Source organism: Anticarsia gemmatalis, chromosome 3, assembly GCF_050436995.1.
Source record: "Anticarsia gemmatalis isolate Benzon Research Colony breed Stoneville strain chromosome 3, ilAntGemm2 primary, whole genome shotgun sequence".
NCBI classification, from domain to species: domain Eukaryota; kingdom Metazoa; phylum Arthropoda; class Insecta; order Lepidoptera; family Erebidae; genus Anticarsia; species Anticarsia gemmatalis.
The window spans coordinates 1,580,092-2,572,245 of NC_134747.1; the positions used below are offsets into that span (position 1 = coordinate 1,580,092).

Sequence of the window (992,154 nt, forward strand, 5' to 3'; positions counted from 1 at the left end):
TAAAGTGATATTCGAATATTGTAGAAATGGCTCCATCATGACGTTATTACGTCATACTTCTTCATTCTTATTCAAGAGAACTCACGCGGCTACAAATATTTATGAACCTTGAATACGTTACATACAAATACGACTTAAGAGATGACCATGACATGAAATAAGTTTTTCATAGTATTTGCACGTGAATAGTAGGCTAGGAAATGTTTGATGAGAATTGATCTTCAGAGACAACTGCTTACAACCTGCAGCGTAAATTGTATTGTATTATGTGTGCATGTATTAATCACGGTCGGTTATAATTATTATTGTTTTGTAACTAATTTTGACGAGCTTGTAAAACAGATTCTTTAAAATTTGAATTATGATTAGTTCATCTGAAATACGGTAGAGGCGCTGTTAGACATTTCAGAAACAAAAGAAAATACAGAAGAGATATGTTACAAAGGTTGTCTATGTACTACTTGCACTAGAAATATTGTGTAAAATGAAGTAAATATTATGAATACATACATTCTAAATTATAAAAGCATGCTTAGAAAGTTAAATTTTATTTCAGCTACTCATACCCCGTTTCAGAAACTTCGCAACAATTTCTGAGTTTTCAATAAGTTTGTCTTTGATAACACACGTTTAATGTAAAAGGCTGTATAATCTTGTGTCGCACGTCACATACAGTTTATAAAGTCAAAGTCTTTTACAATATGGAAGTAATTGATATCGCGCGCGAAAATTTTAGAGGCTTAATTTCCTTGTCATCCTTAGATTTGATTGAGGAAAACGGGAGGATTATACTTCAAAGGAATATATTAATTAACTTTTAAACCTTTTATGGTTTCAATCTATAATTTCAAAGTTCACATACTGAGAGAGCTGTTACTTTGATACTAGTTAAACTAGTTATTAACTTCTTGCTTAAATTACCTAAGCCTTTGATTTCTTTCCGTAAGTACTTATATAAGGATATCTGTTTAATATTTCTGTCTGAATAAGTTTCCGATGTCATCAATAATATTGTTATTAATCTATATAATCAAATGATTTAATACCAAACTCTAGGGGTCGAAAGTTCGTGCTCGGAATCTGCTAACTTCACAGACGACCGTCTTTGGGGACATAGTATCAAACTATCGTAATACGATTACTACAACGTAATTAGCAGTATATTTTTAGCTGAGCTTGAAAATTTACCGCTACTACTAGTCTGGTGTTAAAATAATTAACGGCTAGCACGTTAGTGGTGTCTACTGTCTAACTGAATTAAATCTGCGCTTTTCCGACCTGCCCCGCCCATGGACGCCACCGGCCAGCCGACAGCTACCCTTAGTGTACGCCGCACTTTCAACTAGTGCGCTCGTCTCTTTACTTAAATAAAACCATACTGATATTTCGAAACACTAACTTTGCTGTATGTTTTGGTTAACAAAACAAAGCCATAACTTAAAATATTTATACTTCGATCTCATATTTGATCGAATACCCAGTGTTACCATTCAGTGTTTTGTGTTTTGAATTTCGAATAATAACTCTGCGACAGTCGATGCATTTAATTGCGTGTTGAATTTTTTAGAACTATTTGTTGAGTTGGACCGTGGTTTACGGGTTTTATTAAAAAGTTTGGAACATTTTGAATAATAAAAAAGTTAGAACTTACTTTTTGTTGTGACTCCCTCTCTAGTTTATTAAAGTTTATTTAGTCAAATAGATAACATTACTCGTAATCATATTGATTAGTTGAATAATTAAATATATTAATAAGTGTTAAAGATAGAAATCATTAATTTGAGAACAGTGCAACAGGTGACCGACACAACGACGCTCGACATGATTTTGTACGATGTAAGTAAATATTTCTTTAATTTTCTCATACCTACAACATTTGTAAATGTTTTCAGAATACTTTTCAAACTTGTTTTAAAATGTTTTGGGCTATTATTAACACAACAGATAAATAATTCAAGTTTATTAGATACTTTATTTCACTTTTGGTTATGATATTAAATTTGTTATGAACTAACTCTAAGTCAGTCGAAGCATAACCCGCAGTATGACCACGTATATGATTAGCCTACCATGTAATAAGTAGAGAACTCATTACGACTAGTCGGACATATGTACGATAAATTATAATGATACAGCACTTAATAGCTAAAGAAATTGCTGATCCCGAGAATAGAACTCAAAGCCTTATGATCTTTTTACCGTTGGATCAGAGAGACTTCATTGTCGTGTTGCAATATAGTATGTATTTTATTTTAAACCAAGCTTGTTTTGTATAATTTTAATTAAATGACTTTTATTTTATTTATGCCTGATGATAATATGGGATTGAATTATTACACTTAGTCACAAAAAATATGAAAACAGAATAATCTAGCGGTAGACCTTGCAATAATAATAATATGTAGCAACATAACTAAACATCAGATTAACGTTATAAAACGTTTATCAAATACGAAAACAAAGCGGTACCGTTATAACATGGAATATTCCGAAATTCGAGTAAAACATCCCGAGGTATGTTTGCTAGCTTGAAAATTAAATAAAAGTTACTTGCAAACGTACAGTCGTAAGCAGAAATAAGTATGCAATGTCACATTTTCAACAGCATTTATCAATGAAAATACTAAAATTAATGCTGTTTATTATCTTGACCCAAGGTCTTACCCCTCCCTCGTTCGATATTAGACCCTTGCCTAGCAGTGGAACAGTAATGGGTTAAATAAAATCTAAATTTATTTTTTACAATGTCTATTTATTGCCGTCTAATAGCAATCATTATAAAATAAAAAATACGCAGTTGAGTCCACTACGCTGGCCAAGTGTGGTTTGGGGACTCTGCATTCGTTGAAGAGCTGTGCTAAAGAACTCTCAGACAGGCGAGGTTTCGATGTTTCCCTTCGCCGTTGGAACATGTATAATATACTTTTCTATTCTTACACTGATATTTTTATACAAGAAAGTACTACTAAAGGTTCGCATTGGGTACATATTATTATGATTGCTCGCGACTGTACTATTTCATTGGAGGTTGTAGAAACAATGTACACGGTCTGTTATTGTTTTAGAACAAATAATACTTGATGGAGTTTGTGAAATTAAATGTTTTATAAAAATGAAAGAGATTTTAGGTTTAATGTAGAGTTTGCACATTTGGATTTTGCTCTTTTGAATGGTTAATTATTATAAATGTTTTTGAATATTTTTTGTTTACTATGTAGTACTATACTTTTTATATTATTATACTAATTTACTCATATAAATTCATGTCAAAATTAAATGATATGAACTTCAGCACATTACAATACGATTCTGTTTGATTACAATACGATTTGATGTTAACAAAAGAATATTAATTAAAATATTTATCTTTATGAAAAAAATAATAATAACATTAGTTATTTCCGAATTAATTTAAACATTAACGACCATACCTAAATAAAAAAGGTTAATATATTTTTAAGTAATTGTGAAATGTACAATTTTTTGTTCGGTATATTCCAAGGTTAAAATCAACGCGAAACGAATTTAATTTCACGACGTACCTAATTTGGGTATAATTTTTCTCTGAAACGTAGACTGGTGGAAATTCGTAGCTCATTCCCTAATGAGCTACGATGCTACGAGTGCTACGAAGCTACGTATTACGCATTTAATAGGCCTTCGCGCTACGTGTTTTTGCAGAGTCGTTTGTCAAAATTACAAGATGTATTTTTTATTAAAATAAAATGTATATGACTCATAAGCATATCTATATTATACTAGCGAACTGCCGCGACTTTTTCCGGTGTTAACCTTAACAAATTATACACCAAAACTTTCCTCGAGAATCACTTTATCTAATGGTGTAAACCGCATGAAAATCCGTTTAATATTTTGTAAGTTTATTACGAAAAGACACAGATGCAGCGAGCAGACTTTATAATACATATAATACAGCGAATAGTAAAGAAATATAATGAATTCATATTCGGTATCTAGTTTATTAGCATCGGTGCATGGTTATGAAAAGTTTATTATAGGACTGTTTGTACAAAATGTGCAGTGCTTTGCATCGTTCATCGCACTGCACGTAGTCAGCGTTTTCGATAACACGCGAGGTTTTAATTAATATATTGATTAGTACATGTTTAATTATCGTTCACACGTACTTTTAACACATTTTCAGGTATACAATATTATTTTACATATACATACAATCAGCTGGCATTGTGCTAAAACCATATTTTATGTAAAAGTAATTCAAATGGTTTATAAAAAGATGAACAAAAAAATATTCTTAAAGAACTTAAAAAAATTCAGCATAGAAAAACATATTTTCTACTTCCCAGTTCACGATTACCGTTATACAGTTTCCTCGATATAGTAATTCTTGTAAGTACGTATTCCCGTTAATTAAAGCGGTGATTACTATGTACATATGTTATTATCAATAGATGCTCACCTCTATAATGAGGCATCAAAATCATTGTAGTATACTTTACACCTACACCATGCTATAGAGATACTAAATACAGGTATTATATGAATGACTTGATGCATGAGAATAAGTAATGTGACTCTGCGTTTCTCTTCATAGGAAATGTTTGAAGAGTAAGGGATGAGATGTAGTGCTGAATTTGGTTGTGTTAGGTTTTCTAGTAAAGGGTGTTATCTAGTCTAACCATAGACAGAGCCAGTATTTAGGTCTTTGGTCTTGCAGTGGTTTACGTGGTCACCTCGCCACAATACCTGTAGCGCCGCGTGTGGTGGAATCGAATCCTACCCGGGACAAAATATTTTGTGATAAAAAAGGACCTATTTTGAGCCGTGTTGTTGATTTATCTATATAAGTATGTTTATAGGACAAGCCTCCCTCATTACGGGAGGAGACCCTTGCCCAGCAGTGGGACAGTAATGGGTTGAATTTATTACTTATATAGTACAAGCTCTGCTTAGTTTGAAATCAAATGACCGTATGTAAAATAAAATGTTTGTGTTTTAATTTAATCAAGTAAAGTTAAGTTAACCATTAAAAAGCTTTTCCTTAAGTTAGAAGACACCGTTAGATATCCACTTCCATACTAATATTATAAATGCGAAACTAACTCTGTCTATCTGTCTGTCTGCTACTTAATCACGCCTAAACTACTGAACCAATTCGCATGAAATTTGGTATGGAGATATTTTGATACCCGAGAAAGGACTTAGGCTATATATCATCGCGCTACGACCAAAAGGAGCAGAGTATCAGTAATTAATGTTACAAAAACGGGGAAAAATTTCACCCATTCTCTCTTATTGGACGCAAGCGAAGTTGCACGGGTCAGCTAGTTTCATATACAGTGATGGTTGTTTGTACATATGTTTACTAATACATCATACACATAACATATTCGTATTCAATTTCCTCCTGAGATTGGCAAACCATTGGAGCGGACGTGAGAATAATTACAAGACCTGATAAACGGATTAGTGACCGCAATTCCATGTTGTTATTATATTGCTGCCACTGCCCTTTTCGTTTAGCTAGCGTTGTTATAAGAGGGTTAGTGTACTTATTTGACGCTTAGAAAAAATTTGGTCGTTCACTTTTGCTCTCATTTCTTTTATCTATACTAATCTATACTAGTATTATAAAGCTGAAGAATTTGTTTGTTTGATTGTTTGTTTGTTTGTTTGAACGCGCTAATCTCAGGAACTATTGGTCCGATTTGAAAAATTCTTTCAGTGTTAGATAGCCCTGTTATCGAGGAAGGCTAAAGGCTATATAACATCACGCTACAGTCATTAGGAGCGGAGTAGCAACGAAAAATGTTACAAAAACGGGGAAATTTTTGACTCATTCTCTTAAGTGACGCAAGCGAAGTTGCGCGGGTCAGCTATCGTATATAAATCTGAATCCTTTAGCATTGCACTAATTGAGCGTTATTATATTAAAATCTAAAAACTTATATTACTTCAGTGTTTAAAAAATCTTTAGTAGACATATCCGTGTCCAGCAAAAGTAAACGATATTTAAAAATAAGTATATTACAGTATTTTTAAATATCGCAATTTACAAAAACATTGTAGGTTGAATTTTTAATATATGTTCAGACTTTTGACATACGTATATAAAGTCACATATTGTTCCCAATTAGGATAATCAGATACAAAAAACACCACTTATTTTGCTGCCCCTTATTCACATCCAAACATCTTGTCATACATGACCACCTACCAGGACTACGCGCAAGTATTTTTCGTAACTATTCAATATAAATATCTATTATAAGACCAATTCAACTACAAAATGCTTTTAACGACCATTGTCAAACCATTGAATAATCTGTATTTGAGAAAGGAGGGCCCATCTGCCGGCAAGTAACGATTTATCTGAAAATTGAAATCATTACAGTGATTTATATATACATAGATTATATAGATGAAATTGTCTCTGAACCATTGAGCTGTGTAGTGAAACATATGGGACATACATAATGTATGGGAATGTGATTATGATTTGTTTCTTAGGGGCCGTTTTTGTGTTAGATTTTGATAGATTCTCTTTAGGGTTCAAAGTTATCCGTTCAAAATGTTGATAATAAAAGGAGGAACAAATGAAATTGTAGTTGCGTAGATCATTTTCGAGTAGTTAAACTATTATGAGAAAAAAAATGAGGAGAAGAAATACAGTGATAGCCGAGTGTTATAGGTATTTGCCTCCTGTCGAAGTGATCGAGGGTTTGAATTTGAGGTTATGGCAATACATTGGTGTTTTTGTCGGAGCTATGAAGAAAAATGGTAAAGGCGATCACTGCTCTGTAAAAGTAGCGTGAAAACGAACTTTCAGTACTACATATGTATAAGCCTAGATCTTTTTACTTTCAACTGCTTATAGAATAAATATAATTCTAGAAAAGAAATAGTTATTAGCCGGTAAAGTGCACTGCTAAATTATAAACAAAATAATATACATAGATACGTATATGTAGGTATTAAAAGCATGGAAAACATCCCCATGCACAAAAACCATTAAACCGCCAATGCATTAACATTTCAATCCAAAAATAGTATAAAATAATAACATTTCGCTCGTTGGCTTGTCAATATACCGCCGACATTTGGACTGTCTGTCTGTATGTATGTGTTGTGCGTGCCGCGTTATATCTAGTAAATGCTATGACCTGTGTTATGGGGTTAAGGGATGAGGGATAAGCGAGTTTAGTTGGGAAGTTTTGATTGTATAAAGTTATAGTAGACTGGGTTTGCATAAGAGGTTCCTATATTTAAGTTTAGTACTTAGTACTACTTAGGTATCTAGGCGCTACCACGATGATTTCCTTTCAAAACTTTAGATAACATTATTATTATATTCGTAGAACGTTAAAATATTAGTCTCATGTAATAGATGATGAGTTTTACCCAGTTTTGATTTCAAAAATCTATTTATAACAATGAGAACGGCATCAATATTAATTACCTACGCAGTAAAAAAAAGGTTTATAAGGTTCAATTTCATGTACCTATATATAGAAAGAAAAGCAAATTGTCCACAGATACAGATACATTGGCAATGATAAAACGTGTCCTATTAATAAACACATCAAACACATAGATCCGAAAATAAATATCTATTTATAACCCTGCTTTATAGATAGACCTTTATCTTTTAACATATTATTATTTATGGACCGAGTTTAAAGGTGAATTTTATTGATGCGAGAGAATAAACGTTATCACAATAAAGTTTCCCGTTATATTAAATCTAAAATGTATATTAATAAAATCTACAATGCTACAGCATCCCTTGGAAATTTGGACATACAAAGGGATTGATTCATGTCATGGGTATAACCATAAACAAGCGTAAAGTAATGCTTTCAATGTCTTGATATTTATATTCCGTGATATCCATATGCATGTTATCCAATAGTGTTGGTAGCATATCTTTACATTACAATGATTTATACTTAATAGGAGTATAGTTAATACAATTTGGCGATTCAAAAGTATAGCCAGGAGTTTCTTACCAACTCTTCTCAGTAGCTCTACCTTCCGAACTGGTATCTGTATCATTGACTATCATAAGTGTATCCATCTAAATGAATAAATGATTCGATTCTGATTCTATGACCATCGCGATTCGAATTGCTACTGCTATAACGAAAAAGATTAAAGTAATATATTATTTGCAACCTAAAAATACGTACGGCTTTGGGCGTATTTTTCAGTAGAGTGCACAAAAGGCCTTATGTCGGGATAATATGTGGAAACGCGTGGGCACGCGTAGATCTTCATTACCTTTGAGAAAGTCAAAGTTCATATGATTTAGATATAAGCACTTGCTCCGCGTAAATGTAGGCGTTTCATACGTAGGTACCTACTGTTATTTTAGATACATGCATAAAGTAATTCCTGGTATGCTAGAAGGTGTAGGTAGGTGTGTATGAAATACACCCATGTAATAGGGGACGAGCCTATTGCTCTTGTAGTTTAATAGGAGAATATATCTGTGGTACTGTTACAAATAGCGAGCACGAATTTTATTAGTTTGCGTATTTGTATATAGGGGAAGAAACTCTTTTTATTTCAAAGGAAATTGTTCCTATACATAGACTCTTGGATTGAGAAAATTTATCAATCGGGGTTAGGTTAGCGCAAGTTCTTAAATATTTTATCAGGTCTGGTTTTCGATAATTTAGTATTTTTAATTTGGTAGATTTATAGTTATCTGCAAAGTTTTCAGTACAATAAATAAAAATGTAGATACTAGTCAAATACAAGATTATGTTCGGGGCACTTCTTTCAAAGTTATTGAAAGTCATAAAGTTTTAAATATATGACTCAGAAAATAGTTCATTTATATTTGTTTTGGATTATTTACTTTTAAAGTACAGTTGTATTGGGCGGGGTCATATTGGAAAAAGATTTATTGACGTGTCAAATAAAAGTGCAGTTTCCAATACAAAATAATACATTCAGCTTTCATTTTTTATATCTTTGTTGAAATCAAATATTTTAAAAGAATATTATGAATTATTTAATGCTTATAATGAGATGGTCCATGTTCGCATCAATTGTAAAGTTAACTAAATCAATTATTTGATGTCTAAAACCTAAATGATAGCACTCAGCCTCACCGCTGGCAATCATAACTTGTACTGCGAGTAAAAACGAAGGGCGGACATGATGTTGTATGAATTGAGCCCTATAATAAGGCAATAAGGTGTAGTTTTGAGTGGTGAAGTGAGATGAGGTGTGAGGCAGTCTACGGACTGGACGGCGCGCGCAGCATCAAGCCTCGTAGGGATGTGAAGGCTTGTCGATACATTTTCTCACTATTTGATAGATTTTTTCAAGCAAATGAAGAAATTTTGAAGTTGGGTTCTAAGAGAAAAGTGTAATCGTAAGCTTGCGGATCTCGAATACCATAGATTTTTTATTACTTCGTGCATAATATAAAGCTGCCAGCTAAAATAACGCGAAATATTATTTAAAAAACCGGGTGCTATATTTTTATTGAGTGAAATTGTAAATTGTTATTAATTAGGATATGTATTACTGCCAGCCGTAGTTAAACTTAAATGTCGACTATAACATCGACACATAAACCTCCCTAAACTCCCCAGTTCTCTCTCCAGCAACCATGGACGCGTTCACACGGCCGCTCAGCGGCTAAAAATAATATTAACAAAAACACTACAAAATACATGAAAGTTATATAAAAACAGTAGTAATATGTAACTAGTGGTATTGTGCTACACCATGGGCGTGGATAGCTTACCCCCGCAGAGACAAAATGTGAGTATTACCTTAACCATTGCGGTGTTACACACGGGCGGAACAGATGCGGTTTTATGACTTATTTTCGAATCCCAGTGGACGCGACGTTTTAAATTACGGACGAGCATAATTTTTGGACATTTAATTTGGTCGTAGTAATTAACCTATTCAGCCTGCATTGTTACACTTACAATTTAATTATTTCATTCTTTAACGTTAAAGTGCTTTTTTCCTCCAACTATTTAAAAACCTAATAGGGCCTAAATTCATCATAAACTAGCGGATCGACTTCGTCCGGGTATAGCACTATTTTATCCCGTTAATTCCAATTCCGTGGGAATTTGGATTTCATCCATCTCACACAAACCGTGTCCATGTGAAGTTACAAATATAAAAATTGTTATCCATTTTAGTTTGAGTGTCCAAAAGTTATGCGCTTACATTTCGGTTATTTATTTTATTTTTGTACATAAGGTAATGTAAATAAACCAATTCATATTTTCAAAATCTATACACATTTACTTCAATACATTTTCTTCCTAGTTATATATCTACAGTGAATGAGTCACACCTAGACAGTAGAGTTATAATAACGTTAGTTACCGTAGCGATGGCGTCTTACACGCATTGCGCGGTTTTAATGGCCGACATGAAATGCAATTAACGGTAATTAATTATTGCTTGCACCAAGTAATTTATAATTATAGCCCTCTTGTTATTTTGCTAATGGGTGGGTATGGGTTTTTTTATTTATGGTCGTGAATTCGCTGTTGGTAATGTAAATAAAGTCAGTTTTGTTGATATAGTCTCATAATCTGATAGTTTACTATGTCCTTAGTATAAAATAGCTTAAAACTTCTGTAGTTTTTGCACATTACTTGAGCATTTTAATTACAAGTATAAGAAAGTGAAATGCGCTTCGAGCGCTGTCCCATAAAAAAGAGTCCACATCATACGAACATACTTAGATCGTTACACGCTTGTAAAACATACTTATTAAGAAATTAATGTCAAATGCCCAAATTCCTCCTTCCTTCTAAATGATTTAAAACTTTCCAAGAAAAATAGAATCTAGTAGAAGGTGATCAATTGCATACTATCTGTTTTTGGAATATTTCCCCCTACAACGTTCCTGTAATCATTAATCGTTGAAAACAAAAGATATTTGATAAGACAATTCGTGATACGGACCATAAAAAGTATATTAACACCTTACACCACTAATGCCCGGATTCTAAGTACATTTGGCAGTAGTTTATCTATTGAATAGCGTTTTTTTATACGAGTTAAAATGCTATTGAATAAATAACCTACCGCTAAATGTACCTCAAAAACCGGGGGTAAGGCTTGCACTAATATTTACTTAAGTCTTGTATTTTCATATTATTAAGCTTTGTAGTACAAAAATGCTATTTAGCATCGGTTTATAATTCAGTAACGGTACACAGTTTACGTGATCAATAGCTGAGCAGACGGTAATCCTTACGAAATTGCCGCTCGCTAGGATTATCACCGATCGACGGGATTAGCAAACATATTAATGAGTTATTTTCGATATTGTGTTATACTAATATAGCTTACTAATACAGTATATTTATAATTTTCGAAATTTTTCCTTTTTTTATGGAACGTATCCTTAAGCTGAATTATTTTAAAATCTTCTGATTTTTTGTCATGGTCTTCTAAATTAAAGTTTGAACTCAACTAAAGTATAAATAAATTTTTGTTATCAGAACACTTAAGTAAAACTTTAAAAATGATGCATGGGTTAGTATTTCTTTATCGAGAAAAAAAGCGCCTCAAACAGTGGACGTATACTACAATTTTCAAACGTAAAATACTTTTCAAAGTATAGTGTGGGAAAAAAGTAACCAAAATCTGTATCTACACTCTCTTGTATGCAATTAGCAAACCCCTATCCGAGGTAAAAGGTTTACTTCACTGCTAAACGTGGTAGAAAATTTACATTTCAATTACAAAGATGCATGGAGAATGTAGAGCAACGTGCACTGTAACCATTGTCACGGTATGAGCTTATACATGGTGTGTGAAAACTCGTTGCGACGTGTAAAAAACCTTGTAGTTTGTAAAAACAATTCTAAAACGAGAAAAGAAAACATCATGGCATAGTACCGTGTAGGTAATAAAATAGAGCGGCAGATATCGTGTCTTTTATTATTTTAAAGAACGGAATTATTCAAAGTAATCGCAAATAAAAGGCCTTAAAATGCCTTAAGTTTTCTATAAGATATTTAGTGGACTAGACATATAGTTGGACTCAACTATATGTCTAGTCCACGAAATATCTTTCGACAACTCTCACACACGTTCATCAAATTCCGAACTAAGCGAAGCTTATAATCATGGGAACCAGTCGACTGTTTAGTATGATTTTATGCCTCATGCTATACATACCTAAAGTACATTGTAGTATAAAATCCTTGTGTTCATGTTTGACACACAGAAATATATAAAGTAGTAGGTATTCTCTGATACACTAGATATGGAAAATTCTTCATGTCTTCGGAACTCAATATTCATAACTTAAACTTATTCCTTTTCAAAGAATCAAATAAAGTGGAATTCTATAAAATATTAAAGGCACTTTCCTGCACTTTCCACTGTAGCCAGAGGTCAACACATCAAAGCTTGAACTCTGACATATTGAGTGAAATGCCGTAGGAAGTAAAAATGACACGAAGGCACATTTGTTGTAGGTTTTACGACTATTTTATTATAGTAGTGGTAGTACTACTTTTATGTAGTGAAGAAGATAAAAGGATTTTTAGTTGACGGTTTTTTGTAAAGGATGTGATCAATGTTTCGAAATATGAGGTATTTTTGTTACCCTCTCTGTATTATTGCTAATAAACCTCGTACAAAATTTGATAAATCTGTGTGTGTCTTTTTCATTCATATACAGTTTCAAAAGTAGTCAAAATAGTTGTGTTTTATTAAGCTATCACAAAGAAATAAGCTGTTTGTTTAATTCTTATCATTCATACTTATTTGAATCAGTTCAAAATAAGTAGTTACATGACAATACAAAACTACGTAGCTGGTACACTTGGGACAAATTACCTAAAACAGTTACTTTGATGCTGTAAATAGAATCCTAGTCCTTATCACTAAAGGTACAACTTTATTTATTAATCCCAAGAGCTATTAATCCATACAACTAATTACGTTCAAGTATTCAGAAACTAAGTAAAAAAAGTGCCCAAGTAACAAACTATTCTGGAACAATAACAAATAACAATTAACCTTTGAACTTGGCCTTACATTTACGACCATTAGACATTGCACACTAGGTCTTATTTGACCTTTGCAGTTCATGTAACTATTCAAGAAACTGTTTTTTTCTATAAACTTATATTACCTAAGTTACTGTTATTTTTGTTGAGCAAAACGCAAAAAAGCACGACGTATTTTAATGAAACTTTGATTGTCAATGATTTCAAAATCATAACAAAAAAACTCCAAAAAATATGGCTGTCAATGAAATCGGAGGGGAGGAAGAATTTTTTTAAACGATGTTCGTAAATAGAGAGGTAGCCTGCGCCCAAAACTGGGGCAGTACCTATTGCGTCATAAAAAAATATTATCAGTATATTGGTTTAAAAGAATGAGCTATAAAATATTGTATTTAATAGAACGAAAGATTTCTTATTAAAATAAACATGGATTTTTCACGCATAGAATTTGAAACCTTTCTTCGAAACTATTTCAAAAGAAAACACCAAAGGCTCCACGTTTGAACTGTCATAACACACCTATGTTACTTACAAAGTTACGGTCTGCGTCGTAATAATATATAACTGTCACGTATAGAAGCCTTCGGGGATTACCGAGAGGGACGGAGGACGGAGGGAAATGTACTATGTAGGAGGAAACATGTGATGAAGATGGTAATGTAGGAATAGTAGGTGTTGTTTTAAATTGAGATAGATGTAGTAAGGCAGTAGGAGAACTTTTGTATTTATAATATTGATTTCATTGTCTTAAATAAACATAATAAGAAAGGGTTTATATTGCGAAATAGGAGATCGCTAGGAGAGTTCTGTCACGACCCTCATATTACCTAGAGACTTAATGAAAAGAAAATAAAAAAATACACCTTTACATCAAAAAAGTCACACCAAATTGTAACCACGCAGTTAAGCTCATTGAGCTAGTTTACTTAGCTTCGAATATAACCAGAGTTTTTGGCGATATGAACCATCATTTCAATCATATTTTTTGTACATAACAAACATGACTTAGAAGGATCGTTGACACAATATTAATCGCAGTAATTAGGTTAATCGTTAGAGATAACGAACAACATTTATCTAGTAAATGAGACGAGACATTAATTACAATATAATTAAACCTTTTTCCACATCGAAAAGCATAAACAAAACATGTCATCGTTCATATCAGATAGTGGGATGTCACTACGCATTACTACGCCGCTACGGCGTAGTACCGTAGTACATCTACGAGCGCGTAGCTACACCTACGTGCTACGAATATTCAATAGGTTTTGTTACTCATAGTACCTTTAGAAATGTGATGAATTGAAAATATAAAGACGTTTTATTGCCTTGAACTTGCTGATATTTTACATTTCAATAGACACTGATAAATGTGAGAAAGTTAAGCTATTTCTTTATCTTTCAATGTTTCTTTATTTTGTTTGCTGAATAATATAGTTTATTTTATAAACTTTTGCATCTGTGTATCTATCCGTGGGCGTCGTCTATAGTAAGGAGTAAACATATTTTTTAAATATAAGTTACAGTCTTAAAAACGAGTTAAATTAAAAGCTACTTAACAAATTTAAAGCCTCTTAACGCTTAATAAGATACTTAAACAAAAGTTCAGATTCTAAACTAAACCGTAATATCAACAGCTCAGTAAACTAAAACACAAACATGACATTTTAAACTACAAAAACGGCAAAACAATTTAGACAAAAACATTCACGAAATATAAACATACAAAAAATCGTTATATTCGCAAACAATGTGTTTAATTACGTTACACAATGCACACTGATCACAAAAGACATGGGACAGTCACTGAATGCTGTGATTGATCGCTAAATATTATATCTGCAGCCTGCATGCTCCCGACTCCGGACACTGTTGACGTTTGCAAATATACATTCATTTTAATACTGTTTTGAATAGTCAGAGGATTTTGTTTTGTATGAGATGTTTTTGTTTGTTTTTTGGTCAGTATTTCGTTAATATGAAATAATAATATAATCATTGTTTTGGTGATCTGTTTAGTTTTTAAATTACAACTGACCATAAGCGTGATTGTAGTTTTTTGTTGCTCCTGACTTTAACAACTATTTCGAAGTTTAAGATGTATTAAAGCCTATTTAAGGGCCACGTAGATGTTAGTTTTAGTGTCACCTATGCAACGGGATGTGGTCATTTAGCATTTGGTATTATTTGTCTTCGTGGATGGCGGTTTGAATAGTCTTATAATAAAATCAGAATTACACCGGTCAGTAGTTTCTGGTTAAACATAAACATAAAGTATCATAGTACATAAATATAAAGTATTATACCCATCTGGATAATCCAGGGAAATTTTAACAATAAATGAGCAACGATAAACATTAAAACATAATATTTCTAAACGCTTCATATCCAAGGGAATGATTGTTAGAGTCGTATGCGGGGATTACGCGGGCTCTACTGGCGTTATTAAAATCACCCACGCGGGTGTTATCACATTGTCACATGCTAACGACTATCTGCGGATCGCATTATCTTTTACTGACGGTTTATTGGGACCACTAGTTTTATAGAAGTTAGGAGTAGAGTCTGTTATATAGTGGATTTAGTTGCGTTGTTGCCTAAAAAAGAGAAACTGTTTCAAATTGGTATGTTCTCGTAGCTCGGTTACTGCCACACTATTAAATAAGTATAGTCGTCTTTTGACTTCGAATATGCACTAGTCGTAGTCTAATATAGTGAAAATTCTTGCATCAGACGTCCATGATGGGTACATAAACATAACTTTGGCATACTTCGTGCATAGGGTTGCTGTAGACGCACTCCATTCCACTTTTGCTGATAACGTTTGTTCATATCAACACACTCGTTGGTAGCCAGAACTATTGAAACACCCTATGTGACAGTTAAGCTATTGAAAATATTAATTAAAAGCTATTGGAAATCAATCTATAAAACAAAATCCAAGGTCATTTTCCACTGCCAATTAGGTCATCTAATAAAAAAAACGTAATTTAAAAGCTGTTAATAAAGACCCTACTAATTTTCAATTAAGCGACATCCACTTCATTTGCGAGTGAATAATTCACTTGAATATTCTACCAGTGAAGCTCTATTCAGTTCGCAACTCGACTGTAACATAATTTGGCAACGTGCACCGAACTATTCCGGACCAGTAGTCCACTGATGCGGCTGATTTACAAAGAATGGATTTTGGCTTTTGATTTTAGCTTCTGGTGTTAAAAGTGGGTGTAAGTGGTTTGTTTAATTAGTGAAACTAATTGGTTTAGTTTAGATGTGATGTTGTTTGATAGCTTCGAATACTTTTCACTGTTATCTGACGGAGGCTATTTACCGCTAAGCCGGTAAGTGATAAACTGTAGCTGATAAGCTTCTAGGATCGTGAACCCTAAAACTTGTTTCATTACGACTGATTTCAACGGTTTCATAACATTTTTCATTAAACTTTTTTACCTATCCTCGTGGTTTTTCCATACAGTTACATTTCTTCCAGGTTTTGGCACTTTTTGCTTAACACGACAGAATCAAAAAGGTACATAGTTTTGCCCTCATCTATAGGGAATATTGATTAAATTTTATATTATTTACTATATCAAATTACTTTATAACTAATAACAATAATTAATTGAGATAGAAACGAGGAAGTCAATTAATTTACTTGGCAACGAATAAACTAGACGGTAGCCTCATAGGATTTAGTGATTTATACACGTGCTCTCGCGTAGAGGTACCTATACTTGGAACTATCTTATTGCTTTCGTATTATTTGATATTAAAAATATCTTGTGAAAAGTAATTTGGAAATACTCTTCGGGCCCAGCCTGTACCTAAAGATTTTTTGATAGCCATTCTATAGCTAGCTTAATAGTAACGGGAAACCACTCCTCCAGAAGTTAGTATAGTGTTTTTGATAAAAAAATATTCTGTATATTCTTTCCCCAAACAAAAAGTTTCACCGAACAAAAGGCACGTTTGTTTATTTTTTCGTTTGTAAGTCAATAGAATCAAATCGTTCGGTTATTATTGTATTAGTAATCACGCAATACTCGGTATTTCCAATGTATATTGTACCGTGATTACGTTCCAAACTACAATTTGAAAGATTCTTTTCGTTTCCGAGCTCGATTTCGATTGAAACCCGAGCTTCCCTTTTTAATACAGTCCCTGCTTTTTTAGCTTCGGGTAATTATTATCTTTTGGTATTCGTGTTTCTATTTTTATCGGTAACAATGTAATATGGGATGGGTGGAATGCTTCAGGCTATATAAGGGTTGATAATAAAAATATATAGGTAGGTATATACTTTATTCGTACCTACTACCTACCGGGCAATAAAAACGTGAATTAAATTTTTATTTCGAATAAAAGTACCTTGATTCTATGAGTTTTATAAATATGATGCAATTGCAGGGGCTATCTGCATATAAATAGGCCACATCGTGAAGTTCAAGTTTCAAATAAATGAGGAACTTAAAACAAATAGAAAATAAGATTATTCTGTTCTATTAAGGAGAGTATACATATGTTAGTTCTATCTAACTTCGTTTTATTAAATCTGAAACAAAATTTAAAAACTAAAAGTCGACGCCAATTTGTTATGTAAAATGGGGTAATAAAAATTCATAATTTGATTTAAATTCTTTAATCCCAAGTTGATATTCCAACATCAAATTGAAGATCTCACTAAAATCTCTTCAAATATAAATCGTAGTGAGATCAAAGAGTTGCTTCGGCTTAACGACTAATTACTAACTTTGGACTGCGATGTTGAGCCCTTTGATGTCTACTATCGGATTACAAAGACACTTTTGGATTTGAATGTAAAAATAGTTTAAAATAAATTGTGAAAGTATTTTAAATCTGATAATATTTATGCGAATTTTTTAAATCATAGCTTTTAAACTTTTGCCTTGCTTGTATATAACGCAGTATATTTTTATTATTATTCAAAGCTCAAGCCTGTAATCCCACTGCTGACAAAAGGCTACTCTCATAGCTATTATACGGGTACAAAATGTTAAGCCGATTTGAAAATTTACCTAATTTGCGAGTGAAATCAAAGAGATGTGTCAATAATTCAAAATTTAAAGTATCGTTTTTAGGATACACACAGCTATTAACATCTCTCCAATACAATCAAACCACATCACTCAACGTATTGGCTTTCCGAATATTAACAGCCGTTTGATATCGACCATCATCATTCCATCGGCTTGAATATCGCAAGCCGATTGAAACGAGTTGACCGCTACAACAGTCGGCAACAAGTGCTTGATTGATCCTCGATAAATCTTATACAAGCTTTTATGTATATAAATATTCGAACCTGTATATACGAACGAAATATTCGCCAGTTATGTTCTCTGGTTCGTATTTTTTTGGTTTATAGTTTGTTTATTGGGCTTGGAGGTTGATTGGCTTCTGTATTCTTGATAAGGATATTTTATAGGCTTTTTGACTTGATTGAAACTTTTAGTGATAGTAGCACGATTCCTTTGTTTGATGGTTTCGTTCAATTTAAATGGTATTTATTAATGAATTATAGTTTAAGTTTCTGTTTCAATGCAGAAAGTTTTTCACAATATGAATATGATTTAAACGTATTGATCTTTGTAGAAATGGTTATTTATTTACCGTTGGGGTACCATTTAACTAAAACTTGGTTTTGTTGCTTTGAGGGTTTTGATAAAGAAGGACAGATGGCTAGTTTTAACATCATAGCTTCAGATAGGGATATCTAACTCGCGGTAAGATATAACAAATACAAATTTTACAGATATTTGCTTGCTTGGTACTCATTGTACCCAGGCCTTATCTTAAGTCCTAAGATATAATATATGGAACCGACCGTTCGCCCTTTATTACAACCCTTGGGGCAGAATTCTCACAAAAAATATAACCGTAAATAAAATCTATTAGGCTTCGTAAAGGCTTTTAAAAAGTAGCCAGAAAAACCGACAAGCACTTTATCTTAGGTCTAGTCGTTAAGTACTAGTCCTATATTACTTGTCGGGTCAACGACCTTTCTACTTGCGTCATTCAGAAATACCTACATATTTTATATTGGACTATTTATTCCCCCTAAGGTCTGTCTTGGATTTTAATGTAGCCCGAATCGGTCTGAATCTCGCGAGTGACATTATGAGAAAAAAATGGAGGTTCCTTTTTTATACGCTTTTTTCGTAGACTTACGATAAGTGACGTATGAGGCTGACGGTTTCTAAAATAGAAATACTTTTTACGTAGTTTTGGTAGGATTATTTACGACTGGTGAAATCTTCCGAGAAGTATTGGCTGACAGATCAATATTTCTATAGATAGGAACAGCCAAGACTGAAAACTATGCATAAAATAGTTTGAATGTAATATTAAAGTACGATAAAAGAGTTGAGAATGTAATCGCTTGCATACCTCTGGAATAAAATTATTCATATTACGTGAGTTATATAAATAAAAAACAAACTCAAGAAAATTCTTGTATTTGCCAACCCCAAGCGTAGGAATCGTCTTTTCGTATTTCCAAACACGTATATATTTTATTTTCACCTCGAAACTTCTTCAACAAAGAAATATTTGCAAATTGAAACGTGATTTTCTTGTTTATTATTATTTTCTTCGCAAAGTGAAACCTTATCTGTTCGCAATCTTGTCTAATTTAAACATTCATTTTCAAGCCAAAGAAATTCATATTTTTCTTCAAAAAATATGTTCATTTTATTTCTGGCTACGGGAAAGTTTCAAGATGGCGTTCCCGCCGAAACTTGGTAGAAGTGTCAGTTGGTTCGTGACGTCACCGTTTACGTCACGGCCTCATATTGACCTGGCCTGGGGGTGGCAAGATGCGTTTGTCCCTAGAGCCCGCCCTTTTATGGCCGGGAGTACTTCGGAATACATTTGGGAAGTCTTAGACAGTTTCATTGTCCATTACGTTTTTTGTAAGAAACAATTTCGGCTTCCTTCAGTGAAATAAGAAGTGGATGAAATAAATAAACGATTTTTACGGTCGTGTAGGTTGAGGGGAATCTGTGGATGTTATTGCTGATATCTGACTGCGTGAAGTGTGTTTTTATGGCAGTTCTCGCACTAATGTGAAATGAAACGAGTATTTTCTGTGTACTTATCTGTTAATATTCTTACACGAGTTCTTTCGTTACTATTGACTGTTTGTGTTTACTGAACAGGAAATAAATATTCTTTATATGCCTCATACGGTGATCTAAAGTGTCCTAAAATGCAACTTGATTTTAGATTTCTGCTACAAATTCATTTTGAGTACCTAGTCACCTTTCACGAGGTGTGAAGAGGCATGCTCGTCGTTTCCCGCTAGCTCCTCGAGAATCTAGTTTTGTTGGCAAATCTCCCGAATTGTATAGATGTGCTGATCTTTGCGGTTTTATTGGTCTTTTAGTAAATTTCGCTCGATCGAGTATTCTCGTTCTAAATATAGGTACTTACTTCAATTTATTTTTGAGTAACTTTATGTAGCAAACGATTCTTAGCGGGTATATTTTTCACGTGATGGTATAAACCTGTTCCTAATTTTATCTCCTTCATTATTTTGTAAAATCTTGACATTTCATTTAAGTTTTTTCTTGAAAGGGTCGGTCTAACTTTTCTCAAGTTTTCCTATGAGCTTAATAAATCGAGCTTATTGTCACGGTAGACAAAATTATGACGCAATTATTTTCTTTTATTAAGGAAAATGACTTCCATAAGATGAAAAGAATACACATCTACTTAATAAAACCACAGGTTTATCCAGAAAAGATATCTATGCTATTCATAAAACTAACCACCGTTCGTTGCAGCAACTAGTTTTATACATCCAAACATCGTTTAAAGTTCCTACCAACTGGCCGCCAAGTAATAAACAACAACACAATCTGTTATTGCACTTTATTCTCGGAACTTCAGATGCAGCGAAAGTTAAAATGTATAGAAATCCTTGACCTTTATTATATCAATTGTAAAGTTAGTATTAGTTTCTCTTAGAGCTCAGTGAGACCCTGATATTGATATAGATTGATTATTTTGGAGAAAATAGTGTGTACTTACAAAATATTTATATCATTTGCTTGTGTTTTAGTAGCTATCGTGTTCTATTTATTTTTTCATGTTGGATTCAGATTATGTAGTTTAGTGTTGAATAGATAATATGGAGATATATAGAGTAGTAGGCAAGACCCCAGAGTAGTAGGCAATCGCTGAGAGAGTTCGTGAAACGACTGTCGACAGTGTGTTAGGATTCTTAATAGTCCTAACTTTTGTAGACTAATGTTACGTAAGTGTTATCGTCTTTATTTTCTTGATGTTTGGGCATTAGTTGCATTCGTTCACAAGCTGACTGCTAGCCGTGACTCATTTAAAATTATACAAATCGATAGGTATCTTTTAGTACATATCTACCTGAAATATAACACTTTTCGGGCCGTGCAAAACACGATCCAAATAAACGTACATAGGTGAAATAAAACACGCGAAACATAGCAGGGCTGGCGATCATAAACGAACATTTACGACGGTCGCCGAAGGTACCCGATTCGCGTTTTATTCCCGCATTCCGGAGTCAATTAGGACGCTTTGATGGTGCAATGAACGTTGCGGCCGGTATAGCTTGCACGTAAACTATAAATAAAGTACATAGTTGGTTTTGTGGTACATAAAAATATATAATGTACTGGCCCTTTATTGTTTACACAACCTTTGTAAAAGTATATAAGGGATTGTAAACCGAAAGGAAATTGCAACTCAAAGAATTAAAACTATTGCGAAGAGCATGTTGTTCTTTGGCGTAGTTTAATTTGAAAAATAAATATAATATATGTAATTTTAATTACTAGTATATTAGAGTTCTTTTTACTAAGTATTTTTTATAATACTGTTAAATTAATTTTCATCACAAAAAATATACGCAAAAGTTATTTACTAAAGTATCTGAACTATTCGCTCTTGAAATATAATCCTAAAATCGCAGTTTCAGTGTAATTAACGAGAGATACGATGTTGAAACAGTTGAAGCAGATATCAAAATTGAACGTTTAATGAAATTCGACGCGTAACCGTCTGTGAACTCGAGTTTTCGAAATAACGCTATAAACTTGTATTTACTTGATACTATAGTATTTACTTCAAGCTATAGTTTACTTGAAGTATATAAGTGTAGTTGTAGTTTTGTTGTTGATCTATAATAAGGAACTAGCTCATTGAGCATGACCTGGATAAGGGGCTAGACCTGGCATATAACCACTCTACTGTTGATAACAATACAACAAAAATCGAAAAAATTATAACGGACTTTCAGTTTCAACTTTTAAATTTCGCGTTGCATGGTCATTGTATATTAGACTGCGGGAATTAACTCGTAAACGCCTTTTATGTTAATTTGCCTGACGTTTTTTTTTTTTTTTTTTTTTTTTTAAAAGACAACTCCCGCACTAAGAATTGCTCTTGTGTCGCGGGGACTTTTACAATCATACAAACAACGGACACAAAGCACAACCAGACCCGAAACAATTATTTGTGGATCGCACAAATAATTGTCCCGTGTGGGAATCGAACCCACGACCTCCCGTTGCAGTGGTATCGGCGTGGCGACCTAAACCACTGCGTCACGGAGGCAGTTTCGGCGCAGGTTACACCGACCTTGGTCGTTAGCAAACTTTTAGTCTGTTTGTCACACCATTCTTAAACAACAGAAGCCGTCAAACTTAACGGAATGTAATACCTCGCCTTGTTCCCATAAGATTAGGTAGAAAGCAATAAACGGTACAAGCCTTGTCCAATCATTTTGGAAATTACGAAACATTTTGGTAAATTGTCTAAAAGTTGCAAAACAAGTCAAGTTTGAAAGGACTGACGGTATTCGGTAGCTAGAAAACGTCAAAATACAATGTTCAGTCGCGTGCTTTGTAGTTTAAATTGTACCGGTTTGAATGCGAAGCACTGCCAACTGTACCGACTTGAAAGTTTCGCTGCAGTTTAAATGTTATTAATTGGTTTACTTGCTCCGACTTAGACGGAGTTGGACTTGCGATTAATCGCGTGAAATATGGTTTTAATTTTTGTTGTAAAAAGGTGATTTTTTGATAGGATGATGGGTGATTTTGAGTCCTTTTCGACAGCGCTGTTCCGCTAAGTCTTTATACCAACCTTTATTGATAAGATGGCGAACAGAAGATAACTTTACTTATTCACCGTTTTCTAGGTTTATTTCTAAAACTGTCTGTCGTATTTTGCACTTTGTTATTGACTCTTTTAAAGTTTGTTATACATTGAATCACACTTTATTTTCATGGAAATATGTAACTATTAAAACGATTTTTCAGGTTGTGGATTTAATTCAGAGCTATAATATCTTTACTTTATCTATCAAAAGACGCTAAGGAAAAGTCGGATACAGTATCTTTCTACTATCGGCTAGTATTTTTATTATTTTCGCACTCATCTTTCAATCTATTCAATCTCAAGATCTATTATGTCTTAGACATATCATATAACAGATATATTCCATCAGATGGCGCTTGCGAGGTTGCCCAAACAAAAATATTGACTGTCTGAGTTACGTCCTAAACAAACGGTTATATTACGATGTAATGGTGGCTATCTATCAAGAATAGAGTAATTATTGGACATGATGAAACTTTCATATGATACTTTAGCTAACTAACTTTTGTCTACGGCTTCAACTATGTCAATTTACTTAGTTTTTGACTTTTTTCGATGATTTTTTACCCTTTTATATAAGTAAGGCACGTTGTTTTAATTGTGATTTTATATAAACATCCACTAAATTCTTTCTCTTCGATCAGCTATGTCTTATCAGTGCATGGGTGTACAGGGGATACTTAAATGCTCCTGTCCAATATTGAGGATATATTTGACAGGAGGATATTGATCATTGCGATTAAGGTTACTTAATAGTTAGTAAAAGATATGAACATAATATCGGTTAACGTCGAAAGAAAATCTCAATTAGAAATTTACTTATTTATTTTAATTATCCTTTTTTAATTAATAATATATGTCACCTGAGGTATCTCACCGATGTAAGATAAAAAGATAAAAATATTTATTTCTGTCCAAGTTTACAATGTTTTTGAGAACAATTATAGCCACACTAGGCGTTGCCTGTATCGTGGTATCAATGCAATTGATTACCAGATAGGACTAGTTATAGATGTACAATAATTCTGCTTACTATCTAATAGTAAATAATACAAGCGAATATTATTATGATAGCAGAACAGAGAACAAAATTTTACACAACAACAAAGACTTAACTATAAATGGTCTGTGTGTATGTGTGTATGTATGTGTGTGAGTGTGTGTATGTATCAATACGTTTATGCACAGCAGATAGGCTTTTTCGAGCTCTTCATAAAATTATATTATGAGTTGAGTTATCTTCTGAAAAAGTGTTTCAGAAAATTAATATTTTATTCAGCTCTCTTTTAAATTAACATAAACAAAGTACAAAAGTATAATTCAGGAATAGGTACTTACTTTACAAACGTAAACCATTTATTTAGCCCGACTTGTCCCCAGCGTGTTGAGACGGATGTGACGTTGAATACTGGCAACATACTTTCAGCTTATTCCACTGGGAAGCTTGTAAAGCTTAGGTAAAGTTTTGATAGACTTATTTTTACGTTGTAACTTAGTAGCGTAAGTCATGGATTGTATAATATTTTACTTTTCAGTTGAACAACTCAATGCTATTCACAGTAATAGATAAAAAAAAATATAAATAAAAAGTAAAACTAATTCGTTGCTTTTTTTGTCGGAAAAGCATCCACTGATTTGGATAAAACCGCCTATTCCAGTTTTGTAGGTCTAGAAACCTAAATCTCGTCGCATTGCCACGCTAACATGGCTACACTTGGAGCGTTACCTAATCAGTTAACTAGGCCTTTCCTCTGCTGGATTTTTTGAATAACTGACCATCTTTTACAACAATTCATGATATCATGATCATATCAATTTCAAACTTTCATGTTGTATGTTTACTTAAACCTCTACTGCTTGACATTCCGGCGCATTTATCAGTTGCCGTAGTAACAAGCTGGCAGTTTATTTCTTTTCACGTATCTCAGTTGACAACTAGTGTACGTCAAAGTAATGTCACTATTCAGTACATTGCTGCTTTGACGTAACATGTTAATCACCATAATCTAAGGAAAAAGCAATGTATAGCATAGTGGCTTTCAAATAGTTGTCAACTGAAATTCGTGGTGGCCTCTGTATTTGTTTACTTACTTAAGGGTGCACTTGCCCATAAGCATTAGGTCAAGCTTTAAAGGTAAAACTTAAAGAAAGTGCAGGTACAACTATGTTAGCAGGTACGAGTGTTGAGTGAACGTGACAGACACTAAAGTGTTTCGCTAATGCAATTATGTAGTGCACACATTAGTGCTTAGGGGCAAGTTTACAGTTTAAAATAGAATGTAGTGTGGGTTTTTGGCTTGAAAATTAAGTGTTTATACTTGTTAATGTTGCATTTTGCTTAGTTGTTCTATTAAGTTACTATTACGGGTGTTTCTGAGGTTTAAGGTGTTAAGGATTCAGTTTGAGGATTTTTCAAGAAACTTTTTACACAAGAATAATTTATGTTTCGTTGCTTAGTCCGTATCGAGGAAGTCTTGATGTGATCGCTAAATTGACGATTTTATTTAAGTATATTTAGCTTATATTCGAATCGAATAGCAAACCGTTTCCTAAGTAAGTATAATATATTATTAGATTTACGATAGAAATAAATATGTCTTATTTTTCTTAGCAGACTGCCTCCGTGGCGCAGTGGTTTAGGTCACCACGCCGATACCACTGCATCGGGAGGTCGTGGGTTCGATTCCCACACGGAGCAATTATTTGTGCGATCCAAAAATAATTGTTTCGGGCCTGGTTGTGCTTTGTGTCCGTTGTTTGTATGTTTGTAAAAGTCCCCGCGACACAAGAGCAATACTTAGTGCGGGAGTTGTCTTTTTTAAAAATGAAAAATGAAAAAAATGATTTGACAATCACATTTAAGGTACCACACGGAATAAAAAAAATATTCATAAAAGTACAGCAAACTTATAACACGAACCGTTTAAAAAACAACTGCAATTACAGTAGAATAAATTAAAGCAGGCTCGCAATATTTTATTAGCGCAAAGACATCGCGTGTCGCGGCTGTTGTCGCATGGGAACGAACGGCCGGTGTAATTTCTCATCACTCGTACAAATGTTCAGCTTGGTATTAGACTCCATGCAAATTACGAGGTTTTATTAAATATGTTGTACTCCTGGAAGGGAAATAAGGAATTTTGTAAGGGCTTTTTTGAGACTTTTTTTGTAGGCGGCATCTTGTTCGTCAAGGGTTATTAAATACGAAATGCAAGGAAATATTTTTTTATTACGGTTGCAGAGAAAATATTTCTTTCAAGTATTAATACTTTGCAGAAATGATATGTTGAAGAGTAGTTTCTCGTATAAATGATAATAATTGGTAATACTAATAAGAATTAAAAGTAACATTTTAATAGGAATCGTGCGATTTCAATCCTGTACGATTTTCAGGAATTTATACAGTTTTCATAGTACTCCTATTAAATATTATTGTAAGTGGGTAGAGACATTTATTGGATTGTTTCTACAGTAGTGACGTAGTGTTTTTGATCAATGAAACAGTTTATAAAAGGCTTTTGAAACAGTATCGCTGTCTATTTTAAGGCTTCTTTGGTGTAATGACGTCGAAATGTGCTGCGTCATCGTCTTGTTATTTAAGAGCTTATTTATATTAAAATAATGAAGTAGAGTTGACAGATTTAGAATAAATGGATTATCATCGTGTTCATAGAATACGAGTATATCTCCTTTTGGTGGGTGTTAAGAAGCCTTCTTATCAACGACGCCGACCCCCCAACGAAGGTCGACGACTTGATGTCGGCGGCTCTTTCTTTCAAGTAAAGTGTGTCAGAAACTTGTAGGCTGACTTGAACTAAAAAAAATATGTTTCGGCGAGTCAGCGACTTCGCTATTAGGTCTAGACTTAATTATTAGGTCGGGGAAAAAGTCTTTTCGCATTATAATATGTATGAGCTTCCCCGACCTAATATACTAACAGGAAAATGTGCTTATAAGTTACTTCTTTACTCAACTATTCCATGACTCCTATATTCCAAAAGTCCTAGTAAAAACTATCTGAGCAGCATTTTACTATTTACCAGCCTTACACTTAGACAGATAAATCTTAGTTTTCTGAAAAAATAAGTTTTATACCTTAGGCTTTTATTGAAGAATGATAAAAGCAGATTTCTATTTTATACTCATCCACCAGATTCTTTAGAAAAATCTTTGCTTATCATCTCATGACTCACGATATATTATTATGTTACCAAAAATAACAGATTACAAAAAGCTTGATCGCATTATCTTGTCGCTGTAACCGAAATATGACATAAATCTGAAGTTCGGTAACTTGTGACGCGACGAGCCTGTATCGTGACTTTGATGGATTACTTTATTGCTTCTAATTCAATGTAACTTGTGCTAAGATTTTCCTTATGTGTTTTTGATCGTGCCGTATTGTGGGACTTTAGTCACGTGGAATATTTATGTAAAAGAATGTTTTAGTAGTAGTTTAAGTGGGAAAAAGACAGTGTAATATGGACTCGTAAAACAGTAAAAATGTAGAGTGAGAGTTTCTTTTGCCCTTAAACTGAAACGTACTCGATTTACTAGAGAGTACTGAAGAGTAGTATAAGCCCAGTGTTAGGCTAGATATTTAGCCAGTTTTAATGCCAGAGACGCAGCCATGTGTTAAGCTAGCTATTTGCTGTCTATTGAGTCTACTACCAAGCTAGCTATCAATATACAATCTACAATTTACACTTTAAAAATAACGTCACAGCCAATTACACTCACCGGTCGGTAAACGAACTGTGGGTTAAGCAAACCTTGTCGTGGTCATTCGATAGATGGGTGACCGTCTAGTGGTCCTTAGAACTGGGCGTCTCCGTGCTTCGGAGGGCAGGTAAAAAGTTTGTCCCGGTTGTTGTCAATTAAGATAACAGTCGTTAAGCCACGTTAAAGGCCTTCGGGCGGCTTGAACAACTTTGACACTAGGTTGACCACTAACCATTCGATAAGAAGATAAGAAAGACTTTAAAAATGCTAAGCGACCGTAACTAGTTCAGAAAGAAGTAGTTTTGTCAAGAATCAAAACTTATTCATCGCACTACAGAGATGACTCACCCACACATATTCACTTTACGCTTTCTGTAATAAATGATTTATTATACACGTGTCTTCAAACTTCACGAAGTGCCATGAATGTGCTGGAAATAGCAAATATGTGGGATTTGCTCTTTAGCAGCAGCTTTAGCCAGTTAACCTTTAAACTCTCTCATAGATTGATTTATTTATAAGTAGTGAATAACATACACATAATAATTCATCCTTGGTTTACCTGACTTGTGTTAGCCATGGTAGCATTGACAATGGTCGTACACTTACATTTTTTCAGTTTTTTTTTAAACCACGTCAAAGGCCTCCGATCGGCTTGAACAACTTTGACACTATATTGACCACTAACCATACGATAAGAAGAAGAAGTCATAATAGCATACGACATCTATTTAAATTTTGTCTCACCTTCATCATTGTCTACAGTTTCTTAATAGGTTTCTTCTTCCCCAGCTTCAACTGGAGGCAGGTGCCGGCGAGGGTCCAGGGCCTCCAGTGAACAATAACTCGGAGGGGGCCGTGGCCAGTCCTCCGAGAGATGACAACCACAACGCGCCGCAACCTCCACCTGTCACTCCACGACCGAGGCCACTGACCCCTGCAGGTATGTGTAAAGTAAAACATAGTTTTGAGAGCGAGATACTTACTGAAGAATTCAGGAACCCATTTAGCTCCTATTTGGAAGATAGCGGAAGATTTAGTGATCCAGCAAAACATAGCTTTAAGAGATTGTTGTCTTTAGAGCGATTTTGAATGACGGGTGCTCATTGAAAAAAAAACATAGCAAGAACGATATAATTAAAGTAGATTTTTTATATTTTAGCTGCATTATGACAAAAAGGTTTTCTTTAGTGGAAATAATTCCAATGAATATTTATAAACGAAACAATAATTACGACTTAAATTAACGTATCCATAAGCGAATTGCTCCTTGTTTAGCATTTTACGTAGCCAAGCGGATTTTATGTCACACAGAACTGGCGCAGTTTTGTGACTCATCGCGTGCTTATTTACTGCAATTTGAGGAAAAACCTCGGAAGCAGTCACGTCCTATATAATTAGGTATTATAATACCATTTTTGGATTAACTAATAAACAATAACATATTGAGGATTAGAAATCGGCGATTGGTAAGTTTTTAAAGTCGGGGATATTAATTACCTTACTGATGTAATGGTGTAAAAATGTAGTCGGGAATAATAATTACGATGATAAAATCGCACCTATTAACCATAGGGGAAGGCAAACACCAGAGTATTGAATTACATGCTAAATTATATTGAAAAGTTTGGAAAGTAAGAGAACTCGACCAGCATGCTGGACCAAGCTTTAACCCACCTTACTTTAGAAAAACCTTACCTTACGTGGAAAACTACAGAAAACTCAACAGTAGATAATAAATAAAATCACAATAAACAATTGTACATCTGCAACAACTGAAGCGGATTCACAATAGCTCAAACGCAGTGATATAAACGATAGTTGTGACCTCGAATCGTGACAGATGCAATTGTCGGAGTAAGGTCGCTCCAAGGACGGACGGCACGGATGCGCTTTGTCCCTGCAACTGATTTGTATACAGAACATTGAATACACTGACACTATCGTTAATTGCTTTTCACCTGATTGTGCTAATTGAATGGCAAAGTTCGCGCAAGTGGAATGCAGTTTTCAAGGTTTGTGTTCGAGTCAGTGAAGTTTATGATGGTCTTTTAGATTCGACTTTTTAGGGAGGTTAAGCAATCTTTGATACGGACAGTTTAAAGATTGGTGCTAGGTAATTAAAGTGTCTTCACGAATTATTATCTTAGGATATTTGATAGGTTGGGTCCAGTCATATGAATTCAAAATAAAATAACAGTCGTTACATAAGAGGCTTTCGATTGGTTTGAATATCTCTGGCTCTAGTTTGACCGCTTACTGTAAAAAACCTTGTAAGAATATGATGGCTCTATAAATCTACACGATATCTTAATATTGAACAAAATTTTCCATACTTAACTTGACAAAAATAGACCAATTAATTAAATCTCAACACCGCTCTTTCTATTTTATTTTCGCCAACGAAAATCACATTGAATTATTAAACGAGGAACCCATATTTGGCCTCATTAAAATTCTTATTAGGTATTCACAAAACAACCTATTCCGCTTAACCTACTTATCAAAATCGGGAATAAATTATACATGTTGAAAATTTAATAGGTTTTTGCTTGATCGGTCATCAATTTATTGGGGAATATTCGTGCTACTGTTTTAACGAATTCAATTCGTCGAATGATGATTTTATTTTTAGGTTGTTTTTGTTTGTTTTTATATTTGGATGTATGTAGTTTTTAATTAGCGAGCTTAAATAACAGGAATACGTAGTGAAATTATAACTGATGTACCTTTCTGGAAGCTTTTTTAAATTGTTTAGTAAATATCTGAATATTGGCATCGAAACCTTTACGAATTGTCATAAGTACTGCCTTAATATGACCGAGGACGGCGTCCGTGGCGAAATGATAAAGAGGGCCAGTGATCAGTGCGTCGAGAGGTCGTGGTTTCGATTCCCACATGGGACAAATATTTGTGCGACCCACAAATAGTTGTTTCGGGTCTGGTTATACTTTGTGTCCGTTGTTTTTATATTTGTAAAAGTCACGGCGACACTAGAGCAATTCTTAGTGCTTGAGGTGTCTTAGAAAAATAATGACATTATAAGGATGTTTCCATGAGTAATTTTAATATTTCATGCCTCAAGTTTGTGATATTTGCCACACACACAGTTTTCATAGTAATAATACATCAAAAAGAGTATTTTTAGTAACGTGTTACTCATCGTTTAATAAAAAGTTCAGTTTAAAAATACGAACAAACAAAACAATTCGGACCACAACACAGCAAAAGCGGCCTACACATTATAAATTTGTTTTAGGGTCTAAAAATAAACTCTCATTTACGACTCTGTGTACCACAGCCGTGGGTGTAGAGTAGTAGACCTTTAAGGGGTATTAATGACCTTTCAATCACTGAAACAGTTGGGTGAGACGTTTTGATCGTTATAATGTAGACCTTTAGGTCAAGTAACCAATGGTGTGGGGCTATTATTGGAAACTAGTAATCTAGATGGAAATGACTTTTGGTTAATCGAAATTTTGGGTTCAAGTGACAAGGTGAATTGTAAATTGATTGTATTTAACCATTGTTATGCTTTGGATATACTTAGTTCTTTATTAATTTATACATCGGGAGAGACTTGGTGGTAGCATTTATAAATAACTTTTTATATTAATGTCGGGGTAAAATATTTAAACGTACATGTTTATGTAAAATTAATTTGCATTGCACATAAATTATGACGAGACTTCAAAAGTTTGAACTATAGCTTGGTATACAAATGTATGGAATTTATAGGATTAATACATATTTACAACAGAATACAATAAATCTACTTAATTGATTGAGATTTATAAGCACTCATCGAACTTACGTTCACACCGATCGCGGATGCTAACAGAAGCTAGTGTGCGGCCTTCCTATATGTGGTAAAACCAGGTAAAACATTATATTCCAAATAAATTATATAGCGAACTCAATATGAGTCTGTTCCGTGAATTTCAAACCACTATCCCATTTTAAATTACCAATAACCTCAAAATATTAACCGGAATTCAAAACTCAATATAAAAAAGTCCATTCCATTCACCATTAATGCTAATATTGGAATTATGTGCCATATATTGGTTATGTGTGTAATTCAGTCTGTATATCGTTTCAATGATAACGATGTGGTAACGTTTCATTATTTATACTCAATTCGTTTGTTATTTGTATATTTGTGAAATTTTAATGTGTTCGAAAAATAAAACTTAACCTTTGATTATATTCACTAATCCAATTTTAGCGGAAAATTAATAAAAATTCGAGCCGTCTCCTATGCAAATGTGAAACATGCAATATAAGACGAAAAAGTGTGTAGATACACAAACTTCAGCCCTGAAATTAGCTATTTGATACCAATAACCACAAAATATTAACCAGAATTCCAAACTCAATGCAAAAAAAACCATGCCATTAATGCTAATACTGGATTTATGAAGTACCATATGTCAGTTATGTGTGTAATTCAGTCTGTATATCATTTCAATGATAACGATGTGGTAACGTTTCGTTATGTTATTCGTTATTCAATCGCGGTTTTATCGTTGTTCGTTGAGTGCGGATGTTATTGACGTTTTTGTGATCTGACGGTGTTGTGTTTCACTTTGTTAGCTTTGTAACATGAAATGATACAAGTAGGTACACAATTAATGATTAACTACTGCATACTAGGTATAATTGTATGGTTAGGTATAAGCAGCATATATTCTGCTTAGATTTTCGAAATATGAGCCAAAAACCTGAACAAAGCTTCGAAGTGTCTTTGAAATGAACCGTATTGAGAGAGAACAAATTTACACGACACAGTTGCAGTGAATTATATGCTAATAATGTGTAAATTCCGATACTGTTAGTGGGATGGGTTCAGGTCATAAAATACTGTCCTTATAGGTATGATTTTCTAGGAGAATATCTAACTACACGAAATGTTGTTTCACATTCATATTTATTCAAATTTTACTCCCAACTAGACTCTGAACCATTCACTATCCATACAAAAATAGCGCTGCAGGTATAAATTTCCTATTGACAAAGCCTAATAAATCTGCCATAAAACATTCAGCACATAATATTTAATATAAAAAACAGCAAAACATTGCATAACCACCTACACAGTAACTGGATATATTTGCAGTACGTGGAGTGTATGTGACAACTCAAGCAGTTAGGTATCAATTCGGCTCCGAGCAATCATCATAAAGTGTTTGTTGTTTGTCTGTGACGTGTGTTACACTGAGATATATTATATACTTTAGGAGAAATAGGTCAATAGGATAGTGTTAATATCGTTACGTTTTTTTTCTTACCCCATTACTGCCCCACTGCTGGGCAAGGGTCTCCTCCCAAACGAGGGAGGAGTCAGGCCTTCAGTTGTATCGTGTGTTTCATAAGTAATTTTATTTAATAAGGATTAAGCCGCAATTACTGAGTACTTAGGTATACAAAACATTTCATTTATTAAACACTTTATAATTAATGGACTTGCATTGCACTATATTATGCCCTGAAAATGGAATGTATATTATAAAAGTTCTACGAAGCTTTCAGCGAAGTGAGTGAGAAAAGCCTTTCGTAAAGTAAGTCCATCAAAAATATTGATTGAGCTTATGAAAAACGGAAAGCTGTAATTACGATTATTTCGTAATTGTTTTATCACACATAGATCTTACGTGATTACAAAAAAACATATTTACTCTATTAGGTGCCTAGGGTACTTAAACGTTTCTCCAAAATAAAATTAAACCTTAAAATCCAATGTTAGCTCAAAATTAATATAAAAAGGAGCCGTCTCTTGTCTCTAAATTAGAAAATATAAAAGGAAAAAGTAAGTACACAAACTTCGGTCCTAATTAGGTGTTTGGTACGTTACAAAGATAACCCTAAAAAGGGCTGTAAGGCCGTAACCCTCGCCCGGCTTTCCTTTTCAATCTGTTCACAAGCATTGAATTGCGCAAAACTCTAATTACGCATCCGAAAGGTTAGCAAAAAATACAAGAACATCAAACCTTTTCCCCTCAAGGCTGTATTACGTATTCCATGAAAAATGAACTGCTATGAAGTTCAAACACCTCTTTAGGACATCGTTAGCGAAAGTTTTGAAGGGAAATATGAAGATTTTTCTTTTTTGTCTGAATTAATGGCTTGATTGGACTTTTAAATTGATTGTGTTCTGATGGATTGTGAATAATGAGTTTTTGAAAATGAATGAACTTTGTTTATCAATAATGTCCTCAATTTTCTATATCATAACCGCTTTTCTAGGAAGTGAAAGAGGCACACATTGTACAATCACTTGCGATGAAGTTTACTGAAAGTTGTTATACGCTGTCTCCTGGCCATCTTCAATCTTCGAATCAAACTTTCAATTTTGTTTTTGAGCATAACATCATTACTAGATAGAACTTACTCTAAGTAATTTATAATGTGTTTAAATATAGTACCATTAATTCCTTTTATCGCTACTTTTGACTAAATGATACTTACTCAACAAGAAAACGAAAAATGTTCCTCATTGAAAATAAAAGGAAAAGAAATTCAATATCACTCGCAAAAGCTTAAAAAGTCGCAATTCACGGAATCTCGAAGGGATTGCTTACGACCTATTATTGCTGGGTTCCATTAATCCTGGCGGCTTAAGCCCGTCACTGGCCATCCATCACACGATCAATCTTCACCAAAACGCTCCAGAAAGTTGGATGGACGTCTCTAAAGTGACCCAGAAATCTTTGCCAAGTTTGACTACTTAATAAAAAGTTATACGCACTTTTGTTGTTTGTCACTAAATTACTTGAAAAATCTACCTTATAAGATAAAAATGCACTTTAAGATAGTTATGACTTAGTCCCGAAAGTTCTTGAATTGTCTTCAAGTGAGTCGCAAGCCCATTTGTTTGAAACTGGAAGTAGGTCTATGCCCAGTGTGCTTTACACTCGTTTCCAAAAATATTGACACGTTTGCCTATGGAGAAATACGCGTTCTAATATTGATATTCGATTGTTCCTATTCTTTTAACAACAGAATTCCTTCAGAAGTAAGACATTATATACCTACCTAGTATTTGGAATATTATTATCAATCGAAATCAGTCGGCCAAAGAAGTAAAACCCAAAAAGAGAAGTATCCCCGAGGGTAAATATTCCATCCGCCTGTAAATATTCTATAGCTACCTACACTAGCATAAATATACATTTTTTGTATATTGTATGTCTGTGACCGCTATAAGAGCAATTTTTCATGTATGAGAACAAAAAGTTTGGTGGGATTGTTTTGTTTTGTGTATGTTTTTTCGTCGTTTACATATTCATCAGGCACGGGGAAGCTGGTGTTGTACAGTTCTTTTTGTTTTATATTTCTGTGTTGATATTTAGGACTGCTGATAGGTTTATAATACGTAAGTTATGTAATAAATAACAGCTTTCTTTGATTTGTCTCTTCTTTACATACTTTTATTCTTGCTGTGTTTGTTTGTTTGCTTGAAGTAAGTTATTTGAAAATTTTCCTACATCCTGCTGACTAGAAACCATGCACAGTAGTTAAGTTCGCCTGTTCGGAGGATCCTCCCTTTGTGTTGTTCCACAAATTCTTATGAAAACCTACCTCGTCTTCCATCGAGAATAATTTCAAACTATTAAAGTTATCATTGGGCAGCAGTAAAAGAAATTGTAATGCTTGGAAACCTCCCAGATTTTCACCCACAATTTTTCGCCTGTAAAACAACAAACGGGGTCAGTCTTCAGGTCGATATTACCGATACATTCGTCAGCAGTATTTAACACTACTGCTTGATCACTTGGCAGGCTTCGGCATAAGGCTGCCTCGCCACGTGCAACTCACTCGGCTGTTTAATGCGTACGACTATTTATAGAACACACTGAATACCGTTGTTTGTTCTTGTTTTACATTTGTTGCTATTTTATACGTAAAGGTCACTGGTTTAGACAACAGGGGACTTTATAAATGTAGAAGCACACTTTGAATTGGATGTTTTTATATAAATTAGTTTGGTGGTAAAACTGGATCGTGATGCCAGTACTAGCTCTGTTGTTCAGTGTTGTACCTAAATTTAAAATTCTACTACAACATTTTGTGTTTTAGGGATTTCCTAATACGGGTAGTATGAATACCTACGATGAGATTTAAAACAAATTCTGCTGCGTGAAAAGAAGGCTAAAGTAAATTTATTTAGCTATAATAATGCGTAGGGGTAAAGACAGTTAGTGATGTATAGTTGTGTTCAACAATGAACACGACAGTTTTCTAACTAAACGATTTTCATGAACTTCAATTTCTGAAATCAATGACAAGTAATTCAATATGGGAAGTTTCGCTAAACGTATTTGACTAGGGTCGAGTGGTACGGTGTTCGAGTGCTACCCATTTGCCTAGTCCCGACTAGGCCGAGAGGCCGGGACAAGTTTTAAGCACTTGTCCGCACTCCACGGGCATATTATCTGATATAGATTTAGTTTCTAACCCCTGATGTTCGATGAAATTGATTTTGAAAAGTTTGCCAACTACTTTTAAGTTTGCAGTAACGCTTTTCATAATAGTCAAGTAATAATACCTATATACAAGCACAGTATCACGCCTGTTATATCCTAAGGTGTAAGCAGAGGTGTATGACAAACACCCACGTTTCACCACTAACAATGTTAGTCCCAAGTTAGCGAGCCTATAACCATTTTCCGGGCACGATACCAAACTCCGAGTTACTATTGAGAAATATTCTAAACAAAAACACTTAGTAGAGAGAGTAGACTAGCAATAACTTAGTTAAACAGGAAATATTATTTTATTTAGCCTATGTTTGTGGCTTTGAGTCAGTTGCCGCAGTTCTATTGACTTTTATAATCCAGGGCATACAATGACCTTTGAAAGGTTGTAGCAATTCTTTTGTTATTTGCGTAAAGTAACGAATCATTAGTCCCTTCGAGCTGCTCGGGTGGCGCAAAGGTACCTAGTTATGTTGAACTTCTCTCTAGTACTACATTACCGTGAAGTCTCTTTACTTACTAGTTCCAGGCTTCTATCAAAGGGTTGCCTGTAATTTGTCTTGAAGTATTTACCTAACGTTTTTAAAAAAGGTACTTTTTTGTTCGTAAATAAAACTGCTGGTGTGGACTGGTTACGTCAACGGTTTACGTTTTCTCAGTTGCTGTATCTATAACTTTGCACTTTCGTTTATGGCGAATGCACCACTTCTACAAGCAGTAGCGTGGTTTTAGATATCACTCAACCTTCTTCATGAATTTGACTTACAGTCGTCAATCTTTGCAAACCGATTGGTACCTATTTTCAGAGATTAATTTCCCGATCAAACAAATATCTTGGTTATTATATTAGTGGATTGATTTTAATCGACAAAATTTATACAAGTATTGAGAAGGATAATCACACAAATAAACTCATCATCTACGATCACGTTTATACAGCAATACTGTCCACAATACCTATACAACGGCCATCATTAATCCCGTCTGATCCTTCATAACGCAACAATGTCCATACTAAAAGCCGGCGTAATCCGACACACACAGATTACTTCAAGTACCTGAGTACTTTGTCCCTTCTTCATAAAGATATTGTTATGTAAAGTCCTATCTCGAATATCCCCGCTCGGGGGAAATTAAGGTCCTTTTGCAATTCATTTTTTACTTATATGTATATGCCTAATTTTGACGTTATATAAAATGATACTACTTTTGTGCTTTCGTTTTAAGTGTTTTTACAGTAGGTTTTTTTATGCTCGTCGTGGCTTCTTTAATTTTGATTTCCTGACGACTTGTACTATTTAGCACATAGTGATAAATAGGTTGGAAGTTTATTTTCCTGACTATGGAAAAACAAAAACGAGGGCAATGCTTAAAACAGTGAAACAGCATTACTTGTGGGCATTTGGATTTAAACGTTTAGTATAAGATTCGACTACTTCATGTATATCAGTGTTGCTTTTTGTGTAAAGATACTGTAAATGTGTTAATGTAATTTTTACATGGAAAACGTCTAAATCAATTTTGATAAAGCCAGCATTTCTGAAATTGGGTGTAGATAACGCAAAGAAAAATTATGTCTGCGATTTGATTGCGCAGTCAATGTTTATGTATGCTAAATGCTCTTATACCATCATGCTCCTAAGTATTGGTTGTTTTGTCACAGAAAATTACAGTTCGTAAACTTTCTAACACACGATTATTTTTGTACTGTATGTGTTACGTCACAGTTAGACGTTTAGCAATATGAGTACACATTACGGACCTTTACGACGGCCGGTGTCATTTAAATTTGGACCGGCGTGGGTGCTCTCGTGGTAAATTAGTTTCGTAAGGCTTTGAAGAATTGTTTCAGAACGAAATATGTTTATTTAGTTCTCGTCTCCTCTGCCCTGAATTTGAGATGAGAGGCTATTTTTAAGTGTGATCGTGTTTACTTATTTTTGTGAATGAAAAACAATTTGAAACTGTCGTTCCCTAAATAAAGTGTTTCTATTGTCGTAAGCACTATGGAAAAAAACGTAAAGAATTATACTTTGAGTAACCGTCAGTATAAAAGCTCACACGGTGCTTGAGTCAATGAAATAAACTGTAGGTAAGTATATTAGCTCACACGTTGCTCGAGTCAGTGACATAATAACGAAATTATTTTGTTACAATATGCTCTATACCAATTTTGAATAGCTTCCGTACACCATTGTACTAGTCTAAAATAACTTTAGGAATCCCTATCAAACTAATTGTAAATCAAACCTAACTACACTGCGTAGTAGCAAATATTCAAATAAATATACAAAACGAAATCATGTAGTCCCCAAAACGGTGCCAAGAAAAAATCTACCCGAGTGAAAAGTATCAATGTATTGACGCATTGCAGACCCAACAAAGGGGGACATTCATCACGATTGACAATCATTTACCCGGCTTCTTCTCACCTGACGTGGATAGATGGAAGTCTGCTCCTGGTATAATTTTATGACCTCACGGCCTGTTACGGCCGGTTGCTTTAATAAATTAACGATTTATAGACTCTTAGGTACTAGAGCTACTACTATTAAGCGGTAGAAGGGGTATATATGAACCTAAAATCTGATGGAAATCATTGAAAACGATAATGCTTTGAATTTGATTAGTAGATACACTGAGCTCTAGGCAAGTCTGCAGATGTCACTAGTTTGGTGGCTCCATTAGATTATTATCAATAGATAGTTAGTAGTTACTTACTTAATATAGTCTTCTAGCATAAGTCAGTTTTTGTATCTTTGCCGTGGTTAAACTTGACTAGTAAACAAGAAATACGGTTGAATTTTTGACGCGTACAAAACAGTAACAGTCTACTCTATCCTACTACAAGTCATACGATATTCACGATACCTTCCTTTACATTTACTCGTATAGTCTTGGACAGTATAAGATCGTATAAGATAATATAAGAGATAAATAAGATCGAATATGTAAAGTTATAGACGATCTACATCTAGTTCTTTAACCCTGTCACGTTGACAAGTGCCTAAGAAACAGAAGCATTGTCTGACACAAACTTTAACACAATTTAATATTGTATCAACAGACATTTTCACTTTTCGTGCCTTAAATACCATACTTTATTTGATCCGAATGTGAGAATTTGTTTCATTTAAGATTTATGTCAAATAACGTAGGTACGGATTATGAGAAAAGGTTTCTACGGACTTATATTAAAAAATACGCGACGTGTTCACGAAATTCCAAACATTTGCGATATTAAACTGTCGATGGGACGAGTAGGTATAATGTGTCGACCTAGTCTTCTCAGATTCATGTTCTTTTATACGCAGAATTAATAAAAACACTGCGTCATCATTGCTTAGCGTATCATTTGGGATGCTATTGCGTATCTCAGTTGACAACCGTTTAATAGGTAGTACCTACTATTCAGTTCCGCAATTCTCGACAATTGGAACCATCGAAAGATTGACATTCAAAATGTACTGCCAAAATAGTTTCTACGATGCCCGTTAGAGGCGCAAAACTGATTGTCATACATAATTTTTCTATAGCTAGCCGATTGTCGTAGTGTATGTAATGAAATGACATTTCATTAATCTGTGGTTTTCAATGACGGATGATTGTCAGATAATTTTGTGCAAATTTATTGATATAAAACTTATGATTTAATTTGATTATATTTAAGAAACGATGTAATTCAGGAAGTGATATTAGTAAACTTTAATTGTCGTTTCTTTGTGTTTTCAGGTGAGATAATTGTTATAGTGTTAGAAATTGATAATTGTTTTGTTATTGTAAAGACGTATGAAATAAAACAAACCTTTGTGTTTTCAGAGAAACAAATTATGGTTTATTTTTGAAAATCCTGAATAATATATCTTATAAAACGACAATTTTGTTAACTAAAACAAGATGGACCGGTTGCAATTTGAGTTTACGATGATAGCTTCAAAGGATGGCAAATCTAATGTATTAGCCATAACCTCAATATCTACAGAAGATGGAAAATGTTATGTTTTACCTGATGAACTCGAACCGGTGATTCATCACACATATATTGTCAAAATGAACACTTTCTCAAAAATAAAGAATAGCATAAAGAAAAGGCATCAAAGTAGAAAAATATGGATAAAATTGGATGAAGATCTAAAGAAGACATATATTGACGAGGAAGGTAATTTACAATTTCATGATCAATATTTAGAAGAAATAAGCACTATACAACAAAAAACCAAAGATGACAATTTGCAGCATATCTTAGAAAAATTAATAGAAACTTCAGCGAAGAAAGAGAATCAACATAACCTAAAAAATATCTCAGAAAAATTTATTATTGAAAAATTCACAAGCAAGAATACTAATGCAATACAATGGATAGAGACTTTTGAAAAAGAGTGTGAGCGCTTTAATATAACAAAAGATGAAACAAAAATAGATATATTGAGATTATTTTTAGAAAAATCCTGTTTGGAATGGTACAGCTCGATGATCATAAAACTAACAGTAAATTCTGAATGGAATGAATGGAAAAACAAATTTTTAGAAACTTTTAGAAACCAAGGATGGGACGTAGTCACATATGCTCTCACATTCAGGTATAAAGAAGGACTGTTAATTGATTATGCTATAAAAAAAGAACGGCTTATACTAGAAATAAACAAACTGATAGATTCCAAAACAATGATAGATCTTATTGCAACAGGTTTACCTGGGTTTATCTTAAATAAGTTAAACAGGGATGAACTCAACGATACTACTGATTTGTTCAACGAGATAAGAAAATATGAAGGTATGATGTACAAGAAAAACTCAACTATAATAAAGAGTGGTACATTCCCTCATAAAAATAAAACTAATGAGAAGAAACCATGTAAGACTTGTGAATCCTTGAACAAAGGAATAAGATATCATCCGGAGGAGTCATGTTGGTTCAAGAAAAATAAAAATGAATCTGAAAAGGTTTTCAAAGCCAGAAATGTAAATAATAACTCCATTATTGAAGTAGATATAAACACTGAAACAAAAAACGAGTAAGTACACCATTAATCAAGATCAAGCTTCTATTAGAAAATAAACTGGAAGTGACAGGCATTTATGATTCAGGCTCACAGATTTCTTTAATAAATTCAAGACTGATTAAAGTAAAAGAAAAAAGAGATAATGTGAATATAGCATATATGAAAACGGTTAATGGTGTGAAGAAAACAGATGGCTTGATAACAATAAAAATAAATATATTTGATTTAGAAGAACAAGTGGATGTATACGTAATAGAAAATGAAAATTTTGATGATTTCATAATCGGATTGGATATGATAAAGAAATTCAGACTTACCCAAAATGAGGACTTGCAGATAGAACAAAAGACAATAACAAATAAAATAGACAGGATGTCTAAAGATAACAGAAATGAAAAAAATAATGAAAAAACGTTTGCAATAAATTTCAATGAACACATACAAACAGAGGAATTTGTAAGTGTGACAGACCATTTAGATAATGAAAAGAAAATTGAGATAGAGAAAATTATAAAGGAATATAAATCAATTTTTGCTAAGGATAAGTATGACATAGGAACAGTTAAGGATTACGAAGCTCACATAGATTTAATAGTAAATAAATACTGTAGTAAAAGACCATACAGATGTTCAATTGAAGATAAATTAGAAATTGAAGAGCAAATATCCATGTTACTAAAGAATAATTTAATAGAAGAATCTTACAGTCCTTTCGCCGCTCCAGTGACATTGGCATTTAAAAAAGGTGAAAATAGAAAATCTCGCTTATGTGTAGATTTCAGGGAATTGAACAAAATTGTTGTACCACAAGCTCAACCTTTCCCGTTAATAGATGATTTGATTATAAAAACTAGAAATTGTAAGTATTTTACTACACTGGATATAAACTCAGCATTTTGGGCAATACCACTAAAGGTGGAAGATAGAAGTAAAACAGGATTTGTCACACAAGATGGCCACTTCCAGTGGACCTGCCTCCCATTTGGTTTGAAAACATCATCAGCAATTTTCCAGAGAATTTTAAGCAATATTCTAAGAAAGCACAATCTCACAGGATACTCTGTTAACTACATCGATGACATTTTGATATATTCGTCCACCTTTGAAGAACATATAAGACACATAAGAAATGTATTAGATGCAATAATAAAAGAAGGCCTTAGATTGAAGTTTCAGAAATGTACCTTTGCTTCAAACTCAGTGAAGTACCTCGGCTATGTAATTCAGAATAATTCGGTAAGACCACAAAAGGACAATTTGATCTCAATAAGAAATTTTCCAACTCCTAAGACGCAAAAGAATATAAGACAATTTTTGGGAAAAATCAACTTCTACCATGAATACATACCAAGAAGCGCAATGATCTTGGAGCCATTACATAATTTATTAAGAAAAAACGAAAAGTTTGTGTGGTCAGAGAAGTGTGAAGAATCATTTAATCAAATAAAAAGATATTTATGTTCTCAACCTGTATTGGAAATATTTGACAAAGATTTACCAATAAAAATATTTACGGATGCATCTTTAGAGGGTATTGGAGCAATATTAAAACAGACACAACCAGACGGTAAAGACAAACCTGTGGCATATTTCTCAAAAAAACTGAATGAATCTCAAAAACGGAAAAAGGCTATATATTTGGAATGTTTTGCTATGAAAGAAGCTGTTAAATATTGGCAACATTGGCTCATTGGAAGACAATTCACTATTTACTCAGACCACAAACCTCTAGAGAACATGAATATTAAATGCAGGACAGATGAAGAATTAGGTGACCTCACATATTACCTATCTCAATATGACTTTACAGTAAAATATATACCTGGTAAAGAAAATGTAGAAGCAGACTGTTTGAGCCGAAACCCAGTATTAGAATCAGAAGATAACAACGAGGAACTACTGAAAATAGTTAATTTAATACAAATAAAAGATATAGTTGAAGACCAAGAAAAAAATACAGCAATAAAAGAAAAGAAAAAAAATCTAATACACAAAAATAAAATCTACTACAAAAAAATAAAGAAACATGAAAAGATCATCCTCTCAGAAGAATTTAGCAAAAATCTTATAAAAAAGGTGCATGAAGATCTATGCCATATTGGAATCAGACAGTTACAGAAAAAAATAAGTCCAATATATACAGCTAAAAACCTAACAAAAAATATCATGAATATTTGTAAAACATGTGAAATATGCATAAAAAATAAATCAAGATGTAAAGAAAACTTTGGATTGATGTCACATCTGGGACCAGCAACGAAACCATTTGAGATAATGTCAATAGATACTATCGGTGGCTTTGGAGGATCTAGGTCAACAAAAAAATACCTACATCTTTTAGTAGACCACTACACAAGATATGCATTTATTACGACTTCAAAAACACAGAATGCAACTGACTTTATAAAACTAACAAAAAAAGTCCTAGAGACAGATGAGATTGGAATAATTTTGACAGATCAATATCCGGGCATCAATTCACGAGAATTTAAGCAATATTTGCAGGAGAATAACATCAAACTAATCTTTACAGCTGTCAATACACCATTCTCTAACGGCTTGAATGAGAGATTAAATCAAACTATTGTGAATAGGATGAGATGTAGAATAAATGAGAAAAATAATAAGAAAACATGGACAACAGTAGCAAGAGAATGTGTACAGAAATATAACGAAACCGAACACTCTGTTACAGGTTTTGCACCAAAATATCTACTAGATGGTACAAATGTCAGTATTCTACCAAATGAAATTAAAACAATAGAAAAAGAAGATAAGTGGATTGCTAATAGAAGATTAGCATTAGAGAATACAATAAAATCCCACAAGTACAACAAGAAAATATTTGATAGAAATAGAAAAATACAAAAGTTAGAGATAGGAGACAGTGTATATGTAGAAAATGGGAATAGACTGAATAGAAAAAAATTAGAAGAATTAAGAATAGGCCCTTTCAAGATAGTAGAGAAAATATCGAACTCCATTTATAGGATTGACACTGGCAACAGAAAAACGGAATCAACTTTATTCCACGTAACAAAATTACAACCTGCCACAACAGAAGCTGAAGAAAACGAATATGAAAATAACTTATAGATACCTACATTATGATATACTATTATTGGGAATTTTCTTTCTTAGGGGGGGGAGATGTAATGAAATGACATTTCATTAATCTGTGGTTTTCAATGACGGATGATTGTCAGATAATTTTGTGCAAATTTATTGATATAAAACTTATGATTTAATTTGATTATATTTAAGAAACGATGTAATTCAGGAAGTGATATTAGTAAACTTTAATTGTCGTTTCTTTGTGTTTTCAGGTGAGATAATTGTTATAGTGTTAGAAATTGATAATTGTTTTGTTATTGTAAAGACGTATGAAATAAAACAAACCTTTGTGTTTTCAGAGAAACAAATTATGGTTTATTTTTGAAAATCCTGAATAATATATCTTATATGTATAAGTCGATAGTGGTAGAGAATCGCGGTCCAGTACATTGTCCGATTCTCAAAATTATGGTGAGTAACTTATGTTAAAGGTACTTCATAGAGGCGTTCAAATTGACGTTTGATGTCTCAGATTAAGATACTCAACACGCATGCTGGTCTCTAGACCATAAGACCCCGCTTTCTTTATTTTCCTCTTTAGTTATCCAACAATGGCCCTAGTTAATTAGTACAACAAATAAATACAACCAATGTAAAAGAAATCATTGGACACATAACTTACTTAATTGTAAAAAATAGCTACAATAATATTAAAAGAAACAATGACTACTTCAGGTAGACAGCCACTATAAAATACTCATACTATAACATTCTCTAACCGTCTCTTTTAACATTAGATTCAATACCTATGCACATCACTCGCAACGGTCATATAAGTACTATAACGTCTGGCGTGCCTCGACTACGAAGGGTCAGTCTGAACAGCAAACTTAGTCTCGCCAACTTTTTCTACCCTTGCAGCCCTCTGTGGTGGGCAGTGGTTCTCAAACTTTGTTCTGACCCCCAAAAACATAAAGGTGTATTGAACTTGTCCGTCATTATAACTTTGACCATGTTTTGTGTAAAGGTAGGTTTCGCTTAAGTTAAACTTTCTTTGGTCCTTGTTAAAAATACTTTTTTAAACCCATAACTGTCTTACTGACCGTCAGTAAGGTAGTTCTCCCAAACAGGCGAGGTGTAAGGCTAAAATAGAAAACAAAATAGACTTAAATTGTCAAAAAACTATTACTAAATTGTAAAAGCGGTGATTGAAAAGTTGTCTTAAGACGACAAACAAGAAAGAATAGCAATGACCATTTACGGCCGTATTCTACTACCTAGATATCATTTGAAACATAGCTGCTGATGGTGCTGAATATGTCAAAGGGGAAAAAATATGGGAATTTTAATCTTTGGTCCTACTATAATTATGTCTATTCTTAGGGGTCATTAACCAAACTTTGGGAATATCAGGAATAGGGTGAATTTAATCCGATGTCAGCTTATATTCAATGACGTGAATTTGTTGGATAGGGGAGCTTTAGACCTGTTTAATGTTCAGTCTGTCGCTTTTTAATGACCATAGTGAACACGACTTGAGAGCTTATTTTTATATGTACAGAAATAGTCAGTTTACCGAAATGAGATTGGGAGATCGATTGGAACGAGATCGACACTAGTCCAGCGTGATAATTTCTTAGTTTTTATTAAGACTTAAGCCCTTCTCCCATTACGATACGCCCGCGCGACTCTAGTCTCGGAGACTAGTCGCCACGAAGTATCTCACATACATTTGTATGGAGACTACCAGTATCGTAATGTGAGAGTCTCCATACAAATGTATGTGAGATACTTCGTGGCGACTAGTCTCCGAGACTAGAGTCGCGCGGGCGTATCGTAATGGGAGAAGGGCTTTACTTACGTTCATAGTAATAAAAGCGCTTATTCGATTGAAATTAAAAAATAAGGTTTTAGTTACGAGAATTGGCTTTCTAATGAGAAAATGAGAAAATATATTATATCCAATATCTGTCAGTATTTCACTTGATTAAATAGGATATCTCATCATAAACCGGACATAAGAAGATTCTGAAGATAAAATAAATTCTATGGACTCTACAACGGGCGTGGTAGCAGCCGCGTTTCACTTGCCGCTGCTACCACGCCTGCTTATAGAGACCTTAGAACTACCAGCGAAAGAAGACAGAAGCTTCTGGAAGAAAGGAGTAAGTTTTTGTGTAGTTGTTATTTTTTTTTGTATAGGTACAAATCATATTTTATTTTAAAGATGTAATATTTACTACTTATTGTATTTGTACCACCATATTACAATTTAAAAGTGTTTTATATTAAAAGAAAATATGATAATAGTAGATTTTATGTATACGATCCTTGTTAATAGGTTGTTAACTTACTTTGTACCTGTCCATATACCAAAGACAAATCTTGGAAAACACGAAGCAAGTCTGTGTTCTCGTCTGAGTACGAGAATACAGGAAAAAATAATTTTAGACAAACGCATGAAAACATCGTTAATTCTTTACACAGATTTAAAAAAATAGGTACATATTACAATACTGCGCACGTTATTCATCCGAAATGTTATTCTTAAAACAACACAAGACTTCGTATGTGGGTCAACGGGTGGCCGTACTTAATTGGACCAAGAAAAAAACAGCGAACGTGTGCCCAACACTGATGACTAATGATCTCGTGAATCTTTCAACATACCGCCTTTTGTTTTGACTAGCCTTTAGAATAGAAGGACCGGCTTAGGAAAGTCGCTGATTAAATCTAAGAGAAAATTGGGAGTTAGGGCGACAGAAATTTATGTTAAAAGTATAAAAAAATATCTGTTATTACTTTCAATTGATAAGTAAGTAAGGCGGAGAGAGGAATTTTGTAAAATCATGTTAATTTAATAGGAGAACACATTTTTTGGAGCTATAGAGTTGGTAGGTTTGTCCATGTAAAACCTTAAATCACTAACTCATGTATACCCATGTAGAGAACAGTGTTCTAAATGTATCAACAGAATACCTTTTTATAAGATCTTCCCGAAAGCTTCAAACTTTAATCAACTTTAAAACAATTTGACAACCAAAAGCCAATCACAGTGCCTATCACCGCCATCAATCACCAATGACGTCCTAACCTAGATCCTAATAGACCTATCCTTTCAAAGAGTCACATTCGAGCTTTAACTGGAACCGATCTAATAGCACTAAAACGCGGAAGCACAATAGCCTCAGCAGGTACGCTTTGTGCCCTAACTGAATTGGACCGAGCCACGAATCGCACGTCAATACGAATATACGAACCCTCCAGCATTTTGGCTGCGTCAGTCTATCTATTTTTGGTCGAAAATGCCAGCCGCAGATTGAATTTGGTGCCAAATTTTTAGATCTACCCTCCCCTTGCTTCTTTTTGGCAGTTATCTGAAGGGCTTTACACGCGTTCGGTGTTATTTTCACGAGTGGGTGTCGGTCTATTTGTTTTATTTTTGTTTATTGGTAATTTTAGATGTCTGCTATTTGACTGTTGTTTGTTGTTGATTCCTGTATTGCGTGTTAGTGCTGGATTGATAAAAAATGACAAGATTATATTATCTTTTCATAAAGCACTTTTATGTACATTATTTCACAAAAACAAAAGAACGCAGGCCTAAAAAGAATTTGATAAACTTTGTAAATTACACAACTTTTCTGAATATTTTTAAATCATAACCAAATAACTTTGTTTGGTTAAAAGAAACCAAGTTTTATCATGTAACTCACTCAAGCAATCATTACGTACCAAAGCTAACGAAAATAAATATTTTTCAACATTCAACAAAGTTGGTTCAAAGAAAAAAGTATTCGCAATTCTTGGCTAACCTTTTTGAATAAATTCTAACGCTTTTTTTTGTTATGAAACGAAGTTTTCATTCGCTCCATGTATTTTTGTAACCGTAACCTTTTCTATTTCAAGTTTGCGCCTTACACAATTCGTTTTGACGGTAGAACGCGTTTTGCTAAGTCGTTTTTTATAGGCGCTGTGATTTGTTTTAGGTCGCTTGGTCGTAGCTTTTACCTGAAACCGTGCATTATTTATTAGCCATTTTCTTTATAGGTATCTGAACATCTTGGTATTATTAGAAATTTGGTTGTGAGTTATACAATACAGGTAGAGTAAAGCAAATATCAACGATATTTTACATAGGATTTTTTCTAGTGGTTCCTTATAAAATCAAATCTCGGAAAATAATCTATTGAAAATACGAAACACACAGTGCCAGCGAAGTCATAGACCTTAACTAAGTATTTAACTAAACTACTTATTTCAATAAATCGTCTAAGTACTCAAGTATATCATTATGATCTGAAACTCACAAACTATTCGATACAGAGTTCACGGTGGTTGAAACTTGGCATAACTATTAAATCTATGATAGTTATAAGTTCAGCTTAATAGATTAGTTTCAGTTTCAAACGCGTAATTAACAATACAAGTTTAGTTTTCAATATACTTGTTTAGAAATATAGATATTAGTTTATAGTGAGTTTGTGGGCCTTCGTATGTTTGAAATATCGGTTGTACAACCTTTTGTGATGCGATGACCGGGTAAAGCTATTGTTACGGAATGTCATGTTCGTCTCTTCTATACCCTTCAATGGATTTTTCCATGTAATTTTAGTATTGCTTTATTTATTACTTTATTGTATTGCTTTGATGACTTGATGATTAGCATAGCCTCATACCCGTAGATAATTTCGTTACGGGGCTCGCTTACGGGATGATTTTTGAAAATAAAAATGCAGCTTTTGTTTGTCTTCATGTTAGATATCTCGAAATTGGTACCAATAAAATGAATTGCATTATAATGATACTATCATTTGATGTTCTATGACCACAGAATTCGTAATAATTCTATTACCCATTCAAGCAGATAAATAACCGATATTTCCTCAACACAAATATTTGATCAGAATACCGAATAGTGGACAGAAATAATCGCTACACAGGACCGACCACAGACGAGCAAACAACTCCAAATATTAAATACAAATAACAATATAGAAGTGGTATAGATTTCCATTGAGAATCGCTTGCTAAATTGAATTTTCATCGATAAATAACGAATGAAACGATCCAATAGGAACGCTTTGATTTGATTGAATATACCATTTCTGAAAGGGCTTAAGTCCTGTCTTTGTATTGTGAGATGTGTCTCTTAAGAAATTGCATAAACCCGTCAGACATTTTTTGCACAAAGTCGTACAGCTCGCTCTCGTATCTTCAATATTTATCATTATTCTTTATGTAATATTAATAAAATCTCAAATAATTAAACGTGCTATCCTTCCCCATGATACACTATATCTATTCCTAAAAACAATGAAAATCCGTGTACTCGTTTTTCAGTTAATCGTGGACTAACAATCAGACGCTTTGATTTTGTTTTAAAATACGAGTACGTAAGTGATATGTAAGTAAAGCATTAACACCAATCAGAAGACTGTGTTTGAAGAGCACTGAAGATTATGGAACTCATTGAATCGTATTGAATCATACATTATGCTAACAGAATGCTTCGGCAGGCCTTGGGCTTGCCTCGTGTCTCCACACACACGCTACACGTGGCGAATTTCAATTACCATTTGTTTGTAATAAAGCATTGAACATTGGTAATCACTGAAAGTTACTGCTCTAGTAATTGTCGAAAAATGGTTTATCAGTCTGTTTAATTCAAGTTTTACAGTTACAACCCAAGAAGGGTATGCGGGGTTAAAACTGAGTTACTATTATTATAATCATGTCTGTCTTTTTTCCTATGTTACAATAATATTGGTTAAGCTTTTTAACTCAGCGGCTGAACCAATTAAAAATAATTTTAAAAGGCTACATTACGGGAAAGCTACATACTTACCATCTATTAAAATTCATAGTTTTCAAAGCTTCGTATGTTATAAAGGAAATCTACTTGATAAGCAGTCTCTATGGCAGTAAAAATGAGGTAGATCGAACTAAAAGATCGTATCAGCTGAAAAATAAATTCTCAATGTCACTGTAAAAATACTAACAAACTTTGGTCATCGAAGGTTGACATCAAAGCACTCTCGGGCACTTCTCACCGTCTTGAGTTAAGCTGACCTCAATCTAAGAAAAAGATGGTCTTATAAAATGTCTCCTTTAAGGCTGTGTTTTTAACTGAAATGTGCGAGGCAACGAAGTGATAACGAGGAGCAATACCATTAAAAGGGATAGGAATGTTTTCAGTTTTGGATAAAAAATCAAGATAACTTAACAGTTTAAAACATTCAAGGGTATGAGGATAAAAAATCCAAAATTTTTCAAAATAATGTACGCAGCTGTAACGTTATGCGACTTAGCAAAAAAAAATAAGAGAGTATTTTCAATATACCAAACGATCAATATTAATAATAATTCAATTGACCAGAGATTTATGTACCAAATGGACAAAAAAAAATTAGAACACCCCATTTATTTAGTACATAACGGTGTTTAGCACAGCAAGATCCTATCGATGGAAACTTTATTTCACTTCGCACATCTTCAGTGAAAATACAATCTTATTCCAGTTCCTTTGAAGGGAGGCTTTTAAAGCGATTAGTAGTGCATTAAGTGGCAGCCGTTTAATTACGGCTAAAGTAGTTTAATGGGTAAACGTTGAGTTATCTGACGGTTACACGATGATACGTATACGTATAAGCATTGCTGCAATTTACTTAGACGCGTCGGTAGTTTAGCGGTGCTATTTAGTAGTTTATTAAAATGTAAAGGTTGTTTAGTGTTTTAGTAAACTGATAGTTCATAGTTTGAATTTTTTGTGCCTCATATATGAACTGAGTAACGTTGTCTTATAGTAACTCACGTTTTTATATGCAAAGGTGTATTACAAATATATCTATACTAATCTATACTAATATTATAAAGCTGAAGAGTTTGTTTGTTTGTTTGTTTGAACACGCTAATCTCAGGAACTACTGGTCCGATTTGAAAAATTCTTTCAGTGTTAGATAGCCCATTTATCGAGGAAGGTTATAGGCTATATATCATCACGCTATGACCAATAGGAGCATAGTACCAGTAAAAAATGTTACAAAAACGAGGAATATTTTGACCCATTCTCTCTTATGTGACGCAGGCGAAGTTGCGCGGGTCAGCTAGTATTAAATACATTACAAGTCATTCCATTTTATTTTGGTGCTATGTTGGGAGCCCAAAGTTTTATAATATATGTGCTAGTACGTTAGTAAAACACAGGCTAATTTTAATTATAAGAGAAGTTGGTAAACCTAATATCAATTTGTTTGATCCAACAAGAGCTCTAACTGAAACCACAGAACTGTAAATTTTACTAACGGTTTTTAAAACTATTTCACTTATGGAAAGGCCCGATTTCATAATATCAGAATCCATTCAAGCTAAGATATCGTATGTTTTCAAGTGCCTATTCTATGCCAAGACTACCGCAGTGGCAAGCCAAAGAAATTATTTTATTTACATATTGCAGCCGCATAATCCATCTTGTGCTAATCAACACTATTTAGCTTTGCAAATGACTGTAGACATTGCGTGTTGCTAGTGTTGCCAATTATAATTCATTGATTGGGTATTAGTGTCGTTCTAAATTAGGTGTTGCCAATTTATGAGCATTTCTTCTGCTAAGATATGACTGTTTATTATGGTCCACGCTTTGTTGTTTTTTATTCCTTAGCTGTCTCGAAATATGCGATATTTTTTATCATTTTTCACAAATGGGGTTTGCCTACGAGTTTGTCCATAAGAAAACTTTTCTTTGCTTTAACACAACAAACCTGTGAACACTGCTTTGTAGTAAAATAATTATGGATAAATTACCACAGTTAAAAAATTAACATGTTTATAAAAATCGGAATCCCCATTTCAAAAGTCACCCCGTGATATTATAGTACAGATACAAAGCTTTTAATACTTATATTCAATACTCTAGCCCTTTACCGTATTTATCAATAGTAGTCTCTCAATTCTTCAAATTGCAACCCCTTTATTAAAAACACAAATAATCTATATTTAGCACTCCAACAATACCAATAGTATCGAATCCATTTGCAATATTAAAACCTCGAAAATTCTATTGGTTGGAAATAAAACTGTCGGTCGTACATGACGAAGAGATTCAATTCACTAGCGACACCTATCGGCTTGATACGTCAGCGAACCACATGTGCTAAATTGTATTCAGTCTATGCGGTATTGAAAGTTCCAATACTAAGAAGATATTATTATGCTCGTGGAAATGTGTGAGTAGTGTTAATCATAGAATATGAGGTTGGTGTTTAGATATAGCGTTAATATTTGTGGGAAAATGTTAATTGTAGTTACAAAATTTTGAAAACATGTTTTTGTTAGTGTTTTAAAGTAATAGGTATAAAGAAAGCTTATCTTATCACTTTACAAGCGCCTGTTGTGACCAAGAAAAGGGCGACTGATGATTTAGTCACAACGTATTATTAGTAGGTAGCATTTTTTCAGATGCTATGTGAAAAAAACTCTGGTAGATATTTTTTTTTTAATTTAACCCCACAGCAGCTGTATATCAGACTAATGCATAATCACATTGTAAACCAAATAAAAATCTATTCAAGTCAATTCCTATATCTAACAACAACACATTAAACAAGACTCATAACTTCATCTAAAACACAAACACCAAATAAAGCTTCGTACAAAAACAGTTGTTTCAAACATTAGTATGCATTGCAACAAGTTGCAGTCCATCAAGTATCACCACAGAATTCTAAAAACGTCCGCGAAGCGTTACTTTAAACACATTTCATCCTGATTTACTCGTGACCTCGGCCAGGAAACGTCCCGTCCTTGCCCTATTTCCACTTCTTCTGAACTGTTTGTACTGCTCTCACACTGTGAGCGCTGTTTGAGTGCCCACTTAGTTTTGATACTGTATGAGTGATATATTGCGATTTGAAAAACTCGTGGCTTAGTTAAGCACAACCGATCGATCTCTGAGGTTAAGCTACGCTTGTCGAGGTTGTTCTGTGGATGGGTGACCATCTTAAACATATCGAGTTTTTCCATGTTTCGGAAGGCACTTTAAATTGTGGGTGTCATTTTCAAAGATCTTTGACAGTCGTTAACAGTACTCAGAAGCTTGAAAAGTCCGCCAACCATGAGTGTTACCGAAGGGTATCGTGTTATAAGTCAGGTAATTGAATAGTGAGATAGGCAGTCGCTTCATGTAAAATACTGGTATCCAGCTACATCAGGCGAGATTGGAAGCCGACTCCAACATAGTTGGAAGAAAGGCTAGGCTGATATATGAGTGATATACCTATTGTAAGACTATTGACCATCAATCTTTGTTTTAATTTTATCGCTAATATTTTTTGTGTGTCAGCTCGTGATGTGTGAGTGTTTATGGCCTGTAGATGTTTCGAATATCTTTATGTTCATTTTATTTCGTTAGTCAATCATTCCGATGACAGATTAGACAGTAGGTAAGAATTATTAGCAGTTGAATGCTAATGATTTTCTATTGGAGAACTTTTTCCGAAAACTAAACAATAAGTTCTCCAATAGAAATCTTTAGGTTTGAGGATTGTTTGGTTGATCGTAAGTTAACATAGAACTAATATCAAGTATAAATCACATTTAAGCTTACTTTTTTATGAGGTACAACCTCAACATTAAGTTGTTCACCACATAGAAATCAAAATACAAACGTCTATATACTAGTACATCTTCTGCTTTCTTTGTTTTACAACGTTTTATTCAATAAAAATAATGGAACAGCATTTTTATTATACACTATTTTATTTCCCTTTTAAACACACCTACTCGAATTTGTTGAAACAAAATTAATCTCCCCAAAGAATGTTAATAGCTACCGAATAGAAATATTTACGCGAACCCTTTTGTTTGAAAAATACATGATATGGGCTACTTTGCCATTCGTCCGGACCCTCTAGATCCTATTTTATTGACTCCTAAAATACACATTTGCATAATCCCAAGTCTTAAGTATTTTGCCCAAGTGCGTTCCTTTAAGCTTCGATATAGTTGCGTTTTGAGTGTGACTTTGCTAACAATATGTTACTTAGAATAATCTTTTACATTTCTTTTCATACAGTGATTTAGACATCAAATAATTTAATAAAATATGTTAATATTTCATGGTCACATTTCCTTGAAATTAGAATGTGGTGTCTCCTCTTTTCCAAAAGAAGAGTGATCTAGAGTTTTACGATCAAACAACCAATAGTCACTATTAAGAAGTTCGTGTCTTATGTAAACTATTTTAATATCCTGTAATGATAAATGTTAATTTTAAAATTGTCTTTGAATTTACCTACTCTATTACTTAAACTTCTCGCACTTCAAGAAAAGGAAAAAACAAACAATTCCCAGCCATTTTATCATCCAGAATCTCTTCTCAATTCCCAAGAGAACCTAGAACCTAGACTACATAAAATAGTTTGCTTGTTTATCATCAAGTCGGACGGCTTAATAAAGGAAATGGAATATAAAGCCGTCTCCACATCTCGACTCAAGCGACTGTTCAAATGAAAAGGATCTTTACAAAGGGATCTGTTTTTAGAATTTCGTGACAAGTTAGCAGAATAAAGGGTGAAAGTGTACCTACGACTTATAATGTACCTATATGACTGGAAAGAGGCTTGGGTTTAAAACTTTGACTGTATAAACGTTTGAACTTGCTGTTTAGTTTTTGTTACTAACCAATTATACTGTCCTACTGCGGCGTGGGTCTCAAGTGTTCGACTTATATGAATGATTTGGCTGCTAAATTAGCAAACAAACTTAAGATCTATTTAAAGGTGCGTTTTTTTTTCAAGTTGTTTTCCTTCACAGTTCTCTTGTTAATTTGGAATGTACAATAATATTTAGATGATGAAGATGTAAAAATGTCTTTCTTTTTTTTGGTCCTGTTTTTGATTTCTGAATAGATTCGAAGAAAGAAGAAATGGTAATCAATGACATGAGGTCTACAGCTACCAATAACAAAGCATGTGGGCGGTGTCGTGGTTAAGCCTTTTAAGTTATAAATAAAAATGGAAATATAAATATCTTTATACGCGAACCGTTGACCAGTTTCCATTGAAATAAATCCAATAATAAATATAAATGCGTCAGTCAGTTGCAACGGAGCGGAATGGGCGTATGAGTGCCCATTAAAAATGCAATCAGCCAATGTTTTTGTTGACTGTTCCCGACATTACGAATATTGCATGCGATGATCCGTTTTAAAGCAGAGAAAATATCATTTTAAGCATAATATTGGTTATTACAACCTCATTTTTGATGTTTTTATTTTAAGAAATTATAACTGTATTCATTTTTATACTCGGGTACTGGAGAGAATTGACATGGTTGAATGGAAAGTCATAGGTGTGATGACATAAATAAAAATAATTAAAAACAGATAAGCAAAGTAGGCAATAGCGAAGATTAAAAAAAAGACTATAATACCTTTGCCCCTAGTAATAGGCCATTATAAACACAAACAGGACACGATCACTACTTCGCCGTCATAGGTTTTCTATCATTTCCTCGTAACGCTGTTATCCAATAAATACAGGTTCCTGGTAAATGCATTTCAAATTCGATTCAATACAACGTGTGCGTTTGACATCTATCCCTTTACGCCCGCCCGCGTTTACTTCTCTTTCAATTACTATCAACGCTTAGGTACAAATAGAAAACGCGTGATATTGTTAAACCATTGCGGTTTCCTGTGAGTGGAAATACATAATAATATTGTCTAAACATTCGAGTTAATTCACCAATTTGAGCGCAAGTTTTAACGCTGACTTCTCCATAGTTACATAACGTTATTGGAGGTATTATTTGGACAGACATTAATTATTAAAATAAACAAATAAAATAAATGTAATTCGTTGATGTCCCACTGCTGGGCAAGGGTTTCCTCCTGTAACGAGGGAGGAGTTAAGCCTTCAGTTCACCATGCTGGCCAAATGCGGGTTGGGAAATTTGCATACCTTCAACAACTGTTCTAAGGAACTCCCAGGCATGCAAAGTATGCATTATGTTTTCTTTCACCGTTGGATTGCATGTGATAATTATTTCTAATAGACACATAACTTCGAAAAAGTCATTGGTGTGAAGCTTCGTATACAAACCTTCGTCTCCTTGCGTGGGCGGCGCAACTTAAACCACTCGGCTATCACTGTTCTTTACAAACTACGTAGATATTTTTCAGAGTCACGTCAATTTTCCAAAAAATCTCGAGACCGTAGTAACTAAGTTGTGTTCAATAGAATCATCGCTAAATGTGTTCCACCGGTTTTGAACTATACTTAACTCAATCAAGTTTCAGTAAGTGCCTCTTACAAGTTGAACATGTTTGGACGTTTTATGTAGTTAGGTTAAATCTTTTGTTAGTAGGTTAGCGTCGGCCAATATTTGATTCTTTACAAGTTTTTTCTTTTATTAAGGTGGATTATTGATATCAAATGTCTTAATTAATTACATTTGATATTTTTTTTCAACCATCCACACAAAATCGACAAAAAACCAGCTTAGTTTTATATAGTTTTATTAGTAGCATAGATTAGCCTAATAATAGCCTAATTAACATGAATATAATAAAAAAATACTGTCAAACAATGAGGCCTTTGCCTGACAGAATTTAATTTTCAAATTAATACTTTCCTAAAGGGTCTTACATTTTTAGAATTAGTTTTTATATTAATTTTTTATAACATAACAGGTCACTGAAGAGGTTGACAACTGTAAAGCGATGCAATTTAACAAACGAATGATAAACATTAAGATTACTGATAATTTTCTGACACACAGAACATGAAAAATAACTTTATCTGAAAAGTGAAAAAGTGAATTTATCTTAAATCCTAATATTATTCACTTTTCTACGAAAAAAATATAATCCTCTCCGTCAAAGAGTCTTCAGTGAACTCGTGACTATTGAAATTTGAAGTCGATGCGTCTTTTATACCAGCTCGGTGACATTTGAACGAGCTTTATGAAAGGGCACCCGTGAACTGACTGTAAGGTACTGCATTACTACAGCTTGACTGAATAGTGGAGTTTTTATCTACTGACAACGATTCGTGTTATGATTCAGTAATTTTAGTTTTGAGTTAGTTTTGTAAGTGTTAAGGTTTGACTTAAATAGATTTTGATAGTTTTGCTACGTACACGTTTAATACTGGAAGTTTAAAAATATATATTGCTGACATTCTGCAGTACATTCTTAGTAATTCTTAGTTCGTTTTTTGGAGTGTTACATTGACATGAATTTCATCGAACAGGGTCGGAATTGTGATAGGTCATGTGTAGGCAACAACAGCGGCGATTTCATTCCTCAGATTGAATTCTAATAACTTATAGTTAACAAAAGATAAACACATTCAGTACCGTAAATAATAATAGGCCCTAAAATTCATATCAATCATACCATTTGACTAAAATACTGAACTACTTAACTAAAACCTGAAACTTAAACCACAAAATTAAAAGAAAAACTCAACGTGTACTAAGAACATGTGATCATAATATCTCAGCTTACAAAATTAAAAGAAAACGAACAACATTTAATAGAGACAAGCATACGGATATGATGTAACGATGCGACGGCACCAAAGTTTTTGGGTCAAGTGTAGGCGACACTAACACGAAACTTTCAGTAGGAATAACAAAGTTCTGTCGCAACTTGACGTGGCTCACGACACCGGAATACAGCAGGTGATTGAAGAAGATTTAATACAATATGCAGTTGTCAGTTCTCGGGAAAGTACTTTTTAAATGCAACTGTCGTTATTTGGTATAGAGACTTGACATTTTTTGGAGGTCGACTTACGATATGAAATACTAGGAACTTGTATATCAATTATACCTACTAGGTACTTATTATCATAACAATATAACAGAGAAGTGAATGGATAATGACATAAACATAGGTAGAAATAGTTAAACTGTCATGATATGTTACTCAAAAATTAAATGGGACTAAACAGTAGATAGAAGAAGACATGAAATAGAAGGCTTGAGTTGGATACGCTATCTTCTTCTTCGACTTTTAATTCTCTAAAGCGTTAGTCTTTTTAATTAGGGTCTAAAAACATAACACAGATGAAAAAAACAGCTAAACAGTCTCTCACAGTCGACGTCATTTATCAAAAGAACCTCAAATAAAACTACACAAAATGTGGATGGACAACACGCGACGCGAGCACCCGTCACTGCACTTAACAACGTCAGAGCATCTTTCACGAAAGTGATGGATAGCCAACTAGGTCATTGCCAGACACCCTGCAGAACTATGCAGTACATAGCAGTTTTAACGGACATTCAGTAATGGTTCAGGGTTACATGTAATGAGCTGAAAGTGCTTCCTCAAATTGAGTTAGTTCACTGGAACCACTTTCCTGGTCATTGGATTATTTTGGACGTAAATCTAGCGTTTTCAACAAACGTGGTTTGTAAGTGTAGTAAATGTCTGCTGCTTATTTTATTTTACTTATTTTAGTTTTATGGTTTACCCGTTGTTATTTTTTTTCAATGACTATACTTTACCCGTTATTTGTAAGGTTGTTTAGCACATCGTCTAACAGATTTGCATCGGTCTGAGCATCAAAGTATTTTGAAAACATTTATATCATTTTCAACGAAGCAATAGATTTAAGGAATTCCATCGATCAATTCGTTCCCACAATAGCTGATAATAATGTTTGACGTCTTTTACAGAAGCGTTGAAGCTGTACGGCGAGAGACTCTCAGAATGGGAGAGGAACGAGATCAGGAAGTACCCGGAGGTGTGGTTTCTGGGTCTGGAGGCCAGCAAGGTCCAGGCTAGATCCAACCTGCCCAATAACTGCGGCTTCGACGACGAGAACGGTAGTTATAACAAGGTGAGGAATATTTTTTTAACAAGGGTGATTTGGTATATGATCAGTGATTGATGAAAGTAAAAAATAATCAATTCTTATAAAACGATTTAACGTTATTACCATGTAACAACTACTGCGTATTACGACTACTTCATTCGACAAAATTATTGTACTATTAAAATGTAGCATTGTATTTTAAAACTGACCTTTCTCCTGAATTACTTAAAGTTTAATGAATACTCAAAAACGTATCTGTACTTGATTAAAATACCGAAAATCCAGCTAAAAAGAGAAAACCTTAAAAGAATATAAATTGAAAAGTATTTTACACGAAAAAAATTAGCCTTAAAAACCCTACCTGCCGAGTTTTATTGAAACAGTAAAACGAGGAGTAAAAAAAATTACTTTGGCTGAATGCTAAGTAGATGTCGAGAATAAAATTGAAAGAACGATATTATCCCAAATTAATTGGGCGAGGGCTAAGCGTAAATTATATTCCAATGATTTTTTAGAGCATAAAATATTGTGGAGGGTTCGTAGGCTGGCTCCGGAGAGATTCATGACCTGAATTTTATATTCTCTGGTATCGAGCTACCTGAATTCTCATTTGGCTTTCAAAATTCATGTGTGGTTACCTTAGGATTTAAAGGAATACGTAAGTATTGGGTATCGAGTTTTACGTTTGCTGGTTGATCGAAACATTTCAGGTTTATGTCTGGATAGGGAATAGGAATCTTATCAAGTTTTAAGTCAATTTATTGGTTCTAGATCTAATCGTTTACATTTACTTATTTTTTTGTATTTAGTATTGGATTAGGCTTTTATTTCCCATCTCTCTTGATAGTGAGTGACAATGAAGACGAGGATGTTACATATCCTATCTGAGGAACACCCATTAATGTTGCTCTTTATCCTTCAAAATATACAAGCGGATTAATTTCAGTTTTAATAAATACCAATAAACAAAACGTCTGTTTTAATTTCTGTTTGTTAGTAGAAATCAAATATTCTGTCAAAATTCAAGCAAAGAGACATGGCTTCTAAATTAATTCTACCTTATATTTTAGACCCTTTGCTTGTACCCATTTGCGCTGACAGATACAAGTTATTTCAATTAAACTAAATTTGGAATGTCTTAATTGGGTCCGAAATATTATTACGGTATGATTTGACAAGGATTCAACTTTTAAGTTACTTGGCCTGGATCACTGTAAATGGTTGGTTCATAAGATATAATGACATGGAACGTTCGCACCTACTAAGATACGAAGCTTAAGAAATCAGACCCTTTATTGAAAATTCTTGTAACTTACCTAACTGGAGATACCGCTCGTGTAAGGGTCGGTTAATATTTGACGTAAAATGCGCCGCGTATTATCGGCAGCGTAACGTTAAGAACAGAGAAATACATATTAACACCTTCACCTTTACACATTTAATTTACTGATAATGCGTTGATGCAAAGACTAAACTTTGTAACATCTTCAGTTAAATGTGACCCGACCCTAATTGCAACACAGTGATAAAATAATATATATCCCTTTTGTATATCCTAACAATTCTTTAGAATCGTTGTTAACGTACTCCAAACCTCGACCATCAGACCGTGAATGGATCCCATGTTAAACAATACCTCTTTTTTCTCATTGACAGCAAATCCATGACCACATAGCCTACAGGTACGAGATCCTTGAAGTAATCGGCAAGGGTTCCTTCGGCCAAGTCATCAGGGCGCACGACCACCGCACCGGCAACCAAGTGGCCATCAAGATCATACGCAACAAGAAGCGCTTCCACCACCAGGCCCTCGTCGAAGTCAGGGTCCTCGACCATCTCCGCCTGAAGGACAAAGACCAGTCGCACAACGTTATCCATATGCTGGATTATTTCTACTTTAGAAACCATTTGTGCATCAGTTTTGAACTTATGAGGTAGGTTTTGCTTTGGTTTTTTATATCATCATTTTTACCTATCATAAGCATCATTACGTATGCAGTCTTTTAAGCACTTTACCTATGTTTTACCAGGTTTTGTTGCATATATTACTGAATATATTCGAAATATTTTAGGTACCAAACTTCTGGTTACTACTTAAAAGATTTTAACAGTTTAATGGAAAAATTCTCAGCCTCATTCGACCCCTTTGTTAATTGCTGGGGGAATCCCTTCGGATTTTCCTGGGGGGAGGGGGGGAATTCCCGTCTATGTGTCATTAATAAATCAACCCGGTAGCTGACCATCTGTTGCTTGGGTGGAAAGTCTTTGGAACCTTTAAATCCTATCTTGTGGCCTGATACGACCCTGAAGCCTTCATGCCAGCACTACTATTAAAAATCTGTAAATTGAAAGTAAACGTAACACAGTAATAAAACATAATGTAATAGGTTTGTTTGTTCATGGAACTTAATTAATTATTTCCTTTCAGTATCAACTTATACGAACTCATAAAAAAGAACAACTACCAAGGCTTCAGCTTGAGTTTGATCAGGCGGTTCGCAAGCTCTCTACTACGATGCCTACGATTGTTGGAGGCAGAGAACATCATACACTGTGACTTGAAACCGGTGAGTATTATGTCGGCGACTGTATTATATATTCCGATTGTTATATCGTATTATTTAATCATCTGCAATAGACGTATTCAGGCCAATGATGATGATGATATCTTATTAGACCATATTAAGTCCCTAACCCGCACTTGACCAGCGTGGTAGACTCAAGGCCTAACTCTGTCCTCGTTTGGGAGGAGACACTTGCTCAGCTGTGGTACAGTAAGGGGTTAAAAAAAAAACTATATTAGGGACACATCTTGAATCCAAAACTACTGAAACTAAGTTTTCCGTACTTCATTCAGTCATTTGAAATTCAATATCAAATTTCATCTGCTGAACTCTTTCGTCTAGCAAAGGATAAGACGAAATATAATTGTTCAAGCTGCTCGAATGCCATTGACAGGGCTTAATGACTGTTATCTTAATTGACAACAACTGGTACAGACTTTAAATAAGCTCTCCGAAGCACGAATATGATCAGTTTAGTTTCTGCTCCAAATATAGTGGTGACGCACATCTTCTTTGACTGCCATAAGCACTAAAGAACTATATAATACATAACCTTTTGTAAGAAACAAAATTAATTCATTTTCCTAATTTTCCAGGAGAACATCCTACTCAAGGCGCGAGGCAGCTCCTCCATCAAGGTGATAGACTTCGGCAGCTCGTGCTACACGCACGCGCGGGTGTACACCTACATACAGTCGCGGTTCTACCGGAGTCCTGAGGTCATACTCGGCCTGCAGTACGGCACGCCCATTGACATGTGGAGTATGGGTAAGTGTCACTTGACATCTATACTGATATTATAAAGCCGAAGAGTTTGTTTGTTTGTTTGAACGCGCTAATCTCAGGAACTACTGCTCCGATTTCAAAAATTCTTTCAGTGTTAGATCTTCAGCCTTCCTCAATAAACGGGATTATCGAGGAAGGCTTTAGGCTAAATATCATCACGCTACGACCAATAGGAGCAGAGAACCAGTAAAAAATGTTACAAAAACGGGGAAAATTATGACCCAATCTCGTTCCATGAAAGTATATTTGGACCAAAAAACATCAACGATCACCACAAATTTTCGTTTCCAGGAATTATTTTTATATCTGCACGCCATTTTTTCCTGAACAAGAGAGCTTTCCGTTTTGGGTTCATGTCAATACGTAACACGAAAAAATCTGAAAAATAAGTAAACAATGTTTTCGTGAATGCAATAGTCGATAATATAATTAACGATGCTGATAAATAAAACGCAAGGAGTATTAAACTCCAATAGTTACAATACTACATACTTTATCTGCAAGTATATTGATATTATTTATGTTGTCTTAGCATTAATGTAAAATTGTATAATATTTTCTTTTCATATTATGTACACATGCTTCAACAACTAGGTTAAAGACTCTTACGTATTCACAACACCATCATCTCAAATAGCCCGATTGCTAATAAAATTAAAATCACTACCGACATTCTTCAAGTAAATTACTTTTTACAAGTAACTGTGTTACATAATTTTAATAACGGCGGTAAACACCATAGCGCAAGATTCCTAAGTAACCGTCGAGAATTACTGAAGTATGTTGCTTGCCGTAAAATTGACATCGTTTTACTGACCGAGTTTATAAACATGTTTGGAGTTAATTATTGGCAAATAATTTAATTCCTTAAGGGAGCTAAAAGCTTAGTTAATAATAATGGCCGCGCGGATCGATCCTTAGGTTAAGCTACGCTTGCAGAGGTTGTTATGTGGATGGGACCATCTTACACATATCGAGTTCCTCCACGTTTCGGAAGGCACGTTAAGTTGTGGGTCCTTGCTGTAATTTATAAAGATCTTTGACAGTCGTCAGAAGCTTGAAAGTCTGACAACAAGTCTGACCGAAGGGTATCGTGCTATATCCCTAGTAAGCAACTCCGTTGTGACGGTCCGATAGGCAGTCCCTCCATGTAAAACACTGGTATCCTGCTGCATTCGGTGAGACTGGAAACCAACTGCAACATAGTTGGAAGAAAGGCTAAGCTGATTTAAGTAGGTCTTTCCTGTGATTCTTTTTCCGTGATTAAAAAAGACGCTAATAAGTACCTATCGAACAAAGCATGATGTTATATCATCTATTTTCTTGCTTGATTTCGCACACTCTTTCCCATAGTCCCAAAGTCCATCTTTCAACATAATTAATAGCTGACCTCTCAAGCCATAATTATGTAGAAAATGTGTCATAAAATAATTGCGATACGTAACCGAAAGAGGTATTGGGGTCTATCAAATTTTAACAAAGGCCTTACGTCACTTACTATAAGTGTTCTTGAATACTTTCCGTGAGCCACTTCTATTATAAAGAAACTATTGACGATGTGTATGAAACTTGTAGATTTTTTGCTTTTCGAGGAGAAGATCGTTTATTTCGACATCATATATTAATATTCAAAAGGCGTGTTGCCTTTTATGTATGTGACGCTTCAAAACTAACAAATTAAATAGAATTAAATGATAGTCAACAATCATCGTCATATCTCAGCCAATTTCCTCAGAAATGGTAATGAATTTATATTAAAACCTTTCTCATTAATTACTCTGCCTATTGGTGAAAGCTGTTTTGTAGTTTGTATGCTTTGCGAAAAAAACAGTCAGTTTAATGTAGCAAAGATTAATTACGTCGCAATCTACGACCCCGAACTTACTCCAAAAGTATTTAAAATTAATTGACAATGTACAGTCGTGTAATCTTTGTCCTTATTTAATGCTTTAGTATGAAAAGAGATAGATATAGTCAATGAATAAGATTGACATGTTACTCTTACTATTAATGAGCTGATTGTATAAGGCTTAGTAGATCGATTAGTCATCTCACTTTCAAAGTATTGCCGAAATGTTTTGGAGTTTTTGATAAATGAAACTTCATTTATGTACGTCTACTCTCTATAGCATATAAGCAATGAATACTGACCTCTTGCCTTACTTAGATAAGCGGTAAAGTACACGATTTTTGGAAGAGTAAGGTAGCTTTTGGGCCACGGACGAAGGTGCCCTAATTCTACGTAGGGCTTTCTTAATCGTCTGTAATAAATGAATAGCACAAAGTTCCGCACAAATACATCACCGTCTTAGCGGTCTTAATAAATTACGTACCTTTTACCTTTATACTGAAATAAGGATCTAGTTAGTGTCTCTTAACCTCGAAGCACCTTATAACAAGGAAAAGCTTCTACAACTTCATTACCAACGAAACATCACAGAACAGTAATTCGAAGACGTAACCAGCAATAAACCTTCCAAAAATGCGTCATAACACAGCACTTTAACACATCAGTAAACGGTTTTACGCGTCATTCGGAACAAAAACTCGTACAACGTAGAAAGTAATGGAAAGGTGACCTCAGTTCGCAGATATCGAAACATAAGAATGTTGTTTTTACGCAACTTATGATGGATCTTACTCGTTACTTTATGTGTGTACACATTGGATCATCTACTTTTGATAGCATTCGCAAATAGCTTGCAAATATACCGAACTCCGAATGCAATTTGCCTAGACATCGAAATTAATTTTTACACAGAGATAGGATTCTCGACCCTTTTCGAATCATCTGCACTACTTTGCGACAAAAACAGCTTTTCTTAAAACAAGGTATAGAGAATTATGAGCTCTTCTCTAAGTAAAAGTATTTTCCTTGTACTAGGGATAAAGATCCGTGCACGGTGCATTGGCTAATGACGTAGTTCAGAATGCAATAAAATTATAGATCTCAGTGAATATTACCGCGATTATACCGGCAAGAACGCAAAAAAATATTGTAAATGCTCACATACATTAAATTAGCGAGCATTCGCTAGAATATTACAACTTAATTCTCTAACGGATACACCCCATAACGTTACGATTGTTGATGCGATGATGCGTGAAGATGGGAAACAGCTCAACGTGGTCGCGTAGGATGTAAGTGCTATGTAACTACTTATTTCAACATTTAAATTGTTTCTGAAGAGCACACATTCCAAAGGATTTCTTTTACGAAATGACAGTGACTAATGTAATATGCGTTGACAAGTTTCACGTAATCTGATAGCTTTGAAGATTATTGTTGTATTAGATAATAACTCTTTTGTTGAAAGTGTTACATACGCAAGTAATACTAGACTTGAAATAGCTTCAACCATTAATAACGTCACGCCTGTTATATCCAAAGGTGTAGGCATATGTGTATGAAATACAACCCGCTTGTCGCCGTTAGTCTCGTGTGAGACCAAACTTCGGGCTGCTATTGAGGCTGAGAAATATTCTGATATAAATTAGAATAGAATATATCAATAGCACTCCTCCCGACCCGGGAATCGATCCCGGGACCTCGTGATCATCAGTCGTATACATTACTAACCTGACCACAAAGACAGTTACGCTTTAATCCGTATAACTAACTGCAGTTATGTCAGTGACCACATTAACCACTTACTTATACACATGTTATAACACCATCATCATTATTTATATATTCAAATTACTAAACTATAATCAAAAAAGGAAACCTTAATTTATTATATCGAGCCTCTAAGGCGTGTCCTCGCATCCGGTCCGCCTTTCGCTTTCGATTTATATTAACAACTGAATTGGTTCCAGGTTGCATCCTTGCGGAACTCCATACTGGGTACCCACTGTTCCCGGGGGAGAATGAGGCAGAACAGCTGGCTTGCATCATGGAACTGCTCGGGCCACCTCCTCCGGACCTTCTCTTGCATGCCACTAGGAAGAGGCTGTTCTTTGGTAAGCGTTTAATATAACTTATGGTGTCAAAGGCTTGCGTAGTTCTTAACCTTTTATTTAATGGGACAATTCACGCTCTAAGAATCACTTTTGTGTCGCGGGGACTTTAACAAATATACAACAAAGGGCACAAAGTATAACTAGACCTAAAACAACTTACTGGGAATCGAACCCACGACCTCCCGAGACACTGTTAGTGGCGTGGCGACTACTTTAAACACTGCGCCGCGGAATCCGTCAAAGTTATTGTTTGTCACTTGTTATGTAATTTTATGAATCTCAATGATATATTATTGAAGTGGGTCTGTAAGGTGTGACTACAGGTACCTGTCAATTGTGGTTTATGCCTTTCATGACTGTCCTATAAGTAGGAATTTTAAAATGGGTTTGGCTAAGCGAGCAATTTTAATAACGTATTATGGAAACAAAGGGTTCGTAGGAAGCCCTTTCAAAGGAATTTTTAATGCCACTACAATGAAGTACAGAATGAATTATTAATTACATTCCTCAAATATAAGATTTGTTATTGACATTTCTAGTTTTCGTTTCTATGTTAATTATAAAGTCAATGATATTAGGAAGTTATTTCATTGTCGAATTAAAATGTAAAATGTCTTTGTAAATAACAAAGACAGGAAGAGATTCTTTCTACATTTTGTAATAAAATAATCGTTAAATTCGGCCTTTGGATACATTTTTTTTCTTCCTCAGTGGAATCTGAAGTATTGTTTTATGGTTTCTATGTAGAATATTATGTCAATAGCTTAAATAGTATTAACCTAGCCTGAATAGTTACTGTGCAATGTTTGTTATTACTATGAAATAATTATGTTAACTATCTAATTACAATAACTTTTCTAGGCTTCTGTTTTCTAAGCACGAGGGGTAGCCAGTAAGCGTGGTCCATTGAGACGTAGTATTTAAAAAAAAAACTATTGTAACGGTGACTTAAAAGCATTGTTTAGAAACTCGTGAAAAATTGCTAAAGAGTTTTTTAACCATTACAGTCATATTTACTCAAGAAATTCTTCGTCTCTTACCTTTCGTTTGTTTACACGGGATTTTGTTCTTGTTTCTAGATTCCAAAGGCTCTCCCCGCAGTGTGACAAACTCCAAAGGTCGTAAGCGGCGGCCTGGCTCCAGAACCCTCGCTGCTGCGGTACGCACTGACGACCCAGCTTTCCTGCACTTCTTGCATAGATGTCTCGAGTAAGTACCAATAGTTTATATCTTTAATATTTAGTATGAGCAATCTACCAGGTAGTGAAGAGATAGGATTATGATATTGGTTGGCGATAGCACCCGAAGACCCGAACTGAGAATAGGCTTATCTTAAAATGTTTTTAAGAGAGCAACGAACCATAATACTTTCTCTAGAACCTGGTGCTATAAATGTACCGTCTGTGTCCCACAAATAAATTAATTATATGTAGAATCGAACCCTCGTCGCAAACATCATCGATTACATTATCGCTATACTTATTATACCTACTCTAGGAATGCTTCACTTTATTAACAAGTAGTGGTTGTAAAATGCTGTTAAAGTCCTTCAATCAAGCACCTGAAGAAAATACTTCCAGTAAAAAATACTCGCTACTAATTTAGGCATCGATAATTATATTAAATAATCATTGTATAATATTTACAAGTTCATGAATTATTAAACAATTTGTAGTTATCTAATTTGATGTCAATGTAAAACAAATTCGTAACATAGTATTACAACTATTACTACACAAGTAAGATAACTCACGTTACTGTTACGTTACTACATCATTCATGACTGTTCTCATTTGCATTTTATGAATGATGTTGGTACCTACTTGTTCTGTAATAAGTATGTGTGTTGTGATTTATGATTTTACAAGTTACTTTTTTGATGATTCTATTTTGTAAAGGGTTTTGGGATTTTTAAAGTTTCTATAGCGAATACTGCACATTAGATATTAAAAACAGTTTTCCGACCTTTTTTGTTAGTTGTTTTAAAGACTTAAATATAGTAATAGAGATTTAAGCTTTATTTATTGACCATTTCTCTAATCGTGGCACTGTATGAGACACAGAAACATTCACTCATTAAGACCAATATCTAACGGTCATTATATAGGGTAAAGACCCGATGAGCTAGGGGAGGAACAGTACCAAGAAATATAATAAAATACGGGCACTGGCCGTGGTCGCAGTCAGACTGCCACTACGGCTATTGCTTTTGCTAGCTTGTACCGAAACGTTAGGCATTCCAAGGTAAAATGCGTGTTCGCGTTAGTCACCGAAAGTTTTAAAGTTATGAATACCAAGAAATACAACAGAAAAATAAGTATTGCTTCTTATATGCATGCAACGTAACATATCTATGAAAAAGAAGGTTCTACATCATTAATTATCTCTTGCAGCGACAAATAGCTAAAGATTTTCCGAAAAGATAACGTTATCTAGAAACACAATCGTACTATAAACTTTATATGTGTTTTTAATTGTAACTTGTTTAGCATTTAGCTATAAATCTTACAATATCTCCTTTATACATTTACCAGTACATATTGTGAATGTATGGTAATTTCTTAATTACTGAAGGAAAGAAATACAATAGGCTCGTGTTATAGTGTCATTAGCTCGAAGACATATTGGTATAACTTTGTGTGCATGAATATAGCAATAAGTCGTTGCAAAACGCCAAATACAGAAACAACAGCTTACTACAAACAAAGCGTGTTCCGCAAAATATAAGGAACTTACTCTGTAAATTACTCTTAACTAGAGATATATTATAGCAATTGCACCAGTAAGAAGTGAGCCTGCTACATACATTCTCAATTTTATACATTCCATAACATCACGCCTGTTATACCAGAACTACAGCTTCTGAGTATAGAGTTGTACGAAATACACCCACGTTTCGCCATTTGCAGTGTTAGTCCTATGTAATGTTGAGGACACATTACTTCACTCTCCATTGAGAAATATTATAATCTGAATTAGACCAGTAGTATTTTATCCGCCATGACAATCATACCCGAGACCTCATGATACGCAGTCGAATACACTATCGACCAAACCACAGAGTCAATCACTCAATTTAAAATTGAGTTCATTTCCATACAACATAACCAAATCAAAAGTGAAAACGGCAGAATACCAACCCAATAACCTTCCGTAAAGAAGTGAACTATTGAAGCAAACTCGGACGCATTATGAATAAGTGGCGGTATTGTGAAGCATTGTGGAGTGTTCCCACACGACTGCTCTGTACACGAAGTTAATACGAGCGATGGGAAAGCAGATGATTCTTGATCACGCTTACGTAATACTCACGACGTTGGAAGCTATATTTAGCCGTGCTTGGTATAAGAATCAAGTGATGCACAGTAGTTGTTGTAGATTAAATACCAAATATTTGATGGGCTTATTTCACATGATAAAAGTTTTTGTGAGGTAGATAGGGACTAGGCTTCTATTTAGAGCTATTACTATCACTGTCACATGTTTAGTTAGGCAGATTGCCATATACACTTTAAGTTTGTCAACAGTTTAGACACAACAGATTGGACTAGGCTACTTACGGTGACGTGTTTACAACGTAAAAGCTCACTACTGTTTTCTGTATAATAGTTGATATAGTGATGGGTAAATAAATAACAAAATATATAACATCATTATTTGTGTTCGGAAGGTTTGATTAAACGCCTCCGTACTTCGGAAGGCATAAAAATGTCGGTCGGTAGTTGACTTATGCATCGCTTCAAAGTGCGTTTGTGGTTACGTTACCATCATCATTCAAGTCTGGTTGCTCTTATTTGCATTTTATGATGTGTGTATTAACATGTGTTGAGATATTTATATATGTTAATGTTCGAACTTACTAGTGGTTTAGTAATTTCATTTCATACTTACTTAGGTCAAGGGGGTCAAAACCCTTCAGGCGAAAGATGTCCATGATTATCTTACAAATATTTGTATATAGATTACGTGATAAAACTAAGTTCATTTAAAAATAAATATGATGCCATACATTCACTATAATCGTTGTGCTCTTTGTGTATACTAAAATAAACATTGCTTCTTTTTATAACATCCGATATTATTTTCAAAGACTAGGTTATTGACAATTTGGTAATAAATAACTAGGTAAATAGGTCCAATGTTGTTTGTTATTAAATATTATTTCTACCAATTTCGTTACAGTAAGTGCTTTAATAGATTATAATCTTATTTTGTATATCTCATAATATCTGATTACACGGATATAATTTTGATTATATTTTTATTAACTATGTCAGGTCGTGATGTAAAAAAGCATAGCGAATAGTGTCAGATTTCGAAAACTTTGTATTTTTATTCATAAAGCCTAGATTTGGAAGTAAACCCTGTGCTATATTTTTTTATTACTGCAATTTTGTAATTATTACGAAAAGCTTACAGATCTACGACAAAAAAAATGTTATCGATCAATTTAGTAACTATTTAACAAGCATTTGACATTGAATTAAGCACGAACCTAAAAGAATTATGATCATGATGCAGTCTATTTTTTTTACCGGTCCTTAATCAGAGAGATACAAGACTCGCTTAAAACATTCGTGCCTCAGAGTTCAGCGATATAGGCGAATACCTCCGAAGGTTCTCCAATGACTTTGCATAGTTTAATATAAACATTACAATTTTAAGCGCATAAAAGAAACTTCACATATGCAAAAGATCACCAACTGAACTCGTAAATAACGATATAAATTATATCAATCGACGCGAATTCCTAATACAGCTCACGCAATTCTTATTCATAAGAACACTATCTATGTTAATAAGTTACATAAGGCAAAATGACATCCTCAAAATTTCTTTATCACCAGTTTGTAGCAGATCTTGGCATTTTTAGCAAATATTACGCAACATTGCCATCAAATGTATGCAGAATTTTAGAAGATATTCTATTTCCTAGCATGGCGTGCACGGTTTCTAATTTATATAACGCATCTGTGTTTATAGAAAGTAAACGGAGACTTGTTTCTTTTTCAATATTGTGGTCTGATCAGTTATAGTTAATGTGACCATTACTAGTGGGACAAACTACAGATATCTGCTGCACTGCACTGTAAAAAGCTGGAACACTAATGACCGAAAAAATTGCTCATAACTTGTCCCACCATTCATTCCCCTGAAAGCGGAGTGAGGCCAACTCAAAGTGCGGCATAGTTACCTAAAGATAGACGTACAGTCGAATGCAGAGATATTCCTCATCTTGACGTATATACAGACAGAAAATCTTTTGAGAATCACTTCAATACTGATATTTCTGCAATCGGCTGATCTCTACCTGATGCGGGTTATATTACCTAGAGCGGACCATAGTTACCAATAGTGGGACTCACGGCCAAATGCAGAAATATACCTAAACTTTCGGTTAAGAAAAATATGCTTGTTAGTTCTTTAGAACAGTTTTTGATGCATTTGCAAACTACGCTGGCCGAGTGCGGTGGTGGACTCAAGACCTAACCCCTCCCTCATTCCGGGAGGATACCGTTGCCCAGCAATGGAAGAATAATGGATTCGATTGTTTAATTTTAGACATAGCCTAAAAGCGGGACAATTCCACTCAAAATAGAAAGTATGGCCACTTTACTTATAGTTGAACTTTTATCAGATCTTTGCTTTTCTTCCCTTCCTTATTAAACGTGTGCGTTTCCTCTTACATTTCCTTGTACGTGGCTTTTAGTTAGTACTAAGTGCATTTCTATTGCTTCCTTTTTCATATAACATTTATTTGATTACGTTGATATAAAATTATTTAACGTTTTATAATACGCTACAGCGGTTTATATGGCTATATTTTTATACAATACTTAACGTAAATTACAAATGTTATTTATGAATTTGTGATACATTTAAAGTGGCCAGTGTAATTTTATATGGTTAAGGAATCAATTGAATGCATAATAATTAATCAAATAAATTTTATTACGTTGATAACTCTTTTTTTAATTTGGTTTGCTATTACTAATATATATTTATGCATGTCTAATTACATGCGTAGTTTATCTAGGTGTAAATATGTCGAACTAAATTAAAGAAAAGTAGTCATTTTAAATACAATATTTAAAGGAAATATGATACTTTTGCATCACGGATAGACGTGTGTGACACATCATTCCTTTCCAAGTAGAAGATCGTGACATGCTAATAGCTATCCATTTAAGACTTTCTGTCAATATTGCTAAACATTACTCATTGTATTACTTATTGTTTTATTTATTATGAACTTAATATACAAATTTGTATAAAGGCGGACTTAATGCCAGGGGCATTTTGTGCCAGTCTACCTTAGGGTGATGCAGAGATAATTACCTCATATTTACAATCCTTTAAAACTGGTTAAGTCAACCATATATACCCAAATAAATACATATACGTATGTGGGTAATACTACTGATATAATATCACACCTGATTTACACAAAATTGAAGTCACAGCTGTATGATATACACCTAGTTTTCGCCATTAGCAAATAAGTCCCATGTAATAGGGGCGACCCATTTACCGGGCAAGTTACAAAACTCCGGGCTTATATTAAGAAATATTTCAATATAAATTAGAAATGACTGATAGCACTTTGCCCAACATGGGACTTGACACCTCAAGATTAGCAGTCGGATACACTACCGACCGCGCCACAGAGGCAGCCAAAATAAATAGTTCAAACAAAACTATAACAACTGTTTCTATTACCACAACCTCGCTAATTTGTAACGATCTAACAATGATCTACACAAATACTCATATTTCACGCTAGAAACCAACCAAGTACGAACACAAAAGAAGACAAACATCAAATTAGCCACCACACGTGTAAAATTATTTAATTTGCGTAACAAATATGACATTGTAGACACAGATACATATATTAGACTTTACATTCCTAAGAATAAGGTTGAAAATGAAGATGTATTGGGTAAAGATAGTGTTAGCAATAAAAGCGGAACTTTCTCTGCAAGTTCACACCTATTTGTGGATTCTTAGACTCAAGAGCTACACGGAATGGGAAGCGACGTTTTGTAGATGAATCTGTTCATCTTAAGAAAGGCGTTGGTTCGTGATTTCGGTACTGTTGACAATAGCGATATTTATGCAGTAGAATAGGCATTTAAAATTACGATCACGAAAGGGTATTGAAGACATGGACATAATGGGTCTTTGTTTATTATTGAACGGCTAAAAGATTATTTCATTCAATGTGAGATGAATACCGTAAAGACTATTGTTTACAGTCGATTGTGTTATGAATCTACCGATTGACTTGTACACGTATTACGATCTCAGATGACAACTAGTTTAAGTCAAATTGATGATCACTATTTAGTATATTGCTGTTTTGATATAATGTGTTCATCACTACAATCTAAGGGAGAAAACAATATACAGCATAATGGCATTAAAATAGTGGTCAACTGAGATACGTCAGCTTTATGATTCAACTATTCAAAATACTATTCAGGAACAAACGGCTATATCAAGCTTCAGTTATTTCCAGAAAAAAAACAGAAAGAATATTAGCAAACTTTTGTTGAAGACGAAGTATCAAGTCTTTCAAATATTAAAGTCTGTAAGAAAAGGAAACCAAAGCAGCATCATTGTATAATAACTATATCAAACAAATCTGACGGTACAAAAATGCAGTTATCAGCGTATTCTCATCTGTTATGTCGTAGTGTAGTGGTTGTAAAAACCGCGATGGTTGTGGTGATAACCCGGGAACCTATCACAACGTACTTGTGTCGTCATAGCGAGGTCTTAGTGCTAAGACGTTGCTACATGCTTGGGACTGATGTGTAGTAATGATAAGAGTGACATGTACTGTTTTACAATGTTGAATTTTTCTAGTTTTTGATATCGTTTCTTGCACTCTTAATTCCTCTATCCCTAAATCTTCTTATTAGCACCGGGTCCCCTCCGTGACTAGTGCCGTATAAAATGAATTAAAGCAATGTCTACTAAAAAGTACTATCTAATATCTTATTGTAAAGCGATTGTCTCCTTTCATTCCTGGCACATGTCTGATGACGATGATGTCTGGCGATTGACCGTATATTAATATAAGGTAAATCCTTTAATAATGTATGGATGTAAATGAAGCAAAGGAAGTTATGCACCAAGTAGCGTGTCTCTGCTTACCCTTGGGAAAAAGGGCGTGATTTATGTATGTATTTTATGTATGTATCTCTAAATAACAGTCTGATATAAGTCTTCTGTGAATTTAGTTAGTGATTGTTTTAATGTGAATGATATTGATGACACTTCCCTGCAAAAACATCACGGAAATCGTAAATACGATTAACACGCCTATTCCACACATCACGATCAATAGTCACATAATCGTTTATACATTTGTAAACTTTCGCCTTCAATTCACTAACGATCGCAAAGTCCTTCAGAACCGAATACGTCACAAAACCAGTTTGCAGAGTTCATGCCCCGGGCCTCAGTTGACGGTCGGTTAAGAACATTTCGCATTGTTGACCTTTCGCCCGTGAGAGCGGTGAAAGCTTAGGACGGCAAATACTACTCGTTATATGCGAGTATGTGATAGAATGTTCAATGGGATTATAGGTTTGGAATTTTGTTAGATGACCTTAATTGAATTATGCTGGGATAGAAGATGTTATTGAAAAGAATCGATTGTGTTTTTTTTTCTTTAAATAATTATTTTAGGGTACATTACCGAGATACAAATTACCGCTATAATTTATCTTTTCAACAGCGTTTAAGTGAATAGACAAACTACCGCTTATTGTGTCTCAGAAAAAGGGGATCAGTAAATTAAGTTAAGGGGCTGTCTTCCTGATAAAAATTACGAATACAATTGTCGGTTCTCCGTTAGTAATTCTATATTTTTTAAAATAATAATGGCTTTTATCTATACTTTTTTGTCAATATTTTAAGTATTTTGTACTTAAATTCTATCAAAATAACTTATCGATGGGCAAATAAAGATTGAATAAAATTATAATTGAATTGAAAAACTGCTGAGGTATTCAAAACAAAACCATTCATTAATAAACAATTAATGGCGTGACCTCTGCCTTCGGCGTCATTTCCACGTAATAATTGATACTTTGTACCATACTCGCCATGAACCGAGGTTACATAACAATACTACATAACAACATAATGAATATTATAAAAAGAAAAGTTTATCACATCGCTAAGAATTCACATAAAAATATAACTTTCGCTACGGAACCGATTAGATTTTGTCTTATGGTGCAATCGTGAAGGTATTTTTGTGGAGCAACAAAAAATAATATGTTAACATTCTTTAACTTTTGTTAAAACTTGTAACTAGTTAGTTGTTGAATTTGATCCGAATAATAATGATGCCACTGCCAATCAAAATAATAGCGAACTAATTATTTAATGTGCCCTGGCAACAGGCATGGTAGTAACAGTGATCGCAAAATGCGGTTGCATTACATACCCCTTTCTACACCAAGTAAAACATACGTGATGTTATTGTACAATACATATATAACCTTTTGCTATAAACTGCTTCAATTCGAAAATATCGTTCTACAAATAACTAAAATGTTAATAATACTATTAGTTCAAAACCTGAGTAGAAATTTGGCGACTCCGTCTAATAAAAGCAATATTGTCAATATTTATTGCATACAAAAATGAAGTTATGAATTTTTATTGCTATTTAAATCATAACAAGCCGTTATGAATTTTTATCTTTCTGTTTTGATAAGCGTAAGGGATTTCTCTCTATCTTCCATGGTATGAATCTCATATGGTAGTAGAATCAGCCTTCCCAATCTTCCTCCTCCACTTCGCTCTATTGCTGCTCTCTGTATTGCTCTTGTGTCGCGGGGACATTTACAATCATGCAAACAACGGACACAAAGTACAACCAGACCTGAAGCAATTATTTGTGGATCGCACAAATATTTGTCCCGTGTGGGAATCAATCCCACGACCTCGACCTAAACCACTGCGCCATAGAGGTGGTCAACTCACACTCATCCATACCTATATTTTTGCAGTTTCCATAAAGTTTTCCATATTATTATAACTATATAATAATATGGAAAACTTTATGTATACTATATATATAACTCCTCTGAATCTACAAAAAAAAATATCTTACTCTTACGTAACTAAGGGTTTTACGTAATGTTATTTTTAATCGTTTTATCATTCACTATTCTGTGTGATTGCATTGATTGCCCTTTTCCTTCTTTGAGGTCAATGGTTCGACAATCAACGGTGGCCATCTTTTGCCCTAAATTATTAGAATGGCATGTTTTACGTAATACTAACTCATTTGAATAACAAAATACGTTTATAGAAATACACTTAACATGTAATTAAAATTTTCCCCTCAGGCAATCTCCAGAAAGGTTTAGAAACGCAAATTGTTCTTTTGATTAAAATTATGTGACTATTGAAATAATGGTTCTAACTGGCAAATTTTACGTTATATTCTTTAATGCTTTAAGTTATTATTGTTTATATTAAATTATGAGGCTATGGAAAAAATATTCCGTTATATGCTTTAATGGTTAGTCCTAGCTCGTCTAAAATTTATTGGAAAGTTAAAACGTTTTTACAAATAGCATCTAAAATTAACAAACGAGTCGTCAGTAAATCAAAAATGAGACAAACCTGTCTATAATTGCATTGGCCGTGAAACATTCAAAATGCAAAAACTATCTGTATATATCTATCTCTTTCTAATGAACTATAACAATAACGTTTACCACACGTGTGAGAGATTATAATAATTATACGAGACATGAGAGTTCAATGTCGTGTGCCGTGAAATCTAGGTAGAAGGGTGAAAGTATGAGCATCCTCGACGCGAATTCACTTTCAACATGAATGGAGACCGCTTAACATTTCGCGACGACCAGTTTACCAAATTGACGAGGATTTCGACCGAAAATTTGTTTTTAAAGTGTTATTTTGGAAAATATTTTTACTTCCTTACACTATGTTGTTTTAGTTACACACTTTTAATTCTCATTTTTGTTACGACAATCAAATGCAATATCATACGAATAAATTTAAATTCTAAATATCCTTTTTTGATGCAAATACTTTATTTTTACCGTTTCGAAAAAAAAACCAGTTGGTAGTAGGGACCGTAATACCCATGGTTCGAAATAAATCAAAGATAACTAGAAAATTTCTTTAAAATCTTGTCATTTTTAAACTCATCACGAGCTAATAGAATTTTTATATTCAAAAATAATTATGATGCATAAAACTATCGTTACTTTTATGTTTGCTAGAAAATATTGCAAACATACAAACAATGGACATAAAGTACGTAAATGACAGAAATAAGTGAAATATGTAATAAAATTATAACAGAATGACAAGAAAAAATACAAAATGTTACAGATGCTATGTACAAGTTAACTATTTAGGTTAACGATCAGTTAAGTGTAATTCAATGCGGTTAGTGTATTGCGTGACCACATCTCTTATTTAAGTCCAGCATCATACATCTTCATCATAACTTCGGAAGTGTTACTATGTCACTTTGAGATCTACTTATGTAATAATTAGATTATAGATACATTAGAAATATGTAAAAAGAAAAAAATAGGAAAACTTCATAAAATCTGTTAATATGCACAGTATAAAAGGTTATTGACCTAGCGTCATTCTTGCAATAGTCAGTTTTATGAGACCTTCGTACGAAGGAAACACTTTAGATGTTCTTCTGAACAGCAAATCCGTGAATTTCTCCATCTGCATTTTTAAGCCACCTACCACGTGCTACTGACTTCTACAATCTCAAATATTGCGTAACTTAATCTTCTTTTTTCTATAAAATGGTAGCGATATCTTAACCAATTAACTATTTATCATATGATTTATATGTTAATATAGGGACAATAGTGCCTTAGTTCGAACCATCATCATCATGATTGGCCCTTATCCATCTATTGCAGATGATTCAGATTTAAGTAAGTTCAAAAGCAAGATAAATATTCAAAAGATCAAATCGATAAACGATTTCACGCAGACGTACTTTACATATCCAGATTACAGATCAATAGTCTATTGCAAATCGTACATCTGACATAACAAGCATTCCGATGAGCCGCAAGGTACAGCGCACGCATCATCTAACGCAGTGAAAGGTTACCGCCGAGTCTTGCCGCCAGTGACGTAACCACGCTAATACTGTCGCCGCTGTCGCCGACCTCAAACTATCTGCAGATGCGCAGATAGACGCGTTTTTAGATATAAATTGTGGTTTTTGTTAGACTTGAATAATTCTTTGGTAATTTGGTGTAAGTTACCTTTGGCTATTGTGGTTAGCATGTTTTAAGATGTGCTGTAGAATTGAATAAATATTGAGAATTCGAAAAAAAGGTTGATAAATTCTCGATGTTATTGAAATAGCAGTCAGTTTTTCAGATATCGCGGGTCTTAAATCTGCTCTACTAATTACAGTCGTGTTGACTACTTCGATTCTCGTTCACTACACCTATGCGTGATTTTTAGTCAGCCATAAAACATGCCCGTAGACATAAAATGCAAATTAGCCAACACGAACAAACCAACTGCACAATACTTTATCACCAGCCAACAAAGAAAGTGGCCGAACTGCATAAAACAAAACATTCGGAAGAACCTACAAGTATTGCTAATTTACGACAACACCTTACCTAACTCAGGCACGTAACGGTAAGGAAATGAGAATCAATTGACTAAGCGGTTTCTCTAGCAGCCGTTTACCTAGCATTTGCATCGGTAACTTAGAAATTACTTTGTTTGGACGCCAAATTGGATACGTGCGTAAACGTAGTTAAACACCGCGGAGGGAAATAAGCAATGGATGGGGTGACGTAATACAATGAGAAGGCAACTAAGATGCCTTGATGTCCGAGATTTAAATGACGTCATCAGTAGCTCGATTCTCTACCACTATCGACTACCGACAACCGGCTAGTTATCTAGATGTACCAAAATCTGATTAACGCATCTAACGCGCATTGTGGGAACTATTTTGGCAGGAAATTTAAAGTGTCAAACTTTCCATACTCGATAGTACCGACTGCTGAGAATCGCAATACAGATGATCAGTTTTCATTGATCTAAAAAAAATCATCACCTCGTCTATGAGTGGGAAAATACTGACAAAATGCCTTTGGATTTTAAACAACTAACATCTCCTTTGCTTAAAAAGCTTACTTCGTGTACGTTAATTCTTATCTAACATCATTCGTATAGTAAATCCATTTATTGCTTTACAAGTACAGTCCCTTTACCCTTATAAATAAACAAATACCATTCTCCATTCACCAATCCATTTGTAACAGTTTCCAACATTATTCCGCCATTAGCATTGATTTATTTCACCTGATATGTTCTGTCGTAATAAATTGTGAAGGGAACTATCGTCCAGTCGCCATTGTTAGCTGTTCTGATGGCACCTTCACTTCGCTTGCCTTTGCCTACCATCTGATTAGCACAGCCTGGGAAGCGGATGCCTAGATTGTGCTAATAAATTAATGGATTCCAAGTACTTCCATTCTAAATAGGCTTTGATTTCGCCATCTGGGATCTAGAAACCAAGATTTGATAGATATATCCGAATTTGGCATTATCGGCGCAGTTGTAACGAATGCGGCTTCTATGCAAAGTAAGAGAGATTTGTACTTAGTTTCAGGTTCACACAAAACGTTGTTTTGTAATGTTTCAAGTGACTGCCGAAAATCCTTGGCTGACCCTTTTGATTATTGTGACTGTTACTTCTTTACTTGGATATAAAAGTGAGGAATAGAGTTTACTCGACGTATAAATTTGGCCCTAGAAACTAATAGAAACTGAAGGCACTCCTGCACAGTTTAATAAATAAAAAATAAAAATCGTGAGACAACTCACACACGGTCATTTGATTCTAAAGAGCTTGTACTATAGCAATGAAATAACTGATAAACATACTTATATACTTCTAAATACATACTTACTTATACATATAGATAGATAGAAATAAAGTTATCAGAGCTAAGTTTTTCACATGCCTATTATTATATTCTATTTATATACTTCCCTATATAATAATACTATCTAATCTCATCTTATAAAACATTCGCATGTCTTCATACCACAGTATTACATAACAGAGGCTCAATAGAGTGCGTGTCATCTGAGTCGCTACTGCGCATTATAAGAGGATTAACTTGATCTCATAACTTAATATAAAAGACTGTATGTAGTGAAAGATGTTACTAATTTATTGTAAATTTTCGAAAAATTGTTGGATATTATACAGCAATGGTGCGGTTTTGGTACCACGGAATAATAACTTCTTTTTCTTTATTTTCTCTTAGTGAGTCTCTTTTGTTGCCCTGATAAATACTTAAAACGTAACAATATAAATCTCTAATGCTGACCATAGCCCTCAGACAAAAAGCCCACATCCGGGAAGCAAGCAGAACTTAAATATGCATAATAATAAATAACAATAACAGTGTGTGTTTAATAGACTCTATATACCAAAGTCACCGAACGGCTGATTTAATTTATAGGTAGGTATTTAACAAACGGAATTAGGTGAAATTGAGTTTTATATCTACTACTCTACAATTTCATCTCCCACCTGCTTAACCCAAGTAAATCCACAGCTTGAACTAGTATAAGCCAGCTAACGTAACTCGATTACACAAGCCTAGGTCTTCCTATGACATATGATTAACACGGCTGTTCACATTCGCGGCCCGTCTCACAGCGGTCACGCACCGATGTTGCGACACCCTGCCTTTACATGCTTCCTTGTGCCTGTGCACCTTAAAACACTTTTATATTGACCGACAATTTTTATAATAATTTTTTTTACTACTGACAAATTCAAAATTTAAAATTTTCCCTATCCTAAAACGTTACATTCTTACAATAAAACAATCAATGAAAATACTACCCAAATCTTCCGGCTTCATCGGGAAACAACTAGGAAATAAGCATGCTGTCAAAAGAGCTATAATTGGTCAACTTTATCCGCAAATTTCTGTTAAAATTCTTAATTTTTTTTACGCATTACATCATTATAGAGCGTAAGGAGCTTATATTTGTGGAAATATTTATAAACTATGTTAAAAACAATTACCACTCGTACAATTTTATAAAAAAATACACTAATTATTCGGTATCGTCGTCGTCACGGAACCGTGTCGTCCAGTATAAAAACTCTCAAATGCTAATTCTGTAGATAATTAAAGCGGCTGTTTAAAATATGTGTAGTGATTAGAAGGATGTTTAGTGATGGTAATATGTTCGGTAATTACCTGCGTATTGTGTGCGGTGACAATTGTTGCCGTGACTTACTGGCTCTTATGAAATATACGTTTAACTATTGTTCCTGTGACTAATAAGTAACATAGCTATGAAGTGCCCAAGAGAAAATTTAAGAGAAGAAAAGACTGCTTAGCGTATCCAAGGTGCCTACAGAAGCTCAAACCTTAGAAACCTGTCTCTCTTAAATGTTAAAGGACCAAGATTTTGAAGATCCAAGCGTTCTCTCCTCAAACAAACATAAAGATATTTCCCTTGGATTGAAAAAAATATCCCTCATTCCCAAAACCAAGCCTTGATCCTAAAGAGGTAAGCAGAGAGCAAAGTAATTATTTTTTTACGATACCTGTTCAAAAATATTGTATACAAAGTTAGGAATCTCGAGAAATGTACTTGTTAAATCAATATCTGTATTGCAACATGGCAATTATTTTTATCAATACTATTTGTGGAATTCGCCTTAAAACCAGGATCTCTATCAAAGTCAACAAAAATTTTTAATAACACATAATTCATTGTATCCCGCGTTCCGACATTTTACAAATTAATTGTTAAATGTTCTACAAGGGACAAATATTTTTATATCTTTATCGATTACGACATGTGGTTGAATTATTAATGTGTACTGGGCCCGGCTGCTCGCAAAAGTGACTGTTATCTCCTTGATCCAGATATACTGTGCCTATAATGTTTGGCTACCAGTTGGACATTAAATAACGACTTACAAAAGTATAGAAGAGCTTTTCCATAAAAAAAAATCATTTATTTCCCAAGACTTATTTGATAAGGATTTTCTTTCGGAATTAGGAAGAGGGTAGACCTCGAAATCCCATGCTGAGTTAAGAGGGTTTTTTTTTCGTAGCCTGTTTGAGTGTCCCACTGCTAGGCAAAGGCCCCCCTCTCTTACAAATCTTATTATGGACGGCAAGATCCGGCCAGTCCTTTTTAAATGCGTCCAGGTCATCCCGCCATCTCCGTTTGGGTCTCCCGTGTCTGCGATGACCATCTTCTGGCACCCATGTTGTTTTTATTCTTCTTATTTAATTATGTACTACCTTACTGCGTTTAAATATCTTCTTGAATGTTTGGACGAGAGCAACTTGATTCTTGTTCTAAAATGAGGCAACTGCGACCATTTGTTTGCAAAGTACTGTAATGAAATTTGTTCTTATAAGGCTTTTACAATCAGTGGTTTCACAATTTACAGAATGTCATGTCTTCTCGTGAGAACCCAGGCATTTTTTTTTGATCTTAGGCTTTTATATCCAAGGCCTTTATGCCTTTGATAGGTATTAAAGAAGTATTATTTGTAAGCACAAGTTTCATAAAAACAATAGTTAGCGTCATTCGCAGATAATACGAATATATGTATATTGAACATGAGATTAATATCGCATTGCTGCACCCCGCCACCCCTTACTTACTTTTACACTGAAAAAGGTTAGTTCAGTCAGGTTTATCATGTTGACTTTATCCAGGTTCATTGACTAATCGTATGGTAAGAAGTAATAAATTCCTCTGATTAATAAACTTCGAATCATGCATATTACTCCATAACGTCTTCCTCTACTGTTAAAGTATTTTCCTATATGGTCTTATTAGGTACTTTCTTAAGGATGTTACATCCTCGACTAGTCATATTACGACATTAGTCGTATCATCATACAGACTGACTGTCCAACACATTACGTCAATCGCGATTGAAACATTGACGGTGTTCTCAAGACATGACAATAGGACATTGCACTCAACAATGCACGTCAATCTGATTGGTGATCTAGATAGTGTATTCATTTGCAATTATTGTTATGACATAGTGCTTGTAAGAACAATTGAATCAATAAAATGTGGGTATAGTCTTTTTTAATATACAGAATGAGAAGTCTTCTGTAGTACAAAGAGAATGACATGCATATATATCACGCCTGTTGTACCCAAAGTTACCAGCGGAGGTTACCCGCGTTTCGGCATTAACAATGTTAGTCCCATGGAATAAGGAGTAAGCCTATTGTCATATACTGGGAACGTTGCCGAACGCCGGACTACTATTGAGAATACTCCATTATAGATTAGCAAGAGACCAAAAACACTTCGTCTAGAGAAACATACCTCGGGGTTTGCTCGATCGAGTAAAACCCTGTGTGAGTACGGAGCTTTAAGCTCCGTACTCACACAGGGTTTTACTCGATCGAGCTAAACTGTCGAGTTAAACCCATGGCATGGGCTTTCGTCCACACATTCAGCATTTATCTATCGAGTGAGGCGCACCGTTCAGTATTCACCGGTCCGTTCGAGCCAAAGGATGTCTGTGCTACAAAGGAAACGGTGGCTGTATTTAGCAAATCTCGCAGTTCTTAATTATAAAAGAATTAAAGAAAATGAAAGAAACACCTTTGGAATAAACTCGTAAATCCATTTTTTTATTCTACACGTGTTTTCACGACGATCATCAATGGCGGACTGACGCTCGAATCGCGCCACTCGCGGTTACGTACACACGCTTGAGTCAAGCTCGACGGCTCGCTTCGAGTAAGTGCGAAGGAAATTAGTTTTATTTAATTCCATCGAGCCGGCTCAATGCGAGCCTTCGAGCTGTGAGTTTTGCGGTCCACACATTGATTTTTACTTGAATTCGAGTAATACTATCGAGTAATACCGTGTGTGAGTACCCAGCTTTAGATACAACACCGATCATTCCACAGAGGCAATCTAAAGAATGACATGTACATATATTATGTAGGTATATGAATACAGATAGTGGTTACTACTGGTTACCTAGTGTCACTATGTTCTGAAAAGTTGGAGGGCCTCGGTTTCTCACAATTTTTGTTTATGTTTTTTACATGATGGCGACTGCTTTCATGCACTTGGTTACTCTCACAGCAAGTTTTTTTTATCTTCAAAAAGAACCTCTAGTCTCTTTACTACGCCTACATATTGTATGTCCATACACAGGATACAAGCCGACCATGTGAGCTCCATTACCTTCCATTATATATTACACTTAATAAACCACTTATTAACTCTATCGAGAAAACAAAATCATGTGCAAAAAACATTTCGAATAATATTGCAAACTAAACAGACTGTACACTGTAGACGGGTTTCCGTTCAAACTAGTATATTTCGCAAAAGGAAGTGTTCCGATGTAGATTGCTAATATTGGCCAATCTATACTAATATAATAAATGCGACAGTATTTCTGTCTGTTCACTTTCATGAATAATCTGCTGGTTTTCAAGCAATTAAGTGTAGGTTGCTGAAGACTCGGGAACAAAAGCTTTTTGACTGCTTCCCTGGTGTAGTTTAAGGTCTTCACGCCGCTACCATAGCCACGGTTCAATTCCCCTAGGTCGTGGCTTCGATTCTACTAAGAATAATCATTTGTGCGATCCAAAAATCGCTGTTTCGGGTCTGGTCGTACTTTGTTTGTATGTTTGTAAAAGCCCCCGTGACACAAGAGGAATTCTTATTGTGGGAATTGTCTATTTGAACAATAAAAAGACAAAAAACCAAGAAAGGCATCTTTTTTTATAAGCATACCTTAAATTGCGTGTCTAATTACGCATCAGCTTGTCCTACAAATATAATAATTATGCGAAATTTTGTGACAATGTATATATGGGTCATAATATTACTATACTATATTTTTAGGCGGATAATGTCGCGGGCAGAAAGTAGTGGTAATACAGTACCAATTATGGTCAGATGTAACATTCTAATAAACTAGTAGTTAGGGAATCGTTAGAGAATGTTAGTGGTGAAATAAGACTGCACTCAAATTGGTGCCGCTGCGTTTACTTATGTTGTAAACTTTATAAAGATGGCTATAACGTTTTAGAAGTTATTTCACTTGATATTACACCAACGCGCTAAAGTTTCATGTTAATATCAGAACTTCAAATTAAAAGATTTATTCCTGTTATGTCACATACGCCATACGGCATTACCGAAAAAATTACTACCATATCGAAACTAATAAATTGTCCTGGCCTTAATCGTTTTAAGGACCAAATTATCATAACTACTTATTTTGGATTTAATTTGCTAAAATCGTAACTCGGGCCTTTAGTTTCGAAACCTACGATCTTATTCTCTCTCATACTTTAAAATCTACGAAAAAAACTATTGTGTCAACAAAAATTAACCATCATCCATTATCCTTAATACCTTTCTTTTTTGCAGATGGGATCCAAAACGTAGGATCACGCCTACCGAAGCCTCCCGCCACGAATTCGTGACTGGCTGTGCTCTAGGCACGGCGCCTGCAGGAGTCCTGGCCCTCCCTCGGCTGGCCCCTCCTCGGCAGACGAGGGGAGCTCTCCTGCACTCCCAGTCGGCTGGAGACGTCGCTGCCATGCTGGGCAGGGCGTGACCTAAAGACTCCTGAGCAAGGGTCGGTTCCAGCAGGCTGCCTTAGTGAGGGTTCGATACAGTAGGTGTGCTTTGTGGACTCGATGTAGGCTGTAGGACTTTTTTGTTAGGCCTCATTTATATAAGTACTTATAGAAAATTGCGTAGGGCAAGATTTTAAAGTTTTGCAAGATTTTTTAGTTTAAGATCAATGGTGCAATGCAGTTTGAAATTACAAGCAAACACAAGTATATTAATCTATGATCAAAAAACAAGATAATTGTAGAGATATGGATAATATTATGCGCTTCTGTCAAAACTTTACATTGGACAGGCATATTTACCAATATACACTTAATTAAGAACGCCCAAACAGTTTACTATGGTGCAAATATTGCATGTTGATGAAACCCACGCAGTAAAGCTCAAACAGTGATTAATAACTAATTATACGGTATTATAATTATACCATAATATTGGCAACCACTGGTCAAGTGGGAGCCGGGAACTCGATCTGAAAGGTTTCTGCAACGTATTCAAAAACTAACTTGTTCTTGGATACTGGCAAACATTTTAAATGGGTCTTGGGGTAGTTTGATCGTATCCAAGGGAATGTAACTTTTAGTGATCTTGCAAATAAGGAAAGCAGTAGTTGAGTCGAGCCTAAGACTGGTGAGGATGGTTTTATCTCCTACTGATTCAAGAAAATACGAGAGCAATTTTAATTTCTCTTTTATAGAATCATGGCTGTTGAATTAAAGTTACATGGAGTACGCCCAGGCTAGCTATTTAAAATGTACTATCTCTTGGGAATCGAACCTAAAACCTAGCAACCACATAAACAATCACGTTAACCTTATATAGTACTATGTAAGTCCATGGTTAATATCTGATCATTAAGCGCGGAACCCTGTTCTAAAGTATATTACTCAACAGATCATCACACTATACGAGTGTTCTTGCTTTAATTTTGATGAACGTTTATTGTACAAGCAATTACAATATGGCTGTCGATACGTCAATCAACTTTTTTAGTCGATCACGAGTGGGGTTTGCAAATTGAGATTTCTGCATCTTGTAACTGAGGTATATTCTTTATAATTACACTGCGAGAACGGCTGAAATATTTTGAAACGGGTTTGATTGCACTATAAAGTTTCTTTAAGGTTCCTTGATCTCAGTTAGTGACTAAGTTTTCAATAATTTAAAGTACTTTCTCGTACAGTATTGTAAAAAGTGCCAAATTTTATTGTATTTTTATAAAATACATGCCAAGTTTACAATGCCTATTAATTTACAACGAAATTTATTTATTATTAGAAGCATTAGTATCATGATTAATACTATAATGTACTTATTTTCTATGTAACTTTAGCTATTTGTTTTTGTTCAAAAGCCTGCTCGAGTCCCACAAATAAAAGCATATAGTAAGAAAGGTGTATCTGTCATATCTCTGAATATCATTGTTCTTTTGGAAAGCGTAGTGGTTCCAGCCCATCGTAGCGTTATCCTGAGTTAGACCTGCCATCTTGACTGAACTGAGACATAGTACAAGATGAAACAAGTCACTCATATCAAGGCATGGCTCTACTTAGACAAATATATTTAACACGGAATGACTGCGTTCGAAATTGCGAGGGAAATTAATTAGACTAGTCGAATTATTGGTGCCAGGAAAGTAGCAAACGTTTTTTAGATGGCTTGAAACGTTGTTTTATCGATGCTAGATAGACTAGGTGCTTTTTAAGTATATTTTAAAAATTGAAAGTTACTTAGTACCTACTGGTTAAATAAAGTAATAACTCGAAATAGTTAATAAAGATTTTGATTCTTATAACTAGAAAAGGAAAGTAGGACGTGAGAGATAAAGAGTGTTACGACTATAGTCTATTAATTTCATTCGCAATTATACTAATAAGCAGAAGTATTTAAGTACTTCTCACTTACAAAAATACCTTGATGTACTCTAGGCTTGCTCGAATCACAATAAAGCGATCGACTAAACCACTAGTCTACTTATTTAGAAATTACGACTACTTTAATTATTGATTTACAAATAATTTGTTTACTATGTAAATGTTTTTAAAGCAATTTTAGTTTCTTATTGAGGCTATAATTTAATTTAAGAGTTAACTAAGAATTTACTTATTATTTAGAATTAAGAAGAGAGTTTCTGACTAATTTATTTGTTTAAAAAATCAAATATAAAACAGAGTTTTGAGTTTGTAATTTGATTAGTCTAATCAACAGACTAATCGTTTAGTTCGATCGTTTTATGAGTGATACAGTTGAATAGTTAACTGTATAGAATAATAGTCGAAATCGGGTATTTAGTTGTAAATGTTCTAGTGATTGTGATGTTGTAGAATTTTGTAAATTCATTATTACATTAGATAAGATATCTAAGCTTTAAATAACCAAAGTGTTGATAGTTAAGTAGTTAATCCTTTCACTGGTTGTAAGTTGACTATTTTAATTTAGTTCGACTAATTTGCGGTGTTTGACAACAGTTTTTAGTGAGAATATAACGTGATAATAAAAAAAAAGATGCGAAATACAAATAGCTTAAACAAAAAATAATTCGGCGATAATAAGTATAGAATACTTTTAAGTTATTTGCTCTTTTAATTTTCAATAGATCGTTACAATTGAGAAAATGTGATGTTTGAAAATTGAAATAACCTCAGATCGAAACCACAGATGTTTGATAAATGAAGTTAGTTATTGTAAGCAATGTCCTCTTTTAAACTTAATAGTAATGGCTTTTTCACTTCACAAATGATCTCATTACGAAATAAGTAAAGTTTTTTGAGTCGTGCCTAAATTACTTCACTGTCAGTACTTAAATATTGTTCTTACTATTTATAAAAATATCGACAAGAATGGCATATAATAATTGAACTAGTCGGTTTGTCCGCAAGCGACTAGTCTAATTATTATGCTGCGATAAACTAGTCGTATTTTGTGAGTACTAAGAATAATACTTAAACGGTTAAATAATGTATGTTAGGATGTAGTTGTGACTTTTGTTCTAGAATAATGAACGGACCAAACTCTTTGGTTCTGTAGCTTTGATATCCGTGCGTATTAGTTAAATACATCGAATTCAGTTTCTATTAAATATTAGTTTATTTATAAGTTTTAATTGTTTATCTAAGAAAGTATGAAAAGGGAGATAAATGTTGAAATACCTGAAATATACTGTCGTTTTAAGTTGCCCGCTGTGGCCGGTGAGTTGCTTGATTGTTGCGTTGAAGTTGCGATTATGTTTCTAGCGTCGCAATCTAAAAATGACAGTGTATTTCAGGCCTTAAATAATTTTATATAGAAGTAATTCATTCTGTTACAGTTTAAGATAGCCATATTCACGAAAAATGCTCATTTAACCTAATAATATAAGGCGATAAAATTCCACTTCTTAATTTCTTATAATTTTCAAACTTTTCTTTGAAGCTATGACATTTCCATATTTTCTTAGAAAACTCTCTTCTATAACAATTCCTTTATATAAGGAATTGCTTTTAGTTTTATTTCTTCATAATAAAATGTACTACTTAAGGCAATCTTCTGATAGATCTTTCTAGATTTAGTAAGAATTTGTTACTCCTAGGAAAATGGTCTAAGAACTGTATATACTCTTATCATATTAGTTTAGGATAGGCCAAGCCAAACTGTGAATTGAAATAAGTACTCATTAATATTTAGTTAGATTTAGTTGTGTGTTCAAACGAGAAAGCATTTCCGCAACGATTATAATCATCCAAACCTCTTTAAAAGCTTGTGATTGGTTGTAAAAAGCTTGTAAAAAAGACAACATAGATACAGCTTTATTCTATGAAAACTACCTTTTTTAATGATGCCGTCAGCAATGGTAGCAGTTGTGGTGTTGCCAGCAACATATCGTTGCTCAGTCGTCAACAACTAGTTGCCTTACGAACGTCGTTTGAACCCACAATTAAGATATTAGCGGAACAAAGTGTTTGTGATTTTGATGAATACAATTAGATCTAGCCAATGGTTGTTATACCTGTGTAATGTATATGTATCACTATGTATGTATATCGTATGTATCTATACGTAACCTATTTGTTCTTATGGAATCGTCATGATTAAAGTTCTTCCAAATGCAAGATGTCGTTTCATTTGTGCACTAACAAGGTATTTTTTTTATTATCTTAGTGGATCGAACTACAAATCACGGTACAACGAATTATTTTCTTAGGACGGGTAAGTAATTGTGTTGTTTTATGAAATATTCAGTTGGAGTAAAGATTTAACATGATATGCAGATAAACATCTGTGGAAAAAATGCATTGGCGTGTGGAATGTGGCGATTAGCTCGGATTCCAAAAGTTATACATTGACATACATAAAATCACGCCTTTTGCCAATAGGCGTAGGTAAAGACCAAAGAATTTTATCGTTATTGAAAAAGTTATATTGCCTTTTGCAAACATCCATATTGCAAATAGGATAATTTAAATTCTTTAAAATATCGCCTCCAAAAGGTAGTAAGCCACATTAAGAACACTTAGATATATTTATGTCTACTTTTCCTTGTGAACTTTTGTACTCTTGAAACTGATAAAAGCGATCGCGAATCTCTTGAACTGACAAATACATCAATTAATGATACTACATCAACGAACACAATTAATCAATTAAAATACTATTTCCTAGTTCAATTCACGGCGTTTTTAGTCGCTCAAACAATTATACACCAAGATAAGTCGTATGTAATTGTGCTAAAAAGTAAAACGTCGCCTTCCGTCACGGAATGAACTGCTGTTACTCTGTGACAATAGCGAGATGATATCTACTGTTATTCAATGTGGACGATAGTATCTGGGAGCGGTAAAATGGCGTTAGGAGTTGAATGTTTTTAACTTTTGTGTGTATTGGTGTATGGTGTTACATGTTTTAAGTCTACATTCAGCCATCTAATAAAGTATCTCTACTGAGTAATGGTCATTCCTTATAAAATATCTTTAGCTAGAAGATAAATAGTTGGGCTTTCAAGCCACATTTGTTATTTCTTTCTATATAGGCCTCATCCTACTTGGAAATATGCTGCAGAGAATTTGGAAGGGCGAGTTGAGTTTATGCTGAATAAGGAATATACATTATGGGTTTATGCTGAATAAGTAATATACGTTGCTGGGCAAGGGTTTCCTCAAATTAGGGTTTTACCAAAGTTAAGAAAGAAATGAGCAATAGACGCCCTACATAAAGAACTTTACTCGAACGAGCAATCGATATGAGTTCAATATACGGCTCAATCCAATAAAGTATTCGGTAGTTCGGACTACATAAATATTGTCTTATTTTATATCCAAAAACATCAAATATAGTAGTTTCTCAGTTCAAATAAGTGACAATTTACCACCATAATTTTAATTCCCTTCACACGTAGCATCACCTACATAGTCGTGCAATAATTAACAAGTTGGTCGCAACGTATAATTGTGGTGTATTGCAGTATTACCGACGTTACCGCGCTCCCTGCGTTACCGTAGCCGACATAACCGTGATATGAACAAATTGACACGGTACTGTAATAGGCACTAGCTTTTATAATACACGATACGGGAACGACTAGACTACGATTTGAAAACTGCAACAAGGCTGCAGTTTGTCGTTACTATAATAATAGTTCTAAATTAAGCTAATTCAAAAATACTAATGAAGAAATGTATAGACGTAACATACTAGTAGGTATGGAACTGCGTAAAACAAATTACAGCCTGTTTGCACGTTACATCAAAAAAGCAGCGTGAAAACCACAAAGTTGAAAAACGTCGATGTATTTGGTAATTTCTTTCTATAATTTTAGAATTATCTACAAAGGTTTGATTGATAGCAATATATTACTAAAAAAAGCATTTGTTTTTACTCGATATCTTGCATTAATATATTCTGCAAAAAAATGAAGATCCTCATTCCAAATATCGTCATGATATCGTGGTCGTATCGTCCCCGTCTCATCTAAACCTTCACAGTCCGCTGGTTCATAAAGCTCTGGATCAGACCACCTTTCACTGTTACCAATGCGCTGTTGCAACAGTGTCCTAGCCACTGTGGGAATGACCGGGTCCAGTCAGCGCTAGCCGCTTTACTTTCTCAAAGCCTCGACCCATATTGACCAGGTATGCGACTGTTATATATAACGTTTAGCAACACTTAGGAGGGATTCATACCATTTTAATCCAGTAGTATTCTGATGATATGATATCGGGGAGCTATGATAAAGTTCGAGGAGAGGACAAACAATTTTTGAAATCCGTTAATACTTTTTGCATGTTCATAGTAACAGTCGTTATGAGTAACTTGATTTGTTCTAAGGAATCTCAAGATCCAAACTGCAATTATTATGCAGTCTTTTTCTTATAGTTGGTATCCTTATATAAATTCCTTTTTTTCAGCAACAGCGTAACAAGGTTCGGTTTTCCGTTATTTATGTCTACTCTATAGTTACTGTAAACATGTAAAAAGTAAGTTTCTAAAAATAGCAATACGAGTTTCAAAGGTAACGAAAGTTAAAATAAAAATATAAAAGTATTTTGAAGATTCAAAATAATAACTATAAATATTTATCAAACCGTTAGCTGTCATATCTTGAATACTGATCCAAATATTGCAAACGTGCCTGTTCAAACCGAGCTTTAGCGCGAAACAAGCCTAACTGAAAATGCCACCTTCTCAGTACCAGTGCTTCTGTTTCGATATTAGATAGTTACTATTAGCTAAGCCTTTCATAAGTCTAGCAATAGACTTAGTAATATTTTGTAAGAGATAGCAAATAAATGTGTAACAGTTAGTTTATGGGCTGTTAGTAAAAGTTCAACTTCGAACGGTTATTATGTGGTGAAACATTTAGAACGCATTCCTTGATTAAAGCTATTTTGTTACGATAACGTATTACGAATCAAATTAAAAATGTTTGAGTAATGTTTGAGTAATAATTCTATCTGCTGAATTGGTATAATGTATTGTCTAATTTAGCAGTATCGAAATCAATGGCCTGCAAAGGCATCTCTTTACTTACTTTACTATATACCTACGACTTACCAGACGCGTCTGTGTATACAATATACAAGTAGAATTATGTTTAAGAAAAGTTTGCGTAAAAAAAATACATAGCGCATTTTCATGCCGTTTTTACCACGAGCATAATCATTAGTAACATTTCTTTTCTTAAAGATTCATCCGGTTTTGATGTCAATATTGAACATGGACTACATGGACATAAACAGTACAACTCTGTCGGACCTGGTAGTTTGTAATTACTTACATAATTCTATTCTACAACAATTATATTACAATAAAAACAAAACTGAAATTTCCGAGAATCAGGATCGGGAGTCGACCTAGGGACATCTTCTGGAGTCCAATAAACTACAAATAAAACACAATTTAACGTGCCTTCCGAAACACGGGGGAACTCAACATGTTAAAGATGGTCACCCATCCTCAGAACAACCTCGGCAAGCGTAGCTTAACTTCAGAGATCGATCCGCGCGGCTGTTGTTTACTAAGCCTGTTCTCCTCAGGAGTGAACACGTTCTACATCATAAATCAAAGATGTTATTGTAAGGACACGGATGCATTACTCAACAGATCTAGATAAACACTAGAAGACCCGACAGACGTTGTCCTGTCTACACGTCTCTAATTTGTTTTAATAATCAAAACCATTCTCAGATCCCCTTGAACACACACAAAAAATTTCATCAAAATCGGTCCAGTCGTTTAAGAGAAGTTCAGTGACACACTTACAGAAGAATTATATATATATAAAGACGTAAATCAAAGATGTTATTGTAACGATACAGATGCGTTATTCAACGGATCTAGATAAACATATGACGTGTGAGGCGTGACAATGATATGAATATCTATACTTTATTATTCACAGCGAAGGTTCCCGTGTATGCAGATTTATGGAGATGGTAAGAGAGAAACTGTGTTATCATGGCGGGTTCTTTACAATAATTTTTTTGCATTTTTTTTCTATGAAGGTATATGTTTTCTACATTTTGCATTGTCCTTTTTTGCGTCAAAATAGAGCGACGGATTAACTTATACTTTTTAGTTCTTTAGAAGTCGCAAATTTCACTTATTATTATTTCACTTTTTTCGGGTATATTTGTAAGAAATAAGCACTTGATGGTACGGATACCGCTTTTAAAATACTTTTTCCCTCAATCCACTTTGTAATAAAATATTCTTACTCAATAGCAAATCCCAGGCATTATAGTCCCATTTAATAGTTTATACAAAAGATCACATTCTGATACTATTAAGACTAATAGAATCAACCCGACACTACACAATATTATCAAAACGAAATCATTTCAAAAAACATTCAACAGTTTTACAAAGCGCCATTACTAGGGAGTACTCACGATAGCTCAGTGTGAGAAGGGCCTAAGTAATGCACAATTATGGGAACGTTACGACATTCTGATAAGCCGTGTGAAAGCCGTGCTTAGTTGCAGGCAAATGCATGTGCAATGTTAACGTCTTAGTTGAAAACTATGGGAAAAGAAACACGCCACCATTTAGACAAACCATCATTTAAAACATCTAAGGAATCCTCCTGCCATTTGACTGCCTCCGTGGCGCTGTGGTTTAGGTCGCCACGCCGCTACCATGTCGTGGGTGTGATTCCCACATGGGACAATAATTATTTGTCCCCGCGACACAGGAGTAATTTTTAGTGCGAGAGTTGTCTTTTTTAAAAAGAAAGAAAAATCCGTCTATCGAAAAAAAAAACACGAAGAAGAAAAAAATACAGTCAAAAATGTACATTTTCTACTGAACTTAGCTAAAAACTAGTCTTCTATAATGCGCAATATCAGAACATAACTTAAAGAGAAATAAATTATTGTTACCTTGTACCTCGGAAAGAGTTTAAAACCGTGACACTCGACATCGAATAATCTATCCAAAAGATAAAGTATGTAAACAACTGAAAAATACCTCGTGATAATAGCTGACTGAAACACGGGCTTAAAATCTTAATTACGATAACTAAACCTTTTACATAATTATATTCATTTATAGACCGTAGAAAGATACATGTTTTAAACATTATTTCAAAAAAACATTTCAATAAATGTTTGTTCAGCACATCAAAGCCCTTTCTAATTCGTACACATAAGCTACGCATATGTTTTTATGATAGCCATAAAAACGCCGCATTTGCCACAGATCCCTAACGTTTTGATTTTGCGCTTTCTAATACCATAGAATAATATTAGTTCTATACAATAAAGAATAGCGTAGGCTTTAGAAAGTTACCTTTTAATTAATATGAGAGTTATTTACGAATTATCATTGTGATATATCGTTTTGGGAAAAAATAATTAACAATCTTCTTAATAAAATGCTTGTCTTATGTAAAGGACATAAGACATTCATTTTATTACATTAAAAAATATCGAAAACCTTCTACTTTTTTGATAGTCGGTTTAAAAATTATTTGCAAAACCTAATGTAAATAATTTTGCGAGACTCAGATGAAACTAATAAATCAATGGAATAGCTAAACATCTTGTGTAATGTAGGAAAAAGCAAGCACAAAAAAAAACATTAGCTCCAGTTTCAGGAATGAATAATCATAAGTAAGAACCTTAATAGTCCAATGTCCATTATTCCTTCAGAAAAGCTTCCACTGCTATTTTCCGATGCACCAACAGACTCCAACAATATGCTGCATATGATCTGTATTTATATCAAAAACAATCAACCAAGTAAGCCTTCTAACCTTCCTACAAAACAAGCATTCCTAAGACATTATTATACCTGCCACAAATAATAACAAACAGTACATACATCAAAGCATCTTGTCCCAAATTACCATTACTTAACTCTCAAATGAGGATGCGTGATTACGAAACATGTCGTGACGAACACGATGATGGATGATGTCGATGATCACTTAGAAGGGATGTCAAGGGCTTGGACATAATAGTTTGACAATATGCGATCGTGGAGAACCTAATACCTTTGACAAAAACCTTTGTTGAACCTTTTGGAACCTTTAAGGTATGATTATGTTTTTGCGCTCAAATTCTTAACTACTCCATGGAAAGGCACGTGTTTAACCGTGCGTCTGTATATTTTTACATTAATAAAGTATCTATCTTTATACATATAATTCTTCTGTAAGTGTGTCACTGAACTTCTCTTAAACAACTGGACCGATTTTGACTGTGACGATGTTTTTTTATAATTTTTTTATGACAAAACAACGTTTGCCGGGTCAGCTAGTTTTTCTATATTTTGTTGGCTGATTAAAATAAACTTTTTATCTTGCAATGCAGCTTAATCTCTTTTTACGCAAAATAAAGTATGTCATTTAAAATCATTCATCACATCGAAATCGTGTACTCAAAGCTATGTAATTTCAAGACATCTGTCTGTTATTTACCACAAGCTACAAAAAAATCCCTAACTAAAGTATAGAAAAAACATAATGAATTTTCAAGAAAAATTATCAAGTAAAAAAAGTGACCATATATTGTCGCTCGTCGACTTAATTCAAATTGTAATATTATCTAGTCATCGAACCGTAGACTCACGACAAAATGCAATGTAAATATAGTAAATAGACGCTATATAATAAATAAAGTCGCTCTCTAACAGCAGTTCCCGCCGGCGCAGGCGCAGTAGTCACGCGAACATATTGTAGAACAATATTCATTAACATATCGGCTGCGTTAGTAGAGAAACCATGGTTTTTGTTGAATTTTCTTGTTGTTACATGACCTTAGAAATATCTTATTAGAGAAAGACTAGACGTTTTCTGTAGGAAAGTCTATGTTCAAAACACGGAATGTAGTCGATTCTCGGGAGAGGCAGTAGCTGAATAGGAACGGCTAATGCAGTCAGAACTAGACTTATACCAAAAAGAGCTATATTAAAAGAGAGAAAAGAGCTATATTAGTTAAAATACCTATTGTATTTTTATTATCAGCCTACATTATCCCACTACAGGGCATATGTCTCCCTTCCCTCCTTCCACCTATCTCAGTCTAAAGCTATTTCATGCGAACCTTTAGTATGAGAGTTCAAGTCATAAAAAATATGGCTCTATTTTATTTAGGGTACATTAAATTAGGAGCAAAGCGTTTTGGTTTGTAAGTGCACGTTTCTTTTGTAGTACAGAACTAAGTAAAGCTACAGAGCAGCTGAAACTAACTTGACACAGGATAGGCACTTTTTAAACCTATTTTACTCTCCTTATTGTTGACTTCGGACAGAAATCAATGGAGACATATAATTCCTTTCAAAGATTCCAGTGACCACGATTCTCGAAAGAGCTAAAAAACCTTTTTAAAACTTATTGTACCAGAGTTGAGTCAATTTGATAACAGCGATAATTTTATATTCTATTAGAAGTAATATAAGATAAATCACCGTTACGCTACATTATAAATCTATTACGTTACTTCATAATAATAAGTAAGTATTATTACCACACGTGGTGTTGAGAGGCCATTATCTCTTAATTACTGATCGAGGAAGCATTGTTACGATATTTAACTATCTGCTTTTAAATTGGAGACGTTTAACAAGTAAAAACGTACTATAAAAATACCTAGTCAATAAGACTATACCTACAATATAGTCTTTTTTTTTGTTAGCCTGTACTGTCCCACTGCTGGGCAAAGGCCTCCCTCATTTTCTTCCAGTCCCCTCTATCTCCTGCTATTCGTGTCCAATTCATATTAAAGGCATCTAGATAAAGTTATAGTCTTGAATTAATTAAATATGACACTGATGACACAGTCCTAGAAAAGTCAGTCATAGGGGTATGGAGTTCTCAGCTGACCCTATTTGCCATAACTAAGGCAATGGCCGATTTTTTGTTATATAACTGTGTCCCCTATAAGGTGTTATGTAATGTAAGGATGGCAAATCCATACTAATATTATAAATGCGAAAGTAACTCTGTCTGTCTGTCTGTCTGTCTGTCTGTCTGTCTGTCTGTCTGTCTGTCTGCTACTCAATCACGTCTAAACTACTGAACCAATTTGCATGAAATTTGGTATGGAGATATTTTGATACCCGAGAAAGGACATAGGCTACTTTTTACCCCGGGAAAATGACGCATTTCCCGGGAAAATTCAGAAAATTCAACGAAGTCGCGAAAAATCAATGTAATAATGACATTGAATTAACAAAATTCCGTTGCCATGGCAACTGTTTTAATGGCGGATATGCCTTAGCGCGACTTCGTTATACTAAGAGATATAAATAATTTTGAGAATATTTTTCGTAAAATAAGCATATTTTATATCATCACGCTACGACCAATAGGAGCATAGTAGGTAACAGTAAAAAGTGTTACAAAAACATGGAAAATTCTGACCCATTCTCTTTTATGTGACGCAAGCGAAGTTGCGCGGGTCAGCTAGTCATGAAATAAAGTAATAGACAAAAGGACTGCCTCTGTGAAAGCACGATTGTAAAAACGACAAACTATACTAATCACGATGTTGTGGATTCAATTCTCGAGTCGGGAAAAATGCTACTAGAGTCTTGAAATTTTTGGATATCTATGTATTTTCAAATATAACATAACGCATTGTGTAGCTACCAAAGATATATAAATAAAAAATGTATAGAGCTCAAATGACCACCCATCTCGAATACAAAAGTTGCTTTCTAAATAATTGTTTATCAGCTAGTTAAAGCAATTACGAACTTCATTGAACTTTATTAAAGCAATTACAAACTTCATTGAACTTTATTAAAGCAATTACGAACTTCATTGAACTTTAAGTGAAAATTACTAACACTATATTGAGCTGACAGCGAAAGTTTAAACAACTGCTGACCATGCTTTGACCCTATTCAAGAAAACAGGATTACCTACATTTCAGGCTGATGAAAGTGACTTAGCGACTATCAGTAGATTATTTAGATAGTGGGTGATACTGAGAACCACTTTCAAATAAGAATTAGCACCTGGTCTCATCCTTTCTGGATAAGTATTAAACAGTGGAGCATAAGTCTCCGTGGAGATTCGTTTAGGTAGCCACGCCGCTATCATCGCGTCGGGGCCTCATATAATAATATTATATTTAAAGCCTCCTCGGGTCTGTATGTTAGCAAAGTCAACGCGACACAAGAGCAATTATATTAGTGCGAGAGCTCTCTTGATTACCTGACATTTATTCACAACACGTGACACTGGCTCTGAGTCTCCTTTATTCACCTAAAAGATAACTACTTCAATATGATTACAAACTCTTTGTAATCATACATTTAAATTTATCTTGTTAAGCTTGACGTTTCGGCATTTATAATTATATAATTGTTAAAAGTCAATTTATTGGCCAATCCTTTTGGAACAAGTATGTATGTATGAATACTTTCCAACACTTGAATACTACAATAAAACATATTTCAGATTACAAAACAATTTCACAAATTTTCAGACAGGCACTTTTACATTCAAATAAATGATTCGATTGTATCTTCAAAGAGATTAACAACTTTTACAAAACGTTCAACACATGTGCTTAAGACCTCAAGGTTTATATTCAATACAATTTGTGTAAACCGACCTTCAGGAGGATAATGCTACCAGCTGATGAAGAAATGTTACAACAACGGTAATCGTCCGTGACGAGATACTATAAAGCATTTTGTTTAATTTTTTTTTTATTTATAAATCTAAGAAATTCTGTACTACATGATGTATGGATATGAATGAAGCAATGTAAGTTTGTAAGGATTGTAGCAATTAGTGTTCTTTGGTCTCTGACTACCTCTATAGGAAAAGGGCGTGATTTTATATATGGATATATTATGAATATTAAATGTGTAGGGCTGCATTGAATGAGACATGCGCAGGACTGTATCAAGTGACATACTAAGGCCTATACTCGACAGTGGATGGAAACGGGTTGATTAGATAGATATATAATATATGTACATAATTATATGTCTAAGATATTGTTAACAATATAAGTGTAGTACTAAATGACGCTAATCTTAATGCCCGGTCTCACAACTCCTGAATAATTGGTTACAGTAGCACGTGGAATATTGACTGGTACTTTCATATATTAGCTGTTATTTTCCCCATTAGATAAGCCTATAAATCTTACAATCGAAAATATTTTAAGCAATTGTGGACTTACGCGAAGTTCATTACGGTCAAAACGAGAGTTAATTGATAACGCAGCCGGCGACCGAGCGACCGGCGAGTTTGCTCAAAAATACGAAATTTTCGTAAATATTAAACTACAATAAAATAAAGAAAAACACCCGTAAAATGTCTTTATAATATCAATACAAAAGTCAAAATAAGTATAACGAATCGCTATTTCAAAGATATTGCTAAAACCATTAAGAACACAATAACTTTTTACTAAAAGAAGAATAAAAAATACGCTACCGATTAGATTATTGTAATAATTTTATTATATTACTAGCTGACCTACGCAACTTCGCTTGAGACACATAAGATAGAATGGGTTATAATTTTCCCCGTTTTTTACATTTTTCGTTGCTACTCCGCTCCTAATGGTCGCAACGTAATGTTATATAGCTTATAGCCTTTGTCAATAAATAGGCTATCCAGCAGTAGATTTTAATTCGCATCAACAGTTCCTGAGCGCATTCAAACAAACAAACAAACTACAATTTAATAATATTAGTATAGATGAAGCAAGAATATCTTAGGTAGTTATCAAATAGACTATTTTTATTTATATTGCAAACTAAGTGAAGTGGAAACGTGAAGTAATTGATTAAAACTGTGTAATAGCTGTGACCGTCTTTCAAAGAACTATGCCACGCGACTGATGGACATAATAGACAAGATGTAAATAAAAATGTTGAAGTAAATAAGTAGACGTGAAATTGCGGACTTCTTCTTTTTAAAAAACGTTTATTTTTATTACGGTCGAATAAAGGTGTAAATTCAGAGGATTTTGCTAAAAATGTCTTGAAAGGTTGGCTTTCAACAACATTGATTTTGATATTAAACTTTAGTTTTAGTATTTAATAAAGAGGTTTTTTTCAGTAACTAATGGTCTCCAATCTCAGGCCGCAGTAGACAAGAAGTTAGGCTTCTTGGTCACAAGCCTACAATCCTCGTAATCTTAGTCTATAAATGAGATAAATTAAAGCAAATAACTTATGCTAAGTTAAGAGTTAGAACAATAGAGGAACAATTTCAACTAATTAATTTTCTATATAAGTACAAGCTTATTAACATGAAGAAGGATGTAGCGCTCAAACAAAAACAAAATAAGCTTCGCAAGAAACTTAGGTAACGACTAATCAATTTAATTAAGTAATTATGTAAGCAGGAAACATATGACTGTAAATGTAATGAAAAAGAGTCAAAATAAACAAAACAACAACAGACATTTCTTCAAGCGTATTACGTAAATGTCCCGACAATAAGTTTGTGCTACTTAGAAATTCAGTTTCGATATTTGCAATACAATATTCTAATCAGTAAAACAATACTCATCCACTGTGGAGCAAAAGGAAAACAAAAAACTTCTTCCTAAATGGGAGAAAGGTAAGGCTTTGAGTCTAATCAGAAGCTTGATTTAAAGAGCTAATTTTTATTTGCAACTAAGTTGTTCCTTTCCGATAGTTTGCTTTCATAGCCAAAATGATATTTATGATTACAGCTCTTGAGTTTCAATAACCAATTAATAGATAGTAAGCATCGTTTCTGAGGTGCGAATACCAGCAGAAAAGATAAAAATTCCATAATACATATTTTTTAATTTATGATTTCAGGCCTGTTACATCCGACACTATAGGCAGAAGTGCACGATATACACCCACATTTCGTCATTTAGCATGTTAGTCCTATGTAACTGGGGGCGAGCCCATACCAATCATAACATGAGTACCGGGGGACTTGACATGTATGCAAAAAATACAAAGAATTTCCAACCTGCTCTTTTTGGAGTCTGTTAAATGCATACTAATCTTGTATTAGAACTGAATACAAAACAAACAAAAAAGTATAGTTCAAAGTCACACTTTTTTGTTGTATTTAGTGTCAGAGGAGTTCAAGTTGGCACCTCTGACTTGTTGCATTATAACTAGGCGGCTGATTGAGGTGGATGATGACAAAACCTGGGATTCATTGACCTCTTGTGCCGTGGAGCAATCCATTCATGACTACGAAGTATTTAGCTTGTGGGTGTTTTTATAATTGATATGACATTTAACAAGGCGAAAACAGGTGTGTGCATATGCGTGACAGTGCAAAAAATGCATAGATGTATATTTTATTAAATCCTTTTCTTGTAATGGCAAAAGAAATAGAAGGGTTTCTTTAGTAACAAGATAGCTGTAAATCAAAGGATGATTGCCTCAAGCCCTAAAAATCGACAAGGTTTACCTTACTTATATCAATACGTAGTTGAGTACAAAAAGAAGCTTGAAAGTCTGACAACCACTGTAACCGAAGGGTATCGTGTTATATACCAGGTAGCTGGGTTGTGGAGGTCAGATAGGCAGTCGCTCCATGTAAAACACTGATAATATAATCAGCTGCATCCGATGAGACTGGAAGCCGACTCCAACATAGCTTGAAAGAAAGGCTAAGCTGATATATAATTGCGTACAAATAATTTCTAAATAATATTCACAGTGGCAAAAAAAAACTATCTCTTCACGCTTAGATTAGGTTTTCTAGAACAATTACCTAGATTGTAATCTATGTATAATATGATATAATGAAACTACTACTAACAAGCAAAAAGCCGAACTCATTTTCAGAGCCTAACTAATTTAAGTCACAAAGCTAAAGAACAAAGCCGAAAAAAAAACTAGTCTCTAGTGACATTACCGTATTACTCATAATTATATAACTATTATATATTGTTATAACACTGACGAATAACAATTAAGTCATGTATAAAGAACAAGCACACAATGCAACTCGGTCGTATAATAGTAATACATCTCATTATAACACTACCAAATAACAAAGATTGTTTTAAGCAGTGAAAATAAATAATAAGTTAGCTGACGGGTTCTCCAAAAAAATATTAAACTTGTGATCTCCTAATGTTTATTCAAAATGCTTATAAATACTCATGTATTTCTTCTCCTAAATAAATGTAAAATTAAAATTATATCACAGACTGAAACATAGTGAATCCAGCGAAATTACGACATAAAGACGTCACTTTGTCGTATTTCTATACCAAAATGTATTTTTGACATTTCATAAAAAAAAGCTAAAAAAACAATGTAACTTGGTCGTCATATACACACGTTATAGCTCTACCAAATTGAGATGGTCATGCCACAAAGGTAATGTCTTTTAGTGTGAAGACTATGTAATTTGGTCGTTTTCCCTACTTTCTCTGGCAAGGTCAACGGTGAAAGTAACAGTGATGCTCGGAGGCTATACTCGTCATATTTGTGTAATAATGTAGTAAGTTTCGTAAGATATGGTTCAAGTCATGGTCGTTGGTTTGACGAAGGGGAAAGGTAAAAGATGGGTCAGCTGTACGATGTCGACGATCGAGTAAAGTGGAGGAGAAAGATCAGGAAGGCGGACCCCACTAGCATATGGGATTCATAGCATGGTAGAGAGAGAGAGAGAGAATATCGTGTAATGGGGTTCAAGCTTATTTAAGTAAAACGGAATTCTAACTAGAGGCGCCCATAGCTAGTTGCGCTCACCGGTCGGTAAACGATCTGTGGGTTAAGCAACCCCTGGCGCGGTCATTCCATAGATGGGTGACCGCATAGTGATATTTGAGCTGGGTGTCTCCTTGCTTCGGAGGGCGCGTAAAAAGTCGGTCCCGGCTGTTGTCACTAAGATAACAGTCTTTAAGCCACGTTAAAGGCCTCTGGGGCGGCTTGAACAACTTTGACACTAGGTTGACCACTAACCATACGACGAACGAACTAATGAAAAAAATTCAATAGATGTTAAAGAACCCGAAAATGCTTGCCTCAACAAAGGAACTAAGCTCGTACTAAGCTTCTCTACGTTACAGGCTACAGACTTCTATTAATATATAGAAAGGAAATACCAACAAGTCATTAACAGACAACTGGTTAAATATCAATGAAGCAATATACTTCAAAGTGGTTTCGTTTAACAATGACTCATGTTATTCTATGTGAAATAACATCCTACGCACACTGTTGACTTTTTATCTGAAATGGTCTTATAGTGGACAGCTGTCTAGCTCATTTGACCTACATATGAACCTAAATGACATTGCACGTCTTTTAATAGTTTCGACAACCACTTCTGAAGCTGACGAAATGCAGGATCTCAAATAAGAGAAATAAAAATGTGAATATTAGTAAAATGCTGCTAAAAAATTTACACAATTGAGAGTTGTCATTAGAAAATTAAGGCTGTGTGGCAAAAGCCATTAATAATTTTATTATAAAATCAAAAAATTTGGTAGAACGGAAACATATATTTATTCATTCATACAAGCAGTCAAACGTCTCATTAACGCATGTGCGTATGTCAAATAAATATTTCTCAAGTAGACAAGACAAAATTTCAAGTACCTGATGTAAAGAAAACGCTGTGTTAGTTACAATCGCACTATAGTTCGTAAAATCATTTACCCATACTTTTGACTCATACTTAACCTAAATTGTGTAAGCATTTCCCACAAATCTCATGACGTAACTAATTCAGATAAAACCCATAAGTAAAAGTATAATACATTATAAATCCTACTAATATTATAAATGCGAAAGTTTGTAAGTATGTATGTATGTATGTATGTTTGTAACTGTTTCACGCAAATACTACTGAATCGATTACGGCGAAATTTGGTATGTAGGTAGCTGAAGACCTAGATTAACACATAGGCTTTTTACCCGGAGTTCCCGAGGAATCGGGATTTACACGGGAAGGGTTTCCACGCGGACAAAGTCGCAAGCTGCCCGTAGTAATTTAATATATCCTAAACTATAAATAAAGAACCACATCAATCACTAATCAAGTTCAATTCAATCAATCGTCACAGATTAAACACGAGACTTGCCAAACGTAACCATTATCAATCAGTGAACGACCTTCCAACATTAGTTCCGTTACAGATCTGTGACAGTTTCGTGTCGGAGCCGCGTCGGTTCCGCGTCGGTTCCGCATCGGTTCCGCGCCGCGTGTCGCGACCGGTTGCCGGCTACGGTCGCGAGGTTACGTAATGCGAGAATGTCAATACATTGAAACGTGAATTACATTCATTGTTAAGTAATATTTGAAGAGATAGATTACTGTGTGGTTTTCTTGTTTCTTAATTTTTTTGACAGTTGCCTTTTTTAAATCTGAAGTATTTCTTATTGGAGTAGAAGCAATGAATGATTCTTGAATGTCAGTGCCACAGCAGTATTTTGTTTGTTCTAGGTTTTTTTAACGTTTCTAGTAGACTAAAACGACGTAAGCTACGTCGTTTTATAGATATATATTCGTATTGCTGATTAATTTTAAATCTAAATTCCTCGATAGCTTGTCATTTGTCGATATGAAATCACTCCGCAGACTTACAAAACACTACTTTTTCATTATGAAATGTTAAACAAATCGTATTTTCAATTGCGCTATTATTACTACAGAAAACGTATCTATTATTTCAATTGTTTGAACACAGCCGCAGAAAAAGTAATAAAGTTTTTGCTGAAAATAATAAAGAATAAAAAATAGAGCACACCTGAAACTGCTGAAATCTTTGTAATTATTTGTATACTGCCCGACATTCCATTGCCTTTGTATTTCGCAAATTCGAGAAACCAAATTAATCTGTTATTCTTAATCTATATTTACACAAGTAATTAAGGAACAATAACAATCGTTGGACACCCGACATTGTTGCAAATAATTCATTTTTGTTAGTCAACATTAAATGGAACTGAGCAATCATTTTCTGACAGCTGATCGATTTCCCGCCAACACCATTATAATCTGCATACAACTACAAAAATAAACAATAGTTTAATTCATACTAAATTCAACCTTATTTTAATAATCATAAGGAGTAAGAAACCGCAAAAAATAGCGCGTAAAATCAGACATTTCATAAACCCGTTTAACTTATAAATATATTTTATTTTGCCATTGTGAAAAGTAATTTGCAATGTTGATTATAATTAGTTATAGTTTCGAACAATTTTTGGACATAAATATTTATTTTTTGTAGCCAAAACACTGGACAAAAAAGCGTCTAGATTGGCAATCATAATTTTAGGTCGTAAGTTCGTTTTGGGTGTTGCTAGGTCAATTAGGTTGGCCTTTTGTGAATTATAGTATAGTATTTAGAGGCATTAAGGAGTACGGATGTCAACAGAGCGACAGAATTCTTGATTGGCTTGACCGAAACTAATGTAATCAGAAATGGTACTAGTTCAAACACGTGCGGCGTGTTGGCATATAACGGAGACGTACTATGCAATTAGCATTATTAAAACAAAAGTTATGAGATGGGTTCTGTCAAACCTTAACTCAATAATTGAATAAAAAAAGAAACAATATTTCATTAAGAAACTGATCTTCATCTATGAAAAGCTAATAGTAAGAGTAACATTTCTATGAATATGTGTAGCGCATATTTAATTGAGGTATAATATCTGGAACCCTGTACGTATTTGATAAACCTCTCACCTTAATCAATACACTAAATGGGTGCATAAGATAATTGCAATATCTATAATATGCACATCAGCTTCGTTCCGGGAGAAATCACACAAAAAAAGAAACAAGAATTAACAACACATATCATTTTGACAACGACACCTACCTACCATTCTTCCTATATGGTCATATGACCATTTAAGACCTTATATTGCTTAACAAACTGTCGATATCAAACCACCATTACCATGTCTAGATTTTATCTCAACTTTTTGAATTTCAGCACCTATTGTTGTCGGAACAATTGAGTTGCAAAATGGCGATTTTTTGCGACCACCATAGAGGATGTTGCGACAGTGTTTTTGATTAATAAAATTTGATTTTGGAGGGGTGAAACCCGAGAAGAGATGATTGTATTAACTCTTGCATAATATGGTTTTGTGGATTTCAGTCTAAGATATTAAGAATTAATAAAAGAGCGATAGATCTTTTTTTAAATGTCAGGAAATTAGGATCGCACGGATATTCTGTTTATTGTTAAATAAAATGGGTGTCACTCAATGCCGTTTTGGAGTCTATTAAGAGTCATTTAATCCCTATTGAAACTATCTTGTCTATTTTTATATATTTTTTGTATCACTATTTTATCTAGCACTACACCGTTAAAGTATTTTTAACGCTTGAATAATTAATTTTGAAATATTACCTAAAACATGATCCATCATGTTTTAAAAAACTTTCAGTTTTGTTAATGCACTGCGGCCATGAAAATGTCAGCTTGTATTTTAAGTTATGAAAGGGAAAATAATGATTCCTGTTATGTTTTAGCCATCATTAATAATTTTGTAAGAAATGTAATTGTCAATAGTTATGATTAATTAATTAATAACCCCGTTACATTGTTTGTTACATCGCCGTTTGATGACGAACCATATGATACAATAAATAAAATTGTATGATATAGAAAATTAAGGACTGATTTAAAATTATAGATTTGCGTTTAACTGAGGTGTTAAATACAAATATTATTTTGATGAGTATTATATACCAGTCATCACAATACCTACATACGTAACACTACCCGTGTTACGTATGTAGGTATTGTGATGACTCTGTATTTGTCAAATATTACCTTTAATTTTGGAGCCTATTTATTTCTTATTTTCTCAAATTTCATACACACATTGTATTTATAACTTAGAACAAACCCTACAATGTACCCTTAGTTTAAACCATGTGTGTGTTAATGACCAAATGCATTATCAGCTATTAAAATTAATGATATCGATTTCATGATAGAGTAGTAGTTGTAATTTTATGATTATGATCAGGTTAGTTGAGCCTAGTTATTATTATGTAGTTAAGTTAGATAAGTATATAATCACGTTCTTTAAAACGTTATTTGACACACTTATTCCGTTAATCTGGGGGCACGGAAGTGCCCCCGCAAGTCGAGCAAAAAAAAAGCGGCACGGCCGTAACATCCTTTTCTCGAAGCAATTCGGGCTATTTTTGACCCCCCCATTATTTCGTTGTGGATAAAACAAGAAGCCTGGATTTTCAGCAACTAATCAGTCATTGTATAAACACGGTATATTTAAAATTTCAGTCAATTTGAACCAGAAGTTTAAGAATGACAACTTGTTAAAATTTTGAATTTTGTCACTCACTGATTCACTGACTCACTGACTCACCGATCATCAAAAGTCTAAGGTACTTCTAGCAGACTTAGAAGCTTAAAATTTAGAATACAAATAGGGTTTAGTGTCTTAATCATGGGAAAAATTTAATATTTTCTAATTTCGGTCCAGTTTTCTAAATACACCAACTGCAACAATAACTTTGTAATCCCATATAAATGTATAAGATTACAAGGTTACATTTGCAGTTAATGAATTATTATTACTGTAGAAAATAAAATAAAAATAAATAGGTGTAAATAGGTACCTACTATATGAGGCATAACGGGAGGGGATATAGGGTGGGTAAGGGTGTTTAGCCCATGAAACTGAACAACATTCCCATAGGAAAATATGTTGAATTATGAAAAAAAAACGTCTTTCCATACAAATTGGACTTATGTTCGCTCTACAAAAAGAAGTGAGATGCCATCAAAAACATTCTGTAAAAAACCTCAAGTCTCGCCGTAAAAAGTTGTGAGATCTATATAATACCAAGTCGATTAATCTATTTAGTCTCTACTTAAAGGACCTTCTGTCTTAAGTTATTACGTATGTTATTATCATGCCAATTTTTAAAAAAATACCTTTAAAACAAATAGATCGACTTGGTCATCGCAAGAAAACACAAATTTGCCATTAACATTTCAGGAGCATTAACTTCTCGTCGTGCTGTGTAGTGTGATACATACTAATAATCAAATCATGCGATGGCCAGGTCGGTCTATTTGTTTTAGAGGTATTTTTTTTTAATTGGCATGATAATAACATACGTAATAACTTAAGGCAGAAGGTCCTTTAAGTAGAGACTAAATAGATTAATCGACTTGGTATTATATAGATCTCACAACTTTTTACGGCGAGACTTGAGGTTTTTTACAGAATGTTTTTGATGGCATAATTAATTAACTCGGTGACATTCTTCTCACTTTATTTAGAAAATAATAGGCAATAGGCATCAACTTAATGAAAGAGTAAATTAAGAAATACTTAATTGTTTATTTATGTGACATTAAAAGATTTATTTATTTAAATCTATTTCAGATTTCTGAAATATCGTGAGATTTTAACAGTTGTGAAATTAGACTAAAAGCTATCAAATAAAGTTGACATATAAATGACCTAGACCTAACAGGTGTGACCTGGATAGATCTAGACTACACCTGAGGTAGATAAGATCTATAGCTTAGTGATTTTTGAATAAATTATGAACGAGCGTGCTTAAATTGATGGATTAATTTTTGTACTGTATTTTGTGTTTCACTTACCACACTTTATTTCCTTATATTATATAATTATTATACCGACTATCCATGAACAAATTCTATCGTGTGCTAAGTTTCGTATTGTAGAACTCTTCTTGTATTCCGTTTCTTATATTTGTAAACTGGATAAAGTTCTCTGCAAATTTGTATTTTTAGCTTTATCAATTCAAATATATCGTTAAGATTTGGGCGATTGTAGTGACAAATTAAAAGACGAACGACTTACTGTTTTTGGGTGCATGTAAAAGTCCTTAACTAGACAAAATTAATTATAAGCGTAGATTTACATTAAAATGGCAATGGCAAGCAGTGAAACAGCATATAGCATATCCTGCGGCCGCCATCTCGAGGGTTCGGGACCGGGGACAAGGGTGACAACCCCCACAAACTTGAACTTAAGCTTTCATGACCTTCCTACGCGTGAAAAATAAAATCGCGTTCTGAAAAACGAAATCCTAAAGGTAACTTTTCAATGAACTCACTATAATATTTCGTAGAACACTCCACGAGTGGCTAATCCCCCACAACATTACACACATAACCGAGCAGTGAATTACATGGAACACTTACAACACACAACACAATGCTATCTTAAATGGTGCACATCGTACAATTAGTGCATCGTTGGATGTGCTCTACGCTATGGGGTTACAGAACATTAACGTACAGAGGAAAAGTTGTACATTTTATGTATTCTTTAGCAGTGTTGCAGGAACTGTAAAAGGCTATAGGGCTTCTTTGTCGTCTGAATTAAGCAAGTTTTAGCTGTACAATCATCAGTAAGTAATGTTTTTGTCAAATTGTGTTTAACGTAAAAGTGACCGATTTAAACGAAATTATCAGAATGAGAGCTTTTTACTAAATTTGATCAGCGCCTCTAACGGGCGTCGTAGAAACTATTTTGTATTATGCAGTTCATTTTAAAATGTCAAACTCTTGTACAAGAAATCGAGTACCGACTGGAGAGAATCGCGCTACTGTACACAGTATTTAACAATAATAATTGACTTATTAAACTTTGGCATATAGTGCAATTTTTGACTCTACATGTCATAAGTTCACGCGGCACAGTACCTAAGCACTCACTCGCTCATATGTAAGCGTTCTCCAACATCACAGTATTTAGTTCACAACTGTACGGTTTTACCATAACGACTTGTTTCCATTGTGTTCATGCAACATTACTGCTTACAACACTGATATTTCGACCGATTAATGATTTTACCATAAGATTTCGTGATGCCATCGCTTTGTGGCGAAATTACGATGAAAGGGCTTGATTGTTTTAATTTGGCTTTGTTTAGATCTTCATTAAACAAATATCTGGCATTATTAAGTACTTTATGAAATTGATTTGACTTTAGTCACAAAATATAGTGTTTAATTCTCGTACGTTCGATTTTATTTTCTAATTAAGATCGAACTTAAGCAACATGAGTGATTGAGCCATAAAAATGTTCTCTGATTTTATAATATTTTTTGTATTGCTTATAAGCTGAAGGATAAAATCCTTCTTAATTAACGATTATTGTTAACCGGTATAGCTAACACAAATTCCATTGCGCTAATTACGCTTTGTTATTGTTAAGCGAAAGTTATTGATTAATTAGGTCCTTAATTTATCAAATCAGTGGTAGGCCTAGGTATCTAGCTTTACATAATCAGAAAGATTGGTATGTAAGGTCAAATAAATAATGTGTAATACATAGTCATTGTTTAAACATAGCAACAAATAATGAGACATGATAAATTATAAGCCATTAATTTTATCTAATTAGAAAGTTAAAATACAGAAAGGGGTAAACCCAATATTACGTTTTTTTTACAGTGAATTTAGGAACGTCTAAATTCATATTATGTTCCGATCGAATACTCATGTTTGACATTAACAAGTGCACTGTAGAAATATGACTTTTTAAGTACCTACTTTTTTTCTACTGATCGTCTTGTTTGCTCTGACTAGTTATACAGTGTATTGTCTTTTTGACACATATGCAGTTTTAAAATTGATTAAAACACTGTATTACTAATCAGAGCTTACAGGAGGTTTATTAGTAAGACTGCAAAACTAACCTTTTTTAACACAAGGTTAATAAATCCTTACGGGCGAACCGCGAGTTATGTATTGCTGACACTAAAAAAAACATGCTGGCCTTTTTTTTTGGCGTGGATGGAGGACCTTAAAATAACACCAGTACCCAGTAAAACTAACCTATAAGTGCTTAGTTAATGGTATTATTTACATATGTCAAGTAGAAATGTGAAAATTATCGTAGAAATAGACATCTTACGAAGTTTTCACTAGTTAAATAGTCGAAGAACTTGACAGCGTAATTACATAGTATTATTATGACTAGTAAAACAACAGTAAATTTTCGATATAGGCTGGACACTTCTAACATTTATTTACATATAATTTTTAAGATTTTTTTTTAAAGATTTTTTTTTATTATCTGTGAAAAACGTTACAATTTTCTTCGTATAAAGGTAGGCAAGTATTTCAATTTAAACATCGAACACCAGCCCTTACTATAAAAAATGACACTTTGTTTACGATATCAAAATCACGGAAATCTCAAAAACTTTGGAGTTTCAAAGTTGAACTTGTTTTAAAGTGAAGTTGCATATCTCGGATAGCTAGTGAGTGTTACAAAAGTGTGCCTATAAAATTACTGTTGCGTGTCCATCTTCTATAAGAAAAATAATTAAAGAATGACCTTGCCATTTACTCTAGAAATGTGAAAGAGATGCCACAATTTCGACATGCCGGCGAGATATTACAACACTGCATAAAACATCTGCACTGGTAGGCCATTTTAAATTAACAGTCAATAACATATCTTTATTGTCATTTTCCGCAATACGTCGACCCAGAAAATATTATAAAATTTATGCAACATTCAATTAACATCCCGCGAAGACGACTGTTTTATTTCTCATCGGTGATGTGATGGATCCTTTCGAAACGAGTAGGGGGTTCAAGAGTAGGGGGTGGTAAAACGGACAGGTGCGAGCCGCTCGCGTTATTGCCGTGCCGACTGCCGCAGCGCGCGTCTGCCGCGAACTCCCCCGACCGACTGTTCAAGTGACATTTCACATTTAACCGCCGAATTCTTTTTTTTTAATCGAGTTCATAGTGACGTGCAGTGATTTTTTTTCGTGGCAAAGGAAACACTCTGACAGGATAGTGGTGTGTTGTGTGATGATACTCAGCCGCTCTGGTATTTGAGAGCAGTATGAGGAGCTTTTGTCAGTTATTGTTGTTGGCGCACGCGGTCTGCGCCATCACCGGACCGAGAGTAAGTACAATCTCTTTGAACTTTGACATAAGAGCCAACTTTCCTTTGTAAATGTTTATGAATTAATTGCGTAACCGCGTCGCTTTTGAATGGTTAAATATGCGTTAGTTAGAAAACATTTACATAAGATTAAAAAAGAATAAATTGATAGATATGAAAACGTAGAGTTATACGTATTTAAATACTTAATTTCTTTTCTATGGTGCAATAAATTATGGAAAGTGATTCTAAGAAATTTGAAATGATAGAAAAATGTGATGTTTATCCACAAATAGCTCGTGTTCTTCAGTGGTCCGGAAGAAAGCGGCGGATAATTACGCGACGATATCGAATTTTGCGTGTTTGTGTGGATTATTTATTAACCTAGATGCATTCTTACACAGTGGTTGGCCACGCATAGGCATTTTCATTCCTTTCAACGTTGTATATAAGAAAACTATAGCTTGTAAAACATAATTGGTAGGCATAAAAACAGCCGGTGTTTTTCTATGTCAGATTTTTTATTTATTTTTAGAAGAGATTTAAGAAGAATTATTAATTTAATTTAAAGTATAAATACGGGAAATTGCTTGACTGAGGGAAATTCGTTTACCTATCTTTTTTCCTTAGCTAAATTGGCATAGATTTGAATAGTTTTTGAATTCAAACTAAAGTCCAAATCATACTTAGAGCTTACTAGACATATTCTTCACGTATAAATAAATCTTTTGTAAGGTCTTGCTGTACGAATAAAAATGCGATGTACACACAATACATTTAGATGCAACATTTTATTATTTGTACCTCCGTGTGTAAAATAATAAAATAGCAGTAAACAGTTTAATTAATAACAATTAAGTCGTAAATTATTGAGGAAATTGGTCCATATTTCAGTGTAACAACGCGTTTTTCACGATTATGTATGATTTATAGTACTTTAACGATTGGACTGAAAACACTTCCGATAGGACTTCTGATTGATAGACACAGTAAGGAAGTATGTTCCTACTGAAACATGAAAAAGTCAGTATATATTTACAATAAATAGTTAATTAAATACACTTGAGGAGCTCGTGGTTTAGATAACAACAGCCGCGCGGTTGATCTCTGAGGTTAAGCTACACTTGCCGAGGTTGTTCTGTGGATGGGTGACCATTTTATACATATCGAGGTCTTCCTGGTTCGGAGCACTTTAAATTATGGGTCCCGGCTGTCATTTTCGAAGATCTTTGACAGTCGTTAACAGTAGTCAGAAGCTTGTAAGTCTGACAACCAGTCTTACCGAAGGGTATAGTGTTATGAATACTGGTATCCAGCTGCTGCTTTCGATGGAGACTGGAAGCCGACTAAAACCTAGTTGGAAGAAAGGCTAGGCTGATAATAAATTTAATACATTCATCCATTATTAAAATTATTATAAATACGAAAATTAATTCTGCCTGTCTTCAACGCTTTGTCAAATGGCCAAACCGATTTATTGTACGTTAATTGTTTATATGATATATACTGGTGAAGGCGACATTTTTTGATATTATTTATTGAATGCGTGCGTAAGTTAGATGATTTATTAATTTTCTTTGTTAAATACTTACTTAGATATTGTAACATGCCCATTAATCAATATGTTAATGACTGCTGGTAACAAATACGTATCGTCCACAATTTTTTAAAGATTTTTTTGAGTATAATGAGTCCTGAAGCAGCAGTCCAGAGAGGTAAAATCAAAGCCTAAGCTCTCCCTGATTTTGGGAGGACACAATTGCCTAGGAGGAGGCAGTTACGGTTATTTTTTTAAATAATATCAACTATAACTTTTTAATACACTTCCTATTTTTTACGATTAAACTGAATGTTTTATCTTATCCTGCGAAACTTAATAAAATATTGTCCTATAAGAACTCTATGTAAAAAGAAAGTAGTATTTAAAATCAAATGAATAATTATTATTTTCCGTATTTCCATTGTACTACCAAAACTTGACACGAATTTCTTAAAAAGCCGTATTTAACCAAAGCATTGAACCCATAGAGTTATTTCTATAGAAAACATCTAGTCTATGGGATGAGAGAATCATAAACAATACAGAATAATTTAATTAAAGGTTAAAAAGTGTTGCAACATATACCTTAACTCTCGCGTTGAAACAATGTAGAAAACCTTAAAACATTACCGTATCATGACATGGGATTTTTGTAGCTATTAGTAGAGCATTAACATCGCGAAAATACACACCTTTTAATTAGGCTGATAACAATAAGTTATATTATGTTCTTGCCTTTAATTATGTAGGAAATGAAGGTTAATATCAACTGTTTGTATGCTATCTAACGTAGTTTCAGAAATACTAATAGCTATAGCGCAAATTTCGAGAGCAGCTAAACCAATTTAGCTAATCATTTTTTTATGATAATATTTCTTGAAGTACTTACGAGCATAATTTTTATCAAATATGTTTTGAGGTACCACATCACAAACATCACAACTTTAGGTGTTACTGGAGGGAAGGGTTCCGGGAGGGCAAAACAATTGAGTGACGTTATTAGGCGGTTCGTCTGGTCAGCTAGTATTATTTAAAAATTACAGATAAATCATAAAACTATCTCCATACGTAATAGAGCTCAATAATTCTATGATTAACTGAATATCACATCACACATGACAATGACACAAATCATCAACACTCATGACACTTCATCTCGTATTTCAAATTACGATGTCAACCCGGCGCATCTATGCTAAACAATTCACGTAATGCGAGAAAAAACTACCTTAACACGAATTATTGAGTTCTCTAATTGGCATTTACGAGGTTCTAAATATGATGCTTATCGGCTATCGACTAAGTTAAGGTGAAAGGTGACAGAAAATACAGATTTTGTGTGTACTTTGATATGCCGATAGATAACTAAAAATGAGAATAATTTCATTGAAAAAATGTTCAAGGTGACTGTAGTATTACGAGGATGACATGGTCACTTCTATTGTGTAAATAAAATAAAGATTTAAATAAATAAAACTATCTGCAATGCATTAAGGCAGAATAAGAGAAGTAGGAATGTTGCTTATAAGAGAACCAAAGGACGCCATCGTTGTTAGAAGATCACAGAAGATAACAATAGGTAAATGACCTTTCGACAGTCCTTCTAAGACATACATACATTACCTACTATAAAGCCTATTTTAACAAGGTCTTTACTCCAAATACGCAACGAAAATGCACAATTAACGTATCATCGTATAACATCGTCGCGTGCAGTATCAACTATCGAAATATCAGCCACATTTGATATGAATTAATGAAATCGTAACTGATCACGTAATTTTCTAGAAAACATCACATTGCTCATCTGAAACAGTGAATGAACTAATTAATCATTCAATTCAATGATTGTTTGATTTATTTTTGATAGTGATTGAGAAAGTTTGGCCATTTTGGTGCGATATGAATAGTCGCGTACGCAAGGAGATTGTAATATTTTAGCTAGGTAGATAGGTATCTTCGTTACTAGATTACATAATTGTAGGATTTTTGACAGGAAATATTTAGGGAAGCTGTGAAAAGCAACTAAATTGTCGGGACTTTTGTTTCAAGTTGGTTGCTTAGCAGTCGAAAAACTGCGACTTAAAAGTATTTTCAGATTTGTTTTATTTAATACTGTGTTATTAGCAGAAGTAGGCATAAAGCTAGAATTGTGGCGATCCTAGTAGTTGAACATGAAAATACAAAATTATCCTTCAAATTAATTTAAATCGACATAAATTGCAATACACAGTGTTTATTTAAATTGAACAATGCATCTTCGCTCCTTATCTGATGAACAGTGGCGTGTATCAATGTAGAAGTCAATAAACTAATAATACGCATGATTTCCTTCGCACCCCGTCATTAAAACTGTATTTGTATTCTTATGTTGACGTTGACGTTGCTGTGCATGTTCTTAAAATTGAAAAGAAAGCATTTAATTGCAAGATATCCGACGATCGTGCTTGAATTGCGAGATTACTTAACGGAAAAAATTATGGAAAGATTTTCCATAGATTTTGTCCAATGGACATACGGTTCGTCGTAATGTGAAAATTTACTGTAATATAACGATGGCCGTTAAAAATGTTGTAAGTCTTTACGCCACGATCTAAATCAAGATTGAGATGCAACCAAATTGCTAGTCCTGCTAATATTATCCATGTCAAATTTTCTTAGGATAAATTATTGTATGTTTGTTACTGTCTCGCAAAAGAACCACTAAGTGATTTTTAATAAAAATTGGCACACATAATTTACAACTTGGATGAACAATAAATATGAACATTTGGGCTCAATTTCACTTCGAAAAATCTTCCTACATTGACGGAATTGTGTGGCAGAAGTTAGTACAAAATAAAAGGAAAAAAAATATCCCACGTAATACGTAACATATGAGATAATTTCTCTCACATTACATGTCGCTTCACGTTACTGATATTGTAAGTGGATACTACCTTTCTCTCAGAGGCTGCATTCCGTGATGTAAGACACACCTTGCTAAATGCAGATGTGTTTGACCGGATGTTTAAAATTATTGAGTCAACAAAGACTGAAATTGGCAAGAGCCTTTTATTTCGGAAATGTATGTACCTAGGACTTTTGGCATAATATATATATCTTTAGATACGTAGATTTATTCATTTATTTATTATGGTACACGAAGCGAAAAGTATTTTAAACAATTTATTATAAAAACATTACATTTAATACTGTCACCAATAAAGCTTCCTACAATGAATTGCACTCAACGACAATAAAAGTTAACAAAACTTAAAAATTTATATTGAATATACCTGAAATATAACTGAAGAAAAAAACTGCTATTATTATCCCATCTTTTCTGAATTTTATTACTGTGAGATGTTAGACAAATAGCATAGCTGTGTACTAAAGAATAGCATTGCTGTTTTTCAAACTCTACCCATTCTGCTCTATCTATGTATTAAAACAGTCAATTTTCCCGAACAAAAAATCAGAAACACTCGTAATATTTATAAAAATTAAAAATTATGCTTAGATGTCGTGACTAATGAACTGTCAACATAAATTAAAACATGTCAAAACAATCTAATCTTTTATTTTGTTGAAAGTATCGTGAGACACGAACATTTAAAAAGTCACATGAGTTGTCATACAAGTCTAGCTTTAGGTGATCTAGGTCGTGTATTAAGTAAGCTAAATTTGTAGATATTTTTTGCTGAAATTAATAAACTTTGCCATTTATTTAAGGTAACACGGCTTGTTAAAAACAGAGGAAAGTAAGTGGAGTAGGCAATAATATAACGGTCTATGAGCAAATTGAAAAATATATTAAATGACGTTTTCTGATTATCGTGTTTACGTATTTGTCAAATTTTATTTCTATTTTATTTATCTACCCACATATTATATTTTTAAGTCTATGTAATTATGGGACACATTACCAACATCAACCTAAAATCCAAGTTTTTATGTGAATATGTACAGTACCTATAGGGTAAGCAAAAACAAAAGCCAAGTGAAATATTCTAGCAAATCATAGGCAGACAACTATTTCCCTAACAAACTGTCATCAGTATTTTCATTCCCGCCAACTTTAATGTTGTTAATTAAAATGCAGAAAGCATTCATAGGAAACAATTACTTAAACAAAATTACCTTACACGTACATTTAATTAATTCAAATCAAGTTAATTGACGTAATTTATGCAAGAGTTCGTTTTGAATAAGAATGGCGCCTTGAACTTAAACCATAGAGTTTATAGACCACTGATGTAATGTAGAAAGCAAAGGTATTATGTTTTACGGCCAATATGATGTTTAAAAGAGATAAATTATGTTTAATCTGTTACAATGATGGCAATTGTCTATGTTCTTTGTTTTATAACAGCCTCTTACATTGTGATTTGAAGATGTTAAAGGGTTTGCGAAACATTACAATATGTGTTACATAGGATTTCAAAACGCCGTAAGCAAAATTTGTTTTTAATTTATCTGACTTTTATCCAATGGTGTAAGTCTGAATTTCTTAAATTATTACAGCGGAGATTAGTTGCGGTTTAAATTATAGGTACTTGTTAATTTCGCAACAGTTAATTGGATAGCAAGATAAGAAGATTGCATGAAAGTTATTTATGGCCGTATATGTCTATGGTAACTATCAATTCTATTAAAAGGGAAAGTATGATCAGCTGACAAAACGGATAAAAATAAAAAAAAGTTCTTTGATTAGTTTAAGACAGATTTAATAGATATTTTAATTGCTGTCTTCTGCCCGCGTCTTCGCCCACCTGGAATGATAGCTCATGTTAAAAAGAGCTCAAGTTAACCCAGCTATAACATGTGTTAATTTGCCAAATTGCATTAATCTTATCCATTTACTAGCTGACCCGTGCAACTTCGCTTGCGTCACCGAAGAGAGAATGGGTCAAAATTTTCCCCGTTTTTGTAACATTTTTCGTCGCTACTCCGCTCCTAATAGCCGTAGCGTAATGCTATATAGCCTACAGCCTTCCTCGATAAATGGACTATCTAACACTGAAAGAATCTTTGAAATCGCGTTCAAACAAACAAACAAACAATCAAACAAACAAACTCTTCAGCTTTATAATATTAGTATAGATTTGTTTCTATACCAAACATTCACGTCTAGTACGACTCTTATTTTTAATGCGACAATCATAAGATATAATGGGGGCATCATAACATCTTCATAGGAACTGACATTATTGAGATCATTATGTAAGTCGATAGAAATAATGCCTGCTTGAACAAGCTCAGTACAGTAATGACACCGATCATTTGGAAATAAGAGGATTTTAAACAGTTCTACATTATTGTTTAGTCATAATGTAGGTCAAATATTGACACTCAGGATTAGTAAAGAAAAACTTTTTGCCTATTGGATTAGAGAGCGAGATTCGTATGAAGAAATAACTGATTATTTTGAGTTCATTCTGTTTTCACCAATAGATGGAGTGCATCTCGAGGATGGTTATAGTGTATCACATGTTCAAGTTAACCCGTTTTAAAACGTTTGATCACTCACACACAATCACTCGTTTTCAGCAGAAGACAAAAAGCAACCAACGAGAACAAAAAACGTAATTTTAACAATGGTAAACAATATTTCTATGTTTTCTTTATATTTTTAAACTAAAATCAGTACAAATACAATACAAATAACTTAATGAATGAGCTAATTATCGTATACGTTGCGTGTGTCAAACTGGCAACTTTCACCAGAGATGCGCCCGCTGAGCGTCGTTGACGCTGATAATGCAGCAGATAATATCATAATGACGCTTAATGCCGCTTGTAGGTCGCTAGAGTAATGGAAAATTGATTTTACTATGTCAGGAAACCTGTTTAGAGTGTAATAACGTTTTTAAACTCTCGCGACTAGCACTCGCGACTAGCAAACGTCGGGCAACAAATAAGGTATCCTAACCTTTAAATTTGCAATCTATACTAGTATAATAAAGCTGAAGAGTTTGTTTGTTTGTTTGTTTGTTTGAACGCGCTAATCTCAGGAACTACTGGTCCGATTTGAAAAATTTTCAGGGTTAGATAGCCCATTTATCGAGGAAGGCTATAGGCTATATAACATCACGCTACGGTCATTAGGAGCGGAGTAGCAACGAAAAATGTTACAAAAACGGGGAAAATTTTGACCCATTCTCTTAGGTGACGCAAGCGAAGTTGCGCGGGTCAGCTAGTCGCGTATAAGACCCGTTGCATTATAATATTGGAGTGTAATACTTGGATAATATACACAGATAACATCAAATCTCCTCTTATAAGGGTAGGTAGACATCAGAACATTCAGACGTGTCGTTTCGGAATCCCCAGAGAACCCTTACAAACTTCATTCACACTCATACACCTTGTCATTCAGGACCGCCGGTTAATTTAGATATTGAATGAATATAAGTCGATTGAGGTCAAAGTTGGATAGTCCTGTAAGATGTCCGTGCTTTGGAAGGCAAAGAAAACATTATTGCAGTCCTACTTTTGTCTAGACTATCAATTTCTTTTTCGTATACGCACATATATAGAACAGTCTAGGGTAGAAAAAAGTACGGGGCAAGCATGTTCCGCGTAGTTGGTATTCTTGTAAAATGTGTGACACAAAATATTATCAAATATTCACACAAAAGAAGTGACTGAAAGTAGAGCGTGCATTATGATATAATCACGAAAGATAAAAAAGAAAACACAGTCAACGAACCGAGGAATATTTTAAAGTAAATTATACTCACACAAACAAGTCACGTGTGTTACGTGTCTCCAATAATACCGGCCACATCACGAGCTGTCTAGACGTGATGTAGTTTATAATGGCATAATGCAATTCGGGTGGGTATTTGGGCGGTTCCATTAAAACTAGCCAATCACGCAAGTATATTTTATTCCGTCATCCCCATCCCTATGAATCAGTGTCTTCATTGCACAAAGACCCTACAAAGGTCACGTAAAGACGACGTTTTTACATAGGCTAAGAGGCACGAAGGTCTACGACCCCCCATTTCATACTCTGAACATTGACAAAAAAAAATAGACCCAAAAAAACTGGGTTACTTCTTAACCCAGGATCCTAGAACTCTACCTGTTTGATGGCACATCTCATGACGCAAACAGGCACAACACGACGATACCATTATATCACAATACATAACCCACTTAGAATTATGTATCAATCTTCACAAAATTGCCATCCAAAAGCTGCAATTTTATCCATTTCTTAACAATTGCTTCATTTAAAGTTGTCCGATTACAAAATACGATTCGAACGTTATTATTGAATGAGATCAAAATGGTAAGACCCAATTTTGTTGAGATTAAAAAACCGCAGCTTTGATTATGGTCGTGAAAAAAATCTAGTCTATGCCGTTAGATGGCTTGAGCAATTTTTAGCTGGTTAGAACAATACACGCCATTTATGGTTCTTTTATCTTTTATCTTTTACATAATACAAGTTAAATAGGTATAACTGCATTTCAAAATAACATAATGTGAAAAAATATTTTAGTACAGTTCAAAGTAGGTCAGAGTTCTAAATATCGATACTAAAAGTTATATAAATATGTATGTTATCGTTTTTTGGTCTTTGCTCCCAAGAGAACAAAATTTAATGTTTTACTTTATGTAGAAGAAGGATATGTTTAAAAAATAATCAAAGCCTCATGTTGTTACAATCTGAAAAAATATTGAAAGTTTTAACAAGTCGATTGTACACCGTTCATACAACATAGACAAAAGGACGGATATTTTTAATTTCAAATACAATAATATTTAAAAAAACGTACACTGTTATGTCTATGACATGGTCTATTGTTACATTGTAGTTGGCACAATGTTTTAGCAATCCATGTTGTTAGAAGAATGACTATGTTTTTATACTTTTTATCATAATATTGGAAGATTACGATTACCTTTGTCCACTCGCTATAAAGAATGAGTAGGTAAAACTGATTATTATTTCCAATAGACAATGAAATATCATATCTTTGGTCTCTGCCTACCCCTATGTGAAGAGGGCGTGATTTTGTGTCTGTACGTACATCGAAATATTTATTTTAATATTACCGCTATAGTCTAACAACTTAGTAGCGAGCTTTGGCATGTTCATTTGTCTAGATGTAAATTAATAATTCAATTAATACCCAAAATAAAGTATTAACATCAATTAGACCACCGTCAGCTGCATAATTCTACGGGTCCTGATGTTTTAAATTTTTGTTTTTGTATCCTCCGCCAGTCGTGACCCTTACATACAAGACTCTCTACCAAGTTGTACTGTTAGTCTGGTATCAAAATGGTAATTTGTTTTTACAAAAAGGAGGGTGTTCTCAATTCGCCGCGATTATTTTATTCTGCAACATCTCAAAATCATTTGCAATCAAAACACTAATTATGAAATTACTTAAGCGTATAATATTTATAATTAACTGTGTAATAGATAAGTAACAGGATTTTGAAAACAAATGTTTTTATTTGAAGATTGTGACACCAGAGTTTAGCGCATTTCGCCATTATTGCCAAAATACTATGCAAGATTTAAATATTTGTAGAAAATATACATAAGAAACGAATAAGCAGAGTTTATTTATAACATTATTGTAATACTAGCAGACCCGCGCAGCTTCGCTCACTATTGTTTTTAGTTTTTCTCTCCTTCAATTTTTTTTCCGGGTCTCAAAGACAATTTCACAAAAAACAAAAAGTTGAATTGGTTGAGACGCTCTTACATTTTGGGCTTAGGAACATATTTATGTAAGTATCTGTATAACATTAGCTTACTGGGCCGGCTTCGTCCCGGTATTATACAATTTTATCCCGTCAATTCCATTCTCGTGGGAATTTTGATTCCTTCAATCCCATACAAACCTTGCCCGGCAATTACAAATTAAAACAAGAATTATCCAATTCCTTTTTATTATTATACATTTCGGTTATTCATTTTTATTTATATAGATTCAGTTGCAAAAGTGCGAATTCGTTTGCGTAAGTCAGGAGTTCGATATCATCTTGCATTTCGACTTCTCTTTACGCAATTTCAGCTGCGATGTTGCATTCATTGGGCTATTTCCATTGCCGTCACCGTAAATAGTCTGCGATGAATCAGTATTCCAATTAGTAATGTCCAGTTCCTTATTTGTGCATTTCGATGTGAATGCTCTGTCGTAAATCGTATGATATTTATTGCTAATGAGGTATCGTGTTCCTATTGGGTGTGTTAGCGTATATTAGGTTCTAATTACAGTTGTATACGGTTATTAGGTAGTCATGAGCCTATAGAAGAGCAAGATTTATTTGAAATCCGTATTTAAAAACCAGCCATTTTTTATTTCATCGTCATAAGGAAATTAAACTATACCACTTAAAGTATCCGAAAATTTTGTTCAAATTATTGTTAGAAACTATAAAAAGTGTTGGCAGGAAAACAGAGAAAATGGCGGGAGAACCGCGACATAGTTTTTTTTTTATTCATAGACTTTAAGTGAACAAAAAACTATTCGAGATATTCTTGACTTATTCAAAGAAATTCCCGCGCTGTTTTTTTCATTATCAAAAACCTAGAATAACTAAATCAATCAATCAGAAATCAATAGCAACGTCAATTTTCCTCTCGATTCTCAAATTCATCGATTAACTAATAATATTAAAAATATAGTATCTCACGAACATCGCACTTTCACTCTCGAACAAGTTCTGGAGCTTTCTGTTTCGTACCATTGTCGGAGGTCGCCGACATTCTCGGCAGTAATTACATAAATTATGTTGTTGTGTGTAACATAAGATCCGTTTGTTTTTTCGTGAAATGTAGACGTTTTTGAGTAAATACAACTGTTAAGTTAAGTGTTTCTGTGTGTTTTAATATGAGATAAAATGTTTTTTACTTCAATCGAATCTAATAAGAGAATACGATTGTAAATGTATTTTTCTGAGTAAGGCAATTTATTGAGATAGATAATGATAAAAAAGATAAAAGATATTTATTTCGCGTAAAAAAGGTTTGATTCTAAAATATTTTTGTGCATGGTGATTTACAAAATCAGCTCATATTCCGTCTGTGTGACTAGTTCATTGTGTCAATTATTAACACTCGATTCTGTTTTTAATTTACTTTTAATTTGCCGTAATTAAGAAATGTAAGTAATAACTTACAGGAAAAAAATCTCATAACATGTACCAAGACATGTCGAAAAGTTTTACTTCATTATTTTTTGTACAGAAACCTCTTTTTCTAAAACTTAATTGTATCACTTATGAAACTGGGTTGGTCTAAAATAAATTAGTTGTCACCGGTGACCGGATTTCTTAACTTCAATATAATAACTTGTGAAATACATGTCTCTAATTATTGTGTGAAAAATATATTCTATACCGTAGTTCATTACGTTTTTTTTATAACAAAAAAAAACATGTAATTAACTCGTTTAATGTGCATTAGAAAACTAGGCATTGGTGTCCTAATACATAGGTATACGACATACGTTGTCGATGTTTTGGTTTAAGTGAAAAATTCAATTCGTTTTGAATCAATTAAAACCATACAGGTTTAAATGTATGTTAGAAGAAAATGTGGGCTTCCTTAATATTTCTGAATACTGAAGTTTGTGGTTCGATTAAAAAATAACTGCATTTGGTCATTTGTAAACCGTGACTTCTCATAAATAAAAAGTAAAAAAATATAAAATCCTTTACGAGAGTTACTCTTACAGTACTCCATATAGAAATTGTCACGGTTAGTTGATTTAATTACTATTTTTATAGGCAATAAAATTAAAAAATCTTAATTCACTCATTTACATAATTACTACATAGACTTTTCGTAATCATTTTTTATCATATAGCTCTGAACAAGACATGAAACTAGACTTGTTTTTACATGTTTAACTAAATATAAACGTGATATTATTTTACCAACTTTCTTTTCCTTTTATAATCACAAACTGAATCGTAATGCATAAATGATAACTGCATGTTTGGCGCAGTACTTAGTTAACGTGATCAAAGCGCCGCGTGTGGTGGGTTCGATTCTCCCCCTAAAGAGGACAAGCTACTGTTCTAATCCTGGTTGTTAATTTATCGATATAAGTATGTATTTAGAAGTATGGAATCTCTGCTTAGTTTGGAATCAGATACCCGTGTCTGAATGATTTTTACAGTGATAGTTATTATTTTAATTTCCTAACACTACATAAATGTTTTGATTAAATTTAGCCAGGGTTTAGGATGCTTGGCGAAACCCCTATCAAATTGCGGCAAAAGCCCCGTGCCCAGCATTGATAAACTAACTGGTATTCTTTTCCTTGAATACTAATTTCTGAAGACATTTTCAAAAAGAGGAATGAGTGTAAAGTCGTAAAGACCATAGATATAAATGGCTGTACCTACTGAGTGTAAGGTCCTAAAGACTATAGACTACCTACAAGAACACTAAAATAAATCTAGACAGTAAGTATGCGTGAGAGGTGTCGCATTACAACACACAGAAAGTAAACTTTCCTCGTTTTGTGGAAACGTCGCCATTGTTATTCACACTCAGTGCTTACTGCTCTCTTTGTGATAAACTTTAATTTTAATGAAGCGAAAGTTTGACAGGACTGGACTGTTTATGAAGCTCTGTTATTTTCATGCCGAACCTATTAACCTGAGGGTAGGATACCTTTTTAGTCAGAAAACTAATTTGACGAATAATTTTACCATTATAAACAGCTTCTGCGCACGGTGAAACACGTTAACTTTTGAATCCAGGAATTAAATGAGTATCTACGTTTTAAGAAATTTTAACTAATTTAATTGATACAATTTTGAGTTAGTACGGGATAACAAAATGATTTCTTTGATCATTTTTCTTATGCGTGTTATTTACTTATTTCTATTATCAAATCACCCTAAATTTTGAATATTACACACTATTACACTTATATAAGGCAACACCTGTAAGATACATGTAAGATACAAGATTGTGAGATGATCGGAGAATCAGTGACCATCGTGAAATTTTCATCTTCCATTACCAGAATTACTTGTTCCTAATTCTTTTTCCGCTTATTGTGCTAAGTCTTCAAGTCTTTTGTATCAGCCATTTATTCCTCAAGCTAATTATGAAGACGACAAGCTGTCAGCACCTCCAAAGATCTATTAAACTGATAATGTCGTCGACTTGTAAATTGTAAAACATCGTGGAAAGTTCAAGATGTATTGCTGTTATTGAGCTAACTTTATTGCTATCAGATATCGTTGTTGGCGGCTAAATGATTTAATGAAAGAGAAGAAAAAACGTGATTTATTTAGGTACATACTCGGTTGCGTTGACATTGCAGTGTAACTTAGCTCCTTTGTAGTTTCATATAGTTAGTAAATAGTCGGAAATAAAGTGGTTTAAATAAAAATGCAAATCTTTCTTCTACAGTTTACAGGATAAGCTTTATTATTTGTTCAAATTTTCCTTTGTTTTGGTGAAATTTAGTATTTCTTTATATCATAGATTGATGGGATAAGATTTTTTCTAGGTAGTAACCTCAAGAGACTAAATTAAAAGTAGTATAGTAGAAGTTTCTGAATACCATTCCTTCTGAGTTTTATCCCGGATTGGTCAGGCCAAATATTGGGATAGGATTAGCAGTCCAAAGTTTGTAACAAGTCCATAGTATCTGCTTTCAAACAGACATATTTAAATATAAAAAATGCGAATCTGTGATATTCAAATGACCTTATTCAGTATTCTTCATTAAGCTCAAACTTCCTCACCAGACGGAGACGCAAAAGTGCAAGTAATCATTAGCAATGCAAATAGTAGGCTCGTCCAATTTCACCGTGATGACGTCACGTGTCGTGTTCACACTTGACACCTCACACTGTGGCGGGTCGATGATCTTAGTAAATGAGATGTGATAGATGCTCACAACCTTTAATTCGGTTTTCATTTTATTGATTATTTTTGTGGGTCCCGACTGTCATTTACGAAGATCTAGCAGCCGTTATCAGTAATCAGAAGTTTGAAAGTCTGACAACCAACCTTACCGAAGGGTATTGTGTTATAATCCAGGTAACTGGGTTGTGGAGGTCCAATAGACAGTCGCTCCGTGTAAAATACTGGTCAGCTGCATCCCGTGAGGCTGGAAGCCGACTCCAACATAATTGGAAGAAAGGCTGGGCTGAGTTTTGTAATTTTATTATAAATGCAAGAATGTAATATCAGTAGTATGAATAAATATTTGGATGTGCGTTACCTACTCTTTCATGCATAAATGGCATACTTATCTCTGATATTCAAATTACCTTATTTAGTATTCCTTACCCAGAGAAATCATTTTACGCGAACGAGTTCTCGGCCAGTAGCATTTTTTATTAATACCATAATTACGTCTATAGATATACTCGAGGGCAGAGTAGTATGAAATACACACACTTTTTATAATTAAAATCAATGTTTTATTTCCAAACTCTGGACTAGCATTATAAAATTCCGACCCGAGAATAGAACCTCAGAAAGCAGCAGTCTTATTCACCACCGTTTGGGCTTAATACACAATTTCTAGATTTTAATGTACCTAGTTTACCATATGTGTGTAAATCAAAGTTTGTCGACCCGCGAGTCGTTAACATGCATTATTCGTTATTGTATAATCATTTTCACCGGCCGTCTTGTATTCTGTTAACACGATGAACTTTCTTAAATGGTTTTTAATATGATAATGATGATTGTGGAGATTTGACGCATGAAAGATGAAAGTGATTTGTAGGCACGTGTGTGAAGAATTACAAAACAGAGGGGGTTAAAACGTAGATTAAATAATTTGTGTCTTAAATAGCAAAACCATGAAACAAATTTAAAAGCACGGACACTTGAAATCGTAGAAGAGGTAATCTCCAAAACCGAGCAATGAGAGAATAAAGAAGTTACCTATCTTTCATGACAATCGGTAGGTAAGGTGCAGGGCAGTCTTCTAGCAGTCCTAGTCGATCCCTTCCCTTTGATATTTACATGAAAACAGACTTCTGACTAGTAATAGTATTGTTTTGTGCTTAGCATTAAATGCTTTAGCTGTTTAACGATGCAGAACGATGGTCTTTGTAACTATTTTATAGACTAAATAACTGCTCTTTTTATACGTTCAAGTAAGTAATACAAACACATTTTTTTCTGGTTGACTTATTGGAAATACTGAGTCTACTACTACTAAATTAAGTATTACTTAATCATAATATTTCTTATCGCCGGGTTCTTAAAGAAACACGTATGTAATATTTTAAGTAGCGTGAATAGCCGACGCATTTTCTTTAACATGTAAATAAAGTCACGTGACATATAAAAAAACACTAGTTGACCACGAAACAACAATCTCTACCCACTTATTTTTTTCTTTTTGCATACATTCATATAAAACGAAATCAAATATATTTTCAGAACCAAAAACACACAATACAACAAAGATACAGAAAATGCAAAAATATTTTTTTCATACGGTTCTAAACACTGACAGCTAACGTCATTTTTCCCGCGTACAATTTTCTTTTTCATAACAATGCACGAGCGTTCATCATTCTGCCAGGAGCATCGCATCTCGCGCGGATTCGCCTGTCCGTGACGCATCGGCCACAAGAAAGCGCATTCTTGAGCACATCGCTCCACTAGTTAACGCGTCATTTACCCGACATATTACTAAATATTCGTTTCAGTCTTACGTATTTGCTGTAACATGCGAAAATATCTTCTCTTTCAGGATAAACACTAATATTATGTAGTAAAAGTCCAATTATAGGTTCTATAATATGAGCTCGTTATCAAGCTAAAATTAAAACAATGATTAGAATTAAATACGTATATTTATTTATTTAGGACGGTATTTTCTTCCTACCTTTTTTCGCAGTTGTCACTCCGGGGGACAATGTTAGCGGGGACAACTGGGAATATATCTTGACAACCAACAAAGTATGTACACCAGGAATCAGTACATAATAGGATACATTCATAAAAACTTAAACTTAGTGTTACCTAGATTAAAGGCTGCCACGGCACGCAACGTATTTTTACAATAGATCAAAGCAGATCGTGAATATCTCTCGCTTCTTACTAACAAAATACGATTTTATCTTTCACACCTTTTCACCAATTTCTATGACTGCTGACTCAGCGAATAAAGGTATTATATTAAGTTGGTACCTACTGCTAGTCAATTGGCGCGAAAGTAGTTGTCAATCCGAGATTTATGGTAGTGACGTAACCTCCGGTTTGCATAGACAAAGAAACTAGTGTGAATAGAAATAGGCACCTTTAGAAATTGAGCCATTTGAGGCTTATTGTAATTATTGTATTCGTTTCCTAGTTTCGTAAGTTTCTTGGGCTCTGAAACTATTACATAAACTGTCCTGTGTTATTTATAACGTTTAGACAGTTGTTGTGACTTATTAGCGTTGTTTAACGGACCACTGCCGGGAAAGGAGTTTAGTTAGAATGAGCAATCAGTATGGTACATATAGTAAATCACGCCTTGTATGAATAATGGCAGGCAGAGAGTAAAGAAAAAACGACACTTGCTACGATAAAAATCTGGTATTACTCTTTGGAAATATTATAAAGGTACACTAGCTATTTGCGTATGTACATTACTGGGAATAGTTTGTTGTAATTTCCAAAGATCTTTGACAGTTATTAACAGTAGTCAGAAACTTGAAAGTCTGACAACCTGTCTTATCGAAGGTAACTGGGTTGTGGAGGTCAATAGACAGTCACTCCATGTAAAATACTGGTTTCCAGCTGCATCTGGTGAGACTAGACTAACTCCAACATGGTTGGAAGAAAGACTATGCTAATGCTGGCTGGGAATACGCAATACGGCAATACGGCATTTATCATATTGAAAACCAATAAATATGGTTGAAATATTAATTTTCTCATATAAATTACATAGCGAAATAAGCCTATTCAATTTTGAAACGCTTCGCATTCTGCATAAATTAACTTGACAACCTTATTTATGCAACTTTTCTCACCGGTTAGGTAACTTAGACGACTGAATTGTTTCTAAATGTATACGTAAATAGTTTCTAGTGTTTATTACTTAGTTTCTTCAAACAAAAACTGTAATATAATAAAAAGTTTTACACATTTTTAAGCAAACAAGCGTGCAATTGATTTCATAACGACACTTCCGCATCATAGATTCTTGACGTAACTTTTTTATTGTGGTTATGACAATAGACAATCAAATTAATAGTTTTAAACTCAAAAGTGACTATGTAATTTTATGGCTAATTGGAAGTATGTAACCATAAAAATGTTTTATTAAAAAAACTAAGACTCCAATAAACTTAGTATTATTTTATAAAATTTTTCTACTAATTTTTTTCGTCGTATCACATCTGTCTCTCCGTATTTAAAATAAAATGGCTTCACAAATCATTAATTAATATTTTTGTTATTGTTTCAGGTAGAGAATGACTTCGATAGACGAAGACAGGCGTCCCTACCGCATCCCGGATTTACCGAGCACCAAACGAGATTCGGCCTAAGTTCTCCCCTTCAAAGCTTCCAGCCCCAGCCTGGAGTAGTCACCAGTCCCACACCGACCGTCCAGTTTCAACAGTCCCTCTTCCCGCAACAACAACAAGCTCAACAACAGTCATACGTCCCACAGTTCAACAACCATATCCCAGCCATCCCCAACAACTTGCCAATTCAGAATAACAACTTGCCAATTCAGAACAACAACTTGCCATTACAAAATACCAACTTCCAATTCAACCCGCAAGCGAGTGTTCACACACCTGTGCTGCAGAACAACTTCCAACAACAGCAAAATATAAGGCAGATCCCTCAACAGACACAGAACATACTCCCTCAGACTATTCCTACTCTGCCAACCTATCAGAATGGAATCCCGATACAGCAGAGTCCTCCTACCTTCCAGTCTATCCCTTCAAGTCCTATCAGCTTGACTCAGCAAACGCCTACACAACAAGCTTTCTTGCCAACCGTAGCTACCCAGAGTCAGCCTATCAACCAAGCCATCAACCAACCTATCTTCAGTCAGCCAAATCCTATTACTATCCAGCCAGCTCCAAATCTAGGTCCTCAGAACTTCAACTTGAACAACGCTCAACTCCCATTCCAACCAAACTTAGGCCAAGCTCCAATTTTCTCCAACGGACAGTCGTCCCAAATCCAAGACTTGCTAGAGCGTCAGTCGAAGGAAAATTTGGAGAAATTGAAGGAGCTTCAAGAGAGAGCTCGTATTATCCAGAAGCATCAGGAATTCGTGCAGAAACAACAACAAAAACAGCAAGAGAAAGTGGAAAAGTTACACGAAGAGTTTGTGAAGAAACAAGCTACGAAAACGATTCCTAATTATTCGACTACCGAAAGTTACGAAGACTACTGGAGAGGCAATGTGGAAAGACGCAGGCCGATTCTTCCTCACGAGACAAATCTGTTCAGAAAAGCTATCGAGCTGTATGAGAGAGATCACCCAACTACTACGACTACGACAACGACCACTACTACCACGACAACTACCCCTAAGCCTCCCCCACCGACCCCCAGATACAGACCTCGACCTAAGCCTAAGACAAGGAACCCTCCCCAAGACAGGAATAAGCAGAAACTGTACAACGAAATCAAGAGCCTTCTGCAAGAAAGCGAGACCAATGGATTTGACGACAGTCTAAGAGCTAAAAGTGCAGAGTTATTGAAGAAACCCGACATTTTGAAACAACTAAAGGTCGCTCTCGCTGAGAATCCGGAAGACTTCAACGAAAAGAACTTTTCCTCTAGGGAGATCTCGCTCAATGGCCAGAAGTTCGAAGTCATTAGAACAACCAATCCTAATCTGATTCCTAAAGGAGCCATCACTGCTGACGGTTCAAACTTAGCTCAAATCATGGCTGCTGCTCATCATGAATCACAAAAAGAAATCACTTCGATTGAAGACCTTACTAAAGGCATCTTACCACCTGGAGCCAACTTCGAACTCATCAAACAAGCGGAGAACGGTAAACTTGAAGAGGTCAAAGCTCCGAATGAGATTCAAAATAAAAAGAAGGTAACGTTCGTATTCTTGGAAGAGCAAGAAGATGGATCATTCAAAGTCAAGGGTGTGAAAGCTAACGGTCAACAAACTGAGGAAGGACCTGAAGTCGAGAATATTTTGAACAAGATCAAGAACGGTGAGATTCAGCTGCCTGGACAGACGAAGATCTCGAACGCAATCTTCAGTTCGACTACAGCCAGACCTACAACAGAAACGACTGACTACATCGCGGCGTCTTCTCATGCTCCCCCGAGCTACTCCACATTTGTCAGTACCTCTAACCATGGAACTACTGGTCATACGATCCCTGTTACGCACACAACACCAGCGCCAACTTACCAAAGCTCTATCCAGTCTACTCGCAGCACACAAGCACACACTCAAACCCACTTCCCATCTACCATCATCGGATCAAGTACAGAGCGTTACATCACGAAATCCAGTACTCCTTCCATCGAATACACATCAAGGAACAGCATCAGTCAGACACCAAGAATAACCTTCCCAAGTTCCACTCTATCTACTATTATCAACACCACTCCGTTCCGTTCCTCTGAAAAAGACCTGGTCGTGATTGGATCCAGTACCATTGCTCCAAGTATCGGTGAAGGTAGCACAGCAAGGCAAGTTCAATCAGGAACTCCGGGATTAGTGGACATTCTGAAGGAAAATGGTCTATTTGCGACGGCGAAGTATCTTCGTCAATCGGGTCTGGATACTATTCTCAATGAGACTGGTCCGTACACCATCTTTGTGCCCACTGACAAGGCGTTCAGGACTCTGTTGGTGCAGCTCGGAGGTCCGGATAAGGCTGAAGAGAAGTTCCGTGACAACCCAAGACTGCTGAGTGGAGTAAGTAGAATTTGAATTTATCATACCGCCTTAAATAAGTAATCTCAATAATCGAAATTTGCCTTTGTGAGCAGCAGTACTCAGATAACAAACTCATGGGTTCGATTCTCGGATCGCGAAGATTATTTATTTTCCACGTTACCCAGAGTTTGGTAAAACACCTATATTGCTACCAATAATGTGTGGGACTAACATTATGATAACAGCAATAAGCAGACATTTGTTGCCTCTCTTTTAGGCTAGATGACGAAAGACTTTTTTTCTAACATTAACATTATGTACTTACCATATCATCTATTTTTCACATCCAATAGCTCTACACTGTTTCTATTTCAGCTGTTGCTCCATCACGTGATCCCCGGTGCGTTTGACATCGCCTCCTTACAAGACGAGATGACTGGCGTGTCTCTAGCTGGCACACAACTAAGAGTGAACCAGTACGACATGCATGATGCGGAGTGGAACGAGGTCCGCGTCACTACCATCAATGGTGCCAGGGTACTTGATGATAAGAAGGACATTCATATACCACAGGTAAGAAGCAAGTACTACCTAGGTAGTTCTAATAATTGTCATTAGGAATTCACGAAACACAAATTGTTGTTAGTTTAGAATGAAGAGGTAATGGAAAACCGCATGGAACGTTTTGGTTAGAAGCGCTGCTGTAATAACCTGTGTTCGTAGTAAGTCCCTAGGTACAAAACTTAAGAACAGCATAAGAATAGGCTGACTTTATCTACTGTTATTCAAATCATAAATATTTAAATACTTAATTGTTTTTAACTTTTAACCTCGGCATCATTAAAATATGAAAGGATATCGCCCATATGGATAATAATATATTTTAAAATTAAACGTTTTTGTACTTAACCTACTAACGAGATACGAAAGGACAATTGGGTGTTCAATCCATCCTCATCAAACATGTCATTAATCGCCGAGCCAGGATCTAAAACTATACCTTGGAACTATCTGAACGTTCTATCAATAACTTTACTAAGTTTCACCTCACTTGCCGTGCTCCACAGGGCATAGCGCATGCAGTAGATCGTGTAATGTTCCCGCTACCCGTCGGCGACCTGGTCCAGACCCTGCAGGCTGACAGAGACCGAAGATTCACCACCTTCCTCAAGGCAGTACACGCTAGTGGCTTCGCGGAGACGCTGGCCGGTGAGTTATTGTTAAATGCCTGACAAAATTGTTAGAGCAATGGTACGATTTGCAATTTAGGTAAAGATATATTTTTAGTAGGCGCTTGAACATTGATGTAAGGTTAGTAGGGTAGCATTGATAATGTAACAATTACGACTTCTTACAATACACATGAATTTTGCAATGACGTAAATACCTATTACTATATATTTATACGTTCTGAGGTCTTATGTATGTACCTTATTTGAAAACCGTTCCTTATACTTACGTAAGGTTTTCTTAAAGTTGCTGAGCTTATCCAAAAGCATAGTTTACTTAATATAATTTTAACTTTTAAATCTTCCAGAAAGCAAAACCTACACGGTATTCGCGCCAACGGACGCGGCGTTCGCTCGCCTCCCCGCGGCAGATCTCGCGCGGTTTTCCGACAAGGCGGGAGCGAGGGCTCTAGTCGCTAGGCATGTGCTGCCCGGCACCTTGTACAGCGCGGGAATGAGGTATTACCAGCTCAGAAACTCCATGGAAGACGCTAAACCTTTGACGCTGCAGAAGAGCTCGGGTAAGTTGATAGATAGCTAACTTATTATTTACGTAGTTTTGTAAGAAAAACGTTGTGACGTTGGAGTTTGAGAACGGCTCTATCAAAATAAAAGGGAATAAAATTGTAACATGAGAACGGAAGATGGGAATAGATTTTCATTTAGAGAAATCTGTAGCTCAAAACGGATAATAGTTGTTTTCTTTAAATACTATCAGTCCGTTTAAAGACGATTACCAACATTTAGCTATGTTTTATCAACCGCATAAGGCGAAATAATTCTTAGTACTCTTGTTTTATTTCATATCTAGTTATTTTAAATGAATAAATTTGTTCCCAGGTCGTATCAAAGTAAACAACGGACAAGTAGTGACCCACAACATCCCGGCGACGAACGGTGTGATCCACGCGGTGGACGCGGTGCTGTGAGAGCGCGCACTTGGCTTCAATGAAGCCCGCGCCACGCACAGTCCTCCCCCCTCCCACACCCCCCAACATTACATTAAGACTGTAAATAACGCTAGGCTAAGATAATAATTTATATACGCGTGTTAGATTTTTGTAAATAAAGTTTTTTAATGGTGTAAAATATTATGAAGAATGTTTTGTCTTTACTTATTTACTTTATAGTGAAATTAACCTCAACCCTGCACATATTGTAGATGAGGGACTGATTGTTTCTTGTGTTACTTATTACATTATTGTATTGATATTATCCCGAAAAGCCTACATTGCTGATATTATTTTACATTCTATTAAAAAAATGTCCTATTTTTGGACTAATAATATTTGATTAACTATGTATATCAAAGTTTGTTAAAGCCTGTAGCTCAAAATTGTAGTTAGGTAGTCATCTATAGATATGTTATAGAAAAACAAAATGACTATTATTATGATCAGACCACTTTCCATCAGCATTATAAAAGGTCACAAAAAAACCAACTTATAATCTTAAATTATTATATTCACAAATAAAACAAGTAATTAAATATTAATACTATAATGAGCCACACCATAAGTACACTTTCACTGATAATTGAACTTTGCTAACATCATTTTTAGTTTAGCAATTTCATCGTCTTTTGCCGCCAATTCTTCTTTCAACGACTTTATAGTGTCGTCTTTGTTTTCTGATAGATTTTTCAATTCTTCTAGCAGTTGGGCAGTGTCTAGTCTCTTGCTAGGCCTTCGCTGGACTAATTTGCCTATAATATGGGCAATTTTGGGGTAGTTGGCTGTCAAATGCGCTGGTATCTGACCTTTACGAAGGTCTGTGATCGTCTTCACACGTTCCATGTCTGTGCTGAATGGTTCTACCATTTCTAGGAGTATTATTCCCAGGCTGTACATGTCGCTCTGTAAAGAAGAAAAAAGTACAAGTTTAGTATTGTTTTCATGTTGAAATAATGCAAATGTATGTTTAATGAATGTGGGTTCAATTTAAAATTATTGTCATCGAGTTTATAGTATTCAATTGAAATCATAGATTTAGGGTTTAGTCTCGTACAAACATTTTGTGGTGGATGCCTGAAAATTTTATTCTGATACTTTGCAAGGTACGAAGAATCTGTACAAAGAGACCAGTGTCTAACAGCTAAATGTTTTCAGATAAATTATTGCAAATAAGAAGTAGAAATATCAACTCACCTTAGGATTACACTGCCCATCCAACTGTTCAGGTGCGGCATACAAATGCGTTCCCAAAGCCAATCCACTATGAGACTGCTGCAACGGACACGCCAGTCCAAAGTCACCCAACTGTACCGACACACCCCCTTCAGTCTGTGCCACGAACACATTACTGGGCTTTATATCATGATGGATAATACCACGAGAATGAATGTAATGAAGACCTTTCACTAGCTGAGTAAACATATCAATTAAAACATCGATATGGGTCCAAGCTACCGGGTACGTCGGATCAGGGGCCTCAAGACAAGCTGATTCAGTAGAATCACTGTGATGGAGACTCAAATCTTCAGACCCTTTCCTCGTCACTGTCAATTTCAAATTGCGGTCGTCCAACCACTGTTTCAAAGTCTGCTGGCAGAATGTCATTTGAATGTATAAAGTCGCCCATTTTAAGTTAACTCGAGAGCAGTTCTCGAATTCTTTGCTGGAGAAGAAATTAGCTACGGCATTTTCTTCCTGTGGAGTCGAATCTGAATCGGAATCTTCCAAATAATCATCATCTGAATTTGAACTTCCATTGTGCTGGAACTCTTGTTCAAAACTGCTGGTTTCTTTGAAAGATATGACAAAGTCTGATTGACTTTTATGTTTCGTCAATTCTTTAGAATTGTGTGTTTTAAACGATGTTATTATGTTCGGATGGGCGGATGAAATAATATTAGAATTTATTGAAAAGTCTTCACTGTCAGTTTCCATTCTGAACTTGCGTTTCTTTTTCACAGTCGATTCTATCATCGGTTCAAGCCAGGCAGCCTTATAATTCACTATATTAGGATGATTGAGACTTGCAATTGTTTTCACTTCAGACAAATGCAGCATTATCGAATTGACATCTGACGACTTAATGTACACTTTCTTCACAGCATACTCAACTCCATCTAATCTGTGCCGCGCTTTGAACACACTTCCGAAACCGCCACCTGCTATGAAATACAGTTCTTCGAATTCCCTGTGGTATCTGGACCACTCAAGACCTGAAGGTTGGACGATAGGCCACGTCGCTGGTAGGTTTATAGGGATTTCGGAGCCGCTAGCAACAGCCACAAGTTGATACAAAGCCCGTTGGTACTGACTTCTCATAGCTTCGAATTCTCCCATTGCATACGAATCATCTATGAGGTTCATGCTGTGTAGTTTCTCGCATATTGTATTGTACAGCTGATTCGCTCGGATATTGTCTTTTTCTAGTAGGGAACATAGTTGCTTGACGAGAGACTGGACTAGTAGACTGATTGGGGTGGTGGCGGCCGAGTGGATGATGTCGATCTGTTGCATGCTCTGCTGAAACACGGACTCATGGTGACTGTTGCGAGTTATACCTGAAAAGAGAGAAAATGTACATTAGACTTATTTACTTACGAAAAACAGCGGTTGAAGATTTACAGATTACTGCGTATTGATCGTGATTGTAGACATATATCGATAGATCTTTCACAAATCGGCAAATTGAATGACAAAAACGTATGCCTTGAATAATTATACTTTTTTATCTTTTCACTTATCTAACTGGCCCACATTAACACACGATTAATTTTAAAATAATTACTTTTCGTCTGATTTTCTCCAGCCATTTTGATATCTTAAAACACAAGGTGATTCCTTCGCAGTTGGTGTGACAATACGGTCAGGATCACCCGGCTACTGTCACATTTATCTGTTGTTCCGATCTGTCATTGAATACATGTTTGTTTAATCATGAATTGGTGATGGAAATCGATGCGTTGTGCCAAGGTAATGGTGGCGAGGGTATCATGAAATATGGATGGTATTTATTTGTCGGATGTTGACTCTAATGGGACAAGAGGTAGTCAGAGGATCTTTTGGAATAAAATATTATCGAATAGTTTTAAATGTAATAAGATTACGGGCTGTACTAGGCCGTACTAGCTAGGTCGCGTTCTATTAGAGAGTGGGTTCAGCTGTGGATAAAATTGTTTATGATATCAGGTAAACTAGTAGTAAACATTTCGTTCCTCCTGCATTTTGTTTGTTTTCAATTTTCTATGTAATTGTTTTAAAAACAAATGAATACACTAAAGAATAAGGAGAAAATGGTACCGAATACCGATATAACGCAAGTAGGTACTGTCAGCTATGTGACAGAAACTAAGTTAATTAGTTATATTCAATTAAATTTGAAATGTAAACCGCAGACACTGTTGAGGTTTCCGTAGTAATAAAGTCATTACATAGAAAATAGTGTCGCCAATACTATGTTCTTTAGCAAATAGATAGGTAGGTACAATCCCTTATCTAAAGGGGAAAAGGAAGCAGAAACAAACACGTCTCGAGTGGCTATTAAGAAAACATTTGCGTCTGTTTTCAAACGATTTGCAATACGTGGCAAATGTAATAAATGTAACAATCCAGAAATATGATGCAATTTACATGCCTCTTTTGACATGTGATTTTCAAAGCTGGTAATTGAGTAGATTTTGTGTAATAGGTATTTGTTTTTCTTTCTAGTAATCTCATGAGTCATAAGATTAGAATTTTATATTTAATAACATGGTGTCGTTGACGAATGAATTAGCTACACTTTTCTGCGACCTTTACGGAAGATAATTAAAATATTTAGAGTCTAGAAAGTTTTTTCGCCGAAAGAAAAACCCTATTGATCTATTAAACAGTTTGTCAGGCAAAGAATACAAGGTACCTAAGTATATTACTCAGTTAATATTTCAACGAGGTTAAACCGTTACCGCAAATTTATTCCATCCAAGAAAATAATCGCACTTCAACCAAAGTTTGGCAGGAGACTTAACAAACATACAAATTACGGAAACTTAGTTAAGAACTTAGTTAGGAACTATAATCACACAAGCCACTTTTAAAATTCAGTCTAGAAAACTCACGACGGTGGTAGCTATCACACCATAAATATTCCTAGTTTTTTTTAAATCATGTAAAAGATGCTATCAAACGCATCTCATAACGCATACTGCATAAAACATGGAAGAAGTTTCTTGAATTACACATCTGCATGCTTTTCTTTTTATTCCCTTATGGCCTTGCGATGTGCAGCTATACAATAAACTGTAGGGCAGTGTAGGGGGGCCGACTCCAATCACACAATACCAAGATACATTTCAAAATCAGCCTTATGTTTAAAGCTGTAAAGTTTAAAATTCTTTAAAGATACCTTTCGTTGAGAGTGTTTTCGATCTAAGTTACGCGAAAGTAGACTTTATTTAAGTTTATATAAGGTTCATTATGTTTTATTTCTGTAGAATGGTCTGGAAGGTTCGCGTTTTACGCGGTTCTTGCCGGTGCGTGTTCTAACCACAAAAGATATAAAGTAGGTATGTACTAGTAAGGACATGGAATTAAAACAATAGAAACATGATACGTTTTTGAAACAAATAAAAATAAATGTAAGTACGTAAATAAAATCAAAGGTACAGCAAAGTCTTATGTGTCTTGGATTCTTCCTAGTCACATAAGACTAGTATATTAGTATATTCTAGTCTATGCTGAATGAGTGTTAAGTGACTTCACCAAAAAATGTTATGACTGAAAATAAGGAAATATCAATAATATGTTCAGACAAGTTACAAAACTCTGTAGCTCAATTGTGGATTATTGCAAATATGGTCAATGACCTTATTGCACAAGTCATAAAGTCTGTTCTGTCTTTCTGTATTTCTTTAAATTGCAATCCCTACTTTCTGTTTAACACCTACGTTTTTAAGAATGCATGGTTGGGTTTTGTTTAATTTAATATGGAGGAAAGATTGAACAAATTTTTCGAAATATTGGTACAGAAATAATCAAGTCAAAATAAAAAGAAACAAGGATACAGGACGCAATATACAGGATTTCAGGTCATAGTTTCTAACTCATTTACAATCTTGTTTTGTTTAGAACATATGAAATTCTTCAAAATATTCAAAAGCTTTGTAATTTCTTCATCTTTCTCATTTGCAAAGCTATTGTTAGAGAGTTACTGAACTATGATGGTAATATTTTTGTGCCTTGTACTACTTGGAAGCCCGCCAAGATACTGATGTTTGTTGAAAGTTTAGGGCAAAAATAATTTGATTATAACAAAAGAGTTTCCATTCTACAAATTTTGGGATGGCATACCTACTACTCACTGGCCACTCAGCTCGAGTATCGTCTCTAACGTCCATGGAGGGTATTGTAATATAATTTTGGATACTTTAGTATCCATTGGACGTTTGAGTAGCTAAATGACTATAGTGTGATATGTGAAAAATTATAAATATAATTTAATAACGGCTAATGTAGCTAAATTTATTTAGACAAATTCATTTATAATAAGTTATTGTCTTTACTACATATCTCTTGATAAGTCAATCCTTTACTAGTACCACATGAATCAGACACTATCATTTAGACACCTATCTAGGCAATAAATGTATAGTTTGAAAAGTAAATTAAAAGCCTGACTGATAATGATTGTTATTAAACAAGATAAATGCAAATAAATCACGTGTCACACGTGTTTCTAGAGGTGTAATTAGTAGGCATAGTTTTATCACAATAGTGGTCTAGATTTCATCATTATTTACTAAAATAGACTTGTCTAGTTCATATCAGACAAATCTTGGAGAGTTTATCAAAATGAACACGTCTTTCAAGGTTTATTCTGCCCCTATTAATAGTTCATAATATAACTTGTATCAAAACAATTGATTTTCTTAACGTAATCATAAATTCAAGGCTACGGTATCACGATTTGTTTTGCTGCACACCTGTTCATTAGAAGTATAATACCTATATCATTATGGAGTACGTAATTAGTAAATAACTTACCTAAATCAAAGGATTTTATAGTCGCTAAAGCCTTCCACTTATCCTGTTTTGATTTGTCCATTTTATTTGTCCTTTAGTTTTCCTCTCGTATCACTGATCAAAATACTGGAGCCAAGACTTCAATTCAACAAAGTCTCGGAAAGCCATTTTTCAAGCAACTTCCATTGTCGTACAGGTTTTTACTAGTAAAATCTAAAACATTGCACTAAAATATTCATAACAACTAAAATAAAAAGACCACGACGATAATTTCACACACACAAATTCCTTGATTGACACGTTCTCTGACTGAACTAGCATAGACAATAGAAGTTTGTTCATTTTTCAAGTGACATAATATAAAAAGTCCAGAAAGGAAAACAGACTACAATAAATTAATTTCAGTATTGTTTATTGAATAAAGTAAAAACATTACAAATAACAAATGTAAAAAATGATATTCCGAAACATGTCAACAAAATCAATTTTTTTGTGTAAAGATTTATGGTAGTTATTGAAGAAAAATTCATGGCGTAACAAATTGAATAAACTTTTAAAATTATATTTTCATGGATTTGTTTAAAAGATTTGTTATTTAGGAATTAATAGTCAGAAAAGGGTCCAAACCTACGTACTCCGTAAATATTTTTTGGACCAGCACTAATTCTCTATGATTTTCTTCAATATGTCATAACATTAATCGCGTCAAAGTTGTCACTGCCAATTTTTGACAGAAAAACAAACGCGCAATCCATGTGCATTAATAAATTTCATTAAATAAAGAGGAACTAAGTAAATAATAACAATGAACCTTTTGCCAAAAAGCCATAAGGAGTTCAGCGAAAAAGACTACTGGAACAAGTTCTTCAAAAAGCGAGGAAACAAAGCTTTTGAATGGTAGGTTATGTCAGCCAAATATTTCAACAAAACACATTACATTTAATGCGAATATAGTCTAAATTTATTCCTTTCTCTCTGCGTACAGGTATGGAGAATACCTAGAACTATGTGGACAGCTGCATAAATATATAAAACAGAAGGATGCAATATTAATTACGGGTTGCGGTAACTCAAGTCTAAGTGCCGACTTGTACGACGTTGGTTACCAAAACATCACTAATATCGACGTTTCTGAGGTCGTAATTAAGCAAATGAATTCTATAAATGCGCACAGAACGAGCATGAAGTTCCTCTGCATGGATGCATTAAAAACTACGTTTAATAATGATGAATTTAACGTAGTTTTGGATAAAGGCACACTCGATGCGCTCATGCCTGATGATGCAGAAGAAACAAAACAGACCATAGACAAATATTTTTCTGAAATCAAAAGAGTCTTGAAGCTTGGAGGTCGATTTGTGTGTATATCACTGCTACAGAGTCATATTTTAAGTAAATTATTGGAGACTTTCTGTGATAAGTCTTGGATGTTCAGAGTAGTGAGGTGCCATGAAGCAGAGGAGAAGAATGCTGAGAACACTGATGGACCAACTTTACCTGTTTTTGTTGTAGTTGCTACTAAGTTTAAAGAAATGCCTCAACAGGTAATTATGTTTCAGAATGAAATTATTAAACTTGTAAAAAAAAATCGAACTTGTAGGTAGAAATATATACTTTACTACTACTACTATAATCTTCAAAAATAATTTTGGACACATTATGTTGCAATTATTTACCCATTATTCATTTCATTAAATTTGTAGGTAGTTTAAAAAATAGGTACTTTCTCTACCCTAATATCTTTCTCAACAGATCACAGATATTACTACAAAAATATAAATTCAAATAACTTGACAAACTGTTTCTTGTATATTGCAGATATTAGAAGTGTGTATGGCTGGTGACAAAATGGTGAGACTCCAGACTCCTGAGGAGGTGAAGAGCTATGTGAAGTCAGCTCAAGACACTGCCTTTGTCACTAATGGACTGGCTAAAACTAGCTTAGATGATGATAATGAGGTTTGTACTGTCCATATTCATAATTTCAAACTATTTACGAAAATAGGATTACTTTAGCATTTTGCTTGTACTCTGCTAAAACTCCATGTAAAAAACATTCCTGACATCGCATGCTATGCATATTTTCGTCGTCAATAAGTTTGTCTTTGTTTCTGAATATGCATTTTATTGGGAACTTAGTATTGTGTATGAGTTTAAGGCGACCTGTGTTTATGTAAATACTTTCGGCGATTATTTCGAAAACACTAATAGGTTCTCCATTTACCGTTACGTCTATCTGAAAGTACTCTAATCTTTATGCATCACATTAAAAATAATATTCAAAGTTTGTATTAAAAGATTTTACATAGGTACATAGTTAAAATCACGCTATTGTCCCATAGGGGTAGGTCAGAGAACGAAAAGTTTTAATAAAATCCTTTTGGTTTGTTGTAGGTATCACTGGACCTAATGCAGCCTGGCGAGGACACGCCGCGGTACACACTGTACGTGGTTGACCAGAAACGATCACAAGCCATCAACAAGTATGCTGTCTTCATTGTACCTCAAGGAAGGTAAGTGATATCAGGCCGAATTAACAATATAACATTTAAAGAATAATGCCTGGTTTCTGAAGTACGTTTAGCGGTAGTTTATCTATTCAAAGTGTCATATTGAGCTTAAATGCTATTGAATAGCTAACTAAATGTACGTCAGAAACCAGGCATAAGTGAGGTACTATAGTTTTTATGTCATTGAATGATGGGGTCAAATAACACTGAATAAATATTTATTTGAATAACATATATTTTGGGTTACTGACTTTGTATAACAATGCACGACACAAAAATTCGACGTAATCTTCAAATATTACACAATCATGTACCCACACATAGTTTGCCTTCGGTTTGTCATATTTTAGACTTAAGTATTCGCCATGTTGATACTTGTAATTACTTAAGTTGGTAGTCGAAAAGCCACCAGGACTTCGCGAATATTCCCTGTACTCGCTTACTAGTATATTATCTAATTCCAAACAAACAGCACAAATCTAATAAAAACCATAAAAATAATAAACATTCGTTCTAAGTTTACACGATGTATGTAGTTGTGCAAATAAAAATAAAGCTACCACAATACACTATAGATATAGTGCAGAAGTGTTAAAATAGCGTGCGCACGCAAACAACGCCCACGCGCTTACGCCTTGTTGATACTGAGGATGTTATACATGGACTCTGCAACAATCCGTCTGTATATCAATAATATTAGAGATATTTAATGTGAACTTATCTCTTAAGGCCTATTCAGACACAAGCGTTATCCGCTAGTGGTATCGGCGGTAGCGAAAACCGGGAACCGGCCACACAAAAACGGGTTCTTCTAATCCAGTGGTGCCCAACCAGTGGTCCGTGGAAGTCAAAATATGGTCCGCGAATTACTGTAAAATTAAACATTTTCAGGATGACTATTACACTTTATTTTTAATATACTTACGAAGTGGTCAATGCTAGCAAGAATAATATTAAGGTGCCAATACACAGAACCACCAGTTACTATAGTAACTAGTGGGTCACGGGACTCCTAGTGGAATCGGTATTTCAATCATGCTCACTGAATTTTCTGTCCGAAATTCAGTGGTTCTGTCTGCTATCCACCGTGGATAACGTTTAAGTCTGATTTTGTGTAGGTAAGTCTTTATAACATCACGTTTATAAATTTGATCTTTAAAAATTCTTAATGCCCTTTTAGTAGTATTTTTTTAACGAGGGAGGATTTGGGCCGCCACCACCACGCTGGCCAAGTGCGAGTTGGGGATTTTGTATGCCCTTAAGAATATGTTTAACAAACTTTTAGGCATGCAAAGTTTCATCACGATGTTTTTCTCCACCGTTGGATCAAGTGACAATAGCATCTAATTCACACAACTTTTAAAAGTCATTGATGTGTTTCTTGTCAATTACTTGCGTAGGAGGTGGCAACTTATACCACTATCACCTATGATTGGTTGATGATTTCAGTATTATAAAAAATAATGTTTTAAATACAAGATATTCTTGAGCGAATCCGTATGCAATGGCTAGTGTTATAAAAGCAGGAGCGTCTGGATTGTGCATGTTGTCGACGCACCCCGCTGTTTACTGACCCGTAAACTTGCCCGGCTTTCAATACGGACAGACGTGCAGTGTTACTTTTATTATATTATTACAATTTTAATATTTTTTCACAAAAATATATTTAATAAAATTATAAAGTAAGGAAAGAACGGTAAAATTATTTGTCGTGTGTTTTGAGTTTTAAAAAGGTAGGTGAATGAGGATGAAAATTCATTTAGTTAATAATAAAATTAATGATAAAAAAATTGTGAATTAAATTAGATACAAAAATATTTAGTGCGTAAAACGAATTCGGTAAGTACTCGTACTGAATACTACTACTTAAATTATGTTGTTGATAATGGCAGATTTTTTTACAATAAAATAATTAAAAATATAATTACGAATATATCTTATCAGAAACAGAGGAGCATATAACTATTTTTCAACCCGCAAATGAAAAGATAGTCCTCACTAAGAATTTCTAAAGCGTGTTTAACATTCTAGAAATAATGTGAACCTAGATTTTCTCAAGTGCTGTTACTCAAATAGGTCGGGTCAGGTATCCACGTGAGTGTTATCATAAACGAACTAAAAACAGCGTACAGACTTTAAACTGGAACATTATTTTAATACTAGCTTCTGTCCGCGACTTCGTCCGCGTGAATAGATTTCCTTGAGTTAAGAGAATCCTATGTATTAATCCTAGTTATCCATACTAATATTATAAAGCTGAAGAGTTTGTTTGAACGCGCTAATCTCAAGAACTACTGGTCCGATTTGAAAAAATATTTCAGTGTTAAATAGCCCATTTATCGCGGAAGGCTTATAGGCTGTATATCATCATTCTAGGACCAATAGGAGCAGAGTACCTACCAGTAAAAAATGTTACAAAAACGGGGAAAATTATGACCAATTGTCTTTTATGTGACGCAAGCGAAGTTGCGCGGGTCATAAGCTATAAGTGTACCAAATCTCATTAAAATCCGTCCAGTAGTTTTGTTTTAATTCTCTGGTCTCTGCCTACCCCTATGGGTGATTTTAATTATGTATGTATGGTAGGTTTTTTGTGAAAGAGTATCTAACGTACTTACATCCTTCCTTACAAACTTTCGCGTTTATAATAATAGTAGGATTTATATTTTTATCCAGCCGCGCGTTTTAAAATTAGCGTCCGTTGATGTTTTCATGTCGTTTGACGATAAAATTAGTAAAAAATTAGAACTTTTAGAAAACAGCTTTTAGTGAGATTTACTCATGACTTTTGATAATTGTTATTGTATAATGTTGTAAAGAAAAGTGCGACATGACAGTTCAAATTGCCTTGTTTTTATAAAACCAATAAATTGGTCGTGCGACCGATATACTTACATAATAATATTTTTAAATGTTGCCTTACTTAAAAAAAAGTGAAATAGAGAGAGTGAAAAAAGTTCGGAAAAATGCTATTGGTCTTCTCTAATTTATATGAGAATATTTCTTAATAGTAGCGGAGTGTGGTAACGTGCTCGATAAATGGCAATTGGCTTTCCCCCTCAGGGGACTAACATTGTTAAATGCGAAACTAGGGTATTTTCCTTACACCTCTGCCTTATACCTTAGGGTATAACAGGCGTGATAATATGTAAGAGATCGCTTTTGCATCGCTGAAAAATACGGGTGATGTTGTTTTTCAAAAAAATATTTTGTTCTGAGTGCAAACATACTTAATTTTATTAGAATGATATTAACCCAAATTCCTACTAAATAGTATAAATAAGAGTAAATAAATAACCTCGTCACTGGCAGGTGTGAATCCATATATCAAACTAATCATAAACTGTTTATGATGAGCTGGAGCGCTGAGCTGTTTGTCTATGTCACTTTAATATACCTGCTTCAATCATTTTAATGGCTGACGTGCGACACTCCTGGATAAACTAGATAATATTTTGCGAGGGATTAATTAGTTTATTAATTAGGTAATCTAATATATAAAATTCTCGCGTCACAGTTTTCGTTGCCATACTCCTCCGAAACGGCTTGACCGATTCTCATGAAATTTTGTGAGCATATTGAGTAGGTAGGTCTGAGAAACGGCCAACATCTATTTTTCATACCGCTAGGTGACACTTTTTTTATTTAGGTATATGGCATAACAACGTTTGCCGGTTCAGCTAGTTGTATTATATAATAATTTAAGACTGAACAGACTGGCTGCGAACACACAATTTTGATGCTTCTTAAAAAAAAGTAGATTTTTTTACGTTTAAAGAAAGCTACGAAGTATAAATTCTTGTGATTCGAAAGTAATTTCAAAACGTGTGCAAAATTTTACTACCTTACTAGTTTCCAATGTGTAACCGATCTTTAGTTGATATAGTTTCGAAAGTTAAAACTTTTATAGAGAAATGCTCAAATATTCATTTCGTATGGCAATCGAACCAAGAACCACCAAAGCGTAACGATCATGATTTGATATCAATATTATGCCAACTAAATGAATAGGAAAGTGATTATGATCTACAAATGATAATATTTTTGCACCCATAATAAGGAGTGATAAACAAGTTATTCGTTGATTCTGATAAAAGTTGTATTTTGAGTTACAACAACATTATTAATGCGATATTATGTACTATTGTAAGATAATTATGACAAATGACTCCTGCAATTATGTAGTCAACTTTCTAGAATTTTGGCACACAATGATATATGCAAGTGTTCACACCTCTTACTATTTTTAAATGTGTCCATTAACAAAACGTATAAACAGACACGCCTACGAACTTCAGTTATATTGGTACACTTGTTGATCAACATTCTCAAGCGATGAACTCGCAATATTTACGTCAAAAATGTTTTTTTATAACTTGTTTTTAGGAAGGTGTTATGAAAACATATTTTGAATTTCGAGTTGCGTAGTTCAGAATTTACGGGAATTTTTATATTGTCCAATAGTGTATTTTGTCCTGATTTTTGAAAAACAATTTTTATGTTATTTTAGACTGACCAGTTGTTGTATTTTTACCCAAAAAACAGCAACACTCGTGATGGGCAAACAAAGAAATAAGTATATTTTAACTGTTTATATGTTTGTTTGTCCATCATCCCTCGTATGTGGCTATCTTCCAATTGGTGTCACAGGATTTTACGAAATATGTTCTTGTTTTTGTACGGTGATCGTAAATCTTTTTTATTAAGTCGTTTGGAACGCAATTTCCTTGAATAACTCGGAGTTGCGAATTTTCTTAAAGAATGTACGATAGCATCATTTAAACGAAATCAGTAATATAAAACCATATACTGTTGTAAGTACAGGGTTGGAATCCCAGTCGAAAAAACTCTTAAAATTACTTTCAAGTATTCGTTTCGAGCTATGTCATAATTTTTTTTCTTCATATGAAAACAACTCTCGCACTAAAAATAAGCCATTCATCACAACACCATAACAAACGTATAAGCTATTTATAGATCGGGAATCGAACTCCCAACACCTAATATAGAACATTAACTGGCGTGTGACCATCTTTGCTTCTATATCTTAACGCGAAAAACATCGTCAGTCTTTACTTTTGCACATAAAGTGTAAATAAAGTAACTATTTCAAAAGTTTCTTCTCTCCTTTCCCAGAGAATCAGAGTGGTTATTCGGCACTCCTGCCGGTCGGCGACAGCTGCAGGATTCGGCGCGGTTCGGTCGGCTCGTGGTCGCCGTGTTACGACGAGGACACAAGTTCGAATCCCTTGACGCTGTGAAGGAGGAACTCGCACACGCCGCTAAGATGCTTATTCCGTATGGATTTATTGGACAGGTAAGGAAATGTTTGGGAAATTACATAACATTTGACATAAATTATTTGATTACTGTCATATTGTGTTCCAAGTTGTTCTCTACTTGATACAGGGATAATCCGGATTGAGTATAGGGTTATTTATTTTCAATACTATCTTCTAATCCCGATATATATGTACCTGCTACTCAATCTTGCCCGAATAAATGATAGGGTCTCCAGTTCAGCACTATCGGATATGAATTACGGATTTCAGTAATTGAGGTTGGACCTGGGTACTGTATGAGACCGCATTTTAGAAATATAAAAATGCACGATCTCCTGAAGCATTCCTGAGTTCCGCTTCTATTTTTCAAGCATGATATTATTATATTATAGAAAATATGTAGTAATACATTGTCCTGTCGTCTCCATTTCAGATCCCATTCTTATCACTGGGTAGTGACGTGGGTCGTCGTGTCAAAGTGTATGAAGGCGCGTCGCAGATGTCCGGCCCCTTCGTAGTGGAAGATGTAGACGTAGAGGGCGCTACACATAGGAGACTGGTCTTCTTGGACAACCAGTTCTTAGTGCAGTCTGAGGCTAAGTTGAAGACTGGTAGGTTTTGCTTGAAGATAGGAGTAGCTAAAATTTTAAGAAATAGTAAAAACTTTCGGCTCTGAAATCATGTCATGACAAAATCGGTTGTTGTGCTTAGACAAAGAATTTCATTTCCTATTTAGACTGGATTTAATTTAGCCTAATAAACTGAATTTGTATATTATTATGACAGTTTTGTACAGGCAGTTGGGAAAATAGTGTTTTCTTTCATTTAACTTACATCTTTTGTCTGAAATGATGAGCACGAGTATTTGTTCTGAGCCTGGATGTAAATGTATCTATATAAGTATGTATTTAGAAATATATAAGTATGTTTATCAGTTATTTGGTTACCATAGTACAAGCTCTGCTTAGTTTGGAATCAAATGACCGTGTGTGAGTTGTCCAATAATATTTATTTTATTTATTTATTTAAATAAGAGAGTATTTCATACTTTCAAAACTAGCAGGTGACACTTATTTCCGTTCCTCATTTATATTTGAAAATTCAGATCTTGATATATAAACTTGACTCCAAAACCTGGCAGTGTGGAATTTTACCTAATAATATTTTTTCAAATCATTACTTTCATATTTATGTATTCTCATTTCCAGTGAAAAGAAAAAACAAAACCAAACTAGTAGTGGACTTCGGGCACATATCCTTATACCATTCATTCATGTGTGTTGGGGCTCAGCTCTCTCACACTCCTGCCTCAAGCATAGCGGTCCTCGGCCTCGGCGGCGGCAGTCTGTGCATGTTCCTGAGGAAGTGCTACGATGACTTGAAGGTCACAGCCGTGGACCTCGACCCTGCCATGCTGGAGATAGCGAGAGACCACTTCGAGTTGCAGACTGATGAGCATTTGGAAGTACAGATTAAAGATGGGCTGGATTTTTTGAAGGATGAGGTTAAGAAAGGTGGGTAGTTTGATATTTATAAATATTTAGGGGGTTTTTTAAGTAGGTTATGTGGTTAGTTGGTATATATTCTGTCATTCGGCTGAATTTGACCAGAATCGGTTCAGTAGTTTAGTCGTCAGCGTGATAGATATATTTATGAATGCAAGCACAGCGGTCCTTGGCTGAGGCGGGGGCAGTCTGTGCCCGTGCATGTTTCATAATTTAGTTAACCATTTCCGTAAAAATGTAATTTTTTTACAATACAATACATTTACAAAATTATCTCTCTCCATGTTTCAGGTAACAAATACTCGTGCGTGATGTTCGACATGGACAGTAAAGACCGCAGCGTGGGGCTCTCGTGTCCGCCGCGACAGTTCCTAGAGAACCATGTACTAGATGACGTCAGCAATGTACTGGCTGAAAATGGTGAGTGACATTTGAAGATTGCAACTAATACAGTAAAGTTGTGTATAGTCTATGTTATAGTGTTGTTGGTGTTCGTTTTGAGAGCCAATGAGCCATACAGACATTTTCTTCATTAAAAGTTTCTTTGGCTGTTACTTTTGATGAAGAAATTGACCAAAAGACAGGACACAATATTTGGTTTTTCAGTGTATCGTTAAATTAAATTATTTCCCGAATTAGACACACGCACGTTTCAATCCCCTGTGATGGTAAACACTATGTCTGCAAATGCTAAGGGGGTGTCTGTAATATAAACCTAAACAGAATATAAGTAGAAGATTTTTTCTTCTAATTCATACCAAGTAGTTAATAATAATACTTTGTCATAACCTGACATCAGATTTCCACCTCCTATTTTGTTTTAAATTTTGAACAATTGTTCTGAAATATTTTAAAATACTTACTCCTTACCTTTCAGGCCACTTCATCCTAAACTTAGTCTGCCGCGACACGGAGCTCCACTCATCAATTCTCGACACGTTAAAACGTCACTTCAAGCACCTCACTACAGTGAAACTGTACGAGGAAGTGAACGAGATAGTATTCGCTACCAACAGTGATAAAATGTACGATAATGAAGACTTTGATAAGGCAGTCAGAGAGTTGAATGCTAACGCTAGGCAGAAGAAACTGGTGAACGTTAGGTGTGTGGATCTGAAGGACTTTATGCAATCCGTTAGTATCGTGTCGTAGTATTGAAGCGAAAGTATGTTTTATAGTAGGTTTAGGTCATCATATCGTATGGTTAGTGGTCAACCTAGTGTCAAAGTTGTTCAAGCCGCTCGAAGGCTTTTGATGTAGCTAATGACTGTTATTTTTATAGACAACAACCGACTGACATTTTACGTGCTCTCTTACGTGCACGGAGATGGATCGGAGAGCACGCAAAATTCGTCGGTTCTGCGTCTGACATATTACTGGTCGTGTCGGTTTAGCCGTCCCACCGGACTATGAGAGTAAGGCACAGTTGGCTGGTTCAATGAAAATGGCCGCCGTAGCCGGGTTTCGGCCAGGAGGGCATTAATGTTTATAGTACTGTGAAAGTTATTTGTGTGAATCTGCATTGTATGTTTTATTACTAGTCTTTTATGGTATGGTGTAGATGATAAGCTATTTTTTTTCTAACGTCTTGGCACCTAAGCCTGTATTTTTCTAGCCGCACCTGTATCAAATATTCCGTAATACTCTATGGAATACGGTAATATGTTATTCGATTTCTGCAAATTTTCAAACTATGACTTGTCTGAAGGAACGAGTTATGAGTATGCATGAATATGTAGTGATAGCCTATTATTTGAATAAGCTTATGTAAACTTGTTAATTTTCTTTTATTTGTTATGAAGTGTGAATAATTTAAAATGGCCTGTTTAATTTGTATGTATTGTTGAATGGAATACATAACTGTCCTTCTAGAGGCTTGGTCCTCTCTCGTATTGGGAAACTTAGACCGGAGTCTATCACAGTGGCTATATACTTGAGTTTAGTTTTCCAATGAAAATGTTGTGAGTATGTACTAGATATAATGTTGATTTTTAAATATATAATAAGGAACTACTTGTTTGCTAAACATTGTAGACTATACTTACTGATACCTAATTGTAGAAATATGTAGTTTTAAGTCACAGAAATATAATTCACAAGCAATAAACTGTACCTAATCAAGTAATATATCTGAGATTCATATATTTTTCACCAATTCCTACAGATATAAGTATAACTGCTTAGAGTTTTTTATATACTTACTATTCTGTGATAGGAAAAGGCAGATAAATTATACATTATAAGGTATTATAAATGAAACGAAAGAATAAAATTAATGCATTTAATGCCGTTTCTTTGTTTACCGATCGCTCCCCTCGAGACTAGCACTCGTCCGTTCAATTTCTCATTATTGTCGCCACCATCAAACGCACCACAAGCAAACATCACTGCATCAAATCAAAATTTAACACGCTAACAATTAGGCTCCCTAATTTATCACAATTGGCACCTATGAGGTCTACTAACAACAAATATACAATAATTTAAACATTAATATTCGCAATGAAATAAATTACAAATAGCGACGCGCTTAATACTTTAAGCGGAGATACACGACACTTGAATTATAAATATTGTCCTCAAAACACTTTCTTCAGAATATTCTTCAGACTTTTCTTTTTCTTGCTACCACCGTTCTCTTCCGGTTGGCCGTTCTGCGAGATCTCTGTGGAGTCAGACCACAGGCTCCCCGTGGGGGACTCTGAAGACGCTTTCTTGTTAACGTTCCCGTTGAACACGGGCTCGGACGTCCTGACCACGGGACTGGGCGTGCTCCGGCTGCTCTGTCGACTCAGCGTCCGCAGGAAGGCCGGCGACGACAGCCGCCGCGTCTTCATCGTCTTGGTCTTCAAGCTGTTGAAGAAAGAGCCGTTTGTCTTCGGGAAGTCACGTTTTGGAGGGATGGTGACTTCACTCTCGTTGAACTCCTTAGGCTCGGGCACGGGAGCGTAGAACTCCTCCTCGTCGAGTGGTATGGGGTTCTCTTGTAACTTCCCGATGCTGTCTTGTCGAGACCAGTCCTTGGGAGGCTCCACCTCTCCTGTTCTGTGTACGATAGAAGTCTTTCTTCTTCTATTCTTGCGAGCGACTTGCCACTCGCCGCTGTCCTCCTCTCTGCTCATCTCTTCAGTGGACTGCCGCGCTATTTGCAGCGCTTCCTCGCTCGGCCGTCGTTTCTTGGCGGACGGCGTGGCGTGCCCACTGACACCTTCTACAGATTTTCTCCTGAACTTGTCTTGCTTCTTTTTGGTTTTTTTAACTATTGGTATGATGACTGGCTCGACTTTTCTTCGTCTTTTAGACAGGAAATAGAAGGCGACGACGATTATAATCGTTTGGAAGAATACGAATTTGAAGAAATTGATGTTTCCGAACCAGCTGTCACGTTCTTCCATGAGGATGTGCATGGCCGCGGCCATCTGACCGAGCTGTTCCTGTAGCGTGGTCATCTGGTCTAAGTACTTCTGCTCTCTCTCGTTGGACTTGCGACGTTCTTCCGTCATCTGCAGGACGGTCTTCTCGAAGGTCTTCTGCATCTCTTCGACTTGTTTCTTGTACCGCCTGCTCAGCTCCTCTAAGTACTGGCCTGACAGCGACATGTTGCGTTCTAGCGTCTGAAACAGTTTAATTGGACACGTTAGTTTCTTCAAACAATACGTGGTTTATTTGTAAAGGCTTTCTTTTAACAAATTCTAAATAAAAGTACGTTTTATAGTGTACAGGAAACAATAGGTCATGAGATTGTTAGATAGTTTTTATTGTTCTTATAAGAATGCATAATCCTCTGCTCCAGTGGTCTCACGATTTATCGTTGCATAATTTAAATAAAAAGTGAAGGTAAACGCCTATTGTTGCAGCTCGACAATCTTGTTAGTCTTATGTTTAGAAACATTATAAATTAGCCGTTAACAATATTGTTATTATGTATACATGTAGAGATAGTTTATAAACTTAATATGTAAATTAGCTTCTGAGAATACAGTACCTTAGATGTGCAGACGAAATCGTCACTGAGAGTAATTTAGTCTAGAAATATACTTTTACCTAACATACATACATCAATTCACGTCTTTTTTCACCATAGGAATAGGTAGATTAAAAAGATCACCGCTAAGTACGAGTCTTACAAACATCCCTTGCCTCAGTCATATCAACCACATCCAAACATCTTGCTATATAGGACCGCCGTTTACGAGTACTACGCACCCGACCTTATTTTAAGAAAATAATGTGATATGTTTTCTTGGGCGCCCCCTACCTCTTATAAATAAGATTTAGTATAAAAAGTTGTACCAACCTTAACTCTATTAGATAGTCTCAAGAACACCGATTCTTTCTGCAACGTGGTCTGCGCTTGGTTCTGATTCTGCGAGGCCTGCACGCCCGCGGGGGTGGGGTCCACCGCCATCTGATCGAAGTCCGATATAAAGTTGTCACCGTCTATCACTATTTGATCGTTCGACTCCTCTAAACCATTACTCTCTTTAGATTTCTCACTGACAACTTCCACTTTACCATTCTTTATTTCAGTTTTCTGAACACTATCCTTATTTTCAGTATCAGTATTAACCTCAACACTCTTCTCAGCTTCTGGTTGAACCTCCTGCGGTTCTTGTACTGGTTTCTCTTCAATAGAAGGGACCTCTTCGACTTTCTCATCCGTTAACTCGTTCTGCTCCTTGGGTAACTCTACCGGTACAGTAGTACCCTCAGTCACCGCCTCTGCGGCGGTCTTCTCCTCAGACTGCGACGTCTCATTTATCTTACTATCATCTGAGGACGTACTCTTATCTGGCACTAACTTTATCTCTTGTTCAGAATTAGTTTCACTACTCACTGTTTGCGGCGACTCGTCTACGGTTACATTCGTGGTAACATTAAGTTCAGTTTCAAAACTAGTGTTCAAAACCACTTTTTTCTCTTTAATAGCTAAAATATTACAAAGGGCGGCTAAATATTTTTGAGGAAACATAGCATTCATATAAGCGACTCGTTCATCACTAAACTCTATTGTCTTTGTACTTTTAAAATCAAGTCCGTACCGGTGACAGATGTTGGTGCACTTCAACGTGTCGCGGAGGAACACCTGACGCACTAGACTCACTAACTTGTCCGAGCTACAACTAATCAGTTCGTACACTTCATTGTAAAGCGTCTCACTGCAATTATCACACACGATTATATGGCTGGGCGAACAACACCGTTTGTACGCTTTGTCTGTGGACGTATCGTTGTGCTCCGATGATACGTTCTTAGGAACTTCAGTTTTCACCAGCGCCTGTGCCGCCTTCTTCATGATGGACATGACGGCGTCCCGCGCCGAGCCGAACAAGTTCTTGGAGGGCTCGGTCTCAGCGGCGGGGATGTCTGGCACGTCTATTATCTCATCGTCCTCGTCTTCGTCGATGTGCGCGGGGTGCTGCGAGTTCTCTTTCTCTAACACTTCAAACTCCGAAGTGCCGTACACTTTAAACAGCGACACCGGGCAGTAATGCTCCGACCCGTGATGAGACAACATCTCTACTTTGATAAATTTTCCAAATAAATGCGGGAACAGATCAAAGCTCTGCACGTCTCTCATGTCTTGCGCCGTGAACTGGCCGACGCTGGCCCACTCTCGCGTCGGAAACCGATCGCTGAAGTATACAGCGATGTCTTTGGGCGTTGACGAGAACAGCTCGAAATTAGCTATCTCGATCTTCTGCGCTTGTACAGCCTCACATAGTTCTACGACGAACCAGATGCGACTGTTGCACGTGTTGAGCATGTACTCGTCCCTGTTGGGCGACAGTATAGAGCTGGCCGAGCCCGCCTCCGGGTTGACGGCGACCACCTTCGCGCCGCACGCAAGTGAAGCGTAGTTCTTCGAGCGTAATTTTGTGCTTTTACTACTAAAGTTTGTATTACTATGACTAGGTTGACTCGAGTGGTTTAGTACTGTGTCTTTTTTCTCGGCCTCGGCCAGCTGTTTCTGCGCCCACTCGGAGAACGAGGGGATGTCCTCCTGGGGCGTCTCCGGTTTGACTGGAATGTTTTCAATTTCTTGTTCTTTAGGTTCCTCGACGTGAGATTCAGGGGCGGCTTCTATTTCAGGCGCGGGTGCTTGGAAGGGTTCCTCTACCAGTCTGGTTTCGTGCATGGGTTTAGCTTTGACGACGAGCCGCGGTTCCGTGCTTTCCTTGTCCGAGTCCTCGGGCGGCTTGTCTGCGACATCGTCAACGGTTTCGCCGTCAATGATGGAGAATATCTTGGTGTCGTTGTGTTCTTCCGAGTCGTTGGCGAACAGTAGTTCGTCTGGATGCCTCAATTCCAATTTGGCGTTGTCTGCTAACGATATGAGCACTGGAGGTTGCCCGGTGTCAGGTAACCTGGAAACAAAGAAAAATAACACAAATTAGCAACTAGTCATTAAAACGAATTGAATTTGGCGATTGACATGTTATATTACATAAAGTAATCATCGTATTACAAAAGCCGTATAATTAAAACATCTATAAATAAATATTGATTGTTCGTTAGACATTTTGGTATTCATAAATTGTGGTAGATTATGAATATTCAAAGGAGAAATTATACAGTCTGTAGAGTGGACAGACAGACTGAAATATTAACCAATGCATGAAGCGTAAAATAAATTCACTGTGACTTTGTCATTTTAGGGTTTGTGTAAAAAAGTGTTTTAAATTTCCAGCTGGCTCATAACGTATTTCATGTTCATAGCAGCCCAGATGTCAGAACAGAAGAAGTATACTCAGGCCGTTACAAACTTGCGAACTACGTCATAATCAAAATAATCACAGTAATGTAACAATGTGTAAGTGCGAGCAAGAGACTCCGATAAAAAGACATGACTTAGTTCGCACGTTTGAAATGTCCCGAGTATAAAAACTTTGGTTTCTCGACGTCCCGTCATAGTCGAGTACATTCAGTTCACATAATATTTGATATTATTTACGATCATTGGTTTCATTGCGGACAATTGAGACAATCAGTGTACACACGAATGTTACACAATTGTTTAGCTTTTGTACTGGCAGATACATGTAGCAGAATAATATTTTTTATGGGTTTATGAAGCTGCATTAGCAGTTTGACAAAGCCTTGAGAAAACTTTACACACTAATATGGTAAAATTGAACTTATGACTACTTTATGGAGGTACGCCATTTATTCATAAGTAGCTTAAAATTAAAGACCTTATTTTTATATGATAAGTGAGTGAGACATACATAAAACCATGCACCAAAAATTACCATAGGGAAAGGCAGAGTCTAAATAACGCCACTTGGTACGATAACAAACTTCCCTTGCTTCATTCACATCCATACATCTTGTCATACAGAACCGTCGATTAAATAAAAACAAATCAATGAACCTTAAGCTATTAACTTGTCTGGAACAATTCTTATAACTCGTTCAGAACACGTGTCACCATATTATTATGATAACAATAAGAATAGATTGTACAAAGATGTTCAGTTCAAATACACCTACACAGCAATTTATATGAAAAGTTCTAGACGGTAGCAGACTATTACGAAAAAACAAACCGGGCAAGTGCGAGTCGGATTCACGCACGAAGGGTTCGGGTTTATTGTATGGGGATCAAAAATTTTAGTAAGTATATTTTTTGTTATAGCGGCAACAGAAATATTAGGTCGGGGAAAAAGTCTTTTCGCAGACATACATACTATAATGCGAAAAGACTTTATCCTCGACCAAATACATCATTTGTAAAAAGAACAGCTTTCTAGCTATCACGATCTGTGAGATACAGCCTGGAGATAATAGGCTTCCTTTTAGGTAAAGAACCCTTAAAAATTATAGCCTTATATTATCCCTGGAGACGACCGAAATAAAAGTAATTTTGTACGTGAAAAGCAAAAGATATAATCACAGGCCTTTATTTCATCTTCAAAAGGTTTTTCCAGAGAGTTCTTTTCATAGTTCAAGGCCATACTTATTATTTCTATTACACGTTATTTGGGACGATTTTCAAAATAATAGCTTGTTGTGTTGACTTTTCAAAGCCCCGTAATTTTGCAGTCGAGGCTGAACAAATTTACACAGGCTATTACACTTTGAAATGTAAACAATAATTATTATCTTTATGTTAAAGGTTGTTGTTTGTTTTCTGTACTTGTTACGTAAATAGGTGCATGTTTTTAGAAAGCCCTTCATGTATTGTATTTAGTAAATATTACAAGAGAAGAGAATCTACATCAAGATGAAAAAGAATTAAAAATATAGCATTCTACCAAGACCAGAACGCTTTTGGTAAAGTAAATAGAAGGCAACCTTATCAAAAAATAAGAAAGAAATTCAATAAAGTCTTATTTCACGTTGAAAATGAAAGTAAGTACCCTCATAATGAAAACTGGTTCTATATCTTAACCTATATTAGTCTAAGAGCTTACAGATATCTATCTACCCACAATTTTCAGTAGCTGCCCAAAACCCTCATTTATTTCAATAGGCGGGCTGCGGACTGCGAAATCGAATACTCTTTACAATTTCACGACCAATTACGTTTATTTCGTTTTATATAAAGCACTAAACAGTCTGCCTACTAGCAAGCACCGACTACTTTTTTCATTTTCATCACCCACGGATAAACTTTCCCATAGATAGTGACATCAGAGCAAAATCATGCTGAAATCTAAACTGTTAATTAAGGTTGGTCAATCAAAATTATCAGGTGGGTATGATAATTAAGGCCTGTTTCGTTCGTTAATATACTCGCACGCTTCTACATCTACATACATATATTGGCGGCCATTCGAAATCGAGAAGCGGGAAATTTAAGAAATAGGCCATATTAGGACATAGGACTTATTTTGGTTACCTACCTTATTTTGTTAAACTTGCATAATCTATATCGATGAATATAAACATAATTTAAAAAAACTCCTTTTTTTCGAACTAAAAGCTATTACTATAATTTAATAAACTGAATCGATAGTAATAATCAATCAACACATAAATATATACTAACAACCGTACCAGTTTTAAATAAGCATAAAAAGTGGAAATACTATAAAAATAATCGATTTTGTATGTTTTATGAACGCACAAGTAATATCGTAGACATTGTGAAAAGGATTTCAGACGGTTAATGACTTGTAAATACATAAAAAGGACTTTCCCGATATGATAAAAAGTTATAAAAATGAGCAATATGCATAAAACAGACGAAATGTTAATGTATTTTATCTATACCTACTGATAGAAGAGCGTACTAAATGTTGAGTGCGTGGTCGATAACCTATCAGCATTGGGCTGTGACGATATCCTTTCATAATAATAATGAGTTTTAGTTTATCTATAGCAAAATTATATGGAGCTGAAGTCATTCATATGTTTGTAGACAGGTAAAGGTAGCATTCGGTTCTTAGCGACCGCGACGCGCGACCGCGACCCGCGACCGCGACCGGGTCGCGCGACCCACTGCTTAGTATGGATTTATATGGAGTACTAAACAAATCTAGCGACCGCGACGCGCGACCGGTGGGCGCGGCTAGAGAGCAGAGTGGGTCGCGCGACCCGGTCGCGGTCGCGGGTCGCGGTCGCGCGTCGCGGTCGCTAAGAACCGAATGCTACCTTAATCTAGAAAACGATGGAATCCATTTTTTTGACCGCAAATCTTAAACCAAGTAAATTCCTTGTATTTGTAAAAGTCCCCACGGCAACACTGATAATTTCTTGTCTCTTCATTAACCCTTTGGCGCCACGGTCGGCTATACTCGTCAAATCAGACAGTGCTCACGACGCTTTTGTCAGCAAATGTCGACAAAAATACGGTCGTGAGCACATTACATAGTGACGATCAAAGGGCTAAAGGCTCACATGACTATCACTCACTGAAAAAAGTTGGGCATAAGTTTTTCTTTTGCAGCCCAAACTTTGACAATCACAAGTCACAGTATTTACTTAAATTAACAATGACTATTGTACTTTTGATTTACGATAGACAAATAAACAAGTAAACTCGGGTGCTAGTTCATTAAATATTAATGTTTTAAGTAAATTAGTTCTAGGACGTTCGGCGCGGTCAATACTTTGTTGACTTATTGACATTCCAACTTGTTCTAGTCGGTAATCGACTTTTAAACTTTAATGTTTATTCATGTATTGAATATGTAATTATTTATTGATTACTGTTTCATTATTTTAAAATGTTTCTAGTACTTTTTGTTTTGTTTTTAAGTAATGTAGGTCAATTAAAGTCACCTGTAAAAATGCCTACTAAAACGTACCCAGAAAGAGTAGCTTAAATCCTACGTGAGTCTGGAAATTTGGGCAGTGATGGTGATGAGGGTTAATAGGAATCTGGAATATAGGTAGGGCAGTTGGGGAATAATGCAGCTGTGAGTAAGGAGTTGGTAAAGGCTGTAGTGGCTCGTGGGCCGTAGGCTGGGATCACATGTCCGAATTTATCTTTTCTATGTTCGGACAGATCCATAGGTAAAGACATCTCTGAAGCGCATTTAATTGACCCAAATTAGAGTATTTTACGTAATATAGTGCTTCATGTAGGACCGAATCTACGTCTGACCTCAAGTCTATGGACCCAGCTTCTGTTCTACCGACTCTTTCAAAGTACCTATCATTATATATCCACGATTCCATTAACAATTGAAACGCCAGAGTGAAACGTAATGCCTTGAGCCGAAGGCTATGGGAGCCTTGAATGGAAAACTGTTGTTTATTTCAGTAGTTGAAGGTGACAAACATGGAGTATTTGAGTGAGTACAATTTGTCAGTTCGACAGCTACCTTGAATAAATGGTTTTGTACAATAGTTAGCTTTGTTATGACCAAACTTAGTTTATTTATTGATTGATTGTTTTCTTGTAGTTAAGTTGACTTTGTGGCAATGTACACAAATATACGTCGAAATCGGTTTTTGAACTAAATTTGCATGTCATGTCATTGTCATGCATCATTAGGCACTTAAACGTCTACAACAATTCATTGACAATACACTTTTCTTTACATAAAAAATTGTACTGGGCTATTTTACCAAAACCCTTTCCCGTATTTTTTACATCAACGTTATGCTTCTATTGCTCGAAACTATTCAACATTTGCGATCACAAAGCAATTAAGAATACCTTGATGAAATTAAATGCAGACAAGCTTGATGAAATTAAATGCAGACAAGCTAACGGTACCCGACTGAATGAAATTCAATAAAGTGCAAAAATCTTTTCACAAAAGAATTTTATTACTTTTCCTGTCGAAAACAGACACGAAAGTACAAAGGAAAATGCATTATACTCCAGTTGTTAAATTTAAAATAGATGTCAGTCATCTGTTGCTCTGCAATGCGGGTGCTAAAACAGGTATGGAACCTTGAACAACTTGGACAATTACCGTCTGGGGGCGTAGTGATCGTCTAGTGAAATAAATGAACGCGGCCATATAAGAATAAGGTCAATTTTATAAGCATTCCCTTACATAGGTGATGAATATTGACTAGATTTTTTTTTTACTTTCTGCAAAAAATATCGTAAGGAATTTGAATATATAACATAACATTCCTGGAGGTTTTAGGTACTGTGTACTTCAAGTAAATTGCATTTTCCGGTTAAAATAATTAGGTACTAGAATAATTAGGTAATCAAAAAAGCTTTTCCCCATTAACAATTAAAATACACTATGGCAACTGCAGAATTTAGTATTTTCGAGTGTTTGCAACCAGACTTGATCTTAGAAATGCTTAGGGATCTCATCCTGGAATTCAGTCCTGAGTTAAGATCGGTTCCAGAGCAACATTGGAATCACATTAGAGAAATAGACAATGGCTTGAAGTATATCTATATTTCTGATAATATTCTCCTTCCCATTTTCAGCTATTAAAGAATCAAAATGTTTGAAACCAAAGGCCTCTGACATTTTCGTTCTAGGTTTTCCCTGATACTAAATACATGTATTTTTAATGCTTTTCTATCTTATCAGTGACTGTAATTCAAAGGTATTGACTATTGGGGGTATGTTATCGTCTTGTTATCAATATTGCAACAGCATTATCATTTGTTTATTATGAATGCAAAGAAAATAACGCGAAGAATGTCTTTATTTTGACACCTTTGTAGAAATCACTAGAGACAGATAATAAAATAATATTCTAGGGAGAAAGAATAATTAATGTAAACTTTTAGTTACGTATTTATGTATTTTTCATAGAATGGGTTTTTAAAGCCTGTTTGGACTAGTCCCAAAAGACACTGAAACAGGGGTAATTTGACAGAATTATGTAAATAAGAGACAGTTTTAACGCTTGCAGTCTTCGGTGACTCTTAAAACAAAGGCAGAAAATGCAATTTTACCTCTAACTTCGAAATCGGTCGCGTTCCCTAATAGTTGTAGTATAATTATATATGTTTAATAAAAAACGCGTTCATTTGAGAACCACTTTTATTTTTTTAAGTCGGTTAAAAATAAGTATGTACAAAATACATAAAAAATAACCGGTTTAGTTCACCAAAGGAAACGATGACTGGGTAATACAGTCCTTTAATAACATAAAGTAAATCCACTTGCAATTATAGCATCCGTTCACAAAGTAATAAACTTAATTGGACTAAGCGATGCCCTTGACATTGCACAAATGTACAATGATAAACAAAAGCAGGTCACACGAAAAATGCACTCGACAAATTAAATATGCAATTTTTTTATTTGGACAACTCACACACGGTCATCTGATTTCGAGCATTTTACTATTGTAACTAGACAACTGTTAATCATATTTATATAGGTACTTCTAAATTCATACATGTATAGATTTTATATCCAGGTTCAGAACAAATACTTGTCCTCATCATATAACTATTTTTCATGGGATTCGAACCCACCGCCCACTGCGCTACGGTTAATGCGGCGAGGTGACCATGTTGACTACTGCGCCAAACGTGCATTTACATTTAAAAGATCACATTATATAGTATTTGTAATGTACTATTTACAAAACCGCACATTCAGTTTGATATGTGGTTTCGCTTTTCGCTAGCGAATATAATTTTCGCCACACGCGTACGCCAGACGCTTAGTCAGACGTGAGATTATTCTCAAGTGGCTTATTGCATATGATTTGCAACGACACACGCCAGTTTTGAGGTCAATGACACGGTGACGTTGACTGCATAACTGTCACGGATATAAATAATATTTACTACTAAGTAATTATTTATTATGGCTTAGATATAATATCTTGCAAATTATGCAATACTAGGCGTGACCTTTGAGAGACAGCGTGTGTATCATTAGAGATCTCTAGAAATCTGGGAAAATACATAACAATGTACAAATGTTTTTACAAAAACCTGTGTTGTGTCATTTTATTTACGAGTTTTTTCTAACATTGATATAGTCTTGTTTCTATAAAATCCTGTAGTATCATATAAGCATGCTTACGTGTAGAATATCTTGGTGAGTCCTTGGTGGCCACCGTAGGAGAGCAGTTGACATATCAGGAGAGCCGCCAGCAGCGCCCGCGGCGGCGACATCCTGTACCCACCGCCGGCGCATTGGCGACGCGCCGATACACCTATCACGACACTACACCGAACACAACGACAAAACGCACCACTTGTCGCTGTCGACAATCGCACTCGTCACTTGTCTGCAACTATTAGCGATTATCGCTTTATCGATGATCTATATGTCGAAAATGCGCCGCGATGTCGACAGTTCGCGCGCACTACACTTCACCTCTTCGTTCTAAAGTTTGACTTGGCCCGATACTCGTTAACGTCCATTCGGCTTTTTAACGGCAATGGTAATAGCTGCAATGACAGTTGTACTGAATGTTTGCAAAACAAGGATTGTGTGGGAATCAAGTAGACAATGGCGCTTAACTAAACGTGTCGCAAAATCTGGATATTTGTTTTCCAAAGTTGGTAAACAGAGAGTGATAAATTCTTAAATGGCTGTGCCAAGAACAGTGTCTTGGAATGGTAATGTGACATCATTTTTGTTGCTTATGAGAATTGCCGTTATTTACGTTTTCATACAGAATATTGTTAACAAAGTGTTTTTATAATTTATTCAGTGTTACGAAACAGATTTTTGTCTTGAACAGTAAGTGTTAGTTGTGCCAATTAGTTTGTCGAGCCTGTTCTAAATAAACAAAGCGTTAGGACACTGTTAGACACCGTGTCGAAACGTTGCGTTTTATTGTGAGTGCATTGTTGAACCACACCTTTTCTTACGCCTAGTAAATGACCATGTAAATGTAGCCATTGGTTTATGAAGACAGAGTATTATTACGAAACGTGAGAAATAAGGGAATCAAGGAATAACAAAAATATTTTTTGCCTAATTGTCAGATTTTTTATTAAGCCGACTCCAACATAGTTGGAAGAAAGACTAGGCTGACAAATTTGTCGAATATAACAAAGTGGACACGCCAACTGGGAGACGGTAGTGAGGTAGACCCCGTAAAAGACGGAGAGATGAGCTTGACTCCTACAACCCAGAATGGAAACAAATATAGGGTACTCCTTTGCCCAGCAGTGGGATGATACAGGCTAATAATACTTAATAAAATATGCTAATCTACTAACATCATAATTGCGAAATTTTGTATGGACGAATGGCTTTTAGTTCGTGGATATGCGTAATTACTGATAGATATCGTGTTCTCAAATAAAAAGTGATAGTGGAATGCAATAGAAACATTATTCAATCGATCGTGCAATACTAATTATAATGAAACGATACGGGAAGTATCATCTATTTATTACTCTATAATAATCTATTCGAGTAATCGTTTGATTGTGAAAGTGTATTGAGATATCGACAATTGGAATCATTTGTTTTTGAAGTAATTTTAAATGTTGGGTTTTTGCTGGATATTATAATTATAACGAGGTCTTTTAAGCAGAAATATTTAAGTACCTATAGAATAACAAAAAAATATTTTTTCACGTCTTTTCTTTATAAATATACTTTTTGAATTAACGATTTCAAACTCTCGCGACTTGTACACCTAATATTATAATGCAACGGGTCATAAACGCGATTGAAAATTAAAGGTTAGGATACCTTATTTGTTTACCCGATGCAATTGGATCGAAATATTATTATACTTTAACAATAGTTACTACATGAAACATTGCTTTTTGTGATTTTTACTGCACTTGGTCTTATCCAAGAATCAATAAAGTAAGATCAAATCAAATAACAAGTGCTTAGTTGCTTACATAATGTACTAAGATACCTATTAAAATTTCGAAAGGAGGTTATCTGATACACCTACAGTCTTTTTATTTATTGAGATCAAAATTGAATGTTCTAGTCCACTTTTAATAATATTAGGTACTTACCTAAATAAAGATTGGTATCAATATCTTTATTAAGATCATCTTTCGAAGATAAATCTTAGCAGACATTAAAATAGTGTTATTGTGTAAAGGCAAAAGGTATGAATAGACTGTGACATTCATTTGTATTTAATAAACTACAAGGTCTTCTAAAAATAGCTTCCAGAATGTTCGAGTTTAACCTTCTAAGAAAATTAGACAGTTATTAGGTTTCTTTGAGACAAACAACTGGTAATGAAAATTACTCGGACGTAGTCTTCGGGTCAATCATTATACTACTAAAGAAAATCTACAGTATTTGAACTTCTTTAAATTGTAGTCGAAGCGATTACAAAAAATGTATGCAGCTATGAATGCTAGTAAATCTTTTCAACTTCATGTTGCTTAAATGTCAAATCTTGCTTAAATGAGTATCATTATCTACAAAGCAGCGTTATGTTATAACTGTTATGTTATGTTACTAAAATGTAGGTACCCTACGATAAAACAAAAACCTTTACCTAACCTAACCAGCGAAATTATACCTAGAAACAACAACAAACGCAAGGATGTGTAGATGTCTCTCTGTCATTCATACGAAAACATTTAAGGATTTTGATGCAATTTGGCACACAGATAGTTTACAACCTGAATTAACACTATGACTACTTTTTATACCGGATTTTTTTCGTTTTCTCAGTCAGAAGTTACTTCGACAAATATAATTCGCGGCAGGAATGTTCAATGTCTAGTTGTTCAAAAGGAGTCACTGTTGGATGTCACCGGCAAGCCTTATGTCAACGCATTGTTTTAACAAGTAAACATTAGCGTTATTATGATAACACTGAATCATAATGTTATTTAGGTCATTGTGTTATGACTACCAATTACGGTCGCACCGGGTGAAGTCCCTTGACAAATATAATAAGTAATCTTGGCAATATTTATTGCAAGAAGAATTACGGGTGCATTTATAATGTATAAGTCTGGTATAGTGGCAGGTAAAGGCAATTTCTTTGATTCGTCAACTTCTATAACGTCAAACATGTCTGATTGAATGAGGCTACTACATACTTGCCTGAAATAATACTTATTACAAAACTATTATTTAAACCAACTAATAGACCAGTTAGTTATCTTTAGATTTGCTTTTTATTGAAAATATATATAGAATAGCTTAATTGAATCCAATTCAATTCACAAATTTTCATATGACAGAAGAACTTCATTATAATATTAATTTTGAATACTCTTCGTAAACAAGCCAATTCGGTTGGCACTTCGCACAGTATCAACTTCTATGAGCCGACGTCAAACGAACCGTGACGTTGTTGGATGATAAACAGATAATATGAATAGTTATAACTTATCAGAAGGGCGGCCACGTGTGCAAGACAATGAACGATATACTATTACATTGTACAGATCGAGTGACGCAATCGAGACGCGTGGGAAAATTTAATGATGCGCCCGCGCAATGCATGTGCGAATACGTGGTAAACGGATTTTCGGATAATCTAAATGCTTATTGTTTCAGTTTTAGTTCATAAGTACCTAATACTAGTTAGAAGCAATCACGTTTATGAATATATTTTATAAGCAGAGATTTCGAATTTTTATGTTTCTTTGACCAAGTCTTTGCTGAAACTTTGATTAACATATCAAAGGGAGGAACTTTGGTAGACGGTAATGGCCGGGACTACACCAAGTTATCCAACAAGTCTACGTCGCGGGCGGCTAGTTTGTGCTCATGAGCCGTTGGTAGATAAGTGTGAACTATCCACGATCCTGGATCACGGAATCGCTGATCAAAGATGGTTTACTTAGTGTTGATCCGGCTACTAAAACATCATTATTATGTTAATATTTTTACAAGTTGTTATACAATAGCTATTTAGTCAATAAATACGTCAAAACAGGCACTAAAGTAAAAAACCCATTACTTATAATTAGCATTCGTGTCTTTATTTATGTAATACTCGTAACTATGCAAATTAAATTACGCTACATTTCATTACCGCTGTAAAGACGTAATTACATAGATATTCACTGTTATACATAATGCATTATGTATTGTAGTAGAAGGTAAGTTTTATATCGGTGTTGTTAGAAGTCAAAATGTAAAGATACTATTCTGTCTATACTAGTTAATTCAAGCAAAAGTTTAAAATTATTTTTTATTCAATATCTTTACTAATACAATAGATTTAAAGAGTTTGGTCTCGCGGAGTTTGATTTGTTTGCGCACTAATCTTTGGAACAGAAAGTCTGATTTTAATTTATTTTTTGTGTACCTATAATAGTCATCAAGCTTACGACTCATGGAAGAAAAAAATCACCATGAACGTAAACACTAAAAAACAAAGTGCGAATCAATTTTATTGACTCAACCGTATCATCATATTAACATAATTTTAAAACTACTTAAACGGTTTAAGAAATTCTTGTTTATTTAGAAAGCTAGAATATTCTAGATTTATAAGACGAAAACTAAAAACCTAGACGTAAACAAGGTCATATTTTTTTGTTGTTTACATACGACGTAATATTAGGTACCGATATTATCTGATCCAAATAGTTATAAAAATCACGCTTATCAGTAGAGAAATCAAAGTAATAGATTAAAGGATATATAATATCTTGTAAATCAATAACTTTAATAATATCTTTGGATGACACTATAAATAGTTTTTAGCTGAGTTTGTCTAGTCTAGGAATTACGACAAAAACATGATTTTATCAACAATCGTGTTTTTTTTATCTATTTTTGTCTTATTTATTTAATGACTAGCTGACCCGCGCAACTTCGCTTGCGTCACATAAGAGAATGAGTCAAAATTTTCCCCGTTTTTGTAACATTTTTACTGGTATTCTGCTCCTATAGGTCGTAGCGTGATGATATATAGCCTATAAGCCTTCCTCGATAAATGGGCTATCTAACAGTGAAAGATTTTTTCAAATCGGACCAGTAGTTCCTGAGATTAGCGCGTTCAAACAAACAAACTCTTCAGCTTTATAATAATAGTATAGATTTGTGTAAAAAGTTCAATGTCAAGGTATTTATATCGACAATCAAAAATATTTTGCAGTCGTCGAAATTAAATATGTTATTCAACTTAGCAATAATGTATTTTTCATACTTATTTAAGTATCGCCTGTCGTTTTATAAGCGACAGTTTCACCTTCTACCCCCGGTTTCCGAGTACATTTAGCCTAGAGTCTTAACGCTATTGAATAGATAAATTGCCGCTAAATGTACCTCAGAAACCAGGGGTTAGTGGATTAAAGCCTATCATCTAGGCCATCGTCAGATGCCTATGGGTCACTTATGTTCTAAATTCTGAATTTTTATACCTCCCTTAGTCGCAAACCTTACATACAAGGCTTTTTACTAACCCCCGGTTTCTGAGGTACATTTAACAGTAGTTTATCTGTTCAATAGCGGTAAAACTCATATAAAAATGCTATTGAATAGATAAACTACCGCTAAAAGTAATCAGGAACCGGGAGTTAGTCGTTGATCAATAAACGCCACTTGAAATAAATTTGTGTCTATATCTATACTAATATTATAAAGCTGAAGAGTTTGTTTGTTAGTTTGTTTGTTTGAACGCGCTAATCTCAGAAACTACTCGTCCGATTTGAAAAATCTGTTATAGATAGCCCATTTATCGAGGAAGGTTATAGGTTATATATCATCACGCTACGACCAGTAGGAGCAGAGTAGGTACCAGTAAAAAATGTTACAAAAACCGGGAAAAATTTGACCCATTCTCTCTTATGTGACGCAAGCGAAGTTGCGCGGGTCAGCTAGTTAATCATAAAACAGCACGTCAATCCACGACTATAAGGAAATATCACACAAATATAATATTATATTAACTAATTTTATAAAACGTTTGCAAATATAACTGCACGATATCATGTTGATAACGATATGAATATTTGTTTTAATTATCACGCACGGGTATGAAAATTAATCTCTATAGAAATGCACACGAATATTTTGTTGTATTTAGGTTCAGCAAAATTAATAATTTCCCGATTGTAATTTAAAAGAGGGTATAAAGTCTTAATTTGAATGAAGTTTTCAGTTATCCTACGTGTTAACTTTTCAAATGTTTTAGGCAATTATTCGGACCAGTAATATCTTAGAAGCCTATAAAGGAAAAAACAACACTATAAGTTTGTTTCTCTGTATGCATAATATTTTCAGATAACTCGTGTCAAGCAGGCTTGTGTAGGATGCAGAATCTCTTGACATAAGTGCAAACGCACTTAAGGTTAGGTCTTACCATTTTTGTAGTTATTTTCCCTTAGCATGACATACTGTAAATACCTCTATGTGAAACAAATACGAGGTGATTTACCTGCCATTTGGCAGAGATTGAGGTGGGTTTCTTTGGAAAATTTTCCTTAAAACGATAAAACAAAAGGATAAATTCAACAATTTCTACACAATACGACACTAAAATGTTTATTTAAAGACATTACTGCTACTAAATTATACAATTTCACACCTTATCTGAACAAAACACAGCTACCGTCCAAATAAAACATTGGAAACACATTTCAATCGTAACATTCCACAGAAATCGGATACTGATACCAGTTTCGATTTTACACAACACTAGGCATAGCAACGATAGCCGGACAACTTAGTAGTGCACCAAGCACGATTTATCTACACTATAATTAATAGGTCTGTGTTTTCAAAATAAAATAGATGCATTAAACAGACCACCATCAGCTGCATAAGTCTGTTAGTCCATAGAAATATAAAATTTTTGAGGCTTTAGCTTGCAGTTTTAACAGGACGCAATTGTACTTTTTTATCTGTAGTGGGGTTACGGGCGCCGGCAACTGTTTCTTAAATGGCGGCTTGGGGACAAGGGTGGCGACTCCACTATCTTGAACTTAAGCTTTTTCTGACCCCTCTACGTTAAAAACCACAACCCTAATCGTTTTTTTTCAATGCACTAACATTTACTACTTAAGATTCAGTGATTTTATAAATTCTGCACTAATATTTACTGTGTATTTCCTAAACTCCGAGAATCTTGCAAACAAGGATCTCTATTAAGCCGTCGGAGTATAGTCCAGGCAGTTCTATCTGAGTAAGTTGATACAGTCCAGGCAATATTGTCTTGGGTAAAGTCATTGTTATCTGGAGTGCAATAAACCAATTAAATAATGCTTAGCTCGTGTCCCGCGTCTAATAACTGCCTGCTTGATATACTGTGTTTTGAATTTAATTATGTTGACTATTATTATAGTACAAGTACGGTGTGTCAGTTCTCTGGCATTCATATTTAGTACTCTCGCAAACATGTAATAGCAGAGACAAAAACTGCAATTTCTATACATTTGATATCCTATAGATAGATAAAGAGGGTCTTTATTAATTTGCAATAGTTTTGTATTTGTTCTGTTACGTATTGGACACGTTGGATGTTTGTTTAGAAAGTGCCTTATTATTTTCAACGATTGATGATGATATATAACTTCTTCCTCCTGTAAGACCATTAACGATTTATCAACTCTTATGGTGCAGGAATAAGGGCGAAATAAACTTCATTCATCGACGATATTCCGTAGAATGGGTTTTAACATCGAGTTTTTTGCTATTTTTTTTTTCAATTTAATATTTCCAAAACAGTAGGAAACCCCTCAAACTCTTCGACTTCTCACTCTATTTATAAAAAAGCCCGAAATTTGAATCCTTCCAATCTAGACACTTAAGATCCTGAGAACTTAAGATTTCACGGTCATTTGAATTTTTGCCATTCGTACTTAGAACTGCGGTTACGTATATCTATTTATTTTACAATACACTGCAAAACCTAAATCAAATAGCACGGAATTTGAATGTTGTACAGTTAGTGGAATTTCAAGATAGAGTGGCACATAATTCTCCTGACAGTAATTAATGAAGGGGGTAGGGCCATGACACTCATTGTTGTGTCAAAGGAATGTCTGATATGAACATTGCGATTGTAGTTAAAATGTTTTAGAGCAATCTGTCATAGATCTTGATATTTGAACTGCATGACTAAGTTATCTGATATCTTAAGTCAACACCTTTACCTATAAGTTATGACCCGGCTGACTGGTCTTTAAATTGTATAATATCTTAGCGTGAGTAATTGGGTTCGAAAATGTCTGTTTTACGATTAGTTTGTGACTCATAGATCAGAATACATAGAATTATATTGATTTTAAGGGGTTTTTCGAGCAAATTAGAGATTACAAGAGATTAGAGTTGGTGTATACATTTATTGCTATGGTATGACACAAAAATTTTTTTTGAGTTATCAATTTTAACAAAGTTTCCTACGTTAAATGTTACGTTAGCCCATTAGAGTGAAATGGGAAGACGATTTCTGTGAGATCAATATTAATTATATATAGAAAATTGTAAAAGACCGGCCGGCTATTTGTGACCAGGATTTATAAGTGATACAAGAATTTCAGATCAGTATGCAAAAACAGCCGTTTTCACTGTAGGTACTACAATTGCATAATAATAGTTTAAACAAATGATTAGTGGAAAACGTCCATTAACAAACGGATTGGACGATTACAACGCAAATTGCCGGCCAATTACCAAACAACATTGTCTTGTAATTACAACTCGATACAAATTGGTAGCCATTTTGTTGCGAAACACTGTAATTTTGTATAAAAACTATAATTCAAGTGGTTGATTAATTAGTCTACTTAGTGAACGGGTCAACTTTTTATTTAATTCATACTTGATTGCAAATGTAATAGTAAAAAAGGTTGATATACATCGAGACTTCGAAAAACCACGTCGTTAGTTTACGCCACAAAGGTAAATTCTTTTTTGCGCCACGATTTACTAAATTCTACCCGACGCCACCTTAATCATCTACAATAGATGAATATAGGCCAGTTATGATGATTATCAGCCTAGCCTTTCTTCCCGCGCCTGCCTATCGGACCTCTACAACCCAGTTACATGGGTCATAACACGATACCCCTTGGTAGGTTTTCGGTCTTTTAAGCTTCTGAAAATGACAGCAGGGACCCACAATTAAACGAACCCTCCGAAACTCGATATGTATAATATGGTTATCCATCCACAAACTAAACTCACCAAGCGCAGCTTGAGATCGATCCATTCGGGTGTTACTGACTTAGCAACGGGCTTCTTTAATGATGATGATAAAGGTTAAATTTCTAAACCAATAATAGTAGATACTGCAATAAATCATGTGATGATTTATAAGGTCCTATTGTCGCAGAATCAACCAGTGCTAATTCACTACAGTTGGCGAACAGAATGCGTTCAGAATGAGTGGTCTAGTAGAGCGTGAAAAGTTGCACGTTCAATGGTGATTGATTGACGCGGACAGGCCTGTTGTGCGAACTTATAGTTAGGTGCGTTTATGTTACAATTATGTATGTTGTAGTAGCTTCAGTACTGTAGTAAATATAGTTGAATATGCAGTATCTTAAAGGGTATATACCTTACTCGCACTATAACAAAGATAAACATCAGCAACATCTCGCGAAGATAGAGAGCAAGTGTCCTTTTCGAAATTGTTTCTCTGTTTCTTTTGTAAATATTTATCCTGAGCGATCGCTACTTTCAATTATTATTGCTCTTTGCATAATCATTACCCCAGTAACTTATATTCGTACATTGTTTCAAATTTCCCTCTATTATTTTTTCATAAATCCTTCACATAGTGTTTTACATTGCTAATGTTGTACTTCACTTGCAAGTTCGTTCATCCATGTAACCGTAGGTGATCGGTAATAGAAGACTATCACAGATGAAAGCGACAAGATAACGGATGCACATACAATAATCACCGCATGATTTATTTCACAAGACCTCACCGTTAAACCCCGTAGAGTTGAAAATTGCAATCATTGATCAAACAAGTTATCTAATCCTATATACCGTAGAACAAGTTTCATCTCAATCGCAAGACAAATTGATATAATGACATTTCATCGATCACTTTCGTTTGTCATCTTCTTATAATCTGCTATTCATCATCAGGTCAATGATGGTTTAGTTCAAATCAATTTATAAGGTGCAGCTTTCGCCTAGGTGCAACGGCCGCAGTGGGCGGGCAGGTTGCATACCCGGCCGGCACTAAGGAGCGCCCATAAACCATGTTTGGAAAAGGGCGGTGAATTGTGCGAGTTCGTTAAAACGTCTAGTTTTGTAGGTTATGTTTCTATGCTAGATTAGATTCGGGATTGATGATTTCGCTTTAGTAAATTGACGTGGGACTGTCTTTATGTAAATATGAAGTGAATTAGTATGTAAGATTGTACTTTCTATTTCGAAGCTGCTTTGATAACGATTTTCAATGTTCTAGTCCATGTGCTTTATGAAATGTCGCTATGCAGAATAAGGTTGTCATGCGAAGAACACAATGTGTATTATATTTACATATCATTATACTAATTTTAATCTCATTACTTTACTGACTCAACCAGAACGGACGGTGTATTTATAGTGCTGTCAAATTAGTGCACATTCTGAATGGAATTATTAGCGGTACTGAATAAAAATGGATCAACCTGCATTATATCGATTCAAATATTTTGTATATTACAATTTTAATATTTTCAGGAGTTTTCACACTGTCATTCTTGCTTACGAAAGTGCAATTTGATCGCCTCAACTTTAATATTTTCAGGTGCTTCCAGACCTCTCGATCATGCTGACCCGACATTTTAATCATTCTTCAGTTTGGGTTAATAATGCTTTACCTACTGAAGTTTTATTTTGTATTACATATTACCTACAATCTGTACTCAATTAGAACAATGCTCAAACCTATCTCAAAACACAGATTTTTCTAAAAAGATTGTAAAATATTTCCTACAAGTAAATGGTCGATCCTCTCGAGTTGCTAGGTGGATATTATTAGCGGGTTCAGTCGTGCATCGAACGCCCTGCATCGCTGGAATGTGGCGGACACTCACCGAGCTTATATGGAAAAAACTGCACATCACATGGCCTTGATTTGTTGAAACTTGTGCGTTTAACGGAATATGCAAGTTGATAGTCTAGTTAACACTAGTTGAATATATAATATGGATTACTGTAGTTATGATTGACGATGTATCAACGTCTACTGCTAACCCCTTTTTGAGCTGTAGGTTAAAGTTAAGCTAATTTATGCTTTTGCCGAAAGTTTTTTTTTTTAACACATATTATCTATGATTAATATTATATCCTGTTAATTCCTGTTTTCAATATAGCCTGCTGTAAGCACGAAAAAATTCGCTTTAATATAGTAGTTAAGCCACGTAAATAATCACTTGTATACCTTTCGTATTTATAATATCGAGTAAGTATGTATCCCATAAATATATTTTTGTTAGGTACCGAAGTTATTTTACCGCTCAATAAACGAAACCTTTACAGAAATAATCGTACAAAAACCCATTAATTTCGTCACCAAAGATATTTTGAAAACGGAAATACTGACAGTTATTGCTCCTTTTGAAGACAAGAGGTTAACGACCTCAATTGGAAAGACATCTATAGATATACATATTATAAAACTAAGTTAAGTAAAAATGGCATGCCACATAATATATTTACAAAATAATCAATGAGTACGGGGGTTTAGGAACTGTAAAAGAACAAAAAAATATCTACGACGTCCACTAGTATTAAAATAAAATTGCATTAAAGTGATACTGCACATAGTAATAATGTTCTAACAAGTAAATAAATAGACGTGACTGAATTAATAGCGCATTGGGAAAGTGCTGACCTTGCAAGCACCTCGTGTACCGGATCTAATCACGGCTCAGATAACAGTTTTTGCAGAGGATTGTTTGGAAAACCACATATATTTCAAAATTAATGATATTTTGTTGTTACATCGGACTAACATTAATAATGACGAAACGTGGATGTTTTTCAAGCTCCCCTGCCTACATTTTTGGGTATAACAGGCTTGATATTATGTATGTATACTGGTACTTCGTACGGTACGACTTGTACAAAATGAAGTGGCTTTTTGAAATCTAGTTATGAATAATAGAAACAATGTCACTACACCGAAACAAGTAGGTACTTCGAAATCCATTTCAGTCGTCGTAAAACAGCCTGTATATCTACAAACATAAATATCTAACTATCTTTGCAAACTACGGGTTGCCATAAACTTACTGGCAAAGGAGACCAGAGTCGTTTGCAGTGATAAATTCGCGCTCGAACCGACCTGTCCTATAATTAATCAAAATCCACGGACAATTTATTGGGAACAACAAATCAAACGGTTTAGAATGCAGTTGAGACATGCAAAGCTTTGATAACTAGTAAATCAGTAAATGTTAAGATACTTGCCATCGATACTGAACAAATGATGGATGAGTTTTGAAATGTTACGCGCTATGAACACCGTGATTGATTGTACAATAATTATAGTTGAAACTTAGGTGATTGTTTACAAATTGCTATAAAATAGCGAACGTTGAAGACATTTATTACTTGAAGAAAAATAAAATCACTCAACCATGAACAGTAGTTTCATCAAGATAATATAATATCATACTGTTCCGTGTCTATAAACCTATTAAAGTTGATTGAATTGGGTCTATAACAATCAAATCTATCTGACAAATAATCAGGGCTGAAATAATTTCAAAGCTTAGAGCAGTCCTAAATCAACCCTGCCTTCAAAATGGCACCAGCTCAATACGAAAAGGACACCCAGAATGATCACTAAGTCAAATCCCACGTCCGCAAAACGTAGGCGTCTCATTACCAACTGTCTTCGAAACTGCAACACCAAATGTTTACGGCCCATTGTCTTGTAAGCCCAGTGGCGAAACCACCACTATCCTCATACCAGCGATGTAGTACCATAGTAGATGTCTGCTAGGGCCAGGTCAACAGATAATTGAATATTACAGTTCCTTCTCAGATTAGGACCCTCGATCAGGTTTATTGGTATTTAAAACAATTAGATTGCATTGAGTTTGAACACAGTGGGCGGTAAGCTTACAGTTTGCATCTTATAAATTGGTATTATCTGCTTAGAATATTGATTTACTTTGGAATTACTACAGTTAATTTTCGAAAGCTAACGCAATTGTGCATTTACGCCTACTGGTTTGTAGATCTCGAATTCTGAGGGTTTTGCCCCTCCCCCCGAATAACTTGTCGCTGCGTCATCAAGAATTCGTCGGTTTCTGTATGACAACATAATCAATAACGCTAATAATACAAAAAATCATTACATTTCGTCCTCATTTTCCTTCAGATGATAAAATTTGACCGTATGAGAAATATGTCTGTATGTATGTAACGTCCACTTATTCCTCGAATAAAGTAAACAGCAAAAAAAACGTCAAAATATCAAAGATCGATTTTATCCGAGTTCAATACGGGATGAGCCTACCCATTCGTCATCCTACTACAAACCAGACAAGCGAGACCATCTTTCATTAAACACATACCTACAGTACACAAAACATGTGTAATGTCCCGCTTGAAGTTTTCAGGCCACACTTCTAATCTCGGAGTTTATGCTCGCGCAAAACAACGATGACCTAGTGCGCGGACGCTGCTTACGAAGCGAGAAGATATCTATATATATAACAGTGGCGTGTCTGTAGGTACATTTAATATACATATTTACAAACTAATCCTACCTCCTTTAGAAACAGTAATAGAACAGAAATCGACAAAAAAAAAGTAATCTGTTTGCCTGTATGTCAGTTTGTACACACACGCGTTAATCGCGTCCGGAACTACTAGACAGATTTGAATGAAACTTTTAAGTTGTATAGCTAATAAGTCTCTATAGTATACAATTTATTTTGAAGAACGGGAATTCTACTATGCGGACGAACTCGCGGGCGTGCGCTATCTATACTATAATATTATAAAGCTGAAGAGTTTGTTTGTTTGTTTGTTTGAACGCGCTAATCTCGGGAACTACTGCTCCGATTTGAAAAAATCTTTCAGTGTTAGATAGCCCATTTATCGAGGAAGGCTATATACTATATATCATCACGCTACGACCAATAGGAGCAGAGTACCAGTAAAAAATGTTACAAAAACGGGGTAAATTTTAACCATTCTCTCTTATGTGACGCAAGCGAAGTTGCGCGGGTCAGCTAGTAAAATGTAAATAGACACGTTTACTGACAGTGAAAGTTAATAAATCTCTAAAAAATTGAACCATAATTGCAGTGTACTCTCTGAGTGATGTGTACGCATACTTAAAAGCTATTCAATAAGAATTATCTAATATAATTTGTAGTTGCCTCATGCAATGTTATAATAAACATTGTGATTTACTACTTTCTATGTTTTAGTTGGTATTTAGTTTTACTATTCTTCAGCCAATTATGTATTGTGTTGTACGTTTTTTTTTTGCTTTTAAAAGATCTCTTGACGTACCTGATTCTTAGACCCGAGACAGCTTGTTATTATGTATATAAAGATTACCTATTAAGATAGGGTATTAACTACCTATCGGTCGCATATAAGAAAGGATTTTTTTTTTACCTATTACTGTCCCACTGTTGGGCAAGGGCCTTTAAGTCAGTTATAAAAATAGATAAAAAGCATTCTGGACTGAAAAAAGTGTTTTTTTCGGGATAGCATTTTTTTTTCGAGAAAAAGTAATATACATATAATTATCCAGGTTATAAGTCCCTGCATACCAAATTTCATCCGAAATCAACCTATCTTCAAAAAATATTACATTAGTAGGTAATTGCCATGCCCTATTAATTCCGATTAACAAATCGTAAAGTCAGAATTCCTTTTCTCTCATATCTAATATCGAACTAATATAGATACGTCATAAATTACAATAAATATCGCAACTAGGGCTCGCGGCTAGCAATTGTACATTGCAATTAATGAACGCTATTGCTTATAATAAATAACGACAGCAGTTATAGCTGCTATTATAGCAGGTAATTGACTGTTACAGATATAACAGGAGCTTTTTAGCTGGTGGCGGCTAAGGGTATTATTGTCAGTAAGTATTAACTATGAAGAAATGTATCTATGAAAGATTTTATTAAGTACTTTAAAGAGTTGTGTCTGGGGTTATCAATACTTGAAACTTAATGTTTATGTTAATGTTTAAAATACTGTTATTGGTAATATAATCAATTAGATTTGATTGAATATTATCGTCCCAGTGTGACAAGATGTATGTGAAGTTTGTAAGGGTCGTACCAAGTGGCGTTATTTGGTCTCTACGTATCTCTATGGGAATCATGCGGAATTTTATGAGTATTATTATTAAATTGGATGTATGTGGAAAATTGCAAGCACTCAAAAAGCATGAAGAACATACGATGTCAGAACCCAAATTTCGTTGACAAGAATACCAATCCTGTGTCGTCTGTCGCATAAGACAACATCCTTTATTAAGTGGTCCACAGACAATTGACATTTTACGTCACGATCTGATATTTTAGACAATGTTACTCGGATGCGACTGACGCATGCGACCGCCATCAGCGTAAGAGGAATTCTGTCTTTACAAACATTTTAGTATACAATTGTGTTGCGTTAAGATGAATTGTTTCACATTCTTAAGATACCAAAACCTCTCATCATGGTAGTAAAAAAGTCAAGATCAATATAGAAATCTGTGTATCTTTAACTTTGTTATCACACTCACAATATCTTTGTATCAAAATCACATTCTTGCATAATATTGTTAAATAGTAACATCTTACTAAAGACACAAGCCTAAACAAACTAACTAATATAAAAGACCATAAAACGCCTTATTTGTTCAAGAAGAAAGAGCAATAAAAAACGTATGACAATAAATTAATTTGAACTGCGATAACAACTATCAAACAAAAGCTAAACACTAAACTTCACATATTTGCACAAACAACCGCTGTTTATCAAAGGAAAATCACCTCTAATACTTTTAAAATTAGGGTTGATTTTAGTGCAAATACGCTAGACACGCAATGAGAAGGACATTTTACACAAGTCACGGTAGTGTGATATGTGATAACACAAACTGATTTTAAATAGATACCATTAATTTACGAGATAATTTATATGATTGTGTAAGAGCATGATTTACTCCAAAAATAAGCGTATTTATTTAACCAAATTCAGGAAAGACTTCATTTACGTATTTATTTTTTACGTAATAGACAGATTTTAGAAACGATTTTTTGTTTGTAGATCTTTATCTAAAATACTTAGTCCTATTTTAATTTCGATATAGACTAGAAAATTAAGCCTTTTTTGGTACATATACAAAACGATTTTTACAATATCAAATTTTTCATTTATCGTATATCATATTATTTTTTCTCGGCCTAGTCTTTTATATGAAAAGTGCCCATATTGCTCCTCCGCCCGATTGCCAATAACTAAGTCAACAGAGCCGGCTTGGCAAGAGGCATTCACAAGTGCTTTCAGCATATTGACCATCGCTCCTTATACGAAACCACGTCATAGCAAATCTCAAAGGAAATCTACCTAAAATCTTCTTTTATGTGCAATCAAAATACATTTGCTTACACAATTCGGTAGAATTTAGGTCACGAATCTTTAAAGACAAATGTGGGTACTTTGATAAATATCCAATCAAAGATGGAACAATTTGGTAGAAAGCTTTTAATAGGTCGTGAACTAGAATCTTGTACAATATATTAGGAACTTTTAATGAATACGAACAGACAGTCTTGATACTTTGGTACCGTATAACTAACTATATTTGGATATCAGCGGAAACATTGTTACGATCAAGAATTTATATAACAATTACTCATGAGATTCCTTAAAAGGGACAGGTATAAATAAACCTACGCTTTATAAAAGACTTGAGTAATTTTTAATGCATTTTATTAAAGTTCGACAAACTTATTAAAGAGCCTTACGTGCACAATATCTAGATTATATTAAAGTATACTGTATTATTTCGAAAATAATGTAACTGTATCAGCTAGACCACCTCACTCATGGTCTAATTCATGAATTGTGTATACCTCCTCTTGTCCTGAACTTTGCATAAAAGGCTCTCTCTCTCTCTACTAAGTTATTGGACTATAAAAGGTTTGGACAGTAAATATGAATTCAATTTAGAACTGTAATAAGAGACCACAACAATATGCCCGGATCTACAAGTGTATTGGAATGTCGGTGCGTTTGGAAGGGAAGTGCCGCTATTAACGTAAACGGAACTTAAATATTTGATCGAGGGAATGTTTTGAATGATTTCCCCTCATGAGTGTTTTTTGTTCCTCTGTTCGACAAGTGTCTCTTCCCGAAAGAGGGAGTGGTTAAGCCTCGAGTCCACCACGCTGGTAAAGTTCTAGTAAGGGACTAACAATCATGTGCAAACTTTAATATTCGTAACTCGGCCGTTAGTCTTCATATTGTGTTTTATTTATGACTTCCTTAGGATAATCGTGTTTGAATTGATCTTAATGCTATCCCACACTCCCTGTGACTTGCTAGTGCTATAGCAGAAGTAGAATGCGAAACCAAAACTTACTGACGGAAAAGTGTGAAACGTTGCGTCAGAATTGACTTTTTGTGTGTGTGGCACTTAACCTCCTGCCACTAATTAACAAAGGCGAACGGCAGGTTTATATGAAGAATTCGTACAGCTTATAAAATGTCATGTTTAGGTTTACTTTTTGTTTTAATTGGTAGCTAATATGATAGACAAGCTTATTTTAAAATTCTTATATTTTTAAAAGTTGGGAGGTAAAAGTTATGTCCATTTTTAGAAGCCCCGATAGTTCGCTAAATTGCTCAAATGCTGTCAAAACAACAGCAAATTAGCGGATGCGTAGACGTCAGACTAAAAGTGACGTCTCATGAGATTTTCTATTTCATTTGTCCAGATAAATTAAAGACAAGATGACTCAATCAAAACTAGTTTTAGCTGACAAAAAGCGGCCCGGATTAATTTTAACCAAGTACTACATAGTGTGAATACAAAAATGTACTATATCTTTACTTCATAGTAACAGGGCAAAGACAAAAATTTAAGACCAAGCTATCTGCTACAAAATCTCAAGAACTCATAACTAAACGTACGCCGTACATACTTTAAGAGTGTCTCTCGGCCGGCTAATTCACCAAGCCACCAAGGTTTTGCCGAGCAGTGACCCAAATAGCGGCCATGTCTGCATTACTCATGTTATGTAGGTGTACCAGAACATGTTCATACAAATTGCATCTGGAGAGAGGTTTAGGAGATATTCTCGGTTCAAGGTGTGACCTAGAAGCTTGGAATAGTGGTTATTGCGATATTATGCTCCTGTATTATAGTTATGATAGGGATAGGAATACTTTTGTTAAAATTATAGCATTGTTTTATTGCTGCAATGAATTTTATAGATATTGTTTTACCCAAATTGATAGTGTTGTTAAATAATTATGATTATTTTTATTACAGTAAGGCACCGGCCTTACTGTAATAAAAATAATCATAATTATTTTTTGTACACCAATCACACCTCTCTATTTGTTTTAAGTTCCGAATTAGTTAAACATATTAAGTTCTCGTCGCATTTAAGACCCGTAATATTGCAAAAAAATGTTCTATGAGAACAAACCGCGATACATAACTTGTGTAAAGTTTTTCTCACCATAAAGCTAATTTGTCAAATAACAGAATCATAAATCATCAATACCAATCAATTTTCCATTACCTACTAGAAAATTAAATAAAGAAATCACTCCTACCTTTGAACAACGGTCATAAATCGATAAACTTGATCGTATTGCAAGCATTTACTTCAGTTTAATGGAACGTGCACGACGAATACGTTAACGATAACGTAAACTCTCATTGCCAAATCAGCGTGGTTTTATGCGTATTGAATTTCTACGATAATGATAAGGAATTGTGGCAAATTCTTTGAAAAATGTGACTGTGTTTTTCTATTTACGTTTTTTAAATGATTATTGACTTTTTTACTCTCCGCAGTGCAAGCGTTCTTCAGTAATTATTGTCTTGTGCAATTTTCCCTATGTCTTCCCAAGTATCTTTAGAATTCGCGACATCGACCCATCTTGCCCCATTAATATACTGCGCTACGGTATAATATGAGAGTAAATTCTAAGTGTCAGCTTTTATATTGTATCCTCAGATGAAATAAGCAGAAATAACATAATTAAAGAGTGTTAGGCCCTCCACTTTTCTTAAAACTTCTTAGATTCATACTTTTTGAATTGGCGTGCCATATGCACTACAAAACTTTGAATAAAGATGTAAAAACCGCTAATTTAATCCGCGGTCTAGTACAAACAGGCTCAATCTTAAGACTTATTTAAGTTGAACAGTGTGAACGTGTCGGCAGCAATTCTAGACCAGATGCCTAAATCCTTTTGGACAACCGTGTGCCCAACGCCCTACATAATTTAATAACCAAATAAACTTATCTTAGATCTCTGAATATATATACTACATACTACAAGGAAGTAGACGCACTAAGAATTCACAATCACTTTGTCCAAAAGTGAAATCATGAACCATTTATATCACAAAGAAAATTTCAAGCCGCAGATGTTCACATGCCATCTTAGCAAACACTTCCTCCATTTAGTGGATATAAAGCAGACAAGACTGAAACGATCCAGGCCGAAACTCAGGCTATAAAAACCATCCCGTTTAAGGCAGTACATTAAACTGTCTGGAAACTTGGATGGCGTCCAATTTTGTTTTTGACCTTAATACTAGATGTTGAACAATGTGATTGATGAGAAATCGTGTTTGCTGAAGTACCGTTTAGTGGAGACTGGCTGTCTTTTGCGAATAGTCGAGTATGTTGTTCAATCTCCAAGTTAGACTAACGGCTGTTCCGGCTTTGCTCAAGATAATTTTGGTAAATTTCATCATACCTACATACATGTCGACTAATACAATGTGCCTTTAAAGTGGTGTAAGAATTTTTCAAACAGATTTCGGAGGTTATCTGTTATAATACATATAAACTCTTAAATCTTTATATTGAATACTATAATAAGTTAAATGTAAGCGTGTATAGTTAAATCCATTTTACTGAGTATCTAAATCTAAAGTCACTCAATTTGTAATGTCCGCGAATCTACTTTCTTCCCACTGTTTCATTGGTGGGTACGGCATCTGTTTTCTCGGTATGTTCTCCGATTAGATACGGATTTATCTAGTTGAGCACTAAGCCCTTGTATTTCAATTATATCTAAAACGGGAAAGAAAGGGATCATAGATCTTCCAAAACTTCTTTACTTAATAAAAAAAAGCACTGCAATAATTACAGACATCTATTCATCATGTTTTTCATATTTAACGATGAAAACAATTGCTTTTTTTCTGCTATTCTGAGTATCAATAACATTCCTACTGATGTATTGATCGATTTATATCTTAGCATTGAAATCCTGAGGCTAGTAAACGAGACATCTCGTGGGAGTATTACGGAAGTATCTAAGCATCCTAGACTCCCTACAGACTGATTGTTACCTGTATTATAACAAACCTATAACAATATTTCACTCCCGACTGATACCAGTGTACTTTTGTTCACTACAATAGACGTAGGTGCTGGTTATAAATAATGTTAATATGTCGTGAAGCCAATGGCATTTAAAAGGAGGTGAAACCGGATTGATACATTGGTATAATGAGGAAGTAAAGAGTTCACTTTATAAATAACTCTTTCATTGAGTGCAGGTTCGGCATTACTTGTTTGTATGGTTTAAATTCGACTCCCATTCTTAAAGGTACCTTTATTTTTTATTACGATTACGATGAATTTTTGATGTCTTTTTTGAACTGTAGTTACTCTTGTTACATACCTACATAACTTAATCGAATTCTGTGACGCAAATAACATAAAACTCTTAAGATAACAACCCTATAATATCACTTAAAGTACTATATTGATTAAAAAACAAGCATTCCAAAAGTGAAACCATCGCCCCTTCGCATTCCATTTTAGGAGAACAACAATATGATTGAGTTGTACATTCACAATCGCTATAGTGAATATAATATACCAATAAACCTCTTAGATTTCTCTAACAATAATTACGAAGCTGTGTCCAACACCATGGTTGTGTACAAGCTAGGCCGGTGGGCGAACTATGTAAATCGTGCCAATGGGGCCGACCTAACAAGTTTTCTACTTCACAGAGAAAATACAGATTTACAGTGCGCCCGTGAAACGTCAATTAGGTGGCTTTCGCGCCTTTTACAACTATTTCGAGTATTGTGATTGTCTGATTGTCAATCTATATGCCTTTAAAGGGTGAATTGAAAATTCCTTAGGGCGGTATGCGTCGCTCGTGAAATTGGGTTGAGTTTGCGAGCGGCTTTAAGTCGGATTTATTTATTTTAGCTCGAAGCGATGGGTGAAAATATGGGTGCGACGCGATTATCGTGATAATTCGCCGACTTAGTGTGAATTACTGTTATAATAAGTGTTATTATAAGTTATTATATACTAGCATGCGAATTTCAATTAACGTGTTCTGTGAATGTGACTAGATAATGAGTTTTTAAGCCATGTTAAAAGCCTTTCGGGCGGCTTGAACAACTTTGTCACTCGTTCGATCACTAACCATACGATAAAACAAAGTGAGTTTTACTTATATACGAAATGTATATTTATATAATCCACAAGTATAGTAACAAAGCTTATGTGAATGTTCATAATGTCAATTTCTCTCCATTATTTTTGAAAGAATAAGGTTGTTACAGCAAAAATACACGTTGATCGCTCCAGGGTGCTAAGTTAAAGGATAACATAACATGAACTCTAGACGATGTAGGTCACTGTGATTAAACTTAATCCAAGCTCTTTATTGCGGGAATTTTCCGTAGTTTGTACTCAGTCTTAGACATTTAATATTGTTAGCAATATTTTGTTGCATAGAATTTAGTCTTAATAACTCTCTCAGCCTTCTTGAAATGACATAATGGATGGCCTAAGATCCTATCAAATGCTTAAGGGTGTGTATGATACTGTGCCTATATATTCTATAAATTTTACAGCAAACCTTTTGTGGTTAGTTATCAACTAGTTTACGTCAATTAGGTATCCTATAAGCAGTACATAACTGTTTATATAGTATATTAATCACCATAATTTTAGGAAAAAACCGATATTCTGCATATGGACTATCACATTGACGTACACAATAAACCCTTTTAAGAGGTCTACTTGTATTACTAACTGCCTACTCGTAATAAACCCTATAAATATTATTAATGCGAAAGTAGCTCCGTCTGTCTCTTCTTCATTTCATTTATTATTCTTATTTTTTTTTATGTTTAGTATATGACCTGAAAAATGACATCTATCTATTCATTCAGCCCATTTCTACCCACTGTTAAGTTATAGGTCTCCCACTCAGTACGCCATTTTTTATCCTGGAAATTCCACGAGCACTGTAACTATGCGTGTATTAAGCCATATATTTACTGGACAAAATAACCTCCAACACAGGTCCTCGATCCTCTCCCAGCAGAAGTATTTCATCAAACGATGAGTTCTACATCTTGCACTTAGTTCCTCGTTTGCCGCGAACGACTAATACCGTCCCACTTTTTAGTCCACGGGCAAGAGCTGGTAATATATTTTTTCCCATAACTGTCCCACTGCTGGGCAAGAGTCTCCTTTCTCCTGCTCTCCTTCTCCTTACGAACGAGACAGGGCATAGGCTTTGAGTCTACCACGCTGGTCAAGTCCGGTTTGGGGTACTTAGTAATAAATATGGACTTCAAGACAATCGTCATTTTTAATAATGTTGCAACTTACAAATACATTAATAACCAGCAAATGACTGTTAGAATGGTCTGCTGTCGATTTATTATCAAATTTAATCCTTAAAGCCTGTCAGGGCAGGTTCGAGTTACCATTCTGGATTAGATTGCGTTACCTTGAGTAAGTATTTATTGATATTTTGCAATCAGTTTTGGAGACAAGCGTTTGGTTTCGGTAGTCGTTTTAAGTTTCAATTGTTTGATGGATAGTTGTGTTTTTATTCTGTGGGTGTTTTTGACAGTTCTCACGATGATTAAGTTATTTGAGATTAAGTTGACACTACTTTATCCAAATTTGGCGTGACTTACGAAGAAACAAGACTAAGAATAACAGATTTCTTGAAGACTTTTTTAGACCAGTAGTTAAGGTATTACCTCGCGATTAAGATTCTCACGTACGGTTATTTTGAAAAAAAAAAATATAGTGAGGATTTGTTTTATTGGAAGTTTAAATATTGGTATTTATTGGCATAAAGTAAAAGTTCTATGGTAAAATAAGGAAAATCAAATATTTCATGATTTTTCATGACATCATAAATGTCATGTTATTCGAGTAAAAGGTAACTAAAAGGATATTTATAAAATAAAGTCAGTCAAAGAGACCGTTTCACTTGTATTTTGTCACGTTCCAATAATAATATACTCAAACAATGGACATAAAGTACAAGGAATGCCAAACTATTGAATGAACTATAGTTATAAAAAATCAGCACAAAAACATACCATCCTTAAAGAAAAACTCGCTCTCATTGTTGTCACCGCTTAAATATATTGTAATGTGACTGATCAGAAGGCAAAGCACCCCTTAGCGCGAGCAACCAATAAATAAATAGGTGGGTAGCCGCTTAGTGATATTTCAGCTTAACATATATGCGCTTCGAAAGAGACTATATAAGATGTTCCCGGCTGTTAACAATTTAGTTAAAAGTTGGTAGACCAATTCTGACCTGTTTAAAAACCTACAGTCAACCGTTTTTAAAAAAAAGTCAGGCAAAATATAGCTTCCATATATTTTTTAGTAATCAAATTAAAATCTGCGTCGCCAAACTGGTAGGTGTTGAAATATTTAAATTTCGTTAGTGCCAATATGATTGCACATCGTATTTGAACTAGTTTTAATCTTACACGCATCTCTTTCTGTTCAAAGCTATTAAAAAAGGACAACATGCTGATAAATGAGTTCAAGTTTTGATTTGATCATATTATGTCGTTTTGTAATAAAAATATGTTTATTTATTCTATGCTAATGGCAGAGTAACGCAAGAAGAATCAGTAAGGATTGGTTCAGTGTATTTCGTCTAAGACCATGGCTTCTATGCTTTTGAATTGAGTAAATACGAAACTTAAATTTAATATAATTCTATGACTGGAGTCAGTTGAGTTGCGTTAGACATATTTAAGTTCAAAATGAAAACCTAGCACCGAAAAATAGTCCTGGCCCGGCACCAAATCAGAAATCTACACACTTTTGTTTTGAGAAGGATATACACATACATACATTAGCCTAACGTAAAGTCCCCTATTTTCCTAAAAGCAATCAAATACAGACAAAATAACTGCTAACTTTTAGAATTATCATACCTTTACCAAGTTCTCTTTTTCCGTAGCGGCGAGTTAGCCTTTTTATCGAATTGATTGGCAATCATTTCGCAAGCCAATTCTATGGGACCGACTGTTTTAAAGAACAATAGACTCCAATCTCATTGATACTGACTCTGCGCATTTTATTTGCCATAAGAATCACACCTGACGTTTACGTAAAAGCTGACATCAATACAGTAATTAATTATTTTGACATATATTTGAATAATTTTTACGCTTCTGGGCACTGACACGGCCAACTGATTTTAAACTAAGCAGTGCACTGTGTTATACCTACAGACGATTGAAAATAGTCGGAGTATCTTGTATGATACGATGACATTTTGGACTGAATTAGTAGTTAGAAACACATGAACAGCGGCTACTATTACTTCGTTGTATTGGAGCAGGCTGACCCCGTTTTTATAGCGACAATACGGAAGAAAGGTGGTTATTTTATATCACTTAGTATAAAATAACTCGGTGATCTACAAATATTCTTACAAATTCAAGACCCAGAGATACGTCGTCTTTTCAATAGGTAACAATAACGGTCCCAGAATACACCCTGTAGCACCCCGCAAGCTGCACATTATAATAATAAAAGGGGCACATCTGTCCATCCGCGATTTTGTAGTCGCGTGGCAAACGAAACTTGTAAAACACCTTTACTTGATCTTTTGAGTAAGTATTTTTATAGCATAATACTATTTGGGTACCGAAATTTTAATGTAGATTGTCTGAAGTAAAAATATGGAACGAGGGTGTAAGTGAATATAAATAACTAAAAAGCCTATATTAGAGTGTAATTTTACACTATTACCGAGAAATACTATGATATAGATATAGCGTGATATCGAAATGAAGTCATTTCAAAAGTATAATTTTATGAAGTTGGTATTTTTTAACAGTACTTTATTAGCAACTAAACCAGAAATTTCATTTCGGGCACCAATCGTTATCTTATACCTTCGTTTCTTTAAATCCATTCAATTTCGTAATTTTTACAACTGAATAAATCACTTCAAGTTAATTTCTATGCTCGAAACATCTTAAAACGCCTTCATTTACATCTCATCATACAACCATCACATCTTCAGCCATAGGTACTCTAAACAAACATTGTTACGAATCCTAATTGTGAGAGACAATTAAATCAACAACATCCATACTTTACCTTTGATTGTTATGTCTAATTGTTTACATCACACGGTTACTGTCAACATGATCATCAAAAGGTTTTCCTACCACGTATTATGTTGCAGTTCGTGTATTAATTATGTTGATGAGTTGCCTACTATAGTCTCATGTGTTGATATTTGATTGGTTACATTGATACGGAAAATGATGTCCCTAGTGTTGCTAACAGGCTTGTTTTCCTAATTTTATAATTTATAGTATGTAAGGACAAAGGAATGTTGACCCGCAAAATATAATTTATTTAATTTGATTGATCCCTTACTACGTTTCTTGATGATTTGCTCATATTATTATCATAATCTCCTTCAGCCTCAAAAGGTTTTAGTTTCCGAAAAATATACCTAATTGATGTTAAGTTTTTTCATTCTTTTATTTTATTTAATTTTTATGGACTGTTTAGTTTCTCCAAATATCGTGATTGATTACTATACAGAAAAAGACATATCTATTGGAAGCCAGGCGTAAACGAAATTACTGATGAAAATATATTTCGCACTTGTCCAATGCAGACGTTTCGTTACAAAGAATTACTCCAGAAAAACTTCGTGTAACATTCATAAATCATGCGAAACGTCTTCACAGTACGTTTGTGTTATTGAGAATAAAAACCAAGGTTTCTTTCCGTTTTATTTCTAAAACAAGGATGAATATTAAAAACAATAGATTAAAGTGCCGTAAAGAACATCGATTAACTGATGGCACTTTATCTCGAGGTACTTAATAATGTTTATTGCCATTGGAGACACATTAAAAACGAATACAAAATAAATAAGTATACTAGTAATCGAAAAAAGTTAAGAAATTATCAACTCTGTAAAAACAATTACCTAAAACTGAAACTAAAATTCCGCAATCAATTCGCACCTTCCAAACTTAATTGAAAATACCAATTGAAAGTTACACTAAATTGTGCGAATTTAATTCTCATAAGCATTCAAAAATGAAACCAGAAACCTAAAATATTACATTACACAGTGTAGTATTCTAATAGTTTTGCCCTACGTGTTCAATCGATGTTTTGCAAACACACGCAGAGGGATTACCCAGATGATAAAAAACTCACGTTAAAGAAGATATACCACAATCCAAAAAGATATTCCAAGCACTACAAAACACTTTAGAATGCGAATAAAATAGAAAGCTAAAACACGTATTCGATCAACGAAATTTAAACTTTGCAAAATTCACGATCGCGTCGGATAATAAGATTTATTTTCCGTTCGGACGTAGTGTGCACGTCCTTCGTGTGCGCAGTCACGCGCCGTACTGAATTATTACTGGGTACTGCGTCGGCTGTTGAGAGCGAAATTGGTTTTCGAACCACAATTCCCATCAATTTAAAATGAGCCCTACCATGATGTGATTACAGTTGACTTTACAATGGTTCGATTGTATTTTTTCGCTGCAACGTCAAACAGGTTGGACACGAGAAATTCGCAGTCTGCCAGGAAATTGACACATAGGTCTTTAGCTTTTTGACCGATAGTGACGCGCAATCACTCATAGTTTTACACGCCCATAAAACAACAATGTAGGGGCCGGTATCAATTTTAAGACTGCATTCGAGGTAAAATAATGATTTATTGGCATTGAAACAAAGTTGGCGTTGTCTCTTGAGCCAATAGAGAGCTGAGATAGACGAAGGCCTCTGACATAATACTTGCAAATGAGTACAAAGCCATAGAAAACGGAAGCAAGCGATCTGCAATGCAGATATTATGCCCAAAGTTTGTTGAAAAACTGGCTCTTAAGTCCGCTTATCGTTGACCTTTTTATGTCATGTGGTAGTATTAGAATTTCAGATGGCACGTGCGGTTGATACCGTTTAATGGTGACGGATTATGAAATAGCAACAGTCTGCCGGTAGCAGGAAGAATTTAATCAAGCTTTATTGGAATAACGAAGGCAATCAATTTCAGTAATTATTGTAACATTGAACAAGTACCTAGAATATTGAGTAAATTTTAAGTAGAAACAGCATTTTATATTACTGCACATGTGCAGAGAAAGGTGCCAAAGTCCACAGTACAAATATCGGTAATACAAATGATTCTTAGTACTCTGACTAATACAATTATAATAACTACAATTACTATCTTCTTGTCCTATTCATAGCCGTGTTATTTCAAGTTGTTTAATAAAAGAAAATGAAGATGGAAGCGTTATTTTAATAACGAGAGTGGTCGAGTCAAACATGGCGTGCTGAGCTCGTGTTCAGGGCATAAAACATAGGATAAATGTAAAAACTATGTTATACATACATATCGATAATACAGTGGGTTTTGTATGAATAGGTCATACAAATGTTAAACAGCCTAGTATAATAATTATGTCTGCTGCTATCGAACTAATAATGTATAATAATGTATATATTAGCCGTTATAAGGTACTTTTTCTTCTTCTTCGGACGAAACGACTCGGCACTTTTGACGCAATACCTTTACAGACAGACAAATAGTTACTTTTGCATTCATATGCAAATGTGCTAGCGGATAACAGATTTTGACCAAACCATTTTAAAGCACGTTTCTTTTTTGCTCAATTACAGAGAAAAGACCAAACTATAGGCCTTCTCAAATGGTTATAACTTCTCCTGAGAGCATCTAAAGAATGACATGTAAATAATTGACATGCCAACGAAATTATAGTAATTTTAATAAAACCTATCTGGTATGGACGTCCAGACTAATATCATAATGTTAATTAATATACCTATTACCTAATGGCTGTGAAAACACTGGGAATAATAAAATGATTCCTAGAATATTAAACATAGTTTGGTCAAGCAATTAACATGTTAAATGTATGTGCTAATATTTGGTGCAAGTACACGGCTAAGTGTGAAAAAAATATTTGTGCCTGGTCAATGTAATACCGAGGGCTTGACAAAAATATGAGGAATATTGTTTTTAGACCTACTGGTATCTATTTGTATTTAATGGTCGTCTTTTTTTATACATAAACCTGTCTTGTCATGCGCGATTTCCTACTGAAACTGACCCACAAATTCGTACGTCGTAATAGATCTTTGTAGGCGTATAAAAGGCGTTTAAAGGCGTGTTAAAATTGTACCCTCTCTTTTTCAAGCATTACTGTCCTGTGTGTCTCCAGTCATAATAGACTAGCAAGGATGATGTCTATTCACATTTTTCCAAAATTTAACTGTCTAAGTTCCGCTAAAAAGCAACAAATATATATGTACGTCTGTAACTTTTATCAGTGTATCAGTATTTATAATGTAAAGAATTTCGGTATCAAAATTTAAGGTACTTAATAGATAATTACCACGTAATTAATCAATATTCTAGCATCAGATTGTATGAATAATTAAATGATAATATGTGACGTATTGGTAATTCCTAAGAGTTTAGATAATATGGTCGAAGGTGAAGAGGTACATAACTTGGGTTGATTTTAATAATTAAAAAAATACAGCTTATTTTATCCAACTGCGGGGAATTTCTCGCTTTCGAACTAAAAAACAAAATCAAAAAACATTTCAATATAAGATATCAAGATAAGAGAGAAAAAAAAAAATTTAGCGACGATTAATTATATTGTCAATTATCAAATTATTCAAAATCAAAAATTGAGACATTTTATATTAGACGAAATACCAAAGTATCCAGAATTAGTAACAATATTAATAGGCGCAACAGGATATTGGCAATAAAACTAACGACTATAAATTAAATAAGGAAATACCAGAACTATGACAATAGTCAATTGATAACACCATGTTAATTTTGACGCACACGGTGACAAATCACACACTTGAATTTTACGCGCATAAGGATAATTCGAATTAAAAGATGTTGGTACATTATAAACTTATTGTATGAGTCGTCAACCAAGTGTCAAAGTTTGTTCAAACATGAGGCCTTCAGGCTTTTGACAATGCCGTAACGGCTGGTAAACCGGAACCGATTTTTACATGCCTTCGGAAGCACGAAGACACTCGACTCTAATGCCGCCTAGCAGCCATGCATCAAAGTAATGTCTGCCTTAGACGTTGCCTTAACCACTGATCCTATACCGAACAGCAAATGTTATTTGTTTTATAGCACTTAGCGTATGACAAGCATTGAGACATGAAGCAGAAAAGGATAAAAGAAAGATAGTTGTACGAGTATTTAAACTGATATAATCTTATAGCTTTATTACCAAGACAACTTCCATTGCCTGTTGAAGCTAGCTATTTGCTTCTGATTCTTTGTAAACACGTAATCCTGACAACTACTAGTTGTTTACAGGGTGAACAACGACAGAGACGCTAGATTGAACACCGAGGTTGCATGTCGAAGACGTTTGACCTGGAGTTAACCAGCCGTTAGTCACTCAGTACCTGAACCGTGGAATATGCAACAAGTTAAAAACAAGGTATTGAACAAAGTCGACCAGTTGCTTACTGTAAAAAAAAATCTGTTTTTAGAATTTCACTAGTATGCAGTGCTTTTTTCGACGTTTATTCTGCACCTCAATTTGCTAAATAGCCTAGTTGGTAGTATGATTAATTTAAAAATGATACGAACATTACTCCCGTATGGGGACGCCGAGTAATATTTCTTTTTAATTTTAGTATTTCTTGTTACAGCGGGAAAGGAAATACTTGATTTGTGAAAATTTCAGCTTCCTAGTTATTACCGTTTATCAGATACCTGCTCTTGGTGACAGACGACAGCGAAGGCTCAGTTATAGGGCGGAACCCTTGAAAAAATGACCAGATGTTTCTATGTTCTTCTACATGCAATATGAACTAATTTGCAGAAATATTAGTACCTACTTCAGAGTAAAGGGTCATCAGACGGTCTAGTAAATTGTACTAATTAACGTAACTGTATAAGCATGACACATCAGAAAAACACGCTGGTCATTATTTGGATTGTAACCTACAAGTAACTGTAATATTCTGTAATATTGCGTCATGGTGTTTCAATTTCAGTCAGTTGGGAAAGTCAGCTGAAGCTTCATAAAAACTCAGTCCAGTCCAGTTCACACTTTATAGGTCCAAGTAGATGCTGACCGTAATATTGGTTTGACTGCCTCCGTGGCGCAGTGGTTTAGGTCGCCACGCCGATACCACTGCAACGGGAGGTCGTGGGTTCGATTCCCACACGGAGCAATTATTTGTGCGATCCACAAATAATTGTTGTTTCGGGTCTGGTTGTGCTTTGTGTCCGTTGTTTGTGTGTTTGTAAAAGTCCCCGCGACACAAGAGCAATTCTTAGTGCGGGAGTTGTCTTTAAAAAAAAAAAAAAAAAAAAAAAAAAAAAAAAAAAAAAAAAAAAAAAAAAAAAAAAAAAAATATGGTTGAGAACAAAGAAGAAAATTAGACAGGTCCAAAGTATGACAGTATTGATATATCTCCGCATTTCCTTCGTTCCTTTTTATGTAATAGAAGCCATCTTAATTTTACTACAATAATGATAAGACTAAAACCAAACTTAAATTGGTGCTCCTACAGACAATTTCCGATGGCTACTGTTTTTGGACACAGGCGGACAAACACATACATACGTAATAAGTACAAATAGTCGTTTGTCGTCATCAAATCTATTTGTATAGTCAACAAACATGCGATTCGCTACAATATGTTTACAGACATAATTACTGTCTATTCATGAAACACAATTTAATGTGTTTATTGTGAACTGTACAGTAAAATTGTAAACACGTAGCTTTATGTTTCAGGAAAATTCGTTTTATTTCGTCATCATCCTGGCTTCGCGTGACATGTTTAGAGCAGGTCAACCGGCTTTTTCGAAACTGTCAAAAAATTACAAAATACGACTATTTCAAATACTTTCTACAAAGTTTACAAAAAAAAGGATATTCTGAATTTGAATTGATATAGCAGACACATGATCTCAGACATTTGTCTTTCAGTGTATCCGTTGTTTAGGAGGCAAATATTCCAGGATATTAGGTGGCGGTGACGTGTACAGCGAAGCCGGATTTCGTTCGACATGTCTGGCGACATCGCACGACTTATGACCGAACCAACCACGTCTGGCGACACTTGTCGCAGGACATTTGTTCCCTATTAAGTCTGTATAATTTTTCTAGAGACACCTGTCAGTTATAGTCTAGTCATTTGATATAATATAGACTTGTGAACATGAGCTTACACGCGCGTGTAAGTTCTCATAATATGAGTACTAAATAAATAACAAATGTCTGCCAAAAATAGTCGCTTTTATTTGGGGTTTTTGAGCTTTGATTTGAGTCAGTATAATAAAGAGGGTAACCGGACGCTAGTATCAAAACATATTATTAAGGGCAAAGGTACCTCTATAAAATAAGGAATGCTGGCGTCAAAGATGTCAAAAGAAGTAAGGGCAGAAGTCTTTATTATCAGTATTTCTTCCCTCAAGTTTGAATCAGCATCCAGTCTCACCAGATGCAGCTGAATACCAGTATGTTACATGGAGCGACTGCCTATCGGACCTCCACAACCCAGTTACTTGGATAATAACACGATACCTCTCGGTAACACTGGTTGTCAGACTTTCAAGCAAAGAGTAGTGAACAATTATTTGAATCTATTACATCTCATGAATTGGTAATTTATCTATCTATCTATCTATCCAGCCCACTTCTACCCACTGTTGAGTATAGGCCTCCCCCTCAGTACTCATTTTTTTTCGATTCTACGGTAGACAAGTATAGGCAAACAATAATAAATTGGAATTGGCACTTGCTATTAGGCAATTAATATAAGTCCTACATTCAATTTTAAAAGGTGAGCAATATTACTTTAAAGTACCAAATTCAGCTAGTTCAAACATAAGCAGAGAAAGTAATTGCAGATTGAAACTAACATTCCGCAGCGAGTTTACGCCCGGAATCAAAGCGGTTATTACATTGAATGTCGTCTAATGTACTTATATTAGATACCTTTCTAACGGTACATGGGTTACGTAGATGCTAAGTTCATTTATAATATTAATAAGTGTTATTATTCTACTCCCGCAGGTCTTGATGTGATGTTAGATAATCTATATTGACAGTCCCAACATTTTTTTGTAAAGCCATGCTTTGTCAGTATGTTGGATCCATAGCCTGATTCATGGTCTAACTCCACATTCGTTCCAGAGGGCTACTACGTTACTATGGGCCGTGAAAACGAAATTTCGTGAAAATTCTCAATGAATTTCTTAGACGATCATCATCGACGTTCAGCTATTTATTGTCTACGACAGTACCATCCATCTCTATAGTAGAATCTCTATAATACAAATTCACATTAAATTAATCATTATTTTAGTAGATAATTATTTGAGCGGCAATTTTCAAACATTTTTTATGATGTACAAGACTATATTTTAATGCAGCAAACTATAGAAATTAACGTAAATAATAAATAGGTATGCGAGTTTCCTTTCCACCAGCACACCGACATATTTGAAAATAATTATGTCATTCCATTCCTGCCTACGACCTCCACGTCAGCTTACAAAGTAATTATCACAAATGCAAATTAATTATCGATATAAACACCTACATAATAGCACTGATTACTTATTATTATAAATTATTTACCTCAAACAACAATAGCCGAATTAATTTTTAGTCTGGCTATATTTGTCCATAGCAACGAAAACAAAATGACGTCAAGGCGCATAAAATCTTTCAAACAGTTATTTTGTATCGAAGAAAATAGTTTTTCATTTATTTCTCATAAAAAGAGAGCGATTTTTACAGCTTTTCCGCTATAACATTAATTAGATGCCTGGGCTACTATTGAGATATGTTATAACATATAAAAAAGCCACTAAAAACTCCTTGCTTGCCCCAGAAATTTTATTGGAGAATTGATCAGCAGTCGTACACACTACCACCCAGACTGCAGACGTAATTAATAGGTACTTATTACATTAATTTATTGAGCCACAAAGCATCATACTTCCGCATGTATCCAAAGATTTGCTTCACGTAAAGCGGCAGTTCAACTCGCTTCTAAAAGCGTCCACGACAACTGCGTGACGTCATTTGACGTTTCAAGACGTCAAACGTTCGCGATTGTGTTCAAGTCAACGCTTCAGTGACGAGTGAGAGGCGCGGCACTCCGTAAATACGTTTAGAGATTATTTTTAGACAATTGTTTGTAATTTTTGAGAGGACTGTCACTCGTACAGACGTCTGATATTTCTCTAGAAAAATGTGAAATATTTCCTCTTTTATCAGAGAATGAATTGTCTGGGGAATGGTGAACATTTTTTGGCTTGTCAACTTGTTGTTTTGTGACAGTATTTTTTTTTCTGTTGGACATTAATTGAGATAAATAATTTACGAAATAAGCAATTTAGTTTTCATGTTTTGCCAAAGCCAATAATTGTATAATCTGTTAATATAGACTAATAGATTATAACAGTATTTTATTAAAACTAAAAAATACATATTAAAATATTTTCTGGAAAGCACAAAATATGTTCTCAGCTCCCTAATAAGAATCTTAATATCATTTTTTACCGACCATCTGGACAGCTTCAATAACTAACCTATTATAAATTCATAGTACCACCCCATGGCATCACACTCATAGTACATTACACTTTAGAAACACATAAGGTCCAAAATCATACACAGCCAATACAAAGTTGCGGCCCAACTCTACAAAAGGGTGAACTACAAGATAGCAACAAAGATAATCTCCGACCAGTATCGATCACTTGATCACAAGATGTACAAGTGAAACAATAACTCAATTGTTGAATGTTTCCCATATTACGTCACGGTTCAAAGTTCGAATACGGCTCGTGACTGCACCGGCTGATAATCAAGACGTAAAAGGCGAATTAAACTATCTAATAGATAAATTGTGGGATTTGTTCGTAATGATTCATGAGGTGGCAACTGCTTTCTCTTACTTAGAAGGGTGTTTTAATGAGATGACCTTTATATGAAGGAATATGGAGTATTTTCACTTTTGTCTCATTTTCGGTTGAAAATAATATTGTTGTCTAAACGACACATTACGCGACTAGATAAAGTTATAATTTTGTTTTCATGTATGTTGTATCTGGAAGAGTTTCAGGGATAGAAGGTTGTATAATTAAATGCAGATTATAGTAGATTAACAATTCTAGTGAATTAAAAGATTACAACAATCACAGAATTACATTTTAGAACAAGTTAATCAAACATGTATCTCAGATTGAATGAACCGTAAGCAAAAGAGGTGAATGAACGATGAATCTCGAGTAGTTAAATTATAATCGTCACGAAAATTTGCACAAAATTCAGTAAATTATGCTAGGTGGATGTTAACATGGAAATACATGAAAATTTTTGAGTTATCTGATGATGACATTTCGAATCCCATTCCATTGTCAAAAAAGAGCTACTCTACCCTAAGGTATAATGTTCCGTCAAAAATTCTAACAAATATAATTAAGTTAAATGGGAAAATTAAACAGTCCCTTCGTAGAATTATTTCACACATTGAAAAGTCATACTTGACATTCAAACGTTTCTCGCAATGTTTCAAAGTCAATATCACAGGTCAAATGAAACAAGATGAACTTAATTATGAAGCACTTTCCAAGCCGTGAATATCTTTATATGGTTGGTATTCAGAATTAATTACGTGGAAACAATGGTTTACGTAAGTGCGCGGTCAGGCGGCGACCTCTGTACACGCTCTGTGTACCGAATGTAACGATATAAGAACGGTAACTCACAAAAACGGATAATGGCTGGTAAATCTCTAGACAAAGTTAGGTTGATCAACACTCTAATTAAACAATAATATTTTCACCTTGTGAGGCAACCGGGAAATCTCTTGCTCAAAAATTAATTAACCATTAGCGTTTTTTTTTTTTTTTTTTAATATAAGTTTAAACGCTATTAAATAGATAAACTACCGCTAAATGCACTCAGAAACCGGTCATAAGACAGGTTTTTTAAATAACCATTTACGTATCTCGCTATTGAACAAACACCTCCTTTTTTTCTTCCAGATATTTCTTCCCAATTTTCTGCCACCAGATAAAGGCAGAAAACTCCACAGTACTAGAAACAAATAATAAACCCACCACATGGAAACAAGGGTATGCACAGAGCCTGGAAGAAAACCCGGCAAGGGACTTTCCAGAGTTACTAAGGAAAGGATCGAAAGACATTTTACTGTCTGTTTGATAAAAGAGCCGTTCTTGAACTTTACCACCAACAAAATTAGCATTAAATGGAAAGCACTTGAGTGAGAATAGACAGTCTCATTTCTTCCTACATTTCCTTAGGCTCAGCTCGTTACAATATTACAATAGTGTTGCGTAAGATCGCGACGTGTACTCCCAAATACCAGTGGGTTCTCACACACGAACGGTGAACACAGATGGGATTTGTGATAAGATGCAACGTTATATCATTGATGAGGAAGAGCTTTCCTTGGTGGCAGACAACCGATCTACGCTCCATGAGAATTTGTTTAGGGATATTTGAGTCAAGTCTGATTTGTAGGATAACTTTATGGATGGATATTGGATAGATTTCGTAACATGACTGGCTTCCCTTACATTAAATTTGTTAAAATATCAAAGTTTTCCGTCAAATAAATTATCTAAGGTTGAAAAATCTGCCATGAACTCAATACTTAGCAAGTTCATGGTTATCAAAATATGAGTAAAAATAATTTTGAATATTTGAAAGTGATCTATAAGATTGTCCAACAACTTAGATATCTTCATTTAAACGTCTGTTAAGGCTCTATGACAAACATAGCTCGATAAGAAAAAGAGAAAATAATAAATGACCGTTGTTTCAGTAATGAATACATATTAAACAGATATTACTCAGAAGAAGATTACATTCTTTATTCTATCAAGCAGGTTAGAATTAATTGTACGTGGAACCAACAAAATAATTAATATGATGGTCAGCTGATGTTACAATTTGTTTTTGTCACCCGAGACTCCTGTAACCAGGAGACTGTAGTCAGAAGTTTAGTTATCTGATAATTAAGAATGCTATTACAGATTCTGTAACATGAAGTGCTATAAGTGTTAATGTCTGTAATTTGGCGTGATATCTTAACACATACTTACAAAGATTTTATAAATCGTGAGAAATTTTATTTACATGAGCGTAATGGGTGTACATAAATGTTACAGATATTTTTGATAAATACAATACGTATGTAGATGGGAGGAAATAAGATAATAGTTCGGATAGCAAATAGTCTAGTCCACGTCTTATTCAATATGGAGATTGTAAACTAATCTAGTTCGTAAAGGTTTTTCTTTAGTATTTTTTAAATATCTAGTCTTCTAAATAGCTTTTATGGTTCTGGTTTCGCTTGTATGTGTCGCTTTTGCTGTAGGTACTTTTAGTGTTTTCGGTGTGGATCGCGGGTATAGGCTAGTATTAATACGGTTGTATAATTAGCAGAGTTAGTGCAATAGTGCGCGACTAATGCCGGGTTAAAAAGTTATAGTGCACATCGACTGTAACGTTTTAGTAATGCCTAGTAATCAATGGTTGTCATAGTTAACCTAATAAATAACTGGGACCGACATTTAACGTACCCTATGAAGCACGTAGACGATCAGCTGAAATAGCCCTATGTGGCTGATGAAATGTTTGTGCCAAAGGTTATCTAAGTGAACTTTTATCGATAGGTGAGCGCAACCAACTGAGAACAACTCAAAACTATTATAAACCTAATCCAAAATTTTGTATAAGCCACAATTTGTGACCCAAATTTAAACACGAGCCAATAATAGATCTATCCAAAGCCACAAAAATAAACCTGCATCAAACCACTCTATTTCCTCCCCCACACTTTAACCGCAACCCTATGACCGTCCCTGAAACATTCAAGCCTGAAAGTGCATGAACCGGGACGGGTTAACCCAGTTAACTCGTCAACTGTACGGCACGTTGAACTATGTAAATGTTACTTTGTAGCTTGTATAATGGCTTAAAGCCAGGGATAGCCGGTCGAAATGTCCGGCTAAAAAGCCAGGCATACATTAGGGGACAAATGTTTTGTAACATGTGTCGCCAGTGACGTCGGGAGAAGCAGAGCGACTCTGCTGGACTTCGCACGACATGCTACGAATCTACGAGATATAAACCGCGCGATATTATGAAATTTAAGGCGAGAAAAGGCATGATTTTGTGTGTGTATGTTACATGTATACACACACAACACGCCTTTTTCTCATGCAGATGATGGCAGAGACCAAAGTACGCCATTTGGTACGATCCTTACAAACATCCTAGTGTGGGGTCAATTGAAACTCGAAACGTTGTTAAAAAAAATATGGTAATAAACGATTTTCTTTTCACATAAGATTTATCTAGCGTTATCACTCGGTTTCGATTGACATGTCATGAGACATTGGGAACTAAATATCACCTAGTGTATTCACAAAATAAATTTTAGAACGATTATTGTATTCCTAGCTTTAGCCACGGACCAGTCGAGTGAGTGATCGAGCGATTTTTATGCAAAATACCTCGTATGCAGTTTATTGAGTTCCGTTGTGAATATGATAAAGACTGACCGGATTTGTATGCAAATTGGAGCTTTTGTATCATATTGTGAATTGACATAGGTTTTTTGCCGAACATGATTTGTGTGCAGAGTATTTTAAATTTTGTCGGTTAAAAGGACAGGTTTTTCAAATAGACGACGAGATATTGTCGTAGCAGCTCTGATCACGTAGGTATATTTAACTTCTAACTTCGCAGCTATTCGATTTCGCAGTTTTGCTGAAAAAACAGTTTCATTGGTATTTATAACGTTAATACATACATAAAATCACGCCTTGTTCCCATAGGTGTAGGTAAAGATCAAAATGCGCCACTTGGTGTATACCTTAAAAACTTTAATAGCTGGAAAGTACTACATGATTATTTCTAGACTGCAATCATTAATATTATAAGAACTAACTGTTATTTAATCTAGGAAGTAAAATCTTTACGTTCTGAAGGAAGTCGTATATTAATTAATAAACGATTTATATCTATAAATACCGTAAGATAAATTATATTTATTGATAGTTTAAATTCATTTGAAAAACATTAAATATTTATTATAGTACGATTTGAAATCACTTAGCTGGCTTGCTCCTAAGTTATTTCTAATCAAGTAATTATATTTACAATTAGTGAGCCTTATTAGTGTTAATTATGGTTAGATAACTTAAGTTAACTCAGTAAGTCGCGCTGAAAGGATTACTGTCAATAGATGAACATGAATTCAATAATCCTATAAAATAACTATTCTCTGTACGGTACTATACTCGGCCTATTACGAACTTGCGAACTACGTCAGAGTCTTCGCACGTTCTTAATGGCCCGAGTATAGTGTAATGCCGAAACGTCAAGTTTTTTTTACATGTTTCTGAATCAATATTGGGGTAGAGTCTCCTCCCGTGATAATGTAAGAGTTGGGCCTTGAGTCCACCCAAATGCCCAATAGCGGATTGTTTTTATTCAAAGCTAGTTTTGATAAAAATGGGACATTGTATACTTATTCCTGTCCCTGACTCTACTTATAACGAAAATATACTCGAACGTATCCCGACAAACAGTTTTGACATTTAAAGTTCAAACAGTATTTAGTCCGAGATATAATTAGTATGATAACTGCCCCATTAGTGTGACATTAGGGGGACTAATAATAACTGTAATAGATAAATTAAAAGTCAAAAGAAAATATACTCTAATGTTATAAGCATAAAGTCTAGTTTCTATAAACAGACGAAGATTATAATCATTACTGTTAGGTCTAATTAGTGTCACAGAGTTCGGTTGAAGTTTTCAACAGAATCTGTAAAAGTTTATGAAACTTTTGCTGTATGAAGAAATTCTCTTTAGAGATGTCGTAGTTCTTGAGCTTTAGTTTTCAGATAGTTTCAAAGTTTTGTCAAAGTTGTTGTACAGTTTTGACAATAATTCGAACTAAAGTTTTGTTAAGTCCGTTGACAAATATGTCTGAGAAAATGTTACTGCAAAGTTAATGTAGAAACCTGTACACAAACTCGCCGAGGGCAGAGTTTGTTCCAATTCAAGTTAGCAACATTTTCATTTCATAGCACATCCTGGGTCTAAAAATAATGCAAATGCAAATTATGACTTATACATTTCAGCATGTTGAGCATCACCTCAACACGCTGAAATGCCTCGGCATCTTGATATATTACGCTGACCGTGGACTCATGTTAATATTTGGTTGTGTTTGTACCGCAATAAAATAAAAGGGTTGCTAAAGATTCAATATTATTATTATGTATAGTGGGAGAAAAGTGCGCTGTTTCCCACACGAGGGTAGACAGAAACCTATAAACTTCCCATGCTACGAACCCTACAAAAATCTTTCGCTTCATTCACATCTATACATCTTGCCATACAGGACCGCATTTCTTCTATAATCTCACTCCCAATTCCAAAACGTCATATCACTCCAAACCCCCACACTTCCTCATACCATCAGGTCGTAGGTTACGTCATTACGGTTCTAGGCACAGATAAGTGGGTAAGTAAAGGTTGTTGCTCACGACGCACGCCACGAGCGCGGAAGCACGTGTGCCAGTGATCCTATTATAATGTACTACGTGCTTTATAATCTTTTATCGGAAGCCTGAGGAGCTGATTATATGCATACTGATTTCTGCAGTACAGATTTAGAGCCGCTGTATAATACATGAGAAGTTAAAAGTAGCAGTTTATTTTATCTGGAAATCGTACCAAAAGCAAGCAATCAAAATATGACGATATTTATGTCTACTATGACGATAAATAACAAAAAAGCAGTCAATAAAATAAACAGACATTCTGATATGAGGATTAGAACCCGTAAATCTAGAACTGTTTTGAATTTGGAGACCTAAGGTAATAAGGTGACCTAAAATTCGAAAGTTTATTCTCGTCTTATCCCAAAAGTGTTCTTCCAGTATCATAAAGCCTGTCTTTTAATTCAAGCGTACCTACTCAAAATTTTCCATTACACTATTTTCTCATAAGCATACCAAAACAGGCTCCTCTTACATAACCCAGCAACATTTCAGCATGACAGTTTCATTTCACCACACTAGGAATGAGCCAATAAGTGCTAGATTTTATTTAGGTCACAATTCCGTCATGCAGACAGGCTGAAAGGAACTATTGTCCGACGTCTGGGCGGGGTCGTGGGTTCAAACCCGGCGCTATTGAAGCGACGAACGCCGGCATAATTTAATTAACTTGCTGTAAAGGTGACTGTAAAGGAATATAAGATAATTTATTTAGTTACGTTGGAATAGCTAAGGATTAATTTTACTGATAATTGTTTAGTAGACTTTAAATTAAATTGAATGAATGTTTGATCTGATATCTACTTATGGACAGTCTGCCTAAAATATACCATACTACTATAATGTGACGTCATATGGGTACCATTATAATAATATCATCATTGTAATTAAAAGAAGATTTTTATTGCAATTTCTTTATTGTTTACAGCTATTGTATTAGCTAATTATGAGCTGGAAATTGTATGGCCATCGTCGGTGGACTTACCTACTTATCATAAATGTACTAAAATTATTCTTCAGTATTGTGTAAAGACCTTAACTACTTGAAAAGTTGATTCACGCAACGATTAATTCAATCTAAAGGATTGTAAGTTGGTTTCTTTAAGCAAGTACTTAAATGGAAGTCATTAACCTGTGGCAAGTATAATTTCATATAAGAATCTACTATTTTATACATTTAATATTAAGCATGTATTTTTACGCATATATTTATACTAGCCTCTGGACCACGAGTTCATGGGCGAAAATATTTTTTAGGTAATAAGTATATATCGTAATAAACAATTGGTCGTCTGCCGAATTTTATCACAATTAACTCAATGGTAAGAGCGTGACAGAGTCACAAAAATACATTCCTCGCCCTCTCTCTCAGTCTATTTCATGCTACGAATCAAATATGATGGTTGGATCAGTCTTCCTATTTTTTCTCCTCCACTTCCTCATTCATGTCTTTTTGTACTACAGTTTCATCCCATCAAAAATACATTTCTATTTCGCTTTTATAATATTAGTCGGATTTATGATATTTTAACAAAGATGAAAAAATGTGTGCACGATGGAATCATATTTAGGCATAAAATATTACGTTTCATTCACGCACGTAGAACATTGTAGAAATTAGTAGAAATAAGTATATTATTATTAGAAAATTCTAGTCGTAAAGAATAATAGTACGAAAGAACAATCGCGAACAATGTAAGCGGCGGCGATCCGTCGATCAAGCGCACCGACTGTTCCCGAATAGATAGAACGAGATAGATATATAGGCGAGTCGCGTACGCGCGAGCGAGACGGCGGCGTTCTCGAACCTCGCGCGGTGCGGCACGGAGCGCTTGATCATTCGGTATGATTCTAGAAACAATGTTTGTGAATATAAATACGGACGCGCGCTGCGTAATATCAGTTTAAGTTGTAAACTCATGGTGATCACTTGGAAGAAAAGAACATAGTATGAACATAGTGAACATAGCGAATATTATTGTATAGTTTAAGTTATAAACTCATGGTGATCAGACCACTAAGAAGAAAGAACATTGTATGAACATAGTGAATAGTGAACATAGCGAATATTATTGTATAGTTTACGAATTAAACTCATTGTGATCACATCACTCGGAAGAAAGAACATAGTATGAACATAGTGAACATAGCGAATATTATTGTATAGTTTAAGTTTTAAACTCATCGAATGAAGATCACATCGGAGAAAGAAGAAAAGTACATAGTGAATAAACCGTACATAGTAAAGTATATGAACAGTGTATAGTGAATAGTTTATAATACAGTCCACTTGAAGAATTGAAGAAAATAAAATAAATATATTACTTCGCAACCGGTGTTCATATTGAAAGAATATTAATCCTCCACATTGCTGGTCACTTCGAGCCGGATTTGGAACAGTGCAAGAACAAAGGATGCCGATTACGCGAAGTGGAAAAGGAATAATCGAACAGTTGGCGACGTCGGAGACTACTACTGCCCTCACGCCAGCCACAGAGATGTTGAACACCGCGACTTCGATGGGGTTAACGACCGCGATCGCGCTGGGATCAGCGACCGCGACTACGACCGCCACTACAGCTGTGCCTGCGATAACAGCGGAAGGTGCGAGGTCACGTAGGACGTCGCGTGTGTCAAAAATACGAAGAAGAGAAATTCTTGCGGCCGAAGAGGAAGTCGCCGCGCTGAAGCTCGCCCTCGCCGAGTTAAAGTTGAAGCGTCTTCGCGCCGAGATCGAGGACGAGGAAGAAGATTCTGCTTCATCGTCAGATGAGGATGAGGAGAATGCACTCAGCCGAGTGAAGGAATGGCCGGACAGGAACAAGGCCACCAAGGAAAAGGATATTATCTGGCGAGAACAGAGTACTTCCGAGGAGGACGAAGTACTTGCGCCCAAGAAAGAAAATACGCCGCGGTACGAGCAAATTTATGTGGCGATGGATAAGAAACCACAGTGCCATGTGTGTATGAATGAACATAGACTGTCCGACTGTAGTAAGTTCCGTAACGCGAGCGTGAATGAACGATGGGACATAGCGAAGAAATGTAGATTGTGTTTCCGCTGCCTGCTTAGTACGCATAGACGTTATAAGTGCCGTGCGAAAGCTTGCGGTGAAGATGGCTGCAACATGTCTCACCATCGGCTGTTGCACCATAGGAAGAACATTGGAAAAGTGCAGCTAGCGTTATCCAAGCCTGCCGAGATATCACCGAATGTGGAAATGGTTAAGCTGTGCTCTTTGCGCGATCGTGAAACTCCTGCTGAAAAATGTAAGAAGAAAATGAAAATGGTCGGAGATCGGACCACAACGAACAAGTGGCTCAGTAATCACGCCACAGGACAATTGCTGCAGTTCAATGACCCGTGTGGGAATAGTAAACACGTCGTGGCTGCAGCATGGAAACGTACAAGGGGAAGGTCGCACAGTGACCCTACCTGGAGAAAACGTGAAGAGATGAACGGTGGAGAAAAGCCGGTGTTGAGCGAGCAACGATGGCAACGCTGGATTTATAACTGCCAGCCTACACTCCAACACCGGCGGGAGCAGCGCACATCGGGAACATCTACAACCGAGGAAAATGGACATGGACATCGCCACGGACAACGTACATCCAGTGACGACGGAACAGAGGAGCCATCGTGCTGCCAAATTAATCGCGAGTTGCGACGGCGGGAGAAATGTGCACGATGGAATCATATTTAGGCATAAAATATTACGTTTCATTCACGCACGTAGAACATTGTAGAAATTAGTAGAAATAAGTATATTATTATTAGAAAATTCTAGTCGTAAAGAATAATAGTACGAAAGAACAATCGCGAACAATGTAAGCGGCGGCGATCCGTCGATCAAGCGCACCGACTGTTCCCGAATAGATAGAACGAGATAGATATATAGGCGAGTCGCGTACGCGCGAGCGAGACGGCGGCGTTCTCGAACCTCGCGCGGTGCGGCACGGAGCGCTTGATCATTCGGTATGATTCTAGAAACAATGTTTGTGAATATAAATACGGACGCGCGCTGCGTAATATCAGTTTAAGTTGTAAACTCATGGTGATCACTTGGAAGAAAAGAACATAGTATGAACATAGTGAACATAGCGAATATTATTGTATAGTTTAAGTTATAAACTCATGGTGATCAGACCACTAAGAAGAAAGAACATTGTATGAACATAGTGAATAGTGAACATAGCGAATATTATTGTATAGTTTACGAATTAAACTCATTGTGATCACATCACTCGGAAGAAAGAACATAGTATGAACATAGTGAACATAGCGAATATTATTGTATAGTTTAAGTTTTAAACTCATCGAATGAAGATCACATCGGAGAAAGAAGAAAAGTACATAGTGAATAAACCGTACATAGTAAAGTATATGAACAGTGTATAGTAAATAGTTTATAATACAGTCCACTTTGAAGAATTGAAGAAAATAAAGTAAATATATTACTTCGCAACCGGTGTTCTTATTGGAAGAATATTAATCCTCCACAAAATGAGTCATTAACCTTTAAGGACAAAAGTCTTAAAGTAAGTCAAACAATATTTAATATTTTTTATAAAAATAGTTAATGAATACTTACTTCTTTCAAGTTCATCGCACCGTTATCAGTAGGTCGTTAGCATTATAGTAAACGTCAAGTTTAGAACAATTAAAGAGTGCTTTACATGAGTCAACCTTTATTAGTGAAGTGATAATAATCTTTGTTGTTTAATATAACGGATTAAACAAAGATAAACATATGGATCACCTACCCCCGGCTTCTGTGGTACATTTAGCGGTAGTTGATCTATTCAATAGCGTTTAAACTCATATTAAAAAAGCACTATTCAATAGATAAACTACCGCATAATGTACTCAGAAACCAGGCATTACTGGTGTTCAAATTCTGTGCTTTATTCATGCAATTGCTGTAAATCAGATTGCGCAGTCCACCCGCATAAGCTGACACTTTTATTGTTAAAAAATGTGAATGTGTAAGTCGTTCTATCATCAAATAATCTGAAAATCCACAAAATTAAACTGGCTTAGAGCCCGAGACACAGTCATGTTTCTTTCATCTTAAATGTGTAATTCTTAACAGTATAAATTCCCAGAAATTAGTTGTATAGTACTGAATATGTCACTCAAGCGTACTTATTTAGATATCGTGTTACCCTCATTGATACTTTTGGCACAAAAAACCATTAACAAAAAATATTCTCTTTTTAACTAATGCCGGAAATACTGATGTTATTTTGGTCAACAACCAAATCACGTAAAAAGTATTTCAAATGATTCACGTTTTCCGAATGCCTTCCTGTATATCCCAAATCGTACAGTCACAAGCAAAAATATGAATAGATTGTAAGTCTACGTTAAAGATAGAACGAAGCGAAAAGGAACCTTATGAAAGGCGTAAAAGTAGGCAGAAAAATGAGAAGAAGTTAACATTAAATAGTTTTTTTATATAGGGTATCGTGTTATAGCCCAGGTAACTGGGTTGTGGAGGTCAGATAGGCAGTCGCTCCATGTAAAACACTGGTATCCAGCTGCATCCGGTGAGACTGGTAGCCGACTCCAACATAGTTTGGAACAAAGGCTAAGCTAATATATATAGTTTTTTATTATGTACCTATGCCTCCAGCAATATTATTAACTAAACTGTAGTTGTAATAAAATTGAAAACTCCAGAACCCATAGTATTTCTTTGTTAGATTGAAAATGTGGCGATGTATACATGTTTTCGATCGTGACTGTACTCCTTAAGATCGCTCACCTATTTGGCATATATTCAGGACAGTTGGCAAACGGGTTGAAACAACAGCGATACGAGGAAAGTACGCGAGATTATGTAAACAATGATACATGCAGACATACATACATATGTATGTATAGTCTGTAATGTATGCATTGTAAACAGTGTCCGTTTTGCGATGGTAGAGAATAGCTTTTATTGGATTTTCATTGTTTTTTTTCTTTCAAGATCCAAACTTGAGTTTACGCAGATAGTTCCAGGGGTATACTCAACAAAGTTTGCGAGCAGTGTCGACTCCCGGCGTAACTTTTGTCCATTTACGTTTTTGTAATAAGTTTTCACAATGATATTTGATGACTGGTGATGAAGCAGGACCCTATTTAGTTGAGTCTTCGCTGTCTTTCTGTCTGTGTTTTGTGTAACGCAGCATTTTAACTAAACGGAACAGTCAGAAGTAGTACATTACAGCTCAATAATTTCAGAGTAACCACGAGAAAATGGTCACTTCAACTGCACTCTTATTGAGTGTGAGACACTTATATGAAGAAGACAAAACTTATGAATCACAGGACTCCATTACTTCGCAGTTTCTACATTTTATTATACAGTTACAAAAGTCTTTTGTCTAAAGACAGTGCAAAAAGCGAGAGTCATCAATTCTTTAAAAAGTTTTGCTAAATACTGGCCATGGATTTAGTGATTGTTCTCTCAGATCAGTTTCGTTTACGGCTAATCATCTTGCATGATGTGCAATATGTGCATGGATATTTAGAAAAAGAAATTCTCAATGGTATATTTTATTTGTTGCAATGTGACGAATCTGTTGTTTCTTTACACATGTGTTCACGAAAATATATTGACAAAGGTTTAAATGTAAATATTTTGAGAGAAAAGTATTGTTGTTTCTTATGTTAAAGATACCAAATTTTATTTTCTTTTCACATTTATAAGGTACTACAATCTTATGAAAGATACTGCAGCAACCCCCCAAATAAGAAACATATTATTATTTAAATTCGATCCAGAATATCGGCATAGAATAATACTTAAAAAGAGTGAGTACTAATTAAAATATTAGGTTACAAATAGAATACAATTTCTTCATCCGTTATCCTCTAGATTAATTTCAAGCTAACTTTGATTTATGAATATAAAACCTATCCGTTATCTATACCACATCAGACTACCAATTACGTCCACAATAGCACAAAGCAACGGAAACGTATTAACATAGAACATCTAAATATAAAACCTTCACATCAAAGGCACCTTATTAAATTCAAACGAACCGCGCAAATCCATAAAAAACCTTATTTTATTTCAACAACTCCCAATGAGTATTTGAATTTATAAACGGCTACATGAGTGTTGACATTGAACAAACAATACGCGGCTAATTGTTTGCTGTAGGAAAGCTTTGTTTGTTGTGTAGCAATTTAGCTCGGAGCCATGGTGTAAGTAGTTGCGGGGACGAAAGTACACATACTGTTTGTTATAGTCGTATATGAAGGTACAGTAAATATTAACTTCGAGTAAATATAAAATCTTATTGTAAATTTTTACAACAGCGATGAAGAAAACTTCTTGAAGTTATTATTTTAATATTTGATGCAAGGAATTGTGAATCATTTGGGTTGTCTAAACTCAGTTATTACTTTCCGTGTCTATCCAGATGTATTTAAAACATACATACCTACATACATTAAATCTCGCCTTTTCCCATAGCAGAAAGCAGAGACCAGAGAACGCCACAAGGTACGATTTCTATAAACTTCCCTTGCCTCATTTGTTGATGTGTTCCGTGAGTTGGTTACGAATTTTATACATTAAGTCCAAATTATATGACTTACGCCTAAAGCCATATTATATGCTCATTAATCCATAGTGCCCATCCATCCCATACAGCTGCTACTCCGCCACATACAGTTCGCTAAGTCAATCCCATCTTTATTCAGCGAAGAAAGACGGGATGAGTTAGCGTGAATCCTTCAGGGATCATGACTCATATTACTAAGTGAAGCATTTATAGCGGGAGTACGTCAAACGTAGCACACTCCTTTGTCTTAAGAGATGGGTATACATGATACATGAATATTGTAAGATAAAAGCTTTTTTAGAGTGTACCATATTTATGTTTTATTACGCTTTTTGTTACGTGGGAATATTGTTGGGTATTTTTTAAAGTGTTAGTTCTTTTACCATTTTCTTTCAAGATGGATTAATAAGAAGTTGGTGTTAAGATATATTCACGATGTAGCACAAAACAATGACTAGCGTAAACCAAAGGGTGAGAGGTTTAGGACCTGCAATGGGTAGAAGGAAACCTAAGCGGAATTATTTTATTATCTTTCTGTTTATGGTCGAATTAATGACAAGTATCATCTGCCCTAAATAACATAAATGCTATTAAAGCAGTCTCTAGATAACCAAGGCGTTTAAGTAAAAAAAGTACTCTAGTATATATCCGGTATAAAAAGTCTCTGTACTGGCCTTGCTAAAATTATTTGTGTGACTTATCGTTTCCTGCCTGTCTAGTTATAAAACGCATAACAGTAATGACTTCTTTGTTAGTTGACGATGTCCAAGACAGAGTGAAGTGGAGGAAAAAGATCAGTACGACTGACTCTACTACCATAAGGGATTCATAGCATTGAAGAACAGACAGAATTACATTACCCAATCCTCAAATGAGAAACATTTTAACCTTAAATGGCCTGAAAAGCATCCTTTGTGTTAACTGCGTAGTGCGTTATTTCAGATCTTGGCAATCTTAAACGCGAATATGTCGTAAGCAGAACTATACATCTTGTATCTCATTCCAAAGTGTTATTATTAATTAGATTATGATGAATGTTGTCCTAATATATGATAATCTGTGTGTCAATACTTGTATTAATGCCAGGAGTTATGGCTGTGGTGAGTGGTATAACCATTTGTTTGATGGTAGTAATAATAGTCACATTAATCAGTGGATGCTTAAGGGTCTTTGTGAGCAGATAAATTTGTTCAAGGAAATGTGTAAAGATCAATCTATGAAGAATAGGTGGATGAACTAGCAATCTGAAAAGATTGCAGGTATAAAGCGGCTAGAATTTGGTATATATCAGTCGCCATAGTATCTTAAATTCTATAGCACAAGAAAATCGCGCAACGAATAGTTACTCTTTGTTTTTATTGAGGTGTCTGATCCTGGATCCTTCCGAACTGGCGGTAAATTCACTCTTTGTATCATTGACTATCATAAGTGTCAGCATTTGACCTATATGAATAAATGATTTTGATTTTGTTATTAAAAAAAAAGAACCCATGAATTTTCCTACATTTGTAAAATTTACGGCAATTCTTGATTCATTTCAATTACCCACAAAACGGTATTTCAAAGTTTCCCGAAAAAACATTGAATCATTGATTTTTTCCAGTCTATTTAGAATTTATGCAAACAATTTGATAAACAACAAATCAGACTTTTCTTTTGATAAAATAGATTAGTCATAATCTGATTGCTGTTATCAAATCAACGAGACTATGAGCCGTCGTCGTGTCTGATTGCGATAGGTGCTATTAAATTAATTATATCTTAATAATAATTGATATTACTATTGTTTTTTAATATAAAGGAAAGCGAAGAATGTGGCCTTGAATTTGAATGATTACTTAGATATTGATCATTGTTTGTTTATAGAGAAAGCAATAATGAAAATTGGACATTTATTTAATGACTACAGCTATCATGTACTTTCAGAAATTAAGGAAATGTTGTTTGAATACATACAGATAGTATCGTTAGTATTTTTTAAAGAAAAAAATAATTAAAAATTTGTCAAATAAGAATGACATTGATAACATAACCCCTTCCTCATTACGGGACGAGACCCTTCCGTAGCAGTGGTTTTGTATAGATAGTGAAAAATTTATGGATGTCCCATCCATACATTTTGTCATACAGAATTAAGCACGATTGTAATAATGTAGAGTTGTCTGTATCAGAAATTTACTCAGACATATAATTACCTAATTAACAGTTATTATTAACAGAATGAATTAATAAATCTATCTCCCGATTGGTGATAGACATCAAAACTATAATAATATGCTTTACGTCACACAACTGATGTCTGGATAGCGGCGGAGTGCGCATGCGCAGGTAACGATGAAAGCATACTCATTTTCCGTCATTCATGCGTGTTGTTCTGGCAGCCCCTTGTTTGGCAAAATGCCTTATGTTACGAGTGGCCATGTTGTAGTTAAATAGAAATTTAAGTCTTTTGGTAAAATTGACGAACATTTAAATATTTTCCTAGAATTCCCTTATTATATTCTAATATGCATATAATTTATGTATAATAAACATGCACCGCGAAAGTTATATCACTTTCATGGTGTGTGGTCCGAGTTGGGTGTGCAACACAAAGTTCACGGATCAGTCACAGTGTTAATGGATATTAAAATTTCCGACATTTTGTTTAAAAAATATCATCAGATTTTGAAATCATGTTTGAATACACTATTTATACGAACTATATAAAGTATATTCTATCATCAAGAGAAATATTTCTTCAGTATAAATAATACAAGTACTTTGTACTAAGCAACAAATATTTACTATCTTCTTAGAGTATACAAACTCAGATTTGACGAAACCTTTCAACTCTGTTAGACGTATAACAAAAACAAATTGAATTACGCACTCAAGATAAACTAAAGAATTAAAATAAATATGATAACCTCTTGTAGTGAACTGAACAACTGCTAAAATATAAATACTGTCACGGTTATGAAGATCTGAAGAATTTAAACAACATGAAGTTTATTAAAATATGAATGTTGAGATGTATTTGCTTATACTATATTGTAGACTTCAAATATGTTTTATGTAATGAAATCACTCATACTTTGTAGATAGAACCAATGTTTAATTTCATTACATTATTCGTTTATCTGCAAGACCAGAAGAGGTGTCATAGGACGGGAGGAACCTGTTTCCTTCCTATTATAATATAAAATGAAGTTATTAGAGGGAAGGTTGAAAATTCTTTGAAAACGAAGATCGCTACATCTTATTATTATTTTTCTACTTCAGAAATTCAAGTCACTTTTTGACGTTTAAATATTTTTAAGTCCCCAACCCACTATTGGCCAGCGTGGTGGGCTCAAAGCCGAATCCCTCCCTCATTACGGGAGACTCATGCCAGCAGTGGGACAGTAATGGTTTAATTTTCTTTTTCAATCTCGTGTGGGTGAAATTATTAGTAATTTGTCAAACTGCCTAATTCATTAGCTACGACAAAGAATGTCTTGTTTACATTCTATACATACTGATTGTCGTATCATTAAGCTTCTTATTAATTGGACAAAGGAATGCGATTATATTACGAGTGTCATTTAGATGAATACGCTGATAAAAACACTACACGCGTAAGTTCTTACTTCTAGATTATTCTTTCAGTGTAAAAGTATAAGCCTCATATTAAAGGCTTATATACTTTGAAAACTGATATACAAGACTATGGAATGGATAATAAAAGTAACCCAAGATTTTCTTCCCCATTGCTGGCACAGATCTCCTCGCATAAAAAGACTAATGTAAATCCATTAATATATGCTTCATACTATAATTACCTTAATAAATAAATATGGTTAGCTCTTAGTATAATGATAACCAGGGTAGAGAGGTTGACCTCTCTACTCTGAGGATGAGAGAACCATAAAATGGTCCTGAAAATTGACAGAAATTCTCGAGTTTAAAGCTAATTAAATCGATCTATCGACTTCCATACCTTCAACTGAAGAGAAAATATATATCAATATTAATAAACAACATAAAGCAATAAACAGAACAAGCTCGAATCAGAAACACTGAAAGTCTATCTGCTTGTCTATTTAAATCAGCATTACTTGTAAGACAATCAGACGTATATAATTCTGTGCTTCTAGTGAAAAAGGGTATAAGTCCGATTTTGTCGAAAATTAGTTAAGTAACTAGAGTATACTTATATCACATTTTTGCAATATTTTTAATATTAGTTAACCCTACTGAACATTGCTAACTTATCATTTTTAAAGATAAACGATATCTGTTTTCACCTATCTTTAGAGCATTTTTTCCCACCCGCCCCGGACATCCCACCCGGGACAAATCATTGTGTGATGAGCACGAGTACTTGTTCTGAGCCTAGTTGTCAATTTATCTTTATAAGTATGTATTTAAAAGTACTAAAGTATGTTTATCAATTATTTGGATAGCATAGTACAGGCTCAGCATATTTTGGAATTAAATTACCGTGTGTGATTTGTCCAATGATATTTATTTATTTACTTAACAAATTTTCGAGAAAATCGGACTTATACACTTAGTCACTAGAGGCACAAAATAACGTACCCTGTAGAAACTAATGGTGTTAGAATACCTTTGTTTAATGGTATCGTTCCCACAGTTCCAGACATCTGACGTAACATTTCTATACAAACCTAGTGACTATTGTCTCTTAAAGTAATGATTATTGTGATAGCTAAACTGAAAGTAATGGATTCACTGCGTCAATAGCTGGATAATATCTTCCGCGCCGTGTCGCCTCCCACGGAAAGGTATAACGTGGTTTTATGTTCTGGCACTGTTCATTTGCTTATTCTACTCGACACACTTTCCAATTTATCCTATGATAAAAAGATAGGGGTGCCTTTAATACGGAGGTCCATACATTATCAAGGTTCATAGATTGGAAAATTTAGTAGCAGAGAGCTCGTGGCTTAGTTGACAACAGCCGCGCAGATCGATCTCTGAGGTTAAGCTATGCTTGCCGAGGTTGTTCTGTGGATGGGTGACCATCTTATACATATCGAGTTTCTCCGTGTTTCGGAAGGCACGTTAAATTGTGGGTCCCGGCTGTCATTTTCGAAGATCTTTGACAGTCGTTAACAGTAGTCAGAAGCTTGAAAGTCTGACAACCAGTCTTACCGAAGGTATCGTGTTATAACCCAGATATTGGGTTGTGGAGGTCAGATAGGCAGTCGCTCCATGTAAAACAATGGTATCCAGCTGCATCCGGTGAGACTGGAAGCCGACTCCAACATAGTTTGGAACAAAGGCTAAGCGAATATATAGTAGCAGAGAGCTCGTAAATAGGACAAGTTATCAAATAGTTTTATAAGACGACTAAACTGCGTTGCTGATGAATATAGATGTCATTAAAGTAAAATAAGCTCTGAGTACAAATGCCTGTACAGTGTACATCATTGACTGCATTTATTGCATTTGTTTGTTAAATTTTAAGCAACATGAATTAAAAGAGCTTTCAAAACTTCATGTGTAAATAAGAGAAGATGGCAACCAGAAAACTAGGCAATCATATGCAAAATTATGAAATGTATTTGATTTAATAGAAAGTTTTTATGTACCCTTTGTTTGTTCATAGAAAGCAATTTATACAACAGCTGTCAAGTGTTTCTATGTTTTTGTATGTATAATAAAAAAAAAATATATTTCCAAGGCTAATTATGTTGATAATGTGAAGGGTAAAACCCATTCAGCTTAATGACGACACTTCATTATCGGAAGACTAGAGTTCAATATTTTTTTCTTTGCCTAAATTTGCTTTATATCAAGACTTGACAAAAGTTAAAATAAAACAGCAAGACAATGATGACCTATGCTATAGTAGTAATGGAAAAATTGATTATAATATTTTCTGGTAGAAATATATAATGAGCTCCGTAACCAAATTGTAGATGGAAATCAAAAGGACGTTACTAAACCTTGTAGAATTAAAGGTAAACCTTCCAATTACAATTTCCTAATACCTTGACTTGTGAGTGCCTTAGACTTTTAAAGTAACAACCAAAATTATACTAACTTTCCTCAATATTATTAAACATATCCAAATTGCCAAGAAAAATGCAGGTACTGTAGTCATGTACATATGTATATCTGAAGGTTATCCTTATAAAAGATACGTTCAGTATTAATACTCAAACCCTATTAAATTATTTCAATAGTGAAAACACAGTGCCCTTTAGCGGTCATTTTGCAAATAAGCATTTTCGTATCATATAGGCAATAGACAAATGCTTATCTTAGGAAAATATAATTACTTACAATTTTAGTTATTTTATGGTCTTATACTTTTTTTATAGAGATAAATAGGGGGTTTCTGTACGTTTACGAGCACGTTATCTGCGACTCAATCTGTAGAAAGACCTGTTATCCACAAGTTAACCGTTTTACCGTTTATAGAATTTTAAGTAAGGTCTACTTACTTACCTATCCAATAATTTATTAAACAATAGACTCATATAACTTAACATGTATTCATACAATAATGAAAGTCGTATAAAATCGATACGTGTGACCGGGGAGGCTGTCAGTTGGCGAGCCGCCAGTATCGACCAGCTGATCAGACATGTCGCTAGTTCAAGGACGTGCACTGACATTGACAGTTATATATCATTGTTAGAAATACTTGAGTTTTATAACTAAAACTACTAGAAACTATGACTAAAACTATGACTAGGACTACTACTGTTTAGGACTTTTTATTTAATGTAGTTTGTATGCACTGGTGCTGGAGTCAAATCAAAGACGTTTCTGAATTAATCAGTATTAATAAAACTCTTCAGTAACTGAGTGACGGACAACGCATAGCCGAAACTACTGAGCGTAGAAAGTTGAAATTTGGTTTGAAGATTCCTTAGGAAGTGTATATTTGAGGATTTTTTGCAAATTCCCCTTTCGAAGAGGGGTAAAAACGGGAAACCTAGAGTCCATGCGTATAAAGTCGCGTGGGCCGATAGTACTACAGTTCAGAACTGAAAAATACTCCTCCGTATTTACCGCGCTGATTTTTAAGACTGATAATTTTCGCCCAACCATTTGACAACTCATGTTTAAAAAAAACTAATTACTGAAAACAAAACTAAAAGACATTACACACCATTGCGTGACGCAGTCGGATAAAAAAAGGTTCATGTGTCAGTTTTACATATCTTGGTAATCTAATACATTATAAATTTGTTATATACGTGTATTCATATAAATCATTTGCTTGACAACAACAAGAAAGTGTGAAACAAAAGCGAGAATGTAAAACGTGATGCAACGTTGTTTGTTTTTCACGGTGTGTTGACACCTTTACTGGCGCATCGGTCTAGTGTGTGAAAGTCTTCACTCAGAGTTGAACTACGTATGAAATGTACTGAAACACGACAGCTAATTATATTTTTTGATGATCTATTTAATATACTCAGTCACTAGTGGATCAGGATTTCGAACTTTGACTTTCTTTTATGTGCTAGGGTTTTTGCCCTGGGTAGGTACATCAAACAGTATGTAATAACGATATTTTATGTGGGCTAGAGTACTCATAATTCGGCTTTAAAATAGCTTAAGGAAATTAGTTCAATTAATATACGCTAGGGGCGCTGCTTGCTAAACAAGTCAATGCAATAAAATTAGCAAACTCGGTAGCTCTTTTGATTATTTGGCAAAGTAGGGATGATTTGTATGTTAATTAAGTTGATAAGCGATTAGACAATAATAGACGATCATGCCTCGTCCGTAATTTATATAGCTTACGAAATTCTTTTCCAATAGTTTCGTAATATGATTAGAGTAAATGTGATCTTACTGAAGATTACAAATAATTACAATATTAAATGGTCTCTAACAGATAGGTTTTATATTTTAGTTTAATATGTTGACGCAAAAGACGCCACCTTAGTTTTATTGTTAATAACTTACGCAATACTGCAGTGGTTTATTCTAATTAAAGTTGATTCCATTATGAAGTACATACCTGAAAAGAGAGAATAATAACATTAGAACATATTAATTAAATCAACTAAAAACATAACAAAAGTAAAGAAAGTAATGTAACGCATAGTTTATGAACACAATAAGAACCGTGGGTATGGTATTTGTACAAGACAAGATAACAGAAAAAAAAACATTATGGAGGAACTGCAACAAATTGTTTTTTTATTAATTTAACAATGGAAGTAAAAAAATATTCATAATATACATTAAATAATATAATTATTATCTTATGCAACAGCCATAACTAATAAAACAGCACTACAATCAGATAAAAACACATTTTCATACATCACATCTGTATAAATAAGTGGAAAGAAAACTATACAAGTGGAAAACATAACAAACAGTATATAAAGTAAAAGAAATATAATTACACGTGGAGATACATGACGCAATGGTGGACTGTTGTTACATATGGTTAAGATTTATAATTTTTGTTAGAAAAAATAGAGTATATTTGACTTCAAACGAGAGAAATAAAGAGTACGGACTTATAAAATAGAGTATTAACTTGCTATTGGTAAATTATAACAGGGTATGTTTTGAGTATTTTTTGCAGCACTAAATTATTTGGTGACTGCCATCATAGTAAAACATAGTGGGAAGTAATGGAATCCTCTATAAGCTTATACATTAAAAGAATAAGATTTCATTACGTTTAAAAGTATCGGTTAGTTTATCAGGCGCAATTTTAGCAGTTGTTCATTGCTTTTACTTCAGCTCGCGGAGAGGTCGATACTTTTGCTCTATGAAACTTACTTGTAAAGAGTGAAACTGACTTTTAACCACATACAACGGTGATGAAAAACAATATTATAAAGAATCCTTTTCAAAATTACAAGCGTTAGCTTTCGGGCCCTCAAAATTGGTACATAAAACTTAACGAATATTATATTTTCGGAAAAACATTAAACATTCATATAATAGGATATCCTACTATTACGTATTATCAAGTTGAAGTACATCAAATTTATTCTATTTTAGTTTTGACGATATGCAACCATAGTTTTTATTCAAGTCATTAAAGCATCCTTGTGATACATAAAACAAAGTACCACAAAAGTATATTTTCATAAAATTAATTCATTTTATAATTACAAAGATTCCTATGACCTTGTGAGTAATTTATTAATTAACGCGCGCATATTTCGCGTCTACTTTATTGAAGGCAAATGTTTTGTGTTCAAATGCTCGGCATAGTTGCGGGCGTCAGATAAGAATGCATGGTGTGTATGAGCGTCGTATGAGGTATGTGACCTTATTTTTTATGAACCTACTTGATGGCTGTTCCCGCTTGGTAGCGCCACTGTTCAGTTTAAATTGCAAGTTCTTTATTAACATTTCTACCTATCTTCGAAACTGGACATTAGTTAATTATATGAATACATAAACTGCAAATATATATTTTTTACATATACTAATAATGTATACTACTGCCCCCGAATAATTCAGTAAAAAGTATCCTATGTGTTAATCCGTCCGCTAGTTTTATCATGAAAGAGTAACAAACGTACATACATCTTAACATCGAAACTTTTGCATTTATAATATTAGTAGGTTTTTAACTGAAGAACTTTTTATGTTTCGCGCGTGTGATATCGAAAAGCTGCAATATTTAAGTAAAGCAAATCAAATAGAAACGTTAGGTACTACAGAAATCTGGAATAGTAGACGTCTTAAAATTCTATGCCTTAGTAAAACGTGGTTATAAAACTATTGATGGATATTGGACGAGATCGGATCGCTTTCTAAATAGAATAGCCTGTAAGACTATCCAGTATGTTCTGTGAAGAAATATTTAGTTTTAAAGGGAAAGCAAGTGATATCAATAAATAGGTTATGATCAAACGAGAGATATGATTATGCTTAGGAAGCAGCAGAACAGGGATAGGCAGAGACCAGAGGCAGTAATACCCGATTTCCGAGGTACATTTAGCGGTAGCTTATCTATTCAATAGCGTTTAAACTCATGCAAAAAATGTTTTAGAATAGATAAACTACCTATAAATGTACTCAGAAACTGGGAAAAATTTAACGCATTATACATGTCATATAGTACACGCCATTTAAGTCAACATACAAAGTCCGAACAAAGCAGCTAACAGCCGCACTAAAGGCGAAAAATATCCACATGAAACGTACCTAGACAAGGAGTGCGAATATCGAACTTTTAGGCAATGGTATCAAAGAGTCCTATTGACAGCCGAGGAAAGAATTCAGGAAGTTAATCAGATTACAGGATGTTTTACACTAAACATTGCAGAACCCTAACAGAATTTACTAAGAAACCACACAATGGACATAGATTAACTGTTGAAGAATGAACGGTAACATTTACTATTTGATTGGTAATTCAGTCGTTTAACGAGTACTTATACAGCAGACTTTAAGCAGTAGTGTAAAATTGTAATTTGTAGGTTTTATTGCGTTAGAAACAAAAATACAAATGATTTCAACTGAATCTAAATAGTTTCCCAGATTGTGAATAAGGTATATTATGGTCTTAGAAGGATGGCTAGAGACAGCAGGAAATTGAGCGATTTAGAAGTCCTGGTAAGAGGCCTATTATAGACAATAGTGGGATTCTGAATTGCATTTTTTTTTAAACTACTTCTGTCCAACTGCATGACAAGGGTCTCCTCCGAAATGAGGAAGGGATTAGGCATTGAGTGTACTACGCTGTCCAAGTGCGGGTTGGGGTCTTAGCAAGCCCTCAATAAATGCAATTTTTGGGCATGCAAAGTTTAATCACTGTGTTTTCCTTCACCGTTAGAGCAAGTGATAATTAAACAACGTCGAAAAGTCATTGGTGTGTCGCCTCGAGTTCGAACCTGCAACCACTTGACTCGAAACATTTTAGTCAATCTCACTCACAACTAAATAGCCGTATATCCATCAAATTCCTGCCCATATCTGACCTTATTATATCGCGTTTATCTAGCAAGAGTCGATCGTTTACGATAATGTGGTGTTACGTTGATGATCCTACGTATGGTGATTGACGAAGAAAGCTTACTTTCACACAGGAAGGCTCGCCGCCGAACAATTTGCACTCGACGGCGAAACCCCGTAAACAACGACTTTATTAATATTGGAAAGTATTGCATTGTTCAGTTTGAAAGATTCACGGTCATATGTTGTGTATTGCTTAATATGTTAAGACTGTTGTATAAACTGCAGGTTGTTGTTGTCGATTTGTATGTTGTAATGTGTTTTTCACGGATATTTGTACCTTTCTTGGAAGTTTGATATTGAACCTAGATCGTAGTTTTTAATGAACTTTTTTATAATAACTCTCCAATACAAAAAAATAGTGTTTTTCTAAACAATTTATGTCATACGTATACTCATCAGTTAATTTGTTGAGTCTTCAATTCGAACAAAAAAATAAAAAAGTATTTGTCTTTTACGTTTTCACGGCAAAACTACCGAACCAATTTCAATGCAATCTGGCATGACGATTTTTGAAGACGCGGGCTCAAATATAGGTATAATTTCTTTTTAATCAACTTTAGAAGTTGTAATAGTACATAAAATATTGTACTCACGGAACCGAGCGGGTCAGCTCAAGCTTTTCATTAATAACTAGCCCACTTTCAATAAATCAAATAAAATTACACTTAACCCTATATTTGCGAACACAACACAGTCTCCAGTGCAGATTGATAGACTTTTACTTGTCAAACGGTGCATAGAATCTCGTGTAAAAGTGTACCGAATGAAACTAGTTTCAGGGAAAAATGCGAGTCCGTGAGACTGAACATTATACTGTCACCAAAGTAATAGCTCTCTCTTTATACAAATATTGCATCTGGGGTAGGGCTGTCCTCTTTATATTGTTTTTTATTTCCATACTGTTTCAACTGTTATGTTTCATTGGAAGGATATTTTTTTTCTTTTGTGTTAGCACCTTTTCAATGTTTCCTTTTGGAAACTGTGAAATGTTAGTACTTATCGGTAATTATCCTGTTCATTTAGTTATGTACAAGCCATTACGTAAATTGAAATTGTGCATAACAATACATATGTAGTCCTTTTCAAGGGCTTTGATTTACACTTAAAACTTAAGGGTTTACAATGTCAACCTTTTGTGAATACAAACTTAAATTTAAGTCCCATTCACTTTTTAATTCCTTGCCAAAGATTTTTACATGATAATATTAATCAGAATGCAAAACTATGGAAACCCTTATCTTGTCTGCAAACCTTGATCAAGTTCCATTAAACCACTAATCAAACAACGCCATGCATAACGACGTCTAGTTTATCCCATCACGTTCGTAACTGGCATCCCTACAAAAACCAGTAATAATTCAAGCGATTAACTCTCCCAGCAGTAATTATATTGGTTTTGTACAATATCGAGTGTAGTCTTCAAGGGGACTTCCTCGTCATCAATCTTCAAGAGCGGGATGGATAGATCACCTTTCACTTTCTAATAGATTTTACTGCTTATTCAATATTTAAACGAGGTTTCTTTTGCAATTTTCTTCGTTGGTGGTTCATTGATATGTAGATGGGGCATTTTTATAGAATTTTATGCCGGTTCGTAGAGACCTGAAGTTATTTTAAAATGGTGATTGATGTTGTGCTATGGTTGGTTGATGACTATAGTATGACGGATATACGCAAATGACTAGAAGTCCCGTACTTCATAGAAAAGACTGTAAATCTTGCAACTTAAAGGTGCCCACCGGGTAAATTTTATCTCAATCGTGTACCGTCGAGTAAGAATTAAGGTTTGATCTAATTAAACGATATCTAAGTTCACGTCAATATAACGTATTATTACTTTTTGTATACATATATACATATATATACACCTTCAAGTTTTACTGTCAAGCCTGAAGATGACGCAAAGCTTTGAAGAAAATAAAATAAATATTTAGATAGGACAGTAGCGAGAGGCGTCATTTGGACTCTACCTTCCCTATGACAATAAGTATTTTCATATATTAATGAATATTTCATAAGAAATATTACAGTAAACTGTATACTCAGTATAATGAGTATTTATTTTGTCTGATCTTATTATAGGCCGTTTAAACGCGCGCAGTAAAAAATGAAAGTATTGTCCGATAAAAGCTATGATCTAAATATTATGTATTTTCCTGTACCAAATCTGATTTGCAATAACTATTACTAACAAAAGCAATTACACTTATTTTAACAATTTTCCTTATTATTACGCAAACAAACTAATCAATCAGTCTCAATTTATTTTACTTTGACAATGATGAAAGTTACACAATGAGAGTACTTTCACTAATAATAATTACACGATAGTTAGCTAATAAAGTAATCTAATTACTAATTAATTCACGGTTGATGAGTTCCTTTTTGTGTCTCACCTTTGCGACAGACAGATATTATTATCGAAAACGGAGAACATTTTGCAAGAAATTTGCAGCAATAAGCACGTTAACCAAAAAGCTCAGACTATGTTTTTTTTCCTTAATAATGAAACATTTACATTAGTTTAAGGATGAGAGTTTGAGATGAGGAGTTTCATCTCAACGAAAATATAAAACTGTGACGTCACTATGGCGTAATCCTTTACTAAAATGTGTTTTCAACATTTCATAGAGTAGCTGATTTAACTGGTAATCAAATACCGCCACTATGGTTGCATTTAAAACAAAGTACATCAACTCTTATACCCAATATCTTAAAGAGGTATAACAGCAGGTGTATGTTCGGATGTAAGAAGTTATCTACGGAACTTCTCATTCGTTTATACACATTCTTCTTTGTTATGTTTATTCATTCTTTAAGGATTATTATTAGCTATTTTCTACAGTAATTGTTTAATCATAGCTAGATTTTACACACAGAGTAAGCACCGGAAGCAATTATTTAATTCAAACAGAAATCGAATTAGATAAATAACTTGTGAAATACGTTTAAAACGATTTTGAAAAGCAGTCTTTCGATTAAAACAGACATCTTAATGTTACTTTAATAGATCCAGCAGTTTCCGAGTTAAAACCTAATAAACTTTCACACATATAACACATTGCAAATGTTCTAAATTACATTTTATAGTACATCAAATATCTTATTACTATCACCGATACGAGATACGCGAATCGTAATATATTTAATCGTATAAATTATATTCTAGTTTTATTCACTTTCTATGCAGATGCTTATGAGATCGGAAAACGATCGTTTACTTGCAGATTTATTTATCGTATAATATTGAACAGATAAGTATCGATCATTCACTTTTATTAGGCTACACTGATTTTCAATTTATTTTTAATGGATGTGAAAACCACATTTATCTTTTTAAAACTAAACGTTTTGTACAATTCCGAAACAGATATACCAAGTGACGATAGACTTAGAAATATACGCTCCGGGAGAACGATGCTAAGCAGTCACATCACTCCGACCGTGACTAAGACCCATGAACCATAACCCACTCGAACAAACTGAGGTAATAAAAAGATATCATTACTCGTATTGAAGACAGTATAGTATTAACATTACCATTGCGTCGGGAGGTCGTGTGTTCAGTTCTCGTTTGTGCGATCCACAAATAATTGTTTCGGGTCTGCTTGTACTTTGTGTCCGTGTTTTGTTTGTTTCTTTAAGTCCCCGCGACACAAGAGCAACTCGTAGAGCAGGAGCAGAATTTAAAAAAGAAGTCAATAAAGTCTAAACTTGCCTGTAGACTTAAATAATAGAATCATTAACGCATCTAAACGCAGGACAGTCGCTGTGTCGCCATTTCCTCTCTGTATATGGCGTCGAATGATAACAAGAGCCCGTTTCCTACACTCCGCTAACCACTCAGATTAACATTAGAAAGGTCTGACATCTGATGACTTCAAGAGAGTTTTCACCATGTTTTTTCTTATAACGAAGTGGTTTGGCAACAAAATTGAGATCGAACACAGATAATTCGATTGGTTTGAGAAAATGTGTGAAATCTTGGATTGTCAATTGTCAATGTGGATTGACAGATCGGCCGCCAATCGGTGTATCGAGATCGCGAGATGTAGTCGACAATTGATTCGGATCTACTTTCAAAATTAGAGGTAGCGGTCTCAAGAACGTGGGAGTTTATCAGATTCCTAACTTGGTAGCTATATTAGATGCCTAATGATTAGGTAAAGTGGACTGTACTACGGGATTTATCAGATTTTGTGTACACTTTAGTAAGTAATTTATGCAAATAAATGTATACGCACTATGTGAAATTGGTAGGCCAATATTATTGTTTGAAGACTAAGCTCCTACCATATAAGAAGCAACAATAAAAGCGTAACTTTTTGTCTGAATTCCACATCAAAACGGGACAAAACAGGGCAAGAAAAACGGAACAGCTAGACCCGAGAATACGGAAACATACTGCATTCTATATTAATGTACCACGCATATACTCAGATCATAGCTCACAAGAACCCTGCATAAACCGTACACGACTGACGCATAAAGCTTAATGCACGTTTAACGATAAATCGATGCGACTCGTGCAAATCGACTTATTACAGTACCAGTGGGAATGTATGGGAGAAATCAACGCCGATCAATCGGTAACCGATCGCATCGATCATGTTTGAATCGAGAATTTGTGATGTATGGTTTGTTAGGTGTGGTGTGGACTTGGTGTTTTATTGCTGTAATACTGTTTATGTTGCTAAAAGAAGTCGAAGTGCAACACGATTTTCTATTTGTTTCAGTAATAACGATATTTTAGGCTTTTTCAGAGAAGAACATATTCTATGAGGTTAACCACCACTAAAGCATAATCAAGCAATCCGAGGTAAAAATGTTTGTTCGCGTTAATTCCTATAGTATAACTTTTTCAATTCGCACTAGTAGTTCCTGAGATTAGCGCGTTTAAACAAACAAGTTTTGTTTTTTTTTTTCAAATTTTCAATTAGTTTTTGGTCAACTAGTTCATTTCACTAGATGTACGTAACTCTTGGATTTAACCCGACCACACACGTGCCACAATCATCGTAACTTAATTAGAAAAGTACTAAACGGCCTCTCAAGTAAAACCTAGGTAAAGCTTAATTCGTTCTTAGAATTGTGAACCGTAATAAAGCCTTCGGGATTGATGGACTACCTTTCGTTTCGTAGAAAAATCTAGAATGGGAGAGAAAAAGGAAACTTATTCTTAAGACTACTTTACTTACATACCCGTACATTCACTAACCCCCGGTTACTGAGTACTTTTAACGGTAGTTTATCTGTTTATTATGTATTTTTTATGTGAGTTTAAATGCTATTGAATAGATAAACTACCGCTAAATGGACCTAAGAAACCGGGGTAAGACTTCTTAGTTATTTACTTAACGATATACCTATGTTAAAACGAATTGTTACTGGTAATTTAAACCGAGAAAGGCGATTACCATCAAAACTTTACAGTTTCAACTTAACTTTATGAGATTTACTAATTATATGGTTTATTACTCGCATAGTTCCCGTTTCCGGTTTCCGGGAAAAAACGATTCTATGTCCATTCTAGAGTCCCCATCTTTGTTCTCAAAACTTCACCCAAAAGGAATCAATAGTTTAGGCAAGAGGCAGAAAGAGTTAATTTCGCATTATAATTATATAAGTAGGGAAGTAGGGATACAATTGGTAGGCATTTAGTTAATAAAAAAACAATATGTTTTTTTATTTTTCTGTCAACCTCGGGATCGGAAATGTAAGAAAAAGCCAGAATTATTGTATTCTCTATACGCGATTACAATCACATTAATTAATTAATATAAATTAATATCGCACATTAGTAAGTCTATAAGTTCCACTTTCGTAAAGCCAATTAACCTTGTTAGGGTATAATTATCGATACTTATTAATAAATCTACTTTCTCTATCAATACGTAATACGGTATATCTGTCACGATAACGTGGAGTCTGGTTTTAATTAGAATTTTCTTTTAAAAGATCATTAATAACTTAGTAGTAAACTAGTGCTATGCTTCGACCTGGTTTTAAAACTAACAAGTAACTTTTGCCAGTGTCTCTATCTGTAGGAGAATACTTCTGCATATTTTAAATCAATTATTTCATAATCAAGAATATATTCCGTTTCTGACTACGGCCCACTTAACCTAACATATCAAAATCCATTCTTATCGGTAAAAGTCCATACATCCTGGTGAATTTTTTTATTTTATTTATTTTGTACATATAAACATTACAATATTGTTTATTTTAAGTAAACTCGCCAAACTTTTACGTTTGATGGCGAGAAGCGCACTTTTACAAAAATAATAACGTAACAATAATAAACTATATACAGAAAACAATATCACATCCATCAATACTATTTAAATTATACATAGTTGTTATTATAACTAAACTCACATGCTTTTCCACATTATTCCATAGATACTATGAATGCGAAAGTCTGCCTGTAGGGGATTCTGAGCTTTAAAGATTTGGGTTGTATAACAAAAACTCGAAAAAAAATATCAGCTTTTTTTTTTAATCAACGCCTTCTCTTTCATTCTGCATTCAAGTCACACACGTAGCCGCGCCGATCAATTAGTAAGTATTATTATAAGATAAATCAATGTAAAAACTATAATATAATTTAGATCTTGACATCCGCCAGTAATGAGGAAGCGGTGAAAATGTTCCTGATCGTGTAAAGCCTTATTGACGGAGACATAACCCTGACTTTAACGATAGCTCAATTTATGTTCACGTTATTGACCATAAATCTCACGGACACTATCAGTTCCTGTACCATATTATGTACAGGATCTATTTAGTTTTGCATTCTAGTTGAAAGGCGACGAATTTCAATAGAATATTACGAAATTTATTCTAGTAATCGATATAGATTAAGAAAAAAATATATACGTAATTCTCTCGCTTATGATAACTACATCTACGCTCCTAAGATCATTCAAAAGCTTTTCACTTTTCTATAAAACAAACCACTACTTCAAATGAATACCTTCAGTACTCTTATTTCCTGTTTTCTTCGTTAATAAGGATTTAACATAAAGATTCGCAAAAGCACCAAACAGACAGCGCTACTTTCTTAATAATACCGACCAAACAAACAATCCTTGGATAAATAATAAACTTGCAACAACAAACTTCCGAACATCCACAATTAATTTAATTAATAACAAATTGCTGGACTTTGAAACAATAAATAATGACCCTTTAGGTACACTTTAGTTTGTTACTTCTGAATTTCCAAACAATTTGGCAAAAGTTCCTTAAAACTGGGTTTATCTGTTTACCCGCAGCGATAAGAAAATGCTCCTGAATAAATAAACATAAACGATACTTCAGAAACTTAGGGTTTCCATTCCTCCAACGTTGGCGACGGTCGAACCCATAAAACCTTGTGAATGCTTGACCGATGTACGCGACTGACGGCATCGTGGAAAGAAAGGCTGCCTTATTTTTAAACATAAAGAACTACCTTTAAGTCGTACGCTTGACTTTTGAAGTGAAAAGTAAACAAGACGTTAATTCTTGTAAGGACCTTTAAAGAAATATCTTATGTTAAGCACAGCACACCTGTTTGTCAGAAAAAATAACGAAAGCCGATGTCTAGTAAAGCTTCGTCCTTTTTACTCTATAAGGAATCTATTAAGAGGGAAAGAGAACTACATTGAATGCATAAATTCAATAGCTGTATTCTAGCAATTGATGACAACCGCAAACATTGCGGTTATGGTAAAATGGTCTAAATTGTATTCTCGGCTCAGATACCTAAATCGGACTCATCTAAACCACAACTCAATGGACTAAGATGGCAGCTCCACACCAAACCACAAGTCGACTGAAATAGATCTCGTATTGCATTTTCCAGTTACTAAAACTGGAAAAGCTGACTTTTGTCATCAAACTTGTATTCTTGAAGTATCATTTGCTCCTGACAAAGAGGACTCAACAGGAGGGGTCCTGTATAAAAATGAAATCGAACGGATACATTTGTGAATTTTGTGATAGGGTATCTTGTATGTCCAAGGGGTTAAGCCAAAAAATATAGTAATAGACGTGTCTAACGTCAGACATTCCAAGGTAAAATGCGTGTTCGTATTAATTCCCGTATAATATTATAATATACTAGTGGAGTCGCCCGCTTCATGTTCAGAAATATAAAACTTGCCTTTCATCCCTTATTTTAACGCGCTAGGGGATTTTGTAAAAATACTATTGTAACTAAATACTTTTCTCATAAAGATCCTAATTCTTCTAAAAGTCAGTTTCTAGTTCTCATTAGCCAAAGTTATGTCATTATAAACAAGATTTAAGAAAACATATAACAAGTTGAGGAGACAGTTTAATGAACTTTAAGGGTGCGTCCACATCTGGCGAACGTGCCGCGAATGTGCAGCTCGCAAGCCGTTTTCGAGCTGCGCGCGTGCAGTCACAGCAATAGTTTGGTGCGCCTCTTTAGCGCAACTCATACAAGGCTCGTATAAAGGCGTGCGCGCGGCGCGCGATCTGCGCGTACTCAATCCTCGCGCTTACAGTTCCATTTACTGGCTCAGTACTTTCGAAGATGTCGGACGACACTAGTGCTTTTAATATAATTGCTGCATCATTAGCTATTATATTACTGATAAAAAGGAAAAAAAAGAGACAACGGCGTTGGCGGGTAAGTTAGGGGTGCGGGGATTGAGACGCGGGTGGAAGGAAGACGCGAGCCGCTAGCGCGCCGCCCGCGCGCTGATCGCGTACGGCGCTTAGGTTGCGCGTGAACTGCGCGCGGGCGGCGCAGGAGCGGCGCTCGAACAAAATTGTACGCGCGCAGCTCGCAAACGGCTCGCGAGCTGCACATTCGCGGCACATTCGCCAGATGTGGACGCACCCTTATATATTCGCAAAAGCCGGTTTATTTGCAAACTGCTTGTCTAGTTTGAGTACGTTAATTTTGAATTTACCTTCAAGTCTGCTTATATTCTACTGTAAAATTAGCTTGTTTCTCTCTACTGTTGCCCATAGACGTCTTAGTAATTACGCATTATCTTGCGCTGATCTGTGATAATCGAGTCTCATTCGTATTTAACGGGACCTACCTAGTTTCTAAAGATATGAGGCTCAGTATTTAGGATAATGTAAGGATTTAACGGTGCCACATGGCTTCTTTAGCGTGTATTTTTGACTAAAATAATGACAGAGGAGCTTTTTAAAAACATCGATCTAAGCGTAACTGGTCTACTTTTGAATTTATAACATTTATACGATAAAGGCCTATCTAAAATTTGTTTAATAGATTTATTGAGAGCATGCAATCCTCAACCCGCACTTGGCCAGCGTAGCGGACTCAATGCCTAAGCCCTCGCTCATATGGGAAGAGACCGTTGCCCAGCAGTTGGAGAGTAATGGGTTAAGTCTTATCCGTTCAGCAATCCGACATAAAACTTCTTCAACACTTATAAATATTACATTAAATACAATGGAAAAGAAGATATCGATTTCTAAAACATGAAAAGGAAATCGATTAGCCAATGCAGTGAAGGTAAATCAATCGATCAAGGTCTAAGTACACCGACTCGTCTGAAACGAATGTCACAATGACTGAATTAGAAATAGTGTTTATTTTCCACTATGTTTATGTAACGAACACTTTTTGTATTTTAATAATAGTTTTAAGGAATGTTGTTTACGCTTTCTCGTGTAAAAAGTTAGAATTTTGGTGCTAAAAAATTGCTGGAAGTAAAATGTTTGCGTCATATTGTCATAGAAAAAATAATAATGCATAGTGCATATAATCAAATCTTGTCAAACGCCTGCTTTAAGCCGGTGGGTTTTTAGTTGTATTTGCTATCAAAGGAAAATAAATCAGATCTCAGAGAGAATTATCTCAATCTAGATCGACTAATGCGATTTGAATTTCACAATGTACAACAAGATTAAAGTAAACTGCTCGAAATTTATAGAAAAACAATTTAAATCAAATACCGCCATTTAGATAGTCAAATATTATTCACCGAATATTCCCAGACCTCTCCTAACCTCAGGTAAATGCCGGATAAATCACATTTTCGCAAACACAAGACTTTCCCCATTTTAATATGAACACCATTGAGTGACTACACTCACCATATTTCGTCTCGGACGTTTACAACTGGTGTTCGCAATAACTTTTGAAATATGTTAGTTTTAACGTTGTAGGTGTCAGATTTCTAAAACATGATCTGCACATAAACTTTACACTTGGCATAATATAATTGACGTTTGAGTAAATTATTCGTTTGGGTCGTAAACTTAAGATTGACTAGTTGGTCATATCTCGAGTAATTTGTGCTAATCTGACAGTTGCAGTAGCGTGGCCAAGGTCTATAAAGAAGCAGGGCTCGTATAATTCAATAAATTTATAATATGCGGTTTGTAATGCTCGTAGTACTTGAGTCCGTGGTAATAAACGGCTCTCCCTTGTAATCGGTCTGAGCGAGTGGTTCCGATGCAATCTTCTGTTGAATTCCCACTCGTAATAACTAAGTCAATAAACATCAGTGTATACGAGAACTTAATTATTTTATTAGTAAACATAAAGTATTCTCATTTATTTTACAATTTTCTAACAAGTCTTTAAACAAATGATTGATATTCCGTAAATAATTAACGGTAAACCTACTTTATTAATTTTATTGAAATAACGTCAACGCATTGCCGACATTCTTATGAGATCTACGCTCAATTCTTTATCTTTCCGAGGCCAACAGGAATTGCATTAATAATAACTACCTTACTGCTACTAATTAGCAAGAAAGGGAAGTTTATCAAATTCACGAGAAAGCCGTCAGAACAAGCCTCTCTTTGATCTAATATATTTCCAATAAACACCCACGACATTAACCAAGATTCATAGGACGTCGCGTGTCAAACGTTAGCAGTACCTTTCTACAACAAACAATAATTATATATAAAATACACACAATATAAACATTTATATGCATTTGTCATTAGATGCGTGGGCGGGGAGAAAGCCGCATTTATCTCGGCTTACAGTGCCGTAGTAATAATGCTTATAATTCAACCAATGCGTAATAGATTTCAACTAGGTGAGTCGGCGCACAGTGTACTGAGAATGCACTTAAATATAAGTAGTCTTACTGACGATAATATCTGATTGTGTTTGTAGAATTTGTTTGTAAAGTCATGGTGGCAAATTGGATAAATCTCTTGTCTTTAAAGCCAGAGATTTAGATAGAGTAAATCTCTAACGGATTGCTGTCAGAAAGTGGCTACACGCTGGCTAGAGCGGTCAGTGATAATTATGGAATTGACAATAACATAATGAAAAACATCAAAAAATTCAAGGCAAACGTATTTACTAGCGAAACATAGGAAAACTTGAGTGCGCACAAGAAAGAGATATCCGAGAAAACAGATTTTCTAGTCTAGAGCCTCACTCCCCCTGGTTAGCCTAGAATTATATCGTATTTAACATTAACAGACTTAAAAAGGATAGCTTTTAGTATACTTAGACTTAAATTTATTTTCCAACGGTAATTTAGTTCCTGCTCAGCACAATTGCATGCGATTACAAAATACGCGAGGTTGTGAAGCTGTCTCACTGGCGGCTTCCCTACACTGTGGCCCATGGTGGTGTACAATATGTCTGTGCTGTTGTATGGCAGTGGTTAATGTGGTTCTTGGGTTAGTGATATGTAATTTATTGGGGAAACTGGATTACTGTCGGATTATAACTGTACGTGTAATGGACTGCTACCTTTATGCACAGAACCTTGGATATCTAGGTCTGGGAGTATATTGGGAATCAAATGTTTGAAATTATTTAATGTCATAGGACCGTAGCTGTAATATATTCTAGAGAAATGTATTGGAAGCCGTACGGGTTCATCTAAAGCCGGCAGAAATAAAATTCGTATCAGACCGTTAATATCAATATATTTTCAATTTGCTGAATCGAATATTGATTTTTCACCTTTTCCCAGAGTTATCGAAAGAAACCAACGCAATCTTCAGATATTTATTACATTATTTAATTTTATGAAGGTACTTATAAGTTATGCAAAACCGAATCCAAAAAGCGATTTCAATTTACCCATCGCATTGCGAATGTACGACTCTCATTTCACATCTAAAATATAAGGGTCGCAAAAATTACTCTCCAAATAAAATATTCATACATACTTTAGAGAAATAACCTCAATATATTTATCAGTAAGGCTTGCTACACACATTCGGCTCGGCATTAAACGGCTTACCTGTTCGGCAAAACCGAATATCTGTGAATGAATGTTCGGGAAAAATGCCATTAGACATTGTCACGCCTTTCTGTTTTAAACCGAATTGTGACGGTCGGACTCGAAGGAGTTTTCCGGCACAAGCCGAACAATTCAGTATTTGCTTTCGAGTCGGTTTTGTTGTTCGATAAATACTGTTGAAACGTGCCGACTTGAATATGTGTGGAGCAAGCCTAACATTTTGGAAGCTCAATAATTCAGTGTGGGTAAAGTAGGTTGCAATATATCTATAGAGGGCGTGTCTGTGTTACTTCAGAGTTCAGACTGTTGCTTAACATTAACTTACTTACTAATAAACGTCTAATAAACACAGTGTTTTGTCTTTTTCACTCATATTAAGTTTCAAAATTGATTGAAAGTGACAAAACACTGTACAACTAATCAAAGCCTACAAGACGTTTATTAGTAAAACGGCTAGTGTTTTACGACAGTAAAGCTAATATAGGGTCAATCACCACATGAAAATTATCGCCTAGGTCAATTTAAATTATTGTGATAACATTTTTATTACCTATAAAACGGTTTAGTGGGATTTTGATTGTTGTAGTATATTTTAAGTTTAATAATCCGACAAGTAACAGCTAGCCATTATTATAAGTAATTGCTGCAAAGAGGAACATGCAGTCATGTACCTATATATAATATTGGACAGATGTAAGAGACCCTGGAATTTATTCGATTGAGAGGTCAACTAATTGTAAAATATTCGACAGAAAATCTACGACAAGTCACAAGTTAGAAGACGGATTACTTAAAAACTCACAACTTATTCGAAAGTAAGCCACGTCTAAATGAAAAATAGACTTGTATCGAACATCGCAATTTCAGTACACGTAGTTGGCAAACGTGAGAATCAAACAAAACCCCAGCAATTACTAAGTAGCAGGAGATTTATTGTGGTAAACATGGTCATTTCACTTTCGGAATCGTGTTCGAGAAAACGAGAACAAGTGGTAGACGGCCATGACGGTGAAACATTCAAGTAAGGGCCATAGCACACACACCATACTTTTAACTAAGCTTTTTTGAAGCTTACAGTCATAGCTACACAAAATAACGTAGTTTGAAGTTATTTTTTGAACACAACCCGGTCTTTCGCATTCATGCATTATCTATCTTGGTTGACTTGACATTAATAACTTTTTAGCCAGGTGGCATATAAATAATAAATCATCGCATAATCGTTGCCACTATCAGTTGTCAATTTGTCGTTCAAGATACCTATTATAATCAACTTAGCAGCCACAAAAGTTTTGTGAAGAATTCAGAAGCTACATACTACTACACACAATTTTTGTATTACAATGTCCCAAAATCAACTAAAACGCAACCCAAGATCGATCGAAAGATCGAAAACCCTTTACCACACGTAAGTCGAACCCAACACGATGTAGAAACGACGTAACACGCGTCTCGAATAATAAAAGTCAAAATTTGAAGTGCCATTCTTCTCGTTGCGGCGAAGCGTATTTCACTGAAGTAAGCCTAGGCTTAAAACTAACGTCTGTGCTAAAGCCTTTACCATCGGCTTTCGCCACAACAATAATAAATAACATATTCATTATGAATAACATAACAGTTCAGTTGTTTTATTGTAGTGTATTTCAAGATTAGATTTTCATTGCCACTATAAAGCGGTCTTAAAATCAGATTGTTCTAGTTAAAGGGAGAGACAGAACACTTTATGTTGTCGTCCAATGATGTGTCATTTGCAATCGTTTAGACAAATAATCGACTTGAATAGATTAGAAATTTGATGTAGCCGGTTGGATATAAATAATGAATGAAATTGATAGTGTCGTAAAGTAAAATCTAGATTATTGTGTGACTTGTTTAATGGGTAGTAAGTTTGCTATGTATTGCGTGGATATTTACTGCCTAATTGGAGGTTGGATTTAGTTTTGTACTATTTCTTCTTGACATTACTTAAATTACTGATAGTTATAACTCAGAAATAAAATAAATAAATAAGTCTTTGTCTTCTTGTAGTTATTTTTCACTATTTTAGTACACAAAAAAGGATCCGAAATGTCAAAAAGGTGAAAAGACCATAAATGTTCTGAAGAAAACCGACAAAAAACCGTCGTAAAAAAATCACACTCGTCTGGAATACACATTTTTTTCTTTAGAAATAACTACAAGAGAAACTAAGCAATTACATCTTAAATCAAATATCAAATCTTGATAACAATATTTGAGATTGACTTTTAAAAACAGCAAACAAAATCTCTGGCGTATAAAATTGGCAATCTGAAATTATAAACACATTCACACAGACATTGCAAAATGAATCTTAAATATATGACGTTAGAGTGGTTTTCATAATGTGATTGTAATGTTAGAAGGTTTGGCCGTTAATGATAGCAAAAAGTCGTTGTTTGTATAACTTTGTATTTATCACTTTCCCTATATCGGACACCAGCTGAGCAGGACTAACGGCTGTTAATCGTTTAACTGACAGTGAGCTACTAAGGAAACTCGAATGGAAAAAGAGATTGAGAAAATATTTTTTTCGAAAATAGGCTACAAGATAACCTATATCAATTTTTCTCATATTTACAACTAAGAAGCTTATTAAGTATCCAATCATGAAGTAAATATTTTTATCCGTTACTGTCCAGTGGGCAAAGGTCTTCCAAACGAGGAAAGGGTTATATGATGGCAGGCATTGAGTAGAGAGAGCGGGTATTACGGAGGAGAGAAGAATAGTCAAAATAGAATATTTTAAGAATTGAAAATCTTCAATAAAAAGGAAAATTCAACAGAAACTAAAACAATTTTCTATTTACATTCCCAAAACATTTTGCATTGATCCTATTGTTGATCAGAGTCATTGACGCTTCAAATATTTGGGTCAAATTGACGGAATCGCTCGTCAATCGCGCGTTTAATTTGGCTATAAATGTTTTAGCACAATCTAGAAAATCGTACGACTTTTTTTATTCTATCATTAGATTTATTTTTTACGAAGCCAAGTTTGTTGATTTGACCTATTTTTAGACCAGACACCGTGACTGTCAAACAAGATAAGCTGTTACCAATATGCACTTCAGCATTTTTTACAGAATACTGAAGCAGATTTAAGATTTTAGATACATTAAATGTTAGTTAATGGCTTGGGTGTTAAGTCCCAATTGAGTTGTGTATTTTAAGTATTTTTATTAAAATTGCACTATAAATGATCATTAATTTAACTCCACGCACAAAATTATTAATTAATGATTTTCAGGGAATTACTATTCTAAAATCATGTGGTAATTAGTAATAATTTGTGCAATTAAGAATCTTTACTAGGAATCAGCCAAAAATACCCTCACAAACTTAACCCATTGCCTACATTTTACAAACAAATATTATATTTGAAACGCATTTTACTGCTTGTCATTTAGACACGACCTTGCGTATAACAATGGTAATGTCAACGGTTCAAGACTGCAGATAATTTGAAGGTATAAAAGGGGAAAATTTAATTTCCTTTCAGATATACATCTTGACAACCTTTTCCTTAACGATATCTTCGAAAATCACCGACAAGAGGTAACATTTTTAATTGAAGAAAATATTTTTTAGTATAGGCAATACTCAAATTATCCAATAACAACATTTAAGACATAAGTTGAGTACAATCTTGGTTCAGACAATATTGCATAATTTGACTTGTATTGTTACAGGAAAACAAAATTTAACTATAGACATTATTGCTTAAGGAAACTTTAAATAAACGGCTTTAATAAAAGTGTTAAGCTTGATATTAATAACTATATCCTAAAAAATATATATTGTGTCCGATATTATCACAACAAACAATTCACTTCACACCTTTTCCATGCGAAAAACGTTTCAAACGGAAGCGAGTATCATAAAAACGGATCGTGGTTACTTTCGACAAAAACTCACACGATCTAAAACCCATAGTAGTTACTTCAGACAGTTGAACGACCGATTGCAACTGACTTACCTTCTACAAAGTGCGGAAACCAAACGCAATGTACTTTCAAATGCCAGAACACGGTACACACGAGATAGGCGCGAACTTAACGACGATCTCAGGATAAGATCCCGAGATACATATTGATACGAATAGAAAATGGTGAAACGGGCAAAAATTACCGGTTAGTTAGATGAAATCGATAAGTAATATGTTCGAGGTAGATTTAACTAGGTTAGTAGTGTGTTAAATTAACTAAACTACTGCTTCAACGATGGTTTAGTAAATTTGTATTGTATCGATGCTACAATGCATTTTGTCGTCGACGTAGGCATATTCGAGGTTGTGAAAACATATACCTAGTTATAAAACCAATAACTATTATGTATAAAAAGTAAACCTTTGAGATACGTGACATGTTTGATTGCTTGTACAAGAAAAGCAAGACTGCAATGTGCTAAATCTTTGACATCATAGTTGCATTATCAACTTGACATTTAAAATATAAACAATAGCAAATGGGTCAAACACACTACAAAATTCATAACTGCAATGCAATACTAAAAAGTCTTACAAAAACAAAGACGTCTGCAATATTGATTTAACAATCATTTGGCAAAATTCAGCAGTGCTCAATACATATTTGCAATACGCTTGCTACACACATTCGGTATGGCATTAATTGATACGGCCGAGCGATAATACTAAATATGTGCGGATGAACGTTCGGGAATAGCCGAACTATAGCCGTCGTGCTATCGAATAGCCGTCAATATTGCCGAATGTTTAAACCGAATCGCGACGATCGGAACCGAAGAAACTATCCAATCGGCACAAGCAGAACAAGTGTTGTGAGGCTTGCTACACACATGTTATATTCAGTTCGGCATTAATCGGCCTAGCCGGGTGGCAAAACCAAATATCAGTAGATGAACCCGATCGGCACAAGCCGAACAAGTGCAGTGTGGCTTGCTACACACATGTCATATTCAGTTCGGCATTAATCGGCCTAGCCGGGTGGCCAAACCAAATATGAGTAGATGAACCCGATCGGCACAAGCCGAACAAGTGAGTCAAGTGGTTTTGTTGTTCGACAAATATTGTACCGTACGTGCTGAACCAAATATGTATATAACAAGCCTCACGATGTATAAATAATATAATTCAGTGTGGTTTTCGCGAGTCCACTCAACTGTTGCTCCACATCGCTATCGATTAAAGGAAACGAGATACAAACGTACATTGTGTTAATTAAATATCCACATGTCTAATGTACTTTATCTTCCGTCCACATGTTTTATATAGATTATACTTCATAATGAAATCCTGCTGGTAATAAAAAACACAGAGGTTTGACGAAATTCAGTGACATTCATATGAGAAACTATAAAATGTTAGTCTATTAAGAAACATTTGAGGATGTCAGGTTTTCGAACAACTAACAGTACCCGCGTGCAATAAAAAGTTGAAACATAGAAAAGGGCGTCATCTTACGTCCTTTTCTATGTTTCAACTTTTTAATAATAAACGAGAAATCGTCACATAGGTGAAGGTAGACCACTAACACTGTCTTCTGATTGATTAGTAGTTTACATATAATCTGTCATAAGACCCATGACTCCGATTAATCACAGCTCTCTTAAAGGCTAGCGTAAGTCTCGCTCCCGCCCCCTCTTTTTGAAGACCAGCTTTAGATTCTAAAAGCTACTGTGACCCCAAGATCATTATCTTACGAACATGGAACAGCCACGCAACTCAATAATACTGCACCTATGACGTACATACAGGGTGATGACAACCACATTACAACGGTTGCCAAGTACAACGGGTGATAAGCATGTTTACTGCATGCCATATAAATTGTAACGAATTATGACCAATACGACGACGAAGATTAGAACAGAACGACAGGTCAGGAGTTGCCAAGTACTGGAGAACTTGTATAGGAAACGAATTGTGACACTTTGAAAAGATATTAATTGTAGTATAGTGGGAGTAATTGGTAAAGCCAGGTGATATATCTAAATGAGGATTACTTTTGTCAACATCGTTTTGGAACACATTTCAGTTTCCTTGTTATTTATTTACGTCTTTTCAGTAAGGTTATTAGCAAGTTGACAGTCTTGGTTTGGTAAAGTGCAAGGCAAAATGAGAAGAATAGTAAAAATGACAGTGGTATGTTATTAATCGCGTATGACCAGCAGGTTTTGATCGATCGATCAAGACATTAGTATACCACTATTATATCAAAAACAAACCTATATTTAAACGTATGAAGTATATACAAACTCAATAGTAAACGACATCATGTTGTAAGATTTGTATACATAGTAATAGTGTCTTTACCACGATCGTCGGAGCAAATTTTTTCTCACATTTACATGAAAAGCTAGTATGGATTAAACCAAGTACAGCGAAGGTCCGAACAAAATTTTGTCATTTTTACAAGAAAAGCTAGTATAGAATAGAATAGCGATATTTTTTTCACAAAGATAACTATCTATACTGTTATTTCCAAGGAAACCTTGTTTACAACTAAACAAAAATACAATCCGTAATACATATCGTATTGCAAATATGTAACAAACATTAGTCACTCTAATATTATCTCGTGGCCTCGGCGCGCACATTGCCAAAGTCATCGTCACATTAATACACGAACGCTTTCAGTTACTTACACCTGTTGGGAAAACGTACGAAAACAAACTGAATTTTGAAGGCGTCATTTATTGCTATTTAATCCGTATAGACAACGACTATAGGGTGTAACTATTAACATAAGTACTAAATGAATGATGTGACATAAATAAATCAAAATTTCTATCCAAATTCTGCTTCTTTTTCTTGTCGTATGGTTAGTGGTCAACCTAGTGTCGAAGTTGTGCAAGCCGCCTGAACATCTTTAACGTGGGTTAACGATTGTTAACTTAATAAACAACATCTGGGACTGACTTTTTACGTGCCCTCCGAAGCACGGAGACGCCCAGTTAAAATACCGTTATAATATACGTTGCTTAACCCACAGATCGTTTACCGACCGGTGAACGCAACTGGCAAATTCTACTGATTCTTTATGATAATAGAGCCACTGCCAGTTTACCAATTTTGTTTTGCATAAAACTTGTACTAGGTCATTGAACTTTATATGTGTTCTGGCTTATACGTGTATTAAAGGTCAGCAGATCGATACTGAATAATGGATTATAAATACGTTTAAATGAATTGTAAGAATATTACAATGTTACGCTAATTATAAACCATGCCATATTATTATCTAAAAGGGCACAAAGCACATTGCTAATACACAAGACATTTGCTTATTTAGAAATAACACAGATTCAATTATTTACTTACTTAAAGTCATTTCAAAGAAAGTCCGTACCTTAATCTTGAATAGAAAAGCACAAAACACATTCACTTAACTCAAACCATTGAAAGAGATGTTTTCAATACGTATCATTACGACCTGTATAGTAAGTAGTTTAAGCAGTACAGTTTACGACTCGCTTTCAATGTGAATTGAAGTTTGATTGAAAACGAAAACGATTCATTGCGAGTGAATAATTCAGTAGCGATTACATACGTTTGGTTGTTAAATAAAATGAGGCGTTTATATCGTAATTTATGATGATTAGTTTCATTTTAATAGATAAAGTGTATGGTAACAAGTTATGGAGTATGATTTGAAGATACGCAGTAATAATGACTCGAGTCAAGACTACAAAATCAGTTGTACTTTACAACTGAATATTTACACTTTAATGAGAGACTGCATTATAAAGAGGGTGAGTTTTGTAACAGTGTACAGATAGAGACAAGCGGTATTGTTGTTGAATGTCTGTCTCCGCGTTGACTGCGGTCAACTGTCGGTAAACGATCAGTTGTAGGAATCTACGGCGCGAAATGTTGATAAAAAGTCAGCTAATTTTGGCTTTAGCTTCGGATCCACGCTTCGGATGACACGTAAAATCATACCCAGAAGTCCTTTCAAAAGTCAGATATGAGAAAACGTAGATTGAAGGACTGAAATCCAAATTACATCCTGATCAAATTCCTATCAAAATCGGTCAAACGATACTCGATACATAACGAAATCAGATCAGCTTTACTAACGGGTCCATGGAACAAGTCATGATGTAATTACATTAGATTCTGAACAGATAATAAATAACAAGCTTCAATTAATAATAAACGGTTATAACTTATTAACAATGGTCATATTCAATTACTACGAGTATACAATTAAAACTGTTACAGTTTAAAATGGCTGCAGCTATGGTTGTCACGTACTTGTGCATTCGATATTTATTTACTCAATTTAGCCATCGTATAATAGAAAAATGTTTCAAGGGAAATCAGACAGATTTCATTGAATCTAATTTTACTTTAAAATAAGTTTACGTACTGTATTTTGTGAGCAATTAATGTTATTTTTGATTGACAACTACCGATGACGGCAATTAATTCTCCTTTTTGGTACTTCGTCTATTTGTATTAAATTGAACAAACTCATAATTAAATACAAAATAGAATACGACAAATCCACAGAAAACCAATTAAACCACACAAAAGGATATACAACGACTTTTACGGGTTATGACATTTCTTTAATTTCGTCAAAGACTTAGATATCACTGAATTTATAACGCTGCATGTTTTTCACCTAGTTAATTCAAGGAAAAATGCGCGTTCGCGTAAATTCCCACATAATATGAGTTTCAGCCCTAGAACCTCGGTAATAATATAACCAGCACAAGATATTATGTCAACAATGGGTTACATAAAGTTACGAAACGTTAAACAGTAATTACTCTATAATCGAATATGTACACGCCGTGAGCTAAACGTTAACCAACTGATCAATTACTGTAGTTATAGATTTTCTTGCATAATAGATTTCTTTTTGAGAGGTCAATGGCCGTGTTATTTGTGTATGGACCAATTATTAGATGTGCTATGTCATTGATATGATTGGGAAGAGAGTAAAGTGGAGTGAGATGATAAATGGAATAAGTCATAATGTAATGATGTTTAAAGAAATGTAAGTAATTTTATAGTTAATTACAATAATTGCTTTTGTAATAAGAATACACAACAATTATAAATGTACTAAGTCATTGAACTAACTAAGTACAAGCATTTAATTTGGACTTTGATAGTCACTCACAGATACACGTTATAAAATAACGTCACTCGCCGCGTCTGAGCGTCACCGTGCTCGCAAGAAACTGAAAATTAACTGAACGAATTTTAAAGATTGTATAAATTATGAACTCGGACACGGTGTAAAAAAATACACAAAAAAAAATCTATTTTTAACATCGTAACATGTGTTATATTGTCGTATAAGTATATAAACATGAAATAACAAGAGATTTGCTCTCGCCAACAGAATAACGCACGAGCACGGTCTAAATCTGTTGGTCTATAAATACGGACATCTGTCATAATTATGTGACAAATGTGTGTCAAGTTTACATACAATGTGGGACTACACTACTAATACGGGTAGTTGTAGTAGTATACATTTAATAAAAAGTTTTTTATTTATTTTACTTTAAACTAATATGCTGCTCCTTTGCCAATTAATGAATTTTGCAATTTGCTTCCTGTTGAAAGTACTTTTTTCAGGAATTGACGGTTCAAAAGCAAAGACCCGCCGGTAACTTTTAAAATTACATGCATAATAATAATTATGTGTATCGGTTGCTTTACCAGTGAAGAAAAGCATCGTGTAACCTTGCACGCTTAAAAGGTCTTTAAACGATTCTTGAAAAAATGCAACGTCCCCACCCCATATTTTATCCGGAAAGGCGGCTTAAATTCCTGATCCCATTCTGTGGATACTTCCATACCAGACTCATGTCCATTGTCTATCAATGGAACAATAATTAATAAATTTAACCCATTTCTGTCCCACTGCTGGGCAAGGGGACTTAATAAGGGAACAATACAACAATAATTGATCAAATTCAACTTCTGCTAAACCTACTGTTCGTAGTACTACCATCAAAGTTATTGAACAACAGGTGAATCAATTTCCTAACATTACGAATGACATGCAACACAAAACCTTTGACACGACATTCCTGCAGTTCTAATGCCTACATAGTATGCATTATCATCGTTTTAGTAAACACTTACTCACAGCTGTTCATTAAAGGTAAAGACAGACAATCGGTCATAAACGATCCGCTAATATCATTGTTATGGCAATTAGCACGCCGATAATAGACCTTTATCTTGCAACACATTAGTTAATGGTATACTGTTAATTTTATTAGCAATATCTCTGCTCTTTTTAATTTTGATAGCAGTTGTCTTAGTTTAAGAAGATTGGCCGTGAGTTTCTTGCTAGCTCTTCTCATAAGGCTTTACCCCCTTTCCAAACTAGTAGTAGATTCAGTTATTGTAACGACTATCATAAGTGTCAATATCACTACATAGTATAAAACAAAGTCGCCCATTTTGTCTGTAGTCCCTTCGTATGCATAAAACTTTAAAACTACGCAACCGATTTTGATGCGGTTTTCACTAATAGAAAGAGTATTTTCTCCGACAGGTTTTTATATATAATTGAAATACATTGAAACTATATTAGCTGAGTTATAGCGATTTATGTCCAAGAAGTCAGAAAAAAAATCTAATTGAAGATTGCATTTGTGCGTGCGCCGCTTATACCGTTGGATACAAGTAAGAACAATGTATAGCAAAAACATTGGTCTTTATTAGTTCTACAAAAAAGTCCGCGATGACATATATCCAGCTTTTTTATTTAAGTCACAAAAACTACTTTTCTGTATTAAAAAAACATTTAATTCGTTGGGTGATGTTTAACTGGTGATATAACCAATAATACATATATCCTTATCAAAATAAGTAAGTTCATCATCACGAGCATTTAATTTAGATTATTTTTGCAGTTTACAGTGTGTTATTTAGACATATAGTTTAGGAGATATCACGATATTAGTATTACGGCACGGTACGGGCTGGCCGTTTGAGAAAAATAAAACGTGCTTTTCAGCGCGACAACAATAATTGTATGATAATAGTAGGTATTGTATTCTAAGGTTAGTATTTATTATATTAATAATACAAAATATATTCAGTGTTAGATAGCCCTTTTATCGAAAATAGCTATAGGCTATATTATTATATCATCAAGCTACGACTAAAAGGAGCAGAATACCAGTAAAAAATGTTATAAAAACGGAAAAAAAATTGACGCATTCTCTCTTATGTTACGCAAGCGAAGTTGCGCGGGTCAGCTAGTTTGACCTAAATGATTTGATTTTGATTGGTTGCCAAGGGAATTATCAATTTTGCACTTTTTAGGTATTCAGCAAACAAGTTTCAGGTTATGTTTTCGTGGACAGTAATAAGCCAGCTATATTTTTGTACAGGCTACATTTTTCATTCGGTTATCTAAACGAGAAAGTTTATTGGCAAGGTGGACTATATTACGGAGAAAGACCTGGAATATAAACCAATATCACTCTGCCAAATTTCAACTAAATTACTTCAGTAGTATTGCAGTGAATAGGATCATATAGCTACTTTCGCTTTCATAATGCTATTACAGATGAATATGAGTATATAAAAGGATAATAAATAAAGCTGTTGAACAGCGGCTACCTTTTACAGAATGAGAGTAAGCTAGATTCTGAATCCGATACCTTGGACAAAAGCTAAAAACTTTTCCTTCTTAAAGAAACTGTTAAGGACTCTCTCATGCAGACAATGTAAGAAAAATGTTACACAGGGGTATGAATAATACCACCATAATAAAAGCACCTTTTACCGTATGTATAACAAAACGTGAGACAACATCACGTTATTCTATGCCCAAATAAACCCTAAATCAACTCATTACTATTGACATTGTAAACAGTAATTGCCACGTAAACGAGATAAATCAGCATTGTTAGTGGCTGTGTATAATAATGGCGGAATGCCAAGGTATTGTGAGTATGCACCTGATGGCCGGTGCACATGGTCCAATGATAACATCGTTAGTAATGAGATATCGTGAGAGTATGAGTTCAATATCATTGAATGATTGTGTGTGGATGTGTTTATAAACTGAGACGATTTATAGGCAGTCGGTCCGCTTTAAGGGTTTGCATATGATTTGTCAATGTGCATTGCTGTAATGGATTTTTTCATAACAATTTTATGGCTTTTGCATGCGATTCCAAAAGTTCTTAGTGCTCCTCTACACTTCCTAAGGAATCTTCATACAAAAGTTCTACGCTCAGTAGTTTTGGCTGTGCGTTGTCCAATGTCCACTCAATAATGGCAGTTAAGAAATGTGAATACGCGCGTACTCGTGTCTGTATGGTCGTTAATAAATGTATAGTTAAGACAATTACAAACTCAGTCACATTAAAAAGAGCTTGTAGCTATGGCTGAAGCTAGAAAATATGATAAAGGAAAAAAAAGTGAGAAGTGGTTTTAAACATTTTCGTAAATGTTGCCTGTCAATCCGGACTCATTATTACCCATCGCCCGCATATATGGATCCTCTACTAAGTAAAAGTGAAGACGTGTGGAGTAAGTAATGTTAAAAACCACGTATAAATAAATACTTTATTACACACGGTCGTAGCAAAAGTAAACAATTTTTTACACCCATACAAACAAAAAACAAAATGTCGGTTATTGATGTTCATAACTGTAGGCTAACGGTGCGCAACGGAAAACGAAAGTGGCCTCTAAATAAACGCTAAGCAAGAGGCACTCGAATTTGATCGCTAACAATGATACATCGATGACGTATTAATGATCTTGGAACTGGGTTAAAGAAAGTGCATTTCGATTTACTCTGAGATAATACATTGAGGCTGGATATTTTTAGACGTTGAAATAAAGTAGAAGGTTCTAAAGTCACGATGTTTACTTGAAGTATTGAAATTCGTCGTTATTAAAAACAATGAAAATATTAAGTGAGTAGACGACATGTTTCAGCTCAAAGCGTGTTAAGGGTATTAATTAGACTCATAACTTTTAAACTCTCGCGTTGCATGTTTAATGTATAATAGAATACGGGAATTAACGCGAACACGCATTTTACCTTAAAATGTCTAACGTTTCGGCGTAGGTTGCACTCGCCGTGGTCCCAGGCTGACTGGATTATTTTTATTCTGATATTCTGGATTATTGGCTGATTAATTAGACTTATGTTTTTTCAAACAGTCGCTCTGCCAGACGTCGAAAGTCTCTGGGAAACTTACTTTTAACTGGAAAATCAAAGGGAAATTAGGCAGTTGTGGGGATTCAGCTTAATAGAATAGGAATCAGGGATAAAGGTGAGGACGGGACTGTAGGACACTGCAGCAGTAGGGAATGATTGGAATAGACGTTAAGCTAATTATATAGATAACTTTACGGGGAATAATATAGACTATATATGTTTTTTCCTTGTGAGCCACAGACAACATCGTTTTTACACAAAAATACAGGATAGTGGAAGTCTTTAAAATATGATATGCAGTAAAAACAATTAACCTAGCTTTACATACTACTAAATCAATTTTGAAGATGCCTTTGTAAACATCGGCTTTGATCTTAATCTTTACTGTTACGTGTTTACAGTGAGAGTAAATTTTAATAGTGTCAGTGATTTCTCGGTTTTTCTTGTTATCAGTACTTTTAGTTATTTCAAAAAGATAGTCTTCACTTTGGTTGAAAAGGACTTTGTAGTGTGTGACAGCGAATAGAAAACGAAAAAAGTACTTAAAGGTGAACTAGATTATATGGGATGTTCATCCTACTAATATTATAAATCCGAATATTTATAAGGATAGATGTAGGTAAGTTTGTTATTTTCTTTAGTCCTTCAAGCCTGTCTCATACGGACATTTTGAACTATAATAAATCTAGAATATAAACAAATATACAACTATTTATACAAAATAGTTGTGATATTTTCAAAACATCACGCCACACTAAAGCTTTTAACAAAACGTGACTAGTCTGAGCCGTTTGCATGAGAAATAGTGTTTTGATGAAATTCTGTGGGCGCAAAAACTCACATCACTTATATCAAATAGCTGAGAATATAAATTGTCTTGAATTGTGTCTGGTGGGAAAATTCCTGTGAAATATTTTCAGGTCACGTGTGAAAAACAAAATCATTTTGGTTAAGGTTATGCTGATATTAAGATATTTTTTGGTTGATTAGATTCTTCATGTTTTTTATTGGTAAAGCGTAGTTGATTGAGATCTAGGCGAAAATAAAGTAAAGTTCTAATATAACTTTACTTCACCTATAACGAATAAATAAAAAGGGTAATTTATCAATCAGTTCATTAAACTTTGCGTGTGAGTTTTGAATAATGTTCAAGAAAAAACAACAAAAATGGATTTTTATTATTGTTTACTTTAACGCTCAATTAACATCATTTTTTTTAATTGTAGACATAGTACGATAAAAAAAAAATATTGGTACGCAATTTCCTTTCCAAAAATGGTAAATTCAGTAATTTTCCTGGGCGCGTACGCGGTCTAGTTAGCATTAAATTCATCAAGTTGTAAGCAAAAACGTGATTGATATCGTAGTGGTATTAATGGTAGATATTCAGAATAGCGGCATAGACACCTGGGTGTGATAGAAAGTGGAATAAGAAGCCCTTCGACTTTTTACATATAACTAATGAATATATACTACAAAACGGGTCTTGAGCCCATTAATGTCTAACTGCTGGGCAAGGGTCTCCTCCCGGAATGAAGAAGGGGTAAGGTCTCGAGTCCACAAGCTGACCAAGTGGGAGTTAAACGGAGGTTAAACGTATGGTATATCCCCACGTTGTTTTCCGTTTCAAACACGTTTACATTATTTAACATATTATAGAAAATACTTTTTAAAAATTATTCTGCGTTAAGCCAGTAATGCCTATATGAGCCTTAAAACTGTATTTTAGCATAATGTTACCAGCAAAATTATGAGAAAATATAAACCGTTTTTACGAGTATGCACTCGTGAGGTGAATTACGCATAAAACATTCAATGAGACGTCGAATTTGCGTTTAAAATTTCGTATAAGTACATTTCAAGGTTATAATACAATCGATCGGATGTGCGCAGTATCCGATGGGCTGAGTATCGATAAACAAAAATTTATATAAAACATTTGGAGGAAAAAGTTTTACAACTAATCTGGATCTTCATATACGTACGAAGGATTTGCTCGCGTTAATATCAATGTGGGGACCAGTTTTACTGCTTATGAGTGATGTGATGCTTAAATAAGGGTGAAAACACTGGCATCTGTAACACAGCTTCGGCTAGCATAGATGTCAGGACAATGTATGGATATTGTAACAGATTTTATGTCCATAAAATATTTGTTTTTATGCTTACGTGGTCAAGTTACCGGTAACCGTTTATAAGGTGTAATTATGACAATTGTTTTTATTGATACGCATTCAAGAAGTGGTGAAACCGGTCGCTATATGAAGCAAGGGAAGTTTGTAAGATCGTACCAATGGGCGTTATTTCTTCCTCTCTGTCTCTGCCTACCTCTTCGGGAAAAAGGCGTGATTTTATGTATGTATACAATTAGTCGAGCACTTTGCTTGCAGATGGGGCATCTCAATAATATTATATTCTATTTTAAGCACCGGTATTCTTATCAGAGGCATCAAGCAATAACCAAGGTTACTACGCATTATCAACATGAATGGTGATAATTATCTCAACATACAACTTATCACGCAACTGATTCAACAACACGTGTCTGTTACATATCATATCTACTAGGTCTTCTTTCTACGTGCTTACTATACTCTCTATGTTTTCGTAAACAAGAGGGATTTTCTTGAATTCGTAATCATATAGTCACTTGAATACTTCACTATGTAAAATAAGCTTGATATCTACCTTTTAGGCTTAATGCCTCCCTCAATTTGGGACGAGACATTTGCCCAGAAGTGAGACAGCAATGGGTAAAAATTTAAAAACCTATTCGAGTTTTTTTTTCATGTGATCAGGGTTAGATTTGTTTTTTATAGAATCAAAGACTTAATAAGATTTTCTTTATTATTTGTTAACAGAGTTTATTTGTAAAACTGCGAAACCAAAACCAAAGATATAAACAAGAAAGGAATACACAAAATTAAATATTCTTTCAGCAGCAGAAAGCTATATTCCTATATTAACAATAATTGGGATAATATTTATAACACGCAAAGTTGTAGAGCTGTTAATATAAATATCAGCCCGGAAAAACAATTTTATTTACATCGATCACACCAAATGAAACGTTTCAAGGTTAAAGCATGGTGTTGATTGAAATCAGCGCACGTCGGTAAAAGTAATCATTGCGGGGAAAATCAATTCAACACGCGGCCCCTAACGGCTAGATACACTTACACGATCATATTTACATAATATCATCGCCTATGTAGATAGGATCCATTAAAGATCATTATAAGGCTAAAGAAGTGTGCAAAACTATGTTTTTGTACGATCAGCTGATTATTGCTTGCGTTTTATATACATAGGTTTGCGACAAGGTCTCTGCTACGACAAAAGCTGTTTTTTAAATTGTTTGTACATAATTATTACGGAAATAATTAAACGTATAAAACTTCAGCAGATACATTATAGAATGAATGGATTTTGAAGTAAGAAGAAACAAAAAATTCTCAAGTTATCTGTCCGAATAACCTAAACGTAACTTTATATTACGATTAAAGTTGTTCGGCAAAGGTGAATAGTCTATGATCCATTTAATCTCCGTGTGATATTAGATAACATACTAAGCAGTGGATTGAATTAGTCTGTGCATGATGATAAGGGTTACCGAGGGATCAGGATTTACTCGGGAAGAGTTTCCAAGCGGACGAAGTTGCGGGCGGCCTCTAGTATAATATAATAAATAAGTAAGGACATAGTTTTATGAATTTGAAGCATGTAAATCTACCTGACATTCAAAGAGCTATGTGCAAACTATGCGGGCGATGTCAAGACCGATCGATGGTTAAAAATACAACCGCGAATATGCGTGTGTCAACGTACGTGGTGCTCGAAATAGAGGGCCCACGGTTCATTCTAAAATAACTCTAGGGTTACACACAAAACCGGGGAAAGTTGAGGGAAATTTCCTTCAACGTCATAAAGCGTATCGAGGAAATTCTACAAGGTAGGGTAATAAAGCTAGAGTATTTTGTCTATTTGAATTTAACATGAATGTCGCACTGCTGGGCAGGGGTCTCCTCCCGTAATGAGGAAGGGGGTTAGGCCTTGAGTCCACCATGCTGGCCAAGTGCGGGTTGTGGATTTTGCACTTTCATAACCCAACAGCTAAAGAAAGTGTTAGTGTTCTAAAGAACACCTACCATGCTAGGTCGCAACACGATATATTCTTTCACCGTTGGAGCAAGTGATAGTTATTTCTAATTTAATTTGAACATAAACCTGTGAAATACGTTTGATACATTTATCTACGGTAACGAACAGATACAATTTTCGTTCATGCAATATTCTAAAGAGGAGTTGGGCTAAGGGAATTTAAGCTCGACGAGGGTTCATGACAGGAAGCAGCCATACAAGCGACAGAAACAGATCGCGTGACGACATCTGCTTCATGAATGATGAATGAAAGAGATGAATTATAATAGACGGTTACTCTGTTGTTTGTCAGTTACGCTTTTAATAAAAATGTCATTCCTTAATTAATTTTAAACAGTTTTATCCAAAATGTGATGGATTCACGTTTTCTTATGCAAAGAGAATAAAGCATACAAGAGATTCTATTTTGCGAATATCTGACAATATTTAACTAAGCAACAAACTATAATATTGGACGTAAACTTCTTATTACAGCTTATTAACTCATAAATACTGTATAACTTAGTCATCTGTCTGCTGCATTTATATAGTCGTTTGAACAGATGGGCGGACCATATGCATATGCGATTACATTTTAGCATTGAAGCTGTCTCGCCTTATATATCACTTGCAACTATACTGAAATATACTTGAATATTTAGTATATATGTTTTATAATCAGAATCGATATATTTTAGTCCTGGATTAATATGATTTGTCAGTTGATGAAGTATATTAATGTAAAATATAGTATTTACTAGTAGTCAATTAGAAGTAATTAACATAGTAATTAGTAGCTAACTCTTTATTTATCGTCATCTTTCTAAGGCGACAGGATAAGTTAGAAATCGTGGAAGTATTTGCCCAGCAACGGAGCGACATAGTAGCGTCAACTATGTCTAAGTCATTTTTATTTTATCATAACATAAGTTTTAGCTTTCAATTAACCATTTTTATTCCTGACTGTATATTTGACCGTGTCAATATTTGACATAAATGAATAAATGATTTGATTTTGATTATATTGCTTGCCGCCATATGTTCCTTTTTAGCCTACAAAGACTGCGTAGTATCATCAGTCTCCGATAAGCATAAGGCGACAGAATCAATCGTAACCCCGCGCCACGCAAGGTCAACGAACAGAGATTATGTCTAAAATTATGCGGGTTTGACAAACCACGCCTACCAGTAACAGGGCTGCTGCTTACATAGTAACTAGGTATTTAGTAATCTGTACTGCTATTTACAGCTATGATAGGATATGATGACATCGCAAAACATTAAGATTTGAATTCTCATCATGGCTTGAAGATGAGTTGATGTTTCATGATTACATTTTGAGTATGAGTTTTCAGTTACTAAGCCGAATTTTACGAAACTACATAAATAAATCTCTCTTTTTTATTAAATTTATTGGCAGGGCCTTTAGCCAACAAATGGCTATGTCGGCTTCATGGGGAAACTTAAACTATTACGTATTATACAATAAAACACAACAAGAAAACAACTGAAATATACGATTAAAGCGATCAAAATTCGTGTTATAAATCATAACAGCACAATTTTTTACACACGGAAGCAAGTTAACGTAACTATTTCAAGGTAATTAATAAAATGATCAAACAACGCACCGGACATTACCGGACGTCCTTCTAACTAGAACAGAGTCATAAAACTAGTGAAGAATGGCAGCCCTACTGACGTCATAGACGTTTTATTTAACGGGACATCTAGTGACGGTTAAGTCCAACGATTGGGCGCTGTCCCCATAACGTATAGACAAACGAAGAACGTCGATTTAGGGGCTGTAGGTAAAATGTAGGTTTAAGAGTTATGAGACAAGCACAGGATCGTAGAAAATGGCGAACTGATGGAGTGGTCTCTACTCAACAGTGGGTAAAAATGGGCTAAATAGAGAGATAGAAGAGGGATAGGATTATATGTAGTACCTACTTAATTTTTAGATTAATAGATGATGTTGTAAGTCAAACAGACAATAAGATTTTAATGTGAGTTATTTCTCCCATATTGAGGTGAATAAAATGTCATGATCTTTCTTCATAGAAATGGTCAGTTAGTGTTTTAGCAATTGAAAAGATCTCATTGATTACGTTTTTGATGGGCGTGTATTCTTATCAACGTGTGGTGTTTTCAAAAGCCCTATGTTAATGTTTTATTTTTACTACACGGGACATCAGCTATCGACATCTGGCGTGTCTCCTTCGCGCTCTAGTTGTCAAAAATGGTGGGCAGAGCTCCAAAATGTCAGGTATATTAAATGACAGCCCTTGAACTCGTAACATGGAAAACTGACAGTTGTGACCTAATTCTTTTATGATTTCCGAAAGATAGTTTTGAGAAGATATTGTGTTAAAACATAGCTTATAGTCAGAAAAGACGATTAATTACAAAAAAATTAAGATAAATTATGATATTCATGGTTATATTTGCGAAGAAAGCTCATGACTTTATATAAGATTGCAAGACAAATCTACTAACCATACGAAAACAAACGTAGACCATCCAAAAATACATCATTTACAGCTACACTATTTTTTCTATCATAACAATAATGTCATATGTTTCAACTGAGAGCACAGACATTCAAATAACTGTTTTTATAACAATAGTACTGTTTTTTGTCACACAAACTATAAGGCTACTTGCTACACATATTTCGTTCGGCACTTTTGATTCTGCAATATTTGTCGAATAACAAAACCTGCTCGACTCACTTGCTCGGCTTATGCCGATCGGGTTGATCTATACATATTCGGTTCAATACGTTCGATTCGGCAATATTTATCGAACAACAAAACTTGCTCGACTCATTTGTTCGACTTGTGCCGATTGGGCTCATCTACACGGTTTTGCCGCCCGGCTAAGCCTTAGACGCTCTGCACACTGCACCGCACCCCAACACGTAGCGCGGGACGGCAGATTTTACCATTGTGTGCAAGTATCTCAATTTATAAAGAAATCACGCCTAGCATAACACACTGCCGACTCAGAAATGCCCGGTAAAATGCCATAGCAAAAATCTGCCATCCCGGGCTATGCGACGGGGCGCAGTGCAGTGGGTGGAGCGCCTTATAGTCTCGTTCCGAATATTTGTGTCACAGCCTAACACAATTTTTTATATCTAGATAGTGTGCAATGGCCAAGCCTTCTTCAGTCAGTGGCCCAGTAGATAAGATAGAAGGTATCTTCTAAGAGATTAGTGCAGTAAAACTTTATTATCTTTGGTAACTGATTCACAAGATTATCTACCAATGTTTGTATTGGTGTTAGTCATGGAAGAAATTCGTAAGTTTTGTACGAGTTTATTATACTACAAATTGGAAAGGACTATGGGATTAACTGAAACTAAAATCTGTGAACTACAATGTTTCTAACACAGGTTAATATTTAATATTTGAGAAGTTTCTAGTAAATGATGTATGGAGAATCTTTCCTCAAATAAAATTGCTTTTAGACAATGTGAAAATCAAGCCTAGAATAAATAAGACTAGTAAAGTATCTATAGGACCAATTGTTACACTTAGAAGAGAAGTGTAGTAGTGATTATGAATTAGTCTAATAAGAATAATTAATCACAAATATGGACAAAATGGTGTTCATAATCATGAAATTAGAAGTATAACAGATACTAACAAGATTTCTATTCAAGATAAAGATTAAGTAAGCAGTTTTCACTATCTATACAAGTAAATCTTAATGAACATAGTATTCAATCAATATGATAAGATAAGGCTTGCATGCCATCATTAAAGTGATTAGGCCTAAGCATCATTACTTTGGTTTTGTATTAGATTAGAAAGATAATGTCTTAAGTCATGTGGAGCTTAGGATTATGACTTGAAATATAATAGAAATAGTATTCCTAGTGATATGTGTTAGGCAGAGGCCATTGCCAGGCAATGGGAAACTCAATTGGACTAAAAGAATGTGATAGATGACTAAATATAATATCTGTATAATTTTGCTTTAAGAAAATTACTTTTGTAGTTAGATACTGGTTGTTAATAATTGATGAGGCAGTTAATTATAAAGTAAGAAAGATTTATTGTTTTATTATAAAATTTACAGCAGGCTGAGTTAAAAATGATAATGAAGAATATAAACCCAGTGAAGGCCAACAGAATCATTCAACGGAACGGTGCACTTTCACTGCTCCATAAAAACATTACAAAATGACTTACCCATCTGTGGTCACAGAGTTCAGTGACAGGGTGTCCGGGAACGTCATCTCATGCTCCTCATTTTCAGCGCCTTTCTTCGTGTCCTCAACCAACTGCGCTTCAGGACTATCCTCTGGACCCACTTCTCGATCACTGACCCCGGCTTTCTGACTGACATTATGCAGCCCCGATAAATCAACCTTTGCTTCCACACCGCCCTCGCCTTGGAGAGCTTCCGAAACCACCAAAATGAAGAGAGCACAACTGTGAACAACAGTTTTCATGAAACAGCTGCGTGGACACAAGACCTACCAGTTACTGCAGATTTTTCCATTATAACTTACCTGGAAAGCACTGAAATTGTCAGCAGCGACGTGTAGATAACACATAAACCACCCTTCATCGTAATATTAGTGAAATATCCACAGTCCATATCATTTTGTGCGTAAAATTAACACATTTTCACGACTCCTCCAAAGTTACTAATAAAAACCGAATAAAGTCACTGATCACACTTAACACGGTCACAGCTAACACATTTTGAGATAGGAAATATGATAAAAAAAATTAGCAGCCGTCGCTAAACGGATAAAAATGTGGGAACGAACTTTTGCTCAATTTTACTACAAAATCGAATCGTGTAATTTGACAATTACCAAAATGTTGTTCTCATTGTCACACTAAGAATCCTTAAGTCCTATTGGCTACATAAAGAATTTGAAATCGATTCTAAAATTTTAACCAATCGCGTGTAAACATTTAATGCAATAGCTACGTTTTTATTGGCGTGTGCAAAATTCGCCCTGAAAGCGTTTCGTTATACATTGTATTTACAAGAAGTTTATTTTTGTAATGCAATATGAAGCGTACATCCTAGCAAAGAAAGCATAATAATTAGAAATTTAAACTGTTTATTTTAACAATTTAAGAATTTCGGTTCGTAAATATTTCTATAATCGTAAAACAAATAGATTCAAAAAAATATTTTTAAAACGTATACAACGGAACGTGCCTACTAAGAACGCCTCAATATTTTGACAAATGGCAAATCGACTAAAGTGTAAATGATTCTTGAGTATGAAATAGACTAAAAAGCTACACGCTATTTATTATCAAAATATTTGAATATAACAACCGGCGTAATACCTTTTCTGGTCTTCGATAATGCCTTGATCATAATTTGCGTAATCAAAGTGGCAAGAAACATCTACTGCAGCTTCAAAGAGATTATTTTACGCTTTTAGTCTTACTACATCAGGGCTTTTAGTAATACGACGTAGTCGACTATTTGGGCACATCATTATACCGCAGTAGTAGCAGCTGTCATTGACGTCAACAGGCTTTCATCAAATTCGTTCGTCGGTTCAGAATAAATTCGAAAAATGGAAGCTTTATTCGCACTCCCGTTCACAGTTCTAGAGATTCCTAATATTAAAATTAAAAAACCGACATGGCTTCAACCTCCGTCCGCTATGACCACATTTTCATTGGTTTTGCTTTCGTACTTTTTGGTGACCGGAGGTTAGGAGCTTGTTTTCATGTAATTCTAATGATTATCTTATTGGATTTGGTGTTGAGTGGTTCTTATTTGTGTTTTCTTTTGTAGGGATAATATATGACGTGATTGTGGAGCCGCCGAGCGTGGGATCGACGACGGACGAACATGGGCACAGTAGGCCGGTAGCCTTTATGCCGAACCGTGTAAACGGGCAATACATCATGGAAGGGTTGGCGTCAAGCTTCCTGTTTTCTCTGGGGGGCGTTGGGTTCATCATATTGGACCGTACACACAATCCCTCCACTCCTAAACTGAACAGAATTCTTCTTATATCAGTTGCTTTCCTTTGTATCATAGTATCTTTCTTCACTACTTGGATATTCATGAGGATGAAGTTGCCAGGCTATCTACAGAATTGATTGTTTACTAATGTAGAGTAAGCAAAGTCTCAAACTGTTTTTTTAATAAGTTTATGTAATAAATATTTTTTATATTCCTTTCATCATTGTTTTATTTCAACTTCTAAAAATTACTTGTTGAATTGAATTGACTTGATGAATATGTAGAAGTAAACAGCTAACTTTGTGATCTGTAAAATTTGGTATTTATGACAATGATAACAAAAAAATATTTGCTTATATCAACAGGATTAAAGTAAACATTAAATAGAAGAAACATAATTTTAATACTTCAATATATTTGGCATTCCAGAAAACTGCTCTAGGAAAAACACAATAAATCATCTAAATTATCACATTACACAAAAACATTGATTGTAAACAAGAGATTCACAATACATAGAATATTTTTATAAATAAAAAATATTACAAAAATTATGAGGAAGACATCATAAATGCATTACTTAAAAGCTATAGATCTAGTAATCATAAACTATTACATTATAAAAATGATAAAAAATAACACCAATTAATTACTGTAATAATATCTAAGGAGTTTCATTCATATAAAGTACTTTGAGACAATGTTTGAGACTTACAACCTTAACATAAAGCTGGACTTGATGTTATTTCAACATCATCAATTAATTTACTAGAAAAATTATTCAGGAGTCATTTCAGCTTTTGTATCTAGTTTTGTGCATGTTCATTTGTTTGAATAATAAATAGATTCAGACAGTATTATTAAAAAGACATTTGGAACTTAATTGTCCACTACATAAATGTTCTGTCATGTAACAAACCCATAAGAATTTCCATTCATAATAAATTTATAATTACACCTTACTTTTGTATCATGTGCCACACTGTTTGCTGTCTCTTATTTTTTCATAGCATTTTGAAAATTGTAGCTAAATAATGCATAGATTCAGACCAATTCAGATGCTACTATTAATAGGACAGTTGGAATATTGTATTGTCCACTACAAAAAGGTACATAACTTTATATGTATTGTTACTATTCAGTATGATCAATTTATAATTACATTACTTTTGTATCATAAGTTTGTGCCACACTGTTTGCTGTCTCATATTTTTCACTAAGGATTTTGAAAATTGTAGCTATATTTCGATTAGACATTCCATAGTAAAATAATGAATACCATTCTAGCTCAATGTGGTAAACAAATCTTACAACATTTTAGTTTAATTAAATTGAAGAGATACCTGTTATTATTAAGTTGATAATATTTATCTGAGTAAGGAGTGTAAAGCTTCTGTTTCAATCAGTGTTCCACTGTCTGGCACAAAAGCCTTCCTTGTAGACCGCTAGAGCAGGGGTTCCCAACCTTTCCTGAGTCCCACTTTTATATTATTACTGTTAGCAGGGACCATTATGTACTTATATTAAAAATAAAGTGTAATAACCATCCCGAAAATTTTAAAGTAATTCATGGACCATATTTTGACTTTCATGGACCACTGGTTGGGAACCACTGTTCTACAGCCTTCTGTAAATCTAATCTGAAAATTCTGGACACATTCCTAAAGGGTTGGCCAGTGAAAGCAAGTACAATTTTCATAGGTAGGTATAGGTACATATTATTATCACACCTGTTATACCCAAAAGTAGAGGTGTTAAAATCTTTTATATAATAACTGAGTTGCCATATCAAGCTAGCATTATGTTACAATACAAACACTAAGATATAAAAAGGTTTTACATATTGAGTTGCATATTTACTATACTTATTGACAATGTACAAACTATTTGAGATGCTCCGTTGAGTATTTCGTTGCAGATCTTCTTGTTACAACCTTATTCTAAATGCACTGTAAACATAAATGAAACACAAATTAATAAAAAGCCATGTTTAGATATTTGGGAGTGTGGAGACTTGAGCTTGAGGATAACAGAAATATCAAGTTAAATCTGGTAGCAGAGTACCAGTGAAAAATGTTACAAAAACGGGGAAAATTTTGACCCATTCTCTCTTATGTGACGCCAGCGAAGTTGCGCGAGTCAGCTAGTAGTTGGATAAAGGAAATCAAAGGTAATGTTACAAATATTTGAATGAGGAAAGGAGATTAATATTAAATTTTATCACCATACTTAACATGAAATTTGATTCATATTGGCACATTTTCAGAGTTAATTTCACAACTGATAAGCCAGCTGAATCATGCAATGACTGGATGAATCTAATGCCATATTGTTAAAATTTTGTAAAATATTCAAGTTTTTAAATAAGGCTAAGGTTCTATTATACCTGGATTACAAATTGAAAACAGATAAATCAATAACCTGTACTGTACCAATAAGAAACTCATAATCATATGGTTAATTGACAATCCAGTCTACAGAACTTATAGCCTTATAATTTGCTCACTGTTCCAAATATAGAATATCAGTTAAGATAGTCAATAAATCTACAATTTTCTTCAATACTCACTGGCAAAAGTCAGAACTCTTATCAATGATGTGTTCAAACTCGGCAAAAGACAATGCTCCATCGTCATCTAAGTCAGCCTCTTCCAGTACATTCTGCACCAACTGCTGGATCTCTGCATCACAGAGCTTCAGTTCAGGACCACACAATCTCTCTATCACTTCTCGCAGGTCTGATACACCGATCATGTCATCACCATCAAAATCTGAAAATGATTTAACCATACTCTTTTCAACTGTTGCCATATGATTCATTTTACATGCTATCAATATGGCTCAATGATATTTCTCCCATAATACTGACCTTCACAACTACATCTTCCTAGCACTATATACCAGGTTACTCTGTTTAGTGTAATACATTATTTTATAAAAAAAATATCTAACTATTTATTTCCTAAGTACCTACATAAACTCTGTTAATAAAACATAAGTACTATTGAAAAACAAAACTTGTCGAAAAATTTAAGTTACTAGTAACTATCTTATAACTGGTACACTTATGTTAATTCTTCCTCTTATGAACTACCTAGCATACTTCATCAATAGAACAAAGTATACTCACCAAATATCCTGAAAGCATGTTCTGCCTTCACAGCTTTAGGTGCCATCTCGCTAAACACAGACATCATATCCAGAAAGTCTTCAAAAGTGCAATCCCCATCGTTACTAGAGCTGAACACTTTACATATTCTATCTCTGAATGGATTCACTCTTAATTCTGGATACTGTAGGATCTTCGTCATTGGTAACTTGGCGTTTTTATTGTGACCTACTTTCTCAGGAGCTAATGCTTTGAATTTCTGGTGAGCACTGAAAGAAAAAATATACGTATAAAACACTTTATTTGGCTTGTAACAATAGACATTGAAATTTACATAGGTATTAGTTACATAAAAGGTAAAACCAAAAAAGGTATACACATAGATTGAGGTGTGAGTAATGATGAATGACAGGAACAGGAGTGCCTAAGTAGATGAAAAAATGTTTATTATATCTAAGATTATCCACTTATTTTACAGTGAAAAGTTTTTATACAGTAACTGATCGAATATATTTCATACGAATTGTAATTTGAGGTTTATAATTTTGGTTTTGTAATAAGAATAAGACATTGTTCGTGGGATATTAATTTAACTTTGGGTATATGACTAGTCGTTTTCTTACTTTATTAAAACTGAATCACTAGAGGAAATGGTTGAAATTACTTACTATAATACTTCCTTCTTCGTAAAATATGTGAGATCCTGAAATTAACGAGGATTTTATTAGTCATAGACGAGGGACAACAAAAAACACACAAATATTTTGCTATTACCTCGTAATCCTGAAGTTCTTCTTCAGTGAATTGGCTTTTGCCTTGGCCCATGATGATTATTTGATAATTATGAGTTTATAAGTATGAGTCTTATAAAATTAATGTAATTTTAAATGTTAATGTAAACAAACAATGATAAAACCTAGGCCTATGATCAAACATGGAGAGTGTGAGGGGGGAGGGGATAGTCTGTGCCATTAACGTCAGTTTGAAGTTTGCGTTTTGTTGTTGCACTGAATATGAGTAACTCGTTTGTAATATTTTAAACTTGTCGATTTATTTATTTTCACTAGTCGTCATCATTTTTCTCTACCATGGTATCTAAAAATAATAAACAGATTTAAGCAATCACTAATTCATAAGAAGAAAACGATTTCCACGAACCAATCATATGGGATTTACCGTTATTTTGGTTTCTCGAAATAAATATGGAACCTTTCTTGTATGGACCACCAGGTATAAGCTCGCAGAGAATAGGATAGCTAGCCTTGCACGGTGCTGATCGCCAAGTTCTTTGTCGTGTGATTAGCACGCAATCAAACTTGTTGCGATACCTTCTTGGATGACCGGGGGCCCAAGCACGATACGTGGTGCATTCAAGGGAGTCACCTGAAGATGAGTTATTGCAATTACACTTCAATATTTATTTATTTCATTTTGCTGAATCTTTAGTTAAGTAAATGGTTATTTTAGAGACTTACCAGTAGAACTAACAAAACCGCTTCCATTCTTGCTCCGGAGCCCTACAAAGGCTGCATCAACGCTCGCTCCAGCTAGTAATTGCGCAAGTGCATCAGTACGCTGTTCGCTTAAAATGTCGGCAGGCGCTGCGGTGATGTTCTTACATTCCCGCGCTGCTAGCGTGTAGTTCTGTTTCTTAGTTATCAGGTAGAACATTCCTATTGCCGGTACACAGGTGGAATTTACGTGCGCTGAAATAAAATAGTAAAGTTCTCCGTTAGGTAAGTATGGATTATTACGGATTTCATGTAGGTTTTCAGTTCCACTCTAATTTGATTCATTTTCATAACGTAAGGGGTGCAAACTTATCTTTCTGCAGTATACGAACCTAAATAAGCGGTGATGAATTTTGATACAAGACTATTATATACCAATTATATTTTTTTAATTATTAAGAACAACCAGAAATTCTTGCAACTTGGATATTTATCGTTCCCAATATAAAACTTTGAAATATGCCTCATACTTAGGTCACTACTTATATTTTGAGCCTTGACGAATCTGATTGTTTTAGACCCCATTTGGTATTTTCATCGTAAAGTTTGACCTTTTTGACTACTACATTCCTAAGAAAGTTTTGAAATCTGCGCTGAAAATATTTTCAATATCGTCGATCGAAAATTGTAAGTGTGCGGGAAAATGGTATTAGGATGTTAACATTTTAGTGCAAATATTTTTTACGACTTTCGACGTGACTTATAGAAACAGTCGTGTCTATATCGACTTATTTATTATTTTGATGATAAAGTCCGATCTTTTGAAAATTTAAAACGCGAATATGTAGAGTTCTATCATGATTATTTTTCCCTCACCAATGAAATTCCTGAAGGTCGTCCAAGGTCACCAGTTGTGTCCGGAAAAATCAATGCTGTGCGAAAATTTATTAAGCATTTTCGTTTCCTGACACATCAACAGATCGATACAATCCTATACATTATTTCCACTCTTAGATATAAAATATTTGGAGAGAACATTTCCGTTTAGAAGTTTTTTTCTAAATGAGCCAATTTTTTTTCTACAAGAATTCGCAAAGGTATTCGCGCCGATTAGTGCGGAGAAATGCTTGAAAATTCTATCGTTTTGCTTCAAAATACATGTATCAAATCGTGACAGACCACAGATCTAGGATCTATGCGCATGAGCCGAAAAGTAAACGTCAGTCGACTTTATGGATGCTTTAAAATGAACCAAATCCAGAAAAAGTTTTTCGCGCTCGAAGCACTTCGATACAAATAGTCCCTTGATTTTGTATAAAAACTGTGTCACGGCCCAAAATGTCTTTAGAAAAATGTTGAATGGTTAATTCTCATTGATTTACAGTCAAAAGTTTACCAAAAGACTGGTTTAAAATATGTAAAAACCACAAAATCCTACAGGTCGAGTGCCATAATGACAATGCCCGCCCCAACGCATCTTGTTAAACAACCGGCTGTTATGTGCACGAAAATTATCGAATAAATTAGTTTCTCGCCATACACTACAGTTTGACATTAAATGACTTTATTTAGTTCCAAAACGTCAAGAATAAATAGCATTAACCTTGATTTTTCATCGGCACAAGAAACAGGTTATGCTTTTAAACACCCTGTTTTTGAGGGGTCTTTGGGAAAGAAAAAAAAATATTAAAAAAATATTTCGATCACATAAAAATCTATCTAGATCATGCATAAGAATACCCGAGAACACGATAAAGTAGTTTTCACTCACATATTTAACGTTTTTCATAGTTAGGCTCAAAATATAAGTAGTGGCCCACGTATGATGTAGCAATTCGAATGATATTACTGTCAAGGTACTCACGTAAAGGCTTCGCATAAATACTATAGTAATCAAATCTCGTATCATTCACCAATGACAGTCCTCCATCTGCTTCAGCGCACTTCAGAACTTCGCAGGTATACTGCAGCGTCTCATTGCCTTCTTCCCAAGCTTCGGGAGGACTGAAGTTGATAGCCAGTCCTTTCTTCTCAATACCAAGACGCTGGCAACTGGTTACCGATGAAAAATTCCCTTTTGCAACTACTCCCAGCTTGGATCGGTAGCATTTATCCATTAGGTGATATTTTGGCGGCAAAGATGGGGCCTCTACAGAACACTTTGAGCTTGGAATAACATTACGAAAGGATGCCGTTATGATTAAAAATTTAAGCGTATTGTCTAATGGCCACATAATTGCATGTATTAATACTTTAAACTGCTTATTTGAACACCAATTGATCAATGTATTCCCGAATACACTCTTGGACAGAAATTCATTAAATATTAAAGTTGATTTTTGTTCATCTGTGTTTCAGTATGAACGGATTACAGCCTACTATTCCAACAGAGAGTCCAATTATACATAACATAGAATGTAGGTAATTAATGTCTGTTATATCATATTCATGACGAGATGATTACTTACATCATTTGAAAAGCCTTCTACATTATTCATGACCCTGGTTACATTGTCGAGATTATTCCGTATTCAATTTGTCATTATTTCCTAGTAATCACATGTGTTTTGGGATACTCGCAGACATATTTTCCCGATACACCTAAGTGTTAAATGGGCTTGCCAGTGAACAGTTTTAATAAAACAAGTGTATTTATTGCCAATAACTTAGCCCTTGAACTTATTTCGCAAATCCTAAGCCAACAGGTTCTATTCTTGCTACTGTCCACAACAAAAGATAATTCGAAAACCGTCAAAAATCTAGGAGGCATTCAAACAACTGTCATCTTATTTGGAAATGTCATTTTACTTGAATTTTATTGAGGATTATAATTATAATTAATTTACAAAGTTATAAACAAGTGGATACATCGTGGGAATACGAAATGGGTTGTTTTTACTCTAGGCATCATGCAGAGGTAAGATGATAAAATAATGATCATCATAGAGCAGTTGTGATGATACCAGGCTTGTAAACCAGACTATACACTATTATGACAGATATTACGTAAAGTAGGTATGATAAGCTAAGACTTACTGAACTAAAAAGGGCACTGACTAAACGTATTTTTTTATATGGAGATATTAGAATGTAAGCTTAAATTACCAATTTAATTGTCATATCAACATTTTAGAATCTAGTACCATTGTGAATATGAATGTTTAGATTAAATACCACTAGTTGCGTTACAATGTTGTACCTAATAGGCCTAAACTAGGCTTACAAAAAAATACAAGTTGGCTAGTAAATGACCAGCACTAAGATAGCGTTATTAGGAACAGTTCTATGATCTACCAAAAAAGCTTTAAGATATTTTGATCTTTCATGCTCCCACATGGCTAAGACTTCATTCCACATAATAGCTTCCTGAAAAAATTACGTCCTCATACACGTAACACGATTATTTGTTCCCAATATTAGGAGGACACGGTCTACGACATGTCACCGATCCGCCACCTGCCCGTGATCTTCGTGAACGGCGTGCCAGGCGCGGGCAACCAGACAGTGTCGCAGACCATATCCAACATCACAGGGTACACCATGATCAGGCCCGGCGAGCTGGTGAGAGACGAAGCGCTGAAGGACACGGCGAGAGGACGACTTATCGCTGATAAGCTTCAAGCTCAGGAAGATATTCCTGAGGTAAGGAGATTTACTGAAGTACCTGTTCTTAAAGGTATATCTTTGCTTGCTATTTTTAAATTTCGATGATGCAGTATAAACCTGATTCGTCATTTCTTGAAATCATTGTCATTCGTATTTTTGGAAACAGGGGATTTTCCTTGGCTGAAAAAAAATCTTCTAAGACTTAAGTCTGTCGTGAAACGGTAGTTTTTGACCATTAAGTTCGGATTTTCGCGATACAATAAAGCTCATTAAAATATGCGCTCTTCTTGTTTTTTTGATGGTTTTCATTTTGTTACTACGAACTGATAACTAACCAATATAAATATTATTTTTTTTCCCCCCTCCAGCAATTAACAGTAGACCTCATAAAAGAAGAGATGTTGCAGCAAACAGACGCAAAAGGGTTCATCCTAGTCGGGTTCCCGAAGAACCCTCGTATGTCCAATATATTCAACAGGCAAGTCAAATGGCCTGAAAAGGTAGTGGCCCTGGAAGTTGACAACGAGGTGACTATTCTCTTTTTATTTGTCTGTCTTTAATTCATTTTTTTTGCTGTAGGTATGTGTGAAAAGCTGAAATTGTGGATCTGTCGTTTTTTTGGAGGGACATATGACACGTTCTCTTAAAACTATGAATAAAATGTAAATAAAAGACGTTAGCCCACATTTTTAGCGAAGACGCCAAAATTTTAAGGCAGAGGCGTTTCACTTCTTATTTAGTTGCCCGTTGGAGTAGCTCCTAGGTCACAATGTATGCCACCTTTCTACAAACTAGTTATATGATTTCTGTGATTGTTTCCCCAGGTAGCGGCAACCAGACTTCAGAACAAACTATCAGAGCTGGGCAGGCCAGAATCTGAGATCAACGCAGCGCGGCAGATAGTCAGAGAAGCTGCACATAAAGTCAAAAACGTCCACAAACGATTTGGCGGACATGTCATTACGGTTAGTCAGTTTTATAACCACTTAGACTTTACAAATAGCGATAGCCTCTTATACTATCGGACTGAAGATCATGAAACTTATTACTATTGGGATATTAAATTTCTTCTTCAGCTTATTCGACATTACTCGTGTTCGTATTTTTTTAAGTGTCTTGTTGAAATCCGCGCTTCACATTGAACAATACATGACAATAATTTAACTATCTTTTGCAATAGTCTAGTAGTTGATTTGGTCGGGATTTTTTTTATTGTATTTTGATCAGCAAAAAAACGATGACATAGTTTAATTGTCCACAGTTGGACAGCAGTGGGAACCCGAAGGCTTTAGCGTCTACTCTCAAAGAAATACTATCAGATACGATGGACAAGAGTCAAAAGAGAACGGAGTCCCCGGGCCCTAGGCCTCCGGCGGTGGTCTCCGCGCCCGCCGTCGCACCTCTCAACCTACCAGCCATAGACGCGCCAATAGAGGTGGACGGAGACAAGTGAATTATAGAATAACTCAATTAATTATTGCGACTTGTTTTAAATTTTGCTATATTACAATATTACTGTTTTAATTTGTTTTTTTATTTTGTTTAGGTATAAAGTAAATAAATGTTTAGAAGTGGTTGCTTTGCTTTAATTGATATTTCATACCCGTTTATTGCAACCTAGCTAACTTATAGTAAACGTCTCTGCGAATAGGTGACTATATAGTTTCAGCGGTTAGTCCCTACACGGACGTACACACAGGGATTGGTAATGATACATCACATCCAGGTGATGTAGATACTAAAACAACAAGTGTGAAAATTATTATGTACGTCTCTTTCATATCTTTCTTTCATATAAATTATTATTATAATTATTGTTTTGGGGCGTGAGCTTCACCATATTGCTACATAGAGATTTTATATACCTCGTTGGCAGGTTTCACCCGTGTCTAGTAAGTAAGTCTACCAAGTCTACCAACTACTTTTTCGCAACGTATAGCGTAGTTGTAGTAGGTTGGTAGATAACATAGATACTCGTACCTTCACAGAAGTAGAATAACTTAATAAGCTTATACGAGTTGCAGAGAATTTATACAGTACCTGCTTCGTGATACTGCATAACACAGGGTCGTTGGTTCGATTCTCGAATCGAGCAAAGTGTTATTGGAGTTTGGTCTCGGGGAATTTGGTCACCCTCTGCCTCCCGCAAAGAGCAAAAAGTGGGTGATTAATCAGTATACACATTTCGAGTAAAACAGTAATAAATAGTACAAAATAATGACAACACTAACCACTTAACTAAATGGTTCATTTTACAAACCACAACAGTGTGTTAAATAATAACATTATAGTGCTGAGGTTGAATATTACCTAAAAGTTTAGTCACAATGCTTGATCAAACTTTTTGGTTGTCAACAAAAAGTTTGCATATTATAAACTGCTGGCACAAAATAAATTCTTTTTTTCCAAATTTCAAAAAATGACAAGTGACAATGCATGTCGTTGTCAATTGTCACAAAAGCGCATCGATTTTCGAAACAAAAAATAGAAAAGAATTCATTCCTTACAGAGCGGTCTTTGACTTACCATCGCATATTATTATTTTGTTTATTTTGCACCATTTTTCTGTTATTTCTGTGATGTCAATTGTAGATTTCAGTAATTAACAGCTAATGTCAAAAACTTGAAGTTTCGTGGCGGGAATTCCACTTTGTTGATTATTTGGTAAATTCGCCACGCTGCCTAGATCCGTGATCAAAGTTATGAAGATCAAATTGCGTAAGTATTTCTGTGATGATAGCAAAATCTACTAGGTATAGTCTATTTTATACAGGTACCTGCAGAAGAGTAAGGTAGGTAAGTATGAGTTAAATGTCTAAAGTTGTTTACAAGTTTTCTGTCACGGAAAACTTAGCGTCATCACGTGACCAAAAATAGTTGTTGATAAATTTTTCAAATGTTTTGAGACACAGTGCAACTATTTTTCAATAATTTCACGATCCAATTTTTATCAATTTTCATTTGCAAATAATTGAAATGTGGGTAGGGTACTCACCTTATTTCAATAAATAGCAATTGTTTAAGAAACTACGATCTAATTCGCTTCGATTGAGCTTTTTGCGATAGATTTATGTGCCGAAAGTAAAGCTTTATTTGATCTACACTAAATTATTAGATACATGTATAGTTTTCACTCGATATTCAAGCAATAAAATCATTTATTTAGCGCTTGGACGACGCAAAAAATTATTTTTTCCATAAGCAACGAGTAATAAACTTGCATCATAAGGCTTTACTGTATAACAGCGCGCGATCGTTTCCCTTCGACGTCATCGACGGAGGACAACGAGAGCGGCACGGACTGGGACGCGGAGGGGCGCCACAATGCCATGGCGGTCCGCCACCCCCCACCGCCGCAGGTGGGCGACCACCAGCTCTACATGACACACCATCGACGGACCGACGGACCCACGTGGGACCCTGAGGGACGGCATCCGGCTATGACACATCCGAGACATCCACCACCGCCGCCGCATGCCCCGGTAAGTCGTAGTTTAAAGAGCTGACATTCGTTCCCGTAATTTTCTCTTCTGCCTCTACTTTCGTTCCTCATTAAAACTGTAATTCTTCTCATTCCGTTTTCAAGAGAATCTTCTTTAATGATCCGTGCCGCGTTCCGACTGACCCATAGCAATACGATCTTATCTGCAATTGGTTTCATCAAATATTGTTTATTCACTTCGGACTTATTCATTTTATAACAATGTTATAGACGGTGATAGTCGGATCAGTTCGTAAACGTCGCGGGAATTTGCCAAAGCATTCCGTGAAAATCTTGAAGAGATGGCTGTATGATCATCGTTATAACGCGTATCCTAGCGACGCGGAGAAACTGGCGCTCAGTCAGGAAGCTAACCTCACTGTTTTGCAGGTAAGGTGAAAGTTTAAGATGTCTTTAATATTTTACGTAGCCGTACAATTTCTTAGCTCATAGGCGCTGGGAATTCCCACTATTTTTTTTTAAATCAACATGCTACATTTTTTTTGGCATTGTCTGTCGAAAAGAAACAGCAGCACGCAAACTCACTCTTGTTCGCAATCTTTGTAGAACACTGAAAAATCCTATGAAATCATAAATCATTGCCACTACAATTTGAGATGAAGATTGTAGGTCATCACTCATCTTTTCTTCCATTCGTTCCATTCCATTCCTTTCCACAAGGTATGCAACTGGTTCATAAACGCTCGCCGGCGCATTCTGCCCGAGATGATCAGACGCGAGGGTCATGATCCGCTGCATTACACTATATCGCGACGAGGTAGGAAGCAGCCGGGGGCTATGGCTGGAGTGGGACCCATGGTTGGTCTCGCTGGAGCTTCCACTTCAGGCCTCGGAGTCGCGCCAGACAGCGTCAATGTTGCCGCATGGGATGGAATTGTTGTTGAGGTTAGAAAGCTTTCCAATTTTAAAGATTTTTTTCTATACTGGAACCATTTCAAACGTGCGAACTATGTCATGTCATTTTATCGGAGTCTCTCGCTCGCACTTACGCATTGTCACATTCCTATGTTTTTTTTTATTATGACGTAGTTCGCACGTTTGTAACTGCCTAAGTATACACTGATTTTTGAAACCGTGAATTGCAGTCTGTTATTCTTCTGCAGCGAAGAGTTGTAAGTTTTTAAAAGAGTTTAGGTTTTCTCAAACCTGCTTGGAAGTAGACGATTAAGATCCATCTGCTGTCAACTAAGGCTTCAAATCCTTAAGTACCCCAACTTAAAGTCCTTTCCTCAGAACGGTGCCGACGGTCGAGCTCATGACTACGGAGACGGCCTGCTGGTCTACCGTAGTGATGGAGACGAGCTCGGGGATGGAGAAGAAGGTTACTCGAGCACTATTAGTGAGGAGGAGGTCAAGTATGACCCCTCGGTGTGGCAGTCTGTCATACGGTACGGGCCTGAAGACCATGATCTGCACCCAGCCGTCAGAGAGTAAGTTTTTACCCAGGCTTCAGTTAGCATGAATGTCCGCAAATTCAATTATTCTGTTCAATTGATTTCTTTTTTACGAGGTTTTCAGCAATTTCATAATGTCTCCGATATCTAGAAATAAAGCTTTTTATAGTAGTCTCTCTAAGCCAGTCTTAACTAGTTGTTCTTCCAACAAATTGAATTCCCTTTTAGCAGCACAGCTTCAGTAGTGACAGTGACAACGACCGAGGACATGGCTGACCAGCCCGCGGAGGCGGTATCAAGCAGCGAGGAGTGGCAGACCCTCGCTCACCCTCAGCTGGCCCATCTGCCGCAGTTGCCGCATCCGTTGCGCCGGCGCATGCAGGTGAGCCCGCCCCCGCAGCCGCCGCCACCGCCCCCCGTCGCCGTGGAACTGGAAGTGGCTACCACTGACATGTGGTGCCATACTTAACGATTATTTAAGTGATTTTTAGGAGACAAAACGTCTTCTGATAGATGCTTTTGTATTTAGTTCTGTTCCCTTTAAGATTTTTTCATTATTTGGTCTGGTTTTAATAGTTATCACTAATTTTGATCTTTTTCTTCTTCTATTCTAAAATAGTGCATGCATTTCGTATTATATACGTCTCTTTTCTTCCAAATTTCTTTCTGACTATTAATTCTAGAGCTGTATCAAACATTTATTTGGAAATAGCCAACTTTGTGTACATATCTAACTGTAGGCGAAGTCGGTGTTAAAACATTAAGTACTTTGAAATCAAGCCTTACTTTTATATCTCTAGGAGTATAAGAGTATTTTTGTTTGTAAAAACGAATTTGTGTTTGTTGTGTAAATAAATTTTATACCAAATACATTTGATTTTCATTATTGTATCGTAGAAATGGGCGTCTAGTGTTTTAATGCCGGCATCACCTGATAGTTTAAAAACCTGATGATTGTGTTCTTCTAAATTGAAACTTCGATTATTATATGATAGAATTTGGCTGGAATTCTTGGTTTTATTGTTAATCTGGTCTAAATTAATTTGACTTGGGGTCGTAACTTCAGGTGGTGCCGCGAGGGTCCGAGGTAGACCAGGACAAGTTCAAGTGCCTGTACCTCCTCGTGGAGACGGCAGTGGCTGTTCGTCAGAGGGAGAAGGAACAAGAGGACGCTCTACTTCCACACTATTAGAAAATACCTCATTAAATAAGACTGTCAAAAGTCAGGTATTTTGCTAACTTTAAGATTAAATTTGAATCTTGCACAAGAAAGGTAGTAATCCCGAATTTAAATGTTTATTCAAGTTCGTTTACTTGCATTTTTATTTGGCTTTGTGAAATATCTATTGTAGATTGAGGATATCTGTGATTGGAAAATGTGTTTTGTAAAACATTAGGTTGAGGTCTGAAGAAATCATTCGTTGTGCTAATACTAGTATATTCAAATCTCGTTTCATACTTATGTTCTGTTTAAGTAAATGCGAGCATGCGATCACGAGTTTCTCACATTAGGTTCTTTGATTCTTAATCAAACACGAATCGATGCTATTGTACCTACCAATGATAGGTCTAGGAGAAATAACAAAAAGTTTTTGATGTTAAGCACGAATTGGGATTCTATTTTAATAAAAAATCTATTAAGTTTGATCGATCGGTGTGTTTGTTGTTCGTTATCATAAGAAATGTTTTCGTTTAAGTATACCTACTTAACTAGAAGTTAAGCGTATTGTATGTTCTCTAGAATAAGATCGAATGTTTTGTTAATTATTGATTAATCGTAAATAAATTGCGCTGTTAAGTTAATTTTGCTTATGTTTCATTTTAACTCTCAATGAAATGTTGAATGTGAGCCAAGAAAATATTTTGGATTGTCCATCAATATCAATTTTCTTTTAGTAGGAGATATAAAAACTAGGCACTTTCATCTAGTTGCAACTTCCGGTCCAATATAAATACGATTTACCAGTTTGTTATTTGCTGGTTTCCTAACTTTCCATACAATGTGTAAAGATGAGAGAACCTAACTTTTGAACCCTTTTTTAACATTCATATTGTGATCATCATCATACAAATGAATTATAGTAGAGAATATAAAGATCAATGAGAGTCTCCCACCTGTAATGCGGACCTTATGACCTTTTTAATAATTAAAAAGTTTAAGGTACAGATTATATTCTGTAAACAGTATGTCAGAATCTGTCACATTGTCACATCAGTTCTACCCACCATAACAAATTCTGTGCATGCAAGTCCTTCTAGGGCTCCACTGCCCTTGAGGCGAACTCCGAACCAAACAAACTACCATCTTCAAATCTTCAAAATTAACAGTATCAATCGGCGCAGAACATAAAACAGGACAACAAAATGGAGCGGAGACTATGTCCGAACTGTGGGGAGATGATGGTAGACAAGCAACCCCCTTGTCCGTTATCATGCATGTCTACAAAATGTCAGGCTTATCAGAAAAAGGTCAGTTGCTATATATTATTCTAATCTTCTTACTTTTTAATAATTCAGAGAATTCCAAAGTATCTATAATTTTCTACAGTTAACGAATACTTACTTTCTAATTGAATTTTGTATTTCTTATACTATACGCACTGCAGTACCCAACTTTGGCTTGAATTATTTCAGACAATAATAGACGTATCACTGAAGCCCGTTGTCTGGATCTTGGGTGGTCCAGGCGTGGGCAAAAGCACTCAATGTCAGAACGTTACCAGGAAGTACGGTCTCGAACACCTGGCCATTGGTGATCTGCTGCGCGCTGAAGCCGTCAGCGGTTCAGATAGGGCTAACTGCTTGAAATCTATTTTAAGACGAGGTAACGAAGAAACACTGCTTACATGGAGATTGTCTTAAGTTCTAACCCTTCTTTCATCTCTTGTGGGGCCTGATACAGCCTTTTTGAACTTCAAATTCCCTAAAACCTTCAATAGTATTGAGTAAATAGCTAAATAGCTGTTTCATTTGGGTAACCGTTTACTTAACACTTCGTTTTCGGTACTTTACTGTTTATTTACTAGGAGGTCTAGTGCCAGCCGATATCGTTTTGGATCTCGTGAAGGAAACCATCGCAAAGAAAGGGCCAGGGGCTAAAGGGTTCGTTATCGATGGCTTCCCGCGCGAGAAGACACAAGGCATCGGTTTTGAGGAAGCCGTTGGACCTGCATCTGTAAGTTACTAAATCTATTATTTTAAGCGGTATTACCAAAAAGCCCAGCTGGACTCTCCGTTATGACATTGCTTCGAATGTTGAGAACTTGTGATACCTGGGTGTGCGAGAAGTGTCAAAACAAGCCACTCCTAACTATGTGTTCTTTTGCGTTACAAGAAAGCTAACATATTCGATGTATTTATCAAGCACGGAATGTTAAATTCCGTTCACTTTCAAGCGCTGTTATTAGGTGTTATCATCATCATCATTATCATTGGCCTGTGTCGATATATTGCAGGTGTCTGTCTGTTGTATAAACTTAATATCTACTTAACAGCTTTTCGTGCGCTCCAATAGAAAGAGCGATTCCTGAAGAAGGTTTAGTGTATTATTCAACCTGATGCAATCTATACGACGCTGGAGTGTGTAGCTAGCGTACCTATATTATCTTACGTCTATCTTTCTTCTAGGCAATCATCAGTATAGAAGCGTCAAAAGACACGCTGCTGCAACGCTTGAAGGCGTGCGCGAAGCAATCAGATCGTATTGACGACAATGACATAAGTCTAATGATGCGCATCGAAACATTTTTGGAGTCAAACCACCATGTACTGGCTTTTTATAAATCTAGAGTCATAATGGTAAGGGATATGTTATCATTACCTATATTACCTACCTTTTATAGCATAAAGTACCATCGATGCGTCTATCTATACGCTCACGATAAACTCAAAATTTACGGAACGAATTTTCATGCGGTTTTTACCAACATATAGAAACGTTTTACGTTCTCTCCAAGGCACGGAAATCTCCTTCCGGTCCTTCCGGTTTCTGAGTACACTTAGCGGCAGTTTATATATTCAATAGCGATATTTTTATATGAGTTTAAACGCTATTGAATTCTTATCAGAACATTTCATATCAGAAAAACAGAGTAATAATTTTTTGGTCCTACTTGGCATGTAAACCATAGATCATTGCGCTGCCGTCCTATACAGGTAATCATTTGTGTTTTGTGTAATATCATAATATGTAAGTCAAATCATCGTAATCGATAGTAATATTATACGTACATTTCTATTTAACATTTCAGATAGACGGCGAGGGGTCACCGGACAGTATATTTAGTCAAATACAAAAGATTTTGGATCCCGTGGTACAAGCGGCCACCAATGCCACTTCACAGGGTAATAAATGATTTTTGAAATATCTCCAAAAGTTATATTTTAACCTTTACCATTTACTCTTGCTGAAATACAGTTCTTTGAAATATAATTAGTTGTTTTATTGTAGCTACGATTTCAACAGCGTCTACTGTAAATGCTTTCTATAATATGGATAGGAGTACTTAACTCTTAATTTACAGGATTTATTTCAACACCAAACTGGTAGATAAATAATTTATTTTAGGTAGTAGAAGTACCTATTTTTATTTAGATTTCATGCAAAGTAAATTTTTGCTATTTTTATAATAAGCCGACTAGTTCTACTTCAAGTTAAAATTAGTTGACCGCTGCAGCAGCACCGGCAACGATCGGATTCAAGACTTTCACCACCTCGGCGAAAACTGCGTCTATACTCTGTTCCGCATTAATCTGGAAAAGTGAGAAAAATTTCACCAAGTCACCTAATGATTTAAATAAATATGTATTTAAGTTTTGCTTACGAAAATACCCATTGGCCTAACGGCTTTTCGTAACAGTTAATATTGTTAGCTCACCCTGCAGATTTTCTTAGGGTACTGGTTCAGGACTTGCTGGTTGTTGTCAAGAAAGGTCTTCAATCGCAGTTTGATGGTGTCTTCGTTATCATCAGCGCGGCCTGAGTGTAGACCACGACCCAATAGACGTTTTGTCATTGTGTCAGCTGATACCTCGAAGTAGATTATTACCTGTACCAAATATGATGGTCTAGTATAAGCCACTTTATCTTCTGTTTTTAATCTACAGGTTGTAAGTAGTAGAGGTCCATTAATTTAATGCAATTAGGAAATAGCTTGCAACGACACAAACCGCGCTGTGGTGCGATCTGCATATTAGGTGTATAACTTAACTACAGATCAATATTTTAGTCTACAGAAAAATAAATATATTGTGCATCTACAAAATAAGTAGGTATTCAGTAAAACTAACGGTAACTGGAGCAATAGCCTTCTCGAACTCGATGCCCTGAGACCTTTCGCGCGGGTACCCATCTATGAGGAAGCCGCTGGCTCTGCCCGCGTGCTTCTGCATCGCCTCCTTCAGCAAATCCAGAACTATGTTGTTGGGGACCAGCTCACCTTAGATTGGAAATAGTCGAGTCATATAATATATTTCCTTAGTTCAGCATATATCTATTATCTAGAAACAGATTTTTTGCATAATTAACCCGAACAACAAGTCTCCGAATAAAAACGTGCAAATACTTAACAGTAATTCAACTTGAGTATTCGCTTTCATTAAGTGTCTAACCAGTGGCTTCACTCTGTGCTAAAAATACCTGGTAAATATTGGCTTGGACTAGAAATTGCTGCCAGAATTCATAACTAAATCAGATTACGAAAGATCAAACCTTTCTCCATAATAGTCTTAAGACTCTTGGCCCTGTCGGACCCGGAGCTCACTTCAGCGCGGAGCAGGTCGCCGGTGGACAAGTGTGTGAAGTTGTACTTGGCCACTATTCTGTCACATTGCGTGCCCTTGCCGGCGCCCGGGCCTCCCAAGACCCATACTATAGGCTTGTTGGCAAACACGCCACCTGCCGGCTGGAAAATTTGAAGCAAGTTTGTGCTTTATGAAGCTAAGAGAAATGGAATGCAAGAGTTTTGTAGGAGCATCTTTGTGTCTTTGCTTTTAGCAATCTACAATTAGAGAATGGTAATTATAGCTTTTAATGAGATTGTACTGCTTAGACGTAGGAAACTAAACTAAGAGGGGTTTATTGAAACTTGTAGTTTGACTATGGCCCTAGAAATCAAGATATACGAAGAAAGGTGTATATATTGTTATTAAAAAGAGTTTTTCTAAATGAGTTTTATGTATCTACAAACGACAAAATGCGTAGATAATTCTTGGTATGTTTTCGATTATAAATTAATAATAAATTATTGTTTACTCTTCCACATTTCATATGTTTGAGCAGGCATGGTAGCGGGCAGGACTTTCCTTCTTGCGCCGGCGTAGGCTCTTTAGCTGGATCCTTTGACTGCATCTTGTATGAAGACTTTCATTTATAGGAAGTGTAAAAGCTTGATTTCATTCGTAAAGTTATGATTTATAGTGAATTTTGAAATTTTTACCACCAATTTTACTGTAATTTTAAGGATTGTGGTTAATTTCTCAATGTCAAATTAACCGCCAATCGCTGACATTCTTGCCACAGAGTACGTTTGATTCTTGCTCAGAACATCTATTCTAATCTTTCATTCAGTCAGTCCTTCTATTATAGTTTTATGAGCAAAGAGGATACATTTAAAGTCGGCGTTTGTGAACATAGATGCAAAGTCCGGTATCGACATATCGGGCAATCCAGGATTAAGGGCAATTCACACAGAAAGCGGGGACGTGCCGGGACGGGAGTATGACAGGTCGTATTCATATGGAAGGTACCAAAATGAAAGTGTGTGCGGGGCGAACGTGGGCGATAGAGCGCGGAATGTATTCGTTTTCTGCGTGAATCGCGGTGGTTTCAGGTTTGTGATACTTTATTCCTCTAAATCAGTCACAGAGCTAATCGATGGGCGGCTTCAAGTTTTGCACACATTTACACACTTCAAAGCTAAAAATATAAAGAACTGGCAAAGTTTTTTATATATAAAAGACAGTGTAAATAAAAACATATTTAATCAACGATTTCATTAAAATTAACGTAGAGTAGCGAGTATGTACAGAGTGTATAAAAGTTTGTGCGTTCAGTTGGCGGCGGCGACGGCAGCTCCCGAGGTGATGGGGTCCAGGATCTGTTCCACTTCGGCGAATATCGCGTCCACACCCTGTTCCGCGTTTATCTGGAACACCCAAGAGTATATTAATTGGATAACAGCCTCTTTTGTCTGACCAGTTGTGTAAGGTTAGACTCCTGACTTAGTTAATGCTATTAAGATCTCTTCGCTTGGAATGATTAATGATTTTAAACTCTCGTGACTTGTATGCATAAATGCTCTTATAAATCATCGATAGAGATTGAAAATTAAAAAGGACATCTTAAGGTTTGCGCAACGTTTCGATCGGAATGTTCTCAATTAATAGATATTGCACCATTTACGTAAAATGGCAGAACAACCCTATTGCATAGGTTCAACAATAAATACGAAACATAGTAAGTATATATATCCAAACGCCATAATCTATGAAAAAATCAGACCGCCGAATTTAGTAATCAAAACTTCATTTCATTCACAAAACAGTAAAAAAGAAAATATGAGATCTTCAGTGGTACGTGGTGACAAATTGGTATTTTAAAGTCTTTCAGTTCACATAAAACATATTGTACTCACCCTGCGCAGTTTATCAGGGTACTGGTCGAGGACCTGCTGGTTGTTGTCGAGGAAGGTCTTGAGCCTCAGTTTGATGGTCTCCTCGTTGTCATCAGCGCGGCCCGAGCTCAGCGCGCGGCCCAGCAGACGCTTGGTCAGAGTGTCGCACGACGCCTCGAAGTAGATTATCACCTGGTAACAAAAATAAACTTCAGACACTCTTCTTTTATACTTTTTTGAAGATAGAAATTTGGCCTTTTCACATCTGCCGAATACATGTCAAACCTTGGACCAAAAACCAGCAATAAAGTGAATTTTGAATTGAGGAACGAAGTAGAATTAAGGTACTGTAGTGACATGAGTTGAAGAAAGCTGAGATGGTGCTATCTTTAGACTAACACGAATGGAGGTTATGGGGTCTTTGGCCACAGTGGGTGAGATGACGTGAACAAGAAAAACAGTCATATTTATTTATGAGGACGTATAATTTAGGATGAAAGCAACAGCCCGCAATCAATACTCCGTCCTACGCCTACATAAATGTTAGCGGTTGCTCTCATGAGTATAAATAATAAATTACTTTGTCCTTTCCTTTGAGCCAAAAACTTTTTAATGGACACTTAATCCAAAGTATAACGATTTATTTGGCGGTTATTTTGCCACAGCACACTGTCAACACTTAGTGGCAATTAAGTAAAGAGTGCTGTCTCTTTCTTTCTCTCGCTCTCGCTCTATTTTTTACGAAGCTAGATTGTTTTATTTCTACTGTTAAAATAATCTGTTTGACCACTCACAGTGACTGGTGCGATGGCCTTCTCGAACTCAATGCCCTGAGACTTCTCGCGCGGGTAGCCGTCGATGAGGAATCCGTTAGCTTTAGCGGCGCGAGCCTCCATCGCCTCCTTCAGCAGGTCCAGGACTACGTCGTTGGGGACCAGCTGACCTGCAAGTCGGCAAAAGGTCAGGTTTTAAATAAAATTCAGCTTTGAAAAATTGTTTGCCTAAAAAGCAATCAAAGTAAGAGATTTTTTAAGTTTGTATATATTTTATAAATAACTAAATAGCTTTCCTTTTTAGTCTTTAGAATCTTCTGAATAGTATAGTTTTAACAAGAGTCTCACTACAGAGTAATTTTGCAACTTAATTCGAAGCGCAAATTTTAATCCGTTTCTCACGTAAAGATATTATGTTTTCTGCCATTCTTTTCAATGTCTCATATTTTCTCGTTGAAACTCATTTAAAAAAACACTATTGAATAGATAAACTACCGCTAAACCGGGCAATAAATGGTTTTATCAAGGAAAGAACTTTTACCTTGTTCCATAATAGCGGTAAGGTTCTTAGCCCTGTCGGAGCCACTCTTGACCTCAGCGCGGAGCAGGTCGCCGGTGGACAGGTGGGTGAAGCCATACTTGGCGATGATCTTCTCGCACTGGGTGCCCTTGCCCGAGCCAGGACCGCCCAGGATCCAGACGATGGGCTTGTTTGCGATGCTTACTGGCGGCTGCAAGGAGTAAGACAATTAATTTTGAGTACTTACAAATTTTAATATGATTATGCCATACACTCATGCCTACCATACCTCACCTCAGGTTTCAATGCAGTATGATAAAGACCAAAGATAGGTCTAAGCAACAATCTTTACATACCTCTTTTTCTTGGTTCATGCATTAATCTCATTTATAGTAAAAACTTGTGTTTAGGTACTTATTTTTTTTCCGTATTTTGTATTATTAAAATGGTATAGTAAGTACAATATAACAAGATTCATCGCTTTAATTACTATTGGTCGATGCCTACTAGATTGTTTAGCATGGCTCAACATGGAACAGTATAATAAGTAAATTCCTACAATGCCTGAGTCCCATAATAGCCAATTTTCTCATACTAATTTCCAACTATATAATGCATTTAAATAATATTAAATAACTATAGTTCCTGTTAAACAACTTGAACAATTTCGCTACATCTTAGCAAACGAAGTCCGCTTGGCAAGAAATGCAGAGCGGTTCGACGAGAGCGCTTATTGCGCGTCGTTCACTCCATTGATAGATCAGTCAACCGAGTGTCTTCTGCACTGCGTCTACGTTCTGCCTGCTTAATACTACAGCAATTTATGTTCAAATTGTCTTGCGACACCTATACATAACCACGTAATTAACATGTTTTAACCTTACAACAGTTGATATGCCTCAACAAGCACGGTAGCGGGCAGTAAGGCTTATCATTCGACTGCCCTGCATGGCCCTGGTTCCGACAAGCCATACTAAGTCTTCAGTCAAGAAATACACAGCTTAATGATTAAGACAAGGGATTAAGAGACTGATAGTAATTAGTAATCCCGATTGACGATGTTTTCAAAATACACTCGTTTTTAAATATTTTTTGGTAACAATTTGATGACATGTCTTTTGTCAACTCGTACTTTTTTTTTATTGACTATTGAGCAAGCTTCAATCAAAAAGGTTTTATATTACTCACTCGCGTTAATAGCTCATCTAGTTTTTAGTAAGCGGTACCCGGCTGCTTGGAATTTGAAACAAAATCTCTACAAAATTTCAAGCTCTACGGCTTAGCAGTTTTGGCTGTATGATTATAATAGAATAGTCAGTCAGTCAGTTATTCAAGTTCCTTCAGTATAGAATATAACTATGCGCTTGCTTCTTTCAAAAGACTTACGTAAAAATCTGTTAATTTACACGCCATCTAACCATTTAAGTGTCTAACCTCTGTGTGGTTCAAATCCCATGGTACTGTTACTTCAAACATTATTTTAATATAACAAAACAATATCTACCCATACATAGGTGCGTAATACCCCATTGTAAAGAGCTGATAATGGAATGCAATATGCATATTGATTTCCTAAGTGCCTTGATAGCAATTACCGAGGAAGCCTTCGAACAAACCGATTGAACTCTGATCGATAACTCACTTACTAACTGCATCGATTATGTCTCTACTTTTACTTCTTTAATACTTTAACAGTAGCTATCTAGCTATTACAGTTTCAGGTTATAAAGGTGGAAATTTAACAGTCTTTTTCGTCAGCTCTGTAACCTGGATAAACCAGCACTTACTTTAGATCTGTTTTCTTAATAAGGAACAGATTTTGACACGATTTTAAGTAATTAATCTTGCATTTACATACTCTTTTTCTCTTATCGTAGTTTGCACTTGACCTAGTGGTATAATAAAGTTGCTCAAACAGAAAAAAAGCATGTACCTATCTACTAACCTGTTTACAAAGTACAAGAAAAACATATTTTTATAATAATCTATAGTAGGTTAATATACTTAATATTTACATAAACCAAGTAGAAAACAAAATAGATTGAAGACATAAATCGCGATATTTCAATTAAGCAACCGCCTGTCAACTGTGAGATGTAATTAAACAGACATCGGATATCCATTTCAAGGATCGTTAGCGATGCCTCGTTTTGAAGATAGTTCGTAAATTAACAGTTTATTTTAGCTCAGACTGAAATTTTCCTAAACTTCTTCAAACTGCAAATTGATGCAAAGCTATTTATGTATTACTTGACTATAAAATTATTGTTATGTTTGTAAATAGCTAACCGTGTGCCTCTCAAAATTTGTTGATTATATTTTGCTTTGTAAAACTTTCTTATTGGTAATAGAAGTAGGACAAAAAGTCGAGTATTTTTCATAAGGTTACTATAATACAGTCTCTGTTTTAAGAATCAGATAACCGTGTGTAAGTTACCCAAAGGTATTTATTTCATACTAGCTGTCCCGCGCAACTTCGCTTGCATCACATAAGAGAGATTGGGTCAGAATTTTCCACGTTTTTGTAACACTTGTTTACTGTTACTCTGCTCCTTTTGGTCGTAGCGTGATGATACAAAATATGCTTTTTTTTCACGAAAAATATTCTAACAATTATTTATATCTCTTAATATATGTAACGAAGTTGCGCTAAGGCATATCCGTCATTAAAACAACAACGGAATTTTGTTAATTCATTCGCGACTTCGTTCGCCACCTGAATTTTCCCGGGAAATGCGTCATTTTCCCGGGGTAAAAAGTAGCCTATGTCTTTTCTCCAGTATCAAAATATCTCCATACCAAATTTCATGCAAATTGGTTCCGTAGTTTAGGCGTGATTGAATAGCAGACAGACAGACAGACAGACAGACAGAGTTACTTTCGCATTTATAATATTAAGTATGGATTTTTAGTTAGATCTAATTATGCAAAAGAAAATATTTTTGGTATGTTTAAAATCTGTCGTGCTTAAAACCTATGCCTCTATCGGGTTCTGATAACACTCTCAAATTATATTTTTTGGAAGGTTTTTAAGCCAACGAGATAATTTTTCGCATAGAAATAAAATACTCTACAGTAACTTTTTAGGGAGTTTAGCCTAACAGTTTATTTCGAAACATTCGTTCATCAATCAACTATATTTTCCATTCAAAAGCAAAGAATGACGTATTGTATGACGTGAAACAATCGTAACAAATTGAAGGATAACACGTTTTATTGTTACAGTTTGTTTTATTAACGGTTTTTGTGATTTATGATGCAAAACGTCAGCAATTTTACCGATTTCATCTCCTTTTATTGTTCCAACGTATTTTTACACTTTCAGACACTAGTTAGGATCTATTTTTACGGATATTTGTTCAGCCGAATGACTTAACAGGCTACTATTATCATTTGCCAATCATGTGGCTCTAAAATTAAATACTTAGTCACCATTTTATCTTGATATCTACTATTAGGTAGACAGAGACCAAGGAACGCGGCTTACAACGATCTACAAACTTCTTCTTCTTCATTATTCATACAACTTAAGCATACACGAGTAAAACCGCGAGAAATGCCATCATATAGAAATACGATATAGCTACATGATGACGTCAAACAAACCCTAATCCCTGCAGTAGCGAAAGCTTTGAGAGTTCAACGTAATTATTCTGAAGGGCTCACAAAGGCGGGATTGTTGTCTCAAGGAAAATGCCTAACGTTGCGAGTGAAGTGATAATCACTGGTATTTCGAGAAGCTTTTGGTAAAATAATGGATACTATAGTCTGCACAGAAAACCCGCCGATTCGCGGATACATGTTGCCGGTATTATTCCCAAGGCAGCATATCAATGTTTTTTTAAATCTTTTTTTTAGTAGTCAATCTATTATCAAAGTTGTTTAAACCATCCGAAAGGCATTTGACATAGCTTAACGACTGATATCTTAGTAGCCAACAACTAGAACCAACTTTTAACGTGCTCTCTGAAGCACAAAGACGCTCAGCACAAGTTCCCATGCGGTCTCATCTATAGAATGACCGCGGTAAGAGTTGCTTAACCCACTGATCGATTACCGACCGGTAGTGAGCAAACGGCAGTCTACAAAGTAGGCATGATTCTTTTTAATAAAAAAATTGACGATATCAAATCGCCGACTAGTGTTGGTTTCTCGTTCTTATAGTGTGTATTCTCCATTATGGAATAGAATTTATAATGAGTACTTATTAAGGCTTAATGTGTAATTAAAATGAATGTCTATTCAAAAGGTTGGTAGAAATGTATTAAATAATATTAAATATGCTTTTGTGAAATGGAGAATGGAGTTTCGTGTAATTAGGGACTGTTACTGAAAATTTCTTCACAGGAAATGTGATACTGATTACAATGTTTTGGTTCACGAGCACTGTCACTATGGAAACTAATTTAGGTACCTGTAGATTTATGATTTTATGTCAAATTCAGCGTACTTATATCAAATCAATACTGTGTTCCTGCAATAGGCTACAGCGAAGTGCAATAACAAATTGCATGAACTGCAATAAAATGAATACCTTAGCTTCAAACAATGAATTAATTTCAGTCAAGAAAAAGTAAATTATTCTGTAAAATCACTACATATTAAAGAACTTGTTTAATTCGCGGTTAACTTAAAATCTGCTTAACTGATTGCGGTTTTCACCAAAAACATTTAGGGTGATTCTCGAAAAAAGATTTCAGTGAATAATTAGTTTGGGTTAACCCGGTGTAACACGGGCGAAGTCAGGGCAGATCGCTAGTACTAAAATAAACGAAAACAACCAATTAACGCGATTTTTGTTAAAACGTCACACTTAAAACAAATTTCGCTCACATGACAATTCTATTTCAATGTATAACGACAGTGACCGTGTCGGAGTAACGTCGGCACAGGCGAACAGACAATGCCATCACTCGGAGGCCATTGTCATTAACGATGACAGTTCATGATGTGTGTGTATTTGTATTTATGTATGAGACAATTATGTAGTCTAGCCATTAGCCACCGGATGAGACGGGGATATGTTTTGTTTTATTTGATTGACAGAATAGGATTATTTTGTTTTGAATATTGTGTTTGATGGATCAGTTGCCAATAGAAAATGCTGAAAGAAAAAGTGATTTATTTTTTTTGATTTTACTGAAAAAATAATTACAAAAATTAACTTCTATCTTTTGCGATGGCTTTTTAATATTGCCTTGAATAAAAATGTTTCATAAACATTTTAAACAGGTAAAAATTTTTAATAGACAATTGTTAATTACACAAGACTCAAAGAATTAATAAGATTGTTTGCGTTTTTAAAACGAAAATGGCATTATTTGACGTAGGTGTAAACATTTACTTCAAAAAGAAAATCAAAAATATGTAATTATACTTATATCCATCATTTTCGTACTTTCACACTTCAGAGAAAAAGTAGAGCTTGCGTACATCATCAAACTAAACCTATAAATCATTCATCTCATCCATTACCTAGCAAAAACAAGCACTCACCTGTGCTCCAGAAAAATATGAATCGTTTCAAATAAACATTGGAGCTCCAGTTCTAGACAAATGTTCTTTATTGGTTAGCATAATTTAAAATCTATTTTAAAATCGTTTTAAACACGTTTTTTCAACCACCTACTTTTCTAATTCAGCCAAAAATACCAACCATATAAAGAAAATTCTTTTTTCGATTATTTCAAACTTAAGCGCGGATTACGAATTCAAGTCGAAAGACTTAAGTGCAAGTCTCATCAATAATGAAAAGACTATTCAAAAGATACAAATTGGTTAAAAAAAACGGTCAGTGTTCATTTAATGCATATCCACCATCCACCATAATGATAACAATCTTCCTTCCCGTTAACAACTGTTATCACTATTCTCAAACATACTACAAAATGCTTAGTCATTGCGTAAATTTGATCGCAATGTCTAACAACATGTGTAAACAAATAAACACTATGTCATGGTGATGCTTACTGAATGAAAACACGATATAAATACTGATAAGATTAGATCTGTATTAGATAAGGTTATCTTTAGTAGTGGAGAGGAAGGTGTAGTTATCACACTGATTGATTCTGAAACTATTTTAATAAGACTTCAGCTTTTTTAATTTGAGCTTTTAGAGAATTGCTCTTGTTGAAGTAATTTTTATGAAAATTGAGTCCAAGAATTAGTTTATCTGGATCTTTTTAGGTGACAGACATGGCGACTGTCTGTGACCTTATCAAAACCAAAGAGACTGAGATATTCTACACATTATAATAAACATAAATTACGGAACTACTGCAAACTCTTCCGTTATTTAACCATATATTCTATAAGTCGTCTCACACGTCTATGTTTCGCCCTTAACATATAATTTGAATCAAATTTTGGATGATGTTTTAATACCTGAATTCTCTGTTCCTTGAAATAAAGCTGTTTCACGTCCAACCAGAACGCAAACACCACCACAATCCCAAACCGAAACTTCGATTTCACGCAACTACAATCACTGAACGTTTCTTTCATTCCAAAATTCACTATAAAACGACTAAACACAATTATAATACGTTCTCCGCACGATTTTTACTGAGATTTCGTCTCAATGATTATACTATCCCGTCTTTAAAAGTGGCATTGAGACAAAAACAAACTGTGTTGACTGTAAATAAACATAGAAATTTTGCCAAATTCTCTCGGCAGCGACGGCCACTTGCCGTGAGTGAGTTCCCACTGGATTATTTGGAGAAAATGTTCTTAAGATGATAGTTGTATAATGTGGCACACCCACGTTGGTTGCAACGTGAATTTGACGTGTAAGAATCTGAATTGGTAATATAGATACGTGTGCATCTTGAATCTGAAAGTGACGACAGTTTACAAAGTATCGTATAGTACATACATAAAATCACGCTTTTTTCCCATAGGGGTAATCAGAGATCAGAGAACGCCACTTGGTAAAGTACCAACTTTACTAACTTCCTCTGCTTCATTCACATCCATGCATACTGTCATACAGGACCGCCCGTAACGAGAACTATGCACCTGATTATTTTGCAAGACATCACCGATATAATCTAAGTATGTTTTTCTATAACGTCCGCTCCTGGCGTTTCCATTTACGTCGGCACAGTAAATTTTGTTCGTCATTCTAAATTAATTCATTCAGAATGGTATAGTATTATAATTAAATGCTGTAGCTATGTATGCAGAAGACATATACCTACTAGAGTCATATATATCTATAGCCCTTTTACTCTGCCGTCATTGCAGTAATCTTGCCCTTATCTCTAGCGCCTTGGGGTTTGGTGCAATATGTAAATTGCTGATAGACTACAAGATAGTAGCAATTTAAAGTTTAAATTAACCTTTGACTTTTGTTGTTGGTTTAAACCTAGTAAGTTGTTAGACTGTTGTTCACTTAATAATTTAACTGTATTACCATAAAATGCGGCGTATTGGCGGATTATTGTCAAATTTCGCTTATTTTGAACAAAAATTTAAAGTAAGTACGTGTAAGTGCAAAAGTCTACAGTAGGTATCTGAAACTGCAATTACGCATTTTTTTTATAAGAAACTAGAGATTTTTATGATGACCAAAATGCAGTCTTTAGTCGTGGACTTATGCCTACTGTTATATCACAATAAGTAAGAAACTAACAGGATATAAAAGAACTAATAAAACAGAAATATATTTGTTTCCCTGAATCCGTGTCTCTCTGTGATTGTCACCAGCTATATTTAACGAAGTACACGTGTAACGTCTACGTTATAGAAAGTTACATAACATTGCCCTAAACTTAGACCAATAAGAAAATCACGGGATTTGTGATATTTAGAAGATAGTTTTTAAAGTGATTATTTAGGAACCTTCATGTCAAAAACACTCGGAAAGGCGCATCTCATGACATAAGAAACGGGTTCATAAATTTCTTAGAGTGTTCACTGAAAAAGAAAATTATGCTTCCCTAATAGATGTTTAGCATAAGAGTATTAGTTGGACCGCCAAGTAATACTTTAAAAAACTTGTAGCAGTGGTCACTGTTACCAACTTCACGCAAAACCTCGTAGAATTTGACCCGGAAATTTGGAAGAAGAAAATTATACCATCAGATTTTTTGGCAATCTGGATTATTTTGTAGATAACTAAAAATATAAAAATCAGACTATGTGGCTTATTTTCCGCATGTCAAACACTTCCTGAGACCTCATAGCCGTCCTCACTCACGAACAAAGTCAAGAATACATTAACCTCGAACCATTTTGATAGTTTGCCAAATCATTATCTACAGGTTATCGGCGCATGATCAAAACACATTTGTCGCATATACATTTAGTTGTATGTTCTTAGTAAATAAACAATTAAACGTCGTATGATTCTCGGGATTTGTTAAGAGTTAGAAAATGTATTTAAATTTTAGTATCATGCTTTCTTTACGTGGGGTTTGCGGAGTAAATAACTTTTATACGATCTTTACAATAGCTCTACATAAAAAAGGTAGGCCTAACCTATTTATAAATAGAGTAAAAGTCGTGATTCTGACTGCTATTACATAAAAACATAGTTTTCTAGTTCCGTAAAAAAATTGGATTTATTTTAAGAATGTATGTAATAATAATCCCTTTATTAAAATTGAACATCTTGTATTTTCAGGCATTGACTTTAAATTGCGCAGACGTCGCAAAGAAACAATTTTAAAACAAAGCACATCAAAACATAAAAATACCGTCTCCACAACATTAAAGTATTGGATACAAAAAATACAGCCGAATTGAGAACTCCCTCCTTCTTTAAAACCAGTTAAACGGTGTTGATGGACAGTAAATCATATTTTCCTCACAAGTCATGGGTATTTGCTAGTACATTGTAGGTATTCTTGATCGATAGCATATTATTATAGCTCTATCAGAGCATAACATAATCGATCAGAAACACGATGTACTTATGTAAACTCAAATATTGACTGAGCAACCATCTGTGTTATATGAAATTGGTCTTAAGAGTAGAGTGGTTTCAATCTCTTTGCACAAATGAATTACTGTTGTTGTTTATCCCTATTTATGTTTATAGATCTTCAAAGCGTTAACTCTCTTTATTCATATAAAAATAAGGAACTTTTAAAGGTCATCAATCACATCATACTTTTAAACTTTCGCGTGGCATTCTGCAACCACGGCCTGTTAATTTTGCGCCGAAATGTCAGGCATCCCTAGTACCTAATGCGAATTTTCGTTAATACCCGTATTCTATTATATAAAAACCATCATTTATCTACAAACTGCAGGGTATACATAAGCCATTTACGTCAGTACATCGAATCTGGATAATTAAGATATGAAAAGTTCAGACAACGAAATAGAGTCTTTTTGATAATATGAAATGGTAGGCATCGTATCTATACTTATATTATAAAGCGGAAGAGTTTGTTTGTTTGATTGTTTGTTTGTTTGTTTGTTTGTTTGTTTGTTTGAACGCGCTAATCTCAGGAACTACTGGTCCGATTTGAAAAATTCTTTCAGTGTTAGATAGTCCATTTATCGAGGAAGGCTATAGGCTATATTTCATCAGGCTACGACCAATAGGAGCGGAGTAGCAACAAAAATGTTACAAAAACGGGGAAAATTTTGACACATTCTCTTTTATGTGACGCAAGCGAAGTTGCGCGGGTCAGCTAGTTACAATTATAAAGGAACAAAACATAAGTAAATTACGTTATTATTTTCTCATATCTTCTCGTGAAATCATACACCGTACCTGATTCCTTTACTTGTATTTGAGGATAATTACATTAATTACTATTTATAATAACATTGTTTGACACACATATGTTTTTTAATTATATTAATACATAATTATATCCTTTGTTTACAGTATATGTACACAAATTTGATTAATATAATAATATTGTTTATTATGTTAGATAAAGGGCGAACTACTTATTGTAAGTATTGTAAACTATTGGTTAAAAAAATAAATAAAATAAATAATAAATATTGTTGGACAACTCACACACGGTCATTTGATTCCAAACTAAGCAGAGCTTGTACTATGGTAACCAAATAACTGATAAACATACTTATATACTTCTAAATACATACTTATACATAAATACATAATTACCAGGCTCAGAACAAATACTCGTGCTCATCACACAAAGATTTGTCCCGGGTAGGATTCGAACCCACCACACGCGGCGCAACGGTTGTTGCGGCGAGGTGACCGCTTAAACCACTACGCCAAACGATTAGTCACCTCATTAAGATTTAAGTAACCCAAGAAATTTATAAGGATGTTCTTGAGTCAGTCTACTCCTATAGAAAATGACTTTATTTATCAATACATCGCCCAAATATAGATTTTAGCACAAAAAGATAGTATTAGTTCAATGTCATGAGAGGGGAATAATAAAGTCGAACGGAAATCGAATCAGTGAATAGGATATATTCGCGAGCGAGGGAAGCCTGGAGAGGTCTCTACGGTTTTATTGAGTTCAAATGAATAAGAACACGACAGGTAAAGGAATATATTATACTAGTTTCTGTTTGTTATGTGATCAAAGAGTTTACTGAATAAAAGTAATGTACGTACTCAAGAATTATTTACGAAAAAAATGTAGTTTCAAGAGCTTTACACTATTTTGATAGAATAAGTGTCGGAGAAACACTAGAAAATAATGAAACCTGGTATTCCATATAAAATAATATTAATTTTCTTTCTTTCTTTATTTCAAAAAACAACTCCCGCACTAAGAATTGCTCTTGTGTCGCGGGGACTTTTACAAACATACAAACAACGGACATAAAGCACAACCAGACCCGAAACAATTATTTGTGGATCGCACAAATAATTGCTCCGTGTGGGAATCGAACCCACGACCTCCTTACGCAGTGGTATCGGCGTGACGATCTAAACCACTGCGCCACGAAGGCAGTCAATGTTGTTCAGTTTTTAGAATCCAAGAACTTATTTCTTCAGTAGTAGAAGAGCAGAAATCAATTTGGTTTTCTTAGTAATTAGTAGGGGTTAGCTAGGTATTTATACATAGGTCCGATTCTTAAGCACCAGGAAGTCTTTTATTAGACGCACCTAGTATAATACTAGACGTCGTGGACATTTCATACATTTTTCTGGTCCGGGGATCAAAAAGATTCCAGCGGTAAATATTATTGGAGGAACCAAGACAAAGAGAGAGATATTTTCGGTATGTGCCAAGTATACATTATGTGAAAAACTGGGCAACTAACCACATATTAAACCGCTATACCCATGCTATAACTCATAACTGCTTTTGTATGTAAATAACGTTTTTTATCGATCAGATAAACGGTTACTGCATAAACGTTCTCGCTGCAGTACGAGTTTTAACGAGCAACATTATTTAAAGAGTGAGTAGGTAGGTACATTTTTAAAATAAGTATTTTAGTGCTTTTATTGTTTTCTGGCTGTTTTATCCTGGTTCTTTACATTATTTTAGGAGTTAGCTATAATGTTTCCAAAGACTGTAAAAGTTTAAATAAAAGCCGGTCTCTCCATTATTTGGGTTGAGAATTACTTCATGAAAATATTAGAAAAATTGCGAATAATAAATCGAAAATGAAGAAGAAACTAGGTAGGTAGGTAGGTATATTACGAAAGAAATTTTCAGAGAACGTAACAAGAAGCGTTCTTCAGTCTGCCTAGCCCGTGGAAATAAGTTATTTATAAATGTATATATTGTATTGTATATAATTATAATACGATTATTACCCAGAGAGGTTAGCGGTGTACAATATATTTATATTTAACCTAGTTACTTTGTTTATGCCGACACGCTAATTCATAGTACTGCATAATAGAGTTATATAAAAATAGCGTAAAGGCTGCTTATAGCGTATATAGAATAATATATTACTGCAATATATAATATACTAGCTGACCCGCGCAACTTCGCTTGCGTCCTATAAGGTAGAATGGGTGAAATTTTTCCCCGTTTTTGTAACATTAATTACTGGTACTCTGCTCCTTTTGGTCGTAGCGTGATGATATATAGCCTATGTCCTTTCTCGGGTATCAAAATATCTCCATACCAAATTTCATGCAAATTGGTTCGGTAGTTAAGGCGTGATTGAGTAGCAGACAGACAGACAGAGTTACTTTTGCATTTATAATATTAGTATGGAGTATGGAGGATTTATGTACTTCCAGTCAACACGGTTTTATAATAATTTTATATAAACAAAGCCATTCAACGTTTTGATTTTGTAATAACAAACCCTTGCTGATTAATAAGGGTTGTGAAATCCCATGGAAGGGTTGAAATACGGGGTTTTTTAGAAATGTTTTTTAATCAATTTATTTAGCGGGTTTTTCGTTGTTTTGCTTTTTTTTGAAAGTGATAAAACACAATGTTTGTACCTAGTAATATTATCAAAATTCAAATTCAAATTCAAAATTATTTATTGCAACAAACATGGTTCAGAGTTCTTATTTATAATACAGTTTCACATATTTGGCCGTTATAGGGACGCTGCCCCCGCCGCCGCGGCCGGCCCGTACCGTGCCGCAATACTAATATCGTGATATCTCCCAAACTATATGTCTAAATAACACACTGTAAACCGCAAAAATAATCTAAATTAAATGCTCGTGATGATGAACTTACTTATTTTGATAAGGATATATGTATTATTGGTTATATCACCAGTTAAACATCACCCAACGAATTAAATGTTTTTTTAATACAGAAAAGTAGTTTTTGTGACTTAAATAAAAAAGCTGGATATATGTCATCGCGGACTTTTTTGTAGAACTAATAAAGACCAATGTTTTTGCTATACATTGTTCTTACTTGTATCCAACGGTATAAGCGGCGCACGGACAAATGCAATCTTCAATTAGATTTTTTTTCTGACTTCTTGGACATAAATCGCTATAACTCAGCTAATATAGTTTCAATGTATTTCAATTATATATAAAAACCTGTCGGAGAAAATACTCTTTCTATTAGTGAAAACCGCATCAAAATCCGTTGCGTAGTTTTAAAGTTTTATGCATACGAAGGGACTACAGACAAAATGGGCGACTTTGTTTTATACTATGTAGTGATATATTGCACTCTGTTATCGGTCAAAGATCGAGGATAAGCAATCGATGCTGCGATCGACCTGAAGATGGGTGACCGATATGTGTTTTTGTACTGTAGGTAAAATCTCTTAATCATTGTAAGCTTATTTCGACAAAAATACCAATTTTCTCGTTCATAATAGTTTAAGTAAAGCGAATATCAAAGTCTTTAGACCGTTGGTAAATAAATTTCAAATGAGGCCAGACTAAAAGAATGAACTATTATTAGCGGCAAAAAAATATTCATATAAATATTCCGTTCTTTATTTAGGTGTAGGGCCCCGGATTGTATGCGTCAAATCTCAACAAAGGTTGAATAACTTCCTTAGATATAGCCAAAACAAGGCGGCTCCGAAGAGCTTTCGCCACAACCTTCAACATACAATTAGTGAAAATCGTATCACAGTTGCATTAATTCCACCTATCTCAATAAACACGCATTCCAACGATCTATTTTCGCAAATACAACACACTACTCTCGTGATAACACACGGTTTTCTATTCCAATAATACTCCGATAGTGACGTAACAATTCTCACTCAAACTAACTGAAAATTACGAAAAATCATCCTTCCACATACATTACTCATTACTTATACCCACTATAGACCCGTATTGTGAACATAATCAACGATAATTACATAATTATGAAATAACTGATAACACTCACCATTTTAATTTAAAAGCGGCGCGTAATCCAAAGGATTTATAAATAGAGCGTGAGGCACGTTCGCACGCCGCGAGCAATGCGGACCAACTGCGGTTTCGAGTTCGGTCAAGGCCATGGAAACTGTGCCAAACAGCCAATAATCGACCTCTGACAGCGCGGGAAAATTCAGCTCCGGCGGGAAATATACGCCGACATTCCACCCTAACCTAAAAATGTCGGCCTTGTAAAACTTTAATTTTAATTATTTAGAAGTTTTGTGTTCGATTCTATAGCTTATTGGTACCATGTAGTATCAGTATTGTAGTTTGTAAATCGATAAATATAATTATACGGCTATAAGGTCATACACAAAAAGTACTTACTCGCTTAAAAAAAAGAACATTTATTTGATTGGACTATGAAATATTAATCACGTCATTTCCATCTAAGTATTATAGCCATAGGCATATAAGTAGGTACGTACTTACCTAATTTGTTGAACACACGTACATACATTTCATTAATAGAAATTGAAAAAGATATGTATTATCAGTTACTGTAGCACTCAATGGTAGGTAGGTAGTAGTAAACTACTAGTTTATCTCATCGCAGTGCAGTAAATTATAATTGCAATAAATGTATCTATTAATGTTGTTTGAAAGATTTATTATCATAATTAGTGTTACACACCTTCGTAATTAGATTGAACTGACTTTGTTAATTACGTCTATTGTTATTTATAGATTTAGATCTTTTATTTTCGTACTAACTATAAACAACAATGTAACTATAATATACTTAAACAAGATTAAAAAAAAATGTATGACTGAAAAGCGAAATGAGCACGAGATTTGATTTCTTGATCTTTCCTTGATCCCCAACTCGCATTTGGCCAGTGTGGTGGACTCAAGGCCTCCCTCATTACGGGAGGAGACTATTACAGCTAGACTATACAACACACTAACACACATAGTTTCGAAAAGTCATTAATGTGTTGCCTCGGGTTCGAACCATCAGCAACTTGCGTGGGAGGTACCAACTTATACCACTCGGCTATCACTGAAAAAAAAGGTTAATTAGTGAATTAAAATTATATAGTGTACGGGACGTTCTTTACTTAGAAATAAAAGTCAATGTGTATAAAAAAGTGCTCTTTTTATTTTGTTGTATAATAATAATAATGTCTACAAACACGTAAGTGTTTTAACTAAATAAACGTCACAATAATAAGTGGTCATTTTCTACAGGCTGGAAATAATCAATATTTCAACTTATATCATCAAAATATACATTTTCGAGAAATATTATTAACATAATATTGCATTGTACCTACCTATATTTATATAGACATGCAGGCTTTGCTATTTTATTCATACCATAGACAATTTTTATTATTTAAATTCCTATTTTTTACAAATTTCATCGCTTTTTGCTGCCATTTTTATTGCGAGCTGTACTGAAAACTGAAAGATATTCTAAACTGACTATGCTTTTCTAGTATTCTTATAGATCGGCCAGCATTTGTCATAGGGGAATATAATTTTTTTATCGTCGCAATTCGTCGCAATGCAGTCTTATTAAAGAAATAATATGCAAAATAAGTATTTTATCTTTGTACAAGGATCTAGGCGCATACGATATGTTGCATCATTATGTCATTATCATAATCGAAGAGATTACAAAGATTATTTCAGTTTATCTTGTTACCGATTGAATTAATTAGCAAAAATATTTCTCGAAAATGTTTTATTTTGTTTACATGACAAACCAAACTCAAATTCAACTAACATTTGATTATTAGGCGCATTATTATTTATTAAAGTTACTGGGGCATTCCTTGATTTTTCACATTTGGCGATAGGTATTTCCGTTCAATTTAGTTTTCAAATATACGTGTATGTAACAACGAGAATGCAGCACAAAACTTTTGTATCTTGGGTAAGACTTCAAGACTTTAATCTTAAATAGCTGCGATAATCGTTTGCAATACTTTCTGATAGTTGATATAAGTACTTATTATAGTTTATATGAATTAATTTAGGATCTTTTTATTTGTCTACATCTGAATTAACAATAATTTCACACAGTTTCTTTAGTTTAACTAGTCTTGTGCTTCACTTCGCAGTTACATACGCGTGTAATCTGTCTGTTGATAACAACGAATTTATAGATTCAAAAGAGAATGACATAAAATATATCGACATTTTTTATTTGTAACGAAAAAATTCAAAATATAACTACAGACACGTGTTTCACAGTTCTCAGAGCGTTCCCAATTAAATACGATTCATATAAAATTTGTGCACATTAAAGATTATAAGTGAAAATATTATCTATCTACAGTAGTTTCTAAACCATTTCTAATTAACTATGTCTAAGTTGGCCCCTTTCGTGATACTATCTAACTACGTGACTTAAACGACTAGTTTAATTACTAATTAGACTAGTTTGTAGTGAGTGAGTGATGCACGCTAATTTTGAGACACCATCTGAGATCGATCTCGAATTAATTAAAAATAATTATACTGTAAAATGATCTTACAATTATCATTTGGTTTTATATATTTTTGTACTTTTTTATAAATAACTATTGCACTTAATTTTAGCTGATATTTAGTTGACTACAGTATGATATTAAATATTTCTAAAAATACCTACACTTGTCTTAAGCTAAGGCACTTCTTACATATTTGTGTGTGCGTTGCTCTTACAAAATATTTGATATAAAATATATGTAATGTGTCGAATACCTTAGGTTTGTGCTGACCAACGTGGCTCGGTTTGTCGACTATCTATCTATCGTATGGTTAGTGGTCAACCTAGTGTCAAGGTTGTTCAAGCCGCCTGAAAGGCCTTTAACATGGTTTCGACTTATGTTTTTAAATACAAATACCAATAGTTAAATAGGAATATCATTTCAAATAGTATGAAGAAATATTTCTGTACTTAATAATTTCAATTGTTATAAAAAAAAACTTTAATATTCACTGAAGTAACGATTTACGGAAAAACACAGTCATACTAAATTATGAATGGGGTGCTAGGCAAAATTACGTAAACCTAGATTTACGCAAATATTACACAACTATTGTGAATAAATTTATACAAAGTACGTTTATTTTTCCAACTGCAAGGATAGCTATCCTTAATTACTACGAATCCTTAAATTAAAGTTTTTTTTATTGTTAAAACCATTTGGCGATTAAAAAGAGTGGCCAGGAGTTTCTTGCCAGCTCTTCTCATTGGCCCTACCTTCCGAACTGGCGGTAAATTCACTCTCTGTATTATTGACTATCATAAGTGTCAGCACTTGACCTAAATGAATAAATGATTTGATTTTGATTTTTGTTTTTTTGATTTAAATTATCCCGTATTATACAATAAAACAAAATTGTTATGCGATAGGATAGTCGACAAAACCAAACCAAGTTGTCACATAAATACTCATAATTCGTTTCTCTTATAAATACTACGTCTAATAATATTGTTTCCCAGTTTTTCATTTGATATTAACTTTTATATCTAAGACTAACTTATTCGGCACTTTTCTAGCTCTCACAGAGTCTGCTGTACTGGTATTATATACCAATAGTGAGATATAGACCACTGTAATGTCCTTGTTACTTATACTATACGATAATAATGATAGGATATTTTGATGACTCCTATACATAAGAGTTAATGAGGTTGGTGGTAACTTCTATATACATTACATGGCTATCTGAGATGTTTTTTTGTAGTTCCTTCGTCTCACTTCTTAGCGCATTTGTTTCGAATCATAATTTTTATTGGATACTGTTTTATTATATGTATAGATAACTTTTAAAATTTAATTTAGGTGTAATTAACTTTGTTGCCAACTAACAAATAATTTGTACAACCATTTTGATTTTATTTTGTTTTTATTTTTATTCAAGTATATTATTTTTCTTGTATCTTCTTTTTTATTTTATTTATTCAGTACAATAAAGAGTATTTTCATTTCATTTCATAATTATGTTATTTAGAAGTTTCAGTTATTTCATACTACCGCTTTATACGTTTTTACTTTTTGGTCGATATGAATAGGAGTCATCAAAATATGAATTTAATTTAACTTATAATTATTCGCTAAATGGATTTAAGGCAATATTTGGTATTAAATTCCTAATAATTATGTTATTTTGTGAAAATGATATAAATACGGAATGATTTACTTATAATTAATATGACTTCTGCCATTTTCCTTTATGAGATTTCGATATGTGAATGTACCAAATGTTAGTTTTAGTACGTGTTATCACTGTTGTATTAACGTATATATTCAAGTAAGCTTGCATAATTTCGATTTCCGCAATATTTTTCACACACAATCCATATTTGCGCAAGTAAAAATTTTGCAAGCAAGTTTACTGGCAATTATTTTTTGCTCCCAGTTTCTGAGGTACATTTAGCGATAGTTTATCTATTCAATAGCGTTTAAACTCATATGAAAATGACGGTTTACACCACTTTTACCCTTTTACAATTTGCTATTGAAGAGCGAGACCTAGCACAGGTATACTTTTTACTTAAAAGGAGGTGTCTATTTAAGATTTATTGTAAAAGTTGTACGAGATAACGAAATAAACATTTTTGTTTTTTTTTGATAAACTACCGCTAAATATACCTCAGAAACGGGGCATTAGTAGTGTTGTTCTGTGTGTGTAAATGATATGAATGTATTATAATCTAGATGTGCGTGTTCATGGTGATCTCGCCGGAGTTGTGTTCGTAGAGCGCGCGCACGTCGTCGTGCGTCAGTTGCGACACCGTCGGGATCTTAGACACGTTGTTTATTATCGGTTTCACCTGCAAATTCAATATAGCCAGTTAGAAATTATAAATTGTTTTATAGTAATCCGTCCAATAAACTACCATCACGTGCAAATAACTACCCATATTTGTATTTGTAGACGTTAGAAAAATATTATTCAATGTAATTTCGAACAAAAATGAATGAAGTCAAAACATTTTCGAGATCATACGTAATTCTCTAATAAACACTAGAAAAGAATTAACAATGATGGGCTGAGTACCCTCGAACTTGCTGAATCTCAATTTATACAAGTTTGTTTTAGTAATGGTGTATAAAATCGTATGGGAGCAACTGTTTTGGAACGAGCTCTGTAGTCGCGGAACACCGACAGACTTAAAACGTCAGCAAATTTAAAAGGATATTATTAATGGCATCATCATAATATTGTGTAAAAAGTTATACTATTAGCAAATTAGAATTATATATTGTTTAATGATAATGTAACTTCTTTAACGCATTAGTCTTAGTGACTGTAATGTTAGATGTAAGTGATTGAAATAAATAAATAAATAATTATTCAATGTTAAGATAATAAGGAATATTTATGCGTACCTTATTCCCGTGCATGGGTATGAACCCGTTCCCCACAGTACCGTTGTGCGCGTGTCCGTTGTGCGCGGCGCCGTTCCCCACCGCGTGTCCGTTGGCCAGCGCGCCGCCCACGCGGGACACCGCCGTGGCTAGCTGCTGCATGCCCGACACTTCTAGAAAAAATTGTAGTTGTCTTTCACTATTTTGTAGATACGTAGTATATCCTGATTGTTATATGCGGATATTGTAGGAACAAAATTGTTATTAGTTTGCAGTATTTTGGATTTTGCATGGGTAGTGTCGAATTTATATAAAAATTTACGCTTATACAAAAAAAACATTAACCGTTGTGCAAAAAACCATAATCGTTTGGATACCCAATATCACATTTCTATAGGTTAATGCGGTCAATTTTGTGCTAGATTATAAATAAGGATTGCTTGAACAAAACCGACTCGACTTATTTGTTTAGTTTGTGCCGATCGGGTCACCTACACATATACGGTTTTGCCGCCCGGCTAGACTGTTAATGCAGAACCGAATAAAAATGTAGCAAGCCTTAGTGTATAGGCAGTAAGTATAATGTAACTTACCAGTATTATTGGCAGGTAGCGTGGTCTGCGGCATGGCAGCAATAGCCTCGGCCTTCTCCATTTCTTCGCCGAGCACGCGCGCGAACTCGCTCTGAACATCCGGGGAATCCGTGTCGCCGTCCACCTGAAATAATTGTTACATTAGTATCTACTAAGTATTATTGGTATTGATTTATCAGTAACTAGCTGACAAAAACGAGAATAGTTCATAATTTCCCCCGTTTTTGTAACATTTTTTACTGGTACTCCTATTGGTCGTAGCGTGCTGTAATATAGCATAAAGCCTTCCTTAATAAATAGGCTATTCAACAGTAAAATATATTTTCAATTCGCACCAGTAGTTCCTGAGATTAGCGTGTTCAAACAAACAAACTCTACCATTTTATTATATTAAGTATAGATTAGGAATCGTAACATTGTACAAGGAATACCTCTTATCACTTTTTTTAAGTACAAGATACAGCACTTTCCTTTGCAGTTAATATAACAATCAGTTTATCGAATCTGATTAATCTATTGCACTTTTACGTAGATTAAAACAAAAAAACAGCAACCATATCAATTCGACCATCCACCAACTAATTTTCAGACGGACTCAGAGGTTCAACAAGCGGTAAAACACGTTTAAAAAGGTGTATTCATATATGTAGGAAATTTTCTACCTACTATTATTTCACATGTCACACCAGGGGACAGTTTTAGAGGAGACAACAGGGAAAATACCTTTAAAAAGCCCCCAATACCAAAAAAGTAGGCACTATACAAAATTCTTTAGTCATAATATTTTTTGGTCTACTCACAATAACCAGCCGATGATCCTGGTCCATAGTCTTGAGCATGGGCAGCGACAGTTCTCTGAACACTTCGAGTCTTCGCCGGAAGGCCGCCACGGAGTCGTCCCGTCTCCCGCGGCCCAGCTGCAGCTTGGAGCAGTCTAGGAGCACCATGCGAGGTGACGTGCGGAACTGGAATATGAAGACAACAGGAATTAAAAGGCTGTTTGAAATTATTGGCACATACTAGTAGCTAGCACGATTTTTGGTATAATGGCTAACTGATACTGCTGTGTGAACAAAGTTTGTGCGAGTTTGAGAACCGATATTTACCATGAGATTTTAAATTGGTCAATAACAATTCCTATAAATAAAAACTTTCTAAATGTTATTACGATATAGTACCGAAAATGATAAGTAAAAATTGGACTTCTGATTAGACTGTACGTGTATTTATCATGCGGGAAACCTAAAACATGGCTACATAAGAAGAAATAACAAGGTTTCTGAAAAGCCTCACCTCATTCTGGAACTGCTCCATCTGCTCCAAGTCCCTCGGGTACCCATCCAGCACTAGTCCATTGCCCGTCCTACTGGCATCAGAGACGGCAGCTCGCACCAGCTTTGAGACCAGCTCCTTGGGCGCCAGCTCCCCGCCGCTGATGGCCATGCGGGCCAGCGCGCCGTCTGATGCTGGCCGGCCTCCCGCGTCGGCTAAAGAGCGGAGACGCTGGCCCAAACTGAAGGTGGAAGAGTAAGATATTGTAAACCCGTGATTTTAAACAAAAATACTAGAAAGACAAACTTAGCTACAGAAAAGTTGTGAGCAAATGTTTTTTTTATAACCTTTCTCTATTAAATTTTATAAGTAGTTGGTAGTATCGGATAATTATGCCAAACATTGTTGTATCATAGTTAGATCATTGTTTTAAAAAGGAAAGAATTATGACAAAGAGCAAACGAAATTTCGAAGAATCTTCGTTTTCCTTGATTATACACTTATACAGGTCCGGCAACGTTTCAACAACATACTTATAATCGTCATCTTAGGTTCCATACCGGTGGATAGGCATTGGTATTCGATACTTTGACCTGATCTGGAATATTTATCCATATGGTAAAAAGTTACAAATTATCTAATTTAAGTAATTAGCAATTGGAAGCTTTCCATCAGTTTTTACGCTTTTGCGTGTTTCCCCATCCAACAAAATCACTAATCGCTTATCGATAGTGTTTTGTTTATCTTATAGTTACCTGAAATGCGTCCACCCAGGTCTTTGCGCGACGGCTCGCTGACATAACGTGGCCTTGTTACTGCCGGGGCCACCCACCACCCACAGCATGGGAGCTGTCGTCGTCTCACCACGGACTCTTATCACTTCAGCCTGGAGGAGAAACAGAGATCATAAATAAAGATTCTAATCACCAGCATTTAATTGTTAAAGATTTGCCCCTGGTTTCTGAGTACATTTAGCGGTAGTTTATCCATTCAAAAATGCTATAGAATAGACAAAGTACCGCTTAATGTACTCAGAAACCGGGCATTAATAAGGTGACATGAATATCAGAATCTGTCAACTAGTGCCGCATTCAGCTTTGTGTAACTTCAAGTATTAAAGTTACTAGTTAGACTCGTCTTATAGTCGGCTATCCAAATCCACCATTCATACATGTAGGTCTAATTGTCAAATTTACAAGTTAGTGGAGTGGTAATTCTAAAAGCAGCGCAGTTGCAGAGTCCCTGCAACGCGTCTAAACAGATTCAATTGATACGCATTGCTGTGTTTGTGAGGAACTTTTTTAAGTCCATTAGGAGTATGGACTTCGCAAGTTAGCAATAACAATAACAATTTCCCAAACACTGAAATATTTCTTGTATAGCACCACGGTTACATAGCTCTAATTTGTAGTTACTGTAGTCAACCAATCCGTCATTGTAACCGATTTATTTACGAATAATGTGTAAAAATGTGCCAAAGCCCAATAGTTATCAGGTCAAGGCACACGCGACCTGGTGTATTGAATACAAAGTGATGAATGCTAACATTTTTATGTTTAGTCACTGCACTTAAGTGTCTTTTTAACACCGATACTATTGGTATACTAAAAAGGTCAGAAAGAAGTTCTAATTTTACTCGTTTTTTATGTCTAATTCGTAGTTTAGTTTAACTAATGTAGAAATAGTAAATCAAGAGGAAAATACTACTTTATTTTTATGACATTATTTTGAAAATGTTCCTGTTAAAGGGAAGGTAAGTCTCTTATTAGTCGTCAGAATGGCAAACCAATAAGTGTTTTCCACCTTTCAAAGATCTGTTTAAAAATCTCTCAGGCATGCCAAATTTACTGACCATGTCGTTCTTCATTAAGTTCTTGTTAATGGATACCGAATGTGTATTGAACTCCAGAAAGTAAAATCTTTTTGTCCAAGATTAGGGCCTACCTAGGATTTACCTTCTATATTAAAATAAAATGACTACTTTTCGTAAAGATAAATCCAAAGGTTTCAAAGATAACAGTTCTATAACATCAATTGAAACCCACCTTTGGCGTGACGACTCTCTCAGTTATCGTCTCCACTTGTACCGGTAGTACAGGCGGCAGAATATTAACACTATCCCTTCTCTCCTCCCGTGGTTCCCGGTCCCTATCCTGAGGAGGAGCCGGTTCTACCCCAACGATCTCGCCAGGTATACCACCAGCCCCCACTCCAACGCCGCTGACGCCGTTCATAGTGGACTGGTCTTCCGTAGTACCAAGGATTTGGAGAACAGCTGCACGGAAGTCTTTGTAGACCTCGTCTGGATTGCGTTCGCCGTTTACCTGTAATTTAATTGAGAGTTTAAGATTGGAAGACTTATTTTTGTGTATTAAAGTTTCTATTGCATTTTGGATACGGGGCTCCCGGCTATTTGTATTATTGAAGAGTAAACGGAAATTCTTCGTCGTTCGTGTCTTTAAACTTAGTTTTCCAAATTTGTCTCGGTAACTAGGGTATAATTTACCAAACTGAGGTTCCCCTTTCCTTATCAATAAAAGTAGAAGGTCTGGTTGGTAAGTTAGGTTCCGATTAGTTGCCTTTATACACAGTTCTATTTTCATTCTTTATTAAAATATCTTAACGGAACCTGTGGTTGTACAGCACTTCGTCACTAAACGTTGGCCAAAAGTCATATCTTTATGATCAATTTGAACATAAACATATCACTACAACCTCGACCTACGAAACACTTCAAATTAAACTACAGACCCACTTTAATACGTAATATAATATTTAAAAATAGTCATAATTAGTTGTCTAATACCTCTAAATTGTATAGAAGACAGTTTTAATTCGACGGGGCTGTGTTAGTAATTAACATCGTACTTAAGAACTCGTATTGGGGTCGGCTCATGCATCATAAATGTGACCCAGTAGCTATCACTACAAATATGTTTTGAAGAAACTTCTATGAAATATTGGTAGCTGATTTTGTAATAGAAAAGTTGCCTTCAATAAAATATGAAGCAACGCCAAAGTACACTCGCAAGTCGTTTTTAGGATAAACGTAGAAGATGTATACTAATAATACGTATGTCAAACACAAAAAACATTTTACCAAAAAACGGGAATTATAACTTCCTACTGGATTTCCATTAAAAATCTCTAAGAGGAATGAGGCACGCGTTGATGTCATTCCGCTAGCCATTGCGACCTGCTGGCAAGATCACCGTCCTAGCTTGAGTTAATCTCAGTTCAAAGTAGACATTTTGATTTCATGATCTATTTACTATCGTCGTATTTGGAAAGTTCGAAATATGTGACGATTTGTTAAACGTTATAATTAGATCCAAATATCAATTCCAAATTTTAATTCTGCTAACATCACGCAATATTAAATACTTTTTTTTTGTTAGCCTGTTTTGTCTCACTTCTGAGCATAGGCCTAGTAATTTTTCCCGATTATCCCTATCTTCGATTTGCGTGTCCAATTATTAACAAATCCAATAACTTATTCAAACAGAAATTACAAAAACAAATAAAGAACAATGCAGTCTTTTAAAAAATGAACAGAACGGTTCAATATTATTTCCTTATTTCATGGATAGTGTGCATAAGAAACGACTTGAAAACCAATATTTAGGTCATTCAGGTGTGTTACAAAAAATTCATAAACGCTTTGACGGTAACGAAAGCCACGCCTTCAACCACTTACTTATTCACTGTATCATGTGTCATGGTCTACTCGATACAAATTATATGGTAGCTTTAATAAGTTCTTGTAATTCGTGTTTTGTTGGATACTATTGTTTTCTGGAAAGTTCTGTGAAGTATTATTGTTAATTTTTAATGTGCAGCCGATTTGGGCTGTCGAATTATAGATTGTCTCATAATACGTGACACGCATTATTTTTTGTCTTTGGCTTTTGGTTGTCTTTCTTATGTCAACTTATACATATGTATGAGACGGGTACGGAGATTCGTAGTTATTATAGATATCAACAATAGGCAGATCCCCGATTCGATAGAACTGAGATTTATAGGTAAAGAGAAGTAAATATGTACTCAAATATCTTATTATTTTTCGGAAAACAGGTAAAATAATCAATTTAGTCATCCCCAAGTCTTTTCTGCCTGAAGGCATCAAATCCAGCTAAAAACTACCGTTATTTTTTTTAAATCGCGCTCCTAATTTTGCCTAATATATTCTTCTGCCATATCAAAGATTGAAAGCTCACTACAATAATAAAATAACTTATAAATTAAAAGAAAACAATACATAAATCTTTGCACAAACAGCAATATTAAGTATAAGGTAGGATAATGAACGGTTGCAGCCTACAGTTAACGGTCACATAATAACACGGTACACAATTGTTATATCGATCGATATTAGCAAATGTTGTGTCATTATAATTAGCTGTTTTCTCTATACTAGGCGTTATTTAATACGCTTGTCTTTAAGTTTAAAAACAATTTAATCGTTTTCTAAGGATATTATACGTCTACGTCTTGTGTTCATTTTATTTATTAAAGTTTGGATAATAGTATGAGTTAAGCTTATCAATTGAAAACTTACTGATTGTTCGTCAGTTTTTTTATCAGGTAAGTTACGCGACACCTTTTCGTACTGGCCGTAAAAGTGGCCTTAACAAGTGAGCCTAATTTAGAGACAATTTAGGAGCTTCATTCACCCTTCATTATTTTGGATGTAACCTTTTCTTTAATTTATGAACTCTATCTCTTCAAGTATTTTTTTCTCTCTCCTGTTTTATGTTCTAAAATACTACTGTTTCACGACTGTTTACGAAATATTTAAGTGAGAAACAGTGAGTAAATGATAATCAAAAAAGATCCAGATACATTCGTACATTCACGCCTTTTTTCCAAAGGGGTAGGTAGAGACCAAAGAACGCCAATTATAAAATATTTACATATTGTAACGCTAAAAATTATATTTCAAATTGTTCAAAACATCTCTAACATAGACCGCTTTACGTCACAATCTTCGATCATTCTTCGCCATTGTAAAACGCGAACAATTCCTACAACTATCAATAAATCGAACTAACAAACATTGAAGCCCCGCCCCCTCTTTCCCGTATATTTGACCTGTAATCTAGCTGGTATGAAATTTTCAACGACGTTCAAAGGCAGGCGGACAGTCGCACGGTGTACTACGATCCTCTCATTATAAATTCATGCAGATCGTGTTTGGTAGTTTAATGCCTGGAAAATTTACTGCAATTCTTTGCTGAATTTTCTTTGTGGTTTCGTCGTAGGTTTGGAGTTTTCTTTGAATAAGTTGTTGGGATTTAAGTATTGCTTTTAGCGTTTGGAGAATATGCAGATGGTGGATTGTTGCGAGCAGCATTCTTTTTTGGCAACTCTTGCACTAGCTACTAGCCAGTAATATAAATTTAAATATAGAAAGTCTAAACTTACTGTGCTTAAATTTAAATTACCAACACAAAAGTTAGTTATTTTGGGTCATTTAGGTATACTATAAACAATTTAGTGATTTCATATATTCCTTAACCCCTCCTCGTTTGGCAGGAGACCCTTGCCCTGTAGTGGAAAAGTAGCGGGATAAAAAAAAAAAAAACCTTTGGGAATGGAGCAACAAACCCAATTATGGCAATCTAAGTTGTTACGTTAATGTTATGCGGCGTACCTTTTAACTGGTATTAAATACGTTCTCTTTAGCTATTTTTCCATGTAAGAGCCTTCTAGCCACAATTTCCAATACTATAATTTCTAAAGCAAACAAATACTGAACTGTTTTCTAGAAAGTGCCTACATAAAATCAATGGTCAAACGACAATAAAGGGCAAATATCAAATAATTATAATGTTGAAGTGACAACACTTGCACACCTGCCGGTACCCATGCACCGTATCATCTTCGGTTTAATTATTCCTGAGGTCACGCGTACAAACATACACACAATCCGCTCGGTTCACATGAAACTGTGTACAGAAAATTAGCAAGAAAGTTTTAAATACTGAAAGTTTATAATTGGTTTAAAATTTGTTGAGTCTGGCTGTTATAATTATGCTTTGAAAAGTCTAGTGTTTTAACTAGTGTCCAAGTCTGTAAGTTGGTATTTGTACAAGAACTTAATACATACATTTTTCGTTCGATTTTTACTTTTTGTGTAATAAATTAAGAGACGTGTGGATTAATAGATGCTTTTTAAATTAAGATGTAATTCATACTCTTTATTTTACTTTTTATTCATAAAATATTTTTTTTACTTTGTTCAGATTGAAATGATAAAAATGTAATAATAATTATTCCTAGGTTTACGCTTAACGCATTACGCACTGCAAGTTAAATATTTCCACACGTTTCCAAGTAATTATGTTTAGATCACATAACTGCATCAGCGGTCTGCAAGAAAAGGGCGTTCTAAATTCTTAATCATGTATGTACCTCTACCACCCGTAATCCTTGCATACAAAGCTTTCTTCTAAGTTGTCGAACTACAAATCTCTTCATAGCAACAGACATAATCAATATCAGAATCTGCTGGTTCCAGTACCACAAAGCAACGGCCTTAGCCCACGAAGGCCAGTGCTAATGAATGTAATCTTTAAAGCATTTTCACTTACATCAAATTACGCGTCTATCATCAATCAGACGTACAATCAATCATCTTAATTCAACGCGTTAACGGCTGTAAGATCAATAGAAAATGTGCGTTTCAACTGTTATTGATTTTAGTTTTATGTAACTGGGGTTAATAATGTGTTTTGGATGGTCAAGGGGGGTTTTACTAAGAAGTAGCAGTATTCAATATCTATCTAATCTATTTTTCATGGACAATCTTTCGCGCGTTCTCAGCAGCGCGAGCGTTCAGATGACTGTTCAAAAGCGATAAGCTCAAAAGCGTGATCTTAATACACGATATCACACAAATATCTTGTTGTTTTTAGTGTATAGCTAGAATTATAGTTAGAAGTAAGCTATTGACCTGAATTCCAAAACTTTGAGATGTAAATAAAATTCAGAAGAATTTAGCTTATGCTTAATCCCAGTCTTTAACAAGCTCGAGGCTTTTGTTATTTTTACATAATAATATGTATATTTAATGGTTTAGCGGTGAAGACGTAATAGACAGTCCCACAAACTTTCGCATTTTTTTGGTTTAGAACTATGGACAGTCTAAATTCAATCGTTTTACGTCGATTGTCGACTGAGCCATGGACTACAATACCTACCTGTATATTGTTTCCAAAGGTCACCGTGGTGTAATAAGCGTGTAATAATATTTAAAGCAGATGTAAGTTTCACATTCAAGTGACGAACTATTCATTAGAATGAATTAGATATTTATGTCGTTGACGGGAATGCAACACCTTTTTTTTACGGGGGTTTTGTAGCTAAATTGCAAATTTTCAAGCTAATTTTTGTGCTAGTAAATTAAGTTATCCTTCTTTATAACTTTTCTTATACGTACTGAACTCAAAATACAACTATACCTAAAAGTTATTACTCCGCAAATCTAGGGTGAGAACCCACGACAGTCTTAACAAGTAGAGTGGCGTAACAGCTTTAACCACTCCACCAAAATATGATTCAAGAAAGGAAAAGTGTTGAAGATCAGAAAAGTAGACAAGTAGGAAAGAAGTTAGTAATAAGGTAAGTAAATTTCTTCAAAAAACAGTGTTAAAACCAACCCTTTTTCGCATCCCAATCCCACATTTTGTTCAATATGGTCTTCTATGTTCTTTGCTTGGCAGTAGGCTCATATTATTGAATAGTAAATCACTCATCTATAGTAACTCTTTATCTAGGTACTAAAGTGTATTGACCTCTGCTAACTCAATACACTCAGGGTGTACAGGTGTATTTCTAGCGATGAGTCTAATAAAAGCTTTACAAATTCCAGTGTTCTATGTATCTGCTTATTTGGTTATAAGTTATTTATAACAAACTTTTCTTTGCATTTAAGTAAACGCATCGAATTATGTACTCAGGGTTTCATCCTTCTACAGGAAAAAGGCGCTCTTTCATGGATGCACCTACGTTAGGAGTTTTAAATTAAAGTATCAAAAGGTTTCGCTTTAATTTTGGGCTTTGGCATTGGATAATGTACTGTACCTGCAGCCGTTAAATAAGAAGTTTACCTCTCAACTCTTTTAAACTACCGTGAGATAAAAACTTTACGGAGGTCTAAGAGGTCCCTTTTCGTAGTGAATGTCTGCACGTGTTTCAGCTACAGACACGTAATTTTGGCGGTGACTCGACAGTACACTTAAAATATCGATAATTTTGTCATGTTAGTGTTAGTCCTAAAACCTTAAAATATGCATGAAGTTTGGTAATTGGTGACTCTTATTGCCATCCGAAAATGAACCTTAACTGATAGAACAAAGAATCAATATTTAGTCTACAGTTATCAAACTTACGACTTTTAGTAAATAAAGCAGTGGGTTTTGTATGAGAACGATGGACACAATTCATTAGATATTTTGGTTAGAATAGAAAACTTTTTGTTAATTGAAAACGTCCGTATGAAGACAAACTAATATCATTGTAAAATGTTTGTTTTAACAATAGGTGTTTGATCTTTATTTGTGTTATTAAGTAAAGAGTTTATGGTCTGTCATGCCGTGACAAAGCCAGAGTGCGATTTCAGTGTACACTTCTAAGGTTTGCATCAGCAAAATTTTATTATATGCGTATTTTTATACATCAACAAGTCAACAAACTGCTATTTGCGTCTTAATCTACATCGTGGAATATACTTGCCTTTGGAAGCACCCACTCGTAAAAGACAAATTCTAACATAGAGGCAAAACAGTTCATTCATGCAAAATCAGAAAACTATATAATCAGACTAAGCTCAACTCTATTATCATGATAAGTCGCATTAAAAAATGCCATGTTTTCAAATGAATCTACACTACATAATCTTTGTTTAATTCTAAACTTCTTCAATCCTATTTCCAACATATGTACATTGTTTTGAATCAAAGCCCAAAAAGTAAAGATATCTTTGTACTTCATCTGTCAGTGTCAAGGTTCCCTATTTTCAAAAATGCCTTATTCATACCCACTATGAGTCGAAGCTACAGGTTGCGTTGAAGATTACAATCACGAACACAATGTCATTCCTTATGCCTTGTTACGAGGCTTGAGTAAATATGTAATCGCTGTAGGTACAAATGTCCATTTATTTACGGCTTTCTGATGTCAAGGTGAAGTTTAGCATTGTTTTCTTTGGGCTTCGAGCTAATAATGTTTTTCTTGTGTGTTGTTAGAGAACTGTCTTTGCAAAAAAATTGGTTTTAATTCGACATAGACGTAATATGTACTTTAGATAACAATAATTGACGAAGTCACCTTACTGTTCTGATAGCTTGCTAGTAAGTTAGTTGGTTCTTATAAATCATGGGTCAATATATTTTATCTATACTAATATTATAAAGCTGAAGAGTTTGTTTGTTTGTTTGTTTGTTTGTTTGTTTGAACGCGCTAATCTCGGGAACTACTGGTCCGATTTGAAAAATTCTTTCAGTGTTAGATAGCCCATTTATCAAGGAAGGTTATAGGCTATATATCATCACGCTACGACCAATAGGAGCAGAGTACCAGTGACAAGTGTTACAAAAACGGGGAATATTATGATTCTCTTATGTGACGCAAGCGAAGTTGCGCGGGTCAGCTAGTACTGTATGAAACCCTCCCAATTTATTTTAGAAAATAGAATTAGTTTATTTACAATGACAGTAAAAAATAATTAAACAAATTCGAAACCTATTTTCAAATACGAGCGTTATTGCAGCCACTGAGTTCTCCAGAATCTATCTCATTTAGCCTAAACGGAACGTGTAATCTAAGAAAATATTGATTAGTAAGATCATGACTCCTATGTTGTTAATCAGATGCTCGAATTAATCTCTATCTAACAAAAGATAAGAAGACTTTAATAAATTAAAAAACGTCAATATCTAGTTTAAGATCTCGGTTTCCATGTATTTAGCCAGATGATTGAATTTGACCTTAATCTTACAAAAAATTACAAGACGCAAGTTAAAAACGTCATCAGATCGACTCTAAATTCCACCACAAGCACAACCTATCTTCGAAACCCTCAACCAAAATTCCGTCTCACCACGAGGCCAGGTTTAAAAACGTTGACCGTCAACGAGTGACATTGTTCGTTGACCATCGCCGGATCGATACGAGTGCCGTGTTTTATTCACGTACATCGATTGTCAATGTCTACTGTAATGATTCTAATGATGTCGTCGCATTTTTATTACTTTCGGTTTTGCTTTCTTTTAGCGAGACTTTCAGTAAGATGGGAGCAGGAATAGCCAGTTCTTTTCCGGGACACTGTTAGATTAGCTATTGTAATACAACACAAACTAGGATGAATACTATATTCAAAATACCTTATAAATTAAATGACCAAACGTTTTGTATTATTTGAGTAATTAACTTATTTTTATTTTTTTAGTTTAATTGGGTTTGGTGATTGTTTTCTAATTAGCCATAACACTACACACATTAAATTCAACACATCTTGTGGGTGGAATATTTTTTGTTTAAGAGACAGTACATAATTTACTCAATTAAAATAAGGCCAAATTACAGGGAGCTCCCTATAGAGTATCTCATTACAAAGCTTAGTCCTCTACAATATAAAAGGATTTCTACATCGTTTTATTAGAGGCAGAGGCCTTTGGCAGAGAGCCTTCTGTCCCTGGAGAGGTGGTTAAAAAATTATACTCTATAGCAGTAGTTATATTCATAGAATTCGGAAACACTAATTAACTAAATTAAGAACATAAAATTCTCACCAGAAGATATTGTAACACTGCTCAACCCATAGAAAAGTTTGGAAATTGAACCTTTAGTTGGTCATGAAAATCCACCCCGTGCAAAATAAATTAATCTTTGATTCCACTTGTTACCTGTCTTTTGAAATAACGGTTACTTATAAAGAAAACCACTTAATAATGCATATTATACATAAAAAATCAAATTTAACCCTCACATGTCAATGCTAATATAAATTGTACTTTGACATATTTGACATCAAAGGCACATCGCGAATACCGTTTAAATAACGGACGAGTGGGCGGAGACGGGCGGCTAGCTAGTGATTTTCACATTACTGATGCAAATCGAGCCTGTATAATAACCCGTTATTAGAACTAATGCCTGCCTTTGACGTGCCTACCTGAACGATATGTTGAAGGAAATATACATATACGAATTTATAAAACTTTTAGAAAGGTAAAGTTGCTTTTTCTGAGTAATAGTTTATAATACTTCTTATGAAAAGATCTCGATAAATATTTAATACTCCAGTTTATTAAACTCATTTTTAAAAAGACGCTACAATAATAAAAAGATAATTTAACACATTTCTAACGCCATTGGACACCAATATCTTCCTGGGATGAAAGATGATTAGGCATTGAAACCAACATGATCGAAGACCTATTCAAACAAAGGACCATTCTCGATGTACTTTGTTGTCTTTCATAATACATATTTTACCACTACACTGAATAACACAGGCAATTTATTACGTGTTTCTCGTTTTATCCGCGATTTTGTGATGTTTCTTTGGGGCTTAAGTTTCTCGGCAGGCCAGACTTTAAGGTCAGTTGACTTTCCACCCTTTGAAGGTTTGTTTAATTCTCTCATACATGCAATTTTCTCTAGTAACTAATACAAAAAATGAAATTGTATTTATTGAGTAGTAAGAGTCGTCATAGTACAACTACAGTCGCCCTTAAAGTTTCCGCTCGCAACTTAAACTAAAGAAATATTTTCCGTGGTATTTTATTTTGATCAAAAGTTTAAAAGACTTTTTTACCAACTCTTACTAGATAATACGATTTTTCTATGTGCACGAGGTTTGTTAGCAATCTGCGTTCCCGTTTAGTGTGATTCAGAACATTCCTCTTGAGCAACTTACGTATATATTCTTAACTCTCACCAAACAAGCAATGCTTTATACAAAAAAACGTGGAATGTATTATAGCAATACAATATCCGATAAATGAAGTCTTTCCACCAAATATGCTTGTTTTGTAAAAATATTTTAAGAAAAGACAAAAAGAGAGTGTGGCCCATGAGGGGATCGAACCCGCGACCTTCGCGTTATTAGCACGACGCTCTAACCAACTGAGCTAATGGGCCGATGACTACGTTGTCCAAATAGCAGATCTCTTGCCAAAGAGAAGTATTTATAGAATGAGTATGCAATATTATACTTTCACTTATATAATAAAGAGGTTAATGTTCTTATCTTCATTATCGATGCTATCTTAAAAATAAACTGGATATATTTAGTCAGATTATGTAAATATGTAGATTATTATAATACTTTAATATATTCTGAATTTATTTTAATTTGTTTTAGTGACTAATTAAAATTAATTTTACACTTAACACATAGAAAAAATATAAAGTGTACCTCAGTACAGTATTTTTGAATGCATGAACCAGGAATCGAGATAAAGAGTTCTATGAACTCAATATTACTGAATTCAATTTAAAACTATTTATCTAATAATTACGTTATTCATAATAATTTTATATAAATTATAATAAGCATACTCAATCGGAGTGCATTAGAAGATAATGACGGTCAAGCACCTTTGAATTAGAATGCTATAAAAACCGTAAGTTTTTCAATAACTTATGATAATAATCAATAATATGATTCATAGGTATAAAGTACAATATTTATTTGAGTATAATTTATCTGAGTAACCTTGATTTAAACTATTACTGTTTCAATGTTTATAGGAACAACTGTGGGGAAATCCTAAACGTAAGAAGATACAGGAAAACTTTTAAAGGAACGGCCGAGACTGAGAAGAGCTTAGGTATATTCTTAACAACTATACATATTTATAAAGACTTAAGCAATTCAGGATAAACAAAAATATATCCTCAGTCCAGACTAGCCCATACGTTCCGTAACTTTTACGGACTATAGAAACCCTATTAGAAAATAAGCCATTATTGTCTTCCCTTTACACAATAGCCGTTCCAATTTAAACCCGCCCCCGAAGATACTATAGCCTCCTTATGTAACCTACGATTTAAACCCCATGGGTCCCCAATTGCCTTCATGTTAAATTTTAAGAAAATCTGGTACCTAACCAACAAAACTTATTAAAACCTCCCAAACATAAAGTCGTTTCAAATTTTTTTTTACAAAAGTCCTATAACATAATGAAAGTGACACTCACCGCAATCAGCATATTAGTCTGGTCGAAGTAATCAGCTACAGGCATGACATGCTTGTAGAAGTTGTGCAGCTCCATCCTGGCAAGACTCAGCACGACATGGCCGAGCCTGGCGCCGTACTCGATCTGACGTTCCAGCACTCGCTGCCGCCAGTTGACCAGGACTACGCCGTTTATGGTTTGTATCTAGGGGAAGTAGAAAATAGAAAATTAGTGGAAGAAGAATGGGCTGTGTTGAACTCGTAATAAATTTGCACTTATTGTCTTTTCAAGTTTATTTCTTAAAATCTGTTTTAAACCTACTGCTGATTACAGAGGCATTCACTGAAGATATCGGTACTTCATACTTACATATAAACATAATATCAAGCCTTTTTCCCAGCCTTTATTTTTAAGGGAGTATTGGTGATGTCCTACAAAAAAGGTAGGTGCGTAGTATTTGTAACTGGCGGTCCTGTGTGACTAGATTTGTGGATGCGAATGAAGCAAGGGAAGTTTGTATCGTACCAAGTTTTGTGGTTCCTGCAAACCTATATGGGAAATAGACGTTATTCTAAGTATGTATGCTAAGTACAGCGTTATGGTAATCAAGAGTGAGCTAAAAATAAGTGATGATCGAGTTTGAGCTCCACAAAAACGTTTAGCAAAGTAAGCTTGGTTGAAGAGCATTGTCATCTATAAATCGTTAAGAAATCGACATTTTCAAAGCAGGTTTTTTACTATAGCTTTACCTACAAAGTAATCAATAACACATAAACTTTTGTGTCTTTTCAAGAAGGCTTGGTAGTACTTAGTCAAGTCTTTTTTTACCCGTTCCTCGGTTACACGAAGATAATTATGTTTTAATTTTAATAGTATTTCACCGAGAAGTGCTTTTTAAAGTTCTGATCGTTTTTTAGGTTCGATAGGTCTCTGGCTACACCTATGGGAAGAAGGCGTGATTTTTTGTATGTTTGTATGTATTTATGTATGACAGGCAGTTTTTAACCGTAGTATGAATGCTGGATCACTGACGACAGATGTTTTCAAGTCATAATCTAATTTAGACATGTAGTTCCTGCGAATACCGTGTTTAAACAAACAAACAATCTCCAGTTTATGATATTCAATATAGATATGAATCCGTTGACCTTCCAGCAGCATACAATATTTGTCACCATTTACACGTGGCGTGTTTCATGAGCTGTTTCACGTGAATCACGGCGGTGACGACACGACGCCGTGACGTGCGTGTCGCGGCTTATTTATTTACTAATATCTTGTCATATCAATATGTGGACATCGTTATGTTACGCAACCCTATCGGCTCTCAAGGCAGGATAAGCTTTTCAAAGCATTGTCTTTAAAGTTTGGTTATAAGACGTAGTTAGTAGAATGGAAGATAGGTAAGGAAGTTTTATGTGAATAGATGAGACGATAGAGGGAAGCCGTGACTTTCTAAAAACGCCTAATTTAAGACAGCATAAGCAGATTCAGAGGGCTCTAGTCGCAATATCCAAAAGTAAAGTCTAAGTTTGTCCACCTTTTACACGTACACCGTTGAGGGCAATTTTGACAAAATTTCACAAGACTAGAATCAGTCGCGTACCCCAGCATGCATTTAGAATTTACTTTTATCAACGTCCACCTCGTAGTCAACATTTTTTTATAAGTGTCGTAAGTTTATCAATCAAGTAAAGTAAGCAGGTTGAATTTCAGTTAACAGCACGTCAAAATTAAAATTTATCGTTTGGTAAATACCAAAAAAAAGAGACAAAGATCTAAATCTGGCTTTTCTTTTTCTAGCCAAACTCAAGACTAAGTCATACTTTATTATTCTTACAAAATACATCAATATACATATTTATTTAGCCACAATAACTAGTGTCCACGCTACATAGGTCAAGGGCATGGTTTGGTATGGACACTGGACAGTCGTATCCACAAGTTTTTATATACTGTTCGTTTTTGTATCGAATACATTGTAGCTGTAGGAATGCTATTGCGTTGTTAGAGTGCAACTTTGTTTAATTTAAAATATGGCACGATATAAAACTAAAAAATATATATGTTACTGTAAAAGCCCGAACTGTGGTAAATCCTAAGATTTTCCGGTATAACCTAAGATTTACCAACTCTCAATGGTAAAAGTCCGAACAAGCCAGAGTTTAAAAACTATGTTACGATATATAAAAAAATCCTCCTTCATAACTATGTTTATAACTATTTCACGGTATAATTATATACTGTGACATAGTTATGAAGAAGGAGTTTTGGGCATAGCGACATGGGTAGGTTAGGTTAGAAGGCTAAGGTGGAAGCTCCCATCTTAGCCTTCGTCGTTATTTTTTTTTAACCACCCAGAAGGAGGAGCCCCGCGAAGCGGGGCTCCGGCGACATCTCGATATCATCAAGTGAATATACGTAAAAGTTCGAAATAAAATAATTGTTCGGACTTTTACCATTGCGAGTTGGTAAATCTTAGGTTATACCGGAAAATCTTAGGATTTACCACCGTTCGGGCTTTTACAGTAACATATATATTACATATCAGAAACTAAACAAGAATAAATCTTTGTTAGTGTGTTTAGCACCGATTATTATACAAACAATTGATTCTTCTCCAAAAAAACCTGCAATGTATTGTACCAGATGATGATATAAGTTCACAGTCTTGCAGTTTATCATGACCACTCATTAGAACACTCAAGGCTCGAAACAGCCTTTCATTTCCACAAAAAAACGAAATGACTTTCTAAACCACTTAATACATTAACCCCACTTCACATTTTGGTTCAACAGCTAGTTACATAAGATATAATAATAATAATAATAAGTGACTTTTTAACTTTAAACCCAAAAAATATAACCTATACCCATTCAAGCAATCAAAAATCTGAAATCACTTTTTTCCGTAAAACCTTCATTTCGAACTGGTATAAAAGTTCAATCATCGAGCACCACGTGCATTGAACACATGGGTCTTGGAGGCAATGACCTGCAGACAAAGGTCAGGAGTTCAACCCTTATGCCATTGTGAAACAACCCACGCTTGACGGAAGTGCCGGTTGTAACTAGGGCTCGTATTAATAGCGTTGCATGCAAATTTATGATTACATTTCTATGCTAAACTTTTTAAGTGACTATCATCTAGTAAAACTGCTAATTCTTATAAAACTATCCAAAAGAATGTCTTCCAATTGTATATTTTGCGATAAGCAAAAGTATATGCTGTCAAGAGTGTTTAAAAGGACGGGTCTATTGTCATCAATAAGAATATTGGTAGTTGCAATTGATTACTAAGATTTTCATAAATATGACAACTCATTTCCTGAACAACAAATTGAAGTCCCATACTAAAACGAAATAAACTATCAAATCACTTTTACTATAAACTCGGTATACTCATTTTACGCTTATCGTACGTTTTAAGCAAGTAATGTCAGTTCAAAGTGAGCCCCCGGACTGACACGCGAATTCGTTTATAAACGATCACCCATCTGTTACCTAACCGTGGCCTGATTTTTTTTTCACACACTCATTTGATTCCAAACTAAGCAGAGCTTTTACTGTGGTAACCAAATAACTGATAAACATACATATATACTTCTAAATACATATTTATATAGATAAATTGACAACCAGGTTCAGAACAAATACTCGTGCTCATCACACAAAGATTTGTCCCGGGTGGGATTCGAAGCCACCACTACCGGGGTGACCGCTTAAACCACTGCGCCAGTGGTTTACATTGCTTAACCATTCGTATGATTTACACGTTTATTACACTGTTCAGAAAGTTTTAATACATTATAGATCATTTTATTAGTTATCAACCCTCATTGATCGCTAGTAACAAGTAACACTACCCCTAATTAGGGGTAATTCATTCACGTAACAAGGCGTTGGACTTAACGAGACTCGTGTTTGTAAGTCAGATCGTATCGGCGCGAGTTTATTTGTGAATTGCTGTTCTAATATTATTATAAGACTGGATATATTTATTATAAGACTGGAACATGACAATGAGTTTTCACTATGTACGTTTTTAAAATAGTACCTACCTACGTATTGGCAGGAAATATAAACAATACTGTACAGTAAGAACGGAGACACTTCAGTGTTTCATAAAATCTGCTTTTATTCAAAAACACACAGCAATAGACTCTATGCTTTTAAGATCTTGGGAACTACGTCTACAACAAACAACTAAGTCTTCAGGAATATGACTGCAAGGTAAGTGTTACCTGTTTAATTTTAGCCCTATGGGAGAGCACGGCGTTTATAAACGTCGGGAGCATAGTCATCGTTATGTACTAAACACGCCATGGATTTGTAATTATCTGTTGCAGAAACCACTCAACAAATCTTATGAAAAATGAAGAAGATATACAAGTACACAAAAATACAATACAAAATATGTTTAATGACAAAAATGTAAAGACGGGCTAAGGGTCTAAGGAATTTCTTTTCAATTTTTGATTGTATCGTGATAAAAATGGCCACTGGCGATGTTCGCAACGATTAAAATTAACAGTGGGCTCTATCGATGAAATGGAATCAATCAAATACCAAAATCAGTCGATTGCCAAACCCATAATACTTTTGCTTTATATTTAGTTATGACGTGTTAAAAAAGCAAAATCAATGTCATACGTATAAAATGCATTTCGTGTGGTATTCACATAAAATTATCAGTATTAGCATTTAGCACGTACACGCGAGGCGTGTCCTCGTTTGTCATCTGATCGGTATTCAGTTATGCTTCATTTGTAATTATATTAATTAGTAACAGCCTGATTGAAACGTTCATTTAAACGTAATAATTCGTTTTTAATTCTGCGGGCGATTCCTCTATCAAAACAAACTAACATTGCTATAATATTGAAACTTTCGCTTTGCACGTTTATTTTTAGGGTAGATATGAACAGAACATTATTTTGGAAGCTTGCGGGCATTGTAGCAAGTGCCCAAACATCAAGCAAGCAATCCATGATAGAAAGATGGTCAAATTGAAAAATCTAACATATTTTAGATCTGGTCTTTTGAAAGTTGAGAACTCATGCTATTGACCGTTTTGATAGCTTAGCTATGCTTATTTGTTACAAACAAAATATTCCCGAAGAACAGACTATTCAGACGATTTATATATACGTTTAGAGATCTTGTCAATTTGTTACACTAGTAATACTAGAGACTGAATTATAGCCCACACAAACTTTTCAATCACTAAAAACATTATATTTGAATCACACCTTTCTACCCTCATTCTTCATCAAAGAATCACCCCTTACACGTTTCATTTCACCCTTCACAATCAAGTCTTTTGACCTCAAAGTAATTATGTTACCTTAGCAATAAATAGTGATCAAATACTCGTAACTTCTGAGCCAATGGGGATAGTTTTACACTTTCATTTAGATAAGAGATCTTTGCGTTGGCGGTGCAATGTAGAACGTAGTATTGTAGTAAGCACTTAGGAAATGGGTTGGAAATTATGAGTTTGTTTTTGTAAACATAAAAAATAATGCATTACTAAGAGTGTAGAAAGCTATTTTTAAATCGTACTTTTAGCGACTGAGGTCTATAAGAAAAAAAACGTCAATGATGTTTGGAAATTGTTATAAACTTTGAAAGATTAACAACGTACCCCTATTTCTTGAATATGTCTATTGTTATCTGTGGCCTAAGAAATTCGTTCGAAGAACTATGGACAGTAAGCAATTATCATTATAATCTCCCCCAAATGTTAAGCTACGAACCAAATTGGCTAACATTACTTGCCTGAGGATTATGCCTAGAGCTTTGCAGATCTCAGTCGCATGCACACTCTGATAGGAAAAATATCTATCTACTTCTTCCCCTGATAAGTAGAGTACCACTTTGTACATTCAAATAATAGGTAAAATCTAAATCAATTGCAAACCCCAAAATCAAAACTAAAAGCTCTGACCTCTCCCAAAGACACAAGTACACATTTATTTAAGTTTACTACAGCAGTAATTTATCACTTAAATGACAACTCATTTGATATCTAATGTGTACAAACAAACAATAATGTCGTCTACAATTTTTTTTATAAAAGCATACATTATCATATTTTGTTGAAGTAGAACATAATGGAGTATGAGACAATTGTTTTCCTTCGTGGACGATCGTTTATTAATAATGCGTCACGGGAAAGGTAAAGGATCTGTATTTTTACGAAATAAAGTCTTTTAATACTTAATTTTGCATTTGCATTGCATTACATTGTATAACAACCGTAGATCTAGCGCGTAAGCTTACTGATACTACTTGGAACTGACTATCCCTGAATTTAGATCAATCACAAGTTAGTAGATGACTTCAGTATATAGTTTAAGGAAGAAAGGGGAATATTGCCATACAGCTGCTGAACTGAACTGAGGACAAGTACAGTAGCGATTTATTTCAGCATTTCGTACAAAACTTCTCGATAGCTACTCGGTTGTCGATAGTAGACAGAGGTAGGAAATCGCAATTCTGGACACCATTATGACGTCCGCAGCAGACTACATAGTAAACTTGATCGCGTACCGTCATATTATGTGTTAAAACAATGAAACATCGGACATAAAAGTTAAGTACATGTTCATTTTATAAATTGTTATGTGCTGCCCTTGACATGGATACCAATTTTTATCCTAAGCGTCTTCATCGATCCAAATTCATGGTTCTAATAGCTACTCTCAAGGTTATTGGGAATTGTTTTATATTAATTCAAAATCTACCACAGTAGTGTTTCTCTTACTCTTATTTAAAGTTAAGCTGATTTAAGACGTCGCTCGAGTATAGGTCCCCAAAAGTGTCACCAAAATTCACGTCAAAGTTACAAAGACTAACTTTTCAATAGCCAGACAACAGAGTAGGGAGTCATTTAAGCCGCCTGAAATATGAGACATGGCTTCATGACGATAACTTGAACGGGCTTTTATAATGTCCTTTGGATGCGCTACCTAAATGCCATTTCAGCGGACACCTTTTTAATTTTAATCCTGAAAATCAGAAATTCCGAACCAAATCTATCTAATGCTATTTTTTTTAAAGTGACACCCATTAAAACATTGTAGTCAATGTGTACAGTTCATCAACAAATTACGGTCAATGGATATTATTCTGCTATTTTGATAGTCATCGTGTTATTCTCACATCATCACTCATCACACTTAAGGTACTAAATATAATAAATCAGTCTTGTAAAAGATATTAGCGTTTTTTGCGATTCCATGAAAAATATTCGCCAGCCCTATAAATAGGCCCTTGGGTACCTATTTCAACTAACTTTTACGAACTACCCTCGTTTCCCAGGAAAGCAATTTGCGGATTTTTCAAACGTTCGCTTGAATAGACATTGATACAAGTTGAATGCTATGACGTAGGCACCTAATTTGTAAATAAACGGAACGACGGGTAAAAATAATGTTTGAATGTCACGTCAAACTAGTATCGTAGGTTTTTATTGATTGAAAGTTTTTGATGGGATGGACGTCGAACAAAATGTGTGGACGGTAGTTAGTATGGCTCTGAGATGTGATAGAAAACTTGATTTTCTCTAAAGAGATGTGCTTCGGTAAGGCACTTAGGAAAACTCAGGAGAACAACTAACGGTACCAGAGTTATTCTGGAGAGTGGTAATGGTGGTAATCGAGACTCTCAACCCCAAGAGAATAGGGTATCTTATGGAAGATTTCCCCAACAAAAAGATGTAGATATTGGCGAATGAACGACTTAAATCTTCAAAGTTAATTTGTCTGGGCTGAAGCCTACCAGTAGCTTTCCCTATCCCTTAAAATCTACTCGTTAAATCAGAATCAAATTTAAAAGTAATCTCATCACTACCTTTAGTGTTTACCTATAAAGTTAATTGGAACAAAAATAAATATAGATGAAATGAGAACCTCTTCCTTATTTAAAAGTCGGTTAGATAGCAGTAATGACTCACCTTATCCGAGTACTCAGCGACGTCCCGCATGGAGCGCGGGTAACCTGACACGAGGTAGGTCTTCGCGGTGGGTGCCATCTTCATCTCCAGCATCAGTACCTCCGTCACCGTCTTGCTGGACAGCGTGCCGAAGTCTTGCATATCTACGAAATATGTAGATACATCGTTAGAATAAAGTAAAAGCGGTTCAAATAATGGTTGCTTAAACATGGTTTTATAAGTTGGGCATAGTTCGATTTGAAGCCCCCATTTTGCTAATTTTTAATTTGTGTTCGAGATATGTTATATTTTACCCAATGTTTGAATTTTATTAGTCGCCTAAATGCATTAGTAACATGTTTTTTACTTATTCCACTGCAGTTTTCAGAGAAAAGCTACTATAAACATTCCACATATTCTTTTTATTCATAAGAAAATTCTAACACAAAAAAAATGCAGAAATCATAACTTTATTCCCCAACTAATATGTAAAGCCTGTATCACTGAAAGCCCAATAAAAGTATTTAACCCTCAAAACTAGAGTGTATTGACTACAACCTTGTGTTTTGTGGCCCTTCACCTTGCAGGAAGACCTCGACTCACTGAGCTTTGTTACTAACAAACAAACTGAGTATAGTGAGTATGGTCACCAGAAAGACATTCCAATAGTCTGAAGTACAGTTACGAAAAACTTGGACTTTACTTAATCTATACTAATATTATAAAGCTGAAGAGTTTGTTTGTTTGTTTGTTTGTTTGTTTGTTTGAACGCGCTAATCTCAGAAACTACTGGTCCGATTTGAAAAATTCTTTCAGTGTTAGATAGCCCATTTATCGAGGAAGGTTATAGGCTACATATCATCACGCATAGACCAGTAAGAGCAGAGTACCAGTAAAAAATGTTACAATAACGGGGAAAAAATTTACCCATTCTCTCTTATGTGACGCAATCGAAGTTGCGCGGGTCAGCTAGTAAATTAATAATATACACATGCTATGCCTAGTGTGGTTTTAGTTGCTAGTCTAATCTATGTACAAGTGTGGATTGTAGTAAATGTTTTTTATTTTTTTACAAAAAAGGCTAGATTAAGGGCTTAGTTACCTGTCAGTAAGTGTGTGGAACTATTGTCAAAATATTCCCTAACGGAATCGTATTCAAAAGTAGTGTAACTGCGTCTCAAAAGTTCGGGAGATGTCATCAGATAGGGTTAAATACTCTTGATACAGCTAGTTTGATTATGGATACCTTAAAACCGCTACGAAATCATTTAGAATTTTCGTCTCTGTAAGAGTTGACTTATTAAAGGCATCGTCGTTAATAGATTACTAATATTGATAAACCTTTTTAGATTAAGTAAGGCAAATTTTCACATAGGAAGAGCAATTTGTCAGGGTCGAACTAGCAACGCATCTATTTCAAGTTATGTAACTTAACCAACCGGCTATCCTACTATTCTTCCTTCTAATATTATAAATGCGAGAGTTTGTGAGCATGTACGGATGTTTGTTACTCTTTCACGCAAAAACTACAGAACCGATTACGATGAAATTTGATATATGGGTAGCTGAAGACCCAGAATAATACATGGTTTTTTATGCCGGAGTTCCTGAGGGATCGGGATTTACATGGGAAGGGTTTCTACGCGGACGAAGTCGCGGGCGGCCTCTAGTCATCGCATAACTTAGAAATTGTCTTGTCCAATATATGTAAAAAAAAAATATAGCTAGAATCTCGACTAGATACTGATGGATTATGAAGCCAAATTCTTTACAGGTGCAATAAACCGTTACTGACTTATTTGACTCATACAAACACATACACCAAATAATAACACGCCACAAACTAATATTTCTAAGAATACCTCCCAATACATTATTAACTACTATCACTTACTAATAAATAGAAAGTAAAAATATAAAATTATTACAGACAATTTTCAACCATAACACAATGTGACAAGGTACAATTTTCTTTGTGACATTTTTAATAAAGTTTGGAACATAAAAATTGTGTGACGAGTTATGGGATTTTGAGCCTTATTGAATGATTTTACGATTGGTATTTGTTTGTATGTTTTAGAAGCCTTGAGACAACTAAAGCACTTGTAGTTTTCCCACAGATAATGGAGAATTTTATTTTTTGGACTTTCAATGTTGTTAAGAGGTGACAACCAAATTAAACTAATAACTAATATTTTTTGTACGTTTAAACGCTCGTTTATGATCTAATATTGAACAGTAATTAACGCGATAATGCAGCGAATCACGTCTTCATGTTTTATGTTCTAGATTTATTTACTCGACGTTTCAGCTCAGTATTACTATTTTTACAAGATATCGTTCCCGTGTATGCAAGGTCTACGCAAATCGTGACTATGCACTAAATTAAAATAGGATTTTCCTTACAATAAAATACAACATTTCGCCTTGTTTCTATTTCCATGCTCCAGTCACCTTAAGTTTAAGTACTACTAATTTAATTAAATACACAATAAAGTTTAACGTAATAACTGCATAATACAAGGTACCAACCTTCATTTTGCATATAATTTCATGTTAACACGTAAGAATTTACCAAAGTAAGTACAAAAATATTACTCTAAAATATATGTCATATTATACTGGAGTTGAACTATCGAATTTGGCAAGACGGGCTGACTTCTATATCCACTACACCACGAAGAAAATAGAGCGTAGCTTAATAGAGTGAAACAGAAAGATCTTTGATAAGAAATCAGCTAAATGTTGTGCGCTACGAACCGTAGCAGCTACGATCACGTAGCATTTGAAAGCCTACGACACAAGAGAAACGATGACGGCCCGATAATGTGGGAAACCCATAGAAAGTTTGCTGACGATGGAAAAATATATTAAAAACTAATTTTCATGAAACGTTTTGAGTTCCATAAAGCATCCTATCCTCCTTACATAAATGCGAATGTTTGTGAGAAATATGAATGTGCTGATGTTTGTTATTCAATCACGCAAAATTTACTGAACAGATTTCGATAATATATCGAGATGGTTCACATATTATTAATACCTCTTATACCGCGCGAAAATTGCCCACACGGACAAATACACAGACAGGAACTAGTTGTTATTAATTTCGAATATTCCAGTCAAAAGTTAGTATATTTATATAAAAACGTTAACTGCAATTACCACGGAATGTTGCATTCACCATTGGCCTTAGTTGCATTCTTTCACACCATAATATAACAATATAACTACTATTGCTGGTACACGTTAAACCACTAGTAAGTTGTACTGAGTCACGACAAACTAGTCTGTGACGTCGTATTTGTAATCATTGTGTTAAATTAACTCTATATATTATAAAATGTCGTCTTCTGCCGGTATGTTTTTCTGACTGTTATAACTCCAAATTTACTGAAAAAATTTGATAAATCAAAATCAAATCATTTCTTAATTTAGGTCAAATATTGGCACTTATGATAGTCGTTACAATTACTGAATCTACCACTAGCTAGGAAAGGGGGTTGATAAGGTTTCAAACAAGTACTGAAAAAGTAATTTAAGGTTTATGTACCGTAGCTGAACGATATATCATAATAATATGATTGACAAATAAAAACACGGGATACGGAAAAAAACATGTGGGTATTTAAAAATCGAAATTCCCCCCGGGATTTACTAGGGACTCAGGTAACCTGAGTATATCAACCCCGTGAAAACGTAATAGATCATTTTTAATTCTTGTTTCTTCGAAAACGAATTATTCGGTGATTGTTATCCGTTTTTCAACAATATTTTGAAGCATTTCAGACATTACTATTGCCAATTTATAGTCCATTTCCTTCAAAACCGTTTAAAAAGAAATTAAAACAATAGCAGCAAAGTAAACAATTCTTAGAACAAATACGCCGATTGAATGTTGATTGTGTTGCAAGAATCGACATTCAAGTTCATGGTTCATTAGCGTGAGGGTAGTCATCGATTGTAAATACTGTTCAGCTATTTTGCAAGTTTTGAAGACCATTTTTTGGTTTCTTTTCCATTCAACACACAAGCATTCGACGTCTACATTGCTAGGAAGCTTTCAAAGTAACAAAATGAAATAATATTATAAATCACTACATAGTATAAAACAAAGTCGCCCATTTTGTCTGTAGTCCCTTCGTATGCATAAAACTTTAAAACTACGCAACGGATTTTGATGCGGTTTTCACTAATAGAAAGAGTATTTTCTCCGACAGGTTTTTATATATAATTGAAATACATTGAAACTATATTAGCTGAGTTATAGCGATTTATGTCCAAGAAGTCAGAAAAAAAATCTAATTGAAGATTGCATTTGTGCGTGCGCCGCTTATACCGTTGGATACAAGTAAGAACAATGTATAGCAAAAACATTGGTCTTTATTAGTTCTACAAAAAAGTCCATGATGACATATATCCAGCTTTTTTATTTAAGTCACAAAAACTACTTTTCTGTATTAAAAAAACATTTAATTCGTTGGGTGATGTTTAATTGGTGATATAACCAATAATACATATATCCTTATCAAAATAAGTAAGTTCATCATCACGAGCATTTAATTTAGATTATTTTTGCAGTTTACAGTGTGTTATTTAGACATATAGTTTAGGAGATATCACGATATTAGTATTGCGGCACGGTACGGGCCGGCCGCGGCGGCGGGGGCAGCGTTCCTATAAATAGCGCGTCGTATATTATAAAGCTAAAAATTAAGGGTCCGATTTGAAAATTTATTTTAATGTTAGATAGCCCGTTTATCGAGGAAGGCTATAGGCTATAATATATATCATCAAGCTACGACCAATAGAAGCAGAGTACCAGTAAAAATGTTACAAAAACGGGGAAAATTTTATTATGCCCCATTCTCTCTTATGTGACGCAAACGAAGTTGCGCGGGTCAGCTAGTTATATATATATGCGTTTTATTGGACTGTTAATTGCATATATCTACCCTAGTTAGGCATTATTTTGGCTGCCAAAATAGTCAGAAGTAGGTCTCGTTGAGGTTATTATAGACTGTAACTTAAATAGTGCGTAATAGACCTTAATAACAAGATGTTTTTAAAAATATTTTTCAAACTGAAACAACAAAATACTTGTTATTTTTTATTCGCCGAGGCCAACGGCTCCAACATTTTACGTATTTTAAACAGTTCTTTGTTGTGTTTATTCTAAAAGAATAAACATTTTTCAGATAAGTAGAGTCCAAGACCGAATAGTCAATGCAATTTATCCAATCCAAAGGGATTACATTTCATTTTCATTACACTATATTACAATAATCTTAATACACAGTCCACAATTTTTATGTTATTTTCAATAGAATATCAGGTTTCTCTATTTTGAATAATCACTGAATTTCATATCGTAGATCAACACAACCGGCGTTCACGTAGGAAACACGTTTAAAGGATAGATTATGAAATGTATCGTACTTACCGTTGCCGATAGCGTACTGTTGCAGGAGATCTGTCATGTTAATGTGCACCACACCGCGACGCTCCTGCATCAGGTTGTCGCAGTGTGTCACCTTCCCGCTGCCCGGACCGCCTGAACACAAATATATGTTACTTAAGATCGAGCAGAGATTAACATGTGCAGGAGACGACATGGAAGAAATGACGACGAACCAGGCGACGAACTTTAAAATGTTCTATTAGTATTTTGGTACTGTTAAACTATTCTAAAGCCAGGTTAATGATCTTGTTAAGAAGGCTGTTCGACGAGTTTGTGTATGTTCTGTGAGCTAAAGATCCCGGAGAGGCTCTCTTATTACTAGTTTTAAAAGTAGAAAATATTTAAACTTATGACGTAAAAATAACATTCTCCTGGCCGGTATTCGGCCACGGCGAGTGTTATTGAAACGAGCTGAATGCTATTGAGATGTTTATGGTGGCTAAGTGTGTGCACTTTCAAAGCCCTGTACCTGGACGGTATTACGACGCGACCCCAACATCTATCTTCTTCAATAACTTAAACTTTTTACCCCGACATGAGATTAGCGGCAGTTGCAACTGATGATGCCAAGATCCAGTCAAAGTTCCCTCTCTCTCCATTATTGATTACACTCGGTTCTTAACCATACTTATTCGCAAAGCTATGAATCATTACAGCTATTTACGAAGCACAGAGAATGTTTAAAGCAGTCTGCCATTACCGTATCATTGAATAATGAGTCAACGAATGACTTGCGGTTTGAACGAGCTATTTGCAAACACGAGTAAATACTTGATCGACGCAGACATTGACGTCGCGATTGATTGGAAAATTGTTGCTTGTTTAACTAAAAATATACCTTTATAGAATACTTTTAAAGTATAATACATATTTTAGGAACCTTCTGAGTAATAGGTAAGTCTAATAGCAGAGATGAATAAAATAAAATACATATACTTTAATATTTTTGGTAATGAGTTAGGCTTGTAATAATCCATTAATTGTTACTGTCGTCTACAGGGATTAGAAAAGCTCAATAATGCTGCCTTCGGGAATCGAACTCCTGATCGACAGTAAGTAGATACTCAGTATCGATAATGACAGTTGTTTTGTAAGACGATGCTATTAATCAGTGAAAATTTCATCTATATCAAAGGTCAAGCCACATTCTAGACTAGACAACATTGTCTATTAGTGTCAGTTGCTCATCACGGAACAACTCAATGGGACTAGTATGATATATACCTTACTAAATTACTTAATAAATATACAAACCGAGCACAAATATAACGGGCACGTTAGGCGGCTCGAACTTGACGTGGCTGGAGTTCTGCATGGGGAACGCGGCGGCGGAGGGCGTGGCGCGCCCCGCCCACGCGCTCTCGCCGCGGCTCTGTGCGCCCGCGCCCTCGCCGCTCTCCACTTCGACATTTTTTTGTTCTACAAGGAAAATATTATATATTATGATGTACATACATTTTCAGGAATGTGCCTTGGAAATATTCATGTAAATTGTCCGCGATACAACAGTAATCTATACTAATATTATAAAGCTGAAGAGTTTGTTTGTTTGAACGCGCTTATCTCAGGAACTACAGGTACGATTTGAAAAATCCTTTCAGTGTTAGATAGCCCTTTAACGAGAAAGGCTATAGGCTATATAGCATCAAGCTACGACAAATAGGAGCAGAGTTCCAGTGAAAAATGTTGCAAAAGCGCGGAAAATTATGTCATATCCTCTCCTATGTGAAGTAAGCAAAGTTGCGCGGGTCAGCTAGTTCTTAATAAACAGTAAAGAGGTTGGATAAAAATTTACATACAATTTAATGCAACTCTTAATCCAGAATCCTAGCTTGACATCCCTCAAGCTACGTTTTTATTTTCCAAGTTACAACTAGATAGAAGGTTTTTCCTATAGTCAGTAGTCTACCTAGTGTCAAAGTCAAGTACTTAAATAAATAGAGAGCTTTGTCATAGATTAACATTTGTTTACCTGATAATAACTTGGTCTTAATTCTAAAGTGCTCTTCTTAATTAGTAAAGGCTTAACTCAAATATCACTAAGCGACTACCCACGAAAGTAACGTCCATAAGTTTTATATCTTCACAAAGCTACGAACGCTGAAATTCCGAACAGTTCAGTGTAATTGACTTTCAAACATTAACTGACCCAGGATTTGAACCCGTTACTGTTCCATTCCGTTACATTAAATAGGTACTGCTAGAAGTTAAGTAGGTACATTGAATTTGCTTAAGATTAAAAAAACACATATGTAGATACGTTTTAATTTCTGTAGCATATAATACATTTGACGTAAATTCCAAAACGAAGAAAACTTAAAAGCCTTTTCGACTATTACAAGTTACATATCACTCCATGTCTTCTAACACTGAAGTGCATGGGTTCATTGACAAAATATACACTCCTAAACACTAGTTTCAATATTTTTATTATATAAAAACTGGCAGGCTGGATAGAATAAAAAATAAGAAACATAATTGATGCATAGATGAATGCTTTATTTTGCATATAATCGGATACACTTGGGTATAATATCGCCGCAAAATGGGTTCCGTTAGCCGCTAAACGATCGGCGGTGACGGGGAAGGCCTAAGAGGATATGGCGAGATAATCTAAATATTCTGAATGAGAATGTTGATATATAGCGATAATGAGTGACCGAGAGGTATGGAAAACCATGGAAGTGACTTTCGCCCCGTAGTAAAACACTCACTGAAGGAAAAAATGTAAGCCGATGGTGCATCAAAATATTGCACTACTCCTGAGTAACTGTCATTTTAAGTATATGATCTTGGAAAATAGTCGAAACTATATCCTCGCCGAAATATGTGATTAACACGTTGCACAATTTTCGCAAGCTTTAGCAACCCGTTTTCTATTGCATAATCATTTATATATCAGGAAATATAAAACAAGGAAACGTTTCACTGGGTTATGACGTAATTAAATACTGTACTTAACTCAAATTAAATAAACGGTCTCCTTCCGTAATGAGGCAGGGGTTTGGCCTTGAGTCCTACACGCTGGTCAAGAGCGAATTGGGGACTTTGCATATCTTCAAGAACTGTTCTAGGGAACTATCAGGCATGCAAGGTTGCATTACGTTTCTTTTCCGTTGGAACAAGTGATAATTATTTTTAATATATACATAACTTCGAAAAGACATTGGTGTGTTGCTTCGGATACAAATTTTCGATACATATTTTCCTAAAAAGCTCATTACTCTCTTTATTGAATTAGAAAACTCGAAAATGAACTGCAGTTCAAGTCAACTAATTAATATACACAGGATTATTTAAATCACACACGTCATATATGGGCGATTTCTTTAGAAAAGGACAAAATACGAGGTGCAAGAAAGTACCTACCCATAAGTCGGGGGTAGTCTATCGACTAATCTATACTTCTATACTAATATTATAAAGCTGAAGAGTTTGTTTGTTTGTTTGTTTGTTTGTTTGAACGCGCTAATCTCAGGAACTACTGGTCCGATTTGAAAAAATCTTTCTGTGTTAGATAGCCCATTTATCGAGGAAGGCTATAGGCTATATAACATCACGCTACGGTTATTAGGAGCGGAGTAGCAACGAAAAATGTTACAAAAACGGGGAAAATTTTGACCCATTCTCTTAGGTGACGCAAGCGAAGTTGCGCGGGACAGCTAGTATTGAATATAAGATTTAGTCGGCGTATAATTTGTTAGTGTTTACGCCTAAACTGTAAACATTTATTATTACATTGAGGGACAACGAATTGTTATCAATTGTGTAACTAAGATTCAAACCCGCAACTCATCTGCAGAGAAGCATACAGCCGCAAATAGTTTCATTTCATATTTTATGTTGAAGCGATGAGACAATCTCTAAATCAATTAATCAAATCTAAGAGATATTTTCAAAATATCACAACATCGTGAATTTGTTCACGAAAAAAAAAAGATCGATATGGAGTTCAAAATCTTTAAAGCTCGACTCTTAAACACCAACAAAGTTAAACCTTCTTACTCCTTACTAAAACTCACTTTTTTCAGTCATGGGAAACTGCTAGCTAGCTCAAACTCAAAATCAATTTATGATGTTCATAAATGCGTCATCAATATGAACCCGGCGCGCACAGATCGACAACATTTACTAATTGACATTGAAGCCAAAACTATTAACTCCAAATTAAATTTCAAATGTCTAAATGTACTAAACTTCGTAAAATCCGTTCGCACCTACAATTAAAACGATATTAACAATAAGTGCGACGAAATATTAACCGGCGATTAGACGTCCGACAATGTTTACTATTACTGGCGCCCAAACATGGGACCACCGGCTTTCATAAACAGATAACAAATAATAACGTTACGTAACATATTTATGTCAACATTATTATAATGTCCTTTCAACATTTTCGAAGACTTCACGGTTGATGTAATCAGTAAACAAATTCAATGTCACTAATAGCGCCCAACATGGGGCCTACAGATACCTGTAGCTAACGTAACACTACAACTAATGTACAACATAAAAAGTACTCACCAGTGTCTAAACAGATGCCCATATTCCATGAAGATGCCAATTATATTTAAAGTCTCTTCACCAGCAAATTTCCGACACGGAGTCCGTTATAAAAAATTACACCTAATGTTTTTAATTGGCACTTTACAAATAAAATATACATCCAAAACACGCGTGAAGTTCCGCTGTCTACCGGCCACGGGCAATCACACGCGGCAATTAATAGTTTATCGATTGAAGGACGCGACCTTCGCCAACGAATCACAAAACGAAACTAAACATAAAACTGTTTAAATTGAAAATTATCTCATTTTACAAAACTTTTAACTGATCGACTTCGTCTTAGTTATTCGGAAGTTGTGCCTTAGTGCTAGCATTTCTGCGAGCGGTTTGAATCTTAATGGCATCGCGGGCCAACCGCTTCGTCGGAGCTCTCACACACGACTGAACAAACTTCTTGGCGCGCGCGACCACCTCACAAAACACCACCTGCCTCGCTCTAACACTGCGTATTTCATAGTGATGAGCGAGAAAGGACGATCGATTGAATAATTAAAACTGCGTCCCCCTCAATGAAACAGAGTAATTACCGCATAAAATGCAAGAGTTGCTCTTGCTAGTGACTGATGACGATGTTTGCTGACTAAGAAATGATGCGATTAGGGTCATGACAATATTTCAGTGCGACAGCGCCAAGGCGATCATATTTTATTCACCTCCGTTACATTTACGATAATTGTCACGTTCAAAACTTTTCATTTCTATGAAGTATCACGAAAAGTATGGACCAATTACTGGTTACGATCGGTAAATATTCTATATGGTACAAGTTTGTACGGGCTGTAATTACCTTATTAATTTTTTATTTTATGATTCATCGACGGCTTGCCGAGGGTCGTTCAAGTTTCTCGGTACATAGTTTTGTTGTTTTAGTGTGTCACTCATTTGTCTTCAACATTTTATTACAAACTCAAGGAAACACACCTGATAGCTGTGGACATAACCCTGATCAGCCAAGGGTGTTAAGAGAAAAAGGTCAAAGAAAATAACTAAATTATTTTTTACCAAAAATTTCATTTTATTTCGTTTAACACTTTTGCACGATAAACTAGTGAGTGCAAGAGATTCGGAACATTATGAAGGTAAAATAACAGATTCAATAATCACATTCTCTATAAATTATATAAATATCAACCTTAATATTAACTAAGTAGTGTCTATAATTGTGTGATTTCATTATAAATTAAGTACAAATTTTGTACGTTCAAGTAGAATGTAGTGAATAGTTATATTACTTGTATAGTTTGCGTCACAGTTTTGCTATCATTTGCATAGATTATGTATAATATATATTTTATCCATAAATTATAATTATTATTTAAGAATAAAGTACAGCAGGCAACAATAATAACAAAAAATATTTATACATTCTTGTGTGCATCGTTTGCGGTTTTATCATTTCTAGCAATAATAAACTATTTCTGTCTACGAATAAATATAAATCCTTTTATTTAGGCTTGCTTTTATAAAGGTGCGTTCATATTACGCTAACAATGCGATCTATAATAATATTTTTTTATAATTTGCGTAACATACAAAGCTAGGTGTGATTATTTTACTCACATCGTAGCATCGAAGCAGTATTGCGATGCAGAAAAATGAACATAGTACTATAAGCATAATATGAAAGCACCTTTAGTTACAATTTTGTGATGAGCGGTATACTTCAATGAGCAACTGGAGACTGCAACTGGCACGATTGATTTCTAACGTATTATTAACCAATCAGTCAGTCTGTTATCATTGGATTAAAATTACAGACAGGCTTGTAGGTGCATTTCATTTCAGAATAAACGGAGCTTAGCAGAGCGTATAGAAGCGGACCGCCAATCGACCAATGACGACCTGCGTGGCGCAGTGGTTTATGTGGTCACCACGCCACTATCCACTGTCATTGTGTCGGGAGGTCGGGTTCAATTCCTTCACGAAACAATTATTTGTGCGATCCACAAATAGTTGTTTCGGGTCTGGTTGTTCTTTGTGTCCGTTGTTTGTATATTTGTAAAAGTCCCCGCGACAAGAGCATTTCATACAGCGGGTGTCGTCTTTTTAAAAACCAAAAAAATACTTTACACTTTCGGTCACTGTAGATTTCGATCATTGTGACTAGTCGATTGGCAATCTACTCCACTCCGCCCTAACGAGTTGCATTTCAGTGGAAACAAACCCTTAACCTTTTTAAGAAATAATGCAATAATGCAAGCGGTGTATCCTTCATCAAAAAATTGCACTTTTCAAAATCCAAGTTCCATTTACGTATATGTGCCCCATTATTATAATAATATATTTTGCTATATAAACAAAATTCTATTATAATATATTCTACTTAATATACATATAATAACTTTTATATACATTTTCGTATTGCCGAGCCAGATATAATCAGTATTAACATTATCTAACTGGTAGTTTTTCGCAGAAACACTGTAAAAATATTATGTACTTTTCTATCTAATTGAATAAACTTGCCTTATCATCAAACTTTATGTTTTTTAAAAATCCTACACACGGATGAACAGGTCCGGTAGACACACGATCAAAGAATAAGTGATGTTTGGCGTAACCAATTCATAGATGGATAGTCAGTAATAGTCACATAGCATCTTTCGTAATAATAAATTGAGGTTTCTAGAGAACGTAACTCATTTCAATGTAATTTTTTTGTTACAAATATCTCGCTACATTAGACTTTTGCTCTGCCCGCCGTGTAGAGGTATTGTGAACAATTTAATTCCAATGAAATTCGTAATAAAAAGTCAAAGACTGTTTACTTCGCTTCCAAATTGCTAAATAGAAATTTTGATTAAATACTGGAGTCAAACATAAAAGATTTTTTACAAAAATCAACCATCTTTTATTGTCCTACCCTAATTACATGCGAGCGAATAAGCTGTTTAATATATTTTATTTTTACAGTGGTTCTGTTTCATAATATATAAATTGTGTCTTTAAGTATACATTATATTACATAAAGGATTATGTACATCGTTTTATCTAACTAATATAAGTCGAATGGAAGAACGTGTTCACTTTATAACTAATTAAATGCGTTATATACAATTATTATTATATTATATAATAATTATTTATTATAATGTGAGTATACAATTTCATTATAATATTGTCTAAATTGACTACGTCTTTAAGTAAAATGCTTTTATTTATTGATATTTTGTTAACAAATATAATAAGTATAATTGAGTTATACGAAATTGAATGGATTTTATTTTGAAAATTATTTTTAAGCAATGTTTAATGACACTTCTATGCATGATAAAATGTTATCAACGTATAATAACTCGGCCAGCGTGGTGGTATCAAGGCCTTACCTCTCCCTTGTTTGGAAAGAGACCCCTGCCTAGCAGTGGGACAGTAATAGGTTAAAAAAATGCTCTACAGTGTGTACGTACATTAGCTTGAATTCAAAATTGTAAGTACCTAGATGTTAACTTCAAAATTGAGTACCTAGTAGTTTAGTAGTAATTAATTAAGTTCAAAATAATATTTTAATTAAAAATATTGTATTCAAAGTATAATTAATATACTAAATGTGATGACGTCATTATAATAGTTACAAAATCCGTCACTAGGTGGAGTTGCTATAAGCATAAAAACAAGTATCAACAAAATAAAATCCATTCCGTAAGTTAAGAGCCGATATATAAAATGAACACAATATTACTAACAAAAACATGAAACAAATGTGTAAGGAACATTAAATTATAAATGCACAACCAATCATAAGATATATCCGACGATATGTAAATACTTAATTGTAATAATAATTGAACAAAAGTATGTATTTCAGTATTAAACGTCGTATACTAAAAATACTAGAACACATATTATATTAAATTTCCAAAAGGTCGTATCTCACGAGACAAAAGCTGTACATATGACTTTTTCGAAATCACTTGTTTAATTGTTTGAATGTAATTGAATGCTAGTTTTAATAGAGTATGTATTAGAAATAATATAACAATTAGTACCATAGAATATTTATCATATACTATAATATCTATGAAACTACAGTGTTATAAAGCTGTAAGGTTGAACAAGTGGCGCCACGCTGCGGAAATAACTAGCAACTGTTTAAGTTTTAAAGCAAAATTTTATGTTCATATTTTTTGTGTTTTAAGTTTTGCCATATTATTATATGAATTAAGATATGATTATTTATTGCTTTTTCGTTTTTAGTTTAGAAAATTATATACGTTTACCAATAATAATATGCGTAACCATACTAAAGCGTTCTACACTAATATTTAACTAAAAATACAAAAGTTCAAAACTCACCTGGATAGATGGCGCCACTAGCATTTGTGTTAAAATATCTTCTGGAAAATTTTATACAACATCGCATATATTACTTATTTCATTCTTTCAGTAAACATTATCCCATAGTAACGGATAATTTAAGTGATAATATCATCATACTGAGTTAAGTAACCTAGCTGGTTATAGCACATTATAATTACAAGATTGGTCCATACAAATGACGTTATATACAACTCTTGGATTTAGTAGTATGTTATCTACTGTCTCTCTCTTTTATAAACTTACTCTTAAACTATCTGGATTTTAACCCCACATCGTACCCTAAGCAGCGTAAATATCCAATACGCGACGATTTTGACCCCAAGTGATACACTCATGTAGGCATTTTTACCTACATATGTAAAGACATAAGTCTATATGAGCTAACACTGTAGTTGTCGTATGGAGATGAAAATAGTCACATGTGTAAGATTTACGTGGCGCTATGTACGAACGCCCTTACACATATATTTCAAGACAACCTGATGTTAAATGCGATAAAAAGTTATAAGTTTCGACATATCTTTATTCAGCCATATTCAATCGGCCTTGGTTACCATAACTTGGTCTTATAGTTATGTAGATCTTAAGAGCAAAATGTAGATAAAATACTTCTAAATAAAAGAGTAAAACAAAATAATAACAAATAAAACTAACGTGATATAAACATTGCAAAAAATAATAGCATCAAATCGAGTCAACAGGTCGTTGGATGGACTTTAAAATATCACAATTAATTATTAAGTAGTTTTTATATAATTATTGATATTTAGGACCAATTTTAACCCAAAATCCTTTATAAACGGCAAACATGTAACGTGCTGATTTTACTTCAATATCGTTATGGTGCAAGTGTCGCCCTCTATTGATGGAGTTTATAAACTTTGAGATAAAATTAGTCCTACTTTTTCATATAGGTAGGTGTAGATTAGAAGTGAAAATATAAAAACAAAATGTACCTGATCTATAGCATAAAGAAATCTTAATAAAGCATGTTTTTATTTTTGTAGTTTTATAAATTTTGGAGGTGCAATAACGCGCTTAAGTTTGTACGAAAATGATAAGTGGATAAAGTAATTGAAGTAGCACACGAAATAGAATGTTGAGTTCAAAGAAATAAGGTAGATTTTCATATGAATGTATATTTTCACTTCTGTCTACAGTATATAATATTGTGATAACGTAATATTTAAACAGGTAACTTATTAATTTGTTAAGAAAATATACAGTTTATTAATGTACTTGTGAATGTTAGCTGTATAAGAAATAAGACCCATTTCAGAAGATAAAAATGAAAAATTTAAAATCTGAGAAAATATACACCAGTTCAACACCATTGGGTCTATGAAAAGTTCACAGTTCAGTTATTACACAATTAATTCCAGGAATTGTGTTTATTCCGCGATAGAAAACGAGTAATTAATCATTAGAATCATTTAGTTAGTGTCTAATCTGAAATAGGTCGTAAGAAAAAAATTACATTTCCACCTTCCTCAGTAAGAGTCTTTATAATATCATCAACCAATAATACCAATAAAAATGTCTTTTGAACACATGTGAGCAAGTTAAAACAAACTGTTAATCAATATTAAACCTTAACTTTCATAAAATAAGGTACTAAATCCTACGTTTTCCTATTAAGTTTAAAGGCCTACTGACACTATTAATATACTAAATTTCGTTACCTAATTAGAAGGCCTAAGTTTAAGTACCTAGTCGTATTTTTTCTAAGCAGCTAACACTATGTTAAGAACGTGACTTTTTTGGGCAATACATAGAAACATAAGTTTTAGATTTTACAAATATTTTAAATTCAACGACTAAAATAACAGTTTTTTTCTATTTTAAATAAGATCGTTACTAAAAAAGCAAAGGCTCTTAATGTCGGTGATCATTGTTGTTTTTGTTAAGTGATTTATGATAACAATTTTTTTCCATGCATAGTATAGCATATCTTTGAATTTCAAACGCACTTTAATGAAAATCAGTGCAAGATTCTTACGCATTTTTTGTAATCCAAGTGCAAGATATTTATAGATATATTTTGTATCAATACCTACTATTACTCATCATACAAAAACTCAATAATAAACCACTGCTGTTATTTGCCTGTCGAATGAAGATGACACAATGCTTAGTCATCTCAAACCATTCAAAACATATAAAGACAAATATGCAAAAAGGTACATAAAAATCTTGTATATCTCGTAAAGCCACGCCCATAACACAGTGATATAAATTCTAATATATTTACATTCCCTGTTCACACGTGTTTAGAACCAATGTCTTTAAATTATATCTATTATTATAATTCGTGGAATGATTCATTATATAATATTATATAGTGACTGTTTTATTACTATCAAGTAGTTAAAAACATCTTGTTATTAAAGATTTTATAAGAATTTATGAATGTCCATGTTGTAAAGATTTAAATAAGTGACGTATGAAGCAATGAGAATATTCAGAAAGAAAGTATCAAACCGAATGCAGGTACTAACAAGGTATACACACTTGCACGTGCGTATACGGACGTGTACGCATGCACATTCAAGTGTACGCATGTAATCAGCACTCTAAATTACTTACTTATGTAACGTTAATTTAAAAATGAGTTGAATAGTTGCCAAAAATACTCTCGGTGTAACACTACAGGAGCCTTAAGAGCTACAAATCTTGCAGTTCATTTGTATAATATCTAATAGTTGATGGGAATAAAACAGCCACTAGTAACTCATTTAAACATAATATCAATGTTAATTTCACTATACAAATATAACAAAAAACATATTAATAAACAAAATCTATAAAAATAGATCGATTTTTAAGAAATTTTAATAAAACAGGCCTGTGTTTTAACTTCCAAGCACTTCGGCAATCATCGTTGAAATTCGGTAAAAAAAGCGTAAGATTGTGATTTGAAGAAATAAAAACGAAAATTACCGAAGATCAACGAAGAAAGCCGAAGCACATAACTGAATAACTATTGTTAGCGAAAATATAAAAAAAAATAACGAAACATATAACCACAGTTGTTACAAAAGCACTGAAACACTCATTTAGGCCGTATCTTTTCGTAGAAATATATTTGCGCGACATTATTCGCTTCCCGAGCTAAGAGTTTTCTTTTCACGAAATTAAACTGTTCTAACGCGAACTCGTATAACTCATTCTCCATTTTCCACACTGTAGATTGTTGTATTCGTTCTATTGTTAGAATATTAGGTTCTATTTTAGCACTAGTTTGTCTCAAATGAGACTTGTTACTGTTTAGATAGTATTCTGTTGCTCCCTTGAAGAAGCGTGGTAAGGTAGCCTCTAGAACTGTGATAAAGTCGAGCATCTGTTCTGTTACCCCCACTAGTAGGTAGTGGTTGACTAGATTGTGTTTCGCTTGCTCTAAGGCCCATTGGTTGCCGGGTTTCCTAGAATATAATTGTACATTTTTATTTATTGATTGATTAAGTAATATAATGACAGATTTGTGGAGTTATTTGGGGTAATAGACACTACCGCCACCTGGCGAACAAAACGAATACCATTTTATGATGCTTGAGGTTCGAGAGAAATTTCAAAGCATTCCCTCTGTTCCACACATAACTACAACAAAATGCTATAATAATAAAAGAAAACATTATAAGAAAACCTACGCGCTTCAGAATTTATGCAGTCTTTGAAAGACTTAACATACCTTTGAAATTGCAGATTTTGTTATTTGACTCATAATGTCGTGTGTATCATGCAGATAAAAAGAAATCCTAGTTACTAAGAAAAATAAAACAGTCTAGAGCATTCTTACAATCGCGCTTGTTTTTAAGTGAGAGATATTAAGAGAGATAAGATTATAAAGATTTTATTTGCATCCACTATCTGTTTGATTTAAGGATTTCCCAGCTTTATGTATATGTACGATGTACGATGAAATGAAACAAAAACATCGTATTTTATGAAAATGTTTGTTTCTAGAATATAACATATTGATGTGTTCAATAAATCAATACTGAAAACTTGTCTATATTGCAGTCGTAAAGTCTGTTTTAATTTTAGCAAGGCAGGAATTACAATGTACAATAATATATTTATTATAGAATCTGGTTCTAAGATATCGCAAATGACTGCAGATCAGACGAACATCATAGCAATATGTATGAGAGTCAGCCAGTAGCAGTCGAAGCTAAAGTCGGTCTCATACAAATTAATATCTTAAAAAGATAAATAATATGGATGCTGAAGTCTACAGTGGTATAATAATATAATCAACAGTAGTATGTGGTCTGCAGTTGTGTGCAGTTTGCAGTCGAATTCGGTTTGCAGTCAACTGCAGTCTACATTCGTATGCACACAATAACATACTTAAAGTCACAAATAAGTTGATGAGCGAATTTTCTGGTCTCGAGCAGGGGAGAAAGCATAAGTTAAGAAATGAAAACCAAAGGATTATAATATTTTCATAAAACAGCCATAAAATTATATCCTTAGCCACAATACAGATGCAAAATTAACCTACATTTGAAACCAGATGCACAAGTCAGCCGGAAATAACGATCAATGCAAATTCCAGCTTATTTAGCTGAAAATGATTGATACTCGTATATAATCTGAACTGATACAAAGATGAATCGAGTAGAAACTAACTAAAAATACCGAAGTTATAAAAACGGAATCTGTAAAGAGCAAGTACTGAAATAGACAAAGAAAAATTGAGATATTTTAGGCTCTCTCTAATATTTCTACAATCCGCAAATTATACAGAGTTTTGCAAACTACAATATGTACTTTGTAACTAATATTTATATATACTATTTATCTTACCAGCACTCAGCGGCATGTCCACAGAAGAAGGGCACTTGTAACCACATATTGTTTGGATCACAGTCTGGCTGTGACCTCTCCACACACTCGTCAAATGTCTGCAAAACAATTATATGGTACAATATCTAGGCTAAATCGAAAGTTACATGGCAAGGAGGAAATAGCTTGATGAAAACACTAGGTTTATAGATTTACTGGGGTAAAGGTATTCTACGTATCTTCTTTTTGTACCAAATTTCATCAAAATGCATTCAATAGTTTTGAAGAGATTGTGTAACAAACATTCAAACTAGGTACTGTTTTTATAATACTAGTATGCTTCGAGAAAAGGATGTTACGGTCGTGCCGCTTTTTTTTTGCTCGACTTGCGGGGGCACTTCCGTGCCCCCAGATAAGGATAGAAGCTTCTATTTGCTGACTAAAGAACTTAAATTTTATTTATGTGTATGACTAAATTAAAATCAATGATATAATAAAACTGTATGTAAGCTTTTGTATGACTAGTGCTCTGAAACAATTTCTAAAAATTATGAACAAATGAGCTAATTCAACAGGAAACATTTCATTACAGTGCTTTATGAAATAATCTCTATCATCCTGAGTCAGACTGATACCGTTGTTCAAGCTAATGCTAGAAAAACAAGTTGATTTAGGTTACTATAGTCCAACAACTAAGAAGAGACTGTGCATGCGAGCTTCGCAGCTGAATCTGAATTCAGAACATCTGTGACTGACTACTACAAAACTAATGAAGCTGACGACAGAGTCCTGTCTGTTGCATCTATCTTTATTCTAGGAATAAACAGCAGTATTGATTAGAAACTAGGTAAATCTTTCATACCAAGGCAGTCTACTAAGTTGTTAGACTATAATTTACTGCCTATAATATAGGTCACAACTGATAATTCTTAGTTATCTTGAGTTCAAGTTTCTTAGAAAAGCTAATTAAATAAATAATTAAAATTACCATTTTATCTCCATGTTTCTTTCGCACCAAATGCGGTCTGTAATTGTCACCATTTCTTAGAAAATAGTAGTAAGACACTAGTCTGTCTAATGGTTTTCTTATTAAGTTAATAAATATTGGTTTTGATCCTGCTCCCAATCTGAAATAATGAAATTGAATATGTATAAAACATAATATCACTATGGTACAACTATTTATTGCAAAGGAATACATATACTAGTTTATCTTTACTATCATTTGTCTTTGCATACACCTATGGGAAAAGGGAGTAATTTTATGTATGTATCTAAATAATATAACTCTAAGATCACTGACTGATACAGTGATCTATCAATGCAAAGCCCAAACCACTGGTTGGATTGGGCTCAAATTTGGCATGCAGGTAGATGACAAAAGCATCCACTAAGAAGGATTTTGATCTACCCCAAGGGGATAAATTAGTGAATGAAAGTTTGTATGAAAATTCTGTTCTAAGTAACAAACTGCAAAGAAGTCGCAAGGAAAAGCTAGTGTTAACATTTGTAAGTAAAACTATTTTTATGAGGTCACAGCATTGTAATAAAAATATCTATTAATAGCATGCTCAGGAGCATTCAGTATTAATTATTTTTAACAATGCCATTTGTATGGACTATTTACTTTGACAAGTGTTATTGCCTTGCCAACTGAATCTTGGCTAACTAGGTACCTAGATAATAAACTAAAAAACACTAAAATACATATAATATTGACATTTCTAAGATTTTGTTTAGACCACACTATTATTTTCTTTCATTGTATCTCTTATTGTTTGTTTGTTAACTTAGATATTATGTGTTAAATACCTCTGACCTTCATAGAAACTTGTGTTGAATGAACAACTATAAGTTATCTAGATTCAATCCTTTTTGTCTTAGAAGTAGTTACAAATAGTTGAATTAAATTTATTTCTTAGAGATATTTATTTATTCATTCAATAAGCTGTGATTATCATGAGTAAGTAGATGTTACTATGAGTATTGCTAAAGGTAGTCTAACTTTTTAAATGCGTTGGTGTTTCCAAGGAAAATATTTCTTAAGATAAGGTCTGTATGGATGCCGGAGATTCAATATAAATAGAATAGGTATGATATCCTACTATGCAAGTTGATAAGCATTCATCTAGTCATAACTATTATTATTTCCTAACTACTTACATTCTGCATCTATAAATATTTCTAAGTAACCACAATAAATAGTATATACAACTTACCTATCAAAGTTCAAGAAGGCCATATGCCCATGATATAAGGCCGGCTTCACGTCATACCATTTAGATACATTCTGAGCAAACTTGTACTGATTGCTCAGTGACATGATATGTCTGTTAGCTGTTATGTTGATATGTAACACCTTAAAGTTATTCCTCTTACACAAATCGTATGCTACTCCCACAAAACTCGTGGATCCCGTCTTCGGGACCCTATTGTATATCACTATCGTGTCATCGTCATTTTTCTCAACACTCTTTGGGAAAAATTGACGAGAATCCGAATGACTTTGTACAAGTCTCAACTCTGAAAAACGAACATAATTCTAACTGAGTGACACTATAAAACACACATTCAACGCATTACGGTCTGCCGCCTTACCTAATTTTTGATTATTTTCCTCCAAACGCGCGATCTCCGATTGAAAATAAAGAACAATAACAACAATAACGCAGAGACAAGAAAACAGACATAGTTTGTTTACGTTAAACATATCTGAACGCGTCCGGTCCGTGCAACTTCACGCTGAATTCAGCACTGGCATAATTAACTCGCGTACATTATAAATAAACATTATTTGGGACACATAGAAATGAAAAATAGTTCATCGGACGACAAACGCCATATAATAACTTTCCGCTACTACATTAGAAATCGGCTGCATCGTTAACATTCCTTTCATTCATCTCTTTCTAGAAATAGCGTGTGAGAAAGAGACAGCGTGCTATCCAAGCTATTTATTGTATTTAATACGAAACGCAACTCAGATGCATTATGTCAACACTGTCATGTCACTTTAACAAATTTATATTTACTGTTGTAAAAATAAGAGAGTGAACAAAAATCTTAAAACCCAGATTTTTGGAGTATCCTAAGATAATTTGGTTCTTTTAGGATTATTGACATGAGAAACGTTTCGTTCCACATAAGTCTCGTAAATATAATGCCATCAAAAACATTCTGTAAAAACCTCAAGTCTCGCCGTAAAAAGTTGTGAGATCTGTATAATACCAAGTCGATTAATCTATTTAGTCTCTACTTAAAGGACCTTCTGTCTTAAGTTATTACGTATGTTGTTATCATGCCAATTTAAAAAAAATACCTCTAAAACAAATAGACCGACCTGGCCATCGCATGATTTGATTATTAGTATGTATCACACTACACAGCACGACGAGAAGTTAATGCTCCTGAAATGTTAATGGCGAATTTGTGTTTTCTTGCGATGACCAAGTCGATCTATTTGTTTTAAAGGTATTTTTTTTAAATTGGCATGATAACAACATACGTAATAACTTAAGACAGAAGGTCCTTTAAGTAGAGACTAAATAGATTAATCGACTTGGTATTATACAGATCTCACAACTTTTTACGGCGAGACTTGAGGTTTTTACAGAATGTTTTTGATGGCATCTCACTTCTTTTTGTAGAGCGAACATAAGTCCAATTTGTATGGAAAGACGTTATATTTTTTCATAATTCAACATATTTTCCTATGGGAATGTTGTTCAGTTTCATGGGCTAAACACCCTTACCCACCCTATACCCCCTCCCGTTATGCCTCATATAGTATGTACCTATTGACACCTATTTATTTTATTTTCTACAGTAATTATAATTCTTTAACTGCAAATGTAACCTTGTAATCTTATACATTTATATGGGATTACAAAGTTATTGTTGCAGTTGGTGTATTTAGAAAACTGGACCGAAATTAGAAAATATTGGATTTTTCCCATGATTAAGACACTAAACCCTATTTGTATTCTAAATTTTAAGCTTCTAAGTCTGCTAGAAGTACCTTAGACTTTTGATGATCGGTGAGTCAGTGAGTCAGTGAATCAGTGAATCAGTGAGTGACAAAATTCAAAATTTTAACAAGTTGTCATTCTTAAACTACTGGTTCAAATTGACTGAAATTTTAAACATACCGTATTTATACAATGACTGATTAGTTGCTGAAAATCCAGGCTTCTTGTTTTATCAACAACGAAATTATAGGGGTGTCAAAAATAGCCCGAATTGCTTCGAGAAAAGGATGTTACGGCCGTGCCGCTTTTTTTTTGCTCGACTTGCGGGGGCACTTCCGTGCCCCCAGATTATGTTACATATAAGAAATAACGGAATGTTATTAATATGTGTACAACTATTTTTGTCCTTTTTTTGTAAAATAAGTTAAATAATAAGCCTTTTATTTTACTAATTTATTATGTACTACATTGCTATTGGCGAAACTTGGATGTATTTCATACGCCTGTTATATCTTGTGCATGTTATGTACAATAAAGTTAACATATTGTTAATTTTATCAAAACAGAATATTATTGTGATGAGATCGTGATGTGAATGCGAAAATAGCGTTTACTATAAGCCCTGAAAGCCCATCAACATGAAACACTTGTTGCTATAGTACTTATCGGACCAACCGATTAAAATCAATTCAATATCACTTTCCTAGCCATAGTTCCGTCCCTGTAGTTCCGTACTATGTACACAGCCAATCCGTATCGATCAAATCGATTGATTGGATGCGGTGAGCGAAAATAATTCAACATAACTACCTCATATTACTAAGTAGGTATGTACCTATTTAACTTATAGCATGCGCCAAGTAACTTTGTGTGTCCGAACATAGTCACACCATGTGTCGACAGCAAAACCCTGCGGATGAGAGACATTATTAGTTATCCGAAAGTCGGTGCTAATTAGAACGGGAGAACTCGGCAGAAGCCCAGTAGTTAAAAAAGCAGAACGTGAACAAATTGTCGCGGGTTCGAGTTCTATTACTCATAATAATTTCTAACCATTGGGTTTAACATGAGTGAGTGAAGGTATGCACCCTAAGTACCTATTCTTATATCCCATTTGCATGTCATGATATTAAGGTTTTAGGAATTTATCTGTGTCTCCTTACCATAGTGACTGGCTGCGAGCAAAGCTAACACATCCGGTTAAATAAATATTTAAAAAAATACTAAGTACATAACAAAAAACCAAGCGACGACAATATAAAGTCACCGGCAGGGCGTAGCATGACCAATACACAAAAGTGACAAAACACACAGGAAATACGGACAGTATTTCAAGGTAAATCCTTCATAATAATCTCAGTGTCCGATGGCCGCCCTACGCACGCGGGTGCACGCGAAAAATAGCGCTGGCTGACATTAAATTAGTTTTCCCGCCAAATGTGGGTCACCGAACGGGCGCGTTCCATTTATTACGTTCAGAAATAATTATGTTCATTTAACGAACTTTATTTGTTATTTATTTTAGTGATGTGATGTCTCATCTTTGGTAATATAATGTTTTTGTAACGTGTTTGTCGGGTAACTGGTATGATGAGGTTAGATATAGATAGATGGCTAATATAAGAATAGGTGTGCGTTTCATTGTCGCTTTGAAGTCTAAAATAGATCAGGTGTTGTACCGACTGATTGTGTACAGCTTTTAGTTAATTTCTGTAATAGTTAATCGTTAGTTGTCTTGACATGGTTTTCATAGTTGTTAATCGTTTAGCGGCTAGTCTACACCTATCGTAGTTAGGTCAGATAGAGATTTAAATATTATTATCATTCTTTGATAAATAATTTCAATGTAGGTAGTTTCTTTCTTCTTAAAATTAAATACAAATGTGTCTCGCTTTCTGAAGATATGCTCTTCGCACCGATCGTTTTTATTGCACTACTTAAACCCTTTTCAATTTTAGCAACGAAAAGTTCAATTAATATTATTTAACTGAATAGCATAACTGCGACAACACCTTTTTATTTTATAACTAGCATAATAATAAGAAACTTGCTGTATATTTCACGCATGCCTACTTAATTAAATTACAGACTGACAAATCCTAAACGTAACAAATAAGGTTTTAAAGCGAGGCGGTCATTCAATCATACAAATACTCTGTTTATTAGGTCCCTTTCCGGTCATAATTGGATCTCGATTGAATCGGCACACAATCGGCACGTGCTGAATAACCAACATCGATTAATGCTATAAATGAATCAGTTTTATATTTCCAATGGGAGCGTGTTGTTACTGAACGTTGTTGATTGTGTTTTATGGTTCGCTGTTGTAGGTACCTACCTACATAGTTATATTGTTTTAAATTAATTAGATACTTTTTCGTATAAGTTCAAAAAATACCTTAATCCTTAACGCTATTTTATTCAATGTATCAAAGAAGTAATGTACAGAATTGCAGGTACCGGCAAATCATACATAATATCATTTATTTTTTAACTAATGTGTATTATTAGACCGCTACTCCTGTCGCCGGTAATTCAAATTATCATTTTTTTCTTCAACATCGTGCCTACAGAGTAGGTAGGTACCTACGCGAAATAGCCGTATATCATTGGAAATAAATTAATTGTGTTAATTCTAAATCCTTAAAAGATCGCTCTCAAATCATTCTTAAAAACCTTAACAAAATATTGAACTTAAAACACGATAAATCCAAAAACTTCATAATCCAACCAATCATGGCCCAAGGATGTCCAAAACTCGAAACCATAAAAATCAATCAAATAGCAAAGGAAATGAGAAATGGCGGGGGTGCTTGGACAAAAATAGACGTTACTTTCTCATCCCTCACATTATCGTAGGAAATTGGACAGAGCATGCATCACGCGTCATTGCTATATTAGTTATGAAGTTAAGTGGGTTTTTTGTATAAACCATAAATAGATTCTAAGCAATTTAAAACGAAGAACTTTTGGACCCTATTAACAAATCTTACGGGATCCGATTTTATTACCAACTCTCGTGAGATCAAGTCGCGTAACCAATTTATCAACTCTATAGATATCAGACATCAGATTCTATTCCTAGGTCTTTAAAAGCCAACCTATTTCGCAAAGATCAGTACTCAGTATACCTGTAGCTATCGAGATTAGTTTATTTTCTTAATGATCCTTTATTCTAGTCTGTCACACTCTGCATCTTTACCTAGGGGTAAAGATAGTAATTGGGTACTTAAACAGTTTATATCGTATCGTAATTTAGAAGCTCTTTCCTTCTTAAATCTAATCTCCAATAACACCTGCCATTGCAGCTGCTTGCACTTGAAACTTTGCAATCATTAAAGACAAAAATAAAAGCAGTACCTACATGAATGTTTACATCGTTCAAATCCTTAAAATATGAGCGCCCCTTTTGCAAATTTGAAGAAACTTTAAACCCCTACAGGCACAAATTATATTCTTGTCATATTCCCTAGATAATCCCCGACTAATTTTATTAGTAATACATTAACGACTTTGTAGGCAGTTCAGTCGGGGCATTAGAATAAAACAAGCGATACATTATCGCCGCATCTGTTACGTTTCTGAACGTAAGTCAGTCGAACAACGCGCGGCACAGCGGGCACACGTTTATAAATAACGATGCCCTTCACGCACGCTTTCGAAATATAGATCAAGTTTATCATAAATTACAAAAAAATATTTGATAAGTTATAAAGAAAATATCAACGATTTTAATTTCAATTAACGGTAGAGTTGCGTTTAGTTACTGCTAAATATGGAAGTAGATCGTATTTTATATATTTTCGGCAGTTTTACACGCAAGAAGCAAGACAAACGCAAGTCTTTGGAGCAGTTGTCACTGAGTGCTGGCAACAGTCCTATCCATGGGAAGGGGTCTCCTCGACCTTTGAGTCAGAACTTGAACATCGCGCCAAGAACTTCAGCTTACAACGATGGGAAGAAGAGTAAAGTGAAAGAATGGGAGTGTGGGATCTGCAAGAAGGAACTGGTAGAGCCCAGGCTTCTGGGCTGCCTTCACAACTTCTGCACCAGATGCCTTCAAGGCCTACATCAGGAAGGCGAGGCAGAGATATGGAGCGAAGTGGACGGTGAGTAATGATGTGAATAAACTTGTAACATTTAAATGCTTCCGTTTGTTTACAATATTTTGCAAATGAATCGCGATCGTAAAGAAATTGGTCGTAAAAAATTTGCAGGACCGTATTCAGAAGCGAGAAATGAACGAGTTTTCAAACAAATTCGGTCAAATGATGTTTTATAGATACGACACTAGGAATCACTGAAGACTTGGGTTCGATTCCCGGGTCAGAGATAAGTGCTAGGTTTGTCTTTTAGTAGAAGTAAGCATTTCCTTTTATAAAGTAGTAGGTAAGATAAATATGTGTACTGCGGTCACTCCGATAGACATGAAATGCTTAGCGAAGGAAAAATGCACAAGTATATAAGGCTTCCTATGATGTATGTCTTGATATTAGGTCCGTTTAATACTATGTTATTCTGCAACGATACAGCTAGCCAATGTGGTGTAATTTTTCCGTTATTTGGCTCACCATCGCGTATCATCATGTCGATCTTTTACGTTTATTTACAGAGCTTTGTCATAATTATGCCTACCGTTGTAATGTTGGACCAAATAACGCAAATATTGGAACAAATACTAGTGCCAACATGACTATGACACACTTTTGATTTGTACACAAAAAATTGCTGTTTTACATAGATCTATGCTATCCAATAAGATGGCTATTTTGTTAGCTTTACGTTACATACAGTAACAGTCTTATTAGTTTTACTACTAATTACCTGTATAAGTTACTCGCCTATTGTTACTCAGGTAAGGATAATATGTTAATTTGGAATAAATTTCACTTTTCGTAAGATTCCTTGCTCTCCTTCATTTTGGTATTGACTATCCGTAATTTTATTTATATTTCTGGCTATCTAACCACACAATCAAGGATTAAACTATGAATGCCGATTAATTTTCTTATTGTTAAATTGGTATCCCTAGATCCTAGTTGACCATCGCTCTCGGAAAAGTCTGTAGTTAAATTCGTCCCAAACATTATGGTATTAATAGGTTGATGATTCAAATCCCACCTGCTCTATATCACGTATATTGTCTTAATAAAAACATAAAACCAAACAAACCTGTTCACGAAACAACTCAGTATTTTACTTCGCGTAAACAAACGATGCTCATAAATCCAATAATACAATCATTTCAGATATTCTTTGAAACCTCAGCATTAATTGGATTGATTTGATTTTAACAGTAGCTCATTGTTATATCAAAGACAACTATTCAAAACTAAATATAAAGACCGCTTTCTCAATTAATTCTTATTGTATGGTTAGTGGTCAACCTAGTGACAAAGTTTTTCAAGCCGCCCGTCTTTAACGACTGTTATCTAAGTAGACAACAACCGGGACCGACTTTTAACGTGCCCTCCGAAGACGCTCAGTTCAAATACCACTATGCGGTCACCCATCTATGGAATGATCAAGCAAAAACTACTGACCCCCGGTTTCTGAGGTACATTTAGCGGTAGTTTATCTATTTAATAGCGTTTAAACTCATATTAAAAAAAACGCTATTCAATAGAAAAACTACCGCTAAATGTACCTCAGAAACCAGGGGTAAATTAATTTTGATGTATGGTATACAGATGGTTTAAAACCTGGATTAATAAATACAAAGGATACTCTTTACGCTGGGATTCATATTCACGTAGATGAAACGTAGCGAACAGAAATTAATACGACTATTATAAAAAGTTGAAGATCGTGATTTTGAGAGGTCAATTTATTTCAAGATTGTTTACATTAATAACCTATTTTATAGTTCATCTGGACTATAGAAAAGTGCATCTGAAGGAGCTATCAAATTGTTATGGTTTTTTTATTGGTTTGCTGCTTTGGCTCTAAACGCGTGATTGTATCAAAAACACTTAAATTTATTAGGTGTTAATGTTGCAGCAAAAGAGCAACATTGGTTGCCTGAAGCGTATCGCAGTATCTACTGTAATTAGGCAATAATAGGCCTTTTGAGCCACGAACGAAAGTGCAATAATTCTACCTAACGCCACCTTAATCATCTACAATACGGGCCACTGTAATTAAAAATACATAATTAAGTACTCTTTAATTTTCAAACTTAATTTTAAAAGCCTCTGTGGCGCAGTATTTTACGTTGCCACCTCGCCACTACCAGTACGTCGAGAGGTGGTTTCGATTCCCACCCAAAACAAATGTTTGTGCAATCCAAAATTGGTTGGTTCGGGTCTGGTTGAACTTTGTCTCCGTTGTTTGTATGTTTGTAAAAGACCCGACACAAAAGCAGTTCTTAGTGCGGGAGTTGTTTTTTTTATATATTCTTCTTTAAACCATAACTCTCAGTATCAAAGGATAGTTTCATCTCCGAATAATCTTTAGGCATCATAACAGATAACTTTGTTGAAATAAAGATGTATACTTTACAAACTAGACGGCTCGTTGTATATTTTTCTAAGCTTTTGTGTACATAATACCACCCACGGTTCAGGGAAACCCCAAAGGAGTACTTTTATTTATTTGTATTTGACTCTTAAAAAACAGTCTAGGCTTTCCAGAAACATTCGCAAAATAGCCTTAACCGTATTAAAAAATGACTCATTCAGTGATAATGAAGTTAATTAAAACAAACAAATCTAACCAATTACCATTCTGTTGGGTACGGGTCTCGTCTAAAAATAAGGTAAGGATAAGGCCTTAATTCCACCACGGAAGGCAACTAATGGTTGCCTTTTATATTACAACGATTATTCCGTAAAGGAAAAGCAAGAGTGGATTAATAACATGCCTTATATAATCCCCTATACATACATATATTTATTTATTTTAAGAATAAAATATTTTGTATCTTCGGTTCGTCTATGTATAGCGTGTTTTTGATTCACTCTTGCTTTTATAGCTCTCAGTATTCCCATCGGAACAAGTTAAAAAGACATAATACATATTATGATGTAAATTAAACACAATATATCACATAACGACAATGTAGACCTACTGAGGCGTGAATACACTGCGAAGCCGCACAAGTCAGATCCTCGACCTACTGGGTAATCCCATCACCTATCGATTGGACAACTCGCTGTGCTGGTGGCTAATGTAATTGTGTTACGAGGGTATATTTCATTGTAGTGGTGAAATGTGGTAACATAGTTACTTTTTTGTGATAGTCGACCTTTTGTTAAAGTTACTGAAGCTGCTCATTGCTTGCAGAGCTAGCTACCTGAAGACTTTGGGCTTAATGCTAACGACTGTTCCCATTTATCCATGAAATATTCTTACCATAGATAGGGGTGCCAGTGGGCATAAAACAATGTTAATAGGTAAATCTTTTGATAACGAATTGACAGGGTCGCATAAGATTATTAATGGTCTTTCTTTTGTTACAATTTCTATGTTCGATAACTATCACGTGTCTAAATAGATTTTGGGTTTCGTACTTTAGCGAAGTATAGAAGGTTAAGTTTAATTCAAATTTCATCCAAACGAAACTTAGTAATTAAATGAAATATATTGTTTTCGGTATACTAGGCGCCACAGCTACAGAGCAGTAACAAATCCATTCACAATTTACATTCAGTTTCATGAATGAAAACACATAAACAGCTGATAAAAGCGTGGTGTATCAACGATTTATCCTCATAGTTACAAACAGGAACTAAGCTAATGTGTTTCTAAATATAGTGGTGCCACCCGGCGCGGCGTATGACAGGACATACAAACAAACGGTACTCCTTCAATAGTAAACGTTAACTTGTGAATGAATGATCTATGTGGAACCATAATTACCTTTTTGTACTACAGGATCCAAAACGAATATCTTCTACTTCATAGTATGTATTTGTGTTTATTTAGTTGATAACAATTATGTTCCTATAAAGAAGACACGTGAGAGTATCTTGAAAAAAATAATCCTGGATGTGTATTCATTACTTAAAACAACTGTAAAGAATAATGAACATCTCAAGTCCCAGTAAAAAAGTCTGCCCTAACGCTAATTTCTATTCGAAAATTAAAATCAAATTAAATTATTTAAACCCAGATGGAAGCTTAACTAAACCACTACGTACGTTTACTTAAGTGTCCGTTTCTGGAGATTATGCATTTTTTCTAAATTACTAATCAAAGGTGCTCTCTCCTTCTCACTCTACCAGTCAGTTACCACGCTCTTTGCTAAACCATAACACACTCCCAAAAATACTAACATATCAAAATGCCAGTTTCATTGACTGCAATACTCTCGAATTATCAAAGCGTTATACCGCGTGAATCACGTAACCATAACAATGAGATATAAAACAGACGCACAAATTAAACATAAGTATCAGTTTATTTGTAATATCATTCAGAGAATTATAAACGGAGATGGAAGCCGTTTACGAGGTGTGTTTCTTTTGATATTATGTTGCAGAAGGTGATTGATATTTGATTTCTGTGCAGTGGTTTATCTAGTGTAGAAGTTGTTTAGTTCATTGCCTTTGATATAGCTAAATGACTCTAAAGAAATATAGTTTTATGCGTCATACGAAACACGGGAAGTTAAACCTAAATAAAAAAATAACCCTGCCAGGCAATGGTCACCTCCCGGAAAGAGAGAGAGGTTGGGATTTGAGTCCACCACACTGGCCAAGTACGGGTTGCGTTCTTTGCGTAGGTACCTTCAAGGACTGTTCTAAGGAACTCTCTAATAAGAAAAGTCTCTCTCGAAAAGTTGCGTCACGAGTCACGATGTTTTCCTTCACTGTTGGAACCTGTTTGTAAAGCCAATTCTAGTCTATTTTTGTAGGTATCTAAGTATTATAATTAGTTGTTAAGTCTGATCAAAAGAATAGTTCAATACCTTAATGAAAATCAATGAATCAGCTTGAAAAACTGTAATACAAACATTACAATCTGTCCAAATCCATCACTGTCTAGTTCATCGACTCATAAAAACATAACTTTTAAAATAAAATATATTATTAGCTAATGAATCACACAACTCAATGTCAAACACGAAAACATATGAAAAACTATAGATCTTCCGGCAAAATCGTCGCTTTGCCAAAACCTTGCCATGACTCATGATTGTACTGAATCGTAATGTTTACGTAACATTACTGAAAAAAGCTTATTATGTCAAACAAATGTTGGCGATCTGCAGATGTTGTAAACATTTTATGTGTTTTATTGACAACATTATATATTTGTGTTTTTTACCGGGCTCAAGGCCTGACTCTCTAATTCAGTAATATGGGATACACACTACGCGATTCACTCTCGAACTAGGTTTAAGAAAGAATCATTGTTGTCCATTATATAATAGGATACTGAAATTAACGCGAACACGCCTTTTACCTTGCCGACTACGTTGCTGCTTCTGCCTGTGATCACGGCTAGACTTCCCTGCTCCGAAACGTCAGGCATTCATATCCTAGAAGGTACATACATAAAAATATGCAAAGCCAAAGTTTAAAGGTTATCACTGTCCAACAACAAGTATAACTTTTTATTGCGACTCAATGAACCTAACCTGAAGGACCTGAACTCCATAGGAACTGAAATGCTAAAGGTATATAATGGTAAAGGGTAATTTTCGTCTCAAGGATCAATCCAGCTGGACCCAGGCGGCTCCCGTTCAGGGTCTGGAGCTGGTTCAGCAGGATCTGGCTACGAGAGCGACCTTCGACACTCTGGGTCTGAAGGATCTTGGGAACAGAAACCACACAAATATGGAATATTTTCTAGAAAGGTTAGTATCAACCCACCGGCTTTTAAAAATGCGTTAATGTAGACTGAGCGTGTTGACACCTAGTGAATAATAAGGCTACCTACAAAACATACAAATATCGGACATAAAGTACAACCAGGCCCGAAACAACTATTTGTGGATCGCATAAAAAATTGCTTCGTGTAGGAATTGAACTCACGACCCCCCAACCAATGGTAGTGGCGACCACCTTATCCACTGCACCACGGAGGTATTATTACTTTCGATCTGGCCGTAGCTTTTTGGCATATTATCCGTTACTTACCAATTACCTGTAAAACTAACCCTAACTAACTAGTTTCTGAACTACAAGTAAAAATATTTGTATTTATCCAGGTATCTGGCAAAAGCGTGCAGTTCCTTCTCTGCCCGACATGTGGACATGAGACCCAGTTGCCTATAGGTGGAATATCAGTTCTGCCTCTCAACTATGTACTCCTGAGGAAGATGACGGCTGCACAAGACAGCGATGGAGTCAATGTGCTGTGTGATTTGTGCAGCACCGATAATAAGGTAAGATTCGAGGAATGTTTTCGAATAGCCTTTAAAGTTAAGTATGATGGAGATTTAAACGGCGTTATAGACGATACAGTAGAGTTTATAATGTTAAATCTTGCGCTGGTGTCTGGGTATCGATTTCCGGCTTGAATACAAAAATATATAGATTTTTACCTACAGTACTTATACTACACAGCCATGTTTACCGGTAAATTACGTACAGTCCCGGATTCGATTCCAGAGTCAGGCAAAAAAACGCGACATTAGCTTATCATAATCGTTACGCTTCTTATCTGAAATTAATTGAGGTATGTTGAAAGAAGTGTCACAGTCGGTTCCCGGGTCGGGTCAAATTATGCTCGATGTCAGCTCGGGACAAAGCATTAGTAAACGCAATCTATAGATACCTTATATAACCATTTGAACCATTTCCAAAAACCATTACGTTTTCTATCAATCTTTTGTCCCCATTACTCCCTACTCAATACCCATGACTTCTTAACAAATGGTGTCTTTCTCAAAATACTCCACATTACTAGTTTAAACACGTGAGGCAATCGAGCCGTGCATTGCACGCTTCTGAAATGACACCGAATTATCATCGCTTTTGCCTTCGTTCGGCTACATTGAATGGGAACAATTTTACTTGTTATAGAAATGGGAATTGTCTGTTCTTGTTACATTTCATTTGACTTGATTTATGGAAATAATTAGTCGATGTCTCCATTAATTGATTTGAATGGGTAATCTATAAGTTAATACGTAAAGGAATATTACGTTTGGTCCTATTTTTAAATGTGTATGTGCGCACAAAGAATTGAGAGGTTTGAATAATTTATTAAAGTTTATTTTGCGACCAATGGTCGGCACTTATAAGGTAGATACACTGTAGAAGACGCAAGATGTTTTTTGTTTTACAGTCGTTCTACAACTAAAATTGATGTTGACTCTAGCTATGGATCGATAAGTAATATGCGATCATAAGGAGTTTATTCCGTCAAGTTCCGGAGTTTGTTAAAAAAATCTAACCTTAAAACTGTCAATCCCATTGTATCAAGTTACTTTGTAGTTTACAATGTTATTTCCAGTATATTAGGTCAGTTCCTCGGTCCAGCACACGCGACTGAATTGCCAATACTTATTTAAATGAAGCAATCCTACCATCTGGCGAACAGGCGGAACTAAACTTAGATCGAGACATCATATTCATTACATTAGCTTCATCATATAATTATAACAGATCTTGTACCTACGCACCTGCACCTTTTTTTTGTTTCATAAAAAAACAACTCCCGCACTAAGAATCGAATTGCTCTTGTAACGCGGTGACTTTTACAAACATACAAACAACGAACACTAAGTACAACCAGACCCGAAACAATTATTTGGGGATCGCACAAATAATTGTTGCGTGTGCCGTGTGGTAATCGAACCCACGATCTATCGACGCAATGGTAGCGACGTGGTGACCTTAGCCACTGCGCCACGGAGGCAGTCAAATATCGCATAAGATTGTAACTGAGTGTTCTATTTAAGATAACACACGATTTTTTCAATTCATAACGTCTTATGAAGACCTCTAAGATACCACCCGAGCTACGAATGTCACAAACTTATACGAACTAAGAAACTTTTCCACTCAACAAACGTTTCTTCATGCAGGCCGAAAGCCGCTGCAACCAATGTCTAGTGAGCATCTGCACATCATGCGAGGAGACTCACGGCAGACAGCAGACCACTTCCAGACACTCCCTGCACCCGCTCGACCCAGCGCCAGTTAAGTACTGCAGCCAGCATCCTAAGGCTGAGCTCAGTGTTTATTGCGCTACTTGCCAACAGGTAAGAAATTCTGTTAAGAAGGTTTTTTACATGAAAAACGTCAAGGAGTTGTACCTATATAATTGTGCTGTCATTCGAAAAGGAGAAAGATACTTTCTGGCTCTGACTGTCTGTATTCATACTACTAGGTACTATTAATGCGAAAATAATTTTTCCCCGACGTAATAGGTATATGGATTTTTAAAACACAGATGTTACAACAAATCTTCTTATCCCCAGGTGATATGTCGCGACTGCTGCATAGTATCACACAGCGGGCATGCTCTAGCGAGCGCATCACGTGCGGCGGCTGAGCGTGCCCGCGTGCTGCGTGACGCGTGCTCGCGCGCCAAGATGGTGCCCGGGAACGTGGAGCGAGCCGCGCGGGGACTGGCTGCACAGGCCTATGAGACTGACGTGAGGGACTTTTATACTTTAATGTAGCTTTATAGAAGAAGTGTTCCTTATTCTTTATGGGGTGCGTTTTTTTAATACATTTGGCTGGTTCATGATGGGGTATCGTGCTTGTAAGAGGTATGGATCTGTGGGGTTTGTAATTTGATAGAAATAGTAAATGAAACCGCAACAACTCTGCAGTTAAATTCGTCTGAACGTTGTTCCTCACAGTACCTATATTATGTAATATGAATCGTACTTTCCTCACAATACGACAAATCACTCAATTCGAACAGTTAGGAAATATTAACAAAATTACCACCATAACTTAACTTTATACCATAAATTAATACTTTGGGCTTTTGACTACATGTAAGAGTTTACTTTAAGATTATAACTTCAGTAAGTTTCATCGCATTAAACTCATCAAGAAACAAGATCAATGCATGCCACTTTTCCCCTTTGTTTCTCAAGTATAATTTCCTCGTTTCTTCGCCACAGTGCCAAGCAGCACAAGTAGAGAGTTCAGTCCGCGAGTGGTCAGCTCAGTACCGGCGCGCAGTGGAGGCGCACACGCGAGCGCTCAGCGCGGCGGCGGCTCGAGCCCGCGACGTGCACCGCGCGCGCCTTGAACATAACACGCGCGCGCTCGACGACAGGGCACGACAGGCTGGCGAGGCTGTCAAGTTCGCCGAAGAGGTAGGCTACTTTGACCACGTTTATATAGATTTTCAGAATTGATACTGGCAAGAGAAACAAAATCGTTACCCATGTTTTACGCCGTTCGTCTCTTCCGAAACACGAAGCAACTCGATATGTTTAAGATGGTCGCCAATGCACAGAACAACCTATGCAAGTGTAGCTTAACCAGAGATCGAAAGAAAAAAGAAAGAAAATTGTTTTTCAAATTGAAAAATAAGTACGGGCGATTTCTATAGTGGCCAGACTTGGCAAAAAGGTTGTTCACCAAATTCCATGCTAACTAGATCCCAAACTTGAGTAACCTCAAGTCTCAAATTATTTCACTCTTTCTCGCTTACCATTTTCCCAACAAAGAGCCAAAGCTAGTGTACCCAAAATAAATCATCTCATCACAAACATTCTTTCTTTCTCAGCTCCTATCAGAAGGTAAAGAAGACGAGCTCCTCACCCTCAGTGGTCCAGTACTTCGTCGTCTAGAGCGAGTGACAGAACTGGAGCCACTCACGGAAGCCCCCCGCCTGGAGCTGCGCTTCGCCCCCCGCGCACCCTCCACACACGACCCCACTATATTCGGCAGACTGCTCGCTCAGGCCACTGATCCGGAGATGTGTGTGGTGAATACTGAAGGTATGGTACATGGTACAATTTTGCTTAAAATTAGAAGACAACTTGAGTCATTATTTGAAAAACTATTGAAGACAGAAGTAGACATCCGTTCTTTCACATTTATTTCTTTAAAAAATTATTCGTCACTATGTTGAAGAAATTAAAGACACGAATAAGTACCTACCTATATTGTGAGAGAGCGAAGTACGTATTTAATAATAGGGGTCTATGGCGAGCTAGCTGCTAGTTTTCAGAAGTCTAAAACTATATTTCTGTGTTGTATTGTCAGGTCTCCAAGATCTTCGAGTGGACGTGGAACATGAAGTGACTCTTGAGTTACGAGACAGCGGCGGTGACAGGATTTGGTGTGGTGGTGAACAGGTACAACATTTATCTAATTCTATTTAGGTGCCTAGTAAAGTACTATATAGTATTTACTTACTATAACTTGACGTCTTAGCAGAAACTAACAATATGGCAAAGAACAAAACATAACGATCTACGGATCTACCATATATTTTTCCCAGATCGATACCATGTAATAGTTTTAGGTACCTACTTCTCTCTCCAAAGTCATATATGACTAAGAAAATTATCCCTTCTATATATCAGGTATTACTGGTGAAAATATAGTCTTCATTCATGTGTTTCTTCGTCCAGGTGGCAGGTTACTTCCGTCGCCGCGACTCGAGCGCCCGCCCCAGCTCTGCGCGAGTGACCGCTCGCTCGGACGGCACGTACTCGCTGGCTATCACACCGCGGTCACCCGGAGCTTATTTATTAGCTGTCACTGTTAATAATAATCCGATTAAGGTAACACTGAGTACATATAATTCTGATTACATATTATTTTAATATCATGTTGGCTAGTTACATTGACAGTTATGCAAGGGTTTGTTTATAGTACTTATTATGTATACGTACACAATACGCACGTACACTATTCCCCCATATTCATAACCTGGTCAAACGGATTGAGCAATCAGGAGGCTTTACGTGCACTCCAAGGTCCAGGGGGCTATAATTAAAAACTTTTTAAGCTGGACAATTCACATAACGCAGTTATTAGGTAGATAAATGACTGGACCCGCGATTCATACATTGCCGCTTGGATAGTATTTTTAGGAATAATAAAGTTACATGATTTGCTTGTATTTAGGGCAGTCCGTTCGCGTGTTGTGCGCGTGCGGGCGCGGCGCACTGGGGCACGTACCACTGCTGCACGTTCTGCTCCAGCGGCGGCAAGCGCGACGTGGCCTGCGGCTGCGGGGCGCAGATGCCGCACGGATATAAAGGTACTACTAACCAATTGACTTGTCCTATTGTAAGAAAACCAATAACTTTACTGCTAACTTTATTAATATAGAACTAAGTACTGAAGGATTTTTTGCAAATACAGACATCGGCGTTGGCTTCAATTCGATTACAAACTACTATTTGTGGATTACACAACTATTATTGCCAATGTAGATATCGAGCCTCTATTACGTTGATTAGCAACGGTTCAAATCATTTACTTATAAGTTACATGAGCAATTGTATAACAATAAAAATAGACACAGCTACCCATGATTTACCGTGACTTGATTTTTCATTCTTTATGTGCAATCATGCTAGAATTACTTCACCCGTTTTTGAATATCAATTTGTCTGAGTATCAATAAGAATTATATTTCAACACCTATGTCATAAAGTAGTATAACTTATATGGTGTTCGTGCAGGTTGCGGGCACGGGCACGCGGGCTGGCCGGGCACGCGCCACTGGTCGTGCTGCGGCAACACGCGGCGCGACGCCTCCTGCACGGCGCCGCGCCGCCCGCACACGCAGCTCTACCAGTTCTCACTATGATATTATATGTGTACTGTTGTATAATTACAAGTTTTATTACACCTTACTAAATTACTTGAAGTTTTTTTCCATTGGACTCAAGGCCTAACCTCTCCCTAGTTACGGAGACCCTTGCCCAGCAGTGGGACACTGATGGGTGAAATTTGTTTTATTTTTTCCATTGGTAGTTACTCCCACTACGTCACTACTGTCCGGTTTCTGTGGCACGTTTAGCGGTAGTTTATCTATTTAATCTTACATTTATATGAATTTAAATGATATTGAATAGATAAACTATCGCTAAATGTACCTAAAAGCTTTTGTACTTGGTTTTTATTTGAATATTGAAGTGCATTGAAGGATACAGGAACACACAATGAAACAAGTCCTAAGATTTAGTTGACATTTTATTTTAAAATTACAAACATGAATTATTGCTTATTTTGATTCACATCTAAACATTTAAAGGGACCTCTGAGTTAAAACATTCCTTGGCTAAAAATTGAACTCAAATCACTTGACATTTTAGGTTATTAAAGAAATACGTATTTTGTGGCATTTAACAACATATAATATTAGAAATTACATAAAAAATTGTACATAATACAATTTACTATTAAAATCAACAAGAAGAATACGGCCTGCTTTCATTTATTTCTAGATATATTTAAGATAGTATATCAGATGAATTGAGACTGGTGTTTACATCCATTTTCTGTCACTTGATATAGAAGAAACGTTATCTGCTGTGTAATTGGCCTTTATTCTGTTAATTTTATCAATCAGTACGGTAAATGTCGACAAAAATATTGCGTCGTGAGCACGTTCTGATTTGTCGAGTATAGCCGACCGTGACGGTCAAAGGGTAATATTATGTTAACCATCATCATATTATTTCGCAAGCAAAGAACACAATACAATATGGATACCATGTTGAAATGCAAAGAGATGAAAGCTTTAAGGCTCAAGTTCATCACTCACAAAGGTAAACTGCCTTATTACAATCGACCGTATATGAATATAGTGGATAAAACCTGAACGGTATTGTATCAAATTATCACAGATAAATATCACTGTATAAAATAAAACCGAGGACCCTTTGCAGTAAACAAAAATCTTGAAATTCACTGATAAAAATCATATGTGCCTTGTGAGTATATACGATAATAGCCTTTCTCTGCGTAAAAATAAAGTTGCAAATTGTATAACATTTATTACGTCATGTTATATAGAGATGTATTAACAAAATGCAAGGCACATTATGAACATATGAAACCTGTTTCAGTTTGTTAGTAGTTTTACATTGAGTTCGAATTATAGAAATCATTATATAATCATCAAAGCAGTATGAATGCCGCACTCTCATTCCGAGAGGAGACCCTTGCCCAGCAGTAGGATTTATAGGTATCAATTTATTTAAAACAGTATCGATGATAATAATCGTACAGGATTTTGACAATCAAGTAATTTCGAACCCTGCTGTTATATATGCCTTTCAAAACTGTGAATACTTATTACTACTTATATTAAATATTCGATTTACTAGTATACAAATTTAAAATAACTATTAAACTAACTATTAAAAAATCACGTCTTACCATTACTGCGGTATCATAACGCGTTGGAGTCTTGGGTTCGATTCCCACACGGAACAAACACATACATACATACATACATTCAATAAATTTCACGTATTATTTTATATAAAAGTTCTTTAAACTATAGTTGTCTACAGTCCGAGTGCGGGCACGGGCGTGTACGTGGAAGGTGTGGGTGCGCACGCTTGTCGCACGCTCATCTCCCATGCGTCTAGAAGCTGGCCTACTGAACAGCTCTTTGGTAGCCTGTAAAGAAAATAAAGGATTTTTAGATTGTACAGAAAACAATTTAGAACTGATGAACTGAACACGTTACGAATGAAAATGTGTTTGCTTACATTCGTATAGCGTTTTTGGGTAATAATATTTTTTCAAGTAATAATCGATACTATAAGGTCATAATCAGTGCAATTTGCAATTCCTAGGTAGTTGACTAGTTTCCATGAAACTGATGTCATAAGTTTTTTTATTCTAAATATCAGTTTAACGGCTTTTTACGCATTTACATGATTGTGTTTGTTATCCATACGAATCCTATCCTACAACATTTCAAAAGATATAGAAATTTATCGTCGTCACTTATCTACTGAAAAATTGCAATATCAGAAAGTATGTAAGCCTACCAATTTTATAGCCAAACGCAGAAGTTAGTAGAGTTTATTACCTGGCACACCTAGCATCCATAGCCTTCTCCAGCCTAGCGAGGAAGCTGTCAGGCGCGTGCTTGGTCCGTGGCTTGAGTCTCTGCGGCGGGCGGCGCGGGTAGTCGCGCGGGACGGACACGTGGACCCCGGCTACGGACGGCAGGCGAGGCTCGTCGAGTGCTGCTACTAGTGTGATGGCGCCGCCGCCACCGCCGTTGATGCTGGACATGGGCTCTAGAGATACCTGAGGATAGGGCAATATCTTGATTTTACTAAAAAGTCAACTAATATATTTAAAATCATTTCCTTAATAAATTACAGGGTTATGCAGAGATCAGAGAACGCCACTTTGTACGATCCTTACAAACTACATATAGAAATAGTAGTTATCAGAGTCATAATAGTTATCAGAAAACCAAGGATATTCTACGCGAAATCGTCGTCGACGGCAAGTGGTGCGATGTTACTGTATTACGTTCGACATGCTAAACTTCGCTTATTGCTGTGTATATAAGTCGCGCAATACTACTGAAAATCTCCGAAAACGTCGGCCTTTAGAACGTAGGAGTTGGGTCCCTTACTAAGTATATGTCGAGGAAATATAATAGTAATGATTATATCATATGGACTCACCTTAAACCTTGAGTCTAATCTCGCAATTTCACCCTGAAGAACATCAGGGATTTCCAATGTAGGCTCTTCTAGTTTCGGAATCTTTTGCGGTGGAGGTAAGTTCCTGGAAAGAGACAAATTTCCATTTTTTAAAGCAAAATATGGTAGAATGAATTTTGGCATTAATTTCCGAATTATATTATAAAATAACTACGTTATTTCTATACTTACTTGATCTCAGGTCCGCTTAGTGCGTCTAATGTTGGTCCGAAGGTACGTTTGAGTGTGTGGTTGGCAAGTGGTGACTGTAGACAGTTGTTTACCACCTCCAGTAATGGGTTGAAGATTTGCTCCTATAAGAATACAATTAGGCACCTTTATGTTACGTAATTAATTTTTGGACTAAGTGTAGTGTTTAATTTAAATTAAACACTACACTTAGTCCAAAAATTATAGTTTAATAGAAGGAGTAATTTTACTACAATTATTCACTCTATTGCAACACAGAAGAGGATTAGAAAAATGGTGAGTAAAATTTCTTCCCATTACATTCCCATAATTAGGTATTTACTATTCACATCGCAATAAACGAAAGAAAAACTAAACTTAAAAATTATAACCAAAAGTTTATAGGTGGTGAACATGTTGCTTTAGATTTCAACTGTTATATATTATTATGACCTAAAATACAAAAATCTACACAAAAATTATTGGGTAAATGTATTTGAATGTTACCTTCCCAGCGCTGGGCACGACGACTCCCTCGCTGCGCTTAAAGTCCAGCTTCTCGAGCACTACTTCACATTTGATGAGAGTCTCTAAAGGCATGCGCTTGTTCGGGTTTGATAGTATGTCGAGTAGGTTCTTCATCTTTGTTAGTTTCTCCACATCTGAAAGAGATACAAGATAGATTAGATTATGTACGTAGTTTTTAGTGTGTTTTGGGTATTCAAAAGTATAGTAGATGTAAACATTCGTCTCTTAATTTGATGCCTTATTAGAAGCTAGTGTGCACAAAAGATATTACAAAACAGCTTGTTTTTATGTTAGCTTCGTTCAGAAGTCGATACATCGCTAAAATTTCTAGCAAAATGTTTGTTTTTTGGTCTAATACATACATACGTAGGCGTGAAATATATCAGCAAAGCATCATTTTCTTTTGAATATATATTTTGTAAGTGATTCTTTTTTGCGTTATTATGATCGGTAAACAAAATAACTGGATTTTAATTTTGAGAACTACCTCATGAGCAATTAAAAAATGTTCAATATCTTCAATCATACTTCCACAAGCGAAACATTAAAATAACTACAGCTTCAAACATCTTAATCCCACCGTGCAACAACAGTTCACATAAAGTTACAACATTATAAAAGTCTTGTATAGCACTCACTTTCTCCTTCACTGACCATCCGATGCACCATGCGTCGTAACGGCTCGATGTACTTGGACAGCTGCCTGACCTTCTCCCTGTAGGCCGCCTCCTCGCCGCCAGGGGACGCCACTGAAGCACCCACCGGCGTGTTCAGCGAGGATGATGGAGACGCCACCATACTCATGCCTACACCCCTGGAAAATATACACTAGGTTTAGATTTGAAATTGGGGAATTTTGTTTCACCAATATGAGATTACAAATTTGAAATAATAAATACGTTATGAATAGCCCAAAGCGTGAAAATTGGTTTATAATAGTTTATTTATAATATAATATAAATAAAATGGTATTTATAGGTCTGAAAGGCCCCACGCAGATTCGTATAACCGCTAGGTTTGAGTGCTGACAGGGCCGGTAGCTTTAGCTAGGTGGCGTCTCAGTCATTAGATCTATAACAGTTCTTGACCATTGAAGCGTCGATTTGAATTGGTAAACGACTGAGAGGCAAGCTTTACATCGACATACCTATTCTACAAGGATCAGCATTTCATATAAAAATCGTTCAGGAATTATTTCATGAAGGAGTAACAAACATACATACATTTTACAGAAACTTTCAGCCATTACTGGCCGATAAACCAAAGCAAAATCTTTCTCTAAAAGAGATAGGTATATTATCAAGATATAACTTACCTCTGTGGTGGAGGCACGTGGTGTCCAAGATGCGCAGGGGTGGAGGGCGAGGGGCTGCCGACACTGCCGCACGCGCCGAGCCCGCCTAGCGACGACATCGGTGACGTCATAGTACTGCCCATCACGCCTGACACATACAACACATGTTAGAAACGCGTTGTAGACTTATACTTTAATACTTAAATGTGTATTGTTTTGATGATTTTGAGAGCAACAGAAAAGATGTTGGTTGCCATTTCATTTAAGTACCTATTTTGTTTTGTTTATGTAGATTCAAATATTAAATAGGTAACTAGCTTCTGCCCATATGAGAGGGCCTGTATGAGATTTCCTGGAATAAAAAGTAACCTAGGATGTGTTAAGATTTGAACTAACAAACATTCCCACATGCTTACAAAGTATCACATTTATAATATTGGTAGTATTAAATGGTGGTTAGGTAGGTATAAAACGAGCGGTTACGATACCATGTTTCCTTCAATGTATGGATCGGTCTAGAGCCCCTAAATTAATCATGAACTCGTGAGAAATATTAATAAACGAATAATTAACAATTAACTTTAAATAATAATTCTATTTCCACGGTCTACACTCAACTTTAGAATAAAGTTCGTTCACCCCACCGGGCTCACGAGACATTTGAATTTCGAATTTCCTAGCGTCGCGTCGCGTCGCGTCGCTGTCGTTTCGTTTGATGTACTTTGATCTATACCGCCAGTGCCGCGCAAACCTGTGCCCTTGGCACACTTATCGAAACTTTTCGCGCTAAAAACTCGAATTTAAGTTAATCTTTCGCAAAAAGATCGATTATTAATGTTTTTAGTGTAAATAAATAGTAATAGTTAATTTTTTGTGTACTAAAGATGTTTTAGTAATAAGGTTTAGTGCTTACCTACTGTGATAAGGACGCCATAGTGTTAATGGTTTATTATTATTAGGTAGGGAGTGTTTGTGCTGTGTTCCCGATTATTAGGTAGTGAGTTTTTGTGTTATCTTCGCAGTGTCTAATTTCCAAAATACCTATACGTTCCCAAGATTCGGTGTTATAAGCAATAGTACGCGGTAATATACAACACCAATTAGCTTTGTATCCTTCGAGAAATCACAATTTAACATGTCAAAATTTAAATATTATGCTTTTTCCAAATTATAATTAAATAGTGCTCGAAGTGATTAGTGATGATTAATAAGTGATTATAACTCGTAAGTAGGTTTTCGCCGCACAAAGTGTCAGTGTCGTCACAGGATCGAGACGCGCCGGCGCCGAGCACACGACTTTGCCGCGCTACGTTTCCGCCGTTGTTTTAGCAGGTAAGTATTTTAGTTATAGCGGGATGATACGTATGAATGAATGTTTGATTACTTTATTATATTATTATTTAGTAGGTGATCCGCCCAACTGCGCTTGCGTCAAATAAGAGAGAATAGGTTAATTTTCCCCGTTTTTGTAACATTTTTCACTGGTACTCCGCTCCTATTGGTCGAAGCGTCGTGGTATAGCCTATAGCCTTCCTCAATAAATAGTCTATCCAACAATAAAATAATTTTTCAATTCGTTCCGTAATTTTTAGTTTGTCACATGACTATTAACCGTACCCATTCGTTGAAGGAAATAGGTAAGTCATGTTAGCGACTGGTTTTATGAAATAAATAAAAATACTTTTAAAAGTCATATTTTTAATTATAATTATTTCTAATATAATATCACTAAGTATCATGGCACAAGCATACAAAATAATTAACATTAATTCCAAATTCACATTAAAACATCTTTATTTATAAAAATATTGTGTAGGTAAGTATATTAAATCTTTCAATCAATTATATTGAAATTTCATTAATATAGTGTTCGTATTTTTACAAAGACAGACAAAATATAGCATAAGATCTTTATAAATAAAGCCCACGTTTATTCATAAACACTAAATAATATTTAAATCAAAATTACCATAACATTTTTAATATAAATTTTTAGGAAAAAAGTCCTTCATACAATCATAATCTAGTCGAAACATTCGGTCGCAACCAACTTACCCCCGGTTTCTGAGTAAATTTAACGGTAGTTTATCTATTCAATAGCGTTTTCTTATATGAGTTTTGACACTATTGAATAGATAAACTACCGCTAAATGTACCTCAGATACCGGGGGTTAATCAGGCAGTCAATATTTATACGTGTTCGCTTGCGTATACCAGTTAACGTATACGTTAGAAATAATAATACTTTTTGATCTTTTAACGAAAATATAATATTTGACGTGTTAATGTATACTTAAGGTCATAAAATATTTGAACTTTAAACTTTCGAATAAATAAAAAGTTTTGATCTACAATCAAGAAAATGCTGTGATATTTTCGTAATAATAATCAAATTAAGTCACAAAGTTGTCAAATATTTTAATAATTTATAAATACCTATTTAGTGTTACTGATCAAATAATTTAACAAAATTACGCCATCATATTTTATTAATTTATGCTTATTTAGTGTTTACGAATATTTTCATTATTATTAAACCTTAGCACCGAAACTCAGTCTTCATACACACACTTTTTACATAACTATTTAATATCAATAATTATTATTATAGGTATTGGGTACTTATAAATTAAACTGTACATTTTAATTCAGTATACTGAATATATCACTACATTATTATTCTACAATAAAAATAGTATATGAGATAAGTAACTCTTAAATAAATAATTGCACTTAAAATTAATCTATTGGAATATATCGACTTATTACTATACTAGCTTTTACCCGCGACTTATTTTCCCATGGGAATGCGTCATTTTCCCAGGGGAAAAAGTATCCTATGTCCTTTTTCGGGTATCAAAATATCTCCATACCAAATTTCATGCAAATTGGTTCAGTACTTTAGGTGTGATTGAGTAACAGACAGACAGACAAAGTTACTTTCGCATTTATAATATTAGTATGGATATACAGTTTCAAAATTGATTGAAAGTGACAAAACACTATAAGACTAATCAGAGATTACACCACATTTATTAGTAAGACTCTTCGTACAACGCTACTTAAGTCATAAGTTAAAGATTTTAGTCTTCAAACGACAAGGTGTTTTTAAAAAACTTTTTACAAGTATTTGAAATCGCCACAGTATTAAAAGTGAGTATTAAAAATACTATGACGATTTCAAATGTTTGTTAAAGTTTATGAATTAAAACGTAATTTTGATTCTGAATTTCACGCAGTGGAGGGGCAGCTTAAGGTAAGGTTCATGTCTGACGGAAGATGCGTCGGGCGTAACTTAATTAGTATGGGCTTCGCACCGACGCATCATCGGTTGAGTGTGACGGTCGAGTGAATATCTATACATTTGTCTGTTCTGGCGTTGCGCGGCTGATAATACGCGACGTATGTTCCGTCAGATATGAACGTTTCCTAAGACAGTATGATAAAACACAGTCTACTATTTCTTATCTAAGTCTAATTTTACAGGCGAATATAATTTAATCATGAACTCTACTTGTTTCCACATTGAAGCTAGTTTAGCGTCCGGGACTGTTTGTATGAGTTCCTTGAAACGCACCGGCATTGCTCTGCGTAGCTGACGATACGGCATTTCAGTGAATTCTGAAATAAAACAATGAAATGCTAGATTGATAGTTAGAGTGAGTGAAGTAAAAATATTTTGATGTTGCAAGAATTGTGTAAAGTGTTTTTGAAATTGTATTTTACGCGGTTGAATTTAGGTTTATAATACTACATATTATTATATAAAATCGCGCATATGTCTCATAGGGATAGGCAGATATCAAAGAATACCATTTGCTATACGGCTGTGTACAGTTTACTTCAATTTCGCAAAACAAAAATAAGGAAATATGATATGTAGGTCAAATAAATAGATTAATCAGTCAAGGGTTTCCATACATCACAAAACAATAACAACTAAATGTTGTTTTATTAGATACGTTTTAGAATTAGGAACTAGAATGTTTGAATTTTACCTACAAAACCACCACTTGATCAAGCCTTAAGTGATACAGCTTGCTTGATCGATGGGCAGGAAACTTTACAACTTTACCTACGAATTTATTGCATAGAAATTGACGTGATAAATAAAATTAGCGAGCGAATGTGAGTGCCCGCTTTAAACAGTGTGATTTAATATTGAAAATATCTGCATTTCTATATTTTTTTAAAGTATGAATACCGCTAGAATCCGAATTACTACGGACGTTTCTGCCTTACTCTTATTAAGCTAAAGTAAGAATTACACGGAATTTATACAATTCTTACGATTATTTAGCTTTTTAAATTTGCCTGGTTTTAACAATCCTGCCAAGCCAAGTGCGTAATTATATACATGTAAGTGTATTCAAAGGCAGTTATTTTACAAATTTATATAATTTAAACATTTAAAATCAAGCAAAACTAAAAAGTTAAATATTATCTGTTCATTACTAACTACAAAATTCACAAAAATATATATAAATACACACATACCTTCGTGGATCAGCGTTAAGCGATTAATTTAACATGTTATCGATAAAACATCGTATAAAAACGTAATCGTAACGAATCGAAAACAACGTATCGATTAAAGCGCATCGAATTAAAAATGCAGTGCTCACAAGGAAATTGTAAATAAACAATGTCACCGTATATTAATGTGATAATCAAGAAAAGTAACAGAATTTGGTAGAAAAAAATCTTTCAAGAACTTGCATAGAAAAAAATTCAAATATCAAGTAAAAACAATCTAAAAATATTAAAAATAAAAGTAAAAAAATGACAACCAACTTATTAATAAGAACATGTAACATTTCATTTAAAAAAACCGTAAAACACCGAAAAAACACATAAAACGAGTTACAAAAATCATTGAAAAATATTTATTTCCGTAAAATTTCATTATTACTAATAACTCACTCATAGGGCTAGGTCCTCCCATGTTAGGCGACGGGGCGGAGGGCGAGGGACTTTGCCTGAGGAACTGGTTGGGGGGTGGAGCCCTAGTAGGAGGGTAAGAACCTCCGAGCATCCCTCCCACTACCTCAGGCTTATTCTGTACTCTTTGTTGCATGTGTAGCATGTTTAAACCAACGATTTGATTGTTGCCCATTGTTCCAACTGTAAATGAGAATTATCACTGATTGTAAACATCATATATCTTCTATTATTGCTTAATATAATGCACTAGAAATATGCTGGCTCAGAAAAGTTGTCGCAAAACTTAATGCTTGAGTAATAACTGGGTAATTAACGTTAGTAGCAGAATAACCCCCAGTTTCTGAGGTACGTTTAGCGGTAGTTTATTTATTCAATAGCGTGCGTAGTAAATGTACTCAGAAACCTGTGGTAAGTGGTATTAAAATACAAGCCCTTCCTTTGTTCAATTCATTACTCTGATAGTAATTATTCAATGACAAACGGTATATTTCCGACACCATCAAATTCTACATTAACTTGACATAGCTTCACCTCTTAACTTTACCATCTTTTAAAACAAGCAGTGAAGCACTCACCCATCTGCCCAGGTCCCATCTGTCCCTGCATATTATTCGGCGCCATCTGTCCTCCCATACCGACCTGGTTGCACGGCATCTGACCCACCATGGTATTAGCCCCACTCATGGGCACAGACATCGTGTTCGGCATAGACATCGTCGGCATCATCTGCCCCTGCATGCCACCAGCCAACTGGTTCTGCAACTGGCTTCCCATAGGATTCCCCATGGATCCCATACCGCCCACCATATTCCCTCCTAACTGCTGTTGAGAACCCACCATTCCCATTCCCCCACCGATCTTATTAGTCATTTGCATGTTCATTTGAGGTCGTTGATTCAATGTTTGTAGTAAATTCGTTGCTGTCTGCGCTTGAGGACCTTGGGAGACTATAGGTCCTTGCTGCCCCATCTGGCCTTGCATGCCAGCCATTCCTGGATTGGGACCCATGACGCCTTGCTGTTGCATCTGCCCTTGTGGACCCATATTCATCATCTGGTTTCTAGAACCTTGTGAGGCAAGGTTTTGTAATGCGTTGATTGGGTCTGGTGTGAGACCAGGCTGGCCACTAGGACCTTGCTGTGGTTGGCCTTGCGGCGCCTGGACCTGTGGGTTCGGACCAGGCTGGGCTTGGCTTTGCCCTTGCATGTTCGGCTGGCCTTGATTTTGTTTGGATTGTGCTGTAACAGACATGATTTGTGGTTTAGAACCAGGATCTACCGTGTGACGGTAGTAGAGGAAGATTTTAAAAACTACTATGTACTACTATTATTAAAAATACTTTAAAATAAACATTTTGACCTCCTTGATAAGTCATGTATGTATGGGTATACCCCGTCACGTGCAACGAATGACATCATTATTATAATTTCAGATACAATTGACGCAGATCTTTACTTGAGGAAAATATTTTAATAAGTTTTAAAATGTACATTATTTAGAATCTATTCATATTATATACTAGCTGACCCACGCGGCTTTACCCTGGCCTTCCTTTTTTTACTCTTTGGAGCAGATTTATGAAAATACTGGCTTCCACCCGCGACATCGTCCGCGTGAAAGAATTACCCTACTGATTAATCTATTGTATGTGTTAATCCAGGTTAAAAGCTATCAGTGTTAAAAACTTTTGATACTTTTTCGTAAAAGAGTAACAAACAAACAAACATACATAATACATCTATTCAACCTCATAATCGCATATTTTTATTTATAATATTAGTACGATTAGCAGTAGGTACTGAGTAACGCATTCATCGCGTTAATCAATGCGCCGTTTATCGTGTTGAGGGCAGCACTAGGGAAATAGTTTCACAACAAATAGGTATATTTGTTTCAAGTATGGATATGAGTTTATCGATTTAGCAAGAAATAACACATCGGTAGGTATAATATATAGTTTATCTGTATCAGTTATCTGGTCTGCTATAAGCTTGCGAGCCAGGTGACCAGAGTTGCAACGAAATGAAGTAGGTAATTATATAATTATCGTGTTAATTCCCATACAATAGATAATAGTCATGCAACACGAAAGTTTAGTTTTATGACGATACTAGCTTCTATCCGCGACTTCGTCAGCGTTAAATTCCCCGAAAAGCGATTTCCCGAGGAAAAAGGTAATCCTTGTCTATATTCTATATCCTTGTCTTGTTGTGTGTTGTAAATCCAGGTTATAAGCTAAGAGTAAGCCAAATTTTCATTAAAATCCATCCGATAAGTTTTTTCGTCAAAGCAACAAACATAACTAGTTAAATACATACATCAATGCTCACATACATTTATATTAAAAAACTGAATGGATATATAGCAATAGGTATACAGGTTCCCTAGGAAATGTTTTTATGCAGAATAAACTAGTTAGTTATAATACTTACACATTTCTCGTACATGTAGTATAAGTTTGGCCACCATGTTCATGTACTCTTCCCTCGTCTTGGCCTTCATAAACACATGGTTCTCCATCTCACTGCTGTTCCGAGCCACTTGGACACCAGATCTTTGTATTACCTCCTCACTGTAAAAAATAAAGTTATTAAGAGTTTAATGCAATACATCAGATCTTTACTAAGACAAATCTTGCACTAAGAATTACTCTTGTGTCGCTGAGGCTTTAACAAACATACAAACAATGGACACAAAGTACAAATAAATTAAATTAATTTAACCCATTAATGTCCCACTGCTGGGCAAGGGTCTCCTCCCGTAATGAGGAAGGGGTTAGGCCTTAAAATATTGTTTTTTATAAAGCAGATAAGTTACCTGAAATTCATCTAAATGCTGTGAAACTGGCATTTAGAATTCTAAGAATAGGGTGACTCATAAACATTAATTAAGTTCATAGTAGTTAGCAGGCAGCAGCACATTTAAATTCAGACAATTCTTTATTGAGGTTTTATCTTGGGTATTTCCCATTGCAATGAGGATAAAACTGCCATCAAATTCAATTTTTTTGTAATGTAACTGTGTATGTGTTTTGCAAGCAGATATTCCCTTAACTAAATCTTCTACATAATTATAAATATCTTCTGCCCTGTCTTCGTCAGCATAAAAAATGGCAGTCATATATTCCAGGTTATAAGGTATCAGTGTACAAAAATGACATTAAAATCTGTCCAGTACTATTTTGTGGAAGAGTAACAAACATACATCCATCCTTACAAACTATCACATTTTATAACTTAAGTAGAATATCTTGGTTTGAAAAAGATTAAGGAAAATGTCTAAAACTATTTATACATGCAAAGAAAATATTCCATAACAATGATAAACAAAAAAAAGCAATGCTTGACAAAACAATAATAAGTAAGATAACAATTTATAATTAGATGAAATCAAGTAAATATGTGTAATCATAATAAAGTTATCTGCAACAAAATACTTATAGTCAAATTGCTCTACAATTTTTTTTTTTATGTTTTAAAAAATAAAAACAAGACATAAGGAGGTGAATAACCTGTTCCCGAAAACAGAATATCGAAAAGAGAAATTATATCAAAGCTTAATAGGTTTTTAAGGTAAATTTGTTCACTATTGGATGTTGTTGAACTTACATTTTGGACACCACACTCTGCCTGAAGGCAGGAGTTCTCCAGTTGTCTTCTGAAGCCATTATGTTGAATTGTTTCACTACGTTAAACGAACACTCTTAAATCCCCACTGCCACTAAATACACATTTGTATTAAATAAAAGTTATGATTCATGCATTGGCCCAATGCTCGATATTTCGCGACTAATGAAATTAGCAGCGAATGCGAGCTTGCTTATCAGCGAATAACCAATGATGACACGATCTTTCTTTCTTCCCAATATTCTCGTTTACACTGACGTCTGTGACGTCAACACCAGTGTTGACATTTCAACAGTTTTTTATCTACCTATTACTTCAAAACATTATTTTAAATAGAAAATAATCAGTGCTGACGGCATAACGTAAAGCACTTCCAAAATAATAATAAAAGAGTAGATAAAGTAGGCTCAGTTTTCCTTAAAGAATTGCTGATCTTTGTATAAGCGCCTGCTTAACTAATTGGAATGTAGTACCTATTTCATAATTCACACAGAAGAGTTACGAAAATTGATCCACGAAAAAGCAGGGTTTTAATTACAAACTATACTTTAGGTCATCGTAATAGTATGTTTTCGTTTCCTACGAGTAGTACGCAGTACGTGTTTCAGCGGTAAAGCAAATTGAATTCTACGAAATCACTGCAAATCAGTCATCGGTTAATCCGATAGAAAACAATGCCATTGAAACGCCTTACTTATACTACCAATATTAGTAGCAATCTTATAAAGGTGGTAACACTAAATTTGAGTCATGACGTCATTTAGCGTGACATTGACATTTACTTTCGTCATTCGGTATAGGGACGTGCTTCGATGACGTTAATGGTTGAAATGAAAACTAATTTCTCTTTTTATAAAATAAATCGAGTTATGTTCTTCTAGATGTATCATTAGTCTTTTTGTTACTAAATCTGTTCTAAACAATCTATTTGTTTAAAGATTATTAATAATACACATTAATAAGAACACGTTAACACCTTGCGGCAGTCTAGGGCCATGGGTTCAAGGACTTTATTCGTTTGGTATATTGAACCGAATAACTATCCTGATTTTATGCCTAATTCCGCCAATAACACAATATTAAATAAAATATATCAAAAAATACTTTACATTCGTATCCATTCGAAACATTTGTCATAACCCTTGAGTTAATCTAGCTCAGTTTGTGCGTAACGAAGGCGCATCTCTAGACTGACTTTATTGTCATTAATGTCAGTTAGTTGAATTTGACAAAGAGCCGCGCGTAAATTTTGCATGCGTGAAGTGAAATAACGAAAATAATTAAATAAACTTACCGCGAAAACCATTCTTAGCAAGATGGCAACGTCAACAGTGTTAAGAGTTAAGCGGAGACTTGAAGAGAACCCGCAAGATGCTTTGGTACTCATGTGCAAGCGAATTAAAACTGACAAAGAGGAAATTTCACCTTCACTGTTTGTGTTCCGAGGGACCGTTGATAATCAGGTAAATAAGAAGCTTATTTTACTTTTGTATAACCCGAAACAGTCTAGAAACAAGAAACTCCTATATACATTGCAATAAAAAACATATTCACATCGTAAAAAGTATAAAAAAAAATATATATATCAGCGGTTCCGGAAGTACGAATTTCATACTGCTTTATCTCATTTCAGGAAACGGCACATGTCAAAAACCTACTCCCTAAAACAGATATAAAACTGCAAACAATACCAAATGTGGATACAATTATAAATAAAATAAGGAAGGAACGCAAAGAGGCTTCAGCGGACTCTCGTTATGAAGTCGTGAACTGCAGTAGAGGTATCAAAGATGACGAGAACGAAGAAAGTGACGAAGTGTTGAATCTTATAGACTTGCAAAGAAAGAAAGACAAAGACGATGATGTACAGTACGCATATGACTTGTATACGAGTTGGAAACAAGACTTTGATATATCAATGATTGATAATTTAGTTGGGTTAGTATATATTTTACCGTTATTTGGTTTATTCGGGGTTAATTAGGGGTCATTGAACTGTTTGACCTTCATTCCTTATGAATTTATAGTGACAATTCTTATCATTAACTGAGTACTTTTATTCAATTACTGAATTAAGATATTTGTACATTTTAGCAGTAATGATTATTTTGTCATGTCTGGTGCTCTGTATGGCATAACCATACAATAGGTAAGCATATCAGGGCTTAGAACTGATTTAAAAATTAATATCAGCTTATTACCACTTTCGTATATATCACTCACTTCAAATCAGATTGACTGAGGAACAATCAAGCAATATTATTCACTTTAACCCATTCAACCTTCAAATTGGCAGTTTAATTAATTTCAGACTAGAGTAAAACACTTTCTTGTTGTTTGGTCTAAATTTAATTCTCCTCAGTGCAGATTCGTTTTTAGGGTTCAAAAAAGGGACCGTATTATCAAGCCTCTGCTGTCGGTCTACATTCTGTATCTCATAAACTGTTATAGCTAGAAAGCTGAAATTTTTCTCATTTTCTCATTACAGAGTAGAAACAGACCTAGTCTTTGATGCATTCCGGGACCCTCGCCAGGACACATCGGACAATGAAGCTGATGATGACGATGACTCCAATGATGAGAACAACTGGAGGAACGAGTACCCTGACTCTGAGCCCAGCAGTATTGATGAAGATGATATTATTAGGGCTATGGAGAGAGTAGATATAGGTATGTTTTAAATACCTGTTGAATATGGAAACTTTAGGATATTTATTTTGCCTATGATGATTAATATGATGAATATTTTCTGTACATATTTGATGTGTGAGCTTAGATGCAAGCATTATTTGAATTTATGTTTAAATAAATGAACATTTGGTGGCACTACTTGTATATAGTCTTTATATTATTGCTTGTACAGATTTACATATTCAGTAAAATTTTGAAGCAAATGTTGCGATTCAGTTTTTGTGCCATTATATCATCTTAGTATGTGTTCCTGTTTGTGAAGTTATACGAACAAGTGCCGCCATATATTTCTTAAAGTAAGCAATAATCGAATTGTTGTTTTATTACACAAGGCACCAAGTATGTCATATTTATAATACTGCCGTCGTAAATGTAAACACAGTAACTTAAGTTACTGTGTTTATAGTTTGTTTAGTTCTTTGGAATCAGGAGACCGCGGGCTATTTGAGAAAGTTTTCGGTTTGTTTGTACGATGGATAGTTACCGAAATACATTAAATAAAAACACAGTATTTTTACAAAAAAAACATTTTTTTTAATAAAAAATACAGTATCTGTGTTATTTTAAATTAAATAACAGTATCTCACTACTAACTGTGTTTTTTTAACGTGAATAGATTTTAATTTTTCTTTTTTTGCTTGATTATAACACGGCTTCTTCAGTTACTGTGATTGCGTATAAAATATTGTTCAAAGATAAACAACAAATACTTGAATAAATCACAGTATCTCATTTACTGTATAACTGATTTTATACGTATTTCTAAGAAACATAGTTATAACACAGTATGTACATACTTACTGTGTCGTAATTCCCCTAATGTTAATATCTTTACAAAGTTACAACACAGTAATAGGTAAAACTTGGTTACAACACAGTAACCGTTGAGTTACCGTGTTGTAACTTAAAAAAGAAAAAAATATTATATTATTACCCTAGCTTAAAACACATTATCTAATTTTATTATTTATACAATAATAATTATTGTATAAATAATAAATGATTCTGTACTGATGATGATGATGTAATGATACAGAATCAAAGATTTAACTATATACTAACATTAAAAGTTGCATGAAATAATATACAATAATTAGTATCTTCATGAGAGCAAAAATTAACCATTAAACTTCAACCGCGTTTTTCTCAAAACGCATATTTTGAAGTTACTGTGTTTAGATTTACGACGGCAGAATAATAGTCCTAAAATTTTCAATCTATTTACTTCTACAGAAGACGACCTCTCAAGCGACGAAGGCGAAGACAAAATATACGACGACCCTCAAGACGTATTCACTGATGACGTTAAACGATACGGGCCGGCGTACGCCAAGTACAAAGCAAGGGTTTTATCAGAGAACCCTGATTTATCTAGCAGTAAGTCACTGATACAGTGCAGTCGAGTGCAAGAGGAGCGAGGGTATAAAGACGATAGCGATGATGGCTTCTACTACGGCGAGGATGAAGACACGGAGCACTTCAAACAACAGTACCGCGCGCACTCCACTGATGATGAGAGTGATGAATATACTCCTGACTGAGGAACTGTGTACTCTTAGGATATAGGAATAAATGTACATATTTTATACCTAATAAAGTCTTTTATTGCCAATGCTGTCTTTCGATAAGTTAGATAGCTATTGCCCCTCACTGATAGACCCCGTAGGATGATATTCAGAAAGCAATCTCCAATCGGCTCAGCGCGTTTTTTAACTACATAAGATTCTACCTTTCTATCTCCTTGTCGCCAGATGTCGCTACTGATATATCGTACTAGTAGCGACATCTCGTGCTACTAAACAGTACTATAATTTATGCTAACCGTTTAATTAGCTGATATTTCATTGTTTTGGCCGAGTAATGTTTTTCTTGGGAAAATAGTTGTCTTTTTACAAAGTACTATCCATGCTAACGCTCAGCTAATGGTGAATCAGATGCGTGTAGTGAAAGACCTGGAATCGAACCAGGGAAACATTTCATTAACAATTTCTGTCGTAATCATTTCATAATAATTGTTACAGTTATTTTAAGCTTAATCGGTATATTAGGTTCTCTAAGTTTTCTTTCTACATCCTTTTATTTTTGGGAGAGGGTTTGTATTAAAATAAAAAAGAATAATATAATATGTGATAAATAATTTATTGTCTGGCGGTATTTTTACAATATCATTGTATGCCTACATCAGTTTACTTTCATTAATCGTTATTATCACTTTAATTCAACTTCTTAATAATAATGTTGCATTTTAACATTGGAGATAAATAATGTATGGCTTAAATGATTTAACAACTAACAACAAAATTATTGAAACATTACATTTACTTTTTTTTTAGTATTTTCAGCACTAGATGACGCTACTAGTACCTACTTTGAAATTTTACTTTTATTTAAATGGAATAGTAGGTATAGTAGTCGCTGAAAAGATTTGTAAGAAGAAAAGATTAAAATACACAACATTATTGGTATTTTAAAAAGACAGTATAAGATTAAATGGAATTTTATCATCAAAACCAAATGTAGAATCATTTAAGCCATACATTAAATCATACGAAACAAATGTTTTTATTCGAGATGAAGTCCCTACATTAAAACTATGTTTTACTGAGAACACAGTTATGGCACATAACATCAGATGCTGTTCCGTTCTTTCAAAGATTTAAGTTCTCATTAAATGTCATGATTTTTACGTGTATACTACTATTTTGGACAGTCGTTCAAATATGACCAACATTATACATTATTTCAATAAATAAAATATAATCTGGGACATCATTTTTGAGTTTGCGGAAGAAGAAAAAAAATACTTTGAGAATAAAGCAAGAAACATCGTTATAATATGTTTTTTGATTTCCCGCTTGTATTAAACGTTTAACTGTATTTCAATGTAACCAAATAGTCTTGATACTTTCGTAAAACATTCCTAAAAATATTAATAACCATATGGTTTAAATTGTGACATTTTTCTAGTCATATTTCTAACGACTGTCCCAATAAAACAAAATGGAAGATCGACAACATAATTGTTTGTACCTATTTCATAATCGCAACACTGATTCGAGACTCATTCCTTTACAGACAGACAAAACGTAAAGTTACACAAATTACAATAATATTATACGTAGGGAACAAGTCTTGTATTTACTTAATAACTATTACTATATTAATGAGATAACTATAAATGCAAATTACAATATATCTAGCGATGCTTTGGCATTGACAAAACATGGTATTTTATATATTTCTTATTTACTCTTAGGGAAGATTCATATCTGACGGAACATGCGTCGTGTATTATCGGTCGCGTAACGCCAGAACAGACAAATGTATAGAAAAAGACCACGTTCACGCTCAACCGATGATGCGTCGTTGCGAATCCCATACTATTTAGGCTACGCCCGACGCATCTTCCGTCAGATTGGAACCTTCCCTTAGACCTTTTGTACGTAAGGCTACGCAAGTCTTCGATACTCAAGGATTATAGTCTTCAAACGACTACCACCATACAAATCGATTGATCGTACACGAGTCGACAATATTTGTCCCGCGACTGAATTTGTATGGCCGTAGTCACTGAGAGACTAAAATCGTTGAGTATCGGAAACTTTCGTAGCCTTATGTACAAAGGACCTTACGTTTTCATACTTTTAGTTTGGAAAGTGTTAAATACTGTGAATAGCCAGTTACATTTTTGCTTTTTTAAAAATAATTCTGAATACTTGTTGGAAATTATGTTTTATTGAATACCAAGTGTTGGGAAATAATCTAGAAAATATATTAATATGTTTAAAATGAAAGTTCTTGATACTTGTATTTAAAAAATGGGTGTTACTGAGGACAAAATAATAGTAGTTTGTAAATAAAGTTTATGTTGAAAAGGATAGTTTAAATATAGTACTTTTTCGCTATTGTACTGGAATTTTACAGAAATTAATGGAAAAAATAGTGAAAATTGGAACACTGGTAAAATAAAACTGTATTACAAATCAGCACCTGCTTAAGGAGTAGATAAATTCGCCTAATAATAATTAATATTAAACAAAAATTAACAACAAAATCGAACAATCACTTAAAACGAATGGTAATAATATTTAATAATATCTTTACATATATTTACAATTTTGGTAATATTTTTTAACCGTATACTAATACAAAGACGAAGTTTAACTTTTAACTAGGAAATTTACAATAACAGAGTAACAAAAATCTTATATTACTGAGGGCTTTTATGTACACTAGCCAATATTAACACTCTTTGAACCTCAACACCTCAGCTAAGTACACAGTGGATCAAGACGTGCATATGAGTTGATCCACTGTGTACTCTATTGAGGTATGAACTCAAGAGCTCGAGTCTGCAAAAATATATTCAGGTTACATTACTCCATTTGTCACTAGTCAAACTATTATATGGTAAGTTTCTGAGCCACTATATCATGAAGTAACGTAAATAAATATATTTTTGCCTTTACATTTAATATATAACATTGAATCGAAAATTTCAAACATCGATTTGGCATTGATATGCAGTACAAGTGTAATTTTAATAATCATTAATTTATTGCACATTTAATTTCAAATGAGAGGATACATTCTTACCCTAGGAATAATTACAAGAAATTCCGGTGAAGCAACTTAAGCATTAGTTTCGCTAGCGATATTTCAAAGTACAAATTGAATTTCAGGACTCTGAATTACGACAAAAATTCGCCAAACACTCGTATAAATATTTTGTATGAGAAACAGGCTGACAAATTTTACACATCTCGTCAATAGATGGCGTTAGGAGTCACACCAATTGCTACATTTTTCTCTTATCGACGAAGTTCTGCCGTAATATGATTATCACGTTTTGTCTAAAGCAGTTAAATTCATAGCACAGGAGTATCGGTGACCCTAGCAGGTGTTGGTACGTTATTATTAGCGGTCGCATCCTGGTTATTAGCAGTGCAATAGAACTGCTTATGAGCTTTGTAAGTGTTCACGTATTTGAACGAGATGTCGCAGGATTTGCAGTAGTTGGGGGTTTCTTCCATTTCGGGTTCCGGTTCCTTCTTGATGTCCACTGTTGGGACGGGGGAGGTCTGTTCCTCCTCTGGTTCGTCTGTGGCGTGGACCAGGCGCGCGTGCCTCACGACATTGCCTCTGTACGTGGAGGTGTAGGCACAGCTGCTGCAGCGGTGCACGCGCTCGCCTCCCACGGCCGGGCTCGGGGAAGTCGCCTCACGACTGTCTTCTTCCACTACGCATGCGATGTAGCTTTCTTCCTGAAATTAATAAGATTTTGTTAGGTTCGGTTTGTGGTCATTTCAATGTTGAGTTGAGATTTCTGTTTAAAATCATAAATAATTATTAATTTTAGTGAGTTTTATAATCAACATAAGGCCAGTGTGACCTTTCAAGGGACTTGTAATTATTACGATTATATCATAGTTTTGAGGAGTTACTCGCACACTAACATTGTTATAAAATACCCACCTGCAAATCAGCAGGCTTCTTGTTGTTGAAGTGCATGCGAATATGAGTGCGCATGCCTCGCAGCGTGTTGCCTCTGTACCGACAGATGGTGCAGCGGAATGCCTTGACGCCGGCGTGCGCCTCCATGTGACGCTGGGCGGCTGCAGCGGTCGGCGACACCACGTCGCAGCAAGGACACTTCCAGCCACCTTCCGACCCTGAGGTTGGTCGAGGAGCCTCAGCCGGCGCGTTGCGAGGCGACCGAGTGTCTCTCTTTGTGCAGTAGAACGACTGGTGAGTCGTCAAATTGTCCAGCGAGCTGAAATGGATCCCGCACGCCAGACAGATCAGCTGACGGTACTGCGGCGGCGGGCCTGGCTCCGGTGGCGCAGGACTCGCGCGCTCCTCACCCCCGCCCGCCGAGCAGTAGTGCCGCTTGTGAATGCGATAGTTCTCATACTTGCAGAACACGATGTTGCATTCCTTACATTTCGAGACTCCTTGCTTCACTAACACCTGAGGAGACACGGCGTTCACAGGTAGCTCTGACGCTAGCCGCAATGCTAGTGCTGGAGGTATGATCGCAGGTGGAACTACCGGTGTGAATTTCTCTTCTGGTGGCGAGGGTACACTCGGAGGCTTCGGAGTCGGCCCTCTAGAGTTACGTCGTCTACGCTTTGGTGAACTTTCTGCGCTCGGAGATGATGACCTTCGGGAGGGCGACGGAGTACCCGGAGACCCAGGCAGTGATGGAGCGCACACTATCTGTTCGGGCGTTGTTGATCTTATTCTATTTTCCTTCTCGTGTTCATCAGTAACTACGGACTCGGGAGTGCGGCGCACACTGAGATCCAACGGTGTAGCGCCACCATCTCTCGATGGTTCTCGAGGCCGGTTGGCAGATTTGAGCACTTCAGATTCTTTTCCATCATTATTAACATTTGTTAACGCCCGACTTATCGGCTGGAAGGTTCCGTTTGGTAACAGGAAGCACGGTGTGTCCGGGTCGGGTAGTGTTGCACCTGGAAGAGTACTAGCGCTTCGAAGCAACGAGTATGGTACGATGAGAATCGGGTTTGTAGGCAACGCGAGGGCGTACTGGTTCTGTGCCGGAGGTGTCGCTCCCGGGGACGGCGGTGAGGACCCCGACGTGGCAGATCCTCCGCGCCCTGCGGCTGCGACTAGAGCCTGCTTCACAACTTGTCTCGTGCTACAGTAATGCGCTTTGTGAGCTCTGTACGTTTTTATGGAACTAAAGCGTATGTCACAGTCAGCGCAGTAGCGGTCTTGTACAGGCGGACTATCGGCTACTTCACCGTTCGAAGTCGGCGTTGGTGCAGGCGTTCCACTGCTCACCGGAGACGACGAGTGCATTCTCATATGTCGATTTAAACTAACTTTTTTATCTGCACTATAATTACAGTATGTACAAGTGTACTGCTTGCTGGCAGGTCGCGGCGTCTTAGCGTCGCTACTTGATTCATCCACAGCCGGATCAGCCGGTGTATCCGTCCCTTCAGTCGGCTTAGGTCTTCTATTCGAACAGTAATGTTCCTTATGTGCTTGGAGGGTGCTAAGAGAAGAATATCGAATGCCACACGGTTGGCACATGTAGCTCGGAACATTGGGTAAAAACGCCGGGAAGGCGGCTGCACTCAATGCAAGATAGTCCCGCGCTTGTGTTGGAGTAGGTTGCGGTGGCGGTGGTGAGGGCGAAGGCGGCTCATGCTTGAGCGCCGCCGCCTGCGGGGCCAGCGCGGGGTCCGTGGCGAGGTTGGGGTTGAGGCGCAGGCGAGGCGGCGAGGCGGCGGGCGAGCCCCCGGACGCAGGTGACGCGCCGCCGCTGGACGCGGGCCGCTCGCCCCCAGAGCTTGGCGTGCGCGGTTCTCCTGGCATCGCTTCGCTCTCGTTTCCCCATTCCTCGTCCTCACCTGTAAATAAACAAACAACTCAATCAGACACTATTGACGGCGCACCTTAATGTAAAATGTTGGAGCAAAAAGAATCGTATGCCATATCGGCTCCTATTAGTGTTGTTAATAGGTGTGCGATGGCGGGTTGGCAGCGACGTCCCGCGATAGTCGTCACTCGTCACGTTTCGTCCCGTATCTGTCGACGTCAGTCAGATGGAGGGCTCGCGAGTCGAGGCATACATTAGCGCTCCTAATTGAGACGTGGCCGCGCTATGTAAATGTCGCCGCGTGGGTGGGGCGCGCGCACCGGCCACTCGGCTTAACAAATGCGAGAAATGTGGTCGAGATTAAGTTCGCGCACCCGGCCCGGCTGATCCGTCATTACCGCCGATGCTCGTCCATCAATATCGTGAGCGGGCCCGCGGCAAACAGAACAAAAACTTAACGGGCCCCGTTGTAATTGGATCTGATTTCCAGAAAACGCTCGCTCACCTTCCTTTTTGAGCGACAACGATCTCTACCGAGCGAGGAATTAACCTATCTTTCGCGCAGCGATCTCGACTCAAAACGCCAATTAATGAGAGGCTCAACTTCATTCTCCTGGCCCTGTGAAGATCATTATATGGGCACGACAGTGAGATGGACGCGACGATTGGTGCGGCCGCGCACCGACCGCCATCTCGCGGTAACGAACACCGCTCGGATCGGATTGCGTTCGGGTCACGCTATCCTAGTGTGCGCGCGTTCCGATTGGTCATTACGATTGGTCGGTGACGCGCGATTGGCCGACTAATGCTGCCTTTATCTGGCAGCTTAATGTTAGCGTCATACTGAACGCGAGCTTATCGCGGTTCGTTAGTCGCGCTCCAGCTTCTGTTTTTCGCTAAATAAGTTATAAGCTTGTGATTGTTGGCTCGGCGAAAGGTTGTCCGGACGATCAGATAGATGGCGTGACTCGGTGTCGTTTATGCAGCGCTCGCGAAACTGAACGTCGATTCGTTAAATGATATACATCTGTGCCCTTTGTCTTTATAAACATGTCATTGCGTTCGTACAAGAGAGAAACATGCGACTCATGTGTTCGTTCAAAGCTAGCCCGCATAGTTTCGGCTAGAACTTCACAATGAGCTAGATTAGTGGTACCCTTTGACTAACTTACCTCACGAATTGCAGGAGAACAATGCATGTTGCCTTTGGTGTGGCGGTCGTAAATGAAAATTTATATAATGAAGCAATAGAATTAAACGTTAAATGTCGTGTGGAACAAGGCCGACAAGCGCGACAAGCGTCATACACGTGCCTACACACGTAGGGAAAAAACAAAGCGGCCATCTTGTTGAGCATTTATCAGGGCCGAGATCAGGGTCCAATTAAAATAGTCGTGCATCGGTCGCGTCACAATCTCGCTGATACAAATCTGTGATTGTGACGCCCATGAGCGATCACCTAGGACGCGCGCACCGCTACCAGCGGTCCGGCTAGCGATATCTCGATTGATAACTCGCTCTAATCTTTTATGTATTCTACAGATAGTACGGTAAATACCAGCCATTTGTTTATGTATTGTAAATAGTTGGAGCGATATCGTGAAAGGCTAAGTTATGACAGTTCTGATTTGAATATTGTTGGGTAACCCGCAGGTTGAGTCCCACACTCGAGTATTCATTTAATCACAGTATAGAAAAGTTCATCATTTACAAAGTTTAGTTGTTTTTGTAAGGAGCTGCATACTTATACGAGAGATAAGGTCTGTGTACGGCTTATCCGATCCACTTGGGACTCTAACTCACCATGACTTGCTTGTATTGTCATACATTATGTCAGCATGTTTTATTTTATTCTAAAGCTTTCAGATAAATATATGTGAGATCATACACATTGTCAGGCAAAATAAATAAGAAAGTAATATTATAATATAGTTTATGAAAACATTACACGTACTGTACCATTTTGTAACTAATTTTGCAAGTATTTATTTCGAGTCAATAAGTCTAATAGTTAATTTCGAGACAATACTCACTAAAGTGAGTTTTCGAATCGAAATCGATTGCACCGATGGTAGTGGTGATGTAAAACTCGAGGCGACCGAGATACACCTTGAACTGAGCCGATGGTCTGATAATCGAGATAAAAACTTATTCATTGAATATTAATGTGTGTCTAAGTATTATTACAATCTTCCCAAACCTTTCCTTAGAATCTCTAATGAGGTGTAGAGTTTTTGCGTGCCTGATAACAGATGGCGTTGGTTGGTGTGTTTTAGTTTTTATTTTTTCTTCGCAGTATTTTATGATACTTAAATGAATTAGGTACTGTACTGGTCTAAGTTTTTTAGCCAGAATCTCTAAATGGGTTAGATCTTAGGACCTGCACTTTGGCCACGGGAAATCCCTTCAATTTTTAAGGAACTCTCAAGCATGCAATGTTTAATTTATTCTTTCACATTAAGAACGAGTGATCATTTACATGGAACATTTTTTTTTTCGTTCCGCCAGTTGTACAAACAGGGAATAGAACCCACTTTCTCTTCAACAAAGATTAATCCACACATCAGTTAAGACAAAATCAAAACATTATCTACAAATCTGAACACACTATTTTTAAACCGTCGTCTTAACGTCACTACAAAACAAGAGCCATTACCAGTGTTGCCACAAATAAAAATAAAAAACCGTAACTGTCCGGACAAGAGTTGAGTGACAAAGTCAGACAAGATTATCGTTACATCTTGATGTATTTATGTTTGTATGTATGTATTTAACGTATTTATAATCTATCCTATTACTATTAAGTAGGTATACCTAAACTTGTCAGTTTACTGTATATCCGTAAAAGATCTTCAAACCAAATTTCAACCCTCTACACTCAGTAGTGTTGTCCATGAATCAGTCAGTCAGTCACTCACTCACTCAGCAACGGGAAAGATTTTTATATATTTATGAAAACGATGGATTTTTTCCGCTATCGGAAAGTTTTCCAAGTGGATGCAGTCGTGGGCAAAAGCTAGATTAATTAAAAAATATATATTAATATGTTTAATAGTTACAGAAGAAATCAATTCAAATATTTTACTGGTTTTGCAATTTATATAGTCGAACTATTGTTGTGAAAATATTTTTTCTAAACTACTGATATGTCTTGATGACTATCTGTAATCTGTAGTTGAATATTAAAACTGATTAAATTCAAATGTTGATAACTATGTTTTGTAGCAGTCATTAATAGATTAGTATACGAGTTAACTAAGATGGTTCAAGTTCAGTTTCAAGGTTTTTGTTTTGGTCATGTTATACGTGTATTTGAAATTCAAAGATATCTATTAGCATATGTACAAAACATCCAGCATGTAATACCTGAAGATATAAACAGAGTTGCATGAAAAACAATCGCTTTTTGCTGTTTACACATCTTGTCCGACTTGGAAATCGAATCGTGGTCAGCAGCCGAATACACTGACCGCGCCACTGAGGCTAAGTTAAACTATGTCATACATTTTTCAACAATCCAACATTAATTAAAAACCCAATACTATTTCACCCGGCATGGGAATCGAACCTAATACTTCCAGATAACAATCAAAGGTATTAAAGCGCAAATCCTCCATTTAAGTTTATTACTTAATAAAACAGAAGAAACTATCTCATTCCCAACGGTTGTATACCACGCTATTTCCACATAAAAAATATTCTCAACTAACTATCATTGCGGCGATCAGTTGCAAGTGTCCGGCAGGATGAGCGTCGTGCGTCACGATCGGACGAACATTAACATATCGCTGGTTCGATTCCGATATCGTTACGCTGTGCAAAACACGTGCTCACTCGAATACGTATATGGTTTAAGTATTTTTAATTTAGTTCTGTTATTGATTTGCTCATTCGATTTACTTAATTAAAATAGTTGACGGTATTTTATTGAATCTTTTTTTTGTTTAAATGTGATATAGGTGTTTACGCATCTGCTTACACCTTCAGATGTAACAAGCATGGTGTCCTACGAATATTATACATGCAAAAGTTTGTGATGATTATTTAGGTAGTCTTTTACGCCAAAACTACTTCATGGATTTTGATCAACTTTGGTGTTCAGATAGTTTATTACCTGAATTAACACAAGGGCTACTTAAATCGGGTTTCTTTTCACACAGAAAAAAATGATCGCAGAAGCTTACATACGAAGAAAAGAGTTAATTCAAATGCATTTGTTTTCAAGTAATTCGATAGTACTAACATAAAGTCAAGTCGCAGCAAACAATTTAAAACAGATTCTAATAGCTAAGTAATTTACATTAACAATGAAAAACATTCGAATGGAGACGCAAAAACTGTTTGTAAGTAAACGCTGTACGTAGTAGATAAACATTTCCTAGGCTGTGTCCTGTTTCATGACGAATAAATCTAGATGTCCACGCGGCTGCGATAACACTAACGTACAGCCGCGATGCCGGTATGAGCCCGCGATAAATGTTGCCACGCTTAGTTCCTTATCTACGGTGTTGCGAGTGCAAAAAATGTTTTGGTAATTTTGATTGGAGGTTAATTTTAGGGAGGATTATTTTTAATGATTTTTGACAGATGTTTTGTTTGATAGAATGACAAAATTCTTTCTTGATTAAGTTTTGTGGCAATGGTAAAATTGATCCTAAAGGGGCTTACGGATTCAGCAGGTAGCGTTGACGAGTGAAGTTCAATTGTGAGTGGATGAGAGACTTCTACAATTATGAGCCAAGTTAGGATGTTAGAAGTAAGTCTTGCAAATTTAAAACCTGTGGTAATTTATTAAAATCTCCTTTTTTGTTACGTAAACGCTAGTCGCTATACGTAAAATTAAAGCACATAATATCAGCCCCACGTATTGTGAGTGTGTACAACCGGCGATAGTTTTAACAAGTAAATCGGTGTAGTGTTAACTGATCTCGACAAAAGAGGAATAGATCGTTTTACAAATGAAAGTTCGTGTAAATTTTATTGTAAAATAGGTACTTTTGAACCATACAATATCTTGTAAAAACCTCTTAAACTTAAAAAATCTACTTGAAAAAGCCTCGCAAATGGAGTACGGTTATTTGATTACTGTTTAATTAACCCAGTTTACGTGCTAACTAAATATCGTCAAAGGAGCCCTTGCGAACGAGTGGCGTATCGCACAGCGAATCTCAACTCACTATGATTGATGTAGGATTTAATATTCATAAGGTGTTGCCATGTGTGAGCCGTTAATGGTGAGGTTTTTGATACGGTATTTTTGATATTGGCAACTTTTAGAGAGTAATTATTTGGTTTATAGTTATTATCCAAAAACTAAAAAAGTAATTAATTTGTGATTATTCTTGTAAATTGCGCTTTCATTTGTGTAATGAAACTTATTTTTTATATCAAACGTTTGTTTAGAATACGTAATTCTTAGGAGTTAGATATGCACTTTCCATATTTCCTTTATAGCTAAAAAATCGGCAATGTGACTTATAAAAAGTTGATCACAATACCGAATTAAGCCGGAACTTTATTTTTATACGTAATATGTTGTTATTGCTGTTTGTCTTTTATATCAAGTTTTTTTTTACTCACGGACCATACAAGGCCTAAAGTGACAGTTAACAGTTAACAATTAACAACTATTTACAACTATCAGTACATTTACTTGACATTTTCTTTTCTTTATAGTAACTTGCTAACTTTATTTCAGTACAACATTGCCACATCCAACCTTCGTAGTCACCCCATTGAAACGGCATGCGTATTTAAAAACACAAGTAAGCAACGATCGTTGAGATACAGCCGAGGAAATTAAACGTTTCACGACTAATTACTTATTTCACTAACACTGTTATTTATCAAACGCTATGTTACTCAAATATACGAAAAAAAGAGTTTTGAGACTACTTATTCTCAAAACCCCTTTTTTTTCGTTGTAGTTGTTGTTTAGTTGAAGTATTTGATTTATTAAAGAAAATAGATTAAATTAAAATTATGTTCTTAGGTACTCATGCTTAGTTTAATAAGTCTTTGGTACTTTTTTGTTTTATAATTTGTATTGGCAAACTAGATACCCCATGACTAAACATTTCATTCTTTTTATTGTTAAAAAAACAACTTCCGCACTAAGAATTGCTCTTGAAAATGGAACTCATAGCTCCGATTTTAGCTTTTCTGAATAAATAATAGTTTATTGGTTAAAATTTCAACAGTTGCTTTCAGGTACTATATTTGTTACAATCATTTGGTGTAATGTTTGTTGAATTAGACCTTGCATGATGCAGTACTTATAGTTGATAGGTAACCCAATATATTTTCGTCATTCTAGAAGGTGACTTAAGTCATATCAGTAATAATCCCCTGTAAAGCGGAATAAAGCCCTTAGTTTTTGAAAACTTTATGTAAACGTGACTTTTGTTCATGTAGGACATCTTCATCGTTTTATCACATCACGCCTGTTCAATCTACTTGAACCTATAGGCATACTGTTGGTCTCATGTTGGTAATACTGCTATTGCAAATTTCCAACTTACAAAGGAAAAACCCAAAAGATGATTGATTCAAAGAGTTAGTAGTTAGAAAATAAGTCATTCGTGAGTTGATTAGTGGTCATAATTATGTAAGCAATCTCAAAAAAATATTTTTTCTTTATAAAATTATGTTTAATATGTAGGTACTAAATACCATGGCAATGTCAAACATACGTGAGAAAAAAAAGATAAAACAGTGATGTGACTCATCACGCACTCAAGTTTCGAGTCGTGACCGACTCGAGTTTGCAATCGAGCACCTTCACATACTACACACTCCCCAATTTCAACGAAATAATCACCACCATCTTTCATCGTAAGTAATTCCACCGCAAATCTTTTAATTTCGTGTTTGTAAACAATTTTAATATCCTAATATTAGATTCATATGTCCTTAGGACACGCAAGCTGCAGTCGCAGAAACGCTAAAAAAATGGCTGAACACACAAAAAGTCTAATTCTGATAGGCGCGGGTCTATTACTGTGGCACGCCGTAACTCAGAAACAAGTAAACACGGCAGTCTCGACATTTGCATAACTATCGAGTTTTTAAATCTATGCAAAACGCGACGATACGTTGCACGGGCTCACGAGTCGACCCCCCCACCGCGCCTTCAGTAAAAACACATGCGATTTCATAATACGTCCCCCCATAACTCCACGTGTGCCACGATTTGATTAATAACCCGGGATTACGGCGGACGAGATTATAATATAATTTGAATACACACTTTTTAATAACAATACCGGTAATACACTGCGAAATTGATGATAACGTGATAATGTACATAAATAAACAGCTTAAAAGTTGCGTACACGCATCGCTGGAGGCGTCAAAAGTAGGCGGTACTTATGATGAATAACGTGACGGAATCCGACGTCCAATCGGATCGATCTCGATTTTAATTATACGAATCGAGAACATCGAGACGCCTATAGATCGAATATTAATATGTCGATTGCGCACGCGGTGATATCGACCGCCTGGCCTTTGATTCCGCCGTTCGAATTTCGAATGCGTAATTTGATTTGAGTCCGCGACATTCCGCGAAACAGATGTACACGATAATGATCTTCCGCAAAAGATTCAAGATAGTTATTGCCAACTGAGAAAAATAAAAGCATACAACTTATAACTGCTAGCATCGAGTGATCTTGATTTTAGTTTATTTGCATTCCGTGTACGTGCCGTCTGCGTTTTATTCATGTGAACATAACATGTTATACCGGGCCCCATGAAATAAAACAAATTAAATTTTAAACTAACAAAGCATTGTTACAGTGAGACGGTCAGGTCAAATCGATCCATTTCCTTTCTGTACAACTTACGGCACAATCTCCATACTCGATAGGATCTAGAAGTCGCAGCACGCCTACGACACGAAAATAATTAACTCGGTCCACCGTCAAACATCATGTTTAACATCGGCTACTCCCATACCAATTACTACCGACAATCGATCGACTCACAAAAACAGGCGCCCAACACTAGTCGGGACTGGTTTGAAAAAAGAACACGGCCGACGCGCGGTGCCGCGTCGCACCCGACAACGTGTTAACGAGCGTTTGATGGATCGCGCTACAATCTAATATCGATGTTCTTAACACTACTACAAGTTTCATGAACCTGTGCACGGTTTTTGTCACTCTTTATTACCCGACACCCTTCATAACATACGAGTGCGTATACAACCGCAACTGGACAATAACAGATTAAAGATAAATCGAAAGAAATCAATTGAATTCATGAATAAATCGCATAAACTTGTCCCGCTCTGTTATCAACGCGACATAATATTTTTTACAGCTGTTTCATAAATGCGAGAAAGCGACGCACGGGGACGCGACGGTACTTATTTTTTTTAATAAATTCACGTTTAATCGGTATCCGGTATCTTTGAAATTGCTAGCGAGGACCGAGAGATGGAATCGATACGAGCTTCACAATGTAAATTATATAATTAAAGAAAACTCGCGATTGCGATCGAATACTTATACGATGTTGATCGAATAACGTGACTTTTATCGTGGATCGCGTCAAATTACTGTTCAAATTGCCGTTTTAAAGTAATAAAGTGTTGTGTGGCGAGCGCAACGGGGTTAAGGGATAAAAATCGGTTTGTTTCTTGAAATAAAAAGTGTACGGTGTCGTTTGGATCGCGGGCGGGCGAGCGCGTTGGAGATTTGAAAATTAGCATTTTTGTCGAATAACTCTGCGGCGGTGTCTCGCTGAGCACCCGATACCGACGAACTGGCCGAATCTCAGCGTTTTTATACTTTTTAACACGATTGGACTTTAAAATATTTCTCTATTCTTTGGCAATCACTTGTTTTAGGAGCTAGGAATAGAGCCGCGTTTGCCGTTAAACTTTTTTTAAAAGGTTTTTATTCGTGTATTTTATGCGTGGTGGTGGAAATAAAGGTGAATAACAGTACCGTTGCTCTTAATAAAAATATCATAAGCAATAACATCGGCGTATAAGATGGCTTATCGAGTTTATTTTGCCACAATAAAAATAAGTGAACCAGTACTTGTTCTTTTCCGTGCACTTGTTAACAAGTTCGCTGTATGTTGTTTAATTTTATACAAATTAATTGAAATTGTCTTCATATTTTAAGTAGATACATCATCGTTAACTTTAAAGTTATTTGTGTTCAACATTCCTGCGGCTAATAGAAAATTCCCAATAACGAAACCGTAAAAAAGCAAAAACACAGCCTTAAAACCGTTGACCCTTTATCTTTTGTACCAGCTCTCATTGGACGAGTAGAAATTTATGTCGCCGAGTAATCCGGGCCCATTTGTATAGATAATTTTTATTATTGCCATCTCCCGGAGCCGACCGCAGCCGATAAATGCCGAACGAAAGAGTTCGTAATGACGATTTAAATAAGGAAGACGTATTCGTTTCGAACGATAACACGGATTTGAATTTTAGAAAATTTGTAAGTGGTAAGTTTAAAATAGGGTTGTGCTTAGTTTGGAGTCGCAAATCGGTCGATTGTGATGTTGAATATAAGTTAAGAATGGTGTTAAATGTTGCTGATTTAACCCAAATTATGATAATAATTTTAATAACTAATATTGTTACTCCAAAATACGGCAAACTTTGTCAAATGGGTAGCTTTCAACGACAAAATTTTTAGTATTGTTAAATAAGATGCTAAATAAGTGGTATCTTTACATTTGTTAAACATAACACCATTTCACAAAATAATTTCTCAGTTTATAAAAGCCATTACAATACTCACAAACCCTAGCAGACAACGAACTATGCGTGTAAACTATTTTTAACATGACCACACTGAGTTTATCGGCTCCCGCTCTTATGTCCGTGTTATCTCGCGCAGTGCATTAGTCTTCGATAATACAACGATAAAAACAGATCGGACGGCGCCACGCTCGATACAGATTGTATTTAGTCGATTTAAAAGAAAAAAAGAATCGATTCAACCCCGATAAAGATGTTATGGCGTGTTTTCGTAGTCGAGTGACTTAATTGTGGATTCCTGTGCTATGTTTACGTGGGATAATAAATTTTGTGATTAAAAATGTTTTAAGTAGATGTTCGGTTTTATGTTTGAGTTGTTCTTAACTAGAGTACGAGATAGTGAATGTTAAGTGCCCTCCTGGAATGCTCATATTCTGTATCAGGGATATTAAAATAAAATATTTATTGGTGAACTAATTTTACAATTAGATGACCGTTCCAAGTATTAACACATTGGTTTTCAATATGTAAAACAGAATTAACAACTTTTAAGTGATTCGGCTGACTTAAAATATTCATAATATTTTTTAGATTAAATGCTACCTACTTTATACTTAGAAGAACATTAATTTCCAAACTAACGATAACATTTTATTATCTTTGGAGAATTAATTAATTTCATGGGCATTTCTTGACGTCAACAGAAAAGTGCCAATGATATTTAGATAGATAACAGATACATTTGTTATTCTCATAATGGTCCGTTACTAAATCGGTCGATTGAACGTTCAACTATTAGGTCACTTCACTACCCTAACAAAATGGCGGTCTAATTTCCCTCCAAAATTAATAACCCGCATCGCTCGCGTCGTTTTTCATCAACCTCATTTTAGTGGGTTTATTATTTATCGTGTTTTCCTCAAAACATCATTTACATCGCTTTCATAACGCCGACGCACGTTGAAAGACTGAAAATTTTGTCTATTCGACAAAATAGTGCGATAACTGTGCTAATGACGCCATCACGCCCGCCATTTTACCAACGGCCATTTTGAATTTGTAACGTTTTGTTTGTTGTGTTGTGTGTAATAGTATGAAAAGGTTTAGGGTCCTAGATAATGGGTTTATGGACATCAGTTTTTGTTAAAAGGTCGCACTATTCCCTCCTTGGTCGGCCCTTTTCGCTTAACTGGTAAATTTATCTGGCGGCATTTTCTTTTCACGTTCAAAATGAATACAAAGTAGCGCAATCGAAACATCGATACAGTTTATGATTTACAAGACAGTGGACATTAAAAAACAATGCTTATTCAACATTCGAAAAAATAAACAATGAGATCGCACGGGCTGAGGTTAAGCGCCGAAAGTTGAATACAATCCCTTGCACAGTGGGCCGAAAGCGATCCAGATCTGGCTATCGGGATCTCAGTTTGTTCTCACATCATTACCCGCGCCGACGGCTACAAATTTACATCCAACACAATGGCTATCCACCATCGAGACATCATTAAGGTGATGCCGATAGCGCCAGCCAGACCACGGAACAAATGCCTTACAGAATGAAAGAGTTTCCATCAAAAATGAGCCTTATGTAACAGCCGCGTAAAGATTACTTGAGTGCGCTTCAGGCTGGCGGTTACGCGGGAAAATTCAGTCGGCCGTAATGACGGAACGTCATATAAGTTAGAATGGAGCGAGCGATTATGAGCGCAAGAATGAACGCTTGTAGAGTCGAGTTTAAATTGTTACGGCGGGATTACAAGGCTGGAGGGACGGTTTAGGAAAGGATCAGTTTGAGCCGAAGCCTGGGGCTATCGCGGCCGCACAATGGAACTTATAATATGGGTGATTGCGGAAAAATTGATAATAAGAATTTTGTACGCAAATCGTGGATTTTGTTTAACATTTTTTTTATCTCGGTTTTTTTGGATTGTTATGAAATGTAGTTTATATTTTATTTGAGGTCGCTGTTGTATCAGATGGCCGTACGATAATGTGCAAAGTGGGCAAAAAAGAAAATGAAATAGTGAAATAACAACAATTGCAGAATAAATACAAGTTACATTATTATCGTATGTAAAAGATTCAATATCTAAGTGAGTACATATCGAGGGTGCGTTTGCATACAATACGCGGTTCGTTACGCGGCGCGATTGACGCGCGATCGACGCGATTTGTGTCGCCGTGTGACGCGCGCGACACTTTATCGCGTCATCTCGCCCGCCCTAATTTGCTTCGTGCTTTATTCAGCACCTGTTTAGTTATTGTCTGCATTTTCAAATTTATTGGCGGACCGGTCACTTAAAAATGCTCAAGAACATTCTCGTTTGCTCTATAAAAACGCCCACAGAGAAATCACTTAAGAAAAATGATCAGCAATAAAAAACGCGCAGATGAAAGTATACAAACAATATGATTATCTTTACTGAATACACTATCCGTCACGCCAAATATACTGCTTTAATCATCATTTATAACCTAATCTCACATAACGATCGCCATACATATTAAAACAATCCAAATAATTATACAAGCGGCCGAATCCTACGTTGATTAATATCAACGCGAAACAATAACGAGATTGCGCTGACGAAAAACACGAGGAACAATCGACAAACATCGTATTCGAATGCACAGAGATAAGTAAAACATGGCTACCGTACAAAAATAGCAGAGATAACGTGCGATCGCATCTGTAAACAATGGTAGTGGTATCCACGCTCTCATTAGCCAGCCTCGTCGACTCGACGCGGGAAATTGTGCAATTCCGCGGGAATCCGCCGTATCGATACTCGATAGGCGATTTGTAATCGATCGATTCACGATCGTACATCACTAGTGTTCGTTTTTTAGATGCAGTTCTATTTGTTCTAAGGATTGTGTTGTTCAGTTGCGACCATTTTGTTTTGTCAAACGATACGCCTAGCGTTTAGTGTCATGCTCACTGTAAGTTGCCAGATTGAAAATGATTTCTAATTTTCTATGTTCAATAAACATTTATTGAATTCGTGTTTTGTAAAAGTATATTCAAACAAGTTTCAAATTTGAATTATATAAATGACTATCAAGACTTTTTATTGCGATCATGACATTTGATAGATCCATAGATAATAGTGGCTTGCCGCTAGCATTCTTTCAAGTCTGGTCAGGTCAGAGTTGGTATTTCACACTTATCGTAAGATTATTAATAAGATAACATTATTTATTTTTAATTAAATATTATTATAATATTTAGACGCGGCTTAATTATGATTTAAATAAATATTAAGTGTTGATTCATTATACATTCTGTTAATAAATTGATGGTAAAATTTAGCGTTATTCTAATTTGATAGATAAGAAAATTAAATGATGAATTTGAATTATTAGTGATTCAATGTAAGGTTACATAGGCCATAAATTGTCACGCAAACGTAAAAGTAACAGTTAAAGAGTTAATTTATTGTATTTTTAATGATAAAGTTGACCTTAATGCGTCATAAGTAGGCATATATTTTAGATACATATCTATATTTGACGTCAAACTGAATTTGGTAGAAAACGGCCTAAAATAAAGGTCGGTCGAAGATTTGAGATAGATCTTTGCTTTAGAGACGAGAGAGTATAGGTAAAAACGAGATTTAGTATTCCAAATAAAACGAATGTAGCTGAATTCAGCCCAGATTAAAAAAAACACTGGTCATATCAATTTAGCTAAAATAATCGATTATTCCGGTCAAGTGCTTAAAATTTGAAAGCCTGTCGAAGAACTAATAGGAAAGCTCTTAGAAGAATTAGTTAGTAGATTTTCTTTATATCTATACTTAATATTATAATGCTGAAGAGTTTGTTTGTTTGTTTGTTTGAACGCACTAATCTCGGGAACTACTGGTCCGATTTGAAAAATTCTTTCAGTGTTAGATAGCCCATTTATCGAGGAAGGCTGTAGGCTATATATCATCACGCTACGACCAATAGGAGCAGAGTACCAGTGAAAAATGTTACAAAAACGGGGAAAATTATGATTCTCTTATGTGACACAAGCGAAGTTGCGCGGGTCAGCTAGTAATTTATAAAGCCTTATGCTGTATACTTACGCAAATGAAATTTAAGTACATAGCTAAAAGCCCTTAGCTATTTCTACAGTGGTCAATGGTCCACTCTGTCAGTGGTAAATCCTAAATATCTTTTAACAGAAACACATACAAACGACTCCCAATAAATTTAACCAACAAATGGTTAAAAAACGTATTCACAAACTAGAAATATATACGCACTATATATCTTAAGCTATGTAACGGATAATTCTGTACCGTGTGTCTATGGCGCAGTGGTTAAGGTCGCTACGCTACTTCCATTGCGTCGGGAGGTCGTGGTGTCGATTCCCACACGGGACAATTATTTGTACGATCTACAATAGTTGTTTCGTGTCTGGTTGTACATTGTGTCCGTTGTTTGTATGTTTGTAAAAGTCCCCGACACAAGAGCAATTCTTAGTGCGAGAGAACCGACTTCAAAAAAAGGAGGAGGTTCTCAATTCGTCGCGATTTTTTTTTAAACAAAAAAAAATATCATAAAAAATGTCTTCCGTACTTGTGTTAAAGGTTTGTAATTCAAACTTAAAAATTACTTAATTAGTTAATCACAACGAATAATTAGTAGCATTAGAATGTTTAATTAAGCATTTAGTTTTATTACACCGTCTTGGGTCATTATGGAAAAGCTTCCAATTTGAATGTACGAGTGAAAGTAATTTTGTACTAACATGGTGGACATGACAGGTTCGTGGTAATCAATTTGGATATTAATTAGTTTCATTTTAAGTAGCTAAGTAAGTAATAAGTTGTTACTTATAATAAAATAAATTAGATTTAGTAAGGTAAACTATGTATAAGAAATCATTATCACTTGCTTTAAAGGTGAACAAAAACGTTGTGATGAAAATGCATGTCAGCGTGGTGGACTCAAGGCCTAAACCGTTCCGGAGAAGACCCTTGCCCAGCCGCAGGACTGTAATGTAACTATGTAGTTTTGGTTTAAAAGGGATTCGGAAAATATGAAAGTGAGGTATGAATCCAAATAGACTATAATATGAGTAAATTTTAAAAAATGTATTTTCCGGGAATTGCTAAGGGTAGTGATCAATTTTCCGTACATCAATTCCCAGATTACTAGGCTCGAGTTATGGGGACTTATTTTTGCCATCACACATGTATTTTTACGATGAAGGAATCCTATCCACGACCATTGTAACAGTATCTTGTAGAGCGGCAAACGTGTTCAACCATCACACGCCGTTTGATAAGTTCAACTAACACTACTAACAAGTATTTCATAGAGCTTTGTCGCTAATTTGTACACAAACACGCAATAAAAACTACAATACCATTCACTCATTCATTCGTTCACAATATTTTCATACAATCTAACTTGACTGATGGTATCATTACACACCGCTGACCTGTCTTCGCTTTCGAATCGAATTCGCGATCGCCGTAGCGATACGCCAATGACAATAAACGGACAGCGCGCGATATTCGCTAGCGATACACGATGTGTGGCCACACTGGTCACCCTTACGGTCCAACTTTTTACCGATCACCGATTGTATTGTGTTATGAATAGGGGTATCAAGATCATCCTGATTTATTTATTTGTTTTTTAATATTTCGAATTTTTATGGCTGTCGAAAATTGTTGTTGCCTGTCGACATCCGCTTGATGTTGCTTTTTTGTGTGACAAAAGATAAATAAATATATAAATTATTTTTAGAAGCTTGGATGCTGCATTCTTTAAGTAATGCTTCAAGTTACTTAATTGATTTTTTAGAGATTTTGTGATATCGATGCTAAATTAAAAAAAAGTAGAAATAGCTCTCTTGCATTTTAGTCTCAAATACTTATATCTTTTTATTCCATTAAATTTTTGAATTAATTTAATGCATTTTATAAAGTCAACAACAAACTTATGCTAATATCACTAATTAGTGTATAATGTTGACAACATCAAATATGCATTTCACTTATAAAATCTATAAATATCGTGAAATATTACTTAAATCGGACAGGTTAATAAAAATACTCACTTATATTCGCAAAAAAGGACTATTTAATTTTAGGAAAATAACTGAATTATAAAACAAATTTCTTGAATTACTCCATTAAACTTCCATTAAGAACAAAAGTGTCCATTTTATAACAAAGTAAGGCTAAATGCATGCCTAAAAATTGTTTGATACATTTTTGAGGGTATGCAAAAAGTCCCAACCCCGCACTTAGCCAGCATGGTGGACTAATATAGGCTTAATTCCTTCCTCATTTAGGAGTTCCTTGCCTAGCCGTGACAAAAAAGGTATAAATCAAAACCTAACCTTATTTTCACCACGAAATAACATTATTCTAAGTTAAATTATCAATTTGAGGCGCCCCCATGCCAGTTGCGCTCACCGGTCGGTAAACGATTTGTGAGTTAAGCAAACCTTGGCGCGGTCATTTCATAGATGGGTGACCGCCTAGTGGTATTTGAGCGCGTCTCCGTGCTTTGGAGGGCACGTAAAAAGTAGGTCCCGGTTGTTGAAAATTAAGATAACGGTCGTTAAGCCACGTCAAAGGCCTTCGGGCGGTTTAAACAACTTTGACACAAGGTTGACCACTAACCATATGAATAATAATAATAGTTAAATTAATAAAGAACTTGCTAACCCTACACACAAACCCATACATTTCGTCACACCATGATTTAAGCGGTTTATTTCACTTAAAATTGAATGGACAGTGCGATTAATGGTACGTTATGCCCTATTGGTTGAATTTAAAATGCATTTTATTCTCGTTAGGACTTCGCTGGTATTATGCGAATGTCGTTTAATATGCATGCTGCCTTACATGGCGTAGTTTATCTATGGTCAGTAAGAAACGGATGGTAGCACTGTGGATATTTAGCTTCATGTTTTGATGTTGGTAATAGTGTTATGTTATTTGGAAAATAGAGTTTTTGGAAAAGTTTACTGTAGTTTTTTCTTTGGAAAAGAATGATGTGGGCTTCCTTCTAGTGGTTAAAGGGGAAGTTTATAAAGATTTTTATTGATAAACTAGCTGACCCGGCAATCGTTGTTGTGCCGTATAAATTACAAAAAAATAGTGTCACTCTAGGGTATGAAAAATAGATGTTGGCTGATTCTCAGACCTACTCAATATGCTCACAAAATTTCATGAGAATCGGTCGTTTCGGAGGAGTATGGCAACGAAAACTGTGACGCGAGAATTTTATATATTAGATTACTTATTTAATATAGGTATTATACTTGTCGTTTACGACTCAGCTTTAAGTTTCTGAGAGTTGAAATGGCATGTAAGCCCAAAACTGCATAAGGTCGAAGAGCTTTATTTGAAATTTACAAAAAAGTACTCTTTTGACAATAAGAATATAATAATACAATATTTAGGTATTTATGTGTTTGGTATTTTTAAAGTTGGAATATGTCCCGTATTTTGAGGGACTTTGAAACTTACAAGACAGTCCCTTTAATTTCACGTGCTCTTCAAATACTCTTTAAATTTAAGACAGTACATTCTTCATGCAACTAATCTATTGACCCACAATCCAAATTTTAAACTGCTTCCATAGACAATATAAAATATGTCAAAGTGCTGTCACATAAGGCGGTGACATTAGTGCGTTACACATGACAGTGACAGATCGTTATCGCACGCGATGCGCCAGTGTCAATAAATGCGTGCGTTTTGTCGACACGCCGTTATGCGTGAGTTTTATTTTGTTTATAACCTGTTTAGTGTACTGGCTTGAATGATACAAATGTGAAGTATTTTGTACAACCGTAGCATAGAATTTTGTACCATTAAGTACTTTAGATTTCAGTCTAACAAATTGAAGCGAAAGCTGTGTTTATTAAATACAAAATGCTACTGAATTTTTTTTTATTATCCTGAATTGTCCCAGTTCTTAGGCAAAGGTTTCCTCCCTCCTATTTTCTATTGCTCCAAACCGCAAGGAATAGCATTTTCAATTTTTTTTATAAAATTTAAATAACTATAAATTATGCGCTCTAAAGCACATTGGAACCGTTTTTTTCTATATTTTTCTGTGTATAACATAGTTAATGTGTTAGCGTGATATAACTAACAACTATTCGCGTATTATCATCTAGAACTCATTTAATAAGAATTTGATGACAGAGATATATTAATACTTCCTGATGTCTATGTCATAAGAGAAAAGCGGAAAAGCGAACAATGACGTCATGAGTTTATAGCTACGTTGATTTTCATAAGGCTGATGGCTTAAGTTATCTAAGACAGCTTCGGCATTCCGTATTCAATATCCTATTTTTCATAAGCGTTATATAGCTAATTATTGTATTTTTATAGGATGATCAATTTTGTAATGACATTTTCACACAACTTTCCATTTGGATAAATACTAAGATGCATCACTTCATATAGATACAAATTTACATTTTCGAGATTCTAATTATAGCCCTATGAAATTTGCATAAATGGCATTTCAAAATTAATTTCTAACTTCAAAGTTAAACATTGAATCGAATTTATCATTGAAACGAAACATCGTGTCAATCTCATCACTTGTTCCATTCAAAGGGCCAAATACTATCACTTTCCCGCAAGGCTGTACATCGCGTGCGTTATCACACTATCTCCAGATCGCGTCGCGATCGCACGCAATTGTCAAACGCGTGTCACGCATCACGCGTGATGCGTGCGTATGCGTGCGTTTGCGTGCGTGTCAACGCACCTTATTTCGGAGCTTTTTACATACTTTATGTGATGTGACGATCGCAGTTGAGTTGTCACGTTGTTTTGTCATTTTTCAGGTGGAGTTTTTGTTTGTGGGTCAATAATTTACTGAAGAAGGCTTTTCCTTGTTTTAGTTTCAAGGCTTTATCAGATAAATGTAACGTAAAGTTAGTTTTCTTACTACTTCTTCTCCTAAAGGACAGATATTCTTTGTATTTAATTTTAAAGAAGTAAGTAGGAATTCTAGCTAGTCGCGTTTTTTAGCATCTGTCTACACCTACGAGAGCAGTGTCATATCCAATGCAAGTATAATCAATATAATATGTACCAATAGTCATTAGAACATTCATACATAAGCGTAAGACATAGGTTACACATAAAATAAGGGCTCTCTAGTAATCCATATAATACAGTTAAAATTAAAACATATTTTCAATCTTGACAGACGCTCTTGCTACAACCACCAATTCCCATTTTTTACAATAAATACCTACTAGCTTATACACAATACAAAAACAATAAAATATAAAGCAACTGATTTAAAACATTACAATAACACCGGCATCAAAACGTACCTTAACTTTATCATCTGAAGAGTGAGCCAACACTACATTACATTATGCTAATATGTTACAAAGTAGTTTATTATGAGTAGATAGCTAGTAGGTGCGCCCGGCTCCGCCTGGATATAACGTGTTTCAACTGATATGAATGCATTAATTAATGGCCGCTCGGATACTTTTGTGTACACTGATATATTGTGTAGATTATATGTTTGATAGTGGAAGGTCATTGATAAGGGTTTCAACCTTTTACGGGTTGGGTTTTAAGAATTTGTCAATTTGAAAAAGGATATAACTTTTTTAAGTGTTTTGTTAGATTAGGTTCTTTACCTAGGTGTCTGTTAATACAGTTATTAATGAATGCAATCCAATATTAATTGTGAAGCACACACATCACAAAAATTACTGTTTCGGAATTCGAACCCACTACACGTGATCCGCTTATATTGATAAGCTAAACACTATTCTTTTACAATTATACTAGTCAAGCTAAATGTAGTTTCAGTTATGTCAATAATTTAAATTTTAGGTAGGTACCTGTTTATTCTATTCTCTTTGGCTTTTTCGAGAGCTTTGTTTCACGATACAAACATATAATTTAAGCATAGTTTATCCACATTCAAAAATCAACTCCTATCCCTTATTCACCATTAAAACACTTTTTCATCCAAAAAATCATCACACCCTTTCAAAAGATCTGTACAGCCGTACATATAGATTTAATTCACTGAAGTAACCTTAACAACTGGTGTCAGATAGTCAAATCTATTAGCAGTGGACCGTAGCCCAGGCGTGGACAATGCCTAGATGTGTATCAGTGCGCCCACGTTGCCTTTGTGCTTACCCTCGAAGCTAAGATACTAAATATTCGGTTTGCGAAGATACGTTCGCATGTGCTGTGCATGTAGGATGTGTATGTACTGTTATATGCTATATAGCTGTAAGGGTGCTGGGAAATTGTGAAACGATTGAATGGAAACCACTGTGAACCACAAACATGAAGATCAGGAAAATAATATTTGTTTTTAAAGTGAGACGTCCAATTGGACTATCTTTTTCCGAATGTGAGTGTCCAATTGTTAAAAGCTTTTTAGTTTTTGTAAATTCTTATAGATTTACACTACAGATCAAGAAATTTAAGATGATTTATTTTGAAGTTTAAAGAAATGTTGGGTATTGTTGAACTGACTTATTAACTGTAAAAGATTGTTTCATATTTAATTTTAAATATGCCTTTCTGGCATTCGGTATAATAAGGTTCTTATAGCAAGGAGAAATGTAGAGTCGTGGACCTAACCAAAGTTAGATAACGCAGGGCTATTTTATGAAATCGACAATATTAATCTTTTCAAGTTTTCGTCTAATAAATTTTTAAATTAAATAAAATCAAGGAACATACTAACTGTAGTTATTCGTCTCTCGTCCGCACATAAAGATTTCCCAACATTTTCGGATTTTTGACAAAGTAAAAAATAGCCTTTAAGGAACAATATTTATTAAATAATTCATTAAAAAACTATACTACCAAACATTAAATCACCACTAAATACCACATCATAATTTATCTACTAACTATCTAGTAACACATTCCTGTACGTGTGAGAGCACTCTAGTTAGACGCAGGTCTAGCCCGCTGTTATCACAACACGTGTTGCAGATGTTCTAGATAGCGAGCTTTTAGCCTCAACCACTTATACTCTTGTAAAAATAGACTTGTACTTGTTAGTGCAACTAGTTGGGTGCTAGGTGTAGATTGATTTAGAATATTGAAAGTAATGTCGTCATTCACAAGACGGCCGTGGCTCAGTGATTAAGCCACTGCCAGCGGGTCGGGAGAGTGTAGGTTCGATTCCCATACGGAACAAATATTTGTGTGATTTAAAGATAGTTATAACTTTTAAACTCTCGCGTTGTATGTTTAATGTATAATAGAATACGGGAATTAACGCCAACACGCATTTTACCTTAAAATGCCTTACGTGCCTTACTGCACTCGCCGTGGTCTATTCTATTATACATTAACTATAGTTGTTTCGGGTCTGGTTGTACTTTGTGTCCGTTGTTTGTATGTTTGTAAAAGTCCTCAGGGTACAAGAGCAATTTATAGTCCGGAAGATGTCTTTAAAAAATGAAAGAAAGTAAGATAAGGGTCTATGAGAAGAAAGTAGTTTTTATGGATTAATTACATTGTAATAAGATACGTGGTAAGTTTATGTTATTTAACTAACTACGACTTGTTGTCACATTTTATTATGCCTTACGTTCGCATTTTAGGTTTAACTTTTACAATTAATACCATTACCTGAGACAAACTTAATTTTTAACAATTAACAAACTAAGCACTATCTGGCAATCAAATTATAATTAGCAGAGCTAGTAACTAAGGAACAATTATAAAATCGAAATATGAAGGAAATGCAGTTTAATCTTGATTTACTAATAAAATCATATAAGTTAAACCCATAAAATTACGAGATTACACATTTAAGCCTTGCCCCTGTTTTTGTTACAACCATTCAGAAGCAAAATAAATCACCAAAATGAAAACCCATGAAATTTCAAGATCTATAGATATGAGTTTTGCCTCTGCTTTTGTCACCACCATTCAGTTAAACAAAAATTTTCACCTAAATTAAATTTTCTATCTACCTAAATATAACTTCGTACAAAAAATATGAGCTGCATAACTTGCGGCTCCGTAAATTAAGACAATGCAGATAGCTCACATAAATCTGTTGTATCGCCAATAGGTGATCGCTATCGCCCCCTAACTGCGCCCCCCGTGGGGGGAGGAAGGGGGCAGCTCTCGTTATCCTGCATAGAATGCAACCAAGAACATTTTGGTTATTTTCTGATTGGAATTATTTTGCTTTATTAATGTACACTTATTTATGCTTTGGGTAGAGCCAATTTTAGTGGAATTATGTTGTAAGATGAGGCAACTCCAAAGTCGTTGCCTGCTTTTGACTGAAAATGCAACATAGTTTCCGGTTAAAGTAAAGAAAAATATTTCTCTATTCTCGGTTTCTATGAGTAACGAAAAAGTTCATCGTGCAATTTGATGAAATCATCCAAACAAAATTAACAATAAACTATATTTTTTTATGTCTGCACTCAAACACTCCTATGAAGGGTGGTCTCCTTGTTTGCGTACTTCTAAAATTGTCAGTATCTAATACACTGCCACACTATCTATCCGTAGTTAGATAGAAGATAGTTTAGTACTAAATGGAGTGCCAAGTAATATCGGAATCAAATATGTATCCTTTATGTTTCAAAGCGTTTATCAGCCACATAAACTAACAAATTGATTTCGTTGCAGTTCATTTCAAGAAACATTGTCTCTATTAATATTATCTCGAAAACAATATTCGCAAACAATTCGCTATAACTTGTCCGTATCGAGTATCTAAATCTTTGAATATGACAAAGCAACAAATTTCCACACTTCAATCTGTGTGCGCGTAGGCACAATCGCGAACATCTACGAGCGTGGCCGAAGCGGGCCGAGGGCGCCCGACGCGACCCGAGCTCGCCCGAACTATCGCCGAGTGTGTCCTGCGATATCTGTAGGCCGTGGGTGGCCGATCTATCTGAAATGCCAAGTTGAAGGGAATGTGAATTTGACGGTCAAATGGCTGCCTTGATAACTCGCCGGGACTATTTATGGAAGGCTAGCAAACTAACAATCTAAATACTTAAGTGAAAGACGTAAACGATGTTGACAATTTTGTAACTAACACACGGAAATTACCGCGGGCAGGCTTTCAAACATATCTGCAGGTAATTACTGATTGAGCGAAACGATAAGCAAATCAAAGTTCAATCAGATTATTTACTTTAAAAGGGTTAATATAATCTTAAGGAAAATAATTTCAGCGATCGTTATCTGAATCATCCGCATTGGATTCACGCCTCATAACCAAGCAGACATATTTATATCCTTAATATAATTGCAACACAATATTTCCATTTGACAAAGGCCTCAGTATAAAACCACGACGTTTTTCACGAGTACTTTATCTCAGTAATCGGCGCTCTTAAGCCAATCCTTATCCCATTTACGCCTGCCATTAGCATTAAAATCTCGAGTTATCTCATACAATAAAAACTGAACCGGTCTGATGTATAAATAATAATAATATAGAACAATCATGTACAGTAATTAGGTAATAAATTCTTCAAAAGATATAAAGAAAAAAATACTTTTTGATTTGTTTGTGTGCCCGTAATGTTCCGTGGTCGTGCGATATGAGATGACGTAAACGGAGGTATGAAACCTTTTTACTGATTTTTAGTTCGATATTATTTATGTTGTAGTTTATTTTATACAAAATGGCCGATATTGTATCAATAAGTATTTGCGGTTTTATCTCTGATTAGGGTCGATTCTGAAAATGGTGTGGTAATTAGTTTAAGATTAAGCTTATTTTTAATACAAAAAGGAATTAATTAGGCACGCTCAACGTTTTACCTCTGTTCTTTTCCTTAGTTTCCTTCTATAAAGGGCTCAGCAATTTCTAGCTACTGTTCTTCGATGGCTTATTGTTATATTTGCTCAATAAATACCATTTTCAAACATTTTCAGGACCTCATCCCCCATAAAATGCATGTGACTGACGATATTAACGCCCAAACTTAAGTGCATTTCATAACACTCTGACCACACCTTTGGGTATAACATCCATATCTTACTATATCCTACTAATATTTTAAGTGCGAAAGTTTGTGAGAATGTGTGTATGTATGGATGTTTGTTACTCTTTCACGCAAATACTACAGAAACGATGATGATGAAATTTGGTATATACGTAGCTGAAGACCCAGAATAACATATAAGCTTCTTTTTATCTCGGAGTTCCCGAGGGATCGGGATTTACACGGGAAGAGTTTCCCCGCGGACGAAATCGCGGGCGGTCTTTAGTCTATACATATAATAATTCTGTAGTTATTAAAAAATCTACACATCATATTATACGTAATATAACTCAGTAAGTAAATAAGCCACGATCTCGCATCGTCTCGCCGTGCACTCAGAGCCGAAATCTTGCCGATAAGGGCGCATTCGTTTTTATATTTATTGGTAGATAAGAGCCGGCTGCGAATCGATTAGACCACTTAAACAAACGATACCTATCTCTCTCTGTTTGTAAAAATAGACGGGTTATTGCGACCAGTAGGGCATTAAAGGAGATTATAATAAGTCTTCAGTAACTATTGCTGTGGTCTTAAAATGAATCATTGAAATGTACGCGGATAACTTTAGAGCACATTTATCAGCCTAGTTTTTACTAACCTAAATTAGATAATTATTTTTCATGGGATTGTTACTGTCAGTCCATGATGAGTACGGGAGCGATGGGATTCAAATTTCCATGGGAATGGAATCAAACTAATAAAAGTCATAAACAATGTACTACAAAAATTATTCTTGTAGTCGAGGCTATGGACAGACCATAGCGAGTTTGACTTTTAAAATTACTTGGAAAAATAAATCTTGCAAAATTAATATTTGTCGAGAGTTAGTCATTTGTCGACAGCAGATCCAGAGTTATTTTTTGATCTCAGAGAAGTTACGACTAGCATAAGTTTAGGCTGATTTTAGTTAAACAGATTCGAGCACACTGACATCTGGATTCTGGAACCATGACATAGAAATCTTTCTGTACACGACAGACACATACAAGGGGTAATTTAAAGCAATAGGCTATTTAGACCTAAGGGAGCGGAATAATCACTATAAGATAGAGCAAAGCTGTACAAAACAGGTAATACAATCTACTTATTTCTAGTCCTTACTAATTAGTGTACCCACCTCATAAACTGAAAACATATCAATATTAATAATTTTCTTATAACTAAGATGCGCTGTTAGATTGTGTAGGTTTCTTTTACTCATTGATAGCTCTTGATAGCAGCATCCCGTCCTCAAGATAATGATATTTACTATTTAATTAGATCGCATATTATGCTATAAGTGGCGTTTTATGTTGCAATTAGCTGTCCACCGTAGTTGACAGAGCGGTATTCATAATCTGTGGTCGAGAAAAAGGCGGGAGTTGTGAGATTAGTTGTCTATGTGTGAAAAAAAAGATAAATCTATGAATGATATTCTCTTCTAAATGCAAAATATTGTTTTGATTATATTACATTATACTATTTAATGTGTTAAAAACACTTTTTAATATTACTTTGGAGTATAGAAATAGATTTATATTGTTAATGACATGGCCTATTAAAAATGTAATTTTCATTCAAATCGATTTCTAGATTTCAAAGATAACGCTAATTAGTAAAAAAAACAGTGTTTAGAATAAAAAATAATGCATATTCTGTGTAAAATATATGTAAGTAGTAAATTAAAATAAACCGAATTACTTAACACATAATTATTACTTCCTGTTTTATTAATTAATTTACTTGATAGCTGTGGTTTAATATTTTTAAAACCATTGACCTCACACAGGATATTCCGGTTCGAATCCGGGGCATAGAACTCTAGAAAATAATCGTAAATTATTTAAAAGTATGTCTTAAAATTAATATATTGAGGTAGGTCACTTTTGGCATGGCCAGTATATCTACATAGTTGACTAAAGATTCGATTGGAGATAATAAGTATTTCTGAACTTGATCTTGGACGATATCAAAAGTCGATTTTAGTCGTTGTCAGTTAAATAACAGTTAGGTAGGTATATCAAATTACATAAAACGGGGTTACAAGTTGACTAGCAGTTAATTAGAGTCAACTCAAAAAACATGACTTGAACAACATTAAATCCGAAAATTATTGACTCGATTGTCTACTGCTATCGACTACCGGAAACCGGCTAGCTATCGAAAAATTTTACACGCAAAGTTAGTTTAAGTAAAATACTAGTTTGTGTAAAATACGCTAGAGGCGCTGAAAAAGAATAGTAATTATAAATTCTCGAAAACACTATCCATAATAATGATAGGAAATCTCCTACTAACCAAAAGAAACAATTTTCAAAATGCAAAATGCGAAGAGACATTTCGAAGTTTAGAATTGAAATAAAATCCAAATTGATTTGAAAGCGGTTTTGTTGTTGGTAGTAAAAGTCGAAATAATAATGTATCTTCTAAAATATAAGTCCATTTATGACCGTATAATGTTATATTGAAAGGTGTTCAGTTGCTGATAGCGGGACTCGGTCAATACGAATAGAATAGAGATAGCGAGTCGTCTGATGTTTGGTGAAAAATGAAAATTATTTTTTGAACATTAAAAGTGCCAAGTGTTTTGATTTTTTGGACATTTAATGTCATTTTGACACGTGCATCAGTACTGAACTATGTTAAATTATGTATTTCTTTGATATGAAAAGGTTATAGTAAAAATATATTTTGATAAAGTAAGTAGTTTGTTGCTGCAAGTTGCTATTGAAGCTGAAAAAGAAATGAAAAATAATAGAACTTATTGAATAAAGTGTTGCTTTACATTAAGTATAATAAAAACGAATGTTTGAGTTTAAAATTAATTTAGGCCTCATAAAATAACCACAATTAAGTTAAAAAATCAAATAAAAAGAAATCACCAACTCCTGAACGAAAAGTACGATTCTCATATCAAAAAAATAAATTTCAAGATTCCCGCGATACACCTTATCTGTTTAAAGCATGGTAATGACAAAATTAGTCGAAAATGTTGCCATCATTTTATGGAAAAAGTGTGCCATTTTTGCAATCTAATCTTTTAATGTATTAGTCGATTTATAGGTATTGAGACTCGTTTGAGTTTCCGGCCAAGATTGAGTCGATAAGATATGATCTTAGAATAACTTGCGGGGTCAATGGCCGGTGTTATTGGTTCATTAGTCCAGTGGTTACAAGGTTAGTGAGGACCTGGCCGAGGACGAGGCCAACGTACTCATATTTTAGGCTTTACGTACATGTACAGCTGGAAAAAGGAATTGTCCAAATTACACTCAGTAACGGACGAAGTTCTGTCATAAGATGATTGTGTCTTGTGTTTTCTTAAAATGTGTATAATTATATTGCTATATTGTAACCATAGGTTAAATTTATTATATTAAGGGCTAATTGTCTTTACTATACTAAAACTCGACTAACTGCAGACTCCGAAACGGTAATCAATGAAAACTAATTAAATAATGTAGACTAATGTAGAGCCAAGAACCATCAGCTATACTCTAACTCCACTCAAAAGCTGCAATATACGTTTTTAATTTACGTAGACCTATGAGGACTCCATTCAAAGGCCAGAGTAATCAAACTATAGTAACCCACAGTCATCGCTCTACATTGAAAGAATACCTAACTTAATTATAAACTAAATCTAAAATAAACATATAATGCTTTGTTATCACAGTTCACATTAGATTTACCTTCACAGAAACACAACACCATATTTCTTCAACTCAAAGTTACTCAAAATTACATACTTTCAGAAGCCATTTTTTTTCAAAAATGTAAATAATTCAAGCAGTAAAGCATAATATCTGAAGTGTGTAGTCAATCAGGTTGTTGGGCATCAATGCCATCAATAGCAGGTTATCTGGGCGCCCAGCAGCTCTATCGGTCTATACATCACGTTGGGCGGGCGGCGCCCTTATCACCCGCTCGCACACCGCGTACGTTTATTTCCACAATCAACTTGTGTGCAAATATTAAGTGTAGGTTTTATGTCTGCCTGTTTTTCGTTGTAAACGGTAGATTGTGATTACAATTGTTTGTTGCTGTTTACTGTTTGTGAAAACAGATGTGAAAAATGTTGTGTAACGTTTACTTTGTGGAAGCTTTACTGTTTTGTAAACTAAATTATAATGAGTAAAATGAAGATTAATATGAACGTAATAACAAAAAAACTACCCTAAGGAACGTTCCATGGTTCCAGTATGCGTATAACTTTCTGTTTGACAACGAGTGTAAAACAAATTGATAGTCACTATTTAGTACATTGCTGCTTTGACGTAACGTGTTAATCACTATAATCTAAGGAAGAAAATAATGTACAGCATAGTGCCTTTTCAAATAATTGTCAACTGAGATAGCCTCCCAATTTTAAGTGTTCTTGCTTATGGCAAGGTATTATTTACGCAAGTGTAAAATTAAAGCAATATTCACACTAGAATCGATTAATAAAATGCTTAATTTATATTAAAAGCTACATAACATAGTCATTATTACTTTTAATTCCAAACAACTCGAAAACATCGCATTTTTGAAACAAAAAGACCCTCTAAAAAGGCATCTAAAATCCAAAAAAACTATGGTCTCCATGCAATCTTCGCACCAAAGCTTATCTGAAATGATCGCAGGTTTTCCAAAACAGGTACAAAGCATGTTGACTTAACCTGGCGGCATTAAAAGCCAGGAGTAGAGCGTTGTATAGCATATAACGGGACGAACTGCCGGGTGCCGCCGACTGATAACAACCGCTAGTATTGCGTTATTCTTTTTATGGATACACACAACATTTAGAAGTGAAATTCTTGATAATGTATGCTTTATTGGCTGTTTTAGGGATTAGTGCAGTTTAGGTTGCAGTCTTTATCTACTTCAAAAAAGTAATTAATCGTAGAAAGTTAACTAGATATTGGATTGACTGTTGTTTATAGTGCTTTCCAGGAATATGGAATTTTTAAATTTACAGCCTGAAGTAACCAAAATTCGAAACTTTGTCATGTAAAGTTAAAGTTGTACAGTGTTTTGTAATGGGACATTTAAAATGACTTAAGTTTTTGATATACAAGAGATGCTGTTTATATTTTTATTAAAAATTAAGCAAAGTTTTGAAATATTTTATGATCACCTCTCTGATATAGAAGGACATACTCTACGGCTTAGGTTAAAAAAACATAACGGTCCATTTGTACAATATTAATAAATAAAATTATCTTCAAAGTATGACCCTACAATACAAGCAAACGAGATTTTAGTACAACAAAAATAAGATAAAACATTAATAGCTATAGCAACACAAATAAATAATTTTCACGTGTGGCAACCCGCGTCGGTTGATGGATGCACCGTTCAGATAAAGGTGGAGAGTTAAAATGGCTAAACGTAAACACTTTGAAACGACTACATATTGTTTTAGGAGCTTTTTACTACATTATGCTTGTTAATTCTGAGCATGGGCAGAGTTAGTACTTGTTTAGGATTTATTAGAGTTGACTGATATAACATATATTTGTAGTAATTACTATTACGTAGAAGTGTAACTATGTCTATCAGTTATCTAGGTACCAAGTTCTGCTTAGTTTGGAATCAGATGTGCGAGTGTGTTGCCCAATGATATAAATTTATTTTATTAATTTCAGACGTATGTACCCTACTCTGCTTTTTATTCTAACTTAGTCGATCTATTTTAAACTACCAAGCTAGCCATAATAATTTGAGCTATGAATTACATATTTGTATTATGATGACAATCACGTTATACTTTTAATTATCTAACAATACAAAAGGTTGAGAGACTTAGATATGGTCTCTCAGCTAGTTGTAGCTACTGAAATAAGTCTCAAACAAACGCAGCACCCTATACACCCTAAGTGACTGTATAAAAATTGCCTATTTACTGTCAATTTCTAGCGCCCGTCACCTTTACTATTCGAGTAATAATTTTCAATTTTTGACGTAGGATATATGTCAAAATCGACCTTTAATCGTTTAACCGTTTAGGCACTACTTATCATAAACCAACCGGTAACTTATCATTTATCATCGAAAACCATTAAAAATATTCTTCATCTTTTTTGAGATAGTACATTGACATTGCTTGATAACCGATATTGTTTTAAATCATATGCGGATTTTTGTCTTTGACTCGTGTTATCTCGGAAAGCACTCTCAGTTATCTGTGGGGCTGCAATCTCACATATTATGTATACGTTAAGGTGGCGGTCGCACTGGTTAGGGGCCGCTTTACGTGCCTTTTAGATGAATAATTTTATGTTGATTGATTTAGTTTTTGTAGTTTTATATTTCAGTTTTGCTTAGAACTGTTATTTTAATCAAGCTATACTTAAAACACTAGACTTTTGTTTTTGTTTGCTTGGCAGTAAAAAAAGATTAGTTTATTTTTTGATATGTAATAATTAATAACGTGTTATTGGCGGAATTAGGCATAGGGCTAGGGTCGCCGCGAAACTAAACAAAAAAAAACTAAAGCATGTGTTGTTCGTAAATATAAAAAGAATAAAAAAATCGTGGGCCCTTTATTTAGGTACCATATTTTCTTGTTTAAAAAATATAACTCAATATACCGAAAATATTCGTGATAAAACTTAAACTGATATTTTAATTTCCAAATTATCAAAATAAAATGACAAACCGCTGCCACAATTTAAATAATGTTACCACAAAATGAGTAATAAACGATAAAATAAAACTAATAATCCGATATCTTTAAATACCGTAAAACAACTACCTAATAATTGTCTATGGTAACCACAAGTCATGTACAATATGGCCGCAGCACTACCCATAATAGTGTAGTGATTCATTCGTCTTAGCACTATCAAACTGTTTTTAGTTTAGTCGATAAGTACGGATGGGGCACTAAATTAATGCCTGGTGTTACCGCACTATCGAAATAGATAAAATATATGTCGCTATTAGGAGGTGCTCTGTAATTATGTAGCTTACAATGGAAGCTACGTACGGAATTGGAGTAGTAAAACAAGGTTTGAGATGATAATAATCTTTGTTTAATTATTTTAATTAGTTGTATCACCATTTTAAAGGAAGAACGAGAATTTCGCTAGTTTTTATGTAGAAGATGAATTTCAGCATAATTGAAGATATATGAAAAATCTTTCACCATATAACAAGTTTACGGAAAGTCCTCATTCTGAGAGAGCTTTGTCCAACAGTATGGAAGTAGAGAGTTATATATTTATTTTTGAAAAGCACCTTACACCAGATAGACAAAGGCATTATAAAAAAAATAACTTTTCTATATAACCGTACTTTAGCAAGCCTAGGGAAACCAAGCAACCGAAATTTTAATGTTACATCAGAAATCATCTGAAATTTAACATCATATCTTGAAAAAGCGCTTTCAAAGTCAGGCACCAAAGTACCGATTCTGGTTGCAAGTAATCTCACAAAAGAAGGCCTAAAAGTTTAACTAACTTTACCGACCGTAGGTATTCAAATATTTTCAAGTTTTCCCCAAATAGTAGATAATACGTGTATCTTCACGTAGTCCAAATCAATTGAAACAAACAACGGGGGCACAAAGCTACTTGTGAACTATCTTATCAGCACACGTAGAACATTTGCGCCACTCGCTAGACATTGCTACACATTCGCGGAGACATTAGACATACAAACTAACATAACTGTTTAATTACAAGTGCATCTAAACCGTATTAGTTGCAATGGCGTAGGCGGACACCGGTGTAAGACATAAGCGAGGGACTGAGTGCAACCTGCGCCGAAACGTTAGGTATTTTACGGTAAAATGCGTGTTCGCGTTAATTCCCGCATCCTATTATATAGCGAAAAAGTAACGAACCGCCAAAATCACCTGCGTCTTGAAATGAGAAATGCATTACTTATTTATTTGCCCGGTTTGTGGATGAAACAAATTTTGATAACTTAATATTGCAGGTATATTATGAGGACGAAATAAATGCTTATTTCTTTTAAAAAGGAGCTTTGAAATACTCTACAATCAGGATGAATTAATTAATGTCATATTTTGTAATATCATCTCGATATTATAATATATCGAGCGTTGTAAATAGGTTATTGAAAGAACAGTCTGTTTTCTATAAAGACAATAAAAATAACTGAAATACAGTCCATTTTCTATCTCTCTGTTATCAAGAGCCGATAGCAGTAAGAAATCGCTTCTTACACCACTGAAAAGGCAATTGCGCGTTCTATTAAGAGTAATTTCTCGCTCCCGCTACAGCTAATACCTTGAACTACAAACAGTTAGAACAACTTTCGGCGTTTCGTATTGGATCTTGGAAGTTGGTATCAGGACGTATCGTGTCGATGTCGTGTGCACATAAACGTTGTACTACAATGTACATGCAACTGTTATTGTTATAATAACTGTTATTACTTACTATTTTGTATCTAGTTTAGTAAGATTTTTAAGTAATGTGATTAGTTGTAAGAAGATTGGGTAATGTTTTAATGAGGGTGGAGAGAGTAAGAGGTGCTAGGGGTGTTCTTTGGTATCTGTCTGTCTTCCCCCTATGGAAAAAGACGTGTTTTTATATGTATGTAAATTAGGAATTTTATGCTTCTCATGTTTATTCGAACACTAGACTTTTGACTCACATAGTTTCCATATATTTAAACATTAAATGTTAATTATTGAGATTATATATATATTTTGCAAGACATTAATAGTTACATAAATCTTTCATTTGACAAAAAAACAATATAAAATTAATTTTCAGCTTCAGTATCTCATTTCACTGTATTTTAAATCTTAAAAAAATGCTTTAGAGCAAAATAAAAATTAATTTAAAGTACCTTACGTTCTTTACGTACCCTATAACTTAAATACCAGTTAATAGTTCCTAAACCAATTATTTTACATTTAGCGTTCAAATAAGTACAATCGCGTCGTTTACAACTCAAACATGTAATTAACAAGTTAAATAATTAACGTATTTCTAATTAATACACTTTAATTGCACGTTCTCGTGACGTTTTATAAATGTGTTAATCAATCATTTTAAGTTAGTATTATTTTTGGTAGATTTTTAGGGCCATTTTTTAAGGAAAAGGTTTAGTTGTTGTTAGTATGTTTAGATTTTGACCTAAGGTCTTGATTACCAAGGCCTTTTTTAAAGCCTTCACTGTCCCACTGTTGGGCACGGGTCTTCTCCCGTAGGAGGGATTAGGCCTCAAGTCACCATCACTTCGAAATTATTAAAGAAATACCAGAGTCTTGTATAAAAAAATGACGAATTTAAGACCAAATTGCTTGATGCATACCTTTTATTTCGAAATTAATTTTCCATCGAAGCTTGAAAGTGTCGTTAGTGAATTTGAAATGGGTTCTTACTTACTACTACTGCATCTTTTATTAGTGCTGTCTGCATTACTTACCTGAAAAGATAAAGAAATACTTATAAATTAGTTTATGCGACAATTAAAAGTTAAATTTAGTAAATTAGACGAAAAATTAAACGCGAAATGAAGAACGCGAAAAAGTGATATAAGGATGATTTGTTTAAATTTCAATTTACATTAATTCTTATGATACTTAACTAGCGTCTGGTCGGTCAAACATAAAAATATCAATAATGATTATTTAACCAATTACGACATGTACCTACTTCAAACAAAATAAAGTAATTTCAACCACAGATTAAACAATAACTCAAGCACAAACCAAACGTCAAATAAAAAGTCCCACAAAATTGCACTCATAATGTTGGGCAAAAAGCTAAAATGACTGATGACAATCTTAACACGGCCCTATGTATCATAGCAAGAGTTTATCTCCAGCGCTGGGCTTATCCGGCCGCTGTGGATGAAAAATGTTGAGCAGCTTAGAGTGTAGTTTAAAATTTTATACGATATCTACACTATCTCGATGTAGTGCACTTGTAAAAGTTTTACTTCCTCAGACAGGGGTGGGAAATACGGGATAAATTGGGGATTTTCGGGATATTGCTTTTAATTTTTTTTAGTTAACCTCGAATAACTGAATAGCCAAATATTAATTGTTTGGATTATATATAATTAGAAAATGGAAATTAACGCGAACACGCATTTTACATTAGAATGCCTGATGTTTCAGCTCTGGTTGGATTGGCCGTGGTCGGGTTTCGATTAAATGTTTCAATGTGTGTGTGAGATCTTGTGTGCTTTTGTTTGTTCGGTATAAGCACACTTTTTTATAGATTTTATCAAAACCAGATAGAGCATTTGAATTCTTTTATCTATTACGAAACCGCTAGTTTTCTATGCTTATAAAGTAAGAAGAAATTGCTCAAAATCATCAATTTTATTCAATAACCAAAAAGCACAATTTACCTACATCCGTAAAGTAATTTCCAAAATGCAGTTATTCAAGTTTTTCCCCGTTATCCCGGGACGAGTAAAACACGGAACATCACTACAAAGATACCAGACTCTGATATATTCCAGCGCGATACCAACTTGCGAACTCGGATGCTTCGGATTTCGCCGAATTGTTCCCAATTTTAAAGTAAATAATGTACTTTGATAGATAACGTAACTAGGTGTGTAGATACTTTAGATAGTTTCCCGAGATTGTGTCGAGCTCGCCGACATCACTATTTATTGTAGTTTACTTCTTTAATAGTGTTTTTGTTTTAATTTTATTCTGTATGCATTCGTTTAGTGTGGTTTAAAAGAAGTATCTCACAAAGGCAAGGATAGTAGGGAGGTAAGAGGTTACGGATGATATGAATTAAAGCATTAGTAAGAATTTGTTACATTATTTAATAGTGAAAGTAAACAAAGTTATATACTTTGATCAAAAAGAGGGGTTGTGGAAATCCTAGAAAAAAGTATTTAAAAATATTGTTACATACTAAAACGGAGAAGGAAATCTTTGTAAGGAAAGTGTATTTGAGAATTTCAAAAATTGTTTCAAAGGATTTCAATGTAACCAACTTTCTTTGTTGTATCCTTTTTAGCATTAAGCATCTCATTTAAGGTGAAACTAGTGAAAAATATTTTTTCATAAAATTCGTGTCTCGGCAACTTTTATAACAAGAGCAATACATACAGTCATATGCTAAGAAAAAGCTGTCATATTCCTACTCGATTATCGTTTAGTTTTTAAACTATATATTAAAACATCTTTAACACATAAATAGGACAGTTTTACGACATCGATATTATGTTAGTAATACAATAGTAATAAAATCTAATAACTTTAGTTTTATCCGCTCGTTAAACGTTTGAGTGCTGTATTGAGTGCTAATCATTATTGAACCGAGTCTCACCTGCGGTCTCAAGACATAGACGTCTAGATTCTTGTCTATGTTTTTAAAAATATATATAAAAGAAAAAAAACCGTCGAATAGAAAACCTCCTCCCTTTTTGATGTCGGTTAAAAATAAGAAATATTATAACTAAACTACTGTACAAAATATGAAATGAATTCAATGAATGTATGTTTCGAAAAATAATTATTGCATAGGTTTATAAAGGGATATTTTTTCGTAAGTTTTGGTACTGGTCTATCTATTCGATTTGTTTAATAGTCCATTCGTTACTAAGCCGATAGACGGATTTTAGATATTTAATATTTGCAAGATGGTAATAGGGAACAACTAAAAAAAAAACAACTAACAAAAGTTACTGTATAAAAATTCACGTAAGTTTCTAAATCTCAGACAAAATATGATTAAAATACAAAAAAAAAAACAATTGAAGCAGTTACTTATACAACAATAAACTCATTCGAATAATTTATAACTGAACAAATATGCGAGTATTTCGAATAAATATACCAATTTGGTATAAATATAGCAGTGATATAGTTTGTTATGAATCATTATAATGGCTACTGTCTTATATTAATATCTAGATAACATCTAAATCGTTATATCTGGATGTTTTGAACGTCTGCGGAGTTATTACTGGGAGTTTGAATTATCTTTATGTTTCGAACGCACCGATACATGGCGCAGACAATGTTGAAAACATATTTCTTTTTAGATGAATACGCCTTTAGAAATATTTTGAAATTATACAAAAACTTAATTTTAATGAAAATTACGGTCAGATTTTAAAGTACTTATAAATTATATCAAAATCTTTGTAAGATTTTTTCTAACAACACTTGATACAATGATCGTATTGGGTAGTTCCTTTCCTTAAAATTTATAATTGTATTGCAGACAATATCCACTACAATTTTCCGTCAATGATGAGGTTAAGCTTAATTCTTTGATGCTTTGCTATTTATTCCTAGCAGAAGCAAGTTTTAATATAATTCAGACACCATCTACCTTCACCACCATCACCAACTATAAATCTAAAAATAAATGTCAACAAACTCTGTAAATAGATCATAAGTAAAATACTTGAGGAACACCACACCTGGAGATAACAAAATTTAACATAGTCCCGATCACGAAACAAATTTACGATGCCCACCGTTCGGGCATTTTACAAAGTTCGGCCACTCGCCACAATGGCGGAGGAAGTAACCTCTACTAACGGCGTCGTTACGGCTGCTAACGCCCGTTAACGGCTGTTAACGTACGTTATCTGCGATATAGGGCGGGCGGAAGATCACCTGAGGCCAACACCCCGCCCGCCCTAATGCATCCGCACTTATTTATTCCCCTGTAACAAAACCCGATATGTTTCCGTTGATTTTTATCTTCGGGGCCCCGCGCGACATCGTGGGCCCCGCACAGGTCACTCAGGTGGGCCCCATATTATTGTTTTTCTGGATTTTAAATGTGTTGTAAATGTTTATTGCGCTGTTCCTGCGTGGAAGCGTCTTTAATTAAATTTCATGAGCTTAGAGAATGTGTTTTAATTTTTTGAATTAGCTTTTATGTTTTTTGGATTATTTTTTATACTTTTCTTGTTTACGGATGTTCATGCTGTACGTCTGAAACACATTTTATTGTAGAATAAATGTTTTAATTCTAAAATATCGAGATCAATTGCTGACCAAGATTCCATTAACTTTAGCGATTCTATAACGCGATTTAAGTCATTATTTTTCGCGTCCCTATTTTTTACTACAGTAAAGCTGATATATCACTGATTACTAAATCATCTATTCACACACTTTTCGAAATCCTTTTCCCTGTAAATCTGCTACTACAAGTGTTTCCCTTATATTCAGTAGTTGTGTCCAGCGGGTGATTACGACCACCTCGGCCGATATACATTCAATTAGAGGGACGGAGCGATGCTATCACGCAAGCCTAGTGCCTTTTAATTTCGTGTGTGCTTTTGTTTAATCGTCATACAAACATACGGCTAGATTTTAAATAAGGATGTTTAGTGTTTTAGTAAATTTAATAGTTTCAGTAAGGTCATTTTATTGATATTGATAAATAATGTTTGTGTACAATAATATGCTGAGTGTTTAACGAAATATGTATTGTACATGAAAAATGTTGGCATATTTCAATATGTTCTGTGAATTTACTGCTGAAAACGTCACGTTATTTAAAAAAAAACGAAATAAACGACTTTAATTGCCTAGTTAACTAACGCGGAAGAAATATCATCATTCTTCAAAACACTATTTGTAAAAAAAAAAATGTACTACGTACTTAAAATAAATAAAAAAAAACTATTTGAAAAAAGGAACCCACTGAATAACAACTATTAAAAAAGAATAACACCTAAAAAAGAAATAATGCATTCAAAAAAAGAACACTCTTCGAGCAAAGTTACCAGCGTAAAAAAAAAAGAAAATTCCAAGTAAAAAAAGGTTGTACAACACCGATAGAACAAATAGCTTGCGTACCGACACTCGGTCTAATTAGGATTCAGTGTCGATTGTACATAGCTATGCAAATCACTGATTAACTGGATGTTGCTAGTAGCTGATGATTACCTTGATTAACATATTACTATATGCTTCAGTGTTTTATGAGATAGTGTGAGAAAAAAAGAGAAATTGTTTTTTTTGCCGACTTCAAAAAAAGGAGTAGGTTCTCAATTCAACTGTATGTTTTTAATATTATTTTTAGGGGAAAACCGTTGATATTAGATATGTGTATAAATAAATGAAATAAAGTAAAATTTTGGAATTGTTGTATTAAAATAAATAACATAAATGAGTTGAGTGTGACTGTGTATAAATCATTATTAATTATTAAAAAAAATAAAGCAATATTTTGACAATTTTTTTCTTTGAAATTAAAAATAATTAAAAAATTGTGTGGTTTCTAAGCTTCATAGAAATAGAAAACTATACAAAATTTTATTAAACTTTAAATAGAAAATCAAACTTTACATATTTTTATTTGAAATTAAATTTAATCTCAGATTGAAAACTGAACGTCAAACGTTTGTGTTTAAGTCGAAGTGTTTAAGTCTCCGTGACTTAGCCGCCGCGGAGACGATTATGAAAACTAATTTATTTTTTAATACGTTTATAAGATATTTTAAATATTTGGAGAGCATAAACGGATCGGATTTTAATATTTTATGGCTTAATTTCTATTTTAAAATACGATCGAGAGTTACCTTTTTTCGTGTAGAAGGTTTCTTTTTAAATACTGGGATTATTTGGATGGATTTGGTAGAATTCAGAGCAGACTCGCAAATTAGACTATTGAGGACTTTTTAAATTGAGTTGTTAAAAAAAACATACAAAGTTTTTAAATTATAAAATAATATATAATCTTTGAATTCAGTGCTTGCTAGGATATAATATGGATAAGTACTTAGGAAAAGCCACCAGGAGTAATTCAAAATATACGGCCTTGCCCAGCGTAGTGGACTTTGATCAGTTGGCAAGAAACTCCTGGCCACTAAAACCGTAAATTTGGTACAAAAATTAACCACGAAAATACTCAAATACATAATAATATACAAAATAACCCATCAAACGTTGTTTCTTTAATCCCAAATCACGCGCACAAATTTTGTTCGCTGTAAAATTTTATTGTCGCCTTATCATCACGATGCAGAGCAAATTCTCTTTAATGGCTGCCCCTTCTGACTCAAACGTATCTTGTTTTACTTTCTATATTTCGTAAACTCGTAAATATTACAGCGAACTCATGTGTGGTCACAAAATAAGGTTATCTGTCATTTTTGGCTCATAATTTTTAAGTGTATGGTCAGTGGTCAATCTTGTATAAAAAAAATTACAGAAAAGGAACTGAATATTTCAATTCAATAAAACTAAAGAACTAAGAGAAGCTGTATTTTTTTTTAAAGGAAACTGGATCATTTTAGAAGTATCAAGATGTTCTTTTATAAATATCTGGGCTATAGTCAATGGCTATAGTCCATAATATAAAGCCTGTCTAGCCTGTGTGCCCTTAACCCTCAATTAAATTCTCTAATTTCGAGCACTAAACACAGTTTCAGTCAATAACAGTTTCTTAATTACAAAAATAATAACTAATTTTTGACATGCAATAAAGCTTTCAGCAACAATCACTGCCTTGCGATCCTTATTCAATCTTTTGCAAACGGCCAACCGTCATCTTCCAAAAACCGTATACTTCCGAAACAGTCCTCATAAGTCCACAGCAATCGTCTGCAGCATCCCAAGGCACGCAGTCCTGTTATCAGCGCGATAAAAACCGGCAACTACCGGCGTGACGTGTGGCTGTGCTTGTTCAAACGTCGTTACAGCCTCACTAAATAAATCGTTAGCGCCGCGTGAGCTAACCGCGAGATACGGCACGTAATGCTGAAGATACTTGGTGGACTGGATACGGCGGTCGGTTACAGATCTTTGAAGAATTTGGTTGAGAATTGCTCAGGTTTTGATAGGAAGTAAAGTAATTAGGTAGGTTTCGGACACAACTCAGGTAATTTTCCAGTCTCTTCACTTCATAAAAAACATTGATGAAAAATATTTTATCGATATTTTTCGTGATCAAATCATCATCAACTAACTGCTAGGCTAAAATGCCAAGTCAAAAATGATTTTGAGGATAATGAATAATTGCAATTTTCTATAGTTCTAAATAGTTTAGAAAAGGCTATTGTACGTTTAAAAAAATACACAATTGAAGCCACTTTTAAGACATTATTACCTAACTTCAAAAATGTTACAGCATTTATATTACAACTGTCAGTGAGCGTACTTGAAATCGCAGTCACATCTATGTGTTAAACATCATGGTCCAACCTAAAACCGTCTCAGTTTCCCAAACAAACTAAAACTGGGAATTATTAGTGTTTTTCGTATTGTGACTAACATTGTGTTTGAGTCGTTTGACTAACGTCTGTGGATATACAACGGTATGATTTGCTGTTTTACAACAATACTAAATGTTTTAGCTTTCATTTGATTTCGTATTTTGCTGTTTAATTGGTTAAGCATTGTACTTATTTTGAAGAATTTTTGAAAGGCTTTAAATTGGGTGGATTTCAATGAGGCAAGGGAAGTTTGTAAGGATCGTAGCAAGTGGCGTTCTTTCATCTTTGCCTACACCTATGTGAAAAAGGCGGGGTATTATGTATGTATGTAAAAGTCTGTATGATATTTTATGTAGTTTTAATTTAGATTTAAAGAATTTTCGAGTGCCACATTTTTTGAGGTAGTGTAAGCGACCGAAAGTTAAGATTAATTTGATCAATCATCAAATCAATAACGTACGATAAGGTCTCAAGTTTAATTCTACTTCAATGCATAATTATATTTGCATATCTAATTTCGAGTGAAATATTTAAATAGCAGTCCGGCTATTTCAGTGAACTTCTTGTATGGAACAGAAAAGGCACTGAGAACGATAATAAAATTACTCTTGATAATAAAATTATTAATTTTATTATCAAGAGTAATTTGATGCCACTAAAATTGCAAAGAAATTGAACTTTGAACTAAGACACGGAAACCAACCCAAGTAGTAGTCAACCCTTAAAGTGTAAAATGGGGCCATGTTCCTACTAACCAAACAAAGACGCAGTTTTTATCTAGTATTATTATAAAACGTATACATTAGATGTTATTATAGTTTCTTTGGTTATCTTTGAATGTTAATTGTAATTGTAATGCACCCGCGGGGTACAGTACTGCTGATAATATTGCGCTTTTTGTGTTAGGAGGTAAGCAGGGTGGCAGTAGAATTGAATTACTTGGATTGTGAGAGCTTGTTTACAAAATCTATTACATAAGTAACATCACGCTTACTGGATCCGAAGGTATAGGTAGAGATGAATGAAATAAAACCACGTTTCGCTTTTTACAATGTTTTGCTTAATGTCGTATATCGAGCATGATACCGAATACCCGACAACTCTTTAAAATAAACTAATATCAGTCAGAAAATACTAATAGTACCTACTTTGCTCTTCCCGATAATATAACCTGAGACTTCATGATCAACAGTTGTATACACTACCATCCACACTTTAGAGGAAGTCAACGTTTCTTTACACACACAAAAATCATTATTGTATTTGCACAGTTACATGTGTGTGTAATCAGAATATTCACACACATTGAAATAGCAAGTTTTCACGTATTTAGCTTAATAAAGATAATTGACTAGCAACCAGCTTTGTGGGGGCAAACCACCCTTAAGAGTCACACATGACATAAACCCCTACACAGTACAAACGACTTTCAACCTAACGCTTTAAAAATTAGAATTCAATTTTGTTCAACAGTGATTGCAGTTACGTCGTTTAGTTATTGTGTTGGTTGTTGTAAGTAGAGATTAATGCAAGCTGTTTTAAACTTAATTTGAATGTGTGTTAGGTTTGTTTTTGATGTGTATAATGTGTGTGTGCAATAGATGTTATTGTTTCTCTATTGAAATGTGTTTCTTGAGGTAGTTCGATCATTGTTTTTGAATATGTCTTAAATAAACTATTATAATAACTGTATTTTTTTACCGCACACGTTATTTTCGTAGGTATGAGTCGTATAGATTTTTAAGGAAACTCCAAAAAACCTATCCCTTTTTGGCGCAGTATTTTATTGAATCGGTTTTAGTCTCTATATGTTCTGATAAGAGTGTTTAGTATGCCTCTTTTCACTACGTATGAGAAAAATACATTTAAAAAAAACTATAAACTAAAACTATAAAGTAACAAAAAAAATATTTTGCAACAAAAAGCGCAAATAAAAAATTACAAACAAACAAAAACCATGGCATTTTAAATTAGTTACTAAACTTTTCACAAATATTTACTAACTTCAATTATTGACAAGCAAATTTTATTTAGCACACCGCAAGCAATAAAAAAGTCCCTCAAATCTAACCCTTTCACACACAATGTTTAAATCACAAAAAGCGTCAATATACATCACACGTTAGAAACTTAAAACGGCTGGGGCGGGCAGATAGCGCGATACGCCTGGGCGGGCGCGATAACTAGCCGCCCTGCGACGCAAGACACTGCATCTCGTAGCTGCCGTCCGCCCTACGGACACCAGCTTGTAAGGCTTTGACGGACAGTCCTGGGGTTGAAAAGGGTTGTTGTTGCTTTTTGGGGGTTGGGGATGTACGAATGTGGTTTTTTATGTACTAATGTGATAGTAAAATATTTTAAGATAAATTTTGTTTTTTTATGTATGTACAAGTGTGTTAGTTAAAGATTTCAAAATAAATTGAGGTGAAAAAAAATATAGAGATTTTATAAAATTGATATTTGATTGTGTGTGTACATGGTATTTTTTTTGTGGTTGTTTATTTGTTCATTTCAAATGTTTTTATGCTTAGATTAAAATATAATTTCCAATCACCAAAAAATAAAGAAAAAAGTATTATAAAGTCTACTTCAAAATACAATATTAGTTTATTTTGAATCAGATTTTGAATATGTACTAAATTTCAAGCGTGCAAGATGTATCTGCGATGTTTTTTTTGCCGTTACAAAATTGGTATGATAATAAATATTTTTTCAAAAATACATAAATTTACTAGAAATTCAATAAAGACAAGTTATTAATGCACGATTTTTACATACTACTATTAAGAGTCACACTTAAAACTTCTTTAAAATGAAAATATCCCGAACATAGAGTGCAGAGGGGTTGATGGTCGCCACACACCCCCCTGCAGGGGCGTCCGAGCGAGCGCGGCGACCCGTTATCTTCGCCGAACACCCGCCGTATCAACCGACGTTGTATCTCTCGGGTTTTGTGCACCGTTCTATGAATTTTGATACAGATATGTACTAACCTATGAGCTTTATGTCTGCTTGTCACTACGATTTTCAGAATATAAATGCCCCTTTTTATGGTTGGCAATGATTTGTATCGTTTCTTTTCTAATTTGTATTTAATTTGAAGTGAATTGTTTGACGGTTTATTTTTATTGTATTTTTTTTTGTCATGTAATTATTTTTATTATAATGATACATCGAATTATTATTCATGTCTTTATGTAATAAATAGGCATAGAGTCTTCCACTCAATCTTTTTCTGGGGTATTAAAGATAAGGTACAGTGTCTTCCGATTGACTCTGGTATAATACAATTTAGCCGTATCAGGGGTAGAGTTAATCTTTACGTGTAGTAACTGAATATACAACATATTAAACGTAGATTTTATTTAAGAATATAATAATCATGCATAGATTACATGGAGGTATCGTTTATATACAATTCTAATTAAATAAAATACATATTACTCAAAGACAACGGCTTTTATATTTTAATAACGTTTTTTTTCCTACAGGTAAATGACTTACTTATTTATATGTAACAGAGATATCGACGGAATCCGACTGACGCACTTTGGTCACAAACAACCGAGTTGAAATTGATAATATTAATTTAATAGGTAAGTGTTATATAATGGTATATGTATAACATATTTCCTAGTAAAACACTGTAAAATATGCCTATTTTAATATAAGGATAACTTACTAGTCAATAGTAGTTATTGAAATTTAAAATCACCTATTTTAGTTTGTTCGCCTAGTAAATGTTTGATGATATTACTAGTTAGGTATTTAATTTTATTTATTTTCTATAACTCTGCCAATGTATTCAAGGTCTAACCCCTCCCCCGTTCAGGAGGAGACCCTTGTCCCGCAGAGGGTAACCCAAACCTGTGGGTAAAACAGCGACAAAGTGATAATCGCGCGAGATAGCGATTATTAGTACATATGCGCGATTCAAAATAATCTAATCTCACAATCTCGCTAATACAACTTAACATAACTACACATTTAATTTTAACTATAACTTACGCGAATTAGTTTAAGCACAAAATAATATTTTCACTCTATAATAAATAAACTACTATAAAACTACAATTTTTCTATGAAATATCTCCGAAAAGTGTCAGTAATTCAGTGAAAGTTTGACGGTAACGTTGCAAGCGCTATCGGGGGTGCAACGCTGCGATAACACGACACCGCACGGCGAGTCGCATCGCGATTTGAACAGATAACATGCCGACCGTATCTGAGCTTTAAAGAACGTTGTATGATACGTTTTATTTTGATATAAAATTTGGTATTTATGTAATTTTAACGCTTTACTACACTACTCTTAAGCACCATAGTTCTTTCGGAATGATAAAGAGGAAAGAAAATAGGTATTCTACGTTGCTAGCAAAATGCTGGTTAAAGATAGTTTAAGTTACTTAAAGAAATAATAATAATATATTGAACCCATTTATGTCTCACTGCTGGGCAAGGGTCTCCTCCTGTAATGAGGGAGGGGTTAGGTCTTGAGTCCACCACGCTGGCCAAGTGCGGGTTGGGTTAGGCGATTCGAACAAATGCGCAGTTAAAAGATTTCTTTACAATGTTTTCCTTAAATGTTAAAACAAGTGATAATTATTTATTATACTTTTTCCAAGTAACATCAAAAAGTATATATTATAAATGCCTGTATGTCGGTGTTTTACAGTAGGTATATTTGCTACGGGGAGTGCAAAGGTGTGATAACGAGAACGCACGGGTGCTCGCATCGCGATGTACAAAGATAGTGTCTCTGTAAGTGTGATAATAGGCCGGCCTTATTTGAACACAAACCTTACAAATAATAATATGAATACATTTTTATTTATGTTCTTTACATAGTAGCAAAAATATCAAAAGAAAACTAGGTAAGTTTTGGTTTAAAACCCTACTTAAAACTACCAATCTTTCAGTCTCGTTCTAGCAAATGGAGATGGATAGAGAGACTCCTTGTTAGTAAGGTTTCTGTCTTAGTGAAACATGTTGACTTAAGGGGCATAATTAATATTAGAATAATTGGATTTTGTTTCAAGGAACATTCCAATACTTGCAAGCTTTCATTGCTGCATAGAACCTGTGCCTCGATTCTCTACTACTATCGACTACCGACAACCGAACTGTGCCTCGATTCTCTACTTCTATCGACTACCGACAACCGAACTGTGCCTCGATTCTCTACTTCTATCGACTACCGACAACCGAACTGTCATCGAGAAATTTTGTATGAAAATCTGATCAGCGCCTCTGACGGGTGTCGTAGGAAACATTTTGGCAGTACATTCTAAATGTCAAAATTTCGATAGCTAGCCGGTTGTCGGTAGTCGATAGTGGTACAGAATTGAGGTACTGTCATCGAGAAATTTTGTATGAAAATCTGATCAGCGTCTCTGACGGGTGTCGTAGGAAACATTTTGGCAGTACATTCTAAATGTCAAAATTCGATAGCTAGCCGGTTGTCGGTAGTCGATAATGGTAGAGAATCGAGGTACTGCGCTTTTGTTTCAAAAGTAAAAAAAAAACTCTTTAAAATTCTCCCATAAACAACACATACTATTATTCGTAATAACTTCTATCGTAAGAGCTTATTTAAATGTGGTTATTAATTTTATAACCTAAGTAGTGGACTAGGTTTACGCGAGGGGTGCGGAGAGGGGGGGAGTGCAAGAGCGTTCGGAAGTGGATATTAAATCGTTTTATTAGTCGTCGCCGTCGCGTACTGTGGGGTAAGAGAAGAGAAATTGGCGAGGGTATTTGATAGTTGATGATTGTGTGGCTTTACGTACTCTGAGAAGTTTTTGATGAATTAGTTACCAGCTGTTATGATGAAGATTGTCATGCTGTGTCTTCTTGGCGTATTAAGTTATATATTCTTCCTCTACTCATGTTATGTTTGTTCTTCCAGACATGTCCATATAAATACTTTAGGACTTACTTATCATCATCTGACAATTATCCTATAGGAGTTGGAATTTTCATAAGATATGAATAATATCATAGAAACAGTTTAAGGTGTGCGCTTTCTCTCAGACAAAATCAAACTGCATACCTTAAGATAGTTAAAATAAAATTGTTTAATCCACAATGTCCGGGCATAGGTTTCATATCTGAGTAAGAAAAGATTTTTTTTAACCCAGTACTGTCCCACTGCAGGGCAAACGTCTCCTCCCAAACTAGAGAGGGGTTAGGTCTTGAGTCCATCACTTAGAGCGGTTTGGGGACTGTTTGCATGCTCTCAATAAATGTATTAAATAAATTTAAGGCGTCCATTTCATCACAATGTCTTCCTTTCCTAAACAACAAGAAACAATTAAATAAAAAATACAATAATATAACATGAAATACGAACAGCAGCGGCAAGTGTGGTTCCTACACAACCTTGCAAGACTTATAGCTGTCTCACAGCTCCCATATAAGTCTCCCACTTCCATACCTTGGGCCACACTCCGAGTATGGTGTGAAATATAGGCGAATGGAGCCGGCGTTATCAGGCGGGCGCACGCGGCACTATCGACTCACTGATAACTGTAGATCTGTGTGCGTCATGTAATAGTAGCAGAATACGTTCTGATTTGTTGTACAGGAAATGTTCTAGTAGATAGCAGAAATATGGATGTAAGGTAGCCTTTATGACAGTGGTGAAATAGAGCTTTTTGTTGCTGTGAAGTGTAACTCAGGTGATGATATTTGCACCCCATCTTGCAAAATTGCTGTTGCAGGTGTTCATGATAAATGAATCAGCTATTATATTATTTAGTTCAACCATGCAAAAATATGTGTTTGGAAAATTCTCTTTGAAATGGTTCAAAACAATTGAGTAGAAAAGTTTTTAATATCAATGACTAATCATCAAAACTAACTTATAGTATCTCCGACTCGACGAATAACAGTCCATGGTAAAGTGGCTGTTTTTGATACAGGATGTTGCAAAGACGCTTCCATTCCCAAAGTTTATCTAAAGGGGTGTTCTGTGCTGCCTCTTAAGCTCAAACAATGACTTAATTGTCTTAACCGTTCAATAGACCACATCGATTACGATGCACATCCTAATTTAACCCGTCGAACGCTGTACCTAATGAGACGTGGTATCTACGTCGCTCGGTTGCACATACTATCGCCAAATTGTGTGCACGTACAGCTTGCAGGGTTAACTGGCTTGTGATCCAGCTTCCGATTTGAACAGGTTATATTGGAAATTGAGACCAGAATACCTGCAGGTTCCGGCTTAAATTAAATACTTTTTTTGACCCCTCTCTCTGGGCTTCTGCTATGTAATGTATGGCATATGGGAGGAATTAAATATATTTTTCTCAATATAAAAAATCTTAGAATGAAATTTGTCTAGCTCAAATATTAGTTGATTCTAACATGAATGAAACTAGAAAAATAGAGATTAGATCCAAAAAGTCGACTAAATTAATAATCCCATTTTGCTATAAAAACAGTTTCTAATTCATAAGTTTTGCTATAATAAATTATATTATCTGTTGAAAATCGGAAGCATTCTACACATTTTGACAGATTTTTTAATGCATTTCGTTGTCTCCAATATATTTCATCAAGTTTATAATTTTAGTGCATTTTAGAACACGTGGCGGCAATCAAAAATCTTGATTTGCAAAGAAGATGTTATCATTAAAACCGTTTTTTCTATAAAAGTTGAAAATAAGAGACATTTCGGCTATATTTTACGATGTCCGCCAAGATTATATCGATTGAGCGTATCGGATTACAGTTGATGAAAAAACCGATATATTTTATAGTACATTACGTCCCAATTTGATATATAAAGCCCTCGTTTCTATGTTAATTATGTGTTAAAAATATAATATTGTGTTAGATATTTATTTTTGTGTTACAAATGTAACTTTATATCCTGTTAATGAGTTATTGGAGGAATATATCATAGGCTTACAGATGTATATCTTAATTAATTTACTAGGCCGATGACTTTAGATCATGCGATTGGCAAACTTGTTAAAAATTCCCTTGTTAACGTTTTAGAACATTTTGTTCTTGCTAGTTTCTTTTTTATTTCTTCTTATAGTTATGAATGACTATAAGCATACCTAGTTCAAACACGAAGATCATTCAGAAAACAATTTTTTCTGCATTAGGCTTGCTTCTTGTCTCATGACATTATTTGACTCTCTTTTCGTAAAGATACAGACATACACATATCAAGACAGACGTCATGACTGTCTGTGCTGTGTAGATACGTGTGTTTGTCTTTGCATCGTAGCTCCGAAACAGACGGATCGATTTTAATGCCTCTTAATTTATATTTCGTACAACCAATTGACAACCTTATAAAAGCTGCAAACTACCAATATCAATTGTAAAACATTAAAAAATTCCAACTTACAAAATTTTCCCAGCCAAAAAAAAAGGTATGAGTATAAAGATAGTGACACACAAGTGGGGAGATATAAGGGCGTATTCACGACACAATAAACAGCTACCCACGACGCGACGTTGTCGTGTCACTCGCTAAATATCGCGCGCGTCCGCGAACTATCGCGCCGGAGGATCGCGCGACGCGCGGCCACCCCGCGCGCCGATATCCAGATAAATGCTGACTGTTACACCGATGTGTAACGAATGCTGAATCATTTACTTCTTGTTTGTTGTGAAATTGGGTAAAGTGGCCCGAAAATTCTATTAAATTCTACTACTGTTTGTGGTTAATTGAGACCTATATTCAACAGAGGCTGATTAGATAGATTGTAGTTAATATGCCTCCGGTTTCTGAGTACGTTTAGCGGTAGTTCATTGAATAGATAAACTACCGCTAAATGTATCTCAGAAACCAGGATATAGATACGCATTATAAAGATCATACAATAATGAATAAGCATCAGTAAGATAATTCAGTAGAATAATTAAAAGCTGTGCGCCAGTGGCTTTTGCCTGAGTAGTAAAAATTACCTCCTAATCAACATTCTGTTTCAGTAATACTAAAAACTCTACATCCTATTTAAGTTCAGTTCAGGACTAGAATATTATGTGTGGATTTCTTAGCTGGGCAGTATTCTTTAAAAAAAATATTTTTAGGAACTTCAAGAACGACTTATTCACACATGTAGTTTTGATTTTGGTCACTTTTTAATGATAAAACGTGATTATTTCTTTGGAAAAATCAATTACAGACCTATAAAGTTCGCACTGAACAAAATTTAAAATTTCCCACTACCGTGTAACACGCGGCCGTTAGCACAAAACATCATAACTGCAACTTTAAATTTCAATCTTACATTATTGTTTTAGAGTTCATATTTGTGTGTCCGTAATCTTGTAGTGGAGGGAAGATTTGTCTGTTCGTAGAAGTAAGGCCTCGCCGCACGACCTCAGATAACAACTATGAATATTATATAGGATTTCACTAAACTTGTTTGAAATTGACTAATATGTGAACTTTACGGATTTATGTACGTTTTATCATTTAAAATTGTTGGGTAATATCTTAGAAATTGATTTGAAGATAATCTAGGCAAGCCTATCGGATGTGAATGAAACAAAACCAGTGATGAAAGACTGTAAATAAGTGTGATAGACTTTTCATTGGGACTCTAAAATCTGTATTTGATAGAAATCTAATAAAATAAAATGCGTAGAAATCTATTGTGATGATTTTATGAAACATGGGTTATTAAACAAGATGAAAGACAGCCTAATCTATGTGTTAAATAGCTGTCTAAATTATAGACTTAACGAAAAGCTTCCACCAAAAGATTTTAAACTCTCGCGACTTGTATTCATTTTCAATCGCTTTTAAGACCCGTCGCATTATAATAAAAGGCTTACATTAAACTTTAAAGTTTTACTAATGATTTAACAAAATAAACAAATAGTTTACATCCACATAAAATACCACAAAACATTCGAAAAACATCAAACGACATCACATTTCTACTCCCAATACAAATTAAAACAAATACCGCAATGTAAGTTGTTCATTACGCGCGGGCATAAGGTCGCTGTGTTAATGAGCGTTGATAGCGCGCAATGTACAGCGCACAACGCGATCAGATAGCTGCAACAGGTGTATAATGTGCCCACCGTTTATGTTCTAGCTGGGTCATTAGGAGCGTCACAAGTTTTCAAGAAAATTTCGTTAAAGTGAGAGGTCCGATGTTTCGTCTCCCTCTTTTTAATGTGTTTATTGAATTGTAAACAAGGCCTGTTTTGTAAGGTTTTAAGTTGTAAATTAATAGACATTTTAACCTACGAGATTAATGTATTTAAAGTAGGTTTCTATTAATTTGATTATTGGAGTTTGTTGGAATTTAAATGATCATTTTATTTGACTTATCGCGTTCTCGTTCTAAAGGCTTTTATAGTTTTTGCGAAAGTTGTTTTAGCGATATTCTGTGCTTTTTTATGGTTGAGAAAAATTCTTTTGAATACCATCTTCTCCTAGGAGAGAGAGTGGCCTGTACTGTTTTAGTTATACACTTTCATAAAGCTTTTTTTGCGCTCTAATGACCTTAAATCACTCTATACTTGAATTCAGACTAACTAGATTTAAGACTAACCTAAGAGCCATTGAAACGCGGACGGACTGACGGACGGACATACGCACAAATAGCTAGGGCTAGACGATGCTTTTAGGAACCCAGTTCGAAAAGGACCCTTATAAAAAAAGTCTCAGTTTTTAAAATCAAACAAGATATCGGTTGTCGAAAATGCTATAATAAATATGATTTGTGATATTGTTAGGAACTCTATAAACAACGGACCTTTAAAAAACTCTACAAACTTTTATCAAACGTAAAATCTGTAGGCTGAAACGAATAAATATGTATTTGTTACTAAATAATGGTGGTATGTATAAGTGACAAACATTGTCATCTGTAGTTGCGCCACAGTGGGGCCACGATCGCGCGATACGTGTGACGAACGAGCAAGATATGCGCACGGGCACCGGGTGGCCATATTTATATACTTTATGTACGCAAAATATATAAAAATATCCTACTAATATTATAAATGCGAAAGTTTGTGAGTATTTTTGTTACTCTTTCACGCAAATACTACTGATCTGATTATGATAAAATTTGGTATATAGATAGCTGAAGACCTAGAATAACACATAGGCTACTTTTTATGCCGGAGTTCCCAAGGAATCGGGATTCACACGGGAAGGGTTTTCATGCGGACGAAGTCGCGGGCGGCCTCTAGTATGAAATATTTGTTTTTCAATGCCAGGTAATCAGTAGCGCGATTCTCTACAATTGGAACCATCTAGTATCCACAGTTTGACATTTAAAATGTACAACCAAAATATTTTCTACGACGTCCGCTAGATGCGCTGATCAGATTGTAATAATTTTTTTTTCGATAGCTAGCCGGTTGTCGATAGTTGTAGACAAACGGGCTACTGATGAAATCGATTCGTCGGTTAAGCTACGTTAGTCCGGACATTCCTTGGATAGGTGTTCGTATTTGGCTGCAGATTTTTTGCATGTTTTATAAGCACATAATACATATTAAAAGGAGTTAATTAATTATACCTATTAAGGATATGAAAAAATAAGAGTAAGAGCATTATACTTACCATTATTTCATATTGGTCGAGTGCCACAATGATGACTAGTTTTTACAAATCGAAAACGAGTTCGCGTTCCTTCGCATCGTACTTACTTAATTAACAATCCCTCTTAAGTTATTAATTTTCATTCAATCATAAACGACAACTTCTGATTAACAATAATGAAACCACGAAGGGCGCGCAAAGTCAACACACGCGTGGAATTTTTAATGCTGGCAATTCTTATTAACTGGCCACCCTATCGAAACAATGACGATAAACTCGCGGCAATATTTTAAAATCGATGTTTTTATGAATCGATAATTTGCTCGGTGCGTTTCGGCGCGACGTTTCGCGAGCCTATCGATTCTTATCGCAGTGTCACAACGCTTTGTTTCGATTCGACCCCAACAAGGTCCGTGTTTCGCTTGAAATGTGTTTCTTGCTAACGTACGAACCGATATTATCTCTACCACTATTGCAATTTTATTTTGTCATTGGAAAATTTTATTTCACTTCGATTTTGGGCTCTACTACTTTCGTTATAAGGGTTGGGGTATACTTTTGGTAGTGTTTTGTTGATGTTGTGTGTGTGTATCTGTCCTTTTCATATGCATGCCAAGCCGTCTGGCTTCAGGTGTGTCCGATGGTTAATATTTGATGCTTTCTTGTTCGAGAGAGGTCCCGGGAATGCGGTCTCTTGTCATTATGCCCGATGGTGTAGCGTGTTCGTTACATTTGACGTGTTTTTTCTTTGAAAGAATGCTTGTAGTGTTAATTGATGGTTTGACATTGAACTACAGTGTGGCTCACATTGTTGGAATAATTAGGATAAAAAAAAAATATTGAAAAAATTAAAGGTGTCGTTTTGTAACCTGTTTTCCGCGAAGAGGTCTTATAGGATATACTAGAGTTAATTGTAAAGCATGTTTCGTTAATTGCTTAATAATTTAATTTAGTAATTAAGTAATTTTTACAAATATGTTATTGCATCCGTTGTACAAGTTGATAAAGTTATTGAAGCCATTGCTCAAAATAATCACTTAATTTAAGACTAATTACAAATAAAACTAACATTAATCAATTCATTATTAATGTAATAAAAAAATACATACCGAATTTTTGACGCGACTGAATGAATTTAAAGATCTGATAATTTTAAAGACATATTTTGACAATAATTTAGATTAAAGTTTTGAAAAGAAATCAGACGAAAAATACGATTCTTTATTTGAATCACAATTTTGTGTATAGACAACTTGATCTTTGACCTCAACCAATAAAAAAAAAATTCACAAGAATACAATACAAAAATAGTATAGGTACATTCCCGCTATTTCGTGTTCCTAGTATTTCAATTCTTTCGCGCGGCGTGGGCGACTCCCGGCCAAATAAATAAACCACTATCTTTGCATCTCGAGATACGCAAGATAAAATAGATTTTCGAATAATTTATACGAAACTAGATAGCGAATATTATACGGCAGGAATAAATAAAAATCGAGACAGATGGTTATCGGATGAATGCCGAAATTGGGCGCGTTGTGCGGTCTTCGTCGGGCGATAAGCTTGCGTTGCCTTATGAGGAAAACTTCACTGTACTAGGTAAAGTATTATTATTTCGCTCCTTATTATAAGATACGTGGAAGCGCGTACGTGAACTGTTACATTTTAATCTATTTGATGTATTGAGAAATGAAGTTTTGCAATTTTCTCTTAATGTTCCATCACTGTCTGTGTTAGAGACCCATTGTATATGTCCCTAAAATTGAGTATGTTTCTAAATTCTTATTTACTCGTTTGCGTGACTTAAAAGAAGAAAAATTATTTATAATAAAGAATGTAATTTATTTTTTCAGATTTTTTTTTATATGTTTTTTTTTAAATTGTCTTATAAGGCACTCGCAGATTTCCATACGGCCAGCAGTTAATTTTCTCTGTCATCTCTACACTATTACTATAAGAACTTCTTTGTGCTATTGTATTTATTTTACATCTTGACATTGAATCGGTTTAATAAATAAATATAGGAAGGGGTAGATCATTCATACACGTTGATTGTTGCGATAAGTATGTTTTAAAAAGGTTACAGTTCTTACAATGTGAGTGCACTTGTGTGTGTGCAAGTTAGTATGTGTGCACATGTGTGTGTGCATATATCTGTGTAGATGTGTGCGTATGTGTGTGTAGATGTGTGTGTATTTGTGTGTGTGTGTGTGTGTGTGTGTAGGCGTATCGCGACAGGGATCTTAATTTACAATGGTGTTCTTTATTCAATGGACCTGCCGATGACAGATGTGGCTGATGACTGAAGTATGGAATCGGTACGACTTATATGGGCTTTATGTTGATTTTTAAAAGTTTAGTGGTGTTGTGGGTGGCACTGTATTACTTTGTAGTTTGATAAACTGTAAGAAATTTGGTTTGACATCTTGCATTGGACTAAAGAACACATTATATAATCGTTAGATTCTACTTTTAGTTGTCTATTAGACGCATAACTGTACGGCCTCAGTGAAAATGTTTCCTCTAATTTCGAGGGAAAATCATATCAGCCAACACATAACCTGTCACCTTCCCAGATAACACATTTCCACGCAAAAAGGTAATGCAAAAACGTCCGGCTCTCCCACGGCTAACTAACGTTTAACAAAGATTAATGCAGCCGATATATCATTCGCGACACGGCGAGGTGCGCAAACTTTCAACGATAAACTTTTTAAAGACTCAACTTGCTAGCTTTATATCGTTCTGAAAAATTGTGTATCTGCCCCGTCCTGGGGCGAGGCGATAAAAGAGAAAAAATCTCTCGTAGCTTATTTGTTAAACGAGATATTTGTCATGGGACGCCAACTTTAGTAATTGCTCTCTGGGAGCTCGATTTTTTTTTTGTATTTGGATAGATAATACTGGAGTATACATAGCTTGTTCTATGTAGTTCAGGAAATTTTAACATAAGGATTCGGTTTTCAAAGGCGTATGTTTATATGAAGCCATTCGTATGAGATCACTTAGTATAAAGAGGTAAGTCATAAAACTGATTGAATAAAAAGGCCTCGACTTCTTTGCTTTCTAGAAAACATTAAAACTTGCTATAAACATTGAAACACTATTTTCCTTTAAGCCAGATATTATTATGGTCACCATAGAATGTGTGCAATGGTAAATATAATTAAAATCGGTAAATATCATTTAGATTAGTTTGCAAGTAAGTAATTCGAATTAAATTTATAAAACCAATTCTTATTATTAGCTTTCATAGTGTTTGTGTAAACCGATCAAAATAATATTTCTAACACAACTCTACATTTTAAACACACATCCAAAGCTGATTTTATTAAACTTTTTTACAATTTTTTGCGCGGCACCGCGGATAAATTGTCGCGCGATAAGTCAGGGACTAAGCGAGGTTAATACATTAAAACGGAGTTTAAGCACAGTTCAGGTTAACTTGACGGTGCCTGCGGGCCGGACTCTTGATGGAATGCTTTGACGTAAGAAATGACAGTTGACAGTTGGACGCCATTTTTTTAAGCACAAGTATTGTTGTTTTAAGTCCTGAAGTTTAAAGATTTTGTTTGATATCCTTGAGTAAGTATTTTTATGTAGTTTATGTGTGTAAATACCAATTTTTGAGGAAATTAATGATTTAATTGGAAAAGCGCTGTTATCTAACTGAAACCAACCAGTATTTAAACCCTTTTTTTTTAAAAAAGCCGCCGAAATAAATCACAAAAACCGCCAACTAATTAAAACGAAAAAAAATCAAACGAAAGAAATCCTTTCGTTGGATATCTAAAAATATGAAAATGTATGTAAAGCCGGGCACGGATGGTGCGACTATAAATCGTAGCATCGGTATCGCGTGTCATTAGCCGCAGAAGTAATTGTTCAGATTTGTCTTGCGGACTCCGTAGAGTGGGACGGTTTATCTCGCCTCTTGACAAGATGTGGGCCGGCGAGATTAGCGCTTTTTAAGGGTAGGAATGAGTTGTGGAAAATAAATGGCGTCTCAAACGTATTGATAACGTAAACGTTTGCAGGTTGAAGCGAGAGCCTTTACAATGTACTTGTTCCCTTCTGATTTATGAAATTTGTTGGATATCAGTCTGAGAAGTGAAATTCTACGGAACTTGTTTAACATTAAGATAAACGAACTACGAGTGGTATGGCTAAATAAGACAGGATTTTTTTAGCCATTGTGTTTGCTACTAACAGACTAAATGTTTAAATTATCGTCGCGTCAATTACATTTATCGTTCTCAATATGGCAAGGTAGACTAATTTAAAAAATGTACAGCGCTTTTTGGGCTGGTCATAAAAATTATGTAATGCCGTGAGACAGTAGTTCCACAATAAAAGTATAAATGAAAATACAGATAAAAATTGTATGGACAGCGTCTGTGAAGCTTGTCATAAACATTGATTGAAGACGGTATTCTAAGTAAGAAATACTATCAAAAGAGTAACAAATCTAATTGTAAAGGTTATTTGAACTTGTACTATAGAATTAAATAATTAGACTACACAGTTTCAGATAGAAAATCAGTGAACAGACAATTTCGTAGCTAATAGGGCGGGATTACCGCATTAGCCGGGCGATGTGCGATGTCGCCGATCCGACTGTATCTTACGTGAGCTAATCTACGACTTAACGGACGTTTAGTTAAACCGACGCAATAAAATACAGATTGAGTGTATTGTATTGTATTTTGGTTATGTATTGTAGCAATGTTTAGAAGAAAAGTTAAAGCAACTGGAGTCTAAGATAGATTAGTTTTGATGTCAAATGATGATGTGGATTATTTTAGTATGTCATAAAGATTGTTTATAAGTATCATTATAAATAGGTAATTTAAGGCCTTTCTTGTCCCTCATTCCGAGAGGAGACCATTGTCTTATACTGAGACTAGTAATAATTTGTTTTGTCTGATAATGTAGACACGTTTGCGTCTAACGGATCAAGCCCAAATTAGAATAAGTTTTCTGGAAGTAAACTTTGTAAACAATTCTTAAGGGCTTTAAAACCCAATTTTGCTTAATTTTCAAACATATGACCGTATGTCAGTTGCACTAAATATTAAATCATTTGATATAAGCACAATCGAAATATGCAATACCTAACACCCTTTCCCCATAACGTAAGCACTAACATTAAACGATATGAAACCATTCACACATTACACGAACAAAATTCGCGTTATAAATCAGTCGCCCCCTCAATGCTTAAAGTATTAGTTTTTTTGTATTGCCTGATAATGTACACAGCGTCTTACGATTCAGCTAAGAAATTATTGAATTGATTGAACATTTCCGATGGCAACCTTTAGTAAAGAGTTAGGATATTGATTAATTGGACCTATAGAATATATTCCATTTAGTTTTCAATCAGATTATCGTAAGTGAGTTTTAAAATTGATTTAAAGTTAATGGACATACACCTATAATCACAGTTACAATACCTTGCATTTTTTCCCCCATAGGCAAGGTAGCAACTGACATTAAACATATTTAAACCACACATTACACCAACAAAATAAGCGTCATAAATCAGTGGCCCCCTTACTTAATGTATTAGTAATAAATATTCATATATTTGTAAATAAAACGTATGCTAACGATGTAATGTTTCCTCTATACATCTTATTTGACGTGCGTTAAACACGACTTACTAATGTCTTGTCGTATCTGTCGTATGATGAATGCCCCGCTTTACTTACCTGAAAAGAAAAAATAATTTGTTAATATTTTGTCTGTGGAATAGACTTCATTATATTTAATACAACCTGCTAAAATTCTGAACGCGTGAAAATAATAATCAAAATGAAATAAAAAGTAATTAAGTAGATTGTGAGGTGTATCAAAAGTTTTAAGGTTTGATTCCCGGTTCGAGTAAATGGTAGTAAGAAAATGAATTCTAATACTTTACGTATATAATAGAAACTTATCAAAAGGATCGTGATAGGCATAACTGTGTATATGAAATGTTTATTAATCACGCTCTTTAGTAGTATTAGCCTCCCCTTATAAAAATGTTTGCTACTCTACCCTAATATGCCAATTTTAAAAGGGTATATCTCACGTAAGAAGACGAAAGACATATGCCCTTTTCGAATCCAAATATTAAATTCTCTATCTTTATGTATTTAAAGCTATTTTTTTTACGACAAGCATTCGATAGCTTTCGACCCTGTTTCACACTAGGTATTTATATCTAAAAATACCTACTATATAATTAGCTAATTAAAAATCAAGGTTTTCACAATATTATTCTTAAGAACAAAATAAACCAATGTTATTTAAATTGTATATTTATTTATTTATTCGCGCGAATGAACATATCATTATTTAAGAAAGGAAAACGATTGGTCTGAATTTAAAGAAACTTTTTAGTGATAGAATAACTGTTCTCTAATATTAGGGTAGCCAACCACTTGCGTGTAATATTTAATTAGTATTACTTTAACATGCTTCACAATTTAGACCTTAAGACGGAACATTCGTAGTTGATTTTAAGCCACACGAACGCTTCGATAGGCACATTGTTATAAGGTTTATCTTTGTAAAGAAAGAACCTAATAGAAGAACTAGAACTATATGTTATATTGTATAAATAACTCGTCAAATTGGCACTCTTAAATTATGTAATTTTAGGTTCGCGAATGCTCTCTATTTAAAGTTACATGCGAATGCCAGTGTGTAACGACCTTTCAAATGTCCACACAACGTCAGACCACCTTGTCAAAATAGATGCACAAAAAACAAACAAATTATATAAAAGAGACAGTTTTACATATATTTTAGTGCATTTTCGACATCGTTATCTAAATAGCGGCATAAGCACGTATATAAAGGAAGTGGCGAGAGGGGACGCGTGCCCATCTTGAAAAACTAAACAGTTTTATAAAAAAAGCTTATAAAATATCAATATCCTGCCTCTTATGTTGCACGTGGCAGATCATTTCAAAGATAATTATTTAATACGTTATTTTATTGTTCATTTACTAAACTTTATGATGTTTTAATTTTGTGACCTCCAATTTTATGGGTTGCGAAAATTTTGTTTTTAAAAATGATTGTCAAAGTTTTTTATTGGTCTACTTTTGGTATTGTTTATGGTTTTTGAGATTTTATGGCTCATAATATGACGCAGCAGAAAAGACAGACCAGACAATTCCTGCACTAAGAATTGATCTTGTGTCGCGGGGACTTTTACAAACATGCATACAGCGAACACAAAGCACAACCAGACCCGAAACCACAAGTATTTGTTTCGTGTGGGAATCAAACCCATGACCTCCCAATGCACTGGTAGTGGCGTGTCGACCGCCCCAACCACTGCGCCACGAAAGCTTTATACTGCCATGGTTTCGTTCCTTTGTCCTTGAGACACTTCTCATTACAAAAACCGTATTAATTTACATGCTTAGAGTAACACAAGGGAGTACCCCGATAGTCAAATATTAAGACAATTGCATTAGTAGTTTAAAATATGTACCTTCAACATAAATAAGTCAGTTCTAAGCTACATACTCTTCATACTGTAGTTGATGGCTATAAATATTATGACCTAAGGTTGAGACTGTAATAAGTTGTCGGTAGCTCTTAAGGGTAATGCTTAAGTATACACACAATAAAATATAACACCGTTATGTTTCTGATAATCTATCTATAACGGTACAAAATTAACTGAAGGACAATTTCAATAAATACACGAACACATCACTAAAATCTATACAAAAACAAATAACTCACGGTTATCGATTAGTAATAAATCGAGTCGGAGCCTTTAACGATGTTAAACGAGAGTAGATCGTATCGATTAAACTTTAAGCTATGCAGTATTTTTGAATTTCGGAAATCTATTTTCCTAATCGATTAGTAAATATTCGGGTGGGCCTACGGCTGAGTTGTGCTGACATATTGTAGCCGTCGGTAGCTCGATACACATTCCATTCGAATTCTATTCGATTAGAACTACTATTTTACAGAACTACATTCTTAAATTGGATATCAAATATTTTATTACATTATTATATCAATATATATTTGGCTTGTATCAAATTACTTCGCTACCGTGTGATGTTTAGTACATAAATCAAATTTTATACTAATCAAATATGCAGCGATGATTGAGCAATTTCCATTCGAAATAGATAATAATTTAATAAATTAAATGAATGATAATGGCTGCTGTAATATAATATTTCATTCATAATCTTAAGTTTCATTATTTATTTTATGGTTTGTTTTTAATAATTTCGCTAAAGTTATAAATGATGAAAGAGAAACAGATCGGAGTTGGCCAGGTGTGTGGTATTAGGCTCGTATTACATAATTTAAATAATTGTTAACACTTTTTTCAAATATAATTTGATATATTGACACTTAATTTATAATAGTTCATTATAAAATGGACCTTTAAATTGTTGTTTCTCTATGAATAGGACTTAATGCTGGCCACGTACACGAAATGCTCAAATCAATTGATGCAATTTTATTTTAAGTACCTACCCATTTATAAATTACTTTTGAATGAAAATGACTATAGATTTCTTTCTTAAATATTGTCAAGCCGTCATATCACAGCTCGTGATATATTTATTAATATTAATTTTGATGAAGTAATTTTATGCACTAGTAAAGCACAGGCAACCATTAGTACTATCTTTCTTTGATAAGTACGTGTACAAGTGCCGTAAAAGTAATTGTGAAAGTTTACCTCTTTTCAGTACAATTCTCTTAAGAGAAGATCACGTGTAAGTATATTATAGAGGTACATATCTCTACTTCTTTACCCCTTATATGGCAATTTTTAGCATAAAATTAAAAAAAAATACCACCTTAGTGTGCGAAAATTATTAGTCGGAAAGTCTTACATTTTTTTGACGAATATTCAAGTCATATAGCCACGAATAATACGAAGTTTTTGTCTGATATGGAAATGATTGTCACTTAAAAATGTTTTGTGGTAAACTGGCATTGTTATTAGTCATCACATGGTGTGTCACACCCTTGATAAATATTTGCGTGATGAGTACAAGTATCTGTTCGGAGATTAGTTGTCAATCTATACCTATTTGTACGTAATTTGTAATTTTCTCTCTCGATATCTAGCCGGTTGTCCATAGTAGATTACGCTCCTTATATCACGGTCAACGCGTGATGTTCAACGTTAAAAAGTAATACCCATATGTAATGTAAATAGTGTTTAATTGTTTATTGGTATACGTATAATTCTCAGGTAAAAACAACAGCGTCACTTCATGCGTCTTAAATGTTACATACTTCTAATAAAAGTAAAAAAAAAATGACCGAAATACAAGAATCGTTGTGATTTTATCATCGTCATTCGATATTATAGCTCCATAGATTTTATCAAACGAGTTTGTATGGAAATAACTACGTAGGTGTCAAATTAACCGATCTTTGTGTGAATATTATTAATTTTGAATGTGTTATACGCCCAATTTGAGACAAAATTATAGAAAAAACCAACATCTTGATGCTACAAAATCATTTTGTGCAAGCGTTTTATTACGGAGAAATCGATACGGAAAATCACAATCGATATTCGAGGATTACTAATCGATTAGTGGGACTCTTCGATTGGATTACGGCTGGGAATGTTAATAGTGATGTGTTATGTTACTTTTCTTGTAATGTTCATTGTATCACCCTTTTTATTCCTTTGGGTGTGGGCAGTGTTTATGGTTACGCTGATAGCGATTGAAAGACATTCGTAAACACGTCATGTTGAATTTTAAGCATGTGTAAATCGAGTTGTCGAGGATTTGTAAATAGGCCTAAGACAAGGTGTTAAAGATGTTTTACAAAAAAAACTCGTGTTATGTCTGAATTAAATTAAGTATGTTAATTTTTTTTACTTACATAAATTATGTAGCTGTGCGAAATCAGAAGAGTGGTTTCTTACTAATATCGACTATTGGCTACCGACTAGCCATCGACATATTTTTTAATGAAAATTGATCAGCGGTTCTAGTCGCCTACTGAGGGTTCCATATTTTTCTTTTTGGGGTACGTAACCCTAAATAACATTGATAAATAGCTTAGGTTCTAGACGACTAATATTATAAGAAAATTTGTAATGATGGATGTATGTGTACTCTTTCATAAAAAAAACTACTGGACGGACTTTAATGCAATTTGGTACATTGATAGCTTTTAACTCGAATTACCACATAGGATTTTTACTACGGGAAAACTTTTCACTCAGACGAAGTCAGGACATAAGCTAGTAGTATATACAAGTGAAATTTGGACTTATCTTATATACACGTGTAATGTTTATAATATAACATACATTATAATGTATTGTTGTAGTTGTAGTGAAACGGAGTGCGTTATCAGTGGCTTATCACCCGGTACTAAAGTCAGCCGTATGAAATGGTTCGTTATCGGTAATTAAAAGAACGTTGATTTCACTCGATACGATTGTGAGACTGAAATTGTGTTTGAAATTTACTTTCTGTAGCTCGATTCTCTACTACTATCGACTACCGACAACCGAACTGTCATCGAGAAATTATGTATGAAAATCTGATCAGCGCCTCTGACGGGCGTCGTAGAAACTTTTTTGGCAGTACATTCTAAATGTCAAATGTCGAAAGCTAGCCGGTTGTCGGTAGTCGATAGTGGTAGAGAATCGAGGTACTATTCAGTTTTAAAGACAATAACATCATGCTTTTTATACGCGACGGTGAATAAAATATACCCATTGGCATATTTCGCCGTTTATAGTGATAATTCAATGTAGGCAGGCATTTTTTATATACTGGACTTAATTTAATCAATATAATTATATAAAAGTCTTTCGTTACTGTGTGTGTGAAACTAGTGAGTGTACCTACTTGAGTGTAGTAAATTTAAATTTGGTACAAAGATTCCTTATGAAGTCTAGAAGATCACTAAGAAAAAAATTGTAGTGAAATTCACGCGGGCAAAGCCGCAGGCGAAATAGGAAAAAGTCCAATATAAGCACTATGTCCGACCTAGAAATCGTACCAGAGTCCTTTTGATCAACAGTTGTATACCCTACCGACTGCGCCAAAGAGGCAGTCAAATTTATTTAACAAGGTTTAATAATTATAATTATAATAATTGATATCTTAATGATGTAATATAACAAGTATATAACAGTTATCGTAACAATAACATTACATATCTTGTAATCTGATGTAATTCGTTTTCAGTAGCTATCTACTACTTACACAATCAATCGTAAGAATTGTATGAAATTTATCTTATCACGTTGCTATATTGTTGGTCAACGATCCCACTGTTGGGCAAACACTGATTTGGACATAGTATATGTAGCCAAGAAATTTATGAAATATTTTTTTTAAGATTTGTACTTTAACCTTAAATTTTCAGTAATTAGATAAGAGTAAAATCATGCATTTTTATCTTGATTTGTTTTTGTGTAAAATATTACTATAGTGATTGTAAATATCTGGTTTTTGCCTAAACCCTTCGGGAAAAAGGCGTGATTTTATGTATGTATGATTGTTAATATAGAACCGGCAAATCTGTATATCTCCTAATTTTAATAATTAACTTTAAAGTTACTAACACGCTGCAATGTAGTCACCTAAACTACCATTTCACCTTTTCAAACTGTAACCATGCGAGTCTCTATCGCCACCATAACATAGTTATTGATTGAAAAACAAAACAAACGCGTAACCACTAACGCGCCGGTTATCGTATCGAGAGGGGGGGGTGTGTAGAAGGGAGGGGGTGGACAGATAAGAAAGAAATCGACCTTATCGCTCGCTAGCACGCGAAAATCGACAAAGTGCAGGCTGCGGGCGCTTGGCACCAATGTACACAAACATTTGCCAAACGATTGGCCGTCGCAAATCATTCATGCTGATGTTATAAATGCAAACGTTTGTCTGTCAGTCTTTTACAGCTAAACAACTGCTTCGGTTTTTATGAAATTTCGTATGCAGATCGTTTGAGCTCTAGATTAAATTATGAATTAAATAAAAATTTAACCCATTAATGTTTCACTACTGGGCAAGGGTCTCCTCCCGAAATAAGGGATAGGTCAGGCCTCGAGTCTACTACTTCTTTGACTTTTACCACTTGGGCAAGGGTCTCCTCCCGTAATGAAGGAGGGGTTAGGCCTTGACTTCACCACGCTGGCCAAGGGCTGGTTGGGGACTTTGCATACCTTGAAGAACTGTTCTAAAGAACTCTCAGGCATGTAAGGAAGGAAATCATCAATATGCAAACGACGATTACCTTCACCGTTGGAACAAGTGGTAAAATATAAATTTTAAAGTATAATTTTGGAAATCGCCCATAATTTTGTACAAAGGTCGCCACACAGGCGCCAATAATGTGGAAAAATATTTCCAAAGATTCCTATCTCATTGGTTATTTATCTACATATTGTTTTAAATAAATCCCTGCCATTTTACATATTCAAATTGTTTAACACATAATGCATAATTTATTTCAAATTACAAACACGTGCTATTAATTATTTTAATTTAATAAATAGGAGGATTTAATTTAAAAATAGCGTCAATGATTTTATTTATCAGATTTATGTATCTAACCTTTTTGGTTTATATCTTTATTGAATATTTATTAAGGTATTGGTGCCAATGTTTGATCAAATGTTGGTGACGTTGGCGATGTTATTGGTGATAAGAGCCCGTACATGTGTTATCTATCGCTACTGAAACAATTTTACATTGTGTGATAAAAAAAGAGTTTACGAAATATATTGTTAATATATCTTGTTATCAAAGCAATTAAAGGTTGTTTAATTAACAGTTAAAAAGTCGAAATTTCCAAATTTTTGTTTAGCTTTAAAATAGTGACTATTTGACTGTTATGTAAAATAATTTTACGGACATTGGAACATAAGCTGTAAAGTTAGGCAATCCAAAGCAAAATTAAAAGACCCAATATGATATTTTAAAACAAGACGCTATGATTCATATAATTATCAAGATCAATTCGTTTCAATTAAATGTAGTTTACAAGTATTTTAGTTACTAGCTCCGATTTGGCCACTGTGATTAACTCAAGCCCTATCCCCTGAGAGAGACGACTTAAACCCAACAGTGGGACTGTAATAGGTTTATATCTATTTAATAGTGATTAATTATGGCTCTATTTAAAGGAAAGGGATTCTTTTAATTTGTAAACGATTTAAGTTAAAATAGATACATAATGAAATCACACCTTTTTCACGAAGGGGTAGGCAGAGATTTGAACCGCCACTTGCGTCAATATTTACAAGTTAAAAGAAACTAGAAAATAACATTATATTATTTCATAATGATTAGAACTTCTCAATTTTTTTTTATTTAAATAATTTTAAAATTAAATAATTAATATAATACACAGTCATTTTCATAAAATAATAATTATATTTTTAACAGGAAAAATCTATACAACAACAAACATTTACAGAAAACATTTCAGTAAAAAAAAACCGAAACCACAACTTGAACACACAGTGAGCAAGCCACCGTACAACCAGGACAAAATAATATTTGATATACATCGATAATCTACAAGATACCGAGGTCGTTTATATTCCCTTAACTACTGATAATCATACTAATAGTATAAATGTGAAAGTTTGTGAGAATGTATATTAGGTCGGGGAAAAAGTCTTTTCGCATTATAGTATGTATGAACTTATAATAAAATCTTTTTTCTACACAAAAAACCTCGATATTTGGGTACCTCACGAGCTCACTGAAAAAAACCTAAAGAACTGAGTACTCATTTGTGATTCTTGAAGCCAAACAGATTTTAAATCAAGTTCATACATAATAATAATGCGAAAAGACTTTTCCCCGACCTTATATGTATACATGGATGTTTGTTACTCTTTCACGCAAATACTACAAAATCGATTACGATGAAATTTGGTATGTAGGTAGCTGAAGATCCAGAATAACACATAGGCTACTTTTGATTCCGCAGGTCCCTATGGACCGGGATTTACACGGGAACGGTTTCCACGCGGATGAAGTCGCGGGCAGCCGCTAGTATTTGATAAACATCAATAATCTACGAGATACCGAGGACGTTTCCATGCCCTTAACTACTGATAATTCTAAATAAATCTAAGATACGTGTATTTACAATACTCACTGATAAAAGATAACGGCACTTGGATTTTTATACTTCTGTTTATTGTAGTACTAACGCGTGGTAAATATGTTTAAATACACGTGGCTTTACTCGCATACAAAAAATCATGGTCTGTTATAGCAATTTCGAGGAACATTTTTCAAAAATTATAGCCTGTATTTAATCACATATATACATAATATCACGCCTGTTAAAGCTAAAGGCTTAGGCAGAGATGTAATACAGCCAGGTTTCGCCGTTAACAATTTAATCCTAGATTTTGATTTAGCAAAATTGCTTTCAAATTTGTTTAGTGGTTTAGCTGTAAATGCGTATCACATAGGTACAAAGGTTTTTGCATTGATATATTAAGTAGTACGGGTTTTCCAAGGAATGCGATAAGCTAATGCTAAGCTGAAATGATTTGGAAAATTTAATTTTCATGTTTTATAAGCTGTGTTAATAATATAATCTCACATTTAAGTTTTAATAATAATTTAGTTTATGGAAAACTACTAATTTTTTTACTTGGAACTGATTATCTTTTCAAATTCGTGTCTGGTTGTACTTTGGGACCGTTGTTTGTGTAAAAGTCCCCACAACACAAGAGCAATTCTTATAGAGAGAGTTGTCTTAAAAAAATATAACATACTGTATTGCGCAGATTTGAATACATTTAGCATACAAATAGTTTAAAACATGCAGGACTTTTAACATCGAAAATATTTTCCATGCAGACGAAGTCACATACTTCAATATGTTTTAAAGATAATTCTACCAGCTGTCTAGTTCCTATGTACTACCATATGTGTTAGTTATATACATAGTACATACACATTATGACATGGCATTTTTTAACTGATAACACAATCAAACAGACAAATCATCACAGATTATACATGTTGTCAAATATTATCAACTAATTGTGTTTAATTAGGCATTTAATTAGTGGAAAATATTTAGATGGTAGAAATGGAGATGTTACTAACTTTTTCAGTTTGATAGTTTAGTTAGGTGTTTCAATGCTAATGTATAATAATGTGTTCATATATAAATACGCTTTTTAAGGGCTCTTTGTAGTCCATACAAAATTGAAAAGTTTCAGGCTTGTGCTGAAATGGTCAATTATTATAGAATAGATAGTTCTATAGTCATAAAGTGTTGCGACAATTTTTTAATGTATCGTCAAACAATGACGTTTGCTTTATTCAAAGTTAGTAATCATATTAGTAGCACTACTCAACATTCTCTACATTTTATATATTTGTTATGTAGTGGCATCCCAATTAATATTCAACAACATAATCCCAAAAGACCGTTAAAAACAAAAAACCGTAATAAACAAAAAACCGTATAAAATAAAACAAACCGTAAAACTGGTGTCACCTAACTCACTCACATGTACACTAGTGACGGTATTATTGGCCGACAATCAAACACTCACTAAGTACTTTCGACGAAGCGCAACTCTTATCGGTAAAAAAACCGATAAAAACTTAATCGAGCGCGATTTTTACGATTCCCTTTTTTATCGCGCGACACGCCGGATTACATAGCCGATAGCAATCTGAATTATTGTAGGAGCTGTGTAGATTTTTATCTCAACATACGCGATTGGTATGTAAAAATATTGTTTTTAGTTGATACAAATCTGTTGCGTCATAGATTTGTAAATTGAGTTGCACTGGTATAGGTTGTAAACACACTTCCCACGGTAGTTTTCGGTTTTTCGAATTAATACGGTTCGACGATTCGATTCTTGTAATCGGTGTAGAAGATCTTAATGTAACAGGCCTTTGAATATCACTTTTACATGTGTTAAACCTGTCCGTAATGTTGTAGAAAGAAGTAGTGCGTCGTAGCCTGTTTCTTATTGCGTATTTCCGAATACGCTGCCTTAATTACGAATACGTTTACTAGTTGATATCGTTTACCTAATTTTTGGATGTAAAAGACGCAATGTCTAACTTTATTCATAAAAATTGCGAAAGTCTATCTGAATTTGACGCTATAATAGCCTAAATACTGATCCGATTTGGACCATATTTAGGATAGACATAGTCGAAAACATAGGTCTACCATGACATACAGTTTTTCATTTCAAAATCTACCCCTAGGTAGTAAAACCTGGGGAGGTGGCTTATAGTGCAAGCAAGCCGTGAGTGTCAGCTTGTATCAGAGTAATGTAGTCATCAGTCAGTACACAGTGTGCAATATTTACTTAGTACTTAAGTGCAACCGGCCGTGCACGTGTATAAATAATCGTGATTCTATGTAACAAAGCCTTCTAATTTATTTCGCGTCGCATTGTACGCCATATTAGCTTATCAAAACTCGTGTGACTAGTCTCAAGTAGATAGGAAACTATTATCGGCAAACAATGCCTTCGAAACGTATATAAATTGTACGCGACAAATTGCTTAAGTCTATTTTAATAGATTATGTTATATGCGCTGTAAGTGGGACAGTCGTTAAGACGTTTAGTTGTAGTTATAGGTGGCGCCACTTGCAACACAGGTAACTGTTTTAGTTTATTGTCATGTCACTCAATTTAAAGGGCATGCCTTTTTTGTTTTTGACAAAAGGATTGAGACTTGTATATTTCTGAAAGCTACATATAACTAAGTGATGTTTCAGTTTTCGTATAACAAAGGCTTTGATTACGTTCTAGTAATCACCGTGTAAAATACATATTCATGGCAGGCAATCTATAAGTCATTACACCTCACCTTTAGTAACATAAATGTCAAAATAACAAATAATAACACCTACACTCGACTCAGTCGATACGCAACATTAGTTTAAAAAATTACTCGACGATAGCTAGTGTGGCACACTGGTGCCAAGCTTATCTTGCGGACAAAAGAATTTTTGACGACTGAGCAAACATAATGTCGGCGGATCGCGATCGGAATCTGTTCGGACAGGTGACGTGTGACGATACAGCGGCGAACGTAGAAAAAATACACGTATTTTTATAGAAAAATATTCATTTTAACATCAATTTATTCTATGTTAACGATTTTTTCGAATTAGATTTCTAAAAGTCAAAGGCAAAGAGATTAAAAACGCTCGCCCGGCTCGTGCGGCTTCAATAAAGTGCCTCTCTGAGTGCAAATGTCGCTATCACACGTGCCAGTCGAAAAGTTTTTCAACTCAGTACAGAATGGAGCGGGAAGCTTAGCTTGACGAGAACGACGACAGGTACGTACGTAAATACGTGGATATCTCGTAGCCTGGCGCACACTGATACGTCACTCATGTAAGTTTTCTTCGCGTTTCCGCGAATTATCGAATAGAAGTTGAAATTGGAATTTTTGTGAGCTACTTTTTTTTCTAGCGACCGCACGAGTCGAACATTGTGCGATGTCATTCGATGATATTGTCAGTCAATTTTCGGATGAATTTTTATTAGCACTTATTATCCTTTACTTTTGTGGAAATAGTGCATAATCGAGTGTCACTCATCTTGAGTTTCAATTGGTTTTCAATAAAAGTATTTTGACATTGATGATTTGGAAATGTGAAGGCGTTTATTTTCGACGAAACTTGGTTTTCTGGAGACAGTGATGTCTATATCGCTTTCAGCAACTGTGTTACTTTTTCTTCTTTCATCAAACCTTAATGAGAATTCCTTTGAAAGTCACTCTAGCTAACGTTCATAACAAAAACAAACACCAAAGCGCAACTATTTCAATTGTGAATCCGTTAATTTGCAGTACAACGCCGCGCAATAATAATATGCGATGCGTCGATAATAGAGGCGTCTACTCGATGGACTTTCATTTCCGCGCACACGTCGCACGATAACAAAGAACTGTTGACATATTTAGAACAAGCCTGAAATCGAACTGGCAATGCGGCAGGCCCGACAGCCGTCACCACTGCCAACATTGCCAACTAACGCGAGATTTTAATTTTCGTATCCATCGCCGGTGACGCGCGCTCTTTTGTTGCCAACGTCACAAACCGAATGGCTCCTTCGGATTTTTTTTAAACTGTCAAAGTTGACGTGACGACAGTTTTCGAACTGATTGATTCCGAATTGGAAGTTTCGACAGACGTTCGGTTTTTAAATCCATTTTTACAGTCGCTGATGCTTTTGTTTTTTAAATAATGTGCTCAAGTTAACTCACAATCAACCATCAAGTACCTATCTTTCCTACAGTGCAAATGTTATGAACATTATTACAAAGAAGGCCTTTTAAGCTTTCACCTGCGTTCAAAACTGGACGAAAATTGAAAAATATGAATAGATTTCTGGCATGGCGCGCCTTGTATCGTATCGTTGGTGGCCGTCCACCGTCCGTCACTATCTATATTCCACACGAGCGCTCTCGATACTCGCTTCCTCGATACACCTACTCGATTAAAATAAGAATATTTTAAGGCGCAACACTATTGTGAGGCGAACCTTCCGAGAAAGGTTGTAAGCTGATATCGCATTCAAAAACCTGTGAATACTTGACACGTGTTTACAATGTGTTTGTACACACATTATATACTTAATAATTTATGGAGTTGCTCGCATAAATATGGAAACGGTTGGTTCATTTCTCAAGTAATTAAAACGTCTTGATAATCATCATCAAGTAAGTAATAAGAAAACAGAGCTTAACAAAGAACTTTGATTGAATAATCCTTTACCAGAGAACAGTGACAATCATAAAGCAAAGAACTGCAAACAAGGGTGGGAAACTAAAACAAAGCCGGCGAGACACTTAATCGAAATAGAGGTGCGCAATAATCCAACATGGAGTCTGCAATTCGACTGCAGATGCAATTGTCACAGGCCGGTGGGCTCGCGCCCGCTCCTTCTGTTTTTACTCGATTGCTCGATTACTCTATTCTCGTTTTTCGTCGTGCCCGACTAGCGATACCGTTCGTACACTGAGACCTGTCATATCGCCTTTGTTCGACGTACACCGAAAAAATAGCAAAAAACGAGATAAAAAGTCCTCCCTAGCAAATTGGGCGTCTCTGTTATAAACAACAGAGGTGGAATGTAACGATAGCGAACAATAAATGTCCGATCCGTTTGTATGATGTGAATTTGTTGATTGTTTCGGCTCACCGGTGCTTTGTCACCGGTAGTTTTGGCGCGCTTTCCCAACTGTCACTTTGACATTTCCACTTTTTTTTTCGACATCCTGTCTCGCCTGCCAGCCGTTTAAGGAAAAAGGTTGTGAAACTTAAGGTTAATTAAATTGTGATGGGATGTTGCTTTTGTTATTCTCATTTTGTTTTGCGATGTAACTAAGTTTTGTTTTATTGCCTTAAGGTTCACTTTGCTCAAAGCGCTCTAACTCTGCTTAAATGAAGCCATAAAACAATGAAGTAGTTCCGAGTTTTTGTAAACAGGTTAAATTTTAATAGGTATATTGGGCGGGCCGTTATCTCAGGGAGCCGGGTGGTGTGTAGGGGTGTTCTGGGGGGCAGGGGGTGTTCGATATGAATCACCAGGAGTAATGGCTGCAATATCACGTAGTGCAGTTTGTCAACTGGTTGTAACCTCCCGCAAGCATAGATAATACAGAGATTGTGCTCGCAAGAGATATGCTTGCAGCCGATAGACCAGCCTGAGCTCGGATAAGCCGTTTGAGTAAGCACGTTCAATAGCTTAGTTGAGGTCCAAAAATGGATTTTAGCACAAACAAGTTATGGAAAATGCAGTTTTATTTGAATTGTTAAAGAACTGGTTGCATCTCATGTTTAAGAAAAACAATCATAAGAAGTTCGACGACCTAATGTTGTATGATGTTCCTAAATCGATTATTTTTAACTTGCAAGGTTAATTATCTACCGTCTTATTTAAATAACTCTACGACAGAAATATTATCAAGTTGTACACTTTAAAAATATTTTTCAATCATACTTCTTTTACTATAATGTATTCTTTTACATGTATAGATTATTATAATATAACTTTCAAAAGCAGCCCCACCCTACCAAAAAGCTGCCACAAAAAGATTTCTCCACTTACTGTATCAATAACTCCTCTTTAGGCTTAGAAAGAGCAAGGTTCTGATAGCATCATATTCAAGGGTCATCAGAGCTGGCTTGAAGGGTGTGAGCGCGGCTAATCAACGTTCACCAACCGATCAGTGGAGAGCCCATTCGACAATTAGTATTGCCTTCAGATTGCCACGAGAGGTCTCAAGTTTTGCAATGCGAGACTTTGCGATGTGCATCGAGTTTCTCGATTGCTTTTTTGATCGAGTGACTTTGTATTTTGTGGTAATCGGTTGAAGAAAACAGTTTGTTTTATTTTAGAGATGTTTTTTGCTGTAAGTGAAGTGTAGATTAAGAATTAAATATTTTGTTTGTGATTTAAATTCTTTAGTACTTTAGTAATTGTACGTCACAGAATTGTATTTAGGCTAATATGTGGTGAAAATAAGATAAATTGTTCGTACTCTATGTTTTTTTTTACACAGCGACAGCAGATACTCAAAGGTCTTTAGCAATACCAATTTTTCTTAAATCTAGTTCAAGTGACAGTACTATATTTATTAACAAAATTGAAATTAGTTTTATGAGCTCAAGACTAAACAATTTTATTCATGCAACATTGTGTAGCATTAATAACTAAACTACTTTACCAAAACTTTCTCAAATTATATCTTCCCTGCTAATTAACAATGTCCTTATTAAAACAACGAGCTAAACTTAATTGCTTGTAACATTACAAACACAACATTCAGTGAGTAATCGATAACGCCAGTCGAGTGCTCGATTATATCTCGATTAGATCCTAGAGCTGTGCTTGCGCAACACGACAAATGCTAGGGTATTCTCACGGTATGATACTTAAGTTTTTGTTCAATAAATAGTGGAATTTTGCTGAACAATCTTTATTAAATTAGTTAGTTATAACTGCTTCTGTCGCGGTAGGTCCGACTGCTAGCCATGGGGCCTCGGGTTTGGTTTCCAGGTTGAGCAAACGACTTTTGGTATTTTTTTTATTTATATTAGAAATGACAGAATAAGTAGGTTATAATTCTGTTTAATGTTTATACTATTGCAATTGTATTACTAACACAGTTTAAATTAAAAAAGTATCTCTTTTACTTTCCTTGTGTGTTTTTCTCTACTCCTCGGCGATTTGCAGAGACGTAGCAAAGTGACAGGTACTTACCTGAAAAATAGAGAAATCAAAATGAATAATAGGAAACACAACTATAACACAATTCAACCACAAACTGTTTTTGATTTGACATAAATTAAGAATTTTATTTATTTATCTATACTAATATTACAAAGCTGAAGAGTTTGTTTGTTCGTTTGTCTGTTTGTACGCGCTAATCTCAGGATTAGCGCGATTAGCGATTATTTTTATACTGGTCCGATTTGAAAAATTATTTCAGTGTTACATAGCCCATTTATCAAGGAAGGCTATAGGCTATATAACATCACGCTACGGCCAATAGGAGCAGAGTACCAGTGAAAAATGTTACAAAAACGGGGAAAATTATGATTATCTTATGTGACGCAAGCGAAGTTGCACGAGTCAGCTAGTTTAACATAAATTTAGGAGTTTATAATAGTTAAGTTATAAAATATATAATAAGTTTTAAAAATAATCAACACAATAAATAAACCATAACAATATCGGATAGATATTCCATAACTCATAGTAGTTGAACGTTAACATGTAAATATCCGATGGGCGCAAGAAACGTAATAAATACCAAGTTTACGGGAACAAAGTGCAATGAATCAAAAACAAAACAATGTGATTATCCTCTCGCATTGTAGTACTAGTGGACGGTATAAGGGATGAGAATATGGCGGGTTGGAAACTATGCAACTATGTGTAAGACTCTATTTGAGTATTCAGACTTTTGTTTCAATAAGACTGCTTAGCGGGCGAAAATATGCGACTGTATAATACTTTTTGTTGAAGTCACGATCTCCACTATGTTAAACCAAAAATAACTATGGGAAATATAGCGCTTGAAACTGAGGGGCGATTTGATACTATTTAATTAATTTAGCAACCGTGACCGACGGCTCTGTATGAATTTGAAAGAAGCAAAGGATATTTGTGCGAATTGTAGCAAGTTCCATTCTTTGATCTCTTCCTACCCCTATTTATGTTTTAATATGAAAAATTCACTAGCACCTCTATCGGGTGCCGTAAGAACCAATTTCGAAGTAAAAAAATCGCGATACTAAAAAGTGAAAAACGGATCACTGTGTTTTATTAAATATTAATTATAAAAAAACCGAAGTGAATAAGGTATAATGTACAACCCGTATTTAATTAGATATGAATTATTCAACAATTAAGTTTAAAAGCAGAAAATGTATCAATTTATTCGCAATATTTTCAAGTAAAGTTCTAGGAATGTGTTCAAGAAATATACAGTGGTATTTCAGAGAAAGGAATGTGAGCCTGTACGAGAGTAACAAAATACCTGTCACAAAGTCACGGAGATTTAGAACAGCCTGAGTTCACTTGAAATAGAGACAATGTGTTCTTGGACACGGCCGACGCCATGCGCGCGAATGTTTGTAAAACTACTTAAATATTTATTAGTTTTTGGATAAAAGGAGATGTTTTTGTGCTGAAATATCTACTACTTTTTGACAATTTGCCGTTTATTTGTCGTGATATTTTCTATTTAGTATTTGTTACTAATAAACTGACTTTAGAACTTAATAGCACATTTGAATATTGTTGATATTGATTACTTATAATTTGGCATTCTTTGGGCTCTGCCTACCCCTATGGGAAAAGGCATAATAATATATATGTATGTTTGTTACAAAAGACTGGTATAAAATAGTTAAATAAGTTTATTCCTACTATATTCGTGTATAACTTTACAAGATCTTTTAATTCCACATTTTATTGGAGTATCTTCAGTCTTTTACGTCCCTGCCCCGCTTCAGCTTGTAATTTACATCACGCATAAGTTCGACAAGAGGCGAGCTCAGGAAATGAAGCCGGGCCCGAGAGAGGTGCCGATAAATCCACCGCCACACAAAGAAACTTGCCACTTCTTGCGTCTTTATTCACAAGACAAATTGACTAGTTTTAATTATATGCACGTATTGCATCACTGAGACGAAACGATACTGTTTAATTGGGTTTTTTATTTGTTATATTATTATGCCAAGTTTACAAATTTATCTGTTCATTTTTCTATTTGTTCATTAATGGTGAAGGAAACATCGTGATAAAGTTTTACATGATTGAGAACTTCTTGAAACATTTCTAGACACTTATACGCAGTCCCTAATCTGCACTTTGTCATCGTGGTGAACTCAAGGCCTAATCTCTCCATTTTCTAGAAGGAGACTTTTATCCAGCAACGGGACGGTAATCCGTTTAATGTGTATTAAAGTTGTTGTTTTGTGTATAACCAATTCGTAGTGATCGTGATAGTTAAATATTGAAAATATCTTTAAAATCTAACATGACACATAAGCTCGTAACTGTACTAAATCTATCCATATCCACGCCCATAACAGTACTTCTAAACAATTCAAGTACAAAATAATGAGTAATCTCATTCCGCGCGACATCTCCCAAAACAAATTAAACGTATCGATGGAGCGTAAGCTATTACATCTAATATACTATTTACATACAAAAACGATCACTTATTGTTAACATTTTCAGTTTAAAACGGCATTCAGAAGCATTGTCTCATCTCTTTCAGGAAATTACCACAGTTCTAGCGGGATTATTGCAAAATAAGATATTGTTCAGTCAATCTGTTCATTCGTTCACTCGTTCGTTTCGTTCCCTTCTCACTCCTTTGTTTCCGAATTTGTGAATTTGTTGTGATCCTACGATGTTTCATTTTGTTTTATCTTTACAAGTTCAATCGAATGTAAGTTTTGGATTATTGTTAATGTGTTTGTTTAAAACATTGTGACGATTTGATTAAATGTTTTGTTGGAGATGGAGGTATAATTTAATTATCTCGGGAACTTTGGATCTGCGTGTTTCTATTTCATTGCTTGTGAAATTAATATGGTATTAATTACGCTGGGTGTTTAGTTTGAGCAGTTACTAGGTAAACGACATTATGACGTACGAATACGCAAATCTGATCTGAGTAAGTCAACGTTTTAGACGCATCATTTGTAATGCTTTTAAATATGAATTGATTTCATCATTGCATTGAAACAAACTTACTCTAGTTTTTTTCATTAAACTCAACTTTCATTGCTTTCATTTCACTTTACTTTCACATTTTTACAGCAGTTCAACCTACAAAAAAAGACATCTATGAAAAAAAATATAACTAAAAAGTTTCAATTACAAATCCGCGTGGCGGCGCCACTAGAATGTTTGGTAAAATATTGAATAACATTAGTATTGACGTTGACAAGATGTGGCTCGCAATTTCCTATTCCGTCGGTCTGTCGGTCCGTCCGTCAGTCGACACCGCGTTTATTTATTTCCTCCTAACATTTCATAGTATTTATCTTTGATATCGGACAAGTATGTAAAAAGGGAGGTTTTATATTTCTTTTGGGGTATATTTTAGAATATTTTTTACATGTACGGTAGCTATTTATAATAACTTTGGGTTTAACTTGTGTTCGAAATCCTTAGAGCTTAGTTCAGTTAGACAAAAAGATTATAGGTGTTAGAAAACTTTAAAATCATATAAATGACAAGACAAATTACGATCTGATCTAGATTACAACTATCGATCCAAGCGGGAATCAAACTCAAGTCTCTTTCAAGTCACCGAAAGCACTGAGAGAGACAATTGTCTGATTGATTTGGTAATCATAGAGTTTTTACAACTAACAAATGTACAGCGAGTAGATCCAGGGTTTTGGTTTACACAGCAGTCGAAGTCTGTTCTTCGACTATTCACACAAAACTTAGAACACCTATCAGAACCTAAGAGTGTCCAGACTTGAGTGAACACACAAATAATTAAACACACACATGGTAAGTCGTCGCGTAGAAGATGGGTCAGATATTTCAATCCACCGACGGATATTGGCCGAGTCCGTGACAACGCATACATCTCCGATCGTGGCCCCTTATCGTTATAATACGATCTGTGTGCAATGTAAGTTATGACGGTACGGACTTTATGGACGGATGTTTGCGATTCTAATATATCGCCTTTTTTCAATGTTTGTGAAAGGGTGCCTTCTAAATGTTGAGGTTTTTGATGTTTTTCTGATTTTGTGTTTGAGAGAGTGTAGAGTGTTTTAGTTTAAGACTATGTCCATTTGAATCTGTATCGATCTACCATCTTACCACATATGTCCATTTAAATCAGTTCTTTCTACGCAATTATGATTAAACGTGTTATTTCATAACGGAATCGTCAATCCATTGGTACTATTTGATATATTTATTGACTCTAGTTCAGTGAGAATAACTTGAGGATTTTTTTTGTGAAATATCTAAGCTGTAGGTTAGATCGAAGATTTTGGCATCGGAAAAAGTACCTAAAAAATAACTAACTTTACTTTTTCATATTATTGTCAAAATCACTTTTAAGACCCACAATAACGAAACTTACGTAAGGCATTGCAATAAAGGAGGAATGAAATACCTATATTTTATAATTGTCATATTATAACCCGTACAACCTACTTTTAAAGTGTCAATAATTAAATGCGATCAAAATAATACTGTAGGTACACTACACTCAAATAATTTTAACTTAATATCATAGTAATCAAACAACCTTTGCTCTATAGTTAATCCTTGATAACACATGTATTTATATATAAACATGAATACACTGATATGTATGTCTGTTTGTGCGTGGGACTATCAATATCGGTGAATCATTACTGACTCATGTTATCGACAATCGAAACAAAGTGTATATTTTTCCTTGCATTGTTTTGTGATCGCTTTAAAAGGAATTAAATACAGCTGTTTTCTGTATGTTTCAATTGGATAGGATTATCTAGATAATAATAGAAATAGTAGTAATAAAAAGTTCGTATATAAGAAATAACTTCATTCAATCACTCGCTCTAACGGCGAAGGAAAATATCGTGATGAAACCTTGCAAGCTTAAAATTGTTTACGCATTTCTTGAATATTGCGGAAAACAGAATCATGTACGCCCAGATGTAGCTGTGAGTAAAGTCGCAATTTTCTCCTGCCCTAATGAGAGAGGGGTTAGGCCTTAAGTCCACCACGATGGCCACTGCGGGTTAGGGACTTTGCATACCTTTAAGAAATGTTCTAAAGAACTCTCAGGCATGCAAGGTTGTAATATGATGTTTTCTTTCACTGTTGGAACGAATGGTAATTATTTCTGATACACCTATAACTTTGAAGAGTCGGATAAGAACCCTCAACCACATTTGTGAGTGGCAATCTCTTACCCCCGGTTTTTGAGTACATTTAGCAGTATTTTATCTAGTCAATAGCGTTTTTTTATATGAGTTTTAACGCTATTGAATAGATAAACTACCGTTAAATGTACTTCAGAAACCAGGGGTACGTCTCTTGTTATTACTTATTCTTAGTTCTAGGTAAAGCAGTTCCCGTTGAAGTGTGCTTGTCCATTAGTGCTATTACACGATGTTTAATTATTCTCTTATTGCAGTTCAAGTCACATTCCGATGACACGCACCGTCTGAACACTGTCTAGTCGCTCGGCAATGGCTATCTGCGCGTACGCAACCTGCTTTCGCGCCAACACTTACTTACAACACAAAACGACTTATAAACAATACAAAGAAACACTAGAAATTATACTTTACGAGTTTAAGTTAAGGTTCAATTTAGTTTGACGAGTAAACGGTAAAGTTTAATGAAAAACATACTTAACAGCCAACGTTTTAAAATTGGAATCCATTGGACGAACCAAGTAACGCTTTTTTCGAACACCTTCGATTGATTTTAAACCTTCTTTTACTTATTTTAAGGTATATGTTCGTTTGTTTTGTATAAAGTTTTAATGTTTTAGTTTTAAACATGGCGGTGTCGCAAAAGGCGAGTTCACACGTGCATTGCCTGCGTAATTCTGCGACCGGCGATCGGTAACGGAACCAGATGCGTGTGAGGTGACCTTTTAAATGATTCATTGAGTTATGAAACAGTGGTCGCAGGGAAACAGGTGGCATGTAGTTAATAACTTTTATAATGTGTCAAATTTTTATTGTGAAAGTTGTTGGTGAAATTACTCTGTTTATTTAAGAGGTAGAGCTAATTTTATTCAGACACATTGTTTTAAAGTCGATATACTTCAAAAGAACATGATAGTTATGGGTTGCAACCTCACCTTGTTGAATATACTAGTAAGAATTATGAAATAATATCTGTTTTTCCGAACAAGTTATTGTTTTTAGGGATAAATCGCAGCTTTGCGTGATTTTGGCTGTTAAATAGAGAACTCTATGGAACATATCCCATTTACAACTTATATTTTCAGCTTTTGATGTAAGGTTTTGGGAATACATTTAACTTCTTTTTCATCACACTAAAAAAGATTAGTTTAAGGAATTATGTCATAACTAGCTGACCCGCGCAACTTCGCTTGCGTCCAATAACAGAGAATGGGTGAAATTTTTTCCCGTTTTTGTAACATTTTTTACTGATACGCTGCTCCTTTTGGTCGTAGCGTGATGATATATAGCCTATGTCCTTTCTCGGGTATCAAAATATCTCATGCAAATTGGTTCAGTAGTTTAGGCGTGATTGAGTAGCAGACAGACAGACAGACAGAGTTACTTTCGCATTTATAATATTAGTAAGGATTATGGGATGAAAACGGTATACAAATGTAGTTGAATTTTCTTTGAGTGAAATAAGTTTAAGTTTATCATAACTTTTCTTCACATATTAGTTCTACATTTCCATAGTTATGCAGTTACTATAAAAAGTCGTATTTATCCTCAAATACGTACAATTTACTTGTATTTAACGGCGAGGTGCTAATGGCCGAGTGATAAGCGATAATGCGTTGATAACTACGTGAATACTTCACATTGTTTCTTTGTAGGTTATGTGTAGAAAAACATTGTTTTAGTTATAGTTTTGTAGTAGTTTTCTTTGCTTCAAATTATTTGCTGATTGAATGTCCGCGAGAATCTATGGATAAGAAATTAAGATTGCAATAAATTGATATAGTAAAGGTGTGGGTTCGAATTCCAGGCAATACTTTTAAGACGTAAATCTACTTCATACACAAGTCAAAGAGTTACTGGATAGGTTACCTACATATGTAACATTATTAATTATAATAAAATAGTTTAATTAACAATTACAGTAATCTTAAAAAACTATAATGCTTTTTATTTAGTAAATTCATAGTCGAAACTAACTCTATCATCATCAGAATCAACAATGGAAGTTTACAGAATCAACAATCTTAGTTTATCACAGAATGTTTTCATTCAGCTCCTATTATAAAACACCATATGCAAATTTTAAGTTAATAAAATGATATTCAATCACTATAACACCAACAAACTATAACAAAATAAAACTAATTTCCTTTAAACTAATTAAATTGTCAACAGTTAACCAACTATCTCTCAATAAATAACACAAACTATTAGTTTTCAAACTAAACATTTAAAAGCAAGTTTCAATTATTTTTCCCTCAATACATAGCGATACTCCGGCTATAACTCAAATGTTCTAGCCATTCTAACTTTTCACAATGCATAAGGAAGGGACAATAATTTTAATTGGCACACAATAAAATATGGCGAGCCAGTCGTATCGATTACGTGGGACTCTCGATTCTGTTAGTGATGCGACGCAAGTCGACAGTTGCTGTTTTTAGTCGATTTTTTAAACTTATATTTAGAGCTGACATTTCCATCATCATATTATTATATTTAAGTGTCTCGATTACCGGATGTTAATAGTTAAACCGGTATGAGTTTAATTTATATTAAATATCAGTTAAAGCAACCACTTAAAACGTCAAAGACTGTTAGAAGGCGGTCAATATTTAACCTTAAGTAATATCACGCCATTATATCAAATGTCATTTTATTTTATTTATATATAATAAAGTACAGTAATATAGTGTGAAGCAGCTATTTAAAAAAATCAATGTCACATTCAAAATACTTTAAAATTATCAAACATATGCTTTTAATAAAATAATTCCTATTCCGTGATATCAAAATAACCAATAAATTATGTTAGTGAAGAAATGCCGACGGCACTTTAATTCTTTTATTCGATTTATTTAGTCGTATCGATTACACGCTGTTAAACTGTCGACAGTTATTGCTAGTGATGTCCCAATGTTGACAGTTTTAGTCGATTATTTTTATTAAAATGTTTTTATGTTGATAAATAAATAACATCATAAACGTAAACAACTAAAGATACAATAAAAAAATTGATCGCAATCACAAATTTTTAACAAAAAAAGCTCAAAAACAAATTAAATTCTTAATGACACGTATTAATCATTAATAATTGTAATTTTAAAATAAAATGTAATGAAAGTCAATATTTATTAAGAATATAATGTTTAAAAGTAAAAAATATTTCGCGTCGGGTTAGCGTGCGCGCGCTGCGATGGTAGAGGCGATTGCGTTTGCGCAGGTGCGACCACAATCGGCATATTCGTGACATTATAATTGTACCGCATGCCTCATTCCAGCTCCCTTAATTTATACCTAATAGAGAGATAATCTTATACTTTTTCAACACGTCTCATTTACATTTTAAGCCTTTATCTTTGGGTACAGTCGGGTGTAGCTGTTTTATGATTGTATTATTCACTGCTGATGTTGTTTTTCTTTGCGGGGTTCGTGCTATTTGTTTTTACGGTGATATATACGTAACGGAATTTGGTAGGGTTTTGTTATAAATCTGGTTTTGAGGAAAGCGTGGGTGGAGATTTTTTTTTTGATGGAAATAAGTTGAGAAAAATAAAAAGGGTCTTTACAGTTTTGAATGGACTGAAGTTTAGTCCCTCTATCAGTAACTGTGTCCAGTAGTGGGAAAGTAATGGGTTATTGTTCCAATGTCACGGGTTTTCGATTGTTAAGACGGCTTAACACTGTCAAGTATAGTAGTATTGCTGTTTTCCATAAAAGAACGACATCAACGCGCTAATAGTTAAATTAATAATTTGATTATGATAAAACTAGGCATATAAATTTTATTATGTAATACAATAATATGGTTAAATGCAAAATGTTAGGCTCAGTGCACATCTCAACTTAAATTATAATTAGTGAATTATTATGCAAAAAAACAGCGATGATGTTTTAATTGACATTAAACGAAAATTTACGATCCAAATTAGCCTTAATGCGTGACGTTAGTCTATAAAATACAAGGTCAAGTTTTGTATTTATTTTAAAGAGGAAGTACTTAAATACATACGTACAAACGTACATACATACAAACATACAGACATACAGACATACGTACATACAGGCGTAACATACATACACATAATAATATAGACATACATAACACCAAGCCTGTTATATCCGAAGATACAAGCAGAGGTCCATGAAAATACGTGTTTTTTTCGTCTCGCCATTACTTATTTTTTATTTATTTACTACCACCTTACACTAATATATCTACTACACATGGAATATATAGGTACTTATATACATCCCATGTAGTATGTAGTACTGGGAGAGCTACCATTTACTGTAGACTACCAAATTCCGGCTACAGCAAAAGCTACTATAGAGAATATTCCATCAGAAATAAGAAAATCCAATAACGGACTCAAACCTCAGACCTTGCGATCAGCTGTCGTATAACCAGACAGAATTACGCAGGAAATAATAAAAAGATTTATTATAATTCGTTTTTAAGTGAAACTTATCTAAAATATCTTTATTTATCAACTAAATATTACCAGACTGACCGGTACATAAAGAAAAGTTTATAGTAAAAATTTTAAGTAAATACGCCAATTTTACTACTGATATAGATAAAATAATGATAATTTGCATATCTAAAGTAATTAATTCTAATTAAATTATAGTTGAAAGCCGCCATTATGGATCGTGACGTATTATTCCGTTGAGTATTATTTTATTGTGAATGTGTTTTTTGAACTAAAGTGTGATGTAATATTGGTATCGTTCTGCTAAACTCTATTTGGTTAGTGTAGGCGTATTTTTAGTATTATATTAATTGATTTCAAATTAAGTTATTGGATTGACTCAGGTCAAAATAGATGAATGTACCCGTGAAGAGTACAAAGTCCTACAGATTTTTTACATTGGTAAAAACTGTTAATTACAAAATGCAATAAAAAATAATTTTATGAATCACTTATTCGTCTTTTCTCTTGTTTTTTGATCAGTTACAGTTAGACCTCATATTAAAGGTCAATGACCTTTATTCAAAAAAATTCAACGCCGTCTGTCTCCCGCTGCTATGCAAAGACAACCTTTCCTCCTCTAAATTTCTAATCTCTTTTAAATTTCATATTAATAAAGTTAAATTATATTTAAATTGCGCATTTTCCCTCCGACTGTCCCTCTCCTCCCGGGGTGGGGGGTACAATAATGATATTGCGGTCCGCGATCGCAAGCGGCGATAGCTCCGCTCGCCGATAGATCGACTCACGCGCACCTTAACGTTTATATTTCACTCCGGCAGAGGGCGTGAGTGTTGCACTTGTAAACTCGCACGATTTAATTGGCGAAATCGCCGCGGTTTTAGAGAATTGTTCAATGTTTTCTGTTTTATGTTTTTTTGTTTCGAATTGATGGGAAGTGTCTGCTTTGGTTTTGTGCTTTGAAAAACATGTTCCTGTAACTTAGCTAAGAATGTTTTTGTTTCTAGATTTTAAAATACAATCTAAGTAATGTTAGAATTTGGATTTTGAACGTTTAATTGAAATCTGGACAGTGATTTTGAATACCTTTGCTGGGTTTAGAAATGAAGGCAGAGGAGCTTTACAATCTCTATTACCTAACTCATGCATTGAAATGGCAGATTATAACTTAACCTTTTAAAGTTTTGAAATCACCATAACGGGATATGATAGGCCATTCACTGGCAAACCAATTGTAGAGCAAGGAATCGAAAAGAATACCTAATAATAAAAATAAAATCTAAAATATAAATTTGAAGCTTTTCTTAGTCACACACACAACTAAGGCCGTACACAGACAATTGTCTCTGAAACTTTTAAAGGAAATAAAGGCCGCACCAGACTGTACGACTGCGACTAATCCGCGACAGGCCCACCTATGAGTCGCATCGTATCTAGCAATAAGCGTTGCTCGCGTGCTCAATAAATCTAACCGAGACGTGCGTACAAATTGGCGCGATCGCATCGGGACGTTGTCTCAACCGCCTTGTTAACGCTTTCGCGAGATTCGCCTTCGATTTTATTGTCGCACCTACGTCGCCGTCGTGAGTGCGCCCACGACTTGTCGCGTATAAAGTTGTCGCAATAAAATAGTGCTTTAATTCTTAAGGTTAGTTGATGCTGAATTGCAGATGTTATCTCAAGTGTTGGTTATAAAATGTGGTGTATGGTCGTGTTAGATGTTTGTGGATGTAGTGTTTCAGTGAAAGAGTAGAACAATTTAAGGGAATGTTATATGACGAAAACGTTAGATGATTTAATAGGAAAGTTGACAATAAGGAAATTATTTTTTGCTGTTATTCTCTTACTTAGATATTTTTGTATATTATGACGCTCAAAATACCTCAAATTCTGGTTAAGTATTTGAGGCATATATTGTGTTTTTTTATTTTTTGAAAAATGTGAAATTATGACAGCCGGTATTACCATTCGCCTTTTGTTAGTGGTCAAGAGTACAAAATTAAATAACACAGTTATCACTTTTAGAAGTTACGTTTGTATTACGCTGGCTTCCGTGGCAACGTGGTTCAGGTTCGATTCCCAAAAGGAAGAATTATTTGTGAAAAAAAGTAACAGTTGTGTGGAGGTTAGATTAAAAAACCGTGATGAAACCTAGCATGCCCGGGATTCTTCAAATTATTTGCACTTTTCGTACAGATTTTTATAACAGACATACCTTTTTATAAATTGTAAATAGCAATTTACATGAACAAAGTTAAAGCTGAAACAAAACACACAGCCAGCTTACCCCCATTCACAATAGCGTAATGTTTCACGATAAGGCCGGCGACGTTTCCGCGAGCGATTCGATAACGAAGCGATAACGATACGACACTGAACGTGTGTTGTAGTAATTAAGTATACTTTTTAGCTTTTTCATATTTTTGTTTCGTGTTCCAAATTTTTTGAACAAATGTGTAGGTTATGTAATGTTACGTCGATGATTTTGAAAGGTAAGCAGAAATGACGATAGCCAAAGAGTATTTCGATGATAATCTGTATATTTTACGTTAAATCCATTATTATTACACAGTTTCTGAAATACTACCTGTATCAGTTGTTAAGCTACGAATTACGCTAAAGTTAGATTAAAAGAATCTTGTATTTATAATGAAAAGTCGCGAAAGGGTTCATTGAACTCAAAAGACATTCCCTAAGAGGTCGATAATGTTACACATTAATGATTTAGCAGGGGGTATGTGAGTTCCTTTGGTCTCTGCTTATCTCTTTGGGAAAGAGGCTTGATGTTATAAATGTATGAATGTATGTGAGTTATTGGTATTGTAGCAACTTAAATTACTCTGGTAGCTATTTTGGGAACCGTTTGTCTATTTGACATTTAGTTCTGTCAAAATCTGTCCATGCATAGAATTTATATCAAGATATTATACCATATTTTCATTCATAATTTATTCAATTTTGCATTCAGAGTCCCGTGTCATTCATCGCAACCCACGATGCGCCAGTCACTTGTCACATCCGGGTCGAAAATACAAGCGAATATCGCCTTAGCGAAAACGAAAATCGCCACACTTGGAAGCGAATTTCCATTTTGATTATTTTACATATTTAATTTGCGTATTTTATCAGTCGATTTCTGATAGTTAATTCATATTAATGGAATGATTTTTATCTGGCACGAACGTATAAATCTAACAAGTGTCTTTTAAATCTTTTAATTTGCTTTTTATATTGTCTATTACTGAAATCTTGTTTTTATCTGATTGCGAAATAAATTAACAGATTTGCATTTAAGTTTTTTAGTTAATCATGCATGCGATAAATGACAAAATCAATTAATAAGTCTGTATGATACGATCATACATACATACATACATACATGGCGTATGTTGGCCACTTATGCTTTGATTTATATTTTGGTTGCTCTTATTTGCATGATATTGGAAGTTTATAAAACAGTCGCAGTGTTAATTTATCTTAAGAAGAATGAAGTAAATTGCTAGGGAAAAACGCAATTGTTAAAATTTTAAGACGAATTGAATTATAATTGTGTTAATAACACTTTTTACTCCTTTTAGAAGTCTAGGAGAAAGTCAAACATAAAAAAAAAACATTGGGGCAAGAATATTAGGAAAATTATATATTTTTATGGAAACTTTTCTTTGAACTATAAGTAAGTAACAAGTGTGTTTTATTGTTACAGGTAATACGACAATATGTATGGAAATAAAATTAAACAAGGGAAGTTTGTAAATATTGCAGCAAGTGGCGTTCTTTGATCTACACCCCATTGGAAAAAGGCGTGATATTACGTATGTATGTAATTTTCTTACTTCTGGGAATGGATTCTTCTACTTATAGGGTAAAAGTTAAAGTTATATACAGGTTTCAATAGATGAGCGTTGTGTTCTAATCCGACAATTATGCCTTAAACGTTCAATTTTCTAACTACAGGGTAACTGAAGTCATAACGTTACATTTGCCTGACAAACGTCACACATATTTGATAGGATAATCTGCAACTAGTCGACATAGGGGCAAAGTTATCAGAACATCGGATACCGCCCGTATGCTGGCGTTAGATAAAAAAACAATTATACTACATTATTGTGTCTGTTTGTCTGTCTCGTAAGTCGCTGATAAGCATCTACTGTTGTACTTTTAAAGTTATGTTTTGTCTTCGTAACTAAATAGTTTTGGGGAGTGTGAACTGGCATTATTCTTAAGTAGACATGAAAATTTGTGTTGATTGTAAATGTATATAATGACAATAATAACTGTAATTTTTCCATCGTTGATTAACTTCATTTGATTAATTACTTTGACATTTTGACAGACAATATATTTTTATATGTGTGTGTGTATATAATATAATCGGCCAATAAGAATTTTACTTACTTTACTACATTGTAAAGTGACAGTTATTGATGTACAGGTATTAATGTATGGAGTAAATTTCACAGTTATTTTTCCACACAACCTGCTAATTGATTCCAATTAAGTTTCAATTTACAACAAAACACCTGTAACTAAAAAAAAATCTTCATAAAACTTATAAATATCCCGTCAGCGTAAACCTATTATAAAAAGTCATTAAAACTAGATTGTTGCAGGCGATTACGGACAAAAAACGCCTTTGAAAGATACAGGCATGTTGCGCGGTATCGCGGGAAGCGATCACACTGTATCGCTTGGCGAAATCGCGCCGCGATCGAGAGAGTTTTCGGCGATAAGACACCCCACTGCACCCCGCTACACCCCAATGGGGTGATACGGACGCCTTTTAAGTGTATGTTAGTTGGGTGTTTGGACTATGAGTGAAGTGGGCTTATTTGAGTGTTGTAATTATTTAAATTAGTATGAGGTTTTGTGCCATCCTCTTTTGTCCTATTTGAAATGGTGTCGATAGTCATTTGTTATTATAATATTATGATCTACTAGCTGACCCGCGCAACTTCGCTTGCGTCACATAAGAGAGATAGGTCAAAATTTTCCCCGTTTTTGTAACATTTTTAACTGGTACTCTGCTTCTATTGGTAGTAGCGTGATAATATATAGCCTATAACCTTCCTCGATAAATGGACTATCTAACACTGAAAGAATTTTTCAAATCGGACCAGTAGTTCCTGAGATTAGCGCGTTCAAACAAACAAACAAACAAACAAACAAACTCTTCAGCTTTATAATATTAGTATTAATATTTTAAATAATTGTGTTTTGGTGTGTACAACACAACTGCGATAATGAATGGCATGAGCTTCTTTTTTAATGAAGGAGGTAACTCTGCTTCTCTAAAAAAAGAGGCTCTTCAAACTGGTCAAGTGCCGCAAATCCTTTCTAGTACCGAGCACAGACTTTATTGACGTTTTAAAATAGTACAAAAATATTAGATTCAATAGTAATTTTGAAGCTTATTTTCACATTAAATATTGTATTTATAAAGGCAAAATAAATCTAGCGTTCAACTAAAACATTTACTAACTATATAAAATCATATACATACAGTTATATACACATATCTAGTCACTAAATCAAAGATGATATGATAACATTCTGTTCAGTAATTACAGAGCCCCCCTCACACCGTTGCGTCGGTGTTATCACGATCCGAGCGTCGCCGCGTTATCGGGCGCCCGCTCTCCATCTTAGATAACAATCCGGTGTAATAAATGGAAGGTGGATTGGAGCGTGACGGTGTGATACGCGGACGTGTGGCTGCGAGCTTTTTTGTTCGGTGGTATTTTAAAACGTGTGTTTTCAAATTGTGTGATAGTTTTTGATGAAATAGTTAATTGTTACTGTAGGTACAAGTGTATACTGTGCCTAGTGATTTCTTTGTTGGTAATGCTTTAAGAACTTTAATGAAGTAACACCTAAGTAGATTTTAAAATTTGTTTAGGAATAAATATAGAGAGGTTTTTAAAAACTACTTTAGTTTAAATATAATAAAAAATGCTTATAATATTAGTGAATCTAGAGGGCATTAGTTACTTAATTAGTATTGTCTAAATTTCAAAGTTTTATTGACTGAGTTACCCATGATTTACTATGAACGAAAACTAAACTTTAAAAAAGACTTTAAAGCCACAGATTCCCCATAATCAAACCATCAAAAACATCCAACAAACTTATCACTAAAAAAAGCTTTAAATAAAAAGAAAACAGTACCACGAAACAATAACTCACGACAAAACAGCAACTTTCACAGTTCCGTCAGTCGGCACCGAACCGGCGACCTTTGGATCGCCCCGCCCCTCGCGACTGAATCAATTAGCGTGCGCGTGAGCCGGCCGGCCCACACCGCATAAATCGATGCTAAACGAGATCCACCAAATATCACATTAAAATATATTCGACTGAGTAGAGTGACACTTTCGTGGTCTGTTTTATAACTTCTTAACGGATAGACTATCTATCAGTTAAGTCTATCCGTAACTTATTAAACATCGGCTATCAAATAGTCATAGATTTTTTTAAAGATATTAGCGAGGTCTTATACCTACTAGTAATATTCAAATTGCAAAAATGTAGTTGTATACACATATTTTATAACATAGCAAACAATACCTGGATTTAAAGCATAAAGTATGCTTTAAATTCTCGTAATTTTTTTACACAGAAGTAAGTCATTTAAATAAGTTTTTATTTATAGTATCAAGCCTGTTATATCCGAAGGTATAGGCATATTATAACATACGCGTTTTGCCATTTACATTTTTTTGTTTTTGGAGGAATATGGTTTCTTTTTATCTGTAACATCAAGATTAATATATTTTAATATATTTTTCTTTGTTCAAGATGTCTAGTATTATTTTCAACTACAACGTGAACATATTTAAAATGAACAATAGAAAATATTTACAAATTTCAGATACAAATCAAAAGAATAATAAAATAATACCTATCTGTCTGGTTTTTAACCAAATGCAATTGCTATGAAATTACATCAGTCATTTTTATGCATAATAGCACGGAAACGAGATTAACTCTATATTTTTGCAACCAATCCTACCAATACTATAAACTAATAAACTATAATATTATACATGCGAAAGTTTGTGAGTATATTAAATGTTTGTTACTCTTTCACGCAAATACTACTTAATCGATTACGATGAAATTTGGTATGTAGGTAGCTGAAGACCCAGTATAACACATAGACTACTTTTTATCCCGGAGTTCCCGAGCGATCGGGATTAGCACGGGAAGAGTTTCCGGACGAAGTCGCGGGCGGCCTCTAGTATTGCAATAATCTTTTTTAAAATCAGTAATACAATCTAGATACGACGATCTTTCGATGGACTACGACCGTGACGGATGAATTAAAAAACAAAGAAATTATACAGATTATAATCACACATATTACACACAGACAGACAGTTATTACGGTGATTTTTATCTATTTCATTAATTGCAAACTAAAAACTCACATGTTTTTAGTTAATTTAGTTTTTTCTTTTGGCTGTATGAAGTTTGACGTTTGCTGTTTTAACTATCAAATTGTTAGAAGTGTGTTTTAAATGTCATCTTTGACACTAGAGAGGTGAGAGGCGTAAGGCACTACGCTAACTAGTTTTCTTATATGTGATTCTTATAGGTACTCAATTTACTTAGCCTCTAACTGTTCCACTCTCCGTTCCCACTGTTGGGCAACGTTTGTTTTGGTTTTTGTTGTGTCTATTTGTAAAGCCAAAAGAACAATAAACAAAAAAGTGGTATAACTGACACTGAATCTAAATTTTCACCCATCAAAAAATAATAGTAGTCAAACATTTTTGTACCATAGACCTTCAAGGTGGTTAAAATAACAGATCAGATAGATAAGCGCAGCGCAGCGGTGTAGATTATAAGCCGATGATAACGGCTTCGATTCCCCGGCAAGCCGATGTTTTCCGTAGATAACTTGCATTTCGGATGAAAAAATAATGTTTTAATTTTAAACAATCGAGCTTTGTTAAAGACGTTGGTCTATAAAAGTTTTTTTTGGCTTGTAGAAGTGGGTATTAGAAATAATAATCACCTGCTCTAATGTTAAATGCAATTGTGATGGAACTTTAAATGCCTGAGAGTTGTATAAAACTACAAATTTTTAAAGGGATACGCGTTACCTAGCCCGTATTTGGCTAGCGTGATGGACTCAAGGTTTAACTCCTCCCACATTCCTGAAGAACATGTTTGCTGAGCAATGGGATACATTTAATTTAATATATTTTTTGGGTATGTACGGTCAAACTGTCAACGGTCTGAGGTCAATGACCTCTGTGACTGATAGTAAGTAATAAAATGTCGACCCAAAATACTATTATACAAGTCTAATAACAAATTAATTATAAATAATGTTTTTTCAAAATGCCGTCGGTTCATTTAATTTTATTTTATAATATTTTAATATTCACTTTTCATACTAATATTTCCTTCTCAATTAGTGATGTACAAGTCTTAGATACCGATAGACAAGCAACTGTTATCGTAAGATCGAAATAACGGTCCCGTTATTAATTTATTCATAACTTTGCAATTACATAGTAATTAGAGTTTAATAGTACTTGCCAATATCATAAATTGCGTATTGTGAGGGTAAATAGAAAAATCTTTGCATTTTAAAAAGATGGAAACATTGTTATGCGTTCCAGCTTATTATTTTCCCTAACTTTTTCTATAAAGAAGCGACAAATGATTTGATAGGATTTTATTAATCCATTACTGTCCCACTGCTGGGCAATGGTCTCCTTCATAATTGAGAAGGTGTTAGGTCTTGAGTCCACCACACTGGCTATGTGTGGGTTAGTGACTTTGCATACCCTTAACAAATGCGTTAAACAATTTCTAGGCATCCACGGTTGCAGCAGAATGTTTTCCTTTACCGGAGCAAGCAAAAACATATTTGTGATGTACAAATAACTTCGATAACTCATTGGTCTGTTGCCTCAAGTTCAAATAGATATATTTAACCAAATAACGGTTACAACAAGTTATCGATAAATAGTTCTGGGAAAGCCCATGTGTATAAATTTTAAATATTTTTATTAGACGACGGCTGTTATCCGTGAGGGCGATAAAATAACAGTGTTAAGCATTTTGCTAATTAAAAGTCAACAATGTTTATATCATTACTTGTTATCTCGGAGGAAATATAACATACTTCCAGTACCGATAAGGTGTTTGCCTAATTGATATGTTGAGACCAAAAAACTGTATCAGTTTCAACATTATGTACGTCCTTATGGAAGATATTTATATTTTTTGTAAAATTACTTCATGTTGTATGAGAAGTTATTATAATATAACTGTTTAGAAAAGCTTAACTTAAGGATATAAAAATAAATTAATAGTTATATTTAAATTCCAATTTCTTGTTAAGTTTTTTTCATATCAAAATAAAATAGCAAAGATAACTAAGTCCATTAAATCATGGGAAGACCCGGACTTTGGAAGGGAAGGGAGGAGGCCTTTGCCCAGCAGTGGGACACTCAAACAACTTAGAGAAAAAAAACTAAATTCATAACTTTTAAACTTTCGCTTTGCATGTTTATAATATAATAGAAAATGGGAATTAACGCAAACACGCATTTAGCACTGGCCGAAATGTCAAGCATTTTATTCCCTTAGCAAGTTATACCCTTCCAAGGGTTTAGTGTTTAGGTAGGTATATTAATAAAAGTTCACACATTTGAAATCAGATAGTTTCAATAGACAATACAATAATAATTTCAATAATAGCAATTGTTTTTGTTTTCAACGCGAGCCCTATTAAAGTAACGCCTATTTCTATTTTAATATAGTAGGCCGATAATTAACGTTAATTACTTCTATAAATAACGGTTATTTACCTCAAATAATTATAGATTGTTATCATAATTAAGTACTGATATGACGAGATGGTCATAATAAATGGTAAAATCACCCATACGATCATAAAAACTTAATAATAACTGCTTTTTAGGGTACCGTACCGAAAGTGTAAAACGGGACCCTATTACTAAGCCTCCGCTGTCCTGTCTGTCTGTCTCCAGGCTGTATCTCATAACCCGTGATATCTAGAAAGCTGAAATTTTTACAAGTTATGTATTTCGATTGCCGCTATATCAATAAATAAAAATTAAAAAAAATTGAATATTAATGTCCCCATACCAGTGTTGGGTCAATCAACTAATTTTTTCAATCAATTGATTAGTCATGACTAATTTAGTCATGAATTATTTAGTCATGATTGAATTAATCATGAGTAAAAATAATAATCATAATCATGATTAAATAAATTAGTCATCAATCATTTAATGATTAAATGACTGATGACTAATTTATTGTATTTTTGTATGATGATTAAACTAAAAAAAATAATTCAGTTGACATAATTTTAGTTTAATTGAACACATCTATAAAACTATAACTGATCACCACATTAAGTGGACTGAAAGAAGATAATTCCATTATTTATAAAATTTGATTTTCAAAACGCGTAGTTTTAAAAAGCAATTTAAATTATTTTAAACTAAATTAGCCGAACTTATTTTTGCAAATGTGTACCTGTGTAAATTAAAAAAAAAATTAACTGATTCTGTTGTAAAACTAGCTTTAATTAAAAACCTGTGATTAACAAATCAACAGTCATGGAACGTAGACTTGAAAAGCTTAGTTTTATTTAACTATTATTTTTAGTCATTAAAATTTTAGTCATGATTGAATAACTAACACTAACACTAATTAATCATCAATCACGACTCATGATTGAATTTTTTTAGTCATTATTCATTAGTCATGACTAAATAATTTAATCTTAATCATCAATCATCAATCAAACTAAATTTTGCCCAACACTGCCCCATACAATATTTTTTTCGTATTTTTTTATTATGATGGTACGGAACCCTTCGTGCGCGAGTCCGACTCGCACTTGACCGGGTTTTTTGTCCTATTTCAACAACTAGCTCATTTAAAACCAAATGCTTTCATTAGTTAAAATAAACTCAAAGATTATATAAAATGTTAGTTTAATATCAAAATTATTCTTCGTAATAGTCACATTATAATGATATACAATTAATTGTATATGTTAATTTTGTAAAAAAATACTATTTACATTAAGATAAGTTAATTCGATAAGTATTTTGATAATTGCGATATAAAAATCGTGAGGCCTTAAAAGATTGGATCTTTCTTTCGTTAATCTTGATATTTTATTCGAAGGAGAAATAAAATACGTACTTATATTGATGTCAATCTTATAATTTTTGCGTTTGATCAACAACTGTTTAGTTATCTGGATGTCTTTGTCTTTTTGCATTAACAAGAAAGAGACGGCAAGATTCAACTATAACGTCGAAAACATCGTTTTGATGTTGAAAATATCAATTTAGCAGTACTGATGCCAATAGTATAGATTGATATTCGAGTTTATAAATAGCATATTTTACAATTATTTTATGAACAGTTGTTGTGAAAATTCACATCACTAACTCCCTGTTTCTGAGATACATTTAGCGGTAGTTTATCTATTTAAGTTTTAGCTTAAATAAACATGATAGCTTGAATAGATAAACTACCGCTAAATGTGCCCAAATTCAAATAAAATAGTTTTTGTTTTTATTTATTTCAAGAGCTGCATTATATTTTTTCTTTTTATTTAAATGTACAATGAAGGTCAAAGTTATTAGTCCAAAAATAAATTGGAAGATTAAATCAAAATATTTATTAGACATTTTTATCTTACATTATTTTAGTTGAGGTTTATCTGTAAAGAGATAAACTGAATATGTAAATCTCGCATTGATTCGCATTTCCAAAATGTACTGATAAATATGGCTGATAGCGTGTTATCTTAAAAATACAGAATCATCCATTTTATCTCTTCCCCGTTTGCGTTCCGCGACAAACTTAATATATTTTCAGCATTTTTCCTAGTATTTTTCAATTCTTTACAGTACCATACAAAACAACATTATACGGTATTTTTTTTTATTTAATAATCCCCAACTCGCACTTGGCCGGCGTGGTGAACTTAAGCCTAAACCTTCCTTCGTTACGGGAGGAGACCCTTGCCCAGCAGTGGGACATTAATGGGTTACATTTTTACAGTTTAATAAGTGTACCTTATATTCTTAAGTTGTAAGCTATATTAAAATCAAATATCACTAAAATTGTTCCATCATTTAACCACAAAGTACCAGCGTAATGACTGGCATTTATAATAATAGCATATATGTCGATATCTATTAATAAAACGATAAACTGATAACGTATCAAACGGACTCAGTTGAGAACAAAATACATCATTCATACAACAGAGATAGAAATAACAAAACACTGAGAGCTCTTGCTAAACTGGACGTTTAAACACAACGTATAGCTAACCAGTATAAATTGACCCACCACGCGCCCCTATATAGTCCAACAACTTAGTAGAGAGCTTCAACATGCTCAATTTATCTACATTATACTTAATAATACTGTGTAATTTCAAAAAATATCCTTAGCTGTATCAAAAATGCTGTTGGTTGCATAAACTTACGTGTCACTAATGTTTTAAATATTGAATTTTTTGTACCTCTGCGAGCCACAAACCTTGCATACAAAACTCTACTAAATTTTTTTTGAAACTTTTTTAAACCCGCACTTGGCCACCGTAGTGTACTCAAGGTCTAACCCCTCCCCCTCTTTAGGGAGGAGACCCTTGCCCAGCAGTGGGACAGTATTTTTAAATCACACTGGCCAAGTTTGTAAGACTATAGTACATTTTAAAAGACACCCCACATTAACGCACACAACCACGTTCCCGCACACATTGATAATTTGATAATGAAAGGAGAGATAACGTTTCTCCCTCTCGTTATCAGTGGGATCTGGGAGGCTGGGGCATTGGGAACACACGTCATTTTTATCGTAAGCACGAATGTAAGGGCTGATGGATAGTTGTTTTTTTGTTTGTATAGCTCTTTGTGGGGTTAGGAATTTTGGATTTTTTGGTGGTTTGTGTTATTGTTTTAGTATTTTATGTAAATAAGTTTTTTATGTGCTATTCTTATTACTATAATTTTATAAATCATGATTTATTAACCAATATTTTTTGGTTATTGAAACAGATATATAATTAATTAGTATGTAAATATTTCGTTAAAATTATACGACACTACCGGAAAAACTTTCGGAAAATTAACTAAATTATGTATTTTTAATTTGTCATTTTCAAGCTACCCTAAAATTACTAACAAAAGTGTGAACCCAAAACAAATACTTCAGAATCTTTCACAACAAAACAAAAACAGCGCATTGCAATTTAAAACAGAAAACATTAGTAGCAGACAATAATTATATTTTTATCAATGATTTACACTCGTTCATGCTCTGATAATGTATCTACAGGGCAATAAAAATCCTATATAATACATTAGTACGATTGTATAGGCTATCAGACATGAAAGATAACAACAACCAATCTTAACGACCTTGTTATCGCAAATTCGGAGAAAACTGGTAACAAACATACTTACAATACTATCTAAGAGACGGTTTTTGATTTTTGAAAAGTGATTTTCTTTATTAGATAGAGTTTATGGTACTTTTTTGTGGACTGTGCGTCAAACCATTTCTAACAAGACTGTTTTCTAAATTCTGGATAAATAATTTAGGTTCAGTTTGACAGTATCTTGATAAGTCTCAGATAACCTATCCAATAGAATCATAAATGATAGCCAATGTATTAAAGAAACCGGTCGAAATTCCACCTGTTAAGTTATTTGGTAGTTATTCAGAAGTGGAATCAGGCATAATAGAAAAGAAACTAAATTAAAAAATAATAATCTAAGTACCAAATTTAAGAATTGAAAGTGTATTTAGAACGTTAAAAAAAAAAAAATAATAATCAATATTCCTAAATTGAAAATTGAAAGTGTATCCTAACGTACATTCAAAATGATAAAATGTGTTATTCAAATAAAGAAGTCCCGAGTAGTGATGGGCATAGATAAGTTATTCACATGTAACAGTTATCTGATCGTTATGAAATCGATATTATCGCCTGTTGTCCAGCGGAGGGAGTGTTGTGACTTCCGGAGGGTTCGTGAATGATAAAAATATCGACTATCAGACATAAATAAAAAACTACTATCATTCTTAACTTTTATGTAAAACTATGAATTGAGGAATCTTATAATTACCAAGTGTACAAAATGTGTATTCCTTTTAAGTAACTTAAAAAAAGGAGGAGGTTGTCAATTTGACTGTAGGTTTTTTTTGACAAATAGCATACATTAGTTAGGTAGTTACCTATATATATTTGTATCTCTTGTAATTATTGGATATAACCAAGCTATCACTGGGTATTTACCGATAAAAAGGACATTTTGTTGCTCACAAATCTCAGAAACACAACAATTACAGTAGCATTTTAACGGCTACAACAATTTCTCGTTACAACTTTCCTTTGGAATGCTAAATAGCTATTGCTATTATGCAGAAGAATGATCGATAACGTTGCTTATCAATTTGTAAAAGCACTTAGTTGTTAACGAGGTGGGCTGGACCGAAAGTACATTGATACGCCTCTTGACTGACAACTGACCAGCTGACAGATGTGGGAAAATGTCAAATGACTTGAAAGTTTTGAACATAGACAAAAACAATTTCTAAAATAACAGTTTTGTGTCAATAACAGTAGCTGCATCTAAGTTTTGATACCACTACTGATTTATTTATGAAAAAAATAGTTTCTAAAATAACAGTTTTGTGCCGATAGCAATAACTGCATCTAAGTTTTGGTACCAATGTTGTTTATAAAAATACTGATTTTGATTTATTTATGTAAAACGTAATAAATAATAACAGTTTTGTGTCAATATTCTTGCGTCGGTATTATGCATCCTTACTAATACAATAAATAAGATAGGTAGATTTATTATTAAGTGATTTTGAAAACCGTGTTCCACAGTGTGTAATTAAAACATGAGTAATTATCAGCTGTCTCTTTTCTTTACACTGTGAAAGAAAGAGAGGCACAATGACATGTGTTCCTGTCCGTTCCATGTCAAAATCACTGTATAATTATTTAAAAGGAAGACTGACATTTTGAATTGAAGGAAAAAAACGAGATTTTATGTAGAATTTGAGGCAAATATTCTATTTTACTATCATTGTTGACTGTGTAGTTAGTTCCCACATATAAAACCTAACATATCAGTTGTTTACTCACTATTATAGTTTAAATACTTCATTGAAATAGTGATTCAACTGTTTTTGTCATCGTTATTTGGGAAATAACACTGTTATTATTCTATTTTTCCCAATATTGTGGTAAAGAAATCATATTTATATGGTTTTATATCTACAATTTGAAATGTATAGGTGTGAATGTTACTTGTAATCGTTTTAAGGAGTAAGGCAACAAGTAAAAATGTCAAAGTTGAGTCGATAACGATATTAGTGTTGGTTAGAAACGGTTATTGTTAGTTATTACAACATTCCGCTTTAATCCACGTAGAATGTAAGGTAATAACATGTTTCTGATCAATGTTCGTAACGTTTCTTAAGGTTTTGACACGATTTTTGTCTGTAAATCGACAAATAGTTGTATAAACGAACGAATTTTGAACGTAGCAGTGTAACAAAGGCCAATTGATCACTTGTAACAATGAAATTACCTCTCAAAGACGTGAAAAACAAAGCGATCACAAATAAACATTGGTATCCAGCAGCGACATGTAAACAAATCTTACACATTGTTTTGAAGTCGCCAGCGCCACCTGGCGGCGCGTCCCCCTCCAGCTGCTTCAGATAGCGCAACCACAATAACATAATATCCACAGCACAACACTAGTTTGTTATTTTTATTTATTAATTTGCGCGCGCGACATTTCAACCGTCATACTTTTGCCGCGTAAAGTGAGTGACTGAGTCCGGCGCGCCGTACGCCCCACCCGGCACACAGGCGCGCCGTGTCCGCACGCCGCGCACACAGACACACATGATCCCTTATCAGGTTGGTTTAACTAGCAATGGCTGGCCCCAGATGCTATCACTCCCGGCTCGCGGTAACGTTGCATTGAAAGATAAGAGTCAGCGATACTATCGTTGTTTGAATAAACTTGTATAAAATGTCAAATAAAAAAGCTGCGCGCGATAAAACGTGGTCTAGCGGCGATATTTTGATAGCAGCCCCTGTGATGTCGGAAGTTGGGCACGGTTTTGAAGAATGTGTTGTGACGTTCTTTTACTGTAGAGCTTATAGCTATACTTAACAATATAAAATGAATTTTTGTTTACTGTACAAAATTATACTTTTGTATTTTTTTCTTCATACTTACGCAATGCTGTCTGTATTGCTTGAAGTTGTATTAGCGAGGTTAAAAAACTTACCTGAAAATAAATAAAAACACATTAAAAACGTGACTTTAAATGTCATGCATGCAAAAAACTCGGACTAAAAATTCTCGGATTCCAATTGACATTAGAACGCTGAAATGTCACATCATGATTCATGATTTACCACATCACTATTAACCACAAAAGATTGACAGCTGTCAAACGTTTTTGAACTTAAAATTGACAAATTGACGATAGTGACGACTACATTGAAGATAGCTAGATCTTTGGGTGACCACAAAAATGTCCATGAGTCTAGTCTTTCTTGCATGTAGGTAGTGATTAACCTCTTCTTAAAGTAGTTTAAGCCGCCAGAGGGCTTAACTTGATGATAAAATGTCTACAAGCTGATGCAATTTAATCGACAAACTAAAGTTTAAAAATAAAAAAGTCTATTCTTTTAAACACAAGAATAACAAAAATTTCGATTAAAAATGTCTATTCTAAAATGACGTTTATTCTTTTTCACAAACGTCAAATTACAACTTTTGAAAAGTATACATTATACAAACAGCCTATATTTAAGTGGAGCAGTAATAATATTGTCTCTAAAGCGAGTTTTTGTTCTCTCATATATGGTACGAGTGCGCAGTTAATAGCAGTCTAAGATTCGGTGCTGATCTCTGATAGCTGGCAAGGTTATGATTTACTAGATACGGACGCAGGTGGCTGAACAGTAGTGAGGGGACACTGAGAATAACCGTTTAATAAACTAACGATAAATACCGGTTTTTATAGACATTATGATAGATGAGGCACTGTTAGCTATTGTCGGCTTCTGGGTTAAGCAGTCTTTGGCGCAGATGCCTTATGGATGGTCGCTTGTAGTAGCGTTTAAGCTGAGCGTCTCCGTAATTCTGAGAGTTTAGCAAACGTAGGGCCCAGTAGCTGTTAATTTTTATTGGTTGGGCCTTGTCAACCTTGTCGTTAGGTTGATTACCAACCATAGGATGGATAAATTAATAAAAAGCAAGTATTTTTTGTAATATTGGTTGAACCTGAAGCTAAAAGGGTATGGTTAATTTAACAGGAAAAATGTATAGGAAAAATAGTAAAGTAATTCTGATAGCTTTTATAATGATAACAAGTATTTACTAATAGGTAAGGTATGTAACTATTTGATGTAAATATGGAGTGTAGCAAAATAAGGACCGATATTTCTATTGTTTATTAAATAACAGGGAAAATATATACATATAAATAAATAACTAATTGGTAGCAAGTAGGTAGTTAATTCCTTTTTCATTTTTGATAACCGTTAGTTTTAACGGACTTAAGTTAATAAGCTACTTACCCATTTTTGGGCAAAGGTTACCACCAAATACAATATTACAATACAATTTAAAAATAAATAATAAAATAAATTTAACCCATTACTGTGCCACTGCTGGGCAAGGGTCTCCTCCCATAATGAGGGAGGGGCTAGGCCTTGAGTCCACCACGCTGGCCAAGTGCGGGTTGCGGACTTTGCTTGCCCTCAATAAATGTATTAAACAAATTTTAGGCATGCAAGGTTTCCTCACGATGTTTTCCTTCACCGTTGGAGCATGTGATAATTATTTCTAATACACACATAACTTCGAAAAGTCATTGGTGTGTTGCCTCGGGTTCGAACCTGCGACCACTTGCGTGGGAGGTGTCAACTTGTACCACTCGGCTATCACTGCTCCAATACAATTTAACTAGTGTTTTAAGTTTTCTTTCACCAACTATCCATATCATTGGAAACATTATTAGCCTATTTCAAATTTAATCTACAATAAAAAAAATAACACGCCATAACACTTCATAATCAACAATAGATTTCCCGCGAACTTATTACGGGTAACAAAGGCACATCACTAAACGCACACAAGCACAACACTAGTGTGCGATCTCCGACTGCGATTGTGTTTTATCTCCAATCTTGTGCAATGTTCATTTACATAAAAACCATTATTTTTTCCTCGCAGCCATTATCTTTTCTCATCGATTAAGTTTTTTGAGCGGGCTTTACTCATTTACCTTTTGTTAATAACTAACTAGAAGTTACGTTTTTTATTTATTAGATTAAACAGCTGTTGTAATTAGTTTTCCTGATAAACAAAAACAGTGATAGCCGATTGGTTTCTAACTTCCCAACCTTAAACAACAAAAAATAATCTACTCCCTTCTTTACATATTAATTATAATATTTTTTTTTATTAAATATCATTTTTCAACGCCTAGTACGAAACTTAGGTCTCGGCACTAGCTTTTCAGGCAAGTGGAGAAGGGCTCGAATCAATACACCATGACTTTTCGAAGTTATGCGTGTGTTAGAAATAATTATCACTTGTTCTAACGGTGAAGGAAAACATCGCGATGACATCTTGCACGCCTAAGAGTTCTTTAATACAGTCTTTGAAGGGATGCAAATTCCCCAATTCGCTTTTTTCAGTAAGGTGGCCGATCGTGGAAGTTATATACATGCATAGAAAATATCACGGCTTTTTCCCATAGGAGTCGACAAAGACCACAGAACGCCACTTGGTCCGATCCTTACAAACTTCCCTTGCTTCATTCACATCCATACTCCATAGAATTTGCCTTCTAAAAAGCGAAGAAAAATACATTTTCTTATCAAATAAGGCTCCCGTAATTAGTAATGATAATTTTCTTGACGTAAATATTTATAAATTGTGCTAAATTTAACATAAAACGAGTAGAGATTTTTATCTTGTTTATTTGCATTACTGCTTTTTCAGTTTGCACCTGTTCTGTCATCTATCGTATCGGATATCATGTAAATCGTTGATAACTGTATTCTATTCACTTTTACTAGTCACATGACATGATAGTGAAATTTTTTTTATTACTTCTACCTATTTTTTGTACTACTTTTACCTATTTTTTGTAAACTTGAAAACGAAAGCTAAGTTAAGGTGGACATGGTGTTGTTTTCGGTCGCATATCATTCATAACAATGTTGTGATTTTATGATTATTACTTGTTTTAATGGTATACCATGAGACAACTTCGCATGTCCGAGAGTTGTATGACAGTTTTCAAAAGCAATGCATAGTTCCAAACTCGCACATGACTGGTAGAGTCAAGATCTAACCCGTCATTCTGGAAGGAGACCCGTGTCCCGCGTAGTGAGACAATAATATGTGTATGATATAAGGATTTGTATTTTCTATTTACCAAAACACTAATTATTATGTAATAGAATACAGAAATAAACGCGAACACGCTTTTTACTTTAGAATGCCTGACGTTTCGGCGCAGGTTACACAAGCCGCGGTTGCAGGCTTACTTATAAACATGCAACGCGAAAGTTTACAAATTATGAAAAAACATTTTTTGTTACGAATGCATGTGTAATGTGCATTTGTTTACAATTAACACAGCACTTAAAAAACATGTATCTAAAACAATTTGTACAAATCGATCACACGGAACATCTTTATTCAAAAGGGTTCAAACAGGAGCCGCTAAGAACATATATCTACTCGAAAAAATTCATAAAAGAAAGCACTGTGATAGGACGGCGCCGGCCATATGCATTGATAACAGAGAATAAATCAACCCGTCTCAGAGCCACTGATAAGAGCAGATAACACATTAATCAGTAAGTTAGAGTTAATGGACTCTTAATGCAAGGGACATGACTGGGAATTTGGGTGTGAAGCTGCTTGTTTCACACTGAGTTATTTTGTTAGTGTTTATTTGGTAATATTATTTATTAATTGTTCAACAATGTTTTCAAGTAGGCAAGTTAGGTAACACGTTATATTCGACAGCAAAAATGTAATATATTAGGTCGGGGAAAAAGTCTTTTCGCATTATAGTATGTATGAACTTGTAATAAAAATCTCTTTGGCTTGAAGAATCACAAATGGTGACACGGTTCATTGGGTTTCTTTCAGTGAGCACGTGAGGTACCCAAATATCGAGCTTTTTTGTGTAGAGAAAAGATTTTATTACAAGTTCATACATACTATGATGCGAAAAGACTTTTTCCCCAACATAATATAGTAACTGTAGCCCGTTTCTCTATTACCATCGAGTATTAGCAACCGACTAGCTGTCGAAAAATGTATGAAAATTTGATTAGCGCCTCTAGCGGACGACGTAGAAACGATTTTTGCAGTACATTTTAACTGTCAAACTCACTACTCATTGGTCCTGATTGAAGATAATCGCGCTACTGGTTCGAGAACTTTCAGGCGTACAAAGGTTCTTGATATCGTCGTGTTGTGAGACTTTTGCCCGACAGTGGTACTTTTTATTCAAATACAAGTCAGTTATTAATAATATGATGAGACTAGTACTTTGTAATAAAAGTTAGAAAATTTGTTTTGTTTTTGTTGCTATCCCAAATTGACCAATCACACACAGTTGTTCAGTAAATAAGTTGTTTGTATGTTGTTGTATGTATATAACGCGGTTCAAACTTGTTTGGTGGCTTCTGTATCTAGTTTTATTAGTCATCTTTCAAATTTTATGATTTGATTTCACTCATAACTTTATCATCTACGATTCCGTCTTTAAAATGTCAATAAAATTATTTATAATGAGACTTTTTTTACCGATGAAAACATGGAATAAGGTCTGAGTTTAACATGAGTTAAAAATTTGAGCCCTAGATTTACTACTTATAAAGTATCAGTTAGTTTATTCAATGGATTTTTTTGGTATATATATTTTTTAGTCTATTTATCCATCTGGTAGAATATATCCTACAATTAATATAACCGTGAAACTGACCCTGAATATTTATGTATATATTGCTTTCTCTCTTAGATTGAATTTCTAAGGATTTAATAACATTATTGAAGAAACGAAAAGTTATACTTATTTATTAAAATGTTGTACTCGATAACTCTACATTTTCTTCTTAACTGCTAAGTACTTGTTTTAAAACATACTATACATACTAAAAGGGCATTAATAACACGCCTTTATAAAACAATACAAATGAAAATTAACTTTTACATATCATTATCATATGCTTCATGCGTCTTAAAAAACCTGCCAAGCTTGAGTAGGGCTCGCGCACTAAGGGTTCAGTACCACTATCGACTACCGACAACCGGCTAGCTATCGAAATTTTGACATTTAGAATGTACTGCCAAAATATTTCCTACGACACCCGTCAGAGGCGCTGTTCAGATTTTCATACAAAATTTCTCGATGACGGGTCGGTTCTCGGTAGTCGATAGTAGTAGAGAATCGAGCTACTGTGCCATCCATATACTTTATCACGACTAAACTACTGAACCAATTTTACTGAAAATTATCACGTTAATATGATATGAGAGCCTCTTTAAATATTTATTCTAAATTCGTTTCTGATATTTGTTGTTGAAGCGGCCACATAAATACATCATCTATTAAATATTAACTGTCTACCTTTCACGATTCATGAGATGTAGCCTGGTGACGGTCAGACAGACAGATAGACAGACGAACAGACAGACAGCAAAGTCTTAGTAGGGTTCGCTTTTCAGTACGGAACCTTAAAAAAAGTACAGTTTAAACATTACAAACACATTTAAAAGTGAATGATATTTTTTACTTAAGTTTCTTAGTTTGTCCATCTAGATTATTATCTAAGTGAGCTACTGTATATTTTTATCTGTACATCAAATTATTACTTACAATTGTATAGTATTAATTAACATAATGACCGTTAATTGTAACCTTGTTGGTTGTAATTTAAACTTTCAGAAAATTTTATTGTTTTAAAATTACAGTCACATGTTTGTTAAATTATATGTTTTGTTCATGTTATAGACGTTAACGAAACTATAAACGGTTCTTTCTGGCTTTGAAATTTTGACTTTAGGCTAAAAATTTACGTCAACATGGCTCGTGGATGCTCTTCGGAACAGAACCTTAGCTATGATATTGACTGTCTTGAAGTATTCTGTTTTTATGTTCGTTTTCATTTTATTCTACTTTTTACTTAAGGACTAACTATATTTGACTAACAATAACAAAAAAATCATATGCCTTTTACATTTTCAGTAATCATAAATTATGTGCATACGAGAATACTTTTAAATTTGATTTTTATTTTTAAATTATTTTTTGTATTATGGCTCGGATTTCTTTAACCATGAAAATAAATATTCCTACTTATCTCCATAGACCGAATTATTCATCATTTGTACGAACTTTTTTACTAAAATATATTCCTTAATAAAAATAAATTAACCATTTTTCAAAATATGACTACACAAAGCCATATTTTAGCAACTACTTTAGTCCCTTAACGTCATCATATAACTAGACATAAAAAACTATTTTAGCCCTACATTTCAAACGTCAAACACTCGACACACACTCGATAATATCGACATAAACCTCGAAATAAAATCGCTGTAACGATACCTAGGTGTTTGAACGTATCGGTGATGCGTTTCGTTTCGTCGATCGAGCGATAGGCGGTCAATCGATACGTTATCAGTGGGATCTACTCCCCCCTTCCACCCTCGCCGGCACAACCCCCCCACAGGTGCGCTCGTACAGACAGCAGAGGTGATGGATGGAATTCAATAATGAAAACTGTTTCTGTGTGTGAAGGTAAATTGTTTGAGTTTTAACCGATTGTGTTGAAGAGGGGTTATGTGTTTGTAATAGAAGGTGTGTTTGGTGATTATTAAGATGTTTTTTTTTTTTATTTAAGAATCAGAATCAGATTTTATGTGTTTAATAAATTTTTTTGAGGGTAGTTTAATAGGACAATATTACTCTGCATCCAGCAAGACTTTTTTTCAAAAATGTATTTTTCATACAAAACTTAAGAAAATTTTCCATATAGCCAAATTTTTCATAATTAGCTAAGTTTATTCAAAGGTTTATTTGTCTAACCCTCAAATTGCTCCTCAAATAATAAACATTCGCGTTAAAAGTCAGCCTTAAATCTAAAACTACCACAATATGACGTCACTTCACGTCGCTATCCACCAGTCATATTTTGTTCCCACTACACTACATTTGTGTGATGGCGAGATGGCATCGATAATCGCGCGATCAAATTACCTCGGGCGATGTCGGGTCACCACCAGCTCTGACGTCACAGACCCTCATGATTAACGGCATACCGGCTTACTGCTTCAAGGATGCCCTTGTTTTACTACCATCTTTTAACAGGTTCTTTTAAGTGATAAATATTTATTGTGTAAAGAATGTGTTTGTTTGTGATTCTTCAGCTTGAAAACGGCTGAACCGATTTGGATGAAATTTTGGCAAGCGATAGATTATATATTGAGAAAACTTTGGCTTTACGGGTAGTCCGGAGCGAAAAAGCTATTATTTTATATGGAAAATATGTTCGTTTGTCTCTTCGTCGTTCTGTCTCAGTAAAATTGCTGAACTGAATTGAATGAAATTTAGCAGAGTGATAGATATATTACATCCTTCGTATGGATGGCTTGCGCTCAACTATTTATAGAATAAAAAAAAAAACATCTGTGTTCTGCTTTCTATTTTTAAAATCAATATCTGACTCAAAATCTAACGGAGTCTGTATCTAGTTATAAAAAAAGTCATTAAAAAACTAAAAAAAAAACTATTACCGTTGACCAAAACATAAAACCAAAAATATCACCTCGAGTTTGTAATATGATAATATATGTATATTCTTATATTATTATTGAACCAAAATTATAATATGTTGTTTCTATTGAACCAAAATATTTTGGAATATCTGATTTAATTTAACGGTAGTAAAAAACTGGCCATGTGCGAATCAGACTCGCGCACGAAGTGTTCCGTACCATTACTAAAATTGCCCTCTTTTAAATATTAGGGGTAGGCAGAGATCAGAAAATGTAATCTGGGAACTCCCTTTTATATCAAATAGCTGACCCGCGCAACTTCGCTTGCGTCACATAAGAGAATGGGTTAAAATTTTCCCCGTTTTTGTAACATTTTTCACTGGTACTCTGCTCCTATTGGTCGTAGCGAGATGATATATAGCCTATAGCCTTCCTCGATAAATGGGCTATCTAACACTGAAAGCATTTTTCAAATCGAACCGGTAGTTCCTGAGATTAGCGCGTTCAAACAAACAAACAAACAAACTCTTCAGCTTTATAATATTAGTATAGATTTATTATGCTTTTTAGTATTTGTTGTTATAAGCACAGGAGTTCCCAACCGTTTCTTAGTCCGGGACCACTTTTATATTTTTTTTGTTAGCAGGGAGCACTTTGTTAGGCAAATTTATTTATGACATATGAATCAAAAACTTAGAACTATCAAACGAGGATAATATAATTTTTTAACATTGCACAATATTATGAAACGTTACATTTAAATTACTCCATAGGTATATGACGTATATGTACAATTGTATGGAAAATCAATATTTTATCCAAACGTCCGATTTCAAGAATTGTCCCCTTAAATCAATTTTGAAACAGTATATGAACCACCACCTTCCATGCCTGAGAGTTCTGTAGAACGGTTCTTGAAGGTATGCAAAGTCCAAACCCGCAGTTGGCCAACGTGGTGGATTCAAGGCCTAACCCCTTCCTTCTTGCGGGAGGAGACCCTTGTTCTGCTGTGGGACATTTATGGGTTAAATTTATATCTTGCCAGCTCTTCTCATTGGTCCTACCTTCCGAACTAGCGGTAAATCCACTCTGTACCATTGACTATCATAAGTGTCAGCATTTGACTTAAATAAATAAATGATTTGATTTTGATATATAAGTTAAAACGACAAACATAACCAATCAAAACTTACGACGTTTAAAAGTAAGACAATAAGTCTGTAAAGGGCACAATATTACAAGAATTTTCATTTTTACTGACCTTTAAAGATATATTTTTAAACTATCGCGACTTGTACACATAATATACTAAAACGCTACTTATACGCGAATATTTAAAGGTTAAAATACCTTATTTACATTCTAAATACTCATTCAAATTGACTTGATCCCTGTCCATTATAAAAGCAAGTATTAAGTTGGCCTAAGACCATCATATAATCATATCTTGTATGTATGTATATATCTAAGTTAAATCAAAGCAACCTGTAATTATCTCTTGGCCTTAGAAGAGGCTGTATTAATTAAAATGTGATGGTAAGCCAATACTTCCGATCTTTTGTGATTAAAGAGATTGTGTACTACTAGTAAATCTACGCGAGTTCGCTTCTGTTTTATAAATTATTAGCTTGTGAACTCATATGTTAAAATTGTGGTAGGTCCTTGCATGATTAAAAAATTGGCGATTAAAAAGAATGGCTAGGAGTTTCTTGCCAGCTCTTCTTATTGGCCCTTTTTTCCGAACTGGTCGTAACGTACTACATTTAAAAATCATAAGTTTCTGTACTTGATCCGCATAAATTATTAAATGATTTAATTTTTACCTTATTTAGTACCTGACTTTTCGATCAAATTAAACTATTAGCCCATACCACGATTGATGTAATTCGATCGCAGCCTCGAGAGTTTGACATTTAAAATTTACTGTAAAAACAGTTTCTACGATCTACACTAGAGGCGCTGATTAGATTCACATACAAAATTTTCGATAGTTAGCCGGTTGTCGATACTCGATAGTAGTCGAATCAGACTACTGTACAAAAACAGTAGAGTTTTAACACACATCGCTACCAAAAACACATAAAGTAGAAAACACACATAGTCATAACGTTGAGACGGCCCATATTGCATTGTGGAGCTAATTGGATAGAGATGCTTATCGGCTGGACTGATAAAATGGAGCTGATAACATTCTGTAGTGACTTATTAAGGCCGTTCCCAGAATAATATTAGATGGTACGATACGAGTGTGGGTACCGATAGCAGATATTAACTATAGTTTTTTTTTTACTTTTACGTTTTTTGCCTTTACAGTTTTGACTCTATGTGAATTTTCGACTCTATGTCTCTTGTCTCCATTTATGTGTATATGTACAGTATCTTTAGTTTACGTTTTTGGGCCCTATAGTTTTGATTCAAAGTGATTTTGAGACTCTTATGTGTGTCGTGTCTTGGCTAAATTTACGTGGAGAGAGAGTTGGATAGATTTCAGTGAGTGAGAGTTTTAGTCTAATTATGTTGATGTGAAATGAAAAATAATTATAAATTGCTTTTTATTACAAATTATTTGTACATGTCATTTTTAATCGACATGTACAAACATATACTAAAATTAATTTTCTTTTGAACAAAATTCATTGATGCTAATTATCAAAATCACTTAGCTATTCATGTTAAGAACATTTTTCCTACACCTCAAAATCGACCTATGTACCACAGATTACTACAACAATCACACAACACCACATACCATCAACACAAAATTACATTATAAAAAAAATATTTTACGCCAAGAAGATTTTTTTAAAAAATGAGGTCAACCTGCAAGGTGTTATTTTGTCAACGCTACCCTGGTATCAGAGCGATCTGAACAACGGATCGCGTTGTGTAGTTTTTGCGAAATTGGTCCCGATCAAGTGTTCACAGTGTCGGCCAGCAGGCTGCATGTATCGGGACTCGAACCCACGACTGACTCACCGAGGAAGTGATTTCATTCATGCCTTTTTTGTTTTACGCCGTTGATCGATTTAAGTGGCTTCAAAGTTTATTTTAGTGGGAATTTTTATGAGATTGATTGAGGTCGGGTTAGATTCATGGGTCGGGCAAAGTATAGCAATAGATATTTTGTTATTTATTAGTTACTGTTTAAAAAATCATGGGTGTAATATAGTGAATATTTGATTTGATTTTGATTTATGTGATTATTATCAGTAGTGGCGAAGAGTTTGGAAGAGATGGTATGACACTGACAATATAAATAGAACATGTATACATTTAATAATTTTGTCTGCATCCTCCAGGTATTACAGGCAAACAGTTGGTTTATATGGGAAAAACCACTGGGGTGATTGTCAAACACTCCTTTTACTCCCGGTTTCTGCGTACATTTAGCGGTAGTTTATCAACTCGATAGCGTTTTTTTATATAAGTTTAAACGCTATTGAATAGAAACCGGGGTTGAGTCGGAGGCATGGGTCTTCTCCTGGAGTTAAGGAGGGGTTAGATCCTGAGTCCACCACGCTAGTAATGTGCGGCTTAGGGACTTAGCAGTCCTTCAAGAGCTATGGACGTACTCTCAGATATGCAAGGTTGCATCACGATGGGAAAAATAAAAGGCAAATTTATTATGATCACTTAAACATGAGTACACTTTATAATTCACAAAGTAATTAATGATAAATAAACGATATTTTATTAATCGTACATCGTGACCGCTTGTTAACGATCTCTTAGTAAAAGGTGCATATATCGTTTAATTAAAGTACTTATATTGTATTTATACAGATAAAATCATGTTGCTCCGTTCGTTTGTAGCTTCACACCTGCTAAACTAGATAAATATGGGAGTAAATAACATATTATGATTATTATGTAAAATCACGCCCTTTCTTTTTGTTGGAGTAAGCAGAGAACCGAGAACATTGTGGTGTTGAGGGTAAAACTTGCATTGGGTTAGGCAAAGATCAAAGAATATGATGGTTTTATGGGTTACAAAAAATATTTATATAGGCTATTGTTCTTTTTTTCCTTGTCTTTCCTAAAACAACCTTTAAAACTGTAAAATTTTGTTTATATGAGTACAGCAGTTTAAACAAATAATGAGAGAAATTTAATTCAAATTGGTTCAGTATTTAGTGATTTTATTTCATGTATATCAAATCAAAACTAAGTTTTGACCGCAACTTTACTAGCGAAGATTTTAATAATAAAGGATATGTTTTATTCCTAGATACGTATGGTAAATGAAATCAAATCCGTTCAGTAAATTTGAAGTGATTGAGTTACAAATATCAATTCAAAAATCCAAAAATGCATAAATCTATACTATATATAATATTATAAAGCTAAAGAGTTTGTTTGTTTGTTTGAACGCGCTAATCTCAAAAACTACTGGTCCGATTTGAAAAATTATTTCACTGTTAGATAGCCTATTAATCGAGGAAGGCTATAGGCTATATATCATCACGCTACGACCAATAGGAGCAGAGTACCAGTGAAAAATGTTACAAAAACAGGGAAAATTATGATTCTCTTATGTGACGCAAGCGAAGTTGCGCGGGTCAGCTAGTGTATAATATAGTAAGTTACTATAGCGTCTAGACTCAAAATCTTATCAATATTTTGATCACATTTTGAAAATTCTAGTATATTCTTAGCACCGTTATTACCGTTATTTACATAGTTATATAAAAACATAGTTAACATTCATATAACAAGATTGTTATCAATTTAAAAAGGTTGATTGCAATTTGATCTGCCAAACCAAGTGAGATAAAAATTGTCTGTCGGCACAATATTTGCAATAAAAAAAATCATTAATGCATTTATGCCGATATTTTGAATAGATTTTTGATAATTAAGGCCTGTTTGACTAACTTTAGCTCAAATAACTTAATAAATTTAAGATTTAACTGCATATCTGATGGAATTTTAACTGTTGTTTTCGTACATTTACTATATTTAACAAATAGATTACCTGTCACTTATTTATAAACTGTATAAATGGCTCTTAATGTTTTTTTTTTATTTTGTGTGTAACGGGAATTAAAATTTTCTATTTCTAAAGTAAAATAAACCGCAAAGTTCTTAAAAATACCTTCAAAGGTTTTCAGTCAAGTCTCTCAGGTATTCTTCTACCTATTGGTAAAACCCTATGAGAATTCGTTCAGTAGATTATGAGTTTATCACAAACAGACAAACAGGGATGACTTTCTTTCATAATATGCACTGACGTACAATCAGCTCCAAAAGTAGCTGATCATACTCAATCTTTTGAAACTCTATATACTGAAGTGTGCACATTATTGCATGGAAAAAATATTTGATATTGATTGAAATGTTTAATTTTAACTCATTCTACCTGTAGCTCAATTCTCTACTACTATCGACTACCGACAATTGACCTGTCATCGAGAAATTTTGTATGAAAATCTGATCAGCGCCTCTGACGGGTGTCGTAGGAAACATTTTGGCAGTACATTCTAAATGTCAAAATTTCTATAGCTAGCTGGTTGTCGGTAGTCGATAGTGATAGCGAATAGAGGTACTGATTTTGATTAGTTATTTATTAAAGTTACGTAACACAGAGGTTTTGAAAATATGAAGTTGTTCAGCTACTTTTGGAGCTGACTGTACAATCTTCCATTTAACGATTACCAAAAACAGATTTTTACAGTTATAATTGCATGCACGCGTCAAAACTACCCATATCGGATTGCATTCGACCGATTTCTAAAATCGATTGCTATCTTTATAAATTCATGTTCAACGGAGACATAAACTATATACTGATAACAATCAGGAACGTGCCAAAACTATCAAATACTGTTAACCTTATCATTTAGTGTCCAGTCTAACTTGTTTAGTAAACTAGATGTTTTATTTTTATAGTTTGTTAGTTAGTTAATAAGTTGTTTTAGCTCCTGAAGGCTGTAGACAAGGCTAAACCACTGTTATAATAAATTAACACATCCGGAATTGAGTTAAATGTCGACAGCTACAGAGTGGCTCATCTTAAATTCCGGCAAATAGTCTCTTGTGAATTTGACGACCTCCGTGGCGCAGTGATTAAGGTGGTCGCCACGACGCCACCATTGCGTCGAGAGGCCAATTCCCACAAGGTACAATTCTTTGTACGATCCACAAACAATTGGTTCGAGTCTGGTTGTACTTTGTGCCCGTTGTTTGTATGTTTGTAAAAGTCCTCACGACACAAGGGCAATTCTTAGTGCGGGAGTTGGCATATCGAAAAAGAAAATTTGAAGAGAGTAAGATGTATGCCCAACAGTGAACGTGGAACTAATTTACCGAGTAAGAATTTATTAAAGTTATCAACAGTCATGATCAATTATATCTTAGTAATTAACATTGTTAAAGCTTTTGCCCAACAGTGGGCTAGGCATTAGTCATGTTACATTAATGGGTGAACATCAACTCTATCTAAGTAATTAACATGGTTAAACTGTTTGCCCAACAGTGGGCTTGTGTAAGGTGTGAGGTAAGTAATCGGTTGCATGGAGTGAATCATTAAACACGGCGGAGGGCGGAGGTGACGCGGCGCCCACGGTGGGTGTAGTGGGGCTCAAGTTATAAGAGATTAGCGGGTAATTATTAAGATAATCTGTTTGTTAGAATTTTTTGTTTGAATTAAGATTCGTTTTTATTTAAGTTTCATCGTTGATAAAATTAGTCTTATGTAATACAAGCTAGTCTTGGGGAGATTTACAAAAAAATGTGGAAAAGCATAATGCAGTCAATAATGAACATCTTCTTCGTCGTTTTTCTTTAGGTGCTATTTAATGCAATCCGTAGATTATTGAAGTCTTTTTTTATGAATTTAATTATTAAAAAAAGTATATTGCTTTTCATCGACCTAAAACTTATATTAAGAATAACACACAACACTTTATAAATTTTGAAAGGATTTTTTATATGAGTACTTGCGGTCAATTTATACATTAAATAGTTTAACTTATTATCATTCATAAGCCCATTTACTTTTACTTTATTTATCAGATTGGTCATCTGAAACTAACTATAGGGCCCTAGGCCACAAATAATTTGCCTTCTTATTTCTTAAGGTTCTGTGTATTCGCTATATCTCATCACTTACGGTACATCACCACGTGTGCAGCTCACGGTCCATTTGATCCTTTGTTGTTCACAAGAAAAATGGCCAAACACTATCCCGCGTCGATACTATTACTTTAAACAAGATCAACACATAGATAAGCACAGAAAGAGATGAAACATCGCGATTTTGTACCAAATTGATAGATGTTAGACAAGGACAGAGTATAAGACTAAGATTTACTTCCATGATTGTTTAGTTTCTCGTTTAATAAGGGCTGATAGATACATCGTTAAGTCAGTTTGTTCGGGGAATAATTTTAATGTATAGAAAGTCGATGAAAACTAAGTATACGTTGCTCACCACAAATTCGGTTATTATTGTATTTGGTAAAATACAATAAAAAGACAAAAATCTTGACAGCAACAAAAGATATTTATTCAAATCACTTTTTATGTTTTGAGTCTAATAAAGTAATCATTCATTTATTTTTGACCAGTAATGATGAAATGACACATGCACATAACGGCACTGAACACATAGTACAATACGCCAATACTTCTCAATAGAATCTACAAACCTTAAATTTATCTATTTAGTTCATGTACAGGTTGTCGGTAGTCGATAGTGGTAGAGAATCGAGGTACAGTACGCCATTTTTAAAGACCATGCGCTTCTCTCACTCTTTGAAGTGCTACACGAAGCCTTAAAACTGGCTGAATAACCAAATCACCACAATGCAAAACTGACGTTAATAGAATAGTTAAAAAAGTAAAACTTCTTCCGAAAAGTCACCATGACAACCTCGCGTTGGGTGGGCAAGATACCACATTTGTCAAGCCGTGCTACCTCGATACGCCCCCACCTTGAACCGATAGCCATCTGAGAACAATAGCCCAAGTGTTTCGGTACTTACGTCTGTTTAACACATTTGTACGAGTGTCTTAGTATCAAGTTACTCTAGATCTCATCTCGCTTGATTGAATAAGGGCGTATGTTGTTTTGACTACTGTAGTAGACTTTAGGATTATTTTAAGGGTTTTTTGTGGTTACTGAGTCACTGAAGTTACTGAGTGAAATAAATATTTGTATGTCCTATAGGCTTCTATGCTTACTGTGTAATACTGTGTATAGCGGCTTAGATTCTATGAAAATACTTTATTTCCAAAATTTTTAGGTACATGAAAAAGTTTTGTATATAAAGTTGCAATTAATTGTAAAGTGCAGTCTGTTTGCAGATAATTCTGTTGCCTATTACAGAAAATCTGTACTTAGTTAAGAAAATTGCAGAACGAGAAAAAAAAAAACAGTACGTATTGTCAAAAATTATCTGTAATTTGTTGAAAATAAGTAAAGTTCAATTTTACATTAAACAAATGAGATACTGTATCATTACAATTGAAACAAACAGATACAAAATCGAACCACCCACAGTGGACACACCAAATACGATGCTCGAAAATTTATAACTCACAATAAACAAGAAAATAATGGCGACAATCGAATACCAGATCGAATATCGATATGGCGTACCGTTTAGTGTTTCAAACCTTACACAATGAGCTATTTGTTACAACAAATACAGCCTGCACAACACAATACTAACAACTAAACGAAACAATTCAATATCCATTGCTCTTTTTGTTCATGTTCTATTCAAAAAACTACCAGTGTACCCGTCAATGTATACGATACAAATCGATGCGGTCAGATTTATCGGTGTTTATTGGTTGATGCGCTCGCGACGGTAGTGTACTTTTTTATTTTTTGTCTCGCTCCCACTCGTTAGTTTGTCGTATATAGTGTTACGCCCTTATTCTCGTCGATCGATAATATTGTTCTACGAGACTTTTATTCGATTACTATCAGTGAAACTGTCAGTTTATTAAAACTCTCGTGTTTGTGTCCAGCATGTCGTTGTTTTATTGGTTTTGTTTGATTTAGTTATTATTGAGGTGATTTACGGGTACTGATTATGTTACAATGGAATTTTTGAATACTATTTCAATAAATCATTAAGAAATTAGTTCCGAATAGTTTATTCTACAAGAATATGGTAGGTGCCTACCAGTCAAATCAGCTACTCTTTTAGTGTAGAAATACGAGGTAGTGACGTCACTATGTCATCTTTTTTGGTTGGTATCAAATGAGTGTCTGATAAAATGTTTCAGTCTGTAATAATTACGATTTAAACATTATTTGCGAAAAAGCTACAGTCTGAGCATTTTAGATAAACCTTTTACGAGTACGAGCTTAATAATTTTTCGTTAACCCAGTCAACTACCCAATTATAGAAGTGAAACTTCATACTAGAATAATAATAAAAAAACAATATTTCGAAAACTCAAAAAATCTTCATTAAAATAACCAACTGTTCTACCGGTTAAAAATCCAGTTCAAAATCTACCCAAAACAAGTTTTATGAAGAAGCTCCATTCATTGAAAAACAGCATTTTTACACACAAATCTGATTAACGGTCTAGACATACTATGAACCTAGATATCTAACATTAATCTAGACTCCACTGAAACTTGATACCTTCGTATCAAGAGATCTAAAGTTATTATCTAGAACGTGCCATAGTTTACGGTAAAAAACACGTGGATGAATTTGTGCGGTTTTCTTGCAGACTCGTGTATATAGGTCTTAGTCTTAAACTCTATGTCGAAGGTGCGCGTTTGACGTAAGCTGTATGAAATAACGCTACGTGATTTCAGTATAAACCAATTCAAATAGGATTGCGGGCATAATTATAATATTTTGAACTTCGGTTGCACCTTCGGCATAGTGTCTTCTATAGAGGAGGCGAGCATAAGCCGAACCCAAGCCGAGCCTCATACAAAAAATGATCGGCTTCTCTAGCTTATATCTACCTTTAGGACAGTGGCTGTCAACCGTTTATTATGCTTTCATAGCAAAGGTAATTAGAAAAAAATACAAGAAATATCTCTTAGAAAAAAAGATTTTGTATGAAATATCTGTCAAAAAGCTCAAAATTATACAAATCATTAATCTAGACTGCGCTGAAACACGATATCTGAAAAGTATCAAGAGATCGAAAGTTATTATGTGGAACGTGCCTCACTTTGCGGTAAAAAACACGTGTAAAAGTGTTTGGGGTTGGCTTGCAGACTCGTGTAAGACTTTATACTGGTCTTCAATGGAGAAGCCGACCACAAGTCCAGCACAAATTCATGTAGTTATACACTACAGCTTGAAGTCTCTAACTTGAATGACTTTGAAGCCTCGAACGAAAGCGCTTGTAAAATAAATTTGTCCTAGGACCTTGCTCTTCTCATACTCTTCGCCGGGCTTCTTTAGCGTACACCCACTTTTATGAAAGTAGCTGTCAAACCTTTAATGTGCTTTTAGAACAAAGGTAAAGCAAATACATATTTTGCCGTGAAAAAGATTTTGCATGAAGTATCTGTAAAAGTTCAAAATTATACTTACCTAATAATATAGACTTCACTGAAATACGATATTATTATGTTGTTAGTATCAAGAAATCGAAAGTTATAATTTGGAACGTGCCTCACTTTGCGGTAAAAAACACGTGGATGAATTTCTGTGACTTGCTGACTCGTGTAAGTGTTAGGACAGGTTTGCGATAGGTAGCCGAGCACGAGCTGACCACCAACTTGTATAGTATTGGTTGACTTACAAGCCTCTTTCTCTCTTCCATGCTATGGAATCCAATATAGTTGGTTGGTTCAGCTTTCCTAATCTTTCTTCACCACTTCGCTTTATCCTGGACATCGTTTTCGGAAACCTCACACTAGTACTTTTCGCACTTCACTTCCCAGTCTTACTTTGGGCCTTTGAACGGAGAGGGAGAGCTGTCGTGCCTTGTTTCCTACGTATTCTGCTCTTACAAGCCTCTAATTTGTGTCGATAATTAGAGACCTGTCTTTATGAGGCTGTCAAACCTTTAATGTGCTCTCGTAAAGGTAAATAAAAAAACAAAAAACTTGCTGTAAAAAAGATTTCTTATGAAATATCAGACAAAAAGCACAAAATTATACATAACATGAATCTAGACCGCACTGAAACTCGATAAGTTCAAAATATCAAGAGATTGAAAGTTATTATCTGGAACGTGCCTCACTTTCCGGTAAAAAACACGTGTAAGAGTGTTTGGTGTTTCCTTACAGACTCTTGTAAGAGTTCAGACTAGAGCCTATGATATTCCTATATATGCCAAGAACGAGCTGAGAACAAATACGTACATTGTGAACGGATTTACAATCTCAAAGTCTCAAACTGGAATGAGTTAGAAGTTTCCAAATATTAGCGTTTTAAAAAAAAAAGTTCTCTTCCCTTGTTTCTCTCGTGCCCGACTCCTGTAGCGTAAACCCACCCCAATGATAGTGGCTGACAACCCTTTAATGTGCTTTTTTAGCAAAGTTTTCTAAGAAAAACAGGAACTACTTTGTTGTGAAGTCTTTAAGAAGTACCTACTTATTTGTCAAAACGCTTAAAATTAATGTTTAAAAATATGATTGTATTTAAAATTAATCTAGACTTCACTGAAATTAATATGTTGATAGTATCAGAAATCGAAAGTTAGTATCTGGAACGTGCCTCACTTTGCGGTAAAAAACACGTGGATGATTATTTTCACTCTGACACGTGTAAAGCTTAAGACGGCTCTGCGAAGAACCTGTCACTCTTGACGCCAAGTTAATGTTAATTAGGACGAGAGCTTTATAGTAAGTAACTTAGTATAGAGGATTGATATTAGGGTAGGGTACTGAAAAAAACGAATATTTTATATTTAAGATTACCAATGGCACAAAACCATAACAACTTCGAAAGATGTCATTAAGTTTTGTTCCTCTTTTTTTTCTTTTTATGAATTGTTTTTTTATTTTATTTTAAAGGCATTTAAATCACTTTTTCTCGCGTACCGACCAGTAACTTCATTCATATACATAGACAAAAAGCTGGTTTCAAAATTATTTATTAGATTGTATTGTACTTATTTAATTTAAAATTAATATTATTAATTATTGTTCTATAATTTTATCTAAGCAATTTGTTTCAAGATTAGCTATAACTATCCAGGCATAACTTGAAACAAAGAACAGGATAAATAATAGGTTTATCCATTATTACGATCATACAAAAACAATGTTTGTATATTATTATTTAATCATCTAGTTTCTATAATTTTAATTAAATATAATTAATAATATCTTATGATACATGGCATTAAATTTCAATAAATAAGGTAGCATTTAACTCAGTTACCTACAGCTAAGTTCAGTGCAATAGAAATATATAAGGTAGAAGTATTTCTAAAATCATGTATAAAAATCCCGTGACTCTGTCCGCATGGAAAGATTTTCATATCCCAAAAGTATATAGTATTTGTGTCAGATAACCTATCTATCTAGGTTGATAGGTAAAAAAATATTTTTGGTCTAACTTTAAATTCATAAAACACATCAAGTGCCTTTAATACATCCAAACCATAAAAATACTATAATAACCAACATTACAATAACGTTTGGCAGTCGTTCCGGCGTCGTGTCGGGGTCGTGTCGGCCTCGTGACGTGTCAGCACTTAACTCTCTCACACGTCACATTAACATAGCATTTTTCAAAAACACTGCAATCAAATGAACAGTTCTGCTTACGATATAAGTTGTGGGTTAAGTTGTAAGCTGAAGCGGGGAGATTAGATTTATTTTAATACTTTAGGCAATAGAATGTAGAAATTAAGACTTAATGATGTCCAGTCAACTGATGGGTGATGCAGAGTTGAATGCTTGTTTAAGTAGTAGATAAATAAATAAATAAATTTAACCCATTACTGTCCCACTCCTGGGCAAGGCTTAGGGTCTCCTCCCGTAATGAGGGAGGGCTAGATTAGATACTTACTGAAATAAGAAAGCCTAAATTATTTAAATAGTAGTGTTTTTATGTAACGGCTGCAAATCTTTGATATTTTATTGCGAAGATCCGACCAAAAAATGTGGTCTGATTTAGTTGCAAATAATTGGGCTAAACTTATTTGCCATTTTTTATATATTTGTTTATCTTAACTCTAACTCAAGGCGTATTAGTAGTTGCCATACCAACTGTTAAAGCTGACAGATAAACAGTTCTAGAGATTGTATTAAAATTTGTTTTATTTTAAAAGCTAGAAATTCTTACTTCGAAAAGACATTACATAAGACCATCTTCCACTATAAACTATTCTCTTCCAAATCGAATTACCTATTCCACTAGCTTTAACAACCATTCTAGAAACCGAACCATAAAACACAGCAATTATTCCCAACTTACGAAAAATATCCCATTCCCGCTCCTCTCTTAATCCTTGGGCCACAAATCCAGCGTATTTTACTGCCCAAAATGGCAAATTACATACAAGAATTGTGCACTTGCATTACAGTATTAACATTTTTATGGCCCCATATATTGTATGCAAGCGTTTTAGGTTGCAATTGATGTAAGGCAATACGATTTTAATGTATCTCGCTCGAGTAATGTTCCGAGGTGATTAGAAGATTATACTGCTGTGAAAATAGGTGCTATTTTAACAGTTTTTAGAAGTAATTATAGTAATTTTGCGTTTGGTTGGTTGTTAGAATTCTTTGGTGATTTTTGTGCTTAAATTCTTAGATTTGTTACAACGATTGTTCGTTCGTAAAATGAGTGAATTCAGTCTACGTGAAACTGTGTATTGTATTTTTAATATAAGTTCTGATTTGTATTATACGACTTGGTATAATATGAAGTTTGGATAAATAAATAATAATTAACTTTAACATTTTCTCATTTTATAAACTGAAAGAATTTCGTCTTATAGGCATTAATGGAACTAAATTACAACAAAACATATTATAGTATCTTCTAATAAAAAAAACACAATGCAACATTCTCAAGTATACACAATGGCATCTAAAGACTTTGAATCATCATCTCTTTGTAACATTACAAAACTTATAACAAAAAAAATATTTTTCCCCACCTCACAAACATTCACACATAACCCAAGCATATTTCACACAACAGCACTATACAGAATAAATTATCCCACGACAAAAGTGTCTCAAATTATCAGATAAGTCTTCAACACAGTGCCTGCTTTTATTTGATAAGATACAAGTATATTTTTAATTCTCCGATAGAGTATCTATAGCCGATGGGCTTGGCGCCTACTAATGGACGAGGCGACTTCGGAGAGCTTCGGCTAATTTCGGGAGGGTTCGGGAAAGCTGCGCCGGCGGTGCTTTTTGTTTAGACATTGTTTAATTGAGTTTATATAGACACCTGTATTTCTAAGTATTTTTGATGATAGTGTTGATTAAAGTGCAATTGTTAATGTAGTCGATCTAGCATAAGGTCACGCTCAGTTAGATAGGTTCTATTCCCAGACAGCTTAACTAAATTGTATAGCCTTGCTCAAACCTGGTTGGGGCTGTGATGTGTGAGAACTTATTAACAAAACTATACAACATTTTCAGGCATATTCAAATATTTAGAAATCCATAAAGAGACAGATATTTGATTTACTTAATTTTAAGATGCACTCAAGAATGCCCTTCTATTATTACACTTTAGAAAGGTTAATACATAAGAATCAATTATTTAACTCTTAAAAAAAAGACAACTCCCACACTAAGATTTACTCTTGTGTTGCGGGGTCTCTTACAATCATACAAACGACGGACGCAAAGTACAAGCAAACCCGAAACAACTATTTGTGGTTCGCACAAATAATAATTATTCCATGTGGGAATCAAACCCATAACCTCCCGACGTAATGGTAGCGTGGCGACCTTTGCCACCGCGCCACGGAGGCAGTCAAAACTAAATTTAGCTTTGACAAACGTTTCAGTCAAAATATGCAGCAATCAAACAAGCCGAAAACCTACTCTACTTTAAAACCAAACACACACAAGATTAACCTTTAAAAACAAGGAGAAAAAACGTCCAAAAAGCCGTGATATAATAGTAGCAAGTTTACGATAATCGTCGTATATAAATAGTGAACAATAAAGTAACGGACTGTATCGAGGCGACGGTTGCCAAAACGTCGATTGTGCATACACTTGTGCCAAAAAAACCTTTTTACTTATGCATTTTATGTACACACTCATTATATTTTTACGGGTTTAAAAGTTAAGTTATGAAATAAATAAAGAAATTTTAACCCACTAATGTCCCATTGGGTGTCCTCCTGAAATGAAGGAGGTGTTAGGTCTTGAGTCCACCACGCTGTCTAAGTGCGGGTTGGGGACTTTGCATGCCTAAAACTGTAAGTTCTAAATGAAATGAAAAGTCGTTTATTTTATTGACTAAACTTAATCTAATTACAAGATTGCTGGAGATTTCCTTTTAGGCATATCATTGTCTGTGTTTGGAACCCACGCTCTACAGCATACAGACATACGATTTAATAAAGTTCACGCGATTTAGTTTATAAGTACAGTTTGGAAATAAAATTTAACTCATTCCGAGTCTCAAACAGTAACGGTGGGGTATTGGTAAAAGACAAAAAGATACACGTCCTCATAGCTACAATTACAGGCTAAGTAAAAAGCCTTTTAATAACGGATTTCATACATAAAATCACGCCTTCTTCCCATATCTGTGGGCAGAGACCAGAGAACGCCACATGGTATGATCCTTCCAAACTTCCTTTGCCTTATTCACATCCATATATCTTGACATACGGTACCGCGGGTAACGAGTACTTTGTAAAGTATATTTATCACTATAGCCAAATGCTACAAATATCACACTCTAAGGTAATTTATATACATTTAAATATTTAACTTTTCCACTGGATACGATTAAATAAAATGTATATTTATTTATTATTTCGTTAATTAAGAACATTACCAACTATTCTTCCGTAACTGAATCATGTAAGGCTATCATTTGTTCAAAGTTTGGTCGTATTAATGCAAGTAATTATGTAGTTATTTGACTTATTTGACACGGCGCGTTGAGGAAAATCCTCACAGTAGTACCGGCCACGTATCAGGAATATGCAGTGTTTACCTATCTATGGACACACGGACTGACGGGATAGACAGCTGTTTTATCGGACGTTAAGAAATAGAAAGGATTAATTTTATAAACGAGTGAGATATTCACATGTGCTGTGTTCTAATTAAAGAATGATTAGTAAAACTGAGTTTGTAGATATCGTTATTAGAAATTATTGCAACAATTCAGAACAATCGAAGCAAATACCTGGTACTTGGTTGGTGTACCTATATCTTCTCTAATATATTATAAAAAAATGAATCACTATGCGTTGCTAAGCGCAAATCTCGAGAGTAGCTGAACCAATTTCACTAATTCTTTGGTTTATAAATTTTCTTGAAGTACGAGGATGGTTCTTACTGAAACAAAACTTGCAAAAAATAATGAAATTAAAGAAAAAATGACTGCTAGTGGTACCAAGTTCGTAGGGTCAGCTATTCAGGAATAAATTAGATCCCATTTTCTATTTTTTTGTTACTCGCTCCTGAAATAAGCTCATTTACAAAGAACGTCTTCGGTTTCTAATATTTGTAGGTATAAATAGGTTGTCGGTAGTCATTTTACCGCAAGAAATACCTTTAAAATGTTTATTACAATATAATTGCATAATTACATATGAGTTTAAAGTGGACGTTGCGTGACTTTTAATATGCAGAAATTGTTTGGAATAACATTAATTGGTGCAGCATGTATTACAAATGTACATTAGTTTCTTTGCTTAACTTAAGTACAAGCTTAATTGTTATTAGAAGTAAATAAATGACTGGCTTATAAACCGTTTGTAGAAATTATACAACTGCAGAAATTAGGCATCTAAATGTAGTTATATTATCGTGTTACAGCATATGGACTGAAATTCATAATTTTCACTTTTTTCTGCTATAATAGATTTCAAACAATAAATGTACTTGAAACTCAGCTACAATATTTAGTTGCATAATAACAAAGGGCTTATTACTACTTACAAAAATAAACAACAAAACGATGAATTCTAAACTCATTATAAATCGTAATCAGATTCACGACACCCACAATTAATTACCAGCTTGTTATCCAACTAGTTGGCGGACCGATACGGCTGTGTGTCTCACAGAAACTTTAACACAATGGTTGAGCGCGATAAGCCGTACTTATAAATAAATTGGTCTACGATAATTCTAATTAAGGCGATACAATCGAGCGTATCTTAACCAACAGGAAATAGATAGTGTGTTTATTAACATTTTAAATGTACGGTGAAGTACTTGTATGTGTGTAGTAGGTACAAGGTATAATTGGATTGTGGGTTTTATTTGGGCTTGTCATAAATTAATACCACTGAACTTACACATGGTTTTGATTCCAAACTAAGCAGAGCTTGTAGCATGGTTACCAAATAACTGGTAAACATACTTATGTACTTCTAAATACCTACATGCTTATATAGATAAATTAACAGTCAGACTCAGAACAATAAGTCGTGTCCCGGGTGGGATTTGAACCCATCACACTACGGCTATTACAGAGAGGTGATCACGATAACTACCGCGCTACCGCGCTTTATACAGCCTTAGGTAACTAAATATTACTTAAAATATCAGAATATTATATATAAATAACTCTTTATTTGTTTAATATATTATTAAAGATGCTTAGTCCCCAACCCGCACTTGGCCAGCGCGGTGGACTGGAGGCCTGACCTCACTTCGGGAGGAAACCCTTGCCCAGCAGTGAGACATTAATAGGTTATTTTAATAATATAAAATGATTCTTAATAATAACTCTTAATTTATTACCTCAAGTAATAACTTTACTTACAAGATACAAGTAAGCCTAACCACTAAGATATTAATATTGTACAAATACGTAGATTTCCTTACGATCATTTCCTCAACCAATCACAGTTATAGCGCGTGACCTTACAGTTCAAGGTCAATGGAGGTCACCTGATTGTTCCACATTAACTACCTGTTATATTGTATCGGTAGTTAAGCGTATCGTTTATAGAAAAAATGTGTTATTACAGCAATGATATAGTCCGACGACTTAGTACTGAGTCTTGTATGTATAAGGTTGTGTAAGTGTTTGAGCCCAACGATATTTGTAAGTTATGTATGTGTGTATAAGAAATAATTATTGCTTGTTATAAAGGTGAAGATAAAAAACATAATGAGACCTTACATGCTTGAGAATTAACATAGTTTTTGCGTATGTCAAATCCCCAACCCGCAAAAGATTAGGCGTGGAGGATTAATTTCTTCCTCATTCCTAGAAATTAACCCATTAATGATTAGTAAGGAAAAAGATGGGCATCTTGGCTCAGCAATGGGTTAAATTAATAATTAAGGACGAAAATTATATGGACTAATGGAATGTCTTATTTTTTTTGTTTTGGTTAACAATTAAAAATATTAATTTTAACATGCCATTTTCACTTTTGAACAATTCGATACAAAACTATTGCAATACAAATACAAGTCATATATTTTCTCAAATGTATTAAACATACTGTCAGCCATTTTACCTATATGATGAATGTTTACCCCGACCTTCTGTCTGTTTGTGTCGCAAGTCATAAAAACTCTATCGTTGCTAGGATATCGCGTATAAATACTTTTTATCTCTCTCTCTCGTCAACTGTTTTATAGTGCAAAGATGAGATGGATAAAAGATATGGCTTAATAACAGAAAAAATAATATTGGTATTTATGTAGACATTTGATGGTAATTACTACATTGACATTTAATTTTATATTTTGTAAATTAAAAACCCACGACCCCTACTCGCAGTGGTTATGGCATGACGACTACACGACTACCTGACCATTGTTTACGGAGCTTTTCATAAATATGGCAAAATTGTATTGTAAAAACATTAATTCTTTATGGATATGTAAAAAGTCTATAGTCCTTATAATTTGAAAAACTTCTTCCTAAAAATCATCATGGAAAGTCTTGACCCAAAATACAAAATCGATTAAATTGTATAACCCCATTTTAAAGTGCGCAGTTTTATTCTTGTCATAAATGCTAATGTTCTTCTTAGCAGTACAATTCATAACTCTTTAAAACTTTATTCAAATCGGTTCACTAATTTTGACGTAAAACGAAACATACATACACACAGTTACCCTATTAGCAAAGACTAGCTGACCCGCGCAACTTCGCTTGCGTCACATAAGAGAATCATAATTTTCCCCGTTTTTGTAACATTTTTCACTGGTACTCTGCTCCTATTGGTCGTAGCGTGATGATATATAGCCTATAGCCTTCCTCGATAAATGGGCTATCTAACACTGAAAGAATTTTTCAAACCGGACCAGTAGTTACTGAGATTAGCGCGTTCAAACAAACAAACAAACAAACTCTTCAGCTTTATTATATTAGTATAGATATTAGTATAGATTAATATCGGTTTACGAGTGACTAACTCTACGTAACAAAAAGCTAAACTTAGCTACAACTATGGCTATCAACATAAATAATATCGATAAAAAGCCCAGTAAATCGCTCCTGATACGCATCTCTTTGGATTTATATTGTACTGATAACGATAGATAGAGTCGCTCTATGTATTGTGTAGAGTAAAGTAACGGTTGATTGTCTGTGTGTGTGTTAAAAAGTTATGTTAAGATTATTAAAAGATAGTTTCGTTTTCAATGGAAAAGTTTTGTGTTATTTCCGGCGATTACTGAGTTCCAAAAATATTGGCCAAGTATGTATATCATATTGAATTCAGTCTCTACATTAACCGATTTTGAGACAGTTTATTTTTTTTTATTTCTCTTCCATTGTTTTGTAATGGTCAGTTGCTCCTCTATTCGTGTTAGTCTTAACCTATTTTTACTATATATGGTAGCACGTCGCATCAAAGTATTTATTATGAACCATAAGAAGTATCTGAGTACCAACATTACTATGTACTCTAAACACCATACATGATCAATTTTAACAAAATAACTCTTATCTTAAATACCAAATCTAGAAAGAATCTTATAAGTTTATCAAAATATCCTTCAGAAACTCTCCAAATGGGACCTAAAATATGGCATTTACCCGAGAAGCCTTCAAGCAATCGATCTAAAAAACCTACTCATAAATCAGAACAATACTTCAATTTTATAGAAGTAAACATAAAGTTGGAAAACATCGCGACGTCCTTGAAAGCTGGATAAGAATTTATATACGGGAGTGATAAGCTTGGGCGGGCGATAAGCCGGCCGCGGGCGGTGATAAGGCGCCGCCCGCCCTACAGATCTTATCTGTGATTAAATAGCTCGCGTTATCAGTAGCGAGACTCGACGATCTTGGGCGATGTAGAGTAGGACGTGAGTGTAGAGACTTATATTATTTCTTGGTTTTTAAAGAGAATTTACATTGAAAATTGCTTTTAATTGTGTTTGAAATATACCTTTGACTAATTAAATAAACAGCTAAAAGTTTTTCAAGGAATTAAACCCGCGTTAAAATGAAACAAACAAGGGATTTCCTCTTTAAATTCTAGCAAAATGATATCATTACCCCATTTATGTTGAATTTCAGGGACACTGAGATCCTTATTTGGCTACAAATAAGATCATTATTTTTGGTTCTACTTTGTAAACAGCTGTAATTTAACTGTAAATTATTTATTATTTTCTCACATTACATGCGTAAGTGTCAATTTTATAAAATTACTTTAGGATAAATTATTTCGACTTTTGACTACAAAAGAAGTTTTGAAAGCAAGTTATTATCATTTGACTGCTAACGACTTGGTTTCAGAGCTTCGAAAGCAAGTAATTACTATTAGAGCCGTGAATTGTCACACACTGTCACTTAGTAGAGGTACAAAGTACACCTCAACAGCCAACAGTCACATACACACACCAAGATATTAATATGAGTTTTAATTTTGATTGTATTCTCTACATCTCTCCATTAATCTGTACAAAATATGAATACGCAGCGTTGTCGGTAGGAATCCGTCAAACAGATGCGATAAGACGGACGTGAACTTTTGCTGTGTTTGTACCGTACCTCCCCCCCTTCGCCCCCTTCCCCCCGGCGCCCCCTCGCCCCCCGAACACCCCCGCGCCCGACACTTACATATATTTAGAAGTTAGAATGTGTGTGTGATAATGTCTCAGACAAGGTTCTCAAATAAAAATTATGTTTGAAGGAATTACTGTTGTAGTTTTTTTTTGTATTTATAGTGATTAAAAGTGGACGTGTTTTTTGTATTTTTCCTTAGGCTATTTGAAACTTTATACCAATTTTTATTAGCCCCTTTAGCATTAGAAAAGTTGATCGACATTTTCAAGAAAAATGGGCAGTTTTCCAAATTGTTCAAGTAGTTCCGGAGATTAGCTTTTCTAAATAAACAAACATTTTAGCTTCTTCCTTCTTGAAAAGATTTATTGTTGTTGTCAAAATCTTTAAAGTGCGCAACTTCAACTCTAGTGGCTCTGTGACGCGGACAGTAGTGTATGCGACTGCGGTTCAGAAGCCTCGGCTTCGATTCCCGAGTCAGGCAACGTTCTATCAGTTTTTTCATCCCTATGTACCTATGTTATTTTTTATCTAGATGTCTAAAAAAACCTTTACTTATAATAGTGCCTTTGGTTGGAGTCCCGTATGTTAGACTTGAGCAGGGCAAACCATATGGACTGGAAACTTGTTCTGCGTTCTTTTTCGACGCATTTTGTATGTACATTGGTTTCTATTTATGTATGTATGAATGAAATGTATGTATGGATGTATGCAGGTAAGTAAAAAAATATTTTTTAAATTCTTACATTGATTATTCCGCTTGATTACACTACCTGTACCTGAATAGTTGTGTAATATCGAAGTTGGTCAGTCCTGCAGTAATGGCTGTGGCCTACTTACCTGTAAGTAAAAAAAGCGAAATTAAATTACATTATAATATCATTACGAGGTGGTGTGGGTCGCGACCTGCTATTGACCTGGGTGATTCAGTTATGAGCGATAGCGATTTGAGACAGAGCTGGGTTTGGTATATTTCTTTAGAGTTTTTGGTAAGGTTTGGGATAAGTTATGCTTGGTTCAGTGCTGATTTTATTGGATTAAAGTAAATTATAATCCATTTGTTCCACTGTCATCTCAAAATATTATTTTTAAATATTATGATAATGGATCATTGTTAGACATTTTTGTTTAAGAGGGTAAAAACTGGTTGACAGGTAGTTGGAGATTTATAGTACGAATTGCTTAGTAACGTTATTATGAACAAAATAAGCGTTATAGTAAGTACTAAGGTTTTTAATTGAATTTTTATCTATTGATAGCACAATGAAAGCTTTTTATACCACTGTAAACAAAACACTTTTATTTGAGTATTAACCGTCAAGAATCATTAAAGTTAAGTTAACATAAACTACATCAAATAACACAGTCATATCAAAAGCCTCCTCAATTAAGTAAAAATCCGCTTCAATAACCACCTTACTCAATGGCCTTACAGCGATTTAATGCCACCGCTACCCGCTTATCGCTCAGCTCATAACTTACTCCACTCACCCTAGTATTAGCGCACAAAGTTTATACGTATGCGATGTTAAAAAAATCTGCAGTATTATGCAAAACAGTACTATCGTGAGATCTAGCGTGAACCAGTGTACTACTTGGTTATTGTTCTGAGGAAAACGGCTCGATATGAACACTTGACGATGAATTGATTCCGTTAAATTAAATTAGGTTAGAAGTTTATTAGAGGGTAAGGTTCTGCTAGCTTCTTCGTCTGAGAAATATTTCTTGGGGTTAAGAGATATTATATATGTCAATATAGGTGAGTTCAACAGCGTAATAGCCTTGAGAGCCTTGTGTGTTGTGCGTAGTTCGCGGCTGGCGGAGGTATACAAATTTCAAAACTTAAAACATCAGTGTGCAGTTTGCAGCTAACGGTAGTCTGTTTCATATGTCATTTCGTTAATACACGTCATATCATTCTTTCATATACACTATTTCTCTAGATAACCCTTATGTATGTAAATCGTACATGCCAAGGCTTTCTACTAAGTTGTCGGACTATATTTGCTAACCATATTTCTTCAAAATCCGTTCTGATCTTTTGGCATTAAGGAGTAACAATCACGGATACATAAATATTACCGTAGTGGCAAGGATTCAGAAAATTGAGATATTAACCATTATGTCATGCCCAAAAGACTTTCAAAAAACCTCATAATCTTATAAAAACTGGCATTATTAGTAACAACAACACATACGTTCCGTAGTAGTAGTAATACCCGTAGGCGTCCGGTATCGGTCGCGCCAAAACAACGTTATCTCGTCGGTCACTTTGCACGTTTTTCAACGATGCGCGCCAGAATAGGACGGTAGATCATGTGATAACAGCCAGCCTTTTGTTACAATATCTAGTTTGTTCTGACGAGGTTATGTAAAATGTACTTATTTAGAATAAGTTTTTTTGTTATCTCTATATTATATCACTGGCAAAGGTGTCCTCCCGAATTGATGGATGGGGCCGTGAGTCCACCACGCTGGCCAAATGCAGGTTGAAATATATGTAAAACTAGCTGACCCGCGCAACTTCGCTTGCGTCCAATAAGAGAGAATGGGTGAAATTTTTCCCCGTTTTTGTAACATTAAATACTGGTACTCTGCTCCTTTTGGTCGTAGCGTGATGATATTTAGCCTATGTCCTTTCTCGGGTATCAAAATATCTCCATACCAAATTTCATGCGAATTGGTTCAATAGTTTAGGCGTGATTGAGTAGCAGACAGACAGAGTTACTTTCGCATTTATAATATTAGTATGGATTAAGTATGGACTAACTGGTTGATTTCAGAAAATAAGTTTTGTATTTAACCCCATATGTCATTCAGTTATTAATTCACGAAAGCGTTAAATACAAACTGACAGTTTTTCGCATTAAAATATTATAGTTAGATGCTAATTTTTGTTTCGTACGTTCGTTCAATTCCCTGTTCGGGCAAAGGAAATATATTATTTATCAATAGTAGCCCAGAGTTTAGTAACGTGTCCGGTACATAGCAATAGCCTCGCCTCCTATTACATGGAACACTTCTGCCCACACCTTCGAGTATCACAGCCGTGATGTTATGTAAGCAAAACCTACTTCTATTTTCTTATGCATAAAAAAATCCTGAAATATTTTTCCTCAATTTTCAAAACTATTTTTTAACAACAAACCCAAGGTTTAACTCATTCGTTTTAATTGGCATTGCTACAGGTGTAAGATAGCGGTATCGGGTTCGATTCCCGCGCGCTCTCATTAACTGATAGTTATTCAGTCAGTTAACAATGGAATACGTGTGATAACGGCGCTACTGATTACAGACACGTGTATACAATACTCGTTTGAAGTAGTGAGATGTGCTAACCCCCGGTTTCTGAGTACATTTAGCGGTAGTTTATCTATTCAATAGCGTTATTTTATATGAGTTTAAACGCAATTGAATAGATAAACTACCGTTAAATGTACCTCAGAAACTGGGGGTTAAACTTTGATATTAACTGAAGATAGTTTAAAGTCAAACTTAGTTTAAAGTGATGGTTATATTTAGAGATAGTAATTTCAATTTGAAAAATAACAGTAGATTTAAATAATGGTGTTTGACAAATAACTTTAAATCGAATTGTAACAAAATTCGTAAATTGATTTTTTATTTATATTTTCTTTTAAAATACCGCAAGTAAGTATAGGAGTATAGTATACCTATAGGTTAAAAATAAAAGGGTATTTATTTAATTGTTGTCAAAATCCACTATATATCGATAATTTGTAACGTCTGAATATTTTAATTGATTGATTAAAATTCCACCTTACTTATCTTTTTTTCTTAATTCTTGGCACTGCGTTACTTATCTAAGTACTAAAATAATACGTAGACCAAAATTCTATTTTAAATGCCATAGCAACGGATAATACCTTAACTCATCATTAAAGCAGCAATTGAATTAACATAAGATTTTTCACTTTAACTTCAAAATTTACCATCTATAGTAAAAAATATTATATAAGCCATTACTGTCCCACTGCTGGACAAGGGTCTCCTCACACAATGAGGGAGGGGTCGGCCTTAAGTCCAAGATACACGATAGGTCTAAAGTTTTTCTGTCATATTTTTTCTTGTAAATATTCTAATTAACAAATGTAGCATTAATAGCTCGTAAAATTAATTCAAGATAACTGGTTGTTAAAAAATCTATTGAACTCAAAAAAAACTCTTCCGTTACTGAATAACTCACTGATGGATAACGCACAGCTAAAACTGCTGAGCGTAGAAACATGAAATTTGATATGAAGGTTCCTAAGAAAATGCGAAGGAGAGGAAGAGAGAGGATTTTCGGAAATTGCCCCTGAAGGGGGTGAAATTCAAAGCAAGCAAAGCCGTGGGCGGAAAGTTAGTAACTATAAGTAAAATAATAATAAAAAAAGATATAAATAAATAAATAGAAATAGTACGTATATCTATACAATTATTCAAAGTTATCTTCAGTACATACATTATCATATCGTTAATTAAATGGGGACACACTTATCTGCGCATAATTAATTTGTCACACCCGTGTAACTCTTTTCTTTTTTCAAACTGAATTTCAGTTACTCGTGGATCTGAAAGATAAGAATATTCCAGAAGAATTATAGCTAGTACGAGTAGCTAACTTGTATGACTAGATGTATAGACGTGAATAGCCTGATCCACATAAACGATCTGTCTATGATCGGCGATCCCATTATCCGTGATCCAGGATTGTGGATAGCTCGTGATTTGCGTCAAGTCTCCACTTATTGCTCCAATCCAGCCACGCACGATCGTTTCATGTGCTTTTAAGGTTTCAGCCCATAACAGTTTTTAAGACGGACGTTCCATCGTCATACTACTTACTATCCTTACTAACCTTAATTACGAGTTACAACACGCAAAAGCCAGTGAATTCATTGTTTTGAACTTATATAAACAGATAGTTTACAATGTGGCTTGACACTTAGGTTACATTTTGCCCCGGTCAGCTTAGCATATAGGATACCTTTTACACCGGTCAATCTTTCCACTCGAAAAAAATGCAGACAAAAGCTAGTTTTATACAAAATTCAAAAAATATTCCCTTCTTAACATTTTAACATAAAATATCTACAAAATTGTTGTGCAGAGAGTTAAATGATAACCCCATAAATAATTTCTCATGGAAAAATCGAAACATAGCGTGATGTACGTTAGTGGGAAACTGTGTGAAATCTCGCAAGTGCTCGGATCTTGCATTAACTCACACATGAAATATATTCAATCTGCGACTTTGCGATAAGAGTCCTACCCCCCACTTCACCCCCTACCCCCCTCTCCCTGTGGAACTCCCGCCCCGCTGCCACCCCACGAGCTAAGCCGGATGCGAGGATGATTTTTGACGGTCACTGCGTATGTGTTTTTTTTATTTTATTATATTTTTTTGTTTAATGATATTTTGGTAAGAAAAAATAGTGGTTAATCAGTTTTTTTATTATTATTTTTAATACAAAAGAACTGAGGAGCACTTTTTCTCTTATGTTAAGTCGATGTGTATGATGAATAATTTTCTCGCCATTTTATTTTTTACTAGCTGACCCGCGCAACTTCGCTTGCGTCAAATAAGATAGAATGGGTCAAAATTTTCCCCGTTTATGTAACATTTTTTACTGCTGCTCTGCTCCTATTGGTCGTAGCCTGATGATATATAGCCTATAGCCTTTCTCGATAAATGGGCTATCTAACACTTCTTCTTCTTATCGTATGGTTAGTGGTCAACCTAGTGTCAAAGTTGTTCAAGCCGCCCAAAGGCCTTTGACGTGGCTTAACGACTGTTATCTTAATTGACAACAACCGGGACCGACTTTTTACGTGCCCTCCGAAGCACGGAGACGCCCTGTTCAAATACCACTATGCGGTCACCCATCTATGGAATGACCGCGCCAAGGTTTGCTTAACTCATAGATCGTTTACCGACCGGTGAGCGCAACTGGCTACGGGCGCCTCAAATATTATCTAACACTGAAAGATTTTTTTAAATCGAAGCAGTAGTTCCTGAGATTAGCGCGTTCAAACAAACGAACAAACAATCAAACAAACAAACTCTTCAGCTTTTTAATATTAGTATAGAAGTATAGATGATTTACGTTTATGTATGTACATGATGTTCGTAACCAAAAAAAAATTGGAACCTTACTGGCTCTCTTATTACTGTCTCACTTTTGATAATTTCTTTCTATTAATGGTAAATTAGATCAGTAACTCACGGGCTTATAGTTAGATAGCAACCAAAGAACACCCGAAATAAGTACACCTGTTAGCACACCCTCTAATACAGTTTTTGTTTGATTAAATAAAGACTACTAAATACATATCATACATTTTTTTTATATAGACACCATCTATTTTGCAATACTCGTAACTTAAAGAAATAAGTTGTCCCATTGCTGGGAAAAGCTCTCTTACTAAAATGAGGGAGGGGTAAACCCATAAATCTAATACACTAGCGAAGCCCAGAAGACTTAAGTACATTATAATACCAAAAATATATTCACAAAAACATTCACCACTTAATTCTGAAAATTCACTATCCAATAACAAAGAGGCAGCCCTGGATCGCGATAATAAAATTATTATTATTCGTACTATCAGGGTTGGCACCCGGCGATGTTATCGGCGCTATCTCGCAGCACCAAGCGACGCTCACCCCTTCAGTGAGAAGTAGGGATGAGACACAATACCCTCCATCGTATATTATATTATTTTATATTTATTATGTTTAGTAACACTATGATATTTTATTTTGACGTAGATGCATAGACGTTTGTGCTTTATTTTTTGAGAGTTACACTTAAGGTAATCTTGAGTTGTCCAACGAAATTTATATTTAATTACACTTTTTATAAGCGGGCTGTTTTTAGTTTATGTTATACTGTAAGTCTTATTACTTGGTGGGACAGTTACAGGTGGAATCTAACAATTACGTTACAATTTACGTTTAACAACGTTTTCTAGTGGAAAACTTGCTGTTTTTACTCAATATTCGTGAGATAAATAGCATGAGGATTAAAGAAGGGACGAATGCATTTTCACACATGCAAAATAAACTAAATCAAAAACAAATTTCAAACTACCCACAGCAAAACAATCCCAACAATTCTATCCACCTAACATCGATAAACGAATCGTATCGTCACTGGCATTTACAAAACATTATCGATATCAGTCGCGTCACTAGGGGTGTAACCTGCCTTATTCCGGATAAGAATAAATACAGTGGCTCGCCGGCGGAATGTGCTAATACATCCTTATCGACTGCGACGCCCCACACACACACATACAAACATACATACATACATACACACAAACATTCACGTCTATTTTGTACTGTGAAGAGATTTTTAATTGAACTTATTTTGTTACGTCAATGAAAGTTGTGTTAGAATTATAATGTGACGTTGCTATGCGTATAATATATAGTAATTATATTCCTCTACTAGCTAACTTATAATGTAATGAAAGTTGACGATTAAACTTTTGAGTTTCTTTAACTACCATTCAACACTTGTTGACAACGCTATTTCAGCCACAAATAATTCTGTTATGCTTCTTAGAATGTGAATAGGCTGATAGAGGCAGAGTGAAAGATGGTGTCAGTTCAACTTCCAAATTGGCAAGAGTTGAAATCGTTATATCAAAAAACTTCAATAACATTTCGGTGAACAAAAATATTGTAATAATCTTGCCTATGAGTTGTTTGAACAATATTCCAAGGAATGATAAGACCCCAACCTACACTGAGTTAGTTCTTGCCGAAAGTAGACCCTAGTTTGTGGGACAGTAATCAGCTGGAATATACTTTATTTTTATCCAAAAATAGCTGTGTATTACTCTGTTATAGTCATAGTATAGATGTTAATGGCTCTACTTGTAGACTTTTTACCGAACAATTAGTGTTGTTTTATTCGAAGTTGATGTATAATTGACAATGACAATGTACTTAACATGTACTTAGTCATTATTTGCAACTTCTTCCTTTTTAACATATACTATCTCTACCAATAACGTCACAATTAAAGTATCGAGCGGAAGTGAGTATCGATAAACAAAAGTAGTGTTGTGCCAAGGTCTTTGCGTTTCCTGATGTGACAGTGTCCTCGTGCTGTCCTTACGATAATTATATCGATATGCTTAATTATACGGGTTTTGATATTTTTATTGAGTTGGTACTGAAATAGTAGAAAAGTATGCAATATTTTTGAACAATGAATTTCTATCAATCTGTAAAAGAGAAAACTCTCGCGTTGAGAATTGCTCTTGTGTCCCGAGGACTTTTACAAACATACAAACGACGAACACAAAGTACAACCGTGGATCGCTTAAATATTTATTCCGAGGACCTTTTGATGCACTAGTAGGGGCTTAGAGACTAAGAGATTCAAAAAATTAAATAAAGTAGTAGAAAAACACAAGAACACAGTATTTCGATTCGAATCCTAATCAAATTACATTTGTTTGATATAATTTATTATTGCTACTTTGAAAAAGAACACTCAAAAAATACTTACTACTTACTAATTTCTATTATATCTAAAATTCTTCAGTCTACACGAGTCAGTAATCGAACTGGTAGTAGCACTCCCACACCTGAATTAATTACATTGATAAGGGTGCGTGACGCGGGCTCGACACATTTTTACACTGTTTGCAGTAATTAAAGTGATAATATCTCGTCTGGCTGAGATGATAAACGTGTACTTTCAAGGCTTCTACAAACATTACTTGGTTGCTATCTACTTGTTACATACTTTTTCAATGAATTGAAGCTTTGTAGGTAGTTTTTTGTTATGTTGAAATAAATAAATGAATGTGTCACCGTCCAAATATCGTAATTAAATTTTAAGTTCTCGGAATTTTACTTAGAACCTTTGTGTTGCAGGCGCTACTATTGTACCTATGACTGCATTTTACGTGTTTCTTTTTACAAAACAGATAAACAGCTATATTTATAACCCATTTCTAATCGGGTTCGCAATAGAAATTGATTCTAAATTTAACATTTCTGGTGTAACTAAATTCCTTTGCAGTTTGTTTAACTTAAAGATGGATACTGTTCAATATTTTCACTCTAACCCTGAAATACTTTGGCCTCACTCGAATCGTAAGCCTTCTCAACCATTTTAACATAAATCCAAACAACACAGAACAATTAAAATCGATTAAAAATCACCCAAAAACTAGGCATACACTTAACACGAAAATTATCCGACATTACGACTCTTATTACTTTCATTTTAAACTCTATCCTTTACAAAATAGGGTATAAAATCGTGTGTGTGAGTGATACAGCCTGTTGCTCCGGATATTGCCTCGCTCTATCACTTCCAACGCCCCCTAGCGGGAATTACCTTGTAATTCGCCAAATTACCCAGTGCTCTTCGTAATTAAATACTTTTCTTTGAGGTTTAACATTTTTGTAAAGTTTATTTGTAAAGCAGTGATAGACGAATGGTATAAGTTGGTACCTCCCACGTAAGAGGTTGCAGCCATTGCAGCTTCGAATCCGATGCAACGTATCAACGACTTTTCGAAGTTATGTGTGTATCTTGTTCTAACGGTATTGGAAAACATCGTGATTGAGCCTTGTATGCCCAAGAGTTTTTAGAACAATTCTTGAAGGTATGCAAACCCGCAATGGCCAGCGTGGTGGACTCAAGGCCTCACGCCTCTCTCAAACGGGAGGAGACCCTTGCCCAGCAGTGGGACATTAATGGGTTTTGTTAATAGAGAATGGGAATAAACGCGAACACACATTTTACCTTAGAATGCCTGACGTCTCGGCGCAGGTAACACTGGCCATGGTCACAGGCTGACTAAGGTAGAATGCATGTTCATTGCTAGTTTAATGTTACGTTTTGTACAGTTTTTCTTATAAATGTATGATTGTGTACCTGTACAAACTCCAATAGGATACCAATTTGTAACTGAAACTCATTATTTTTAACACATTGCATTTTAGACTAACGGCTCTATTAATCCTAGTTACCTAAAAATATGATTTAAGGCTTGCTTTTGCAACAAAATCGAATACAAACTAGAGAAATATATGTTACAATATACAAATCAAACTTAATACAGTCTACCTATCAGAATATTTATAACTTAATCAACAAATACCTAAAACCCACTGTATACCCTATACCCTAGTCAATAAAAACCCCGGGGTATGACAAACAACCCCCGTACCGTTATCTCGACGGTGCAAGCCACCCTGTTATCTACTGATAACGACGTTGTGTGTTTGTGTGTGTGTCAGTGTGTGTGTATGAAATGTGCAAGTGTGTTGTTGAAAGATAGAGTTATTAGAAGTTTTGTATTTGAAAGGGTAGGTAGAAATGTTGTGGTTTAAGAAGTTTTGTTTTGCTCCACTTAATTTTCAATAACACAATACAACTCGAAAAGGTATAGGGGATTGTGTAAAGTAAAATTTAAGAAAATGTGTATTTTTTATAAATTTCAACATTAACGACGTTGTGTGTTTGTGTGTCTGTGTGTGTGATGGAATGTGCAAGTGTGTTGTTGAAAGATAGAGTTATTAGAAGTGTGTTTGAAAGGGTAGGTAGAGATGTTGTGGTTTTACACTTTGTTGTCGTTTGGCTAAGGTTAGCTTTCGATAACACAATACAACTCGAAAAGGTATAAGGGATTGCGTAAAGTAAAATTTAAGAAAATTTGTATCTTTTGGAAATTTCAACTTGTTATTATTTATAAACTTAGGATATTTTTAAACTTAGTTTATATTTATTACAAAGATATTATCGGAGATTATGTCTTAGACATAGGCTTTAGCAATAAAAAAAAAAATAAAAAAATAACATGACATAATGCGACAGGTCAGTAAAGATATCATAAACCATTGCCGATTTGACTGGTAGCCGATCCTATTGAGAACGAAGTAAATTCATTTTGTAGGGATGGTAGAAATTAGTATTTTCTAGCCTAGTCTACATCAGAAAAAGGCGTGATTTTATATCTGTATGTATATGCTTCTAATCTCCAGCTCGTTCGAATGAGCAATCATAAAAACAACACACTTAGCATACGCCACCACAAGTTACGTAATCACTGAGCAGCGAAATCTCAGCGTTTGGACAATTACAAGATAAAAACCGTGGGTTGTGTAGAACGTGTTTAGAGGTGTCTCGTTAAAGGCTCAATTGGGCGTGACGGTTGATAAGGATGTTAACTTGTTGTTGCGATGTGTTTCATGATGTTTTTTAGGTTAAGTTTACTATAAAGCCGTGTACCAATTTGAAGATTCTTCGTGTTCTCGAAAGGTTTTGAATGAGTGAAGATTTGGAAAGGAACGGATGGTGTCAAGTCTGATACCCAATAATATGTTATTGTTTTAGACTGCTTGATGATTCAGTTCTAGCTACATAGGTCGTGGTCGAAAGCAGAGAGCTTGCTATATATCTCTATCCAATCCAAAGTAATTGCTAACTAACTATTCTATTCTGTTTGACTGTCGTGCATTCACACCTAAACTAATGAACCGATGGAGTTAAAATTTGGAACGAGTAAGGCCAGGGCATTATATACTCTGCCCTTCTGGCGGGAGAGCCCCACATAACCCTGCACTCCACCAGGGTGCAGGTGTATGCTTAATGCATTAGCCACGTTAAAAAAAAAAAGAAAGGGCATTATATACTGGAGAAGACAAGCCCGCGAAGCCATAAGCAAAAGTAAGGGTATTATTTTGTCAATCATAAGCCTCAAGTAGGTACACTCAAATTTGATAAAAAAACACACTTTATCTCTCACCCAATCTTATTTAGCAAACGCCAGCGTAAATACAGCGATTAGACTCGACCCATAAAGCCTTATTCACCTAAGCCTATTCAGAATTTCGCTCGAGTGATTTTAAAAACGTGCCTACAAGGTGTGATCGTGCCGGGTATCGCTCCACACAATTTGGTTGGTTGGCCATTGGCATCATTTCGCCATCATTTCAGCTAACTACCGTATCTTTAGATAGCTCAATGATCGTAAACTCGAAGTCGCTGGCTTTAAAATGTAGGTTTTATGTGTATTTTAAGGGTCTGTGAGCATATGTTCGTGGAAGATATTTTTTAGGATGAAGCTGGGTATTGAGCTTGGTAATTGTATGTTATTTTCTGTTTTAGCTTAGTTAATTAACTCTTAATTCGGAAGATAATTTGTTTGGAGCTTCCACTCTTCAGTAGTTCTGCAGCCGATAAAATTGGTTAAATATTTAGAGTGAATAGTTAGAAGTTTGTACATTTAGATTGATTTATGTGTCTATTTGATAAGTAATTTAAAATTAAGTTAAATTTTGTTTGTTCTTTTAGCTAAAATAGTACATACTCATGACTTAACGAATTATAGACCGAAAAATTAGCAATTTTAAATATACTATGTACTAAACGTAAAACCGCCATCAAACTGAACAGGAAATCCCGTATTTTTTCTCTCAAAACATAAAGAATGGTATCGAAATCTTTGATATTAGTAGGCTGTCCGATACGCGATACAAAAGTGTTCAGTATCAGGTGCGGAACAAGAAATATTTCAAACGAGATAACGTACAGTTGAGAAGGGCCGTGGATTGATCACAGGTGACGTTATCCAAGTGGTAGGGGCTATCTGACAGGGCTATCCCTCAAAGGAAAAGAATACAATGGCTACTTATTAAGACGTAAGTCTGGTCTGGTAAAATAAGGTTATGGTTAGAAAAAAAAAAGATTATTAATCTGGGTGAATTAAGTGTACTATCTGTAGCTCAAATCAGATCTTAAAAAACTATATGACTGTTAATGTTTGATGGTTTATATTGTTGAAAGTCTAAACAATTGTAAAAGCTTAATCTAACATGATCTCATGATTCAATAGACAAGTCGCTTGTGCGGTTTTGTGGGGCACTGTATTATAGAATGTAAGATTAATGCATATATTTTATATTAAATAACAACAATTTCGAATTAAACGGCCAGGTTCTGAAACTATATTAGCTTCAATACAGTGGAAATTTGAAAAATTCTATTTATTCGACCATTCTATAATACAACTCATATTATTTCATATATTAAAATTCAGGGCTACTGCATTGCCAATTCCATACTCTTATACTTGCCTAACTGTCGCGAGTACGCTACATTCGAATTCTTGCCTTCCTTTAAGTTGTCAACCCTAGCTACCTGTAGCGGCGAGTGAAACGCGTTCGAGTTCGGTAATTGATAATTGTCGGATCTCAACCGTAGTGACGGGATTCGATGATCGATTTGTATGTAAATTGATATAAGTAGATGTTTACTTGCCGATATTATCTCGATCTGGGAAACGGATGCTCGTGATAATTGCCGTAATCTTTTATTTATAATAACTATTTATCATTTTATGGGTAATTTCAATAATTTATTTAATTATGTTTGTGAATTTTGATCGTGTTATCAATTATTTACAAAACCTTGACTATAGTAAAGATATTTATTTATATTTAACTTTCTTATTTATGGAGTATTCTACCAGTTTAAATTATATTCTTCTTGTCACAATTTTTGTATGTATTGTACTAGAAACCACAAATATTTGTCCACTTATACCACCAATGCTAATTTTAGTAGCAGCCACGCCAAATCTTTTAGGCAGCTTGAAAAACTTTAAAAACTATACTTAGACCAACTAATCAAACGTAAACATATAACTATAGAAACTTTCGACTTCTAATCACTATACAAGTGACTTATTAATGAAACTAAACGAAGCCTTAAAATATTGAACACAAGAGCCTTACAAAAGCGATACATCGAGCATGAGTCTCACTCCTCACTCCTCATCGCTGGGGAAAAAGGATAAATAATTTAGTATGATCCTGGCGCGGGAGATACGCGATCTGAACAAAGGTAGCTATCGCGAGCGCCAGCCGCCCCGCCGCCCGCCCTAGCGGTGTGGCCACGTTGAAACACGATACGGGAATTTTGACGTGACGCAAATAAATTTATGATGAAGTTGTCAATGCCACAGAATTTTGATAGAGTTTTTAATGCTGTAAATTGTTAAGAAAGAGAATAGCAAATTTTGAAAATTAAAAGTACTTCATGCAAAACTTTCGCATGGGGCAAAAGTTGGCGTTTTTTTTTTGGTTTGCTATATTCCTAAAGTATTTAATTGTCTAGTGGCATACGACAATAATGATTATATTTGTCAAATGGTATTTAAGTCACGAAAGCAGTTAATGCACAGCTTACTTTTACCAATTGTCATGTTACCTCACAAAGGACACATTTCAGCTTTAAAAGGTGATTTATTTCATTAAAAAACATGTGAAATTTCTTACACTATAAAACATGTAAAAAAAGCAAAAATGTATCTTCGTATGATAAACGTATGTATCTTTTCCAAAAAAAAATCGTACATTCAATGGAAACGTTCACTAGGGTGTGCAAAACTCAAGGTAAATGAATCTCTTATGAAAATGTGATACAATGTATTACGTTGCGATAGCCGGGGAGATAAGTCGATGATGGAACGAATGTGAGGCAGGAAACAGACAGGTAGCCGGATCAACGCTATATGAGGGAATCCTTATATTTGTGTGATGTTAATTGACTAGTTTTTGCAAGCTATTTTACGAATTTTGTTTGTGAAAAAGGAACATTGTGGGATCAATTGTGAAGTCGTTTTATGGATAGGGGTTTTAAAAGCTAAATCTAATAATAATATAAGTAATTAGTTTTCACACTAGATCAAGTCATATGTTTCTATGCAAAAATATTCAAACATTATTAAAGACTGTTTTTTTATATTATTTTTTTTATATTAAAAAAATTCTGTTCTCAAATTGCAAATGATTATAAATAAATTAGAAAAACAGTCTTAAAGTCAATTTACTTTTAATAAGATTTTAGGTTACATAACCTAAAAGTGTCACTGTCAATTTTTTATTAAACCAATTAACAATCTTAACATCCCAAAAACCACACAATCCCAGCCCAAACATCCTAACTAATCACCAAAAAATCAAAAGCGTACCAAACTCGGAACTACTCGATTATCTATTACCAGACAATTACACTGATCGGAGATCTCTAACCCCCTGATATAGTACCCGGTGGAAGGGGGCGAGGGGTGCTCCCAAGCGGTAGGGGGTGACGGGGTGGATAGGGGGTTGTTATCAGCGATTTTCGCACCATTAACCGTCGCGATACAGTCGCCACTTCATGCAGACAACGCGTTAAGTTCCAATCTAATTGATATATACAGGTGCGCTTTCAGTCCATCTTACGTGATGGAATACGTTCTTTGTAGTTCGTGGACCTGTTTTTGTCATATAGTTTTAGGTAAAGAATAGTTATAATGTTTTGGCAGATCTATACTAATATTATAAAGCTGAAGAGTTTGTTTGTTTGAACGCGCTAATCTCAGGAACTACTGGTCCGATTTGAAAAATTCTTTCAGTGTTAGATTGACCATTTACCGAGGAAGGCTTTAGGCTATTCGGCCATTAGGAGCCGAGTAGCAACGAAAAACGTTACAAAAACGGGGAAAATTATGACCCATTCTCTCTTATGTGACGTGTGGGTCAGCTATATTTTATATCAGCTATCCAGGGAGTAGTTATGATGTTTTTGAGAGATTGTTTTCTATAGTTATCTGTTATAGAGTAATGGATAAAGAAGCAGTAGATAGTGAGTAGTATTTGAAATTTTACGCGGTGTTTTAAATATGTCTTTGTAAGGAATTTGGAACAGCATAATAATCTTGTATTTCTTTATTTCATAGAAAAAAGTAAAATAGTAGTCTTTTTAGGAGTCATAATAATTGAAATAACGCCCACGAGAATGACTGTACTATCCTGCCTTGAAAATATAAAATAATGACTATATGCACTTACCCACAAAAATCTCGTTAGAATTTTGGTTGAAGCAAACCCCCGTAATTAATCTCATTTACCTATTTTAATTTCAATATTTGATAAATTTTCTCTACTGTACTTTTAAAAAACCATATTTCCTCGACTACAATTTTTAATGGCTACCTGAAACTCTTTCATAATCTTATTGTCAACATACCCTTTGTTACATAACAAAGTAGTACCAATAGCATGTAAGACACACCTGCGTTATCACCACAGTCGACTGCAACACTGTTATCCGCAGATGGCTTGATGATACGGCACGCCAAATGTACTTGTTGATTCTGTACGATATTGTTACTTAGTACTTGTATGTTTAAACGATATTTGTATTGTATATATAGTTATATTATTTAAACAAAGTTAACAACAGCCGTGCGGGTCGATCTCTGAGGTTAAGCTACGCTTGTCGAGGTTGTTCTGTGGATGGGTGACCATCTTATACATATCGAGTTTCTCCTTGTTCCGGAAGGCACGTTAAATTGTGGATTCCCGCTTCCCGCTGTCATTTTCGAAGATCTGTGACAGTCGTTAACATTAGTCAGAAGCTTGAAAGTCTGACAACCAGTCTTACCAAAGGGTATCGTGTTAAATCCCAGGTAACTGGGTTATGAAGGTCCGATAGGCAGTCGCTCCTCGATAGAAGGAGGATCTCAATTTGTCATTTTTCTTCTTAATAATAAATGATTTCGTTCCATTATTTAATTATAAGTATGACCAATATCATAATAATATATGTACTTAAACTACGTTCCTTATTCATATTATGAGTCAATCTATATAATTGCGTCTGTCTGTTTGTCACAGAGATAAGCAACGTCGTGATAATTTATTTAAGTAATATTATGACGCATCAAACTTACTGTGATGACAACATATTGATAAAGAACTATAAAATGAACCTAAATCACTTTACCGGGAATTGAACGCGAGACATGCAGTTGATTTTTAAATTAGTCGTTATTTTTTTTCTTTTTATTAAGACAACTCCCGCTTTAAGAATTGCTCTTGTGTCGCGAGGACTTTACAAAATACAAACAACGGACACAGAGCACGACCAGACCCAAAACAATTATTTGTGTATCGCACAAATAATTGCTGCGTGTGGAAATCGAATCCACGACCCCTCGACGCAATGGTTTTGGCGTGGCGACCTAAACCACTGCGCCACGGAGGCAGTCATAGTTCCCTTAACTCGTAGCTACATACACTGCTGGGCTAGTTTCTCCCAGAATGAAGAAAGGGCATTGAGTCCATCACGCTAACCAAGTAAGGCTTTTTATTCCCTCAAGAACTGTTAAGGGTTTTAACACCCAGACTTGCAAGGTTTTAAAACGAGGTTTGTCTTTACCTTTACAACAAGTATGAAAAACACCAGGTAAATCTTTAAAAAAATAATAGTCTCAAACATAAGAAATTGTTCTACCTATTGGTGAAAACCGCACAAAATTCGCTTTAATAAATTTTGAATTTATCGCCAACAGACAGACTGACGGGGCAATAGGACTCTTCCATTATCGAAGGCTCAGAAGGTATATCGCTTCATAAGACCACTCAGCTATTACAGCTTTTACAAGAAGGTACTAATCGATACAAAACACCATCTTACAGGACCATTTAGTCACTTTACATCAATATCCATCGGCGATCTCGTTTCAAACTGGATCGGTCCGGTAAAATCCAGTGACAACCGGTTACATTTGTATGTATGTTCGTGTAATAAACAGGTGTAATGGCAAATAGGCGTGGACTGTGACGACACGGTTTATTGAGATACATGGGAGAGCAAAGACTAAGAGAAGTTAAACCACAGAATGGTTAGAAAATAAAAATTTACTAGTAAAACCTCTAATGAACCACGTCGCCATAACATTACCAGTACGCCGGGAAGACATAGATTCAATTCCTACACGAAAGAAATATTTGTGTAATCCACAAGTCTGGTTGTACTTTGTGTCCATTATTTGTTAAAGTCCTTGGGGGCACAAGAGCAATTCGTAGTGCGGAAGATGTCTTTTTTTAAAAATATATTTTTGAATTATTATTTCGTAGGTCGTTTAAGGAAAAGAAAAAAAAAAACTTTGCAAAAATTTTTAGTCTATGGATAGACCTCAATCATATGTTCGGTTAACTTCAACATAATTTATACCTATTAATCATCAAAGTTCATAAAATTTTCAACGCAAAAAAATCTCAAAGCGAAAGAAATATATTTGCTTATATTGTTTAAAATTTACAGTAACCAATAAAACAGCTATACAAATTCTAACCCAGCAAAATAACTCACTTATTCCACTATTAAAATCTTTCCAACCATCAACACTAGACAATAAGAATCCCGAGAGATCCGTCAGTTATCTTATCAGCATCTTATCAGCTGGCTCCACTGATAAAAGATAATATAAGCAGAGTTATTTACGCAAAGATGTTATCTCTTCATTATGGACATACTTTGAGCAACGGTTTGTTTTGCAATGTTTAATGTAATTTAATTTTACAGTTATAAATAGGAAACTTTGTGAGGATGTTTGTTACAATTTATCGCTGCAATTACTGTACGGATTTTGGTGAAATATGACACAGAGATAGTTTATAAAGACACTTTATAATATATCACTGCTGGCGGGAAAAATGTATGATTTTCTAATATCCTACTTTCTTCTTAAGGATAAGCAGTGATGATTGAATATTCAAGAAGAAGTTTAGTAATTAACTACGACAATGTGCATGAATGTGAATAAGGAATAAAAAGTTTGTTAAGATCGTAACAAATTACGTTTGTTTACTAACCCAACCAAAATGGGACGAAAGGTGTGATTTCACAAATTAATGTCTAACTGAAACAAAATGTATTTTGTAGAAAACTCTACAATATTTACAATCCTCTCCTAACATCACGACAATAATGACTTAAACATCATCGTATAAAATGATTCAAAGTAATTTTAAAATTGTATATCAACACAGGTAACAAACTAATCTCCCCTCATATTTTAATCTGTGCCCCATCTAGCGAGTATCGAGAGCACTAAACGTTTATCTCGGAATGCAAATTTATATTTTATCGATGCAATGTGAAGTATCGATGCGTAGAGCCCATCACTACAATGTTGCAAGTGGTGCAACACTAGTGACTAATATTTACACTGTTTATTGCTAAATAGCTTTCAAGCGATTAAGTATAAGATTCAATTCCCACGTAGGTAAGGTCTTTTTACAAAAAAGTACTAAATCCTTTCTTGTGACTCGGAGATATGATAAACTAGACGCAACATTATATTTGAGTGTTACAAGAAATTGGTTTACTTGGGCATCGAATCCATGACCCCCCGTCACGGTGGTAAAGGCATAGCGACCACCATTAATACTGCTTCATAGAAAGCCGTAAATTAATGAAGAAGCTCAACGTGTTCAGAAAATTTTACCTGACTGAAAACCGACTGGACTACACACGTGAGGTTCGATTTCCCACACAGAATAAAATATTTGTGAAATCCATCAATTGCATCAGGTCTAGTTGAATTTTATATACCTTGTTTGTATGTTTGTAAAAGTCCCCACGACAAAACGATTCGAAATCAACCAAAAAAAGGAAGGATTATTTAAAAAGTAATTACTTTTCAGATCACACCAACAGATGTCGCTGCACCGAAATACTAAAACTCGACCATTAAAATATAACATCTCTAATCTTAATATTAAATCGCAATAATTTTTCACAAAACACTAACTCCGCTATCTAAAATCGGGTTTAACTCACAAAATCGCCACAACCGGGAATGGAACCGGCAACAAAAGGCGGCGACACCTCCGCCCTTATATTTATTGCAAATTATGAGCGTTATCACTACGATCTCCACCACTCGATAATGGACTTCATACGAAGCTGAACTTAGAGTGGATAAGACTTTTTAATAATAAATTTAACCCATTACTATCACTACATGTGCATTAGTTAACGGGGTTGTACAATAACCAACGCGCTGTTTCCGGTGGGTTCGAATCTGTGTGAGGAATACAAGGTGTACAAGATTCTGTTCAGACATTTAATTGGTTATTTATTACTGCTGGGCACAAGTCTCTTTCCGGAATTACTACATGGGACCCCTGCCAGGCAATGGTTCGGCTTCAGAATGAGAGAAAGATTAGACCTTTAGCCCACCACGCCAGCTAAGAACGGGTCGTGAATTTGCATCCCTTCATGAACTGTATATTGCTATATTTATTTATATTTCCTCTCAATGTTGCATCTTCGAAACTTTCGCGTTGTTTGACTACTGGCCACATATTAAAAAAAAAATCCTCCCTGCGTCTCTTTGTATTTTCACTATAAACTCCAAGACAACTAAACGCAGTCATACGGTTTTCAGGAATAGATAGAGAGACTCCTGAGCAAAATTTTTAGTTATTGCTTTAAGGCCTTATTGCAATTAACTCCTCATTTCTTTGATTGAATTCAAGTAAAAAACGCCTTATTACCGTCTTTCATGACGATTTAATTTTGCAATTAATATTCATTTGAGCTTTCAAATCAGCAAAACGTGAAAATTCGTAAATAAGTGTAAATCGACAGTGAACGAGTTACGAGAATTATTTATTTCCAAAGACCATTCGGTTCATATCCCTACAAATCGAACGGCCGGGGCCACCTCAAAGCTATTGACAGAGGCGGCGGCGATGATACGACTGATTTATACTCCATTACTGCGCCTTAACTGATCCGCAGAGATTATTGCGATTTTTACCCAGCAATGTATATCAACCTATCGGCTCACTAACGACCCTAAATGGAACCTTGTTATGCCTGATTGCTTTTGTTTTTAAATGAAGTGATGAAATATATTATTTAGGGTTTTTTGTGCATCTTATTATCTTTTAAATAGGAAATAAGTAATTATGGACTTGTAGGAAGTATTTATTTATTATCGAGTAAATCAGATCGCAATAATCAGAATGTAAGCAAAGGTATATGAAATCCTTCCATATTTGGCCATTTTTTATGTTCGTCGCAGGGAACAAGTGGCTAGTCTTTTATCAATACCAGACATAATAACAAACTTTGGGCTACTATTGAGACCATTTCCAACTATATAAAAAAAATGCCGCAGAACATTTTTCTACTGGGAATCAAATCCAACACCTCATAATCAGTAATCCAATACCTTCCTTCACTATTGGAACTTACTTACTCACTTACTCCGTTGGCTCAACGACCCAAAATGTGTCTTGGCCTCCGACACGAGGGAACGCCACTTTGCCCGATCTTTGGCCACTTCTTGCCAATCCCCGGCTTGAAGCTCCCTCAGATCTGCCTCCACTACATCCTTCCAGCGGTATCTTGGGCGCCCGACAGGGCGTCGTCCTGTCGGTCGACCTAAGTACGCTCTCTTAACACTACGATCTTCTCGCATTCTCTCGACGTGGCCGAGCCAACGGAGTCTGTGAGCTTTTATTTCTCCTATGATGTTAGGATTGGCTACGAGTTCCTCGATTTCGGCATTTTTGCGAATCCGCCAGCTCCCATCGGGTCTCTGCACGGGGCCCAAGATCTTTCGAAGGACCTTTCTTTCTGCGACCAAGAGCTTATTCTCTTCCTTTTGTGTCAGTGTCCAGGCTTCGCACCCATACATTAGAATAGGTCTTATTACGGTTTTATAAATTCGTATTTTAGTACTTCGGCTAAGAAGCCCGGACACTAACACTTTGTGCAGGGCCGCGCTACATCTTAATGTATTTTGGACGCGGATGTCGATCTCCTCCTCTCGAGTGTTCGTGTCCGTTATGGTGCAGCCCAAGTATTTGAATTTTGAAACGCCTTTGTAGATGGTGTCTCCAACATATAGGTCATTTCTGGCGACGCGAGTATTTTTGTAACGCTTCATGTGGAGGTATTCCGTTTTCTCGTGGCTTATTCTTAGTCCCACTTTCAGAGCTTCCGTTTCCAGGACCTTTGCTGACTCCTGCACCTCACTACTGCTCTCTCCAAGAAGGGCCAGATCGTCGGCATACCCTATCACCGTATGCTTTCCATTCAGTTTTGCCCCTGCGTCTAGTGCAAGCACTTTTCTAAGGACATGCTCTAGAACTAAGTTGAAAAGCATAGGCGATAAGGCGTCTCCTTGTTTTAGTCCTGTGACAACAGTAAACTCGTCTGTTAGCTCGTTTTGGACTCGAACTCTCATCCTGCTTTCTTTTGTGGCCATTTCGACCAAGTTGACTAGCTTTTTTGGGATATTAAAATTCCTCAAGATGTTATAAAGAACTTCCCGGTCTATGCTGTCGTAGGCCTTGGTGAAATCCACGAAAAGGGAGTGAAGACTCTGTGAAAATTCCCATTTTTTCTCCATTATCTGTTTCAGAAGAAATATTTGGTCAATTGTACTACGGTTCGGCCGAAAACCACACTGATAATCACTGAGGATTTTTTCCGCGTACGGTTCCAGCCTTTTTAGTAGTACATATGACAAAACCTTATAAGCCGTTGGTAACAGTGCTATTCCGCGGTAGTTGTTGCATTTCCTCTTGCAACCTTTTTTGTGGATTGGGCAGATTAATCCCACGTTCCATTGTCCAGGCTGTTGTTCTACCTCCCATATTTTGAGTAAGAGTTCGTAGATCTTGGTTTGAATAGCTCCCCCACCATTCTTCCAAACTTCCGCGGGTATGTCATCAATTCCTGGAGCTTTATTGTTTTTCAGCCTCATTATAGCTTCTCGGACCTCGATAAAGGTCAAGGGTTCTATTTCCTCAAGGTTATCAGGAATGGTGCGAGACAGAGGGCTTTCGAGAGGTGGGCACTATTGGAACTGATAATCCATTTCTAATACACACATAATACTTCGAAAAGTCGTTGGTGTGTTGTATGGATTCGCACCTGCAACCACTTGCGTGGGAGATGCCAACTTAAACCACGCTATCACAGCTCCAAAACATAAGTAAAGAAAAATGCAGTAATTTTCCAGATTGAACAAAAGTTGTTTGTCTATAAATAACAATATGTCTGAGATAAGAGCGGTGCAGTTAAGTTAGCGGCTGATAAAAATAACCGAGACACAATATAATATTATCAGCTGATACAAAGTCTGTTAGTGCAACCTTGTCGCCCTTCGGTTAGGTAAGCAGACTGTTTATTATGTTTTAAAATTTTAGTAAAACTATTCGTAACTTGTAAAACAGGCAAATTAAAACTATGATAGTTAGCGGTTTTCTCAGATATAACAATTATGAAATATATTTTATTGAAGTACCGTTGCTGTAAAAAATGTACATTGGGTTTTAGTGACATAATTTTTTTCTGTATGCTAAAAATATAAATTTAACCCATTTATGTCCCACTGCTGGGCAAGGGTCTCCTCCCGTAATGAGGGAGGGGTTAGGCCTTGAGTCCACCACGCTGGCCAAGTGCGGGTTGGGGACTTTGCATGCCCTTAATAATTGTATGCTAATAATGACTTTTTATATAGATTATATATATATACCGTCTTATGTGGCTTTATATCAAGTTGTTAAACGGAAAGGGACAGTATAAGCTTTAAACTTTACTTAAGACTAAGGGAGGCTTCAGTACACTGGCATAAGTACGATATTGCGATTTTGTCATTGCAAACGCCAATACCCATCTCCGAAAATTAAGGTATCATTCTGCTCTATTTTATCAAACTCAATTCAGCATTTTTGGCGTAAAAGCTGACCATGCACACTCATTCGGTTTTATAATATCAGTAGAAAATTGATATTAATAGTGAAAGTAGAGATTCAAAAGAATGTCTCCACAGATAGAGAAGTACATAAATTAAAACACAGATGTCGATAGTGTCACCTTCTTCGCTAATTAACTACGTATTTACAAATAAGCTCCGATATGCACTTTCTCTTTATCATCAATAACAAGCTTATCGCGGACAATGCACTATCGACTGTTAGTATAGGGCTGTAAGGGATGGAGTATTACTTCGTTAAATATTTTGTCTGTACCTTGAATTTGGTGGCTTAGTTAATGGTTGGTTATCATGCTAAAAAAGCTGTATCGATTTGGATGACATTGTCAAAAATGATAGATACTAACGAAGAAGTTAAGTGTCTCTGTGTCATGGTCAGTGGTGTAACCGTCTGTTGATCATGAGGCTAATTTTTATAAAAAGACAACTCCCGCACTAAGAATTACTCTTGTGTTGCGGGGACTTTTACAAACATACAAACAACGGACACAAAGTAATACCAAACCCGAAACAACTATTTGTGGATCGCACAAATTATTGTTCAGTGTAGCAATCGAACTAACAACCTCCCGATGCAATTGTAGGGGCATAGCGACCTTAGCCACTGCGCCACGGAGGCAGGCGAAAGGTTTCGGGCTTGATTCCCGGGTCGGACAAAGTATTCATCACTGTTTAAAAATGAGGAGGGTTCTCAACATGCCTAGTAGATGGCAATAGGCCCGGCGCGTATTACTTGAAACTATCATTTTTAATGGTGAAAAGTCTGCCTACACCTTTTCCTACAATATATTATGAAGCTACAAATAAATTATAACGGAACAAGTCTTATGCAACGTTGCATCCCTACATATCGAACGAAAGTGCAGAACGTTGATATCCAACAATGTGACTCGGACGATAGCGTTACGTGATCGCGACGTTATCGCAGCGTTATCGCAGCGTTATCGCGACGTTATCGCGACGACTCGATACCGGCTCCTTGTTTTGTGTTCACTGTATGAAATTGATGCAATCCTGCCTTTTGTTCCACTCAGACTTGGGAACCGTTTATTTTTAAATGTCGGTGTTTGGTTCTGAATGAAATTGTAGGTTTTTTGTAGAGAATCAGGGATGTTCAATATTGCTTGTCATAGTGGTCTAGGGTTCAAAACTGATAAGTAATTAACGGATTTCTTGCTGTTTCAAAGATGCACTTTGGTTTCTCTTTATCGCAAGAGTTTTGAAAAACAATTTTCAGAAACAATGCCTGCAATGTATAGTCAGATGGTGCGTTCAATATGATCTGTAAATCTCACAATATAATCTCATAATATTTGGTTCTTAAGTAAATGGTAATCGAACTCACGTCCCCAACACACAAACATTCACCATTACGACGTTTTCAGTTCAACTTTAAAAAATAATGATCACATTAATAAACTATTGATCACTTGTTACAAATAACTTTTTAATCCAAACTTATAAACATCACGTACAAACCACATCTCCAAAAATCCTTCAATCATATATAAAACAAGCCATTTATAACATCACCCTATACACCCGGATAACAATCGGCAAGTTTTTGAGCACACCCCGTATGCAGTCCACGTATCGTGTTAATTTCCTCACCGGCGCGGGGCACGGTTTGAGGCACGACGGGGCACGGAGGGGCACGAAGGGCACGACAGGGCACGTTAAGGACAACGTGGAAGTAAAGACGGATGATCTCCATGACAGCTCAAATTTTGTTTTGTAATTTATTGTTTATGTTATATTTATGGTCATACCTAATCTAAAATATGTATCAAATTATGTTTTTTCCAAGAAAAGTACAAACAGTTTCCCTCTGATTCAGGTGATACGTCGGTGAGGCTTCGTATTTAATTTTGGGAAACGTTTAAGCAGTCAAAAGTTTGATAACTTAGTACTAGTGGCTGCGACAACTATAAGGCTACTCGATCCCTAGTACATTAGTACTAAATAACATGCAGCGAGGTTAAAAACCAAAAACCATAACATCGTTAACAGCGGTAACACCACTGTACAAACAAATCTAAAATAACACACACATCGTCATCAGCCTAGCCTTTCTTCCAACTATGTTGGAGTCGGCTTCCGGTCTCTGCTTATAATTTTATACACAACTCCGAAAAGTCATTGGTTTGTTGCCCCGTGTTCGAACCATCAACCACCTGCGGGGTAGGTACCTTATACCACTCAGCTATCACTGCTCAATGAAAACTGGTTATCTAAAATAACACCCACATTCAGACAAAAACATTAACAATACCTAAGTACAACTTAGCTAAACAAAAACACACACACACATAAAACAAACGAACAAACAAACAACTGAAATCAATAAAGCAAAAGAGTCTCACATGTTTTCAAACTTTTTAATCTGCGTAGACAATTGAAATGCAAGCACATTATGCGCGGGCGACGTCGGGAATGAACAATAGTTAAGCTAACGAACTGGGGTATCTCAGTGTCCGTGTAAAGTTTGTTAATGTTTGTTCGTTGGGACGTTTTTTTTCTAATGATTTTATGCGGAAAGACGTAGGCACGTTTGTGTATGTAAAGAAGAAGGTTTTTATTATAGCGTTTCGTCTGACAACTTAGTAGAGCAGGCAAGCTTATCTAGATTATAATTAACAAATCTGTGTGTTTCTAAGATTGTCTGCTTCCGTGGCGCAGTGGTTAAGGACGCCACGCCAATACTCTTGCGTCAGGAGGTCGTGGGTGATTCCTTTAAAAATATAAAGTAGCTGCGTAAGACTGCAGGTCACCTTTGCCTTTGTTCCCAATTCCGAATTTTGTGTACTAAAGCTAGTCGTGAACCTTGCATACAAGGCTTCCTAACTAAGTTGGCGGACAGTAGTTTAATGTCACGCCTTCGCTACGATCGACATAAATCACATAATAATATGACGCTTTAGCCAAAATTCTTTGGCGTTCGTTGTAACGCAGTACCTTCTGTCAAAAGACGTTTGTCTTGAAGGTTCTAACATGATTTAATTGCTATGAATACTTACAATAGACCTCAAGAGATTTGTATTTGTTCTACACACTTACCTGAAAAACAAAAAACAATTATAAGTATAGGTACTTTATAACACGGAAAATAGTAGAAAATCTATGGAAAAATTATCTACCTAATGGAGTTTACCTAACTAAATCTACACACCAAAATCACCGATCCACCTACACATTTCGAGACAGCATTTTTTAAAGAGAATTATCTCGGCAACTTATGGTTGCCGTTTTAAAACTAATTCGCTAATATCAATTCGTAGACGGTCGACAACTATGATGTTCAGACTTCGTATTAAATAAAACAAACAAATGTACACCAATGCAATTGTAATATTAACCTGAAGATTTTTATTCTAAAAACCGTTTTGTAAAAAATATAATTAGCAAAATAAACGATCTCATTTACTCCAACAACACTCAACCAGAAATATATTTTTAATTGCAACATTTTTATTTAGCAATCCGATGTAAGAACATTAACAAAACAGAAAAGGCATTAAGCTTTGAGTTATAATGGCTTTTATGCCTTTTTTCCAATTAGCTTAATTATATTTTTTCTCGGTGTAATGCGATTTTTCCTCGAATGTACCTATTTATTAACACAAATTACTTGGAAATCGTTTTGTTTTTCTCGCTAAGCGGTAAATGCTAGATCGTTATCGGCTAATGTATTTATATTTTAAAAACTGTTTTCTCTAACCATTTGAAGAAAGCTATGTTTCTTTGTCATCTTTAACTGTACGTATGCTTTGCTCACAACACAAGCAATAAAAGTCAAATTCAGTAGCCGACTGCAAATGTTTGTAGTTTAATTAATTATTGCATGTTTGATTAATGTTTCACCGAGTGTCATTAATCCTAAGTATTTATAATAAAATATTATAATGTATGAGCATAAAAAGGAGTTCGTCATGTCGTAGAATTTCTCCTCATCATCGTCGATCGGCAACGTACCCAGAATATTGCTACGTTGGATGGTCTACAATTAAGATTGGAACCGTTTTTCCACAAGTTTTCCAGAACCATGGAATCACTCACCTCTTACCAAGCGACTATAGCCTTTGCAACAAAGGTTTTTTTAACCTATTAATCCTTAAAAATACAATTGAAAAGGTCTTCGCGAAAAAACCTGGTTGGCATTCAGGACATATGTACTAAACATATTGATATTCCAATGATTGATTCTTGCTATAACGGTAAAGGAAAACATTATAAGGAAACATTCGTACCTACTTAGAACACATCAAATAGTTCCTGTGAAGTCTGCCAATGTACTGTGGAATTATTCTGTACTGACAATTAATGGGTTGAAATGACTAAATATTGGGTGTCAGGTATAAATTAGGAGATATATTTTAATTCATATTATTTTGAATTAAAATATGAATTGAATTATGTTTTTGGTCAACAAATAATACGCAGTGATTGTCTAATTATTTTGAAGTTAATATACAACAGTAATTATATTATTTCTATTTTTAAAAATGCTGGCACTTTACCTGTCAGTTAGGTTATCTAACAATATTCATAAACTGCAAAACTGGCAGACAATTTTAGAAGTCAAACTATTTTTCTTTAAGAATAATTTTCTGAACATCATATTTCTATATATCGCACCCCCGGTGCAATACTGTCACTTATGCAAAAATGTAGTTTTTCAGGAGAAGCATTTAAAACATTGATGAACCTCACACAGCAATGACTTTACTAGATATCTATAGATAAATGAATAGCTCATATTATAATGTCAATTTTTCACTTTACTTTTGCATAAATAATGATAGAGGTGATTTAAAACCATTACTACATATGTAAGTACATAAGTAACTCATCTTTTACAAAAGTGACAGTGTTGCACCAGGGGTGCGATATTATTCTTTATATACCAAATGTTATACAAAAATACATATTTCAGAGGTCCAAAAAGCCTCGAGTAGACCCCCTGACGAAGCAAGATCGCACTCCATCACCCTCCCAAAGATGAGAGGTCGAATTTCCGTCGCGGCCTCACCGGAAACTCAGCCATGTTTACAAATCGCGCGGGAAACATCATAGAGAATTTTAAGCAGTTAACTTAATGATGTTTTGTGAATGTATTTGTATTAGATTGTTTTGGAAGGGATAGGATATTATGATTTAGGTTTGAAAGAAAAATATTAGCTGTTAAAAGTTGAAAACTCGTTGAGTTTAGAAGGCGAAATAAATATTTTTATCGTACGGATATCTACTAATTTATATTTACTAGACTACTAGTTTTTTTTTATTATTTTTAACTCTCGTTTAGATGGTGAAAATAATGAAATAATGATGAAACATAATATCTTTTTTTCCTAATATTCATGAAATAACTAGACCCTTCCTATTTTGAAGTATTTTTCAATTTCTTTGAATGCATCTTCTCGGCACATAAAAAATAATAATAAATTAAACCCATTAATGTCCCACTGCTGGTCAAGGGTCTCCTCCCGTAATGAGGATATATCATATTCTTTATTATATTATTTTATTTTATTAAAATTTCTTTTATTCTCATCTTCTCGGCAAATATTTCGCAAAATTAACTCTTTAAAAAAAATTAACTTCATTTATTTTCCCATAAAAACGCACATTCCCTTAATTATTCACAACAGTATACAAAATCTTATGCACCCAAGCTTATTAAAATCGATGTGATTGACTATCAAACAAAAGCGAGAACATCAATGTGAAACATGAACCGACTGTGAAAAATGAAACGTTATGTGTTAATCCCTAATTTATATGCGCCGCAACGGGCCACAACACAGGGCTGACACACGCATAAAAAAAATACAATTTTGACTTGCTATATTGATGACACGATGGATCAAAATTAGCATTAGTGCATGTTTTTCAGAGTTGTAACTCGAGAAGTGATTTGAAAATTTTAATTTTGGTTTGGTATTGATAACAAGATTTATCCAAATGATCATTAGTGTTATGTCATAATTCCAAAGTTATATCACGTCATATGTTTGTAGCTAAACAAATATTGATACCAAGCGACCTTTCTACTTCAATTCTTTTACTAAACGAGAAAAGTCTATTTTAATTTCACCTAGTAGTTCAAGGCTTTATCATTCCTTTAAAATAAAAAAATATTACATCAACTATTATGTTGCTTTCTTTAAAGTAATATATAGTCCCTGTCAACTGCTTTGCATTTACAATTCCTGTCAAAGGCTAGTTGCTTACCAATCTAACTTGCAAACTGCAAACTCAAAATAACTCAAAAAGTTTTTACACCATTACTTCCATATTCAAAAACCTTTTTTTTCAGTGCCTACCACCCCTAACCACCAATATAATTCATTTCTTAATAAGAATCTTGCAGGGCCGCTCGGCTGCGCTAATTTGTTGTCACATCGTCGAACAATTGATCAAGTCGATCGATTCGATCAATTTGATCAAGTACACGGATCATGGCGGTGACACGTCACGTTCTTGACGGGTTTTATGCCTAGTTAATGATTGTTTGTAAAGTATTTTGACTAAGGAGTTTATGGGGAGGATGTGGTGTTCGAAATGAGCTGAGAAGGGTGGTTTAAAAAATAAAAGTTCTTTGGCAAGATATTTCTGTGTGTAATGAAATGTTCTTTGGTTTTCTTTGAATAAAGAAAGGTTTTTCAAGATTTTTCAGTAAGTATGTAATTTACGAATTTGTTTTCGTTACAGCATCTCTTTTGTTAAAAAACAGATTTGTATACTAGATTTCATGGACTCCATGTCAATGGAAGGTACTTTAAAACCTTTAAATTACATACTAGTCATTCACATATTATCTTCATTAAAATTTGACTCATTTTGTCTATTTGAATACAATTCAATTTATTTGTGGATCGCACAGTAAACAAGTTTAGTTTTTAGGACATACAATTCAGTAAAACTTGTACGAGAAAAGGTGAGATCATACCTTTCATGAATGCAATGATTTAATGTAATGCAATCATTATTTTGAAACGCAATATTCTCGCACCTAAAAGAATAAGACCACAGATTTTACAAACTAGAATAGTAAAGTACACTAAGAGCATACTATAATCCTAAAAACTAGTAAATAAAATCAATAATTGTAAATAAAAAGCGGTTGAAGTGACGTCACAGTGAGTGCTAGGCCCGGGGCGGGCGGTGCGAGGCTCCTCCCACGACACAACAACTGGTTCCACGGCTGCATCAACGACATCTATGTCTCGTTTCTATAACTATTTAGTTAAAAAAATAGGCCTGAATCGCACTTACTTACTGAATATCTACATAAGAGTAATACACGAACTTGCTGGGATATTTGGTCAAATATTTTACGATATTTTATGGTAAGGATATTTCAATTAATCTAGCTAGGTAAATATTTGTTTAGTTTTTAAATTTACATAAATATATTTAAAGAGGTAAAACTATTTGTCTGGTTAGTCTTGCTTAATACAAATGGTATAAATAGGTCAATTATAGTTGAACTAGTCTTTGCCTACACTCACTCAGTCTTAATTCCGACAAGGACCGCTTATTGTTTCAAATTCAACCGTAAACAGCTACAAATAATACCGATTGTATACATTACTTCCAAAAGGGCACATGTCTTACACCTTCACAATGTAAGATGTGCCATTTTATTACATATGTGAAAAATTCCACGATCATCACAACAGGTCTTACAAAATCACGTACACACTACAGGTCACCGCTCGCGGTTTTCCTTTAAACAATTTTTCTGTGAATCAAAACCTTTTATCACAAGACGGCTAACAAACAACAATACAGCGACGGAACGATAAAAACAGGAAAATAGTTCACAATTTAATTAGAAGGATAAAATGCAGCAATTTAACGGTGTGTTGAAGTAATAAGTCAGTCTTTGATAGGGCGTGTGTTCGAACAATCTATGGTGTTACAGTTTCCTTATGATTGGTGGATTACCTACTGAAGAATTGTTTGTTATATTGTTCGGCTGACTGGTGGCTATATATAGCTTTTGCTTGTATATTAGGTCATTAATATAGTAGTAGTTTAGGAACGAATTATTTCGATAGCTGTTCAAAACTTAGAGAATTGATTTGTAAAACTATCCCATTATTGGGGAAAATACCTTCGCCAGAAATTATGATATTAGGCAAGAACCTTCTCCCGGAATGAGGGCAAAACATTGAGTTTGCAAAATAGGTCTTTTTTAAAGTTTTTCTAAGAACGATAGTCGCTACAAACAAACGAAGACACTTAAAATCTAAGGAAGAGGCCTTTGCCAAATAGTAGGACAAACCAGGCTTATTAAAAAAGAAAAAAAATACACCTAAAAAATTGTCGCTTGCTGCTTAAGCAGACTAACCCCCGGCTTCTGAGGTACATTTAGCGGTAGTTTAAATATTCAATAGCGTTTAAACTCATATAAATATAACGCTATTGAATAGATAAACTGCCGTTAAAAGTACTCAGAAACCGGGGGTTAGTAAAATTTCCTATTAGGATATCTAGGGGCGATTACGTAACGTCATTGACTACAGAAAGAAACCTAAGAAACTATCCAGATTTTTCCGATAACTTCATCACTTCCCGAAGAAACCAATTTAATTTACCAACTCAATAGTACGAAATTGTGATACAGGAAACACATATTCGAAACCGAAAATATGTGTTTGTAAAATAATTGCGAAATACTGAGAATAAGGCACAAATCTCGGGGCCACCCAATTACGGCAATGACAACATTAAACAGGCAAATTGGTTACTAAGTCTCTCTGAATCATCGAATACTTCCTTGATTCAATACTAATTTAAATTTGGTATGCAGAATATATGGTACTTAACAAACTAGTCTTGGTTTTTGGCCTTAATTTCATCTTTGTGTAAAGATTTTCAGGGATAAACAGTGTCTTAATCTGGGCTGTGTGTAAATCTAGGCTACAAACAATTAAGATTCTTAATTTCCATTTTGTAGTATGTGCGTGAGAGACACATATATAAATTTATCCCCACCATTTTTTTTATTTGCCCACATGCCATTATTCTTTCAGTTAAGTCATAAGTGTACCTTGATGATGGTCATGAATTACTTGGGTGTTAATTTTCAAACAAATCCGTTGAATAGTTATTGTACGAAAGGCTAGCAAGCATCGATCCGTCTTCACAATGCTTCGCATTTGTATTATAGTAGAAATAAGCAAAGCAATGACGCACGATGTGAACGAACTATCAAGCATGCTTCCATCAAACAATCCCGCTATAAAAATCAAGAACCAGTTCGTTTTCGAACCATCCCATCAGCTGCAGAAGAAAATAAACTTGAACATTGTTCTTACATCGCCTCCTCAAGATACATCTCCCTCGTTATTTAGTTAGCAGATCAACCCATTGTTACTTAGGAGAAACCACGAAAAAAGCATGGGCGGGGCGCCTATCTACACTTGCATCGCGACCGATGAAACATGTTCTCTATCTCGATACATGCCTTCCAACACTGCACTTTACCACTAGCTAATTTAAACTTTAAAATCACTACTATACGGTCTGTATTCCCGTATGTGATCTTCAAGCAGCTTATTAAAGAAAATTAAATTTGCAGCCACGCGAAATCGGAACGAATCCGCGAAAGGAGAACACAGGTTCGACGATCGAACAATACTGATCCTTATTGCTTGCGAGTAAGTACTTAACTTTTGATAATGACTGTAAAATTTCAATCGAAAGTCGTTAAAGTTTAAAATCGTTTGCGGATTCACTTGGTGGTTGAGATGTTTTGAGGAGCTTTATTAAATGTTTATATAGTGAAGGATATTTATATAGAGTGGATTATAGATAAGGAGCGAACGTATTTTCATTTTATTACCAAATTACCGATGGTGAGATTGCAGCCGGTGAACCGATTGTGGGGCAGCGTATCGCGTACATTTGCCAACAGGTCTTATTACTTATTTTGTGCATTCCGACACTTGGATTGTTTTACTTTAGTGCTGAAGCAATCTGGAGCATTGTGCGGTTTATTTATTGTTTCATTCAAATTACGTGTTGGTATTTTTTTTCTTAAAAGAGATCTCAAAGTTTCCTTCTATGTCAAAGCAAACTATTTTCAAGTCGTACCCAAAATCATAATCTTATTTTATCGTGGTTACACTTTTTTTAATTTCCAAGCGTCGTAATACATCCTATTTCATAACATGAACCTCGTAAAGTAAAACAGCCGGAACCGACACTTTAAATCAAGCCTTCCTAAAGCATAAACCTAGCAGAATTCTCAGGACCTCCAATCAACTCACGCACTCCACTAAAACAAATACTATCTGAACAAAACAAGCCATTAAATCATACCTATCATTTGTTAGTTTTATAGTCCAAACAAGGCGTGAGGGAACAACAAAACGAAAAATTAATTATAACCTGTGAGCTGTCCTATCCGCCATCAGCACGACCCTTCGCCAGCCTTTAAATCATTGCAGCGCTTCACAAATTGATCGAGCGAGCATTGAACAGCACCCAAGCAATCACATAAGTCAGGAACGTAGTCCTTGGTGTGAAGAAATTTAAATTGAGAATAGCGACCTCTGTTGGTGAAATTTGTAAGCTGTGAGTGTGGCTTAGATTAGTAGATGGCGACTTTGTTGCGGTGGTTTGAACAATCGCGATTATAACTTCATTGTTCAGTATTAAATGAGACTACATAGTTTAAGGATTAATGTTATGATAAATTATGCTTCGGGAATTCTTGAACCTTTTTATACACAAGCATTACGATTACAAAATAATAGAAAATGGAAGCCGGAAATACAATTTTCCCGATAGCCTTTTACACATTTTCAAGGTAAAAAACGTGATTATGAACCACGTTACTCAAATAATTGTCACATTTACAACCATTCAACACATTTCCTATAATTTTAACATACTTATGAAACAACATTACAACTAGTACCATTAGATAAAAAACACGTCTACTATTTAAATAAACCATCTTTATATCAACTATTCCATCGGTCGGCCATTTAATAGCATAGATTTTAATCTATGAAAATGTCACACTCTGACAGGTTACTGTTATTATGACACAAAGGGTACACCAACGACAAATAATACACAACAAAACGAATAATCAACTCTAACACTTACGAAATAAGAGTCATTTTATATCTAGTAGTATGTAAAACTAATGTTGTTTCGACATAAAGCTTTGGTTTGGCATCCGGCGCGGGCGCAACGCAAGCGATTACTCGATAATTTTCATAGATTAAAATCACTTTTTTGACAACACTGCTTATTTTGAAATAAGTGTTTGTATAACATTGACATGTACAGCAAATTGTCGGCCATTTAATAGATATAATGACGTATAAATAAGAGTATATGTGGTAATAAGTTTTTGATATAATCTTTGCCTGTGGCTGTAGCAAAGAGCATTGTCTAAAGGTTTTTTACTGCGTCAAATGTGGTGATTGAAATGGTAGATAGATTGGTGAGTGATAAACTGCCACGGAATGGTCACTTGCTATTTGTTGTGTCTGTTATTTTATAATTCCAATCCAGTTTCGTTGTCTTAGTAATCAAAATTCGTTATAGCTTCGTCTATCGTCTTTGTTTTCAACGCAGAAGGCGTTATGGAAAAACGCAAACGACTTATAATATAAGGGGAACCTGGTTTTTTGAAAAATTAAGCATAAGGAATTGGTCTTCCTCATTGAGTCTTATAAAAGTTGTTCAAATCGACAAACAATACCATTTTACACACACAGAGATGTCATAATCCATGAGCCCATCATCAATAGTTGCGTACTTAGGATTAGGAAACTCTTTATGAAAACCTTAAGTTATCAATCTATTATGATACATTTTCAAAAAGCATCCTTTTTCCAAACTACTTATTGAAAAAACGGAATCAGCGTCCCATCAAAAGAGAAGAAAACGGCGACTTATAGCAGCCGCAATTTTTCATACAATTTGCAAAGACATCGTCTATCCAGTAGCCACCTCAGACTAAAGTGGTTGACGCTAGACCATATCAAGAGTGGTTCGTTTGCACTTATCCCTCCTGCCTCACCGTCAGCCGAACAGGGAAACAGATAAATAAATTCTATCTTATATTCACGGTCCTTATAAAGAGGCAGTCGGTTTTTGTTCGTGATGTTATCAGCGCATACGCAGTTTCATTTAGACAATAGTCCGTGGGCGAGAAGTTAGGTGTGTATCGACGATCTGTGTGTTTGTACACAGTTGTTTCCTTAGATTAATTACGTTAGGAATTGTGTTGTGATTATTGTTTGGTTGGGACTTGGTTTTATATGTTTTAGAGCAATAATTCGAATGCCGAGCAAAGGTCCTAGTTTTGGAATTATGGGTTAAGTCACCGCTTCGCGAATTTCTTCTATAATAAAGGATAAGTTAGGCTTCGAGTACACTACGTTGGCTAAGTGCAGGTGCAATCCCTTTATAAACTGTTTTAAAGGGCTCTTAGGCATGCTAGGGTTTATCACAATGTTTATCTTTATTGTAAAGTTATTAATTAGTAATAAGTCTTATCCATAATTTTGAACCAACTCTAGTATTTGGCATCTAGTAGATTCGTTGACTATAATTGAAAATATCTGAATAACTCATACACTAATACAAAGTAAGTAAATAACAGTGAAGTAACAAATATGTTTTAGACACTTGTTTAACAATACATAGGTAAACAAATCCCTTCAAAAAGTTGAAAAAAGAAATCTAAAATATCGAAACCTTAACTCCGAATAGAAAATCCAAGTAGGCAGCCGTAACAACAATCATTAATAGTTGTATAACACAAACACGTATATAATTAAACTAAAACATTGTCGTTATCTTATCAGCATATCGAGCCATTAACGGCCGAACAAAAATACGGCTCGCCAGCCGGACACGCCGGCCAATGTGTGGCCGAACATGGGCTACATACTGCTAAGAAGATTGACGAGCTTAGAAACCAACATGGAAGATGTTTTATGAAACCAGGATGACTTTTATGGTTTAATAGCTAATAGGAAAATTGATATTACATAGATGACATGTACTTATATTTGAATAGGTACCTATGTATAATTATGTCCTTTCGCAACGTTTTATGATATTCATGATCGAATTCTCGGTGAACAAAATTAAATAGATTAAATCACAACACTCATCTAAAATTAGTCTTCGGGCTTAAAAATAATTTATTTTATTATTTTAAGAAAATGGAGAGTCACAGTGACTAACTTTACAAACGTAATTGTTTGAAACTACATAATTTATAAGTATATTGTTATGTATATTATATTAAACAACAAGTACAGGACTTTACATAAACTACCTACTCAAGAAAGAACAGATTTATAGTCTCTCCGTAATGAACAAATTCAGCCTGCCAGGCTGAATTTGTTCATTACGGAGACACATCCAAACTTGGCTCAAAAAATGACCAAAAACCACCCAACATACTCGTAACTTTTAAACTCTCGCGTTGCATGTTTAATGTATAATAAAATATGGGAATTAACACGAACACGCATTTTACCTTAAAATGCCTAACGTTCCGGCGCAGGTTGCACTCGCCGTGGTCGCAGGCTGGCAGTCAGCCTTAATTCCCGTATTCTATTATACATTAACCACCCAACATTTTATATTACTTTCCATCCTACCAAGCAGTGAGTCCGCAACCATTATCTGTAGATCTAAAACGCTCTACACAATCTCATAATCGTAGTCACCCGTAACCGAATACGACTGTCAAAACAAACGTACGAACTGTCCTTAACAATCACCTCATAAAAAACACCATTACACCATTGGAAAATCAACCTTAACTTACAAGATATATGGTTGAAATTTCAATTGTTTTGTGAGTACACATCAGTCATATGAGATGAATCGATATTGAAGCAAGTGTCAAAATCCTAACCTCTAAAATGTATTGTCTGATTGTGCATTATAAGTTTGGACATTGTGTTAAATGTACAACCTACTTGCTTGGTTTTAGTGATTATTTTAAAACAATCTTTGTAGTAAGTAGTTAAGTCATGGGGATTACCCCATATATTATTTTAGGCACAACTCTACAAAATGAGATAGTGGTTCCATTACAAAAAAAATAGTTTCATGTTGACAAAAAAGATTTTTTAGCTTTTCCAAACTTAAACTGTTTTATATAACATGTTATAGATATTAAAACTGAAAGCTACTCTACATATAGGAAATGTTAGTATCTTAAATCTAAACGATAAAATGCCATAGTGTAATTTTTTTAACAAAATTTTAATAGCAAACATAATTTCTCTCCATTCCCAATTATATAACACAAAAACACACCACATAACACGCCAACCCTTAGGCCTAACAATCGAATAAAACAATCGAGTGGTGCGAGAAAATAAGCGACGTAATCGATCATATCGATTCACGAGAATCGAGAGGTTGTTAACAATGGAGAATGTTACCTAATTTTGATTTTTAGCACTCCATATTCTCGTTTAAAAATAAAAAATACTGGTGAAAGAATTACTTTGATACGTCAATTAGTTTTCGATTTATAAGTAAAACAAGTTGTAACCGCACGACGCTAGCTCTCGGTGACGGTGTGACGTCACTCTACACTTGCTCAGTCTGGCTCGCACAGTCCGCTTGAGGTCGCGCGCTCGGTGCGTTGAAATTATTCCTAAATACTTTTAAAAATGTTCAATTCAAATACTAGGAAATCATATGTTGTGCCTAAATGTAATTTAATATTATGTAAGTAAGTACATAAGTAATAATAAATAACTTCATCTTATAATGAAACAATTTCTAACCGGATTGATCGCCAGTTTATTGATTTTACTGTGGCAGGAAAAATGTAAAATCGATAAGTACACGATTATTTCGGTTAAAAACTGTTTCATTATAATATGCAGTGATCGTAAATATTTATCTAACATTATTACTTATTATACCTATGTATAATATACTAGAAGCCGCCCACGACTTCGTCCGCATGGAAACCCTTCCCGCGTAAATCCCGATCCTTCGAGAACTCGAGGATAAAAAGTAGTCTATGTGTTATTCTGGGTCTTCAGGTATATATAAAATTTCATCGTAATCGGTTCTGTCAAATTTGCGTGAAAGAGTAACAAACATCCATACATACTTACATACCTACATACCTACATACTTACATACATACATACATATACAAACATACGTACATACATACATACATACGTACGTACGTACACACATACATATGTAAATACATACATACAATGACATATGTATGTCATTGTATGTATTACTTATGTACTTATGTATGTACATATACATTCTCACAAACTTTCAAATTTATAATATTAAGTAGGATTTCGGAAGCAACAAAACCTCTATTTGTTTCACAAATAATTCGGAACCATTATTCCATTTATTTTAGGTACATTATCCGATTGCCCTTTTTAAAATCCTTTATCCATTTTATTAATCGAATAGTATTTACTATTATTATAAGTTATTTTATACATAAGCGGACGAAAACACAACAAAATACTACGCAAACTATTACACCTACAACAACGATTGGCGACTTAATACTAAGCGGGACGCGGCCCGCGCGGCGCGGTAAAGTAGTATGACGTCACAGCCGCTCACGCGGCTGTTAGCGGGACTCGATATTTTTCGAAACTTTGAATGCTTATAAAATCAAAACTATTTGGTATTTTTGACTAAAACAAAAACTAGTTTATATGTATACATACAGGCTATACTGTGTCAATGGCTATTTCAAGCGATTTGGCATACCTAGTAACATTCTCCATTGACGCCTGTAATGTAGTTTATGCTTCGAAGAGATGAAATGGATCCGAAGAGGCCGTAGGTCGAGAAAAGACTGCCGAACGATGAAATTAACACCTTATTTATAAGTGCATAAAGTTGATTTTCACTTGTGCTGTTGTATTGCTTAGCCGAGATGAGACAAATGATTAGGTTGGTATGCCTGCAAACGTTGTGGTTGTGGCAACACTATGACGTGTACTGCACATTCGGTTTTGTTTATATTCCATTAATAATGCCGGCGCCTAAGGTTTGCTTTAATGAAGGTAACGGAACGTAATTGATGTAGGTTTTGGAGGAAATACTTTCTATGAAACTATTCTACTACTTTATAGTCAACCTGTGGTTGCACAAAATAATATCTGCACCGAAACATTAGGCCGGGCCATCATTCCCGTATAATACTAAGTTGTGAAACTATTTTCTTTCATTTGTTTTAAAATAAACTTTCAAAGAAAAGAGTAAATAATTAGTAGCAATTTATAAGCGTTACCTAGAGTTAAAATAAAAGCCAATGGTTTTGTCACCTTATAAATTTATCTAAACATAATATACCATTGTCAGTATCTTAATTAATTAAAAATCCAATGATTAGCCAATATCTATATAGTTTTTAAACCGCCTAAATGAAATAACTTATGATTGATTTTATGAGAATAGGAAGATAGAAAAATCCGACACTTATTATCATCCCTCCAAACTTATTTTTGCTTGATACAATACCAATGGGAAAAGCCAATTATACCGATTAGTTTATATGTTAATGAAAACTTGCCAAATATCAAAAACTAGCTCGCGCAACTTCGCTTGCGTCACCGAAGAAAGAATGAGTCATAATTTTCCCCGTTTTTGTAACATTCTTCGTTGTTACTCCGCTCCTAATGTCCGTAGCGTGATGTTATATAGCCTTTAGCATTCCTCGATAAATGGACTATTTAACACTGAAAGATTTTTTCAAATCGAGCCGTAGTTCCCGAGATTAGCGCATTCAAACAAACAAACTCTTCAGCTTTATAATATTAGTATAGATATTCATCAAATTAAGTTATTTATCAATCAAAAAACGTCACAAGTATAGGTACAATCAACCTGTTTACTACTGGTGACCACAGTAGGTGTAACATAAGACGGGAGAAGTTCTTGGTAGCGCGCGGGTGGTCGCCGTCTCAGCGATTATGTGCTTCGATGATATTACACGTATCACGGGTGATGGTTCACAGTTATTAATGTTCAATTATATATTTCATATCGTTTTATAATGAAACGAAATTAAATCATATAAAAAGGTAGACAGAGGTCTTTTAACTACCTAAAAAACATCTACAGATCATACACCTTTGTGCCATTAGCCCATCATATCAACTTAACATTACAACAAATGAGTAATTATGTAAAAATCTAATGTTGTCCATCCTGTCTAGGCATTACGGACAAAATCGACTAATTTCAAATTGGTAAATGACGTTGTGGGGACGTGTCCACAACAGTCCAGGACAACTGCTTCTTTTGACTGGACAAACATTTGCGTAATATCATGCAATCACCCCTTATCCCTAATGGTGAATAGGGGCCAAAAAACGTAACATCTCTACAAACTTGGTTATTTCATTCACATTCAAAATTGTCAAGCATTGGTTTTTATACTTTCTTAGTCTTATATTATTTTTGCCTGTTTCTGTGCCCCACTGCTAAGCAAATGCATCTCCCTTGAATTTCCAGTTCCCGTTGGTTAGGAATCATTATTATAATTACCTATCAACCAGACCTTGCGTGCTACAGCAGGACCAGAAAAACCTGCTTACACTCTACCAAAACTTTGTCGCCACTCTATTGTCACCCAACAAAAGATTAATTAAGTAATTTGTTAAAGTAAACAGTCTATTGACACTCGAGATTCCTGCAACAGATCTGTTGTTTCATTACAAATCCCATCACAGTACAGTTATCCAATCACTACTTAATCACTAAATCAACACGAAAAAAAAACAATTAAATTAAACTAACCAGAACGAAAAAAAAGAATTACCCCAACAAATTACTATCACTTAATTCTTAAATCGAATTAATAAAATTATTTCAAAATCCGGTGCGTTTCCATTGTTCCACGATACGAGAGCGATAGCCGTCAAGATAACGCGGCAAAAACAAATAGTACTAATTACCTTCGCGGCGAGTTAACAATCGGGCCATCTCTATCTGTTGGTATAAATTGGTGGGGCATCAGTCAGCCGGTTGGACAAATTGAGCGAATTATTTTTTCGATTATGCCGCCATTGTTTAATCACGGTGGGTAATAGGGGCGCCGATAACATCGGAAAGTTGAGGTTGAGGTGCTTTTTACGTTGTTGCACGGTACGATATTTTGTTGGAGAAAGTTTGTGATGGAACACGTTTTTAAGTGTAATGATTTCATTCTGACTATGTTTTACTAAATAAGTTTATTATGGTTTGTTATGCAATTAATAAGAAAGTTACAATGAAAAGAATAAATTGACAGACAGAGGAATCATATCATAACTAGAATGATTTTATGTCGTTTTTTTAATATCTAAATATGGTTTGAACGAGAATTTAAAAGCTCACACACGGTGAATTAATTTATGGCGAAGCTACTTTACATTTTCGGACATGTCAAATATTGTCCCGCAAAAAGATTGCAATCAATTACAGTACTGGTTTATTAATTTTTGATGATCACAATCAGTCGATTCCAGGATCTCCTTATTTACATTTAATTATAATAATTTAAATTTTACTTTATAATTTGGTTGTGTTTGTGTCTTACTCTTCTTCTTTTTTAAACAGTACTCAATTATTATTTATTAAAGTGAGTGAAATATATATTTGTAAATAGCTTTTTAACTGTTGCATGTTTATTATAGAATTATAGAATTGTCAGTTTGTCAGTCAGCTTACGACCACAGCGGTGCTAAAACGTCTACGACATTCAAAATAAAAAGCATGTTCACGTCATTTTGCGTCTAATATTTACATGACAAATATTTTGTAGTCAGACAAAATTTTTAGCCACAGCTATTTCTATTGTCCTGGTGATTTAATGAAACCTACTACCTACCTACCATAGCATGCCGTTAGACACAGTTTGCCCTATCGCTTAACAAAATGTGCTGTTCTCGTATCGTATTAAACAATGGATACCCACACTAATACCGCCGTTAACCCGTCTAAGGGAGTTTTACATAAAACGATAGTTAGTAATGAATTTACGTTGATAGTTATTTTGTTTTTATTTTCATGTAAATGGCTCTTAACTACATATTCCGTGGGTGATGAGATGTTTGTTTATTGTGGCGTTTACGACTTTATGGAATAAACAACATCTTTTGTATAGAAAATTTGATTTATTTTATACACTACTAAAGATATTTTGTACGGAAAAGATGGTCTTTAGATGTTATTATCAAATTCAAAAAACCTTCTACTTAAATTATTAATTTTGATACATAGCTTCAGTCATCTCTGACCCCACGAAATTCACTTTACATGCAAATGTTAGTTTCACTGCTGGACACTCTCCGTAAATACTAAATTTACACATTAAAGTATATTTAACTTATTTAGTAAAAAAATGTGAGTGAAAAAATATTGTATACAGTTTTTTCTAAGGTATATCTATTTTTAAACAACACAGAACCTAGTAATTCCCTAACACTCAGACGTTTTCTTCCAGAAAGCAGTAAGTAATTTTAGTGCCTCGTGTATTTGGTTGTAGTCATATCCTCAAAAATTGCATCAGGGTACCGTGATTTTCCATAAGCGATCACAAATTGATTTAAAATTAAATTAAATATGAATTATACAATTACGTCATGTAACGATGGACCGATTTGGTGTTCCTCTCATCTAATGATAAGCCACTGATAAGGAGAGATACTCTTAATGGCGGCTTGTCTGGCCGATAACGTTTGTAATGAATCTCCGTATTATTTTCTATATTTATTGATAAGTTACGAAATTGTTTGTATATGATTGCAAGAATTAAGGAAAATGTGTAACTAAATTAAATCCCAGGGTTCCAAATTATAAAGATAATTATTTTGTTTGATAGTTAACTTCGAGAATCTAATTTCTCTTCATTTTCCAGTCAGTTTGAAAAAAGCCATAACACACAAATTTTTCTTATTATTATTCTTTTTCAAGACTTTTACAAACCATATTCATGTATATTCGAATATTGTATGGTTAGTGGAAATCGAAGCTAAAGTTCATGTGTGCAGTAGTAACGAGACAACCACATTAACCACTGCGCTAAATACGCCTACTTATATCTACAGTTTGATTACTGAGTAACAAAGTAACTATTACTAAATTGTAAGAAGTCCGGAGTTCAGTTCCATGTGTGTGTTGAATCATATTACTCGGAAGACTACCAATTACATTTTCCGGGAATGTTGACAAAGCTCTAAGTTACTGTTAAACTGTCTGTATTAACAGAAAAACCCCGATATCGGAGGTCTGAGAAAAAGTGATAGCCTATCATGATGTCTTAATTTCGTTTCCCAATTTAAGCAAAACTGAGACTCATTTATTTTTTTCTACAATATCAAATAATTGCCATACATATGTATGTTTACAGTAATTTACATAAGCACTCAATTTTAAAACAAAAATATCGTTTTACATGACTTAACAGATTTTAATGGAACCTTTAATTGAAGGTAGAGCAGCACATAGAACCACTACTTTAATGTTGCTTCAGAAGCACTTAACTCCCACCCATTAATAGACAATCCTTACCAACAGTTGCTTAACTTTTCAACTAGTTTCAAAAACACTAGTCCTATTCTAATGAGTACATAATTTTTACTGATAACTAACAGATAAGGGTTTGTAAATGCACAGCTTACATCATTGCTTTGTGTGATACAGTTTTCGAGATAAGACACGTAGACGAACATACACTTGGCTTTAAGTAACAATATGTTGGTTGTTTAGAAATTTGATGGCTGTGTGAAATCTTAACGGTAATGTATTGAAATATCAGATAAGAAATAAGTTGATTTTTCTTCTAAGTTCATTTGTGTTTTTTATATATTTATTTTTTCGTATTACGTACTCCTATCTATACTAATATTATAAAGCTGAAGAGCTTGTTTGTCCGATTTGAAAAATTCTTCCAGTGTTAGATAGCCCATTTATCGAGGAAGGCTATAGGCTACATAACATCATTAGGAGCGGAGTAGCACCGAAAAATATTACAAAAACGGGGAAAATATGACCTAATCTCTCTTATGTGACGCAAGCGAAGTTGCGCGGGTCAGCTAGTTTTAAATAAAGTATAGGTGTATGTGTAAATGTCGATGAAGCAAGATAATTTTCACTAGAACTAATCATGCTAAGGATATTAGCAAGGGCAGTACCTAGTAGGGAACGAAGATTGTTTTCATGATAGTTATCTGTTGCAGTAATCCTATGATATTTATAAATAAACACTATAAAATTGCTTTCTCTTAAAAAACTCGTTTTTAAAACCGCAATATGGAATCAATTTATAATATTATCTATACTAATATAATAAAGCTGAAGAGTTTGTTTGTTTGTTTGTTTGTTTGAACGCGCTAATCTTAGGAACTACTGGTCCGATTTGAAAAATTCTTTCAGTGTTAGATAGCCCATTTATCGAGGAAGGCTATAGGTTATATAACATCACGCTACGGTCATTAGGAGCGGAGTAGCAACGACAAATGTTACAAAAACGGGGAAAATTTTGACCCATTCTCTTAGGTGACGCAAGCGAAGTTGCGCGGGTCAGCTAGTACAATCATAAAATCTATTTTTTCCTCCACCTTAAAATATGATTAACATCTCCTTTGTTAATCGTTTCGTATTTTCAATTAAATTGCCAACCTCCGCGCTGTAGCTGGATAACAGCTAGGAAGACATAACTATTATTAATTGGCAATAAACAAATTATTTACATTTCCTTGCCATCAAAGTTAAATCAAAAACATTTTTTTTTCAATTCCACGATCAAATTCGAAAACAAAAACACCCAAAAACTGAATTCAAGTATAAAAGTAAAACCGAACAACCGACCCTTAACAGTATAATCTTGGTTTCGATAACCTTTAAACTGAGATACACTCAGCGATAATCAGATATGGGTCCACGTAACTACACTCTGATATGACTACATGATCGCGGTCACGCAATTCTGTTTACTGATCACTGAGTCACCTGGACTGATCAGATGATCATAAGTATGATTGGTCACTCACTATAAATGGTTTGTTTCCTACTAATACTATAAAAATAACAGCAGTGATAGCCAAGTGGTCTAAGCTTACACCTCTCACACAAGCGGTCGACGGTTCGTTTTCCCCACCAATGTCTTTTTGAAGACACTTAGCACATGTCCTAACGGTAAAGTAAAACGTTGTGATGCAACCTTGCGTGCCAAAATCCCCAACTCATACTTCGCCAGCGTGGTCAAGGGCTAACCTCTCCCTTTTGGGGGGAGACCCAAGACCTGCAAAAATACTGAAAGTATTTGGATGGTAGATTCAGTAATTGTAACGACTATCATAAGTGTCAATATTTGACCTAAATGAATAAGTGATTTGATTTTGATTTTGATGGAATTTAGTACGAAGTTCCTCACTGGGATTAACATGGAATACTTTTTACCACCAAAAATCTCATAACTGCGCTTGGTCATATTGGACTTTTATTGTTTTATCAATAGGTACTTTATCTTTGATTATCGTGGGCTTAAGAATTTAGTCCAAAGTGTAATCCTTCTTATAAACCATCCGTGTGAAAATTATATACGTGTGTGAATCCGTCTAGATATTGCGTGATTGAATATCAAAATTAAATGTTATATTGAAGCAAAGATATAGGTATAAAACCATTTTTTTAACAAATTAGGCTATATTAGCCTTTGAGTCTATAGCCTAATTAATGCTAGGCAAAAGAAAAAAATATGATATAACATATACCTATCTTCAAGTCACATGGTATGATCAGGTCTTCGATCACTACACCGTTCATCATTTTTTCCTGTCCCACATTAGTTCGCACAGGCAGGTACCTATCAATTATTTTCCTTCACTTACTTCTTAATAAAAATGTTCTAAAACAAATGTTTTACTTGAATAGGAATCATCTTTTTTTGCTTTCTCATGATGACTTATTATTCAAAGTTACTAAACTAAGTGTCATCTTAATAACAAAGTTATAACAAAAAAATACTTTTCTGTATGTGACTTGCAAAGCCAAATTAATTGACACTACGATCAGTTTGGCCAAAACATCAAGCAAACCAAGGTAAACAACATATGATTGTGTTAATCCATGTAGATATCGATCTTTCAACGCAAAAGATTTTTAGTAAGTAAAGGTAGGTTATAGTACCTAGTATAAGTATTCCCTAGGAGGGTTAAAGTTAGGTTTGGTTGTAAAAACATCAGCCAAATCATGTGTAGCTACAGTATTTTTTTGTGAAGGAAAACATGATGTGCCTTTTTTTTAAATCCATCGGGGTCGCTGTAAAAGGTCGAACCACCGGCTAGGTCCCCGCTGCACTGGGACTGCGCAAACGGGGTATGTGGTCCGCCATAGAGCCCACTAAAAACCTGACGAGCGTCCAACCGCTTCCGCAAAGACGTGCGCCGGGATAACCGCTATAAGCTAGTACCGCAAGACGCACGCCATGCGCGGCTCGCCCTCCTTGCAGAGGGGCCCTAAAACATGATGTGCCTAGGACAGAATAAAGAAGAAGAAAGTAAAGTAACATGAGTCAATTAATTATCAGTTTCATATTTTTTCTTTAGTAACAAGTATTCTAAGAACCTGGCATTTGACATAAACGTGATAATAAACGCTATCTAACTTAGATAAAACTTTCTGGATTTACTCATACGATATGTTTGATAACTTTTCAACTTTCGTTTAAGCAAGCAATGTGTTAATTACATAAGGTGATATGATAATGACTATTGAAATAGTCATCTAAATTATGAAAAGTCTATCTACAACAGTTCTTGAGTGATTCTATAGTTAATTTATTCAGTACTTTCAAACTTATGCTTTAGTATTATAAATGAAGAGCAGACTAGTTAAGGGCGATAAAAATTACCGAAATAGCAAAAAGGTTAACAAATACCAATGTGGTATGGTATAATAGGATGAATATGAATGATGATGAATGAATTTTTGAAATAAGTATTTAAACAGGTTCATCATAAGTCAATCATAGTATTTTGTAATTTTATTATGTAGTCCATTGTTGTGCTTTTGAAAATGAAGGTAGAGCTGTTGATAAAAATACTATATTGAACTATTTTTAGTAGGATAAAAGTATCCAAACAAGCGTCTCTTCTCGAAATGTGAAAGAGATTGAGCTAGGTTAGTACAGCGTGATGAATCCAACGCCCCTTTCCTGTAGGGAACTAGTAATATTTAAATATCATATAACAAAATATTCACGTGCCACATTCATCCACAATTACAAAATCGTTATCTCGTATCAGTTACTTAAAACTTAAAATTAAATCAAATTAGCTAGTCACTGCGAAGATTGGGTGAGCAATCTGTTATCAGTAGTCATAACAGACTCTGATAAACATTCTGGATCGATCTAATGACACACACAAGCTCACACAAACAGACACACACAGAGATTAAAACGTTTATCATAATTAGAACAGCAGAAATCATCGACCATTGACACAGACAGATGCCTCCTTATCAATCCCGATATGTAGCGGATGCTGCTGATAACGATACAAACTCATTATTTTATTTTTTTAATTTAAACTACGATAAGAGTGAGATAGCGATAGTGTGTGAACGAGACAGGTGATGCGTGATGGACGCATGCTGGCGATATCATTGATTGTACTGGCAATTATCAATAGTTGGAAAGTTGTTGCGACCTTTTTCTATAAATAGAGTCTTTTACATAGGTGTAAGTATAGTGTAAAAACTGTTTTAGTTTACTAATGTAGTTCTTAACTCAAAGCCTAACATTCCTTGTATTTCGGTGGGAACCCGTATCTGCAAGTGGGACAAAAGTCTTTATAAGGGTATTAATTGTAATAAAATATGGTTTATAAACAATACACTTAACTTATTTGAAGATTAGGATCCATTCATACGTTCCCAATGCTAACATAAAAAGTTGTATGGCCCTCCATTAGAATTTCAGTTATCATTCATACAGATTTTCACATCTGTTGTAGATACGTCCACTGGTAAATATGATGATATGATAGTAATCATGACATACAATTCAAATGATCAGCAATGAAGAACTCGAGAGCTGCGAATCTAAATATATTAACTCAAAGGTTACTGACTGACTAATATAGCTATCAACGCACAGCCCAAACCATTGGACGGATCGAGCTGATATTTGGCATGCAAGTAGATGTTATGACGCAAAGAAAGGACTTTGATCAATTCTATTCCCAAAGAAAAACAACCATAGGGGATGAAAGTTTGTATAAAAATTCTGTCTTAAGTGGCGGGCAAAAACTAGTGATGCATAAAGCGACTTGGTGACCAGTCAGCTCACCATCAACATGATCTACTAAATGAATCGAATAGGAGAAACGAGGGTACAAAATCAGACCCAATTATGAGATGGAGTTAACTGTAAGATCAATGTATGACAAAAACGGTTGGAAAGTTAAAAATCTTGTTGTTCCCCTGTTGTAGATAATTTCTCGTTTAATGATAATGATGTCGGTATTTACAGCTGCGATAAACAGATCGTTTTACAACCAAACCGGTTCTTACTCACTTTTAAATGTGAGGAAATAACATACTGCTTACACTTTCGGGTATAACAAGGGCAATGTTACAAGCATATACACCAACATTCGCTTCTAATGTAAGACAAGGGTTTAAAAACGAAGGCTTACTAAAGACTTCTCAAAGTAATGGGTTAGAATAAGAACTTATTTTCTTTAACACGGAAGCCTGTGCGTTTCTTGTCTAAACATGAATTTATCAGATCTGTAAGTTGTTCTAGATAGATGACTCTAAACTCCTTATTTGCCAGTGTGGTGGACTCGACGCAAAACATCATTTAATCCATCATAAGAATGATTTTATTTCCCTTTTTATACAAAACAAAAAAAATGACTTTTTGTTTGGTTTAAATATGTCTCTCGAATATTATTACAATGTCGTCTTTCATATACAATGATCCGATTTTGATAATGATAAAAAAATATCAGTTTATCTTGAACAGAGTTCAAGAGCTTGAACTTGTTAAATTGGTGGTCCACAGATAGAGAATATGGTCAAGGTCCATGGTTCAATTTTGGCAAATATTTGAGTAAGCGTCGAAGAATTTTTCGTAACTGTTCCTACTTTCATTGCCAACATAGTAAACATATTCAAAGGTCACGTGAAAATTTCAGAATTCATATTATTTCCTGTTAGTGAAAGGATTTTGTCAGATAACGACATAATTATTACTAAAAGAAATAATGTTTATACCTAAACTTATCCCTACCCGGGCTAAAAAATATTTTACAAAAACTTTTTATTTTTTACACATTTAAAACCCTCCTTATGAAGCGGTCTATCTATAAAAAATCGCATCAAAATCCGTTGCTAAGCATACACATGTAGCGACAAATAGGATATCTAAGTATACGAAAATGTGAAATTCTTTCATGGGTTGCTTAAGTTTTGGAGCAGGTTAAACTTTAACCCTCTTATTCATAAACACACTATAAACCTATTTTAGTTAAAAAGCTACTATCATATGTTTTCTCTTTTTAATTTCACTAAGGAGTGAAAGAAACAAAACACATTATTATGAATAAGAGGGTTAGTTTCGAATTATTTTAGCTCTCATACAAATACCTACATTCTCAAATACTTAAGTTGAACATTACCAAACAATATAAATAACAACGTGGAATGATTCGCTGTCATCCCGCTCAGTATCTGTTTATCACTCGCCGCAGTACTCACTCGCTATCACACGATCATCATTGAACACACACACACACACACGTTTGTAATATATACCTAATTAAAATACATATAGTATTGTAACTGATTCGTTTTAAAACTTATCAAACTATGTATCGGTTTTGGTCATACACTATTGTGTATTTAGTTTAGTTGAATCAGTTATGAAATTAAATTTAGATTTTCTGTGATTTAGAAAGTTTATTTACAAAATGTTTAATATTAGCTATCCCGATAGTATGACTTCCTAATTGTTCTAAGTCTTATTTCAGGGTTTACAGAACCTTTAAATCTTTCAAATATGTATAAAATAATCATTTAGATTTCGTAGATCTAAGTTTCAGGTGATTAAGTGTAAAGCAATTATGTCATTCGCTTATTCTATCAAAAGTAAGTCAAAATACTCGACTTTGACGTCATAATACAGCATTTTGCTCCAAACTACTGTTAAAAAGTCTTGCTGAGAGTAGTTCATTGAAATAAATGAAAATGCACGATATAAGCAACAGTTTATTTCAAAGGGGATATAAAAAAACTATCAAAATCCTGTCAAATTTTGCGTACAGATTGACATTACACCGATCTAGATAGCCAATCAATATTCAACAACAACGCATATATCATCAACATTTTCTTCCACCGTATGTTTTTCTAATTATTTTCAAATCCTGAATCTCAGTCTGCGATCGTATTAACTGGCGCCGATAGCAAATCGCGAGGGACGTGAGAATGTTTTTATCTGCGCATGCGCATCCCGCCCGCCATTACTCAGCGATAAAGCACGAATATTAGCCGACACCGAATCTGATGCTGATGATTCGATCAACCACATTGACTTTCAAATGAACCCTGGCTCTAGGCTTTGTTTACTTCTCATGTTTGCTTGAAATACGGTGGATTATTGAGAAACGGCTTGAAATACGACGTTTTAGGAGGATAGTATGAGCTGTTTAATTTTGTATGTCTGAATATAGCAACAAGCTGTCATACGAGAGCAAAAATTTAATTTAAAGTGGGTAAGAAGTGCGGCTGACAGAAAGCAAAGCCACTGCAGTTGTTATGTCTCCGTCGCACCAAAATTACTGGACGGATTTTGACGACATATAGAGACATTTATTTTGGTACGCGAGTAGTCTATAGCCTGGATTAATCTTTAATTACTTTGATGGATCATTTATACAAAATATTTCTCAGGGTTAAAAGTATGGGACACTTAAAAACATAAAATCACGCCTTTTTTCCATAAGAGTGGGCAGAGTCCAGATAACACCAATTGGTACGATCCTTACAAACTTCCTTCGCTTCATTCACATCCATACATTTAGTCATAAAGCATGTATACGTACATACCTTATGAATTGTTTGTTTCTTTTACTTACTATATGGGCGAGGCATCCGACCATCCCCAATGCTCTTTGACCGTCAAAACTGACGTTTCGCTTGTATAAACAAATGTAATCTTGTTTGATAATGTAGTAGATAGTGATGTGTACAGAAGTTAATCATATTATCTAGGTTCCGTACATGTGAATTTATTTATTTATTATACTTTTACAATTCTCCTTAAACTATTAACATTTACAATATTTTACAATTCTACAAACTTACTAGTTTAACGACGAGAATGCGCTCTCGTACTAACTAACATGACATCAGTGTTGGGTCAATCAACTAATTTTTTCAATCAATTGATTAGTCATGACTAATTTAGTCATGAATTATTTAGTCATGGTTGAATTAATCATGAGTAAAAATAATAATCATAATCATGATTAAATAAATTAGTCATCAATCATTTAATGATTAAATGACTGATGACTAATTTATTGTATTTTTGTATGATGATTAAACTAAAAAAATTAATTCAGGTGACATAATTTTAGTTTAATTGAACACATCTATAAAACTATAACTGATCACCACCTTAAGTTGACTGAAAGAAGATAATTCCATTATTTATAAAATTTGATTTTCAAAACGCGTAGTTTTAAAAATCAATTTAAATTATTTTAGACTAAATTAGCCCGAACTTATTTTTACAAATGTGTACCTGTGTAAATTAAAAAAAAAATAACTGATTCTGTTGTAAAACTAGCTTTAATTAAAAACCAGTGATTAACAAATCAACAGTCATGGAACGTAGACTTGAAAAGCTTAGTTTTATTTAACTATTATTTTTAGTCATGAAAATTTTAGTCATGATTGAATAACTAACACTAACACTAATCAATCATCAATCACGACTCATGATTGAATTTTTTTAGTCATTATTCATTAGTCATGAATAAATAATTTAATCTTAATCATCAATCATCAATCAAACTAAATTTTGCCCAACACTGCATGACATACGTACTTCAATAACTAAACAAACAATAATTATTGAATTAAAAGAAAATTACAAATATCAACAACAAAACTCAAAATTAAACTAACATTTAAAACAACAGAATTAGAAAAACATAAAAGAATACTTCAAACTATATAGTGGTTAAAGCCGAGTGGCCGAAGCTTTCGCCTCTCACGGATATGATCAGGTATTCGAATCCAAGGCACCACACCAATGACTTATCAAAGTTATGAGAAATTGATGAAACCTTACAGATCTTTGAAGAGTTCTTGAAGATGGGTAAGCGAGACTCCAGTGCGAACTAGGCTCGCACGGTCGACTTGAGGTTATTTTATTCCCTTGCCCCGCAGTTGAACAGGAATGGGGGGGGGTTTTGCACCATATGGTTAGTGGTCAAGATTATTCAAGCCGCCCTAAGGCTTTCTACGCGGCTGCAAGCAATCCTCACTTTTAAGGTGCCATCAGAAGCACGGAGACTAACGCGGCCAATCTAAGAAATGTCCACATCAAAAGTAGCTTAACCTAATGACCGTATATTTACTTTTAAAGTAGACCAAATATTTTCTGACCTTTTATTTCCAAACACGTCTATATTGGTCTTACAAAACCCATTAACCTTTCGCCCTTTGGAAATCAAACCTTGATCAGATCGATCACATAACACCTACGGTATAACATCATCAGATAACGAACCAATAATAACATACGATAAAATATTTTAAAGCTAATGTCCCATTTCTAAAGTAAAAATAAATTTGTAGTTGTAGGTGTTTCAACGTGTCGCCCGAGTTTATACTGTCACCATGCCATGGCGGTACCAAATATTAAAGGGTAAAAGTCACCAAACTCAGGTTACTACTGAATTTCTTAAAATTGGAAAAAAATGATTATTCATTATTTATTTATTTATAACCGTATATAAAAAAGAATAATGCATTGGGTAAGAAGTTGAGTAAAAGCCTATGACTGATCAAGTAAACCTCAAGCCGTTATTGAGAAAATTCTAACAGAAATTGCGTGCTTAACTACCAGTCAAATCAGCTCTTAAACAAAATATAGTATAGCAAAACGGTGTTGTGACGTCACAGTTTCGTATTTTAGTGGGTATTAAGTGAGACTTGAATGAATGTTTCAAGCTGCTATTACAATTACAACATTATTTACGAAAAAAAAAATTAGCCTGAGCATTTTTGATGAATCTTTTTGAGTTGCTGATCCCACTACCATATGCGATTCATTCTCCGTGGCGCAGTGGTTTAGGTCACCACGCCGTAACCATTTCGTCGGGAGGTCGTGGGTTCGATACCCACACGGGACAATTATTTGTGCGATCTACAAATAATTGTTTCGGGTCTGGTTGTGCTTTGTGTCCGTTGCTTGTATGTTTGTAAAAGTCCCCGCGACACAAGAGCAATTCTTAGTGCGGGAGTTGTCTTTTAAAAACAAAAAAAAATATTGTATGAAAGAGGCAGAGGCAGCTATTTAAAAATTCTTTATACTGAAATCAGAGGGTTTTCTATCACCCATATTTATCCCAATTGCTCTATATCAGTACAAATACACAATGATAATCACTATCGACACATGTAATGAGTATTTACGATTGTCGCCCATCGCGATAACACCGATACGGTATCAGCAGATCGCTTGCTACTGATGTTCTGATACACATTTACAATTTGTACACAATAAACGGACATATTTAGAACATATTACTGGATGTAAATAGAAAATTGATAAGTATGTACAGCGACATCTATTGGACGGAATTTGAAACTCTGTGTTTTTTTGCAACCTAATTAATGTAATGTCGTCTTGTACCCAGTTACCCAAATTACCTCTTATAGGAAATAATTGGTTTTCTACCAGTACTAAGTTAAATAGATTAAAAAAATAAATTTGGTACTGATACAATGCCAACTTTTTGAAAAAACGGCCACATTTTTGTCACCAATTTTCTAATGCTAAGTTGCTATGTATAAAAACTTTGGCATTTCTTTAGCTCCAAATTACATTTATTAGCATACATTGGGAACAAAAACATCTACAGTACCTTGAAATTTTCAAAACTTTCTAATCGATTTGCTAACATATCGATTTGACAAATAAATAAATATCTACATGTAATACATAATATAAGATGCTAAGATCACAAATCAGTCACACGCATGTACATCCGTATCTTACTCATGCCGATAGCATCTTGAATCTTACATACATTATCTGGTAAGAGCTCTTCTTACACGTTTTGAAATATATACGAAATAAGCATACTGTAACTTTGGTAATTTTTATCACTTTCCTATATACTGCCGTCGTAATGAAGAATGCAGTAATCGACATTTTTGCAAAATTGATATTTTTATCGAAATGACGTTTTAAGACACGTATCTTACTATTGAGTAAAAAAATAAATGAAAAAAATACTTAGAAATCAATGAAAAACTAGTTAATAATGCAGTATTTGCATGAATTTGTTCGCTACTTGTTAATATAAATGCAGTAATGAACATGAACTAGGATAAAATGCAGTAATAATACTCGAAATACTGACATAGTAGTATGGGCCGACAACTGTTCCAGCCAGAATAAGAATTGGGCATTTTTCTCATTTCTTATTCAGATAATTAACAGCTCTTTGATATGTGCCAACACGATTACCATTAAATATCTTGAATCAGGACATACTTTTATGTCAGCCGATAATTTTCACCACCAGGTTGAACAACAATTAAAAAGAGCAAAAAAAGTTTATGATTTCTCAGACTTCATTGATTGCATTCAGTTAGCTAATTCCGGAAAAGTAACAGTGAAACCTATGGAAGTTACTGATTTTTACAAGTATATTGATCATTCATCGCAGCATAAATTGAAAAAGAGCACAAATCGGATATATTTGAAAGATATTGTTAGTGTCGAGGTGCGAAGGAATAATTTTAATTTATTTGTAAAGACCGAACATGATGGTGAACTCCGAGAAATAGGGTTCCTAAAAATGAAACACATAAAGTCTCATTCAATTCCCGATCCCATACAAAATTCAAGTCCTAGGGGTATCACTGAAGCTAGAAAATCTGCAATTATTTCAACGCTCACTAGAGTTATTCCAGAAAATAGACTACCATTTTGGCAAAACTTGCATACCAATGACAATGCAATTGATCTAGTTAATATTTTAGATGTAGATGATTGTGATGAGTAAAGACTGAACTTGCATTTAAATTAATACATTTTAAGACTTACAAAGTGCCATTATTAGCTCTAAGTTCTTTATTGTTTTAGTTTTTAGGTGGGAACTGAGATCCCTATTTGTTTTTGTTTGTAATCGGGAGCAGCAGTCCCGTTTGAAGCATAACGTTGATTATATGAATGTTGATTGTTTTATAAGTTTATATGATTAAAAGCCTACTAGACCTTGTGAAGGTCTCTAAATAAAAGTATTCGAATTTTATTTTTTTTATTTTTACACACTATCCTAAATTCAAGGGTCTAAAATATTTTGTACTGCATGTATATAATAGTATTTATTTTGACTTTACTATTCCTTTTACTAACACAAAATGCAGTAAAAAGTATTTGCTAGACATGAATGCAGTAATAAGCACAAATACTGCATTTCACTTTGTGATAGACTATAATATCCATTAGTAACACAAGGTTGAAATGCAGTAGTCAACTTTATAAATAACCTAAACCAAAATTAAATATTTGAAATTAAAATATATAATGCATAGTAATAAAATATACGTATTAGTTACAAATTTAAATACATTTGATTTCCAGACGACTAGAGATAACAAGAAATCATTTAACCGCGTTTTTCTCGAAACCGCGAAATTGCAAGTACTGCATTTACGATTACGACGGCAGTATAGAAAGTGATAAAATTTTAGTTATTAGAGCCAAGTCGTGACGTGAGCCAAGACGCGTTTGGAAATGTATCCGGCTGCTGATCATGCGGTCTCTGGTTCGATTCTCGGGTTGGAAAAAGTGCAATTGCTCCTTTCTAGTTTTTTTTTGAGAATATTTGTCAGTAGTCCAAAGTTTGGTAATGTGCACAACATTACTTGAGACTCGCTCCCTACTACTTGAGACATCTTTGCCTACTCCTTTAAGTATAACAGTCGTGATATTATGTATGTACACCTAAAAAAATGTGAAAGCCAAATAAAAAATATGTGTGAGCCAATTTAAAAAAAAAATCTAAAAATGTTTCATACTACACACACTAAAATTACAGATGCAAACTAATCGCCATAATAAATTATCAGCATAATAAATAATCTACAACAAATTCCTTTGCTAATCCTCTAATTTCCACTATCAAAAGATTACAATCTAACCTAAAAACTGAAGACAGCGCCATCTCGTGACGAGACATTAAAAAGGCCAAATAAAATCAGACATCTTCATCCCACGTAGTATTTTAAGAAATAAATCGCGTTAGTTGATAACATCTCGCTGTTTATCAATAAGGGGTAACATAAATAAGCGTTATCTAGTTCGCGATCAGATACGTTCAGGTAAACGGTATTTAATTGAACTTTTGATGTTCGATACAAGTTTTCTTGTTTATTAGTTAGTTTCGGTTTTGTTCGAGTATATTTTAAAATAACGAGTGTTTGATACTATCTACATCTAACAAGTCGTATATTTTATCTTTAGTCGCGTTGTTAGTGTGTATAACTACAGATCATAAGGTGTTGGACTCGATTACCAAATCGAGCAAAGTATTGGTGTTTTCTCATTTATATTATATTATTCTCAATCATGGTACGGAGTTTGATAACGTTCCCAGTATATGGACATAAGCTCGTCCCCTATAACAAGGGACTATCATCGTTAATGACGAAACGTGATTTTATTTCAAACAGGTCTGTCTACACCTTAGAATATAACAGGCGTGATATTAAGAAAGTATTCGACCGCGCCACAGAGGCAGTCAATTTCGTACAAGATAAGCAATAAGGTATTCTAACCTTTTTTCTATCAATTGCGTTTAAGACTCGTCTCATTTTAATATTATTTGTATAACTCGAGGGAATATAAAATTCTTATTGTTCTATTGTAAAAAAAAACCAGTTACTCATATTCATTGTTTTCTGCTCTTAGATATATTCCTTAAACAGTACAATAAAGTAGGCATGTTTGACATCAAAAATACGCAATTGAGGTTACACACAATACAGTCACCGGCACAAATAAGTGCAGATTGACAAATTAATTAAAAATATCGGCGAAATCCATAAATTAAACTGAAAATAAACTTGGAACTTGTAAGCACAGTGCCGAAACGTCAAGCAAAAACGCATGTAGAGTTTATTTTCATGAAATATTACACATCAAACCCCACATACATACCTACATAGTTTTTTTTATTTCATCGACACATCTTGATTGATACATCTCATTAATAATCTCTCTCATTCGCTCTACAATATTATTGATTTCAATTTCAAAAATATTACAAATCAAAGCATACAAAAACAGACTAAAATAACTTATAACTAAAAAAGTTAAAAACTCACCCATAAAAAAAATCAAAATACTTTCAAAATGACGATAAATCAGGATTTTCGTTCACTAAATCACCATAGCGTGGTATTTCTAAATAATGAAGGTAAAAATTATAAATCTCCATGTATCGATAAGAATCGTTATCTAAATATGTATCGGGGAATGATCGATCAAGCGGTTATCGAAATCGATAAGCCTGCGCGCCGATTACTAGATATAGATCGGGTTACACGGATGGTGTTTACGACTGTACAGGGGAACGACAATAAAGATATACTTACACATGCTCCATACAAGCACGAAAGCATGCTCTGTAAAATCACGAAAGCATGCTCTATACAAGCACAAAAGCATGCTCCGTAAAAGCACGAAAGCATGCTCTATAAAAGCACGAAAGCATGCTCTATAAAAGCACGTAAGCATGCTGTTAAAAAATGCTACTTAGTAGCATGTGTGTCAAAACATTACTGACAAAGGACAAGCTCATTTTGAGTATGATTAGAAATGGACAGCCGTGCGATTTCTAGGCATTAATTTAAAAAGCTATACCAAAGCAGATGTATCTATTTGACTAGCATGTTTATTTAGGCATGCTTGCAAGCATGACTCGAAAATGTGCAACATTAGCTTAATTTGACGTAGATTCAAACTCGATAAAAATCTGAAGAAGTGATTTTAATTAAGTAATATTCATTATTTTTAATTAAGTAAAAGTTAAATTTATAATAACAAAACCTGAACTATGATAAGAATGTACAAGAAAAATCTTTAAAATTTATCATATTTCGATAATGATTCATCTCGTATGAGTAAATAAGTATTACAACTTATTGCTAAATATTAAGTTTAGTTGCACATTTGAGAAGACTTATAGAATGTTTCAGGAGGTCAGAAAAATCTTTAATCTACTCACGCAGTACTATAAGAAATTATAATTAAAATCGACATTTAAAAGAGCTATCTGAGAGCTTCTTGCCGTTTTTCTTGCGAGCAACAGCTTTTGCAAGCAAACGGTGCTAGATTATTTTTTTATTCATCTGGATTAACTAATTGGATACTATCTTTAATTTAGACAATATTTCCTAAAAGAGAAAAATCCTACCTATATTATAAATGCGAAAGTTCTGAGTATGTATGGACGTTTGTTACTCTTTCACGCAATTACTAGTAGTAATCGATTATGATGAAATTTGGTATGTAAGTAGCTGAAAACCCAGAATAACACATAGGCTACTTTTTATCCCGGAGTTCCCGAGTAATCGGGAACCCTTCCCGTGTAGGGGTTTCATGCGGATGAAGTCGCGAGCGGTCTTTAGTATTAAATAAACTAGAATAAAACAACACACGTCAATGACGTCGAAAATAAGTAAATATTACTTTTAAATAACAAACAAGTTTCTCTTCCAACTGTACAATTCAGTAGCCTACATACCCTACATAGGCTTTACACACACAAACGTTGTTATCAATAGATCACTATCGGCGCACGAAGCGATTTTAATCCATCGATACCCTTATCACTGTTATCATTCACTTGCTTAATTCTTTATCAAGATAACGAATTTCGGTGGAACGGCTTATCTCTGACACTACATGTTATTAGATCAACTTAGAGTGAGAAATTATTGCGATGTTTTGTGTTGCAAAAATATACGCAACAAAAAGATTTTTATAATTAATTGATGATTAATTAACTACTACATGCGAAAACTTTTAGCCTAGATTTTTAAAGATACTTGTTATCGTGAATTTTAATTACTATTATAGTATTATGTCAAATATTTATGTTATTTTTTGGACTTTTTTCTTAGCCTTAGCCTTAGCCTTTTTTCTTAGCCTTATACAATAATCAAATGATCAATAAAATACCAGTAACTGGATTCTCTACCACTATCGATTACCGACCAGCCGGTGGTCGGTAAGCTATAAAGAAATTTTGTATGAAAATCTGATCAGCGCCTCTAACAGGCGTCGTAGGAACTATTTTGGCAGTACATTTTAACTGTCAAACTTTCGATACTCGACAGTACCGTCTTTAGAGAATCGGGCTACTGACCAAAGTTCAAAAACAGACTTAAACTTTGTAAAAATAAGTTAATGCAATAAAAAACATCAATTGAGATGTTTTTAGTATTTAACGATATATTTTTCCGTCTATCAACTCATTAACCAGCAGATAAAAATATTTATCAGATAACAAAGTGACAAGTATTTACTTAATCTACGGATTACAATTAATTAATCTATTTAGCGCTAGAAATAACTGTACAACAGGATTAACACATATAATTCTTTTATATTATGTTATTACTGTTATAAATTTTATTTTCAGTTTCATAATATTGCACCAGAGCGAATAATTTTTGAGAACTTTCAACATTTTGGTTTAAATCAAAGCAGATTTTATGAGATTGGTGTATAATTTTTTATTTTTTAAAAAAGACAACTCCCGTGCTAAGAATTGCTCTTGTGTCGCGGGGACTTTTACTAACATACAAAAAATGGACACAAAGTACAACCAGGCCCGAAACAATTATTTGTGATCGCACTAATAAATTGTTCCGTGTGGGAATCAAACCCACGACCTCTCCCGACGCAATGGTAGCGAGACGACCTAAACCACTGCGCCATAGAGGCAGTTAAATAATTTAATCTATATCATAATTAATTTTCAGCAAATTTCGCAATATTTTCAGGTACATCTAATAAACTGAACTATTTCCGCGAACTCTGCGATGTGGGAACTACGCGTTAATTACAATATAACGATAAAGCATTAGTAATGTTTATTAAAAACAAACTATTGACCAGCTTTGGACTATATTTTTCCTTATTTGCCTACTTTGTTGAGGAGATCGTGGCTTAACGACAGCCGCGGATCAATCTCTTAAGTTAAGCTACACTTACCGAAGTTACTAAGTGGATGGGTGACCATTTTACACGTACCGAGTTCCACCGTGTTTCGAAGAGCACGTTAAATTGTGAGTTTTGTCGTTTTCATAAATCCTTGACAGTCGTTAACAGTAGTTAAAAGCTTGAAAGTCTGACAACCAGACTTACCGAGGGGTGACGTGTATATTAATAAATTTTCAGATTCTGTAAAATTGGTATTATTCAGAGTTTGACATTAAAAATGTATTAGAAAAATAGTTCCCATGGCACCCGTTTGAGGCGCTTATCAGATTTTTATATGAAAATTGTTGATAGCTAATCGGATTTAGGGGTTATATAAAAAATCGCGCTACTGTTCAAAGTTGAGGGATATAAGGAAACAATAAATGTCACAAAATATTATTTTCTCTTATGACTGTTCATCTCAATGACGCATGTTATTAGGACAAACAGGAAACCTTTACTGTCTTTTGTCGTTTCTCATAAATAAACATTACAAAACAATATTTATACATACAAACATACATAATATGCCGCCTCGTATACCCGAAGGTGGGGGCAGAAGTCTGTAAAGACACCTACTTTTCGCCACTAACAATATTAATACCATGTTACATAGTGACAAAGCTCCGCGATACTATTGAGAATAAGACAATCTTATCTAAACTCGAAAAGACAAATAATATTTTGCTCGACACGGGAATCGAGACCCGAGATTGGCAGCCACAACTACTTACCAAATTTTAGAGTTAGTCAACCTTTTTAATCCTTTTTAAAAATGTCATAGATATATGTATAATAGTCCGTGGCGCAGTGGTTAAGGTCGCCACGCCGCGCCGCTACCATTGTGTCGGGAGGTCGTAGGTTCGATTCCCACTAGGGACAATTATTTGTGCGATGCACAAATAATAGTTTCGGGTCTGGTTGTACTTTGTGACCGTTGTTTGTATGTTTGTTTGTAAAAGTCCCCGTGACACAAGAATAATTCTTAGTGCGGGAGTTGTCTTTAAAAAAAACAGAAAATCATATAACTCATAGGTATAAAAGTCGTCAGTCTATCACAATATTGCGACTAAACGCTGCGACAAAATGTCGATAGTTAGAACTAGTTCAACTTGTGAACGATGAACGTTGAATGGTGAATGATGAATGGTGAGTGCAATCGGTCAATCATAGACTGTAATTGTTCACTACTCCATCATTCAGCTGCATTGCATTAGAAACATGAACTCTTGTTTCTATTGAAAAGTGGAAAGATGGCCGATGGTCTGTACCAAACTGTTTGCGACTCTAAAATTGATATGACAATTTTGTAAACGAACTTTTTCTTACTTCTGCACTGATTGAAATTAACTATTTACTGGTCTATTGCTCGACAGGATACTGGCATGAGAGTTTAGTGGGAGTTAGAGAGAGACTATATTCCTTCAAAAACTGTTTAAATAACTCTCAGGTATACATTTTATTACGATGTTTCCATTCACTATTATATTAAAGGACATTTAATTTTCTAATTCACATATGTAATGTATAACATAACTTGATTGCGTCTGTGGAGCAGTCGGTAATGTCGGATGACTGCTGATCAGTCTTAGGTCCGATTCCCGGTTTCGGCAAATTACTAAAAGTCTTTTCTAATTTATATGAGAATGTTTCGCATTTGTAGCCCGGAGTTTGGTAGTCCAATAAATGCAAATAGGTTCGCCCCCTATAATATTAACGAAGAAATGTGTGTAATACACCTCTGCCTACACCTGCGGATATTGCAGGCGTGATATTATGTATGTAGGTATGTGCAAAAATACCTTTCAATAGTAATCATTATGATATTCTCTGGATCTCAATCCAAAATCACTTAACTGAGTACTACTTATCACTCGGATATGCCTTTATTGCGAAAAGAGAAAGAATGATGCAAGTGAGGATCAATATAATAATGAAGAAACATGTATTGCAGTAATTTGTACAAGTGATAAGGTGTTACTGATAACGTTATCTTTGATATCTGATGTGTTCACTAATGTTACTGATATTGCTACTGTCTCTAGATAAATTACTTGTTAAATTAATTAGTTGCTTGTGTCCGATTGTTTGGAATGAAGATAGATAAGTATACTAAATGAAAGTACTATCTTTAAATATCTAACTACCTCCGTGGCGCAGTGGTTGAAGTGGTCAAGACACTGTGCCGGGAGATCGTGGGCTCGATTCCCAGACCGAGCAATTATATTATTTGTTGTCTTTCGTGTCCGTTGTTTGCATGTTTGTTAAATTCTTCGCTACGTAACAGTAATTCTTACTGAGGGAGTGGTCTTTTTTAAGATACAACAATAATAAGAATGGTAGTAGCGTAAATTATAAATAATTATCACTTGTACCAACGGAGAAGAAAAACATTGTGATACAACCTTGCATGCCTGTGAGTTCTTTAGAGCAGTTCTTGAAAGTATATAAAGTCCCCAACCCGCAATTGGCCAGCGTGGAGGACTAAAGCCCTAAACCCCCTCATTACGAGAGGAGACCCTTACCCAACAGTGGGACATTAATGAGTTAAATTTATTTTATTCATACTCATTTTGCATTATGCATACTTACTTACTCCGTTGGCTCAACGACCCAAAATTTGTCTTGGCCTCCGACACGAGAGAACGCCACATACTTATTCATGGATCTTAATAAAATAATATCAGTTGACAAAAGTTGATACTAAATACACCGTGTTACGTATTCCGACCACACAAACATACAAACATAAAAATGACTATAAACAATAAATAACAGTAGTCAGTAACACGATATTATCAGGTGTCAAAAGTCATTTAATCAAAATTTATTTTACATCTTGTATGATAATTCTGTCATACGATCTTTGTATGGAATAACTTTAATTTCATACAAATATGATATTAAAACTAAATTATTAATAATTAAAGATTATAAATTGTATATTTTGATTAAGTGTGATTTAATTTAAGTGTTTAAATTAAATACCAGCCAAGTTCGAGGCGGACTAGAGCACTAAGGGTTCCGTACCAACCATATTTTTAAAATTGATTAATTAAATATATATATAAACATATTCTGTGAATATGTCCAGCGTCTATTTGTTGCCTATATCAATATCGAGCGAAATAAAGTAAAAAAAAATGGTTTGTTGTATGGGAACCCCCTTAAATACATATATATTTTATTCAGGTTTCTAGCATTTGTTGTTTAAGCGGCAACAGAAATAGACCATCGGCTGTGAAAATTCAAGAGTCTTACTTTCACGGTTCATCAGATACATCCTAGTGACAGACAGACAGACAGCGAAGTCTTAGTAATATTGTTTTTTAGGGTTTTCATAGTTTTAAGAAGATAACTGTAACTGTGTTCATTTTTATTATTTTGGGACTGACTGAAGCTTATTGAGTTAAAAATTATTTTTATTAGGTCGGGGAATAAGTCTTTTCGCACTATAGTATGTATGAACTTGTAATAAAATCTTTTCTCTACATACACAAAAAAGCTCGATATTTGGGTACCTCACGAGCTCACTGAAAGAAAACTAATGAACCGTATACTCATTTGTGATTCTTGAAACCAACGAGATTTTATAACAAGTCCATACATACTATAATGCGAAAAGTCTTTTTCTCCGATCTAATATAGAAAGATAAAACATAGGGTTTTCGTTTTTTATGGTACGGTACCCTAAACAGTTATATGTCTAGACGTTTTTACGGTGATTTGAATAATACATCTCACAGCATGGGGTCCATCGTTTGGATTTCATTATATTATAATTGTGTTATAAAAACTATCAGCAATAATATTAGATAATATATTAGAATATTAAGCCTACTGGTTATTAAGTCTCGAGTTTGATAGCCGGTTTAAGTATTATTTATTTAAACGGTAGTAAATTAATAAATATATGGATTTGAGAAAGGTTTTAAAGACATAGATTAAATGATTTGTTCGAAAACTTCTATAAGATTTTGAGTTAATTTTAATAAGAATGACTTACTTTTCTGGTAATGTCATCAGTACAGAGTAACTTTAGTAATGCATTAATAAATATTTAACAAATTTATAGAGATCATTAATAATATAGGTATACACAATTAAATTTATTTATTTACTAGCTGACCCGACAGACTTCGTCCTGTCAAAAAGATTTGTAATGTGGCAGTTTTTTTGCCGACGTATTTAAAAAAAATCTCCTGAACAGAACCTTCAACCTGGTGATAGGGCGATGTGAATAAAAAATAATTAAATACAACATATATAAGGATTTAAAAGTAAGTAATCGCTTTATTGTTACTCATGTGAATCATAATAATTATTATTATCATTGTAGTGCTTTGTGGTATACGATGTTTTTTGTTTAATTACCTGGCGCATAGATAAACAAATCTGATGGTTTTCCAACACGGGAACAGGCAACATACAATTGACCATGTGAGAAACATGGGTTTTCTAGATTAATACCACAAACACTAAACTTAACGATTGCCCCTGGGACTTGTTTATAGTCATAGCAAAAGCAAGCCGCACTGGAAACTGTAGTCGTTTAAACTCAAATGGCACATCAGTCGGAATCATTGGGATGCGCGGTATGAGAACATCTTCTCCTTCATACTTTCCTTTGAGTATAGTTGCTTCTATCACATTGTTTAGTAATTTTTTTATCGCTAACCGTGTACCGTTGCAAAGACGCGGTTGGTTGATATTTCGCAACATTATAACCACCGATCCAACCTTTAATTGAAGATTGTGAGGTGGCAATCCTGGCAAATCCAGCGAGTTTAAAAATTCCGGTGGATAGTTGACTACATCATCTTGATTAGTAGCCGAATCAACTGATTTATATATCTTCAATTCGCCTGTAATTTGTTCTTGAATTTTGAAATTTAATTCATTTACATCTATGTTTTTTGCAGTCAGTATAGTTCGTTCGCTCAACCAATCATAGTTTCTGTAATTTTGAGAAACATCTGGAAACACCTTTTGAATAAGTTCATTTTTTGATTGAGTTACCTGACAAAAACTTTGAGGAAAGTTAATGCAGCCAGTCAACATGTCTATAGGAAATTTGCCATTACCAATGTCAATGAGTTGTTTAGAGAATATGTTTCCAGATTGGTCATTTTGCAACTCGACGCGCATATTCTTGCTTAAATGTAGTACTTTAACATGTTTCCACAAATTGGAGAACTTTAGACATGCATTGAGTTCATCAGCTGGCGTTGATCGTGGAATCACTGGCAATGTTTGACGAAAATCTCCTGCTAATAAAATCATTGCACCACCAAATCGGTTATTATTGCTCCGTAGATCTTTTAAGGTTCTGTCTAAAGCCTCCAAAGATTTTTTATGTGCCATCGTGCATTCATCCCAAACATTCAATTTACATTGCTGCAAAACCTTTGCCATTGCAGAGTTCTTCGAAACGTTGCAGGTTGGAGTTTCATTGCTTTGCATATTAATTTAATGGCAATTTCAGTGCTGAATGGGCTGTTCGACCACCTTTAAGCAAAGTTGCTGCGATTCCCGACGAAGCGAGTGCAAGTGCAATTTTATTTTGTGAGCGAATTGTTGCTAATATTAATGAAATCAAAAAAGTTTTTCCTGTACCACCAGGTGCATCTAAGAAGTAAATCCCTCCAGTTTCATTATTTGTTACTTTCATAAGAGTTTCAAATACATACTTCTGTTGTTCATTTAACAGTGGAAGATTTGTTTGAATTAATTCTTTCAAAGCGTTGAGATCATACAGTTTTTCTCGATGCAACTCTTGGTTAAAAGCATCATGCATTTGACGATTGGGCGCGGTAAGGCCTAATTGAATTAATAGTTTGTTTGACATTATCAAGCACATGTCCTCAATTAAAATCAAAGCTTCATTGTAAATTTCTTCACTGATTTGTGTATTTGGATTTCCCATTCTATTCCGTATTTGATACAAAATATCATCACACATATAATCTTTGTACTTGATCCACAAATCAATTGGGTTTGATGGGAAGCATGTAGATATGATTATAGAAAACAATGTTCGTATTTGATGAGCGTGTGATGATATTACAGCATCATTGAGAGTTTGATCCCAATGAGCGTCATTTTCAAGCAATTGCAAACGTTGACAGGCTTCTCTGTAGGATCCGCACAATTCACCATCAACAGTTCGTAACTGTTGGAATGATGTTGGGCCACGTACATTGACTAATAGCAGTCGTAAATAAAAACATTCATCATTGCTTGGATGTACTGAATAAATCCGGCCAATCGCATCGGTGGAATATACATCTGTATATCCTGGAACTGGTTTTCCTTGTTTCCGTCGTATAAATCTCCTTGAGGATTGATTCCAGGTATAATATTTTGGCATTTCAGAATATAGCAATGTTTGTGCGAAATCATCGTTTTGGCATGTCTCAAAAAAACTGGTTAATGTAGTAGATGGTGGCTGAGCAGCTCTTTGTACTGCGTTCTGTGCTGTAAAATACACTCTTTGTCCATTTTCTAAATGCACAGCTAAGTGAACAACAGAAGGGTGTCTCTCATGAATAGGAAAAGAAAATATTCGCCAAACTGCTTCATTACTACTGACATAGCGGCCCATTTGGTATTGGGTAACTTCATCATTGGAATTCTCTGTACCAATTCCAATCACAGCCATATCACTCCCTTTGGTTACATATTTGCAAATGTATTTAATAGATTTCACTGAATGGCAAGATTCAACGTTGATGTGTGCTTTGAATGTCACCACGATATACGAATTTGTTTCGTGTATTAGTTGACAAAAGCAAACTCAATAGGTTAGGTCACAGACAACTTTTTTTTTTTTAATTTGATATGACTTGAAGTCAAATCCTTTTAAGCCGTACGAATTATTTTGTTTACGTAAAATTTGGATATTAAAAATAATAAAACACTGTTGGTAACGCGATTTTTGTTTGACTGATGTAATGACGTGGAAACTGATGCATTTTTTCTCGCGTGCCGAAACTAATACAAAAGAAACGCGAGTTTCGGAACGCGACATTTAAACTCCTCCAACTATGTATTCTGTGCTCCAACGAACACACGCACATTGTTTTGACAGATACGATCTTTGACTTTAGGAACACACCTACATTGCTTAGACAACAGTGAGTGCATGTAATTTTGATATGAACTTTATACCATAGCAATAAAGCTCAAATTGACTACGTTTTAGTTACAAATCATTTGTATGAGAAAAAGAAAAGGGTTATTTTTAGGATTTTTCCAGCGATAATTCTAATTTTTCGCCGTAAAAACCATCCTTAAACTTCAACGAACATTTTAAAAAAAGATTTGGCAAAATTGGTCGAGGCGTTGTTGAGTTATGCGCTTACCAACACATTTTGCGATTCATTTTTATATTATAGATATATTATATTATAAATTTATATATTTTTAATATTTGTTAGAGCTTATAATTGAGGATAAAAAAGTATATCAATTAGTACTCTACAAATCTATAGGGATAGGCAAAGACCAAAGCACGCTACTTAGTATGATCCTTAAAAACTTCCCTTGCCTCATTCACATCCATACATGCAACTAATAATATCTATGTTTAGGCTAAGATAAGGGCCTGCGTGAGTAAAATAAAGAATAAGAAAATGAAATAAATAATAATGAATACTTTAATATAAATAAAAACTTTAACTTAGTTCTATAGCCTAATAAAGACAATTCTCTAATCCAAAACAAAAAACCCCTTAACACAATTTTTAAACCACGTCTAAAACCGAACAAGTAGTTCAAATTGCGTAAAAACTAACTTCAATAATAGACCAAGTCTCTTACACCATATGTCGCTAAGGGTGTCAACCCTCAAATAACACCCTTCGTTCCCACAACGGGCACGTGCCGCGTTTTGACTTCATAGGGTTAAGCGCGCATAAAAGGGATGATGTTGGATGCGTAGGGTGTTTCAATTAGGGGTAGCTAAATGTACTTTTGGAAATATGTTCTGATTTATTTGTGGTTTAACTTCAAATAAAATAACCAACCGTTCCCACACTGACCGGTTATCGATTGACGTGTTAAGTAACTTTTATCGCTGTCATTTTGTAGATGGGTGATCATTTAATAGGATTTGAGTAGAGTAGTAAATAATTCGAAGACATCTATCACCAGATTTCAATCCGACTTACATAAGAAAGTTAAGTAGATTGTAAAAAGGTCACTCTATAGATGGGTGGTTTCTTAAATGTTTATTTTATGGTGAACGTATCCGTGCTTGGAAGACATGTAAAAAGTAATTACGTATTGTTTTAAATCAATACACTAATAGGTATGACAAGATGTACGGATGTGAGTGAGGCAAAGGAAGTTTGTAAGGGTCATACCAAGTGCGCGTTCTCTGATCTTTACCTACCCCTAAGGGAAAAAAGCGAGATATTATGCATGTATGAAGGTCACTAAAAGCTAACCCCTTGATTTTTGAGACTAGGTTGATAACAAGCATAGACATAATAATTTTCGATATCAGGTCCTTAACCTGCATTTGGCCAAGCTTTAATTCTACCTTATTCTATGCTGGGTGCCCACCAGTGAGACGGTAATGAGTTGGTACCATCCTATATAAAGCATTTGATAAGGTCATATGAAGGTCATATTATTACATCGGGGCATTACCAATCTAAATAACTTTGGTAAACATCCTTACAAAACCATATGATTGTTTCCTTTAGAATTAAGGATAAATCTACTGTTATATATTTCCTACATATATGGAACATTATCTTCAGTCTTCTAGGTAATTTACACGAGAATCGAACCGGTAGTACCTCCGGTAGAATCATTAGAATTACTACTGATTCATGTTAACGGTTAATACTAAGAAAAACCTTATCAGAAGTTCAAAGAATTGCTGTTCTATGAATAGATTTTTTAGTATTAAGAAACTTGTGTGGTCTTGTAGAAACAAAACACGGTAGTAAAACAAACATTTTAACCCAATACTGTCCCACTGCTGGGCAAGGGTCCCGAAATGAGGAAGTGGCTAGAGTCCATCACATTGGCCATGTGTACTTTGCAATAGCATCAAGAACTGATTTGAAAAGAAATTTCAAGCGTCCAAGATACCACCGAGATGTTTTTCTTCACTGTTACAACAGATATTATGAGTACAATTAGTAAATTAGTAAAGTTTTTTGGGAATAACTAAGTAATATGAAGATTTTTAAGAAGCATGAAGTATCCTGTATACATAATGTCCCGGTTTTTTCATGAAAACGTAAATTAACGGTAACACAGATATACAAACCGACTTCAGCATTTATAAGTTTAGTATAAATATGTATTAAGATTGAATAGTTCGAAAACTGAACATTTGGAACAGTGACTAACATGGACAATTCGACAACTGTAGCGCCGCGTACGGGTTCGAATCCCCTCTACAACTCAGAAAGTTTTACTCTTTTACCAAAAAGGTCTACATTAATTCTTAAGCCCTTTGATGCCTTAAGCCCTTCATCACAGATGTTAACATTGTAAGCCCAACAATGTAGGATTGGTAGCAGTAGTGACACGCGCGAGCGGCGATATCATTTGCGTACAAACCGCGCCGGTGACGTACAATAACCCTTTGGTGCGCCGACGCATAAGTCAGGTGAATCCGTGTAATCTGTACCTGTATGCGAGTTATTATTTCCGTGTAAGTTCAGTGACCTTGTAGGGCGGGGAAATTGGTTTATTGTATGTGACTTTTCAATATGGACGTTTGCTGTAATTTCACTGTAAAACGAATTATATTACACTTATTATTGATCGTTTCATATTTATTTGATGCAATATTTAAATAATCGTTTTGGTAGTTTCCGTGCATGAAGCGACTGCCACATCAGGGGTCCTGATCAAAATTTCTCGATAGCTAGCCGGTTGTCGTCAGTCGATATTAGCAGGGAATCGCCCCTCTTACCCTCGGTTTCTGAGGTACATTTAGCGGTAGTATATCTATTCAATAGCGTTTAAACTCACATAAAAAAACACCATCACCACGCTATTGAATAGTAAAACTACCACTAAATGTACTCAGAAACTGGGCATTATTCATGCACAGATATTTCATCTAAAAGCAGAAAAACCTTAAAATACATCGCGACAATCACAAGTGGGCCGTTATCATGCCATTACGTTCGAGTGCTAGCACTCATCCTTATCAGTCGTGTAAAATCTCTACTACAGACCAATTACATTGATATCAACGTATTGAAACACTTTGCGAACAGACCATGTTCATGAAACATATGTCTTTTTGCGTCTAAGTGATATGGTGATTCTTATTGGCTTGTTGCGTGCTGCGAATAATCTTTGTGCAGTTGTTATTAGGTCTGTACTTTAAGTATTGCTATTTTTTACGGTCCGGGTCTTTTTTTAAATAATGAATAATGTAATCTTCACGATTTCCTTGGAATTTTGGCGTTTTAAAAACTTCGTTATTCAGTTTGGAGAAAGTTATTCGAAATGCAATAATTATTTTTAAAAAAACTCATATGACTATTTATTTATATTATTATTTAGTCATTTAAGCACTTATTTTGAGTACTTACTATGAGTATATGTTTTTTAATGTAGTGTAGCAACCTTTTGTTTTAAATAAATCAGTTTTTATAATCCTTTTCTTCAGTAAGTATGTATGTATTTACTTAACTTCAGTTGCAAACTAAAAAGCTATAAAGCACGATTGCTTAGTTTCTGATCCCGGTTTAAACAGATCTACGTTCAATTGTCACCAGTTAACCCCAATACTAATTATCAAATTCGTATCACTCCCGGATCATACCCGAATCACAAGCACCTTTATAACTTTAGTGATAGTAAGACACACATTGACATTGGTCGATAACAATTCTAATATTAAGTTATCAGTAATTAAGCAGCGTTAGTTCCTTCGACTTGATAAAATAGCTCAAAATGAAAGAAAAGGTATTTAGTGACGTAAAAGAAAAATATTTGGTTTATTCATAAAAAGGTATAGTTATTAAATGAATGCAAAGTCTTTAGTACTTACAGCCAGTTCCTTCAGACATATCTTGAGTCACCGCAAAACTTTTAAATTGAGCAAATTTGACTGTTATTTTTACTTTACCCTATATTTTTGCTGTTACTTTTGATACAGAAACTGCCCGTTAATTGATTGAAATGGACTCAATTGACTTTACTTATTAAAGAGATTTTATCAAATAAAATATTTTTAAATATTTTTAATTTATTTATTTAATCAACAGTGGTATAAATTGACACGAGACAACACACCAATGACTTTTCGAAGTTATGTGTGTATTAGAAATAATTATCACATGCTCTAACGGTGAAGGAAAACATCGTGAGGAAGTCTTGCATGCCTAAAAAATTGTTTAAAACATTATTGAGCGCATGCAAAGTGCCCAACCCGCACTTGGCCAGCGTGGTGGACTCAAGGCCTAACCCCTACCTCATTACGGGAGGAGACCCTTGCCCAGCAGTGGGACATTAAAGGGTTAAATGTATAATAACACGAAACTAGAGGTATTATGTTATAACAAGTCACTTGTTTGCTCTAGAAAAGGTATTTCTCTGCTTATAGCATTACTCACATAAGTTTGTCAATACGAGTGTTTCAATCTGCACATATTCATCTCTAGGACCGAGTTATCTATAAGTCACATTGAAAGTACTAAAACAATGCCGACGATGCGATAAAGATGTCCAAGTATAAGTATAAAAATAATGATTAAATCTGTGTTTGTTGAACGAGAGATAAAGGGTCACATGATACAGTATCCAGTTTACTTTCTACGTTAAATACTTGATACATTACGTCAGGTTTTATCGGTTTTAATAATTTTCTTTTTATTATTTGCTCATCATTGCCCAGTGTCAATATTTTTACTTGTAGATTGATTTCGTTTTGTAAGAAACATCCATACTAATACGATTATTATAAATGCAAAAGTCAGTACGTCTTTCACGGCTAAACTGCTAACATGATTTTTATGAAATTCAACTTAAACTATAATAATTAAAAAGAAATACTTAAGACTGAACCTTTAGATGTGTATAACTAGTTTTTAAATAAAAGTGATCTTATGTGCCTAATTACCCAGGGTATTGCGTAGTAATTGTATTGTAATATTGTTAGCTTTTTCAGTCGATAGTCTTTTCGTGATTATGTAACTAATTTTAATAGTTATAATATTAACGAGGATAGAAAAATCTTGAAAGACCGGAACGTCACATGTATCTTACAAATGTACAATAGGTAACTTAGGAATTCTTTAGGATTGACTAGTAACTCGGAAACGGGGAAAAATTACAAAGAATTGTTAAGTTATTAATACATTCTTTATTTAGGTATATTCTGGTCCATAATATGCGTACAGGGTTTTTACAAGATCATATAAGTATGTTGATAGGAATTTCCTACCGCAATGATAATTATAAACTAACTAGCTGACCCGCGCAACTTCGCTTGCAACATAAGAGAGAACGCGTCAAAATTTTCCCCGTTTTTGTAAAATTTTTTACTCGTACTCTGCTCCTATTGGTCGTAGCGTGATGATATATAGCCTAAAGCCTTCCTCGATAAATGGGCTATCTAACACTGAAAGAATTTTTCAAATCGGACCAGTAGTTCCTGACATTAGCGCGTTCAAACAAACAAACTCTTCAGCTTTATAATATTAGTATAGAATATAGATTTTAAATTGTTATAAGTTAATTTCAATATTGTAGTAAAACATCTGAATATGTGTGTATGTTTTCTTACTTTATCATTAACGAGCAGCCAGCTTTTGTCCGTCTTAAAAGTTATTTTCTAAAAAATCTAAATCTTAATGCGGAAAGCGACTTTGTTTAAAACTACATATGTTGTAATTTATTGAATCAATACCGGCGGATTATTAACTCTTAAGACAGGTTTTTCTTTAATTACGGATTTTTTTTTCTTTAACTGCACGTTTGGCGCAGTGGTTAAAGTGGTCCCCTCGCCGCAATAACCAAAGCGCCGCGTGTGGTGGGTTCGAATCCCACCCGGGACAAATCTTTGTGTGATGAGCACAAGTATTTGTTCTGAGCCTGGATGTTAATGTATCTATATAAGTATGTATTTAGAAGTATATAAGTATGTTTATCAGTTATTTGGTTACCATAGTAAAAGCTCTGCTTAGTTTGGAATCAAATGACCGTGTGTGACTTGTCCAATGATATTTATTTATTATTATTTATTACTAAATGTCATCAAACCTTGGCTATAATCTCTTCTTATATTTTAATTGATCTTTGTGAAACGTACTTGTACTGGGTGATAACGCTTTTACGGGAACGGATTTCTTTGAAAATTTGCATGGATGTAAGCCTTACGCCATAGTTAGTAAGTAGTAATAAAACAGCATAAAAAATTAACTTCATTTTTCATCTATACTAATATTATAAAGCTAAAGAGTTTGTTTGTTTGTTTGATTGTTTGTATGTTTGTTTTTTTGAACACGCTAATCTCAAGAACTACTAGTCCGATTAAAAAAAATATTTCAGTATTAGAAAGTTCATTTATCGAGGAAAGCTATAGGCTATATATCAAGGCGCTACGACCAATAGGAGCAGGGTTCAATTTTTACAAGAAAGTTTTACAAAAACGGAGAAAATTTTGAACCATTCTCTCTTATGTGACACAAAAGAAGTTGCGCGGGTCAGCTAGTATAACTTATTTGGCCAAACAGTAGCGCATTACAAATCTATACCAACTTACCCTCCAAACTTCGTAGATATCTACTAAGTAACTACAAAAAAAACCGGATAACATCTTTAACTAAGTTCCAATTAGTTTCAAAGAAAGCTAATAAATAACTAATTCTAAATACTAATAAATAAATAGTATGACTATTTTATTGAACATATCTGTCATACTTGCATGTAATTAAAAACGGGTTTTTAATTAATGATGAACTTTGAAATAGTTAAACGAAACAGAAGGTTTTTATATATTTTAAATAGACTGGTGTGACTAGTTTACTGTAAGTAAGTTTTTGCTGCTGCAGTACTATAATTGTTCAGTTTCAGGCTGTTTTGAAAGACATTCTGTAAAAACTCATTTGTAGTATTATACATGACTGTTGACTACGGGCCTCGGGTTCGATTCCCTAGTCGTAAAAAGTGCTATTAAGCTTCTTTGTAATTTATATATTCCTTTAAGAAAGTTTCTTAATGATAGCACGCAGTATCGTGTAATATTATGTAGATGATGTGTATTTAGAGAAAAGTCTGCAAAAAAAAGCTCATTAAGTTTTTTAGTTTTTCAAATCTTGTTATTGTATTACAGGGATTTTATCGGAAATATTTGACTTTTATAAATACGTGCAGTTCTTATACAGTTTTATGTTTTTTATTTACCGCACGTGTTAAAGAAATATATTTAATAATATTTTTGGTTAACAATGGTTTTCAAATTACAATTAAGTCATAGTTTTAATGTTGCCCTTAAAAAGAACCAGTAAAGTAAATATATAACTAACTAATAACTTTATGTCGATAACCGGAATCAAAACCTGTTTTATTTATCTACTTAACTATTAGTACATTATAACTAAACGAGGTTAAAAATAAACTACTTAGTAACAAATATTAATTTTAACCTTCATTCTATAATTAGAAACAAAACAGACACTCGGAGATTAATTAATAATTCATTGTACTAGTTGAAGCACGCGACTTTACTCACAAAAAACTAACTTTACATCGCTTTTAAAATTTGCATCTAAGTCGGTGTAAATTTAACCTAAAGAAACGAACTTACTTAAGCGTTAGTTAGTTAAGTTCGTTTGATAAGTTTGGTCGTATATGCGTATTATTCAATACTTATTATTTTAGTTGAGACATGTTTTTTATGGATTTATTATTTTGTTATTTAAATAGAAATGGAAGTGTCTGTAAAACTTTTTGCAACGTTTCGTGCGTTAACTTTAAAACATGAATACTAAAGTATTGATATCAACAAACGCGTCTTCAAACAATTAGTTTGAAGGCGGATTACTATATGATTAATTTTATTTAGTAAAAGTTATACAGGTAGGACGTTTATCCGTTTTTTGTAATAGGACGTTAACGAGTTATATATTATAAGTACTTTAAAACCAAAATAAATGATTAACTGTTAGTTAATACAAATACATAATATTTTTTGTTTTGTACTCTTGAAACAGAGTTCGTTAAACGTTTATCAATAAAATTAATATACTCTGATTGTTTACTTATCATTAACGAAGATAACTTGAACTCTAATTATTGTGGTGAGTGGCTGATAACGTGACGGATCACGTTGGGGTGGCCGCGGGGAAAAATAGCGGGAGGTGGGGTGAAATACCCGTAATTATTTCACCCCACGTTAAATATTTTTGGAATGTAAAAAAAAAAAAAATAAAGTTCGATTCTTTTAAGTTCGTACTTTTTTCTGTCTTCTTAAAACTTCCGAAATAAAATTAGTTTATAAAACAATCAGTTAAATTTTAATAAATAAATAGTAGTTCTATTTATTTATCATATAACTAAATACATATTTTAAATGTCCCGCGTAATCATCTCAGTTGCTTATCCGGCCACTAAATAAATATAGGTTGTCACTAAGTTAAAAAAAAGTGATATCTACAAAGTACCAAACTGGCACCAATCATCATGATATCACCGAGTGTCAATGTTCGGTACCGAAAAGTACCTAAATATTTAAGTGGATGTGATAAATAAGTTATAATAGATAGTTAAAATGTTTTTTAATCAACTTTTTGTGAATTAAATTATTAATTTGAAGAAGTTAAGTTCGTAAACTTTTATAAAGGTTGATTTTTAAATATTATAACTAATAATCAACTTAATATAAGTATATATTATAGTTAAGAAAATAATTAATATGTATTGTAAAAAATGCGGCACTATAAAAAGTAAGTTATCTTATAGTTAAAAAACTTTGTTAATCTCAACCAAAGTTAATTTTAACGGAAAAGTTTTCCTACTTAATCAAAACTTAAATCTAAATAAACAAAAGCTAAAAAAATAAAAACACAAAACTAACAAAACTTTGTTCAACTGCAAAACTGACAAAAAAGTCGGAAAACTCAAAAAACATAAGTCCACAAAAAGTCGGTGCAACGAACTTACGTTTCAGCGGTTTGGGGTTGCTCTGCTTCCGTCGAGACATGACCTAGCACGGGGCTCCAGCAATTCCCAACATGACACACACAAGCACTAAACACGATACGAATATGTTTTTATTTCACACGCGACGTGCCTCGTCAAACGTCGAAGCGCGACTGGCGTGGAGGCGTACTTTTCTTCCACGACCGACCGCCGGCTACGAAGGTGCCAATTCGCGAGTCTCACCGAGGGCTGGCTCAAGCCCCGCCTACTATACCCCCCTCTCCCCGCTACTCGCCCCCTCCCCGCCCCTCCGTAGCGCGTAGCTCGTAGCGCCGTAGACCGTGTTTTATTAGAACTTTTTTTAGTTTGGATTAGATTATTTTAATGTGTTTAGGTTTTGAATAAAAATTGTTGGAGATGTTTTTTGTTGATTCAGTTTTGATGCTGTCTAGGTAATATTGCCTATAAATATTGTAATAAAGTCTAAAGTTGATGGAAAGAGTCCACAAGATAAAAAGTTAATTTCTTAATTTAATCAAATTTATTTCTGTTAATAAGGTTAAATTATGTTTATTATTTTAAGTTAAATTGACCCGTACTCTTACCTCAATAAAGTTTTGGTACTTTAGAAAGTACTCCAAAATTATCAGTTAAATTACTGGGAGTATAATCTGATGGATGAAGTGGCAGAAAAAATATAAATAAATAGTTTATCGACATTCTAATTGTTTAGTCCAAAACTAAGATAAACTCGGTCGTAAATGTCGCATATTAGCTTAATTCCGATTGAAACATTAAAATAATATAATTATACATTACAAAGATTATTACACTTTAATTCCAAAAAGATACTAATGTAGGCACAGATTTATACAGCTATCCGGCTGAAACTGCAAAACTTGCTGGATTACTAACAATAAGCCTGCCGAAGTGCTGAATCACAAAATATTACAAAACCGTGTATGTATACGATAAACATAACTGTTAAACTTTCGCGTTGCATTTTTATTATAATATATTATTGGATATTAATTAATTACCGCGAACACTCAATCAGCCTACTACCACAGCCAATGCAACCTGCACCGAAACGTCAGGTATTTTAAGGCAAAGTTTACTATAAACTCAAGAAATACTGAGTTGGCACTCCACCAATAGATAGAATATAGAAAGTAAAAAGATTTTGAATTCTTTATGGTCCTGAAGAAAACAATATTTATTTACAAAATAATTGCAGTTAATTGTAGACGTCCAAAATAATTATAATCGGATTCCAAAGTCGGGCAGAAAAATATCGTATTTGTTAATCATAAAAAATGCAGCTTAAGCTATCTCCCGAAGGGGCTCTACAATTTCGCTTACAGTGCAGTCAATCACGCTGGCCGACTTTATAACAATATTAATAAAATAATTATAAAAAAACTTAGTTATTTAAACCATCATTGCTTTTTACTTTTTAAAATGGACAATTATCGGATTGTTATTAAGACCATAAATAAACTATACTTATATATATAGATAAACTTGTTTGAGATGCAGACGACTGACACAACACAATTTAGAACAGCTATAGACCAGCTTCGCAACTACAAACCCACTGCAAATAAGTTCACAGGCAGTATAATCTGAAATTAATGGAAACTCTTAGCATGCGCTAATACACCTATCACCCTGCACTAATCTCGTAAATCTCTTGATTTTTTTACTTCCTTGCAGCGGCTGACGGCTTGTGTTCTGATATAAATACATTTAATCTATGTATACTAGAGATGATTTGCGAAAATATATGAAAACAAAGAAAAGAGTTCAACGAGCAGATTGTAAAAATAAATAACTTGAAGTCGAAATTCCGAATGCAAATGAAAAAATCTTTACTTAATATTATACCTGATTGATATAAGGTTCAATTTCCCACATAGAAATCTATATAACTCGATACTCTAACACGTGGTAAAGTTATTATAGTCAAACAATCTAGTAAAGAGTCTTCTATGCAAGCTTCGCAGCCGGCGAAAGTACAGAAAGTTCAGAATTTATAACATCAGTAACAATATTTGATATAAGATTTATTTTAAAATTACCGCGGATTCTTAATTAAAATCCACATAAACTGTGATACTAAGGCTCTCTACTAAGTCGAACTATAACCTGTTCACCCTACGAAACTTATCTTCATAATACCTTTGTGGGTTAACCTTATTATATAAGGAACTAGCTGACCCGCGCAACTTCGCTTGCGTCCAATTAAGAGAGAATGGGTGAATTTTTTCCCCGTTTTTGTAACATTAATTACTCTGCTCCTTTTGGTCGTAGCGTAATGATATATAGCCTATGTCCTTTCTCGGGTATCAAAATATCTCCATACCAAATTTCATGCAAATTGGTTCAGTAGTTTAGGCGTGATTGAGAAGCAGACAGACAGACAGACAGAGTTACTTTCGCATTTATAATATTAGTATGGATTATGGGAATAAATCAAAATATCCGAAAGCAACTTTTTGTGGGTTGACATTTAGCAAAAAAGTTTTAAGTCTGAAAAAAACCGTTAAATATAGGTTTCTTTTAACAAATTAATTAAAAACTGTTAACGGATCAAGCCGCCATTTTCTCCAAATGTAGTCTGTGTGATACATTATAGTTTATCAGCGCCCACTTCTAATTAGTAGCATTTCAAACTAAAGTCAACAATTACAAGTAAAAATATGTAACTATAATCAAGGAGTCCCTTTCTCTAACTCCGGTGGCCCAACGGTCATACTCGTGACTGCCAGTCATGAAGACCTCGGAGGAACTTCATTTATAACTTAGTATACAATTAGTAACAATATTCTGTTCCATCTTTGAAGGAACAATTAACTAAAGACTGTGCAATATTTAGAAAACGTCATTATTTAGTAATAAATCACTTAAAGTATGTAGGTACTTAGAGGCTGATTGATTAATTGTATTTGAATTGAAATTCAGAAATGATGATTACTTGTTCCACTGGCAAAATAAAACATCGTTATCCTTGCCAACTCTTCTCGTTGCCCGTAGCTTCCGAACTGGCGGTAATTTGACTATGTATCGTTGACTATCATAAGTGTTAGCATTCGATAAAATTAATAAATGATTTGATTTTAATTTACGATTTTGATGCAAACTTGCATGCCTGAAAGTTCTTAAGAACAGTTCTTGAAGGTATCACAACCCGCATTTGGCTAGCGTGGTGGACTCAAGGCCTAAACCTCACTTCGGGACCGGTGACCCTTGCCCAGCAGTGGGACATTAATACGTAAAATTCATATTTTTATTTGCATTCAACATCAGTTCATTTTCATTCATTCAAACACTCGGCGACTCGTGTGACTTTGCGTCCACCTTATAAATTGACTTAGCTGTCTCTGTGGTGTGGTCAATAATGTATGCAACTGCCGCGCAAGAGGTCTCGTGTTCGAATTCTGAATCGGACAAAAAAGTCTTCTCTCGTTTTTCTGTTAAAAATTGTCAGCGATTGCCGGAGTTAGATAATTAAGATTGTGAAGCTCCGTGGTTCGGAGAGCACGTAAAGCCATATGTCCTGCGTGTAATCTCTCACTAGCCGTGTCGGTTTAGCCGTACCACCAAGCTATGAGAGTAAGGTAATAGAGAGTGTGTATATTGTGGACACACTCTCTATTCTTCTAAGTGTCCACTATAAACTAAACAGTTGGCTGATTTTAATTAAACTGGCCGCTCTCTAGACGAATTTCGGCCAGGAAGACATTATAAATGACAGTATCAAATACTTAAAGGTAATAATTATTATTTCAACCAAGCTTTTGTTTCAATACAAAAGTAGTTTAACAAATATTATTATTTACGAAACTGAAATTGAACTTGAAATCACACTAAAGTTAAAGAGTGGACTATATCAAAGGCGCGGCCGCGAGCAAACAACTATGTTACTGTTAGGGTGATTTTCGAAGGCCATGAATAAGTGTCGGATACCATATCCAATGAATAATAAGAAATAATGCTTTAATGCTTTATGATTTGCGTGATATCATATAATATGTATTAATTAAGAAGTGGCTAATAGAAACGCATCCATATTAATGAAACTTTTTAAAGTTCTTTCATTCGTTTTGTATAAGGTATAGCAGTAAGATACATCCATGATCATAGCTTTTTAATTATAACCTTAGTAATAAGTAATTTGGCGATTGGGAGTATAATATCGTAGTACCCATTTCAATACCATTGCTTGAATGCTTAACTTCGCAACATCGAAAAACTTCTTTATAGACAAATGCAAACCTAACCTAAATTACGGGCAACACATAACTCTTTCAGGCACAATTATTTTATGCCACTGAATCATAAATTATTAAATATAAATAATTATTATGATGTTAAAGAAATTATGCAAGACTTTGGTGTGCTCAAGCCAAGGCTCATTATAACTCTACGGTTCAACTTCGCAACCGATTATATGATTTAAGTAGCTGAGACAGCTGAGGATCCAAGACCAGGTTCACTTTGCGTCAAAAATCAACCCATATGAAGCTAAAATACAGGCTAAAATAGAGTCAGCTTTTAATGTTCATATGCGTTATGCAACGCGAAAGTCTAAAACGTATGAAAGAGACAAGTCAAGCTAAGCAATGTTGTTACGGCCAACTAAAAGAGATCTTAATTGTAATGCAATTTAAAGGTAACGTTACCCTTGTTGTTTCCCGACGATTCGGCCATGTTACTGGCGTTGGTCTCGCAGTGGCTTGCTTTCCTTCAAACGCGGGTGTATACTTTATATTTCTGCCCTCACTAGATATTCGAAGACAAGTGGTGAGCCTAGTGCCATTTACCCGTTGCCAAACTTCGGGCTCTAGAGAGAAATAATCTGATATAGGTACATTTGAATCGAATCCGACACCTCATGAATAGCAATCGGATCCATTACCAACAGACGCGGTCTACTAACGACTAATAATAATTTTCTGCAATTTATCTGTAAAAACATCACAAATAAATTGCAAAATTATTATTGGCTTAAAAAGGTACTTACTTATCTGGTTTATTCGTCGAAATTAGTTTTTTTTAACACTTTACACATACATAGAATTAAATCTCTTAAAAGAATTCCGCCTCGGTTCGTGTTCCGCTCATGCTCGGGTCCTCTAGGAAAGACCCACCTTTATGCTTTCAATGCAGAATACCTACTATTAAATACATTTTAATACGACTTTGTAATTGTTATAAAGTCTCGGTAAAGAGAGCCTATTGCCTTAACCTTCATGCGAGCGGAGCTGCAAGCACTCGGGGTTACAAATCTTATGCATTGAGGATTCAATTTCCAAGTCGAGAAAGGCTGTATAAACATTATTATTTCTTGTAACTCCTACAAAATTAAAATAGGTATTTACCCTAAATTAACTATTTAACCTATATTTAATATAATTATTCCAACCCCATGCCAACAGCAACTACTGTTGTTCTTTTTGTAGGAAGTAATAATTTCTACTATACGGTTCTTGATCAACAGGAGCATCGCACATTTTCCGTTAAGTAGCGCCATCTATGACCAGTTTTCTTAAACTAAAGCTTAGCACTTAAAATGTAAAATCGAGATGTAAGATATTTCTGCTAGTCTACACCTGTCTATTACGGTATTATTATTATAAAAATTATTATTTTTGTAATTGTCATATTTAGATATTACAGTATGATTAAATTTCATCATGATCTACTGCTGCAATAACAAAGACAACGTTGAAAATTAATTATTATGGTATATTAGTACAGGAGAATAATCAATAGCCATAGCCCATATTCTATCTGCCTGCTATGCACCTACCACCTTCAAATATCAAAGACGCCTTACGTATTTCATTTACTTTATTTCAACATGAAATCGAACCCAAGACCATCGGTACATTCAAAAAGGACCGTGGCCATCAACTTAATTATTGCACCATGTTCTTACACTATTATTAATCTTTTGTTATAGCCACGCTAATACTTTGAGCTTTTCAAAGCTTAGTGACATAAAATTATAAAAACAAACTAATACAATACCTACTCTTTAGTTTCAGGCCAAAGATACTTTCATGAAAATTAAACACATTTAATGCAAGGCCCGCTATCTATCGGTTCATTCTGAAAAAATACGTTTTGCGGATAGCGCTATCTATGTAAATATTTTGAATTAAATATGTAACCAGTGCGGAAGAGCGACATCTATTGAAAATATTAGGTAGCAGATACGGTGTCAAGATAGTACATGCTAACATATTTACGATGGAACCTCACAGATGGCGCTGTATTCACACAATGATAATGACTTAACTCGATAGATGTCATTAAGTGTACATTGTTTGTCGCATTTATAAATATACAATGTCTACTGGCTAACCGGTTTCCGTTAAAAAACAGCTGACACAACATAATATTATCGGTTTTTCATAACTCTGTGACCATCTGACTTGCGCAGTTAACGGTAAAATACATTAGGAAGTAGGTAGGTACTAGAATAATTTTCGCGCCAAATATCTTTGTGTGACTGACTTCTACTCCTACATTATGTATTTTATTTTTGTGTATCTATGCTCGGTGAGGCTTGCTGCTGTACCTATTCGGAAACACAAAATTATTTAGCATGCGCTGTAATAGGTATAATATTTGCCGTAAGTTCGATCGTCTTGAGGCAGGTTAATGACCGTATTTTATTTAAAACCTCGCTAATTATTCTTTGTAAAGTCATTGATCAGAAACTTTATGAAAAATTTAATTTAATATCCCATTACATATTTATTTACTTAGTTACTTATATAGCTTTTCCATGTACGTATGTCGTCACGACTGCATAACATTGTTATCTCAAAATTACCAACTATAGTTATAAAACAACGCATGGTTTCCTGTTTTGCATGTGTCACAATAGATTACAATGTGTGCAAACACTGTATGATTAAAATAACCACAACGAGTTGTTACATGTGTTTTACACACTGGTACTTCCCTGGCCGCAGAGATAAATAAAATATATATAAAATTATATGAGAGAAAATAAAATACACATAAATATTGCACCTTATTTGCAATTGCAATGGCCTTTTGGCCAGTTGGCCAGTTTGGGAAGTGGTTTTCCCACCTTGGGAAACCCGGGATTGTTAAAATGCTCGAGGATGGAAATCTGACCCTCCGCTGTTGTTACAGATCTCCGTGGTTGCAGTTTAAGTATCCGGGTGATCCTCAGGTAAGTACATAATAATTTAAGGTGTTATTTAATGTACTCGCACACTTCTACATTATATTGGCGGCCATTCGAAACGGAAAGCGGGAAATTTAAGAAACAGGCCTTATTAGAACATAGGTCTTATTCGGGTTATCCACTTAACTAATTTATTTTTTAATTTTTGCAGGCTTTCCTATAGAAATACTTTTGTTTTGTCAATTCTTTTTACCTGCATAATATACGCAATATTGAATCAACCTACAATTACACAAACCTACCGGCTGTCGTACACCTGCTCATTATAAACAAAAATAGATTCAATAAAACAAAGAACATATTATTATTGTTATAAAAATACTACATTGTTATAAAACGTTACACTTTTAGCTCGTAACGTAGAGAGCCCTGACCGGTCGTTGGACACGCCTTACAAACACACACATGCGCACACGCACGCATGTGCATGGTGCGTACGCATACGTGCGAGTGCACGTATGCATGCATAATCATGTGCATGGAGTTTCCATCGTTTTCCTTATACTAACTTCTTGTGTTTAAGGTATATTGATATGAATATTTAAACAGATGATTATTTTGTTAGCATTTATTTTGATCGACCTTGCAATATACAGGGAAAAAAATAAAAAAAACTTTAATTCTATTCGTAGGTAGAATTCTGCATTAAAAACACCTGGGTATCAGGTAAATACCCAAAGACAAATGGTGCAAAATATTTAGGTTATAATAAATATTTCTGTGTACCTATTTACTAAATACAATAGCTGTATCGAACAAACCACCGTCAGCTCCATTAGACTGCGGGTCACTAGTGGTTATGTAGTGTTATCACCTATGGTTCCCGGAGGCTGTTGTCATACGTTTCGCATATAAGTATGTAGGTATTTTCCTAAATGAAAATGATTTCCTCGACTTCGTCATCAAACTTTCTGATTCATACTTACTAAACAGGCCAGGGACATAACGAATAAGTCACTTCGTCCGCCACTAATTATAGTAGGTAGGTATAAACCTTCTTCTTCTTCTTAGCGTGTCGATGGCAAACAAATTATAATATTAATTTAAAATAGTGTATAATACTGGGTATAAACCTTTATAAACTTGTTTACAAAAGTTTGTTTACAACTTCAAAAACCCATGGCACTGAAAATATAACAACAGTTACACAATAATGTAGTCATACTTACATAACAATAATGACAAGTAGGGTTTTATATACGTCGCTTTATGTGCAGTTCGAAAAGGGCACATATCATATTATACAGCGGTACGACATAAGTCCTTTATGAAATTGAAGATATGAGCTTTTAAACAACTTGTTAAATTCTTTTACATGAGTTTTACTCCTTCCGAAGCTTACGGAATTTTAGCGTAAACACCCCATATATGAATGACCAGTATGCGTATCACGTATCTCAGTTGATAACTAGTGTGCGTCAAATTGGTGGTCACTATTCAGTACATTGCTGCTTTGATATAACATGTTAACCACTATAATCTAAGGGAGAAAACAATGTACAGCACAGTGGCTTTCAATTAGTTGTCAACTAGGATACGTGATAGCCAAAGCTTAGTGGTCTTTTTAATGACTATACTGGCCTTTCCTATTAAGACAGATTTGCATTAAAATTTACGTCATTTCTTAAATTTGTTTTCGCTTGCATACGGGATTCCCCGAGTTTCGGGGAATAACACATCATTGAGAAAGATCCACGCTACTGTAAATTAATTACAGAGTCTATTCTCATGTAATTTGAAGGGGATACACGTAAAATCCGTGGGAATTTTCTAATGTATATTAGTTATCCAGGCAATATCAGTATATACAGTATAGATGGATTATGTTACAGGAAACGGCTTATTGTTTCGAGATAAAGTTTGGCTCACGGAAAATTTGTATTAAAGGGTAATCGATTGTCGATTTCGCTCTACATATCGCGCGACTAATGTCCGTATAGTCCAACGACTTAGTAGGGCGTCTTGTTTGCAAGGTTAGCGAATGGCGAAGGTTATGTAAAATTCAAAATTACATCAGTGACTTTATAATATTAACAAATCGTGTATGGCTGACATGGCGGTCTACTAACGCAGATGGAACATAGCCTAGCAAGTAGAGTGGATTCCAGCAATGCCGCATCACTCCACCAGGCTAAAGGCTAACTTTTTTACCCTGGAAAATCTTGCAAACAAAGTCACAGCCAGAAACTTTTTTTAGTCAAGCCTACTAGTAAACTATTGCACTTATATACTTACGGGACTTTTCTTCACAACTTGCGTAAGAACGGTGACTTAAATAGTTATTACATGTCATTAACGTCGAACATACGAATATTTCATCATATTTACATTACGGTATGTTAATCTGAATACATTTGTTACTTACTCACTGACACGAGGATTCACTTGACTCTTGTATTAGACTAGCTGACTCGCGCAACTTCTCTTGCGTCACATAAGAGAGAATGGGTCATGTTTTTACTCGTTTTTGTAAAATTTTACTGATACTCTGCTCCTGTTGGTAATAGCGTGATGTTATATAGCCTATAGCCTTCCTTAATAAATGGGCTATTCAACAGTAAAATCATTTTTCAATTCCAGAAGTTCCTGAGATTAGCGCGTTCAAACAAACAAACTCTTCAGCTTTATAATATTAGTATAGATGTATTGTCGTGATTTAGACCGGTTATAGCCAGAACAAATGCTAATGTAATTTTTACACGAATTGATGATAAATAATAAAACGTGTGTTGGAAACTAACGGGTGAGAACGTCAAAGTGAATGCGTCACTTGTTTGAGTATGCAATTTCGAAGAGTACACGTGTCTCACGCATTTGTTTTGTGAAGAGCCCTTAGAAAAGAGCACATTTAGGTTACATATTTAAGTGCTCACCTGTTAAGATTTCTGAGACTCCAACGTTTTTTTTCAATAATGTAAGTTTTAGGCTGCTTCAGCCGGGTCTTCGGGGCTAGCTTTTATTTTCACAGCCCTTGCATATATGTACTGCAATAATATACATACCATATCTATAGGGATTAGTTTGTTATTCTTATTTAAAGCTTCTTTATAATATTTATTCCTGGACCAAGAAATTCCCTCTTTTTTTTTGCGTCTTACGCATAAATTTAAATAAATAAAATAAATTTAACCCATTAATAAAACCCACTGCTGGGGAAGGGTCTCCTCCCGTAATGAGGGAGGGGTTAGGCCTTGACTAACAGCAAACGGAGATTATTAATCTTTTATATAGATTACAAATAATTATAATTATCACTTGCTACTACGAGGGAAAAATATTGTGATAAAACCTTGCATGTTTAAAATTTGTTTAACATATAATCCAAAAGACTTCTGTTAGATTCGCATAGTCTAAATTAAAACTAAAGCATGAATTTTTAATCCCGGAATTCCTTTCAACGTGAACGAAGTCGCGAGCAGAAACTACTTATTCTTAAAACTAAATTTTCCTCTTAACAGAAAATTAATTAACCATCAACTGTTACTGAGTCACGCTTACCTTTCCTGTTGTAATAACGATGTCGAAATACATGAGTAAACAGTGACGTCGTCATGTAGGATTGGTTAGAAATTTCCAATATCTGTCGTCGTTGTAGCGTCATGATGTTTGTATGTAGGGATAGTTTGTGGTACGTGTTTGGTATCACGTGTGCTTGTGAGTGAATAAGTCAGTTCTTTTTTAAACATAAATTTAGCTGCTTGCCTTTGTTGGTATGTAACGAAATCTAACTGATACTAACTAATCTTGTAAAAGTAATGTCTGGTTGTTAATCCTTCTGTCGCGTGGAAAATAGCTGAAACATTTTTTTCAAAATTTAACAGGGTGCTAAAACGATATGGGGGAAATAGATTAATCGTTTTTTCAGTAAAAAAAGAAGCTAAGCGAAATATCGGTATAACAGCACGTATTCAGTATTATACACGTTGTCTAACCCGGGAAGAAGCCAGGAACTGAAAACACAAGGTGGAAGATTCCTTTAGTGGGAAAATACTAAAAAAGGGAATTTCACGTAATCAGACAGCTAGTATCCAATATATTATATTTACAAGTAGGTACACTAGGTACCTATCTAAACAAATTAACCTTAGACTAAAACCCGGTCTATATGTCCTCAATGACCGTCTACTGATCACTTAGTACAACGTGACCTAATAAAACTACTGAATGAAGTCTATTTACAAACAGACCCATATACCTACCTTTACCTATTGACCTTTCATGCAAATCTTTTACTTTTGACGTAAATGTCAATTATGCAGTCATGACGTCAAATGCTTTTATACTTTAAACCTAATAGAGCTCGTGGCTAAATAACAAAAATCAGCGCGTATTAATCTCTGAGGCTAAGCTACGCTTGCTGAGGTTGGCCCATGGATGGGTGACCGTATTACCTAAACATACCTACCATGTTTGACTGGGTATATAAATGTGGATAACGGCTATCATTTTCAAAGATCTCTGACTGACGTTGCTAGTCGCACGGATCGATCTCTAAAGTTAAGCTACGCTTGCCGAGATTGTTCTGTGGATGGGTTACCATATTATACATACCGAGTTCGTCCGTGTTTTAGAAGGCAGGTAGGCCCGGCTGTCATTTTCAAAGATCTTTGACAGTCGTTACTAGTAGTCAGAAGCTTGTAAGTCTGACAACCAGTCTTACCGAAGGGTATCGTGTTATAACCCAGGTAACTGCTGGGTTGTGGAGGTCAGATAGGCAGTCGCCATGTAAATTTCTGGTATTCAGCTGCATAAGGTGAGACTGGAAGCCGACTCCAACATAATTGGAAGAAAGGCTAGGCCGATGACGTACTTTTGTACCTTAGACTTTGGACCTAAGTGGTTATAGAAATAATGCTTACTTACGCAAATAGAAAATTAACACGTTTATATAAATTTGTACTTTGTTATCATAGCTGCAATAATATGAAGTTCCGGGTTTGATCCCCCGGGTAAAAAAATGGCAACCGGTTCTTGCCATTGGCAGTTGTCTTGGTAATACTTACTTTTTAGATTCCAGGTTCGATTCCCGCGTCAAAAAATTACAAACCATTTTTTTTTTCTAAAAGTTTTCATAGTGGATATTTAATTAAGTATAAGTTAATAGCTTATCTGCGCTGCTCTGCTCGCGTGTCTCCAACTGTAACCATCGTGAATTTCCTCATAATCAAGTTAAGGACTAACCCACACAGAAGTTATGAATATCTCGCTCCTTCAATGCAAAAGGGCCACAAATCGAAATCTATAAATTTTACAGGAGAGCCAAAACAAATTTTTGAAACTGTTTTTTTATAAAATTTCATATATTTATTTATTAAATATAAGATGTTAATATATCATTAGATGCGTATTTTTTAGCTCTATCTATCTACCAAATAAACTTTGTAATAGATGTTACCTATTAAGAGAAAAAAGCATATAAGTCCCTTTTGCATTCAAAATTTGAACCAATATTATGAAAAATATGTCAAAAATTAAACACAGTTTTACAAATAAAAATGGTTAATTGTACTTTTTTGGTAAAAAAAACCGTATCAAAAAGTTTAATAATGATTACTAAGTAAAACCATAACTGAATGGACCAGGAAAACATTGTATTAAACAATCTAAATTAAAAAATCTTAACTTTTTATTAAGTAAGTAAAATTATTGAGATCAACTTTGTGCGTAACTTTCATTATTTAGTAAAATTAAACATCAATCATCATCATCAATCAATGGGTAACGTGACGAGTAGACTGAGTGCAGCAGGAGTATTAAAGAAATAAGATAATAGAAAAGGTTTGTGAGTTTTATAAGCCTTTATATTTAGCATTCGTGGATTATTCCAAAGCTTTTGACAGCATTACTCATTCCGCCATAGAATCATCACCCTATCCAAGTCCAACTTAAAGATACTATGTAGAATCGAACCTTCATACATCAAACTCATCAAAGCAATAGACAACAATATCATTCGAAATCCAAAGAAGCGTGAAACAGGGAGACCCGCTATCTCCCAAATTATTTACCAGCACCCTCGGAGAAATTTTCAGGAGCCTGGCGGTGTTATGGCAATCAAAAGCATCGTTGTAAGTGGTAAACAGTTAAAAAACCTTTGTTTTGTAGACGACATAGTCCTCTTCTCTTTTTCGGCATCGGAACTCGAATCAATGCTCAAAGATCTAAGCACGGCAAGCCTTCAGATTGGACTATGTAAGAACCGTACAAAAACCCAGGTTATGACCAACAACACAAAACGTAGGGTCGAGGTAGACGGGCACGTCATAGACTATGACGACGAGTATGCTTGCTAGGGCCAGATAACCTCTTTTAACAACCGACGGGACAAAGAGTTGGACAAACGTGTCACAAGTGCCTGAAAGAGATCCTGGTCCAGGAAAGATCTAATGAAGGGTAACCTTCCACTGTCACTGAAGCGAAAGCTCGTCGACATGTTTATACCTACTACCCGTCCTTACCTACGCTACCCAAACATGGTCCTTTACGGAAAACCAGAAAGAGCCAGAGAGCGATGGAGCGTAGTATATTATGCGTCAAAAGAACAGATCACGTCCGAAATTCTATACTGCGCTCCCAAACTCGCACAGCCGATGTAGGGGAGAAGACCGCCAAGCTGAAATGGAACTGAGCCGGCCACATTATCCACATGCATTCGGAAAGGTGGGCCTGCATATCTACCAACTGGATGCCAGAGGATGGTCATAGTAGACGCGGGAGACTTAAATGGAGATGGCGGGATGACCTAGACGCATTTGAAAAGTACTGGTCGGATCTTGCCCCTGAAAGAGGAATTTGAAGGGAAAGGGTGCCTTTTGCCTTTGCCTGCATCAAAATGTATTATTTTATTTTTAAAATTGAAACAAAAACTAAAATTATTATCATGCCAAACGGTCATATTTCTGGCCTTCCCATTCTAGCACGCTAAAAATGATTATTTATTCCACAATAATTTAATGCAAAAGGGACGTATTTCAAAATATGCTACTGTTATATTATAAAATATAACTAAACTTAACTAATATTGGATTGCAAAAAGGACGTATTTCAAATATGGCAATTTTGTATTACGAAATAAAAAAATAACAAATACTAATGTTTGAATGCAAAAAGGACGTTTTCCAAAATATGGCAGTTTTGCATTGTAAAATATAATCACACTTATCTGATATTTTGCATCCAACACAGACATATTTTGGATTGTGGCACTTTTTCACGCAACCGACGCGCGTTTGCGTAAAATTTTCGGGCGTAACTCATAAAGTGCCTGTTTTGCACTGACATTACCTGTCAAAGTGAGCTAATGCAAAAAGGACAGTAAGTCAGTGCAGCCATAATATAAGCAAAAATGATGGGGGTTTTTTTTTACTATAAAATATAGGCGGTTCAGGTGTCACTTTTGCAATAAAACGATTTTCATTTTTTTTTGAGTTGTGGCCCTTTTGTAATCAAGGAGCGATCTATGTGTCGTACTAAACAAATAACTTGATATAAAGGGCATATTAAAAGATTAATATAACATATTACTGTCCCATTGCTGGGCAAGGGTCTCCTCCCATAGTGAGAGGTTAGGCCTTGAGTCCACCACGCTGGCCGAGTGCAGATTGTAGACTTATAATGAGGATGTAAAACTAAAAAAAAAATATGAGTCAATGCTGCACACACACACACCTGTCCTAATCAGAAAAAACCATTTCTGTAAAATTATCCAAAACTACTAACTCGATCCCGGATGCACGCTGACGTCATAAACAATTGACTAATCGGAAATTGAACCTGCTACTTTAAAGCATCGTATTATCAACCGCGTCACTAGCAAGTGGTTTCCCCAAACATCACACACACATACACAGACACGCACACATGTATAACTTGTTTATTTACATGTACACGTCAGTTGTGTGGTCCAAGTTATCAAATGATAGCGGGGAAGTGATGACGAAATTGTGACGATTATGACAACTCGTTATCTGGGTTTTAAGTTGTTTTGATGACTTGGTGAAGTAATTAGAAGGTCGTTATGTGTAATAATGCTTATTGTGTTATGATAGATGTTGTGTGGGTTAATTTAAACAGAACATAATATTTGTGTGATTTAAATAGTTAGTTATGAGTAAAATTGCACGTGGTTACACGGAATAAAAAATATTCGCGTTATGACACGTTTAAAACCGGATTTATATTTCTAGTAGATACGGGTATGTTTGAAATAAAACAAAGTCGTTTTCATAATCCAAAACATCTTATTAAACTTAGTTTTAACATAAAAATTAAATTGTATTATTTTCAAGTTGTTATAGATAAACCTTAAGCGATAGACTTACCCACATGAAGAAATCGCAGCCGTAACCTTCAGACGAACTATATTTAAATCCACCACACCCCTCGAGGGACATAATCATTAAGAACTACTAGAAACTACTCAACAACACACAGCTCAGTCAACGTGCCACGCCCATAAAATTTCCATATGACCTCGCTACCTCTTATAACTTATTCCCTCCCCGATCACTCGCTCGGCGCGTGCGCATCACTTTCACGACGACACGCCGCGATGCGTCAGACACACACACACATACACAATGTAACCGTTAACACACAACACAGTCATAGAATTAGCATCGTGAGTAACGTTTTTATGGAAATTGATTATTTTTAGATATTACCTATTTGATTGAAAAACTGTTTAGTTCGAAGAGTTTTTTACTCTAGGTAGACTAAAAATGTATTCTGTAATGGATCTCACTAATGTTATAAATGCAATATTTTGTATGCATGTTTGTTGCTCTCTGACTCAAAAACTGCTGAACGGACTTAAATAAAATTTGGCATACTGAGTGTTTACAACTTGGTTTAACACAAACCATACTGTTTACAACTTGAAATCTCTTCTAGCGGGCAGTGTCACAGGCAGAAGCTAGTTTTTAAACTTTGAAAATAATCATTTATAGAACGTCTAGACTTGATTTAATATTGTTTTATTTAGTTCACACGCCCCCAAAAAGTGAATAACATTACAGAATTCAGACAAGCCTTTCAAAATGGTTTCAAAACTTTTTTGAAAATTACAGTCGGCAGTACAACAGCCGCACGGATCGATCTCTGAGGTTAAGCTACGCTTGCCGAGGTTGTTCCGCGGATGGGTGACCATCTTATACATATCGAGTTCCTCCGTGTTTCGGAAGGCACGTTAAATTGTGGGTCCCGGCTGTCATTTTCGAAGATCGTTGACAGTCGTTAACAGTAGTCAGAAGCTTGAAAGTCTGACAACCAGTCTTACCGAAGGGTATCGTGTTAATACCCAAGTAACTGGGTTGTGGAGGTCAGATAGGCAGTCGCTCCATGTAAAACACTGGTATCCAGCTGCATCCGGTGAGACTGGAAGCCGACTCCAACATAGTTTGGAACAAAAGGCTAAGCGAATATATACAGTCGCAGTTTTACTTTATTATTTGACAATGTCATGTGTCAAAATATGACCTTATTTATGTATGTACCAGATTATACCAGCTTCTACCCAGTTACCCTGTATTTTTATATATGTTTTAATGCTTGAAGGTCTTTGCCCAACAGTGGGCTGACATGGACTAATAATAATAAACTTTTTATTAAGCGGGAAACACGTATTTTCAAAAATTAGGGGAAATACAATAAACTTCTACGAAATATTGAAATACCGTTTTGTCATAGTTACGAAAACTCCGCATTTTATATACACAAACGAATTAATAAACATAGCTATAACCTTACTAAATATAATACCACAGAAACATTACACTAGCCAAACAAAATCTGCCTTCACAATTTATTCGGGTTATATTAAATAACATTGTCGGAGTGGAATTTGACCTTTCATTGAAAACCGGAAGATGTGACTTTTGTCGCTAATTATTAATCAAATAAAAAATATATTATATCCTAGTTTTTTGACCTGATATAAAAAACTAGTTTTTGCGATATTCTTTATAAGTCTATACTTACATACACTTCCTTTTTGTATATATTAAATATATAGATAAAATTATCGCGTTTTATTTTACAATTGTACTTTATACGGTTAAAATATTATATTGTTACGTTCTCTCTGCCTTTCCCTTTGGGTACTAAGCGTGATATAAAATAAATACACTAAGCTGCTGTGTCACGACGGTCTCAGGTTCGATTTCCACGAGAGGAACGTTAAAATGATTCACAAAGTTACGGGAGTGGTTATAATTAAGTTTCTTTGTGAATTCCCAAGAAAACTTATTCTTTGCGAAAGTCGTGTCATTAATACCTAATAAATAATAAATTTATTATAAAGCTGAGTATATTACCATAAAAGGAAATTTATACAAACATACATAAAGGAATCATTTAGTTATAGAATAATAAAAAAAAAGCTATGCCTGTGAATTCGTTCAAGTGGACCTCAAAATATTAGCCTATATTATAACCCTCTAGTCTTTGACTATATTCATCAGAATCAAAAGGAAACAGACAGACAGACTTTCGCATTTACTTCTTTTATAATATTATTAGTATAGAAGTACTTGGGTATCCATAGTACATTGCAAAATATCGAAGTGAAATTTAAAACACTGACCTAGGTTCACCGATACAGAATTTGTTAATAATTCAGTTGAACCAATCGATCTTCTAAGGCGATAACTTCGCTTAGAATTCGATTCACCGTTCTCGAAGGTGTTTACAATATGCAAGAATAACTTGACTGGAAAATACTTACATATGGAGTGGTATTCCCTTATTCAGCTACGTTCTGCAATATAAATGTGAGTAATGTTGACATTTTCAGGCATATATTGTTTAGTAAAATTGGGTATGAATCAAGCAGGAAAATCTCATTCAGGGTCTATGTCGTGTGTACGTGATCCAAGCAAAGGTATTAAAATACAACCAGTTACTTACTGACGCATGGTTCAAGCCTACATGAGAGGTAGGTATAGGTACCTACTACGTTATCTAATCCACGCCACAATAACAGCAGCTATGTGAATATTCATTACTACGATAAGTTTATCACTCCACAGTGCAGTGTTAGTGGTACGCTGACATACCTGAATACCTGACACCGATCACCGATGTCGGCCGCCATGTCGTTACAACACTGCAACTGTGACGAACTCCACGACACTTGCGAATACAAGGCGGCCGCTGGTCATCGACCCGCAACTGTCAAAATAGAGCTAGATGCAAACTGGTGTCATTGATGTGTGTGTGCGCGCCGCGCGGGGGGCGGCGGGGGCGAGCGACGCGACCTTGTGCGGCGCGAGGGGCGCTGGCGACGTCATGCGGGGGCGCGCCGCTGACGTCACGCGGCGACCTCGCGAGCCCTCACACCCGGTGCACGTGAACAGCACGCGCCGCCACGCGCTCGCTGCGTGATCACCCGCGCCTCATTGGCCGAGCCCGCCGCGACACCCGCTGCCATTGGGCGGCCGGCCCCCCCGCGCCCCCCTCGCGCCTCACCCTCGCATGCCTCGTACAGCGAGCGAGCGCTCCGCGGTTTATTCGTCTGTTGCTCGCTCACAGGACCACACGGCTCCTCACAGCGGAACCGCGCGACGACAACACAAGTTTTGTGAATTAAAAAAGAAAGTTTTATTCCGTTGAATGTTATTAAACTGATCAGAATGTCGACGATGCTCGAAGTTTGCGGACCCCTCTCACCGCCGTCAACGCCACCGTTGATGGAAAACAAAGTGAGTGTCTTTTGCATTTGGAGTCTAAAAAGTTTTTTAAAAATTAAAAAAATATATGCAATTTCCCAAAACAAAATATTCTGCCAAAAAAAATTCTCAGTGCCGTTTGTGCAATCGAAAGTACGGTAAGAGCGCGCACGGCGCGATCACGCAGCGCGCGCGTGCTCACAGCTAGCGACCGTTCACTTACGTGCATCTGTCTTTGTCTCGCAGGTCGAGTTACCTTTGAAGAAGGCTGCAATGAAGCGCGCCCGGGAGTCGCCGCCGCCCACCGGCCTGGTCACTCCACAACCCTCCGACTCGGAGGGCGAGGAGGACTTCAGCAAGCGCTCCCGGTGCGAGCTGGCGCGCCTGCTGCTCACCACGCCCCCGCCGGAGCCGTGCTGCAGGCCCTCCGTCATCATGCGCGCGCACAAGGACGGCACCTGCAGCCCGGAACCGCTGCCGCCGCCGCCGCCCCAGGACATGAACATCCTAAAAACGCTCAAATTCAAAATGAACCGCGGCCACAGCTACTCACAAGCCAAATACATTGCGACTCAAGCTCAAATAGTGCCACCGATCACAGTGGAACCACCGAGTCCGCCACCTACTAAAATGGAGGACGCGCGCGTGCCCTCGCCACACCCCGAGTGCCCACCGCCCAAGCACCACGAGTCCCGGGAGGAGCAGCGAGTGCCGCAGGTGCTGTACCCTTCAGCCCCCGCGAGCGCACCGCGTCACCTGCCTCCCCTGGCGCCGCGACCAGCCCCCGCAGTGATCGTCCCCGGCACGTTACTTCCCACCACGGCCCTATGGGTAGTGGCCCCCGCACCCGCGGCCCGCCGGCGACTATACGAGTGCCCGCACCCTGGCTGTGGAAAAAATTACTTTAAATCATCCCACCTGAAAGCGCACGAAAGAACACACACCGGCGAGAAACCCTTCAGGTGCGCGTGGCCCGGCTGCGAGCGACGGTTCTCCCGCTCCGACGAGCTGTCGCGGCACAAACGTACACACACCGGCGAGAAGAAGTTCGGATGTCGCGTGTGCAACCGCAGGTTCATGCGCTCCGACCACCTCGCCAAGCACGTGAAGAGACACGCCAAGGAGCGCGCGCCCCCCGCGCCCGTGCTCAAGCTGCTGCCGTCGCCGCCGCTCGCGCTGCCGGTGCCGGTGCAGGCCACGGTGGCCCCGGCGCTCTAACGCGCCGCCACCACAAACACTGTGATCCAGATCTCATGATCGTTACCTAGTTTTAGTTTTACTCATCTCTAAGACTGTCCCGTATGTCTACTTAAGTGACATCTAGATGTAAGAATATGTTATTGTTAGCGACGTTAAGCTTCCAAAAGATTAAAATGAATGTTTTATACAAGTATGTTGTTTGGTTTTGCACGTAAACACTGATTGCATCACGCACTATACACTGAACGCACGCTCACTGAACTGGGTTAAAACGCTAAGCGTAGCTCCGTCCGTGTTGTAGCACTCGACACTCGGCGGTCGCGTGACCGCCGACTCGAAAACAAACCGAGTCAACCGAGTGTGTGCGACGTCGGACACATGTCGGGGCGTGGACGCCCGCCGACTGGCGGCCGCGCGCCTCCACCACGCCGCCTGATAACGACACCACACGGCAACGCTTATCACACCACCGATATCATACCAAATACACATCCAAATAGAAAACTCAGACTAATTAGCATACGACTCACAGCCAAAGATAAACAAAACAATATAATCGGTGTTTTTCACACGGCCGTCATTAAAAGATAAGTAGTCATAATATTAATAAAACCAGGTAGAGAATGACAAAACAACAAAAGATTACTGGTTTTCAGTACATACAATCGTAATACACTGCGACTGATAGAGTACAAATTGTGACAGAACTTTGTAGTCTTTGAAACATCGAGAACGATCGCGAAATTATTGCACCATATTATTTGAGAGCAAAACAAATAAATTCTGAGAATAAGGTTTGGGCAATACAAATTAATTCGTAGAGTAACAAAACATTGGAAAATTTGGCAAAGATTCATCAGATAATAAACTATGTAGGTGTTGTGGGAAAACCTGTAAAATTAGACCGAGAAGACGAACTGGATCTCCTGTTGCTAGTCAAACAGAGAATGTAAATAGTAATGAATATAAGTACTAAATAAATGTGGTTATCGGGCGGAAACTCGTGCTTACTTAACTGATCCACATGATGACACAAACACGGAATGACATAAGGCTCATATTTTACAAAAACATTATCACAATTTATCTGAACAACTAAGTAAGTTGTTTGATGATACGAGTCCACATGAATAACAATGGACGTCGGTCAAAGGATATTGATTTTATCAACATGACAAGTGGAGTATAATAGACATATCAGTCAACTCATCTGAAGCCAGAAAATAAGAAAAAATACAAAGATCTCCCTTCCGGTCAGGTTACAGACCCAAAGTAACTTAACTGTTGAAGTCACGCACTTAAATGTTAAAGTTCACACGCTTCTCACGCCCTCAATTTGAAGTCCATTATGGCTTATTTGAGGAGAGATTGAATAGTTTCAAGAACGTATCTAAGAATAGAAAAAATAAGTAAATATATTACTACTAATTTATTTAAAATTTGCAAATTGCTGTAAAACTGAAAAAAATAAAGTTCTTTCTAACAACTAAGTTTTTCGAAACACTTGAAACACAGACTTTATTTAGACAATCATAAATCTATCCAAAACAATTTGTCTTCAATTTACGTTTAATTCTTACAACAAAGTTAACTGCACGCATTTACTACTCGAAAGAAGATCGTCACTTCCGAAGTCGAACTGCCAAAAGTGTGCCACATTCTGGCATCATCATTGTCATTTTGACGCCACTCACCATGTGCTAGCGGCATGACAATCATGACTTATGACGTCACGATACCAAACGCGGGCTGCCGTTGCATCATTCGAAGCTGCAGAGGTAAATTTTGAAGCGAATGACGTCAAAATTTGCGTGTTCATCATTTTTATGTTCTAGAAGCAGGTGACTGCTTGATATGTTGATGTGTACACGTATTATTAGTGTATCGGGGAAGGAATATTACTTTAATTTACTTTATTCTTTTGGAAATATGCGCAGGTTTAAAATAGTATAGTTTTAAGCCCTTTTTGCTACCGAGCTTAGCTTTGCAAACCAGATGCAGATTGGAAACAGTGACAAATTACTTAATAGTTAACTTTGTACGAGATAGTGTATTTTTTTTTATCCGACGACTACGTCCCACTGTTAAGCTAAGGTCTCTTCTCAAACGAGGGAAGGGTTAGGCCTTGAGCCCATCACACTGACCAGGTGCAGGCTAGGAACTTTAACTATTTTTAAATTAAAATTGTTAAAATTCGTACAATAATTAATTGTAGCGCTCGCTTCCCCATCTAGATAGAGTTTTGGGATTCGGTTTACTGCGGTTTTTGCTAGTTGTCTCATGTCTGTAACCGTAATTTGTATGTTTGCAAATACAATACGCTACTATTTCAACACATGTTATGTTTTTTACGCACAGTTACACTCTTACAATATCAGTTTAAGAGGAAAATATCTTCTAAAATATGCATAACTTTTGCATTTCTACGAAATTCACAGTTGATGTAAGAATATAAGGAAGGATGTATGAAATGCTATATGTATGACGTGATAAATAAGGTATTAACTGGATTTTTTTGAAAACCGTTATCCTAAATGAATATTAAGTGTGTTTTGAAAATGATGGGAAAAATCCTATTGATGATTCTACCTTCTGGCTTGTTCAATCAGAATAGAAAGCTATGAAAAAGCAAAACAATAATTAAAAATGTTTATAGCAAATAAAAAACCACGTCGAATTTTGTAAATTACGTTATTTGGTTACCATAGTACAAGTTCTGTTTAGTTTGGAATCAAATGACCGTGTGTGAGTTGTCCAATAATATTTACATACATAATATCACTCCTGTTATATCTGAAGGGCTAGGCAGAGGTGTGTGAAATACATTCACGTTTAGCTGTTAACAATGTTCAATTTAACCCGTTTATGTCCCACTACTGGGCAACAGTCTCTCCTGTAATGAAGGAGGGGTTAGCCCTTGAGTTTGCCGAGCACTTTACGAACTTATTACAAACTAGCTGATCCGCGCACCAGTCGGACCAGTAGTTCCTGAGATTAGCGCGTTCAAACAAACAAACAAACAAACTCTTCAGCTTTATAATATTAGTATAGATAATATTATAGTATAGATTATCACGTTTCATGAGACTACCTAAGCAGTGTAAATTGTAATCAAACAGTTACTAGGCCTTACTCAATGCACAATGCATTATGAGTCACTCTTACCAGGAAATTGGATATGCATTCATCTGTGCAAAACTAAACACGAAACTGTTTCGATTAAGGCTTGACTCACATCATTCACTATTAAATAGCTTTCCTTGGTGTATTTAAAATGTTTTTACACACGTGATACTAAAGAGAGGAGCTCGTGGCTTAGTTTACAACAGCCGCACAGATCGATCTCTGAGGTTAAGCTACGCTTGCCGAGGTTGTTCCGTGGATGGGTGACCATCTTATACATATCGGGTTCCTCCGTGTTTCGGAAGGCACGTTAAATTGTGGGTCCCGGCTGTCATTTTTGAAGATCTTTGACAGTCGTTAACAGTAGTCAGAAGCTTGAAAGTCTGACAACCAGTCTTACCGTAGGGTGTCGTGTTATTACCCAAGTAACTGGGTTGTGGTGTGGAGGTCAGATAGGCAGTCGCTCTATGTAAAACACTGGTATCCAGCTGCATCCGGTGAGACTGGAAGCCGACTCCAACATAGTTTGGAACAAAGGCTAAGCTAATATATATACACGTGGTACTAAACTAAAACGATGCACATGTTTTTAACTTTTAAAGTTGGTCTGTGTAATAGTCTAATTCGAGTAATCGTAGCATTAAAAATCTAGATTTTTTATCAGTTTAATTTGATACCTTCTTCTAGCTCTGTGTAATGCTGACGAGATCCCAAGTTTGATTTCCAGATCGAGCAAAGTGTTATTAGGGTTTCCCAACGCCTCTTTAAATTTTCATTAGTAGTCTAGCGCTTAGTTATGTGCCCAGTAAATGTTGACTAGCTTGTAAAAGGGGAAATGTGGATGTTTTTCAGATAGCTCACACCACACAGGCGTCATGTATCGATATTTAGGATCCTCACATTTCACATAATATCATAATCAACATTTTGATGGAAATAAAAAATGTATTTAAAAAGCAATATTTTTGATTCTCTTCAATTAAAACGATTGCTTTCATTCTTAGACAAAAGCCCATCGGCCTTGGTAACGTATTTTCTTAGAATTTTCTTAATATTTTACAATCTTCAATCACAATCTTTTAAAATAAATAGTATAAATACCTCAAGCCAAAACAACTTGCCTATCGTTCTCTGACGTCATCATTCTAATTTAAATCAAGGAAGAAAATGACGTCATTTATATAATTCTGTTTATTTTGGTGGTAAAAATATTGTGTTTAATCAATTATTTCGGCGTAGAAAATTAGAGATTAAGAATTTTATAGTTCTTAGTTAATTTATTGAAATCAGCGCACCAAGCGTATTCCACAACAATTATTATTTTTCTAAGCAATTTTTAATAGTAGCGAGTGTAGATCATCGCTGCTGTTGTCTTGGACTATGGACTCAAATTTTTTGTACAAATGGTGGATCAAAGTCCAGTCTCGAGAATACTTCTACTTTGGATCTTTGTAACACTATCACGCAAAAATGCTAAACGAATTTTATGCAATTTGGTATTTAGACAGCTTATAACCTGGCTTAACCTATAAGACATTTTTTGCACCAAGAAATCTTTTTAGGCGGAGTCGCGGGTACTAGTGTTAAACTAAAATTATAACCGCCGAAAGGTGTGTTTTACATTTAGGTATAACGAATGTGATGCAATAAAGAAGTATATTCGGGCTTCTACAGGATTAAACAATGATTTGTTTATAAAAAATACAAATCATTATTATGATTGTATTTAAATGGTCTACAAACTCGTGTCAAATTACACTATCAGTGGCAGTCAGCAAATTCACACAGTTATCGAAATATTATCACAATATCAGTACCACGCTCGTAAACCGTGAAAAATTATCGGAAAAACAATGACTGATAATAATGTAGAATACAGGCTATTTTAGCTAAAACTCTCTTCAATATAAGAAGTAATGTTTTGTGAAAATCATTGTAAGTTTGTAATTACTTCTGTCATCGTGTATCGGCTGTTTGTCAATAAAAACAATAACATTATACTATGCTTCCGTTAACTGGTTATATCTACATCCTTCTTGGGAGCGACTGCTATAAAATTTTTATAATAGGCAATACAATTAACACGTGTAACGTAAAAATATATCTATTTTTGCTGCTATCGAATTTATTGACTGTATATTTTCATCATTTTTGAAAATAGGCATTACATACGTACACAAGTGCATTGAGACCAAAACGTAGAAAATAGGCATTACTATGGTGCAGAGTAAATAATAGAACACTTGTCTCTACATTTAGAATCTGTGGTTTCTTTCTTCGACCTGCCGCAACACGCCACTCCGTAAGGTGTCGAATGCCAGACTCGTAGCTCTACTCAGCCAGGACTAAAAATTTAATTACGCCAACGACACGATGTTAAAAAAGCCTATAAAATATTAGGTCCCTATAAATATAGACAACTAAAAATCCCTCTCTTTTGTTTAAAAAGAAAACGAAAGCAATGGATAAGTGATAAATATTGGCATCTTTCACATTTTCAAGACTAATTTAATGGAAAATATAATATCTTCGTTCGTAAACATACAAACTAATTGACTAAAAATAGGTACAACTAGAATCAAAACAAGAAGTGTCAGCTCACACGATGCGAGTTCACTGTACAAAACAAACTCAAACATTCCTCATAAAAGAAAGAAAAGACACCTTTACAAGTCTCAAACAAAGATAGGCATAGTAACTTTCGCAATAATATTAGTATGGATAAGAGAAACATTATCAAGGCGTTACTAGTCGCGCCAAATTCTTGCTGTGTGGTATCATGGCAGTGCCACGTTGAACACGACGACGCGCCACGCATCTATCACGCATCGCTCGGGTGACGGTTCACGCATTAATGCAATATTGTGGTGCAATCATTATTTTGTTATATTAATTGTTCTTTGCTCTTTAATTTTTTTTACAGAGTTTTCAAAGTGCTTCTTGTTGTTGTTGTTGATGGGACAGTGAGGAATGCTAAGTTTTACTTACTCAAAGGTTTGCATACAAAGTAAAGATGTGGTACTAAATCGAAATGAACGAAGTCTAATTCTGGTATTTTTTTTTACCAAAAAGGGCTTCAAAAGTATTACACTACTGAGGTAATTATTAAAATTCAATTATGATACAAATAAACTACTGTTCGTTTTAGTTCAGTCTAAAGTTTCTTACTAAAATGTAAGAAACATATAATTTGGATATCTATAATTTAATTGCATTTATGTTTTGAATTCAAAGAAAAATAAATAATATTATATTTATTAATGCAGTTGCAAAAAACATTTTCGTGTTTAAGACTAAGATTTAATATTTATATATCTACTTATTCTATTATTTATTATAACACATAAAAAAACAATTTAATTAACTAACTTCAACAAACATCCTTCCAAAAACAAATATTTACATAAGTTAAAGATCTAATTTAATCTAGTTATTCAGGAGTTTATTAGCAATATATAAATTAAATTAGCTATGTACAAAGTAGAGTATGATGCAACATATTGCACAATATTTAAAGAAGAAAAATTTACATCATGGTGACACGATAATAAGGTAAGTACACGGATACAGACCTGAAAATTGATATCTAATTAACTTCTACTTTCATTATAAATACGGATTATTTATTTTAGTTAATAAAAAAAATAACATATATTAGCTTGCCTTTGTTTCAAACCATGTTGGAGTCGGCTTCCAGTCTCACCGGATGCAGCTGGATACCAGTGTTTTACATGGAGAGAAGAAGAAAGAAAAAAAATGGAGCGACTGCCATATAACACGATACCCTTCGGTAAGACTGGTTGTCAGACTTTCAAGCTTCTGACTATTGTTAACGACTGTTAAAGATCTTCGAAAATGACAACCGGGACCCAAAATGTAACGTGCCTTCCGAAACACGAAGGAACTCGCTATGTACAAGATGGTCACCCATCCACAGAACAACCTCGGCAAGCGTGGCTTAACCTCAGAGATCGATCCGCGAGGCTGTTGTTAACTAAGCTCCTCAAAAATAATATATTAGCTGAAAATTGAGATGTCTTTTGAAAAAACAATATAAATTGCAGTCTTGTGTATGCAACTCGCGGTAATTTCGTTTTTTCATTGCTTTTCTTTTTATATTATCTTTGTCATGGTGACAAAAGGCTTTTTTTATCTATTTTATTGATTCAAGTGCATTGTATGCATTTTAACTTTATTTTATAGTTTGGGATATTCCATTGCTAAATATTTAAGTTGTTCCTTGGAAAAAGGATTATGCAAAAAAAAATGCAATTAGTCAATAAATCGAACCTTGCAATCTTTAAGTTAAGTGCCATTTTTCTTGAATTTTTTCTTCAATGTATTTTTCATAAAATAACTACCTGCAAATATACATATTTACATATTATGTAACTTATTCAAAGTTCAAATAAAGTGCTTTATTCAGTATGCTATAGTGTACTTAAAAAACATTTTTAGTTGCCTGCAACAACCTGACGTCATCAGGTTATTTTGATCCAGGCTCTCATTTAAGGGATAATCTAGGGGAGGTATTAATAGCCCTAAGTACTCAGCCTTATATAGAAATGTTTTAAAATTTAATAAGTAAGAACGATGGGCTATTTTGAAGTCCTGATCAATGAGCTGTGTGCTTGGTGACTGCTCAAAATAGACTGTACGGTGATTTATTTTGAGTGGAGGGTGCTATTTTAAACTTTTGTCGGTTGACAACAAGAGGGTCCCTTATTTTACTTTAAAAAAATCGCGTAATATGTTTTTGTGTGAAATTTGAAAGTGATATTTTTTATTATTATTGTAGGAACGAATTTAATCGGTATTGGGTAAGTAGAAATTATTGTTTGAAGGACTTTCTAGAACTATAAATGGATAACTATATTATCCCACGGCTAGGCAGTGGTTTCCCTCCAATATTATAACGAGTCTAGGGCTAGAGTTAACAAGTTTATATAGATCTTGAAACAACTCCCAGTAGATGTTTGATGAACAAGGATGTTTCCGGATTTCTTCACCATTATAAAAATAATTTGACATTTAAGATCTCTCTGAAATTTATCACTTTCTCTGTGAAAAGCATGAAAGAAGTGTTTATAGAAGAAGAGTTAGTAGAGAAACATATTATCATGGCAGCTTAATAGAGAGCCTTGTATGCAAGGGTCGCATCTGGCGGAGGCCAACAAAATGTATATTTTAGAACATAAGTGACCTGCGGTTTATACAGATGACAGAACTACACAAAATAATTTTATTAATTGTAATCTAGTTAAACCGCGCATGCCTGGCCTCTCTACTAAGTTAATACAGTTAGACAATAATAATATGTTTATATACTGATTCTTAGTAACAGAATACATTTGTAAAGCGACAATGTAAACAAAGCGATGTTGTAGTTCCTATATGTGTTGCAATTATTTGTTACTATAGAATATTATTAACTTTACCGTACAATAGTGCATAATATTGTAGTAGATTATTTATGTACTGTTTGTTTATGTAGATAATTATTGAAATGAATGCATATAAAGCTGACTCTAATATGAAAAGCTGTGAATAGTAAACGATGTATTCATTATTTTTAGAGTAAAAAATAAAATAAAAGTCCTTCTAGCTAAATCAGCTAAGTGGGAGCTCAGTAGCTGAATAAATAGCAGGTTAATTGTACCTTTTTTACTTCTTTATGTAAATAATGTATGTAATAACATAAAGAATATTCCCCAGCAACTTAAGAAATCAAAATAAAAGCATTACTAAAAACGAAATTTTAAATTTTTTACTACTTATTTCGAGGTCATAAACCATTTGTGTGCCAAATAGTAAAACCCATAGTAATTTTAGCATAAAACACTAACAAACATACAAAAAACTGCACTAAAAATAACACACCACAATTTTATAGTACTTCAAGTATCAGGTAAAAGTAAAGAGCGTGGCCTCAAAGACGTCAAAGCGGAATATTTACCGACATTCGAAACCGCGGTGTGAGGCCCCTCGCTTGAAGTCGTTTGTTGCCGAGCACACTTGGGATCAATAAACGGCATGTCTTGATATCTAATCCGTGTTCACGCACAGTTCTAATAAATAAATAAAATATATGACGTTTTAAGAAAAATATTAGTTTGGAAAATTTTCGTTTCGTTCGTTGCGGAAATTTTTTGGTGGTAAATAAATGAATGTACCTTCCTACTAATAGCGCGTGACTTTACTTTACAATTATTGGGTTACTTTATAAATATATATGTTACTGTAAAAGCCCGAACTGTGGTAAATCCTAAGATTTTCCGGTAAAACCTAAGATTTACCAACTCTCAATGGTAAAAGTCCGAACGTTCTTTTATTTCGAACTTTTACCACCATTTAATTGGCAAATCTTAGGATTTACATAATGACACGGTAAAAGTTGATAAAGTCATATTAGGTATAATGTGTTTGAGCCGTAATATAATGATATTGCTAGGGATATAATTATATGCCGTAACATAGTTATAATGAGAGTTTGAAGATGTCGCCGGAGCCCCGCTTCGCGGGGCTCCTCCTTCTGGGTGGTTTAAAAAAAAATAACCACGAAGCCTTCTAACCTAACCTACCCATGTCGGTTTGCCGAAAACTCCTTCTTTATAACTATTAAATTATTTTATATTAGCTACATTTACCTGCCCTTGAGGTATATCCTAAGATTTACCAAGTGAATAGGGGTAAAAGTTCGAAATAAAAGAGTTATTCGGACTTTTACCATTGAGAGTTGGTAAATCTTAGGTTTTACCGGAAAATGTTAGGATTGACCACAGTCCGGGCTTTTACAGTAACATATATATCCTTCACTCAATGCTTAATGGTTTTTGATGTCTTTTTGTGTTTTCATAGCCTGCGCTTAGCCCATTTTTTTACTTGAAAATTGGTAGTTGTGTTTCATGATGTTAACTTAACAAGATATTTTACTTTCTGAAAATATTACCTTTTTATTTATGGCGTTTACCAAACGTATTATCTTGTGCGCCAAAACGTCAAGCAATATTCGTTGTTTCGCAAAAAAATAAAAAAATTGCAAAGTTTTTTTTTCATGTTACACAATAATCGTGCATCATTATATTTTTAAACTTAATAATGTCAAAATCAAAGATATTTAGAGAAGCATTTTATAGTTGTTTTAACAAGTTGTCCAGCAGACAAAATTGTGAATCTAAACCATTCACAGATCCCCTTGAACACACACAAAAAAAATCATCAAAATCGGTCCAGTCGTTTAAGAGAAATTCAGTGTCATACACACTTACAGAAGTATAAAGATTTACCATGCTTCGTGAAGCAAATTCAAAGAAAAGGGTAATCATCAATTCCCCTCCTTACCTAATAAAAGAGTGACTTATCATAGTTATAGTCAGCATCATAATAGTTCACGGAAATAATCACATAATGTAGTAATTAAGTAATGACTAGATACCTGACCTTTACTAACTATGTACTGTCAACTACAAAAGTCACTCAATAACTTATATAAAAAGAGTTTGGATACCTTTGATTTTGAAGTATGGATAATGCTTCAGAATAAAAGGTATCCAAACTCTTTTTTTTTTAAGACCACACCCGCACTAAGCATAGCTCTTCTGTCGCGGGGACTTTTACAAACATACAAATAACGGACACAAAGCACAACCAGACCTGATTTGTGGATCGCACAAATAATTGTTCCGTGTGGGAATCGAACCCACGACCTCCCGACGCAATGGTAGCGGAGTGGTGACCTTAACCACTGCGCAACGGTTTGTTCAGGGACTTTTGTCGCCGACTGTACTTGAATACAGTATGTAACCTTGCGTGACGCTATACATTTAATCATGTAGGAAGATCAACGGGTATCGTTCAAGCGGTTTGAACACTATAAGAATATAAGTCAGAGTTTTGCAAGCTGCTTGAAGACTTCTGATTGATAGAGTAAGTAGAAGTAGTCAGGAATTAATGTTAAATAAGTCAACTTCTATGGGTAATATTATGAATGTGTTCAATTTTCAAAGATAGACAAACTGCTTGAAATACCATGACTTTTTCGTTAGAGGTCCATGAACATTACAGTAAAGTAATAGTATACCCAGTATCAAAATTCTGCAAGGAGAGTTGTGATAAGAGTAAAAATGTAGAGGCAGAATCACGCGTCTAGTCTAGTTCTTTTATTTTGTAAATACGAAAATGTATCAGTGTATGTGTACGTATACTCCATATTTACGCAATAACGACTATACTAATTGCGATAAAAAATTTGCAGGGTGACAGTTTATATCCTAAAGAATGACATAGACTTTTTCAACCACAAAATTCGGGCGGGGCCGTATCAAAATCATAGTTTAATATAAATAAACACGATCAGTAAATGTTTTGTAACTGAAATATCACGAAAGCGGTACAAAGTCCGCTGCCCACACCGCTATATTAAGAGCGTGGTTATTTTCATCCATCTTCTACTACTGTATACACACCGGCCGTACAAAGTTTATTCGATCATAATAGTGGAACATTTCTGATGTTTTGAACACTTCTTCAAAGTATTCCTGAAAGACTTTGCCGACTTTGCTGTTGTGACTTTGTAGGAATACCTCTTCTATTCAGTAGCTAAAGTAACTTTTTCAGTCTAGATTGTTTTATTGTAAGTAGGTACCTAGATAAAACAATGACTGTAAGCATTCGGACTTCTGAGGACTTAGCCTTTTTTAACTAAATAAAACATGAATGATCGAACGATTACATTTTTTGTTCACCAAATTAGATTGAATCAATAATGGAATCGTACTTAATATGACACTTGGTATACCCAAAGGTGTAGGCAGAGTTTATAAAATACTTCCACTTATCGCCATAAAACATTTTAGTCCCATGTAATAGGGGGCGAGCTTATTACCATTCACCGGACTCTACCAGTACCTCGATTCTCTACCACTATCGGCTACCGACAACCGGCTAGCTATCGAAATTTTGACATTTAGAATGTACTGCCAAAAAAGTTTCTGCGACGCCCGTCAGAGGCGCTGATCAGATTTTCGTACAAAATTTCTCGATGACAGGTCAGTTGTCGGTAGTCGATAGTAATAGAGAATTGTGCTTCAGCTTCATTGAGCTGACATCGAGATCAACAGTGGGATACACTACCAACCGCGCCACAGAGTCCGATCATTGACAATTTAGAATACATCATAAAATTATATTATGAAAATCATTATATACGGCGGAGTACTCGAACATAGCACCTCCGCTTTTCTGAAGTCAGTAAATATCTATACTAATATTATAAAGCTGAAGAGTTTGTTTGTTTGTTTGATTGTTTGTTTGTTCGTTTGAACGCGCTAATCTCAGGAACTACTGGTTCGATTTGAATAATTCTTTCAGTGTTAGATAGTCCATTTATCGAGGAAGGCTATAGGTTATATGACATCACGCTAGGACCAATAGGAGCAGAATACCAGTAAAAAATGTTACAAAAACGGGAAAAAATTGACCCATTCTCTCTTATGTGCCGCAAACGAAGTTGCGCGAGTCAGCTAGTCTATTATATTTCGTGTTAGCAACAAGAACCCACGCGAGTGCTGCCGTAATCCCACAGAGGTTTTATTCAATGTATTGTGAATATTGTGAAGGAAATCATCTATTCTTAGAACTATTGACGAATATTAACCTTTAGCTGCTTGTAAAAACAATTTGTTGTTGCTATGTCTTTAAATAAAGCTTTTTTATAGCTATAGTATATGAGTATATCAATATGAATATAGTATGTTAAGAGGGATCCTAAAACCCAGCAATGCTTTTCTTGTATATGGTTAGTAAGAGAGAGAGAGAGCGGTGATAGCCGAGTGGTATAAGTTGGTACCTACCTCCTACGCAAGTGGTCGCAGGTTCGAAACCGAGGCAACCTTTATATGGGGCAGCCTTTGCCCAGCATTGGGACGATACAGGCTTATAATTATATGGTTAGGGATCAATTGTGTATGGTTACTTTGATTACAGTCAATCGTCAGTATGCATTTAAAACTCTTCCGTTATTGAGTGGCTGATAGACAACACAGGCGAATCTACTGAGCATAGACAGTTAAAATTTGGTACGAAGATTCCTTAGAAATTGTAGAGGAGCACTAATAGAGGATTTCTGGAAATTCGCTCCCGAAAAGGGTGATATTCTACGCAGCTGAAGAGAGCTGAAGAAACAAATAGTTGTCAACAAATTTTGGTAGTATACTGTTTTGTGGTACACGTTTTATATACCGTCTGGCAATTTTAACGTCAACCTATAAAAAAAGAATAGTTTTGTGTACATATTGGCTGATTTAATATAAATTTGCACCTTCTAGGAAACCTAACGCAGGCAAATTCGCTTCGTTACTTCAAAATTTATTAATAATTATTTATTAATTATTAATATTTTAGCTTACTTTAAGAAACCTGAGTTCTAGCTGACGAATATTTTATTACAAAATAAACAAATGTCACGTGGGAATATAATTATTTATCGTTGACATTGTTTAATGTGCATTTGTTTGGGTGAAACTTGCAAGTTCGTGTAATATTATACTCTAAAATATAGGTGAATGCGTATTTAGTCACGTTTTCTTCATCAGCAGTTAGTTGACCCAGGTTATTAATTAAATACTTAATTAAAATCAATTAATTATAATTTTGGATGTCACAGTTACCCAAATGTTATCTTAACTAACTCTACCAACTATTCGAAAAGGGTATTGAGATTCTAGATTTTATTACTCATCTTTTTCAAATTAGAAGTACAGGCAAAATGTAATTATAAGACAGTTTGTAAGTAATTCATCTCAAAATTCTTTGGTTACTAGACAATAAAGCAAAATTGTTTATGTTAATCGTTTATGTCGAATTATTAATAAAAAACAGTTTTTGTTTATTTTACATACCTATTCAATTTAACAGTTAAATTAAGTTAATCAAAATAATATATTAGAAACGAGAACTAGCATATAAAAACCCCTTTAAAATACGACATTATTCAGCTAAAAATACCCATAGATCTAGCCTACACCATCACTATATTCTAAACACCTCCCGTACAAAAATCCCAGCTCGCTATTTTTCCTTCACAACATAAGTACCTATAGTACTCGTATAGTTAGTAACATGTAACACTCGGTCATGTCGTGAGCCAGTGTGCACGCAGGCAGCGCGTGCGCACCCCTTATGACGCAATATAGTACCGGTTCGATTCCGAGTAAGTTAGTGTTAAAACAACTGTGGGTTTTGAACTTGGTTTAAAGTAAATTTAGTTTAGTTTTACTAAATAGTTAATTAAGTTTTGCCTTTATTTGATTCAATGAAATATATTGAACTTTTGTTCTTATGTTTTGTTCTGTATTTATACATTTTTCAATGTCCGAATGATGGCTTTTTTAAGTATAAATTTTAGCATTTTCTCAGATTTCTCAAGCATTTTTTGTAAAAAGACTTTTCCTTTATCAGCTTTCCAAATGTTATCTTAATCGGTTTAGCTATTTTGCGTGAATACGGAATAAATGGTATTACTATAAACACAATCTCGCATTTATAATATTTGTAGGGAATGTTATTAGTAAACTGAGTTAATCATGGTAAAAATTTGTAATTTTTTGTGGTCAGCGATCACGTTCACATTTTTCTTTTGTGCGGTCTTTCGTTCTAGGTATTTTTTAAAATGTTTCATTAACTTTTATCGTAGGTTAAACCTAATATTTCATGAATACAACATTGAACGAATTTATTAGTAGATTTTGTTTAATTATATGAATCTCAAAAGCCTTTTTTCAGAGTTTCAGTTTTTTGAGTATATTTATTTTCGCTTTCTTATTTCAGCCAATGATAACGGGCAGTTTTTTAGACTTTCAGAGATGTTTCGACTAATTACCAAGTTAAGAATTTACTGAATTAAATAGAGCTGACGTATTCATTACTTTAGTGTCTAACTAATTTATTCGCTTCTATTATCGCTATAATTATCGTTTAAAACAAAACAAGTGTATAACTAATTTATTCGCTTCGATCTCGTAACGCAATATAATTATTTCAAGGAGCTCCAAAGCCTTTTTATATACTTATCCAACTTAATATGTTTAGCACTACAGTAGAAGTCGCGAACAGCGTCGATTTTAAGGTGTGTCCGCCTACGAGACACGTGTATTCATGTTTGAGGAAAAATAGTGGAAATAAAGACGTTTATATGAGCCTTGTGAAGTGGTTTGTTGTTTAAATGATCAGCTGAGATGAATGTGTTCTCAGTTTTGTTGTCGACAGGCACTGAACGTACCGGACTTGGGACATCATAAAATAAAAAAACAGGGTTTCTGCAGCTTCTGTACTTTTTTAAAAGAGTTGTGTAGACGCAAGTTTTGAAAGTTTTAGACGCTAGATAGAAATCGACAATGGACAAAAACTTATTTTCATATATTCTTGACAGCCAGTGTCTGTAAGATTACGTGTATTGTAATATTACGTCTTTGTTGCCACAACCTACGCAATTTTTCCAAAGAAGTAAAAAGTTATTAAGTGAACCCTTCATTAAATTATATTATTGACTCAGTTTCTGTACAGCTACTTCTAGCTAAGTTTCAGGAATTACAATAAATTTATACGCTCTTTTTTTAGGAAAGAAGCGGCCAAGACCTTGCGCTTGGTACATTTTATGCTTATTTCTACATCAAAAGGTCATTGACCGCAATCCAAACAGTAAAGACATCTTGATTTAATTGACGGAAGTTCAGAGATAAACCATGGTGAAGTTACGATCATTTATAACGGCTATCAATCTAAATCTGACTTCACTGAAAATTACAAACAAACTAAAAGCATTTACTCTGCTGACGTATTTTTACCTAATAGCTGTCCAACTGCTGAGCATTCGTGTCTTCCAGAAGGTAATAGTCTTTTTAGTACACATTGATGCATGATAATTTCAGATATCTTATAGTGTCGGAATATAATAACGTTTTAATACATGTTTACTTAAATTAACGTTACGTTAGGTTCATATTTTCAACCGCAAAATGACACAGTTTCCCACTTGTGCAATATCTAATTTCCCATCATGAGTTTTCTAGGAATTTCCAGCAGCTTATAAAATTTAACATTACATAGTTTCAAATAACATGATTAGCTTTCTACTTCATACATATTTGCAATTGAATAGTTACTATGTGTACGAGTGAAAGATCTTCATGTAAGTTTAGATTATTAACTATCTGTGTACTTAATTTCCTCAAAACCCGTTCAGCAGTTTTGCCGTGATTGAGTAACAAACATCCAAACTGATTCTTCACTTGCGTATTCTGATCATCTTCAGACTAATCTTGGAACTGTGAATTAGCTTAGAAACATTCGATTAGATTAGATATAGTACATACTATGTATGTTTATCACAATAACGTGTACTTGTCACTATAAATATAAACAAAGTTTTGATAAATTACAACCAGTCATGCTTAAACATATTGCAAATCATTAAACATGATCGATTTAACTCGTACTATAAATCTGGCTAGCAGCGAAACATATTTTTATATAAAGCTAGAAATAAATATGTATATAGAGTGGAAATTAAGTTACTTAAAGACATGCCGTGTGCTGTTTGCAGTTTACGGTTTGCAGTTTGCGGTTTGCAATATACGGATTGCCGTCAACAGCAAGCAAGCCGTAGTTGTTAATGGTATGACGTTTACAGCTTTATTAAAGACTAGCTGATCCGCGCAACTTCGCTTGCGTCACATAAGAGAATCATAATTTCCCCCGTCTTTGTAACATTCTTCACTGGTACTCTGCTCATATTGGTCGTAGCGTGATGATATATAGCCTATAGCCTTCCTCGATAAATGGGTTATCTAACACTGAAAGATTTTTTCAAATCGGACCTGTAGTTCCCGAGATTAGCGCGTTCAAACAAACTCTTCAGCTTTATAATATTAGTATAGGTATGTTGTCTTCGACAGTCAATAGACGATTTTTGCTCACGTCTGTATTTTATCTGATGCAAAACTATTTATTTTTATTGTCTCTTCTAAATATTTTACAGAATAAAACGTTCTAAATTAGCAGCCACATACGTCTTTGTAGAAATGAAACCAGTTCTCTCCCTGTTTCTAAAAACACGTGCAAAATGTCCCTTTGTTATTCAAAGAAATGAATGAGGACGATGTTTTTGATTCGTCGTGGGATACCAACTTTAAATAATGTTGGTGTCACCTTGACCGTATGGTTACCAAAAATCAAAACGATGTTACATTAAGTATGAGCTCCAGCTGTTGACGTTTCATAAAAATATGGAATGAAATTACAATCTGTAATGATCCCAGAATAATTTCTTATGAGTACAGCAAAAAATCCAAACTTAAATGCCTTTGATGATTCTCAAAATCGTAGTTAGGGAACAGCTAGTTCAAAAGATCAAAATAAAAATAAATATTAAGAGTCCAGTTTAACAAAATGTTACTTTTAACTATGACAACCCAATAAGACACTGTCTGGAAGGTTAATCCAGTGAAAAGAGCTTGTTTGAAATTCTTGTTTTTGCATTTTTCAGCTTTTATCCACAAAAAGTTGTTTGTTTGTAAAACCTACCGCAACGAGTAGTTCTTATTGCATGATTTGTCTTTTAAAAGAAATACATTAAGGTGCAGTAATGAGTAACGTATTTGTAACTTTACCAAGTGATGACGTCACAAAGGGTATGGCAAACAGATAGGACTCATTAGTCACAGAAACGCCCACTAATATGATAATACTCGGAGTTAGTGAGTAAATACTGATGTATTTTATTATTGTTGTAGTATTTAAAATGTATTGTGAACAGTTGAAATGTAAAACAATGGGAGGAAATCTTCATATATACCTAATATTACGAAATGTGTTCCATTTAGTTAGTCTTAGGCTCTATCACTTCTGCCAGGTTACTTGACTTCAAATTTTTGCAAGTTTATATATTTTATGAAATCCATAATTCCCATCAAAAATCACGGTTCACTGCAATGAAAATAGACAGTAAGAAAGCTAAAATTATAGCTCACTCGGAAACCAGGAAGTAGATTAAATTGCAAAATATTATGAAATAAATAATATTTTGTCGGAACTAATATGCAAACCTACTTTCTGTATTTTCAAAAATCTGCCAAATGTATTTAAACTGTACTATTCTATCCAGTCACTCAATTAGGTCCTAAATATTCATAGTAGAGCGAATATTTCGTATGCGATTGATCAAGTTATTCGACAAATGTGAACCGCGTGACTTCGGACGGCTATTCGAGTTCCTTTCGCCCTTGGGCCTGATTATACTCATGGGTACCGAGGGATCGTAGTGTGCCCTTTCATTGATCATTCAGTCGTAATATTCATATTTAGGTGTACTTTTAAGCTGTTGTATTGTAATGCATATTTGTGAACAAGAATCAACGTTAAAATGTAGTCTGCCTTGGATTTACTTGACGTTTCGGCGCTGATTAAACATGAGATAAAGGGATGGTCCGTTTATCTTTTTTCTAAAAGAAACACTAACGCTTTTAGAACTAGCATTGAGTTATGAGGACTTTTACAAACATATGAATAAATAACAACCACTTAGTACAACCAGACCCGAAATAAGTATTTTTTGATATTTGAGCTGATTAGGGAATCGAACCCACTAACAATGCGCGAGTGGGAACGAGGTGACCACCAAAACCATTACGATATGGTCATCGTCATCACGCTTTTTTAATATATGATCAGCGACTATTCCTTTATATTTCACTAGGAGCTTTACTATTCAGACTTTCTCACTATACCTAATTAAGTAACAAAGGTTAAGTCCAATAGCCAGTTGCGCTCACCGGTCGGTAAACGATCTGTGGGTTAAGCAACCATTGGCGCGGTCAATACATAGATGGGTGACCGCATAGTGGTATTTGAACTGGGCGTATCCGTGCTTCGGAGGGCACGTTAAAAGTCGGTCCCGGTTGTTGTCTACTAAGATAACAGTCGTTAAGCCACGTCAAAGGCCTCTCGGGTGGCTTGAACAACTTTGACACCAGGTTGAACACTGACCATACGACAAACAAACAAACAGTCCAATAAAAATTATGTCATTACTAAAACTAACATCTAAGTACAATCATACTCTCGTCGTTACTGCATGTTGCATGTGTAATAATTGCGATGACGTACCACCAGATAATATGGTTTATTTATAGTGCCATGAGAACGATCGAAAGGATAAAGAACTTTGCAAGGATTTTTTTATTTATTTGTGTTGTCTGAGTGCAATTTCTTGGCACTTTTAAAATATTTTTTTGTTATTATTTTTATTGTATGGTTGGTGCTCAACCTAATGTCAAAGATCTTCATGCCGACCTAAAAATCTATCACACGGAGAAATCTTTTTTATATAGTTACATATTAACGAGTTTGAGATGCTCAGCTCAAGTACAACTATGCGGTCACCCATCCATATAACCGCGCTAGGGCTACTTAACCCACAAATTGTTTATCGACTGTTTACAGATCAGCTTTGAGCGCCTCAATTCAAGCGCTTTTTCTGAGTACTGTTACAAAACTTGCTAAATTTTTAGAAACTAACAGCTCGGTTGCTACTGGAAATAGTACCAGAGACTTCCAGGTCAGCAGTCGCACATATCAATTTGATTATAAAAGTAGTATAAAATTAGTCATATTGGTCACCCATCTAAAACCTGACCGCAGCAGTTTACTTAACCTTGATCATCCACAACACTTAAAATCTAAACAATTCACGTAACGAACCAACATAATAAGCTTTTAATCGTTAGAAGTAATATGTCAGAGTCGTGACCGTGCGTCATGATTGCATGGAATGTGCTATATTACCACATAGGTAATAGGTATAATCTAGATTTCTAGACCATGTGGGTGGTCTAGATCACGTAGTAATGGAGATAATTTTGCTTTAATGCCTGAATAGCCTGTGTTCAGCTTTTGAAAGTCAGGTTACCTGTCTAATCATTTATTGACTCACCAGTTGCTAAATGATTACTGATCAGTCAGTTGTTCTCTGCACAAAATTATTTCAATATCCTTAGGAAGTTACTTGATAGGCCTTCACTGCATGAAAAATATGTAGCTTTTCAGTCATTAGACAAACAGACAGACATGAAATTCGCATTTACATATAGATATGGATTAACTGAACAATCTCAATAACATTTTAACATATAATATGTAAAACGTTATTTTCAGCATTGAATATTTAAGAAAAATTGTTTCTGCGACACTCATTAGGGGCGCTGCTGATCAGATTTTCATACATTTTTCATACCTAGCTGGTTGTCGATACTCGATAGTAGTAGAAAATCGGTCTTCTGGCCTTTATGTTAACGTAAATAATCTATGAAAAACGCCGCAACAAAGCACGATAAACAATCACAATGTACCAATAAACGTATATAAACAATACTCTTTGTTACTCGACAGTCTTAGGTAAATCATTGAAGCCTGTGATTGCGTCATAATTGTCATCTTTGTGTTTACTGTATGCTATTAATATTGTGCAAGGGATACTGCATTGATTGTGAAGTATATTACTTTTGTTTTATGGTCAATGTACATATATGATTTTCATGAAAATTATGTAGGTATACTGATTATGAATTATCTTTTCTGGACAGTGCGTTAAGATCTACATGGTTTAGGTAGGAATATCCCTGGCAACTTCTTTGTGGCATGCTGAATAAAATGAAATGCTTTTAAAAGTTAGGTGAAAGAATTATCAAGCTGATGATAATTTCGGTTGACTTCAAGATTTTTCTATCTGTAATCGTTCAGTATAATTATTTAATCTATATTCGCGTTATTTGACATTTAAAACTGCTTAAAAGTATGAACGGTTGACCTGAGAGTAGATAGGATAGATGAAATCTTATACATTATAAGTGTGTAACTATACATTTTCACATACATAAGATTTCAGAAAAACCAAATCAAATAATATTTGCCTTATGTTACACAAAAAACGATCTCAAAAGCCTACGCCTCTGACAGACTGACACTGAAAAAAATCTGTCCACGACTTTCACTCCTCAAAAGTCTAGCTTCATATCTACCAGTACCTCGACTCTCTACTGAAATTATGTATGAAAATCTGATCAGCGCCGTTGACGGGTGTCGTAGGAAATATTAGGTCAGGGAAAAATTCTTTTCGCATTATAGTATGTATGAATAAACATGTAATAAAATCTCTTTGGCTTCATAAATCACAAATGAGTACACGGTTCATTAGATTTCTTTCAGTGAGCTCGTGAGGTACCAAAATATCGACCTCTTTTGTGTAGAGAAAAGATTTTATTACAAGTTCATACATACTATAATGCGAAAAGACTTTTTCCCCGACCTAATATTTTGGCAGAACATTCTAAATGTCAAAACTTCGATACTCGACAGTACCGACTGTAGAGAATCGCGTTACTGCTTATAGAAACACTCTTGTACCGTTATTGCGCAGCTTTGTGGGCGTGACCGACGATGTTTTTAACAAAGAAGGTCATAGCTAGGAAATTTAAATTACATAGATGCACCGGCAGCTGCCCGAGGCGGCCACGTAATAGCGTTTCGAGCAATGGTTTGTGTAATTATTTCCTATACCTAGTAGGTTCGTTATATGGTATATCTTTGGTATCGAGAGCTTGATATAAGTATACAATATAAAGGAGGAAATTATTTCTGCTGTGATTTAATCTTCAAAAAAATTTTGGCCTCCAATGTGCGATAGTAAGTAGAAAATCGTCTCTTTGGTTCCGTTATATGTTAATAAATAATTCTAGGAAGACTTTAGAGTTTATAATTTAAACATGCATGTATACAACTAAGAGAACAGACAGAAAATATTCACAGCTCTACCAATTACTACACTTCTTTATCATCACTTTATTGTTAAGTGCAATATTTGTAATAATTTGCAACTCAATTACAATTAATTCAACTTAACAACTTTCAACTTAGTTACAAAAACTATCACCAATTAGATAATTGCTGAGGTCTTCTCTAATGTCGTCTAAACGAAATAAGCCGCGTGACTCAATCTGACTGACGAAAATGGAGCGAATCGTTTTGACAATCATTCCTGACATACTTCCTGTCGTTGACCTTGAAATGGTACAGTTCACGTCTCTTTTACTGGTTTTAAGGTCATCAACATTTCAGGACAGGACAACACACTGTAATAGGTAAAAATCCTATGAAATTCCGTCTATCGAAAGAACGAGAAGGAAAATTGTGTACTCTATAAAAGACTAAGTTTTGAAAACAACAACTTATTTTCGCATTGAACTACTTCCAATTCAACACGTGTTAGGCCCATTGTCCTATTGTATAAAATATTTCTACAACATCTAGGTCAGCAATTCCACTCTTTATTTCGTTGCATGCAACCAAATTCGTCTGCAGTTCGTCTACCGTGTCACAGTGTGTTGGCACTCGGTAGAACGTACATCGTAGCACGATTGCGTCGTGAGGTGGGCGTGCGCACCACGCGAGCGACGCGTGCGCATGTGACGTCAGCGCCGCGCCCGCACCTCGGCGCTCCTCTACTGTTGACACCGTTGAGCCATGATTGAGATTATCTCTAGTGTTGTTTAGCTTTGCTGTTTATTTCACTCTTGTACTGAATATTTCAATGTTGAATCTGGTGTATCAGATTACAATCTTCTTCTTATTGAATGAAGAACGAAACGAACTAGTATAGAATCAGTAGATTACAGACTAGTGAAAATAATTGGAATCAAACAATACATTTAGTAACACTTTAATGCAGCGTTCTAGTTTGTTTGTAATCTAAGAGTTCGATTTGACACAAGCTAGAATCGGACTTTGATCAATTATTATTATAGATTTGATTCTTTCGAGAGTAAGCCACCTGATCGACATTATTATTAACTTTACTTGTAAAAAAAACTATCTAATCTTCACACAACAAAATCTGTTGTCACCTACGTTTTGGAACAGGATCTAGGTATAATACAGACAATAATCATTAAACAATACAATTTACAGCCTGATAAAGTACAATCAAATGACACTATTACAAAAGTGCAATGTTATAAGAAAATTCCCAATGACCAGCGAATTTCATCGATACATGTTGTATAGCAACAGTTATATAAAGCTGCACGAACGACCGGAGTGACCATGAGTGAACTATATCGAGTCACTCACTCACTAAATGGTACATGACCTAGTACTGACTCAGAGACTTCTACAATTTTGTGGTGACGCGGTGGTTCATGCCGAGTGTACGAATTAACTCTCTGACTAATGATTTTTTTGTCGTCATGCTTTCATGTTTTCACGTAATGCAGCAGTCTCGTTTTTCTCTTAAGCAATTTGTAATATTTCACGTTTTTTAGTGTTTTTCTCTACCCGAAATACAATCAATATACATATATTCTTTTAACCTATACTGTACCATTGTTGGGCAAAGGTCTCCCCCAAACTCCTACACCGGTCTCTATCATCAGCCATTTACTGCCATCCTGGAGACAGGTGTCAATCAGTAATACCCAAATGTAATATATAATTTTTTATAATTATAATCAAAGTATTTTGCCATGGATCCAAAGATACTGAGTTAGATTATTTTTTAGTAATTATTATAATAAGTGTTAATTCCAAATGTATTCATTACTGACTATAACCTCTCTTTGTTTATTCCACACCCTTTGCTTATATTATCACTGGTCTTATTACATTTTCTAGAATAACCAATGCAAAAAATCTCTAAATAAAGTACTTTGTCATATCATAAACAGTTTTTTAATAGCTCAGCAACAGTTGTCAATATTCAAGTCGTTTCAAACGGCTAAACCTTTCGACTCAAGGTCCAGACATGAGACAAGACTGATAATGTTATTTTTTCAATCTTATCTCTCCATATCTATATATGTCCTTCAGGAATGTTACTTACCAGTATTTTACACTGTTGCATTTCGTTCGTGGACTTTGTAGTTTGAAACGTGCGTTAGTTAAAAACAGTGGTTACCTTGAAACAGTTATAACTGGTGATCAGATTGTTCGAGAATTGTAACCTGTATAAAACGCGAATCGAGAAAATGACCCTTAAAGATGACTATCCAATGGATAGTATGACTATCTTCTGGATAGCATGACTATCTCAGAAATACAACAAAATTAATAAAATGAATTTATAATTAAAGTAGTCCATGATTCAAAATCTACCACTATCAAGACGACCACTTAGAAATTTCGAAAAGTGATTAACGTCCCGAGAATCGATATAAATATCATTAGACTTAATCAATACAAAAGTACCAAATGTAGAAATTAGCATTAAACTTTAGCTCTATGACATAGGTCTACCTATGACCACAACAAATTTTATTCAAAAACTGTCTGAAAATCATTCCTAGAATACAAGCCCTATAATTTTCCATCCTTGCATTACGTCTAGTTACAATCTGCACCAACTCGTCTGCTAAGGAGGAAAATAGACATTTAATGGATAATAGCAGGCGAGGAGCCAACGTGTCATATTTACTATCCATAAACTTAGCTTATTAGTGCATAATCTTGGCTCTTATGAATGTGGACATTTATACTCAAATTATTCCCGATAGTTAGAAGTCATGTGATAGTAAGGAGTAGTTTGAATGAGGAAGTGAATATTGCAGCAATCTCTTTTTACTTCATGTACTATCTAATGAGTGTTTGATATTTCAATTTAAGTGAAATAAATAGTTCTTACGGTATACGCTAAAGGCGCTGAATAACCTTTAATACAATCGATACGAGCGATTTCCTACCGAATTTGCAATGAAATTATAAATGTGTGGTATGTGAATCTCTAGACACGAATTCTAGGTCAAGAAAAATGCTATTGGGATTTTCCGCGAGGTAATTCTCAGTAGCGGTTAAAAGTTTGAATGTGTTCCAACCCTGTGAAAAACACAATTAGGAAAACCCAAGGCATGTTTATGGACAGCATGCATGGTTTATGGAAAAAATAATTTTCAATAAGATAGTAATTATAAGGTGTCGCACAACGGGGGCACGTTGGCTCAGGAGCCCGTGGCTAGTGGTTATTAAACCTGATGATTAATATACTATTTATCTAATAATAAGACAAGTCCCGTACCGTATGGCAAAATAACACTCTAGACCACATAAAAAAGAAGATCTGGACCCACCCAAATAAAAAAATTAACTGCACATTTTCGCCTCAATAGCCGCCACATGTGGTGAGTTCGAATCCTATGCTAAATATTTGTGTTGTGATGGGCAGAAGTATTTGTAATGAGCCTGGTTGTAAATTTATCGACATAAGTACGTATTTAGAAGTAAATAAGTACCTATGTTTATTAGTTATCAAGTTACCATAGTACAAGCTCTGCATATTTTGGAATCAGATGACCGTGTGTGAGTTGTCCAATCATATTTATGTATTAGACAAAACAAAACTTACCTATCACACAAAATGAATTGTTGATTAAAACAGGTCGATTCATATCTCCATTGGCCTAATAAGTGCCTACGTGACTACTTAACCATTATTACTAAACGTCATTAATACAAACCTGTATGTAATGACAGGAAAATTTTCCTGCCTTTGAAAATTGATGGGCGACATGACTGCAGCAACGTACGCTAGTTTTTATGATATATTACTTATATATATTGTTTGTAATTGTGGTTTATTGTTATAGGTTCTGCTCTTGACTTTGTTCGCGGCCATTTCTAGGTAAAAAATATAACTACTGTAACTTCACAATACAATATACTAATGTATTGTGAATTTACAGTATCTGCTGCTAAATCAATTTTGTATTTTTTGCTAGAAAAAGTAACCACGCATGTAACCAAACTCTCTTTATAATATTAGTACAAGGTTTTTCTATATTTGTTAATGTACTGAACCAAAGTAGTGGTATGAAAGTAGGATATGAAAAATATTTTTGTATAGATAGCCACATTAATGAAGAAGTCTTTGCTGTGCCCACATCCATAATTGTATATCATGTTCAGCATATTAGCGTCACGAAGGAACATAGTAACCAGCTTTTTCTGCAACTAGTTTGAGCAATATCTAAAGATGTTCTTATTACTTCCAGCTTCCTAATTTTACCTACCTGTTACAGAATTTCTGGCAATTGAATCTAAATCAGATGCGGAACTTTTGGCATCATAATCATAACAATTTTAATGTATATTCTGAGAAATAAACTAGTAGGTTGTTAATGTATCTATATAAGTATGTATTTAGAAGTATATAAGTATGTTTATCAGTTATTTGGTTACCATAGTACAAGCTCTGCTTAGTTTGGAATCAAATGACCGTGTGTGAGTTGTCCATTAATATTTATTTATTTTTTTTATTTATTATCACTTCACATAATATTCTTAGGTCCGTATATTAATAGACTGCTACCATCTCCGAAAAAAGAAACCCATTCCACATACTTACCTACTTTAATAGGTTTTAAAACGTGCTTTCAAACTGACACAAATCTATTATCTCTAGGATTCTAGCTTTATCTATTGGATCTCAAAGAACTTCGAAATCTGGAAAAGATCTTCAATTGAAAATACAACATTTTGATCTTTAATAAATCCTACTGATAAAAACATGGGAAAGGTTTCCACGCTTACGAACTCTAGTAAAAAATATAATAGTCGTTGCAGGTGGCCCAAACATACCATTCACAATACAGGAACAGATTATGAAATTGAATACTATCAAAAAATATCGAAAACCGTACGTGTAATTTTATAGTTGTTTCGTACACGAACCGAAGGCCGGTGTGTTTTTACATACAGTTTCAATGTAAACTACAGTTTGTAACGCGGAATTACGAATTTACAATCATTGTTCACGTTCCTACGATTGTGTAAATAATTTGTTTATAAATCTCTTCGAATTTAACAATTACTTTTATATACTTGGTCATTTGTTTCTTGAAGGACACTTTGACATCTTTCTTTTAAAAAGACAACTTTTGCAGGTTGAAATTTTAAAATGAAATGTCCGTACATAAAGTTATTTACAAGCACGTAAACATAATATTTATGTATTTTAATGATGTAGAGTAATTGCATCTTACTAGCGTCTGAGAACAAGCCTTATGAAATCTGTCATTATTTTGTCTGGAGTAGTGACCGGAATAGCAAAGAAAATTTCGATAAAACTGTAGCTGAAAATACTGTTGTTGAGAAAGGTATATGATATATCAACAAAACTAGGACAATGATAAAGAAAGTGATAAAAAGTGGTGTAGTTTATAAATTATTTAAATTGATGTATCCTTGAAAGTTTCAGTCAAAACAGGATAACCAAAATCTTATTTGATTCCGTGTTTAACACCTTATTCAATTGATTTATTTCCTCATTCAGATAAAAAGGTACACAATCATTTGAAAGTCCATTGTTATTGTTTTGAAATGGAAATGCTCTTTTCTTCATGTCTGCTGACCAAGGTTGGGGTTTCCTTTACCTTGAAGGTCTGAAGGTTGTTTCCTGTACCCTTTGGCCTACACCTTTGACATGTATTTACTTTATTTCTATTACTTCCAGGTTATCTACTGTCAGCATAATTAATTACTTAATTACTAATTGAATTTTAATCGGATTCTCATTCAAGTCTTTTGAAAATCATGGTCTGATTCATTGCTATTGGGAATGTCGTATTACTTCATTCAGTAATTTACTTGTGTAATTGTTTATTTATTTCCTTATTTAGTCTAGATCTGTTGCGTGAGAAATATTGTCTCTAAGAGCTCTTTGATTATCATAATTCTTATATTTATTAGTTTATTGCACTACAAGTCTATCTCTTGCATAATTTCATTCATCATTTAGGTTTCCAGTTTCAAACGTATTGTAACCTTTTAAAACCAGTATTGTATCTGTCATAGTTTCTTTTGCTTTGTTGTCATGTCTTACTCATACAAGTATTATTGGTTGTGTGGGAATATTGTCTGTAGTCAGTTGTTAGTCCAGTTCAGTTGTTTTAAGTGTGCCCGTGCAATCCGCACTGAGCACTGAACAACCGCGACGCTCGCTTTTATACCCTCGGTGCGCGCTGATAAGACTTATATTTACATTCCGATAACACATCGTTTACATTACAGTTTTTTGTTCCTGCGTTGATAATGATAATATAATTCAGTGGGAGTAAAATTGAATGCTTAATATGGCTTAATGGACTTGAAATTTCACCGCACGAATTCTCGAAACGACGGTGACGTAAAACAATAGTTGGAGGTGCGTGCTGACCAAAAAAAAACGACAACACGGCCGGTAAACTTACGCAAAGCGAACGGAAAACTACGGCTTCACGCTTCACTATCGTATTAGAAGAGTGGGGTTCCTTATTTTGTGGGGGTTAAGGTTGTTTATCGTGTGGAGGAGTCGGTCGGCATTGTTTTGACGGTGGAGTGACGCGGCTGACGTCAGCGCGCACGCGAGCGCCGCGTGCTCCTCGCCTGACGCGCCCACCACGCACTCTCATCGAAACAAACCTATTTTCATCATCGTTCGCGGTATTTTACGTTTACTTTTTACTCGTAATGGAGGCTTGTTCTGTGAATTAGTGACATTGAAATGATAATGTAGATGTAATATGAATTTTGCGAGTTCTTTGAAACAATATACAATAACAAAGAGCTTTTAATCTTTTGGTAATAAATAATGTATTCTAGGAATTTATAACAATCTAGAAAATCATATGAAATGAATTGAAAGTTCAATCAAAAATGGCTTTAGCAGACCTGTGAAACCTTTGGCTTTACATCGACAAAACACAAAAAAATCACAAAGATTTTCACCAAACTTTTAATGCTCCCTATTATAAGCCTACTGACATAAAAACTACAATTACAAATTTATTTTAAACAGTACTATTTTAAAGCTAGCTAATTTCTAGGCTAGGAACAAGAACATTTTATTAGCAAACACGATGAATGCTGCGGGGCGTGTCAGTAACGTTGTCAACGTCGTTCTTTGTGACTAGGGTTGCCAGATCCAGGCCGATCATTCCCTGGACACTTCTAGGATCACGAACGGAATTTCCTGAATATTTCTGGGGCCCTGAACGAAATCAGAGTTTTGGTCTCCGGTCCGAGACTATGCTAAGTAGGAATGACTAAAAAAACTTAGTATCGTAACTTTGTAAAAAACTAGTATTTCTTCATTCCCGGACAGGAAATAAAAATTACTGGACACGGGACAACAAAATATCCCGGGACAAACCCGGGCATCTGGCAACCCTGCTTGTGACTAACACACGATAGGTACGTGGCAGCTGTAGGCATCACAGATAGATATAATCTGTTTACTTGTCTCTGTAGATAGAGATACTTACCTATCTTCTTTATTTTGAGTGTTTTAGAATAATGTTATGATGATGCTCTGATATTATGGAAGACACTACGCAGACACTACGTCCAGATGGTCGGAAGTTCGATTTCCACACGAAATAAATCTTTGTGTGAGCCTTAAGTAATTCAATGTTGCGTGAAATCGTTACTAATTTTCTATTACAGTAGCTTCTGCCCGCGACTTCGTCCGCATCAAAAGAATTTTCCTGGTAAAAAGTATTCTATAGGTATGTCAATCCGGGTTGGAATCTATCTGTGCACAAAATTTCGTCCAAATCCGTCCTTGTTCTTTTTGTGAAAGAGTAACAAACACACATACTTATATCCTCACTTTTCGCAATTAATATATTAATAGAATTGTTAAGTTTTAGTGCAGGGGGTGAATTTTAACTATGTATAATTATGATTCGAATATAAAATGAATCATTTTGAGTCAATATACTTGCATAAGACTGTAGTTTACTGTCAAGAATAGATGACTCACTTCCGCTTCAGGCTTAGAGATTAGTTCATTGATATATCAAATTGAAAATCACATCAAAGATATCCATAGATCATGATGCTGAGATACTGTTATCAATCAATGAGTAATATCCTTAAAACACGTGTGGATTACTCATAAATTCCTGTGCTCAGTAGCTCTCTCCTTTAGCTAGCTTAGCCTCTCTTCCGCTATGTTAGAGTCGACATCCAGTCTCACTGGTGGCAGCTGAGTACCAGTATTTTACATGGAGCAACTGCCTATCGGACCTCCACAACCCAGTCACCTGGATTATAACACGATACCTTCTGTAAGACTGGTTGTCAGACTTTCAAGCTTCTGATTACTGGTAAAGACAGTCAAAACCGTCCGAGTGTCCTTAACTAGATCTATGATCATGTAAATGTCTGTGTAACGGATAGTTATTAACTCCATCAAGTTTATAAGACTGCAAAAGTTAACTTTACACTCACAATGTATGTATGTCTTGTAAATTTTGTATGTATTGTAAAATTACATCTACGAATGTATAAAGTTTTGTTTATTAACCGTTAAACACGTATGAGTAATAAGATACGGAAGTTTTCCCGACGTTTCTTGTAAACTATACCGAGTTGGCTAACGTTTGTTAGTTTTACAAACATACAAAAATCAACTTTATGAAAGTAGCATATGATATATTTTTAAATAACAGGATTCACAACCCTGACATGCCTGTAACAAATTCTTCCTATTTTTATCTTTATGACTAAGGAAATAAAAGTTATATTTGTGTAGAAGATTTCTTTGTAACTGATTTGGTAGTCCGTCCTTTAACCTAAGGTCACTTAGGTTCTACTATGGTCCATGATCATAATAAGGAACAATAAACGGTTGCTATGTAGGAAAATCCTTGACTTTGTTATTCGCGAAATTAAGAATAGATGGGTAAATATTATTGTAGAGATAAGCAGGCTCGTGCAGACAGATAAAAAAACATTGTTATTTACTAAAAATAGTTCTAGAATGGAATTTTGCAAACATACCTGAAGGTGTAAGCATATTTGTGCACTACTGTCCAGCTAATAGAGGCAATCCACGCATTTTAGGGACCATCAAAAATAAGCATTATTTTTAAAACTGCTATAGTAATTTAAATAACTAAGTCTTTACACAAAAGATATCTTACTTTAAAAAAAATCATACCTACATATTAATATGTATATTGGACTCAACAACGAAAAACATATCTAGGACACACTAATTGAAACATTCTGAACATAGAACAAGCTTAGACAAACTAAAAGTTAACAAAAAAATTGGATGCATCCAATTTTTCATTCATTTCATTAATTTTCTTATAAATTCCGTGATGAATAATACCTTTAAAACTTTCACGTAGAATAATCATTATATCAGGGGAATTAACACTAATGCATTTTACCTTGGCATGTCTGGAGGAAACCCCGACCGGAAAGTCCACAATGTCAAAGTCAGGTTTTATACCATCAAAATATCCAGGCGCAATCGAAACCAGTCTCGCTATAAGGAAAACCGCATTTTTTTTGCGCACACCTCTATTGCACAATATAAACGTTATAACCACGACTAGTATTAATATTTTCTTGTAAATAAATTCAACCCAAAAATGTCCCATTGCTGGGCAAGGATCTCCTCTCTAATGAGGGAGGGATGAGTCCACCACGCTGGCCTAGTGCGGGTTGGGGTCAGTTGAGGAATATGCATACCTTCAAGAACTTTTCTTATGAGGGAGGGGTTAGGTCTTGAGTAAACCACTCTGGTGTAGCGTGAGTTGGGGACTTTATATACCTTCAAGAACTGTTCTAAAGAACTATCCAGTTGCATCACAATGTTTTCCTTCACCTTTGTAACAAATGATAATTATTCCTAATACACATATAACTTCGACAAGTCATTGGTTGCCTCGGGTTCGAACCTTCAACTACTTGGGAAGTACCAACTTATACCACTCGGCTATCACTGCTCTACACATATTGCACAATATAAATGTTAAAACCGCAACTTTTATTTTGTTAATACATTAGTATCTTAGTATTAATATTTTCAATTACTTTAGTTAAAAAGATTCAGAGCAATGTCATTTTTTAAGTGGAAGCCATCTTTTTACAATTTACCCAATTATTTAATCCACGGCCAAGAAAGTTCAAATTTTTCCGGACTCTGGATTTTCCGGTTTAAATCTCCAGTTAATCTTAGCTTATAAAAATATAATAGAAATAAAAAGGTCATGGATGTTCTATTATATGCTTTTATTTCACAATATCCAAGAAATCTGAAATGTCAATAACAAAATACAATTAGATGAAAACAATATTAGTAATTATAAATTGTATTTTAGTTGTATGCAACTGCGTATACCGTGTTCTTTTCAGGAACAGACAGATCTGAGATAAAACTAACATTCCATAAAGTTTCCAATTTTTGTACTTTGTGATACCTAACACCAAAGTCCTTTAACCCGCCCGAAGGCTTTAACTTGATATCAACTTAAACTCTCCGACTAATAAACGTGGTGTAAGCTCTGATTAGTTATACAGTGTTTTGTCACTTTCAATCAATATTGAAATTGTATAAGAGTAAAAATGACAAAACACTATATACCAACCTACATACGTTTATTAATAAGATAGTAACTCAATAACGTCTAAACCTTGCACTGAAGCCTTACATCGCCACAATTTTCCACTCCAAAGATACATATAAAATAATATTTCACGACCTTAAAGTCAATCTTACTGGTTTCCTAATTTCTAAATACATATTTGATAGAATATCGTGATTCGTGACTAACAAGTATCGTACTAATGTTTTGTGTAAACTGAAAACTGGTAAGATCTGCCGATTTGAAATAATACGTGACTTTGACGGATCTTAAGAATAAACTGTGAATAAAAATAATTCATATTGATTTTTAAATGGAGTTTGAAATCTTCTAGGGTCCAGATTTTTGTGTTCTAATAGAAGATTGGTCGTCAAAGTACTAAATAATAACTTATTAAAATAAAATCTAGTGTATTTAAAAACCATACAGCCAAAAATATGTTTGGGTAAAATATTGATATTTTATCAAATTTAATTTTTCTACATTTAAAATTAGTCACGAACTATTAAATTTTGCAATAGGAGGACTCTGCTGAGTTTGTGACCTACGGTAACCTGTGCCGAAACGTCAAGTAAATAAGCAAACTTTTTCATGTTATTAAGTAAAATAACATGAAAAGGTAAAATAAAATGCAAAATCGCGTAAAATCTAGAGTAATACATATATTATCATTCATGCAACAAAAAGTTTAAAAGACAAATATTGAAGCAGACATACAATTTAAGAATTTACTAGTAGTAAACAAGTCTATGATTTTTTTCCATTACGTTACATGACTAACTATTCTACGAACATGACTATCGCTAGTTGACTAGTACACAGGTTCGGCTTAGTTACAAAAACAGGTGACTCAATATACCTAATAGTTTTGTTGTTAGCAACAAAATGTTGACGTTTGTTTGTTTACTGTAAACATGTTTAAGCTTGTTTACAAGGCATACCAAGTCGTAAACTGCTTTGAAGACGATACTATAAATTAATTTGAATTTGATTATGTGATACAGCTGGTGATATAAGATGTTTATAAATCTAGATCACGATTTTTATATAAAATCGCACTTTTATCTGTGGTAGAGACTAAAGAACGTTTAATATCGCTGCTATTCCCTACAAACTTATTTTGGGACATTCGCGTGCATACATCTCGGTAATTGCGAGTACAATACTCGTACTATTATTATTCTGCTAACCTTTTCGTAGCCATAATCTTCTAATATATAAAATTCTCGCGTCACAGTTTTCGTTGCCATACTCCTCCGAAACGGCTTGACCGATTTTGATGAAATTTTGTGAGCATATTGAGTAGGTCTGAGAATCGGCCAACATCGATTTTTCACACTCGTCAGTGACACTATTTTTTTTATTTTTATTTATATGGCAAAACAACGTTGCCGGGTCAGCTAGTATATTAAATGTCTCTCTTTGTGCGTACGTAGTATACTCATTATGAAAAAATGTATGGATGTGAGTGAGGCAAAGGAGGTGTGTATGGATCGTACTAAGTGGCGTACTTTGGTCTCTGCCTACCCTTTTAGGAAAAAGGTGAGTATGTATGTCTCTGAAAAGTATCTTCCGACATTTAAATCTATACTAATATTATAAAACTGAAGAGTTTGTTTGTTTGTTTGTTTGTTTCAACGCGCTTATCTCAGGAATAGGCTATATATCATCACGCTACGACCAATATTAGCAGTTAAAAAATGTTACAAGAACGGGGAAAACTTTGACCCATTCTCTCTTATGTGGCGGAAGCGAAGTTGCGCGAGTCAGCTAGTTTTATCTATTTTCGAATCAATCTATCTACGCGGCTACGTATAAAATATGTGAGTAGTGTCTCGCAAAGCACATGTTTACAACGCATCGTATTTGAATATTAATAAACCATTACTTGTCCACTCATTGTCTATACAAAAAGTCGTTTGCCGTGACATTGATTTGCAGATAGAAGGAAAACTGCAAATATTTTTGCTTTTACAAAAAATTTGTTAAAAACACCTTGATTGTTCGAACAAAACGTTACTACAGAATCCTGTAAATAATAATTAATATCACGGGAAAACTGTACCACGGGTTAACTGGTAACCAGACCCAGAGTAAATGGATGCTTTTGCTTATCACACAAATATTTATCCTGGCTGGGATTCGAACCCACCACTTGCTACACATAGAATATTGTGGCAAGGCGATCACGTTACCCATTGCACCAAAAGTTCAGTGTTGAAGAAAGATTTGAAATCTCCAGAACATACAAACAAACTTAAAGGAATGTACTAAAAGGACCGATTTCACGCTATTTATAACTAAAGCGTGAGATGACTGACCCGCCTCCTTCTCACAACTCGTTCCAATAAGGTTTGCCGGTCACAATGTGACGTCACTCTGCGTCTGGCGAGATAGCACGTAGCAATTTAACTTTACGAGTCTGAACATAGCAACAAATAAAAACAATACGTTTTCTTCCTCTTATACTAAAAGCCAACTCCCGCACTAAGAATTGCTCTTGGGCCACGGGGACATTTACAAACATACATACAACGGACATAAAAGTACAACCAGACCCGAAACTAGAATTTATGGGTCGCTCAACAATTGCTCCGTGTGGGAATCGAACCCGACCTCCTGATACAATGATAATGGCATGGCGACTGCGCTACGGAGGTCGTCAATTTCACATTTGGTGCTGTTTGCTAGTTTTCTTTGATCTATTTTTTTTTTTGTCAGAATATGGCTTCAAGCGGCACTGAAACTAGAGAAAAATATAAGAAATGAAGACAAAGAGTACCGCTGACGAAGAAAGGAGAGACAACCAAAGAACTTCGTCATTGTTACATCTCCGTCACCTAGTTTGCCTGAGTCTTTAGTATTTGTGTGTCATCTTCTGCGCAATAACTTGTTGCTATATTCAAAAACAAAGTAAAATAATGCGTACTTATACAAAACAGGTGAATAGAGGAGGGTGTGTCATCGGCAAACTTCCAGTGGAAGACCTTACACATACTTGATTTTCAACATAATGTTCAAGTCGTGATTCATACAATACTCTTTGTTATTGTGTGCTAATTACAGCATGAGTGTTGCCAAATGATTTTAAATCGACGCATTTAATCGTTTTTAGGTATTTGTAATTCAAATTCCTATCAAACAGTCATGTAGCAGTATTAGAATTGTTTAACTCGGTTTGGATTAGAGCAAAATTATCATTCTTTGAGATTTTAAAGGTCACAGAAGTATGAAAAGTTACAGGAAATCTTAGTTTATAACAAAATAGAATTTTTATCTTTATAATTAATACATTATAAAATAGGTAGTATGAAGTGATGTAAGTATGACTACCGACTCAAGTCAGTTTTATATACTCATTGCACATGTAAGTAATAAAAATAATATGAATGCCACATGATTGTCAACCGTCGCGCGTCGTGAAACTGCTTCTGTCGTCTGGGTGGTACTGTATACGACTGACTTTATGCGGCATAGGCTTGCTCCCTATTACATGGGGCTAACAATCCTTGTAAGAGCCAAGACACGAGTGTTTTTCGTACACCTTCGATTATGATAGGCACGATGTTATGTATGAATAAATTAATGAATTGTCGTCATTGTGGTGACGAATTCACAGAAATTGTTAAAGGAAAATTGCGATACCAGGAATATTTTCTGATATTATTTTTATTTATTGTTTTGTGCTTGTCTCTATGTAGTACCAGTTTAGTGACGTACTCTTTGTTAGGTGTAGAGTCCAATTAACTGTCAATTTAAATCATTAGTACTAAGGATAATATATTAAAATCTAATATATAAATGATAATACATACTATAATTACATGGTTATAAAATATATGAGATATTGTTCCCCTATGGAAGGACTTAAGGCGTAAGATGCTATACACGTCACTCCATTGCAAGACATGACATGACAGTCATGCTAAGAATCATGTTTAGAATTTTAATATCAACCTTGATGACCTTTGTATAAATAATAACATATGTAGGTAGGATACGTGCGTTTGCTATACCCCAAATAAATAACGTTTAACTTATCTATAGGGAGGTATTGTCAAAAGGTTAAAGCAAAAAGTTAGCTAGCTTGACTTCAAAAATTATTCACTCATTTAGAGCCAGTTTCACAGTCTGTAAATCAGTCAGCCCGTGACCACAGTCAATGTCATTCGGTTTAAAAGTCAAGAAAACAAATAAGGTATCATAATCAATCGCGTTTAAAACTCGTTGCATTATTATATTATTTGTAAATAAGTTTCAGAAAAGCCATCTACTTAGTATGGTGACGGAAAGTCTATGATAGTGTTCAGAACTGGTGAAACCGGGTATTTGTCTGCTTTTCATATTAGAAAATCTGATTCATTTGTACATTATATACCTATATTAACTAAAACCTACCCAACACATATTAGTGCGCCCTGAAGAATACTGAAAGCAGCCATTATATAAGTGAAACAGGTCATTATTATTTCCAATATTAATATTCGTTGTAATCGTAATCTACTTGACCGACCCAATGTCATAACTTGAAAACAAAGGAAGCTCGTGTAAGACATAACAAAAATAAGAGAAAATAAAAATAAATCTATAAATAGTCACAATAACTACTCTACGTGTGATATCGAGAAAAGTAAACAAAAAAGTAACTGCGCACTATGGTTGAAAATCAAGTCCAACGAGTTTGGACAACTTGTCTATGATTCATAGAACTTGATACTCTATTTACTATGATAAAATTGTTACTCATATTGAAATAAAGCTGTCCGTTTGTTGTATTTTTTTATTAAATTCAATTTTATTATTCAGCGATTTGCAAAACTGTGGATTTTAGTGTATGTCTATGTTTCTAATTATATTATCAATTATTTTATTGCTTTAAAATAATTAAGACATATGTATTTATCTCATCAACAGCGTAACCCTTCTTCCAACTAAGTATGTTGAAGTCGGCTCCCAGTCTCACCGGATGTAGTAAAATACCAGTATTTTACATAGGTACGTATGGCATACATATTTAAAACATGCATAACTTTTGCTTAGCCGAATGAAATTGAAAAACCAAATAAGTATTATATAGTTATTTGACTACAAATAGTATTTACTTACTTACTTTTAAATTAAATGCCTATAAAAATACCTATACATATATATCCCTAGAACTTAGTTTTAGTTGGATATTTTTTTTTATAGATAGGTATATCCGGGAACTAAATAGATTAAAAATTAATTGTGATACGTATTCATTTCTTTTCATTAGTATTAGTTTCTACGTCGTATTTAATACGCAGTGCTCTATGTAAATGAGGTAACCTACATGCGATAGCTATGTAAAAAACACACGGCTTTGTTTATGGTATGTTGTGACGCCGCGCCGATTTTGTAATTTATAGCTCGAAATATTTTGCGTATGTTTTTTAATATTTGTAGTAACGGATTCTCATTTAAGACTAGTTGGAGATATTTCCATATTGTTTTTGTATTGATTAAGGACCGTATGTTTAATTAAGCGTCTGGTTATTGCTGTTTAAAAAAATCTTAATTATTTTTTTTATTTAATTTCGATTACAGTTACCTACATATAATTATATTTATCAAATATTCTTCATCGAAATTATTTGTTAATTTACAAAAAAATCTTAATTAGACATACTTTTTTTTATTACACAATGTCATAATGTCAGATTAAAACAATCACAGATAAAAAAAACGCGCCAAAATACCATCTGGCAACAACACTGCCAAGAATTCAAATTTGGAACGCGAGACGCATCGAACACATCAACAGGGCGTGGTCCTACTGGGGCAAGGCGCTAAACTGCCACCAGCCAGTTTATCATTGACCTATCATTGTGAGAACTAAATACCAGCTTTCGTTTATTTTACTAGAAAGATGAGAGGTCACGTTAGATTGGTGAACTCGAGTAGAGGCGCTAAAGTGCGCCAGACGGCCAGTTTAACGTAGAACTGTTATTGTTCGGTATGAATGCGCGTTTTGGTCCGTGTTATTAGGTTTAAAGGGGGGTGTGGTAGGTCAGCTTACGTTGGTGAGTCAGTGAGTCTATTTTTAAGTCGTCGTGCGGCCGCCACGCGTTCCCCTCGTGGCTTTGTTTTGCTCAGATAACAACGTTGTAATACCGATCGCGGTTCTCACATATTTACATCGTGTACGTTTTATTGTTTCGCACTTATCTCTGTAACTATGTGTACTGGCGTTTTCCAATTATTTAATAGTAATTTTGTTTCAGTTAATTAGACTTTCGATAAGGTTCGGGTCAATTACTTTTTTTGAATGTTTTATTCAATAGATGGTTAATTCGGTTTTTATCTTTATCGTGTGCAAAATAGAGTCTAAAGATACAGGTGATAAGGAAATCTGATTGCACCATATTAGAATTTATTATACAATTTTTCATTGAAAACCGTTACACGGAAATTCAAACGATTTTTTTTTTATTGACATAGAGTGGGGATAGATTTAACCCTTTTACAATAAATAAAAGCCTACAAGTAAAAAAAAAATTAAAGCAGTTTTCAAATATCCCGAAATTTCTACAAACTCTTAATATTTAAATAGGTTCAAGGTATATTGATATGGTCTCACACAACAGCTGTAATTATTTTTATCTTGTACTATTAAAGTGACATAAACACACAGACTAAATAGTAAACAACACGCAACAATAAATTTATATCTAAATATAAAACTAGAGGTCAACCCTAAAAAGGGCATATCATATTAAAAACGAGCTTCTGCCCGCGACTTAGACCGCGTAAAAGACTAAAAAGTATCCTAACTTTTAATCCATGTTATAAACTACCTGTATACCAAATTTCACCAAAATCGGTTCAGTAGTTTTAACATAATTTAGAAACAAACATTCATCCGTACATCCGAACTCTCGCATTTCTAATGTTGGTAAAATTGTGTTGCGTTAGTTTTATTCGCATCTAAATAACACATGTTATTGTAAAATATAACCTTGTACAACATCCTGAAACTGAAAGTAATAAACTAACAATAATTTATATGTTATAAAACACCTGTAACGTAATAAACATTACGAGATTCTACATAAGAAAACATTATGTTACTACCTATTATAAATGTGAATATAACTCTGTCTGTTTGTATGTTGCGCTTTAACGCAGGAACGGCTGTACAGATTAAACTAAATATTGCTGAGATAGTATATCATATCAAAAGGAACTCTGCTGACGTCTGTCAGGCGGACCGCGGAGTTTAAGTAATCCTAAGTTAAAGGGTCCCGTTTTTTCTCTTTCGGCACGGAACCCTAAAAAGAATGAACTAAAGGCAGGTCGCTAGTTTCAGTATAATGTAATGCCACATACTAACTACTATTTATTTTTCTTCTTAACAAGGAGCTTAATACCTTTTACAAAATTTTACATTGACATCAAAACTACAATGACAATGCAATATTTTTCTTTACTAAATGAAAAACAGTCTTCCCAGGCGTCCTTAGCCGGTGACGATCTGCCACCGACTGACGACTTGCTAGCTAAGAACCCCCCACGATACCTACCACACCGATACGAGTCACCAATCACGAAAGACCTCCCTACCTCCCCGCTGTAAGATAAAACTAGGCGATAAAGGAGATTCTGGTTGAAACTCAGGGGTCTAACTCCACTGGTTTGTGTTCCTGATAAGGCGCTTACGCAAATGCCTCCACCACAACCAGATATAAAATGTCAACAATGATAAAATGTCTGCCAGTCGAGTCGGGGTCATGCTACTGTTTGTATTTTGTGTTGATATACTTATGATCTTTATGTTCCTTGATAATTAAGTTTGCAATCTAAATATGGCAAAATAAACAGTATTTTAAACTGATTCTGTTGTTTTTAAACTAGCGGATACATGATTTTTGGCCTATTTTTTATATGAACACTCTCACCTGTACTAAAAGCATAAATATGCACTTTGAATTACTGCTTAAAGACTTTCAGGTGTCATGATATTTCCTTCAGCATCTATAAAAAAGTCACATAATAATAAAAAAAACACAAACTCTCAAAGATAGTAGAAACAAATCTGTCAAATAAGCAGGTATATAGTCTATGGGTTACCACAGATTATACACAATACATAACCTATAAAATTCTTCAACGGTTTTCCTTCTACACAGGCTTTTGACATCAAAACATAATAAACCCAAATATGTATATTATTTGCAGGAACTATCTTTATGTTATATTTAAATTAAACATTTCGCGATAACTTCACGAACTTTTTATCTTATCTTATCTTACCTCGCGGTGTGGTAAAACATGTAGGAAACTTTCAGAAAAAGTATTTTTTTGCATTTCATCGTTATAACATAGATTCATAATATCACGCTTGTTACACCCAAAGGTTTAGGCAGAGATGTTTGGAATACACCCGCATTTTAATGTCCCACATGACGAGGCAATAGGCTTGCCCTACTTAGGACTCTCATGTAAATAATAAGTGTATGTATCACGGATGTTATACCCGAAGTTTGTTGAAGAGTTATACGAAATACTCCCACATTTCGCCATTAACAATGTTAGTCCAACATGGGACTAACATTTGGCAATAGGCTTGCCCTTTTACATAGGACTCTCATGTAATAGGGGGCGAGCATATTGCCATCTACCGGGCACATTTATCTTTATTGTTGCAGTATTTTGAAACTATAGTAAAGATTTATTTTTAAACTTTATCGGGGTCTTAATTGGCAGATTCATTGAATGACTTTACACAATTTATAGAAGCTATACTTTTGATTACATTTTTTAATTGGAACGTAATTTTACCTATCATATACGTTTGCCCTATTGTCCCCTCTCTTATTCCGAGATGAGACATGTGGCAAACAGTGATACGGTAATAAGTCTGGTTAATTAATTTGTAGGATATCTGATGTTCTCGAAATAATAAATGTAAGTACCATTTTTTACGGCATTGATTTAAACAAAATGCGCAAATATATTACGAAACTCCAATAAACACTTTCAGTAAAACGGATGTTTTCAAGTTCATAACAAAAACAATCGTATTAAAAAATAATAAATATCAACGACACACCCAGTGGAATGACGTCAGCGGGTTACATACCTCTTTTGTGAGAACTTTGTCACGAGATGCTTATTCCTGGCCGGTTGATCTCATTTAAAAAAAATAATGTTGAATTTCGAAGTTGGGGTTCGCGCACTAAATTTTACTTTTTCAAGTGTGTCGTTTTTAAAGAAAATTGTGTCAAATTAGAAACTTAATAATTATGAAAGTTATAGAATTTGTTTGGATGACAAATTAAAACAGTCTGTGAATAAAATGTTTCGAATATTAAAATTAATATCAAAAACAAAATCCAGTCATAACAACAACAACATTCGATTTTTCAAAATACATTCTGTATTCAAAACTTTCTCAAGATCAACACATACTATTTGGTCGGTATTTTTGAGCCACAGTTCAACCGGCCCATTAGCTCAGTTGGTTAGAGCGTCGTGCTAATAACGCGAAGGTCGCGGGTTCGATCCCCTCATGGGCCACAAACTCTTTTGGACAATTTATACTTATTTTTGATAATGTTAGAATATTTTTCAGCATTATTTTCTTTAATAGAGTATCTCTTGTTTGCCACAGACTTACATCAGCTTGACTTATTACGTATGATTATGACGCATCGTAGTTACTGCTTATAAATTACTATTTATTGTTGAACAATGGATTTATACTGTATTTATAAAGGCAGATAAAGACCCATCCGTAATTACTAACAGTTGTTGTCTAAAATGGTGAAACAAAACGACTTCATATAATTTACTAAACAACATCTGTGATTGTGATTTTTTCCTAAAATAACTGTAGGAGTACTTCTCATTATAAAAAGTTATGGGAGTCCAAATACCAAGGCATCAAACTTACAATCAAGGCTTATCAGGAGGTCGTCGATTCGAATCCCAGTTCGTTACCTTTACCAGAGAAGATAACGATTGGCTAATACTGTGTATCCCATAACACCAAATAACAAAAACAAGAGCGACTTCATCGACACACTCTAAACACTCAAGAAACTGTGTACTGAGTAAGAACTAAAACTCTACATTTTACTCTACTACCATAATTTATAACCAATTCACCACACCCACAAAAAGATCTTAAGGGTTTCTACATCTCTGAATTTTAAACATTTCCCTATAAAACGACCACACAATCAAAAAAACTCTTAACCTCACAAAACCCTTTCAAGAACCAACTGTGCAAAATCACACAGTTGCACAGTACGCCCATTATAACCGGTTGCAACCGGTTCACTATCTCATGTCGTGAACCGAGCGGCCCACGCGCACGGTAAACAGAGATATACTGGTACATTGCGTTATACGGAATAGACCTCACGTCACGGGTTATCTGACTATTTGATTGAAAGTCACCTATTAAATGTGGGGGTTTTAAGGTATTTTTAATTAATTAACGTTTATTTAGGTAATAAAATAGCTGGAGAAAAATAGGATGGTTGTACTTAACTTTTGTAATTTTTTGGCTGTTTTTTTTTGTTGATCGAATGGTTAGTAGTCAACCTAGTGTCAAAGTTTTTCAAGTCGCTTGGCGATTGACATGGCTTAACGACTGTTAATCCTAATCCACAATAACAAGGACCGACTTTTGACTGCCCTCCGATACACGTAGACGCTCAGTTTAAATACCACTCTGCGGTCACCCATCACGATCGTTTACATATGGCTATGATTATTATGAGTTTCGGTTGAGGTTACTCTATACAAAATCTTGTGTTTATTTTATAAACTGAAATAGATTTTAAACTGAAATATTGTTTGCTTTTTGTCTTGTCATTGAACGTCAGTCGTCTATTTAGTTGTTCTGTATGACACTTTGTGACCTTAAAAAATACCTTTCCCCAAAGATACTTTTCTGATGCAAAGAATTTTCAACAGCTTTTTAATGTTTAATAGTTGAATTTAATTATAAAGGAGTTAAAGGTATAGTTGTAGAAGAAACCAGGCGCATTAAGGAGGAGCATCAAATTAATTGTTTCAAATTAAAACTGAAATTGCTCACAGACAGGCTTAACGAGGCTGGAAAAAATACACCTTAAATTAATGAAAATATGACAGTAGTAAAGAAGGAAAACTAACACAAAATTGTAAAAACCCTCAGGTATTTATTCAAAGTGCAGTCAAATTCGTCCTCGGTACTAAAATTAGCAACACTTGTATGATAACAGATATCTATGTTATTATACAGATAAAATGTACCGTACAATGTAATAATTGGGATAAAATGTTATTTGAAGGGCTTAACGAAGGCGTGGCGAAGCGAAGACTATGCGTTAAAGAAAAATCAGTTCTGTTGTAAAAAGAGAATGTGGCCCATGAGGGGATCGAACCCGCGACCTTCGCGTTATTAGCACGACGCTCTAACCAACTGAGCTAATGGGCCAGTTGATACTTATCCTGAAATTGTTACGCATTTTCTTCAGACGATCATTGTGATAGAATTTTTAATAATTTGTCCACCGTTTCATAAATGCTTTACTATTACTGCAGGTATAAGAGACGTTTTTTTTTTACTTTAAAAGGTTTAATTTTCAGTAGGTTTATACACACAAAGTCCCAAAAAATCACACTAGATCAAATAAAAACTTTCATGTGTTCCATACATACAAGCATACAAACAACAGACACAGCCAGACTAGAAACAACAATTTGCGGATCGCACTAAATTTAGATAATTACTAGCTGACCCGCAAACGTTGTTTTGCCAAATAAATAAAAAAAAGTGTCACTTAGGGTTATGAAAAATAGATGTTGGCCGATTCTGAGACCTTCTTAATATGCTCACAAAATTTCATGAGAATCGGTCAAGCCGCTTCGGAGGAGTATGGCAACGAGAACTGTGACGCGAGAATTTTATATATTAGATTACATCGCACTAATTATTCCTTTAAAGTGACAAGTCATTATTTCAAGGAATGTAAGTAAATAATGATTACATGCAATTACAAGATTAAATATAGCAATCGTTATCATGCGTTGTGGTAAGTTCGTGACCTTACACCTCTATCTCTGCTGACCTCCGTGACCTACTGCCGTAAGGAAGATGTGTGTTTACTATACCGTGATTCATGGTTTTGCCTGTGTTATTGATGATATAGACTGGCGTAATATGTCATTTAACTTGTTATTAAGGAATTTGACGTTACGGTTATGCCAAAAATTTGCGTGGGCTAATTATCTTCACTTCTTTCATCGAAGGTGTCGGTCAAACGCCATTTCGGATTATAAGAATGATCGCTCATTGTGCGATGTACCTATATTGCTCTACTAATATGCAAAAGTTTGTGAGGACGGAAATATGTTTATTACTCGTGACGACTGAAGGATTGTGACTATTTGTGACACACGTAGCATAGTTTTTACTCCGTAAATTTTATTTTACATGGACAAAGTCTCGGACAGAAACTTGTGTTCTATAAGACGATTTCTACGTAATTTAATCTGAGATCGCCTTTGTCTCAGAAGAAACGTAGTAAAGTTCGTCCTTCACTAAAATGCCAAATGCGTATCAAATGGTTTGTATATCAAATGATTTGTGTTTCAAAACTGATGCAGTACCTCTGGCCTCTAGTTCTAGTAAATTAGGTAAAGTGTGCGATAAACAAAGTTAATGAGATTAACAGCACTGGCCCTTGATCTTATTTCTATAAGTGTATAAATTAACGTAAACACTCGATGCACAGTTGTAAATGTGATCTGTTTAGTTCATTTTATTTATTGAATTATGTTGAAGATTTTAAAAGCGGTTTTTATCTCAGAATCAGGAAAATATACTTTAGTGATGCCTTAAAGGTTAGTTAAAAACGATTTGTCCATAGTTTGACTAAACAACTTTACTACTATTATATAAGTAAGTATTTATGTGAAATTCTACTATCCCTTGTCATATTCTAATACCTTGAGTTATAGTTATTCCTCGATTGAAGTTATTAGATGATTTATTTTGGCCCTTAATGCTGATAGATAATCATCTTTTTAGATATAAAAATATTCTTTATATCGACGACTATTTTACGTAATAAAAAATTACTTAATTAAGAATATTTGGTGCTTATATGAATTTTCAGAGATCAATTACCACAAACAGTTAACAAAAATATACCTTTCCCATTCATAAGTCAAAACCCATAGTTCCTGACTTTCCCTAAGAAACTTTATCATCCTCTAAAGGGTACACCTACGTCTGACCTCTTTACCCCATAAATACTGTACCCACGCATCAGACACTTACAAATTGCCGCCAAAATAGTACAAACCCCTAAATAAATGAAGAGAGCCCTGAATTAGGGGGATGGTTACACGACATTCGTGACGGGAAAAGGTATTGAACTTTTTTTGTGTGGCCATTGACGTCATAAGCCGTGCTTGGGGAATGGGCAGGTAAATTCGTTGGTTAGTTACATTTTTGATTACGTAGTCCTTTGTTTGGAGTTATAATCCACAGATTATAAAATAATTAACTTGAAATGATTAGTAAACTAGCTTGTCTTATAAAGTTAGATTTATTAAACAATTTTTGTGAAAATAAATTATGAAGCATTTAAAGTATACTCTGAAAAGTAAATAAACAATGCAAAGCAATATTATATAATATATTTTTGACAATTAAACTGTAGCTCAATTCTCTACTACTATCGACTACCGACAACCGACCTGTCATCGAGAAATTTTGTATGAAAATCTGAGCAGCGCCTCTGACGGGTGTCGTAGGAAATGTTTTGGCAGTACATTCTAAATGTCACAATTTCGATAGCTAGCCGGTTGTCGGTAGTCGATAGTGGTAGAATATCGAGGTACTGATCATCATGTATTTAGTAGTATTCTAAATACAAAAATATTCAAGAGATTTCTGCTCATGAATTCGTCTGCGTAAAAATATTTTCCGGTATGAAAAATAACGTACTCTATTTTGCCAAATTTTGTTAAAATCGATTAAGCATTATGCATGTATGGCAGACAAACTTTCGACTTTTTAATATTAGTAGAATTAATTACATTTCCAAACGTACTTTAATGTCCGTTTCCATCTAGATATTGTACTTACCTTATTATCAGAAGATCATTAATCGTATTATGAAGGCTACTTTCGGGGTGAATGACCTATTTAATGGTTCCTACACCATGACCACTGATCTATTTTAAGACTTCTAATCGATTGATTTTTGAAGGACCATAACAATCATCTTGAAGGTACTGTTTACACTTTACTTCTAGGGTTGATTAAAAAATATGGCCTAGTTAAAGTTGTCTTTGACAAAATGAGAGGTTGCGAATTAATTTTCATGTAATAATAGAGTCGCAAGTGATTTATTCACTGTTTTAAAAAATATAAAAAACACTATCAATAAAACGTCGCTGGCCGGTGAAGCTTAATATTAATATCTCAATTTATTTCTTAGAACAAATTCATTCGACAAAAAAAATCCTAACAATTCATGCTACGCACACATCTTAATAATTCAACATCCGAATTCGAACCCGAACCTTCGACAATGAAGGTCAATTTATTAATCCACCTTTATTTATTACCTTCTGAAAAATCCTCTTTTCAAGGAACACGTCTTCATATTTGTACTGTTGATTTCACTTGGGGTCCATAAGTATATAGTAATACGATAGGTCAGTGTGACATTATTGCCCACTCCCACTCCAAGCCCACTTCTATCCCACGACTGAAATGTAACACTTTTCAAAGACACCCACTGAACTGTAACTTACTGTTAACATAACCTTAGAAAGGATATCTGTACTTATTGTTACTATACATGAGTATAAAATAATACTTATTATATAAGTGTCACACACTATTTTAAGGTTTAATATTATACTATAATTTGTTTGCCATCGACACGCTAAGATGAGGAAGAAGAAGTTACTATACATGAAGAAAGTGTTTTGTCTGTCCTCCTTTTTTGTGAAAACGGCTGGACCAATTTTTACAAAAATTTGAAAGGTTGTTTTATTATAATAATATCCTTCAAAATAACAAAGAAAGGGCCACGCTTTTCGAACAAAATAAAATTCATTCGCTTTTTTTGAGTTGATTGATTCCTAAGTTTTTTGATTCCGAGTTCTACTTTACTTAATTGATAAATTTTAGTTTAATGTTAAAAAAACAGAAACATCTCATATACATGAGAAGCTATTTTGGTACAGCTCTTGGTAATCGTACAATGCTAGACTAAACTGTTGTGATTTGTGTCCGTTGTTTGTATGTTTGTAAAAGTCCCCGCGACACAAGAGCAATTCTTAGTGCGGGAGATGTCTTTTTAATAAAAGAAAAAAAAACTCATAATTTTTGGGAAATAGTTTTCAGCAAAGTCTTCAACTCTTTTCAAGCACTCTCAACATGACATTCAAAAATAAACAATGACAACAACATCCGTTAGCAACAAACGTCAATTGTAATCAGCAATTAAACACCTGATCAAAATATTGATTACAATATGATTACAAACTGATTACACTATCATATTTCTAGTACTCTCGTCATTATCTCATCACACGGGGCACACATGTCTATGTTTTAGATAATATTCAATATTTATAGTTTATCTGTTATGTAATTTCACGTGGAGTCTATTGAGAGACTGTGGGTATGTCTGTCTTTTGCATCTCGAGAAATAATAAGCATAAAATGATATCTTTAAGCCATTTTCGTGAACTGACAGTGTCGGTGGCGAAGTAGTTAAGTTGGTTGCTTTTCGTGAGTTAGGTAACCAAATATTTACACGACTGATTCTCTCATAAGTTTGGTTTTCTTGCTGTTGTTTGTATGTTTCTTAAAATACCTGCGCCACAAGATTGATCTAAAGCGGAAGTCTTTGAAAAGATAAATAAAATCGTATGACCGCTATGAGTTGGCTAAAAGCTTACAATCCTAATCAGTCTATTCATGTATGATTTTCATTCATAATGTTAATAGAAACAGTGATATTACAATTTTTTAATAATTGCTGAATTAGTAGACATTTTCTTACGAATGGACCTAAGATGTCTTTTTCTGACCGTAATTGGAATTGTAAACATTTCCAGAATCAGCATCATTTTTTAGTCAGTTAACACCAAACTTTATTGATTTACAATCTTTACCCTCTTAATTTTCATCTAGCAAAATCGGTAAAAACTAAAGCACGATTCAGACAGAAACCGCCCGACCCGCACACGCTTTTAGTGTGCACCATGCTTAAAGAAAACAGTTTTAATTTTCTTTTCACTTACGTTTAGTAAGAATTTTTAAATATAATGTGATGTAGGTCTCTAATTTAATACGTTAGCAGTTGATATTAAACCGGGTTCATAAAATATTATCACAACCCAGCTCCTACGGGAAGAATCCCACTCCTTTTCATAACCCATAAAATAAAACCCACGGATTTAGCCCACTCTAACATTTAAACAACTGGCCATTGTGTTATACTTCTACTAAGAAATTACCTGTCAAGTTGTTACACCTACAGTTACGGGACACAGCTATAGTCCAGCAACATCGTACAGAGTCTGAAAAACTACTATATCGGACTATAGTACGATAGGGTTTAAGTCAATGTCATTTCTGGAAGGAAAAATATATAGCATATCACCGTAGAATAGAATTGAAATCGAAATGAGGAAAACGGTCCGAACGGAAAGTATATAATGTAACCTATAACACAGGAACATGAAATAAAAATAACTTTTTTACATGAAACCAATCAGAAACTCACATATAACAGTTTCTATTACTTACAATACCATGAGACGCTCATAGCCAGTTGTGCTCACCGGTCGGTAAACGATGTGGTTAAGCAACCGTTGGCGCGGTCATTCTATAGATGGGTGACCGCATAGTGGTATTTAAATTGAGCGTCTCCGTGCTTCGGAGGGCACGTAAAAAGTCGGTCCCGGTTGTTGTCAATTAAGATTACAGTCGTTAAGCCATGTCAAAGGCTTTCGGGCGGCTTAAACATCTTTGACACTAGGTTGACCACTAGCTATAAGATAGATAGTTAGACAATAACAATTTAAACTGGACTTAATATTTTCATTATTAGTTCAAATTTATTAAAATAACAAATCCTTAAAGTTGTCTACACATCATCAGCAGCTTTTAAAATCTAAAATACTTATATATTAGCTTGGCCTTTGTTCCAAACTATGTCGGAGTCAGCTTCCAGTCTCACCGGATGCAGCTGGATACAATTGTTTTACATGGAGCGACTGCCTATCTGACCTCCACAACCTAGTTACCTTTTAAAAGGTAAAATTATATATTACAATCAGTGCACAGAAACAGCGCTTACACAATTCCTGAAAGACTCATTAACATTAATAATGAGTAAACAATATTATATTAATAACAAGTAGTACTTACTGCACTGAGATCGCACTCAATCGTCTAATATTATGTCAACAATTTATGGAAAATACGCACTTTATATACTAATATTACAACAGGTATTAATTAGTTTGTTTGTAGGAGGTAATCTCTTAAATTGACAAACCAATTGTGGAAATTCTTTTAGAAGGGTTTTGACCAGACATTCAAGTGGCGCAATGATTATTGATGCCGAAATGTCTTTATTTTCTTTAGTCACTAAGCCGGTACTCCCGGGTTCGATACCCACAGTAAAAAATAACGTATCCGTTTTTTGTATGTTTGTGAAAGTCTCGGCAATCCCATTCAATTTTGAAGTATAACAGAAAAACTCTTACAGTGCCAATTTTTTCAGCAACTATGATTTTCGGACCTAACCTATTCCTCTTATTTATAAAGCCTAAATTACTGTAACATCATGCAAAAATATTGCAACTGATTAATGAAAACTCCTAATTTTGCTTCTTTTTACAAAATTTATCAATCAGGTATCTAAAACATATAATAAATATCCGCCTAACGACAGGGGGGCGTCGCCCTACACTGACTCATGCAGTGATCTTGATAACTTATCAGCAGTCACACAGGCAAGACGTGATGCATGACTCTGCTGAAGAAAGCTTTCAAATATCTTGTTATTGAAATAGACTGAATATTAATAAACTTAATTAAAAAGTAATTATAATAGTGATAATGTTCGTGGAGTGTTGAGACTCTATAAGGGTAGTAGGTTTGATTCCTGTAAGTCTTGTGCGGTCAAATTGTTCCCATCATAATAGATAAAATCCTTAGTGTAACTGTGGTAGTTACAAAAGCTTTGCAAAATTTTGTAGGCATCTCCGAGCTTTGGAGTCAAAAAAGTCGGTTTTAGTTGTTCACAAAGATAATAGTCGATAAACCAAGTCCGGCTTTCAGGCCACTTGAACAACTTCGACACTACACTAACCATACGATATTATTATGCGTAGAAACCAGAAAACTACTTGGAAAGTAATACACGTGCGATTTTCTTACGTTACTTGACATTTTCTTTCACAATACCGATTACAAGCTACTATAAAACGATTTATTCGAACAAAAACATAAGCATGACCCGAAAAAATCAGCAAATTTTACAAAACAAAACCCAAATCCGGATATGATTCATTTTCGCAATTTTCTCATCAGTAGATAAGGTGGAAAAATCTATAAAAAACTCACATTAGTCATTTTAATGTATCATACTATCGTGTTATCAGTAAGTTGACGCAACAATCTTTCACGTGTGAGAATCGTGATGGAATCTTAGCAGACATTGTTTTGAGTCGGTTTATCGCCGCGATAGTGCCATATTGGTACCAATTAGTGGCACTTGGAGATCGTTGCATCACTGTGACACTTGTTTACCATGTACAGAACATGAATGTGTCAGGAATTTCGTCATTAGATGGTTTTTTAACGCGTAATTTTTTTGCTGCGTAATTTAGAATGTTGAGTTTAGTTGTTTTGGGTTTAAGACCACTTAAAGTAAATACATAATGTACCACACGTCTCTTATATCCAAAGGTGTAGGCAAAAGAGTATGAAATACACCCGCGTATCGCCATTAACAATCTTAGTCCCATGAAATAAGTGGCAAGCCTGTCACCATATCCCGGGCACGTTACCAAATTCCGAACTAGTATTATGAATAGCCTAATATAAATTAGAAATAAACTAATATCACTTTGTCTGATACAGGCATCGAACCCGCGATCAGTGCGCGCAGTCAAATACACTACCCCCCGCTACAAAGACAGTTAAGTCAATCTCGTCATTTATATTATTAATTATTAAAGTACCAAGTATCTGTTGTACTTTTCCGATAAGATAAAATTTAACATAATTATCTCAAGTGGTTTTTCTTTCCATGTTTGAAGAGTTTTCCGATGCTTCAATAGCTGTTGTCTTACAACAGTTTAAGTCTAAAATTCTCTTATGTCGATTATATTCTATTATCGATGTTTTTTTTATGTTTTACAGAAATAAATGGTTTAATATAAATATTATTGTTACTTTCTTTATTAAAGGACTTTGTCACAGTTGACATGTAATTGCAGCTTCGATCATTTAATAGAATATTATTTTGTTCTAGTCATTCTCGAAGGTCATCGACCCTAAATAATTTAACGTTTATTTATAAGGAAAAATAAAAAATGCTTTTCTACTACATGTTTCTGTATCATGAAAAGGTGTGTTTTTACGATTATTATTAATTTAGGTATACTGTACAGCCTTATGTCTGCTACGGTGCTACGGCGTAGAGGCTCGTAGACTAGCTACAACTATGACACGTTGTAAATCTATTATATCCTATGTATGTCTTCTATATGAGTTTCTATGTCTTTCTTGTCTATAATGGCTGGTTTTGTGTGTGAAAAAAAAGTTTCTTTTGAAATTATAAGCAGTGCAACTATAACTATTTAATTTTATACATATTATTACCCAACATTTATAGGAAGAAGGCGGGATTTTATGTATGTACGTACGTATGTTTGTATGTATGAAGGTATGTTTGTATTTAAAAATAAAATAAAACTGTTAAATACATTTATATCAATTGTGATCAAAATTCCGTTATTCGGGCACCATAGTCAGGTTACTGTAGATTTACAATTAGTTACAAAAGTAAGTATTCCTCATCATCATCATAGGGCGGCTTATTTCGACCCACTGGCATATACTTCAGTAATTCTTAATCTGTTGGCTTTTGCTTCAGTAATTCTTAATCTGTGGCACTCGTATGCAACTCTTACGAACAATTTACCTCATATTTATAATCAATTAATCCGTAAATCCCAAAAACCATTCATAAAAGCCTCCAAACACTACCATCATCATTCATACTGAAAATTTCAGATATACGATACCTGATATTTCTGCTTCAAGCCGGTTCTTATTCACCCAGCAACAATCGTTAGGTGTTGTATATTGTACAGTCAGAATCAAAAATACGTATACACTTTCACATTTTCGATAAAAAAAAATTATGAAAACGTAAATGTTATTATTGTTATAAATCAATAAATGCACACGCAGTGGTTTGATTACTTTTATTTATGTTTAACGTGAAGTTAATATATCCACAATTAATGTGTAGGACTGTAATTAATGAAATAAGCGCAAGACCATATTTAGTGGCGTACTGAGGGAGAGGCATAAATTCAACAGGTTGTAGAAATGGGCTGAATGCGTAGATAGACAATATACAATATAGTTCAACAACTCAATAGAGAGTCTTATACAAGATTCGTGGATGGCGGAGTCATACAACATTTTAGGCAGGCAATAGCAGGATCACGCAGCAGACAGCTGAAACCTAGATCTCAGCAGTTTCAGTAGCTAAATCTCAATTATATTTTAGATGAATCGTGCGTTTTAATGCTCTCCACTAAGTTTCTCGACCTATAGTAATTTATTCTTTTTACATTTTCATCGATACAATACTTTTGAATTTATGAAAGTGTATACATATTTTTGGCGCTGACTGTACAAGTTACACCTACTTATATCACGTGTGTGAATATCTGTATCACTGTATCAGGTGACAGACCGCTCCCATTTGTGAAACTTTTGATAACAATGCAGATTATACCATGCCACCATGTATTACACCTGTGATAACGAATAGTTAATTGAAAATACTGACTTATTTGTGTAACAAGATGTAACTATGTAATTGCAGCAAAAGAAGTCCGTACATACAAATGTATGGATCGTAGTACGGAATGTTCTTTGGCCATATCCCTATGAAAAAGAACTGTGGTTTTATGTATTAGGTCGGGGAAAAAGTCTTTTCGCATTATAGTATGTATGAACTTGTAATAAAATCTCTTTGGCTTCAAGAATCACAAATGAGTACACGGTTCATTAGGTTTCTTTCAGTGAGCTCGTGAGGTACCCAAATATCGGGCTTTTTTGTGTAGAGAAAAGATTTTATTACAAGTTCATACATACTTTAATGCGAAAAGACTTTTTCCCCGACCTAATATGTATGTTTTTGTAAGATCATAGTATATTATTATGATATTACACGGAGAGTTGCTAGACTACGCGGGAGCGGTACGTTCATACTTGTGGTTTTTTAAACTCATCATTAACCTTTTTCTTGTAGTGTCAATATTACGCATTTAATTAACTTACTTTTAAACTAGAAAGTTCTCCCGTACTCTATTTATTAAGAAATACAAACAATTCTTCAAAAAATCATGATGACATGATGAAATAACATTCACGCTTGCCGTGGGTAAAAAATCCACTTCGAACTAGAAATAACCTTATCAGTGGTCTTATCTATTATCAGTTGTTATCACAACAACATGTATTACATATTACGTCAGTGTATTGTCATAAACACACCATATTTACTCGTGCCAGATAAATAATGAATATACCTAATTGTTAAAATCGATTCCTTATCATATGAGGTCATAATTGTATTTCAGTTGAAATAATTGATCAAAATATATTGTGTTTGACGCGTAAATTGTGAATCAATGTTTGAAAGACCTTAATTTTTGAGACTATTTGTAACAAAATTAGATTTGAAGTTTATTTTAAATTCCTTTTCATTAATAAATGTAATAAAAGTGAGAAAGAATCTTACAACATGATAGAAATCTTTATCATGAAATAAACTCAAACATTCGAATCCTGTATAAAATACACCTATGCTGATAGCCAACTTACCTTTTACGATTTATACACCTACCGCAGTGTACTAAGAAATTAAATTGTAATGTATGTTATAGGTAAGATCACAGTGCAACTATAATATTTGAAGTATAATACAATCTATTTCTATTAGTTTATCTAGTCTCAACCAATCAAATCAATATAAAACATGGCGCCACTTTCGTGGGAAACGAAACTTCAATAAAGTGTAATATCTCGTTTGATTACCATTTATCTGAAGTACACTCCCAAGAAACACATGATAGTTGATAAAAAGTAATTTCAGACCAAATAAACGATTATAATGAAGATTACATGTAAATATTTTACGTCTACGGGAAACAGTACTTAAAGTAATTTTACAGATAAAAAAATATTGGACAAATATTTGCGTGATGAGCACGAGTTACTGAGCCTGGTTGTCAATTTATCTATATAAGTATGTATTTAGAAGTATATCAGTTACTTGGTTACCATAGTACAAGCTCTGCTTAGTTTGGAATCAAATGACCGTGTGTGAGTTATCCAATGATTTTTAAATTTATATTTAGATAGCTACAGAAACTATTACATCAAAGTAAGCCTTTAACTCTTTTAACAAGTCCGATATGTCCAACTTTGTCATTATCTAGCCTATAGCTACTTTACTGCTAAGCATTCTTAATGAGTTATGATAAAACGTTGAGTTCACAAATATGACAACTCACATGCAAGTGTTCAACAGTTTGAACCCGAGGTCACACACCAATGACTTTTCGAAGTTATGTGTGTATTAGAAATAAAGATCACTTGTTCTAACGGTGAATGAAAACACGGTGATAAACCTAAAATTTGTTTAATAGTTACATTTCTTGATTGCATGCTAAGTCTCCAACCCGCACTTGGCCAATGTGGTGGACTCAAGGCCCTTCTTCCTTAAGGAGACCCTTGCACAGCAGTGGGACAATAATAGGTTAAAAAAACTCGCAAAATACAAAGCATAATGGCGTATATTTACGTAAATAACTACACAAACCAAAGGGCGATAGACACGGATGATCATTTAATGCGTGGTCGTTTCCACAAGGGCCCGCCTACGTGACTGTGGCGACGTGCGCGCGACCATATCTGTGTGCGCACGCGCATCACACCGTACTATTTTGATAAAAACATATTGCGAACGTAAACTGGGACGATTTTTGGATTTTTTTCCAATATTATAACTATTAAGCTGGTTTTATTATTGTTATCTATGCCGATCTAGATGTCATTGATAATAATAATTGGATACGCTCAAAGGGATGGTTGGAAAAAAATGGGGGAGGCCTTTACCCAGCAGTAGTACAGTACGACTTACGAGTAGTCCGGTGTTGGCGCAGCTGGCGGAGTTATATAAAATTCAAAATGTAGAATATCAATGACGTCTACAGCTAGTTTTTTTGCAAATATACATAATTATGATCTAGATAATTTGTGCTTTCTAAGGCTCTCTAGTTTCTAGTTTCTACTAAGTTGTTGGACCATACATGAACACATTGTATTGTGAGGACCTGTAATTGGCCAGCCGGTTTTTAAGGTAGATTGCTCATTACGTTTAGTTGCTGTTGGTGTTCCAATAAAATAACTAAATAAACAGCGAAATGTGCCCCCTGCCTACACCTTTGGGTATAACAAGCATGTATAATATATAAGTTGATACTTCAGATTTGCATTTGTAGAACAATGTAGAAGTTTCAAGTATATTTTCAGAGTTTCGTTATCGTAATTAAGAAGATAATGCACTTCTTGTTATTGCGTGTCATTTGTTAAAATTGCATGCGCTATAAAGAGCTTATTCATTGATAATATATTTTACATTCACGGACAAAACTATGCAACCAAATTCAGGACTCAAAGTACATAACCAACTGAATCTTATTTATATGGAAACAAAGTGATGGCACTGGTGAATAACCTAACTATGTTTTAGTACCTAGTACTGAGTGCATGGTCCTATTATATAGATACAGGGTTTTACGCAGACGATTGTTGAACTCTCCTAAAAACTTCTTCAGTTTATACTCTTTCAAAAGATATGCCATGAGCACTACAAAACTTTGAGTAAGTATGTAAAATGTGAACAAAGGTCATTTAAAGAAGAAACATTATGCAGTAGTTATCGTTTATCGTCATCACGGAATTGGGTAGCTATTCACTGATAGCTGATAATACTGATAAGATAAACTGCATACGCTTTTGCAATTCATATGGTAAATATTTTTCTTAAATTTGAAAAATACTGCATTGTTTTTAACAAGTGTCGATGGAATTTTACCCTGCAATCATAAAATGTTTGACTCCTATTGTGGTCTGTGCGATAATGTATGTGATCGGTGTACAAGACGGGTTTAATTCTCTGGTGAGGCAAAGTGAACTTTTCTATAAGAATATTCTTAATATTACCTGGGAGTCTGAGTACGTGCCCGTTATACGGCAACATACTCTCGCATATTTGCTGTCTTGCACCAGGCAATACAATGGCCGACTTAAGTCTGGTTAACTTTGTAAACGGCCACAATTCACACACCTACAACATCGGATAAAAAAGGTGTGACGTCATTAAACTCTGCAATAGCCACCTTTACAAACACGCTCTATCACGCATGAAAAAACAATCGCGCATGAAAGAGTGCGCGTGTACGGGGAAAGGAAAGACTCATCTGTCAAGCCCGCGAAGAAAATCGCGAGCGAAGACCGCGCTGCTTTCCCGCGCGTAATCCTATACGCTCCTAAGAACGTACGATAGAGCGTGTGTGTAAAGGCGGCCATTAGCATAAAAAGCACTATCACTAGATCACCCAATATCAGTAGCATGCATTGATCACTTGTTCACCACTCGGTGCAAAGGTAAAGTCGTGATCAATCACGATACGATTGGGACATCTTCTACAGTATGAAATACAGATATCAATTGCTCAATGAAAGTTCCTGCGGAGTCACTGTAAGTAGTAATATTTAGGTGTTTGGAACTCATTGGTATTTTATCAGTAAGTGGTTGTTCTACAAGATTAGAAGATAGCTATAAAATGATAAATATTTGAAATAATTTTGTAGGAACGTATCCGGTATGGTTATAGTTTAGTCCTGTTACATGAGGCTAACAATGGTAAGAGATAATCGCAGGTGTAATAAAATGTCATACATTTCTTCATTTAAATTTGGGTAGAAAACGCGCGATGTCGAGAAAAACAAAATCTTTATTTTTGGTTTCTTTCTTTTCGTAAGACTTTACTGCAAGTATATCTGAAGACATGCATGGTGCTGAATGGTATAATATACCATGAACTTTACTCATAGGAATTCTAAAACCATGGGTGTTCGATACGGGTTTCCTCTCGTAGTGAGAGAGGTTAGGCATTTAGTACATGTCTTGTACACCAAAAGCTGATTGGGGATGTTAATTCTTTTATCCATCTATCTTTACTCATATTACGAGACAACCAAAATTCAACATTATTTTATTTATTCATTCACATACAAATTCTAAACAAATATTCCACTAAATTAAAATATATAAATAATAAATCATAATATTATCCTCATTACGTCACCTACTACGTTTGTATTAACTGTGATAAACTTTGTGTGATAGTCACGGGTTCGAATCCGGGGCGTGTTCACTTATCAATTGTTAAATAATTCACATTGATATGTTTGTTAGGTAACGTGCCTAATGCGTGACAAACGGCTTGCACCTTTATGATGAACTAGCTGACCCGCGCAACTTCGCTTGCGTCACGTAAGAGAGAATGAGTCATAATTTTCCCCGTTTTTGTAACATTTTTCGTTACTACTCCGCTCCTAATGGTCGTAGCGTGATGATATATAGCCTATAACCTTCCTAGATAAATGGGCTATCTAACAGTGAAAGAATTTTTCAAATCGAACCAGTAGTTCCTGAGATTAGCGCGTTCAAACAAACAAACAAACAAACAAACTCTTCAGCTTTATAATATTAGTATAGATTTATTAAGATGGATGTAAAGACTAAATTTTTTTTTTTTTTGGGTTCTGCAAATGTGTCCGCGTGGATTGATTTATTTTTTCTTAAACGTTTTATTTGTGTTAATAAAGTTATCAACCGTCTTGCAATGTCAGTAAAAAGTAAGATTTGTTAATGAAACATTCATTCTAAATTGGTCAAACAAAATATGGATTACTGAAGAAGTTTCAGCAATTTTTCCAAATTAAATAGGTCGAGATGATGCAGGTTCTCATATCAGGGTTAAGGTCTAGAGAAACTCAAACTATTTGTAAAAAACAGACAAAATAAAATGTTACCGAAATAATTTAAACAATGACATACAAAAAATACTATTTTTATATAGTAAGCTTACGTCAAAAATTTTCCTCGTAATATTCAATAATAAAACAGATCAAAGTACATTACAACGCATTATTACATATTATTACAAACACAATTATATTATTAAATAATAAAACAAAACAACTATTTCATTACACAGATAAAAAAATTACAATTTCAAAGATAAATAAAAAAAACACATCGATTTTCCCACGATACGTTATCGTGAAATACGTTTTGTCGTTGACGTTGACGCAGACGTCACTGTGAAATGACGCGGCTGACGTCACGGCATGACGGATGGACGAGTCAAATGACGGCAGGGCATAATTACTACAGGTAAATGGTTGCTAAATATAACGTTTATGATTGTGTACAGTTATCTATACTAATATTATAAAGCTGAAGAGTTTGTTTGTTTGTTTGTTTGTTTGAACGCGCTAATCTCAGGAACTACTGGTCCGATTTGGAAAATTATTTCAGTGTTAGATAGCTCATTTACCGAGGAAGGTTATAGGCTAAATATCATAACGCTACGACCAATAGGAGCAGAGCAGCAATAAAAAATGTTACAAAAACGGGGAAAATTTTGATTCATTTTCTCTTATGTGACGCAAGCGAAGTTGCGCGGGTCAGCTAGTTTTAAATATGTTTTGGCGTCAATGGCCTTCGTGGCGCAGTCATGGTCAGTCCAGTTTCTATGGCGTGGTCTCTGGTTCGAGCCCCGAATAGTGTTTTGACGATTTTAACAATTACCTTTAAGTATAGAAGGTGTAATTTTATAGATTTTGATGATTCGAAGAGCCCATAAAGCGGACCAAAGAAGTTTTGAGTGCCTTAACATGATACGCCTGATATTTTTTTTTAGTGTCAGCCGGTTGCCCTCTAGACTATTTTTTTTTCTTTTTTAAATCATTTATTCATATAATAATACAAAATAATGTTTTACATGTATTCTCCTTATTATGAAAGTAAACCTGAACTATACTCATGTTTCTATTTAAAAAAAACCTGCGCAATTGTTTCTTTCTTATAAAAATGTTTTCCGGGAAAACAGCAGTTCGATTTGACTTCATAGAATGTGTGTTGTCTATGTATAGACAAATAAAAAAATAGAAGTCTCTAATCCACGCGCAGACCTACGTTTCATGACTGTTTGAGTTATGTTTAATGAAGTATTTTTGCTGTTATTGCGGAAGTTATTTCCAGCAGAAAAATAAACAAAAATCGATGTTAAATTCTTAGCGAACATTTAACAAAGCACAAATCAAAAACTCTCAATCTAGTTGGTTGCTATGACAACCACATAACGATCAAGATGTACTCCATAGGTACAGTAACAAATAACAATGGAAAGTCTACCGAATGGATTCTTTCACGGAAAACAAGCTAAAGTAATTAATTTTATAATAATGAAAATATTTCCGATATTTACATTTAAGAAGGACTTTTCCTCATTGAAAATGCATTGGCAGATCTTAAAATCAAAATCAAAATCAAATAATTTATTAATTTAGGGCAAATATTGACACTTTTTGGGCAAATATTGTTACAATCACTGAATCTACGACTAGCTCGGAAAGGGGTAGAGCCATATCAGAAGAGGTAGTAAGAAAATCACGGCCACTCTTTGCAATCGCCAAAAGATTTACAATGTGGATGATACAATAATTAATCATGCGAGGAGCAAAATTTTAAATTTATCATATGCTGTTCTAACACAATATAGAATAGGACTATAGTACTATAATTCGGTTTGGTTGTTAATCTAAGTTATTGTAAGGAGGAAGAGATAGCTATCTATCTTTATAACTAACTATAGATAAGTAACATGAGTAGCCGGGATTTCTTTATTGATAACGGACTTAAGAACGATGAAGCGAACATAAGCGAAATATCAAATGTCGCCACAGGTGCTAGAACTTAATACCAGAAATAACTTCAAACTTATTTAACCACATTTTAGTCGTATATTGTAAATCGTTGGAATATATCAGCTCTAGCTATTTCATTAAATTAACTTAATTACATTTTTGTATGTCAACCGTGGGAAGCTAAGTTTATTTTGTTAAATAGAATTTTTCTTTCTTAATTTATTAATAATATGCGTAATATTATGCAGCTAGTTAGCCAGCTAGTTTGGTTTATTTTTAAGCCGGTTAAACAGCTAAGAATTTGTTTTATCATTACAGTTAATTAATACGTTTCTGGAAACATCTCTGCGTGGCATTTTGCATTATCTACCTGGTCTACCTACGCTAATTAAAGTATTCGAGAAGCTAATACTATGTACAACTTACATTGAAAGGTCTCTAATTAAAATATAGGATAGCTATGGTTAAATCCATATAACACATTGTTATGAAGGCTGTTTAGTTCCACAAGATCTAACTCTAACACTCAAAACACAAACATAGAAATGAAACCAAGTCCCATAAAACCTAATAAATAATACACACTGCTAAAACCCGACAAATGTCAAACTAACACCCAAACATGACCTTTAACATTGCAAGCTGCGTCGCAATACTCTGACGCAGGCTTCCCTCGTTCAAGTGCAGGGCTGTTAAATCGATGCAGCAAGTTCAAGGCTGCACACCCCTGCGTCCATCCCTCCCACACCCTCCTCCCCCTCCCCTCTCGCCCCCTCTCCTTGTACCCTTCACCTAGAGCTTGAAACGTCTCCCTCTGACTGTGACGTCAGGGCGCCATTCATGCTCGCGGCCGGTCGATAAATCTGCCGGGTGGATATATGGTACAAGGTAGAAAAGATTACTGTTTTATGTGGTTTTAGTGACAGAAATATTTGGCCATTATACTAATTCAGACATAGTTGACATCAAGACCAAATCTGATGTCGCTTAAAGGTTAACATATCCTCCAAAATTGCATTAGATTGTTTAACATTTGCTTTAAATAAAATAAAGCTTTCAAGTCACTTCACTAACTATTCAGAACATATTTTTATCAATTTTATTAGTATAGATAATAAATAGACCGCAAGTCTTAGAAAGGCAGTAACGTGAAAATTATGAAACAAATTCAAACAATAGTTGTATTAAAAAACTTCTCATTCAAGATTGAAATAATTTTCAAGTTCGTGTAATATTCAACTACGCCGTATATATCCCACGCTGTAAGCCTCTGCCTTGCACCACACGTACCGTGAGCTACGTCGCAAATATAAACGTGTACTGAAACACAGAGTTTCAGAGAAAATGAACGACGGTAACATTTTGATCAATGGGAACATGACTACCTTCTGTATCAGTTCTAAGAACAATAGATAATAAGTATACTTACTTTTACCCGTGACTTTGTTCACATAGAAACGTCTTAAGAGGTTAAAATATATTCCATGTGCAAAATCAGATAATAAAATCTCTGTGTACCGAATTTTATTTAAATATTTTCGGTAGTATTTGCGTGAAATAGTGACGAACATCCATACATGCACACAAGCTTGTGCGTTTATAACACTATATTCTGACTACTATTTTTCGTCCGTGTGAAAAGACTTCCTGAGGTTATCTTACGTGTGATCCAGGTTATAAACTCCCCGTATGCAAAAATTCAACAAAATTCATTAGATATTTTCTGCGTTAACGAGTTATAAACATCCATACAACTAAACAAACTTTCGCACTTTTTGTATCTGCCCGGGACTTCATTCACTTGGAACGATTTTCCCGGGTAAAAAGAAAACCCTATATGTAAATCCAGGTAATAATCTAACTGTATGCTAAATTTTAGCAAAATTCATTCAGTAGTTTTTTCGTAAGAGAGTTACAAACATCCATACATTCACACAAACTTGCGCATTAATAAAGTATTCTTATGGTTTCAACAAACAATTCTCAGAGCTTATCAATGGCTGTCTTGTATTATATTAATAGATGAGGATAAAAGAAATTGATTAATATCTTTATTACATTATACTAGGTTATAAATAGATGGTAATGTTTGTACAGTCTTTGTTTGAAGGTCGTTCACCTGTTACAGTCATTTTGGTAATGGATTTATTTATATTTGGTAACTTTGTTAAATACGTGGTTAATCTTTAATGGAGATAGTTAACTAAAACTTCCTTTAGGAGGTAATAATAAAACTGATTTTTACACTATTATAAAAGCAATTTAAGCGGTCGTTCGTTCTTATTTTAGTTTAGAACGTGTTTGTAAACTAAGTAATTTTTATATTTTTACTTCATTGTACTACTATTAATTTGAGTATACCTCTAGTATCTGTTATATAACTTTCTACTAGTTCATAATCTCAGCCGGGAATCCTCCACTGCTGGACAAAGGCCTCCCCCATCGAGCGCCAATAGGACCGGTCCTGGGCCGCCCTCATCCATCGGACTCCGGCAACCCTTACCTGGTCGTCGGTCCATCTTGTGGGGGGCCTGCCAACACTACTAGTTATTTATAAATAAAATATTCAGGTGCGTTTTACTTGAGCAGTACTCGTAACCGGCGGTCCTGAATGACAAAATGTATGGATGAGAATGAAGCAAAGAAAGTTTGTAGAGTTCATACCAAAAGGCGTCCTTTGGTCTCTACATTTACATATAGGACCTACTTCTATGGGAAAAAGTCGTCATTTTATATTCATTATGTATGTAATGTATTTTATTGACAAAGTGTTAAATAATTATAAAATAAATAAAAGTTGTCAAAGTGTCATTTTTTTTTTGCGTATGTATTTATTAATTAGTACATCATTATGATAACATCGGTAACCTTTTCATTTGTTTTTCTTCTTCAATACCACCTTGTTAGCGTGTCAACTGTAAATAAAATAATATTGAATTATTGTACGAATATTTACGAGTTCCACCTATAAAGCTTTGTGAAATTAGTTCCGTAATTTGGCTTGATAAACAAAAACAAACGACGTTTTATCACGCCGTCTTAAAAGGCAAATGATCGGTAGCAGGACTTTCCGATCTTTCGACGATTCTAATCCGACGTCGGGTTACATCTTTATATATATAATTCTTCTGTAAATGTGTATGTCACTGAACTTCTCTTAAACGACTGGACCGATTTTGATGAATTTTTTTGTGTATGTTCAGGGGATCTGAAAATGGTTTAGATTCACAATTTAGTCGCTGGACAATGTTTTTTTAATTAATTTTTAATTTATTAGTAACGTGTAGACAGGACAACGTCTGTCGGGTCCGCTAGTATTCTTATGATTTTGTCGTGAAAGTACTACGTATTGTGCGCAGATACTTTATCTATGCAGCAATGAATTTTACAATTTATTAATTATAGAGTAAAATTAATCTTGTTGGGATGGGAGAAAGATTCAAATACTACTTACTTATAGTTTGATATAAAAGGTTTTGTTTATAAAAATGTTTCTCAATTCCCACGTTGTTGAAAACTATGATAGATTTAGATATAAGTACACAATTCATACAAAAGAAATACCACAGGACAACGTGTTTTGATTGTAACAGGGGCGTAGATAGACATTCACTTCCTGACCTCCCAAAACGTACTTTTTGTCAGAGTTGTCTCGATGTTGTGTTGTGTGTGAGAATATCTGCACCTAGTAATCTTATTTTTATTTAAAATGTTACTTTAGAATAAAATGAAGCATTTTGTTTCATTTTAATTTTTAACTAAATAATGAGTGGGATCCAATTATTGTTAACTACTACAATCAAAAATGATATTTAATCTCAATTTTGTTAAATAAATACCAATATTTTCATATAAAACAACTATTTTCGCAAACCCGAAGGCTTTGCATAACCTTTCCTGCAGAACGTTCTAGAAATATTAACATTTAGTAGATTGTGTTAACCTTTGTGAATGTACGAATATTTTCACGTTTCGTTTGAACGCTCAATGTTTCAGCTGGCATTTGCAAGACTCATCTCTGAAAGGGCAAACACTACGTCATAGTATCCACAGTGGGAGTGAGGACAATGAAAAAACTTACTAGTACTTACTATGATATTGTAAATAAATATTATTTTATTGTACTAAAATACAATGTAAAATCACGCGTTTTTCCAATGCGGTAGGCAGAAGTATCGCCACTTGCTACGATCATTAATAACTCATATAGTTACTAATGAATACTATATGTATAATTTTGTGTAGCGTATTGGCGTAATAATATAATATGATATTTTCAACGGTATATGTTTTATCTATTTTCTATTTATTAAAACACTGTTAAGTTAATCATCGTCTAATAATTATTAATAATTTCTATGATACATAATTTTATATATTACTAGCTGACCCGGCAATCGTTGCTTTGCCATATAAATAAAAAAAAATAGTGTCATTCAAAGGTATGAAAAATAGATGTTGGCCGATTCTCAGACCTACTCAATATGCTCACAAAATTTCATGAGAATCGGTCAAGCCGTTTCGGAGGAGTATGGCAACGAAAACTGTGACGCGAGAATTTTATATATTAGATTACTTCTAAAATTTTGCGTTAATTGGAAATAAAAGGAAACTGAAGAGCATCCAATGTAATTGACCCATCCTCAAATAGGAAAAAAAGTAGGCAAGGAATCGTAAGCATCTATATAATCTCGCAAACTACACCAATCTTAACATTAAGGACTTATACTCAATGGAGTAGAACAAGCAATAACATTATACATGAAATGAAGCAGGGCAAGCAATGTAGAGCAAGTCTAATTTACGATGCCGCAAGATGTGTCGTGACGTCAGTCCTAGCTCCTATGTAATACATACAAGAATGTATAAGAAAATATGTACTAGACAGTAGACGAAAGAAAGTTTTGATACTAACTGAACTTCACTTGATGACTTAATTTGTATATACAGATAAATATTGACTGGCATATAAAAATAGGTGTATATTTTTTGATTTCCTTAGCTGATTACAAATTATATCAGATATCCGGACTATTATTATTTTTTGCCACGATACAGGCATGCATATGTGGAGCCCACGGAATCCGCAGTTTTATATTCAAAATGTACAATTTATAACTATAACAATGTCTTTATCTTATTATTTATAACTTTATCGTACTTATAAAAAAGCATTCTATAAATGTGATAGAAATCTTTAATGTGATCAACGTATTTTTCATTTCTAACCTTACAATCGTGTATCCCCGTATTGAGCATCGCACCAACGAAATACATATGTTTAATACGTATTCCTGTCAAGAGCTACAATATCATTGATTCTTCTTACACCAATTGCGCAATATTTGTAACATGGCAACCATCTCTCAAATTGTTTCATGTTCTACATGCATAATTATACGCACGTCAGTTACCCACAACCCTCGCACTGGGAATAACAACCCCTTTGCGATAATTGGACATAATTCGATCCGTACTGAGGGGAGACATATTATAATTAAAGGCACATATCTATCAAACTGCCTAATAAGTAGATAGAGATATTTATAAAAGTTTACTTGATTCAACTCATAAAAACCTTTGAAAATCCTGTATGCAAGTATGCTCTAGAACACCTATAGAGAGAGTAAATAAAAAACCGCCAAACAAAACAATGATTTCCTAACAAAAAAAAACGTACCAATATATTTGTTTAAAAAAAATTACCTGCCGCATCCCATAGATTTGAAAACTTAACATAAATGTATTCCTTAAACGTAAACAAATACATATTACCAAAGGAAAAACCATTTATAACGTTCTTTTAATCTAAACAATGTAACCAAACCACAAAATATTTCTGTCCGAATATGCACCGAACATTTAAAAGTCAGACAGAACGAGGGATGCAAATAAAAGTGTTTATAATTACCAGAAGGGTAGGACCCGTGGCTACGAGGGCTACAGACAAGCACCTCTCATGACTCTACAGTTTTGAGGGTAAGTGGCTTCATTCTCCACTGAAAGATATAAAATATACATTAATATATCGACACCCTAAAATTTACGTTCCCAAATTTTGCTTTTAAACCGTATGAAACTTGAAACTAATCCGATTTTGATTAACATAGTTAGTGATTATGGTAATAAAAAATATCGAATCTTTGGTAAAAATTAACACACAATTAGCAAGAAAAAAGGTTTAAAATTAAATATTTATTGAGCCGCTACTTGAGTTATAGATAGTTCGTAGAACGCTCGTAGCTCGTAGAGCTCCGTCGTAGCAGTTCCACCGAATAACAGTCCATTAACGCCTTACACGTGTCATTTCATTCTACACCAAACTAAACATTACTACACTAAACAATTGCTTGATACTCTCAAAATAAACTAAAGTATTTTTGCATAAATATTTCTCGTATCGCTTTCCGTATACCACAGTCCTGCCTCCACGCCCTGCTTCCACGGGTAGTCGCGTGGGCGTCTGACGTCAGTGCGCCCTCCCCGCTCGCTCCCCTCCCCCCAGCCCCCTTCAACTTGACATTCGGGTGCTGTATCGATTCGCCAGAACTCTGCAATGCCGAGGACGATCGTGTTTACATTCGCAGACTTGAATGAAGCGGAGCGGTTTAATGCTGGGTAGTATTATAAAATATTGATTCATTTTAACTTAGTATACTTAGGAACATGTGGTTATTTTTAGATGTGGTGGCAAGTTATAAGTGTAAAGTGTAGTATATAGTGTGGAAAGGGAATGTATTAGGAAGGAGAGTTAACCTTAGATAGATTGGTTAGATGACTTGTAATTTATCATGTTCGAGTTTATGGCAGTAATTTTGCATTGACTCGATATTGACAACATTTGTATGTGTGATACTTACTTAGCTTTAATATTAGTAGGAAGGCTTATTGAGGTGAATAATATGCACAAAAATACGATGCAATATGGCTTTAGGCTGCATTGTGGTCCGAATTAAGACATACTTAAAATATATTTTGTTTAGCTGGTTATGTAATCATTGCTATCTTTTATTTTAAAATACAATTAATTAAAAATATCACAAGCATTAAAGAAAAACAATTAATAAAGCACGTATCCTAATTTATACATTTTTGCGAATATGGCGTCAATTTAGATACATACTGGCTGCATGGCTTAAGATTTTCTAATCCTATCATATTTTAAGATTAACTTCGTCTTGTGATGACGACAGTGACGCAGTAGAACCTTCCTACACTACGATCTGTGAATTACAAATATTAAGTGGGAGCGAGAGGTCCGATAATAGTTGAAGTTAGAAAGAAATGGAAATAGTTTGCAGAAGTTGACTTGTTATTGCGTAGTAGGTTTTAGTACTTACACGCGGACTATCCTATTATTATTTCTAGGAACTCAATAGCCAAGTCTTTTTTCCAACAATGTTAGAGTCGGCTTCCAGTCTCACCGGATGCAGCTGGATACCAGTATTTTACATGAAACGACTACCTATCAGGTTATCTCACCTCCACAACCCAGCCACCTGGGTTATAAAACTGGTAATATTTATATGAACTGTCTTACAAATAAATCGTTGTAAGTTCTGATTAGTTATAGTGTTTTGTCACTTTCAGTCAATTTTGAAATTTTATGTGAGTGAAAAAGACAAAATACTGTTTAACTAATAAAAATCACGACGTTTATTAGTAAAACAGTAAGAATATAATAATATGGAATTCTGGTATTTATGTACAGGTGGGTGAAAGAACAGGACTTTAAATTGTTGTTATTTTTACAAAAATAACATAAAATTCAGTAATTTACACTTCAAGCTTCAATAAACTAGAATTTCAGCTTTGTATCGCAAACAGAACTTGTTGATATTTTCATAGAATATTTTAAAGTTTATTGAGATTACAATTTCGAAGATCTTTTTAATCCTCACTTAACAAAAGACAAAGAATATGTATATCATGTCGTTTGAAAAATCTTTCAACAGAAATGTAACAGAGTATTTACGAGATACGAAAAGTAAAGTACTTACATTCTTATCAATTTGAAATACTTCTTTGTAACCGGTGCTCTTCGCAAATCCTTTGTAAAACATTTATTTGTTACTAAGAGATGCCTCGTGTTGTGAGAGACACGTGTTGATTTATCGATCCGTTAAGTAATACACAGGAATATTGTGTATTGCCAATGTCCTTCTAATTACTGGAGTGTTTGCGAACAAGTTAAGACGGTTAACAAGCCATTTTCCGTACTTAGTTAGCTCTTATACTACTGATTGTTCGAAGAAATTCAACTTAAGTAGGTATAGCATTAATTTAGTGATTTTTCGAAGAAATACGACTTGGGTTATTAGAATTGATTTGGTATTTGTTTAAATTTATTATGTCGATGTAAAAACCTATGGGGAATTTAATCTCAATTATTTTTCAAATAGTTACGAAAGTAATTACAAGTTATGCCCACTACATTTTCAGGTTCCTAGTAAACTAGTCTTCGAAAAATGGCGATTATTTTATTCTAAGCCTAACCCCTGAACAGATAGACTGTCTAATAGATAGAGTGGCACCAAAACTAGTTGAATACCTATAACTACTTAATTACCTCATTAGTAAACTCACATACATAAGTAGAAGAAATCGCGATACAAACTACCAAGCTACCCTAACAAATTGGCGAGTCGCCACCCACGTATCTATTCGTAATACGATAATCTCCCTCGAGACAAAAACTTCTATTTTTAGCACACCGTGGCCAATTACATTCATTAGAAATAAATATAAATCTTACATTCAACCACGAGAATTAAAATGGCGAATATTTGAATGGAACGTGCCCTAAGGGAGTGTGACGTAAGAGGGAAAGCTCTCGCGTGGGTGTTGCCGCTGTCTTTTCATGATCATTTTATGTCGGACAAGTAATGTTTGTTGTTCTGTGGGATTTTGTTATTCATACCTACTTTAGTTTGTAGTTTCTCACACGTTTTCTTTGAATCTTTGTGCAATCATGAATAACAGAGCGCTTGACATTGTTGCCATAGAATTTAGGATTATTAATCTACGCCATTCTACGTAAGTTAGATTTGGTATGCAATTATGCATACAATATTTGTCGATTTTCAGAAACAATAAGTGGATGTTTGTATTATTCAAATAAAAATATAGATTACGAAATAACTAATTTTCATATGAATTGTTCGACTTTTTTCTGAGTTCATATTAACATACATAAGTTTTATAAATGTCTTTCGTACATAAATCAAAATACATGTAAAATTCATCAATATCCTGTTAACAGGTGTGCCGTTAGTCGTGTAGTGACTAACAACTGTAGATAGGTAACTATAGGTGTAAAGTATATCTGCATATCTACAGAGGAAGTCAGTGAAATTAATTAATTAATGATAATGCCCAGCTAGCGACTACAATTATTATGAGTCAGTAGAATCGATCACAAAATTGATGTCATTTTTTATACATAGGTGCTTACGTCATGCTGAAAAAAAAATAGGTTTTTTTTTATATTATAGTTGTGGTACCTATTCTGTACTACGTTTTAAGCAGGTAACTCTGAATTACGCAGAATTTAATAATTGTTATGTAAAATATAAGTAAATCATTATGATAATGAAACTTTTTAAGGTAAACGCTTACCCCCTGTAAATTTTTATGACACAATATTGAAAAGATTTATTGCCGTTTGCTCAGCGACGGCCATAAACGTAATCTATGATTTAGTTAGTAATATGTGACTGTACCTATAAGACAGACTGTACCTATGTCAAATACTGTCTACTTGCAGTAAATAAGTAAAATTAATCGGATCATACATAAATAAACAATTTAGTATTTAACAAATAATTGAATGCCCTCTAATGCAATAATTATTGAGAGAAAATCTGTAAATTTTGTAAGTATATAAACAAAAGAAACAGTTTAAATATTAGGTCGGGGAAAAAGTTCTTTCCCATTATAGTATGTATGAACTGGTTATTAATCTTTTCTCTACACAAAAAAGCTCAATATTTGGGTTCGCACGAGCTCACTGGAAGAAACCTAATGAACCGTGTACTCATTTGTGATTTTTTTTCCCTATTTCAAAAATCAATAAGCTTAACCACCATTTGCAAAACTTAAAAATTTATTTTATTAGTATACATACGTGTCGTCACTTAAAAAGGGTTTTTGGAAACTCCAACACCTAAGGGGGTGAAATTTATTGTGGGGGAAGCAGCGGACGGAAAGCTAGTTCATTTTAAACTTTGCAACAAGTTTGACAAACGCCTTAAACGTCAAATTCAGCAATACATCATAAACAAAATATAAACAGTGATCGGACAAAGGCGTGTCTGGCATTCAGCCAAGTGAACCGGTTAACACTGGTTGTTTATGTGAAATATGCACTTGGATAGCGTGCCAAGTTCCTTCATTACTGTACACACCTACTTGCATTAGAAAAGTTGCAATTATTGCATTACATATTAGCGAGGCGAAGCTTTTTATTGCACTTTATTTAATTAATATTTAAGTTAAAGCTTTGTTTAATTATGAAAGTTTTCTAGCAACAGTTCAGCTTGTTAAATGTTCTCTAGTGCTTATTTCAGTGAGACATGTTGTACTTTTCCTAAATATATCTACTATTTTAAGATTATGATCATGTGTGACCAAGTTCGAAGCAAATAGAAATATTCTTCTTATTCTGGACTTAAGTTTAATTTTATCTGAGTGGGTAATGATTGTAATGAATGAATTTAGTAAGTTTCCATCAGTAAGATATTCAGTTTCCTATTGTCTGTGTTAAAGGATTTCTTTTGTAGGTAGTTGGCAAGCAGTTACAGACACGTGCGAAGCATTAACCGTGTCGGTAAGACTGTTTGCATTCTAGGTAGCACCTTATTAGTAGGAAACAGAATAAAATATATGAGTGAAATTATTTAAGTACTAGCTGACCCGCGCAACTTCGCTTGCGTCCAATAAGAGAGAATGGGTGAAATTTTTCCCCGTTTTTGTAACATTTTTTACTGCTACTCTGCTCCTTTTGGTCATAGTGTGATGATATATAGCCCATGTCCTTTCTCGGGTATCAAAATATCTCCATACCAAATTTCATGCAAATTGGTTCAGTAGTTTAGGCGTGATTGAGTAGCAGACACACAGACGGACAGAGTTACTTTCGCATTTACAATATTAGTATGGATTCAGGCTTTTCACGAATCTAATGACGTGATGTTAAACGTAACTTTTTGTGTACCCCTATCTTTATGATTGCCAACTGAACTCAAAACTATTGCACTCTAAATCGCGTACGCGTATGGTCTATAGCAATAGTAGAGGACACTATGTATAAACAATAATGACTATAGTTCCAGTCGAGAAAAATTTAAGTATCAAAGAATAGTACACAAAAGTACAAAAAAATCAAAATTAATTAATGATATTGTTTTAAAAAGTCCGTATTCTTTATTTTAAACCAGATAAACTCTATTTTCTTCTAATAAAAGTTGGCATCTACCTTTCACCCCTATGATTTTTGCGAATCCTCTTTTATCAAAATAGTCAAAAACATTCACGTTGATAATTCCTTTAAAATATCCATACATTTACGTTAACTTAACAATATTATTCTCTCATTTTCAGCTCAACGTAAAATGCGAGAAGAGCGTCGGTCAGTACCCGTCGGGCCCTGACCGTCACGTGACCGATGACGTCAAACACAACCTGCCGGGTGGGCGCCGGCATCGCCTGCCGTTGACACACACACACGTTTGTAAAGACCTTGTCTCGTAAACCCACGGGATATGGAAACTGCTAGAAGGAATTGGCTTTTGTTGATTGGAAGTTTTTGTTGTGTTAAAATAAATAAGTTGAATTGTTTTTAATTAGTGCCTTGATTTCTGCAAAGATGAAAAATAGGAATAGCAATAATTTTTTCTTTATATTAAATATTGCATAAAGAATATTATCATATTTTACGGAACTAGAACTATAATAGTTATACGGAATTAATTACACCTGCTTGACATTTTCTTTAACTGACTGCGAACTTTTCTCTATAAACGTTCTACTAAGACTAGCAGCGCCATCTATCGAACATTGTGCGAAGCTTTACTATAAGGAAAATTACGTTAAAATGTCGTAGAAAAAATCTTTGTCGCATAAATATCATTAATTAAATTAACTAACTATTGTATATGAACAAGCTAGCTCCTATCTTATGTACCTACAGTATCTATTTTTCATCGGTAAGAAACATGTTCTCGAGCTATTTTTTTAATATTCCTACCTTTTTTTAGTAAAACAATTTGGTTGAAAAGCTAGAGTAGCCATAACATAAACTTACAAGCTTTGTGTCCGCCTTGCAATTGCATTGAAGATGTGTTTATTATATAAGTAGATACTGGCTTATAATTTCAACTCCAAACGCATCGGCCCATTAGCTCAGTTGGTTAGAGCGTCGTGCTAATAACGCGAAGGTCGCGGGTTCGATCCCCTCATGGGCCACATTCTCTTTTTGCTTTTCTTCATCATTTTAGTAATTTATTAGCGTTATCATTTTAATCATCATTTCACTTGAATAACATATTATAAGAATTGAATTCGGTTGAAGGCAAAAATATTGCTTACGCACATTTATAGCACGCATTTTTAACAATTTAGTTAAAAAAGTAAATTATTATTACCTACCTATTTCTTTTCTTAAATGTTATTTTATATTACCATGCAGGTGTTTCGCTTAAACAGAACGGAATTTTTATTTCGGGTAAGAAAAAAACAATATTTAAAATTGATTGAACAATATAATTACATTTAACATACAGATATATTTATATATTACAATGTGTACTATAACATAACGCTATCCCTTCAGAAGGGTAGACAGTGCAATCACATTATTTAATAAGATAATTAAGATTCAATATTCCCACAAAAAAAATTAACAAAAAATTGAAGTTAGTTCGCTCTTTTATTTATTCGCCTGAAGCCCTCTGACCTAATAATTCAGGTCTTATTTGACTAAATGGTTACCCATCCATTACCTAACCGCATAAACATTAGCTTCTTTAAAGGTAGTTTTCGCATTTCTTATTGCTCAAGCCGCCTGAAGCTCTCTGAGAAGATAATGCCTAAGCGGTTACCCATCCGTTACCCGACCGCATAAACATTAGCATCAATGAAACTAGTTTTTCATTGTTCTAGTTGTTCAAGCCGCCTGAAGCTTTCTGACAAGATAAGCCGTTACTAAGCGGTCACCCGTCCATTACCCGTCCCCGTGCAACTACGCATCTTTAGAGCTAGTTTTTTCTTTCCTAGTTGTTCAAGCCACTTGAAGCTCACTGACCAGATAGTTCGAGTCTCATCACTAAGTGGTTACCCATCCATTATTCGACCGCGTAAGCACTTGCATAACCTCTTCACTTTTGTGATGTAGTGTCAAACAGTTTTTATTAATATAGAAAAAATAGTTAAAACAATGTACAATAATTAAATGCGATATTAAACCTTACTACCTAGGAATAAAAGTTCATAATTCAATGCTCAAATTTCTCAAACAATCTTAGTGCAAACTAGCACTCTACAAGGCCTCCATAAGGTTCAATATTGCTTGCATTTCATTCTCCATTACATTACATAATTACAAAATTTTAATAAAAATACAATAATATGTGAGATTTTTTTACATTACCATCTTTATTCATAAATATTTAAATCAATGTTGAAACTATAATGCTGTCTTTTTTACCCGACTGCGAGACGCAAAAGTAGAGTAATGTTTTTATGAGTCTATGTGTGTATATGTGTTTTATTCGAATTGCCATAAGAGTAAAAGAATTAACTAATTTCTTGCAGATTTTTGACATTTACTTTACTAAGTAAATGTGACGAATTTAAGGTTTTAAATATACAAAAGGAAATTAAATAAATAAATAAAAAAGTATGTTCGTTTATGCCTGAATACATGAATTGTAAATGAATGACAAATAGGTATTTCCCAGGGCAAAAACGCATTATCTACTTTTATTATAGTAATAACGTGTTTTTAAATATTTATGAATAAAGATATAAAAACATAAACCTTATATACTAAAGCTGACTTATCAACTTATTTAGCAGTAGCCATGCTTATAGCACTTGTTTTTTTTTACATTTTAAAATTTAATTATATTACATAGGACATTAAAAATTACATATTTATTATTCGTTTCCCTAGATTTCGTATGTGTTTCTTTCAAATTAATGTTTAAATGAAGTCCCAACCCGCACTTGACCAGTATAGTGGACTAAAAGTCTAACTTCTCCCACATTACGGGACGATTTATAATATAATTTATAAGCCAATAAAAAAATGTTATAATTTTGAGAAACGAACATCTATCAATTTTTTAATTACGTTGCAATAGTTTTTTTTTACTTTGTATGAAAATACAAAATGGTTAATTATTTGAGACACATATTTATTTAAATCTATATACTGTTTTTCTGTTAAAAATAATCTTTAACATTTTAAAGTTTAATATTTAAAGAGTAATAGGAAGTATTATCTTATTTCTCGCTTAAAAACTGTTCACTGTACTTAAAACACAACAATACAAGTATCACTTTGGGTGCAGTAGTTTTGTAGTTCAGTTGTCAATGACAAGCCAACGATGTTTGGTGTTCTCTATCTGTTGTTGTAGGAGGGGGGTGCGGACGCGTAGTTTTACTTCTAAGGAGCCGCCTGCTGGACGACGGCCATCCATTAACTGTGGGAAAAGTAGATTTTTAATTGAAATTATCAACACTAAACGGAGTTGTGACTTTTTTACTTGTATCAGTTGTATTCTTTTTACAGGTTAATCAGACAATTTCATGTTACAACATTAAAAGAAGCAATCTGAGGGGGCTCAGATTAATGCTCAAAATTCGCACAAAATATTTGTTTAGGTAGGGAAAATGCTAAGTGTTCTTATCCTTTGATTACAACAAACAGTCACTTATACTACATAAACGAAAAACCTCCGAGCAAGTATTTAGAATTTAAAAAAAACTGTGCCGACTATGCAATCGAATTGAGACCTCCTGAAACAGAAACGCTCGCTACGTAGGCAGCTTCACAAACACGGTTTGATCGAGGAATCGTTGTTTTAAAAAACTTTTAATCTAAAAAATATAACAACCTCAAAAGTTTGTATAAAATAATTTAATATAATAAGGTTTTGACCCCCCTCTAGACTCTTTAGATAAGATTTAAGTCCCCAACCCGCACTAGGCCAGCGTGGTGAACTCAAGGGCTTACCCCTCCCCCTCGTTTGAGAGGAGACCCTTGCAGTGGGACAGTCATGGGTTAAAAAAAGAGAAAAATTATAACAAGGTTTTGATGATAAGGTAAATTTGGGTAACTTTGAATCATTTGAGTAACATTGACAGTGGGAATATGAACTAGTTTCGATATTTTTTTCATAAGAAACAAACACAATGATAAAGGTTTATTTTAGTTTTGCAAACTTTTATCAATTCTGTTGGTTTCATATGAAAAAATAATCGAAACTAGTTCAAATTCACACTATCGATGTTACCCAAATGATTCAAAGTTACCTAGGTTGTCGGTACTTACAGGAAAAGCCTCATGAACAGTGACATGGTTCTCCAGCGGCGCTAGCTTCACGTTGACGGTACCGAGCAGGGTGTCGGAGCGGAACCAGCCGCTGCAACACAGTCCACAGAGACAGTCAGCGCACCCACTGTATGTACATGCCAAACAACAACGCTAGGTGGCGCTACTGGGGTGTACGGGACAACTAGCTAACAGGGATTTATGAGTTTTGTATACGGGCTAAAGATAAGGAAGGGCTGGTATGTTTTTTTACTCCAAATTATTATTTCTTAAGAAAGAAGTGCGAATGTCTGTCTGTTTGTCTGTAACATGTTCAAACAATGGAATGGAAAACATGGTTTCATAAAAATGTATGCAAAAAAATTGTGAAGTAATATTGGTTCTAAAATTATTTGTAAGTAAAACCATGCGTTTCATTGCATTTGTATGAACGCAAACTATAACATTAACGTTCATGATATTTCATGTATTCTAATTTTTTCAATGAAATCTAATTTTTATATGTACATGTTAGTTAAATTCTACAGACTAATTCAAACTTTATTTAAAAGGAAACTATAATTCATCTACTAAAAGAAACATGCGTATGTACAAATCTACTATAATTGTAATTTACACTATCTACAAAAGTTCAAGACCTCACAACCCAGTAGCGCCACCAAACGGTAACAAAACAAAACACCACAAATAGCAATCACCAGGGTTAGTTAGATGATATATTTATATGATAAATGATAGCGACTAAGCAATTAAAAATAAGATTCAATACAAAGGACAAACAAATAAACAAACTTTTATAGTGGACAAAGAAAACATATTTTCACGAAAATGAAGAATCCCAGTTTCCCATAATTATAATCGAGGAACAATCATGACAATGATTAAAAAATTATTTGAAACTTGATTTCAGAAATAATGTATAGAAAAGTATTCATAATTTGCATTATTTTATCACAAACTGTATTTATTCATTTGTTTATCCTTTAATTTTACCAGGGATAATATATTACTGGAAATTGAAATAACAGCAAAGAATTAATGCACCTCCTTTGTCTCTCCCTCTCAAAAAAAAATGTGAGAGAAAAAATAGCAAAACGCACTAATTTTCAATGAAAATTAAATATGAGTTACTGTTTACATTAAACCCAAAACCCATGAAATGTGAATCAAGAAACGCCCATTTTTAATAAGTTAAAAATATGCACGCAAATTCCAGTAATTGAGATTAAATTAATTTCAATATTTCACTACTTTTAGGGCTGGTGCCAAAATTACAACCTTAGCTCGATTAAAAACTGACGGTACTATAATAGAGAATCGAGAGTTTGTCATTTAAAATGTAATTAAGTAAGTACTAAAAAGTCGTGCGATTAAATTCTACATTACTACTCTATTCTTGCTAATTTTCACGTATTATCGTAATCTAATACGATACTTAAGTGACTATACTAATACGATCATGCATTTTTACCTGATTTGCTAGACATTTACAAATTAAAATAGGTACCTTATATTTTTATCTATACTAATATTATTAAGCTTTGTTTGTTTGAACGCGCTATTCTCAGGAACTACTGGTTCGAAATGAAAAAATATTTTTGTGTTCAATAGACCATTTATCGAGAAAGGCTATATATCATCACGCTACGACCAAAAGGAGCAGAGTACCAAAAATGTTACAAAAACGGGGAAAATTATGACCCATTCTCTCTTATGTGCCGCAAGCGAAGTTGCGGGGTCAGCTAGTTTGTTATATAATTTTGGACCAGCGCATTTTACAAGCATGAACTCTGTCATTTCAATTTAATCTCTGTTTTATAAGCGAAACAAGATTGAAAAATGTTATGTGATTTTTTTACAGTCAAATAATTAACCATGGGTAGTATTGGGTAGTTAGTAAAACAGATATCAAACATCGATTAGGCTTCGACTAGTGTGGTGGAGTCAAGGCCTAACCCCTCCCTCAATCCAGGAGGAGATCCTAGCCCCTTAGGGCGCGTTCCCACTATGTCGTAACGATTAATTTATCGTTGGACGACTGTCGTCTCTACCTGTTCCCATTATAACGATTGTTTGTCGTCAAAAAATTTTATCGTTTAGTGACTGTCGTATCTAGTCGTCCCCACTGTCACGATAATCTGTAGTCACTGCAAAGAATGTCGTAGACGACAGTAAGTCGTCTAGTTCTATATGTGAACACTACCAATTAAACATATAAGCCACGACACTTAAAACTACACGATTATCTGTCGTCACGACATAGGGGGAACGCGCCCTTAGTAGGTTAGTAATGGGTTAAAATTTATTCACTTACCCTCTAGAATAGACTTCAAGTTTGATGCCATGTCGTTTGAACACCCTGAGACAAGGGCGGGCGCCGCGCTGTATAGCGAGGGGGAATACTGCATTGTACTCTGGGTTGTTCGTATCCTTGATTAGAGATGTACGGTCCGAGACGGGCGCGTCCTGGGAAATTGTTTAGTGTTATTGTTCAGTGTTAAGTGATTAAAACTGCGATTTGTTTTCGATTTAAGATTATAATTATGAGATTAGTAGTGCTGTTATTTCGGTAGGAGCATTGACAAATCAAATTCTATTTTACTATGTTATTTATAGGCAGAAATTCATAATATGTAAGTAATAAAAAAGTTACAGGTCTTCGCATACAGAATGATAAAACGCTGTTATGAAATACAGGTTTCTTGTAATAGGGTACAATCGTGAATTTCTAAAAGTGTTAAATAAAAATGTTTGTTACGAGCAGCATTTTAGTATACCATACTTAATAATGATATGAAAATCAGAATTACAGAGATTTTTCTACGTTACAGATGTATGTATCTATCGATGCTTCTATAGCAGTAAATGAAGAAAAGAACCCATACTTACGTATTTTAGTTAAATAACTCACTTAATAATGATGTACAAAAATTTTAATTAGAATTGATTTTTATTCGATAAAACTCTTTCAATGATTCAAAAGTAATTAATAAGTGACGTATAAATACCTGTGGATAAGGGAACTCGAATTTAACATAAGTATCAACATCCTTCGGGTTAGGTACATTGTACGCGATGCCGCGCACGATTGTCAACTCTAAGTCGTTCTCGTTAAGGTCTGTATTGCATTGTATCACTGCGAACTGGCGGCTCTCGTAGTGGAACTTTGGTGGTCTTTGGCCTAGGCTGGAAAGAGAAGAAGATTGCTATATTTTATTACAATAAATAAGAACAAGATTTACTTTAATAATAATTAACAGATTTTCTCAATTATTTTATAATTTGGTTATCCATCTCTTTTTCTGCATGCCTTTTCTTCAAAGCCTTTGCGCAGCAGTGTCTAAAAAATATATCTATCTGGTATTCATGTTTTTTTTTACGGCTCAATATATTAATAGAAATAATAAGTACTGTCTGACAACTTAGTAGAGAACCTTGGCATGAACAATGAAACTGGATTATGAATTACTGCTCTTTCCTAAAATAAAGTGGTTACATAAACAGGCTACTGCCAGCTGCGTAAGCCTGCGAGATTCTGATGTTCTAATTTCAGAATCTCTCTCTACAAAACTGATGGACCATGCGACGTTTAGCTTACGATAAACCCCAGAAAACTCTTTCCTCTATGATATCGGAATCGGTGAAAGTATTACAGCTAGAAGACTGACATTATCGTTAATAACTGACCCGCGCAACTTCGCTTGCGACAGTTATGAGAGAATGGGTTAAAAAAAAATCCGTTTTTGTAACATTTCTTATTGCTACTCTGCTCTTATTGGTCGTAGCGTGATGTTATACAGCCTATAGCTTTTCTCGATAAATGGACTATCTAAAACTGAAAGATTTTTTCAAATCGGACCAGTAGTTCCTGAGATTAGCGCGTTCAAACAAATAAACAAACAAACTCTTCAGCTTTATAATATTAGTATAGATATAAACCGTACATACCTCTTAGCAACAACAACGACATCTAAATCCTGTTTAACACTCAGTGCGAGGTTATCAAAGCGGTTAGCCTCGGCAATATTGCCCATAGCTCGGTTGTGGTCGCGGTTGTCTCGGCACAGCTTCAGCTGGCTCGTGAGCTGGTGGTGCAGGCGCGAGGTCACGTCGTCGTCGTCTCCTGTACTGTCTATGGGGGCCGAGTCCTCCGGAGACTCGCAGTCTTCCGTTGATACTATGTCGAAACTGAAAAGGTAAATTGTTTTAATGATTTATTTTGATTTGATTTTCTGGGGTGATAATAACATAGAATGAGACGGTGATTTATTAGATTTTCTATAAAAACGGCAAATAGAAAATTATAGCAAAGCTTGAAATTAGTGTCTCTAAAATAGATAGTTCACTGAAATTTACATTAACTCCTGCAACATTTTCACACGCAGATTGTAACGGGATCAAAACTAAACGTAAAATTGCGAAGAATGGTTCAAAAATTTTATTACTTTGTTAACCTACTGGAACGTGCAATACGTTACACAAGTTATACGCTAGTAAATGCAAAATGCGCTCTTAAAACATAGCGGTCTGTCATACTACTCTAATAGTGTAAACATCAGAAATCGGAAAGTTTGAAGTTGTTTGTTAAGCACCTTTCCTATTCTATTTTAAAACGGAGTTTACAGTATGGGTATAGCTGGCTTTATATTCTTGTACCATAGTTCAACCGACATTTTATACAGAATAGGTGTGATAAGTAACAAAGGAAAGTTCGACGAATATTCTTTAGTTCGGTACGGCCTCCGTTTTTAATAGTGATTACAAATAGTTTATTGTCTTACGTATGCTCTAGATCGTCCTTAGCCTTGGGCGGTACGGGCAGAGACTTCAAGTCAACAGTGAGTCCTCCGCGCGCCGCTTCTATGACTCCGTCAAAACCTTTCGCTGCTCGGAGGTATTCTTTTGCCGCTTCGATATCACCTGATAAATTCATAATTACATTATTTATTATAAAAGATTGTCCTCGTGTCTTTAATTTTTAGGTGTTTTCGTGCTTATTGTTGTGAATTTTCAGTCCGTTATTATTTGTCAAATTAATGGTAATAGGCCTTAACCTTCTTCTTACAGAGTGTGCAAAATGCGATGCGTTGTTGACACCTAAGCTTTAAGAAATAAAAGGCGTTTTAATTCAACGTATATTTATAGGCGTATAATTATTTATTTTGCTTAATTTTCTTTGAATCTTTATACATATTATTTAACCTTCGACTGAATGTATCATCATTACATTTTAAGTGATTCTTAAGAGTATTCCTGTCTCTATGGTACATGTCAAAATGACAAAGATAGCAAGATATTTGAAAGAACACATGTTTAAACACAAGGGGCGTTTCCGCATTTGCTCCTTAGGAACAATACGGAACATACATCGCGTATTATCGGTCGCGCAACGCCAGAACAGACAAATGTATAGAAAAAAACCGGACCGTTCACACTCAACCGATGATGCGTCGGTGCGAAGCCCATACAAATTAAGTTACGCCCGACGCATCTTCCGTCAGATTCTCACAAAAGAATCTCAATTATCTACTAATTTATAACTCACCATTTTTCTTAGCCTTCAAGGCAGCTTCTTTGAACTGCTTCTGTCTGAGCAGTAGGTAGGCTATTTGTTTGTCGTAACGCGATGCTGATGTCGACGATGTGGAGGAGGGGGCGGGCGGCTGGGGGGCGGAGCGAGCCGACGGTGACGGGGAGGGAGCGGCTGGAGCTGGTGCTGCTGAGCGAGGAGCTGAGCCCTGTGGGAAGAAAGGATACTGATTAGAACCTAGCGCCAATTTTCAGATATAAAGGCCAGTTTTATTGAAACAAGCCTTCTGTGCATGAGTTTATTTATAGTGTTGAAGTGTCTGCATAGTATGCAGGTAGACTTTCTATTTCCTCGCTCTCATAGCCCGAGTGTAGACGACTCGACCGGTGAGAGGTAAAGAGATGGCCGACGGTTCTCTATGCTCTCCGAGGCACGGAGTTTAAGACTTTAACTTCCCAACTCCAAGCAATCACTAAGAAGTTCTTGATAGTAAAACTAAGGGGTTACTTTTCAGCCTGACTCAAGATTCGAATCCAAGACAGCACAGCTACCATCTCGATCACGCCAAAGAGGCGGTCAAGTATGTATAATACTAATATTATAAATGCGAAAGTTTCTGAGAATGTATGTATGGATGTTTGTAGCTATTTCACGCAAATAATACTGAACCGATTACGATGAAATTTGGTATATAGGTAGCCGAAGACCTAGAATAACACATACTTTTTATGCCGGAGTTCACGAGATCTTTTAAGACGATCGGGATTTACTCGGGAAGGGTTTCCACGCGGACGAAGTCGCGGGCGGCCTCTTGTCTTGAATACTCACTCCGTCAGTAGGCAGGGGCGCGAACCCCGCGGGTGTGGGCAGCTCATCCGCGGCGATGGGCTTGCCGGCCGCGTGGTGCCTGATAGCTTCCTGGTATTGCTTCACTATGCGACCCATGCGACGAGCCTTCGATGAATTACCCTCTTCTTTCGCTTTGGCTTCTTGTTGCTATACAAAATGAAGAGTTAATAATAATATGGTCTAAGAGTTAATAATATATGTACATTTAAATTATACTTATATTTTTTAGTACCTGGAAAGCTGCTAATCTCTGTTTCAAAGCTTCGTCGACTGTAGACGCAGTTATGAGACCGGGACTCTCGCTTACTGGCTCCGGAGGCGGCTCTGAAATATAATTTTAAAATATATACCTAATATATTAAATAATATATAAAATATACATTTAGTGACATCTAACATGCTAAAGAAATCACTAGTTTTATAATGCTTAGTTAGTTCGTGATTAAAATATTTTAAAGAGGGCGTTATCAATTGGATCTTAATTTTTATATATTTAGTACGCGATTTCTCCACAAATTATACAGATTTTTCAAACGATTTTTGCTGTCTGATAATTAGGGTACAAGTTCTATTTCATTTCAGCAGACAACCGTGTATATTAGTTACTAGCTGACCCGCGCAACTTCGCTTGCGTCACATAAGAGAATCATAATATTCCCCGTTTTTGTAACATTTTTCCCTGGTACTCTGCTCCTATTGGTCGTAGCGTGATGATATATTATAGCCTAAAGCCTTCCTCGATAAATGGGCTATCTAACACTGAAAGAATTCTTCAAATCGGACCAGTAGTTCCTGAGATTAGCGCGTTCAAACAAACAAACAAACTTTTCAGCTTTATAATATTAGTATAGATACAGAAATGTACATTGTACTGTGAATATTTGTATGTGCATGTGATATTTTAAATAACTTACCAGCCGATTTCTGTGTCTCATCTTCGGTCTTCTGCGACTTAAAAGCGGCGGCTATCATGTCCGGGGTGGGTAGTTCATTCAAATCCATGTCCTGGCCTGACTTGTACGCGTCCACTACGATGTCGAACTGTTTCACTACCTTCAAGTATTCGAGCGCGAGTGCCTTGTCACCCGCGTGCTTTGATGATAGAGCTGCTGCTTTAAACTCTTGTTGACGTCCTGGTTGGAAAATGGGGGGTTTATTATTCAATAGCTGACCCGCGCAACTTTGCTTGCGTCACATAAGAGTAAATGGCTCAAAATTTCCCCCGTTTTTGTAACATTTTTTACTGGTACTCTAGTCCTATTGGTCATAGCGTAATAATATATAGCCTATAGCCTTCCTCGATAAATGGGCTATCTAACAGTGTAAGAATTTTTCGAATCGGACCAGTAGTTCCTGAGATTAGCGCGTTCAAACAAACAAATAAACAAACTCTTCAGCTTTATAATATTAGTATAGATTAAGTATAGGGAACTCTCATGGGAGCCTTAACAGTCAGCGTTTCGATATCGCTCATCCAGAGCGACAGCGACGTAACTGCAAATATGTAAAATTTACACAACGCCCAGTATTCGCGCGCCAAAGTGGAATATTTCTACAACGACTTTTTGCACTCTAGCGAGAATTTTTTTCCCTTCCAACGGGGATTGAATAAAGGATAATTTTGGTATAATTAAATCATATTCGGTTTTTTTGCAGTTAAGTCACTGTCGCTCCGGATGAGCGATATATTAAATCTTACGAACTTGGATGCGCTGAGACAAAAATTTGATTGTGATAAATTTACATTTTTTTGTTTATACATAAGTTCGTCCGGAATACTTGAATTGCATACGTACAGAATTTCCGCCTTTTATACCCGAAAGTGCAGACAGAGGTTTATGAAATTCAACCACATTACGCCATTTACAATGTTAGTTAGAGAGCGAGCGATTATAGTTGGTTTTCATTAGAAAAATTAATAATGTCCCCTTTATAACCCAATTTCCGCAGTATAAATGAAAGTAAAATGTCATGACTTTTTAAAACCTGTACCTTATAAACCCTTCAACAAACTTTAGAAACTCACTCAATATCATACGCAATCCTTGCTGCTTCTCTTCACTGAGACTTTCAACAGGCGCAGGTGGTGGAGGTTCCTGTGGTTCTGGAGGACTCGGTTCTTCAGGACTTGGCTCCGGAGGCCCCAAGTCTATCAGAGGCTGTTCCGGCTCTGGATCGGGTGCTGGAGCCGAAGGTGGCGGCTGTGGAGCATCAGCTGGCTTCCCAACGGCCACTGGTGGAGGAATATCTTCATCTTTGATTGGTTTCCCGGCCTTCGCCTGTTTGAGAAGGTCTTGGAGTGTTTTGAGACCTCGCGCGAATCTAGACAAGGAGAGGTAAGTTATTACAAAAAACTCTTAAAAAAGTATTATTGGGTTAAAGGGATTTTTCAAACAATTAATATAAAGAATAAAAAAATGTTTCCTGTAGCAATAAATCTACTGCTTGTCTAATGTCTTGCTGTAGACATAAGCACTTAAACCACTGCTTTACGGTCTTCACTTTTAAAGTCATTAGAAATATGAATTCCGCAAACGACCTTGAATTTAAATGATTACATAGCTTTTCCTGTGTAATTTTTTTGTAATCCATACTAATATTATAAATGCGAAAGTAACTCTGTCTGTCTGTCTGTCTGCTACTCAATCACGCCTAAACTACTGAACCAATTTGCATGAAATTTGGTATGGAGATATTTTGATACCCGAGAAAGGACATAGGCTATATATCGTCGGAGAAATTTCACCCATTCTCTCTTATTGGACGCAAGCGAAGTTGCGCGGGTCAGCTAGTATTACATAATGAAGATTATAAAACTTTTAGGCCCGATTATTTTTCCGAATTTAGACACCTGTTTTATCGAAATATTATAATAATAATGTTCGGGTTTAGTAGTTTCGTATTACACATTTCCTACTTTAATAGTTCATTGCACAGCAGAGGCGTATTATGAGAGATTACCACATGACCAGCAATATAATATGGTACCATTAGTACTAGGTATGTCATTTATGTGTTAAATGCATATCGCCTTGAGACAAAACCTACGTAAGTTACGTGCCTTACAATTGCTATAAAAGGACAAAAAACTAATCTGGTCTTAATCTGTGGAAATAAACTGTAGAGATTGTTATACGTTTATAGAAGCTTATCTCTGGAACAGACAGTCACATTCAATAAAATCCTTTTGTATAATATATCTAATCAAGGCCTAACCCCTCTCTTATTCTAGAAGACACTTAACCAGCAATGGGACATTAACGGGTATTTTTTTATATAATTATCACATTTAGGAGTGACTAGACCTATAACGCTATATGACGCTGCGACGTTATGACCTACGGAAGCAGAGTTATACACTAATAGCTAGATTAGAGTCTTCTATCGAGGATACTTTTACGAACACGCAAACAACAGACACAAAGTATACAGATACCAGAACAAATTAAAATTTCACATATATGCGGGTATCAAACCCACAACCTTGTGCTTGTGACCACTATAATAACTACACTATAGATGGCCAGTATATTAAACATGAAAAGTAAATGGCTCATATTCTTCTTACCTTCTCGCTCTACTGCTTTCACCATTAGCCTTTGCATTCTTCTCAGCGACAGTATAATTAGTAATCCTGTCTTGTATAAAGCTGACTATGCTGCTGTCGTTACTGAGAGGGGCGCCGGGGGGAGGGGGCGCGGGGCGGGACGTGCGCGGCGGAGGGGCAGGTGCGTCGTCGTCTATCGCTAGTTCCTTTAACTCGCTTAGAAGGTCTGGGTCGTCTTCGTCTCCTGAAATTATAGGTAAAGGTTAATTCAGTTGCAAGAAGAATCTATAATTCTGACATGTTCACTTTGTGGTATATGAAAGTAAAGGAATCTATAACATCATTTAATCAAATGAGGTATTTCTTGAATCAAATGTACGTTACTGCAAGCTTAAATCAAAAAGTAAAAAGTTGTTCTTAACTTATTTTTTCATTCTATCTTACAACAAGAAACTACTTGAAAATTATTTTCATGATAGAAGAGGTCTAAAAGAAGTCTAAATACAGTCAATTATTACTTTAGTATTATCATATACCTACAATACTTTAATAGTTTTAAAATCTTGCATCCCATAAATCACTCTAAAATCATGAAACGCAAACTAGGCCACTTAATTATTGTATTCAGAACTAAAACACTAAAACATAATACTATAATTTCAATAAATTCACCAGAAACATCATCGTCCGAAGGTATATCCTTCAAGCTCTCCGCTATCATAGCATCCAGGTTTGCTCCCGGCGCTGGTGCTGGTCTCTTTGGCTTCGGTCTCCTACCTCCTCCACCGCTGATGGCTGCCAGTTCAGCCTCCAGGTCGATGTCATCATCTGACAGGTCCAGAGGCTCATCGTCATTGTCGTCTAAGTCTGGTATGTCTAGGAGACCAAACTGGAAGAAGTATTCCAATTTATAAAGGTTGACGCACAAAGGCCCAACTAGGAGGCTAAGTGCGGAAAAAGCCCAGGCAACCTAACCTAAAAGGTTGTATCTCCCAATAAAAACACATAGAGTATGTATTATATTGTAATAGCATATAATCATATGTATTGTAACTCTAAACAAAGAATAAGCCAGAAATGATTAAGTGGGATAATAATATTTTATAAAATATTACAACATGAATTATTCCAATTTATAAATAGATATTAAATATTATACGTGTATTTTCAATTGTATCTTGCTGCCTACATTTTGAGTTCTGTAAAAATTTTAAAAACAATGTAATCTGTAAATAGTTAAAATAGAAGAATTTTTACAAGAAACTGTCAAAAAATCCAATTAAACTTTACACAGTACACTCAAGAGTTCTCATGCATGCATAACTTAAAACTGTAGCGTAATGTGAAATAGGGGAATAACAGAAACATAAAATGTGTTCCTTCCATTCTGACAGGATAACAAAGGATTGTTCCAGACCATTCCACATGTTGAGATTAGGTTAAAGTTTGTATATCCTTTCACAAACCAACCACAAAAAGTAACGTGACTTTAACTGACAATTAATATTAGTCATCATCATTCATCATTGAATAAATAAACAGTTAGTAAAAAAAAAAATACATTGTTGTACAGTTACTGAGAAAAGTCTATACTTAGCGCCTTGTTAACGTTAAAATGTTTATTTCACTCAGCGATGAATGAACTCAGTGTTCGCATTAATATTTTAATAACTTAAGTACACTTAAGTTCCTTTGTTTACAAATTCCCGATCAGCTGATAAGGAACTTTTTAAGCTAACCTCAAATGAGATTTTATTAGCATAACAACTATGACTTATTCCTATAAATAAACTAACATTAGCCGCGCGACTAGAACCGGACGAGACCCTAAGAATGAACAAATAATGTGCTGCATGACTCACCTGCGATAAATTAGATTTTTTACCCGGAGCTGGCTTTTTAAACATTTTGACTTAAAGATAATCAATCTTCACTATATTAAGATCACAATTTCAAAATAGCACTTTTCTACGACGTTAAATATCGATAATAATTTGCTATAAAGTTAATCTTGTGGATGATTACAAAATATTGTTATCTGACATGACACTGTCATGGAGAAAAACAGAGATTAGAGGAACACCCAGCTGAACATACAGTGAAAGTGCTTAGTATTTTTTTTACAGTATAGTTGACTCTACTCTACTAAAATCGAATACTGACAAGAAATTGTCCTTATTAAAATGGTATTAGTAGGGCAGTACCTTTTATAAAGCACTACAAAATAGAAAAATAGTTCTAATTTGAAATTATTTTTAGAGTCTGAACAGATTTTAAGAATTTGGTAACTAAATCGATAGTCGATGCTAGAATTATCTACTCTACAAGACGCATTAAAAAGTTCAAAATATTCTTGCCATACCAATAAACGAAGTGCTGAAGTTAAATTAAAAATGATTTTATACATCTTATTGGCCCTTAATTAACTTATGCCGAATACTGCACTAAACTTACGAAATTAAATGAAATGTGTAATACCTTACGTATTAAATAAAAACGACAATATAAGGGATTTCAAAGTTTTACGTCTAACAGTATAAACGTAATTATTATTTCTAGCAACTCGCACATCATCGCGAGAGTGACGTATGAACGGCAGAAGAGACGAAAACGAAAGAAAAGCCTTTCTGTGCCGTTGTTATCTTCTATCGTACCTGAAGAATGGAGACAAACGGCCAGGCTAATGGGCTTAAATCTAAAAAGAAAGAAAAAGAAGACGCCAAGGACAATCTATGGTAACGGTTCACTGTTAATTTTACGGGTAACATGCACTCCCCATATAGGGATCCAATGTGTCACACCTACGTGATGTCAAGCTATGAAGCTGAGAAATATGTGACCTAGCTGCGTTGTCTTACCTTTGTATGTAAAGTAACAGCGAAACATTCTCTCACGACGACAAATCCACACATTTATGTACACTTTCCCGTGATAGTGGCAACCTCGCGCGGTTGATGACAACGAATACTGTATGCTCGAAAATTTGCAGGTCTGCAATACTAGAAGAGGTCCAAAACCAAGGGAACACAAAACTACCTTCAAACAAAAATGTTTTAGTTTTGGGTGATAATGAGACTGGCAAAACTACTTTGGTAGCGAAATTACAAGGCGTAGAAGACCCTAAGAAAGGGTCGGCGCTCGAATATGCGTATATAGACGTTAGAGATGAGTATCGGGATGGTAAGTGAAAGATTTTGATATTTTTGTTACATATATTTACAAATAAACATACATACAGGTGTTGAACAATAGATCTAACCTACATTAGTATGTGAGCATTGTTTTGAGTGTGCCATCTGAGTGATAAGCGTTTGTTGTGAGTCAAACAGACAGTAATGATGGTGCATATTGATTTCATTAGTGTTTATATTAATAGATATTATAAAACACATTCTTATTAGAATCTAGTGTGACTATTGTCATCAATATTGATTTGGTGATTCATCAACATTGTAATCTAAAGGCTTTAGTATCCTAACAAAAACAATTAAAGAGCATCATTGATGACTGATAACATGTTAAGACTTCTTACACTAAAATTACCACACTACAGTTCTTCTACCCAGATCAAGATCTCATAACGATAACTTAAGAAAGTCTTTATTCAACCCATTATTATTGTTGTACAAAGGTCTAACACTTTCCTTATGACTGGTTTCTGAGGCACATTTAGTGGTAGTCAATCTATTCAATAGCAATTCAACTCATATAAACAAGGCAGTTTGAATAAATAAACTACTGCTAAATGTGCCTCAGAAACTAGGTATCGGACATGTAAAGATAGTATGATTTTAACCCAACTTTGTTCCAACCAGATCAAACTCGCCTCAGTGTGTGGGTGCTGGACGGTGACCCAGGGCACACAAACCTCCTCAAGTTCGCCCTCAGCGAGGAGACGTTCCCCCACACACTGGTCATCCTCACAGTCGCCATGACGACGCCCTGGGGAGTACTAGACCAGCTGCAGAGCTGGGCATCTGTGCTCGGCGATCACATAGACAAATTAGATCTCACACCTGGTAAGTTTATTATAAGTTAAATATAACAATGCCTATAACCCCCCGGTTTCTGAGGTACATTTAACGATAGTTTATCTATTCAATAGCGTCAAAACTCATACAAAAAAAATGCTATTGAATAGATAAACTACCGCTAAATGTACTTAGATACCGGGGGTAAGTCAAGTAAGGATCAAAAGACAATATTATTCAAAGATACAACTGGAGATGTGGTACTGGTCTTGCATGACAAGGTGTATGGATGTGAATGGGATATAGGCAGTTTGTAAGGATCATACCAATTGACATTCTTTGGTCTCTGCCAACTGCTATGAGAAAATGGCATTATTTCATTGTATGTATGGATGTTACAACTGGATAATACTTATGACATCACAAGCATGGTGATTATGGTATTATGTGTTCCCTAACTATGCTATGACTGTTGAGATGAGGATAGAGGGAAACATGAAATGTAAAATTGTTTTATTATGATCTGAAACTTAAACTGGTGACTACATTCTCCTCCACATAATATATAATGATTGAATATTAATGTCTACTCTGTACTGTTAACTGCATTTAAGTTAATAATAATGAAAAATTAACATTTAACTATACAAAAAGCAAGGTAGAGTAGGTTTTCAGTTAGGTTTTTGGGAATAACTAAAAGACTGTCATGAAGATCATAAAACTTTCCAATTCATATATATTACTAGCTGACCCGCGCAACTTCGCTTGCGTCACATAAGAGAGAATCTATACTAATATTATAAAGCTGAAGAGTTTGTTTGTTTGTTTGTTTGTTTGTTTGAACGCGCTAATCTCAGGAACTACTGGTCCGATTTGAAAAATTCTTTCAGTGTTAGATAGCCCATTTATCGAGGAAGGCTATAGGCTATATAACATCACGCTAAGGTCATTAGGAGCGGAGTAGCAACGAAAAATGTTACAAAAACGGGGAAAATTTTGACCCATTCTCTAAGGTGACGCAAGCGAAGTTGCGCGGGTCAGCTAGTGAGTCATAATTTTCCCCGTTTTTGTAACATCTTTTACTGGCACTCTGCGCCCATTGGTCATAGCGTGATGATATATAGCCTATAGCCTTCCTCGATAAATGAGCTATCTAACACTGAAAGAATTTTTCAAATCGGACCAGTGGTTCCTGAGATTAGCGCGTTCAAACAAACAAACAAACTCTTCAGCTTTATAATATTAGTATAGATATAAAATTTCACACATCAGTAAAACCTCTTTATAAATATTCTGACAAGCTCGGTGAAAGTCCATCACAATGCATTTTGACTATAAACAATTTGCAGACATGCTTGCAATTGCAATGTGCTATGTTGATTGTAATGACACATAGTTAAATGTGGGCTGTGGTATCGAGGTCGTGGGATCTATTCCTAGGCGAGAAAACACATACGATTTAAAGAATTTGAAATAATAAACAATATGTTATGATTTTTCTTTAGAATTTTTTTTTAGTTGTTGTATGTGTGAAATGATCTAGTGTAGACTTCTGAATATTTCTTGAGGTAAACAGTTATATTAATATAGATCTTTGTTTGTTTGCAACAGATAACCCAATAACTTTTAGCCAATTTTTTTATTATCTTACCTATGGATACTGTGGAAAGAAGTCTGAAGAAATGGCGAAGACTTTTGCTAAAAATACTCCCTACAATCAGAAGTTAAACAATGTTCAACTATTTTTGATTTGGCAGATGAACATAGCCTTGTCCATATATAGGAACTCTTTTTATGCGTACGAAGTCGCGATATCTCTTCTCTTTATCACAAATTATGTATACGAGCGTAAGATTTTTATAAAATCGGGGTAGCTCTCTACCCTAAAACAAACGCAATTACTCCCTACAAATAAATCACAGTACAATGATTAACTATTTCGGTCGCCATTGAGTTGTCCAATATTTGATTTCTACTGCAACCCCAGATAACCCTTACTGTTTACCTTATACGTAGTTTTAAACCCTTACCTCAGATATACTAAATATAAAAAACATAAATATCTTAGTACATCTCGGGCCCAGAAATTAGTGATTCTGTGTCACCCAGTTTAATAACACTTCGCCTCGCCCTCATAAACGTGTCAGAGCATACAAATTATTTAGTACTCGGCTAAGGGAAGGCTAATGTAATTGCTAGATTTAGTACTATCACGTTTTACAAGGTAGAAAGTAGAATTGTGCTTCAAAAACCATAAGTTTACTGTAGCAACACTACGTGTAGTTTGTTTGCGTAAAATAAAACTAGGATTTTTTCCGTGATTAACTTAAAAAGGACATGTAAAATTTCATCGAATTCTGTTCAGCAGTTTAGCTGCAAGAGCGTCATGTAATAAACAGAAGGGTGACTGCTAGTAAAAGAGCACTTTATCTATGAATGCGTAACCGGCGGATTAAGTTACTCTCACATTTGACTTATGCCCGGTTTCTAAGGCACATTGAGCCGTCGTTTATGTATTGAAACTATCCTTTTTATATGAGCTTAAACGCTATTAAATAGATAAACTACCGCTAAATGTATCTCAGAAACCAGGGGTAAATACTGTTAGTATGGATTTTCTGAAGATACATTTTGTACTCATCGTCCTAGTGGCTAGAAATACTAGACTCTTCGTCATAACCAATCTATTTGTGGATCATAAAGTACTGTCTTGACCGGTATTCGAATTCCGTACCTGCTTGCAGTATTACGTGAGACAAAGTGACCACTTCCGCAATGCGACGCAAACAATGAAAAAACCAAATATGGGAAGAAAACGATATTTATAAGAAACAGCTTACTACTTCTCACAAGTGTATAAAAAGTTTTATCCCCTATTTCATTCGCTTCGGGAATGATTTTGATTCTAAAAAAGGTTCCTGTGTTTTATTAAAAATCGTGATTGTATCAAATTCGGTGTAGTATTTTAGCCCGTAAAGGCGTAGCAGTAAATATTAGTTGGATTTAAATGTGTATTTATATTTAAATACCATCAATCCTATACAAACCTTGTCCCGTCAGTTACGAGTATATTAAAAAATAATAACCCATTTAAGTTTAGTTGTTCAAAAGCTATGCGAGTACATACATATGTACATTTAAGTGGTTCCTTTTTTATTTATATAGATAGATATAGGTAAATAAAACTACAAAAAATAATTAAAGTACACAATAGATCTACAGGATGTTTCAAAGCCCTTATGCATTATTTCTATTGACCTTCATACAAAGAATGCATTTAATATTCTAAACCCATTCCAGTTCTTTCATTTGCATATTCATAATAATATAGTGTAGATAAGTTACATACATATAGTATATTGTTCTCACAGAGGGAGGCCGAGTACAGTACCTTTTACTGCAATATATTATCTAGCTTTTTCCCATGGGAGTAGTTAGAGACTGATGATCATCTATACTTACTTACTAATATTATAAAGCTGAAGAGTTTGTTTGTTTGAACGCGCTAATCTCAGGAACTACTGGTCCGATTAAAAAAAAATATTTTAGTGTTAGATAGCCCATTTATCGAGGAAGGATATAGGCTATATATCATCAAGCTACGACCAATAGGAGCAGCGTACCGGTAAAAAATGTTACATAAACGGGGAAAATTATGACCCATTCTCTCTTATGTGACGCAAGCGAAGTTGCGCGGGTCAGCTAGTTTATTATAATGTCTATATTGTTATACGTTTTTCGTGTCATACGCATTCGTAAAATGCTGATTCCAAATAAAGTGTGAAGTCTTTTTCCGAGTGTGATATTTGATCGACTTAGGGTTTCAGTTACAAAAGAATTTAATAGGGAAATAATAAAAGAACGAAGTAAAATAAGTTTTATTTAGCTTTTTTATTGTTACTGTCTTACTGATAGGCCAGGGTTTCCTCCCAAATGACGGAGGGGTTAGGCATTGAGTCCACCACACGGGCCAAGTGCGGGTTGGGGACTTTGCATGCCCTCAAGAAATATATTAAACGACATTTAGCTTGCATTTTTTACTGTACGGATATGCAACATGTCCTCATAAAAAATAATTAAAGTAATTTAAGAGAAAGTGTAACACCATTTTTTTTCACTCGGTAACTGTAAACTGTAATTCACACACAAGACTTGCATTTTTCTTTATACTGTATGAACTCAGTTCAAAATGTTCATTCCGAGAGACCCTTACTGTGCAATCGGACAGTAAGGGGCTAACACTTATAATCGTACTTAGTACTTATTCAATTGTCCAATATTCACTTCTCGTTTGATTTATGAAGTGGACAAAGCTTTTTAAAGCATCATCTTTTGATCAAGCTTATAACAAAACCTTGCCCTTTGATAAGCGTATCAGCATATACATTTTCTCAATATTCAAGTAGGTACTTCGTTTCATACATTGTTGAGTTATACCAAGGAGGCATATGAATATACCAAAACGATATCTGAACAAAGCATGAAGCATTTACTCCTAAATCTGAACCTAAATCTGGATGTCTTATGATTTTAACAAAAACAATGACACGCATTATTTTGAGAGTAAGACAGAAACATCTTGCCTCTCTGTTTACCACGTGGTACAATAATGAAACAATAATTAAGAATTAAGGCGCAAAATCTTGTATGTACTATGTAGTACGCTTGGCGCCAGTCAACCGTATGACGCGTGTCAGGTGCGAAGACACCTGCGACGCATTCCGGATATGCGAAAATGTTACTAAGTATTTTTGTTGGTGTTTGTATAATTATTTCTTTTAATCAGATGTTTGATTGATTTTTTTATGTATCTATTGTATTTTGTAAAGTTCATTGATGTATAGAAAGGTAATTGAGACTTATTTATTTTCTTAACAGCTAATGCGGCTTTCAGAAGTAATGGTAGACAGGCCTTTTTTGGCAGATTCCGTAATTCTATAACGATTTTTTTTAAAGACAACACCCGCACTAACAATTGCTCTTGTCTGGCGGGGACTTTTACAAACATACAAACAACGGATTAATTGTAATCGCAACAATATTATTATTATAATCATATTTTTCACTAATGTAAAGAAGGAGCAAGTTTCTCAATTCGACAGCTTATATGCTTTTTCATAGAAGGATAGATTTTCCCTTCAAAACGTAGGTATTTCCGAGACATTCGATAGCAGTAAGTAACATCTACTAAATCCCTTTTATTCATCAAAGGTTGTTCTAAATGTCCTCTGGACACAATAAATTGAACGGAGCAGCGAGTAAAAGTAGTTCAAGTCGCGTATTAGTGCCAATAAACTAAGTTAGTGTTTCATTATCTAAGAGTGAGTCACGCAGTTGCATCCTTATTAAACGTTCAAGGTACTCTCATTAGAGGTTTGTCTTATGACGTTTAACAACTACAGCCCTGGTTTATAAGAGTTTATAATGTAGTTAACTCACTTTTTTCTTGACCATTACTACTCCACTGCTGGGTCTCCTCCCAAAGTAAGGAGGGGTTAAACCTTGAATCCAGTTTATACTGTGGTTGTAATAAGCTCATTAGCGTTTGTAAATTACTTTAGTTAATTTAGTTTTGTTAAAAACTTTTATGCCGAATAATTGTTTAACTCATTTCTTAAGGGCATGCAAAGTTCCCAACTCCCACTTAGTCAGCGTGGTGGATTTGAGGCTTAACTTCTCTCTCGAATACGGGAGGAGACCCTTGACCAGCAGTGGGATAGTAACGGGTTAAAAAAATAGCCTTTCATCTATATTGTGTTACCTAGCCTCATCGGTAGTTCCTGGGATCAATACGTTAATACAAACATATCCTCAACGTTATAACAGTGTTTTACTGAGAGGATCCTTTACTTTATGCCTAATACCTAATGCTGCTAAACGTGAATTGTTTTTTATCGAGTAAAAAAAACTAATTACGTGTTGTTTCATGTTTGATCAAATCAATCATTATTTAGTCACGGAAGGCTAGTTTTACATGCATGTTTTAACTAAATTACTATAACTACAACCAGTGATATGATTGTACTATATAGAGACTAAGGTGATAGGGTACATTTTGCACTTGAACCTCAAAGAAATATCCATACACGACCTCGAGTGTTTCGGAGAAATTTTCAGACCTGGCATTAGACTTGTTTACTTCCGCGGCAACGCTGCACATTTTAAATTTAAATAGAAGCGTTTCTCCGGATATATTACCCTTACAATTCCGCTGTTGTAATGTGACATAAGTATGAATTTAAGTGCCAATAAGTACAAGATCCGAAAACTACCATCAAGCACTGTCCCTCTAAAACTAATTATACATACGTACATACATAAAATCACGCCTTTTTTCCATACTTTCAGACAGATACCAGAGAATGCCATTAAGTACGATCCTTGCAAACTTCCTTTCCTTCATTCACATCCATACAGAAAACTATTTACTTTATGCTATATTACGGTTATCATCTTACAAAAAACTACATCCTATCCAATATTAGGGCTATCAGAATTCCTCACAGCCAAAGAATGTTGTCCCGGTGTGTAAACAGCTGTCGCCCCCAAGGTTCGGTCGTGAATCGATCGCACCGGTACCGCGGAGTGCGTGTTCAGTACTATAGTGAAATGTGGACTTGTTTCTTTAAGCCACGGCTTAAGACAGGTGCCTTGACGAATAATAATTGCTTTAGGAATAAGTGAAGCTGTAAGCTTATGTAACGATTTATTCAGTGTTTCTCGTAATTTTAGAAACTTATAATCATGTGTCGACCTTATTCCTGTAGCCACGGCTTAAGGAGTCTTGATGAATAAGAATTTATTTAGGAGTAAGTGGAGGGTTTGTACTTTGTACCGACTTAATCATTTTCTTGTGATTTTAACAACTTGTAATCATGTAGATTTTGCAATCTTATACAATCCAATGGTAATGTTTGAAGTCCAATATTTGATGTGCGGTTCAATCCGATCTCGAAAACCCAGAGAATCTTTAGTCCTTTTTCAAAATGTTCATCAATTACATTACCTTTGGTGCTTAGTACTTATAACCTTCGGTCGTGTATAACAGAATGTATGAATGTTAATTAGCAAAAAGTGTTTAGGGGCCGTAGCAAGTGGCGTTCTTTAGACTTCCTACCTCAACGGGAAAAGTGTGATTTCTTGTATGTATGTAAAAATACATCTTGCGTCTTTATCTAGTAGCCTTGATATAAGTCATTCATGTCATTAATATTCTTTACCCCACTCGTACCAATAACACGACTAGATACTCCCGATTAACGAACCGAGCACAATAAACTATCCGGCCAGTCAATTACATCGGTCCATTAAATCATTGATAAGATACAAAAGCGATAGTAAGATCGTGTCGATGAGAATCTCGTAAGGCTTGCTATACACGTAGGTATTTGGTTCGGCGTCAATCGGCCTAGCCGGGTGAAACCGAATATGTGTATACTAAAGGAAAAATGCCGTTCGATATAGTCACGCCTGAATGTTTATACTGTATTGTAAAGATCGGACCCGAAGGAACTTCCCGATGGGCACAAGCCGAACAAGTCATTCGGTCCGGTCGGGTTTGTTGTTCGATAAATAATAATGTCGTCGGCCAGTTTCATTGAAACCAGCCGACTTTGCAGGACTTTATTTATAGTGTCCAAGTGTGAGCACGATACACACACTCTCTATCCTTCACTCTTATAGCTTGGTGGGACGGATAAACCTACACGACCAGTGAGAGATCAGGCGTAGGACCGACGGGTTTACGTGCTTTCTGAGACACGGAGGTCTACAACCTCAACTTGCTAACTCCGGGCAAACTCTGAGAATTAAAATTTTTTAACAGAAAACTCAAATAATATTTTTTGGCTCGACCTGGTATTCGAACCTGAGACCTCTGGCACGGCAATCGCATACAATACCGACCGCGCCACAAAGGCAGTTACTACGCGATATACGATAAATACTGTCGAACCGAGCGTAGCGACTCGAGTATGTGTGTAGCGAACCTAACTAGTAAGAAACTCGAAGGTATCCCCGTGAGTCTATTCTCGTTCGTGACTCAGCTATTACGTCACACCGTTGTCTTATAAAACACAGAGTGAATACGAAATCGAATAAAGCTGTTTATCCAGTTCCGATGCTATCGTTTTAGCTTATTTATTACTGTATACTAGCCGACCAGCGTGGTTCTAGTCGCATGTAATATGAGACCTTAAATAAATGTATTTGTTTTACCTATTGCTGTCCCACTGCTGGGCAAGGGTCTCCCAAACGAGGGATAGGTTAAGCCTGGAGTACGTCACGCTGGCCAAGTGATAAATAAATAAATATGTTGATGAAAAATATTCTTTGGTATCTGATTTTCTTTGGTTTCCCCTGTGGGAAAAGACGAGATATTGTGTATGTAAAGCCCGAACTGTGCTAAATCTTAGGGTTTAGAACAGTTCGGGCTTTTACAGTAACATATGTATGTCGATGAAAAAATGTTATACGCTTGGCCCTGGATTTCCCAACTATACTATCCATGTAGAATTTCTTTTAAAATTGGATTCAGTTTAGCCGTGGAAGCTTGACAAACAGACAGACTTTCGCATTTATAATATTAGTTTGGACAACATGTTTTTATGTGATACACCTGGGTAAAACAAGTTTTAGTGACTTTTTAGAAGGTGTCATTGTTTTAAATAGATATGATATATGGTCTCAGCTTGTACCGGATCTACAATACCACACTAAAATTCCTTTCAACATAACTCGGTCTTTGTACATCTTTCTACAAACTTATTCTTGACCTACTGGTGCTAATTGCGCTATGTTCCGTCATCTACGTTGTTAATTATTTTCTACACTTTACGTTGATGAGGATTGATTGCTTCTGCTAGCGTCAAATACTGTCTACTCTTTCCCTTTCTTTAAATTGGCCGAGTTTGAGAGAAATTCCCTGTTTTTATTAAACGAGTATAGTATTAGTATATTTTTTCTATATTAGTATTAAATAGCATACACCCGCGTGAAAAAAAATCGGTGGTAAAAAGTATCATATGTAGTTATCTAGGTTTTAGGCTGCATCTGTTCATCAAGTTTCATTAAATTTCATCCAGTAGATTTTTCGTGAATGAGTAACCAACAGAAATTTTCGCATTTATAATATTAAGCAGGAAAAGTAGATTAGGAACTGTTTCTGTGAATGATCAAGGTGCGTCTGGCGTGGTAAATCAGCTCTCATTAATCAACGTCGGGACCCACATTAAGGAACTAATAGATGTCTGTACCAAAGTCGTAATGTGCAATTTCGAAAAGGGCACATGTCTCGTCTCTGTAATGTGAGATATGCCCTTTTGAAATTGCAACTGCAGTTTGTAAGCAGTATTTTGTAGTGTAGATGACGTAGTGCTAGAACGTTATATGCGACAGGGTCACAGTAAATTAGCGAAGATCTAAGGGCACATATTATTAGATTTGCTTGCATTGAATGCAGTCGTTCTGCGTTCATTCCTTTCGTTATGTGACAAATGGTTCTAAAGAACTGGTTAGTCATGTCTGACTCATATACTTTATTTGCGAAGTTTAAAGCTCTATGAATAAAACCTGTATTAAGATATAGACAAGATATTTTATTATATAAGAGTTCGAGGTTATATCCTTGTTTATGTTAAGACGAAACAAAATTTCCTTCCCAAAAATACTCGTTCAATTTCACTCCAATCTTAACCGGCGCGTTGAAGATTATTAAATTCCCCCTCGGAGTCATCCAATTAAGTGATTTATTTAATTTCGTCGGTCGCTAGTGTAAAATCTAGTTTATTATTTGTAAACTGCTTTCTAACATTATAGACAGAAATAATAATGCATAGAAGGCTTGATTTCTCTATTTTATAATACAACTTTTCTCGGGATAAAGGTTCAATAAAATGTATATTCTCTTAGTGCACGTAATTCGTGCGTGCACGGTGGTATACGCGCAAACTAAACTCGTTCGAACTAAAATCGTTCGAACGGATACTTTCGTTGGTATACGCTAATACTGTTTTACATAATAATATTGCCTCCGTGGTACCGTAAAAGGTACTTCAATGCACCGAAATTATATGGAGGGAGAAAAGCATTTTGAAGATACTAGTCTTAGTATTAGCCAACTATTCCCTGAAGCATAATGTGCAATTACAGAATTTCCTGTAGCAATCATCTTCGGAACTAACAACGAGATGAATAGTTATTTTAACACTGAAACATTGCGTGTTACACGTTAGGTGAAAATCCTCACATTCTAATCCGAATGTAACGCGGTATATATTTTACTAGCGGCCCGTCCGGGTTCGCTCGTTTAAACAGTTATTTTACAGAAAAACCTATACAACTTTTACACATAAACCTTCCTCTTGAATCACCCTATCTGTTGAAAAAACCGCATCAAAATCCGTTGCGTAGTTTTAAAGATCTATGCATACGTACTAGGGTCAGACGCGGGAAGCGATTTTGCTTTATACTATGAAGTGATAATGTATCGATATGGCGGCATTTAGTCTACCATACATTTGTTTGTTCATGATAGTGACGGGTTATGTAGGCCAAGGCGTCAAACTGGACAGCGAATATGGATTTATATTAATGCTCATATTTTAATTAATTGTTGTGCGAGTAGGCGATTTGTCAATGCATCAAAATTTTAAATAAAAATGTGTTTGGTAATCATTTGACGATGCTGATACCGTTTATAAACTATGCCGTTTTATGAAGATGTTCATGACACACCTTTTAATACAGCAGACATAGAACTTTTCATTTTCTAAATCAATCATATCATATACGTTCATATCATATACGTGGAACGTTCACACATAGTCTACTAGGTTTTGCTCGCGACTTCGTCCGCATGAAAAGATATCCCGGGGTAAAGTATCCTGTTAATTCTGGTTATAAGCCATCAGAGTACATTAAATCCGTCCAGTAGTTTTTTCGTGAAAGAATATTAAACACACATACATGTATCCATATTTACAAACTTTTACGTTTATAATATTAGTAGAATATCTTAATTTATGACTTACTAAATTACGTTAATATCGGTTTACTAGATTTCGTAACTAAACTTTATTATCTTCAATTCCTAGTAGCACTTAGAACAATCAACCTTACTATCTATAAAATAAAACAAACTACTAAACCTGTGAGAACTAAAAGTTGGAACACGATACTTGGTTTCCGCTACAAATATTTTTTTGTCTCGTACATCCTGCTCGTAATACTAAAGTTAACATATTGAGATCGTAATCCGACGTAATGTGACAAGTGACAACAAACATAGTGATTTCTTCCTCTTGACAGATTTGTTTGTATGTTAATAGACTAACAAACACTTTAATCCCTACTGGATAAGTATTGGTTAACTTAATAAATGGAACTATCTAATTTTTTTCATACACTTTCTGTCAGTTTATGTGTAAGCTATGTAATTTGGTAATAAAGAAATTTCCTTTAATTTGTCATATAGTGGGACTACTTTTATTTGTGGTTGTTTATACGTCATGCTGTCTCGTTTACTCTCGTGATCATGATGCTAGATAGAAAGAACCTTTTTGCAACTTACTTACTTACATATACTTAATTTACTTACAGACATCGCGTAATTAAGCAACTTTTCAAAATAAATATACGCTCAGCAGTTTTTCTTCTTATCTTTGTATTTTCTTAAGTAATCTGGTACTAAACTCTTCGAGATAAGATCATTTTCTCTCTCTATTCCGTTAAGCCTACTTCAAGCCACTGTTAAAGGCCTCTCTGTCATACTACACATCGTATAGATGCAAATAATAATATGACAATAGGCAGTTAACAGGATTTGTGCCATCCAGCTTGACTCAGACTAATTAAAACTTTTTTGTCGTTGTGGTCTGTGGTTAACTTTGACCTAAAGCTTTTTGACGATTACTAATAATGTCTTCCTCGCCATTATTTGGCTACGGCGGCCAGTTTCATTGAAACCAGCCAACTGTGTAGGGCTTTGTTTATAGTGTCCAAGCACAATACACAGGTATAGTCCCTATTCGGACGTCTATTTGTCTTCCAAAAAATATTACGCCTTTGATTTGACTATGAATTCCACAAGAAACAATTATTGTTTCTCGGTTCTGGTTGTACCTACCTACTTTGTGTCCGTTGTTTATAATTATGTTTGTTAAAATCCCCGCGACATGATAACAAATCGAAGTGCAAGAGTCGTCTTTAAAATAAAAATATATAATTATTTGGTTGAGCTTTTTTAAACCCTAGAGAGTGGTTGTAGGTCAGTTGCTACTCCTCTAATCTGGCTACTACAAGTTCCAGTTCTACGCTAATCAGATAAGCCTTTGTTGTGGACATGTAACAATAGTAACAAACAACTATCTCTTATTAAATAGATAGGGATTAGTTCTATTTAATGGTAGATTAGCGACCCAGCCGGACTTGCCTGGTTAAAAAAAATATTAGCTATATGAAAAACCTTTTCAGTTTTTACATATAAACTTTCCTCTTGAATCTATGTGTAAAAAACCGCAACAAAATCTGTGGCGTAGTTTTAAAGATCTAAGCACACATAGAGCCAGACTTTTCAGCTGACGACACCTTAAACTTAAGTGTCATCCTATACGATCTTTTATTAACTGTCAACCTGTACGCTTTACATATAACAGCTGAAAGGATAAAATTAAGAAAATAACGTTTGTTATAAAACTGAATATCGATTTGTAGAAAAATAGATTAGGTTTCGCTTGAAACTGGGTCAATTGGACATAAAAATGGAATGAGTACTTATCCTATAAACATACAGAACGTACTAACCCTCGGTTTCTGAGGTACATTTAGCGGTAGTGTATCTATTCAATAGCGTTTAAACTCATAAAAAAGGCTATTGAATAGATAAACTACCGCTAAATGTACCTCAGAAACCGGGGGTTAGACTAGCTAACTTAAACCTTATACTAACCTACGTATAAATATGTTTAGTAAAAACGTTAAGAATATAATTGCTTTCTTATAAACAGGTACCAAAATCGCTTTTTATAAAACTGAACGTAGGACAATATTCTGTCCCGTTCTTTACAAATGTAATACTACTAAAAGGAAAAGAGATAGCTATATAAACATAATCATCATATAAGCGTATATAAGCAACATAATCTGACTAACATAACCTATTCAAGCATTAAATAGGTAAATAAATAATGATGCAACACTCTTGACCTCCGACCGCCAATGTCGTCGTAAAAAATCTTGTTTGATGATGCTATATTAATGTTACTGCTTGTTTGTTAAAACAGCATGTGAAACGGTACAGTCGTTTGGTAGTTTTAACTGGAAAATTGTCTGGGACTTTTTAAACTGTAATATTATGATGTATTAATCCGGATTTTAACTTCGTCACCTCGCATTTTTTCCGCTCTTGCTGCTAAATAGGAAATATACTTGCTTACAAATAGCTGAATAAGTTGAAATTCGGAAAAAGCATATCAAAAACTACAATATGCTTGTTTTCAAAACTCCCTCAAAATCTTTCCCGGTAAACGATTTGTTACCACCAAATGACCAGTTTAAACTGAACAGCTTATTTAACCCAAAAACTGCGTAATTTTTTCCTAAAATCGGTTTTTAGTTTTTGAGATAAAAACATGACTTCAGGCAGCAACGGCGAGAATAACTATATTATTGAAGCAATCGTAAAACTCGAGGTGGGGGTTTCTTTACCCCACCCCTTTAGAGGTAAAAAGTAGGGAGATATGAAACTGGGTTAAAAGTACTACCGTAATGCTGAAAGAAGGATTATCTTGGGCAGTAAGGAATTAGCGTAGATTATATGAGAAATTGCAAGTTGTTACAGTTTTTTAACTTTGCTTCGTAACTTATGTTCTCATTCTGAAGCGGTCTTGAAAGAGTTGTCGTGAAAATGTGAGGTTCTTAAGGTTGCTATGTATTTTTTGTTTAGTACCATACAATTCTACGAATATTATAAATGCGAAATTTTATAGGGATGGGTGCGATTTTGTACTTGTTTTCTCTGTCGCGCAAGAACTATGGAATGAATTTTGAAGATAGTAACATGAAATAACACCAAATATATAATAATGCCAAATACACTTGGATATAGTATTTTTTATGATTTGTATATTAGTGTAATACACCGAACCAATAACGCGTCAAACGTCTTATAAAACTCTCAATCAAATACCAATAAGAAATCACGGCTAAACATCATGATAGCCACAACAACCATTCATGTACTGTTTTATTAATAAACTCGAACAAAAAACAACTTTATTACTTTGTACGGACGGAGATTATAACAAATGCTTATCGTAATTGTATGACTCATGATCATAGGCCTATAAGTTTTCCGGAACGTATTAAGATTCAAGCTTTGCTTATAACTGTTTATATTTACGAGACTAGTTGACGGGCGCGATTCCGCTCACGTGCAATATTTCACCACACATCCCCTATTGTATCTGCTTAATGTCACGATCCCCTATTTCATCCGCGGGTTGTAGATATTTGTATTTTTTCTTGATTGCGATTCTAAAATGTGGGTTTTAAAGTAGCCAATGTGCTTTCTTGGGTTGTAAACTATCACCCAGCCAAACTTGATCTAAATCGGTTCAGCCGTTTTCAGGCGAAAGAACAACAAACGAAGCGTGTCAGAATTTATGAGAATGATAAAATACAATCGGTCTATAATCGTGACAATTGCGTAATGTCGTGGATACAATTCTTCTTTTGTTTATTCTTCAACACTACTATTGATTTTAGGAAACAGTCTTGTGAGTCACCTCTGTTTTATGAGGCATAGTGAATGCAATCCCGATCTCGCGGGATCTCGCGAGATCGGGATCCCGCGAGATCCCGTGTATTTTTTCGGGATCAATCCCGAAGCATAATATGACGAGATCCCGTTCGGGATTGTCGGAGAGGGCATTTTCAGCAGCTGGCTACATTGCAATAGACTTAAGATGCCGATTAGAAGCTCGTACTATTGATACACTTTGTATTTTAAGAGGCTACTTTCAAAATGCCATGTGATTACTTTTTATTTTGATCTCCTGGAGCTACACCTACTTTTTTGATTATGTTCATGTTATTACACCTGTTAATTATGTTACGTTGTTAGTAATATTAAAAAATAAAGGCTTTTATTTTCTTTCAAATAATAATTTATTGCATTCACCACACACGCATATTACATTAAACAAGCCGTTCGAATTGTATTATTTTTACTAACTAGACGGGATCCCGAAAATCTCGGGATCCCGCGGGATTGATATTTCTGATCGCGAGGGATCTCGAGTTGACGATCTCGAGTCGGGATTGCATTCCCTAATGAGGCATAATGCATTCGGTCGCCAACTTTTACTGAAACTTATATGACTCAATTTTACTTCAGAGATAAACTACTGCATATGCAATAAAAGCGTAAAATATCGTCGTCAAAAATTTGCTATTAACCTATACCTATACGTACAAACATTTGTTCGAATATCAAAATTTCCTTTGGTAAAACTTCACTAATACAGTGTTACTGTTTTCACTTTGTGCTAATTTTGATGTTTAAATATGATTCAGGCATTAAATAAGGAATAGTTTGGGATTATGGGTGGAGTTAAGCTTTAAGATACTAAAGGAATAGTCGAGTATTATACTACCGGTAGGTACATATGGGTAAAGAACTGTAGCTGTGTACATCATTTTGTTAAGTATGGGACTGACTTGAGTTTATAGAGTAGAAGAAAGTATATAATGTAACTTTATAAGCTACGTAAACATAAAACATGCCTAAGCAATGCATAAAGAAATACATCAATACCTTTAGCAAATGTTATCTTCCCTATCCATTTTTCATCGCTACTATAACATTCAATAGTACCTCATACTTATTTAATTTTAACCCGGATCGATAGAGGTCTCGATATCGGCCTAGTCTAGGCAGAACAAAAAGACTTTACAATACACTCTAATAAAATGGACGTTCGACGGCCGGCTGCCGATTCGTTTTTTGTCAGCCCACCTTGTTAGTGACTTGAATATTTATACGTGTTATAATGAGCGTATGAAATAAATATGAACATTGACTTTCTTATAAAAAAGGAAAGAAAAACATCCTTTAATTAAATTAAGTACTTAGATTTATGGATCCACTATTCAACCAATTCTAAATCTTCATTTTTTTTCGAAACTAAACAGCTTGTACTTTGGTAACCAAAGACTGATAAACACTTCTATACATTATATACTTACATAGATAAATTAGCTAATTAGCTCAGAACAGATACTCTTGCTCATCATACAAATATTTGTCTCGGGTGGGATAAGAAGTCACCACATGCGACATGCTTATTGCGCCGAAGTGACCGCGTTAAGCACTGCGCCAAACGTGCAGTTAAATCTAAAAACTTAATTGCTGAATTTGTTATTAAGTTCTACTGTTCATACGTACTTTATTACAGAAATCACAAAACAATAAAACTCGTTTTCTTAAAGAAAATTCGTCACCAAACAAACATGTCTTCAGTGAAAACGTATAAAAGAAATTGACAAAATATTTCCGGTCGGTTCGTTGCCCCAAACGTGAGATACTGCCGTCTGCGTACGCGCGTCTAACAAACATTGTAATTTTAATTGCACGAAATACCGTTCATCTCAAAGAGTGCTTAATAGGTGAATGTGTTTGTATTGAATTAACTGATGTTTTTTTATTTATGCGGAATTCCGTTGCTTACTCGTCAAAATTGTTCGATCGTTAATGGTGATCGCGATTGATTATAGGGTTGTGTTGATATTGCTTTGTTGATGCGTGTTCCGTATATTTTATAAAAAAAATCTGTGATTATCAGAGCAAATAATAAATGTAGTATGGACACTATCTTTAAAGAAAATCTAAGAAAAATCTAATTGGGACGTTCCCAACTGCGCAATTAACGCTTTTGTGTCTTAATAGTATTACGATGCATTCCACATTGCCGAAAAAATCTATTGTCTTTACTTTGTTCCTAACACTGACTAACTTTAAATTAGGTTAAGAAGATGAAGATTCCCCTTTAAGGACACTTAAAAAAGCAATATCCCGCTTTGCCTGAAAAATATTCTGACTGCGCCGATCAGGGGCCGTACAAAGACACCTTAAAGTAAAGTCTTCTATCAAGTTTGAGAAAGAAACGCCTTACAATCCCTGGGCTCACTGATCCACCGTTTTAACCAAAATATTCTTCATTTGTTTCAGAACAAAGGTTACAAAGTAAAAAGCAACAAGTACAGAAATGGCAGAGGTATACGGAGCCGGGGGATGAACTGGAGCCCACAGCGTCGTCTCCCATGAAGAGGTCTTCGAGGAACCTCTCCGATGACCTGGAGAACGGAGACGATGACGACTGTCCATTACCAGAGGCTGTACTTACTACCAATCTAGGACTTGATATTGTAGTTGTGGCAACTAAGGTGAGACGTGACATTATATTATTTTTCTTTAGTATTTAATGGCTTCTACTTTTCCCATAGTAGGTGTCAACTATTAGGCGTCGAAGCTAAAGATGTGAGGGAATAGAATCCAAACATACTATAGCATGATTCTGTACATACGGTACTGTCGTGTATCGATAGCTAGCCGATTGTCGACAGTCGATAGTAACAGAGAATCCCGTTACTGTTATCTTTGCTCCCAAACCCTTTTCGAGCCACAGGGTTGTACTTATGCCGTTACCAAAATCAAAGTTTCTATAATCCGATGCTAAGACGGATTATAGGAAACTAATATACATGGGTCTAAAGTTTGCATATGTAACACGCTAGTGGCTTTTGTATAACTTGCTATCTAGTATCCGGATAGAAGCAACCAAATGACTTCCGCTGACCACCATATAAAGCAACTAAGGTGGCAAATAAGCACCATTACGATAACGGTACATTACCGTATAATCAAGATCCTTTTTCAGTGTAGTTTTTCTGTTTTTTCTTTACTAATTCGTAATTTTCCTATCGAAAATATTTTTTTTTGTCTTCGTTCTAATCATCAACTTCATCAATCTCGTCCAATCAGTTTAAAAAAAACAACAGAGGCGCCCATAGCCAGTCGCGCTCACCGGTCGGTAAACGATCTGTGGGTTAAGCAACCCTTGGCGCGATCACTCCATAGATGGGTGACCGCATAGTGGTATTTAAACTGGGCGTCCGTGCTTCGGAAGGCACATTAAAAGTCGGTCCCGGTTGTTATCTACTGCGATAACAATAAGCCATGTTAAAGGCCTTCGGCTTGAACAACTTTGACACTAGGTTGACCACTAACCATACGATAAGAAGAAGTTTAAAAAAACGTCCCTGGTCTTGCAGACTGACTACATGAGTACTCTGGAGAAAGAGCACGACTACCGCGACGAGCACTTCGACTTCATGCAGCAGTGGGTCCGGCGGTTCTGCCTGCAATACGGCGCGGCGCTGTTCTACACCAGCGCCAAGGAGGACAAGAACTGCGACCTGCTGTACAAGTATCTCACGCACAGGATATATGGACTGCCGTTCAGGACGCCCGCGCTTATTGTTGAGAAGGATGCTGTTTTGATGTGAGTATATTGTTATTATTAATAGATACTGCCCACGGCTTTGTTCGCGTTAATACCTTTCCCGGGATAAATATCTTTCTTCTGTTTATCCAGGTTATAAACTAGCTGTGTAAGTGTGTACCGAATTTCATTCAAATACGTTTAGCAGACGTCGCGTGAAAAATACACACATATGTACAAGCATCCATGCTTCCGTCCAAACGAATTTCCGCATTTTTTGTAGGATTTTCTGTATAGAGATGCTAATTGTTAATATGTTTGTTTCAGTCCCGCTGGTTGGGATAGCATGAAGAAAATTAGTATATTGTATGAGAATATGCAGTCGTGTAAACCAGACGATTACTACAGGGATGTTATTGTACAACCCGTTATACGGAAAGTGAGTAAAAGCATCTTTACTAATAATTACATTTAAGTTCGTATATTGGCTCGTTCTTATTAGCACTGAAATAATTTGCCTACAAAAAGTGTTCAGCGACCCATGACCTTATAGGTAAAACAACGATAAATTATAAAAAATGGATAAGTTCTAAAAGTAATATTATGTTAAGATACAGGAATGCTGTAATCCGCTCTAAAAACTAAATAAAATGTTTTATTGTTTATCCAGAGTGGCGCCAATCGCGAAGCGGAGGTGCAGGCAGAAGACGAGCAAGCGTTCCTGCAGCGACAGCTCGCCGCGCTGCAGGCCGGAGCACCAGCGCCCCGCGCTGACTCGCCGCTCAGAGCCACGCAGAGAGCCACTGCACAGGTACATACATAAATACATTAACTAAGTAGAGTTGAAATGGTGTGCTGTTAGTGTCTGCTACATTATTAATACATGGTTGTTTAAATGTTGGATTTGAATGGCGTATAATACAATACAAATTCTATCAGATTCTGTTTAGCTGGTAATTTTTGATCGGTCAGTATCGTATGCAAGTTGCGATATTTAAAACGGATAATTTTTGGTTGTCACCCGGTGGCAGTTTTTATGTGTAGGAGGAACACTAGGATACGTTATATTTATTTACTAATCGTTCAGGTAATCGCCGATATAACTAAAGCATAATTGTCGTATCCAGCTGGACGGCGCGAAGATCGGCATGGGCCCGGGCACGCCGGGCAACGAGGGCGTGCTGGCCAACTTCTTCAACTCTCTGCTGTACAAGAAGACGGGGTCCCCGGCGGGCCGCGCGGACGCGTCGCCGGGCGCGGCGGCGGCGCGCTCGGACGCGGCGGCCGAGCTCGACCGCCTCACGCGGGCCAAGGCGCGCCCGCCCGCCCCGCACGCGCCGCACGCGCCCGCCGCGCCGCCCATCGACCTCAACTCCTCCTCCGAGTGCTAGCTGCATACTTACCTGTCTGTACGTATACGAGCCTATTCTCTGACAGGTTTCCTTCCAACCGTCCTGAATAAATTTTACCTGTTTTAATAAATTTCCTCGTCTTTTTAGTTTGATACGAAATAATATTGAATAACACGTTTTCTAAGAATGTTGTACGTGCACGTTTACGAGCGTACACGTATTCGCGAGACTATGGATCGATCAAACGACACAATATGCCATTACTGTCATGAAACTTGAACTATGTAATGAACCCATTCGCTGAAACAAAATTAACATAAAGGGAAAATAATTGTATTCACAAATTCATGCAATATTTCCCCGCACATTGCAGGTAGTAGTTAGCGCGGCGGACAGCGCCCGGCCGCCGGCACGCCCGCACGCTTGTACACGCGCGCCACGGTAAGACCGACTAAGAGATTCTTCCAACGTGGCTCTACGCCGCCTGTATTCGGTTCATACTTAACTCTGCGACAGTTACACTGTCACACTCGCAAATCAGGTTGAAAGAACAACGACACAGTACAAGAATATTCTGACGGTATTAAACATCTGCAAAAGTAATAGCAAAACAAGTGAAAATTTGACAGATCTTTTTCATACGATTTGCTATTATACCACTTTTATCCATGAGTCGTGAAGCTAACTCTCAATATTATTTTCTAGTAAATAAACTATAATTGTTTGAAGTGAAGCTGAGTGATTCAAATTTGAGTTCTATCTACTAGAATATAAGATTGAAAATGCTTAATAAACTGCGCCGCTGTTCTTTAAATGTGACTTGACTGAACGGTTTTCGAAAGATTGACTGTTCTCACTCTTCAATACTGCATAATAAATAGTATTATATCTTATTTCAAGTTTTTAAAATCAAAATTTTACCTGTCCATATTTTCTCTAAGAATCTCTGATGGTCATAGCAAATTTTATTCTGTGGCAGCTTTTGATAGTCAGTCTTTCAAAAACCGTTCTTTATGTCGACAAAAATGTATACTAAGTAATTTTGTAAAGCATTTCTCAATATATCAATGAAGTATAACAACAAATTGTAACTGCTATCAATGTCGTAAATATCTCTGTCTCTTTCTATTCAGTCTAGTGCGAGAGAGAAGGAAATATTGTTTTTCGAAATTACTTCGTATATATTGTTTATCGATAAGCCACGGCATTGTGAATCGCCACGGCTCGCCACGGCGATCAGTGATTGTATTATGTAACGACAACTTAGATTTTATATTAATTGTAAAATTAACTCGAAAGGGTACGGGGCATTTTAGGTCTATTGTTACTGTTGAAAACGTAGGTGTTTTTCGAAGAGATTTATGAACTAGATCGAGTTTAGTATCAGTATAAAATGTAATGATTTATCAGTATTTTAATAACTTATCTTTGACACAAATATATGTATTTCAAGGCATTTCTTTACAGTTATAATAAACGCTGTAAGCGATATTCATTTGATTATGTCAGTACTTATTTTTGACGTGCAATTTGCATTGTCATTGTTGAGTTAAATTTGCAATCTTACTCAAAAGTAAGACTTTGTTCTCGACCCGACACAGCTGAGTAAACAGGCCTCCGAATACATTTTCATAGAATATATAGTAATATCTTTACACAAGTATAATATAGTAATACAATAGCCTAAAATACCATTTAGAACTAAAAAACTAGAATGAGTATATAACTAAAATATTTGTTGTAAATATGAACCCCTAAAAATGCCCCTAAACCCTAGGGATAGGAACAACATATTTCATACATTTCCATTATTATCGAAACTAAATGCGAATTTGAAGTACTTTTTTCTAACGCAACGTTTATTTGTAATATTGTTTATGATATTAAAATAAGTATTTATTTAGATAGATTGTCTTTGGTATAAGTGTTGGAACACACGAAGTATTCAATCATTTTCGGATTACCCGCAATCGGAGCTATGATTTAAATTCCGCAGTTAAAGAGAGATGGCGCTATGAACTCTATCTCTCTATTAGAACTTAGGTCTATTAGTATTTGAAAACACGTTCACGATTTTAACTGAAGTTTAATTAACACACTAAAGAAAGAAAATCTTTTTAAGCTCTTCCTTTGAAAAGTATAGCAATGTATCAGTCGTCCAGTTGATAATAATACCAATTTTATTTTTCATTTCTTTCCCAGTCTTTTGTAGAATGGCGTAAACTGTCAAGCAAATAGCAAACAGAACAATCTTTGTTGTCAAAATAAAGATGTTTACTGTTTGACAGAATGTCAGAGATTATGGGCAAAAGACTTGATGGACTTCAAAAATAATATGAATTTAATAAAAATATGAATTACAAGGTTCCGTCAATTGGCTAAAATGGCAAATTGTCTCTCAGACTTAGAAATAATCAAAGCTTTGTAGTGATTCATTGAAAGTTTTATAGTATTTCGTGTGTCCCAACACTTATTCAGTATATGAAACGAAAAACATTACCCTAATGAAAGGTTATGTTGTCATCTGAGATTAGGAAGTTCCATAATTGTGATCTTCTATGAAGACTGGTGCAATGATACATGGTTTAATGCACAATGGAGTCACTATTTGTACAAACCATAACAGTGTATGGGTATAATAATATTACGCTGTAACAATTTATTTTGCTCATTTTGTATTTTAGATTCGCTTCCCAATCGGACTCAATGGTGACCTTTATTGTGATGGTTAACTGAATTTATTTATTATGGAAATATAACTATTATTCAAACATATTTTTTTACTACCCCAACCCGTATATTTGATGTTTTAATCTCTATTGTGACTGTATTATATTGGTTTCTGTTCACTTGTGGTGCAATACTGAACATTCCAAACCTGGTTTGGTGCTTATTGTAATAGTAAAATTATTATTAATTAATATGGAGTTTCATTTAACGTTTCTTGCCTTTGCTCTCTTCTAAATTCGTTTCGACTAACACTAAAGGTCACTATTCAAAAAGTTCCATTACAAACCAAAAAAAAGATAAAAATTAGAATGAGTATGAATTCATATCCTAGAGTACTTAATGGTTTAGCAATTCCAAATAATAAAAACAGCTGATTCAGAAAGCATGGCTTTTCCTAAACTTAAATAAGTATTTATATCGATAAATAAATATCTTCAAACTTATAACTTATTAACGTGATTAGCTTAGGTATTAATTAATTTTAGCGGCGTGCTTTTGACAAACTTGTTTAGTTCTGTGAGACATGCGATTTTGTATTGTGGAATGTGGATCTAATCTGAGGGTATTGGCAGCTAGATATCTACCCCGTTGTGCTATTTTACCCAAAAGATTACCGCGATTTCCTCATTAAAACAGTGTCGATATACTTAATTTCATGTTTGTAATTCATTTAACATATATTTCCGAGCCTTGTAATTGTTTTAACCTATCTTACGTCTCTTTACGTATCTGTATGCGTCATAATGTCAGTTTTGCGTTTCTTTTTTCTGCGCATGCGACGGTTAGTAAAAAAGTGTGTCAAAACCACGCATTTAATGTTACAATAATAAAACTCATTTGTATGATAACGGAGAAGTATTGGCAAGTTTTGATATGAAATATTTGTACAAGTTATTGATGTGGTTTGGAGCTAAAAAGGCTGGATTATTGTCTATTTTTATAAAAGGGGATAAAATGTTAGGTGGCTAAAATGCATAATTTTAATAAACATAGACATATTTGAAGAGGGACGGTGTTTCTTCGACCACATTAACCGGGTTCCGTGACGGAAGAGACGCCAAGTTAACGTGGTCGCCTATTTATACGTATAATATTTATTATGGATAGTAATCAAGTATTTTTATATAATTGCAATGTAACCCTATGTAACTCAATCTAACACAAACTTGTAAAAACATATGTGTATCATGATATTTCGGTGTAAATTCTCCAATGCAGATTATTTTTTGCTCATTTACTTTCTATTTTTTAACATTTATGTACTAGTCAATGTATCAGTTGATTTTTTTTATTGATTAATGACTACCTACATCTCTTTCTGTGATATATTTTTGTATGTAGAACAAAATAATTTCCCTGTAAACCTTTGTATGATGTATTAGCCACATAACATCCTCATATAGGCATAGATTTTTTTGTTTCACGCTCAACTGTTACGAGAAAGACAAATTCCTTTTTTCTTTTGTTGATTTTTGTTTAGTTTATAATAAAAAAATATCGTAACAATATTTTATCCATTTTTTTCTGAAATAAATTTAAAGTATTTATTTAAAAATAGACTATAAATAGTTGGCTGTTTAAAAAAACAATGCCATTTCGGTTGTAATAATACAGTTGAAGCTAAGGCTTAGTGATTAGTTAGATTCTCAAAAGATAATTTTTGTTACGCTTCGCAATAGGTTAGATTCCAATATTTAATAGCGAAAAACATTTTAGTTTAAATATGTTATTTAAAGAAAAAAATATTACTAATCTATAAGCGATGCGCGATGGCCGAACGGTCAAGTACGAACGATTTAATTGTATTGAGTGTATAAAAAGTATTTATGATAATATGGAATTTTAAAAATGTAATAAAAAGCAGACAGTGGACATCCATATGTACTGGTAACATGTTCGTTATGTTTTCCATCTCACTATTTGGGTGTAATTTCAACATTAAAACTGTTGTTTTGTGGGTCAAAGTAAATACCTCTTTCATATAATAAATAGTTATTTAATATCACTCTTCCTGATGGATTTTGCTTCCGCATAAGATACTTAAATTAAAATTGACAATTTTGATATAACTTTACAATCTGCATATCATTCTTATAGCGACATGCTCTTAAAAGTAAAACTATAAGTTAATAACTCTAACTCATCCGATTGATTGTAACCAAGTTTGGATTCAGTCATTCTGGAGTAATGACCTAACAGATCAAGTATTTCTTTTACCCACAAAACTCTTAGTTCTATTATTGCACACTCATCTCTGTAAATAGATTTTCTTTACAGAGTTTATGCAGTGACTATACTAAACATTCGTAATGTAGCAGCGGTTATCTAAATGTAAGCTTATAGGCGATATAACTGTACATAATTTGAATAAATTAGCACGGGAACTGTTCTGATCAGTGTTGTGTTTTATTTATGGGTGGGGAAGTCCCTAGATTATATTACATATTTTTACACCGGCATCTACTAGAGCTCAATTCACATCGGGATGAAAGAGGCCGGGAGTGGCGGATTTGTAATATCTAGATCTAAACTTTACCGACGTTATTTCGAGACATATCGCTTGAGAAGGTCGAAAAGGGGCGCGTGGCTGACTGCAGCGGTGCGAGCAGTCTCCCTTTCAACAATACTGCGCGGCAACCTGCCCGGTGTGCATTGAGGCTGATAGTTCCTTTTCATATTAACCTAAGGTTCTACTTTTATAGCCGCGCCAAGGGACTTTTGTCACAGCCATCAATCTCAGAACCATAAGGAATAAAGCAATAATGATATGGTAAGGTCGGACCTCAGTTTCCTGAGACTCGCCCATAGAGGCTTTCCAGAGTTTACCATTAAACAAATATGTTTCTGTAGCCCGCCGACCGTAGATTTCGTCTTATTTGTAAGATTTGTCCACAAGTTTTAAGCTGGATTCAAGTTTTCAAGGTGAGTAGGCACCTACAACTACCTATCTAAATATTGCTTAGATCATAAGCCATTTAGAAATTATTGATGAAATTATAGAAATTGCTATGAAAAATATTTTATGATGCTATCAACTAGTGAATGCAATCCCGATCTCGCGGGATCCCGATCTCGCGAGATCCCGTGTATTTTTTCGGGATCAATCCCGAAGCATAATATGACGAGATCCCGTTCGGGATTGTCGGAGAGGGCATTTTCAGCAGCTGGCTACATTGCAATAGACTTAAGATGCCGATTAGAAGCTCGTACTATTGATACACTTTGTATTTTAAGAGGCTACTTTCAAAATGCCATGTGATTACTTTTTATTTTGATCTCCTGGAGCTACACCTACTTTTTTGATTATGTTCATGTTATTACACCTGTTAATTATGTTACGTTGTTAGTAATATTCAAAAATAAAGGCTTTTATTTTCTTTCAAATAATAATTTATTGCATTCACCACACTATCACACACATATTACATTAAACAAGCCGTTCGAATTGTATTATTTTTACTAACTAGACGGGATTCCGAAAATCTCGGGATCCCGCGGGATTGATATTTCTGATCGCGAGGGATCTCGAGTTGACGATCTCGAGTCGGGATTGCATTCCCTACTATCAACCATATTACCCTTATTAAGGTTTTTCATACATTATAGTGCTCTGTGCTTGGTGCTTTTACTAAATTGTTCTTTAGTGAAGCGTTTAATTATTGCACATTAATGCACCTTTCCAAAAAGTTGTGCGATTGACTATAACCACTTTAACTACTGACGATTAGAGGGAAACATTTTGTAGTATTTTGTTCGTTGGTATTCATTTTAGCTATTGCCATGTAAACGTAGTTGTAACTTGTAGAACTTAAGAAATTATATATGAGATGAGTTTGGGGTGCAGAATCTAAACGTATCTTATAATTTGATAAAATGTCGATTGTCAAATTTAATGTCATGTCATCAGGATAGAGATGGGCGTTAGTCCAGTTATCATATCGATTGATTTATTTTAAAAGCTGAGTTTAATGTACAACGACAAAGTTTAATTCGAATCAGACATTCACATTGTCAATAAATTTAACAATAGCCCTTTTTTTAATCGTTATTGTCTTACTTAGAGCACTTTAAGCTATAAAAAGTACAAGAGCGTACGATGGCACCCGCCTGACTATGTAAATTGTATCTTTCGAAATGTAAATAATAACAGAGCTGGTGATTTATTCATCTGCGTTTTATATATCTCTCTAATTTTAGTAAACTTATGCCTAGCACAATATCCTGCATATCCACTCTGCTTAGTATCGCTATCGATAAAATGTGTCGATGTGTTGGCACGTACCTAGTATGTTTCTGTTATCTGTGTCACTCGTTCTGTCAATTAGTTCCTTCTGTCATTTTGTTTCATTGTTGCGATTTACTTGATGACGGGGAGCTGTTTGTCGTAGTGTTTTCGTTCTAAGTCCGTAATTATTTTGGTAATTACAAGAAGATAAATATCGTGATAAGTGCAACAATAGGTGGATTGTTTCATTACATTTCAGTTAGTGCTCGTGAAGAAGTTTAGTGCTAGTGAGTAACGTAAGAATCTATTAATAGTTTTTTTTTCATCAAATGTCTCCAGTGAAATTTGAAATTAGTATTGTTATGATCGATATTTAATTTCGAAGTGGCGGGTGACGATATGGGGCAAAGTCCGAGCTCCGTGTGGAGCAAGAGCGGCCGCGGGAATTCATTTCGGCGGTTCGTGAGACGGAGTAAATTGAACAAGTCCAGTTTGAGCCACACGTTCAATTTGCCGCCTTCCGAGGACTACCCGGAGCTGATGAACGTGAACACTGCGACGGAGGAGCAGCTGATGACGCTGCCGGGGGTGAACAGGCAGCTGGCGCGGGAAATCGTGCGGCATCGCCAGATGATTGGGCGATTCAAGCGAGTGGACGACCTCGCTCTTGTGTCAGGTAAATAATCGTGACAACCTCGACACTCATGTAATTTGGCGACAATTTTTGCACACGTGACACAGTGAAACTTTTTTCGGAACAATACAAGTAGGTATCTTATCTATGCTGTTTATTTATGCAGTAAGATATTGTCTATGCATGGATGCAGAGATGAGTAAAACCTCCTCAGCTATGTCAAGGACTCAATTCAAGCATTAATAATTTGTACTTTTTATTCACAAGTACTTTTAATTGCTTGTAAATTGTAGATAGGTATTTGGTTCTTTGGATTTAAGCAAGAATTTTTATTATTAGTGTACATAAATTATACATAGTTTGGCTATAACTCATAAGTACCTACTGTTATTTATTTGTACTGGCTGGAGTAATAATGCCATAAGGATGTTGCCTGAAAGGATACTAGGTACCTAAAACAATTATTTACTACACACCAGTTTATAGTAACTATCCTCTCGAGCGCCCCACGTCAAAATTCAAATATACCGTTAAGCGTCCAGGCCAAAAATGGCGCGCGAAATTGAATTGGCGGTTGGCGTTTAAGCGCCGATTCCGTCATATTTTGATACTAACGCCCTAGTCATACCTTATATATTTGAAATCTACATAAAATTTGCTATATATTAAAAAAATAAACCACAAATAATATTTGATAGTGGTGGTACAATAGTCGGTTTAATCTGAATATTTTGTGTTTTAGGCATGTGTTTGAAGAAAGTCTAAAAAATATTTTTAGGCATAAAAAATAATATGACGGAAGGTCTTATCGTGTAGTTAATGAATAATGACATTAAAATCCAACTGTAAAATATACTCAAATCTTTAAAATTAGTTAAAAAAAGTATTTACAATATTGGTCATAAAGGAACATGTCGTTGGGTCAGATGTTGTTTAAGGTACTCTCTGGCCTATATCAACCACTTATTCAAGTGTGTGCATTAGATCGTCGTCTCGTTTCATCAGCTTCAATGTCAAATATGTTTGAAAGGGATAAACATAGTTTTAGCATTTAATTTCTACGTTTTTTTAATGTAAGATCGTTTTGCCGTACCACGGTGGCGGGACGCTTGACGGGGGTAGCACATTCAACCGTGACACGGTGGCCGGGCGCTTGAGAGGTTATTCTACCTATATTTCCTAAATAACAATTGACAATTGTCAAATAAAAAAAGTAAATACCCCATAGACACACAGTTGAACTACTATGCATGCAAGGTTGTTTATGCACTGGTATAATAAACTTAATAAGTTTAATAGCTTATTCAGAAATAATTATGAACCAAGATAATTACTTGGTACATAATAATCTTGCCCTAATCCCATGTTATTTGCTTGCAGTACAGTATTATTCTACATTCAGTAGTTTTTATATATAAAGGTGCCACATAGCTGTTATAAATGTTAACAATTAAAATCATTAAACATGTTTTAATGTTAGTTATGCAAACATTTCTTGAGGACTTTTAAGGAGTTTTTAAAACTTTTAACAACTTCTTACATTTGTTGGTAAATGTATAATTCTTAGATAATGATTGCTATATTCTTTACATAATAAATGATCAAGTGATTCCCATAGCTTGGGCTTTTTTTATAAAAAAAATAGGTAAACTATTTTCTAAAATATAATTCATCACCATGAATATGAAAGTCTTACCCCCGGTTTCTGAGGTACTTTTAGCAGTAGTTTATCTATTTAATAGTGTTTAAACTAATACAAAAAAAAACAGATTATGCTATGTGCATCAGAAACCTGGGCATAAGAGATGTTAAAGAAACACTTAGGTAGGTATTTTGCATTTATAATATTAGTAGGTATGAATTCAACAGGTAGATGAATTAATAAAATCTAGTTTTGGGGACAGTGCATTGTTCTAGTTATTTTGCTTACTTATTTACTTACAGCGAGCAGAACTGCTGATTCTGAATGACTTCATACTGTCATCCTCAATCTGTTGACCTGCATTTGTACTTTTGATTACCTCTTATGGTATGATTGCAAAATGCTTAGGTTAATATTTTTAAGTTACGTTTATAACCAATGAAACTTTGTCCATAACTTAGGTAATAAATGCCTACTGATATTTACAATTTGTACCTAAAATGCTCCTCTTATGTTTATGGTAAACTAATGGTCCATCCTGGCTTTGCACTGGGAGTAGCAATTAAAATAGGCCATATTCATCAGTCATAATGTAGCATTAAAATGGGGATTTTTTTTTAATCAGTCCAGTTCTTTTAGACCCAATTTGTTACAAACATACTTGCATGCTAGTCTTTCTTCTTTATAATAGATGTATGGCTAAACAGTTAAATATAAATTACATATTTACCTAAAAATGGGTGGTACTGACCTGATAATCTATACTAATATTATAAAGCTGAAGAGTTTGTTTGTTTGTTTGATTGTTTGTTTGTTTGTTTGTTTGTTTGTTTGAACGCGCTAATCTCAGGAACTAACCGTCCGATTTTAAAAATTCTTTCACTGTTAGATAGCCCATTTATCGAGGAAGGCTATAGGCTATATATCGTCACCCTACAACCGTTATGAGCGGAGTAGTAACGAAAAATGTTACAAAAACGGGGAAAATTATGACCATTACCATGACATTCTCTCTTACGTGACGCAAGCGAAGTTGCGCGGGTCAGCTAGTATGGTATATATAAGGCCCTATTTCTAAAACCTAAATAGTAAACTTTAACATTTCTACATGACTTTATTTCTAGAGTAGCTGCAAAACATTATTTAAAAGTGGTTATATTATTATCACAAATTAATGTTGACATATTATGATAATTAATTATTCGTCTATCACACGGGTCAAGTTTAATGGCCATGAAATTAGAACATAAAAGTTAATTATGTCTATAAAATTAATAAACAATTGTTTTATAATGTTTTCCTTATCAAACATCATCAAATTTTAGCTTATTGTTTGTATATACATTAACACTATTGTAATAAATGTAGTAAACATATTGTTCTTGTACATTTAATTTGTGATAATGCCTACATACATATGTAATTTAATGACATTATGTTAAGCTATTTTATCAAGAACTAGCAGCCGCCTGTGACATTGTCTGAAATGACTTAAGTTTTCCCATTACTACAACATTATTTTTTCCTTTTTACTCCCTACTGGGCCTTTTCCGAAAATCGTCTCTTAGTGCTCCTCTACACTTCCTAAGGAATCTTCATACCATTTTCAGCTTTCTTTGCTTAGTAGTTTCCGCTGTGTCCAGGTAACACAAATGCAAATTGCCCAAGTAAAACCAGGGCTATTTATAATAATGTCTTTAATTTTGTATAAATCTAAACAAATCCCTACATCATCTAACATTTGTTGTTCATTATTATTTTACACTCGCACCACAATGTTAAATAAAAATGTGTTTATAAACATTTTATCAATCTCAACCGCTCTACAATTCACATCATTGTTCAAACACAAATCACATAACACACATATTTCTCTTGTGATTCAGATATTTATGTTGTCACATGAATTTAATGGATTTGTAGAATGGGAACAAGCCTATAATGATAATGGGCATTTAAAATTTAGGAGGTTATGTAGATAAGTAGATGTAACTCAGATAAGTCCTCCGGATTTGGTTTTATCCATTCTACCATCTCATCTATTTGGAATTGCAATCTTTTACTTTAGGCATTCATGATTAGCCTCTGATTATGCTTGCCTTGTTGAAGAACAGGTCAGATGAAACAGTACTTCAGAAGCTGCACTAATTAGCTGGAAATGATAACTTTTTTCTACTCATATAGTTAATAAACGTCAAGGCGATGTCTTCTTATGACATTTTTCTAGTTTATTATCGTATTGGAAAATAAATCAGATTAATTTATAATTCTTATAAATCTTCATTGTGCAACTACCCTTGAATCGCTCGAAAATTTCAATGGTATGCTGTTGGTATTCTTTTCAACTATGACTACAACAGCTATCCACTACTTTTACCTAATACTATTTTCACTTTCAGGTATAGGTGCTGAAAAACTAGAACTACTAAGGCCAGAAATATGTACGAGTTTACGAAAACAGATATCGCGTGCGAGCTCGTGTACGCAATCGTTGGACAGTGTACGTATCACGTCGGAAAGTAGACTGTGCTCAGTGAATTCCTCAAGTGTGTTCCAACTACAGTGTGTGCCGGGCCTTAACCAAGAGATAGCCGCTAATATAGTCGACTATCGCAATAAAAAAGGACCTTTTAAATCTTTAGACGATCTTATAAAAGTACGTGGTATTGATATTGTTAGGCTAAGTGCTATAAAACCTCATTTAAGTTTGGAGCCGAGGAAGTGTGAGAGTGTGCAGCATTTAACTAATGGACATGTGAACGGGTGGGGGGATATGCCATCGACACCTAATGGAATGAGTACACCAAAGACTCCTCATAGGAAGAGTTTGTCTATGCCAACGAATGCCAAGTTTCCTATGACGCTACCGAATGGTTTCGCTACAGTGCCAGTGAACGATATCCTAGACTTACTGTCAGCGTATTCGCATAGGCCGATAGTCGAGGAGGTGTTTACGTATGAGAGGGACGGAGTAAGGTGTTGCCGTCTCGCGTCGTGGAACCTCCATCAGCTGAGCGTGGAGAAGATAACGAACCCTGGTGTTAGGGAGGTCGTCTGCAGGACTATTTTGGAAAATAAGTGAGTATTGTTTTGTTAGACCAAATATCTAACTAACCCCCGGTTTCTGAGATACATTTAGCAGTAGTTTACCGCTAAATGTACTCAGAAACCGGGCATAAGTATTTAGTAACGCTCGTGGCTAGTTGCGCTCATCGCTCGTTAACCGATCAGTGGGTAAAGCAACCTTGGCGCGGACATTCCAAAGATGGGTGCATAGTGTTATTTGAACTGGGCGTTTGGAGGGCACGTAATAAGTCGTTCTCGGTTGTTGTCAATAAGATAACAGTCGTTAAGTCTCGTCAAAGGCTTCTCGGGCGGCTTCAACAATTTTAACACTAGGTTGACCACTAACCATACGACAAATAAAATAAAGTTTCTGTGTGGAAACTACCTATAAGTAAAATTCGAATATCATAAAGGAAGATAATTTAAAGAATCTTCAAGAAATTACTAATAACAGTACGTAACATTTTCACTCTTCATTTAGAAATGCCTTTCATTTATCAAACAAACAATTTGTTTACGTTGCCCTGTCAGACACAATAACAAATAATTGTTACTAGAAAAATTGCTTTAATTATCATGACAAGTGGGTAATTGTATCGATCGCTTAATTAGTTTTACAAGTAATCAAATATTAAATCGAGACAGTTTATTTGTGCTGTTTTATAGTTATATTATCATATCGATTCATAGGAAATGTAATGGCCGCGTAATTATTGGCAACATAGACTAGTCGAGTTTTTTTTTTGGATCCTGTAATTTTTTCCTGTTTCGATCCGATCCGGTCCAATTTCAATCATAACATTTTGGATTATTCACAAAAATCTTTAAAAACACATTAACTATCCTCATGAATCACACTGTCTATTGATCAATACCGCATGAAAATTCGTGCAGTAATTTTTGAAACAGATAGAAGAGGTCAGAATTTTTTATAATAAAATACAGCGATAGTGATAATTCTATCAGTATAATCACACACAGCCTTAAAATCCTTCATAAAACAGTCTTAAAAAGCCTAGTTATCAATCACAAACGACGATACATGAGTAATAGGCGTAGAATTCTCTACACAACAGATGCATACTATCGCGTACATAGTGATTATGTACCAGACAGTCACGATCTCGCGTCATCACTTCCTCGAGATGCCGCAAGTGGTGATTGAGTGATTTCCTAACAATACTAATGGTAATTGATGTGATCTTACTAGAATTTCAATAACGTCTGGCGCAATGGTAAATAAAGTACGTACCATTCAACTTTGTGACTCTGAATATAGCTATAAGCTGCTGCGCGAAAACGAATCGACTATGGCGTTTTATCGTCGACGTCTTACGATTCGTCTTCCACGCAGCAGCTTGTTGCTACATTCAGAGGCATATAAAGATAAATGGCGCGTATTGTAATTATTTTTTGATAGTGTCAAAGGTGCATCGTGTTTTGGTGTCTCAAGAAAAACGAGTGTCATGTATCCTCAGAAATGATATAAATGAATTAATCAGTACTCAAACGTGCGTTATTCCCCTAAAACATTGTTTTATTATATTACCTTGGTATTATTTCATAAATATGACTTGCTTTAAATATTAATCTAATCGTAATCCGTCGAATCGGATACGGAATAGGTACCGGATCTTGGTGTAGGTTTTTGTTTCTGTTGAAAATGTTCTAAACAGAAGTTTGGTAACTTGCCAGGTATAGTACAATAGGCTCGCTATCTTTGCAAAATATTAAAGAAAACATACCTTCACAGAACACACGAACACGATGAAGTATTTTCACCATCTGACAAAGTTGGTGTCCGTAAATGATCGTTTAGGTAATTAGAATCACTCTTCAAAGCTGGTCTCGATAACCACATACTAGTACTTATACATTTCAAGTCAATTTATAATGTTATCTGAGTCGCAGGCCAAAGAAGACCTAATCTTTGTATATTTATAAAAATAAGATCATTTATTATGGAACCGTTGTCCTTCAGTTGGTTGTTCAAAAAGTCTGATACGCTATACCTCCCGACCAGTGGCAGAATTCGGTAAACCATCAAATCTTCAACTGTTTGATGATGTCCTAGTACTGACGAGTCGATTGTTCCCAGGTTATCACTAATAGCCGTGCAAGACGTGCTGGAGGAGGCTGCGCTGAAGATCATCTGTGACGAGCTCAACTCACCCGTGCTGAGGCGAGTGCGCGAGTGGAGGTGCAACACGCAACGATGGGAGTACTGCCTCTCCGAACGAATAGAAAGGTAGGATACTTTATATGACTTTATATTTTCACTTTAAGGTTCCAAAGAGGTTTTCGAAGTTATGTCTTAAAAATAATGGCTGTTAAAAAAATGGCAGCTACTCTAACGAATGGAACGTTGTGGAAAACATCTTCAAGTCGTGGTTGAAAGTTCATCAAAACAGTTTTTGATGGGATTTAAAATTTTCAGTCTGTAAGTTCAAGTGGACTGATTGACCCCCTGTTTTTGAGGTACATTTAACTGTAGTTTATCTATTCGTTCTATTCTATTATTAATAGCGTGAAAACTCATATAAAAGCGCTATTGAATAGATAAACTACCGCTAAATGTACTCAGTAACCGGGGTAACTCTGTAATGTCTGTACTGAGTATGGGGTATATTATTTTATTAATATATTCTTTTATTTAATTTAGTGATAAAAGAGACAAATACGTGAAAACGGCAGATTTAAAAAAATGTTTATCTACAGGTGTCGAGTACTGTCGAGTTTACATATTCGCACTTGACCGGCGCTAATTACCATTTTTTATCAGAATATCGCTACGTAGTATTTATAAAAAACTAAAACTGAGTACACATTTTACTAAAAATATAACAACAGCCATTCAAAACTCCGAGTGAATAATATGTCGTCCACCGTGAATGTTCCAAGCACTTCACTAATTAGCTTCTAGCTGTGCGTAGTGATGTAACAGTTGATGTAAATCGATTTTATCCGCTTCCAATGATCCGATTAGTTTGATACTGGACACCTGTATGACAAGGACAACGGAATTATGTGCGAGCATTATCGTTTACTATTGCTATGTAGATTTACTTTTGTTTTTCTTTCTATTTTTAGGAGTTATAGTTCCACTGTTGGGTATTTTATTTTTGATACTAGATAGGCTATTATCCCAGTCATTCAGGTGCTATAAAAAAATTACACGGTTTGATGTTACGCTTTTCTTTCACATGTCATAATACTTTTTGTAAAGGTCGTCATTAACTGGTGAACCCTATTCGTGTGAATCAATATTATTTGTATTACGTCGGGGAAATGCTGGAAAATCTTAAAACGTCCTTTTAAACCAAAATTTTTGAGCTCTAATCTTCTTCTTTCAAAGAATGCATCCATTTTGGTTTATGTCTTGTTAATCGTGTTCTGAAATTAGTCTATGTATATAGTTCTTCCCAGATACGTAACACTATTTGGCGATCTACATTATTACGGGTGAAATATAGTTTCTCTTTTGGGTGTTGATGCCAAATTTCCTAAAATTAGCGCTGATAATTTCTTCAACAATACATCTAGTACTATACAATAGTGCACTTTTTTGGCTCATAAATGAATTGCTGGGGATTTCTACTTGGTATTTTTTTTGACACATTTCTTTTAATAGTTCTTAAGGGTGGTGAAGTCCCCAAACAAGGTCCCCAAGGTGGCCAGTGATCTCATCTAAGAATCTTCCCTAACCACTTTCCAGGAGAAAATCTTTGTACAGAAGAGGGTCTTTTTTTGTTTAATAATTCATTGGTAAAATCCTGCTTTAGGTACCAAAAATGATACATCATGCCTAAACACGAGTTTGATAATGAAACACGTGCCTAAAGATAAACGTTGTTAATTAAGATTGAAACAATTTAACAAGATAAGATTGCAACATTTAAATAAATCATTTTAATAAGAAGAATCCTGATTACGTCATGGTCAGAGCTGAAATCATCAGATTAAAAGAGTGGCCAGGAGTTTCTTACCAGCTCTTCTCATGCCTATCTGCCGAACTGGCGGTAAATTCACTCTCTGTATCATTGACTATTATGAGTGCTAGCATTTGATCTGAATGATGATTTGATTTTGATTAGTTAATACACTACCTTATACTGGAAAGACTACCAAACCAAACCTGCTGCCCTAAGTCGTCTTCAAGTATCATAATCAAATTTTCGCAGGTGTATTTTATACTTGCATTTTTCTCCTTAAATCACCTGGATAGCTGCCACGGAAAAATCCCCATTCTTGTCGTAAATCGCCTACTACCCACAATTAAGAGAGAAGCGGTTTCTTCAGCCAAATAAATGGGCTTGTTGATTAGTCGTTGCCAAACTTTCGTGGGCTGCGGAGATACCCTTATGCAACATGGATGATGGATAAAGAAAACGATGAGTGTCGCTTTTGTCACTTTTTACATAATTTTTTGAGGAGTTTGTGATCAAAAGTTTTTTTATATTCTTCTCCAGATTTCCATGTACCCATTGCCTAATATCATTCAATATGCAAATACAACGTTATGTATTTGTGATACGAGGAATTAAAAAGGTATTTAAATTGTAGTGAGCAAGATTCCATGGCTGCAGCAGTAAAATCTATCTGTAGTCCAATAGTCCATTACTGACAGAATTATTTCTGTTCTTTCCAAAAATGATTTGTTATCCATTTCTCCCAATTCCCCCGAGTTAGTCTATTCTTGTAGGCTAGTACTAGTTTTTCCAATATTTTTAGAAACTTTTTATGACTCACGGGATCACTGAATCGTTTATTCTGAGCTTATGTCGCACGACACTGCGGCAATACATTTTTAATATTACATGCCAATATGTTTGAAGTATGTGTCTTGTCTGTAGTCTTAGATTTTCGTTGCGTAGAGACCTGGGATAAAAATGAACCTATATCTTAGGGCTATAACCTATACCTGTGCCAGTCCGAATTCGTTCTATAGTTTTTACGTGAAATACCTGAAAAGATCCACTTTCAGAAACTTCCCCCTTTTATTCCATAGTTGCATCATGTCATGTTTATTCTAAGTACCTGTCTACGATTTCGTTTCAAAGAATTGATGACTTAATTAGCGACATCGTATCGATAACGTATCAATTTTTACTTACACGTCACGTGTAAAAGAAATAATTCTGGCCCTCGGGTGGCCCTTGTGAAAGGCATATAGAAGAAGGTATGCTTAAAGTTTTTAAGGTTTTATTAAGGTAATAATATCAATGAATTCAATTGTTTTGATAACTAAAAAAATATTATTTACCTTGCATACATAATATTATGCCGTTTTGCCACATTAGTAGGCAGAGACTAAAGAACGCTATTTGGTACGAATTACTCCATTATCCCTAGAAACTTCCCTTTCCTCATTCATATCCATACATCTTGTCATACAGGACCTTATTTGTGAAATAAATACACCTTAAAAGAGACCCATTGGAACTACATTACTCGTTACTAGTCATATCTTTAACTAGCTGACCCGCGCAACTTCGCTTGCGTCACAGAAGAGAGAATGGGTCATAATTTTCAATGTTTTTGTAACATTTCTTGCTGTTACTCTGTTCCTGTTAGTCGTAGCGTGATGATATATAGCCTATAGCCTTCCTCGATAAATGGACTATCGAATACTGAAAGAATTTTTCAAATCGGACCAGTAGTTCCTGAGATTAGCGCGTTCAAACAAACAAACAAACAAACAAACTCTTCAGCTTTATAATATTAAGTATAGATGATACTCGATATTTTATTACAACGTGTCTACCAATCCACCCTGACCTTCCCAAGCTAAAAACAAACTCATTCACAATATTACTTCCGATAAAAAGCGTAATAAAACATTCGAGTACATTGTGTGCAATATCAAACTCGACGCGATGCGAATCACAGTCACATGTTCCGACACGTTGGTCCATGTATGTATGTATGTATGTATGTACCAGTGTGTTAGGGTGATCGCTTTTGTGTACCACTACTGTATGTTTAAGATTTTATTATGTTGAGATTTAATGGCCTATTGTGGAAGCAATGTACTTGTGTGATATGCTGATAGATTTCAAATACCGGTAACTCGATTCTTTATTTATTTTATTTTATTTTTTATTTATTTATTGTACTTTTACAATTTACCTTAATCTATTAACTAGTTTTACTACTATCGACTACCGACAACCGGCTAGCTATCGAGAAATTTTACACGAAAATCTTTTTGGTGCTTCTACCGGGCAAACTCGGCAGTACCGACTGTAGAGAATGGCGCTACAGTTATTCCTCTGTGAGGTATAATATTTGGAAAACAAACGCTTAATTCATTGCTTATGGGAAAGATAAATTGTTCTCTTCGCTCTTTCTCCCTCCGCTCTTAATCTTATTATTATAAACCTGTAAATCCCCACTGCTGGGTAAAAGCAATATTTTTCCACTTAGTTGATTCCACTTTGGGTTGAAATTTGAAGGTGTCAAAGTCGCCACACCGTCTCTTACGGTGTCTATCTCTAGATTACGCACTTAAAGTATAAAAATAAAGAAAAAATCGGTTAAGCAGTGAAAGAGTTACAAACTTTTGATTTATAATGTTATCATGTCTTACGTAACTCATAAACAGAAAATTACAGTCGAATCTAGAACCTTTCGGTCGAATCTGTAACATACACACATTCATAATCTTTAAATCCTTAAAAAACATACAACAAACATATTCTATACAATATCATTCTGTATAGTCACCTGTCCTAATGGGTCCATTTTGTCATTGGCGGCCACCGCTCGGACGTATACAATTGCATGTTATATCGTACATTGTTTGAATTCGGTTGATCGATGCACACTCCATTGTGAGACAGTTATTTTAGTTTCATTTTAAGTAAGTGCCGTTTTGTGGGACAATTTTGTAGAGTTGGAAACACGGCAAGAATGGGCGAATTCAGAATTAGATTTACAAAATATGACTTTCTCTAATCGATGCGAATAAAATCCGAAGGTACTCATAGCGATACATATGTACATACATAAAATCACACTTTTTCCCATAGGGATAAGCAGAGACCATAGAACGCCACCTGGTAAGATCCTTACAAACTTCCTTTCCTTTATCCACATCCATACATCTTGTGATACAAGACCGCCGGTTATGAGTACGATTGTATCGATAGTTTCTAAATTTACTCCAGATAATTGAGGACTGAGTAATAACTGCGTAATGGTGTGTAATTGAAGAGGTCCAGCAGAGGCCAGTCTGTTCCTTTACTTCCTACCGAACATGCTAGAGGCTCTGGTCAGGTTTCCATATAACATTTCTCCATAGATTCTTATAGGTATAATATATCTCCTTAAGTTATTTCGTACATAGGTAGCTTCATGCAAAATGCTATTTGAATATTGAGTCTCGCGTGAGAAATGTTCGTAGTTTGATGGTTGATCGATGCACTTAGTAGGTACATTCCGCACCTACACGTGCGTTGATAAGATAACAATGGCATTTGTAGACAGTTTCAGTTTCGTTCTAAAGGTTTTGTTCATGCGTAGTTATCTTGCTGTAGACACTATAAAAACTTCTATTTGTTATCGTATAGTTACGTAATAAGCCTTAAAAATCGACTGACGATCGAGTTACTGGAATTATCTGGAACACAATATTTTATTTGCTACTAGCTTTACGCAACGAGGAATTTTAACCCCGTGGGGAAAATTTCCAAAAAATCTTTCTGAGTGCTAAGGAATCTGTTCCTAAGGAGCCCTCTCAAGTTTCTACGCCCAGTAGTTTTGGCTATTGTAGTCAGTCAGTCACTCAGTAATGGAAGAGTTTTATATAAGTAAGTACATAGATTATTCTCCCAATGCTGTACATTCGCTCACTCCAGTAATAGTAGATATAAACTTAACTCAATTTATAATAATAGAGCTTTTCCTACTTGATGGTTAACAATCTCTTAAAAGGTCCTCTTATGTAACACAATTATTATTAGCCTGTCAAAGTATGCGTGTTTTGTCATACATTCCTTTCATTTTCTTGTCTCAATTGACAAGGTAATCCAATCTCATACGTATACAGTAAGTAAAAATACGCGAGATTAGATACACGATCTTTTACCTGATAACGTTATCAACGTCTATTCACTGTGATATTGATTATTACATCATGTTATTGTCGCGTTGTGGAAGTTTCTTATCAGTGATAAGCGATAGCCTTAACCTATGCACTCTCCTTCGATAGGATTAATTGATAAACGCAGGTAATTTTGGGACACCTTTTTTAATAACAATTTAAAGACCTTGCGTGACTATTAGCCATTATTACAGTACACTAATCCAACCATGTATTAATTGTCTTCGTTTTCTTGACGTTTCGGCCAAGTTGCAATGGATGCGAATGCAAACTAACTGTGTCAGACAATCAGGCATAACCGATTGACAGTTAAAGCGAGGTTTTTTGCATCCAATATCTTTAAAGACATTCATTATTTATTTCATTGTATTATACGATTGTTGAAAAATCTAGGTTTTTGGCCTAGATTTGTTTTCACAATCGTGTCAGATGCGCTAAGTTCCTTGAACTGTCAGCATTGAAGAATCGTTTCATCGCGTCGCCCCTTGCTTCCGTCCTGAGCTCGAGACCCGGCTTTAATGCAAATACTTCTAGACTTCGAGGCGACTTTAAATTGTTACTTTTATTTGAGGAACACTAATATAACTACGTTAAAAGTATCAACCCCCGTTTCTGAGGTACATTTAGCGGTAGTTTATCTATTCAATAGCGGTTTTTTTTAATGAGTTTTAACGCAAGGCTGGGCAAGGCCTAACCCCTCCCTCATTACGGGAAGAGACCCTTGCCCAGCAGTGGGACATTAATGGGTTAAATTTATTTATTTATTTATTTATTTAACGCTATTGAATAGATAAACTACCGCTAAATGTACCTCAGAAACCGGGGGTAAGTAACCGAAATATGGAAACTTTATTTCCGTATGTGTAGATTGTGTAGCTCGTACCGCATTTTTTGCTATGAAAATCATATCCAACAAAAGATGTCCTATTCTTCTGCGTTCCTTATTGATATATAATAAATTATTTTTAACTGGATCCACCTTCGATTATAGCCAATTATAGAAGACTACAACATATTCAAAAAGGCGAGTTAAGTATTTTTTTTTCTGCGGCGGTTACTTAGAAAGGGCGCTGTAGGCGCTGGGCGTTTAAAAAAATAACATATATCATTGTTAGTATCGTTACCCAGGTGATTCAATCGTGTAGTGTATGTTTTAGATTATTTTTAATGCTTGAAAATTAATTTGTTCACCAATTACACAGCCAAAAATAAGTTATAAATGTTTAGTTATAAAAATACATTTTTAATAACGAATAGTGTTTCAAACAATACCAACATTCGATCCAATTAATGAAAAAGTTTTTTCCATCACGGCTTTCAGTTTTCATATACTCGTGAAGTTATATTTCATGCAGCTCTACAAATGGCGCTGAATAATATATAACAAAGCGTTCATTTTCTGGCTTCACCTAGTTTCTGTACGAATATTCGATATTTTTTTACCTCTCTATGTAATGGTACGGAAAATATTTCCTTCAGTTGAATATATTATACCTACAGTTTCAAAAGGTCACATCTCGCATTACAAAGGCATACGACTTGTGCTCTTTTTGAAATTACGTATTTGTTTCGATGAAACCTTTCAATCGAGTGCTTTAATTCTTTCTTACAAAGTAACACGTAACGGTTTTAGTGAAAGAAGAGCTTAAGTGATCTTAATGCTCTTTTCATCTTATACCTTTTTCCACTGTTCGAGTATGCTCCTTCAGATTTTGAGTTCCTCTTTGACAGCGGTCCATGGGAGACTCTTTATAATAGTAGTATATAAGTGTATATTAATACATACACATAACATCACGCCTGTTGGTTATAACAAGCGGCAAGGTGTAGGCAGAGGTTTTAAAATACAATTATGTTGCGCTATTTATACAGTTAGTATCATGTAATAGAGGGCCAGACTACTGCCATATACCGAAATGGCAAATGTTTTAGAAAAGACCCATAGCACTTTGCTCGACTAGAATCGAACCCGAGACTTCTGCACAGCAGTCGCATACACTAACGACAGCTCCGTAGAGACAGATTCACGTGTTTGAAAACACATACAATTGTATATTATCTCACCAATTACTATTGAACGTTTTATCATAGTATGTAATTTAAGGAGAATCGTTTGAGTAAATATTGGAAGGTAAAAGTCCGCTTTTATTTTAACTATGGTTAGGTATTTAGGTAATCAAACAGTCAGTAAAACGTTTCTTTCCACGTTATCTATTGATAACAATCTTATCGTACACAGTTAACTTGTTTAATGGGTTAGACATATACTGAAATAATTTTGGCTATTGTAAAACAAACAAACCTAATTTTTAAAAACGTAGTGTTCCTACTTTTGGAGATAGCAACAAAAATTGCTATTTTATCTATTTCAGCAAACAATTTATTTGATCTGATGCTAAGTTACTAATACTACAGAAATGTACCATGTATACGACACGGTACGTTTCTGTACGTTGTATTTCTGTTTCTACTGAACAAAAAAAATAAGTAAAAATATATTTAAAAAGCTTCCTGCTTTACAAATTGTAATTGTTTGGTTAATTTTGGGACTATTGGTGATGGTTTATTGCGATGAAAAATTGATTCAAATCAACAAAAATAGGAATCATACAGGAAGGAAGGAAATTTTATATTTTTTCAGTTAGTGAAATTCAACCAGCTATATTAGAATATTACACGGATAATGGGTTGTGGAGGTCCGATTCGCAGTCGCTCCATGTAAAATACTGGTATTCAGCTGCATCCGGCGACACTAGAAGCCGACTCCAACACAGTTGGAAGAAAGGCTAGGCTGTTTTGAACCGGCAATATTAATAAACAAATTATGCATTACTCAACAAGCCATAGCCTTCAATCTACTGTCGACTGCTCTGTCATCTAGACGGTACTTCACTTCAATTAACTTTCAAATTGCACGGATTTGCACAGCTGTTTCATGATTTGTTTGTTTGTAGTACCTATCGTTGAAGGCATAATATTTATACCTTTGAACTTTATACCTTTGTTTGCAAGAAAACCTAGTATTTCATGTTAGGTTTTTTGCTAACCGTAATTACATAATTATTGATTTAATAGAAAAATTAAGTTGCTGATTATTTTGTGCTGTTTTCTTTTGTAAAGTTTATCATCCGTTTAGAGCAAAGTTGCGCTATTTTTGCCAATTTCTTGACTTATACATGACAGCAATGTTTTAATAGTGAGTGAGATATCCGTTGCAGTTGTGACTAGCATTTCATTTTCTTAAGAACCATGATCAAAATAATCCATATTATTATATTCATGGTCTTTACAATTCTTATCGTCAATATTTTAATGAAACTTTCATTTATTCAGCCTTAAAATACTACACTGGCCAATATTCACTGTACGAGCCTCATTTATTATTAAGGCTTAAACTCAGCAATCGTCGACAAAAAGCGTTGCATCATGATACTAATTCAAATTCATACTTACGTTTATTGCTCTTATGTAAAAAGCAAATAAAAAAATTAATAATAAATCAAACAACTGCAAAAAAGATTCGCTCTTTAATAGTCCAGATTACTCATAGACTTATCGGCCTGCTCGCCCACTGAAACCATAACAAATAACATAACGCACTTTGACACCGATGACAATAAAGTCAGCGATGATCGTTCACATAAACACGAGTTATCATGTGCTATCGACTCCCGGTGTCTACATAATTGTTTAATTGAAAATAACATTGGATAACCAAAGGTCTTGGTTTATCGTGGTTTCACACATTTGTCATCTGAGTCATGTGCTCACTTTGGCTTACCCTGTCATTTTATTATTTAAACGCTTAATAATAACCAATAGTGAAATTTTAATGAATACCAATTAAGGCCTAACCCCTCCCTCATAACGGGAGGAGATCCTTGCCCAGCAGTGGAACATAAATGGTTTAAATTTATTGTACTGTACTGCTGAAGAAGAATCTGCCGAAATGACTAAGGGTTTAGGCTTGGAGCCCATCACGCTGCCATGACTTTGCATCTCTTCAAAAACTGTGTTAAAGAACATTTAAGCATGCATGTTTGCATTGCGATGTTTTTCCTTCACCGTCAGAACATCTGATATTTTTCTATGATACACACATGACTTTGAAAAGCCGCTAGGGGTACACAATCAAATAATTCGTTTAGAGACAAGCACCACTAGCTTTTCTAAAGCTTTCGCTTGTTCGTTATCTCTTACAATATGTCTAAGAACTTATCCAGATTCTCTAGCTACCTCTATTTGGACCTTAACCAACCACCTACCCAAAAATATTATTGTATGACCAGATGTATTGATGTGAATGAAGCACGGGAAGTTTGTAAACATCGTACCAAGTTTTCAGGTTTTCTACTTACACCTATGAGAAACAGTTTTTATTTCTATACTAATATTATAAAGCTGAAGTGTTTGTTTGTTTGAATGCGCTAATCTCAGGAACTACTGTTACTACTCCAATTTGAAGAATTCTTTCAGTGTTAGATAGCCTATTTATCGAGAAAGGCTATAGGCTATATATCATCACGCTACTACCAATAGGAGCAGAGTACCAGTAGGAAATGTTACGAAAACGGGGGAAATTATGATCTATTCTCTCTTATGTGACGACGAAGTTGCGCGGGTCAGCTAGTTTGTATATAAAAATACTACGACAACTAAAGTAAATAAAATGTATCCGAACTACCATTAACCTATCTAAAATTCGCGTGTTTCGCCGATATACGTTTGTATGTCTAGACGCCGGTTACGAAAATACATTAACTTGTTTAACTTTCCTTTTAACATCCCTATTTAGTTACTCTTTAAAGAGAATCGTTTATAAGGGTGCCTTCGAATTAACCGCTCGGTATATTACCTTTTAGACTTTTCGTTCTCAGAATACTAGGTTTAAATGGTATGAAAATATTCGGGAGTAGCTTAGAGAAAGAAGCGTTGTTATTTTTTGGAAGAAATATTATTTATTTAGATTAGTCAATTAAACATTGAAGTGTATAGGAACTTCTTTAATCTGTTAATGTTTTTAAAGGTTTGTAAAGTCTGCTATTAGCCTATAATATATGTATACCTTTGAGTAGGCGAAGGCTCTACGATCTATTTTGTTGTTCTTTCCTTTTTTCAAAGCTAGGAACGTTTATGTAAAGATTAAACGTTTAATTCTTTAACTTTATATCAAAACGTTGCTGTCAAATTCTATTGTTGCACCATTCTCAGAAATATTATACTAATCCCACTTAAGCAGGTTTATGCGACCTTACCTGGTTGATTCCAATAATCTTAAAGAACCCCCCTATTTTTTAAATTGGCATTTCGTATAATCTTTTTCATTTGTTCCAGCCAACAGCTAGGCTTCATATACGACTCGGTGAACAAAGGCATCATCATCGAGGACATAGACCTGGACCAGGTGTGCCTTCTGACCGAAGCGACCGAAGCGCGGCAGCTGGTCAGCGAACTGGCGGCGTTGACGAGCGAGCGGTACATTGCTGCTCCGCAAGGTAAGAACATTTTAACTATACAATGTAAACGCGCAATGGTTATTGGAGTCAGAAATACTTTCATAGCCTAGAATTTCTAGCACAGTTTTTTCGCAAGCTCTTATCTACTCAACTCTCACTCCCTCTCTCTCTCCTCCCAGCTAGAAGCTAGGAGGAGAGAGAGCTACGTTATGTTTGACAATGTTTGAAATCACTGTTCCTTTTCAGCGTTATTGCATATCATCCGAATACTCTGCTATCGGGAGTCGAATAATTTTGGAAATCATTCAATTAATATTTTCGTGTTGACTAGAAAAAATAATGGCAGTAACTCAAATTAACTTGGAATCATAATGATCTATTCAATATCTCTATTCATACCATCAATATAGTTCCACTATACAATTCTATACAGCCAGAAACATCGTCAGGGTCCATGATTCGAGGGTGGACATAGGCGTAGTCTAATGACATGTTATTTGTATTATATTCGGTTATTGATGTGAATATGTGAGCGAGCTGGCAACCTGTCTCGAGCGACGACCTCGGATTTAGGCAATGGTGTTGTTCTGTCATGCGAATGTAAAGGTTTTTGTCACCATAACGCGTTGGCTATCTTTAGGGATTAGTAAGTTCGTGTATTATTTTTTTCACGTTTCGGTTGCATTGATCTTGACTGAATAGATTGGTTTTGGCATTTAAACTATTTTGAATTATCCCTTTCTTTACCATTAAGGTAGTGATATAATACTTTCTGCTATGATTAGGTTTGCTCCTTTAATCATCAGGCTTTCTGATTTTTTTTGTTACCGAAGCAAGTTTATTGTAAAGTACATTTTTTTTTTCTAAACCGCTACCTTTTATACCAGGTTTTGTAGAAATAAATGTTTCATTACAGCTGTAATGATTATGTAAGTAGAGTTTGCTCTCTCATTATACGTAATAGGGGGAATTTCCCATTGACCGGGTCAAAGCCGATCAATGAGTTGTCTCGTAGAGTTATAAATTTATATTCGAATCAAATAAATTGATACTAAAATAGTCTTGCGCACCTCGAATGTTTGTCTCAGTTTTTCTTCTTAGATTGGACAAATGCATAAAGTCTGTCTGTGTTTATATAAACGTCGTCTAATGCTTGGACCTTACAATACTTAATCAATTTTGACATACAACCTTTACGCCTATAAACAGACAGAATTTTGACCCGTTTTTTATTGGGTGCTTGTTTAGGAAACAAACGGACCAGAATAATGTGAAGAAATTACGAAAAATTTATACGGTTTAGAATACCTAACCAAATTTTGGTCTATTCTTTTATTCTGGTGGTTCTGGACCCGTTGGCTTGTCCGAAATTTACGGCATTTTATTTAGCCAATATCAATTTTTGTAAAGGTCATTTCACACAACATATGTATATTAAACATTTGTGCCTTTCTATATAAAAAATAATAAATTTAACCCATTACTGTCCCACTGCTGGGCAAGGGTCTCCCTCCCGTAATGAGGGAGGGGTTAGGCCTTGAGTCCACCACGCTGGCCAAGTGCGGGTTGGGGACTTTGCATGCCCTCAATAAATGTATTAAACAAATTTTTAGGCTTGCAAGGTTTCATGCCTTTCTATATAGCATATTGAAGTACATAATACAAGTGTTAAACAGCTAATCTATTGATACGATATCGCAGCTGTTTACAAACGCAGACTCATGCTACATCTCGATACATACATATGAGTCAAGTGTTTAAACATCTTTGTCTCACTTGGGTCCAAGTCCGAAGCTATTTGTTACTTTGTACCACCGTTATCAATATACGTGCTGATAACGTAATTCAAGGTTAAACACTTGAGGAGAAATTGAAAGTATTAGATTAAATTTTTGGAAGAACATTGGCTCAGTAACGACTGCCGCGTGCATCGATCTCTCTGGTTAAGCTACGCTTGCTGAGGTTGGTTTGTGGATGGATGACCACATTTTGTATGTTGTTCCTACGTGGTTTGATAGGCACCTTAAATTTTAGGTCCCGGCTGTCATTTTCAAAATCTCTGACTTGTAAGTTAGTAGTAGTTAGAAGCTAGAAAGTCTGACAAATAGTCTTGGTTGGTTACTCTTGGTTGTCATGGTATGCGCCAAATACCTTTATGTTTGATTATAGTAGCAAGCCGCTGCGAGAAAGACAAATACCCGCGCTTTTATCACGACAATAACTAAAGTATATTTAAACCTTCACATAATTATATTTATATACAAATAAGTTACCTGCTTGCTGCTTTACTCAATTTAGTCTGCAAGGAGATGTCTAATCTTCGACAATCCACTCAAGATTTCCATTTTACTGCTTCAGAAAATCCATCGTCATCTCATATGAAATGTTTACGAGGGAACAAGAACAATAGGTAATTCACTGAACATTTGTGAATAAAGATATCTCTACAAATCTTCGTATGATATACAATGCACATGAAGATATTTTAAAAGCATAAGCAGAAACACCGATTTAACATTCGGTTCAAAAGTAACTAAGCAGAATATCCCAAAAAAATTGACATAATAGCCCACTGTCGGGCAAAGACACCTTCCTGGCATCCTTAAGAAGTTCACAACTCTGGCCTAGTGCGGGGTAGGACTATATATTTAATATAGCCTTAAATAACTCCAAAAAGTATTTCCAGGTATACCTACATGGTTTTCTCAAGGTATTTTCCTTCAACGTTTAAGCATATGATAATATAATTATTTCTAATACACACATTACTATGAAAAGCAATCGATATGTCGTGTAGATTTTGAACTCTACCACTTGCGTGTGAGGTGAACAAACCGAAAACATTTTCCATTCCTAACGACCCGTCTCTTAACAAAAAGACTTGTTTTCTTTCTGTAAGTTAACAATAACACCGGGGGTTTTCAAGTACTTAGTCTGTAGTTAGATTGTTACCAGTACATCTGCACTGATCTGATAACAGCTCTCAGTCTGGTGATGAGCCTATCTTTGTTTATCCGATAACTACGTAGACAGTGACATCTCATAAAATTATTATTACAATGTTCTTTATGTCAATATTCTTTTAACAAAGCGTTTAAGGTCGTAAAAGTGTAAAGGAATTTTTGTTACCGATTTTTCAGCCGTAGCTCATTCGGCTTTCCTAACTTGTCATAGATGACCCGTCTTCCTATTTCTGCGACTTAGGTCATGATTTCGGAAAAAAAAAAGGGTTTATGGATCCCCTATTAACTACTTACTACAAATTTCATACTCAGCTTTTCCGTGACGGCTTACCCCCCGGTTTCTGAGTATATTTAGCGGTAGGTTATGTATTCAATAGCGTTTTTATTTGAGTTTACAGGCTATTAAATAGATAAACTACCGTTAAGTGTGCCTTAGAAACTGGGGGTTAAAAAAAACAGACTTCCTATTTATATGAATCGCGTATACTATTCCTATATCTATCTCGGTTCGTCTCAAATGCTCCATTATTATGCAAAAGGCCGTCTTAATAGCCTTACACTGCATTCTATTTTCGGCTTCCACTGTGACCTCTCGGCATGAACGAAGTGAGGTCATAGTCTGCCATACAATTAACGATTGCAATTTCAATACAAGTTTTCCTTAATCGATTTGGCTAACTGTTTATTAATTCAGATCTAATTATTCGTTACAGTAGTTATTAGTTTTGATGAGTGATATGTCTTTTTTACCTTTTCTTTATGTATTTAATTCGAGTATTTATAAATAAATATATAAACCATAGCTTTGTAATTTTTCCTTAAAGAACCACCAGAAATAAATTTCCTGTTTCTATAATTGAGTGCTCTAATGTTAAAATTTCAACATTTTCACCAACCAGTCCAACGATTTTTGAGTAGTATAATTGTATTTAAGAAAGGGTAAAAGAATAACTGATTTAGCATGTTATCCAATAAATTGCGAACATGAATTGGTCTTTTTGGGGATGTAGAATATTTATAACTTACGAAAAAGCACCATTTCCCGAAAAACACTTGGGTAAATTTGTATTACCAACCTTTTTATAATCAGACTAAAAACCACTCGCAAAGATTACATTCAGCGAATTGTCCTCGGTTTCTTGATTGTTGAACAAATGACTGTAAACATGCTCTACGTTACTATAAAGTGCCAAACACACGGAGACCGGGTGCGGGCGACGCGTTTTCTATGCGTATTCTGCGCGGTAACACGCAATATGGACGAAACGATGGCAGTAATACTATGTAACTGTGTAGTATTAGAAATAACAGAGATAGCATTATATCTCTCTCTTATTTTAAAAGAAAGATATAATACGCCCCATTCAAATGGGACGGAAACGTGATGTCGACGGCATCCGTGAAGACTTCTACTTGTACTTCTTAATTGGTCTTGGTCTCTTGCTCAAAATGCTCGCTTAGTGCTCCAGACATTCAAAAAATCAAATCAATAGTAATCGGCGGGCGTTGTGGTTTTGATTTGATGAATAATATGCTGTTGAAAATGCTAGGCACCCGTTTGTCTTCTGTTTTACCGGAGCGTTCCGTTTTTGTGTGTTGTCCCTTATACAACAGCTTGGAAATTCGCCCGTCGTTCTCCCGCTCCGGCCCGCAGTAGTCCCGCAACTGCACTGCGTGTGTGTTGCGTTTATACAAGATTTACGGAAACAATTTCAACTGTATTACGTGGAGTCGCGTGCGTTCACTCGCCGTTTGTGTTTACTTTCAATGCATAGTTTGTTTCTATTTAAGGAATTTATGACTGGTTTACAACTGTTATTAATCGCATGCTTGTTCTTGTCCTAGTTTTAAAGGATTCACTTAGTATTAATATATCGTAATCTAACAAATATGACCTTAAATAAATCTTCAATTTCGGACTGTAATACCTGTATTACTAATATCTATCTATATAAAAGTCGGGTTATGCAATCAATCAACTTTGTCTTTCCTTCACCTGGAAGCCGACTCCAACATAGTTTATATTGGAATCGCCACCAGATGTAGCTGTATATCAGTATTTTACATGAAAAGTCGGATTGCACAAGAACCCCTTTTTCTAATGCCTAATTTATGTCACCAAGCAGAAGTTTTGGGTTAAAAAACTCTAAAAGAACTTTTTAGGCTCTTTTTCATCAACACGATCCAAGACTATCAGAACAATACTCACATAATTGGTGTGATATTAAAGCAAGTGGCGATACGTAACGCCCACGTGTAATTGTGTTCGATCCATGTGACCGTGTGACCTCCGCGTGCGACTGATGCGCCCCGAATTTGCATAATTGCCTCAATTCCTTCACCCTGCTCATTACTGCCGATTTGATTTCATGCTGATGGATTGTACTTGTGTTGAGTTAGCTGTAGTAGGATATATTTTGTACCTAAATGTGCAAATTTATGGGGATGGCCGTGTGTGACGTGTTTGTTATCCTTCCGCTCAAAAACCAATTAGCGAATGTGATGAAATATAGTACACGAAAAGATAATCTGGAGTAACACATAATACTTTTTACTCGGAGGAAGTAACAAAGCCCAGTAAAAAACAATTTATCACTTGCTCTAACGGTGAAGGAAAACATCGTGAGGAAACCTTGCATGCCTAAAATTTGTTTAATACATTTATTGAGGGCATGCAAAGTCCCCAACCCGCACTTGGCCAGCGTGGTGGACTCAAGGCCTAACCCCTCCCCCTCGTTCGTCAGGAGACCCTTGCATCATCATCAATCATTTTTAAATTGACAGCATTTTTTTTTTTTTTTTAATAACCCATATCTGTCCCAAAAAAAAAAAAATGCTGTCAATTTAAAAATGATTTTAAGTTGTGATGGACTTCGTAAGTCTTCTACAACAAAAAATATGACATACCCGTTTGACAGTTATTCTGCCGCACGGGTATACTCGCTCTTCTAGCGGGTGAGTCCCGCATGTGTCTGCACTCCACCCAGGGTGCAGGGGTATGCATAATGCATTCCCCACGTAAATTGAAAGACCTGAAAAGGCAGTCCATGGTTCACACAATCTTCGTTCATAATAACGCCGATTCACTTCGACCTTACAAAATTTAATTTAAATCAAATATTCAACATATTCAAAGCGAATCAAACGTTCTAGTTACATCGTACACTAGCTACTGAGCTACTAATTATGCGTAATGAAACAATGATTCTAAACCAGTGTGTATTTACTTTGTTTACTGAGCGCTGACTCATCTCTCGGTACCTACTGACGATTGCAACGACAACACTTGTGAACTAATTTTTTATGCATTTTTTGCTATCTCTGACTTAAGTTGAGCGCAGAATTATCAAGACTGTCTGAAGACGACTGGTCTCCCCTAGTCAAGACTACTTGTAGGTAGATTTTGTGGTCTGTAAGGCGTTATGTTTGTAGTACGCGCATGACCATTATATATGTTTTCTAAAGCAACTTAGTCTTAATTCCATCTTGACTAAATCCTGCGCTCAGGCTTAGGATGTGTATTGGTTAGGGATTTTTTGTTCCCTGCCTCTTTCCGATGCATATATGATTGTATTTAATTTAATGTATTTAAACTTACACGACTTGGTAACTATTTAGGACAATTCTACTGCTGATAATTTCGCTGAAGCAAATACTCAATTTAATTCATTTGTGGATTGGAAACGTACCAAAAGCACTTAAAGTTATTAGAACATTTTTTTTGGTTTTCTTCAAGCTCTAAAAATAAAGTACGAGAATTTAAAAACTGAAGAGATTTTTTCTTTACACACGCTTATCTCGGAAACTAGTTGTCCGATTTAGTAAATGATTTCACTAGAAGGTAGCTACATTAACTCCCGTAATACAGCCTTGGCTAGCTATTAGTAATTAGGCTTTATTATTAGACTAGCTGACCCGCGCAACTTGGTCGTAGCGTGATGATATATGTGTAGCCTATAGCCTTCCTTGATAAATGTGCTATCTAACACAAAGATTTTTTCAAATCGGGCCAGAAGTTCCTAAGATTTGCGCATTCAAACAAACAAACTCTTGAACTTTATAATATTATTTTAGATTTTCAAGCAAGCAAAACTGCAATATTCAACTATTTAGATAAAAAATCTATACCTACCTACATTTATAAATAACGTAGAAGTATAATTATTTGAACCCATACATTTTATCTGAGCGTGTTATTACGTGACCCGACAATTTCTTCCTCGCGAACATTAAAACACCAGTTACTGAGTTAAAATTGCAATGTCGCTTGTTTACGCTTCGTCATTGTATTAGACTTGTATAATCAATACACGTTTTGTATTTTTACTGTCAATAGAATTAGTAATGTCCAAAGAAAATATTGCTGGACAAATAAGAATAGTTTTTTGATGTATAAGAAAACATGGCTGGTTTTAATTTCTTTTATGTTTTACTTTTCATGATGTAGAGATGCATTTTGCCAAGATTTGGAATTGCAAAAATCTAGGGTGGTTTCGAATACTGGTTCTAAGATTGTTTATGATTTTCATTATCTGACAGTGTTGAAGCCATTGAAAATAAAGAACGAGAAAGAGCAATGAGCACGAATTAGTTTGGTCTTCTTAGTAGGTACTTTGGCTCTCTTGTGATTGTTATAAAAACGTTTGGTAGGAATTAACTTTCATTTTTTTCACAAACTTTGATATAAACTCCTTTTCAACCTGAGTTACTTAGGATGACTTCTTAAAATGATTTCCTTATTATAGGGTGCTTAGAATTAAAGAAACATTAGTTCTTAAGGCAGTTTGTAGGGATGGTTGACCAAGACTCTGCCTACCCCTATGGGAAGAAGGCGTGATATATTATTATGTATGTAGGTATTAGTTCCTAGCTACATATAACTAATACACATTTTAATGATACACACAGATAGAACATATAACGTCATAAAGTTACATAAAACTGCACTTAACTTTTAAAGTGCAGAGGTTCTAAAAGGCACTATGTTTACTGAAGGTTAACGACAGGTAAAACCCATGTAGGAGATTTTCCTGTAGAAGTAATACGGGTTGATCTATTTCTAGTTAATTCAAGGACTAATCACTGTTTTATTGCCCCATTAGCTATTTATAAACGTAGCTCCATACTATCCATCCGTACATCTATGCCAATGAAGGAAATGTATGTCTGTAATGTAAATCTAACGACACACCTGCGCAACGTTCGGTTCAAAACGTTCGTTGTGTTATTCAAGTCCCCCAAGTTCAGCGTAGCGCAGTCCGTTCCGGCGTCTCCTGTTCATAATTTATTACATAACCGTTCTCCTCCTCTCGTTCCCGAAGGTTCGGCAGGTGTATCGCAACACTTACGGTTACTCAGCTAATTTGTCGATAAGATTTTGCCTAATCATAGCGTCCAAATCGGCCTCCCGAGGTCATACCAAAAGGACACCTTTGCCCAACAATGGGAAAGTAATTTATTTATTTTATTTATTGTACTTTTACAATTTATCTTAATCTATTAACTATTTTATACTCGCCAAACTTATTAGTTTAACGGGTAACTTAACTAACTTAACTTTAGTACTTATGGGTTAAGTATTGTAAGTATGTATACACGCGAGCAAAGCCGTGTAAGTCAAACAGTTTCCAATATTAGTATGTATGGTTCGAACAGGCATAATGCCTTAAAAGACCCGCGATGGCTCGGAAGATAAACTTGCTAATATGGTCATCATGTCATTACCTTCGCGTGTGACTATGGAACTGTGATTGTTCGGATATAAGTGTAGCTGTAGGTTATAAGTTCACATCTTAGCGGGTATTTAAGTAAATAATTGACTTAATACGTGCATAGTAGTGTGTTATTGTTTTTGTATTTATTAAACGTGGAAATTCTTGTAAATAAAAGTTTTCAAAATACCTATCTTACGACTTACGATTTATTGTGTATCTGGATTCTAGTTCCAATATTAAAAAAATATCTGAAATCTGAACATGTGAAGTAGTTGCAAAATGAATTTGTGTTTGAATAAAACAGCAGTCTGTTGCGAGGAAAGTAAAAATAAAAACAAATTTAGACTAACTGTAATTTTGAGAGGCAACAACTTGGAAAAGAACTTGTCTTCTAGAGCTTAGTCTAGTTGTTATTTTCAATGTCGATTATGGAAACTGCCCCTCTGACAAAAAGCGTGATAGTAGCTAGTGAATTCTATCATTACAATTCATAATTAAACTCAAACAAAAACGAGAATGATAACAGTAAATCAACATTCAAAATCAAATACTAAAACCTGTTTTCTACGTATAGGAAGTCATTAAACTAGGCATACATAGATGCGCCCGCGCACATTCTTTTGAAAAAGATCTTAAGAAAAGACTAATAAGTAAGCCCAAGGCTATAGTCAGTTTCACAACTGAATAACTTATCCGATAGATGATGTCGTCCTGGTCGATTTTGGGTACGTCGGCCAGTTTCAATGATATCGGCCAACTGTGCAGGACTTTGTTTATAGTGGCCGAGTGTGTGCGCCTTACACAGATACACTCTCAATTCCTTTCTCCTCGCCCGACCTGGGATTCGAACCCGACACCTTACCGACACTACTGACCTCGCCGCAGAGGCAATAAATTCTTCAGATAAAATGACAACAAACTTATGGAAATAACCGTTAAAATTCCACCCGATTAGCTATCCGATACTTAACCATTCAATTCATCGATTTGAATCAATCATTTTAGAGGCGCCCATAGCCAGTTGCGCTCACCGGTCGGTAAACGATCTGTGGGTTAAGCAACTCTTGGCGCGGTCATTCCATAGATGGATGACCGCATAGTGGTAATTGAGCTGGGTGTCTCCGTGCTTCGGAGGACACGTAAAAAGTCGGTCCCGGCTGTTATCTACTAAAATAACAGTCGTCAAGCCATGTCAAAGGCCTCGGGCGGCTTGAACAACTTTGACACTAGATTGACCACTAACAATACGACAAAGAGAATCGATGTAGAATTCAAGTCAATTCTTTTAAATGCTTAGGTAATAAATTATGAATAGGGTTACGCTATTCTTGGAACGGTATGTTTTTCAACCCTCTATTTAATGTGACAAAACGTTGACAGAGCGTGGGATTCCTTGTAAATTAAAGGTCGTTTATGTATAAATATAACTACTGAGTCTATTTTTATTCTACATCCCTCTATCCTCTTGCATTAATTATATACCTAGCCTATGATACTTCCTTGCTTTAGGATTAATTAAAAAAATGTAAACGGCCAACCCCCGGTTTCTGAGTACATTTAATGGTAGTTTATCTATTCAATAGCGTTAAAACTAAAAAAAAAAGCGCTATTGAATGGATAAACTACCGCTAAATGTACTTAGAAACCGGGGGTAAGAAGCGTATTTGAAAACAAAAAGATTGATATTCGTTTGCATAGTTCAATTCTTATCGCTTTATCGACCACCCTTATTTGCATTTTTAAAGATTCACGATGTTAACTATCTTCATCAATAACTTGTCACAAATATCCATATATTCTAGACCAGTCTCTTTATACATAACATATATTATGTAGGTATTTGCTATTCAATTAATATAGGTATTTCTATATTTAGATCAGTGCCGAGTTCCGCTCAGGCATCAATATGCGACTAATTAACTCAATCAAATTGCACGCGTCATGCTCTTAATTAATCTTCGATTTGTGCTCTTACGTCAAACTGTACGTGATAGGTAAATATGTGTTTGAAACTAACTATTTCGGGAAAGTATGTAAGCAAAATTAAAAATTGGTATGGCAGTATTTTTGATGAAAGATGCACCATAGTCTAACAACTCAGTAGAAAGCCTTTGTTTGCACGATTTGGCGGAGGTATAGATCAGAATTTAAAACATGAACTCACAGGCTTACGAAACTGACAGTGATCTCCTAGGCTCTCTATTAAATTGACAGACTATAGCAGTGACGTTAGATTTTACTCGTATATGTAATTTCATAACGTAAGTTACTTTTTATATACTCAAATATCTACTAGTGCAGGACCCATCAAAGATCCAGCCGTTTTCGAGGTAAACTGAAAAAAAAAGACAGACAAATCATAATACAGTCGTAACAGTGTAAATTTATAATGTATAACAATTTGTACTTTTACAATGATAAGACGTTCACTCATAATTTGAACTTAATTGCCGAGTATTGTGACGTATAATTAGTTAATATTCAAGTGTGACCTTTGAAAAGGTATAGAAGTAGGTAATTGTCGTTTAGAGACATTATTTTAAGCATAATTATTTTGTCATTCACTTTAAAGTTGGTAATCTGTTTTGTGTACGTCTTTTATGTTTTTTACAATACTTTTTGTGTTATAGTAAACTAAGTTCTTATCAAAGTTCAAGCAGTTTTCAATTCCCAAACATCCTTAAAGAATATTCAAAAACCCGTGCGACGACATGTTTACTTCAAAATCATCAAAAATTACTACGACATACAATGGTTCAAAACAAACCCCCTGAAGTGTACATCTGGCGAGATCGGCAACACTAACTTCAAGCCGCTCGAGTCATATTTGGGCCCAAGTGGTTGCCATATAACGTGCACGTTAACAAACTCCGGGCTTCCGTTGAGAAGTATTCCAATATAAATAAGAACAAACCAATAGTACTTTGCCGGACCCAGAAACCGAACCTGAGACTTCATGATCAGCAGGCGGATACACTATTGACTGCACCACGGCAATCATAGTAAAAATTTCCAGCAAATAACGAACAAAGCCAGTGAAATCAACTAGTGGTGCACGTTTAAATCAACACAACCTGTTGTGGTGTCGGTCTAATTTCAGCTAGCCACTGACCTGCCAGTTGTAAACACGCGGTTACCTGCCCATGTGATTTATACTACACGATTTTGTAAATTACTTTATTTGGAAAATAACTGTACCTGTTGATCTTTTGAGCTGTTGTGTACTCTTGAAGGTTGCCGTATAAATTAGTTAAGCAACTAAAAATGTATGACCCGTAATGGGTCCTTGCAGACGACGGGGTAACCCAGACGTATAGTAAAGTATTTGAAATATCATTCAAAAAATATATAATTTGCCGTGTCCGTCTGTTGATCAGTGTGTCGTCGATTTACTCAAAAACTATTGTTTATTAATATTATTCAATCAATAGTTGATTAACGCGGTTAGGATAAAGGTGATGAAAGTTTGATTCATTAAGTTATGTGTTAATTGATGTAGATAATGATTAAATATAAGTTGTTAAATGTGTCAAAAATAAAATCTAACTGCGACCGGTCTCCGAGTTCAGAAAAAATATTTTCTGTATTTGTTCGTGGCCTAAAAGTCAAAACCATCAAGTTCTTATTTAGTATAATGGTACATGGTAAGAACGAAACTAGTTTTAATGTAATAATTGTTTTAAAATCTAGATTGTCATTCCATTTTGGTGTACATCCTTGACATTTTTAGTTCGTTCAACCGGAATTCACTGATAGTGTATATGGGTAAAGATAAATATAGCTTATTGCATAATATTTTAATTATATAACAGTTTTGATATATTATTATTAATATACGAGACTTGGTAATACTAGCGAACTTGCGCCAAGTCTAGATTTTTTATTCCAAACAAGATAATGAAAGAAAGCCAGTGATGAAATGTCTAAAAAGATTCCACTTTCTAGATTTTATTTAATTTTAGGCTTTTTGTTTTATGCCTGTTATTAATAAACCGATCTCTAGCGTAAGATAAAGAAACATTTTATTTCCAAAGAAAATTCTCACAAAACTGAAGCCCTATTTTTTGTGACTAATCTTTATCACTGTCGTGTTTCTATTATGCAAATGAAGGTTATAAATTACTTACTTCTGCCCGCGCATTTCATTCATGTCAAAAGATTTGCTTGTACAAAAGACTGTGTACTGAAATTCCTTACAACACTGTTCCCTGAAAGAAAAATAAATATATAATCCATCGCCACGGAAATTCGCGTTGATTTTGATTAGGTAAATAATTAAATAGAACTACTATGAAGATAATGAAAAAGCCATTAACATATAAAAACGTGATTCCCACTCCTTGTCGCCAAATGTTTCGATATCACAGCGATAAAACTCAATCTCACGTAATTCAGAATTATGAAGTAATCCTAATTAGTCGTGTTATCATTTAAATACCTAGTACAGCCGTCATTACTTGATACTTTGTATCAGTCGACGTATGCATGATTATTGACGTATATCAAACATTGTAATGTTAGCTTGTCTATTTTTAAAGTTTTAATTACTGGCTGGTTCATTTCACTGACTCTACCTTTGTAAATGACCATAAATTGGAAACTAGCTTTGACTTTCATTTGTGGTAAATATTGTTTTAATAATTGTAGAGGAATAAGTGTTTTGATATTCACCTTATTCATGCCAGAAATTACTGATTATATTATGATGTACAATATCCTTTTAAGAAGATGAGGTCCAACTCTCTGGTAATCATCTCTCAAAGTCAATAGTAGTTGTGCGTTCTGAGTGCCATGTCTATTTGTGATAAAAATCCCTATATATCTAAATAAACTCCTATACCCAGACACGGCGTGTCAAACCATATACTTCACTTTAAACTTCTTACAGTTGCTTCATACATATTAAGGCCTTTGAATTTTATTTCACGTTTATTTAATAAAGGCAAATCTGTTTCTTCATAAAACTACCAGTAAATTCGTGAAGAAACAATTTTGACTGTCATTTATACTTTACCCCTAATACTTTGTCTGTTACTTTCGATGAATAAACTGGCCGTTAGTAAGCAACATAAAAATGTATCTTACAATTCCTACTTCCGAGTACTGCAAGTTCCATAGTAAACCAAACAAAACGGAAAAAGGAAGTCCACCGATTAGTATAAAGCGCATATCAGCACGATCATAATCGTCTCGTCCCCGTGACTTCTAAACACCGATGCTAATTACCTGCCATATTCAATGTGTCGTCATTCAATGCACCGGTGCGCCTTCAACCTTATTGCGAACTCATTGAGTCGAGTTCCGCACGTTGTCGGCGAGTTGACGGTCTTCAACCATATTTGTCGGCGATTCGGTGAACGGTGTCGGCGAAACTGTTATGCATAGTAATGTTTATCATTTCTTTATTGTTGCTATGGTTTGAAGGGCTATGTGAGGTCAATTTTTAAGGTATTTTCATGATTGTACAAAGTGTGTAATTTGGTAGAGACTTAGAGAACTACAGTACGAGTTCATTCAAAAACAGACTTAATTTAACTGTAACCCGCACTTGGCCATCGTGGTGGACTCATAGCGTAACCCCTCCCTCGTTCGTGACCCTTGCTCAGCAGTAGGACAGAAATGGATAAATAAAATTAAAATGTCGACAAAAGACCTTCCTTGGGTTGTTGTTATTTGGCTTATAACAAACAAATAAGAACATCAAATGTATAATTTTAATGGCTATTGTGAGGACTCAAACGCTTAAAAAGAGTAAAAAATGTGGTAAACAAGTTCTTATTGTCCAAGGTCACGAAGAACTATATTTTAAACCGCAAAACGTCGGAAATGTGGTGGCTCTTTTTTAGGCAATTGTGTAAACACACGACCTCTAAGCGTTATGTTTTTGAAATGAGAAGGTTCTAATAAGGTATTTTTGAGAATAAATATTTTATTTATTTAAACTTCTTATACAAAATTTGTATAAAGGCGGACTTAATGTCAAAGGCATTTTCAGCAGTCTACCTTGGGGTGATGTTAATATTGCATACGACTTTCCACGTTTATGAGCTCTTTAAATTTTATTCTCTTCCCTATTCCACAATGTTCGGCAGTTTAACTGGAATAGAAGAAGGTAGATTTAAATACTTGGGTAAAAACAGAGTGATATATTAATATTTAACTTCGAAAAAGGATCAAATATGTGTAAATTTCGAGCCGTAATTTAGTAAAGCCGCGGACATGAGCTACCAAAAAAATAAGTGCTATACTCAAATCTCCACTTTGCAGAAATCGGTAAAAGTGCCATTAGCGGCTTCAAGTGGCAATGTTTCAAGGTTTATTACTTTGCCCAGGACAATTAATTAGTGTGCTCTACTTTTGAATATCAGTATTAACTTTCCTTAACCTTCGAGGCAAGGACAATTTTGTTAGTTTCAAAGATTCTCCTATAATTTTGATACTTTGTATGCACAATATTGTCATCGTTTATAATCTACTAGCTTTTACCCGCGACTTCGTTCGCCATCTGAATTTCCCCATGGGAATGCATCATTTTCCCGGGTAAAAAGTAACCTATGTCCTTTCTTGGGTATCAAAATATCTCCATACCAAATTTCATGCTAATTGGTTCAGTAGTTTAGGCGTAATTGAGTAACAGACAGACAGACAGAGTTACTTTCGCATTTATAATATTAGTATGGATATATAGTACGCGGCTCTTTTTTTGAGATGTATGAATGCGAATTAATTAAAATATGTATGTAGCGATTGTAGCAAGAAGGCGGCCTTTGACTAGCTCTAACTATACCCCCATGGGAAAAAGGCGTGAAGTTATGTATGTACTAATGTCTGTAAGTTACCTGTATCGTTGTAAATAAATGTAGATAGGCTTTGTACACACAAACGTTGTTTGGTAATATTTATCGAATATTAAATCGACTTGAAGCGATTACTGCACTTGTTCGGCTTGTGCCATTCGGGTAGGTCCTTCGGGTGGCAAGCCATATAGATTAAACAGATCTACATCATTGATCAACTTAATTTCTCCGATTTATTATAATTTGATACTCACTGCAACACTATAAACGAATACTACAAAATATACTGGCAGAATATTTAAAATAAGTCATAAACTCAGTCGTTTCCATCTCAATGTCAGGAGCCTCCTCACATTGTATGTCCTATGACGTCATTGTACACTAAACACGTGTTTCAGACATAACAATGTATTAATTTAAGCATTTTAGTGTCATCTTTTGGACACTTTTCAGTTGTTTATTTATTTATTATTTTTAATTTTTTACAGGATTTAATACATACAATGACTGATACATACAATGACATACATACAAAAAATCCCACGTTTTCCCCATAGGGTTAGGCAGAGACCAGAGCACGCCTCTTGATGCGATCCTTAAATTCAATTCCTAGTGTTTGAATTTCTATAAGTTAAGTTTATGTTCGTTAAGACTGGATCTCGATTGCTTGTGGACTATTAGGTTGAAATTCGATTCTTAACTAGGTAAAATGTTATAGGAGCTTTTTTATACTTGGTTGACAACTAACTATTATATACAAAAAAGACTTAAAGTGCGTATGTAACATAGACAATGGTTAGAATAGTTAATTTATCTTTACTATGAGGAAACTAATATTCGCACTTTGTACCAACACTCAGTGACGGAAGTATTCATGTATACTATTAATATGACAATAGAAAACAAATCTTTGTACTATTATGATCTCTTTGTTTCTGATTACACGAACATTATTTTTCGTCTATTATAGTTTGACTTTGAGCGTTTTTTCTATGGTGTTTTCATCAAGGAAAATTATGGCTAGTTACAAAATAAAATGAGAGTAGTAATTTTAAAGAGGTCTCCATTTTTTAAATGCTTGCTTAAAATTAAAACAGTTTGTTGTTTGTTAAATGAGTCTCTATAGGCCCGTACCAACAATATATATATTTAGCAAGAGAAAACAGATAAAAATATATTTTAGTTTTCTATTTAGCTGCCTAAATATTTATTACCCTTTATAATAATAGTTTGACGACTTTTTGTCACTGGAAATGGTGGTAGATCAAAAATCGAATCATGAACCCGGAAAATAGGTAAAGGCATTTCTGAAATTTTTTAGATAATTTGAAATCGACATTGAACATTTTGGCTACTTTTGATACGACTGATATACTTATAGCCAGTACAAACAAACCGTTAATTAAGATCTATGCAAAACAGCTTAGCATTCAATTTCTTACCTAGCAACACTAGATTCTAAATTAGTCGCACGTTACCTATTCATACTGGTTTTACAGTTACAGTGGTGATGCGGATAAAACGAGTTTATTCTCAAAATTGTTCCTCGTATGACGTCACTTGTAAGAAAGTCGGTTACCGGCGGCTTATCGCTGAAGTTTACAAGTTCTACTTTTGCTTGTTTTGTTATCTGTATGGTAGTTTTACTGATAGCACGTGCTTGTCTGTTGTGGGGAAGTTTGTGTGGATATTTTTTTTGTTATGTTCTTGAAGAAATGCTAACCGTAGCTTGCTAGAAACTTTGCTAGTGACGTGAACTCCAGCCTAATTTATCTGATTCCAGGATTCTTTTAAGAATATAATGTTGCGTTATTGTTAGAGTAAAGAGGAACCCGCTTCTCCGGTAAAAAAATTTACAATATATGACTATTTCAAATACTTTGTACGAAGTTTACAAAATGAAGGATAATATATATTTTTAATTTAAATTTGAGTTAAGTTTATTTATATGTTGTGTTAAGCTATCAAAAGTACAACGCAACAGTACGATCAAGCTTCGAATTCAGACAACAATGTCTGCTAATTAATTCAAATCATATAGATTCATTCCTCTTCCGGAACTTATGTTATTATCGCCTACTAAATAATTTGTTTGTGTTATCTCATACCCATACAAAAGAATAATCAAATTTCAACTTTAGTTGTGGGCTTTATATTTCAGTTATCCCCTGAAAAATATATTCGACGTGAGTTTTTCGATTTCCAACGTCTGAAAGGTTCCTGCAATACATAGATTATTCGAAAGGTCACCGCTGTATTGGATCTAGTCCAGGAAAATATATCACTGTTCGGAATACTTGACAACTTACCTACAATTCTTTAAAGATAAATTTCTACGTGGTATTGGCTAGCATTGGCTATATCTATCGTTCATTCAATTTTCATATTTTACTTCTAGTACTCATATTTAATGTTTTGTTTGTTTCGGTTCTTGTAGACTCCGTTTGAAAAAAAAATTACATTAACTTCTTATGAAACATTCTGTACTTCAGTTCTGTTCCTTTTATATTCCCCTCCCTTACTATATTATATTGGTAATATAGTGATAAAATATTGTTACATGTTGTCGTAGTGAAGTGGTTATGGTGATGATCACGCCCTGGCTTGGTTATGGGGTTCATTCCCGAATGAAACAAATATGTTTACGACTTACAAATAGCTGTTCCGGATCTGATTGTATTTTGTGTCCGTAATATACTCATGACACGAAACAAATTCTTATATTTTTTCATGTTTATTTTATAAGAAAAAAGTCTATCTATTTGTAATCTTTAGTTCCATAAAATTTTAACCCACTATTAACCAATATTTTCTCCTTCCAGCGTTCCTCCTATGCAGTCGGCCGTTGATCGTGGTGAACATGCTGTGCAAGGAGACGCTGACGGCCGAGGACTGCGCCGTGCTGAGGAGCATAGCCAACATGGCCGAGACCAGCAAGATACAACTGGTCTTCATCGGAGAGTTCAGAAACAGGAATAATGTGCAATGTGAGTAAAACATTGTTTGATTATTTTTATATATTTATTTTACTTTTTCGAACATAAATTAAGAAAGAAAGAAGAATGCAGTGAAGAAGAAAATTTGAAAGACTGACCACCATCCATGGTAATATTATTAGATCGGGGAAAAAGTCGTTTCGCATTATAGTATGTACGAACTTGTAATAAAATCTCTTTGGCTTCAAGAATCACAAATGAGTACCCGGTTAATTAAGTTTCTTTGAGTGAGCTCTTTCAGTGGGGTACCTAAATATCGAGCTTTTTTGTGTAGAGAAAAGATTTTATTACAATATTTATACGTATATTCATACATACTATAATGCGAAAAGACTTTTTCCTCGACCTAATATAATGGTGAAAATCGGTCTGTCGGTTAACGTCTTAACTGCCCAACTGATAGTAATGAACTATAGCATGGTGATAATTAAAAACTCGAGCTCATACGTAAGGCTGATATCTTTTTCTTATTCCTAATTTTAATGCGCTAAAAAGAAAATATCTGATTAGCTTGATTTGCCAGATGAAGTACTCTACACTAGTCTACAAGCAAACAAAGTGTCGGGCAGAAGCCTAAAATGGAATAATTTAAGATACATTCTACAACTTGAAATAAAAACTCACACAAGGTCTAGAACATTTCCACATTACATGACTATACAGGGACACTCGTATGTGTTCATAACAGTTCAAATGCCATCTAATATTTATATTTAGCGTCAAGGACTAACGCAGGTTAATTTGTAGGTGACGTAATGACGTCAGGCCTACGTCATAATCTGTGTTTATCTTTTAGGGTATTGCATATAAGTAATTAATTTAATATAATCCGCTACTTGGACTGCTATGAGCCATCTTTCGGAATGAAAGAGGGTCAGACTTTAAGTTATGTTAACTAGTACGGGATGAGGACATTTTCTTTCAACACCTGGCTGAGATATTTCATCAAAATAGTTCTTGAAAGAGTGTAACATTCTCAACCACTTAGCTAGTGTAGTGGATTCAAGGCCTCATGCCTCCCTCATTTCAGGAGGAGACTGTTTCCTAGCAGTGAAATAATAATAGGTTAAATTTATTTATTACCTATGAGTGTATTTCAAGATGTATGTAAGAGAATGAAGAAGGAACTTTGTAGTGGCAATTGGCGTTCTTTAATCCCTGCCTACCTGCATATTATACCCATATATACCTACCGTGTATGGGAAAAGGCTTGAATGTATGTATGCATTTATGATTGTGTGAAGTGCAGCCCACAACTTTTATATACGGAACTTGTGAGTTCCGGTCAAATAAATAGTATAAATGGTATGTAATCAGAAATCCTTAACGACAATCAAAGGCAACAATGTAAGCGACTAAATAGGATTAGATATACAAATGTACGTTATCGTTCAAACAGTTCATGTTCTTATCAATCAGGTGTTTATCTCTATAAAGACATTCTTTTATCAAAGGTATTTTTGTTTGAAGTTGTTAAAGAAAGTAGGATGGTAACAACGGATTTGATTTTGTAAAATGTTTTTATTGTTTGTCAATGATTTGGTAGAATAAATCGTACGCACCATTATGACTCTAGAAATAAAATCGCAATGTTCAATATCTGAAATCATAAATACATACGCGTATCACGCGATTTTTCCATAGAGTGAGGGCAGAGACCAAATAACGCCACTTGGTACGATCCTTACATACTTCCCTTGCCTCATTGCTCCCCTTTCTTCATTCCCTTGTCATACAGGACCGTACTAGTTTGTAATAAAAATACTTATTCAATCCATTATTCCTTTTCCAGCATTCAAGACATGTCAATCAGTACTGAACGAGGACATCATCACGACGGTAGACGTGACAGCTACAGGCCAAAGCAGCATCCTTTGTCCCGGCATGTTGGACAGTACGAACTTCAACGGACACTCCGGCGCCATCAAAACAGGACTCAGTCATCTCGCTATCCCTCGAGGCTGGTCCTGGGGTGGCCCTGCCTCCCCCTACTGCCCAATATGGGCCGAAATTAAAGTCCCAGATTGACAAACATATACAATATACTATGGTAATAACAAAAATCTAGCTATTTTAACCCACTCGGCTGTCCTAATCCTCATACAATACGTGGTGTTACTACACTTTTAATTCAACTGACAGGCGGCCATCTTAACCTAATGTCAAAGTTGGCGCCAATTTTACTTGTCAATTTTAAGGTGTCAAATGTTTGTATGTATTTTATTTATGAATTTTAGTATGTAATTGAATTACCCGGAGTTGTGTCATGTTTTAATCGGTGTTAAGGATATTTAAATGGATTCGGAATGGAATTTAGCGTATCGGAATTTTTATTTATTAAGTAAATTATTTATATTAACGAATTTTAAATGAAGACTTGCTATAATGTATACTTATTGCAGTAAAAATAGCTTAAATGAGTGAATGTTTATCTGAATTAGTATCAGTAATAAATCGTCTTGTTTAGAAAATTCGAGGATCATCAATTATCATATTTATTTCTGCATGATGGCAATACTACCATTTCCTTAACCTTATGTATAAAAATTTAATTGTAATATATTTTATGTAAATAAACGTAGTCTTTGCGGGGCATAGACTGAAAGCGTGCTTTTAACTATAAGTAGGTAGATAAACATTTTCTTCGTATTTTTCAAAATTCAACGGTAATTTTTATGAAAATCATATTTAAATTATGAATTGTAATAGTGTGGGTCAATTTTAATATTTTTCATTTTGTTTGAAATACCGAAACAACGTACCTGAGTGGTTTTTCTTGTAGCGGTAACATTAAATATAATAATTAATGCCTTTAACACGTTCGCTGCCCCTGACGCGTATGTGCGTTTTGTAGAACGCACATACGCGTCGCGGGCAGGGAACGTGTTAATAAGGTTAATGTATTGTAAAAATCTGTATTTTGCTGCATTGTGATCCGAATAAGTAGTAAGCTGTACATTTTCTTATGAAATTAAATATATTTAGTGAAAATTATGAAATTGAACGCCAAGAATATAACAACTTTTCGATATAATTTTATGTAGTAAAGTAAAACTGTAATGATATGTGCCTATGACATGAAAAGTAACAATAACTAAGAATTTCAAAAAAATGCTTGTTCTTTTAAACTTGATGAAACATCGGCATTATTAAATTGAAATATTGCGGATTTAAATTCACTCTGCAATAATAATCTGAAGTATTTTCCATAATAATACGGTGTGAAGGAATTTTAATGTGTGGAACTAATATCCTTACCAATAGTTAGTCGGTGCTATCAAATTGATCGCTTTCTCAACCTTCAAACTATTACGCTTGCTACATAAAATTATGGCGATTCAAATAAAAAAAATAAAATTATAATATAAATAAAAAAAATCTACTTAATATTTTTATATTAAAGTGATTTTGATCTCGTTATAGTAAAAATATATTTCTTCAATAGATCCTTCGATTCCAGTTTCGCAATAGTGTTTGCTTATATTTGTGTTCCTATCTCGTAAACGGCTGAACCTATTCCAATCTTTAATAATAAAATATGTAGCTACTCTATTTTTTTAATGAAGTTAAGTAGAGGGTGTTCTTAAATTTTTTTTTCTATATTTATTTACTTTCGGGTATTTAAGGGGTTTATAACACGACTACAACCAGATTCCACGAATGTCCAAATTTTATCAATTTTGTGATATAAGTGATATGTTTTTATTTTGTGGTATTATCTGCATAGCAAATGTTTATTACACGGTGTAAATTATTGATGAATTTTAAAATAAATTATTTAAATTATGAAGTTTGTATTTTATTTAAAAGTCATGCCTATTCTCTTACCATACTGCAAACTGTTGGACCTAATCACTTCCTCATTTCGTTAGGATACCTCCTCCTAGAATAGGAGAGAAGTTAAGCCTTGAATCAACCACGCTGGTCGCATGCTGGTTAGGAATTATGAATTACATAAAGCATTCCCTGTATGACAAGATGTATGGACGTGAATAAGGCAAGGTAAGTTTGTTAGGATTGCCCCAAGTGACGATCTTTGGTCTCTGCTTACTCCTATGAGAAAAAAGCGTGGTTAGATGTACGTATGTTACCTGATTATATTAGTAGATGAGATGACATTCTTCCAAAAAGTCCAAATATAACTCTCATTTCAGTTGCCAAAATCAGCTGTATAGATTTCAAAAAAAATGTCTACCAAATAAAATTTCGTAATGTGCTTGTGTTTAGCTTACAGACGACCCAAATCTTTATGTTTATTTGATTATATTATACTAAGATTCTTCACAAGCCAGACTTACGTACTACTCTTGCTATGGCGTAACAGTACGAGAAAATTATGTCCAGCAATTTTCAGAAAATGCTTCAAAAATGATCGCAAAAGAGATCACAATGAATAATTAATGAACAAACAATTTTAATATTTCTTACTGTCAAATTGACATTTGTCAAAAATATAATTTATTTACACTTTACAAAGCGATTGTTTAACTCGTATTTTTATAAAAGAAGGGAAGAAAATATTTTAACATGTCGACACAAAGAATGGAAGCTATGTTATTCGACTATGGGACGACTAACAGGACTGATTACCGTTTTGGTGAGATCAAAGCTCCTGTGTTTACGGTGTACAAGGAGAAGGCGACTTGTACGCGGATATATCCTCCACCGTTGAAAGACATACATACCTTATGCAATTGGAAAGGCGGTGGTATCCCTTTTAATTTGTTGCATAAGCCAAGGCCGATTATTGATACTGATCCTACGAAAGTACAGCAACCTTATGTGAGTAGCCCACTTTGCCCGGATTTCGGTAACTATATAGTATAAATAGGTTTTGTTGTAGCTATTTATAGTAGCTTAGAACTGAATAACAAGGTGAACCTGTAATTGTGTGAATCCTTTAAGTAAATAAACAACTGTTATATTATTATTAATGTTGCACGATTGTTAGTAGTATCTACCTACCTGCTAAATAGTAAATAGAGTCACCTTCAATACATATTGTCAACGGTTAGTGCTACATCAGTGGGATGATTTCCTATCACTGTGAAATGTAATATATCGTAAGAAGTAAGTATATAGGTATTTATTTTATTTTGAACTACTAACATAGTCCACTAATTACATTGGTCTTAACGACTCTAACCCAATTGTCGTTCAACGCGCAATTTACCCCTGATGAACTACGTTTTTAAAAACAAGAATAACCCTGTATAAGTTTCAACCTAAAGTTTACATCCAGCAATTTATACTTAAGCTGACTAAAACATCATTTGCAATTTCAAGGGTTTATACTACACACACCACTAACAAATGTTTATGCAGTCTGCAGAATAGCCATGAGGTACCGTACCGACCTCTGAATCTAACCTAACATAAAGATGTTAATCCCTTACTTGTAATACAGTTTGAACCTCCAGACGACGGCAAAGAACACGCGATAAAGACCCGGCCTCGTCTCGTAATGACGCCGTCCGTCAGTATGGACGACATCGAGGACCCGAAGGCACGGACTGTTCTCATCAACGATATGTACACTAGTGACATGGCCAGAGCTATGAGAGAAGCGGTCAGACCTTACTTTAAAGTCGTCGCGCCGTTGCCCGATCACCCTGCTAATGCTAATCCTGTTAGTATTTTTATAATTTTGATTGTTTTAAGTATCAAATGATTTTTGCTGGTACATTTTACGCTTAGTTGATACAAATATATATTTGAATAGTCGAGAAGTCGCGCCGCGACTGAAACAACACACCCAGACATGAAACCGCGACAAGAGACTGCGACCGTTTCTTGACTTTAAGTAATGCATAGGAAACAGTTAGCAATCGAGATCGAGACAGGACAGACATAATAAATCTGATCTGTCGGTCCGTGTCTCGCTTGCGGACGGCCGCCTTTACATTAGGAATAGTAGATTATCGGTGCATTACAAAGATCTTGAATATGTCACAGGCTTCATCATTCTCATCATGCACTGAATTTTAAGCCCATTGCAGGATACAAGCCAACTCCTAATTAACACGCGCCCCGTCCCTCTACTGAGCTACTGCTGCCTAAGTATTTCGAATGGATTGAATCAAACATATATCCCTTGCCGTCTATCTAATATCTAGCTAACACCACAAATAAAGTACATACATATTGCAAAATTATACCACTTGGAGTCCAGCACGAGGCCATGTTGCAGCGTAGGGCGGCGCGCAACGCCAACGACGAGCGAAGTGCTTCCCGCGTTGTATGTAAAACTACCCACATAAAACGTGGCGATAGCCGAGTCACCGAACGCAAACAAATCAGCAGTTTCAATTACAAACTGCACTTACAAAGTTTATAGTATCATTGATGCCAATTTTCCCTTGACACTTTTCACGGGCTTAAGATTATGACCATAGAAAACGATTTACTTACTCATAAATATACTCCAAAATGCCTGGCAGATGCTCTGGTCTTTCGCCGCGGATGTCATTCGAAGTAGCTTAAAATTCTTTTTTCTGTCCTGGCATTTGTTGCTTTGTTACACCCAACTTTGCAACATAGTTATTTATATTACACCACGAAGTCACTGATCGAACAAAGGACGCGCGCGATAACTATAACTACATGCCACTTTCACTAGAATCCGGGAGCAACTGAGTTGAAATTAACGTTCTTAGAAAATCGGTAGGATTAGGGCGGTACGCTCATTCGCAACTAGTTCCTGATTGGATAAAATTCATTCCTAGTCCACGTGGACTGCGCGTGATTGGATTGCGTAATTTGACGTTTATGTTTCATTATTTGATTATTTGAATATAACGAATAGGGAAAGAATATTCCTCGTCTGTTAAATGTAACCAAAAAAATAGAATGGTGCGTAATTTTATTAATGTAATATTTTTTTGTGATCTAAACAAAATATTGATTGAAACACATTTTAAATATGGCCAGGAGATATCTTAGATAGGATATATTAAATAGCCTTGCGGTATTAGACGATTCATTAAACACGGTGTATAATATTATGAATAATAAGGCCAAGAGCCCGCCAATATATTCTAAAAATTCTTTTAATGTTGCTTCACTACGCCATGTTAATTTCAGATAAAACTACCGAAACTGACAGCACAATACGTATCACCCGAATGGCGCATGGAGTCATGTTCTTGGGACCAGAAGCAGCTAAGAAGCTATTCCGATACCACCAGGGACTTCTGGCTTAGACAGGAATTAGTACCGTACGTATATTCTTATAATATATACTAGACAGAGGACATAGAAACAAAACAGTAAGATCACAGGCAAGAAAGGCAAGTTACTCTTTACACGGGGAAATTTTTTGGGTCAGAATCCCGTAAATACCCATAAAAACACGAAAATCTAAAAGTTTAGTGGTTGTTATTACCAAAATCAGAAAGTTCTGTCATTGGTTATTACTAAAATTTGTTATGATTAGCGCATACGAAAGAGTCCAAAAGTGGATCTCTCTTATATAGTTTACAGCATCAGTCACTGTAGACAAAACCATGATTGATATAATAATAACTTGTCATATTCCGAACTATCGCTTATTGTACCTACTTATTTATTTTAAACAACAGATGCAGAGCTTGCAATGAGTCGAAGATTATAACAGCGCAGCGCAAGAAACAGTGCGAGTTAGCGCCTGGGATACCTTACCGAAGGGGACAGAAATATGCTTAGCGCGGTCTACAATCGGCTAGTCGGTACTATCGAGTATCGAGGGTTTGACATTTAAAATGTACTTCAAAGTTAGTTCACACAACATCCGCTAGAGGCGCTGATTAAATTTTCTTTCACAATATGTCGAACGCTAATTGGTTTTCGAGTAGTAAGGCGTTTGTTAGTCAAGGACTAAGTTATAGTTAAATATACTGGGCGTATTTTGCTATGTTTTTAAAAGCCTGAATAATTTAGCGTATCCTCAAGTATACGGAAGAAATAATAGTATCCGTCCGGCCGAGTACACGTATACGTAACGAGCGAATGACATCGTCAAAATGCGCCCGCTTTTGTGTTGAGATATTAGTACAAGGTAGATTTCAACATAGCTTTATTGTCAAAATTAAACATAATAACAGTATTATTTATTTGGAAGTATACAATATTATGGCAGAAGTGACTATAATTCATTGAAATTCATTTAACAAGAATATAATTTAAAAGCTTTAAACATTTTTGTCACATAATTTAAAGGAAAATGATTTCATATTAAGTAGCCAAATAGTTTTCAAGAAATTATACCGTATGATCTAGAAATATTTCATTTTGTAAATAATTGTGCTTTAAATCACTTCTGCTTGTATTCTATTTATATATTTAAGGCAGCAGATACATTGTAATGAAATGACAATTATTAATGGAATATAGTATTAACTGGTTTTTATTCAATTAAAATGAACAATCCATAAATTCTATCATTTCATTAACATGTTTTTAAAGGTACAGTTGATAAAATTAATTATTTAAGGCAACATTTAAAGTGATCAAAAGTAAAATCTGTTTTTTTATGTATATCTAAACAAAATATATTGATCGCAAAAAAATATTGCTAGCCTAAAAAATATTTTTAACTGTATCATATGTTGGCAACATTATTTTAACTATTGGCCCGTAATATACATTATAAAGGTGAAAACATCTATATTTTGGCTATATACTATGTTTTAAGGCATATTGTTATCATAAATGCTTGTAGCTTTTCTATTTATTTACTAAATAAATTGTTAAAGTATACATATTTTATTTGAATCTCTTATATTTTATTAAAAGAAGACAACAATGAAAACTTTTAGGTCGCTACCCCACTTGCGTTATACTAGCGTAAGAACGTCTGCGCAGCGTCAACGTCGCGCTAACGCACCGTTAACGTCGTTTTTGTAAGCAACAGGTACTATCACGCCGTTGTGTTCGGTCCAAGTAAGGTCAGTTTCGCATATTCCGCCTATAGGATTCAACCGTATATTTGAAATATTACTTTTTATAATCGAGTTGCAGCGTTTGAAGATTTGTTGGTAAAATAGCTGTACAAGTAATATATTAAATAGATTTTTAACCCCCATAGACTGACTATACTTCAAATAGTATCACGGGACGTGAATGTGGCGGTTAGCGGACGTTTACGCTTACCACGCGACGCATACGCTATTCAGACGTTGCAGAGACGCTATCGCTCGCAAAACGTCAGTGGAATAGCGGCCTAAGACCTTGTCCAGAAGAGGCGAATTCGCAGCGATTTTTTTGCACGTATTTTACGCGAACGTTCTGTCCACAAAGAGCGTAAGCGCGTTTTGAACTTGCGCGAAGCTTGTGAAGACGATGTTTGGACGCCTAGTATCTCATAACGAGCGAACGAACTCATGCGAATTCGCCCCCTCTGGACAAGGCCACAGTGCGATAAAATTACGAGAAGCGAAAATACACGAATAGTCTTAAAACTATGAAAATCAAAGTATTATCTTATTTACCAATATCACAAACATTAACAATGACTTTTATTCGAACGAGTTTCCAAATATTTTAGTTAACATTTCAACCATTAAATAATTTATTTAAGCAACTACATAGAATTACGCAAATATACAGAAAAATTTTTTTTTGTTAATTTTTTTGACTGATTTAAATTTTATATTCAGTCTCTTAATGTAAGTCCGACTAAATGCTTTTATTTTTAACATATTTAAAATTTTGCATATAATATTAAATTTGAAAAGCAGTTTTTTGTTAACCGTTGTTAGATATATTCAATGGGCGGCTAAAATAAAAGCCTGGATTACACATCTGAAAAAGTATCAAATAGCTAGAATATTGACAGGAATTTGCCATGCCATATAAAGGAGAATGCTCAAAATGTATGGGAAAAAAACCCAGGCCGTACACAAACGGTGTGTAACTCAGAATTTTAGTGATACTGAGTGATTCAATTCCAGATATTCGCCTCTATCAAATTCGATGGCTAAATACTATTTTTTGCTATTTAAAAGGTGAATTTAAAAAATAAATATTTTTCAAACATTCATCACAATGATTATTTTTTGAATAATATAATTGTATCGAAACCGCACTACGGGCGCCAGCTAGTAGTGCGGACGGTATGTCTTTTTTATATTCATGATAAAAAATATTGAAAATACATTAAAAACCCCTACTGAAAAGTAATAGCAATATAATATGTTTAGCCATTGAATTTGATAGAGGTAAATATCTGGAATTAATTACACAGTATCACTCATTTCTCCCATTGCTCCCATGCTGGATTGAGAGCGAAAAAAAAAACATAGAAGGTGCCAGCTGCATTTCTTCCCGTGCATACTGCTAAAGTCAGTAGAGGGATGGAAGGGTTTGGTGCTTCATAGGCTATAGGCTAGCAATCTACCACCATGACAACACTTTTCTACCTTATAATAGTTCTCCAATTGTCTGCCAACCCGCATTAGACCAGTGTGATGGACTAAGGCCTGATCCCGCTCTTTGTTAAGAGGGGAGGCTCGTGCCCCTCGGTGGGGACATATATGACCTGGTGATGATGACTCATTTTTCAAAAATATATTTTTTAATATTTTTAATTTGTAACTCAGTTACATACCTATATTAAAAATGTGTGACTCAAAAAAGATTAAACATTTATATAGGTAACTTATTTAGTAGTAGTTTTGTACTACTCAGTTACATACCTATATTAGAAAATATAAAAATATATTGAAAACCCCTACTGAAAAGTTATAGCAAAATAGTATGTTCAGCCATCGAATTTGATAGAGGTAAACATTGGGAATTCAATTACACAGTATAACAAATTTTTTGAGTTACATAACTTTTGTGTACAGCCTGGGTTTTTTTTGAGCATTCTCCTTTCCTGCCACTTTATCTAGCAGTTAAGTTATAAGACACTTAGTCAGAAGCTGTGTAAGTAACCCCGAAAGATAGAACAAATAGCCATATAACTCACTACCTAAATATTAAATCAATAATATCATTATTTAATTAAAACTGGTCTTTTTAAAAGCGTACATTTCTAAAAGTCTACATCAAGAATCTATGGTCAAACAATTTAATGAAAATTTAAACACTTAAAATAACTTAATTCTAAAGTATTAATATTCTAATTCAAAACATTTGACACTTAATTAAAATCTTAATAAAAATAACCCCTTCTTTGGAGTATATAGTTCTAAAATAGTGTTGCCAGATGGCCGAGCAAACCGGGATTTCCCGGAATTATCCCGTGTCCAGTAATAGAGCATAATGGCGGCGAAAGTCTAGATATTTTCCCGAAAATCATAAGTCATAATTCGGCAACACTATCTTAAAATATAAGCCAATGGAACATCAGACGATAAACCGAAATTTTAACATGACAATTATTTGAATTTTATAATCAAACGATATATATAATTATAGGAATACTTTCGTAAAAGAAAGACGAATCTATAATAATCACTATTTTATAGGAAAACAGTTTATACTTTCGGACTTAGTCAGTTTTTTTACGGAAAAGCAAGTTTGTTCTAATATCCTGGGATATTTTCTAGGACAGATAACATAATAAACAGATTTTTCAAAAACATAGTTCAAATCATTCAACAATATTTATAGATACTTAATAGAAATTACTGAGTTTTGTCGTTTAAAAACAATGAAAAACATTAGATGTATATTTCTCCTGCAAACAAAAAAATACAGCGAAACAATCACTTGATATAAGACAATAGTTTCCATACATCGATCAGGTATATTATCCAAAAGTCTAGGTTTTTAAACTCTTACCTGCGGCACCTCAGGATATACCGTACAGTCTTATCCTTGGAGGTGATGACGTATGTCTCGGATCATCCGTCCGCCTCCACGAGGCAGATGTTGGCGAGAGCGAGAGCGGCGTTCTGTCTCACTTGCGCATTGGGCTCTTTGATGAGCTGCAGCAGACGGGTCCGAGCTGTCCGCGTGATGTCCGGGTCCAAGTCTGTGTCGTCGGAGGATTTGGATTGCAGGCGGTGGAGCTCCGCGTATAAGAGACCTGGGGAATGAGGTTACATACATATATTGTTATTATTTATTGCTTTTTTCCCATAAACTTAGGTAGAGATGAAACAATAAGGAAGGAAGTTTTGGTCAGTAAATAGTTGGTGATATTTAAAAAGGCGTTGAAAGAACGAAAATAGGTATTAAAATTTATTCTATCACTTCAATGTCTAGAGTGATTAAGAAAAGCATACTAGAGTTCGAATTACAATTATGAGAGAAAAAAATATTTCAAAAAGGGTTGGTGTCCACCTCGCAAAAACGGGGACTTTGCAATCCTTGAATCTGTTTAAACGCTCAAGAATGCAAGGTTTCATTGTTGTTTTGCCTTCACCGTAAATGGACAATTACTAACTTGCTTCTTGTCGCCACTTGGAAAAGATTTTCCGAAGTAAAATGTATTTTACGCTTTCATCCAGGTTATGTACCATTTATTATAGAACAAACATACATCCTCACAAACCTTCACGCATTTACTGACCTAGCAACAATGGCGGGTGTGGTTTCAACTCTTCCCTCGCACAGTGTAAATAATTTACAGCTGACTGCAGGCACTTGACCACGGCACTGGGCAGCTCATCAGCCAGCTGACGCAGCAATGCCGTGAGGAACTCGTCCAGGTACAAACGACCCTCGTCCAGGAGGTGCGTCTGCACGAAGTCGTTGGACTTCTTCACGTTGAAGGTACGGAATACTTGTTTGAGAGTGAATTTACTCGCCTGAAAGGGTAGATAGATAATTGAAATCGATTATTTTGGCAAAATCAACGATAGTGTGAGGTTAAATGATCTCACACTGCTGATGACAAATCAATAAAAAAATAAACAAGTATTGTATCTGTAAAGGTATAATATTCTTGAATTACAGCAAAAAAAAACTGTATAGTAGTGACTATATTATTATTATTATTGAGCAATGAATATTGTGAAACATTCTCCACTGTATTTATTATCTTGATTTTTTTTCAAGAAAGCCGAATTAAGGAGAATAATGCTAAAAAAACAGTAACTTCCGTATACCTGACCCCTTACCAAAGGCAGAGTTATTCTCGAACATCTTTCAGCAAATCGAACTCGAAACTTTAAGATCATGTTATCGTGATTTCTATTTTATGTATTTAATTCAAACATTTGTAAACTCAATATAATAAAATATAACTCACCCTCACAACAGCCGGGTTATTATCACACAGATGCAACAAGAAGCACGGTAACGAACTAATCGCTTGTTCCACCAGCGCATCAGATTTTATTCTACCAGCAATTATTCCGAACAGTTTGATGGAGTTCTCTCTCAGTTGAGCGCAGTCCGTGTTCATGAACGGACGTATTTTCTGTGAGATGGACACCAGTTCCCGATCGTACTCTTTGTCTAGTTCCTCTAGCTCAGTTAGAAGACGGCTTAAGCCTTGAATAGCGGCTAGAGGCACGTTGTCTGTTGGTGATCTGGGAACGTAAAAATATCGTGGGACAACTCACACACGGTCATTTGATTCCAAACTAAGTAGAGCTTGTACTATGGTAACCAAATAACTGATAAACATACTTATATACTTCTAAATACGTACTTTTGCGGCGAGGTGACCGCTTAAACCACTGCGCCAAATGTTGGTTCTTAGTTTGTTTTACAGACTTTTGATGTTCCACATTTAGGATTTTGTCTGGCCTAGTTTGTTTTATAGCTAAGTGAGCTGGGAACAGTAGGCTTACTTCGGCAGAATCTAATCAGATTCGAGATAGTTTCAAATCGTAGTAGTAGGTTAATATTTAAACAAGCGTTTGGGATTTAGGTGTTTGTTTGATATTAACTCGAATTTGATTAACTCGAATTCAAACTCGATTCTGTCGGAGGTGAGCCAGCTGGACTCTACTTTGGAAGTCTCGATTCCTCTTTGTTTTAGCGGCACAATAACAAAGACACTAGCGAACTCTAGCGTGTAATACTAGTACTACGAAATAAAAGGCTTGCAAATATTTGAATATTCGGACCTTTTTTCAAGAAATATGTGAACAGTATTCGAAAACTTGCAAGCACTAAATACAAATATTAAAGAGTGTCGCTTTCAGGAATTCGCTGACCTGAAAAAACGATGTCTCCTTTGTGTGGAGTGGATATCTGGTGTTCTGCGAGAAGCAGCAAAAATATGTGTTTTACTGTGTTCTCATTTGAATTGATATTTTACGTAGATTTTTTTTAATACTCGTATGATAGAAAGTGTGGGTAGGTTTTAATCGAAAGGAACCATTCTTGTACAACAACTGATAGTAATTTCGATCACAATGGTTGGTTAATTTGCGGTCCACTCAAATTTGCTCTACAGAGCCCCAGTTTAATCGAAACCCCAATGTGTTTGTGGTAGTTTTAAGTAATGGTACATACTGTGACTTCTGCGCGTCCACCCCCTGGCTGAGCGCGGCGAGCGCGGCGGGCAGCGCGGCGCCGCGGTGCTCGGGCCGCAGCTGGGCGATGTTGGCGGCGCCGCGCAGGCACGTGGCGCGCACGCGACCGTGCTGGTCCTTCCAGCCCGTGTTCAGCGTCGCCAGCACTGTCTCTATGAGGATCGTGTTGTCGTTGCACCTGCCAATGTTGTGATTGTGAACACAAATAATGAATGTAGCGGTCATCAGAGTAGCGATTTCTGAAATACTGATTTTAGAGACAAACAAGTGTCAAAGTTGTAATAGCCCCCTAAAAAACATAAAGATAAAAAAACGCTCGCGATCGATGATACGAATATTAGTAGCTTTTGATATCAAAATTGGTAGAGTACGTAAAATTAGATTAACAGTGAACACAATATTAATTTAGATTGGAATGCCGTTGACCCTAGACTGAAATCTAATATCTTAAAGTATAAGTATCTTAAATAACGTAAATTTGCCTTCTTATATTGTAATCTATCAATTATCACTAAAATAGAATAATGTTTTAGATAACATAAAATTGTCTTTGTAACAATATAATTCGATATACTTTCTTTCGATACGACGTATTGTCTACAATTAAGCTTAAATTTACCATAATACATTCAGTTTATTTTATGTAAATTTTCATAACTAAGTAAAATCACCTGTAATTCAGCAAGTCAGCTAAGAGAGCCAGTGCGGCGCATCTCTGCGGCGGGAGCGGCGAGCGCGCGTACTGGGCGATGCGCGACACGAGACGAGCGAGGTGAGCGGGGCAGGAACGGCTTAGTGCACCGCTCAGTATCGGTGCTAGCTCTAGTAGGGTCGTTGAAGAATCTCCGTGCTCTATGCTTAGGCATAATGAGCATGCTTCGCTTACCTACAGATAATTAGCAAGTATAAGAATACGTTAAATTAAAAGTTTGAAAAAGCATAAGAATAATAATATGTAACTTTTATACGATCAAAAAAAAAATTAAACATACATTTGTGAAATCACGGCTTTTTTTCATATTTACAACAATTATTTAAAAATAAAAACAAACTGGTTCGAACATACCATTTTTCGTTTGAACAAAAATGGCCCCAAAATGCTACCCAATGGGATTCCTTATTCTCAATAATTATAGCCCGGTTTCTAAATACTGTTAGGTTTTACGTTTTAATTAAGCTTAACTTTATAACCAAATAAAAATTCTTAGTTATTGTTTTAACAATAGGTATATCAATATCAACTGAATCATAAAAATATTATAGCAACTTACTTTCTGACAGTCAGCCATTTCCAGAAACGCATTGAAAGTATGCACAGTGATTTTAGCAGGCGACAATTTGATAGCCTCCCTATTCGGTACGAAACCGAATCGTTCTTGTGTCTTGTTCGCCGGTGGGGCGTAGGCAGGAGATTCTGCGTCGATGTAGCATGCTAGTGTAGTGTACAGTACCGAGAATAGGTCTGAGAACTTAGATGTACAGGTAGGCTTCATCGTTTCTTCTTGTAGCATCTCGCCTAGAGCGCTTATAAGCTGGAAAAAAATGGCAAGACACAAGATGTCAAGTGTTTGAAATGGGATGAAACTTAAACTTTTTTTTTTATCTACCAGCTTTTCAGAAAAGCTATTGCTCGTGAGAAGAAATGGCATGAAATTAACGGCAAAAAGAGTTTGAAGTCTTGACCAACCGAAAGGTAAATTGTTTTATAGGTATATAATTAATATTTTAACGCTATAAGTATGTTCTTAACAACCAAATTTAAACACATTCAAAAAAATATTGCATATGCCTGATTTAAGAAATAATGCTGCCACAAAATATAACTCTATCGCTTAACTTCTTTCTGACATTGTGCCCTTCGAAATACCCCGATTTAGAGATTATTATGAAAAAGACATAAACCGATAAAGTAGTATAATCTAGTTTGTAATTAGTTTTAAATTAAATTACCGTATTATAAACTGGAGTCTCAGTAATGTTCACTAAAGCATGAAATAGTATTCAATGATGCAGTCTATTGTTCAATTATAGTATAACTTACAGTTAAGGGCTGGAGAGCAGCTATGTGGTTCTCAGTAATATGATAAGGGTCTTCGTATAGCTCCACAGAAGTCATCAGCCTCAAGAAATTTTCGGTTATTGTAGATGACAAAGATTCATCTCGAGCGAGGCAACGCCAACAGGATATTACGCTCCTAGAAATTAATATAAAACTTTTTAAAATGTCGATAAGATTTAAATGCTTCAGAAAACAAATTAAAAACATTTTTATATTGAAGATACGGTGTTAAAATAAAAAAAAATGCAACTTTTGAAGGATTTCATTCTTCCTAAACGTCGGTTGGGAGAATAAACACCATAGTTTACGGAAAACTAATGTGTGACCGACGCCTAACCTACTACTATGATTCGTGAAAATGAAATTGCGTTTAATATTGAAGGTTCTAGCTTATAAACTTTCTCTATTCTATTTTAACTCGGGGTAGGCAGTATCGGATCAGCATGCCTTATACTCTTGTACCATAGTACGATCAACATTTAATAAAGGATAGACTTGTTATGAGAAATAAACGAAACTTCATCGAATATTCTTTGATAATAGTAAGGCCTCAGCTTAGAACGAAAATAAGTCTAAATTAATGAGCAGAAAAATTTATCAGTTTAACAAACTACTTACGGTTTCAAAGGCAATTTCTGCGCCAACAACACAGCAGTCACCGCATTCGAGTGATGACGTGTCAACGACGTCAGCGGCCTCATCAACTTCAACTGAGACTCTTGTCCCACCTCGTCCATAGTTATCAACATCACTTCTATTATCCGTTCAATACTCTGATACAAATCCTGGCCTTTATTCACGAAATACGCGTCTAATATAGAACTTATACCAACACTTCTATACTCCTGGTCATCATACCCTTCAAGAAGACTTTCTATAAACTGCATACTGTGATGATGAGGAATTTTACTTGATATAGTGTCGCATAACGCAGTGCAATAGTCACTGACCATGTTCAAATCGTTTGTTAGTATGTTATTTTGTAAGTTTCCTAGCCCAGACATACATTCATCATCCGGTTCAATCGTATGACCCTCATATAGGTCCTGTATTTGAATAATCAGTTTAACACAATCTACAGTTGATAGTCTCACCGGGAAATTCGTATCAGCTACTCCCGGTATAATAAGTCCTAACAAATACCCCATTTGACCAAATTTACTAGGAGTTTCGTAATTAAGTTTGACGTTTTTGATATATGTGTCGAAGATTACTTGAAGAATCATCACCGATGATGTCCGTATCTCGTCGTTCTCGTGACGTAACCATTCGATCAATAATCCGATCAGGTCATCAATCGTACTCAAACAAGTAGACTGGATGATCAATTCCTTGATCAATTGATGCAGTAATGAGAGACTGTCATTCAAAGTCTTCGCTAACATATCATTCTTGTCACCATTTCCTTCAACCTCATACTTCTTTTTGAAGGACGATAGCTCTCCAAAAATACTGTTGAATAAAACTCGAAGTATTGTGTTTCTTTCTTCAGGCAATATACCCTTTTGTAACTTGGTTAAGGCTTTCGAAGCTTTCACTATAATAGGGTATAATTCAACATTACGCTTTTCTAAATTAGAATTGTATATTTGTTCAAGAACTCCATTGAGCAACTGCCAACGATTTCTTAACACCACATTGTGGTGAGACGCGGGGTGCAAGGCTTTGCTAATTTCATATAGCGTTGTAATACTCGCTTTACAAAGGTCAAAGGGAGGGTTTGACTTCAAAATTTCATACAATATAGAAGTGACATTATCTCCCAATCTAGCCAAGACATGAACATCTAAGCAGTCAACTGCAACTTTACCATAGCAAGTGATAACTGCATAACGAACGACGCCCAACTCCGACTCTCCTTTAGAATTCCTTGATGTCAAGAAATTGAGAATCTTACTGCTTCTTTTAGATTCATTTTCTTTGTAAATCGCGTCTAGTTCATTAAGAATGAATTCACCATGCTGCCTTGAAGCGATACCTACAGCTTTGCTGACGTAGTCACTGCTCTCCATCGGTATAGATTTCAAAGCTAGTAAGATTATCTTCAAGATCTTTTCAACAACGGCTGCATTGGACATGTGGCAGGACAGTACTGCTAAATATTGTAGAGAAACACCTTTGATCATTGGAGACAGTTTCTTAGATAAGATTTGCTGTGAAATCAACGTAGCAATGAATTCCACCCATTTGTTACTGTTCACTTGTTCAACAGCAGATACTAAAAGATCAAGCAACATACTATGCCACTGTTCTTTAGATTCACAGTTTTCAACGAATTTCAAAAGCCTTTGAATTTCTACAGTCCAAGAGTTTTTCAAATTCTTATGAACATCACCGGAATATTCTTCGAGGAACACGAGAATATTCTTATTCCTTTCAACTTGGTGTGGTTCGACAACATGAGTTAGACACCTTACGAAAACTAAATCTGGGGAGCATTTCATTTCGACTTCTTTTTCCGAAGGGCCCGTGTCTGCGATGACGTCAGAATTGTTTTGTAGTAAAGAAGTGAGACAATGACAGACAGTCGCCATTGAAGCGGTGAACTCTTCTCCCGTCAATGCGATCAGTAGAAGATTACGCAGTTGAGATCTGATGCTAGTAACGGTATTACACATAAGAATCAAAGAACTCTTGCAGGTGTCGTGTAAATCCGAAATATCGTGTTTAGAAACATTAGCACCTCCCTCATACCCACAATGCTTTATAATAAACTCCACCATAGTGAAATCTTCTACCGTTGTTATACAGTTTCGATACACCAGTCCTACTATAGCTTTGACTAAAAGTTTCTTCATTTTAACACCCTGTTCCATAGCTGTCATGACTTTTAGCAAAGAAATGAATTTAACGGCAAAGTTATCGATGAAAACTTGCGAAGACGTCGTCAGGTGAGTCAGGATAATGACAGCCTTCATTCTGTCTTTCTCCTGGTTATTCTTACACTGATGAAGGAGACTCTCAATCGTCTGATCGGGGAACTGACCAGCCATGTGATCAAAACATCTGAGCACCTCAAAATGATTCTTCACCGTTTGAGGCTGATCGTAATCAGGTTCCAAAAGCACCAAGTTGAATAGAACATGGTTTATAGAATTAATTGTACTATCATTCAAGCTGAGTTTCGGGTTCAAAGGCGACGGAGAAAGTAAATACGATATACATTGACTTATGTAGTAGTAATTGATCGCTGGTTTTCGGTACAAAGAGAGCAGTGAAAGCACGAATTTGTTGACAGTTTCGTTGAACTGTCGTTCTGATATCAGCCTGGTGATGGGTCCTAGAGCTTCGAGGACTGATTCAGAGACCTTCGGCTCGTAGGACGGAAGCCATTGGTTGTATAGCACGTCAAATATTATGGAGAATTCTGTGACAAAATTGTCTTTGATAGATGTTATGTTGTCGTTTTCTACGTTGTCGCCTATTTGTTCTGATACAGCGACTGCGAAATGGCCGAAAGCTGTGAAAAAAGCAAAAAATAATGCTTAAACCATTAGTACCAGTAGTTATGTGCTGAGGCCGTTTCCAAAAAGTATTCTTATCAAATGCGCACAATCACCATTCTGGTTTAAATGACTAATATATTTTAAATATCGTTATAAAATTTTTGGAAGTTTTGTTCTAAGAAGTACCTTCAATGAAACCTTTATATACCCGATCTAAATGACTAAACAAAGAACGAAATCAACAGATACTTTGTAATAAAAACTGATATGGGAACACATTAATACATTTACATTATATACAGTTGATAAATACTCAATTTAGATAATACTAAACATCTGGTTTTAAATGTCAAACAATGACTGTCGTTTTGTTATTTTGAATACTAATGCTTTATAGTTTTGACATATTTTTTCTTTTGTAGATATTCAACAAAATCAGAATCGGTATAACGTTTCAGCAATCTTCAGTGTCTACAACTTGAGAAAATAATCTTCAACTACACTTTATTTGCGAATCAAGTACACGTTTTCGATACTAACGTTTGCGAAAGTCTGTCAGTCTGTTACGATTTAACGGCTAAACCACTGAAGCTGTTGCGGTGAAATTTAGATGGATTTAGTTGATGATCTGACAGGCCTGACTCTTTTCCAAAATAAATACACCAAACACATCTGTTCAGGTATGATAGACGTGATGTTACGAATGAACCAGTTATTTTCCCTTGTCCCTCCTTCATTCTGGAAGGAGTCCCTTGCCCAGCGTGGTGGACTCAAGGCCTAACCCCTCCCTCATTACGGGAGGAGACCCTTGCCTAGCAGTAGGACATCAATGGGTAAAAACTCTATAAATCTTTTTTATTAACATCTCCAAGGACTTACCATAAGCAAACGCCTGTTTCAATCCATCAGCTTTGACCATGGACAGTAGGGGGAGCATTTTGCTAAGGATCTCCTTAATATGGGGTACTACACCGTGTGTGTTGACCGCGGCCAGCGTGCCGAGGGTATGAGCTATGGTGTAGTGAGGCACAGAAGCCGAAGATAGCTGGTTGATGAGGGAACGTAGCACCTGGGGGACAAAAATGTTTTATGGCTAAAAATTTGCAAAATGTGCTTTTTTATACGGCTTAAAATTAAGGTTGCAATATTATAGGCGTAAAGCATTTCGGGGTTAGTTCTCCGGGCCTGCTTCCTGACGCTTTTAGCCAGTACCAGCACTGCAAGCCTATCTAAATTAAGATAGTTAATGAGCCGTTCCATGCCTAGTTTCTTTTGATTCTTCCAGCCTATTTTCTTTTGATTCTTCCAGCCTATTTTCATTTACATCAATCAATCAAACAATTATAATATCTAAATAACCAAGAACGTTGGATTCTATCAAACTACAGGCAAAAAATATGCTTTAAATATGTAATCAAAATGTTTTTCTCTTACCAAGTCCAAATGCTCATGTCCCACAGCCACGAGGACAGCGGAGGCTCCCATCTGCACCACGGGTTCGTAGGTGACGTTCTCCATCATGGCGCGAAGCATCGCCGTCACCAGGTTGTTCGCTGTCTCTGCCTCCAGCCTCTTCACCTGATTCACACATGTCTGCTCTAGGACCCTGCACGAATTAACTTGGTTTAAGTATAGTGTGATTTTTTTTGTTCAGTTAATAATACCCGGAGTATAAGTGGCGTACTGAGGGGGAGGCCTATACTCAACAGTAGGTGGAAACGGGCTGATTAGAAAGATAACAATAGCCGCGCGGATCTATCTCTGAGGTTAAGCTACGTTGCCGAGGTCGTTCTGTTGATGGGTGACCATCTATACATTCAAAGCTCTTCCGTGTCTCGAAAGGCACGTTAACTCTAACATAGTTTGGAAGAAATGCATGCTTCAAAAAAAAGTAAAGTGTGAAATACTCAAGGGTCTTTTTAGACTGCTGTAAGAAGATCTAAAATATTGTATAACATAGCATATTGGACAATACTGGGCTATATATTTGAGACCCTAGACGTAATGCGAAGTTCAATTCATTCTGCAGAAAAAAATTGTCTTGGAGTTGGTTTTGATGTTGATAAATACTGATTACTGGCATACCGCCTATATGAGAAGCAACACTTAGGAATTGTGGGAGTTTAAAATCTCTATGAATACAAAGAGAAGGCTAAACCATTAGTACAAGTCTGGATAATGCAATTAGTATTCATTTGAAAATGCCAAACTAGACATTTCAACCATTGAAGTGGACATAATAATAAACAAACCGTCTAAAGTACAATCTAATTTATTGAAGTTTGTTTAGTAAACTTGTTCCTAATAATTATTGATTAAGTAAACATTTTATTTTCCTTAATTTATCAAATTCAAAATAAAATTTAGCGTAATGTAGGTAAGCTTGGACAAAAATGGTTAGCAACAAATTATTTTTCCTGCTGCAGTTTATTTATGAAATATTTTAAAATTGACAATAAAAATATCAATATGCATAATTTTGTATTTGTGTGTTTAATATTTACTTCATTATATTATTATGTTTCACAACTCTAAAAGCCACTTTTACTTTAATTCCAAAAAACTATCATACCATTTAAATCAGTAGAAATATAAATGTAAGTAAGAATCATACAGGAATCTGTAAAACCTGTTTTCATACTTCATTTACATTATTATATAACACAAACATACAAAAGAACAAACATAAATGGCCTTGTCATATATCAAATAAATATATGTATTAGCAGTTGTTATCATTATCATGATGTAATAAAATATTTTTTTATTTTTTTTTATAAAATATATATGTTAAGACAAAAATATAAACAGATGAAAAGTTATTAGTAGTTCCATTAAATTTATTAAAACAACAACTGTAGACTGTCTGTATCCTATCTTAAAACCAGACTAACTAAAAAAATGCATCCTTAAACTAAAATCTCTGTCTAAAGTATATAAAGACAAGTATTATAAGCTATGTTATTTAAATCAATATACAATTTTATAGCTAAAATCCAATTCTGTATCAGTACATAGTATAAAGCAAAGCCACATCTGAGCCTGTCTGTATGAATGCTCAGTGGGGTTATCATGTATCTCAATTGACAGCTAGTATACGTCAAATCTATGGTCACTATTCAGTACATTGCTGCTTTGACGTAACATATTAATCACTATAAACTAAGGGAGACAACAATGGACAGCATAGTGGCTTTCAAATGGTTGTCAACCAAGATACATGATAGCCCCTCAGATCTTTATAACTACACAATGGACTTTGATGCAGTTTTTTTAATAGATATGGTGATTAAAGGGAAATGTTTGAGTAAAAGTTGCTAAGGTTTATTGTAAAATAGTTGTTTAAGCCAGCAGGCTGCCAGTACCCTATAAATTAAGATATTAATACATTTTCTAGTCTGTCTGACTAGATGTGTGTGAATGAAGCAAAAAATGATGATTGGAATTAAAGTAAGTGGTATTCTTTGGTCTCTGCCTACCCTTACAGAGAAAATAAGTAATTTTATGTACATCTGTGTGTATAAAAGATTATATACCACTTCAAATTCCTTATTAACTTTAGATTTTCATATATAAGACATTAGTGTGCCAGCAATACACTTAAGATAAGAAATTATTGGCATGATTATATACATACTTGCTATATAATGTATTCAAATTTATGCATGACATTGAAAGTGTAATTTCTAAGATATTAGATACTGTGGTTTTATCGCTTTGCAGTTTTAAAACAGGTCTATGGACAATATTATTACTTTATACATGATAAAATCTGCACTTAACCAAGTATGTATATAAATACTGTTTATTATCCATTAAAGTAACTTTATGTGCAGTTCGATTGGTAATGTTCCATTGTTGACCCACAATGGTCGCTATCGGAATAAGACGAGAACAATAGATCACGACAATGACATGACAGTCTCTCTTCAACATAAAATTAAATACCAATTATAAGGAACACTAAATAATAAAAGATGAAACCACTAATCAATCTACTATCTTAGGATAATACAGACATTTTATACTCACTTTACAATGTTCCCCAAATGCGGAGGAAACCATTTCACCTGGTTTACGTAAAATTCGCAAAATATTTCAATCACTTCATTTGGATACGCATTAGCAATTTTTGTCAACGATTTTATCACTACATTATTTACAGAGTTGTCGGTATCACCAGCGGCGTGTATTAACACAGTCACAGTATCTGCAAATATAATATACAACGTTTTTCTTTTGATAACATACAGAAACCCTACAAGTAAACAATTTGAGTAAGCATATTTTTACCTCTCAGAGATTCGATTTTTGACGAAGACATTTTTAATTATTCACATATCATCTATGTTCTGAAGTACGATTACTCAACTTTTTGTAATCTGTTTAATTTGCAATGACAAACTTGGAAAATAATAACGAAAACATGACACAGCTGTGCGTTAACTGCGTCACAGTGACATTAGTTTTAAAGTGTTGCTATTTGCTTTTAATAAAAACTACTATTGCATATAAATTAATTTCTATAAAAATGTTTCTGTGTAGATCTCCATTTTCATGAGTTTTATACATACTTGTTGGACATCACAATAATAAAGATTTACTAACAGTGGTAAAATATAATACCTACATTATTGTCGTTTCTTTTTCGAAGGAAAACGTTCAGATATATACAGCTTCCTTGAGTTTACTTTTCTTTACTTACTTACTTCACTTTTTTAGGTCAAATGTACCTAGATACTTCTAGGAACTCTGAAAATTGAAATCAGTCTGGCACTTGTTTTTTTATTTATATTAAATGATTTTTAGGAAAAAAAATGGATTATGGATGTCACCATTAAATGGTTTATACAAATATGCTTTTTTACTTTCTATTTGCAATCACAGTATTCATTACTATGCGTAGGTAGGTATTGAGAGCATACTGTTAAATTCTGTTTATTCCCAAAATAGTAGTAATTTAAAATCACCTTGTCTATGATGTTCGTTATCATCTAAAGCTTTGTTTACACCAGACTATAAAATAATAATTGAGTATTTGTCCAACATAAACAAAATTGTGTCAATTTACAATAAAAAATTCTGAATATTTAATATTTACAAAAACTGTGGAAACTAACGTGGCTGTAATGAGTAAATTTCAAAATTATTTTGATAAAATCGTTAATGTAAAATAAATCAAAACAAATAAATCGCAAAGTGAATAACATTTTCAACTTCGTGTATATACGTGTTTTTTTGTTAAATTTCATTTTCTTATAAATTTATAATATTGTTAAGAAAATAGTTCCATGTTGTTGACATATCGAAAACCACCCTTAGCATTGACAGTAACGTACAATGTTGCCCTATCGGAAATTAACTAAAAAACAAAGACATTTCTAACTTTTGGTCAAACACTAGGTAACTTTCCAGACTTGGCAATAGGTACCTACCTATAATAAAATAAGCATTCTTAGCATTCCATTCATAATTTGTGGTTTATAAAGAGAAACATAATTTCGTGTTTTGATAACTGACATTACATTTTATTTGATTTGTCAATTAATTCGCGTAATCAATGTTTTTAAAGATTAAATAGGTATAATTAGCAATACCTTAATGTAAATTGAAATTGTAGGACAAACTAAGGTTTTGAATTTTTTAAGAGTTAGAAAAATATTGATGGGTTTAACTTGGAAAACTGAATAGAATGAATTTGGTACAATGTTTTTAAAAAGGACAAATTATTGTGTTTTTTTATTTAATAATTTTATATCCGTTAAATGTATGGGAAATATAGGCTACGTTTAGTCCGAGTGATACAGCTACATGAGATAGATCTTGATTTGTATCTACTATCTTTGAGGAGCGAAATGTGGCAGGTCTGTACGTACTGTGCGTAGCCCGCTTAGTCTATGCTCTTCCTGTTCGACGGTCCGACGGGCGTGCGAGTGGAGAATCGCGTTCTCAACTTCTCGCAAATCGTGAAAATCGCGGACGTGCGATCTCTTTCTACGAACGGGATATTTCCCATAAAAACGAAAAATTACTAGTATCACAGCGTTTTCCACACATTCGCGTATTACCGCATAAAAACGAAAACGACTTTCACCGGATACATCGATAATTTGATTAACGAAAGCAAGGGGGGCTCGCAAATTATCCCACATAACATTGAATTAATATCACAATGTATCCGTGCGTTTGGTCAGTTACCGATATATCTTTGTGATGTACTGTGTTGTTCGTTTAAGTGACAAAGCAAAAGCGTCGGCTCCCATTCGAGACTATTATCCTATTCGTGATTACGTTGGGCCGGGAACTGGCCACTTGGTTTAGTCGCCGCGGGGACTCCAAAGCGGTAAATACGGAGGCGCAGATCCTGCTTCGCATCATTTATCGTCAGGATTGCGGTGAGTACGGTGCCGACGCGGTGTGGTCACCTTTTCATACAATTATTCCGAGTAGATATCGTGGCGAGTTTTGAATTTTCGTACTTGGCATCTGACATTGAAGTCAGTCGGATCAGGTGCCCGTAAGTCTTAAAATAGCTATAAAATGTCAAGTCTGGCCTGGCACCGTAGCAATCAGCTGATCTCTACCGTTTTAATTATAACGAATTAGGTAACTAATTGTTTCTTAGTCTCGCTAAGATATCGTTATCGGCGCGTACATAATCGAGGGATTATTGCAATGTTGATTGTGTTATCTCACATGCAGACAGTGTAACATTGGCAGTCTTGACATATTTCCACTCGAGTGATTTGAACTCTGTCCTTTTTGCAGATTTAAAAATGGTGCAGCAAGATTTGACTTAGGCCAGTGGGACTCATTGTACAAGTGGTAGTGGGTAATGGCTCGGGGTGGCTCACGGGTGTGAGCTCCGAGTGAGCTAGGGACACTGGGCGAGTCAAGTGTAGTGTTGTGCAGTGTCTAGTCATAGTGCGTGTGTGTGTGTGACGGTGGAGCCGGAATGCCCTCCGTGATGTTGTCGGCAGTGCTTGAAGAGGAGCCCGACTTGTACGAGGCGTTCCCACCTCATGTAGACCCCACCGGTATCACCATCCTAACTGATAGCCCGCCAGGTAAGCATTATTATTATTTAAATAATCATAGATAAATTGAACATACAATTTTAAACCACACTGAGGAATAGTCCCAGTGGCCATGATTCAATACTTAATTCTCTTTTATAAACAATGACTAATAATATTCTTCTATATTGCTTAAGTAACTTATGTAACACTCAGGAATGACACATGCTATCATATTTTTTAATTGAGATTAATTCCTTCTATGGCATATTCCTACAGTATTTTGTTTGCTTGAGATTTTTTCTGAGTCATATGATTTAAGAATTTATATGTGCTATTCATTTACTACTAATTTTGTTTATCAACTGATATGAGATATCAGTAACCTAGTATTGTAAAACATCTGCTAATTTAGAATGTTGATTATAATACTCATTATTAAATATTGACACTGTGTAATATTAAAAAAGAGAAAATTATTAGGTACCAGTAAAATCAGAATGACTAGGTAAAATAAAATCATAGCTGAAGTATATAGTGAAGGAATATTTTTTGGAATTAAACATAATGATGCTAATGAAAAATATTTCAGGAAAACAATATTAGATGAGTTAGAGTTGGCAACACAAATTGTTTATGCCTACTCTATGTGTCCTTTTTGCACAATAATGTTAATTTATGAAACATGAACTGTATATTGCATGTCTGAAAATCCATTGTTAGACTTACAACATAAATTATGAAAACAAATAAATTATGTAGCTACTGTCGTACAATTTATACATTTGCACAGTAAAGTATTTAATTATGAGCTGTTCCCTTATCAGAGCAGTGCTATATAAAATGAGTCATTTTTTACGCAGTCTGCCTTGACTTTTGGGAGTACATAAAATTTTATTTACGACGACAATTCGGTGTTATGCCTATTGGATTAAAAAAAAGAAATAATCTCTGGGTCGATAATTAAATTGACTTTTTATTGTTGCGATCGCTCAGTCAGTATATTAATCGTGGATTTTTTACATATGCGTTGATGTTGTCCCACGGCCCTAGTAATGTCGTATTGCAGGGCATCAGATCGAGAGGATTAAGGCCGTGATATTTACTAGTAAACCCAATAAAAATACGTCTGCTACGTAAGGTACTTTTTTAAGAACTGGAAAGTACGTACATCTCTACATTCTACAATAAGTAAAAGGCGTATAGAACACAATATCTAGTAACATCCGCGGCTCGTGAACGTAAAAATACGTGAACGCGATGCGGAAGTCGAGAGTGTACGATTCATAACATCAAACTATAGAAACTACTGTTTTTACACTGAAATATTGCTTAAAAATAACTCCTTTTTATAAAAATCTGATAGGTATCGAGTCTCCGAGATTACCGTCGGATAGGCGTCTTAAATAGTCAGCAGTTTTACCCGACGAGCGAAGTACTTACCTACTACAGTCGGCTCATGGAGAGGAGCCAAGAAAATAGCCTAGAGCTAACCCTGAAATAAGGCACCTAGTTGTTAACCAACGCGATCGCCATTTTTACACTAGCCTCATAACATTGCGTGATAAATTATTGTAATCACATTAGTTTCTTATTAGGTGTCTAGAAAATCTTCAACGAAAAGAAACTGGTGCGTAAAGATGAAGTTATCAGATAAACTAGGAATACTCTGATGTATAAATCGAAACGGTATCGGGTTATTTATTGCATTTATTGTACGGAAAATCCTGCGTTCTTGAATGATACCTACAATGAGTAATATTGAGAGGTATTCCCCTGAGTTAAATATAAGTTATTTAAAAGTATGAACGAAATGATACAGCGGTCATCCAAGACATCCACTATAATTAATCCATTTTTGGTCATATCTAATTGATTGTTTTGTAATATCATAGTTCGTTCAGTCGTACAACATTTTTTCTTTTTCATTAGTACTTTTTTATATCTGCTTGAGGTTTAAAAACAAAAATATTATTTCGTTTCGTTCTCTGGTCTCTGTTGACCTCTATAGGAAAAAGGCGTGATTTTATGTATGCATATTCAGTTTGTTTGAGTTCTAGCCTTAATATAAATGTTCAACAGTCGTCCAATTATTCTTATACAAGTAATATCCGCTAGCACGGCAATACGCATGAAGATTAATACATCCCGGGGTACGTCGTTATAACTCTCTATGGATCCCATTTGAATACGAGATTCCCGTTGCTGAATGTATGATGTGATTGATGCGTTATCCTTGTTGCATGTTTTTGCGTTATTTCGTATCGTATGTATGACATATTGGCCTCTGTATACTTTTGCGACCACAGATCGTACATAGATAGACTATTACATATTTTTTATTGTATACTCATGGGAGATCGGGGAAAATTAGAAAGTCTTTATTTCGTAATGGTTCCGGAAAATCATCTTAGTTTATTTTCAAAAATGCTTGTACATAGACTTCAAAGAAACTTGACACTTCCTTTTCAGGGTTTAAGAAACCAATCGTTTTTGCAACTTATTTATGATTCGTTTGTGTAGCTTACCACGATTGAAGATGCTCTTGTAAGCGTTTGTTTGTTAGACGAGAGAACCGATAAAAGGATCACGAGGAAATATAGCCCAGTTTTTACAGCCTAAAACATGACACGATAACTTTGGATGAAGCCGATTCACATGATACGGTAGCATAATCGTCTTACAAAGAGATAGTAAGTGCTTTACCATAATATACTACTTGAGATTGAATACGGACGTCATAGATTATGAGGATTGTCTATTAGATAAGTTAAAATAATCAGTTAACATGAGGAAAATATTACCGTAGCGCGATCACATGGAGAAAATCTAAGACTTAGGCTGATTTTACCATCGGTAGATAACTTTATTCTAGAAATAACTTTGACGTTTTGATAGATTCGCCATAGATTAGTATCAAAACATCCGCATTATTTGTCTAATAAAATTATCTAGAGATAAAAAAATATATTGAAGGAAAAAGCGGCACCTTTTTCCTTCAATATATTTTTTTATCTCGTGTAAGTAGTAGTAACGTTCATTAAGGCTATTTAGCTTAAGAAAGGGCAAGTAGAAATGTTTACGACAGTCACAAAGGACACTTTACGAGAATCACAATAGACAGAAACCCATTTTGGCTACAAAACATGTTGCCTAAAAGCAAGATAAGGTTACATATACAGAGCTTAACGGTTAATGCTCGCAAAGTCGCTACATAAACCCGTCTCTAAAACAATTTAGGGTGACAAGTTTCAAGTTAAAGTCGTATCTGTTGCTTTAGTTCACTAGACTTTTAGTTAGTGTACACGTATGTCTTCGCTAACTAGAATCTACAGCCTTCCTTTGACTTTAGTTGTGTAAAACTTTATCTTAGTGCTAGTTATTTTAATGGGATGGTTTTCTTTTTTAACTGATAGTTTTCGTGATGGACCGTTGGCATATCTGGCGACAGTTAACAGAGGCACGGAACTTGGTGTAAGGAATAAAATGCGTCAACATTAGATCATGATAGAACCGTCTGCCAAAGACTTTATGTCATGCTATCATTGTCTGCCCGCATTTCAATACGAGTGGAATTAGCTTTTTTCCTGACGTCTCGGAAAAATCGACTGCATTGATCTTTAGCTTACAAATGAGTACCCATAAGTTAGTATTGTCTAAATGATTTAAATGCTATGCAAGATCGACGTCCAATCAATCTAATGCAGTTTCATAGTCCCTCTTTCGTTTTCTCTCCAGAACATTCCATGTCTATCTGGTTCCGCGGTGCTATGTTCATTGACTCCATGTTTCTGCACAGCCGGCGAGTTTCCCTGAATGAGTGTAATGGCTCTGAGCATTGTTATTGAAACAGAGACGTGTTGTGGATCGCGCTGTCTAAACACTCTTAACCGTAACAATAGACTTAACATTTGCGAATGAGGTTCACGTTAGCTACTGAACAGTTTTGTAAAGAACCTTTTTGTTTTTATGTAGAACAGGAGGCTGTTTGCAGTGTGTTACACGGTTTTGTGTTTCTGTGTTTCGAGACAAAGGAGTAGAAGTAGAGAATTGTGCGTGATGTGTGTGATTCACCTTTGCGCTTATATAGGTAATCAACCAAGTTAAAGAATTATGTGTTGTGTATGGTCTAAATGACGACATCTCATAATGTCTGTGGCTTTTTTTTCAATTGATGTGTACTTTTAAAGTGTTACAGTTTCACGGTGTCCTCATCTCTTTATACTATGAAAGACACTTAGTCGAGGTTCCTATGTATCAAAAGTAGTCGCGCGAGATTCAAGAGAATCTGAGTAAAATTGAGTGTGAAATTGACCCGAAAACAGATTTCTTAGATCGATTATTTGATTGGATGGACTAGTAACGTTAAAGGGCAGGGTAGTTGGCGGAATTCACAATAACGAGAACTAATAGATTGTTGACCGAGATCACACAGTTGTTTATAAAATAACAACATACATATCAAGACCTTCGCGTACTCATAGATAACAGTAATACAATTAAATAAAAAGTACTTCCTTCAGATAAGCAGCTGGCTCTAACGAGATATAACGGAAAATAATATAGATACACAAAGGCACGTGACAACTCTTTATGTAAAGAGTTTATAAGGTTCTGGATAAAATATGGAAGACGCCATTTTCCAAGAGGATAATCTTTGTTAAAAGCCTGTCGTTGGCGTTAAGAGCTCGCACAAAATATCTCAAAAAGAAAGAAAAAGGAACGAGCAATATATTATGGTAATTTCGTATAAAAAAGGATCGTATCGTTTCATTACACGTTTATTGAAGAATCTTTATCGCGTTTTATAGAATGTAATGTAAAACGTGATGGTGTCGAAACGAAGTTTTTGACGCAAAGTTTATTTCTGGCGCAAATTTTATTGCAAGTACTCCGCATGTTGGCCTTTTTATTTTTGTAGATAAGGTTCTTGTTGTCGACTGTTCAAATTGCTACTTTATTATGTTGTTGCTCCAATTTGAAAAAGGTAGCTGTGTCTAAAGATATTTTGGAGACAAAGGGAGGGTATTTCCGCCAGACTGGGGGGAAAGTACAACAATGGTTGGAAAACGGATTGCTTTCCCGATTGTGGACCGTTGTCAAACCTTATTGTCACTTTTCTTTTTACAAAATAGGGCACATTCTCCAAATACTTCTTGTTAGTTGCATTCTAACAAGACTTTTACTGGTTAGTCACAAACAAAAATGGCCTACTCAAAATCTAATTTAATATGGTCTGTGAACACATTATGTAAAAAAACTGCGTAAGTTATAAAGCAATTTGATTCTGCGAACATTTTATTCGTGTGCAGTCGGTAAATTTCGCTACGTGTAAAATAAGATGTGAACGGAGAAAGTTCTTTCTAATGAATAATAAATGTAAAATGACTGTAATTTATTCTAACCTCAGACTGATGGAACTGTTTATATGAGAGTTGCCAACTATAAAAATAGGATGTAATTGTTGAATTGTTTGTTCGTGTTATTTATAGGAGTAAACATTGTGGCATCAATTGATAGCCATCATTTCGTATTAGGGCTAGGGGACACATTTAATTTCACACTATCAATATTTTCAAACTTTCCTCTTTCTTCATATTCATTATTTGTGAAGGAATTTGTGTTGTTTCGATGGGCAAAGCGTGTTCTCCCTTGTGTACCGAAGACTTAACGCGTTAAAATACCAATTCGAGTACACACAAATAACAAAATGTGTTTTGTACTGTGCAAATCTCAGGTGTTTTGCCTCACTCTTAAGCCTATTCATGAGTAGACGTTCTTTAAGTCAATATGTTTGTCTCGCAATCTCATTCAATCAGATCGTGTCGTTCCTTTACAAAGAGAAACCTTTACACCCTCTCATTAATATTCTCTTGAAACTGTGTACTGGAACATTCGAACAATGTAGTATTCAAGACTCAAGACTCAAGTACTATCTAGGTCACAACACAATGTTTGTTATCAATGGAGGAGGCAAACAATCCTCATCTCGCTAATGAGTTTTATCAGTGAAGAAATCTCGGCTGTGTCGGCTGATAAGGGCACTATCTAAAGTACTGATAACGCACTTAACGGTGAGAATTACAGTTTTCTTAGGTTTTGGATTATCTTGCGTAGGGATGGTGATAAAATGATAACATAGGAATTAGTTATTTAAAGATTTTTGTTATCTTTTTACCTTCTGCCTGAAGAAAGTATCTTGTCTAAAGCAGAAATTGCTACCCGGGGGTCTGGTTGCGCTGTTTTTTTTAGAAATGTTTTTAAGTAAGTATACAGCTAGTGTAGTTGTTTTCTTACCATAATATTCTTATTTATTCAACAAAATACTAGAAAACATACTTCTACTTACATTCTGAATATTGTACTATTGAATAGATATATCCAATGAAATTAGTCTGTTTGGTCAGCTGATTTATATATAAGGCAGACTGAATTATTTCAAGAATGTAATCATAATTAACATTGCAGCAATTCGTAGGCAAAGAACAAGATTTTTATTATAATTTCTCCACTATGTTCTTTCCTCCCGGAGGGGTTTCGAATTTAGGCACGTGACTGTCTGTTAAAATATTCTTTTGTATGCTTTTTATTCGCTTCTCTATTTTAGAATATATTTGAGATATCAGACGTGTATTAACACGTTTAGAAAATAGTGATCTCAACATTTTACTTTAGTGTTCAAAAGCTCGAAAAAAGGCGCCTAGAACCTTTGTAAAGAATCGCTTTGTTGTCATACCGTCTATCGTACTATTTCTTCTATAGTTTTATTTGGAGTATTGTCTTATAATGTACGTAATTCCAATGATTTATTACCTCAAATGTAGCATTAAATAATTCTATTCATCTAAGAGGATGTTCCTACTCGCTATAGTGATATTAAGACATATAAATTACATTTAATTGTTCATTCACGGCCGCAATGACTCGTTGTATTGAACTAAGTCTGTTCTTACTAATAATTATTTAAACCAAATATAGTAAAACTATCTTGTTATTTGTAAGACCCGTTCAAATTAATTGGAGACTGAAAGTAGGCCAAAGTAGCCTCAAAGGTTTTTGACGTCGTTTCAAGCGATTGCTTTTATAATGTTTAAGGCATTCATAATTTATATCAGAGTAAGAACAGTCGAATTTATTTTTTTGATTAACATGATATTTACATAGACACGCTTATTTCCTCTGTGCTGACCGAGTGCAGAAATATCGGGATAAAACGGGACCAATCGTTTGTAATATTAAGTTTGCCTTGAATATAATACGCTTTAGTCACGTAACAATTTATTTAATTCCAAGAATGTATAAACATTACAAAACTAAACAATTATTTACGAAAATGTGCAACTAAAAGTATAATTTCGATCGCGTGATTGATACTTTGCTAAATCAACAAAATGCTGTGATGGTCCGATGCCATGCGCGTGCGCAGGTGGGGGAAACGCGCCATCTAGCGAAAGTACAGACCCTAATCGAGGTTTAACGAATGTGCGTTCACGTGATTTTGTGAAATAATCGCACTAGAATCATGACAGAGCGAGGCAGTTAGATAATTGGTTTAAAAGCCAAAGCAATTAATTATATTTTGCTGTCAGACTGTAATAATATTGTCTTAATTGCATTTCAAGTTAGATACACTATATTTTTTTAAAGAACAGAAATGAAACTACTATTTAAGAAATCGAAAAAGATATCAGATATTCATTTTATTTTTTATACAAAACTCCTTCTGTAATAACTGACTGACTGATGAACGCACAGTCGCAACTACTGAGCGTAGAAAATTGGCTATCAAGATATTTTAGGAAGTGTAAAAGAGCACTAAGAGAAGATTTTTTTCAAATTCCATCTCGAAGGGAGTGAAATTCCAGGCAGGCAAATCCGCGGCCGGTAACCTAGTAGGTAATATAGAAATGAATACGAAAAAAACTTACAATCTGGCAGCATGAGTTCGTCCATGTTCTGTACGATACAATTTTAATTCTTTGGCACTTGTGTCATATGCACTTAACCTCCAAAGACACTTGCAATAATGTTAAAAATAGCTTATCTGTTGCTGCATTTAATGTCAAATGACGTCATCAAACGCATGTCAGATTGGAAGTGGGCGTGGCTCCGATTAGAAACTGTTTCATAATTTTACCTAATTTAGTATTTGACGTAATTTGTATAAGGCTTTGTAAAATGAGGAAAAATATTAATATTTATACATTTAAATTGAGATGAGTCGTATTCTTTTTAAATCTAATTTATGGGTAGGTCAGCAGAATATAGAAGATGAACTTAAAATATATATTTGGGCCTTTGAGGTTGAAGGAAACTATTAAAAACAAATTTGGTATTTGATGTTTATAACATTTTCGACCGTTCTTTCTTACTAAATTATAAATTTAATCTAGGTACCTATATTTTACCACTAGCTGACCCGCGCAACTTCGCTTGCGTCACATAAGAGAGAATGCGTCATAATTTTCCCCGTTTTTATAACATTTCTCGTTGCTACTCCGCTCCTATTGGTCGTAGGGTGATAATATATATCCTATAGCCTTCCTCAATGAATAGGCTATCTAACGTTGAAAGAATTTTTCAAATCGGATCAGTAGTTCCTGAGATTAGCGCGTTCAAACAAACAAATAAACAAACTCTTCAGCTTTATTATAGTATATATGTTACGGTAAATGTGGATAGTGCGGTTATTATGTACAATTACCGGGAACTATGCATAATTACCAGTGCTCGTGGTAAAGGTTGTAAAAAAAATCGAATTAATCACATTTACCCGTAATTATATAAAATTACCATACCCCCTTAGTAAATGTAGTAAATAATGAAACCAACCATCGAAATCAAATGTTTATTAATATAATAACAATTCTAGTCTTAATTATAATAGCCTTACTACTGCAACGAAAATACAACGGACCGCTCCCAATCGCTATACGCTAGCAAATGACAGGTCACGACGTGCGTGGCAGCAAGTATCACCCTCCCCGCGCCGGGTCTATCCCACCTTCCCACTAGTCCCGTTGAGTTGTCCCGTGACGGGACAACTGGCACTATTTTGTCCCAGTTATCCCGTGGCGGGACAAGTGACACTGTTTTGATGCGAGTTGTCCCGTTGCAGAAAAATCACGGGACTAATGGGACAGAAGGAAGGGTCAAAAGAACTGGTTCCATTCAGTTGTTGTGTGACAACAGATACTTGGTACTTTGGTAAGATAGCAGACGTTATACGTTGTGTTGTAGTACATTTTTACTTCATTTCTAGTAGATAAGTTGAAATTACATTAAGTACATGTTGAATTGACTTGAGTGTTTGAGCTGCTTCAGGGGCCTGTTAACAATATATTTTTAGTTTCCTTACATTATGTTTTTTCAAGTAGGGAATTTCGAATAAGCATTTTGTATTTATGGAATGGAAGGTCATAGATATCACACTAACACTCTCGTCAATTTATTTATAAAGTGAAAAGCCCAAATGGTAAAAAAAAACTTCGTGTGAATTTAAAGTTTACATAGAGTAGCGTACAATTCATCATCTGCTATCTTACCGAAGTACCACGTACCTGTTGTCACACAGCAACTCAATGAAACCAGTTGTTTTGACCCTTCCGTCTGTCCCAATAGTCCCGTGATTTTTCTGCAACGGGACAACTGGCACCAAAACAGTGTCACTTGTCCCGCCACGGGACAACTGGGACAAAATAGTGCCAGTTGTCCCGTCACGGGACAACTCAACGGGACTAGTGGGATAGACCCCCCGCGCCGAATGACAGGTCTAGACGTGCACGTCTGCAAGAATCACACTCCCCTCGCCCGCCCGCGCCGTTAGCATTTTATTTCAAAGCTTAAATCTACATTCACCATGGTCGCGCGGAAGTTTTATATAATTACCGGTAAATGTGGATAACTCACTACATTTACCATGTGCGTAGGTGATTATTCATAATTACCGGTAATTATAGATAATTACCGATTGCTTACATTTACCGTAACATATAGATATATAGATTTATTCATCCAGGTATAGTCTTCCCCATAAAGTAGTCCTATTTACCTACCCAGCTAACAAAAGGAAGTTGTGTGTTAAAATCTTTCACTATTTGTGATAGCTACCTACCTAGTTCTGTACCTTTCACCAAAATAACCTAAGCAGTTAAATCGCAAAGTAGTTAACCTACATATTTTCACATTATTAACTACTACAACATTAGTAAGAGAGCAAAAAAACCATTGTGTTTGGCCTTTGGACTTTGAACAGTTAGTTTCTTACGTGTGTCTATGTTATGTACATGTAAACATAGAATTTCCGTTGTAGATTCCTTCTATGTATTTCCTGGACGTTTTGTTGCATCCGATCTTTTGTTAATATTTGTAAAGGACGTATGAGCATGGCTCTACTATAAATGCATCTATGCAATGGCATTCTTATATTAGACCTATATACAACCAACATTTTAGTCGGTTTTGTATTGTTCTTTCTATACGTATTTTGTATGTTTGCAAATTCCCAAAAACGCGTTTTTAGAGCGGCAGTTAACTTCATATAAATAATATAACATGACCTGTATTTTGTTACAAAACTAGCTGTATTACTACAACCGTTACGCAAGTATGTTAGTATAAAAGATGATGCTATTGCCATCTGCTGGTCGTCACTCGAAACAATGTACAATTATATAATTACAATATGTAAACTAGTTGCTGAGGAATATTATTTTGCAATAAAACAGTATCTTTTGCTAGATCCATCTCGGAATTCTCATAAAAGAATGGACTACGTGACTGCGAGCAGATTTCGTCCTTGCGACCTTTTTAAATAATCGCACTGATTGATCATCAGCGATGTTTCATCGATATTAAAGGATTTTCTTAGACGCAATGCAATTTTGGTAACTAAGGCAGTATACATCGACAATGAAATATACACTTGCTCCGAATTATAACTAAGGCAAATGTCTTCAAAAGTATAAAAAGACACTGCTCAGTGGTCAAAAAGATCTTTGAAAACACCATTGCACCATATTTTGTACTCTTGATCCCCGTCCGGATCTAATATTTATCACAAATGACTCATAAGCCGTAAGTTTTAGAATATAGCACATTCATTCTTCTTCTAATAGGAAAACTACCTTAAAAATCGCCACAAAGGTCGAAAAGGTCAAACTTAAATTGCATGCTCTCTCCCTAGATTTAAATTCCCTTTTGTACAAAGCCAGGTGCAAAAACTGAATGTCGTATTGTGAAGAGTGATTGCACCTGGTGGATAGATGGCCCCTCGAAGTTGTGTTGACTCTGTTGACCTAATTCCGTAGTAGGCGAATTATTGCCGTAAAACATGACACCTTTGTCCCCTTTTACACTTTAAAAATACCCTTAGTTTTTTATCTAGTTATAGATTTTTGAAAATAGTTGTTGTGATATTGTGCAATGCTTGACTACTGTTAAAGTTTTTTTTGTTATGGTTAGGCTAGTTTACCTTTATGTGGTATGCTTAATTTGCTTTGTGGACTACGGTGCTGGTAGCATGATTAACTTGTAATTTTACTTAACTTACGGTACTAAGTTAAATGTCATTATCTAAGTTCTTAATAAAATATATCAGAAATCATATGACATCTATAGAAAAATCTGGCCATTTAAAACTTCGAAAATAACTTTTATATACGTTTTGATCTTTATGATGTGTGAAGAACGTTATCAATAAAAAGAGGTATTTGTATGAACCTGATCATAAGGTTTCGTAATTCGCGATGAAAGAGAGAGTGCCCTGCAAAGATTCCCATGGAATTGCTGACGCAATCATTGGGTTTTGCGATGCAACGCGTGAGAAAAGACGACAGCTTATGACGCAATTTGGTGCAAGACCTTAAAACCTTTAATCAGGGTATATCTTTACTAACACATACATACATACAATATAATACATAAAATTATGCCTTTTTCCATAGGGGTAGGCAGAGACGAACGCTATTTTATACGATCTTTACGAACTCCCTTGCCTCAATTACATACATCTTGTCATACAGGACCGCCGGTTATGAGTACTCCACACCTTACCTTTTTAAGAAATCGCCGATATAATCTGTGTATGTCTAATTTTTACTAATGAAGAGTAAATTGAAATAAATTTAGGTAATTTTCTTAGTAAGGATTTTGTATCGTGAATATATAAAACACACACGATTCTCAATCGGCTTAGTCATAACTTGACATAAGTGTCTGTCGGTAGTGTATAGTCATTCGTATTTTTAACATTTCTTTGTTTAATTGGTGACCCTGATAAAATCTATCGACCTTATCCAAGCTATATTCTTCTATGAGTTTTTTTACGATATTTTTATTATTACGTGATCATAATTTTTGCGTGATAGGAAAGTTTGTACAGTGCTCTTAGTGATATGATAACAGTGATTTATGATTAAGTGAAGTGAACGTGAATCATACTTTAGCACGCTAATTATATTCATTCATGGTGTAAATGTGAGGTTTTTAATATTAGGTTTTTTGTTTACAATGGCTGTTATAAAATTTTGCAAGTCATATGGGGTTGATGCTCTTCATTTTCAAAAATGTGAGTTGTTCCTTTGTTTTATTTTTGATCTGCCGTACTCGAAGGTGTTTTTATTCATAATTAGTTTGGTTCTTATTTATGTGTAGCACTGTTCTGACATGCTTTTGACCTTCCAGTGAGGTTGACGTTCCGTTTGTTTAAATATTAAATTTCGACCTAGACCTAATTTGGCCCGCTCCCTAGATGTTCAGTTGCCTTGAATATTGCAAGTAAATTCCAATAATCATATTATTGTATCATAATCCCAATGCTACGTGAGAATTCCCAGCATATTCTTCTTTCATAATTCTTCAATGAAAACACAAGTTTATGACCAACGGAAGATTTATTTTCCTGCCCTTCAACTCTTTGTTTATTGTTTCAGTACACGTTTCTCAGAAACCTGAATCAAATAAACAATTTGTTAGCTGAAATATGGAATCTTCATTCAGTTTGTCATAGAAGTGTTGTAATAAATTCTCATTCTGTTACCATGATGCATCCGGATCGGTATTCCGAGTATGCGCATGAGTCGATCTTTGTAATGAAATTTGGACGCTTTTCAAAATACAATTATTTCCTTCCGGACTTCACAGAAACGGAACATATTTTCCTTTAACAAATACACTCAGCGGCAGAAAAAGTGGCCCAAGCGCTTATCGTGAATTTGTAAACAAATAAAGTAATATATGAAAGATATATTGTTGTAAGTAGTTGCGAAGTGATCTGTTTAGTGTTATGAAGTGTTGAATTTCAGATTAATTTAAGTTACGGATGACTTTTTCTAACAATGTGTGTTAGAACTGAATTCAGTGTTGATTCGAGAGGTCAGTTGAATTCTGTATTTTGAAATATTGCTGCACGGAAACAATTTTCTTATGATTTTTATTGATTATTGGTCTATTTAGATTTTAGAAAAGATTTGAAGATGCCACTTACTGCTGAAAAAGTGGCTTAGGTGGTCTTGTTGTCCGATCAGGGCCATTACCATTGAGAGGTGGCTGCATTTTTCAATGTATCGCGTACCACTTTAAGGTCTGCGATTAGGAGGTATCGTGAGACTGGTCTCTACACGCGGCGACCAGGAATTGGACGAACACGATGTACATCCGCAAGAGATGACCGATTTGTTAACCTTGAGGTGCTGAGAAACCGCTTTCTGACAGCGTTTGAGATTCACTAGAGGCTTCAAGCGGCACGCGGAGTCATTCTTAGTGAACAGAACATGAGGCGAAGGATAAAAGAACGTAATTTACAGGCAGGAAGACCAACCCGAGTACCAGAACTTGAGAGACACCATCGAGTTACGCGATTACGATTTGCTCGTAAACATGTGAATTGGCTATCGACCAATGGAGCAAGTTCTTGTTAACCGATGAGTGCTGAGTAGCATTAAGAGCACCAAATGGTCGTGAGAGAGTGTAAAGACGCCATTAAGGACGGTTTTTTCCCAACACAACACGTCAGACGGTCAGTTACAAAGGTAGGTCTGTTATGGTATGGAGAGGTGTATGTGTGGAGGCACGTACGGAGCTTGTCATCGTAGATCAGCGCCTAACAGCAGCCGGGTACATTGAAGAAATCTTCCAAGACCATGTTGTACCACTTATGGATTTCATTGGTCGGGAGGATTAACTCTAATGCAGTTTAATGCGCGCGCTCATAGCGCCCGCGTTGTGGAATCGCACCTTGCTGATATCGGGATTCAAAAACTGGCTTAGCCTGCTCGCAGTCCAGACATCAACCCCATAGAACATGTCTGGCACATGCTAAAAAACAGTGTATGTGCACTGCCCAACCCACCAGAATCACTTGGTGAGCGAAGAACCGCTCTAGTCAGAGTGTGGGATAAAGTTCTTCAAGAAGTAATTAAAACATCCTCCAAAGCATGCCAGAATGCATGCAGGTCACCATAAATGCTAGAGGAGTTAACACGCGGTATAAACTAGATTTTTTCTTTGGTGCAGAATTAGTTTTTTGCAAAAACTTTCAATAAGCGATTTCGACAAAAGCTGTATTTTTTAATTTTTCCCATTTTTGATTGAAAATTACGACTATTTAGTGTAAATTGTAACTAAACTTGCGTATAAACTGTTTAACTAATAGTTATAGCCAAAATAATAACCATATATTGATATTCTAAAAAGTTTTATCGTAGTTTTGCTTTGGGCCACTTTTTCTGCCGCTGAGTGTATAATGTTTTGTACTTATGTTTTTGCCAACCACATTTTTATTTATGTTGTGTGTTTATATCTAAACGTGTCACGTTACTAAATGAGTACGAGGAAAGTTTATTAATTTCGTTCATGACTTATTTATTGTCTTTTTGCGACGTCACTTTTACATTGATTCAAAATGAATACCTATTTAAACAAAGTTTTAAAAGACTGGGAAATACAGAGTTATTAATTCGACAACATTATTCAAAATATATCCTTATATGGAATTAATGATTATCCTTTCGTATCTGCTAATATGACGTATACACCTGCGGGAAAAGCTGAATCACAAAGCAATCTAATTGAAGCAACGATTATACGTTGAATTATTTTGTTTTGTGCTCCTTATCATTTGAATGATACTTGAAACTGAGTTACGTTTGCAATCGTCATTTTTATACATACAATCTTATCTATTTGAGATTGTTGTGACGTACGTATGACGATGCTATGAGCACGTACGCATATCGACTTGAGGGCTTTAACGCTTTTTGTACTAATGGAATATTTTTTTTCAATTTACTTCCTGGAAATGTGACAAAGGGTTTTGTCTATTGTAGTGTTGTTCAATACCTGCTTGGTCAAATATTTTTTGTTGCTGTACGTTACTGTACCTTTGGGCCGGCACCTATTATGGGTTTCGGCAAGGAAAATTATCCTTTGGTAGGACTTTTTGACATTTCTAATCGCGTTGTACTATGCCAAGACGTAGTTTCTGTCAGTATGTGCTTGCATGTGGTGATGCGGAACGAGTCTTCTCCTTAACGATGCCGATAATGGGTGCCAGATCTTATTTGTTTCTCTCTTGACTGGAGCTAAGGTATCAATTTTGTCATATTATGTTTAATGTTATGAATTATTTCGATCATTCTGCCAACTCTCTCCCTCCTGATTAGTCATCGGAATACAAGTGATATTTGCTTTTGTTCCGCTTTCACAGCCTGATCAGCCGATGTTCCCAAAATGTATTATTTTGGAGATAAAGCATGCCTTGTTAACAACCTTTCACGCGCCTGCAGATTCAAACGGCAACTAATGATTCATAGCAACACAATAGACCGCTGCGTCACATTTGTCAGGCTTTTTCTAACGACCTGAGTAATTGTGCCGCTAGTGATAATCACAAGTAACCATACAATTTGGCGTGGAAATGCAATAAAGTTGTAAATAGCGGATCTAGATTTTTCAAAGTATCTTGTTGGCGTATGAAAACAGAACAATAAACGTTTGTTAGGTAACTAGTGCCATCTGTCAATGGCGATGCCAAGTCTGTAAACATTGGGTGGATTTAATTGCGTTAGATGCGGTACGACCTCTGTCGGTGTCAGTCGTGCGTCGGCACGCTTGTTGTCTCTTTGCAGGGTTGGCTCAAACCGTTGTTTAATTTCAAAGTTCATTTTCCTTTCCAGTACCTATTGATATTTTTTAAATAACATTACCTGCAGTATCGTTAAATGGCGTCATGATGTTGATAATTGTGAGGAAATATGTGGAATTATAATGAAATACCTACCCATCCGAATATTGTTCATTAATAATTATAAAATTACCTCTGTATCAGTCAGTTCACATAATGATAATATGCTGAGCAAGTTGCCAAATTTGATAATTATAAATTCAATGCGCAAACGCCGATTCGTAACTTTGACGTCATAAGGTGGAAAGATACTTGTAAGAAAATAAGAAAATAAAAATAGCAAGAAATAAATAATTAATGAGTGTTTTCAGCCCCCGTTGAATTTGTAGTAGATAAAATATCGTACTACTTGTTTGTGTGAATTTTAATCTTATCCTGATTGACGTTAATGACTGCTGATAATTGATTATTTCATTAATTGTTACTCAGTATCACGTGAGTGAGTTTCGTGACCGACAATGCGTCATCAAACCTTCGCATTCATGTTGATACCATAATTAGTGTAAGTTAGAAAATATATTTTTTCCAATTTTTCAATATTTTCAATCAAGTGTATCCCTTTACTGCATGAGTCCGTTAATGATAATTCGCTTTGATGTCGTATTATTTTTGAACAAAGTGTAATATAACGATTAAAACTTATTTTTTGCAATACCATATATGGGCCCACATGTGGTAGAGGGCTAAGCAGAAAATAAGAACGTAAAAACATTAATATTATCGTCATCTTACACGAGGGTGGATCTTTTTTATTATGTGGTGCTACTATTTATTAACTGTACTTACGAACAAAATTTGCTTTTTGATACACCTTTAGTATTTGGTTTTAAAGTTTGAACCCTACTTATTTACCACTAAACTGACAATATTTATTTCTATGCAAATCCCTTTTCGCCAACCCTGGTGTATAACGTTAGTAAACAGACTCACCGGTTTGCACAATCTAAGATAAAAATACATCGTCGAGTGTATTACTTGTACCAGCTTCAATCTGCCGATTGAATCATGTACTCCGTTCCTGAATCATTGAATTGTTCGATGTTTTTGAAAGAAACTATTTATGTTGTAGAGTCGTTTTGTTTTGCCGTTTGTGGGATAATTCCAGCTGATACAGTCAGTTTTTAATGTATCCATGTAAATTGCAATAGTTAATTTTTAAAAAATTAAATGTTAGCCTGTAATGGCCAATGTAACCTGCGCCGAAAACTCAGGCATTCCAAGGAACAATGCGTGTTTCGTTAATTCCCGTATCCTATTTTATAATAAGCTAAATATATTACTATGTCTAATGTCTCTGAAAAATTAAGTACTCACAGTCAGTTGCGTTTTTGGTAAAGTCTGGAAAGTTGCTATTTATGCCAAGCATTTCCCGGTTTCGTCATACATGAAAGAGTTTCCGATTATTATTAAGGTTATACAAGGCAATAAAAATATGGGGGTGGCTGGACGTAAACAAAATAATTTCTGGAAATTATACTTTTAAAGGCTAGGCTTAAAAATATTTCCCATAATAATAATAGTCCGCTCAAAAAAGCAAGTGTAGAGTGCGTGAGAGGGATCCTAAGAAATTTCTTCAGAAATTGGTTCAGGATGCTTAGAGAATAAACATACTAAAAATCCCCGCCTCTAAGGGTGGCGTCGGAGTGGGGGGAGGGGGTTAAAGTTCCCATTTTTTTAGTTTTTCACTAATATCTTTAAAACGGTTCGTCGTAGAGAAAAAGTGTCTTCTACATAATGAAAGATGATAAAATTGTCTACAACTTTTGTTTACACACTTAATCGAAATTCTCATCAGTTTTCGAGCATCGCGCTCCGAAATAGTTAAAATGAATGTTTTTCAGATCATGAGTAAGTGTCATAAATGCGAAACTTTGCTTTCGCTTAACTTCGGAACTAAATGACCTACAGACTTGAAATTTTGGATTTTTATTATGTGGTTATTGCTTACTGGATAACTTAATTTTCAGCGTTCTGGTCTTATCCAGACGTTGTGAAATATGAGCCTGAAAATGCAGCGAAATATTTTTCAGCGTGGCCCCTATTTGAGGATCTTCTCTTATCTTCTTCTATCTTATCTTTCTTAGGATCCCTCTCACGCACTCTACACCCGCTTTTGGAGTATTCTTTAAGCGGACTATAAATGATAACAATTCCAAAGTGTCCATATTCACTGTTAACATCGCGTATTTATTAACAGTAAAAGTAACTATCGTTTTAAAAATAGTACAATTACGTAACACCTATTATGGTCGCGTTTCCCTTGTGCACCGTAATCGGTAAAATAATTAGTAATTTGCGCATTACGATAAGAGACTTGTGCTTGTTTAGTAACAATATAGAATAAACATGTGGTTGGCGTAGAAAAATTGTGTTCTGTGTTTTTAAATGTGGTTTTGTAACAAAGTTTAATATCGTACGAGTTTTTTCAAAAAGAGATACAATTTTTCTATGTTTTAATCCAAGTTAGGAACCATCTCCTTGTCGGGTTTTCATTGCGATCAATTTAGTAGTTGTGTGTCGTTTACACACATATGATCCAGTCGATGAAATCCGCTGGCGTGAATGAGTATTTCGGAATAATATAGGTACCTAATTGTATTATTTATGCTATTGAGGAATGATGACCTTTGAAAAATATTTTCATTAAGGCTTAATATAGTCATAGAGACATGAAAGTAGATATTACAAGGCATATAATGTACATAATAATAAGTTTTAAATAAACCGACTTACATTTCTATATTAGTTTCTACATGATTACTCTATAAATAAGTACAGCTGCATTACATAAACAATCAAGATAACACAATGCGGTTATAAAATATAGGTATATTATTTATATTGCCATTAAATATATCGACGATATATTTATTGAAAAATTTGTTACTATTTAAAATACCAGTGCCACAGTTGTTAGTCCAAAAGTTTATAACTAATTAATAAATGCTAAAATATATTGCTATTTTATCTCATGATCTCTAACCTACGGTTTCTGAGGTACATTTAGCGGTAGTTTATCTATTCAATAGCATTTAAACTCATATAAATAAACGCTATTGAATAGATAAACTACCGCTAGATGTACTCAATAACCGGGGGTAAAGGACAGAGCCGCGAATTATACATTAGGCAGTCATATATCTAGATATTGTTCATTTTAATTGCATTATTTATAGTTTCCTGGGAGTCTTCCTCTTTCAGTACTCTTTTTTGAGCTAACGGTGGTATTATATTCCGTAAAGCTTCAGGTACGGAAACTGTAGGTGTTGCCGGAGGAATAATCCGTTTGCTCACCGTTAAAAACCTTACACTACAATATTCCCACGATTACCTTTCACTTTAACATAAAATAAACATCACACATACAATAGTTTTCGCGTTTTGACTACATTTTGTAACACTGCGCAACGTTGTCGCTACGCCAATTTGCATAGCTGCATGAACATTTGCATGCAACCATTGTTTTCATATCACTTTATTTTATATCTCATATTCTTACAATAGTAACACATATAATAAACCAATAAATATGCTTTTAACTACACATTGATCGGTAAACAATAAATACACTGTGAATTAAGATTTATGCAACCCGAAGACAATGTTTCGACAATGCTTGATTAAATATATGATTTATTATTAAAACGTCTTTGCACACTATAATATTTTTGCTTATCTCTAACCACAGGTAATGATTTTTAGGTTCAAAAAAGTAACGCATATATAAGAGCGTCTATTACACGCCGGAGTCACCTAAACCCGTCTACTCGGCATAAAATTAATTTTACATCTTTAAACCTCTTAGCGAAATGAAACTCGGGGGAATCTCCTCAAAACCATTGAGCCGCTTTGATTGAACATTTTTCCACAGTCAGCTCTGCAAAGATTAAAAGATTTTTACCTTAACACGACTCTGTGGTTTTCAATATTTAGCCCCTGGCTTTCAATATTAAAATGAAAATCGTATTCCGTTTATTTTTTTTGGGAAATATTTTCCACAAATTATTCGGGATTGGATTTGCTTTTGGGCTTTTGAAGTCGTATTTTTATCAAAGAAAATTATACTTTACATAGTAACTAGGTACCTAAATAGGTATATAAAGAAGTAGATCTATTAGAATAGATAATACTGTCGCGATCTAAAATTAAACTATAGGTAATTATCGGCATTATCTAAATACAATTGGGAAAACCATCACACATTTTTATTTATGTCTTACTACCTGTCTGGTAGTCATATAGCAATAAAAGGTTTTACCGTAATGTTAAAGTATTCATTTCCTCTTTATATTTTTCTACCCACTACATCTACATCTTCAATTTGATGGGTCTTCTGCTGTCTTATTCGATTTGGTCTCGCTTCATTTCTTCTTTATTCATTAGAAAACAAAATAAGCTAACAGTTTGACACCAAGGTGGTTACAGGCGATGCTATTTTAAACTAGGTACTATGCACTTCTTTTAAATTTAAGAATTAAAATAATATAAATAAACTCTTTGGAATAAATTTAATAATTTTGAATAGCAAAAATGTAAATAATACTACAGCTTAAAGCAAAGTGATCACTAGGATGCGATTGTTGACGTAATTAAACGTACGGATAAGCATTAAACGGTGTAAACAAATACTAGGTTTCTGATAAAATCCTTATATAATAGCAACAAAGTACCAACAGAACTATGATAAATATGGATCATTTGGCGAAACTAGTATCGGCTTATTTGATAAATAAACTTTAAAAGATTAGATTTCTTGTACGGTATTTGTAATAGAACTAAATTTTGTTTACCAGTGAAAGGTTAAATTACAATCATCAAGTTTTGCTCCAAAATCTATCCTCTAGTCATTCAAATCTTTAACGCTTACATTCTTGTTAAGTATACTTTAATATCAAATCAGTAAGAATTTTGTTCGCATCAAAACAAACTGGTCAAAGTCCACCTTTCGGAAATGAGTGAAAAAATGTGAACACTTATCGATCTAATTTCAATTTAGTATCTGTCATTTTCTGTGGTAAAAAATACCGAAGAATTTATTGAGAACCTTCTCCTTTTTAATTAATAAAAAAATAAAAGAATTAGCCTTCTGACGTAATAGCAAAAACACGTGGAGTCAATTAAATAATTGTTACACGCACGTGTCTTTCACAAACACTCTAATAGTCCTTCAAATATAATAGTATATTTTTTACTAACATTTCGTGTGTCTATCACGGCGTTCGGCCGGCGACTGCAGACGTAGATAACCTCGTCTTATCATACTTGTTTACTTAACACTTACTTTGTCGCAGCTTGGTATAAAAGACCCGAGCTACAAAAATTTACTATGACGTGTGTATAATTCAAGATATTTAGAAAGTCACAGGTCGGTATCATTATACTTCACGTAGTACGTTAATCAATCGAAGATTTGTAATTAGGGGCACTCTATCAATATAAATATCATACGTAGTAATCATTGTTTTTAATAAGTTATTTATCTCTGGAATTAATTAGTGATTAGTTCTCATCGGAAAATTACATTATTGTTGTTAAGATCAGTCACTTTTAAAATCCAGAAAATAATCGAGAAACCATCATGGGAAGCGGTTATTTATAATTTGATAAAAATAAAATCGCTACTGAACTGTTCAACTTTTCTGTCATGCAAAGGTCATGGTTTTGATGTCACAAATGAATGAATGGAGCAGCAACAAAATAGAGTTGGAAACTCACTGGTGACCTCGTGCGTAGTACAATGTTAGACGACGATTGATGCGTGTTTTGCAACATTGAATAACGAGCTAAAACAATTACCTACTATTATTGTAAAACTGCTTATTTACAAACCAACATTCCCTATTTCTGGTACTTGGCTATAAAATAAAATAAAAATGTACCTACCCTATGTTTGAACAAGGATTTTTATTATACATACGTAAGAACATAAAGTCACGCCTTTTCCCCATAGGGGTAGGCAGAGATCAAAGAATGCCACTTGGTAAAATCCTTACATTATACCTTACGTCTTAAATTATCTCTACGTTACTTTTGATTAAAATCGATTCAGCAGTTTAGCTATTAAAGCGTAACAAACAAACAGACTCGCATTTATAGTATCAGTGTGGATTTTCCTGACCAAAGATAATGTGCTATCTTATCCCTAGATACTTATCTCGTTACGCATAAAACATGTTTTCAACTGTATTGTAACTATAAGTTGCATACGAATTTCAAAAATGATGCAACATGGACACCTTTATGGTAATCTTTCTGTCAAGTTGGTTGGTGAATAGATTTTTGTTCTATACACCTTGGGGGTATATGAACTTTTTGTTTGACAAATATTTGTCCCAGTACTTCTTGTTTTTTTGGCCATCCTTCAATGTCTGTAATGATTACTACTAAATAGTAATGTTGTGAAGCCAGGTAGTTAAACGTGAAAACATTCTTAAGTTTGTGATTTATGTTGTAATATTTATCTCAACAACGCATTCAAAACAACAAATTAGTACCATTCGCTTTCAGCTATGATTATATTTTACCTCAAGCAATAAAAAAGAATCACAGTCGTAATGTTTAAATCCGTAGTAGCAACGGAATAACAAATAAAATGAAGTTATCAATGGCTATTTCAAGAGTCTGATGGATAATCGATAGTCGTACATTTTTAATCCCGTGCCATTGCCCCTTTAGCGGGGTGCATGTCCATTTGAACTTGTAAATCATCGATCTAGTAGCGTTAGTCATGTAAACCTGGCTAATTACTCACGAACACTGTCAACAATTACAAACATATGTTTCAACGAAGGGCGTAGTTCACGTGTTTGAACATTTTATTCGCTTTTCGCTCTCAACCTACGATTACGTATGCAATACGAAAATTTCGTTTTATTGGCTCACAGCCAAAACGTTGCGTTTTGCTTTGATTCTGTAACTATTTATACAACTGTTCATGCCGTTATCGTGTGATATCTACGTCTTGTTTACTTGACGTATGTACTTAGGTTTTGAAAAATTTTCTTTAACATCATATTCTAAGATGATAAATTAAGATTAGGGATCATGCAAACAAACAACTCGCCGATAACTTACGTCAGAACAGAGGTTAATTACGTCACGAACTATTTTTGCACTTTGATCGCAAATATATCGAGTATCATAGTTGTTAAATTAATTGGTTATCGAGGTAGTAAGTAAGGGCTAAGTGTGCGGTTTAGTGCTGGTCTGTTCGACCGACGCGCGCGTCACACGGTCAAATAAACAATCGAAGTGTGACAGTGTTGGGGCGCGCTATCGCATTTTCCTGAGGCTCGCGAGCTTGCGCTGCGGCGGGCGGCAGTGCCGCCGGCGCGCGCGCACCGAAAGCATGTGCCCCGCGCCAACAGTGCGATGTACATAGAACCGGCCGCGTTCCGCGCACCCAGCGCGGAGTCCCTCGCAGTCTCCGATCCCTCAACGCCTATCTGGACGCAGTGCTTACCTTCTCCGTTATTCGCAGGCAAGAAAGCGCCACTCAAAACATTCGAAGAGATCCAGCCACTGATCCAACAGGCTCGCAAGCGGGAGCTGAAACTGCTCATCAGAGAGAACTCGTGGCCCATCAACAGCCCCGTCCGCGCCTCCCTCTGGCCGGCCCTCTGCCGGCAGCATCAACATGGAAAGTCTATGCTCGACGGATTCTACTGGGACATGGTTACACAGGTCAGTGATCTTTGAAATTACGCAACGCGACAGCAGCGATAGGTTTTTTCCCCAAGGTGTGCGAGTAACTCGTTTGGCACATAAAGAAATTCGTGCTGAACTCGCAAGGTAACGCTACAGAGAGCGTTATCTCGCGAAACCGGCGAGCACTTAATATTTCCAAGGTCATGTCTATTTACTTTGCACAATGCCGCCTAAATGTTTGTAAGATATCGCGCCCCCAGATAAGAAGCCGACGTCCCCGTCAAGGTTTCACAAATTTCGGTCCTTTTTTATTCGAATGCTCTCTCTAGATTTAGCAACAAGTTAGCTAGACGCGTTCGAAATTCAAGTCACGTGTCCGTTTGTTGACCACAAACGCACACACACAAGCGCGACTTGTCCTTGTGACTGAAATGTACGCAAAGTTGTCAATAAAAAAATCAATCTAGCGAACGAGGTTGAATATTGAAGTCATGTGGAAACCCACGTACGCGTGTGTTGTGCGAGATTTCATTTTAGTCGGATAGTCGTGTCATTCAGCCAGCGGGTCCTTGTGTACGACATCAACGTGCGCGCGCGCATCCTCGCGTCACAATGGGAGCGGCTCGCGCATCTTAATTAACCGCCGGCGGCTTAACAATGGCAGACTAATTATACGACAGGTGGCTGTATCTAATGAATACAAGTACCGTGAATTTATGGGTTTATTGTATTTACCATGTTGCTACATTTGCTGTAGAGTGGACTTTAAATAAAAACACGTACCTATTTTTGGATAATGTATTCGGGGGAAAATTTGGTGCGATGTTTGTGTACGAAATGCATAAACGGTGTCGTTATTGTAAGCGAGAGATTGGCACGGTGTCAACGCGGCCCGCTCACCTTGCTGCGCTCGCGCACGCTCCCTAACCCACATATGCACAACACGCATATATGGACGCACTTAACGATTACATTGTAAGAGCTTTCCAGATTGCCCGACTTTATCGTGCTGTGTTTATCATAACTCTTGTATAGAATTCTAATTTAAAACATGGATTTATATTCAGGTTATTGTATGATTCGTACTATAAAAACTATTTGCAAGTATTCATTTGGTATAAACATCCGAGACCCTCCGTCCTTATCTAAACTGCAAGAGAGAAAGGGACAAAAATTAGCTTTAAAATTATTCAAGCGTTTATAAATTAAGATAGTAGATCTCAAAAGGCGTGTCATAAAAACCTGTATCTTTCGTCAACTCTGTAAGTAAACGTGTTTGTAGGAATTTATTTCTTAATCTGCATTACCAGTGTTATCGGCCTTATCACTGTAATACAACTAAGAGGATGGGCATTGACGTTTATCAGTGCAATAATATAATCGTGTTTGATATCAGACCGACCGGCTTGAATCTTATTCTGTGTTTTAATATGACTAATCCTTTAACTGAGACATTCTTACCGACATTAATTGCGGTAATCTTTTGTTTCCATGTAAATATTGTTAAACTATAATTATTTTCTATAAGATAAAATAATAGAAGCCAGTTTCTCTCTCTCTCAGCTTCTAAAAAAGTTATCAGAAAGCCCATCTGCTAGATAAAGTGGCAGGAAATGTATAAAAAAACAAGTGTCGATATTTATTATCTGTTTAGCTATCTGAAAATTACTCACAAGTGGTATAACGGGACGTAAGAATAAGAAATTACTGACTAAAAAATGATTATTATTGATATATTTCAAACCACAGCCTAGTTACACTTTCAAAATACATTCATTATTTAAACAACGATAACTATAAATAATTCACGTAGGTAATAATCATTCTTATATTTACAATTGTCCGTCGGCGGGGGACTATAAACGGTATCTAAACATTTATCTGATTACCCACCCGTTTATTGTTCGTGTCATCAAAGACAAAACAATCCACAATAAGTAGATAATGACTGACACAATGTTTACTTGTACTTTGTAATGTAAAAAATAATCGCTGAATAATAACAACCTGTATATTTGTTTTATGTACAGGTAGTGGCTATTTTAGAGCGAAGATAAAATTACTGGTAATTCGCTTTTATATTGACTTATAACCTATAAATGTAAAGTAAATAAAATAGATTTTTTGGTGCTCTCTCATAAGTTCTAAATAAATTATTGAGCGCTTAAAATACTGTTTTTCTCATGGGTCAATGTCGGGTAAAATAAATGCCATCAAAAACATTCTGTAAAAACCTCAAGTCTCGCCGTAAAAAGTTGTGAGATCTATATAATACCAAGTCGATTAATCTATGTAGTCTCTACTTAAAGGACCTTCTGTCTTAAGTTATTACGTAGGTACATATGTTATTATCATGCCAATTAAAAAAAAAATACCTCTAAAACAAATAGACCGACCTGGCCATCGCATGATTTGATTATTAGTATGTATCCACACTACACAGCACGACGAGAAGTTAATGCTCCTGAAATGTTAATGGCGAATTTGTGTTTTCTAGCGATGACCAAGTCGATCTATTTGTTTTAAAGGTATTTTTTTTTAAATTGGCATGATAATAACATAATATGTACCTACGTAATAACTTAAGACAGAAGGTCCTTTAAGTAGAGACTAAATAGATTAATCGACTTGGTATTATATAGATCTCACAACTTTTTACGGCGAGACTTGAGGTTTTTACAGAATGTTTTTGATGGCATCTCACTTCTTTTTGTAGAGCGAACATTAGTCCAATTTGTATGGAAAGACGTTTTTTTTTTCATAATTCAACATATTTTCTTATGGGAATGTTGTTCAGTTTCATGGGCTAAACACCCTTACCCACCCTATACCCCCTCCCGTTATGCTTCATATAGTAGGTACCTATTTACACCTATTTATTTTATTTTCTACAGTAATAATAATTCATTAACTGCAAATGTAACCTTGTAATCTTATACATTTATATGGGATTACAAAGTTATTGTTGCAGTTGGTGTATTTAGAAAACTGGACCGAAATTAGAAAATATTAAATTTTTCCCATGATTAAGACACTAAACCCTATTTGTATTCTAAATTTTAAGCTTCTAAGTCTGCTAAAAGTACCTTAGACTTTTGATGATCGGTGAGTCAGTGAGTCAGTGAATCAGTGAGTGACAAAATTCAAAATTTTATCAAGTTGTCATTCTTAAACTACTGGTTCAAATTGACTGAAATTTTAAATATACCGTGTTTATACAATGACTGATTAGTCGCTGGAAATCCAGGCTTGTTGTTTTATCCACAACGAAATTATAGGGGTGTCAAAAATAGCCCGAATTGCTTCGAGAAAAGGATGTTACGGCCGTGCCGCTTTTTTTTTGCTCGACTTGCGGGGGCACTTCCGTGCCCCCAGATTGACAAATGTATGGAAGCGAACGTCAAAATTTCACCGATAAGCTAATTCTGTTTATTCGGTGGTGGTGAAATCTGGCCGGAGTAACTGTTCCCTACAGTTCCGGATTAAATGTTTCGTGTATTTCAGAGAGTTTTATATAAACATGTTTGAATGTATTGACAGGAGCTTGTGTAAAGATAGTATGTTATGGTTTTAATAGATGCTTGTCGAATTGATCGAAAGAGCTTTAACAGTCAGTTGCGCCGGATTTATCTGATCCAAATTGGAGTCCGAGTCTCTTGATAAACATAGATTTTCTTGTTTTTTTTAACACACGTGCCACAAATTATTCGGCAAATAAATAAGAAGATTTTTTTTTCTAAATCTGCATTAATTAATTAGCTTTTTACAAATTATCTTTCTTTTGTGTGGTATTAAACTGTGGTTGATATTAATCTTTTTTGGTCCAAAAACATTAACTGGAGAATACAAAGAACTTTTCATTTACCTCTTTAAAGAGTTTTCAAGTCCTTAATAAAATATGTAAAAATAAGCGATGGGTAATTTTTGTACATAAATTGTCCGAATTTTGATCGGAGATGTATGTTTTCAATGTTTCTCCGATGCAAGTGAGTCACCGGGACGCGGCACGTGCCACCCAAGGTCGGGGCGACATGGAGCCAAATATTCCGGTTTTCTCAGAAGCTACCGGGAAGGAATTCCTCACTGAGTGTACCTAATGTGTTATCACATTCGGGAATGTGTGATTGGATGTTTGAGGGATTGGTCACGCTTTCTCGAATCAATTCGTGACTGGTGTAGTATTAATTTGTGGTACTACTATCATAGATATTTGAGCTACTTCTTCATCGTAGTCTAGAGTATAAATTCCGAAACTTCTTTTGACAAATAAAACTGTTAATTATTAATTATTGAAAGTTTCCTGCCTTTTCCTTACATTTTGCTTCTGGACTGTAGTTTGGTAAAACCCAAACCGTCCATGTTTTTTTTGAGCCTGGCTTCCTGTCAGTCGTTTTATGAATAAGCATGTCAACCTTGCTTAGTAACGGTCTGAACTCAAATACGTTTTAGTCTGGAGCTAAAGCCATTCACAATAGCTTCAAGGAACACCATACATCAATGAGGTTGGGTGTGTTCAGTGCAGCCGCACCCTAGCTCCTAAGGTTTGTTTGTATTTGCTAGTTATTGGAAAATTCCTAGCATTGGACCTAGGCGTATCTATAGGTAAATGTTGATTAGTTGCGACGTTCCTTCAGACATACATTCATTGCTCTTTTTAGTCAGTTCAGAATTTAGAATCTGCAGATTTAGGCTCTCGATATATTCCCCGTAGTTTTCTTTAATTGATCATAAGATAATATCAGGCAGCCTTTATTTCCTACGCACACAAAGGAACGCCTTTTTTCCATAGGGGTAAGGAGAGACAAAAGAACTCTACTTGGTATAATCCTTAAAAACTTCCCTTGCCACATTCACATCCATACATCTTATCATACAGGACTACCAGTTACGCACTACGCAAGTTTTTCTTCAATTGTAGGTTATTTTTTATATGATATACATTTATAAAACGATTCGTCATAATCCCAGGCACTGACTACAATAGAATGAGTGTACAATTGTACATATAAACATTGTATTGGTGTAAACCGTCTGCGGTCGTATTACTGTTACTAAAGAATACTTCTTCACCGCAAATCTTGCCTCCGTCTCGCTACCTATGGGTACTGGCAGACAGAGTGTCTTGTACTTTTGTATTACGTTCTTACTTGATGGATTTCATTGATACATGATTTTAGTTATCAATCAAATTAAAATTATTTGGTGCTCTTTATGTGAAATGAGCTAATTAAAAAAGCCGTGGGTCTTTCATGCTATGATTTTTCATTATTATGATAAGTACTGTCTTTATTAAAATAAACTTATTTGAAAAAACACTTATTTCTATGCGCGAATATAAATGGTATACAGATAAGATTCTCATTAACTAGACAATCTTTGATCATCACAAAAAGCTACGACGAGAATAAAACTATCGTAACAAAGTCAGATATTCGATTGATCTCAATAAAACTATCTGGTACACATAAATTCCGTCCCTTTACAGTAACGCGAGCGTTGGCATCCGTGAAATTCGCGTGAGGGTCGCACAGAGGAACTCGTGGAGTGAACTCTGGTGCAGTGCCAACGACACTCGCGCCTTGACCTCGCGATCCGTCACACGCTGACACTCACCGATAACGGTGGATTTCACACTACTGTTTGTCATACGTTGTAGGACGGGGAAAGCTGACGAAAGTGTTAGCCGACGGATTACATGACCTACCCCCGGTTTCTGAGTACATTTAACGGTAGTTTATCTATTCAATAGCGTTTTTTAATATGAGTTTTGACATTATTGAATAGATAAACTACCGCTAAATGTACATCAGAAACCGGGGGCTAGACATTCATACCAGTTATACACGAACAAACTGTATTAAAACGATTAACTAATTTCTTCTTCCCTTTTCTATTCTCTAATTACCCATTCGCCTTTTATTTTCTCGCTTCGCTGAGTTTGCTTTGTCGCTTTGTTTCGACGAACCCTCGACGTTTTGTTCGCTAAGTGCCTATTTAACAAATTAAATTCGACCTGTAGAGTCGTCTAGTACTCTAAACAGAACGCTACTCAGACGTCCCGCGTCATACTGTAATCTCATTAGGCGAAATCCGATTATGGAGGACGAAAGTCGCTCTGCTATTTCATATTAAAATACGACTCTAATTAAATCTCTTGAGGGACTTTTGCCCTTTACATATTTGGGCAAACAGCAATGTTGATTCAGGGAAATTTCTTAACAAGTTTAAGGGATTATCCTCTCTTTCAGAGTTTGACTTGGTAATGTTTAAGTATAATCTTAATAAAGTACCTACCTTTAAAAATGGTAATAAGTTTATTTCGGCAAGCAGTTCTTCTAGGCAATGTTGCATTACATTGATTGAACTGTAAACAAGTTGCTAGGCGAATTAAAAGTCGTATCAATTTCAAAGAGGCGATTATGCAATTGTATGCAATTAATTAACACTGTTTAATCTCAATCAATCAACCAATATTCGATATCACTCGATATTCTGTAATGAGCTAATCAGAAAGGTAATTTTCCAATAATATTTGCGAGTGTTTTGATAAAAGTAATTACCTATGGCTGCGCCGGCGCAGACCTAGCACAACTTCGTGACTGCTGGTCAGACCGACGCTGCATCACGCGCAGTGAAACGGTTGATTAATGACTACTGATAACGCGAAGGAGGTGTGTCCAAACCATTAACTCTACTACTACGCATATTTATTTCCATCGCCGTGAAGTTTATTCGGTACGCAAATATGCAAGTTTTTTCTTTATACGTGCCATAAAACCACTTATCTACCTCATATTTGTAGAACAGATAACAGTTTTGCAGTTTTAGTGCACATGTTATACTTTTTATCCTTAATTAGTGTCGCGTCTATAAAATTCGCGATAACTTTCCACGTTATTCGCGTTCGTCGATGGTCGTTAAAATTCCAAACTTTGATTTAATGTGACATAAAAATCATATCATCGGGATAATTGATATACTAACATAGGTAAAGCTGTGAGCGCTATGGCGGCGAGCCAACTCTCGAAATAGACAAGCACCATTCTGTTTTTCTCACCTTCTGCTACTTGCATTGTGGTCACGTGAATGAAACATCAATATTTTATTTAACTTTATATAACTGATGTATTTTCAATATGAGCTCATGTTTATTAGTACTGCTTAGGAAAGAGTCTTAACGATTGCAAGTAATGCGTCGATAGCGTTTGTGTTGCGTTAGCAATAAAAATAGACAGATTTATGATGATTTTTTCGAAGTTTTATTTATTGTATTATTTACAAATAAATAGCTACTTTCTACCTGTTCCGATAAGTATTAGTTCAAAAGCATTACAGATCGGACATACGATATACATTCCCAAAAAGTAAACACTAAAAATTCTCCGCCTCTAAATCTGTTCTCTCACTTCCCAATCGGTGCGTGTTTTTTATCAATTTCCTTTACGGAACACTAATCGTCTCATTACAAACAAACACACTTGATTCAGCAAAAAAGGCACAAAACATGTGACATTCAATTGCATTACACGCTCTGAGTAGCACGTCCTTGTGGGTCAGCTGATCTGGTCGATAGAGCAGTGAAATTGCTGGTTATGACTAAACAGAATGCTGACCACAGGAAGTAAGCCGCCAGACAGTATTTCCTGCACCTTAAAGACGTATACGGTGAAGAAACCTTGGATTTTTGTTAAGATAAGCAATTTCTGGTGTTGTTTACGATGGGTAATTTCGGGTGCCAATTCTGCCTAGGGTTTTTGCGATTGACGGTTGGTATTATGCTTTCCATTACATGATTTATGTTACTTGTATAAGGTATAATTATTGAAAATTTAATTTTTTTATCTGTAGCGACTTTTATCTGTAAAGAGAAGATATCTTAAAATTAAAATTATAATTAACTAGAGCACCCGGTAGACATTTTTCTGCCGGAAATTGCGAACCTCGAGAGCCATATTTTTTCCGACATCTACAATAATCATCTTCGTATTTAAACCAATATAGAAAATTCCGTCACTTGGGATTGAGGGTTAGATTTTATTTGTATTTTAGGAATTCAATTGAACACCTTAAAATTTGTATATTTTGGTGATTTTATCAATCGAAAACAAGTCTTGAGGGATGAAAATCCCCACGATTGGGTTACATAATTGATGACCTTCTCCTCGTCTTTGACCTTTATAAAGTTGACCATGAATCATGAGACCGACGGTAACTACCCTCAATATCAGACGATCTGATACGAAAGGTATTTTAAACGTTTAATAAAATTTTCAATTTGTGCAACGTCTATTGTTACAACGCAGAAAAACAATTTATTTAACGTGTTATGTCATTTACGATAGCTTTTTAATAGAAATGCTATTTCGAAAATAAATGGGCATAATATTGCAAATAAAACAGATGAACATTTTAGAGAAATCTCATTTGAAAGTACATCAAACGAAACGATTATTAAGTAAAGAAATTTAAGGTCTTCAGGAAAAAGTTTCAGGTACCGGATAAATAGCTCTTAATTTTTTGTACATCTGTAGTACACAAAAAATTTGAAATGGGGAATTGTTCTTAATTCTGTAATGAGCGTTATTAGTGCTATCGACAGTTGCTGGATAGTTTCATAGCAGACAGCCACATCAGTATTTAATATCGACACGAATTCATTTATCGTAATAGAATCAGTAGTACCTCCACTACCGTCGTTTATACTGCACATTAATAATATAGGTAGATGTACCATCATTAACATTAATACAATCTACAAGTGTGTTATTAGTATACAGTAATAAAGTAGTATTATCGATGAAAATGATAACGTATCTATTGAAGATCATGCAGTCTGCTAATTAGAAATGGAAGTGACTGACTTTCAAACATCGTGACCGGTTTTCTTTGTTTTGCCAGTTGACAGAGTTATATGCAGTTTGATGATAGAAATAAGAAAAAATTGAGATCAAGAATATATACCCCACATTGATGTTAATACCAGAATTCCATTCAGCTTCAAACATTTTTAGTCAACTAGTAAAACTTTACTGAAAATCGATTTTTTTTTCAGTCTTAAGTTGGCTCGGATTTTCGTCACTACACTTTTTCTCTTTAATTCATACGCACTTTTATATCAAGAAATTGCTTTAGACTTGCTTTCGAAACAGACAGAAACACAGCACTCAACATGCCTTCAAAAATTTTAATTACAACCATTTTAGTTCCAAACCACGAACTAGTTTAAGCAATCGCCCATATTGAACCAATATTAGGCTTAAAGGAAACGCTACTGGAATTTAATCAGCAGCTAACGAGTGCAGGACCACATCGATCGACATGATTCGAATGCGCCAAACCGCAGCTAATCGAGTTTGCGCAATTGCTTCCAATTAAAACCTAGACTCGATCACATGGACGCTAAATAGCATGGCAACCGAGTTAAAAGCTTTCAATTCTTTGATCGTATCTTTAAAATAAACTACGTGATATACACTCATTTTAAGATCGGTGACCGTTTTGGAACCTTCTCCAAGCGCTCAATTTAGAGGTTCAGGTCAGTTAATTACTTGTTCCCAAGCATCGTTTGCTCGTTCGCTATAATATGTCTCCTATTTAGGCGTGTGTTAAAGGAGTTTATTAAAATTTTGTCGCCCCGACCCCCGTCTAATTGTTTGCTGCTGGCTTCTGTTTTCTTTCACGTAACACGAAGCTTTATAGCTCCAACCTGGTACAATTTTCTTCCATTTATTCAACACGACACACCAATTTAGCTTTTCTTTTTTTCTTTTAATTCGAATGCCTATTTTCTTTAATTCCTTTGTCGTTTTTTTAGTGTTTCTTTTGCTGTATCCAAGTGAACTGGAAACAGACATTTCTCGTTACGTTTTAATGAAAAGAATGTAAATTTGGCCTCGCGTTCCTTGTTATTTCATCTCATTATGTGAATAGTTGGTTACTCTGTCTGTATTAGATAAACATGTTTTTCCTTATTTTCGTCTCGTTTCTTTGACATTATGTTAACAAGATCTTTTTTGTAACGTTTCTTTCATCCAAGGTTTGGTATTTTAGGCCAGACTGTAATTGACAAAGTTTCTTTTGAAGGCTTTTCTTAGGCAGTCTTATTAGTCTTATTGCGAAAACATTGCCTTAGTTAGCATTCCCTATTCTATTCTATTTTATATTTTTATTGATGTATTTTTAATCGTAGAATAAGCCTACCATTACTACTTATTCCCACGTAATATCTAAATTCCAATACTAATAACATACTATCGTTACTAAAAATCATTCGCGCCTGTCGTTAAAACCCGCACAAATTTCCTCACAGACGATTTTATCACCGATTAACAGTATTAAATGTGATAAATAGTATCAAATATTAATAGTATCCTATAAATACGCTTGTCGTCCACCAGTCTAGTGTAATAACGCCGATTGCCAAATCTGTAACGTGTTATGTCTCTCGTCAAGCGTGTGGGAGTGAACGCTATTTGAATTATGATTGAAATTGATGGACCTGATTGAATAGACACAGATTTTTATATAGATAGAATTGATCTTTTATTGAAACCATTTCGGGACGTATTTAACTTGTCTCTTGGAATAAATAGAATTATTCAGTATGAAACTGAAGTTTTAGTTACTGATGTCTAATAAGCAGGATTTAAAATCAATGTATACAAGAGTGTCCTAAAATTCACTAATGCCAATACATATTAGTCCAGTACATAAGTCTTCCAGAAAATGTAGTATGTGCACTAAAATATCTGCATTCAGGACGAATTGCAATTCCTATAACCCGCAAGGTATTGTTCGCTATAGATCACCATTATAGCATGCTCGTAACAATATCTTATTTTTATTCTTCAATACATTTTCTTTTATGGCGTAGTCTATAGTGGAAAACGCTCATAATTACCCCGCTCATTTCACGTATATTTATTCACGTGACTTCTCAATCACACACATTAGCACTAAAATTAATTAATTGACACTCCACGGACCGGAATAGCCTCCATTATGAGCATCAATTTAAAATCCATTACTCTCAACGCTTCGTACCAATTTAATTATCTTTTAAAATATCGCCCATTATTACTGCGGATAAAAGAGTTTGCCGGGAGTTCCAGCCTATTGTTTTTTCAACTCTTTTGTTTTGCTATAAAATAAGTATTTATTTAAAACAGAAGGGTAGACAAAAGACAGTAATGGATAGGAGTAATATTGTATAATGAAAGTTGTATTTTTTTTAACCCGTTACTGTCCCACTGCTGGGCAAGGGTCTCCCTCCCAAACGAGGGAGAAGTTAGGCCTTGAATCCACCATACCGGATTGAGAAATTTGTAACATCAAGAAATGTATAAAACAACATTTAGGCGTGCAAGGTTTCATCACGATGTTTTCCTTCACCGTTAGAGCAAGTGATGATTATTTCTAATACACTCATGATTTAATACGAAATAGTCTATCCTCGTTTATTTCGTCATAACTTTTTCGTTCATGTCCCTAGAAAAACGTTCGTTAGGTAATTCCGAACACCAAATGCAGGCTGAGCAAAAAATGCCTTTAGTATTCTTGCATCATATGAAACTGTAGAATATATTGGTTTAAATGTGCTTATGTACCGTTTCTTAAAAATATTGTTCTTATTAGGTTTGGGGTTTACCCACGAAATTATAAAAAATACGTTGATGAAAACTTGTTTTTCTTGACTTCGTTATATTATCATGTATTTTCATTGACAAAATATCTATTGTGAACAGAACTTTCGGATTTGAAAATTGTATATATCATATCATAAATATCATAAATAATATATATTGTCCTTTTTTCTTCGTTATAATAGAGTAACTAAGGAAACGAATGTATGAATAATCCCGATTAATCATTTAAGTAGAGATAATAACACGTAATTAAAGAACCATATTCCTCGTCATATATAAATAACTACAGCTCAAGTTCGCTTACAAATGAATATAAAAAGAAACAGCTAGACCATAGTAGACGACCTAACCCAATTCCGTTTTTCTAAAGGCACGTCTAGTCGTTATCGCATACTGTTATCGCCTAGTAATGTTTGCGACGCGTGACTTATAACTGAATACTTAAATAATGTGGACGCCGTTATGCAATGATTAGTTGCCCATAATTTGTTTCTTATATTAAAGCTGTTTATGGTTATCAAGAAGATACATGAGTCTTAAATTTGCATCAATAGGCATCTATTATCTAATATTTAATGGAAATTAACACAGACGTAAATTTTCTTTTGTTTTTTGATGTTCTGGTCTGGTGCAAGTTGTAGTAAATGCTAAATTGTCTATTTTATACAGAAGTCAATCAACAACTAGTATAATCGATTCGTGTTCATTCCCGTATAATATGAGTAGATCCAATGTATCTTTTGAGTATATTTCGCACGTATTTGCTAGACAACCAAATAGTCATTTTTGGTAAGTTTCTAAAAAAATACATGCGTGTACAAAGTACACTGAAAAGTTTGAATTAGATAACCAGTAGTAAAATTTAGTTTTTAGTTGTGTAATGCAAAAAGATCAAAGTCCATGACGAAATATGCAATGTTTCTTTTATCATAGGTCGATTGATCTATGCTAAAGTCTCGCCCTCTTCAGATTAGACAAGAAGGCTTAAAACCAGACATGTGGGTCGGCTATTTTATGTGAAGAAGATTTTTCTTTAATGGATATCCATCTCTCGTTTATAGACCTTATTTCTTACGAATTGGAATCTATTTTCGTATTATCTTGTCAGTTTTAAATTGATAAGTATTATGAAACATCTTTACGATAGCGATAATCGCTATAGATCGACAACGTCCACACATAACGATCGTTATGCTGTCGTGGTAGTTTCGTGGTATGAGGAAAGGGGACAGACAATACAAGTATATAAGTTCGTATAGGGCAGTACCACCACATTTTTAAGGAAATTAATTAATTAATACTGAATATTTTATAACAATATAATCAAAAATTGCTTCAACTTATCGATAAACGTGTTAAAGGACCTGTTAACATAGGGATTCCCATATAACAAGGATACGTATATGATAACAAAGAAATTGTTGGAAGTGAACTTTGCACGAATCATTGTAACGTTATCGTTCGCCTGTCGCCAAGATGTTTACTGCTTTAATTAATAAATTAATCGTATCGTACGGTATCGGGTCCTCGAACCCGGTTGGGTCAGTGTTTTGAATTTTATCGGGAAAATAAGGATACAGACTAGACAGCCTTAAAAGAAAATAGAAACAAATATTGTCAAGTAACTTTACTCTTAAAGGAGAATGGGCACTCCTGGGCGGTCGGCGGCCATTAATGAAAGTAGTGTCAAATTAAAGTAATGATAACTAGGAACAACTTTTACTAAGAACGTTTCGCTGCAATCCTTTCAGGAAACAATATATTGACATGTAAATATAATGGAATTTCATAGAACAAATACAATTATTTCGTGTCTGTAATGCATTTAATGTTGTGTAATAACGTTACATCTTCTTATAACGATTGCAATGCCATCAAAATGAACAATAATCGTAACTCGTATCTATCTATTATATGGTTCACCTAGTTTCAAAGTTGTTCAAGCCGCCCGAATGTTATCTTAGTTGACAACAACCGGGACCGACTTTTTACTTGCCCTCGGAAGCACGGAGAAGCTCAGTTCAAATACCACAATGCGGTCACCCATCTATAGAATGACCGCGCCAACGGTTGCTTAACCAACAGATTGTTTACCGACCAGTGAGCGCAACTGGCTATGAACGCCTCGTTTTTAAGCTGAGCATTCAAGACAGATAAGTCGTCTCAGTGAATATATTATAGAAGAGCAAGATGTTTATTTGTTACGATATTTATATATTTACATGTTATGATTGTTCGAATATTAATAATGTCTACATTTGTATGCAATAATATAAATAGTACTTTTTATTTAATCTCCGAATATAAGCCAAAAATATGTTTTTATACTATTAAAAGTGCTCAAAAACAAAAATGTATTTTGTTCGTCATATAAGTGCGTCGCGGCAATAAAACTTCTACAAGGTAATTATAGGACTAAACTACATTAAAAAAACAAAAAATCAAGTTTGGCCGCGGATCGCCCAGGCTCCATACTATTTTGCCCATTCTCCTTTTGCAGAAAAAGTCCAAGAAATAAATCTATAGTAAAATAAAAAATACGGTAACGGACTCGATATGTATTTTACTAAAGTCTTATCTGCGGTATTAAATACTCTCTAAGTTAATAAAGTTAAAAATATTGCGATTAACATTAATTGTTAATAATCTGTCTTCGGTATGGGATAGGCTTTATGGGCTTATCTCTAAGGGTTATAAAAAACTTCATTCAGTTGGTATTTAATTCGTCTCTGCTCGTCCAGTGTGATTTATTCTTTATGTGTACGTGCACGTTTATACATAACTTGGTGCCGTCATATCAAAATGTAATTATGTTTGATAATACGAAACTAGTTTATGCGTAATTATTGTCCCGGTGTATATCAGAATTGTTTATAATTTACTATTCTACCATATTCGATAACTATATTTAATAACTTCCATTACAATCACGCAATATTTCTTCTTTATAACTTCTCAATAATTGCTTGGTGCATTTGGTTTTGTGAAACAACCAATTTTTTGTGTTAATACCGACTAGTCGACTACTTATAAATTAAAAGCAACTCACGTTTAAATAATTATATTATATTATTTTCTTTTTAGTATCGATGCCCACGAACTTAAGTGATCACTCTTCAGTATTTTTTTTTCTGGTTAAAAACATTACACGTACGCCGATTATAAATAAACTAGCCTCCATGTTAAACATTGGGTTTCTTAGAAAAAAAGTGTGAACTACCTTTTGCGTTTAACAGGATGTGTGCTTTGTGGTTTCGCATTAGTTTAACTATTTATTTTACAAGAACAACTAATAGATAGCAAATTGTATTAAGAATTTGCTACCCATATGTGGTGCAATGCAATTTAAAGCATGCCTGAGTTCAGTGCTGTTAGTTTTAAACTACCCCAAGGCAATACACTGGGACCTTTCCTCGTTTATACCAATTTTAATTAAAATGTGGTTAAAATGATCTAACATATTCAGTTCACAATGTTTCACAAATCGCCTTACATTTATATACGGAAGCGTTTAGTAAACAGCAAGCAGGTGCGCTAACAACTTATTCTAATGGCATGTATTGTGCAACTGAACACATTCACGTCCGTGTCAGAGTAAAGCAAATATTGCGAAATGGTGGCGCAGTCGTTTCCTATTTATTAGGTCGATCTATTTCAGTGCGTTATCGTAGCCTACTGCCAATATTTATGATATCATACCAGAAAAAATATGAAAAGCAAAAGTGGATTTGAGGTATGCTTTCGATACACTAGCTGGTCATACTGAGAAACGTGAGGGACAATACACTGAATTAAGTTCTGATAGATGTTTGGTATGATTTTATTTGGCTGGGTAGGGTACAATATTTCAAAATAATTAATTAAGTTTCTTTGTCTAGTCAACTAGTCAAATTAAGACAGGTCTAAAGGCTTTTACATGAAAATTGCAATCGCATATAATACAAACGCTCTACCAATGTTTTTTAAAAGAAATGTTCTGAACATCACAAAGTTAACCTTTTAAAAATTATCTTAGTTTTAGTAAGAATTTGTTAAAATTCCGATCGGTAATTGCCATCAGTGTGTAAAGTTTATTTGGTTTGCTTTACCAGTACGTATAGTCTACGCCTTTACGCCTCTTCACTTTATATTCGGTATAATGCTAGTAAAATGCTTAATCAATATTCTGATCTCAATACAAGTTTTCTACCGCTCTAATCTTAGGTTCTGCTCAGTTTAACTTCTCTATTGTTCTGATTAGATGTTCCGTACCATCCATGTTATTACCTTGGTTAGGTCGATTTAATGCTTTTGCCACTTCATAAAGCAAGTGGCACGGAAAATTACATACACTTTTTGATTTTTAGGCTTTTTTAAATGTCGCATCGAAAATAGGAACACAGTGATACTGTCCGATTCCCCAAGCATTGTCGGGGATAAACATGTTGCACATATAAAGAAAATCTCCTCAGGGCTTTCATATTGGTTAGCTATAGAACTGGATAGCGAGTGATGATGATGAATCTTGTCAAAACAATCATCTTAACTGCAATCTTTAATGTAAAAATAATTGTGTTTGTTTATTTTCTCCAATGATAAAGATCGTCATTGAAAAGGTTATCTCGTTTAGCCTTTGAATCTCTCTCTAAATCAGTCTAAAAATACAATACAAGTAAACACAAATGACCTACGATAAATATGTTAAAATGATTCTGTCTAACTGTGCGTGCTTATTATGTGTCTGGAGATAACCTTAGGTCGTTTAGTTCGTATCGCCTTGGTGTCGATTCTGGCATCAAATTATACTTAAATCTTCTCGCTATTTTTGTTTTACCTTTTCCACTACATATATTTTCATGGGCTTTGTTTAGTTTTTCAACTTCTTCAGTGATGTATCTGTTGCTTTTGTTTCAACTATTCGTGAAAGAAAACACAAAGGTGTTGTCAGAACTCAGTGTTGAGTTACGGTTTAACTTTATTTACAGCACGAATAAAACGTTCCCTTTATTCGTGTAATTAGAAAGAGATGCAGTAATTAAGTGTCACGCAACCAACAACAGAATCAACGCCGCAATCAATCAAACTATGCATTGTAAACAGGCCTGACTCGAGGTTATCAAATCAACACTGTTTACAGCCAAGCTAGATACGGAAATTGTCTTCTCCTCCGATGTATTCGAGTCTATTGTCGTTACGCGATCTATCGAAATCGGGCCAATGGAATTTGCCCGCAGCTCTAAACCTATGCTTGTTTGTTACATACATTATCTTTAAAGTGGCACTCGTGTGATTTAAAATGTTTTGTATACACTATGATAAGTATACGAAAGTGAAATACTCATCTTATCTGCGGCATTAATGTATACCCTGGTTTTATTCATCTACCATTTACTTTTCGCTTCAACTATATTCGCGAACACAACACGCAAAAGTAAAGCAGTGATATTGAAACGTCGGCGCATTCAGCCCGTCTTGTTCCAGATGTTAACTTTTTTTTGTATTTATGTAAATCAATCTCTTCAACCCTAGCCCATTCATGTGTCATTTACGTGCCGTCGTTGCGCGTATGCTAGTCAGGTATTTCAGTTTATAGACTCTCTGCCGCGTCTGTCTTATATCTCTACACTTTTGTTTTTCTACCGCCACCAGTTGTTATTATTGCAACTGTAATAAACTTAAATTATAATTCTAAGTGCTCTAGTGTCGTATCTACTCGATTATGTAGGCTTATAGATAACAGGAGTGTTTTCCACAATCGACTTATGGCCAAGAAAGATTTACAGTCGCGCACAGAGCGATGGTAAAACACGAAGTTATTTCCGACGGAATCCGCCTTGTGGATTTGCTCCGCCGAAAATAGTATCATCGATCTTATTTGCAAGAGAGAATAACAGCGGCCGCGTATTTATTTATACAACTGAATATAGGAAAAGTTTCGCCTTATTCTCCGAGTTCGTTTACATATTCATTCCCTTGACTTTAGTCTGGTCCTTTGTTACCTGATGAATGATTGTTTTATCACATTTATCAACATGGGAATACTTTTTCTAATCTTTTAATCCTAGAGGAATTGTGCCAAAACACAGTTTTCAAAGCGCATCAAATTCGCTGTGTGTCGGTCCACTTTATTCAATTAAGCGTTGATTGTCGGTGGCAAGAGGTCGCGTCGGGGTTGTGTTCTGTACTAATTAGGGCCTTAACGCTTCGCCCACGCTCGTGCCCATTGTCGCACAGTTACCTATAATCCGTGTTCTGATACAATACACCTTATGATATTAGTGTCATGCGAACAATTGTCCAATTGTCCTCTCATTGAACTATGCAACAGTACTCGGAACAAGATCATTTTGATATACAGGGTGTCCCAAAACTCAACGATAATCCGAGACAGGATGAAAGGCCAAGTCATACCGGTTCTAGGAAAAATAAAAAAAAAATTCCATATCACTTAGTTCAGCAATAATAGACACTTTTCAAAAAAGTTGAAATTCCACACCCTTGGTCGCATTTTCAAGTCCTGTGATCACCAATGTTACAATTTCGCTGTGTTTTTTTGAATTTCGTGATCTTCATTAAATATGCTATCACTCGTAAAACAAATTAATGCACAAAACATTGTTACTTTAATAAAAAAAGTTAAGTTTTAGTGAGTCATGGTTCACAAAAATATCGTTAGTTAACTTTGACGCTTCATATTGAAAAAAAAATGTACTACACTACCCTTGGCAAGTTATTTCAAAAGTTGGCGCATTTAATCAAGATTTCAAAATGGTATAACACTTGCCACTTTTTTTGCCATTAAAAATGTTATTTTTATTTGAACGAAGAGTATCCTCGCAGATGGATCGGACGCAGTGGTTTAATTTTATGGCATCCTCGTTCCCCCGATCTAAATATAGTGGATATTTTTAATTGGGAATGCATAAAAGAAAAAGTCTATTCAAAATCTATCAGAACTTAGCCAGAAAATTGACACAGCGTCAGAGGAAACAAATGCAAGGAATTTTGATTGACTGGTGCAAAGGTCTTTTGTAAGGCGTTGAAGAGCCTGTATTCGTGCCAGAGGAAAACAATTTGGAATTACTTTAGTTTAAGGAGAATAATTAAATAAGAACGTTGGTTCGTTCATTTATTTTTTATTATTATTACTTACCTATTATGTTTATTACATTAAATATTTGTTATGGACTGACTCAATTACCTTTTTACTAAAAATAATTGCTTTCCTCTGGCACGAATACAGGCTCTGCAACGGCGTACAAAAAATCTTGTCACCAGTCAATTAAAATTCCTTGCATTTATTTCTTCTGACGCTGTGTCAATTTTCTGGCTAAGTTCTGATAGATTTTGAATAGACTTTTTCTTTTATGCATTCCCAATTAAAAATATCCACTATATTTAAATCGGGGGAACGAGGATGCCATAAAATTAAACCACTGCGTCCGATCCATCTGCGAGGATACTCTTCGTTCAAATAAAAATAACATTTTTAATGGCAAAAAAAGTGGCAAGTGTTATACCATTTTGAAATCTTGATTAAATGCGCCAACTTTTGAAATAACTTGCCAAGGGTAGTGTAGTACATTTTTTTTTCAATATGAAGCGTCAAAGTTAACTAACGACATTTTTGTGAACCATGACTCACTAAAACTTAACTTTTTTTATTAAAGTAACAATGTTTTGTGCATTAATTTGTTTTACGAGTGATAGCATATTTAATAAAGATCACGAAATTCAAAAAAACACAGCGAAATTGTAACATTGGTGATCACAGGACTTGAAAATGCGACCAAGGGTGTGGAATTTCAACTTTTTTGAAAAGTGTCTATTATTGCTGAACTAAGTGATATGGAATTTTTTTTTTATTTTTCCTAGAACCGGTATGACTTGGCCTTTCATCCTGTCTCGGATTATCGTTGAGTTTTGGGACACCCTGTATAGGCATCTGTTTTGTTTGAAACTAGTTATGTATTAAAGTGAACTCTTAAAAGCAATGTTTGGCAGACACAATCAACGTTGAAAGTAGTCAATAATTCGTTACATTATTCATGTGAAACATCAAGGCTGAATGCAAATGTGCATGTCGAAACTGTGCATAACAGATACATACACGGATTCCGTTGGATTTTGTACTACCGTCAGCTCAGCACCGGTCTGAGTGATAGAGCCCAGCCCACGTGCGCGCCGACCTCAATACTATCAACGCATTGGCAATACAAATATTCTGTTTATATTTACCTTCGTATTGTTATTGCATGCCAGCGACTTAAATGCCAAGAAACACCAGATACATTTCAAGTTTGGATATTTGCAACCGGTTTACTATTCAGTTTCGTCATTGTCTAATAACACCTCTTTTGAACGCAAGTAATGACACAGATTACCGCTATCAGAACGTACGTGACCGACACGAGATCGGCCATTGTTATTTTCCTACGTTTCAATTAATCACGCTTTTTACGTACTATTGTCGCTTCAGACTTTGATTTATAAATACATAATTATGAGTGTAAACATGGAAATGTGCTCTTGGTGGTCGGTGGATATTTTTACGAGTCGGGATCACGTGCAAAAAGTTGTGAAACCTGTTTTGAGGCTTCGTTTATAAACAAGAGGCTGGGATCAGGTTTTGGCGCGTTCGTTCTAAACGCGTGGGCGGCCTTGACTGAGCGAAGGACGGCCGGCGCGCGGTGCGGCGTGCGCGCGCGCCGGAGGCGTGGCTCATACGCGAACAACCGCGTCTGGATGACTGCGGTTTTTTATCTCGTGCTAGTTGTTTTTTCTCGCTCTAAGAGGAAAGATGGATACGTAAGAAATTAATAATACATTTCACAGCGATTAATAGATGCGACGCGTAACAAAGTTACTACACAGCGATACATGCAGATGTTTCAATTTAATTTACAAATATTGCGCCACCAATTTATGTACGCCGTTCGTGTAATGCCGCCAATTCACGTACCAACCGAAACCAATCCACTAATCAAAAATAGATTTATAGACACAACACGGTTGCGACACGCCCCGCTTATGATTTAGGAATGCAGATTTTTCCCATTAGTACACATACCGCAATTCAACGATGTTTATGTTTCCACGCGAGTGTTCAACTTCATTATGGCGTAGTAAATTCTCCGCCTACATACCACCAGTCTAACCGACTTGTCCTGAACAAAAAATGGCAGTCGTTTGCAGTGCGCCATTCATTATTCACGGCTCCCGGACGTGGGGTACGCGGCAGAAATAATAAATGCCATCAAAAACATTCTGTAAAAACCTCAAGTCTCGCCGTAAAAAGTTGTGAGATCTATATAATACCAAGTCGATTAATCTATTTAGTCTCTACTTAAAGGACCTTCTGTCTTAAGTTATTACGTATGTTATTATCATGCCAATTTAAAAAAAATACCTTTAAAACAAATAGACCGACCTGGCCATCGCATGATTTGATTATTAGTATGTATCACACTACACAGCACGACGAGAAGTTAATGCTCCTGAAATGTTAATGGCGAATTTGTGTTTTCTTGCGATGACCAAGTCGATCTATTTGTTTTAAAGGTATTTTTTTTAAATTGGCATGATAATAACATACGTAATAACTTAAGACAGAAGGTCCTTTAAGTAGAGACTAAATAGATTAATCGACTTGGTATTATATAGATCTCACAACTTTTTACGGCGAGACTTGAGGTTTTTACAGAATGTTTTTGATGGCATCTCACTTCTTTTTGTAGAGCGAACATAAGTCCAATTTGTATGGAAAGACGTTTTTTTTCATAATTCAACATATTTTTCTATGGGAATGTTGTTCAGTTTCATGGGCTAAACACCCTTACCCACTCTATACCCCCTCCCGTTATGCCTCATATAGTAGGTACCTATCTACACCTATTTATTTTATTTTCTACAGTAATAAAGATTCATTAACTGCAAATGTAACTTTGTAATCTTATACATTTATATGGAATTACAAAGTTATTGTTGCAGTTAGTGTATTTAGGAAACTGGACCGAAATTAGAAAATATTGAATTTTTCCCATGATTAAGACACTAAACCCTATTTGTATTCTAAATTTTAAGCTTCTAAGTCTGCTAGAAGTACCTTAGACTTTTGATGATCGGTGAGTCAGTGAGTCAGTGAGTCAGTGAATCAGTGAGTGACAAAATTCAAAATTTTAACTAGTTGTCATTCTTAAACTACTGGTTCAAATTGACTGAAATTTTAAATATACCGTGTTTATACAATGACTGATTAGTTGCTGAAAATCCAGGCTTCTTGTTTTATCCACAACGAAATTATAGGGGTGTCAAAAATAGCCCGAATTGCTTCGAGAAAAGGATGTTACGGCCGTGCCACTTTTTTTTTGCTCGACTTGCGGGGGCACTTCCGTGCCCCCAGATAGAGCATTCATACGAAAGCGGATTCGTCTATGGGCTTTTCAGAAACTTCCATTGTCCAACGAAAAAATAAATAAAAAGTGGGTAGTTGGTAGTTAGTGCCTATTTGAAAAAAGAATGCGATTCGAAATTCACATTCGAGTTGTTCCAAAATAAAACAAAGCAATTTTTGTGGAACATCCACAAAAGTGGCTTTGTTTTATTTCATAATTTAGCTTTTGTTTTTTTTTTCTTTTTGGAAATTGGCTCGTGCATATTTGCATTCAGTTTGTTATGACTAGTTTTGTTTAATGGAAAAAAGTTACGTAATGATGACGTAATTTATGCAAGCAAACATTTGATCAATTTTGGTAAAATTTCACAGGTTTATTCGTAAGGAAAATTTTCAATTTTTCTTTTACTAACCCATATTGAGTAATAATATATTAAATCATTTAATGAATATCTTTTCCTTGTCGCATATAGCTAATTTATTTTACGACTTTTCGTAACATATAGTCGTGAACAATAGGTAAACAACTCTACGCACACACATACAAACTCTTGTTGTTATAAGAAACACACACAATAAACACATAGTATGTACAATTTACACGAAAGCCGGAACTTGGATAGTATACCAATAACACAATAATTTTATATACCATATCGATTGCAAAATCACTTAAAATTTGTTACATATAAAAATTGAGGTGTATTAGCACAACGTAGGCAACACGATAATGACTACCCAAAAGACTATATTATCTCTCTTTAGTTGCAAGATTTTATTTTATAACTCTTAATTTACCAAGTTCTAGTAGGAAATTTTGTCGAGTTTTACTCCGGTTCTGTACGTCATAGTGTATACTTGTACTGCATTCGCACAGTGCGTTATAAACCCTATTTTTGTTTCGTCGTCTTTTTATTGAATTAATCGATAGAGTATACCATTCTGAGGATTAGAGTAAAACTCCGGGCTCGCTAAGACTTGTACTTTTTTCGTTATTCAGTGTCAAACTTCCGGAATATCCGACTATTGAAAAACGAAAAAAAATTAATTACAATTTAACGGAAGTACTTATTCCAGAATTTATTTATTCTATCGAAAGAAGATATAATAGCCGACCATTTCACCAATTCCTGAAGATTTAGCATGAATAGGTCGAGAGATATGAATTTTTTTCTCATTTTTCGTTTTTATTTTTTTATTCATCTAAACCACCGTAGTAGGTGGTCATTCCTACATCAAAAAATTGCTAATACTTTCTTTCATTTGCAGTATTATTTCTAAAACCTAACTCGTTGGTTTCCAGGAGATATTTGAAAGTTTAGTTATATCCGAAATATCCGCATATAGGGCTGCCACTTCAATCAAAATTTAATAAAAAAACGAAAAATGAGAAAAAAATTCATATCTCTCGACCTATTCATGCTAAAGCTTCAGGAATTGGTGGAATGGTCGGCTATTATATCTTCTTTCGATAGAATAAATAAATTCTGGAATAAGTACTTCCGTTAAATTGTAATTAATTTTTTTTCGTTTTTCAATAGTCGGATATTCCGGAAGTTTGACACTGAATAACGAAAAAAGTACAAGTCTTAGCGAGCCCGGAGTTTTACTCTAATCCTCAGAATGGTATACTCTATCGATTAATTCAATAAAAAGACGACGAAACAAAAATAGGGTTTATAACACACTGTGATTCGTCATGAATTCGTTTATCATACACGATAATTTATTTTTATCCGAAGGAAAGTGCTACAGATTACCACTTACAAACAAAGAAAAAAACATCAACTTTATTATAATACTGTAGGTTCAACATAAACAAAGAACGAACCGTATTTACTTTTTAATAATTAACATAAATACTTGGAAAGTCTATTATTGACTTAATACTTAATGAATTACATATTCATCTAATTGTAAAACAATACGAAATCGTACATTATTCATCGGTTAGACAATTGTTCCTGGTAGTTATGAATGTGGCTTGTAATTGCCTCTATTGATTGAATAAGACAGTAATTCAAAGTAATGTGCTTGCATACGGTATAATCAATATCATTACTGAAGGTAGACAGTATGTATGTACCTTAAAGTTAGTATAAGAGTCCTTACTGCACGCATTTAAATGTCTCTTTAAGCCCTAGGCGACAAAATTAACATAAAATATTTCAGTCAGTCAAAAAATTTAGAAATTTAGAAAGATACTATGCTCTCCTGCTGGAAGTGTATCAACGAATAGCTTTAAACATTACTGACAAAATATGGATTAATACTCAGCCCTTTGAAATAACCAAGAGGCTAGTAGTTTGTTATTTTCAGTAAAAAATTAATGACAGCAGTTCAAGATAAATTTTGGCAGCCCCGACCGTGAATTTTCTACGAAAATCTTTGCTAAAGACGCATTTAAATTGATGAAAACACTCAGTTATTCGTGTTACATGTCAATGTCAAAATAGCAATATCGTTCATAATATTTGTTAACGTTTACGCCAATCCACTTAATACAATCTGAAATCTATTAGAAAAATCTTTAGGAAACACTATACCACGAAAAGATCTGAAAACGTAGTATTTTTCCACTATTTGCAAGCTTGAATTTTATACCTGAAACATCGGCACTGAACAATGTCTTGTTTATCTAGATCACTTCATTTATCCTTTCGTCTAGTTTATAAAATTCGCTTATATTCCTTCAAACGATTGAGAAACTATGACACATATTATTATTGCACTAAAATTATCGTCGTCCGGTGAAGCTACATTATTTTTGATACGAATATTATGCGAATGCGAATATACGTTTGGCCGAGCTTTGTTGATATCTAAAATTAGTTTATTTTGGTCAGTTGGCGTCACACCGCCGGGCCCGGCTGTTGTCTCCGTGACAAATGTTTATTGGATTTATTTATTTTATGTATCGTAAGCGTCCGATTTACAAACATTGAGTTCGTTGGCTTCAACAAAATTTACGTAATGTTTCGGACCTAGTTCTTTCTCCTTCTTTATCTTTACTTTGTTGTATCGTTCGTTGAACTGGACTCTTTAGCTTTGTTTTATCTTTATAATATACTGGTCTTTTTAAATGTTTAATCTCAACATTTAGGATTTAATTTTTTCCTCATGCGCTTTTAAAGGTTTCGTTTTCACACTAATTGTGTCTAGGTATTATATACACATTATTCATTAGCTACATTACGTAGCGAGTTGATGAACTGAGTACACATTGAAGTTTTCTGTACTAGTTAGCAGGTTCAATAATACCTACTTTATACCTAGACTACTAGGTACTACTTACAGTTCACGTGACGGTCACATATTCAACCCGTCAGTGAAAGTAATTACCAAAATATGCTAATGAATTTTATCTCCAACAAAAATATTGATCCAAATACGTTTGTATAACTTGATAAGACGAAAACACAGCGTTTGTAATTAACCAGTCAGGAAACGTGACAGTAGTATTAGACTTAATTAAGGAAATATATACACAATAATGTATGTACACATTCGTTGTACGCGTAAATAATTCTTAGCTACCTAACTAATACTTTCCTTTAACAGCTTTCCGGTTTAAGGTTGCAAATGTCCTTTTATATTTCTGGTTTTTCCCGTCGCGTTAATACCGGTCTGCCGCCGATATGTCTGCGGCCACAGGAGTCCTACAATGTGGTTACTTTTTGCTTCAATTTTAGATATTGTTTTCTTTCATGTCTTTTGTAAGTTTGATTTTATTTGCTTTTCAAATTCGAGTTTGGTTTAAAGCTTTAATATGAGAGTCCTAGGATTATTATTTATATCCCTATCCTTCTCTTATTCAGACAGAAAACCCACCCCTATCAGTGATATAGTTATGTTTTTTGTCGTTTTTTCTACACATGTGTATGGGTAATAGTATTCTGTTATTTTGAATATACGTCGTTTTTTCCTTGTATATTTTTAACTCGTGAAAAATTAATGAAGTTCTTTAATGAGAGCGCTTGTCAGAATCTCGTCTAAATTTTAAACCTCTCACAGTCGTGTCCAAATGAGATAGAAACTTTTCAACAAGATAGTAATTGAATTGCCGCGCGGAACTTTTTTTGCTTCCAGAATTAATTGGATTACAATTAACTTCATTGAGAAAGATTATTCAGTGATTTTCGAAGATTATTTTTCGGAGAAAATCATCTGTTTTGTACTTTAATGTGGGCTAATTACGAAACTCAACGGTTTTGTGCTTTTACTCCCTATTACTGCCATTGATGATTTAACGGTCTTATATTTAAAAGTGTTATTTTCATATTTTCCGGATAAAACTACAACTCTATCTTTATCTTACTGAAGCATATTGTTTCACATCAAACACATCTCATTTTATTCTATACCTGTATTTTCTGGTTTGAAATACCTACGATAGTACCAGTATATGTTGCATCCTTGTTACTAAACTCGTATAATTTGTGCGAGCCGCATCTTGTCCTTGCTGCAAAGTGGATAATCACGTCTCCGCTGTCCACCAACCAGATTGGACAACAAATTCATACGAGCACGCTAATTTGCGAAGCTCAAATTTTTTAAACTACCTACTACATGTTTGTTTGATATTAGTAATAGTTTGAAACGTGTTACACGATTTAGTGTAAATGAGTCTTAAGTGCATTCATAATATTTGTCGCTTATTAGTGTGTTTATATATTTACTTGAAAAGTTTCCATTGAGATCGAGCTATATGTTTGATTTTTGGACATGAAATATCTTTTTAAGTATAGCAAAATGCAGTCGAATGCAAAGTAGATTTGGCACCAATTTTGTATTGTTCTGCACAATTTAAAAAATCTTGAAACTTGACCAAAAGTAATTTCTTGTATGCTCTTGAAAATGGTTTGCAAACAATACAACTTTATTACGATAGCCGCAATTTTCCTTTTAATGTTTTTATTATGATGATAGAAGACAATCTCGGAACAATAACCAGTCTTGTATAAATGAACGATCGTTTCGTATTTCTTAGTATTCACGAATTGATGTATTTGTTTTAAAGCTGCCAATTGCTGCATAACCTCCAGTGTTTCATAGAAACGCTTAGTAATAAAATAATGTTACCGTAATATGAATTCGACGAATGGCAAATTGAACCGTTTACTAAAATCGATCGTTAAACGGTAGAGAGTACTTATTATTGTCTATTTAATAGTTAACGCTTCATAAAATTAAACGTTTTCTACTACAATTACAGACTTTAATATGACCAATGAAATAATGAAAAAAAAAGTTACCCTAAAATATCTCTCTGTATTGATGCTATATAGATAGAGTCATATTTTGTTTCTTTGTCGTTGGTTGATTCTATAGTATTAGGACCTTTATATGTTGCATTCTTATATTTTTAGATTATTTATATTTATATATTTAGATCTTGTTTATTTCGGACTGACTCTATGAAATTAGCTTACTCGCACTCCTTTACACAAATCGTCTTTAATATTAGCAGTATATTTGCCTTTCCGTACGTGACGATGTATTAAGTGTTTCTTTTCTTCTTTCCCAGGTGTTCGGCACAGTGGAGCTGCCGGACAAGCCGATCATGCTGCCGCCCTTTGTGGAGGCGACGCACTGCCTCGGCTACCACCTGACTCGCAAAGGGCGGGCCGTGGCCGACCGGGTCGTCTCCGTACTCGGATACGCCTGTCCCGACATCACGTACAGTCCCAGCCTCTACCCTATCACTGCTGCGTTGCTACACTTCATGCCTGGTAAGTACTCGTAATTTGTTTAATATTCCTCTTTCACGGATTATAGTAGGTTTATGATTAAGATATGATCTTCCAGAAGAGCCTTACTCAGGTTGTACAGTGAAGATCTCAGATAAATCTTAGGATTCTCATTCTATCTCTAGGATCCTCTTAAAAACTATTAACCTCCGGTTTCTGAGGCACATTTAGCAGTAGTTTATCTATTCAATACCGTTAAAACTCATATAAAATAACGCTGTTGAATAGATAAACTATCGTTAAATGTACTCAGAAACCGAGGGTAAGTCGATTTTAGATTGGTGACGAACAAGACAAAGTTATTAACGATATTAAATATGTTTTACTCATATCATAGTTCTTAACTGCTTGGAAAAGTATTGTAGTATTCAATATATACGAAAATAGCTAAAGTTTTAAGGAAAATCCGGCTAGGATAAGTATTCTTAGTAAATGTGAATAGAATGAGTAATATTGAACCCCTTTGAGATATCCCTCGGATTCATTAAGAATAAAGAACGTCTTGATTACGTACGTGGACAGAATGCTCAAAGCAATTAATTAAATACGTTTACGTTAACCACCTTTTATACGATGTTTCTATGTATGTTGTATTCGGTTATTCACCAAATTCAACGAATTTTTGCCACAAAATGATTCTACGTTGAATTTCCAAACCAATGCCGCGAAAAATATTTCCAGTCGTTCGAAAAATCGTTCATCGTCATCACAATCAGAATTTTATTTTTAACCCGTTTCGTTTAATACCTCTAACAAGCGATTCCCATTTTTTAGCACACGTATTATTGGGAAATTCTAACGTGAAATCGCTATCGGTGGTTCCCGCTTACTTCAATACTGAATTATATTCTAAACGATCAATTTCCTGTGTGGATGCGAAGGCGGTTATATTAATTAGTATTAAAGCATCTCCTCGCCTCAATGAAAGCTGTTAATTTTACTGCTTCAACGCTCGCTTTATGAACACTCGATTTATTGATTGTCATTATTTTATTAACCTCATGACAAAAATTTATAGTCTATTAAACAATTTTCCACGGTTTAATAAATGTGTTTACGTTTTAGGATAAGAGTTTATTGTTTTTAATGTTTTCAACTGTCGTTTTTGTTGTGTCAATATTATCTGATATGATTGTTATTTGCACACGACGTATTCGTTTGAGGAAAGGCCCCCAGATACGAACCTCTTTTAAATCATCACATTCATATTGTTAACCGTATGAATCACGACAAATTAGGTCAAATCACTTACGTCTAACTGATTCATAATAATCATACAAATTCACTTCTTCACAAACAACGTTATGAACTGATAAAACACTTTTCTCTCCTTCGCTGAAACATCTAAGTGTGTTTTATTTTGCTTCAGTTTGCTCAATGATACCGTTCAATGAAGTCAGGTAACAACCGGTTACATAAAGTACTCTCAATTCTAGAGCAGAGGCGTCACAAAATTTACAGTCGCTATCGCCTTAATTCCGTAATGAGTGCGGGGGGCGATAATTGAACTCGGCAATAGGCAAATTGCCGGACCAGTCTCTCCCGTCTATATCTCGATTACCCTTCCCCATGTCATAAACGAATTCGCACTCTACACGTTTGTGTTAGAAACTATTATTCGTTGTCCCTAATTCCTCTCCCTGGTCTTTCTTATCAACATCTAAATTGAGCTCTGGTACACGGTAACAGAGTCTTTTATCTATTCGATGCGTATCTGACCGGGTTGACGTGATCAAAACGATAAATGGACGTCGCCGGCACGCCACAGATTTGCATTGCGTCCGCCGTACTGTCAGTTTCATACGTCTCACTTCCTCCTCACCACGTTCCCGTGTAATTGACTGGAATGCGAACATATGCGTTTACGATCAATATAGGATGTGCGTGTTTTTATGTCAAGTTAAAAAAAATATTCATCAACGTTACACGAACGCCTTGTCATAAACACAAACAGTCTACGTGAACATATAATGGCTTCGTGTTGTACATAGTTCATGTCACAGGATGATTGGTGTCGTGAGGAGGTGGAACAGAGCAGTGTCAATTTAGCGCCGGATGACTCCAAAATGACAATTTCCTCCGTTGTCATCTCCCGCTTTAACATGTAATGTGCGCTCGTATTTATAGAATAATAAACATTCTATTTTAGCAATCATTCTATTGACAAATAAACAACATCACGAATGCTCAAACGATTCGAAGAACAATAATGTTTCTTTGGGACTAGTCTGTCTGCTAACGTTCAGCCTCAAGGGATTTTAATTGAGTACTAGATCCCTACTGAAAGCATCGGTCACGTCACGCAGTGTGTTATTAAACTGAAATAGTTCATGACGCCCGTTCCGAACACGTGCTTCTCAAACATACGAATCAGTTTAGTCGATGCCCAACGATGTTTTTATTGTTGTCCCTCGCCACTTGTATGTCAATGTCGTTCACTTTATTAATTTCCAACGCACAGACGTACGTCCGTGACACTGGTAGCTGTAGCGTTATCACTACCCGCTCTGGTTTCAAACAGATAGCGCTCGAGTGCCTCCGCGTCATCAACATTATCCGACTAGTTGTTTTTCCAATAATAAATAAAGTTACCGTTTGTAATTCGCTTTAAAGCGTCGACATAAACTCTGGCCTGCCGTGTTTTAGTGGTTGGCTCCTCGCCAGTGCTTGCTCCCCTCGTATCGATCTGAAAACTGGCAACGTTCACCACCAGCCGCATGGCGAACAATGTGACCGTTAGGGAATCTTGTTGCGAAGCCCATCCCTCTTATCTTTATGTATTTACTTTATCAATTTTTTTTTTTTTTTTTTTAAAAAGTTTCAGATAGCCGCGTTTGCGCTCGCACTTTAAAAACGTTTGTCACTCGGATCGAAAGTGTTCGGAATGCACGCCGGCTATTCAATTAAACTCTTATTGTAACCCAATTTAGTAGTTCACAATGCCGACACAAAGGTCGAAAGGGCCGCACAAAAAGCTTGAATAAAACTCTCATTACATGTTGTTTATTCGTTTTCTGTAAGCATTGAAGCGAGAAGGGGCTTCCTGTTCCGTTCTCGCGCTATACAAACGGTTTATAGTACTCGAGACGCGTTGATAAGACTTTATAAAGTTTTCCTGCTTCCATTAGCAGCGACAAAGTAAGAGAGACGCCAGCTTTGAAACAATTCCTACTAACTTTCTGTAAGACTTACAAGTTATTATATATTTGGAAACAATTTGTTTCTCGCTCGAACTGCTCGCTTTTATAAATTTTGATGCCCAAGTCGGCATAATAAGCTCTTTGTGTAGAAGAGAGATTGGTTACAGACATTTTCGTTTACGAAACAATTTTTGTGTAAACTTTTTTCATGTTTGTTTAATATTTTATATTAAACGTGAACGTGTCTGGTGGAGAGCTTAGAAGTTGGTAATGAGCGCGTCTCCGAGAAGTGCTACGAAGTTGTAATACGAATTTCGATTAGGTTTTTTCAAAGGAACCAATCTCAATTTAGTTGACAATCTCTCCTTTGCCCCTATTTTTAAAACAGAGTTGTTTACTGATCCCTGTGAATGTACGACGTACGTGCACGTTTGATATACATCGATAAAATTGCCTACTCCGTACCCATCAACAGTTTTATTTTCGAAACTTTTTTGTGACCATTTTACTGTTGTATTAACGGCCTGTATTTTTGTTTTATACCGAGATTTATTGCGTGAGATCTAATCAGAGCGTTATGGGCGACCAAGGCCGTTACGATTTCCATACGAGAGGTCCACACAATGTCACTAGTTAGTCAGACAAGTGATATCATTGCATTGCTGCGGAGTAGGTGAACAGATTGATAAAACCGTATATATAGAGCAAGCTACAGTGTAGCCAAAAGCAAATTATCTCGTGCAATCGGTGCCAAATTGTATGCAACGTTGTGTGAATCAAACTAAAGAATTTGAACAGATAATTTTACATTTTTACGTTGACTACCCAGACTATTGAACTAGCTGCTGGTGCATTTAGTCGCGAATTTTCTAGCAATAGAAATACATCAATGATTTGTGCGTAGTTCGAGTTTACATCAGCAAAAAATTTACCTATAACTAAAGTAACGTTCCGTACTTCACTTTCTTTAGTAAGCAGTCGTATATTTTTATGGGTGTAATAATAAAGCACTTATAATATCTGTCGTAAACATAACATACGTGCATGGTACCGTCGTTACTTGGGCTGGATACCGTGTCAGCCACTTACCAATAATGGCCTTTGCATTTGGCATCAATATCCTTTTATTTCTGTCGAGAACACTTGTTTTCGATATGGCTATTGTTGTTTTCCGTTTTAGAATTTGTATGATTCATCGTTCTGTTTGGCTTGTTTGAGATAAATTGGCTTGTTGAAAGTATCTTTACTATTGTAGCAATTTCAATCTTCAATGACTAACATACCTACTAATTGAAGCAGACGAAATAACTTGCCGCCGAAAGGGCGATTTGGAATGATCGGGAGGATAGGTATTTCAACACGACAATTAAATAGAATAAGGAAAAAAGTCATTTTAATTGGATTCTTAAAGAAATTTAATATCAATACATTGTTCCAGACTATGTATTAAATCTGGTAACTAGTACAAATCTCCTTAAACCCGTAAATTGAGTAGTGATCCAGACAATATCCCCTAAGCTTGCGTGCACTCGGCGCTATCCTTGCACAGATCCGACGTATATTGCAAGCAATCTGTTAGGATTATATTAAATCCAGAGGATGATATGCAGTTTGGTTTAAAGTGTTCAGAATGCCCTCGATTTGACCATCGATCATCAACATTGATCTTGAATATTTTGATGACAGCAATCCTTAGTTATGTGGTACCGTACTGTACTACCACTGGGCACTGCGTTGGATTCTAAACACTGAATAAGTTCTATTATGACATCTTAAGATGTCTTCGACAATAAAACAGGCAATTTGAAAACAGTGCCTGCCTATTTCTTTGTTATGTGAGATGTGTAATTTTCGAAATAGCGTTATTAATGTTATTGATTCTCCAATCTTGTAATTCATCCAAATAACTGCTATTTGTTCGCTTAACGCCCTAATGTATAATACTTCTAAAATACTAGTACCTAGTAACACCTTCACAATATAACACAGCGCATTTTACATTTAAATCCTTGCTTTTACCTTTAATTTTCTCGAGTATCACATAGTACTAACTAGACACCCACGTTATGATCTCATTGACACATCGTCGTGATCGCAGCCTCACAATCTACACGTTGATTGCCTATTAGGCATCCAGAGTACTGAGAGATTATTGCTATTAGACTCACGCTTGCTACTCAATTGATGCCTGATTTTATCACTAGGACAGAATGATACGACGATACGTGTTTCATAATATTCTTTAGGAAAAAGTAAATATCAGAAATGACCGCAACGTATTACCTTTTTTTGCTGTCGTTGTTTAATAAAATACCAACTCTCAGATACTTTTTATTTATATAAATCAGTGACTCTTAAATGAGGTTATAATTTAAAGGTGAAAATGTTAATTATAATTATTAACTAACTAGAATCCAAATTAACTACACGGCAACGACGTTGTAATCCTTTTCTATTGTCTTTATTATATTATATCTACTAGAAATAGCGACACGAAGTCAATCAAGTTTGTATTGCTCATTCATCTGACATAATCCCTCAGCAACCTTTACGTTATTCGCTGAATAATACAGCCTATTCACGCATAAGTATAATTAATTTGTTGTCCCAAGCCGAAGGTATTAACACCTCACAATGGTTCCAAGAACAAAGGGAAAACGGCTTAATCTTATTAAGAAAATGTACAAGCAATTACCACGAAGACAAGCCGAGCTTCAGTGCCAAAATTACTTCTCTTTGGCTGTTATTTAGATGTAATCATTTACGTATAATAGTGTTTATTTTCTTGTAGCAAAGTAAAGAAACTTGTTCCATTACAGCTCTTTCTTATTGCTGTAGCAGAAAAAGTGTTTATTTTGATACCTTTGTCAAATAAATCTACTTGTTTGTCTGTTGCCGGGAATCAGGCAATGTCTACTTTTTCTTAACGACAAAGGAACAGACTAATTTAAAACAGTTCTCAGAATCGATATTCCTTTCACTGTACGAAAGAGATAAAACGAGGCTAAAGTCAATTCAGTTAGGTGTACAAATAGAATCGGTATAAATGTTTGGCTTTTCCCGAATCATTAACTCTGCTATATTATTTTCCCCCTTTCCGATAATTCTTACGTATAGACGATAGCAGACTCCGCTCTATTTCTGGACGTTCCAGACGATCGATCCGATTCCCTGTTTAGTCACTACCCTCGTAAGTTTTCTCCCGGCCAAATAACAAACAAACCTTTTTCCGACCTGCCGCGACTCCTTAACCAGAACTCCCAAATCGATATTCATTTCTTCTTATTCTCTACGTGACTCGGCCATTGTATACCAATCTCGATTTTTTGCGTCTAGATTTTCCTTTTCTTTTGTGTCCCTGAAGCCTTCTATTTGTCTCTAGACCATTTAAAACTTTAAATACTCGAGCGTTCGTTCACTTTGCTCGAATGTGGGTCAACTTATTGTGAATACGTACGGCCTTTACAGATTTTCACAGTCAGCTCGTCTCAATGATGTCAACGTTCTTTGCATTTACATAGGCACGACGTTCTTTTAGATACGACGTTCTTGTGCTGCATTTGAAACGAACATTTTTAATCCTACTTTAAAAGACGTAAGAATGTAAAAATTATGACTTATTTACTTGGCTACTGCTGGCTGGTAACATTAAAAACAAAACCAAGATACGCTCTTTGTAATATAATATCAGCCTAATGTTCTTATTATATTATCATGGGATTTACACATGTGCTTAAAGGACTTACAAGATTTCTTTTAACAGTACAACAAGCTTACCGAGATACGTACACAAGTGAAGTGTCATCTCCGTTCTCGTATATTTAAAACGTTTTATTATAAAAAATATCGCGCACAGCATCTCTCCAAATACCACGAATATTTGACATCTGTGTCTATTTCTGCATTGTTTTTATTACTCGCGAAATTTATTTTTATGACCAACTTTATTTGCATTTCGGTTCTAATAAAGTTTTCTCGTACACCTAGTGGATCTCAAAGGATTTTCTAGAGTAGAGCTACGCGTTTCAGCTCATAAGTGCTGACCTCAATCTGCGGAGAGCCTCGTTAAAGGAATATGGGTCATGCTATTTGCAAATCCCGGGACGGTAATACTTTTGTGGGAGAAAAAAAGCCTTTAGCTTGCCGGTAATTATTCAATTAATAGCCACCTGGGATGCGTTAGAACTAATTATTATTCAACTTCCGTAGCAACTTTTGTTCTTCTAGGTAATTATAAAAACGTGCCGGGAAATATTATTTTCTTGAATCAAGTTCGTTCAATTTGCGATTAATCTCAAATGTTTTTGGATCAACAATCTTTGGGGTCGTCGGATTTTGCATTACCCGAAAATATAAATATGTCGGAAGACTAATATAATTTATATCGTACACATAAAATCGATGTGATTGATGGCGGGATGTCGGCTTCACAAAAAATATTCACTCGCGACCTCGCCACGATATTAATTGAAGGAATGCTTTTGGCATTTTTGATTTATCTCCCGTTTGAGTTTCGGTATAAAGTGAAAATTGGGAGTGCGTGGTTGATGGACTGTGGAAAATTGTTTTTTTTTTCACTGGTTCACTTCAACGAGTGTTTTAAAAGCTTTTTTTGGGAATCGGATCAAATGTAACTCTGTTTCAAGCTAATCTCTTGTAAAAGAGTACAAAAATTCAACACATAGATAAGCTCTAATTTCACCAAGGAAAAGTAAAATGCACTTCTTATAACGACGTCACGTCTTCCAAAAGTTATGTAATTATTAGATCTAGTTATCATGTTAAATAGCTGACATATTTTGAAAACAGCTCGGCAAACAAAATCCAATAATTTCCAGTGTTTTTCACATACATTTGTTTTGGCTATCTCTTCTTTCTTATGACTTAATGTAAACGTATTATTCAAAGGAAAAACACCGTTACGTATGACCAATAACAACTTGGAATTTGGGAATCTTCCTAATTAAAGATTAGAATCTTTGTCAAAACAAAACTATATTATCTATTATTACTTATAACACCATACGACGCAATAGGGTAGTTGACTAGCAGTAAAAGGTTCATCCAAAATGCTTACGCTACTTAATTTCAATAATGTTGAAATTAATACAGACTGAAGCATTTTATTGGGCACTCATTTGATCCGAACGAAAATACGATACTAGTGACGCTACGGGCTTGTATTCCGAAGCGTAGAAGTAAGTGTTTGGAGCAACGGCAACGTGCTCTTAGAAGCACGGACGCGCAACATTTTGTGTTCCTGATAATAGAACGTGTCACAACGCAGATTATGCCAGATGCACTCTCGGGGTGTAAGACGTATTGTCTAATACTTACCAAAACACAGTATTATGACCGCATTGATAAACTGATAACGCGATGATTATTCATTATGTGTACTGTCTATTTACATACATATGAGGTATTAACCGATACTATGAATAATGTGTTTATTCTTGCTATATGCGTGTGATACTCCAGAAATAGGCTTCTTGATTACAATGAGATACTGATTTAGTAATTGATCTTGCACAAAAAGATGTTCATTGTGGTTTATTTTTTATTTCTTCATATTTATTGATAAACCATATTATTTTCTTATCTAAATCTTTCTTAGCTATTTTCCTCATTATGTGTTATGCATTTAGTTAGCCCATAAGTTCCCAACGGGTGCAATACCGCCCCCTCATAGGCGATGAAGACATTCTTAAGGGGTGTTTGCGGATCCAAGTATAAATATTAAAGAACTAAAAAAAAACCCTTATTGTGTAAGCGGTAGTCCATAAAAGCTTCGGAACCTTCTAAGCTTATATCATCTACTGGCTTTTCTCGTTTGGTAAAATTTCGCAAAAAGTAATAATATTCTACTTAATTTTCATTTTTAAATAAGTATATCTTTATATATATAATTCTTCTGTAAGTGTGTATGTCACTGAACTTCTCTTAAACGACTGGACCGATTTTGATGAAATTTTTTGTGTGTGTTCAAGGGGATCTGAGAATGGTTTAGATTCACAATTTTGTCCGCTGGACAATGTTTTTTAAATTAATTTTTAATTTATAAGTAACGTGTAGACAGGACAACGTCGGTCGGGTCCGCTAGTATCTATAGAAAACAATGGTTAAAATATTAACACATGAAATCGTTCCAATTTCACACGAGTGTATTGATTTGTACCGAAATAAATGCAAGTGGCATTTACGAGTCGGCAGTGTGGCTGACATGATATCTAGCGCGCCGGATTAAATATTCAGTGGACGGCTAGATTTATGTCCAAAAGGTTTATTTAGGTACTGCTTTAAAGGTTAACTGTTTGGTAGTGCATTAGTTGTTTGGCTAGATTCACAGCTTATCAATAAATGTATGTTCTTTCTTCTTTATGTCCTTTTTAAAAGACAACTCCCGAGAATTGTTCTTGTGTCGCGAGGACTTTTACAAACATACAAACAACGGACCCAAAGTACAACTAGACCCGAAACAATTATATTTGTGGATCGCACAAATAATTGTTCCGTGTGGGAATCGAACCCACGACCTTCCGCCGCAATGGTTGCGGCGTGGCGAGTGTGGCGACCTAAACCACTGCGCTACGGAGGCAGACAAGGTCTGAAAACCAACTGACAAAATTTAACTTAAATAAGCTATTTAATATGTGTCCAGGAGTGGTATAAACCTTTACGTTCACGTTGCATCTTTACTATCTTATGCTGGAAACAACGAATAGAAAGGTGATACAGAAGAAATAGAATAAGAATATAATGTGTAAGTATAGTCTAAAAAATAAATAAACATACTTTAACGTCACCAGATGTAATCGTATAATGGCTTGTTAATAATTAATTACATGGTATTGTAAAAATATCATAAAACTAAAGAATAATAAAGATATCTTTGCTAGCCAGTCAATGAGTGCAACGTTAATACCTATAAAAATATCGTTTGTGGTTTAAAGATAAAAATGCAATAAAACTCTCGAGTACATAATCCGAACGAAATACATAGATTTTAGCATAAACTAACAGATTTTACACGGTATCTTATTTACATAAGTCGTTTGAATAATCAAAATTATTTTATTTATGAAAATGCTGCCAATTTTAGGTTAATAACTAATGTAAGCTTTTCTTCGTGGCTCTGATCGCGTTGAGTTTAACTTTCGCATCTATAATATATAGTTACTACATTATATTTAGGTAAATAGAAACATTGATTGTTTTTTGATGAACATCAATTTCTTTATTAATTACCTTTTTTACCACAGGGCACGGGTTTTAAATTATATTGACGTTATTTTATCTGCTTTCTACTAATCGAACAATTTTTTATTGCTTACCTTGTTTATGTTAACTTCTTGTGCTTTCATCTTTGTATAGGGTTCCTGACTAGATTCCACGTTGTAATGGTGTAGAAAATACAACTTTCTACTTATAAAGATTATCGTAAATCAGTAGTTTTATAGATAGACTAACATAATAATATACAGCTCTTTACAATAACAAGTACATTCCCACGTATTACCATTTGATCTAGATACAAACAGAGTATGAATCATAGAAACTCATGTGATATGTTCAAATGAAGGTGGTTGGCCTCTACAACAGTAATAGTGCAAGGACTTTTACTTATATCCGTTTGTTGCTTTATCTATACTAATATTATAAAGCTGAAGAGTTTGTTTGTTTGAATGCGCTAATCTCAGGAACTACTGGTGCGAATTGAGAAATTATTTTACTGTTGCATAGCCTCTTTATTGAGGAAGGTTATAGGCTATATATCATTCCGCTATGACTAACAGGAGCGGAGTACCAGTGAAAAAAGTTAGAAAAACGGGAAAAAATATGGCGTATTCTCTCTTATGTGACGCAAGCGAAGTTGCGCAGATCAGCTAGGGTATTTATATAATTGTGTCAATGGTAATGTGGTGTCGTTTGTATTGTTGTTTTATTACTGATAATCATATAGTATGGGTTCTTAAAGATTCGTGGTGAATGAAGTTTAATGCTAGATGGAGATTTATGTGAGCTCAGTGACGTAATTACTCAAGAGGTCAGTTGGTATTTTGGAAAAATAGTGCGTAATTATCTATATATAATAATCCTTATAACCTTCTTATCTCTATATAGTCCCATTTGATTGATGTTCCAGCCAGGTGGCATGCATAGTGTTACTGTTTAGCTTGATTTGATCTGCGTAATTGGAAAGCGAAACTTCAGCATGAGCTATTAATATTAAAATACTGTTTGCAAAATTGCATTATGGATTGTGTTCTTGTTCTGTTACGTGAAAAGAATACATATACAATAAAACTATCAATCAGACCTACACTAAAAAAAGTCAAACATGAACCTCGTAATTTTCCACTAACCACGAAATTTACTCTACACGAAGTGTTAATAGCTAGCTCATACACACGTTGGTTTGTCCCTACTGTCAGGTCATTCACACGTAACACAATATGGCTGTCAGACTCATGACATCTGTCAATGTTAGGCTTTTGAGCACGTTCGCGCCACAATACGACCGTACTATTGTCAGATTTATTTTTTTCTTAGAATATATGGCTTTGGAACATGTGTCCAAGGTTTATGTATTGGCCAGTTTCGGCCTAACCAGTTAAATACACTAACTGCAAGCAGTGCGAATGTCTATTTGATGAGTTTTCAGTTAATATTCTATCAACACAAGTTACATTCGTTTCAACAACCCAGATAATAAAGCATCTTTACTATTTTAATAAACGTCGCAAGCTCAATGTAGACACTAAAATACTTTATAATTACGACTCAATAGTTTTCTACTTATTAAAGTTATAACATACTGATATATATATTTTTAAACTTGCATCATTGTGAACTAAAGTCACCATAATATTTCAAATATATCGTAGGTACATTAAGTGAATCTCCACACGTGTCCGTAGGTAAACGCCCTAAAATAAAACTCACAATACCTTGCGATGACCGATAACATTAATACAGCGGAAATACATACAACATTGATATCTATTATTTAATTGCCACAATCCTACGTCGAACCTAGGTCACATTGTTCTGAATTGCCAAATGGCATGACCAGTTGGCACGGGAATGCTTCAAATCATAAATCATTGAATTCTATATAGTCCATTGAGCTTGCTTTAATTGGATTAACAAATTGAGGTTGAAACAGGAAATAAGCGTGAGTTTAATTGTTACGTTGCGTGTTTTTAGTAGTTTGAAAAAAAATATAGTATTTTTTTCATGCGTTTTGTATACTTAATATACAGGGTGTCCCAAAACTCAACGATAATCCGAGACAGGATGAAAGGCCAAGTCATACCGGTTCTAGGAAAAATAAAAAAAAAATTCCATATCACTTAGTTCAGCAATAATAGACATTCTTCAAAAAAGTTGAAATTCCACACCCTTGGTCGCATTTTCAAGTCCTGTGATCACCAATGTCACAATTTCGCTGCGTTTTTTTTAATTTCGTGATCTTTAATAAATATGCTATTAATCGTAAAACAAATTTATGCACAAAACGTTGTTAATTTACTAAAAAAAGTTAAGTTTTAGTGAGTCATGGTTCACAAAAATATCGTTAGTTAACTTTGACGCTTCATATTGGAAAAAAAATGTACTACACTACCCTTGGCAAGTTATGTCAAAAGTTGGCGCATTTAATCAAGATTACAAAATGGTGCAACACTTGCCACTTTTCTTGCCATTAAAAATGTTATTTTTATTTGAACGAAGCATGTCCTCACAGATGGATTGGACTCAGTGGTTGAATTTTATGGCCTCCTCGTTCCCCCGATCTAAATCCAGAGATATTTATGACTGGGAATGCATAAAAGAGAAAGTCTATTCGAAATTAATACAAAATCTATCAGAACTTCGGCAGAAAATTGACACAGCGTCAGAAGAAATAATAGCAAGGAATTTTGCACAACTGGTGAAAAGGTCTTTTGTAAGGCGTTGCAGAGCCTGTATTCGTGCCAGAGGAAAACAATTCGGAATTACTTTAGTTTATGGAGAAAAAATAAATAAGAACCATGGGTCGTTCATTTTTTTTTTTAATTATTATTACCTATTATGTTTATTACATTAAACATTGGTTATGGACTAACTCAATTACCTCTTTACTAAAAAAAATTGCTTTCCTCTGGCACGAATACAGGCTCTGCAACACCTTACAAAAGACCTTTTCACCAGACGTGCAAAATTTCGTGTATTTATTTCTTCTGACGCTGTGTCAATTTTCTGGCGATTTTCTGATAGATTTTGTATTGATTTCGAATAGACTTTTTCTTTTATGCATTCCCAGTCAAAAATATCTCTGGATTTAGATCGTGGAACGAGGGGGCCATAAAATTCAACCACTGTGTCCGATCCATCTGTGAGGACATGCTTCGTTCAAATAAAAATAACATTTTTAATGGCAAGAAAAGTGGCAAGTGTTGCACCATTTTGTAATCTTGATTAAATGCGCCAACTTTTGACATAACTTGCCAAGGGTAGTGTAGTACATTTTTTTTCCAATATGAAGCGTCAAAGTTAACCAACGATATTTTTGTGAACCATGACTGACTAAAACTTAACTTTTTTTAGTAAATTAACAATGTTTTGTGCATAAATTTGTTTTACGATTAATAGCATATTTATTAAAGATCACGAAATTAAAAAAAGCGCAGCGAAATTGTGACATTGGTGATCACAGGACTTGAAAATGCGACCAAGGGTGTGGAATTTCAACTTTTTTGAAGAATGTCTATTATTGCTGAACTAAGTGATATGGAATTTTTTTTTTATTTTTCCTAGAACCGGTATGACTTGGCCTTTCGTCCTGTGTCGGATTATCGTTGAGTTTTGGGACACCCTGTATATAGGTACATTATTTTCGATTCCCGAATTGAGCAAAGTACTATCGGCCTTATTTACAGTACATTTTACAGAATCGTTTACAGGCATTTATTTACGATCACTATAGCGATTTTCATTTAAATACCGTACTTAATATATTTTTATAAATAAGACTACTTAATCGTATATCAACTTAATCAACACAGATTACTGTTTAATACAATATCAGTTACGTGATTCAAGTCATTTACAAGCATACAATAAATATTTAAGATAGTTCATTCGTCATACTTTCTCATTCTATCATATAAATAATTATTATTATAGAATTTCTGTTCATACGTAATTACAATAAACCATAAAAGATCATATTTTGGTCGTAACTCTATCAAAGGCGAGGTTCTCAGTAATTAAGGTTCGGCACATATCACCACACACCAAAATCATATTACGGCACTCCATCTATTAATTACTCAAAGATTCCCACTCCTATTCCTTTACCATATAAATTAACATACTCGAGGCACGCCTTAATGAGATTTCAAATTCAATCATGGAGTTTAATTCCGCTCTGTCTAGTACTTTAACAGCGTTAAACTGATGAGGTGCTAAGTAATATCACAGTTTAGGCCTTATTTCCTCCTACACCGACGTTCGAACAAACATAACGCTTCATGGGATAAAGCATAAGCGACGCTGACGCTTGCGGTTTTTGTTTCTGTGTATAATGCGCCTGACAGTGCGGTAGACCGACGTCGACGTAAGAGGAAATTAAGCCTTAATGTCATTCGAAACTTCATGCATGAAGCTCAGATAAGTAAGAACTTCAGAAGTTCATTATTGCTAGTGAAATGTCAACGGTAAAGCGACATCTCTTGGTGCGATGCGGAAAGTTTAAGTGAAAAGTTTAAAGTGGATTTGAATCAAAGTTCTGAAGATTGTTATCGCTTTCGAAGTCACATGTTATGAGAGTAATTACCCGTGACCAAGTTTATTTGAAATACTGCATAGAAATTGCAGACTTGGTTTATTGTTCAATGTTTTGCACCTTGCAAAGCTGTATTTAACCGTCGTTTATGTTTTAGCGAACTGCTAATATAGTTTTACAGTCTGCTATTTAGATGTGACGGATAAGAAAGAAAGCCGTAAGCCTTTTACAAAAGTTTGGAGTAATGCTCAAGCAAGTAAAAATATTTACGATAAAATTAAAAATTTATTTAAAACTTGTAGTTAATTTGTTACAAACCATTTATAAATTAACAGCTGACGTATAGCGTACTTGAAAAATGTCTGGACTCAGAAATACCGGAGATAAACAAAAATAGACAATCTTTACTCACGGTGTATAAAAATAAGATGGACATTATAAATATTTTAATCTGCTGTTTAAGTGGGATAGTAGGTGTGGATTATTTTTAGCCATCGTTTGTGTATCGCGTATGAAATCATATTTTTTTGCTTGAACTAAGAATTTCGTTGCAATACTTTCATATGTTTTCGAGTATTATATGAGATTTTGATTTCATTTACAAACTTACAGTGCGTAGTACTCGTAACCAGTCCTGTATGACAGGATGTATGGATGTGAGTGAGACAAAGGAAGTTTGTACGGATCGTACTAAGTGGCGTTTTTTGGTCTCTACCTACCCCTATGGGAAAAAAGGTGTCATATTATGTATGTACAGTGCGTTGCGTTAGAAACCAGCAAACATGTATGACAGAATATTATACGAATAGAAATGAAACAAAAGAAATTGTCGTAAATAGGGTTCTTCGATGTATGTCTCACTTAAACTCCCATAGGAACTAATGCCATATTTTATTATGTATGTATGCAATAACAAACATATACCTTGTTATATTTCAATTGTTAGCGTCTCACAGCGCAGTCTGCAGTGGTTTGCAATTGCCCCACAGATTGGTTGTCAATTAGTGGGAAGTCCTCTTCACGTCTATTCAGTCTCCTCGTCTCAATTATTCTATTGCTTCAAGTGTTCTACCGGCAGCTCAGCTCTCGACGAACAATGCAATAGAGCTGACTGAATTATATCTAGGGTTCGGTAAGCGTTCTCGATTTTGAACTGTAGAGTAGTATGCAGTATCAGCTTAACCTTTCCTCCAACTATGTTGGAGTCAGCTTCCAGTCTCACCGGATGCAACTGAGTACCAGTATTCTCCATGGAGCGACTGCTTATCGGACCTCCATAACGCAGTTAACTGTAGAGTATGTTCAAAAAATTCAAAGCATAACCTATATATTTCAAATAAATATGTAAATAAACCTTGTCTAAACAAACCCATCCTTCCATGAACGCGTTCTTCCGCAAATTATATCCCCGAAAATTTCAACCATTTTCATAATACAATTAAATTTTCGATTAATTTTCATACCAAGCCCTAAACCTATAGGTCGAAAGTCAAGCGCGGGTCACTTGACATTAACCCGGACCCTTTAAAAAGGGCCATGAATTTCCCTTGGGTCTTCAGTCAAGATAATTCGCGGGTTTTGGTGACAGCCCTTTCAGGACATAGGACCCATGTCATATGACGTATTTTTGATTTCGGTTTTCCTGACAAGTTTAGATTGGATGTGAAACCGCTAATTCAGGTGTGTGGAGTGTGATGTGGGCGTCCTTGAGTAAATGATTCGTGGAATTAAAATGTCTTCTCAACACCGATTCAAGTACAGATTTCTTCCAGTTACGAACTTGCACCAAATTATCCTATTTTTGTGATTAAACTTCGCCCCAATTTCCAATATTCTTATGTGTCACCGCCAAGAGCGAGTATGAAAAGAATGTAACATTTTCATCTCTTAAATCCCTGTTGACAAGGCAAGCAATATTGACAGATAAAGCGATTTACTTTAACCAAAAAATCCCCGCTTTTTACCCTCCACTCACATCTGAACATAAAGACTTTTATAAAAGGAAATTGGACGGAAATTGCGAAAATACGAAACTTATTTTACGTAGTTATTTGACGGTCGAAATGTTTATAACATTTACGGCAGTTTCCATCTCAATTCCATCGGGCTTTGCCTACGTAATTACTGTTGAATTCAAAAACTATTTTCATTTGAAACTCGGTCCCAGTAAATCCATTGTAAGCGTTTCAGCTCAATTTGCCGCTGCGTTCTATAAAATCGAGTACTGGTAATCGGTATTGAAAGCTGAAACGGTATTATCCTGTTATCTGTAGGACTCAATTAAGTGAGTGCGGAACTGTAAGAGATAAATACATCCGTAGGGTGTCTCTCGGTCGCTTCCTCTTAGTAAAGAAAGGCAGTATTCTCGTTTTGTTAGCAGAAGATAACGTAAAGGATGTGAACGAATCAGTTTGGGAGATAAGACTTTATGGACTTAGTTCCTTGGTAAAAGTGATTTATCTATAGGTTACGAACTTGTTACCGTTAAGGATTGTTCAGCAAAGTAATTCACGGATATTTTATTTATTGTGGCAAGATGTAAGAATGCGAATTAGGCAAGGGAAGTTTGTGAGGACCATAACAAGAACCGTTTCTTGGTCTCTGCCTATCCCTATAGGAAAAAGGCTGATAATGATTTTATGTATGTATTTACTTCTTCTCTCTAAAGATGATAAAGAGGAAAGAATTCTTTTTATAATTGTTACTGTGTAGTCTTGTATCATGATTAGGAAGATTCTTTTTTATGTTTTAAAAACATTTTTATCTGCATGCAAACACACGTTAAACCGGTTCGTTTTAAGTGCATCTGTACTCACGTGTTTGTATGTATGTCTAGTCTTAAAACTGACTAAAATAATATTGAGCTTGTAGATGGCAGAGAAGGAAAATATTTTTACAAAACAAAACCTGATTTCAAAAGATTTTTATTTCACCTATGCTGCCCCAATAGTAGGTAGAAGCCGTCCTAAAAACTTTCCAATTAATTCCATAGTTATAAGCCCTCGCCTCAATGTCAGTTAAAATTTTAATTTCCAGTATTTTAAGAGGTTTTCTCATACTCATCAAATCTTCTCTCACACTCATCAAATAAAAATGTTACTTTGCAGTACAGATATAACTAAAATACTTAAGTAAATTGCACGTCTAAACGTTTATATACCACAGAAAACATAAACAGATTGTTAAAAATTAAACTAAACTGAAGAGATACGTGTAAATATTGAAACAACAGTCGTTTAATGCTGCGGACAATATTTTTGCATAACAGTGCGAAAATTTGCATTTGAGCCGAGATCGTATGTGTTTCAAAGCTAATATATTATGTGATTGCATATCTATCGAGTCTGTTGTGATGACATTCAGGTGAACGTTTCGAATTTATGCAGATAAATAAATAATTTTTGATTGATAGTAGTCAATGGGCTAGTCTGAAACATTCTTTTTCTTGTAAGTACTTTAAGTTTTCTTAAATTAAACATTATATTACATCCTTATAAATTATTATTCCAGCTGTCTTTTTTACTGAAAGATGTTTTCTTTTATCTATAGGAAAGCAAAAAGGCCTTACTCTACACGGACGAAGACACAGGCCAAGCAAAACAATAATATTTTTTTTGGAAATCACTACTCGAAAGGGGATGAAATTCGGGAAAACAGACGGAATTCTAGTCTATGTATAGAAATCAATAACAGTTATTCAATTCTAGAATTAATTATGTTAAAATGTTAGCAGAGTCTATGTACACAGTGCAGTAAAATTGCCGTATACATACATGATTGTACATGCAAATGAGTGAGCATTGTTGACACGATTTTATACTTACGTCAATATTGAATTTCAATAACCTCTGTGACATTCAGCGTTGAATATATAATTATTTATTACATTTGCATTTTGTTCATTTTCTATTCTATTTTACGGGTCAGTTGCCTTAATGGCTGTTCTTATCGTGATAGCTTAAGTATGCTATAAATGTAATAGTTATTGTATCCTACTGAAACATTCACGTAGTTGCCTAGTTGCGTATACGCGTAGTTGCCTAGTGGTCCTTCAGTTGCGTGTCTTTGTTCTTTGACAGACACAATTGCATTTTATGTACCTTTATCTGGTTGAATATCAATAAGTGATTGACTGGCTGACTGATGGATAACGCACAGCCGAAACTACTAAGCATAGAAAGTTGAAATATGGAATGAAGATTCCTTAGGAAGTCTAGAGGAGAGAGGATGTTTTGGAAGATTTCGAAGGAGCTGAAATTCCACGCGGGCAAAGATAAAAGAAAGTGAATGTGACTTATAACAGCTTCACATAGATCGCTTTTAAACACAGTTGATTATTCTGAATCTACATGAAATTCCTTCCTCAAACTAGGTCTCTGATTCACAAAAAGTGGCATGATATCTTATATTTACAGTTGTATTGTAAAAACAAAACACGCATACCTACGTCATGTATAACTAATTAGTTAAAACGACGCGATTGTGTACACAAGAATATTCGTTATTTTCTAAAAACAATTGAAAACTTTGTTTGTATATCATTCACAAAAAGTGTTACAATTTAAATCAAAGATAACACGTTATTCGCAAGAAGAAAATAACAGAATGAATGACGGTGTTTAATCAGTAATTCTATAGACTAGCGTTTATCATTTAATCTTAAAATTGTGACTAAGATAAAGACACTATCTAAAATATACATAGATCGAGACAAACAGCCGAAAAGGATTGATGAGTGGTAAAGAAAGTTTCTTATTTTGTACAGATGTATTAACGTAGGTAATCGTTTCATTTTCATTGGATCTAAATCTTAATTGATATTAAATCTTCGAACACATTTATTTGGTCGCTAGTTTAAGTAGGCTCGTTTTTTTTAGGAACACTGATTAAGTGTCCCACTATATAACAAAGGGCTTTCTCTGAGATAGAGGGTACTGCAAATATTAACAAGTATATTAGGTAAAAAATCTCAAATTAGGTGACTCTAGAGAACTGGCTTTATTAACTTACGGTCGCAATTCTTATTTGGCAGAAACATCAAGCATTAAAGAAATATATTAAGATAAATAGTTATTAGAAACAGCCGTGCAACGCAAATATCTATAAAAAAATAGCTTCAATTTTATGTTTTACTTTATATAGAAATCAGTATATCAAATGAAAACCAAACGAATTGTCTTGTTCCCACTGGATCCGATGGGATTAAGCGTAATCCCGCGCAAAGCTCGCACAATCCGACAAATAATGGTCTGTCACTGATTGTTTCCACATTAACCCGACACTGTTCATTCACTCAACTTTTATTGCTTTGTAACAATTACGATAACTAACTTATTAGATAAGTATTTCTTCTACAATGTTACGCTTGTAATTAATATATAACCAAGCTGTATGAATAAAAACTACAAAAAACACTCACATTTCGCCATTTACTATGTTATTCCTGTTTAATATTGTAGGTTAGATTCTTAAACTATTCCAAGGTTATTAAATTAAATTTGAAAGCTCGTACTACCCCACTCTGCTACCAAAATCTGGATGTGTACTGATCGTATGTGTGTACGATCAATAAATCTACAAAAAGCTGCCACTAGTCTAGGTGATAGTGTTACCACCTAGACTATAGTGGCAGTTTATCAAACGTACGAACCAATCAGATTACACGACGTTTATTAGTAACTAAAGAATAAAATAATAGCAATTTTCCGTTTCTGTGCGCGTAGGTGATATCTGGCATTTAGCGTAGGATTTCTTGTATTTTTAATCAGTACGGTCAATGTTACAATGTTAGTAGGCGTGAAAGAAGGCTGATAGACGTGCTGTTTATCATATCAACTGAAGCCACTATCCGAAAATAATCGCACGTGAGAACAACGATGTAGATAACGTTTGGGTGTAAATACATACCTAGATTAATAAGTGGGAAACCACGGACATATGACTAACATATATTAGGTCGCAGAAAAAGTCTTTTCGCATTATAGTATGTGTGAACTTTTAATAAAATATTTTCTCTACACAAAAAAGCTCGATATTTGGGTACCTCACGAGCACTGCAAGAAATCTAATGAACCGTGTACTCATTTGTGATTCTTGAAGAGATTTTATTACAAGTTCTTACATACTATAATGCGAAAAGATTTTTTCCCCAACCTGATGTCATTGTATACCTAGTAACAATAGCTTCAATCATAAAGTTTTACTGTAGGTAGGTATATTTATTTTAGCGGATATGATGCAACGTCATCATTCATAATTTTAAGCGTTCACCGTTAACAGCTGAATCTTTTTCTTAGTAATCTTTGATAGATTGTTACTCAATTATGCCTAAACGGATAAACAAAGATTTTGACGAAATTTGCACATCGTTAGTTTATAATCTGAAATGATATTGAATACTTTATGTAGCGGATTTTTTTACATATTTAACGATGCCACGAGCAGACACTGGTTGACAGTTAAATAGAATGTGTATGACATAATATCATAATGCAATAAGTACCTAGTCAACTTTAGTAAACTTGAGAATCGGAATATATTTGTTTTTCGTATATGAAAGTTAGTCAAAAGTCATAGTTTTTCAATCCGATAAAAACCTTAACATGGCTTAAGGTCTTTTACCATAACTGACGAGGACCGGCTTTTGGCGTGTCCTCCGTTTATATCAAATCATTTTTAATTAATAATGTTGAAATATATTTGCAGAAATTCTACCGTAGAATTCGTTATTCCACGAGTCAAATATCATAAACTATTCATAACACAATTTTCTATGTAGTACAAACGTAATGAAACAATTTATTATTCCATTTGTCTGCTATTATACATTCCATTACTTTATCATTTATATTATATCAGTAGTCCAGTCAATTAAGCTTAAATTAGGTAAGAATCTCGGGATTCGAGATACCCAGCTGTAAGTCTGTAAATACTTGTATATTGACACCCTAAAAGTTGTCTCAAAACCTACATATGGTAGGGTGTACGCAACTATAAAATTTCAAGGTCCAAAGTCCCAAAAACCGGTTTTTAAAGCTTTTTTTGTAAATACCTCATTTCCTATGGAATTTTTGCATTCGTATTCATTACCAATATTGTACAGTATAAAATTCTCTACAAATTTTGTTTGAATTTTTTTTTTTACGGTGAACCGTTTTCGAGATAGAGGGCGGAGAGCGCGCGGTCACAGGATCATTTCAAGTCAACCGGTGCCTCGGGTCGAAGATGCGCCATATATATTATAGTTGATGAACTATCGATAAATCAATGATTAATAAATATTTGTCAATTTCTATTAACCATTACATTATTTTTTATCATTTTTTTCATAACCTATCCACTTTTTATTCAGTATTAATTAACTTATCAACACTTACCTGCCCATGTTATTGCAGAATTTTTCATGAAAATATAGGCACTATATTTGAATTTTAACCTAATTAATATTAATAACTTCTTACATGATGAAAAAAAAAACAAATAAATCAGTATTATTGAAAAGATATAGATTTAATATAATTATGAAGAAAATGATGACACCAATGACTTTTCGAAGTTATGTGTGTATTAGAAATAATTGTCACATGCTCCAATGGTGAAGGAAAACATCGTAAGGAAACCTTGCATGAATAAAATTTGTTAAATACATTTATTGAGGGCATGCAAAGTCCCCAACCCGCACTTGGCCAGCGTGGTGGACTCAAGGCCTAACCCCTCCCTCATTACGGGAGAAGACCCTCGCTCAGCAGTGGGACAGTAATGGGTTAAATTTATTTATTATTATAATCATTGATTTATCGATAGTTCATCAACTATATTGGCGCATCTTCGACCGGAGGCACCGGTTGACTTGAAATGATCCTGTGACCGCGCGCTCTCCGCCCTCTATCTCGAAAACGGTTCACCGTAAAAAAAAAATTCAACCAAAATTTGTAGAGAATTTTATACTGAACAATATTGGTAATGAATACGAATGCAAAAATTCCATAGGAAATGAGATATTTACAAAAAAAGCTCAAAAAACCGGTTTTTGGGACTTTGGACCTTGAAATTTTATAGTTGCGTACACCCTACCATATGTAGGTTTTGAGACAACTTTTAGGGTGTCAATATACAAGTATTTACAGACTTACAGCTGGGTATCTCGAATTCCGAGGTGAACTTACTATAATGACTGGACTACAGTGTGCGTTTTCGTTTGGTTAGACCGAGTCGTAAATAAATAGAGTACTTAATTTTTTTATTTATCGTTTTTGCTACACAATCGCAGGGTTAAAATATTCTGAATTAATCCAGGTTATAAACTATCTTTGAGACGAATTTCACCAAAATCCATTTCATAGCAACATCCTCATAACGAATTTATAATAAACATATAAGTACTTTAATATGAATACCAGAAACACGAAGGTAATTTTATAATCAATATGGAATTTTAGTAAAATACGTAACCTCAGTACAGTTACATAAAACAATATCAACAACCTTGATTAAACTATCTGTCGTGCGTGTAACAATAATAAAATAATAAAAAACCAATAATCCACCCGAATTGTGTGCAATAAATATTGTTATATTTTGTCGATTGGTGAGGTCGTTGCATTTTAATATGTTCACTTGATTAAAAAATGAAATAAAATTGGCTTGGATCAAAATCATTACTCCTTACATAACAAAAAGTATCTGGCAGAAGATGAATGACAGTACATGATCATTTGTCTCTCAAAATTAGACGTGCAATTTTGAAAGGTCACATGTTTTATGTATTTGAAATAGTAGATAGGCTCTTTCTAAAATTGTATATTTCATTATTTTCATCAACAAATCTATACTAATATAAAAGCTTACTGTACCAGCTAATCTACTAAAATGATACAGATTTTATTGGATAAGGTGGTTCATTATATCCTAAAAACAGGCTACATTAAATCTTCTTACTCAGTCAACATGAAATGAAGATTCTAAAATATTTTATTAATGGGGTTTACGGAACCCTAAATCTGTTCCACAATCCGTTTGATACAATTTTAAAGTAGATTAAAGGCCGACCTTTAACATGAAACGGTTTTAATTTAATAAACTCGTATATGGTATTATAGGTTGGCAGTGCACAGTAAATTGGATGCGAACCAGTGTCGGCATGTCCAACAATTTGTACATTCATTAAGCTTTGTAATTAACAAAATATCTTTGTCCGTATCTCCTTGTTTATGTTATACACATTTTAATTGAAATATTTTTACCTTTTGAAGTTTTATGTTTCTTTTTCATAATAAATAAATTTAACCCATGAATGTCCCATTGCTGTGTGAGAGTCTCCTCCTGTAATGAGGGAGGGGTAAGGCATTAATCCACCACGCTGGCCAATTGCGGGTTGGGGACTTATTTTTGAAAAAAAAAAATGTTTTGTTATTCTATCGGCTGTAACGCATCGGGCTGAAATAGTACGTATTGAAAAGTCTTTCCGTTTCCTGTTACTTACAGATAAACTGCTAAATCAGTTTAGATAAGATTTATTGTCAATTTGTCTTGATATTATATATACTAGGGCAGAATACAGACGACACAGACTTTTTTAAACAAATGAATCCAAAAGCTGTTTTGTTCCAATTTTTTCTTTATGCTTCACAATACACGTCATCTGTCGATTAGTAAGTATACTTATAATGTCTGAGTGTCCACTTAATCTCCCCTACGTCTGCTTCTAACAAAACTGATGGTTGAGATAACCAACGAACCATGGAGACCAGATACTCCCTATAGGTACTTGATTTATCTAATATAAGCGGCCTGGCCTGACTTCGTCCGGGTATAGTACAATTTGGTCCCATTCTTCCATTCGAATTTTGATCCCGTACAAATGGGATCCAATTTGTATGGGATTAAAATTCTCATGGCAAAAAATGCCATGACAAAATTCTCTTGTCCCGACTGTTACAATTACAAACTTATATAAAAAGTGTAATATAATTAAGTTTAGTTCTTTAAAAAAATATGCGCTTACATAGGCACATTCCGGTGAATCATTTTTATTTATACACATTAAACCTACAAATTTAATAACATTGAGTTTTATAAAATGAACAAAATCCTAACATTTATAACCTTTCATTAATTTATGTACAATTCTGAAAGCAACAAATTGGTGGGATTAATACCGCAATATTTTATGATTAAAATCGAAATTACAAAGGTAACAAAGATTTATAGCAGTTACAGTAATTGAAATTATTCTCTCCGTATAGTCCTACAACTTAGTGGAGAGACTCGGTATGCACGATTTATCTGAACTGTAATTAATCATTCGGTATATTTTCAAAATAGAGTAGTGCATCAAACAGACCACTATCAGTTTCAAAAGCCACTGCGGGTCACTGATGTTGTAAATTCTGAATTGTATAATCCTTCGCCAGCCGCGAACCTTGCACACACGGCTTTCTACTTAGTTAAACTATAGCGATTCTTAGGAATGGATAGATGACTCATTTTGTTTAGTCATATTGTAAAAACTACAACTGGTACTGACCAGTTATCAGACTAGACAAAGATAGCAATAGTCACGCCTCGTTTTGGTTGTATTTAACACCCCACTTTTTTTACATATTCACTCCGCAATCACGGAGAACGTAAGCATGATTTTAGTAATGTTTTAGCGTTATGGCTAAGAGTAAACAATTTTTCTGTCTCGATACTGGATATAGGCTTATCCCGTAAGCTTCAAGACCCCTCGGTCGCATGATTCCTCTTGTTGTTACTATAATGGTTATCACTATAACTTGACTAAACTATTATTCTTGAAATAAAGTTAGTACTTAATCTATTTGAAAAAATAAAGAAAAATAATAATCTTTCGTTACACTAACGAATGCCAGAGATTTTCCGGTTTTCATCGCTAAAGTACAAAGGGTATTACGTGTGTCAACTAAGCGGCTTTAAAAGTTCGGACTGTTGATAATAGGATACACAGTTACACAGTGAATGTGGACTCGAAACAAAACTGATGCGAAGCTTTTGATTAACTTGACGACAATTTGCAGTATGATTATTTTATTATTGCCGACTAGTAGTTAATGACTTTGTCTAACACTGTCTTTCTGTTTGTTTGATATAAGTAGATAAAGGGAAATACACGCATAAAATCATGCTTTTTCTCAAAAGAGTAAGCGCAGACCAAAGAACGCCACTTAGTTCATATTCATATAAAGATAAATATATAATAGAAATACTCTTTCCAAAAAATTACCTCTAAGCTTCTGAAATAGGAAGAAAGTATTTATACCAGCAGACATGTATGGATTAACTATTAAATTATGACAATATACTATAATATGTTGATTCATTTTCTTTGTCGTAAAGAACTAACCGTTATCTACACGGAACTGATAACAGTGTAACTTTTTAATTCATTCCGGAAATCGAGCTCGAGACATGTTTATCTCAACTAGACGATTGTTTTATGATTGTACTGTTGTAGTCGAGTTATAAAAATGTCTTAGTAATTAGGATAAATGTATGAGATACTACGTCTTAGCATTTAGAAATTATGGTTGTTGAAATAGTTACTATCGATGGAACGGTAAATTTATTCATTTAGGTAGTCAATGATACAGAGAGTGAATTTACCGCCAGTTCGGAAGGTACAGCCAATGAGAAGAAACTCCCGGCCACTCTTTTTTATCGCCAAATGATTTTAACAATATACATGGGTAGGTTGGACGCTGTGGTTATGTCTCCGTCACCCGCACTTTTGTCTATTGTATAATTTTTTGGCCTTCTGCAAAATACTTGATACTATATTCACACACAAAGTAACATAGCTGAAAGATAGAAGAAGATATCTAATTGTAACAAATACCTATTGATGTAATTAGAAAACTATAATTTTGGTTGTCTCTCTCGTATTTTGTATATAGGTAAAGTTCTCTCAAATATAATATTCATGTAGATGCGAGAGTCGTAGAACAAATACGTCTAGAATAATGCTCCTGTAAACATAGAGACGTAGGCTTCAATAACACATTCCCTTCAATATCCTAGACAAATATTGTTATAGCAGGAAGGCTCGATGCCTGAGGCGGTGGGACGGAATCCTATTTACCGTAGTACTAACTCACCCATTCCTAACATAGATACTGAGCTTAGGACAAATTGTACAAAGGTATTCGTAATATCGGGTCTGATTATATGTCTACCCCTATGGGAAGAAGGCGTGATTTTATGTATGTGTATATAAATAAATATCATTGGACAATAATGGGCAAAACTTGTGCTATGGTAATCAAATAACTGATAAACATAATATATATATTTCTTAATACACACTTATGTAAATATATAGGTAATTAACAACCAGGCTCAGAACAAATACTCGTGCTGATCTCAGAAATATAAGTCTCGGGTGGGATTCGAACTCGGCGCTACGGTTATTTGAAAAATAATAAGAAGCGTGTGATTTGATTACTGTTAACTCAAGTCAGGTGACAAAATGAAAAACAACACTTAAAAATTTGTACCAGTTGTTTCAAATAGTACTTTATCAGAGTAAAATCAAAAAAGTACTTCCTAAACAATCCGTTCCACTAAGTTTATGAACCGTACAGTCAGCTGACAGATCCAAACGTTTATTTTATTGTAATTATGTCGTCACAATGTTGGTACAAAGGTTGGCTGTTGGCGGCCAAAGGCCAACACGACACTGTGAATGAACATTCTTAACGTTGGAAATGCGTGATGAGGTATGATTACGAAGGATTTATTTGTTGTTGTCTATTTGGAAGGCTACTATGAAACATTTTTGTTTTATATACGTATTTTTTGTGTTTTGTAGTGAGTAAGTTTACATGTTTCCATTGGAGACTAGGTACGTGATTTTTTATTAATAAAAGTGTGTTGAATTCTTATACAACCGAGAATATATTTAATAGGTATAGAAGAGTATAAAAACATGTACGGTAGGAGATTTCCAAGATACGCCTAAATTCAATCTGCCCTATATACCAGATCCATGAACATAAAGTTTTTAATACTGGCTGTCTTCTGCATACGAAAAAACGTGTCAAGTTGTGTGTGCGAAGCGAAAAATAGAGGCTTTCGCTGAATACAAAAGCTTAGTCAACAATTCCAAGTCCCTTTGTATTTTAGGTCAAGCTCTGTGAAATATTATTCACAAACAAAACCAATTTCAAGAGAACAAGAACATCGTACAATTATTTAAAATGGAAACGTTTCTGGTTTTTTAATTAAGTCCGCCAAGTTCACAGTGGCTTACGGGAAAGTTGTTTGCCTCATCAAAATTACATTTTCTCACAAAGTTTCCTTCGCCTAGAGATTTTTATAACGTAAATTTTTCCCAGCTTGTAAATAACTTGAATATTTATTATATTTTACATTTTCCGCAGCATTTTTAATATATTAGAACCTTTCTCCGGCGACTTTATTAGTAAGGTTTTTACATTTTACGAGACTTTGTTGACGTCGTGAAAAGTATTATCGCAGAGGCTCTGATGTGGGTGTAGGTATAAAGCCTAAAATGATTTCTGAACTGTCAATTTTGCCAGTCATGCTTGTAAACAACAAATTAATGAGAAGCCTCCGTATATTCTACTATTAATTTTATGCATTAACGAAGGTTGCATGCTATTACGCAAACCGTCTCGAGGGATCGTGAGCTAATTGCAAATTGATCTATTTCTCGTCCAAATCCATTGTTCCCTGGGGTTTTCGGTCAGTCCAATAAATCTTAGTAGCAGACGGCTATTAGACAGATTACATCGGTAACGAGAACGGTACCTTTCCTTTACTACCAAAGGATTTTACGCCTATAAGGGTTTTAAACAATAGAGACCGCAACATTCAATAATATTTGATTACCTACACCGTCAAATAACCTAAACCCATTATGAACAAAGCTTCCTAATGCTCCTTTAATTACCTATTTCGAAATTTCCATTTTCCATTATCACGTTATTAATCAGACAATGTACTCGCTGATTGTGTTGAATTTCGTCATAGTATTATGTTGTTGCTGTGTTAAATTATGACTTGCTCGTAAAATTACGTAGGTGTGTTGTAGAAAAAATCTTGTGTGACGTTTTTACTGCGTTGAAATTACCTAAAAACTTATGTAATAATTTAACATGACGTGTTATCAAGATTGCCTAGGCACAGGTTTTATGCTTATAATGACTATTCAGATATTTGGATTCTAGTATCTCGGTGCTCTCATTCTATCGCTTAATGTTGATTATACACCTATGCAGTGCCTTAAAAATCCTACCAACCGTTCATGATCTTCCTTCCTTCTAATATTACAAGTACCACGTAGAAAGATATTAATTTTCATATTCCCTGCAACATTTAATATAAGACTCTCGAGAATATTACACTGTAGTGAAGATTAATTTCCTCGGAGCGTATAATAATTAACATCACTTCGGTAGCTAAGATACAAGCACGTTACTGCAAATTATTCGGAGAGTTTTACGAGTTGCGCAACTCATTTCACGTATATTTTCCAAAGTTGGGCACCTACAGTGTACAAGTTAGCGTTTGTACGGTGTCAACTGAAAGTTTTCGTGGCGAAAAACGTGGAAATGAGCTCAGTTTTTTTTCATTACGATCACGTTTTTCGATTTGATTAATTTCTTTATAATTTTCTGGGTTACTTTTAATTGCTGTATTTATAATAACATTGTTATAAAATATTAAAAAAGTTTTTATTCCTCCGCACATTTACTGAGTTCCATAACATATCCTAAAAAGTATCATTAAAGGAAAGTTGTGTCTATGGATCATAGACCATAGTTAACTCTACTAGAATTATTTTCGATTAAGTTTTCTAGTTCGTTTTAAAACATATATTATAATTATATTAAAATCGGAAACAGCACCAAAATTCCGAAAGCACATACATGCGTGCTATCGATCGGTAGTTTGGTACAGATTCACTTAAGCGTGAATCGCACTTGCACATGGCCGGGCATCATTGTTTGAAAGCATCCATATGTTTATTACTCAGTTTAATACAACAATAGAGCTAAAATCACTGTTCTGGAAACACTTTTGGACTTTAAAGGCGATTTAGTGTTCGAATGCAACGTTTATGGTCATTCGATAGATTTATAGACCACTGTATCGTCTTTTAAACTGGTGTTATTCGTTGTATGTTAGTTCTCAAGGCTTGGAAATAGCTGATTCATGTATTTGTTAAGATTCATATTCATTTTATCACGCTTAGAAATAAGGATTCTGTGGTAGTTTTGTCAGATTATGACCTTTAAAAACTTACGCGTTCATTGGACATAAAGAAATTAACGGAATTATATATGCTTTGCTTGACGTTTCGGCCAGGTTGCACCTGAATGTTGTCTTTAAAAATAAGACAATTTAAATTAGATTCAATAAAAACACGAAATAGTTAACATAACTTGTTTTAAAATACCGTTCATCTAGCAAATTTTATTTCAATACCAAAGCTATAAAACATACATGTTAGTAAATCATATTTTATTTCTAATATGAGATAGAACATTCTTCGCGAGTTAAACCAAGCGCGGAAAGTTTCAAGTGACGTCTTTTCACGGCGCAGTTTAAAGGTCGCCGTGAGAGGTCGGGAGGACACACTTTTGATCTTTAGTGGTGAGGGGAGGGTCTTTACAGAAGTAGTATTGAAGGGGCTAGAAAAGCTTTCGAAGAAATTGCAATAGTAGAAAAATGTTAAGACTTTGTACGACTCTTTCGTTTATGTTATATGAAAGGTGTTGAATTTACTACTTTATCAAGAAAAAGAGAAAAGAAAACCACCGATCCTTGCTATAGTGGAAGCATTCATGAATTACTAAGTATGCATCTGAAAGTTACCTTAATAATTCTAAACGTAGAGAGAATGCAGTACATATTTATATTTCAGACTTTAACCTAATACACCTCGCTGTCTTTTCGGTGAATAATAAACCTTACCGGCCAGTACATGTGGCCGCCAAATAATCCTTTATTCAATCAGCTCTTTAAGAATGAAACCAGTATAAATATCCACCACAAACACGATTTTCCTCCTAGAATTAAGATGAAAGAATAAAAGAAATAGTGCAAAGTTTTATAGGGTTGTAAACGTTTTACGATTGTCATCAAATTGAGCAATAGCGAGTGTGACCACCCGTTTGTTAACGACTGCCCGTTGTGGGTCGCTGACTTTTATATAGAAATATACCATCTTTTTGAAGAAACATGTCACGTACCACAAGACTCTAGAGCAGGGGCTTCCAACTTTTTTTTTAGCCCGGGACGACTTTTATATTATTCATGTTAACAGGGACCACTATGTTAATATATTAAAGATAAATTGTATTAATCATCCTCAAAATTCTAAATTTTAAAGTCATTTGCGGACCACTGGTGGTCCGCGGGCCACCGGTTGGGAACCACTGCTCTAGACCAATATGTCAAAGTCTTAGTTGCCCAAGCTCATCTAAAAGAGAAGTAGTGTCGTAAAAGGTGAAAGAGCTAAATATGATACTGAACCACCTGTGTTATTAGAAATAACACAGGTGGTTCAGTATCATATTTTGTATTTCGTAGAAATTTTAATTGCGGTAATGATACTTGTATAATTGTTTAAATATGGTATATTTTAAGCTTGCTTTGAGGCAGATTTTTAAATTAAAAGGAACCCAAAACTTACTTCCTCTAAATCTTTGCGCTTAAACACATTTCTTTTACTTGGATTGAAAATCTTAAATAGCAGTTTAATATAAAACTTGTCTCAAAAGACAGCTATTAAAAAACGTAATACGGTATTTTCATTAATTACACCGTCTGGATAAATTTAATGGAACGAACAAAGATGTTATTTAAAAGCGGGATCATTTCATCACTTTGACAAACTTTTTTTTGCTCATCAAACTAAATTGCTTGCGGAAAATAAAATCTTGAATACAGATTGTTTGAAACTTTTGAAAACATTTTTTAACGGTAATTAACCCAGTAGAAATAAAAATGTTTTAATCTTAAATTCAATTATTAAATAAGTAAATTTAAATTTCAATTAGTAAATTTTAGGCATTGATACTTTGACTATGATCGTATAATGAGAAAATCATACCTTTATTGAAACATCTTAAATAAGGTTTCATAGTTTGATGTAATTGAACAGTAATTATGAAGTTTATTGAAAATCTAAAATTAATCTAAAACCTAGTAATACACGAACAGCTCACGCCACCTATCGTTAGTAAACAACATTGTACCGAGGTATTTGTTTATTATTAAAAGTACGAGTTTCCTTACGATGTTTTCCTTCATCGCTCCAAGCTGGTGATAAATCTAATTTTAAACTGTAGTGTGCACACACTGTTTCAATAACATGCACGAATTCCGCTTGGAAATAACTGTGTTTTTATACTACTACTAATATTATAAATGCCAAGTTTCTGATCTATATTTGTTGAGACAAGTACGTAACAAGTTCTAGATTTGATCTATTTGATAGATTCAGTCATCTTTTCTTTTAGGGTAAATTTCAATATCATCATCTTTAAATTCAGCATCTAATATTGATGAGAATTGGCTAAATTGTTTATCCTTCAAAATACCCATTGATATTTTAGTCAAACGGTTAAGGAAGTTATCGATAGAAATAAAAACAAAAACGTATATTTTTCTGATCCTCATTGGTTCATTAAATTCTTATGAAGAAAAGAGTACGAGAACTGTAAAAGATATTTGAGCGATTGTAATAGGGTTTACTTTCCCAAAAATCTTGTGTTTTTCATACAAATAAATAAATATTTGATTGTATTGACTCGAGTCAACTGTGATAGTTTTCAGTGCGTGGATGTTCTAAGCCTTTTGTCATAATCCTATAGTCGGCTCTTACGCCACCTATGTTAAGTGGGGTTTCAATACGCAGCCCTACACGCAATTATTTGTTATGTACTGTGGGTTTGTTTACTTTTCTATAGCTAAGGTATTGATGGATAATTCCTACTACTTTTGTATTCACGAGTTTGTTGGTTATTTTTTTAGATATTAACAATATTCCAGAATATTCCAATTCGTTGTACAAATGTTATATGGGTTCTTTTAAAAACTACATGAGTTTTGAAGAAATTTAGCATACGGATTGTTAAGTGACATCAATACTCGATGTACTTAATAGTTTGTTAAACTATAAAGTCTAAAGAAATGCATAAGCGAAAATCAATATGTTTAAACACTTTATCCCCAAGCCTAAGAGAAGGACCTATTTCTAGAGTTGTAAAAATGTTAGATTTAGATATTGTTCAGTTCGAAAAGCCAAAAACAGTATCCGCCAAATTTACCGCTTTAAAGCTTATATTACAAAAAAATCGGTGCCAAAAGCCATTTAATATAAAACCTTGAGTATACATTCAATGTTGCCAGTAAATAGATTCTTTATATAAGGCCGTATGTATTTGCTAAACGAGAAATTTATGCAGCACTAAGGGGCCAGCCGTTTGGCTCGCAATATTGGAAACGTGGCTACCTCTTACCATATATTTTCGTTCCTACCTAAATATTGGCTGTGGCTCTCGACCCTCGGTTGTTTGACCTATTTTGTGATAAAATAAGAGTTCTCTTAGCTTTTGGAAATATCCTGCTGTCATACGCATGTTAAAAATTACGAATAGGTTTCATTTGTGGTAATAATATGAGACCTTAAAATTTTGTCACTTCCTATCTTTCGCGCTGTATTATTTTGTCTAATTTTTATCACACGGGATTGTTTAACTTGACATATCTGCCAGATACCACTAGCCGTGGATGCAAGCTCCACGAAAAATGTATTACTTATTTTTTTACTAGCTGGTTTCTATGTCCCACTGCTGAGCATAGGTCTCTCCCTTAGATTTCCAGTCCTCTCGGTCGCTTGCAGCGTCCGGCCATCCGTCAAGGAACGTGTCCAAGCCGTCGCATCTTACTGTACTAAATTAAAATTATAAACCTTCTATCTTGTGTTGAATGGAGCTATTAGTTTTGTTTTCCAAGAACATTGTGACTCATGATACAACACCATAAATTATGACTATGTGAAAATCTGTGTATAATTTAAAAAAACGCCGTGTCATCTTGATAAGACAATATTATTATACACTGACACAATGCATACAGAAATCAAAGTTATAAGCAATTATCGTGGTCTTGCACTAAAACTTTACTTTGTTATGATTTCAACTATCTTCTGGAAAACCCAACCTTATATGTAACTTTTTAATCGAGTAATTCAAATAGACTTACACGTAATATATCTTACAGTTAACCATTGTAACAAAAGATTAAAACTTTAAACCACTTTTTCATTCAAAGTAACTAGCGGTACTTCCAGATTTCCTTAGCAGAAAATACGCAACGTAAGAGTGTAGCTGCATACGTCAGCTACTTAAAAAACCCTTAATGTGTTTTTGTCCAATCTCTTAAGGACTTTAGTATAACCGGTAAACGCGTGAATTGACCACGCTCACGTTTCAACGTCAAGTTCAAAGTTTACTAATATGATGACTATGCGTCATTAGTGTTTCAACACGATACAATTAATTCACTCAGCGCTCAATGATTATACCGGTCTGCAATTTAGAAAATCAGTTCTCATAAGCAAATCTTCATGTCATCGTGACGACTTTATGTTATTAGTTAGGATTTGAACAGTTTCTTCTAATCAGATAGTAACATGTATTATTCCCTTACTCATCTTTATTGCACAATACATGAAATTATGGTTTGTTTCATAGGGGTTGCAAGAAGCCACAATATTAAGGACTAGGCAAGAAAACTGAACACAAATTTATTTTAGAAACGTATATATTTTACATGAATTTGTTTTCAGCCTGTGCTCCCCTTTTTAGACTTTCATATGCCAGTCACAATATTGACAGAATATTGCTTTGCTTTTTGGGTACAGTACTTAGGCTGTGTTGGTTTACGAACTATTTATTTGAACTTTGTCCAAGAACCTACTATGTAAAGTTTAAAGAAATCCGATACTTATTACGTGTCCCCGTGCATCTATGGTCACCACATTGGTCATATGTCAGTCTCAATTCTTCTTGACCATAATAATAATTTTATCACGACCTTATATAATTTAGTTATCATTATCATGTTTTCCGGTTTACAGTAGTTATGAGTCTTTTGAGATAACCCCAACGCTTTTTATGTCGGGTCAAAGTTGTTCTAAAATTATATCACTTAGGTATTTTTATCTCGATTCGTCACCTCGACTGATAATAATGTTATTATAGATTCATTTGATTGGTAGTCTAATAATACTTACCATGATATTTTATAATAATTGGTTGATGAGTAAAATTTATAACGCGCAAATATTATTTTTATTTTAGGATATGTTAGTGAGTTATTTGAGTAAAATACCAATGTAGTGAATAATAATAGAAATATAATATTTTTATTCTGAAGAATTCCCTATGGTCAATCTTTGGAGACGGTACAGTAACATTGTAAATGCTAGCTGATCTAAAACACATTTGTATTAAAGACATCAAATGTATTTTTACTCTCAATCAATTTAGTTCACAATCACAACTAATGCTATATGGTTGAAATAGTATATAATGAACGTACAACCACAAAAGGTGTCCGGTTGACAGCAAAATGAGCGACCACACCCATAATGATTTATGAAGTACTTTTAATTAGCTAACTTTATGTCGCTTGCCATGTTTTGTTTACGGGGACTTTTAAGGGGCATCCAGATATGACGATATATTTCTAGCGAGTTTACAACGATTTTGACGGAAAATATAGAGTATATCCATATCTTTAGTAAAATTGTGAGCGTTCCTGTGAATGTTGGTCTTTCTTATATGTCAAATGGCATCCAGATGTAGGCGATGGCAGTACATTTCTTATAAGCTTACCACGATACTAATGTAAATTGTAGGAAGTAAATCCATAATTTTATAATAATTGTGAATGTCTGCGCGTATGTTGGATTTCCTTACTTGACAAAATGGTCGATATAATGTTTTAAAAATGGTTATTTCATTAAGGATCCATTGGAAGTGTAATGTCTGCTGGAGTCGCAAAAATATAGATGAACAAAACGTACAATATCGACTACATAGTATTTATCTTTTAAATTCTGTCATTCAAACACAACCAGAAACACATTTATTTTTCACAGATATTGAAATACGTTGTTCAGTTCGTTAGACAAATCATTCCGCGGCTTTATATCGTACGTATGTAGTTTTTAAACGTCTGACGTTGGTTGCTAATTACGAGATGTGTTATTATGACGTTGGCGTTTTTCAGGCTTTGTGTGCATAATGAGGCGAAATAACAACACACAGCAGACCTTTCAGAGTTTACATAAAAATTATGGTTACAGATTATTTGTATTCTATTTTATCTACTTTAAGTTCAAATATTTCTTTTGTATTATTTCGAATTTATGTACTGTTTGTTACGTTTTAATGGTATAGTATTAAAACGATTGGTCTGAAATTTATAAAGGTTCATATAAAATATCTAAATAAAAAAACAGGCTACAGTAATAACTATACACTAGTATACGAGAGGTGCCGCGAGCAGAGTCGCTGCCAAAAACTCATATTAGTTTTAAAATCTCATAAAAACGAGTACATTTGCGATAACTTTTCAGTAATGTACTAAAACCATAAACAGTTCATAAAAGAGCAGTGAATCCGCAAAGATGGAGACTCGTTTTATGAAGGGTATAAATCTTTGTACGCCTTTACAAGGCTTGGTATAAAGAAACTTTAGGCTGTAAAGTATAACACTAGAGACTAATGTTATATTCTATTTCGTTAGATGCGTAGTACTCGTAACCGACGGTTCTGTATGACAAGATGTATGAATGTGGCTGAATAGTTTGTAGGCATTGTAGCATGTGGTGTTCTTTGGTCTCTGCTTACAATTGGAAGAAGTCGTGGTTTATGTATGTTTTCATTAATCTTTGAATCCATACTAATATTATAAATGCGAAAGTAACTCTGTCTGTCTGTCTGTCTGTCTGTCTGTCTGTCTGTCTGTCTGTCTGTCTGTCTGTCTGCTACTCAATCACGTCTAAACTACTGAACCAATTTGCATGAAATTTGGTATGGAGATATTTTGATACCCGAGAAAGGACATAGGCTACTTTTTACCCCGGGAAAATGACGCATTTCCCGGGAAAATTCAGAAAATTCAACGAAGTCGCGAAAAATCAATATTATAATGACACTAAATTAACAAAATTCCGTTACCATGGCAACTGTTTTAATGGCGGATATGCCTTAGCGCGACTTCGTTATACTAAGAGAAATAAATAATTTTGAGAATATTTTTCGTGAAAAAAAAGCATATTTTATATCATCACTCTACGACCAATAGGAGCAGAGTACCTAACAGTAAAAAGTGTTACAAAAACATGGAAAATTCTGACCCATTCTCTCTTATGTGACGCAAACGAAGTTGCGCGGGTCAGCTAGTAGATTATATAAAACCAATCAATTGGGATCAAATGAGTAATTAATGTATTGTATCTGGAGAAATTTAAACATTAATACATAACATTAATTGCACGTTTGGCGCAGTGGTTTAAGTGGTCACATCGCCGGAATAACCGAAACGCCGCGTGTGGTGGGTTCGAATCCCACCCGGGACAAATTTTTGTGTGATGAGCATGAATATTTGTTCTGAGCCTGGATGTTAATGTATGTATTTAAAAGTATATATCAGTTATTTGGTTACCATAGTACAAAAGCTCTGCTTAGATTGGAATCAAATGACCGTTTGTGAGTTGTCCAATGATATTTAATGATATTTATGATAAAAGAAAGATTCTAACATACCATGAGTATTTTAGACAGAACTTTGTCTAATTACCGCTGAAAAAATTTTCCTAGAAATGTATTTTCATAATAAGAAATATTAATAAAAGTAAAATATAATATTAGCTAGACTTTCACCAACTTTCCTAATAGCCCTAATAAAGGCAATTTACTAAGTTGTGTAGTGAAAATTGCGTTAAGTATAATTAATTACGGAGTTTTCCAAGACGTTTCAGGTCATGAAGGTCTCATTAATTAACTTGACAACCTTCTAAAAGGTATTACGAAGGCAGTATTTATATTATTTATTACGACTATTCGGTAGAAATTGTCGAAATTTAAAAAAAAAATATGGTCATAGCTTAAGCTTATAACCATGTTCCAAATATCGAAATAATATCGCAAGAATTCACAAACGTGTTCTATTTAAACCAGTTTTTCAAGACTGAATATATCTCAAAGCAAATGCACTTCGCTAGCCGAGGTCTAGCCCCACGAGTATTATTCTCGCAATTACTCTTAATGTGATTTAGATGAAATATGGTACAGAGGTAGTTTACCAAAGTAAACCGGATTAAAAAACGGGATACTTCTTACCGCGAAAAATCATTTCACAAAGACGAAATCATGGGCAGATGCTAGTATAATATACGTTCCCTCTTTATCCCGAGGAATCTTTTCATGAGTTTTTAGATTGAGTAGTCAACTATTTCATATCTATTGTGTTTTGTAAATAACTCTTAAATTTATAGTGCCCCAATAATTACTGCGTAGTAATATAATTATGTTTTATGAATACATGTAAAGGGTGAGCAATATATGGGCACGGCGTCGTAAATGTCCAGCTGCGTAATATACACCAAATGGACAGAATAACATACCGTTTTATATTGCCAATATAACGTTTATTGTTCTACCGACTTATTGTACTTGTCTGTAATAAAATGAGGCTGAATCTTTGTTCTCTTTGTTTTGGGGACCGCGTTTTCAAGCGTGATGAAATGTAAGGAAAGATTGTTTATGTGTTTTGAAAGTAATTCTAAAGTTTTACTTGTTCAGCAAATTTGAGTCTTTTTTCTATTCAGCCCATTACTACCCTCTGTTGAGTTTAGACCTAAAATATGAGTACCTTAAAATATATCTAGTTTTGAGATTTCTCCCAAAAATAAACGTATGAAAGGATCTTACTCAGTTTTAATATAACGGCAAGGTATTTTCGTATATTAACAGTAATATTTTGTACATTTCAAATTGATGTTATATTTCCAAAAAATCTATAAGTTTTTAAGGATGCACCCAATTGCACCCCCATGGGAGAAGGATTTTACTTATGTATGTGTGTATGTATAAAAAATATTGTAGTATTTTTCCACGTTGTATTTTTCTAGGGTACACGTTAAAAATACATTGCCTTTGAGCGGTATATCGCGTTCAAAGCGGTTAGAAAAATAACGAATAACCCTTTACTGCCAAAGGATTGCAAATAGCTGTTTTATTTGTAACACTCTGGTAGATTGCAAACGTTTCACCGATACGTATGAAATTTAACCCTGTTACCTTTCGCTTTGAAAGTTTTCACACGTTTTCACGATGTTTTGAACACAATTTAACACCCAGTACTTAAAAATCGTACTGAAAAATGATCCAGTTAACAACTACGGTGCATGATTGTCATTTAACATTCGGTATAATTATACGGAGATGAACACAAGCAAGCAATTTACCTTGGATTGCTTCATTTTGTACGTTAAGTTCAGTATAGCCTGTGCCTAAATGTCAAGCAAACCAATATAAAATTACGGGATATAATGTGTACGAGTAAGATTTAAGAGTTTAATAATGATAAAAGGTATACACAGTTTTGAGTTAGGTCGTAAATCGCATTCAAATTGAGATTTCGACAGTCAAATCACTTATTTATAGCTAACAGAATGACTACAATGTATGAGAGGAAATAATGGTTGATCGATCAATCAGGATTTGTCAATTACCGATCGCCCTTACTACTTGATGTTACATAACAACAGTGTAGAAAAATATACTAAAGGCCTCTTTTGAGGTCAATGTCCTAACTAAATCAAGTGGTCTTAAAAACAGAAATATTATTGTGACAATATAGTCCATCTCGCAAACGGCTCCAGTATCCGGCGAAAGTCCATTAATATATCAATGCGTTTGACAAATATCTTCACTTTACTAAATTATTATATCGTAAACCATTTGCGAACACATATGTACTCGTATCTTCGTCGATTTTGTGTTAACAGTTTTTGTACCGACTGTACAACTATATAGATCTTAGCTTATATTGTTTGGGTACCTTGAGAAAAATAATGAAACGAAATGCTAAGCTATGATTTCTTCCGAAAGTTGTAATCAGCTTTCAAAAGCCGCTTAGCAGCTTCATATTTCCACATCCTGAAGAAATTTCAATAAATATGTTTCGTCGGAACGTAACGTTAGTCGTTAATATTTCAATTAATGTCAAATGGTTTTAGATGGAATTATATGCAAACTTCAGAAAATAGGGTTTCAAAAAATTTTATATGTTCAGCAACTTTATAATAAAAACATTAAACTCTAAATCACTGCTACAAGGCGTCAATATAATCCCATCCTGTTCGCACTTCACGTCCAAACTGACTTTGACGCGAGCAACGCCGTGTGCAAAGTCTAGTTCCGTATACATTTTGGCACGCAACCTTACATCGAGAGTAGGCGACTCATTCGGAATAATGAAGAAGAAAAATGCTACGAAAACATTCTGCGTCTGACATTGATGTATTCGCTGCCGGGAGCACTCGTTCAGTAAACAAACGTTCGTAAATATATATATCAGCCTAGCCTTTTTTCCAACTATGTTGGAGTCGGCTTCCAGCCTCACCGGAAGCAATTCAATACCAGTATTTTACATGAAGTGTCTATCGGTCCTCCACAACCCCGTTACCTGGGTTATAACACGATACCCTTCGGCAAGACTGGTTTTCAGACTTTCAAGCTTTTGTCTACTGTTAACGTCTGTCAAAGATCTTTGAAAATGACAGCCAGGAGCCACAATTTAACGTGCCTTCCGAAACACGAAGGAACTCGATATGGACGATATGAATAAGATGGTCATTGGTCACCCATCCAACCTCAGAGATCGATCCGCGCGGCTGTTGTTAACTAAGCCACGAGCGTCCGTAAATATCGGTAAATAAATGTTATAATAGTTTACAGTGGTAATGTGCGCTGATGCATGACGGTAATGGGCGTTGTCATGCTCGGCATACGAGCGGTTTGTGCCAAAATTCGTGTTTGTGCAGCTTTGCATTCCTGTGTTGTCGATGTTTCGAGCAATGCATTTCAAATTATAGGGGTGTGTTGTTATGTTAATGAGTTTGAATACAATTTACTTTGAGCACTTCATGCTCGTATTTTCGGGGGTGTATAGTGCGATCCTACTTAATGCTTCTGTTTCTGCAATGTGATTACAAATTGGGTGACAAATGTTTTTTTATACTGTTTTTAGCTTAAGATAAAGTAACGTGTCAGTTATTATTCGTTTAGCGACGTCCGTATTGAATGCTGTCCAACTTAAGGTATTAAGTAAAAAAGAACAAAAAATCCAGTCCCACTGCTCGGCAAGGGCCTCCTCGCAAACGAGGGAGGAATTAAGCCGTTAATTCTTATAAAACGTTATAAATTCATTCAAGTTCGGTCAGCGTGAGATAATTCAACAAACACAATCTCCAGTAACTGCATTCCCTGAAGTTATCTTTGCATAATTGCAGCATAACTACAGTAAACTTACACAAACTGTAACTACGTAAGCGAGCTTAATATGACGTGGGTGTTTGCTAACTCTGACGGTAGTTCGAACGCAACTTGATTAATACGGTCAGCAACTAAGTTGTTCAACGCTAACAGAACGAAACACTGTAGCGAAGTTATGCTTTTAACGCTGATATAAGCTACGAGTGTACTTGTATGTGCATGTGCTCTAGTTAAGTTATAAGTGATATAAATATTTAAGGGCATGTTTTGCGTGTAATATGAGAATAAGGGTTTAGAGGAGTCATGAAATGAGTACGTGACGCATATTCTATGCATCGAAACTCAATAATATGTTGTGTAGATGTACCTTTTCTGGGGATTCCAGAAATCCGCTCTGAATGCTTCTATTCACTTCCTAAGAATTTCAACTTTATATGCTCAGTGGTTTCGGCTGCGCGTTGTCCATCAGTCAAACAGTCACTCAGTAACGGAAGAGTTTTTTTTTTTATATTGGTGGTATTTGTCAGCTTTTCAATACTAATCGTACACAATATTACCAATGGTCATGGGGTGAATGTTCTGAAACAAGGCTACTACCCTCATTGATCAGATATTCATGAGCACACGTAGCCAGATCGATGTACGGATTGTCATTATCGATGTGAAGGTATTTCTGGGTTGAGCCTCATCGATTATACTACTGTGTAGGCTTTATATTGAGGCTATTTAGAGCCGACGGAAAACAGTGCTATAATAATATTAATGATTTGTCTGTCTGTGGTTTCATAGCTCACTAGCCAAGGAATTGCGACGTTTTACTTCTCAACCGACTCCAAAAGAAGGAAATTCTTCGTTTTTTTCATGAGTTATTAAACACGTATCTTAATTTATTCTTGTACTTCAATGTTTAAAATAATATTGTTAATTCGTTTCTATGTATTTTCAGCCAAATTGATTAGGTCCAACATAATATTTGGAACTGAATTTCGTTTCGATATTACTTATTTTGAAACCTGCTAGCTAATAAAGTTACAATTTGTCTAAAACACGTTTTAAAGCAAAATACAATCCAAACGCTCTTTAACAATATTCTTGAATACTATAAATTGGTTCAGCGGTTTTGCTTCTACGTTATATCCAGCAACGTCGCCACGCCGTCTCACCGCACTCTGCTGAGTCTAAGTCTATTTTAATCCAGTAATAAACTCGGCCACCTTGTTCCCGCTTTAGTTTTATTATATAAAAAAGGAATGTATACTAATTAGCGTATTTGTTGGACTGAAAACGTATCGAAAAGCCAATTTCAGTATACACTAGAGTAGCTTTAAAAATCGTTTCATATTTTTGCTTCTGCGTTTATCGATCTATACTTATATCACAAATGTGTATTTTTGTCTGTTTGTCTTTTCCGAGACCGATAGAAACAATTGTGCTGAGTTATAGACTTTTTTCCTGTTTTCAACGAAATTCAATTCGAGAGCAACCAAAGTTCGTTTTTTCAAAATTGGTATTAAACTTCCACCATACCCAAGTAGAATTAAAACCAAAATATATATCCACAAATTTTCAGTACAAATTATCTTAATAGCGTACAATAATGAAGGTATATTTCAAGAGAACCCTTCGTACAGTAATTTCGTTGGTATTATTAAAGCACGGTATGAAATATCCCATAGCTCCCGACTTCCCGCCTCTAATGAAACCGTTGAGGATCATATATTATCAAAGCGCTCACTGTTCGGGATCAAACTAGGGTTGCTTGAGACATTCTTGTATTTTCCGGGACAAATCTAGCCTGACGATCATTGACATCGTCGAACGTCAAGTAATCCCCGTGAGAGTCGGTTCTGGGGACTCAAGATTCCCGGGAAAAAAATCGCAAGCCATACCTGATTGGAGCCGCATCTTAGCGTAAAACAATTAGAACCTCATATTGCATAACAATGGGATATTAGGAGTATGTGAACCAAAAATATTGGTGTTTAGAATCCATAATATAAAGGTCTCATTATTGATCATGGGATGATAAGTAGAATTTTGAAATAAACCTGACTTTAATTTTTTCAGGCAACCCTGTTTGTAACCCATTAGGTTTCACTATGTTATGTTAGTGCTACGGTATTTTAAACGTGAATTAAAGAGTCTTTGTAAATTAAGATTTATTTGTGAAATGATAGTGGAAAACGTAAAGATATTATATTGCATAAAGATTGAGCATATTTGTTTAATTTCTTAGAGATATGGGATTTGTATATCTTAAACATCTGGTTGAACTTCTTCCAAGTTAATTCTCTTTGCCTTATCTAAGATATTTCGAAAATTATATGTGGCATTGAATACAACAATATAATTATGTACTTAAAAGACTTTATATTCTATGCTGTACATAAATATCCCGAGAACGGTAATTTGCAAATACATTGTAAGTCTAATTAAATAACGAAATATGATTCATTATTTATTTCTAACAACAATATCATCAATTGTTTCAAATATAATCATATTATTCAACAACTTTTGGCTATTTAAACCATGCAATTGGCCAATATTTACTTACATTGAAACAGATTGGCAAACGGCAAAGACCTATATGCCAATATGACACCAATTGAGGCGTAATTGTGGACAGATGGCGAACATCGCAGACATAACGGCTCGCCGCATAAATTAGTCCATTCATGCATTTATATGTGTCTTATGTTATCACTGTAATTTACAGTCCTTAAGAATAAAACATGTTTAAAACAAATATTTTGGTTAAATCAATCCTTTCGGGGCCATCTTGTAAACCCATGGAAACAATAGTATATTTAAAGTGTATCAGAAAATAACAATTGGTCTTTGTATAAAACATGCCAAAAATAAGATTATTTAATAATTGGAAAACAGCGAGCAGGAGTTTCTAGCCAGCTCTTCCCTTTGCCCTACCTTCCGAACTGGCGGTAAATTCACCTACTGTATTTTTACAATCGTAGTTTCTGTGTTTGACCTAAATTAATGAATGATTCGATTTTGATTCAGGCAAAGGCAGATAGCGAAACGTAATAACAAAAGAGAAGAATATTACATACTAAACTCTTATAACAGTACATCCAAAAGGTCATATCTTCTTACCACACCCAGGACTTTTCCTTGCATTAAAAGACATTTTCCTCCCTAACTCAATTATGGGTTCACTTTTTCCATCAGCGCTGCTAATACATTTATCGAGTGGTGCCGTCACTGGCTCGGTCCAGACGAAGGACCTTTAATTGCGTTACCCGGTAGGATATTAAAAGCTTTCTTATGTTGCTCTTAGTAATAAACCTTTCCCTTGAAATTCTGTACTTAGTACGGGTAATTTTTTTTGCGTGGTTGCACAAATCTGTGTAGTATTTGCCTATTTAAATATAAAATATTTATGTTATTAAAACAGGTTTAGTTTTGTTTGGTCTTTGATATGTTTTTTTCCCTTCGCATTTATCTCAGGACGTTAGCGTTTGTCATATGTTGAGACACTATTTATTTATTTAAAACTTTACACACGAAGAATGTATAAGGCAAACTTAATATCATTCTCTCCCATTCTACCTTAAAGTGGTGCAAGGATAAAAATTTGTACGTGCATACAAAAACGGAAAGATGAAACCCTACATCATTCTTCAATGAAAGTTGACAGTCAAGACCAAATATTAGGAAATTTCCAATGGCAGATTTAGTTGTTTATGTATTAACGATGAGTGATGAAGACAGACGTAAAAGCAGGTGCAACATAATATTGTATTCCTGTATATTTATCAACATAGTTCTACTGGTATCCGCTTGCCAAGATGGGCGGGCTCGCTAAGCATCATAACAATGTTTATTGTGGCTGAGTGATTGGTTTATCACTTGTGGGATAGCAAAAGCGTAATAGACGTTCTGTGATCAAATTTTAACTAAAGTATAATATATTTGTCAATGTGGTGTAGTGGTTTTATTAGCACACTAGCTGACCCGCGCAACTTCGCTTGCGTCACATAAGAGAGAATGGGTCAAAATTTTCCCCGTTTTCGAAACATTTTTTACTGGCACTCTGCTCCTATTGGTAGTAGCGTGATGATATATAGCCTATAACCTTCCTCGATAAATGGGCTATCTAAAACTGAAAGAATTTTTCAAATCGGATCAGTAGTTCCTGAGATTAGCGCGTTCAAACAAACAAACAAACAAACAAACAAACTCTTCCGCTTTATAATATTAGTATAGATAGCACATGGACTGTTATTTAGGCTCGGGCAAGTCATTTTTCCAGTTTTTTGTTTTCAAAATGTGCAATGTTTTTGCGATATGGGATAACGGGTAAAAGTTTCAAGTAGCTGAGGCTTCGAAATTAAACCAACGACGATTTTAAATCTCTATTCAGTTACTAAAAAGTCTTTGTTTTACAAAATCTGCCAAAAATGGTAAGTACATGCAAACATCTTTGGAAACATTCGATATCACAACTTGTATGTAAAGTTGCGAATTAGCTGTATTTTTATATAGCAGATTCGCAAAAGGGTTTCATATGGTAATAGCAATAACATAGTGATATACTGATAATACACAATGATTAAGACAGTTTCCGTATCATCCTGTCACCCATCTATAAAAATGATAAACAATACCCATTAGTCGATACAAATCACGTCAAAACACAAGCCAAATGCACGTAACAACTTACAAATAAAGTTATAAACACATAATTAGTTTAATTAGGCGGCCCGTTCTGTACCACCTGTGGTTCATTGTTCGTGTAAACAAGCGCTCGACATGTTGTTAATGTTTGCACACAACAATGTATGTCTTGTTGCTTCTACCTTTTGTTTACGACGTCATTTTCTTCTGAAATGAAATTCATGAAAATCCATATGCATACTCGTACTAATATTATAAATGCAAAAGAAACTCTGTCTGTCTGTCTGTTACTCAATCACGCTTAAACTACTGAACCAAATTGCATGAAATTTGGTATGGAAATATTTTGATACCCGAGAAAGGACATAGGCTATAATATCATCATGCTACGACCAAAAGAAGCCGAGTACCAGTAAAAAATGTTAAAAAAACGGGAAAAAAATTCACCCATTCTGTCTTATTGGACGGAAGCGAAGTTGCGCGGGTCAGCTAGTTACTAATAAATAGGAAAAATAGTATGGTATGACAAGATTTGTATGAATGTGAATGGAACAAATAAAGTTTAAAGGGATCGGTGGTATAAGTGAACGGTGGGAAAAAGTGTAGTTTTTCGTGAAAGAGTAACAAGCATACGTACATCCATCCATCATCACAATCTTTCGCTTTTATTATATTTGTAGGATAGCGGATCCAGTATTTTTTTAGAGGTACATATTTAAGTCGATTTCAATCAGTCTTTCCCCCTCTCGGTCTGGATCAGCTTATATTGCCTGTATAGGCTACAATTGATGTCCTTTTTACAAAGATTTATCTTATACTTATAATATTTAATGATTTATATTTTATCTTCAAAAATAATAACGTAATGTTCAATTTTATGAACAACAATACATTTTCTTTCCAATCATGTTCACGTCTTCGCTCAAAATATGGATGTCACATAACATATTATCTCGGCTCGTCTACTCAATCTTACACGGAATGAGGTTTTTGATACCTTACAAAAACTCATTTTCAATATATTGGAAGCTTCATAATAACTTTTCTATCTTAATCTTATCTTAAGACGCTGTTGAAGAAATTTAGGTATTGAAGGGTGTGAAGCGTTTGAGAACATAAAGTATGTTACAGATTATATAATAATTTGTTGTACAACAGTAAAAGAATATCTGATTTTATAAAGCACGGTGTAGATGGCGCTAGATTTGACGGTAATAGAGGTCCATCATAGCAGGAAAACTGGACAGGGAAAATTGTAGGAAAAAAGACTCATATGTCGCCATTTTTCTTGAAAAAACTTGCCCTGAAATTATGTTTAACCAAAACAAGATTTATAACGAACTGATATATAGCATACCTAAATATAAAATAGGTACTCTAACAGTATTCTACAATATATTTCTAAAACGTTACTTTTTTAACGTACATCTTAAACCACGTGAGTTTAAAAGAAGCAATTCGATTGTATAAATAATTCAGAGCGTTTGAACCCATTAGTCACAATCAGCAGGTCGTTAGCGATTCGATTTGTGTTAGACGATAGTTTTACAGTCTACAACTTAATCCGAGCTTAGTAAACTATTAGAGCTAGTAAATTCAACTGTAATTGTAGTTTGGTAACTATGTTTAGCAGAGAACAATAACCTCTTCAGTGTTACTTAATTATTTACTAATTCAATTATAGCATGCTAGTAAACACCTCCGGCTTGGCTTGCATGAAATTTTTACTGGTATTATATGCCAAAATGTATACATTACGCTTACACGATTAAACAACTGCTTTGATTTTAACAATAACATGTAAGAAAGTTAAAGACTCGTTATTGAACATAGCTTCTATTTCGTTTAAAAAAATCCTTATTTGTTAGTTTAGCTTAGTTTTGAATATTAAATTGACTTTTTTGCCCAGGAATGTCACCATCATTGGTAAATGTATAATTCATGTTTCTTGAAAATAGTTACAAACAAGAAAGCTAACATATAACAGGCTATCCCTGTTTCAAACTACCCGCAATTCAAATAAATATTTCGTATTTGACCCCGATAAACCAATTTAACACATCGTTTCATCATCATAGTAAATAGATGGCACTACATCAGATATCGGAAACCGATCCGTGCCATTCGCGAGTTCGTATCCCGGGCTCGATTGCAAATTGGAAGTCTTGCTCCAATTTGTCATGTTCAAGCTAGCGTTAAGTGGGATGTAGGGATGTGACACACCTCGGGACATCCCGGGACTTTGCGGTTCTAAATTGCAAGCAAATTGAATAACAAGCGCTGACGTCTATTGTGACGATTTGATTTAATATATAAAGGGGTCTTAATATTGTTTCAAAGTATAAATAATCCTGAACTGTCTTATAAATATTTGCGGTAGTGAAATATTTATTCATAGATGTAAAGCTTACCCGCTGAGATTTCAAGTTTCACCCAGTACGATTAAATATTAAATTTTCCACGAGGCCATCGTTTGACCTTCACTACTTAAAGGGTAGCGATATTTTAGGATTAGGATGAATTAACAGATCCTTTACAAATAATTGTACATTTATTATTTTCATCTATATTATCGCTCCACGCAGCATTCCTTCTGTTTGTAAAGCCCTAATTAAACAATTTCACTTAAAGCGCTTAATCATACAAATCCATTTCAGAGGTTTTTTTCTACGCAATCCTCGGGGACCCTTTTTAATTCATCAGCCTTTTTTTCGACTACGTATAAAAATATTGACTTTTTAAATTAACATTCGCTTGTTTGCGAATCCCGGGGTGGTTGGTACATCACTAGGGTAAACGTCACATCCCATCGGGATTGAAAGTGGAGGCTTTGTTTTATTTTCATTTTGTAATTGCCTTGTATTAAAGCTCGGCTTCCGGGTTGTAGGTGATGTAGCAATTAGCGGTTGACGTTTTTAAAGCTAGAATGATGTTTGCGTTCGAATGCGGTTTTTCGTAGGGTTTTATTGCTCTATATTGTGTTTGGACGGGAATAGAACAAGGACATGGGTGTAGTAAAAGAATATTATTTACGTTAGCTGATTTTATCAACTAAAATCAAAGATACTTCAAATATCTAACTCTTGCTTTTCGCCTGTGCGTTAGACTGTGCTTACCAAATGCGGAACGCGGAACAATATGATTAAAATCGGGACTATTCCGGAAAAAATTTGCTTGGTGGGCAACTCTAAGCTAACCACGTGAAAATAAAAAACATTTTCCAGTCTGCCCAGAACCCTAAAACCACTAAAACCGAAATATGACTTCATGAATACACAAGAAGGTATGTAAACTAATTCTGGGTCCATTCCGAGGTACATTATACACCTACGTAAGTCTTTGTTTAGTTAATACACTCTAACAAGTGATGAATAATATACACGCCGGCATTTTAGTGAGCTGCCAAATTGTTAGCGGATCTAGATTCTTTATTAGTTATGTGCTTGTTTTGTTACCAATGTAACTGCTGACTGTTTTATTTTGATTTCTACTTTGTTCTAGACGTTTTGATACTTTGATCAAATGTTTTTGACGTCACTTATGTTTTGGCTGATGAAATATATTTCTGTCGCTAGAATTCTCGTATGTAACTGACGATATTTTTTTTACTATTACTTCGGTGGGTCGCCGACCTGGATTAATTGTTGTTCTTCGATGTCAAAATGTCTCACAATTTCCCGACTTGTGATATCATTTATCTACTTTCACACTCTGGTTATGCATAAGTATAATAGAAAACTGTTAAAATACAAAATACCAAGGCGCCTAGTGATATTGTCAAATAAATAAAACTAAGCTGGTAATAAGTTATTTGTATGCTATTTTTATTTAAAGCTCTAGGAGCGAGTAAGTGCCTAAGAAGCTAATTACCACAAAAGATTCTAGTACCTAAATAAGTATTTAATTTTCTATAAACTTTACTTATGTAGTTCTGTTTGTTTTTGTCCACAGAAGAGGAATGCTACCACTGCATGGCGAGTCTGGTGGCATCCAAGGAGAAGATGTTCATCACACAAACGAAACTACTCAACGAAGTCACATGGAAGACTGTTATGCAGATAGCTAAGAAACATGCCGTAAGTACTAAGTACATATTGTTATACCTTTTTTTGGCTAGGAAAATGTATTACGGCACATCCCGCTTCAGGGAGGAAGCGAGGGTTTGTGGGGATCCACCGCCGGCTAGCGGCGGATTAAAAAAATTTGGGCATACCGACTAAAAACCTAACGGTGTTCCTTCAACAGTCACCATAAAATGGCCAGGACGCGGTACCTCCAATTGGATACTCCGCGTCCCAGCCGTTGACATATTGTTAAACCTAGGCTTTCAATGACATGATAGTGCAGAGCTGTGCATGTGTTGTATAATGATCAGTCTGGGATTTCTTGCATCAAATAATTTTTCAATAAAAAATATAATGTTTTTCATAATTAATCATGTTATATGTGCCCCATTTCATAAAAATCCAATCTTTTACATTTTCGTCAAAGAATATTTGACTATAAAAAGTCGTATGTACTAAAAATAAACCTAAACATAAATCGAAAAGGCAAATGAACTAGAAAAAGCTACTTAATACTATTAGGTAAGATCTAAAAAAATGCGTAGGGAACCTTCAAATCCCCAAGTAATGGTCGCGTGTTTTCATTTACAATCAAACGAATTTAATCTACATTTTTTAAATAGTTTTTTTACTTGTACTTTTCTATAAGCTTTAACATACTTTGTAGTTTTGCGTGCTGCGTACAGCAAATATTACGACATGCCTAGAAACTAAATTTTATTGCTTTGGATGAGGTAAGAAGTTATTTATTTCAGTCTAGAAACGTAATATCTGTAAAAGTGTTTCCAAATAAAGTATACAAGTAATTTACATGCTCTTATTTTTATTACTATGCAGCCATGCCCAGAACTTAGGGTTACGCTAAATAAAAAATATAAATATACTGTTTTCTTCGCGTACCAGAATAAATAAATAAAATGTCCATCCTCAGTATAAAGACCTATCTATCGCTTAAAACTTATCTTTCTTCTTCAATCGTTCTACAATACATTTTTAGACCCACAGCTCAAACCCCCTCACCATTCCGAGAACCCCATAACACCCTAGATAATACACCATTAAAATTCCCCATCAGGTCGATACGTTGGTCCTTATATAAGGGACATTGCGTGCCGGTGTTTCGAGCCGCTGTATCGAGCATATTAACTCTGCTATGACTGTATAGCACGCGATCGGTACGCTTATTCCCTTTGTTATGTTGGTCTTTATAAGTATTACGTTATTTATGTTTGTTGATAACAAAATTTGATTAAAATGTCAAGGATCAAAATCATTTTGTAAGTATAATAAGAAACATTTGTCAAAACTGTTCCCGTGATGCTGTTCGGAGCCGGGTGCTATCCTACATCCTCCTAATATTGTAATTGGAAAAAAAATGTGTTACTCGTATAAACATTGGCAGACGTAGTTTATAACCTGGATTAAAAAATCGGATACATCTTACACCAGAAAATATAATTGATGTTGACGAAAAAGCGAGTCAAATCTGGTGTTAATAATTTCTCACGCTAGTTATTTTTTTTGATAACAGAAACCTACATAGTTATAACCCAAAATGATGAAATTACGGGTAACAACAAATAATAAAACAAACACTATTAGTCACTGTCTCGCTATAAAAAAATACTTACTAACAAATATGACTCATTCCCTTTATCTAAATGCATATACTATCTTGGTGATCCACCCATATAGTACAACTATCTTCTTTACGTAATTATAAGAAAATACACAAAATAATTATTGGTATTAAGAAACTATAACATAGAAAGAATTGAAAAAAAAAAGAACTCTGTCCGCTTGAATTTTTGTACCCGCTGATCTGTAGAACTACTGAACGAGATTAAATGATATTTTCTTTACTAGATAGCTATTAAGTTTAAACAACACAGGCAATTTTTTATCGCATCGGAATTTACGCGTAAAAACAGCGCGTCATGCAGTGTGTTCACAACAATACATCCACACTAAACAAAATAAAAACTAAAAAAATCGATCAGTAATTGACATACAGATTTTTACAAACATACAAAACAGCGGGCATAAATACATTAATGTAAATTGTAACCTGTTGTAACGTTGTAACGATTCATCATCTTCACACGGTACGTATTATATCGATACAAGGGCCGAGGTTACAACACTATTCACATCAATAACTCGAGGTGAACGGCCCTACGTTGAAATCGATAAGTTACTTGAACTTTAAAACCTAGTTTAGTAGTTTTACTATGAGTATTCACGTACCAGTTTTCTGAAAGAAAAAATTCCTACTAATATTATAAATGCGAAAGTTTCAGAGTATGCATAGAATTTTGGATGTTTGTTTACTCTTTCTCGCAAATACTACTAAACCTATTACGATGAAAATTAGTGTAGGTAGCTGAAGGCCCCTAATAGCCTTTTATCTCGGAGTGATGGACTCAAGGCCTAACCTCTCCTTCATTACGGGAGGAGACCCTTGCCCAGCAGTGGGGCATTTATGGGTTAAATTTATAACTGTCTCACTGGTGGCCAAGGGTCTCCTCCTTGAATCAAAGATGGGTCAGGTTAGATACAAAACGATATTTATTATACCACATTTTGTGTAAAACGTGATCTATTGACCTAGGTTTACTTGCCGTCATAACTAATATCGAATTACAAGCAAAGTTTCTGTGTCGCGTATTACGTCAGAAGTGCAAGCTATTCCGAGCATTATGACTCATTCTCTCTGTTTATGTACGGCCATTTATATTGCAATAAAAGTATTATCAGTGTATTGAACTTTTTACATGACACTGCATTTAAATAATGTATTTGATAGATATTTTCTTTGGAAATAAAGATGGTAGGGGTACATTTCACGGTGTAAAAATACGCATTATGTAGGACTTGTGAATTGAGCAGAATAAAGCAGTTTAGCTGCAGAAAAAATCGTTTATGTACTACAGTTTGGTTATAAGTAAACTCATGAATTCATTACAAAATTATGTTTTCTGCCCTTTTAACGCTGTAGGATAGGTACATATTTAGTTAGGCTCTTATTTACTACAAATATCTGGTAAATTGTTGCCATTCAATCACTAGTGTTATATTAATCCCTTTCTCTGTGATAGAAGAGAAAAAATAATAGATTAATTACTTGCTTGATCATGACGAAACATTAGCACTTTCATACGATATTCTTTGATATTTGACTAGTAGTTAAAGCTCAATTATCCTACAGTTTCCGTACACTGCGTCAACATGTTTGCAGAAGTCGGCAGCCCAGCACCTTTCGCGACTGTCGGGCGCCATCGGTCCCGAGAGAATCTACGCCGACTGGCAGTGGTGGATCCTGGCCGCGCTACCCTTCCCTCACCTCGTCAGGGTGCTCGACTGTTTCTTCCACGAGGGGATCAAGGTAATTATGTCATACTATAAAGTTTTTATCCACATTCAAACTTCTTGAAGAAGCAACGGGTGGGTCTTAGTCTTTCCGATTTGAGAAAAATGGAATTCGCGCGTGTGTACATTGCCACCAACCACTTGCGTGTTATTCTTCCTTTGCGAGGACTTAAGGTTCACTTGTTGTTGCATAAAACTATCTGTATGATTATTATTTATCTATTGGAGAGTGGTGAAATGTCCCTTCTTTCTCATGTGGAAAGGAGAAAGACGCATTAGCCCGATTTACATACACACTCTATAGCGCGAGCGCGTGTGGAAGGGCAAAGGAATGACCACGCGCCGCACTCATCTGTCAAGCCCGCGAACAAAAGCGAAGACGGCGCTGCTTTCCCGCGCGTAATCCTGTACGCTCCTAAGAACACGCCATAGAGTGTGTGTGTAAAGGCGGCTATTGGTACGGTTGTCGGACAGATTTATTTAAGAGTACTTGATGGTTTTTCAGGTGTTTTACAGGGTGGCACTAGCGATCCTCATCCTGTTTAACAAGCACGCATCGAACCAGAACTCTGAGTGGTACGCCGAGGCGACCAAGAACGGCGTCGACCACGCGATAGACAAGTTCTGTAGGAACATGCCCGCATCGCCCACCAAGCTGCTCAGGACAGCTTTTAGTATAAGAGCTCTAAGGTAAGTCGATAACCTCACAACTGATTTTTCACTACGATGCTTAAACTAGCCATTTGCAACACTAACGGAAGGTTAAACATAGGACTATTCAAATTATTTATTAATTTACGTCAAATGCTGAGTCTTATGATAGTCAATGATACAGAGTGAAAAATTATCGCCAGTTCGGAAGGTAGGCCAGTGAAAAGAGCTCAAAAATACTCCATACCACCCTTGTCAAATTGTTTATACAATATTTCTTAAAAAAGAATTTCTTAAGAAAGAATATGTAGTATATTTTTGCAAAAAAAATGTCTATCCAAAGCACAAGAATTATGAATGTGAAGGATATACACCAAGAATGTATAAATACTTTGAAATCGATCTAATATATATGAGAAAGGCAGAGTCCGTTAGAAATATTTCCAAAGATTTAAATAACATCACAAACAATAAATAACGAAATTGTATATTAATAAATAAATCTTTGGCATGAAAAGTTATTCAAAATCATAAATCACAGTACTACGGATACAAAATTTGGTTCGTTAAGCCATTCGTTGGTGAGAAACTGAATACATAATTAATTCGTTCAAACATGCAAATATGCCGAGTCGTAAGGATATTAGATTTTATATGTAAATTCCTTCAGTTGACAATATTTATTATCACGTAATTTATAACTGTATGTTTTATGATGATTTAAGTAGATTTTTCAAATGCATCGATAGTAAAGTTAATGTATTATTGTTCCTGCAGTGCTAACACGTATTTCAGTTGACAACTATTTGAGAGCACCTATGCTGTGCATTGTTTTCTCGCTTACACTATAGTGATTAACGCGTTACGGCAAAACGGCAATGTACTGAAGAGTGGCCTTCAATTTACGTACACTAGTTGTCAACTGAGATACGTGGTACGCATACTGGTCTTCTCAAATCCTGAGGCTAGCTAGTATCTTACTTATGAGGTTTTCTCTCAGGAAATTCTTAGTGATATTCTGCTGTTGATCCTGCACCATATCTCTTCCCACCACTATAAAAATAGCAACTGCGTGCAAAATGCATGCTACTGTTGGTGTGTCGAGTGTTTAAGTGGCATCATTACATTCGAAACTTTCGTATAAAGTTTTAAAATGCAATGTCTAATAAGAAGAAAATATTGATTAACTTTTTATTTTTAAATTACAGTTCACAGTACATATCGCGGGTTTTCATCAAGACAGAGATGACCCTCAAGTCGAAGGCGGTGATCACCGGCGCTCGCCTCGTCAGGTCCAGATCCTCGGACAACCTCCCCACCAGCCAGTCCCAAGTCAACATCCAGATGATGTCCCACACACTCACCATACGCGAGGTTAGTACTGATCAGTTTGATTCACCCGATCAAAGTGATCATTGAATGATTGATCACACTGAACAAATGTTGGCAGGCCGTTTTGTTGTAGTTATAATGTATGGTTCATTTATTGATCATAATGATCAGTTAATGCTGAGTGATGAATACTTATGACAATTGGTTTTCTTCAAACTTTCTTCATTATCTCAGCTAATATGTATGATTATCAAAATAAACTAGGTCACATTATTGATTTTAAGTTTATTTTAATGTACTAATACATTATGGTTTATTTTTATAGTATTTCAGCTTTGTCAACAAATTATAATGACAATATGGATATACATGGATTTATATTTATAAGCCACGTGTAGGTTTATGTTTTATGTACAAGCTTAAGGGTAGCTTTTATGCTAACAGTCACGATGATTATATTATATTCTAACTACACACTGCACAGCCACAAATATATAAGGAGGATATATTTGTATATCAGTTTATTTTACTTGGTTCGCAGAGAATGTCTGAGGAAACGTGCAAACAGATGGTATCGTACTCGACGACATTAGGCGTGGCTTTGGCTTTTATTTATCATTAAATTCATTCGATTGCAACCCTAACACGACTAACTTTAAAATCGAATTGTTTTACAAATTCGATAGTGTCCAAGTCTAATATATTTTTATGTAAGATACATGTTCTTTCGTTTGTCGAAACCACCGTTATGTTATGTTCGGTCTGTGTAGCGACATTCTGTGAATGACTCTTACGTTGTTGTGTCCATCGGTGTGATCATACGGCTCGACTCTATACTCATTAGTTAGATACTTGATGATACGAATGAAGGATATTCAACATTCATATCACTCGCTTTGAATGTCTGATTTATTCATGTTTCTATCATTGTTTTAAGTGTGTCTCCTCTTTGTACAATATATTTTTCTTATTTTAAGATATTGAACATCACGATGTCAATGCGTTTGAGACTTGGCATGTGTGTGTTATTGAAGGCTCTAGGAGTCGTAAACAGATGTACAAATTGGCATAACAAGTGGATATAGCTTGAGAAATTAACAAATGTTGAGAAGATATCGATAATAGTGATGTGAAGGTCGCATGTAATCGATTGTTTTGTGTGAGTGCTAACTGTGTGTCGATTTTCCCGTTAGGGCTCACATTCGCCGGGCCCGCGCGCCCTATCGATGGGCGTTTACCCAATCCAAGCGATCAGGTCGCAGATACTAGACCAGAACGAAGTAAGATACAAGTATTAAGTCACCAAATATAAGTGTCGCCCTATTGAGAGCTTGCGACATTATATCGATGTTTAGATGCACCGCTTGTCACTAGGTGTTTTTTATTTATTTCGTTCTTTTGAAGCGTTAGAAGCTTTAGAAGATTCCTACAAATAAAATCCAGCTTGTTTTTTTTTATTACAATTTTATTTTGCGTTCCTATGGTAAGTACGTGTAAGCTAGTGTGCATGACGGCTAAATAGTGCGTCCGTTTGTTGATGTTGTTTTATGTTAATTTTGTACAGTGCCGATTAAATAACTTATAACACGAGATCTCTACGACAATATGACGACAAATAATAAATAAAAATATCAATACTTATATCATAAAATATCATTATCGATATCGATAAATCATTTCAATTCTTCACAAAACCAAATTCATCGACATAAATATCTCTAATCATAGACATTTGACCATTCTGATCAACACCTGATCATAGCGGTCAAAAACAATGATCGATCAATCTGATCATGAGTCCATGATTCGCAGAGCCCACGTTCCTCCCACCTGGCCATCTGGTTCCCATTCCCTAACGCGGTATTCAAGGACCAACATCATCACGCGTCAGATTTGAGACAGAAGGTTGGACAGACATACTGTTGAAATTGTTGATCACTATTAACAGGGGTCATTGTTCTCGTGGTGGCACTTTTTATTAGTTACTGTTGTATTACATATTTATTTGCGCACATTCTACAGTAGGTAGTACCTTTCAGTATTTTTTGTGGGTTCCGTAGGTTAATTTTTTTAATTATTTTGTGCTAAATATAGTATTAAAGTTGTTTAAATAAATAACTATATCTACATATACTTAGTTTAATTATGTGTGTCTTTAAATAAAAATTGATAAGACAGTTTTAATAATTTTTGCCGTGTTCTTTTTAGATTGTTCTTGTATTTTTATTTTCATAGTAACATGAAAAGGTTTTAGATTTGTTTTTTATGTTTTATGCAGTTAGTTGAAATCTGCGGAACCCCTTGCATGTATTTGTACAACCCCACTGTAATCTAATTGCACCACAAACCTCAAAAGAGAGGCGATATAAATATATTAATGATAAATCATTATAACTTAAGTGGACTCGCACTGGATTAAAAAAATTGCAGAAAGTTGTATTGAAACAAACTAAAAATAAAATACATTTTTGTATCTGAATATTCTAAATTATATATAAAGCTGAGGAAAAATAGTGTGTTTTTTAAAGTAGTGTCTTAGTTTATTCGTTTCACGTCATGATTGATCACTTTGATCGACTCAATGATTGGGAGATGTTCTGATCAAAATGATCAGAATTTGTTAGAGATGATTGCATTTTTAGTTTTTATGTTTTATAATTATTTTCTATCACTCATCTAGTAAAGTAAAGATCTTAATACTATTAGCTGTTATAAAATTATTTTATAACATTGAGTGAAAAAGAAAATTATAGCCAACCAGTACGTGTCCACTTAGTCTAAAGTTATAATAAATTTCATTAGAAGATAAAATTACTTACAGATTAATAGTAACAGTAGCAGCTGGCTATCGATAGATTATAATTCATTGTTACAAGTATTTATTTACAAAATTTGAGCCAGTTTCACAACTTTTTGGACAAACATAATATGAACAGAAAATGGTGACTTTCTTAGTTTATAGATACATAGAAAGCAATACTAGGGTTGTTTATAAATAGGTAGTAGAAACACGAATTAATGTATAGTAATAGTATGGACACACTGAGATTTTTATCAATTTTTCCTCTTAAAGAGAACCTCATAAAAATATACCACTAACGTCCCTTTCAGGTATATATCATGTATACTGAATTAGCCCAGAATAGGTGCCTTTACCCACACGCTATTTCGCGCATGAAACAACAAAGGAAAGAGCACGCGCCGCGCTCATCTGTCAAGCCCGCGAAAAAACGTGAGCGAAGAGCGCGCCGCCTTTTCCGTGCGTAATCCTGTACGCTCCTAATCACACGCGAAAGAGCGTGTATGTAAAGTCGCCTATTTACTCATAAGAAACTTCTATTGAAAGCTCTACGCCAGTAAATCCGTTTTCACGAAACGCTTATCTGGGTTACAAAATGATTGATAACAGGGATTAGCCGGGTATGCTGCGCCTTGTCCCACGTCCAGTAATGAGAGCCTAATAGCCACAAACTTAGGACTGGAATGAATAGAATGGTATCAACTTTTAAGCATGGTTTTAAGGACCCATATCTTTTATAGGTTCCCGTTATTTGTGACGAACAATTCCACGGAAGAAATAGTTTAGTCTTCGTACCTAAATGCGTTATTCCGGAACTGACTTGTTCTGGAAAGACCCTATTTCCATGACGCCTTTTTTATTCGTTATCTTGGTTTCAAAATAGTCTTGATACCAAACTTCTCGTATTTAAATACTAAATTGCTTCGCAAATAGAAATTCATTATTTTCGTTTAGTTATTTAGATAATGTATGTTTAGTGTCTCAGTTACCTAGAATAGTTATATGTTATTAGAATAGATTTCTAAATAGGTATATACAATACGCACGACCTGTAAGTTACTATATTTTTTAATATATATGTCTAAGTGTATAGTGAAATGTATAGAAAGTAACTCTACTTAGTTGTTAAGTTGCTTTTCCCATATAGATGTTGTGAAATTGGCTCCAACTAGAGCTACTTACTTAATTATTTGATGTTGCATGAGATGTCGTTATTACATTATGTTTTTAAATTATAAATACGGTGGTGGTGCAATTTTACTTCAGTCAAAAGAACAAAGATAAAAATATAATTAACGGGGAAAAAATCAAAAACATCTTGTCTCTTTTCCTCTTAGTTTATTTTGTTCTGTGTAAGAAAGAGATGGTAATATTGCACAACCACCAGTAATAAAGTAGTAACTGTACGTGTGTATATTGTTGTACGCACACAAGCACACTCACTCGTACACGTCTACTAATACACCACTAACTGTGACGTCACTATGTTGTGTTGCCAGCTATGAAAATTTAAATTAAATGTCAATAAACTATTTTTTATCCGATAATATTCCTTAGATTATTTAACTGTTTATTAATATATTTGAAACGTGTAATTTTTTTCATTGTTATTAATTACTGGCTGGCGCTAAATATTACGCGCAAGATAAAAGATGAAATTACAAACAGAAATACAAATACCTTAGTAATTGTTTGTAGTAAATTCGTTAGTTGATGTTCTAGCAACCATAGCGTAGTCATCAATCATGAACTACAAATACCTGTTCCTAACACATACTGTACTGTTTCAGCTTTTCACGCTATGGTCGTGGCTACCCGTACGCATCACGATGTACCAACCAGTGTTGTTGTACACGACCGAAGAGCATGGTTGCTCGTTAACCACTTTCTACGTGAGGGTCGAGCACCATGAACCTACGTTGCTCATGATCAAGACTTGCAATAATGAGGTAAGCGACCACGCCGCTACCATTGCGTCCAGAGGCCGTGGGTTTGATTCCTACACCGAACAATTATTTGTGCGATCCTCAAAATGAGATGTTCTTTGTGTCCGTTGTTTGTATGTTTGTAAAAGTACTCGCGACACAAGATCAATTGTTAAAGCGGAGGTTGCCTAAAAAAAAATTTTTCGACCATATTTTTATAAGCACTTAACAGTTAGGCAGATAAAAGCATTTCTTGGGCTCGATTTGAACCCAAGGCAACACATCAAAGGCTTTCTGTAGTAATATGTGATGCAAGGATATATCTTACATACCTAAGAGTTTATTGTTAAGTACTTTAAGAAAGACAAGGCCCTCTCTCGGCTAGACTAATAAACTCAAGACCTAACACCTCCCGCATTCCGGGGGGAGACCCGTGACACTCGAGAGACAGTTATAGATTTAAAAATTGATTACTAACTTCACTGCCCTATGTATATTGTAGGAACTCAAATGGTAAAGGATTTAAGAGAAATTAAACTTGTTACATAAATGCAAATAATAATAATTTCCCAGGTATTCGGTGCGTACTGTTCGACGCGATGGTTCGAGCGCAACCAGAAGGACGAGCGTGGTAACCGGCAGGCTTACTTCGGCACCGGAGAGACATTCCTCTTTAGGTAACCTATACTCCTCTATATAAGTAAAAAAAAAGCAAATCGTATTAAGTTAATTCATTATATACTTAATAATTTTGAGTACGAATCAGTACACAGGTACCAGTGCGAATCCCATCCGGAGTATTTTGTTCTGAGCCTGATTTTCAATTATTTATCTATGAATTTAGTAGTGTATAAAGTATGTTTGTATGTAAGTATGTTTATCAGTTATTTGGTTACCGTAGTACAAACTCTGCTTAGTTTGAGTTGTCAAATGATATTTATATTTAAATGCCAGAAATATTCTCAGCCAGACTACATAATAGTATATGAAATTATTTTAAAGTTTACTTTAAAGATACTGCAATTGGGTATTTGAGTAGGTACTCGTCAAATCGGCTGCTCTTTTAACGGTAAAATTGGCTTTCTTGTATTCACTGGAAAGTATTTCCACTTTTCAGTGAGGTCACGAGCAATTAAAGTATCTCCTTTGTGGTCAAATGAGTGATCTTTTCTCTAAGTTTTCTCACTGATTTTGAATATTTAAAAAAAACCTACTTCATCAGTTTGCGTAACCAAGTAATGTACCCAATATTTGACAGATAGGTAGACAGTGTTGCTACTGTACATGCTGTAGTTTAAAGTTGCCATAGTAAAAATTTGTAAATTTGTTTTATGAGGCTCAATATAGAATTTATTTTTATTGTAAATTAATATGTATTCATAACAATATGAGACATCTACCTACAATCTACAATTATTGTAATCATCAAAATATATTTTTAACATATTACTATGTATAAACTTGCTTTATATAAAGACTGCTTAAAACTATAATTTTATATAAACTGTAGTAGATTAGCAAGCTTTATTAATTGATATAATTAAATAACTATATTTAAATATGTATTTATAAGTTATTTAGGGGCTTATACTGAGCACATGCAAATCAACATTTTTTCCTTTCTTTTCTTTATATTTATTACTATTTTATAATTTGTAAAGTTACTTGTTTTTTCTATACAATTATTTATAAAGGTAATGGGGCTCTTCGGGTATCTGCTGGACTAACCCGCGTATTAATTTATTCGATCTAACTTACATTATTGGGTTTTGCATATTAACTTGTAATAAACATTAATTAATCGATGTTTTTATTGTATTATAAAGAGCTTGGAGTTGTAAAATATATTTAAAATACTTCTCGATGGAAGAAAGGCATAAATGGTTTGATATTTCAAACATGTTATGCTTTATTTCCATTGCTAAAAATGCTCTAAGATCTGTGTGTTTTTTGCATTTTTATGTTGTTTTGTTTTTTGGGAAAATGTTAACCTTTCTAAGGATAATTTTAGCTACATTTAACTATCCTCAAATAATTTTAATTTCCTTTGGGATTTATATCTTATTTCATTTTAAAGAGTATTTTTTATTTTTTCACTGAAAGAACAATTTTACCTATTATCCTGTCTTGATGTCGTTTGGACAACATTATTTGTATTTATAACTTGAATGCCTCATATTTGAGCATGCCTACTAAACAATATTTATGTAAAACATATCTATCATGTACATTTATTTTTAACTAAAGGGTTATTTACAACGGGCAATAGACTTGCATCGTGTAAAATACCTTTAGGGACTTTATTGATAGACTGCTATGAACTTAGAATCAGTTTTTACAATCTATTTTAGTATGTCCAATGGGTTGTTAAAATCTTACTTCGAAATTAATACCAGTTTAACAATACGGACCTAATACTAGCTTTCCACATTCGACCAACAGTCAAACACTACACTCTTCCCGACTAGTCCTAACTCACACTCACTCATTGATCAAAACAGTCTCTTCACACATTATGGGCCACGACCAACCTCTAAGCCTTGGCCATCACAACGTTGGGATCTGTGTACAATTTACCACTATTGGATATTGCACGCCAACATAATCCAACATACACCAACTACCTCTACACACAATTGGACGAAAACTCTGGCTGTTGGTCGAAAAAGGGAGCATAAAAGTCATCTATCAACATAACCTCCATTACAAAAGTATTTGAAATACGTTACCACCATAATTCATACCATGTATTATAGTCAAAGCATGTTGCATCAAACCCACAGCTTGTACCCGGAGCGCGCTAAATACCCATGGGTGGGTTGTACGACGGGGAACGACGGGAAAGGAGAGGAGCGAGTTGCACACGGCTCAGAACTCTTCATGGCAGCTGATTCAAAGATGATTACCATCGGAGGAGGGTCAGTACTTCTTGTATATTCTGTTTTCAGCTTGCACCCTCACCGCGCTAAGTACCCGTGGGTTGGGTGCCTCGAGGACGGCAAGGAGGGAGAGGCTGATGCGAGGACTCCTCATGCTAATTCCCTCTTTATGGCTGCTGATAACACAATGATTACTATCGGTGGAGGGTATGTAGGGATGAATGTGATGTGACCCCTAATGTGTTACTTACGGGTACAAATGCCTGTATGTTTTGTGTTCCCATTTTGGAAATTATGTGTGATTGATGCAATCCTATTCGACGTAGCAATTTAATCCATGAATATCCCAATGCTGTCTTGTCCATCCCGGCATGAAAGAAAGGTTAAGCCTTAAGTCCACCAAGTGAATTGAAACTTTACATTCCCTTGAGAACGTTTAGAAGAGTTCTCAGTCATGCAAGATTCAAAATGTTTCCCCTCACTATTAACGTATGATTGAGTCTTAAGATTCCAATTGTAATCACGTTTACGCCAAGTAGTTAAATAAATCGTTTCGTAAGCATGCATAAACCATAGCCGGACATTAATTTGTTTATTCGTTTTTTAACAAACTTGTAATAGTTACTGTCCTACTAATAAATTCCAATACCTATGTTAGATTCATAAATGGAACAGGTTATTGTTATGTAAGCGCTATAATACAATTTGTTGATTCCACAGAGACGGTCAAGCGATCTGGATGGACGAGAACATAAGGTTCGGCAAGACTGACCGCTGCTCGACGTTCAACAACCCGCCGCTCTGTCCCAGCGGCGACTTCGAGATACGCGTACTCGAAGTGTACGGGTTCTCCGGCGCGTAGACCGCCCCGAGACACATCCGACTATATCTCACCAATCCTTTCACATTATCGCTTATCAAATAACGCGATACCCCACACTGCACCCCAGCCCTCTCCCGCCCCCAATATTTCAGTAAAATAGGGGGCTCCTAACTAAATATGCATCGATCACCCTTTGCCGTGTAACAGACTGTGTAGACGTAATCCTAATATTTATTGTACGATAACCTCCGTGTGGACCCCGTAGATATCCTAAACGATTCGAGCTGTCCGTTCAAGACAACGAAGACGGGGAAATGTAGGTTGTTTAAATATTTACTCGTGTTTAGATTGTGTAAGTACAAAAATTTTTGAATGTATCGTACCTACTCTCAATGGATTAAATACGCTTATTATGGAAGCAATATGTATTTGGGCTCAGCCGTGCGGTGGTCGGGCGGTGCTTTGTCGATGCGAACATTCCAGTGACGAGACACGCGAGTAGTGCGGCGGCGACAGTCGGCGACACGATCCGGTACAAGCACCAGTATTTCCTATGTTCATAAACATATAAGGATATTTACTCACAGATTTTGTCATTGCTCACAAATGTGTACCAAAGAATTTATCGTAGAGAGTTTATTGTTCGTGCTTCGATGGTATTAATCAGACAAGTATAGCGATGTGTTCTCCTTATTCTACATGTTTGTCAACACATCGCTCTATTTCTATAATCGTAGCACCGAGCTAACGAAAATATATTGTATTAACGATTCAGAGAAGGCACAAATCGCCACGCAAATTTCGCTCTTATCATCTAAGAGATAAAATTCAACACAACACTGCCATTGTTCGCAGTCAAAATAGTATTATTTATTACGTATTACGAAATATGTGCCAAAATCGGACCATATACGAATTGGCTACTGAACTCCGGACGTACCGGAATCATTTGTTTTCTACATAAAATGTATGTAAAGTATTTTACACTTGTATTTTGTATCGACGAAACGTAAGTGAATATGTTGGCTAGTTAGATTTTGTCGAAATCGTATAAGTTTGACTGTCTGGCGGGCGCAAGTAATGCGTTCACGCGTATGTTATTTGTTCCTAATTTCTTGTAATAAAATTGCTTTATGAAGCTTGAAAATTGATATTAAAATTAGGAAATAAAATTAGTTTTATAGATTGTGGACAGCTAGGAACGCAGTGCGTGATTTCGAGAAAATAAGGGAAAATGATAGGTACATATTGTTGAAGTATACATTTATTATAGGAAACAATGTTATGTTAGATCCACATTGGATGCGTGAGTTCGTATCGACACACGAACACCGGATGACGGCTTGCAGCGCAGGCGTGCGCAGGCGACGTTCAGCGACACTGTGCGTACACATATCCCTGTTGGTACAAAGGGTTACACCTGCGTTCGTATCACCCGCGGCTTTTTCCGCTACGTTTATTTTGTAAATATTATTTTGATGCAGTCGCCTAACTATCTGATCATTTACATCAACTACCCACCTTTATAATTCAATTAAACTCGTAAGTTGACACTTCAAATGCCAAAAACGGAAAGTTATGTAAAAATGTTCACATGTACCTGAGTAATGTGTTTTATATATTATGTGAAGTTGTGAATGTCGTTAAGTATTGTAGCCCATACACATTAATATGTATTTTGGTTTATATATTTTGACATTCTAACTTTTAAATATTTATAAGGTATTTGATTTTCGAGGGACGTTAGATTAAGATATGCAGTTAAGTGTTATGAACTATCATGGATATATAGTTGCATGATTCGTTCAATTAAATGTTGTTGGCACTTTTATGTTAAGTAGATTTTTTGAATGGAAGGTATAGTGGTGCATAGAGCCAATAGTAGATGCCGTGCGTTGCTGTAGCATGCTTATTTGTTGCAAAATGTATAATCTCACATTGCAACACTATATGATCCAAGCGAAATATCACCTTAACATTGAAGGAACAAAGATCAATAATACTACGGCTATAGTTAAATTATAAAGGTGGTCAAGCGCGAACATGATCGCTACTTAGACGGCTGTACGTAGCGAAATTAAGGTTTGTCATGGTACTACAAACTATAATTATGTTATTCAAAAGCCTAAGACTCGTTTTAAATTCAAATTATTTATGTAACTTATTGAGTAGGTAACATGTAACGTTTTATATGTATGTTATACGCGTCTCTGTGCGGGCGACATATCGGTCACATGTTTTTTGTTTTAATATTAAGTATCGCGTTTACAGTCGGCCGTGAGACAGAATAGAAACATGAATACAATTCATTGATGGACAGTTGTTGTTAATAAATAAAATAATGTGCAACGACCGGGTGTAGACGCGACGCGCCGCGGTGACTCTAGTGTAGTATGTTACGTTAAGCGCTAAGGCGACGCCCGCAGAGAGCCGCCTCGCGATATGTTGCTGTTAGCCAATTTGTCGTTGATCAGTGTAAAGTCTAGTCTTTATCCTGTTTTTATTATCTCTAACGATATATTATGTAAACTATATACAAATTGATATTTAAAAAATAAAAATTTCGTGCGTTTTTGCCCCGATAGTGGGAATGTAGGCTCGTGGTTAGTTAGTTGTAAGTACATTTAATATATGTAAATTTATTAATCTCCTTTTTCCTTTTCAGTATTGTGTCGTATGTTTTTTTTATGTGAGGAGCATATCATATTAAGTGACAAGTATGAGTGATGCGTGGTTCTAGTGATTGTTTTGTTACTGTTACATTCGAATAGTTTTAGTCCGCCGCTGTGGCGACGGCGTAAAACTTGTTTATGGTAATGTAAATGTTGCTTCATAATGTGTAAAAAATATATAATCCTATATACATATTGTAGTTTTCTTGATACGCCTTTTTACCTTAGTTCGTAAGGGAAATATAGCATTTGATTCACAATAAAAGCTATGTGCAATACCGTTATATTTCATTACAATAACATACAACGTGCCGCTACTATGGCTTGTTTCCTTCAAAGTATGGGTAGGCAGCAGGGCTAGAGTTCCTTACTTATGTGGAATACAACAATTTGCATCCGAATTACAACTAAGTATGTAGGTACCTATTAACAAAGAATAAAGAAATTTCCTCTACGTAACAAGCTATAGAATAAAGTTCGTTCACCGTGCTCTCGATTCATTCGATATTCAAATCAGTGAAAGTAAAATGAGAAAGAATGCTACTACAATGATGCTTCTCTTGTCTAGCGACTCTGCTATTGGGCAGCGCACGTGACGCTGACGCTCCGTTTGATGTAGGTTCTTTGATCTATCCCGCCAGTTCCCCCCAAAACCTGTGCCGGTACCTACATTCCGCGCGCAAAGAACAAAAAAAAAAAAAAACAATAAATAGTAAACCTTATACAAAAGGGACGCTTCTGGTTTTTGTCTTAGGTTTTGGTTTAAAATAGTAATAGCTACTGTTTTGTGTTTACCTACCTACTGCGTAAGGACGACAGAGTGTTATTGACGGTTTATCATTATTAGGAAGTGTGTGTTTGTATTGTTTTCATGGTGTCTAATACGCACCATATACCTACGTTCCTTGGATTCGGTGCGCTTTATTTAATATGCAACGACGATGACTGTAGGTATCGATTGAAACGGCGTTAGTGATGAGTAACTTTAACAGTGATAGTACCTAACTCGTAAACTGAGTAGGTAATGCATTCGCTGCACAAAGTGTCAGTGTCGTCACAGGATCGAGACTCGCCGGCTTAGCGACGTTGCTATGGCTCCAGACTTACCCGTAAGTACCTAATGATTTGTAGTGATACTATTTTGATAACATTATTTTAGTAGTAGTGTTAACATTTTAATTGCTTTAATTAGCCAGCTACCTATGTTAAAGTTCTGTTTGTCAAATGAATATTGACCTCTAGTCCTACCCGTCTGTACTTATAGGTAGGAACCTACACTATCTACCTACATAATACGAAAATTTTATTTTATTCATTAATCATTTTATTCATTAATCATTAAGGTAAACGGATTAAAATATGGCTCAGAATAAAAAATATAATTTTAACAATAGTAATGTTAGCTATACATTACTAATTTTATTGACTTAACTAATCCGTCGGTAGCGCCATCTACGATTGACTGATTGAGTTGTTTTCTTTATGCACATTTCATTCGAGTCTTTATAAGGAATGTTATAAAAATATTATGATTATGGGACCTACATAGGTATCAACTATTATGATAATACCTACTGCCATGGCCGCAAGCGGGACCTACACAGGTATCAGATGACAGTGCACTTGCCCAAGCCATGCTTTCCCGGGTGATAGACGCAAAACGGTGAGAGGTGAGAGGCAAGGACCAAGTACGATGCTATAGGTGCTTGCTATCTAGGCACGGGGTATACACCCGGACTAACTAACTCATCTTAACAAAGTAGTCGTTTTTAGGATGACAATAAATTAGTAGTAATTAGTTCTCGATACTACGGTCCCAGACATTCTTGCAAGTTTATAAGTAAAGTGTCAGTTGTATAGGTCAATGCTTTCTGTCATGCTAACGCGTGGATCGGAAGAAATTAAAAACATAAATTGAGATAACTATTTATTGAATCATTCGGTTTACATAGATTCGTATTTGGGTATTGTCTGACATACCTACATTATATTGACAAATAGCAACTTAGATAGGTGCAGAATATAAAATTAAATAACTTAGACAAAAACTGTGTAATCACACAATACAGTTAATAAGTAGGTAGGTACTTCGTACATACTATAGGGTCTACAAAGATATTTCAACAAAGAACATCAATAATACGCAAATTCTTAAAAAAACACTTATTATTTTAAGGGCTATCAGCCTGTCAGTCTGCGACCACGGCCAGTGTAACCTGCGCCGAAACGTTAAACATTCCTAGGTAAAATTCTTGTTTGCATTAAGTTCCGTATCCTAAATAAAAACCAATTATTGTCGTAAAGTAATCATGTCGTTGACTTTGTTCAAAATTTATTATCTTACTCCGAAAATATGTATTTTTAATGCTAATGTAGGCGGTATTCTTTTCCTATTCCAATTTTTGAAAATACCTAAATGCCAAATTTTTAAGGATGGTTAGCATCCAACCATTAAACTATTCATTCACTGGGTCACTAACAGTAGTTACCAAAACTGAATTATGGCATTCTATTAATCAAATTACTACTTCATTTTATCATTATTTAAATAAAGGTGCAATTACAATGGCTCTAACAATTATTTTTCGTGAAAAGAAACACAGTTACTGTTTTATGACTGATAATGCCATAAAAGCCCAAAAGTTGACTGGAAAATAATGCCATTGGCATTAAGTCCTAAAGTATAAAATAAAAAAAGATATAAATAAAAATAAAGAATTTAATTAAAGCTACAGGTCACTTTATCTTTATAATAAGTAGTGAAGTTTGGTTTGTCAGCCACTTCCATGTGTACACACACTATACAAATCCAATTAAATCATCATTATATATTAGAGTGAAAACATTTTTTTGTGAATGTATAGAGTCAAAGTGACTACAGCCACAGTGTAACAAGAACATAGGTTTACTGCAGAACATATTTAAATTTAGTTCATTTTTGTCCCACTCTTGAGCATGTAGGAATATCCTCTCAAAGGCTCTATTATTACTTAGCAAGCATTAGTCTCCCTGTGTCGGCTCCTATAATCACTTGTTCTGTCATTAACAGCCTTTTGCAACTCCTTGTCATTTATTGTATTTATAATAATTTCTACATTATTCACTCCAAAACTAGCCATGGCTTCAAGTAAAATGTCATTTGAACTTTTTGATAGGCAAGTACAAATTAATGTACACAGAGCAGGCTTTAGCTTTCCACACAATTCTTCTAATTCCCCTATATCATTGTCATCAAAGGAGGATCCATTGCTATTTGATTCTGTTGCCGAGGTGATAACTTCCCACATTTTGTAACTTGATTTTAGGCAGCATTGTTGAAATTCAATACGTCTTTCTTCAGGGTCTTGAATGATATTCATAATGGTAGCTATAGACTCAACAACATCAATTAAGTCAGTATCCATTTCCTTAAGTTGTATCATTTTACATTCATAATGTACAAGTATTGTATTTAAGACACAAACTATTTCATAAACAGGAACACTCACATTGTGAGCAATTAAAGATGATTTATCAAAACCTAGCAAAACTAAATGTATTTGAATTACTATAACCATAACTCTTTCAAGTTCGTCATTTGTATATGCACTTCGGTCACGACCATATATTATTTTAAATAATGCTATCACTGCATCAAAGGCATCTTGTGTCACGAAATGGTCAAAGAATAATGTTCGGAGACTCTCAATATTACACTTTGAACAAATTGTGTTCAAGTTTTCCAATGCAGTGGTTAAGACATTTTTATTCCGCGTATCCTGCATTACATCATACAATGTTGTTGAATACTCTATATTTTTAAATATCTCCATCCATTTTGTGAGTTGTTCTTCATTCCCTTGGTATACGCAAGCACTGATGAGACGCATCATCTGTATGCGGACGTACATGTAATCTACATTGATGTAAGGAATAAAGATAGATAAGAAGCTGTCCATTGTCATCAGATCATCCACAACCTCTTTTAGACAACACATATTAGCAATAATACCAATAATTATTTCAACAATCCTCTTCCTATCTATAACTGACAATGCAAAGTTGAACAGTTTCAACGCGTCGTATCTTTGTAAGAATAACACAACATCTCTCTCCGCAGTCATGTCCCAGAGTACACAAAGGTCTTCTTCAAATGATTTTTCTTTAAGCTCTTCCTTTAATGTGTTCAAATTTGCAAATTTTATTAAAGTTCTTAGAACAAATCGTTCACTGTATGTTGTATTTCCGATAGCATCACCAGTTACAGGGGTCGGTTCTTCTGAAGCCGCGGTTACGTTTTCTTCAGCAGGCTTCATTTTATTTAAGTTATGTAGTACTTCTCCGAGCTTTACTGTTTTGATACTCCTAAACTTAAGGACACTGTTCTCTTCAACCACAAAGTTCAAATGTTCAGAGACAATTTCAAAGATTTAATAGCTCAGGATTTTAACTATTCCCTGTTATTTGTTTTCGTAAATAAAGCTTCAATATAAATATTTTCATTCAATGACAGCATTGGCTAATGGCGAATAAGACCGAGACTATACCTACCTACCTATCATGTGTCAACCTCAATTTTCTGACAGAACCGACAAGTGTTGCCAACTCGATTGTAATTTAGTAGTAGATTAATAGATAGAAAAATAGGACAATTTCCTCAACAGTCGATGACATCATAAATAATATATATAAAAATCTACCGGTTAATGATAATATACTAAATTTTAGTTCGAGATATTCACTAAGTACTTAGTCGTGGTTTAGTTAACAACAGCCGCAAGGATGATCTCTGAGGTAAAGCAGCAAGATATTATACATATAGAGTTCCTCCGTGTTTCGGAAAGCACGTTAAATTGTGGGTCCTGGCTGTCATTTTCGAAGATCTTTGACAGTCGTTAACAGTAGTCAGAAGCTTCAAAGTCTGACAACCAGTCTTACCGAAGGGTATCGTGTTATCCCAGGTGACCGGGTTGCGGAAGTCAGACAGGCAGTCGCTCCATGTAAAACACATTCAGCTGCATCAGCCGACTCCAACATAGTTTGGAAGAAAGGCTAAGCTGATATACTTATCTTTCTATCATATTGCAAAAACAATTGTTTATAAAATCGAATAATAAAAATAATGCAGCATAATAAATCGCCGCATCGTTGGAGACGTGACAATGCTTATTCTTTATCCTAAGAAAGGGCCAGCCTTCTCGTCCAAAATATCTAGTCACGACTATCTTACGATCCATTACCAATTCACAAAGTTGTTTCAGTAATTCTATATTCATAATTTCGACAATATCCCAAACTCCCCTTGCCAGGCATGCGCAGCACTGGATGCGCCTGCGTAAATAGTTTCAATGAAGCAGAAATAAAAGACCACTTACAAGAACAAGTTTAATCTGATGTACCATATAGTTAACAAATGAATAACGTTCGTCATTTATTCATAACAAACAGTAATTACTTATCAAAGATAACTTTAATATTGCTTGCTGTAAGCGAACTGTAGTACAATCTATGTGAAAGCACAGGGTCCTTAATTAAAAACGATTAAAGCGTTAACTAGCTTTCAGTAGCTTGAACTTTCTTTGGAGGGCCATCGTCGCCATTATCTTGTTTTCGTTTTTTACCGTGGTACTTGTTACCACCTTTCCTTCCTTTATTCTTTTGGAAGGTTTTCATATTTCGACGTCTTTTAGACATTTCTTCAATAGTTTTGCTTAAGTATGTCTTCTCTTCTTCATCTTCAAGTATCTTAAATACGACTTCTTTGTCTGAAATTTTAAGTTTGCCGTCAGTCAATTTCTCAGCGAGATCCTTCGCTGTGTTTTCTTTAGCGAGGCGCACCCAGCCCTCTTTGTCGCCGACCTTGAAGTCTATGTACGCGACTTCCGTGCCTGAAAGTACAAAATACAATATTTCAGAACATAGATCAATAACATATTACATGTACAAACGAGATTTTACTAAAAATTACACGGCCTGTTTAAACAATTTAAATAAATTTCAAAATTTGTTAAACTCATATCAGTTCTACATTTTTTTTTATAATAAAATATGAGTGTATTACACAGCACTGACTTACAACTTGCTATTTACATTACTTTATATGTATGATGGAAACAGACAAAGCTTACCTAAAGCAGTAATAGCATCTTTGATGTCCTCCCGCGTCATGGTCTCCGAACCCTCACTGAAGTGTAATACTGTGCCTGTTGGCAGCTTGAAGTCATCTTTTTCTTGCACCTGTAACACAACATTTTATATAAAATTTGAATATATATTAGTCAAAGGTGACTAACTGACATAGTGATCGATCAACTTACAGTCCGAACCGCTGGACGGATCGGGATTTTGATCATTTCTATCCCCAAGGGAATAAAATTGAGGATTAAAGTTTGTAAGGAAATTCTGTCCCAAGTCACAAAACCACGCGGATAGAAGTCGCGGGTAAAAGCTAGTTAAATGATATATTTGAATGTCGTATTCTTTGATCATTGAGGAGATACATGACTTTTAACTCACCTTCAATGTAATACTTAGTTTGTCTATTCCTTGATGGAGATTCAATGATAAATAAATAAATGTTACATTCTCAATAATAACTCAAATTTTGGTAACATCCCCAGTATATGGCAATAGGCTCACCATGAAGCATATTTCATACACTTTTGCCTACACCTAAGGGTATATTAGTCAGTGATGTTATGTATGTCTCTCTACTTTAAAATTGACTATTAAATTATAAGAAGTTAGTAAAGATCATAATCAAGTGGTGTTTTCTGGTATCGTTCAGGAGGGTGTGATTTGATGTATGTATTAAAGGAAAGATATTTATATTATATCACTATTATTTATTACTCACCTCCTTTTCCCTTTCCTTGACTTTCTTTTCTTTCTGCTCTCTCTTGCTAGCGTACTCTTCTTGTTTTTCTTGCACATAATCATCTTGCCAACGAACTATCAACTCTGTATCTTCAAACTTGGGGCTTCCATTTAAGAATTTCTCTGCCTATAAAAATTATAAGATAAAATAAATATGCTAAGTACACATTTCTGTTAAATCTTTAACTTTTTTTTTATTATAGCTCCATTTTAGATTGAAATTGTTGAAAGAACATTTAATTCTCAACTTCAATTTGGTCCTTGTAAACCCTCATAACATGAAAAAAATATTTTGACAAGAATTTTGATTTACTTTTATCCTAAGAAAACTTACATCATAGTCAAACATAGTTGATAATTCAACTGATGATTATAAAAAAAATAGAAATAAGCTAACATGAACCTTACCTGTTCTCTAGTCTTAAAAGTAGCAAAAACAGATCCCTTGAATAGCCGTTTCTTAGACGCTCTATCCATATACTTTCTCATTATAACGTTTTCAACATCTTCATATTGTGCAAAATATTTCAACAAATCATCCAATAAAGAGTCTTTAGGGAAGCCCTTAGCGTAAATAGTACGAGTGTTTAACTCCTTTCTACGTTCCTCATTCATTTCAGGCACTGGCATCTCAGGGTTACGACGGACCTTTTTTGGAGTGTCATCGGACACCTGCGGAAAAAAAATAATTAGTCTTGAATTAAAAGATGAGTAAAAACCAAAGGCTTAAAAATAAAAAACTAAGTTACTTGTGTAAATGCTGTTAAAACTAAAAATGTTTTTCTGTTTGATAAGTGTAGTGGTATGTCGGACAAATGAAATCAGTGATTCCTCATCAATATGCAGATTTGGATTTAACACAGGATAATAATACTGCCTGTGCAGTAGTTGAGAGAAAGATATAATAAACAAATATCATTGAACAACTCACACACATTCTTGTGATTCCAAACTAAGTAGAGCTTGAACTAAAATATAATTTATCTTACCTCCAAAATTCCCGATGTGGACTTAATAAGTGCATTAGCAATAGCTTCAACATCTGTAGACAGCTTGGCAAGACGGTTGAACCTGATCAATATCTCCAGGGGCACCCACCCATCGTCTAACTGCACTTGTTGACGCAAAAACTTGTCACGGGAGAGGTTTACGTCACCTGTAATAGTAAAAAATCATTATTAGCTTCACTTATAACTTATTAACCGGCAGTACTGTAAGGCAAGATGTATGGATGTGAGTAAGGCAAAGGAAGTTTGTAAGGATTGTATCTAGTGGCATCCTTAGCCTCTGACGACTGTTATGGGAAATATGCATGGTACGCAGTTTCACTTACTGCTTTAAAAGATAAATTCAATATGTTCAGTGGTTCTGGAATTTAGTAGTAACAGTAGTATAGGACAAAAATGCCCTTTTTTGTTTAGAAAACTAAGTCATTTATTTTTATATAAATATCTCACCAATTATTGTGTTTTGGTAAACATATTATAATCATGGTAGCATCACTTTCAATGTTGTTATAACTTTACATTTAAATATGTATATAATGTGTGAATCAGCCTCAGATCATACAATGAAAAAATACATTGCACCAAGTAACACCTATATTTCATAAAAAAAAATATAATTTCATCAGCCATTTAATAAAAATTTGAAAGCACAAACAGAAAGCAATACCATTTGTTCAGTAACAGTTTAGGATCAAAGCAGATCATCAATAGTTTCAGAATGTTTTAACTAATCTATCTCTATAGAAGCTTCAACAGGTGATTGGTCAGTTGGCAGGTGTCCTAGTGTGGCAATTGACATGCTTGACACAGTTCACTAAAGTACTACTGCATAACAAACAACTCAAAGGAAATATTGTTTCGTTTGAATCATTCATACACATAAATGAGTAAGACCTCATTTTAGAGTCATACTAAGGACGCCTTTAAATAAATTTTACGTCAGCACCACACATTGTAACATTCATACATACCGAAGTAATACTCCACTTGGCGAATGATAGCACTTTCTAGTTCCGTTTCTGCATCTATACCATTTTCTGCATTCTTGTTATTTTCGTCTCCATTGCTATCGGCAACTACTTCTTTAGCCTCGGTCATCTTTACGACTCTGCAAAATATTGATATTTAGCGCTGTACACTAAATTGTTTCATAAAATATTGGTTAAATCAATTACTTCTTTAACAATTTGCCCTAAACTCACTTCAATAAAACGGTAAAGGCGAATAGTACCTAGTAACTACACAAAAATTAACTGAAATAAACAAAATCTTAATGAAAACACGTGTTTCACTTTAACCACACGCGGCCGGTAAGACTTTGATGGTGGCGGGACGGACACGAAATTGACTTTTCATTTAAAGTTCGGAAACAGTATTGTTAGAAGTTCGTTTCAATTTTAGCCTTAAAAGATAAACTTGACATTATTAAAGACTTTGTTAAATTAAATAGTTAGCAGTGCTAATTTATTTCAATATGATATCTGTTTAATATAATCACTGTGCTTAACATAAATAAAGAAATTTCTAAACGATTGTCAACTTTGTTGACATATCACACAATAACAAATAGACATTCCTTATGTCAAAACCTAAGCGTTTCGCTGCGAAACTTGTGAAACATAACCTAAATAAGTTTATAATCAAGGTTTGTAAATAAAACTATGGATTTGCAATCATGGGAGTCCGGGGATTAACAACATACATTAACTACAACCAAGATGTGTTTCTGCAAGACTTCTTACTTCACGATTCTTGTCTGGTTATCGATGGGCACAGTTTGTGCGCCCAATTATATCGATTGCTAAACTGTTTCTCCGCATTTGGCGGAGACTACGATAAATTTGCAAACTATGTTCGAAACTTCTTCAAAAACCTAAAGAAATGCAATATAACACCGTATGTTTTGTTCGACGGGAGTCACGAGGGGAAAAAATTGAAGACTGCGTATTCGCGCCTAAAATCGAAAATAATTGGCGTTTCCAAGTTGGACCCAGTTACACAGGACAGTATGAAGATCTTCCCACTACTACTTCGCGATGTATTCAAAGAAGCCGTCGCTGACATGAACGTGCCATTTACAGTTTGTGAGTTTGAGGCTGATGATGAGATCGCAGCAATGGCGCGACATTTGAATTGCCCAGTCTTGAGCTATGATTCGGATTTCTTCATTTACAATGTGTTATACATACCTTTTAACACACTAGACTTCAAACCCAAGCCTGTAGATGTAGATGGTACTAGAACTATGGTAATGGAATGTAAAATTTTCCGTATGGAACATTTGGTCAATATCTTTGGAGGTTTACAAGAAGAACTCTTACCATTACTAGCCACATTACTGGGTAATGATTATGTTCAGAAAAGGGTGTTCAACAAATTCTTTTCTCAACTGAAATTGCCGAAGTCTAAAAAGAAAGCAAATGATCAGCAGAGGTGTGTTCATGGTCTGTTTAAGTGGCTACAGAATGAAACCTTGGACTCAGCTATTGCTAAAATATTAGGAAGATTGAAGAAGAGACAAAAGAACTATGTACTGTTTGTTATTAAAAGAAGCATTGATGGTTATAATAAAAGGCACTGTAGATCACTTGTATACTTTGATATTCCTGAGGATGAAATTCCTGAATCGGATTGGCAGCCACCAGATGACATTGATGAACAAATAAATTCTTTAGCTGAAGACTCAAATGATAACGAATTATCTTCAGAGAATGAAGAAGAGGAATTCTCGGAAGACGAAGAGGATGTAGAGGATGAGGAAGATGAACGGTTCATTAATGGATTACCGGAGTGGTGTGCCAATGCTATTCGTCTAAATTATATACCCAAACCATATATCAACCTATATACTCATAACTTATATTTTTGTAGTCCACAAGCAGAGGACTACAATGATGAGGATTCTTTTCTATGCTGCCTTCCCATCTTAAGATACGCCTTTGATCTATTAACAGACTACTCTAATAAGCATCTTCTGTACGTCTGCAGAGAAAAGGCATCTTATAAAAGGCTGTATGTAGACAGAGAACATGCTACAGCTAGAACATTCTCTCTACCGTTTAGTGACTTGACGGTGGAACAGTTACACTTTTGCTTCTATCATTTTTTGAGAGAGAAATTACCAAAATTGGATCCCACTGTAATTGAAGTATTGCCATCCAATTTCCAGTTATTTTTCATTGCTGTACTGTGGTGGGTCACCAAGTGTGAAGTGCCATTACGTCATGTGCATAGTTTATTTATGACTTACACTATGTTAGAGGCCATCGATGAAAAAACTGGAACATTTAGAGGCAACTTTCAGTTCAATAACAAGTATTCTAAGAAAGTTGAGGAACTAAAAGCGAATCCTATCCCTACAAATTATGATGCTGATGAATTGTTTCTAAATAAGAATAAAGTACAATATGAAGACTGTCTCATAGCAGCCAGTGTTTTACTGAAACATTTTGAATTAGATGACAAAATTAAAAAGAAACCGAAGACCTATGATAAACATGCAATGCAATCATTTGCACAGTTTCAACATAGTTTGATGCAGTTGAACCTTTTAAATACATTATGTAGAAACCCGTATGAGCCTACGAAATACTCTAAAAGCTTTAATGGTACATTTGCGTATAATTTTTCTTTGAAATTAGAAAACCAGATGGATCCTAAGAATTTTATACATCAATATTTGAAAGGAGCTACGACTGTGTTGATGTTTTACGACAGTTTGTATAGTATTTATGAGAAATGCGTGGAAAAAATGGACCTGACCAATACCACGTGGACGGGTAAGAAAAAACGAAGAAGGAAGAACAAAGTAGATTCAGAAATAGATTTTATTGTGAAAGGTTTTGAGTCTGAGGTTGTGATTTGAAATATTTTTTTGAGATTTTAGCATTCATTCTGTAATTTATTTTAGTAAAGTAAAAATAAATTCCCTTTGATTATACAAATTCGTGTTTCTGTATTTTTGTAGCTTAATTACCTTATAAACCATTGTATCATCTTTGTCGAAATAGTTTATACAATTATTATATTATAATAGGTATTTTATTTTTTTATCTACATAAAAATATGCTCGTTTTTATGTGTCATTTACATTAAAAACAACAATAGATAGGTTAGTATTTTTAACATTATTTTAACTTGGAGGTCTTAATTAAAAATAAAATAAAATATATTTTTAGTTAATTGTTTATGGTTACTGAAGCGTGTTGTAATTACCTGTAAGTTGGTCGAATAGAATCTGCTAGAAATAGTATTGATATTAACTATGCAAATATTAATATTCTGATGCCTATGGACAAACCATAAATAAGTACTTATTATACGTAGCAATCTACCGGATTTTGGATGAGACTGGAACCTCGGCTCTAAAAGAAGTTGATTTGCTGTCGGTCACAAAGAAACGCGTACGCCTCAAATAAGCTGCGGGGAACCTCATATTTAAAAAGTACCTTGATGGGACAAACTTGTAAGCATATTTATAATTCAAAGCCATTACATACATTTCTCGCGATGTAGGTCAGTAAAAATTAAAACCAAATGTAGTAAATAATGTAGGTAACTGCTTTGCTGATCGTGAGTGGATACTTCGCCGGTTTGTTCTCGCGGCGAGAAAATAAGAAATTTTCAGCGCCTGCACATAAAAAATATGTGACAGTCCGCAGTTAAGTCATGTCTTCGATAGATGCCAATAGGCGCACCCCTAAAGGAAGAAAATAAAACAAAAAATATAAAAATACTCTTTTAATCAATGCTTTTTCGAAGACCCATTAGTGTAGGTTACTCTTATATCTAAAGACGACAAACTATTTAACTTTTCACCTAACACGTAAACAGATATACCTATAATAGAACTACACGCAAAGAAAAACACTTTCATTGACCAAGTAAATACATTTAAGAAAGGGTATACCCAAATACCCGTGTAAAAGTAAATACCATGTAGCCAACATACATAGGCTAAATTAAATAATAAGGCAACGGAAACTCCCAAAGTCCTGGACGGATAATTGCGTTTAGAAATAAATAATTCTATTAAAATAAAAGGAACTATAAATGTATGCATTGTGTGGTTCACCCAACTAGGGAATTGTAACTCGATATCTTCAGGGAAAATGAAGTCTTTGTTAACGAGATAAAGTCCCCAAAAGGCCGAGGCTACGTATATGGCTATTGTAAAAGCTAAACTAAAAAGTATGTCTTTGATTTTTCGAATTAATGGCGGTTTTTTCGGTGCCGTCGCGTTGGTTCCGACGATGTCGTTTATTAGTGCGATTGTGAAGTAAACTGTCTGCAGTACCTGTAATAAAGGAAAATAATATTAAACATTCATATATCTATATAAATTATACTTCAGAATAGAATTAACGTAGCATACCGAGTTGATTGGTGTTGAAAAGCTACTGATTGTAATACGTAGGAACTAAACTCTGGAAATTTTATTTGATTAAATTGGATATTAGATTAGGATATTATATAATATCTAATAAGATGTTTTGCCTTGCCTAGATTGCGATATTTGAGTAAAATTATACACAAAAGTTATCTTAACACTGGCATATACACACAAAATATACCTAACAAACGAGTAACTGTCTGTTACAGTTTGGCTAGGCCGATTTTCATGGAATTTAACATAGAGATAAGTAGTCGAATACCCAGGTTCATATAGCCTAAATCTTAGTTTTTTAAATGGGCGATAGCACAACGTTCCCAACGTTGGGAAGAAGGTGTAATTTTATGTACATAATATATGTAGGTACAATCAAACGGTAGATTTTGTTGCTATCTATACTAACATTATAAAGCTGGAACGTTTGTTTGTTCGTTTGAACGCGCTAATCTCAGAAACTAGTGGTCCGATTTGAAAAATTCTTTCAGTGTAAGATAGCCCATTTACCGAGGAAGACTATATACCATCACGCTACGACCAAGACGAGCAGAGTAGCAGTAAAAAATGTTACAAAAACGGGGATAATAATGACCTATTCTCTCTTATGTGACGCAAGCGAAGTTTAGCTAAGTAGTTTAAAATAAAGTTTAAGCTTATGACCATGGCAACAAATATAATATTAACCTATTCACACAATGCAATACCGACCTCCTTCGTAAGCGTGACCTTACTATCTTATTACGAAACTAGATAACTTTGGACACAGCATTGACCGCAACTGTGAATCGTTTGCTCTTGTTTTTTATATTACTTTGTTATTATGCGCCAGTGGCATGCAGTGATGCGATAATCTATTATTTAATTTAATTTTGTTTTTGTTAAGTAATAAATCTTGATACAGAAACAAATTTCTGATTTTGTACCTATAGATCAGTTATGATCTATCTAATCAGCCCGTATCCACCCACTGTTGAGTATAGGCCTCCCCCTCAGCACGCCACTTTATACGGTCGTCCGCTTGTCTCATCCATTTCGGCCCTACACATTTTACAATGTCGTCCGACCATCTAGTTGCAGGCCTTCCTTGAGACCTGTTATGATACCTACTTGTATTATTCTTGGCCTTTGTTTTAAACAAGCCCTGGGCCTGCGTATAGCACATCTCGGATCATTTGAATCGGTTCAGCCGTTTAGCAGTTGTGAGTGTAACACCCAAACAACCAGAGCATATATTTTACTTTTATCTTGCTTATCGGTTGTCTGTTTTCATGGAATGGGCGCTAGTGCATTGAATGGGATTCTGGATTCGATTCACCATTTGGTTAAATTGCCAAACAACTTCTGTTAATTGATAGTGTCACAATTACAGTTTGAATAGATAAACTACCGCTGAATGTACCTACTTCAGAAACCAGGTTCTAGAATATAGTTATTTTTGATAGCTATAATAATAAGTTCGTCCATTATAAAATTGGACTAAAGATATTAATGGGGAAACGTGTGCCTATTGTTTACACCTTTGCCTGCCTTAGCGTACAACGGGCACGATTGTATGTAATTTACAAATAACTAATGATACATATGCTATTACATGGTTCATAACCGTGACTTGATGGTCTTGATGCCACTTCCGATCACGCTAATTACTTATCATTATACACTTATATGAGATTTATACACGTAGGTACCTGATGGTCGCAGGTTCGAATCCGAGGCAACACACCAACGACTTTTCGAAGTTATGTGTGTATTAGAAATAATTATCACATGCTCCAACGGTGAAGGAAAACATCGTGAGGAAACCTTGCATGCCTAAAAATTTGTTTAATACATTTATTGAGGGCATGCAAAGTCCCCAACCCGCACTTGGCCAGCGTGGTGGACTCAAGGCCTAACCCCTCCCTCATTACGGGAGGAGACCCTTGCCCAGCAGTGGGACATTAATGGGTAAAATTAAGGTACCAGATTAATCAGAGTCATTTTAATAAATAGCATAGTCTACGAGTCTGATTTTCTGTCTATCTTATATGGTTAAATTACTGTACCGATTAAAATGAAATTTTATTTGAAGAAAAGTGTAAGTGTTTATAGGACTGCGGGTTTTTCGTTATTTTTTTTTCTAATCCTGTTTGAGTGTCCCACTGCTATTTTTATTTGTGTTATTTTTAATTTGGTTAAAAATATTTAGCTGCTTTTTAGTCCATTGATTTGTATGCGACTGTCGAAGTGAATGTATTACAAAAAATCTTTCTCCAAAGAGACTGTATTATACCGGTATACATACATAGGCTTTAAAATAATTAAAATTAGTAAAAGGTAACCCGGGTAACATCGGGGCGGGACACTAGTATATAATTAACCGACTTTAAAAGGAAGAGGGTTCTCAATTCGAACGTATTTTTTTCAATATATAGGTACTCTATATAAGTACCTGAATCTAAGGATTACTCACACATGGTCCAAACTAAGCCGAGCTCGTAATGTAGTTACCAGATAACAAATGAACATACTTTCTACATATTACTTCTAAATACCTACAAAACATAGATATATACCTAAATACATTAACATACATTTCGACTAGTACAAAAAACAGACTTACAAGGCACCAGAATGTCAAGAAAATCCCTCTGGCCTTCCAAGGCATTTTGGCAAACTCTTCAACAGGGAACGGCAAATCCACATAGTTTTGATCGTACCATATCGCGTATGAATTTAAAGCCACAACGGCCGAATGAAATATAACAGACATTTTGGACACGAGTGTACCGCAGTGAGGTCGTCGACAAACTGATTGTGAGATTGATAATTAGGCTGCTGTTTTGTTTTGACTAAGCCTTATCTGATAGATTCGTCTCCGGTTTGAGGGCCTATTTTCTAGTTTTGTTTGCGTGGTTCCGTAACACATTCCTTTGAAATTTTACCATTTAAACCATTTAGTCAGTACATTTATGTACAACAAAGGGCTACAGCTCAGTAAACGTTGTGCTAGGCACAGCACTGATTTTCAGCTGCCCCTAACAAAACCTTTAATATTGCACGCGACAAAAAAGAAAACAACACTGTACCTACTTTAAGAAAAAAAAATTACAAATGAGTTATAAATTACAGAAACTAACAGTGTTAGTGTGACACTTAAAGATAAGTAATTAATAATAATATAACAATATAAGTAGTAAAATATAGATGTTATTTGGCAATCTGTCTGTCCTTTATTGGAAAGAAAACGGCCAAGAGGGAGACCCAAGACCTCATGGATAGAAGTGTTGCGGCGAGATATGAAGGCATTTGAGGTTGAGGAAGACGGTGTCAATTTAGATTTGATAGGGCGAAGTGGAGGGAGAGCATAAGGAAGACTGACCTTACCACCATATGGGAAGAATAGCCAGGGAGAGAGAGAGAGAAACATAAACAAAATTAATAGCTAGTATACCGGTCGGTAAATGACCGGTGAGTTAAAAAACCTTATTGACATTTTATGTATGGATGCCTCCGTTAAAGACGTTATTGTTAATCAGGTTAGCAATATAAGCCATTTTAAAAGGCCTTCGGTGGTTTGGTCATCTTGGACTTTTGGTTGACCATACAATGAATGAATGAATGGATACTTCAAATTCCTGTACGATTCTACAGAGTCTACAGTCTATTGAGAGTTTAACATTTAAAATGTCCTGCAAAGATAGTTCCTACGGAGCCCGCTAGAGGCGCTGACTTTATTTTCATACAAAATTACTCGATAACTTGCTGGTTATCGATAGTAGTAGGAAGTCGGCCCTCCGAATGATAAATTATCTCAGCCTAGATTGTGAGAGGTTACAATAATATCCTTGTGACCATGAGATAGTAATTAGCACTAGTAATTAGTTCTATAATAATTATTATAATCATGCAATTAACTTATGTCTAGACCAATTAGTTAGTTAATCAATAAATATTAAATATTATTGGACAACTCACACACGGTTATTTGATTCCAAACTAAGCAGAGCTTGTACTATGGTAACCAAATAACTGATAAACATACTTATATACTTCTAAATACATACTTATATAGATACTTTAACATCCAGGCTCAGAACACAAAGATTTGTCCTGGGTGGGATTCGAACCCACCACACGCGGCGCTACGGTTGTTGCGGCGAGGTGACCGCTTAAACCACTGCGCCAAACGTGCAGTTAAATAATCTAACCTAGCAAAGGGGATGTCGACAAATTCCTATTTCATTTATTTCTTTGGGAATCTGAAACAATGGGTTTTTACTATTTTCACATATTTTTTGTTTTATTCGTATGTTTTAAACAACATCGTTATGAGTTACTTGCTGATCCGCGCAACTTCGCTTGCGTCACATTTCCCCGTTTTTGTAACATTTTTTACTGGTACTCTGCTCCTATTAGTTGTAGTGTGATGATATATAGTTTATAGCCTCCCTCGATAAATGGACTATCTAACACTGAGAGAATTTTTCAAAGCGGCCCAGTAATTCCTGAGATAAGCGCGTTCAAACAAACAAACTCTTCAGCTTTATAATATTAGTAGATATGACGTAATAAGCCCCGGCTTCTTTATTTTGTGTCGTCTTTTAACGTTTTTAATATTTTTATATCATCTGACTGACGGAGAAATAGCCATAATATATGTGTGTTTATTGCACTTGGCGTTTATTTGTATGTTTGTTAAAGTCCCCATGACACAAGACTTGAGTCCTATAACTTAGTAGAGAGCCTGGGTGCAATTAATTTTAATTAAGTACAATTATAATTAACTGTATCAAACAGGCTTTCATACAAGGCTACAGGAGTTTATTTAAATATATCTATTTTTATATTACTCTGTCTATATTTCTATAGCTAATTTGTCTATATATTTTTGCGCAATTAATGTTTAGTTCTTGACCTTATATCTTATCAGTACAAATTATTTGTGTCAAACACCTCGTGTAGTCCGTGTACAACCGGAATGACTTTATACATGATGTTTAGAAATAGTTGTGTGACCCACATAGGCCCTGCTTTGATATATTCTTGGTTTAGACTCTAGCTGTACCCTTAAGGGTTGCAACTGGGAATTTAGTTAATGTATAATAGAATGCGGGAATTAACGCGAACACGCATTTTACCTTAAAATGCGTCCATCCATCCTCTAGATATGAGAGTGGATAGACATTCGTCCGCCTCATATACACGAAGTCCTGTCATCGCTGCTCCATTCAGCCTGCGACCACGGCAAGTGCAACCTGCGCCGAAACGTTAGGCATGTTAAGGTAAAATGCGTGTTCGCGTTAATTCCCGTATTCTATTATACATTAAACATGCAACTCGGAGTTTACAAAGTTGTGATGGGAATTTTGTACCCAATATAGAACAGGAAATAGGTGCTCTAAACTGGCAGGTGACCTTTGGGAAAATATCATAGCAATTGTCACTTCTTGCGATGTTCCGGTGACAATTCGGAAAAGTTACTATTTAGACAGCAGCTATTTATTTGAAAAGCTTGATACTTTTTGTAATGACAAATACGATTAGTTACCGTTGAATAAGATATCGTTATTTTTGGACATTTCTTCGTGATTTTTTTATGGCATATAAGACAACACATTTTAGCATAAAGTTAGTAAACGTAGCATAAATAGCTGCTGTCGAATTGTTCCCCTTGACACGGATCGAAAGGAGACAGTTGGAAAAATTTATAACATAGGTGACATCAGGGAAGAACATTCCTAGTTGTCACACTGTGACACATTGCTGAAAGTGACTACTGATAATACGAGTACATATCCGCTTAAGGGAATGAGAAAGGGATTACCGTTTCGACAATGCCACGCTGACCAAGCGTGTATTGAGGACATATGGATCCCATTAAAAACCTTTCATTCAAGCAAGATTTCATTACAATGTTGCCTTCATAGTGAAACAAATTATTATAGCAAATTATCATAATTGGGCACATTAATGTACCCATTAAAGGATATTCCGTTTGACACGCTTTATTAATCGGTAAAACAATTTTGTCATTAAGGTTACCTACAAATACATACTTCTGTAGGTTAGACGATATTTAGGGCCAATTTCACAGTTTATGAATAACTAGCTGACCCGCGCAACTTCGCTTGCGTCACATAAGAGAGAATGGGTCAATTTTTTCCCCGTATTTGTAACATTTTTTACTGGTCCTACTGGTCGTAGCGTGATGATATAACCTTCCTCGTTAAATGGGCTATCTAACACTGAAAGAATTTTTCAAATCGGACCCGTAGTTTCTGAGATTAGCGCGTTCAAACAAACAAACAAACAAACTCTTCAGCTTTATAATATTAGTAAGTATAGATAGTCACTGATAACTTATTTGCTAGATAAACTGCCTCCGTGGCGCAGTGGTTTAGGTCACCACGCCGCTACCATTGCGTCGGGAGTTCGCTAGTTTGATTCTCACACGAAACAATTGTTTGTGTTATCCACAAATAGTTGTTTCGGGTCTGGTTGTACTTTGTGTCCGTTTTGTATGTATTTTTGCAAAAGTCTCCGCTACACAAAAGCAATTCTTAGTGCGGGAATTATCTTTAAAAAAAACAAACAGTAAATTTTGTTTCACCCCCAGCATTTTAAAAGCGGCTACGATAAGCAGTGCACCTCCGATTAGTGGATAAAGAGTTCATATGTCAATGATAAGTGGTAGTATCGGAATATAGTGATACGTGAAGCGGATGTCTGGCGGTACGTAGGCGGAGTTATGTCATTTAAAACAATATATTTGGAAAAATGAATAAAAAAAGAAACAAAAACAAAATTACTCCCGCTGTGGTCTTAGTGGTAGTGTATACGACTTCGTCGGTTCGGCCTCAGGGTCGATTCCCGGGTCGGTCAAAGTGCTGCATTAGAGGATTCTTAATAGGCTTGGTAGCTTCGGGTATGACAGACGTGATGAAATAGAATATATAAAATGAACTCTCCGAGGCACTCAAGGTATAATTGAAATGACCCAGAATTTCTTGACAAAAAATCTCATTAATAAGTCTTTGTCCAATCCGTGATTCGAACTCGAGACCGCTGCGTGGAAGCAAACACTACCGAGTAAAATGTGTCAGGTTTACCATTCCTTATAGAGCTTTTCTTTTCATATGCTTGGTAGGGGAGCGTATAGAAGGGGACAAATAATAGACCGTCTTTACACAGGAGGTCGACTGGAGGTCAAGTACTAGGGACGCAAAGAAAATACACGCACCTTGCTTTTGGTAAAGAAAAATGTTTAGGAATTGATGAATCGCTAGGTTTTGTTCACAAGGGAGCTCATGGCTAAAGTAGATACAGCCGCACAGATCGATCTTTGAGAGTAAGCACACGCTTGTCGAGGTTGGTCTGTGGATAGGTGACCATTTTATACATACCTAGCGATATTTCAGAAGCCACGTACGAGGGGCCTGATTGTCATTTTTAAAAGATCTTTGACAGTCCTTACTAGTAGTCAGAAGCTTGAAAGTCTGACAACCAGTCTTACCGTAGGGTATCGTGTTAACCCAGGTAACTGGGTTGTGGAGGTCAGATAGGCAGTCGCTCCCATGTTTAATACTGATATTCAGCTGCAACCGGTGAGACTAGAAGCCGACTCCAACATAGTTTGGAAGGAAGGCTAGGCTCAAAAGTAATAGGATTGTGGAGGTTCGATAGGCAGTCGTTGCATGTGCCGAACCGAATATATGTCAAGCCTAAATGATAATATGGTCAAGTATGCATTTTGCTTTGAAATCTATACTAATACTAGCGGACCCGACAGACGTTGTCCTGTCTACACGTCTTTAATTTGAAAATTTTAAACTTTTTTTAATAATCTAAACCATTCTCAGATCCCCTTGAACACACACAAAAAATTTCATCAAAATCGGTCCAGTCGTTTAAGAGAAGTTCAGTGACATACACACTTACAGAAGAATTATATATATAAAGATTATAAATAAAGCTAAAGAGTTTGTTTGTTTGTTTGTTTGAACGCGCTAATCTCAGGAACTACTGATCCGAAATGAAAAATTATTTCAGTGTTAGATAGTCCATTTATCGAGGAAGGCCATAGGCTATATATCATCACGCTACGACCTATAGGAGCGGAGTAGCAATAAAAAATGTTACAAAAACAGGGAATATTTTGACCCATTCTCTTTTATGTGACGCAAGCGAAGTTGCGCGGGTCAGCTAGTCTTGTATAACACTGTTGATAATTTCAAGGAAATGTAATGTTTTAATAAGCTTCTGCTTCCACCTACAGAGTTAAATAGGTGTGAAGGTCACATGTCTTTGAAGCAAGAGAACACGTGACAGTTCCATTAAAAGTTTGTACCAATCAAAGACATCTATTTGAACTTAAATTACGACCATATTTCGTTAAATGTATTAGGTGTAGTACAGACTGTATAGATATACTACTAGGCTACGAGACTAAGAAAATCCCGCGGCTTGGATACCTGTTGAAAATTGTTGTCAATGTGTTTTTTAGAGTCTGATATATCGCTTCGCTAAATAGTATCGAAATCGGTTTAGCCGTTTCGACGTGAAAGACACAAACAACCAAACACCACCTTTAGATTTTATGCTTACAATAAGTCATCTTTAAAAACTCTCGGATTGCATGGTTTACAATTGAATATATTGCAACTCTCAAGTATCTAACTATCAACTCTAACTATCGAGTAGTAAGCGTTGACATCTAAAATCACTTAAAAAAAGGACTATCATAAGGGCGCGTTGATCAGATTTTCATTCAAAGTTTGTCCTTAGTTAGTTGACTTTACTGAACGCTCCATTATGTTACAGTGACATGAAGCCCAGTTCGCACAGCGAGCGGAGCGGACCCATTATTGACTCCGTAAAACTTGCAAGCGCGAACTGCATCCTTGTGTTCCCACTAAATAGTTCGAAGCGAACATAGCCAGTTGTGCGCGCCGGTCGGTAAACGATCTGTGGGTTAAGCAAACCTTGGCGCGGTCATTCTGTAGATGGATGACCGCGTAGTGGTATTTAAACTGGGCGTCTCCGTGCCTCGGAGGGCACGTAAAAAGTCGATCCCGGTTGTTGTCAATTAAGATAACAGGCGTTAAGCCACGTCAAAAGCCTTTCGGGCGGCTTGAACAACTTTGACACTAGGTTGGCCACTAACCATACGACAAGAAGGAGAACCAAATAGTCGCACAAGTATGCAGTTCGCGGTTGCGAGTTTGGCCGAATGGGCCCGCTCCGCTCGCTGTGGGAACCGGGCTTAAGGCAGTAGCTGTGCCGAGTTTTACAATAAAATGACAGCTGTTTGACAGTTCATACTTATGCTTTTGACTTTCGAAATTCAAACAACAAAGCAACGACGTGTGTTATCAAATTCAATGAACCATTGTTTAAAAACATACATTTATGCATATTATGTTTTATTGTTTTGGTAACTTTATATGAAATGTTATTGAATTGAGACATTCGATTCGAGATAAGTTATTAATTAAAAGTTGTTTTAATTGCATATCTGTACTTTAGTTAGTATGAAACGATGGCGCCGTCTGTCTTTGCGGGTTCAACTTAAAAACAACTTCAAATATTTTCTTGCGCTTTTCACCAATAGATAGCAGCTTTAATAAGGAAACTTTGCAAAACTTTGGAAACTAATAATAGAACAGTGTTGTAACTCAAAATACATCAACACAACTACAACTAGACTTAACACCATAACCATACCGTATTTTTTTGATTTATTAATAAAATAATATCTCCTATTTCATTTTTAAAACACAAAGAGCATTTTTAGCAACCATAATAGGAAGTAATAAACAAGTTACTGATCGATTCTGATAAAAATGTATTTTGATTTAAAGCACTATTGTATTATTAGTGCGATATATAAATCTAATCTTTTACACAATATATTATCGTCACGTTCGCATCAAATAAATAAGAAAGAGAGTGATATTTGCAAAGGATTTATACACCTATATCGTTGGGTCGATATCTAATTTTAACCAGACGTAATCTGGGTACGTGTTTGACGGTTGGTGGTCAACATTGGGGTTTATCTTGAGCTCGCACAGCGGTATAAGCCGGGTGCATCCCGTGCTAGCACGATGTGCTACTGTCGATATGAGTCTGGTGTTTAATAGGATGATCTAGCCTCACTACCTAATATGGCAATTGCAAAAGTATGCCTGTCTTTATAAAAGAGCAGTGCATCAGCCTCACACCTAAATGGTCTAAGGATTCATTGTCCACGCAAGTGGTCGAGGGTTCGCACCAGAGACACAAAACCAGTGATTTTTCGTAGTTATGTGATGATTCTTGAACTATAATCATCATTTATTTTGAGTAACGGTGAAGAAAAACTTCGTGTCGAAAATGCAAAGTCCCAAATCCCCATTAGGCCGGCGTGGTGGACTTATGGCCTAAATCCTTCCTCATACCGGGATTACCTTTCCTAGCAGTAGGACAGTAATGAGTTAATATTATAATAAGGCGATTTTATGTATGTATGTAACACACATTCATAGAATCAAGCCTACTTCCCATAGATAGGCAGAGACCAGAGAACATTGTTATATTTTACTAGCTTTTACCCGCAGCTTCGTCCGCCGCCTTAATTTTCCCATTATGTGTCATTTTTCCCGGGGTAAAAAATAGCCTATGTCCTTTCTCGGGTATCAAACCCAAATATCTCCGTACCAAATTTCATGCAAATTGTTTCAGTAGTTTAGGCGTGATTGAGTAACAGACAGACAGAGTTACTTTCGCATTTATAATATTAGTATGGATTACTTAACGCAACAAACTTGCGAAGATTATCCTAAATATCTGTACCACATACTAACCCTACCACAGCTAAACCGAAGCTAAGAAAATAAAGGTATTAAGTTTTCTATTAACCCTGTGACGGCCGCGCTGGGTATCATTGCCAGTAATGTCAATCCCGGATTTGGTATCGCTGTAAATACCTTACATTCCTGTGTAGGTATCGTTTCTTATACTTAACTGGCTTTTGCCCGCGACTTCGTCCGCGTGGTATTGTGACTTAAGACAGAATTTTCATACAAACTTTCATCCCCTATTTTATCCCTTTAGGGGTGAAATTCATCAAAAACCTTTCTTAGCGACTGCTTACGTCGTAACATCTACCTGCATGCCAAATTTCAGCCCGATCCGTCCAGTGGTCTGGGCTGTGCGTTGATAGATCACTATGTCAGTCAGTCAGTCAGTCACATTTGAGTTTTATATATATTATTATATACATAGATGATATAGACTAGCTTTTCCCCCAACTCCGTCTGAGTGGGCCGTAGTGGTGTATGACAGAGATATGTTGAAGGTCAGGTCAGGTCAAATAAAAATGTTTGGCTCGGACGAAAGCCCGTGCTTTGACGTGAAAGCACATTGTATGTTATATATTTTATTCTAGTACATATAAGCTATAACATTGCTAAAGTTTCATCGAAATACGTTCTGTAGTTTTAGCATGATTGAGTAACAAACATTTCCTCCAAACTTTTTATTTATAATATTTGAGCGACTGTCTATCAGACTTAGATAACCCAGTTAACTGGGTTATAACATGATAATATCCCCCGGTAAGACTAGTTGTTAGACTTTCAAGCTTCTGACTACTGTTAACGACCGTCAAAGATCTTTGGAAGTAACAGTCCAAGCCCAACATTTTTCATGCCTGCCGAAACACGTAATAAATCGGAGTGTATACTATGGTCACCCATCCACAGAACCACTTCGGCAAGTGTAACTTAACTTTAGAGTTCGATCCGCGTAGCTGTTACCAAACCACGAGCTCTTTCCATTAACGCGTAAATCCTTTAATATCCTATCATCATTTTGTAAATAAAGGTACATATTTATAGCCAAAACATTGCAGTACCTACAGTTAGTTAATATGATTTGCTGAAATAAGTAAAAGCTGGTAGATTTCCCTAGAGGATACCGGGCCTTATATTCCGAATATAGCATTTTTTATGACCTCTTCAAGATATTAAGCTAAAGTAATGTAGTTATTTATTATCATGAAACATGATACCGTATAATCGTATTTAGAGAGCTTAAGTTAAATGACAGAGTATTTTCTTTTATTTATAACTAGCTTTTACCCGCGACTTCGTCCGCCACCTAAATTTTTCCATGGGAATGCCGGGAATGCGTCATTTTCCCGGGGTAAAAAGTAGCCTATGTCCTTCGTCTCGGGTATAAAAATATCTCCATACCAAATTTCATGCAAATTGGTTCAGTAGTTTAGGCGTGATTGAGTCACAGACAGACAGACAGATAGACAGAGTTACTTTCGCATTTATAATGTCCCATTTCTGGACAAGGGTCTTTTTCCAAAATGAGGGAGGGGTTAGGCCTTGAGCCACGACGCTACTGGCCAAACGGGGGTTGGAGACTTTGCATGTTTTCAATAAGTGTCCTAAGGAACTTTCAGGCATGCAAAGTTGCATCAATTTGTTTTCCTTCACCGTTGAAACAGGTGATAATTATTTCTATTGCACACATAACATCGAAAAGTCATTGGTACCCTCGACCACTTGCTTGGGAGACGCACTTTAACTTTCTTTTTTATATAGCTTATATTTTTCTAAGTTGTCGGACTATACCTACCTGAAGATATTGATTTATTATTTTATCAATTATTTATTAGATATTATATTAATATGAAATGTGTGAAACGCGTGTATGAAATATATTCACGATTTGTATTATTAGTAGTAATATTTTAAAAACATCGTTATAAATAAGCATAAAGCCATTTTAGGTACCGTCAAATAATTTTCAAAGAATATCAAGTGACAATATACAAGTCTTGTGCCGCGGCGTCGCTCGCTTGCAGATTAATATTAATATTAAATTTTATAGCGCACGAGCCCAAGAGATTAAAGAGAGCCTCTCCCTGGATGTCGGAACACATTACGGTAATGGTATTTATGAAAAACCTTCAGCAAAATATATGGAAGTATTATATTTAGAAATATTATGATAGGTTTGTACCAGAGGCAACACACCAACGGCTTTGCGAAGTTATTTGTGTATTAGAAATAATTATCACTTGTTTAAATGGTAAAGAAAAACATCGTGATGCAACTATGCATGCTTGACAGTTCTTTAGAACAGTCCGTGAAGTCCCCAACCCACACTGGGCCAGCGTGGTGGACTCAAGGCCTTGCTGCTCCCTCATACTTGCCCAGTGGGACATTAATTAATAATAGATTAAGTGGTAAATTATCCCGTGACCACAGTCGATGCAATTCGATCGAAACTTCGGGTAAACATATAAGATCCTTTCACGTTCCATTATCCGCAAGTAGAGCAAAAAAAGCGGCACCGTCGTACCGTAAAATATTTTTAATATTGGCATGATAATAACTTAAGACAGAAGGTCCTTTAAGTAGAGACTAAATAGATTAATCGACTTGGTATTACATAGATCTCACAACTTTTTACGGCAGCGGGACTTGGGGTTTTTTACAGGATGTTTTTGATGGCATAATATGAAGCATAATAATGTTTATGAATTTAACAGCAATATTTAATACCACATCTGCTTTTTCTGTCATGGCTGTGGTCAATAATGAAGCGGTTGCCACGTTTTTTATTCAGCCTGCAGAGGCCCCTTTCGCTGAAAACTCCACTTTGCAACCATTTTCCAACGGACGACGGTTTTTTTTCTCTAACGGCATTAGAAGTGGTTTACCAGTCTCTTTGAACTGTGGGTAGGGCTTAAAATTGAAAGACTGACGTTATAAAATCCACAAACTTTTAAACACAGTTGCACGGCTTTTAGGTAAGTGTCAGATTGCCTATGTGATGGATAAAGTGATGGACAAAGTATTAGGTCGGGGAAAAAGTCTTTCCGCATTATAGTTTGTATGAACTTGTAATAAAATCTTTTTTCTACACAAAAAATGCTCGATATTTGGGTACCTCAGGAGCTCACTGAAAGAAATCTAATAAACCGTGTACTCATTTGTGATTCTTGAAGCCAAAGAGATTTTATTACAAGTTCATACATATTATAATACGAATAGACTTTTACCCCGACCAAATATGTAAACCGTTGTCAAAATGACGTTAACAAACATTATGGCAGCTAACCCATACTTATTTGAAGGCGGTGAAACGTTTGTGTTGCATGGTTTATAAATAGATAAATATCTTTAGACATCTCACATAATTTCAATTATTCCAAATCGGCACAGGTTGCACTGGCTATAGATGCAAGCCATTATACCATCTACTATTTTCTTTTGATACAATACGGCCTTTTTTGAAGATATACTCATGCCATTAAACAACTTTACTCTGATTATTATAAAATTGATTTATTTTTTAAATCTATACTAATCTATACTTACTAATATTATAAAGCCGAAGAGTTTGTTTGTTTGTTTGAACGCGCTAATCTCAGGAACTACTGGTCCGATTTGAAAAATTCTTTCAGCTCTAGATAGCCCATTTATCGAGGTTATAGGCTGTATATAATCACGCTACGACCAATAGGAGCAGAGTAGCAATAAAAAAAGTTACAAAAACAGGGAAAATGTTGACCCATTCTCTCTTATGTGACGCAAGCGAAGTTGCGCGGGTCAGCTAGTAATCTATAAAATTACAAATGGAAAAACACAAATATCAATTTAGAGTCAAAATCGAACCTACGACCCCCTGTGCTACATAAATAATACAGTTAACAAAAAATGAAAATTTGTATTTCCCCGTATAATAAATTGTCCCAAGGCTTTCTACAAAGCCTATTGTCTTAACTCTGCGACATAATTATTTACAGTAAAAAGTGTATATAATTAGTAGGTATTAACTTTTAAATAAATATTCACCCCTCAATAGGGTGACCACGATATTGCATGAAGCGGGAACAGAATCAAACTAATGGTATGTGTACAAAGAGCATTGATGGCCGAGTGGTCAAAAAATGCCCCCCCACACGCAAGTGGTTGATGGTTCAAACCTACTACGACACCAATTATATTACTATTAAAAATGGTTATAAATAATAAATTAACTCATTAATGTCCCACTGCTGGGCAAGACTCGTCCGTAATAAAGGAGGGCGTGGTGAACTCAAGGACTAACGCCTGGTGAAGTCCACTAGGCTGGCCAATTGGTCTAAGTGATAATTATTTCTAATACACGTTTCAATTCGAAAAGTCATTGTTGTCTTGCCTCGAGTTCAAACCTGGAACCACTTGCGTGGGTACCAACTTATTACTCTCGACTATAAATAATAAAAATAACTGCACGTTTGGCCCGGTGGTTTCAGCGGTCACCTCGCCGCAACAACCGTAGCGCCGCGTATAGTGGGTTCGAATCCCACCCAGGACAAATCTTTGTGTGATGAGCACGAATATTTGTTCTGAGCCTTGTTGTCAATTTATCTATATAAGTATATATTTAGAAGTGTAAAAGTATGTTTAACAGATATTTGGTTACCATAGTACAAGCTCTGCTTAGTTCGGAATCAAATGACCGCTGTTGACCAATAATATTTAAAAAACTTAAAAATAAAAAATGGTTACCCTACAATATTCTAAGTCTTTCAGTAAAAGCTACGCATTTCTTTGGCTTGTTTTTAGTAAAAAAGTCGTCGTTAAAGCCGGTTTAATGAGAGCAATTTCTATTTGTGGGCAAATTTGCATCTCTCCCTCACAACATTAATAAATAAGGTTCAGAAGCCCACCGGCGGTCGGTGTATGAGTGAAAGAGATGGAACTAACGTGCCTTGTCTCTTTCTACCGGAGGCATGAAATATTACAAAAGATTTTTTTTGGTTCTCGGGTTTTGTAATAAACACACTGTGCTGAAGGTGGAGCAAATGACAATCTTTTATTTCTGTTCTTTTGAAAGACAAATCTCGCATTAATAATTGCTCTTGTGTCACGGGGCCTTTTACAAACATACAAACAACGGACACAAAGCACGGCCAGACCCGGAACAATTATTTGTGGATTGTACAAATAATTACTCCGTGTGGGAATCGAATCCACGAGCTCCCGGCGCAATGGTATGGCGTGGCGACCTAAACCACTGCGCCACGGAGGCAGTCATATACACTTTCTAACACAATCACATATTTCAAATGCATGCATTAATTAAAAACACCATTGGTTGGTTGTCTTGGTTTTGAACAGTGCCTAATTCAAATAAAGTGCTTACACCAAATGGCCATTATAGATTTTTTTTAATAATTAAATATTTAAACCCGCAGTATTGCACTCGTTCAAAGTTTCAGCCTCTATTTCACACGTTAATAGATTGATTATTGTCAAAAAGTAGGCAATATTTAATTGAACGAAAAAATCAGTGAAGCATTTTTGCCGTAAAAATCTAACAGCTTAGTTCTGAGAGATAGACAAACTTTCGCATCTATACTAATATTATAAAGCTGAAGAGTTTGTTTGATTATTTGTTTGAACGCGCTAATCTCAGGAACTTCTGGTTCGATTTGAAAAAATCTTTCAGTGTTAGATAGCTATTTATCGAGGAAGCCTATAGGCCATACATCATCACGCTACGACGAATAGGAGCAAAGTACCAGTAAAAAATGTTACAAAAACGGTTAAAAATTATTTCACCCATTCTCTTATTGGACGCAAGCGAAGTTGCGCGGGTCAGCTAGTGGATATATAAATTTTAAATTCAGCGTTTCATTAAAATCTAAGACGAGTATTAACAAATCCCTAATGCCCTTAAAATCCTAGATAAGTAACGGAATTTAATAGGGGTCGTTCTGCGCTTGTTAACAGTCCTCAATATATAAATAGAACCTTAATGAGATCGTTTAATCTTTGGATCTGTAACGAATAATTAAGAGGTATTCGTTTCTCACCAATTAATTTGATGTCTGATATAAATGTTTAGAGCAAAAATGTACCCGTTTGCTCTCACGGCCAGTGTAAAGTGGGCCGAAACGTCAAGAAAAGAAAAGATAATGGTGTTCGTTTCTGCGGAATCCATACTTAATATAATTAATGCAAAAGTGTATTCGTTTATCCTACTTTTACATGAAAATTGCTGTACCTATTTCGATGAAAGGCATAATGATTTTTTCATTGGATATGTAATGTCTATTACTCTATAGGAAGTGTACAAAATGATCACCGATCTATAATTTGACCTCGCCTTGTAACCTTAATGATTGTACGATCGCGCGATTTTTATTCTACCATTTAAGTGGTATGATCGTTTTATCTGGTAAATTGCTGAACATAGCTTATGAGGCATTTACCTGAATGGGTGAGCGGTTCGGATCTAGTATACAACTTATGCGCTATTTAATTTTGTGAACCTGAATATAGCATCAAGGCGAAAGTAAAATATAAATACAAGCGACATTGGTTTCACAACTCTGCTCGCGTGCAATGACTCCCTTGAAATTTTAAACAAACCGATAAAGAAAGTAAGGGAATAGACAGATTGTACGTAAAAATTCATTAAAATCTGTTCAGAAGTTTTTGTGTGTTAGAGTAACAAAAATCCTAACATACAAATTTTCGCACTTTTATTCAGTTTTTGTATGTTAAAACGACTGCGAAAAGACAGGGGGTCTTTCAAATGCTTAACAAACCGTGCCATGATTAGTTCTAGTTCGTAAACGAGCATGTCCTTACCTCCATCAAGCTGAAGAAAGGTGGCCCATTCACCAAACGATTACTAGGGTATGGCCGCCTTTAGCCCCAAACTTCGACCGCGGTCGGAACGGCTAATCTAGTGGAATGCCAACAATTGGGCCTCACCCCCTATTAATATAAACTTTAGGATTTCGCCAATTTGAGAACAATTTGTATGGACCCCTGTGAAGGTTGTGTGTTATATACATATATCGTAACAGCTATGTATAAAGGCTTTGTTATGATGACATTTTCAGTTTATTATAGACATGATTCACCCGTCGTATAGTTAGTTTTCAGTCTATTAGATTTTAATTTGCTTTCGAAGCACGGCGAAGTTCAGCTTTAATGTAGGGTGTCTCAAAAAGATTAAAATTTTTAGTTGCATTTTTTCTCTCTTGAATATGCTTTGCAATAAATGATACATACCTGTATGCATACTATAAAGTACGGTTGCGATTTGAAAAATTGCATAAAACATTAAAGTAATACTGTGCAAACTCCTAAAAAATACACTATTCGAGATATAAATATAGGAAACGCGAGTTTTGTGCGCGATACTCGACCCTTTCTGTGGATGACCCATACAATTCAAAATGACTCGCTCCAACTTGCGTGCGCCGCGCGTACGTCCCACGTCGTTCCCGCGCCCGTGCCACAACCGCGCTGTATGTGCCGCGCTTTACCGATACTTTACAATATAACCCACAGATACATAATCGTATACCTAAAGATTAATTATCCGGTACAATGTCATGAATAATGGAATTTTCAGCGAAATAATTAAAACGACGTCTGGCCTCGGATTTCAGTGAAATAATTACGTTTTCAGACGTTACAGTATCGGATTTTTGTTATTAAGTTCTTGGAATAATTTGAAGATGGATCTTTTTTCCTTTTGAAAAGCTATGTATTGATTTTTTAAGGTTTTGGTTCTAAGAAATAGACTGTTTTGAAGCACAAGCCATTAATGAAATGGAGTGATTGTAAAGTTTTAAAAAGACCTGCCTACTTCATATGTATCCCCAATATTTCAGACAATTGACACTTATTAATAAATATATTATTGTAATGAATATTCGTTCAGTCATTTTTGAGTTTACCTCAAAATGGCTTTGTTTTTCTTGAAGCATTAAGTAATAGGATTTCGTGGTCTTTCTATGCAAAGAAAAATTGAGATATAACCATGTAAAAAGGTTTATGGACCTGTGCATCATAATACCTTACATCCCCGCAGCGCGATTCTCTATTATTATCGACTATCGACAACCGGGTAGGCAAAAGGCATCAATAAAATTTTGTATGAAAATCGAATCAGCGCTTCTAACGGGGGCCGTTGGAACTATTTTGTGCAGGACATTTTGAATGTCAAACTCTTGCTTCTCGATAGTAATGTAGAGAATCACTCTACTGAACTTCCATTCTTAATAGATGCGGATTACATCTCTCGGTACGTGGAGAGACTCTATCAGGTTTTAAACCATTCAAAATGATGTCGAATATCACTTGGTAGAGTTTGCCAAACACTGTACTAGGGATCATAAGAGAATATTACGAATGTATATCTGCTGTGGATATGTAGACTCAGCGGTTCTCAACATTTTCGCAATCATTATTTGCTAGTTTCTTTTCGCGACTTTGTCCGCGTGAATAGATTTTCTGAAATAAAAAAGTTCTGACCCAGATTATAAACTAGCTGGGTATCGTTCAGCGAAATCCGTTAATTCATTTTGGCGTGAATAAGTAACAAACGTCTATCAAAACATTTTAATTTTGCATCTATAATATAAGTAATACGGATAAAATAGGGGATGAAAGTTTGTCATAACTTTTAAACTCTCGCGTTGCATGTTTAATGTATAATAGAATACGGGAATTAAAGCGAACACGCTTGCATTTTAAGGTAAAATACCTTAAAATGCCTAACTTTTCGGCGCAGGTTGCACTCGCCGTGGTCGCAGGCTGACTGGAGCAGCGATGACAAGATTTCGTGTATATGAGGCGGACGAATGTCCATCCACCCTCATATTTTGATTTTTCCAACCGTCATCATACACTACACTAACCGTGTCCCTATTACGTTAGGCATTTTAAGGTAAAATGCGTGTTCGCATTAATTCCCATATTCTATTATACATGAAAGTTTGTATAAAAATTCTGTCCTTAGTTACAAACCATGCCGACGAAGTCGCGGGCAAAAGCTAGAAGATCATATGTTGAGAGCCGCTGCTATTCCTAGTCTCTTTGGTACAAATATTACCAAGTTGTTGTCAAATATGTATCGTTCGCGAGCACACATAAAAGGTGTAGCTCACTACATATGCACTTGCATTGCCACGAGAGTGGAGTTTAGCCTTTCGGATATTACTGTTGGCTTGCAAATTGCTGGGAGTTTTCTTGAATACCTACTAGACTTCTTATCGTATAGAGGTCAACCTAGCGTCAAAGTTGTTCAAGCCCGAAGGCCGTACAAATAATTGGAAAGGAGGAGATCCTTGCCCAGCAGTGGGATATTTATGTTATCTTTAAATTCGAGATACTGTACAAAGTATAGCTTTTTACCAACTAGTAGTTATGTAGTAAATAGAGTCTGGAATATTACTTGCTGTGGAAAATATAGAGCATAATGGTGCTAACCATACATAAAGGGTGCTAGTCCCGTCTTTACCTATGTATGTAGTTTGCATCGCGTCTCTACGAAATGTAGAGTACGCTATGAATGCAGAGATTACAGCTTTAATAGCATTGCAATTTTTTTTTGTTGAGTCTTTTTTTTTTATTTAGCTTCGTGGCGATTCTGGCCTTATGCCTAATTCCGCCATAACAAAGTATCAAATGAAATGTAACAAAAAATATTTTAAGGTTTTTTAAGGTTTTTTCGACTGCTAAGCAACCATCTTGAAACAAAAGTCCCCCTTAAGTCTTTCTGAGTCTTTCTGTCATATCTATGTTTTAATAGCTAAAACTTTTGTATGCAATTTAGATTGGAAATGGTAAAAAATTGTTTAATCTTTGTTTTGACCGCCTTTTGTGACCTGAGTAGTAATGTATACGACAGCTGATCACGTTATTTTTGTTTTACTCCCGGATTGACCAAATAGTATTCCAAAAATACTTCAAAATTATTCTTGACATACTTAATTCACAACAATAGCAGTTTCGTAAAGTCCAATATATTATTACATGAGGCCATAAGTTCTCAATGAAATAAACATGAGACCAAAAATATTAATACGCGGAACATAGGTGTTTTCGCTAAATCTGTGTTTTGCGTTTGATTTTCGATTATTCGCCTACACATCCGAATGTAATGTGATGTTTAAAATTAAAAACAAAAAAAAAATCTTATATTTTTTGTTAGCTCTGTGCTGCTCTACTCTGTACACGAAGAAGGTCCCAGTAACGAGGTATTCAGAGGCTGCCTTTCTATCGCCTTTGAATATCGACAAGCGTCCGTACTTGAACATAATCACCACAACACGTAGGCTTTCTGCTATAACCACCTGTGAAACAAACAAATATCATAACTTATGAAAGAATTGCAACTAACTGCACGTTTGGCGCAGTGGTTTAAGCGGTCACCTCGCCGCAACAACCGTAGCGCCGCGTGTGGTGGGTTCGAATCCTACCCGGGACAAATCTTTGTGTGATGAGCACGAGTATTTGTTCTGAGCCTGGTTGTCAATTTATTTTTATAAGTAACTAGCTGACCCGCGCAACTTCGCTTGCGTCACATTAGAGAATCATAATTTTCCCCGTTTTTGTAACATTTTTCACTGGTACTCTGCTCCTATTGGCCGTAGCGTGATGATATATAGCCTATAGCCTTCCTCGATAAATGGGCTATCTAACACTGAAAGAATTTTCCAAATCGTACCAGTAGTTCCCGAGATTAGCACGTTCAAACAAACAAACAAACAATCAAACACAAAAACTCTTCAGCTTTATAATATTAGTATAGATACGCATTCGATTTCATTTAATGAATTTGATTCAAAACATGATTATTTTTTCTCCAGATTTTTCTTTTAAATAACACTTTTTTATAACCTTATAAATTCCATATTTCTATCGACCTTTACAATTTACCTACAAACCTCCATTAGTTTTAATATCATAAGAAACATACTCCATTCGGCTAAAACAAAGGTAGCTACTACATTACTATACGGTTTCAAACAAAGCTATTTATAGGGACGCTGCTCCCGCCGCCGCGGCCGGCCCGTACCGTGCCGCAATACTAATATCGTGATATCTCCTAAACTATATGTCTAAATAACACACTGTAAACTGCAAAAATAATCTAAATTAAATGCTCGTGATGATGAACTTACTTATTTTGATAAGGATATATGTATTATTGGTTATATCACCAGTTAAACATCACCCAACGAATTAAATGTTTTTTTAATACAGAAAAGTAGTTTTTGTGACTTAAATAAAAAAGCTGGATATACGTCATCGCGGACTTTTTTGTAGAACTAATAAAGACCAATGTTTTTGCTATACATTGTTCTTACTTGTATCCAACGGTATAAGCGGCGCACGCACAAATGCAATCTTCAATTAGATTTTTTTTCTGATTCTTGGACATAAATCGCTATAACTCAGCTAATATAGTTTCAATGTATTTCAATTATATATAAAAACCTGTCGGAGAAAATATTCTTTCTATTAGTGAAAACCGCATCAAAATCCGTTGCGTAGTTTTAAAGTTTTATGCATACGAAGGGACTACAGACAAAATGGACGACTTTGTTTTATACTATGTAGTGATAAGTAGAAGAAGTATATGAGTATGTTTATCAGTTATATATCATAGTACAAGCTCTGCTTAGTTTGGAATCAAATGACCGTGTGTGAGTTGTCCAATAATATTTATTTATTTTATTTTATTTGACGTCCTTAGGTTTAGGTCCGATTCTACCGACTACCGAAAACCTAGCTAACGATACAGTTTACATGAAAACCTGTTTAGCGCCTTTACCGGATTTCGTAAGAACTATTTTGGCAGTACATTTTAAATGTCAAAGTCTCGAAACTCGACAGTACCGATTAGTAGTCAAAAGCTTGAAATTCTGACATCCAATCAAGCGAGCGCACTCTGCTTCTTTGGGCGGTGTGTAGACTGCGTAAGGACCTCTTGCAGAAACGATTTCTACAATATCCGTTAAAATAGGTAGGTCCTTGGAGCGGTCTTAGATCGAGCGGTTACCTTTGGTTACCTCGGAATGATGTTAGACGTCGATTATGGCGTCGACCAGCTCACGTTGATAGCGTTTAGTTCCCTTGTCGGGCGGACTAGCCAGTCTTACCGAGGGGTATCGTGTTACCTAGATAAATAAGTTATGCAGGTCCGATAGGCAGTCGCTCCATGTAAAATACTGGTATCCAGCTGCATCCGGTAAGACTAGAAGCCGACTCCAACAAAGTTGGAAAAAAGGTTAGACTGATAACGATGAGATATCCTATTCGGTATCTAATAGTATCTATCATGATATTATTACGAAACTTTCTGCCAATTACCGATGTTTGACAAAAAGACTTTATGAAAACAAAAGGTATTTGTTTACCGACAATTTAATTTGTGAAAATGAACGTTTAAAATTGAAATCCGTACTTCCGTACTAACAAACATAAATGAGCGAGTCTATCATCCGATTTTGATAAAATTGAGCATGGATATGATGGAAGATTTGGAATATATAATAGGTCTTTTATCACTACATATTGTAAAATAAATATTTTCACCGCGGCTGTTGGCGATAAACTTAAAACCTACTTAACAGATTTTCATGCGGTTTTACTTACAGATAGAGCAATTCCCGAGGAGGGTTTAAGTGTAAAATTATTATACAATACGGGCTGATAGACTTTTTAAATAACATGATAGGTATGATGGTATGAAATTTAGTACGCGAGTAAAATGGAGCGGCTCAGCTAGTGTGATAATAATACCGATAAAATAATGAATTTTCCACAATACTGGTTCACATATTTCTGGTTATATTTATTTACTACTTCGCTTTGTTTGCCTGTTTTGTTGGTTGTAATTTTATATTAAAATTAATTAATTAAATTAATACCTATATGTAAAAATTTATAATGGAAAAACAAATGCGACTGACAATTTTTTGTTTATAGGTTGTAGTGACTTGATAAAACTATCATTATAGTAGGCGCCAGTTTACTTTATGTGTCCATCACCCACTCCTTGATTTAGTCTTTTGTATTTATTTTTTATAGCCGAGTGGTATACATATGTTGCACCTACCATGTAAGTGGTCGACGGTTCGAACCCGACACAGTAATAACTTTTTGAAGTTAGTGTGTATTAGAAACTAGCTGACCCGCGCAACTTCGCTTGCGTCACATAAGAGGGAATGGGTCAAAATTTTCCCCGTTTTTGTAACATTTTTCACTGGTGGTCTGCTCCTATTGGTAGTAGCGTGATGATATATAACCTTTAACTTTCCTCGATAAATGGACTATCTAACACTGAAAGAATTTTAAAAATCGGACCAGTAGTTCTTGAGATTAGCGCGTTCAAACAAACAAACGAACTCTTCAACTTTATAATATTAGTATAGATAATAATTATTACTTGCTTACACGGACACCAAAAGGAAAACATCATGATGAAATCTTGCACGGATTTTCTTTGATACATTTATGAGGGTATGCAAAGTCCTCAACCCGCACATGGTAGTCTTGAGGTCTAACCCTTCCCTCGTGGAGGCAGTGGGGCAGAAACGGGTAAAAAAAATGGCTTTTTCGCTTTTTGTGTAAATAACTAGCCTAATAAGACATTAAGAAAAAGATTAGACAAGATTAGACAGAAAAAGATCAGACAGAAAGAGACATAGAGTGCGGTTGACAGAATGGAAGCACACCATTGACACGTCTCCATCATCCGCAATGGTCACCCATCTACAGCATGTCCAGGCTAATGTTACTTGACCTGTTCACCGACTGGTGGGTGACACTAGCTATGAGCAGTGGTATATACTAATCATAGATAAATTTGTAATGTAAAAAAGATAAGTTTTTGTTCTCAAATTTTGTTTTCGTTCTGCTGTATTTTTATTTAGATTTAACAGGACTCATAATAAAAGGAAAAGGTTGTTCTTTAAGTTTGAGCAAGAGGGTTGTAAGATTTAATCCGGTGCTTTTAAAATCCAAGTTTATACGGATCGATTTTAAATGTACTTTTATTTTGTTTCAACATCTTGAAAATGTCATAACTTTTAAACACTCGCGTTGCATGTTTAATGTTTAATAGAACACGGTAATGCCTGCGCCGAAACGTTAGGCATCTTGAAAATGTCTTCCTTGCCAATATTCGGGTATGGCGGCCAGTTTCACTGAAACCAGACAACTGTTGGCCTTTATTTATAGTATCCAAGTTATTGCACAATACACAGGTACACTATCTATTCCCTTACTCGATAACCGACACGCCTAGTGAGAGGTCCGGCGCAGCACCGACGGCTTTACGTGCTCTCCGAGACATGGAGGTCTCTTTACCTCAACTTTCTAACTCCGACTAATCCCTGAGAATGTTTAAAACGGAAACCTTAAAAAATGGTACCGTGTCGGCAGCAGTCCACACCAGTACAGCGATTCTCTATCACTATCGACTACCGACAATCGGCTAGCTGTCGAAAAATGTTATATGACAATCGGTTTAGCGCCTCTAGTGGGTGCCGTGGACACTATTTTTGCAGTACATTTTAAAGTAGCTGACCCGCGCAACTTCGCTTGCGTCAAATAAGAGAGATAAGGTCACATTTTTTACTGGTACTCTGCTCCTATTGATCGTAACGTGATGATATATAGCCTATAGCCTTCCTCAATAAATAGGCTATCCAACAATAAAATAATTATTCAATTCGCACCAGTAGTTCTTAAGATTAGCGCGTTCAAACAAACAAACTCTTCAGCTTCATAATATTAGTATAGATGTCAAACTCTCGATATACTCGAAAGTACCGCCTGTACGATATGTCGATATGTAGGGAACTTAAAAATACAGATTAGGTTAGGTTACTAGTTTGGACTTGCAATGAGCGTAAAACAGCTATTAAACATTTTCTCAATTGTTCTCTCAATCCCTTCACGTCAGTTGTTAAATCCAAACAAAGTACATAAACATTTTTAATTCTCTTTTTGTTGGATCGTATTAATTAAAAAATTCTCAATGTAAGCGAAGCCTCGTAGGCTTTAAACAGATAACTATGCAAAGCGTTTGGTTCCCGACGAATCAATCACTTGCAGTTCGAACCTTTGACAGTGATATATTGACTTACTTTAAGTCAAATATTTATCCCCTATAACGCTTTTAAGTTAATTTTAATATGTATCTATCCTTCCTATATACTATAATACTAGCTTTTTCCCGCTGCTTCGTCTGCGTGAATGCATTTCCCGGGGTATAAAGTAAATGTGTTAATCTAGGTCATAAACTATTTATATAAAAAAAATATTAAAATCCGTTCAGTCGTTTTAGCGTGAGAGTAAAAAACATACATAAATTCATACTCTCAAATAATTGCATAATTATAATATTAGTAGGAATTAGAAGCACATATCAAAAATGTATGTACAGTGGTTATCATAATACAAGCTCGACTTAGTTTGGAATCAGATGATCGTGTATGAATAGAAAATTAAACGATATGTAAAAAATAAACGTTGCATTTTTAAAACCTTTTCTTAGTTTTACAAACAATGATATTTATTCCCCTACTTTTAAAAGCTTGTTTGTTTAACATCTGCTTGTAACGATACAAAACTTTCACCGAACAATAAGAATTCTTTCAAAACGTCCGCAATTAAAAAGTATAGCAGTAAAACAAATTTGTAGGGTCAGCAGACAAAATATCAAAAATTTTACTCATAAGATTTCGCGTTGCATGTTTTCTATTATAATACAATACTGGAATTAACGCGAACACGCATTTTACCTTAGAATGCCTGACGTTTCGGCACAGTTTACACTGGCCGTCAATGCGTGTAAGCCTTAATAACCGTATTCTATAATATAAAGGGCATTTTTTTTGTGTCCACGACGTGTTTACGCCTGTTAAAAGGCAGATGTGTTAATGGAAAAACGTGGCTGATTACAATACTCCCGCGTTTTGCCCTGAAAAATGTTGGTCCCATGTAATAGGGAGCTTATTGCCATATACTGAAATTAAAAATGACCAATAGCAACCCAACCTGGGAATTGACCCAAGGATTTCGTGCTTAGCAATCGGACGCACTGCCGGCCGTGCTACAGAGGCAGCCATGTTAAAATGAATAAATATTCTTTTATTTTCGTTTTAGATTTTGTATATATAATAGTAATTTATAAATATTCTTATGTAAATAATAAATATTCTTCTCAAAAATGTGTTTTTACTTTCCTGCCAACGGTACTTTTTTATTTTAAAGTTTTATGTAAAGCGGATACCTAGCCGCGGGCGTCGTTCACGTTGCATCTAAGCAAAGAAAAAGGTTTATATTCGTTTAAACCTTTATGTTTCGGTCGGTTTATGAAATAACTGCTTTTACCCTCGGTTTGTTGTCTTGTATATTTACAAAAATACTTTTATTTTTCATTGTTATTTCGTTTTCTTACTTTGTGTATTTGAGTTGGTTAATTAAATTATTTAGTTTTATTTTTTAGTCAGGCTTAACGTTTTTAATTAACAATTCAATTAAAACATAAATAACTTTATTGGAGTAAGGTATGGACTAATCTAAGACTGATTTTGATAATGAGTGTATTATCGTATAGGCATGCATGTAAAAATATTATCATAACCAGACTCTTATTGTCTTGCAACTGCCTTATCTATCATCCTTATTCATTTATCTAGTTGTTCGTATTCAACATAGTGCCAAAGTTGTTCAAACCACTTGAAGCCCTTTGACGGGGCTTAACGATTGGTTCCTTAATTGATAACAACTGGGACCGACTTTATACGTGTCCTCCGAAGCACGGAGACGCATCGAAATGACAGAACATTGAAAAAGCCTATAAAATAAACAAAAACAGTATTATTCCCTCAATATCTCACAGATCAGAGTCCGTAAATATGGGAAATGTGAATGCCCGCATGAATTGATGGCAACACCAATATTTGGTGCAACACGACGCTCTCTCGCGATTTATTTGCTCTGGCAACTACTGAATAATGGTGGCATTGTTAGATCATGTGTACTGGTATGGCTCGGTTTAAGTTTGCTAAGCGGTATTTGAATGAGGGTTAGGTATTTTTGAAATATTGATTGGCCTATATGACAAGTTGTATGGATGTGAATGAAGCAAAGGAAATTTGTAACGATCGTATCAAGTGACGTTCTCTGGTCCTACTCCTTTGAAAAGAAAACGGGGTTTTGTGTATGTACATGTAATCTTTTTAAATCGTGCATACCAAGGCTCGTTACATGTCCGACTATTATGTCCTACTACTGAAAATATTAAGTTACGTTACAGAATACAGCATAGCGTATTTTTCATACAGATTTTCCGAATCTGTAATCTTGAATTTAGTAATAAGGGTAGTAGGACACCCGATGCGTTCAAAAGCTAACGCTGCGATATCTTCATGCCTCACTTACTCCATACGAGATATTTATTGCTGCTCTAATAGAGTGTTATGGCTCTATTCAGCGTTAAGCGATGTGTACATTTGCGGGTTGACAGTGTGAAGCAATTTCCTATTTTTTTAAATCCATTACTGTCCCACTGCAGGGCAACCCTGAACTTGAAACTGCAAACACTTGTGTGGGAGGTGCCAACTAACACTACACACCACAACTTTCCTACTATAGACTATATATCTTTATATATAAATATAATATATAATTCTTCTGTAAGTGTGTATGTCACTGAACTTCTCTTAAACGACTGGACCAATTTTGATGAAATTTTTTGTGTGTCAAGGGGATATGAGAATGGTTTAGATTCACAATTTTGTCCGCTGGACAATGATTTTTTGACGTGTAGACAGGACAATGTCTGTTGGGTCCGCTAGTATTATATGAAAATGAAGAATGAAAAAGAATTATATATGAAAATCTGATCAGCGTCTCTAACGGGCGACGTAGGAACTATTTTTGTAGTACATCTTAAATGTCAAAATCGCGACTTCGACCGAAAAATTAACTGACAGAGTGAAAAGTATCCTACGTATAAAAATAATTAAACCCATTACTGTCTCACTGCTAAGCAAGGGTCTCCTCACGATATGAGGAAATGGTTAGGCCTTGAGTCCAACACTAAGCGTTGATCTATGCTCTTCATCAAAATTCGTTAAGAAGTTTAAGCGGGAAAGTGTAACAAACACACATACATACATACATCCAATTTCACATATACAAATATAAGTAATGGTAAAAAATATGCTTCCGTGGCGCAGTGGTTAAGGTCACCACGCCACTACCATTAATTATGTCAGGAGGTCGTGGGTTCAATTTCCACACGGAACAATTATTTGTGCGATCTACAAATAATTGTTTCGGTCCTGGTTGTACTTTGTGTCCGTTGTTTGTATGTTAGTAAGAGTCCACGCGACACAAGAGCAATTCTTAGTGCGGGAGTTGTCTTCAAAAGAAAAAGAATGAATAGAATATTCTTTCTTCGCTCGTACAGTGTACAATGACCTCTGACGGCAAGGGATATTGACTGAAGTACAGTTTACGAGTATTACGATACCCTATGTATTTTATTTAACCGATGGATGTTTTACGATCAACGGGCTATTCAACCGTTATCTGTTTAATAACCTTAACCCATATACCACTTTTTTATTTTTCGTTGCATATCCAAAGTTCATAATCACTAAATAATGTAAATCAAAGTCCCCTCGTCGGGTATTTTTGTCGGTCGGTCTTTTCGCGATAAAATCAAAATGTACTGAACGAATTTTCATGCGGTGTTCCCTAACGGATAGAGCGATTTTCGAGTCTTTGTAAAATGATTACTGGGCGAACCCGGGGCGAGTCGTTATACAAAAGTCTGCCTTCCATTTTACTTCGCTTTAACCCGCAAATAGCTGTACCTATTTTGATGTAGTATAGAGGTGGTTTAAGATATCGGATGTATAAAAAAATACAGTCCAATTGAGAACCTCCTCCTTTTTTGAAGTCGGTTAAAAATTAATTAAATTCCGGCTTTAAGGTATCAACGACATTATTCTATAAAATATTATCTCAGAAGTAAAAAGTCGTAAAACGATATCCAATATTACGAGACGGTACTCTGTATATAAGATTTCTGTTCGGTAACAACCATTTGATACGTTTTAAAGAAAAATCTCAGCTCTTCCCATAACGAAACACAACATACCACAACAGGTGTTAAATTGAAAAATATCAACAACATCATTTAGAACTTTATTTTTTGAGAAATAAAGGTCATATTTGCGTGTCAGGATTGTTATTAGGTGTAACTTTTGTCAGTTATATTGTTCCAGTCGCCTGTGGCTTTGTTATATTGGTTTTAATATAGTGTGGTAGGTTTGTGGCCGTGTGGGTTGGGATTCGAATTAGGATAGGTATTTTATTCTTGTTGCTTTTTTTCTCTGATTTAATAAAGTTCTTCTATTGGACTGACTGAACTGACTGAACATTTTTTTAACATATTTATAGATTATTTTTCCTTCAATATGACACCTATAAGCTAACTACAATATATTTATACCTGTATTGAAGCGGAATTATTAAAATATTACTTTAATTATAACAAATTTAAATTAAGTATTTCATTATAATTTATCTCCGCTTCCATCTCCTTTTATTTGGATTCTAAGCAGCATTTTTTAGGAGAAAAAAATGTCTTTGCGATAATTAATTTGCGAAAATTAGAAAATACTTAGAAAAAAATATTTCGAACCCATATATGAATTAAACATCACTTTAATAAAATTGTAGCACTCTTTCCTTATAAAAGGAGCTTCCGAATTTTATTTTTAAAGTACCACATAGTTTAAGAGAATACATGCAAATATGCCGTCAGTGCAAAGAATTTTAAAGTGCACTGTCTTAATATTTTCATTTCTACATTAGCATAGCGAGTGGCGCGTCTATGATATTTAAAATTATAATCTATGGCAGTACTGTGCAAGATATATAGGGTGTCCATGAATTATTCAACAGGTTGAAGCCGTGTTTACTGTTTCCGGTTTAGTACGTCGACGCCGGAAGTACGGCCATCTTGCGATAGCATTCGGTACTTGTATTTCGGTGAAATATAGAGGTCTTAATTGATTTATAGATTGTGTGTGTAAAAAATGAAACTCGTATCGGGGTTGTAGCTAGTCGTATAACCATTTTAAGTAAGATAGCTGACCCGCGCAACTTCGCTTGCCTCACATAAGAGAGAATGGGTCATAATTTTCCCGTACCCGTTACTAAACATTTTTTCGTTGTTACTCTGCTCCTATTGGTCGTAGCGTGATGCTATATAACCTTCCTCAATAAATAGGCTATCCAATGGTAAAATAATTGTTCAATTCGCACCAGTAGTTTCTTAGATTAACGCGTTCAAACAAACAAACTCTTCAGCTTTATAATATTAGTAAAGATAAGATCAGCCATTCGTTTGCGTCTGTGGTGTACACGAATGCTGATCACGAGGTCTCAGTTTCTGTTCCTGGCCGGGTCTAGTACTGACGGACTTTCTGGTGGTGCACACAAATACTGATCACGATGTTTCAAGGTTTGGTTGCCGGGTCGGGCAAGTAGTATTCTCAATTTATATTAAAATATTCTCAAAAGCATTATGGTAACATACCCAGGGTGACACTGGCCCCCTATTATAAGACTATTGTTAATGGCGAAAAAAGGCGATTGTTATCAACTAAGATAACAGTCTTTAAGTCAAATCAAAGGCTTCAGGCGGCTTGAACATCATTGACACCAGGTTAACTATGTGATGAATTAAGTAGTAATAAAATGTCCTAAGAAAATGATCTTAAACAGTGGTTACGAAGACAAACTGAGCCTAACAAATTGTAGGCATTAAGTAAACGTTTAGCGGACAAACAAAACTAATTGCTGTAACATTACACCGACATTGTATTGTGTAGGTTTTTTAATAGCCGCTGTGACCCCTACCAGGGCTCGAACGTAGAAATTTTTTGATACGATTTAAGGTTACGTAGCCGAATGGCGAAAAACGGATATTAAAAGTTTGTATATCATCAATATCATTCGCTTTTTAAGGCTTTTTTAACTCGTTACTGTCCCACTGCTGGGCAAGGGTCTCTTCCCGAATAAGGGAGGTTAGGTTACCGCGTCCCGGTCACTTTATGGTGATCGTCAAAGGAACACCGTCGAACTAAAAACCTTTTAGTCGCTATGCCCAAAATTCAATTCGCCCAGCCGCGCCGGCGGGAGAACCCGACATACCCCGTTTTGGAGCGGGACATGCAGTAATGCATTTTCCTGACGCAAAAAAAGAGGTTAGTCGTTGAGTTCTTGAGTCCACCACGCTGGCCATGTTGTGGACTTTGCAGATCGTCAAAAAATGTATGAAATTTAGGCATGCAAGATTTCATCACCGTTAGAGCAAGTGATAATTATTTCTAATATACACATAACTTCGAAGAGTCACTGGTGTGTTGCCTCGGGTTCGAACCTGCGACCACTTGCGAGGTGCCAACGTATACCACTCGGCTATCACTACTTTATTTTGGAATGACTAGTCCAGGAGTGATTTAACTACATTGACCAATTAGACCTCATCATGATGATCATGGTAGCGGTAGAGATATAATTTCGCGCAATAACCGGGTAATATGCAAAGTTTCATCTCGTAATTGCGTGATACAATTTGTTTTAATGTCTCGCAATTATTGTTACTTTGTATAATAATATTGCTTCTGTTGTGTAACATAAGAGTATTGTTAGTATATTAGGTATTCTTAGATACTCTCGGTTTATTGTCATTTTTTAGGAATTATTTAAATATAAAATAAATAAATTAAATATCATTGGACAACTCATACGCGGTCATTTGATTCAAAAGCAGAGCTTGTACTGTGTTATTTAACTGATAAACATACTTATATACTTCTAAATAATACTTATATAGATAAATTGACAACCAGGCTCAGAACAAATACTCATGCTCATCACACAAATATTTGTCCCGGGTGGGCTTCGAACCCACCACATACGGCGCTACGGTTATTGCTGCGAGTTGACCGCGTTAACTACTGCGCCGAATGTGCAGTTTTATATTTATAGACTAAACTTCATAGACTTATGTCGAACTAAAATTCTTAAATTATTGATTTGTTTATCATAAGGTTAACGTAGTGTCAAAGTACTTAAAGCCGTTTGAAAGTCTTTTGACATGAATTGACGATCGTTTTCTTAATTGACAACAATCTCAAGTGTTTCGATTAGTTCCGATTTTCCGAAGTACGGAGACGCTCAGCTCAGCTCAGAAACCACAACGCATTAACCCATCTATAGAATGGCCGCGCTAAGGTTACTTTAATCACTGATCATTTACCGACCGTTTGACTCCGGTCAAAGTGACCTCTTGAAGTGACATCCAATTTTATTGTGAGATTTTATTGAACAATATTATTGGAGGTTAAATATTTAAATAAATCTAGAAAAAACGTTTTTTACATACAACAAAATAAATGCAAAGAAATCTTTTAAATGTACTTACTACGGAAAGGAACATGCAATTAAATATATTTATACTCTGTGTGCCCGGCGAACGGTAAAAACTTTAGATTCCTTAGCACACATTTTTTTTGCTCCAGCATTTTTACGCAAGCTCTTGGTTTAATCCTTGTTCGTTGTGGTCCAAGACATAAACCTTATTATCTAATTAGAAAAACACGTGCAATAATAATAAATGAAAACACCTAAAGCTTCGCAGTAATAGATAGTCATAAGTAACAACTTAAATTTTATTACTTTTCATTTTTTTTTTGTAGGTAACGTTTTAGAACTAAGATATTACTATTGTTACATAGATTTGTTGGTAGGCAAAAAGGGTCCAACGTATGGAGAAGAGACCGCTCGCGACTCGTTTTATAGGCTAGCATCGACTACCCACTACGCCGTGCTACGTCGTCGATGTCCCAAAGCACGACGTTATAAGCAAATCCTTTACATGCTAGTAATAGCCCAATATGAGCATTAGGTACTTGAATTTGTAGACTTCCGAGCCTCAGAAAGCACCGTCCTGCGCTGGAGCTCGCACGGGCCGTGTCGGTTACATGTCCCACTGGGCTATGAGAGTAATGAAATAGAGATCGTACCTGGGTATCGTGCACACACTTGAAAACTACAAACAAAGTCTTGCACAGTTCGCTTGTTTTAACTGCCTGTCTTAACCAAATATCGGCAGACAGAAGACATTTTTATTAGTCACTAAAGACAAAATAAAGTCCCCTCGTAGCCTATTTGCCTGGTTGCGACAAAATAATAAAATTATCTGAGTTTATGTGGTTTTCATCCAAAAAAAAACGATTTCCAAGGTGATGACTATTTAGTTTTTTGAATACATCTTGTAGCTGGAGAAATAAGTAAGTATTTTTCATTTTTGTGCATGCTCATATTATAACATTACCTGATACATTGTGTTGAAAAGTCGCATGACGTCACGTTAGAGTAGATAAGTTAATTTATTGGTCTTTAATGAAAAAAAAAATACGTGTCTAATATTTTTAAATTATTTGACTGGCGGACTAATAATTAACTTTTACAGAACTTTTACCTTGGAAATATCCTTATTTCGGCCGGTCCCCTACAGAATAGTGCAACACAAAAGTCTTAGTTATGACTACACGTATCTTTCATGACTTAACACCTACAGTTATTTAAAAGGCGGGCAAGAAGAAAAATTTGATTCGCTCGGCTGCCCCGACCTACTTTTTCCCTCATTAAAAAGGCCCTAAGCTGTGCTTTAATTTTACAAATGGTGTCACACTCTTATGGTTTAAACATGGCTCCTTATTTTTATTCTGTTTATTTATCTTTGGTCCTTCGAGTGCTTGAGGTTGACAAACGTTTTGTTCATCTATACTATATTTTATAAAGCTTTACAAAGAGATTAATTAAATACTACACAAATTAAGTGGTTCTTCTGTAATTTTGACGGGACGGTTATCGTATTGACAAATTTAAAGACTGCATTAAATATAAAAGACAGTTATAACTCGTAACGTTATGGTCGAGTGCTCTTTTTGTTACACCTACTTTATTTTGGAAATACTCAAAATCAATTATTATATAATAATCGTAATCGATAATCGTGCCAAGGCTCACTACCAAGTTGTTTGACTATAGTACAAAGTGCTAATTTAATATCGTTCATAAAAAGATCACACTACTTTTTTTTAGTTCACAAAACAGCCAGTTATCTTTTAAAGTGTTGTTCTAAAACAATATAATTTGTAAAGTGTAAGTTTGTAGTCCAACTAGTTTGTAGACAACAGCTGTAAGTTTTTTGCGACGCCGAGCGCAACCGAACTTGTGTGGAATTCATTATACATTGACGTTCTTGTTGGAAACGAAATTGTTAAATGGTGGTTTGAGGGAGTAATGTAGGAAGTCTACACGTTTAAATAACATTTAAAAAAAGGAAAATGTTTTAGGCTTTAAGAGGTAGATTTATTAAATAGAATTCAGTATATTTTTAATCCCGAGTACTCATTGTCACTTATGGACAATTTCTTTCATACATAACATCACGCCGGCTGTACTCTACGGTGTAGGCAGACATATATGGAATACACCTACATTTCGCCATTAACAATGTCAGTCCTCTGTAAGAGGGGGCTTGGCATTTACCAGACACGTCAACAAGCTCTGGGCTATAATTGAGCAATATTCTAGCACTCTTATTCATAAACACAATATAAACCTATTTTAGATAAAACGCTACTATAATATCTTTTTTTTTTTTCGCTAAGGAGTGAAAGAAACAAAACACTTTATAAGCCTTTCATAACTTCATATATTTTTATGAATAAGAGGGGAGTACTTTAACCGACCCGGGAATCGAACCCGAGAACTCATCATTAGCAATCGGATACAATAGCGACTGCGCCATAGTGGCCCTAATGTATTAAAATTAGAAAAAGTATTAATGTTAAACATAAAATATTATTATGTAATACATAGATGAAGCAGACAGCATAGATGTTTGTTTGAACGCGCTAATCTCAAGAACTACTGGTCCGATTTGAAAAATTCTTTCAACGTTAGATAGACCATTTATCGAGGAAGGCTAAAGGTTATATATCATCACGGTACGACCAATAGGAGCAGAGTAGCAATAAAAAATGATACAAAAACGGGGAAAATTTTGACCCATTCTCTTATGTCACGCAAGCGAAGTTGCGCGGGTCAGCTAGATTATACTAATATTATAAAGCTGAAGAGTTTGTTTGTTTGTTTGTTTGAACGCGCTAATCTCAGGAACTACTGGTCCGATTTGAAAAAATTTTTCAGTGTTAGATAGCCCAATTATCGAGGAAGGCTATAGGCTATATAAAATCACGCTACAGTCATTATGAGCGGAGTAGCAACGAAAAATGTTACAAAAATGGGGAAAATTTTGACTCATTCTCTTAAGTGACGCAAGCGAAGTTGCGCGGGTCAGCTATAATTCATATATCGAACTACCTACAGATAGACAATACACACACAAAATGCATAGTAAACGCTTACAAACTTCTGTACAGTGCCGAGCAAGTTTAATCGACCGCAGTTTGCACAATCGGACAGTTTGCACCACACCGGCTAAATTTTGTGCCACATTTGTATTTGAATTCAAGTTGGCCAATTATATGGTGTCTTCAGGGACTACTAGCATCTTGTCTAATGCCTTGAAGCGGTTTCAAATGGCTAAAACCAGCCGTTTATTTGCTGCTCAACTTCTGTAAAGAAATTGTCTCTTTGTAAATAAAAATTAATTGCCAAATGTGTCGCTAAACACATTATTTTTGTGATATATTCAAACAAAGATCTGGAAAGGTTTTTGTGGAAGAAAATAAAAAAAAAAGGGATAATATATTTGTATTTTAAATGTGTTTGTTTGGCCTTGATAGAAAATAACAGGGTTGTAGATAGTTGTATATAGGTTACTTTTTTCTGCGGATAAAACCGAAGGAATACTTTGAAATATAACAATTTTACAATTTTTATAGTTAATTGACTATTGATCACGATAAATTTACACCTAAACTACTGAACCAATTTGCATGAAATTTGGTATGGAGATATTTTGATACCCGAGAAAGGACATAGGCTACTTTTTACCCCGGAAAAATTAGGCATTCCAATGGGAAAATTCAGGTAGCGGACGGAGTCGCAGGTAAAAGCTACGCTATTTAAAAAAATGATTTGAAAATGGCGCCATATATCACGCATTGGGAATATCAGTACTACCCACACTAAAAAAGTTTCAATTACTTTATAATTTAAAATTCGAACCTCATTCGATTGGCCGAACAGTGAAATGTGGCCAGAATCGCAACCAATTGCAATTAGCTAATGGAAACTGGGGCCAATTGAGTGCCAGCTTGCGGGTGACGTCGGATTTTAAAAATTCGAATGTCTTTTGTTCTTTTTGTGATTTTTTTAAATGTTTTTGTTGAAAGGAGATTGTTACTTACTTTATGTGAAAGAAATAAAAAAGATTATCTGTGTTCTTTTCTAATGAACGACTTTCAATGTGCCGTAGCAAAGAAACTTGGATTTTAATGCTATTGAGTGACTTGTTGATTTTATATTAATATATAATTAAATTACGTTGCGACTCTTGCCCAGCAGTGGGACAGCAACGGGTAATAAAAGTACGCATTGAGGAAGGGCTTATAGTATATAGCAATTATTACCATGTATATGACCATGTTAAAGTTTGACTGAGACTAGATTTAGAATCATAGAACTGGTAAAATCAAAATAGATGCGAAAAGAAGTCTGTAAATTGAACAATAATAAAAACTATATCTATACTTATATTATAACGCTGCAGAGTTTCTTTGTTTGTTTAAACGCGCTAATCTCAGGAACTGCTAGTCGGATTTGAAAAATTTAATCAGTGTTAGATAGCCCATTTATCGAGGAAGGCTATAGGCCATATATCGCCAATAGGAGCAGAGTACCAGTAATAAGTGTTACAAAAACGGGGAAAATTATAACTCATTCTCTCTTATGCGACGCAAGCGAAGTTGCACGGGTCAGCTAGTCTATAATAAAGTGTCAACATTAGAATGATTATTAGATTCGATTTCACCTGAAAGTTGCCGAGGCCGAAACCGATACGTCAACGTCGGTCAAGTTTGGGTTCAATATCTCTGTTTTGTTTTATAATGATGTAAACTTGCAAACTACTAGTTACTAAGTCAGGATGTCAGTTACGTGTATATAATTCCGGGCATCTATAAATTAACAATAGTTCGAAAGATAGAGCCGAATTGGAAAGTGTCAAATGTTGTTAGATGTGGGTTCAATCAATGTATGGCCATTAAAACAGCGAGTTTGTTTATCGCAGACACACGACTTTGGCCTTGTATGTTACTTAAACTAGCGCATAATTGAACGTTATATAGTCGAACCAATTGATGTATTTATTCACATTATTTTTATTTCAAAAGCCATGTTTTTCCCAAACACCGAAAAAGACCAAAGTCCAAAGACCTTATTGTCACATGGGGCATTCTAGACAAATAATCCATACTAATATTATAAATGCGAAAGTAACTCTGTCTGTCTGTTACTCAATCACGCCTAAATTACTGAACCAATTTGCATCAAATTTGGTATGGAGATATTTTGATACCCGAGAAAGAACATACGCTACTTTTTACGATGACTTTATTGATTTTGAAATGACGCAATCCCATGGGGAAATTCAGGTGGTGGACGAAGTCGCGGGTAAACGCTAGTCTCTAATATAGTCAAATATTATATAGTAGCATAATATATATTTTACCCCTCAAAAACTTAAACCCGCAGAAGTACGTTCAGGAATTTAAAATAAAGACAATACGCTTGATAAAGTTACAGTCCATAAAGCCGAATGTTGCCGAAGGTCCCCGAAGTTCACCGAAAGTGGCCACGGCGAGAGCACAATCGGCCGGACGTGAAACTAAGTAGCATTCCACCGTTTTCACATTTTCATATAATTTAACTACCTTTTACTGTGGACCAACTAGTGAAAAATAGCCGGGAACTTTTCATAATAGACCAAACCTCAGTTAAATGGAGTAAAATGCTAGATTGTTACTCGCACTCACCACTTACTTTAGATTTTTTAATCGTTGACTCAATTTGGTTCCACGCGAGTGTTTTATAGATTTAGTAGCCGACAAAATTTTTGTATAATAACGTCAAATTCAGCATCTTATAAAACTGAAATATTCTATGTATAATGAGTGATAGTGATAAACAACTAGTCGTTCCGCGCGGCTTCGTTTACGTGTATTTTGTGTTTCTATTATCCTCGTATTATTTAAGTCTCTTCTCCTCATTATAAACGTCCTATCATCAAATATAACAAAAGAGAATCATACAAGTAAAGTTGTAGGACAAGGTTTGTCAAGGATCTATGGGATCAAGATACCCAAGAGAACAGGATCAATGGGATCGGAAAATTCGATAAAAATAAAGTTATGCTAGGTTTTTCTTGGCGCGGTTTTCATGGCCACACTTAACCCGTCGGTGACTGACGTAGGTTGTACCCTGATCCCGGGTTATTGGTTGATTTGTAGAATTATGTCGTCATCCGTTAACCTGTCGTGTAACCCGGCTTTGTCCGGCTCAATCTGTGTACAATGTTTGAAAGGGTTATGAAAACGGAATTTGGAAAGTCAATTCGCGTTTCTTTTATGACTATTTGAACTTGACTCTTTGTTGCTTGAAGGTGCAGGCTCCTGCATTTCGCCATTTATTAGTTCTATGTAACACAATACTGGATAGGTGCTTCTAATAAAACCTAATAAAAAGAAAAAACCAATAGCATTTTGCCCTAGCCGAGATTTGCTATTATTGCTAGTTGCGCCTACGGTCACTAAATGATCTCTGGGTAAAGCAACCTTAGCGAGGATCATCTATTGATGGGCTGGATTTTGAGTTTAGCGTCTCCGTGATTGTGAGGGGACCGTAAATACGTAGGTAACATCAGTCCGAGTGGTTATCAAAAAGGATTAGTTATTACGCCATGTCAAAAGCCTTAGGTTTGAACGACACTGAGTTGATCACTAACTATACGATGAATAAATTATGAGAATGAACATGTTTGTTAATAGTACGCTTGTTTGTCGCTTAAAACAATATGGTGATAAAAGCCTTTATTTATTTACAACCAAAATATTGTAGTTACATTTAAAACACTGTAACGGGACCTCAGTATAATCGGATTATCGAAAATGGATGAAAATCGACTCTGTCACTGGACGGTCGGCTCAAATTAAATAACGCTAGCGAAAATAAGTTTTTAATCGGATAATGGTGAAATACTCCTGAAATAATGGTGTATGGAATTTCATTTAAATACCGATTTCTAAAGTTCCGTACCTAAAAGGTAAAAATGAAAATTATTGAGCCTCCGCTGTCTGTCACCAGACTGTATCTCAGAAACCGTAGTAGCTAGGAAGCTGAAATTTTCACATATTATGTATATCATAAATACATTTCAATGGATTAATCACTACATAATATACATAATAAATTTAACCCATTACTGTCCCACTGCTGGGCAAGGGTCTCCTCCCGTAATGAGGGAGGGGTTAGGCCTTGAGTCCACCACGCTGGCCTAACCCCTCCTCCTAATCGTATGATTTCAGCCACGCAAAACCGTTACAATTTAAAACACTATACTAACTGAAAATCCAATTGTCATAAGCCTTAACAACCTTGATCTGTATCCACAAAGTCCGAAAAAAAACGATAAAAAAGCCCATGAAAAATGGCCACTGCAAGAGCACCAATTATAAGGAAAAAAGCGCAATCCGTTTAATCCAAACAACAGAGAACTGTTGGCAACACTAAGGTTGCGCTAACCGCATACTAGCTCATGAATGCAACTCATAAATTGACGTCTGCCGTGTTTCGACTCAGGGTTGCCAGTTCAAAATAAATATTTAGCACTTTTTATGGGAGATTTTAATTTAACACTGCATGTGTTTGGTATCAAGATTTGATTTGTTTCTTTTTTAAGACAATTCCCGCACTAAGAATTGCTCTTGTGTTGCGGGGACTTTTATAAACATACAAGCAACGGACATAAAGCAGGACCAGACCCGAAACAACTATTTGAGGATCGCACAAATAATTGTTCCGTGTGGGAAACCCACAACTTCCCAACGCAAAGGTAGTGACGTGACGACCACCTTAGCCACTGCGCCACGGAAGTTTTTTTACTGTTTAGTAGGTGAAGGCTGTGGTGGATGAAATACACCTACGTTTCGCCATTAACAAATTGCTAATCCTATTAAATGGGACATTTGTTAGTCCCATTTAATAGGATTGGCTTATTGCTATTGCTGGGTACGCTACCAAACTAAGGGCTCCTATTGAGAATATATATTTTGTTTTAATTAGAAAAAACCAATAGTACTTCGCCCGACTCGGAAATCCAACCCAAGACTATGGTGTCTTGAGTAAGACTGCTAATCATGGTGATAAGCAGTCGGATACAGTATCAAACAAAAAAAACTAGTTTGTTTTATAGGAGACCCCTTAGATATTTATTTATTTCTATTTTCATGATAACAGATACTAAATCTGTTAATATAGCAGCAACAAAAACACATCATCTGTGAAAATTGTTTTTTTTTTCTCGGCTCTTGATATACCTACCTGGTGACAGACAAACAGATAGCGAAGTTTCAGTAATAGGTCTCGCTTTTATCTTTTAATTACGAAAATTTTAAAAGAGTAAAAATTGAGTTAAGTCAGCTAGAAAAACTTAACGGCAACTGCCGCTCAGACTAGCGAAGTAGTCGTACTAAATTCTTTATCTAATTTTTACTACGACAACCCTAGCTGCAAACTAACTCAATCCTCATGCACCTGTATCTCGCACATGTATAAATATCTAAGTAGAATCGCAGCAGTTATTATTTCACTCCCGCTATATTGCCTCACACTAATTCACTGGACTGAAAGCAATTTGTTTCTAATTACCAAAACGTAAAGACACCTGAGACTGCATTTATATTGTTTTGATTTTGGTAAGGCGGTTAATAGCCCCCTTTACACACACTCTTTCGCGCATGAAATACAATCGCGCGTGTAAGGGCGCGTTCCCACTATGTCGTGACGACAGATAATCGTGGCTTATATGTTTAAATGGAGGTGTTCACACATAGAACGACACGGCTTACTGACGACTACGACATTTTTTGCGGTGATGACAGATTATCGTGACAGTGGGGACACAACAGTCGTAAAACGATCCAATGGGAACAGTTAGATACGAGAGTCACTACACGATAAAATTTTTTGACGACAAACAATCGTTATAATGGGAACAGCTAGAGACGACAGTCGTCCAACGATAAATTAATCGTTACGACGTAGTGGGAACGCGCCCTAAGGGGAAAGGAAAGGCGACGCGCTGCGCTCATCTGCCAAGCCCGTGAAGAAAATCGCGAGCGAGGACCGCCCTGCTTTCCCGCGCGTAATCCTGTACGCTCCTTAGAACGTGCGATAGAGTGTGTGTGTAAAGGCGGCTATTTCCTGAGGTGTTTTTGAAGTTTGTAAGGATATCAAGTGGCGTTCTTTGGTCTATGCCTACCGTATAAAAAAAGGCTTGATTTTAGATATACATATACAATACATGTACGTGTTTTGGAAGTTAAATTATTTATTCTTTATTAAATTTTTTCTTCGTGTGCTCTGTGTCTTATTTGAGTACTAATGTATCTGATTGCCAGGTGTTAGGAAAGTCAAGTCGGTCTCGAGCATGACCAATTGCTGGTCGTGTCAGATAACGTTTCATCGGACTATTAAAAGCCTGCGTATTTTATATTTAAACATTATAACCAAACATTTAGCTAGTTGCTGGAAACTGGCAATAATATGCTCAGACAGCAAAATTATACGTTACCTTGACAGTTTGACAAACTGTCCACCTGTCGATTAATTTAATAACAAACTATTTTTTTTTTGGCTCCACCTAATTACTGTAATATAACTAACATCTTTCAGATACATTTCAAAGTTCCAGTTCATTCCGTAAGCAAGGACACCGAATAAATATTAATAGAGCCTCATAAAACTCTTCTTCATAAAATAATAGTGAGTACTTAAATAAAAAAGGACAATTTCCTCTCGTATTTGGTTGTGCAAATGCGTGCGAAAATCTCGTGAATTTGTTAAAATCACTAGCAAGAGAAAAGGCAGAAAATCAAGTCAATACTAATATTATAAATGTAATAGTTTGGATGTTTGTTAATAGTTAGTTCATACCAAAACTATTGAACGCATTTTGATAAAATTCGCATACCTATTACCACGGGAAAAGGTAAATAACATATTTTAAAAGTAATACCCGAGGATTTCAGCAAGACTACTGATTTTTGCAAAGAGTGCGTCAATTAATATAAGGACTGAAAAACCACCACCACCTTACTACAGTATAGTAAATAGGAGTAACCCCTTCCTCATTCCGTATAGAAAAAAAGAGCTTAAGTAAAATGATTGCTCCAACTAATTTTTCTGCTATATCACTGCACAATGGCGCGGCAACGCCTCCGTCACCCGGAGCATAGCTTCCGATTATAAGCTTCGCCGCGCGCATTTTCGATTTTTCATGTTTTAAACGATGCCAAATTAGTGTAGCAGCTTACTGGGGTGGTTTGACACTCAATTAGCTGGCTAGTACGATTTTAGAAGAGTTTTATACAGTTTCACTCCTGTTTATAACATTCGTGCATGCTGTTATTTTTCTCTCTCGCTATAGCGAAGCAAGGATCCCTAAACCAACAGTCATAACATGTAGAAATGTAATCTGACTGGACCTTTTGGGAATAGCATCGTATTGAGTAAAAAATAATTCAAAAAGTTTGTTTCTCGAAATAAAAACACATGTATCTAAATTTGCATTTTGGCAGGTGGTCTGAAATATTAAAAAGTTAGTAGGTATCAGGAAAGTTTTATTAAATATCCTGTTATAATATCGAAACGTAAAATTGGCATTTTTATTGGTAGTAACAGGGCCGAGGATAAAAATATTCCATGAATATTGCGTTACGCTGATAAGGCCTCCACGACAAATAAAGATTTAAATTTTCACGTAATTTAGTTTCATCTGGACCATTTTCGAAAAAAAAAACACATATTGTCTGTAGTTAAACCAATCCATCTCGGCTAATTTGATTGTAATCGGCCAACTGCGCTGGACCTAGTTTATAGTGTCCAAGTGTACTTATGCACAATACACGGGTACACTTTCTGGTCCATCACTCTCATAGATTGGTGGGATTGATAACTGAAATAACCAGTAAGCAGTCAGGCGCTGGACGGCGGTTTTATGTGGTTTAGGCATGAAGGTCTACGAACTCAACTTCCTATTGAAGTGTTAAAGGGGCCAATCGTAGCGCTACGTTTCGTAGACGATTATGTTCGTAGCGCAACCTCTACGCGTAACATTTACAAGACCCAAACTTACCTACCTACTGAAATCGTTGTATTTTTCGAAAATACTATTTTTATTGGTAAGTGGTTGTTTTAGTTTTAAGTAAGATGTCACCTTGCCAAATTCCAAACTGATTCTACAGTTTGATGTGAAGAAGTATGAACAAACATTAATTTAAAAGAGGTTCGCGGGAAAAGAATGTCTTGCTGCAAATATTTGCTAGGTAAAGTGACAGTTTATGTATTTAAACTATTGTCAAAATTCCATCTGAAGTAACAGACACTTATCATTTTTTTTAAACAAAAATTAATATCGACTTAAATTTAAAAATATTCCGAAACAAACTAAACTGTCATTTTTTATATTATAAAATTTAAAAAGAAGGTTACTTTAATGTAGGTACAATATTGTAATTTTTGGATTCGGTGCCAGTCGTTCTTCAAGTTACCATTTCCTATGTTAAGGATATGTAACCTTTTTTGTCATCTAAGAGCCATATAGGCAGTATGTCAGGGTCCATTAATTCTCTAACCTATTTTCAGCCTGAAAGCGAAGAAATATACAAGAATAGCGAAAAACCCAAGGGGCGTGTAAGTTTCTGTACATTTTCTTTTCTTACTAAGTATGGGTACACGTTTCAGTATTTTGTTGCAACAAAAACAAATGTGTTGTAATATTATTCTTATTCTTGGAAAATATACAAATATTAAAAGTATTATACTAAAAAAAATGCTTTCAGAGCGAGCATAATGGCAAGTGAAAAGGAAAAAAATAATTTGTGAATACTGTAACCGCGTACGTTAAATTTTATATTAAAGCATTATAAAAAATATGATTTATTTACAATAGCGACACCGGTGACGTCATATCCGGACAGCGACGGAAGTGGCGCCACCTGGAGACAGCTGTTGACACCGAGCCAAATGCATTGCAAGAGATAACACTCCGTGTCATACATATATTAATGCGTGAATCAAAAACTTTGGACCCCTTTTTACGAACAACGTGCGGACGCAAAATTTGTCACACTTGCAGTTTATGTGTAGTAAGAGTGCAGAACGCAAATATTTTTAATAATATAATACGACGACAAGTACCCAATTTCGGGCAATTTCTAACAAACTCTTAACAGAAAACTCAGAAAAGACTTTATAGAAAGTGGCAGTCAAATATACATACGCCCATCGTCACAAGCTTGCGCATTTATTCCATTTAAAAATAAATTTAATAATATACTTACTAATAAATCCCATGAAAACCTACCCATGACCAAACCTACCAAAATTCGTGATATACTCACATTTGTCAAACGTCTCATTTACATCGATATCGTATTAAATAATATTTCCCATATATTTCTTAAAAAGCTTGTATTAGGTAAAATTGTAAAACATTTTCTTACGCAACACAAATTTTCATTATACCAACGATATTTGTTAATTAATTTTATGCTTGTCCCCCGTTTCGGTTCGTTGTTATTTTACCGGATTACAATCGTGATATAAATCTGTATAATTTTACGACCTACCTACATAATTATAGCCAAATTAAACGTCTATTATTCACAGTATAATTTCCTTTATGTACCCATTTTCGGTATATTAATATTAAGTATGTAAAATTACTTGTATATTATTGATAGGGCTATAATATGATTCGGAATTTTCGTAAGTACTCAAAAATTTTTGGGCATGACTACAAACATAATAATTTTTCAACTTAGTGTTGAGTAAAATGGTATATAATAATACTACATAATAAAGATTATTATTAAACGAAAAGATCGAGAATTTACCTTTTTCTTTTCTTGCTGGCGAGCAACTGCCTTTCGGACCTCTTCAAACCAGTTACCAGATTACTCGATCCCCTTCAGTAAGACTGGTTAAACAAATTCAAACACGATACCAGGTAAAAAAAGTTACATTTTCAACTTTCTACAAATTAAAATCATAAAACCGCAAGCCGGTTATTTGTCTTTTTAATCCGTTTAACGTAACGTACACGTGTGTTTTTTTGACCGCAGTACTGTCGGCAAAAAAAGTTTAGTTTTTAAGCCCCTTAGGCCTTGTTCGTAAAGTTGGTGCTTATCACATACCCCACAACTTTCGAGCCTAGATTTCAACTGTACCTTGCTTGTAGACGGTTTTGTGTGTACTCGTTTTTGTGTTGCTTTAGTGCTATTCGGTCTTTTCTAATTTATATTAGAACTAGCTTTTGCCCGCGACTTCGTCCGCGTGGTTTGTATATTAGGACAGAATTTTCGTACAAACTTTCATCCCCTATTTTATCTCCTTGGGGTAGAATTGATCAAAACCCTTTCTTAGCGGATGCATACGTCATAAAATCTACCTGCATACCAAATTTCTGCCCGATCTGTGTAGTGGTTTGGGCTGTGCGTTGATAGATCACTAGATCAGTCAGTCAGTCACTTTTAAGTTATATAAATATATTTAGATATATATCGATAGTAACTAAAAGTCGAGTAAAGAGCCTGGTAAATGGCAAAAGGTTCGCCCCTTATTACATGGGACTAACATTTTTTATGTTGAAACGTGAGTTCATCCATAGACCTCTGTCTATACCATAGTATATAACAGTCGGGTTTGGGTATAAAATTCAATATAACTAATAAATAATATTCGCAAAACGACGTATGAATTAATTGCACAAGTTTTTGTCTACCTCCTAGACAAATTGCTGTTCGGGAGAAAGCAATTAGTCCTAGGACAGACCTCGAATAATTTGTAATACGTCATTCACATAGATCTAAAATAATTCTTAGTAGTTTGGTTGTGGAATTAGTAAAAAGGCAAGCAAAGGCAAAATATCTATTTTCTGGCAAATATGGATTTAAGGCCAAACCCGTCTTCTCATTCTGGGGGGAAGACTCTTGCCCAGCAGTGGGGCATTAGGGGGTAAAGAATTTTGTCTTTCTGCGTGTACGTTGAAAAATTATATATGTATATCGTACTAACAATACAATAGTGTTGTAACTCAAAATACATCGACACAACTATAACTAGACTTAACACTAACAAAATAATATTGTCTATTTCATTTTTAAAACACAAAGAGAATTTTTTTTTTGTTCCCTCAATAAAGGGAGTAAAAAACAAATTATTCGTCGATTCTGAAAAAAAGATGTATTTTAAGTTACAGCACTATTGTATTATTAAATAATAATTAATAAATAAATAATAGTATATTAGTTCGATATACTTATAAAGATGATATTGGTGAAACAGAGTCGCGAGTAGACGCTAGCCTTGAACAACCAAACGTCCAGAATAATCCTCAACCACTTAGCAAAGTTCTAATAAAATAACAAAAACAAATTAAAACAGTTCCCATATTTCATGTAAACGCGACCGCTGTTTTTGCGCACGAGTAAATATTAGAATGCATTAAACCACCGCAAACTTACTCGTTCTGGTTACATCCGGTTCAAACTAGAAATTGCCAGTATTTTCGGGATGTTTCCAGTTAATTAGTGGGTTTATTTGGAGTGTATCAGTATATTTGGTAGGCGTATTGTGGTGTCGTTTTTTCAGCTTTACAGAGGCAAAGGCTTTGCATTACAATTAAGTGTAACAAAAAAAATATTTTTTATCAAAATTAAAATGCTGTAAGATTCTATACCTAATCGTACAAAATTGTTGTTGTTTATCCTATTTAACCGAGATACGTTTGACATGTGTAAGTATTGGCTAAGAGCTAAGGAAACTGACAAAATTAACTATATAATTTTCGCCCAATCCGAGGTAGATGTAAAAAAAGTAGTGTCATTGTGAATCGCACAAATAATTCGTGTGGGAATCGAACCCACGTCCTGACGACGCACTAGTAGTGGGGACTACCTTAACCACAGCGCCACGGAGTTCGTCGAAGCTTTTCAAATATTTTGCTTAAATAATTCCTCCAGTTACGAAACGGTGTAACAACCGGTTGTTTTTAATCCGTCCCAATTTACGCCGCGTCGCCGCGCCGTGTAATCGCGCACGCTTATTAATTCAGCGTATACACATAAGCCAAGCCATCGTCACGACTATAGCATATTGCAACTAATACCTATAAGTAGGGCTCTTTGTACTTTAGTATTAAATAGCTCCTGTGACGCGGTCGGTAGTGTATGCGACAGCAGCGGTTGATTCCCAGGTCGAGCCAAAAAAGTACTCTTGACTTGTTTTGTCAAGAAATGAGTGCAATACCCTTTTTAAGAGTACGGTTGCTAACCATAGAACAGTTGTAGACCTCCGTGTCTTAATTTTACTACTTACTATACTAGTATTATAAAACAGTAGAGCTTGTTTTTCTGTTACTGGCGCAAATTGAAAAAATCTTTTACTGTTGGATAGCCAATTTTTTAAGGAAGGCTATATAACATCACGCTACGACCAATAGGAGCAGAGCACCAGTAAAAAATGTTTCAAGAACGGCAAAAAATATGACCTATTCTCTTTTTTGTGACGCAAGCGAAGCAGCGCAAGTCAGCTAGTCTTGGGATAAATATACCTAATATTTAACAAGTTAATGATTTCATATACCGTTTACGTGTGCAGGCGACTACGAAATCCGGTCGCGAACAGTTCCTAAATAATTCCGTACACCCCAACAACCCTTATTAAATACAAACTGATAACATTAATATTATTTTAGATTGTTAAATGTTACGTATTCTCAACGGACACTCCGCTCCTAGTTATAACACAAGTTAAATTGACGTCGTTGTTTATTCAATGACGTTGACGTCGACGACAAAATAGACGTTTTAAAACGCGTTCTAGGGATTCCATTGTAATATTTACATTTATTTATATGAAAAGTGCTTTTTAAATTTTAAGACATAGATTTAGTATCATCGTCAATGTAAAAAAATAATACGATTATACTGTTTTAAGTTGCAATGTTTGGGAAAAGTTTCGTAATTGGATATTTGACTACCAGTCAAATGAGCTTCTCTTTATGAAATGTCAAAATCAAAATTTAGTATACAAATACGGTGTAGTGACGACATTATAAAAATTTGATGATGCGCGATGACGATGACGATAGATGACGCGGATGAAGTTATCAAAAGTTGACTATCTCACTAATATAATAAATGCGAAAGTTTGTATGGATGGATGTATTTAAAGTAAGGCCAACCAAACAGGATAAAAAACGTAAACAAGCGGACCGTTACTAAGTTACATTGCAATAGCGAGCGATTATTATCTCTGTCCCTATCACTGGTACGCGCAGTAATGGCGACGACAGATGTCGTTGTGTGTTTCGTGATACACGAAAGCAGTGAGTACCGTAGTTGTCAACATTTGGTACGCCATACTGCGAACAAGTTCATTCCTATTTGGATTGAGTTCGAAGTGACACGTGACATATTTTTTTGTCTTCGCATTTATTTGGTGTTTTGTTTAAAATTCGAACTTCATAATAATTTATTAAAATAAAAATGTTTTGAACCGCTGAAATTTTGTTTTGCATTCTTCATCTCGTCTGGTTGGCCTTACTTTATGTATGTTTGTTACTCTTTCACGAAAAGATCGGAAGTACTGATCGGATTTTAATGAAATTTGATACACTGATTTGAACACATAGGATACTTCTTACCAAGGCAAATCTTTTCACGTGGCTGTTAATGATAAATGAAGAAAACGAAATCCCGTATTCAAAAGTCAAAGATATTAAAGGAAATGAACGTTTATCGTCCATTTCGTAGGCTAATCAGAAAAGTGTTCCATTAGAGGCGACACTGATGTTAATCAAATTGTCATCAATCAAAAAATTGTCTTTGCCCCGGGAAAAAGTTATATCCGGGTAGGAAATCAAGTTAGTTATCAGCGGTCGATTACCGGGATGTATGGTCTAAGTTATATCTACAAGCGATTTACGACTAACGTTGTAAGCGAAATTTACAAGGGTTTTTTTTTCAATCTGTTATTGTGCCACTGCTGGGCATCATTGAGGCCATGTGCGGGTTGCTTACTTTGCATACCCTCAAGAAATGTGATAATAAAACAAAATAGGACCAGCACACGAAGCTGAAGGCTAGTGAATATAGTTTTCGCAATTAACAATTTCCAAATTAGCTACAGCTATGCATTAGCCAGCTATGTATACTACTAGTACATTGCTACTCACATTTGTTATTTACCAATATTACAAAAATAAGAAAATTTTACATAGATTCTAAAACCTAGAGAACATAATTCATTATTTTCTTAAGTTATTCAGAGTGGCTACTTCCTTGCTAACGATACATTTTTTATAAAGACCTGTACATCGCCGCCATCGAGTATCCTAGGGACAACCCACATATTTTTAGTATATTTTAACTGTCAAATTCTTGATACTCGATAGTACTGGCTGTAGAAAATTGCACTTTAGTATATGACCATCTATCTATCGTATGGTTAGTGTCAAAGTTGTTCAAGCCGCCTAAAAGGCCTTTGACATGGCTTAACGACTGTTATTTTCATTGACAACAACCGTGACCAACTTTTTACGTACCTTCCGAAGTACGGAGACGTTCAGTTCAAATACCATTATGCAGTCACCTATCTATAGAATTACGGCGCCAACGGTTGCTTAACCCACAGATCGTTTGCCAACCGGTGAGCTGGTAAACGATCAACAACGGGCTATGAGCGCCTCAAGTATATGACTTAAACCCATCGACCAATAGGGACTTGGAGTAGGAAATGAAAAGTGCGATGCTCAACAGCACAATCGACTTGTAACGATTGCGTCATCTTCTATTATAAGTTTGTATCATCTATATTAAGTTCTAGTAAAAACCCAGTAACAAGTGAAGAAATAATTTGTCATTGTCTATCAATTTTGAAACAGTATATGAGTTAAAAAGGCAAACCACTGTATATTAAATCATAGCTTATAGGACGTTTATAGTCTCGTAGCTTTTGACCGCGACTAGAGCAGAATTATCATACAAACTTTCATCTAGTATTTTATCCTCTTGGGGTAGAATTGATCAAAATCCTTTCTAAGCGGATGCCTTAAGTCGACGTCTACCTGCATGCCAAATTTCAGCCCGATCCGTCCAGCGGTTTGGGGTGTGCGTTGATATATCATTATGTCAGTCATCTTTGAGTTATATATATTTAGATAAAAAAAGCTTGTAATTTTTTGCCATTGTGATGAGTAATAAGCCAGTTCGATGTGATTGGTATATTTGCTTCCAATTTCTAAAAATACAAATATTATTTCAACAACATTTTACAATTTTATCGAAATTTCAACATCTTTGTCAGTGTGTATCTCGTTTCCGGCATCTGTTTCTTGTTGTCCATTTCTGGTGTGCTGGGGCAGTACGTCACACGATCGTAGGCCACTTTTTTGTTGACCACAGTGATCATTTGCAGGAGATCCAATGATTCGTTGTATTTAGCAAGGACGGAGCATAATGCTTGGATCATCCACGACCCATGAGCGTCTCTGTAGGACAGGTGATCTGTAATCAATACATACGAGTATATTATACCTTTCGTTAATAAGTGGCTGACTGATGAATAATGCACAGCCGAAACTACTGAGCGTAAAAAGTTGAATTTTGGATTGAAGATTTCGTAAGAGGTGTAGCACTAAGAGAGCATTTCTAGAAATTTAACTACGAAGGGGATGTAAAATACTATATCATATATGAAAGATTAGCAATAAAAATTGTTGTGAAAACGGAAAAGCTCAATTCTACACGGACCGAGTCACGGGCGGTCGCTAGTGATAAATATATTTATATTCTGTCTATCTAATTAAAATGAGGCGCCCATAGCCAGTTGCGTTCACCAGTCGGTAAACGATCTGTGGGATAAGCAACCTTGGTGCGGTCACTCCATAGATGGGTGACCGCATAGTGGTATTTGATCTGGGCGTCTCCGTGCTTCGGAGGGTACGATACACGTCGGTTCCGGTTGTTATCTACTACGATAACAGTCGTTAAGTCATGTCAAAGGCGCTCGGGCGGCTAGAACAAGTTTCACACTAGGTTGACCACTAACCATACGATAAGAAGAAGAATTAAAATAGACCTTTAATGATAAAGACAGTGATAATTTCGACTGATGACCACTATTGTGTCGTGGTTAAATTGCGACGGGAGGTTATACGTACCGTATCGGTATGCTTATCAGTTATTTGGTTACTCTAACTTCTGTCTAGTCTGGAATCAGATGACCGTGTGTGAATTGTCCAATGTAGTTATTTACTACTAGTTGACCCGGCAAACGTTGTTTTGCCATATAATTTTTTTTAAAAAGTGTCATTTACGGGTATGAAAAATAGATGTTGGCCGATTCTCAGACGTACTCAATATGCTCACAAAATTTCATGAGAATAGGTCAAGCCGTTTCGGAGGAGTACGGTCACTAACATTGTGACATGGAAATTTTATGTACAATTCCCCGTTTTTGTAACATTTTGTATTGCTACTCTGCTCCTATTGGTCATAGCGTGATGATATATAGCCTATAGCCTTCCTCGATAAATGGACTATCTAACACTGAAAGAATTTTTCAAATCGGACCAGTAGTTCCTGAGATTAGCGCGTTCAAACAAACAAACAAACAAACAATCAAACAAACAAACAAACAAACTCTTCAGCTTTATAATATTAGTATAGATACGTAGGTAAGATTAAGTATTGCATTACCTTCGACAGTTGAGAACAGTGTGAGGAAATCAGCGTGTGAAGGCACAGTGAGGAATCCTTCGCTATCCAACTGTACTGTGTTGCCAGCGTCTACATTACCACCTCTGCAGGCCTGTAAAATCATGAGTAAAGTAATTTAGTAGGCTGATTAAAAAAAGACATTATTTTCCAACAATTTGGTAGAGAGTCTCAGCTTTCTCTTAATTATTATTATAACTATGTGTTTTTCTAGAATAAAGTACAGATCGAATAGGCTTTTTTTTATTCTACAAATATTGTTATTGTAAAAAAAATGCTTTGAATCGCCGTTGATATATGGATGTGGATGTGACCGAGGCAAAGGGAGTTCGTAAGAGTCGTACCAAATGGCGTCCTTTGGTCTCTGTAACCCTATGGGGAAAAGGCATGATATTATATAAGGGAACCTGTTGTACCTAGGCCGGTTTTTTAGAAATATATTTTTTATTGTGATTTGACGTGCAGCACACAAATCATATTTGCATAGTTTGAAATGTCAATTATTTGGGTACTCACCAAAAAAATATCAGAAATGTATATTTAATATTTGCATAATATTTTTAAATTTAAAAAAAAATGGGAAATGTGGCCAAGGTACAACATACCCTATGTACCTAGGCCAGTAGTACGTTGTACCTAGGCCACATTGAAATTTGGGGGTAATTTAAGCAAATTATCAAGTTTTGTTAACTAAAATCATTTTATTTGATTTATTACAGTATACAGTATTATTACAGTATACAGTATTTAACAAAACATTTAAAAAATTCTCAAATGATCAAAATTTAAAAATGATAAAAATTAAAATAATATTCATAGCTTTTTTTATGCTTTTCAAACAAAATATTTAAACAAAAACAACTAACTTTGGCCACCGTTTCGTTATATTACATCGCTGCGCCTGCCAAACTCCATATGTGTATTTTGATGTTAAAAAAAATGAATATTGTGTCCCAAATAAAAAAAAAAGTTTTCCAAAATCTCACAAAAGACACATGTGGAACTTGGCAGGCGAAGCGACGATATCACATAATATAATATAGCAAATCAATATACCTATATAGCATAGCAAAGGAAAACAAAATATTGAAATAACTAGCTGACCCGCGCAACTTCCCTTGCGTCACATAAGAAAGAATGGGTCATAATTTTCCCCGTTTTTGTAACATTTTTTACTGGTACTCTGCTCCTATTGGTCATAGCGTGATGATATATAGCCTATAGCCTTTCTCGATAAATGGGCTATCTAAAACTGAAAGAATTTTTCAAATCGGACCAGTAGTTCCTGAGATTAGCGCGTTCAAACAAACAAACAAACTCTTCAGCTTTATAATATTAGTATAGATAATTAGTATAGATTATCTTTACCTATATATAAATTATTATATCTCTCTTAAATTTTAATCAGTCATTTGGACTAGCTATTATAAAAACACTATCAATAATGTTGATATATTATTCAGCCTTAAGCATTTAGTAGAAATCCCAGTACTTCTGTATCTCTGGAACATAATAAATTTCTCTGTTCTTGTTAACTTTTTGCGGGGTTTTAATCTCCTCTTCTTCAGGCCATTTCCAGTTTTTAAGTGATTTTTGCATCGATTTCTGAAATAATAAAGATATTTAATTAGGAATATTATTACGTAAATGTGAAATAATTTAATAAAACATTCTCCTGGCCAAAGTATAACATCCAGGTTGTACCTTGGCCAGTGGCCAAGGTACAACTGATCGACAGTGACCGAGGTACAACACTACTCCAACTTCACTAAAACGGTGATTTTATATAGTTTAGAATTTAAGTATCTCGTAAGTTTTTTATTGTGTTGAGACTTGTAAAATCAAAGAACCGATAGCATATAACAGTTAAGTGACTATTAGAAAACTTTTAAAACTATTAGACTTCAAAATATATTAGAAATACTTACTTTTTCACACAAAAAAGTTTCAGCGTCGATAACACCAAACACCGGCTTAATGGCGGTATGCGACTCACTGCACATTGAATAGTCTGTAGTGACGTATCGAATACCGTAAACATTAGAATTTAGTATCGCGCGAATATTTAAAAACGAGCCCAGTGGCCTAGGTACACATAGTGCCAAGGTACAACAGGTTCCCCTAATAATACTAGCTTTTACCCGCGACTTCGTCCGCCACCTGAATTTTCCCATGGGAATGCGTCATTTTCCCGGGGTAAACAGTAGCCTATGTCCTTTCTTAGGTATCAAAATATCTCCATACCAAATTTCATGCAAATTGATTCAGTAGTTTAGGCGTGATTGAGTAACAGACAGACAGACAGGCAGACAGAGTTATTTTCGCATTTATAATATTAAGTATGGATATGGATATGGATATAAAGTAAGACTTAAAAAATACCTGTACGAAAAACAGCTTAGGTTTGTTTACAAGATCGATCTGACTTTCAAAGATGCCCTGGATATCGCTGAGCAGATATGGCTTATCAGCTGCCTGAACCTCGCCCCCCTTGTCTCCATGGGTCAGGATGGCGATGCAAATACAAGAAGTGTTGCGATGCCCCCTTTTCGCTACTGAAACGTTTATATTGGGCTTTATTAAGAAGTTGACTGACTGCCTACCATTGAGTCGGGTGGTCGTGGGTTCGATCTCCACACGAAACAATTATTTGTGCGATCCACAAATAATTGTTTCGGGTCTGGTTGTACTTTGTGTCCGTTTTTTGTGAATGCTTGTAAAAAACCCCGCGATACAAGAGCAATTCTAAGTGCGGGAGTTATCTTTTTAAAGATAAAAATAACGTTAAGTCGTTTTGATAAAACATTTTCCTCCTGGCCGATGTTTGGCTCCGGTGGCCAGTTCTCAAGGGTCTCCTTCTGTGTTAGGTCTTGAGTCCACTACGCCGGCCAAGTGCGGGTTGGTGACTTTGCATTCGTTCAAGAACTCTCAGGTATGCAAGGTCATCACGATGCTTTACTTCACTGTTAGAACCGGTGATAATTATTTCTAATACACGGGTCATTCCCACGCAAGTGATCGCAGGTTCGAACCCGAGGCAACACACCAATGACTTTTCGAAGTTATGTGTGTATTAGAAATAATTATCACTTGCTTTAACGGTGAAGGAAAACATCGTGACGAAACGTTGCATGCCTAAAATTTGTTTAACGCATTTATTGAGGGCATGCGAAGACCCCAACCCATTTTTGGCCAGCGTGATGGACTCAAGGCCTAACCCCTCCCTTGTTGGGGAGGAGACCCTTGCCCTGCAGTCGGACAGTAATGGGATAAAAAAAAACATAGGTAAGTATATAACTCCCAATAGATATTGATGTGCCTCCGGCTAAAATGATTTGATTTTTATATTGTACAACTTACGCTGTTGCACCTTTTCAATAATTTTGTCATATACAAGATTATCATGCACATCCACTCGGAAGCCAAGGTCATCGAACACTCTGCTCAATTTCTTTACATCTTTATCTGTACCAACTCTTGTTTTTGGCTGCTTATTTCTAAAAAATAAATAAATAATGAAACAAAATGTATATAACACATACATATGTATGTTAAAATTTGTCCTGTATTGTATCCTTAGCTTGTGTGTTTGCTTACTTGAAATATACCGTCTTCTGAAAGGTTTCGTGGTTAAATATAAGAAGATATTTATCGCCGCTCATATCGTAGTACAAAGCATCGCGATCAAACTTGACTCCTTCACCCTCTTCGGCTGGGATCATTACACGATTACTGTAACACAATATTTAATTTATTCATGACATGTAAGGTATCTGAGTCTAATATGGCCAGCCAAAAAATATGCATGGACATTTTAGAGAGGAGCTTGTGGCTTAGTTAACTACAGCCGCCCGAATCGATCTCTAAGGTTAAGCCACGCTTGCCGAGGTTGTTCTGAGTGACCATCTCGTACATATCGAGTTCCTCCGTATTTCGGAAGTCACGTTAAATTGTGGGTCCCGGCTGTCAATATCTAATATCTTTGACAGTCGTTAACAGTAGTCCGAAGCTTGAAAGTCTGACAATCGGTATCGTATACCCAGGAAACTGGGTTGTGGAGGTCCGATAGGCAGACATGTAAAACACTGGTAATCAGCTGCATCCGGTGAGACTGGAAGCCGACTCCAACATAGTTTGGAAGAAGGACTAAGCGATGATGATGATGCATGTTTCACTTTAACCGTCACTAGGTACCCCGTTCGGATATATGCAACACTAGTGACAATTTATGGTTGCGTTACAATATTTCGCGTTTGGAGTAATGGTATGTGGCCGTAGTTTTGGGTTATTCCCTGAGTACCCCGATCCCCGAGGCCCCTGTCCCGGAGGACCCCGATTTATTTTAATCCTAACGAACTATTTTAAAAATAAATCGGGGCTCTCCGGGACTTCGGCTGGCCATATTTGACCCAGGTAACTTACATAATAATATGCACTACTATAAGAACTATAGCTTAATATAATTATTTCCTGATGACGTGACTCGGCAAAGTACACTTGAAATCGAGAGCGCGATTTTACAAACAAAGTAATCATTATCATATCCTGTTTCTAAGCACTACACAATGTTACTCATACAAAACATGCGTCATTTAACATTGGATCTAACTTCTACTTGTGCTGGGTAAGTATCAGATAGATTATTTTTTTGTTTAATTCAATTTCGATCCTGACTTCAGGCCGTATTTCGCCAATTGTACAATAATAATTGAAAAAATATTTCTAAGTAATATTATGTCGAATGCTAAGCAACCATGTTGTAATTAAAAGTTCAGACAGCTTATATTATTATGATAGAAGTTTGAAAATTATTTTATTTAATAGTTGTCAGATAAATTATCAACAAATATTTGAAAAGAAAAATAACACGAAAATATGATGTGAAGTGCGCTTCACGTCGTATTACTCGTCTACATTGCTGTCACCGGGAGCGTTCGTAGAATGCTGGCAGCACATTGTATGGAAACACTTAATATCTGTGCGAAGTAAATACTCTGGTCACGGGAAGAGAAGCAATTTCATAAACTTTTATGTAGAACTAGATGACCCGCGCAGCTCTGCTCACGCTTTCTTTCTTTTCTTAGATACAATTTTACAAAAAAACAATAAGTCCAATTCGTTGAGCATTATTTTCAGTTTTTTAGCCTTAATTCTGATCGGAAAATAGATCCGCAACTACCAGGAGATCATGACTACTTGGTGCTGTTTTTTCCATAATGTTCTATGTTCATCTCCTGGGGTTCTAAGATACCTCTCCACTCATTTTTAGTTACATCGGTTCAGCCGTTCTTGAGTTATAAATAGTGAAAGTAACACGACTTTCTTTTATATCCATACACTAGCTGATCCGCGCAACTTCGCTTGCATCACATTAGAGAGAATATGTCATAATTGTCCCCGTTTTTGTAACATTTTTCACTGGTACTCTGCTCCTATTGGTTGTAGCGTGATGATATATAGCCTTCCTCAATAAATAGGCTATCCAACAGTAAAATAATTCCTCAATTCGCACCAGTAGTTCCTGAGATTAGCGCGTTCAGACAAACAAACTATTCAGCTTTATAATATTAGTATGGATATTGTATATAGATGTTTACAACTTACCCTGTATTAGTAGACTTGAAGTTAAATGCTTTGATGTCAGGTGAAGTCTCCTCCATTATTATAACAGTTACACTACTGAAAACTTTATAAAACAATACACAAATAATATTCTAACACTTGTTTCGCCACAACGTTGTATGTGTTCGGTAGAAATGATAATAAACATATATATATATAAACCGGCTATGATAACGAACCGATAAGATATCAGCAAATATATACGTAGATTAAATGCATTTCAGTAGTTTTTGAGAATGTCTAAGCATTCGCTTCTTTCGCAAGTCGAGATTTTGAACTCGAGACTCGAGACCAATAACTTTTCAGAGTTATGTGTATATGCTTACAACCAGTCTTATCGAGGGGTACCGTGTTATAATCCGGGTAACTGGATTGTGGAGGTCCAGTAGGCAGTCGCTCCATGTAAAATACTGGCATTGAGCTGCATCCGGTAAGACTGGAAGCCGTCTCCAACATAGTTGGAAGAAGCCCAGGCTGATTGTGTATACCCTTACAATCCCTATTAATATTATAATCGCGAAAGCAATTCTGTCTATCTCTTCCTTATGCCTAAACCGCGGACACGATTAAAATTAGATAGTTTTAGATAATAAAAGCACAAACAATAGCTTTTGTTCTGGAGAATCCCGAATTTTGCGTATAATTAGTCACATAACTACAGTCCAGACGGGCGGAGTCGTAGACATGAGCTAGTTACAAATTATTTTTATTGGTTCTATAGGAAAAATATTGTGATGAAACTTAGTATGATTGAGGGTTTTAAAGGGATCTCGGAAGGGCCGCCACGTATATATGTATATGTATGTATGTACCTATATATCTACTAGCTGACCCACGCAACTTCGCTTGCGTCCAATAAGAGACAATGGGTGAAATTTTTCCCCGTTTTTGTAACATTAATTACAGGTACTCTGCTCCTTTTGGTCGTAGCGTGATGATATATAGCCTATGTCCTTTCTCGGGTATCAAAGTATCTCCATACCAAATTTCATGCAAATTGGTTTAGTAGTTTAGGCGTGATTGAGTAGCAGACAGACAGAGTTACTTTCGCATTTATAATATTAGTATGAAAGTATGGATAACTGTCACTTGGCTATCCTGATAAAACCAAGGCTTTTTCAGACTATCAACTGCCTCTGTGGGACGTTAAATTGTGGGCCCCGAAGATCTTTGACAGTCGTTAACAGTAGTCAGAAGCTTGAAAGTCTGACAACCAGTTTTTCCGAGGGGTATTGTGTATAACCCAGCTAACTGGGTTGTGGAGCTCCGATAGAAATTCTTTGGGCGGGAGTTATTTAAAAAAAAACCTCTATAAACGGGAAATACTTAAACCACGTTTTTGTCCTCCATCGGACAAAGAGACGAATAGCCAAACCGGGAAAGTCCCCTCCAAAGAACACGGCCACATTATAAATTATCCGAATCGATAACTTATCAATGTTATCACGACTAGGTCTCTTCATACATAATGGCCTTTATATAAACTTATCATGATCATATCTACTGCATTAAGGATACAAGAAACAACAAATGTGTCATTGCAAAATTTATTTCTTAAGCAAAAAGTGTTTTATTTTGCTTCATTTCATTTCATTTTAATTAGTGATTCTAATTGATAGTCTTCATAATGGATAGTCAATTACACGATGGTTCTCCTTATAATTTACTTGCATCGAACACAAGGTAGTGTAATGTTTTACATATATTTTATTATCAAACACAGGTGATAGTAGCATTTTGCAAACTATATAAAAAATAAAAATATCTATTGTCATGTATAATTTTGCCAACAGTTCAGCGATTCAGATGCAGAAAGTATACAATCTGTGGCATTGTTACTTGTCATAGTAGCTTTACCTTATACGTCATTTAATTCCAAAAATAATTTAATTCTAAAAACTATGAGTTATGTTATTTTTTAATTTAATTGCTGGCATTTTCTTGGGACAAAGATTGAGCATAGCCATACAATGTGGCAATGCTGCCAGCATTCTGGTAACGTTCCCGATTGACAGCGATGTGGAAGAGTACTACGACGCATAGTGCGCTTCCCATACTTAGTATTTTTTATGTTTTTGTATTTTTTATCTTTTTGCATATAGTGTAAATTTAGTTTGTTGTTGCTGTAAATAATTTGTAAATATTCATCTAATAAATAAAAATTTCATGTTAAATTATTCATTTACCAAATGCAAAATATACTGGTGAAAATACCTATATATTTCGGTTGGTAAAGTTACCGTGGCAGAGTAAAGATGCCACAATTTACGGTACTTTTCGCCTTTTCTATTTACACGCAAACAGCTGCGCGGATTTGATATATATACATATATTATGTGCTTAACGATTATTTTTTTATAATCCTAGGAGCATATTTTTTCTTGAAAATTAATTAGGATACCTTATTCGTTTACGCGACGTTTCGATTAAATTTAGTTAAATATTAAACAAACATCTTTATAATAGTTATTTAATAGATGTCCCAAAAAAATGCGTCGACCATTGTCACGGAATGACTTACAGTCACGTTTAAGACTCGTTTCATTACAATATTACGTATCCTAGCCGCGAGAGTTTCAAAACGTTGTTTTTTATTGTTTCTGCTATCGCCCGAGTTAGGTAGGTACTTCAATTCTTGTCTACAAGGTTTCGACCGCCAACTAATCCTAGGACATTATTTGCTTCACTTAACCCTTGTCTTTTGCTATTTTACTTATTTTGAAATATTTTTTTCCTTCACAGCATAAAAGTCGTCCAAGGAGGTGTACGATTTGACCCAAAGGCTTTGCACTATGACATGAGCGGAGACAAATATCTACTAATTTTCAATCATTATAAGTACCAAAACAGCATATACTACAAGTAAGTGTAAAAGTAACAGTTACTGTCTACTAATAAACGTCGTGTGAACTGTGATTAGTTAAATAGCTTTTTATCTTTTTCACGCATAAACAGTTTCAAAATAGATTGAAATTGACAGTTTATGGATGGATTTTTGTAACTTTTTCAAGACAAACCTACTAGGACGCCTGACGTTTCGGCGCAGGCTACACTGGCCGTGGTCGCAGACTGCCTTAGCTGAGTTAGCCTAAACGTTAGGCATTCCAAGTTAAATTTCCGCATTCATTTCCATATTCTCATATTACAAAAAAAAATGTTTTCTTATTTTGTCTTTTTTTTTCTATTTCAGGCAGAATAACAAAAACAACCCTCCAAGCACGAGAAAGGGAACACATTGTGATGTGGAAAAATTGGAGCCATTGTTCCGCAGCTTCGGATTCAACGTGACGGTGCATCATGATCTCGAATATGATCAGATTCACAACAAATTGACTGAACGTAAGTTCAACATAATCACTACATCATCATCTGTTATGAACACTTAAAAAAATACAGGTAAAAAATGTATTCCAAATCGTGTAACGACCTACGGACCGTTGGAAAAGAAATGGTGTATTATTTGCTATATCAATTAGTACTTTTATGAAAATGAATTTGACACATCGGGCCTACGGGAACCGGTGCATGAGGCTGATCTGAGGTTTCATCTTCACGAAACTCGGCAACTTTCTTGTGGTACCGAAGTTAAGTTGACTACAAGGAACACTACTTTTTGGTTCCCTTTTCACGTTCCTTTATCAGACTTGCTGATACGTAGTATTCATTTTCAGTTGCTGCAATCGACCATAGGAACACTTCTTGCATTTGCATCACAATCCTGACTCATGGAGATACCGGGGGCGAGCTCAAAGCGGCCAATAAGCCTTACCTACTTAGTGATATCCTGCATGTATTTGAAAGCAGTCCCGGCCTTGTCAACAAACCTAAGCTGTTCTTCGTACAAGTACGCAGGCCTTAGATTTTCTGTTAAGAATTTCTTCAAATGCCCGGAGTTAGGAAGTTGAGGTCGAAGACCTCTGTGCCTCGGAGAGCACGTAAAGCCGTCGGTCCCGCGCCTGACCTCTAGTCACTGGACTGGTCGTGTCGGTTATCAGTCCCATCGAGTTATGTGAGTAAGGGAATAGAGAGTGTACCTGTGTATTGTGGACACACTTGGACTCTTTAAACCGAGGGCTGCACCGTTGGCTAGTTTCAATGAAACTAGCCGCTGCAGCGGGATACCGGCTAGGACAATATTATTATTACTTTCATGTTTCCATCTATCTAGGTCCTTTACGTACCCAAATGGTAAAAACGAAACCCTATTACTAAGCTTCCGCTGTCTGTCCATTCGTCTATCACTAAGTGTATCTAATAAATCGTAATATCTAAGAAGCTGAAATTTTCACAAATTATGTATTTACATTGCCGCTATAGCAACTAATACTAAAAATAAAAAAATAAAAAGTATGAAGGGAGGTCCCCATACAATTAATATATTTTTTTTCGAAACCGAACCGAGTCCGACTCGTACTTGGCCGGTTTTTTAATTATGTTCATTATTTATGTATTTAATATCCATCTTCCGTCTTCACAGGCCTGCAGGGGTAGTTCTGAAGACAAGGGTTATACTGTGCAATTGGACAGCGAAAACATTCTCACTGTACCCACATTTAGCGACACGCTAGTACTATACTCGACTGTTAAAGGTACGAATCCTGCTAATATTATAAATTCGAAAGTTTGTGAGTATGTATGTATACTTGTTACTCTTTCACGCAAATACTACTGAATCGATTACGATGAAATTTGGTATGTAGGTAGCTGAAGATCCAGAATAACACATAGGTTACTTTTTATCCCGGAGTTCCGGAGGGATCGGGATTTACATGGGAAGGGTTTCCACCCGGACGAAGTCGCGGACGGCCTGTAGTAACATGATTGCTAATGTGACGCCGATAGTGAATGGTACTATCGCAAATGTCTCGGGTTCGAACCCTGAGCTGAGTTTTTCTGTTCAGAAATACTAAGTGAATTGCCCGGAGTAAGGGACTCTATATTTGTAGACCTCCGTGTCTCGGAGAGCACTTAAGACCGTCAGTCTTGTGCATGGCCTCGCACTGATCGTGTCGGTTATCCGTCCTATGAGAGTGACCACACCATGGGAGTAACGGGACGAGTGTAGCCGAGTGGCCGAGGATACGTACTTTAGTAAAAAAACGGATTTAACCCATTGCAGTTCAATTCTGGGTACCGCAGCGACATATCATAAAATTTTGTGAAGCTGAAAAGTTTTGTTCAAATCTCAGGAACTACTGAATGAAATAGAAGACACATTTTTGAGTTGAATAGTCTATTTATTGAAGAATGGTGGATAAATAACATAACGCCATTTAACACTAAGTATATTTGAGTGTTATTTTCAGATCACGTTGCGTATAGAGATGAGCTGAATGGTACCTGGATGATTCAAGAGTTGTGCATCATACTCACCACCTACCACAGAGTTCTGGATCTTCTCCACATGATCACTCTTTTAAACCAAAAGGTAGCCTATATAGAGTACCCTCTCAAGCAAACTCCTGACACCAGATTTACTTTGACAAAGCTATTAAGGTTTTCATAGAAGTTAAATAAATATTATAAATACTAGCAAACCCGCGCAGCTCCGCTCACGCTTTCTTGTTTTGATTTAATTTCGAGCATTTTCATTTTTATTCACCTTTTACACCTTCTCTGGACTTCAAAACCAAAATTAGCCAAATCGGTCCAGCCGTTCATGAGTTTTAGCGAGACTAACGAACAGCAATTCATTTTGATATATAATATAGATTATTGGACAACTTACACACGGTCATTTGATTCCAAACTAAGCAGAGCTTGTACTATGGTAACCAAATAACTGATAAACATACTTATATACTTCTAAATACATACTTATATAGATAAATTGACAAACAGGCTCAGAACAAATCCTCATCACACAAAAATTTGTCCCGGGTGGGATTCGAGTCCACTACACGCGGCGCGTGGGTGGGCATTTTTGGGTGGAAATCTCGAGCTAAGTGGTGATTCCGTTAAAAAACCACCTGGTTTGTGAATGGAAAAGCCCTGAGACCTAAATAATCGCTAAAGTGCCTTACATTTGCATCTTACCGTATGTTGTTCTCAAAAAGCCCGGTGCCCAAACTAAGTAACACATTAGGTGCCTTTACAATCACGCTCTTTCGCGGGTTCTTAGGATCATACAGGATTACGCACGGGAAAGACAGCGCGCTCTTCACTCACGATTTTCTTCGCGGGCATGAAAGATGAGCTCGGCGCGCGCTCTTTCCTTTCCCCTTGCACACCCTTTACACGAACGCTCTTTCACGCAATTTTCAAGCGCGAGAGAGCGTGTCTGTAAAGGCGCCTATTGACACGGCAACGGACAGCGTCACTGTCGTTCAAGTTTAAGATTTACGTTTCAGCGGTGCACGCGACCAGAACTTTTAAACTCTCGCGTTGCATGTTTAATGTATAATAGAATACGGGAATTAACGCGAACATGCATTTCTCGAGTTATTTCTTAACCTAGATTGTGAAGAGTCAATACAACTATTTTCGAAGTCAACCGTCTCAATTATTTATAGCCCGATCCCCTGTACGCAACATCAGTTTGTACAGTCAGCCTTATAAGTCGTTTTACACATTCATATTTTCAAAATCTCATTGTTACCAAATGTTAATAAATACATGAACAAAATCAGGTAGAATTGATTGGAATGAATCATGAAATGTTTAAATCGAGCGAAGCCGGGGCGGGCCGCTAGTTTATTTACAGGGTGTAAACTTGTCATACAGGACCATCGCTAATTAGTACATTATATTTAATACCTTATCCTTATCTGTTTTTGTAACATACAATGGCATACATACATAATATCACGTCTGTTATACCTGAAATTGTAGGCAGAGGTAAGAAATAAAACCACGTTTCGTCATTAATAATGTTCGTTAAACCCTTTAATAATTCTTCAAAACTTCGAGAAATACAGTTAACCTGGGTAACTTTGAATCATTTGGGTAACATTGAACGTGGGAATTTGAACGAGTTTCGATTATTTTTTCATATGAAACCAACACAATTGATAAAAGTTTGCAAAACTAAAATAAACCTTTATCAATTGTGTTGGTTTCATATGAAAAAATCAATGTTACCCAAATGATTCAAAGTTACCCAAATTGACCTTAAAATTATAAAACCTTAGTTATTTCTGAAACAATCCATCAAATGTTACAAGCCACTGATAGAGCGTTTGTAAGCCGGGTATAATTACCGCGCCGTCTTGTACACGCCGTCCGGTTACCCGGCTCATTTGCCAGGTGATCCGGATATTCGAGCGGTGTTCAACGCTCCATCGCGTCCCAAAATATCCGTGAACTCGTGAACCCGGGTAGATTTACGAATATATATTTTATGACATCACAATTTTTAGTGTAGCCAGAACTGTTCGAATTAATAAATAAATATCATAATAGTATTATATCATTGAACAAATCAAACACGGTCATTTGATTCCAAACTAAGCACTTGTACTATGGTACCAATACTTATATGGTACCTTAATACATATTTATACAGATAAATTGTCAACCAGGCTCAGAACAAATACTCGTGCTCATCACACTAAGATTGGTCCCGGGTAGGATACTAACCCACCACATACGGCAACTGCAGCGAGGTGACCACTGCGCCAAACGTGCAGTAATTACGTCTTCGTTTTGGAATTTACACCTTTTTACCCCACTACTGGGCAATGGTTTTCTCCCCGAACGAAGGAAAAGAATTTGCAAATGTGTGCTATATAATAGAAGTAAATGATTAATGTTAAACGTGAACATATTCGCTAGCAATTATTTATCTGTAACGACCTTTTATGGTTAGATAGTTGATTCAACTAAGAGCAATGACACAATCAATCATGGGACCACAGTGACGTCAGAAGTGGAGATCTTCACAAGAACAAGCTGTGCCTCGCAGTTTTACTCGGGTTTACTTAAACAACGCGTTCTTATAGCGGTAGAGGTAAAAACCCTATTCCTGTTCTGCATATTTTCGTGCAGAGACGTGTAGCCCGATTCTCTACTAAGAGTATTGACAACTAGTAGCTATCGAATTTGTATGTAAATCGGTTCAGCGCCTCTAGCGGACGTTTTAGAAACTATTTTTGCAGTACATTTTAAATGTCAAACTCTCGATACTCGATGGTTGCAATTGTATAGAATCGAGCTATTGTTTTGCCGGTGAAAGCACGCTTGTGACTTCAAGCAGGACAAGGATTTTGTTTGCAGTTGAAGTGACGTGGGTACCCAGTGTTGCTTCATTTTAAAAGTGGTGTACTTTATACACAACACACCTAGGGATGTTATATAAAAAATGATGCCATGAGAAATTGTGTTATTTATCTATTTTGTGTAATTTTTTAAAGGAATTTCAACTTAAATGTTTTCTTTCTGGGATAAAATGAAGACTAGTAGGTTTACAAACTCGTCCATTACCTAAATCCTATGAAAATTGTTAAAGTCATTCCGATTATTACTTCGTATGAACCGACAGGCATATCTTCTGACACACATTTGCGGCCAGTTTCTTCATCAAAAGTAGCAGCCAATGTATAGGGGTAAAGTAGAAATGACAGCCAAATTAGTTTTTTCGTAAATTTACTGATAGTTTTATGAAGAAACAGATTTGTCTTTACTACACAAATGTCAAGTAAAAAACAATGGCGGTTAGATATGTATGAAGAAACTGGTCGTTAATAATTCATATTTATGAAATGAAATTGTTTATTTGCTTAAAATATGGTAATACACAGGTGTTGGGTCCAATTACATTAGTCTCACATATTTTGCCGTTAGCATACAAATATTTTGAATATATTTATCACATTTTATTTAGTAAGTAATAGTAATGTGTTAAATCTGTTTCTATTACAGACAAACATTATATTTTTATCTATCTGTAAATGTATAGATTTCACTCATTAATCATTTACCTTAGGGGCTTTTCTAAGGCTCTGAACTATAGGTACTAATTATGATCACTATGTGTGGTTAATTGACTGAAAAGATAACTTATATCTACTAAAGAAAGCAGAGCCGCGCAGCCCCACCCACATACAATATCTCCTAATTCATACATTTATTCATACATTCTAAATTCTAACCGTTTATTTAATTAGTAAACTTTGTACAAAGTAAAAGGTGAGACTGGATGACAGACTTTTTAGCTTCTGACTCCTGTTAACGACTGACAAAGATCTTTACAAATTACAGCCGGGACAGATATTGATACGTGCCTTTGAAAGCAGGGAGTAACGCGGTATGTACAATATGGTCACCCATCCATGTCATGTCACCTTGCCAAGCGTAGCTTAACCTCAGAAATCGATCCGCGCGGCTGTTGTTACTTAGCTACGAGCTAACTACTAGACTTATAAAATTGCTATAGTAAGCTTATGCATATATTATTAGACTGTCTATGGTAACTTATACAATGGCCTATAATGGCTTCAGTTAACGACACATTGGAGGTTAATTTATTTTTACTGTCGTTTGACATGAAATAGCTTTAACGATCGTTTATTAAGCATCCGTTTTAATATCACTTCCTTATTTTGTTTTTGTTGCTAAGAAAGGCTTACCCAGTTTTATTGGCGTTGATGACGATTAAACTCTATCAGACGTACTACAACGATACCACATCTTTCTTTTAGTTGCGTTGCATTTGTGCTCCAGTTGCGTAACAGTTGCGTTGCAGTTTTGTACCAGTTGCAAAATAGTTGATAAGTATTCTTGGAAAGCGAGACTCTTGCTCTCATTAGCTGTAGCTCGATTCTCTACTACTATCGACTACCGACAACCGACCTGTCATCGAGAAATTTTATATGAAAATCTGATCAGCGCCTCTGACGGGTGTCGTAGGAAACATTTTGGCAATACATTCAAAATGTCAAAATTTCGATAGCTAGTTTGCATGCATCATTTTTTTAATGTACCTTAAAAAAATAAGGTTAATATTAGTATTAATTAAATAAACAAACAGATTTAATTATAGTATGACGTGTAGATTGTGTGATATTAAAAAGTAAGTATATGTCGGATTTAAATAATATTTTCTCAGGGTTGCCCCTACTTGACACATGCCAACAAATAGGCAAAAGTCAAAATAAATAAATATAAGAGACGGTATATTTGAGTCCGGCTAAGGTGCCGTTTTTTTATGCTTTCTTCGTAATCTAAAAAATAAAATTAATCAAAAAGTGTCTTAAATCTGTTTTGTTAAATTGGTCAATGCAAAATTGCGGCCAACGGAATAATCTTATACTTAAAAATGTTTCGCCAAATGTCGGTAAGCTCAAAAATCAAGAAATGGCTAAACTTTGTCTTTCTTGTATCTTTTAGATACGTGAAAGGTTGTTATAATTAAAAAAAAAACAATAAAAAATGCAAAGAGATTTCGTGAGTAGAGTTGCGCAGGTCTGCTAGTCATATATAAAATCATATAAACAGTAAGAGACCATTATACTATAATTTATTAGTAGTTATTCTGTAATTTAGATTTCAATAGTTTTTTAAGAGACGTTAATTATTTCATTATAAAAACTTTCTATGGAACGGAACGTCACACTATATTCATCTGTCACTTTGACATATCAAAAGTATTACCGTTTCTTTCGAGTTGCGCGAATGTAATTTAGTTTAACTGTATCAGTTTTTCAAAGATTATTAAATATGACATCTTCAGGACATACTCTTGAAAGTGGTTGTGTTAATTGTGTCGTGTGATTACAACGCTATGTGACATTTACTACCTCAAGTGAGTGCACATATAATGTAAGTTATTTCGACGTTACCTATTTTTGCAAACAAGATCCAACCCACAGCAGGTAGGTTTCGACTTTTGTAAATTGAGTGTACAAAATGCATACATAGTATATTAATAAATTAATTCTTGTTAACCTTATATGAGATACCTTGGCCTATCAAGAAATATCAGATTGATGTATTTTATAAAGTTAAAAAGATAAATAAATCGTCAAAAATGTGGGTTGGTTCTTGTTTGCAAAAATGGGTCCGTTTATGCTTTTTCTAGATGTCTCTGCATTTCGTTAAGATTTCCAAAGAATAATATTACAGCTGTAAAGAACCGTCAAACCAGCAAATCTGGTGCAGAGGATCTACTCGAACTCTGAATGTTATTTCTACTCAAGAATTGTTTGTGAAGTGATCGAAATGAAATAACATCTAATATATAAAATTCTCCGAAACGGCTTGACCGATTCTCATGAAATTTTGTGAGCATATTGAGTAGGACTGAGAATCGGCCAACATCTACATATTTTTCATACCCCTAAGTGACATTATTTTTTTTTATTGATATGGCAGAACATCGTTTGCCCGGTCAGCTAGTAACATAGAAATTTCAATCGGGAAACCGGCATACAATTATCCGCGACGTGGAATCCAGTGATACGTTATAAAACCTCGCTATGCTCACAGAATAGGGACACGATAATTGCAGTGTGTGAAGGTAGTTAAAGAAATCAAAATACGAGGGTGGATG

General features: G+C 34.9%; 32 protein-coding genes, 1 long non-coding RNA gene and 4 other non-coding genes across 64 annotated transcripts; 19 read left to right on the forward strand and 18 right to left on the reverse strand.

Moving 5' to 3' along the window:
* The first annotated feature begins 1,314 nt into the window (after positions 1 to 1,314).
* Dyrk2 (Dual-specificity tyrosine phosphorylation-regulated kinase 2) lies at positions 1,315 to 90,345 on the forward strand. 2 transcript variants are annotated; one of them, XM_076135768.1, is made up of 9 exons: positions 1,315 to 1,836; positions 28,677 to 28,827; positions 59,107 to 59,270; positions 60,903 to 61,180; positions 61,675 to 61,813; positions 62,407 to 62,578; positions 66,416 to 66,559; positions 67,639 to 67,768; positions 86,048 to 90,345. In XM_076135768.1, exons 1-9 carry the CDS (start codon positions 1,822 to 1,824, stop codon positions 86,235 to 86,237), a joined length of 1,383 nt encoding a protein of 460 aa, XP_075991883.1. In that variant the 5' UTR covers positions 1,315 to 1,821; the 3' UTR covers positions 86,238 to 90,345. The 2 variants fall into 2 exon arrangements, with proteins under 2 accessions (XP_075991883.1, XP_075991882.1); XM_076135767.1 differs by lacking the exon at positions 1,315 to 1,836 and adding an exon at positions 8,202 to 9,762.
* A 22,430-nt stretch (positions 90,346 to 112,775) lies between these two features.
* On the forward strand, positions 112,776 to 135,736 carry LOC142987184 (uncharacterized). The gene is made up of 6 exons (XM_076135769.1): positions 112,776 to 113,066; positions 130,995 to 133,445; positions 133,782 to 133,979; positions 134,474 to 134,615; positions 134,944 to 135,156; positions 135,476 to 135,736. Exons 1-6 carry the CDS (start codon positions 113,004 to 113,006, stop codon positions 135,562 to 135,564), a joined length of 3,156 nt encoding a protein of 1,051 aa, XP_075991884.1. The 5' UTR covers positions 112,776 to 113,003; the 3' UTR covers positions 135,565 to 135,736.
* Positions 135,737 to 136,078: 342 nt separating this feature from the next.
* On the reverse strand, positions 136,079 to 141,909 carry LOC142987185 (eukaryotic translation initiation factor 2-alpha kinase 1-like). 2 transcript variants are annotated; one of them, XM_076135770.1, is made up of 3 exons: positions 141,607 to 141,909; positions 136,783 to 138,146; positions 136,079 to 136,491 (listed from the first exon to the last, which is right to left on the reverse strand). In XM_076135770.1, exons 1-3 carry the CDS (start codon positions 141,665 to 141,667, stop codon positions 136,162 to 136,164), a joined length of 1,755 nt encoding a protein of 584 aa, XP_075991885.1. In that variant the 5' UTR covers positions 141,668 to 141,909; the 3' UTR covers positions 136,079 to 136,161. The 2 variants fall into 2 exon arrangements, with proteins under 2 accessions (XP_075991885.1, XP_075991886.1); XM_076135771.1 differs by lacking the exon at positions 141,607 to 141,909 and adding an exon at positions 138,374 to 138,502.
* Positions 141,910 to 142,294: 385 nt separating this feature from the next.
* Positions 142,295 to 153,005, forward strand: LOC142987187 (eEF1A lysine and N-terminal methyltransferase homolog). The gene is made up of 9 exons (XM_076135776.1): positions 142,295 to 142,482; positions 142,571 to 143,129; positions 143,404 to 143,544; positions 143,980 to 144,098; positions 149,232 to 149,412; positions 149,811 to 149,988; positions 150,586 to 150,891; positions 151,174 to 151,302; positions 151,760 to 153,005. Exons 1-9 carry the CDS (start codon positions 142,391 to 142,393, stop codon positions 152,032 to 152,034), a joined length of 1,980 nt encoding a protein of 659 aa, XP_075991891.1. The 5' UTR covers positions 142,295 to 142,390; the 3' UTR covers positions 152,035 to 153,005.
* Positions 153,006 to 153,149: 144 nt separating this feature from the next.
* On the reverse strand, positions 153,150 to 257,125 carry LOC142987186 (SUN domain-containing ossification factor). Of its 3 annotated transcripts, none has more exons than XM_076135773.1 (4): positions 256,823 to 257,125; positions 256,500 to 256,742; positions 155,180 to 157,250; positions 153,150 to 154,496 (listed from the first exon to the last, which is right to left on the reverse strand). In XM_076135773.1, the coding sequence occupies exons 1-4, from the start codon at positions 256,909 to 256,911 to the stop codon at positions 153,462 to 153,464; spliced, it is 3,438 nt and encodes a 1,145-aa protein (XP_075991888.1). In that variant the 5' UTR covers positions 256,912 to 257,125; the 3' UTR covers positions 153,150 to 153,461. The 3 variants fall into 3 exon arrangements, with proteins under 3 accessions (XP_075991888.1, XP_075991890.1, XP_075991889.1); XM_076135775.1 differs by lacking the exons at positions 256,500 to 256,742; positions 256,823 to 257,125 and adding exons at positions 164,301 to 164,671; positions 190,818 to 191,012; XM_076135774.1 differs by lacking the exons at positions 256,500 to 256,742; positions 256,823 to 257,125 and adding exons at positions 164,301 to 164,671; positions 190,802 to 191,012.
* Positions 257,126 to 257,789: 664 nt separating this feature from the next.
* On the forward strand, positions 257,790 to 258,476 carry LOC142987189 (oligosaccharyltransferase complex subunit ostc-A). Its single transcript, XM_076135778.1, has 2 exons — positions 257,790 to 257,999; positions 258,085 to 258,476. The coding sequence occupies exons 1-2, from the start codon at positions 257,861 to 257,863 to the stop codon at positions 258,393 to 258,395; spliced, it is 450 nt and encodes a 149-aa protein (XP_075991893.1). The 5' UTR covers positions 257,790 to 257,860; the 3' UTR covers positions 258,396 to 258,476.
* Positions 258,477 to 258,615: 139 nt separating this feature from the next.
* LOC142987188 (calcium and integrin-binding family member 2-like) lies at positions 258,616 to 262,322 on the reverse strand. Its single transcript, XM_076135777.1, has 5 exons — positions 262,142 to 262,322; positions 262,036 to 262,070; positions 261,389 to 261,636; positions 260,828 to 261,029; positions 258,616 to 260,207 (listed from the first exon to the last, which is right to left on the reverse strand). The coding sequence occupies exons 1-5, from the start codon at positions 262,190 to 262,192 to the stop codon at positions 260,186 to 260,188; spliced, it is 558 nt and encodes a 185-aa protein (XP_075991892.1). The 5' UTR covers positions 262,193 to 262,322; the 3' UTR covers positions 258,616 to 260,185.
* Positions 262,323 to 262,430: 108 nt separating this feature from the next.
* LOC142987100 (uncharacterized) lies at positions 262,431 to 265,052 on the reverse strand. Its single transcript, XM_076135651.1, has 4 exons — positions 264,683 to 265,052; positions 262,843 to 263,073; positions 262,544 to 262,750; positions 262,431 to 262,462 (listed from the first exon to the last, which is right to left on the reverse strand). The coding sequence occupies exons 1-4, from the start codon at positions 265,050 to 265,052 to the stop codon at positions 262,431 to 262,433; spliced, it is 840 nt and encodes a 279-aa protein (XP_075991766.1).
* Positions 265,053 to 265,576: 524 nt separating this feature from the next.
* Positions 265,577 to 268,000, forward strand: LOC142986668 (adenylate kinase isoenzyme 1-like). Of its 2 annotated transcripts, none has more exons than XM_076135228.1 (5): positions 265,577 to 265,735; positions 266,239 to 266,460; positions 266,793 to 266,951; positions 267,249 to 267,389; positions 267,671 to 268,000. In XM_076135228.1, exons 1-5 carry the CDS (start codon positions 265,703 to 265,705, stop codon positions 267,875 to 267,877), a joined length of 762 nt encoding a protein of 253 aa, XP_075991343.1. In that variant the 5' UTR covers positions 265,577 to 265,702; the 3' UTR covers positions 267,878 to 268,000. The 2 variants fall into 2 exon arrangements, with proteins under 2 accessions (XP_075991343.1, XP_075991353.1); XM_076135238.1 differs by having other exon boundaries at positions 267,686 to 268,000.
* A 919-nt stretch (positions 268,001 to 268,919) lies between these two features.
* Positions 268,920 to 272,928, forward strand: LOC142986638 (uncharacterized). 5 transcript variants are annotated; one of them, XM_076135191.1, is made up of 7 exons: positions 268,920 to 269,142; positions 269,671 to 269,906; positions 270,137 to 270,295; positions 270,587 to 270,811; positions 271,148 to 271,356; positions 271,549 to 271,702; positions 272,387 to 272,928. In XM_076135191.1, the coding sequence occupies exons 1-7, from the start codon at positions 269,127 to 269,129 to the stop codon at positions 272,510 to 272,512; spliced, it is 1,125 nt and encodes a 374-aa protein (XP_075991306.1). In that variant the 5' UTR covers positions 268,920 to 269,126; the 3' UTR covers positions 272,513 to 272,928. The 5 variants fall into 5 exon arrangements, with proteins under 5 accessions (XP_075991306.1, XP_075991310.1, XP_075991316.1 ...); XM_076135195.1 differs by having other exon boundaries at positions 271,552 to 271,702; XM_076135201.1 differs by having other exon boundaries at positions 271,160 to 271,356.
* Positions 272,929 to 273,532: 604 nt separating this feature from the next.
* Positions 273,533 to 275,707, forward strand: LOC142986675 (adenylate kinase isoenzyme 1-like). The gene is made up of 5 exons (XM_076135251.1): positions 273,533 to 273,789; positions 273,955 to 274,144; positions 274,347 to 274,495; positions 274,948 to 275,118; positions 275,571 to 275,707. Exons 1-5 carry the CDS (start codon positions 273,685 to 273,687, stop codon positions 275,673 to 275,675), a joined length of 720 nt encoding a protein of 239 aa, XP_075991366.1. The 5' UTR covers positions 273,533 to 273,684; the 3' UTR covers positions 275,676 to 275,707.
* Positions 275,708 to 275,952: 245 nt separating this feature from the next.
* On the reverse strand, positions 275,953 to 277,817 carry LOC142987192 (adenylate kinase isoenzyme 1-like). Its single transcript, XM_076135781.1, has 5 exons — positions 277,574 to 277,817; positions 277,031 to 277,223; positions 276,610 to 276,758; positions 276,198 to 276,368; positions 275,953 to 276,072 (listed from the first exon to the last, which is right to left on the reverse strand). The coding sequence occupies exons 1-5, from the start codon at positions 277,667 to 277,669 to the stop codon at positions 275,980 to 275,982; spliced, it is 702 nt and encodes a 233-aa protein (XP_075991896.1). The 5' UTR covers positions 277,670 to 277,817; the 3' UTR covers positions 275,953 to 275,979.
* A 467-nt stretch (positions 277,818 to 278,284) lies between these two features.
* LOC142987190 (adenylate kinase isoenzyme 1-like) lies at positions 278,285 to 294,130 on the reverse strand. 2 transcript variants are annotated; one of them, XM_076135780.1, is made up of 5 exons: positions 293,978 to 294,130; positions 280,248 to 280,437; positions 279,728 to 279,876; positions 278,955 to 279,125; positions 278,285 to 278,465 (listed from the first exon to the last, which is right to left on the reverse strand). In XM_076135780.1, the coding sequence occupies exons 1-5, from the start codon at positions 293,978 to 293,980 to the stop codon at positions 278,370 to 278,372; spliced, it is 609 nt and encodes a 202-aa protein (XP_075991895.1). In that variant the 5' UTR covers positions 293,981 to 294,130; the 3' UTR covers positions 278,285 to 278,369. The 2 variants fall into 2 exon arrangements, with proteins under 2 accessions (XP_075991895.1, XP_075991894.1); XM_076135779.1 differs by lacking the exon at positions 293,978 to 294,130 and adding an exon at positions 286,614 to 286,786.
* Positions 294,131 to 295,116: 986 nt separating this feature from the next.
* On the reverse strand, positions 295,117 to 332,328 carry LOC142987101 (adenylate kinase isoenzyme 5). The gene is made up of 12 exons (XM_076135652.1): positions 332,307 to 332,328; positions 329,034 to 329,198; positions 327,762 to 327,872; positions 322,340 to 322,482; positions 314,401 to 314,583; positions 303,235 to 303,513; positions 301,945 to 302,075; positions 301,211 to 301,430; positions 300,718 to 300,882; positions 299,918 to 300,041; positions 299,346 to 299,497; positions 295,117 to 298,786 (listed from the first exon to the last, which is right to left on the reverse strand). The coding sequence occupies exons 1-12, from the start codon at positions 332,326 to 332,328 to the stop codon at positions 298,667 to 298,669; spliced, it is 1,815 nt and encodes a 604-aa protein (XP_075991767.1). The 3' UTR covers positions 295,117 to 298,666.
* Positions 313,266 to 313,339, reverse strand: TRNAI-AAU (transfer RNA isoleucine (anticodon AAU)). The gene has a single exon. It is a non-coding gene; the product is annotated as a tRNA-Ile (tRNA).
* A 1,017-nt stretch (positions 332,329 to 333,345) lies between the features above and the next one.
* Positions 333,346 to 344,301, reverse strand: Hs2st (Heparan sulfate 2-O-sulfotransferase). The gene is made up of 5 exons (XM_076135782.1): positions 344,052 to 344,301; positions 343,673 to 343,976; positions 342,442 to 342,580; positions 341,475 to 341,572; positions 333,346 to 340,087 (listed from the first exon to the last, which is right to left on the reverse strand). Exons 1-5 carry the CDS (start codon positions 344,161 to 344,163, stop codon positions 339,718 to 339,720), a joined length of 1,023 nt encoding a protein of 340 aa, XP_075991897.1. The 5' UTR covers positions 344,164 to 344,301; the 3' UTR covers positions 333,346 to 339,717.
* A 2,479-nt stretch (positions 344,302 to 346,780) lies between these two features.
* On the forward strand, positions 346,781 to 361,165 carry LOC142987194 (E3 ubiquitin-protein ligase TRIM45). 3 transcript variants are annotated; one of them, XM_076135785.1, is made up of 12 exons: positions 346,781 to 346,967; positions 349,232 to 349,530; positions 355,078 to 355,223; positions 355,578 to 355,754; positions 357,402 to 357,578; positions 357,798 to 357,974; positions 358,455 to 358,652; positions 359,069 to 359,282; positions 359,551 to 359,642; positions 359,922 to 360,074; positions 360,421 to 360,556; positions 360,984 to 361,165. In XM_076135785.1, exons 1-12 carry the CDS (start codon positions 346,954 to 346,956, stop codon positions 361,109 to 361,111), a joined length of 1,911 nt encoding a protein of 636 aa, XP_075991900.1. In that variant the 5' UTR covers positions 346,781 to 346,953; the 3' UTR covers positions 361,112 to 361,165. The 3 variants fall into 3 exon arrangements, with proteins under 3 accessions (XP_075991900.1, XP_075991901.1, XP_075991898.1); XM_076135786.1 differs by lacking the exon at positions 346,781 to 346,967 and adding an exon at positions 346,997 to 347,016; XM_076135783.1 differs by lacking the exon at positions 346,781 to 346,967 and having other exon boundaries at positions 348,945 to 349,530.
* A 314-nt stretch (positions 361,166 to 361,479) lies between these two features.
* Positions 361,480 to 374,819, reverse strand: MED15 (mediator complex subunit 15). The gene is made up of 11 exons (XM_076135787.1): positions 374,547 to 374,819; positions 373,371 to 373,510; positions 371,514 to 372,176; positions 370,918 to 371,118; positions 366,016 to 366,142; positions 365,339 to 365,514; positions 364,680 to 364,834; positions 364,176 to 364,297; positions 363,966 to 364,068; positions 363,353 to 363,576; positions 361,480 to 362,934 (listed from the first exon to the last, which is right to left on the reverse strand). The coding sequence occupies exons 1-11, from the start codon at positions 374,603 to 374,605 to the stop codon at positions 362,820 to 362,822; spliced, it is 2,085 nt and encodes a 694-aa protein (XP_075991902.1). The 5' UTR covers positions 374,606 to 374,819; the 3' UTR covers positions 361,480 to 362,819.
* Positions 374,820 to 375,774: 955 nt separating this feature from the next.
* fs(2)ltoPP43 (female sterile (2) ltoPP43) lies at positions 375,775 to 378,852 on the forward strand. Its single transcript, XM_076135788.1, has 4 exons — positions 375,775 to 376,027; positions 376,198 to 376,502; positions 377,053 to 377,234; positions 378,489 to 378,852. The coding sequence occupies exons 1-4, from the start codon at positions 375,881 to 375,883 to the stop codon at positions 378,794 to 378,796; spliced, it is 942 nt and encodes a 313-aa protein (XP_075991903.1). The 5' UTR covers positions 375,775 to 375,880; the 3' UTR covers positions 378,797 to 378,852.
* Positions 378,853 to 379,381: 529 nt separating this feature from the next.
* On the reverse strand, positions 379,382 to 589,275 carry ush (Zinc finger protein ush). Of its 3 annotated transcripts, none has more exons than XM_076135790.1 (3): positions 589,106 to 589,275; positions 382,731 to 384,640; positions 379,382 to 382,519 (listed from the first exon to the last, which is right to left on the reverse strand). In XM_076135790.1, exons 1-3 carry the CDS (start codon positions 589,143 to 589,145, stop codon positions 382,124 to 382,126), a joined length of 2,346 nt encoding a protein of 781 aa, XP_075991905.1. In that variant the 5' UTR covers positions 589,146 to 589,275; the 3' UTR covers positions 379,382 to 382,123. The 3 variants fall into 3 exon arrangements, with proteins under 3 accessions (XP_075991905.1, XP_075991904.1, XP_075991906.1); XM_076135789.1 differs by lacking the exon at positions 589,106 to 589,275 and adding an exon at positions 482,558 to 482,710; XM_076135791.1 differs by lacking the exon at positions 589,106 to 589,275 and adding an exon at positions 451,484 to 451,554.
* Positions 589,276 to 595,512: 6,237 nt separating this feature from the next.
* Positions 595,513 to 681,814, forward strand: LOC142987093 (uncharacterized). The gene is made up of 3 exons (XR_012960506.1): positions 595,513 to 595,562; positions 596,261 to 596,300; positions 681,677 to 681,814. It is a non-coding gene; the product is annotated as an uncharacterized LOC142987093 (long non-coding RNA).
* Positions 607,812 to 609,371, forward strand: cbt (Kruppel like transcription factor cabut). The gene is made up of 2 exons (XM_076135792.1): positions 607,812 to 608,014; positions 608,228 to 609,371. Exons 1-2 carry the CDS (start codon positions 607,946 to 607,948, stop codon positions 609,197 to 609,199), a joined length of 1,041 nt encoding a protein of 346 aa, XP_075991907.1. The 5' UTR covers positions 607,812 to 607,945; the 3' UTR covers positions 609,200 to 609,371.
* Positions 651,227 to 651,300, forward strand: TRNAI-AAU (transfer RNA isoleucine (anticodon AAU)). Its single transcript has one exon. It is a non-coding gene; the product is annotated as a tRNA-Ile (tRNA).
* Positions 653,139 to 653,212, reverse strand: TRNAI-AAU (transfer RNA isoleucine (anticodon AAU)). The gene has a single exon. It is a non-coding gene; the product is annotated as a tRNA-Ile (tRNA).
* Positions 681,815 to 682,466: 652 nt separating the features above from the next.
* Positions 682,467 to 682,540, forward strand: TRNAI-AAU (transfer RNA isoleucine (anticodon AAU)). Its single transcript has one exon. It is a non-coding gene; the product is annotated as a tRNA-Ile (tRNA).
* Positions 682,541 to 682,816: 276 nt separating this feature from the next.
* Positions 682,817 to 698,504, reverse strand: l(2)gd1 (lethal (2) giant discs 1). Of its 3 annotated transcripts, none has more exons than XM_076135793.1 (14): positions 698,416 to 698,504; positions 696,230 to 696,446; positions 695,579 to 695,801; positions 694,037 to 694,332; positions 692,925 to 693,143; positions 692,243 to 692,334; positions 691,990 to 692,157; positions 691,177 to 691,369; positions 690,413 to 690,551; positions 689,580 to 689,819; positions 688,640 to 688,817; positions 687,946 to 688,097; positions 685,632 to 685,758; positions 682,817 to 684,780 (listed from the first exon to the last, which is right to left on the reverse strand). In XM_076135793.1, exons 1-14 carry the CDS (start codon positions 698,467 to 698,469, stop codon positions 684,661 to 684,663), a joined length of 2,418 nt encoding a protein of 805 aa, XP_075991908.1. In that variant the 5' UTR covers positions 698,470 to 698,504; the 3' UTR covers positions 682,817 to 684,660. The 3 variants fall into 3 exon arrangements, with proteins under 3 accessions (XP_075991908.1, XP_075991910.1, XP_075991909.1); XM_076135795.1 differs by having other exon boundaries at positions 685,632 to 685,722; positions 698,416 to 698,502; XM_076135794.1 differs by lacking the exon at positions 698,416 to 698,504 and adding an exon at positions 697,420 to 697,617.
* Positions 698,126 to 724,506, forward strand: Dlic (dynein light intermediate chain). The gene is made up of 9 exons (XM_076135796.1): positions 698,126 to 698,292; positions 698,547 to 698,737; positions 699,373 to 699,576; positions 716,756 to 716,970; positions 717,859 to 718,088; positions 718,356 to 718,467; positions 718,699 to 718,839; positions 719,156 to 719,437; positions 719,754 to 724,506. The coding sequence occupies exons 1-8, from the start codon at positions 698,219 to 698,221 to the stop codon at positions 719,417 to 719,419; spliced, it is 1,431 nt and encodes a 476-aa protein (XP_075991911.1). The 5' UTR covers positions 698,126 to 698,218; the 3' UTR covers positions 719,420 to 719,437; positions 719,754 to 724,506.
* A 1,940-nt stretch (positions 724,507 to 726,446) lies between these two features.
* On the forward strand, positions 726,447 to 767,497 carry LOC142987202 (endonuclease/exonuclease/phosphatase family domain-containing protein 1-like). 2 transcript variants are annotated; one of them, XM_076135800.1, is made up of 7 exons: positions 726,447 to 726,631; positions 726,721 to 727,011; positions 731,011 to 731,689; positions 733,776 to 733,925; positions 745,116 to 745,276; positions 763,534 to 763,698; positions 765,500 to 767,497. In XM_076135800.1, exons 2-7 carry the CDS (start codon positions 726,735 to 726,737, stop codon positions 765,733 to 765,735), a joined length of 1,668 nt encoding a protein of 555 aa, XP_075991915.1. In that variant the 5' UTR covers positions 726,447 to 726,631; positions 726,721 to 726,734; the 3' UTR covers positions 765,736 to 767,497. The 2 variants fall into 2 exon arrangements, with proteins under 2 accessions (XP_075991915.1, XP_075991914.1); XM_076135799.1 differs by having other exon boundaries at positions 726,447 to 726,622.
* Positions 767,498 to 767,867: 370 nt separating this feature from the next.
* Positions 767,868 to 771,590, forward strand: LOC142987204 (uncharacterized). Its single transcript, XM_076135802.1, has 4 exons — positions 767,868 to 768,489; positions 769,115 to 769,336; positions 770,791 to 770,924; positions 771,288 to 771,590. The coding sequence occupies exons 1-4, from the start codon at positions 768,235 to 768,237 to the stop codon at positions 771,388 to 771,390; spliced, it is 714 nt and encodes a 237-aa protein (XP_075991917.1). The 5' UTR covers positions 767,868 to 768,234; the 3' UTR covers positions 771,391 to 771,590.
* Positions 771,591 to 771,743: 153 nt separating this feature from the next.
* c11.1 (maestro heat like repeat family protein c11.1) lies at positions 771,744 to 788,078 on the reverse strand. The gene is made up of 12 exons (XM_076135801.1): positions 787,923 to 788,078; positions 787,662 to 787,839; positions 785,064 to 785,235; positions 784,509 to 784,698; positions 780,802 to 783,643; positions 780,166 to 780,319; positions 779,396 to 779,656; positions 778,796 to 779,010; positions 778,105 to 778,302; positions 776,888 to 777,170; positions 776,207 to 776,444; positions 771,744 to 775,720 (listed from the first exon to the last, which is right to left on the reverse strand). Exons 1-12 carry the CDS (start codon positions 787,951 to 787,953, stop codon positions 775,536 to 775,538), a joined length of 4,947 nt encoding a protein of 1,648 aa, XP_075991916.1. The 5' UTR covers positions 787,954 to 788,078; the 3' UTR covers positions 771,744 to 775,535.
* Positions 788,079 to 789,527: 1,449 nt separating this feature from the next.
* sky (GTPase-activating protein skywalker) lies at positions 789,528 to 909,062 on the forward strand. 9 transcript variants are annotated; one of them, XM_076135812.1, is made up of 14 exons: positions 789,528 to 790,024; positions 790,398 to 790,696; positions 814,309 to 814,511; positions 842,020 to 842,224; positions 892,306 to 892,430; positions 895,657 to 895,803; positions 896,293 to 896,477; positions 897,647 to 897,812; positions 898,312 to 898,341; positions 898,964 to 899,050; positions 902,361 to 902,519; positions 903,069 to 903,172; positions 905,279 to 905,413; positions 906,095 to 909,062. In XM_076135812.1, exons 2-14 carry the CDS (start codon positions 790,585 to 790,587, stop codon positions 906,234 to 906,236), a joined length of 1,800 nt encoding a protein of 599 aa, XP_075991927.1. In that variant the 5' UTR covers positions 789,528 to 790,024; positions 790,398 to 790,584; the 3' UTR covers positions 906,237 to 909,062. The 9 variants fall into 9 exon arrangements, with proteins under 9 accessions (XP_075991927.1, XP_075991924.1, XP_075991923.1 ...); XM_076135809.1 differs by lacking the exons at positions 898,964 to 899,050; positions 905,279 to 905,413 and adding an exon at positions 905,444 to 905,581; XM_076135808.1 differs by lacking the exon at positions 898,312 to 898,341.
* A 2,508-nt stretch (positions 909,063 to 911,570) lies between these two features.
* On the reverse strand, positions 911,571 to 913,411 carry LOC142987206 (uncharacterized). Its single transcript, XM_076135813.1, has one exon. The coding sequence runs from the start codon at positions 913,162 to 913,164 to the stop codon at positions 911,860 to 911,862; it is 1,305 nt and encodes a 434-aa protein (XP_075991928.1). The 5' UTR covers positions 913,165 to 913,411; the 3' UTR covers positions 911,571 to 911,859.
* An 808-nt stretch (positions 913,412 to 914,219) lies between these two features.
* On the reverse strand, positions 914,220 to 918,093 carry La (La autoantigen-like). 2 transcript variants are annotated; one of them, XM_076135814.1, is made up of 7 exons: positions 917,934 to 918,093; positions 917,703 to 917,839; positions 916,714 to 916,880; positions 916,133 to 916,396; positions 915,705 to 915,851; positions 914,977 to 915,085; positions 914,220 to 914,736 (listed from the first exon to the last, which is right to left on the reverse strand). In XM_076135814.1, exons 2-7 carry the CDS (start codon positions 917,827 to 917,829, stop codon positions 914,402 to 914,404), a joined length of 1,149 nt encoding a protein of 382 aa, XP_075991929.1. In that variant the 5' UTR covers positions 917,830 to 917,839; positions 917,934 to 918,093; the 3' UTR covers positions 914,220 to 914,401. The 2 variants fall into 2 exon arrangements, with proteins under 2 accessions (XP_075991929.1, XP_075991930.1); XM_076135815.1 differs by having other exon boundaries at positions 917,963 to 918,081.
* A 190-nt stretch (positions 918,094 to 918,283) lies between these two features.
* Positions 918,284 to 920,682, forward strand: LOC142987208 (protein asteroid-like). The gene has a single exon (XM_076135817.1). It carries the CDS (start codon positions 918,407 to 918,409, stop codon positions 920,594 to 920,596), a length of 2,190 nt encoding a protein of 729 aa, XP_075991932.1. The 5' UTR covers positions 918,284 to 918,406; the 3' UTR covers positions 920,597 to 920,682.
* Positions 920,683 to 921,458: 776 nt separating this feature from the next.
* LOC142986680 (androgen-induced gene 1 protein-like) lies at positions 921,459 to 924,903 on the reverse strand. Its single transcript, XM_076135263.1, has 2 exons — positions 924,723 to 924,903; positions 921,459 to 922,027 (listed from the first exon to the last, which is right to left on the reverse strand). The coding sequence occupies exons 1-2, from the start codon at positions 924,870 to 924,872 to the stop codon at positions 921,476 to 921,478; spliced, it is 702 nt and encodes a 233-aa protein (XP_075991378.1). The 5' UTR covers positions 924,873 to 924,903; the 3' UTR covers positions 921,459 to 921,475.
* A 48,631-nt stretch (positions 924,904 to 973,534) lies between these two features.
* Positions 973,535 to 980,788, reverse strand: LOC142987209 (caspase drICE-like). Its single transcript, XM_076135818.1, has 6 exons — positions 980,649 to 980,788; positions 978,642 to 978,776; positions 978,405 to 978,541; positions 977,427 to 977,599; positions 975,027 to 975,138; positions 973,535 to 973,832 (listed from the first exon to the last, which is right to left on the reverse strand). The coding sequence occupies exons 1-6, from the start codon at positions 980,702 to 980,704 to the stop codon at positions 973,606 to 973,608; spliced, it is 840 nt and encodes a 279-aa protein (XP_075991933.1). The 5' UTR covers positions 980,705 to 980,788; the 3' UTR covers positions 973,535 to 973,605.
* A 1,375-nt stretch (positions 980,789 to 982,163) lies between these two features.
* Positions 982,164 to 986,243, forward strand: LOC142987210 (caspase-1-like). Of its 2 annotated transcripts, none has more exons than XM_076135820.1 (6): positions 982,164 to 982,349; positions 983,409 to 983,529; positions 983,870 to 984,005; positions 984,338 to 984,510; positions 985,144 to 985,255; positions 985,973 to 986,243. In XM_076135820.1, exons 1-6 carry the CDS (start codon positions 982,294 to 982,296, stop codon positions 986,170 to 986,172), a joined length of 798 nt encoding a protein of 265 aa, XP_075991935.1. In that variant the 5' UTR covers positions 982,164 to 982,293; the 3' UTR covers positions 986,173 to 986,243. The 2 variants fall into 2 exon arrangements, with proteins under 2 accessions (XP_075991935.1, XP_075991934.1); XM_076135819.1 differs by having other exon boundaries at positions 983,409 to 983,528; positions 983,857 to 984,005.
* Positions 986,244 to 992,154: the final 5,911 nt, after the last annotated feature.

Coding starts and splice junctions, on each gene's coding strand:
- Dyrk2 (XM_076135767.1), top strand. CDS start 9,727: ATGGGCGTGGATAGCTTACCCCCGCAGAGACAAAAT. Junction 61,181..61,674: donor ATCAGTTTTGAACTTATGAG/GTAGGTTTTGCT, acceptor ATTTCCTTTCAG/TATCAACTTATACGAACTCA. Junction 67,769..86,047: donor TTCTTGCATAGATGTCTCGA/GTAAGTACCAAT, acceptor TCTTTTTTGCAG/ATGGGATCCAAAACGTAGGA.
- LOC142987184 (XM_076135769.1), top strand. CDS start 113,004: ATGAGGAGCTTTTGTCAGTTATTGTTGTTGGCGCACGCGGTCTGCGCC. Junction 133,446..133,781: donor ACCCAAGACTGCTGAGTGGA/GTAAGTAGAATT, acceptor TTTCTATTTCAG/CTGTTGCTCCATCACGTGAT. Junction 135,157..135,475: donor GACGCTGCAGAAGAGCTCGG/GTAAGTTGATAG, acceptor ATTTGTTCCCAG/GTCGTATCAAAGTAAACAAC.
- LOC142987185 (XM_076135770.1), bottom strand. CDS start 141,667: ATGGACAAATCAAAACAGGATAAGTGGAAGGCTTTAGCGACTATAAAA. Junction 138,147..141,606: donor TATAAAATCCTTTGATTTAG/GTAAGTTATTTA, acceptor CTCTCTTTTCAG/GTATAACTCGCAACAGTCAC. Junction 136,492..136,782: donor ATGGGCAGTGTAATCCTAAG/GTGAGTTGATAT, acceptor TCTTCTTTACAG/AGCGACATGTACAGCCTGGG.
- LOC142987187 (XM_076135776.1), top strand. CDS start 142,391: ATGAACCTTTTGCCAAAAAGCCATAAGGAGTTCAGCGAAAAAGACTAC. Junction 149,413..149,810: donor CGTATGGATTTATTGGACAG/GTAAGGAAATGT, acceptor TCTCCATTTCAG/ATCCCATTCTTATCACTGGG. Junction 150,892..151,173: donor GAAGGATGAGGTTAAGAAAG/GTGGGTAGTTTG, acceptor TCCATGTTTCAG/GTAACAAATACTCGTGCGTG.
- LOC142987186 (XM_076135773.1), bottom strand. CDS start 256,911: ATGGACTGTGGATATTTCACTAATATTACGATGAAGGGTGGTTTATGT. Junction 256,743..256,822: donor ACAATTTCAGTGCTTTCCAG/GTAAGTTATAAT, acceptor TGTTGTTCACAG/TTGTGCTCTCTTCATTTTGG. Junction 154,497..155,179: donor GACTATCTAATAGAGTTAAG/GTTGGTACAACT, acceptor AAACTGTTTCAG/ACGCTAGAACGCAACATGTC.
- LOC142987189 (XM_076135778.1), top strand. CDS start 257,861: ATGGAAGCTTTATTCGCACTCCCGTTCACAGTTCTAGAGATTCCTAAT. Junction 258,000..258,084: donor GTACTTTTTGGTGACCGGAG/GTTAGGAGCTTG, acceptor TTTCTTTTGTAG/GGATAATATATGACGTGATT.
- LOC142987188 (XM_076135777.1), bottom strand. CDS start 262,192: ATGGGCCAAGGCAAAAGCCAATTCACTGAAGAAGAACTTCAGGATTAC. Junction 261,637..262,035: donor ACGAAGAAGGAAGTATTATA/GTAAGTAATTTC, acceptor TTTTTCTTTCAG/TGCTCACCAGAAATTCAAAG. Junction 260,208..260,827: donor AAGAGTTCTGACTTTTGCCA/GTGAGTATTGAA, acceptor TTATGTTTACAG/TGCATTTAGAATAAGGTTGT.
- LOC142987100 (XM_076135651.1), bottom strand. CDS start 265,052: ATGTGGCCATTAGACAATACGCTTAAATTTTTAATCATAACGGCATCC. Junction 263,074..264,682: donor TATTTATGCGAAGCCTTTAC/GTGAGTACCTTG, acceptor ATTTTATTTCAG/CGCACGTAAATTCCACCTGT. Junction 262,751..262,842: donor CGGTTTTGTTAGTTCTACTG/GTAAGTCTCTAA, acceptor ACTCATCTTCAG/GTGACTCCCTTGAATGCACC.
- LOC142986668 (XM_076135228.1), top strand. CDS start 265,703: ATGGGTTGTTTTTACTCTAGGCATCATGCAGAG. Junction 265,736..266,238: donor ACTCTAGGCATCATGCAGAG/GTAAGATGATAA, acceptor TCCCAATATTAG/GAGGACACGGTCTACGACAT. Junction 267,390..267,670: donor TTGGCGGACATGTCATTACG/GTTAGTCAGTTT, acceptor ACGATGACATAG/TTTAATTGTCCACAGTTGGA.
- LOC142986638 (XM_076135191.1), top strand. Junction 269,907..270,136: donor CACCGCCGCCGCATGCCCCG/GTAAGTCGTAGT, acceptor ACAATGTTATAG/ACGGTGATAGTCGGATCAGT. Junction 271,357..271,548: donor CTGCACCCAGCCGTCAGAGA/GTAAGTTTTTAC, acceptor ATTCCCTTTTAG/CAGCACAGCTTCAGTAGTGA.
- LOC142986675 (XM_076135251.1), top strand. CDS start 273,685: ATGGAGCGGAGACTATGTCCGAACTGTGGGGAGATGATGGTAGACAAG. Junction 274,145..274,346: donor GAAATCTATTTTAAGACGAG/GTAACGAAGAAA, acceptor TTTATTTACTAG/GAGGTCTAGTGCCAGCCGAT. Junction 275,119..275,570: donor ATAAATCTAGAGTCATAATG/GTAAGGGATATG, acceptor TTAACATTTCAG/ATAGACGGCGAGGGGTCACC.
- LOC142987192 (XM_076135781.1), bottom strand. CDS start 277,669: ATGCAGTCAAAGGATCCAGCTAAAGAGCCTACGCCGGCGCAAGAAGGA. Junction 276,759..277,030: donor TAAGACTATTATGGAGAAAG/GTTTGATCTTTC, acceptor TTCCAATCTAAG/GTGAGCTGGTCCCCAACAAC. Junction 276,073..276,197: donor ACCCTAAGAAAATCTGCAGG/GTGAGCTAACAA, acceptor TCACTTTTCCAG/ATTAATGCGGAACAGAGTAT.
- LOC142987190 (XM_076135779.1), bottom strand. CDS start 286,733: ATGAAAGAAACGTTCAGTGATTGTAGTTGCGTGAAATCGAAGTTTCGG. Junction 279,877..280,247: donor TACCGCTATTATGGAACAAG/GTAAAAGTTCTT, acceptor GCCGACTTGCAG/GTCAGCTGGTCCCCAACGAC. Junction 279,126..279,727: donor AGGCCATCGCACCAGTCACT/GTGAGTGGTCAA, acceptor TTTTGTTACCAG/GTGATAATCTACTTCGAGGC.
- LOC142987101 (XM_076135652.1), bottom strand. CDS start 332,328: ATGGGCATCTGTTTAGACACTG. Junction 322,483..327,761: donor ACAGTACGCTATCGGCAACG/GTAAGTACGATA, acceptor CATATTTCGTAG/ATATGCAAGACTTCGGCACG. Junction 314,584..322,339: donor TCGCTGAGTACTCGGATAAG/GTGAGTCATTAC, acceptor TACTTCCCCTAG/ATACAAACCATAAACGGCGT.
- Hs2st (XM_076135782.1), bottom strand. CDS start 344,163: ATGTTTAACGTAAACAAACTATGTCTGTTTTCTTGTCTCTGCGTTATT. Junction 343,977..344,051: donor GGAAAATAATCAAAAATTAG/GTAAGGCGGCAG, acceptor TTCGTTTTTCAG/AGTTGAGACTTGTACAAAGT. Junction 340,088..341,474: donor GGACATGCCGCTGAGTGCTG/GTAAGATAAATA, acceptor ATTATATTCTAG/GAAACCCGGCAACCAATGGG.
- LOC142987194 (XM_076135783.1), top strand. CDS start 349,197: ATGGAAGTAGATCGTATTTTATATATTTTCGGCAGTTTTACACGCAAG. Junction 359,283..359,550: donor GTGTGTGGTGAATACTGAAG/GTATGGTACATG, acceptor TTGTATTGTCAG/GTCTCCAAGATCTTCGAGTG. Junction 359,643..359,921: donor TTTGGTGTGGTGGTGAACAG/GTACAACATTTA, acceptor TTCTTCGTCCAG/GTGGCAGGTTACTTCCGTCG.
- MED15 (XM_076135787.1), bottom strand. CDS start 374,605: ATGGCTTCAGAAGACAACTGGAGAACTCCTGCCTTCAGGCAGAGTGTG. Junction 371,119..371,513: donor GATGGGACCTGGGCAGATGG/GTGAGTGCTTCA, acceptor TCTCATTTACAG/TTGGAACAATGGGCAACAAT. Junction 365,515..366,015: donor CACGTGCCTCCACCACAGAG/GTAAGTTATATC, acceptor TATATTTTCCAG/GGGTGTAGGCATGAGTATGG.
- ush (XM_076135789.1), bottom strand. CDS start 482,636: ATGTTATTGTGGTTGCGCTATCTGAAGCAGCTGGAGGGGGACGCGCCG. Junction 384,641..482,557: donor TGGCGACTTCAAAACAATGT/GTAAGATTTGTT, acceptor GTTTATTTACAG/GTGAGGACGAGGAATGGGGA. Junction 382,520..382,730: donor AGAAGCCTGCTGATTTGCAG/GTGGGTATTTTA, acceptor TATTAATTTCAG/GAAGAAAGCTACATCGCATG.
- cbt (XM_076135792.1), top strand. CDS start 607,946: ATGTCGACGATGCTCGAAGTTTGCGGACCCCTCTCACCGCCGTCAACG. Junction 608,015..608,227: donor CACCGTTGATGGAAAACAAA/GTGAGTGTCTTT, acceptor TTTGTCTCGCAG/GTCGAGTTACCTTTGAAGAA.
- Dlic (XM_076135796.1), top strand. CDS start 698,219: ATGGAGACAAACGGCCAGGCTAATGGGCTTAAATCTAAAAAGAAAGAA. Junction 716,971..717,858: donor TTGTAGTTGTGGCAACTAAG/GTGAGACGTGAC, acceptor CTGGTCTTGCAG/ACTGACTACATGAGTACTCT. Junction 718,089..718,355: donor GAGAAGGATGCTGTTTTGAT/GTGAGTATATTG, acceptor TGTTTGTTTCAG/TCCCGCTGGTTGGGATAGCA.
- LOC142987202 (XM_076135799.1), top strand. Junction 745,277..763,533: donor GTACATTGCTGCTCCGCAAG/GTAAGAACATTT, acceptor TTCTCCTTCCAG/CGTTCCTCCTATGCAGTCGG. Junction 763,699..765,499: donor AAACAGGAATAATGTGCAAT/GTGAGTAAAACA, acceptor TTCCTTTTCCAG/CATTCAAGACATGTCAATCA.
- LOC142987204 (XM_076135802.1), top strand. CDS start 768,235: ATGTCGACACAAAGAATGGAAGCTATGTTATTCGACTATGGGACGACT. Junction 768,490..769,114: donor CGAAAGTACAGCAACCTTAT/GTGAGTAGCCCA, acceptor CTTGTAATACAG/TTTGAACCTCCAGACGACGG. Junction 769,337..770,790: donor ACCCTGCTAATGCTAATCCT/GTTAGTATTTTT, acceptor TGTTAATTTCAG/ATAAAACTACCGAAACTGAC.
- c11.1 (XM_076135801.1), bottom strand. CDS start 787,953: ATGTCTTCGTCAAAAATCGAATCTCTGAGAG. Junction 787,840..787,922: donor AAAAATCGAATCTCTGAGAG/GTAAAAATATGC, acceptor TTATATTTGCAG/ATACTGTGACTGTGTTAATA. Junction 784,699..785,063: donor GACATGAGCATTTGGACTTG/GTAAGAGAAAAA, acceptor TTTGTCCCCCAG/GTGCTACGTTCCCTCATCAA.
- sky (XM_076135812.1), top strand. CDS start 790,585: ATGCCCTCCGTGATGTTGTCGGCAGTGCTTGAAGAGGAGCCCGACTTG. Junction 814,512..842,019: donor ACTGGGACATGGTTACACAG/GTCAGTGATCTT, acceptor CTTCTTTCCCAG/GTGTTCGGCACAGTGGAGCT. Junction 895,804..896,292: donor TCTTCCACGAGGGGATCAAG/GTAATTATGTCA, acceptor ATGGTTTTTCAG/GTGTTTTACAGGGTGGCACT.
- LOC142987206 (XM_076135813.1), bottom strand. CDS start 913,164: ATGAAGCCTGCTGAAGAAAACGTAACCGCGGCTTCAGAAGAACCGACC.
- La (XM_076135814.1), bottom strand. CDS start 917,829: ATGACCGAGGCTAAAGAAGTAGTTGCCGATAGCAATGGAGACGAAAAT. Junction 916,881..917,702: donor CCAAGTGGAGTATTACTTCG/GTATGTATGAAT, acceptor TTACTATTACAG/GTGACGTAAACCTCTCCCGT. Junction 916,397..916,713: donor CCACATCGGGAATTTTGGAG/GTAAGATAAATT, acceptor TTTTTTCCGCAG/GTGTCCGATGACACTCCAAA.
- LOC142987208 (XM_076135817.1), top strand. CDS start 918,407: ATGGGAGTCCGGGGATTAACAACATACATTAACTACAACCAAGATGTG.
- LOC142986680 (XM_076135263.1), bottom strand. CDS start 924,872: ATGTCTGTTATATTTCATTCGGCCGTTGTGGCTTTAAATTCATACGCG. Junction 922,028..924,722: donor TCTTGACATTCTGGTGCCTT/GTAAGTCTGTTT, acceptor CCTTTATTACAG/GTACTGCAGACAGTTTACTT.
- LOC142987209 (XM_076135818.1), bottom strand. CDS start 980,704: ATGGAGGAGACTTCACCTGACATCAAAGCATTTAACTTCAAGTCTACT. Junction 978,542..978,641: donor CAGAAGACGGTATATTTCAA/GTAAGCAAACAC, acceptor TTTATTTTTTAG/AAATAAGCAGCCAAAAACAA. Junction 973,833..975,026: donor ACTGTTCTCAACTGTCGAAG/GTAATGCAATAC, acceptor TATTGATTACAG/ATCACCTGTCCTACAGAGAC.
- LOC142987210 (XM_076135819.1), top strand. CDS start 982,294: ATGGATAGTCAATTACACGATGGTTCTCCTTATAATTTACTTGCATCG. Junction 984,006..984,337: donor TCACAACAAATTGACTGAAC/GTAAGTTCAACA, acceptor ATTCATTTTCAG/TTGCTGCAATCGACCATAGG. Junction 985,256..985,972: donor ACTATACTCGACTGTTAAAG/GTACGAATCCTG, acceptor TGTTATTTTCAG/ATCACGTTGCGTATAGAGAT.